This window comes from Cavia porcellus, unplaced genomic scaffold, assembly GCF_034190915.1.
Source record: "Cavia porcellus strain 051 isolate PalLab524CR breed Dunkin Hartley unplaced genomic scaffold, mCavPor4.1 scaffold_16, whole genome shotgun sequence".
In the NCBI taxonomy this organism is placed as follows: Eukaryota; Metazoa; Chordata; class Mammalia; order Rodentia; family Caviidae; genus Cavia; species Cavia porcellus.
In genome coordinates, this window is record NW_026947499.1 from 41840835 (window position 1) to 42994267 (window position 1153433).

Genomic DNA, 1153433 nt, shown 5'->3' on the forward strand with positions numbered 1-1153433 from the left:
GGAGCTTAGCTGACTTTTTTTTCCCTTTCCTCTGTTCCCTCTCACCACCTTCTTTGCCCAATGAGCCACTCACTTGTAGGATATGGGTATAATCTCATAGAATAATTAACTTTTACTTCCTAATGCTGAGACCTAGGCTGTACCAGGCAGAGATTAAATGCAAACTGGAGCATGAAACTGGCTGACTTAAGCAGAAACAGTTTACTGAAAGGATGGTTCAGAGCACAAAGAACTGCTGAGAAGGTGGAAAGCCAAGGCACAGCAAATATACAGGGAGGTTAGGGCAGGCGGGTTCTTGGTTAGGGTTGTAGCTCAGTGGTAGACACTTACCTAGTACACATGGCAAAAATAACTGGTCGTGCGGGCCTTTCCACATGTGAAAAGGCTCTCCTAATCACTTCCAGGAAGGCTTCTGCCTCTGAGCATCTAGTTCTGCTACTGCTTCTCACATCTCAGTACCTGCAGCATGCCAAGCATCCCACTCGCCACTAGCTGTCTTGAGGAAGTCACTCTGCCTGAAGACTAAAGAGCTGCTACATCATAGCCCAGCAGAGCAAGCCTTTAAGTCCCTCAGGTGACACTAATCACCACTCTTCCTGGCTTGCTGGTCCTCTCTGCAGGCCTTTGGGGCTGCAGACGCCAGTCCAGCCGTGTCTGTGTCTGGCAGCATGTCCCATCCTACCCAAACCTACAGTCATCTCTTTCGACCACAAAAGCCTGTCCAGGGTGTGGTTCCTTGGTGGAGTCCTACAGCTCCTGGTGTTTTATTTCACCATTTTCCTCCCTGCTAATCTAACTCCTTTGAGTGACATGGAGAGGAGCCCCTCAGGAGTTCCTGAGTCAGTCAATACAAGAAGCCTCTTATTCGGCCGAAATTCAGAGGCAAGAACTAAGTGAAAAACTCCTTTCATGTTCCTCCAGTTTGCATTCAGTTGCTCACTGCTTAAGTGAAATTTCCTTTTATAAAGCAACTTGTGATTTTAGTACCTAATTCCAACAATTCATGGAGAAAAGACCAAACCAAAAAGACGAAAGGCATCTATATATAAAATCTTTTATTACAGGCAATATTGGTCCAGATACTACACGAAACCAACAGTACAAGTTTAATCTTTCAAAATCATCATTGAAACAGTGAAAGACCAAGAAATAAAATTTGAGTCAATTGATTATTTTTCAAAATATTCTCAATGCACATTATGTTCAGTTCCCTTATTATAGTGAAACATACAAATACAGAAAAATACCCCATTTAACATATACTAGTGTTAAATGGTTATTTGGCTTAAAATCTCAGTTAAGAAAATCCTCTTTAGCAACCTACATACAGATAAGTAGCAAACTTTATTATATTAAATTCATTCCACTAAGTCATGTAAAAATTTTCATCCATCATGTATTCTGACCCCAGTACAAGTATTTACTGTCTTACCATCATGGTTCTTACTTGAAGGACCAACTCAAAGAGCTGCCATAGACATAACTTTATCCTCTTCCCCAACATTCCATCCAAAAGTCTGTTCAACAGATGGCACCAGGCAGCATCACTTCACCATCTGAGGCCAGTGGCTCCAGGAGAGCATAGCCAGACCCGCTAACCAGCCCATTTTCCTAGCTACTGGGTGCTGCTCAGGAGGAATGATATACGCCAATACTAGCAGAAAGCCTGTAGCTCCTCTGCTATGTGCCTCAGAACACTTTCAATTTTTCTCGTCAATGCTCTGATTGGGTTACATAAAAGCCAGCATATTAGTTTAAATCTTTAAACAAAAAACTATATTTTCCAAAGTCATTATCATTTGGGGCAATTAAGTGATCTTTCCGTGCTTTGCTGAGCTTCATTTTTAGGGCATTTCTTCTTTCTTCCCATTCTTGGAGCTCGGCATTTCCATGTGCAAATTTACAGCTGTTTCCTTCAGTGCAAATTGCATTCATATACCTGTGAGGAGATAGCGGCCTGGTAAAGTCACTTATAAAAACTATGCTGTAATTCTTTTTTTTTGTAGAAATTTTTTATTGGTACTAGGAATCAAACTCATGACCTTATGCTTGCCAGGCAAGCACTGTGCTGCTGAGCTATATCCTTGAGATGGTGTAATTCTTGAAAATAGATCCTTCAGTTGATTTGTGAATTGCATAAGAACTTTTATCTAAAAATCTTATTTTTTTGGTGCTGGGGATTGAACTCAGGCCTCACAACTACTTAACATCACCAGGCCCAATTAGGAATCTTTTATTTTTTTGTGAGACAAAATCTCGCTATATAACTCAAGGTGGCTTTGAACTTCCTATGTAGCCCAGGCTGGCCTTGAACTTGCAGTGATTCTCCTGCCTTAGCCTCCCAACTGCCGTGATGACACACCATCCTGCCCCATGGGAATTGTAAGCCTTTAAAAATGAGTATTTTTTAGGCATAACATTGGTAAGAATGAGGACTTTAAACTACTTAAGTGTATTCATTGAGAAGTACTGACTGGGGCGAGGTGAAGTTCAGTGTAAAGCATTTACCTAGTATGCATGGAGCCCTGGGTTTGTTCTCCAACACCAAGAAAAAAATTACTGACTGGTATGGAAAAAGAGACTGTAGTTGTTATTAATTAATGCAGCAGAGAGGTATCAGAAGAGATATTAAGTAAAAAAGATTTTCAGTGGTTTTAAGGATCCATGGCTCTAAATTTGGAATTAAATATATTTATAAAATGAAGAGTAATTCCAAATTATCCAGTTTTCATTGGAATATTTTCTAAGGAAACAAGAGTGATAGTTTTGTTTGTTTTTGTTTTATTGTTACCGGGGATCGAACTCACGACCACCTGCTTGCAAGGCAGGTTCTTATGCTGCTGAGCTAAATCCCAGCCCCACAAGAGTGATATTTTAAGTTACCCATTTTCCTTTGATATGAAGTCTAGATTTGCCCTTGAAAGCTATCTCAAATTGGAAGCACATCAATTTTACGCAAAGGTTGTAGTAAACAGTTAAGCAAATCACAGTTGAGGATGAAAAGATCGTGCAGGCAAAACTGAATGAACACTTCTTTCCCTATTCATTTGCCTTCAGTTACTGGTCAAGCCAGTCTCAGAAGGCCATTGAGTCTTGTCATGTAACCCCGGAACAGTGATGAGATATTCACTGAGCAACAGAACACCTTGAGGCAGCACCCAGATACCACTCTGTCAGGACCCACATCCACCAGAAAACGCTACCACAACAGATATCCTCTGTCCACTGAAACAGTGCCTTAGGAAAGTTATCAAAGCTCAGCTATTTCCATGCAGAAAAACTGTACAAACCTACATACCTCTCACAAATACTAAAATATCCTGTTGGGAAGCGGTGTTGCCAGCAATACTGGTCATCTTCTGTATGAAAAAATTTCTCCTTGTGCTTCTCAGAAGAAATGTGGCCCTGCCACTGCTTCTCACTATTACAGTTCTTCCCACACATCCAGCAGTGAAAATCCGCCTAAGGGTGGTGAAGACATGTGGCCCATCAGTGGTGGTGTCTGAGTGCCCTGTCACGCTGTTCAACCAGACTCTATTCTCAGAGAGCCAAGTAAGGACATAAAAGTGAAAAGTAAGATCAAGGGAAGGACCACAGTATGGGGAAAAAAGCCAACACACAGAAAGCAGAGGAGGGGAATGAATCTGGCTAGACACCCAGGAATTACCCAGCAAAGTAGGCCACAGGAATTGGTGTTCAGACAAAGACGTTTATGGGGCAGGCATGAAGCAGGTTCATCTGAGGACTTGGAATAATGAATTCCACAAGGAAAAAGGGGGAGGGTGTGAAAGATCAAGGTGTGCTACTCTGGAGGGACAAGCAACAGCTCCATGTGACACACATGACCTGAGCTCCAAAGGTGAGTAAGGCTCCAGGGAAGTAAAGAAGCTGGTCCTGGACATGGGGTGCATTCCTGTAAACCCAGCTCTTGCGAGGCTGAAGCAAGAGGACTGCAACAAGTTTCAGGCCAGCGTGGGCTACATAGTGAGTTCAAGACCAGCATGGAATACATAGTGAGACTCTAAGAGTCTCAAAACAACAGTTTAAAAAAAAAAAAAAAAAAAAAAAGTTGACCCTATAGGAGACAGACCATCTGAGGAGGTGAGATTTAAATGCTACAGCAGATGCAAACTTTTAAGTGTTTGGGTAGCATATCTCAACTACCCCAGGTAGAAAGACACATACAACCAGGCATGCATAAGCCCTATGTATGTTCAACTGAGTCAAGATAGAGAAGTACTACAAAACATACAAGAAACAAGGAGCACCATTTGACACAGCAATTCCCCTTCTAGGGATCTTCTTAAAGAGTTAAAGACATCATATTACAGTGACACATGCATACACATGTTTACAGCAGCACAGTTCACAGTAGCATCTTGGAAGTGGCCTACATGTTCATCAGCAGATGAAGGGGTAAAGGAAATTTACACACAGTGGAATATAACTCTGCCATAAAGAAGGATAAACTTAAGCCATTGGTAGGATGTGCCTTGAAATAATATTAAGGGAAACAAAAAAAACCACGTAAGGTTAAATATCACATAGTTTCTGTACTATGAGAAACTCTAAATAAAAGGTAATAGAAAAATGGGAAGATAGATCTTTTGCAAAAGGGAAAAGGACTAAGGGGGAGCAGAAAAGAGAGGGGGAGGAGTTGAAAATGGAATTAAGATGTGTTAGGTACATGTACTAACTCCCCATGAGAATTGTGATCACTGTACTACAAACGTATACTAATAAAAAATATTCAAAAAACAAAACACTAGACCAAAAGACACATAGTGGAATGACACACATATTTATGTAAGTTGAAAGAAAGCCTGTGGGAGGGAGGGTACATGCCTCTAATCCCAGCTCTCAGAAGGCTGAGGCAGGAAGATTGCCATGAGTCCAAGGCCAGCCTGAGTTACATAGCAAGACCTTGTCTCAAGAAACAAATAGCAAAAAGAAGCCCCAGGAAGATCATAAATTTGAAGGCATCTTGGACAATCTGGTAACTTAGAAAGATGCTATCTCAAAATTAAAAAGTTTTAAAAGGACTGGAGGTGGGGCCAGACAGCACACACTTCTTGAATCCTTCTTGAGCCTACTACTCAGTTAAGTGTCACGCACTCATTACATTTCACTCACCATCATGACATCCTTACCTGGGGACTCTGCCCAGGGTCCCAGGCTGGTAAGGAGAACCTAGGCCTTGCACTCACAGTTGGGAAAAAGGGTCAAGGCAAGGATGTTTGGCCTGAGAAATGGAAGCTAACGGCAGAAAACCGCCAAGAGACAAGAGGATACCCGCAAGAAGAGCAGGCAGTGAGTGAAAGAGCCAGGATTTGGAGAACGGAAAAGGAAGCCTTCTACTGATGGCTCCAAGCCAAAGAAAGGAGATATGGCCAATAGTACTTACAGTCACTTCGGCATAATCTGTTGGCATGTGAATTTGTTTTCCATTTTCCTTGTTTGCTTGACTAGCTACATCATCACTTTTTCCATTTTTTTGACTCTTTAGCCAAAGTTCATAAAATTGTTCCATATCTTGTACTAAAGAAAAATGAAATGACTGTCAGTAGCAGTAATCAATTGACATTGAACACGGGCATACTCACACACACTTTCTGTATCAGGCAGAGTACATTTTGTTTTTTTCTTTTTTTTTTTTTTGTCTTTTTCGTTTTTATCGGTACCAGGGATCAAACTCACAACTGCCTGCTTGCAAGGCAGGCATTTATGCCGCTGAGCTAAATCCCCAGCCCACAGAGTACATTTTCAAAACAAATATGAGGGGAATGAAGTATGGGGAGCCAGTCTAGTCAGAGAGTAGATAAACTCCTGCAGAAGAATCAATTTCAGGTCTGTAGACAGAAATATTAGTTTTCAGTACTAGTTAACTCCTCCCCATATTAAACACAATGGGTATTTAAACCTCAGGGGCTGGGTATAGCTCAGTGGCACAGTGCGAGGTTGTCAGTTCGATCCACGGTACCAAAACAAACTCAGAAACCATTTGAAAGGAATTGCTAAAGATACCCTGGTACTATCTTCCCATTACCCTACGTTACACACTCATCAGTGCCATGACCACAAGGCTGTTCAAGTGACTTGGGGGACTCAGAGGTGCTATTCTCCCCACTGTTCAGTGAGAAAGATAAGAAATGAACTACTCCTGGGTGAAGACTCAGTTGTGATGGGAGCCCACCCATCAAGTCTCGGCCCTAGGGAACCAACATGTTAGGGTATAATTACAATAATACCTCTAGAACTAGCTCCTGGGCAGGGGCTGCCAGTTTCTTCCTATGGTGAGAGCCGGCAGGTTCTGCATTACTGCCTAATGCAAAACCTAGGATTTCTCAACCTTAGTGCTGTTGACATGCTGACCAGATAGTTGTTTGCTGCTGGCAGCCATCCTACACATTTTAATGCTTAGCAACATCCCTGGACTCTTCTCACTGTGAGCCAGTAGTATATAGCTCCAAGTCAGGATCATGAAAATGTCTCCAGACACTGCCAGATGTCCACGGAGGCAAGAAGGCTGTGTAACAAAATTTGACCCTAGTTGAGAACCACTACCTTGATAAAGGGACTGTGGATATAGCTCAGCAGCATAAGTACCTGCCTAGCAAGCACAAGGTTTTGAGTTTGATCTGGTACCAAAAAGAAGAAAAAAAAAGGCCCTGATAATGAAGATCTGGTCAAAATGTGTCCTTGTTTTCCTGAATTTTTCAAACAACAGATCATCAGGCTCAGATCAGAGATAAGCTAGAAATTCTTTTGCCTTAAGATCAATAGTAGAGGGGCTGGGGATTTAGCTCGGCGGCATAAGCGCCTGCCTTGCAAGCAGGCAGTCGTGAGTTCGATCCCCAGTACCGATAAAAAAGAAAAAGACAAAAAAAAAAAAAAAGATCAACAGTAGTGCGTTCTGGTAAATAGATTATCAGGAAGGCATAGTATAGGACCTTATAGTAAGAAAGGCAACTAGAGGGAGTACCCTCCACACAAGTCACAGGGCAGGTAAGACCCCTAAATCTGACTGATGCTTACAATCTAGAGACTGCAGCTGGTACTCATTAGTTTATTAATACTAAAGAATAATCATTCTTGTAGTAAAACGTTTTAAGTTAAAAGTGAAAAGTGGTCTGAGGCTTCTTTCAAAGGGTCCACAATAAACTTGAAATGTACCAAGATAAACATTTTCTACTTGGGCTTCAGGATCTGGCCTTACTTTAAGTAAGAAACCCTCCCACGGCCAGGTAGTTCAGAGGTCCACTCATCACAACCAAAGGGCACAATGTGTTTAAAAACTCAGGGCAAAACTGAACTTCCCTGGGTCATTTTTCACCAACATACCTATTGCTTCAAAGTGATACACACACATTTGTATTGAAATCCAGTCTAACCAAAAACACATCAGATGTCAGACTCCACTCCACTGAGGCTGTGAGCACGTTCTCTAGCCACTGCCACCAACACAGTTACTGATGAAAGAGTTTGTAACTGTGTAGAAAGCAAACTGCTTTCTGTGTTCACAGGAAGCTGGCATCTTTATAGAGAAAAAAGGACTTTTAAGGGATCTGGACTTCTCAGATGTTAAGGACACAGAAAACATGGACTTACTTCCATTATCCTTCATGTAAGTCCACACTTCTCGTTCTTCGTGACTATGAGCAAAGGAACAGTTCCCAACATACTGACATTTCTTCCCAGCGGAGATATGGTTGCACATCTGTATGTTTAAAATAAAAAAAAAAGGAAAAGAAAGTAAACATGCTTTAAGTCTGAGCATACTTAGTAGAACTAGTTTTTACACGTAAGCAGAAATGGGCCTTATTAGTGTTACTGCCTAGCAATAAAGTTTTAAAATAAGATTAATTTGCTTCTATCCAAAGTAACTGTTAGCCCAAAATATTTGAGATGACATTAATAACCATTTCTATCTCAAAAATTTTCAAAAGATTTCCAAAAGAAAGTAAAGTATGTAGAATTAGAGTATAGAGCATTTTCTTACAAGAAAATGTCAACAAACTCACATAAGCAGGACATTTACTCTTTGCATTAAAAATCTGTGGCCCTTTCCCTTAGATAACTCGTTCTCTCCCGAAATAACATCCATGCCCCACCCTCCTGCCCCCATCATCATTTGGGGAGCAGTGAAGAAGCTGCAGAAGAAGCTGCTCAGGTTACAGAATAGCACCAGGACATTTCAGAAACTTAAATTACTGATAACTAACCCTGGTAGCTAACTTTGGTCACAATCCAGTAAATAATGCATTATCTGAAGACCGTTACTACACTAAGCAGGCCATGGAGCTACAGAGATTTCAAATAAAACTTCCTCTGGTAATTAGTATGTTTATTTAACAAAAGAATATGGTGATATTGGTAAGAAAATAAAGTAATAGTTATCAGCAGAGTACAGACATCTCTAAGAACCATGGCTATCTAGATCCAAGAAAACCACCCTTACCAAGAGAGCTCATTCTTAAGTATTATCAATCTACTTGTCTTTACACAGCATAAATCCAAGTACAATTATTATTAGCTTATCATGCTATTTATTTCATCAGGAACTGGCCCTATATTCTCCTTAGTTACGTGACATTAAATGTTTCTTCTCTGTTTTTGCACAACTCTAAAAGCAAACAGTCCTCATCACTGTACATTTTGTCTCTTAGACCAATGACAGCGACCCCACCCTGAAAATCATCTGCATGAAGTCAGCAGCCAATGCAACAGTCCTGTCACTGACTCAACTGTGTTCTTTTCCCAGGCAAATCTCACAGGTACTTAGTTGTATTAGGAGGGAAACATTTACCATAATCTTTCAAAGCTCAATGATCAGCAAGAAGGGAAGTATAAAGCAGACAGTGGGGCACTGTGCTGGGCTTTTACAGATAACCACCACACATAATCGTCCCTATGATCTAATTACTCCCATTTACAGAAGAGCAATAACAGGCCAAGTAACTTGACTAGGATCTATAGCCGACTCTGAAGCCCATTCTCCTTCTAGCTCACCACACTTTCCACACACAATATTATTTTTTCCCCTTGAGAAAAGGCTCATAGCAACACCTAGTATGATGGTTTAAAAAAAAAAAAGAGGAAATAAATTGCTATAGCATTGCACAGTATTACAGCACGTTACAGATTAAAGAATCACTATCACAGATTAAAGAATCATCATTAGTGCAAGGCAGCTGCCTCAAGAACTAGAATCCTCACTTTAACCAAGCCCTTCGTACATATATTATCTCCTTTATCTTTTAAAATGCAAGATATCATTGTTCCAGTGGAACTCTTTCTCTTTCTTACAAAACCTGCTGACTAAATCTGAGAATACCACTTTGAAAAAGCACCAACACACTACCGCCTAACAAGGACTGATCTGACCTGTTGGCCTGTTTTACAAAAACTGCAAGGTACTCTCAGTGATGAGAAATGCACTGAAGTCCATCTCAACCTTCCTGGCAATTAGAGGGCAGCTCCACTCATGGGGGAATCCTGCATCCAGTGTCCCCATTGCTCTGACGGCAAGGTTCTCCACATAATCCTTCCATGCGAGCAGCAAGTTTACTTCCTGTCAATGGTTTACTTGTCACTATCTCTTAGATCACACAGAAAAATACCTCTATAATTTCTCCAAATCCTCTCTCTTATGAAGAGAAGTCAGGAGACAATGCAAGTAGTCTGCTTGGACAAGCATCCCTGAGGTCATGTAAAGCAGTACCAAGAAGAAACATGCCACCACATGAAAGGGTTTGGAGGTACATGTTGCTCTGGTATGAGCACTGTTTTCTGAGTTATTTTTAGAAAGTCCTATAATGTTGATGATCTTGTAGCTCATTCATATCCCTTGAATACAAGAGCAAATTCATCAACAACATTCATTATACAGAAGACCTTGGGTTTGATATAAAACCTAGGGAATCAAAATTAAATGAAATTCTCATTCCCTCCCAAAGATAATTCACTTGAGAAAATAAACTATACCCATTCTTTTTTGCAATTCCCTTACTTTTTCCAGGTAAGGTAATTCATAAAATTCTAATAAATATGAAAACTGTTACAGAATCATATATATACTAAAGGGGTGGAAAACAAAAGAGGAACCATTAAAATTTATTACTGGTGAGCATTATTTAAAGGGCTTGAGTTTCAGAGTGAATTACTACTACTTTCCAATGATTTGAAATGCCTAATTTAAAAAATTGGCTTAAAAATTACGTATGTACATCAAACTGTAAAGGCATTTGTTTCTTTGTGGGGAGAGGACGGATGTTCATCCACTTCATACGTTCAAGAGACATCACTCTCATCGCACGACGATCTTTGGTCCACCTAAGAAAAATGGAGTTCAGAAAAAACAGAGACACTGGCAAAAGGCAAAATATAAAGGGAAAGGTACAAACTCTGTACCTGTAGGACCAGAGAGTTTTTCCCTTAACACTTCTCAAAGAAATGCCTTATGATTCTATAATTTCACTTCCTGTTGACATTTACAAACATTCCCTATAAATCCTAAACACATTTAAAAACACTATTTCTAAACACTACTTCTGAATTAACTATTAGATCCTAAAAATCTCTTCCTTTTGTTTTTAATCACATTTGAATTATCTACTTTTTTCTCTTCAATGCCTAATCTTTTTCTTGTATGATTTTATACCCATGAAACTGATCGTAACAAAGCAGGCATTATTTTCACACACACAAAATACTTACAAATGCTTTTCTTTTTTTGCACTACAATATTTTCTGTTCTGGTCTGGTTCAACGACTTGACCATTTCTTAGACACTGAGCACACACAAATTTTATCTTCATATTAAGAGATCCGGGCATTATTAGATTGCCAAGCACCTTAAACAATTAAAAGACCAATGACAATAAAAAAAGTCAGTTTTCTGGAAACAAAATATTAAATCAGACATTCAATCTTCACAATAGGATACAATTTCCTGTGTTTGTCTGCTTCAATGTCTTGACCATTATATTCTGCTCTGATAATTACATCTCTAATTCACCCCTTCCACATTTGCAGGAAAATATGATAAAAGCAGGTTACAGATACCAAGCTTCATTTTACAAAAGTCAGCTTTGGAAGTGGTAACTGGAATTGTTTTCTGAGGGAACATGGGGGAAGAAAAATGGGTAACCAAGTTATTGCAAGGTAGGAAGCAAAACTGCAAACAAAACCTGTCTGTTACACCAAGAATCTCCAAAGTTCAAAACACCAACTGTTTTTGCCAATTATGTTAAATGAGAAAACAGAATCCTACATTTGCAGATATGATGGGTTGCCAAATTTCTCTATGATGATAAACTAAAATGCAAATTGTCTTTCACATAAGAATTATTCAACTGAACATTAAATAACTGAACTGCAAGTATAAACTGCATCTGGCCTTACCCAGTACAGTATCCATTAAGCATACTGGGAAAGACATCCAATATAGAAAGTACATAAGAGAAAATACCTGAGTTCCCGGTACATTTGCCTCCAAATTTTGCCAGTACTGTTTAGATTCTTGAGCAATATCATCATGTAAAATACCTGGGAAACACATAAGTCTTCTTTTAAATTCTAAACATAACACTAGTGTATCAATCTGGTCGCAGTCAGACTTGGAGTACCCTCTCAACCCCCAATCACTCTCAGGTAGCCTGATCCATCACCAAGGAAGAATATCACATTATGCCTTTTTTCCCCCCCTGGTGTTTAGGGGCAGGGTCTTGCTTTGTCATTCAGGCCGGCCTTCAACTCACTATGTAGCCCAGGTTGGCTTCCAACTCACAGCGACCCTCTTGCTTCAGCCTCCAGAGTTCTGGGATTACAGGCATGTGCTACCATGCCCACCACATCATGCTTTTTCTTTTTCTTTTGTGGTACCAGGGTTCGAACTCACAACCCTGCGCCCACCAGGCAGGCTGAGCTAAAGCCCTGGCTATATCGTGCTTTTTCAAAATGTTATTGCAAATACATCTCTGTTCCTTCTGAGCAGTACCCTCCACCCAAAACCAAGCTACCTGAACTTATATCCACAATTAATTACACACAAAATACAGGGAACTCTGAAGACAGAAGGTGACCACAGAGGTAAAAGCTCTGGACAAAATCAAGAATTCCCACATGTGGCTGATGACAGGGTAGGTCCCCACACTAGGAACCCATCGCCCTGGCTGTTCTGGCAGAGATACAACCCTAAGGCATACACAGACATACCTGTATCACTCTGCATTATCCAAACTTTGAGTTCCACAAGGCTGTGGGCATAAAAGCACTCATCTTCCCTTGAACAGCCATAACGAACTTCGTGTCGACACAAATCAAGCTGACACTGACTATGAAAAGGACGTATTTTGGAGTATTTTACTGATGTCTCTCGCAAAATGTGGACAAGGCACCTAAAATGAAACAGACTGACATTTTAATACTGTTCTGCACTTTTTTTTCCTTTCTTCTAAAGAGGGTCTTGCCATGTAGTTCAAGCTAGCCTAGACTTATGTAACGCAGGCTGACCTCGAACTCATGGCAATTCCCCTGCCTCAGCCTCCCAAGTGTTGGGATTACAGGCATGTGCCACCACGCCTAGCTTGTTCTGCCTTGTTTTATATGTTCACACACACACACACACACACACACACACACACACACACACACACAAAGTCAAGTTCAAGACAATCCATTTTCAATCATTATCAGATGAAAAAAATCTTAACCAGAAAAATTAAATCAGTGCATGCAATTACTGGATCAATAGGAGGGATAATTATATTTTAAAGTAAGAAAAAAAAACCCAAAATATTTAAATCTATATCATCGGAAGCTAAAAACCAGGAAGGGTTTTCTGTATTAAATAACTAGTTCATTAATATATTACTTAATCCAAAGACAAATCTACTAAAAAACATTTTTAAAAGTAATTATTCTTGAAAACAAAGAAGCTAGACATGGTGATGCATGCCTATAATCCCAACTCTAGAGAGGCTGAGGCAGGAAGGCTGCTGTGAAGTCGAGGGCAGCCTGGGCTGTACATAATGAGTTCAAAGCCAGACTAAACTACATAGTAAGACCCTCTCTGAAAAAAAGAAAGAAAGAAAAAACAACAGAAGAATTGGAGGTTAAGTCTGAATAGATACCATAACTGGTTTTATTTAGATCTAAGAAAAAGAATGTATTTTGTCACTAGGAAAATCAGAAGCCACCAACGTACTTATTTTCTTCAAACTCATGCTTTGTAACTGGGTGAGAACAAGCAGTAGAATCTTTATTTTGTTTACTAATCATTCTAGGTTTATGATCAAAACATCTCTGGAATAGAGAGGAAAAAAATGATTATTAGCAAAACAAATATAAACTCTGAATTTTGTACCCTGGACATGACCTTAGTTTTGATCTTTACAAACTTAATGTGCTTTATACTTGTACCAATTAATATTCAACAAGAAGCCTTATGATTTACTATTCTAATAACAGTAATAGACACTGTTCACTGAGTGAAGGCCTCAACACATGGCAGGATCTCCTCAGTACTTTAAAAATACTACTGGGCTTATAAGTCAGAACTATCACTTTTTTGGTGGTGCTATGGTTCAAACCCTAAGCCTTGCTCAGAGGAGGCAAACACTCTACCACTGAGCTACACCCCCAGCACCAGTAGTAAGCATAAAGTAAAAACTAAGTTTTAGACAAGTACCTCACAAAGGAATATAAATTCTCCAACATGCTCTTGGAGAAGTTTCAACACGGTCAAGTTGATCTTCCCATTGCCACCAAAGAAAGCCTCACGGCTGAATGCACCCTTCCTTTCCAGGGTCCAGACATCTATTTCTTCTTGGCAATAAGCAAATGTGCAGTGACCTGAATATTTACATTCCTCTTCTGCAGCAACGTCTAGAAAGACAGGGCGTGAGAGATTTAACCACAGCAACTGTTTCTCAAAGCCAATGAATATTAATAATACTTAAATGGCTAAATTTTTAGGAGTTCATAAACAGCTTCAAGCTATGATTTTACTATTCAGGAATGGGGTTGAGTCTTTAACGAATGGTTTTATTACAAATAGGGATAAATGTCTCAATATTCTCATATATCTCATCTAAGTTTAAAAAAACCATTTTAGGGCTATTCAAAGCTCACTCAGATGAAGTGCTATGACAAAAATCAAATGCCAAGTTCTCACAAAAGTGTGTCAAACAAAACAGCATATTTCAAGCCTCAGTTCAATGTTTTGACATTGTATAGACAAAATTTGAAGTTTGAGAGTTTTCTGTTTAAAACTTGGTCAAAGCTCCATTTCTGTAAACAACTATAAAATACACACAAGATGTTAAGACAGCCATAAATGGTGATGTAAACCTATAATCTCAGGACTCCAGAGGCACAAGGATCACAAATTCAAGGCCAGTCTGGCCAACCTGGCAATTTAGTGCAATGTTGTCTTATTAAAAGAAAAAAAAAAAAAAAAAAAAGGCCTGAGGCATAGTTCAGTGTGAAGGCTTTGTGCTCAGCCCATTACTAAACAAAAATACAAATAAATAAAGTTTTAAAACAGAAAAAATACTAATGTCTCAATCTAAGGAAGTTGCTATTTTTAGTAACAGTCAATACTAAAGCCTTCTTACTGATTATAGCAAATTGTTTATTATTTATGCCATATGTATCAATTATGTAATTATAATATATACCTTTACATATATAATATGGTCCTTCATAATTTGTTTTTGTTGGTCTTGGACGTATTTTTTTCCATGATTTATCTTCCACATTCTTTATCCTACCAATTAAAATATCCTTCTTACATTTATGATCTATATTAGCATGGTATGTAAAATCCATTAATTTAGGGCCTGAAAAAGAGGTAAAGAGATTTACCAATAGGAAAAAAAATATCATTTCAGTTTATAGGTAACTCAGTAGATGAACTCTGATTACTGTACTGCTCCAAAATCTCATCATACTATAAACAGGCAAACTTTTAAATTTTATGCTATTTGTTAGGTGACATGAAATTCTATTTAACATCAGTCTGCCAAAACATATCTCTATTTAACTATTAGGGAAATAATCTGGCTAAGAATTCAGATGATTTATAAAAGTAAAAATCAAGCAGCATTCTAAACTATTTTTGGGCCAGACTGCAGCCTGATTCTAGCATCTCAAATAGGGACAACTGCTGGGGGTTTACTTAGCTCAGCGGTGTAAGTGCCTGCTTGGCAAACTCAAGGTTGTGAGTTTCATCCCCAGCACACACACAAAAAAACAAAACCAAAAAACAAAAGCCACAAATCAAATTAGGACAACTATGAAAGCAAATAAGGTTGGGTCCAGATCAAATAAAATGTTTATATCTCTTGATTCAAAGCAAATCAAGAGAAAACACTTTAATTTTCATAAACATTGAACCACATATTGGTCTGATAATGCTGGTTTTGAAAATTTGAAAATTATTCTATTGGAAAATTACCACATTCTTAAACAAATAACAGTTGTAGTAAGTTTTCAAGATCAGGTAAATAGCTCATTCCACATCATTCTAGAAATAAAATTATATCACATAACAGCAGTGAGTTATCAGATACAAATAGCCCCAAATCAATAAATTTTGCTTCTTTAGAATTCAAATTATTTGTATCCTAATAACTTTTCGTATCAAATTACTTCAATACTCTGCCTGATTGTTTGGTCCGCACCTGATTTTACAAAACAGAACTGGCAAGCTGGTCTTAACTCATGGGTTCCTTCAAGCGGATGTCTTGGAGTCACTGATGAAGATGGTTTAGTAATTGCACTTCCAAAAAATTTTCCAAAGTCAAAGTCGTTTCTAGGTTGATTTGAAATTCCCAGGGAACCATCAAAAGTAAACAAACTACTTGGCCTGTTCATCTGCAAGAAAAAAAGGGGGAAAAAACCAAAACAAACAAACAAAAGAAAAACAGGCAACAAATATTATACTATAACTAACAAAGGAAACCGGGTTCATCCAAAGAGTAAGATGAATTCGGGAATAGTATATGCTTTTTGCCCTTCTACATTCAAAACTGTTTCTATATTTTCCTTTCTAGGCCCCCTTAATTTGATCTTCTATGAGCTGTAAAAAGTGACATGAAATTGTCTGTTTCAATGGTACACACATCTTACATGCCCTGGTTTTATATTTCCTTGATTTGTTTATGCTGTGCTAAAGCCTCTTACAACACTGTTTGTGACAGTGATTATTTTGGTACGACAGATCCAGTCTTAAATGCAGAGCATTTATTACTGAATGCTTCAGAAGAGTCACACAATACTATTTCCCACAGCAAATATAAAATTTAAGGGAGACCGTCATGCTCATTCAAATAATTCAGTTACTTAAGTACAAGGCCTATGTTCAATTTAAGCAATGCATTTACGAAAGAGGAAGTGGCACTTACAAGTGAAAGGGAAGAATTACTGTTGTTAAGCGTTGTTCCCTCTCTAGAAGTTGAGGTGGACAGATCTAAAATAATAAAAAAACTTCAACAGACCTTTTCACTCTAATCATGTAATAAGAACATCAGGGTTCAGGAGCTGGCTGGCTATGGCTTCCCACCTTCTATTCCCATCCCGAATCCTAGAAGCATTCTTGCTCACTGCACTCAAGGAGTTTTTTCTTTCCTTGTAGAAACCAAGGGTAAATGTAACCCTTAGTCAAACAAATTAAAGTGAAAACATATTTTCACAGACAGGACGCTGAAAAATGGGTAAAAAGCCTCTCTTTGAGGACATAAAGCAGGACTCAGCTTCTAAGTCTATCACATAGTTATTTCGTCTCTGCCTGTCTCGTGCATATTTTAGTTTCTTGAGCTGTAAATCTTTAAATCATGTTAACAATGTCTCAGAAAAATATGAAGATTTTCATTATTACTGTTTTGTATTAAACCTTGGATTTCAGACACAGGAGTAAACCAAAATCTCAACAGTCACTCATAAAATAAAAGCCATAGGCCCAGCATGCAGAACTTTATGTAACACCCTAAGGAGATCTAATTGTTACTACTCTAAACACAGATTTAAATGAGTGTTTTCCCAGTTTAGAATTTAAAAAGATTAAAAAAAAAAAAAAAAGAAGAAGAATTTAAAAAGATCAGCATGTGTTTCGACCCATTAAGATGGCATAGACCATGGGGCTGGGGATTTAGCTCAGCAGCATAACCGCCTGCCTTACAAGTGTGCGGTCATGAGTTCGATCCCTGGTACCGATAAAAAAACGAAAAAGACAAAAAAAAAAGAATATATTCAAAGTTATTTTACACCTAAAAAATGAACACCCAACTTAACAAACCACCTTATACAAAAACCAGTGCCACATACATGTCTACACTTGTGCCTTTGCTCCTCACTATCCAGAGTAGTTAAATCAAGGGAATTCAAAACTGAAGGTTTGGCCTTCACATTTTTAGCTACAACAAAAATAATTCAAGGACCTAGAGATAATTAAATAATTACCAGTCATAAGTTGGTTTTTTTTAGAAACTTAACCAAATTTCACAATTTAAACTAGGTTCTTACCTCGTTTGGGTTCGCTCACTGAAAATGAATTTAGAGAAGAACAAAAATCTTCTAAAGATGAGGTCAAAGGTGGATACAGCTCTGCAAAGGAGGATGGAGGAGCATACCTCGCACCAATGGGCAAGGTTCCGAGCAGAGACGCTGAGAAGGGTAAGCTAGGAGCAACACTGGACGTTGGGAGGGGCACCTGGACTAGTGCCGGTGGCTGGGGAGAAAGGGGATTGTATTAAAATTCACAAAATCCTGTCACAAGTATAGCTAAACTATCTTTAACACCAACACATAAAGTACGACACTGTGATCAAATAATAACACTTAAATCAGAATCAAGAGTGACAGGGCTGTGGGTATAGCTAAGTGGTGGAACATTTGCCTAGCACATATGCGGTTGGAGTTCAATTGCTACTATTGCAAAAAAAATAAGGCAAAAATCAAGATTCATTAGACATTTTAATCCCAGCACTCTGGGAGGCTGAGATGTGACTGCAAGTTTGCCCCTAGCCTGAGGAATGTAGCAACTCAGTGGGATACTATCTTAAGATAAACAGTAGGCTGGGGATGTAGCTCACTGTGAAGGTCTTGGTTTTAATCCCTAAAAACACAAAACAAACTGAAATAATTCATTAGAATTTTAGCTATGGAAATAATGTCTCTGTTTATGAACAATTTGTTTCAAAAATAGAAACGTGTGGCAAAATTTTGCTTGTTTTCAAACTGCATCTGGTGATGAACATAGGCAAGCCATCTTTCCCACAAGAACACAAATGTGGCCATCTTTTCTAGAATTGTGGAACGAATTAAGTTCATGAACTAAGGTCCCACTATACTTTTTCCAAGTCTAAATTTTTAAAAACAGTTGAGGTACAATGTCTAACACTGTATTAATGCAAATATTGTACTGATGTGTTATCTGCAAAATTTCCTAATGATTCTTGTCCTCACCCAGAAACAAGGCACTGAATAATTTGCTGTATAAAACAAGGATTTGCAAAGCAGGATGGAAAGGAGCAGGTATAATCCAGAAAGGGTGCTGGGGCAGAAACCAACTCTATGGAGTATGAATTTGCTACTCCCAAGAACAAACAGAGTCTTAACTTTCCCTCCTGATTCACACTGTGACTTGTGAGCCTTCCATTATGCTAAGTAAAATCACAAATCGCTGAGGCTGGGGATTTAGCTCAGTGGCATAAGCGCCTGCCTTGCAAGCAGGCAGTCGTGAGTTGGTACCGAAAAATACAAAAAAAAAAAAAAAAAAAAAAAAAAAAAAAAAATCACAAATCGCCTACTAGATCTGTACAATGACTCTCTGATCTGTCCTCCTGTGACTACCACTGTACAGAGGACACTGGGGCACCAACAGGTGAAGTACCATGCCCAAGATCACAGGGTTGTAAGAATAAAACCCAGACTGTTGGCCTTTTTTTTTTTTTGTCTTTTTCATTTTTATCGGTACCGGGGATCGAACTCACAACTGCCTGCTTGCAAGGCAGGTGCTTATGCCGCTGAGCTAAATCCCCAGCTCCCTTTTTTTTTTTTTGTCTTTTTCATGACTGTTGGCCTTTTACACTTCTGTCCTTAGTGAATTCCACATGGATGTCACCATTTCTCAGACCCTGGAAAAAAGTTCTGGATCTTTTTCTCTCATCTTATCAAAATACTGCTGCTGCTGCTGCTACCTTCATACACTCTATGGCAGGGTTCAGAACACTTTTTCTAGAAGGGTGAGACAAGGAATAATTTGGCTGTATCGGCCACATGCTCTGCTGTGAGTATTCAACACTGTTAATGCAGTGTAATCACAGGCAACATAAAAAGAATGCTTGTGGCTGGGTTTCAGTAAAACGCTATTGACACTAATATTGAAGTCTCGTGTAATTTTCATGAATCACAAAACAGTCTTTTTGCTATTCCAACCATTTAAAAACGTATTAAAAATCTTTAGTCTGTGGGCCATACACAAACCAGTAGGGGGCAGAGATGGCCAGTGGGCCACATGTGTGGACCTTTGCTTTAAGGCTGCAGTTAGTGGAGAATATCCTTAAGCAGTAAGAAGTTCAGAAAACACTAATCTTTCCTTAAATATCAAATGCCTAGTCTTTATCAGAATGTTACGTTTATTCTGTCCTTTAAGAAAAACTGGCTAAAAACAAAACAAAAACACAACTGGGTAATTACTACACACAACAATGACCAAATTAAGCAGGTGTGGTGGTACACACCTTTAATCCCAACACCAAGGGAGCTAAAGTACAAGGATCAGAAAGAAGAATTAAGGCCAGTCCTAGTTACAGCGTGATACAGGACATTGTCTCAAGAAAAAAAAAAAATCAATCTACCCAGTTTCTATGAAGAAGGACAAAAGAAATTTTCAGATAAGAAATCCAAAGTTCAGCCTATGTAAATACTGAAAGTGTCTAAGAGGTTATATTTTAACTAAAAAGCAAAGCAAAAAACTCTACTTTCTGAAGAAGAGTAAAACTCTGAAACTCACCATAACAGTGTCATTAGTTTCAGGTGCAGAATCGAGGAGGTCATCTATTTCATCTCCAAGGACCATATCTCCATCATCTGGAAAAGCTTCTGGCATCGTGAAGGGGATCTTCCCTCCATTTGCCAATACTGTGGATGACAGAGTACTCTCTTCCACTTGCAGTGGCAAAATAGAAGGTAAGGGCACAGTAGGAACTGAGGCCAGCTCACTTCTGACATCATGAGAAAAGCTGGATAAAGGTAAAGAGATAACCGGAAGTGTTTCTTGCCGTGGAGTGAATAAATCTGTAACGCAGACAGAAATATTCTCATTCACTTTCACTGCGTTTATATAGTACTTGTAGTAACAACCAACAGAGAACATGAAAAGCTAGGTGAATATATGAAAGCAATCATACTGTTGCTGTGACAAACACATGGCGATATTACTTGAAAAAATATCTGATATATAAAGTATAAAATTGAAACGTTTCATGTGAAGACACTCAGCGAGAACATACCTGGTTCAATATCTTCCACAGAGTAGTCCACAACCTAGAAAATAAACCAACAATGAATCATGTCTTTACAATTCTAAACTACAGAGCAATGTATAAAAATCCCCCCTAAGAGACCACTGCATCTTGCATAGTCATCTGACTTTCTTCCAATTAAGACCCAAACAATAAAAGGACTGTGCAAACCTTTGTAGCAGACGACTGACTGGCAGCACTACTACTTTTTTTCTTTGCATCAAAGATCTCACTAGTTTTCTCAGGCTATTTTAAATTAATAATCTTCAGCGATCCTTCAGTAACTGGGGTTACAGGCATGTACCCCGCACCCGGCTACCACTACCTATTTCTTGTGGATTAGAGTTTCCTAAAGGATATTCAGCAAAATACCAGAGGTTGATCTAGTGTCTACTTCTCAGCCTCCATTCACAATGCTCATTAGCATCTTAACTATGCTCAAAATGACAGCTTAAAATTAAAAAATAAATAATGTGTTAATTATTTTTATCTTAATGTCTCCTAAAATTTGCATTTGGCCCTGAACCATGTTTCCCAAATCCAACAAAGAATCTATTCACATCCTGTAAAACACTCCATTAGACTTTAGCAGATGCTGGTTAATATTAGAATGTATTACTTGAGTTGTTTGTTTTCTTTTTTAAAGTGACAGGAGGCTACGGCCAGTTATATACTTGAGAAATAAAAGAGGCACACATTAAAATCTGAAAAGCAGCACTGCTAAGGCTTAAGTACAAACCTTACATAAACAGTAATTTTACCTTGGCGGTCCCATCCCCAGGAACTGATTTCAGTGAGTGCTGAAATAAAATAAAGATACTAATTTGAAAACAGAATGGATTCCAAGTTATAAAACAAAATCAAAATACCTTAGAGAACTTTGGCTTACCTCGGCTCTAACATATGCTTTCCTTATCTTAAGTCCCAATTGTTGAGCTAGCGCTTGAGTTAGTTTTATTACATGTTCATCCTGGAAAAAAAAAAAAAAAATCAACATAATTTGCTTAATAGAGGGTTATTTTTTTTAACTAGGCAGAACAAGCAAAATAGCTATGACATTTCCTGCCCAGGCATTTGTTTTATTAGCTATTACCCCAACTCATGCAGGTTGAAGGCTGACAACCTACTTGGAAATTTAACTCTTTCCATGTTATTTCTCCACATGTAGCAATAAAAAGGCCACAATACAAATGAATAGAAATTCCATACCTGAGGCATTGCTAAGGAACACTTTGCCACGGTAAGATAAGCTTCTCCATAGCTTCCTAAATCACTTAGAGCCTTAGATTTCCGATAGAGCGCTTTGCAGTTGCTGTCATTTAAACTGAGGACAATATTGCAGTCTTCTAAAACTTTATCATGCAAACCCTAGTACATAAGACCAAAGAAGTAAGTTACCAATTTATATGGCTCATTTCTTGCACTGCCTACTTCTAAATGCAAACAACTTTAAGATCATTTTATTATCTTCCACCTAAAAGTTGACAGTGTTGCTTTTTCTAGAATTATTTTTGTTATGAAATTTCAAACACACCAAAGTAGAAAAAATATCACTAATATTTATGTATGTTACTAGCCTGGTCAGTAACTGTTAATGCCTGGCCATAATGGTACTGGATCTCCAAGAAATAAAACTTTCTGGACATGGCTGATGCCCCCCAGTGTCACTCTGTCCTATTCTCCTCCCTTCTACAGTTACCCTCCTTCAAATAGTGAATGTCTATAGGTGGCTACAACTAATGATGATACATTGTATAATCTCAAGAAAGCTGGAGGAAGGGATTCTGAAGGTTTTGACCACAAAGAAATGATAAATGTTGAGGATATAAGTATAATTATCCTAATTCATACATTACTCAGTGTGTATATACGTACTGAGACACTACATGTACCCCATAAATATGTACAATGTTGATGGGTCTATTACAAAAAGAAAAATATGAAATGTACTCCCAAATAGATAAATGATAAGGAATACATTATTGAAAATGACAAAATCATCAATGAATGCACATTAACTGAGAACTAGACTACTTATCCTTAATTGATGGTCAAGTTTTATTGAATGTCCATAGTAAAAATGAGCACACCAAAATACTGCTATTCGAACTTCAAAATGTGAAAGGCTTGTTCTTAATATTGTTCTGTACATTTAAAAAAAATTCCTAACAAGACTAACTGAATTCTAAGAAGAGACCTGTCACCACAAATATGTGGCACATGACTGATCTGTAAACATCTGTACCTACTTGGCTGACTTTTACAGTGGGCACACTCCCAAAAGCCATTCTCACATGGGAATCTTCAGGGACCAGTAACTAAAAGATAAGTACTTTTTAGTATATGTGCTGCCAAAGTGAGCACAGAAAAAAGTACTTTTTTTTTTTTTTTTTTTTTTTGGTACTGGGGATCAAACTCATGACCTCACACTTGTCAGGCAGGTGCTTGTGTCGCTGAGATAAATCCCAGCCCCAGAAAAAAGTACTTTTTAAGTCTCTAAAGATTTACTCACTAATACTGACTTTCTGAAAGGTTCACACCACACTAAAAGCAGTTAATAAGATATTCTTTTTTTTTTTTTTGGTACCAGGGATTGAACTCTCGACCTTGCACTTGCTAGGCAGGTGCTTATGCTGCAATGTACTTTGGCACTGAAGAAAATCATCTCTAGAAACACCGTTTTAAAAATCATAACTCACCATGTTAGAATAACAGGCCATGCGATTCACATGTAGTTTTTCAATGATTTCTTTAGGAATGGAAATTTTATCAGACTCTGCATAATCAGCTATCCTTAAAGCTTCCGTGTACTGGCTTATCGAGCTATTCCAATCACGTTCCCGATAAAAATCATTTCCTTCATTAAAAAGATTTCTCACAAGAGCCTGCAAATATACCTAAAAAGAGAAAGTTACCTTTTGCAGAACAAGATAAGGCATGAATAAATTTCAGTGATTGTACCCAAAACTTCAGAGAAAACCATTTGATGGAACAGCAGCACTGTTGCCTGTATTAAAGATTTATCTTGCTTGTTTCTGCAAAAGAGAATCACTCTTTCTGAAGAAAGACACAGAGAAAGCACCTTATAAATATGCATTCACATCTGCATTTCTGGGCCTAGGATAATAAATGCCAAGCAGAAGCCCTCAGTGTCAGATTTTGTCTGTTACTGCACTTCCTCAAAGGCAATTATAATAAGTATTTTTAGTGATTTGCTTCACACACTGGGTAGTACATAGGCGTGTGTGTGCAAGCACACACGTGTGTGCATATATCTAAATTTTCTAACAAACTGTAGGTGAAAAATAGTATTTTTTCTTATTTGAATATCTTTACCAGTAAGGTTGAACTTTTCCACATTTTTATGGACCATTTATTTTTTTATTTTCTTTTTTGAGACAGGGTCTCGCTATACAGCTCAAACTGGCCTTGAACTCACTTTGTAGTAAACTCACAATGATCCTCCAGTCTTAAACTTCCTGAATACTAGGATTACAGGCATATACCACCACGTCCAGTTTATATTTGTTCTTTTGGAAACTATTTGCTTGGGCCTCTACCTATCTAGGGGAAAAGGATGCTAAGTCATTTTCTTATCAAGTAAGTACACATATTCTTTTGGTGTGTACAACAGTTTTTTAATATTCCTTCATGATTTCTATCATTGCTTTAATATTTTAAATGTCTCTTTGTCATCACATGATCAGACACTCAACTTTTTTGTCTCATTTTCTAAATTCATGTGTAAACTGAGTATCTTATTAAAGAAAATGGAAGCCAGGCAGGCTTGGTGGTGCACATTTGTAATCCCAGCACTTGGGAGGCTGAGGCAGGAAGATCATTGAGAGTTTGAGACCAAGGCTGGAAATTTAGCTCAGAAGCAAATCAGCTGCCTGGCAAGCACAAGGTCCTGAGTTTGAGAGAGTTTAAGACCAGCCTGCACTACAAAGTGAGCTCAAAGCCAGCCTGAACTGGGTAGCAAGACTCTGTCTCAAAAAGACCATCAAAAAAAGAAAAGAAGAGGAAAAAAAAAGGGGGGGGACAGATCAACCTTCACTAATTGATGTGACATGTGGCATGACACTGAAGCTCTGTGGATCTGAGTTCCTCATGTGGAAAATGAAAGGACTGTTGCCTGAATACCTTATGACTATTATCTGTGTGGAGAGTAAGAGAACTAAACAGAAGAGGAAGGAGGACGTGAGGCAAAGGGCAGTGACATCTGGAAGCACTAAGACCCTCAGAGATAAGAAGCCACAAGTGAGTAGTGGCCAGGATCCAGCCCATGGCCCACGTGCTGCCCCTCCCGGGATCGAACTCACGACTGCCTACTTCAAGGCAGGCGCTTATGCCGCTAAGCTAAACCTCCAGCCCCTCACCAGCTCTTCTTGGCAGCCAGTTATCCCCTCTTTACTGTCAGGAATTTTCTTCAAAATAAAACAAGACACTCAATAATCTCCTTAGCTTCCATCCCATTTATGTGCAATAAAATCAACAGTAATTTCTTTTTTTTTTTTTTTTGGTATGGATTATTGAACTCACAACCTCCTACTTGCCAGGCAAGGTGCTTGTACCGCTGAGCTAAATCCCCAGCCCATGAAAGGTAATTTTCAAGAGATTCGAAAGAAAAACTAAATCAAAATATATTAGCAGAGGAAAGAAAATATATGACAAGCCAGGCATGGCGGCATGTGCTTGTAATCCCAGCTATTTGGGAGGCTGAGACAAGAAGACTAAATTTGAGGCCAGTCTGAGCAACTTATCAAGATCCTGTCTCAAAATAAAATAAAGTTGTAGGCATGGAGCTCACTGATAAGAGTGTTCCTGGGTTTGAACCCTAGTAATGCTTAAGGAAAGGAAAATGCAGGACAATTGTCCAATTATGAACCCTCAAAAAAAAAAACAAAAAAACATTAAGCTGTCCTACAAAACAAGGGGTTGGCAAATTTTTTCCACAAATGCTCAGACAGTGAATAATTTCATCTTTGCAGACCTATGGTCTCCGTCTCAATATCACAGTTGCAGGAGTAGCCATACATAAGACATAAACATCTGAGTGAGGCTGTTCTCAAACTACATATGAAAGAGGGAAACCAGCCAGATCTGGCCCACAAGGCCAGGGTCTACCAACTGCTGCTGCAGAGCAGAGCTCACAAGCACGGGCAGATTTTCACCAGACTTTCCCTGGGATCATTACCGCATATTGTTCCTGGGTTCCCAGATATGACAGCGATGACCTAAGAAGAAGAAAAACAAATCAATTGTAATTATCAGGTTCTACTGGAATTTGTTCAGCCAGAAGTCATGTTAGAAGTTTGATTCCATTATCTTGCTGCTGGTTCAAAACACACTCTAAAGGAATACTTATCTTTTACTGGCATGTGACTGCAGTCATGAAGAAAAAATTTAAACTATTCCTACTATTTTCTTAAGTACAACACTTTCTTTTCAAATCTAATTCTATTAAAAGAAGGCCTAATTCTTCAAATGCCAAAACAGTTAAAAATAGTACAGAACCACTAACAGTATCTGATCCAATTTACTGCAATGAGAGGACAATGTCTGCTTCCCAGGAAGGAACAAAGGTCAGATCTGCCCTGATGTCCTCTCATTGCAGGGCAGTCTGTCATTGATCCTTCCTAACAGGATAGTATGATGGCAAAATCTCTTTCTGCAGATAGATGCATCAGTCACTTTTCATTCAAGTTCTTCAGTCTAACCTTTTTTGAGATACTAAAGGATTTTAGCCTGAAAAAGTCAGCAACAGGAGGATCCACTTCAGAACACATGGCCACTCAAAATGGATAGAGGGGAAGAAAAGGAAAACAAGGGTCATTTTCAACCAAATTTCACAGGACCTGTTAAACATGCATAAAGAGCTCTCAGACTCTGCAAAATATTCGGCCCCATAAGAGGAGACCCACCACATGGCAGAAACCTAGGCATAAATTCTCAGGTGCTTACTGTATGAACTGCAGTCCTTCCTTAATGTTCTGCTGTCTTTTCCTTCTCTCCTCAGTCACACTGGACATGTTACCCAGAACATCCACTTTCTAAACGAGCAATCTGGAAAGAAACAAGGTGAAAAATTACCTGAGTGCCAGGGGTTCTGAATCCCCATTACCACAGTCATCGGCCTGCCCATCTCCAACTTAGGTCTAAGGTCCCAGGCCCCAGGGACCCACTATGAACAGCTTCTGTGGGTGACCCATGGTCTAGTGCTCACAAGTAGAGAGTATTTGTCCTCTTTAGGGCTATGCAGATTCTGGCTGTCCTTCCTAAGTGGTCTCCATGAAAAGCTATTTTGCTTCTCTCTCCTTTCCTCTCTGGCTACAAATTTTATTCTTTTCCTGTCTATCCACATGTGGAAGCTGCCACTAGAACAGTCCCAGCCTTGTTTTGCTTCTGGAAGCATTCCCAGAAGAGAAAAGCTTTCACATCCGCTTGCCTCCAAGGGAGTTTGACTTCCTTGTAAGCAGAGTCCAAACCTCATAAAAGTTTGGTTACAGAAACTTTTCAGATAATCCCTGCTGATGTAACTAACTGATAGAGCCGTATCTAAAGGCACTTCAATTGAAATTTTCTGGACAGTTAGGGCTTACTTCCTGTGTCACACTGATAATGTCAACATGTGTCTGTCCCCTTAGTGCTGGCCCTGCTGATCAGGGCTTACTGAGCAGTCCGGGGAAGTTAAGGAGAGCCACAAAGAGGCCTAGGATGCAACACAGTCCACTTGTGTCCTAAACCGGGGTTTCTAACTCAGCCAAGTAATTGTATCTGCAGGAGGGTTTGCAGTGCACCACAGGACATCACCTTTCTCTCTGGCCTCCACACATGTCAAGTAGTTTTACCCCACCTCATCCCTAAAGTGTTAACAACCAAAAATATCTCCAGGCACTGCCAAACGTCCGCATCCGGAGGGTGTCAAGTCACCCTCCGCTGAGAACTGAGACCTGAAATTAAGAAGACACCTTCTCACATAAATCATGTATTTGAACCTACGTGACAGAAAATGAAATTCCACCCATACTTCAAGTGCATAGCTCAAATTTTTTAAGTTTCATTATTGCTTAGCACTTGCAGTTGTATTTATAAATCCACCTCTTTCTAAGTTTGCGGGGTGGGGCAGGGCATGATTCCTGGCACTAATCCCCATCCTCTTTTAAATCCTTTCAGTCTAAGCTGGGGGAGGGGGGTGGATCTGGAGGGGGCAGCATTTGTGCACCCTGGGTGAGCCCCTAGGTTCCATCTTTAGCACCCCACCCCCCAGAACTTGCATCTTATAAGTAAAAGCTACTTTACTGAAGTGTTTACATGGGGAAAAACAGGATGGCTGGCATAGCTTTCAGTAGTCCAGCAAACTACAAAAGGGGAGAGGAGAGCAGGAGATGCAACAGCCAAATGCTGGTCACTAAGAGTCAGAGTACAGGAAAACTCTACTTTAAATCTATCTGAAATTTGCCAAAATAAAGTTCAGAAAATCTGTGATAGTGCAGTAAAATAGCACTATTTCTGGAATTTGTTTCTTAAAAGACATTAGCAAAAAGGAAACTGGATGGGTGGAAATGGAACGAAAGTATCAAAATGCAGAGACTGTTCCACCTGGGTTCCAGCAGGATTCATCATGTACTTCTATCCACTTGTGTATGTCTGAGTATTTCCCTAAAGAAAAAGATTTGTTTTTTAAACTTATATTTGTGTGTATAGTTATTTAAGCAGGAACTATGTGTAAAGAAAAAGATTAACGCAACAGGATACAAAATCAACATTAAAAAATCAATAGTTTTCTACGGGCCAACAAACAATAAACTGAGACAGAAATTAAGAAAAACAATTTCATTCACAATAGCTTTAAACAAAAATAAAATACCAGAGGGGTGTGGTGGTACACACTGATAATAACAGTTTCTGGGAGGCTGAGGCAGGAGGATCACAGGTTGGAACTCTACCTGGAGAACTTAGCCACTTGATGAGACCCTGTCTCAAAATAAGGAAAATTTAAAAAGGGCAGTGGGCTACACGGAGTTTAAGGCCAGAACTACAAGGCAAGACACTGTTCTTAAAAACAAAAACGAAACAGGAAGGAGCTATGGATATGGTACAGTGTGAAAACCCCAGGTTCAACTCCCATTACCACAAAAAGGGGTGGGGAGAGCTGGACATGGTGGTATACTCCTATAATCCCAGCTCAAGTGGTGCAGTAGGATTGCTGTGAGTTGAGGTCAGCCTGGGACTACAAAGTGAGTTCAGAGCCAGCCTGAATGCATAATGAGGCAGTCTCAAAAAAGACAAAAAAAAAAAAAAAAGATCACGGATTTACTGAGTGACTTTAGGAGTGCAAAGGTACCCACTACACCCTATTAGGTGAAAAAAAAAGTTCCAGCCAGGCATGATGGTGCATACCTATAATCCAACACTTGGGAGGCTAAGGCAGAAGGATTGCCCTGAGTTCAAGGCCAGCGTGTACTACATAGTGAGAACCTGTCTCAAAAAACAAACAAACAAACAAACAAACAAAAGGCAACAAGAAAAACATGTAAAAGTACAAATAAGGACAGAGGATGTAGTTCAGTGGCTGAATGCTTACTTAGCATGTACAAAACCCTGGGTTCAATCCCAACGCTGGTAATAAAGATTGAAATTAAAAATCTATGTAGTCCTTCCATGGAAAAACGATTTAAGGCCTCAGATTTTTTCTGATCCACTTAAAGCAGGACCAAGCCAGACACAGTGGTACAGGTACACCCTCAGTACTCAGGAGGCTGAGGCCAGAGGATGATGAAAGAGGCCAGCCTAGGCTAACATGTAGCCTGCCAAATCAGCAGGCTACAGAGAAGTGAGATCTCGCTCAAAATGACAAAGACCACTGACGATGACGACGATGACGACGATTAAAACAGGATCAATTTCTCTTTGTTTTCTCTTTGGGGAGGTGGAAAGGAGGTGTCAAAAAAAAAAAAAAAAAGAAAGGGGGTGTCAGCGATGGAGCCCAGGGCTGTATGTATGCTAAGCCTGAGCTCTACCACTGAGCTACACTCACAGAGACCAGCTTACGCAGAATCAGAATTTTCTAGCTCGGGAGACCAGAGTAAGGAAGGGTTCCAGCACCACTCCCACTCTCAGCCAATGATGCCTCCTCCCCCAGCTCTGACAAGCTGAAGTAGAGTTCAGTCTGGGGTTCAGTCATAGCAAATCTGCTGGCTAAGAAGAGAGTCCTGCATAAACTAAACCACGGAGCTAATAGCCTTAAAGTTATTTCCTCAGAAACTGCTTGAAAACTTCTAACCTCAACCTCTTACAAATGGCATGGGACAAAAAGCTGACAACTCAACTAAATCATTAGAAATAAGATACAGATGTTTTCAGAAGTAACAAATACATCCCTTCTATCCATGTATCAATTTCTGCAATATAATGTCAAGTAATATTTTAATATTTTAATAGTATGACAGTATTTCAAGCTCAGTTAATTGTTTAAAATTTCCCCAAGTCTTAATGAAAATTTTCAAATAAACAGTAACCTGTTCTTATAATGAACATGTTCCCATACACTATCCATATTCTGTATCCATTTGCTGATATTTATCTTCCACTAGTCTTTATCCTGCTGTCCTACCAGTCCACTTTATTGTTTTGATAAATGTCAAAGGCAGTTGCAGACATCAATTATAATCTGTTTCGAAGTATCTCACAATGTGCCACCTCTCCCCCTCTAAAGTAAAATGTGTGAATCTGTGGTACTAGGAATCAAAACCTGTAGCCTGACGAGAGCTCAGCAAGTGCTCTACCACCAAGGGCACCCCCAAATGTACAACTGAGTGACTCCTGTAATTGAGATCTTGAATATCACCCACCTCCCCAGAGTTACCAGTCTCACTCCCACCCCAGGCAGCCACTGTGCTGATTTTTTTTCCACCACAGGTTAATTTTATTTGTAAAATAAACCCTCTCATCTTTTTTTTTCAGAACAGAAAGAATTAAAAATATTTTCCACCTTATTTTTGTGTTTATTTTGCAGTGCCAGGGTTCAAACCCAGGGCCTTGAGAGAATGCTAAATAAGCACTCTTAAGAGCTGTATCCCCAAGGTCCAGCTTATTTTTGACTCCTGCGCTTTTTTTTTTTTTTTTTTTTTTTTTTTGAGACAGGGTCTTGCTATGTCATTCGGTCTGGCCTTGAACTCACTATGTAGCCCAGGCTAGCCTCGGCCTCTGAATGCTGGGATTATAGACATGCACCACCATGCCTGGCTCACCTTGGATCCTGTACAATTTTAAAGTGAGGAAAATCTTATAAAGTTAATCCAACTGTCATTTCTCCCTCAAACCCAGTGATACTTGACAGTGTCCACTCTTCCTTGAAACCCTCTGCTGTCACCTTCCTGTCACAACCCTGGCCAGGTTTGCCCCTACTCACAAACCCCTGTCTCTTCACAGCCTGAAGCTCCCTGGTCTTACAGAAATGCAGGAGCTCTAGAGGTTCTAGTGGACCCCTCTGGAGGCCCTCCTGCACTGGCAGGGTGTCAGTGACCTCCACCTGAGACCCTGACAGAGCTCTGCAGGGAGCTGGAGACACATGCTCTGCCCATCTGAGAGTTCCACCTGGATGCCACCAAGACATCTCAAATGTTTAAAAAGTACTGTATTATGACAGTGAAAAGGAATGTCTCCTTCCCAACCCTGTCATATCCAGCCACCCTATTTGTCCTAAAGGGCAGTTATGTATCCTGCAAAGATATTTTATAGAACTCTGTATCTTTTTTTTTTTTTGTACCAGGAATCAAACTCAGGACCTCACATTTGCCAGGCAGGTGCTACGACACTGAGCAGTATCCCTGGTCCTCTGTATCTTGATTGTGGTGCCAGGTACATGAACCCATGTGCATGTAAATAAAACTGCACAGAACTGCATACCCATAAAGCACAAATGAGTGATGGTGACAAATGCATATGGATACCTTTAATCCTAGTTATTCTGGAGGCTGAGGCAAGAGGACTACAAGTTGGGAGCCAGCCTGGGCAACTCAGGGAGACCCTGACTCATTAAAAAAACAAACTGGATGTAGCCCAGCAAACTTTGGGTTCAATGCCAGTACAGGGGAAAAAAATAAGTGTAGGCCTGTAATTTGGTTAGTAGTGTTACACTAAAGGCAACTTCCTAGTTACAATGTGAACTACAGTTATCTGTCACCAATAGGGAAGCAGGGTGAAGGGTCATGGCCTCTATGCACTACTTCTATAATTTCCTGTGAGGCTGTAATTATCTTAAAGAATTAGAACTCTTCTATGCACACTTTTTTTTTTTTTTTTATAAACCAGGGCTGTTAGCATGTTCTGTACTTCACTTTTTGCAGTGAAGGGTTATTCCACATCAGTACAAAACACAGAAAGTATTCCAGGACACAGTTGTGCCATAACTTAAAGTTTCAGGTTTCCTGGAAGATGTTTTACTTGTTTGCAGCTATGACAGTTCACCACACACAGGGCATTTCATGGTATATGTAAGGGTCTCTTTTTTTTTTTTTTTGGTCTTTTTTTCGTTTTTATCGGTACCAAGAATCGAACTCACGACTGCCTGCTTGCAAGGCAGGCCTTTATGCCGCTGAGCTAAATCCCCAGCCCCTATGTAAGGGTCTCTTTAAAGAATCTCTGTAAGACAGAGGGCACACATTTATTTTGCCAGCTATTGCTAAGGTATACCAAATGACACAACACCATCTAACAGTGGATGAGGCTGGGCATGATGGCGCACATTTGCAATAATAGCGCACTCCAGAGGTTGAGGCAGAAGGATCACCCAAATTGTTCCGGGTCTCAAAAACAAAACAATGCATGAGGGCTCTGGTTCCACATTCAACCAATGAATTAGCAATTGTGTTCACCTCTGTTGGTTAGGGAGGTAAGTAGCTAGAAGAAGGGTCAGGTCTGATTTCCTCCACCATCAGTAAGGCTGAGTACCTTTCCAGAGTAAGGCACTGGTACCTTACTCTGTGTGAATCGTTTCATGACTGTGGCCATTTAATCAATGAGGTTGAACATTTCCTTATTTATGAAAGCTCTTTATATTTTAAGGGAACATATAAGACCCATACTAAGGTGTTACATTAGTATTTCCCCAAATTTGTTATCAATCATTTGATTTAGCTTAGGTTTAAGCAGGGTCTCTTGCATGCTAAGCAAACACTCTTAACACTGAGCTACATCCTCAACACAATTACAGAACTTTTTCCACAGCAAATATTTTATTATTTTTATTGGGGTGTGGTTTGAGACAGGATCCTGAATAGTTCAAGTTGGCCTGAAACTTACTTTGTAATCCGAGACCAGGCTCAAGCTCAGGGTCTTCCTGTCCCAGTCTCCCAAGTGCTTGGTGTGCTGGGATTTTTTTTTTTTTTTTTTAAAGAGTGCTGGGATTACAGGCATGTGCCACCATGCTAGCTATGAAGACACACTGTTAAGCAAGAAACTCAGTGAAACAGAAGTTAATTTCATTAAATTAACTAAACTGTTGTAAACTGGTACATCTCCTCCTAGGTCAGAACCTAAAATCTGTTCCTCAAATGGAAATAAGGAAAAAAGGGATGGTAGATGTTCCTTATAATTCCTTAAAGGTTTAGTCAGTGCCTGTTAGGTGACACTCACTGTCCTAATGTCTTGTACAATGCCAGTAAAAGAGACAAATATATTCATATCCAAGAGCTTTAGCCATAAAGGGTAACCTTAGAAGCTAGCTCCAACCATCAGAGCACAGACAGCAACTGAATGTGACTGTGACATACTGAGAAATAGTAGCTGACATTTGCCTCATGCTATGTGCTACGCTAAGTGCTTTGGGTGTATTAAGACATTTAAAGCTGATAACCCTAAGAGATAGGTGCTATGAGCAAACACAGAAATGACATCCCTGCCCAGGACCACACAGCTAGGAAGTGGCAGCGCTGAATTTCAAAGCCAGACAGGCTGGCCCCAAGCATGAGCACTTAACTGCTGCAGTTCTCCAGGGCGGCTCCCGTCTCAGGTGACCTGGGCGGTGTTCTGACAGACAAATGGGCACTTCATGGCCATTCAGGAGAAACAGAACACACCCACAGGAGTGTGCACAACGTCATGCTCAAGGGATGTCATTTAAAGCAACTTTAAGCACTTTCCCAGGAGGAATACAGTGGACACAGAATCAGGATCAAACTCTAGGGAAATGTATGTCCATGTTCCATCCAGAATAGTATGTGTTTAGATAGAAATATTTTACATAAAGCAGTCCTAACTAAAAGGCATTAACAAAGGACCCAGCACCACAGGTCCTCAGGCACAGTGTTTGTATTTTTGCCTAAAAAGGGATCCCAGAGTTTGGAGTCAAAAACTACATTACCATCTATGTTCACTTCTATCTGCACGTGGAGGCTATAGTTAGGGTTTAAACTAACTAAAACATCATTACAGTAGGATTACTGTCAACCTTTTCTTGCAACAGGTAGAATGCACTGACTCTTAAAATACTCAGCAGAGCCCTGGGACACCATGCCCATCTTGAGCAGGCTGCCAGCTCTGGCGGGGAACCATTGTCGAGCTATTCTACCACCCCAAAACTGCAGACACTCTACAAGAAAGTGTCCTCCTTTTATAAAAAGATAGAGGCTGTGTCAAACAGCCTCAGGAAAGTATTCTGATGTTTTGCATGCCTAGGAACGGCTCACTCTGACACTGCGGGTGGATTTCAGATGCCACAAGATAAAGCATCCATCAGAGCCTCCTCACTACATGGCTCTCTGGGAATCACGCAGCTCAGGGGAACTGTGCCCACAAACCCTCCATAGGAGGATTCAACAGAAAATTCTCACTTCACAGCAAGTCCTTGTAATCCACAATTTCTCTGGGCTCACTCATGTGCCCAGGACCAGGTGAGATCTTGCCACCAGACATGGCTGACACCTGACCCCAACCCACACTCTCCTTCTCACCAAATGTGCCAGGTTAACTAACACGTTGTTCCAAATTTAGGTCTTGGGGCTGGGGATTTAGCTCAGTGGTGTAAGTGCCTGCTTTGCAAGTGCAGGGTCGTGAGTTCAATCCCCAGTACCAATTAAAAAAAAAAAGAAAGAAAGAAAGAAAAAGAAACCAAATTTAGGTCTTTTCATATAATATAAACTTCAAGTTTTTCTATTTTCTGCCACTCTTACATTCCATTCCAAATTCCTGAAGCTTCATGAGGTACATGAAATTAACCAGCACTAATTAAGTAAACAACACAATGCTAAACATTAAATTAAAAAGCAAACTTCTTGTTGGGGCAACTGCTAGAGACAGGTAACCTCATTTCTTTACATCAGGACTATTGCCACAATAAATTATGTGTGGCACAGAAAAAGAATTAAAACAGACACATTATCACTAGCATTAATTTAAAAACTGTGTTAATCGTTTAATATTTCTCCCTGCCTTAAAGAATGTTTTCTAAAGTTTTCTCTTGATTTGTAAACATTTCAGACTTTAAAGAAAACAAAGTTCACTAATAAGATTCTGGAGAAAACATTTTCACTCAAACAAAACACTTTAAGATATTCTTTACAGTTCAGCAGGGTAGTTCATATGGTAATTCTGGGAGGCTGAGGCAGGAGGATTCCAAATTCCAGTCTAACCTAGGCAATTTAAGAGACCCTGTCTCAGAAAATAAAAAGGGCCGGAGATTTAACTCAATACAATCCCCAATACAACAAAAAAGTGAGACAGAGAGGGATTATGTAGAAGACAAGTTACTGTATCTAGAAAGCTCATTCCTGAGTATTTGTAGAAGACAAGTTACTGTATCTAGAAAGCTCATTCCTGAGTATTTGTAGAAGACAAGTTACTGTATCTAGAAAGCTCATTCCTGAGTATTTGTGGCAACAGATTACAGACATGGTTCTTTGTTCTATTCCATTATCAGAATGTTCAAAACCTTCCTAGAGTTGAGAAATTCTATCAGAATTGGTTTCGTCCACGTAAAACATACATTTAACCCACTTGAATCAGCAGATTTTAAATTTGTCAAAAGTAAGACTTGTGGGGCCATGTGGCTGTCAAACCAACAATCTTACCGACAAAAACCGACAGAATTGGAAGAATGAGAATGAAGATGTCAGAGTGTAACTAGAAACCTAAAGTTACAGCAACATAGACCAGGGCAGAATTTCTCCAGGACATTGGGATAGCAAAAAATCAATGGCCTCTTTGCTGGATAGCATTCATCCTCAGTAACAAGACCTGATCCTAAGCTGGATCTTGTCCAACCAGTCTCAGACTGCAACACACAGCAGATAAAGGGGGAAATTACTCAAGAAGGAAAATTGTGTCCCTTAACTTGCATCATTTTGCAAATTGGGTCAAGACCCCCACTGAGCAATTCAGCTCTTCAGTTCAAATGTGGGTGAGAGAAAAAGCAGCAGATTCCCTGAGAGCCTCCAGAGAAGGAAGCCACCGGCCTGCTTTCAGAGAAGCAGGAAAAGGCTAGCAGATGGCAGACAGAGGCTCGGCCCCTCCTCCATTCGGATGCGCCAGTTGAGAGCTGTCCCGACAGAAATACACCGCCAGCCACACAAGCCGTGTTAAACTGTCAAGTAGCCTTACTACGAAAGCACTTCGAGATTGCTGACATTAATTCTGATTTTATATTTCAATCCAATAGGTCCACAATATTGTCGTTTCAACACATACCAAGTATAGTATACAGGATTATCAATCAGATGTTTACGTGGTTTTTCTGATATCTTTTCTGAAGTTCGTTTTTCTCCGGCTGTTTTTAAAGCCAGACTTTAACATCACACCAGGACGACATCACCATTCGTCCTAGCCACATTCAAGTGGTCGGTAGTCACACGTGGCCACTGGCCTTCTTCGTGGACAACGCAGATCCAGTGTGAGCTGACCCCTGCTTTTTAAATATGTAACATGGATAGGCGTGGAGGCTCACAAATGAAAACCAAATACTCTGGGAGGCTGAGGCAGCAGGACCCCAAGTTTGAGCCCAGCCTTCGCAATTGAGCAAGTCTGTTTAAAAACTAGGACTTAAGAGATACAGCTCAGTGAAAACGCCCTGGGTTCGATTCCCAGTACTTACAAAAGATAGAGATAAAGGAAGAAGAAAAACCTAACCTGTGACCCCTCTTTCAACTAGAGAGCCGGGGTTGGGGGCCGACCGGAAAATGCCCGACACTGATAAGCTCACCCAATCAGGACGCAGACAATCCCCGCCCCCCCAGGCCAGGCCCGCCAACCTGGCCACGCCCCTGCGATGACCACCCCCTAACCGGAAGCTCCCGTTAATGAGAACTGACAGATCTTCAGAGGGTGGGGTGCAGAAACCTAAAACTGAGTCACCCCAGCGGCGCAGGGACCGGAAACCAGCGGTCACCCACCGCCCCGCGCGAAACAAGGAGGGATTCGCCCGAGGCGAGCACCTCCCGCCGCCAACACCCCAGACTTAATCCGGGGCGCCCGCTTTCACCAGCACACACAGGGATAACCAAAAAATAAAAAATGTTTCAGAGCAATCACCAAAAATGAGACCGCTCGCCAACAGACGAACGCGCGGACTGGGTCGCGCTCCCGGGTGGGAGGGGGCTCCGCGCGTGCCCGCGCCTCGACGCCCCCGCCCCCCGCCGGCGTCCGCGAGCGGCCGCGCGAGAGCTCGAGGCGGAGACAGCGGCGCGGGGCTGGACGAGACCCTCCCCCGAGACGCCCACCTCCCTACCTGCGGGGCGCGGCGGCGGGACGCGGCGGCGGGACACGGCGGCGGGGCGCGGAGACGGCGGCGGGGCCCGGCGCTCGCTCGCAGTTATGATCTGCCACCGGCAAAGGCGCCTCGGCTGGGCGGCGTCCGCGACAGCGCCCTCTGGCGGCGGGAGGCCGTGCGGACGCCCCAGGGCGCGCCGCCATTGGTTGCTGGGCGAGCGTCCGGCCGGGGGCGGCGGCGCCACGTTGGGCCGCGGAGTGGCGGAAGTGGTGACGGCGCCTGGCGACGGGGTGAGCGAGCGGTAGAACGCTTGCACTGGAGACGCCTAGAGCAGCTTTGTGGATCCCGGGCACCAACGCGCCAGGTGGCACGTACGGACCTCGAACCTCCGCGAGGCCGGGTGTCCCGCGGCGCCGCATCCCGTGCGCCCCTCTGAGCCCTCGGGATTCCCTGGATGGGCTGGGGCCTTACAGACGAAAAGCTGGGGCACAGGGTCCAAAGACAACCTAGGTCTAGCTGGGTCGGCTGGCCTTGGCTGCTGCTGCCTGTGTCTGTGTTTGCATTGGCCAGGTGCCAGGGCTCCGTGGGCCACAGGCGCCGCTTCATGGGATGGAAGCGGGAGGGCGCACCACCGAGCCCAGGAAGACCTAAGAAACTAGGGCAGGGGGCGTGGCCGGGCGGGCGGGCTACGGGAAAGGGCAGCAGTTGGGGAAGGCCGCTGAAAAGGGGCAGTCGTTCTGAAGAAAACAGGCTGGCAGGGCTTGCCCCAGGCAGTGGGAGGAGCAATGCAAAAAGCCCCGAGGCCTAAGTTTGGTGTCTAGGGCACAGAGACAGAATGGTGATTTTACAAGCGGAGAGGTCAAGGTCTGAGCGGCTGGGAATGCTTCCGTGTGGAATGGCTGCTCTAAGGTCTAAAGTTCTCAGGCTGCTATGCAGGAGAGCAGGCTGTAGAAGGGATAAGCAGGGAGTCTAGGTAGGTGGCTCTTGTGATAGTAACTAGGTGTGTTATCTATTCCTGGTTCCCTGACAAAATACCAGAGATTGCATCTAGATGTGGGAAGTCGGGTCACTCTTGGGTTACTCAGAATTGAATTTAGCTTAGGGTTGCCTTCTTTGCATAGAAAACACCCCAGCCCCGATTTTTTGTTTGTTTTTGAGACAGGACCTGGGCAAGTTGACCAGACTGGACTTGAACTGTGTGTTGGGCTATAGACTAGCACCCTCACGCCAGACCTCGAAGCTAGAAGAAATCTAAGATCAGGATGCTACAGGGTGGCCTCTTTCCTCTTTAGCATTTTTTCTGAATCTTTTGTGTCTCTTCCTTTCATAATAACAATCGTATTAGTTTAGGGCTCCACCCCTTGTGCCTTCATTGTGCCCTAAAGAAGCAGGACTTTTTAAAAAAAAAAATGAACAAGTTTCCCAGAACCTAACCATTCCCTTCAGACTTCCGGTTACCTATATGACTGTTGTTACAAATACAATTAGTAACTTGTTCCTATTAGTAAAGATTCATAATCTGTTCTTGTAACATCCTGCTTTTCCCAGAATAAGGCCATCTAGAAATACTAAGTTGCAAAACTGTCTGCTTCTGTAAATTTGCTTGTCCACCTACAAGTTCCACCCCTTTGGCACATGTATAAAACGAGAACCCTTCCTTTGTTCAGCACCCAGCCTTTGGGACATGAATCCCCTGGGCCAGTGTTTACCTAAACCAAAATAAATCCTCTTGAACCTCCTGTGGTCTCTCCAGTCTCTTGAATTCTACAACAAATTAATTCCTAAAAGACCCTGTCTCCGAATATTAGTCATGTTGGGGGTTAGGGCTTCAACAAAAGGATTTTAGAGGACACATTTTAGTCTATAATACTAGATATGCATATAGCAGAGAAGTGTTAAGGAGCACTGAGGCATGGGAAGGAGGCTTCTTTGAGAAAGGGGCCAGAGACTGCTTATCACGCAGGTCCCAGCTCAAAACCTTTTCTTGGAGAGTCATATGACAGCACATCTAAGGGGCTGCTCGTTAGTTGAGCATCCTATTCAGTCTCCATGGCACAGGATTGCCCATTGTCCCCATGATCTGGGAATGGAGGTAAAATGCATGCACTGTGGGAAATGACCTTGCTAATGGGCTAGGTAGTTATTTGTGATCTTCCTTCCCTGCCCTCCACAGAATAGTGGAGGCCCTACTATTTTGTTGGTTTTTCAGCCTGCAAATAGTGCCTAAGACCCCTAAGTACTTTTTTTTTTTTTTAACTGCCCTCTCTGAGGAACAAACCCTGTAAGTACTTCTTACAGGTGTCTCATGGAACCTTGGTGTAGGATCTGAATAATGAGCAGGAGATCCCAGTGGCGGATATGTGAAGAAAAAATTAAGTCAGATGGTCCTGAAAAGCAGGCTGGCTGACTGGAGCCATGGGCATGTGGGGAGTGATTCAAGTGCAGGCCAGGCCCTTCAGAGCATTGTGAAGCCATCAGAAGCTGAAGGTCACTCTGTCAGTACAAGGGAAAACACTATGGAATTGTGGGTGGCTATGGGTACTAACAAATACAGTGACTTACCACTAATTTACAGCTCTAGTGGTCCCTGGTCTTTAAGTGGATGTCACTTGACTGAAGTCAAGGTACCAGTAGGGCCGGCCCCTTCAGGAACCTCTAGGAAAACATCTGGTCTGTTGCCTTTAGGGGCTTTTAGAAGCTGCCTACATTTCTTGAGTCATCCTCTGCCCTACCCAAGTCTTCTGAGCCAACAGTGGTTTGTCCTGCCTTTCTCGATATGTCTCTCAGACCCTGCTTCTAGCATCCTTGTTTCTTCTCACTTGTCTGCCTCCTTCTTTGCCTTTTTACACCCTTGTGATTGGGCTGGCCGCACCTGGATAATCCAAGGTGGTGTCCCCATCTGCAGGTTCCCTTTTACCAGGTGGAAGAGAACCCCACAGGCTCCTGGGCTTAGAAAATAGACATCTTTAGGGACACATCGCTCTGCCTGCTAGGGGAGAAAAGCCAAGGAAGCTCTGTGGATGGACCTGTGTCTGGGATCCATGTCAAGTATATAACAAGATAGCATCAAACAACATGATGCTAAAAGCATCAGCTTGAGCCCCTCTCTTTTCAGCTTTCTACACCAGCAAGAAATTTTCAGATTCTTCACCGGAGAGTACCCTGGACAGTACATTCTCTGAGGACCTATTGTGTATCTTGTGCTCTGAAAAGCCAGAGATGGATAAGAATTCCTGCTTTCCACCAGTTCTATGTCTCTGTGATCCTAGGGATACCACAGGGTAGGCAGCAGAGACTGTGGGGGCACTAAGAGTGACCTCTCCATTCTGTCTACAAGTATTTATTGAGCTCTAACTGTGCCAGTACCTGTTCTGGAGGCTTGAGCTGCATAAGCATTCAAAACTTAGCACTGACCTTGTGGAGTCTATGGAGTAAAGCAGACAATCTGTACGAACAAATCATACAGTATGTTGGAGAATACTGAGTGTTACGTGTTTATTGAAAAGAAAAGCAGGAGAAAGGGAATCAAGAGTGAAAAGGAGAGGAACAGAGACAGTGGTCAGTGCTAGGGCATTTGTCGAATATGCACAAAGTCCTGGGTTCAGTCCCTAGCCCAGGGGTTGAGGGGGTGGGGGTAGGTAGAGAGGCAGAAACAGAAGTAATCAGTACTTATTGAAGATGCTAGTAGGGCATGATAACACATGCCTGTAATCCAGCACTCTGGGAGACTGAGGCAGGAGGATTATTGTGAATTCAAGACCAGCCTAGGCAACAAAATGAGCTCAAGGCCAGCCTGAACTGCACAGCAAGACCCTGTCTCAAAAAGACCAGGAAAAAAAAAAATTAAGTGTGTAGTCTAGTGGTAGAGCAGTTGCCTAGCGTGTGCAGAGCTGTGGACTCCTTCCCCAGCTCCTCAGAAAATTAAACAGGGTTTGCAAAGGTTATAAGACCTTCCAGACTTACTAACGGAAGTTATGATGTGACTGCCAGTTTTTCTGGCAAATGCCATAAAAAATAGAAATGCAAGACAGAGTTCCCATGACCTGAACGTTTGTATTATAAGCAAGAGAAAGCAAACGAGGGCTGTCCCTTTCTGTGGGTTTCATTTTTCCTCATGTGTATTTGTGATTTGGAATGCATCATCCTTGTGTGTTGTCCCTGTTCTGAATGTAAGGGGAATCAGAATATAGGACAACTTTAGGTAGTTTCCCTTTCAGCTAGGCCCCAGGTTAAGTGTGGTAATGAAAGAACCCCAGCTTCGAGAACCCATTTAGAGACTTGTGAGTGATTTCTCGTAGGTCCATGGGGTCTCTGGGTTGCAGCCCCCATCTCAGGCAACACTTACAGTCGTAGCTGAATTTAGCATGCACACATAGCATAAGCATTTGTTCTTTTAAAATATATTTTTAAGACCCCCTCTCCAACAAGGGAAAAGATGTTTTGTATTGTGATACCCTCTCATTTAAGTGCTTCCAAACAAATACAAGGTGGTCTCAGCTATCAATCACCAACACACTGCTGGGGGAGAGGAGCTTTGGAGTCTGGCAAACATGGGTTTTCCTATGGCTCTGGGTGGTCCCCAGCAAGCAGCTTTCAGAGGCTAGTGTGCAGCGTTAGTGTGGATAATTATACTCCTGGCATGAAGAGGATTTAATAACATGCCTATAAAGCGCCTGGCATGGGCAATGCTTTCAATGAATAATAGTTTCCTTTCCCTATGAATAGAGCCAGCATTCCAGAGAAACCTTTAGGGTAGGAAGAGATCATAAGGTGCATTCCCCAGTGACCCTAGGTGTGACTGCCTTCAAGGGCTTAACTGAAGGGTGACAGACCTCTCAGGTGCAGAAAAAATTACTATCCTCAGAGTGGGAAAATTACTGAGAGTCACGGGTATAAAAATGAAGTCTAGCAGATGATCCCACAATCTGGGGATCATTAGCACCGTGTTATTCACTGACATACAACTTGACCTCAAATTAGAGCAATGAAATGATCTGGTTGCAGCCAAGTACTGTATTGTGGTATATGTCTGCAATCCCAGCTACTTAGGAGGCTGAGGCAGGAGGACTGCAAGTTTGAGGCCAGTCTAGGCAGTGATAGATTATGCCTCTAGATTCAATCCCCAGTATGGAAAAACAAAACAGCTCCCACCACTACCACCACCACCAAACAAAACAAAACAAAACAACCAACCCTCCACTCTTGGGCTGAATGCGTGGACATCAATTTAAAAGTGTAAAAGTGCGGGCTAGCTCCTAATCATTGCATAGGAAACAGCCCTAGTTATCCAAGAAAAAAAAATGCATCTTTGGGGCATAATAGGACAGATTTTGTAATTTACTAGCCAGCATTTTTTCCAGTAATTCTTTGGAGCTGTACTGAAAGATATGCACTGTGGCCTGCAAGGAAAACAGATCTTTGTAAAATGATTTTATTTGGTTCTCAGCTGTTATGGCTTGTATCTGATGTCACCTCCTAAAAGCCTCATGCGTCATGGCAGGGGTGGGGCGTGGGTGGGGAGCTTTTCAGAGATAGCTGAATCTAGAGTTTGTGATTGATTAAAGGTCAAATACTGGGAGTAAGGCTGTGAGTGCTACACTGCCCTAGGGCAGATAGCCTGCATCCAGTATGAGGCTTGTCTCTTTTGTTGCCTCTGGTGTCTTCCAATGCCATGAACTGTTACCTCTTTGCTGCACCATCCTGCCTTAGAGCTGCCAATTTTGAACTGAAACCTTTACAAAATGTGAGCTAAATAAACCTTTTTTCCTTTAACTTTGGGTGTTCCGTATTTTGTCCCAGCAATGAAAAAAGTAACTGAGACATTTGCCAGATTTGATATTAAGTGTAATGCCACAGTTGGGTGTGGTGGCTCATGCCTATAATCCCAGCACTCTGGAGGCTGAGGCAGGAGGATCATTGGGAGTTCGAGACCAGCTTAGGCTACAAAGTGAGCTCAAGTCCAGCCTGAACTGCACAACGAGACCTGGTCTCAAAAAGACAAAAAAAGATACCAAGCGTAATGCCACAGTGTATCAATTCACTGCTTGTACTGGGGGAGATGACACATTTAATACGCAGAAAAGAGATCCTATCCTCCGCCAGCAGGCCCTGGAAACACTGCTCGCCACCACCATTTCCATCCAGATCTAATTCTCTACCACCTCCCTCGCCCCAGTTTGGCACATAGGATCCATTTCCATGTGCTGTTTCTCGGGCTCAGCACATGTTCCTATTTGATCTTCCTCTGTTCTGATTCATGGATGTTAATCCTGCACATAATTGCTGCTGCCGCTGAAACTCAAGCCATCAGGAATTGGTCCTTCTGTGGTCATGATGGGATGCAGGCAGCTCCTTTTGTCTGCCCACAAACAAAAGTGCCTCTATATTCAGGGCCCTCTGCTGGATCCCACTGTGTACCAGCTATGGTTTCTACTCTCAAGAAACTTAAAACTGTTTGTGGACTTGGCCAATGGACTGCAAAATAGGAAGGAACCAAAAACACACATCAAAGCACCTGATCCATTGAGATACACGGTCTAAGGTCTCTCAGTACAGAACAGTGTGAGAGTATGTAAATGATAGTTTCAAAGCAGGAGACAACTCCACTGACACTCCAGATTAAAAATTTATCTATTGTCTCAAAGAAAGCTACTGTCAAGCTTCTTTCATTCAACTAATCAGTATTATGCTCACTTTTTTTTCTTGCTCAAGGATCATACATTTCACTCAGTCTTTTATATCATTTGGCAGGGAGCCTAAGTTTATTAAGAAATTCTCAGAAGTCATAAATTTAAAAATGTACAAGTCCTCTCTTGAGTACACCAATGTTTCCAAGAACACATCTGAAGCCAGTTTTCCCTCCTGAGATGCTGTTATAAAATGCACTTAGTACTAACTGGCCTCTGCTGCTTTAGAGTGATTTACAGCAAACATTTTTTTTTTTTTTTTTGGTCTTTTTCATTTTTATTGGTACCAGGGATTGAACTCACAACCGCCTGCTTGCAAGGCAGGTGCTTATGCTGCTGAGCTAAACCCCCAGCCCCTACAGCAAGCATTTAAATCAACAGATTGTAAAGGCATTTGCAAAAAGAAAATACACTGATACAAGTGCTGCATTTCAATTTGCTGCTTTCCCAGCGAATTCTCATTCCCATTTTTGGTTTCAGCTGTCACCTGATGACTCTTGCATTTATTTGTGAATTTCCTCTTTTGAGATAGGTCCAAACTGATCTTGAACTCTCGTTCTCCAGCTTCAGCTTCCAAGTGCTGGGATCACAAGCATCTTTGCCACACTTTTGCTCTGAGCCGTAACACTGTCGTGTTCCACCCTTTTCTTTGATGTCCCAGAAGCATTTGCAGCACAGCATACTGAACTAGGTCTTCTCCTTCCCCAGATGCCACTTTCTTACGGAGAGGTTCCCTAACTTTCAGGCAGGTTAATCCCTTCAGTAGAGGCCCTCAAGCACCAGGCACCTCCTTCTGAGCACAGCAGAAGGTTCCATGTGTTGGGATGCTTGTTCCATTCAGGTTGAGCTCTGTCACTAGATGAAGGTAAGCTCCATGAGGGCAGGAGCTGTACCTTTTTTTCTCAGTATTGTCTTCAAGAGTGACATATTTCTATTTACTGAGAAATCTTGTTTATTACTATACAAATACTCTCTGTTAGTGAGAAGTTGCTACTGAGACAGAATCCAAAATTTCAGGATCCAGATGAAAAGGAATTGGTTATGAATATGCACTCTATGCTGACCACTACACTGCAGCACAGAAAGTCTAAGGGCAATTTAAAAAGTGATCCCAAAAGATTTCCATGTGGTGTAAGGCTCTTGAAAGACATGTAAGTCAAAAAGAATGTGTGAGCCATTTTATACACTCCACAGTTATGAAAATATGAATTCCACAGATTTAGATGACTGACCTGTGGGTGCAGCTCAGTCCTAGGGATTTTGGGGTGGGTCCCCAGAAGTATCCCCTAAAGCAGTTATTCGGGAGCATAGATGTCTGATTAGGATGTCAGTATAAGTAGTAACCAGCCCAGGTGAAAGCAAGAGAGAGAGACTGACAGGGTCAGACGAAAGGCCAAGAAAACGATAACAACTCGAGGAAGGAAAAAAGCACAATGAGATGGAATCACAATGAGAACAAACCATCCTTCAAGGAAGCCAATGCTGAGCAAAGTTCCCTGTGTTTACAAACAAAAGTAGCAATTCTGGTGGTAAGTTTTATGTTGTGTGCAGTTTCCTTTCTTTGTTTTTACTACTGTGAGAGAAACAAGTGTCACAGCTCTGGAAATTATTTGTCTCATGAGAGCAATTAAGTAAATTCTTAAAGGTCAATGAAAACATTAACAAATATACTGTTATATCAGGTTGTTTTGTGGTGGAATACTGTGTTGCTTAAATTGTTCTGTTTTGATCTGCTTTGTTATGTCCTCTTTTTTTTTTTTTTTTTTTTTTTTGTCTTTTTGAGACAGGGTCTCATGCCATGCAGTTCAGGCTGGCCTTGAGCTCACTTTGCAGCCCAGGCTGGTCTTGAACTCGCAACGATCCTCCGGCCTCAGCCTCCCAAGTGCTGGGATTACAGGCATGAGCCACAACGCCCGGCTGTTATGTCCTCTTTTATCTTAATCTCTTTAAAATGAAAAAAATTTAAAAATTTTTTTAAAAAATTAACAAATAACAAAAAAATTAACAATGGAGCTTTAAAACATGGAGGACCTAAACACAGAATGGTGATTCATACCTGTAATCCCAGCATTTTGGGAGGCTGAGGCAAGAGGACTGCAATTTCAGTCCAGCCTAGGCAATTTAGCAACTTAATGAAACCCAGACTTAACAAAAAAAGGAGTGGCTGAGGACATAGCTCAGTGAAAAAGCCCTGGGTTTAATCCTCAGTCACACACACACACAAAATCTATTAAATATTTTGGCCAAAAAATCACACTAAGAATAAATACTTGAAGCAGAAGACCCAACAGGAACACCAGAACATTATGAATAAAGTACAACAGTTAGTAGGAAGGATGTGAAAAGAAAAAAGTGAACCACAAGAAAATTAAGTGTAACAGAGTATGGTGATACATATATAATCCCAACCCTCTGGGAGGCTGAGGCAGGAGGATCATAGGTTTGAGCCCAGCCTGGGCAATTTTGTAGTTTAGTGAGACCTTGTCTCAAAGTAAAAAGAGTTGCAGATTCAATCATCAATATAAAAAAAAAGAAGGGAGAAGAGAGAGGAGGGGAGAAGAAAAGACAGGGGAAGGGAAAGAAAAGGAGAGGGAAAGAGAAAGGGGGCTAAGGGGAAAAACCAAGTGAATTTACAAGCTGCAATAAAACAGGATTAAACAGTGCTAGAGAAAAAATGTTTTTCCATGAAATTTTGAAGCATTAGTTCAAAATATTCTGAGTACTCTGGTAACTTAAAAAAAAACAAAACAAAACATGTCACCGGGACAACAATGATACATACACTGCACATCGTCATCCCCAGATCATTCACCCAGAGCACAAGACATCTGCATTCAGTTGTTTGAACAATAATCTGGTAACTTTTGAAACCCTTATTAAGTATCTTAATGTAGATCTAGAATTCCAATATTCTAATATTCTTCAAAACAGTAATTATTAACGGATAATTGAATATATTATTTAATTTTAAAAATCCACGATTTTCTGTTTGTTTGCTTATTGTTTTTGGAGACAGGGTCTTAACTCACTGGGTAGTCCAGGCTACTCTCCAACTATGGTGCTCCTCCTGCCTCAGCCTGCCCTGTGCTGGGATTATAGGCAAAATGAGTTATCAACTAAAGTTTTTTGCAAGGTCAGAACCAAACTTTTGTATATAATAAACATTAACCACGTGTGGTGGTACAAATCTGTAATCCCAACACTCAGAGGCTGAGACAGAAGGATGGCCATGAGTTCAAAGCCAGCCTGGGCTACACAGTGAGACCTTGTCTCAAAATGAACAAAGTGAACATATTTTACATATGTACACATACCTATTCAGGTATTCTGTGGATATGTTATTTGTTTACTATTTATTTAGTTACAGACTGGGCTCTGCTATATTGCTTTGAACCCCTGGGCTCACGCAGTCCTCCCCGTCTCCAAGTCTGTAGGTTTTGTCAGTGCCGCAGATCCACGGGTTCCTCTAAGAAACATCCCATTTGTCTTTTTTTTTTTTTTTTTTTTTTTTTTTCGGTCTTTTCCCTTTTTATCGGTACCAGGGATCAAACTCAGACTGCCTGCTTGCAAGGCAGGTGCTTATGTCGCTGAGCTAAATCCCCAGCCCATTTGTCATTTTTATACACCATTCTCTTTCTTAATGTTTTTCCGTTTTTGCAAACATAAGAGTTAGATTTGAGATTTCACCGTGCTCCAAGTCAGCAAAAAGAAAAAAATCTATGTTTAAATATGGCCATTTTCCATTCTTTATTCTTTCTTCACAGCTTCTCTGGGGGAAAAGGTTTCAGAGGGCGGCTAGATATGCTGAAGGAGACACCTTGTGGCTAGTTCTTGTAATAGTGTTTCCTGAGTCCCCTTCAAATGTAAATTTGGAAAAACTGCCCTTTTAAATTAAAAATTTTGGGTTTTGATACATCAATACTTTTTTCTTTTTTTGCACTGGGGATTGAACCTGTGCCTACACTCAGCTACATTCCTAACTCTTTTTTCATTTTGAGACAGGATCTCACCAAGTCACTAAGTTGCCCAGGCTGGGCTTGAATTTGTAATACTCCTGCCTCACCTCCTAGAGTGCTGGGATTCTAGGAATGCAGCACTACGCCTGGTTCTATTTTAATTTTATTTTTCTAGCAGTACTAGGGATTAAACCCAGGGCCTTCACACTGAGCTGTGTCTCCAACCTTCTTTTATTTCTTATTCTGAGACAATGTCTCCCTAAAGCACTAAAATTGCCTAGGGTGGGCTCAAACTTTTATCATCCTGCCTCAGCTTCCTACAGTGCTAGGATTATAGGCATGTGCTGCCATGCCCTGCTATTTTAAATTTTTTAACATATTATTTTAAAATAATTCTAGATTCAAAGGAGGTTGCTCCTTTCCTCACATCTGCTCGTGATAATATACTAAACATAAAAACTGAGAAAGTAACACTGGAACAACCCACAGGGCTTGTGTAGATTTCACAATTCTCTGTGCATCACTTGTGGTCCTAGTATGCTGACATGTGAAGGAAACTGGACAGTGCGGGACAGTGATGATCCTTGGAGGACAGAGTAAACAAGCGGCAGCCTGCATCGGTCCCCGAGGTTCCTGCCACAGAGCTCTTCCGGGCTTTAGTACAATGAGCAGTCACCTATGGGCAGAGGAGATGGAGCTGAGAGTCTAGCAGGCGACAGCAGAGAGGGGCCTCGTCCCAGGGCAGAATATGCCGCAAAGAGGAAAAACTCCAAGATCTGCAGGTAGTGTGCTGAGTTGTGGTCGGTGTGTGTGCCTGGAAACTGCCCAAGTGTGGAGGGGGGGGAGGGGTCCACCCTTAGGTAGGGGATTCCAGGGAAAGAGGAGTCACATGGGGCTGGCAATGTTTCTGTTCACACCAGCTAGACAAAACCTCTTGATTCATGGTCACTTTTTTTTCATTGCTGGGACAAAACACTTGACACCCAAAATGAAGGAAGGGAAGGTTTATTTAGCTCACTGTTTATGGAGGTTTCAGTTCATAATCAGCTGGCTCCACGGCAGGGTACCATGGCACTGCGGCAATACTTCAGAGCAACAGCCAGAGGAAAAGCGGGAGCAAGCTTCCTTTCTTCCTTTATTTTTTTTTTCTTCTTCCCTTATATTATACACAGGTCCCCCACCACCATCCAGGGCTGGTGTAGCACTCACCAAATCTCTGTGTCCTCTTACACAAGATGAGGGTATTTTTAAAGTAAGAATCTTGGCTCCTTTCTGAGTCTCTCAGTTAAACTTCTCAAGTTGACACAGTGTCAACCATAACTGTAACAACCCACTCCTTGTCAACTTGGCAAACAGACATATATTTTTTAACCCAGCCTCTAGACATAAAGGCATGCCTGTTCTTAACATTTTGCAACTTGAACATTATAACACAGTTTAACAATCCTTAAGAACTAGCATTAAGTCTATTAACATTATATTACATTAGAAACATAAAATATTATCGTTGGACCACCAAAGACTCATGCACATCCCTTTATGCAAAAGGCATTTAGTCCATCTGCAAGAGTTGCCATAGTCCTAACAGTTTCAGCACTGCTGAAAAGTTTAAGACCCAAGTCTCAGAAATGTAAGGCAAACCTTAGCTGCAAGCCCCTGTACAAATGAAAACAAAGTTAAACACTTCCAGCATATAATGGCAAAGATAAACATTTCTATTCCAAAAGGTACAAACAGGGGGATACAAAGGATTGGGGCCAAAACAAGCCCAAAGACCAGCAGGACAAATGTTAAAGTCCTATAGTTGCATATCCAGCATCTAAAGCAATCTGTGGCAAATTGTGTGCTCCAAAGAGCTTGTATGGTTCCACACATATGGCACTTCTGGTTCCCAAAGGGCTTCTCCCTTGTTTCATTTTGCTCCCTCCCTGCAGCTTTCCTTAGATGATCCACATTCCTGGCTTTTCCACACTGCTAGGGTCTCTACTGCATCTTTGTCTTCACACTCACATCCTCACATAGTGCCCTTTCAGGGCTCATTGCCTGGCCTCTCAGGCTTTCTGAAATTGGAGTGGAAGCCCTTTTGACCTCAGAATTCATGCATTCTGTATGTACCTACAACCAGTGCCATGTGGATACTGCCAGCTGGAGCAGTAGCCAGGATTTACTCTCTTTGCTATTGGGGTTGAGTGCTTGGATTGCTAATCACTCTGAACCTGATTGTGAGGAACAGCTTTTTCATGCTGCTGCCATTCTGGAACCTTGTGTGCCCTCTGCTGTCACCCTGGAGCATGGTGCTCTGCAGCTTTCTCCTGCAAGCAAAGTCCTTCACTTTTGCAGTTTTGAGGCAGCAAAGGGTGGAGACCTGCTGCCTCTTCCTGTGATGCTCAAAGGCCATCTTTTTTATTTTTCTGTTCCTTCTCAGCAATCCAGATCTCAGCCCTATCTTTACAGTTTACAGCTTTCTGGCCAAACTTACATTTTAAATCATCTTTCTGGGCTCTATCTCTTGATTCATAACATAAATCCAGCTAAAAGCCCCCAACAGTAGCCATGCCAACACCTCAACATTTGACTGCCTTGAGATTTCTTTTGCCAAGTCCACCATCCTTAATCTCCATCTCAGGCAAAGTCTTTGGACACAAGTAAAATGTAGACAAACTTTCTGCCAAGCCATAGTACACATCATATGGAGTCCAACAACCAGTGCAATCCTTCTTCTCAGCAGAAACCTCCCAAGCCTGGCCTTTACCAGTTTTCTGGCCCCTTCAGCTCTGACCAGAATCTCCCGTGCAGAACAGCCTACAGCACTCCAGCTCTATACATTCAGGTGACATCTCCAAACCTTTCCAAACTCCTCCCACAAGCCATTCCAAAGGCTCTTGAAACACATGATTAGGAATAGTCACAACACCACCAGCCTTCTGATACTAAATTCTGTCTTAGTAAATGTATTTTGCATAAAGGACTGTGCATGAGCCTTTGGGGAGGGCCAAGGGTGGAATGTTATGGTTTACGTCTTGGCATCCTCCCAAGCCTTAGGCAGTCGTGGAGGCAGCTGAGTCTAGTGTTTGTGATTGACTCACTGTCTAGCGCTGGGATTGGCAGTGTGAGTGCTGCACCCACCCAGGGTGGAGCCAGCATACAATATAAGGGAAGGGAGGAGGGGTGCTTTCCCCTTTCTGCCTTTTTCATTCTTATTGCTTGTGGCCATCATGAACAGCTGCCCCTGAGCCATGCTGCTGCTTTGGAGCCAGCTGATTATGTACTGAAACCTCCACAAACAGTGAGCTAAATAAACCTTTCCTGCCTTCATTTTCCATGTTGGGTGTTTTGTCCCAGCAATGGAAGAAAAGAAACCAAGAAAATGGTATACTAGGAAAAATAATAGAAGAGTTTCTCTTCAGCAGTGGGAAAAAGTTAGCTTTATACTAAATGATCTACCAAATATAATAAAGGAAGGTGTGAGAGGATCAAGCTATTTCCAAATAATTTAACTGTTACCCAAACAAACCTCAAAGTGGGTTATAGGAATTTAAAAGTATCCAGGGGCTGAACATGTAGTTCAGTGGAAGAACACTTGCCTTGCTTACTGATTTCTCATGCAGTCTGATTCTTGTACCTTTTATAAGATAAGTTCTAATATCCCACATTCGAAGGTTTTCATTACACGCTGAGAAAGCTTGTTTTCCCATTTTCTCACGCTCAGCATTGGCTTCCTCCCTAAGTTCCCTTTACTTGATCAATGCAGGGGCAAGAATTCCTTAGAGACCTGTTCCTGGGCTTGGTCTTTGCCTTGTGGCTGGTGAGATTTCTGTTTCGGTGGTCATGTGATGACCATTCCTTGAAAGGGCCTCAAATATGTCAGATGACATAGAAGGAAGGAGTAACGATGGGGATTGTGGTTTGAAGGATGCATTCTTGTGTCATTTGCTCCAGGATATTTGTTGTCTTGGATTCATGAACAACTTTAATGGATTAATAAAGAGGCCAGGAATACACAGTAGAATTAAAAAAGGCAAAACACTGGGAGCCTCAGAGAGACAAGAAGAAAGTGAAGGTATTGAGGTACTAGATGACTGTGGCAAATTAGAGAACATGCAAAGAGTATGTGTTTTTTTTTTTTTTTTTTGGTCTTTTTCCTTTTTATCGGTACCAGGGATCAAACTCACAACTGCCTGCTTGCAAAGCAGGTGCTTATGCCGCTGAGCTAAATCCCCAGCCCCGAGTATGCGAAAAAATGTTTGAGCCAGACACATTGGTTCCTTCCTGTAATTCCAGCATTCTGAGAGACTGAGGCAGGAGGATTGAAAGGTCAGGCCCAGCCTTTGCAATTTCGTGACTTAGGAAGACACTATCTCAAAATAAAACAATAAAAAGACTGGGGATATAGCTCAGTGTGAAGGTCCCAGGTTTAATGCCCAGAAGGAAACAAGAAGAAGTGGGCAGGAGGCAGAGAAAAGAATTTGTGAATGATAGAGATTGAATGTGGAGAGAATGGGGTTTCTAGGGTGATGTTTTAGGGTCTCTAAAGTGGCAGAATGACAGACTGAGGACCTGACCATAAAAATGGGTAATTGAGGGGCTGGGGGTTTAGCTCAGCGGCATAAGCACCTGCCTTGCAAGCAGGCGGTCGTGAGTTCGATCCCTGGTACCGATAAAAATGAAAAAGACAAAAAAAAAAAAAAATGGGTAATTGATGGAAGGCAATTGTGAGTGAGGTTATTACTGGAAAGAGACTTAAGTAAACTCTCTAGCTTCACTAGTACTTGGTCAATCACTAATAAAAATCACTAATTTTGGAGGCCCTCCCCAGCTGGACTTAACACTGTTAATGTCCCCCTAGCTTTGCTGAAGATGACAACGCTTCTGTGTGGACTCTGGAGATAAAAGTCCCCAAGGTTATTCTCAGCGATCCGAAGCTGCTTTTGCTGAGAACCCTGACTGCACAAGGGCCTGCATGTGGGTGCAGCTGGGTGACTGGAACAAGGGAAAAGCTTTGCCATCTCCATATTCACATTGTGTCTGTGTCGCTGTGTCCTTAACCTTTGGGTTAAAGATAACCATTCACTTCCGTAACTGCAATCACTAGAGCATAAAATGAATGAAGAGAAGCCAGTTCCCGGAGAAGACAGGAAAATCCCTGCCCTTTATGAGCCCCCCTCTCCTTCATCATCCTTTCCTGTGTCTATAACTCCCCTGCTCTCTGAACTGGGCATGTGCTGTGTGAGGAGAGGCTTCTTCATTCTTTGACCACCAAGTGAAGAAGCTCTCACTGTCTCATCACTGTCTCTTTAGTTGTTGGCTTCACCAAGTGGCAGTAATATCAAACCTATTTGTCACTTACAAGATAGGCTTGGAACTGGGCAATTGCGGTATTGGGTGGTCACCTCTGTGTACATTAAATCTGCAGGACTTAGCTAGATGTGGTGGTGCATGCATGTGATCTCAGCACTTGGGAGGCTGAGGTGGAAAGATCACCATGAGTTTGAGGCCAGCCTGGACTACATAACCAGACTCTGACTCAGAGAACCACAAAAAGGTATAGGGGGTTTGGGGATGGAGCTCAGTGTGAAATTTCTCAGCAGAAATCCTCTGCAAGCACATAGCTTTGGATATGAGAGACAGTGGTGGAAGTTGAATTTCAAGGGCAGATATCTGAAAACAATGAAACAAGCCCCGAATAAGATCTTTACATGTTTCCCAGATGAATATGTTTGGAAATACGGGGGAAGATGGAGGTCAAGGCTGGGAAGAGTGCACACCCATTTCAAGGTACAAAAACCAGGGAAAAACATGGGAAAGCAAGAAAGCTGGTTAATTCAGCATAAATCCTGTGTATATTTTTTCATTGTGAAAGCTCTGGTTCAATCCCCAGTGCCACAAAATCAGTCAATCTTCAGGAGTTTGAGTGAAGAGACAAAGTGAACTGCGGTTACAGCCCATGGACCAGGAGAAGGGAGGAAGAGGATTGGGAGGCATAGCCACAGGAAGTAGGTTGATTTATGTCTTGGTTACTTTTCTCTTGTTGCTGGGACAAAATACGTTAACACCCAAAATTAAGGCAGGAAAAGTTTATTTAACTTACAGTTTGGGGAGGTTTCAGAAGACCATAATCAGCTGCCTGCAGGGTGGCTGGCCCTGGGACAACAAAGGGTATAACAAGATTCTTTTTCTCCTTTATATTGTAACAGGCCATCCCACACCCCTGGGTGGATTTAGCACTCACAGAATCTCTGTGCCCTCCTCTTGCACAGGATAAGGATATTTACAAAGTAAGGATCCTGGCTCCCTGCTGAGTCTCTTAGTTAAACTTCCCAAGTTGACATACTGTATCAACCACAATACTATTTCTGAATTTCATTCAAGTCTTTTCCAGAAAAGTAGAGTTCTCACTGATGCAACAGAGAACCAGAACATTCCAGAAGCAGCTAATAAGTCTTTAGAATCCAGGGATTTTTGTGTGTGTTTTTTGAGATGGTATCTTGCTGTGCAATTCAGGCTGGCCTTGAGCTCACTTTGTAGCCCAGGCTGGTCTCGAACTCACAACAACCCTCCCACCTCAGCCTCCTGAGTGCTGGGATTACAGGCATGAGACACCATGCCTGGCTCTAGAATCCAGGGTTTATTTCTATTTTTTAAAAAAAGAAAAAAGCTTGGGCTGGGGTGTAGCTCCATGGCAGAACATTTACCTAGCACATACTAGGCCCTGGGTTCCACCCCAACACCACTAAAAACAAAACAAACAAACAAAAATACTCAAAAGGGTTGAAAACAGCCAAAGACTCAAAATCATCTCAGTTTCATATAAAATTATAGTCTGGTGCTGGCTGTGGCTCCCTGAAGCCCAAAGAACAAAGGTTGTTCCAGCCTCTGGATATTTCTGAGAGTCAGGATTCCTGTAGGCCTACACGGGAGTTCTCCTATTGACAGGCTGCATATGGGCCACACATTCCAGAAAGGACAAAGCAATGCCAGAAGCGACCAGGATTACTGTCAGGGAAAAAGGTACGGAAGAACGTCCCAGACATACAGAATAGAAGATGCAAAAATGACTCCACACACACTCAGCTACTTTAGTTTTGTCAAAGGTGCCAAACACTTTTGCTGGAAGACAGCATCTTTAATAATAAATGATGCTGGGTACTGGCTTCCCATGAGTTAAAGACTGAACCTAGACCACCATTAAACTAAATTTGAAATGGATCAAAATCTAAATATAAAAACAGAAACACTAAATGTGCTGGAAGATAGAAAACTCTAGAAGACACAGATCTAGTAGGCAAATACTTCATAAGCAAAACACTGTTTACACAGGAAATACTATTGAAAGGGTTTTGGCCCAGACAGAACACTGTAGCTGGTAAAGCCAAAGAGCTCCTATCTCCCCCAACCCTAGGAATTTATCTATGGCGCCAAACAAAGACCAATGGGCTACCTGTGCATCCCTAATGCCCCCTTAGGTTCTACCCCAAACCTAGGCTACTTATATGCCTCCACTCCACGTGTTCCATGGAGAGACCAACAACCTGGGGGGAGATGCCGTGCCCCAGGGGATCGGGGTGTCTTTCCCCGCATTCTCAAAATAAAGATCATTTATATTTCATACTTCTTATCTTTTCAGCCGCCACCAGTCCCCCATAGTTCTATCACTATAAAGAATCATCAACTGGGATCACATCAAATTAAAAAGATTTTGGGGCTAGGGGTTTAACTCGGTGGCATAAGTGCCTCCTTGGCAAATGTGAGGTTATGAGTTTGATTCCTGGCACAAAAAAAAAAAAAAAAAAGAAAAGAAAAGAAAAGAAAAGAAAATTAAAAAGATTTTGCATAGCAAAAGAAACCATCAGCAAAGTGAAGACACAATCTACAGAATGGAAAAAAATTTTTTACCAGTTGTTACTCAGATCAAGGAGTACTACCTAGAATATATAAAGAACTCAAACAACTCAGAGCTCCCAAATTCAAAGATACTGTTCCAAAATGGGCATCAGAAATGAACAGATATTTCTCAGGTAAAGAAGTACAAACAGCAAATAAATACATGAAAAAGTGTTCAACATCTCTGGTCTTTCAAGAAATGCAAATTTCTAGTGCTGAACCTCTTCTGCAGGGATTAGAAAGAAAATGTCAATGTCAAATAAGGCTAAGGAATGTGGAAGAACCTGTCTTCTGTTATTTTTTGTTCTTAATTTTGTTTTGCTCCAGTACTAAGAGCTAAACCCAGAGCAAGTGTGTGTGTGTGTGTGTGTGTGTGTGTGTGCGCGCACGCGTGTGTGTATACATGTATATGTTTATCTTTTTTTTTCCACTGCTGGGAATGGAGCTCGAGACCTTGCACGTGGTAAGCAAGCCCTCTGCCACTGAGCTACACTTCCTAACCTACACCCTTCTATTCTTTGTTTTGTTTTGTATCATTTTGCTGTTCTGGTTATTGAATTCTCAGCCTTTATACAGAGCTACATCCACAGCCCATTTTTAATATTTTTTTGAGATTTGTTTGTTTCTTTTTGAGACATGGTCTTATTTGTAGTTCAGGTTAGCCTTGAGCTCATTATGAGCCCAAATTGGTTTTGAAATCACAGCAACCCTCCTGGTTTTGCATCTTGAGTGGTGGGGATTATAGGTGTGTGCCCCCACACCGGGCTTTATTTGTTGAGACTTTTGAGACAGGGTCTCACTACATCCAGGCTGGGTTTGAATTTGTCATCTTCCTGTCTCAGCCTTCCAGAATCCTAGTGTTACAGGTGTGTGCCATCATGCACAATTTAGAGAAAGTCTTGAACCTTCCTTCACCATGACTTATCAAACCGTGTGACCTTGGCCAATTTGACTTCTTAGGAAGAAGGTTGTCAGCCAACATGCAGGGAGGCCGAGGCTGGAAGATCCAGTCTAGGACATTTATCAGTTTAGTTAGAATCTTCCTCAAAAAATTTTTTTTAAAAAAAGTGATAGGGATGTAGCTTAGTGCAAAGGCTACGGGTTCAGTCTCCCTGCCCACACACATGGAAGGTTCCAGAAGATTGAGAATGATTGATATGTCTTCTTTAGTTTGTTTAAACACATCTTTCAACACACTTCTTTCAACAGTGTTCCCCATATTATCTACCAATCTTTGGACTCACCCCAAAAGAGCCCTAATGAATTGGGCCTGAAGCTCTGCTTGCTCTTATACCTGTGAAGCCTCAGGTTACATCATACGTTATCAACATTAACTGATGGTACATTTCAGACAGCTGTGTTAGTTCAGATCCAGAGGATAGCAAAGCCCTGCTGCACTTTAGAGGAAAATGAATGAAATAAGGTTCACAGGATAACTACAAGGGAACCATGAACTCCAGCACCAGGTTGTCTTAAGCAGGCACATTCACATCTGAGTCATGTTTCTCATTTTTTCTTTTTTTTTTTTTTTTTTTTTGTCTTTTTCTTTTTTTATCGGTACTGGGGATTGAACTCATGACTGCCTGCTTGCAAGGCAGGCACTTGTGCCGCTGAGCTAAATCCCCAGCCCCTGTTTCTCATTTTCTTTACTAATTTTAAATCAGTCATTCCACCCATTTTTTTCCAGGGGATCCTGGTGCTGGGCATGTGAGTTGTACTTCAGGAAATATTTAAGAGAGCTAGAGGCAGGGCTCAGTGATACATCATTGCCTAAGAGGTCCTAGGTTCCATCTCCAGTACCAAAAATAAAAAATAAAAACAGGAAGCTATGTCATACCCCAAGATTAAGAAACCATGCCAGCTGTGCTGGTTTATGCCTATAGTGCCAGTACTCGGGGGGGCTGGAGGAGGGGGGTAGGCGGTGCTGAGGCAGGGGATTGTCTCAAATTCAAGGCCAGCCTGAGTTACACAATTTAGTTCAAGTTTAGCCAGGACTACATAGTGAGACCCTGTCTAAAAAAAAAAAATACTATGAAGCCTTATGTTTTGATCATATCTTTGTTCATTTTAACCCATGGAGAATGTTCAGATTATGTATAATATAGATTCTGTTTTTGCTTTGTTTTCATTTTGTTTTGTTTTGTTTGGTACCAGGGATCAAACTCATGACCTTGTGCCTTCCAAGCAGGCACTTATGCCACTGAGCTAAATCCCCAGCCCCTGGAGTCTGTTTTTTTTTTTTATCCCAGTGAACAGCCAGGGTTTCCTGTGCTCTCCACTCATTCATTTGTAACACTATGGGAATTAGAGAGCCAGCTTCTGCCACACTGTCTTCATTCACCCAGTTCTTCACTGGTTCTATATTACGTTAACTTAGGCCTCTCCTGTGATCCTAACAGAAAATGCTCCTGCCCTAGCTAGTATACTTAGTTTCTTGGTTGCCCAGGTAATAATTCCTGTTCCAGTTCCAGCTGCTTCTGCTCTCTTAGAAACAGCTGGTCACTGATGCAAAAATGGTCACTATGATGCACTTGTATAAACCAATTCCCAACTGATAAACCATTCTGCCTCTGTGTTTCCTGCTTGCTTATTCCATACAAGTCTTAGACCACCAGAGATCAGGGCCTGATATCCTGTGAATGATTCCAATCAGTTCCTATCAACATAGACAAATCTGCCTCCAAATCTTGGTGGGTTTTTTTTTTTTTGCCATTTTGGTGTTTCTTGCCATTGTACCTAGTATGTCAGCGGGGAAGATCAACCATATTGACCTCTTGGATCATCAGTCTTGGCCCTCATGGATGGAGTAAGGACCTCTCCAAGTCCTGACAAGAAGGCACGCCCTTGAGATTTCTTGAGTTCTCTTGCAGGTTTGGAGGAAGATTCCTGGCTCCCTACTTGAGCAGCTCACATTGGAACCTAAAGGGAGGAAGATGCAGTCTGTCCACTTGTCTGCTTGCCTGCCTTCCTGCCTGATTTTGGTTCAGATCCCTGGGGGGCATCCCAGTTAGTTTGTCTGTTAGTCCTGCTCAGCTCAAGCAGAAAAAGAGCTTGATCAACTCTTGTTAGTTAAGGCCTCCCTCCAAGGATGGGAAGTTGCAGTGTTTAACCTCTGAGTGTCTGCTGAATGAACGCTTTAGTGGGTAAATCAGACAGTGTAAGCAATAGGCTACTCTGTGTCCTGAGACTGGGAAGCACTGTTCAGGGTGGCTGATTTGGCCCTCACCTATGGTTCCGTGCCAATCAACATATAGCATAATGGAGGCCTAGCACCTTCCTTAGCTAAGTCATGCCTAAGTCTACACAAGGGGTACGGCCAAGCAGGCATCTGAATGGTCTCTCTCTGAGGGGCACTCACCCTCTGTCTGTGCCATCATTCAAGGGTACACAACATACATCATAGGGAGACAGAATTGGTGCAAGCCAGAGAAAAACCATGGTCCTTGACGTTAAAATTGTCTTTCTAGTATGACTACAGAGGGAAAATAAAACCACAAAAGCTCTGTGCCTTTTGTGAAATTGAATGGCCAAATCTTTTGCTCCTGGCTGTCTGAAGATACATTTGATACTAAAATTGTTGAGTTTTGAACAAAGTGAGAGAATCTGATCAATGAGGTCATCCTGACAATTTCCTTATATTGACTCCTGGCTCAACCTGTGTCAGAGCCTTTCACTGTGGCTCTACATGTATGTCCTGCATCTCAAAAATAAATAAATAAACAAGTAAATAAAGAAGAAGAAGAAGAAGAAGAAGAAGAAGAAGAAGAAGAAGAAAAAGAAGAAAGGAAAAGAGGTCTTTTTTCCTGAGAATTCCACCGTGGCACCCACATCAGCCACTGCAGTTGCCACTAACATCTGTATCTTTACCCCCCCTCTCAACCCATCTACTTCCAGCCAATTGAACTGTTTCCAGCTGGCCATTGTCTGCACTCAGCCACCCCCCCCCCCAGATGGGCCTATCCTGGTCAGATGGTGTCACCGAATGCCCACCAGAGATGACTCTCATAATTCCTTTTGAGTTCCACATTTTGACTGAGGAAAAAATTGGACTGTCAGCCCTGACAGATGAGTTGTGCTCTGTCGGGTCTGAATAGATAGGACAAATTGGGCTTTACATGTGTTACCAGCCCCAACCTACAATTCCCTACTCATACTGAGAAGACAATAAAAGTTTGTAGGATCCTACTGTAAAAAAATCCGCCCTAGATATGGCCTACCCTTGATCACTGGCAGCAACAATGGCCCTGAATTTAAAGCAGAGGTAACTTAAAAACTAGGTTAAATAAAAACTACATACAGCTTGTAACCAGTTAGAAGACCAGTAATATCTGTAGATATTCCTGTACACATGTATAACCTAGGTACCTGTTAACTATCTTTACAAGTTTCAAAAATCCAGCCTTATATCCACTTGACAGCTCCTCCAAGGCTTATGCGGAAGAGACTCAAAGCCCTGCTCTGGTCACTCTAGACACTGACCAGTCTATACATGGATGAAGCCTAAGGACATCATCCATAGGATTTCTCCATGCCTGTTCCCCTTGATTTTTGTATCCTTTCAGGCTGCTTATCCCAGCCGTTGATTCCCTGCCCCCTGTTGGTTGTGTTCTTTGCCTTAAACTTTGTGGCTGGTTGCCCCATGAGAATAGAACAATCAAACTCTTGATCAAGATTTGATGAGTGTTCAAAGCATATTGGACACTCTTCTAGATCACATTAACTCCCTCACTACTTGCCAGAATAATGTTACAGAACAGACAGCCGAAATTATGTCTCTTCCTAAAAACAATTTAAGAAAAAGTTCTGTATTCAGACAGTCTCGGAGATCTTGGCTAGGGCTCATCCTAGGATCACTGACAATCCTAATGTTAATGCTTCTAGTTGGGCCTTGTCTCAAAAGATTATATGTAATATGCCCAGCAACGATTTGCTGGGGGAGTTAAAAGAGGGAGGAAATGTAACAGAAAATTCCCCTTTTTACCAGGGACCTGGCCTACATCCTCAGACTCCCAAATAAGCACACAGCAAAGGCTTAAATAAATGAGACAAATGGTATGATTTTAGGGCTCCATGAGGATCAAAACCTTGCAGAGTTCTTGATTCTGGTGGCTAAAACAAGGAATGTCTCTGGAAAGCCTGTGTTTATTTAATTTTTCAAACAATGCAGGAAGTGCAGGAAGTATCTTGGGAGTGATTTAAGGACTTCTCCAAGTAATAGATTATGTTTAATTTTTTAAAATTTAATTTAAATTTTTTTTTTGGTACCGGGGATTGAACTCACGACCATGTGCTGGTAAGGCAGGTGTTTATGCCACTGAGCTAAATCCCCAGCCCAGATTATGTTTATTTTAGGAGAACTATTTTATGTTAATTTCGAAGAAGTATCTTAGGAAAAGATCACCGTGTTGCATTTCACTGCAGGAGTGAAATGCTTGTAGCTACAGTCCTTATTTAGTTAACTGGAGTTAGGGCCAGGTGTCCTCATCTGTGGCCTTATCTTGCCCTTTGAGGGGTCTCTGTTCTTGGGTCAGCCATGTGACCTGGCCACGCCACAGCCCTGCACATGTGTTTAATTTCCAATTTCAGCGGCTCCCAACACCCTCCTCTAGCCACTGTACTTCAGTTTCTCAGTTTCCCAGGTAATAGTGTCTGTTCCAGTTCTGGTTGCTTCTGGTCTCTTAGAAATAACTGGTAAATATTAGTGGACAAATGAGAAAACAATTACTTTTGTCACATTCCGCAATTATAAAAAGTAAAAAGAAAATTTTAGGAGCTTAAACCATTTAAAAATTAAATTTAAAAAAGGTTTGTATTTTAAATCTTTATACTGCAGGAAACAACTTCAACTTTAATCAGAAAATAGTTTCCTAAAGGGCATTCACTCTCTGGGATAAGAATTTTCTTTTCTCTATTCAAAACAGTTAATAAAGGGAAAGATGCCAGGAAAAAAAGAAAGCAAGCAAGCAATGACTGGGCACTGTGTTGCACACTGTGTAAACCAATTCCCAGTTGACAAACCATCTTAACTCTGTAGTTTCTGCCTTCTTATTCCACATAAACCCTAAACCATCGGTGATCAGGGTCTGATATTCTATGAATGATCCCAATCAGTGCCCACCAACATAAATAAATCTGCCTCCAATCCTGGGTGCCATTCCAGTGTTTCTGCTTGCTGTAGCAATCCAGGTAGGATGGTTCCCTGCAAATTTTCTCAGACTTTCCAACATTGCTCTCAACATATGGATGCGGTATAGTTTTCATTAGAAATGTGTGACAAAATTTTTTAGGAAGGCACATTATTTTCATAATAACCTTTTTTTTAAAACCAGTACTGAGAATCCAACTCAGAGATGTTCTACCATGGAACTACATCCCCAGACTTTTTCTTAACTTTGAGACAGAGTTTTGCTAAGTTTCCCAGGCTGGCCTCAAACTTGCTATCCTCTTGCCTCAGCCTTCTAACTGGAATACAGTCATGCAGCAATTTTCTGGCTCTAAGTCTTACTTTCTAGAAAGGATTTTCTCCTGAGTTCATCTTTATATACTTCATTACAATTTGATGCTTGTTTTTATTTGGCATTTCTGATAATGTTTCCCTATTTTATGGATACTCTGTATACTTATATAATTAAAAGAGTTGATAATTTTATATGAGTAGCTTTTTATATGTTATATTTGCACATTTTTTTCAGCTTGGTTTCTAACTGGTACTTACATCTAACTGACTGTTTGTGCGCCAAAACTTAAATCTAACTGTTTGGCTAATTCTAATAAAATCCTCAAGCCCTCGATTTTCTAGTGACACAATCAAAGCCACAAGTGATCACTTTTGCAATAGTTATAGCATTTCATCTTCCTATTATATATTATATTGGTATCAAATTGTGAAGCTTTTTATTTTTGTTGGTAAGGACCAGAGGGCCTCAACCATATTAGGCAAGTGGTCTGCCACTGAGCCACACCCTCACTCCATACATTGGCATGGAATTGAATTTTAATATCTTATTATCTGATGGTGTGTGTGTGTGTGTGTGTGTGTGTGTGTGTGTGTGTGTTTCTGGTGGTTATTGAACCCAAGGCCTTCCACATGCTAGGCAATACCCTACAATTGAATTGTCACACAGCCCACATCACTTTTTCAAGTTTTGAGGCAGGGAATTACTAACTTGTCCCAGCTGGTCTTGAACCTGAAATCCTTGTGCCCTCTACCTACTCAGTGCTGGATTATAGGAAGGTGCTACTGCATCCAGTTTCTTTGTTGTTTTAAGCAGCTGCAGTCTGTTCCCACAGTGAGTCTGTGTGACAGTCGGGTGTACCAGGCTCATCCATTCCCTTACCCTTGGAGCTTTAGGTTGCTTCTGACATGGAGCCATGACAGAGAATTTCAGATAAAGGACAGTGAAGAAAAGAGGATGTTTCCAGTTACACTAGATACTCTATTGTCAAGCCTTTGAAAACTATAAATGGTAAAAAGAACAGCACCACGCATAGGGATGGAAGGCAGTCAGAGAACCACCATCACATCGGGAAGGTGGGCATTGTACAGTATTGTTTTGCAGGTGTTCAGTCACTCTAAAGACAGGTTCCCAGTTTCAGTGATGGAAAAGCCAAGGCTATGAGTTTATCATTGCTGTGAATGAAAAGCAAGGAACTGGAAGTATGAGAAGCTGTCAAAGAAAACTGGGGTCACTGCACCCATACCCTAGAGTAGTGACACCTGGGCCAACCTAGCTAGTGCAGAGAGCAGAATGGAATCGCTGGAAAGGATTGGCCCATGTGAGCTGGTCAAAAACAAGGGCGCAGCTAACATACAGGTAACTGCTGAACAACTTTTTTTTTTTTTAAATTTTAAAGGAATAAAACCTAACAAAGTAAAACAGAATAAAGCCAATCAAAATAAATCAGGGGAGCAAGTGCCTGCTTGGCAAAAGCGAGGTTGTGAGTTCAGTCCCTGGCACCAAAAACAAAACAAAACCAAAAAACAAAATCAGTGAAAGTGCTACAGAACTTCAAAACTAGATTAGAGGAAATCTATAATGGCTACTATAGTATCTCTTGTTATCCTCATAATGGTTGTCCATACCAACAGACATAGCAAAATCAAATTAAATGGAATAAAATCAATCAAAATAGAACATTAAATAAAACAATACAATAAATTGGAACAAAACTAAACAGTGAGAACAATATTGGATTTCAAAAACAAGACAGAAGGGCTGGGGATTTAGCTCAGTGGCCTAAGTGAGTTCGATCCCTGGTACCGATAAAAAGGAAAAAGACAAAAAAAAAAAACCTAACAAAAACAAGACAGAAGGATGTCTCTCAAATTTGCTATATGGCTTACTGTTATCTTCCTTATAAATGCTTAGACTGCTGGCCTCAGGCCTGTAAAGTCAACCAAACAATACAAGCATTTAGTTGTTTTTGTACCTCAGCTGCTATCAACTCAGCCTGTCCTCCAAAACAGCCAGTTGCTTATGCGCGCGCGCGCGTGTGTGTGTGTGTATGTGTGATATGTATGCACGTGTTCTTGAACTGCTGAACAACTTTTTTTTTTTTTTTTTGTCTTTTTGCTTTTTATCGGTACCGGGGATCGAACTCACAACTGCCTGCTTGCAAGGCAGGCGCTTATGCCGCTGAGCTAAATCCCCAGCCCTGCTGAACAACTCTTAAGAGAAGCCAAAGAAAGAGAACTTGAGTTCCTCTTGCCTCCACCTCAACAGAGGACCACAGATGAAGAAGCATTCAATAATTACAACCTCAGGGAAAGGAAGACTTTTGAAAATAACATAAGAAAAAACAGGGCTGTGATCAGTAACTGGGTAAAATATGCAGTGGGAGAAAAGTCTATGGGAAATCCAAGGGGCTCAATGAATACATGAGTGTGCTTTAGATGTAGACACTGGAGATACCACATCTGGATGAAATATACAGAAGTGGAAATGAAGAACACTTAAGTCAACCATGCCTGAAATATCTGGGACCAGGCAGTGACAACCCTGCCCCAGAAGTTCTGGCACAAGTATGCATACAAAGAGGAGATTCTGGGGAATATGGCTGATGCCTGGAAGATGTTTGAGTGCTGGATGGAGTGTCAGCTTTAGGAGCAGGCGTGGTACTTTTTTTTTTTTTTTTTTGTCTTTTTCTTTTTTTTATCGGTACTGGGGATCGAACTCACAACTGCCCGCTTGCAAGGCAGGTGCTTATGCCGCTGAGCTAAATCCCCAGCCCAGGCGTGGTACTCTTAACATTAGCTTGGAGCTGAGGTACAAGGAGGTGGAGTGGGCCTGTAGCATTGGCATTTTGTCTGGACCACCCTGAATCAAGTACACCTGCCTGGAAGAGAACCATGTTTCCGTGGCCCAAGCCCAGAAAATGTACAAGAGAGTGGTTGGATTCATTGGAGATGGACATATAGATGAACACCCTCATGTCGCCTATGCCAAGTTTGAGAAAATCAGTGAGACCTGGAAAGGGTGTGAGTCATCTACACATATGGCCTGGAGAGAATCACAAAACATGAGGCCAGAGAACTCTCAAAATATTATACCCTTTTTAAGAAGAAGTTTGGTGACAGAAGGGCACTGAAGATATGATTGTGGGCAAACACAGGTTCCAGCGTGAAGTGAGGGCTAATGCACACAGGGACTGTGGATGGTTCGATTACTTGCACTAGGGGAAAGCGAGACCAAAGCTGAGACCTGTGGGAAGTCTGTGAGGGAGCCGTGGCCAACGTCCCCCCCAAACAGGAGAAGCAGCACTGGACTACATTTACTTGGGGATCAACTAAGCCATCTACGACAAGCCAGAGGCAGAGGATCCTGAAGGTGCAAGACAGGTTCATCAAGTCTGTTTGGAATTCATCCCACGCAAATTCATGTTTGCCAAAATGTGGTTATATTACACAGTCTGGAATAAGACAGGAAAATATAGCACTTGCCCGATGCGCTCGGGGAGCGTCCATAGGCAAAGGTCCAAAGAACAAGTTGTTTAACTGTTACATCCAATTGGATTTGCAGCTTGTAGAATTCTACAGGTGCTGGAAGCTTTTATGAAAAGTTCCTGGAATTTGGACCTGAAAATTATACCTCATGAATTGAATTTGCAGAATTAGAGACAATGCTTGGCTTGATGATACTGAGAGGGCCAAAGCCATCTACAAATTGGCCATCAGCCTGTTGTACCTAGACATGCCTGAGGCACTTTGGAAATCATATGTTAATTTTGAAACAGTGGGAAAAATAGAACACTAAGTCTTTACTGAAAGCCGCTTCAACAGAGGCAAAACATCAAGATGTGGATCAGTTTTGCTCAGTCTGATTTGTGTCTGAGGAAGGAGGGGAGTATCATCAAATGCAGGCAACTCTACGAAGAAACTAATAAAATTATGCAGCGTTGGGAAGAAAAGGAAAAGAGGCTTATGCTCCTGGATGGTGGCCAAGTTTGTAAAGGAATTTGGAAGCACATCAGATAAGGAGAGTCCACAAATTCATGATGGAGAAAGTCAAAAAGAGGAAAAAGGTCCTGGCTGGGAAGAGTGCTATCATTACATCTTTCCCGAAAATGCTACCAAGTAACTCAGCCTCAGCTGGGGGCCATGGCCAAGCTCTGGAAGAAACTGCAGTGGGAAAAAGAGCCTGCTGAGCAGAATCCAGACAAAAAACATGGCTAAGAATGAATCCTGATATTGTGAAATGTATTATTTTGATCAATCAAAACTTTGGAATTTTTACGACTCCTACATGTGTATAAATTCACCAGTAAGAATTGTTTGGGATCTCAGTCAGGAGAAATGAGAGACATGGAGATAAAGACAGGTTAAAGGAAGGTTTAGGATGAGACAACGGTGGCAGGGCTTTGTGTTTTGAGAGGAGAGGCAGGCTTTAGATGATCAAGGGCTGAATTCCACAGACAGGCTTCACACCACACCTGGGTTTCATGCCTCAGGCTGTGCATAGCCTTAGGTCTCTGACCTCAAGAAGAGGATAGACAGGTGCTCAGGGTGGCAGAAGCAGCGGCCATCTGGTCTTTCTGATCATGTGATTGGGTTGACACCCTGCTTCCTACCTCAGTCCTCTGTCTAGAAGAAGGACAGATCCTCAAGGCAGAGGAAGTGTAAGAGCAGGACCAAGGGTGGAGGGTGACTCAGCTCAGGAGGTGCCCGCGCCTCTGCCAGAAGAAGTGCTTATCATGATCAGGGCTGCAGAACTCGACCAGCACATGTTGGAGAGTTTGGAGTCCTGTCCCTGGAAGCTGATAGGATGAGAAGGAGGACTCAGGAATGCTGCTGGGATTCACTCCCGCCTCACACCCCCAGTCAACCTGTGCTGGCCATTTGGGACTAGACAGGTGACTCCACAGAGAAACCCAGATTGCCCTCCCGCTGGCACTACCTATGTCAGCAGAGATTCAGGTGTGTGCGGAAAAGGGACAGGATGGAAGCAGGGAGGTGGGGGTGTCACCTGTACCGCATGTGTCATCCTCAGGCCCTGAACAGATGTCCAGTCTTCATCCCCTGTGTGGAAGGCGCTCTCACAGAGCTCTATGCAGCCTTGGCCTCTTCTCCCAGGCCTGGTCCTCATGCTTGCTGGCCTGGGATGATGGCACCTGAGCTGGAGAGGGCCCACCTGTCTTTCAGAGGGAGCCGAGTCTGGGCCCAGCTCCTTCCTGGGGCTCCCCATCAGCCGGGTAGCACATGCATGTGTTCAGCACCATCTACACTGGACAAGGATTGTCTTCCCCAGAGATAAACTCAGAAAATCACTCACAATGTGGAGCAACCTGAACAAATGCACCATACCCACAGTTCCGCAGTTTTCCACAGGAACCCAGGCCATCTAGCACATGTCCTACCCTACTCACCTGTGCACTGTGCTGCCAGCCCCTCCCTCCTACAGGAAAGAGGCCTCAAACACGATGACCATCTGAGCAAATCTCCCACGGGTATCAGTAATTATTCCTTCAGGGGGGAAAGTTTGGCCCATGCCTGTTATCCCAGCACCTGAGGCTGAAGTAGGAGGATTGCAAGTTTGAGTCCAGGCCGGGCAATTCAGTGGGACACTGTATCAGCCCCAAACATTTTTGAAGGCTGAGAATGTAGATCCATGTGAGAGTGCTTGCCTAGCACCTGAGAGATTTTGGTTTGATTCCCTAGCACCACAAAATTTAATGAAAGTTTTTAAAAACTGTCCTTTAAAAAACGTAAGGGAGGTTCTAGGCAAATTCCTGAAATCCCAGTTACTAAAGAGGCTCAGCAGAAGGAGCACAACTTCCCTGCCAACAAAGGTAAACTATTCAGGTACCTCAAGGAAACGAGAGTAAAACATCCAGTTAAAATCTCAAATAGAATATTTCTACACTGCTTCTAGTGCATCTTCATGTAACACAGAAACGCTGACAAGTTCTGAATATGCCTTACAGCCTGCCAGGAGTAGTGGCACAAATCAGGAAACCCGGCTCTGAGGAGGCTGAGGCAGGAGGCTCACCTCAAGTTTGAGGTCAGTGTGGTCTACATAAACCAATCATGTCTCTTTGTGTGATGCTGACAACTGAACTCAGGATTCACAATGTAGACCATCGCTCTACCACTGAGCTTCATTCCTAGCATTTTTGTTTTTCCTTTTTGGTGTGCTTAGGGAAATGGAGATCTCAGGATATAGACCAGGCTAGCCTCAAACTCCTGGGATCTAGTCGGCTTCCCGTCTCAGCCTCCTGAAGAGCTGGGACCAGGCTGTGCTCTGCTGTCCTGGGTCTGACAATAAATATTTTGAATATAATCTGCTCTAGTGAGTTTAAAAGCAAGAAAACCATAATACCTATACTTGTAATTGCAGAGCCTAAGCCCAGTCAATATTTCATTTCATTCACTGTTTTTGAGATACTGACGTTTGAACCCAGTACTGTCATAATAAATGACACCCCCAGGTGTTTTTTCAGGTGTTATTTTCTGAAGGTGTCTTGCTAAGAGGCCGGAATAAGTCACAGCTGCCATCTTCCTGCTATAGCCTCCCAGAATGCTGAGATTAGAGGTGTGTACCACCACGCCTGGCTGCACAGTTAATATTTTCATATTTTCTTACAGTATTATTCTGTGCGCTACTGTTATTCCCTTCTAGTTCATGTTTTCTGATTGCTATAATTAAATTATTTAACAGTAGCAAACACCAGTCCTGCTTCATCCACCCCTTCCGTGATTTTCACCAGGAGCACAGAATGGGCGGCAGTGTGGTTTGGGCCGAACCACGCCCCTGTGCAAGGCACCAGAGTGCAGCCCAGACCAGTCCAGGTGGGATTAGCCACAGGAACCTAGGAACCTGAGCAAAACCTGGTAGGACCCAGCTGGTTCTTGTGCTCCGGGAGAATGGGGAAGGCTGGGCACACGGTGTGGCCACTACAAGTGACTTTGGCAAATGCTCAGCAGGTGACCCACGTGCAAATGCAAGTCAGCGGGAACCAGGTCTCTTCTTTCCTGTTTATCTCTTAACATAGGACCCTGGAGTGAACACTTGTGTGCATTTATCCCGTCTTTTCTTACTACTGGGTTTTCAATGTCTCCACACAAAGGGAGGCCTTTACATTGGGGGACTGAAGGACACACCTCAGCTGCTGTGTGAAAACCCCTGTGCGCCTGCAGGTTCCATTCATTACCCACTCAGCAGCCTGGTTCCTGTAAATTCCACCCAGGACCCTGCTGGCCACAGTTTCCTCCAGCACATTTGGTCTTCCGGGGTGCCTGCTGTTATTTAGGGGAGACCATTTCTGACATTTGTTTACTAGAAAGCTTCCTGTTGTACCAGGTAAGAGAACTAATCATTTCACATAAAAATGCAGTAGTTTGCTTCTTTTTTTTTTTTTTTTTCTAAAGTCACTGTGGTGGTTGATTGTGTCAATTTGAGACATTTAGAAACTTAATTAACTGGGTTTAGCAACTGTACACCCTAGGGTGAGGAAGACCCACCCTGGGGTGGATCACACCTGGAGGTATAAAAAGAAAGGAGCAAAGACTAAAGCATTGCATTCTTTGGAGAGGCTCCAGGCTCTGCCTTTGGTTTGGACCTCCTCTCCTGGCTTCCAGTGTAGGCTCTTCCGCTTTCCAGCATAGACTCTTTAGCCTTCCATCATAGAGCTTTCCGCCTTCTTTCACAGACCCATCAGCCTGCTGGTGTGCACTTGCACGAGACACTAGGACGACCTCCAGACCTTGGATTGAATCCTTCGGCCTCTAGCGTTAGACACCCTCTGTTCGCTTCCTCATCGGACTCTGTGGCCGACCATCGTAAGCCAATCTTGCCATTTCTTATACATTTGTATGTCTCGTGTTATATCTTTTCTCTAGTAAAACCCTGACTAATGCAGTCACTTAATGGTAAAGTACTCTTAGGAAGCCTGTGTTGGGGGCTACAAATTCACAATGGCTAATTTTGCATACTTCTCTAAGGGATAAAATACAGGTTTGCGATTATCAGTATCACCCATCTGAGATTTCCCATTGACTCTTCTTAACATAAAACCATCTATGCCCTCGTAAATTATCATAGGACTATACTGCAGGAGAAGATTCTTAGCATAAAATCATCTACAAGGCTGGACGTAGTAGTGCACATCCATAATCCCAGCATTTAGGAGACTGAGGAAGAAGGCTCCTTGTGAGTTCAAGACCAGCCTGGGCTACAAAGTGAGCTCAAAACCAACCTGAACTGCATTGCCAGACCCTGTCCCAAAAAGACAAAACAAGACAAAAAAGTCTTCTTTGAGCTCCGAGGCATCCCCGGATTATGCTTCCCCATGGACTCACAGACCTCTGACTCTGCTGTCAGATTGGGACCTTTCACTAGCCTCACCTGTCTCGATATGTGCCCAATAAATAGTGGCGTTTGAAGTGCGGGAGAGGACCCTTCTGGAGACGCGACTTCCCACTCACTCCGTGTCACTAAACTTGTCTCTGTTTTTTATTTTCTCACTGTACCCTTATCACAGACAACTGGAGTTCTTTGCCAGCTCCTCGATGAGCTACTTTTTGTGTGTGTCTATTATATATAACCTTAATTTCTTCAGGGGCAGGATACTCTCTTGTACCCCTTGACCATTTTTGTAAGATGATTTTTCTTTTGAATTTGTACAAGTTTTTTATATTTTAGGGATTTTAACACTTCCTATTTGGATCCATTAAAAATATGACTGTTGCCCTAATTTAATGACATTCTGTATTCTAAAAGACTTTTTTTCCTTTATGGTTCTTGGTTTCACACCTGGCTATCATTTTAAAATCTGATTCTCTTGTGACTAAGCTTCTAAGAATTAAAGTATCTGATCTATAATATAATGCAATTATTGGCATCTAATTGATCAAGTAGATTATATATTATATATTTAAGTATCATATAATGTAACATAAATTTGTGTGCATAGCTGGGGGATTGAAACTAGGGTATTTACTTTAATTTCCTGCTTTTTAAAATTTTCTTTTTATTTTCTGCTCTTTTATTTTGGTCTCACGAAGTTGCTCAATTGCACAGGCTGGATTCTAATTTGCGTTAGTCCCATCTCAGCCTCCCAGAGTTCTGCAATTAAAGGCCTGTGCTTCCAGGACCAGGTGAGTGCCATGTGCATTTGCATAAAGTTTGGTATTTGATTGTCTACAGCTCTTAGGAGCGCTCAGGTTATTTTCCCTTGTGCGTATTTCCCTGAGTGACTTACTATCCCTCGGTGGAGCCGAGACTCAGCCTCCACTCACTTCCTCTTTACTCTTTCCGTGCCCGGGCTGGGAGCAGGCCTCCCACACCCAGCCAAGCCTCTGCCACAGAGCTGCAACCTCGGCCCACCCGCCTCCATCTGCTCCCTGTGCATGTTTTCCACAGATTTAGACACAGAGCCCCTCACGTGCAGACAGAAGGGAAGGAGGCACAGCACAGTGTGGCCTGGTTCTGGTGCCAAACACAGGCTCCATGTCACAGCGCTGCATCGCTGCCTTATTTCTGCGGAGCTGGAAATGTCTTGAGTTCTTGCACTGGAGCTGGGCAAACACAGAAGCAGAGAGCCAGAAGCACTGCCCAGCAGGACAGTGGGCCAAAAACAGCCATCCTGTGTCAGTAGGGTTCCTTCTCCCCACCAAGAACCCTGAGGACCAGGGTAAAGATATCACTGGCCCCACATGCCTTAGATCCACCAGATGCCCACGCTCACACAGGAGAGCTGGGGTGGGGGCAGCAGGCTGAGGCCAGGTCCAGTGCCCGGTGCTGAGCACTGGAAGAGGAGGTAGAGCCTGAGTATGCTTTGTCTGAAAAGCCAGGGACACAAAAGTTTCCAGATCGGGAGTTTTTTCCAAGTCAGAACACTGGTGTGCTCTGTACTAGTTAACCATCTGTTGCCTAAAATCTCAAATCTGAAAGGATTCAAAATCTTGGATCACAAGGTAAATTTTCAAATCAGGGATGTGCAACCTACATGTGAAAAGAGCTGGGCCTTTTAAGCCTCCAGTGCCTGATGTGGGGAACGTTACCCACTAAGTTTCAAAACCTACCACACAGCTCTCTTCCGCAGTACAGGAAAACCTGCATGTGACAGGAGTGCAAGAGTCACAACAGGACAAAAACAAGAAAATAAACAGGTCTAAAAATCTATGGAAATTTAAGCCCAGTGTAATGTCCCATGCCTGTAATGCCAGTATTCTAGAGGCAGAGGTAGGAGGGTCACAGGTTCAATCCCTATTTAGGCAATTCACTGATTTAGTGATACCTATCTTAAAATGAAACATCTAAAACAAATTTAAAAGAACATCAAGACTCATCCTAAACTACATCAGCATTTTGGAGCAGACATAGTGCTCTTTGCGTGCAATCCCAGTCTTCTGGGAGGTGGAGGCAGAAGGGTCACAAATTGGAGCCCACCTGGGAGGTTTAGATATTTTAAGAAACAGGAAGTTTAATATTTTTGTTTCTTTAGACAGGGTCTTGCTGTGCCGTTTAGACTGGCCTTGAAGTCACTGTGTAGCCCAGGCTACAACTATTTTTCTCAGCCTCCCAATTCCTGAGATTATAAGTGTGTGTTACTATACCTGACTGTAAAATAAAAAGATTTTGGGATGTAACACAGTACAGAGGTGCTAGATCCAATCTCCAGTACCACAAGAATTGAGGAAAAGGAAAGGAGAATAAAAAACCCTCCTCTGGTGAAACACTATGGAGATTTGAGGTTTTGGGGGGTCCATTTGGCTGTGCAGTGTACAACTGATGCGCTCTAATACCAGCCCACTGGGGTCTGCAGCAAGAGCATCCGGGCAGTGTGGCCCCTGTCTGGCGAGCCCTCCCCGCCATGGGCTTTGCCTGTTGAAACTTTGCTCTGGGTCCTCTTGCTGGAAGAAGATACAAAACGTTTTTCTTGGGCTGAGGTCCAGAAGCTGCCTCCTGGTTCATGTGTTCAGTCTTTGACTTTGAATTTCACCGTTTATATCTAAAGTATAAAACTTGACTCTCAAGTAATACTGACGCTTCAGGAGGTGACAAGAGCCTCTTGTTTTTCCTCACTGGGAGGTTGAACCCAGGCTGTTCACACTGAGTTACCAGCACCATTTTATTTATTTATTTAGAAAAGGGGTTTGTCTAAGTTATGCAGGCTGACTTTGCACCTAGATTCTCCCACAAGCGCCTTCTAGAGTGCCCTGTGGCTAGTACTCCCATGTTAAAAATATTCTTCTGGTTTTCCTGGGACACCTTCCTACAGTTTTATAAAGATTGGGGTGGTGGTGCTGGGGTTGGTGCTTTACCATTCAACTATATCCCCAGACCTGTAAAGTAACTAGTATTGCAGACCTGCAGTGTAACTAGTATTTGGAACAATTCTTGCAGTCTTACAGGCAGACCTGTAAAGACATATTTTAAACCTTTAAGAACTGAAGTGCCACCAGGCATGATGGTGCATGTCTGTAATCCCACCTACTGGGGAGACTGAAGCAGGAGGGCCACAAACTTAAGAGTAGTCAAGGGACGTTAGAGAGAGCCTTCTCAAAATAATAAAGGTCTGAAGATGCAGCTCAGGGGGTACAGTGCCCTGGGTCAGTCCCCAGGATGGGTAGGTGGGGATACAGTGACCAATTCTGGCCTCTGAGTCTTCTAGGAGGGGAACACTAGTGTCTCGTTTAAAAGCCAGCCCTTTGAACTACACCCTCAGGATAGCGGAGAGAGTGACGTTCTAACTGGTAACACAGTAGGTGCCACTCACAGCGAGGCATGAGCTTTCTGCTTCAGCTTTTGGTGATCCTGGCCTGTTGTCTATTTTTCTTGCTCCCTTAACCTCAGCAGCAAAACATCAGAATGTACCACCGTCTGTGGGATAACAATCCAAGGATCAGTCTGCTGAGGAGAATCTGGCAGAAGTCTAGAAACTCTGGATGCATCTTGGTTTCCTGCATGGGACTTGTGACTGTGGCTGTGGGAATGGTTCTCGTTTTACGGGCCCACTCTGCATCTGTGAGTTTCGCTATTGGAATAACAATTATATTTATAAGCTCATTTATAGTCTTCTTTGCCGGTTTGTCGGCCTGGTTTAGAGCTCAGGAAATGCTACAGATAAGCCAGGACACAGGTGGCCAGCAGGACGGGACTGATTCATTCTGTGTGATACAGGACATTCTGGACACAGGCAGCCCCTCCCTGTGATACAGAGACCTGTGATATCAGAAACCCGCTGGAATGTTGAAGTCTTTAAAGTGTTTGTTTTTGAGCCAGGGTCTTGCTATGTAGTACAGGCTCGCCTTGAATTGGCGTATGTCGCTGCCTGAACTGATGGTAATATTCCTGCTTCAGCCTCCTGAGTGCTGAGATTACAGGGATGCACCACTATGCCTGGCTTAAGTATTGTTTTTAAGTACAAATAAAATTTGCGCATTTAAAAAACAAATTAAGTGTTTTCTTTAATTGAAAAGCTAACAAACTGTTTACTTATATTTCTCCCCCAAACCACAAACTTGGTATCTATTGAGTCTCTAGGCAACATATTCAAAACTGAGAAGATTAAAAATTTAAAAACAAATAAAACAAGTCCTGGGGGGGGGGCTGGGGATTTAGCTCAGCGGCATAAGCACCTGCCTTACAAGCAGGCAGTCGTGACTTCGATGCCCGGTACTGATAAAAAGCAAAAAGACAACAACAACAAAAAAAACAAGTCCTCAGGTCCAACTAAGCGAGCCCTGCTACAAATAGGCCAGTTGTATAAGTGATACTGTTTGAGACGAGGAGATTGGAAGACATCCTAAATAACCCCACTCGTAGCCTTTTCCAGTTTCCATCTTCTGAATAAAGTTAATTATTTTGTTAATTGTATTTCAAGTTGTTTTATTTATGCCAGCTTGTTTTTTTGGTACAGAGAATCAAACTCTGGGCTTTGTGCTTGCCAGGCAGACACTGGGCCACTGAGCTATATCCTCGGCATCTACAATGCCAGCTTTTAAAAGATCAGTAAAGTTAAGTGGATAATAAACTAAGAAGCAATCCCATTACAAAAAGAAGGGATACTCAAAGTGTCAACTTTCTACAGAGAACCCACTCTTCAGTTTAATTCGGGGTAAAGAAAAACGGCAACTTTTGCTCAGGCCAGAAGAAATTAAGCCACTGGTTTTAAATCTGTACTCAGACCACAGATGCATTGAGGATGATACTATGCTAATGAGGGTGGTTTTCTGCTGCATTTGTCTATTGTTTGATATTAACAATTATTGGTAGCAGTGTAACTAGTATTTGGAACAATTCTTGCAGTCTTACAGTGTCAGGCACAACATTTCACTTCTCTTTACACCACTGGCTCTCCTTGCATACCTGGGCTTCCTCCTTTTCAGTACAGTCCTTTTTGATACTGAAAGTCTGGCAGATTTTCTTGGAGTTTCCCCCTTGATCATATTGGCAGAAGTCTTGATGTAACATCAAGCAAACCTTTGAGGTTTAGCTGCCCGAATAAGTTCAAAAAGGGTTCTTCGATCAGCTTTCAGAAATTTTGGTCCCAAACAAGCATACCATTTGTTGACTTTATGTTCCCATCATCCTCAGGAGGAGGAGGGTCATGCTTGTGTTGGGTACACCCCTGAATGACCTTTTTTTTTTTTTAACACTGGTATGTTAAATGTTAATGACCTTTTTTTTTTTTTTTTTTTAACACTGGTAGCAGAACTGGCTGGCTCATCATCCATTGCTGAGGTCTGGCATTTCTGACTTTCTTACACATCCTGACCAATCTGATCCTTCTCCTAGCAGTCTATACTCTGAGGAAATAAAACATGAAGGTTAGGAGCATTGCACAGGGTTGGAAGTGACAATAGGTACAATATAGCATCTCCTGAGGGCAGGGGAGAGAGAGGCAGTAGATACCATGGACCCCAGAGCTTCCCAGCAACAGGGCGGAGCTACGGACCAAAGGCCCCACGGCACTTCACTTGCTGTCTGGAAAATTTCAATCCATATACTCGGTTTGGCAAAGCTATTCTGCCCAGTTGTCACTGGCCCAGTTAACACACGTACCCCTCAGGCAGCTTTGCGTCCAAGAGACTTTTTGAGGACCTCAAATCACGGACATCTGTACCCGAGCTCACATGCATTTGCACTGTCACCTTAATTGAGAGGAGTCATCTATGGATCACTTCAAGTCAGGCCCCAAATTCCTATTAGCAACCTGTGGTCTGCGTAGCACATGTGGAGAACCCAGCAATTTCACAGACACTTACTTACCCTGTGTGTAAAATGTTACATTTTGGAAATACTGAGAAAATCTCCAGTGCAAGACATAATATGTTCGGGTGAGGTGGCGCATGAAAGTAATCCCAGCACCCTGGGTGGCTGTGGCAGGAAGATCTCAGATTGGAAGCAATTTAGAAAAATACCAAGTCTTTGTCTCAAAATAAAAGCCTAAGGATATTCCTCAGTCAAAAACAATTTTCTTAAAAAACAAAACAAAAAACCCAGGGTCAGACTAGCCCATTCCTGAAATCCCAGCAACTTGACAAGTGCAGGCTGAAGAATTGCAAATTTGTGTTCAGGCTAGGCTACATCTGGAGAACCAATTTCAAAAATACAAACAAGCCAAAAAGGGGTTGGAGATGCATTCTAGCTTTCCTTGTGTTCAATTCCCAAGAACTATTAGAAATAAAAAGTCAGAAGAAACTTTCAAAGGCAAATTTTATTTTATTATTAAAAACAATACTTAGAAGGCTTCATGGAATTACAGGGAGGAGCTGGCTGTCCTGGAAAGTCCTGTTCTGCACTGTCAGAAATTCCTTTCCCACTGCCCCGTTTGCAGTCTTCTCAGCAACAGCTTAATAGCTCTACCCCACGCCAACAAACACATATAGATGAATAAACACAAGCTGGCTACTATGAACATTATTCCAAGGATGATGGCCATGGGGTCAGAGGGGTTCTGCACAATGAAGAATATTCCCATACTCAAAGCCACTAATACCAGGAAGAAAAAAAAGGAAGTATTCCAGTTTCTATGCATCCGCCAGATTCTCTTCAGCCTGAGCCTTGGATAATCACGCTGCTGGTACATTGTGATGGACGGCTGCAGAGGTTAAGGGGAAAAGACAGATGGACAGACAGAAAAAAATGAAAGAAGACAAGTCAAATTCACCAAAAGCTGAAGTAGGAAGCTCGAACTTTGCTGTGAGTAGTACCAGAACTTCAGACTCTCTACTTTCCTGAAGGTACAGTTCAAAGGGCTGTTTTTTGTTTGTTTGTTTTTGTCTTTTTCATTTTTATCGGTACCAGGGATCAAACTCATTGACCACACACTTGCAAGGAAGGCGCTTATGCCGCTGAGCTAAATCCCCAGCCCCTAAAGGGCTGGCTTTTTAAGGAGACACTAATGTTTCCCTCCTAGGAGACTCAGAGGCAGAATTGGTCATTGTATCCCTACTCACCATCCTGGGGACTGAACCCAGGGCACTCTACCCCTGAGCTACACCTCTAGTCCTTTATTATTTTGAGAAGACTCTCCCTAACTTGCCTAGGCTCACTTAAATTGTGTCCTCCTGCCTCAGCTTCCCTAGATCTGGGATTATAGGCCTGCACAATCACACCTGGTGGCACTTTAGGCCTTAATGATTTCCAATACAACTTTACAGGCCTGGGGATGTAGCTGAATGGTAGAGTACCAGTCCCAGAACCTCCCCAATCTGTACAAAATTATAGGAAGCTGTCCCAGGAAATCCAGAGACAATATTTCTTACAAGGAAGTAACTGAAAGGCTCTGGTAGGAGAATCTCAGGTTTGGGAGCTGGAGGTTTAGCTCAGCGGCATAAGTGCCTGCTTGCAAGCAGGCAGTCGTGAGTTTGATCCCTGGTACCGATAAAGAGGAAAAAGACAATCTCAGGTTTGAAATTAGTCTGGGAAAGTCAGAAAAACCCTATAATAAATAAGTACAATACAATACAATACCTCCCTAGCTGGTAGCTCAGTGTGAATAGCCTGGGTCCAACCTTCCAGTGAGGAAAAACACTAGGCTCTGTCACCTCCTGAAGCGTCAGTACTACTTGAGAGTCAAGTTTTACACTTTAGATATAAACGGTGAAATTCAAAGTCAAAGACTGAACACAAGAACCAGGAGGCAGCTTCTGGACCTCAGCCCAAGAAAAACGTTTTGTATCTTCTTCCAGCAAGAGGATCCAGAGCAAAGTTTTAACAGGCAAAGCCCATGGCGGGGAGGGCTCAGCAGACAGGGGCCACACTGCCCGGATGCTCTTGCTGCAGACCCCAGTGGACTGGTATTAGAGCGCGTCAGTTGTACACTACACAGCCAAATGGACCCCCAAAGGCCTCAAATCTCCATAGTGTTTCACCAGAGGAGGGTTTTTTTTTAAATTCTCCTTTCCTTTTCCTCAATTCTTGTGGTACTGGAGATTGGATCTAGCACCTCTGTGCTGTATTACATCCCAAACTCTTTTTTCTTTTCTTTTTCTTTTTCTTTTTTTTTGTCTTTTTCCTTTTTATCGGCACCGGGGATCGAACTCACGACTGCCTGCTTGCAAGGCAGGCGCTTATGCCGCTGAGCTAAATCCCCAGCCCCCCAAACTCTTTTTTTTTTAATTGTTATTTTACAGTCAGGTATAGTGACACACTTATAATCGCAGGAATTGGGAGGCTAAGAAAAATAGTTGTGAGTTCCAGGGCAGCCTGGGCTACATAGTGAGTTCAAGGCCATTCTAAACTGCATAGCAAGACCCCGTCTAAAAAAACAAAAGCAAAAAAATTAAGCAAAATCATCACTGGCTCTTACTAAGTTGCCCAGCTGGGATCAAATTTACCATCTACTTGCTTCAATTTTACCACAGTGCTACACCTGAAGACAAGGATCACCGTGTCTGCTCCCACAGCTGGCTGTTGTTTAGGCTGGATAGTGGTGTTCCTCTTACATTCTGCGATGTGTTTTACTGTGAGACAGGTCTCACAGTTGCTAAGCTGCCCAAACTGAGCTTGCAGTGATGACTTCCTGCCTCAGCATCCCAGAACGCTGCTTTCCAGGCATGGACACCATGCCGGGCTTACATCTCCATCGGTATTCAGACTGGGTTCTCATGCTTGTTTTGTCCTGTTGTGACTCTGGCACTTGTAGCCCGTGTGGGTTTTGCTGAGCTGCAGAAGAGAGCTGAGAACTTAGTGGGTAACGTTCCCCCAGCAGGCACTGGGGCGGTGCCTGGTGCTTTCACATACAGGTTGTGTACCTCGGATTCCACCAATCTCACTGGTGCTCAACAGATTTCAGATTTAGAGTCATATCAGATTTGCAATTTTCAGAGGTGGCGTGATTGCATGGGGAAAAAAAAAAAATCACACACAAATGTTCCTAAATCCAAAAAACTCCCATTTTGAAACCTTTTGTGTCCTGAGCCTGTCTGATAAAGCACACTCAGCCTCTAGCTCCTCTTCCAGCACTCAAACTGGCCTCAGCCTGCTGTCCCCACTTCAGCTTGCCTATAATTGGTATAGATCATGAAACACCACATTTTATCCAAGTAAATACTGTACTTACCTGGTCCTGGTAGCCCAGGCCTGTAATTCAAACACTTTGGGAGGTGGGAGGATCACGAGGTGGAGTCCAGCAAGGGCAGGTTAGTGACTTGGTTTGACTCTGTCAAAATAAAGAGACCTGCTGGTGTAACTTAGTTCAAAGCCCTCTCTGTTCCAGCCCCCAATTACTCAAATTCACACACCTACAATACATAGGATGCATAATATGCCCCATGTGATCAATGGATTGTAATAATCCCAACGATAGTGTCTGCCAGAGTTCACAGTTAGAAACTTCATCACAAGAAAGTCAAATTTCAAGTTTGTAGCCAGATATGTAATCCAGAGACAGAGAAAAATTTTTAACTATAAGATAGCAGCAAATTAGGACAACTATCACATTTGCAGTGAATAAAAATAGAAAGTGTTAAGATCCTTTAGATATAAAACTCTACAGATTCAGAAGAAATATGCAGCAGATGTCAGAAAGAGAAGGGTCATGAGGAAGAGTCCTGCAGCCACAGAAATACAGATTTGCAGCATAATATATACAGATGGATATGCAGCTCACCCAAGAGTGTCATACAAAACATTTTAAAGTGACTTTAGCTTTTAAAAAAGACGTGAAATGATGGAATGTCTCACCTGGTACAACAGGAAGCTTTCTAGTAAACAAATGTCAGAAATGGTCTCCCCTAAATAACAGTCAGGCCCTGAAGACCAAATGTGCTGGAGGAAACTGCAGCCAGCAGAGTTCTGGGTGGAATTTACAGGAACCTGTAAATTACCTGAGTGGGTAATGAAAGGAACCTGCAGGTGCACAAGGGTTTTCACACAGCAGCTGAGGTTTGTCCTTTGCTCCCCCAATGTAAAGGCCTCGGTTTGTGTGGAGACATTGAAAACCCAGTAGCAAGGAAAGACTGGGGATAAATGCACACAACTGTTCACTCCAGGGTCCTATGTTAAGAGATAAACAGGAAAGAAGAGACCTGGTTCCCTCTGACTGGCATTTGCATGTGGGTCTCCTGCTGAGCATTTGCCAAACATGTTGCTACTGAGTAGAGGTCACTTGTAGCCACCAGACCCTGTGCCCAGCCTTCCCCATTCTCCCAGAGCATAACTTTTGCTCAGGTTCCTAGGTCCCTGCGGCTAATGCCATCTGGATTGGTCTGAGCTGGACTCGGGGTGTGGTGCACAGGGGCATGGCCCGCCCCAATCAAGACTGCTGCCGATTCTGTGCTCCTGGTGAAAATCATGGAAGGGGTGAATGAAGGGGGGCTGGTGTTGGCTCACTGTTAAATAATTTAATTATAGCAATCAGAAAACATGAACTAGAAGGGAATAACACTAGCGCATAGAATGATACTGTAAGAAAACATGAAAATATTAATTCTGCAGTTAATATTAATTAACTGCAGCCAGGCATGGTGGTACACACCTCTAACCCCAGCATTCTGGGAGGCTAAAGCAGGAGGATGGCAGCTGTGACTTATTCCGGCCTCTTAGCAAGATACCTTCAGAAAATAACACCTGAAAATACACCTGGGGGTGTCATTTATTATGACAGTACTGGGTTCAAATGTCAGTATCTCAAAAACAGTGAATGAAATGAAATATTGACTGGGTTTAGGCTCTGCAATTACAAGTATAGGTATTATGGTTTTCTTGCTTTTAAACTCACTAGAGCAGATTATATTCAAAATATTTATTGTCAGACCCAGGACAGCAGAGCACAGCCTGGTCCCAGCTCTTCTGGAGGCTGAGATGGGAAGCCGACTAGATCCCTGGAGTTTGAGGCTAGCCTGGTCTATATCCTGAGATCTCCATTTCCCTAAGCACACCAAAAAGGAAAAACAAAAATGCTAGGAATGAAGCTCAGTGGTAGAGCGATGGTCTACATTGTGAATCCTGAGTTCAGTTGTCAGCATCACACAAAGAGACATGATTGGTTTATGTAGACCACACTGACCTCAAACTTGAGGTGAGCCTCCTGCCTCAGCCTCCTCAGAGCCGGGTTTCCTGGTTTGTGCCACTACTCCTGGCAGCCTGTAAGGCATATTCAGAACTTGTCAGCATTTCTGTGTTACGTGAAGATGCACTAGAAGCAGTGTAGAAATATTCTATTTGAGATTTTAACTGGATGTTTTACTCTCGTTTTCTTGAGATACCTGAATAGTTTACCTCGGCTAGCAGGGAAGTTGTGCTCCCTCTGCTCAGCCTCTTTAGTAACTGGGATTTCAGGAATTTGCCTAGAACCTCCCTTATGTTTTCTATAGGGGAGTTTTCAAAAAACTTTCGTTAAATTTTGTGGTGCTAGGAAATCAAATCAAAATCTCTCAGGTGCTAGGCAAGCACTCTCACATGGAGCTACATTCTCAGCCTTCAAAAATGTTTGGGGCTGATACAGTGTCCCACTGAATTGCCCGGCCTGGACTCAAACTTGCAATCCTCCTACTTCAGCCTCAGGTGCTGGGATGACAGGCATGGGCCACCCCCCCCCCCAGAAATAATTACTGAAACCTGTGGGGGATGTGCTCAGACGGTCATTATGTTTGAGGCCTCTTTCCTGTAGGAGGGAGGGACTGGTAGCACAGTGCACAGGTGACTAGGGAAGGACACGTGCTAGATGGCCTGGGTTCCTGTGGAGAACTGCAGAACTGCGGGCATGGTGCATTTGGTCGGGTTGCTCCACATTGGGAGTGATTTTCTGAGAGTTTTTTTTTCTGGGAAAGACAATCCATGTCCAGCGTGGATGTTGTTTAACACACGCACATGCTACCTGGCTGTTGGGGAGGCCCAGGAAGAAGCTGGCTCCCCCAAAGGACAGGTGAGCTCCCTGCAGCTCAGGTGCCATCATCCCAGTCCAGCGAGCCTGAGGGCCAGGCTTATGAGGAGAGGCCAAGGCTGCACAGAGCCTTGTGAGGGCGCCTCCCACCCAGGGGATGAGGACTCGACCCCTGTCCAGGTCCTGAAGATGACAGATGAGGTGCAGGTGACACCCTCAAACTCCCTGCCTCCATCCTGGTGATTTAGGGGAATGAAACACCCAACCTATTATATGTCCTGAACAAGTTCGTGTTCTCTAAAATCGAAGAGTGAATTTTAGGAACAATGATGGTTAACAGAAATATATATTGAGAGAAGGAAAGCTTCTGTCTGAGAAAGAGACAGAAGGGGTCCCAAATGGGTTGCTACAGATTCTGTATTTTCTTGGGATTTTTATAGAGTAAAATCATGAGGTGAGGCAGGTGTAAGGTGGGGAAAACTGGGAACAGACAAGGCCGACGAGCATGAGGTGGGACAGAGAGATCGTCAACCAATAAGTTTAGTTGTTCAGATAAAATTGACCTAGCCAGGGACAAATGGGGAAGTGAGTCACATAGCAAAGGAGCATTCTTTACAGGCAGCTGAGCTAGTTAGTCAGACAGAGTTAGGCTCTGGAAGGAGCTGACACCAGGGGGTCAAATGTCTGGTGACCTTGGAGGAGGCACACATCTCTTGCTGTGGGCCAGAGCTCCCAGACCGAAGGCAAAACCCTTAAGTATAATCCTTAGGGATTAAATCTAGATCACCTTGAGAAGCCAGGAGTCACCCCCCCCATAGGAAGAGTCACTGATCCATAATGATCAGCTCTCTTCCCCCAAACACAAAGCCCTGCCACGGTGGTCCCCTCCTGCTTTACCCCTTTGCTCATCTGTCCTGCTTCTCCTTGCTGTCATCCCCTCTCCGCTGCCTACAAACTCTTCCTCCATAGACACATTCTCCCATGGGAGGATCTCCCCAGCAGCTGCTCTGTTCTCTGATGCTCTCATCTCCCAAGATGTTCTCTGCAGAAATCTGCTTCTCACACACTTAGCCTTTTCCTCTCCAGCCTAAGTAGTTCACAGTTTTCCCGCTCTAGACCATCTCCTCTTGCTTAGAAATCCTTCCCTCACCTTGCTTCTGACCAGCTGTTTCCATTTTCTGGATTGTCTCTCTGTAGCATGAAAGGTAACTGGAGACTGGGTGAAAGCCTCCCGTGGGAGTGGAAGAGCTCAGGAGGCTCCACCTTGCCTGTGTGCTCCTCCCTGTGTGCTCAGCTGGGGCAGGCGTCCCCAGCTGAGAGGCCTTTGGTGTATTCCTGTATAGAATGAGTATCTGAGCACCCACAGAATTTGCTTCTTTCATCCTGGTGTTCCTGCATTTCACCTTCAATCTTGTCTGTTTAGTTCCTCCTTGTTACGTTTTCATAAATCTTCCATCTATCAGGGCAAGGGTTTCTATTTGTTCATGTGATTTTCTGTTTGTGTTGCCTACATGAAAATAATTCAGGGTTTTCTTTTTCAGAGTGAACAAATTTGGATGAATAACCAGAAGCTAAGGGGTCCAAAATTATCATTTAATATCTAGCAAGCACTTCACAGTGACAGGGAGACACACAATAAGAAGGTGAAAAAAGTCCATTTTCATTTTATAGTCCCTGACAGAACTTTATTGTGTCCTTTATTTTGGTTGGTTGGTTTTTATGATTTGTTAGGAATGCATCCCGCCCTATAATTCAGGCTGTCCTGGAACTCACTTGGAGTCCATGGTAGCCTTCAACTTCCTCTGATGTTCCTGCCTCGGCCTCCAGAGGGCTGGGATTATGGCCTGCACCACCATACCAGGATCCTGTTTTCTGGGGAAAGCGGGAATGACATGTGTTTCTTTCACAAGCCTCCTCCTCTTGCCATATGAGACCCAACAATCTGCGCATTCTAAACTCCAGCTCAGTTTTCCCACTTAGTTATTCAGAACAGATATCAAAGAAGTATCTCCATTTAGGAGAGTTGAAGTTCTACCACGTAACTATAAGTTATAAGTAAAATAGTTGAAAGGATAAAGTGTCCTAAAGGAGACAATAGTTACGTATATATACCATGTCTATTAAAATATTCAACACAGAAGTTCATAAGAAAAGAAATGGAAATTCCTACAGTATCTGGAAAAAAACATAAAATAAATATAGTAATCATTCTATAGCCAGAAAACCCAGTGAAACTTACACTAAGTGTTAAGTCCCACTAAGACACTCGCATGCCTGACATGTTATATTGTAATAGTAATTCTTTTGCAATTTGACAGGCATGCATCAAATGGCCTCAACAGCAAGAGGAAATTTTTTTTTTTTTTTTTAGGCAACAGTTAGTGGCCTTTATTTTTTGTTTTTTATCGGTACCAGGGATTGAACTCACAACAGCCTGCTTGCAAGGCAGGTGCTTATGCCGCAGAGCAAAATCCCCAGCCCCTAGTGGCCTTTATTTTTAACATTTGTAGAAAACTGATAGATTTCAAAATTCATTACAAAAGTTATCAGCAGCAGTTTTAAGCTGTCAACAATGCTGACAAATCCCGCTTTGCTGACACAACAAGGCATATATTCCGCGTTCAAAACCCAAGATTTATCCCAACAGAGTCTATCACATCTGCCACATGGCTCAGGACCCATTTGTGACTGTATCTTCTTCCATCTCCTCCTCACCATCATCAGTGGGACCTGATCTGCATTCCCTGCCAGGTATCTGACCAGACTGCAGCAAGCCCTTCGGCCTCTCCACTTCAGCCAAGGTGGATGCCTTTGCTATAGCGGTTAGCAAGAGGAAATATTAAAAAATCAAAACATCAAGGCTGGGAGGAACTTCTGTCAGGAGAGATGTGAGTGAGGAGAGTAAGATGCAGATGGTGACCCAGGAAAACTCTGCTTCCTCTCGCTCTCTCCACAGGCTCCCCAGCCCAGGGAAAGAAGATGTGGTAATTGTCTATGATTGCTTCTTGTAAATTTTGCACTGTTCAGTGCAGGCCACACAAGAACCATCCCCTCCCGGGGCTATCATAGCGTCAGTGTGGTCTTCCTGCTGGAAACCCCCATAGTCCCCAGCCCAGACCCCTGCAAGGCAGACAGGGAGCAGGGGCAGTTCTCTAGGTGGCAGGCTTGAGGTTTTGAATCTCTCCCAGCTACACCTACAACCGGCTTGCAAAGCCCGCTTTCCCTGTGAGGCTGGCTACTCTCTTAACCCGATCCACAGCCCTCCTTTCCATTCTGCTCTTCTGACTTTGGTGATTTCCACTTACACCGAGTTTCCTGCTTTAGAGCAAGGCCTTGAGGTAACACTGTTGGGGAGCACAGCACCCTCAGAGAAGGCCTTTACTCCCCCCGACTCACATCTTCATTTTCCCTCTTACCTCACCTCGCACTTCTCACCTCCACACCACAAACATAACTAACAAATAGGCCTACAGTGTGACCTCCGCAGCACCTACTCCATCCCTACTGCGCTCCCTCATGTGTCACCACCGTGCTCGCTCCTGAATTGTCTACCTGCATACACCTCAGCCTACTCCCCTCCCAAGCCCACACTGTCATGTGTTCATGGGAAGGTGTCATGTGGAGATCACATTTGTTGTTAAGCTGCCTCCACTCTGACAAATATCCATGCCCTATGCACAACAGCAAGACATGTACTGACTGGACAGGAGAAATTCCTCCAAAAGGAGTGACATGGGTCAGGAAGATCTCCCAGGGGCCCTGGGGCCATAAGCGCCATGTGTGCACCTGAACTGGGGTGAACACACAGGCAGGGATACTCTCTTCCCTTTCGGAATATGTAGCCTCTGCCATCTGACACCACCCTGCTGCACATTCAGTGCTGTAACTAAATCCCGAATGACAGATATCTCTCAGGACTGGTAGACCTCCAGTAAATGACAAAGAGTAAAACTGAAAACACACCTTCTGGGAAAAACAGAAATCTGTATCTAGTGGATACTCACTGGGGATGGAAATCAATATTTCATCAGCAGTGTCATTTATACCCAATTGACATAAGGGATAAGGGTGAGGGCGGGCAAGAGTAGGAAGCAGAGTCCAGGGCGCTGGGGATTTAGCTCAGCGGCATAAGCGCCTGCCTTGCAAGCAGGCAGTCGTGAGTTCGATCCTCGGTACCGATAAAAAATGAAAAAGACCAAAAAAAAAAAAAAAATGAGGAAGCAGAGTCCAAAGTGCAGCATCCTCATGGGACCTGGAAAGGGTGCTATCGGGAGGCAGAAGATGGGAGCTCAGGAAGGGAGCCTCAGGGTTTGGGAGCTCTGTGAACCCAGAGTGTTCTTGCTCATCTACATCCCCTTCCTTTTTTCAAAGTTTCTCTTTGGGAAACAATGTCTCCTTGTCTTGCTAAATTGCCCTGGCCTGGCTCAAACTGGCCTTTCTCTTACCTCAGCCTCCCAGAGGGAGGTGATTACACGGGTGACCGGCTCTGCTTTGTTTTTGAAACTGGGTCCACTGATTTGCCCTGGAACTTGAACCTTGAGACTGAACCCAAGTCATCTCCCACCTCTGCTTCCTTCTGGCTGGGAACCCAAGGGTGCACCAGCAAGTGTGGCCATACAAGTTTGCATGTTTTCACCAACTGGAAAAGACACGCCATTTATCCAGTCTAACATGTGAAGAATTGCGGACAGAAAGCAGGAAATAACAAAAGGGACAAGGAAATTTGGAAGAGAAGATGAAAGAAAGGAAAAAACATCCAGATGATGAGCTGGCTTGGTTGCAGACAGATGCTAGAGAGGTGAATTCCAAGGGAGATCTCCAGCTTTGGTTTAGATGCAAGTACCCACAGTAACACTAGGCCAGGGAGTTTCTGGCCTGTCTTTTGGAAGGATGATCAGGAAACACAGATAGACCTCCACTTACCCCCAGCTCCCAGGAGGTTTGTCAGAAAGATCAGCATGGGGCATTTTACTCTCAGTCTGCACCTAGCATGGGGCATCTGGCTCAGAAACCCACAGCACAGGGGCAAAAAAGACACTTGGCAGTGCTGTGGAAGGAGAGCCTCACGGGGACAGAAATGGCGGCCCCTTGGGTCTGTGGACTGAAGCCCACTCATGGGTTCTTATATCTCTCCTTTCTGTGCTCTGTTTCCCCTGGCTGCATTCTTTAACCAAAATGATGGTAGCTTGCAACTTTTACTGAGGTATTGGAGCGCTGTATCCTGAGGCTCATTTTTACACAGTCAGCAGTACAAGAGATAAAAGCAGGGTACAGATTAGAGTTCCAGGTCACCTACAGGAGCTGCCTCAGGCAAAGGCCTCACAGAACCAGGAAGAAGTGGATCCTCTGGTTCTGGGAAGAGATCAGCCCAGCTGATGTGGGCATTAACCATGGGAGGAGGTGCTCAGAGGGAGTGGATGACAGTCAGAGAGCAGGCATACCTGGACAGTTAGGGGTTATGGATTGGGGATACAGATTGGGGGTGCAGGGCCACACTTGGGGTAGACATCCCAGAATTGGCTTATCTGTTTTTAGGAGACCGGGAGGGGCCCAGACATTGGTATCAAGTCAGAGCTGTCAGGGCCAAAGGAGTCCAGCGGTCAGGCTGGCAGCTCTGAGACCCTTTTGAGTCAGTCAGGGTTTGGAGGACATTTGAAGAAGATTGTGGTCCTGTGGCTGGACCACAGTGGCTCCCTGAGGCCTGAGAGCAGCGCATAAGGGTGCAGGTGGCCACAGCATGAGCGGCTGTATCCTAGGAAGATCGTGGCCTAGGCTCAGGTCACAGTCGAGGGTGTCTATCCATAGGGCCTTCTAGTCCTTTGACTGGGAGGATGGTTGACAAATGGCCCCTTGTTCTCCCAAAAGCATTCATCTCCTCCACCAAACAATTGTAGTCTGTTCACAAACTTTTGGTATAATCCATAATTCATGGTGTCTTCTCCTGACAGGACATGAATCACCAGTGGCAAAGAGCTCTGAGAAAAAGCCATTGCCCTCTGGGCTGTGACCATCACAGCTTTGAATCATGTGGTCAGGATGGGAAGAGGCCAGTGAGGTCTTACGTGCATTCCAACCTGGTAGCTACCAGACTGGAGGTCTGGGGCCCATGACATCTACTGTCATGGAACCAAGCTCTGTTCCTCATATTAAAGTCTCCACAGAGCCTCTGAGTCCCTCTCTCCTTTCTTCAGCAAATGCTACATTGGGACCACTGTCACCTCCAAACCTGTGATGCTCCTAAACTCTGTGTTTTCCCCTCCTTAGACTGCTGGGAAAAGGAGCAGAAAGGCCAGGGCAAGGTGTGGACCACAGAGCCCAGGACCCTTCACTTGCTGTCTGGAAAATTTCAATCAACAGTCAGTTTGGCGAAGCCATTCTGCCCAGTTGTCACTGGCCCTTTGTGTTCAGAAATCTGTCCTGGGGACACGTCCCCTCTCTAGCAGCTTTGTGTCCAAGGAACTTCTTGAGGACCTCAAATCAGGCACCCGAGCTCACATGTATTTGCACTGCTACTGGAATGGGGAGGAGGAGTCTGGATCGCTTCAAGTCAGGCTCCAAGTTCCCATTAACAACCTGTGGTCTGCATAGCACATGTGGAGAACCCACGTGGTGCACCTTACCCCACAATTTCACTGACACTTATGTGCCCTGTGTAAAGTGTTACATTTTGGAAAGTGAGAAAATCTCCACATGCAAGACACAATATGTTCAGATGAGGCAGTGCATGAAAGTAATCTCAATACTCTGGGTGGCTGTGGCAGGAAGATCTCAAATTAGTAGCAATTTAGAAATTTAGCAACTCCCCATCTGAAAATGAAAAATAAACAACAACCTAGAGATATATCTCAGTCAACTAACATTACAGTAATGTTAAAAATACAAAATGTAAAATAAAATAAAAAATAAAAAATTCAAATGAAAACCAGCCAGGACCAGAGTGATCTCTACCAGTAATTCCAGCAACATGAGAGGCTAAGGCTGAAGAATTGCAAATTTGTGTCCTGCTCTGGCTACATAGGCTCCTGTCTTAAAAAACAAAAAATAGGGCTGGGGATTTAGCTCAGTGGCATAAGCGCCTGCCTTGCAAGCAGGGGGTCGTGAGTTTGATCCCCGGTACAGATTAAAAAAAACAAAAAACAAAAAACAAAAAAACCCCAGCAAAAACAACAAGAAAATCCCTAGCCAGAGATTTAGCTCAGCGGCATAGGCGCCTGCCTGGCAAGTCTGAGGTCATAAATTTGATCTTGGGTTACCCACCCCCCAAAAAAACCCTAAAGGTTGGAAATGCAGCTCGGCTCTTCTTGGGCTCATTTCCCAAGAACTATTAGTGAATAAAGGTGCAAAACAAATTTTAAAAGGCAAATTTTATTTGTACTTGAAAACAATGCTTAGAAAACTTCAACATGCCATGGACTGCTGATACCACAGTTCACACTAGGCCTCAGAGAGGTGCTGGCTATCTCTGGAAAGCTCTGTTCTAACGTATAAGAAATGAAAGCTCCGCTGACACAGATTTATCAGCAGTATCTCAATGACTTTCCTCCAACCCACCAACATCAAATGGATGATTATATACAAGCCTGCTGCTGTCAGTATTATTCCAATAGCAAAAGCCACATGGTGAGAGTGATGTCGTATAAGGAGACCCATTCCCAAAGTCGTAACTGTTAGCCCAATGCAGCTCAGAACGATGCATTCACAGATTGCAGACTTCCCACAGACTCTGCTCAGCATAATGATCCTTGGATCCTCATCCTGCACAGGTTGGTACCTTCTCATGTTTTGCTGCAGAGATTAAAGGAAGAAGAAAAATAGGTGACAGGTCAGGATCACCATAAACTGAAGCAGACAGCTCATATCTAGTTGTGTGCCTATTGTGTTACTAGTCAGAACTTCACCCTCTCCACTATCCTGAGGGTGCAGTTCAAAGGCCTGGCTTTTTGAGCAGATACTAATGCTCCCCCTTCTAGGAGACTCAGAGGCCCACCCATCCTGGAGACTGAACCCAGGGCACCCTACCAATGAGCTGCATTTCCAATCCTTTATTATTTGAGAAGGCTTTCCTTAAATCACCTAGGCCACCCTTAAATTCATAATCCTCCTGGTCTCAGCCTCCTCAGTAGGTGGGATAACAGACCTGCACCATCACGCCTGATGGCTCTATAGTATTTAATGGTTTCAAATACATCTTTACAGGTTTGGGGAAGTAGCTAAGTATTAGTGCATTTGTCCCACACATACACTTAAAAATCTGTACAAAAATTGGAGGAAGCTGTCCTGAGATATCCAGTAGGAATCATTCAAAACTTAGAGTGCTGGGATCATGGCACTGAAAGAAGGGTATCTCAGATCTCAAAGAGGTTGAGGCAGGAGAATCTGAAGTACTAAGTCCAGCCTGGGTGACCTAGAGACCTTTTCTCCAAAAAATACAGGAGAACAGTACTGTAGCTCAGCGGGTTCAATCTCCCAGTTATTGGGGGGGGGGGGCGGGGAGGAGTAGGCTCTGCCACCTCCAGAAACATCATGATTCCTCGACAGTCAAGTTTTATACTTCAGGCAGAAGTGATAGAATTTGAGGCCAAATCCTAAAAACATGAATTAGAGAGGTTTCTGGACCTCAGCCCAAGTAAAATGTTTTTTATATCTTCAGCCAGCAAGAGGACCCAGAACAAAGTTTTAACACGCAAAGCCCAAGGCTCGCCTGCAGGGTCCACATTGCCTGGACACTCCTGTTGGAGACCCCAGTGGATGGTATTAGGGTGCATTAGTTGTAATTAGTTTCTGTGGCCATTTAACCAATCAAATCCTGTTTAGTGCCAGGTATGACGGTGCAAGTCTATAATGTCAGCACATGGCAGGAAGCTCTTGAGTTTAGTGCCAGCTTGAGTTTAATGCCAGCCTGGTCTACATCGTGAGTGAGCTACATAGCAATTCCCTGTCTCAATAATAAATAATCCCCCCTACCCCACCACGTACAAAAAAAGAAAATTTGGTTGTATAGTAACAGAGGGGCGGGATGCTTGATGGAGATTCACTTTTTCTTTTCTTTTCATTTTCTTTTAGTTGTTTGGTACTTGCAATTGAACCAGTCTCTTTGCACTCAGCTGCACATCAAGTTCTTTCTATTTTTTATTCTGAGACAGAGTCTCACTAAGCTCCATAGGCTGGGCAAATCTTTCAACTCGAATATTCAAACCTGCCATTTTCCTGTCTCAGTCTCCTGGAAGGCTGGCCAGTCTTGGGCCATCACACAATGGTCTTGGTGAGATTGCATTTTATTTAGTTCTAAAACTTTTTTAGAAGTACTAAGGCTTGAATCCAGCCCTTCTCACTGAACTGCATCTCCATCCCTTTTTATTTTTTATTTTGAAATGGGGTCTTTCACAGTTGCCTAGCTGCCATTAACTTGATTCTCCCATCCTAGATTCCTGAATAGCTGAGACTAAGGAGTGAGCCAAGACACACTGGAACTCACATAAAAGGCTTGGCCTCCGCTGAATGAGGCCAATGATAAACTCATAAATCAGCCATTTTTCTTAACACAAGCAGAAAGAGCCTTTTACTGAGTGAAGGCCAGAACACCTCTTGATCTTCAGTTACCATCGTTTACCACTTCAAGAAGGAGTAAAAGCCCTTCTATCCCAAATGCATCAGACCTTGGGGTTTCCTAGTATTTGTATATTGCCAGACCCACGGATCTATATTGTTCCCCTCAAGTATTACTAAGAATTATCTGACATCCAAACAGAATGACTTATTACCTTTAATTTGAAAAATGACTCATCATATTAAATTTCCTGTTTCTTAAAATATCTAAATCTCCCAGGTGGGCTCCAATTTGTGACCCTTCTGCCTCCGCCTCCCAGAGGACTGGGATTGCACGCAAAGAGCACCATGTCTGCTCCACAATGCTGATGTAGTTTAGGATGAGTCTTGGTGGTCTTTTAAATTTGTTTTAGGATTTTTTTTTTTTTTGTCTTTTTCCTTTTTATCGGTATCAGGGATCGAACTCACGACTGCCTGCTTACAAGGCAGGCGCTTATGCTGCTGAGCTAAATCCCCAGCCCCTTAAATTTGTTTTAGATGTTTCCTTTTAAGACAGGTATCACTAAATCAGTAAGTTGTCTATATAGGGATTGAACCTGTGACCCTGCACCTCTGCCTCTAGAATACTGGCATTACAGGCATGGGACATTACACTGGGCTTAAATTTCCATAGATTTTTAGACCTGTTTATTTTCTTGTTTTTGTCCTGTTGGGACTCTTGCACTCCTGTCACATGCAGGTTTTCCTGTACTGCGGAAGAGAGCTGTGTGGTAGGTTTTGAAACTTAGTGGGTAACGTTCCCCACATCAGGCACTGGAGGCTTAAAAGGCCCAGCTCTTTTCACATGTAGGTTGCACATCCCTGATTTGAAAATTTACCTTGTGATCCAAGATTTTGAATCCTTTCAGATTTGAGATTTTAGGCAACAGATGGTTAGCTAGTACAGAGCACACCAGTGTTCTGACTTGGAAAAAACTCCCGATCTGGAAACTTTTGTGTCCCTGGCCTTTCAGACAAAGCATACTCAGGCTCTACCTCCTCTTCCAGTGCTCAGCACCGGGCACTGGACCTGGCCTCAGCCTGCTGCCCCCACCCCAGCTCTCCTGTGTGAGCGTGGGCATCTGGTGGATCTAAGGCATGTGGGGCCAGTGATATCTTTACCCTGGTCCTCAGGGTTCTTGGTGGGGAGAAGGAACCCTACTGACACAGGATGGCTGTTTTTGGCCCACTGTCCTGCTGGGCAGTGCTTCTGGCTCTCTGCTTCTGTGTTTGCCCAGCTCCAGTGCAAGAACTCAAGACATTTCCAGCTCCGCAGAAATAAGGCAGCGATGCAGCGCTGTGACATGGAGCCTGTGTTTGGCACCAGAACCAGGCCACACTGTGCTGTGCCTCCTTCCCTTCTGTCTGCACGTGAGGGGCTCTGTGTCTAAATCTGTGGAAAACATGCACAGGGAGCAGATGGAGGCGGGTGGGCCGAGGTTGCAGCTCTGTGGCAGAGGCTTGGCTGGGTGTGGGAGGCCTGCTCCCAGCCCGGGCACGGAAAGAGTAAAGAGGAAGTGAGTGGAGGCTGAGTCTCGGCTCCACCGAGGGATAGTAAGTCACTCAGGGAAATACGCACAAGGGAAAATAACCTGAGCGCTCCTAAGAGCTGTAGACAATCAAATACCAAACTTTATGCAAATGCACATGGCACTCACCTGGTCCTGGAAGCACAGGCCTTTAATTGCAGAACTCTGGGAGGCTGAGATGGCACTAACGCAAATTAGAATCCAGCCTGTGCAATTGAGCAACTTCGTGAGACCAAAATAAAAGAGCAGAAAATAAAAAGAAAATTTTAAAAAGCAGGAAATTAAAGTAAATACCCTAGTTTCTTTCTTTCTTTTTTTTTTTTTTGTCTTTTTCATTTTTATCGGTACCGGGGATGGAACTCACGACCGCCTGCTTACAAGGCAGGTGCTTATGCCGCTAAGCTAAATCCCCAGCCCCAAATACCCTAGTTTCAATCCCCCAGCTATGCACACAAATTTATGTTACATTATATGATACTTAAATATATAATATATAACCTACTTGATCAATTAGATGCCAATAATTGCATTATATTATAGATCAGATACTTTAATTCTTAGAAGCTTAGTCACAAGAGAATCAGATTTTAAAATGGTAGTCAGGTGTGAAACAAAGAACCATAAAGGAATAAAAGTATTTTAGAATACTGAATGTCATTAAATTAGGGCAACATTCATATTTTTAATGGATCCAAATAGGAAGTGTTAAAATCCCTAAAATATAAAAAACTTGTACAAATTCAAAAGAAAAATCATCTTACAAAAATGGTCAAGGGGTACAAGAGAGTATCCTGCCCCTGAAGAAATTAAGGTTATATATAATAGACACACACAAAAAGTAGCTCATCGAGGAGCTGGCAAAGAACCCCAGTTGTCTGTGATAAGGGTACAGTGAGAAAATAAAAACCAGAGACAAGTTTAGTGACACGGAGTGAGTGGGAAGTCGCGTCTCCAGAAGGGTCCTCTCCCGCACTTCAAACGCCACTATCTATTGGGCACATATCGAGACAGGTGAGGCTAGTGAAAGATTCTAGTCTGGCAGCAGAGTCACAGGTCTGTGAGTCCATGGGAAAGCATAATCCGGGGATGCCTCGGAGCTCAAAGAAGACTTTTTTGTCTTGTTTTGTCTTTTTGGGACAGGGTCTGGCAATGCAGTTCAGGTTGGTTTTGAGCTCACTTTGTAGCCCAGGCTGGTCTTGAACTCACAAGGAGCCTTCTTCCTCAGTCTCCTAAATGCTGGGATTATGGATGTGCACTACTACATCCAGCCTTGTAGATGATTTTATGCTAAGAATCTTCTCCTGCAGTATAATCCTGGGATAATTTAAGAGGGCATAGATGGTTTTATGTTAAGAAGAGTCAATGGGAAATCTCAGATTGGTGATACTGATAATCGCAAACCTGTATTTTATCCCTTAGAGAAGTATGCAAAATTAGCCATTGTGAATTTGTAGCCCCCAACACAGGTTTCCTAAGAGTACTTTACCATTAAGTGACTGCATTAGTCAGGGTTTTACTAGAGAAAAGATATAACACGAGATATACAAATGTATAAGAAATGGCAAGATTGGCTTACAATGGTCGGCCACAGAGTCCGATGAGGAAGCGAACAGAGGGTGTCTAACGCTAGAGGCCGAAGGATTCAATCCAAGGTCTGGAGGTCGTCCTAGTGTCTCGTGCAAGTGCACACCAGCAGGCTGATGGGTCTGTGAAAGAAGGCGGAAAGCTCTATGATGGAAGGCTAAAGAGTCTATGCTGGAAAGCGGAAGAGCCTACACTGGAAGCCAGGAGAGGAGGTCCAAACCAAAGGCAGAGCCTGGAGCCTCTCCAAAGAATGCAATGCTTTAGTCTTTGCTCCCTTCTTTTTATACCTCCAGGTGAGATCCACCCCAGGGTGCGTCTTCCTCACCCTAGGGTGTACAGTTGCTAAACCCAGTTAATTAAGTTTCTAAATGTCTCAAATTGACACAATCAACCACCACAGTGACTTTAGAAAAAAAAAAAAAAAAGAAGCAAACTACTGCATTTTTATGTGAAATGATTAGTTCTCTTACCTGGTACAACAGGAAGCTTTCTAGTAAACAAATGTCAGAAATGGTCTCCCCTAAATAACAGCAGGCACCCCGGAAGACCAAATGTGCTGGAGCAAATTGCGGCCAGCAGGGTTCTGTGTGAATTTACAGGAACCAGGCTGCTGAGTGGGTAATGAAAGGAACCTGCAGGCGCACAGGGGTTTTCACACAGCAGCTGAGGTGTGTCCTTCACTCCCCCAATGTAAAGGCCTCCCTTTGTGTGGAGACATTGAAAACCCAGTAGTAAGAAAAGACGGGATAAATGCACACAACTGTTCACTCCAGGGTCCTATGTTAAGAGATAAACAGGAAAGAAGAGTCCTGGTTCCCGCTGACTTACATTTGCACGTGGGTCACCTGCTGAGCATTTGCCAAAGAGGCTGCTACTGAGTGAAGGTCACTTGTAGTAGCCACACCCTGTGCCCAGCCTTCCCCATTCTCCCGGAGCAGGAGAACCCGCTGGGCCCTCATAAGCTTTTGCTCAGGTTCCTAGGTTCTTGTGGCTAATCCCACCTGGACTGTCTGGGCTGGATTCGGGGTGTGGTGCACAGGGGCGTGGCTGGCCCCAAATAAGGCTGCAGCAGGAATTTTTACTCCTGGTGAAAATCACGGGAGGGGTGAATGAAGGAGGACTGGTGTTACGCTGTTAAAAAATTTGATTATAGGAGTCTTAGAAAACGTGAAGTAGAAGGCAATAGAACTAGTACATAGAATGATACTGTAAGAAAACATAAATATTAACTGCGCAGCCACACACGGAGGTGCACACCTCTAATCTCAGCATCCTGGGTGACTAAGGCAAGAGGATTTCAAGTTTGAGCCCAGCCTGGGCAACTTCACACAAATGTAGATTAAAACAAAATCTGAAAAAAAGGTCTTGGGGATAAAGCTCAGAGTGAAAACACTGGCTAAATTCCTGGTATCATAAAGATAAATAAATAAATTATTAATTGCACTTCTTTTTAGGAGGTAGATGTATAGGTATCACAGTTTGCTCATTTACAGACTAACTAGAGGTGAGCCTATTAAAAATATTTAATAGCAGAGCCAGGGACAGTGCACACAACTGCGGTTACAGCTCTTCCCAGAGACTGACATGAAAGGGTCACGTGAACCCAGGAGCCAGAGGCCAGCCCGAGGGATATAGTGAGGTCTTATCTCCCCGCCATAAACGTTTAAAAAAAAAAAATAGGCTGGCCGTTTAGCTCAGTCTATCAAGTGTGCAACCTGAGTTCAATTATCAGCACCACAAAAAACAGATATGGTTTCTTAGCCCAGACTGAAGTACAGAGTGACCTTATGCTTGAGGTGATCTTTCTGCCTCGGCCTCTACAATGCTGGGGTATCATGTGTGAGCTACCACACCTGGCTGTTCAGGCATATCTAGAACATGTCTGTGTTTCTGTGTTACATGGGAATGGCTTTCTATGTGAGATTTCTTAGATAGTTTAAGACATCTGTTTATATAATTATGACTAAAATAAAATATATGTTGTATTACGAGCTGGTTTGGTGGTACACAGATGTAATTAAGTGTAATGGCCCACTTGAGAAAGTCACTCATGGGAAACCAAGAGTCAAGAAACAAGTGAGACTTTTTGGAAACTGCAGGATTAGCGGCCAATTCAGGTGGCTGCAGTTGTTGACTCTGATCTTTTGTTTTCTTGTTATACCCATGTCCAAGGACACAGACTCAGGTTGCCATGGATACCATATCTTACAACATCATCATTACTTTGGAGTGTTACGAGACCTTCTTACCTATCTGGTTATTTGACACACAGGAGGGGGACATTGGGCAGTTTGTCCATGTTGGGATATAACTCTTCCCTTTCTCTGTTTATGGCCAATTAAGGGGAAGGAGGACCATTGGGAGGGTGGCCAAAGTTCACTCTCTGTTTGAAGTCTGACTGCTAGCTAAACACCTAAGCTATAACCTATAGGCTATAAATAGTGAAGTTTTCAAGATGAGGAGTTTTCAAAGAGAAAAGGACAAAGCGGAAAAAGCAAAAGGGGTAACGAATGCCCTCATACCAGTACACGGGAGGCTAAGGCAAGATCACTTTAAGTGCAGTGTCAACTTGGGTTACCCAGTGAGTTCAAGGCCAGTCTCAAAAACAAAACAAACCTCCACAAAAATATATACACATATGTACAGTATTTGGAGAGAGTAAATAACTGAATTTGTATAAAACCCCAGATACAACACTATTATATTCATAAATGACAAATTCTAACTTGTTTCTGAAAACCAAATTTTTTCTCGTAGTAGATGAATTGAAAGATGTACCATGAAATTTACCTTGATTTCAAGTGTACACGTCATTAATTTGCAACTTTTTCACAGACTTGTACAACCAAACATCACCACTAGCGCCAGAACATGTTTACCACCCCAGAGACAAATGGTTGTTTTGTTTTTTTTTACAGACATGAGTCTAGTTTGAATGTTTTAAAAAAAATTTTATTTAAAGAAAGACTACAAAACAGAAAACGGATAGAAATAATACACACTTTTTTTTTTTGGCTTTTTCATTTTTATCGGTACCAGGGATCGAACTCACGACTGCCTGCTTTCAAGATTAATACATACTTTCAAAGAAAAAAAAAACAGTAAGAAATCACTAGTTGATGATTACAGATTGTTCTCTTACAAATAGTTATTCAAGATACTAAAGTGGAGGATATAAAGTGGGGATTCAAACAGTGAGACTGCAACCAGTTCTGTTCAACTATCCAACAAAAACTTAGAAATATGGTTATCAATCCTATACACTTAAATATACATGCAGTTATCCATATCTTCAATTATGTTGAGATTGAACAAACCCAAGCAGGCTAATATCACTATGAACAAAGAATAATACTATTTCTGGGGTTCACATTATATCACTCCAGGATCAGCACTGGGTACTGTAGTGTCTCTTTTTCTTCAAAGTATCTGTTCATTTCATCATGTGTCATAAGATCAGTTCTCATAAACTATTTATAGATTTACACATGCATGAGTCTTAACATGTATTTCTATCCTTTCTATATTAGAGGGAGAAACAAAACAAAGCAAGACAAAATAAAATATATTCCTATAAACACATGAAATGAAAAAGACATATAAGACCATTGTACAAGGAGTTCTATGTTTCCTGTGTTGTCTCTTTTTATCTTCAATAGAATTGGCTATATCATCAGACATAGTATAATTGAATATATCAGTACATAACAGTATTAATAAAAACACAACTTTGTATATAGTATAAAACTTCAAAAATAGGCAGTTATCAAACCAGAATGTGTATTGTAGAATGTTATCTTCAGTGTAGTTGCCTAGACTCTCAGACTTGATACTATCAATCATATCAGTTTTTAATAAAATCTGTTGATACCAAACAGCAATCAAACAAACCAGATTTAACTAGGATCAGTCATGATCAAACAGTATAAGTCATACAGGGCTCCAGATTAAGATAATAGAAAATTAAAGATGATTACTGTGCTATATCCTGATGTTTTTGGGATAGCTGTCTGTGCCCTCAAATGTAATGCAAGTAGATAAACTGGGACAGAACAAAATCTATCAAAAAAAAAAGAATAAAATCTATCTAAGCAGAGTGGTGTGAGTAATGTTTTTTTTTTTTTCAGAGTCTAGTTTGAGAGAGTAATGGGGTTTTAAATCCTGATACACTATTTTTTTTTTTTTTTTGTCTTTTTGAGATGGAGTCTCGCTATGCAGTTCAGGCTGGCCTTGAGCTCATTTTGTAGCCTAGGCTGGTCTCGAACTTGCAACGATCCTCCCACCTCATCCTCCCGAGTGCTGGGATTACAGACTTGAGCCACCATGCCCTGCTATCCTGATACAGTATTAACAATATCTCCTGCCATCTTTTTTTAAGACAGCCCCTTTCACTTCCCCAGGGTACACTATGCATTTTTGGGTCCGAACAAGACCCTTGGTTTTAAATTGGGGTGTGGGGGGGTAACCTGCTATTTACCTAAGTGTTTCTGAACCTTCTGTCTCTGGGACTTGATCGCTAATTGTATTACTTTACCTATTAAAGCCTGTCTTTCCAACCTGTCCACAAATACTGGTCTAGTTGCCCCTATTACTCTCTGGTTCTCTGTCACATAGAGCATTGTTTTCTCATATTTGATTTTCAGTCCATGTACTCTTTTTCATGTTAATTATATTTCCTATAAATAGCATCTCAGTGGACCCTGCCTCCTCATCTACTCCATGTGTTTCTTTTTTTTTAAATTTAGTGTATCAAGGCCATCTATATTAGAGATTATAATCAATCCTCTGCCTCATTTCTGTTATGCTCTTTTTTTTTTGTCATCAGCTGTCTGCTTATCTTCTTTATTTTGTTTTCTGCTCCATTCATTGAGGCCTCTCTGCCACTGTTCCTGGAATCCTAGTACTTTTCTCTCTAAAATGCCCTGCAGTATTCTCTGTAGAGTTGGATTGATGGTTGTGAATTTCCCAAGTTCCTCTTTGTCTTGGAAGCGTCTTGTTTCTCCATTAATTTCTAGAGACAGTTTAGCAGGGTATATCAATCTGGGTTGGAGGTTATTTTCTTTCAGGGCTTGGAATATTTCGCTCCTCGCTCTTGACTTGATGGTTTGTGTCAAGAAGTCTGCCGTTATTCTGATGGGCCTTCATTTATAGGTTATCTGTTTCTTGTCTCTAACAGCTTTTAATAATCTGTTCTTATATTGAATTTCTGGGATCTTGATTATTATATGCCTAGCTGTGTAGCTCTGTTTTGGTTGTAGGTGGCTGGAGTTTTGTATGCCTCATACATCAGAATATCATTTCCTTTTCCTGTATTTGGGAAGTTTTCCTTAATCATTTCTGTGAATAGCCTTTGTAGTTCCTTTGTTTGTACCCCTGCTTCTTCATTCACATTCTTTATTCTCAAGTTATAGATCCTCTTGTCATCTTCTAGCCTTTGTATTATTACTGCTTGTTTCCTTGTTGTTTTAAAAAAGTTTTTCCTTTCATAATCCCACACTGCAAAACTGTCCTCCAGTTTGGATAATCTATCCTTAGTTTCTTGCAAGCAGATTTGCCATCTTTCCATAGAGTTTTTAATTTCCTGGTGATCTCTTTGAATCTGCTTCATGTATTCTACATTTTGTTTATATTCTTTTTTTTTTTTTTTTTTTTTTTTTTTTGTCTTTTTCCTTTTTATCGGTACCAGGGATCGAACTCACGACTGCCTGCTTGCAAGGCAGGCACTTATGCTGCTGAGCTAAATCCCCAGCCCTATTGTTTATATTCTTCATCAAATGGTTCTCTCCTTTGAGTTCCTCCCTTCTTCCTTCTGTGCCTGCCTGAGGGGTGCTTAGCATCTGTTTTATTAATCTTCTTATATCTTGCTTTACTTGGCTAAATATTTCACTTTTGAACTCATCTATGAGGTCTCGAATATATCTCTTTATGTCCACTGGCGCTGTATCTGATATTGCATGTTTGCTGTTCTCATTCTCCTTTGTACTTACCTGTCCTGGGTCAATGTTCTCAGAGTTGGGACCTGGGGACTTTTTGTTGTTGCTTCGTCTTCCCATCTTTTTTGTTTCTTCCAGGAGGCCCCAGTTTCTTTCTTTGTTGGTTACAATTCTTCTGAAGCACGCTGGCTAGGTGACCTTTCCCACTGCAGTGTGCTACTGAGCTGCTAAGAGGGGCAGGGTATGCTGGCCCCTCCCCTCTGGATCAGTCAAGCTGCTGAGGCCTGCCCTGAATTACTGTGTGCTACCTCCCCTCCAGGTCAGTCAAACTTCTGAGGCTTCACTGCGTTAGTGTGCACTGCTGCCTAGGGAATTGATTTTGAATAACCTATTGGGTCTCAGCCAGGTCTTGTGAGCCAGGCCTAACTCACTCCACCAGTCCCGTTCGGGAAGGGAACAACTGACTGAAGTCACTGCTGCCCTTTGTACTTGCCGGGTCCCAGAATGTTGTCTGCCAAGCACCCTATTTATGGAATGACTACACTCCAGTCACTCAGCACAGGTCGATGCAGGCTCCCCGCCAGCTCAGCTCTCCATTCGGCTGGCCAACCCCCGACCTCAGCATGACTGCGCCTCTAGTGAGTTGAAGCGGTGGGACCTCAGATGGCTTGGTGAGTCACCCGCTGTGGCAGGAGCACTGAACCTTTAGCTGTCCAGAGAGAAATGTTAAGCACATTAGAAATTCCTTTCATCTCCTCCATCCTCCAGGCCTGGAAACCACAAAACCACTTTCTGTTTCTATGCATTATGCCATTCTGTCTGCATTTTAGTTGCATGAATCTTATAATATATAGCCTTTCTGTCTGGTGTCTTTTACTTCCTATTCTGTTGCCAAGGATCATTCTTGTTGTGACATACCTCAGTAAACCATTCCTTCTTTATGGCTGAATAATATTTTATTATATGCATGTATCACATTTCAGGCACCCATTCATCAATTGGAGGATACCGGGTTGTTCTTGCTTGTGTATTATGAATAATGTTATCATAAACATTCATGTACTTGTTTGTGGACATGTGTTCTCTATTGAGTCTACGTTTCACTTTCTTTTTTCTCTATGTAGGACCTGAATAATTTGCCCAGGCTGGCAGTGAACTTGTGGTCCTTCTGTCTCCCCCTCTTGAGTAATTGGGATTACAGAGATTTGCCTGACCATTGGCCTTATGTCTTCTTGAAAAAATGCTGGAGTATATTCCAAAGGGTAGTTTTAATTTTTTTATTTGTTTGTAGAGCCAGAAAATCCAACCCAGGACCTCTGTCATGCCAGGCAAGCATACTACTACTGAGCTACATTGTCAGCCCCTTAAAAAAATTTTATATATTTTTTTTTACTTTAAGATAGCTTATTGCTAAATTTCCCAGTCTGGGCTAGAATTTGTGATACAACTGCCTCAGCCTCACGGGGTTCTGGGATTACAGGCATTTATTTCCAGTGGCCAGGGGCACAGGTCCAAAAGATATTTTTTCTTGTTATGGACTTGGACCAGGGAGTGTCATGCTCACCTTGTTCCCAAGGTGTTGAATTTTGGTGTGTCTGTTGCCATTATCCTACACAACCTCCTGGGCTTAACCTTGCTCAGCACTGCTGCAGGACTCTGAAACAAGGTGTCATTTGGCGGAAACATCCTGATTTATGGTAGAGCTGAAGGATCTTTTGTGCCTGCGCTTCTTGAGAAAACACAGGGTTCTGTGGAAGAGACACATTCCAGCTCTCACGGACAAAGGCCAATCTCATCTTGTGTGATAGTGTTGGATAAAGCATTTTTAAATTGTCAGCATGTCCATGTACAGAGGTGAGAAGAATCTGATTCAAGGAATACAACTGCGGAGGGGACAGTTGTAATGGAAAGTCAGAGACGCGGAGCCATTCATCTCAGATTCAAGTGAAGGGTCAGTGTTTCAGCAGAAGCAGCCGTCAGGTCCCTGAAAAGTAACCCAGGAAACTATCGTAATCCACATGGTTGTCTACAACAAAGCTGTTGGGAAACTAATAATTATTAGCCTGCCATGTGACCTTCAAAATTAGTGATCTTGAACTAAGGGCAAGTGAAGTTAAAGGGCTTCCTCAGGTTTCACGTTTCATGCAAACATTCTGTTTTTGTGGTTTTATCACATTTTTAAGATGGCACTGGGGTCAGGGAGATAGCTCTGTGGCACAATGGCTGCCTGGCAAGCACAAGATTGTGAGTTCTATTTCTTATTAAAAAAATATTTAAAAAATGGGTAGATGGGTCCTACGAAACATCCTGTGCTACAAAGAGTATGCGTTTACTACACTCACAGTCTTATTTTGTCATTCCAACCTTCTGGGGCATCACTGGCCCAACCCAGTGGTCCCTGACTATATTAATTCCAACCCCAGTATGGGAAAAAATTATTTGCAATACTTGGTTACCAATTTGAGGAATATGTGAGATCAAACAGCAAATATGTGAGTTCACAACAGCAACACTGTGATGGGAAATCTTTTAATTATTTCTGAGTTCAAAACATTGGCAAGTGGCTTCCAACACTTGGTTGGCTTTTTATGAAAAAGGATATCACTATATAGTTCAGGCCAACTTTAAATTCCCTATGTAGACTTGAACTCTTTATTTTCCTGCCTTAGCTTCCTGAATGCTAATTTTATAGCAGTATGCCATTTTATTGAGTTACATTCAGCATTTTAAAGAAATGTAACACTCAAAAACATGATATGCACATGATAATGACCATGTTAAAGACTTTGACACATTAACCAACGAAAGAATCAATAAAGAGATGCTAAGCCATTTCAAATGAGGATTTGACTTACAGAGATTTGCATGAAAGTAGTGTAAGATAAGAGAAACAAGAGAGTAACAGGAATAATTGGTATTGGCATAATAGCAATCCTTTGTTCAGCTGTGAACAGGAAAGTATTGTGCTATCTTCAATTATTTATAAGTTAAAATTTTTTTCCCAGAAGTGAGGCTTGAACTCAAGACCTGTGCATTGAGTGACATCGTCAGTCTTTTTATGTATTATTTATTTTTTACTTTGAGACAGGGTGATATTAAATCTCTCTCTTTTTTTTAATTGGTACTGGGGATTGAACTCACGACCAAGTACTTGCAAGGTATGTGCTTATGTCACTGAGCTAAATCCCCAGACAGTCACATTAAATTTCTAACTTCTAGGGGCTGGGGATTTAGCTCAGTGGCATAAGTACCTGCCTTGCAAGCAGGCAGTCGTGAGTTCGATCCCCGGTACCGGTAAAAATGGAAAAAAAAAAAAAATTTCTAACTTCTAGTCTGAGCTTGAATTTGTAATGCTCCTGGCTCAGCCTCTCAAAACCCTGGGATTAAAGGTGTGCGCCACCCCATCTAGCCCCTGCCAATTAATTTTAGTGCCTACTGAGTCATAAAATAGCCCAGTTAAAGAAATCAAGTAAGTGGATAATCTGGGTAGCTCAGTGGCAGAGAATGAATGAGGCCCTAGGTTTCAACCCAAAACTACAAGAAAAAGGAATGTAGAGAATCCCTGAAGGGTTACTAGACATGCTCAATATTCCATGCCAAGATATTCAGGATTCTTTTTATTTATTTATTTTTATTATTTTTGTAAATAACAGATGAAAATTGTATATTTTATGGTATACAAATGATTTGATGTGTATATACTTTGGTGAATGGCTACATGATGCTTAATGACCATACATATTCAGAAACTTCTTTCATAGTTTTTATTGACAAAGTATTTTATAAAAGTTAAATAAAACAATAGCCTGGTGGAGTACAGGGGTGAATACCTATAATCCAACCTCTCAGGCAGACTGAAGGAGAATGATCATAAATTGGATCTCAACCTGGGCAGGTTAGTGATTTACCAAGATCTTGTCTCAAAATTTAAAAAGGGGTGGTTGCGGTTAGCAATGTTGCTCAGTGATACATTGGGTTCAATCCCCAGTACTAAAAAAGGGGAAGAGGCTCAAGCTCACTAATCACTAGGGAAAGGCAAATCCACAGCAATAGGAGAGATCATCTCACACTCTCCTGGACAGCCACTCAAAGAAACAGAAAGACAGGCAGACAGACAGACAGACAGACAGACAATATTGATGAGGATATAAACAAAGCAAGATCTTTGTGCATCTTTGAGTACAACATTATAGAGCTGCTGTGGAAAACAGCATTTAACTCAAGAAATCAAAATTTAATCTCTGCATGATTTAGCAATCCACATCTGGCCATATACTTGAAAGAATTGATGTAGGGGGCTGGGGATTTAGCTCAGTGGCATAAGCACCTGCCTTGCAAGCAGGCAGTTGTGAGTTTGATCCCCGGTACCGATAAAAAGGAAAAAGCACCCCCCCAAAAAAGAATTGATGTAGGGTTTTGATGAGGCAAGAGGATCACTGAGTTTGAGACCAGTAGAAAAAGATTAATATTGTATGAGTCCACTTATATGAGGTTCCTAAGTGGCCAGATTCAGAGACAGAAAGCAGTTTCTGGGAGCTGGAAAGTTGTTTAATGCGTGCAAAGTACCATTAGTAAGTTTAGGACCTCAGTGTTCGGAAGACTGGTTGAACTATAGTGTGAATACACTTAATGCCACTGAACCACACACTAACATAGGTAAGGGCCTGGCATGGTGGCACGTATGTGTGGTCCTAGCACTTGGGAAGCAGAGGGAGGAGGATCACTATGAGCCTGAGACCAGACTGGGATGGACAGTGAATTCAAGGCCAGTCTGACCTACATAGTGAGATTTTGTCTCAAGAAGAAAACAAAAAAAGGCATGATAGGAAAAGCATTGTGGTAGTATGGTAGTGTGGTAGTGTATAGTCCTACCATTTGAAAGACTTGAAGACCCTGATTTCGAGGCAAGCCTGCTTACACAAGTTCAGGGCCAGCCTGGACTACAGAGAGATATTCCAACCTTAAAAAAATAAAAGCAATGGGGCTGGGGATTTAGCTCAGCGGCATAAGCGCCTGCCTTGCAAGCGTGTGGTCGTGAGTTTCATCCCTGGTACCGGTAAAAATACAAAAAAAAAATTGAAAAAAAAAATTGAAAAAAAAAGCAAGAAACAAAGTTTAGTATACAAAACCACGTTACATGTTACCACAATAATACAATTGGAAAAAACACATCCAATTTCACTAGGGAAATGTGAATTAAAATCAAACAAGCCTACAAATATGAAAAATTGACAATATTAATATCAAAGAAATGTATAAAAAATTCATGAACACTACACTGCTATGGCTTATGTCTGGATGTCCCCTCAAAGCCTCATGCAGCCTTTAGGTGAAGCTGTTCAGAAATGGCTGGATCTAGAGTGCCTGATGCTGTGATTAAGGACGAGTGATTGGCTTGGCACTGCTCTAATCCCAGTGGCCTCGATAAAGAGTATGAAAGGGACAGCAACAAGCTGCCAAGCTCCCTTGCTTGCTTGGTTTTTCTGTCTTCTGCTTACCAAGAACTGTTTCTCCTCTGCCATGCCCCTCTGCCATGCCCCCGCACTGTGGAGCCGGTTAACTATAAACTGAAGCCTGATCAAATTGTGAGCTACATAAACCTTCCCTCCTTTAACTCTAGGGGTCAGGTATTTTTGTCTCAGCAATGAGAAAAAGTAACTAAGACACACACTTTTATTTTTTGTATAGGCTTTTTTTTTTTTTTTTTTGTCTTTTTCGTTTTTATCGGTACTGGAGATCGAACTCACAACCACTTGCTTGCAAGGCAGGTGCTTATGCCACTGAGCTTAATCCCCAGCACCTGTATAGGCTTTTTAAAGTAACATCTTTCAAAATGTATGTGTGCTTACCTTGACCTCTATGCATACTTCTATGTCTGTACTCTAACATATGGATATTTAATGAAGCATTTCTCACACTTTCAAAGAACCAGAGACATACAGAGCATCACTAGGTGAGGAGCATCCTCCTCCTGTCCATTAATACTTGTGGCCAGACTACAATGCTGGCTACATCATATAAACACTGACAATGAAGCTTAAGATAACTATGTGAAAAACGTGACAGCCACACAGCATGCATCATACAGGGCTGTGTGTGTACAGGGACATGTGGGCATTTGTGGTTGTATGTACTGCAGTGCTGGCATGGAACACAGGGACTCATGTATTAGGCAAGTGCTCTACTGAGCTACCTTTTCTTTAAATGAACTTGTAAACAAGGAAAGTATACAAAGTTTTGGGTTAGTTTTTGAGAAGCTGGCTTAATGGTTCAAGATGAATGTTAATGTATGTTGTTTTTTTAATGAGAAATATGTAAAATGTTTTTTGGCACTAGAAATCGAACTCAGGATCTTGTGCTTGCCAGGTAGCCACTGTACTGCTGAATTTCAAATTTGTTTTAAAACAAGTATTTTTTCTTCTTTTCCTTTTGAGATACTGAGGATTGAACCCAGGGCCTTTTCACTGGCTAACCTCAGCATGTTTTTATTTTGTATTTTGAGACCAGGTTTCACTAGACTACTAATTATCCAGGCTGAAATCAAACTTGCAACCTTCCTACCTCAGCTCCCAGAGTGCCAAAATTATAGGCACCTACCATCATGCCATTTTCTTTTCATAGACCCATGTCTATTTACATGTCTAACTTTAGCTGTTTGTAACCACCAAGGCTCTGCATGACAGGTGCACATTTTGCTGGGCACAGGTACTAATATTTTATCCCATTTGTTTCTGGCACTCTTCTCATTCAGGTAACCAGCATAACTCAAGAGGTTTTAGCATTTTTTCCCCCTTGGCCACAAAAGCATGTCCTCCCAAAAATTCACCTACAATTACTCCGCAATCTGAGATGCTTCTTAGGCATCAAGGCCACTGGCATTCAAGTGCTGGTTCTTGTAGTAAAATTTCATGTCTGCACTAAACAGACCCTGGCTCTTCCATGCAGTCGACCTATGCATTCAGTTTCCAAGTGTCGCACTGTACTTGGCAGTGTAGGATCTCAAGATAGCTATTCGTGGGAATAGACACAACTGAATGAATACAAGGAAAATGGATGTAACTTAGTCGAATGGCCATTCAATGAAGCTTTGAGACAGTTGTGGAAAGGGGATGCTACAGAAAGACTGAGGGAAATCTATAATAAAAAATCGATTGTCTTATGCATGCTATCAAGCAATGTCTTCTAGAACGCTAACATGTTTTTTAAGTCAAAACTATGCCATTTCCTGTTACTTCATGTATGTAAAACGTTGCATGTGAGTTTTATTAACAGGCAACAATCACATTAAGTGGTGAGATTTAAACTTTCGAGTTAGAAGTGAACTGATAACCACCTGCATTTTCCTATTCCTTTTCCCCATACTGGGGTTGACCCCAGACCTGGCACATACCAGGCTAGTGCTCTACTACTATACCCACGTGCTTTTTGAGACTAAGGTCTTGTTAAACTGGCCAGAATGGTCTTCAACTTGTCATCCTCTTGCCTTAGCCCCTCAAGAATGTTGGAATTACAGGTGTGCACTATACCTGACTTGTCTTCTATCTTGCTATACTAGAGATTGATCCTGGGGGTGCTCTATCTCTGCACCGAGCCCCTCACTAGCTGTTTTGGAACCTTTTGCACTAACTAGTGTAATGAAGCCCATGTGAATGTATCACTTAGTGCAGAAATGGGCCACATCACAGCCCTTTCAAACCCTTGAGACACAGAATGTCAACAGTACGTTTACTCAAGAAGCAAACATGACACTTTACTAATAAAAATGACAAACACAAAGGAGCATTAATTTTTGCCCAACATTAGCAATTACACAAAAGAGCAATGAAAAAATTTTAAGCAATGTTTCTTATAACTAGATACATGTCAAGAGTTACTTGTAGTTTAAAAAAAGATTTAGATTCATGCTTTTTTTGAGACAGGGTCTTTCTGTGTACTTCAAAGTGACCTTTAGCTCACTTTGTAGCCCAGGCTGGTCTCCAATTTGCAACATGCCTTCAGCCTCAGCTTCCCAGAGTGCTGGGATTCCAATTCCAGGCATGCACCACCATGCCCAGCTCATCCCTCACTTTTGAAGGCTGCAATGGTGGATCAGGAACTGAGTGTTTTTATTTTACTCATTTAGTTTGAATGGTGTAGCAGACTAAGCCCAGGGCCCAAAGATTTTCCAACAGCCCTCAAGTAACTCTAGTGTTTTCTTTTGGTTGAGTCACTGATTTTAGGCTGACTGGGGCACTTTGGATTCTTTTGGTAATTGTTTAGGGGTTTGGGGAGCTTTCCTTGTAGATTTATTAGCAGTGGTGAAGAGCTTGGCCTCTGGCTTTTTTGGAGTCTGTCTCAGATCTTTCTTTCCTGGTGAGGATTTTCTTTGCTTCTCCTGTCCCATTTTTGGCTTCTTCCCTGGACCTGCATCTGGGATCTCAGGAACTGGCAGAGCCTTTCTTTTCTTGCCCTGAGGTGTTTTGGGACCAGGACTCTTTTTTGGAGACTTCTTCCCTGTGATATGTTTCTGTACCTAAGAAAAAGAAGAGAGTCAAGCCGGGAACAAACAAATGGGACATAAAACAAAACCAAAAACCCATCCAACAACAAAGCCGGCACTCCAACTCTAGCATTTAAAAAAAAATTATACCCCATAATGATGTCTCAGCATGAAGACCTGAAGAATGGCCATTTTCTATTACTAGACACTGAAAACAACACTGGAGTCTCCTTGGTCAATGAGTATGACTGAGAGGAATCCTGAAGCAAGTGCTGTAGTAGAGTAGGAAGCAATATGATGCTTTCCTGCCTTGGTTATGAATCTTGTAGGGGCTGGGGATGTGGCTCAGTGGCATAGCACCTGTCTGGCACATACAAGGTCCTGAGTTCAATTGCCAGTACCCGCCCCCAAAATTCAAACAAATCTTTTGTAGGTGGGTTGCGTAGGGGCATTCAAACTGTGCATGTAAAGACCAGCTGGGTGCCTGTTAGAAAAGCAATCACCCACAGCCAGATTCAGAGGGTCCTGGAGGGAAGTATGTTACATCCCAGGAATCCTGGGTTTCCACCAGCCCAGCTGATGGCTGGTGAGAACCTAGCAATGCACTCTACTGCCGAGCTTAGAAGTGGGCTAAGACAAAAACAACGCAAAGAACAGAAATATAAAAATACATGTTTTACTATAGAAAAATTAAACGTCAAAAATAATGTAATTCCCCAATAATCCTGCTGTGTGTGTATGTACAAACATGTACACAGGGTCCACCAAAAAGTGCCAAAAAACTTGTATAAATTTTTGTCTTTTTCTTTTTTATTGGTACCGGGGATCGAACTCACGACTGCCTGCTTGAAAGGCAGACGCTTATGCCGCTGAGGTAAATCCCCAGCCCCAACTTGTATAAATATTTTAATACTGAATTTATTAAGATATAACGAGATGAATGTAAGTCACCTTTGGCTTCTACAAATACAAGAGGTGCTCAAAGTGATAGTCATTAGATTCCAGGCATTTATTAGCGCAGTGAACTGAAGCGTGTTTACACTATTTTGGTGAACTCTGTATATGCGTGTATGTTGGGGTGGGAGGGCCGTATTGTGGATTGAACTCTGAACTTTTGCAGGGATGCATGTTCCCAACCACTTATAACTGTGAGGCAGGGTCTTGCTTACTTGATTGAACTTCAATTTGTGATCCTCTTGCCTCAGCTCCCTAGAGTGCTAGGGTTAAATATACATCATCATACCCAGTGATCCTAGTTTATCACCAACATCTCTATTACTTACCACCATGAATGTGTAACAGAGTATTGTGCCCTTTTCCTGCCAAATATTTCATTATTTTCCAGGCACTATAAACTCTTCTTCTTTTTTTTGTCTTATTCTTTTTTATCGGTGCCGGGGATCGAACTCACAACTCCCTGCTTGTAAGGCAGGCCCTTATGCCGCTGAGCTAAATCCCCAGCCCCTAGAAACTCTTCTTAACAATGTCTGGTAACTGTAATAAGCTATTGTTACAAGGACGATACTCTCTCACTTTGTTTCCTCTACAGTAAACAATTATGACACTGCCATATATTATCACCCTCATATTTCTGAGTTAAAAAATTTTGAGTGTTTCCAAAGCTCTTATTATACACGACCTAGCCAACTATACTTTTCTCATCTACTTTCTAACACATCACTGGCCAGTCACAGCAGCTTATTTTTTCTAAAAACATTTAATTTTATTATGAATATTTATTAATTTCAAGTATATTTAAAAATTCAACTGTACTCTGGAAGTTCTTTATAAAAATACTTTTACTAGTAAATGAAAATTCTAAGGATAACTGTTACTAATTTGAAACAGGTCAAGCACACGAATAGCCTGGGCCCCTGCACTGCCACTAAGAGCCCTCAGCTACCCCTGCTACAGGCTCTGTCCACAGGGCAGTGAGTGTTCTCTGAGTATCATTACAGCACCCTGTTAGTCTCTTAAGAGACCCACAACTGCCCCCCGGTGTTTTTCCCTGATGGTACTGGGGTTGACACAGGAGGTTAGCACTAAGTTACATCCCTGGACTTCTTATATTTTATGTTAAGACAGGGCCTTGCTATGTTTTCCAGGCTGGGCTCAAATCTGTGATCCTCTTGCATCAGGCTCCTGCTGAGGTTACAGGGGTGCATCACCATGCCTGGCTTTGCTCTCATTTTCAAGAGATCATCTCCCAACCATTGGGAGACATCATGACTACGAGTAGAAACATTTATCAGAGAGCTAAAAGATAACCATGGTCATTTTAAAATATCTACTCTGAAACCCACAAATCAGATTTCTGTTAAGAATCATGGGGTGTGTGTGGGGGTGCTAATGAAAGGATCCAGCATCCAACTTTGTCCTGGAAAATCTTCTAAGATTAATGATGTGCCAATTTAGCGGTCATATTCAGAAACAGAAAAATACCCCCAAATTTCCTTCCTGGTCTGCTTTTTGTGTTTTTGTTTTTTTTTCACGACAGAGTCTTTCTTTTTAGTCCAAACTGGCCTCACACTAAGTGGTTCTTGTGCCCTGATCTCCTGCGTGCTGAGATTAGAGGCATATCACCACAGCCAGCCCACCTAGTCTGCTTTTTAAATCCATAGGAAATGTTTCTTCAAATTAAAGACATGGTCAAGTCTCCTTTCCCTGACTCTAAGACACATAAAAAATTGTTTACCATATAGTCATATGCTGCATAATTACTCTTTGGTCAGAGAGAGAACAACATTTATGCTGCAAGTCCAATAAGACTTTAACAGAGCTGAAAGATTCTTTTTTAAATTTTTTTAAATTTGTTGTCTTTTTCATTTTTATCGGTACCAGGGATTGAACTCATGACTGCCTGCTTGCAAGGCAGGCGCTTATATGCCGCTGAGCTAAATCCCCAGCCCCAAGCTGAAAGATTCTTACTGCCTATTAATTCTGCAGCCCTTGTAACGTAGCACATTCGTGTGTTTGTATGAACAAACCTGTGCTGACAGTTGCACAAAGAATTATGTACAATACACTTGATAATGATAAATGACATGATCCTGGTTTGCCTATTTACTATACCATGCTTTCTTTTAAGTTCTGGGGATCAAACCCGGGGCCTTCACACTGAACTACACCCCAGTGCCGTACATTTTTATTAAGTACATGTTTGCAGTACGTAAGATTACATTTACCTGGGAAACTGGTACATGGATATAGTGCACCTTAGTTCTCTCTGCATCCTCTGCTCTCCCCAGCCCTCAATGCTCTTCCATTTCATTCCCTTTCCTATTTGAAAAAGATCTCTCCTTCCCATTCTTTTATTTTGAATCTTGTGCACTGAGACCCTATGCTATTTAAGCTTGTGTGTCTGATTTATTTCACTTACTATAGTCTTGATGTGCATTCATTTACCTACCCCAGCCCCTTTTCATTCGTTTTTTAAAAATTTGTTTTACTTTATTTTTTCAGTACTGCGATCAAACTTACAACTTTATCCTTGCAAGGAAGGTGCTTATGCCACTGAGCTAAACCCCTGGCTCTCTTTATTCATTTTTTGAGATAGTACCTCACTGAGTTGTTCAGACCAGTCCTGAACTTTAGATCTTCCAGCCTCAGTCTCCAAGTGCTCTGACTACAAGCATGTGCCATCACGGCTGGTTTCTGCCTACGCATTTTACCTACTTATAAAAATAGTGCCATATTCCACTGGCAGCAGCCTCCCGGACCTAGTGTCTGGCACAGCTCATGATTGCATAAAGCCCTATCAAACGAAGCATTGCATCCCCATTTGTATTATGTACATTCTAAGATGTTCACACCCTATGATACATTCATTTTTCAGAGTATCTCTGCCATGAAGTGACATGTGATAACATTCCACTGACATTTATAAGAAAAGTAACCCCAGTAACTGGCTACATAGTTCTTCTAGTTTACTCTAGAATTTTCCACCTTTTATCACTTAACACAGTGCCTGCCTAACCTACAGTGGCCACCAAACATTTCTTTATAAATATTAAAACTTGATAAAAATACCTCAACATTTTCTTTTACTGGAGTTTCGCCTATTGGTACCAGTTGTGGAATTTCATCATCAGATTCATTGGTCACTTTAACTTGGGTTTTTACTTTCCCAGTCTTTTTCTTCTGGGACCTACGGCTCTTTGCAGAAGCACCTTTAGTTTGAGGTGCCACGCCACCTTTAGTTAGGACTGATGTAACCTTCTTAGCTTTTCCCTTTAACTTTCTCTTTTCCTTCTTCAACTTCCGTTTTTCACGAAGTTTTTGTTCTTTCTCTTTTCTCTTAGCCTCCTATTAAAAAAATACCAGACACAACATTAGCATAAAATATAGATTTAGTACCAGCAATTCTGATTATTCATAAGCTAAAGAGCCTACACTTGTAGGTCTGTATCCCATTATCAGGACTTGAACAACAGTTCCAATTGTTTTGACTCTCAGACAATGGTGCATTTCATTAGTAAACTGTATATTGGTATTTCAGAAGCTGGCAGTCTGGAGTATGTAGATATTTACAAAAAATTCTAATCTCATAAAGGTAAGTAATGAACAATATGAAATTGCACAACATGTAGGCCAGGAATATAGCTCAGCGGCCCAGCACTTGCCTGGCAAATGCGAGGTCTCAAGTTCAATTCGCAGTATCCACACACAAAAATAATTGTACAGTATGGTCTATGAACCAGTATCTCAGTAAAACTGTACCACCACTTCCTGACCATTTTTCTCTTCTTCAAGTTGGAGCTGAATGTTAAAATAATGAAAAATGTATACAAGTAGCAGTTCATTTTCTCTACTATTGTTATGCAAAACCTATAGCAGCATCAAATTCCACTCTAATGAATAACTTCAACTTCTTCATGATGTCTACAACTATGTCTGCTGACATAAAGAAAAAAATTTAGATTCTGTGTTTCCAGTAAGAGCAGTTTTACATTATTTTGGAATATTTTCCTAAAGAAAACAAGTATAAAAAGCAAGATAAAACTTGTCTTAAGAGTTAAGTGGGCAGTGAAGCCATTGTTGCCTTATTTGGTGATTCCCTAACCTTTAACAGCTACAGAGGATGGGGACAGGATGAAGTAGAGAGAAATCAAATCCCAGTTACGTACATTGGGTAGGGATTCTACAAGGAAACCCTCTCACAAAATCCTGGGACCCCAAAGCATGGTAGCAGTAATGTACAAGTGACCAGCAAGTAGAGCTCATGCCTATTTATAATAATGGCTTGAGCTGGGGATTTAGCTCAGTGGCATAAGCGCTTGCCTGGCAAGGGTGAGGTCATGAGTTCAATCCCCAGTAAAAAGAAAAAAAAAGTTTGGTTAGAATTTCTAGAAAAGCTTCAGTGTCGAATGTGCTTTAGATTTATCCTGGCTATGAGGCACATGCCTGGCAGAAAAGAAAATTCTTTGCAGGAAGGTCTGCTTTCCCAATTGTTATGGTTTGTATCTCAGTGTTCCCCACCCCAAAGCCTCATGCACCCATTGGTGGGGCTTTTCCACTGTGGCTAGATCTAGGGCATGTGATACTGGAAATTAAAGAGTAAGCAGTACTAAGGAGATGGGGAGTTAGCTCAGTGGCGAAAGCACCTGCCTGGTAAGTGCAAGATCATGAGTTTATCCCTGACCCAAAGAAAACAAACAAACAAACAAACAAACAACAACAACAAAAAAAAAACGAAAAAAGACTATGTAGTACTAAATTAGTTCACTGACTGGAATTAGCATAGTTCTGGGTATGGCTGAACAGATTTACTTAGGACAGAGGGCCCCCACTAGGCGTGGGTGGCATTACTCAAAGACTGGTGGCCTGGATGGGACAAGTGGGAAGGGCAGGCTGCGTGCCTGCTGCCTACCACCTCACTGTTTCCCTCTGCCATGCCACCTTTCCTGGAGTTGCGTATGGCCTGAAACTCCTCCCAACTATGGGCTAAAATTAACTTATCCTCTTTTAACTTGTGGGTCGTCTCACCAATGAGAAAAGTAACTAAGACACTTGTATAGTAAGTTCCTGACTTACAAATGGGTGTCATTCCTGGAGAATGTTCCTAGGTTGGATTTGTTTCCAAGTCCAACAAAGTAGGGGCTGGGGATTTAGCTTAGCGGCATAAGCACCTGCCTTGCAAGCAGGCGGTCGTGAGTTTGATCCCTAGTACCGATAAAAAGTTAAAAAAAAAAAAAAAAAGAGCAAACCAAGTCCAACAAAGTGAGCCTTACTTAGTACATTTGTGACAGTTCGCAACTCAGATGTTCACTAGGGGCTTACTGGACTTGAAATTATTTCTTTAAATAATCTTCAAGTGCAGTAAAAAAAACTGGCAGGTAAAATTGGCTACTGTATCAAGATGTCTACTCTTTGAATTATTAGACATCTATGAAACAATTCTGCTTAATATGTTTAAAGAATTAGGACAAACTCCTAAATTACTTATAAAACAGCAACGAGGGCTGGGGATATAGCTCAGGGACATATGCGCCTGCTGGCAAGTGCAAGGTCCTGAGTTTGATTCCTAGCACCAAAAAATAAAAAGCAACAAAAATGAAAGGACCAAATCTCACTGGATAAAATTAACATGGCCAAAGAAATAATCAATTAACTGGAAGATGGAGATGAGTTTAATAGCACAAAACTGAACTTGTTCCCATTCTGACTTTTTTTGTGGCACTGGGGAATGAACCCAGGATCTTTGCACTAAGCTACATCTCCAGCTCTTTTTAAAATTTTGATTTTGATATAGCATCTCACTAAATTGCCCAGATTGGGCTCAAACTTGTGCCCCTCTTGCCTCAGCTTCCCAGAATGCTAGGGTTACAGGTGTGTGCCACCATGTCCACCTTATTCGGGCCTTATACAATAGTATCTACATCAATAGCACTGAAAATTTGTAAGGCAAACTAAGGAGTTATCTGCTATCTTAATAGAGTCTTCAATTTTGTGTATGGCCTGCTGCTAAGCATCAAATCTAACATGCTAGTGGTAGCAAGTGTTCTATTACGGGGCAACAACTCCAATCAGTCTTGGGTTTTCCCCCCCCCTATGTCTAGGGATTTGAACCCAGGGCCCTGTGAATGCTAAGGATACACCTTGTCTCACAGCCCTCCCCCACTTTCTGTTCTGCCCATCAACAGCGGAGTAACTGATAAATCATTTCATTTTACCTCTTACTTTTTCTCTGCCTCTGCACGCTTCCTCCTAGTTAGCCTTTTGTACAGATCAACATGAGAAATATTTTTATCTTCATGTGCCTTACTTATCCATACAAATTCCTAACTCATAATCTATGTAAAATGGGAACAATGAACCAAAAGCACAACCCTGGGAAACCAGGAAATGACTCCGGATGCTTCAGGACAATCCAGTTCTCCCTTATGGAGGGTCTGTTTACCACATTTCTCAGAAAGCTCATCTGGTGCTTTAAATTCTACTTACTTTTTCCTTCAGCTTACGAATTAACATTTTGTTGGTTTCATTCTGACAAGAGACAAACGAAGAAAAAATGGGGAGGGAAACTGACTTCCCAGTTTTCACGAACAGGAGTTTCACACTTTCCCACTTCTGAAAAGAAAAAAGGAAAAGAACGTTATCTACATATAGTTTACTTTTTTCTGGTAATACTGGGATTAAAATCAGGTCCTTTCTGCTCTCTCATGTTAGACCAAGCAATGTACCCATAACCTTCTTAAGATTTTATACTAAGACAGGGTCTCACTAAGTTGTCCAGGTCATTCTTAAACTTGTGACTGTCCTGTCTCAGCCTCAGCTGGGATTACAGACAAACACTACCCCCCCCCCCAGTTTATTCTGAATGAATGATCAACTGATAGAAGTATAGATCATACCTCTGGCAATTTTTTTGAAAGACCTTCTGCCACAGCAACAATGTTTTCAGTGATGTCTTGAGCCCGCATTCCAGTGTGACCAATGCGTACAGAACTGAAATTCAATATAGCAGTCGACAAAGAATTTCACAAAATAAGGCACAGGCAGATTTGTGAGAGATGTATATAATCCTAAAGTTATTATTTAAAAGGTAGAAACATTAAAAGTTTTAGGCTCAAAGCAAAATTTAAAGGAAGACCTTATTTATTTAAAAACAAAAACAAAAATGGATACAGAATTCCAAAACAAAATAAAAAGCAACTCACAGTGGTTAATATATTATCTTTAAAGTCATATATTTTCCCTTTTCTTTTATGCTTTCCCCTAACCCAGTTGTTCTTTAAAGTAAGACTTTTTATGGCCCAGGGCTTTTCTTCATTGAAAGGAAATGTCCAACCATAAACAATTTGTATGCAGGCACAGAGTGGAGTGAGGGTGGGAGGTTAAGGAGGCAGAGCTTGAGGAGGTTCTAACTCCTCCCTAGAAAGTTCACAGGTGGTTGGGTGGGCCCTCAGCAGGTCGAGAACCCCTTCTAGGAGAGTCACCTGCCATCTTACAATTCTGCTGTGAGCCAGCTGCCCACCTTCCACAGTAAAAGTTTCCTATCTCTTATGTAACGGTGTCTTCTGGCAGGAGCCAGACGATTCCTTCAGCTGAAGCAGAGTGTGGACAGGTACCAAGTGGGAAGCCCAGCTGGGTTCCTGTCCCCAAACAGTCCTGCCAGCCACCTTCCGACATGGGAACCAAAGAGTAAGCCAGAGCCAGGGCTCCTACACCTCACTCTAGCCAGAGGCTGGCACTGTCCACCAATGTGCCTGTTGGCGTACCACCTATGAGGATAAGCCTGCCAGGTAGGACGGCTTTGTCTTCCAGGCAGCAAAACAATGAGGGTGCTGGAAAGACAAAGACAAGGAACTACTGTATTTATTGGGGAAAGGCAAGAAAAAAGATGAACGAATGATTCAGAAGTTTCTTTCTTCAGTTGCCTGCAGCTTTAAGCTATAGTTGTTTGGCTTGAAAATCTCTAGCAGCAGGAGACTAACTCTTTATCTGTCTCTGTGATACAATTTCCCCCTTCCAACTACTCACTGACCCCATGAACCACGGACATGAGGTCCAGGCCCAACCACTAACTCTTATTAACTACTAATTGCACCAACCAAGGGGCATCCCCCAAGTCCCATCACATGGCAGAGGGCACACCAGAGCCCACCCACACCAAGATCAGCTTTACCTGAAGACAAACTGCCCACCTCACAATCTCTGCCCAGCCAAGGCAGGGAGGCAATTATTGCCCTCAAAGATCTTTTTTGCCATCCAAGTCTAGGTGTGGAGGCTCCACCTACCTCAGTATCATGGTAAGATTAAATCAAAAGGACAAAAAAAGACACAGAGCTGTATGATGGACCAGGATGGACACTGACTTTGTTAGAAATTAAACCAGGACTAATGTGGATCTTCACATTAAAAGATAATATGCAAACTGAGAACTGCTTACATTCTCTATAATCATTAATCTTTTTTTTCCTGTCTTTTTCCTTTTTATCGGTACCGGGGATCGAACTCACGACTGCCTGCTTGCAAGGCAGGCACTTATGCCGCTGAGCTAAATCCCCAGCCCTTCTAATCATTAATCTTATTCTCCTTGCTTTATATTATTTAGACTGTCCAACATGGTAACCACCAGCCTTAGCCACATATACTTATTTAAATTAATTAAATCATACAGTATCAGAAAGTTACTCAGAAACAGTGGCCACATTTCAAGTACTCAGCAATCTCCATGGCCAGTGGCTCCTGTCAAACAGTTAGGACAGACAGAGATAATTGCCACCAGAGCAAAAGGTTCTAGTAGGCAGCACCATTCCAGAGAACTGAATACGTCTAAGGAAGGGATTTCAGTTTTATGAACAGAGGGGCCTGGTCTCATTAACACTGCCTTTTCAAAAAGTCAATCACATTACTATTAAATGTAAGACTGAAAAGACACATGTAAGTGTTGTCACCTACCTGCAAGAACCACTTTTGGAGATGTTTAAGACAGTCCCACCTAGGGAGTTGTTGATCTCTTCTGATAAATTCTTGGCCAGAAGGTTTACAGATACTGGAACTCTACAAAACCACACAGGCATCAGAATACAATGTGTACACACCTATGTTTTCATGCTGCTAAAGTCTAGTCTCTGCTGAGAAACTTACTTTTTCCTTTGATAGAAATGTCTCCCTATGTGTGAGGGCAGAAGTCGCCTAATTCTTTCATCAGTAAGGAAGAAGTCAAAACTATTTAGGAGTTGGAGCTTGGATTCATAAGCTTTATATTCTGTTTTCAAAGTTCGGAAAGGGATAATCTGGAAAACATAGAAAGAGTAAAAATACAAAAAGTTAAGAACCCAAATAAGGAGAAGGCAACAATTTGTATTAAGATTTTAAAATGTCCTAGAACCACACTTCTCACAGTTTAGCGAACATGAGCATCTAAAATGTGCCAGGCAGTATGCTAAATGCTGGGGACCCTAGGAAAAAGGATCCTAGCTGAAGAGCCAGGTGCTAATAAAGATAACTATATCAAGAACTATAAAAAAGGGAGAATTAGGGACATACACATGATGTTCTGCAAGTACAGAAGAATGACGAAAATGAGAAATTTTACAATAATCTGTGAGATAGAAAAGTTCCTCAGGGACACATTTAGCATTTACGCCACAAACCTCAATAGCGCTTCCATCACAGACAAGATGGACTACACCTTACCTGGAGCCACAACAAATTAGAAAGAAAAATACTACAAAATGTTAGCAGTGTTATTATCACTTCATTTGAATTTTAAATCATTTGAAAACGTTAACCCACTACCTACCCGAGAAATTGTTTTAATTCCATGCTTGTTCAAAAGCTTTCTATAGAAGCGTTCTGTCTGTTCAGCTGACTGGAGTTCATCCTTGGTAAATAAACAGATTTCTGACAAGTCTGATCGAATATGATGAGGCAACAACCTGCAAAACACATGAGAAAGAACTACACAGTAAAATATTATTACAGACAATACATATGTTTATATCACTCAATATGCAATGTATGTACTGTCACTTTAATAACCTTTATTCATGCCATACTAATGAGTACAGCACTGGAGAAATACATCTTTAAGAGCCAGGAATGGTGCATGCCTGTAATACCAGCACCACAGGAGGCTGAGGCATCCTGATTGCAACTTTCAGTCCAGCCTGGGTAACTCAGCAGCTTAGTGAGATCCTGTCCCAAAATAAAAATTAAAAAGTGTGGGAGGATATAGCTCAGTGTGCTGCCCCTGGCACGAGGTCCTAAGTTTGACCTCTGGTATTGAAAAATAAAAAAATAAATCAATAAATCGCCAAAAAAAATACCCACAGGCCAAAATATCAACTAACATTTGGGGTATATGGGGCTGGGGATTTACCTCAGTGGCATAACGACCTGCCTTGCAAGCAGGCAGTCGTGAGTTTGATCACTGATACCAATAAAAATGAAAAAGACAAAAAAAAAAACCCAAAAAAAAACACACAAGAAACAAAACATTTGGGGTATAACAAGTTAAAATGTAATCAAACATACCCAAATAAGCATATATGTAATTATTATAACTTATCTATTGCCATACAGGCACGTGTACTTTAACATGCCACAATAACTTCATCAGTTTAGTACTGATGAAGTTCAGGCTTAGAATTTTATCTTTTCAAAAAGTCTTAGCTGCATAAATAATGGAATTTGAGTTGGACCCCAAAACACTGAACAAGCCAAGACGGACCAAGCAGCAAACGTGTACTGCTAGGCTGAATCAATTTTTCTTTTTTTTTTTGGTACCAGGGATTGAACTCTTGACCTCATGCTTGCCAGGTAGGCACTATGCTGCTGAGCTATACTCGTGGCTACACCGACTCTTGAAAAACAGTACAAGTCATTTCTTAGCCCAAGTGTCCTGAAGAAACAATATTTCTATAATCCAGAACATACATAACATGTAACTTGCTATGAGACAGTAGGTGCTATAAGCAGGTGATAGCAATGACTAAGAGTCTGGAAATGGAGTACCTTTCCTCTTTTATTTTGTACTAGGGATTGAACTCATGACCTCATGCTTGTGAGAATTGTGAGGCAGACGCTTATGTCATTAAGCTAAACCCCTGGCCCCTACCTTTCTTCTTTCTAACCATCCCACTTTTTCTCTTTTGGGGGAAAAGAAAACCTATACACTGCTTTCTTAAGCAGAGCTGACCCTGACAGAAAAGTAGGGCTGCTAGACAGACAACAAGACACTCAAATTTCAGCTTCAGGCTAACCAAAAAAAAATTTTTTTTAAAAATTGTACTGGGCGGGGGGCCGGGATTTAGCTCAGCAGCATAAGCGCCTGCCTTGCAAGCAGGCAGTCATGAGTTCGATCCCCAGTACCAATAAAAAAGACCAAAAAAAAAAAAAAAAAAAAAAAATTGTACTGGGGGTTGAATCTAAGGTCTTTGCATTGGAGCTACACACCCTGACTTTAAATTGCGAGACATGATTTTCCTAAGTCAGGTCTCCAATTTTTAATCCTCTGGGTTATAAGCATGTGTCACGTTTCCAGTTCCAAAAATCTCTGAGTTTAAGTAGATTCCAAATAATGCCTAGGATCTATTTATACAAAAAGAATTATCTGGTAAATTTATCAATTCTATAGAATCTAAGGCTCCTAGTGGTAAGAACACAGGGGTTTTTCCTATAGAAAGGAGTTCAATGTTTTTAACAGCCTCTTGTAAGGAGTGAGGTTGGGTCCTCAGGTACCCATTTCAGTTTGAAGATACCAGGTTCCACTGAAAAACAAAAGGTACTTATTCTATCTTCAATCTCTCAAACACTAGGCTTTCAACCAAAAGATAACCATCCTCAGGAAAGTGGAATTTTTGGAAAAATTCATCAAGTCTAAATTCCTACAGTTCTTTTAATACTGGTTATTTTGTTTCATCTTTTTCATCCTGAGTTTGCAAAGTTTCCATTCAAGAAACTAAGGTGAAACTGTTAAGGTTATAAAGAAGGAATAAGTACATAAAAATAGCAAAAATAGAAAATAAGTACTTACAATTTGACCTTCAGTTCTTTTCCTGGAATTTTCCACAGCACCACCATTAAAAATAAACTTTCATTTTCATTTAAAAGCAATCCATTTTTGTTCTTCCTGGATTTCGACTGTGTCAACAAAGCTTCCACTGCCTTTCTAATCTGCAAAGTACAGATACACAATATTCTCAAAATAATTCATCGCCACCCATACACACACGTATACATACACACATTTTTCGTTTCCACTCCCTGTAATAGACAATCTCCAATACCTACTTCTTAGGGTGCTGTAATTTATACCAAGGAAGTTAATCCACCCCACGATGCCTAAATCCACGCCGCCTGTACTTGTCTACATAAACGCGCCTTTTCTCCAGATGGGGCCAGAAGCAAACAGCTTCTCCCAACCTCAAATGAGAAAGGCAGTAATACCAGGAAAAGCACAAAATAGCATTTACAGAGTTACTATATGCCAGGCTCCGGGTTACAGTTCATACGCAGTACCTTCTACGATCCTGGAGAGTGAAGAGAAGAGCCATTTTAAATAAGAGATAAACTCCTGCATAGTTAAAAGACTTGGCTAACATCAAATGGTAGGAAAACAAAGCCAGGTTCATCCCACCACAAAATCCCTAGTTATAATCTCAATCCAATTTAAGAGGGTCAGACTACAGGGTTTCGGCGAAGTAGGTCTACATCGTGCAAATAAGCAGGCAGGCCACCTGACGTGCACAGCCAGAAAGAGATCCTCCTAGGACTCCGGGAGAGCGCGGAGTCCGCGAAATACTTTCTGGCCCTACCTTGCAAGCTACCTGCCTTATAAAGATAACAGGCACCCGGCTTTGAAACCTGTCTCCTCAAGGGCCACTCACTTGCTTTTTGTCCAACTGCTCTAGTGAGGTCAGCTCACTAGAGGTGGCGGGTAATGCCGACTCTTGAGTGGAAAACGAGTCCTCCATTTCGCTCCCACCTCGTGCAAACTAGCAAACCTCTCGGCAGCTGGTTTTTTGTGCGCACGCGTAAACGTGACCCGGAACCGGAAGTCAAGGGGCACGAGCCGAGCTCGTGCGTCATTTCCGGGAGGGCGCGCAGTTTGAGTTCCCCGCGTCCTGTAGTAGGTCTAAGTTGGAGCTGGAGGACTCACTCCCTTAGGCTTCAGTTAGAGCCTCTTCGCCAAGGTAGCATCGCACCTTCTATAGTGCTGCCACGTTCCAGGATGCGTGGGACCTGTCTACACATGTCATTTTTAAAGGGAATCTAGAAATCGCCTTGAGGCGGGGGAAGAACGCTGTCTGGTCACCTGGTGGGGTCTCCTGCTCTGCAGCGCCTACCGGAAGAGTGCAATGTCCTAACTCTGCCAGCCTTCTGCAGGGTGACTTTAGGTGATGTCTCCTCGCGACTGCGAGAGGATTCCCTTAAATAAGGAACTGAAACACCAGGCGCATCGTTAGCCGGCGTGAGGCTCCCAAAGAGGAAGTAGATCGGGACGGACCTTCCGAGCTTGTGGTCTCAGAGAGACGGGAGGTAAGGTCTATGCTGAGAGTAAGTGTGGAGGCCGGATCGCAGACTGATGGACTACGGTAGAATGTGGCCCCCCCCCACCGCCCCACGCGCCTTCCTATAACTACCTACTGTACCGCAGTATCTCCTGCAACTCTCCAGAAATGTTCTAGCCTTATTTAGGAAAGACTTCTTTTTTCTCTTTATGGTGGAGGGACCCCTCCCCCAACAATAGCCTTATATACCCATTGTTCTGCATTTTGCATAGCCCAGGGTGGTCTTGAACTCGAGGTCAGCCTCCTGAGTGCTGGGATTACAGACACATGCACCACTACACCAGGCAGTATAGGATATCTTGAAGGTTGTTCCAAATCAATATATGAAGCTCTGCTTTGTCTGTTTTAATGGCCGAATGGCACCCCAACATGTAGCTACATTACAGTTTGTTTAGTAACTTTTTGGTAGACATTCAGAATGGTTCCAGTCATTTTGCAACTAGCTATGTAAAGTTTTGAAAGGTTGAAGAATGGGAGATGGTATTCCACGTGAGTTAAAGTGCTCCTTTCACGAAAGGATGTTACTAATCTCTAATAAACCATCTTGTTTTTACTTGGCTTGTAGATGAAATGATTTTTAAATGGTTGACATCTATTTCCACTTGTCTATTCTACAGTCTAAGGTGAAATTAGTTTTAGCACAGTGTTAGAAATTATTCCACTGGGCTTTACGTATCAACATTTTGTAATGCTCTGAAAACAGCATTGGAGCTGTCAGATATTCAGTGCCTTGAATTCAAGTTTGAAAACCAAACTTGTGTGACAAGGAAATGCCATGAACTCAGTTGAAAGAGCTTAGATGTGTTTGGGAACAAGTGGCTGGAGGAGGGATATACAAAAGAATGTAAAATGAAGTTAGCAAAGTAGGTTAAGGAATTAATTACCGAGTTGATGGTTGTCTTGGTTACTTTTCTCTCATTGCTGGGACAAATACAAAATTAAAAATTAAGGGAGGAAAGGTTTATTTAGCTCAGAGTTTGTGGCGGTTTTAGTCCACACTCAGCTCCAAGGCAGAGTGACATGGCTGAGGGGCAAAGTTCATGGCATCAGAAGAAGCAAAAGAGCAAAAGCATCTTTCCCTCCTTTATATTGTATGCAGGCTACTCACCCTACGGTGGGTGTAGCACTCACACCCATGATCCCAGCATTGGACCATGAATCAATCACAAACTTTAGAAGCCTACCCCTATGACTGCATGAAGTTTTGGAGGGATACCTAGACGCAAAACATAACAATGGTTTATACTTATTTTGGAGAAATTGGAAAGGTACAGATTTTGTTGAGGTGGTGGTGGTAGTGGCTGTTTTTGTTTTTGAGACAAACCCTTGCTATGTAGTTCAGGCTAGTCTTGAACTTACTGTGTAGCTCAGCCTGGCCTCTTAACACAAAGCAGTCATTCTGCTTCAGTCTCCTAAGTGTTGGAATTACAGGTAGGTACCACTACAGTGGTTTAAGATTCAAGGGTTTGAACTGTTTGCTAGGGGAGAAAGAAAGGTAATGATGGATTCGACTTTAGGAAAGTTAATTGAATCTATTTTGGTGTTAAAAGAGTATCCTGTGTTCACAAATGCATTGATACTTCTTACCTTAAGTTCATTCTCCTTGAGTATGGGTTAGGCGTAGTAACTTGCTTCCATCAAATATAGTATTGCAGATATGGTAGGATGTCTTTGCTGTGATTAGACTGTGGTTTCCACCTTGGGTATTATTTTTCTCTTCCTCATGGACTCTTTGTCTCCTTATCACTTGGGAGCTAGGCATGAAGAAAGGGAAACCAGGAACCATGTTCTAAGGTTGTTCAGGAGGCTTGCTAGCAACCACAGGAGTGAGCTTGGAAGTGAATCCTCCCCCAGTTGACTTTTGACAAGCCTCACACTCAGAAGAGATCCCACACGAGAATCATGCAGCTATGCTGCTCCCAGATTCCTGACTCATAAAAACTGTGCGATTATGAATGTTATTTTAAGCCATTAAACAGATAATTTGTTAGCCATTAATAGTTAAATAGGGGCCAGGGATGTAGTTCAGCAGCACAGCATCTATCTGGCAAGTGCAAGGCCCTGAGTTTGATTCTCAGTACAAAAAAAAATGAACTAATCAGGCTAGTTAGTGATGTAGTTCAGTGGTAGAGCACTTCCCTAGCATGCATGAGACTGAGCTCACACACATTATTTGTAATCTCCTCTGGAAAAACTATAAGTAGTAATGATGTTTTTATCATATCTGTAGCATTCAGGCCATGATATAGTATTTCTTTAGGAAATAAATTAGAATAGCCTGAGACAGGGCTTAGAGAGAGGAGTATAGGAAACTGTTGTGGTTCTCTAGGTGTTGAGGACTGCTACTACAATGATAGCAATGCAGACAAAGTATTTATGAGACTTGACTAAAACATGGATATACAGGGAGAGAAATGTTTTGATTGGCTCTAAAGTCTTATCCCTGAATAACTGGGCAAATGGATGGTGGGACTGATACAACTTGGGAAGGAAGGAGGAGCAACAGACTGGGAGACAAAAATAAATATTTTTCAGTAGTTTCAGTTTAAAGGTTCAGTGCTATGTATATCTGATTGGTTCTGGAATGTAGAAAGCAGTGTTCTTGAACTAAAGGAAATTTAGAAATCTTCATGGGGATGGTTAAAGAGGCAGAAATAGGTGAAACTGCAGAAACAAGTATAGAGCAAGAGTAAGGCTGTGGAAGCCCTGCACAGTGGCATGTTCCTTTATTTCCAGCACTTTGGGAGACTGAGGCAGGACTGCAATTTGTCTAGGAAACCTCAAAATAAAAAATGAAGGACTAGGGATGTAGCTCAAGAGAAAGAGACAGACAAAGAGGAAGGGAGAAAGGGATAGAGAGAGGAAAGAGAGAGAGAGTGCCATGTTTCACAAGTCATGAAGCAATGGTGATATTTAATGATTTATTTAACACTATGAAATAATGAAGAGAGTAAAGATGAAAGGCTTTTTTGGGAGTTAGTAAGGCAAATGAATGGAATGAAAGAATTTATGTTCCAGAGGATCTGTTATATTACCACTTCTTTTTGACACCCTGAATGTCATGTATAATATTTATTACTATATATAGCATTTATTGAATTACTCATTAGCATTTTTCGTTTGCCCACCAATTGACCTCTCTAGGGTAGTCACTTCATTTTTAAATCCATAATTAACCAATTTGTGTGTGGTGCCTACCATGAGCAGTTTACAACCTACAAAGTGTACAAAGCACTATGTGACAAATACTGTGTAAGTAGTACAGGTGCACACAGGAACGTAGAAATGTGACTTAAAAACTGAAAGAATTAGCCAGATGCATCTGTAGTCCCAACTGTTCGGGAGGCTGAGGCAGAAAGACTGCTTGAACCCAGTTCAAGGCCAGCCTGTGCAACATAGTAAGAGTCTATCTGATGAGAAAAAACAGAATTTCCAAAATCAAACCAAAAAGAACAGCAATAATAGTAGAAAAATTTCTCTCCTGATTGTGATAATAATTATTCATTATTTCATTTCCTTTACTGCATTGTGTTCTTTGAGTGTCAGGAGTGATCACACAGGGCCTGTCTGGCACAGAGTAAGCAAATAGTGAAGGTTGAAAGAATAGGTGAATCTTTCCCTGTCTTCTTAGGGCTTTATGCACTTTCTTCCTCCTGTTGTCTTTAGATAAATGTCTTTCTGCTTTAAATGTATTCTTTCTGGAGCTGGGGATTTAGCTCAGTGGCATAAGCGCCTTCCTTGCAAGCAGGCAGTCGTGAGTTCGATCCCTGGTACCGATAAAAACGAAAAAGAGTATTCTTTCTGCGAATAGTGCTCACTCTGGCATCACATATACTAAAATCAAGAGGCAGTATCATGCTGTCTTTCCTTTTTCCCTCCATTTATTGACTTGTGATACTGGGAATGGAACCTGGCACCTCACACATGTTAGGCAAGTGCTTTACCCCTGATTATACCCTCAGCTCTTTTTATTTTTTATTTTATTTTACTTTTTTGAGACAGGGTCTTGGTATATCATTAAATTGTAACCTTCCAGAATGCTGAATTATAGCCATGTGTCACTATGGCCAGCTTAGTTGCTCTTTTAAAATAAACTAACCCGGGGCTGGGGATTTAGCTCAGCGGCATAAGCACCTGCCTTACAAGCAGGCGGTCGTGAGTTCGATCCCCGGTACCAATAAAAAGTTTAAAAAAAAAGAAAGAAAAAAAATAAACTAACCCCCCAAAAATCAACCATGTTTTTGGTTCTAGTAATCTGAAAGAACTATTTCATTCATGAATTAAATAATTATTTTTATGCATGACCTTGTTATTTCAGTAGATTTCCAGTATATGGATATGTATATCGTAATATTTATCTATTCACTAGATGATAGACATTTAGGTTTTTTGCCAGTTTTTGGTTGTACATTTTTATTCATAATAAGTAAATAAGAATAAGGTTCTAGCTTAATAAGAAATAACTAGGGCCAGAGATACAGCTCGGTGATATGCTGCGTGCCTGGAAAGGATGAGATCCTGAGTTCAATTTCTGGTTTTTAAAAAAAAAAACAAAACACCAATTACTTTTTCCCAAAGAAGTACTAATATTTTACAATCTTTGCAACAATATATGAGTTTTAGTGACTCTATATTCTCACCAATAATTGCCATTATAGTTATTTGTCTTAATTTCTTTTCTCTTATTGCTGAAACAAAATACTCTGTGCCCCAAGTCAAGGCAACAAAGGTTTATTTAGCTCACAGTTTCTGGAAATTTCAGTCCATAATCAGCTGGCTCCAAGGCAGGATGGCATGGCACAGGGGCAACACTTGAAGATGCAGAAGACAGCAAAGCAGCCAGAGCAAAAGTGGGACAGAGCAAGCCTCTTTTCCTCCCTTATATTCTACTTAGGCCTCCCAGCTCCCTCAGGGAAGGTTTAGTACTCACAAAATCTCCTTGCTGCCATCATGCACAGGATGAGGATATTTACAAAGTAAGGACTCTGACTTCCTGCTGAGTCTCTGAAACTTCTAAATTTCTCAAGTTGACACAATGTAACAACCATAACAGTCCACCCCTTGTCAATTTGGCAACCACATACATTTCTTTAAATTGCTTTCCAGATGCAAAAACATGCTTATTATTATCATTTTACAAGGTGAACATTATAACACAGCTTAACAATGCTTAAGAACCCATGTTAAGTCTACTAACATTACATTAGAACTGTAACATTTTGCCTACTCCCTCATAGACTTATGCATATCTCTTTATGTAAAAGGTATTCAGTCCATCTCTAGAAGTTTCCAAAGTCCTAGCAGTTTCAGTATTGCTAAAAAGTCTGATAAGTCCAAAGTCTTCTCCCAGATGTAAGATAGACTTAGCTGCAAGCCCCTGTACAAATGAAAACAAAGTTAAACATTTCCAACATACAATGGCACAAGATAAACATTCCCATTCCAAAAGGTACAAAGAGGGATATAAAGGATTAGGACCAAAGCAAGTCCAAAATCCAGCAGGGCAAACATTAAGCCCTGTAGTTCCATGTTCACCATTTGAGGCAATCTGTGACAAATTGTGCCTTCCAAAAGGCTTGTGTGGTTCCACCCCCAGGGCACTTCTGGTAGTTACAATCCCACAGCTTTTCTCTTAGGCTGGCTTTGCTCCCTCCATGAAGGGCAGGTTTCCCTAGATGATCCATGTTCCTGGTTTTTCCAAACCCTCTGAGATCTCTACTGCATCTTTGGTTTCACACAGCTTCACACATTGCCCTCTTAGGGTCACACTGCTTGGCCTCCAAGGCCTTCTAAAATCCAGGTGGAAACCTTTTTAAATTCAGAATTCTTGCATTTTGTATTCACCTAAAACCAACACCACATAGATGATGCCATGGTCTGCTGCCAGTTGGAGCAGTAGCCAGGCTTTCTTCTCTCTTGGCTGTAGGGGTCCAGGGCTTGGAGTGCTGAGCACTCTGAACCTGATTGTGAGGAACAAACTTTATATGCCACTGTGATTCTGGAATCTGGTCTGGTTACTGCCACTGATCTGGAACATGGTTCTCTGTGACTTTTTCCTCAATGCAGAGTTTCACTTTTGCAGTTTTGAGGTTGCAGTAGTTCGAGACTTGCTGCTTTTTGTGATGCCTTCAGGTCATCTTTTCTATTCTCTTCCTTTTCAACAATTGAGATTTCCTCAGTTCTATAGTTACTAGTCCACAGCTTTTTTGAAGTTTCTTTTCTGGCCAAACTCACAGTGTTTTAAATCCTCTTATTGGGCTCATTGCTCTTGATTGTCATGATTCTCAACATAGATCTGGCCAAAAGCCCCCAATAATAACGGATGCCATTGTCTCAACATTAGACTGCCTTTGCCAGATTAAACTAGTCCATCACCCTTAATCTTAGTCTCAGGCAAAGTCTCTGGATTTGAGCAAAATACAGACAAACTTTTTACCAAGTCATGACATATATCATCTGGAGTCTTGCACCCAGTGCAGCCCTTCTCAGCAGAAACCTCCCAAGTCTGGCCTTTACTGGCAGGGCTGCTGTCAACCTTTTGGTCTTCTGAACCCTGACCAGAATCTCCCATACAAAATAGCCTAAGGTGTTCCAGTGCTACTGTTTCAGGCAATATCTCCAGACCTTTCCAAACTCCACAAGCCTTTCCCAAAGGCTTTTAAACCACATGGTCAGGTACAGTCACAGTAACAACCTCATTCCTGGTACCAAATTCTGTCTTAGTTACTGATGGAACAGTGAGCTCTGGGGCCCAGGGAGGAGGGAATTAAAGGATGCAGCCCAGCCACCCTTGCAGATTTTTACTATGATGGCACCTGACCATAAAGACGCCTGCATACTTTCCCTGCAGCAACCAGGGGGACTGATGGCATTCCTGTGATTCACAACTCCACCCCTAAATGTACCCATATGCCTTTTTGAGTGGCTGTTCTGGCCCATGGGCCCATTCTATAACCCCCTGTGGTTTTCAGGTTTATAAGCCCATGACTTCCTCCCCTTGGGGTCCCTCTCTGTCCATGAGAGATCCCCTCCCCTGTGCCAAATAAGCTTTCTCTTTGTGGCAGTGTCTCCATCATCCTTGGGTGGGTTACAGTCTATTTACCTTTCAGTTACTTTTCTCTCCTTGCTGAAACAAAATACCCGATGCCCCGGGCTGGGGATTTAGTTCAGCAGCATAAGTGCTGCCTTGCAAGCGTGCAGTCATGAGTTCAATCCCTGGTACAAAGCAAAACAAAACAAAACAAAATGCCCCAAATCAATGAAACAGAGGTTTATTTAGCTCACAGTTTCTGGAGGTTTCAGGGCACAATCAGTGGGTTCAAAGGCTGGGTGGCATGGCACAGGGGTAACATTTGAAGGTGGCAGAAGACAGCAAAAATGGGAGCAGAGCAAGCCTCTTCTCCTCCCTAATATTCTAACAGGCCACCCCCTTCCCTCAGGGAAGGTGTAACACAGAATCTCTGTGTCCTCCTTGCACAGGGTGAGGATGTTTACAAAGTAAAGACCCTGGCTTTCTGCTTTGTCTCTTAAACTTCTAAACTTGACACAATGTATTAACTATTAACATCATTCTAGTGTATATATAGTTCTATTTCATAGTATATTAAATTCAAATTTTTGGATATCTGATAATGTGAGAAACTTTGCCATTTCCCTAAACTTCTTCATACAAATCTTTATCTTCTTTATACAGATTGTCTTTGTTTTATATGAACATTTTATTCCAGTTGGCAACTTGCTTTGTCTAAGAAAAAATTATTTTAATTGGTACTTGATTGCAGTATATGATTATATACTTCATAGAGAGCTGGTATAGGTACATAACACATCTTAAATTCTTTATCCCCTTCTCTCCTTTCTCTCCATTTCTGTGTCTCCTTCACTTACGCAAAAGGTTTATATCTGTATTTCTTATCTTCCATTTGGCTTTTTATATTTTGGTTTCTTCTGTAAGAGAAACCATGTGATATTTAAGCTTGTGTCACTGATTTATTCCACTTAACATTATGGTTTCAAGGTGCATCTCTTCCTACAAATGCCTCAAGTTTATTCTTTATGGCAGAATAATATCTCATTGTATATACATGCTACATTTTTCTTTATCCATTCATCTGCTGATGAACACACAGGCTGCTTCTGAGATTTAACTATAATTTATGCTGCTATAAACATGGTTATGCATGTATCACTGTAATATTTGACTAATTCTTTTGGGAGGCTAAAAAAGGCAATAGCTGGTTCGAATGGAATTTCTAGTTACAGTTTTGGGGTTTCTGTTTGTTTCTGTTTTTTTAGTATTTTGAGAGATCTCCATACTGATTTCCATAATGGTTGTACACTTTACATTCCCACCAACAGTGTAGAAGGGTTCCTTTTTCCATCTGCAGCCTCATCATTATTTATTATTATGATAGCCATTCTAGTAAATGTAGTATTTGAAAAGGAATAGCCCAAGTAGTTATAGTAGAGACTGAAATAAGAATTAACTCATCCTAAATCAATTTTATGAGTTACTTTTCAAAAAATAATATACAAAGTATCAGAAAAAGTGAGCATGTCTAATTGAACAATTGTTAATTTTGTGATATTTCTTTTATACTAAACATAAGTGTTATGTAACAGATTTTAAATTCATCTCAACTGTTTAGTATTTAGGTATCAATACCAAGAGCCCACTGGCCACCATCAGGACACTAGCTAGCATGGTCTGGGAAAAACATCCAGCTGTGCCCTTGTGAGCCTGCCAGCACCATTGGGACTGGTAACCAGCACAGGCCAGGCGAAGCAACTAGCCAAGCACCTGCAAGCTGGCCACTGTCAGGGGAGTCTTGGCGTAGCCACACATGTCTGGAGAAGCCTGCCCTGTACCCTACGGCCTCCCTGGGAACCTAGGTTAGGAGAAACCCAGATGCCTGGCCCACTCCCCTACACCGCGGATGGACAGCCATTGTGGGAAATGTCTGGGACCCCACAACTAGGTTGTGTGGTAGAACCTAGGAAAATGTCAACACAAAGAAGCAAAAGGCAATCTCTGACCTCCAGCCCACACAGAAGTGTAAGAGACAGAGACATGAAAGAAATTGGAATTTTTTTTTTTGTCTTTTTCCTTTTTATTGGTAGCAGGGATCAAACTCACGACTGCCTGCTTGCAAGGCAGGCACTTATGCCGCTGAGCTAAATCCCCAGCCCCTATATCTGAAAATTTCTAAAAGGATAGTAACTGAAGTAAAGAAACAATTCCAAGAAGCTATAAAAGTAATCATACCAGAAATAATATCTCAGATAAAATAAGAAGTGACAAAGATAAAGAATTGCTGAACATATCTAAAGAAGACACAGATTAAAAAAAAGGAGCATAGGAAAATTATAGAAACCATAAATGAACAACATAGAGAAAAATTACAATGCATGAAACAGATTCAAAGAGATACCCAGAAAATTAAAAGCTCCATTAGAAGTTGGAAAAACCACTTTTTCTATAAAGAAACTGAAGATAGACTTTCAGTCCTTGAAGAGAAGGGTGCAGCTAGCAATTGTGAAAGGAAAAATCTCGTTAAAATAACAAGGCAGGCTGGGGATTTAGCTCAGTGGCACAAGTGCCTGCCCAGCAAGCATGAGGTTTTGAGTTTGATCCCCAGTACAAACAATTAGAAAAAAACAAAGCACCAGGAAATAATTCAATGGCTGCAAGACAATGCAAAGAAAAATAATCTAAGACTGATAGGTGTCAGCACAAAAGCAGGGATCAACATAAATGATATAAAAAGATTGCATACAGAAACAGTAGCAAAAACTTCCAAGCATGGGAAAAGGACCTAATAAATGATGCATATAGTCCTCCAACTAGCCATAACCAAAATAAATCTATACCCACACATACAATCAAGATCCCAGAAATTCAGCATAAGAATATTAAAGGCTGTTAAAGAAAAGAACAGATCACCTATCAAGGATAACCAATTAGAATCACAGCAGACTTATCAACACAAACCATCAAGTCAAGAAGAGTTTGGAGTAAAGTGTTTCAAGTCCTGAAAGAAAACAACTTTGAACCCAGATTGATCTACCCTGCAAAGCTATCTTTCAAAACTGATGGAAAAATAAGATACTTCCAGATAAAGAATAACTGAAGGGGGGCTGGGGATTTAGCTCAGTGGCATAAGTGCCTGCCTTGAAAGCAGGCAGTCGTGAGTTTGATCCCTGCTACCGATAAAAACGAAAAAGACAAAAAAAAAAAAAGAATAACCAAAGGAATTCATGACCACCAATCCTACAGAGAGTGCTAAGGTATATTCTAGGGAGAGAGAAAGATGAGCATGGTTCCAGGAACAGCAGCAAAGGGAGATCACTGAGCAGGGCAGCAACTGAATGGAGGAGGAAATTGGGGGGGGGGGCAACAGCAGGAGGATAGCCTGGCAGAGATGAACTAATGCATGTTGGTCATAACCATTTATGTAAATGCCCTCAATTCACCAATAAAAAGAAACACGGGCAGACTGAATTGGAAAACCGGGTCCATCAATATTCTGTATACAAGAAACATATCTGGGGGCTGGGGATTTAGCTCAGTGGCATAAGTGCCTGCCTTGTAAATTTGTGGTCGTGAGTTCGATCCCCGTAACGATAAAAAAGAAAAAGACAAAAAAAAGAAAAGAAAAGAAACACATCTGACTCAAAAAGAAATTCATGCAGTAAAGGTCAGAGAGAAGACAATGCTCCACAGGACCAGGATCCAAAACAAAAAAAAACAGGGGCAACTTGCCCATCAGCCACACAGAATAGATAATAAAAGATACAGTATTTTTATACAATGTAAAGCTACTCAGCTATAAAGGATAATCTTGAGGCTTTTGTAGGTAAGTGGATGCAACTTGTGATCATACTTTTGGGTAAAGTGGTTTGGACTCACATGGGTGAACATCGTGTTGTCTCCTTAGTATAAAAACCTAAGTTAGTGGGATCCAAAATGTACAACAGATATTGTGAAAGTGAAAGGGGAGGAAATGTATAAGGGAAGGTGGTAGCCTAGCCACTGTTAATTTCATCTTATTTTGAAGTCCTGTATTTTCATTGTTTGGTTTTGTTTTGTTTGATTTTATTATGTCTGATAGTAAGGGAAGTTAGTTTGAAGATGTTCTGTATCACTTTATTTTGTTTTGATTGGTTTTATTCTGTTCTGTTTTGATTTTATAATGTTTGATGATATGGACAGGCATTATGGTAGCCATTGTTGATTTTCAGTTTTCTTGTTTTGAAGATCTGTATTGCTTTCATTATTTTGTATTGATTTGCTTTATTGTATTTATTTTGTTTGGTTTTATTCTCTTTAAAATAAAAAACTTTTAAAAAGGTTTCAATACCAAGTTGTTTCTCTGTGAAGATATTCAGAATCTGTCTTTGAGTGTATAGTTTGCCACAGTAGTTGAAAATGTTCCTGCTTAACAAAATGCCATTAACTGTGTGCAAAGTGGCACTATATAATTTAATTGATGGTTTGATAATAATGCAACTTTGAGTGTTGCTAAGTGGCAAAGCTGAAGGAATTTCATTCCAGTTACTTGAAAATAATCATTTGTTAGAATCAACAGGTACCGTTTGAAAACTGTTAAAATTCTTTCTTAGCTCTGCCAATAGAGTAGTTACAGCTGGCAATTAACAGACAAATGAAATGACAAAAGAAATGCCATATCTGGATTATTTAAAAATAATTTTAAAAATTTTTGTTAGTTATCCTCAGGATACCCAGTACATTTTGGTAGTGAAATCTGCTACATAGTATTAACTTAGACATAATGGAATTAATATTGCTTAAATATATAGGAAAGAGATGAAATAATTCTGCTTAAATACAGAATGTAACATTTTTAGAAAGGCAGAAAGGACATAATTCTGTTAATCAGATTTGAATCTGAAATCCCAACTGTGATTCACTAGTTGTCCAGCTATGGACAGGTTAGCCAAGTCTTAATTTCTTCATTTGTAAAATAAAGCTATTTTCCTGTAAGATTTAAGAGAATGGTAGATGGTATGTCTGGCACATATGTAACATGAAGTTAGTTAGCTCTCCTTTCCTTTGCTGAGAATAATGTAATCATTATTAAATGGGTTGATAAATAAAATTGTATCTTAGGGGCTAGCAGTAGTCAGTGCACTTATGTTCAAGCAAGGAAGAAATGGCTGACCAAAAGAAACTGATAGTAGATTCTTTTTTTTTTTTTTTTGGTACTGGGGATCGAACTCATGACCTTGCACTTGCCAGGTAGGCACTTAAGCCACTGAGCTAAATCCCCAGCCCTTTTTTTTCTTCTTTTTTTTTGGGCACTGGGGATAGATCCTACTTTAAAGAAAAACAAACACAGGACAGGAGTCTTGGAGAACAGTTCGATTACTGTAGTGGAGATAAGAAAATGTAAAGGAAGTTGGCAGTAGCCCAGCTCTGTCAACCTGAGTTTGTTGATTCTCTGTACCTCTATGTAGGCCCCGTGGGTATCACAGGCTGAGATGCAAAGCATACGGGGTGTACATTAGCCCCCTACTTAACATAGTTAACTTTTTAATCCAACCAATCTCAACTTAGAGAAATTATGTTCCCTGAGGAGTGTGTTCTTAAAAAATTACTTACATTCGCATGTATAAATATATTGTTTCCCTAGTGTTAAAAGAAAACTGAAAGAGATTCAAAGTTACAATAGGTGTTCTGAAAATGAAAGATAAAAGTGCTCAAAAGGAAAGAACTGGGATAAGGGAAAGGAGAAAAGAAAGGAAAAGATCTCTGTTCATCAGTTTGTTTTCATTGTTTGATCATTTCTTTCATGCCTAACCCTTGTAATCTGAACAATTACTTTTAAGATGTGAAGGGGCTGGGGATTTAGCTCAGCGGCATAAGCGCCTGCCTTCCAATCAGGCAGTCGTGAGTTCGATCCCTGGTACCAATAAAAACAAAAGACCAAAAAAAAATTTTTTTAAGATGTGATATATTAATGTGCTAATTTCCTTTTTTTTTTTTGCAATTGTTTGTATCTTTGTTTATATGTAAAAAAAGTATTTTCTACATATTTGAGACAGGGTCTTGTTAAGTTGCACTGGCCTTAACTTGCTATACATAGTCCAAGCTGGCCTCAAATTGATGATCTTGCCTCAACCTCCACTTGCTGATGTTACAGGTGTGCATCACTATACCTGGATTATTTTCTAAATACACACACACACACACACAGGTTACTCTCCCCATTGGCTTCTTTCACCACTGGAGATAAAGCTATGAAGTTCAAAATGCATCTTTAAGAAAATTTTAAATAGACATTATAAAGTATTCATGTTAGGTCATAGTACAGGATCAATAAAAGAATCTCTAAAAAATTATTTATGCACATAAAGAAATTACTGTGTCATTAAACAAAAAAAAAAAAAAAAAGTTGGGGGAGGATTTAGCCCAGAGATACACAAATAAGGTTAGTCCTACACCCTTACCCAGGCAACATGAAAGTGTGGCCCAGGGTTAAAACTGATAATATCACTTAGAAACAGATTAAAGGGAACAAAAGCATTTAAGATTTGACTGGAGGCTAGAGGGAACTTTTTATTTCACTACCTCCAGGATCACAAAATTGTCAAGAGGTTCATGAAATCAGATAAAAAGTTGTATTTGCAACCAACATGACAAAGAATCCTAACTGGAAAATAGAAGTGAATCTCCCTTTTAAGGTCAAATCTTTTAAAATGTGGATTACTAATAAAATGGATATGTTACTCAGAAACAAGAATGAATTACTGATACAACATATAAAAGACAAAATAGAGGATATCCTGTATCATTATGTGTGTGGGGTTCAAAAAAGGACAATATACTGATTGCTTTGGCAGACTGATTGGAAAGGGATAGAAGAGACCTTTCTGGAGTAGTGGAAATGTCATCAGGATATGTACAAAGGTCTGTTCAATTAACTTGTAAATTTAAATCTGTGCATTTCACTGTATGCAAATTTTACCTTGATAAAACGTCTTTTCCTTTGTACATAAATTCTGTCTTCTGGAACCTCTTTACAAACTGTATTTACTCCTAAAAATCTTAATTCTTTGAAGACTTATTATCCTGAGATTTAGTGTAGATATAAAGGAATTGGGCTGGGGTTTAGCTCAGCAGCATATGTGCCTGTTTGGCAAGTTCGATCCATGGCACCAAAATAAAAAGGAATTACGATAACAATGTGTAGAACACCAGGTACGGTGGTACATGCCTGTGATCACAGCACTTGAGAGGCAGGATGATCTCCATGAGTTTGAGGCCAACCTGAACTTTATGATGTAGACTGCATTAATTATAAGTATATAACTAGTTTATAAGGAAACACAAAGTTCAGTCAAAATATAGTTACATAATGATGGATGCAAAACAAGTCAAATGTATTACTAGTAGCCAGACTTTTTCTTGGTGGTACTGGGGGATTAAACTCAGGACCTCCTGCTTAGCACTCTCCAGCAAGCTATATGCCTAACCCACCACCTCAGTTAAATGTTTTTTGAGACAGGATTTCAAAATAAATTCATATAGCATTAAAATGACCCTAAAAACTTAAAAGTACTATAATCTTGTCATTACAGGGGTTAATGAAAAATACTTGCCAGGCCCTGTGTTTTCCCATGATGAAAAATGCTAACTTTTCTCTTTAGGTCCTTTTTAAATCTGCAAAACTTTAAATTTTGCTTTCATTATTTTTGGTCATCTTTTATTCTGGATTAGGAGACAACCATTTACTACAAAGCTACAGCGTTCTTTTTTTTGGGTGATGGTGGTAGTGGCAGCAGGGATTGAAGGCAGGGTCTTTACACTGAGCTCCATCCCCATCCCTTTTACGAGTTCTATGACAAACGCTGGGGATTTAGCCCAGGGGCAAAAGTGCCTGCCTGGCAAGCCTGAGATGGTGGGTTCAATCCCAGGGACAAAAAATTAAACAATAAAACAGCAGTAGAAATTCGATGACAAGGTCTTATTACGTTGGCTAAATAGGCTGGGCTCAAACAGCATCCTCCTGCCCCAGCCTCTGAAGTGCAAAACTCCATTAGTTTTACTCACTGCTGATAACTAGTGCCCAAAAACATTACAGAAAGTTGTTCTTTCAACAAAGCACAATGTTTATTCAGTGGACAGTGTTGGAAGCCTTGTCATGTAGGAGTAGAAGAGTATGCTCAATACTGGGAAAAGTCACAAAAGCCTTTATTTAGAACTTTAGAATGTAAATCTCTTTGATTATTGCAAACTTACTCATAAGTTCTAAGACTGGTTTGATGCCAAACAGCATACTACAAAGCTACAGAATGCTTTCACTTTAAAATTTAAAGCCAGGAATTGGGCCTACCTTATGGTATAAAAGATGAGTATAGAAAGTAACATAGTATTGTTGCCATCCAATTAGTCACTGTGGATACTATTTCTGCTTGTCATTAGTTTCTTCTTGCCCTTACACAACAATGGGCAAGTATTGTTTGGTCTCTTGATTTTTATTAGAAGTCTTAAATCTGTAGAAATTCACAGTTCTGAAAGAACGATTACTGTCCCCCCAACTTATTTTTCATATAAAACTTCATACTGTAGTATTTATTAAGCACCTTCTATAATCCATCTTTTATAGTTGCTGTTTTCACTTTAAGCTGCCATATTATTTCCACATACATTTGTAAATTCCCTGATAGCCTTTTAGAACCATCCAACAATTCTGATACATTCCAATACTTCATGCAAAACTAAAGGAGTGTACAGAAAAAAAATGGAATGTTACAACACAGATAATTATAAACAAAAGCAGACAAACTGGTCAAAAGGGAAGATGACAATTTTTATTATAAAAGCAAAAAAATTTTAACTTCAGTCATTTGAATTGCAAGAGCAGACTAAGGGCTTAATCCTCACACAGGCACTAAGTCAGGCACAGTAGGTAGCTACAAATCATAAGAAAAAGGTTTCTTTCTTACCTAGATAGATTACTCTTAAATGCTTTGGAATTAGGTTTAAAAGACTCAACAAACTTAGCAAGATCCCTTTCAATCCTTGTTTTTTAAAAATTGAGATCTAGGTATTAACTGGCTATGTGGTAAAAACTAGTCATTAAATTCTTGCCTGAAAAATATCCATGTATCCTTCAAAAGAAAAAGCAGCTAAGCAATTGTGTACATTTCTGAAAGCCCAGTGTTCGAGTCCCTAAAATGCAGACCTTGAGGCTAAAGCCTTAGTTTCACCTAATGCATGTGGAGGAAATGGAGGCGAGGACGGTCACCTGAGGAGCACCAGAGCTCCAGCTCCAGCACAAACACTCTTCCCTGGGAAGCAGGAAAGGAGGTAGCAAGGGCTTAGACTGACATCTAACATACTAATCTAAGTGCCTGGCAGAGGGGAGCCTCAGGAAGCACAAAATGTCATTCATCTGTGCTGTCCACAAACCTGAATTTTCCATGTTAAATTTTTTAAAGGGCACAACAGTGTATGACAAGGCAGAAAAGACTACCATTTCAGGGTTTGCTTTAAGAAATCCTTGTGTTTTCTGCCTAATCAGACTTAGTGCCTGTCTACTTTTCTTGCACTGGAGAACATAAAAAGTTTTCTTTCTACTCCTACACCTCCAGGCCTTTGTAATAATCCTTTGTAAACGATTCAGCTAGCATACTACTGTTTCAAGGAAGCAAAGAATTAGAGGTATGTGAGAAGTACAATATATTTATTAAAGGGAAGACTCAGTCCTAGGATACTGAGAATCAAGAATATCCTAGAACCAAAAAGGTGAACCAGATTTATCCTATCTGAACTCTGGCAATAAATTGGTTCAAATGGAACTGATTATTTATGAAAAAAACCCACTTACTATGAAATCTAAAGTAACAAACTGCTAAACTTAAACCTAGTAAGTCTTTTAAGTTGTGCATACATAATTACATTTATTTAACAGGCTGCTACCATGGCAAGATCTTTAAGGAAAAGATTATGAATATATTAGATAGCATGTGCTAGAATCACTGAAAAATTAGTTGGAGGAAATAAAGGCAGCATTTGGAGACAGATAGTCTTCCAAATCCAGTTGACTGCTATCTATCTACCTTACATGTCTGTGAGAGGATTAATTGCAGTTTATTCTAATAAGGTAGGCCAACACTGAATATAACATTTAATCATTCTAAACTCAGAGCTATAGTGCTGTAACCACAATTTTCACAAAGGATTTAAAGGTTGAAAGTTGCCTAGTGTTAAGAGCTATAAATAAATACTGGGCAGTTGTCCCTTGAATACCTTTAGTCTCTACCCAAAGCAATGAAGTTATCATCCATGAAGCAGCAGTCCATGAACAAGTCCATGCCAAAAAGGAAAGGTGCTAGAGTGCTGTCACGTGTAAATAGTCATCCAAGATCACAAAGTAATTACTATGTTCCTGAAGATTGCCAGGGGAGGGTAACTGTTTTGTTTTGTTTTTATCCCAAAAGTTCATCATGGGAGTAGTTTTTGCCCACAGATTCAACTTTCTCATAGGTTGCGAAACTGCATCTGGTTTTTAAGTATGATCCAAAAGTGGTTCAACTGAGGATTCCAGTAATTCTTCAACAATTCACTTCCAAAGTTGCATATAAAAGCAATTCTTATAGTTCTCGTAACTAGCAGACAAGTATGAATTACCTCGTTACAGTTACTAACCTGTACTTTTACAGTTTACTAAGTTATTACATTCAGTTACCACATTTCAAGACTTTAAATTCAAAGCAATATACATGGATTTAATTATTCAAGAACACTTTACTATTTGTCAGTTAATTTCATGATGATATACACTCAGTTCATTGCTTGGTTCAATTTTACAAAGATTTTCACTGGATAAATTCTTTTTGCAAATTATAAACAAATATATTTTCCCTTCTTCCACAATAAGAAATAAAGAGTTTAATATGGCAATTACTTAGATGTTTATTTCAATGATATCTTTTAAAATTCAGTTCATTAATTTAAAATATTATAATTAAATAATCTAGCATGAAAGTTGTATAAAGATCATTAATATAAAAAGATGCAAATAAAATTATGGTTCTAATGTATCTATGCTAAATACAGAAAAAAATTTTAGGTTTATAATATGCTAAATATGCAACCAATTGCCTTATTCTGCATTGTCAACCGTATGAACAGTTTGCACTTGCAGAAGACAGAATGAAAGAACAGTAATTTGTATTGCTCTTTAAAGATCCAACAAACATCTGCACACACTCCAAGTTCATTTCAGTTATTTTATCTCCTTAATCAAATGACTAGCAAGTATAGCACAAGTTTAAAATACACCAACTTTAAGTGGTGAATAATTTGTGAAGAATTTCAAAGCCCATAAAATGTACAGTATTAATATTGCAAATATGTTGAGTCCAATGAGTTTTTTAAAAATTACATTTATTTTTTTGCAGAGGTAGGCCCTTCACAGTTGCTGCTCAACTCCTTTTACTGAGAGTCTTGGCAAAATGCACATAATAGTCTAGGTGTGCATTAATAGCAAACACAACTGTATTTTTAAAAATGTTCAATTTTAAAAGGGAAATTATCTTTGGAAATAATTTTAGTGACTTGTGAACTTCTAAAGGTTCATTAAAATCCAAGCAATTGGTAGTATTACTCATCAACATGGAAGTACAAAAAAATTACGTTCTAACTAGAGCTCCTGTATTTCCCAGAAAAATAAAAGCCCAGAAAATTTCAGACATAAAACTTAAATTTCATGCAGTTTAATAGCAATAAATATAGTTGTAAGAAGCTGTATAAAGTAACTTAACTTTGTCCTGTCCATAAGATGTAGGCTCATTCATTTCATGAATGGGAATTCCACAGTTAAGACACTGTCAGATTTATATTTTGTGACTGGAAATAGTGACTAGGCTTTTGTTTTCTGAGGAAAAAGGTTACAGAGAAAGGGTCATGTTATTAAACACACAATTACAAAGTATCTTCTTTAGAGATAAATCACAATGTACAAGAGGCCAAGTATTTCACACATGGCAACACTCACTCAATATGGAGACTTCTGATAAACCTAGAAATGGTCTCTTCCATTTCCAATTCATTCTCACAAAACTTCAGTCACCATGGTTGTAACAGAAAGTTGCCTTTACTCTAAGAACCATCACAATGCTTCTCTGTGGTTCATACAAATCATACCATGTTTCAGCTTTATACTTAATAAAGAAAAAGCTTAATTTCAAATAATTGAGATTAAAACTTATACTGTGCTTGACTCTATCACTGTTAATTTTGGTCTGTGCAGATTTTGCTGATTCTTCATACGTGTTCAATGAGTTGCTGGACTAACACTGGATTTAACCATCAAGGACCTTCCAACCTTTAAAGTTACTGAAACAAAGTAACTTGTATAACTGGTACTTGTACAGTTTCCATACTAGATACATGTAGCTCTTCTAAGCACTAAGAGGCATTTTTGCCAAGTCTCAACATGCTTTATTGTAAAATTCCACTAATTTAAAACCAGTTAATGGAATTTTCTGTAGGGGGTACAATTTCATTAAGCTTTCCTTATAGAAAAGAATATTTTGTCCTGTTTTTTTTTTTTTTTTTAACACAGTCTACTGTGCTTAACATACTATGTTAAAATATTGGCAGAAAATAACTGACAGACCTAGTGAGTACAGCAGTGTCACAGTTGCACAAAGGTATTTAACTGTGTATGCATGAACCATTCAAAAGAAGGGGATCACACTATTTCTTTCTTTTAGTACAAACCTGAACATTGTAAATGCCTCATTTAAAGTAGTGAATAGGGAAAGAGTTTAGAAAAGCCCAAGTAATAAAATGTATTTAATTACTTGGGAAAGTTAAAAAGCTAATGCAACAATGTTACATCCAGATAAAAAACATTATTCAAAAGCAATTCAAATACCAAAAAGGGGTTCAAATTGAATATTTTATTAACATGGTAGTTGTCTGTAACATGTGCACACACACTCGCACACTCAGAATGATCTGCCTGGGGAAAAAAAGACTATGCCTAATGAGAAATGAAAAATTAAAAAAAAAATTTCTATAGGTTTTCATTATTGTAGGCAATTATGTCCACATCACTTACAAAGCTATTGCCATATCTGTCCAAGGAAGCAGTTGGGGTGGGGTAGGGTGGGGGTGGGGGGTTCATCTTCGGAAAAACTCAACAGTGGCATAGCAGAGCTCTCAATATGAGAAAGCTGACATAATGTGGACTTTTGCTATGAATTTTCTCTTTTGCAAAATATGGGGAAGAAGTTTATAAATGGGCAGAAAATAAGAAGGCGGTGTGAAGTAGGCTTTTGCAGTCAATTTTCCTCACAGTATTGTGCAGGGTCATCGAGAAAATGCTTAGTCTTTCTCTGGAACCAGTTTCAGAACTTTTCCAATTGCAATGGTCTTACCTAGAAATAAAATGAACAAAACAAACTTTCAATAGTTTAACAGCAAGTCATTATATTATTTTATTCATAAACTTTGTTATGTAAATTATTAACTGTCTGGCTTTATTACCAAAGCCAGAATTTCTGGTTAGGTAATCTTAATAAGGAGGTTTTATTTGCAGGAAGTGGGAGGGTGGAAGAGCTATTCCTGTATCAAAAGCTTATCCTGTAACTATCATGTAAACAGACTATTTCAATTTAGCCAAAATTTTATGTAAAATTCTCTAGTCTTAAAATAGTTACAATTAAATGGGGTGTGGTGGTACATGTCTATAATCCCAACTCTAGGGAGGTGTGAGATAGGAGGACTGCCATTAGTTTGAGGCCAGCCAGGACTACACAGTGAGACCCTGTCTCAAAAAACCGCAACCCTCCCACCCCCCAATAAAACCAGAAATACTAACAGCCTGTAAAGGAATGTTTCATGACATTTTTTCACACCAAATAATTTCATAACACTGAGAAGAAAGTTATAGCTATTTTGCATCACTCAGAGGTAGACAAAAATGAGTGTACAGAAGAAAAATTGATTTTTCCTTAAACCAAGTCATATAACCCCAGTATAACCTATATATACTACAAAGAAATTTTTACAGAAATTTCTTATTTAGTAAGTTTAGCTGCCAAACCACTACTAATAGTCTTATTTTATACAGAATATTACTGCTAAAACGCATGGTCCATTCTTTTTTACTATTTATTGCATTCAACTCATAAAACATTTATTGGATGATTCAGACCATGAATCTTGGTTTTCTTTGAACCTGCTACACATCAATATGAACTATAATCAGATGATGATGATCACTAAAACTAATCATCCTAGACATCAATTTAAAAGCTCTTACCCTCATCTCTTAAGGTAAAGCGACCCATCTGAGGGAAGTCTTTAAAGGTTTCAAGGCAGATAGTTCCTGCTGTCTTTAAACGAGCAATGCATACTTGATCCTGTTTCACGAAACGGGGTCGAGTCTTACTTTTTTCTCCTGATTTTTTGTCTACCAAGCAGATAAAGGTCTATCCAAGAAAAAAAGATGAGATTAGTAAAGTACCAAATACAAATAACTTTCAGAAGTGCAAATAAAAGTGTATTACTACTGCCCAGCAGAAACTCCCATAATTGAAGTCTTAAGATACTACATAAATTATCTTAAAACTCACTTTTATTTCGACTTCCTCAATACAGGTATGAATATGCAGCACCGCATTATATCCTGGGCAGATGATGGATTTGTACTCTATAATCACTATCTGTTGGATAAACAAAGTATTTTTAATCTGTAAGGTAAAGAAATTCCAGGTGCCATATAATATACAACTAAGCATCTTACTACTTTTCAGACACGATGACTCTGATTTTACTCACAGGATGGGTCAATGCTGCCTGACCTCATAACACGTATCTTCAATATTCTCTACTAAAACTTGCAAATGCCTAGTCAACTTTTAAAATGTAGCGAGTAGACTTTATCATACGAAGGCTTTATTTTTCCAAGATATTAAGCTACTCATTACCATACACAAACTATCTAGATGTAAACTTGCCATAGCTCACAATGACCAAAGTCTAGTAAAAATAAATACCTTTATATCTGGCATCAAAATCACAAGAGCAAGCCCTGGGTTGAACCCCCATTACCACCACCAAAAAACCCCAAAAAACCAAACCCTAATGAAAGGAGTGCAGGTGACACACACAAGTAATCCCAAATACTTGGAAGGCTGAGGCAAAAGCTCACAAGTTCAAAGTCAGCCTAGACAACATAATAAGACCTGTCTCGGGGATAAAATATAAAAAAGGTTTTTGGTTGGGCGTGGGAACACACACCTGTAATCCCAGCACTCAGGAGAATGAGGCAGGAGGATCACTTTGAGTTCAAGGCCAGCCTGGGCTGCATCCTGAGGTCAAGGCCTATCTGAACACATAGCAAAACCTGTCTCAAAAAATTAATTTTTTTAAAAAATAAAGGATTTTGGGTATGTGCCCAGTGATGGACTATTTGCAAAATTAATGACTGGTCATTAAACCTAATAACAATACTCAGAAATCCTGTTTTCCACACCAATCATTTACTATGTCACTATCCCAGAGAACTCAGACTGTTAGTAACATGGAGAAAATGTGTGTGTGGTTCTCTAAATTGTTTGCTCTAAATGGGCACAATACAATTTCTAAGACTAATAATATACCACTATTAATATCTGTTTTTAACCCAAATGTAGTGGCCTACAGTCCCAGCACTCAAGTCCTGAGGCAGGACTGCCAAATTCAAACCCAGTGTAGACAACTTGCTAGGATCCCATCTCAAAAAAAAAAAAAAAAAAGAAAAAAAAAAAAAAAAAGGCTGGGGGTGTGGCTCAGTGTGAAGGCCCTGAGCTCAATCCCCAGAATGGCTCTCCTACCCCACAAAAATCTGCTTTTTCAAAGTATTAGATTTTCTAAATTTTATCAGAGATCAAAACAAAAAGAAATCTATGAAAACTACTCCCTATCCAATTAGTACTTGTGCTATATATTAAAGACTATGTGAGATATACATCATGGTTGATATATTTTAATGACTAACAGTAGTTAAATGGCATGTCACCAGGCCAGGGATTTAGCTCAGTGATGTAAGTGCCTGCCTAGCAAGTCATGAGTTTGATTCCTGGACCAAAAAAAAAAAAAAAGTCACAAATACTTAGTACAAAAGGCCCTAAAATTCTAATTTAATTTAAATACTAATACATTATGATAACTGTGGTAACTTGTTTACCTGGGCATCAAATGTGCGTCCAGAATGACAGAGGTTATTAGGATCACAAAGTATGAATCCTGGAAGAATCTCTTCTTCTTCAATTCCTTTCAGCCTGATTTTGAGGTTTTCACCTGGGGCTACAGAATCTGTTTCTACATCATCAGAAAGGATTCCAAGAACTTCCACGTTGTGCTTAAAAAGAAACAAAATTAGAGGTTTTCTGACATATTTGCCAAATTACAAAACATAGTGTGACCTGGACCTAAATGTTTACTTAAAAGTTATGAGTCACAAGTATTGGTTGATTACTCAGAATAATTAAAATATAAAGCCTTGTTTATTTACTTATTTTTTGGCGCTGGAGGTTGAAACCAGGGACCCATCCATGCTGCTAAGAATGAACTGTACCACTCATTAGCAATTTTAAAACTTATGGTAATACACGTAACAAAATCTACCATCATTTTTAAGTGTATAGTTCAGTAATAGTATGTTCATCCACACTGTTGTTCAACTGTTCTTCAACTCTTCCCATCTTTCAAAACTGAAACTATACTCAATAAACAACTTTCCATTTCCAGCAGGACCTAGCAGACACCATTCTTTCTAGGAGTTTCATATGTGTAAGAATCCGAACAGTATTTGTCTTTTTGTGACTGGTGTATTTCACTTAACATTAAAGCTCATTCATGTAGCAAATGTCAAAACCTTTATAAGGCTGAGATACTTCACTATATATGTATACCACACATACTTATTCACTGACAGAATATTAGTCATTCAGGTGTTGTAGAATTATATAAAAGGGCTATAAACATATCTGAGACTCTGCTTCCAATTCTTTGGGAATATATTCAGAAATGGTATTGTTACATCATGTAGAAATTCTATCTTTATTTATCAGAGGAATAGGGCTGGGGATTTAGCTCAGTGGAATAAGCGCCTGCCTGCCAAGCGTGAGGTCTTGAGTTCAATCCCCGGTACAAAAAAAAAAAAAAAAAAAAAATTTATCAGAGGAATTGCTATTATTTTCTATGGCAGCTGCACACTACTAATCTACATAAGGATTCAACTTTTCCATATTCCCAATAATACTTGTTATAACATTTTTACTTCTTGGTTTTTTGAGACAGGGTCTTGCTATAGCCTAGGTTGGCCTTGAACTCACAGTGATCCTACCTCTACGCTTCCTAAGTACTAGCATTACAGGCATGCACCATCCCACCTGTTTTTTTTTTTTTTCCTTTGGTACTGGGAATTGAACTCATGACCTTGTGCTTGCCAGGCAGGCACTTAAGCCACAAAACTAAATCTCCAGCCCCAGGCGAGGTGTTTGTACCACTGCAGTTCTAACTTCCATTTCCCTAAAGTGCTAAGTGTCTTTCTTCCTTTACTTATTTTTTTACTTTTTGCAGTACTTGGAATTGAACCCAGCATCTTCACACTAAATTACATCCCCAGCCCTTTTTTCAGTTTTTTAGTTTGAAGCAGAGTCTAAGCCACTAAGCTGCCCAGGCTAACCTCCAAGGTGTGATCCTCCTGCCACAGCCTCCCAGAATGCTGGGTTACAAGTGTATACCACCATACCTGGTTGCAAAGTATCTTTCCATGTGCTTGCCAGCCATCTTTTAGCTCTTTGAATAAATGTCTACTCCAGTCTTTTGGCTGTTTCTGACTATGGTTGTTTTTAAGTTACTTTGAGTTCTTTATGTTTTGTTTTGTTTTTTTGGTACTGGGGATTAAACTCATGACCTTGTGCTTGCCAGGTAGGTACTGTGCCACTGAGCTATATCCCCAGCCTCCTTATGTTTATGATGTTAAGCCTTTATCAGGTACTTAATTTGTAAATATTTTCTTCCATCCAGTAGGATGACTACTTACTAATTTTTAAATGTATAATAGTTTGGCAGTTATGCCTTAAAATATTCTGCCTCTATTCCACTGAAACATCTAAACTATTTTAAGGCTTCATTAATAACTATGATACTGTATATTACACTATGATACTGCCCTGTAATTAGTATAAATTGACACCTATCACAGATAACAACCACTCTTTCTCTGTACTAGTAAGGCCCCTCATCTGCAGAAATACCTAGGCACAAATTTCACTTGCCTATAGAGATTCTTTATTTTCTGTTGTGCTAAAATACATGTAACATTAACAATTACTTTTTAAAACCATTTATAGTATTTAATTCAGTAGCATCTAATATATTCACAGTATTATACAACCATTATCACTATCTAGTTACAAAAGTTTCATCACCCTAAAGGAAAACCCTTTACCTAGTAAGCAATCATTCCTTATTCCCAAGTCTCTTGCAACTACCTATTTTACTTTGCATTTCCATGACTTCTCTGACAGTTCTACAGTGACAAAATTGAGCAAGAACTCCAAATGATGATTATTTTTGAGTTATTTAGCTTCATATTGAAGAGATAATCACAGAAAAAAAATCAGGCTTTTTTTCACATTTTTCTGAATACTGGTTATATAGATTCATGAGTTTCATTTTCAGGGAACAGTAGGCTGTAAGATTAAAACTCCAAAGCACAACTTGTAAAGTGCGAGTTATTACTAAACATTGCATTGGCAGTATATACCTATTCAGGTCACCTGCAAATATTAGCAACTGAGCAATCAGAAACAATACAAAGAAATAATTTATAGTGATTTTGTATGTTTTAATACAACTCCAATCATGAAATTATAATCAGGCAAGAAGAATTTAAGACCCATTTAGTATAAAAGCAAATTCTTTGCTCTCAAAACAAATTAAAAGCATAGCTTGGATACATCATTTTATGGTATCAAAGCACAGAAATAGGCAACCACATATGTGTTTGGTTATGGTGTCTAAGCACGCACACACAAGCAACAAAAAAGAAAGCTTACTATGTATACCATGTAAAACCTGAGTTTTTGTCTCTCTCTTACTAATCCATTTTTTAACTGAAGGAAGCCTCTAAAGGATTCCAAATGTCTTCTTTACTTGCCTATTATGTAATAGGTGTGTTGAGTCTTCTTTACATTGCCCTGTTAGCTCTAGCATGATGTTAATACTATTTGTCACCAACAAAAACATGTTCTTTCATACTTGTTATCAATAAAACGTAAGTCATTATTTTAGAAAGGTGTTTGTTTTAATACAAATTCCTAATTTTTGAAAAGTTGTAGTCTGTTTTGGAAAAACAAAACAAACAAAAACCCCAAAACACTAGTTCCTTAATATAGTCAAGAGAAATTCTACATGGAAAACAGCATTACTAATTTTTACCTTGTTTGGCATCATTACAAGCTGCTGGCCTTTACAAATAGATCCTGATTCCAGCTTTCCCAGGACCACAGTGCCCATATCCTGTTCAAATTTTAAATAAAAAAATCAAGTTGCAAACTTTTATTACTGTTTTTCAGTAGGTGAACAGTACAAAGAGAAACTTTACAATGCTTATGAGTTTAACATAGTAGAATACCTAGGATTAACCTTAAGCACAGGGGAGATAAATGCTCTGTAATAATTTGTGTCATAAGCATATGCACAACAAATAATATTCAGGATGCCTCAAATTTAAAAAGAAAGCATGGTATAAAAGATAGGAATTTTATGTTGGAGAATTCCATTTTTTATACAAATGCATATTCAACTGAGCTCTAAGCCTTTCCCCACATATATAAACTTGGGGAAAATATACTTACTCAGAACTTTGGAATGGAGCTAATGAGAGCAAAACATGGTACAAGGTCAAAACAGTATGTAAACTGATACTATAAAACTTTAAAAACTGTACCCTTTTTCTTTTTTTTTTCTCCTTAAATAAAATTTTTTTAAAAACCCAAACAAAACTTTAAAAACCAAGTTGAAAATCCAGTGGAAAAATTTTTTTTAATTTTATTTGAGAAAAAAAAAAAAAACAGAAAAAGGGTACAAGTTATACAGACTTTCAGAAAAAATAAAACAGTAGGAAATCACTAGTTAATTACATATTGTCATCTTAGAAATAGTTGTTGAAGTTACAAAATTAAAGCATATAGAGAAGACTTTCAAACAGTGAGACTGCAAACAGTTTTGTTCAATGATCCAACAAAACTCAGTAATATGGTTATCTATCTTATACACTTAAATATATATGCAGTTATATCTTTTAGAGAACTTTTCCTTTCTTTTGTACAATGACAATTACACATTTTGGGTTTTATTACTCCCACAGTTCTTACTACTTTTTTTTTTTTTTTAAGAAAGTAAAACCAAATGTGACATACCACGACAGAGTCAGTCAAATCAAAAGAATGGACATAATACATAATGTAAAAACAAAATACAATGGTCATCATACTGCCTCTTGCTATCTTAAGAAGAATTGCCTAAATCAAATCCGGTGAAAATTAACAGTTAATTTTTTTTTTAAAGGCTGACCCCTAAGGAGGTTAGAAGCACAGCTCAACGGTAAGGCATGCACAAGGGCCATGACTTTGATCCCCAGCACCTATAGTCTATGATAAAACCAGCACTTGTAGGCTGCTGGTGGTATTAACAAATTATCATAACACTCCCTTCTCCCCTTGTGATTGAACCCATATAGCACTAAACCTACGTTCAGTCCTTTTATTGTAAGAGAGCATCTGACTAAACTATCTAGTCTGGCCTAGACAATCCTCCTGCCTTGACCTTCCAAGTAGCTGGAATTACCGGCATGTGTCGTATGTCTGGCCAGCATACTATCCATCACACTTTAATGTGAAAATAGTTTGAGCTCAACAAGTTTCACTGGTATGAGTTATTCACATAAGAAATAATCACTATGTCACTGGGAAACAGCTGAAAAAAGTAAAATTTGCTGAATAAGTTATGATCTACCCACACCACAAAGGAATATACAGCCATTAAAGAGGTATGTTATATTGTTAATAATTTCATAATTAGGAACAAAAACACAAAAATATGTTTCACTTCTCATAAAATCCAACTTAATATTTTAAGTACCTTGTACTTATCCACAATTGGCAGCCTGACTGGTCCATCAACTGATCTATTGAAGTTTGGCAAGTTATCCAGATATGGAATAAATGGTAATCCACTGAGAACATAACAATATACATTACAGGAAGTCAACAACATGAATATCAAAATTATAAAAAGTTATAGGCCTGGAAATTAAAAGGTGGTTACGACATTTTTCAGTGAACCCATATACTGTTGCACTCAATTTATTATCACATTGTCATTTCTTTTCCTTTCTTTTTTTTTTTTTTTTTTTTCGTTTTTGTTTTTGAGACAGGGTCTCACTTTGTATTGCAGGTTGGCCTTGAACTCACTATATAGCCCAGGCTATGACCCCATAGTGATCCTCCTTCCTCAGCCTCCCAATTGCCGGGGTATAGGCTTGGAACATGTAGATCCCATTTCATCACATTTATTCCTTAACAAACTAAAAATATAGTATAATAACTCCTCCCATAAATTTATCTTAACTTTAGAAAATATTTACTAGCAAATAGCCCAAATGTTGTATAATATGTTTATTATATCCTTAGTCTTTATAGACTCTGAAATTTAATTATCAGCTCTGATGTCACAATTCCATAAAAAAAATTTCCTCTTTATCTGGACTGGATGACTTCACTATTTCTAGCTGCACATTACACAGCACTTATAAGCTGAACCTAACATTCACATGGAAAATGAAAGGAGTGAAGACAATCTAGATTAGAATAAAAATTGAAAACTCACCTTTTGACTTGAAACTTTTTTTTTTTTTGCCAACAGCATGACGAGATTGACTTGAAACTTAAAAACTACTGTAATCAAGACTAGTTGTTTGCAAACATACACTAATAGAGAAAAATAAAAAGACTGATTCTGGCCTAGGACAGCCAGAAAGACCATTACGAAGAGAACTGAAGGTTCAGAAATAATCTCTTAGAACATTTGTGGTCTTTTTGGTTTGGTCTTCTTAAAATAGGGTCTTGCTAAGCAGTTCAAGCTGGCCTCAAACTTACAGTAATCCTCTTGCCTCAGTCTCGAGTGATGGGATTACAGGCATGTGACACCATACTCAACTGATCATTTGATTTTCAATAAGGGTGCCAATCTCAATTTTATAAATAATAATCTTTTAATAAATTATACTTGAACATATAAATACAAAAGCAAAGGGAACCTAGACAGACTTAATCTTAGACTTTATATAGGACTGATCCTGATCTTGGATCAGGCAATGTTTTAGGTAAGACATGAAAAGAACCATTCCCAAAAGGGAAAAATAGATAAATTGACCTCATCAAAACTAAAACCTTTTGCAGCTGGACATGGTTAGTGCATGCCTACAATTCCACCTATTCAGTAGGGTAAGGCAGGATGATCACAAGTTTGAGGCCAGCCTGGGTACCTTACTGAGAAACCCTGTCTCAAAATAAAATATATAAAAAATTGCAGATGTAGTTCAATGGCAGAGTACCTGGATTCAATCTCCAGTACTCAAAAACAACAGCAAAACAAAAACAAACAGAAAAGCAAGGGTTGGGGATAAAAGTCAATAGTAAAGTACTTGCCTAGCAGGCACAAGGCCCTGGGTTCAAACACAAAACAAAACAAAATGTAAAGAAGGACAATAGCCAGTATAGCTCAGTATAGGGTCTGGTTAGCATATGCAAGGCCCTAGATGCAATTCCCAGCATCAAAAGAAAAAAAAAGGAAAGAAAAAAAAAATGCAAGCAACCTACAGAATGGAAGAAAATACTAATCATGTATCTGATAAGGTATTTGTATCCAAAGAACTATTAAGACTCAAAAGCCAGAAATAGAGGGCCACACCTGTAATCCCAGCCACTTAGGAGGATTTCAAGTTTGAGGCTAGCCTGAGCAATTTGGACACTGTCTCAAAATAAAATTTAAAAAGAACCAGGGTATAACTCATGGTAGAGCACCCTGAGTCTGTGCTGACTCATAAAAAAATCAACCCAATTAAAAATGTGCAAAGGGTCCTGGGAGCTCCTAGCTCGGTGGCTAAATGCTTGTCTAGCGTAGGTGAGGCCCTCCCTGGGTGTGATGCCAATGTCCCATGGTGTGTGTGGTGATGATAGGACAGGCACAAAGTTCTTGCTATTTTAAGCCAAGGTTACAGCTCTGGTTAAGCCAGTATTTTCTTGAATTACTCATTAAGACATACCTCATCCCACTCCTTTTTTTAAAAGGAAAATAAAAGGTTACTTACATGTACCAAGGACAGAAATCTGACTGCTCTTTGAGATTTGCTCCAGTCAGTCCTGAGCAGGGCATAAAATGAATATCCTTTTTGGGATTGAAGCCAACCTTTTTCAAAAATGGCACTAGCTTCTCTTTACATTCTTCATACCTATGAATATTTACAAGTAACTCAATTATAATGTCAACTAAAACTCGTGAAATACATGTATACATGTGATACATGTATCACAAGCACCTTTTATTCTACCAACATCATTATAAAACAGTGACAGCTAACCTTACCTCTCATTGCTCCAATTTACTGTGGGATCATCCATCTTATTAATAAGCACAATTAAGTGTTTTACACCTGCTGTCTTTGCCAACATTGCATGTTCTCTGGTTTGTCCTCCTTTTTCAAATCCAGTTTCAAACTCTCCTTTCCTGGCCGAGATTACCTATTCCAAAATACCAAGTAATTTATTCTTACATCTTTAGGCATACCTTTCCAAGTGAAACATCTTTTATCTTGTATCAGAGGATTTCCCAAGAAAAGAGACCGCAAATGAGTTATACTGTGTCAGAAATCAAATGTCTGGATGGCTTACGATTTGGAAGTTTGGAACGAAGCATAATGCACATGCTTTAATCCCAGCACACAGGAGGCTGAAGCAGGAGGACTGCCATGAGTTTGAGGCAAGCCTGTGATACACTGAATTCAAGGCCAGCCTGCCCTACACAGTGGGCTTGACTCAAAAAAAAAAAAAAGATTTGAATGTTTGGGGCAAAAGGTATATATAGCTCAGGTGTAAAATAAGTGCTTACCATGTTTATGGCCCTGGGTTTAGTGCCCAAGTGCCAAAAACAAATGGAAACTTGAGCATTTCTTCCAACACCTGAACTTGCTTTTTCTTTTGAAACAAAGTCTCACTACGTAAACTCTGCAGGCTGTGCTCAAATCTGACACACTAATAGCAGTGGGAGAGAAAAGTTAAAATGTAGTTTCAGAATTACAAAGATTTCTTAGCCAAGCATGGTAGTGGTAGCACACACTTGTAATCCCAGCACTCTGGGAAGCTAAGGAAGGAGAGGAAGAGACAGGAAGTGTGAGCCCAGCCTTCAAACTCAAGTGACATGGTGATTACGGTCTCACTCAGTGCACAGGCCTTCAGATACCAAACACAAATGAACAAACACGGAAGACTGGCCTGATGGTGTTAGCCATTCAGCACTTGCCTTAGCATATATATGGCAAAGGCCCTGGGTTCAATCCCCTTCAATATCAAAAAATTCCATAGGTAAGTTAGTGCAACAAAAATGAAACCTGTGATGATACATTATTACAATTCTCTGCCACCTAAATTCTAACTTTTACGAGGTAAATTCAAATATTTACAATGTAAATTGGACTGCTAATACACATATGGACTAAAAATGTTTCTCTTACCAACACAGCCAAATCAGCTTGAGAGGCACCACCAATCATATTTGGAACAAAACTCTTATGGCCAGGAGCATCCAGAATTGTGAAATGCTTTTTTTCTGTTTCAAAATAGGCACGACCAACTTCTACTGTTTTACCCTTGTCTCGTTCTTCCTGATTTGTATCTAAAGCCCAAGACAAGTACCTGGGAAGAATTTTTACAATAATAATTATATTGCTAAAAACATAAAGACATTTTCTATCATTAAACATTAACTGATGACATGTATCTTTATGTCCACAAACATAAAAAGGACTGGGGAAAATAAAAGTTAAAAGAATAAAATGTGATTCAAACAGAACTTACCAGTTCTATATCCACTTTAATTATATATTCTATAAACACTAAATAAAAATAAGCTGACAACACACATTAAAAGACAATATTAATAGCTGGGGATTTAGATTAGTGGCTCAAGTGCTTCCCTGTTAAGTGTGAGGTTGTGAGTTTGATCCCTAGTACTGAAGGAAAAAAAAAAAAAAAGCAACAACGAAAGAGGGTCAGGGATTTAGCTCAGTGGCACAAGCACCTGCTTGGTAAGCATGAGGTCGTGAGTTCGATCCCTGGTGCCAAAAAATATTAAAAGACAGTATTAAGCCAGTAGCGGCCATGGGCCAGGAAAAAAACCAGGAAGTCAGCCTGCCTTTCCCATGAGCCAGCCAGTGCACAGTCTGGGAGATAAGAAGAACACTGCACACAAGTTGTGATGATAGCAACTAAGGTACAAAAACAACTTAATGCTTGTATGGATTGCTTGACTTTGCAGGCTTGTGGCCAGTAGTCTGAACAGCTGCAGAGTATAACAATATGCAATATAACAACTATGGGGAATCTCCTGCTCTGTTTTTGAAATTCAATATTGTTCTGTTTTGTTTTGTTCTGTTTTATTCCCTTCAAAATAAATCAGAAAATAAAAGAATATTAAATACTAATGTCAAAACCACTATGCATTCAGTTATAATGAGATCCCGTATAGTTCATGCACAAAATAAAACAAACAATGATTGTAAAAAATGAAGATACCTTTTTTTTGTTGTTGTTGTCTTCTTCCTTTTTATCGGTACCAGGGATCGAACTCACGACTGTCTGCTTGCAAGGCAGGCACTTATGCCGCTGAGCTAAATCCCCAGCCCCAAAGATACCTTTTTTAAAAGTAGTAAAGGACACCAATCCATCATGTGGGAGTACTGGAAGTAATTTAGCATTACTTGTCCATGTAAAAATTATATATATAAGTTTATAGAATATATAATGTATAATAGGATTTATATAAATATAAATTATATGATTATGTTCTACATAATTCCAAACTATAATGGTAGATATCTACATTACTTCCTCTCAATTTCACAGCATATAATTATTTTTTTGTTTTTTGGTTTTTTTTTGTCTTTTTTTTCATTTTTATTGGTACCGGGGATCGAACTCACGACTGCCTGCTTGCAAGGCAGGCGCTTATGCCCCTGAGCTAAATCTCCAGCCCCTAATTCTTTTTTTAACCTAACATTGATTAGGATATTTTCCATTTAGGGGTTGGGGATTTAGCTCAGCGGCATAAGCGCCTGCCTTGCAAGCAGGCAGTCGTGAGTTCGATCCCTGGTACCGGTAAAAAGGAAAAAGACAAAAAAAAAAAAAAAAAAAAAAAAAAGAATATTTTCCATTTAATACAGAACAGTACAAATATTTGAGAATGAACAAATTCCTCCCCCTACTTTTTTTTTTTTTTTTTGTACTGCTGGGGGTCAAACCCCAGGCTTCAGGCATAGAGGCAAACTGTCTTAACACTTAAGCTACATTCTCAGCTACAATTCTTTTAAAACTGTAAGTAAGAAATACGTAAGATTACAAAGCAGCAAAGAGGCAACCTTTTGATAGTAACCACTGATAGTAATCAATATCAATAATTCTTTCTATTCTTTTTTGCTTGCCAATATTTATTTATATTAAGATGCTATATCCTAAGCCGTTGTTTCTCACTTTCTCCCCAAGTGCCACGGCAACATAAATTCTTTCCTATATAAATTTTATACAACTAATTTTTTAGTGGTTATGTAATGACCTAATTAAATGGATGGTTCATCATTTAACAAATCTACTTACTAGATATTTGGATAATACCCAGATTTCCTCTATGTAAATTATGAAGTCATTAGGAATGAATCTACCATTATGCATTGTGATGGGAAGGGAAACTTTGCTTTTAGTATGACACCACTTTAGACCTCAAGAATCTGTTTTACTTCTGTTTTAACTGATAGGGTCTCACTATGTTGCCAAGGCTGGCCTCAATTTCCTGGGGCCAACTGATCCTCTCACCTTAGCCCACTGAGTAACTGGGACTACTATATCCAACTAGGAGTTTATATTTTAATAGGCTTACTAAAACATTAAGTAGGTAGTATTTCTTTTATAAATAAAGAAATTTTACCAGGTTTCTCTGTTTTTTTCTTTAGCTTCTCTTTCATATTTTTCAAGTGTCCTTTTGTCAACCATTCCAGTCAAATACCTAAAAACAATTCAAAAAGACAAAAACAAACCAGAATTACTCCCAAATTAGTGAAGAAAACACTTTTAAGGAAAATTTCAACTCCAAAAAAATTATTTTTAAAAGTAAATTATCATCAGTGGTGATGCTAAAATCCTGGAAAAATTGAGTGAAAAAAGCATGCATAAAAAAATGAAAAAGGAAATATACACAGGCTCAGATTATCAGATAAAGAGAAAACAGTACTGATTTTTAAAGGGAGAATACTGACATACAATACCACAACCAAGTAATCGTTACTAAACCACTTGTTACTATGCAAAATATACTAAATAAATAATTTAGTAATTTTTTTTTAATACAAGGTCTTGCTGTACAGTTCAGGCTGGCCTGAACTCACAGTGATCCTCCTGCCTCAGCCTCCTGAGTGCTGGGATTATAGGAATATGCCACCATACCCAGTTTAAAGCATGATTACTGATTTTATGTACCCTTCATAGAACACACTGAGAATACATTTCTGTGGTAGGTTTGCCTCGACTGTGTGATCTTGCTCTAACTTTAAAAAATATCAGGTAAATCCAAATTTACCTGATGTTACACCCTATGAAATAACTGCATTGTATTCTTAAGTTAGTAAGATCATGAAGATAAGGAAATACTTGAGAAAATGTCACAGCTTGGAGATTAAGATACAACTAAATGCAATGTAAAATTCCAGAATATAAAAAAGAAATGTGGAAAACCTAATGAAATTCAAATAAGATCTGTTCTGTATTTAACAGAATACCAACATTAATGTTCTAGTTTTTTGATAAGTATACTATAGTTCTGTAGGATGCTCACATTAGGGATTGCTGAGTCAAGAGTCAATGGGACTTCTGTACTGTTTTTGCAATCTTTCTGTTAAGTTAAAAGAAAAAAAATTTTTTTGGGAGGGTGATATTGGGGATTAAACCTAGGGCCTCATGCATACTTGACAAATTTTAAACTTTACTAAGATAGCATTTCAATAAATTGCCCAGGCTGGCCTGGAACTTAAAATCCTGCCATAGTTTCCTAGAATGCTGGGATTACATGCATGTGCCACCATGACCAGTGCTCAAATTTTTCAGAATAAAAGATTTTTTTCTTAAAGTAAATGCTATACTGGGTGCAGTAGCACATGCCTATAATTCCAGATACTCAGAAGGCTGAGACAGGAGACTGCAAGTTCAAGACCACCTGGGCAACTTAATGACACTATTTCATAAAACAAAGAGGGCTAAGAAGGTAGATAAAAATGAAAAAAGTTTCCTTGCTCATGAAATTCAACTGACCTTGACTATCCCCACATAAATTACAGATTCTCCTTGACTTACAATGGGGTTGCTTCCTATCCCATCATAAAACTGAAAATGTATTTAAAACATTTAACTTACTGAACACTGCTTAGCCTAGCCTTCTTTACCTATGCTCAGAACATTTATACTAGCCTATAGTTGGGTAAAATTATCTAACACAAAGCCTATTTTATAGTAAAGTGTTGAACAGTTCATGCACATACAGATGAGCATTTTGTTGACACAATATAAAAACACACACAAAAAACACACAAAATATACAATGTACAAAAAGTACAGTATACTGTCTGGAGTGCTAGTTGTTTGCCCCAGTAATCACTTACTGAGAGCTGCAGCTTGCCACTGCTTTGCTGCTCAGCATCATGAGGGATTATTATACTAACTGGGAAAATGTGAAAAGTCATCAAGTTTGAAGTACTGCTTCTACTGAATGTATATTGCTTTTGCATCACCGTAAATTAGGGATCATCTGTATATTCAAAGTAGGCTAAGGTTTCTTGTAACCTAGGGTTCTGTATTAGTTTTTATAAAAATCTAAAAAAGACTGCTTTCAGAAACACATTTGGGCAATTCCTAAACAATGATCACACTGCAAAATTTACTTAGTATCAGCTTCCTTTAAAGGTGGTTTTATTAATTTTTCTTAACCTAGTATGACCTGTTTTATCTCTTTTGAGGCTATACAAATGTTTACCATGTTTGATATTTGCTCAGTATTTTTTTTTTTTTTTTTTGTCTTTTTGAAACAGGATCTCATTATGCAGTTCAGGCTGGGCTTGAGCTCACTTTGTAGCCCAGCCTGGTCTCAAACTCCACAATGATCCTCTTGTCTCAGCCTCCCAAGTCTGGGACTACAGGCATCATGCCCAGCTTGCTCAAGAAAATTAATAGTATTATTTAAAAAAAGACATAGACTTACATTATTTGTCCTCCAATGGTTGACTTGCCCGCATCTAAAAGTAACATCAATAATATGCAAATCACAGGTCAAAAAATACTGCTACATATGCAAATACAACTACAGTTACTTGTAACATGTATATCTTACAAAAGCAATTGAGCTATAATCGAAATGTGCAGAATAAAGCCTAATTACTTTTTCCCTTGAAAATGTGGCTAAGACTTGCTGCAAAGCAATAATGACTTAGAAATATATTTTACTGATAAGGAAACAGGATTTCTGAACAGATCATTCTCCAACCTTCAGCTATCAAAACAGCAGCTAAACAATTGTGAGCTACATTATCTCTCTTAGGGTCAGGGACGTAGTTCAGTGACATAGCACCTACTTAGCAAGTGCAAAGTTCTGAGTTCAATTCCCAGTACCAAGGAAAAAAACACATTAGTATCTCTCTCATTTTAGCAAATAGGGATGTGTTCTTTTACCAATTTCAAACGAGTTTTTTCTTCTAAGAAAAGGAGGTTAGCCGAGTGGTGATGCACACCTGTAATCCCAGCACTCAGGAAGCTGAGGCAGGATTATTGTGAAGTTCGAGACCATCCTGGGTTACAAAGTGAGCTCAAGGCCAACCTGAAGTGCATAGCAAGACCTCGTCTCAAAAAGACCAAAAAAATTTAGTGTTTCCTATTATGGGGAGACAGACATAAATGAAAAATGACACAGAATTCTGTATTTTCTTGTCACTATTTTGAGAATATGTCAGATAATTAAAGAACTTCTGGTTTTGTTTAATATGTCTTACTAAGCCAATAACTTGCCAAGTACCCAGCAATACTCCAAATTATGAATTTACTTCCATTGAACTAGTATAAGATTAATTCCACTAAAACCTAACTAAAATTCACATAAAAAAATAAGTAGTACATTTCCTAGATATTAGCATATAGTATACCAAATCCTGCCTAGTACTATAGATTAATTATACATTACATACAAATGTAGGTTTTATCTACCAACTTGTCTGCAAATCATTCACCTGCCCAAACTTTCAACAATGAAGTGCTTATAGTATTATTTTGCCAACTTAAACAAAATCTAGAAAGTTAAAAAACAAAATCAAGGTAATTTAGCATGTGTGAGGCTCTGAGGTCAAAGCCATCACCACCTCCACCTTCCATCCTCTGCACCACAAACAATATAAAAGCAAAGCATTTTAGATAATTCAGTTTCTCTGACCATCTCCAAATAGCTAAATAAGATATCCTATCCAATTATTTTGATCTTTTCTTATAAACACTCTGAATGTTACTTACCTACATGCCCAATGAATACTACATTTACATGTTCTTTCTTAGGAGCACCTGGTGGTGCAGCCACAGCTTTAGGTTTAGGCATTTCCTCTTCCTCCTCCATCATTTCTTGGGCACTGTCCTCAGGTGGCCTTCCATCTCCCATGGAACCACCCCCCGGCTCTGCTTCACTGATTTCTTCTTTGTGCTCCCATGATTCTTCTGGGGACATTTCTGTCTCTCCATTTTCTACTAAAGACAGACATTTTAACTTAATATTCTGAAAAAAGATTTATCTAAATCGTAAAATACGTACTTTAAAACCAGTGGAGCTTCACATGTGTAAGTTCCATTTCCTAATGTCCAGTGACATGTAAGCAAGAAAATCTCTTTCACAACTGAAATGGCTAATAGTTTTCAAGCTGGCCTCACTGTTATTGAGAGCTCTGACTCAGAGACTATGAGATCACTCTATTAACGCTTCATTTCTCAAGGATAAACCAAATGTATAACAGAAAAGCTCGGCCAGGGGTATAGCTCAGTGGCACAGCCCCTGCCTGGCAAGCATGAGATCCTGAGTTTGATTTCTGCTAAAAAAAAAAAAAAAAAAAAAAAAAAAATTCAGTGAAACAGAAACGCTAACATTCCTAACAGTGATTTCAATGTCAAGATGACCTGACAGAAAAAAAAAAGTTTAAAATTGGAGAAAAGTGCGAAAAGATCTAGGAGATGTATTTTCTTTTTCTTTTTTTGAGACAGGTTCTCATTTTGTAGTTTAGGTTGGCCTTGAACTAACTGTAACCCAACCTGGCCTTAAACTTGTGACAATCCCCCTGCCTCAACCCCCAGGTGCTGGAGTTACAGGTAAATGTGACCATGGACAGCCTTTTCCCTTTTATGTAAGAAAACTTTGGCATCAACTTTAATAGCATTTCAAGAACGTTAAACCCCTAAGAGTAATAAAATTACTGAAAGAAAAGATTTTTCAAAGTAAATGGAATAAGCATTAACTATTTAAATTGACTGTAGCACTCCTCCACTCTATTTTTTTCCCAATCACTAAATTTATCAAGGTAGTATTAATGCCCAAGTAGTTCTGTTTTACAAATCCTAACAGCAAAGACTCAATGTCTTAAGCATAGGCATTCTGATCATCACAACACTCACATTTGCACCTTAAATGTGAAGAGCAGGGGCTGGGGATTTAGCTCAGCGGCATAAGCACCTGCCTTGCAAGCAGGCGGTCGTGAATTCGATCCCCGGTACCGATAAAAATGAAAAAGACAAAAAAAAAAAAAAAAAAAAAAAAAGTGAAGAGCAAGTTTCATATTAGTGTATTAATATGATCGAAATTCTTACCAACAGGTTCTGAAAGTTCCATGCTAACAGCCGAATTTGAACCTATAAAAGAGTTTAAGACACAATACGTATTTATAAAATAATAGTGTTACCATAAATGTTTTCTCAATGAAGACTTTCAGGAATCAAATAAAAAATTACCTTTACCTTCACACAGTAACTCTTGCTCTTCAGAGGATTCCACAGACACTGTTTAAAAGAATTAAGTTCTATTAAAAATTAAGAGCTGTACATCATTTTACTTTTAATATATAGTAAAAATAGAACTTCAATACCACAAACCTCAATACTGAGACCAATGGCAGCTAACTAAGGTTTTCAAATAACAAATCTGTTTAACCTACTTTTTAAAAATGTGCCAATTGACAAAAAAAAAAAAAGAAAAGAAGGGGCTGGGGATTTAGCTCAGCGGCATAAGCGCCTGCCTTGCAAGCAGGCAGTCGTGAGTTCGATCCCTGGTACCGAAAAAAATGAAAAAGACAAAAAAAAAAAAAAAAAAAAAAAAAAAAAAAATGTGCCAATTACCATTAGTTTTCAGTAACTGAAATGTATCAATAAAACAATGCTTATTCTCTGCTTTAATACCTTTCCTTCACAGAAATTGTAAATGTTTTATGTACAGGTCAGCACAAATCAAATTAGCTGGATTTGCTCAACAAATACTATCTACTTTTATAGATTTTGTCTTGGTAACTCAGTAGAGCAAGAAAGCTATAAGTGCTTTATAAGATTCCATGAGCTGGTCGTGGTGGCTGTAATCCCAGCACTCTGGGAGGCTGAGGCAAGAGGATTGTTGTGAGTTCAAGACCAGCCTGGGCTAAAAAGTGAGCTCAAGGCCTGCCCGAACTGCATTAGAGACCCTGTCTCAAAAAAAAAAAAAAAATATATATATATATATATATATATATTTTTTTTTTGAGACAGGGTCTCATCACTATATAGTCCAGACTATCTTTGAACCTGCTGCACAAGTGTATCAGAATTACCTGTGGTTTTTTTTTCAAAATTTTACAAGTACCATCTTTCTCTCAGTCAAATAACCACTGCTGAAAATTATAAGATGGCCTGGCATTACATGCCTGTAATACCAGCACTCTGGAGGCTGAGGACCACTGTGAGTTTGAGGCTAACCTGGGATTCAAAGTGAGTCCAAAGTTAGCCTGAACTGTATTGTGAGACCCTGTCTCAAAAAAAAAAAAAAAAAAGTATGATGTACCAAGTATTTTAAAGCAGAAAAAATATGGAGACAACTAGTAGGGTAATTTTTCTACCACTTTAGAGATCCTAACTAGAACTGAGCTTTCTAAAACCAAACTGACCACTTACTGACACCAAGTCATAAACAAATAATATAGGCAATATATGCATAAGGCTATAGGAAACTTCTAAGGAAGGTCATCTGTCATGAGACCATCTGCACAGCTGAAAAATGCAACATAATAAAAATTTCTTCATGGTTTTAGTTTTCAAATCACCCTACAACCTACAATATGTTTTAAAATTGTAACTGTTACAGAGGTAAAGACAGTATAAGTATCAAAACAAATAATTGATATAAATGTAATGATGAAATTAATGGGCTCCAAAGGAAGTTACCAGTTTCCCTACAGGGGAAAAAAGCTCCATGAAACCTTCAGACCAGGGATCACATAAACCTAATGGTGAAAAAATAAAAAAATAAAAAAAAATAAAATAAATAAAATAAACCTAATGGTGATCTGTACCATAAACCTAATACCATGTGTGAACTGATGATTCTTTAGCAAAATGTTCTTTAAACTCAGTATAATTGTACTCAACCTTCACACATGTAGTCAGTTCTTGCTCTTTCATTCTACTCTGGATCTAATGCATAATGCCTATCACTCACTCATTTATGTATTTAAACTGGGACTGAACCCACAGCCTTTGCACTGAGCTATTTACCCCTAACCCTTTCTGAATTTTTAAATTTTATGACAAGGGCTCACTAAATTGCCCAGATTAGGATTGAATTTGTGATCCTCCTGCCTCAGCTTCCCAGTGTCCTGGGATTACACAAAGATGTTCCCATGCCTGCTAGGAGATCCAGATTTCATTAGCTGCTAATGAAGATGGGCTTAAAATTTTCCTGTGTTCAAAGTTAATAGCACTTTGTTTCTTTCTTTCGCTCTTTTTTTTTTGGTACCAGACTCATGAGCTCGCACTTGCCAGGCAGGTGCTTGTGCTGCAGAGCTAAACCCCCAGCACCTTGTTTCTCATGTCTCATATGTTCATATCTGCTGGTGAAAAAAGCGAGAAACTATGGCTTCCAAGTTTTCCAGTAATATTTCATGTTCACAAATACCTTTAACCGAGTACTTTTAAAAATGGAATAACGCTAAATGGGAAAATTGTCAATGTGTGAGTGAATACAACTACCATACCCCAAATTGAAAGGATTCTGCTATTTTAAAATAAAAGGAAGATGAGCACAAGGCATGTAGCTCACTTGGGAAAATATGTGTCTTTCATGTGAGATCCCGGATTCCATACCCAGCACCACATAAAACAAAATGAAACAAAAGATAAAGGTGGGCAAATGAAACGGCTCTGATACTACTTCCATTACCACAAATTCTAAAACAAAAAGTGAAAGGATTTTACAAGAAGCTGGTCATCAGTACTACCTGAAGTTTAGTACAGATGGTAACCTAAATCTTAAAATTGTTGGTTAAGTGTGATCATGATGAAAGATGAACACAAAAGGTTACATATTGTGTCATTCCATTTCTACAAACATTCAAAATACGTAAATGCAGAGTCAGAAACACAGTCAGAACTCAGATTCTGGTAGCTACCAGAAGCTGGGAAGACAGGGAATAACTGCTTAATAAATACATATTTCTTTTGAAATATGTATTCTTTTTCATCACCTTTTGAGGTGATGAAAATGTTTAGGAACTAAATAGAGACACTAGTTGTACTACCACACACAATATACTAAATGTCACTGAACTGTTCACTTTAAAATGTTTACTTTTTTCCTCCTAAAGACACAGGGTCTTGCTGTATAGCCCAGGCTGACCTTGAACTTGCAGTGATCCTCCTGCCTCAGTCTCCTCAATGCTGGCATTATAGGTATGGACTACCATGCCCACCTGAAATATTTATATTATTGGACTTGTCTGTCCCTCAATCTTGAAGGATGTGAACTTAAAAAAAAAAAAAAAAAAGATCTTTTGGGGCCAGGGACATAGCTCAGGGGCACAAGTGCCTGCATGGTAAACACAAGGTCTTAAATTCAATTCTTGGTACCAAAAAAAAAAAAAAAAAAAAAAGAGGGTATTTTCAGCAGAGTGGTGCTGCATGCGTAGTGGTGATGCTGTCAGCCTGAGCTTTAGAGAGAGACTGTGTCTTAAAGAAAAGAAAAGCCCAGTATTGTAGCATATGCCTGTGATCCCAGCAGCTGCTGGGCTGAGGCAGGAGGACTGTTGTGAGTTCAAGACCAGTCTGCACTACATAGTGAGACCCTGCCTGACTCAACCCACCTTCCCTCTTAAAAAATAACTCTCCTGACTGGAAATGTGGCTTAACAGTAGAGCAACTGCCTAGCATACTTAAGGTCTTGGGTTTGATCTGTAACACAAAAACTCTTCTTTAATTGTGGTACAGTTGCCTTACCTAATTTTCTACATCTATCCCATGCCCCACATACCCTACCACTTAAAGAATACCTCTTTTAATTATAGGTACTTAAAACATAATTTAGCTCTTTCTCCCTAGGTGATAACAGATTTCTAGAATAACTATGAGATGCATAAATTTCTGAAGTATGGAAACTTTCCCCTTCTCTTATTATCTCCACAGGATTAAATAGTATAGACATGATCAATTTTTACTCAACTTCAGCAGTTTCATGCTACTGTTGCAGTCTTTTTGCTTCACTTTTCTTACCATATCTTGCCTATATTATTCTGCCATTTCCATGAAGGTCCAATAAAGATGATTTTAAATGTGTTAACTTTTGAAAAAAGGATTGGAGAAATGCTGTATTGATGTTAAAGTATATCTTAAGGAACTAAAAGTTCTCTAGCATTCAGGTGACCATAAACTCTAAAAAAAAAAAAAATTCACACTGAAGTATTTTTCTCCTACAGGCAACAGCAGAAAACAGTAAAAGCAAACACCAGAAGAAATATCTAGGCTAGGGATGTAGCTCAGTAGCAGAGAGTACTTACCTAGCATAAGCTGGGTACTGGGTTTGATTCCCAGCACCTCAAAAAAAAAAAAAAAAAAGAAAAGAAAAGAAAAGAAAAGAAAAGAAAAATCTGTAGAACACATAAAAATGTAAAAGGTTTTGTCTGATTACTAAACCATCTAAAAATATAAAGCCTTTTTAGGGGTAGTGCCATACAACTTCAGTCTCAGCTACTTGGGAGGCTGAGGCAACAGCTCAAGAGTTTGAAAGGAGCACAGGCAACATGGCCAAGATCCTGTCTTAAGACTCAAAGAAGCTGGAAGTACAATGCACACCTGTAACTCTAGCACTTGGGAGGTGGAGGCTAGTCTGGACGACACAGAAAGACCCTCAAAACACCAAAGTCGAAAAAAAAAAAAAAGAGAGAGAAAAGCACAATGGTACTGCCAACAGTGCAAAGCTATTTAAAATATAGTGAGTAATACTTCATTTTATCAACAATGTGTTTTATAATTTGGGGGATGATAGCTACATTTTTGTTTGTGTGAAGGCAGCCATGTCATGTTTCTTACCCAACACAAAGTTTGCAAACCGAGCCAGCTGTAAGCAGAAACGTTCCTGAACCAAGGTATTACTATAATTTGCATCAGAATCTTCTTAAATGCTAAAAGAAGCAATCATAAACTATTACTTTAGACTGGCATTTCCTACATATGATGCCATTCTGCTACTTCTGGGACACAGAGACAATGCTGTCTGGTTTTTGAAAAAGCATCTCAGCTAAAAAGCTTGTTTAATATTAAAATCACAAGGAAAAGATTATCAGTCACTTCTGCTAGAAACAGCTTTGAAATCAGTCCTAGGTCTGATGCTCACTTCTCCATTTATTTATAACACAACCTCAACGAAGTTTTTTAGCTTTCTCAAACTGTAATTTTTGTATCTATAAAATGGTAATAAAATAATATTCAAAATATTATGGATACTAAATGACTAAGCACTATTAAGCACTGTTAACTGCTGTATAAATTATAAGCATCACAGACCCCTAAAATAACTGCAGAAACTTTGATGAATGAAATACTAGGCTTGGCATGGTGGTGCACATGTGTAATTCCAGCACTCAAGAGGCTGAAGCAGGAGGATTACTGCAAGTTCAAGGCCAGCCTGGGCTTTATAGTGTGTTCTAGGCCAGCCTGAATTGCATAGTGAGATTCTGTCTCAAACAAACCAACCCACTAGAAAGCGAAACTCTGAGGCCACTGTGTCAGAAAACCCATGGAACTTGTAGTAATTAGCTCTAAGCAAGTTCTTTTTTTCCTCTAATCAGCATGGTATGGCAGAAAGAGCCCTACACTAGCAGTTGGATAATCTGGTTTCCAGATTCCACTGTGTTATTAACTATGTGAGTGACCTTAGGCATTCAACTCAGCATCTCTGAGCTTCAGTTTCTTTATCCAAAAATGAGAAGATTACTGCTAACGCCATTTCAAGCCCTAACAGTCTAGGAAACCTGTTTATTCAGTAACTAAACCAATGCCATGTAACCCAATGAGTCTTTCTATAGAGTACCTAAAATTCCACTATATTTTTCAAGCAACCCCAAAATATAGTCTTATTTATGACCTATCTACTTTAATTTGAAATATATTAAAATATACAAACGAAGACCTTTGCATATAGCCCTAATAAAGTACAAAAATAACAGAAAAATACTTTCTGCTACTAAAAAAAAAAAAATCAACCACCCAAAAGAAATAAACATAGGTTGTTTAGTAGTATGCATTTTGTTGTTGTTTAATAGTGAACTGACATAAAATTACCTATCTGGAATGTTTTTGGAATTGAGCATCACCACACCTAGGGTTAGAGTAATAAAAGATGCTGAGGAAATCCTGTTTCTTTCCTCCACAATTTCCTCCAGTTGGAATTATATGGGAAACTTACTTTACTTTGCATATAGTAACCACTGTGTCCCCTTAGAATAAAGTCATTTACAAAGACGAAACACATCTGTAATCTTTGTTAAAATCTACTTAAAAAGATAAAACTTTCAAGAAGCTTTAGTATGAATCAATGGTTGATGACTAAATAGTCTGAGAACCTCAAAATAAAAAATCTTCAATAATGACTAAATATTGGATTCTCAGATTTTTACTAATTAAGAGCAGAATGATGGAATTCTAAACAAATATGCCTAATAGATACACTAGCCAGAATCACAGTAACTGTGGTATAAAAGACAACAGGTAAATAGTATAAAAAGATAACTTGGCCTCAACTTCAGCAAATTCTCAGCAAACTTAAATAAAAACAAATGAACAAGATGTGGTGATGGACTCTTATAATCCTAGCTACCTGGGAGACTGAGGCAGAAGGAGGATCACAAGTTTTGAGGCCAGCCTCGGTAACTCAGAAAGATGCTCTCTCAAAAAGTAAAAAGGCCTGAGGATGTAGTTCAGTGCTAAAGTGCTTCTGGGTTTGATTCTCAGTACTACAAATGAAAACAAAAACACAAACCATATAAACACAAGGGGGGAAAATTTTATGTCAATTAGATCTCAAAAACAAGCAGTAGCTGGGGAAATAGCTCAGCAGCACAGCTCTTGCTTAAGGCAACTGTGAGGTCCTAAGTTCAATTCTGGTACAACAACAACAAACAGAAAACAATATATTCCAGAAAAACACTTAGCATAAAATACATGTATCTTTAGTTTTAGTATTAAAATGACGAGACTGAAGTGATTTACATGAGGATCTTGAATCCTGAGCAATTTAGCTCAACTTTGACAGTTACCTACACTCTTTGTATGGCCTTCTTAATACAGTTTTTCAAGTAGTTTTAACCAGTTATTTGATCCTTTTTCCACATTCCTGAAGGACCACAACTTAGTCATCTTGACATCATTACAAATGCCTCCGTCAGCATCCAACAGTCAGTAGATAAATCATTAATTGCTAAATGTATATATGTATACTGAGTGAAAAATTCCAGCTCCAGGGAATTTAGCTCAGCGGCATAAGCGCCTGCCTTGCAAGCAGGCAGTTGTGGGTTCAATCCCTGATACCGATAAAAAAAGGAAAAAGACAAAAAAAAAAAAAAGAGTCTGAAAAATTCCACCTCCGAAATTCCATTCTAATACTAACTTACTCCAAAAGGTTATGTTCTTTATTCCTTTCTCTTTAGACAATTCTATTTGAACACTTTTAAGATATTCCTCACAGCAAACACAAACAAGTCAATCAAAGCTTAAAATTTATTATTTCCCTAAATTGACCTGATGAAATTTAATTGCTCGTTCTATACAGCAATTTTGGAAAAGGTGAGAACAAAATAATGCAACACTGTATGTACTAACAATGCTAAATACAACCTGGTCCAAAGACTTTATGGCCAATCAAAATTTCTTAACAGCACCACAACAGTAATTTACTGTCATCATGTCCCCTAAATCCTTATACTCCAGCCATTCATACACATGAAACCAAGAGCTAAAATCTAATAAGCAGTAAGTCAAGACAGGAAAGAAATAACTAAGGGTATTAAAATACTTATCACTAGCCGGGCTTGGTGGCACAGCACTTTGGGAGGTAGAGGCAGGGGGACTGCGGTGAGTTTTGAAGCCAGCCTGGGTTACAAAGTGAGTTGAAGGGCTGAGCAAGCATGAAGTCATGAGTTTAATTCCGGGTACCAAAACAAAAAACAAAAAACAAAAAAGTGAGTTGTGAGTTGAAGGCCAGCCTGAACTATGTAGCGAGACTCTGTCTCAAAAAGACAAAAGAAAAAAAGTGTGACAATCCAGGAATAATACTGATCACTGATCTGCTTAATGCTCTTAATTCCATTCAGTATCCCAGTGACATTTAAGATCATGTGTATATTAGAACTACTTAGTGCAGACATTTCAGTCTTAAAAACAAATCAAGAACCTTATCTATCTATCATGTAGAAATCAACAGGTCCTTTACTATAATGAAGTATCGTAAGAGCCATTCTGGACAAAGCAACCATTACTTTGATATTTTAGATCCTTTATAATAAAGAGGTCCTGAAGCGATTACTTTTATTTTTTTGGTACTGGGCATCAAACTCATAACCTTGCACTTGCCAGGCAGGTGCTTATGTCATTGAGCTAAATCCCTGGCATGAAGAGACTGCTTTTGAGAATACCTAGTGATTCAAAAGCATCCAAAGTGAGAATGGTTACATGACCTTGAAACATACAATATGTGCATTATATCTCTTTTAAAATAAAGTCCCTCCTTCACCCCCCCCAAAATCAGCAAAAAACAAACACTACAAAAAACAACCCTTCTAAGATTCAAATTCCACAATACAATTTGCTACATCTTAGACACAATTCTTCCTCCAAGAAGTAGTGAAGACTGATGGTTTTATTCTATGGACCTTTAACATCAGTTTTTTTTTTAAACAGCAGGGTTCTGAGAGGCATAGAGAGTGGAACAGTGCAAGGAACAGGAACTCTTTTACAGCTGGCACCTTGGAAACAAATACACAAAACTACAAGTAATCCTCATTACCTAAAGCCATTTCTTGTTAATCTAATTAAAAAGGTTGGACTAAGTACAAATTTAAACTTATTCTATCAGAAAATGTTTGTTCTAGCATACATTAAGCTTTGTCTGCAACATTTTCCTTCATTTTGGGTCTCCTATTTCAATAACAATCATTTGGCCAATTTACTTGGTTCTGTAGAGAACTGCACTTAAATGATTTATACTTAATACATCCAAATGGATTCTATGTAAATGTTTCTTTGGAAACCTCTGTTCTTAGTTTGCAAAGAGATCTCCAACTTTTGACTTGGGATAGCTGAACAAAAGTATAACCAGCAGCCTTCCAGTCAAGGTGAGTGACACCATACAAAAGCTTCTTGCTCTATTGATGGCTCTGGGCAGCACTGTATTTCAAAAAAAGAGAAGACAAACTGGTTTCAAAGAAATGACAGATTCATACTCAAAAGATACATTTTTAAAAGTTATCTGAGAGCTCTGATCTATAGGCTCCTTCAATACTTTTTCTGGTATCTAGTTTGAAAACACATTTCAACTATGGCTTAACAAAAAAAGCTACAACCCCAGTGTCCATTTCCCTACTACAAAAAGTTGCAAACTTTTTGGTTCCTCCTTTGTCAGTTTCAGTCTAGAGCTATTTCCAATTTTTTCCCTGCTTTTTCTAAGTACAGTATAGTTCACTGATGATGGCACTAAATGGACCCAAACTGTCTGGAACACACAATCCAACAGTACCATCTAACTGCACTTCAGTGCAGAAAATGTATTCCTTTCCAAATAAGACGTTCTACACACGATTTGTTTTTCCTTTGCACTAGTGGGAGCTTGTACAACAAAGTCTTCACATTGAGCTATATTCATAACTCTTGTTCTTGTAAGACAGTGTCTAAGTTACAGAGCTACCCAAGCTGGGCTCAAACTTGTGATCCTCCTGCCTCAGCCTCCCACAGTTCTGGGATTACAAGCATGCAATGCCAAACCCTCTGCCTACAACTTTTTATGTATCTCCAACTTATAGCACTGTCAGACAAAAGCAAACTACAAGTTAGCAAACATCAGTAAGAGAAAAAAATTACTGTATCAGAAGTGACAACTAGTCAACAGTGTCCATTCCAAACCATTGCTCTCTAAGCAAATAGCCCTTGATGACTTGGCGGATGGGCAGATACGCTGTAAACAAAGCCCCAAGTCCACAGTCACACTGATGGTGGTGGCTTCAGGAGGGGGTGGGGGAGACTTGACCAAGAAAGACAAGAAAGGCCTGGAAGAATGAAATCTACAAGACAAGATACAAAAACAAGCACTTTTAGGAACTGGTAAGTAAACTAGTTTAGGTTGCTGAAATGGTTTGATGTAACCAAAGAAATAAAAGCTAAGCTTCATAGTTCAAAAAGAAAACCACCCACACAAATAAAATACTAAAGTCAATAAAACACAAACTGTTCCTATACATTCCTCATAAAAGTATTTCTCCAAACCCTATCCTTTATATCTTCGAAAAACAAACTCCTAGCAAGTTTCTGAAGAACTCAACTCCAAGAGCACACTCACTAAAGGATATTCAGCCTTTCCTTCCTTTTTATTTTTAAGACAATACCGATCATTCCCTAGATAAAGAGCATTAATGGAGAGAATACTTAAGTTCACTCCTTTGACGTTCCCACATCAGCACCTGAAAGCATTCTACCTACCATTTAAGCAGTCTCAGATGATTCTTTAAAGACTGAACTTAACTCAAAATCACAGAAAGTATGTCTCCTTGCTATGGTTAGAAAGCCATGTGACAACTACATAGTTATTAGAAATGCTCAAGTGTCTCAAAATATAGACTTAGGTAAATTACACTTGAAAACAAAGTGAATTTTATACCAAACCACCTGAATAAGCAAAACGATGAAAATTCTAAACGTGTAATTAACAAAGGAGAAAACTCTGTCAAGAAAAATGGCACACGAATCAACATAGTTTCCTACCACACATTAATATTTTTTAACTTTTTGAACTTTATAAGCATACAATATGCCAAGGGTAAAAAATATCTTTGTATATAGCCAACAGTTTCTGGCCGATCACAAGACTGCAATGCATCCTGGGATTCTTTCAGGACGGTACGGAGTCACAGACATTTGAAATGTAATTACACTTTTAACAGTAGAAATTTCAACTGGAGAAGCTCTCTGGCTAGACCTAGAACTAAGGGACCACTCAAGCACTCGTTCTCCCCTACCCCTCGACTCTCAACGGCCACCCAATTACGACTGACTCTTAGGTCCGTGTGTCGTCCCTGGGCCTCGTGGCACTGACTTGCCTGAGCCCCTCTCTGTCCCATTTGGTTCCCACTTGCCAGGGCGCTTGGGGGGCGGACCTCACCCCCTCCCCGCCAGAATCCTAAAGCGACACCCAACACCCCTGAAGGCCCGCCCAAAGCTCGGGCCACCCCACCCAGACCGGCTGGCACCGCTGCTGTCAGCGCCCCACGTGCGACCGGCCTCAGGGCCGCGCGTCCTGACCCCAGCTGCCCCGCGCCCCAGCCCTTTACCCGAGGGGCCTCCCGCGCCGCTGCCCGCTCCATGGTTGTCGTCGCCCGTGGCGCCAGCTGCGGGTGGCGGTGGCTGGGCCGAGCTGCGCAGGAAGGACGGCACGAACTCGGCGGCGTGGACGTTGGGCACGAAGGGCTTGGCGTTGACGTTGAGTTGCCGGCTGAAGGCCGCGCTGAGGTGCTCACGCTGGGCCTCGGCCGCCACCGCCGAGCCGCCGCCGCCGCAAGGACCTGGCCCAGGAGCGTCCATGTCCGCCTGGTCCCAGCAGTCGGGCGCCGAGTCGCTACTACTGCTCCCGCAGCTGCTCCCGCCGCCGCCGCCGCCGCCGCTGCCGGGATCCATGATGGGGGGGCCGTGTGTGTGGTGAAGAGAGGGCGGGAAATGGAGGCGGGGGCGTCCGGCCGGGGAGGAGCTGGCCGCGCTGACCCGGGAAGGCGGCGAGACGGAAGGGCCGGAGCCTAGCGACAAAACCTCCGGCGTCGCCGCAGCAGCAGCTCCAGTACGAACTCAGCACTCGCGACGACAGTAGGCGGCGGTGGCAGCAGCAGCGGGAGCTCAACCCTCCTCCTCCTCCTTCTCCTCCTCCTCCTCGTGTGTGCGAGCGGATCTCCTCCCATCCAACGCAACCACCGCCGTCTACCTCACCACCAACCCCACGCCCGGCGCAGACTGACCCCCCTCCCCACCGCCAGTACCTTCGCCTTGGTAGTTTCCGACCCTGTCCGCGCCCACTTCTGGCTACAGAGCACGGCAGAAGACCGAACTACGAGTTCCGGCAGCGTCTGCGCGACCCCGCCACGGTTCCCTCCCCCGCCCGGGGGCCGACGGGAGTCGGAGTTCAGGGGCAGGGCGCAACCGGAAGCGGGTCTGCCTCCCAGCAGGCTCCGCGAAGAGGCGGAGGTTTGGTGGCTGCCTGGCCGCCCCACCTGTCACCGGGTGGGGGCGGGGACTGGCCCTGATGAAACTCCAGGCTGGACCGTGGACCCTTAGGAAGTACTCGCTCAGGCAGCGGGCAAGGGAGAACACACCGCAGACCTAAGGGGGTGGGGGTGAGCCTTGTCCTGATGGTTCCTTGCCTTCTCACCATCTTTCCTGCTTTCTCTGTCCTGCCGTAACTCTCCCTGCCTTCTCTAGCTCCCCACTTTCCTCCCCTCCCCCAGCTAGATTTTGCCCTACATTTCTAAGCCGATGCAAAGCGTCTTGCATTTTATGTCTTTCGTTTTATCATTTGGAGACAAGACAATAAAACCATGAGATGCTACAATTTAAACTGCAGTGTGGCTCATAAAAGGCCTGGGGCCCAGGTTCTGCCGAGGCACAAGGGATTGTTAACTGGAAACTTTCAGTGACTCACAGTGTTTGACTAGTTATTAGAAGCCTTCACCTAAACTTTTCCATTCCTTCTCCTTTCTGCCAAGAGGCTTGCAGATTAAACAGAGGTTTGCCACAGTCCACGATGTTTCTAGCCAGCACCTAACAGCGTCATTTTAGTACATCCGACTTGCTTTCTTATGCGGAATTAGGTGAAGTAATTTGTTCACGTACTCCCATTTTCGTTAATGACTGCGTCTCACACAGGTTGTGTTAGGTAAACTTGGGAAAAATAGAAGAGAAATAGTTTGCGTTTAGAAAAACTGTATGACTCAGAGAAAAGCACGTTGGTGGTGGTGGGTTTTTTTTTTTTTTTTTTTTTTTCCAAAAAAAGTTTTGGAAAAGGAAAAGCACATGGTTGATACAGTCTTTTGAAAGGAATCCATACACTGCATCACACCTGCCTGGAAATTACAGTATAAGAGTGTAGACATACAGAAAGTGTTTCTTAACCTTAAGTTGTTTATAAAAAATATAGATGTAGATCTGAATTTTAACCGAAGAGGTGCGGGGGGTTGAGGCAGGGTCTCACTCTGTAGCTCAGGCTGGCCCCAACTGAGTGCTGGGATTAGGGGGAGTGCCACCATCCCCATCCTGGGTTGAATTTTAATTTTTAAACACCTGTGTAGTAAAGAGAAAAGAACTCACCCTAATGAAATAGGACAAAAGCAAAGCTGTCACATTCCTTTTAAAACAAATCCTACTCTATAATGGTGAGTGTGAATTTGTGTTTAATATTAAACCAAATTTTACAAATGCGTTTAAACATGTAAAATATGAATACTGACACTATAAATATAAAAAAACCACACACCTCCATTACAATAAGACTAGGGACTTGGGTTGTACCTTAGTGGTAAAGCACTTCCTTAACATTTGTGAGACCCTCAATTTTATCCCCACACCAAAAAAAAAAAAAAAAAAAAAGTAAATATAACAAGGCTTATTTTAAGTATCAGATATATACTCTCTGAAATCTCATGGAGATTGTTTTTATTTTGTTGGGGTTTTTGTAATGTTTTTTTTCATGTTAAATGACATATGCCTCTGCTTCAATACAAAGTTCTGAATATAGTTTCCTGGAGATACGCTAGAATGCTTTCCTAAGAATATTTATTTTCAAGTTGGTTTGAGTGATTGTCCCCAGATTTTTTGTTGTTGTTGTTTTTTGTTTTGGTCTTTTTTGAGACAGGGTTTCCCTATGCAGTCAGGCTGGCCTTGAGCTCACTTTGTAGCCCACTTTGGTCCCGAACTCACAATTATCCTCCCACCTCAGCCTCCCGAGTGCTGAGATTACAGGCATAAGCCACCACGCCTGGCAATTGTCCCCAGATTTACAGAAAATTTATTGATATAAAAGTCATAGCTCCAGCTGGGTGTGGTGGTGCACACTTGTAATTCCAGCACTCAGGAGGCTGAAGCTGGAGGATTGCTGTGAGTTTGAGGCCAACCTAGGCTACATAAGCAAGTTCAAGGCCAGCCTGCACTATGTTGTAAGACTCTGACTCAAAAAAAGAAAGAAAGAAAAAAAAAGCAATGGATATCATGATTTCCTTGTCTTTGAATGAATAGGATAGTTATGAATATTCATGAAAAAAAAATCCATTCTATTATTTTTCACAAGTTTGATTTGCCAGGCCAAGCACCAGCAGGAAAGTGAGGGAATCTGTTAATTTCTGTTGCATCAAGACTGAGCAATTTGTGAGCAGAGTCTTCCCTTAATCTTTCCACTGTTTCCACTGCCTAGTATAATGCCAGACATATAAAGGGTACTTGATAAATGTTAAACATGATGGTACTGCCCTTTATACTCACTTAAGGCTGTTGAGACACAGGACTGATAATTCAAAGAGACCGTTTTCCAAGGATGCACTGCTATTTGCTGGAATGTATGTGCAGGTAAAGCTTAATGGCAACCTTACTTGGCAAGCTATGCTGTGTGATTCAAGGTTCAGACCCCATCATAAAGATAAATCCTATCTTCCAATGCAGATCCTACTATCTGGCATTTCTAACAGTCTCCCTCTTGTACTTTTGTGTGTGTGCTGGGGATTAAACCCAGGGCCTAATTCATGCCAACCATATGCTCTGTCACTAAACTACATCCTCTTCCCCTTTCATTCTTTTCCCTCCTCCCTTAATTATAACTTTAAACTAGTCAAGAACTTGGTATTTGTACTTCTTAATAAACTGCACAATACTTTGCTGCAACATAGTAAGTTTTAAAAGGACTGAGAGTATAGCTCAGTGATAGAGCACTTACCTAGTGTATGCAAGGCTGAGGGTTTGGGCCTCAGTACCACAAAAAGTACATAAATAAAATTTTAAAATTCACAAAAATTGTGTTACTAGGGTAAGAGATTTAGTTCAGTGGTGTAAGCTCTGGTAAGTACAGTCATGAGTTGGATCCCCAGTACCAAAAAAAAATGTGTCACTGGGCTCGTTGGTAAAGCCCCTCCCTCGCATGTGTGAGGCCCTTGGCTTAATCTGCACTACCATAAAAAATTATACTTCGACTAAACACAGTTTTTTTCTTGTCATTTCCTCTATAGAGTATGTCTACTATTTACATCACATTAACTACAATTAACTAGAGATGATTTCAGTATATGGGAGAATATATATGTTTCTATACAAAATTGCACCACTTTATTTAGAGGACATGAACATCTATCAATTTTGACATGGGGATGAGGGCTTCCTGCAACCAATCTGCAGATACTGAGGACGATCATGTCTGTTAGGTGTAGAAAATGTAGTGGATCAGTACATCTAGTAAAATCCTGTTTCTTTAAAGGCATTTAGCTTTTTCCTCTCCTTAGATTGCTCTGCTCCCACATCTTTACCTCTAGCGCTTTGCTATCACTCACCTCACTTGTCCTATTCCCAGGGAAGAAGGCTTCCCTCCCCACCCTGGCCCTTTACCAACCTGATCATGCCCGATTTCCTTGCCCCCTTTCATTTCTTCACTGTACTTACCATGATCTGAAATTCCTATTCGTTTGCATGCTTGATGCCTCCTCTAAAGCTTGGGAAAGAAAGAATGTAAGTATCTCTTTGGACTTTATAACACTTTGTAAAGTGTGAAAAGATACATATTAAACTGTAACTGGTGTCTGGGAATGTAGCACAGTGGTAGTCTGTTTGTCTAGTATGTGCCAGGGCTTAGTTTCCATCTCCAGCACCACAAAATACCACCACCATCACCCACACAGAGTAAATGTGGAATGTAGCCATTGTGCAGTGGTTCCCCCCCTTTTTTTTTCTTCACCCTACCCCTGGTAACAGCTAATTTGCTTTTAATCACTCGGTTGTATCTATTTTGGACATTTTGTGTAAATACAATCCTACAATATATGACTGAGACAGAAAAAAACAAAACATTTCCCTCCTGTCACAAATCATTTGTTGCTCAACATAGAATTGGGGATGGGTATTTCTCTCCAACAGCAGTCAACTCCTGAGTGGATACTGATAAGATGTGCTGTAAATTAACTCAGCACTGACAATAACTACAGTTAGCGTAGACCCCGTTAGTTAAAGGCTCAGTTCTAGCCAGCTGCAGTGTTGCACTAGGGGAAGGCTGAGACAGCAAGATCATAAATGCAGTCCCTGCTTTGGGCAACTGACGAAGACCCTGTATCAAAAAAAAAAAGGGGGGGGTGGGGTTGGGGATACAACTCAGTGGTAGAGCACCCCTGGATTCAATCATGCAGAACTGAGCCCAAGCTCAGTCCCAAAAGACTACCCTGCTTCAGATGTTAATAGCAAGTTTCCTATGAGAAATGTAATCATTGTGTATTGCAAACACTTACTAATAAAAAATTGAAGTCACGCCAGGCGTGGTGGCACACTCCTGTAATCTCAGCATTCTGGAGGCTGCAATGGGAGGATCCTTGCAAGTTCGAGACCAGCCTGGGCTACAAAGTGAGCCCAAGGCCAGCCTGAACCACATAGCAAGACCCTGTCTCACAAGGGCAAAAAAAAAAAAAAAAAAATTTGAAGTCATATGCGATGCCACACACTAATCCCAAATCGCCAGGTGCTGTGAGTTCAAGGCCAGCCTGAACTACAGCAAGACCCTGTCTCAAAAAATCAATCAATCACTCAAAAGTTGAGGAAAAAGAACACCAAGTCCTACGTTGTCATCTGTGTTCTGAGCCACCACCTATAAACTGGGAGTTCCCACCACCTTTGCCTCAGGTTTGAATGGTTTTCTAGAATGGTTCACAGGACTTAGAGGGAACACTGTCTTTACCTTCACCCACTTGTCATAAAGGCCGTTACAAGAACACAGAAGGCAGGCACAGACGTTCTCAGAGCCCCTGTGCTCTGGGTTTAATGGAGGCTTCACTGAGTAACTGACTCAGGCTTCAGCTCTCTCACCTGCTCAGAGGATGGGGTGGGGCTACACGTTTCATGTTTCTAAGCATAGCGTGGCTTTTCCAGTGACCAGCCACATACAGAAACCTATCACTGGCCAGCATGGATCCTTCTCCATATTAGATAGAGGTCGTTGTCCACAATGAATGACGGTTTATTATACAAAAGAAAGAAAACTAGCTGTTCCTTAGGCAGTCTCCGAAAAGAGGGAAATTGGCTACTCCATAGGCAGAGAGGCCCCCAACAAGGAATATACACAGCTTTAAAGGGTCCTCAATGAATGCCATGAATTATTTGTGGATATTTTTTCAAAAGGGTCAGGGACTCTGGACAGGGTGGAGTTTAATTACTACACAGGTGAGTGTTTGCACATAGGTCAAAAGGTGCTTCTGTCCCCTCTCTGGGAGGAGGTTTATTAAGCAAAACCATTGCACTGAAGATGTAATGCAGTTCAGTCAGTTCTCAGTCAGGTCAGACGGACGCCCCGAGCTTTGCTGCACAGGGTTTCATTCCCCTTTCTTATCTCAAGGACTGCAGCAGCTTGCTCTCCTAATTAACAGCTTGGTTTGCTTTTCCTTCTTATCACTAAAAGTTGCAGCTGTCTGCTTGCTCTCTTTCAGGCTGTTACTTCAAAGTCCTGCCATGTCATCTCCTATCTCAAACCTATCAAGAGTTGCCTCATAATCAGAAGTGGTGGTACAACCTGGTGATCACACCTGTAATTCCAGCGCTTGGAAGGACCAGGGGTTCAAACTCAGTGTAGACCTTGTCTCAAACAAACATCCAGGAATTTCCAAGGGCTTTAGGAGCTCTGTACTAACAATTAGGGATAGAGATCAAGTATCTACCTCTTAATCATAGTACAGTGACTTTGTGTGTGAAGCTTACTTTACATAACTTTTTTTTTTTGAGACAGGGTCTTGCTCTGTGGCTCAGGCTAACCTTGAACTCACTATGTAGCCAAGGCTGACCTAGAACTCATAGAACTCACAGAGATCCTCCTGTCTCAGCCTCCCAAGTGCTGAGATTACAGGTATGCACCACCACTCCTGTCTATACATAACATTTTTTTAAGGTTCCTCTATGATGTAACAGTTCTCACTATTTCATTCCTTTTCTTTTCTTTCTTTTTTTCTTTTTTTAACCGGTACCAGGGATCAAACTCACGACCACACCCTCACGAGGCAGGCGCTTATGCCGCTGAGCTAAATCCCCAGCCCCTTCATTCCTTTTCATAGCAGAATAATATTCTGTTTTATGGATAGACCACAAATTACTTATTCATTCATCTATTAATGGGAAAACTGCTTTATAACTTAAAGTTAAAAATAAAAGTTAACAGACAAAATGTCAATAAGATGTACTGGATAGTCTTGTAAATTGCATTGTAAGATGTCAATACTTTACTTTTTAAAAAATATTTCACTTTGGTAGTATATCATAGGTATGTTAAAATTACCATGGGGGAAACTGGGTTGTAGGTATATGGAGTCTCTCCACTATTTTTGCAATTTCTTGGAAGTCTACAATTATTTCAAAATAAAAAGTTAAAAACTCTCATACCAATAAAAAGCCATGTTTTCTGAACTCTTAGATCCCATGTAAAATTATAGACTTCATCCTTAGTTCCTCAATCTTCCCCAGGATGTTTTTTCTGCCTGGGGTTGGAGTAGAGGTCGGGAAAGAATTCTTTTTCCAACTTTGAGAATTTTATAAATATAGGATAATACAAAGAAATACAAACACTCACACACCTACTTAGAATCCTCAAATTGCCCATTGTTAACATCTAAATAGTTTCATGTTTGAAGGCCAGAAATACAGCAATTGCAGTATTATTTGGCCTTTTTTTTAAAATCAGGAATTGAACTCAGAAGCTCGTGCTTGCCAGGGAGATGCTATGCCACTGAGCCAAATCCCCAGCCCCTACTTTGCCTCTTGGATCCCCAGTGAAGTTGCATTCTACCTCCTCAAAAAAGCAAAAGCTATTATATGCGTATGTACTATGAGTCACCTAACCTATTTTTTTTTTTTTCCTTTTTTGAGACAAGGGCTCACTATGCAGTTCAGGCTGGCCATGAACTCACTATGAAGCCCACGTCCAGCCTCAAATTTGCAGTGCTCCTCCTGCCTCAGCCTCCTGAGTACTGGAATTACAGGGATGCATTCCTATGCCTGACCAACCTAACCTACTTTAAAATACATTTACATATATATTATACAAATCAACAGAAACACTGTATTGTTTTAAAATTTGCATGTAATATGTAAAACCTGCCCTTCACTTCAGTGGTTGTCACTTAACTACTGAGTACTTTTATCTATTCCTTCTTTTAAATTACCCATTTCCAGGGCTGGGCATATAGCTCAACTGTGCAAGAGCCTACCTGACAAGCTTAAGGTTGTGAGTTTGATCCCCAGTACCAAATAAATAAAGAAATAACCCATTTTCTTATGATAGACTTTCTGGTTATTCTTAAAATTTTTATTATACCAGCAGTGCTTATTCAAGTTTTAGAATCCTTTCCAAAGCAAGTTACAGAAATTTCTGTATTTAACCACAAAAAATGTATTGTCAAAAAAAAAAAACCAGTATTATCTCCTGTAACTACAATCTCCAAGACAAAACTGGCTGCATAATCCATTGGACCCGTAGCTTAATGACATTATCAAGGACTTACACTTGGGAGGGCGGGGTTAGGAATCTCACTGTAATTCAAACTGGTCTGGAACTCACTAGCCCAAGCTTGCTTTGAACTCCCAGCAATCCTCCTGCTTTAGCCTCCCAACTGCTGGGATCATAAGTGTTTGTTACCGCGTCCTGCCATATCTCTTTTGCTTCTTTTCTATTTTTGGTACTGAAGATTGGACCCCAGACCTCACGTATGCTAAACCCAGCACCATCTTTCCAGCTATTCTGAACCAGGCATTTCTTTTATCTGCAAGTTGGTCCTAAGGTGGCCGCGGAGTTCCAGACACTGATTGCTCAACTAGAAAAATATGAAAGAGCATCTTACCTTCAGTTTTCTTCTAGGAATGAGGATACTTTTCCCAGAAACCCTCTACGAGCGTGTCATGATTTATGTCAGTAGCCCCCAAGCCTCATGCAACTATGGACTTGACCAAGTCTAGCGTTTGTGATTGGTTCGGTGTCTAGTGCTTGGATTGGTGGTGTGATTGCTACACCTGCCTAGAGGTGGAGCCAGAATATGATATAAATGGTGGGAAGAAGAGGTGTCCCTCTGTCTTGCCACGGTTTTTGCTTTACTGTTTGCATTTGGTCATGAATAGTTGCCTACCATGCCACCCTGCTGCTTGCATGGACTGAAACTTCCAAATTTGTAAGAAATAAAACTTTACTTCTTTCATGTGGGGCGTCGGATATTTTGTCTCAGCAAGGAGAGTGGAAAGTAACTGTTTCCTCCTATGTCCCAAATTGAGTCAACAACTCATTCCTGACAGAATTTCTTTTCCTGTCTGGGTTTTTTGTTTTTTGTTGTTTTTTTTTTTTTTTTTTGCCTCTGTCTCTGTGACTCTGTCTCTCTTTTGTTTTGGTACAGAGCTTGAGCTCACAACCTCATGCTTACTAGGCAGGCACTTGAGCCACTGAGCTAAACCCCCAGCCCTGTCTCTCTGTCTCTGTCTCGCTCCTGGTAAAATATATGTAATAGAAAATGTATCATTTTCACTGGGTGACATGGCATATGTCTACAATCCCAGTTACTTGGAAAGCAGGAAGCATGAAGATTACAAGTTGGAGGACAGCCCCAGCAACTCGGCAAAAGCCTGCTTCAAAACAAAGTGAAAAGGCTGAGGTGTAGCTCAGTGCTCCATGGGTTCAATTTCTAGCAACCCTTCACCATACACAGAAGTGTATGATCTTAGCCATTTTTCGGCATACAGCCCAGTGACAGTAAGCCCTGCATGTGATCATCACCATCATCCTTCTGCAGGAATTTTCCACTGTACCCAGCTGAGACTCTGTCCCCATTGAATGCCCCATCGCTACCTCCCCAGTTTCCTGGGACCTCCATTCTACTTGCTGTCTCTATGACAGTGGCTACTCTAGGTGCTTCATACAAATGAAATTATACAGTATCTTTCAGTTTGTGACTGGCTTATTTCATAGAGTGTGTTCTCAAAGTCATCTATCTTGTAGCATTTGTTGAAATCTTTCTTTTTAAAAAAAATTTTGTTTTCCTTTTCTAAGACCAAATAATATTCTATTGTCAGTACACATAACATGTTGAGTGTCCATTCATCTGCTGATGGACACTTAGGTTACTTTCTCCTTCTGATTACTGGGAATTATGCTATATGAACATGCGTCTACACATGTCTATTTTAATTGCTTTCAATTATTTAAGCATCTACCTAAAAGTAGATTGATGAATCATGTTAATTGTATATTTATTTGTAACCACGATGCTGTTTTCTGCAGTGCCTATATCTTTTTAAAATTATTTATTTATTTTAAAGATATACTTTGAAAGGCTGGGGGTTTAGCTCAGTAGCATAAGCAACAACCTGGAAAGCCCCAAGGTTGGGAGTTGGATCCCTGGTACAAAATAATAATAATATATAAAGATATACTTATTATTTTTCATATATATTCACAATATTAAAGGATAATTGTCATAATCCATTTTCAGAACATTTCCACTAGCCCTCAACAAAAGAAAACCTATAGCATATGAGTACCCACTACCAATTCTTCCTACCCTTAATCCCCAGGACTCATTAGCTTTGTGTATCTATGGGTTTGACATTATATATGAATAGAATCATACACTATGTAGTTTTTGTGTCTGGTTTACTTCACAAGACATATTTTTTTTTAAAAAAACTTTTGTTAGTAGATGTTTGCAATACATAGCAATTACATTCAGTTCAGGAGTTTGATAGATGTGCAAATTACATCTTGATCAGTTTTATTCCTGCTACTCTTCCAGTTCTCCCCTTTTCCCCCTTCCCCAGGGCTGTACCTAAAAAGGTACAATATAAAAATATTCCCACCAACAGGCATGAGCACAAGGCTATAATCTCAGCACTTGGGAGCCTGAGGCAGGAGGATTGCTGTGAGTTCAAGGCTGGTTTGGGCTTTATAGTTAGTTCTAGGCTAGTTTGAACTGCAAAGTGAGACCCTGTTTCAAAAACTTAAAAAAAAAAAAAAAAAAAAAATATATATATATATATATATATATATATATATATACATATAGATTCCTAACAGCAATGCACAAGTTTTCCAGTTTCTCCACAACCTCATAAACACTTATTACCATTATTTTTGTCTCTTTTTTAATAGCTAGGAAGTGGTACTTCAATGTAGAAAGAGGATCTCTTAAACCAATAGTTTGTACCATTGATTGCAAATTAAAATTCTCTGTGGGGACATTAACCATTATGAATAGAGATTTTAATTTAATAGTCTTGGATGTATACTAGGATGGTTTATTTTGCTTTGTTTTTGGCAGTATTGGCAATTGAATCCAGGGCCTTATGTATGATAGGCAAATGTTCTACCACTGACTCATATTTCTGAGCCCCTTTATTTTAAAAATAAAATTTTTAGAGACAGGTTCTCCTATATGCTTTAGGAGGGCCTTGAACCCCCTAGGAAGACCAGGTCGGTCTAGAACTTGCAGCAATCTTTCTGCCTCAGCCTCCTGAGTACTGGGATTACAGATGTTTACCACCATCCTTAGCAACACTGGTGTATTTTAAATACATTCTAGCCAACTATCATGGCATATGTCTGTAATCCCAGTAATGAGGTAGGAGGATCACAAGTTTGAGTTCATGCTGGGCAACTTAGTGAGAACTTGTCTCAAAATTAAAATGTAATGTCTCTGGGTTAAAAAACAAAACAAAACAATTCCAATGATTGTACGTGAGACCAAATTTGAAAAACTACTGGTCAAGAGACAAATTATCTTTCCAAAATAAACAATGGACATTGGAGAATCAATTACAGGGTTCAGGGCTACTCAGAAGTGAAACTGCAAGTCCTCAGATGGGTTTTGTTCTTCTTGTCACGCAGAGCCAACTCAATTCATAGCAATTTGGAATCAGAGTAGTGTTAGCTTCGATATCTAAAATGGACAAAGAATGATGTTCTTGCAGTATGGAATGAAAAGACCCAAAAGCAGAGAGCAGAAAGAGAATAAATAGGAAAAAGGGTCTCGTGAGTCACAAAACGCATGTGAATCTACGAAGAAGACTGTATTATGCAAGAGAAAAAACAAGGGAAGGAAAGCCAGCCTAGATAACAGCTGATGAAAGTGGTGTGGTTAAAACTTGGAAATGTCAATGTAATCTCCACGAAGTGGAGTTCCAGAGCTCTGTCTTCGGGAGAGAAGACTGATGAATTCAAGGGCTGAAACTGGCTCACTCACCACCTTCAGTGAACTGCTGCTGCTGCAAAACCAGTTGTTCTGGTTTCCCCGGCAATCAGAGCAGAATCTGTGAGTAAATCCAAGCTCAAATATCTGAAGGAAGAGCTCTTAGCCAATGGGCCTGCAGTGCCTTGAGTGACTGAAATTCTCCAGCTGGTGTTGCCAGTGACTATTTCCTGGGGGTTCCTATGTTGGGGGGGCAGTTTGTCTAGGACCTTGGCCAGCTCTACCCAGTTTGGCCCTTTGGTCACCAAGTCTAGTTGGTTTATTAACTTACATTGGAAATAGCTGTTGCATTGCTAATGCTCGTATCATTCTAGCCTCTTCATTTTAAAATTTTATTTAATTTTATTTATTTGTATATTTGTGTGACTTTATGCCTACTTGTGGGACTACATTGTTGGACCTTTTTAAAGTTGTTATTAGGCAAATAAATATGTGCAAAAATGTTCGACATCACTGGTCATTCGAGAGATGCAGACTAAAACAACACTGAGATTCCACCTCACCATGGAAAGAATGGCTGTTATTAAGAAATCAACCAATAACAAATGCTGGAAGGGATGTGGGGAAAAAGAAATGCTTCCCCACTGTTGGTGAGAATGTAGAGTCGCGTAGCCACTGTGGAAATCAGTATGGAGATTCCTCAAAAAACTAGCACTGGAGGTCCATTCTACCAAGCTCTTCCCCTTCTGGGAATCTTCCCAAAAGAATTAAAAACATCACATGACAGTGGTATATGTGCACCCATGTTTATAGCAGCACAGTTTATAATAGCTAAATCTTGGAAACAACTCAAAGCCAATCAACCGCAGAATTCTTAAAAAGATGTGATGTTTTTATACAATGGTAATACTCAGCTATAAAGAAGGATAAACTTGAAGCTTTTATAGGTAAATGGTATAATTAGAGACCATGCTTATAAGTGAAATAAATGAGACACACATGTATAAACATCATATTGTCTCACTAGTGTGAGAAGCTGAAACAACCTACGTATATGTATATAAAGAAGGTAGTTAAGATAGTTACATTACTGATTTCTCTGAGATCACTAAAGAGAAAGACTTGTGCTGATATTGTTCAGACAATCAATGCAGATGCCTTGTGCTCTGGGTAAATGATTTGGAGACAACATTGTGCAATATATGTACTACTATTGCTCCCTGATTGACATGTTTTGAAATTTTGTTTCATTTTTTTTCTCTTTGAAATAAAATGGATTTGAAAAATAAATAAATAGAAATACAGTTGTTATTATTATTATTTGGCAGTGAGGCTTAAGTCTAGGACATTTGCACTGAGCTACACCCTCTGTCCTGTTTAGTTTCTTTTTTTTAGACTTTTTTTTTACTTTAAAGAGAATAAAACAAAACAAAACAGAACAGAACAAAGCAAACTAGAACAGAGTAATGCTAACAACACAGGACCCCCAAAACAAGACAACAGGACACCAATAGCAGCTGTCACAATGTTTCCCCATCTCCCCGAAACAATTACCCATACCTTCATGCACAACACTAAATACAGCAAAATAGTATAAAACTAATCAAAAGAAGGAAAGCATTATCCTCCTCAAAAAAGCTGTCCAACCATCACACACAACAAAATCAAACAAACCCAACAGAATAAAACCAACCAAAATAAAAAAATAAAAGCATGACAGGACTTCAAAACAAGATGACAGGAAATCAGCAACGGCCACCATAATGTTTCATTTTCTTCAAAATAGCTGTCCATACCATCACACATAATAAAATCAAACAATAAAACAGAACAAAACCAATCAAACAAATGAAAGCATTATAAGACTTCAAACCAACCATGACCCCTAATAGAATTTTGGCATGGGGGCATACATGTAGCTTAGGTTTGGGGTGGAGCCTAAAGGGCATTAGTGATGCTCAGGTAGCCCACTGGTATTCATTTTGTGCCACAGGTAAATTCCTAGGGGCTGGGAAGATGACCTCAAAGTTCTGCCTCCAAGGCTTTACCCGCTACAGTGTCCGGCCTAGGGCAAGATTCTTTCAACCACCAAAATACATCCCATCATGTTCAAAATAGCTGCCCACACCACCAGACAAAGCAAAATCCAACAAAACAAGACAGAACAAAGCCAAACCTAACAAAATTGTGAAAACAATACAAGAGTTCAAGACAAGACAATAAGAAATTAACACTAGTTACCACCTTTCCCTGCCTATCACTGTTATAATCACTATTTGACTTTTTGGATCCCACTAACTCCTTCTGTGTTTTAAGCTAGGATTTACCTGTATGTTTCATCCATATCTCCAATTGCATCCATTTACCTATAAGAGCCTCGAGATTATTCTACTTTATAGCTATATAGCTTCCCATTTTATGAAAATGTCATATCCATTCTTATCCATGCAGCAGTTGATGGCAAGTTACCCTTGCTTTTTTTCTGGTCTCCTGTCACATGGAAAAATTGTTTTCTCTCCTTTGATTTTCATTCTATGAATTTCTTTTCCAGTTAAGTGTGTTTCTTGTATACAGTATATTGATGGAACTTGTTTCTTAATCCACTCTCCCTGTGTGTCTTTTTATTGCTGCATTAAGGCCATCTACAAATGGTTACAATCATTGAACACTGGTTTGTCTTTGCCATGTTATTCTCCTGCTGTTGGCCCTCCACTACTCCCCTTCATTCAGGTGCCTGTCTTATTTGGTGATCCTCCTGTCCTGCTGTTCCTGGAACCATGCTCATCTTTATCTTTCTCTAGAATATCCCCTAACACTCTCTGCAGCATTGGTTTGGTGGCCATGAATTCCTTCAGTTGTTCTTTGTCATGGAAGTACCTTATTTTTCAATTTTGAAAGATAGTTTTTCAGGGTACATCAATCTGGGTTCAAAGTTGTTTTCTTTCAGGACTTGAAACACTTCAAAGTCTTCTTGACTTGATGGTTTGTGTTGACAAGTCTACTGTGATTCTGATTGATTTTCCTTGATAGGTGATCTGTTTCTTTTCTCTAACAACTTTTTTTTTTTTATCGGTACCGGGGATCGAACTCACGACTGTCTGCTTGCAAGGCAGGTGCTTATGCCACTGAGCTAAATCCCCAGCCCCTTTCTAACAACTTTTTTTTTTTTGTCTTTTTCGTTTTTACCGGTACCGGGGATTGAACTCACGACTGCCTACTTGCAAGGCAGGCACTTATGCCACTGAGCTAAATCCCCAGCCCCCTCTCTAACAACTTTTAATATTCTGTTCTTGTGCTGAATTTCTGGAATCTTGATTATTATATATGTCTAGGTGTAGATTTACTTTGGTTATGGCTAGTTGGAGTTCTATATGCCTCACTTATCTGCATGGCAGATCCTTTTCCCATGCTTGGAAAGTTTTCTGCTATTACTTCTTTTAACTTCATTTGCTATTACTACTTTTAACTTCATTTGTGTTGACTCCTGCTTCTTCACTAATATCTATCACTCTTAAATATGCTTCTTTGCATCATCTTGTATCCGTTGAATTGTTATTTCCTGATTCCTTGTTATTTTTAAGAAAATCTTTCCTTTCATGATTACTAGCTGTAATCCTGTCTTCAAGTTTCTTCCAAGTAGTTTTGCCAGCTTTTGACCGACTTTTAAATTCCTGGATATCTCGTTGTATCTATTTTGTGCATTGTCATTCCTTTCTACATTATTCATTCAAGGTTTCTATCATTTTCCTATGTTCCTCTTTTCTTATCTACATCTTCTTTAAATATGCTGGGAATTTCTTTCATTATGTTTGTGATTTCTTCTTTTTACCTAAGACATCATTTCTAATTTGATTGCTTTTACAATCTCATGAAGTTGTTTCTTCAGTTGCTATCCTTTCAGAGATTTCAGGTGTGTAACTTCCATTTTCTTCCATGACTGTATCTCCCAGACTTGTTCTGTGTGGGCTGGGGGTCTGAGATTGTCTTTTGCTCCTTCATCTTGCCATTCTTCTGGGTTTCTCCTAACAAACTGGTTGTGGGTCCCCAGGCACTTCCCACATTGGCTGCCCCTCTGGAGGTGGGGTGTGTGAGGCTTATCTGGCTGTGTGTCCCTGCTCCTGCTGGCTGCCCACGGGAAGCAGTCTTCTGGTGGTGGTGGCCAGCAGGAGGAGATCAATCTACCTGTGCTGGCCGCCTATTGGCAGCAACCAACAGGTGGAGGTTGATCTCTTAATTTCTTATTTTGAGATAAGATCTCACCATGTCACTAAGTTGCCCAGGTTGGGCTTGATCTTTTGATCCTCCTGCCTTAGCCTCTCAGAGTGATGGGATTATAGGTGTTCACTACTATGCCTGGATGCATTTTCTTTGAGACAATGAAAGTCAATAACCTAAGAATGTAGATGGGCTAACAGTGGATCGTTTGATTCCCATAAAGTTGATTCAGTCTGAAAAAATTAAGTTCTATTATTCCTGAGATATTAACGTATCGCTTGTTATGTTTTATTTATTTACTTTTGTTTTATGGTTCTGTGTAATGAACCCAGAGCCTTGCACTGAACTACATCCCAGTTCCTCTTTATTTTGAGGCAAGTTCTCAGTAAGTGACTAAGTTGCCCAGCCTGAGCCCAGAATTGGACTCCTAGAGTGCTGGGATTACCAAACTGTACCACCAGCCAGAGCTGCTTGTCATGTTTTATACCAATGAGCCAACTAGACATCTTTATATTTTATTCTGAGAGTAAAACCAAACAAAACAGAATAAAGCCAATCAAAACAGTGAAAATGATACAGAACTTCAAAACAAGATAATAGGAAATCAACAGTGGCTACCATGATGCCTCTTGTTATCTTCAAAATAGCTGCCTATACCATTACACACAATAAAGTCAAACAAAACAGAATAGCATAAAACCAGTCAAAACAAAACAATGAATGTGATACAGGGTCTCAAAACGAGATAATAGGAAATCAACAAAGGCTACCGTAATATATTTTTGAAATAGCTTCCTACCAGGCATCTTTCATTCCAAGGTCCCTGCATATTTTTTTCAGGCTCTTTATAATAGAAGTTGCATAAGTGTGGTGGCACAGGCCTATGATCCCAACACTCAACAGCCTGAGGTAGGAGGACTACCACAAGATCTAGGCCTGCCTGAACTAAACATAATAAGTAAGTTCAAGTTCAAGGCCAGCTGAACTATGTAGTGAGACCCTGTCGCAAAACACACACACACACACACACACACACACACACACACACAAACAAAGAGAGAGAGAGACAGAGAGAGAGACAGAGAGACAGAGAGAAAAGTGGTATTATAAATGGGAAAGCTTCCACTAGGCTCAGTCATTTTAAACTTTGCAGGCCTATTAAATAACATGTGCATTATGTTAATATGTAATATGGCATTAATAATTTCTTATCAAAGTCCTACCTTCATTATCTTAATTTTGCTTCAAAAATTGTGGGAAAATATACATAAAACTTATCATGTCAATATTTATTTATTTATTTTCTTTCAGTACTGGGGATTGAACTCAAGGAGCACTGGGCTACGTCCTGGCCCTATTTATTTTATTTTGAGCTAGAATTCCTGCTAGTTGCCTAGGCTGGCCTTGGACCTGTGTTCCTCATCCTCCTGCCTAGCTCCTCGCATAGCTGGGATTCTAAGCACCCTATTCCCTGCTCTGTATTTTACCTGCGTGTTAGTATTACCAGTTAGTTCAGTAGCATTAAGGGGTAGGAATGTGATTCAGCAGTAGAGTGCTTGCCTAGCATGTGCTGAGTTCAATCCCTAGCACTCACACAGAAAATAAAACATTAAGAATTGTAAAATACTCTATAAAAGAAATTCTGTCCCCATTACGCATTAACTCCCCATTTTCTTCCCTAACCCCTAATAAGCTCTATTTTATTTTGTGCTCATATAAATTTGCTTATTTTAAATAATACATACAAGTGGAATCATGCGATATTTGTTGTTTTGGAACTGGGTTATTGCATTTAGCATTATGCCCTCAAGATGCAGCCATGTTGTAGCAGGTGTCAGAATCCTGTTAATTTGTAAAGCTTAATTATATCCCATTGTAAGGAGAGCCCACTCATTTACCCATTCATTTGATGATGGAAACTTAGGTTGCATCCATCATTTGTTATTGTGACTAACGGTAGTGGGCAGTACCCATCACCAGTATGACTATTTTTGTCCCCCAGCACTAATGATTTAATCTACTGAGTGCTGAGCTATATCCCTGGGTGTCTCTTTTTTCTTTCTTTCTTTCTTTCTTTCTGTCTTTCTCTCACTCTTTCCTTTTTCTTTTTTCTTTCTTTTTTTGAGGAAATCTCAATAATTTGCCCAGACTGTCCACAAACTAGCCATTCTCTTGTCTTAGCCTCCTTCCCAGTGCTCAGATTACAGCTATATATCACCATGTACAGCCCATGCTTTTACATCTTTGGGGGTTACTATCTTTGATGTTATTTTGGTTTTGTTGTTTTGTTTTCTGAGACGGGGTTTCATTATGTAGCCCAGGCTGGCCTCAAACTCACAAGGTCCATCTGCCTCAGTCTCTGAAACAGGTATGCACCACCATGGTCAGCCTTTGACTGTCGCTTTGAAGTTTACTGATCTTTAACATCACAACAGCCCTAAAGGTCTGCATGTGCTGTCTCTGTTGCAAGGGGAAAAAAATGAAAGTTCAAGCTAGTTGCATAACTTGGACCCAGGGCTGTCAACATGTAAAACTTGGACGAGATTATGCATAATCATAACACCACCTGTGTTTCTTGCCTAGCAGCTCAGTCAGAAACTCCACAGGTTGGCTCCTGTGAAGAATGTGTTTTATTTTTTTATTTTTTTTTGGTACCAGGGATTGAACTCACAACCTAGCACTTACCAGGCAAGTTCTTGAGCCACTGAGCTAAACCGCAGGCCCAAGAACATCTTTTAAAACTTCATTTTGATGACTGATTTTTTTCTGATCAGATTATTGAAAATAAATTTTATTTTAAAATGTTAGATTTGCTGGGGATTTAGCTCAGTGACAAAGCGCCTGTCTGGCAGGCACACGGTCATGAGTTGGATCTTCCTTACAAAAAAAATAATAAATAAAATAAAATGTCAGATTCAAATCCCCATCAACTTCCAAAAAGGCTTTAAAACAGATAAATTCGATCGGAAATGGATGACTTTGTAAATATTAGAATAAAACATTATATATGAAAATAGCCAGGGATTTAACTCAGTGGCATAAGTGCCTGCCTGGTAAACACTATGTCGTTAGTTAAATTCCTGGTATCAAAAACAAACAAACAAAATATATATATATGAAAATAGATTAGTAACTCATAGACCAGGAAAGGTATTTTCAATGTGTACCTTGATGAAGTAAACCAGAATATTTAATGAGCTACTGCGAATCAAAAGGAAAAACATGGAAAAAAATGGCAAGTGGGTGAGGAGGGGTTCACAGAAGAAACCTGAATGGTCAGTGTATGCAAAGATGCTTAACATCACCCAGGCATATGGTGCTTGTCTGTAGACCTGGCACTCGAGGAAGCTGAGGCAGGAGGATTGCAAACTTGAACTCACTTGGCAATTTAGTTATTTAGCAAGGCATCGTCTTCAAAATGAAAAATAAAAAAGGGCATGAGATATAACTCAGTACAAAGATCCTCGTAATGCAGTTCATTGTACTACAAAACACATCGATTCAATTTTTTAAAAATATGTTTAACAGGGCTGGGAATTTAGCTCAGTAGAGTAAGCTCCTGCCTAGCAAGTGTGAGGTCATGAGTTCGATCTCCGGTATCAAAAAAAAAAAAAAAATCGCTAGTTATGAGGCAAAACAAACTAAACAAAAACAGTGAACTAGGACTCTCATGCGTCTGACTTGCAACACTTAAAAGGTCTGGTTAACACCAAACGTTGATAAAGCAGTGAGGAAACAGGGATACTCGCAAACTGCTAAGGGTGTGCAGATTGCTGCAGCCTCTCTGGAGAGCCTTCTGCAGTGATAGCCTTGACCTAGACTGTTCCTCCCCCGACCCAGCAGTCCAGTTCATTTTTGAGCACATTCCCCTGACCTGAACTTCCCAACCTATGGGTGGGGCTTAGTACATGAGACCTGATTGCCTCAGTGGGCCCACGCCTAGATGCTCCAGCCTCCAGACCTGTTGCCTGTGGCCACAAACAGCCTATGAGTTCTTCTGTGAGCTCAGCGGGAAGAGGATTGGGAAACATTAAGCTGAGCCGTGGACTCTCTCTCCTGGCTGCAGTCCTCCAAAGGTCCTTGTGCTAAAGATGCGGTCTTCAGCCAGCAGCGCTGTTGACAGTGAGGCCTTAGTCGCTGAAGTTCTGTGGCACCAAACTGAAACCAAGTTATCTGACCTTCTAAGAAGCCAAGAGAGAGATAGAGGCCAAATTTCCCAAACAGGCTCATTTTGATCTGTGTAATAATGAAATTAAAACATTTTAATTTTTGCCCCATCTAAAAATAACCCAAATTAACCATTTTCCTATTTTTCTCTCTCCTTATTCTCCTTTCTCACAAGGAAAATCCCCTGAAATGACCAATCCACTTTTTAGTCTTTATTTCTGCCTGCTTCAGCCCTTCTCTGGGATAAAAACAGCCACCTCTGCTCAGCTCTTGGGAACATTATTCTCTTTTATGCTGCTCCTAGGAGCATAATCTATAATCCCTGCACTCTGAAAGGCTAAGGCAGGAGTAGTTTAAACCCAGCCTGGACAATTTAGTGACTTAGTGAGAACTGTCTCAAAAAACAAAAACAAACCAGCCAGTGCTAGTAGTGGTGATTTATGCCTATATTCCCAGCACTCAGGAGGCTGAGGCAGGAGGATTGCTGTGAGTTCAAGGTCAGCCTGGACTACAAAGTGAGTTCAAGGCCAGCCTAAACTACATAACAAAACTCTGTCTCAAAAAGACTAATAAATAAGTAAAGCCTGTCTCCAACAACATAAACATGCACACACACACATACACATATACACACACATACACATACACGTACACAGAAAAGAGTATAGTTTCTTACTGAGTAGAGTTCTCACAACTTAGCCTCTGGGACAATGAGACAGTCTTATCTGGGAATTTTCTGTGCTCTCTCTCATCCTTGTGCTATCTGAGTGAGGAGTTTTGAGAACAAGGCCCGCCCTCCATCTCCCATCCTCTTGCCCCTGTGTCAAGCAGATGTATGATAAGCAGTGTTGACATCAATAAATAAAATGAATAAAAAGCTCTGTAAGCGTGTAATAGGGACTGAGAGGCCAGGCCTGCAGGTGCCCTTGAGAAACTGAAAGCAAGATGAAGCTGTCATCTGTCTCCTTGCTTCTCTCAAAGCCCTGGGTCAGGTCCCTGATCTGCTGTGCACATAGGCATGCTGAGCACATGAGGAGCGTCTGCCTAATAACTAGTAATATGAGGTTTTCTCGCCTTAACTGTACCCTGTCTATCCCACCCTCCTCCTTTAAAACAGAACACACTGAGATAAGAGTAACTAGTTCTCAGCTTTGCAGGGATATCTGATTTTTTTTTTTTTTTTTTTTTTTTTTGGTCTTTTTCATTTTTATCCGTACTGGGGATCGAACTCACAACTGCCTGCTTGCAAGGCAGGTGCTTATGCCGCTGAGCTAAACCCCCTGCCCCTGGGATATCTGATTATTGACTTGACTTTTACAACTTCTGGTTCCAGAGCCACTGGAGTGATGCCCAGAAGACTGCAGTTCCCTTAGATTCTAGGAAAAGCTGAGCCTCACTGTAGACCACTTCAAGACGAGATCTCAGTCCTAAGCAGGAGCAATCATCCCAGGGGAACCAGGTCACCCCCTCAGTCCATAGAACTCCCCGGCAGCAACCTTCCAGGACCTGTCCTGAGATAATGATCAATCAGAACACTGTCAGCAAGATTATCTACCTTGCTGCCTAGCAAAACTCCAGCCATGCAAACTCCCAACCCTTGCCTTTGTTCCTTTTCTATACAACTCCAAAATTCCTGTCAGCCCCTTAAAAACACCTTGAAAAAAAATTGTTTTTTGAGACAAGGTCTCCCTGTGTAGTTCAGAATGGCCCTTGATCTCACTATGTGGTTGAGGCTGGTCTCAAACTTGCTGAAATCCTCCTGCCTCAGCCTTCTGAGTATTGCGATTATAGGCAAGTGCCACCATTCCTGTTTAGATCTTTTTTTTTTTTTTTTTTCTGTCTTTTTTCGTTTTTACCGGTACCAGGGATCGAACTCACGACTGCCTGCTTGCAAGGCAGGCACTTATGCCGCTGAGCTAAATCCCCAGCCCCTCCTGTTTGGATCTTGAGCCTCTTAATCTGTCATCTCATGGCATGGCCCATGCTGTTTAGACCTACTGTGTGAGTTACTTTTCTGTTCTAGGACAAAATATTTGATGTGTACGAGTTAGAAACAAAAAAGTTTATTTTGACTCACAGCTCCGGGGGTGTCATTCATGATGGACTGGCTCCACTGGTGAAGCGTCTTGGTAGGTAGAAGACAGCTGCTCTCTACACAGCAACAAGAAAGCACAGCACAGGTGAAGAACCACAAAGGAAGAAGCCAGGGACCAGACACAGTCCCCAAGTCAGACTTCTGTGGTCGTCCAGACACACCCACAGGTGTGCCTTACTAATTTCCTAGGCGTCTCCCGCGCCATTCAAATTGAGAGTCAAGATTAAGCATCACACCTCTTGTCCCGCACTTCCTCGCTGCTCCTCTCGCTCGTCTTCCTGTTGGCATTTTGGGGCAGGCAGCCGAGCCTGGTGTGTTGGGACTCCTCGGGCTGAGGCTTCTGCCCTCAAACCCTGGTAACAGGTACTCAGGTGGGAGAGTGAAGGGCTGAATGCTCATTGACTGGATGACCAAACTGGACGTGTGAGCAGACGATGAGGAAGCAATGAATGGGGATGGACACAAGCAGGTGTAAAGGTGTGGGCGGCACATGGGATAGGCCCTGCCAGCATGGGGTTGGTAATGAAATACCCTCCTCTGCTGTCCTTGCTCTTCCGGGCTGCTCATCTAGACCGACCAGGGTCAACAACTGGCTCTGTGTTTATCAGCACATGCAGGGTTTAGGCAGGAGGTAGGAGAGGATGGCAAATGAGCTGAACTTGGCAATTTAGCCACTCAGTGAAAACCTGTCTCATAAATAAAAAATAAACAGGCTGAGCGTGTAGCTCAGTGTGAAAGTCTTTAGGTTCAATCTCCAATAGAAACAAAACAAAACACAAGCAGCACCCATTCGGAGGCTGCTTTTCCGAGGCAGCCTTGTGCTGGGCTTTGCTGACACATCTCTGAATCAGGGCAGCTGCTCTGCAGGGTGGATTGTCACTCAGAGGGCACCGAAGTCCACACCATCTTGTAACTGGCCCAGGATTGCACAGTAACCACTAAGCAGAGCTGGCAGTCAACCCAGGCTAGTCTGATCCCACACCGAGACTCCTTAACCAGTTTCTCAAGCTTGGATCCTTACATTTTTACCATGTTCACTTACCATCTGGACTACTATATATGAAATGCTTTCTTTTTTTTTTTAACTGACATCCTTTTATCACCACGTGCATTTCCTTTAAAGGACAACTGACCTTCAATCATCTGTCAGTAAAATGAAAGAAATATTTTAAAATGTTAAATGAATAAAGTATAAATTGTCAATAATAATTTAAAAAATAGGGTAACTATATTCCTACAAGGAATGAACACAAGTGTCCTTTGCCAAGAAACAAAGATAATTTTGAAAACAGAGACAAAGGAAATAAACAGGCCGGATGCTATTATCAGCTGAAGCCCATTTTCTTATTGTTCAAAATGGAAATCAGCAAGGCTTGGAGATCTGTTAAAGATAAAGGAGAGGGCTGGGGTCTTACTCAGTGGTGGAGCCTGAGCCCATACCTGACAGGCCCTGGGCTTTATTCCAGCCCTGGAAAATTAAAAAATCCAGATATAGTAGACTTTGAGACTGCCTGTGAGTACTACTGAAGGCTCATAAGATAATGGTCCGAGCAGCTGTCTTATGATTTGACTCAGTGCTATTTAATCTTGTGCCTCTGCACCTGGCCACACTTCTCTTGCTCCTCTGAACACCAGCCACGAGAAGCCCCGGTGATCTCCGCAGCCTTACACCTTGAGGAGCTCCACTTCTGTGCAGCAAAAGCTCATGTTATGGAAAATTCTAGGGTGAATTTATGAAGCCAGAAACGCAACTCCTGGGACTGACATTTGATCTAGTGCCTGGGAACAGGCCAAAGGATCAGTAGCTTCAGACAACCAAAACTCTTTCTAAGGACACGTTGAAGTTATCAGGTAGAGGCCAGGGGTGTAGCTCAATGTCAAAGCACCTGCCTCACAAGCATGAGGTCATGAGTTCAATTCCTGCTACCAAACCAATAAAGTCATCGGGTGAGGGGGGCCAAGCTTTCATGGTAAGCAACTGCTTAGCATGTAAGGGTTCCATCTCCAGAACTGTCCCAAAATAAATATATAAATGAAATAAAAAATAAAATAAAAAGTCATAATATAGAGCTCTGAGAATATTGATAGTTTATTAGAGGGAAATATTCATACTAATGGCACAGAATGGACACTGGCAATTTGGGGAAGCAACATAAAAAGAGCCTTTTAAAAATTATTATTGCTATGTTGGAACTTAGGACTCTGGGAAGCCAAGCCAGCACTTCCCCTCCCTGGTAAGCGGAGGCAGGGTGGCAGACTGCAGCCCTTCCAGGGGAAGAACCAGCAGTGTCTCCTGAGATCCACGCCATGTTGGAACTGAGGACGCTGTGAAAACAAATGACCATCCTGCCTCCCTGCTAAGCAATAGTGAACCTACTGCTACATGGCCTAGAGTCAAATATCCCACTTCCCCTATCCTCCTTCTCCTCCTCCTCCCCGCCCATTAGCAAGTGGGAACCAGAAATCTGAGCATCTCCTGGGAGGTTGACCATAGCAAATAAGGGGGACTTCCTTCTCCCATTTCTTTGAAGGCAAATATTTTTATTACTGTTTTGCTCTTTTCTGATTAATGGTACTGCTCTATTCAATATTCTGTTTTGATAAGTTCTATAGTGTTCTATATTTCATCTCATTTTGATATACGGGATTGAAAGAACAAATATTATAAAGTTAACAAAATATATTGTGGTACCTATTACTGTTATCCCGGTAACCTGCTGTGAAGTTCTGTACCAATTTCACTGTACAATCTTAGTTGGCTTTATTTTGACTTGTTCTGTTGTATACTTTCAAAATAAAAATTTAAAAAAAATTATTATTGCTATTATTTTACAGTTATGGAGCTTCAACCAGGGTGGTCTACCACTAAACTATATTCTTGACTCTTATTTTTAATTTTAATTTTTATTTATTTATTTTTGGTACTGGGGATGGAACTCATGACTGCCACTTGCAAGGCAGGTGTTTATGCTGCTGAACTAAATCCCTGGCCCTCTTATTTTTTATTTTGAGACAATATCAAACTAAGTTGCCCAGGCTAGTCTATGAATTTGTGGTCTTCCTGCCTCAGTCTCTTAAATAGTTTCACCATCACATGCAGCGTTTCCCAACTCCCCAGTGCTGGATTGAACCCAGACCCTCACACCTGCTAGCCAAGCACTGTGTCACTGAGCTGCACCCTGACCTCTAGAGTACAGCCAACTTAGCCAGATAGCCAGAATCACACGTGCAGTAGCTCTGTCACCCACCCTGAGTCTTGCTCCACAGACCTAGAAAAAAGCCAAGGTATGTGACGCACGAGGAGGAAGTGAAGACATCTCTGAAGGCACAGAAACAAAGTCCAGGAGGCATCAAGCTGAGCAAGTGGTAGGCTTTCTTGTGCAGCTTTAAGTTACAGCACCTGGTCGTGGAAGTGATATCGGAGGATCAAATGCAGCTGGTGTTATCGATGCAAGATGGCCTGGAGTGGAAACCAAGTGAGATCTTGCAGCAGCTCAAAACTGGCGCAGAATTTAGGTGGATGAGGGGAGAGGTAGCTAGAGCAGCTTTGGGAAACAGCAGGGGGTTTGAAGTGAATCTGAAGGGTGAACATATTGCCTGTCTTGCTACTTGTTTCCTGTGAGGCGTCCTTAGTTTTAGCACGGCTGTGTCTTTGGTAAGAGCTGGACCGTGGAGGCTGGAGGCATCTCCATCTGCGTCCATCAAAATGCAACTATTGAAATGATGTTTAGACATTAGCCTCGGTGCTGGGCCCTGGGCAGCTGCAGGTGATATGATGACTTTGTGCCTGCTCTCAACAGCTCATGGTCTTGGTGGATAGATGCTAGTCGTGACAAAATAAAGGAACACAAAGCATGGCATAATAGTTAAGACTATGGGCTTGGTATCAAGTAGACCTGCCTGAACTGATTCCTGTTCTGCTTCTTTCTAGTTCTGCAAGTGACTTTACTTTTGCCCAACTCACTTGCTGATTTATAAGATGGGGAAAGCAACAGTAACTATTTCACAGGGTTGTTTGCCAGGGTTAAGTGGACTAATCCAGGTGGAGCACCCAGCATAGAACCTGGGATACTATAAGCATTCCCTAACTCAGAATTGTATCATCAACAAAGTAGAAAATGAAGCAGCACAGAAGGAAAGTAACTAATGAGCAATGAGAGTTTTCCTGGAAGAGGTGGAGGTTTTCCAGCTCATTTTCACTTTTTACTTTTGAGACAGGGTCTAGACAACTTAATGGTTTAGTAAGACATTGTCAAAATACAAAAACAAAAAGAGAACTGGAAGTGTAGCTTAGCATGAAAGCTCTCAGTTCAATCCCCAGTATTGGGGGGGGGGGGAGTTCTGCTTTAACTTTGACAAGGAAAGTAATCTTAGTAATCTGAAGCGTCGTGATGAAAATCAGCTGCTTCTTGGGCTTTGCTATTTCCTTATTCCTGATCAAGTTACCTTATAAAAACTGAGGAGGAAAGCCTCAATGTCAGGGGTTCCAGGGGTCCAGACCAGGCTTGGACACCTGTCCCAAAATGTCAGTCAAGAAACGGAGAAGCAGTGAAGGGCAGGACAGGTGCCTGAATCACAGTGGCTACGCTGGAAAGCACAGAGAAAGGGGCTCAACATCTGTCTTTCAGGAGCTGACAGAAGCCTTGAGATTATATAAAAAAAGGAAGACAAAGGCAAAGACTTGGCAACATAGTTAGTCTTGGTCAAGCCAGGGTCTCCTTGATGTCTCCGGAGGTGGTCCTTATTTATAGTTTGGGGGTGGAGGCAACCCCACTTCCTTGATATGATTGCTCCTGCTGGGGGAGTGACCTCATCTTGGGTGGTCTGTAAGGCCCTGCTTTTCTTGGAATCCGAGGTGATTGCACACTTAGGACAACGACTGGAGAATTCCAGGCATCACTCCAGGGGTTCCGGAAATGGATTTCTGAAAGCTGGCAATTAGGTGTCAGTGCAAATCCTGAAAATTAGTTGCTCTTGTGTTGGTCTTCTTAACCTTGAAAGGGCATGGGATAGTTCAGGTAAAGTTAGGGTAGAAAATCTTGGATTACAAGTTGTTGAGATACTCCTTAGGTGATCAACAATCAAAATCAGCCCCATTTTCCTTCAGAGTTGGAACTGTTCGCCATTTCTTTAATTCATACCTGGCTTGCAATGCTAGGGGTCTACGGTGTGTATAAAGTTGTATATTTCTAAGCCAGCACTCTTTCCTAGAATTTTCTGCAGTGATGGAAGTGTTCCTTATCTATGCTGTGGCTATACAGTGCTTGAAATGTAGCTAGAGACTGAGGAACTGAATATTTTATTTGAATAAACTTAAATAAATTTAAATAATTATATGTAGTTACTATGTTAGACACGGCGATTCTAAAAATTAGAGGCCTGCTGAGAACTGGGCGTGTGGTAGGTTCTCCCCAGATTCAGACTGCAGAAATAAGAGGCAGGAGTGCCTCCCTCCTCCACGGGCCCGGCCTGTGGGATCTGCACTGTTTCAGCAGAGGTAGAGACAGAAACTCTTGCATCATTTTATTTTATTTTATTTCATTTCATTTGGTTTTTGGAGACAGAGTCTCACTATATAGTTCAGACTGACCTTGAACTCACTATGCAGCGCAGGGGTGCAGCAATCGTCCTGCTTCAGTCTCCTGAGTGCTGGGATTATAGGTAAGTTCCACCACTCCTGACCTATTTTAAATTTGTATGTGTGTGTGGTTCTGGGGACTGAACAAACTCACCACCTCACGCTGAGCTACAGGGCCAGCATTTTTTAAAATTTAACTTGGAGTGAGGTCTTGCTAAATTTGTCTAGAGTGGCATCAAACTTATGATCCTTTTGCCTCAACCTCCTGAGTAGGTCAGATGATGGGTCTGTGCCAAGATGCTTGGTTTTGGGCTTTTTTTTTTTGGAGGGAGGTACAGGGAATCTAACCTCGGTGCTGAGCTAAATCTCCAGCCCTCGGCTTGGATTTAGTTGTTATGCATCTGTCTCTCTATGCCTCTCCCATCCATACATACATAGTTGAGTTTACCAAGTTAGATACAGCATATGTATAATATGACACCACTGTATGTAGCTTATTAAAGCATCCCCTCATGATCTGGTTTTTCTGTCACTTACACAAAATTTTAAAACCCCACAGAAAATAGATAAAAATATTTACAAAGCACATATCTGATAAGAAATTACCATTAAGAATAAATTAAAAAATTCTTCTTACTTGACAACAAAAACCAAACAACTCAATTTGAATGCATCAACAAACTTGAATAGGCATTTCTCCACACAGGGTGGGCAGGTGGTCAGTAAATATATGAAAAGATGTCTGCTCACCATCTTGACTATTAGGAAAATGCAAATCAGAACTATGATGAGATTCCACCACTCATCTGTTTGGACGGCTACTGTAGGAAAAGAAAATAATGTCTGTAAGGGTGTGAAGATACTGGAACTCTTATGCATTGTGGATGAGAATGCAAAATCATGCAGTCACTATGAAAATGGTACCAGGAGTCCTCAAAAAATTAAAAACAAAGCAGGGCACAGTGATATATGCATATAATCAGACTACTTGGGAGGCTGAGTCTGGAGGGTCCTGAGTTTAGGTCCAGTCTGCGAAAGAGATCTGTAAGATCCCACCTTAATTAATTAAAGTTAAAAATAGAACTATGATATGGCCTAGCAATTTTACTTCTGTGTATGTAGCCAAACAATTCAAAGCAAAGACTTGCGCAGATATTTATTTACCTAGTATTATTCACCAGAGTCAAAAGGTAAAACAGCCCGAGTGCTGACGGGCAGAAGAGTGGCTAAACAACACGTGTGAGCCAGGTGTGGCGTGCATGCTGCTGGCTCAGGGCTCCTGGAGACTGAGGCAGGAGGATCGGAATTGCCAGCCCCTTGACTTAACAACTCACAGAGAGCCTGACTCAAAATTAAAAATTAAAAAAGAAAAGAAAAGTGCTGAGAATATAGGTCAGTATGAACACTCTGGGTTCATTCCCTTGTACCGGAAAACAGCAACAACATCATTATTCAGGCTTAAAAAGGAAAGAAATTCTGGCCCATGCCAAACCTGGAAGACGTTCTACTAAGTGAAATAAGCCAGGCACAAAAAGATGGCTGTTATATGATTCCCCTTCTCTGCTATATTTGAAATGACTAAGCTCATAGACACAAAATGTAGAATGGTGGTTACAAGGTGTTACAGTTTAGATCTAGATGTTCCTCAAAGCCAGAGCGTGGTGGCACATGCCTGTAACTCCAGCGCTTGGGAGGGTGAGGCAGGGGGATTGGTGTGAGTAGGCCTGCCTGGGCTACACAGTGAGACCCTGTCTCAGAAAAAAATAGAAGGAAGGAAGAAAGGAAGGAAAGAAAGAAAGAAAGCAAGAAAGAAAGAAAGAAAAAAAGAAAGAAAGAAAATAGAAAATAGATGTCCTTCAAGAGCCTCCTGAATTCGGTGGTCAGGATTTTGGTTGTAAGGGAGCTACAGCTGGCTTAATGTTAGGAAGTGAGGCCTGGGGGAGGAAGTGGGTCCCCATCTCTCTTCTGGGCTGCTTGGCTCCTGTCTCTGTTTTCCTGCTGCCATGAGGCTGGCAGCTTGCCTCCGCCATCGGACCCCCCCCCCCATGACTTCCTGCAGCAGCCCTCTGTGGACTGAACACGGGAGCCGGAACTGACCTCTCGTCCTGTGAGTGTGGGTGTCAGGTATTTTGTCCCAGTGACAAGGAAAGTGGCTGAGACACCGGGAGTTAGGGAAGGGAACAAGAGAGACAGTTCAAGGGCACGGGGTTTCGGTTGAGGCTAATGAAACAGAGCTGATGACGGAGTGGGGAGTGGTGGTGCACAGCAGTTCATTCCCTGGAACGGCACAATTCAATTTAATTGTTTTTCCCACAAAAAATTTTTTTTGGTTTTGTTTTTGGAGAAAGGGTTTCACTGTCTAGTTCAGGCTGATCTTGAATGTACTATGTAGCCCAAGTTGGCCTACAACTAACAATGATCCTCTTGCCTCAGCCTCCTAAGTGCCGAGACTACAGACATGTACAGCAAGCCTGGCTAATACATTTTTTTAAAAAGAAGACAAGAAAAATTTTAACACTGCTCCCCTTTTTTTGTGGTAGTGGGATTAAATGCAGTAATACTTCTTGAAAATAAGGTTACTTAGGCTGGCTCTTGCTGACAATTTTATCAACCAAGTTTTCCTTTTTTTTTTCTTTTTTGGTACTGAGGATTGAACTCACAACCTCGCACTTGCCACACAGGCATTTACACCACTGAGCTAAATCCCAGCCACAATGACACTGTTCATATACAGCTTCCTCCATAAATAATGGATGCAAGTCTTGAGGTACAGCTCACAATTACAGTGTAATCACTTTATAAATACTTTGACAAATCTAATCATTCTCTGTGGCAGTAACCTCAGTCAATGTTGTCATTCAGCTCTGCAGTAGAGCTGAAATTCTGAACTGTGTTTGGTCCCGTGCAATCCTCTGGTTTTGGCAGATTTTTTTTTTTTTTTCTGAGTTGATCAGTTTCATAGAGTTCCCAGTATGCTTTTTACAAAAAGTAATTCAATCATAGTAAGAAAGAAAAACAAAATGAAGTTGGACTGACAAAGTCAAGCTACACTAATAGATAGAGGAGGTTGCAAAGTTAATAGCAAGCTGGAAAGTGTCCAATATACCCCTTCTTTGAATGAATACCACCTTTATACTTGCTGAGAAAATATATTCTCGAAAATCTACTTTAAATTATACTGCACTTTTAATTTCAGCTCTTGTGAGTTCATTGCTAGTATACAGAAAAAGCTTTTTAAAAAATATGCTTTTGTACATGAATAAACAGCTTGTGACCTATTCTGTGACCTATTGTCCCATTAGTGGAACAAGATACCCAACACCTGCAATTTAAAGAAGGGTTTTGTTTTGACCCACAGTTTTCAGTGGGTTCAATCCATGGTTAGCTGGCTCCATGGCAGAAATGGCGTAGACAGAGGTCTGGCAGAGGCAGCTAGGAAGCAGAGAAAGAAGGGAGCCAGAGCAAAGTTACACCCTTCCCGGTCAGGATTCGGGAACCTGCCCTCTCTGACCAGGCTCCACCTCTGAACATGAGACATTTGGTGGTAACCTTTAGATTTAAATAATAACATTTAATGCAGTGGATTTTTTTTTTTTTTTTTTTTTTTCAGTGCTGGAGACTAAACTTCACTTGAGCATCTTGTTAATGTGCTATTGGCCATCTGTATTACATTCTTTGGAAAAATAAGTATTTAAATCCGTATTCTAAATCCCACTTTCCTCCCCCAATGCTCTCCTATTCTTTTCTTTTTTTGCAGTATTGGTGATAAAAAGAGGGCCTCAGCACTGACCCATTACTTCACGTACCCTCACACTTTTTGAGGTGAGTCTTGCTAAGTGGCTAAATTGCTCACCTTTCTGAGTAGCTGAGATTACAGATGTGTGCCACTATGCCCAACTCCTCCAAACTTTTTTTTTTACATCGGTACCAGGTATTGTTACGACTGCCTGCTTGCAAGGCAGGCACTTATGCCGCTGAGCTAAATCCCCAGCCCCTCCAAACTTTTTTATATGTCAAGGTATCTAATTTGGTATCATCCTTTTTTGTAATACCTACATAGCTTTCCATTGGTTAGATATTTTACACTTCATTAAGCCAATTTTATATGGTAGGACTTTTTTTTTACTATTTTAATGCCATGACAATGAACATTCTTTTTCTTAATATATGCAAATATTTTATTTTATACATAATAATTGTACATATCTGTAAAATACAGAAAGGCATTTCAATGCAATTATATAAGTTATAAAAGATTAGGGTAAGCTGGCATATCTGTCTGCTGAGATATATATTATTTCTTTGTGTTGGGGCATTCAACATTCTATTTATTAGCTATTTTGGAATATTTGATTAATTATTGTCAACAATAATTGTCCTACTCTGCTAGAGAACATTAGCTATTATTTTTCTTATCTCTGGGTGAACATTTTTATGACTAAATCTTTGAAGATTTCCTTAATTCTGTAAAATAAATTCATGGATATGAACTTCTGTGTGAAAGAATCATCTTTTGTTCAAAGCTCGCTCTTTCTTTCTTTCTTTTCCTCAGCACTTTGGATTGAACCCAAGTTCTCTACATCATTACATCACTAATCTTTTTATTGTTTTATTTTGAAACAGAGTCTTATTCAGTTGCCAGGCTGAACTGAGACTTTCGATCATCCTGCCTCGGCCTCGCAGCTTTCAGAGCCTTTCAAGCCACAGCACTGCATGCCTCTGGGAGCAGGAGTGCTGCTTTCCTGGCTCCCTCATGGTAAGAGCAGGTGATGTGTGAGTTTAGTGCTCAAAAACACACTTTATGCCTTATGCCCTATAAATAAAATGACATCCTTTATCTTTGGATTTAAATTGCCTTAGTCAGAGTAGCCTGGCGGGTGGGTGCTATCCTCGTGACTGTTACCAAACACTGCTAATGTTACTAAGTGAATAACAGCCGCAAAATGAGACAGGGAGCTGGATCGTCTTCGTTTCCAGCCAAGCGTTTAGTCTGTTTGTAACTGCCTGGCGGAACAGCTGGCTGGTTTCCAATTAGCAAACCAGATGAATAGTGCTCATTTGAAATCTTTGTTTGTTCCTAATAAATCTAATGTTTTCATAATTTGATTTCTAACTGAACATAGATTTGAAGAACCATAGTTTGCCTGCTAGTTTCTGACACTTCCTGGACATGATTCACAGCATTGTTATTGAAGACTCGTTTCTGAAGATGCCTTGGGTGTCTGCCTCCTCTGACACATGATCTTCCACAAGGAAGACTTGTATAGACCTGGCAGTGACATCTCAGTGAAAATGGCTCTTTCTTTTCTTCTGCTGACATAACATTTATGTTATTTATTTGCATCGCTTGTCACTAATGGATGAAGTAGTTCTCAGAAGATGGCATAACACAGTGGTCTAAATTCCTAGATTCAATACTCTGATTTTGCTTCAAGTCGTATAAATCTTTCATTCTGTTAAAATTCCTAGATCCAGACAGACTTGGTTCTACCATGTGCTAGTTGTTTGACTCTGGGCAAGCTGTCAAATCTTGCTATGTTTGACATTCTCATTTATAAAGAGGCATGATAATAATAACTTTCGCTTAGGATTTTTTTTATGAGGATTAAACAAATGTAAAAATGCTTAACAAGTCCCACAAAATTAGTCTCTCTGCAGATATTAGCTGTCATATTTGTTGCTATTGTTTTCATCATTGTCAGTGCCTTTGGGACCTCCCTGTGACAACTGGCAGTCGAACATCTGAGAATGCAACTGAGGCACGGTGGTGCACTTCTGTAATTCCAGTTCTCTGAGAGCGAAGGTCATAAACTTGGGCCCTGTGTAGTCAACTCAGCAAGTTAGCAAGACTCTATTTAACAATAAAAATATTGAGGATGTAGCTCAATGCAAAGGCCTTGAGTTTAATCTGAGAGAGAGAGAGAGAGAGAGAGAGAGAGACAGAGACAGACAGAGAGAGAGAGAAAAGAGTCAGAGACACAGAGACAGGTTATGGATGTGCGAGCTATACCAAAATAAAACCTCTAATTCTGCTAATCATCTCATTCTGGGTTCTAGTCTCCCTAGACCAGGGACAGCCGAACCACTGAACTTGTTTTGAGCATATTCAGGACTTCTAATTCCTTCAGGGGATGTACTTTATCAACCCCTACTCTCTGTGTAAGTTGACAGAAGGAGAGCTCAATAGGTGGCCTTAAATACACTCTGATGCATTCCCGATTCTCAATAAATACCTGTTGAATATTGACCAAGCATTTAGCTGTTCATGGTTTGGGGCACAAAGCTTACATTTCACATATTCCTTTCTATTTTGATTGACTTCCTCCTTTTTTTGAAAGTATTCTGACCAAGTGTTCTGGAGTGGTCACCCTAGACGGTTCTCCTTTCCATGGGTGATTATGCTGAGCTTGTGGCTCCGACATGGCCAGTAGTTGGTCCCTGGAGCCCTTCTTCTAGGGAAGAATTCTTCCTTGACTCTGCCAGCTCTAGGGGCAGCAGGCAGCTTTGCCATTCCTTGGTTTACAGGTACATCCCTTCAGTCGCTGCCTCTACTGTCACAGGGCCTTCTCCCTTGTGTCTGTGTTCACATTGCCCCGTCATGTGTCCATCCCATCCTGTGATAAGGTGATGTGTGTGCTGTTGTTTTGGGATGAGATTGACAGAGACTATGGAAGGAGGTGACAGTTCCAACCGGATTCAGAAGAATCATCCGTGGAGAGCCAGGACACTGGTAGCCAGCATCCTTTGGTGGGAAGGAGCTGGCACGGGGCTCCATCCTTTCCTGAAAAGGTAGATCCCTCCCTCTGTACCCTGTTCTTTTTTTTTTTCTTTTTCCTTTTTATCGGTACCGGGAATCGAACTCATGACTGCATGCTTGCAAGGCAGGCGCTTATGCCGCTGAGCTAAATCCCCAGCCCCTTGTACCCTGTTCTTTCATGGGGCAATGAGAGCTCAGGGCTACTCAAGTGTTCAGTTTTTTAAGAAAGGTCAGAAATCTAGAGTGTAAAAACATAAAGTCTCCCAATTTTTAAGTGTAAATAAGAAATTTATTTTTTTTTTTTTGTTTTGTTTTGGAGATAGGGTTCAAGCTGGCATTGAACTCACTAAGTAGCCCAGACGGGCCTCAAACTCATAGTGATCCTCCTGCCTCAGCTTTCCAAAGGCTGGTATTACAGGCACGTGTCTCCATGCCCAGTTAATAATAAATTCATTTTAAGAGGGCTGTCCCACATGAGCTGTGGTCTTCAGTAGAGGAATGTGGCCAGAGCCTGGCAGGTGGGGACCTGAGGATATATACGCCCAGTCTCTTTCCTCCTAGGCTCTCCTCTGCCAGTTTAGACCCACTCATAAGGAAGAGGGCAAGGATCAATCCCTGTGGGTAAATCTGTACTGGTCAGCCTCCTGACACAGGAAGCAGGATAGTGGAGGTAGAATGGAACTGAATGTGAAAAATAAAATGTACTCAGCAACTCTAACTGTCCTCTGCTATAAGGTGGAACTTACTAACAGTCCAGACAATGGAATGCATTACCTGATAGAAGAGAATTGTGTTTGTAGACAACCTGGGGATGGCAGGATCAGATTCCAACTGGGCACTGGAGATGCCCATTAAAAGATTCTCAGAGAATAAACAGTTTCATGAAACCTGCCGCTGCGAGCTGTCCTTTTGCTGTATCTTGAAGTGGGAAAATGGTAATAATAAAAACAACCACCAACACCACTGTACTTGCTAACATGTAACACAATAGAATGTATGTCTCACGAGAGAGGGACACTGGTAAAAGCCAAAGCCTGTCAGTCTTCCTCTTTGTTGATTTCAGACCTACGTGCAAAGATGTGCTCAGGCAATTTGCCTGTAACATCTTATATATTTTCATAACAACCCTATGAAGTTGACACTTTTACTGATCCCATTTTACAGATGAGTAAACTGCAGCTTAGGAGAATGTTCAATAACTTGCTGGAGGTCACACTAATAGAAAGTAGATAAACAGTGCATGGTGGTGCATACCTGTCATCCCAGCACTTAGGAGACTGAGGTGGGAGGATCATGTGAGTGAGTATAAGGCCAGCCTGGACCTCATAGCACAGGCCTGTCTAAAAAAAAAGGCAGATTTGGGGTTTGAACCCAGGTGTCTGCAATGGGTTGAGGAAACCTGAAAGCCAGGGGACTGTACTGGTCTTGCACTGTCAGAGCAGAACCCTAGCAATAGCACTCTGTAAGAGTGGAACCCAGAGTTTGCTGGGCAGCTCTCCTTGGTGTGTGGGAGGCTCCTGGTGCTTCTAGAGCAGTTGGATTGCCAGTTTCAGTTCTTCTCCACAGTGCTTAGGCTCCATCAGCTTCTTAGTGACCACACAAACAGAGCCGTGCCATCCAGCTGGAGATCTAAGTGCTAGAAATAATAAGGCTGAGGTTCTGCCTAGAACAAGAATTTTCATGAGAGAGAAGACACCGGTGACTGACAAGCCTGCCAATCTTCCTCTTCACTGATTTTGAGGCCTGATTTCTGCTGACTTTGGCATCTTGTCACACTGAATGGGAACAATACCCTTCAGGGCCCTCAACACAGATCAGCAAACACATTGTTTCTGAGGCCCCTGGCAGGGTAAAGCCTCTTGTTTTTCTGAGAGAGATGTCCCAGCTTCAGAGCCATAGGGCTCATATTGGGAAAGCACACTTTATGGTACTATGTGTCTATAAAATGGGGATTATCACAGCATAAGTTGCAAAGAGCATTCCAGGTACCATATCAGAAGACCACTTAGCACCATGCTTAGCACCTGATAGCCATTCAGGAAGGTTTATGGGATAAAAATGCTTCATGGCATGATTCTAGAAAGGGGATTTCTTTGATATTATGATAATCTTATGATTTGTCTCTTTTAGCCTATCAGTGTGGTGAATTACAATGGTAAATTTTCTTGTATTGAGCCATCTTTGCATTCCTGAGAAAAACCCTACTCAATTATGATCATTATGATTTGAATTTGTATCCTCCTAAAAAGATACGTTGAAGTCCTCAACCCCAGTACATGTGAATGTCACTTTATTTGGAGAGAGTGTTCATAGATTCAGCAAATTAAGATGAGGTCATTTGAATGGTATCCTCATAAGAGGAAAATATCACGTGGAGTGCTGGGATGTCACACTCAGTAGTAGTGCACCTGCTTAACAGGCTCAGAGTCCTAGGTTTGAGCCCCTGCAGCATACATATAACAAAACAAAATACAACACAAATAACAAAACATCGTGTGAACACAGATACTGTACAGGTTTAATTCTCCATTATGCTCAATAAAGTGCATGCAACAGAAAATCCAACTCAAGCTTGTTAAAACAATTCATAGGCTTTATTAGCTCTTATGATTGAAGAAGTCTAGAGTAGGACATCAGATACTGTTTCATCAGGGCTCTGATCCTGCTCCTGTGCAGTTATCTGATCTCTGCTGTATCCTCCTATGGTGGGAAGTTCCTGTGGTTCCCATTAGTTTAGAAAAAAGTCTGCTATTTCTTTACATTTTGCTTTTAAGAGTGAGAAAATGAAAAAAATGAAAGCCAGGCACATGACTATAATCCCAGTCTCTGGAAGACTGAGGCAGGAGGATCACAAATTCAAGTTCAACTTGGGTAATTAAAAAAAAAGAGTGAGAAAACATTTCATGAAAAGATGCAAAGCAACATTCATCATTACAGAAATGCAAATTAAAACTTACCAAGAGAGATCACTTCCTGTCCACTAGGATGGTAATCACTGAAGAGATGAAGTACCACATGGTGTGTGGGGAGAGGCAGGAACCATCAGACTTGACTGGTAGGAATGTCAAATGAGGGTGCAGCTACTTTGGAAGTCACTCTGACAGTTTATTATAAATGTAAACGTAACTTGATTCTGCAATTTCACTCCTAGATATTTATGACCAAGAGAAATGAAAACAAATGTCCACCCAAAGACTTGTACAGGAATGTGCACAGCAGCATTATTCATAATAGCCAAAAAGTAGCAACAATTCAAAGGTCCATCGTCACCTGATGAGTGGATGAAAGCAACACGATCCATCCATGCAATGTACGCTTACTGAGCACTTAAAAGGAACAAAGAACTAATTTAAGCTACAGCTTGGATGAACCTTCAAAATACACAAGGAAGAGAACTCAGTCCTAAAAGACCAAGTATTGTGTGATGCCATCTGTGCCAGAAAAGGCACAGACAAACTCATGCAGACAGAAAGTAGGGTAGTGGTTGCCTGGGGCTGGGGCTGGGAATAGAGTCGACTATAAATGGATGTGAAGGATCTTACTGAGACGAGGAAAATGTTCTAAGACTATATATTGTGGTGATAGTTGCACAACTTACTAAATCTACTAGATATCATTAACTGTCTACTTAAAATGTTCAAATTTTATACTATATAAAAAGAGAAAAGAATTTCCCAAAACATCCCCAGCAAATCATGCTTGTGATTCACTGCATCATGCTGTAGCTTGAGAAATGGCATTATGGATTCTGGATTCTGGAAGGGGAAAGATTGTCGGAGGAATTGGGACTGTCATTGGTGACCTTGAAACACATGGACTGTGAGCAGGCAGCACAGCCTAAGAAGACAAGATACTGTCAGAAAGCAGGAAGGACATTGACAGGCAAGCACTTAGCTATCTCTGTTCCCTTTGGGTCTGAGGAGGGTTCCTTTGCTCAGTTCAAATGGAAATCATGAAATCAGCATGTCATCTGACAGGAGGAGGTACCCCAGCTTTCTTCATAGAAAAACAATTTCAGGACATGTAAGTGAGAAGTGCAGGCAGATTTCTTAGGCAGAGTTGGAGAGCAGGAGAAAATAGATAAAGGGACTCCAGCTTGAGGACCCAAAGGGAGCACAGCTCTAATGATCAGGCCACCCTGTTAAAGAAAGAACGGGAGTAGCTTTTGTGGCTTTGCCTGGGTGAGCTGAGAGTTTTCCACGGGGTCATGATTCGGCCTCATGTGTAATGGAATTTCCCCCCTGTAGAATGTGGATTCTGGCCTTACTCCTGGAGACATCCTAGTGCCCCCTGCTATTACAGGGCACTTGCTTTTTGCCATACAAGTAGGGGGTGAGGACAGGGTGAGTTCCATTTGTTAGCAAGGGAGTGCAGGGGGAAAAAAGAGGATGGCTCCATGTTGCTTAGTTTAGTTATGATAAGTAGATAAAAAAGCCTAAAATAAAATTGGATGGAAAGTCAAGCAAGCAGCTGGTTTAAGCATACAAATGTCAAAAAAAAAAAAAAGGTCAACTCAGGTTAACAACTAATTTGAGCCACTAAGACAAACGTATTTATTTACTTTTTTAGCCAAATTTAGAGATATAAAAATAAACACAAGAGCCAAAGGATACAGCTCAGTGGCACAGTGCCCACCTGGCAAGCACAGGGTCCTGAGTTTGATTCCAGGTACCAAAACAAAAAATAACACAAGCACAAAGGATAAGGGATGAGATAAAAGAAAAAAAGATGGTGGGGCGTGGTAGGCCACTCCTGTAAGATCCTGCACTCCAAAGGCTGAGACACTAGGATTGCTCCCTTCAAGACCAGCCTGAATTTACAGTTAACTGCAGGCTGAATTACAGAGGGAGACCCTGTCTCAAAAAACAAACAAAGAAAAAACAAAACAAAACAAAAAAATCCCAAGATTTAGCCAGGATATGCTAAGTGAGATTTTAACAACTGGAGAAAACAGATACACAAGATGACCAGTTTTCTTTTTGAACACTTTTGAATCCAAGCCCCTTCCTGTTCTCTGCTTATACGTATAAAATCAAGGCACAGACCCCTGATTAGACTTCTGCTAGGAATCCCCTCATAATAGACCTCTATCACGATGTTTTTCTTATTATTTCCAACAAAACTCTCATAACCTCCTCCTTAGGTTCTTGTTCATTTGTAAAACTACAAGTTCAGCTCATGTAGAGATTATGGCAGAGCTCAGCCCCGTCAGAGATTACAGTAACATACATCTCTATCAACAGGTCGTGAATTAAGGTCTGAGAAATTGTGTTACCTGTCCTGTTGACATAGGGGAGTGAAATTCCCAATCTGCTAGGTGTCCTGTATGAGTTCATGTTCTCTAAAAATCAAAGAATGAATTTTAGGAACAATGGAGGTTAAAAGCAGAATATATTTATTGAGAGAAAGAAAGCTTCTATCTAAGAGAGATGCAGAAGGGGTCCTGAGTGGGTTGCCAAAGACTCTGTCTTTTCTAGGGACTTTTATAGAGCAAAACCACAAAGTGAGGCAGGTCTAAGGTGAGGAAAACATGGGAACTTGTAAGGTGGGTATGAGGTGGGACAGAGCAATGGTCAACCATTAAGATTAATTTTTCAGGTAAAATTGATTAAATTGGAGACAAATGAGGAAGCCAGTCACTTAGCAAGTGGGCATGAATACAGAGCAGTGACTCTTCCATGAGAGGTGACTCTTGGCTTTCTCAGAGTGCTAGAGACCTATTTAGAATATCAGTCCTTAGGATGTGGGAGTATTTGTTGATCTTTTGTCTTGAGGCCCGGCCCACAGCAGAGGTATCTGTTTCCTCCAACATTGCAAGGGATCTGGGCTTCTGCTCTGGCTCCTTCCAGGGCCCAGCCCTCTGTGATTGCCTATAACATTTCTATTTAACTCAGTTGCCTGTAACACTGTCAGGGCACCTGTTCTACCTGAGTGCTGCAGGCCTACCCCGGCCTTCTCTGATTTATGATGCACACAGCATTCCTGCTCCTCTTCCCAGATTCACAAAAGGAGAGAGATCCTTGGGAGAATCACTTCCTGAAAATTTGGTTTCCCAATTGTCCTGGTTTGGCTGCGACTAAGAGGTTTTCCAGGAATGAGACTTAATCCAGTAAAACAGGGGAAATACCATGCAAGCCGGAAAGGTTGGACACCTCGCCAAATAGAGACACAGAAGTACTTCTGAGGAACTGGTGCATCTTGACTTCAAACATCACCCACAGCAGATCACTGAAAGCCGTCAGCTGAGGGGTGTCTGCGAGGAAGAGGCTTAGCACCACTTTTGAAATAATTCTGTTAGTAAAAACATGGAACATACATGTTATCATGTCTGCAGATTCAGCTATCAAGCCATGGGAAATACAGAGGACTGTGGGGAAAGATAAGTGACCACTCTGAAAACCTAGAGTTTCTGTAGGTAAGTGGGGAGGAGGAGGCGGGGAGATGCAAATGAGAGAGAGGCCATCATAGAGATTTACAAAACCGGATTTGAACAAATAGGGAGAGACAGAGACACAGGTAGAAACTTAAACCCTAATAGAATATTTGATGATATTAAGGAGACAGATTTATTTATTTATTTATATTTTTATTTTTTGTCTTTTTGAGACAGGGTCTCGCTATGCAGTTCAGGCTGGCCTTGAGCTCACTTTTTAGTCCAGGCTGGTCTTAACTTGCGATGATCCTCCTGCCTCAGTCTCCCAAGTGCTGGGATTACAGGCATGAGCCACCATGCCCGGCTCAAGAGAGATAGAGAGAGAGAGAGAGAGAGAGAGAGAGAGAGAGAGAGAAAGAGAGAGATTTAAATCGTGATAACACATTTGATGATATGAAGGATGGAAACAGGAAACTTTTTTTTTTTTTTGGTACTGGGAATCAAACTCACAACTTTGTGCTTGCAAGGCAGGCACTTATGCCACTGAGCTAAATCCCCAGCCCTGAAAAATGGAAACATGGAACTTTTTAAGTGAGGATTTTTTCCCTTGGGAAACCATGGCTTCTTCCAACTTCTTTAGACCTTAGGCATAAACTGCCTTCCCCACCTGCTCACCATCCAGATGAACGGACAGAATATGCAGGTGTTGGCACCAGGTGGGCAAAATCCAGTTTCTTTCCACAGGAAAGGAAGGGAGAGCAAGGGTTGGGGTTCAGGAGAGACAGACAAGCCTGGACATGTCTTTCACTGCCCCTTGCTGTAAAAGACCCTCCTGTATGTGGCAAGACGGTGATTTGGGTAATGAGGTCCCTTCCTCTCTTCAGAGCTAGTTTTGCCTAAATCCATTTTCCTTCTTATCACAATAAATGGCCTCCTCTGATCTGGCAGTGGTGAGACCCAAGTGGCTGGCAACAGTTTCACTGCCCTCTTTGCTATGGGAACACCGAGCCAGAGGATGAAGAGGAGGCAGTGGCCTGTGCAACACCATGAATAGAAGGTTGGTCGTCTCCTCTCCTGCTAAGGGGTTGCTCTCTGTCACAAGTAGGCCAGCGTCTCCACAGAATTCAGAACTTCACAGATCAGCAGTTTTTCCAAAATTTTGGGTGAAGGACAAAGATCAATTTTCCATTTTGCCAAATGAAAAGCTTCCATCTACTTGCAGGATTATTATATAAAAGAAAGAGCATATAAATCCCCAAGGAGCATTTCAGCAGAGGTCTGCCCTTGCTACTAGCCGGGATGCAATTAGCATAATGACCGACTTGCTGTGGTGGCCCCATTTCCCCACTTCACAGACACTCTGGGGGAAGGGAGAAAGGCTTGCGGGGTGGCGGGGGAGGGGGAGCGGCTGCTTGCACCCCCCTCCTGCTAAGTGAGACATCCCTAGGCTGCTACTATTGTTATAATATGCCAGCCTTCAGCACCATCAGCTGTTCAAGGGGCACAGGCAAGGTTACTGTGGTACTTGAGGTTACAGTGTCACCAGAAGGGTCCAAGAAGGTCCCCAAAGACGAGACAGGTTCCTCGACTCACCTCATCCACTGGGTAGGTTGTAGGGTTGCCTGGCTTGTGTTACAGAAAAGCATTACAGAACACATTAGGCTGGTCCATTACAGAATTAAAGTACCCAGCCAGGAGAACAGAAAAGGGAATGGGGGAGGTCAAGAGAGAGGCTCCGAGGGCTGGGGATACAGCTCAGCGGAACAGGGCCTGTTTGGCCAGTGTGAGGTCCTGGGTTGGAGCTCTTCTGTGTTCTAGGAGAGTCCTCAGGATGGGTGATCTAGGCAGTGCATTCCTGTTGTCCGACCACTCACCTGGTGGGTCAGGTTAGAATGCAAACCATTGCATGTGTTTGGAGTTCAGCCCCCTAACAGTGCTGCTGCCTTGATGACAGAGGTCTGTGGGCCAGAAAGTGTGGGTCCAATTTACAGGCTTATTTTATTTTATTTTTTGTCTGTTTTTGAGATGGAGTCTCGCTATGCAGTTCAGGCTGGCCTTGAGCTCACTTTATAGCCCAGGCTGGTCTGGAACTCGCAATGATCTTCCCACCTCAGCCTCCTGAGTGCTAGGATTACAGGCGTGAGCCACCACGCCCGACTATTTTATTTTTAAGACCTTAGTAATTTTTTTGAATGAATTTCCTAGAAGGGAAAATGGCATCATAATCAGAAGCTGCAGTTTTTCTTAGTTACTATTTTAAAGCTAGGTGTGGTTGTGCACACCTGTATTTTTTTTTTTTTTTTTTTTTTTTTTTTGTATTTTTACCAGTATCAGGGATCGAACTCAACAACCATACGCTTGCAAGGCAGGCGCTTATGCCACTGAGCTAAATCCCTGCACACCTGTATTTTTAGAACTCAGGAATTTGAGTCCAGCCTGGATTACACAGTGAGTTCAAAGCCAGCCTAAACTATGTAACAAGACCCTGTCTCAAAAAGAACAAAACAAAAAAGTACAATTTTTTAAAAAAATTTTTGAGACAGGATCACACCATGTAGTTCAGGCTCATAGTGAACTCACAGTGTAGTCCCAGCTGATTTGTGGCAATTCTCCTGCCTCAGCCTCCTGAGTGCTGGGATTATAGGCATGTGCCACCATGTCTGGCAAAAAATTATGATTTTCAGCCTGGGCATGGTGGCACATGCCTGTACCAGGACTCAGGAGGCTGAGTCAGATGGATCACTGTGAGTTCAAGACCAGCCTGGGCTACAAAGTGAGCTCAAGGTCAGCCTGAATGGCATAGCAAGACCCTGACTCAAAATAATAAAAAAATTATGATTTTCTTTGTCTTTTTTCTACCTGTATTTATGGTGGGGGAGGGAAGGAGCTGCTGCCCAGAGAGGATTTCTTGCTGGAAGCTTTCCATCCATGTAGCATGCTAGAATGAAATGCTTTCTACCAGAATGGAAAATAACAGATGGCCTGAGGCAGCAAGGGTCTGTTTGTTTGTGCTCAGATGATGTTGAAGCCCTTTGAGATCTGAGCTGAGCAGAGCCTGCCCTGCCTTTGGCATCAGTTGGCTGTGCTGTATGCCCTTGAGACCCAGGGCACTAACATCTCTGGGCCTGGTGAAATACATCGCTCTGGTCTTTTTCTACCTCCTGCAACTCACCTTACAAGAGGTTTTGATTTTTTCTTTCCCTCTACAGGAACACAATTCTGAATCATAACAAGAGCTTGTCTTTTCCTTGAAACTGGGGATATGATAGATTGTTGAGGGTAATGAAAATATTCTGTAGCTAGATTGTGATAGTTGCATAACATTGTGAAAGTACTGAGTGCCACAAATGGTAAGTGATGTGCATATTTTACTGCAGAGATGGAAGAGACCACAGGGGCCAGGTGATCTACCCTTCATTCTGCAGCTGAGGAGGAACCTGAGATTTGGGGAAGGAAAGCGATACTCTCAAGCTGCCCAGGGTATTAGGAAGAGGGGATCTGAATTTTGCCTGTGGAATATCACCTCTACCATGAGTCTTTGGGTCTAGTGAGGGCAAGGAGGAGGTTCCTCTATCTCATCTCTTTTCATAGGAATGAGCTCTCCAGAGACCACCAGTCATACACAGCCACTTTGATATAGGACCTTCAAGGAATAAAAGGGAAATATCATAACTCCAGACCTGCTAGATGTCTAGTACGTCAAATTAGTGTTCTCCAAAACTGAAGAATGAATTCTAAGGAACCATGGAGGTTAAGAGCAGGAAATCTCATTGAGGGAGAGACAACTCCTGAGTGAGACAGGAGGGGACCCAGTGCATTGCTCATGAACCCATTTCTCAAAGAAGGTTTTATAGAGCAAAGACTCAAGATGGATACAAAATCACCAGGTGAGTACAACATGGGACAAAACTATGATCAACTAATAAGATTACAAGTACAGGAATGTTGATCAGGAATGTTGATCCAATGGGGAAGCAAGTTACACAGTAAGTGTACATGGAAAGAACAAGGACTTTTTTGCAAGTGAAGAGTCATGAGATCCTAGTCACCGATATCTATCTAGACTTTATTGGACCATGTATGGGATATTGCTTGTTCCTCGGGGAGGTAGGTAGGCCTGGTCATTCCATTTTTATCTTGATGCATGGCCTCCAGTGGCTGCACCCCCAGCCACAGTTGTAATCTGTTCTTTTCACTGATTCACTAGAGGGCCTTGCCATATCTGATTATAACGTTTATCTAATGTAACTATCTTTAATAACCTGGTATGTTTTATTTGGCTGCATGACGTTTAACATTCCTAAATGAATTGCTTGCATTTGAAAATTGGGGGCCATGCCAGGCACAATAGTGCTTGCCTGTAGTCCCAACACTTGGGAGGCTGAGGCAGGAGGGTAGCTGCAAGTTTGAGGCTAGCATGAACTACAAAGAGAGTTCAAGGCCAATCTGAACTGCAAAGTGAAATCATGTTTAAAAAAAGAAAGAAAGAAAGAAAAGCAAATGGGGCCAGTTCACATGAAAATACGGATTTCCAGTTTCTTTTGACAGAAAACTGTGGCATCACTGTGTCCACACTCTCATATGGTGACAACAAATCTGGAGGCACGTACTGCCTGTTTCTCCAGTTTTCACTCAGGCCATTGCCTCTCATGTGTTTCCCGCTCATCCTTAGGCCTGTGTTGCTTTCCAAACTCTCTGCCCACTTTAGCTATTCCTACTATCCTGAGGAGGCAGCAGCATTGGGCTCCTTTCTTTAGTCCTGGGCTGGAGAACTGTGGGTTTCTGGTCATTTTTCCAAAGAGGTATTTGGGCCACGGGGTGAATGCAGATGCTGCCTTGCATACGCCTGGAATTCGTCTCCCATACCCTTCTGCTCCCCTTATCCTGTGTTTTCATGTTACCTTGACCAGCTTTGGCTGCACAATTTGCTTCTCTGCAGTACTTTGCCTTTAAAGAAAGATCCCATTTTATAGATGGAAGATAAATAACCATATAGTCGTGTCCTGAGCACGAACTCACCAAAGTCCTGGGGTTGTGTCTGGATGAGGACTGTTTGTTTTTCTTCTTCTTTTTCTTTTCTCTCTCTTTCTTTCTTTCCTCTATTTTGTCTTCCAACAGTAGGGATGGAATCCAGGGAGTGCCGAGCTATGTCTCCAGCCTTTTTAACTTTTATTTAAATACAGGTTCTTACTAAACTGCTCCACCTGTCCTTGAACTTGTGCTCCTCCTGCCGCCACTTCCTGAATGGCCAGGATTACCCATGTGCTCTGTGACACTGGCACAGTGGTCTGTACCATGAACGTTATTCCTTCAGGAGGAATGAAGTTTCCAAAAGGAATGAAGTTGAAAACATGCTAAGCAAAATAAGCTAGACCCCAAAGGATGCATATTATATGACTCTACTTTAGTAGACACATACCTAGGATAGGCAAATTTAGAGACAGAGAATAGATTTGGGCTGCCAGGAGCTGGCGAGAGAGGAGGATAGGGAGTTGTTGGTTAAGGGTATAAAATTTAATAGGTTTGGTGTGTAAGATGCTGAAAAAGTAAATAACATCCAAAAGGTACAGTAGATATTGTGAAAAGGAAACAAACTGCTTAAAAGGAAAGAGCAACTGGGATGGGAGAAAAGAAAGAAGAGGGATAGCGAAGATAATTGTACTACTAATTCTATTAGTTCATGGAAAGGAACTGTGAATACTTATATTGTTTCATCTGTTTTGCATGCCTGCATCTTGTAATCTGAGCAACAACTTCAAAGGAAATAATATGCAATATAGTGACCATTGTTAACTTCCTATCATCTAGTTTTGAAATCCTGTATCATTTTTATTATTTTGCTTTTAATCACTTTAAATTTAAAAAATTTTAAGAAGAAATTTAATAGTTTGGGATGAGGGAAAATGTGGAGACAGTGGGAGTGGCTGTGCCACACTGAAAGTAATCACCTCCCCTGGGTTATACACTTAAAGGGGGCTGCAGGCAGAGAAGGTGTTGCCTAGGATGCAGGAGGTCCTGGGTTCCATCTCCTGTACCACACACACACACACACACACACACACACACACACACACACACACTACAATAATAAAATATATTGTGTGAAGTAGCAGTTTAAGTGCCTTAGAAAGTGCCATGTGGTACGGTGCACAGTTCTCTTCCAGCAGCGGCACTAAACATGGTGTCAGGTAAGGCAGGTGGCCCTTCCCTTCCCTGTCTTAATAGCCCCTGAGTCCTACTTGTCCCTCAAGTGTCACTTTACCCCACTTCCCCTCCACTGCCACAGCACTTAGCACAGTTGCAATGCATCGTTCCGCAAGGTGACGATCTGATGAATGTGTTTTCGCACTTGGCTGTCAGTATCACGACACCACGTGGGCAGGGATAGTCTCATTTTCTGTGCACTCAGCACATAGCACAGGGCCTGGCAAGGCTCCCAAGACAGATTATTGAAAGACGAGGAGTTTAGACAGAGAGGTGTCCTGGGCCTTCCACATATCATTGGGAAGACTCATGGTCAGCCCTCACCTTGTCCCCAGCCAGGACATCCTTGATGATTTGACCTGCTCGGAGTCATTCTCCAACTTCTGGCTCATATTACCTACAGTCAGTTTTTTCTGGGTAAAGCCACAAAAGGATTTCTATTATGCAATCTTTCTGAGCCTCAGTAAAATATGGGTCTGAAGGTCTGACATAAAATTGGTAATAGGCCAGGGATATAGCTCAGCAGCACAATGCCTGCCTGGCAAGCACAATGTCCTGAGTTTGATTCCCAGTTCCGTAAATAAATAAATAAATAAAATTAATATTTAAGGGGTGGTGAAGAGTAAGGTAAATGTGTATCCTCTCCTTCATTATTCATTTTAATAAGAATTACTCAATAAACATAAGGAAGGCATCATGTATATTTGTTTCCTGTTGCTGCATTAACAAGTTCTCACAGACCTTGGTTCAAAGTAATTCGATTTTTTTCTCTTACGGTTCTGGAGGTCACAGTGCACAGTGGGTTGGCAGGGCCATGTTCCTTCTGGAAGGAGCATTTCCTTGGCTTTTCTTGCTTCTAAAGGCTTCTCAAATTCCTTGGCTCCTGGTCCCACAACACATTGGTTGTCACATCTCCTGACTGTTGAATCCTCCTCTGTTCTCTTACAAGGATGCTTGTGGCACTGGGCCCATGTGCATAAACCATGACCATCTCCTCTCCCTACGAAGATATGGAGAGAGGGGAAAGAAGGTGCAGAGGTTAAGAAAAGGCTTAAGATGTGCTATGTCTGTGTGCCAACTGTGCTTGCTTCAGCAGCACTCATGCCAAAGTTGTCCGTGTACCAGCTCCCATGATGAATCTAATCATCATGTGCTAAAAACAGGTACTAATTTAAAAAAAAATTTTAAAAATCTGCAAACTCATCTGGAAAATGTCTTTGGCCATGTAAGGTAATGTTCTGGGGATTAGGATGAGGATGCATTTGTGGGCCATTATTCAGCCTACTCCCCTACGGGTCCAAAGTTTTGATCTCTAACCATTTATGTGGAAGATACTAAGGAAAATAAATGATTTTTTTTTTTTTTTTTTTTTTGGTCTTTTTCGTTTTTATCGGTACCAGGGATCGAACTCACGACTGCCTGCTTGCAAGGCAGGCGCTTATGCCGCTGAGCTAAATCCCCAGCCCCAATAAATGATTTTTCTACCTATCTACTGGGAGTGAGCAGCAGTCACAGGAACCACAGTGTGAATATTGTCTCCTTGCCTTCTCCTACAGGAAGGGGGAAGGTTTGAGAAAGCCAAGGAGGAGACTTTGCGCTAAACCAGCAGAGGCCTCTGCGTTCTCTTTTATGGATACTTTGGGACATTTAATCTGGACTCTGAGAACAAGGTTCTGACTGTGAGCTTGGCTTAGGTTCTGACATAAAATTGATGGCCAGGAGGTAGTGAGGGGTAAGGGAGAAGGCGTGCCCTCTCCTCCACAGAGCCCTGTGTAAATGGCACCAGAAAGACCCAGGATTGTTCCTAGCTGAAATCAAGTTCAGGAAATCAACTTGCACTGTTCCATGAATGCCTGGGCCATGCAGATCTTTCCTCCAGATAGCAAAACACCACTGCTGCCTGCACTAGACAGGTTATGAACAATTTCCCAGGTATCTGGAGAATAGGCCTTCTGCCCCTGTGTCCAGATAGGCTTCAAGAAGCCCCCAGCCCTCAGGTAACTGACTGGGGCTGCCATGTGGTCAGGATGGGTGGAATCACTTGGGGTAAATTCTTAGCGACCCAGCTAGTGTGTGCCCTGGAACCCATGGGGACCACATGGGTCCATACGATTACCTTTCAGACTCTAAATATGTGAAGTATACTTCAGCAAAGATCACTTAGTGTGTGAAAGCTGTGTGGCAAGCACAAAACCTTAATTTTTGTTTGTAACTTTAATCTTTTCTTTAAAAATGTTTTGTTGAGTTATAAGTTACGTACTGTTGTGCACAATATAATGATATTTCAGCCCGTGACCAATCATATATGCAATGGAAGAACCATGTTGTACTATGTAGCCCAAGGAGTTGTAGGCTATATCATCTAGGTTTGAAAAAATACTCCATGATGGTCACACAATGAAACCACCTCTGAGGCACTTCTCATGATGCATCCCTATTAAGTAATTTATATCTGTGCAAAAATAATTCACTTATTTAAAGTGAACAAGTCAGTGGGGTTTAGTATATTTAGAGTTATGTGGCCATCACAACAATGTGTGACCACATTTTCATCATCTCAGAAACAAACCTGGGGCTGGGGATTTAGCTCAGCAGCATATGCACCTGCCTGGCAAGTGCAGGGTCATGAGTTCGATCTCTGGTACCAGAAAACAAACGAACCAACAAAAACCCCAGTGCTCATTAGTAGTCACTTTCCATACTCACTCTTGGGGCTCTGCTCCCGCACCAGTAATCTACTTTCTGTCTCCATAGATTTGCCTTTAGTGAACTTCTTTTCCTCTTAAATATTGGAAATAAAACCCAGGAGGCACTGAGCTATATCCTCAGCCTTTTTCATTTTATTTAGGGGCAGAGTCTCATTGCACAGGCTGGTCTCAAACTTGTAAACCTCCACCTCAGTGTCCTGAATATCTGGGAGTAGGGGGAGTCTACCACCATGCCCAACTCTGACTGCCTTTTTTATTACTATAATGTTTTCATGGTTTTCCCACATTTTAGCATTTCCCTTTATGACGAAGAAGATCTCCCATTGTATGAAAAGATCATATTTTATTTATCCATTCATCAGCTGATGAATACTTGAGTTGTTTCTCCTTTTTGGCTATGAACAGAGAACAATGAGAGTATAGACAATAAGGCTGCTAGGAACATTTGTGCACATACATTTTTGTCTTTGTTATAAATTTTTGTCTTTTTGAGACAGGGTCTTGCTATGCAGTTCAGGCTGGCCTCGAGCTCACTTTGGAGCCCAGGCTGGTCTTGAACTCATAACAATTACAGATGTGCACCACTATGTCCAGCTTTGTGTACATATTTTTGAGTGGATGTATATTTTTGTTTCCCTTAAGTTTGAACCAATGAGTGAAATTGCTGGGTCTTATGATAACTTTTTGTTTTCTAGTTTGAGAAACTACACATTTGTTTTCCATAGAGGCTACATCATTTGACATTCCCATGAGCAGCAGAGGTTTCCAATTTCTCCACATCTTTGAAACACCTGTTATTTCCTGTTTTTTTACAATTCCCTATTTTTTAAAAAATGGCCTTCCTAGGTAGGTCTACACCCATTGTTCTTTATGGTTCAGAATTACATTTTCCTGATGGCGAATGATATCAAGCATCTTTTCATGGGCTTGTGAGACATTTGTGTCTCTTTCTTAGAAAAATTAGTGTTCCCCTCCCCTTTATTTGGTACTGGGGACTGAATCCAGGTTCATATTAGAGAAGCACTCTACCATGAAGCTTTATCCTCAGTCCTTTTGCCCATTTTTAGGTTGGGTACAGTTTTTCTTGAATAGTTACCATAGACTAAGGAGGGAGTGCTAAGCAAAAAGAAAGAGCTTCTCTGGGAGCAGCCATGCAGATACTGGAATATTGCAGTACCAGGAAGACAAAGAGGAAGTGTAACCCTGGACCCAGGAGATCTGAAGCAAGAATTGAAGCCCACGAGGAGAGCAAAGAGACAAACTTCAGTGAATACGGAGATAGCCTGAGTTGGGATTCACCGTGTGGGAGCAGTTCAGACTTTGAGACACACAGTGACTACTGGGAATACCAGAGGCCTCCACCGACAGATGCAGCGGTGGAAAGGAGTGGTGGACATGATGACTGCACTAGCTGGGGTGAGTGCTGAGGGCTCTGTCATTCCGGGGGAGAGAACAGTTGACTGGGAGCCATCATGGAGAGGGACTAACTGACCTCAGAACTCAGAACTCAGGACAACTGCTGGGTCCATGCAGAAGCTCCCAGCTAAGTTCAAGCTCACAGAAGGTGTCCTGATTGCTGCAGGTTGAAAGGGTCTGATTTTTGCTCCCAGAGCCACAACACAGCCTGAACTTTGGGGGAAATAAAGGTGTAGATTTGCTGAGGTTATTCACTACCCTGCCATAAAACAACTGCTGGCTTGCTGGGATAAATCAACACAGATCTGGATTCTATCTCCATGTGGTGTCTACCAGTGACAGTGGAAACAAACCAGGAAGTGGGCATCTTTTTCTTTTTCTTTTTTTTCCCTCTCTCTCATTGATTTTTTGTTGTGGTGGTGGTATTTTTTTCTCCTTCATTGTTTGATCTTGTTTATATATGAGTGTGAATGTGGTTTCAAGCCTGTGTGAGGTTGTTCTCATGTTCTTTTATTTCTTCTCTTTTTTCTTCCTGTCTTCTGTACCAGTTTCCCAAAGTGAGTATGATGGCCCTTTGTCCTCCATCCTTAATTCTTATCACTTTCCTTTTTTCTATTCTATTTTGTCCTAACCACTTTAAAATTTTTAACCACGATACATAAAATTGATGTATTAAGGACTTATATACTGCATATAATTTTCTGACTTGTTTTAGATTTTGCTATATAACCACAAATCTATTTCATATGGTTAAAGGTGGCAGTTCAGTTCAGAATAGCAAAGGCAATCCTGGGCAACAAAGACAAGACAGGAGGTTTCACAACCCCTGACTTGAAAATATCCTATAAGGCTACCATGATAAAAACTGCATGGCAAAAAAAGAAAAATAAAGATCAGTGGAACAGGTTAGAAGATGCAGAAACAACTCCAGACCCACTAAGCCACCTTATCTTTGATAAAGGTGTCAAACACATTCACTGGAAAAAAGATAGCCCTTCTAAATGGTGCTGGAAAAACTAGCTCTACACATATCAAAGATTAAAAATGGACCCATATCTTTCACCATGTACTAAGCTTTTGACTTTGAGTGAATCAAAGATCTTAATACTAAAGCAGAAACATTAAATCTGCTGGAAGATAGAGTAGGTAAAACTCTTGAAGTCATGTAAGCAAAGACCATGTACAAAACCCCATTTAAGAATTAAGAACATAAAAGAAGAAGTAGGGACACAAACAAATGAACTACAAAGGCTATTCACAGGAATAATCCAGGAGAATTTCCCTAATTTAGCAAAAGGTAAAGATACTCAGATGTATGAGGCATACAGGACCCCAGCTACCTACAACCCAAACAGAACTACACCCAGGCATATAATAATCAAAATTCCAGAAATCCAATATAAGAACAGAATATTAAAAGTCATCAAAGACAAGAAACAGATCACTTACAAGGGAACACCCATCAGAATTACAGCAGACTTCTCGGCACAAACCATCAAATCACGAAGAGCGTGGGGGGAAATAATTCAAGCTTTGAAAGATAATAACCTCCAGCCAAGATTAATATATCCTGTACAACTGTCCCTAGAGATTGATGGAAAAAACAAGGTGCTTCCAGGATAAAGAGGAACTAGGGGAATTTGCAACCACCAATTCAACTCTACAGAGAATACTGCAGGATATTCTAAAAATGAAAAATACCAAGATTCCAGAAACAGTGGCAGAGAGGCCACAATGAATGGAGCAGAAAGCGAAATGAAGAAGACAAACTGACAAGTAACGACCGAAAAAGAGCTCAACAGAAATGAGGCAGAGAAGGTTGGATGGTAGGAACAGCTATTTTGGAGAAAACAAGACATCATAATAGCTAGTGCTGATTCATTATCATCTTGTTTTGAAGTCCCATCAAGCTTTTGTTCTTCTGTCTCCATCAGTCTTAACATGTTGTATCTTATTGGATTTTATTCTATGTGATAATATAAACAAAAACTTTTATAGACAAGGAGGTTATACATTTTCTGTTAGCTGATTCTAAATATCCTATAATACTGTCATTCTCTTGAATGGTTTTACATTGTCTTGATATGTTTGGTGCTGCAGTATACGAAGTTATACTCAAAGATTTCAAGGAAAGAAACACTATGGTAACTACTTTTATGTCAGGATATCTTGTGGTGAAACACTATTTTGCTTAAATGGTTATGTTTTGACCTGCGCTATTTTGTTGTTATGCCCTCTTTTATCTCAATCTCCTTTTTTTATTATTTACTTTTTTATCTTTTTAATTAAGGGAAAAATAAATAAAAAATAGCAGGATATATTATAGTAACCCGCTTTGATTTCCTATTAACTTGATTTGAAACCCTGTATAGCCCTCACCATCTTGCTTTGACTGATTTTCCTCTATTCTGTTTTGCTTGATACTACCAAGTTCAAGAGTATAGGCAACAACTGTGAAGACAATAAGATTCATTATGACGCCCATTCTGGTTGGCTATTATCTTCTTTTGAAGTCCTGTAATGTCTCCAGTGTTTTGGTTTTATTGGTTTTGTTCTTTACTGTTTTGTGCAATTTTATTATAACTGATGATATAGGCAATTCTTTTTAAGATAGCAGGAGGCATTTTGGTAACCATTGTTGATCACCTTGTATTTTGTTTTTACATTATGTATTATGTCCATCCTTTTGATTTGACTGACTCTGTTCTGTTATGTCACATTTGGTTTTACTCTCTTCAAAAAAAGTAATAAGAATGGTGGGAGTAATAAATCCCAAAATATGTTATTGTCATTGTACAAAAGAGAGGAAAAGAAAGTTCTCTAAAGGATATAACTGCGTGTATATTTAAGTGTATAAGATAGATAACCATATTACTGAGTTTTGTTGGATCATTGAACAGAACTGTTTGCAGTCTCACTGTTTGAATGTCTACTTTATATGCTTTAAGTTTGTAACTTCAACAACTATTTCTAAGATGACTATATGTAATCTATTAACTAGTGATTTCCTACTGTTTATTTTTTCTGAAATTCTTTATAACTTGTACCCTTTTTCTGTTTTTTTCTTTTTCTCCTTAAATAAAATTTTTTTAAAAAGAAAATTTTTTTGTAGTTTCTTTGTTTGTTTTATACTTTAAATAAAATGGATTTGGAAAAAAAATACCCTCCTGAACAACCAGTGGGTCACAGATGACATTAAAGAAGAAATTAGAAAGTTTCTACAATTAAATCATAATGACAACATAACATACCGGAATTTATGGGACACAATAAAAGCAGTCCTAACTGTGAAATTTGTATCAGTGAATACCCATATCAAGAAAACAGAGCAAGCACAAATAAACAACTTAATGTTGACCTTCAAACTTCTAGGAGAAAAAGAGCAGGTCAAGCTCAAAGTTCATATGAGGGAGGAAAGTATAAAGATCAGAGCACAAATTAATGCATTGGAGACTAAAAAAAATTTCAAAGAATCAATGCATCAAAGAGTTTATTCTATGAAAGATTAAATAAAATCAATATATCATCAGGTGGGTTAATCTTTACGTTCCTCCTTTTGGAAGGCAGATAGAATATGATTGGAGTACTGCATGACATGTGATTAATATATTGTGTAATCAGGACTTGCAACACCCTGATTACTCCTAATTCTAATAAATAAATAATAAAATAAAATCAGCAAGCCCTTAACCAACCTTATCAAAAAATAAAAATAAAAAATAAAAGGGAAAGAGTCAAATCCATGTAACTATGAATGAAGAGTGCAATCACAGCAGATCCTGCAGAAATCCAGAAGATCACGTATACTAACTTTTTTTTTTGTCTTTTCAAGACAGGGTCTCCTATGCCGCTCAGGCTGGCTTTGAGCTCACTCTGTAGCCTAGGCTGGTGTCAAATTTGCAATGATCCTTTTGCCTCAGCCTCCTAAGTGCTGGGATTTCAGGCATGTGCCACCACATCTGGCTTCATCTATCCCTACTTTGAGAAACTGTATTCTAATAAGATGGAAAATGTAGAAGAAGTGGACAGATTCCTACATAGATCTGAATTACCAAAGCTGAATCAAGAAGATATAAAAAAGTCTAAACGCAAGCAGCAAATAAATATATGAAAAAATGTTCAACATCAATACTCATTTAACAGTGCTGCTTTTAAGTGTTTTTTTTTTTTTTTCCATTTTCAGTACCAGAGATCAAACCCACAACCTTGCACTTACCAGGTAAGCGCTTGAACCACTGAGCTAAAACCCCAACCCTTCAATGGTCATTTAAGAAGATGCAAATTAAAATAAGATTTCATCTCACCACAGAAAGAAAGGCTACTATCAAGAAATCAACCAATAACAAATGCTAGTGGGGCTGTGGGGAAAAAGGAAACCTTGTCCACTGTTGGTGGGAGTGCAGACTGGTGCAATTATTGTGAAAATCAGAGTGGAGAGCCGGGCGTGGTGGCTCATGCCTGTAATCCCAGCACTCGGGAGGCTGAGGCAGGAGGATCATTGTGAGTTCGAGACCAGCCTGGGCTCCAAAGTGAGCTCAAGGCCAGCCTGAACTGCACAATGAGATCCTGTCTCAAAAAAAAAAAAAAAAAAAAATCAGAGTGGAGATTCTTCAAAAATCTAGGACTAGAAGTTCCCTTTGACCCAGCCATTCCCCTGCTAGGTATCTTCATAAAAGAATTCAAAGCATCATAGCACAGTGACACATGCACACCCATATTTATAGCAGCACAGGTTTAAAGATCCAAATCTTGGAAATAACCCAAGTGCCCATCAACTGGTGAATGGATAAAGAAGAGATGGAGTTTTTTATACAATTGAGTACTACTCTGCCATAAAGAAGGATACACTTGAGACATTTCTAGGCAAATGGATGTACCTTGAATCCATACTCCTAAGTAAAATGAATTGGACACAGATGTGTGAGTACTGCATTGTTTTTCTGGTATAAAACTAAAACTGAAAGTATGAATAAGGGCTCAAATGTATTTTGAAATAGGAGGAAAATGTTCAAATGGGGAGGGAAATAAAAGAGAGGGGAGGGGAAAGTAAAAGACAGTTGGAAAAGAAGGACCCCCCGCCCCGGGTCTTTTAGAGACAGGGTTTCACTATGTAGTTCAGGCCTCCTTTTGCCTCAGCCTCCCAAGTGCTGGGATTATTGGCCTGTGCCACCACAGCTGGTGCATGACTGTTTCTTAGTACACGGCCTTGGCCATCCCCTTTGGATCTTGGTTGTCCTACTTAGAGAATTTGGAAGGATTTCCTAGCTAATTCCCAGGTTTGCTTTGAGCCGTGTATGTCAAACCTTAGTAGACTTGGTAAGTGCTCAGCAAATATCATCCATAATAGGAACAACATTAATCCTCACTGAAGTCTTCCAGTTTTATTACGGTATGCATCGGTGGTCCTGTTTAATCTACTCGGCCACGTTACTAAATAGTTATCACCATCTCCATTTTACCAAGGGAGAAACTGAGGAAATGTGTCCAGGCCTGCACAGCATGTAGGGGGCAGAGCCTTCCTTCCCACTCAGGCCTGCCCGGCTCCCCATATTAGCTTCAGTCAGGTGTTCAGCCCAAATTTGTCACCTCTTGTATTTCCGCTATTCTACTACAACTGTGATTAAGCAAGTCCTGTCAGAAATGAGTCAGAGACAGCCCAGATAATTGAATCATCAACACCTTAATCAGAGAGAGAAAAGTTGTATTTCCCTGGAGAAGAATGCAGCTCGTCTCATTTGGGGCTCGCGTTTGAGGTCAGGGAACTGTTAGCAGTCTCGTGCTCTCCCTCTTCAGCCCAGTTTTCTGAGTGCATCACAGAAATGACTGGAAAACTGACTTAGTCTTGCTCATCTTCAGGAGCCATCATTGAGGATTTCAGTGTAGTTCTCTAGAGCGACATTGGGTGTCACCTGTGCGTTGTTGGAAGCCAGTCTTCCTGGAGGTTGCATGTTGCTTTCCTGAGTTCCCAGATTCCAGGATTCAGCTTGGAGGTACACTCAGTACCAGGACTCTGCTCCCCACCCAGCCTCACTGTCCCTGCAGTCCGATGATTTGAAGATGGGTTCCGAAGGCTTTGCGAATGACTTCTTTGCAGAAAGGAGGAGCTCATACAGGAGAGAAGGTTTACACAAAGTTCCTACCAGCTTGGGGTCCTTTCTCCCAGAATTTTCTGCACTCTATCCCCACGTCTGTGTCAACAATAGGTTGTAAACAACTGTGAGCAATTTGAGTACAGGGACTATTATTTGTATATTTCTTTTTCCTTCCATAAATATATATTGGGTACTTTTTATTGCCAAACACTGTGCATATAACAGAGAACAAAACAGAAAAGTGCTCATTTTTCCTGGAACTTCCATTCCAATTTCTTATTTATCTGTGTTTTTCTCAGCACTTAACACATGATAGGTATTTAGCTACTGCTTTGACGGCTTGGTGAATACACTCTTCTCTTTCAATTTTCTTTGCATTTCTTTTGCATAATATTTAAATTTTACATGTCTAGAGGATCATATTTTAATGCTATTCTGTGATGATCTCCCTTTCCCCATTGGTAGTATATTATAGCCATCTTTCCGTGTCAGAGCTTGTGTTTACACATCCTAGCATGGTGTTTGGAGTCTCTCTACTACTGAAAAGGCTGTCCTGGCCTCAAAGTTCCACCCCCTTGGGTCCCCAGGGTTGGCAATTGAGACTGGGCTGGCAACTCCTGTTCTCCTGACTGCTTCTGGTCCCTGTTCACGTGTCTGCTGAATTTATTTATTCCATCACAATTCATTAAACCATCTTCCACTGACTTTTATGTTCTAACATACAGAAATGGATATAATGCACTGTCAAACTGGGAGGCAGTGTCACGGTCCCATTTGGAGGCGATTTCTAGCCTTTTAAACAATGCCACAGGGCCGGGGATATAGCTCAGCGGCACAGTGCCTGCCTGTCAGGCATAAGTTTGTGAGTTCAACTCCCCAGTGTCAAAAAGAAACAAAATAATGCTGTAATCCTCACCTTACTCAGCCTTTGTTTTGTGCCTATTAAATAAATTGCTAAAAGTGGCATTGCTGAGTCCACATGGTAATAGATTTTATTAAATTCTCTCCACAGAGGTTGTGTTAAGTTTTATTCATGTTAGAGCATGAACTGATCTTTTTAAATTGTGCCAACACACTTTTCTCCTTTGTATTCTTCTTTTTAATCTTTTTTTTTTCATATTCTTTAAGTATTGGACTATTGTGTGTGTAAATCATCTGAGGAAGCTTTCTCTGTTAGGAGAAATTACTCCTTTGTAATTTGAAATGCAAATGTTTTTCTTAGTTTATTATTTACTTTCACATCATCTTTTTAAATGCTTGCCACCAAACGGGCATATCATTATTTTATTTATCTTTTGAGGGGGGGACCAGGGATCAAACTCATGACCTCCCCCTTGCCAGGCAGGCACTTGTGCCACTAAGCTGTATCTTGTTATCTTGAGCACTGTATCATTTTATTTTTTTGTATCATTATTTTAAAGCAGCCCTATATACCAGTCATTTTGGTTGCTAGCCCCCAAGTGCTGGGATTTCAGGCATATGCCACCACACCCAGCACAAAATTTTTATTTGTGAGATAGGGTCTCACTAAGTAGCCCAGAGTGGGTTTGCATTTGCAATTCTCCTGCCTCCGCCAGCTTCCTACTGATGCGATTATAGGCTACCACACCATTACTGCTTAAGTATTGGATATTATGCTTTTTAAAACTTTAGTTTTTTAAAAGAAGAAATTTGTGGGGCTGGGGATTTAGCTCAGCAGCATAAGCACCTGCCTTGGAAGCACACGGTCGTGAGTTCGATCCCTGGTACCGATAAAAAGGAAAAAGACAAAAAAAAAAAAAAAAAAAAAAAAAAGAAGAAATTTGTATTGGTTAAGAGAAAAAATTCCCCACATACCAGCTGTCCATTAACTCAGGCTGAACTTGTCTAATTTTTGCTCCTCCCATTTGTTAATTTTTCTCTTTTATTTAGAAGCTAATCACTTCATCCAAAAACATTTCAGGGTTTAGAGAGATGAGATCTTTGAGGAATTTGCCATGTGTCCTCCCAGTTCTTCCTGACAGTGGCAGTGGAAAGAGATCCAGTGACACTGGGAAGTCCCCCGCCGTGGGAGGCAAATGTTTAATCCCATTCCATGTTTGTTGTATGATGCTTACTCTTATTTTGCAGGCAAGAAAAAGGGGTCTCCTGTCATCCTCTTCTGAAAAGTCCCCACAGGTCCAAAATCTCTGCTTCAATCATACATTGTTGCTTATTTTTTACATTACTCCAAAGGCAGGCAGGAAACTGCCATCCATTTGGGAATCACGTGACTCCTTCCTTCTGCACCCTTTTGTTCAGTTGTTGCTTTCATGACTAAGACCATGCTGATGCGCACTTCTCTCGTGCACTCTTATCTTTTAAAAAATTAGTTTCTTTTATAATTAATTAGTTTCATAATTGACAGATGATAATTGTACATCTTTGTGGGGTACAATGTATTAGTCTGATATATCACATCATAATTAGGATATTTATACATTAGGATATTTATACATTATCTCAAGCATTTATCATTGTTTTTGTAAAGAGAACATGTAGAATGCATGCCTATAACCCAGTTACTTGGGAGGCTGAGGAAGAGGACATCCATGAGTTTGAGGCCAACTTGGACTATACAGTGAGTTCAAAGCCCACCTGAACTACGTAGTGAGACCTTGTTGCAAAAAACCCCAAAATTAATTAATTAAATTTAATTGAAAAGCAGGCAGTGTTTGGATATAGCTCAATGATAAAGCACTTGCCCAATATGCTTGATGTGATACCTAATATTCAAGTTTAATCTCCAACCAGAGAGAAAGAGGAGGAAGAGGAGAATGAGAATGAGAATCATATCACACAAAACCCCCTTCTTAAACCAGGCGTGGTGGCATGCACCTGTAATCCCAGCACTCGGGAGGCTGAGACAGGAGGATTGCCACGAGTTCAAGGACAGTTTGGGCTACATAGTGAGTTCAAGGCCAACCTGAACTACATAACAAGAATTTACTGGGGAAAAAAAGCAAGACAAAATCCTCTTTTCTGGTTCTTTTGACTTATAGAATACAGGTGATAGCCACTAGCATCAGGCAATATGGTGACTGTTCAGATATAAAATAGCATCCAAAACCTCATGTGTTTGGAAGGTGATTAGATTATGGGGCCTTGTAGGTGATTTGCTATTAGGAGACAGAGACTGACCAGAAGAGGCAGGTCACTGAAGGCTGACCTGGAAGGTGCATGTCCCTTCCTCTTCTCTTCCTTTTCCTGTCTGCTTCCTGGCAGCTACGATATGAGCAGCTCTCCTCCACCAGACCCTTCCACCATGGCCTTCCTGACCCACAGTCAGCTGGCCACGGACTAAAAACATGAGTCAAGATAAATCTCTCTTCCTTTAAGTTACAGGAGTTGGGTGTTTTGTCCTAGTGACAAGAAAATTGACCAAGACTGTGGCCATCTCAGTTCCACGACAGAGGCCACCAAGACTTAGGAAGGGAGGGAGGATTTCTCGAGTTCACATGTCTGTAAGTGAGAGAGCCAGGGTTTCTCCTGCTCACCCATATTATATCTCAAACATGCTATCTGGGTGGAAGACGATGTCTGGCACAGTGCGGAGGGTTACTGACAGAGGAACCCTGAAATTGCCCATTGTCTGCCTACAAACCGCTGGACTGTTTTCTGGAGACTTTTCTTGCTCTGGGTAGCTTTTCTGTGTCCCATCTTCATCTGGCTTCACACCAAGGCACCAAGCACGGATGGGCCAACACTTTTCAGGCCAAGTGCCCAGAAGAGTTTCACCACTGCTGGCCATGTCTCCCCATTTAGTTAGCACAATTAGTACCAAGATGGCTGTTGGTATTCAGGATTTTGGAAGCAGAGAAACTACAGTGACCTTTGGAATGATGTCACGTTGTAGTGGACTGGTAACTGGTGGTCAACTTAAACACCAGCTGGACTGAATCAGCATGGTGCTGAGTGTGGACGGCCCTCCTGAGGACTGGTGCCAGCATAAAAAGGAGACCTGGGTTCTCCTAAGTGTTGTTGTTTGGAGCCATTGGTTCTCCTGGAGGACCTTGCCATGCTGGCTCCCCTGATAATGAACTCGGATATTATCATCAGAAGCACTGGGGACCCTGTTGCTGAAAATGGCTGTGGTTCACCTTGGGGAAGCTTTGGTCCTTACTTTGAGCATCACTTCTTGGCTGTGGAGGGAAAATGTGTGTTTAATCTCCAAGAGAAGTTTGTCTCACTGGCTCCCTGATAAGTACTTAGCTGTTTTTATCTTCGAAGGAGCTTGGAACCTCACTGTTGCTGACGATGGTACTTTTCAGGTGAGTCCTGGCCCTTATTTTGAGCTTTGCTTCTTGGCTCCAGTACTGTTACTGGCACAGCTCTATTACCCTGCTGGCATGGACTTTCTAGCCTCCACTTCAGACCTTTGGGCCTTCCCAGAGCAGAACCATGAAACAGACTTGCATGGGCCATTGTCGTGGGCTTAGACCTCAGTTGGACTCATGGGGGGCATTGTCATGGGCTTTATTTAGGTCTTTAGTTGGACTCACACAGGACATTGCCTTGGGATCCAGGCCTTTGGCTGGATTTTCTCGGGTCTTTAGTGTGTGGATAGATTTCCTGCACTTTCTTTATATTTAACTCCTTGGGTGATCATCATAAAATAATACCATAAATGATGTGTCCTGTATGTAATTGTTCTCCTTGCAACCTCTGACTACAACACATGTCACGCTGCAGGGACAGCGTTGGACATCCATGCAGTGTTAGGATGCTTGGCCCAATAGGATTCTGGGAGTGGGGTCTACTTTGCCCAACTTGTGAGGACTCTGGGCCACCAGGAGAGACACAGAACAGTGACATACCTGAAAGTCATTTGGCCTTTCTAATCCCTGTGTAATCCCTGCACACTGAGAGGCTGGGGCAGGAGAATCACAAGTTTAAGCCCAGCCTGAGCAACTTAGTGAGACCATGTCTCAAACACACAAAAAAAGGGTAGGGATACAGCTCCATGTAAAGGCCCTGGATTCAAACCCAGTACAACAAAAAGCCACAACAACCTCCCTCCTCCAAAAGTTAAAGAATAACTAGAAATGGGATTTATTTCCACCTAGCCCTGTTAAATTAAGGAGCTTGCCTGGGAGGGGGGGAAGGATAGTCCAAATATAAGTCTTGCCTGTGTCAGGCCTGTGTCCTCACTTTTGAGGAGACCTCCTCAGCCCTAATCCCTCTGAGTTTGTGACATCACACTTCATCTGGCTCTCAAAAACCTCGGGCTACATCCTTTATCGCTTGAACTCCCCACACCAATCATTTATTAGTAGGCATCCATTATTCTCTCTACATCATTTCAGAACTTTCGATGACTCTTACTGGTTTTGTCCAGAATGTATCTCCCATTTTTTGCCTCTCTGTCCCGTATGTGTTTCACTGACATGCTACGCTCGGCTTTTGCTTTCTCTCATTTGGGGAGGGCTGGGCTACGGTCCCTTCTGCTCTCACAAATCAGACTGGACAGCTTATAAACAACAAATCAGAACTTGCCTGCCTACATGGCTGTCCTTCAGTGGCTATTCTCCCACTGCCTGCGGGAAATCCAAAGTCTTGTGGCCTCCGAGGCCATCAGCTGGTCTTGCTGGCCACCTTCCCCACCAGACTCCTGTAGGCAGCCTGACTCTCTTCCAGTGAGTGCCACCTGTCCAGTCCCAGGTTGTGTGAACCGAATGTACGACTTTCTCTAAGAGTAGGTGTTGTCTTTCAGACTGACTCACCTGTCAGCCCCTCTAGGGACCATTCCCTTCTCATCTTGGCTGCTCTGTCCCTTTCTCAAGTGATACCATCCCTTTCATTTCCTTCTGATAATTTTGTATAGTCAGTGTACCTCAGTATGAATGTTTTCCTCTAAAAAGATATATGGAAGTCCTAACACTTACTACCTATGAATATGAATTTATTTGGAAATAATGTCTTTGCAGAGGTAGTTAGGTTAAATGAAGTCATACGGATTAAGGGGGCCACAAACCAATGATAGGTGTCATAAGAAGAAGGAACTTTGGAAACAGGCAGCCACAGGGGAGAGCATCCTGTGAAGGACACAGAGGTGGAGCCATGCAGACAGGCCAAGCGATGCCAGGACTGCTGGTGACCAGAAGCTGGCGTCAGCAAGAAGGATTCTGCCCTATGGCCTCCAGGGGAGCCACCCTGGCAGCACCTTCATTCCAGACTTCCAGCTTCCAGAACTTTGAAAGAAGCTATTTCTATGGTTTGAAACCATTGAGTTAAAACAAAACAAAATAATACAAAAACAAAACAAAACAAAACAAAACAACTGAGTTGTGCTTATCTGTTCTAGAAAGTTAATATAGCTGGTAATTATTTTGTTTGCTTATGTTTTTTGTGCCTGACAAGAGTTTTATTTATTTATTATTTATTATTTTTATTTTTTGAGATGGGGGTCTTGGTCTGTATAGTTTAGTCTGGCCTTGAATTCACTATATAACCCAGCTGGCCTTAAACACGTGGTGATCCTCTGCCTCAGTCTGCTGAGTGCTGGGATTACAAGTGTACACTATTGTGCTCCTTATGTTTTGTGTCCCTAGCGCCCAAGGGTGTGTGACACACACTGTGTAGTAAGTACTGAACAGTTTTGTGCTGAGTCAATTCCCTCCCATCCAGCCAGCCATAAGAGTTTGTCAGCTTTAACTTTCTGCTGCCATTTCTTCAACTTCTGCTTATCATCTCCTTCTGGGGTATTATTATTATTATTGTTATCAGTCTATTTTCAAGACAGGATCTTGCTCTACAGTTTAGACTAGGCTTGAGCTCATTTTGTAGCCCAGGCTGGTCTTGAACGCATGGCCCTCCTCCTGCTTCAGCCTCCTGGAATTATAGGTGTGTGCCACCACACTTGGCTTCCTCTGGGTTATATTTAATTTTTTTTTTTTGTCTTTTTCTTTTTTATCGGTACCAGGGATCGAACTCACGACCACACACTTGCAAGGCAGGCGCTTATGCCGCTGAGCTAAATCCCCAGCCCCTTAATTTTTTTAAAGTTTTATTTTTTATGGTACTGAGGATGGAACCCGATGCTGGAGACAGCTTTGTACATAATAGGCAAGCACCCTACCACTGAACTACCCCTGAAAACAACTTCCCTTCTTCTCCTCCTCCTCCTCCTCTTCCTTCTTCTTCTTTTTCTTCTTGGTTTTTTGAAGTATCAAGTACAAGCTCACCTTGAACACACAGTGTAGCCAGGCTGGCCTTGAACTCACAGTGATTTTCCTGCCTCAGCTTCCCAAATTTCAGGTATGTGCCACCATGTCTGGCAAGGCATCAGTTTTGAAAGCATGAGTTTGCATATCATTATTATATGCATGAAGAAAACACATTAAGTGGAAGGCTTCATGTAGGCTCACATTTATATTAAAATCATGTCATTCGTACTAGAGATGTAATTTTAAATATGGAAATAAAGGATTTCATTTTAATCATAGCTCTGAATTGATGTTCTCCATTTCTGAAATCCTCTTAATCAGAAAATTTCAAAGAATGTTTAAAATGCATGGTTACACATTTCAGAGCAATTCCAAAATTTAATATGTGCAAATTATTCATATATTCATAATTTTATTGTAGCACATCAGATTTGGTGAATCAAGTACAGGGTTAAGGGATTATCTGTTAGCTGCTAAAAGAGGCCCATAAGTGAAATGAATTTAAATACTGTAACTACCTTCCTATTGACTCAGAGCTCTCGCTGAAGCCCTCATTATTAATATGTTTGGCAGTTCTTGTTGGTTTGAAAGGGTAAATTGATGGGAACTCATCTCTCTAAAGAAATTTATTTTACAGCATCAGGCTTTCTGTAGCACTGAACTGAATTAAGATGGGGCTACTGCTTTTCTGAAGCTGTGTTTGTTTGACTTGGAAAGTTTAAAAAATAGGTCCAGCAAGGAAAGGAATAAGTGATGAAAACGGAAACAGAAACATGCGTTTGACATTATAACTAGCCGAGGAGAATGCCTAGAGAGATGGGCATGCAGTGGATTTTATTTTATTTTATTTGTCTTAGAGACAGGGTCTTACTGCATAGTTCAGGCTGGCCTGAGCTCTCTGTGTCACCCAGGCAGATCCTCCAGCCTCAGCCTCCCAAGTGCTAGGACTGCAGATATATGCCACCATACCCAGCTTGTGAATTATTATTTATTAAAACTAGAAAAATCTGCAGAAGTTAATAGGAGAAACAGAGAGGCTTTGGGCCCCAGCTCTGCAGCTGTGGAGGGCAGGACCAGGGCACTAGTATGGCTGTATTTAAATGTGTCCCCCAAGTTCACAGCTGGAAGCGTCATTTCCAGTGCACGGGCATCAGTGCCAAGAAGCAGGGATCTGTGAGAGGTCGGGAGGGTTCTGCCCTCACCACTGGATGGGTGCTGTTGGGACAGGAGTGCACCCCGTGAATTTGGCCACCTCTCCCTCTCTCTCTCCCTTCCTCCCTCCTCACTCTCCTCATTCTTCCACCTCCTGCCATGGGACGATGCTGCGGAACTAGGGCCCAAAGCCCCTCTGTTTCTCCCATTAACTTTTGCAGATTTTTCTAGTTTCTAGTTGATGAAACAATGTAAGCACAAACTATTCTTTTTGATGAACTAATAGAGATTGGTACAATTATCCATCTGGGATATATATGGTTTTTTTCTTCTTTCTTTCTGCTTCTTTCCAGGCAGGTGCTTGTGCTGCTGAGCTAACCCTCCAGTCCACCCTTTCAGTTTTTTACACTAGGGAGTTGATTTTTTTTTTTTTTTTTTTTTGTGGTATTGGGGATCCAACTCACAACCACACACTCTACAGGCAGGTGCTTATGCCACTGAGCTAACTCCCCGGCTAGGGTTGGTTTTCTTTTTTTTTTTTTTTTTTTCTGGGGTTGGTTTTCGTACACGGAATCTCTTTAGTTTTGCACATACAGTGCTACCTTGATTCGTGAGCAGTTTTCTTGCAAACAGTTGGGTTCATAAATGGAAGCGATTGGTAAAATTTTGTTTCTGTTTGCAAACTGCATCGGGTGACAAACACAATCAAGGCTCTTTTCCACACAAACACAAACATGACTGTTTTTTTCCAAAATCATAGTACAAATTAAGTTCATGAACTGATCCACCACTGTTTATTTCATTCATCCACATGATATTTACATGACAGCTGTAATAGTAAGTATTAATGCTATAGATAGCTTTGGGAACACCACAATGATGGAATAAGCATACAGTTAAACAAATTGCTCACTTAATGTAGGAGATTCCTAGCCACATACATTTTTTTGCTTCTTGGTTCTGGAGATTGAACCTGAGGCCTTTGGAGTGAGCTATATCCTTAGATCTTTTTAAAAAAATTTATGAGTCCTTCATGAGTTGTTATGTTGCCCAGGATGTGCTTGAACTTGCTATCCTCCTGCCTCAGCCTCCCAGAGTGCTGAGGTTACAAGTGTGGGGTGCTGCACCAGTCAGCATATCCCTGACTGATGGGGTGAGGTGCAATTAGTTGACTAATTGCAAAATATGTAAGAGAATTTACATTGTATTAAATAGTATACATTTATTGTCACCTGCTTAAACACAGACATTTTACCAAGCTATCCTAAATTCCCATAATACAAAGTTTTCTGGTTGTTGCCTGTCAATAAGGCAAAGCAGACTGGGAATGATGATGCATACCTGGTACTCCCAGCACTGGGGAGGTGAGCGAGGAGGATTGCTATGAGTTCAAGGCCAGCCCAGGCTACAAAGTGAGTTCAAGTCCAACCTGAACTACATAAAGAAATCTTGTCTCAAAAAGACCAAATAAATAAATAAATAAGTAAATAAATGAGGCAAAGCAGATAATAAAAGGGAAAAGACAGGCAGCTTCTGATGCTGCATAGTTCAGAGGTTTCCTGCATTTGGAGGCTTGCTACACGAGTCCTGAAGTGAGCTCTGATACTGGAAAAGCCAATGTATAACAACTGTGGTGATGGGACTGAGTCCAGCAGTGCCTCAGTTGTACTGGTGAGGACTCTAAGATGTAATGGACAGAAATAAACTCACTCTATGTAAAGGAAGAGGAATTTATTGGCTCATGTGTCTATCTGAAAGCCCCATATTTACTAACCTGAGGCACTGCTGCCACCAGGAGTTCAAATGAGTTAATATTTTTGTTAACCTAATCCTTTTCCCAAGGCCCAGAGAGCCGTCAAAGAGGGTGACTCATGCACTGGCTGGAGAAACATCCTGACTGATCATTTTAGCCTGTGGTGTGTGTTGCTGCCTGACCTAAAATGGCTTACTTGGAACATCAATCTTGTAATAGGAGTTTTTGTGAAAAAGAGCCCATGGTCACGTGCATTTGGAAATACAGGGATCCACAGCGTCCTCTGTTGCAGATTTGGGGCTCAGAAGATGACTGTTGGAAGCATGTGCTGTTTTTGGCATTCGGATGACTGTGAGCTGAAGGAAACAGGAGCCTTAGAAGCAAAGTGTCTCTTTGACCTCCCCACTTCCTGTCACCCAGCTGTCTTTCTCTCTAACCCCAAGCACTTTACAGAAACCAGAATTCTTCTCCCCCAAGATGTGTCACAGAAACTAGAAATAATACTCTGACCTTCCCACTTTTCTGTGTATGTTTTAAACATAAATAATAAGACCCTGATTTCAGCAAGGTTCTGTCTTATTTCCAAGAGGAAGGAAGGAAAGTCAGAAACCAAAATGAATCTGAGCAGGCAGACTGATGCATAGTAGCCTGTTTCCTGTCACTAGAAGGAAAATCTCAGATACTGAGTACTTCAGAAAAAAAAAAGTTGAGCTCATAGTCTTGAAGGCTGGAAGTCTAAATAGCACGATGAGACTGGGAATATGGCTCAGTGGTAGAATTCTTCACTCATGTGCACAAAGCCCTGGTTTTGATCTTGTACCACAAAACAAAACAACCTAAATAGCATGGTGTTGGCTCTGATGAGGGTTCCCTTGCCTGTGTCATCTCCCGGTAGATGACATCACAATGGCCACATATTTGCCAGAGGGAGAGATGTGATGGTGAGACGGGAAACCAGCGTGTGGGGAGATACTGGCTTGCAACCTTCCCTTAGGGCCCTACTCTTAACTCTGAAAGATCCCACCTCTATCCTTTTCTTTTAATGGCAGTAGGGCCTTTGCCACGAGGTATATCCCCAACCCTTTTTAAAAATTGTATTTTTCCCAGGTCAGGCTCAAACTTGTGATCTGGCTTAACCTCCCAGGGTGCAGGAATTAGGCATGCACTATCATGCCCAGCCACCACCACCTCTGCACATCACTACCCTGAAGTCCAAGCTTACAGCATGTCAACCTTTGAGGGACAACCTTAAACCATATCCAAACAATAGCCTGCTGACCGATATATAACTATGTATGCTAATACCACTGAACTATACTCTTTAAAGGAATGATCTTAATGATATGTGAATTATATTTTAATAAAACATAGGAAGTCCTTGCTGAGGGCTTACTCCTGAGCTATGGTATGTAAACCTAAGCATTGTCAGTATTATAATTTTTTTTTGGTACTGGGGACTGAACTCACAACTTCGTGCTTGCCAAGCAAGCACTTGTGCCACTGAGCTAAATCCCCAGCCCCAAGTTATATAATATAAATTTTCACTCTGGGTGGACACCTCCTGATCCTGCATCTCTACTGTCTTAAGTATTTTCTTATTTAATCTTCACAATAACCCCTGCAATATACATGCAATCTCATTGTTGTCTTTTATGGAGGAAGTAACCATAGCTCAGATAAGTTCAAGAAATCTGACCAAAGCCACATGACTGAGAAGGGCTTTTCTGGGAACCCAAGTCACACTTCAATCCCGTGGTGATGTGGTTGCTCTTTGTAGGAACATTCCCTGTGCTTTGAAGTTGCTTTGGCATCTCGATGAGAGCAACGATCAGGAAAAGGAAGTGTGCATCTGAGTCAAAGCAAACGAAACACTGTGACAGCGACAACAAGAGCCATGGTCACCTTCAGTGACAGCAGGAATTTGTTTTGCACAGCTAATCAGTCAGAGGCATGAGTTCTGAGGCTTTCCGTCCCCAGACAGGACATGTGGTGAATGAAGATGACTGTGATAAAAAGGCACTGTACTGAGAAACCAACATTGTAACTAAGGACCAAAATGGATGCTAGACAGCGGGAGGTGGGAAGAGAATGTTCAAGTGGGGAGAAGAACAAGAAGAGGAAAGGAGAAATGGAAGAAAGGGAAAAAGAAGAAGAAAAAAATGACAGGGAAAAAACGAACAAAACTCTTGTAAATAAAGAAGTGAAGAAGGGTTGAAGAGAGGGGAGGGGAGTGGGGAAAAAAGAAGAATCAAGATATTATATTACATACGTGTATAAATTCCCTGTGATGAATGTGATCTTTATGTATCTCGAACTATACCAATAAAATTAATTATAAAAATTTATACACATGGAAGGAAAGAGCAGTGTTTGTCATATTAGAGAACAACTCTGCGTGGGCCACGGCTTCTTCCTGAAGTCAGTCCCCTTACTGTGTGCTGTGCCTAAATTTCCCTCTTAAAGAGAGCAAAGTGGGGGAAAATTGTAAAAATACTCGTGTATCAGATATCTGAATAATTTCATGACAGGATAGGAGAATATATTGTCTCCTTTTTGCTAAATCCTTGGATCATAAATATGTATGTCTCAAAGTTACTTATATCTTAGGAAAGTATTTCCCCCAATGTACTGCAGAGAATGTAAAAGTTCTTAAACTTGACATCTTGACAAGAGAGAGACACAACCAGCTAAGCGTCTGCTGGGGCTCCCTGCCAGGCCTGGACACTAAAAGGGGTTGGTGCAGGCCACTCCTGTAAGACACAGAGCCCTCCTGACAGGCAATTTTGCCTTGAGAACTCATCATCATACTGGAAAGGACCCTCTTGAAATTGCAGTCTGAGATTCTCTCTCTCTCTTTTCTTTCTTTCTTTTTTTCTTTCTTTCTTTTTTCTTTTTTCTTCTTTCTTTCTTTCTTTCTTTCTTTCTTTCTTTCTTTCTTTCTTTCTTTCTTTCTTTCCTTCTTTCTTTCTTTCTTTCCTTGCTTTCCAGGTGCTGTGGGATGGAATTCAGTGCCCTTCACATGCTAGCCAACCGCCCTACACCCTACCACTGAGCCACCCCAGCCCTTAGTCCCAGCTGCTTCCTCTCCAATTCCATTCCCCATCCCCCAGCTCCCTTACCGATGTAAAAGCTGCTCCAAGCTCTGAATGTGCTTCTCCCTTGCATCCTTCTGAGGTATTCTCGGCGAGAAAGCCATTACGTCTAACTTCATTTTTGTGATTGCTTCTCAGGGGATCCCAGCAAACACCTAACACTGGGTTCCTTGCCCTCCTACCCTCATTTCTTTATAGTTTCAATGTCGGCACTGTGATTTTTCTCAAACGGCATATTATAGTTGTATTTTTTCTCCTTTTCCTTTCTTCCTTCCATTCTTCCTTTCTTCCATCCTTCCTTCCTCCTTCTGTCCCCTCTTTCTGTACTGGGAATGAAACTTTGCCCCAAGCTATATCCCCAGCTCAGTTTTTATTTTTTTATTTTTTATTTTGAAGGTAGTAAAATGCAACAGAACGAGACAGAACAAAGCCAATTGAGACAGTGTAGTGAAGTTGGTACGGAACTTCACAGCAGGATACCGGGATAACAGTAATAGGTATCACAGTATATCTTGTTATCTTCACAATAGTTGCTCTTTCAATCACGTATAGCAAAATAAAATGAAATACAGAACCTTATAGAACTTATCAAAATAGAATATTGAATAGAGCAGTACTATTAATCAGAATAAAGCAAAACAATATTAAAATATTTGCCTTCAAAGAGATGGTAGATGGAAATCCCCCTTATTTGTTATATTGCATATGGTCAACCTCCCAAGAGATGCTCAGATCTCTGGTTCCCATTTGCTAATAGGGGCAGGGGAAGTGGGATGTTTGACTCTCAGCTCATGCACCGGTAGGCTCGCTACCACTTAGCAGGGAGGCAAGCTGGTTGCTTGGTTTCCCATCGCCCTGAGTTCCAAATGGCACGGATCTCAGGAGATGCTGGTGGTTCTCCCTCTGGAGGGACCACAGCCTTTATTTTTTAATTTTGAGACAAGGTCTCACTAAGTCACTAAGTTGCCCAGTGTAGGCTTGAACTTGTGATCCTCTAGTCTCAGTCTCTCAGAGTGCTGGGATTACAGGTGTGTAGCACCCATCTGGCTGTGTGTTCTTTATTCTTTTTTTTTTTTTTTAAAGCCAGTCAAATTTAGCAGTAGGGGGGTGGTATACCAACTTTAGTGACACTAATGTTAATAAGTTCTGATAACCCACTGCCATCGGACCAGCCGTGTTCTTTATTCTTTTACTCTAATTCCCTTTGCACCCCTCCCTCCCCGCCAACTGTAAATTCCATTATGACAGGAACCACATCTGAAATGAACTCGCTGCTGTGCGGTGGTACCTAGTACCGTGTCTAGTAGATAATAGACATGAATCAGTACTTACTGGATGGACCTGGGCTTGGTGGCACACACCTGTAATCCCAGCACTCAGACGGTGAACATCAGGATCACCTGTGAGTTCAAGGCTAGCCTGGGCTACATAGTGAGATCCTGCCTAAAAAAAAAAAAAAAAAAAAAAAGGCTTACTGAATAGAAAGGTTTTCCTCTGCCTCCCTCATCATCTCATGCTGCAGGCCCTGCTCTTAGCCTTCTGTGTCTTTTGGTGGTCACTGTGTAAAGTGCAGACAAACGTGTTCAAGAGAGACATCAGTGATTTAAAAAAAAAAAAAGGAAACAAATTCCTCAACACGGCACACCTTACAATTGCAAACAATTGGAACTCGCTGGAGATCAAAGTGAAGCCACTTTGAAAATTTCTAAAGAGCTGACAAGAGGTGGCATTTTTGATGGTGCTGAGAGAAAGTTCAGAAGAGCTGATCTTCAAAGGAAATCTTCATGGTAAACTAGCAGTCTCGAGAATTGGCCCCAAATCAAATTAGCCTTTTCATATCCACCAGAAAACAAGCTTTCTGAGGAATATTCGCAGATCTAAGGAGGAAGGGGGAAGGCGCTCTTTATGAGATGTAGGACTTGCCCAGCTGGGCGCCAGCTCCCTGCCTCCTTAGGTCCTGGCTCTGAGCTGTTTTCATCTCCTCCTGCTCGCCTAAATGAGGCTGCTTCCCTGAAGCTCTGTTTCAAGTGGAAGAAGAAACAAAGCCCTGTGGAATTCATGCGTCTGCTGGAGGGCCATGACTCCTGGCTTGGTGTTTGTGGTACCTTTGTATTCTTGTTAGATTCTTTTGAAGCCACTTTCACTTTGAACTGCAATACACCAGAAGACTTGTTTGGTATGTAAGTTACTGTAAAGAAATTGTGAGTGGAAGTAAGGAGGCAGTGTTGCATGGCAGTAGATACAATGGCTTTGGATACTAGGTACTAGGATGGTGCTAGGATAATTGAGGTTCTATTAGGTAACAAACACCATCCAAATCTTAGGGACTAATTTTTTATTTATGCAAGGAGGAATCTTAGTTTACTTCTGCTGTTATAACTAAATAACACAGACTGGGCAGTTCAGACAACAGACATTTATTTCTCATAGTTTTGGAGGCTAGAAGACCAAGATCAAGGTGTCAAAGGGTTTGGTGTCTGGCAATGGACTATCTCCTCCTTGTTTAGCTGCTGTTCGCATAGCTGTTGGGGTTCTGTAGGCAAAGGGAAAATAAAGACTTCCACACAATAAGAGTCAGCAAAATGGCTGCCACCCGGCCAGCCTAAACAGGTAGCTTTTATTAAGATAAAGAACAAAGAAACTCAAATTGCACATGCTTAGATTATGTAACTTGTTTGCTTTTTGTCCTTACAGGACCTCGTGTTTTACCTTAGGGTGGGGGCAATGTTTCAAAGCCTGCACTTTTCCCCATAACATTGTCAACCAAATATGTCTGGGACAAAATGGAGTCAGTGTGACCTCTCTACACATGACCTTTTTTTGAACATGCTCCTGGAAGAAAGGAAAGAGAGACAGAGAGAATGTTCCTCTTCAATAAGGGCACTAATACTATCATGAAGGCACTCTTCCCACCATTTCACTTAAACATAATCACCCTTCAAAGCCCCCTCTGTAAAACACTAGGATTAGGGCTTCAACATACGATTTTTGAAGGACACAAACATTCAGTCCCTAACAATGCCACCCATAGCTATGTTCCCCATTACTCTTCTGGAAGAACCCAGGACCACGGAGTTGTCCCCAAGTGAAGTTTTGCCAGCCACCATAGCTAACAGGAGACTGTGGCTCTGAGAGCTTCCACCTTCAAGTAACACATGCCTCCTGATCAAAGTTCCTTGGTCAAGAATCAAGTTCTCATCCACATGTGACTTCAAATGAGTGTCTGAAATATACAGTCCTACCTGATGCTGAGGAGGGGAAAATTGTATTAATGGGATCTGTTCTGATGATCAGGTCACTCCATCTAGATGTTGATTTGAAGGTGTTTTTTAAAAAGTGATTAACATTTAAATCAGCATACTCTGAACAAAGTCCTTTTTTGGCCATCCTATCCTGCTACCTTACACAAATATGAATTCTGGGACACACCTTTCACAGTGACCAGGTTGATATAGCATAGAGATTATTGAAGAAGTCCAAGAGAAGGCAATGATAGTGATATAGGAGAATGAGACTCCCAACCTACTATGTGTCCAGTTCAAGTTCATGTTCTCTAATACTGAAGAGTGAATTTTAGGAACAAGGGAGGTTAAGAACAGAAATATTTATTGAGAGAAAGAAAGATTCTGTCTGAGAGAGAGACAGAAGGGGTCCCGAGTGGGTTGCCAGGGACTCTGTCTTTTCTAGGGATTTTTATATTAATCATTTTATGTTAAAGCATGAAGTGAGGTGGATCTAAAGTGGGGAGAACTGGGAATTCTCGAAGTAGACAAGCATGAGGTGGGACAGAGCTATGGTCAAAGAGTAAGTTTAATTGTTCAGGTAAAATTGACTAAATCAGGGACAAATGGGGTAGCAAGTCACACAGCAAGCAAGCATTCTTTATAGATAAGTGACTCTTCCTATAGGGAGTTGGGATGGTGACTCCTGGCTTCTCAAGGTGATCCACACTTAATCCCTAAGGTTTATAGTTAGGGTGTGGTTGCATTGTTTTGCCTTCTGTTTTGAGATCTGGCCCACAGCAAGAGGTATGTGTCTCCTCCAAGATCACCAGACATTTGTCCTCTGTACCAGCTTCTTCAAGGGACTAGCCCTGTCTGCCTATAATATTTCTGACTAACTCTGCTTCCTGTAACAATAGGATGTGCTATCAAAGGCCTCGTGATACTTTATATCTTATTTGATTGGGACAAGGGTTGTGCAGATATTAGGTCAAGCATGATTCAAGTGTGTCTGGTTGCTGTTTTTGGATGAGATTAACATTTGCACTGTTAGACTGAGTAGAGTGAATGACCTTTCCGAGTGTGGGTGGCTATCATCCATTCACTTGCAGGCATGAAAGGAACAAGAAGGCTGACCCTTCAAGAGTACAAGAGGACTCCTCCTGTCTGTTTGCCTGCTGAGCTGGGCCATCAGTTTCTTCCTGCCTTTAGACTTGACCTGAAGTATCTGCTCTTCTTGGGTCTCATGCCAAGAGGTATTTTGGGCTAGAACTTACACATTGGCTCTTTTGGGGTCCAGTTGGTGACTGTAAACCTTGGAACTTCTTAGCCTCCATAACCACCTGATCCCATTGCATTTAATAAATCTCCTTCTCCATATATGTATATATAGCTATATGTGTGTGTATACACATATATATGTATAAATATGAGATATGTGTAAATATATCATAGCTGTTGTGATTGCTCCATTATATATATGGTATGTGAGTATCATTATAGTGTCCTGTCTTTGATTCTTTTGGGAATATACTTAACAGAAGTAAAACAGGATCTATTTTTAGTATTTTGGGGAACCTCCATACTGATTTCTATAGTGGTTGTACTAGTTTACATTACTACAAGCGATGTCAGGGGTCCCTCCCCCTGCATCCTGCCAGTATTCATTTTTTGTAATCTTGATGATAGCCAATCTGACTGGGGTGAAATGGAATCTCAGAAGAGTTTTGATTTGTATTTCCCTAATAACTAAAGATGTCCAACATTTTTTCACATATATTTTTATTACTTCTTTTGAAAAATATCTGTTCAACTCATTTGTTCATTTATTGATTGAGTTATTTGTTGCAGGGGAAGCTGAGTTCCTTACATACTCTAAATATTAGTCCTCCATCAGAAGACCAGCTAACAAAGATTTTCTTGCATTCCCTAGATTATTTGTTCACTCTGCTGTTTCCTTTGATGTGTAGATTTTTAACGTGGTATAATCCTATTTGTTGTTTTTTGCTATTATTTCTTTGCTATTTGAGTACTATTCAGGCACTATGGATTTGTGGTATAACTTGAAAGTAGGTGTTTTGATACTTTCAGCCTTGCTCATTTTGCTTAAGATTGCTTTGACTATTCTGGGTCTATTTGGCTTCCATACAAATTTTAGGGTAGTTTTTTTTCTGGTTCTATAAAGAATGTTGGTGGTATTTTAATAAGACTGCATTGAATCTGCTTTTGGTTATAAGGCGTCTTAACAAATTGTGCCGGTCCATGATCATGGGAGGTCTTTCCATCTTCTGATGCTTCTTCAGTGCCTTTTTCCATAGTTTTCCTCGTGCGGATCTTTCACTTCCCTGGCTAGGTTGATTCCTAGGTAAGCAATTTTCTTGAGGCTATTATGAATGGAAATGTTTCCCTGCTTTCTTCCTCAGTGGGTTCACTGTTGGCATATAGGAACTCTGTTGGGTCTTGTGTATGATTTTGTATCCTGTTGACATTCTCTTTTAACCCTGGGCAGCAGCAGCAAGCCACAGCAGTCAGCCGTGCGATTGTGAGTACAAACAACCAGCAGTCTACAGTGTCCTGTGCTAGACACTTTGTTGTTCAGTAGGTTGTGTTCCTATCTTCAGTTTTCAATGGCCCACTATTAGTGAGGAGCATCTATATATACATCGGGTTTGTCCTGTATCTCTGGAGAAATCTGCTTATACAGGTTTAGATGTTCCTTTTCAAGTCAAAAATCTTTTAAACTTCTACAATGAAATTGTATTCTTTTGGTTTGGGGTTAAAAGTTAAAGTTAAAATGCTTTTCTATGAAAATTTGCCCTAATTTAGTAATTTTAGAGGAAGACTCCTGAGTTGGGTGGAATTTCCCTCATAGAACAAGCTACTAGAAAGTTGTCACAATCGAAGTAGAGTCACTTTTGTCAAGCCCTGACAAAAATGTAAGAAGAAATAAACTGGGAGTTATGAAAGAGGAAATCTCATGCATGCATGCCTGATAACTAGATCTATTAACAAAAGACTCTTCCAGAACCAGAAATCTTGCCTAAAGGCCACTGTAGTTTTTCTTAAAACATAGTTTGGTGAGGACATTTGCCAAGCAAATATCTGTTTAACCTTAGACTGGCAGAATCTTTTTTACTAGTCTTTGTGGTCAAGGATCATCCGCTCCCCACCTCTTCAGTACTGGGAATATAACTAAGGGTCTTCATATTCCCAGGCTTCAGATTTTTGCAATTTTAAGTCAGCGTTTTGCTAAGTTGCCTAGATGGGGCCTCAGCCTTGCAGATCAGTGGGACACAGGTGTGTACCATCATGTTTGGCTTTCCTTTTTCTTTGTGCTGAATGGAACTCACATCCTTGTACTTGTTCAGCAAGTGTTCTACTACTGAGCTACAACCCCACCTTTTTTATTTTGGAGAAAGATCTCACTAAGTTGCCCAGGAAGCCTCAAACTTGAATCATCTTGCCTCCGCCTCTGAGTTACTCAGATTACAGGAATGTGTTATTGTTTGAAAATGTTGTATGTAATCTTCCTCACTTTGCCATTAAAACCTTCCCCTCGCCCCAGCCTCTTTGGATATATTCGGTTTATTCTGCCCTGCATACACTGCAACACTTTGATTTTACCGAATAAATGTCACTACTTTTTGCAGCATCTCTCTGATGGTTGCTTCGAGCTAGAGTCTCTTTCCTTTAGTAGACTGAGATTGAAGGCCAAAGCTTTAGCTGATGCTGGCTGTCCTCTGTTCTTTCCATATTGAATAAGGTCGGACATAGAGCTCCTTTGATGATGTTATGACATCAATATTTTCTCCTATGAAACTTAAAAAAAACTAAAAAACCCCACATTGTTTTAAAATCCTGCTGTTTCTATTTTATTGCTACTTTGCTAACTCCCAAAATCACAGGCTTCGTTAACTGGAGAGAACTGTGGCGATAACTTGGCCTAATTTTCCCTAAATTGTGTTCCACATAATATAAGTTCAAAAGTATTCATTTGGAGAAAAAGGATCCATTAGCCAGGCGTGATGGCTCACGCCTGTAATCCCAGCTCTCGGGAGGCTGAAGCAGGAGGATCGTTGGGAGTTTGAGACCAGCCTGGGCTACAAAGTGAGCTCAAGGCCAGCCTGACTGCATAGCACAAGACTATGTCTCAAAAAAGACAAAAGAAAAGAAAAGAAAAGAAAAAGGATCCATGATCAAGCAGGTGAGATAAAGGTACCATTTTATGTGTTCCTTTTGGAGAATCCAGCTACACTTTCAGCCAACAACTGTTTAATGTGGCTAAGGGTTTTATTGTTATTTTTGGATTGCTAGTAACTCAAACTGAATCAAACTTATACTAAAAAGGGCCTTTATTGGAGGGATCACGAGGTTTCCTCGCAGAATCAGGCTGAGCTGAACAACTAGCCTGAGTGTATTCATTCATTTTCTGATGCTATAACACAACACCCAAGGCTGCATATTTTGTGAAGAAAAGATGTTCATATAGCTCACAATTCTAGAAGTCTAAGGGCATGGAGAGATAAAATGTTCAGATGGGAAGCATGAGAAAAGGAGGAGATAGTTCACTCTTCTAAGAACCCATTTTTGGGAGAAGTAATTCAGTGTCCTACTGGAACCACTTGGATTCCCTCCAAGGGAATGCCCCAGTGACATAATGACTGCCCACAAGACTCTGCCTCTTCAAGGTGCCACTTTCTCTTAGTACCACCACACTGGGGAGATACTAAGGCAAGAATCCTTGCAGGCACATTTAAATCATAGCTCCAGGGACGGGGAAGAACCACAGTAACTTCAACTGGCCTCCTTTGAACTCTTCTCTGGGTCAAACACTCCAGGGCCTGTGCTCTTTGTTCAGACTTGAAATTATAAACAAAAGTAAGCTTTCGTGGAAAGAGAAAGCAGGATGAAGCTCCGTGGCCTGGTGCCCGGGAGCCCACCCTGCAGATCGAAAAGGCCTGTCTGAGGATGAAGCCATCTCTGGGCTGCTGCATGTCACCTATCAATGATTAGAAACTGCTTCTGCTGAACTTGCTAGCTCTTAAGAGTAAGGAAGTGTGCCAGAGAAAGCTGCCTTTCCCTTTGTTTTCTTCCCTTCTCCACATTCTGTCCCTTTAAGAAAATGATTGTTCTTTATGATAATCTTGAGTCATTTGTAGGAAAATGGATACACCACGCGACCCTAATGCTAAGTGAACTAAATCAGACACAGGAGGTTAAATATATTGCATTGCTTCTCTTATGTGAGAAACCAAAGCATAGATAATATAAAGAGTAAAATAAAAGGAAGATAAAAGGAAGATAGAAGGACAGGAAGGTAGACCTTTTGCAGACAGAAGGAGATCTAGGGATGGAGTGAAGGGGGAAGGAGAGAAGAGGAACTAACAAGGACTAAGATGTGCTGTGTATATGTACCAACTCCCCGCAGCGAATGTATTCATTAGGTATCACAAGCATGTACTAATAAAAAGATTTAAAAATAAAAATAAAAATAAAAATAAAATGATTCTTAAAAATCATAATTATTAAAAATAACTTTTCAAACACTATCAAACACATTTAATAGACTCTAGATCTGTCTTTTGCCAGAGGCAATAGCTAGTATTCATCCTTCTTGTACCTTTCCAGAGGAAGCTTTGGCTTACTCATATGTACAGATCCTACTTACTGTGTTTATAAACACTTCTGGCCATATTATATGCACAATTCAGCACCCCACATTTTTCACTTACTGATGTCTTTTTTATATGACTATTATCCCTCACCATTTTACAGTACTGGGCATTGAACTATGGAGTTTCATAAAACACAATGAAAGGAAAATAGAATTGTCAAAGACCATTCCGTTTAATAAAATATAAACAGTACTTAAAAATCAAGCCTATTTTGTGCTCTTCTTCCCTCCATCAACTCATGAGAAAATCACTTTACTAAGTTTGTAGATCGTAGTTTCCTTGCATTGTAATTGAGTCCCTGTGTGTCAGTCTGTAAGGGAAGGTGAGGGTACTGGCAGTTGAACCAGTCCCACCCCTTTTAATTAATTGGAGACAGGGTCTCAGTGTGCAGTCTATGCTGACCTTGAGTTCACTGCAGCCCAGGCTGACCTCAAACCCCTGATCTTTCTTCCTCAGTCTCCCAGTTGCTGGGATTTCTTGCATGTGTTACCACACCTGGCCCCAGCCCTTTTTAACAACTTGAGATAGATTCTTGCTGAGTTGTTCAGGCTCATTTAACTTAAGATCCTCCCCTGTCAGTCTCCCAATTAGTTGGGTTTATAGTTATGTAACTTTGTGCCTGTTGAGTTCTGTTTTTTGTTTGTTTGTTTGTACCAGGGATCAAACTGACGACCTCTTCCTTGCCAAGCATGTGCTTATACCACTGAGCTAAATCCCTGGACCTGAGTTCTGTATTTTGGACTGATCTTGGGATCTCTTAATATGGTATCTCATTTAATATGGTTAAAAGCAAACCCAAATGATTCCACTTATGTAACAAGGGCAATGTACTACGACTTTCTGTCCATTCATTCAGAAACTCCTACTGGATTTTTACCAGGGGGTGGTCAAATGGTACATGTAAGCAGCATGATGGGAACCTCTAGGATGCATTCATGGATAATGGTGACAGGCATGGTAGTACATACCTGTAATTCCAGCTGTTAGGGAGGCTGAGGTAGAAGAATCATATATTTGAAAATAAAAAGAGCTGGGGATATGTGTGGCTCAAGAGTAGAGGTGTCCCGGGGCTGGGGGTTTAGCTCAGCAGCATAAGCGCCTCCCTGGCAAGCAAGCAGTCGTGAGTTCGATCCCTGGTACCGATAAAAAGGAAAAAAAAGACAAAAAAAAAAAAAAAAAAAAAAGAGTAGAGGTGTCCCTAATTCAGCTCCCAGTACTACCACCACTGCCAAAAAACCAGTCAACCAACCAACCAAACACAAGAACCCCCAAAAACAAAGCAGGCAGGAGGCTAAGTGAATATTGGTAGATGCTTGGATGATGGCACTCTGAGTATTTTTCTTTTTATCTGCTCATTGTGGTCTCTAAATTTTCAACAATGGATCCTAGAATTCTTTAATAATAATGTAATTCCCAAACCTATTTTCCCTTCACCATCTTGCTATTACCTCTGACTTCCCTGTTTTTGTCAATGTGCTGCAATTCTTCCCGGGTTCAGAGCCTGAGAATCATGTTTGATTCCTTTTTCCTTACCACCTGTTGTCAGTTACTACTCTACTTCAGGGTTATCTATTACTCTCTTCACTGTTCAGTTTCAACTGCTTAAAAGGCATAGACCTAGTCTTGTCTATTTCCTAGACCTGTCACATAAAGAGATGCTCAGAAGATGCTTTTTGAAGCATCTGCTAATCCCTGGGCCTATTTGCATCTTGTAACTGGCATCTGGTTGGGAAGTTTCATCTATAAATAAGCAGTTTCTGTTTCAGATATGCTTTGCCTGATGTTACAGCCCATCTTACCACACCCAGGCCTTAAACTGAGAAACATGAATTAGAGCTGGTATTCAAATCCTCGGCCACAGTGCTGCCGGTCCCCACAGAACCAACAGTGTGGTGTCAAGTTCTTTGTTCCTTCAGCATTCTAGTTGCTGTTGCTCCATGTGCCGGGGAATTCTTGAGATTTCACTTGTCCTTCTATGCAGTTCTTTCTGTCATTCTGATGCTTCTTTTTGTAATTGAGTTCCAGATGGCTCACCAGTGCTTCCAAGAAGAATATTTTGACAGTTTGCTGCGTGCTTGCAAACCATGTCACCTTCGGTGTTCCAAATTCCCTCCTCCACCCTGTCAGCGCTACTGCAACGCAGGTAAGTAAGAACACACCCACTGCTGTCCATTGCCGTGTAAGATTCGATACTGATTATTCATTTAGTGAATAAATATTATGGGGGAAGAATGGTAAGGTTTTGCCGAATCAAAAAGAGAACAGAAATAAGGCAACGATCTCAAAGTATACAAGAATAAAGCAATTATGCAGAACTGAGCTCAAATTATTCAGCTCTGCGGGTGACATATATTTTTATCAACTTTTAAAATTAAGTGGTTATTTAGAACTTAAAAATCAATGCTGATGAGTTAGAGGAATCAAATAGTGAGCAATTCATATTTAATGTGAATATTATGCTATCAGCTCATTATCTCTTTGACATTCTTTTGATAAAGGTACAGCTCCTTCAGTGAAAGGAACGAATGCTATTCTCTGGGCCTGCTTGTTCCTGAGCTTGATAGTTTCTTTGGCAGTTTTTGTGCTGATGTTCTTGTTAAGGAAGATGAACTCCGAGCCACTAAAGGATCAATTTAAAAACGCAGGTTGGTTTGATGGTGACTTTTTAGAAATCTGTTTCCGGAAGGAGGCTATTTTGAGACTCATTTCCTTTTCTAACACTATTTTATTTAGTCACAGTCCTTCCAGGTGTGTTAGTGGCAGTCACATCAAAAGTAAGCTTCCGTCTGCACTGACACCTTTACACATCTCCTTACAACATCAGTCTTCTCACCCTTTCTCATGGTAATTGATTACTCTATTGGAGTAATTTTCCTTGGAAAACATCTGTGACTAAAGTTAGCACATTGATTAAATGTTCTTCTATTAGAAATTGCTCACTGAGGCTGGGCATATCACTCAGTGGCACAGTTCCTGCCTGGTAAGCACAAGGTCCTGAATTTGATTTCCGGTACCCAAAAAAAAAAAAAAAAAAAGATTTGACTAGAAATTGCTCACTGGACCTGATATTATCAGAAAAACCTTTGTTGTTGTTGTTGTTGAAAAAGCATATTTGGCAAGGTCTGTAATCAAGTTAATACAAATAGGGGCTGGGGGTTAAGCTCAGTGGCATAAGTGCCTACTTGGCAAGCACGAGGTCGTGAGTTTGATCCCTGGTACAAAAAAAAAAAGTTAATACAAATATAAGTGTTATATGCTTGAGTGAACATTTTTCTATTGAAAAATGCTAGAAATGAATAACTAGTTGTTCCTGGATTAGTTGAGGAACCATTTCAAAACATTCTTTCCCCCTACCCCAAATCCATTTTACTTTAAGGATAAAAAGAAAGAAGAAGAAAAAAAAATTTTTTTGGTGTTTTTTTTGAGACAGTTTAGGGGGTCTTGCTATGCAGTTCAGGCTGGCCTTGAGCTCACTTTGTAGCCCAGGCTGGTCTCGAACTCGCAAAGATCCTCCTGCCTCAGCCTCCTGAGTGCTGGGATTACAGGCATCAGCCACCATGCCCGGCTAAGAAAAAAAATTTTTTAAAAATTCTTTACTAAGCAGAAGAGAAACAGTCTCAAAGAAGTAAAGGTTCTGCCTGAGAACCCTTTAAGATAAAAATATTTCTGAAGCAGCTTTCCCAGTGATCTGATTCTCAAACACAAGCAAGCAGCCATTACCCCATTTCTTTCTGCATGTATTTTCCAGACATAATCTGTAAGGCATCCACCTGATTTGCTTGCTAGTACAGCAGAAGAGGTAGAAGCTTGATCCACATAATTTATTCATTTTTCTTTCTCCCCTGTGGCATCTAGTAGACAAGTGGAGAATGAATTTTTCAGCATAAAATAAAAATTATATCTACTTAAGGTATACATCTTTGATATACATGTACATAGTGAAATCATTTCAATAGTCAAGCAAATAACATTTCCATCTCCTCGCATTGTTATCTCTTCTTTTCAGTGGTGAGAGCACTTGAAATCTTCATACCACACATTAACTCTCCAGATTTATTCATCCTACATATCTGTAATATATATCCTGTGACTACTAGCTCCCCATTTCCCACACCTATCTGCCCTGGAAACCAGGATTCTCTCTGCTTCTATTTATTAAACTTCTTTAGATTCTATATATAAGTGAAGTCACAAAGTATTTTTCTTCCTGGGTCTGGCTTACTCGTAGAGCGAGTCTAAGTATGACATTTCAGAAGATAGAGTTACACTGGAATGTTGGGAAGTAGGAAACTTACACCACACAGGGGTATAACTGGGACCTTGTGGAGACTCCTTCCTTATGTGATTATATGAGATTCATTTCAAAATTTTTTCATCTGTTGCAAAATGTTCTCCAAGAGAAGCATCTTTACTTTTGTATTTTAAAACATTACCCATGTGTTTATTTTAGTGCTTCGATATATGGTAATTTCTGTCATTTTCATCTGTGTGGTAAGTTCAAAACTTTACTGCTTGCAAGAGCCAAGTAGGTAATAAAGACATGTACTGGACCAGGTAGTGACTGCCAACCTATGAGCCCATAGCCTGCCTCAAAGCAACTGCTGCTATTGACTATAGTTAATACATTTCACTCTGGGGGCTGGGGATTTAGCTCAGTAGGCATAAGTGCCTGCCTTGTAAGCAGGTGATTGTGAGTTTGATCCCTGGTACTGATAAACATGTCACTCTGGTTCTATGTTGCTGCATTTTGTTGTTTTTTAAAGGTTCTATTTGTCCAGATTTGTTTGTGAAATCTCTTGATTTTTAAATCTGGCCAATAGAAATAAACAAGCACTTACAAGCATTGTATCACCAAATAAGCCATGTTTTGGTCCTGGTGCAGACCATAGGCATTCTCCTCACACTGCGTTGAGTTCTGATACATCCTGCTAAGATTATGATCTCTCGGGGCTGGGGATTTAGCTCAGCAGCATAAGCGCCTGCCTGCCTTGCCAGTGTGTGGTTGTGAGTTCGATACTGGTACCGATAAAAAAAAAAAAGAAAAAGACAAAAAAAATATCATAGATTATGATCTCTCCAGGAAAGCTCAGGTCAATGTTTCTGTTTCTGTATCATCAGAATCTGTTCTGCTGGATGCAGCGGTTAATGCTGGCCTCGATGATAGCAAGACCCACGATGAAATCATTCTTCCGAGAAGCCAGGGGTACACAGTCGAAGAATGTATCTGTGAAGACTGTGTTAAGAGCAAACTAAAGGTTGACTCTGACCATTTCTTCCCGCTCCCAGCCTTGGAGGAGGGTGCAACCATTCTTGTCACTACGAAGACAAATGACTACTGCAAGAGCTTGCCAGCCACTTCAAGTGTCATGGAGATAGAGAAATCAATTTGTACTAAATAATTAACCTTTTGTTTGGTGTAGAGCTACCTTGAGAATCTTCTCAGAAGGAAACAATGAATCTGTTTAGGATAATTGTATTTATTAGCTGCTAATACAAACTTTTTGTTCTGTAAATCTGGAAAGCCTCCACTCTAGATATATTCACCTATCTTGTTGTTGGGCCTTAATTGGAAAATTCTTTGGTGTCACGATTAAACTCTTGACGCAGTGGAAAAAAGTTATTGCAATCTATGAAACCCCCAGTCTCATATTTTTCTTTTATACATGTACAAATATATTTAAAGAAAGATTAGATTCTTCTTGTTTTTTTTTTTTTATCAGTACCAGGGATTGAACTCATGATCACACACTTGCAAGGCAGGTGCTTATGCCACTGAGCTAAATCCCCAGGCCCTCTTCTTGATTGTTAATCAAGCAAGGTATCCTGGGTACTTTGTTTGATAGGAGAAGCCTACCTAGAGTCAGTCATGCCAGTTCATTGTGGAACGCCTAGATGGTTAGAAGAAGCATCAGGCAGCATAATGATACAAACAAGCTATAATTACAAACTGTGAGAAAGGTGTGGTATACAGTATTCTTAGCTCAGATTGAGTATATGTGATAATAATAACAGGTAAAACTTATATAAGCTTACTAACGTGCCAGGGACTATCCCAAGTGCTTTCGCAGGACTAACTCATTTGATGTGCACAAAATACTATAATGCAGGTGAACCATTATTATTATCCCCATTTTACAGATGATGACAGAAACTAAGAGAAAATAAGTGATTGTTTTTGCTTGTGTTGCTATAACAGAATACCTTAACTATGAAGATATATTTATTTTCATAGTTCTGGAGACTGAGAAGTCCATGATTATGCTGCTGGCACCTGGTGAGAGGCTTCTTCTTGTGTCCTTGCATGACAGAATGTGGAATAGCAAGATAGCTAACGTATGTGTGATGTCTCTTTTATAAGTGGCTTAATAGCATTAATGAGAAAGGAACCTTTATGGCCTAATCACCTGTTATGGGATCTGATTTTCAATATTACTACACTGGTAACATCTGAAATTTAAAGGATATGAGTTCAAAGTGTAGCAATGGCAGAGCAGGATTTAAATCAGAAAGCCTAATCTATTTTTTTTCTCTATACACCAATATGATAACCTCTTTGAGTTCCCCATTTCTTTGGCTTATTAGCTTAGTGGTTCCTGGGCAAAGGAATCCCTTCCTGGGGTTTATGCTAAGGACCTAGGCTCCTTGATAGCTTAGGTCATCTGTTGACTTTGGTCCTTAAGATGCTTACTGGCACCACAGCAGAGATGAACAAGTCTTCTGTGTATGTTTAGGATATGGGGAACTTCGGGAAAATTTTGTCCATTCTGGATGTTTTACGACTACAGGAGGCAATACAAATGTAATGGTTAAAGGATTAGTTTTTGTAGCCAAACTGCCTGAGTGTGAAACCTGGCTCTGTTTACTAGGAAATTACTGAGCTTGAGTAACTACTCCAGGCCTCAGTTTCTCTATCTATAAAAGGAGAATAATGATAGTCTCTACTTGTAACATTTTAAGGACTAGGATGTCACATAGTTTCTGCAAGTGTCTGCCTTGTTAAGTACTTATACTTACTGTTATGAGTGTCATTTATTTCCTTTGAGGTCTTGTCTGTGTCTGAGAGCACACAATCCTTTCCTGTTACATGGCCTCAGAATATGTCTCTAGCTTCCCACAGTCTTTTTCTTTCTTCTCCTATTTAGATCAAGTACTCAGTGAATTTAGATTTTTCTTTTTTTTTCTTTTAAAGAGAATAAAACAAAAGAGGACAGAACAAAGCAAATCAGAACAGAATAATGCAAGCAACACAGCACTTCACAACAAGACACCCGGATATTAACAGTAGCTACCATAATGTCTCTTTTCTTTGAATAGTTGAGCATACCTTCAAATACAGTAGTATCAAACATAACAAAATAGTATAAAACCATTCAAGAGAATGAAAGTATTACAGGACATTCAAAACCAAATAACAGAAAATGAACTATGTCATTTTCCATAAAAAATTTGTTTATACTATCACACATATTAAAATCCAATAAAAGCCAAGCATACTGGCTCATGCCTGTAATCCCAGCACTTGGGAGGCTGAAGCAGGAAGATCACTGCAAGTTCGAGACCAGCCTAGTCTACAAAATGAGCTCAAGGCCAGCCTGAACTGCATAGCAGAGACCCTGTCTCAAAAAGACAAAAAAGAAATTCAATAAGACACAACATGATAGAACCAATGGAAATAGAAGAACAAAATCATGGTAGGACTTCAAAGCAAGATGATATTAAATCAGCAAGGCTGCCATAATATCTTGTTTTCTTCAAAGTAGCTGTTCATACCATCACACATAAAATAAAACAAAATAGAATAAAACCATTCCAATCAATTAATGAAAACATTATAAGACTTCAAAGCAATGTAATGTACTCTTACCATTTCTTACACTAGGGAGACTATATGGTATTTATACACGTGAATTTGATTTATTTCACTTAGGAGTGTGGTCTCAAGTTGCATCCATTTATTTATAAATATCTCAATGTGATCATTCGTTATAGCTGAGTAGTATTCCATTGTATAAAAGTATCACATCTTTTTTATCCATTCCTCAGTTGATGGACACCTAGATTGTTTCCAAGATCTGGCTATTACAAATTGTGCTGCTATAAACATGGGTGCACATATATCACTGTGGTATGATGTTTTCTGTTCTTCTAGGAATATGCCCAGAAGTGGAATAGCTGGGTCAAATGGGATTCCCAATCCCAATTTTTTGAGGAATCTCCAGACTGACCTCCACAGTGGTTGCACCATTCTACACTCCCACAACAGTGCAGGAGAGTTCCTTTTTCCCCCGCAGCCTCTCCAGCATTTGTTGTTGGTAGTTTCTTTATCCTGGCCATTCTTTGAGAAGTGAGATGGAATCTCAGTGTGGTTTTAATTTGCATTTCCTTAAAGACTAGTGATGCTGAACATTTTTTCATGTATTTATTTGCCATTTGTATTTCTTCATCTAAGAACTGTGTATTTATCTCAGATGCGCATTTTTGGATTGGGTCTTTGAATTTTGGGGGTCTCATTTTTTAAAATTTTTTATATGTTCTAGACAGAAGTCCTTTGTCTGAGAGACAGTTGACTAAGATTTTTCCCCAATTTGTGGGTTTTCTTTTCACTATGCTGGAGATTTCTTTCAACATACAGAAACTCTTTAATAAGATGTAATTCCAATTGTTGATTTTGGGAAGTATTTCTTGTGTGGTTTGATCTTGTTCATAAATTCTCTACTTCTATGTCTTCAAGATTTTTACCTACTTTGTCTTCCAACAGATTTAGTGTTTCTGTATTAATATTTAGATCTTTGATCCATTTAGACTTTAGTTTAGTATATGGTGATAGGTATGGGTCTAGCTTTAGTTTTTGGCATATGGAGAGCCAATTTTTCCAGCACCATTTATTAAACAGACTATCATTTATCCAGTGAACGTGTTTGGCCCCTTTATCAAAATTAAAGTGGCTGAGTGTGTTTGTAGTTGTATCTTCTAATCTATTTCATTGATCTTCAGTCTGTTTTTATTCCAGTACTATGTTGATTTTATTATAGTAGCTTTGTAGTATTATTTCAATTCAGGGATTGTGATGCCTCCTGCTTTGCCTTTGCTGCTTAGAATTGCCTTTCCTATTCTAGGCCTCTTTTGGTTCCAGATGAATTTTAGGAGTGATTTTTCTAAATCAATAAGGTGCGCTAGTGGTATTTTGATTGTGATTGCATTGAGTCTGTACAACAATTTTGAAAGAATGGCCATTTTCACATTTATTCTTCCTATCCATGAACAACGGATGTATTTCCATTTTCTGAGGTCCTCTTTGATTTTTTTCAGGGTACTATAGTTTTCCCTGAATAAATCTTTTACTTCTTTCATTAGATTAATTCCTAAGTGTTTAATTTTTTTGAATGCTATTGTGAAGGGTGCGGCTTCTCTTATTTCTCTCTCAGTGATTTTGTTAGTGTATAGGAATGCTATTGATTTTTGAGTGTTGACTGTATCCAGCCACATTACTGAATTTATTTATTATATCTAGGAGTCTTTCAATGGAGTTTTGGGGGTCTTCTATGTAGAGTATCATGTCATCTGTAAATAATGATAATTTAACTTTCTCTTTTCCTATCCTTACTCTTTTTATTTCCCTCTCTTTTCTAATTGCTCTTGTTAGTATTTCCAGTACTGTGTTGAATAGGAGTGGTGATAATGGACATCCTTCTCTTGTGCCTGATTTTAAGGTAAAGGTTTTCAGTTTTTGGCCATTTAATATGATGCTAGCTGTTGGTTTGTCATAAATATCTTTTATCATATTGAGGTAAAGACCATCTATTCCAATTTTCTGTAGGGCTCTTATCATGAATGAGTGTTGGACCTTATCAAAAGCTTTTTCTGCATCTATAGAAATGATCATGTGATTCTTATTTTTGGCTCTATTGATATGGTAGATTACATTTATTGATTTACTTATGTTGAACCATACTTGCATTCCTGGGATAAATCCCACTTGGTTCTGGTGTATAATCTTCTTGATGATTTGCTACATCCTGTTTGCCAATATTTTATTGAGAATTTTTGCATCTATGTTCATTAGGGAGATTGGCCTGTAGTTCTCTTTTTTAGTTGGATCTTTCTCAGGTTTTGGTACTAGAGTAATATTTGCTTCCAGGAATGACTTAGGAAGGATTGCTTCCCTTTCAATTTCACTGAAGAGTTTGAGTAGTGTCGGCATTAAGTCTTCTTTGTATTTCTTGTAGAATTCTGCAGGGACTCCATCTGGGCTGGGTTCCTCTTTGTTGGTAAGGATTTGATTACATTTTCAATTTCATTAATAGAAATTGAGTTATTCAGCAGTTTTACATCTTCTTGACCCAGCTTTGGTATTTCATATGTTTCTCTGAATCTGTCCATTTCTTCTGTGTTATCAAACCTATGAGAGTAGAGGTTTTCAGAATAGGTGTTGATGATCTTCTATATTTCCACAGTCTGTAGTGATTTTACCCTTTTCATTCCTTATTGCATGAATTTGAGTTTTTTTTCTTTCCTTTTTTAAAAATAAGGTTGGCTAGGAGTTTATCAATTTTATTTATTCTTTCAAAGAACCAACACTTTGATTCATTGATTCTTTGGATTGTTTTCTTAGTCTTTATTGCATAATATCTGCTCTGGATTTTAGAATTTCCTCCCTTCTTTTGGCTTTGGGCTTGACTTGCTCTTCTTTTTCTAGATGTTTGAGGTATAGCATTAGGTTGTTTCTTTGTGTCGGAATTCACTGCAATAAATTTTCCTCTGAGGACTACTTTCATTGCATCCCACAGATTCTAGTAAGTTGTATTTGTATTTTCATTTGCTTGTAGATATTAATTTCTTCTTTAATTTCCTCTGTGACCCACTGATTGCTCAAGAGTGTATTATTTAATTTCCATGTGTTTGCAGTTTCTTTTATCATTAATTTCTAGTTTCATGGCGCTGATTCAATAACCTTCATGGTTATTGGTTAACCTTCATGGTTATTCAAACCTTTTGCATTTATTTAAGTATGTTCTGTGAGCTATTACATGGTCTATTTTAGAGAATGTTCCATGTACTGCTGAGAAGAATGTATATTTTGATGTTGTTGGATGGAACACTCTGTATACATCTATCAAGTCTATTTGTTGACAGCTGTGATTTAGTTATTTCTTTGCTGATTTTCTGTCTGGTTGATCTGTCCCTTTGTGTCAATGGCATGTTAAGGTCTCCTGTTATAATTGTGTTATTGCTTCTTTGATTTTTCATTTCTGTTAATACTTGTTTTGTATAGCTGGGTGCTCCTGAATTTGGTGCATAAAGATTTTATCTCTTCCTCTTGAAGTTTTCTCCTAACTAGTATGTAGTGACCTTCTTTATCTCTTCAGATCATTCTTGGTTTGAAGTTTACATTGTCTACAAACAGAATAGCTGCCTCTGCTTTTTGGGGGGTTCCCGTTGCATGAAGTATTGTTTTCCATCCTTTCACTTTCAGTCTATGAGTTTCTTTTTGAGTTAGATGGGTTTCTTGTGGACAGAATATGGTTGGATGTTGTTTCTTGAGGCATACTGCCAGTCTGTTTATTTTAATTGGTGAAGTGAGGCCATTTACATTAATGGTTATAAATATTATATATTGTTTTATTTTTGGCGTGTTGCTTCTTTATCTTTCCACTCTGTTTAATTGTCTGCCTTGCTTAGTTTTTTTTTCCTATGTCTGTCTAGAATGTCTTTCAGTATTCTTTCCAGGGTTGATTTGGTGATCATGAAATTCTTCAGCTGTTCTTTGTCGTGGAAGTATCTTATTTCTCCATCCATTTTAAAGGGAAATTTTGCAGGGTATATCAGTCTAGGTTGTAGCTTATTTTCTTTTTCTTGGTGCCGGGGTTTGAACTTGAAACCTCATGCTTGCTAGCCAGCATAAGCCATTGAGCTTGCATAAGCCATTGAGCTAAATCCCCAGCAACATCAGTCTAGGTTGGAAGTTGTTTTCCTTTAGGATCTGAAATACTTCGCTCCATGCTCTTCTTGACTTCATTGTTTGTATTGAGAAATCTGCTGTAATTCTGATAGGTTTTCCTTTATAGGTGATCTGTCTTTTCTCTCTAACGCCTTTTAATATTCTGTTACTGTGTTGGATTTCTGGGATGGTGATTATTATATGTCCGGGTTTAGATTTATTTTGGTTATGACTATTTGGAGTTTTATATGCTTCACTGATCTGTATGTTAGTTTCCATTCTCATGTTTGGGAAATTTTGAGCTATTACTTCTGTGAATAGCCTGTTGATATCATTTGTGTTGTCCTCTTTCATTTATCCCTATCAATCTTAAGTTGTTTATCTTTGCATTATCTTGCACCTGTTGAATTGCTATTTCCTGATTCTTTGTTATTTCTAAAAGATCTTTCCTTTCCTGTTCACTAGCTGCAATCTTGTCTTCAATGTCTGAAATTCTATCTTTACTTTCATTGAGGCAGTTTTGCCAACTTTCAGTGGAAGTTTTGATTTCCTGTATATGTCTTTGAATCTGCTTCATACATTGTTTGTTACTTATATTGTTCACTCAAGATTTCCATCTTTTCACATTTTTCCTCTAATTTTTTAACTATGTCTCTTTAGATGTGCTCAGCATTTCTTTCATTACATTTATCATTTCTTTTACCTGGGAGATTATTTCTGATTTGAGTTCTTTTATAGCCTCCTGGAGTTGTTTCTTTATTTCAGTTGATATCATTTCAGGCATTTCAGGTGTTTGGCTTGTATTTTCTTCTATGTACATGGCTTCTAGGCTTTCTTGGGATGGGCTGGAGATCTGAGATTGCATTTTGGTCTTTTGTTTTGTCGTTTTCCTATATTTCTGGGTTTCTAGTGATGTTTCAAAGCTTCCCCTGGGCGTGTTAGAGATCACCTCATGTGCCCTCGCTGGGAGCGATGTTCCAAAGCTCTCCCCGAGCCAGTGCAAATGCACTGGAATTCACCTCACATGCCCTCAGTTCCCTGGATTGAAAGAAGATCCCTAGGCATGGTCCAGCCAGGCCTGCAGGGCTTCCTGAGCCTCCTCCAGTGTTTCAGGAAGGTTGAATTTAGAGTTTTCAAAACATGAGAACTGATGACTTTAAACTTTTGATTCTTGCTGCCCAGGTTAAACTCCTTAGAAAGAATACTTAAGGGCATACTTGGTAGAAAGTGTCAAAAGCAATGGAAAAAGAGACGAATTTAATAAAAAGATGAATTAGTTTTCCTCTTACATTGAACACAGAACTCTTCTGAGACCATTTTTTTTTGCGGGAAAGGGGACAGTACACATCACCTTGGTGTTGCTGCAGGACCAAGGGGTACTATAATCCAACTAAAGTTTCAACACTATCTACTTGGAGATAGTGTTAGATCCCACATGTTATGGGCTCAGTCACACAAATACAAATTGTGACATGTGCTTCTGACTTACTAGCTATCAATTCAGATTTTCATTATCCTTCTTATTATGGCTTATACCTAAATGTCTCCCCAAAGCCTCATGCACTTATAGATGGGGCTTTTCAGAGCTGGCTGATCTGGGGTGTGTGATACTGGGATTAACAATGTGTGGTATGGTTGGGGGATTTAGCTCAGTGGCACAGGTGCCTGCTTGGCAAGCGTGAGGTTGTGCATTCAATCCCCAGTACCAATAAATCAATAAATAAAACTGTGTGGTATTAAACCATTCCACTGATTGGTTTAGCACAGTTCTGGTGTGGATAGTGGGAATGCCCACCCTAAGTGTGGGTGGCACCACTCAAAAGGCTGGCATCCAGATGGGATAAAAGAGAAAGGGAGGTTTGCTTTGTTGTGCTACCTCCTGCCTGTTCTTTTTTTTTTTAAGTACTGGGAATTGAACTCAGGACCTTGCACTTGCCAGGCAGGCATTGTGCCACTGAACTATATTTCTGGCTTCTGCCTATTCTGACATTGTTACAGGCAGATAAGTTAGGTAGAAATATTATAGGCAGTCAGATAGGGCTGCGCCCTCAAAGGAGCCAGTGCAAATGTTCAGATACCTTGTGGCCTCTGAGGAGACAGGCACCTCCCTCTGTGGGCCAGATCTGAAGACAAAAAGCAAAACAAATACAACAACATCCTAAGGATTGATAGTCCAAACAGTTCTATCACCCTGAGGACGCGAAGAGTTACCATCCCAAACGCCCTACAGGAAGAGTCACTGCTGTTAAGCATGCCCGCTACTATGTAACTCGCTTCCCCATTTGTCCTTGATTTAATCAATTTAACCTGAGTAATTAATCTTACTGGTTGACCACAGTTCTGTCTTACCTTATGCCCATCTTACAAGTTCCCATTTTTCTTTACCTTGAACCTATCTAACCTCATGGTTTTATTCTATACAAGTCCCTAGAAAAGATAGAGTCTTTGGCAACCTGCTTAAGACCCCTTCAGTCCCTCAGACAGAAGCTTTCTTTCTTTCAATAAATATATTCTGCTCTTAACTTCCATTGTTCCTAAAATTCATTCTTCAATTTTAAAGAACACAAACTTGTACCGGACATATAGTAGGTCAGGAGTTTCACTCCCCTACATCAACATGAACTCTTTCTCCTTTGTGATGCCTTTCTGCCATGCCACTCTGCCTAAGAGCCAGCCCACTATGGACTAAAACTTAAACTGAAACCTTTTCTCCTTGAACTTGTATTAGATATTTTGTCTTAGCAACAAGAGTCATGCCTTAGATTTAATCATTGACTAGGATGGCTCACAGAACAGAAGGAAACATTTTGCTTACTCTTCATGATGTATAACTAAGGAAATAGATTAATTGCTAGATGAAGAGGGAAAGAACACAGAGTTCCCAAGCTTTCTTGGGATGCACAAATCTGGAAGCAGTAGTTTTTAACAGTTTAGTCTCCAGGACATCCACTTGGCGCGTCCACTGCCCTGTTTGGCAGCACCTGGTATAAAGTTTCTGAGCTAGGCGATTGTTTTGTTGTTTGTCTTTGTTTGTTTGAGACAGGGTTTTGCTGTGCAGTTCAGGCTGGCCTGGAACTTGCAGTGATCCTCCTGCCTCAGCTTCCCGATGACAGGCGTGAGCCCCCACGCCCAGCATAAGCTGGAGCTTATTTCGAGCAGGTCGCCTGTCTTCTTCACGGCACCTGGCACTGGCTTTTTCACATTGCTTCTGCTTGAGGCCTTGCTGAGAGCAAGGCTGTGGCTAGGGAGACGCAGCTTTTCCGGGCTGGGTTGACCCAGGTTCTAGGGCAGAGCATGGCGGCCTGAGACCGGACCTCAGGGGAGAGGCTGGCAAGGCACAAGACTTCTGTTGGGGAGCTGTCAGAGCAGCCCTGCAAGTTAGGACTGGGGGTGCTGTGCGGCGAAGCTGACGCCCAGGGAACTGCTGGGATGCAATGGCACTAAGTGGGACTCACATGCTGGAGGAAGGTGAGGCGTGGCAGAGGGAACCGATTGCAGGAATCCCACTTCTTGTTCCAGGAAGCTCATTAACCCTTCTGCATGACCAGGACTCGAGCACTCTTTTTCACTAATGGTTGGGGGACAGACCCTTTTTTAAATAAAGAATTCTGGGGCAAAATGTGTTAAGGCCTGAATGATCTCTTGAGTACCTACCTCTTAGCCCAAAGACTGATAGACTGTAAGAAGGGGGTTCCTGGGAAGAAAGATGGGGTATAGAGGGGAAGACACCAAAGACTTCCTTCCTCCCCCACCCCATTTTTTTGTCATCTTAGTTTGGTTTGGTTTCCTTTGTTTTTTGGTACCAAACTCACAACTTCTCACTTGCCAGGCAGGTGGTTTACACCGCTGAGCTAAATCCCTGGCCCTGTCTTGTTGTTTTGAGACAGGGTTTCACTATGCAGTTCAGGCTGGCCTGGAACTCACTTTGTAGTCCAGGCTGGCCTGAAACTTGCAGTGATCCTTCTGCCTCAGCCTCCCAATTACTGGGACTACAGGAGTGTGCCACTATGCATGCCCAACCACTCCAGCCCTTCTTGAAACAGCCAGGGGGGCTTATTAAAACCATGCAATACCTGCCAAGTCTCTTAACCAGTGTTTCTCTGTTGAAGAAAGACAATATAACATTTAACTATTTTGTTTACCTGGAAAAAGTGTAATTAAATAAAATGTTTTCAAAGAGTTTAGTCTCCAGACCTGTGGGGAACCACAGAGATGACTCTCCTTGGAAAGAAGAGCAACTGTCTCCCTTTTGGATAAACTTGGCCCTATTTCCATGTATTGATATGTACAGAGCTGGCCAGGCTATTTCTTTGCCCTTTCATTTGGCTTTAAGTAATGTAAATTGGGATGGTTGAGGAGTTGATTTGTAATCTTTAAAACAAAGCCACAGGTCAGTGTTACCTCATCCAGTGACTCCTCAAATGCGTGGTTGAGTCTGGTGGGATGGAGAGCCAGGCTCCATGCTGTCCACTAGGGCCAAGTCTGGAGAAAGAAGCTATGATCTACCAGGGCGAAAAGGACTGAACATCACAACTGAAGCACTGGCCCTAAATTATTAGCTACTACCTCAGTTGTGCAGATTGCTTTCTCTGCATTTCTTGCCCTCTGCATATTGCAGAGGTGATCTCAGATCTCCTACATAGCCCAGCTCATGGTAGTCATGGCTGTCACTTTTTCCCACCACTCTCATTGCCAATTACCCCTGAGCTACTACCCTCATGGAGAATTAATAAAACCTGGAAGGGTTCTGGGTCTAGCCCTTGGTTCCAGTGAACCACCATTTGGCTAGACTTAGGAGCCCTTAGCTCCCCACAACTGTATCTCAGTGTCTCTCTTCTCGCCATGGGTTGCACTGAAAGTGGTCGACTGGAATTAACTCAGTAGAATTCCAATAATTTCTCCTTGGGATAACAATTATAAGCCTTCTTGGATTGTGATGAGGACTGGAAAGATTTCTCCATACAAACCTTCCTTCTTTCTTCCCAGAGGTTGGGAGGTGGGACTGAAGGTTCTTTATTTTATTTTATTTTATTTTTTATTTAAGGAGAAAAAAAAAAACGAAAAAGGGTATAAGTTATACAGAATTTCAGAAAAAATAAACACTAGTTAGATTACATATTGTTATCTTAGAAATAGTTGTTCAAATTATAAAATTAAAGCATATAAAGTGGACTTTCAAACAGTAAGACTACAAACAGTTCTGTTCAATGATCCAAAAAACTCAGTAATATGGTTATCTATCTTATACACTTAAATATACATGCTGTTATATCCTTTAGAGCACTTTCTTTTGTACAATGACAATTACACATTTTGGGTCTTATTACTCCCACAGTTCTTATTACTTTTTTTTGAAGAGAGTAAAACCAAATGTGACATAACAAAACAGAGTCAGTCACAAATCAAAAGGATGGACATAATACATAATGTAAAAACAAAATACAAGGTGATCAACAATGGATACCATAATACCTCTTGCTATCTTAAAAAGAATTGCCTATATCATCAGTTATAATAAAATTGAACAAAACAATAAACAATAAAATCAAAACATTGGAGACATTACAGGACTTTAAAAGAAGATAATAGTCAACCAGAATGGGTGTCATAATGAATCTTACTGACTTCACAGTTGTTTCCTATACTTTCGAACTTGGTACTATCAAGCAAAGCAGAATAGGGGAAAATCAGTCAAAACAAGATGGTGAGGGCAATACAGGGTTTCAAATCAAGTTAATAGGAAATCAAAGTGGGTTACTATAATATATCCTGCTATTTTTTATTTCTTTTTCCCTTAATTAAAAAGATAAAAATAAAAAAGTAAATAATTAAAAAAAGGAGACTGAGATAAAAGAGGGCATAACAACAAAACAGCGCAGGTCAAAACATAACTATTTAAGCAAAATAGTGTTTTAGCACAAGATATCCTGACATAAAAGTTGTTATCATAGTGTCTCTTTCCTTCTTTAAGTATAACTTCGTATACTGTAGCACCAAACATATCAAGACAATGTAAAACCATTCAAGAGAATGACAGTATTACAGGGTATTTAGAATCAACTAACAGAAAATGAACAATGGTTTCTGTATAATCTCCTTGTCTATAAAAGTTTTTGTTTATATTATCACATATAATAAAATCCAATAAGATACAACATGTTAAGACTGATGGAGACAGAAGAATAAAAGCTTGATGGGACTTCAAAACAAGATGACACTAAATCAGCACTAGCTATTATGATGTCTTGTTTTCTCCAAAATGGCTGTTCCTACCATCCAACCTTCTCTGCCTCATTTCTGTTGAGCTCTTTTCCTGTCATTAGTTGTCAGTTTGTCTTGTTCATTTCGCTTTCTGCTCCATTCATTGTGGCCTCTCTGCCACTGTTTCTGGAATCTTGGTATTTTTCATTTTTAGAATATCCTGCAGTATTCTGTGTAGAGTTGAATTAGTGGTTGCAAATTCCGCTAGTTCCTCTTTATCCTGGAAGCACCTTGTTTTTCCAACAATTTCTAGGGACAGTTGTGCAGGATACATCAATCTTGGCTGGAGGTTATTGTCTTTCGAAGCTTGAATTATTTCACCTCACACTCTTCATGATTTGATGGTTTGTGCTGAGAAGTCTGCTGTAATTCTGATGGGTGTTCCCTTGTAAGTGATCTGTTTCTTGTCTCTGATGGCTTTTAATATTTTGTTCTTATATTGGATTTCTGGAATTTTGATTATTATATGCCTGAGTGTAGCTCTGTGGGTTGTAGGTGGCTGAGGTCCTGTATGCCTCATACATCTCAGTATTTTTACCTTTTGCTAAATTAGGAAAATTCTCTTGGATTATTTCTGTGAATAGCTTTTGTAGTCCATTTGTTTGTGTCCCTACCTCTTCATTTATGTCCTTAATTCTTAAGTTATAGATCCTATCATCTTCTAGCCTTTGTATTATTGCTGTTTGTTTTCTTGTTATTTTTAAGAAGTTTTTCATTTCATGCTCCCACATTACAAATCTGCCCTCCAGGTCAGATAATCTATCCTTAGTTTCTTTCAAGCTGTTATGCCAGCTTTTGATAGAGTTTTTCGTTTCCTGGTAATCTCTTTGAACCTGCTTCACGTATTCTGTTTTCTCTATTTTCTCCATCAAACAATTTTTCCCTTTTTTGCTGTTCTTCCATTCCACCATCTGTTTTTTCTTGGGCGGTGCTTAGCATTTCTCTAACTATTCTACTTATATCTTGCTTCATTTCATTAAATACTTCACTTTTGAACTCATCTATGAGGTTCCAGAGATATCGCTTTATGTCTATTGTGCCGTGTCTGATATTGCATGTTTTCTGTCCTCATTCTCCTTTGCATTTACCTTTCCTGGATCAGTGTTCTCAGGATTGGGGACTAAGGATCCTTTCTTGTTGCTCCCTCTTCCCATACTTTTTGTTCCTTCCATACAAGCGTATATAGGAGGCCCAGGTTTTTTCTTTTGTTGGTTACAGTTTGAATCCACCGGCTAGGTGTTCCCACCCACTGCAGTGCACTAGGCAGACACAGACCCGGGCAGCCTCTGCTGGGCCCACCCCTCCAGGTCAACCTACCGAAGGCTTCACTGCTAAGGTGCACCTCCAGGCGCTGGGACCTGGTTTGGGCTAGCCTACTGGGTCTTAGTCAGCAGCGTCACCCAGGCCAAGTGCTCCGCACCAATCCCACTTGAGAGGGGAATATGCAACTAAAGTCACTGCAGCATCCTGTTCTGGCTAGTCTGCCCAGTCCCAGAACGTCCTTTGCTGGAGCCCCCTACTCTATGGAAGGGTCCCCATTCCTCCCACTCACTGCAGGTCAGTGCAGGGTTCCCCGCCAGTCCTGCTCTCAACTCTGTTCACCGATTCCCTCTCTCAGCGCTTTTGCTTGTCTCTTTCCCTGCTGTGCTGATTTGGACGCAGCAGCGGCAGCAGGAAATTTAAATTGTAGCTTCCAGTGGCACAGGTTCCAGCTTCCGCATTGAGATTTTATCTGTTCCTGTTATAGCACCAGGATTGCATTTCCAGTTGGTTTCTCTCAGCTTAGTTCATTCCTGGGTCGGCAGGGTATATCTCCCCTTGCTTAGGACTCCTCGCACTGCACCATTCCTGGATTCTAAGCTGGGTATCTCAGAGAGCCTCCATAGCTGCTGTTATCTAGTCACCATGTTCTCTCGGAAGTTGGGGCTCCTGATCAGTAGGTCCTTCTGGTGATCAACCTGGACTCAGGCTATCTAGGAACTCTACTCTGTCACCTCATTAGCATAAATTCAGGTGTGATCAAAAGGGGCTCGCAATGAATAACAAAAGGCATTTCTATCACTTATGAAATTCTAGGAGTGTTCGGAGCTCAGTGACTGGCACTGGGGACACAGACCAAATACATTTCATGTTATACCACACATAAATTAGGACCTCAGCAAATTATCCTGCTACAGAGAAAAGGTTCAGGGAGTGATGGGAAGGTACAACATACATCCTTCTGATGACTACGCTGATCAGGTCAGTGCTGTTATATCAAAGCCTAGTGAGGCAGGTTGACTTCAGCTAGGTTTTTCTAAGATTCAGACATACCAATTTTCTAGTGCAAGTAACAAATTAGTAACAGTTGTAAAGTATAATTTTGAAGGCAGGAAAAAAATCAAATGCAAGTATTCCCATTTTTATATTCTCTTGTGCACTGTCCTTATACATACATGTGTTTTGACACAATTGTAATCATACCATACAGAGTACTGCACACAGGGCTTTTTTCCTCTTTGTATATTATTATCATCATTTCCCCACTGTCTTCTTTAGCTCATTTGTAGTGGTTTCTGTTCAGAATTGGCTGGCTCTAAGGCAGGTTAGTGTGGCAGACAGGCATCATAGAGGAGAAATGGTTCATGGTAGGCAGGAGGTAGCAAAGCAACAAGGGATAATACAGCTCTTTCTATCCGTTATGTCTTACCCAGGTTACGTACAGCAGGTAGCACTCACACCTTTAATCCTAGCAATGTACCATGAATCAGTTCCAGTGTCACACAATCTAGATCCAGCCACCTCTGAAAAGGCCCCACCTATGACTCTATAAGGTTTTGGAGGTATATCTAAACACAGCCAAAACACCCATTTTCCTGCCTGCTGGGCTCCTGAAAGTCAATAGTTGGGAACCCAGAATCAGTGGGAAGCAAATCAGGTTTATTCAAGAGTCAGAAACCTGAAGTATATGTGTAGAAAGCTATCATCCTCTAAAAAAATGCTCATCTTACTGAATGAGTGGGCTTCTAAACGGAGGACAAGCAGATATGGGGCAAAGGGAAGAAGACTACACATTAGGCACCTGTTCATTATCCAGGGTGTATGTCTCCTCTCTAATTTTTTTGTGTGTGGGGGTTCTGGAACACTGAACTCAATCTTGATCTCTTGGAATAGTTACTGTAATTGTTTTGACGAGCATACGACTTTTCTGCAAGCCATTGTATTAGCTGATGCACAGAATTAAAGAATAAGGTGGGGTACTACATACTCTGAAATTATCTGAAGCTCATCAGATGTTTTGGGTTGTATAAATTTAAAGAAAAGTCATTTAGCTGAAAGATTCTTGTCCTCGTATAAATTATGTACAGTTATGGCGGTGGTCTGACATGGTGGAAGGCCAAAGTGGGAACACTTACCGCTTCTTGCTTCTTCTTCAACCCTAATTGCAACTCTCCTTCCTGTTTGCAAGCACAGAGAATTCCAATCGGTTCCGCACAAGTCATCAATGTCCCTCTATGTGATACTTCAATCACAGGTCCTATAACCCTCTGCCTCTCTGTATCTGGCTGAAGGAGACAGCCCAGCTGCCATGGACTGTGTGCTCCTTTCCATGTTCTCAAATCAATAAATCTGTTCATTTTATACTTTTACTTCTCTATTGCACCAGAATACTTTAAAATTATGGTGAGCGGTAGCTCCTGGGAGTCATTCCCAATTCGGGCTCCCTGCTTATAAACAACTTTTTTTTTCCTCCAGGACTGTTTATTTGCCTCCACTAATCCACATGCAACCCAGACCCTCCTCACTCATTACAGGTGAGCTGCTGTCTGGGGTTTTCTGTTTCTGTTCCTAAAATTCACAAGCTTGCATCAGAAAACGTATCTATTGCCTTCCCTGAACAAGGATACCAGTTTTCACACTCATTAGGTAGTACAGCCTGAGACAAAACTGTTACCCTTTTATTTTCTGGGACCCTGCACCCCGCACTCCTCAGTGATGGGTGTTGGGACCTTCGATGTCACACTTTCAAAAGAGGTAAGGACTTCTTTTGATAGTGTGATCCAGGACAGCTTCCATGTTTCTTGTGGGGGAGAGCTAAAGTTCTTATGTCCTGAGGTGAAGTTTTTCTCTCAGCTCACTTATAATTCAGACAAGGAGATCGTTTCCTATCCCCTAAAAAACATACCTCTGAGGTGCCTGGTTCATAACTCTGGTGCTCTTAGCCTCAAGAAGGATACAAAAACCCCAAAAGCTGATGTTTTAGTTATACTTTTGTCACAATGATGCCAAGTTGGCAGAAAACCCAAATTTTAGGCCTTTTTCACTTTGAGGACGTGTCCTTCTCTCACTGTGTCTTGTATGATGGCCCAAATACTTCTGGCTTGCTCTGCTCCACCAGGAACTCTCTCTTTCTCCCCACCAGACCCCTTAGATGATGCATCTCCTGTCTTTAGGCTCCTCCACCTCATCTCTAAGACCAGATACTGCAACTTTTTCAGTCAGAAGTTTCTGTCCCCGCTGTGCCGTTCTCTCCTACTTCCTCATCTCTAGTGGCCTCTAATCCTTCCCTTAATTTCTCTCCCCAGTCAAAGATTTCTCAATCTCCCCCACCTGAGCCATCTATTCTGTCAGATGGCTCTTCTTTGTCCCCTGCTCCTACATCACCATTTCCCCCGCTGGCTCACCATACTCTATCTTGTGCATTTCAGCCACCTAGCAGGCCACATGGTATTTGACTGCCATCTTGTGATCCCATGCTACATGGTCTTCAGCAGCCATCTTGCTGTAGCTCACATGGAGGACAGCTGCCATCTTGTGGTCCTCCTCCATGTGACAGTGCATCACTATCTTGTAACAGGTCACAGGGTAAATGGCTGCCATCTTGCAGTCCTTTATCATGGGGCCAGCAGCAGCCATCTAATTGTGGTCCCATGGTAATCAGTCGCCATCTTGTGCTTCCCTGTTGCATGGTGGTCAATCACCTGGTAACTGCCCACAGACTCCTGCTGGGCAGTTGGCTGCTCAGTGGCCATCTACACCTCTCACTCCATAGCCTTCTCAGCCTTAGTCCACTTCCTGCTTCAACCCTAATTGCAACTCCCTTCATGTTTGCATGCACAGAGAATTCCAATTGGTTCCTCACAAGTCATCAATATCCGCCCCATGTGCCACTTTAATCAGAGGTCATATAACCCTCTGTCTCTCTGTATCTCGTTGAAGGAGACAGCCCAGCCACCAGGGACTGTGTGCTCCTTTCCATGTCCTCAACTCAATAAATCTGTTCATTTTGTACTTTTGCTTCTCTATTGCGCCAGAATACTCTTAACATTAGCAATTAACATCTGAAGCATTTACATGTGGCTTTTTCTTTAGATTTTATAGTGCTGGGCACAGAAAGTCAAAATATTATTGGGTTATAGGGATTCCTAAAGATTCTAGCTAGGTACTTCTTGTCCTAAACAAAATGTTTGACAAAATAAGTGGAAAATGTAGCAAAGGTTTTCATTTATTAAAGATAGCAGAAGAATGGCCAGGGGTTTAGCTCAACGGCATAAACACCTGCCTGGCAAGTGTGAGGTCATGAATCTGATCCCTGATACGGGGTGGGGGGGAGTAAAAGAAAACAAGCTCTGTAGAATGAGTGTTGGCCATGTAAAAGCAGGAAAATTACATTGCAGGGTGAGCACTGTGAAAGTGAGAACAGACCAAGAACTTAGGGCAGCCATCTTTTGTAATCCTCCCCTCCTCCCAGCCTTAGGCTGATGTCTTATCAAGGTTGTTTTATCAAAATTCTGTTTGGGTTATTTCCAGAAGAACTGAAGATAGCATCCTGTGATTGGTCCCAACCTGGGAACTGGTTTTCTGTGCATGTCCCGGATCTCTTTTATTAACAGGTCATGACCACCTAGACAGCCAGGTTGTCACACCTAATCTCTTGTCTCAAAAGGACACCAAAACTCACAGGAGCTACTTTACATTTCTAGTTTTTATTTATTTGTTTTTAAAACTGCTAGTCTTTAAAATCAGCATTTCTAACAGCTATAAGACATCGCTTGTGTGCTAGGCCATGAATTGTTTAGCTTTTTTTGCAGTTGGGCTTTGTAGTGTTCCACTGTTAAATCAAAATGCAGACTGGTATATCTCTGAAACAAAAGGATTTATTGAAGGTCTATGGATGCCAGCCAGAAAGCACAAGTTCTGGGACAATTTCCCCAGCCACCAGTGCAAGGCGAAGAAACAGTTGAAAAATGTCCCTTGAATTTAAAACACTAGAGGTTTTATAATGAAAACCTGGGGAAGGAAGACATATTTATATTAACCTATTGATAAAAGGAGTGTGATTATTCAAAGCAGGGTAACTCTCCCCATCTCTTTCATTCTCCACATTTTGTAATTTAGAACATTTCAGAACTTCTTCTAATTTTTCAGTACTATGAAGCAGTAGTGTATCCTTTTCTTAAGTATTCTAGGTATCTGTTGAGTTGTTTGTTTAGTAGTAAATTCCCAAGGGTGAGTGTAGATTGTGTTGAGATGCAAAATAGCAGGCCTGTGGGGTCAGAGAGAATTTGGGCTGGAATCCTTTTTTTTTCCTATCTAAGACATTGTCTCCCTATGTAATTTGGACTGTTTTTAAACTCATTATGTAGCCTCAACTGGCCTGGAACTCATGGCAATCCTCCTGCCTCAGCCTCATGAGTGCTAGAATGACAGGCGTGAGCCACTACTTGGCTGGGCTGGAATTCTATTTCTTAGCAGGTTTTGGTCCTTAAATCAGTAATTTTGATTTAGGGGAAATTCTAGCTATCAAATACACTGTGTTCATGTTCCCTGAAGTTGAAGAATGAATACTAAGGAACAACAGAGGTTAAGAATGAATTCTAAGGAACAACAGAGGTTAAGAGAAGGAATTCTAAGGAACCACAGAGATTAGGGGCCAGACGTTTAGCTCAGGGATGTAAGCACCTGCCTGACAAGTACGAGGTCATGAGTTCAATTCCTGGTATTAAAAAAAAAGGAGGAAAAGTTATTGGAGCAAAAGAATGGTTGACTTCCATGGGGGAACAGGGAATAGGAATAGCTCCTGAGAGGGGGAGGGGGTCCCAAATGGGTTGCCAAGGAGCTACCTTTCAAAGGAAGTTTTATAGAGCAAAACGATGAGGCGGGTACAATGCGGGTCAAAATTTTGATCAACCAGTAACATTGAGGTATAGTTGCTTAGGCAATATTGATCTAATGGTAGCAAGAGTACGTAAGTGATGTCATTAACCTGGTTGATAATCTATAGTCAGTCTTGTCCTTAGTTTTACTGATTTTGGTCTTAATGGGTGGGAGAGGATGGCCCATCCCCAGGGAGATAATGGGATATCTGAAAGCTTCTCTCCCTAGTATAAATTACTATACAATTATGGTGGTGGTCTAACATGGTGGGGAAGGCCAAAGCAAGAACATTTACCACTTCTTTCTTCTTCTTCAGCCCTAATTGCAACTCTTCTGTTTGCACACAAAGAAAATTCTGGTCAGTTCCTCACACATCATCAATGTCTGCCCCATGCGCCACTTCAGATCAGAGGTCATATAACCCTCTGCCTCTCTGTATCCAGTTGAAGGAGACAGCCCAGCTGTCATGGGTTGTGTGTTCCTTTCCACATCCTCAATAAATCTGTTCTTTTTTCACTTTTTGCTCCTCTTCTGCACCAGATAACTCTAACAATATCTCAAAAGGATGATACCATTAATCCCAACTAGCCATTGTGATTTTAATCCTCAAATGAACCTCCGGCCATATACCTTATACATTCTTATTTCCTGTACTAACTCCGTCCGGCAGCACTGTCTGACTGCCTCGTATATTTCTAACTTAGCTGTCTATAATAATTTCAGTGAAGACTTACTAGTTGATCAACTGAATTAAGTCTTATTTAAAAAGGAAAAAAAATCAGAAGAAAATACATTACAGAATTTTTTTGTTAACCACCTCCTTAAATATTTGTGTACTGGGTTAGGATATAAAACATATTTTTCACTCAGCCAGGTGTGGTGGCGCATGACTGTAACACGAGCAATCAGGAGGCTGAGACAGAACTACCAAGAGTTCAAGGCCAGTCTGGGCTACATAGCAAGACCCTGTCTCAAACAAATGAACAACAACAAAAAAAATGAACATATTTTTCATTCAGAGTGACGGGACCACTATAGGGACAGGGGACAAACTAACTGCGTCCTTAATCAGTTACTTAGAAGCATGATTTACGTTTTTTCTAAGATAACTAGAGACTTAAAAATGGTTTTTGCCAAAAGCGGTAACTCTTCAGTTGGATCTTCTACAAGCCACATAGGTAACTAAAAATAGAATAAAGCTTGATCTTCATTTTGTAAAACTCTTGATCAAATCTTTCTTAGTTCTATATAAACATATTAATTATTTAGGGAGTGTTTGTCTAGAATTGGCAGCACAAGGTTTTTCCTAGCCTATTTCATTCTTCAAGACCAAGAACACTTAAGTCTAGAAGTCTCCACAGTCCTAACTCTAGGTCGCTTTGTATTCTAGCAGAGCTTCGAAGAACTGAGATTGCCTCAAATCATAAGGATTCCTCTTCTGAAACTAGGAAACCAGGACGGAGCAAATCATTGAGCAGGACTGCGATGATTGGACCCCAGCTCTCCAAAGTACTCCATAAACCTTCCTTTCTAGTACATCTGTGATTTCAGCACTTTTGGAGGCTGAGGCAGGGGGTTCTGTGTTCAGTCTCTAGTGCTGTAAAACAAAACAAACAAAAATTCCAAAAATTAAAACAAAAAAAGAAAACATAAAACAGACAAAAACAAAACAAAATAACTCGTGGTCTCTGTGAATGGGCCAGTCTGATGTTGTGTATCAAAAGCTGCTACCTTCAGTTCCTTTCCAAGCTAGAGCCTGAAATGAGGTAGGACAAAAGAAATGACAACTAGGCTAAAAGGAGAGAAGATCATAATTTTAGAAGTGAAAACTACAGCTTCAGGACACAAATACATTTTAAACCTGAGGGGTTTTAGATCAGTGGCATAAGCGCCTGCTTGGCAAGCATGAGGTCGTGAGTTTGATCCTTGGTTCCAAAAAAAAACCCCCAAAACTGGACAATTCCCTTTTACCTACAAACCGGTCCCCCCCCCCCCCCCGCTTTACTTGCAAAGTGCCCTTATACCTGTGACTAGACCACCTTTCCACCTGTAAATTAGTTTCTTTTATGAATGGACCATTGTCTAATTGTGGGTAGACCACACTCTTTTACTAAGCAAACAAGACCAAGACTATAGATGAGCAAGTTTCACAGATTTCCACCCCTCAAAATACTTAAACAGTCCCAGTTCCACGTGTTGGGAATTTAGCTTAGCAGGCACAGTGCTTGCCTGGCAAACAGGTTGTGAGTTTGATCTCTGGTACCAAGGAAAAAAAGCCAGGAGTCACCATTCCCCCCACCCTCCCAAGAGTTACTGCTTTTTAAGCATGTTCCCTTGCTGCATGACTCACTTCTCCACTTGTCCCCAATTTGGTCACTTTTACCTGAAAAATTAATTTTATTGGTTGACATAGTTCTGTCTCACTTCATGCCTGCCTGGTGAGTTCCCATCTTACCTTGTGATTTTGCTCTAAAGAAGTCCCTAGAAAAGACAGGGTGAGGGATGGGGATTTAGCTCAGCGGTATAATGCCTACCTTGCAAGCACATGGTTGTGAGAGTTTGAATCCTGGTACTGATAAAAAAAAAAAAAAAGAAAAAGAAAAGATAGTCTTTGGCAACCCACTTGGCATCGTTTTGGTCTCTCAGACAAAACCTTTCTTTCTCTCAATAAATATATTCTGCTCTAAATTTCCATTGTTCCTAAAATTCATTCTTTGATTTTAGAGCACACAAACTCATACTGGGATATCTAGTAGGTTGGGAGTTTCATTCCCCTATATCACTGTCACTTTAATTTCAATTATTACAGAGAATATTACTGGGCTGTGCAGTCTCTGTGTTGCTGGAGTCTCCTTGTAGAGGTGATTTCTGTCTTGAACAAAGTATGGGTCAACAATTATGAACAGGAGCAAATGTCTACATGTATTAAAGATAGGAAAAGAAGGGGGCTGGGGATTTAGCTCAGCGGCATAAGCGCCTGCCTTGAAAGCAGGCAGTTGTGAGTTCGATCCCTGGTACCGGTAAAAACGAAAAAGCCCAAAAAAAAAAAAAAAAAAAAAAAAAAGATAGGAAAAGAAATATACTCTGCAGAGTGAGTTTGGGTCAAGAAAAAGAAGAAAAGAGGTACACTCTGCAGCATGAAGAAATACAGCAGTGAGAGCTCAGTAACAGCTGATCCATCTTTTTTTTTATCTCTCTCATTTCTGAGTGTGATATACGGTCTGGGTCCATTGTGTCAAAAATTTGCTCCAGTTCACACCAGAAACCCAGCTGCAGGGCTTAGGAAACTGTTCTGTACGTGTGTTAAACAGGGATTTTGTAGTTAACAGGTCATGCTTACTCTCCCAGCCAGTGTTAGCCAGGCCCTAGCCTAGGCCTCAGAATAACTGTCACCAGCCAATGACAAAAGTATAGGCAGAACAAGTTGGGCAAATATTCCAACCTCTCTGGAGTCTTTTTTCTACCATCTGTAAAACAACACAACCTTGGTTTCATATGTTGTTGTGACTGTATTACACTTGTGTTCACGCTCAATCCATCCATCTCCATCTACCTCTACCACCAAGGTTTGGCAGTGTTACTGTCTCGCCTGAACAGCTGCATTGATCTTCTAACCAGCTGCCTTTCTCTGCTGTTCCATTACAGTGCATTCTCATTCCAGAAAGAGTGATGATTTAAAACCTAACTCATTGTACAAGGTCAATCTCACTTTGAGAAACCGCAGTTCTAACCAGGGCAGCATCATCTGTGCCAGGGATTTTTCATAGTACAGTATATCTCAGCAAAGGCAGAACAGTTCAGGGTACACAAACCACTTTTAATCTATCCATATAACTCATGGCTGATGCTGCTTAACAAATCTTGATTAACCGTCTTGGAATAAACCTCCATGGTAGCTTTCAGCTGAGGAAAGCCGCTTGTGACTAGGCTTATGTTAAAAGAAGATTCATCTGCCGATTCTGCCCTCATCAATTTGATACTCTGAGCATTTTCCTGAGCTGTTTGCTGGTTTACACTCTGGTTCTCATCTCCATTTCCCTGGCACGTGGATACAAGCAAACGTTCAAAATGCTCTCATGTATCTGAACAATATCCTTTTCAAGGTCTTTTCCTAATTCTGACTGATATCATCTGGCAGCTTCTCAGATTTCTTGATTTGCTCTTGTGTACAAAATCTCAATCAGTGCATGTGCCTTAATTCCTGGGCAACTGATTGCAAATAACAGGAGTGAATACCAACACCTCCTCATCATTGTGGGCCAGCAGGAGGGAATTTTTGAAATGGTTAAGCTATTTACAGCTTGTCCTTCAAAGCAGACCAACCTACATGTAACAACAATAACCATAACCTAAGCAAAACAGCTTTTTTTCTAAGTACTGTCAGGGTTAATGTGCTTAGTTTGCACATGTTGTTATTGCCTCAATTCTAATGTTACTTTTTCCAAGATGTACAGTGTAAAGTCACATCACAATGATATAGTAATTTTCTAGTTTTTGTTTTTTTTTGAGACTGCTATGCAGTTCAGGCTGGCTTTGAGCTCATTTTGTAGTCCAGGCTGGTCTTGAACTTCCAACGATCCTCCTGCCTCAGCCTCTCCAGTATTGGGGTTATAGGTGTGCACCACCATGCCTGCTTTTGTTAAAAATTTTATCTTATCTGTTTTATATACATATATACATGTTGTTTCTTTCAGCTTCTCACACTAGTGAGACAATATCATGTTTATACGTGTGTTATTTATTTCACTTATGAGCATGGTCTCAAGTTGCATCCATTTACCTGTAAGTCTCCAGTTTATCTTTATGACTGCGTAGTATGCCATCGTATAAAATACATCTTTTTTTAATCATTCTTCAGTCGATGGGCAACTAGGTTCTGGCTATTTGTAAAGCTTCATTCTCACTGCTTTTGTCCTACTCAACATTTTTTTTGGGGGGGGTACTGGGGATTGAACTCCCAACCTCATGCTTGCCAGGCAGGCGCTTGTGCCATTGAGCTGTATCCCCAGGCCCTAATCAACATTTCAAATTGAATAAAAACCACAGCGATCTTTTAAAAAAACCAAACCCACTCTAATTTAGATTGTACCACTGCTTGAATTCCTGCAATAGCCTTCCATCCTGACCTCCCTAGGGGTAGGCAGAAAAGCTCAAACTCTTTACAACCTAAGAGTCTTCCTGAATGTCCTGCTTCTCACTACCCAGTTCTCACTCCCCTCACGTTCAGTCAATCTCTCTACGCAAGGTCCCATATGTGTTCCTTCTGGAATAGCCTTCTTTGAATGGCTCCTCCAAAACCTGCGTCTCAAAGAAGTCACCTCCTCAGAGAGGGCTTTGGGAGTTGCCTATCTGCACCTTAATGCACGCTTTAGTCTACTACTCTTTTTATATTTCCTTTCTAGCTCACATCCCTCTCTGGAGCGCTGTTGTCTCTGGGGCGAAGCAAACCAGCAAACAGCCTGGGGCGAAGGCGCGGAAATTGCTCCATACCAGTTAATCGATTAGCTCTGACCCCTTGCCAGATCAGCGCCACTCAAACAGTAGCCTGTGCATTCCACCCCACTGCCCACTTCCGTGTTTAGCTTCCGGGGCGAGGGGCGGGACCTCGGTGGAGGAGTTCTACTTCCGGGGCGGGACCAGCGGCGGGGCGGGCGCGCTGTCGCCCGGCCTGTGTGGAGCTCAGTGGCGGCAGACACAGCGGTGGCGGCGGCACGGCGCAGGCAGTGGCTCGGGGAGCTGCATCATGAGTGGTGAGTGGCGGCCCCGCCGCTCCCGCCGCCCCAGCTGCACACTCCGCCCCAAGTCCCTGAGCCCGGCTCCTCTGTAAACCCCCGCCCCTTTGCACCCTGGCTCCGGGTCAGCAGTCCGCCGGGGTCCTGGCCCTTGTCACCGGCAGGTCTCTGACCCCTCGAGGCCGGACAGTCTTCCCCCGACTCCGTCAGTCACAAGCAGTCCCCAGCTCCCTGCCTCGGCTTTCTCGGTCTGCTGACCCCCGTGCTTGCCGCGTTCCCAGAGTACCAGCACTTGAGAGCTCTGAATGTCAGCCGCTCCTCATTCCCAAAGCCCGGATTCTGCTCGGATCCAGCTCGTCTCTGCAGTCACTCCCCGCCCAGGGCCCTCGCCCCTGTCAGTCCAGCTCTTACAGCCACAGAGCTGTCTGAACATCCTAGTTTGCTGGCCCGTGTATCCCTGTTCGCAGACTAAGAGCAGCAGCTCCTGGTCCGAGAGTGTTCACAGTTCGCAGCCCCTTTGTCTTCCGCGTTCCTCGATTCCTTCCACACCTGTCAGTCTTTCCCACTTACCCTCCAAGCTTCCTTCCCCGGTCCTTGTTTTTTACATTTGGGTTATTTGTTTACTCTCCAGCCTCTTCCATTTCTTCTCTTAGCTCGTCATTAGAGGTCTCTTGTCCTGTTCTGTAACCCTTCCTTCCCTTCTGGCCCAATGCCGAGCTCCTCTGGGGACAGCGCTCTGCACTTGTCCTTCCCAATCCCAGTACTCAGAGGATGGGTTTGGCGGGGAGGCTGGAAGTGAGAGGGAGGTGGGTGTGGACTTCTTGTCCTCAGTGTTTCTGATGTTTAGTCGCTGGACTCTGTGTTCATCCTCCGTTAGCCTGTCTTGCTGGAGTCGTGTTGGTGTTTTGGTGCTAAGTCATTCTTGGGTGTTGTATGTGGAGATAGGAGTGACTTAGGAAAGCCTCGCTTCCAACCCCTGCCTTTCTGGCCACTCTAGGATCTGGATTCACTTAGAAGGACCTGCTTACTGTCATAGAGCTTGCTTCTCAGTGTGCAGTCTGTTCCGAACAACCCCCATCTTCAGCGCCCCCTGGCCCTGCCTCCACCTAGATACTTCTGTGGGTATAGAGTGGCAAGGCAAAAAGGATACTTCTTTTTGTTTTTAATTTTTAAAGATCTCTCTGAATCTTTAAAATATAAATTATGTGACTTTTGTTTTTGCTGTGCAAGAACAAGATTTGTGAAATTGGTTATCCTAATGAGTAGGGGGTTTTCTGGGAGATAATCTTTGTTTCTAAAGCAAATGATTGGATCTAATTGTAATTTCTGGTCCTTTAACTTTAGAGTTACTACAGCAGAGATATCATGAGGTAGTTTCTTCTTCTTCTTCTTCTTCTTCTTTGTCTTTTTGAGACAGGGTTTCACTATGCAGTTTAGGCTGGCCTTGAGCTCAATCGTAATAGTATCTGTGTCCTAGGCTTATTGTAATGACTGATATGTTTAGGTAAAGTGATTGTCATTGTGCTTTTCCCATCCTTCTTCAACAGGAATTTTGTTTCAGTAGACTTATTTGTAGTAGAGAGGTGGAGTGGTACTGGGCTGTCTGAAAATCTTTGTGGTTTTGATGATTGAACCAACTGCCTCATGTATGTTTACCCTTTGCCCAAGCCTTTTTCTTCTATATGCAATCAAGGTCAAAATTCTGGATCATTCTTTCTTTTGCCTCAACAGATGAGGAAATGAAATTGAGAAGCCAGAGGAGATAGGACAGTTTATCTCTCAAGAAACCACTTAATAACAAAACTCAGCAAGTTTTTAACTTTAATTAAAAATCATTAAAGCTAGCACAAATTATAAAAGGAGACCAACAAATGGAGAATGTATTAAGGGTGAAAGCTTCTTTTGGAAAATTGAGGCAGAAAAAGTGATTGATGAGGATGGAAGGGGAAGTCCAAGGGTATTTTTAGTTGTTTCTTGAGAGCAATTGACAATGAGTTTCCTCACCTGTGAGATTGATACTGTAATTGGAATTTAGAAAATTGATGTGACAGGAAAATAATCTCTCATGTCTCTTCTCTCCATTTTTAGATAGGAATTTCAAACATTACAGAAAGGGAAATAATAGTGTAATAAACTCCATGTATCATCATATGGCTTTGATAGTTACCTGTTCAGAACTATTTTACCTCTATTCCTACCTAATTTCTATCCCTTTCCCTGGTTATTTTCAAGCAAATCTTAAACATTATATCATTTCATCTCTAAATATTTTGATATGTATCTCTAAATTGCAGGAATTTTTCTGGGTATGATGGTATACATCTGCAGTCCTAGCACTCTGGGAAGCTAAGGCAGAAGGAATTTGAGTTGAGGCCAGCCTGAACTACATAGCAAGTTCAAGACAACCTGACCTGTGTAGTGAGACTGTTTCTCAAAAAACAAAACAAAACAAAATAAAAACACAGGAATTCCTTTTTAAAAAACAACCCATTTCTATTATTATATTATAAGAAATTAATAATTTCTTAATAGAATTAGGTATTCAATGTTCAACTTTCAATGGTACTCTTATAACTTTATTTTATAGTTTATTATATAGTATTTGTTTGTGCAGTGTTGGAGGACCTTTGCACTAAGCTGTATCTCCAGTCATTTTAAAGTTTTCCAGACAGGCTCTAGCTAAGGGACTACTTTACCCTGGTAAGCTTGAATCTGTGACCTTCCTGCTTCAGCCTGCCAGACTTTTGGGTTTATAGGAATGGACCATTGTGCTCAGTTTTATAGTGTATTTTTTTTGGTACCAGGGATTGAACTCATGACCCTCTGCTTGCCAGGAGGGTGACACTGAGCTAAATCCCTGGCCTCTATAGTGCATTTTAAAAACTCAGGATCTGGGGCTGGAGATTTAGCTCAGCGGCATAAGCGCCTGCCTTGCAAGCAGGCAGTCATGAGTTCGATCCCTGGTACCGATAAAAACAAAAAAGACCAAAAAAAAATTAAAAAAAAAAAAAAAAAAACTCAGGACCTAAGTTTACATAGTGCAAATTGGTCTATCTTTTAAATCCTTTAAGTCTTATTAAAAGAGGCTTTTTAGTTTATTTTTTATTTTTTAAAATATTCATAGAATTGTGCAAACATAACTGTAATCACTTTTAGGACATTTTCTTGCCTCAGAAAGCAAGCCTGAACTCATTAGCAGTCAGTCCTCATTCTCCCTCATGTACCTCATGAGATGACTAATTTATTTTCTGTCTCTGTAGATTTGCCTGTTGTGATAGTTCATGTAAATGAAATCATATCATACGTGACCTATGTGTTTGGCTTTTTTCACTAAGTATGTTTTTAGGGTTCACCCATGTTGTAGCCTCTATCTGTGCTTTGTTTATGTGGCCGAATAATCTTTTATATGGGTCAGACACATGTGGTATATCCATTCATCAGCTGATGGGCTTTTGGATTGCTATTATTTTGTATGTTTGCATCTGTGAAATTTAACATGCAAGCTTTTGTGCAGCCAAGTGTTTTCATTTCTCTTGATTAATGTAGCTAAAACTGGAATTTTAGTGTTGTATGGTAACTGTTTTCAGGTTGTTTTTTTTTTAATCATCGGTACCGGGGATCGAACTCACGACCGCCTGCTTGCAAGGCAGGTGCTTATGCCACTGAGCTAAATCCCCAGCCCCTGTATGGTAACTGTTTAACCATATGAGGAACTATGTCAGGCACTTTTCTATTATAATGTCTTTTCCTGTCCTCTCCGGAAAGTCTATTTGTAATCCCAGTTACAAATGTTATTGGAATCCTGGTGAGTTAATTCCAATCTACCACCTCTACTGCAGCCTTTGGTGAGAGTAAAGACACTTAAGACATATTCATAGTTATGGGCAGCCAAGGGGTCTAAAGCCTGATTCAGATGAGGATTCATGGCCCAAGGCCATGACCAGGGCCTCACCCAGAATTTATTAATTTGTGAAGAAGGGAGTTGTTTGAGGATGACTGACTGTGAGAATGGCAGGAATTACATGAGTCTGTGAGCTAGGTTTAGCTAGGAGGCCAGAAAGCACCTCTACAATATGTAGAGAAGGGTATGCAGAAAGACTAATCTGCACAACTCAATTGGGGTAGTGTTTAAATGTTTAGAATGTTTAGGAGGCTGTTGCTGATGTGTAAACTTTTGTGCCCTGATGTTGTTTCTGATGTCTAAACTTTTGTGCCTTGGGTAGAGCTATGTGGCTCTGCCATCCCACTGTGCTCAACTGGACACTGGCTGGCTTCAAAGATTACGCATCAGGACCTCATTTACCTTGCTTAGAGCCCTATTTACTTTGCTTAGAGCCAATTGAAGGGAGAAAGGAATAGTTTAGCCAGCTCTGTATGTATCAGTTCCTGGAGAAAAGGCCCAGTTTAACTAATGCTGATGTAATTGTTCTACATTGAAGGAAAGCCGTCCAAATGGTCTTTTGCAGTTTTCCAGAGTGGCTGCAGCAGTTTACATTCCCACCAGTGTATACCAAGATTCTAGTTTTTACATCATCTGCAGTAGTCTTCATTTTATTTTATTTTTTTGGTACCAGAGATTGAACTCATAACCTTGTGCTTGCCAGGCAGGCACTAAGCCCACTGAACTAAATCCCAGCCCTACAGTAGCCTTTAATAATAGACATTGTATTAGGTGTAAAGTGGTGTGTATGGTTTTGATTTGCATTTTTCTAACTAGTGATAATCATTTCATGTGGTTGTTGTCCAGTTGTATAGTTCTTTGGAAAAATCTGTATCTTTTGTCTTTTTTTTTTTTTTTTTTTTGTGGTACTAGATATTGAACTCAGGGCCTTGTGCATGCTAGGGAAGCACTCTACCACTGAACTACATCCCCAGTACCTTGTGTCCATTTTAAATTGGATTTTTGTCCTTTTATTGTAGAGCTGTAAGAATTTTTTTTTTTTTTTTGTCTTTTTGAGATAGGGTCTCACTATGTAGTTCAGGCTGGCCTTGAGCTCACTTTGTAGTTCAGGCTGGTCTAAAACTCACAAAGATCCTCCTGCCTCAACCTCTCAAATGCTGGGATTACAAGCCTGTGCTCCACACCTGGCTCATGTCTTTTTATTTTCTTGATGTTGTACTTTGAAACATAATTTTTTGGAAGAAAATTACAGAGTCCTCTTTCATCTCTTTTTTCCTCACAGTTTTTGTTGAAGGAAACATTCATTTATCCTATGGATTCTTTGCAGGATTTTGACGATTACCTTGTTTTGCTGTGGTTTAACGTTTTCATATTTGACAAATTGGCAATTAGAGACTGCTGTTAAAACGTTAAAAAGGTTTGAGTGGAGTCAGAGATCAGATGGGGTTAAGGCTGAATACACTATGTGCAAATACCCAGGAAGTAGAATGGCCCTAGGTAATGCATACAGAAGATAAATGGTATGGTGGGACCAGAAACAAAGAAGGTGGCCATTATAGGGGAGTGGATAAACATAATGTGGTATGGTCACATGACAGAAAAACTTAAAAGATGTTAGAAGGAATACTATGGGTTTATACATGCCACTTTGGCAGTCTCTCAACATGACTGTTCTAAAAACAAACCAAACAAGGTAAAGAATTATACCTAAAAGGTGTACCTTGATACAAATCAAAACATGTATATGTAGAAGTTAACAGATTATCAGCAGAAAAGGTACCTGCCAGAGGGAGTGGTTGTTTTAGGAAAGTAATAGTCTTAATTTGTGTTTATGAGGGATCAAACTCACAACCTCATTATATCCCTTGCCCTAGTAGTCATAATTTGTTTCCTTTAAGAAATTCAGCTGGGTGTGGTGGTACATGCCTGTAATCCCAGCACTCAGGAGGCTGGGGCAGGAGGATCGTTGTGAGTTTGAGACCAGCCTGGACTACAAAGTGAGCTCAAGTTGAGCTCAAGCTCAACTTGAACTGCATAGCAAGACCCTGTCTCAAAAAGACCTTCCCCCCCAAAAAATTCAGTTCTTGATTGTCAGCCTCTTTAATGTGAGGAATTCTGATTTCCAGATATGCTTTTGCTTTTACTGGGAAAGTAGAATTTGTTGGACCAGGAAGTCATCATTATTCTCCAGCACTGTCTTTTCTTCAAACTGCTTGACAGTCTTGGGTGCTCCTTTCCATTAGTAATTTTCTTTCAGAAATCCTTCTGACTTTAGGTTTAGGAAAATGCTGCAATCCCTGTTTGACGCATAGGGAAAGCCAGACCTAGACAGGTCATATAATTTATGGAATAGACAAGCTCTAAGGATTTGATGAATCAGAGTTTTTTTTTGTTTTGTTTTGTTTTTTTTTTTGTTTTTGTTTTTCTGTAACAGGGTCTTGCTAAGAAGTTCGGCTGCCTCTTAACTATGGAGCCCAGGGTGTCCTCAAACTCGTGATGGTCCTCCTGTTTCAGCCTTCCAACTGCTGGGGTCACAGGTGTGCACTACCTTGCCTAGCCCAGAGTTTTGGCTTTAAGTGTGTATTTACTGCTATTTCTTGCGCGATATTTTTGTACTAAATTTTAGCAGCTTTTTCTTCTTATTTATGAATGTTGCAGGTTAGTTTTCTCTTTGGTATTCCCCAGCAGTGACTTGGAATAAAGAATCAGCTGAACAAGTGAATGGAAAAAGAATATTTGTGGTCTTCACTCAAGACAGAAAAAGTGGTGCTGTTAATATTTTATTTTCCTCATGAAGGTGTGGGGTTGACCTGTGATGGTAGACTGTAAGAAGCTGTTTCCTCACTGGCAAAGTTTCCTCACTGCCTCCGCTGCTAACATATGGCTTTGCATTAAGTCCCGCTGATAATAACTCCTGCTGCTGTTTTGCATGATACTGTCTGGGTGACTAATAGGAAGTCAGATGCTAAGTACTTTTAAAATTTGGAACCAAAATTCAAGATTTTTTGCCAGGTTTGGTGGGACATGCCTAAAATAATCCCAGCATTTGGAAGGCTGAGGCAGGAGAATCACTGTGAGTTGGAGGTGAGCGTAGGTTACATAGTGAGTTCAAGGCCAGCCTGAACCATATAGTTGAGACCTTGTTTAAAAAGACAAAAAAAAAAATTCCAAGATTTTAATGAATTTTTCAAATTGTGGCAATTTGAACATGATCATAGATAACGTGCTACCATGTGTCTATCCGTAGGCTACACATTCTCAGTGGGTAATATCACTCTGAAGGGGATGAAAATTAGTTCTTAGAGGAGATAAAAATTTATTTTTCTGTATAAAGCATAGATACGCATGCAGTAAATAAACACATGTACATAAGACTTACAATACGAAGATTTCATGGAGGAAGTGATTAGAAGAAAAATGTACAAAAAGGATAAGATAAAATAAGATAATAATTGTAAAATAAGAATGTAAAATAAGATAATGTAAAAAAGATTGAGGACACTGATGCAGGCTGAAGAAAATTTATCATTATCATATAAATTTGCATTTTTCTTTCATTCCTGACATTTCAGGAAAATATGACATTGCCGAATGGACTCCATGTTGATCATTTTTGTGCATGTAGCACAGTTTTTGAACTATTGACACAAATACTCTTAGCCTGTCTGGTTGTCAGTTCTTTCCTTTTTTCCTTCCTCCTCCTTCCTTTATTTCATTTTTCCTGTTATAAGTAACACTGTAGTGGACGTTTTTGTGCAAGGTAGTTTTCCTTCTTCGTATTTTGTATTTAGCGTCAGTTCCTAGAAGTAGTGCTGCTGATCGTTTGTTTGTTTTCCCAAAGCAGTTGTACTACTTTAAATTGCTATAAGCAGTAGAGGTATCTTATTTTTCTCTTGTTGTTGGGACAAAGTACCCAACACCCCAAATTAAGGAAGGAAAGATTTATTTAGCTCACAGTTTGTGGAGGTTTCAATCCATAATCTGGGTACAAGGCAGGGTGGCATGGCACGGTGGCAACAATTCAAGGCTGCAGAAGACAGCAAAAGCAGGGCAAGCAAAATGGAAGAGAGCAAGCCTCTTTCCCTGCCTTATATTGTAAACTGCTTGCTATCAGCTAGGGCAAGAGCAGCACTCACACTATCTGGATGCCTACCTCTCACACAGCCTCAGGTTGTTTACAAAGTAAGGATGCAGGCTCCCTGTTGAATCACTTAGTTAAACTTCTAAACTTCTCAAGTTGATATAATGTATCAACCATTACAAGAGGTAAGGACTCCAGGGGCAAGAGACTGCCAAGAAATTCAAGGTTTGCTATTTAGTGGACACTTAATTGGTTGGCAGTTTGGCACATGCTTTACCATTTAGCAAAGGGGTAAACTACTGGCATCTGTGAGAGCAAGTGGAGTAAATTTACCAGAATGGTTTTCCAAGAGTAATGCCAGGTGTAAACCTTGACTCTTTTCATTTGAATGTGGCAGAAGTTGATTAAATTTATTTCAGCAACATGGGAGTATGTAAGGTTTTGTAATGGAAAAGTGCAAGGGTAAAAACCAGCTTCAGGCTCAGCTAGATCTAGGTGGGCTTTACTTTCCTCTCTGGACTTCACACAGTTCTAGAGAGACAAAGAGTATATCCTGCCATATTGTCTGAAGGGAGAACTGAGGGGGTGTGGTGGTGTTGATTTTTGCCTCACCTGTTTACTCTAGTTCCTAAGCAGCTGGAAGCATTGTGCTTTGCTTTTTACTGGAGATGGAGAAGTGTGGAGATGGAGATGGAGAAGTGTGGAGGACAGGTTTGGGTGGAGCAGTTTGAAGCCCATAGTGGATGAGGACCTTTTTCCTGACCCTGGCTTCAGTTTGCTGATCCAGCATCCCCCAGAAGCCTAGCGGTGGTGCATCCTCTGCCCACTAGGACAGCACTGTTGGTCCTTTCTTCCCCTGAGAAGGGAACCTTGTCTTCTCCTCTCTCATTTTTCTTTGTCTGCTTCTGTGTCTTAGAATCAGCTCTTTTTTTTCCCTGCTTATATGGGGGAGGGTAAGGAAGCAAAAAACCAAAGTAACATTAAAGATTATTGTGAAAGCATAGATTATAAACGTACCTTCCTAGCACATTAACTATTTAGGGTGTCAGGTACCCACCCCACTTCTGTCTTTGTTGAAAGCTTATGTATGTGTTCTACATAACTGCATTGAGTCTACATTTGAATTATTGTTTCCACTTACATTATAATATTTGTCTGTGTTCCTTCTCTTAACAATTCTTTAAAAAGGCAGCACAGCATTCTGCCAAATTGATGTACTGTGATTACTTAGCTTTTGTGCTATTGTAGCAAAAGAAAGCAAATTCCATTTATGATGTTCGAGGGTAGGATTGTAAACATTTTCTGTAAAGGGCCAGATAGTAAATATTTTCTGCTTTGTTGGCCATCTGGCATTGGACCCAAGTACTCTTCTTTGCTGTTATAGTTTGAGAGCATCCACAGATAATATGGAAATGAAATGACATGGCTGTGTTCCAATAAAACTTTACTTAGAAAGACAGGCAGCAGCTGGATTTGGCCTGAGAGCTCTAGTTGACTGATCTCTCCTCATAGACATTGCAGTGAAAGACTTTGTGCCTGTGTGCTGTGTGTTCAGGCAGTTACTGTGTTGTGGTGGAAAAGATTTTGGATGCAGACATCCTGGATTTAACTCCTTACTGAAGAGTATAGACACATTATTCAACTTCTCTGATTCAGTCTCTCATCAGAAAAGGAAATTTAAAATAAGCAATGAATGTAATTTACTTAGTGCCTGAGAGATAGAGGAACTGGTGAAGTAGTTCTTTATTCTGTTTCTCATTTCCCCTGTTCTTCCTTAGTTTTCAAAATACCAAAAAAGATACTTTGATTTTTAAAAAATTTTGATGTTTTTGAGTTTTGGGTATATGGTGACATTACTTGTCAAAACTTACTGTGCCAGTATATTGAAACTATCAATAAGTGTACCTGATTTACTATAGCTTTACCACACTGGAGAATTTCATTTAAAAATTTTCTTGGTTAATTTAATAGATATACAGTGGTGTTGTGTGATGATTAGTGCTTTGTATGTAATGTGTTTCTTTCCATCCATGAGGAAAAATATACTTTCTCTTCAAAATATTTTCACATTGTGATTTTAGTGTGTGTGTGTCCCCACTTTTTCCCACGGCAGGGATTAGCAAGCTGGGTCAGCCATCTGTTTTGTAAATAAAGTTTTATTGGCACACAGCCACATTTGTTCAATTACTGTTGTCTGTGGCTGCTTTCATGTTAATATAGCGAAATTGAATGGCTGTGAGAGAGACCCAGTGGCTTTTTTTTTTTTTTACAAGTTATACAGGTTTACAGAAAAAAATAAACAATAGGAAATCACTAGTTAATGGATTACATATTGTCATCTTAGAAATAATTGTTCAAGTTACAAAATTAAAGCTTATAAAGTAGACATTCCAACAGTGAGATTGCAAACAGTTCTGTTCAGTGATCCAACAAAACTCAGTAATATCATTATCTATTTTATACACTTAAATATACATGCAGTTATATCGTTTAGAGCACTTTCTTTTCTTCTCTTTTGAACAATGACAATTACACATTTTGGGTTTTGTTGCTCCCACAGTTCTTATTACTTTTTTGGAAGAGAGTAGAACCAAATGTAACATAACAGATCAGAGTCAGTCAAATCAAAAGGGTGGACATAATAGATAATGTAAAAGCATAATACAAGGTGATCAACAATGGTTACCATAATGCCTCCCGCTCTCTCTAATAGAATTGCCTATATCATTAGTTATAATAAAATTGAACAAAACAGTAAAGAACAAAACCAACAAAACCAAAACATTGGAGACATTATAGGTCTTCCAAAGTAGACAATAGTCAACCAGAATAGAGACCCAGTGGCTTTCCAAGGTATTTACTGTTTTGTTCTTTACAGAAAATGTTTACCCATTCCTGTTCCAGAGAAAATTGACAGTTCCCTTTCTTTGCTTATTCATAATCTGCTGTTCAGTTGATCTTTAATTATAGACATTATGAGTCCATGTGATGGCCTGAGTTGAGTCCTTTTGTCTTGCAGCAAGCTTGCCTCTTTTCCTTCTGTGTTGGTGGACAGTGTGTCTTTTCATCCTTGCCTGGGGGTGCCACTTTACCACAGTACTGGGAGCCAGTGCTCTGACTTTGAGGAAGATTGATTATTTTATCTATTCATATGCATGTGGCAGTTTTGTGGCCTGTTCAGTGCTCTCTGTTTAAAGTAGCCACTTAGAGAGCCACAAAAGTGAGCCCCACTAGAATCTTGATTTAGCAATTGCATAATTTCTTCTGTGAGTGGGGTTTCAGTAAAGCTACTTTTGAGCCCCTAAAATGACTCACAATTTAGGGCAAATTGTGACTACTCATAGTTTTTCCATATTAGATGTTATGCCTGGGATCTGGCTTCGCTGGAGGACCACAGAGCTGGGGGATAGCGTAGTAGAGCAGTTTATTGTGCCAATGGGAAATTCTGAGTAGGAAGGTTTCTCAAAAAAATAGTGTTTGAGTTACCATCAGGAGATTGGTTTTCTTTGATTGCACTTTGAAGAAGAAGCACTTTTTCTGTGCTGAAGGTGAGCCATCCAAGGAATTAATCTAGTCTCGTGGTGTTTGGAAGGTATGAACTTTGGTGTAACATACTGGCTTTGGCACTTCTGGACTCTTGTTTAGACAGATGATCAATGTCTCCAAGCCTTGAATCTTTCATCTCTCACAGTGGGAATGCAATGTGAAGGTGAGATATGTAGCTTGGAAAAATGGCATGGTGGTAGATGAGGCCCCCAGGCTTGCTGTATTTGGTTCATGCAGAGTTGGCTGGAACACAGTTCTAAAATGAATACCAGCATCTTGACATGGGACTTCTTGAAAAACCTGGAGGTGGGACAGTCGCTAATTCTTCTGTGAGGCACTTTGAGTGGAGCTGAGCAGCAGCCATTTCTTAAGGGGACTTGCCCAGCTCAGGTAGCCTCTGCCTTGCCCAGCTTTCTACTCTCCCTGCCTACATCTCTTGTTTCTGTTCTCTGTCTGATCCTGAAGGCATTGGAGTTTCCAGTCTTGGCCGTGTGTATGCTCCTGGCATATGGCAGCCCTCTCTGCTAACCTCCTCCTTCACTTCTGCTTTCTCACCTTTTCCATATTTGGAATGATGGTGTATTCTGAGGGTGGGTGCGAGTTGAACAGCAGCAGCAGTAGCCATAAACTCTCTAGTGGGCCAGTATCAATGACAACAAATGTAATGAGGCTGTATTTTGCCAGTGACAGCTTAATGAGCTGCCTGTCCCCTGTAAGGCTCTGAATTATGGTCTTGGTAAGAGGGCAGGAGAAGCTGGGAACATGATTTTGATGTGGACCTGGCCTATGGCCTGCTGGGGAAGTCTGACACACATAGCTGTCTATATGTAGGGGACACTCTTATTTTAATTTTTTTTCTTTTTTTGTCTTTTTTCCTTTTTACCGGTACCAGGGATCGAACTCATGACTGCCTGCTTGCAAGGCAGGTGCTTATGCTGCTGAGCTAAACCCCAGCCCCTTAAGCCTTTGTCCTCCTTTATTACTGGTGATAGAGCAGTGGCCTGCTCATTATCACATCGTGGCTGCCTTCACACCAGAGTGGTGGAGTAAGAAGTTACAGAATCAACTCTGTGGCCTGAAAAGCCTAAAATATTGCTTGACTGGCTCTTTATAAAAGATATGCTTGCTTGCCATTCTAGGTTGTGGTAAAGTTGTAGATTTATTCAGTGAAAATCAGAAATCGTCTGAGACACTCACCATGAATACATGGGCAGCATGTGAATGTTGTCATAATTGCAGTTTTTGCAGGGAATAGTGAATGAATCACACAGTATCATTGTGTGCATCTTGCAATATCAGTAAGCCATTTATTGTATACTTGTCTGTGCTTCCAGATGCTCTGGCCACTGTGTAGATGACTCAGTTCATGGTAAAGGAGATGTAGCTTAAAGAACAGAGCTAGGAAGAGCAACTGGGTGGGAGTGGTCATCACAGGGCATGCAGAAATGTGGCTGCAGCTCATGGGGCATGTGGGAGCAAAATATTGTTTTATTACATTTCCTACATATTATCCTTATATGCTGTTGGAATTGTGTAGGTGAGAAGGAATAATTGATGATGTAAGAAAAGGAGACAGAGCTTGTACTTGAGCAGGGGAGAGGAGATGGGATTCAGAGCAAAAGTAGAGTTTTAAGTTTGGCTTCTTGTAGCCTCCTTTTTATTTTATTTTTTTTTGAACCAGGTCTTGCTGGCTGGTTCAGGCTGACCTTGATCTCATGGAACTCCTCCTGCCTCCACCTTTGGAGTGCTGGAATTACAGTGCACCATCATACCCAGTAGAGCCGCAGTTTTGTCATGGTGAAATGGAATGATCAAATTTATTTTAGATCAGAACATCTCAGCTATGGCACTGTTGACATTTTGGTTTAGACAGTTCTTGGTTGCAGGGACTAGGATGTTCACTGAAGCATTCCTGCCTTCTGCGCCTATGTCGAATCACCAAAGATGTCTCTAGACCTTGCTGAATATCTCCCTAAAGGGGAAATCACTCTGATCCCTGATAAGTACACCTCTTTGATCTCCATTACTTAGGTACCCCTGTTATTTCCTGTCAGGACCCTGACTGCTGCAGATGTCAGGGACTTCCTGGCGCCACTCCTCTTCAGATAATCAGAAATGTGTAAGAGAAGTGAATTATTTCTACTGTGGGCCCTCGTAGTCCCTGGAGTTGTCGCCTTCCACTCTTGGGGCAATCCTTCTGTTTTTTGGCTTGTAATGTTCTAGAATGCCAGAATCTACCTTTTGTAGTCCTCAAAATTTTTTTTCTTTATTGAGGTAAAACTCATATAACCATTGTTTTAAAGTGAGCAATTTGTGACAGTAAGCACATGTGTAGTGTTTTGCAACCATCTCATTTATCAGTCCAAAGCATTGTGGGACACCCAGAGGAAATCCTGTGTCTGTTAAGCAGTTGTTCCCACCCCTCAGGGCTTGGCAGCCAAGTATCTATGTTTGTCTTTGTACATTATTACTTATTTGGTCCTTCCCAGTTTTTTTAAACAGTGGCTACCATTAATGTCTCTTGTTTTCTTCAAAACAGTTGACCATACCTTCACACACAATAATATCAAATGTAACAAAATAGTATAAAACTGTCGGTGTCACTCCCGGCCGGCAGGAAGGACACACAACAAAGTCTGGCAGTGGACAACCTTTTCTTTTATTTTCCTTCTCCGTACAGCCTGCCCTGGGATCGCTCCCAGCCGAAGCCTCCTCTGGTCCGCTCCCCGCGGCTCCTTCCGTGCTTCGCTCCGAAGCCTCTACCGGTCCGCTCTCCGCGGCTCCTTCCGGGCTTCGCTCCGAAGCCTCTACCGGTCCGCTCTCCGCGGCTCCTTCTGGGCTTCTACTTCCCCCCAGGGGTGGCACCAGTATATATACGGATACAGTGTCCAATCATATTAAAGTAAGCAAGGCAAGCTGATTGGCTAACATATTATTGAGCGGGTTGTTTACGCGGTAAGCAGGAAACTAACGTGCTCGATGGGAGGGGTAATCTAACTCAGGCTTTACTCTTTACCACAGGCCGCATGATCGCTATATGCGGCGGCTCGGCAATGTGGTGGCTCCCAACATAAAACCATTCAAAAGAATGAAAGCATTATAGGACTTCAAAACCAGGTAAGAGGAAATGAACAATGGCTACTATAATATCCCGTTTTCCTCAAAAAAGTTGTCCATACTAGCACACATAATAAAATTAAATAAACACAACAGGATGGAACCAATCAAAGCAGAACAGAAGCATGATAGGACTTCAAAACAAGAGGATAAGAAATCAGCAATGACTACCATAATGTCTCATTTTTCTTCAGAATAGCTATTCATACCATCACTCATAATAAAGTCAAACAAAACAATAAAACCAATTAAACAAATGAATGAAAGCATTGTAAGACTTCAGAGCAATACAATAGGAAGCCATTATTACCATAATATATCCCATTATACTCAAATTAGCTGCCTCTACCGTCAGATAGAGTAAAATCTAACAAGACAAGACAGAACAAAGCCAAACCTAACAAAACTGTGAAAACAATACAAAAGTTCAAAACAAGATAATGAGAAATTAACAGTAGTTACCACCTTTCCCTCCCCAAGTGTTTCCTCTATCTCTCTTATAATAACAATCTTGCTTTTAGATCCCATTTAATTTTTCTTGTTTCTTGTGCTAGAGCTCACACATATGAGTTCGAACTGTTTCGCCCATGAACATGATCTCCAGTTGTGTCCATTTACCTACAGGAGCCTCTGCTGCAGCCTGCCACAGCCATTCACGGGGGTGGGGTGGGTGGCGTGGAAGAGGGGTTGCTTCAAGCGGTTTCTAATGAATTGACCATTTCACTGCCCAAGTTCTGAGATGGCCAACAGACCATAGAAAGACATCTCTTTAGGCTTCTGCTTGAAACCAATAGTGTCAGGAATCTGCCGGCCTTGATTAAGGGCCAGTCCAACAGCTTTTAATATACTGTTCTTTCATGCTGAGTTTCTGGGATCTTGGGTATATGTCTGGGTATAGATTTACTTTGGTTATGGCTAGTTGGAGTTCTATATGCCTCACTTACCTGCATGCCAGATTCATTTCTCATGTTTGGTAAGTTTTCTTCTATTACTTCTGTAAATAGCCTTTATTATTGTTACTATTATTTAAAGAGAAAGAAACAAAAAAAAAAAAGAAAAGAAAAATGAAGGGTACAAATAATACAGAATTACAGAAAAATAAACAGTAAGAAATCACTAGTTGATAAATTACATATTGTCATCTTAGAAATAGTTGTTCAGGTTACAAAATCAAAGCACATAAAGTGACATTCAAATAGTGACACTGCCAACAGTTCTGCTCAGTTATTCAACAAAAACTTGGTAATATGGTTATCAGTCCTACACACTTGTTTTTTATCTTAAAGAGGGTAAGATTAAACATATCAAGACAGAATGAAACAGTTCATAAAGAAACAATTTAAAGAAATACAGATTTCAAAGCAAGTCCACTGGAGATCTTCACTGTCTATCTCATAGTCTCTAGTTTTCTTCCAGATAGTTGTCCCCATCTTCACACATGTTGAATATATAGATGGAAGAACTGAGGAAATCAGAAAAGAAAGAGAAGCATCTGAAGAATTTAAGCATAACTTAGAATACATGAAACTGATCCAAAGAGAAAATCAGGAAATTAAAAACTCCATTGAATATTGGCAAAATGCCTTGACAGAAACTAAAGACAACCTTCTGAAACTTGAAGAGAGATTTAGGGCTTATGAACGTGAAAGAAAAAGCCTCTTAAAAATAACAAGGAACCAGAAAGAAGCAATTCTAAAACTGGAAGATGATAAAAAGATGCATAACCTAAGAATAAAGAATGTGAGTGAGGAAGCAGGAACATCCAAAAATGAAATACAAAAAATATTCACAGAGATATTAAAGCAAAATTTCCCATGTATAGCAAAAAGAAATGATATCCAGATAAAAGAAGCATACAGAACGCCAGCTACCTACAACCAAAACAGATCTACGCCTAGGCATATAATAATCGAGATCCCAGAAATCCACCAAAAAAACAGAATATTAAAAGCAGCCAGAGAAAAGATGCAGGTTACCTATAACGGGAAATCTATCAAAATAACGGCAGACTTATCAACACAAACTCTTAAGTCAAGAAGGGAGTGGGGAGAAATATTCCAAGTCCTGAAGGAAAAAAATATGCAACCTAAGTTCATATATCCATCAAAACTCTCTCTAAAAATTAATGAAGAAATAAGATACTTTCAAGACAAGGAGGAACTGTGGGAGTTCGTGGCCACCAATCCAACCCTACAGAGAGCGCTGAAGGACATTACAGAGAAAGAGAGGAAGAAATATCAGGATTACAGCTACAGTGGCAGAGAGGCCTCAGTGTACGGGGCAGACCATGGAATGAGGGAATAAGGTGGACAAATTATAGCAGAAAAGTGGAGTAGCAGACATGAGGCAGAGACGGTAAGCTAGTCTTTGGTAGAGACAGCTCTGAAACTATATTTAAAAAAAAAAAAAAAGCAGAGGTCATTGCTAATGGTGTATAACGATTTAAAAGACACAGTAGTCCTAGTGCCATATTTAGATTGAATTAAATTTGTTCTGGTCTGTCCACTCATATCAGATTTGAGGACACAGACCTCTAGAACCAAAAATAGCAGGTTATACCATGGTAACCATCCTTACTTTCCTATTGACTTAAGCTGAAATCCTGTATTACTTACATTGTCTTACTATGACTGATCTTAATTGTATCTGAATCATAAGACTATTGGTTGGCCTTGACTGATCCTATTTGAAATCCGTATGCGTGTTAGAATCAACCCTAAAAGTAGAGGAAACTACTCTGAGCATGACAGGATGTAAAGGATATCCATACTGGTATGAATCAGTAACAGCTCTCAAATACTACAATGCAGTCAAAGATAAGTTTTTATAAAAATAGATGATAGTATATTTAACTATAATAAGCCAGTGTTGTCGACAAATCTATTGAAAATAACAAGAGAAAACATAGTAGCTACGGAAGATCATTTATATTATAGTTTTGTAAGTCTTATCCATTGCATGTTTATCTAGGAAATTGTTTCGCTGTCTTGTTATGAATTGGTTTTCCCTATAATACAGAGAGGATAGGAACAAATACTCTGAGGAAGAGACCTGAAAAACCCGAGGCTTATTTTGTAGCATTATAATATAAATTCTAGCAATCTATTGCCTGCTGATTAAAATGACTCTGGACTGGTTTCTTCAGCTCAACTTCAGCATATGCAGAGATGGGGACGGCTATCACAAAGAGAATGAGAGATGCGATGGAAAGTTGGAAATTTGGAACTTGAGGACGTAAAAAGACTCCATCATCCTGTAATGATTTGATTAGTTCTATAATATGCAATAAGTATAGAAAGTGGGTGAAGTTAGGGACAACTATCTGTAAGAAGCTAGAGACAGTTAGATAAGGTAGATCTCCAGTGGACTTGCTTTGAAATCTGTATTTCTTTAAATTGTTTTTTATTTTTTTTTAAAATGTTCTGTTCTGTTTTGATATGGTTAACCTTATCCTCTTAGAGATGTAAAACAAATAGGTGGGACTGATAATCATATTACGGAGCTTTTGTTCGGCCATAGAGCAGAATGGTTTGTAGGGTCACTTTTTTGAATGTCATTCTAAATACTTTAATTCTATAACCTAAACAGCCATTTCGAAGAAGACAATTTGTAACTTATCAACTGGCAATTTCTTACCTTTTGTTTGTCTGTAATTTAGTATTATATTTCTACCCTTTTATTCTTTAATCTCCATGTATTTTTTTTTTCGTTTCCTTTTCTTTAAATAAAAAAAAAAAAAGAATATATAGTGCATATTATAGAACTAATCAAATCATTACAGGATGATGAAGGCGTTTTAGGTCTTCAAGACCTGACATTGGCGAAGTCAATAATGACTACCATAATATCTCTCATTCTCTTCTTAGTAGCTGTCCTTATCTTTACGTATGCTGAAATTGAACTTAAGAGACTAGACTAATACCACTCTGAACAGTGAATAATAATATTGCTAGATTTTATATCATAATGTTATAGAGTTAGCATTGGGTTTCTTACTTCTGTAACTAGCCTTTTAAGTTCATTTGTGCTGACCCCTGCTTCTTCACTGATACTCATCACTCTTAAATTATGCTTCATTGCATCTTCTTGCAGTTGTTCTTGTTTCTTGATTCTGTGTTACTTTTAAGGGGTCTTTTCTTTCATGATCACTAGCTGCAATCCTATCTTCAAGGTTTCAAAGTCTATCTTCAGTCTCTTTCAAGCAGTTTTGCTGGCTTTCAATTGAATTTTTAATTTCCTTGATTTCTCTTTGAATCTGTTTCATGCATAATAATTCCTTTCTATATTCATTCAAGGTTTCCATCATTATTCTATGCTCCTTTTTTTTTTTGTCGATGTCTTCTTTAGACACGTTGAGCAATTCTTTCAGTGTTTGTGATTTCATCTTTTACCTGAGACATTCTTTCTGATTTGACTGCTTTTACAATCTCATGAACTTGTTTCCTTATTTCAGTTGCTATCCTCTCAGAGATTTCAGGTGTATGACTTCCATTTTCTTTCCATGACTGTGTCTCCCAGACTTGTTCTGTGTGGGCTGGGGGTCTGAGATTGTCTTTTGCTCCTTCATCTTGACATTCTTCTGGGTTCCTCCCAACAAGTTGGTTGTGGGTCCCCAGGCACTTTCTATGTTGGCTGCCCCTCCACCATGTAGGGGGATGGGACAGGTACCTGGGTTCCTCTAACCCCAGATTTACAGGGAGGTAGCAGGGCATGGAGTGGACTTCTTTAGACCTGTGCAGTTACACTGGGACTTCCTTGATGGTCAGAAGTGCATTGAGGTGGGGCTGCTTCTGTCAGCCTGTGTGTCTACACTGGGACTCCCACGATGGTGGCAGACACATGTGTGTGTTTATCTGATTCTCCTAGTGGGTGATGGCTGCCTGAAAGAACCAAGGGCCTGAGATGGTAGCCTACAGGTGCACAGGGCTTATCTGACTGTATGTCCCTATTCCTGCTGGCTGCCTGCAGGAAGGAGCTTTCCAGTGGCAGATCCCTGCAGGTGGAGGCACATTTGCTTGTTCTCTCTGCCTGTGCTGGCTCCTGGTAGGATGGGGCCGTCTGGTGGCAGCATCCAGCAGGTGGAGGTAGATCTTCTGGTGTGCTCTGCCCATGCTGGACATCCTTAGGAAAGGGTCTTCCAGTGGCAGTGCCTGGCAGGTAAAGGCGGATCTGTCTGGCTCTGTTTGCCTACACTGGGCACCTGTAGGAAAGAGCCTTCTGGTGGCGGCGTCCAGTAGGCGATGGTGGGTCTGCTGGCTTTCTCTGCCCTGTTCCCAGTTTTAGAAGCAGAGTTCTCACTTTTCATTAAGCCTCCCTGTTGCCCCAACAGGATGGTAGATGATGTGGTGGAAGGAACATGCATCTAAAAGTGTAGGAAACCAAGGCAGAGCATCCATTGTTGCTCTAGCATGATCTTGAGTAGAATTCCTGGCACACAATAGATATCTAAACAACATTGCTTTCTTTTTCTTTTCTCTTATTCCTGCTTAATACATAGCAAGGATCTCACCGTTAGCCTCAGACCAGAGAAATGCTTGGTGTAACTTTTTCTCCACCACTGCACTGAGTAGCAGTAAAATACCATATAGTAATATGTTGGTGAACTTGATCAAGTGACTGATGTCCTGTATGGACTAGGAACTGTCCTCAGCTGAACCTCCAAGACTGTTATTAGAATTAAAGAAGGAATGTATATATCTGCTTGCACTTTGCTTGTTTTCTGCATTCTGGGGAATCTCTTTCTATCACCTTTTTATCTCCTAGGACATTGTACACATACGTATGGATTAGATTGTTTTGCATGTATTTTGCTTTTTTTTTTTTTTTTAAATCGGTATCAGGAATCGAACTTACGACTGCACAGCTGTGTGCTTGCAAGGCAGGCACTTATGCTGCTGAGTTATGCTGCCCAGCCCCTCTTTGTCTGTATTTTGGAGAGTGAGTTAGCTAGTTGAAGAAATGTCTTGGAGCCAGAATTCTTGATGGCTCTGTAGTATAGGTTCCCAACAACAATAGTAATGATGTTTGACATGTACAGAGTGCTTGGTATACTAAACTCTGTTTTAAATGTGCCATGTACATTTATTCCCTTCGTGGTCCTAGGAGGTAGAGCACTGTCTTACTTTCTCATTGGTGAGACAAAAATACCTGACACTCACAAGTTAAAGGAGGAAAGGTTTATTTTGGTAAACAGTTTGTAGAGTTTCAGTCTATAGTCAGTTGACTCACAGGCAGGACAGTAGGGCAGAGCAGAAATAGTCCATGGCAGGGCAGGCGGGGAGCAGTGAGCCTTCTTTCTTTCCCTTTTTATTCCATCCAAAATACAAGACTATTTTTTGTCATCCATACCCAGCGTGGGTCTTCTTGACTTCTTCCCTAAGTCCATTATCCACATTCAGAAATACATAAACTAATTAGTGGACTAATTCAATATCATACAGCTATGATCCAGTATCACATACCCATGATCCAGCCACATCTCCAGTGCCCCACTTCTGAGCACATGAGGCTTTGGGGGCACATGTAGGTATAAAACATAAGTCATTGATGAGGAGCCTGAGGTAGTGAGGTGAGGCAGCTTATCCATGATTATATGGCTGATGAAAGAGGATTCAAACTTAGCAGAACTCTGCTTATGCTCTTTCTTTTCAGGGTGTTACTGGCGCTTGAGTGGAAACTCCAGATAAAAGGCCAGAGGTTTGTGTAAAAATTAATGGACAGCCTTAAGGAATCTAAACATTAAACAGGACTCTAAATATTGCAGAGAAGGAGAGACAGCAGAGCTGTGTCTGAATCAGGTGATTTCTCAGGATTGGAGGATGAGTGAATTTTTTCAGATGGATTTGTGGTCCTGAAGGCATTCCGTTTTGCATTTTGCTTTAGATAGGGCTCTAAAAAGAAATGAGGAAGAAGCCTGTTCTAGCTAGTGGCTAGTGTTTACTGGCAAGTGTTAGCTGGAGCTGGCTCAGGAGACGGGAGGAAACAGGAAGGCTGGGGTATGGTCAGTTGAGTATGAATGAAAAATGGCTCCTGAACTTGCAGTAGATTGTAGCTGCAGGTTTGTAACAGGTGTCCAGGGTGACCAGAATTTAGTAGATGTCAGAACCACAAGCAGTGGACTTAGAATTGGATCCCTTATTGACTGCTTTCCATCAACAAAAGTCTTTTCCTCTTGGAGCCTCAGTTCTTTCTGTTGAATGGTGGTGGGTCCTTTTTTTTTTTTTTCTTCTTTTTTTTGTGGTATTAGAGATTGAATTCAGGACCTGGTGCATACTAGGCAATGACCTATCACTGAGCCATGGTTCCCCAGCCCTTTTAAAATCTCATTTCAAGACAGGGTCTAAGTTTCCCAGGCCAGCCTTTGACTTGTGATCCTCTTGCCTTAGCCTTTTTAGTAGCTTGAATTATAAGCAGGCACCACCACACCTGACATCCCTTTTCCATCTTTGTAAAGGATTAAGTCAGTCAGTTGGGGCTCAGTTGGTGGGATCAGCTCCCTGCTCTTCTTGAGTGGCTGCAGTGCTTGAAGCTGGAAGATTTGTTTGAATCCGGGTAGAAGGGTGCCGCATTCTCTGCCTTGTCACTGGGAGAAGGTGTTGGTTTCTCTGACACATCCCATGTTTGCAGCTAGGATGATCTCAGGAGAGCATGATCTCATTCAGATTCCAGTGCCCAGAGAAGGGAAGTGATTGTCCTTGTCAGATAGCCAGCAAATGGCTCAGCCAGGATGAGAACTCCTGCCTTGTGACTTCTGGCTCAGTGCTTCTCCTTTTGCTCACAGTCAGGCCCCTCTCTGGGCACCTCCTGCTGTTAAACAGAAGCCTCAAGACGACCTGTGCACCCTGGAGCCTACAAGATCCCCTTCTCAAGAGCTCTGTTTAGGGCTGAGATGGTCAGGTTACCCTTCTGAGGTCTTATTTGTTGCCCTTGAAACTGCTTGCTTTAAAGGGAAAGATCACAGCCAGCAAGTTTGAGCCTCTGGGTTGGGCTCTGAATAGTCTTTTCCCACATTATGAGAAGATGCTTTGCAGGGTGAAGCAGAAGAGGCTAGAACAAAGAGTAACTCAAAATACCACACATAGGTAGGGTCATTGTGCACATCAGGAAGGATAGGTATAGCTCAGAAACCAGCAAGTCAGCATCACTGGGAGCCTGTTAGGAATGCAGAATCACAGGTCCCACCTACTATCTTTTGAATCAGAACTGCCTTTTACAGGATCCCTAGGAGATCTAAGTGCACACTGAAGTTTGAGAAGTACAATGAAAAAATCATTAGTGGTGAAATATTGGAGGTTATTTTCCTTGTATATTTTTCCTCATTTGTTTTTATTTTTTCACATAAGTTTTATGTTAAGGAAAAAAATAACAAAGGCATTTCTTGGGGCAGAACTCAAGTTTTCAATTCTCATTGCCCAAGGGGAAGTAAAATTGTTAAGTGTAGTTCTTGGAAAAAAGAATAAAGCAAACTTGTCTTCTCTACTCTGTGTTAGACAGATAAGAGCAGAAATTAAACCTAAGCAAAGAGCAGGTATTAAAGGAGGTGTTAAAGAGCCTTGGACAGGTGAGATTTGTACTCATTCTGAATGATGCCTCTTATCTGGAAGGTGCCTCTTATCTAGATGGCCTCTTATCTGGAAGGAATGGTATATAGTCTTTCTTTTGTCAAAACCTAACAGTCCAATCAGTGGACTGATCTAGCTATTACCCAACCTTATTCCTTACACCCTTAATTCCAGCATTGCACCACAAATCAGTCACACACTTTAGATTCAGCCTCTTCTGGAAAAAACCTTATGATTGCATGAGGCTTTGGGGGGGACATCTAGATACAAACCATAACACCAGTGTATAGTGGTTTCTTATTTGCTGAAAGTTAGGCTGTTCGTCGTATTGGCACAGCAACTCAGTGATAACAGGACTGGTGTCCTTGTGATTCTTATGGCCTTTCCTTCATGGCTTCATGGCAAGATGCTCCTCTGGCTCCCTTCAACATGTTTATGATTAAGGACTGAGGGTGGAAGGAGGAATGATACCTTTTTCATATCTTACCCCTTTATCAAAAGGCCTAATTTGATGCATGCCTATAGTCTCAGCTGTTTGTGCTGAGGCAGAGTTGTAAATTGGATTGCCAGCCTGGGGAATTTAGTGAAACTCTGTCTCAAAATAAAAGATAAGGAGTTGGGCGTATTGTCACACCTGTAATCATGCATTTTGGAGGCAATTTAGTGATTGAGACTCTGTCATCGGGTGTGGTTTTATACACCTGTAATCCCAGCATTTGGGAGGCTGAGTTTGAGGCAGCTTGGCTTACATAGTGAGTGACTGTAAGGCTAACCTGAACTACAAAGCAAGACCGACACGGTCTCAGAAAGGAGGTGGAGGAGAAGCCCTTGTCTCAGGATAAAAAACAAAAAATAGGGCAGGGAATGTAGTTCACTGCAAAAATCCTAGGCTCAATCTCAGTATTTATAAAACAAAACAAATTAAAACAGCCTTAGCTACTGAGAAAAAGGGTAATTAGGCTTCTTAGGCTTGTATTGCAGAGGTTGGCATGAGAAAAGGATGTTGGAGTAATAGTAAGAATAATCAACCAGCAGTACTTGCCATTTGAGGAAACGTATTTTTGGTTAGACTGCTGATTGTCATTTGGGGGCAGTTCCCTCCTTGTCCCTCAGGACATGTTTTGCAATATTTTCTTGTCATAAATCTAAGAGTATATGTATGCTAATGGTATTTACAGGGTAGAGACCAGGAATGCTGCTTAATATATCCTTACAATGTCCTTAGTGCTACAGTTGAGAAACCCTTAAGAGCACAATGGGCATGGTTACTCAAATTTGGGGAAAATTAATTTAGTTGTTTTTCTGTGATATGCTAAAAGACAGATGGTCAAACTTCATTGTAATGATCTAGATTATTGGTACTGGTCTTGCTACTGATTGTTAAAGATATACAAAAGACTAATCGTAGTTTTGGATAGCCAAATGTAAGAGTCTTAATAGAAGTTTAATGTCTAACAGAACTAATTAAGCTTTGTTGCATTTTAGGATCACAGTACAATGACAAAAGACAATTTCTTCTGGAGCGACTGTTGGATGCAGTAAAACAGGTAAGAAGAGTATGCACTTGACTTTGGGATTGAGTGAGAGTGTCACATAATCAATGCAACAGTTATTTTTTCCCCTTTTGTGCATATAGATTAACTTTCTGTACTGGGAATTGTGAAGCAGAGAGTTTCCCCTAGGAAATGGTAGAACAGGAAAGGCAGAGAGAGTAGAGGTAGAGGAGGTACTCTGTCTTGAATTTTAAGGTCTTTAAGGTGACCCTTCAGTGATGCTCCGCCGAGGCGGCATCAGTGTCAGAATCTGATTTCCTGGCAGTCATGTTTTAGGGCCACTCCTTTAAGGGTGCAGAGATGGTAGTTTGGAGTTAGTACTCTGTGAGCACAAGAGCAGGCAAGATGGCAAGAGGTCATCGTCAGTATCCTCTGCTGCCACTGCCTCTGTGACTGCTTGACGCAGCTTCTCATAGCCAGCCTCTGAACAGATAAGGAGTTGGGCTTGGTTTGAGACTGGCATCTGCTTTACATTTAAATCTTGTTTTTTGAATCAAGATTTTACTCTGTATTATAGGCTGACTTTGAACTCAGTGCTTTAGCTTCCTGAGTTCTGTGATTACAGGTGTGCGCCATCATGCCTGATTTACATATAACTTTTCCTGCAATTCTTTTTTCTTGTCTTTCTTTTCTTTCTTTCTTTCTTTCTTTCTCTCTCTCTCTCTTTCTCTCTCTCTTGCTTTCTTTCTTTCTTTCTTTCTTTCTTTCTTTCTTTCTTTCTTTCTTTGGTTTTTGTCTTTGTCTTTGTCTTTGTCTTTGTGTTCTTGAAACTATGCAGTTCAGGTTGCCCTCTGCCCACTCCTCTTTTTTTGTACTGGGAATTGAACTCAGGACCTTACGCTTGCCAGGCATGTGCTGTGCCACTGAGCTGTATCCTTGATTCCAGGCTCCCCTTGAAGAGCTCACCACATAGCCTGGCCTGGCCTCAAACTCATTATGTTCCTCTTGCCTCATAGTTTCTGAATTATAAGCATGTACCACACTGCCCAGCATCCTACAATTCTTTTTATGTTACAGATGAGAAACTGAAGCTTAGAGAGATTCAGTAAGTCGCTCAAAGTGTCATAATTTAGTGTGTTAATTTTCCATCACTGTGACAAAATACTTCAGAGAATCAACTTGAAGGAAAGTTTATTTTGGCTCATGATTTCAGTCTATAGTTAGCTGGTTATATTGCTTTTAGGCCTTAGTGAGGCAGAAACATGACTGCAGAGTGTGATGGAGGAAAGCTGTTCCTCTCATGGTGGCCAGGCAGCAGAGAGAGAGAGAGAGGAAAAGGCTGTGAACAAGGTGTACCCTTCTAGGATATGGTCCTCCAGTGCCCTGCTTCTTCTAAGCAGGCCCCACCTTCACAATTTCCACAATCTCCTAACAGTCTGTTTAACCGTGAATCCATCCATGGATTAATCAGTTGATAAATCAGAGCCCTTAAGAACCATTCACTTCCCAGAAGCCCTACCTTTGAACATTGCTCTATTGTGGATCAGTTCTTCACATCGACTGTTGGGGAACATTCTATGTGCAAACCATAATGGCAAGTGATAGAGCTGGGATCCAAACCAGGAGTTCAAAATGTTTACTATATAGAAAGGGTGATTAATAATTATATGTATATAATCACAGTATAGGAAGGTAAATACTTAAACTCCCCACCTACTAGATGACCAGTATTAGTTTGTGTTCTCTAAAATTGAAGAATGAATTTTAGGAACAATAGAGGTTAAGAGAAGAATATTTTTATTGAGAGAAAGAAAGCTGATGTCGGAGAGAGATATAAAAGGGATCCTGAGTGGGTTGCCAAAGACTCTGTCTTTTCTGGGGACTTTTATAGAGCAAAACCACAAAGTGAGGGCTGGGGATAGAACTCAGTGATACAGCCTGCCTGGAAAATGTGAGGTTGTGAATTTGATCCCTTGTACCACCAAATCAAAACAAACAAGCACAAAATGAGGCAGGTCCAACGTGGGGAAAACAGAAAATACAAGGTGGGCATAAGGTGGGACTGACTATGGTCAACCAATAAGATTATAATTGTTAAGCTAAAATTGATTAAATTGGGGACAAATTAGGAAGCAAGTCACATAGCAAGTGGGCATGAATACAGAACAGGGCCTTTACCTGTAGGGGGTTGGGTTAGTGGCTCTTTCTGGCTTCCTCAGGGTGATAGAAACCTGTTTAGAATACCAATCCCTGATGTTTAGCCTTAGGATCCTCTGTATTTGTTTGATCTTTTGTTATGAGGTCTGGCCCACAGCAGGAGGTATCTGTCTCCCTAACAGTTGCACTGGTTCCTTCAAGGACCTACCCCTGTTTGACTGCTTATAATATTTCTATCTAACACAGTTGCCTCTAACAATAGAACTATGAGTTAGTTGTTGAAATGAGCCCAGAGAATTTAGCATCTGCCCAACCCTTGTGATAGCTTGATATGATGGAAGAACAGAGACTTGGGGCTTTACTGTAATTGGGGTTGAGCGTCAGGTTTTTTTTTTTTTTTTTTTTTTTGGTCTTTTTCATTTTTATCGGTACTGGGGATCGAACTCACAACCGCCTGCTTGCAAGGCAGGTGCTTATGCCGCTGAGCTAAATCCCCAGCCCCAAGCGTCAGGTTTTTTTCCTGGGTACTAGAAATTGAACTCAGGACCTTACAGTTACCAGGCAGGTGCTTAGAGTGTCATTTTATCACCTCATAGCTGTTTGTGCTGGAGTGACTCTTCTAGACTCCTTGAGCATCCTCTTCTGGGAACCAGGTCACTTATCTCCAAGAGGCTGCTGAGAAAATTACACATGTGAAAGTTAGGTGAAAAGGCCAGCCAGCGCCTAGTCTATAGTAAGTTTCAAGCCCATGTTGTTGGTTTCTTCTTTCTTTGATTCAGAAATGGAAAATGTAGCAACAAGGTGAGACAAGTTTAACCACTTTAAATACAGCAGTTAAATAGAAATAAACTAGGACTTCTGTTCAGAGCTTATGCTTGAAGACGCTAATATTATTTTGGGGAGTTAAAATATTGTATGTCTATATGTGTATATATAAATATTTAAAAAGCAACTTTATTAATGTGTAATTTATATATAATGAAATATACTATTGGGTGTGGAGGCACATGCACTCTGAAGGCTGAGGCAGGAGGCTTGCCATGAATTTAAGGCCAGCCTAGGCTACATAGTGAGTTCAAAGCCAGCCTGAACTATGTAGTAAGATTGTGTCTCAAAAAACAAAACAGCAACAACAACAAAAAAATGAACTTTGTAAAGTTTCATGAGTTTTGATAAATGCATCATTTAAAATTACATATATATATTTTTGATCATAAGTTTAGGCATTTTGTGAAGTGCTATCCATAGCATGGTTTCTGTACCTTTGAAAGAAAGTATGGATAGTGGCGATGATTGTGTAACAATGGGAATTGAGTTTTACAGCCAAAAATAATTAAAATGGTAAGTTTTATGTGACCTCTGTTTTTACCACAGCAAAAAAGAAAGTGAAAGGTTTTCTTTTGCTTTTACCTACCCTGGATATTTGTGATTCAGCATAATTGGATAACTTCTTTGAAGCTTGATTCTTTTTTTTTTTTATCTTTTTCCTTTTTAGGGGTAGCGAGGATTGAAGCTTCCAAGGCAGGTGCTTATGCCGCTGAGCTAAACCTCCAGGCCCCTGAAGCTTAATTCTTGCTGTTGCTGTTTTCTAACCAGTCATAATAACTTTGGGGTTCTGTTACAAAGGAGCCATCACAGATTTGTGAATACCTTAGTAATGTCTGTTAAGAGCTCTGTGGTGTAGTCAGCTGCTGACAAATAGGAGCAGTTTCCCAGATAATTTGCAGATGGCTGTGCTTTGTTTTCCTCTTAACACTGTTTTCCCACAGGCTTACTTCTGTACAAGAGGAAGATAAGAGCTTCCTTTAAAGTGGTAATTTAAAGGTTGAGCTGTTCCCCTTAATTAAAACTCTTGTGTTCACACACAGGGCACAGAGTGCCCTGACTTTGTGGCTGGAGTTTCTGGCCCTGTGTCCTACTCCTGACCCAGAAGACCTGTGTGGCTGTTTTGTAATGCTTTAGAGTCCCAACTCAACTCAACTGATCTCAGCAGTTTCTTTTTCTGTGCAGTGCCAGATCCGCTTTGGAGGGAGAAAAGAGATCGCCTCAGATTCTGACAGCAGGTGAGTATGTCTGTTCGTCACCACTCTCTGTGCAGAACAAACAGTGCTGAGCGATGGTGAGCTTCTGTATTCTGCCTCTGCAGCCTGGAGGTGCAGGGACAGAATTTGGGTCAACTGTGGGCCATCTGTGCAGTGACTACTTATCTGAAATCTTTCTAGCTGACTGTACTTCTAGGAATGTATTCTGAGGGAACTCATTGAACCATTTTGTAAAGAATTATTTTTGAGATTATTGAGGTTTTTGTTTTCCCCCTAAGGTAGTGTCTGTGTATTTCAGGCTGACCTTTTACTTACTATGTAGCCCTGGTTGCCCTTGAACTCAAGGTGATCCTGTTACCTCAGCCTCCCAAATGCTAGGGTCCAGGCATGTATCACTATGCCTAACTCGGTTGAGATTTTTGAAAATTCAGAAACTTAAATACAGAATGCTTGGGAAATGATTGATCTAGTGTATGCCTCAGTGGGACAGAATGTTCCATAGCCATTAAAAATTATATTCATATAGAATTTAAGGAGAAAAATACGTATGTAGTTATATATGGCCTGCATATTTTATAACAATGAAAAGAAAAGTATATGAAATTTTGTGGATGCAGAGTAGTCCTAGATATGTTAAACAACAGTGGTAAAAAACACACTAAAATATGAACAGAAGTAGTATTGGGGGTAAAAATATTTGAAATCTTTATGTTTTTAGGTATTTTTCATATGTTTTTTTAAATGTGGTCCTGTATTCTTTTTATGATAAAAAAAAGTCCTAAGATTAGCCATTGATATGACTAAGGAGGATCAGGGGTTTAGCTTAGCAGCACAAGCACCTGCTTGGCAAGCACAAGGTCATGAGTTTGATCTCTGGTACCAAAACAAAACCAACTCTATGATATGACCCAGGAAAGGCTGACATAATTGCATAAGTTTATATAACATATGGATTTTGGTGGGAGCTGAGAGGCACAGAGGCTTTTAGGCCTTGCTGGAAAGGCACTGTGATGCAGTCTGAGCTGATTGATGCACTGCAGCCCATAAAGAGGCTTGGGGAGCATTCCTGCTTCTGCTTTGTCCAGCCAGGAAACCATCTGTGTCTCCCACCCTTCCACCCCAGCCCACTCAATAGAACCACTCATTCGTCCACTGGTCTTTCATCTCTTTGTTCTGTGAAACTTCAGCAACCATGAGGATAGCAGGTAGAATCTGTGGAAGTTCTTTGAAACTGGTGCAAATTGAAAATGAAACTCCCTTTCCCTTTCTTCTTTGCTTAGTTTTTCTCTGTAACACTTACTGTCTAATACAGTATACATTATGCTTTTTAAAAATTTGCCTGTTCTCTCTCTCCAGTTCTGTGTAGCCAGGCACGTTTAGCTGTTGTGTTTACTGATACCTCTCTCATGCACAGGAATATCTATAAGGTGCTTAGTTAAGATTTGTCTTGATGAGTTTATGTATAGCCACACATTGCAGTTTAGCCAGGTGTGTAAAAGTCTGTGCCATCATCAGTCTTCTGAGCTATGAGGGCTGAAATTCTGGTTCTCCTTTTAAAAAAAAAGTTTATTTCTTAGCATTTTATACAGATATTTTGTGCTTACCACATATTACAGTTTCAGTGTGTGTTTATAAAACTTGGTTATTTATTAGTCCTTCATGGGAGCTTACTTTGAGTTCTGGCCTCAGTCAGAATAAGGCTCCTCATTTTGGCATCCACAGTCCAGCTGCATCAGAATCACTTGCAGGCTTGTAAATTAATGGTGCAGGTTTAATATCCTGTTGATCCTCTGGTTGAGGATGTGTGTATGTGCATATGAGAAAAAGAGGGAGGTGAGAGAGAGAGAGAGAGAGAGAGAGAGAGAGAGAGAGGCAGAGAGAAAGAGAATGAGTGAAGATGTATTTGAGAAGGTATAGCTTGGAAATTTACATGTTCAGTAAGCTCCCCAGGTGATTCTAGTTGTCACCAAAGCTAGTCTAATCATTGTCCCAGGCCCTGGGATGCAGAGTTAATTAAGAGCTCTTCTGATCTGGGCCAGGTTGATTGTCTGGATGTGTATGCATGTGGTTGTGTATGGTGTATCATCTGGTTGTATCCATTTTATTACGTTTCTGCATAATTGTCATGCATTTCCTGAGAGAGTCATAGGCTGAATGGTAGAATTTAATTTCTTTACAATCACTGTTTATGGTTAAAAGTAGTGCAGTGGTTAGTATTAAAATATTCATTGTTGTTTGAATTTACTTTTGCTACTCTATATATTCATGCTTAGTCTTTAGGACGACTTCAGTGAGAACTTTGACATTAGTTTTTTCTTTACTGATGAGAAAACTGTCTCAGAGAGACAAAATAATGCAGCCTATGTTAGACTTTTTTTTTTTTTTTTTGTCTTTTTCGTTTTTATCGGTACCAGAGATCGAACTCATGACTGCCTGCTTGCAAGTAGGTTAGACTTTTTTATTTGTTTGTTTGTTTGTCTTTGAGACAGGATTTCATTATGCAGTTTAGACTGGCATTGCACTCACTGTGTAGCCCAGGCTGGCCTTGAACTCACAGTGATCCTCTTACCTCAGCTTCCTGAATGCTGGAATTACAGGTGTCCACCACCATGCCCAGCAAGATTAGACTTCTTGCAGGTATTAAATTTAGATGATTGACCCAAGTCTCCTAGACTCCACCTTATTCAGTTGGTCTTATGTATCTGTGTATTCTTCATCTGTGTATTCAATGACTGCATATTAAAATTAATAAAATAAAATGAAAATAAGGGCTGGGAATAAGGCTAGAGTATATACTTACCTTGTGCAAGGCTTTTGGTTTTATCCTTGCACCAAAATAACTACTGTACTGTGCTGTACTGTTTTGTTGTACTGAACATGTACAAGCTTTGTTTTGTAAACAGTTTTGTAAACAATTCCCTAAACAATCCAGTATAATCACTGTTTACTTAGCATTTTTATTTTCTTAGGTAATATAGTAATCTAGAGATGGTTTAAAGTGTATAGGAGAATGTGCATGTAGGTTGTATGCAAATACTATACAATTTATGCAACGGATTGAGCATCCTAATACTTTGGTGTCCCCCTGGCCTTGTGTGTGTCCTGGAACTAATCCTCTGTGGGTACTGAGGGGCAACTATACATTATTCTTTCTCTGTTCTCATTTAGTGATTAAATTGGTTTTGAGGCTGTCTTCTCAAAAATGTACTTTTTGCCCCAGTGTGGAATTTTTTCTTGCTCTAAATCTTGACCTTATCTTTGAAATGTCCTTGGTTAAAGTTGTTACTACCTTCATGTAGGAAAGGCTGTATCATCATCCCATTTGGTAAGAAAGTTTACCTGGAGAGGAAAAATTCAACAGCCATTTAAAAATAGCTGTTGTGAGGTTTGAAAAGGTAAATAAGTCACCTGTCTTGCTTAGCTCTAACAAGTAGTCCAATTCTGTAATACAGTTTAAATCTGATTCCCTGCAGCCCTATCTCAGTCACAAACATTTCTCACAGTTGGCTGTTGTAGCCTCCAACTTGACTTCCTCATCTTCCAGGGTATTTGAGAAAATTTTGCGGAATGATTGATTCCCTTACCTCACTTTCTAATTGACTTTTCAGACAGACAGGTTTACATACATACATGTGCCTCCAACTCTTAGGAAAAAGACCTACATACATCTTTAGTACAGAATGTGGAAATGTGATGTACTTTCCCTGCTCTGTGTTCCAGCTACCCTGGGATGTTGTTATTCTGTTCTTTCGTTTTTTTTTGTTTTTAGACAGAGTCTCACCATGTAGTCTAGGTTGACCTCGAACTGGTGGTGATTCTCCTGCCTCAACCTCTCAAATGCTGGAATAATAGGCGTTGGACACCTCACCCTGTTGTTTTGTGTGTTTTTGTTTGTTTAGGTTTTGACACAATGTCTCATCACATAGTTCAGCCGACCTTGAACTCCAGTATATAGTCCAGGCTGGCCTGGAACTTGTGGCAGTCCTCCTGCTTTGCTTCCTGAGTGTTGGGATTATCAGTGTGTGGCACCATACCCAGTTTGTTTTGTGTTTTTAAAGCTTTTTATTGCTTATTTCAGGGGAATCTTTCAGATCCCTGATATCATTCTCTCAAATTTGGACATCTGGACCTATGATTCTTTTTTTTTTGGTACCGGGCATCAAACTCATGACCTTGCTCTTGCCAGGCAAGTGCTTATGCCACTGAGCTAAATCCTCAGCTGGACCTATGATTCTTGCTCTAACCATGGATTGGCAGATGTTTTCTTTTAAGCCAGTTTTCCAGCTTGACCAGTGGGCCATACTTTGCTGATCTGTGTTCTTTACAATTTTCTGTAACTGTTTGAAATCACACATTTGTATGAACTGGTTACATCTGTGTGTTCAACTGGATGGCAAATCAGAATGGAGCGTGTTTTGTTCACATTTATGTTCATGATGCCTGATGCATGGAAAGAGCTCAGTAAATGTTTCTTGGATCATCATTTAATCCATAGTTAGTTACCAAATATGTATTTAGTACTGTCAGGCTCTGTGCTGGAAAATGGGGCTTCCCAAACATCTGTGACACATTTCTTTGTCTCGGTAGATTTCCAACTAACGGGAAGACAGTACAGTAAAGTATTGACTACAGGTGGCGCACCAAGGGCTATGTTTAGCAGGCTGTTGACATTCCCTGTGCAGGCTGTCAAGAGGGCACCTGGTCACTCAAGGTCTGTTTTGGAACTATGTCCCTTCTCTCTGAAGCCAGCCTCCCTGAGCCTGAGGAATAGGTGCACCTTGCCAGTTATAAGGATTAGGATGCCATGTGTAGAAGTTCCAAGCATGTAGGAACGGTAGGCTTATACCAGTGGTGGCAAAAGTATGGCACATGTGTTACTGTGATTTTAAATAGAAAGCCCTTCCTGGGCCTTGTAGTGGCGTGGGTAGTTTGTATTTGCAATCCCATAGAAAGTTACTGGAATTCTAGTGAGTTAATTCCAGTCTGCCACTTCCAGTGTAACCCATGGTGAGAATAAAGACACCGAGGCATATTGGAAGTTGTGGGGAGCCAAGGAGGTCCTAAATCCAGCTAGAATGATGGCTAACCAGAACAAAGGCCACAACCCAGGGCCAAACCCAGGTTTTATTAATTTACCAAGAGGGGAGTGACTTGGGGATGAGTGATTGTGAGATGGTGCCAAGTACGTGAGTGCTGGGAGCTGGGCTAGGCCTGAAATCACCTCTGCAATATGTAGAGAGAGAGAGAGATGCAAATAGAATAGTCCACATAGCACAATTCAAGGTGGTATCTAGTGTTTCAGGATCCGTGCTTCAACTCTGCTGTGTAATTTTTTATGCCTTGAGATTTTATGGCCTTTTTCTTTCTTTTTTTTTTTTTTTTTTTAATCTCTTTCCTTTTTATCGGTACCAGGGATCGAACTCATGACTACCTGCTTGCAAGGCAGGTGCTTATGCCGCTGAGCTAAATCCCCAGCCCCTGGCCTTTTTCTTGAGGCTCAGTTCCAACCAACAGCATGGAGTGTGGCTCTTCCTTCCTCCTGGCTCACACATCCTTTTTTGGGAGCTATGGGGCAGGGCAACACTGACCTGTCACCTGTACCCCTGCTGTACTGATTTACATTGCTTAAAGCCAGCTGAGGGGATAGGGAAAAGTCCTAACCAGCTCTTTATATATCAGTACATGGAAATAAGGCCAGGGTTAGCCAAGATGGAGATAATTGCTCTTCTTTCAAGAAGAGTCAGGTGTTCCTTTACATTTTTCTTTTGATGTTAATGTAAAGTTGTTTTTTCTACACTAAAACTTCAGTATTCAGCTTTAATTGTGGTGCTGCACTTTGCGAGAAATAAGTGTGAGTTGGGCTGCAATTTGGCACTTAGTCTCCAAGAGGTTCGCTGTCACTGTGGCTGTCACAGCAGAGGACCCTGCTGCTGTTTTGGGAATGCGGTCTGGTTGGCATGCTTGAAACTTAGTGCCTGACAGCTGCCCTTGCATATTGATGCAGATAGTAGTGTAAACACAACAGGAGATAGATGTGGGTTTGTAAGCTTTATATATGTTTGCTTTTGTACTCAGAGGAGTCATTGAGGTTGGGAGATTTCTTTCCATGAATATTAACTTGGGGCACTTTCTTTGGTCCTATTTGGAAAACAAGAGCATCTTGTAAGAGTATTACATATATGTCTTTCCATAGTGGTCTTCTTCAGGAATTTAATAACCAGTATCTTCTAAGAACAATAGATTATTAAACGATATTTGTCTTAAAAGGTCAAATGCTATGTTCTAATGCCATTTTAAGTATTCTGTCTTAAGGAGTCCTCAGCACAGTGCAGAGTTGGCTTTGGTTGCAATTAGGGTCTAGTTGGTTGAAGTGATCATCAGAGTGTTATGGTTGATACATTGTGTCAACTTGAGAAGTTTAGAGGTTTAACTGAGAGACTCAGCAGGGAGTTGGGATCCTTACTTTGTAAATATCTTCATCTTGTAGGAGAGGAAGACACAGAGATTTTTTTTTTGTCTTTTTCCTTTTTATCCTTACTAGGGATCGAACTCATGACTGCCTGCTTGCAAGGCAGGCGCTTATGCCGCTGAGCTAAATCCCCAGCCCTGACACAGAGATTTTGTGAGTGCTGCACCAACCCTGGAGAGTTGGGTGACCTGTGTTCAATATAGGGGAGGAAAACAGGCTTGCTCTTCCCCTTTTTGCTCTGGCTGCTGCCTTGAAATGTCCCAGTGCCATGCCAGCCTTCCTTGCAGCCAGCTGAATATGGACTGAAACTTCCCCAAACTGTAAGCTAAATAAACTTTTCCTTCCTCAGTTTTGGGTGTTGGGTATTTTGTCCCAGCAGTGTAAGAAAAGTGACCAAGTAGGAACCTTTGAAAGATAGTTGCTATGATACAGATTTATCGACCCTCAATGTTCATGTGTTGGAAATTCAATTCCTCAGTGCAGCAGTGTTGAGAGGTGGGGGCTAGTGAGAGGTGTTTGAGTCGTAGGGGCAGGTCCCGTGTGAATGGGTTGAGGCCTTATGCTTAGGAATGAAGTAGCTATGGAGGGAGAGCAGTCTCTCCTTGTTTGTGCCTGTTTGTTCTGCTACTTTCCTCCTTAACTTGAGGAAAATGAGGCCTTGGATGGCACCATGCCTTTGGACTGCTCACCCTGTGGAGCCTTAAGCCAGAATAAACCTCTTCTTTACCAATTTCCCAGTTTCAGAGAGTATTTTGTTACAGCAATAGGAAGTAGACTAAGACAGTGGTGTGCCAGTGTGTCTCAGGACTTTTGGTCACAATCAACAGAAATATGTTCTATTTGAGGGTATTGTGAGCTCAGAGACTCTAAGGCCAGCCAGCTTTGCAAACAGGAAGGAGTCCTTTCCAAGGATCCTAAGTCCAAAGCAGGAGCTCCAGAAATGGTCCTAGCAGGAGCTGCCCTTTGCTGGAATAAGTGCCAGTTGTCTTCTGATTCTGTGTTCCACATTGACCTTCCAGAGAAAAATCTGACTCTGATCTGAATCTCAGCTCACTTGGCCACCATTGGAAGGAGTAGGCTGAGGACCCTCTGGGACCCCATTGGCTTCTGAAGTGAAAAGATATTAACCTGCTTCACCATCCCACCAAGGTGGTAGTCAGCAAGAAGGCAGAAAACCTTCAAAATGAAATGTGGGTGCTTTTGTAAAGACAGAATGAAAAAAGATGGCTGGATAATCCAGTGGTTTTGGGTGTGTTTACCATGTTATAATGATAATTATTTTAGTTGTGACAGGGCTGTGTAGTCCTGTCCAGGTCATTAGCCTCGTTTGACCTTGCTACTTCCCCAAACTGTAGGCAGGCAAGAAGAGGATACATCTCCTTTTCCAGGCATAAAACTTGGGACTGGTCACTTGTACACCAGGTACTGGTATATATTGTCATCTAGTAAATGTTGGTGTGAAATGGAAATTGCAGCCCAGACCTCTGGTTCCCAGTGTGGTCCTCATTCCTTAACAGAGTCCTGTTGTCTTTTTGGTACATACTGTTAGGTCTGAGAGAAGGGGGAGGATGGGATGAGAGGGAGAAGTCCGTGGGAGGAACGGAGTGGAGTGGACGGCCGTGAAAGTAGTGGGCAGCGGTGACTTTATTCCGGGAATGCGGGGAGGGGGGCCCCCCCGCCGCCGGCCCCGGGGCGCAGCATCTCTGCACCGAGCCCGGGGCCGGGCTGTGGTCTCTCCGGGAACACGGGGAGTGGAGACTGGCGCGCTGGCCGGCGCTGGCCGCTGGAATCCGGCGAGCTCTCTCTCTCTGGCGAACTCTCTCTCGGACACGTGGCGTGGGGGAATCTAAATAGCCTAAGCTTAGGGCAGCGCCCTAAGGCCATTAGAGATGTATAGGTATCTCATTGGCGCACAGATTCTTAAGGATCGGGATATAGGGTTACAATCAAGTCCATAGGGGGCGGTGGGGGGGGGAGGAGTTTAGCTGCAGCCTTTTCTGGTTACAGTGTTCCATCTGGGCCAGCAACTCTTTCACATACTTTCCTAAAGTAAGAGATTTGTGTCACTGCAAGTATTTGACATCATTTTAGATGTTAAATGTCATGGGGGTATGTTCCTCTCAGTTCTTTTTTAAGTGATATCAAGAGGGAATGACTTGGGTTGGTATTAAGTTGAACTAAATGAAATTGAAAATCTTTGATCATTTTTTGATCCACAGAAGTGGAAGGTTCAAAATAGTTCAAAATAGGGGCTGGGGATTTAGCTCAGCGGCATAAGCACCTGCCTTGCAAGCAGGCGGTCGTGAGTTCAATCCCTAGTACCGATAAAAAAGTTAAAAAAAAAAAAAGAGCAAACAAAATAGTTTAAAATAATGTTTCTTACACCTTTTCCTTATTTTCAACAGAGTGTGCAAGGTCAGTCTCAGTTTTCTTCTGGCAGAGTCAGAGTTTAAGATTTTATTTGCGTTTACTTTAGGACCACTCTTGTGTTACATGATGCTGCTTACAATAGCAATAGATTTTTTTTTCTTTTAACAACTAGCATGTTTAAGTGGACAAAGTAAGTCAAGTTTAAGATGAGTAAGTGGTTGTAGATCTCCTCAGATGTGACAGCAGTTGTGGAGGTGTTGATGAAGACTGTGGGGTTACTGGGAAGACTGGGGTTACTGGGGTACTAGCAGGACTGGAGCTATTGTTGGATTTGGGGCGGATACATAGTATTCTACCAGTATCTGAAATGCAGAGGCAGGGGATGGGGAGAAAAGGGAGAAGTTTGTTTAATCCTGTGAGACTGACACAGCACAATTCAGCAGTTCTCACTTGCCGTATAAAACAGCACCTAAGAGATGTGAGGGATCGGATTTGTTTCTCTTTTCAAGTGCGACCTTACGACTTCAACAGGAAGAAATGGAGATAGTCTCTGGGCTTTCTCCCGAGTACTTCTCAGCACTTTCTGTCGCTGTGGCTTTTTAGTTCTGTTTTTCTCTAAGAACAAAGACTCACAGTCATAGTTCATTACAATTATTCTATGTTCTGCCAGTCAGACTGGCCTGTGGTGAGGTTTTGAAATAGCTCTTGATTATTTTGCCTTCTGGAAATAATGGCCCAATAACCCAGCAGGACCTGGAAGTTACTCTAAAGTCTAGATATGATAGTCTTCCACAGAGGTGTCTTGTAAGTGGAAGTTTTCTCTTAGAATTACAAATAGTAATGAAGACTGAAGAGCAGTAAAACAAGCATGGGATTTGGGTCTCAGAGTTTGAATCTGGTGCTGGGTGTGGGTCATGTGATTTTGGGCAATTTTCTGACTTTCTTGAGCTTGAGTTTCTTGTAACGGAGATAGTGCTAATAATATTCATGTCATAGAATTGTGAGTTAGCTCACATGTAGCCCTGAGAACGTGGTTTGACAGTGATTTTTCTAGACACTTTAAGCTGTTGTGACTGTTATTATAATTATACATAACTTATCTTCACCCTTGGTAGGCATCCAACTGCATATTCTGTCTCTGTTCTTGAGTGGCAGTGAGTTAACCTTAGGTTTCAACATTGTTGATACTTATTGGTCTTTCAGATGACTAGTTCAGAGGTAAGTAGATATCAGAGGAAATGACTTCATTTGGTAATTAAGTTGGGCTAAATGAAATTGCAAATGTTAAATCATTTTTTGACCTACAAAAATGGTAGATTGTTCTCAATAGTTCAAAATTAATATGTTTGTTACACCTTTCCTTGTTTTCAAGAATGGAAATTTCTTCTCTCAAAGCAGGTCAGGAAAAGAGGGATTAAAATTTGAGGGACTTGGGGTGACTGTTTTTACTTTTCAAGGAATTAGAAACAGCTTTAAGCTTTTCAAGGAAGGTTAAAAACAAAAACTTTGGTATTCCCTCATGTTGGTTTTGACACAGTTAAAAACTGTCACATGCATTCCTCTGGACACTTATGAAACCAGTTGGCTTTTTTTCAGGGACATTTTTCCTCTTTTGAATGTCTCCGTGTGTTCATCTTTTTAACGTCTCTGTGTGTTCATCATGTGATTTTTTTTTTTTTTTAATTTTCAACGTGTCGCACGTTTCTTACCAGCCTCATTTTGGTTCAAAGTCTTGATGGATGTTACAATTTTATTATCCTGGCAAAAACTCCTGGGGTTTGTTAATTGGATTTGCTAGCTCCCCTACCTTGACCACTTTATTTTCAGTTTGAGGTTGTGCAGTTGATGGATCCAAAGTGTGTGTGTATGTGTGTGTGTTGCTCAGGATGAAACCCAGGGTTTAATGCCTGCTGTGCAGCCGCTCTACCACTGAGCCATGCTCTTAAGCCTGTGCTGTACATTATTATTTTTCTGTATTGATCAGATTAGCTGATTGCTTTTTGGGAATGATTATTTTTAACAAATGTTGAGCTCTAGGACATTTAACAAATCTGAGCACATTTCCAAATTTGAATTTAACAGATTTCTGCTGGTTTGACCCACTGGTAGTACATCATGGCTATCCTGTCAGGCGGCTTGTTCCACTGGTGGTAGTAGTGGTAGAGTCATGCATGGAACAGACATGGTGGTTCAAGATGCCTGCATATGAATTACAGTCCTGTTGTGAATGTATTTAATACTTAATTTGTATATATTGATAGTTGCTGAGAAAAAGCAGTGGTGTCCATAGTAAACTTGTTAGCCCTGCTGTTGTCTGATTACCAACTATGTAAGTTTAGACGTCCTTAAGCCTCTTTAAGTCTGTTACATCTTGGAAAATCAGAAGATGATCATTGTACCTACTTCTGAGAGTTATGGTGGGTATGAGCTATAGTAATGTATGCTTGGCAAATCCAGTAAGGACATGATAAACTCAGTATCTTTTCTTCCCCTGGAGATTGAACTCAGGGCCTTTGCACTAAGCTACATCCTCAGCTGTCCCTTAACACCCTTTTAAATTTTGAGATAGGGTTTTACTAAGTTGCTCAGTTACCCAGATTGGTCTTTATTTTACAGTCCTCCTGCTTAGCCATATGTTTTCTTTTTATGAGTAGATACACCTGAATTTTGGAATAATTATTGGAAATGAAAGGCCAGAAAAACTAGTCACCAATTCCTCCATTCAATAGGTATTCCTTTTAGGGTACCGTCTTACATTCAGGGTGCAAACTGGAGGAGATAGTTGCTGTCCTTAAGGAACCCAAAGTGGAATCTGGGAGATGGATATGTCAACTGTGACAATCGTGGTGGTCTGTTATAATGATTAGACAGTGTAGAGCTTGTTATGGATTTGTCATTCATTAAATGGGTGGAATGGGAATTCTTGGATGTTGCTGGGCAGAGGGAAGAGCCAGTGTGGAGGTGCACGAATGTGGAGACAGTGCTGAGATACGTGGATGTGTGTGTTGTACTTCTTGGCTGTTACAGGATAGCATTTTAACTTTATTTTTTTATTTTATGTATGTATTTATTTTTAGTGCTGGGGATCAAACTCATGATCTCATGCTGGCCAAGCAGGTACTTGTGGCATTGAGCTAAATCCTTGGCCCAGTATTTGAACTTTTATCTGTTAGGGTATTAATTTTTCAGCTTTGGCCACTTGTGTACCATTTTCACAGTTTATGCCATTTCTGTACCATTTGGAGAGCTAGAAGTAGGCTTGAGGTGGATTTCCAAGATTGTGTACTCTGGCCTTGTCATAGTAACACTGTCAGAGAATCAGAAGCCGATTGGTTGGCTCAGTTTCTTCATTGGTGTAGTATGAGAAGAGAGAAGGAAAGATGATGGATTAGTCCGATTCACATTTTAGGGTAACTTGCACTCGTGATGCAGGGTGCTGTGGGTCTGGGAGGACAACCTGTCAGCAATTTTCAACCCTTACATTTGGGTAACTTGAAAATTACTCCTGCTACACATGGTGGCCTATGAATGTAATCCTAGCACTTAGGAGGCTGAGGCAGGAGGATCATTTTGAGTTTGAGGCCAGTCTGGGCTACATAGTTGAGTCAAAGGCCAGCCTTGAACTACAGAGTGAAACCCTGCCACCAGGGGGAAAAAAGAAAAAAAAAAAAAAAAAAAAAAAACGAAAGAAAAAAGGAAAAGAGCTGGTAATTTAGCTCAGTGGTATAAATGCCTATCTGGCAATCTTGGGATTGTGAGTTTGGTCTCTGGTACCAAAAAGAAAAAAAAAAAAAAGAAAAAAAAATGACTCCTTTATGAGATTTTACTCATATTTCACATTTTTTCTTTTTTTTTTTTCATTAATAGTTATGTGTTTTGGGGGGGCAGGTGCTAAGGACTCCTTTTTTCTCTCCTGTAGCTCTTCCTTCTCTCCTTCCCATTGAGGCCGGGGGTTTAGCTCAGAGGCCCAAGCGCCTGCCTGGCAAGCACAAGATAGTGAGTTTGATCCCTGATATAAAAAACAAAAAAAACCCTCAAAAATCCCACTCTCCTTCCCATTGGGCAATTTATGTTAATGAACCAAGAGTTATTCGCTGTATTTTGTTTTGTGTATGGTGGCACTGGCGATTGAATACTAGCATGTTGTGTACATGTTAGAAAAGTGCTGTATTGCTGAGCTGTATCCCTGGCTACTATTTGTTACTCCCCTCCATATAATCATTTACAGGTGATACACACACACACACACACAACACACACACACAGAGAGAGAGAGAGAGAGAGAGAGCGCAAGAGCTTTTACTGCCATTGTAGAATCATGCAGAAATATTCTGCATCTTTGTTTATACTATTGGCATCCCTGTTAAAACCTTTCCAAGTAATAGTTCATCTTTTAATGGTTACAGTATACTGCTTGATATGGATATACGAGTTAGGAGTACTGCCTTTAAAGGAAAACTGGCTTTGTTCCACTAGAAATCTTTTTGCATCTTGCCTTGTGTACTGAGGATTTTATTTCTTCGGTGCAGATTTCCAGGTGTGGGGTTTGCTGTGTCAAAGAGAACGGTTTGTAGCTTTCTGAACATTTCTACTGGCAGCTCATGTAATCTTCGGTGTTTTGACTTTTTTGTCAGCTGGATGGGTGAAAAACAGTAGTTCCCTGTCACTTTATTTTGTAGTTCCTTGATTGGTAGTGCATTTCGGTACCTTTAGAAATACCAGTGTATATTTGCTGACTGTTGGGCTGTGTTTTTTTATACAAAAAACTTCATGTTATTTACTCATTTTTTGATTGCATTTCTTTGTCAATTTGTGAGAGCTCTTTTCCTTTTTCTTTTTTCTGGTACTGGGAATTGAATGCAGCACCTCACCTATTCTAAGCAAGTGCTGCTACCACTGAGCTACATTTTTTGTTTTGACATAAGGGTCTTGTTAAGTTTCCAATGTTGGCCCTAGCTTGTGATCCTCCTGCTTCAGCCTCCTGGGATTGTAGGCATGTACCACCACATTTGGCAAGAGTTCTTTAGTATATTATAGTAACTAACCTTTGATCTATTCTCTGCATTGCAAATACTATTTTCAAGTCTTTCTAATCTTTGTGAACACAGATAAGGGTGTCTTAATTGAAAAATTTTTACATGATTAGTGATATTTTTATTTACCTATCTGTCTTCTATCTTCTGGATTTTCAGTGTTTTAAAATAATCTTCCCCAAGTGCTAGATTTGTTTGTTTGTTTTAATCGGTATCAGGGATCAAACTCATCACTGCACTTGCAAGGTAGGAGCTTATGCCACTGAGCTAAATCCCCAGCCCCTAGATTTGTTTGTTTTAGAAAGGATCTTGCTTTGTAGTTCAAATTGGCCTTGAACTCACAATGTAGCTCTGGCTGACCTTGAACTTACCATGATCCTCCTGTCTCAGCCTCCCAAATGCTAGGTTTATAGGTGTACGCCACCACAACTAATGTTTAGTTTTTTTTGAGACAAAGTCTTATTATGCAGTTCAGATTAATTTTGAACTGTGTAGCTGATTCTAGCTTTGAACTTGTGGTGGTCCTCCTGATTCAGCTTCCCAGATGTTGGGATTATAGCCATGTGCCACCATGCCTGGACATCTCACTGTTTTATTTATTTATTCATTCATTTATTTTTGGTACTGGAGATCGAACTCACAACCTTGCGCTTGCCAGGCAGGCGCTTAGGCCACTGAGCTAAATCCCCAGCCCCATCTCATTGTTTTAAATGCCTGTGTAACATTTTGAATATGGATGTATATTATTACATTTAAAAATTTTTACATGGTTCAAGTGTTTTTTTACTTATCTACTTAGCTACCAGCTTCTAGATTTTTAGTGCTTTTAAAGATCTTCATCAATATAAGATTGTGCATTTACTTGTCCTATTTCCTTGTTCCTGGATGTTCAGGTTTGTTTCTACTTTATTTTCGTTCTTGGAATTGTAAACAGTCCTGTAGGAAACCTACCTGTGTATATATATGTCTTTGCTTACTGGTGATTTTTATATTCATTCAGTTAAATTCTTAACAGATTATTATGGATTTGTGTGCAGTTGTGAAAAATAATATGGAGCAATATCATTTTCCCTTCATCTAGTTTCCTCCAATGGTAACATCTTGTAAAACCCTAAGAAAGTTTGTCACATTCCTGTAATTTTACTTGTTCATGTGTGTGCACATATGTCTGTGTAGTTTGGTGCAATTTCATCATCTGTGTCAGTTTGTGTTTCTTGTAGCAGTTAGGATGCTACAAGAATCATAGGATTCATCATCAGAGGATCTTTCCATTTTCCTTTTATAGCCAGAGACATCTTCTTCCCTCTTTTTCTCCCCCTATCCCTTACCCTTTGCAACCACTAATCTGTTTCCATCTTTTTAATTATCGCATTTTAAGAATAATATGTAAATAGAATCATATAGTGTGCTGTTTTCTGTTTTCTACAGTTGGCTTTAATCCCATTGACATAATTCCCTTAAGGTTCTTTCAGGTTGTTGCATTTGTCAAAAGTGTGTTTCTTTTTGTTTTTTCTAGTTACTATTTTTTTATTTAAAGAAAAAAACCCAAAAAGGGTAGAGATAATACATAGTTTTAAAAAAATGAACAGTAAGAAATCACTAGTTGATAATTACATATTGTCTTTTTAGAAATAGTTGTTCAAGTATAATATACAAAGTGGACATTCAAATTGCGAGATTGCAAATAGTACTGTTCAACTATCCAACAAAAACTTAGTAATATGGTTATAAATCCTACACACTTAAACATACATTCAATTATATCCTTTAGAACACTATTTTCCTCTTTTTTTTTACAATAGCAATTACACATTTTGGGTTTTATTACTCCTACATTTCTTAATACTTTTTACACTAGAGACACAATGTGATATTTAGAAATATGATTCCTATATATTTATTTCTCTAATGAGGATAACTTCAGGTTGTCTCCATTTGCCTGTGAAGGCCTCAAGATCATCCTTTTTTATAGCTGAGTAATAATTCTATTGAATAAAAATACCACATCTTTTTCATCCACGGTGCAGTTGATGGGCATCTTAGTTGTTCCAAGATTTAGCTATTACAAATTGTGTTGCTATGAACATGGGTGCACATATATCACTGTGATATGACCTTTTCAGTTTTTCAGGGAAAATACCCAGGAGAGGAATAGCTGGGTTGAATGGAACTTCTAATCTTATTTTTTTGAGGAATCTCCATACTGATTTTTCCACAGTGGCTGCACCATTCTACACTCCCACCAACAGTGGAGCAGTGTTCCTTTTTCCCTGCAGCCTTGCTAACATTTGCTATCAGTTGATTTCTTGATGGCAGCCATTCTTCCCGGAGTAAGATGAAATTTTAATGCTGTTTTAATTTGCACTTCTCGAATGACTAGTGATGGTGAACATTTCTTCATGTATTTATTTGCCATTTGTATATCTTCATCTGAGAACTGTGTGTTCATCTCAGATGCCTGTTTTTGGAGAGGGCCTTTGAATTTGGGGGCTTGCTGTTTTTCAGTTCTTTATATGTTCTGGATATAAGTCCTTTGCCTGAGGGATTGCTGGCTAAAATTCTTTCCCATTCTGTGGGTTTTCTGTTCACTCTATTGGTGGTTTCTTTTGGAATGCAGAAACTTTTCAATAATATGAGATCCCAGTTGTCGATTCTTTGAAGTGTTTCCCTTGCAGTTTGCGTTTTGTTCATGAATTCTTTGCCTACCACTATGTCTTCAAGACTTTTCTACCTACCTTGTCTTCTAGTAGATTTAGTGTTTCTGTTTTAATATTTAGGTCTTTGATCCATTTAGACTTTAGTTTTGTGCACGGTGATAGGCATGGATCTAGTTTCAGTCTTTGGCATGTGGAGAGCCAGTTTTTCCAGCACCATTTATTAAAGAGGCTATCCTTCTTCCAGTGAACATGTTTAGCCCTTTTGTCAAATGTCAGGTGACTGAGTGTCTTTGTAGTTGTGTTTGTGTCTTCTAATCTGTTCCATTGATCCTCAGGTCTATTTCTTTGCCAGTACCATACTGATTTTATCACTGTGGCTTTGTAGTGTAGTTTCAAGTCAGGAATTGAAGATGCCTCCTGCCTTGCCTTTGTTGCCCAGAATTGCCTTTGCTAATTCTGGTTTTCTTCTGTTTCCAAATGAATTTTAGGAGTGTTTTCTCTAGATGTGTGAGGTATGTTAATGGTATTTTGATTGGGATTGCATTAAATCTGTAGAACAGTTTTGGGAGTATAGCCATTTTCACAATGTTGGTTCTTTCTAGCTAAGAGCAAGGAGTATCCTTCCATTTTCTAATATCCTCTTTAATCTCCATTTTTAGCGTAATATACTTTTCAGCATATAGATCTTTTACATTCTTAGTTAGATTGATTCCTAAGTATTTCATTTTTTTATATGCTATTGTGAAGGGTAATACTTCCATAATTTCTGTCTCGGTGAGTTTGTTGTTTGTGTACAGGAATGCTATTGATTTTTGAGCATTGACTTTGTATCCAGCTACACTGCAGAATTTGTTTATTACTTCTAGTAGTCTTCTAATGGAGTTTTTTGGGTCTTCTATATAGAGTATCATGTCATCTGCAAATAGTGATAATTTAACTTCTTCTTTTCCTATCTTTATTCCTTCTATTTTTTCTCTCTTGTGAGATTGCTTTGGCTAGTGTTTCCAGAACTATATTGAATAGGAGTGGTGATAGTGGATATCTTTGTCTTGTTTCTGATTTTAAAGTGAAAGCTTTCAGTTTTTGTCCATTTAGTATAATGTTGGCTGTTGGTTTGTTTAGATGGCCTTTATGAGACTGAGATAGACACTGTGTATTCAGAGTTTCTGAAGGGTTTTTTTTTAATCATGAACATGTGTTGGACTTTATTGAAAGCTTTTTCTGCATCTATTGAGATGACCACATGGTTTTTGTTTTTGGCTCTGTTGATGTGGTATATTACATTTATTGATTTGTGTATGAGTCCATCCCTGCATTCTTGGGATGAATACCACTTGATCATGATGTATAATCTTCTTGATGATTTACTGCATTCTATTTGCCAGTATTTTATTGAGAATGTTTACATCAATGTTCATTAGTGAGACTGACCTATAGTTCTCCTTTTTGGTTGAGTCTTTCTCTGGTTTTGGTATGAGAGTAATACTTGCCTCCAGGAATGATTCAGGGAGGATTGCTTCCTTTTCAGTTTCATTGAAGAAGTTAAGGAGTATTGGCATCAAATCTTCTCTAAATTTCTTGTAGAATTCACCTGTGAATCCATTAGGACCTGTGTTTTTCTTTGTTGGTAAGTTTTTAATTACGTTTTCAATTTCAGTAGCTGATATTGGGTTATTCAAAATTACTATATCTTCTTGATTGAGCTTTGGTAGTTCATATGTTTCTAGAGATCTGTCCATTTCCTCTGTTTTCCACTCTATGTGAGTAGAGATTTTCAAAGTAGGTATTCATGATTTTTTGAATTTCCTTGGGATCCGTAGTAATTTCCCTCCTTTCCAGTCCTTATTGCATGAATTTGGGTTTTTTTTCTTTCTTTTTCTTTATAAGGTTGGCTAGAGGTTTGCTAATTTTGTGTATTCTCTCAAAAAACCAGCTTTTTAATGCACTGATTCTTTGTATTTTTTTTTTTTAGTTTCAATTGCATTGATTTCTGCTCTAATCTTTACGATTTCCTCTCTTTTATGACCTTTGGGTTTAACTTCCTCTTTTTCTAGAAGCTTGAGGTGAAGCATTAGGTTGTTTATTTGTGCTTGTCATTTCTTGATATGACAATTTATTGTTATATATTTCTCGCTTTCATTGCATCCCACACATTACAATATATTGCTTCCGCATTTTCAATGAATTGTAGGTATTGCTTTATTTCTTCTTTAATTTCATCTGTAGCCTACTGGGTTGTTCAAAAGGTTGTTATTTAATTTCCATGTATTTATGCAGATTTTGCGGTTTCTTTTGCCATTTCCAATTTTAGTGCGATATGGTCAGATATTACACATGGGATAATTTCATTATCTTTGCAGTTACTTAAGAATGTTTTATGGGAAATATATGGTCTATTTTGGAGAATGTCCCATGTGCAGCTGAGAAGAATGTATATTCTCATGTGGTTGGGTGGACACTCTGTAAATATCTACTAAGTCCATTTGCTCACAGATATGATTAAGTTCTATTATTTATTTTCTGACTTTTTGTCTAATTGATCTGTCTTTTTGTGATATGGGGTGTTACAGTCTTCTATTAAAACTGTTCTTCTGTATTTGGTTTTTCATGTCTTATAATATTTGTCTTATGTAGTTGGGTGCTCCTGTATTTGGTACATATATATTTATAATTGTTAGTCCTTCTTCTTGAATTTTTCCACTAACGAGTATGTAGTGACCTTCTTTATCTCTTTTAATCATTTTAGGTTTGAATTTCATGTTGTCTACAAATAGAATAGTTATCCCTGTTTTTTTCTGGGTTCCTGTTGCGTGGAATACTGTTTTCCATCCTTTGACTTTTAGTCTATGAGTTTCCTTTTGGGTCAGATGTGTTTCTTGTATACAGTATATTGTGGGATCCTGTTTCATGATCCATTCTGTCAATCTGTTTCTTTTGATAGGTGAATTGAGCCCATTTACATTTATGGATATCACTGATACGTACTGGCTTGACTTTGCCATGTTGTGTTCCTATTGCTGGTTTCTAGCTTTTCTCCCTTGTTTTATTTTCTTGTCCAGCCTGGTGGTTTCTTTCTATTGTTGTTCTGGATCTTGTGGTCATTTTTAACTCTTATCTAGTATGTCTTTCAGTATTCTTTCTAGGGTTGGTTTGATGGACAAGAATTCCTTTAATTGTTCTTTGTCATGGAAGTATCTTATTTCTCCATTAAATTTGAAAGACAGTTTTTCTGGGTACATCAAGAAAGTTGTTTTCTTTCAGGGCTTGAAATACCTCACTCTAAGCTTGTCTTAACTTGAAGGTTTGTGCTGAAAAGTCTGCCGTGATTCTGATAGGCTTTCCTTGATAGGTGAACTGTGTCTCTTTTAGTATTCTGTTTCTATGCTGTATGTCTGAGATCTTAATTATTATATATCTTGGTGTAGATTTATGTTGGTTGTAACGGTTTAGCTTTCTGTATGCCTCACTTATTTGTATATCAGATTTTTTCCCTATGTGTGGGAAATTTTCTGCTATTACTTATGTGAATAGTGATGTTATTTGCATTGACTCCTGCATCTTCACTGATGCCTATTAGTTTTACATTGTTTCTCTTGGCATTGTCTTGAAGCTGCTGGATTGTCATGTCATGCTGCTTTATTGTTTTTATAAATTCTACCCTTTCACAATCACTGTGATCCTGTCTTTAAGGTCTGAAATTCTATCCTCAGCTTCATTTAAATGGTTTTTCCAGCTTTCTTTCTTTTTTTTTTTTTAATTTTAAAGAAAGACTAAACAAAACGAAAATGGGTAGAAATAATACATATGTTCAGAGAAAAAATAAACAGTAAGAAATCACTAGTTGATGTTTACATACTGTCCTTTTACAAATAGTTGTTCAAGATACAAAAGTGGAACATATAAAGTGGGAATTCGAACAGCGAGACTGCGAACAGTTCTGTTCAACTATCCAACAAAAACTTAGTAATATGGTTGTCAATTCCATACACTTAAATATACATGTAGTTATCCATATCTTCATTTATGTTGAGATTAAACAAACTAAGGCATTTGCCAGTTTTCAATAGAATTTTTTGTTTCTCGGATGTCTCTTTGAATTTATTTTATGGCTTCTGCTTGTTTTCTGCATTGTTTATTCAAAGTTTCAATCAATTTCCCATGCTCCTGCATTTTTTAAAAAAATCTGTTTCTTTAGCCATGTTGAGCAACTTATTTACTAAGGACTAAGGTTGTTATTTCTGGCTTTATGTGAGACATTGTTTCTAATTTGATTTCCTCTATAGCGTCATGGCTTTGTTTCTTTACTTTATTTGCTATCTTTTCAGAGATTTCTGGTGTATGTCTTTTAAAGTCCTCTATTTCAATGTTGCCTGTACTTGCTCCTGATGGACTAGATGTTTGAGATTGCATTTTGCCTTTTTGTTTTGCCATTTTCACCTTTTGGGTAAATATTTGGTCTTTCAGTCCCAACAGTCTCATCTGTCCATAGTATGAATTTTTGGGTCCTACTGTGTGGTTGAATGTTGGTCCAATTGCTGGGTACCACAATGTAGAGGAAAGCCAGTCACCTGAATTTGTCCTACAGGGCCTGTTGGGTGAGTCCTATATTCTTTTTGGGCTAACTTGCCTGGATGTGTTGATGTAAGTCGACTCTTAGTTCCTGCTGTTGCTATGTTTTCAGGTTGTTGCAGGTCACCAGCTCTCCCTGTCTGTAGTGTTTGTGTCATTTGCGGCCCCACTGTATCACTGGGGGTCTCATAAGCTCTTTTAATTTTCTCCAAGTTGGGGGAGGCCTGTTGGCACACTCCTCAACTTGTCTAATGTTCTCTGTATGGAGGAGAGCATTACCCACTGTCTTGCCAGGTTTGTCAAGGTCTTACAGTTGAAGGGAGTTTCACTTCCACTCCTGTTTACCCACTTCAGATCTCTATTTTAGGAGCACACTCACCACACTGACTGGAGCCTGCTGAGGTCTTCTGTTTGGGTGAGGGTTTCCTGAGCCTTCAGCCAGCCAGCACTGTAATTCACTGTAGTCCAAGGTTCTGGGTGAAGGGGTTGGATCCAAAGATCTCTGCAGTACTAGGTCGAGAAGGTGAGTGGGTTCCCCAAGGGATGAGCCCATGGTGGCAGTCCGAGGCAACCCAGGCCTGCTGGGGCAGCCCATGTGTTCCCGCGGTAGCAGTTCCAGGCAGCTAGGTTGTGCCCGGGTGTCCCAGGTGTTCATAGCTGAGGGGCGTGCCCAGTGGCTTCAGTCCCAGGTGACCCAGGCCTACTGGGCCAGCCCACGTGTTCTTGCGGAGGGCCAGGCCCAGTGCTGGTAGTCGCAGGCGACCTGTGTTTCCTTTTATTGCTGCAGACTTTGGGGTGGATGCAGCACAATTTGATCCTTAATTCCTTAAAGGACATCTGGATTGTTTTTAGAGTTTAGCTATTATAAATAATGTTGCTATGAGCATTCATATGCAGGTTTGTGTGTGTGTAAATATGTTTTAAGTTCTCTGGAATAAGCATCCAAGATATCATTGTTTGATTATATAGAATTTGCAGAGTTTTATAAGAAACTGTCATACTCTTTCCCAGAGTACCATTTTACATTTCCACCAATAGTGTGAGGGCAATCCACTTATTTTGCATTCTTGCCTGCATTTGGTATTGTCATATCTTATTGAGGTTTTACTTTGCATTTCCCTACTAATATTGAACATCTTTGCTTGTATTTATTAGCCATCTAATTTTCCCTTGGGTAGAATGTTTGTTCCATGTTTCTAGCTGGTATTGCCTTTATTTTTATTTTTTATTAAGGACTTGGCTTGTTTTGTTTCTCTGTACTGCAAAACTCCCTGAGCCAAGTCCTTAGTGCAGTTGTTATTAAAATTTATAAATTAATTTGGAAAGAATTACCATTTTTATGTTAATGTCTTTCCATTTGGGGAAATGATGTTTCTGTTTTTCCATTTTTTTATTTATTTTGTAGTGTGGAGATTGAACCCAAAGCCTCATGTATGGTAGGCAGGGTTTTTATGTATTTTGATCTTTTTTTTTTTTTTTTTTTTTGGTGCCCAGGATCAAACTCAAGACCTCGCACTTGCTGGGCAGGTGCTTTCGCCACTGAACTAAATCCTTGGCCCATTTATTTTGATCTTTATACACTTTGAAATCTTATGGTTTTCTTTTTATAGGATCTGTATCTTTCTTGTTAAAAATGATTTATTTTTTGTCAGTGGAAGGATGGGATTATTCTTTTTCTATTTTAGCTGGTTAAAAAACAACTTTTGACATATATTCTCATTTTTATTTGTAGTTAGAAACATTTTATTCATTATTTGTAGATCTGCCTTTTTTACTTAACATTGTATCTTTTTATATTGTAATTTAATCTTTTCTATTTTGTTTTGGAGTTGCTTATCTTAGTAAAATTCCTTTGTAGAAACTCTTCATGTACTGTGAGGATAAGTCCTTTTCCAGTTACTTATGCTGTAAATACTTTCTTCAGTGCATCACTTGTTTTACCGTATTTATGTCTTTCATTATGTAGACATTTAAGAAATTTGTGCAGTTAATTCTGTGAACCTTTAGCACTTCTGGCTTTGAGTGTCATATCCTCAGGTTCCACAGAACAGAAAAAATTTTCGCTATTGTCTTTACAGTTTATTTTTTGTACACTTAGCATTTTTCTTTGATCTATGTGGATTTTAGATCTGTCTGTGCTTTGAGGTAGAAGTTTATTTTTTCTCAGCCTCTCTCATCAAGATCATCAGCTAAGTAGCCCAGTCTTGCCCATCTGAAACTGAAGTGTTATTGTTACTACATGTAACATTGTATCTTTTTTATACTGTAATTTAATCTTTTAAAAAATGTACTTTCAGTAGTTTCATGTTTTCTCATTATAACCTTTAAATCATGTTTGTTTACTCTTTATAACTCCAGGTAGTGTTATTTCTGGTTCTTGAGGCTGGAACACTTTTTTAATTCTTGTTTTAGAAAAATGATCTCAGTTATGGAAAGTGTAAAGGCAAGAAAAACCTGATCATCAATTTTTTCAACAAGTGGCTTTTAATTTTTTTTTTTTTTTTTTGGTACCAAGCATGCTTGTCAGGCAGGCGCTTACACTGCTGAGCTAAATCCCTGGGCCAGCTTTTAATTTTTTAACATAATTATTTCTAGAATTTTTCCTATGTGTTTAATGTGGTTGAGAGCATATTTAATATTTACTTAAGATCCTGCTCATTTTTTATTTTCTTTTATAAACGTGTTAGCTTATCATTATAAGCTCTTGGTAAATTTTTTCGAGACAGGATCTCACTATGTATTTCAGCCTGGCCTTGAATTTGCCATTTGGCCTGGGCTGGCCTTGAACTGGTGATCCTCTTGCCTTTGCCTCTTGCTGCTGGGATTACAGGCATGTCTGCTTTCAGGCCTGGCAATAGTAATTGTTTAAAGATAAAATAGAATTTGATTATATGCTGTGCTATCATTAGTTTCACCAGTTCTCCACGTGTTAAATATTTAGGCAGTTCCTAACTTTCCAACAGTGTAAATAATATTACTTTGAATATTTCTATTATTAAATATTTAGCTGACTTGTAGGTAGTAGAACTGATTTCTGCTAGTGAGGTTCATGGGTGAAGGGTATGAACCTTTTTGTAAACTTAATTTGTAAAACATAAATGCAGTCGTCATTGCATTTGATTGTGATGTAATGGCCTTGCTTTATCCATTACTGCCTTAAATCTGACTGATGCTTTTTCAGGTAATGTTGGAGCTTTACAAATGAGGCTAATGTTGTTCATTTTAGTAATTGTTCTTGATTTTTTTAAAAAAAAATCCCAATAAAGTGGTAATGTAGGAAGATAATCCAGTTGAAACATTTTTCTGCGATGTTTTAATACAGTTTATAAAAATGCAACATTTATTGCATATGCTGCTTGTTGTTCTAGTATTTGCTATAAAAAAGTACAGGATTTTTAGGAATCTTATGGATTAATGTGGCAGGTTCAGCAATCTTGAAATGTAGGACGGAGTTTATGGAAACATAGGCCTACAGAATCTTAGCAGTAAGCTAGTTGATTGGTGACAGTTTTAAATTTAGCAGAAGGAAATTACTTTATTTCCCACTCATTAACTCCTATACATCTTCGTTGATTTATGTTCAGGGAAGTGTTTTTTTTTTTTTTTTTTTTTTTTAAAGCAGTTTTATTGAGGTCTAGTTTGCATGTACCATGTTAAGTGGATTTTTTTACTTTTTTTGGTACTGGGAATTGAACTAGGACCTTGTGCTTGCCAGGCAGGTGCTTATGCTGCTGAGCTTTGGCACAGTTAGGTGAGTTCTTAAAAATTAAATTTATAGAGTTATGCAACTATTACCACAATTCAATTTTGGAATTTTCTCAGCTTTCCCCTAAGTTCCCTTGTTCCAGTTTATTGTTAATGTCTGATTTTAACTTCAGCCCTAGACAAATTGCCTTTCTATTATGTTTACCTTTTCAGAACATTTCGTGGACTCGTGTAATAAGGTTTTCTTTTTTTGAATCTGTTTTCTTTAGCATAATATTTCAAGGATTAATCCATGGTAGAGCATATATCAGTAGTTTATTCCTTTTTGTTGTTAAATGATATTCTGTTGGATGGCTATACCATATTTTATTTCTCCATTCATTTGACAAGCAGCTTGCATGCACAAAAAGTTGAAGGGATTTTGTTGACTGGTGGTTTTTTTAAAAAAAAATTGAAACATTTACTGTAATTAGTACCCTGCTTATTTAAAAACAGGGCCTCAATTCATTAACTTGGAAGGGAAATTTGATGTGAGAACATACCACAGAAGTAGCCAGCCTGCATCAGGAAGCCAAAAAGCATTTAGCAAGAGTGCAGTGTGCGAGGTAGTAGGGACTAAGCTGACAAAATAAAGAGCTGCGTGAAAACAGGCACTCCTGTTTTGCAGAAATTATAGCTGAGCACGGTAGGAAGCAGTGGAAACCTTAGGGCAGTAGTGGAGAACCTATAGTGTGTATGTCAAAGTGTGCTGTTTGTGTCACTGAAAGTGCTGCAAGGTTTGCCATCACTGCCTTAGGGCAACATGGCTAGTGGGTATGTCTATGTTCTGGGACAAGTGTGTCTTTCTAATACTTTACCTTTAGCTGTCTTGGTTTTGAGTTAAAAATTATATAACATCTCGTCAGACGTATCTGTTACTACAATGCACATCAAGTCTGTAGTCTGAGTTATCTGAAGAGTGGGACCATTTTGGTTACATTCAGTGGTAGTGTGGAGGGAGCACACAGCATGAGGAGACAGCTCCTTATTAGCATAGAAGGTGGCAGGTGCTACAGTAGAAGGAGGTTTAGAATGAGGAAGCACTCTGCAAGGCTTTCTGGAGGAGGGAACACTGTAGACCTGATGAGACAGGTAAAGAGAGTACACAGGGCAGGAGTTTGTTACGGGGAATAGCTGTTGGCCAGCAGGTGGTGAAATGAGCTAATTATAGGATAGGGCCCACCTGGGTTTTTTTCTGCTGTTAGGTTAGTTGTGACTTGTGTGCAGTGGTGATGATGTAATCCAGACCTCTGGGACTGGATTTGTGCTGCTTGCCTACATTCCATTCCCCTTAGGGGACAAGTTTCATCTGGAGCTGGCTGTGTTGAACAATTGAACCTGTGCTTTGATCAAGCAACCTGCGGGAGATTGTTACATTGATTGTTGTATTGACTAAAGTTCTTTTAAAGGTAGAGGCTTTGGGGCTGGGAATATAGCTTAGTGGCACAGCGCCTGCCTGGCAAGCATAAGGTCCTGAGTTTGAGTGTTGGTTCAAAAAAGAAATAGAGACTTTGGTTACTTACAGAGAGGTTTAAATACAGTCCAAGTGTGCCCTCTCCCTCTGAGGCAAGTCTTGCACCATTTTTAGTCAGCTGTTGGATTCAGGTAATTTTGGTGGATGTCCCAGCTTTCAAGAAACTCTGATACACATGTTGGTGTAAGCAAATGAACATCTAATATTTAAGAGTGACATGTGCAAAGCAAAGAGCATTGTTTCAACGTGGGGGAGTATCCTGGGACTCATGGTTCAAGGTGAATCACCCATTTACCTACCTACAGGAGCAGCATTTATGGAGCACATGCTTGTAGCAGGTTCTATGCTAGTTTAGGGCATCCAGGAAGACAAGATAAGAGGTAGAAACCAGATAGTATAGTTGAGCAGATACGAGATCTGGCTTCCTCTTAGGAGGGCCAGTTTTGATCACTCAGCAGTGGTAGCCTAGAATGCTGGGTGGATTAGTGTGCCACAGCACAGGCAGAATAAAGGCTCTGTGTTTTGGCTGATGCTGTGTTAAAGTCTGGTGTGGACAATTATTTGAGTAAAGATTGGGTATGGGAGTGAGACAACTTCTATCATAGTTCAGAAGATGATTTGCTTAATGGTGTGGAGTGGTGGACCTGGAACACTGATGTCATTGCTTATTATGCACTGTCTTCAGGAGGTTCCTTAAATGTTTTTAAACCTTAGTTTCTTTAAGTATAAATGGAGATAATAACACCTGCCTCACATGTATCATAATGTTGGTGGGAGGAACTAGTGAAATAATGAGTATGAAACAATGAGTATGACTACCCCCAGAGTGACAAACAGCTGGAACATTATTACTACAGGTGTGGCAGTAGGTGGAGCAGGAAATCTTTTTAATAAGACAGAATTGAGCTGGATGGTAGTGACCTCAGGGCCTTAGCAACAGATCCATATGTTCAGTCTACTGGCTCTTGTTATATCCAGGTCATAACTCCAAGGCTGTTCCTGCTTAGGCCATAGAATTTAAGCCTGACCTTGCCCTCTCTCCACTTAATGTCCATCTACCATGGCATCCTCTTTTATTTTTCTAGAGTTCTCATTAACTGAAATGTCTGGTTAGCTTCTATTTTCCTCTGCCAGAACAGTGCAGATGTAGTAAGGTAGAGAGCTTGCCTATTCCAGTCCCCTTTTTTCCATCCCCAGAGTCCAGAAGAGTGCCTGACATACGGATGATAGTCTTCACATTGGTTGCATGAGTGAAGAAAGGAAGGCCTCTAACTCCCAATAGCTAATCAGGAATGGGCCAAGAAGTCCTGGGAGGATTGCTAAGAATTGAGTAGAGTTGCTGTGACTTCCTGTCTCTCTAGACATCTTCCTGAATCTCATTTCTGTGATTATTGAGAAATCAATTCAATTCAGTGCACAGAAATTGTAACTTACTTGAAAACTCTGGATCTGAGTTCAGGATATAATCTCTTATACAACATAAAGAAATAATCAAAATTCATGTTCTTTTGTGTGTGAGTGTGTGCATGCATGCGAGTATGTGTGTGCACATAATGGTGGTGGTATTAGTGATGGTAACAGGTCATGAAATTGCATTGTGTTTCCAGTTTGGCAGGCTGTTGGATTCAGTTTCTGGAATATAATCCTGCTCTTTGAACTACATATGATATGAATAAGATATGCAACTTATGAATTGGAAACAATATCTAGCCCCTCCCCACATCAAACTGATTTTTTAAATATTGGCTTTTCTTGGGCTGGGGATTTAGCTCAGCAGCATAAGCACCTGCCTGGCTAGCTCTAGGCTGTGAGTTCGAACGCCGGTACCAAAAAAAAAAAGGCTTTTCTTTTGCTGTTGGATGGCACCAATTCCCTTTTACAGAGTTTCTCTCTCCAAACTATTACAGTACTGTGTTTTTGGGAGTTCAATGAGTATGGCAAGACTGTGCTAGGCGTTTCTTCTCTGACTTATGTGAAATGAAAATAAATAGAGAGGGTTGTGGAGTGGCCCAGGGCAGTTACCAAGTCTGCCTATAAATCCAAATGTCTCCTTTGTACCTTCATGAATGTGGAGCCTTTGATTGGATGGCTCCTTGGCTCTCTGCAGATGCTGGGAAGCCCTGCTTGTGACTCCCTTCACCAGGTGTGCTAATAAGTTACTGCTTCTCTTGCAGAGTAACCTGTCTGTGTGCTCAGTTTGAAGCCGTCCTGCAGCATGGCTTGAAGAGGAGTCGAGGATTAGCACTCACAGCAGCGGCCATCAAACAGGCTGCTGGCTTCACCAGCAAAACTGAGACAGGTACTTCTCTGCCTTCTGTGGCTCGCAGAAGTTTACCTTTTTTCTTTATCTCTCTCTCTTTTTTTCTTTTCTTTTTCTCTTGCTTTTTTTGTTTTCTGTTTATTTATTTATTGCAGAATGGTCATTGTGTGGTCTGGGCTGTGTGACTATATTTGCAAAAATCCATGCCTTATTTGTAGGTAAAAAACTATAGTGTTGTCTGGCATCTTCATTTAAATGAAGTCATCTTCTGTGTAGATTTCTCAGAGCCTCATGTCACCCACTGCTCAGGGTTTGGGAACCTGCAGCCAACATGCTTATTTCACCAAAGTGCTGTGGCAGCTTTCAGGGAAAAAATGGGCGTAGCGTGATATTTAATGATGAAATGACTTCAATGGCAATAGAAATTCCATGGGACTCTGAGCTTTGAGTTCTGCTCATCCATTTTAATGTACAAATATCTCTGAGTGGTAGGGATAATGCTCTTAATAATAACTATCTATACTTGGTGTTTATTGCAAGCCTGGCCTTTGGTAGTCTTTGAGGTAAGTTAACTTATTGGGTTCTCGTGTCAACCCCTGGAGTAGTAAGGACTTTTGCTATATCTCCTTAACTGGGATGGAGAAATTGTATCAGTGATTTGTTCCCGATCTGAACCTGGGAGTGAACTATGTCATATAAAAATGCCCTGTGGTCTTCTCCCACATTTTTTTTTTTTTTAAATTTTATTTAAGGAGAGAAAGAAAAAAAAAAAAAAGCAGAAAAAGGGTACAAGTTATACAGAATTTCAGAAAAATAAATAAACAGTAGGAAATCACTAGTTAATGGATTACATATTGTCATCTTAGAAATATTTGTTCAAGTTACAATATTAAAGCATATAAAGTGGACATTCAAACAATGAGACTGCAAATAGTTCTGTTCAATGATCCAGCAAAATTCAGTAACTTATACACTTAAATATACATGCAGTTATATCGTTTAGAGCACTTTCTTTTCCTCTCTTTTGTGCAATGACTATTACACTTTTTGGGTTTTACTAGTCCCACAGTTCTTATTACTTTTTTGGAAGAGAGTAAAACCAAATGTGACATAACAGAACAGAGTCGGTCAAGTCAAAAGGGTGGACATAATAGATAATGTAAAAACATAATACAAGGTGATCAACATTGATTACCATAATGCCTCCCGCTGTCTCCAATAGAATTGCCTATATCATCAGTTATAATAAAATTGAACAAAACAGTAAAGAACAAAACCAACAGAACCAAAACATTGGAGACATTACAGGTCTTCAAAAAGTAGATAATAGTCAACCAGAATGGGCGTCATAATGAATCCCACTATCTTCACAGCTGTTGCCTAAACTTTCGAACCTGGTACTATCAAGCAAAACAGAATAGAGGAATATCAGTCAAAACAAGATGGTGAGAGCAATACAGGGCTTCAAATCAAGTTAATAGAAAATCAAAGTGGATCCAGCCAAGATTGATATATCCTATTTTTTAATTTATTTTTCCCTTAATTAAAAGGATAAAAATGAAAAAGTAAATAATAAAATGGAGATTGAGATAAGAGGGTAAAACAACAAAGCAGCGCAGATCAAAACATAACCATTTAAGCAAAATAGTGTTTCACCACAAGATAATCCCAACATAAAAGTAGTTCCCATATTGTCTCTTTCCTTGAGAACTTTGAGTATAACTTCATATACTGTAGCATCAAATATATCAAAACAATGTAAAACCATTCTAGAGAATGACAGTAATCCCAACATAAAAGTAGTTCCCATATTGTCTCTTTCCTTGAGATCTTTGAGTATAACTTCGTATACTGTAGCATCAAATATATCAAAACAATGTAAAACCATTCCAGAGAATGACAGTATTACAGGGTATTTGGAATCAACTAACAGAAAATGAACAATGGTTTCTGTATACTCTCTTTGTCTATAAAAGTTTTTGTTTATACTATCACATATAATAAAATCCGATAAGATACAACATGTTAAGACCTATGGAGACAGAAGAACAAAAGCTTGATGGGACTTCAAAACAAGGTGATATTAAATCAGCATTACCTATTATGACATCGTTTTCTCCAAAATAGCTGTTCCTATCATCCAATCTTCTCTGCTTCATTTCTGTTGAGCGCTTTTTCTGTCATTAGTTGTCAGTTTGTCTTCTTCATTTTGTTTTCGGCTCCATGCATTGTGGCCTCTCTGCCACTATTTCTGGATTCTTCGTATTTTTCTTTTTTAGAATATCCTGCAGTATTCTCTGTAGAGTTGAATTGGTGGTTGCATATTCCCCTAGTTCCTCTTTATCCTGGAAGTACCTTGTTTTTCCATCAATTTCTAGGGACAGTTGTGCAGGATATATCAATCTTGGCTGGAGGTTATTATCTTTCAAAGCTTGAATTATTTCTCCCCACGTTCTTCGTGATTTGATGGTTTGTGCCGAGAAGTCTGCTGTAATTCTGATTGGTGTTCCCTTGTAAGTGATCTGTTTCTTGTGTCTGACGGCTTTTAATATTCTGTTCTTATATTGAATTTCTGGTATTTTGATTATTTTTTTTTAAATTTTATTTAAGGAGAAAAAAGAAAAAAACAGAAAAAGGGTACAAGTTATACAGAATTTCAGAAAAAATAAACAGTAGGAAATCACTAGTTAATTACATATTGTCATCTTAGAAAAAGTTGTTGAAGTTACAAAATTAAAGCATGTAGAAGGGACTTTCAAACAGTGAGACTGCAAACAGTTTTGTTCAGTGATCCAACAAAACTCAGTAATATGGTTATCTCAGTAATATGGTTATACACTTATATATATATGCAGTTATATCTCTTAGAGAACTTTCTTTTCCTTTCTTTTGTACAATGACAGTTATACATTTTGGGTTTTATTGCTCCCACAGTTCTTATTTTTTTTTTGAAGAAAGTAAAACCAAATGTGACATACCAGGACAGAGTTATTTAAATCAAAAGGATGGACATAATACATAATGTAAAAACAAAATACAAGGTGATCAACAATGGTTACCATAATGCTTCTTGTTATCTTAAAAAGAATTGCCTATATCATCAGTTACAATAAAATTGAACAAAACAGTAAAGAATAAGACCAATAAAATCAAAAGATTGGAGACATTAGAGGACTTCAAAAGAAGATAATAGTCAACCAGAATGGGCGTCATAATGAATCTTACTGTCTTCATAGTTGGTTCCTATACTTTCAAACTTGGTACTATCAAGCATAACAGAATAGAGGAAAATCAGTCAAAACAAGATGGTGAGAGCAATACAGAGTTTCAAATCAAGTTAATAGGAAATCAAAGTGGGTTACTATAATATATCCTCTATTTTTAAATTTATTTTTCCCTTAATTAAAAGGATAAAAATGAAAAAGTAGATAATAAAAAGGAGATTGAGATAAAAAAGAGGGCATAACAACAAAACAGCGCAGGTCAAAACATAGCCATTTAAGCAAAATAGTGTTTCACCACAAGATAATCTTGACATAATAGTAGTTACCATAGTGTCTCTTCCCTTAAAATCTTTGGTATAACTTCGTATACTATAGCATCAAACATATCAAGACAATGTAAAACCGTTCAAGAGAATGACAGTATTACAGGGTATTTGGAATCAACTAACAGAAAATGAACAATGGTTTCTGTATAATCTCCTTGTCTATAAAAATTTTTGTTTATATTATCACATATAATAAAATCCAATAAGATACAACACGTTAACACCGATGGAGACAGAAGAACAAAAACTTGATGGGACTTCAAAACAAGAGGATATTAAATCACCACTACCTATTATGATGTCTTGTTTTCTCCAAAATGGCTGTTCCTACCATCCAACCTTCTCTGCCTCATTTCTGTTGAGCTCTTTTTTGTCATTAGTTGTCAGTTTGTCCTCTTCATTTCACTTTCTGCTCCATTCATTGTGGCCTCTCTGCCACTGTTTCTGGAATCTTGGTATTTTTCATTTTTAGAATATCCTGCAGTGATCTCTGTAGAGTTGAATTGGTGGTTGCAAATTCCCCTAGTTCCTCTTTATCCTGGAAGCACCTTGTTTTTCCATCAATTTCTAGGGACAGTTGTGCAGGATATATCAATCTTGGCTAGAAGTTATTATCTTTCAAAGCTTGAATTATTTCCCCCCATGCTCTTCGTGATTTGATGGTTTGTGCCGAGAAGTCTGCTGTAATTCTGATTGGTGTTCCCTTGTAAGTGATCTGTTTCTTGTCTTTGACGGCTTTTAATATCCTGTTCTTATATTGGATTTCTGGAATTTTTATTATTATATGCCTGGGTGTCGCTCTGTTTGGGTTGTAGGTGGCTGAGGTCCTGTATGCCTCATACATCTGAGTATCTTTACCTTTTGCTAAATTAGGGAAATTCTCCTGGATTATTTCTGTGAATAGCTTTTGTAGTTCATTTGTTTTCGTCCCTACTTCTTCTTTTATGTTCTTAATTCTTAAGTTATAGATCCTCTTATCATCTTCTAGTCTTTGTATTATTGCTGTTTGTTTCTTTGTTATTTTTAACAAGTTTTTCATTTCATGCTCCCATATTACAACTCTGCCCTCCAGTTCAGATAATCTGTCCTTAGTTTCTTTCAAGCTGTTATGCCAGTTTTTGATAGAGTTTTTAGATTCCTGGTAATCTCTTTGAACCTGCTTCACGTATTCTATGTTTTCTATGTTTTCTCCATCAAACAATTCTGCCCTTTTTTTCTGTTCTTCCATTCCACCATCTGTTTTTTCTTGGGTGGTGCTTAGCATTTCTCTAACTATTCTGCTTATGTCTTGCTTCAGGTCATTAATAACTTCATTCCTGAATTCATCTATGAGGCTCTGGAGATAGCCCTTTATGTCTATTGGTGCTGTCTCTGCTATTGCCTGTTTCTCAGGATTGGGGGCCGAGGAGCCTTTCTTGTTTCTCCCTCTTCCCATATTCTTTGTTCCTTAAATACAAGTGTATATAGGAGGCCCAGCTTCCTTCCCTGTTGGCCACAGTCTGACTGAATTGCACCGGCTAGGTGTTCCTGCCCACCGCAGTGCAGCAGGGAGTTACTGACTGGGCAGCCTATGCGGGCCCGCCCCTCCAGGTCAACCTACTGAAGGCTTCACTGCTAGGGTGCACCTCCAGGCGCTGGGACCTGGGTTGTGCTAGCCTACTGGGTCCCAGCCAGCAGCGCCATGTAGGCTAGGCACTGCTCACCAATCCCGCTTGAGAGGGGGATATGTGACTGAGGTTACTACAGCGCCCTGTTCCGGCAAGTCTGCCCGGTCCCAGAATGTCCTCTGTTGGAGCCTCCTAGACTGTGGAAGAGTCCCAGTTTCCCTCACTCACCGCAGGTCGATGCACGGCTCCCGGCCCGTCCCGCTCTCAACTCCGTTCACTGATTCCCGTTCTCAGAGCTTTCACCGAGCCTTCTCCCTGCCAAGCCGATTCAGACGCAGCAGCGGTGGCAGGAAACCCAAATCGCGGCTTCCAATGTCGAGGGCTCCAGCTTCCACGCTGAGGCTTTATCTGTTCCTGTTATAGCACCAGGATTGCATTCCCAGTTGGTTTCTCTCAGCCCAGTTGGTTCTTGGGTCAGCAGGGTATATCTCCTCTTGCTTAGGATTCCTCACTCTGCACCATTCCTGGATTCTAAGCTGGGTCTCTTAGAGAGCCTCCGTAGCTTCTGCTATCTGTCCGCCATGTTCTCCATCTTCTCCCACATTTCAAACAGCAGATTTTTTTCTCCTCTTGCTATGGCTGCTGCCCTGAATTTTTGACTTTTTTTTTTGGGTCCTTGTGTTGGTGTTAGTGTTACTGCTGAAGAAACTGTTATCTTTTGCTAGTTCTTTCACAGCAAAACGTCAGAGCTGTTGGTTGGAGGTGTCTGTGGAAATCCTAAATGAATCTTTAACTATCTTCTCCCTTGGGTTGCTGTGTCTCTTTTCTCCTTACTCAGCCCTGCAAATCTTTGATTCCTAATGTTGTCTCAACAGCTGCTCATTTTCAGAAATGAATATGGCTCCTGTTGAGGTCAAGAGATAGCTTCAAGGGAGATTCCTGACACCATTGGGTTTTCTTTGGGGCTTCTAGCCCCCTTCATGAAATGCCATGGAAAGAGGGTACTATTTCAGAGAAAAGCCAGCATCAGGGGCCTCAGTCTTTGTAGAAATCAGAGCCAGTGGTGTCTCAGTGGCTTCTTGACTCGGGGACACATCCCTGAGCCTCTGGATGACCCATTGTTAAGGCTTTGTTGCTATGACCCCTTGGTTTGCTGGTCCCCATCTTTTTGGTTGCCATCTTAGCTGTCTCTGGAGGTTAGATATGTTAAAAGAAACTGTGAGGCTCTCGTCTGATTCCATCTGGGCAGGGACATTGTGGGCATGGCAGACGCAATCCAGGCTTTGGAGTGAGCTGAGAGCCAGTCTGTCATGATGGTGAGACAAGTTTTCTTTTGAACTTTAGTTTTTCACCTGTGAAAGGTGCTGTTTTTGTTTTGCCAAGGCTTATCAGAAGAATTTAGTAAGAGCCTCGCTTGAAACACCTACTAAATGTTTAACCAGTTGCTCTTTTCTCCTTGGCATCCTTTAGCTTTTTAACTTCTACCTTAGTTCATCCTCCTTTGGACTTTTGTTTGCCCCTGAAGAATGATTCTTTCTGTTCCTATCTAGACCAAAGTCCTTATCATTTTTACTTGGTCCTGATAATCAAGGGAACACCAGCAGTTTGCAAGGCATCTCTAGCAGTTGAATTCTTGTTACCTCTCATGTCTTACTATGAGTCTTCCATCTGCACCTAGAAGAGGGGTTGAATATGCTGAGGCTCTGTTCTGCTGATGAGGATGTGCTGGACAGCCTATGCCAGTTTGAAGAGGGAACAGACCAAACTAGTTTAGTCCTTGAGGGCTGCCAAACATTTCATTGTCTTTTTTTTTTTTTTTTTTTTTTTTTGTCTTTTTGAGATGGGGTCTCGCTATGCAGTTCAGGCTGGCCTTGAGCTCACTTTTGTAGCCCAGGCTGGTCTCGAACTTGAAACAGTTCTCACACCTCAGCCTCCCAAGTGCTGGGATTACAGGCGTGAGCCACTACACCGGCTTCATTGTCCTTTTTGTGAGCAGTGTTAATTAACCAGTTATGGGCTGCCAGATGGTCCTTAGGTGGTTAGGACCTGTTTCCTTCTAGTGCAGGATGGTGAACTTATGCCATGCATGCCACAGTGAGCACACAGAGCCCCCTCTGTGAGGCCATCATGTGTTGTATAATTTTTTTCTAAACTAAAACTTAAGCGTTTGGGTTTAATTGCAGTGTTGGCACTTGGCATAAATAAGTGGGTTTTGGATTGCAGTTTGGGCACTTAGTCTCTAGAAGGTTTTCCATCACTGTTCTAGTGAATGATTCATTAATCCTCATGAGAAAGGAGGGTTCATAGTTTTTCGACTGTTTTGAATTAGGAGCAGACCAGATCAGTAGCTCCCAGTGCCTGTTCTTAAAACTGTTAGAATGACCCTTTTGGGCCGAATAAAGAAAATGAAATCTGAAGAGGACTGATGTAAATGATCCTCAGCCTTCCTTCTGCTAGTTGAAAGGTTGGGCACTTTATGGTCTAGCTCTAGAGTCAGACAACAAGGTCAAAATACCTGTGACCATGACTTGTCGTATGAATTCTCTGGGACATCACTTCTCTCATCCTGTTTACTCAAGTACAAAATAAGGTAATCTCAAGACCTGCCTTGTGAATGGTGGGGGTTTTCTGAGAAAGCTGCTACAATATCTAGGTACAGAGCTGCTATCAAGCTGCTATCAGTGATAGCCCATGATGACAGCACAACAACTTTCCAGGGTAGGCAGTGGTGTCTGTCTGTCTCTGTCTGTTTTCCTTTCTTATGATGAAATTGTGACTCAAGTTAATTAATAATTTGCCAAAATTCTCACTGCTGGTAGAGGCAGAGCTGAGGATTTTAATCTCAAGTCAGATTGACTTCAAATTCCTGGCCTTTTTACCCCTTCCTCTTTTGTAACAGCAGGCTGATACTAATTATTGTGTTCCGTGGACCACTCTAGCCCAGTTAACTAAATTCACAGTGACAGAATGGAATAAAAAATGGTGGATTAATGCATGGCACTATTGTATTAGCTTTGTCTACAGGTGAGGGACACTGTCGTCTGAAGAGAGAAAAGCTGAACCACGAAGTAATGACTGACTAGAATTACATTGTTGAAAATCACCACAGAATAGGCGATGCTTAATGCTGCCAGAGGCATGATTGCATTTGATTCTCGGGGTTTAGGTTCATGGAGGACTGAGTTTAGGAACTGATGCTCTTGGCCTTCACTTAAATTCTTTTTATAGTTGAAAACATTTAAAAATTGTGGAATTTGATGTTGAATTATGGGTTCCAGCTTTTGTTAAACTGCAGTCTGTGACTCTGGCCCCACATTTGCACTGCTGGTCTGGTTGGAGCAGAGCACTCTCTGCCTCTATAGCTGGGGCAAATGTGCTCTTGTTCACCATAGTCTATACTTCTCCCTGTTATACCTGAAATTGAAATAGTGTTGATTGCCTTTTATTGTTACACCATGCTGTGTTTTTCTTACTGTACTTGGGAGTACTTGGGAGGAGCATACTTGTTGTTCCCACATCTTGATCTTTTGGGTCATGATCCATAATAAAGAACTACTTAAATGTGTGATAACTCACTTTATAGAGTCCTATTGTCTCCTTTCCTGTGTTGCAATGATGTATAGTTTTAACCTAAATTTTGAGAAGTGTGTAGAGGCCAGTAAATACACAAGCATAAGTGTGTAGTTCAGTGTGTTATCAGTCCATTATTGTTGCTATTCAGTCCATTCATGTTGCTATTTATGATCAAGAAATAGAGTATTACCAGGATGCTGGAAGCCTCCTCCTGCCCTGTCCCAGTTCCTCTGTGCACTTCTTCCCCAAAGGTAACCACTGCTCTGGCTTCTTACACCATGGATTTATTTTGCCTAATTTTGAATTTAGCTTACTGTGTTCGTGTGTGTGTTTAGTTTCTGTTACTTGGTGTTGTTTTATGAGATTCTGTGTTGCTGATATTCTAGTAGTTCATTTGCCTTCATTGATGATTAGTGTTTTAGTGTATTTACTTACTTTATTAAAACCATCTGAGGCATGTCCAGTGTGGGGCTATTATGAATAGTGCTGTTAGGATTGTTTTTTGTCCCTGTGGGTTGGTGAACATATGTGGGTCTGGGAGTGAAATTCGTGGCAGAGGGCTTATGTACTTTGAGCTTCAGCATGTACCTTGAGCATCGTCACATCACTTCCCATTTCCATCATGTCAGTCTTGTACCAGAGTTGTGTGGCCTCACATCCCTGCCACCTTAAAACTGTCCTGAAGGGTGTGTAGTATTTTGTTGTGGTTTTGTCATTTCCTGATGACTAATGCTGCTGATCCCTGTCTCTTAATGCTTATTTGCCATTCAGACATCCTCTTTTGTGAAGTAATTGTCCAAATATTTTACCAGTTTTTAAAAAATTGATTTGTATTTCAGACACAAGTCCTTCCTTCCTATAAAAGCACTACATACATCTTTTCTTTGTAGCTTACTTTTCATTCCTTAATATTTGTTGATGGCCAGAAATATTCATTTTAATTGTCTAGTTTATCTGTTGTGTTATTGTTACAGGTTTTCTGTCCTGGTTAAGAAGTCTTTGCTTATTCCAAAGTCATGAAGACTTTATGTGTTAGTTTTCTAGTTTTGTCTTAGCTAGGATTTATTTTTGTATGAGAAAATTTATTTTTTCTCCTTTATCAATACCAATTGACTAAACAGTGTTTATTGATTGTTTTTTCTTAAGTGCCCTCAAGTGTCACTTGGGTCATAAATCAGGTGTTTATATATTTTTAGGTATGTTTCTGGCTTTGTATTGTATTCCATTAGTTTACTTATTCTTGTGCCAGTATCGCCTTGCCTTGAGTAGTATATTTTTATGAAAATATATTTTTATATCTGGTAAGTGTAAGTCTTTTGACTTTGTTATTTAAGGTTAGGTGTTCTTGGACTTTTACATTTCTATATGCATTTGAAAATTCACCTTGTCAATTATTTGGATATTTACAGGTATAGTTTTAGTTTCCTTTTCTTTTTCTTCTGTTTTTTTTGGTGCCAAGGATCGAACTCATGACCTTGTGTTTGCTAAGCAGGCGCTTGCACCACTGAGCTAAACCTTTGCCCCCCCCTTCTCTTTTTCTTCTTGTGTTATAAGTAATGAATTTTATTTCTTCACTTTCAATGTATATATATATATATATTATTACTTTATTGTACTCTGTAGGATAACATTGGAAATATGAGCATCTTTGTCTTAGTCCTGATCTCAGAAGAAAAGATTTATCTAATTAGGACAGTTCTAGTCTATAACTCACTAAGAATTTTTGTTATGAACAAATGTTGGATTTTATCAAATGGTTCTTTGTTTGCATCTATTGAGGTTGACTTCTGTGTGTTAAATCTTTCTTTTATTTCTAGAATAAGCCCAGCCAGGCAATGACATGTATTTTAGATTTGATTTTAAGATTTTTTCATCTATGTTTATGGAATAGATTGATGTATTACTTTATTTTCTTGTAATTTCCTTGTCATAATCTAGAGTCAAGGTTATTCAGGCTTTATAAAATAAGTTGGGAAGTGTTTCTCTTGTTTTCTATTTGTAGATGAGTTTGTGTACAGTTGACATTTTTCTTCATCAAGTGGAATAATTTACTGATGGAGGTAGAATTGGAGATTTTTTATAGGAAGGTTTCCCAATGAGTTTTCTTTCTTTCTTTCTTTCTTTCTTTCTTTCTTTCTTTCTTTCTTTCTTTCTTAGTTTCTTTCTGTGTGTCTGTCTGTCTGTCTGTCTGTCTTTCTTTTTCTGTACTGGAAATCAAACTCAGGCCTGACACTTGTCAGGCAGGTGCTGTGCTGCTGAGCTACATCCTTGACCCTACTTTCTTTAATAGCTATAGCATGATTTAGATTTTCTATCTCTTTATATGTGAGTTTTGGAAAGTTGTGTTTTTTAAAAGCACAATGTCTATTGCTTTTAGTTTTATTTATTTTTATTAGTATTTAACATTTTTTTTATTTTAAAGAGAATAAAACCAAGCAAAACAAAACAATAAAGCCAATCAAAGCAAACCAATATAAGTGACACAGGACTTCAGAACAATACAAAATCAACAGTGGTTACCATAATGCCTCTGTTGTCTTCAGAATATCTGCACACTTTAGGATATGTGACTCACTTTCCTGGGAAGCCCTCTGCTTTCTGTGCACGTCTTTACAGTCACAGTCAATTGGAAGAAGTCTATTAATATACTACTCACTGTGAAATTAGATAGATTGACTTCCGTGATCCTCTGTGGGGATTTTTGAAGACGGTTGATTGCATTTAGCTCAAAGCAGTGTTTATATTTTGCTTCATTGAGTCACGTTGGGTAACAATTTCATTTCTGTAGAAAATTAATTTTGGAGGAAGCTACATGTGCCTGGACAGCACATCCTTTAGACTGTAAGGGGAAGTCCACTCCTCCCCTCCCTGTAATGCTTTCAGTTCCCTCTTTGTGTTTCTCTGTTGTTGTCATGGACTTGCAAATCTATTGGTGAAAGAGAACATGGAAGGATATCTGTCAGAGGGACAGAGAAAATACCATCCAGGGGGTATAGAAATGATTTAACGCTCGTGGGGAACAGCTGGCCCTTTGAGAAAGCCAGAAACCAGGGCACTATTCTTTATGGTCTTGCTCTAAAACTGTGGGTCATTAGGGTATGGAAATGTGCACAGGTTCTGGGGAAGTTCTTTAATATCTGGTCTGGCAAAGGCTTGGGCTAAGAGCTATGTAGGAGGCATGAAAGTGTTCCAGTGTGTTAAGATCCGGTACAGCTGGACTAATGCTTCTTGGGCATATTTGGCCTGTGGCTGTTTCAGAGGTTTTTAATCTGTTATTTATTTATTTATTTATTGGCCTTTTTTGAGGCAGGGTTTCACTGTGCAGTTTAGGTTGGCCTTGAACTCACTTTGTAGTCCAGGCTGGCCTTGAATTCACAGTAATCCTTCTGCTTCAACCTCCCAAGTTCTGGGATTACAGGTGTGTGCCACCACGCCTGGCAAAGGTGTTTAATCATGATGTCCCATAAATGAATACTTAGCTTTGGCATCAGAGTTTTCAATTTTTCTACCATAATTGCCCAGTTAAGCTGTTCCAGTGGGTCCTTTACTGTACTCCTCTCAGAATGTACATGGCTCTTTAGCACGGGGTATGGTGCTATCAAAAGGACATGAGGCACAAGTTTCAGAAGTCCTAGTTTTTGATGCTCAGTAGATTTCCCATTGAAATGAAGCCATAAGAGTGCTAAAGTATTAATTCATGCTATAAAGTAGATGAATCTCAAAAACATTATTCAAAGAAGCCAGACATAAAAGGACAGATACCATATGATTCCATTTATATGAATTACCTGGACTGGTCAAATTTATGGACACAGAAAGTCTGTACCAGAGGCCAGGAAGGGGGAAAAATATGGGAGTCATTATTTATGCACATGGAGTTTCTGTTTGGGAAAAAAAAGTTTTAAAAGTAGTTAGTGGCGATCATTGTAGAACACTGTGAAATAGACTTAATGACACTGAATCATACACTTAAAAATATTTACAATGGTGACTTTTATTATGCATTTTTTACCACAGTTTTTTAAAAAGCCAAAAAATCATATTTATGTACATCATGTGTGTTTTATTGTGTGGTTCCTATTTAAACGACAGTCTCTTTAGACTAAAAGGCACATTTAACTCAAGTAACTAAGAAATCTAATTGGAGTTCAGCTGGATTCAGGGGCCCTGTGTTCTCCCACATCTGTTTTTATCTCTCAAAACAGCTTCTCTATAGTCAAAGTCTTTGCAGGACCATGTCTGTATGGTAGGGGCAAAATGACTGCAGTTGGCTTCAGGTATACATGATCGTTGGAACTTCTACTTGTAGAACAAAAGTCAGCAAACTTCTTCCCTTCCATAAGGAATCAGATAGTACATATTTTAGACTTTGTAGGCTTTGTGATGTCTGTCACAATTACTCAGGTCTACTCATGTAGCAGGAAGGCAACCCTGAATGATACGTGGGCAAATGGATATAACTGTGTTCCAATAAAACTTTACTACAAAAGCATGTACTGTTGGCCATGGCACATACACGTAATCCCTGCACTCAGGAGGCTGAGGCAGGAGGATTGCTGTGAGTCAGAGGCTAGCCCAAACTACGTAGCAAGACCCCATTTAAAAAAAAAATAGAAGGATTCTGCAATAAATCCAGGTAGTAGTTTTCCAGTAGTTCCAGAAAGACAACCAGGCGTCATCTTCCAGTGGTTCAGATAGAAATTGTGTGGAGGAGACTGTGGTTTAAGGCTGAGACTAATGTGAGGTCAGTAAGACTTTTTGGTCATAAAATTTAAGGAGTAACAAAAACCTCAGATATAAAACAATTTCATGATAAAACAATTTCATGAAACAATCAAGATATAAAACAATTTCATGCAGTATTAAAAAAAGTTCATAATGAACAAAGTATAAATAGAGTCAGGTTGAGGATGAGGGTTGGAGGTATGCTCCCTGTTGTGGCCTGGTATTGCCAGAGGAAGAAGAGGATGATGTAGTGCTGAAGGCCACTTCACAAGGAACTCAGTAGAGTATGTTTCCTATGGGAAAGAGGCATACTCTTTACTGGAAGAGAGGTAGGGATGCTGCTTACGTGTCTTGTGCCTAGGCTTTTACCTCCTGTTTTACTGCACTGTGCAAAACAGCTTTGTTTCCATTCTTCACTTCTGTCAAACTGGTACAGGGGAATCTGGAAGAGCTTTATGCCCTGAGCCAGCAGCCAATAACGTCTTTTGAAATACTCATATATTAATGATAGTGAAAACTATTTCCCATTAAATGCCAATTATATGACAGGTATTTAGGGCTAACTAGCATTTAGAGGATACACATTGTATATGTTCTCATTTTCTCATTTTTCCATGATAACAATCCTTAGAGGTAAGTATTATAATCCCCATTGTATAGATGAGGAAAATAAAAGACACAGTAAGTCACCAAAGGTCACACAATGCCTCAACTACGATTTGAGGCAAAGTATTTGTCTTTCCAAAGTGTGAATTCTTGGCATTGTCAGTGAAAGCTGAGGCCTCTTAGAAACTTTGCCAAAAGCCAATGTTACTAGTCACCCCTTATTAACAAGTACCCCTAGGCAGCTCACTTCTGCTCCCCAGTCCTGGCGCTTGTCCTTGTTGGCAGTTGCTTTAGGGGTTCAGAGAACCAAGAGTCTTTGCATGCTTTTTGGATCGTATCCCATGTTTCAAAGCAGATTGGTATATATCCCCAAATTAAATTATGGACACTGCCTGCTGAGCTGCACTTTAAATAGACCACATTAATTCTGGCAGTGGAAATGGAGCCCTGTTAATGCTTATCATCGTCAGCATCGCTCCAGCAGGCTTTAAAAAGAATTCTGTAGCAGTAAGCAATTTGCAAGATAGAAAGGTGAAAACACTGTAGAGTGTTCATGTGCACTCAAGGTCAGAGTGAGGTGACTGCATTTTTCAAGACAGGCAGGATGCAGGTGAGAGTCACTTGATCTGAAATGTGATGGAATTGCAGCTGGCTGGCTGAGTGTTTCAAAACACATCATTGGCGGCTGTCTTGGGGCATGAAGCTTTCTCTAAATTCTCCTGTCCCAGTTTGAGAGAACTGGAGAGTGGGAACAAAGCCGTTTTGTGCAGTTGTGTGCTTTGTGCTAATCTGACAAATTGTGGAAGGGGATTAACTTCACATATAAAGTTTGAGACAGGAGACAGTTCTGAGAGAGTTGCCTATTGATGGTCTTGTCGATTGTTCTGGAAAGTTTGTTCTAAAGAATTCCAAAGGGTGGCTAGATCCACAAATGTATATGCACATGCATACATATGCATATATTAAGATCCTGTTAACAGCAAAAGAGGAAGCCACAGAAATGTCCTTTTCTGGGTAGGTAATTATTAAGCACATAGTGGTTGGTTACCATAAGCTGGGCATTATACTCAGCGCTAGATCTCCCTGTTCTCTAATAACCCCAGTAACCCTAGATCAGTCTGTACTTTTGAATTTATGGGAGAGGTGCCCGAGACTCAGCATAGTTGAATGATTTGCCTGGGATTAGTCAGCTGAACAATCTCTTCACTTGTTTGTCCTGCCTACTAGACTGGAAGTGCCTTTAGGGATGAGTCCTTGTTGTTGATACCTGGTACCCAAGGCCAGCCCAACTCATGGCTCACAGGAAGAATGCAGTCAATCCTTGTTCAGTTGGATTGAAACAGTAGAATGATTATTAACCTGGTGCCCAGTTTCTGGAACTGTGTATATTTGTGTTCTTTTAAGGTTCAAAGAGTACCACATCCTCAGACGGATCTCTGGACTTGTTAGCTCAAGGACTGGAAACTGGGTATAGCTATAGACACTCAGATTTTACTGCATTGGAATATTAAGCAGTTATGAACATGCTCTTTAAGAAAACATTTTTAATTAAATGATTGCAATTCATGATAGTGATGTTTGTTTGAGGGAATTGGTACATGTGTATAACATGTCTGATTATTTTTTTATCCCATGCCCCAAAATTCTGCCTTCTTGGAACATGCTCATTTTGAAGAAGATTAAGTTTTCTTATTATATGAGGCAAAATGTGTTTAGTAGTGTGCAGTTACCTCTGACTTTGTCTTCAGTTATACCGTTTACTAACTGTGTACAGTATTGCTGTACGGGTTCTTCACCTATCCAGGCTTCATCTTTGATATGGAGATGGCCTTGGTTGTTACGAGATGTACAATGTTGGGTGTGATGACTGGTGCATATGCATACCTGTAGCTAACACTCAATGAATTGTAGCTACTGCTGCTGCCTTATTATTGGCAGCATGAAAAAGTGTTGAACCAATGTTAAGAGAAGAAAATAGATCCCAAAATTAGCTATACACTAGAGTTACAACTGTGGGAAAAAGCTGTGCATGTGGATAAGAAAGGTGGATTTGAGGAAGTTATATGTAATTATAAGAATATTTTATAAGGACTTTTAAGTTAAATGAATCTGTGCTGGAAAAAAAATGACTGTTTTATGAGTGCAAATTAACAAACTTAAGATTTCTCTTAAAGCCTGTTCCTACTCCTAGATCTAGAAATTCAGCCTATGAAAATCCCTTCTAAGGAGCTAGAAAGGAGAATAATTATTTATGTATAAAGTATTATTTGCTAAATAGTGGGAATATTGGTAGTGTGTCATATTCTTTAAAACAGAAATAACTGTTATGGCGGCTGGGGATTTAGCTCAGTGGCGTAAGTGCCTGCCTGGCAAGCATGAGGTTGTGAGTTTGATCCCTAGTATACCCCTAAAAGTAAATAAATATTTGATCTCTGGTGACTGAGAGTGATATCTGTTCTTGGGGCTGGGGATTTAGCTCAGCGGCATAAGTGCCTGCCTGGTTGTGAGTTCAATCTGTGGTACAAAGAAAAAAAAAAGAAGTAACTGTTATGTTTTATTCAGAAATAACTATTATATTTGAATTCATGATCCTGTTGCCTCAAGCTCCCAAATACTGGGATTACGTGGGTATATCTGAAGACTTTTAATCGTAGTAGGAAAAAGTTTATGGTCTAGTCCAAAAGTGAATCAGGATACAACATTGTAGTAGGATACACTTGTTTTTAATGACCAATAGAACAAATTACTACAAAATTGGTGGCTATTTATTTTTGAGATGGGATCTTGCTATTTGCCCAGGCTGGCCTTGAATCATTGGGTTAATGATCTTCCTGCTACAACTTTCTGAGCAACTGGAACAATAAGTGCATGCCATTGTGCCTGACTTAATGTTGATGGTGTTCAAACAACACAGATTTATTCTCTTTTGTCTCTGGAGGCCAAAAGTCCATGATCAGTTTTGCTTGGATAGGCTGATTCCTAACTCTATGGAGGATGGAGGCTGCAGAGCAGAATCCATTCTTGACTCCTCTACCTTTTATTATTTGTCAGCATTGTTTGGCTTTGGTCACATCATTCTAATCTTAGCTTCCCTGGTCATACCACCTTCTCCTTTGTGAGTCAAAACATTCCCTGCCTCCTTATAAAGATACTTGTCACTATTTGGGTCCACAGATATTAGCCAAGATAATCTTCCTATTTCCAGATTTGTAATGTAATCACAATTACAAAGGCTCTTTTGCTGTGTTAAGTACCATTCATAGCTTCAGAAATAAGATATATTTTCTGGAATCATTTTTGTGCAAAATAAATAGGTGCTGGGGGCAGGGATTTAGTTTTGTGGCGCAAGTGCCTGCCTAGCAAATGTGAGATTGTAAATTCGATGCCCAGTATCCCTCCCCCCAAGGAAAAAATAGGTGCAAGTAGACAGATTGGATGGAAATTCTGTAAGATGTTAGCTAGTAATGGTACTCTCTGTATGATCGTTTTTGGAGTCTTTATTTTATTTTATTTTTATTTATTTTTTGAGACTGGTCTTGATTCACTAAGTATCCTAGGCTGGCCTTGACTCGTGTGATCGTGTGATCAGCCTCCAGAGTGCTGGGATTACAGGCATGCACTACCACGCCTGGCTTGTAGTCATTTTATTTTTGAATATTTCTCTGTATCTTTCACCTTCTCTATGCTAAGGAAGTAGCTCTTTTCCAATTCACAAAGTTGCCTACAAACCATTACTCAGAAAATGGTAAGTGTTGCAGGCTAAGTGACATAGCCGGTGCCCTCTCTCCCCAGAGCCCGTGTTCTGGTACTATGTGAAGGAGGTCCTCAACAAACACGAGCTGCAGCGCTTCTATTCCCTGCGCCACATTGCCTCCGACGTGGGCCGGGGCCGGGCCTGGCTTCGCTGCGCCCTCAACGAGCACTCCCTGGAGCGTTACCTGCATATGCTTCTGGCTGACCGTGGCAGGCTCAGGTACCCAGCAGCGGGATGGTTTTTGGGAAGGGATGCATTGGAGCCAGGGCTGAAGATGGCAGAGTCCAGACGAAGTCAGATCTCCTGGATTTGTGGCCCAGTCCTGACCCCTGTGTAAATGGGTTTGTCCTTTAGCTGTTTTGTGGGCACTTGGAGAATCAGTGTGAATGTCTATTGAAAATGTCTGCATGGTACCTGCATAGAGCAGCACTCAGTCAGCGCTTATTATTATCATGAAGACTTCAGGGATGGAGAGAGCAGTTTTCTTACCTGCTCACCTTCATCTCATGAAATTTTCATTTGAGATTGTTTTATGCATTCAATCCCACGCTGACTGAAAAGGCATAGGGAAGTTTTAAGTAAGGGAAGGAAGTCTTTTGTTTTTATTAAAATCTTTGGGTTTTTCCCTTGGTAGTAAACATAAAATTCATTCTTTGTACAGGTCAGTAACAGATAGCTCAAAAATCTCAGTGACGTGAAACAAGCGAGTTTATTTCTTTCTTGTGCTGCATGCCTGTCATGTCAAAGCGTTCACTCCTCAGGGGTTCATGATGACCACAGGCTCTTCTCTACATATGTTTCATTTGTGAGTTGTGTAGAGTCAGGGTATAAATAGGAGTCATGTTTGAACTAAGCACTGACTGGTACAGCTTGGGTTTTTTCCACTGCTGTCTCACTGGCCATGGCAAGGCATATGACTACGGCCACGCATGACACGATGGGAAGCATAGTTAACCCACGGCAGTGGCTCTGAGTAAGAGCACAATGATAGTACAGTCACCTTAAAAACAGTTGAAAATGTTGTAGAACCCACTGACATAAAATTTTAAATCACTCATAATGTATACAGACCTAGCTTGAACATGTTGGCATTTTTTTTATTGTCTTTTTTTGTTTTGCAACTGATCATGTTTAGATCTCTCTGTTTTGACTCTGGCTACTACTCTCTCTCTGAGAATGGTGGACTAGCCATGTTTTGTGTCACCTGGTGGTAAAAAAAGACAGTGATCACCTGTGCCCTGGTTCCTTGAATGCCTTTCATATCAGCAGTACCCTGGTCCTTAGTTTTGGGATTTCATTTAATTCAACAATCTGGCATTTTATCAGCACCATGGTGCAGTTACTTGATTTTGCATCTTGCCCAGTGTTCCTGGCCCTTTGGCTTGTGTTGTCGTAGTCACTACTCTACCAGTAACGCGTTTATTGTTCTGTGACACCTCATCCAAATGTTCTCAGATCCTGTGGCTCTGAAATGGGAGGATTTGAGAGCCAGGATGGCAGACATTGGTCACGGAAGTGCTACTCAGGGCCAGAGTCAAGAGGCTGAGGAAAGTCTGTCTATACCTCTGAGCACTAATCCATGTTAGTTAAGAAGAATATACTCAGGGTTCCTTAAAATGAATTTTTGTGAATCACACCAGCTGATTATTTGTAAATAATTCACATTTGCATACCAAAATTGAGTTTAACAGTGGAAAGTTGAAGTTAATTATAGTTGAGAAATACAGTGGACCTTCCCTGAATCATTAGCTACTTACACCTAATTCAGTGTGGGGAAGCCAAATTCAAACTGGCTCATCTATTCAAAGGGTCATAACTGTAAGAGTCAGGTACAGTTGAAATACCAGCCTGACCTTGTGGTTTTTGCTTCTACTAACATTTTTCTGGGTAAGTATATTGGAAACAATGTGTCTTTTTTCTGTCTGTTTACTGTATTCAGTCTCATCAGCAGATAACTTTTTCTAGTCTCTCACTGAGATACAGGTCACTCCACACTCACTTGACTCTAGTAAAATTGATCTTTGACTCCATTAACTTAGAATTCTATGACCTGGTGGGGAAGTCAGGGCATTAAGATTATTTTGTGGTTATTGCTTTACAGGGAGTCATATAAAGAGCTTGGAAACTGGATTTGGTAGACAAGGTTTTAAGCCCTGATTGTAGTATTTATTGGCTGGATAACTTTGAATGGGTTGTACAAGCTTCTCTGACACCTTCTCCCCCCAGCTGCTATTTAGATTCATGAGGCTTTTTAAGCCTGTCCGTCTTTTTTAGGGATATTTGGGCTGTGGGGTTGGTAGCCCAGGAGGTACTATAAATGAATGCTGTGGTTGGTGGAGCTGTGGTGCTCTCTAATTTTAAATTGTTTCCTGTTTTAATTAAGTCAGGTGAACCCTGTTGGCTAGCTTGAATTTCCTGTTTGTCTCTTGGGGATCTTGCTTGAGTGGAAGTCATCTGTGTGTCTGTCTTCTACTTCACTTCCTTATAAACACATTTGCCTATGTCTATTTCAGTACTCTAAACCCTGAGGTCTCAGAGGAACAGTGAGTAAGTCCTAGGATGTATGCATTCAGACCTCTATGTATAATCAGAAATTTCAAAGCAGCAGAGGCTTCAGACATAGTGTTATCTTCTCTGGGATGCCTGACCAGACACAGCTTTTTCAAGGAACTGCCTAATGGAATTGTCTAGGTAGTGGATGCAGAGAGCTATTATTAAAAAACATTTTCTGTTTCTTTGACTTTGCAGCACGTTTTATGAAGACTGGTCTTTCGTAATGGATGAAGAAAGGTCTAGCATGCTTCCTACCATGGCAGCTGGTAAGCCTGGCCAAAGTTAGGGGTCCTGGGAAACTTGGTCAGCAGAGAAGGCTGTCTGGGAGTGAATTTATAGCCCCAAGGGATGCTGTGATTTTCTTTGTCTTGTATCAATTTAATGATTCACTCACCATTGTCCTTCTTTTAGTGATTTGAGGGTGGAGTATGTTTATCTAGAATTTGATTTTTTGGAAGAAAAAGCATAGGTTAATGGGTTTTGGTTGTGGCTTGGTAGTTATAATATAAAGAGCCAGAGAATTAGAGATAGGGGTCTTCCTTTGAATCCTGGCTCTATACCTTGCTGGCCATCATCTTTGTTACCTTTGCTTTCCTCTTCTATGAAATGAGAATCCTGATATTTCCCCAAATAACATTTTAGGGTTATGAGAGTCATATGATGTTAAGAGTCACATATATGGATATGTCAATGTGAAAGCCTTAGACTGATGTAACTTGTTGAATGCTAAATACTTTTGGTATTTGACTTTTACTCAATGGATGAAAGATGGAATCAGTCAGACAGAAGTGGGTGACTTGTATCTTTCTTGCAAATTCTTCATTGATTCCTTTTAAATTTTTGTCTTAAAAGCTTACACTTCAGCCTCAAATACTGAAGTTATGTTAGCCTTATCTGAGGATGAGAAAAACCGCATAGTTGATGGTGATTTCCTTTGTAGGTCATAGTAACCAATTTAAATTTTTGCCTAATGTGATTATAGTGATATTATTTGTATTTTGGGGGGGGGGTAACCAGGAATTGAACTCACAACCTCACACTACCAGTAAAGCAGTTGAGCCACTGAGCTAAATCCCCAGCCCTTATTGGTACATATTTTAATTACTAATTGAGCCAAGTGTTTCTGGTAGGTGATTTTTTTTTTAATACTTAAAATCCTGTGAGAGAGATATACTGTCCCCGTTCTACAGCTAAGGAGACTAAAATTCAGGGAGATCATAGGTTGCTTGCCCATGGTTTTGAATTAGTAAGTAGCAGTGGTGGGGTTCACCCCACACAGTCTGATTCCAGAGACTATGCCTTCATCTGCTCATGGGTGATTGATTGTATTTGTGTTCCTTACCTGCAGGGAGGCAATCTGGGAAGATTTAAGTTCATGTGATAACTGGTGTTCACTCTCTATTCTTATGTTAAGTATAGCCAAGGTTTTTATTAATCTTTGAAGATCAGTACATGCTCTTGTTGTTTGAAGATCAGTATATGTCTTTATGTTGTTTGTACCTTGTTTCTACTGATGGAGGTAGATTTGCTTAACAACAAACACTCTAGACTTTCCCTTTCTTTGGGCAGGTCTAAACTCCATACTTTTTGCCATTAACATCGACAACAAGGATTTAAATGGGCAAAGTAAGTTTGCGCCCACCGTCTCTGACCTCTTAAAGGAGTCAACACAGAATGTGACTTCCTTGCTGAAGGAATCCACACAAGGAGTGAGCAGTCTTCTCAGAGAGATCACAGCCTCCTCTGCTGTATCCATCCTCATCAAACCCGAGCAGGAGACTGACCCTCTGCCTGTTGTGTCTAAGAACGTCAGTGCTGGTGAGCAAGGATAGGTACTTGGGTCACAGGGGGGTACGTTAAAGGAAGAACCAAGTCGCTGAGGGGGACACCCTCATTATCTGAAAGTCATTCCAAGCAGAATAAAGTTTTTTACACTTGTATCTTCAGTTCATGTTTGTGTTTATTTTTCTTATTCATATCATGCCAAAGGAAGTCAGATTGCCTTGGATGTGAAAATAATGGAGAATGAAAGCAAACAGTTTAGTCAGAGAAAACTAGAAGTGAGGGGTGATAGTGATGGAAACCCAGATAGATTGATCCTCATTCATTCATTCATTCATTCACTCACTCACTCACTCACTCACTAACTCACGCACTCACTGTGTTCCTTGTGCTTATAAGTAGACAGATGGCCAGCATTTATTAATAGTCACCTTTAAGGTGGGTGAGGGGATATATTTAAAGACAAATTATACAAATAACTTATTATTCTTACGTTAAGTATAGCCAAGTATAGGGTGCTTTGGAGAATGAATATCATCGCACTTGTTGTAAAGGTTTGAAGAAAGAGATGTCACCTTTGAATCTAGGTTGTGAGGAAGCAAAAGTAAGAAGCAAGCAAGTTAGAAGTTTATAATTTCCTTTGAGTATTTGGAGATACTTGGTATTTTGTAGAGTAGAATGGGAAATTTGGGGTTTAAGTACTAGTCTGTGTAGTCCCAAGTCCTTTAAGGCAGTAATCATGGCCTCCCTTTGGAATTATTATTTTTTCATTTTTATTTTTTGGGTCTTTCACTTTTCTTTTTTCTAATTTTAATTTTTATTAGTATATATTTCCTGTAAATAGTGATTACATCTATTGAGGGAGTTGGTACATATACTAACACATTTTACTCTTTGGAATTATTATTATTATTATTTGGTACTGGGAATGGAACTCAGGACCTTGTGCCTGCCAGGCGGGTGCTTGTGCCACTGAGCTATATCCTTGGCCCTGGAATTATTAACGATAGTGAAAACTCAGAATGCCATGGGCTGTTTAGTACACAAAGACCTATTTGTCGTACTGTCTTTAGATCCCATACGAGTGATGTAGGAAATGGTATGGTTGAGCACCTTGTGTAACAAAGACATTAAAATTTAGGTACCCAGAGAATTGCCAGTCCTAACCATTTTGGAAGAGGTTTTTTTTTGGCAGTTATCTTAGAGTTGTGCTCCACTGGTGATATATCACCAGGCCATACTTTGGTTTAACTTCAGTAGATATATTAGAGTTGTGGGAAATGGCTTAATGTGTCTCGCATATGAGTTGATTATTAAGAGAGGTAAACAAGTGCTCTCATCTTAGTTCTGATCCCTAAGGCAGACTCGATTTCTGTTTAACCTTTGCATTATAACAAGGACAACAAAAGGTCACAGCTTAAACCTAACACATGTCATTTTTGTTTTAGTTTTTCTGGTGGCACTCAGGATAGAAATCTAGACCTAATACATGCTAGGCAAGTATTCCACCACTGACCTACATCTCCATACCACAGCAGCATCATTTTAATTTTTACTTATTTTATTTTATTTTTGGAGAGAGGGTCTCACTATGCAGTTTTATGCAGTTCAACCTTGACCTCATTTTGTAACCTTAGTGCTGGTCTCAAATTTGCAATGGTCCTCCTGCGTCAGCCTCCCGAGTGCTGGGATTACAGCCATGCAGCCTCATCATCATTTTTATTTTTTTGGTCTTTTTTGAGGCAGGGTTTCAGTATTTAGTTTAGGGTGGTCTTGAACTCATTTGATAGCCCAGGCTGGCCTTGAACTTGGCTGCTATCCTCCTGCCTCAGCCTCCCGAGTTCTGGGATTATAGCGTGCATCACTGTGCCCGGTTAACATTATCATTTTTAAAATGATTCCATGAGTTGGTGTAGTGATGCTCTTGCTAGTTTTCTTCTGGTTCCCTTATGGGACTTCAGCTGGTGGCTGGGCTGGGCAATATGGGAATGTTTCAACTCCTGTGCCTAAAATTACACCGAGGCCTCAGTGTACATCTCGCTTTCATTCTCCAGTGGGCTAGGCTGGTTCTTTTATGGAGAGGTATTAGGTAGTGGTTCAAGAGAGCAAAAGCAGAAGCTGAAAGACCTCAATGGCTTCTGGGGTCTAGAATGCAATGTTATTTCTGCCATATTTCGTTGGTCAAAGCAGAGTGTTGCATCAGACAGGGTTCAAGATGTAGACACAGATGCCTCTCTGAATGGAGGAAGCAACACAACCCCATTGAAAGGGACATGATACAGCGATGGGAGGGATTTGTGGCCATGCAACAGTAAACTGCAACCTTCAGACTGTTTTCTTACCTTATCTACTTGCCATGAGAGTGGTCCTGTGTTATATTTGTTTAAATTGGAGGTAGAGTCCCATATCCATTTTGTTCAGTCTTCTGTATAGATATTTAGGATATAGAAGAAAAATTGGAGTGTGTCTTACAGTTGTTTTTCAATATAATACCAGAGGATTTTCCATGACCCAGAGGTAAAGTGGCTTACTCATTTTTTGATTTGTCTACTTTTTCTTGTACCCTATCTTTTCTTTTGCAGATTCCAGATGTAAAAAGGAGCGGAAGAAGAAAAAGAAAGTGACCAATATTATCTCATTTGATGACGAGGAGGAAGAACAGAATTCTGGGGACATTTTAAAAAAAATTCCTTGGGCAGGGGAGAGCTCAGAGGAAAATTCAGACCGCTCCTCAGTCAATATCATGTCAGCTTTTGAAGGCCCCTTTGGGCCAAATTCCAATGGAAGCCAGAGCAGCAACTCATGGAAAATTGACTCTTTGTCTTTGAACGGAGAGTTTGGGTACCAGAAACTTGATGTGAAAAGCATCGATGATGAAGATGTAGATGAAAATGAGGATGATGTGTATGGGAGCTCATTGGGAAGGAAGCACATAGGCCACTCAGGGTCACCAGAGAAGTAAGTTCCAGTTGAGCTTTTAATGAAGGGAGTGATATGTACTGCTTTTTCCTTGTATGGTAGTTGGTGAGATAAGAGTATAAATTTTATATTTGTTTAGGGCAGTATTCATTTTTCATGTCTTTTTTTAGGAGAAACATTCCTAAAATGACATTACTTGACATTCTCCTGAGAAACTAAGAGAGGGCAAGAGAGCGTAGTAGAAGGTATTTAATACCAAATGAAGGTCAAATTGTGTGCCTTGACCTTCTTGTTTTCTACAAATGACTCGTTTTCCTTACATCTCTAACTTCGTGCTAGCACAGAAAGCTCTGGAGGAAGGCAGGGTTAGTCTAGAGAATAGTCGTGGCTGGTAATTCCTGTGTTCCTGTCTTTCAGACCTGTGGACAGGGTAACTTGTCTGCACTTAACTGCCTTAACACTGGAGTCGCTGTAAATATTAAACTGTGGAGGGGGCTTGGTGCAGTTAAAGACCTAAAATAGAGAAGTGTAGTTAATAATGATCATGGATCTTAAAGAGTCAAGATAACCTGGGTTGTTGTTTACTGGTTATGTGACTTCACTTGGACTGGCTAGGGCAAATTGCTTTACCTCCCCAGCTTCCTGCCTCAGATGACAGCTGTTTGGATAGCAGCACGTGCTTTTAGGGGTGTTGTACAATCAGTGAGATACTTCATGTGGGGTGTTTGGCATAGGGGCTGGCACACTGTGTAACAACACAGGTGAGCTGCTGCTGCTGTTGCACTGCTCTTATTATCTCTCTCACTTCCTTTCTCTTTTTGTTTTTGGAAGATAGGGCCCCACTGTAGTTCAGGTTGGCCATGAAAGAGTTACGTAACTTAGGCTGGCCTTGAACTTGTGGCATTCCTCCTGCCTCAGCCTCCTGAGTGTTGAGATTACAGGTGTGCATTACCACATCTAGCTTGTTATACTTCTTATGCTCAATCTTCTTATTGTCACATAGGCCAGTTACATTTTCACCTTGGCTTTTGAGTATAGTGCCATGCTGTTTGTGGCTGATACCACAATCCAGCCATTAAAGTATAAACAGAATACATATAAATGTACTTTTCTTTGTCCAAAATATCATAGTGTTATTTAGATGCTGAATATGCCTTTAGCCTTAAGCTTTTGATTTTCATGTTTTAATATTAATTTTTTCTTTCTTGTAAGATTGTGTATTTTTTTTTGCTTTTTATTTTTGCTCTTACCCTTATTCATATGAATACAGTATGTGTATTAGTAGTCTTACCTTATTGATCATGTATGATATCCCTGATGTTGCATATACTTCATGAATTGAGTAATACCTACAGCAGCACTGAATTTTGTGGGTATCCTAATTTACAGATGAGAGAGCAGGAGTTTATAGGTTTGAGGTTTGCCAGAGCATTTGGCAAAGCTGGGAGTTAAGTTCTTGTATCCTCTAGTCAAATCTTATACTGTAAAATAGTTTCCGTGTTTCTATAGATGAAAATTTTGTAATTTAGGATATCATTTGGTTGATATGATGGTTTCTGTGATCGTCAACTTGACTGGGTCATTGCTTACTCAGATTAAACAGAAGTGAGACTGAGTGAGACTAAGATTTGACCTGATGGACTTGATGCCCTCCCCGCCAGTGTGAGAGGCATCCAATGCCTTGAAGGCCTGAATAAAACAAAAGACTGGAGGAAAGGAAGAATTATTTCCTTTCTGTCTGTGAGGTTGAGCTGGAACACTGGTCTTCTGCTGCCCTTGAACTATATCTTAATTGCTTTCTCATTGCTGAGGCACAATACCTGACACAACTTAAGAAGCAAAGGTTTATTTTAGCTTACAGTTTCTGGAGACTTTAATCCATAGTGGGCTAGCTCCAAGGCAGCACAGTGGTGAGGGACATGGCAGGCAGGAAGCAGAGAGGTATCAGAGGAGGAGAGAGGGTGATAGCCCTTCCAGGCTACGCCCAGTGATCTACCTCTTTCCACCAGACTTTGCCTCACAATCAGCTATAAACCCAGCTATAAACTCTTCATCAGTGGACTGATCCAATGATGGGTATCATTTCCCCATGATCCAGTATCCTCCCCAAAGCCCCAGCTCTGAACAATGAGATGTTGGGGGACATCTAGATATAAAGTGCAACAGACTAGGATTTGCACCATCTGCTCTCCTGGTTCTTGGGGTTCAATTGAATTGAATTATAGTACCAACTTTCCTGAGTCTCCAGCTTGTGATGTGTGGGTTGTGAAACGTTCTGTTTTCCATGATCATGTAAACAAATTCTTCATTATAAATCTGTATTCATATCTATTCTTGTTATACAGTCCTTAGTGGATATGTTTCTCTGTGGAACCCTAATACAGTTGTTGTTAGTCAGATCAACATGTCATGACTTGTTAAAGGTTTGCCCCAAGGTTGAGTATTTTGGTAGTTGGTATATTTGTTTGTTTTGTTATTAGCCATTTTGAATGAATATTTTCATGCACAAGCATGTTTTGTATTCCTAAATTACATATTAGGGTAGCTTTTCAGTACTGTTGTTCTTGCTCATAGAGTATAAATGTTTTTAGGCCTGGGAAGTAAGTCTTGTGACCTGTTGAATTACTCAGGGTTCTGCAGAGAAACAAAACTAGTTGGGGGAGGAGAAAGAGAGAGATACTGAGAGTTTTTGCTCCCTTTCTCTCTTGATCGTTCTGTCTCTATCTCTTTCTCTATCTCTGACTGTGTCTGTCTCTGTCTTTGTTTTTCTGGATTTGTTTTAAGCACCTGGCTTATAGGATTGTAGAAGCTGGCAAGTCTAAAATTTATCAGCTCGGCTGATAGTCTGGAGACCCAGGAATGAGTTACAGTTTATGTCCAGAGGCATTCTGCTGGCAGAATTACTTCTTGCCTTGGAGAAGTCAGTCTTTTTCCTTTTGAAGACTTCTGCTGGTTGGATGAGGCCAGTTATCAGGATAATCTGTTTTACTCAAAATGTACTGATTTAAATGTCAATCTTGACTAACATGTACTCTTATAGAAACATGTGACTTAATATTTGGATAATGTGGCATAGCCAAGATGACATAGCCAAGATGACACATGCAGCTAACTCTCACAGTTGCTTTTAGTCTTTGATATTAAGCCAGTGCTCACAGGAAAGGTGAAGAGGCTGGCGTGCAGCAGTGTGTGAGGAAGTGTGCGGGCCAGTAGCAGCTCTGTGTGGATTGCCATTGTCCCCAGGAAAGCCCATGCTCTGGTTGTCTTTAGGATGATCTGTTGGCCAGAGAAGGGCTTTTCTGGTAATTGATAATTAAACCACTGCCTGAGGAAGACTCCTATTCTCCTTCCTCAATATTAACCACTAGTACTAGCTTTCCTTTCTGTTTTTTTCTGAAGAAAGGGTCATATCTTTAGTGTAGATTTTTTTTTTTTTTACAGTCTGTATGTGTTCTATGATACCATTAAGGAAGTAGGGGGAAAACATATCTCAAGAAGTACTACAATCATGAAAAATGTTGTATTTCATTAGAATTGATAAATGTAGAGTGAAACAAGGCGCCACATCTTATCCATCATGTTTATCACAATTTAAACTGAGAACAAGATGAGAGGCTAGCTCTGACTTAGCACCCAGGTTGGTGCAAGGCTTGTTCCTGGTGGACCTGGAGTTCCGGCCATGCAGGGTGTTCAGGCAGCCTCTGCATGGTGAGAAAGGATGTGCACATGGGCTGTTGATCCCCTTAGGGAAAGCAGTTTGACAAGATGTCAGGAAATGTTTATCCCACTTGACTCAGCAGTCCTCCTGCTGACAGTCTGCCTGAGGATATGTTGCACTCAGCTGGGGAAAAGATTGCTGCTGGTAGACACCAAAGTCCTTATTCAGAGAAGCAAAATTCTAGAGCTGACCTTCATGTGCGGCCACCGAGGCTAAAGTACCAGTAAGGTATTTTGGAGTTAAACTTTAATATCTTAACATTGAAGATCTTGAACCTTTTAAGTTGTTTGTTTGAGAGTATCTGTTGGTAGGAAGATGGATTATGAATTAGTACTAAATGGGAAACACGTGATAGAAAATTGTATATGTATTTTCATTAAAACTATGCAAAGAAAGACTGCATAGCAGCCAAGACAGACAATCAGGAGGCAGTGTCCTGCCAGTTGTATTTTGGGTAAGGTGGTAGTAGCTATTTTTCTCTCCTCTTTTTTCCAACATTGTCTAGGGTTTGAAACATGTGTCTTATCTGAATAGAAGTAACCCTTTTTTTTTGGAGACAATGTTTCACTGTGTAGTCCACGTTGGCCTTGAACTCATGATCCTCCTGTTTCAGTCTCCCAAAGTGCTAGGATTACAGACATGTACCACCATGTCCAGCTCCCATCGTTGTATTTAAGCCAATCTTGGCGCCATATTTGGAGACCATCTTTACCTCAGAAATCACTTTAATTCATTTTGAGGTGGTGGTTTTGGTGACTACTTTCAGTTGTGTTTGGAACTTCATGGTGCAGAGGCCTGGCTTTATCCGGCAGCCATGTATGCATATGTTCCTGGGAAGTGGCAAGCACTGTTTTTGAAACAAGCAGAAAATCCTACTTGCCCAAAGCTTGTAGGATGGCTGGGGAAAAAACTGACTAGTTTTGCTACCTTCTCTGAGAGGGGTGCCCCTGACTACTTCAGTGTCTGTCCCCTTGGTCACCAGCTGGTGGATCAGTGCCCCAAGAGGGCAGTTGTAACAGATTCCAAGGCACAGTCAAGTTCACCCAAGACTTGACTCAAGTTGGGTTCTGCTTCCAGTATGTAGGCTGGAGTGGCTTCTCTTTTGCCTCATATCCTGCTAAGAGTTTCATTTTATTACCTGTGGTATTAAATCGTAAGTTTTGCAAAATTCTGTTAGGCTTATTCCCTGCTTTACCAAAAAACTAGAGAGGACTCAGAGGGGACGTCCTCCCACAGGTAGGAATGGTTGTTACCTTTTTTTTTTTTTTTTTTTTGAGACAGGGTTTCACTCTGCACTTCAGATTAGTCTTGAACCCACTTTGTACCCCAGATTGTTCTCAAACTCACACCAGTCCTCCTGCCTTGGCCTTCCAAGTGCTGAGATTACAGGTGTGTGCCACCACACTCACCTGATTGTTATATTTCTTACAGGATTATAAAGAAATACCCACATAGAAAGTATGCCACAAAGCCTAAATTATTCACTGGCTGGCCCTAAAGTGTTTATGGATCTCTGCTTTAAAATAATGAAAAACCACTGTGGCCCTTCCAGAGGGAGAACCCCCAGTGTCTCCTGAGATCTGCACCACGTTAGAACTTAAGACCCTGGGAAACCAAGCAAGCAGCTCGCCTCCCTGGAAGCGGCTGTGGTGTGGCAGACTGGCCCTTCCAGGGAGAGAACCACCAGTGTCTCCTGAGATCCACACTGTGTTGGAACTTAGGACGCTGGGAAACCAAGCAAGCAGTAGTGAACCTACTGGTGCAGGCCTAGAGTCAAACATCCCACTTGCCCTACCCCACTTCCCTTGTCCCCTCTGTTAGCAAATGGGAACCAGAAATCTGAGCATCTCTTGGAAAGCTGACCATAGCAAATAAGGGGGATTTCCTTCTACCATCTGTTTGAAGGCAAATATTTTTATTACTGTTTTGCTTTATTCTGATTAATGGTACTGCTCTATTCAATATTCTATTTTGATAAGTTCTATAATGTTCTGTATTTCATTTTATTTTGATATACGTGATTGAAAGAACAACTATTATAAAGATAATGAAATATACTGTGATACCTATTACTGTTATCCCGGTAACCTGCTGTGAAGTTCTGTACCAACTTCACTACATGGTCTCAGTTGGCTTTATTCTGTCTTGTTCTGTTGTATTTTACTACTTAAAAAAAAAAAAAAGTTAAAAATTAAAAAAGTCAAAATAAGGGCAGAAGAAAATATAGAATCTGAATAATACACAAACTTCAGAGAATGTGGTTTATTTTCCATATATACAGTCAAGATGAACTTTTGCCCTGATGACCCTCATGCAAATTCTTTTCAATAATTGCTCTCACATTTCAGTAGCACTGTATACATTTTACGGCTCAAGTGCTATATTTATGTCAATATTTGCTTAAGAATATATAAATATTTACTTCACCTATAGGTAGTACATACAACTTTTAAAACATTTTAGGAGGATATTTTTTTCTCCTACTATTACAAAAGTAATTTTATAGATTTTAGTTAAACTGAATTTTAATTCTCAATTGTTTTAGGGAGTGTTTTAGGGCTAATGTAATAAATCTCCCCAAACTGGGTGACTTAAACAGAAATTTACGGTCTTTGTTCTGGAGTCCAGAAGTCCAGAATAGGTATCACCAAGGCCATGCTACCTCTGAAACTAGAAGGGTACCCTTCCTTGTCTCTTCTTAATTTCCAGCCATTTGCTAGCAATCTTTAGCCTTACAACTGTATAACTCTGACCTTTGCCTGGCTTCACATGGCATTCTGTCTTTTATCTCTGTTTTCACCTGCAGGTTTCTTATAAGGATACCAGACTTGCTGATTAGGAGCCACCCTATTCCAGCAGAACACAATCTTAATTATGTCTGTAATGACCCTATTTCCAAATAAGGTCACATGTTGTTTGAGTTCTAGCATTCCCAATAAGATTTTTTAAATAGACTATAAAAAGAAACAGAATGGTTTACACTGTCTTTTTAAATAAAAAAAAGTATAGTTCAAAAAAAATAATAAAATAATGAAAAACCAGGCCTACTGGTACAAACCTATAATCCCAGCATTCTGGGAAGCTGAGGCAGGAAGATCACAAATTTGAGCCCAGTTTGGACAATCTAGTGACTTAGCAAGATCCCATCTCAAATAAAAATAATAAAAAATAAACTGAGGATTTACTTTTGTGTGAAGGGCATGGGTTTAACCCTCAGTGTTCCCTACTCCCAAGTACTTGTAAAATAAAGAAAAACTGTGTGCAGTGCTGCTCGGTGGGCTGGAGGCTGGAGCTTTGTAGCTGTATTTGGGAGAGACACGTCCTGGGTTCTGTGTATGGCAGTTTTCTTTGGGTGAGTCATATAATCTTTCTTTTTTTTTCCCTCTCCTTTCCCTTTCTCTTTCCTGCCTTTATAGGGTAGGTATGGTTATGATGTGCCTTGGTCTTCTTTATGCTGTAGTTACAAAATGATTTTATAGCCTTTAAAGAACTACAGAAATAGATCCTGATATTTATTAGTGCTTCCTGATTGCCCAGAGACAAATGCTGCTGTAGACAATTACTCTGTCAAACTCAGCAGAACCAGCCTGGTGTTACAAAGGTTATGCTTATTAAATTTATACTTTGTAGATACAGTGACAGTGCAACAGGTCATATGAGCCTGGTTAATTCTTGACCTGACTTTCCTTGGAAGGGATCCAGACACCAGCTGATCTCATTCTCTCCTTTTACCCATGAGGGTCTGAGATTCAGCAAGGTGAAGCAGAAGTGGCCCAGAGTTGCTTCACTCCATCATTTCAGGACCTGGAACACACTGGCCTCTTCCTACTTTAGCACTTTGTACGTCCCTCCATTGCCAGCCTTCTTGTCTGCCCTCTTTACTCAGGTCCTTGTGCTTTGTCATCTCACCCACCCTCTTCTTAAGGCAGCTTTCTATGATCTTCCTGACCAGCTTCACTATTCCGAGATGCTGCTTTGCATCTTCTTGCAGGGTGATTTGGTTGACATTTGTGTACCCCACTCTACTTGGTTCCATGAAGGCACGATGAGTACTTTGCCTCACAGAGAGCACAGTGCCTGGTTTCAGTGCACACTCAGTAAGCAGTGGCTGAAAGAATTAGTGTCAGGCATCTAATCTGAACTCTGTTGCCTGACTGCTAGCCTACATGTCCTCTGTCCTTACACCATCTTTGCCTGGAGAAGGATGCACTGTGGAGGCCCAGCAGATGCTTGTGGTGAGTCACAAACTCTCAGGTCTGTACCTGGTCATGCAGCTGTATTCTTTCACCTTAGGCCACTGGATGGGGATGCCTGCCTCTCCCAGGTGCACAGCTGGGCTCCGCTGCAGGTGCTACATGGTGACAATGATGTCCTCTTCCCTGTCAGTGGAGTGGGCTCTTGTGCTTCTGCAGGTGAGTGCTTCCTGATTTTGTTTTCCCTCCCATCAGAACTTTGGCTCTAAGACTCAGCAGGAGGAGTATTAGAGTAACTCATACAGGCAGGAAGGAATGGGAACCAAGAGGCCTGGGGCTCCGGCAAGGAGATGCTTGTGGGGACCTGGAAGTGAGAGGGGCTGTACATCTCTTAAGAACTGGAGCATTTGGAAGTGCTCTCAGCTGTGCTAGCTGACAAGTCTCCAGGGAACCTTAAGCCTGGGTTTTCCCCTCCACCAGTGGCTTGCTGGGCTAAATGTTGTCAACACTATGTATTATTTGCTCCTTTGAAGTTGGGAGAAGGTAATGGAAGTTCTATCACAAAGGCCTTGCCACCTTGTACAGAAAAGTGCTCAGGGCCCAGGAAGTATATCAGGGCTGAAGCACTTGCCTTTGCTTGTAGATTAGTGTTTCTGTGCTATTCCACATGGTTGGACACACATGTTCATGGTTCCTTCTTATTTAGTCAGAAAATGTCATGAGGAGGTACAAGTGATCTTGTCTTACCCTTCAGGAGGGTGTGCCGTGCAGATGGCACAGTCCCTGACACAGAAGGGTTTAGTTACCATTGCCATCTCCTGAGCACCAATAGTTTGGAGAGGTCTCAGTCAACCTGACTCAGATGTATTCTCGTGTTCCTGGGAAACAAAAGTCTTTTCTCTGAGCTTCATTTAGGAAATTGTACCCGGGGCCCACCAACTCCTCAAGAAACTGTATAGAACGGTAGACCTTTGTCAAGAGCAGAAACGATCTCACACTGGCTCTGAGGACTGCCATTGGATCAGACACAATTCTAGCTCTGGGAAGCTGAGTGAGTGTAGTTGTGGGTGTGAAGCAAGGCTGAGGGGAGCCTGTGGTCGAACGCTCATGTCTGTCAGTCTGGAGAGCAGATGATGGTGTTGAGAGTGATGCAGTGGTCACCAGGCCTGGAAGTGACTGACTCCATTTATCTTGCCAGCCCTATCACAGCCACAAGAAGAGGGTGTTACCGCTGCGTGGCCGCCTTTCTGATTTGCAATGAAGACTCCCTGAGTTATTCTGTCAGGGTCCCAGGCATGTGTAAAGCTGTGCTCAGGTGGCAGTGCTGTATTGGGCGTGTGTGGGTGTCCGTGGTGCAGGGCTGATCAGTGGGATAAAGAGGATGAGGAGATGTGTGCTGCTATCTTCTCATTCCTGTTTCCCCACACTACCGAGGGGCTGTATCATTGCCTGTTGTCTGCCATAGCTTTCTCTTTGCCTGTACTTGAATGAGTGGCTAACACTGTTTTCTCAGCCACATGACCTTCCATACCACCTGGGACATCTGTGTGGGGGTCCCAATTAAGTTCCAGAGGGCAACAGTGTGGTGGCCTTGTTCCTGCTTGCAGGCCAGACTGTAGGAGTCCTGTATCTCTAGGTTGTCAGTTCAGAAGGCCAGGAGTGGGGAACAGTCCTTGCCATTGCAAGTCAACAATATGTGTGGACCAAGTGTCTAGGAGGGGATGTTGGCTAGGACTATGCTCACCAGAAATGATGCATATGAGTCAGTCTGCCACTTGTTAAATTTACTGCAGTCGTAAAGCTGCCAAGAGTTTTGCAAGCTTGTGACAACCTAAGGGGCAAACCTGCTGTGGATTGGAGCTTGGCACAGGAAGACATGATACTGAGGTCTTCATGAAGATACTAGAATCTGAGCTAGGGGAGTTAGTTAATTGCATGGGATACTAAGCCATGTCAAGTCCTTCCTAGCCCATTGCCCATTTTTATAGGAGCATAGGGGCCAGGTGGGGTCGGTATGGCCCTTTCCTGGTGGGTCCTACCAACATTTTTTCCTGAGACTCCTTTACTTTTGTTTAACTTCGAACTAGTGTCTTCTGATTGACACTACCTTAATTTAGATATTACCACATTTTTCTTTGTTCTTGCTGCAGAGCCATTTTGTTCTTAATGTGACTTCTCACAGAGAAGGACATTCCTCACCTTGGGAAATTTTTAGTTGTCTTTGAAAATGTCTTTGCTTTTACAGTCACTGTGATTGGGGGTAGGGAAAAAGGGAAAGAGAAAGAGAGGCTCGTGTAAGGGAGGATGGGTGTTTTTGTAGCTAAATCTTAGAAGGGAGAAGAAAACTCTGAAAAGAACGATTACCCTTCTGAATCTTGGGTGAGACGACTGCACGTTCAGGGGCACTGCATGTCCTGGTTAGGGAAGGAGTCAGAGCAAGAGCTGTCAGCCTTGCTCATACCACGAGACTTGAACAAGCAGGTGGAAGGTTAGACACATGAGCAGCTCCTTTGGACATGTGTGTGAGCTACAACAGGGCAAAGTGAATTTTACCAGTGTTTATTTAAAGTGTGAGGGAGGAAGATGTCCAGTGTTTCTTTCCAGTGAGAATAATAAATGGAGGTGACAAAATACCCCTTCCTACTCATCTGAGATATAAGAAAGTATTGCTTGGATTTTAGCAGATGCACAGCCAATGGATAAGATTAATAACAAGAGTAAAAAGGATAAAGGGAAATTAGAGGAGGAGAGAGGAAGGAAGGGAATTAAAAAACGAAATGAGTTGTGTTGTATATGTGTACCAACTCCCCAAGATGATTGTAAAATGCATGTACTGCCAATGTATACTAATAAAATACATGGAAATAAAAGATACATGAAAAGCAAACAAACAACCCCAATAGTACTGTCACCTTCTACCCTTTTCCTTTCTTTGTTTAAGGGCCAGAGTGAGTTTTTATACAACACAAACCAGATCACATCATTTCCCTGCTCCAGAACCTTCTAGTGCACTTAGAATAGAATGTAGGATTTGCATCATGGCCAGCTAGGCACCTGCTAATACAGGCTACTTCATTTCCTCCCATTTTCCTTTTATTGAGTGTCCCCAGCCATATCAGCTTTCCCCCACTTCCTCAAATGGAGCCCCGCCTTTTCTCTCCACCTGCCCCTCCTGCTTTCTGCTCCCCTGGCAACATCCTTCAGGTCTCAGCTCAAGTGTTGCTTCTTGGAGAGTGTTCTCTGACCTCTCCTTGGACAGGTCAGGATGTGTGTGCCATACTGCAGATCTGTCTGTGTTGCTCTGACTGCTGTTTGTCATGATGCATTTTTGTTAACTACTGGACAGTGTCTGTTCTCCCTGCTAGTCTCTGAGGTCCATGAGGGCAGGGCTGTCTATCATCTGGTTGTGACAGTGCGCAGGCTGAGCTCACAACTGGGACTTAGCGCACCTTTGCTGAATGAGTGAATAGATGGTTGCAGTAGGTGGAGGGATATATGTGCTATAGGGAGTGGATGAGTGGCACTGGAAGAATGATGTCCAGATAGAAGAAAGAGCATGAATAAAGGCATGGGAGCAAAGCGTAGGATATGTAGAGGAACAGACAGGTCAGCTGGACGAGATCCTGTGTGCTGAAATGGGAAGGGTTCATCTTGGCCATTGGGCAGACCAGGGTTTGGATCCTTGTACTTTTTAGCTTTCTGGCCTTCCTAAGTCAAATCCTCAGGGTCTATTACCTCACGTATAAAATTAAGTTAATAGTAGTCTTGTTTGTGAGGGGGTCTTGAAAATGAGGGAGACGCTCTATTGTTTGTGTGCTGCAGTATGCTAGGCATGCTGCAGGTACTAGCCAGCTGGGATTGTGCTAAGGAGGGGGATCAGGCTGCCAGCTGGGCTGAGTCAGCCTCAGGTCTAGAATGCCCATTGCGTGACTACTCTGGCTGTGAATTTCCACTGTGTGTGTTGGGCTCTAGGCTTTGCTTCAGGGTCTGGAATCTGACAGCTGTGCTTGAATTAGATTATCAAAGGTGACACAGAACTGAGGTAACCTGCCACAGAAGGGCTGTTAGATGGTACTGAACCTTTGAACAGATGTGCGATAGAAATGACTTGTAAGTAAACTGGGGGATACTTTATGTGTCATTTATATACTGTGTTAACTTTTTGTCATTGTAAGCCAACAGAGAAACAAAAAACTGAGATAATTAATGGAAGGAAAAAAGATTTATTTTGGTTTACAGTTTCAGATATTTCCATCTTTGGTCACTCAGCTTCATTGCGTTTGGGCGTATGGTGAGGCAATAACTTATGGTGGGAGCATGTGGTAGAAGAAGCTGCTTGCCTCATGGTGACTGGGAAAGAGGGAAGAAGAGAGGGAGAGAGAGCGGAGAGAGACACTCCTCCATAACATCCCTGTTGGGACTACCTCTGTGGCCTAACTTCCTCCCACTGGCCCCACTTAAAGGCCCAGTTGTACCATGGGCTGAGGACCAAGCCTTTAACACGTAGGCCTTTGGAGCACACTTATCCAAACTGTAGTAGGAATCATGCTCTGTGGAGTTATAGCCCCCGGGGAGTGGCATATAAGACCTGGTGCTTTCAAAGGTCAGGGTGACCTCGTAGGCTTAGGCAAGTATCCAGTGGAGCTTTATACCAGGCATTTATAAATATGTGACCATGATTCGGGACTGAGGGCTTGGCCAAGGGAGAGGGCTGAGATGAGAGCTGTAGATAAGGCCTGTCTGGATGTTCCAAGGAAGAATGAGGCATGATTTAGAAACATTTCACTCAGAAATCTGAGAAAAGATGGTTGGGGGAGGAAAGGCAAAGAAAGTAAGTTTTATGATATCTGAGAGAGGAGACCTTGGGGAGGGGGAAACTGAGAAAAGGGCTCTTTGGGTTCTCTGAGAGCAGTTCTGATTGATTGGAAGGACAAAAACCAGAGACAGCCGCGATTACTGCGGAGTGGGCTGATATTTGCTGCTGCGCACTGGGCGTCCTTAATGAGCTTTACGTGAAAGTTAAAATGTGTGAGAGTCAGTGATGTGACAGGCATTAAAATATGTGGCAGACATTGCTGGTAGCCCATTTCATAGGTGAGAAAACTGAGGCATGAAGAGGCTGGGTAGGTGGCTGAATTAAAGTTGGGGAGCAGGGACTTGATACCCAGCGATTGGGCAGCGATTGGGCAGATTGATACCCAGCGATGTATCCCAAAACTAGTCTCCGTACTAGGTGGCAAGGAAAGGGAGGCTGAAAAGTAGCAACTTTTATTTCCCCTTTGAATTCTTGAAAGAGTTAGGAGAGAATAGAAGCTTGGTGGGGCCAGCAAAGTAGAAGGAAAGGTTACAAAACATCTTTTCTTTCCTCTTAACTCTTCCTCAAGCCCAATCCCTCTGTTACTGGAGGTCTGCCCAATTCCATGTGTAAATAGGAGATGTGGTGCTCAGGAGGCTGTGTTCCCTTACTTCTGTTCCCTGGCCCTGGGCCTAGTTCTCCAATGGGCACTTACGCTGAGAAGTTTCTTGAATGAGCAAGGAAGGGGTCCTGTGCATGATATGGGTCTTAATGTCACTATCCAGAAGGGCTGGGGATTTACCTCAGTGGCATAAGTGCCTGCCTTGCAAGTGCACCGTTGTGAGTTCAATCCCTGTACAAAAAAAAAAAAAAAAAAAAAGGCCACTATCCAGCCAAAGTTTCATGAGATTGTAATTTTTCCGGGAAGGAGACTCAAGCACCTGCTAATGTGTTTATGAGAATCATTAATGTCTTTTGCCTGTTGGTTGTAGAGATTATTTATGACCTCCCTTCTTGGGAAAGCCCTTCTAAAAAGCCACGAATGCAGGCTAACACTTTAGAAGGAAGCAACAGGACATGGTCTGTGATTAGACCATGCTGCCCTCTAGTGTCACTTATAGGCAGAAGCAGTTTGTCTAATAACTTTTATTCCGTTTTCCGAGGTTTACTCTACATATGAATTTCATGCACAATTCCATGTGCCTCAAGGTCAAAAAAGTGACAGGATAAGTGGGACTATGGGGCCTTCTATCAGCAGCTGAGCCCAAGTCATAATAGTACTGTCTGCAAACATGAAATGGGTAAATTAAAATCTAGTGCATAAGTAAGAAAATTTCTAAGTTAGCTGGTCCAGCAGAAGAACAAATGATAAGGAGAAAGTAGAATTAAAATATCTTGACTGTGTACGATTGTTCTCTGTTCACTTCCAGGTGTGCCCCTGGGAAGCCTGGAGAATGGGACAGGACCTAATGATCACCTTCTGGCGGAGCCTGGCCTTCGGTACAGGTTAATATTTTACTTTTGGGATTGAGATGTGCTAGTAACAACTTAGATTATATTCTTTTTTAAAGATAGGGTTATAACACAAGGCTTTACTTACACTTATATTCAGATTAGTCTTGCATCTCAATGACCAGTTCCTAGTGGTCTTAGATTATCTTTCCTAGGTATATAATCCATATGAGTTTTCAATCTTAACCTCCTGGGTGAGGGCTCCTGCCTTCCCCAAGCCGTGCATAGTGTCTTGGTCTCACCCAGCATAAACAAGGTTCTGGACAAAACACCACTCACCCATACCCCAGCTGGTACCATTTAGTCTGGCGTCAGAAAACATGGTGCCACCAGACCCTGTCAGGGCTCTGAGTCTTTTTCTGCTATTTATTTTAGCAAATTTGCAAGGTATAATGATGGATGAAAAATATTATTCTTAACCCTGACTGCATGACCTTGGAGAAGTTTTGGTGCTTTTCTTTCAATGTGTGTGAGTATATCACATGATGGCCTTGCGATTTTCTTTTTTGTTTTTATCGGTACCAGGGATCAAACTCACGACTGCCTGCTTGCAAGGCAGGCACTTATGCCGCTGAGCTAAATCCCCAGCCCCAACCTTGCTATTTTCATAAAGGGTGTTATTGTTACATTTGTCCCATGTTGCAATTTCATTGTAACTGTATAGTTCTCAATTGTGTTGGTTATGTTATGTAGAGTTTCTTTGAGTCCTACATCTTTTTCAGAGGGAAGATAGGAGGTTCTTTGAGACTCTGGTTGTGACATTTTTACCAGTTGATCAGTGGGCATTGGGACCTTATGTCTGTTCCCATTTAAAGACACATTGTTGGGCCGGAGATTTAGCTCAGCGGTGTAAGCGCCTGCCTGGCAAGTGTGAGGTTGTGAGTTTGATCCCCGGTACAAAAAAAAAAGACACATCATGTAATATCTATTATTAATTCATTAGCATTGAATTCATGGCCCGTGGTACTAACTCATACCTGAATGAAGCTTATGTAACGTACATTTTTCCATAAGGAACACCGTACCCTTCTCACTTCAGGAACACAAGATAGTACTATACTTAGAGGTTATGTTAGATAACAAAAATAATCAATAAAAAATCTCACAAGAATATGAAAAATGTGACACTACATAGAACCACGAAAAAGAACTTGTTTGTAGTTGTAGGAGCAGAAACAAGAAAGTAGATTGTCACTTCTTTTGATTTTAACTTGGAACATAAAAGTTGGTGACTTAAATTTTTGGCTTATAAAGTGATTTGTGAAACTATTCTGTATTGATTTAGAGTTCTACATATGAATTACGATTGAAGAATACGTTGAGTATTTCTTTTAAAAACTTTTTTCCAAGATTTTATTTTAAAGAGAAAAAAACCCAAAATTTGAAAACATGATGATTAGTGGGTAACAACGGTATATACATTGTATATTGTTATCTTCAAATCAGTTACTCAGAGATATGGTGAATATTTCAATTAAAAATTATTACAATAAAAGACACATTGCCATTAATCCTCCTCAGAATCCCTGCCTCAGTTTGAACACATTTATCCCATCATTCTTGGCAATGTGTCTTTTACTATAATAGGTTTAAACCATTTATAAAGTCACCATATTTTTTGATCACTTGTATAAATTTCAGAAAGTAGACAAATTTGCAAAAGTGGAACCTGCATGTTATAAGAATTAACTGATTTCAGATAGCTGCTTTCTGATTCTGTCTGTAGATAACTGAATAAACATACCTCCTGCTAGGGTAAAGTTTTACATTTTAAGTGACTGAGTATAAATTTCCTCTGCTCTTTTGCAGTGTGGAAACCAGTTCTCCAGGTCAAGGAAGTCCTCTAACCAACCAGTTACCTTCTGCCTCAGTGCCAGAGTCAATGACAATTAGTAAGTATTTTCCGAGCCATCGCTACCCATAGCGGCATGACTGTGCGCCTGTGTGTCCCAGCAGCACCTTTGTGTGTATTCTTCCATGCCTGTGGACTTTGAAAAATGTGGGATAAAGTAAGCAGGTGTGTACCTGGCTGTGGACTTGAAGCATGGAGCATGTATGCTTTTGGAACTGTGGTTCACCCAATGGCCCTATGCGTGTGCATCCTCTCTAGGACAGCTTAGGGTTAAGATGGAAGGGAAGCTTCTTCTGTGGCTCATGATCTCAGGGGCTGTTTCCTCTAGGGCCCGGAGACATGGGTTCCTTTGTAATGTTGGAAGTATCAGTTTTGTAAGTGAGGAAGAGGTGTCTCTTTAAGGTGATGAAATGTTGCTTATAATCAGGTTTTCAACTTTTCCTCCCAGAAAAAGTATTAGAGACATAAAAGAGCAAGTTTCACAGCTTTAAATAACAAAGAATATCCCAACCGTGACTTTAGGATAGAAACTCATCTTTTCTGGAGGTAGGTAGGCTGGGGCTGATATATAGCTCCATGGTCATCAGAGGCCAGGGCTCCCTGTGCCCTGCCTCATAGATGAAATAGCTGCTTTAGTTCCAGCCATTTCATTCTTTTTTGAGGTAGCACGAAGGAAGAAGGACAGAGAAGAGATTTTCTTAGTTTACATATAGGATTCAGGGGCCCAAATATGGCCACAGTAAAAAATAACATTTTCATCAGTCTGTGACTAAAGTTCGGTATTTGTTGCTTTTATGAAAGTAAGCAGAAGCCTTAGAAACCACAGTAGTGATGGTGAAGTGGATGACTTTGTCACCAAAAGTCACAGGCACTTGTAACAACTATGGAATGAAAACATATCAAATGTCATTTCTGCTTGGAAATATGGTGCTTATTTCATGTGATAATGTAGAAGCTTATATTTTACAATGTCATTTTTACATGTCAGTCATTCTATTCCAATATAATCAGGTCGCTTTGTAGTTATGTATCTTCTGTATTTTAAAACTTTTTTTGTTACTTAAAGGGAGTCCATGGGCATCCTTAGACTGCAGACTGGGCTCTTGGTAAACAAAAGCTAAAGCCCCAGCTCTATGGACCTCATCCAGAAGTTCCCTTAGTATCCATTTGTATATTTGGGGCCAACATTAGTCCCATGGTCTCCCCTGACTGTAAAGGAGGGAGTGTATTCCCTCTTCTGTATATATCTTTATCGCTAAAGAAAGAAGTTTGGGATTTGGGGGCTGCAGTACTCATAGTTCAAGAGTGAGACTTGAGAAATGAGTGGACATTGTGAGACTTATGTGTGAGAATGACCATCTCACTGTGCAGCGAGCTGAGTGGTTTACTAGGGTGTTCTCAGCCTGGAGTTCAACTGAGGCTGAGCGGACATTTCTGGATCACCTGGTATCCACATGGAATGGGTAAATATATATATGTTGCTGTTCTTCAAATTTCAGTTATTTGTTTACCATTTTACTCTTACTTATCTTATATTGTTTGTTTTTAATGATACACTTGAAACAAATTTGAGCATTTTTCTTTAAAAAAAAGGAAACCTTAATATCATGACTAAATAGAGAAGCACTGTTAGTTGATTTAAATAGCTGGTAACTATGAAAACAAAGGTGAAGGAATGTTACTAAACTTGTCTTGGCCAGTGTTGCTGTCCCAGGTTCTGACTGAGACTCGCCATTGTTCAGAGATGGGGTACAGCTTCTGGGCCTGTGGCTCCTGCAGGTAGGGCAGGTGTCTTCATCTTCATGTTGCCAGGCAGCTCTGTAACCTCCAAAAAGCACCAACCTTTCTGGAGGTACTTTTCATTCAAAGGGAATCGTACTAGGAAAAAATCAGGGATGAGGCAAATGGCCAGATTCGGCCATGAGGAAATGTGTAGGCTGTACTGATCAAGAATGGCAAGAAAATTGTGCTGCCTCCGTGTGCAGAGATGGTTTTACTGAGGAAAACAATGAAGTTTGGATTGTTGGACTTGGTTGCAAAAGTCATGCTGTTGGTGACATTCTTGGAGTGTGCTTCTGTCTCTTTTGGCCTTGAATGAGGGCAAGAAAGAGAGGCTAAGATCATAAATCTTGATGGTGAAATTATAATAGTAGTAGTAGTAGTTCTGTGCTTCCCACCCTACGCCAGGGTCAGTGAGAATCTGGAAGATGCTGAAGATGCTAAACCCAAGTGTTTTTCCTAGAGATAATGGAAAGGATGGGAGAAAGGAGAAAATCGGGATCTGTGACTTGCTGTTGTTTAATGCCTTGTCTTTATAACATCTCTGATTCTGTCTCTAGGCGATAACGCCATGATGAATGAATGAGACTTGATTTTGACTCTGAAGAGACCCTGTTTTGAATTGAATGCATTTTTCTAAAAGGACAGTGGCCTCCAAGATGCACATGATGGTTTTATAGGAACCTCATTGGGGTACCATTTTCAGGGCTGCATATGTCTGTGGACAATGAACATTGTTCTCCCTGGGATAAGTTCCCACATCTCAAAGGGATAGTGTGCCTTGATAGTTGCTCTTGGGTCTGATTAGGTTTCTGGTCTTCTCTGGGGTGCTTTTTGTCCTCAAGGAAGTTGCTGACCAGCTTGTGCATTTTCACTGAGCCCGTTCCTCCAGACATTATCCAGCGATGCTAGTTGCACAATGTAAAGCTTTTTCCCCATTTTTACTTATACTGTTTTCTAGAAATTAAATTGTTTATCATTTGTAATCTTTGGCAAATAGGACATATCCAGAGTTTACAGCTGGAGTCTCTTAAGGAGAATATCAGTGTATCCACATTTGGGTGATGATTCTGAATGGGTAGCGGGGTGGGGGAGTTTTCTGTGATGGCTGCACATTTAGGAAGTCTTCAGGGGCCAATGCCTTTGTTTACCTGTGTGCATTTCCCCATAGATGAGGGGGCAGGATTGTTGGGAATCTTGAGTGCAAGGTGATTTGGGGCCTCCACCCCATTCTTTCTCCACTATCTTGTCTTCATTGAGAGAAATAGGAATGGTGGGGTGCCATGTTTCCTGGCTGCGATTAACAAAGGTCCATGAGCCAGGTGGCTTCAACAGCAGAAATTTAATTTTTGGAAGTTATAAGTCTAAGAGCAAAGTGTTAGCTGAATTGGTTTCTGATAGGGCTTTTTTTCCCTGTTACCTAAAGTCAGGCAGTCCTTTTCTGTGTTCCTAGTGGTCTTTTATCTGCCTGTGTATCCCTGGTGATTCTTTCTCCTTCTCAGTCTCAGTCTCAGTCTCAGTCTCAGTGTCAGTCTCAGTCTCAGTCTTTTTTTCAATACTGTGGATAGAACTCAGAGCCATCTCCTCTTTTTTTTTTTTTTTTAGCTCCCTTTAGAATTTTATTTAGGGTATTTCTAACTTATTCAGGCTGACCTTAAAATTGTGATCCTCCTGCTTCAGTCTCCTGAGTAGCTTGGATAATAGGCATGCATGACCATGCTTGACCCTTTGTCTCTCTTTGTAAGGATACCAGATCTTATTTAACCTTACATACCTCCATAAAGGTTCTGTTTCCAAATGCAGCCACATTGGCTTTAGGTCTTTGTCTTAGTGTGTTTTCTGTTGCTGTAATTAAATGCCAAAGATAGGGTGATTTAAAAAGAAGAGAGATTTATTTAGCTCACAGTTCTGCAGGTCTTGGCACCAGTGTTTTCTTAGTTTCTGGTAAGGGCTACATGCTGTGTCATGTCACAGCAGAGAAGCAGGGGCATGTGGAAGGAACATGTGTTAGGTAGAGGGTGAGGGAAGGCACCAGACAGGCTTTGTAACAGGTCACTCTTTCAGTGGCTAATGTGGTACCAGGATACTTAACACTCCAGTGAGTCTTAACTCCCTTCCTTGAGAAAAGTGTTAATACCTTTTAAAGGCTGAAACATGTCTTACCCTGTTCTTTTGGGACTGAGACTCAGTTTGAGTTTTAGTGGTGATAAGCCACAGGAGGGTTCAACATACAAATTTGAGGGGGAAGTGATGCAAGTTGGGTGCTAGCACAGGGCTTCTCAGGAACAGGGGACCCAGAGCAATTAAAGCTTGGACTAGGACTGCATGCCAGCATGCGAAGCACATACATTTCTCTAGAGCAGAAGCTTGTATCTTGGAAATTCCTCATTAAACCTGGCAAGGGAACTCATCAGCTTTGACTTCCCAAAACCTGACTTTCTCTGTGCCATTAAGTGGCTTTTTGCCTTCTTTTACACGATCAGGCAGGTGACCACACCTGCACTGCAGTGGACCGCTAGGTAGCTTATTTTATCCTGGGAACTTGAGGCTAATTGACCAGTTCTTTGCTTAGCAACTGTCCCTTTCTAGGTGTCTCTGCAGTTGCACAGGTCTTTGTTGTGAGGCATTTCGAGAACGCGTTTTTTGTTACTTATTGCCTAAGAGAAGATGGTGTGCCAGACTCACAATATTGCTCTCCCTTTCTGCAAGGCTGTTTGGTACTTAAGAAAATGCAAAGCCTTATGAAAAAGTTAATTAGGAAGCAGTAAAGACAGTCTTGAGCAAAACCTCAGAGCCACTTTGTTCCTGTAACTTGATTTGTGGTCCCCAGGCTGGGGATCAGAGCTGTGCCCTGTAGGGTTGCATCGTCTCCTGTTGGTGTCAGAGGCAGAAATGAAGGACATGCTCAGAAGCAAGGCTGCCCATGTCAGGTTGCAGCTTGTTGGTCTTGAACTCTTAGTGCCTTGTTGCTCTGCATCAGTGTAAGGTTAGGATGGATACTGGTTGTGGAGATCAACCTTGACATGCTTGGGAAAGTGTGTGCATCAGAATTAAGAGTAAATAAGTGTCAACTACTACTAATATGCTTATTTGTATTCTGCTTCTAAACATTATGTCATAATAATTCTTTTCTTCTGTATGTCCCTGATCATTCTGTTGAACTGCTGCATGATACCCTATCACTTTTTAATGGCAATTCACTGGATTATTTGGGGAAAAAAAGAGAAATGCTGCATGTGATGTGCTGAGCTTGGGGTTTGGTACACATCTGAACACTGGCTGATATTTTTAAAATCTGCTTATGGTTTTTTTTTTTTTTTTGAATGAATTGCTGCTTGTGGGTTTGGAGGGGCATAGGTTATGCAGTATTTGCAGGCTTGTTGTAAGAGCCATTTGATGTTCTGAGTTAATGTGTTGTCAGCAGTGTGAGGCCTGCCAGTTTCCTGATACTTTACCACCATTAGTTGCTAATGTGTTGATATATTTTTGCTACTTTAAAAACTGGGGAAAATCATTTCTTGCAGTTGGGGCTGTGCATTGCCATATGCAGTAACTTTCTTCATGCTTTTGCTTACCTTTTATACCTTCCTTGTGAGCCATGTTTCTGTCCTTAACTTTCAGTGCCTTTTGTCCTGGGTATTCCCTTCGACGTGGAAAGGGGAGGGATGGGACAGAAGCGGTTATCCGCTGTTGCTGGTAGAGTGTGCAATTGAAAGTGGAATGGCAGCCCCTTCCACTGGCCTCTCACAAGAGCTGGCTGAAGCAGTTTTTTCCTCTTCCACATCCTCGTCTGTTCTGCTTAAAATCTGCGGGGCCCCAAGAGTCTCTGTCCCTTCCAGGCTCACTTCTCTGTCTGAAGTTAGCCATACAGCTAGCGGCTTTTTTCTGTTTGCTGGCTCTTCCTTTGTAGACTTTACCACTAGTGCTTGACAAATCCCAAGCCAAACTTCTTGGAACGTGGTGGGTTTAGAAACAGTAGGTAGAAGGAGAATAGCGTTAGACCTCATATTCCCCCCTTCTCAAATCAAATGTATCTGCGTTGTTTCAGTTTTGACATGTAAAAACATGCAGAGCTTACCAAGGGCCATGAACTTTGACATTGTTTTATCTTGTCATTCCCTCATAAGTCCTCTGAGGTGTAGGTAGTTATTCTCTTTTCTTATGTAAGAAAACTGAGGCTCTGTAAGGTTCAATAACTTGCCCAAGGCCTCCCAGCTAGTATATTGTTCAAAAAATATTAAGCACTCACTATGTGCCACGTATGGTTCCTAGATATGATAAGTAGTGAATCTGGCAGCGAACCCAGATTTTCTACTTGCAAAGCCTACGATTCCAGATCCCCAAGGAGACACTTTCCACTGTGTCACCCAGCAGGGTAAGCAGCCTTGCAGTGGGTGCTTGTTCATGACCAAACGCCTTAAAGTTATTTTTAATGAAACAATGAATTCTCAAACAAGGATATTAGCTTTATGGAATGGGTGTTCCAAACAGATCGTCTTATTTTCAGGTGTACTTATGCCTTCAGGATTATTAGAGCTGGAGAGGAGCAAAATATGTTTCTTTTTAAAATCCTCCTAAGTTTTGACTTTTCATTTCTTTTCCTTTTTTTGTTTTTCTGAGGCAGGGTCTCCCTCTTTAGTTCAGGCTGTCCCTGAGGTCACTATGTCGTTCCAGGCTGGCCTTTAAACTTGCAGCAGTCCTCCTTCCTCCACCTCCCAAGTGCTGGGCCTCCTAAATTTTTAGCCAAGACAGATTCCTGTTAGTGAAAGACAGATTAACAAGAGAAATCTAGCAGTTTTAGTATGCTTGCAGTGTGCAATACTGGGAATAAAGTCACTCAGAGTAATTTTCTCAAATCAGTGGATTGGGAGACTTGCTTAATAGTATTTTAACAAAGCATTATCAATTTTAGAGGAGTGACAAGACAAAGGAGCAAGCTTCAGGCTTTCGAGTGTGAGAACACCACAAGAGGTAGTAAAACTGCTCCCAGATCCCTCTGGCCCAGCGTTTTCTCCTTTAAAGGGCAGAATTTATATCTAGCTTGAGGCAGGGATGCCAAAAGAGGTAGAAAGACCTTTTGTGTTCGTGCATCACTGTCTTGCCATCTGGCAAACAGGAAAAAGGCAGAGACCCACAGTGTTTTCAATCATCCTAAATATTTTAAGGCCATGAAATACTTTGGTTTCTTTCAGCGCCCTGAAAACTGGAGCGGGTGGCTTCTTATCCGACCACTTACTCTGTGCCTGTTGGCTTTTCTCTGGCTCCCAGTTCCCCCCCTTCTGCTAACCCCAGATGTGATCTCTGTAACAACCAGGCCATTCCCATTAGTGTAGCCCCGTGGTGGGTGACCTAGGATCTGGCCTGTTTCTCTGCCCATCAGCACCTTTCTGCCCTTCACACGTGAGTTCATAGCTCTTTGTCTGCTTTTTGTTATAGGTGGTTTAGGAAATTTCACCCACTTAGGGTGTCATTTTTATACCTGTAAAATAATAAGTTGTGATTAATATTAAAATATTTTAAATTCTTTATTTTTCCCCTCTTCTATTTCAAATATCTTTTCCTGTCTTTTATAAGAACAAAATAATTTAATTTTAGTGAGTAAATAGAAAAGTGGTTTGTCTAATATGCTGGACTTGAAGTAGAAGAAAGTTAAATAGTTTTGAAATGAAACTACACATACTAAGAAATCCTTGTTGTTAAACTATAATGCCTTTAAAAATGTCTAGTCCTTTTCCTACCATCTTGGAATTGGTAGAAATTAGCTCTTTACTTCATCATCGTATGCTATTTAAGCTAATTTTTATTTCATCTTAAAACATTTTTTTTCCGTTTTTTTGAGAGGGTCCCACTGTGTAGTTTAGGCTGGCCTTGAATTCACTATGTAGTTCAGGTTGACCTTGAATTCATGGCAATCCTTTTGCTCAGCTTCCTGAGTGCTGGGCTTACAGGTGTATGCTACCACATCTGTCTTAAACGAACTTTCTATAAACCTTGGATTTTATAATGATGAGAATTTTATTTTCAGTTTTCCAGTTTAATTTAATATGGCATTGTTTTAAACTTAATTTGTAGACCAGTATTTTGAAGAAGTTTTGGATCACATAGATCTGTGAGTTCCCATTTAGGGCTCCAGGAAGGTATGAATGGGAGTTACAGGTAAGAGAGAAACATTGTGAACCATTATAATGAAGGTGGGCACTGGCCAAGAGTAGTGTTATGTTTTTGAGGAGCAAATGTCTCTTTTTGGTTGTAGTATTTTAGCTCTGTGACCAGCAGCTTTAATAACGAGTATGGTCACTAATAGTATTAATAGATGTAGTTCTCAATTGACGTAATAATGGTAATCATGACTCATGAGATGATGAGATTGTGAGCATCGTACTTAGTTTTCCCTGGCTTCATACCAATCCACAGGAGCAGGGATCATTGGCCCATAGTAAAGATGGGGAAATCATTGAAGCAGAGGCTAAGTTTAGTGCTCACGGTCATGCAACCCAACTTCTGGGGTGGTGGCTCCCAAAATCCAACCCTACTCTCTCCTTTTTCCTTGGATATGGATGGGACCCAGCAATTTTTTCCTTTGTATAGGCAGCCTGGGAACCTGATTACTGCTGGCAGTGCTGCCAGTGCCTTTGAAATGTGTTTTTGGAGGAGAAAATGTTGGGCAGCTGACTCTTAGGTCTGTTCTGAGTGATACAGGGGGATATTTTCCCCTTGGGGCTGTGCACAGTACCCTTTCCTGCTCTGATTTTGTCACTCCAGACCGTGTACTTGGGAAGGATGGGCACCAACCAAGCCAGTTTTGATATGTATGTATGTCCTTGGCTGCAGAGCATCAGCACACCTCAATGTCACTGCTGGGTCCCAGCGGAAGCCTAGAGATCAGAGAAGGTAAGAGCCTCTTGGTAGCCTCCAGAGCACCTGCAGAGGGACTACTGTAAGATTGCTTGCGCAGGCCCTGCATGTATCGCCAGAGGGAGACGCTGAGGTATCAGGTGTCCCTCAGAGCTCTGCAGAATGCTTTGGGAGCATGAGTGCTGCCATGGGCTACCTGACACACATGCACCCAGTTGTTTTTAGATGTTAAGGAGACTCAATCACCCTCCTCCTTCAACTCCTCCGTTTACATAGAAGGCTTGGCTCTGGGTTTAAGAAAATTGCCTGTGGCCACACAATGTGAGTGAGGGGAGCGTGGGGGAGAGGAATACACCTAGAGTTTTCATGGGAGTGTTTTTCTTGATGAAGATAAAAGGAGAGCATTTTCTTCCATTTTATCCATGCATTCCCTCCACCCCCTTACTAGATCTTTTCTTGTGTTCAGAAAATATGCCCACTGCTCACCCTATGATAGTCACTCTGCTAGGCTTGACTGATACACCAGGGAGCAGGAGGCCAAAGACTTCCTCAGAAGTTGCCAGACAGGTGAGGGGCCAAACAGCAGCAAAGTTAACAGACACGTGAACTCATCCTTGCACATGGCAGCAAGTGCTAGAGAGGCCGGCTGTGAGCCTGTGCTGTGGAGGCCTGTCAGGTGAGCATGGAGCTGAGGCTGCAGAATGAGGCAGTTTGGTCCCTGTGGTGGGTGGTGACAGTAGTGTGCTGGCCAGAGGTGAAAGGGGAGAAGCTGGGTAGGAGGGTGCTAGGGAGCAATTCATTCAGAATTTATTCCATGTGCAGAGCAAGTTGGAGGAGGGTTTGAGCAGGGTGATGAGACTGTCTCACTTTCCCCTGCAAAGAGCAGGCTCTAAAACTCGTGTGTGACTTAAAGCACACTTAACTGCATGCTCCTTGCCTGTGTCTTCTGATGGCTTTCCCTTGTACACAAAGTCCTTAAGGGCCTTCTTTGTGCCTTGCTGTGGCGAGCCCTGAGTTTGACATCCATAATTCTCTCAAGTTCAGTAGTTTCATTGGTGTCCTGACACCCATGATTCAGAGGTGAGCTCTGTGCTACAACAGAAAAGCCCCTAGGTGGTCTAGAGTCTTCGTGGGCATTCTGACTTTAATCCAACACTTGCACTTCTGGCTAGATTTCTCTTTCTTTTAACTAGAGACCTTGGGGCCCTGATTCTTATTTGCAAAATGAGGACGCTTAACTGGCTTTAGGGCTGTTGTGAAGATTCTGTGCACATAATGTGTTTATGTGAAGGCACAAAACTTGTGTTAAGCCAGGCATCCTTTGCGGTTGGAGCCATATGAGCTATATAAAGCTTCCATAGTTAGCATGAGTTAGGTCTGAGTCAGGCCATTACCAGGAAAGCTTAGGACAGTGTGAAAGGGAATCAGTGCCAGTGTAGTGTCATCTTGCCTGAAACTCATCAGGAGGTGGTATCATTCCAAGGAAGAGGTTCTTTTTTTGCATTTATTTCTGGGATTCTTTTTGGAATTTGGGTGGGGTTACTGCTAAGGATTGATCAAACCCATCCTGAAGTTTATTCCTGTGGCAAGTTGAGATTTTCCTTCGAAGAGTGCTTGGAAAAGAGTAGTATTTGAATATATTTTCACTTATTTTGCTTACTATAAACTGGGCTTTTTACTGCTTAATTTTTGCAGTGTCTCTGAGTGTAAACCTGGTTTCATAGTTGAGGAAACTGAGACTTGGTATGGCTCTGGTGAGGGCTGTGCTACTAAGACATGGTGGAGCCAGGACTCATATCCCTTTTGCTCCCAGCTGTTCCTGAAAACCCAGAAGTCTTTGGATTCCTCTGCCCTCACAGGAAAGCCTTCTGATTCACTAAAATATTTTAAAGACTAAAGTTTATATCCTCTTAAAATCCATGTGTTGAAAGTTATAATTCCAGGTGATGATGTTGGGAGGTGAGATCTTTGGAAGGTGACTAGGTCATGAGAGTGAACCCACTGTAAAAGGTGCCCTTGTAAATGAGACCCCAAAGTGCTCATTAGCCCCTTCTGACATGTGAGGACATAGCAAGATGTGAATCAGAGGTGAACCAGAAAGTTAGCCCTTTGTGGACAGCAAGTGTTCCATTGTTTGATCTGGGATTTCAGCTTCCAGCACAGTGAAACTTAAATGCTCACTGTTTCTGAGTCACTCAGCCTGTGGCACTTATAATAGTATCCAGGCAGACTGAGCGTTGCTTACAGAGGCCTCTCTTCCCTGACCATCATCTAGAAGAGTGCATATCTCACCTTCATCACATCATATCTTACCACCTTGTTTTCTTGTAGCTGCTGACTTCAGGATTCAGCCCCCCTCTCATGACCTAAACATGCTTTTTTGTATGTTTTCTGTGTATGTCCTTTTGTATGTTTCCTGGAGGACAGGAGCTAGGCCTGTGTACTGCTGCATCCCTGGTGCCCTGAATCCTGTTTTCTGTGTGGTTGTTGCTTAGGAAACATTTGTGTGGAAGGAAGGACGGAAGAAAGGAAAGGATTACTGTTTATACTTCTAAAGAGGATGAAAAATGAAAGAAGCGTAGGGATGGGTGGAAACCAGGTCCCCAAGTGCAGCTTGCACAATTGCCACCCTCTCTTCAGGTGTGTTCGTGTGAGTTATTTAAGGCAGTGAACAAATGAGCAAACTTTACCTTCCCTTTGTGTCAGTGGAGGAAGGTGACTGTAGGAGCAGGAGTCCTTGCTTTGTGGTTTTGATAGTGGCTTGGTGGGATAGTAGTAGATCTCTTTTTGCTCTTTTTTTCCTTTTTTTATTGGTATATGTTTTTGATATATAGTAATATGATACATTCATAATGGGGAGTATGTTGCATCTGTTTTTTATCTTGCTCTTAAATTATTTGTACTTTGGGTTTCTTATATAAGAGGAACTATATGGTTTTGAACCTTTTGTGTCAGTCATTTCTCCTAGCATTATGGTCTCAAGGTGCATCTGTTTTCCTATGAATGACTCAGATTTATCCTTCTTTATGGGTGAGTGACACTTCCTTGTGTATGTTTACCACATTTTCTTCTACAGTGGGTCTCTTGAGGGCTTTACACCTTCATTTCCCCAACTGTGAAGGAAGGGGAGGAGGCTATGTTCAAGAATTCCTTCGGTTCTAACCATCTGTCCTGGAAAAGTAGCTGTGATGCCACATCCTTATTTGCAGGGATTAAAGAGCCACATTGTTGAGGCTGGGCGTTTGTAATGACAGATATGATCCTGTTTGTTGCTTTGAAGTCAAGGAAAGGTGTCTTATTTCCCTCTTGCTTAGCCGTCTCCTTTGCAAATGTAATGATAGTTCAGTTACACGCAGTGACCTTTGGGTAGGTGAGCCAATATTCGTAAACACCTTGCTCTCGTGCTTGGCATGTAACTGTTTATCCTAGCTTGGGTGTTGGCTGCGATACACAGCTGGATAGGAAAGGGACATAAACACCCTCTTTGTATAGGCCAGTGTCACCTTCAGGTTTTAATTCTAAGTGGCTAGCAGTCCTTGCATAGTCACAGCCAACCTTGTCATTAGGGCCACTACAAGATACATGTGTAGATCCTTTTTAAACTGCATGCATCCTGTGCTTTAGTAGTACCTAGATATTGGAGATAATGGGCAAATTGAGTTTATTGACAGAGTTATGGTGTGCAAAGAGTGCAGCAGGCCTGGGGAGACTATGGCATGACCGTCAAGAGCTGCGTGACCTGGCAAACGTCTTAATTTCTCAACTTCCCAATCCATATACATGGGGTAACATTTGCAGGATTTTCATGGGCATATGAAATGTCTAATGCAGGGTGGGAAATGTGTCTGAGAACTTTAGTGGAGGCCTGTAGAGACTTTGGAAGTCTTTTGTAGTTCGAAATTGTGATCGTATATTTGTGCATATAGGTGGATTCTTCTGGGCACAAGTTCCTTTCTTTCATTGCTCACCTTCAGAGAGTTGCAGACTTTAGAAAAAAGAAAAAAAACACCAACAATGTTCAGCCTGTGGAATTAAGACACAGTGTGTGTGACAGTCCTCACATTCATGGTGTTGTTGCTGTATGCCTGCTGTGCTTCAATCTGACGAGCCTGGGAGTGTTCAGACCCCTACTGCCCCTCTGTGTACTAGCAGTGGATGAACAAGTTCTGCCGGACCTCAGTGTTCTCATCTGGAGAATGGGGCTAAGAATACCTATCTAACAGGGTTATGAAGATTTAATGAATTAATATATGACAAGTACTCAGAAATGACTATAAATTCACTAAAATAAGTGGAATATTAGCATGTTAAATTATCATCAACATCTTCAAAGAGTACATGGTTGGCCAATCATCCTGAAAACAATATTTGGATCTTTGTTAAACTCCCAGTGAGTAGACCCAGTTTCCTGTCTTGCTGAAATCATCCCTATTGTAGAGGCCCACTAAAGTACCTTTTCTTGGACATCTATTCTTAGTCTTCCATCTGGGTGATCAGTCTATGTACTATTGCTGTCAGACTGGTAGCATCAAGATTGGAAATAGATCAGAGAGGATGTGGTTTAAACTGGGTCAATTTTAACCCACAATGAACACTTGGTTGTCATGGCTTGAATGTGAGTCCTTCTGGCATCTGGTGGGTAGAGGCCAGGGATGCTGCTGAACGCCCTCACTGCACAGAACTGTTCCTCGCAACAGAGGAACGATCTAGTCAGAAAATACAGAGTGCCAAGGCTGAGAAACTCTAAGGTAGGAGGAGGAGATGTTGGGTTTTGTTCTTGAAATCAGATTCATTCATTCATCTGGTTTCTTTCCTTTTCTTTCCCTGATCATCTGTCATGTGGCCCAGGGAATACAACTTAAGGGAGAAGTGAACCTAACTGAAATCAGAGATCCCAGAAAGCATTTGATCTCGGGTATTTGGAATGAAGATGATCTATGAAGTCTGAGGGTGTGTGAGGATAAACACCTGTTGCATGTCGCATCACATTCCTATTTAGCATGTGCATCCTACCTTTTATTTTATTGCAATATAACTTATCACAATTGATTCAGATATTTACTAATATTATCTTTTGTCTGTCTATCTACCTACCAGTCACCTGTCTCTCTACTGACCTACCTATCTACTTGTTTTTGGTGTTTTCGAAGACAGTCTTTCTGTGTAGTGCAGGCTGGCCTTGAACTCAGTATGTAGCTCAGGTTGGCCTTGAATTTGAGGCAGTCTGCCCGCTTCAGCCTTCTTAGTGCAGAGATTAAGGTATGTGACACCATACCTGGCCTTATCTTCCTGTAGACAGCTGAGTTTCTCTGCTCTTGACTTAATTTCGTTGGAATGTGTGCTTATTTTGGAGCAGAGTTAAGTGACTTAGCTTTTCTCATTGAAGGCAGGAGTTCAGCATTCGGCCCACCAGGGGGCGCCCTGACCATTTCTCTGTTATATTCTTTGTTGCATTTTTTTCTTCCACAACTGTGGTTGTTGCTGTCTCAATATATGGTGTCCCATACCGATGCCTTATTTTTATGGGGAGGGAGCATGATTTTCTAGATGAGAGGCATTGAGTGTGTACAGCAGCCTGTTGCTATCAGCATGCACGTCATGTTTTGTCAATGGCTTTTGAAACAGAGGTGTGGGTGTCTGGTCCTGTTTTGGAAGGGAGTATTCAGCTAATTAGAAAACATTTCTCTTTTGTCATTGCTTTTTATGAGATATAATTGATTAGCCAAGGGTGCTTATTTGGCTTTTGAATGGTAATAACTGCCTTCTCCTTGTGTGTGGGTGAGAATTATAGGTAGTAGAGAGAGGTGAGCCCAGATAATCAACTCAATTGTTTTCTTTTTATTTGTTGTCACTTTTAATCTTAAACCAGGGCAGAGAGGGCAAGAAAGGCACCTATACTTGCCAGGCAGTCTTGTTGAGTGCGTCTTTTTCTTCTCTCTGTTATTATTGGGGGGGGGGATTCTCAATAACAGTGAGGTGATTTGCTTGTCGCCTGGCAACATAATTCCAAACACTTGGCAACCTGAGAGATGAAGTTGGAGTGCTGTGCTAATGATTTAGAAGGAGATGACAGGGCCTAGTGGCCAGCCGATTGTATGGCTGAGGGTTTGATGATAAAATTTTAGGATTAGCTGGTGGGGCAGCAGCTGTTAAATTGTTGGATGCACTCTGAGCCCTGGGCCTCTTCATTGCAGGGAGTAAATGTAGGTAATACACCTCACACAGATCCTTTACAGTGGCAATTTCCTTTTCCTGTGAGTGTTGCCTAGTATACCTCCAGTGACTATTTAGTAAATGGAAGCTCCTGGATGGAATTTAGACAGTCCTCACTTTTTCATAGCATGTTTATTCATTTCATGAACATTTACCTAGCACCTGTCACATGCTAGGCACTGTTCTTGGCATGTAGGAACCAAAGTTGGAGATCCAGCATGGCAATTCTTAAGCCATATGCCTCGGTTTCCCCATCATTCAAATGCATGAGAAGAATACTAGTATCATAGGCAGCTGTGAGGACTAAGCAAATTAACTGGCGGGAAGTGCTTGTGATAGTACACTTAGAACACAATAGATATGAGTTCTTATTAGGTGGACTCTGCCCCCAAAGAGTTCACAGCCTTGGTAAAATTAATGAAAGAAATGAGCAGTTGGATGGGAAAGGGAAGGCCATTGAATGATGTGGGAGTGAGTGCATTTTGTTACCTGTGGGACTGATACTGTAATCTCCTGCCGCCCACCTTCCTCAGGAGAACAGTCCCTGGAGCAAGAGGTATAGGAGCCATGTTGTGCAGTTCTGCAGGGACCTCTGATGTCTTACAGGGCGGGTTGTGAAGCAGGAGATCTTACAGGGCGGGTTGTTTACCAAGCAGGAAGCAGGAGATCTTACAGGGTGGGTTGTTTACCAAGCAGGAAGCAGGAGATAAGCGCCATCTTAGCACACTCGATGGGAGGGGTAATCTAGCTCAGGCTTTGCTCTTTCCTACAGGCCTCACGTCCGCCAAGTAAGGCGACCGGGCTTGGCCGCGGCTCCCAACATCTCCCCCTTTTTTATTTTTTATGAATGTGCGCATCGTAGCCCTTCCTGGACTGGGTGCAGAGGCTTATGCCCTATGCGTAGGCCCACCGTAGGTCCTTGGCTTAGACCCTGGTCGGCCGTCCCATGGTCTGCCAAGGCCCTGAGGCCCTCGTCCTTTTTCTAGGGCCAGGCACAAACTGGACGGAACCTGGATGCACACAAGCTTGCACTCATTTCCTCTCCGTAAAGAAATCCCCTCGGAGAGAAATTTAGACCTGGGCAGCATCTAACAGTCCAGCGGCTTACGTGCAGGATGGGGTAGGGCCTGGCTTAGGTTGAGTCGCACCGGGGGAGTACGCTCTTACCCGTCATTGACTCTCCTACCCAGCTATGTCATAATTTTTTAGAGGAGGAGTGTGGGAAGCTCACCGCCCCTAGACTCGGTCGTAGGCTAGGCGAGCGAGCCATGCATATGTCTGAGGATCTTTTTGTCCATTTTGGGCTACCGCTATTTCTATTCATCTTGTTGGTTGGTCTGTGATGGATCTCCGGTAGGGCAGGTCTGATCTTCAGTCGAGGGCTTTGTTGCCCGTGTCAGTCTCTCCGGTACCCACAGTGGTTCTCGTCCCGGTTCCTGTGGGAAAACACAAACCGCGCCTCGGTTCCAGCTAACCACCGGATCCGGGCCCATCCATTGTCCTGTTAGGACATCTTTCCATTTAACCCACCCTTTATGGTTGGGGGAAGGGTTGCAGTGCTCCATAGCTGGGGAGCAATTATCATTATTTAAATTTAAAAAATTGTGTGTGAATAGTGCCATGGATAATCGTGCCTTTGGGGCCAGGCCTTGGCCTACTCCCCCTTTTTGTTTTTGTAAAATTTCTTTGAGGCTTCTATGAGCCCTCTCAATGATTCCTTGACCTTGGGGATTGTATGGGATACCATGTTTTAATTGAACCTCCATCATTTTGCAGAACTCATTGAAGGCTTTGCCTATATAGGCTGGTCCATTATCAGTTTTTAATATTTTTGGTTTGCCCCATGCGGCCCAAGCCGCCAGGCAATGATTGATCACATTAGACACTTTTTCACCTGTTTCTGCTGTTGCAAATATGACGTGAGAACAGGTGTCTGTGGAAACATGAACATATTTAAGAGTCCCAAATTCCTGTATAAACTGCACCAGGGAACTGAGTCTGATTATCAGCGTGTTGGCCTTCCCCCATAAGCATGTCTCTATTCCACCCCCGGTTCCCTCGGTTAGCGTTTCTTTCCGCCTGTTCGGCAGCGAACTCGGCGTACCAGGCTCGCCAATCCAGGTAACTACCCGAGGGCAGACACGCCTTTGCCAGCTGAGTCCAGTCCGCGGGGGTGAGGGGCCCAGAAGACAGGTTCTCCAGCATGGCAATGGTGTAAGGCGCAGTCGGCCCAAAGGTTGTAACTGCATTTTTAAGTTCTCTAATCTGCTTTATTTTAAAGGGTTCCCACACATTACGTCCCTGACCCATGGCCATCTGTACAGGATATATCCCATAGGGGCCGCTATCTATCCCTGGGAACGGGTGGTCTTCATTAGACACACAACCCCCACGCCACAGCTGTCTGTGGAAATAACGTTCCGCCGGTGGCGGAGCATCGTAAGGTGGTGGCCGCGGTTGGGTAGAAAATGGCGGCCTAGGCATTACTTCCTGTACTGGCTGAAGAAGGGGGAAGTCCCATGCGGCGGCATCGCGGCGAGGGACCGCTTCCGGGAACGAGTTCCAGGGCGGAGCAGAAGGTTCTGTCTCCCTCCCCTGCCAGGGGGCGCTCAGAAGCTCTCTGCTTTTTCGTAAGCCTAGCTGAGCGGAGCGCAATTCGCGGCGCAACGCAGCGAAAGAGCCTTGCGTCTCCCCATCAAGCGACTTAGGCCCCTGACAGCTGGTCTCTTTGGCCTCCTCACCATTCAACCTTCCCTCGTCCTCGGAGTCAGACGACTCCGAGGCTTGAGCCCCGTCCTCCTCCTTAGCATCTTTGTTCCCCTTGACGGACCCCTCTCGGGAGCTCCCTGACTGGGCCTGCTCAAATACCCTGCGTACTTTTGTAAGCTCTTGAGAGCTTTCCCCGCAACCACCCTCACTCTTAGTGCCGCTACCTAGCATGTTTCCCATTTTTTAATATGTTACTCACCGCGTGAGGCCCAAGGAATCCGCCACTTACGCGTGAGCCTGAGAGGAGTCTACAAACCCTGTAGGTGCGCGCCACCCAGGGCCCAGGTTTATCCTCTACTCACCTGTCTTGCAGCTCTGCGTTGGAGCGTTGTCCACTGCCACGTCTCGGGGGTGATCAGTCCCCGTATGGGCCACCAGATGTCGGTGTCACTCCCGGCCGGCAGGAAGGACACACAACAAAGTCTGGCAGTGGACAACCTTTTCTTTATTCTCCTTCTCCGTACAGCCTGCCCCGGGAATCCTCCCGGCCGAAGCCTCTGTTGGTCCGCTCCCCGCGGCTCCTTGCGTGCTTCTCCCTACAGTCTGTCCCGAAGCCTCTACCGGTCCGCTCTCCGCGGCTCCTTGCGTGCTTCTCCCTACAGTCTGTCCCGAAGCCTCTACCGGTCTGCTCTCCGCGGCTCCTTGCGTGCTTCTCCCTACAGTCTGTCCCGAAGCCTCTACCGGTCCGCTCTCCGCGGCTCCTTGCGTGCTTCTTCTGCTTCTTCTGCTTCTTCCTACAGTCTGTCCCGAAGCCTCTACCGGTCCGCTCTCCGCGGCTCCTTGCGTGCTTCTTCTGCTTCTTTTTTCGTGGCGGGAGAGGCACTCACTTTTATAGGGTTACAGTGGCCAATCAGTTCAAAGCGCGCGATGCGGGCTGATTGGCTAACATCAGTTGTTGCTAGGCAGACTATCTTACAGGGCGGGTTGTGAAGCAGGAGATCTTACAGGGCGGGTTGTTTACCAAGCAGGAAGCAGGAGATCTTACAGGGCGGGTTGTTTACCAAGCAGGAAGCAGGAGATAAGCGCCATCTTAGCACACTCGATGGGAGGGGTAATCTAGCTCAGGCTTTGCTCTTTCCTACAGGCCTCACGTCCGCCAAGTAAGGCGACCGGGCTCGGCCGCGGCTCCCAACACTCTGACCCAGTGCTGGGTGCTGGCTGACACTAAGGCAGGTTTGCGTTTTCTCACTGCTGCAGCCAGCAGTTGGAGGGAAGAACTGATGAGGGTCCTGGGGGTTGAGTGTGATGAGGCTGGTATAGCTGAGGTGTCTGGAGCGTCTTGGTCACTTTTCTTTCATTGTTGAGACAAAATGGCTGATGCCCAAAATGAAGGAAGGAAAAGTTTATTTATCTTATAGTTTAGGAAGTTTCAGTCCATACTCAGCTGGCTCCAAGGCAGGATGGCATGGCTGAGGGGCAGCCGTTCATGTGGCCACAAGTGACAAGAGCCAAAGGGCAAAAGGGAGAAAAGCATGCCTGCTTCCCCCCCTGTATTGTATTCCTGTTACCCACCTGGGGGTGGGTGGGTGCAGCATTCGTGCCACCAGTCCCAGCGCTAGACAACAAACCAATCACAAGTGCTAGATTTAGCCATGTTGATGACTGCATGAGGCTTGGGGGACACCCAGACACAAACAATAAAAGGGGGTAAATGAGGAGAGAGAGCATAGGGTAGTGTGGGGTTACAGGGGTTACGGTTTTACAAGCTAACACTGGTATTTGCCTGCAGTCTCAGCTGTTTGAGAGGCTGGGGCAGGAAGATCATGAGTTCAAAATAGCTTAGGCAACATAGCAATACCCTGTTTCAAAAACACAAACAAAAGTGTTTTGCAGAAGGCTTTGTGTGGGTAGGGCTGCTGGGTGAGGAGGGAGGGCCCATGGTTTGCCTGAGTGATCTGGGCCACACTTCTGTACTGTACCGTTAGGCACTGTGAGGCATCATGCTGGTTTTACCACCACTTGGGAAGTGGCAGTGATGCTGTGCCTAAGTACAAAATCTGTCCCTGTCACACTAACTCACTGTTTACAGCAATCCCAAGAGAACTTGCAATTCTTTCAGTTTGCACAGGAAGAGAAGGAGGCACGGAGAGTAACCTGCCCAGCATCTGACAACTGCTGGCTGATGGAGCTAGGCACTCAGTCCCCGGAGAGTATATTTTAGTGCCACCTGAGACCCTTCCCGAACCCTGTTCCAGGGGAATTTTACTGATTCTGTATTTGAGGGCCACCCTTGCTGCTGACTGTTCTCTCTGCCCTCTGTTAGAGTTCTCTCAACTAGGATGGTAGTAGACTCTCAGTTCTTTTCTGTGTTCTTGGGAACATGATTGTTTCTCTTTTTGGAGTTTTATCAGTTTTGTGGTCTGATGTGTTCCTCCTGGGCTCCTTAAGAACTCTGGCTCTCCATTTGTTTCCAGGCTCTTAGGAGAGGGTGCTTAGTAAGCTCTGTTTACTTTTGGCAGTTTCCAGTGGACTCTCCCTGTGCTGGGTGAGGCAGTAGCTTATGTAACTGTGTGATGCAATTTAGAGCTGATCCAAAGTGGACTTTTGTGTCTGGGATGAGGCCCTAGTCAGACTGGTTTGATTGCCAACTTTGGCTGAGGTGTGCCTTTGGAAGAGTTGGGGCAGAGTGGTGGGAGATCAAGCAGGTGGGGTGGTTTGGCTTTTACTCTGAGTGAGAGAGGCATTAGGGAGGAACAGTGATGCGATGAGACTGAGATCTCAGATCAGTCTGCTCAGTGGGTGGAGAGTTGACTGTGGTGGACTGGGGACAGCAGGGAGCAACTGGGAGGTGATTGTTGTTCCACATGGAGGAGATTTTTCCAAATTTAAGTGAGCTGTGCTGTCCCTGTGGATGACAGAGTGGTCTGTCCTTGCCCCAGCTCTTCTCAGCTCAGGTCTGTTCCTCCCAGAGTAGGATCATGCTTATTAGTCTGTTAGCTGTTACTGCTGCACCTAAATACTCTTCCTCGCTCAGCACCATTTCTTGAATGGGCACGTTTTAGAAATGATCTGTTGGCCTCTTCCTGGAGTAGTTAGGGATTGTGCTTCTAGACCTTGAGCCTCCTACTGGGCTGAAGGAAGTAACTTACTTTATTTTCCTTTCTCAGGACTTGGTATTATTTTTTCCTCACCTAGATCGAGCTTTCCTTTTTTGACTCTCTTCTTCGGCTGATAGAGCTAGGATTCACAGCCAGGCGCTTAGTCCCAGGAGAATGTATTTTAGTGCCTCCTCTTTTTTGGTATAATTAGGACCCTTAGCTTCTCATTCTTTTTCCCTTCTAATAAATAGTTGATCTCCCCCAGTTAATTTTAATCATTTTATATTGGTAGCTATCCTTTTAGTCATAGTCATGGGTGTCCGTTGGTAATAATGAAAAAAGAATGTTTTCCTATTGTATCCTTCTATCCATTTATCATCTCTTCATTGTAATTGTTATTCATTTCATTCCCAGAACCCTGAGTGTGTGAATAGAACCCTTCTAGAATTTGGTGATAAAAAGATGAAACATACTTCAAAAATTGACCTAGTGTTCACTGTGGTTTACTGTACCTCCTTGCAATTGTGGCTAATACTTGGTCCAAACCATCTGCCAGTGTTGTGCCTTGTTTGAAAATCAGGCTATCCCATGATACTTGTGGTTACTTAGTGGCAGGAGAATCTTCTCAAGGAAAACCAAGCATAGAGATCATCTTGGCCAATGTTCTTTGAGGCAGATGTGTTTTAAATTTTTTTTTGGGGGGGGGAGAGCTACTTTTTCCTCATTCAAGTTGTTGGGCGAGTCATCTGGGGTCAGTCAAGATTGGCTTTGGGTCTGTCCATCCTTCTCATGCCCTGTACTTGAAATATTCAAAATAGCAAACGAAATGGTTGATGCTGGGATCTCTGATAACATTGCAAACCTGTTGTTAAAGTCTAGATTCTTGTATATTGTATTTGAAAATTCCATTGCCTTTAAAAAGACAAATGGTATTGAGGAAAAGGAACTGCAGAGAATGCAAAAGACTTACCTTCTACTGCTGCATTCCTGCGTCTTCTGGGAATATCAGTGTGATGTGACTCTGCAAGTGTGTTGAGTTGGCTCAGAGCTTGACCCTGCTTGCATTTTATTAAGGCTTCTCTTTTGCTATTCATGGCTCATTCACATAGGAAGGACACTGGGCTTTACTTTGGGAGTTTCAAGTGTCAGTCTTAATTCTCTCAGTGTAAGACATCACAGTAAGCAGTTTTCTGCACAACTGCACACTATGAGGGCCACAGTTGACTCAAATACAAAGCCAGGATGTATTAAGACAGACTGTCTTCCTGTCTTTCTGTCTATTTTCCTTTTTCCTCTTTCTCTTTCTCTTTCTCTTTCTCTTTCTCTTTCTCTTTCTCTTTCTCTTTCTCTTTCTCTTCTCTTCGCTTCTCTTCTCTTCTGTTCTCTTTCTTTCCTCTTTACTGTAGTTCAGGTTGGCCCTCCACTTAGTGTGTTACTAAGGCTGGCTTGGAGCTTGCGATAATCTTCCTGCCTCAGCCTCCTGACACCTGGAATTATGGGCAAAATTCAGGAGATTGAATTGAAAATTTGGGGCCAGGGGCCCCAATCTTATTGAACAGAGAACTCAGTGGTGGGCATCCTGTCTGCCTTACATAAAAGATGAAGATTGATTGTTTGTCTCTCTATCATCTGTCTTCACTAACCCTCAGCTCCTCTAGAGGGACAGAGCAAAAGCCTCCATCTAAATAGCATGAGGAAGGGAGGAGGGAGAGATTCTGAAGCAAGATGACCACAGCCTATGATGTAGATGCTTTCACTGGAGACCTCAGACCTTAGGAATTTCCTTTGCTTACTCCAGCCTGTGTAGGATGAGAGATGGGGCTGAAGAGCTGCCCTCACCATGGCTTGATTGGTTTGCTGAGAACTGCACATGTAGTGTGTTAGGTGGGCTCACTCTCAGGCTGCTGTAGCACAGACCCCTGAGTAACACCGGCTTAAGTCAGATAGGATTTTAGTTTGGGACAGTCACTTAGTGGCATTTAGAAAAAGGCCTTCCCAGATATGGTGGCACGTCTGTCTTCCCAGTGCTTGGGAGGGTGAGGTAGGAATTCTTTTTTTTTTTTTTTTTAATTTTTAAATTAAAATTTTTTTTTTTTTAATTTTGAAGGTAGTAAAGCACAACAAAACAAGACAGACCAAAGCCAATCAAGACAGTGCAGTGAAAATGGCACAAAACTTCAGAGCAGGATACCGGCATAGCAGTAATAAGTACCATAGTATATCTTGTTATCTTCTCAGTAGGTGTCCAGTCAATTAGGTATAGCCAGATCAGACCAAAAACAGAACATTACAAAACCTATCAAAACAGAATATTGAATAGAGCAAAACAATTAATCAGAACAAAGCAAAACAGTGAAAATAATATTTACCTTCAAAGAGAAGATAGAAGGGAATCCCCCACATCTGCTGTATTGCATACTGTCATCCTCCCAAGAGATGCTCAGACCTCTGGCACTGGGTCAGCATAATCAACCCAACAATACAAGCATTTAGTTGCTTTATGTGCCTTAGTTGCCATCAACTCCGGATACCATCCAGTTGTTAAGAGGTGGAGATGGGGATTGGGGAGAATGGGGCATTTGATTGTCAGCCTGTGTACTGGTAAGCTCATGAGGGAGACTCTAATTTGTTCTCTTCCTGATGTGCCTGCTGCTCACTGACTTTGTGGCTGCTTACCAGGAAGGACGGCTTGTTGCTTTCTTACTTAGCCCCCTAAGTTCCAACATGCTGGATCTCGGGAGACGATAACATGTCAAGGTAGGAACTCTTTTGAGTTTGAGACCAGCCTGGGCTTTAAAGTGAGTTCTAAGTGAACCTGAACTTCATAGTGAAAACCTGTCTTGAGAAAATGGAGAGGGGAGGGATAAGAAACCTTCAGAGGTTGTCCATTCCCTCTGGAATCAAGACTGTGACATGCCATGAGCAGACCCTGTCCCCATCATGTCTGCATCTCCTCCCTGCCCTTATTCTTGAAACAAAAATGCCAGCAGCTTTTAGTTCTCTGCAGTGTATTTCCTTGATTCTTTTTATTTGCTTATTCTCATTGGTTTTAAACTGGTATTTTTCACAGGGCTTATTTGAGCTGCAAAATATTGAAAACATTTAAAAAATTAGTTGGTAAAGTTTAACAATTGGACATTTTTTGTGGTTAAAAAAAAAAAAAACTGCAGAAGAAGCATTTCACTTCAATGGATAAATCAGGATATCAGATAGTCACTGGAAGTTTCTGTGTGACAGTCAATGGAAGCCGAACTGGAATTAGTTATATGGTTGTATGTAGCTGCAAACCTGCAAAAGAAGATGGGAGCCGTAGAAGGTTTTTTTCAGTTTCTCCTGCTCCTTACACCTGCCCCACCCACAAAATGCTTTCTGCCTGTGGATCTTACACAATTTTGAGGGACCAGTCATTTATCCTTTGAGCCTTTGTGTGATTGTTTTTCCCCCAAGGAACCACTTCTTTTGTCTTTTCAAAGTTGTTTTAGTCATCTTCAAGTTTTAATTGTTGTATTATTGTTGCAGTACTGAGGATGGAATCTGTGACCTTGTGCATACTAGGCAGATGTTCTACTGCTCAGCCACATCCTCAGCCCTGGAAGCATTTATTTTACTTTTCTTCCCCTCTACCTTTCATTTGTTTTTTGTGGCTCTGAGAATTGAACCTGGGCCTTTGCACTGAGCTACATCCCTAGTCTTTTCTTAAATTTTTTTTAATTTTTGAGACAGCGTCTCACTAAATCACTAAATTACCTGGGCTGGGCAATTTAATTTTCCTAATTCAGCCTCCCAGAAGTCTAGGGTTACAACACATGCCTGGCTAGGGAGTTTCTTGATGCTGCTTATCCTACAGACTTTTGGTAACAGCACTCTCTGCTCATCTTTGTCCATTCTTCTCTATCTCTGCTGTTTCCGTGATGGCCTCTTCTGCCAAGTCTGCAACCCCTTTGAGGGCAGGAGCAGGGTCATGTCTCTTCTCTCCTCCTATGTGAAGATGCTCCCTGGGGTTACGGTCTCTATCATATATTGAAAATATCTTAGGTGAAAAATTGACTTAATACATCAAACTTACCAAACATTATGGCTTAGCAACCCAATACAGAAGAAGTACTGCTTACTTCCCTTTGTGATTGCAGGGTCAACTGGGAGCTGTGGCTTCCTTCTGCTGCCTGGCATCACAAGAGAGTGCTGAACCTGAAGTGCTAGCCAGGAAAGGGTCACAGTTTGAAGTACAGTTTCTAAGTGCCTGGCTTAGTTAGTATTGTTGGCTACGGGGACACAGGAGAAGCAAAGTGACACATATGAGGTGGGTGGTGTTGATGTGTTGGATGCCACCCTGTGCCAGGCCTCTGCTGGTGCTGGTGCTTTCTCTTCCTTATGAGCATCTCTGCAGGGAAATGTTCTTTTACCCCCCAGCAAGAGTTCTGGTTAGGAATGAAGAAGCTATCTCAGAGGTATCAACAAGCCTGTTTTAAGTGATAGAATTGGATACTGATAAAATGAAATGAATTTTGAGAAAATTTTTAAAATTTAATAGCCAAGGATTGATTAATAGCCCAGGAATGTGACTTAGAAATATCTTAAGAGGCCAGAGATTTAGCTCAACTGCATAAGTGCCTGACTGGTAAGTGCAAGGTCATGAGTTTGACCCCCGGTACCAAAGTAAGTAAATAAATAGTGAGTGACCAAAAATATATGAAAAAAACCTTGCATTTAAAAGAAAAAAAAGAAATGTCTTAGGAGTAGCTAGAAAAGCAAGGGGAAAAGGAAAAGGTCAATGTTGAGTCATAGAGATTTTCCTTTTGAAGTGTCAATTGCTATTTGCTGTCCCAAAGAGGATAGTTACGCAGCTGAGGTGGCAGACAGCCTGGCATCTGATGGTATGGCTCTTCTTGGATGGTCGTCAGGGCAGAAGTGCTCTGATGACAGAGACAATTGACAGTTACTAACCTTTCCTGGCACTCTTTGAGAAGTCCTAGTGGAGATGAGGAAAGGAGAGATAATACTTTCTTCTTGGGGCTGGCTCCAACAAGAGCCCTCCTTAGAACAAGGCTCCTCCTTATGAGAAGTGTGCTGTCAGGCCAGAGGGAGACGTGGTGAGAGTGAGATGCCAAAATTGAACTTGACCACTGGAGACCCAGGCAGCAGGAGTGGTGGAAGGAGTCAACGTATTTGGGTGCCGGTTCGATTTTAGACCTTTGGGTTTTGAAAGTGTTGTGTTATGTCTTAGGAGAATGCCAGGGACACTCAAGTATGTTGGGCGCCTGCTGTGTCTGGGCACCTTGCTGACAGAAGCTATCCTAGCCTGTAGCCCACTTAATGCCCATTGCTGTCCTGTGAGTTGGGTGACTGTATCCCTGTTCCCAGATGACCAGGAAGGTTCAGTGTGTTACTCAGTTTCATAGCTGGTGATTGCTATGGCAAGATTGAGACCTTCACTGAATCCCTCAGCCTTTACCCTGAGGTCAAGGTGGTGCTTTGTCCTGTGATGGTCTTACTTCTACACTACTCGTGTTGTCTATGAGCAGGTCCCTCACTACACAGCTGCTGCCAACTGGAGCGCAAGCAGGATGTGTCCTGTAGAAAGCTGCCCTGTGTTCCACTGAGAAGTTCAGCCCCACAGACAGTGGGAAGTTCCTGAGAGACGACCCAAGACTTCACCTCTTTAGTTTCTGGTTTCCTCATGTCTAACGTGGGAGTGATCTTACCCCTGCCTTCCTTACTTAACAAAGTGAGCATGGTTTTGCGGTGCTGTAGGTGCTGAACCTTGGGAAGCAGAGCTTAGCACTGAAATTGACTGGGATGGGAGCTGAAGTTTTGAAACTGCAGCTTGCATGTCTAAAATTGCAAAAGGTTTTCGATATCTCCTTCTTGTGTCCCTGCTTTGGGAATGTTTTTCCTCCACTTAGGGTCCCTACATAGGATAAAGGTGGAAACATTTTGTTTATCTCTGCTTAGCCAATTTGCACCCTTACAGAGTTAGGCAATCGTTTCTCCTCTGTGTGTTTTATTTTCTTGTTCCCCACCATGGTGCTTATACATCAGACTGATTAAAGACTACTTTTCTAGCTATAAAGGTAGAGAATGTTTTTTGCTTCTTTCTGGATGAGTGGGTTTCACCCAGGTAACCCAGCTTGTAGACTCCTGTGGATACAGAAGCAGGCTTTCAGTGCAGCTGTTCAGCCGGCTGATTCCAGCAGTGAGCAAAAGAGAGCTTCTCACTAAGGAATGTGGGTGTGAGCTTGGCTGCCAGTACCTGCCTGACTTCCAGAAGCCTATGGGTCTGAGGAGGGTGTCCTTGGAAAGTCAGATCAGGCTTTTAAACATAGCCTAAGTCATTCACTGTCCCCTCACACAGATGCTAGGGGCTATCACCAGCCTCTGGGCTGTGGGTCAGTTATATCAGCCAGCTTCCTTTCCAAGGTCTGAGACTTGGATGTGTTTAGGATGGTGGCCTGGGATGACAAACCCAGTCCTAGTAGAAAAGAGTATTTTTCGTGTTGGGCCCAAGGTCTTAATGTAATGGGGCATTCACAAGGATATCTAGAAACTGGAACACTGATGAGACAGACTCACTGCATGTGCATGTACCTCTATCCTCCCTGCCCGTCTAAACACCTTGCCCTGGCCTTTTCCTGTATAGAACGCACAATCCAAATTCTACCACTGGCTACACAGTTTGCCTGATGCCTTGTTCCTTCCATATCCCTATCCCTTTTTAACTTCTTAGGCCTTCAAGCAGTCCTTCAAACTTACCAGATTTCTTCTTGGCTGTGAGACTTGAATCAGGATCTTCCTTCTCCTTGGAATGTTCTCTCTCTCTACCCTATCCCACTGTTTTAGAAAAACCAGGACAACAAGAGTTTCCTGCCAAAGGTGGAAGGTGCCAAAGACCAAAGAAAGAGACAGACAAACTCAGGGTCACAGAGAATGCAGTGTACTAAGAACTTAGAGTTAGAAGGGGCAGAAACTGGTCTTGGGCAGCAGACATGCAGGAGAACTCCTGTCCCCTGAGAGAGGGGGAGGGGAGTTTAGACTAAGCTAGACAAAGGTGTATACCTGGGCTTTCTCAAAAGCTTTAGATTGTCAAACATCCATTAAGAAACAGTTCAGGTGTCTGTGGCAAGCACCGAGTGTTCAGATGACTGTCTTCAGGACTTCACCCTCTGGGGTTTGGAATGTGCACTAGGGTCACCTGGTGGGAAGATGGTTGTTATGGCCAAAATGGTTTTAGTCAGGTCAAGCCAGATCCCAGCATCTCCCATTCTTCTTTAATCATCTTCCAGTTTTCACCTTCATTTGTGTTTTCCTCAGCCTTACACAGGAAGGAGAAAAGGCTGTGTTCTTTTCTTTTCAGTGTCTTAGTTTGTGCTGATTTCTTCCTGCCTTTGTTTGCTATTCACCTCTAGAAGTCCAGAGCTCTGAGAAGGATCATGGGTACGAAATGACCAGCGCCAGGCCTGGCTTGCAGCAGTTGCTCGGGGGAAGAGTCAGTGAATGAGTGAGTGAGTGATGAATGAGTGATGTGTGGTGTGGCATTGAAAGCTGCCCAGGGCAGGCAACAACAGTGTGAGAATGGGAACTGTTGGTCTCCAGGGAGCACCAGGGCTGGGACGTAGAGGACAACCTGAGGGACACTGAGCAGGGTTTTTTCATCTAACCTTTGCTGGTTTAGGAAAAACTCAGGGCAGCATGGAGTTGTGGCCTCTGTACAGTGGGAGCCAGGATTTGGGTGAGACCTGTATCTGGTTCTCTGAGTGGGGCTCGCACTGTGATTCTAGGTGCTGCTTCCTGAGAGTTCTGTATTGGTAGACATGGTGAGTGCCAACCAGCTGTCCTACCTCGTACTTGTGATTCTTTACGATGCCTGGTCCCTCCTTTGGGATCTTAGGGTCTGTACTTAGTGGCTCGGTTTCTTTCATCTCCACCCTCCTGTCTCCTTAAGATTTGTTTGTGGTTTGGGGTCCTGTGAGCAATGACTCAATTAACCCAGCCCTGGTTTTAACTAAAGTAAAGAAAGCTCTAAGTGCAAGATTTGCAGGAGAAGGGAGATTGGTGCCTGCACAGAGGTGTTGTCTGTCTTCCCGTCCCTCTCAGTGCTGGAGAAAATGAATAGAGGCAGCGGTTCCTGTGTCTTCAGGCTGATCTCTGAGAGTGAGGCCGTGGATCTGTCCAAAAGCTGAGGACCTTCATCCATGACTTTTAAATAACAGATTCAGGATGAAAGAATCTTTTTCTTGGCTGGTATTTTGTGTGGGATATAAGCTCCTAAGCTGAGTCTGAGGTTTGACTGTGTCTGCCAGGGGAGATCCTCAGTCTATCTTCTGTGTTGGGAGCTTTTCCTTCCTCACCTCCTGAAAACCTAAGTTTAAATAGGAAAACTTTCTTGTAACCTGGGAATGGTAGTATATTCTTGTAATCCCAGCATTCTAGAGGACTGAAACAGTCAAGCTTGAACCTAGTCTGGGCAACTCAGTAAGACCCTGCCTCTATATGAAAAATAAAGGGCTGGGATGCATCTGTCCTGATTTAGTCTCTGGAATTGGTGCCCAGTGTGTATTAGGGGGGTGCTTTCTGACAAAGGAACATTGTCATTTTTTTCATTTGGGGCCTGGCTGTACAGAGAAGAAGACTTGATTTGGGGTGATTCTGTCCAGGGTTGGGGTACATGAACAGGAGGAATGGAGGTCAGTGGCTTTCCAGTTCTTCCTGGATGCCTGTGATTTCTGCTCATTCTTATTTAGTCCTTATAACAGTTGTTGGAAGTAAATGTTGATATGTCTATTTTCTAGGCAAATTAGCAGCTTCACAGAGGTTAAATCATTTGCATGAGATTAAATAGCCAACAATTAATAGAGCCAGGAGTTTCAAAACTAACCTGTGTGAACACTAAGCTGGGATTCTTTCGGCAGTGCTGGGTCATCTCCCAGGAAAATTTGGTGACTATTGAGGACCTGCTATTTAGGTCTGGGAGACTGGAACACCCTATTTTGTCTCATTTAATCACCAAGGTAAACCCATGATGTACGAGATGTGGATCCATTAAACAGACGAGAACCCGACTATCAGAGAAGATGAGTAAGTTGGATTCGAGTGGCGTAGCGAGCATGTGAACTCCATTTGGGTGTGATCCCTGAGAGGGCTCAGTGCTAGTGTCTTGTAAGAGGAGTGCTGTATCCATGTAGCTGGTTAGGGATACTTTTGCTGGAAGTAGTGGGAAACCCACCTCATGATAAGATATGAGTTGTTATTTTTCTCATCTGGCAGGAAGTTAGGAATGAATGGAGGCTGACAGGTTTGAGTAGTCAGTACGCTCCTTCCTAGAGTGCACCTTTTGTCCCTCCTTTGGTAGTTGACTTTCATCCCAATGCTGTTGTCTCATGTCTGCTGCTGCTTCAGATACTGTATTCATTTTCAAGCAAAAAGCAAGGGAGAAAGTAGGTCACATTTGCTATTTGTTCTATCAGGAAAATAAAAGCCTTTGTTATGGTCTATGTTCAAAGCCTCATGTGGTCCTGGAGGGGTAGGCCTTTTGAAGGTGGCTGAGTCTAGCATTTGTGATTGGCTTGTTGTCTAGAGCTGGGATTGGTGGTGTGAGTGCTGCACCCACCCAAGGGTGGGTAGCTGGCGTACGATATAAGCGAGGAAAGGACATGCTTTTCCCTTTTGTCCTTTTTGCTCTTGTTGCTTGTGGCTGCTGTAACAAGTTGCCCCTTAGCCACGCTATGCTTCCTTGGAAACAGCTGAGTGTGGACTGAAACCTTAAAAAAAAACAAAACCAATAAACAAAAATAAAAAAAACCCTGGTAAGCTAAGTAAACCTTTCCTTCATTCATGTTGGGTGTTTTGTCCCAGCAATGAGAGAAAAGTAACTTAAGACAGAATTGGTACCTGGAATGGAGCCATTGCTGTGACTGTACCTGATCATGTAGTTCAAGATCCTTTGGGAATGGCTTGTGGGAAGCATTTGAAGAGGTTCGGAGGTGCCATCTGAAAGAGTAATGCTGAATGCTTTGTGTTGTTTTGTGTGAGAGATTTTGGCTAGAGCTTGGGAGACCAGGAGTCTGATAGAAATCCTGCTCTGGAGTTTTCTGCTGGGAAGAAGGACTGCATTGGTTGGTGAACTCCAGATGATGTATGTCATGGCTTGGCAGAAAGTTGTCCGTAGTTTGCTCATGTCTAGAGACTTTGCCTGAGATTGGAGTAAGAGTGGCAGACTAATTAATCTGGCAGAAGATATTTCAAGGCAATCAAATGTTGAGGTGGTGGCATGGCTATTGTTAGGGGCTTGTAGAAAGATTTATGTTACAAATCAAGAGCAAAGAGCCATCAAAATGATATAAAACATTGTGAGTTTGGCCAGGAAAAAAGCTCTAGCAAACTGTGGATTGTAAAGATAGACTGAGATCTGGATTGCTAAGAAGAAATAGAAAAATAGAAAAGATAGCCTGGGGGCATCATGGGAAGTGGCAGTGGGTCTCCACCCTTTGCATCCTCAAAACTGCAAAAATGAAAGACTTTGCTTTGAGGAGAAAGTTAGAGTGCCATATTCCAGAATGGTGGCTGCCACATTATGTTTCAGAATGGCAGAGGAGGCCATACAAGGTTCCAAAATGGTGGCGGCTACACCACATTCCAGAATGGTGGTGGCATAGGGAATTTGTTCCTCAGAGTGCTCAGCACTTCAGGCACTTGACCCCTGCTGCCAAGAGAGAGGAAAACCTGGCTACTGCTTCAACTGGCGGTAGACCTCGGCATCAGCCATGTGGCGCTGGTTTTAGATGTATACAGAATGCAACTGTTCTGAGGTTAAAAAGCCTTTTACCCTGATTTCAGAATGTCTGGGAGCTCAGGCAGTGTGCCCCTGTGAGTGTGAAGCAAATGATGCAGTGGAGAACTCAGAAGTTTGGAAAAGCCAGGAGTGTGGATTGTTTGTGGAAACCTGCAAGGAGGGAACAAAGCTAGCCCAAGAGAGAATCCATGGGAGCTACAACCACCAGAGGTGCCATGGGTGTGGAGTCACTCAAGCCTTTTGGAACTTCTAACCAGATGGCTTTAGATGCTGAATGTGGATCTCCAGGACTTAATGTTTATCTGCTGGATTTTGGACTTGCTTTTGTCCCAATCCTTCCTGTCCCCTTGTTTGTAAAGTTTGGAATGAGAATGTTTATCTTGTGCCATAGAATGTTGGAAGTATTTAACTTTGTTTTCTTTTGTAAGAGGATTGCAATGAAGAGTTTGCCTTATGTCTCAGAGGAGATGGACTTTTCAGCAATGCTGAATCTGTTAGGACTTGGGCAGCTGTTGGAGATGAACTAAATATCTTTTGCATAAAGGATGTACATGAGTCTTTGAGGGGGCCAGGGATGAAATGTTATGGTTTGTTTTGGTTGTCCCACAAAAGCCTCATGTGGTCATAAGCATGGGCCTTTTGTAGGTGGCTGAGTCTAGCATTTGTGATTGGTTCATTGTCTCACACTAGGATTGGGTGTGAGTGCTATACCTGCCTAGGAGTGGGTAGCTGGCATGCAATATTAGGGAGGGAAAGAGGTATGCTTTATCCTCTTGCCCTTTTTGCTCTTGTTGTTTGCAGCCGCCAAGAATGGCTGTCCCTTAACCATTTCACCCTTCCTTGAAACCTGCTGAGTGAGTATTGAAACTTCCAAAAACTGTAAGCTACATAAACTTTTCTTTTTTTCATTTTGGGTATCAAGTATTTTGTCCAAGCAATGAGAGAAAAGTAACCAAGGCAGCCTTCTTACAAGTCTGTTTCATAGAACTTCCCTTTACACCTCACTGATCAGACCAGGTCTCTAGGACCCCTCTAACTGCAAGCAAATCAGGGAAGGCACTCATTGGCTTTTCATCTTGTGGAGTGAAAGGCACCATCTTGTGGGGTGAGTGGCTTTTGGCACAGATACCCAGCAGACTGCTTAGTTCATTCAGATTGACAGAGAGGTCCCTTAGACTGAACAGTGCAGGTGGCAGTGGCAGGGCCATTTTGCTAGATGTCTTAGTGGAGTTTCAGACAACTCAGGAAAGATGAATGAGATCTTCATGAGGCTGCTGGAGTAAGCAAGGTCCCAGATTGAGGAGGGTTAGGTTGCTGTTTGCTTCCAGATTGGCGATGGGAAAGTGCTCTGCATGGGAGTGAGATATATTACTTTCCGTGCTCCTATAATTGGTAACTTTTATTTTTGATTTTGGAATCTCATACTTTGTTTATATTTAATTAAAATGTTTCAACCTATTAAACAAGGCCTGTGTACATTGAGTACAATGTGGTGTTTTAATGCATGAATATACTGTGTAATATTTAAAACTGGTTGAATATAGCTGTCTCCTAACTGTCCACCCCTCACTCTGGAGATGAGTGGCTATAGCCACTTCTACCAGGGTCACTGATCAGAGTTGTTAGTGGGGCTTATACATGGGAATGTAGTGCTTTGCAAGGGTCCAAAGCTACCTGCCTTTGCAGTATAAGGGGAGTCCTGAGTTTATGCTTGGATGAAGCTGAGCAAAATGGAATGAAACTGTGCACCTTTCTGTCACTTGAGGTCAGCTCACCAGTGCTTGCTTCAACATTCTTGAGGACTAAGCTGGGAGATAGTAGCTTTCAAGGGTGAAGAAGCCTTGGTTGCCAGCCTGGACTCACAGTGCCCATCATAAGCCACAGGCTCTTTCCTAGCTCAAAGCTTACTCTGAAGGCAACAACCCCTGCTTTCCCAACTCCTGCTCTTTTGAAGCTTCTTGAGTCAGAACAAGAGAGGAGACTGAAAGTTCTTGGTAAGAAGGCAACTCAGAATTCACTGGCTGCCAGGAACATGGTAGCTATCAGCATCTCCAGTGTCCGCTTTATATGGCACAAGTTGAGGCCAGGAACTGTTTTAGCCCTGTCTGTGTATGTCCTACTATCTGGCAGTTAGTAAGCTGGCTATCAGGTCTGTAGTAGGTCCTACTATCCGGCAATGCAGTAGGCTGGCTACACAAGGGAAATTCAGAAGTAATGGCTTAGTTCTGCTCATAGAAGATTTAACCATTTAGTAAAAGAGTAAAAATTGGAGTTTACAGTTGTCCCTAGAGGGAGAAGCATTGGTTCATCTTTCAGAATCAGAAAAGCTTATGAAAGTTGGTGTTTATAGCTTACTGTGGTATGAATGTTTGTATCTTCCCAAAATTTGTATGTTGAAACTTCATTTCCAATGTGATAATATTAAGAGAGAGGGCTGTGGTATGTGTGTGTGTGTGTGTGTGTGTGTGTGTGTGTGTGTGTGTGTGAGAGTGTGAATAGATTGTAAGAGCTCTGCCCTCATGAATGAGAACATGAAGTGAAGCCCCAGAGAGCTGGTTAGCCCCTTCTGGATATGAAAATGCAGCTGTAAGGTGCAAAATATGTGATCTTTCCCCAAAGGGGAAGGGGAACAAGAGATGGAGGGGAGGGGAAGAGATGAAAAAAGAATTAAGATGTGTTATCTATATGTACCAACTCTCCATAATGAATGTAATTATTATGTGTTGCAAACATCCTAATAAAAATTTTAAAAAGATGCTGTCTATGAGAAACAGTTTTGCCAAATACACTTCTCTGTTTATAAGCCATCTGGTTTATGGCCATTTTAAAAAATAGTGGCCTGAGTTAACTAAGAAAATAGTGAAATAGGAGTTATGGGGTATTAAATTTATTAATGTTAAAGCTACTAATTGTTAAGCTTCTAATGATATCTTTGCTTCAACATGGCTTGGTTGTGGGTAAATGTGGGAAGGGGACACACAGGGAAACCCTGTGTATCCCACAAGGTGTTCGAAGTCACCTCTGCATATGAGTCCTCAGGGCACTTGTATGCAATCCTGAGTTGAATGTGATAAGAAACATGCTATTATGGCGCAGCATGGTGGGCTGTGTCAGGAAATCCAAATAGTTTCCATGATGTTTCAGAAGTTGTACTTGGAGTATCTTTTGTCCTTCACCTTTGTGGCCCTGCTCACCTTGACTGCAAGATCAGGAAGCATCCCCTTCTTCCCTTCATTACTTTTCAACACTGATAACATGGATTGAGTTGTGACATTTGTGTAGCATCTTTTATTTTATAGAGGACTTGGTTCTCTTACTGTCTGATGACCTCTATAGCTTTGGAGATGCACAGTAGGAACTGTGATTCTCATTTTGGATGTGGAGGAACCAGAACTCTGGGAAGACAAGTGGCATACTTTTGCCTGCAGAGGAGGTGCAGAGCAGAGTCATGATTGGAATCTGGCCCTACTTGCATTCATAGAGCTTGTAGTCTAATTGTGTTCTGCATATTTGCCAGTGTCAACATGTGGAGCAGATAGTTTGGGTGTGAGATCTGCTAGGACCCTCTCTGTAGCTGTGACTTTCTAATTAATTGCAGATTGCATGTGTGAGTCTGTTGAGAATTGCCTATTATATGATATGACAGCCTGAGGGTAGAAGGAAGCTGTGTAGCTCTGTGTCCTGATTATTTATGAGTAATTCACATGCATTTACTTTTCCTTGCCACTGGTTAGCTCCAGGGTTCTGCATGTGAGGTCAGTCAGAACAGATGCTGGTGTCACAGTCCTGTGGGTATGGCAGGTATGTAGCTTTAGACAGTTCAGGAATGTGTCTCTGCTGGTTGCATTTGGCCAGTTGTCCATCTGTCAGGCAAGAGCAGATGAAGAAGATGCATAAGATTTCACATCTGCTTGTAGTTTGTAGAAACTGGAGAGATACACCTGCTCCTCTCACAGCATCTTTGGAAAGTTTTTAGAAGGTCAGCAGATACCCTCTCACTTTGCAAATTGCATGTCTGAGGCCACCATGAGTATGGGATGCCCAGAGTATCTTGGATTTGGTGACTGTGTTCTGAATCCCAGTATGTTACTTGTTGTGACATTATACATCTTTGATTTATAAAGTCATTCTTCTCACCCTCTATATCTCCCACCTTGCTGGCCACGTTGACTCTGATATCAGCTCATTGTAGCTTTCATTTTGGGGTATGAGGTATGATATGTTTGGTTCCAAGTGACAGAAGCCAGCTTAAGTAAAGTGAAGGATTGTTACCCTTCTTCTGACTCTGACATCCAGGGATGCAGTTTTGTTCAGGCCTCAGGCTTGGCTGGTATTCAGATATCCTTCCAAAGAGCTCTACTAGTAGAAGAGTGATACCCAGAAGTTGGTTGAAAACATGTCCCTGACCTGTGGCCAAGGTGTCTCTACCCCATACCTGTTGGGTCTTTGTCTCTTTGGTGGAAATCTTGAGAATGCTGAATTCTGCAAAGCCACAAGGAAGTCCTGACCTTGACTTTTTGAGATCCCACTGTGGTTTTGGTGACACGGTCAGGTAGGAGTTAGGGCCTGGATACTGGTATCAAAAGCCCAGTGTCCCAAGCCAGGTTCTGTGTCATAATTTATTTTTAACGTTGGGCAAATCATTTTGGGTGTTTTAGTTTACTCATCTGTAAAATGCATTTGATTCTAGCACCTGCTTTGAGGGATGGCTTGGAGGGTTTAATAGGTAATTTGTGTGCATTTTCTCTCTGGTCAGACAAGAGAGGAGACTTTACTTTCAATTCATGTTTAGGAACCTGTGAAATTGTAGATTTTCAGAGTACTCCAGTGGTGGTGTTTTTGAACCAGTGGAAAGGATCTGTGCTACTGGCATTGTTTTCCTCTTGTTTGGTAGCCTCATCCTTTAGCAGGGATTGGAATCCTGTCCAGAGTTCCCAAAAGGAAGAAATGGGTTCCTCTGCCCACGGGTTATAGATCCATGTGGGTTTAAGAGTCTGGCCAGTTTAAGATAAAAAACAAGTGTGTAGGACTGATAACCATATTACTAAGTTTTTGTTGGATCATTGAGCAGAACTGTTTGCAGAGTCATTATTTGAATATCACTTTATATACTTTAATTTTGTAACTTGAACAACTATTTCTAAGATGACAATATGTAACTTATCAACTAGTGATTTCTTACTGTTTATTTTTCTGAAATTTTTACCCTTTTTTTTCCTGTTTTTTTTTTTTTCTTTAAATTAAAAAAAAAAAAAAAAAAGAGTCAGGCCAGTAAAACCTTAGGCAGAGGTGGCTCCCAGTGGAATAGGATGTGCCTTGTCCACAGAAATTGTATTAGTTTTTGCTGGCTCTCCTATATGGCACAGGGCTTCCCCCAGACATTTTCAGCTTGACTTTGTGTATGTGGAGGGGTGGGGCATTAAGAAGAATCTTGCTGTAAAGGCAGTAGTAGGCTAGCCTACCTGAATACTTTATAGAATACTCTCTACTGATTCAGCTGTTTTGCAACAAACAACAGATGGTTTCTGCTTCCTATAGCTTTTCATATATCTGACACCATGTAGTTAATACCTGTATTTCACTTGTCACTTCAACCCAGGCACTTGTCTGATATCTGGCATGTTTTTCTCACTGAGGCCTTTCTTTCCGTGCCCCCTTCCCCACCTATTTTTTTTTTTTTTTGTCTTTTTCATTTTTATCGGTACCTGGGATCGAACCCATGACTGCCTGCTTGCAAGGCAGGCGCTTATGCCAGCCCCCTCCCCACCTGTTTTTTGAGACAGAGTCTTTCTGTGTAGTTTAGGCCTCAAAGTATTGTAATCCAAATATTGTAATCCGTTTTCCTGTCCTCCTTGCAGTCCACAAAGTTTATATTTGCAATCCTAATGAGATGTTATTAGAATTCTGGCAAGTTAATTCCAATCTACCAACTCCAGTGCAACCCACAGCGAGAATAAAGACACTAAGACATATTCACAGTTATGGGCAGCCAAGGCGTCCTAAGTCCAATCTGGGTGAGGTATCATGGGACAAAGGCCATGCCCAGGGCTTTACCCAGAATTTATTAATTCATGAAGAAGGGAGTGGCTTGAAGATGAGTGATGGTGAGAATGGCAAGAATTACATGAGTCTGTGAGCTAGGCTTAGCTAGGAGACCAGAAAGCACCTCTAAAATATGCAGAGAGAAGGCTATGCAAAAAGATCAATCTGCACAACTCAATTAGGGTAGCAGTGAAATGTTTAGGAGGCTATTGCTTCAGTTTCTGATATGTAAACTTTTGTGCCCTGAGAAGTCATAGCCTCTCATCCTGATGATCAAACCCAGTTGACATTCCTGAAACTTTGTGGCTCTGCCGTTCTTTTGTGCTCAACCATTTATAGGGAGACATGAGACGATGGAACAGTACACTGTTGGCTGGATTCAAAAATTACACATTAATACCTTAGCCAGCCATGCTTAGAGCCAATTGAAGGGAGAAAGAAATAGCTTAGCCAGCTCTTCCGTATCAGTGCATGGAGATAGGGCCAGGTTTAGCTAAAGTGGAGGTAATTGTTCTGTATTCAAGGAGAGCCATCCAAGTAGTCTTCTGCATCGAACTACACAGCAATCCTCTTGCCTCAGCCTCTTGAGTGCTGGGATTACAGGCATGCGCCACCATATCAAGCTCACTGAGGCATTTCTTTGTGAAACACTGGCATATCCCTGGCACCCTCTGTACACTGATGAAAGAAGAGAGGGAGAAAATTTGATATATTGATCAAGTGAGCTCCCCTGCAGTAACATTGCTTTTTTATGTTAACAAATTTAAAAACAGAAGCTATTTAAGTAGGGGGAAGGAGGCAGGAGGGAGAAACAGCAAAAAACTAGAATGGGCCTAGGATTGATTTAAAAAGTTATATTTTGAAGCTCAATATAGTTTATCCTCTCTCTTGGAGATAAAAGGAAAGGGAGTGGGTAGTTAGACAAAGATAGAAAAAGCAGGATGTTAACTTTGAAAAATGATGATGTAGGTTAAGTATATACCCATAGAAGAACATTTTTATTTCTGTGCGTATGTACTTTTGAGCTCTCTCTTTAACTATAACAAGTATAGGACCCCAGGGAGTATTTGTAAAGGCTCTTTGAGGCCTTTGGGAAAAATCATATATAAAGCCAAAGAATTATTACACAGATCTATGTGTATGTGAGTGTGCGCACATGTGCATGTGTCCACTGCCCAGAAGTACTGTGTCTGCTCATTGTTGTCATCTTTCCCTTTTTAATTTAGAAAGGAAGTTTAGGATCAATTAGCCTTGGGATAATTTCCTCCCTGAAGGGCCCCTCACTGTTTCTTCTGTGGCAATTTCTGTACTTTATATAGCAACTTCTGAGACCCATAGTCATTTGTGTGAATGGGCCAACCATTATCTATTAACTCTATGTCTGTGTTTATATTTGTGTTCCTGGGGGCTGGGGATTGGTTCTTGCCCTACTGATCCTTTTGAAATCTAGGATTCCTGTGGTCAGTGTGAGGAAGGAGGAGCAGGCTTATCCAACTTCAGGTCATGGTAATGACATGTTAGGAATTTGTCACCCCACCAACCCCAAAATGTGTATTACATTTCAAAGATGCATAATTGAAAAAGCTTAATTTGCGTCTTAGTCCCTGTCAGTGGGTCAGGAAATTGCAGCTCTGAACCCAGTGGTTAGTGTTCTCTGGTAAGGCTTGAAACTTATTATTAAGCATACAATTGATATTTCTTCCCAGCTTATTCCATGCTCAGTTCCTAGAGCTGGGGGACAGGTTTTAGCAGTGGGCCAAGGTCATTTACTCTTTATTAATCCACTTATTCATATGACCCTTGATTCATTCAGTAGGTCTTTAGTGTGTACTGTGGCCCTGTGCTGGCACTGGGGACCCTGTTCTCTAGGGACTCAGCCTGGCACTGGGGCCTTGGTGGCTGGATCTGCAAGTGAACACTTGTAGCCCAGCAGAACTGTATTCAGCATAGTGGGAGTTTAGGGAAGGAGGGGTCCAGTTAACTCCAGTTGTTTGGCTAGTATACATGAGAACTGCTCTGTGGGACTCAGAGTTATCTGGCAAGTAGGGGAGAAAGAATCTGTCAGGAGTTGGAATGGCCATTCTTTTTTTTGGTACTGGATATCGAACTCAGGACTTACCAGACAGGTACTTGTGCCACTGAGCTAAACCCTCAGTCCTGGGATGGCCAGTCTTAAATGGTTGCTTTATTCCTTGTGGGCTCAGGGCTCTTCAAGTGAGCCCATTCTTTCTTGCTGCTGCCCATCCTCAGATAGCTAGAGACTATATTGACACCCAGGAAGCTTGTTGAAGCCGTATAGGCTCTGCAAAGTTTTTGTTTCCTCTCTGTCTTTGCCCCAGTATGAGATTGCAGGTTTGTGGATGTGTGCAGCATTCAGATACTTGCTGCTTAGCCAAACCTCACATTTTCCATGGGATTTTACTGACTTTTCTTTGTGGTCAGCTTTTGCCATGTGCCTGTATTTGCATTTGTCCTCTGTCTGGGCCTCTGTACCTGGTGACAAAAGAATCACAACAAACTGTCCTGAACTTAGTTTAAAATCTCTTTGAAGGAGTGTGTTCTTTAAAATGGACTTTAAGGGAGCAACTTAGAACCAAGGACTCATTGGCCAAATGTGTCTGCTCCTATCCTCCTGTATCTTTCTAGGCAGAGAAGGTGGCTCATTCAGAACTTCTGGAAGACTCTGTATGATTGACTCAGTTTCATTCAGCTGCCACTCTTTTTTCTCCTGCAATGGCTGTGCACTGGAGTTGATGGGAGCAGAGACTGAGCTGAGGCAGGAAAAAGATGGAGCAGGTATATAGTTTTCAGGTCTGCCATAGCCTATGAGCAAAGATATCCCAGGGACCCCTCCCCCTATCAACCTTCAGGGCATCCCATGGACCACCCCCCTGCCAACCTTCAGGGTATCCTAGAGAGAGGGCCAGATCTTCCAGGGAGCATATGCTAAGGCTCAGATGCTTAAGAGGAGAATAGGTTCTATGTGGCTGAAGACTAAGGAGGGGGAGAGAAGCAGATAGAGGGAAGACTGAGAAGACTTGAGCAGTGGAGACCACTGTGCTCATAACTTAGAACCTCAGGTGTCTGCAAGGAGCTTGGTGCCTGGTTCCTGAGTGGGGATGCAGTTATGTGGGTCCTAGTGAGGCTGAAGGAAGAACCAGGGAAGGAGCTGAGCAGAGACAGTCAAGGGGTCTAGAAGACAAGGAGGAGGCCTGTGCAGAGGGAGTGAGGGAGGGATCTTGAGTCTGAGGTAACAGCTGCTTGCTAGCAGTTTCCTTCCTATCGGAGTTCCATTTATAGCTGCTACTTCAGGTGTAGCCATGGCCTACACCCATGAGCACAGTGTTAAGGGCTACACAGCTAACCACAGGTAACTCCCTCTACCTTGAATCAGAGGAGGTTGGGAGTTGGGGTGGAAGGAATGGTGTGTGGGTGTTCTCCTAAGGCAGGTTGGCTCAAGATTATGTTAAGGGGCCCAGATGGTACATATTTCAGGCTATGTAGGTCCAGTAGTCTCTGTTATAGTAACTTGTGTTGTAGTTATAGAGTGAAATTAGACATGGATGAGCAAGGATGTGTTCCATTGGAGCTTTACTGAGCTCTGTCCAGTCCTATGAGGATGACACTACTCAAAACGTCTTTCCTAGTGAGGGAGCCATGGGGCAAAGCAAATTTCCTTTGCCAGAGTCCCAGAGTTGAGGCTTGGAAATCTGGACTTGAAGTATATCTGATTAGGAAATCTGCTTGTTTCTATGTTGGCTGTTTTGCTCCCTTGAGGAGCTTACTGTTTTCACAAACACTGGACCAATTAGTTTTTGTTAGATCTGGCCTTGATGTGCAGGCATTAAAACAAATCGATAGCAAAACTGTCATTTCCTTAGTTTATTCTGTGGTTTATGTTAAGAAAGATTGCACAAACATTTGTTCATATATTTATGTGGTTTTGATTGCTTTAGTTCTCATATTTAAATATCACTGTCTTGAAGTTATTTTCATATTTTGCAGAAGCAAAGATTTAAACCCCTTTTTCTTGTTGTTGTTGCTTCCAAAATGTTTCCTTATCTTGGCAACATTTGTGGATGGATCCATCCTTTTCAAAGTGATTTGAAGTGCAGACTTTTTTCACACATTGATTTCTAATGGTTGAACTGAACATTCTCCTGGGTATTTGACTGGATTTGCAGTTCACTTCTCAGCAGCCAAGCGAGGAGCCAATTTTGAGATGGACGGCCATTTGTCTTTTAGCCTTAGGAGAGGAAAAGCGTGACTTGGCAGGCTCCACAGAAGCCACAATTCAGAAATGCTGTTCTGTTTTCACTGGAATTGTGTACTGTAGCAGGTAATAAAAAGGAAGGAAATCATAGTGATAGAGACTAACAAATAATGGCTGCACAGCGCTGGGGAGAGGGGGAGGAAATTACATGTTAGAGAGCACCTCTGCTCGTGCATGTCACTTGTACTTAGGAGAGTATAATATTTATGTGATACACAAAATCACCCCAGCATTATTTATTGGCTCTTCTGCCTGAGGAAAGTCACAAAAAACCCATGTGACAGCAAAAATGAATTCATGATGAAGATAAAACCTGTTGAAAGAGCGTTTTGGGGGGACAGCAGTTCGCGTCATGCCTGTTTCCCTCATTGGCACAAGTGTTCTGTCGCAGTAGTGAGGGAAGGCAGGAAAGGCACTCTGATAGCCCTTCTTTCTGAGATGGCATTTTAAAAAGACTCCCATTATCAGAACATTGCTTTGTCTGTGCTTATGTTGTTATTTTGGAGATACAGGGACCTCTCCAAGAGGAAATAGTGTGTGGGGTCCAGGGAACAAAGAGAAGGGGTCATATCAGGATGATGGTGTGGATGGCATTGGCATTGGTTATCCAAACACTTTTTGTGTGGGGAGATTTGAGGCCCGATAAAGTGGGCTCTTGTATGGCTACTTGGTGGGCCTTCACTGTGGATTATTCTAGGAAGGAAGTTCTCCAAGGATTCTATATGGGATGTAGTATTTTCAGCCAGTTCTGAGTGACAGTATTCATGACTCCCCCATCTTGGGCCTCAGAAGCCCCCACTGCAGATACTTGCTCAAACTCTTCAATGATACATGCCCTTGGCTTCTCATATTGCTATAATGATCTTGTTTGACACTTGAGAAAATTTTTTTATCTAGTCTATTGCTCTAGGGCATAGAGTCCTTTTAAAAGTTCTTTTTATTTCTCAAGGTAGAAGTATGTGGGGGCTCAGTAAGTCTCTATAACTCTTGAAAATGTGCCCAGCATAAGTGACTGGCCCCTGTGACAATTACTGCTACCTTGTTTCTACCTTTTTGTTCCCCATTATTGCAAGGAAAGATACTTAATATAGTGATCAATAACATCTGTTATGTGTTCCTATGTGCTGGACATTTGTTCTAAGCATCTTATTTGCATAGTTTTGTATTAACTCCTTTTAGCATTTCTGTGAGATAGAAACTATTAAGATGCCTTTTTTTTTTTTTTTTTTTTTTAAGATGAGGGGATTGATGCTCAGAGAGAGTCAATAATTTGCCCAAGGTTACTCAGCTTTGGACTGGGATTGAGCTTGGAACTTGATATTACAGAGTGTGCTTTAAAAATCCAGAACTGAGGAGTTCCAGTGACACAGTTAGCATACAGTACTTATATATAAAAATCAGAACCTTGAGCCACCACCCTGCATTCACTGAACTACATGCATAGGCTGATGTTTTAATCTGTTCTTTTCCTCATCCCACAGGGAATGTGACATCATCCACTTTATAGTTTGCAAAAGCAGAAGCGCCTTTGAGGTCACCATGAAATAAGTAGCAGAACTAAGATTTTTAAGTGCAGATCTGCCCATCCCAGAGCCTGTTTATAGCAACTTTGTATGGATGCTGCTCCTGTCATGGGAAGCAAGCTGCTAGAATTCCTGTAGGAGCTTCTTGTCTGTTAACCCCTGCCACCTCAATGCTTCATTGCTTTCCAGCTCTTGTACCTACCCAAAGCAATTTTGTACTCATTAGGACTTAAAAAAAATTTTTTTTTAATTTTAAAGAGAATAAAACAAAGCAGAACAAAGCAGAGTGAAACAATGCAAATAACACAGGATTTTAGAAAAAGCAGGAGATCAGTGGGGGCTACCATAATGTTTCTTGTTTTGTTCAAAATAATTGTCCATACCTTCACATACAATAAGTTAATACAAATCAAAATGGTTTAAAAGCAATCAAAACACAAGAATGAGAGCCTTAAGGGCTTTCAAGACCAGACTCTAGGAAATCAATAATGGCTACCATAATGTCTCTTCTTTTCTTCAAAATAGCTGTCCATATCTTCACACATATTGAAATCAAATAATTGAAAACAGACTAAAAACCAGTCAAAACCAAGAATAAAAGCATTATTGGTTTTCGAAATAAAATTATAGGAAATCAGTGGCTACCACGGTGTCTCGTTTTCTTCTGTATAGTTGCTCATATTATCACACATACTAAAATCAATTCTTATAAACCCTTTAGGTGAAGTTCTAGGCATATATAAGCCTATACATGCACATCTATCCTATCTGTATTAGAGGGAAAAACAAAACAATATAACTAAAATAAATATAACTAAGAGCCTAAAACAATAACAACGTAGGCTTTCAAAACGAGGTGGCAGAAATATAACCATTTTTGTTGTTTTGCATAGTTATCTTCATAACTCTTATTTGAATTACCAGATATAGTAATGCAAAATTGATCTAATCCTACCGATGTTATCTATTTTGTTCCAAGAACTAATAGAATTAGTAGTACAATCATCTTAGTAATCTTACTTATATATACACAAATTTTCATCTTACTTCGTTTCCCTTCCTTCTTTTCTTCTTTCCTTGTCTTATTTTTCCCGCTTTGAGCAGTTTTTTACCCTTTCACAATACTTATTGAAGATTTTGTATGTTATTTACTCTTTCAGTTTCCTAAACTAAGGAGACAATATGGTTATTTACACATGTGAGTTTGATTTATTTCACTTATGAGTATGGTCTCAAGTTGTATCCATTTAATTATAGAAGCCTCAATGTGGTCTTTCTTTATAGCTGAGTAGTATTCCATTGTATAAAAATACCACATCTTTTTTATCCATTCCTCAGTTTTATCCATTCCTCAGTTGATTGGGTTGTTTCCAAGATTTAGCTATTATAGATTGTGCTGCTATAAACATGGGTGCCCATATATCACTGTAGTATAATGTTTTCAGTTCTTCTGAATATATTCTCAGAAATGGAATAGCTAGGTCAAATGGGACTTCCAATCCCAGCTTTTTGAGGAACCTCCAGACTGATTTCCACAGTGATTTCATCCAGTCTACACTCTCACAGTGCAGAAGTGTTCCTTTTTCCCCACAGCCTCTCCAGCATTTATTATTGGTGGTTTTCTTTATCCTGGCTATTATTCCTGGAGTGAGCTGGAATCTAAGTGTTGTTTTAATTTACATTTCTCTAATGACCAATGATATTGAACATTTTTTTCTTATATCTATTTGCTATTTGTATTTCTTCATCTGAGAAGTGTGTATTCATCTCAGATTCTCATTTTTGGATTTGGTCTTTGAATTTTGGGGCCTTGAGTTTTTTTTTTTTTTTTTTTTTTTTGTCTTTTTCCTTTTTATCGGTACCAGAGATCGAACTCACGACTGCCCTGCCTGCTTGCCAGGCAGGCGCTTATGCCACTGAGCTAAACCCCCAGCCCCTGGGGCCTTGAGTTTTTAAAAAATTTTTTGTATGTTCTAGACAGAAGTTCTTAGTCTGAGGTACAGTTGACTGAGAATTTTTTCCCAATTTGTGGGTTTTCTTTTCGGTCTGTTAGAGATTTTTTTTGACATGCAAAAACTTTTTAATAAGATGAGATCCCAGGTGTTGATTCTGGGATGTATTTCCCATGCAGTTTGATTTTTGTTCATGAATTTTTGCTGACCCCTATGTCTTCAAGATTTCTACCTACTTTGTCTACTCCTTAAGACTTTTGGAAGCTTGAATCTACCAGGAAACGGCCACAGTTTCCATTTCCTGCTCTATGTTACTGAATGCCCTCAACAGGTGGTATGCAAATGGAAGAAAGGCTTGCTGGGGGCTGAAGCATTGCTAGGCACATGGAAAATTCTTGGTCTGTGATAGTCTGTTTTTACTGTTAGTTTTAAAAGTCTGGAATAGAGAAGTTGGATAGAAATAGCCTCTCTGGGCATTCATTCTCACAACTGAAGTTCATATACCTTGATTAAGCAGTCAGTGTCGAGGAGTTCTGGGATTACCAAGATGTATGACATGCTGTAAACTTTAAGGTGTAATAAATATGTGCATGGAGGAGACAGAGATGACTTATCATTACATACCTTATTATGTGCTATAAGGCCAGGGCAATCAAGGAAGGTTTCCCATTTTTATCTGGGCCTGGATAGATTAATTGGGTTTTATCAGATTGGAAATGGGAGTTGAACAAGAGGGAAGATGAGTCTGGAGAAGAAATTGATGGAGTAACATCTGTTGGGGAGAGGTTCTGTGGTTAGGGGAAAAATGATACAGTCAATATTGGTCTAGAGGCCCCTGTGCAGATTGTTCTGTCTGCATGGAACAGCAAATGCAAATATCACAGCACAGGATCATGCTTTTGGTGATGAGTGGTTCCCTCAGGGAGAGGTATGGCAGAGCCTAGGTACTGTGGACCTGCTAAGTGTTCTGTGCCCTCACTACGCTCCCTGGTGGTAGAGGTGTCTGCATGGCAACATGTGTACATGGACACTTCTATCTCACCTTAGGTTCAGTGCAAGCAGTTTGTTAGTACAAGTCAGACATGCATGTGATGTCCTTGCTGAGCGGAGACAGATGGCTAACAAGAATGTGGGGCAGATAGAGTAACTTCTTTGTTTAGGATGAGATCTCACTTCTTTCTCCAAGCTTCCTATTCTGACTGTGACCATCCTTTACCTTTGTTCCTGGGTGCGACTCTGGGAAGCCAAAAATTTCAAGGCAGACAATGCTCTGGTAGAACATTCAAGAGTTCGACATGCCTTGGAAAGGAGCAATTCCCTGAATTTGGGTCCACAGAACTTCACTGCTATCTGTCCTGGGTTGCTGGTAATAAGAGCCAACAAAGTTTTATTCTACTTGTCTTCAATAATGAATTTTTTTCATGGCTGTGATATGAGAACAAATTACTTGGTTTTTTTTCTTTGTAGATTTGTCAGTGTTATTAGTTAAAATTCTTGCTCATAATAGCATTATGGTGAATTCCTCTAAATTGTTGATGTTTCCTGATGCAGTTTGTAAGAGGCACTGCCTTGACCTAGTACTATGCTGTCTAATCTTTCCTCTGATTCTCACAGCACCTCAGGAAGGTAAGATGGTGGGTGCTGTTTTCTCCTTCTGCCCAAGAGAAGAGATCAGAAAGGCTGATAGCTATGACCCTAATTACCTGGTTGAGTTTAGAATGAAAAGTCTTACGGACTCTGTTGCATCATAGGTATATATGAATGTGCACTGTTCTTTTCCATTATGAACTTTCATTTGAGAGTACTTCTCCTTTGGCAAGTTAGGAGGCTGGCTTCTTCCTTGGGAAGTACTTGAACCCAGTAAGTGCTCAGTGGATGTTGAATGAATGAATGAACTCTGGAACATCATAACTTTGTTAATTTTTTTGTTTGTTTGTTTTTTGGCTACTGGAAATCGAACTTCGGACCTTATACTTGTCAGGTGAACGCTTATGTCACTGAGCTATATCCCCACCCCAATAACTTTGTTAGTCTTGCAGGCTTTGTTAATCTTCCATTTTGTCTCAGTCTTGCTTCCCGTAACTCTTTGGATCTTTAATCTGCAGCATCTCTTTGTAATCTCTAGAAATGTTTTTGGTTTTGTTGTGTTATAAAGAATTTCAAAATTGAGAAATTTTTTTATGGTTTTGGTCTTATGACATGGCACTTGAACTAAGTCAGTTTTCTCTCTTGTGGCCTCATCACTTGGACTTGTATGTTTCAGGGCCCTCAAAGTGCTTGGTTTTGGGCATAGCTTGTACTTTTAGACATTGTCATGGCCTCCTGCTATATGTGTAATTTTATCCCTGAGTCAATCTCAAAAGGGAAATACAGCTTACAGTGTTTATTAAGTGGATAGAATGATACTAACTTCTCAGGAGAAATCTAGAAGTTTCTAACCTTAAAACTAAATGATAATTAAGAGTGATGACTCCAATGTGTGCAAGTGACAACAATTAAGTTTGATACAGGTCGGAGACTTGAATCTATTTAACTGAAAGGTATGTTTTTCTACCCATGAATGCTTTCTTGTGTTGAAGATATCAGAAGGATAAGGGTATCTTCCCTGAGCAGTTATAGACTATATATTGAAAATACTCTCTGAATAGTGTCACCTGAATGCTAACTATAGAAGGAGGTGTAGGAATAATGATTTCTGTGTCAGTGTGGAGCCAAGTGTCACTTGGTCTTTTGTTTAGGTTGATAAAAAACTATAACAGGGAATAAATCACTGCTCTAAATAGAAGTTGTTTAGGGTCAAGACTTTGGGAAAACACTTAGAAACTGTCAGCTGTGTATGTGCCAAGGAAACACTTCTGCATTTATTCTCATCCCATCCTACCCTTGTGTTTTGTGTGACTGACAACCGTCTGTTTTGTGTGGCTGGTAAAAGTGATGAGCTAGCAGATTGGATCTCTTGGACTTATAGGAATTAGCTTGGAAAGGGAACAGGGAATTTATTTAGACAGTCCTTAGTAATTTATAATCCAGATAGTTGGGTGACAGGTAAGCTCTGCCAATTGAATTTGACTTTTCTTTCTTCCCTTAGGTGAATTGCGGCAAGCCATTGTAGCCATGATGAATAGGAAGGATGAGTTGGAAGAAGAGAACAGGTACTGGGATCTTCACTATCGAAAGATAGTCTCTTTCTTTGGACTGTTTTACCTCTGACACAGAGAGGACATAACAGATGAAGAAATTCTGTTTCATAGGCAGAAGTGACTGGGTTTTCCTTAGGTTTAGTCTGGATGTGCCACTGTCATATATCTAATGAGGCTTGTATGCAAGCAAGGAGTGAAAACCTAATAATAATGGCACTGCCTTAGAACAGAATAAGAATTTCAGAGTAGTCTTGCTTTTAAAAAAAAAACAGCTCTTAATGAGTTATAATTTACATATGCTATAGCTCTTCTATTTATTTTCATTGTACAGTCCAGTGATTTTTAGTGCAATGCACAGATACAGGCATTAATCATCAGTTTTAGAACATTTTCATCACCTCAATAAGAAAACCCCACCTCTCACCTCCCTACTCCCAGAGCAGTCTTTTGAGTAACCTTTGATTGAGAGTCTATTTACCATGTTCCAGATATTAAAATGCTTTCCTTAAAGTTGTCCAGGTCAAGTATACTTAGGGAAAGGTGATGTTAGGATTCTTTTGACTGAACAGATTCATTCTGGATACTGAGAAGGCAAAGAGTTTATTCTTTTCTTCCCATTTGAAACCAGTGCTCCGTGCTACCTGGTATTGACTGCATTGCCACCATCCAATTGAAGTTTCTCAGCTACCAAAGTCTGTTTTGACTCTGGGTGGTCAGTAGAAGTCTTATCTATGATTATCTCCTCCCTGCAGGAAGTAAGGGTGTTTGTACACCTCAATGTGCAAGAACGTGTGTTTGTCACCCTTTCTTTTTTTTTTATTTTTGAGAAAGGGTCTTTCTATGTAGTTCAAGCTGACCTTGAATTCACTATGTAAATCAGGCTAGCCTCGAACTCATGGCAACCTCTTGCCTCATTCTCCTGATTTTATGTCACACTCATCCCTTTATTCAGAGTGGTAATTAAGGGTCCATGGTGACAACCAATCACAGCTCTTGTAGACTTTATTGTGGGCCTTGTTTGACAAGCTTTTTGCTTGCTCTTTATGGAAATATATGAAAGCAAAGAAGCATAATCTCTAAAACAAAAAATGTTTTCAAAAAGGAATTTTTACAAAGCACAGTATTCTATTAAGATAAACTTTGGACAACGGGCTGTAGCTGCTATAGCATTCTCTTTTCTTGCTCTAGCTGAAGCTGTTCTTTTAGAAGAAGCTATAGAATTTGTCTTACCTATGAGGAACATTATTCACTGTCTGTTAATTTCTTCTTCCCAAAGAGGGAAGAAAATCAGTATGTATGTGTCAGGGGGCCTAAGGCCTCAAGAGAATAATTTTCTCTAAGTTCCAAAGGAACACAGGTCTTAAGTGAATAACCAGGGTTCGATAGGGTCCGGATATTTTGTTACATTCTGATGTCGCCTTTCAAGTGTCCTTTATACCACAGTTGGGTCATCATTTTTAAAAAATAGCTATTCAGGTGCAATAAAGTAAACGATCAATATAATCATTTTTGCTCATTTCTCAATGGTAATTTGTGATGATTTGTAGAAAATTTAATATTTTTTTCTGTGTTTCTAAGACTAGGAATGACTGCTGTACAAAACATATTTGGGGGAATCAAGAAATTTGGATTATAAAATACTAGTCATGATAGCGCTAACCATATAGCTGTGTACATTTATTTAGCCTGGAGATAGCAATGAAACAAGGCTCAAAGTATGCTTTGTGGGTAGTAATGGAAGTGAGATCAGACAAGACAGCTGTCCCACAATCGGAGCAGGTTGTCTGTTTTTATGCTGCAGATTATTGTTTTGGCCTCTTGTGACATCTTTTTCTTTGCTAAACCTCTTACTGTGTTCATGATAGAATGTCTCTGTTTAATGTGTTACACCTTTGAAAAGAATGTCTTTAAAGGGACTTACCTGAGATTTGCCCAAGTCATTTTTTTTCTCTTGATCTGAGTTGTCAGATGGCTGGCCTACTCCCAGGTGAGGCTGCCACAGATGATTATTCTGGGGTTCATAATAATCATTATTCTTAGGCTCTTGGCCCATGCTTGCTGTCTCCTTATATCAGTTTATTTGAGACAGACTTGAATTGTGTTCACATAGAGCCTTATGGACAGTGATTGAGTTAGGCCCTGACTTAGACCAAGAACTGTGTTCTGGGCTTGATGGGCTCTAGGTGACAGTGTCTGAACTGTTGGGACTCCTCTTCCCAGGTCACTGCGGAACCTACTTGATGGCGAGATGGAGCACTCGGCTGTGCTGCGGCAAGAGGTCGACACCTTTAAAAGGAAGGTGGCTGAGCAGGAGGAGCGACACACCATGAAGGTCCAGGCATTAGCAAGGTAGGGGATTGCAAGGGACCAAGAAGTAAGAACATGAAAGCTTAGTTAAAGCCAGGCAGAACTTTCATGTATACGTTATAACTTGTAAAAGTATAGTGACCAAAGAAAATAAAATTTATGCATTTCAATTTAATTTATTCAATGATACATATGCTTATGGTTCAATATTCAGAAGATTAAACTATGTGAGCCCCTCTTTTTTTTTGTCCCTTCCATTCAATTTGCTGCATAGAAGCAATACACATTATCAATTTCAGAGATCATCAAACTATTACAACCATTTGAGTATGTATTCCCTACATTCCCTTTCCCTGCCCCCAAATACCACTCACAGTATACCTTGGAGAGGGCTCTGTGCTGGTGGTTATAGGAACTGCCATCTTTTTAATAGTTCTTGCGGAACTATTAAATGACACTTAGTGGGTCATTATCTGACTGATGAGAATTTGTTTAAGCAGTCTCACAGCAACTGAGGGTGTTTTCAGTCTTTTGCAAGTACTAATAATTCCATAACTAATGACCTATGTGCTTGTTACCTGGTTCACATGTGAGTGCGTTTGTTAGAAGCATTCCCATAAGTAGACATGTTGGGTCAAGGTGCAGTGCATTTGTATGTTAGGGAGAGACATTAACTTCCCACTGCAGATGCTGAGCCAGAGATGTCCCACAGCAGCGTGCCAGATGACACCTGTGTCCCAGGTGTGCGTAAGAGGGTAGGATTCAGGTTTCAAGTCCCTGATAATATCATGGAAGAAAAAGGAGGGTGGTAGAGCATTTTTTCATTTGTATTTCTCTGATTATGAATATGATTGATTCTATTTTTATTTAAGAGCCTTTTTTTTCTGTGATGTTTATATCTTATTAAAAGAAAACTTCAAAAAAAAAAAAGAAAATGTTAGTGGACAAACAAAAATGCAACTTCCATAAAAATACACATTTTTTTACTTAATTTGTTCACATATGAACATATTTTTATATTCTGCACTTACAATCCATAGGCCATTACTTTTTTATTTTTTGGTCCCAGGGATTGAATTGAACTCAGGATCTTGTGTTTCCCAGGCAAGTGCTTGAACAGCCAAGCTAAATCCCCAGCCCCTAGCCCATTATTTTTTAATCCATCTACTTCTTTTATTTACTACCACAAGAGCAGTTTTTTTGTGGTAACTATTTTTATTTTCAAGAGCAGAATATATTTATTGGGGGAAGAAAACTTCAGTCAGACAGACAGAAGGTATCTTTTCAAGGGACTTGTTTAGAGCCATGTTTACTCTTTTTATATACTTGGTATAATATTTCATTGAGTTACTGCAACATAGTAAATTGGCCAGTTTAATATGGTCAATTTAGCATAGGGTTATTTCCAGTTTTCCCTCCTTTCAAATGAGGTAAGGAGTTTATTGCTTGTTCTTTAAAAGTGGTTTTAGGTAAGACCAAGAGAAAATTAAGACTGGGGCTGTTCTGGGGCACCCAAGGGTTGGGTGACATGCATGGCAGCTTTGGTGCTGTGAGGTAATATAATTGTTGTGTATCTGTAATTGAATGTTAGCACCATGACTTCTTATCCAAGTTTCATCCCTTTCTTTCTCTTCTAAAAGGACACCTCAAGAGCTTTAGTGCTAGTTAAATGACAATTATAAATAGTAATAAGTACTTACATTGGCATTTTCTTTAGTGGTTCTCCATTTCATCCAGCTATGCCAGAGCTTTGTGGCATAACTGCATTTGGTGTTCACAATAAACACTGAAGTCTTTAGGGACACTGGCTCTGAATCATCAATGACAATAAGGATTATATTTGCTGTCATTTTATTGGCTTGTGTTAGAAGTCCGCTTAGCTCCAAGTTCTACACCATTACTCTCAAATTGTGTGCTTGTGTGTGAATTACTCAGCATCTACAGATGTGTGTTTCCTCATCTATGAAACAGAGGGTAGCCTTACCCACACAGGCAGATTGAATAAACAGGAGAGTATGTAAGATGCCAGGGTGCTGGATATGTACAAACTATTGTAAATATGTGTAACAGTAAGTGTATTTTAACATATGATAATTCTAGGGCAAATTTTGTTCATAAAGTGGGTATAAAAAACTGATTTCCTAAGTGGACAGTTTTGTAATTGGAAGTCTTCCTATAACCAATGAGTAGCTAAGAGTTTAAGGCATCTGAAAGTTTGTGATTTGCTGGTGAGACATCTATAAAACAGATGGACTTTTGAAATGAAGAAAGCAGACTGATTAGTCTTGTAAGTTTTGACAAACTTAATAGCTAGCATGTTTCAGATAGCGTTCACCTTTGCCAGATCTATGAAGTTTCTTCTTGCCTCTGGCCAAAGCAGGAACATCAGTCTATGTTAGAGGATGGAGAACCTCTTCAGGCAGCTGTTGCTTGGGGTCTGGGAGTATGGTGGCTGATTGTACGTATTCTGAGTGTATTTGTGTGTGTGTGTGTGTGTGTGTGTGTGTGTATTACTGGTTTTGAGTATGACTATAAATCAGAAACATCACTGAGCAAACTCCAGATTTGGATACACACATTGCTTTTGCTCAAAATTAATGGCTCTCTCATGGTTTAGCAAAGAACAAGGTCATGTAACTAGCCCAGTGTTTTTGCGCCCACAAGCAACTGCTGGTTTCTCATGTGGAGTGATTATAATCAATTGCAATGAGACTGTGTAAGTCACTAAATAATTGATTACCTTGCTTCCTGCTGAATTAAGGAAAATAAGGCTATGAGACATGCTAGAAGAGCGAAGACCCAAATTTATATGAGAAATCCCTTTCAAGGAAATGTGTTAGTCTCTTATGCCACTGTAACAGATTACCACAGATTGGATAGTGCATAATGAACAGAAGTTAACTTGGCTTATGATTCTGGAAGCTGGAAAGTCTAAGATTGAGGGCCTGTATCAAGGGCATGCTGCTGCATCATAACAAGGCTGAAAGCTTCACATGTGTGAGATAGTGAGTGAGCAGGGGGCTAAGGGACTGAACTCAAGTTTTATAAAAAATTCACTCTGGGTAATGACATTAATCCATTGATGAGAGCAGCATCTTTGCATCCTAGTCTGGTTTTAAAGATCTCTCCTTTCAATATTGTTGCATTGGGGGATTAAGTTTTTAACACATGAACTTTGGGAGACACATTCAGCCATAGTAGAAAGCAAGTAAGCATGCTTTTTGTCTTATTGTGGGGACTTTCCTGTTTTTGCATATTGTATTAGTTATTTCTTGCTGTGTAACAAATTATCTCCACACTTGGTTACTTAAAACAACAATTTATAAACCCCTATAGTTTGTATGATTTAGGAACTGGGAATAGCTTTGCTGCCAGTTAGAGTCTCATGAAGTAGCAGTCAGCAAGGGTTGCTGTTATCTGAAGTCTTGATTAGGACTTTTCACTCATTGACTGTTGACTGGAGGCTTCAGCTTCTAGCCATTTGTTCCGATAGTGGGCTTCCATGCTGAATAACCCAAGAGCAAGAGAGTACCTTCAAGACGTTTTTATAACCTAATCGGGAGCCGGCACGTGATTGCTTCTGCTGTATTCTCTGGTTACACAGATCAGCTCTGATTCAGTGTGGGAGGGGAATATAAGGTATGAACATCAGGAGGCAGGGGGCACTGAGGGCCGTCCTAAAGGTGGCCCACCATGCGCAGGCTTCTTCCTGGAGCCAGAGGTCTTTTAGAGAGGTAGAAGTAGTAAGATATCTGTATCTCTCTGGAAAGAGACTTATTAAGTTATTTGCTCACATGATTGTGAATGCCGAGTTTATTGTCTACACTTGGAGGCCCAGGAAAGCCAATGATATAGTTTGAAGGCTTGAGAGCCAGGAGGCTGCTAGTGTTGAATGCCGTCTAAATCTGAAGGACCTAAGAACTAAGGGCAGGAATAGATCCATGCCATAACTCAAGTGGTCAGGCAGAGACAATTTACCTTCTTCTGTTGTTTTGTTCTGTTCAGGCTCAGTGGACTAGATGATGCCCTGCTGTACTCATAAGGGCTGTCTGTTTTACTTAGCCACCAATTCAAATGCTCATTTCTTCTGGAAATACCCTTATACACATGCAGAAGTAATGTTTCAGTTTTGTGGTACTAGGGATTGAACCACACTAAGCTGCATCCTTGGCCCTTTTTTTGTTTTGAGACAGGATCTTGCTAAGTTTCTCAGGCTGGGCTTGAACTTGAAGTTTTTCTACCTTAGCCTCTAACAGGTCTGCAAATACAGGTGTGGCTAAAGGTAATGTTTAATTTGATACCTGAGAATCCCATGACCCAGTCAGATTGACACATAAAATTAACACCCACACTACCTAATTTTCTCTTGATGCACTCATCTTCTTTCCTACACTGTCTGTGTAGTTTGGTGGGCTGACCCTACTACTCCCCTCCCTGAGCTCCAGGAAAGAAACTGGATTGAGGCCTGCACAGTCGGCTTCCTCATCCTTGGCCACCATGATCCCATCTAAGAATGACATATGACTAAACTGATCTAGTTACAGCATTCTTGAGAGGATATGGTGAAAGTCAGGAGTTGTTGGCCATTTGAGAGAAGATTCTAACCCAAGCATCAGCTATACAGTGGAGAAGAAGTAGGAGAAGCTGTCAATGATAGTATCCTCTGAGCTGCTGAATCCAATCTTTCCTAAGCTGTTTTTTTCCATCTGATATTTTAAAAGTGTTGGTCAATATATTGCTTTTGTTACTTAAGCCAGTTTGTGATTGCTTTTTCTCTGAGTTATAGTCTACAGTCCTGGCTAAGCGGAATTCTTGTCTGGATATTGGGGACACGGAATAGGTTGTGTTTTCTCCGCGCTGATTTATCCCTTCAACAGTTAAGCTGCCAGATCCCTGAAGTGACTTCAACTCTGTCTAGGTTTACCAGGGGAGGAGGCTATGTGCTTAAATAGAAACCCATTGGGTTGTTTCAAGAGCACCACCAAGGCTTTTCCTGTCTCTCCTGTAGAGTCCAGCCTTATTATTATGCTGTCATTACTGCTTCTCTGTCCTACTGGACAGCCCTGTGCACTGGTAAAAGCGTGTTAGGTGATCAGGCCTCTCTCCCTTAATCCATCCGAGTTTCTTCATTTTCTTTAAACTTTTAAAAGGAACTGAGGTGGCACAAATCATTCTCTTGCCCACTTGAGGCATCAGATGGCCCCCACTGGCTTGTGAGAGTTATATGTCTGATCCTAAGTGGGGGAATCACCCAGTATAGAGATTCTGTTTCTGATGCTGTCACTTGTTAGTGTGTCTTCTCAAATCTGTTTCTTTTAACTAGTATCAACATGCTTCTGAAAGCATAAACCTAAGACAAATTAGCATTGGTTAACAGGGGGCCTTTTGTTGCTGTAGCTGTAAAATCCAAGAATTGTCACTTTAGTCATGTATTGTCACCCCCAGGTGCTCCTATAATACCAGTGATTATCTGTCCCTTTCTCAGTTCTTTGTCCTCTATGTGCAGGCATCATTCTCTGTATACAGTAGCAAAGATGGCAGCAAGCCTGTTCAGGATCCAAAGGGAAGAGACTTTCTCTGAGTCTCTGCTTCTAATGTTAGGAAGGCCACTTCATTAGGTATGTTGTGGCTAGAGGGAGCAGAAAGCCATGACTGACAGCCTTATTAGATCCTCAAGACAGGTATTAGGCAGATAAAACCATGTTTCTTATATTTCCTCTTGTGTGTTGGGTTGATTACATGAGTTAATGCTCTTAGAGCACTCAGTATAGCTCCAGGCCCTTTGCAAGTGCTCAGTACATGGTACCTGATTTCTTCCTACCTGGTGCCTTAGCCATGGGTAGATAGGGATAGTGAAGCTATGTCAGTATCTGTGACAGCTCCTCCTTTGTCCAGCTTCCCCTTCCCGTGAACATTGTGAAGCCTTTGGCCACTGGTTCATTTCATTTGACCTTCAGCTCCTCTTGGTGTTTTTCTTTTCTTTTCTTTCTTCCTGGCATTGTCTGGTCAGTAGGTGTTGCTTGGTTTATTTGGGCTACTGAACTATGAGATCTGCCATGCCTCTTACACATGTGAAGCTGAGATCTGATACACATAACCTGCAAAGAAGGATGGAGCAGTGGTTTGGGGAACTCTGCTAAGATTCTCCATCTAATACCTTTCCATCTAATACTGTATTGGTTTTCAGTGAAAGTTTTAAATCTTAGTTTTTGCCTAACAGATTAGTCATTGCCTTTTTCTGATTTTAAATCATTGGAAAGATATGAAGACTGTGCTCTTCGTGAAAAGGACAGTGAATTTTTTCAGTTTATATCTCAAGGCATTGATTATGTTTTTATTACCAGGCAAGTGATCAGAGTTGAGATAGTCAACAAGTACATTGGCTTGAATTCTCAGCCTGTCTGTGGTTTGGAGTCAAGGGTCTGGGAGTCTGGGCCTCTTTCTCACTATTTCCCCAGTCAGAACACATGATCTGACAGGAGCAGCAGTAGATCTTATTCTGCTGCCAACCCTGGCAGTGACTGCCTCAGATTCTGGTTGAGAAGGATATTGGGAATCTCATTTGAGCTTAGTAGGAAAGAGTGCTATTATTGGTTAGTTTCTTAGTAACTTTTGTTTCATTGTGGAGACAAAATAGCTGGGACTCAAAGTGAAGGGAGGAAAGGTTTATTTAGCTCATAGTTTGTAGGAGTTTTAGTACATAACTGTCTGGCTCCAGGTTGGCATGGTAGACAGACATTGCAGAGGAAGAACAACAATTTGCAGGGGACAGAGGGTAGCAAAGCAAGCAAGAGGGCCAGACACAACTCTTTCTGTCCCTTACATTATATCCTGGCTACGGGGTTAGGGTGATGTCAGACCAGTCAGTGGATTGATTTAATAATCACCCACCCTTACCTTATTCCTTTCACTTTTAATCCTAGCATCGCACCATGAATCAACCCCAGCATCGTACACTCTAGATTCAGCCACCTCTGAAAAAGCCCCAACTATGACTATAGGAAGCTTTAGGAGTTACATCTAGACACAAGCTATAACAGTAAGGACTGCTATGGACATGGAAGGTAGTGGCAAGCATGCCCAAGAATTTGCCATCTCTGTGCAAATGGAGTAGTGGAAATTGCTTCCAATAAAGTCCTCAGGCCAACGTGGCAGCATCATGAGACAAAAAGGGACAGAAATTACCATTCAGTTTGAGAAAAGAATCTTACCACGAAGAAATAGCTTAGACCCATTATATAAAACAAAAACCAAAACAAAACATTCTCTCAGGCTTAGGGTCCAGAAATAAGGCCTAGCTTCTTTTTTTTTCAAGATGTCATTCAGAAAATTTACATTTGCTTTGTTGTCTGTTTTGGGAGCCCATGTTTATAGGCTAAGAGTTGGGGAAGAAGAGGAATGTTTTTTTCTTGAAGAAGATGTACTATACTAGACATTGTATTGTTCATGTAAAAGTCCTGCCCACATTTCTTCCTTATTGGACATTAGCCATGGCTTAGTTGTATTTTCCCTTGGTTCATAGAGGGGTTGAACTCTCCCAAGCATCAAAGTCCAGCCAAATTTATTCAGTCTGATCAAGATAATTCCATCATTTTCTAGAGGAACTGGTTCAGGTAACCATGGCTTGATCCAGCCAGGTAAGATGGTTGTACTTAGCTTAGAAAATGGGTATGTGATCTAATTTTGGTCAGGTAGACATAGTTGGAGCTTTGTTGGTACTTTGGAGAAACATTATTGCTTGCTTATCTGATGGCTTTTCCTTTATGTGTGTGAAGGGATAAAGGTTAGCACTGCCTTGGCCATTTTGCTATTATAAGGGACAGTAACCTTAGCGGGAGGCACATACAGTGTTTTGGAATGGAGAAGCGGGTGAAAGAACTGGTTCTCATGACATCACCAAGGACTTGGTCAACTTCCTCTTGCATGTCTGTGAGATACTTCTAGTTTTGGGTGCCATTAAATCTCTGTTGCTCTTTACACCAGTTAGAGCTGCATTTTCTGTTTCTTCTTAAGAACACTTGTTAGTACAAAAAGTTTTGGTATCTTCTGCCCCATTTAGAGCTAGGTAAGGATCCTTCTTAATACTTTTCTGGAGGAACTAGTAATTCCTACACAGGATTGTTATTTTCAGTCCTACTTTGGGTATTCATCCATGTACTTACTGTCTTCCCTTTTAGAGTGTAAATTCTGTGAGAGAAGTAGTAACACTCTTATGCTTACCCTGTTTTCTTTGTACCTAACACAGTGCCCGGCACACAGCAGCTGTTGAATAATATTGGTTAGTTGAAGGAATAAAAGAACTGTGGGGCCAGTGAGAGTGTCACCTGCTCTAAGTGTTACCAAGAAATGACAGCTCTTCTAACACTGTGATAGTTCTTCTGTTAGCACGACATATCCATTGAAATGAACTTTAAACTTACTAATGGTAGTTGCTTGTCACTTGGTTATAGTTATTTTTGGGAATTAAGACTTTCTGGAAATGTTTCAGGCATCCTAAGTCTTGGTGCTTAGAGTAGTTAGGTAGTGAGAACCCTTAGCCATAGATGGCAGAAACCTACCCCAAACTATCTGTGAAAAAATGTAATTGAACTGTTTATGCATTTAAAAACTTCAGGGAAGCACTAGGTGTGCTAGCTGGGTCAAGGGGCTTGGAGATAGCATGCTTATGTCTTTTCATGTCCCTTTTCTCTTTCTCTTGATTTTGCCTTTATACTGAGGCTTGAATTTCTGTGACACTAGAGGGTTTCTAGCAGCCTCAAATCAGTGGGAAGAAAAGAGGACTTCTTATTGACAGGTTGTGTAAGGTTCTTGATTCATTTTCATTTCACTAGTGCAATGCTTCTCTCCTCTCTTGTCTCCCTCCTCCCCCCTCCCCTCCCCCCTCCCCCCTCTCCATCTCTCCCTCTCCCCCTCTCCCCCTCCCCCTCTCTTTCTTTCTGTCTGTCTGTCTGTCTGCCTCCCTCCCTCCCTCCCTCCCTCCTTCCCTTCCTTCCATTCTTTCTTCCTTCCATCCTCTGTCCAGGCCTGGTTGTATGCCCCTCTGAAGCCAGGAGGTGGCAGCTTTTCATCACTCTAATCACAGGAATGGGAACCCAGGGCCAGAGGAGTTTCTCAAGAGGAAAATCAGGATGTTCCTCCAAACCGACAGTAGCAGCAATAGCAGACATCTGTGGCATTGAGGGTGCTGGTGGTAGTGGCTTGTTTCCATGTTATGCTTGAATATATGGATGCTTCATAGTAAAGGCACTGTGCTGTCACTCATATTCCAGCTTGTCCTTGTGGGGTTAATGAAATTTTGATGCAGACACTTGTCTGGAGCCTGAGTGTTTCTATGTTGCTGTCTCTGTTGTGTTTTTCTTTAGTCAGATGGTTATGTCTGATAAATTTTGACCTCATTAGTAAGCACTAGTATAGTCATTTTGACATCTTTAGACTGTTAGAGTCAGTATTCCTTTTTTTAAAATAAACATATTTGGTGACATAACTTTACTAACCTGAAATGACATTCATAGTTAATATAACCTACCTACACAACTGGTTTTAAAAAGCACAATCTCCTATCTGTAACATGAAATAGAAATAGATTTCAGTATACATTGGCTAGGTACAGCTATGCTAGAAAAAACAGCACAGTTAAGTGCTTGAACTCTTTATAATGCATGAGTTTGAACTTAAAGGAGGTAAGAGGATCAGACTTGTTTTTTATTAGAAATACAGACAATGAAAAAGCAAAGTAGGGGTGGGCCTGAGATAAAAAACTATATTCAGTGTTTATGAAGTTAGATTTCAGGTTCAGATTCTGAATGAGTGTTTCTTCCATATGAATGCCTGCAGGACTCAGATCTGGGGCGTGTGAACTGCCTTGGACAGTCAATGCCCTTGGCTCTATCGTCACCCCTGATGATCAGGTATCCCTGCACACTTGTGCTACAGCTCTTGAGGGCAGCACTGTCCTCATGAGAACACCAGCATCAGCCCTTTTTCTAGGTCTCTTCCTTAGGGGTGTTTGCAAAGGTACCATCAAGATTTTGTGTTTGGGAGCCTTTAGGCTGCTGCTGCTGCTTCTCTTTCTTTCTTTCTTTCTTTTTTTTTTTTTTTTAAGAAAAAAAGAAATAACAAAAATCAAGAAGCAAACAAATCAAAATAATAACAAAAACAAACAAAAGGAGAACAACAACAACCAAGAACAATAGCTATATAGGTTTTCAAAACAAGATGATTGGAGTTTAAGAGTGGTTGTTATGTTGCATATTGTTACCTTCAAAATAGTTGTTCAGGTTACCAGATATAAGAATAAAATAAAACAGTAAAATGGAACAAAACATTGGATTTCAGAAACAGAAGAAAATCCTCCCAGTTGCTAAAAATACATATTGATGTCTTCCAAATAGGTGCTCAGACTACCAGCTTTAGGCCTACAAAGTCAATCGAACAATATAAGCATTATTTTTTTTAAGTTTAGTTGCTATCATCTCAGCCTGGTTTCCTCTAAATCAGCCCATTGCTTACAAGGGGTGGGGGCAGAAGTAAGGATTTACTGTTCTTGTCTCCCAGCCTACACACTGACTGGCTCACGGGAAGGCATAGTTTGGCTTCTTGATTCTTTTCCTGTTCCCCATGGCAGCTGTCTGGGCTCACGGCCACTCCAAATCATCTGTTGAGCTCCTATTCTGCTGCTTTGTGTGTCTGGCCCATTCTGGCTCAGCTTTTGCTCCCTTCCCCAAGGTCACTGGCTCTTTTACTTGCCTGGGCCTCAGCTCTTTCATTCCTTAGCAGGCAGGTCTTTAATGAGTTAAATCTTAGAGACAGGAAGAGTTGTGTCCCCCAGGTGGAACTGGTGTACCAGGACAAATATGAGTCCAGGACACCTATCAGGGCAGGGACGAGATGGCTGAGGAGGAGATGCTTTCCTGCAGTTTGATGCTATGGAAATCCAGCTTGTTCATTTGTTGATTCATTCCTCGGAGTTCTGGTGTTCTGTGTTAAGCTTATTCGGTTAGATCAACAAGACATAGTTGATCCTAAATTAAGTGCTGACATTGAGGGAAGGATTAAATAAATTTGTTAAACCTTTTAGCTAACATATATTCCCAATTCAGTTAGTCATTCTTAGGAGGGAGCAGGCAGGACTGAAGTTCTGCTTCTCAGAGCTAATACCTAGGGGAAGTTCCTACTGAAATCAGCCTGGCAAAGTGGAACTTTTAACAGATTTTTTTCCCCTTTGGAGACAAATGACTTCCTTAGGCATGACTACCACCTCCTTCATTCAGTCTCAGTGATATCCAGGTGCTGGCCCCTGAAAGTCAGGGGTTAAAAGGAATGAAACATGTCTGTTATCTCATTGTATCCCCTTATCTTATAAAGATCCTAACACACCAGTTATACAGTAAGTTGGTGATCTGAGGCAGGTGAGGCCTCCCCATCTTCTTGTAGTTTTGAATAAATCGTTTTCTTTTCACCAAAATAAATAGCTTTCGTTGATTGGTCAGTGGTGAGCTAATGAATCTGAATCCTTGAGCCAAAAGGACCGGTAACTAGGGTGCAATATTTAGGAGGTGTTCATTCTCAGGCTTGGACAGGGGCTTCTGCCACTTCTAGGTATATGAGTTTTGTCTAATGTTTCTCACTTAGAAATCCAGGATAAAACAGTCTCTTCCTGAAGATATTATGCAAGAGATAATGCATGAAAGTGCCAAGTACAGAGAGTTCCCTGTAGAAGTACTTAGTGAAAGCCAGCTGTGATGGTTATTATCGGTTTCATGGACGGAAGTTATTCCTCCATTTCAATACTGAAAAGAGTAATTTTCTGGAGTTGATCTAACCTCCTGTTGCTCAGATGTAACTAACTTTTTAATAAAGAATTCTCTGAGTTGAAGAGCTGCATGTGTGGTCTAGACTTTGCTGTACATTTCAGCCATCAGGAGAGCTTTTAAAACTACTACGTCTAGCGACCTTACAAACCAATTAAATTAGAATCTCTGGAGGCGAGCCCCAGACTGCTCAGGTAATTCCAGTGTGCAGCCAAGGCTGACAACTGGTGGCTTAGAGTGGTGCTTCTCACACTTTTATGTGCTGACCACGCACCTGCGAATCACCTTAGCATTTAGATTCTGACTCTGCAGGTCATGAGCTGCATACTGTGCCTTTTTAATAAGCTCCCAAGCTGCCCTTGGAACAGCCAGGCTGCATAGGGGAGTTCAGTGATGCCATTGTCAGAAAAGTGAGGTACTTTGGATTGTCTCTTTCAGAACCAAATTGGATTCATTTTGTATTTGTGTTGGTTTCTTTGAAAAAATACAAAGCATACTGTGATTGCACTATTGGCATTTGTCATTTTTGCTTAAGGTTTTATTTTCAAATTATAAACAACAAGTGGCTTTCTTTATGGGTCTGTAATGATCTGTATGTGAATCTCTTTAAGTCTAGGAAAAGTTTAAAGAATAAAACCACTTAGATCAATCACTTTTAATGTTTTATTATTTATAAAACATTTATTTATTTGTGTGTATATTAATTTTACATAATTCAGACCACAAACTCTGTAAGTTGGTGGTCAGCTTCGAAAAAATCAACTTTTTTTGGGGGGAGGGTCTTGCTGTGTAGTTCAGGCTGGCCTTGAACTCACTGTGTAGCCCAGGCTGATTTCAAACTTGCAGTGATCCTCCTGCCTCAGCCTCCTGAGTGCTGGGATTACAATAGTGTGCCACCATGCTTGGCTGAAAAATTAACATTTTTTAATGACAGAGTTAACAAAAGTCTTTCTTCGTATTTTTCATTTGTATGGATAACTCTTGTGGTGGACATAGAGAGTTCTGTGTTTAGATACATCCTTGTTGCTCACATTATTGTCTTAAATACTTAGGAGTCATATTCCATAAATTTTTTTTCATAAAGCTATTAGTAGTTTCCCTTAGCTGAGTTCCTGGAGATGGATTTCTTATGTTAGAAGGTAAGATTTTTTTTAAAAATGTGATTCTTCCTATGGCTTGGTGTGGGTTGTCCCCTTCTCCCAAGGGTTTGTAGGTGGAAGACTTGGTCCACAGTGCAAAGATGCTGGGAGATGGAGATATTTGGGATCATAAGAGGTTAGGGAGGTCCTTAGATCACTGGAGAATCTGCTCTTGGAAGGAATTAAGGTTGCTTTCACAAAATCCTTAAGCTTTCTTAAGAGAGAGTTATAAGTAAGCCTAACCCTGAATCACTCTCTGATCTCTTGCTTCAAGATACAATCTCTTCACACCTGAACTGTCACGTGCTCTTGCCATTGAAACTTTTGCTGTCATTAGGCCTCACTAGTGGTCAAATCAATGGAGTTGTCTAATCTTGGACCTTTAACTTCCAGAATCATGAGCTTTGCTTTATAAAGTTAGCCTATCACAGGTATTTTGCTATAGTAATATAAAACAGACTAATATTGCTCACAATACTGAATCTTTCCAGTAAATAAATCTTACTTTATGACCATAGAACCACATATGAGAAGACTTGGGCTGTAGTCATTTTTAATGCTATGTAGCATGTCACAATATTCTCAGTAACCTCCTCCTGGTTTAGTGCTGAGGCTGCTTCTAGTTTTCTGAGAATGCAGGTGAAGTTTGTGGTGGGTACCCATATGTTCATAGCTCTTTCTCCCTGTTCATTTATTTTTATAATATCTCCTTCCAGGAGTGGCATCACAGGGAAAAAGATACAAATGACACAGTGCCACAAGTTATACATGTTCTTTGCTCCAAGACAGGTGTACTCACTCACTGAAGCTTGAGCAAGCATCGCCCCTTGGCTCCTGCATCTTTGACTGTGGATGGTGAAGCTATTCTTGGCATGAATGATTTTGCAGCAGATTTTTCCCTTGGGAGTAGTAGGGTCAAATTCTTCCAGAGATACTAGAGTAAAAATACCAAGTGCAGGTTTATGTAAAGTTAGGGAAGCTCCTCAAACATCACAAACATTTGAGAGCCAAGTGAACTCCTTTGTAACCCTTTCAGAATTTTGGACTAGTATAGGTTTTCTGGATACTGTTCTCTCTTCTCCTCCCTTTCAATTTCCCCCTTCCCTCCCCTTCCCCTTCCCTGTGGTACTAGGGATCTAGAGGATTAAACCCAGGACCTCACACATGGTAGGCACGTGCAGTACCAAAGAGATACCCCCAGCTCACCCAGATACTTTTCTATGTGAAAAGCATGGATAGTAGCATAATGGAAGAAAGACAAGAATTTCATAAACATCTGTCAAAGCAGTCACACACAAGCGAGAAAGCCATGTGCTTGTTTATTTTCTTTGATGCTTTTAGAATCTTATCAAAGACAGAAGTTTTGTTGATGAACTAAAATTTTTAGGGAGTAAGCGGCAAGGTATATTTGCATGAACATTTGCATTTTGAAGCAATGCCAGATGTTCTCCAGAAAATCTGCACCAAAAAGGGACTGGGGCAGTACATCAAGATGGAGAAATATGCAGCTGTTCAGGGAAGAGGGAGAAGATTAGGTCTGCAGTGTCACTGTAGCCCATCACTTTTCCCCACCAAAGCGCAGAAGCAGGAGAAGATAAAAAAATTACTGAAAGCAATAAATATGATGGAATGCTCATTAAAAGGTTATGATGATTATACACTGGAGAGGGAAATGAGTTTACCCTTCATTAATGCTCCACTTGCTGTCTTTTCTAATAAGTAGGTAGTTAAGTCTACAGAAGTAAATAAAAATAACAGAATGGTTTTGAATGATAACAGAGGAGCCCAGGAACAACTGACAGAGAGATGTGGTTGCTGTAAGAAAATGCTAGTTATGTTAATTCAAAAAAAAGTTGGGATGAAAGAGCTGGATGTACCTGATCCAGGAGCTGGAGTCTCTTGTTCAGTTAACTCCCTGGCTCTTCCTGTTTATCTTGAGAGAGGTAGAATTTGCAGCCTGATTATTTGTAGAAAATTATTTTTCAACTTTTGCCTTTCCAGTACAGTTCTCAAGGTGGCAATTTCTGTGTCACTGAACATGAAGTCTGGGTCTTAAATATAGGCAGCATGTGAATGCCCTGCAGGTGGTGACAATGGCAATGTGACATCACTGCCAAGCAACTTCTTGTTATTTTAGACCTAGGGAGGGGAGCAACAGGAAGCTTGGTGGTAGAAGGGAGGGAGATATTGTTGGCATCAGCAGCAGCAGCAGCAGTGAAGTTTAAAGAAAGATAACTGTCTAGTGACTCTGGAAGCTTGCAAAGTTTATTTGTTCACTGAACAAACAAAAATTCACTGAGTTCATACCCAGTGCTAAATACAGACAAAATAAGGATGTGTGAGACTTGGTTCTTGCTACCAAACCACCATCACAAAAAATATTTTATTTTAAGCAAATGAACTTTTCTTCCAAGGCCTGCTTACTTGGAGGCTCCAAATATAACTTCACTGAGAGCTAAGCTAATAGGGCTGAAGTAGAGAGTTGGGGACTCCCAGAAGACCACCTACTGCATTGCCAAAGCTATATGTAAACCCAGCCAAGAAGACCACTTTAGAATGAGGATGGGGCTGGAGTGCTTCCCTAGCAGTGAGTTCCTGGGTTCCATTCCACACATTTTAACAGCAAATAAGCAAACGAGCAACGATCAGTGATATAGCGTGGGGTAGCTTTGTCTTTGAGTCCAATTTTCTCTTGCTTCTGGTATTGTGGAATAAATAATTATTACTACTGAGCTCAGTGCACAGATGCTCTCCACATTTCTTCTATATCTCATGAGACCCTTTCCCTTGAAAGGCTATTTGGAGTGGAGTTGTGTATTATTAGATACTCTTATTTTCTCATCATTCACTGGTTTGTACCTCAAATTTCACAGTGCAGTCTTCTTTGCTTTCCTGTGTTCTTATTTTGTGCTTTACTTCTTTTTTGCTAGTGGCATTTCTTGTTGTCTAGTATGTTACTTACTATGTTTATTACTTAGTACTGTGCTTTTCTCTTATGTGGTAACCTGACAAGGGCAGGGGCCTTTATTTCATCAGTTTACTGATGGATCAATCCCAAGGGGTGTACACAATGCCTTATATATAACAGAGCTGTGGAGAAGTTTGTTGGAGGAAATGACTGAGCCAATGACTGTTTGTCATTTACTTCTGTGTTGTTGCTCTGCTGCGTTGGGTTATATTCCCCAGGTCGTTTCATGATCTAGCATGGATGCTACATTCTCAGCTATAACATATGCATTCTGGGCAACAGGAAGGATTCAGCAGAGGGCTGACTCAGGGCTGGGGGTGTAGCTCAGAGGTAGAGTGCATACTTAGCATGTATGAGGCAAGGCCATGGGTTCAAATCCCAGAATTGCCAGAAGAAAAAAAAATCAACTTTTAAAAATTTTAAAATGAAAAAAGAATAAAAACGATAATACAGAATTTCAAAACAAAATAATAGAAGATTAACAATGGTTAATATATTATGTATTGTTAACTTCAAAGTAGTTCAGATTACAAGATATAGGCATAAAAATGATCAAACAAACAATGAAAGCACAAAGCATTCTATTGGAGAAAAACAATCAACTTGTTTTAAGGATGCCAGCTGCAAATTACTCAAAAATTTCCTTTTTCAGTGGCCCAAGGTTTCTCTGCTCGGGTTGTTGACAAGTGCACACTTGTGTGTGTTTGTGCATATGTTAATTAACAGAGCATATTGTCCGACTAAAATAAAACAGAAGAGAAGAATGAGTGTTTTGGTAGGTCTGTGCTCAGTGCCTCACATACAATAAACTCCTGTCAGAAAAACTCACTCATTATATGGAGAAGGTAACTTAAATTCTGTTGGGGTAGGGTCATCAGTGTATGTGATTATCTCCATAGTGATTACCAAGAAGGCTTTAAAGTTAGACAGAACTTGACTATAATCTGTGCATGAAATACTTGGTTACTGTGTGACTTTGGATGAGTTGCTATACTTCAATAAACTACGATTTAAAAAATCAGTTAAACAGGGAAAATAACAGAAGCTATCTCTTGGGTGATGGTGAAGGTAAATGAGAGCATGCAGGTAAAGAAATGTGCATGATATCTGAGGTACAGTGCGTGATCTTTATCACTATCTTCAGTGGAATATAGTTTCTAGGTGCTACAGTTGCAAAGATGACAAAGACATCCTTGAAGTTTGTGTAAAAGAGTGATACATGAAAGGTGAAGCACAGAGGAAGCTTCAAGTAGCTCTCCATGGCTGTAGCATAGACTCCTGTGGTCTAGAGTGTGTTTGGGGAGTGGTTAGGCAGGATGGCCTGAGGACTAGATTCTACAGGTTCCAGCAAGGAGTTAGCGCCTAGTTCTGTGGACAGTGGGGAAATAAAGTCCTCTAAGGAGGGGAGTAATGGTTCAGATCTGTACTGTGGATAGTTCTTCCTTCTGGGCTTTATGGAGAAATGAAGGAAAGGTGGCAGTTCCAGAGGGCATGAGTCCTGAGTCCAGGCTGGAGAGTCTTCGAGGCCTTCAAACAATAGAGGAAGATGGGCAGCTTGAGAGCAGAGAAAAGGATGCCTGAAAGAATCAGCTTTGGTAAGCATGACTATTATTTAGTTCTTGAATTAGTCTGGCTTTCCGGTAGACTTTGTTGTCTGAGGTCAGCAGATGAATAAATAAAATATAAATGAATTTTCATAGCTTCTGGAAGTAAAAGAACCAGATCTCCTCTGGATCTTCAGTGGCACCAGTAGTTTCACTGAGGAATTTGGTTCCCTTTGGAGACTGTGCAGTCTTTATTAACTGGAGATATTAAGTAGTAGGTCATTTGAAGAAGGATTCAGCCCCATGGCATTAAAAAGCCTAGACCTTGACAGGTTGTTGTGGCCTGAAACTGCAGCTAAGGAGCTAATTCTTGCCCAGGGAGAGCATCTCCAGAGAGTGTGAAAGTCACATTCCTTTGTAATTACCATGAAAACAATGTCAGGAGGCTCCACTCCTATGAGGAGGAGGTTGTTTGTGGGTCACCAATAGGATCACAGCCTGTGATTTGGGTTCATTTCTCCAGAATGAGACCAATTTGTTTTGGCTTCTTTATTTAAAGTAGATTCTGCTCAGCTGTGCAAGAGATGTAGTCTTTTAACAGTTGGACATACTAGGGTGGAGGACATCAAGTTGAATACTACTTGTACTTGCCTCCTAAATTTATTGGTAATAGGGATATGACCTTGGCTTTCAGAAGATCTTAATCAGGCCAAAATACATTTTCTCCCTCTACTACATGGGCACAGACTGAAAATTACAGTAGCTTTTTGTTCTTGCTTAACTTTTTATTAAAGAACTTTTCAAACGTACAAAAGTAAATGGAATAGTGTAACAGACCTCTGTTTTACACATCACTCACCCATGCATTAACCCATTCCCACTCTTGTTTTGCCTGTCCTGTCTTGCTCTTTGTTTTAGTTTTGGTTTGCGTCTCTAAGGCAAATCCTAGATATTCAGGCATCTGTAGATACTTGGTTATATATAAATCTAATAGATAAGGACTTAGAAAAATAACCACATACTATATTATTATCACACAACAAAATTAGCAGCAATCCCTCAATATTATCTGAGTTTGAAATTTTGACAGTGATTTTTGTCTGCTTGTTTTTGTGTTTTTGAGACAAGTTCTCACTATGCAGTTCAGGCTGGCACTGAACTCACTATGGAGCCAGGCTGACCTTAAACTCATGTCAGTTTCCCTGCCGCTTCCTCCTAAGTGCTGGGATTACAGGTGTGCACCACCCTGCCCTAGTAGAATGATTTTTAGTTCGTTGTGATTTAACTCAGCTCATGCCATTCTTATACTTAAACTCTCCTGTGCATTCAGAAAAGTAGTTAGTGTGTCACTTATGGCATGTATGTGGCCGTCTACTTTCTCCTAAGTATTTGCAACCTTTTTTCTGCCTGTGACTCATACCCCCAGGTGTTTGCATGATTGTTCCTTCCTATGGTCTTCGAAGAGATGATGTTCTTGTCTAAAGCAGCTAGACTGTTTGCCATTTTCTTTTTCCCTATTCCCATTTAAAATTTCCTCACACTACTTGCTCTTGTATGCTTCTTTGTGTTTGTTTTGAGTCTAGACCTCCTTCACTCCTGAATATTTGTTCTATGAGGGCTGTTGCTAGGCCTGCTTCACCAGGCTATGTCTCCATTCCTGATGCAGGAGTTGCTCAACTAGTGTTCATTGAAGAGGTGCTGTACTTTCCTTTCTCCCTGCTTTCTTCTCATTGTAGTTTGACAAAGGCAGTTCTGCTCCTCAGAGGAAGGTGTGCCAAGTAGTAGTTACTATTCATATCAGTAAAGTACTATACATGACCATTTAGTAGAATCTTTGGTTTCTATGATACTTTCCTTTTAAGAGGTAGTCCTATTTCACATTTAATTCATCTCCTCCCACAGCTAGATGAAGCACTTGGCTTAAAGACTGGGAGGGTGGGATGCCTTCATTCTGTGTTTCAAGGTTTTGCCTCAGATGAATGTGTGGAAAAGTGTGTCATTGTGGGCTTTAGAGCTGGACTCTTGCTCAGCTGTATAGACATGAATGCCTCACTTTCCTTCTCTGAACCTCAGGTTGTTCATCCATTAAGTGGAGTGAACCATCATCTCCATCTCCAAACCAGTGTACTCAAGGCCATTTTTAGACTCTTTACTTATGCTCTGTGTGGAGAGACTGATTTGGATTAGCAGTGACTTCATTGATGACTGGTTCAGGCCTAGAGATGAATGTGTGTATGCTACAGGTCTCTGGAACAGGAGCTGCCCATTAATTATAGACAAAGCCTATTTTAATAGCTCTTTTCAGTTTTAGATGTGTTCTTTGCTCTAGAAATTCCACTTTCTCACTATGTCAGCTCTGTTAATCCTTGCAGTGGCTGATGAATTGAGTACTGTTGTTTTCTTAGTTCAAAGGAGGCAACAGATTAAGCATCTTGCTCAAGGTACCACACACAGTGACTGGGCTGGGATTTGAACCTTTCTGCCTGCTTGCAGACTGCTAAAAATTCTCCTGGTATCTGTTTCTCATGGTACTTAGCGATTACCACAGAGTAGCTGTGTTGTCTTATGTATTACTGTGGCTTCTTTTTAATTTTTTTTTCTTTTTTGCCTCAGCCCTGGCTGTTTATAGTCATGAATGCTTTAAAAAGAAGCTGCTATCCGGTTTCCTTTCACACTGGTGAGGGCTGACCTATATGATCAACAAGATATCAGGAATGATGGAGGCTGGCTTCTTGTACAAGACTATAAAAGGTCTTAAGGTTTCTGCTTTGTCTTTGGGACTGTTTATTCTGGAAAGGTCAGGTGTCATGGTATGAGAACACTTAGGAAGCCACCCTTTAAACAGCTGAATTTGCCTATCAGTAGCCAGCATTGCCTTGCCAGTTAGTGACTGAAACGTCTTGAAAATGTGTCTTCCAGCCCTAGTTGAGCCTTCTGATAAATGTAGCTCAGGCTGACATCCTGACTGCAACCTCATGACAGATCCTGAGAAAGGACCACCCTCAAAACTTCTCTTCACCTGTGAATCCACTGATCATGTGTGAAAGAAAACTGTTATTGCTTTAACCTGCCAAGGTGTTTGGAGGGTGGAAGGAGGACTTGATACACAGCTATAGATAGCTGATACAATCATATTTTACTGTAAGTATAGTTCTTACCAGTGACACTATTCACATTTTATTTTCATCTTCCAAATAGAAAAATTCTGTAGTTAATTAAACCCTGCAAATAAAATATTATAATATAAAAAAAAAAGGCTGCATTCTTCATTTTTAGGGCAAGGAAGGATATTTCATCTTCCAAAAAAACCACCTAGTTCTGAGCCTTCCTACATGTTTTTCTGTTCTCTTGACTGATCTCATGCCATGTTGTAGTATAGCCCCAAAGTTTCTAGTGAGATTTCTCCCTGAGCTGCCTTTCCCTGAATCTTTGCAGCTATTTTTTTTTTTTTACAGCTATTTTTTTTTTGTCTTTTTCCTTTTTATCGGTACCAGGAATCGAACTCACGACTGCCTGCTTACAAAGCAGGCGCTCATGCCGCTGAGCTAAATCCCCAGCCCCGCAGCTAACTTTTAAATGTAGCTCTTGGAAAGTTTTATGTAGCAAGGAAGTGTGACAGGAAGACAAATTGTTGGACTTTAAATTGAAGACAAACAGAAGGCAATTTGTCTGATGTGTTCCAGTTCTGTTCTGCTGCCTTCTTTGAGTTTAAATTAAGGAGAGGATTTCCTCCTGCTCTGAAGGGCGAGCTGCTGGAAGGAATCTTACTCGGGAGTGTTCTATGAAAGCACTAAGGACAATTAGCTATAAATCCCTTTTTTATTTTTGCAGATTTTAGCTTATAAAAAATTGGAAGTGTCCCTCTTCTCTTTACTTAAATTATTTAAAAAGTGCCAGAATGAAATATATTTTGGGGAAGAATTTGGCAGCAATTTTACTATAATTGCCCAGAAAGGGAGAAACAATGTATTTACTTTTGGAGGTAATAACTGATCTTCTAGGCCTAGATGACTTTGCTAGGGCAGGCTGTCTCCTCTTCTGTGAGACCTCTGAAATGGGAGGTGGCTTATTCCATTTCATACTGAGATTCCCAGGATGGAGCAGGGTATTCTTTGGTAGATGTTGCCAGCCTTTTCTTCATAGCACTTACTCTGGCTTTTAATTACATATTTGTGCAGCTTTGCTTACGGTCTGTCTCCTTTATTACACTTTGGAGTCCCATAAAGTGTTTGTGGGTGTGGGTGTTTCTGGCTATTTCTCTGTTTGCATGTTTTCATCCTCAGTCCTTGAGCCCAGTACCTAACACATACTAGGTGAATGGCAAGTATTTGAGGAGTGAATGAATGTAAATTGGATAAGACTTGTCTTATCCCCACTTTCTTCCCCATTTTCCACTCCATGCCTTCCACTGGTAGGCAGTTGTGTCTGACAGTTGTCCCATTCTGGGGTTTTCACTTGACCAGCTCCTGTAGATGTCAAGTGTGTCTACCCTTCCCTGCTCTATAAGACTCTGGTGCTTATTGTGTGATGCTAATCAGAAGAGAAAATTCCATCTCAGGAGGCAATGTATTTGGTTAAAGATTCATTATAGTGTGTTTCCATATTGTGTTAAGATAGCAAAATCAGAATGATGTGTACAATTTAGCAAGCCACTGGGAGGATTAAATCACATTAAGAGCTAGGGAGTATTTATCTTCTAAAGAGCATGTGGAAGAGATAAGCCAAGGACAGAGACTTAGCCAACTGTGAGTGGAGGAGAAGATCTGCTTTGGTTAACAGACATAAGGTCTCTCCAGTTGGCTGAATTATAGGTCCCCTTTTCATGGGGATGAGATTGTCATTGGAAAAGCAGCATAAACCAAGGTGATGATAATTGAGTCCTGAATGGAGGGTGGCATTGCTAGTTTTTTGATGAAAGATGGTAGAATTTGAGAGGTATTTGTATCAAGGCTGGTGCTGTGCTTAGATGGAAAGGGAAAGACTGAATGTCTTGGGCCTAGAATTTTCTCTCGCTAGCCCTCCTGGAGTGTCCATAGCCAGCATGAACACTAAGTGATTACAAGTGCTAAATCCCCCGACTGTGTTGCTGTGGCATTGCTGTGAGTGAGGAACCTGTGCTGGGAGGAGGCCCACTCCATTCTAAAGGAACCTTTATGAAGAGCCTGGGTTGCCAATCACTCTAGCTTTTCACTGCCTCAATTTTTTTCTGTGTTCTTTCATGCTTCAAGGAAAACCAGGAAGCCCAGTGAAGCTAGATTCAGTGACAAGTGCTAGCTGGAGCCTGTGTGCAGGAGAGCCACCCTGCTGCTTGTACTGTAGTACCTATGTTGGGCCCTTTGTTTTTGTGTCCCTGTTGCCTCATCTGTGACTCAGGCCACCCCAAAACCTTGGTGACTGGCTGATCAGCAACTGACAGAGTAATAGTGCTTCTCAGAATTACTTCTTTGTCCAGTCCTAGGAAAAAAGGAAGTGTGGGAACCCATGGTATGGTCCTCTAGGCACAGAGACTTTCTTTACAGCTGTCCCATCCTCCAGAGCTGGGGTTTGTGAGGATGTAGAGGCCAAAAGTAGAGATGACCTTTTTAGGTCCTATGGGGTATCAGACAGGCAGACACCCCTATTCCAGTCCAGGTTCTCTTGGAAGCCAAGCCTGAAACAGGTACTTGCATTCAGCTGCTTACTCTGGAGCTGATCCCAAGAAGTGACAGTGAGACACAGGAAAGTGACATGTGACAGAAAGGCCAATAAAAATGGAACGCTTAGGAGCTTTAGAGTAGCTACCTCTTGGGCCTTTGCTTTGCCAGTGAGCTAGCTCTGTGATGTTGTGCTTTGACCTCAGGCCCCACTGGCTGGCATGGCAATGGTGTCATCTACTGTGTACCATGTTCTCCATTTCAGCCTTTACTCTGGAGCTTTCTAAGATATTTATCAAGCAGGGCTTAGTTTTTTTATTTTTTAGATGAATAAACAGAGACTTAAGATTTTCTATTTATTCAGGTTCATGTGAGCTAGTAAGTGAGGAATCTAGGAGTTGAATTCGTTTTCCAACACCAAATTTCTCTCCGTTAGGGCTTCAGTGGAATTCTGGGCCTTGTCTGATAAAGTTGAGACATCATGCAGGACCAGTCTCTGAAAATCCATTGTGTCTCCGGGCCTTTGCATGTGTTTTCCCACCTTTGTCGCAGGGCAGGATTCTGTTCATCCTTTAGGAGCCAACTGCAATGTCACCATCTCAGTCAAACCCCTAGGATTCCCTCTGGCCCTTCATCTTATATATTTTCCTAGCCTCCTGGACTTGTACTAGGCTCCTATTAAATTTCCATTTCTGACTGTATGCATTTTTTAAAGTTCTCAGATGCAAGCAGTGGGAACCACTTCCAGTTGACCATGTAAGTACCAGAGTTAAAGCACTTGTAATTATGCCACAGATATGGGCACCTAGCAGTTGTTCTCAAACATTCTCCTATCCATGTGGCCCATTTTCCTAATGAGTAACTTGTTTGGAAGGTAGACATTGCACCCAGTTCTGATTGTGAGCTGAGAGGGCAGCACAACTCAGTGGAAGGAATGTGCAAAGGGTACTTGTGAGTCAGCAACCTGTTCCTTCACCTCCTACTGTGTGATCTTGTGCATCTTTGTACTTGTTTTCTCATTTGTCAAACAGGGACTTGAAATAGAGCCCAGTTCAATTCAGTATTGACTTTTGTCCCATTCTTCCCAGTTAGTGCCCAGTAGATTTTTGACTTGATTCTGAGTCGTATCAAAAATCTTAGCCTAGAGATCCAGAGAACATGGCGGACAGATAGCAGCTATGCAGGCTCTCTCCGAGACCCAGCTTAGAATCCAGGAATGGTGCGGAGGGAGGAATCCTAACCAAGAGGAGATATGCCCTGCTGACCCAAGAACGAACTTGGCTGAGAGATACCAACTGGGAATGCAATCCTGGTGCTATAACAGGAACAGATAAAGCCTGAGTGTGGAAACTGGAGCCCGCGCCATTGAAAGCCGCAATTTGGGTTTCCTGCCGCTGTGGCTGCATCTGAATTGGCTGGGCAGGGAGAGAGACGTGCGAAAGCACTGAGAACAGGAATCGGTGAATGGAGTTAAGAGCTGGGCGGGCGGGGAGCCGTGCATCGACCTCCAGTGAGTGAGGGAAACTGGGACTCTTCCAAGGTCTAGGAGGCACCAACAGAGGACATTCTGGGACCGGGCAGACTTGCTGGAACAGGGAGCTGTAGTGACTTCAGTCACATATCCTCCTCTCAAGCGGGATTGGTGAGCAGTGCCTAGCCTATGTGATGCTGCTGGCTGAGACCCAGTAAGCTAGCACAACCCAGATCCCAGTGCCTGAAGGTGCACCTTAGTGGTGAGGCCTTTTGGTAGGTTGACCTGGAGGGGCGGGCCCCGCATAGACTGCCTGGTCCGTAACTCCCTGGTGCGCTGCGGTGGGCAAGAACACCTAGCCGGCACAATTCAGTCAGACTGTGGCCAACAGGGAAGGAAGCTGGGCCTCCTATATACGCTATGTTCCTATATATAAGGAACAAAAAAATATGGGAAGAGGGAACAACAAGAAAGGCTCCTCGGCCCCCAATCCTGAGAAACAGGCAATAGCAGACACGCCACCAATACATAAAAGGCTATCTCCAGAGCCTCATAGACGAGTTCAGGAATGAAGTTATTAATGACCTGAAGCAAGACATAAGCAGAATAGTCAGAGAAATGCTAAGCACCACCCAAGAAAAAGTAGGTGGTGGAATGGAAGAACAGAAAAAGAGGGGAGAATTATTTGATGGAGAAAAATAGAGAACACGTAGAATACGTGAAGCAGGTTCAAAGCGATTACCAGGAAACTAAAAACTATCAAAAACTGGCATAACAGCTTGAAAGAAACTAAGGACAGATTATCTGAACTGGAGGGCAGATTTGTAATATGGGAGCATGAAATGAAAAACTTCTTAAAAATAACAAAAAAACAAACAGCAACAATACAAAAACTAGAAGATGATAAGAGGATCTATAACTTAAGAATTAAGAACATAAGAGAAGAAATGGGGACACAAACAAATGGACTACAAAAGCTATTCACAGAAATAATCCAAGAGAATGGATCATTGAACAGGACTGACTGCAATCTCACTGTATTAATGTCCACTTTGTATGCTTTAATTTTGTAATCTGGACAACTGTTTCTAAGATGACAATATGTGATCTATTAACTGGTGAATTCTTACTGTATATTTTTTCTCTTGAAATTCTGTATTACTTCTAGCCTTTTACTGTTTTGCTTCATTTAGTTTTATTTTTCTCTTTAAATTAAAAAAAAAAAAGAGAAATAATCCAAGAGAATTTCCCTAATTTAGCAAACGGTAAGGGTACTCAGATGTATGAGGCATACAGGACTCCAGCTACCTACAACCCAAAGAGAGCTACACCCAGGTATATAATAATCAAAATTCCAGAAATCCAATATAAGAACAGAATATTAAAAGCTGTCAGAGACAAGAAACAAATCACTTACAAGGGAACACCCATCAGAATTACAGCAGACTTCTCGGCACAAACCATCAAATCACGAAGAGCATGGGGGGAAATAATTCAAGCTTTGAAAGATAATAACTTCCAGCCAAGATTGAGATATCCTGCACAACTGTCCCTGGAAATTGATGGAAAAACAAGGTGCTTTCAGGATAAAGAGGAACTAGGGGAATATGCAACCACCAATTCAACTCTACACAGAATACTGCAGGATATTCTAAAAAAGAAAACTACGAAGAATCTAGAAATAGTAGCAGAGAGGCCACAATGAATGGAGCAGAAAACAAAATGAAGAAGACAAGCTGACAACTAATGACAGAAAAAGAGCTCAAGAGAAATGAGGCAGAGAAGATTGGATGATAGGAACAGCTATCTTGGTGAAAACGACGTCATAATAGGTAGTGCTGATTTGGTATCATCTTATTTTGAAGTCCCATCAAGCTTTTGTTCTTCTGTCTCCATAGGCCTTAACATGTTGTATCTTATTGGATTTTATTATATGTGATAGTATAAACAAAAAACTTTTATAGACAAGGAGATTATACAGAAACCATAGTTTGTTATCTGTTAGTTGATTCTAGATACCCTGGAATACTGTCATTCTCTTGAATGGTTATACATTGTGTTGATATATTTGATGCTACAGTATACGAAATTATACTCAAAGATCTCAAGGAAAGAGACTAACGGTAACTACTTTTATGTTGGGATTATCTTGTGGTGAAACACTAATTTGCTTAAATGGTTATGTATTGATCTGCACTGTTTAGTTGTTATGCCCTCTTTTATCTCAAACTCCATTTTATTATTTACTTTTTTATTTTTATCCTTTTAATTAAAGGAAAAATAAATTTTAAAAAAAGCAGGATATATTATAGTAACCCACTTTGATATTCTATTAACTTGATTGGAAGCCCTGTATTGCTCTCACCATCTTGTTTTGACTGATGTTCCTCTATTCTGCTTTGCTTGATAGTACCAGGTTCGAAAGCTGTGAAGACAGTAGGATTCATTATGACGCCCATACTGGTTGACTATTATCTACTTTTGAAGTCCTGTAATGTCTCCAATGTTTTGGTTTTGTTGGTTTCATTCTTTACTGTTTTGTTCAATTTTATTATAACTGATGATATAGGCAATTCTATTGGAGATAGCGGGAGGCATTATGGTAACCATTGTTGATCACCTTATATTATGTTTTTACATTATCTATTATGTCCACCCTTTTGATTTAACCGATTCTGTTAAGTCACATTTGGTTTTACTCTCTTCCAAGAAAAGCAATAAGAACTGTGGGAGCAATAAAACCCAAAATGTGTAATAGTCATTGTACAAAAGAGAGGAAAAGAAAGTGCTCTAAATGTTATAACTGCATGTAAGTTTAAGTGTATAAGATAGACAATGATATTACTGAGTTTTATTGGATCATTGAACAGAACTGTTTGCAGTCTCGCTGTTTGAATGTCTACTTTATATGCTTTAATCTTGTAACTTGAACAAATATTTCTAAGATGACAATATGTAATCCATTATCTAGTGATTTCCTACTGTTTATTTATTTTTCTGAAATTCTGTATAACTTGTACCCTTTTTCTGCCTTTTTTTTCTTTTTTTCCTTAAATTAAAAAAAAAAAATCTTAGCCTATAGGCTTGGGTTACTTTCCATTCATGGGGAGTAAAGGGACTATGAGATTTGCACTAAACCTGCCTGTTGGTTTTATATTGGTCCTTCTGTCAGGAAAGCTCGTGAATTAATATGGTATAGGTGTTGGTAGAAAGCACATCTTGTTAATTATGTTAGCAGTTAGCCTGGGCAAAGATTCCAAGTGACCCCTGCTGAGGACACTAGTCTAACAAGAGCTTCTTTGGCTCTCAGAAATGGCTGTCATCACTATAGGTGTGTGCTGTTGCCCAGCCAAGCTAATCCCTCTGCCTAATCCTCCATAGCCTGTGAGTACTGCAGGGAGCTGGCTAAATTCCCACCTGCCGTTCTTTCAAAGAGGATGGCTCAGTTCACTCTGTGTTTGACTACTTTTCTGCAGAGGCAAGAGCTAGTCATGAGAGAACCGAGTGTTGGGCAGATATAGAAGATTTGGAGGACTCCGTGTTATTTCATTTGCTAGACTTTGGCGTCAGATGTGTTAGATAAAACTTTTCTCTTTAAAAGATGATGCCAAAGTTTCACCAAAAGAATTGATGACTCTGGGTCCCATGGGTCACATTTAAAGATTCAGCTGTGACATAATCTTTATAGGAGGAGGATAGCAATTTTTTCTGGAACTGGGAGAACTCACACCTTATAGGTACTGAGCTCAGTGCCTTCTAAGGCAAGGGTGGATAGTTCAAGGTCATTTGCTGTTACTTCTTCATCTTATGCCCTGACAGACATTTTAAAATCAATTGTTGCATTCTTTGAGATAGCTCTAGAATCTTAGTTCAGTGTTCAGGCAGCCATATCAGTCAGGTCGTTTTCCAGTGAAAGTCTTGTCTTTATCTTTCCTATCTCTCTGAATCTTCAAAAAGTCACCTTCCAGCAAGAGCTGACTAACCCCCACATGAGCCTTGTATAGTCAGGAAGACCACCATGACTCTGATGAGCAGGGGTAGCACTGATGCCAGTAAGGCATGAGCTGGGGGACTGGATGTCCACAGCTTGCCCAGGGCCAGTTCTGCTGCCCCCTGACAGTTGCACCCACTCCCCTCCCTGCTGCAGGTGGCCATACTAGGAATATATATTAGGTTCTCATAACAAGAAAGTATAGTCTGGATGGCCTTAATTTTGCTTTAAATTCAACATCGTCCAGCCCCTTGAGTTGTTACCATTGTTAATGGCAGAGGAACGTTTACTCTGCATACTTTGAAAGATTACAACTAGAAAAGTCGTTTCGATCAAAGTATTTAAAAATAACTTGGTGTTGTTATATGTTTCTGTTCATATGAGCTGTCTAGAATGGGAAAAGATATAGAACCAGAAAATAGTCTAGTGGTTGCCAGGAGCTGAGGAGGGGGTAGGGACTGTTGGAAGTAACTGCTAATAGGTACATTTTCTTTTTGGATTGATAAAAAAAATGAATATACTATAAATCACTAAATTATATATTTTAATAATACGAATTATGAATTATATCACAAAAAAGAGAAAAAGTACGTGACTTTTGATAAAAATAAAATATTAATAATAGTTCCCATTTATTGGGCACTTAATGAACTTCACAGAATGGTAGCATTGTTCCCATTTCTTGATGGCCTTACAACATCAGTATGGGGACAGTGGGAGCTCCCTCTTTCAGGTCTGGAGTACTAGAATGTTGATTGCTTTAATTTCTGTCTTGTGAACACAGCAGTTAATGGATAGGTGATTTTAAGATATGAAAATTGTTCTCTTCTTGCTTTTCTAATTCCTCTCAGGAATACTGACATGTTATAACTGATGACAGAGCACACCTGATTATGTTCTTGACAGAGACACATCATGGTCATTTCATCTTTCACTTGCATAGTATCACCCCTACCTGAGCTTCAATATCTGGTACCTCAACATTCTGTGAGGCTGATCTCTGTCTCTCTGGCTGGAGATCAAATCTAGGGCTTCATACATATTAGGCAAATGACTCTACCACTGAGTTATACCCCAGCCCAATATTGTTATCTCTAGGTTTTACTTTATACCATTTCACTTTTTACTCTGCTCTCTTCCCATGGTGCACCTTGCTGGACTCCATCAGTAGGTGTCCAACCTCAGGATCCTGGCTTGGTCAATAAGAGACCTTCATAGAAAGAGGCCCAGGTTGGGGCATCCATTCCTGCAGCTGCCTTCCTCACTCCTGCAGGTCTGATAGAGATGGGGCTAAGAGCTTTCCCCGCTGGCAGTCCCCTGTCTGTTTCTCTTCACTTTAACTGTAAACAGATTTTTCACTAGCTCTCACTGTCCCTCTACCCCTGTTGGTGCCATCTGTTTTCTGCTGGGCTGTGAATGAAACTACCAGCATAGTCCAACTTCATGGCTTTCCACTTGACTGTTCCCTTTCCTCCCAAATCTGGGCATACTTGATTCTACCTCAGGTTTCCCAGGCTCAGGACAGGTTCAGTGCCTCAAAGGAACCTTGTCAGTTTACTCTCCATTTTATCCTGGTATCATGCCTTACTTTCTTTTAACACCATGATCCTTTGGAATGATGATTTACTTTGTTGGTTAGCTGGAGTTGGCCCGGGCATTCCCACCTTCCTGATGGATCAAAGTTTGGCAGACATTCTCTCTTAAGAGTCAGAGCAAATATTTTTGGCTTTGTAATCTGTGGTGCAACTACTAAAGTCAGCCCTTGTAGCAAGAAAGCAGCTACAAACAGACATCAATAAATGGGCTTATCAGTGGTCTGGTAAAATTTTAGTTACAAAAATAAAGCAGAAATTTGTGGTGGGTAAATTATATCTTAATAAAGTTACTAAAAATAAAAAAATTAGCAGGCCAGATTTGGGCTAGGACTGTAGTTTGTTATTCCTGAGTTAATCCAAAAGGTTGTTAGTACTAGGTCCAAGTACTTTGAAGCTACCAGACACATAGGTGGCATGTAATAAATGTTCCCTGGATGTAAACACTTGTGAATGCCTGCTCTGCATTGGTTATTGTGCTGGACAATGTTAGCGTTGTTGAAAGAAGACAAAACTGTAGACCTGGGGCCATGGAGGGCAGGTAAGCTCGTGTTTGTTATACATTTGTTGGCTGTGATGATAGACTGGAACTCCCAGGATAAAATGGCTCATCCTGCTCAGAAAGTCAGTTACCTGCCCTTTCAGGGAGGAACTCTTGAGCTGCATCTTAAAGGATAATTAGAAATCTGGCAGGTAGAGGAGGTGAAGTGTCAGAGAGGAAGCTACTCAAGATGCATGGAAGGACATGGGAGTCAGAGCAACTAGACTCTAAACAGCCTAACTTGTAAAGGGTGATTGGAAGTGAGCTTGACTGGATGCAGGCCAGATTGCAGAATCCTGCACCTCAGCCTTGCAATTTGGTTATTGTTCTGTAGTTAGGTACTAAAGATGCTGCATGGAAGAGTATGTGGAGGTAGAGAAGCATTTCCATTGAGAGTATTATGCAGGATGGACTGGAGGGAGTTGGTAGCAACAGGAAGCCAGATGACTGTGCAGGAGCTTTTTCCTCCAGAGTGAGTGTTGGTCTGGGGTGGAAACAGGAGGATGTATTTGTTAAAGCTGAATCTCACCATTCATAGAGGGTGGTACTCTTCCTTACCTTGGAACTTCTGCGCAACTATGAGAAGGATGAATGGTAACCTGATTCACATTTTGTTTCTGACTTAAGAAGGTGACAGTACTGTTTACTGGTGTAGAGGATGAGCAGGTGTGGGTGAAAAAGGATATGTTCAGATTGAAACATTCTAGTGAGATAGGCGTGGGAAGAAGACAAAGTAAATAGTGGAAAAATAAGACCTTGGATACTGAAAGTACTGAGAAGATGCTAAAAGATGATGATGTGAAGCTGGAAGAGCCCTGTTGGGGGTGTCTGTTGGTAGGAGGGCTCCTGTCCTGGTTAGTGGAAATCTCTTGGTGCAGGGCAGGGCACAAAGGAGCTGAAGAGCCATCTCTCCCTAGAATCTGGGGGAAAGACTGTTCTGGACAGAAGAAAGGGTATCTGCGAAGGTCCTGATATGGGGATGAACTTGGGGAGGGCAAAGAATATAAAGAGGTGAGTGTCACTAGAGAAGGATGTGTGAGGGGAAAGAGTAATAAAGTTATGCTGCTGAGGCCTCCACGAGTTTGAAACAATTGTGGTTAAAAGTGGTTAAACTACTCAGACCAGTTTAAGAAAACTCGCAGAGTAGGAAATTGTTACCTAATAGGGATTTATGAAATGTACTTAGGAATTCTTGATTGTGTGGGTTGGCAGCTTTTGGAAGTTTAGCCACTACATTTTTCCTTCCGGCCTACTCTTACAACTTCGAGACAGTTTTTGTTTGTTTGTTTTGTTTTTTCTTTTTGTTTTTTATCAGTACCAGGGATCGAACTCACAACCGCCTGCTTGCAAGGCAACTGCTTATGTGGCTGAGCTAAATCCTCAGCCCCTTTGAGACAGGTTTTAATACTGTTTACAAGAGTGTTCTTTTTTGGTTGATAATTTTTTTAAACTTCTCACTTTCGTAAGCTGTATAAGCAGTCTGAGCATTTGGCTTGTTTTTAATCATGGGATTGTCTTATTTTGGGCAGTGAAATTCATACAGAGTATGTTTATTCATGCTTTTTTGATTCCTTCCACGGCTGTTCTTGAATTTGTATTGCCATCATATGAATGAATCAAGGGTGTCATGCTCAGCCTTTTGAGGAACAGATCAGGAACACTTATAGAACTTTTGGAGACACATTTAACCTCTTAGCAAGTGGAAAATAGGTTTTTGTGCAGTACAGTAGGTCTGTGTTTTTGCTTTGTACTCTGCTATGTCTCAGTTTCCCTTATATGTGCATTCACTATTGGTCTGAAGACTTGCGAAGTATTGGGGACACCTTCACACTGAGCTGTGTCCCCACTCTTTTAAAATTTTTAATTTTGAGACAAGATCTCGGGGAAAGTTTCTAAATTGCCCAGGGTTGGGCTCAAACTTGTGATCTTCCTGCCTCAGCTTCCCAGACTGCTGACATTTATAGATGTGTGCCACCATGCCTGACTTGCAAACATTCCTTCTTTAGGTGGCTTGAGTGGTACCACATCTGTAAACACCTTTGTCCTTATCATAGTGTACTTTTTAGTTATTAAGTGTTGCATACACAGCTTTTCAAGTTGTTCAGAGGTTTAGTGGTGTAAAAAAGATAACTTGCTTGTCATTTTTTGCCTCGGGTCATCTCACTTATGCTTAAGTAAAGAGGAGTGATGTATGTAAGCAAAACAGTGGATCCTTTAGTTTCTGCATGCTTATTCAGTTAAAAAAAATTTTAAAAGCCTACTTTTATGTCTTTTTTTTTTTTTGGCACTAGGGATTGAGCTCATGACTGCATGCTTGCAAGGCAGGTGCTTATGCCGCTGAGCTAAATCCCCAGCCCCTATTTTTTTTTAATCATTTCAGTATTAAAACCAGACTTTGAGGATTGCAAGTTTGAGCCCAGCCTGGGCAATTTAACATCTTTATGAGTCCTTGTTTCAAAAAGTAAAAGGGGCTGGAAATATTGTTCAGTGTGAAGGCTTTGGGTTCAATCCCCAGGATTGCAAAACATGAAAAAAGGGGAGGGGTTGTGCATTTTAAAGAAAAATATTAGCTCAGATGCATTAGGATGTGATAAGAAACTTTGGAAGTGACACATGAGTGTTTGATGTGTGTGCAGGCCTGGCACAGTAACTTTTAAGGGTTTAGGTGTTAAAGCCAGAACAACTAATCAGTTAGCTGTGCCTCTTAAGAGCTGTGTGACCTTGAGTCGTTCAACTCATCCCGCCAGGGCCTGCTTCTCCTCAGCTAGGGCTACCACAAGGCCTGTCAGGAGAATTGGATAAAGCACTTATTATAGTGCTTAGCACATGGGGAACATTCAGTCCATATCAGCTCTATTATTATTGTTACTAGCCTTCTGTTTTCCATGCATTTTGTGTCCCAGGGGTTTCAACCAACGTTGGATTAAAAATATTTGAAAGAGATATTTGTCTATACTGGACATTGAATTATCTGTATTGACTTTTTTGTTGTCATTATTCCCTAAGTAATACAGTATAACAGCAGTTTACACAGTATTTACATTATGTTAGGTGTTAGAAGTAATCTAGAAATGATTTTAAAGTATACACGAGAGTGTTCATAGGTATGTGACAATACTATTTCATTTTGTGTAAGAGACCTAAGCAACTGTACAATTTGGTGTCTATGTGTATGGAAGTCCTAAACCAATTGCTTGTGGATGCTGAGGGAAGATTTTACTATTATTGCTAAAAATAATAATAGTAGTAGCGGTGCATGAGTCTTGGTTAAAAATATGGTTAGAAGGTCACCAACGTAATTGCTTTGATTCATTGATGAAACAAATGTGAAACATCGTCTGTGTGCCAGATACCTGACCAAGCACTTGGGATGCAAACATAAGGAGGCAGGGTTCTTGGTATCGAAGAGCAGACATTCCAGAAGGAGAGATGGGCATGGGAGTCATATTGGTAAATCAAATTGGAGTGCAAAGTGGTAAATCCTCAGAGGCAGTTAACCAAATGTGCTCTGGGACCACAGAGGTAGAAACATACTTATGGGCTGAGCTTAGGAAAGGCATCTGTGTTGAGCACTGAAGTTGGAGGAACCATCCAAGTGGAGACAGGAAAGAGCTAGCTCCTTGTACAAAGAAGGCATGGAGGCATGGACAGCTGGATCTTGTGGGGTACAGCCAAGACTTGAGTGTCCGGATCCCAGGAATATGGCAATCAGTGTGACTAGGGCTGGTTGTGTTGGATCATTTCATCATCACAAACTTTCTGAACCCTCTTCCCAGGTGATTGGTCTCTGTAAGAGGATTAAGACAGAGACAAACTCCTGGTAAATTTAAAGGACCTGTGTTCCCTCCCTCCCCTGGAGCTGCTGTATTTGTTTGTTAACCATCACTGGTATTTTCATGCATTAGTTTTTGTTATATATGGTTTTTAAATTGGAAGAATGCGTTTTGTTGTTTTTGTTTTTTGAGTACCAGGGATTGAACTCACAACCTCACGTTTGCCACTGAATTAAATCCACGCCCCGAACATGGTATATTTTTATTAAATGATTCCAGAGAGCTGTGTGTGGTGGCACACACTGGTAATTCCAACACTCTAGACTGAGGCAAAAGGATCACAAGATCAGGCCCAATCTAGATGACTTTATGAGACCCCATCTCAAAATAAAAAGAAAGAAAAGGGCTGTGTATGTGTGAAGGCCCTGGGTTCAGTCTCCAGGGCTGGGGAAAAAATCCCATGTTTAATACTATGAATTTGATAACTAATTTTTGGTTTGTTTTGGACTATTTATATGTTTGTTTTTCAAAACACAACTCAACTCTGACCTTGAAAATAAAAATACTTTGTTCTATCTTTGGGTTGCTTCATAGATCTTTCCTTTTGTGGAATCAGCTAGTGCTTAAATCAGAAACATTCTGTTACAACTTCTCACCTGGTTCATTAGCTCCAAGATGCCTGTCTCTTCTCTATCCAGAGGAATTTACCACCCACTGGTAAAGGTTTAGCTTGTCGATTGATCTGAGAAAACTATCTTCCTGGCCAGCTCACAGATCATTGTCCCCATTTGAAATGGAAAGGCCACATGGTTTTCCTTGTCTTTCTGCTTCTTGAGAAATCTGATTCCACTGACCCATGACTGAACCAGCTGGTTATCTGGCCTACTGTTGAAGCCACTTCATGGCCCTTGTCTAGGTTCTGCCAGGGGCGCGAATGGATCACTTATAGAGAGGTGACTATGAACCATCTAGACTTTCTGCTCATCCAAACTGTCCAGGTTTCAGATATTTTGGATCCTCTCTGGGCTCACATGCAGTTCTTTGTATTCCTCACTCCGTCCTGGGCTCACTGAGTTGCCTTTCATCTTGTCAGTGTTGGCTCCTGATAGAACTGTGGGGGGAAGGAGGAGGAGGAGGACCGGTGGCGGCTGAAAAGATAAGAAGTATGAAATATAAATAACCTTTATTTTGGGAATGCGGGGAGAGACACCCCCTGGGGAGTGGCATCTCCACCCCGGGGCTGACGATCTCTCTGTGGAACACGTGGAGTGAGGCACATAAGTAGCCTCGGCTTGGGGTAGAACCTAAGGGGCATTAGGGATGCACAGGTAGCCCATTGGTCTTAGTTTGGCGCCAGAGGTAATTCCTAAGGGTGGGGGGAGATAGGAGCTCCTCGGCTTTACCGGCTATAGTATCCGGCCTGGGCCAAAACCCTTTCATATCCCATCCTATGATTATTATGAAAAGGGGCGAAGATTTTTCTCTTTAACTACTTCCTACTGGCTTGAGGGCGCTGTACTGGGGTCTAGGGGAGTTGACAGGATGATGGTTGATGTCCAGGTAGAAGCTGGTGTCAGGTGTTTTAGCCACGACAACTTCACTGGTGAATGCACATATGTTAGACTGAAAAATACAGAGACAAGATGTTATGAGGAGACGTGGCACTGTCATATTTAAGGACCCAGGTGAGTTAGAGGGAAAGGTGTCATTGATTTAGACATGTCATTCTATCAGGATGACGTTGAGGTAGGATCACTTCCACGGTAAGGCAGAATTCTGAAAATTAAATGTGAGGTTAGGGAAATGATGTTATGAGTGGTGATTACTCCCCCATTTGAAAGTATAAAAATTAAGAGGTAGGTTGGTAAGGCTTGTCTATGGTATGCGTGACGTTGGAGTCTGTAGGCAATACTGTTAAAGAGTCTTGCTGTAAAAATGATCATTAATAGAATGTAGGAAATTAGGAACCAAAGTAGATAACAAAACATGACCACCTGTAAGTCGCGGCCGTGAGGCCTTGGCAAGGCAGAGATGAGTACGAAAAGGGTGGTTAGATCTAGGGCCTGAGTGATGTGAAACCAGGATGGCAGTCTAGCAACTTAGTCCTTGGAATGATTTGGTGTAACAGAACTTTAGCAAGTATGTCAGCAGTTTACCTGGTTGTGGGAAAGGCTTTTATGTATCCTGAAAAAGTATAAACAAAGTGAGAAGACAAAATGTATCTGTCAGCCTGTATAAAAGGGAATAAAAGCATTTTAAGATTTAGGACTGGGACCTGCACAAAATAGGCCCTGTTTGTAACTGGCCTTTAATACTCCGTCAGAGATTGAGGATTTATTATAGTAGTCTGAAAACTCAGTAAGAACTCTGTATATATGGCCTCTATGTCCACAAATATAGAGAATGTCTTACCTTGAGAGTTTTAATGTGACCTGGACTCTGAGACAGACACCCACAAAGTGGGTTGTTGTTGGCCCTTAGCCCCTCTCAGTCTTCGGCAGCAATTTTTGTCAGTGACGAATCTGGCAGTGTCCTGTGAGGGCTAGAAGTTAGGATGGCCCACCCACTCTCTGGTGGCCAGGACAGCCCAGCAGCCCTGGAGTAAGATCTCAAAGAACGCCAGGATGGGACATTTTCTTGTCCAATGTCTTCTGCTGCATTTGAGTGTGGTGCCTGGTCAGGGAACCATCTGATAGAACTGTGCGGGGAAGGAGGAGGAGCACTGGCGGCGGCTGAAAATATAAGAAGTATGAAATATAAATAACTTTTATTTTGGGAATGTGGGGAGAGACACCCCCGACCCCCTGGGGCATGGCATCTCCACCTGGGGCTGGCGATCTCTCTGTGGAACACCTGGAGTGAGGCACATAAGTAGCCTCGGCTTGGGGTAGAACCTAAGGGGGCATTAGGGATGCACAGGTAGCCCATTGGTCTTAGTTTGGCGCCAGAGGTAATTCCTAAGGGTGGGGGGAGATAGGAGCTCCTTGGCTTTACCGGCCTGGGCCAAAACCCTTTCAGCTCCATCCTCATCCTCATCATTAACACCATCACGCAGATACCACTTATTAATTGCCTAAGGTTGGGAGATATAATCACAGATTCAGTCATCAATGCCACCATTAGAAGTGGCTTTTATAGTTAATTGAATGTCTAGTGTGTTTCAGACATTTTTTACTCTTTCCCAAAGCTCAGTGAAGTAGACACTAGTATCAAAGCCTTTTTATAGAAGAGAGTACTGGGGCACAAAGAAGTTATGTAGCCTATATGCCTTTAAACAGATAAATGAATAAAGAAAATGTGTTAACACAATAGAGTGCTATTGAGTCATTTGTAGGACAATGAATGCACCCTGAGACCATAATGTTAAGTGAAATAAATCAAACATACATGCTTAAATATCACCTGGTTTCTCTTATGTGAGAAATCAAATTATAAAGATCAAAATAAAAGGCAAATCATAGGGTTAGGGTTAGTAGAGTGATAGATCTTTCTCAAATGGGAAGGGGATCAAGAGGTAGAGGGAAGAGGGGAGGGGAAGGGAATATAAAAGGAATCAAGATGTGTTATGTACATGTACCAACTCCACATAAGGGATGTAAACATGATGTACTGCAAACATGTACTAGTAAAAATTAAGTTGTTTCCTCAAGAAATTAGCTGTGCAATGAATGACCTAGGTTATAAATGAACAGTGTAATTCTAGATCAAGGTTTGACCAACTATGGCCTATAGAGCCACTATTTGTTTTAGAAATAGTTTTATTAGAACATACTCATACCATATGTTTATAAATTGTCTGTGATGGCTTTCATATTACAGCATAAGAGTTAAGTATTTGGGAAAGAGACTAGTTCATGAAAACAAGTGTATTTACTGTCTAGTCCTTTGCCAAAAGAGTTTGTTGACCCCTGCTATGGGCCCAACTTCTTAACTACCACTCTATGGTGTGTCTCTAGAGAAGGAAAATGAGAGTTCCTACAGTGTGCCAGGCCCTGGGAAATACTAATGAATTAGTGTATTCTGATGAGCATGCAGATTGTGGCTGTACTAGACTCTAGTAAATACGACTGCACACAAAAGAAGTGTGAAGGAGTGCAGGCTGTTATGGAATCAGCAAACACAGAGAGTGCTTAAATGTAAGTCTATGTGCAGGGGCCCATCGAGTATGGCTCTTTTAAGGAAGGGACCTGTGAGCAGCTGAAGAGGGAGGGAGGATCCTTTGAGGGGATAAAGTGTGTACTATTAAACTTTTACTCTAGTGACTGGGGATCTCTGAAATAAAAGGGTTTAGTGAGCCATAACAGATGCCAGCCAGAAAGAGAAATGATGAGGTACTTGACATGTGCTTATAACTGCTAGCAGCAGAGCTAAATAAAATTTGGAAAATTTTCCTAGGATCAGACCTAAGAGCATTTTTTATAAATTAGGGGCAGGGAGACCACTGTCACCTACATTGACTGTGGACAACAGAGTCTAATGCAAAGCTGGCAAAGCTTTGTGGTAGAATGGTAGTCAGTGAGGAGAAACACTGGTTGTTTCTGTGTTGGTTGTGATTGACAGTCTGGGCAGTTTGTAAGCATGGCCCTAGTGATTTGCCATGACAGGATTTAAGTCAAGGTTTCAACTATCAGTCATTTTCTGGCCATTGTAAATTTAGGACATTTCAGAGTTTTCTTGTATTAGCACATAAGTTGAGAGATGAATAATAGGCTGTAGGGGAAAGGTTAACTTTGCTTTTCATACAAGGAAACCAAGACTTGGAAAGTTTAAGTAGCTGTGTTGGTCAGGGTCCCATAGCAAGGTAAGAAGTGACATAAAGAGCCAGTCAGACTTAACTTTGTTTTGTGCTAAACTTTGTGTTGCTCCTCCTCTTCTGTGTTTCGCTGCTGTGAAGTCCCCATTGTTCAGGTACCTTACCCAGGTTGGCGTTTTGTTCCCATAACTGGACAGGCTCATCCAGGGCCCCTGATGGGGCCTAGATGCCATGTGAGTTTGGAGTCCACATACTTGTCATTCCTAGTTTCCTTCAGATTGAACTCTAAGGACTGATTTTTTATCCCACATCGAAAAGAGGCAGTCCTGGTTCACCTTCACTGCTAGAACTTTTGAATGATGGCATCTTGAATTATTATTAGATCGTTACATAAATTCATTTCTGTGCATTTTGGTAGATTGCCCTCTAGAGAACTGTTTTAGAAGGCTAAAATAAATTCATAGAACAAGCTTCCTGAATGAGTTAGTACTTGAATCCTGGTTTCTTTCTGCCTCCAAGAAAATGCTGAACTGTGGTGTCTAGGGTTGGGTGGGGGGTAGGGTAGTGTTCTAACTCTTGAATGGTGCTTATAAGAGGGATCATTTCCAAGGAAAGCCTCAGCTCAGCACTGTACCTGTTAAAAGGAACCTTCACAAGGGAGACTTTTGCAGGGTCACGATGACTGAAGGGTGGCTTTGCAAGTGATATCAAAACTGGCTTATAGCTAAGAGGATGGGATTTCTTTCTGAGGCAGTGAAAATGTTCTGAAGTTGATTACAGTATTGGCCACACAATTCTGTGAATATACTAAAAGCCATCATTAAATTGTATATTTGAAATGGTTAAATCTTGTAGTATATGAATTATATTTCTATAAATCTATTATTTTAAAAAGTTAGAAGTTATAAAAAGTTTCAAGGATGTTAATCATGTAGACAGTTGTCACCGAGCTCCAGGTTTAGAGATGGTGACCATCACTGTTCATGGAATCCAGGGCAGTTCCTTGTGCATTCAAAGTACAGGTAAGACCTGATTTGCAAAAGGGTACTACAAAGTCGGGGAGGCCCTGACATTAAACAAAATCAGAGTGCACCTCTCAAGGTAGGACTGGTATTTCTTTCTACAAATAATTCTAAGAGGTCATGTATGTCTTGTTGATGGGCATACACGTGGGAAGCCTGGATGGAGCTCAGGCCTCTGTTGCCTCCTGTCTGAGAGATCACAGTGAAGTTGCTTTTTTTTTGGGTTGGATTCACATGGTAGTGCTTTGTGCATGGCAGGCACTCAAGAGAGTGTTTTGTTTGTTTGTTTGTTGTTTTTTTTTTTTTGTCTTTTTCAGACAAGGTCTTTCTATATAGTTCAGGCTGGCCTTGAGCTCACTTTGTAGCTCAGGCTGGTTTTGAATTTGCAAGGACCCTTCTGCCTCAGCCTCACTAGTGCTGGGATTACAGGCATGAACCATCATGCCTGGTTGAGAATGGGTTTATGCAGTTGTTAAAGGTTGTTGCTAGGGGACATGGTAAAGAAGGTGCATGGTCTATTGCCTAGTGCAGTTCCCAGTTGAGATTATGGTTCTCACTTTGTAGTACTGACATTTTGGGCTGTATTTTTTTTAAGTACTAGGAATTGAACCAAGGGCCTTCATACTGAGCTACATCACCACCCCTTTAAATTTTTTTTTCTTTTTGTTTTGAGACCAAAGCCTTGCTAAGTGGCTAAGATCTATACTAGAATTTGCCCACTGTATTGAGATTATGGGTGTACACTGCAATGCCTGGTGTGGATTGCATATTTCTTTGAGGTGGGGCTGTTCTATGCAGTGTCAGATATTTAATAGCCTCTCTATTCCAGAAAGTCCTTTCTCTCCTTCATAAGATAATCAAAAATGTTATTTGACATTGCCTGGTATTGTAGTCCACTTGGGCAATTTAGCAAGACCCTATCTTACAATAAAATGAGACAGGTTCAATCCCTAGTACTCAGGGGAGAAAGGCATCTCACTGAGTATGTTGCCTCTAATCCCAGAAGTCTAGGAGGTTGAAGTAGAAAGATCACAAGTTTGAGCCCAGTTTGGGCAACATAGTGAGACTTAGTCTCAAAAAACAAAAACAGACTTCCGGGAGAACATGGCGGACAGATAACAGCAACTACCAGAGGCTCTCTGAAAACTAGGCTCAGAAGCCAGGTATGGTGCGGACTAAAGAGACATAAGCAGGTGGAGTTATGCTCTGCTGACTCAGGAACGAACTCGGCTGAGAGAAACCAACTCGGAATGCAGTCCTGGTGCTAAAACAGGAACAGAAAAGCCTCGCTGCTGAGGCTGGACCCCACGCCATTTGGGTTTCCCGCCACGCGGTGGCTGGCTGCCTCTACATCGGCTCGGCAAGGAGAGAGACGCACGGAAACTCTGAGAACGGGAGTCTGTGAACGGAGTCGAAAACAGGACAGGCAGGGAGGCATGTTCTGACTTGTGGCGAGGTGAGTGAGAGAAACTGACACTCCACCACAGTTTGACTCCAGCGGACTTTCTGGGCCCGGGCAGTCCTGCGGGAGCAGGGCGCGCTGGCGACTCCAGCCACACATTCCCCTGTCGGGCGGGATTGGTGAAAAGTGCCTGGCCTGCGTGACGCTGCCTGCGGACCCCGTAGGCTGGCCCAACCCAGATCCCAGAGCCTGACGGAGGCCGGGAGGGGCGGGCCCCCGCGTAGGCTGCCTGGTGTGCAGCAGTGAGTGGAAACACCTAACCGGCGCAATTCGATCAGGCTGTGGCTGACAGAGAGAGAAGCTAGGCCTCTCATATAAGCTTGCATACATAAGGAACAGAGAATATGGGAAGAGGCAGCAACAAGAAAGGCTCCTCAGCCCCCAATTCTGAGAAACAGGCAATAACAGACACCGCACCATTACACATAAGGCGCCATATAGAGAGCCTCATAGACCAATTCAGGAATGAAGTTATCAACGACCTGAAGCTAGAAGTATGCAAAATAGTTAGAGAAATACTAAGCACCACCCAAGAAAAAACAGATGGTGGAATGGAAGAACAGAAAAAGAGGGGAGAAGTGTTTGATGGAGAAAACAGGGAAAGCATAGAATACGTGAAGCAGGTTCAAAGGGACTACCAAGAAACTAAGAAGTCTATCGAAGACTGGCATAACAGCTTGAAAGAAACTAAGGACAGACTATCTGAACTGGAGGGCAGAATTGTAATATGGGAGAATGAAATGAAAAACTTCTTAAAAATAACAAAGAAACAAACAGCAATAATACAAAGACAAGAAGATGATAAGAGGAGCCATAACTTAAGGATTAAGAACATAAAAGAAGAAGTAGGGACACAAACAAATGAACTACAAAAGCTACTCACAGAAATAATCCAGGAGAATTTTCCTAATTTAGCAAAAGGTAAAGATACTCAGATGTATGAGGCATACAGGACCCCAGCTACCTACAACCCAAACAGAGCAACACCCAGGCATATAATAATAAAAATTCCAGAAATTCAATACAAGAACAGAATATTAAAAGCTGTCAGAGACAAGAAGCAGACCACTTACAAGGGAGCACCCATCAGAATTACAGCAGATTTCTCTGCACAAACCATCAAATCACGAAGAGCTTGGGGGGAAATAATTCAAGCTTTGAAAGATAATAATCTCCAGCCAAGATTGAGATATCCTGCACAACTGTCCCTCGAAATTGATGGAAAAACAAGGTGCTTCCAGGATAAAGAGGAACTGGGGGAATTTGCAACCACCAATTCAACTCTACAGAGAGTATTGCAGGATATTCTAAAAAAAGAAAAATACAAAGAATCCAGAAATAATGGAGGCCACAACGAATGGAGCAGAGAACAAAGTGAAGAAGACAAACTGACAGCTACTGACAGAATAAGAGCTCAACAGAAATGAGGCAGAGAAGATTGGATGATAGGAACAGCTATTTTGGAGAAAATGACATCTTAATAGGTAATACTGATTTAGTATCATCTTGTTTTGAAGTCTCATCTAGCTTTTGTCCTTCTGTCTCCAATGGTCCAAATAGGTTGTATCTTACTGGATTTTATTATGTATGATAGTATAAGCAAAAACCTTTTAAAGACAAGGAGATTATACAGAAACCATTGTTCATTTTCTGTTCATAGTCTGTTAGTCGATTCTAAATACTCTGTAATGCTGTCATTCTCTTGAATGGTTTTACATTGTTTTGATATACTTAATGCTACAGTATACGAAGTTGTACTCAAGGATTTCAAGGAAAGAGATAATATGGTAACTACTTTTAGGTCAGGATTATCTGGTGGTGAAACACTATTCTGCTTAAATGGTTATGTTTTGATCTGTGCTGTTTCGTTGTTATGCCCTCTTTTATCTCAATCTCCACTCCATTATTTACTTTTTTATTTTTATCCTTTTAATTAAAGGAAAAAAATAGCAGGATATATTATAGTAACCCACTTTGACTTTCCATTACCTCGATTTAAAGCCCTGTATTACTCTCACCATCTGGTTTTTAACTGATGTTCCCCCATTCTGTTTTGCTGGATAGTATCAGGTTCAAAAATTTAGGCATCAGCTGTGAAGATAATGAGATTCATTATGACGCCCATTCTCATTGACTTTTATCTATTTTTGAAGACCTACAATGTCTCCAATGTTTTGGTTTTGTCGGTTTTATTCTTTACAGTTTTGTTCAATTGCATTGTAACTAACAATATAGGCAATTCTATTAGAGATAGCGGGAGGCATTATGGTAACCATTGTTGATCACCTTGTATTATGTTTTCACATTATCTATTATGTCCACCCTTTTGACTTGACCGATTCTGTTCTGTTATGTCACACTTGGTTTTACTCTCTTCCAAAAAAGTAATAAGAACCATGGGAGCAATGAAACCCAAAATGTGTAATAGTCATTGTACAAAAGAGAGGAAAAGAAAGTGCTCTGTACTATATAACTGCATGTATATTTAAGTGTATAAGATAGAAAATGATATCACAGAGTTTTATTGGATCATTGAACAGAACTGTTTGCAGTATCATTGATGGAATGTCCACTTTACAAGCTTTAATTTTGTGACTTGAACAATTATTTCTAAGATGACAATATGTAATCCATTAACTAGTGATTTCCTACTGTTCATTTTTTTTCTGCAAATCTGTATAACTTGTACCCTTTCTCTGCTTTTTTTCTTTTCTCCTTAAATAAAATTTAAAAAAAAAAAAAAAAAAACAAAAACAGTTGGTGATATAGCTCAGTGTGAAGGCCCTGAGTTCACTCCCCAGTACTATACAAAACCAAACCAAGCCGAGTTATGTTCCTTCTGCCTGGGAACCTTGGCAAGGAGCAGTGGCCAGAGACGTGCTAGATATAAGAATTTGGAACTGAAAAGTAGAGAAATTTCTTCTGGCCAAAGGGTAGGGAGTCTTGAGTTTAGGCATAATAGAGTATTTGGGTTGGATCCTTGTTTCTCCTGTGATTATTGTAGATTATTTGCTTTAACTTTGGCCTCTAATGCCTCTTGTGTCCACAACTCATGATGTGATGGTATGGCTCAATTGTTAGATTTGATAGAGGACATAGTTTTGGTTCTCAGCTCTGTTTTATACTAGCTGTACTCCTCAGGTCTACTTTGATCTCCCTGGGCATGAGTTTCCAGTGATTATCAACTTCATAGGATTTTTGTTAGGATCCAGTAAGAAGGTGACTTGGTAACCTGTGATGCTCCAAGCAGATATTTTTGCTGTTTGTTAGTTTTGCTGTCCTGAATCACATGTGCATACTTCTAAATCACACTAAAAGCTTTATTCTGTGTTACTGTCTTTTATTTATTTACTCAGTTTGCTTATTTATTTTATAGTGTTGAGAGTGGAACCTTGCTAGGCAAGCACTGTACCTATCCACTGAGCCCTCTCTCAGTTTTGGAGTGATTTTTACCTCCTTGATAACATGAAGTGTGACGGAATGAAGTGTGGATGGATACCTGAGGTGGCTGTCTTGTCACTGGCCTTTCTTACCAGCCAAGAAGTAGGCGCTGTTTGTCTTAAACAAAAAATGACAAATCCTTGGCGGTTTATAGAGGAGAAAAGTAAGGGTGGAGGAGAGTGTGAGGTTAAGGGAAAGTGAAAGTATAAGGATACCTGTGAGAGGCTGAGTCTGCATTTCTTTCTTTTGGTGCATAGCACCTCTAGCACCTAAGCAACTCTGTGTGCCTAAGGCTGAGAGGAAGTGTATGATGCAGGGATTAGGAGCTCAGATGGAGGCCCAGCTCCACTGCTTACTCAAGGGATTGTCTTGGCCACCATCCTTCTTTGAGTCTCAAGGTCCTCATGTATGAGATAATACTTTCCTCGCAGGGTTGGTGTAAGGAATATGTAAAAGAATCTAAGCAAAGTGCTTAGAATCTTGTCTGACACCATATTAAAGGGATAAAAAATTGTAATTGCCATAGTATAATGTTATAAGGAATGAGTTTAACTTTTTTTGTCACTGGAATAGGAAGGAGAACTGACTGCTCCCTTAATTCCCATTTTAAGAAGCATGGGCACTGAGGCTCAAAGATGAAAAATAACTTCTGTGAAGTGTCATACAATGTAGAGGTTGGCAGATGTTATGTGTAAAGGGACAGGTAGGAGATATAATTCACTTGGTGGGCTGTGTGGTCTCTGTGGGACCTATTCAGTTCTGCCCCTGTAGCGTGAATGCAACCACAGATGCTCTAGAAACTAATGGTATGCCCATGTTCCAATAAAGCATTATTTACAAAAATGGGCCCTGGCTGGCTGAGGTCTACTGGCTAGAGTTTCCCTAAATAAGATATAGTTGCTAAGCAGTCAGTGGTGAGTTAGGTCTTGAGTCTTTGTTTTCTGGCTCCAAATTCTAATCCTTCTTTTCTTGTTCTCTCATTTAACTTCTATATCCAAATCAGGAGAAGCTTTTCTGCCACAGGAACCAAGGACTTCTAGAGCCAGTCACAGTGTTTGGGAGGACACTGTCTGTTTCTCAACCTCTGTGATGCCTGTAAAGATGTTCCCTTACCTGTTTTTGTAAAACCAAAAACTTCACGGGTTTTATTTTCCTTCCTTCATTCTTGGTTGGGTTTTGCCTCCCCTCTGTTGCTTGTTAATGATGCAAAAGCCAATGTGAATAACTCCAAGTTATCATTGGCAAGGGCAGGCTCTTTTTGGCTTCCACCTCAGATCTGAAAAGCAGGTTACCAGCCTTTCCTGCTGCACTGTTGCTGGTGAGGAGCTGCTGCCATGGCATCTCCTAGGAGATCGGTCAGGGCATCTCCTCTGTGCTCTTGAGCTGTTGGAATTATGGAATGAAGAGATAGTGGAATGAAACTCAGCAAGAGAGTAGGCAGCCCACAATTATCATTCTAACTCTGACCACCAAAAATAAGGGCAAGGAGAAGGCCTCCTCTTGGCAAGATAAGGTCTCTTGATTTTCAGTTTGACTTCTGCTCAAGAAAGACAAAGGGTCCAGTTGTTGCTGCCAGGGTCAGCTCTAGGAAGATGGACAGTAAAGAGATTCATCTTTGAATTTTGGTCAGCTCTGCAGCAGCTTTAGCACTTTGTTGACCCAAGCTGATCTTGAGGAGGAATTAGCCCTGACAGATAAGACTACCTCATGTGGCATTCACAAACTGTCAAGGCCGCATTTAAAACAGCACAGAAGACTCAGAACACTTAAAAATGGGAAGAATAAGTCTGTTTTCCACATGATAACACTGTTGGTGCTTTATAAATAATGTGTGCTAAAAAGATGAAGAGGTTACAGAATGACCTCAAAATGGAATCCGTGCTGCATGGCTTATTTGAGAGCTGCTAAGTTCTCCCTTTTTGTTAGTAGTAAACAGAATGTCTAAGGAGATTTTATGTTTGGCACTTTTGCTGTTTGGACTTTGGGGAGAAGGAAAATGGTTCCGTTGTGTTGTTAATATTTATAAAAACTCAGGAACCAAATTCCTGAAGTAGAATGGCTAGTAAATATCTTGGTGTTTTCTCTTGAGAAGCCTAATAAAAAATTCTAATTATATTTCATTTAATGCTTAGGTAGCTTCTAATGGGAGTTTGGTTTAGGAATAATTACTTGGGGGTTATTCTGCTTTTAGAGTTGATGTCCAAGGATTAGCTACATTATTACTAATCTATTAGTAGGTTGCATTTGACTTCTTTTATTATTACAGATTTACTGTAGACATTGGGTCCCTATCAGAAAAGAGCCACCATTTGTTATGGACTGAATTATGACCCCTGAATTCATCTGGTGATTCCCTAGCCCTCCAACCCTCAGTGTGGTAATATTTGGAGACAGGGCCTATAAGGAGGTAATTAAAGTTAATTGAGACCATAAAGGTGGAGCTCTAGTCTATAAATTGATATCCTTGTAAGAACAGGAAGAGGCACCAGGGACTTAGCTTATAGAGAAGGTCATCTCACAGTAAGAAGGCAGGTATGCATAAGTCAAGAGAGGAGTCTCAGGAGGAGCACAGGCAGCTGATACCTTGGTCTTGACTTCATCCTCCAGAACTATGAGAAATAAATGTCATTTAAGCAAACCATAATGTGGTATTTTGTTACAGGGATATGAGTAGACTGATAAATTCCTGGTGATGTCTCTTTTCCCAGCTTTTGACAGGTTCAAATCCTGGGCTAATGTTTATGAACTTGAGGAAATGGACAAGGTGATAAGCTGCTCATGCCCCAGTTTCCTTTTCTGTATAGTAGAGATTATATGTGTCTCAGGAATTATGTATTTTATGTCTGAAATTGTTTAAGTGTGACTCAGTGAAATGCTTGACTGCAGTTGAGTCTTGCTGTCAAATATCCATCCTAATTTATTCTCAGTTTGCCCTAAGATACCCATCTCTTAGATAGCTGGTTATGACTGAGGCAGGTGGGGTGTGGAGAAAATATGCCGACTCGGGTCAGGCTGCTAGGGATCTTCTCTCAGTTTTGTCTCAGTTGTAGCTAGTGGCTGTACAAAGAAAAGAAAACAGCATTCAAGTGAGACAACTTTGTAAACTGTCTGATAACTTAGATGCTATTTCAGGTCTACAAAGACAAGCAACCACCATTAAAAGTGTTTGCATATTAGAGAAGGTCCTGCTGTGACTGATCTTTGGGCTCCAAAACATTGCCTCAGTTTGCCTAGATTCAACATAAGGGTGGAATAGAGCTGGATCACTAGGGTTTCCTGTCTGTGGCACCAATGACAAAATTTTATACCTCCAGTTAAATCCAGATGTGACTGTCCTTGTGGTCTTTTGCCCCTTTTATATGTATTTATATTGAAGACTTAACCTAGCATCTTGAGAAGTAGGCCTTGCTGGTTATTATTCTCTCACATCCTCTGTGCTTATTTTAGAGACTGGTATATGGTGGGTGGTCAGTCATTTTTATTTTTAAAACAGGTTTATGGAGAAGAGATTTACATATCTTATAATTTAGCTACATAAATTTTTAATTCATAGTTTTAACATTAGATGTGCTCAATTATTTTCTCATTTCATTTATTTTTAAATGAATAATTTACTTAGCTGGCATTTCACATATAGTATTGATACATTCAGTTAGTCAACATATGCCAAGTGCTAGCTGTTAGTGGGTAGATGGCCTCAACACTGTGGATACAGCACTATTGTGATTAGATGAAATTCTGCACATTTACAGAGCTTACATCCTAGTGAGAAGAATACTATACCTGGATTTGGCAATGTGTTGGACTTCTTTTTCTCAATCTAGTTTTTTCTTGCTATTAAAGAACTACCTAATGTAACCATAGTCCACTTTGTCTTAGATTAGTTATTCTTATCATTTTGGAAGTTGCGGATACAGATTTTGTGTCATTTTAGATCTCATCAGTCAAGGGCTAGAGATGTGAGGATGGAGGTTACAGATGCTGTGAATTTGAGAGGATGAAATGTGCAGGGTGCTTCTCAGGATGAGCATCCCATGCTTATAGGGTACAGTAGCAGAGGTTGGTAGGTTCCTCTGGTCTCTTCTGGTTGTGTGTCCCTTTGTCTGCCATCATCTCCAAGCTGTTGTGTTGGAAAGCTGCTGGCATGTCTGCTGCTCAGCAGTGGGAAGAGATGGGCAGCTTGGATTGTGCTTATTTGGGAGGGGTGCCAGAGACAGCTGTTGTGTGGTCTCTTTAACAGCCAGAAAGGCAATCACACTTTCCAGAGTCTACAGACCAGCTTGGCTTTTGTGTTTGTTGTGTCAATGCAATACACAAAATTCCAAATCTCCTGAAGAAGAAGAAGAAGATGGCATCATGGTCCTGAAAGCAATATGGAACCCAAACAGTCAGGAGGCATTTTTAAAATAGCCCTCTTTGTCTTTTTGTTTTGGAATCCAGAGATGAGTCAGAACAGGACCCTCTCTGTCATGCAAATGCTTTTAATGGTGGTTGCCTGTCTTTGTAGACCCTGAAATAGCACCCCAGTTAATAGACAGCTTATAAAGTTCAGTCTGACTTGAATGCTGTTTTCTTTTCTTTGTAATTATTACACACATGTAACTCGAGTGGAACATATTAGTTAGATTGATACACAGACTTATTCTAATAATGATATTGATATTATTGTTCCAAAATTTTTGTGTGTATGTTGAGATATAAAGCACATGGGTTATAGTATATCCTGATTCTATCATCCTGTATATCCTTGAGATGCTTTGTATGAAGAGAAGAATGCAAACAATATGAAAGAGGTTAAGTAAATAACTCTATAATATTGAATTTGAGTTGGAAAATTTCAGTATGAAATTATGAAATATTTTATTTTAAAAATAAATATATGGAACTAGACACAGTAGCGCATGCCTGTAATACCAGCACTTGAGAGAAAGACAGGAGAATCACAAGCTTAGGTCCTGCCTGGGAAACTTAACCTACATCAATCAATCAATAAGATAAAATAAGATAAAGTAAAATAAAATAAAATAAGATTGGGGATACACTGCATTCAATTCCCAGTTTAAAAAAATATAGTATATTGCTATGCAGATATTTATGGATTCAGAATAATAACAAGAGTGCTACTGTTATGATATAATTTCTAGGAACAAATAAAAAATTTTGCATTCTAGGCCCACATTGCTGAACATATAGCCAATATATACTTTACTTCTTTCCTTTTAGTTCTGGTTTAGATTTAGTTCTGTGGGTTTACATTTACTTTCCACCAGTCTTCTGTTGTCATCTTCCTAGTCATTTTGATTATCTGAAACTTACTCTATGAGCAGTGTTGCAGGGTAGGCTTATGTGAGCAATATTGCTAGAATACTTGTAAGTCATTACTAGTTTGTGCTCTTATACTTGAAAACCAATTTTGTGGATCTCAAATCTTTAGAACATATGCTTTTTCGGCATCTTAAAGATGCTGCCACATTTTCCTGAAGCGTTGCTGTCAAGGTTGTGTGGTAGTCTAGTTTTCCAGGATTTAGAACTCACTTGCCCAAAGAAATTCTTCCCTACAGTTTGATAGTTTTGCTAGAACATATCCCAATGTAACTCATTCAGAGTCACTATTCCCAGGTACATGATAGTTCTTGGAATATATGATTTCAAATCCCTTTATCTTAGCAGAATATTTTTGGATTGTTTAGTGTCTGTTCATTTGGTATTCCTCCCCACTGTCTTGTTTTTTTCTGATGGTTGAATCTTATTTCTCTGTCTTTAATACTGGCCACTTTCTCTCAGATTTTTTTTTGTTTTAAAGGACTCTTCATTTGCTTTTAGATTTTTTTAAAAAATGCGTTTTTTTCACTTTCTAGGTAAGTTTTCATTTCAGAAGGATTTTTTTTTTTTTTTTTTTAGTGTTTTGAATTCTTTTTCTAATTGAGAAATGTGTTATTCTTTCATATGTTGTTTGCGCCTGGTCTTTCATCCTGCTTGGAAATTGAGGGTTATAGTTCTATTATGATTTAGATTTAAAATATCCCTTGAGAGGATCAAGTGTTTAGAGGTGGGGCATTTGGAAGGTAATTGGATCATGAGGGCATTACACTCATCATTGGATTACTTCATTGTTACGTTTATAGCTCAGTGTGCTACTAGGAGATGGGGCCTGGTTGGAGGAGGTGGGTCATTGGAGGCATGCTTTTGGAGGGTATATCTTTTTTTCTGACTCTTTCCTTCTCTCTCTTTCTGTCTTTGTTCTTCTTGGCTGCCATGGGTTAAGCAGCTTCCCTTCACCAGGCCCTTCCATCATGCTGTTTCTGCTTGGAACCTGATGACCATGGACTGAACCCTCTGAAATGTGAGCCAAATAAACCTATCCTCCTTTAATGTGTGTCAGGTGGTTTGTTCCAGCAATAGCAAACTGACAGCAAAAGTTACATGGTTATTTCTGGCAAGTTTTCATACATGTAGATACATTGTTGTAATTCTTCCTTTCTTCTTATAATGCTATATAGGATATTACCTGGAGCATTATCTGCTGTTCTTAGTTGTCTGTAGACTGGAATGGAAACTGTAGTCAGTAATACTGTAGAGGGATCAGAACTCTTTTTCATCACTTTCTTGTCCTGTTCTTGTATATGGCAGCTTTTTTTCCCAAGCTCTTCTCCCCCACTTTTGTGTGGATCACTTCTCCTTTTCATCTAGTGTTCCTCTGCTGCTGCTCAGTTGTGGTACTACTACAGTGCTTGTTTTCCTTGTGAAGAGGCCCTGTCCTGGAGGAGTCTTCCATGGGCCAGTTTTGAGAGTGGAGATGAGCCTAGTTACCTCTCATACTTTGCTTGCATCTTCTTGAGCTCCTTAACCAGGAGGACAGGAAAAATGCCTTCCAGTTTTACTACAGCTCTCACCTGTGCAAACAGGAGATTTGGGGTTCTTTCTCAGGCCCTTTTATCAGGTCCCTTGTTTCCTTCTGGACAGATATCAGATAGGCCCTGTGGCTATTGGTTTGTTCTTGCCTGCTCATAGTTTGAGCTTTGCAGGTGTTCTTTGTTACCTAGCTTTGATATAAATACTTTCCATGGGCTTTTGGTTTTGCTATTTAGTTTCTCTCTCCCCACATTATGGGGGATTGAACTCAGGGTCTTTTCGCTAAACTTCATCCCCAGTGTTTTTTTATTTTTTGTTTTGAGACAGGATCTCGTTGAGTCACTAAGTTGCCAAGGCTGGGCTCAAACATGTGGCCCCCTTGCTTCCGCCCCCTAGAGGGCTGAGATTACAGGCTTATGTCACCATGCCTGGGCACTAGCTGCTCTTTTTTTAATGAGGGGATTTAGAAAGATTAAAAAATAATGCTACCATCACTGCCATCTTTGCAGAATCCCTTTTTAAATGGGTATTTTGAATAAAACTGGTAAGCCCCCTTGATAACAATCCCACTGGACAGAGCACAAAGAAGGAAGGCATCATTGAGGGTGAAACTGAAGGCATACGGGCGGCTGGTAATAGGCCAATTGATTACAGTGGCTTAGATCTCATTTTGCTTCACAAATGTGATTACCCTGATGGTTCCTAACGAGGTTTGTTCATTTGGAGCAGAGTTTCCTAATCCACGTGCACCAGATAAATCATAAGAGTTGAGAGCATGGTTCTGTTAACCTTTGTGCAGGACTGAGGTGCAGGAGCCTGTGCCAGTCACACCAGCATGAGCAGCTTCATGTGATTACTCATAAGAGGATGTAGAAACATAATTGTGAGCCTTGCATATGGATTGATTAACTAAAGCATTTATTTAAAAAAATCTCCCTTTTAAATTTCAGACTTACTGAAAAGTGTAAGACTTGTACAGTGTTATGTTTTGTGTCTGAATGTCCCTTTAAAGCCTCATGTCATGGGGAAAGGTTTCTAGAATTTATGATCAATTCATGGTCCAATGCTGGGATTGTGGAAGTGGGTGCTACACCCACCCTGGAGTCCACGTGGCCAACATACAATATAAGGGACAGAAAGAATCTTCTCTGTGTGCTTCTCCCTTTCTGCTCTTGTTTTTTGATGTCTTCCATCACCATGAACTATTGCTTCTCTGCCATGCCACCTTGCCTTGTAGCCAGCTGATTATGAACTGAAATCTCCACTAATTATGGGCTAAACCTTTTCTTCCTTCATTTTGGGTATTAGCAACGAGAGAAAAGCAACCAAGATGTACAATGAACTTGGATATGTATGCCTGTTACCAAGCTTTACCATATGTTAATGTTTTGCACATCTGACTTTATTTTCATTATTTTTCTAAATAAATAAACACAAACTAAAGATATGTGAAAGTTTTTTCTTCAAATCCATTTTATTCAAAGATAAATAGAAAAGAAGAACAAGGAAGAAGAAAGAAAAAGCAGCAGGAGGCGGGGGAAGAGGAGGAGGAGAAGAAAACTATAATAAAATTTCAAAGCACATCAATTGGGGGGGTTACAATGGTACATGCATTGCACAGTGTCATCCCCAAATCATTCACCCAGAGCACAAGATATCTGCCTTCAATTGTCCAAACAATATGAGTACAAATGTTTCTTTTCAGTGAACTCAGAGAAATCAGTAATATAACTATCTTAACTATTTTTTACATACATATACATGCAAATCCATGTTTTTTGTTTCAGCTTATCACACTAATTAAATGATACAATGTTTACACTTGTGTCTTATTTATTTCACTAATGAGTGTGTTCCCTAGGTGCATCCATTTACCTATAAAAGTGTATAGTTTATCATTCTTTATGGCAGAGTAGTACTCCATTGTATAAAAAAACACCACATCTTTTTTATCTATCCTGCAGCTGATGGGCATTTAGGTTGTTTTCAAGATCTGGGTATTATAAACTTTGCTGCTGTAAACATGGGTGCACATGTATCACTGTGCTGTGATATTTTTAATTCTTTTGGAAAGATACCCAAAAGGGGAATAGCTGAGTCAAGTGGGACTTCCAATCCTAGTGTTTTGAGGAAATCTCCACACTGATTCCCATAGTGGTTGCACCAGTCTATATGTCCACCAGCAGTAGATAAAGTTTCCTTTTCCCCCAAAGCCTCACTAGCATTTGTTATTGGTTGATTTCTTGATACTAGTCATTCTTTCTGGGGTAAGGTGGAATCTCAGTGTCTCTTGAATGATCAGTGCTGTTGAACATTTTTTCACATATTTATTTGCTGTTTGTCTTTATCTGAGAAGTGTGTGTTCATCTCAGGTGCCCATTTTTGGATTGGGTCTTTAAATCTGAGAGGACTGATTTTTTTTTTTAAGTCCTTTATAGTGATCCTTTGTCTGAGAAACAACTGTCAAACATTTTCTCCCATGTTTTGGGTTGTCTCTATACTCCGTTGGTGGTTTCTCTTGCTGTGCAAAAGCTTTTCAGTAGGGTGAGATCCCATTTGTTGATTCTTTGTAATAGTTCCTATGCAGTCAAGATTTTGTTCATAAAGTCTTTGCCTACACCAATGTTTTCAAGAGTTTTACTTACTGTATCTTCCAACAGATTTAATGTTTCTGTTTTAATATTAAGATCTTTGATCCATTCTGATTTAGCTTAGTACATGGTAAAAGATATGGGCCCAGTTTTAATCTTCAGCATGTGTAGAGCCAGTCTATCCAGCAGCATTTATTAAAGAGGCTATCTTTCTTCCAGTGAATATGTTTGGGACCTTTGTCAAAGATAAGATGGCTTAGTGTGTCTGGAGTTGTTTCTGCATCCTCTACTCTATTCCATTGATGGTTGGATCTTTTTTTTTTTTTTTTTGGCCAATACCACACTGTTTTTATCACAGGAGTTTTGTAGTATAATTTTAAGTGGGGGATTGTGATGCCTCCTGCCTTACCTTTGTTGCCTAGGATTGCCTTTGCTATCTTAAATCTCTTCCATTTCTAAATGAAATTTAGGAATGTTTTCTGTAAATCTTTAAGGTATGCTAATGGTATTTTGATCAGAATTGCATTAAATCTGTATAACAGTTTTTAACAGTTTTGGGAGCATGGCCATTTTCTCTCTGTTGGATCTTCTTATCCAGGAGCAAGAGACATATTTCCATTTTTTGATATTCTCTTTGATCTCTTTTTTTAGAGTACTATAGTTTTCAATATATAGATCTTTTACATCCTTTGTTAGATTCATTCCTAAATATTTCATTTTTTTGGATGTGAAAGGTTATTTCCATAATTTCTCTCTGTGAGTTTGTTGTTTGTGTACAAGAATGCTGTTGATTTTTGAGTGCTGACTTTGTATCCAGCTATGTTACTGAATTTGCTTATTAAGTTTAGAAGTCTTTTGGTGGAATTTTTGGGGTTTTCTATGTAGTGTATCATGTCATCTGTGAATTATGATTATTTAACTTTTTCCTTTCCTAGCCATAGTCCTTTTATTTTTCTCTCATCAGCTTGCTCTGTCTTAACATTTTCAGTGATGATAGTGGACATCCTTGTCTTGTTCCTGATTTTATTTATTTGTTTTTTTTGTGTGTGTGTGTGTCTTTTTCATTTTTATCGGTACTGGGGATCGAACTCACAACTGCCTGCTTGCAAGGCAGGTGCTTATGCCGCTGAGCTAAATCCCCAACCCCTTGTTCCTGATTTTAGACTGAAAGATTTCAGTTTTTGCTTGTTTAGTATGATGTTGGCTGATGGGTTGTCATAGATGGCATTTATTATATTGAGGTAGAGACTGTTCCTATTCTGTAGGGTTTTTATCATGACTGGATTTTGGACTTTGTCAGAAGCCTTTTCTGTATCTGTTGAGATGATCATGTGATTTTTGTGTTTGGCTCTGTTGATGTGGTGTATTACATTTACATCTATGTTCATTAGGTAAATTGGCCTGTAGTTCTTGTTTTTGGTTGTGTCTTTCTCTGGTTTTTTTTTTTTTTTTTTTTTTTTTGGTCTTTTTTATTTTTATCGGTACCAGGGATCGAACTCATGACCGCCTGCTTGCAAGGCAGGTGCTTATGCCACTGAGCTAAACCTCCAGCCCCTCTTTCTCTGGTTTTGGTATCAGAATAGTACTTTCTTGTAGGAATGAACTGGGGAGAATTGTTTCCCTTTCAATTTCATTAAAGATTTTGAGGAATATTGGTGTTAATCTTATAGAATTCAGCTGTGAATTCTTCAGGATCTGGACTTTTCTTCGTTGGTAAGTTTTTAATTATTTTCAATTTCAGTAACTAATATTTTGTTATTCAAATTTTTATATTTTCTTGATTCAACTTTGTAATTCATATGTTTCTAGGAATATGTCCATTTCTTCTGTGCTTTTTCAGCCTATACAATGAAACATTTTTGAAATAGGTATTGATGATCTTAATTTCCACAGAATCTCTAGTAATTTTACCCTTTTTCTTTCCTTTTCTTGATAAGGTCTTTATTATGGGGTTGTCAATTTCAAGTACTCTTTCAAAGAACCAACTGTTTGATTCATTAATTCTTTGTAATATTTTCTTATTGTAAATTGCATTAATTTCTGCTCTAGTCTATATAATTTCCTCCCTTTTATGAGCTTTGGTCTTCACATGTTCAGCTTTTTCTAGAAGCTTGATGTGCAGCATTAGGTTATTTGTGCTCATTCTGTTTTCTTGATGTGAGAATTCACTGCTATATATTTCCTCTTAAGACCACTTCCTTTTTAAGCCCACAGGTTCTGCTATGTTGTATCTGCATTTTAATTGGATTATAGATTGTTAATTTCTTCTTTAGTTTCATCTGTGACCCATTGGTTGTTCAGGTGGGCATTATTTAATGTCCATGAGTATACGTAGTTTTTGCAGTTTCTTTTTCCATTAATTTCCAATTTCAGTGCACTACAGTCAGATAATATGCATGGAATAATTTCAACTCCTTTGCATTTACTTAAGCATGGTCTTTGGGCTAATATGCAGTCTGTTTTAGAGAACATCCCATGTGCAGTAGTTAGAAGAATATGTATGCTGATGTTCTTGTATGGAACACTCAGTAAATATAGATTTATTTTGGTTCTGGCTGTTTGGAGTTCTGTATGCCTGACTTCTCTTTATTTTAGATTCTTTTTCCCATCCTTGGAAGTTTTCTCCTATTGCTTTTGCAAAGTTTTTTTTTAAATGTCATTTGTGATGACTCCTGTGTTTTCAGTGACACATATCAGTTTTATATTGTTTTTCTTTGCATTGTATTGGATTGTTGAACTTTTATTTCATGATCCCTTGTTATTTTTAAGATTTTTTTCTTGTTTTATTGCTAGCTGTGTCTATAAGTCTATCTTCAGTTTCATTCAAGTGGTTTTGCCAGCTTTTAATGGAAATTTTAATTGCTTGGTCATCTCTTTTAATTTGATTCATGCATTGCATTTCTTTCCTACTTTGTTCGTTTAATGTTTCTATCATTTTTCCATGCTCCTGTACTTTTTTAAATCTATGTCTTCTCTAGGTATGCTGAACAAGTCCTTCATTAAAGGTTGTCATTTCTTTGTTTTCCTGAGAGATTATTTCTGATCTGACTTCCTGTATAGCCTCATGAATTAGTTCCTTTACTTGCTATTTTTTGAGAAATTTCAGGTATGTGATTTTTGTGTCCACTATTTTGATGTCTCTGTACTTGTTCCATATGGGCTTGGAATTTGAGATTGTATTTGCTTTTTTGTTTTATCATTTACACCTCTTGGTTAAGATTTTGGTCTTTTCTGTCCTAGAGTCTCATCTGTCTGTTGTGTGTGTCGTAGGGTACTATTGTGTGGCTGACATTCACGCAGTTGCTGAGTCCTGGGATGTAAAGGAGGGGCTACTCACCTAAATTCCACCTGTAGGGCAAGTTGGGTAAATCCTGTATTATTGCTAGGCTGAGTAGTTTAGAAATATTAATGTGAACCAACCTTCACATTGTTACTTCAGACTGGTTCTGGCCAGCATACCCACCTGTCCATGGTGTGTGCCCCAGTTAGGATCCTGCTGTGTCACTTGGGGTCTCACAGACCCAGCTGGGTTCCTCTGGGTCATGGGAGGCCTTGTTGGTGGTCTCCCCAGACCATCCAGGCCTCTCTGTATGGAAGAAAGGCTCACCGGTGCTCTTGCCTGCTGTGAAGGTCCTCCGAGTTGGGGGAGGGTTTTATAAGGCTCCTGCCAAACCACTGAGGTCGTGTGCTTGCTTGGATGAGGACTCACCATGCTCTTACTGACCTGCTGAGATTCTCTGGGTAGGGGCAAGGGCCGCTGAGGCTCCTGCCAGGCAACCGAGGTACTGCATATAGTGTAACGAGTTGCTGATGCTCCTGTTGGCTGCTAAGGTTGTCCAGGTATGGGAGCTGTGGCCAAGGCTCTCACCAGCTTCTGAAGTCATCTGGGTGAGGGGAGAGACCTATATCTTTAAGGGAAATATACTTATTTTAAATCACTTGAATTTAATTAAAAACTACCTGATTCCCTGGCTGGTCAGCAAAGGAAGTAGACCAGCTAGAGCGGCGCAGAAGTGAGTCTGTAGCTCTGATGCACAAAGAGGGTCTTCCTGCTTTAGTGGCCTTTCTGTTTTTTTTTCTCTACTATTTATCTCCCAGGTTACATTTTATTGCTTGTTAACTTTTTTTATTAGTACATGTTTGTAATACATAATGATTACATTCATTTTGGGGTAATGAATATAATGTACATAGTACTTCTCAATTATTTTTTTCTCCTTCCACCCCTGTTTTTTTAGGGTGGCTGGTATCAGATTTATCCATTTCTGTTATAAGATTCTATCAAGTTAATTATAAGATTAACAGACTGTTGGGCCAAAGAAACATTTTAGGTCACAAAAGACAATTATTGTAGCTATCTTTTTTGTTTTTTCTTCATCCATAGTCCACATCTTCCTGTAGTCCTGAAAGCCTTGAAATTTGATGAGACTATTGTGACTTGTTATAGAACCAAATTGAATTTTTAACTTGGTTTTCAGATGCAACATGTTTCATCTTCCAAATGCTGTGTTATTGACTACTCCAGGGCAGATGAAAGTCCTCAGAGTCCATGCCCATTCCTTATAAGAAAGGGATCCCCATTCTAGGCCTTTCCCTGCTCCTTGTGTGGATGTTGGAAGATAATAACAGAGATCGTATTGTCTTGTTCCCAAATGCTACTTAAAGTGTTTTCTAGGTTTTGCCTTGGTGGGCCTGCTGGAATTATCACAAAGGAGGCAGGAGAATTACATGTCCTTGAACCACTATATTTTTCAAAATAATAATAGTATTTGGATTTTGTTATTCCCAGCTATTGCTTAATGCTTATTACATGATGTTTATTTTTATCAGTCAAATTTCCCTGGCTATTCTGTACCAATTATGAGCTTTTTACTTAATCCTTTAAGCCCTAAAGTCTAGGCCAGTGATGGTGAATGTTTTAGAACTTTCAGTGATAACATGCTGTAGCATGTCTGCCACCAGTGGACACTAGACCATTATAATAAATCCATTTGTTGTTTTTTTAAGGAGCACTTGCTTTCTGAAAGGGTCTGTTTCCCTTATTTGTTTTAAACATTTTATTTTTATGTAATCTTATATTTGCTTAAGAATTGTAGAAATAGTAGAATAACTCCTATATGTCCTTTACATGGATCCATTAGTTGTTAATATTTTACCATATTTGAGCGGCTCCTCCTCTTCCCCCTGCTCCCCCAGTATAAATCCAAGCTGGGATGAAATATCCTATGAAGTGCAGGCTGGCTCACAATTTATCATCCTCTTGCCTCAGTCTTACATGTGCTGGAATTGTAAGCATGCACAGGATGTCTTACAAATTTTTATATATTTTATTTTTATATATTTATTTTGAGATAGGGTTTTACTGTGCAATTCGGGCTGGCCTTCAACTCACTTTGTAGCCCAGACTGGCCTTGAACTCAGCAATCCTTTTGCTTTGGCTTCCCGAGTGCTGGGATTACAGCTCTGTGTTATCATGCCTGGCTCATGAAATTTATCTTTTTATCTGTCTCTATTTATGCAAACAGACTTTTTACAGAACCATTTAAGAGTTAGTAGGAAATGTGATGGTTTACTCCTCAGTACTCAAGCATATGTTTTTCTAAGAACAAGGATAGTCCATTTTATGACTATAGAGTGATTACAGAAATGTAGAAAATTGAATATTAATGCTGTATTATATACAATCCATATTCGTATTTTACCAGTTAAACTTGTAGAACTCTTCCTGGTCTGAGATCTGGTCTGAGATCTGGTCTAGGATCAGGCATTGCATCGCTGTATTCTATCATTTTAGCCTCTATCTTTTAGTTTGGTAGGCTTCCACAGCATCTCTGCTTTTCATGACTTGGACTTTTTTCTGCGTTTTTCTTCCGGCCAATTCCTCATTGGTGCATCCCTTAATTTGGGTTTGTCACCTATTTTCTGATGATTCAATTCAGGTTATGTGCATTTAACACGATCTGAAGGGTTTTCAGCTTATTTCTTCTTGGCCTGTTAAAGAGACACTAACTATGAAGCAGACTTATGGTTTCCTTGAATGCAAGGCTTCTTGCCAGAATGTCAGGGTCAAAAGGAGACTTTGCCCTTGGTGGCTCCGAACAGGCCATGGTTCATACTGTATTTGGTGTGTGTGATGTTTTTAAGAATGGTGGATCCATATTTAAAGATCTTGGTGCTTCATATGGAATTCCAGCCTTGCAGCTATACTTGAGAAGTTTGCAGGTCTGGTGACCCAGGTCTGTGTGTCCATAATCTGGTGAAGTTGTGGATATCGTCTTTGGTCAAGCATCTGCTTTCCTTCACCGTGGCCCTGACCACTCATAGGATAGCATGTATAACTGTATGTCACCCTGGCCTTCACTCCTTTGGGTTATCTGCCTGGCCCCTGTAAGTCTGTAACTCTGAAATCTCTGCATTACTCTGTACATCTACTCTGTATTCTTCCTGAGCCTATTGGAAACAATTTGGCATTTCATATTTTCTCCCCTAGTTTATTCTCTTTTGAAAAAAAATATTCGGCTTCTGTTCTTCTGTTTATGTGTCTCCAGCAGTGGCTCTATCTGCATTCACCCTCTGAAAGGTAAACTGTCATGTGGGTGTACCTTAGAACATCCAGAGCCGGCTCCCCAAGGAAGGAGTTCAATGAGTGGTTTCTTCACTTCCATTTAGTTTGGGAAATGCTGCATCTCTAGAGGAAGCTGAACCTATCTCAGGAAACAAGAAAAGCAATTTCTGAGGAGTTGAGATTTAGGCAGCTGTGCATAGGAGTTTGTTTGGGGAGGAAGACTCAATGTTTGATACTTGACCTGGAAACCCAGGCTTTTCCCTAATCCTTGATCTCCAGGAGGAAGAATATAATGGTTTGGAATATAATGATAGTAGAGCCCTAATTGCAAGTTATGAATAATGATGATAAATAATAGCTAATATGCAGTACTTTTAGGCCAGACATTATGTGTATTTCTATTTGTATACATAGTTATTTGAAGTGCCTCCATAGTTTCTGAAGTACTTCTATTATCTCATTTTGCAAGTGATAAACTGAGGCTCAGAGACCTACAGTTGCATGCCTAAGGTCAAAAAGAAACACAATAAGCATTCATATCAGGCCTGTCTGATCTTAAAGCGAACATTTTTTAATGACACAGAGAGCTGGCTTTTTGGCAAACAAATACCGTGGAAAGCAACTTATGTGAGTTTTGAGTGAGCGAAATGACATTCGTGATTCCAGCTATTGTGTTTGGAACCCAATAATTTTCCTATTGTACTCAGAATGTTTTGAGTGTGTGTATCATCTGCAATTAATTTCCTTTGTGTGTTGCTGGAGTTGTTTGGGCTGTTTCCCTGGCTTTAAATTTCAAATGGAGAGGCCAGCATCCTTTTCTGAGTGGGATTACCAGGTGGCTAATGAAATGGGATTTAGAAAAGAAACAGGGAAAGGATGGAGCAGGGGAGAGATCACGAAAGACTAAAGTTTTTAACAGGCTTGCATTCACCCTTCTCCACAAAGGGGAAAAAAATCTGGCAGAAATTAGGTTTCTGAAACTTGAGTACCCTGGCTATTGATGATCTTATTTGAATAACTACTAGAAAGAAGAGAAAAATACTCTGGCTTCCTGTACATGGCATCATTATTTTCTGAATGTGATACAAGGATTATTGTTCTTGTTGAGGTCTTTGTTACCATTGTGGTTTGGCTGGAGGCACAGATAGGTGAGTGGCTCCTGGACTCTAGCATCCTCAAAAATGTCCTAGAGGCTTGTTAAAATGCGGATGCCATGTGATTAACTGAGAGCAGCTTCAGGGCCTGCTTTTTAATTTTCTTATTAGCACCTTGAATATGATAGTGAGTATTTCCAACAAGCAAAACATTTTTCTTTGTGGTCACAGTACCAGTCAAAATTAGATCAACAGTGACATGTCTCCCATCTATCTAATCCTCACATCATGCTCAGCTTTTATCAGTTGTCCCAATAAGGGCTTATCTTATAAAATGATTGAGATCAAAATGACCTATTGCAAGTAATTTTATGTCTTTTTTAGGCTCAGTCTTTTTCTTCTTGACTTTTGTGACTTTTACATTTTTGAAGATTACAGCCATTTTATTTTGCCATATGTTCCTCCATTTGGTTTGTTTGATGTTTCCTTCTGAATAGATTCAGTTCCTACATCTTGGGCAGGAATATCAGAGGTGATATATGTTCTCAGTGCATCCTAGTAAGGAGTACAAGGGCACAAGTGAGGGCTATTTAAATGTTAGAAATGAATCAAAGCCTATCTAGGTTGTGGGCATACATCTTCAAGCCAACCTTTTGTTAGCTGGGGAAACCAAAATTCCTGTAGGTGTGTCTTACTGTAATGATGACTGTAAATTACCAAATGCACATAACAGGTTCTCTAGTTTTGTTTTGAGTAATTATTGTTTGAGTGGTTGTGTCTGGAGTTGCTGGCTGTTTATTCTGACATTGGGGCAGACATAATTGCTTTGACTCACAAACATTAATTATTGCAGTCATTGGAAACTGCGTGAGAGGTACTTACCACCTACTCGCTGATTTGCTTTCTTTCCAAAAGCTTTTAAGAAAACGGCAGGGTGGCTAGCAGCCTTGGGTCTGCACATTTGGGATTGGGAGCTGGAACAGTTGCTAGCAAGGCTTTCTGGAATCCTACAGATGAATGAATATCTGCATACTTTTGTCTCCATGGCCACCACCCCAGTCTTCTGAGTCCTTGCTACCTCCATTTCTTGCACAGAGTGTGGCCTTTTCTGGTCTGCTAGTTCTCTTCTTCGCACCTCTACTCTGTTTTCCCCACATAACACTTTGCATTGACTTCCCTTGTTATGCCATGAATAACACCTGTGCTTCTTGTCTTGGCTCCAGGGGTTGTCATGATTCATGACCTGCTTTAGTCTTTTCTCACCTAATCCTTAGTAGTGTCAAATTCTTGGGACATTTTGATAAGTCCCAGACCCCCAGCCTCTCTGAATCAGAATTTACATTTTTTAACAGTTTCCTGGGAGGTTCCTGCATACCCAAATCATTATTATCCCCACTTGGAAGTGGTGTATGTTTACTTCATGCAGGTCTTGCTTTGCTCGTCACCTTCCAGAAAAACCTTTTACTCCCCTTTGCAAAATACTCCTTCACTGGTATGCAGGATTTTTCACAATATGTATTGTTATTTGACAGTATCACTGTTGCTAATATCACCTTTTTGAGGTTTAGGCACTGTTTTGTCTTATGCCTCCATTCCTGTTGTTTACCTTATAACTGGGGCACTGTCCCTGATACGTGGTAGGCTACACTTCAAGGAAGTATTTGTGCAGCAGTCTCTTGAGATCCTTGGTATTCTCTCATTCTAATAAAGTAGAGTCCAGGGAGGGACATTTATCATGAGCACATTTGGTTAGATATAAAATAACTTGGACTTTTATCTTCACTTTAACAATCAAGGGAATGGAGAGTCCGAGAAAGTTAGTTACTTGGACAAGTTATTTGAGTATTAAATGAAGTAATACATATAAAACTATTGTTCAGTTGCTGCATAGCAAGTTACTCCCAATTTAGGAGGTTAAAAGAACACATTTGCTTTTTTATTATAATCTGTATGGCTCTGGGGTCTGGGCATAGCTTAGCTGGTACTTTTGGCCCAGGGGCTCAGAAGGTTGTAGTCAGGTATTATACAGAGCTACAGTTATTTCAGGGTTTGACTGAAGCTGGAGAATCTGCTTCCTGGTTCCCATTTGTAGGTGCTGGAAAAGCTACTTTTTGCTATATGATCCTTTACATAGCTTGCCTGAGTATCTTCATGATATGGAAACAGAGAGTAAGAAAGAGCCCATAAGCCAGAGTATCCAAGATAGATGTCATGATCTTTCCATAACTTGTTGCATCTGGTGGATCTGGCATCTCCAGCCCACCCTTGAACTTTCTGGGACTTATCTCTTTCCCCAGCAATAGATACGGGAGGAAGAGACAGAAACGATGTAGAGCACAGGTAAATTTATTGCAGCAGAGTGAAAATAAATTTATTGCAGAAGTAGCACAATTAACCACTTCTGAGAGTAGAGGACCCAGAGCTGGGTGACCACTGAATATGGGGGAGATGTCCTGTTTTATGGGGTAGGGGCCGTATCCACCCACCCAGAGAGTCTGCACTTAATTGGTTAGTGGACTCATTCTAAGGGTGCAAGGTCGTCTAGTGCAGCATCAGGGTAACTGCTACTCACAGTTTAGGTACAGTGCAGGATATTCAATCCACAAGGAGTGAGAAGAGTAGTTTTGAGAGCCAGCCCAAGGTTATTTCCTCTCTGTCTGCTGCTAGCTGCAGAGGTTGTTTTTATTTTTCTCCTAAGAGGGTCCATGTCTTTTATCCTACCTGGAGAGGAGGGTGGCCCATCTTTACCACATTGCCCTCTCTGAAATGATCATCCAGCTGCTGTTGGGATCAGGGTGGCCACCTCTTGGCTACTTTCTGCTGGTGGAGGTGCTGGTTCATAGTGAAGTCGATCTAGCAGGCTGCCGTAGAAGGAAAGAGGGGCCATCTTAATTAGCTGTATCCAGAAGGCTATTTGCATTTTCATAACATTGATGTGATCTGAAATGAATTGAGTAAGGCAGTTAAGTACAAGGGGCCAAACAGGTACAGCAGTAATATAGCAGCCAAGAGTCCAAAGAAAGGAAAGAGCTAGGTGGATTCAGAAGGGCCGTGTCTTTTATTCTAATCATATCTCGAGTCCCATCTTTCCCTATAAACTGATCTCAAAAGTGGTGACCTACCTGTTAATTCTGGCATTAGAGATGGCATTTCAGTCTGTCCTCGGGAAGTTGGTGTCACCTAGTTGTTATGACCAGGATCACTGTGGTGGATTCTGAAGGTTGTGTACCTGGGAAAAGCAAACAATTTAGTGACAGAGCTCATGCCACAAACCCAAGGTTTGTGTGATTTAAACCTAATGTGTCCCTGAAGAGTAAGAGAGAGTATTTATTGAGTTCCTTATGAACTGGGTACTGCCCAAAGCACTGTACATCCATGCAGTCTAATGGTCATGGACCTTCATGCTTCCCTTTTCTCATCTGTGGTTTTGGAGGGAGAAAACACAGAGCTGTTGACCCATGGCTAACATCTAGGCAGGCAGGCCTGGTATTTGTGCCCAGACCTATACCTACAACTTCAGAGCCATTCACCTTGCTTTCTGTCTTAGGTCTATAAAGGATACAACATTCCAAAGTAAAAGCCTACAAAGAGTTGCGCTATGATACAGATTTGAACAACAACAATTAACAACAACAACAACAACAACAACAACAACAAAAAGTGCAGACAGTTGGGAACATTGACTATTTGATGATATTTGGTTAATTTTTTGAAGTATGATACTTGTTTTAGGATTAGGAAAGAATTCCTTTAGGGGTATATCCTCTTAATTACAGATGATATTCAAGTTCTGAAATTTACTTCACAATAACATGAGGTTGTGGAAGTGAGCTTTAGTGGGTGAGAATGGGAAGGAAACAAGAGTGACTGAGTTGAAGACCTGTGTAATAGGTAAATATACTATTTAGTCTGATTTTGTGTATATTTTTAGTGTTCATAAAGTTAAAAAACCAGCACACCTCCGGCAAGCTACCTAGAAAACAAAAAATGCAGAGTAAATTTACCTCTTGGGAAGATGGTTTACTGTGATGTTCTGATTTGGTGGCTGAAAATGGAATAGAATCTTACTTTATTGGTTAGATGTTGTATCTTGTATCTCTTCATACAGAAAAGTAAAATTTAAAAATTGGGAAAATAGAGCTCCACAGGGCTAGGTAATTTTGCCCTTTTTGTTTTTCAATGCATTTTCATTGCCTGGTATTGAATAAATACTTGCTACATGAATCAGCTCCTTTTTATAGCCAATGCTATGGCCTCTCGTACTAAGAAAAAGGGCCTGGCTTAGATTGTGTCCAGCTCTGCAAGTGTTTAATAGAGATTAAATTGAGTTATATGGCTATATTCATTCTCTGCATTGTTCCATATGATTTTAAAGGTATCCTATGCTCTAAAGATAAGCAGTTAATTTTCAAAGAATTAAGAGATTAAATAAAACAAACCTAGAATTGAATGTAATCTGGTTTTTTATTCTAGAGTTAAATTAGAATCTCAGAAAGGAAACCCTAAGTAGCCCATTGCATTCATGATTGCTGATGGCATTGAATTTACACAGGAATACTGCAAAGTAAAGGTTTGTTTCTTATGGAAGGCTGAACAAACCAAGCTTGACTGGGGTCATTTTGTTGAAATGTTTTAAAATGATTTTTGCTTATGGTTCCCTGAATCTGAAATGCTCCAAAATTGGAAATTTTTTGAGCATTGACAAGACACTACTATGTTAGGCACTTTCTCATTGCTGGGACAAAGTACCCTGCACCACAATTTCAAGGAGGAAAGTTTGTTTTGGAGTCATAGTTTCCAGTGGGTTCAGTCCATGTTTGGCCACCTCTAAGGTAGGATTGTGGAGGGGCCTGATGGTGGAAAGCTATTCACCACATGGTAGTCAGGAGGCAGAGAGAGAAGTGAAGAGCTGGGGATAAGACTACACCCTTTCAAGTTACACCTGCAGGGAACTGCTCTTCCTAAGCAGGTCCTACTTCCAAATGTGAGATGTATGGAGGGCATTTTAGCTCAAAACCTTAACAACCACAAATGGAAAATTCCACCCCTGACTCATGTGATGAGTGACAGTCAAAACAGGTGCAAGGCTATACAGTCTAATCCCAGCTGTCCAAGAGGTTGAGGAAGCAGGAGAATCCTAAACTCAAAGTCAGCTTGGGCAACTTAGTGAGAATATATGTCAAAGTAAAAAAATAAAAAGAGCTGGAGATGTAGATCAGAGGTAGAGCACCCTTGGCTTCAGTTCCATGTATGGTAAAATAAAAACATAGATTCATTAAAAGTATTATTAAAAACTACTTGTACTTTGTGACCTTTGGGAGAAACTTAGCTCAAGCATATTGGACCTCATGTTATTATCTTTGTAATTTCCTATAAATCTGTAATTATTTCAGAGTACAAATTAAGTACCAAAGACAGGACTGGCACTTTCTGGCAGTAAACAGCTTAGTGCCTGTTGGGTGGTCAGTATACTGGCTATGTATTTGAGTTTTATTCAAGAGGGACTTTGAGATATCTGAAAGTGTTTAATTTACCACAAAGGCAAACAGATTCATTGGAATAAAATTGACAGGGGTGAATTTATAGGTCCTAAAGGTGTCCATTCAGTGGTTTGCTGTATTCACTCCAGTTTCTCATCATTTTGATAGCACAGTTATATTACAATTCTTGGTATTGTAGTAGGTGTGATTTTTAGATGGACTCCTAACATACTGCAGTAAAGATTGATTCAAACCAGAAGAAAAGCAGCTGCCTGATACATTTTACTGCTGGGTTCAGAGCTGAAGATGAACAAGGAAGTGGAAACCTGTCCTGTCTCTTGAGAATAAATGGGATGAGAGCTGGCAGCTGAACATTGACACAATGCACTTGGCAGCTGGTCTGTGAAGAGCCTGCCTATTGTACCTCTTGAAAAACTGTTCTTGAGTGAACTCTTGCTGAAGTTATGCCATATAGAAAAGCATATAAATTGCTTTCTTTCTCTAATCTTGAGATATGATATGATTTGAATTCCCATATAATTGAAACCCTATGGCAAAATAAAGACAGTAAGGCCTATTTGTAGTTGTAGGAACCAAGGAGTCCTAAGTCCAGTTAGAAGGATGACTAACTGAAAGAAAGGCCTCAAACCAGGGCCCACCTGAGTTTTGCTAATTCATGAAGAGGGGAGTGGTTTGGGATGAGTGACTGTGAGAGTGGTGGGAAGTACTGGGCTAGGTAGGAAGATAGTTCTCTGCAATATGGTAGTGGTGGTGGAGGAGAGACATAGAGACACAGAGAGACAGAGAGGGAGAAGTCTACATCACACTGTTTGAGGGAGTATGTAATGTTTTGGCGTCTGTGCTTCAGCTTTGATGTGTTATCTTCATGCTCTGAGATGTCACATCTTCTTTTCTTGAGGCTTAATCTCAGTGTGGCCAAGTCTCTAGGCCTAGCTTACATACACTACTCGGGTGCTATAGGCTGGGCATCTGTTGCATTGCTTTAGAGACTGCACATCTGCACTTTGACTATACCCATTTGCATTGCTTAAAGCCAATTGAGGGGGTAAGGAAATATCCTAGCCAGCTCATAGCAACACACAGAGGTAGGGCCAAATACTCTTCTTTCAAGGAGAGCAGTCCAGGTGGTCCTCCACAACCTTCTTTAAAAATAATCATAGAAGAAACTCCACCTTGAGCTTTTTCCATCATAAAGAAACATAAAATATTCTAGCTTGTTTAAAAGAACTCAGGCATAAGAACTGAAGTGAACTGAGGTCAAAGAGAATTTAGGGGAGGCATTTCTCTTTGGGGTAGCTTATGAAAGATCAGATTTGAATTCTCAGACAGAAAAGCTCTTATGGGTCTTGAGGTGGGGAAGAAAGATAAGGGTTCATATCTTGGCATTGTGTCTTACTGACCTTGGCCATGTGGTCTTGATCAGACACCTTATCTGGTCATTGCTTCTCTTACATGTTTCTACTTAATGAAGGATGGATGAATACATGCATACATGATTCAGTGATCATGTAAAATCTAAACTATGTGGTAAAACACTTAACAAATTATAGTTTTGTTTTGATCCTGATGTTTCATCCTTAGCTGGTGTGCCTGGGAAGTAGAATCAGAAGGCAGACTCTTGTCTTAGACTGAGTTCTCTGTTCCATAGTATAATCTTGTTTGGGTGGGAGATTTTTGGTCCACTGATTTGGTTTTTTATATGCCTTAGTTTACTCATTTACCAAATGGGAGTTGTGCTAGTGTCTGGGAGTTAATGAGATGATGTATAAGAATTTGGCATAATAATTGGCAAATGGTGTTTAATACATGTAATAGTTGATAAAAATATTGCCTAGGTAAATGCACAGTGAGTGCCTAGTATGTATTTCTATTATAGAATGCCTGACACTAAATAGGCACATAACAGATTGGTATGAGCACAGCATGTGGTAATATTCCAAATTTGTGGATAGTGGGACCAGTTAGTCCCATTCAGAAAGGAAAATTCTTACAGGTATTCCACAAACACACCGTGCCTGGTAAGTGATGATCTCTGAAATATGAGAATATGTTAACATTTATAAGATGCACATCATGTGCTTTTCTTTACATAACTTCCCCTATACCCCTTTTTAGGCCTAATTTGCCAAGTTTTACATTTTTTTTTTTTAATATTCTTGTACCTGCAGAGAAAACGAGGTGCTTAAGGTCCAGCTGAAGAAATATGTAGGAGCTGTCCAGATGCTGAAAAGAGAAGGTCAAACAGCTGAAGGTGAGGAGGGACTGAGCCTAGGTGGGGAAGGGCAAACATTTCTTTAACCCCTGTGCCTGGCACAAAGCAGACATTCAACGGCAGATGAGCACATATGTACATGAATTATGAAAAATGGTGCTGGTAAGGATTTCAGAAAATTTATTATGTATTTTTGCTAAATAAAAACTAATATTGTAAGATTACTAAACTTTTATTAGCAATAGTCACAAATATTTGTGCACTTAGGAAATTTTATGTGTAGAAATCTTGATACACTTGCATGGTAGGGAGTCTTGTGACATGACTAAATCACAGCCGGTGAGTAGCATGGTCACAGAATGCCAGAATGGAGGAATGGTTAAGTTTTTTTATAATCCCTGTGCCTCTATTTTGTCATCTGTAAAATGGGGTTAACAGCACTTACCTGGTGAAGCAGTCTGTGTAGACATCTTAGCATAATACCTACCAGAGAATAAGTACTGAATAGCATTTAGCTAATTATTATTCATGTTATTAATCAGAAATACAAGTAAACAGAAAAGTAAACAGTCATCCAGCAGATATCTCTAACAAGGTGCTGCGATGTATTTGCTTGTCATGGAAAAGTGTCCTTCAGGTCAATATGACAAAAGTATCTTTAACTTTGCTGAGTGTCCTGACCTCAGCTGACTAATAACAGAATTTTCTTTAAGAAGAATGAGCATTTTAACAAAAGATAGATGTGCCACAGTCATAGGTCTGCCTTTGAGTTCAGGCTCCATTGGCTTTCCTGAGCTCTTTTTCTTTCTTTTTTTAGCTGTGTGAGGAAACATCACATCAGTGTCTTGCAGTCAATGTGGGAATGTACCGAAACAGTGATGAAGTTCACAGCTACAGCACCCACTGTATAATGAATAGGTGTTATTTTTTATGTTTTAGAGACGGGAGTATAGTCTGGATATGGCTTGCATAAAAACATGAATTTTCTTTTATGCTTGTGTGTTTCATATGATGTTTGTGTGACAAGGATAAATATATCAGAGTGTTTTGTTTTTTTTTTTTTTTTTTTGTAATATGCCTTGCTGCAGTCATATTTGGTTTGTTGCTGTAACACTTTTGAGCCTGTCAGTGCAGCATTAATCATACACTTCCTATCTACACTTATTGGCCTTTTTATACAGATTCTACTGTTGTGGCCCTGAATCCATTTCATTATGCAGATATGTACTTTTTGGTTTTCTAATTTTTATTTTGTTACTCAGTGACTTGGTTTATTTTGGCAGTGCTAGGGACTGAACCCAGAGCTTTGTGCATGCCAGGCAAGTACTTGACCGCAGTCCCTAGCTAATTCACTACGTATGTTGAAGAGTATTTGTTTAGCTCTTTACTCTTCTTAGTAAGTTTAAGTGTATATTCATCTGACTTAGTAACTATGATGAATTAGGTACTTTTCCTCTATTTTAAAGTTTCTTAATGGAAACCCAAGAGATTCAGCAGGGTTTTACATGTTTCTAGCATGCAAAGAAATCCTGGCTATTTCTTGCCATATTCTGGTTCTGTGTATTAAAGATTTTTAAACTTTAATGTGAAGATGGCGTGGCCTGGGGAACATATTAAATATGCCTCTTTGCCGACCCCTGTCTGTGGAAGTCTGGCTCTGTGAAAGGTTCAAGATTAGTACATCTTGACATATGACTCTTAGGCATGTGACATGAGGACTGTTCCTTTTTGTGAAACCTGTACTTTATTTACACAACTTGGATGTGGTACAAAAAATTTAAATCTAGGAAAAAAGAAGCACCGCTCATCTTAGTTTGTGGATTTCTTTTCTTTTTTTTTTTGTAGTGAGGGTTTCACTCTATACAGTTAGCCTTGAAATTGCCATCCGTTTGGCTCAGCCTCCCTAGTGCCGGAATACAGATACACACTCAACACTGTGAAATATATTTCTGAGTTAGAGAATTTTTGGATTGCTCTTCCTCAAATGCACACACAGAGCCTACAGTGTACAGAAGGATTTTTTTTTTTTTTTTTTTTTTTTTGTCTTTTTCCTTTTTATTGGTACCAGGGATCGAACTCATGACCGCCTGCTTGCAAGACAGGCGCTTATGCCGCTGAGCTAAATCCCCAGCCCCTAGAAGGATTTTTTTTTAATGACAGTGTGTTTTCTCTTATTGCTGGGACAAAATACTCAAAACCCAAAGTTAAAGGAGGGAAGATCAGAGGAGCAGTAGTTCATGGTGGTAGAAGACAGCAAAAGCGACAAGAGCATGAAAGGGAAGAGCATGCAGAGAAGATTGTTTCTGTCCCTCATATTGTATGTAGGCCACATCATCTCTAGGGTGGATGTAACACTCACACCCATAATCCCAGCATTGGACTTTGAATCAATCACAAATTCTAGAATCCTACCCCAATGACTTCATGAGGCTTTGTGGGGCTATCGAGACACAAACCATAACAGACAGCAAAGTTCCATTTCCTCAGGTACATTTTGAATTCTGTAAGCCAAAGCTGGATGCAAGTGTTTTCAGGATGCAAGTGTTTTCAGGATGCAACTGAAATAGTTTTTAAATGGAGTTGAGATAATTAAGTATAATCCCCTACTCCACACATCTTGAGCCCTTTATTGCATTTTCTGTAATTTAAGACCATGCCACTATACCTGCATGTTCTCCTTTAGCACAAGATTTTTAGGAGAACTTTCAAGTGTTGCAGGTACCAGATGCCTTGTTGTTGCTTACTAAGTCCTGCAGTTCACTCCTTCACTTCATAAATGCTAATGAGTACCAACTGTGTTTCACGCACCATGAAGCAATCTTATTAAAAGGCAACCCTTTCTCTTAGTTTGGTCATTACACATTGCTTACATATGTCAGATTATACCTCAAAAATGTTGTCCACAGCCCGGAGGTCCTGGGGCAGTGGAGTAGGTTGCTGAGAGACTGAAAAAAAGTACTCAGAGCCAGCTTTTGAGAGAGAAAGTTTAAGATTTGCTGAGTAGTATTACTGGCAAGGATAGGGATAATTGATGCCAACAGGGAGGAGGTCCAGGAGAAGCTAAGAGGAGTCCAACAGTTCCACTTGGAAGGTGCACACTTAGCAGTAGCACCATTTAGAAGAATTTCAGGAGAGGTGCACATTCAACAGTAGCACTGCTTGGAAATCCATGAGGGATGTGAACTCTATAAGTGGCACCCAGCAAGTCCTTGAGAGGGCCATAGTTAACAACAGCACCCTTTGGGAAGTCTAGTGATAATGGGTTGCACAAACATTCACCAGGGAGTATTTAGCATGTCTGTTGGCAATTGGCTGGGCTATTGCACTTACTGGAGCTATGTTTGTGCCCAGTTACTACAGGAGGGGTTTTATAGATTGAACTACATAAGCAGTGACATCATTAGCTTGCGTTGTTCCATCATATATGACCAGCGTTTCAAGGACTTAGAAATGGGCAGGAAGATAGGTTTTATAGATAATACTAGTTTGCCCAGTTCCCAGTGTCCCTCAGATGATTATTTAGCTGGGTAGTCTTGTCCCTGTTTGCTTACATTATTCCCTAGATTTGGCAAGAGCCTTAGGAACACAAAAGGAGTATTTTAGGGGCAGGGAGCTAAATGTCTTAGTTTTTCCTAGGGATAATGTAATTGCTTTTCAATTTAAAAATTGTTTTTAAAAAGCAACTCTTTGTAAAGTTGCATACTAGCCACCTTTGAAGAATTTTTATCTAGTTTCAAGTGATGTCATCTGTTTTCCAGAAATTGGCATTTATTCCTTAACCCCAGTTTGTTGCTGTATCAGTGTTTGAAATCTTTGATTACAAACTGACTGGGCTGTGATGGCTCCAAGTGTCTTGGAGCTGGAGGAGCCAGGGCAGGAGGAGATTTAAGAAAGAGAGAATCCGTTTTGTACCTGTAGTGCCCTTAGCTTCTGATGTGGGAGATGGACATAAAAATGCCTTCTAGCTCCCTAAATTCTATTTAAAGCTTCTTTGTGTCCTTCAGCAGGAAATTGTTTATAAAACTGTGAGTTCATCGGTGGGATAAGAGTGAAAAAAATCATTGAAGCCTCAGTTACCTCCAGTGGTGGATGGAATACTGTGGGCTGTTCTGAGCCTATCTCCATTATTGCATTTTTGTTGTGAAAAATGCTTCCAGGATCAATAAAATGAACTTAAAATGAACTTTCAGCATAGGTTGTTGACAATTTTTAAATTTTTAGATACCAAATTTCAGATTTCTGTTTTCTTCCTTTTTATGACGCCTCCTAAGAAAATCACGTTGTAACTAGCATCTATGGGATAGAATTTTTGTGCTTTTATTAATTGAAATATATACTTTAAAAATTCCTGATGTGATTCAATGTGAGAGTGGATTACTTGGCATTCCAGCACTGTTTTTCCTTGTTTAAAAGTTAGAAGTTTACTGAAAACACAAGTCTCCTTTTGTGTTTAGAGGTTTCACTCTGAAGCTGGCTGTCTTTGTGCTCTTCACCGAGAATTAGAGGTGTGGCAAGAGAGTTCTTGTTCCCTAGAAACTAGAATGGCTATTAAATTTCTGTTGTAGCTCTCTTACTGGACACCAGAGATCAGTGAGCTCAGATGCCCTTTCTGTGCTCCAGGAAGTCAGTGGAGAGCAGTTTTACTTAGGTAGTAAGAGCAGGAGATCACTCTCCAAACTCAGGTTTTCATTTCATGCTTATTGCTGAATTTTGAAACAAGGCGCATGGCAAGTCGGCTTTTGGCTGCAGAGGCTTTCAGGTGGTTCACTGTAGCACTTGGAGGTCAGGGGAATCCTCTCAGGCTTAGACACTGAGTGACTTGTGTATAGGACCAGCTTAATGTGTTAATGGATTCATGTTAGCCAAGCACTCAGAGATATATAGACAGAAGCAATTTGGGTAACAGGAATGAGTCACAGAGCTTCTGGGTGCCTGGTATTTAGGCCTGTTCTTCTTTGGGCCAATCAGTGTAGGAAGTCAGAAGTCCATCTGTTGGCTGCTGGTAAGTTGGAATGGGGTTGTCCATTGGTGGTGACAACCATCACTTGAAGAGAAAAGTGTCTCTAGGTCTCGTAAGCCCTTTCTTGGAGAGTCAACTTTTGGATCTTTATATGGCCATGCTTGTAGCTTGCAGCTTATCACAGAGCTCCTAGGAGGACAGTATGGTAAAACAATGTGAACTTGCCCCACTCTAGTGGGTTTTTCTTCACTGGGGTGACATGTTCAGCAGTCTCTGTTCCACACCAGTATGTGCTTTTGTCCTCATATGGGTGTCACTCACCCTGGGCCCCCTGGAATGTGGCAGGGTGCATTATGAGCCTGTTCTGTGAAGGACAGTCATGGGCTAACTGGTTCCAGCATCCTATCCTGTTTCTGGGTGATCTCCTGATAACTTTGCATCCTGCAGGTTTCAGAGCATCTTCACTTGCATGGCTTGCTGTTCTTATGCCCTGTATGCAGCAACTGAGATACCTTTCTTTGAGGCTGGTTTCTTTGGTTGCAAGGAAGAACAGTCTTACCAAAGCTGGCTGGCTGGTACATGCCTGCATAGGTGTCTGGTTTCAGTGGGACATATACAGAATCTCATAATAACAGATCAGGTCTAATCTCATTACTGTTTAAGACTCTTAAATGCTTTTCCAATCTGGAATTTTGTTGATGGTCTTTGGTGCTTTCGAGATTTCCAACCTTGTTTCTTGCCACATTGCTCCTTACTCTCTCAGCCACACTGGCCTTCAGGCTGTCTTCTAGTCTGGCTTCTCCCTCAGGGTCTTTGCACTTGCTGCCCCTCTGCTGGAATGCCCATCTGTAATATCTGCATGTCAGTATCTATCTTGTCATGCTTACCTGTGTTCACATGTTAGCACCTCTCCCCGACTACTTTGTCTTAGGTTGTGCCCTCTCACAATTTCATCACTGTGCTTTTATCAGTAGCTCACAGTGGCAAAGTTATTATTTCCTTACTTGCTCAGACTGTGCTTCACCCTGCAGCATATAATCCATAAGAACAGGGACCTTGCCTGGCATTTTCCATGTGTTATCTATGGTGTGTGCTTTATACATACTTGTCACATGAGTGAATACAAATATAGCAGGAGCCTTTGCAGGATCTTCCATTCTTTGTGGCATTTGGGAGATTTCAGATCCATTGCAGCTGTGGAGAGCTTAGCAGTAAATGAATTCACAGACCTTGGTTCTGGTGCCACACAATAATGTGCTATATCCCCACATAATCTTTGAAATATTTATTTTTATTTCACATATTTGCTATACATAATGATGACATTCATCATGGGGAATATGTACCTGTACATAATATATTGGAATTTTTTTTCTCTATTCGCCTCCTCTTCCTTACTTTCTTCTCCCCATTTACAAAAGCTTTGTTTCTGCTTTTTCTTTTCAATGATGTTTTTAAATCCCTGTCACATCCTTTCCTTCTGTCTTCTACTCCCTTGTTCCCCTGCTCATTTGAATATGTTCTTCCTACTTCACAGTATTTATTATTCATTTTGCTCCTTATTTCTCTGAGTTTCTCACATGAGAGAAACAATGTGATACTTAAATTTGTGTGTATGATTTATTTTACTTAACATTATGGTCTTTAGATGTATCCATTTACCCAGAAACCATTCAAGTTTATATTTCTTTATGTATGCCACTTAATTTACTTTTACCGTCATGCTTCCACCAGATAGTTGTGATTATGGTATAACTTCTGCTCCTTGTGACCACAGCTAGTGCTTGACTTTGATTTTGCTATGGTTTCATCATTCAGAGGTCTTTTGATTACAAAATCATAAAATTCAATTTAATCTATCATAAGCAGTAAAAGGAACACCAAGGGTATTCAGTTCCAGGGGTAGTTTGATCCAGCAGCTCAAACAGTATTATCAGGACTGATAATACCCCCTCTTCTAACACACACACACACACACACACACACACACACACACACACACACGCATATGCTGCCATGTTGGCAGTCATGTGTTGGCAAATGTTTGATAATCAGCACTCTGAAAAAAATGCCCTGATGTAGAATGTTTGCTGATTTCCATGGTGGTAGTGCTCCTGCTGTGGTTGATTTCAAATTGCCAACACAATGTCACTGAATGTAGAGTTGGAAACGACTGTGCACACTTTCCTCCTGTGAGCCCATCTGCCTCAGCTCCTACAGCATGCTGTGTGTTGGCTCATTTTCAGCCAGGTTCTCTCTTTATGCTGGCAAGGGGCTGTCAGCAGTGTGGTTTGGTCTTCCAGCAATTACAGTGGAGGGAGAGCTGCTCTTCTCCATGAGTTTCCCTGTGAGCTACTAGATTGTCTTTCCATTGAGTAGAGCAGTGATTCTCGAGATTGGCTTTGGATTGATTAGTTGGAGCACTTTAAAAAAAATCTCATGACTCTGCTTCATTCACAGCAGCTCTTCCCTGACCTGTTAAATCAGAAGTAGGACTCAGGAATGAGGATTTTTTGCAATTTTCCAGGTTATTTAAGTGTACAGGATGAAGTGTGTTACAGTTTGGATCTAAAATGAACCCCAAGTGCTCAATGTGTTGAAAGCTTAGTTCTCAGTGCATTAATCTTTAGAGGTGGAACTTTGGGGAAGTAGTTGAATCATGGGGATACTAGTCTCATTAATGGATCAGTCTGTTGACGAATTCATAGCTGAATGGGCTATTAAGTAGGGCCTCGTTGAAGGAAGTGAGTCATGTGGGCATGACCTTGGGGACTGTACTTGTCCCTTATCCTTCCCTCTGACCTTTCCCCACTTACCTACTTGGTTGCTATCAGGTGAGAAGCTTTCCTCCACTATGTCCTTTTGCTATGATGTTTCTGCCTCGCCATAGGACGAGTTATGGAACCAGCTTACCATGAATTGAAACTGTGAGCCAAAATAACCTTTTCTTTTTTGTTTTTCTCAGGTATTTGGTGACATTGATGAAAAGCTGACTAACATGAAGTGTAGTGGTTAGGCCACTGCCTTACAGGATATCACTTTCCAACTAATGAAGTTGAAGATGATCAAATATATGAGGACTCTGATTTTGGTCAGAGGTAGACATTTTGAATTAATCAAGGTTATGTGTTTTTCCTTGAATCTAGACTTGGATTCAGAATTCATCTCCAGATAGGCCTGACAGGTTAAGATACAGCGAGGCTTTGTGCAACCAATCATCACCTGGCCCCCACAATGGGGTGTTAATCACAGTTCATCTCCTGTCTCTCAGTGTCTCGCTGTGTGCAGTGGCCTTTCACTCTTGCAGCTCATCACAAAGCTCCATTGTAGTGGCTTCTGTTTCATCACAGGCCTTATCATGGCCACTTTATGATCTTGTTCCTGGCTTGTCCCATGTCCTTTCCTAGCAATTTTATTACCCTTGTCTTTAGTAAGACCACAGTTGAATTAATTGTAAGATCCAGCTCTTCTCCCATGATCTTAAGGAAATCTAGTTACAGTGATCTTTCAGTTTCTTAATTTCTTATGTTGCATACTGTGAATTGTAGCCAAAGTCTGGCGTTTAACTATATGCTGTCATGCATATAGTTATTTTGTGGGCAAGTGTCTGTGTTGAGCATGAGTACTTCATTCCTAAGAGCTTACTAATCTGACTCTTACATGGCAGAGGAAGGCAGCATGGGCCAGTGGAGACAGCTTGGCCTCAGGGCCCAAACCAGTTTGGTTAAAGTCCTGGTTCTGCCTGTGGTATCTTTGAGATTGGCTGTGTATTTCTGCCCAGTGTCCTTTCCCTTCTTTGTGGGTCACTCTCTCTGATCTTCTATCCATCCCTTAGCTCCTGAATTATAGAGATCCATAACACCCCTCCCTAGGTATGTGTCCCAGGTGCATTGGGGACAGGGGTATACATGGGTTTCAGTTGGAACCATCACCAAAGTAGCAGTGCTCCTGGTATTTCAGAGTGGGATGCATGCACCTTTTCTCACTCCCCTTGAATCTGAGACTGAGCCTGGGGCAACTGTTTTTCCACTTACAGGACTGAGAAATCATGTCTGAGTGTGGAGTTGACAGAGAGGAAGGTGAAACAATAGACAGAGAAACTGGATCCAGCCAGACCTGAGGCTAGATCTGCCTTTGGACTCTTACACTCCAAAAGCTTTTACCTGTCTTGTCTTCTCCTTCTGTGGAGTGCCTTCTCTTCTCTGTTTATTCTTGCTCTAGGTTAATGCCAAGTCTTTCTACATGCTATTCCTACTGGAGAAAGCTTCAGCAAAAGTACTGGTGAGAGACCCTAGAGGATCCTGTCCTTGGTTCTTTAAGAGCTAATATATTCTAGTGTCGTCTTTAAGGGGTAACATTTTATTTGCTCAACCTGATTTCTTTCCTAGCAGGAAGACTTCCCCTCCAAAATCATTGCAAAAGCAATTGCCTAGAAGTATCCAGTATTGATTCATTATTCTTGCTCATTTCCTTTTTATTTGTTTGGTGGGAAACAAAGGCCCAGAAACAGAACAGGAGCATTCAGAGCACTTTAGCTCCCTCCTTGAAGGCTGAAGCCAGCTATATACTTACTTTAGTCATTGTTAGTTTTTGGCTCAGCATTGTGATAATTGTTGTATAGTTTATCCATCATCAGCCTCTCGTTTGGTTTTCAATTCCTGTCCTTCCTAGAAGCTGACAGTTGGCTTGTCTTGTTAAATGCCACTTTGGTTTTAAAAACTGCTCTGAGTTTCTAATTACAGCTTTCATAAGGCAACTGGTCATTTTGCTTTGCTTGAGTGGGTAATAATGGCTTGTACCTCAGCTCAGAGTGGCTTGTCTAAATGTTTTCTTTCTCTTGGACTGAATGGGAACAGACATGCTGTAAGGAGAGGCAGCTGATACCCTGGCCTTGGTTTTTTCAGGGCTTATTGACTTGTACTCATTCTCTGCACTTTAGAAGGAACACCCCTCTTCACCCCTCTCTGTGGTATGCCTTCTGTTCATTCAATCTAGTGTCATTATACTGCCTGCCACATACTCTGCCTCACTAGTCAGTCAGATCTCCCTACTCCAGGAAGCCCTCTTGGCTTTCTCTGGCATAGTGTTTATTGATCATTCCCAGAGCTGCAGCACTGCCGTATGTTTCATTCTGTAGAATTCTGATTCCTCTCTCTCTTTGTCTGGGCTCTGTCTCTTCCCACCACTCCTCTGCCACCCCTCGTCAAGAAACATTTACCAGGACATAAACTCCAAGAAAGTAGTGATTAAGTTTCTTGATGCCTTTGGGTACCTAGCTTCTGAGGCAGTGGTGACGCTTACTTACGTATTTCATGAATTGAATGCATAAATGAATTTATTGGTCATCTTGTAAAAGCTCATGCTTAGCAGGCAGTCTTCCTGTGAGGCAGTTACGGTCGTGATCCACATGTTACAGATGGAGGAGCTGAAGCTTGCTACAAAGGGCGGAGAGGGGCATATAATGGGGCCAGATTGGGTTAAAGTCCCCCCTGTGCCTTGGGTGTGAATGTTAGATTATTGTCATCATTAGGGTGCTCCTCTGGGGCATAATGGGGCCTGGATAGTAGACACCCTGATACAGAATGAGTAGTGGGATACTGCTCACCTGGAGCTTGCGGGTGGGCGAATGAGGAGGTGAGCCTGGGCGGTGAGCACAGCCTGCCTGCATGTGCATGCTAGCCAAGGGATGTGCTGCTTGCATGCAGGCACTTGATCAGCGAGGCCATCTAGGAACCTGCTTCCATTTTTGCCTTGTTGGGCTCCTCATTACCCTTCCATTTCGCTCAGATTTTTTTTTTCATATTCTCACTATTTTAGGGACCCAATCTCCCTTAAAAGGAAAAAAAAAAACAACATAAAAAAAGACTGTCCTTCCTTCAAGTGAAACCAATTAGACCAAGCACATTTTTTTACCTTTAATTACTCTTGCCTTGGTCTGCATCTGGTTTGTCTCATTATAATATCATTAGCAAAACACAGGGCTCCATAGCACATAACCAGGGGCTGCTGTGCACAGTTGTGTACATTTCCTTCTGTACTCTTGGCTGCCTTTGGGGTACAACGAAAGATCTGGGATAGACAGCAAACAAGCACTCACCCTTGGGCCAACAGCCACCAGCCACTGGTGAACTTGTCATGGCCTGCTCCGAAATTGTTTGCTGTCAGCTTTACTGTTAGACAACAATTTTTGTTTCCTTTCCTTCTTAAAAACAATAAAACCCCAAACTGTACATATTGTGTAGAATTAAATGAGAGACAAGTAAAAAATAAGAAAATGGAAATTATTTATAGACCCTCAATTTTTTTAGTATTTTGGGATGTATCCTTCCAGAGAAGTGTGGCTCTCAGTGGTTACCAATACTCTTGGAGTAAACATCCCCTGCCTGCAGGGCTTAGAAACCTTTCATTCTCTTCTTTAACATGTGGATTTTTTTTTTTTTTTTTTCAGATGGGATTGGAAGGAATCTGAGAATGCTAAAAATAATAGCAAATAATCAGAGATTTTAATAATCAGATCATGGTACATTATGATTGTAAATAATATCAAGTGCTGTCAACACTTGGTTATACTTCCCAGATGACAGGACGTAGGATTTGATGGGTGTGTAAGCCACGTGCTGTTGTCCTGCCTCCTCCCCTAGTTTTTCCATAGTTAAGAAGGGCAGCACTCACCATGCAGCTCATACCAGGAAGCATGATAGTGTGAAGGTTCAGAGCATGGGTTTTGTCCAGAAAGTTCTAGTGCTTTTGTTTATTTTTCTTTCCCTTTCTCTGTATTTCATTTTGGATCAGTTCTGTAAATCTTTAAGTTTACTAATCTTTTCTTCTGTGTTCTGTCTATGACCCTATCATACAGAGCCACATTTCACTGCAAGTGTTGCTGGGAAGCACAGTCTCTGTTTTAATCTACCCCAGGTGGCTCAGTACACAGCCCAAAGTCATGTTTTTCTTGCTAAGGAAAAATGGCTTCTGGCTTAGCAGCTGCTCTTCTTTTAAAGAACCATATGGGCAGCATGTTGGCCTGTCTAGTGTTGGCAATAATGGAATTGTTTTTTAATTGAGAAATGTAAAATATGATCTCCACGCAACACCTGGACATCTAAGAGTGGTAGCATGTCTTTGACAATGACTTGCCCTCTGTTTGGGTAAAACAGGAGTCTTCCTTCTCTTTGTATGTATGTAATGTAGTGACCAGTTGCCTTCTGCTCTATACTTCTTTCCCTTAGGACTGTAGGGCATTCTTGTCATATGAAAGACTGGATTTCCTGAGCACATGTCCTGTTTGTCAATTACTGGTCAGTACCAAGAGAATCTGATTAAATTGGACTTTAGACCCAGGCCCAAAGCTTGGCATAATACTCCATTGTTACATCTTGGGAGTGGCATAAACTCAGCCGGCATATCCCATCTGTAAAATGTGATGATAATAACTACCTGGCCCAATTAGTGATGGAGCCTATGCTTGTAAACTTAAATTTTAAACCGCTCTTTCTGTATCATTTAGTTTCTCATTGGAAGAGAAGAATAACATTTACTTTCTTGATTTCTCATGTCTTGTTATTATTTCCATCTTTTTGGATATTTTCTAGTTGGAGGGTTATTTACATAGCAGTTGACATCCAGTTAGAAATGAATTCAGTGAAAATATTCACTAGATAGCTTGTATTTCAAAAACTATTTTATTGAAATTTTAAAAAGAACAGGTACTCTTTATATAGGTTCAGCAGTATAGAGATATATAGTCAATAATCACTCTCTGTGCTACCTTACAGATAACTAATTGACTATTGTATGTAAACTTACACAAATCAATACCTTACAAAATATTTATGACTGTTCTACCTAATTTTTTTAACCCCAAAATGGGATTACAGTCTAAATTAGGGGTTGGCATGCCACTTTTCTTTGTAAGTAAATTTTATTGGAATATAAGCACATCTATTCATTAAGTATTCTTATGTCTGCTTTTGAATTATAGTAGAAAAATTGAATAGTGTAGTTCCAGCAGAGACTATAAGACCTGTAAACCCTCAAATACTTACCACTTCATCTTTAATGGAAAAAGTTTGCTGAGCCTTGAATTTTTTCCTTACCTTTTTCAGATAACTATCACTTAACAGTCATTAATTTTCTTCCTGGTCCAAAGTTACAGATCTTAATCATTCTTTTAAATATCCATATTGGAATTACACCTATAATTTTTCAAATTCTTTATCGGTAGTATTAGATTATTATTAGTACAAGCAGCATTGTATGTATGTGTCCTCATATCTTTTTTTTTTTTTTTTTTGGTCTTTCTCGTTTTTATCGGTACCAGGGATTGAACTCACCACTGTCTGCTTACAAAGCAGGCGCTTATGCCGCTGAGCTAAATCCCCAGCCCTGTGTCCTCATATCTTGAGGCTTAGTTGTGGTTAGAAAGATGTACAGAAGTGCAGTCACTGAGTGCAAGTATGGGTACAGTGTCCATCACTTTTTACTTTAGAACCAGTGTCATGTCATCAGATGACATTTTTGTGTGTGTATGAGGATTCCAGCATTCTTTTATGGAAGTGGTTTTTAATCCTTTTTGAGGATGGCTCACAGTTACAGATACATTTTTAAGTACACACATTGATATGTGTGTGTGTGTGTGTGTGAGAAATTGTTTTTTTTCCCAGGATAGAGCTTAACCTTTACTATGAATGTGCAAAAACAATTCTTAAATTTTGTGTCTGGATCGATTCTATTTGAATAGTTGTGACTCATGGATTATTTTTACTGCCCCACTGAAGAGCTATAATTTTTGAATACTATTGAAAGAGTAATATTGTGGCACAATTAATTAAAATGTGATACTTTTATCTGTTAATGTAAGCCTCTGTCTGTCTGTCTTTTTGGTACAGGGTCTCCTTTTGCAGTTCAGGATGACCTTGAGCTCACTTTGTAGCCCAGGCTGGTCTTAAACTTGCAGTGATCCTTCTTCCTCAGCCTCTCCAATACTGGGATTACAGCAAGTGCCACCATGCCTGGCTTTTCCTATATCTTATTTTATATATATATATATATATATATATATCTTATTCCTGTTAGTGAAAATCCACATGTATTTTAACACATAATGTCCTTATAGTTCCAGGGGTTTGTCTTCTGCTCTTCATTTGTTTTCTCTGGAAAGAGTGGATTTGCGGTGTTTCTACTATCAGGTAGTAGGGACGTACCTATTGGTCAAGCTCCCTCCTAAGTCATTGTCCACTCTCAAGTCTAGCCCAGTCACTCATCCATGATCCTGCATCTGCATTCAACCCATGCATCTGCATGCATACACTGCCACCACCACCACCACCTGCCTAGTCTTGACTTTCTTGGTGTCTCCTGTTGAACTTTCTCCTTTGCTGATTTGGCCCAGACCAGTACAAGGACTGTGATTCTGCTATTATCAAGATCACTTGAGGCCTGCAGATAGCTTTAGTGATAACTTTCTCCTACTCTTGGCAAACAGTAGAAATGAGTTAAAGGAAACAGGGATGTATATTATGTATATTATGCCACAGAGCTGAGAAATCTAGAATGAATCTGTGGCTGCTTCCAGTTTATGGTTAAGACTTGTCACTTGGTTCATTGTTTCTGCTTCCAAGAAGGTTTGTTTCATTTCTAGGCAGGTTTCTTTCTCCAGGACGAGGCAGAGCAAGTAATTTGTAGACTGGCCCAGAATCTCTGGAAGTCTGGTACTTACATAGAATCCAGAGTAGCAAGAAAAAGTGACATGCACAGGAGAGATAGGCAGGGGTCAGAACAAGGCCTCTGTATGACTAGCTAAGGGGCTTTGGTTTTAGCCTTTTATCACCAGGCTTGTGGACCTGGTGAAGAATTGACAGAGGAAAGTGGAATTAGCTAATTTGTGCACTTCTTCCCTTTGCATGCAAACCTGCCCCATGTGTGATGTTGTTTTTGTGCATGTTAGAAACTGGATTCTGCCTTACAAGGGATGGTAACTTTAGGCACCTAAAATATTTTTCTTTTCTTTTCCTTTTTAAAAAAAATTCTGACATTGTTTGAATTTAATGATTCATATTACGAATTATTCATGAAAATGATCTTTTAAGCTTCTTATAATAGCTGAAATTATCCTTCATTAGATACTGACAGTTCCTGTGATGGGTGTAATTATAAAAAAATATTCTTAGGCTAGCTATATTCTGCAGTGTTAAAATTACGCAAATGAGCAAGAGATAAGAATAGAAGCTGAGTAGGATGGTCAGATTTTTATGGGAGAAGGGGGGTGGTAGCACTGCAGATTTTCTAAAAATGAATAAATATGTGCTGTACATATTAAGTACGTTTTTATTACAGTCTGCTTTGATGCTAACCCTCTCTTCATTGGCAGGAGAGCAAATTAATTTTAGCGCCCTGAATTGTTTGTAGCTCTTGCCCGTATATGAATTGTATGGTGGAGAAGTGTTTTTTTGTTTTTTTTTTCCCTTTCCTCCTTCATACCACTCAGCATTTTCTGCAGGATGCCCTGTAGTAATCTCTGATGCTCCTGAAGAGTGGCAAGCTTGTCACTAATTCAGAGAGAGCTGCGTAGGGGAAGTGGAGAGATTGGAGGTGAAGTGGGAAGGGAGGGTCCTACGTGTGAGGTTCATGGGGGGGCCAGGAGTCAACATCTGTCTATATTAACTGAGCCTGAGAAATGAAGGTCTGATCTCATTAACACTAAAGGATGCCCACATGGGAGGTGCGTAAATTGTAAGAGTTATCCTTCTTCTTGGGTTTCATCTTGGCAACTTTGAGGGGAAGCTCTGGAAAGAGAACTGAGTATCCATCGTATTTGTTATAAAATCATGGTACCTATCTCCTCCCTGACTTGGTCCTGACTTCCTCCCTCCAAGTGTCTTTGTCGATAAAGCCCCTGTGCATCTCTTTTTTGTGTAGTACCTAGCTTCCTTGAGGGGGCTGTAGGGACCACCCAGGAGAGATGTGCTGGTGACCCTTCCCCCAATGACCTTGCAGTCTCAGATTCCCTCTCCAGTAATGCCCATGGAGAGAACTCTCCCAGCTCCCTGTCCGTGAACTAGAGTTGTCAACAAAATGTTAGGTAGCGAGCATGGTAAAGGCTAACATTTCAGTAGTGCTCACTTTGGTCGACATTCTTTTTTTTTAAATTGGTACTGGGATTGAACTCACGACCATGAGCTTGCAAGGCAGGCGCTTATGCCACTGAGCTAAATCCCCAGCCAACACTCTTTTAGTCCTTATACATTGAGTCCTTATACAAGTCCTATATAGGTAGATGTGATATGATTGTCATTCTGTAAAAGGGGAAACAAAGACAGACAGCTTATGTCACCCACTCAAAACCACTTGGATTAGCAAAGTGAAACATCGCTGGCATATTTCTCATTTTTTATTAGTATATGTTTGCAATACATTCATTGTGGGGAGTTGGTAAAATACTGATTATATCTCGTTTCTCTTTACTTCCCCTTTCTCTCCCTTGGCAAATTATTCTTGATTACTGATAGGTACTACTGGAGGGGTATGCATGATGTGTCTCCCGGAAGGTCCTAAAACAAATGTGCCTGGATTTCTTCAGGAAAAAAAAAAGTGCCCCCTTTTCTCGTCATATCTTTTGATTTTATCCTGTTTTCCCTCTGGACTCCAGGCATCCACATGTCCCCTCCTTTGAGGTCCAAGTTAAGTACCTCTGTGGTGCTGTACAGCTTATCACTGTAGATGAGGTGTGGCTTAGTGTCCTACTGACCTGTTTCTGGCATCCTCTTTGTGTTTGGTTTCCTTCCAGAATGTGCACAAACCTCATTATGCTGTCAAATTACACAAAGTAGTTGTTTGCTTTTTGTTATATCTTAGGGACCAGAGGTTGGCAAACATTTTCTGTGAAGGCCCAATTAGTTCAGCTTTTTGGCTGGCATCTATTTCTGTCTATTCCTCCCACTTCCTTCTCATTTCTCTTTTTACTCCTCCACTAGCCAGCCCCTTCTCTCTTAAATTGTAAAAGGTGCATATAGATAAACCACAGGCTGGATTTTGCCCATGGGTGATACGGTATAGGGAAAGTAATATAACTCCCAACCTGCTAGATGTCAGATACACCGAATTCATGTTCCCCAAATCAAAGAAAAAATTCTAAGGAACAATAGAGGTTAAGAGCAGGAAAAAGTTTTTGAGAGAGAATGACACAGAGGGGACCCGAGTAGGTTGCCAATGAACCTACTTCTCAAAGGAAGCCTTATAGAGCAAAATCATGAGGTAAGTACGATATGGGTCAAAATTATGATCAACCAGTAAGATTTTAAGTATGGTCACGTAGGTAATACTGATTCAGTGGAGCATCAAGTCATATAGCAAGTGTACATGGAAAGAACTAAGACCTTTTTAGGAAGGACTGGATCAGGAGGTCTTGGTCATCCACCTGGATGACTGATGGCTATCTAGTCTTCGTTGGACCAGGTGATCCCAATTATCTCTTGGCGAGTATGTAGGCTTGATCATTCCATCTTTATTTTAAGGCATACATAGCCTTTGACAAATGCACCTCCAGCCATAGTTGCGATGTGTTCTTATTTTCTGTACTGACTTCCTTGCAAGGGCTTATTCCTGTCTAAATGTCTATGGTATTTCTATCTGACTTAGCTGTCTATAATAGAAGTGTAGCTTGCCAACCTCTGTTACAGACACTTGCTGCTATCTAGCTGCCTCTGTTTAAAAAATTAATTGGTTTTTGTTCCTATGGGCCTTTGGGTATAGATTATTCTTTCCTCAATGATGATGTTTGTCTCACTTTCAGGCATTATGGACCCAATTTGATGTTTTCTTTCATTTCCTGCATATCTTCTACCACACTTGCCTGTTCTTGGTTTCCTCTAACCACACTGACTTTTGGAAACTTCTCAGATGCTGAGCCAGGGTGTTGTGTCAGCCAGCAATGTATTACTGTGACAAAATACCTGAGAAAATCAACTTAAGGAGTAAATATTTATTTTAGTTCAGGATTTCAGTGAATTCAGTCCATGCTGGCTTGGCAGCATATTGTGAAAGGAGTATGTGCCGTGAAGCAAAACTGCATACCTCATGTTGGCCAGAAAGTACAAAGAAAGAGAAGAGTGGCCAAGGTTCTGATACCTCCTTCAGTATTCCCAATGCCACAGATTTATTTCATTAGGTCTCACCTCCGTAAGGTTGCATGACTTCCTGACAGCACCATCAGCTGAGGATCACTACTTCAACACGTGAGCCTTTAGGGCACCTTTGCGATCTAAACCACAAGGTTAAAACTATAGGTCACTTGCCTCTTCATACTTTTCTCCGATTGGACAGGAAGACAGCAGATAGTGGATATATATGACTTCTATCAGAAAAAGAGACCACTTTATAGAATGATCACCCCTCTGTGTATTTGCTTCAAAAGAAGAATGTTTTGGGGCATCCTTCCTCAGGCTTCCAGAAAGAGAGCTAAGAGCCTCTGCTTCATGTCTGGGTGATGCGTTAGGATGTGCAGAGCACTGTTTTCTTATAAATCATCCTTTTGAGGTCACTAGTGGAAACATTTTTCTTTTCACCTGTCCCATTTGAGTGGTTCACATTTGAGTTTTGAAAGTAGCAAGCAGTGGAGCTGGAAATTGAGTTTAGGTCTTTGGATTCCAAGTCTAGGACTCATATTGCTGCTTCCTTTTGGCACTAGTAATTCTGAAATTGTTTTCCTCCCTCTGAGCTGTGATTAACAGTAAGATTCTGAGCCAGGAATGGTGGCACAGATCTGTAATCCCAGCACTTTGGAGGCTGAGGCACAAGGGTTACAAGTTCAACCCAGTTTCAGCAACTTAATAAGATCCTTCTCAAAATAAGAAATAAAATGGACTGAGCATGAAGCTTAGTGCAAGGCTCTGGGTTCAATTCCCTGTGCTACAAAATTGAACCCCCCCATCACCATGTACCCCCAAAAAGAAGTTTCTGAAGTCATGCTAGCATGAATGCCATCTCTGCTTCTCAGTGGTTGTGTGATATTGGGCAAGTTACTTACCATTCCTGGACCTCATTGTTCTTGTGTGTAAAATTAAATAATGATAGGGCCAGCTTTATAGGATTATTATGACCATAAAGTGAAATGGGTAAAATAATGATCAACAAACATTAACTATTGTAGCTATTTCTTTAAAAATGTTTTTAATTGTAGTTAAATACATGCAGCACAAAATGACCATAGCCTTTTTTTTTGAGGGGGGGTGGTCTTTGAGACAGTATCTCACTATGCAGTTCAGGCTGGCTTTGAGCTCACTTTGAGCCGAATCTGGTCTTGAACTTGCAGTGATCCTTCTGCCTCAGCCTCCAAGTGCTGGGATTACAGGAGTGTGCCATCATGCCCAGCTCATATGTTAGCCATTTTGAAAAGTGTACTTTTTCAAGTCCAGTAATATTGAGTGCATTCCTTGTATTTTGTGGTGGCTTCACTGTCCACCTCCAGAGCTCTTGCAAAACTGAAAATCTATACCAATTAAAGAATTCCCCATTCCCCTCTCCTCATGTCTTTTTTTTTTTTTTTTTTTAATATTTCAGTTGAGGGCAGTATGCACTAGATGGAAGTGAACTCTGCTCAGCCTTGCTGCTTTGCCCTGCTTGGGGATGGCACTGCTGTCCTGGTGAAAATTTATATAGAGGGGACCCTACTCAACCCTGTCGTGCTGGCTGTCATTTACTGAGTGTTTACTCTTGGCCAAGCTGTTGGCTGAGTTAGTGGGATCCTTCCCACAGTGCTTCTGTTAGTTCTCATGGTTTTCCTATTTTCATGTGAGAAAACTAAATGTCTGAGAAGTTAAGCAATTTGTTTTAGGCCGTAAAAATAATAGAAAAGCTGAAGTGGCTCTGCCCAAGTCTGCTCAGTCCAGAGCCTGAGCGCTTGGCTCTGCCTAGGAATTGGGTCTGTTTAGTCACCTTTAACATAGTTGGGCATACACATTTTCTCTCAAGATAAATAATAGTTTAATGGCTACCCCAGTTGTTTAAAATGTTTTCTTCCTGCTCTATCTAAAAATAATAAATTTGGTTCCAATCCCCACCCCCCAAAAAACCAAAAGAATAGGGAGGCGGACTGACCAGAACTTTCTACAGGACTCTCAAGACCCCTAAATGTGCAATTGTTCACTTTACCCATCTATCTCTTTGGAGTCAAGAGATTTGTTGGTTTTTATTTGTTTGTTTTGAGAGCAAGTAAGCACAAAACCAGGTAAACTATCAAGACAAGCTTGGTGGAGTCCCAGATCTGTGGCTTTTGGATATTGCAATGAATGAATGATGCGAAGCACAGACCATTCAGTAAACTGGTGAAATCATCAAGGCATATGGATTAATACCTGGGTACAGGCAGACAGAGGATGATAAGGCCATCTGTAGGGAATAAAGAGAAGTTGGCCTTTTTATAGGGATTGAAACAAGGCAAGAGACATTAGGTGGGAAGGTATTAAACATTGATGGTTAGAATTCCTTGGCTGTCTTGCATCTCAGTCAACAAAATCTTTAAGGCATCTAGTGTAAATTTTCAGGTGTCTCCAGATGTCCAGGGACCTTAAAGATTCCTTGTCCTATCTTATCTCTTGTACAACTTCTGTGTTTGGCAAGGACAACCTTGGTGTGGAGCTGAGTATCCAGTGAGTACCATGCCTTTGCTGGTGAACAGGTTGGGGACTGGGAGAGTCATGTCTGATTTGAGCCTTAGAGCTATCTCCGCAGCCATCAAAGCATATGTGACAGCATTCCAAGAGCAGAATCAGTTCTTATAAGAATTAGATCAGTAACTTGGATAAGGTGAGTTGAATACCCAGCCTTGTCACCATCAGCAGACTAAGGCCATTGCCTGAATTCCTAGGTGTTCTGCTGTGTGCCAGCAAGGACAGAGAAAGTATGCATTGTTTCTAACCAACCTGGAGTGCTTGCGCTGTGTTTCATTCAGCCAAGTATCTCTTCCAGCATCCTTTATTCCAACTAACTAGCAAAACCTCTGGTGTCAATGTGAGTTTCAGATGACTGAAGCCTGAACACACTTTCTTAAAAAGACATGGGTGTGTCTTAAAAAGACATGCTTGACTGTGGGTGTGTTTTAAAGTCTGCAGTAGCATCTGGGTCAGCCCAGATGCAAGTTGCAAGGTAGAGCCAGTGTGGAAAGTTCAGGGTTCTTTCCTGAACTACTGAAATAGTTGAGAAACTGATGTAGAGATTAGACAAAATCTCAGCAAAGTCCAAGTAAGTTCATTTCATATTTAAAACTCAGAAAGCCTTCTGTATGTGTTTAAAAAAAAATGCATTGACTTTCCAGTGGCCAGCCCCACATCTGCTTTATCACCCTTGTTGTAGTTTAACTATACAGTATGTACTGGAGTTAATGAAGAGGCTCTTCTCCCTCTTAACTAACCCCTGTTAGACAGATGAAGCAGTTAAATTCTCTTATACACTGGGAAACTAGCCAACATCTAGCCCTTGTCCTGCAGCATTCTAGAAAGGTGAATTCATAAGGTACTAGGTCCCTTGCATCACGATTTCTCGGCTGTTCAGATTCTTGCTAACAATCATAGATGCTTACTCTTTTTGCTCTGACATTATCTAATGAACCGTCTTGTTCAGCATTCTGGAGACCTGAAATGTGCTGTCTGTACTTAATGTTAATATGCAGCCACTCAGAATGGCACAGAATAAATTGAATTCATATCAGTTGGGAGTTTGGGATATAACCAACAGAGGCCCAAAAGAGAAGTGTGTGCTGGCAGAAAGCATGAATCACCCCCTTGCAGTAGGGGACAGTGCTTGTGATTTTTTAAATGGCTCCCTGAAAATGAATCTGCACTATTAAGGTGAACTCTTTAAAAATTAAGGCTTTTGTAACTCTGTGAGTTCAAAAGGGAGAGGGAGAGAGGGAAAGGAACCTGTAGACTGTCTGATTGATAGGAGGCAGCTCTTGAGGCTGGCTACATGATATGGTTGGAGCCAGAAACTCTCTGTATATTTTAGAATGGGGTTGTTGGGTTTCAGGGAAGTTGTATGTCCAAATTTGAGCCTCCAGGTTTTGGCAACATTTATTTAACTGTGATCTCACTGGCTAGGTGATTTCCTCTGGAGGTGGCGAAGTCTGGCCATGATCCTTGATTCAGACCTGATTCCAGAGTCTGTGAGAGGGAAATCTGGACTCAGATGATACTTGGATTAGTTGAGGTTGTGAACTAAGAACATGGTGGGGTCCAGGCCTAGGATGCAAACTCTTCTTTGTGGGTTATATGCAAGCCAGTGTCGCTGTCATACTTCAGTGTATCAGCAGGTTCAGAAAGTAAGCTTGAGTTGCTGCTCTTCTGGGCACCTGGTTGGAACCCTTCTTTTATTTATTTTTTTGCTACCATTCCACAGAATGGAGTGACAACCCTGTTAGAATCAGTCCTGTGAAGCACATTTTTCACTTTTACACATTTCTTCTTTTTTGGGATCCCTTAACCCATTCAAATGATTTTCAACTTAGTAATAATGAGTGAAAACCTCACAGAAGAGGGCTAATGCAAACTTACATTGTGGCTCACAGTGTTGTGAGGTGAGGCTTTTGTGGTCAGCCACCTGCTGCTTTTTGGAGTTTTTTTTTTTTTTTAAACAGCTTAGTGCTAAAAGTTACATAAAAATGACCAACTCATTTCAGTAAGCATTTGTTGTCTCAATCAGCATTTGTTGTCTCTTGCATTAAGCCTAGGGAGCTGGTACATATCTTAGCAAATCTTTGGAGAAAACAGAAAAGTTCTGTCAATTGAAGATATCTCTGGGCCAGTTATGTTAACCTCTTTTCCGGTGTACTGGTTATCCTTGCAAACTCAGATCCTACCCCAGACCTGTTGTCTCAGAATCTGCACTTTAGTTTGGTTTTTTAAGGTTTTTTTTTTTTGATGCTGGGGATTGAACTTATGTTCTCAAGCTTAGCAGGCAAGCGTTTGAGCCACTGATCTAAATCCCCAGCTCTAGAGTCTGCACTTTAATAGGACTCCTGGTTAAGCTGCACTGGACGCATGAGAGACACTGGAATGCCCAGAGTTTTCACCAGTAGATAGAGGATAGATATTGACACATAGTCCTTTCTGCATCCATGTAGATATTACTAATCAAACAGGGTACTCTTTTCTAAGAGCTCTGTCTAAGCCTGAGAATGCTTCTCAGTGTCCACAGGTGACCACTTCCAGCTGATCAAAGTAGGTACTTGAAATCAGAGGTTTTAGCCACTTTAGTCCAGTCTACTACTTGGATGAGTATCTCTTGCTTGGGTAACAGCAACTTTTGGGCCTGTTTCTACTACTGCCCCCTGCTTTCCACATTGTCTATGATAGCAATTTAAAAAAAATAAATGCAAATATACTTGTGATAGTTCTTATTCCAACTAAATTGAACCCAAATGCCTTACTAGGTGTTGGAAGACTCTGCCTGACTTGGCTTCTGGTTACCTTGCTGATCTGTCTTGTGCGTGTGCGTGTGTGTGTGTGTGTGTGTGTGTGTGTGTGTGTGTGTCTGTTCCCAGTGCTCTATTTCAGTTTCTAGAGCATGCTGTGCTTTTCCCAGCCTAGGGCAGACCCAAGTCATTGTCTTCCTGAGTCTTGATTTTGTCCATGTGAGAAAGCTAAGAGCAGAGATATTTGATTTGTTAATGACCATGTGGCTTTCTGAGCCAGAGGGACTTTACTTCTAAGCCGAGGATGCTGAAGTTACTTACTCCTATAGACCATTTGAGGAAACCTCTACCGAGTCCTCTGATTCTTTATGTTCTTCTCTCATTTCTTCCTACTTATTGAGGCCTTTTAGAGTTAGCTCCTTGTTCTTTCAGGCTAAACTTACTGCCTTCCCAAGAAGGCTTTTCTACTAAATCAGCTCTCCAGTGATTCTCTCTTTGTATTGTATTTGTATCATATTTGTGTTCTCCATAAAAACTACTCTAAATTTCACAGCTAGTTTTAGCTATCTATTAATTGTTTGACTTGTTTTCAATTTCTCTATTAGTTTTCAGACTCTATGATACCAGGATTTCTACTTGTGCCACTGACTTCCACACTCAAAGCATGAGCACAGGACTTGGCACATAGTGTGTATTTAATAAATATGATTTGGATGTATGCATCCATGAATGAATGATGGAAATGAGGAGGGCAGTTATAAGATTTCAGATCTGGTTGGTACTTAAGATCACATCTAACCTATGTTCATGTTATATATACTGTGAAGCCGAGAAAAAGAGTTTTGATCACTTGAATAAAAGTAAGTGGCCAGTTGGATCCAGGATGAGTTGATGCCTGTCCACAGATGCTTTTGTTGCCTGCCCACACTATCATGTGACCTTTACTCAATGAAGATACTTTCTGCATTCTTCAGAGAGCTTTTATCAAAGGAATTTACCCAGCATTTGAAGTGGGAAGGGGTGAACATAGTGTCTCTGTGGGGTACTTAGTCAGCCAAATCCAAATTGGTGACCTGTGCTGGCCTGAAGATTCCCTCTGCAGCTTTGTCTATCCTGGTGAACTTTACTTAGCCTAACTCAGGTAGCTCTGTGTTGCTTCAGACAGCTCCATTGGTGGCTCAACTAATTTTCTTGTATTCTTTCTAGGACACAATTCAGCAAACTATCTTAAAGGGACAAATAGTAAATATTTTTGACTTTGTTGATCAGATGACTATCTGTCGCAACTACTTAACTCTGCTGTTGTAGTGTTATAAGGTATTGCACAAATGAAAAAAATATGGCTGTGTGCCAATAAGACTTTATTAAAATGGGATCAGTTCAGATTTGGCCTGTGGGCCATAATTTATATAATCTAGTTCTAAGATTTCCAAATTAAACATATAAATATAAACTCTTTCAAAAACAAAAACACTGAAGATATTTTAAAAAGTTAATTGCCTTCAATTTGTTGTTCAAAATTGCTTGCAAATGTCTTTAAGTATGACTTTTAAAATTGGTCTTTGGGCTTACAAGCTGGTTCTTAAACTTGAGAAACAACTTTGCTTTTGACTTTCTGCTTAGGCAGATAGTCAAGCAATGATTTATCAGTTGAAAAAAATAGCTTTTATTTTTAAAGTAAACAATCATGTTCTCCTCAGAAACCACACCTGCTGGGCCCTTAGCAATAACAAGAAAAGATGCCTTCATAAACACAGTAGCAGAAGTGCCATAGGCAACGTAAGTCTGTTTTATTGACAGCCTGTTTGTGGAGATGACACTGTTCTGCAAATGGATTTCTTGATTGCCCAGATACTTGAAGAGTCTGCTCAACAGTAATGAAAATGCCATTTTATTTTGAGAAAGATGAAACCAAGCTACAAAGTAGGGATTGAGCATTTATTTTTTAGATTACTGAACAAACATTTTTTAAACTACTGAGCAAAATGCCTTAGTTCTCTTTGAGTTGGAGAAAGAAACAACAACAAAAAATCCCCCAAATCCGAAATGAGAGTGCTACTTTGTTATTTAGAAATGGTTTAGACTGCAAGTAAGAGTTAATATCTTTAAGAATAAAAGTTTCATGAAAGATTTCTGCAATGATAATTACATACATGAAATAAATTAGGACACACAAAAAGATGGAAAGACATCCCATGTTCATGGATTACAAGAGTCAACACTGTTAATGTGTCCATATGACCCAAATTCATTGTAATCTTTTTCAAAGTACTAATGACATTCCTTAAAGAACTAGAAAAACATTCTAAAATTTACATGGAATCACTGAAAACCCTGAATGACTAAAGCTGTCTTGAGTAAAAGATAGTATCGCAGAGGCAAATTCTCATCTTCTCTGTAATCAGGGCAACATGATGTTTACAACAGTATAGACACACAGAGCAGTAGGAGAGAATAGGGTGCGTAAAACTCACACATCTGCAGCCAAAGGTGTAATTTTTAGTGGAAGTTCTCAGAACACACTTTGGAGAAAGTTCAGTATTTTCAATATGTAGTGTTAAGAATACTGAATATCCTCAGGCACAGGAATGAAACTGGATCTCCATTCTTTATCAGTTATAGATACCAACTCAAAATGCATAAAGATTTAGTGTAGTATTTGGAGCTATGAAACTACTAGAAGAAAGCTTAGAGGAGATTGGACTGGATATAGATAATGTAAGGATTTTTTTTTGGACAAAACACATGAAACAAAAGTAAAAATATGTAAATGGAAGTACATCAAACTAATTTCTGCAAAGGAAAGGAAACAAGAGATTGAAAAGACAACTAAATAAGGAGAGGGAATATTTGCAAACTACATATCTGACAGAGGATTAGTATCTAGAACATGTAAGAAACTCTATAAATTTAATCATAAAACAGAACAAGCCTGATTAAAAGATGGGCAAAAGACTTAAATATTTCTCAAATATTTAGCATCAGATAACTAACAGGTATGTGAAAAATGTTGTGTCACTGTAATCAAATCTAAATAAAAAGCACTGAAATATCACTTATCCTTAGTAAAAATGACTTTAATTTAAAAAGTGCTACTTAGTAACGAATGAGTAAAGAAAATGTGGTTTATATGCACAATAGAATACCATTCAGCTATAAAAATGAAATCCTGTTATTTTTAATAACATGCTAAGTGAAAAACAGGCACAAAAAGCATTGCATGATCTCACTCATGTATGATTTTAAAACAGTTGACCTCAAGGAAGTTAGTGGTCACTAGAGGGTGGGGAAACTAACAGGGATGGAGAGATGAAAAGTTTTGATTGTTGTTGGTTAGAAACAAGAAGTTATGGTGTGAAACCTCACAGTAGGGTGACTATACATAACAGTGTATTTCAAAAAGCTAGAATATAGGATTGTGAATGTTTTTGCCATAATGCCATGGAATGTTTTTTCCATAATGTATGAAAAAATAGATATATTCAATCGGATTTAAAGGTCACAATGTATACCTGTATCAAAATATTACTTGGTACCCTCTTAACATGTGACAAATTTATTTTTATGGAATTGGGAGTCGAACTCAGGATCTCACACTTGCCAGGCAGGCACTGTGCCACTGAGCTATATTCCCAACAACATACAACCAGTTTTAAGCTTTTACCTGTCAGTTAAAAATAAACTTACAAAGATGAGAAAAATATAAAAGTAAGAATTTATTTTCCCTTTTAACAAGCCATTTAAAAGTTAAACTGTTGAAGAAATCGAGGCCTACCTTGGTTAGAGTGTACATTTCACTCATTTGGATTTTAAAGCTTAGTGTTTTCCTCCCATGCTATGTCAGTTCACTAGAAAGAAATGAAAGCAGAATTTCTATCAAAAGGTTTTCTCTTCTGCAGACATTTTTCAAACCATAGTTGAACCCCTGTTGTGTGTACAATTTTGTGTTTTGCTTCTTCCTTGTATTTGTCCATTACAGTCTTTTCTATTACATTGCCTACATAGCTCTATAGCAACTCATGACATTTCATATCTATGATAGACCAGAGTTTATTTAGTCAATTTCCTACTGTTGAACCTTTTCTGTTGTTTTACTGGAAAAAAAAATGTTGCAGGGACTATGTTTTGTATGTAGACTTTCCATATATTTCTAATTATTTTGGGTATGTAGTCATAAAAGCACAATTGCTAGGTGAAATGCTAAGTTTCTCTGATTTCTTTTATGGAATTTCAAAAATTTTGCATCCATTTGAAAGCATCATTGATAAGCTATTGTCGCCAAGATTAATGGATGATCACTGTTTAAACTCCAGTAGGAAAAATTTAGTTGGTGGATTTACTGGATTGCTATAGAGATAAAATATTTTTTTTGTTGTTGTTGTTTTTTTGTTTTTGGTCTTTTGAGACGGGGTCTTGCTGTGCAGTTCAGGCTGGCCTTGAGCTCACTTTGTAGCCCAGGCTGGTCTCAAACTTGTAACGATCCTCCTGCCTCAGCCTCCCGAGTGCTGGGATTACAGGCGTGAGCCACCACGTCCAGTTGGAGATAGAATATTTTTCTCTGCATTTATGAATTGAATATTTTTATTTAGAGAAAAAAAGTAAAACAAAAATGGGTAGAAATAATACAGAATTTCAAAGAAAAATAACAGTAAGAAATCACTAGTTGATAAATTACATATTGTTATCTTAGAAGTAGCTGTTCAGGTTATAAAATCAAAGCATAAAAAGTAGACAATGACAGTTAGTATAAACTATTCTGTTTGATAAATAACAGAAACTTAGTAGTTTGGTAATCTATCTTGCACACTTATACATGCAGTTGCACCCTTTAAAGCACTTTCTTTTCCTTTCATTATTGTAATATCTATTATACATTTTGGGTCATATTACTCTTTCATTTTTTATTATTATTTTTGTACTAGAGAGACAATACAATATTTACAAATGTGAATCTGATTTATTTCACTTATGAGGATAGTCTCAAGGTGCCTCCATTTACCTATAAAAGTCTCAAGATCATCCTTTTTATAGCTGGATAATATTCTGTTGTATAAAAATACCATGTCTTTTTCATCCATTCTGCAGTTGATGGGCATTTGGGTTGTTTATTTAGATTTAGCTATTATAAATTGCACTGCTATAAACATGGGTGCACATATATTGCTGTGACGTGACCTTTTGGATTTTTCTGGGAAAATACTCAGGAAGAGGATAGCGGGATTGAATTGAACTTTTAATCCTAGTTTTTTGAGTAATCTCCATACTGATTTCCTCAGTGGCTGCACCAGTCTACATTCCCACCAAGAGTGGAGAAGTGTTTCTTTTCCTCACAGCCTCACCAACATTTGTTATCAGGTGATTTTTTTTTTTTTTTTTTTTTTTTTTTTGCGGGGGGGATACCAGGGATCGAACTCATGACCTAGTACTTGCCAGGCAGCACTGAGCTAAATCCCTGGGCCCAATTAGTTGATTTCTTGATGGCAGCGGTTCTTTATGGAGTGAGATGAAATCTCAACGTTTTAATTTGCATTTCTCGAATGACCAGTAATAGTGAACATTTCTTCATGTATTTATTTCCCATTTGTATATCTGTATGTGAGAAATGAGTGTTCATCTCAGATGTCCATTTTTGGAGAAGGTATTTGAATTTAGGGAGCTTAATTTTTTCCAATTCCTTATATGTTCTAGATGTAAGTCTTTTGTCTGAGGGACTTCTGGCTAAAATTCCCATTCTGTGGATTTTCTTTTCACCTTGTTGGTGATTTCTTTTGAGGAGCAGAAACGTTTTAATAAGATGAGATCTCAGTTGTTGATTCTTTGAAGTACTTCCTGTGCAGTTTGCATTTTGTTCATGAACTTGTTGCCTGCCCCTATGTCTCCAAGATTACTACCTACCTTGTCTTCCAGTAGATTTAGTGTTTCTGTTTTGTATTTAGGTCTTTGATCCATTTTGAAATTTTTGCAGGGTATAGCAATCTGTTTTGAAAGTTGTTTTCTTTCAGAGCTTGAATTCTTTACTCCAAGCTCATCTTAACTTGAGGGTTTATGCTCAAATGTCTGCTATGATTCTAATGGCCTTTCCTTGATAGGTGAGTTGTGTTTCTTCTCTAACAGCTTTTAGTATTGTTATGTTCTATGTCTGTGGTCTTAACTATTATATGTCTATATAGGTATAGATTTATGTTGGGTGTGAATGTTTGATATTCTGTATGCCTCACTTTCTGCATATCAGATTCTTTCCCCATGTTTGGGAAATTGTCTTCTATTACTTCTGTGAATAGTTTATGCCATTTGCATCATCTTCACTGATGCCTATTAGTCTTATATTGTTTCTTTTGACATCATCTTGAAGCTGTCGAATTGTCATTTCATGTTGCCTTGTTATTTTTAAAAGTTCTATCCTTTCATGATCGCTAGCTGCAATCCTGTTCTCAAGGTCCAAAGTTGTATCCTCAGCTTCATTTAAATGGTTTTTGCCAGCTTTCAATAGAATTTTTTATTTCTTAGATATCTCTTTGAATTTGTTTCATGCATTCTACTTGTTTTCTATATTGTTCATTCAAGGTTTCAGTTTCCCATGCTCCTGTAGTTTTCTTTTTTATCTGTGTCTTCTTTAGCTATGCTGAGCAATTCCTTTATTAAGTTTGTCATTTCTGTCTTTATGTGAGAAATTATTTCTAATTTGATTTCCTCTGTGGTGTCATGGATTTGTTTCTTTATTTCATGTGCTATATTTTTAGAAATTTCAGTTGTATGACATTTAAAGTCCTCTATTTCAGTGTCTCCTGTACTTGTTCTTGATGGACTAGATGTTTGGTATTTCATTTTGCTTTTTCATTTTGTCATTTTCACCTTTAGGGCTACTATTTGTTCTTTCAATCTCACTGGTCTCAACTGTTGGTAGTGTGTATCTTAGGGTCCTACTTAGGGTTGATGCTTGTCTAATTGCTGGGTACCAAAATCAAGAGGCGGGTCAGTCACCTGAATTTGTCCTGCAGGGCCTGTTGGGTGAGTCCTATATTTTTCCTAGCCTAGGAGTATTGATGAAAGTGAACCATTAGTTCCTGCTATTCCTATGTCTTCAGGTTGTTCCAGGCCACTAGATCTCCCTGTCTATAGTGCTTGCCTTGGCAGGGACCCTGCTGTGTCACTAGGTGTCTCATAAGCCCTTTTAATTTTCTCCAGGTTGTGAGGCCTTATTAGCACACTCCTCAGCCCACCTAATGTTCTGTGTATGGAGGAAGGACTCACCCACACTCTTCCCAGGCTCACCAAGGTCCTACAGCTGGAGGGGACTTTGCTACTGCTCCTCTTTACCCACTGAAGTCCTCTATTTTAGGGGCAAATTCACCACACTATCGAAGCCTGCTGAGGTCCTCTGTTTGGATGAAGGGTTACTGAGTCTCCCATCAACCCAGCAAGGTTAATCTACTGCAGTCCAAGGTTCCTCGCACTGCAGGCCAAGGTTCTGGAACGAGGAACCTTGAACTGCAGTCCAAGCAGTCCATAGCAATACTAGGTCCAGGAGGTGGCAGCGATCTGGGGTCAAAAGGAGGAGTGCAGGTGTGGAGCAACAGCCCTCAGGAAGTCTGTGGTGTGAGGGAGGTTGAATTTTGTTTTGTTGAATTGGTATCTTAATTCTTTGGCATATATGTTTTAAGTGTTTATTTTTGGGTTATATGAAGTATTGGTGTCAAAGCGCTGGCCTTTGTTTTAATTATTCCTAATTCTGGGAAAAGTCATGAATTGTCTTCTCCTCAGTTAGGTTTCTAGCAGCTTATCTAGGTTAGTTAGGCAATTTGATAGTCTATATTTTGATCATGAAATCTTCATGCCATTTAAGGTACTTTATAGGGCTGATGGTTGGTTATTAAGGGAGAGAGAAATCAGTAAGCTCTGCAGAAATCTCTCTGCCTCCCCCCCCCCCCCATGTTACAGTTACTTATATAGTAGATGTAATTTAAGCTTGAATCCTGGGTTTATATTTCCTTTGGTAAACAGAAGAGTATCTTTAGTATTTAATCTCCAATGAGTTTCACAGCAGGATAGTTAAAACTGGGAAGTTTGGCTACTCATGAGAGTATGATTCTCCCAAAGCTACAGAAACTTAATTGATGATTTACTTTGTGGATGTGATTACTATAAAATAAAACATGGTTTCATGGAGTTCATACAGAAGCCATCCTGGTGATTGGCAGTACCTTATTCAGGGTGAACCTTGGTTGCCAAGGAGAAAGGTTCTTAGACCAGGATGTCTGCATTGTGAATCCTGGCCACACCTTGTTTTGAACTGTATTCCTGGTGTAAGCCATTTCACTGAACCATATACTCTTTAAGACTAAAAAACCCAAAATACTTTTATTAGTATTAATACTTTTATTAGTTGTACATAATGATTATATTAATCATGTTGGTACAGGTATATAACTCATCTTAATTTTCCCCCCTAATCTTCCCACTACTTTCCCTCCCCATCCCCTCTCTCCATCTCAGTCCCTATTTATAAAAGATCTCTCTTCTCATTTATTGTTATACTTTTATAATTATACTTCTTAGCTGCTCATTGGTTGTGGTGATAGTTTGTTGGAGCCCACTATGAAGTGGCTCTGAGCAGGATGTAAAATTAATTATTGGGCTTTGTATGTTTGTCTGTGAGTCTGTCCTAAGCCTCAGCCTCTTGCCTGGTGATGGGAGCTAATTCATAGTAAGTGAACTTCTATGAATCTGGTTCTGGCTGAGGCCTGTAGTGGCCTGTGAGGCCAGAAATACCTCAAAGGGCAAGATAAGGCCACAGCTGTGGACACTTGGCTCAAACATCAATTAAGTAGAGACTGTAGCTGCAGGAATTACTCCTACAGTTTGAATTCTACCATGTCTTCATGATAAGATGGTTCTGCTAAGTTGACATGATATATTATTTGGAAACATCCAAATAGTGACTCCCAAGGTCCTGCTCATTGCCTGTGCTTTCCACAGTTTCCTTGCTCTTTGTTTTGGACCTAATAAAAATAGGCGGTCCAGAGAAGTCTTTGTCTTAGCCCTCAGAGTCTCGAACTCAGCTAAAGGATTTTGACCTTCCTGGAGCCTGAAAATCATACCACTTGTCTCATTTTGTTTAAGCCTTCACCGTATACCTGTTAGGGAGATTGGGGATCTAGGTCAGGACCCGATAATAGTTCCCTGAAAACTACTGAAGATCTGCTGAGATGGGCCAGTCCAAGCTTAGAGCACCCAGTCTGTGGCTCAGAGAGACTCTTCTTGCTCCTGACCTTTCATCCTGTGGCTAGAGGTTATAAAATGCACTCATATCTTCCATATATTTTGATCTTTAAAATAATCATGTGATTATAACAGGCAAATGTAGGCATATCATTTGTATTACTACTTAAAACCCTTCAGTGTCTCTTTGTTACTCCTAGAGCTCTTCTTTTTTCCCCATGACCTGGCCTGTGTGCTGTCCAGCTGCTTCTTCCCCTTCCTTTGAACTTCTCCCTCCCAGCTGTTCTGGTCACATACATCATTCTCAGTTTATAACAACCCCAGTTCTTTCCTCTTAGTGAGTTTGCATTTGCTGTTTACTTTATTCAAACCTCTTTCCTCAGTCTTCAGGGAAAAAAAATCAGAGTTCCATTCTGACTAGCTAGAATCTATATCCTTCAGCCCCCCAAACATATATTCTCTAACCTCTGGCCAGAGCCAGGCCATTTTACTTGAGGTGGGTTTTGGGTTGTTTGTTGGTGACCTTACCCCAGTTGTACTTGCGTCATCATTTTTATGGTTTGTGCTCAGTCTGTCCTCCCCATTGGATTGTAAGTGTCTGGAGACTGGGTTCCCATGAATGTTGTTCTCTTAGGCATTGCCTTCTAAAGGAGAATGGTCAGTAAATTTCCCCATTGTACAGACAAGAAAATAGTCTGTGACAAATTGAGGGCCCTGTCTATGGACTTAGAAAGGAGGAGAGCTAGACATTGAATCTGCTCACCTGGCTCGAGTCATTCCTTTACTCACGAAGTGCCTCTGACCCTCTGTGCTGTGGGTTGCAGCTTCGAATGGTCAGTCACAGTGCCTGTGGTGAGGCTCTGGGCCTTGGGCTTAATGGAATCTGGCTGTCTGGCAGGCAGGGCACCCTTCTTTTCAAGACACCCACAGGCTGTCTTCTACCCCTACTCCATAAGTCCCTCTGTCCTCTCCTAAGGGTCCTAGAAGCAGGCCTACCTGAAGTGCCTTTGTAAATACAATCTGGAAAGAAAGGGCTCACAGGCAACTTTGAGCAGAACATGCCCCCTGAGAGAGCTATTCTGCCTGGCTTCAGTTCTTCTCTTTCATGTGGTACTCACTCTTTTTGTCTCTATATATCTCTTTTTGGGTCACATTCATTTTTTTCTTTCCCTTCCTCTTTCTCTTTGACTTGATCTCTTTATTTTTCTTGGAATAAAACCAGTCTCTCTCTATCTCTTCCATCCCTCCCTTCCTTTGTCTCTTTATTTCTTTATCTTTTTCTTCTAAACGCTTACCCCATTAGATGATCTTTTAGGCAACTGGAACCCATTTGTTCTCTCTCTTTCCTTCTCTCTAATTGTCTCTAGTGTTTAATAAGTTTAGGGAAGATAGACACAAACTGTTGAGTTCCTCTTCATTGGCATGCCTCAGAGTTGGCAGGAGTCACTCAGAGACCAGCTGGCACTGAGAATCCCACAGTGCTCATGTTTTCTGCTTGCTGTGTATGAGTCTGTCTCTCAGGCTTGCAGTACTTAATTTGAAATTTGATTAGGAAGCCCAACAATCCATTTTATCATTTGGAGGTACATTCTTGGCATGTCTGATGGGAGCAGTGCAGGCAGATCTTTGCCTCTGTACTATTGCTGGAGTTTGTCAGGAGCTTTATTATGGAAATTACTGTTTCTGCTTTTCTTTTTCTCTGTGTTACTTTCCTGTATTGATAAATTCTTACCTGCATAACATTGGGGTATTCTTTAAGGGTCTAGCTTTCTGATTCAGTGGCAAGACTCAAAATAACACAGATAAAAGAAATGGGAAAACCTCTGGGTAATTGAAAGGAAAATTAATCAGTGTTTTGAACAGAAAACTTAAATAAAATAAGAAGTGAATGAAAACATAGGTTGTAGATTTGATCTGTGTGTATATGTGTGTATTTGGACTAAGATTCTGAGTTATAATCACACTTCTTTTTGGCGATATATATGAACCTTAGGGAACTGAATAGTAACAGGTGAGGATTCAGAAATAACAATTTAGGCTTATTGGAAAAGTACAATTTTCTCTTTCTGTCTAGACTTGTTTCTTTCTATCTGAAGGGGAAGAAATGTATATGATTTAAAACTCCCATCTCTTTCTTTTTAATATATGCTGCCTCTGATTGTGTAGATGACCCAGGACAGCTTTTCATATTTATTTCCCAGTACTGTAGGTTTTGATTTTATTTCTCTGGCTTTCCCATATCAATCCAACACAAATCTTATTAAACAACTATCCATCAATTGTGTTCCAACAGTTAACACATCCAGTTGGTTGGCCAAAAGACGGGTTGGAGAGAAGGAACGCAACCAGTGGCTGTCTTTAATTTTAAGAATCACCTTGAAACACTGATGTGAAAGGCTTGCGGTAGTAGAAGAATCAGCATAGTGTTCTCACTGTTCATCTTTTTGTTTTGTTTTTTTGGCTAAAGGGTATCTGGTTTAATTTCTCACGTTGCTGTGGCCTGGTGAGTGGTGGCTAGGGAGGGGAGGGGTCTCCAGCTTGTTTCTGGGCAATGCTGCTGCCACCACATCATGCACCAGGATTCTCCACTCTCTGCTCATGGACGCTTTGGGGTTCCAGCCTTTTATGGGCCAAACAGAAGGCAGTGATGCCCATGGGCCAGACGCAACACAGCATGAAGACTGCCAGGCAGGCCGAGGTGATCATGGGGCAGAAGCAGTGAAAGATGGCCGCCCCATCCCAGTCAGTCAGTGTCACTGGATGATGTCCTTGAGGTCCAGAGGCCTTGGTGCCCCCAGGCCAGCATTCACAGAGGGAAGAGGTGGCGAGAACTGCCAACCCTTCAGAGACTCTGTGAAGGCTGGCTCTCTTAAGGGGCTCCCCAGCTTAGGTCTTCTGAGCTTCTGGGCCAGGAGATCACAGACTGTGTCTGCTAGCAGAGGTTCTTGATGTTCTTCAAGACTAGGACTGTCATGGTTGGAGGAACACTTTTGATGGGGTTCCTGCTATTCACTGCCTGTGGAAGGTGCACACTCAGCGATGGGCCCTGGCACCTGGCACCGGTGGATGGGAGTGTCTCTACCCCCCCCCCCCTTGGTGGAGCTGGGGAAGGAACCTTGAACTGGGTCCCAGAGCCTGCAGGCCCTTCACTATCTCCCCTCCCCTCCACAAGCACCTTGGCCTGCTGGTATGGGGTGTCCCTCCTCACTGTTCATCTTTGTTGTAGCATATGGTAGGAGTTCCTTTTTTAAAAGCTAACATTTCATTGTATTTGCATATGTATTTTGTTTTTATTCATTTACTTGGCAATAGATGGCTTGCTTTTTTCTTTTGAGTATAATGGTACTACTAAAGTAGGTGTACAAATATCTCTTTTAGATCATGCTTTCAATTCTTTTGAGTATATAGCCCCTTTTTAAAAATTATCTGTCAAAATCTTAAGAACTTCATTTGCAAAGGAAAGAAAGCAAGAGGGTAGTAGGGGTAGAAAGCTTAGAGCCTCAATTTATTGACTTCCGTGTTTCCATTTTTAGATAGGTACTCTTTTTTTAAAATTATTCATACATGTTTATAGTACCTAATGATTTACAGTCATCATGTTAGTATGTGTATATAAGATATCTTAATTCCTTTCCTTCCTTTCATCTCTTGGTTGAATACTTTTGAGGAACTTCTGGGGTTCCTTGAAGTATAGTTTGCAAACCAAGGTAGTAAACATGACTGTAATAGCATTACTTAGTCTATAGTTTTGGAATGGTGCTTGGCTGTTACTAATAAGGATGAGAATTTGGTGTCTTAAGAAAATTTATCCTTCATAGAAGGACAAATTCAGAACACAGGCTATACAGAGCTAATGGGTGGGTCTGCCAGTGTTACCCATATTCTGGTCTGCTTTGTTTTTCTTTTTTACTGTCTTTGGCTTATGCCTTTTATCTTCAGGTTGGTCTAAAATAGCTGCTGAAGCTATAGCATCAAATCTGCATTCTAGGGTGGAAATGGGAGGAAACAGAGGACATGGGCTCAAATGCACATCTTTCCCTTGTTTAAGGAACGAGCTTTCCTGGATCTCCCGTCTGACAACTTGTGTTTCTATCATACTGGCTGGAATTTAGTCAATGGTACCACAGTGCTGCAAGGCAGAAAATGTGACCTTTTAAGCATATTGGTCTTTCTGAATAAGGCTGGACTTCTGCTCTCTAAGAAGGAGAAAGGAATGGATATCAGGCACCCTACTCCATTCTCCCCTGGTTGCACAGATAGTTCTGGGAGTAGTCAGTGTTTTCTGAGTGATTACTGCTGCCAGGAAGTATGCTGTACACAATGTCATGTGTTAAGAGATGGCATGTTGGTGACCAGATGGAACCTTCCTTTGCCTCAACACTTAGCATTTGATTAGTTAGTCAAGTTTGTAATTGGCTACCACCATTTCCTGAGTTGTAACTCATTGTACTATGAACTCCTTCAGGGCAGAAGTATTTGGTTTTGTCTCCAAAAGCACCTAGGAAAAGTCTAACAAATGTTGCCTTTTTATCCAAGGTTATATTTTTATCCAATATAATAAGTATATTTGTTAGAATGTTCAGAAAGCAGAAATCACTTATAATCTCATTATCCAGAAGTACCCACTATTTTAGAATATTGTTTTATCTTTATTTGTATTTTTGTGTCAATCTAAAACACGTGGCTAATTTAATATGGATCATTTTGGATTCTCTCATTTCTTTTGGGATTGTATCATGAACACATTTGTCATTATACTTTTTTTGGTAACACTCTTAATGACCACATAATGACTCATACTTCCCACAGCAATAGTGATTTTATTAACAATTTTATTGTAATACTGTTGTGAAGACTATCTTTATGCCCATGTTGTAGTATGTAATTCTGATTATTTCTGTGTAGTATGTATTTCTTATTATTTCTTCAGTTCCTCTGAAGAACTCACTAGGCCGTGCAAGGCTCCCAGCAGAGACTGTCATTACACTTTCCAGGAGAGAATATGTTGATGCCAGCCATATGTGTGTATGCACCTGTTTTGCTGTATCCTCACTGTTATTAGGTGTTAGTATTTTAGATCTCCACAGATTCTATTGCCAATTTTATTTGCTTCCATATTTATACAGTATTTGAACTTTTCTAAGCATATTGATTATTTTGCTTGTTTTTTTTTATAAGAACAAAATGTATTTATTGAGAGAAAGAAAGCTGTCTGAGAGACAGCCAAAGACTGTCTTTTCTAAGGTCTTTTATAGAGCAAAACTACAAAGTGAGGCAGATCTAAGGTGGGGAAAACATTGGAACTCGCAAGGTGGGCTTGGGGTGGAACAGAGATATGGCCAACTGATGAGACAAATAGATAAAGTTGATTAAATCGGAAACAAATTGGGGAGCGAGTCGCATAGCCATCCAGCATGCTTAAAGGACAATGACTCCTCCTTTAGGGAATTGGGATGGTGACTCTTGGCTTTCCCAAGGTGATAGAGAACTATTAATCTTAGGTGTATTTAATCACATTTTCTTTACCATTAGATTTTTTTGTATGGTTGTGTCTGTATTTGTAATAGTAGGATTTCTTTGGCATTCTTGGATCAAATACTTGTTTTCCGTTAGTTTTTCTGTGTAATTTTTAAAATTTAAAATATTTTTAGAATACACCTGTAGTACATGATTATTTTCATTGTGGGGTATTGGTACATGTACATAACACATCTTAATTATTTTTATTTCCCCTTTCCTTTCTTTACCACCCTCCTCCCTTGATCTCTTTGTCCCCATCTCATTAGCAAAATATCTCTCTGTTTGCTAGTATCTTTTATTTTTCTCTTTAATTAATTTATTTTTTGGGTTTCTCACAGAAGAGAAACTAAGTGATATTTAAGCTTATATGTCTTGATTTATTTCACTTAATTTCTGCTTTCTCAAAATACTCTTTACTTTTTGACTAATCAAACACGTTGACTTTTCTTTGCAATGTATTCCATTTGAGTATAAATTTGGAACAGGTCCCTATTACTTTTCTTTAAAAAAATGGCAGTTTTTCTAATGGTGCAAAATCAGACAGACGGATCAGTGGAACAGAATAGAGGATGCAGAAACAACCTTGAGAACGTTGACTAATATTTGACAAAAGGACCAAAAATATACACTAGAGGAAAAATAGCCTGTCTAACAACTGATGCTGGAAAAACTCACTACCTACATGCGTAACGTTGAATCTAGAGCCATATTTCTCACCATGTACTATATAGTAAAATCAAAATGGGTCAAAGACTTAAATGTTAAGACAGAAACACTTAATCTACTGGAAGATAAAATAGGTAAAACTCTTGAAGGCATAGATCCAGGCAAAGACTTTTTGAGCCAAAACCTCAGTTGCACAAGAAATAATATCATGAATCAATTAATGGTGTCATATCAAATTAAAAACTTCTGCAGAGTGAAGGAGACAAGAATGAAGAGACAACCTATAAAATTATAAAAATGATATTTTCTGGCTATACAAATAACAGTTGATCAGTATTCACATTTGCAAAGAATGTGAATCACACACATAAACCTAGTCAAAAAATGGGCACCTAACCTTTCTCAGGAGAAGTACCACGAAAAATGTTCAACATTTCGGTCATCAGAGAAATGCAAAGTAAAGCAACACTAAGATTCCATTGTATTCTAGAAAGAATGGTTATCTTTAAGAAATTAAAATAATAACTGCTATTATTAGAGGGTATGAGGAAAAAAGAATCCTGTACGTTATTTGTGGGTACATAAACTAGTGTAACTGTCTTGGTTACTTTTCTTTTGTTGCTGATACAAAATACCAAGCACCCAAAGTTAAGAAAGGAAAGATTTATTTAGCTCACAGTTTGTGGAGGATTTGGTCCATGATAAACTGACTCCAAAGCTGAGTGGCATGGCAAGAGGTAACTAACAGTTCATGGTGGCAGAAAACAGCAAAAGCATGAAGAACAAAAGGGGAGGAGTATGGAGAGAAGATTGTTTCTGTTCATTATATTGTATGTAACACTCACACCCATAGTCCCAACGTTGGACCATGAATCAATCACAAATTCTTGAAGCCTGTCCCCATGGCTCTATGAGGCTTTAGCAGGGACATCCAGACACAAATCAGAACAATAACCACTATGGAAATAAGTATGAAAGTTCCTCAAAAGACTAAAACTAGAAATGTTTGACTCAGCCATTCCATTTCCTCCTGAGAGAGTTAAAGACATCACAGTGCAGTGATGCATGTATATCCATGGTTATAGCAGCATAACTTACAATTGCTAAATTGTGGCAGTGACTTAGATGTCCATCAACAGATCAGTGGATACAGAAAATACAATGTTTCTACACAATTGAGTACTACTGTGCCTTAAAGTAGAATAAACTCGAGGCATTTGTAGGTAAATGAATGTACCTTGAGACCCTGATGTTAAGTGAAATAAATCAGATACACAAACTTAAATGTTGTGTGATTTGTCTATGATAAACCCAAAATAGAAATGAAGAGCGAAATAAAGATATATAGGTAAGAGGAGACAGGTAGATAGAACTTTTGTAGAAGGGAAGGGGATCAAGAGAACGAGGGAGTTGAGGGGTAGGGAAGGGGATAAAAAAGAACTAAGATGTGCTATGTACATGTACCAATTCCTAACAGTGAATATCATTATGTACTGCTAACATGTACTTGTTAAAAAATGACTATTCTTATTTCTTACATTTTCTAGATGAGCTTTAAAATGAGGTCAAATAAAAAAGTAACTAGGATCTGATTGCAATTTCATAAGTACGTAGTGGCTTTTAAAAGGTTTAATGAGTATTCTTATCTGGGATGAGCCTAGTGATCCCTTATTCATTCACTATTATAAATGAAGATTATTGCAGTAGCTGCAGAACTTGGCTCTTTTCTAGTCCAATCCAGTAAGAGAGATGGGAAGAGTACCTGCTTCTTAGTCAGCAGGTGGTGCTTGAGGTGTAGGAGCTGCACTAACCTGACATCCCCCCAAGAACCAATAGCTGGCCAGTGGCTTGCATAGCCTTGGACAGCTTGGCCCAAGTCATATGCCTCCCTGGGGCTAGACAAGAATCAGTCCTGGAGTAGAGTCAGTGGAATGTGGAAGTTGGGAGGCATTGGCCTCCCAAGCAAATACTGGGTGCTATTTCCAAGAAGTTGGGTGAATGTGATGTGAGCTTTCAATGTATAGCTAATGTGAACATTAATTGCTTGTAAGTGGTGGAACACAGCTTTGAACTGTAGTTCTTTGATGTCTTGGGAAGTGGAAGAATCTACTAATGGTCTGATTTTTTTTAAAAAAGGGAGTTCAAATTCAATCCTGATCTCAAATTTTATGGCTATTGATGTTTTTGTCTTTCGTCTTGAAAGTGGCCTCTCTTCATTAGTGGTCAGATAGCATTAGTTCAACAAGTTTTGCAGAGAAGAGGTAGGGGTTCAGTTTTGTCTGATTCTGCTAGCTTTTGTTATTACTGGTGAATTCAAATCACACATAGCCTAGCATAAAATGAAGACATGCCTCTTCACAGCTGATTTTACTTAGGAAAGAAGTAGAACATACCTAAATGCGTAAATACTACTGCAGAGCAAGGTGGTCGTCATTAGCAAGAAATGATACTGGGATCTTTCTGATTAAGGATTTGTGCCAAAGAGGGAGAATATGTGCTTTGAACAAGTTAAAGCTGCAACCATCTTCCATTATCAATGAAGCATGGTTAATATTCATGTTTTGCCTTTGCTTTTGTCTTTTCCAATCACATTATGGAGTATGGGATTTTGGATGGTATTTTAGTTCTTCTCAAGTCTTCAGTGAGTGGCTTTGTGACTAAGACACTGATGGACTTAAGAGATGCCTCTTGTCTGTTCATGTATGCTGGTACCCTCCTCAGGTTGGTCCTTCATTCTGGCCCACACATGTATTAGACTTTAATGAGATTGTGTAGTTGTGTAGTTGGGTTTTATGTCCATCTGTTTAGTAGACTCTAGTCACTTGCTTGCAGGCTTTATACTTCCCTCAAGGAATCTTAGTGGGTTCAGTTGGCATCTTATAGCACCAGATTGCTTCTCTATTTAGACAAGACTATCTGTTTCCTCTGTCATATGGATGAAATAGGAAACTAAAGGTTAAAACTTTGAATAACTGTATGAATCTATTCAGTGCACCAGTCACTGTTATCTAATGCCACAGAGTTCTTTGTGGCTATAGTAGAAGTTCTCACCAGCATGGATAGAGAAAATCACTAATATAATTAGTCTGGAAAATTTCTTAAAAAGAAACCTTTTTGTAGGGTTCCTTTTGGGATAGCTTGTTCAACCACAGATGAAGCAGTTGGTGGGTACTTAGTAGCTATATTAAGAACCTATGTGGTATGTGCTATGTGGTATCTGCTCACACAAGTACGTTCCCCTCTATCCAACCCTGTAGCCTTTTTCAGTTCAGTTTGGCTGTGAGACCCCTGGAGAATGACAGCTCTCATGTCCTTCTTGCACACAGGCCTGATGAATGGAATGTCAATTCCAGTCTGGACATTATTTCTCTCTCTTTTGTATCTTTTGGTGCAGGTGTGGCAACTCTCTTATTCACACCAGTCTCTAGGAAAATGAGTAAGCTAAATGTGCCTCTCATGTCTTGCTGCTCCTTGTGTGACCAAGGCTGGACCCCTAGTGTGGGCTCCTGATACCGTTTATAGAGTGAATGTCAGACAGGCATTTGCTAACCTCTGGAGTCCTGCTGCTCACATTCTGCCACCCTGCCATTTATCTCTTATGCACTTAATGTTCATTTTTGCAGTTGGTCATGTCATTTCATGCTGCTGTGTTGGGTTTACTAATGGGTAATAAAAACATGTTAGGTTGAGGGTCTCATATATATGTGAGGCTGTTAGGTGACTTTTAACTAGGTAGTGGTTGTTATTCTTGATTCTGTAGGTGCCAGAGTCAGTCCTTTCTTTCTAAGAAAAGAAGAAATGATTCTCTTTGGCTGTTTGTTTCTTTAATATAATTGTATATAATTCACATATGCAGAAGGAAGGTTTTTGTGCTTCATAGAAGCAAAGCCATCATTTCAGTCTTGACCTGGACCCAAGTATTACCTAAATGGAGGTATTTCACCATTTCTGGAGAAATGGTCTCCACCTTTGAGGCCAGACTATTGGGAGATAAGGTGCAGATGGATTAACAGGGAAGATCTGCATTCGTGTTCAAACACAGATGTGCATTGCTCCTTGAGTCACATTTCTCACCATTTGTTGCTGTTACTTAATTTGAAATGACAGTTTTGTGTTCTCAAAAGAACAGTCACATTTCTCCTTCCAGATTTGTTTTGATAATTTATTAATGGATCTAATTATAATGTTTGTTTGATGAGACCTCAGGTAGAATCTGCCTAAATGGTACTTGCACTACTTTAAAAGCATGTCTGAAAGGGCATATTATTCTAGCAGTGAGAGAGAACATTGAATTTTCCCCCATAAAAGTTGCTCTTAAATGGTAAATTTAACTGAAAAATATGAAGTTTCTCTTCTTGTTGGATCCATTACATGGTGCTTGAGAGCTTTGACTCTGGAGTTGTGCATTTTTAAGGCAGCATTGGCACTGCTCCCATGAGCTATATGACTTACATTGGCAGCCCTGGTATGATCAATTGTCCAATGGTATAAGAAGTAGCTCCCTCACAAAGTTGTTGGGATATTCATGCCTTTTTTTGAGAGGGGCAGTGTTGAGCTAGGGTCTCACTGTGTAGTTCAGGCTGACCTCGAACTCATTGTGTAGCTCAGGCTGGTCGTGAACTCACAGCAATCCTCCTGCCTCAGTCTCCTGAGTGCTGGGATTACAGGCGTATGCCGTCGTGCCTGGGCCTGTTCACATGTGTTTAATATACTCTATGTTACAGTTGTGGACAAAAAGAGGGAAGGATTGGGCTGATTATGTAGTTCAGTGGCAAAGCATCTGTGAGGCCCAGAGTCCCATTCCCAGCACTGCTTAGAGGTTCAGAGGTTTCAGTTCATGTTTGTTTGGCCTTGTTGCTTTGAACCTGCAAGGAAATAGTGTGTCATGAAAGTGTAGGGAAGAGGAGCCCTGTTCACTTCATGAAGATTGGGAAATAGAAAGAAAGGGACCAGTGTCCCAGTACTCCTTTAGGTGACCTGACTTCTTCTACCAGACCCTGCTTCTTGAATATTCTGCTACTTCCCAGTAGTGCCAAAAACTGGCAACCAACCCTTAAATAAACACAAGGATCTCTGGAGAAGGTTTAAGGTCCAAACTATTACCGCGGCATGGTGGTGCTTGCCTGTAATCCCAGCACTTGTGCAACTGATGCTAGAGGGTTTCTGTGAGTGTGAAGTCAGCCTGGGGTACCTAGTAAGCCCAACACTAGCCTGAACTACATAGAAAGACCCTATCTCAAGGGAGCAGGAGGGGGAGCAAACACCAACAAAAAAGAGCCAAAGGAGTGTGCTGTGGCACTGTACATAAGTGCTCAGTATGCATGCCTGTTGTGATTACTTTTGTGTTGCTTAATGATGGGGATATGTTTAGAGAAATTTGTCAGTTGATTTTGCCACTGTGTACCTATCATATTCTTATACACACTAAGATGGCTTTGATGTCACTAGACAGTGTAATCTTATGCATTACATGACTGTACTTTATCTTAATTCTTATTCTCTGCTTGGACTCACATTATAGTAAAAATTTGTTCAAGTTCCTTCTAATATGGGAGATGTTGAATTTTCTTATTTTATTTTTTTCGGGGCAAGGGGACATCTTAAAAAATATAGTGTTTAAAGAAATTCAGTTTTTTTTCCTTCCTTCCTTCCTTCTTTCCTCCTTTTTCCCCTGACCAAACATGATTGTCATTTAGTGATGTCACTGTTACTGTCCTCTCAGTTTATGGAAATACTCCTGGGCTTTGGTCCATGCATGCTGAAACAGAAGTTTTCTCCTGAAGGAGTGGCATGTTTCTTTGGGAAATGTATGTGTTGTCTGATATGGGGCAGCCAGGCTTGTGGTCAGTAGTGACTTCCTTGAGCCTCAGTTTCCATATCTGTAAATAGGGATAATAACAATGGTTAATTAATAGGGCTTTAGTATAGATTTGAAAAACCTATAGAAGGCAACATTGTCTGGTTTGTGGTAAGCACTCCATACAATCAGCTGTTGTGATCTTCTTTCTAGTAATTCTTGTATAGTACCAATGATGAGCAGAAGGCATCTGCCTCTGTCAACTTTGCCACTCCTGTCCTTAGAGCTACAGTTTGGGTGATATGTATTAATATGGAGACACAGGAGGCCCCTTATTTCAGAGATAACCATCTCCATGCCCTTTCCCAAAGCATCCAGCTGGCAGAGGTGTCGACACATGGCTTTGAGTGCCTTGAAGGAGCTCTACAGGGCATATAACTGACAGATCCTGCGAATCTTTTGGGTGGGTCCTAGTGGGGAGCAGACTCTGGATTGAAATCAGTGCAAAGCTTCATCTTTAATGGTTGAATCAGAGACTTTCTGTGTGAGTAACACACAGTTGATCGTATTCTTAGAAAACCTGTCAGTGTTGATAGCAGCAGCTTCAAAGGCTCTGCCCATTCTGGCTTCTCCGAGCGGAGGTGTTGGGCCTCAAGTGTGGAGGAAAAGAAGGTGTCTGTCTGCCTTCTTCACCCTGTATCTCTTTACCTCTTGTATGGCGAAACAGTCAGGCAGGAGCAGGCAGGGTAGGGAATTGGAGGAGTGAAGAGGAGTCGGTGCTGCTAGAACTCAGAGAGTGGGGGTGGAGCAAAACTGGAGCACCGAGGTCTTAGGTCCATGAAAGGGTTTAGTCTTTTATCTCAGAAAACTGGAAGAGTTTTGAAGAGACATGAGCAAGGTATGACTGGCTCAGATCTGCACTTCAAGTTGCTCACCTTTTTTTGTGTACCATGAAGACAGAATTTGGGAAGGGAGAACAGATGGCCTCTACTGCAGTCATTTCACCCAGGTAGGGGGCTTTGCACTTGAGGTGGAGACGATGGGGATTTAAAAAGTCAAAGGATTTGGTAGGATGTTGAGAGAAAATGGACAAGTCTGCAGATCTGTGTTTTACATTTTTAGACAAAACTCTTCCTTATTGGGTTATATTCTTTAGTTTTTCTGCCTTAATTTTTTTATGATTTGCTCTGCTTTTCCCTAAAAATGATTCTATGGGTAACAATAAATTCTTCCAACTTAGAGCAAATCCTATTCTAGGTGAAGCAAATAAATGAGCAACTTGCATGAGCAGTGGCTTGTAGTGAGGCAGGACCTGGGGGTCATGAGGGGGATTTTTTTTTTCTTCTGGAGAGGCACCAATGCACAGTCCATTTACATAGTGCTCAGCAGGGCCCACATTATGCAGTGGCATCACCCAGCAGAGCATTACAATCACGGTGAATTTATTTTCAGCCTCAAGGTTTAAAATGCCCCTTTCTAAGTGACTTCCAAACTAGGGTTGTTTTCTTTAGCTCAGATTCCTTCCATTGTATGCTCAGGAGGTTTGATGAGAATGAGTCTTAAAAGGGAAAACCAGCTGTGATACAGTCACATGTACTTCTCATTCTAAATCCACAGTTGGGCAAGGGTGATGTGAGACCGGGTTATTATCCCAGAGGAAGGCAGGCAATGTTCCATGTGGTGATTGCCATCATGAGATACCTTGGGATACAGGTATTCCCCCCCACCCCCCAATCTGTCCTGACTCCTTGGCCCAGGTTGTCGCTGTTACAGATTGGGGTGGTACCACAGCCTCCTCCTTGGTCTCACTGCTTCTCCTCTGAGGGCTCCTGCTTCCTGTGAACCTTCAGTGGAAGCAGAGTCAGTTGATCCACTTTTTGGCCCTCTAAGCTCGCCTTTGTGTTTGGATCACAATGGTGTTTTGTGCACAATCTTCATAGCCCCTTCCAGCCTGGCCCTGGCCTCCTTTTCCTGTCACTCTCCCTCCCTAGGAGATGTCTGGCACCTCCAGTCCTTTCTCTTCATCACAGTTGTGTCTCAGGGCCTTGTTCTTGTTATTGCTATTGCTTGGGGTTCTTTTTATGGATCTTTCTCCTTTTTTCCCTTCAAATCTCTGCTTGAATCCACTTCTTTTCAAAAGCTTATTTTGTCTAGAAGGCACCCAATTCTGCTGTGTTCTTCTGTGTGGTTTTTGGCATTACTTGACATAAAAATATATTTATTTGTTAGCATGCCTATGTCTCCCATTAGAATCTATACTCCTTGAGGGAAAAGCTTTTGTCTGTTTTATCATCTGCTCAATCTAGAATAGTGGCTAGTACATATGATGCTATAGGAATGTTAGCTGAATGAGTAAGTGCCTAGAAAATGTCATCCTGGATCTATATGATTCTGCCTCTTTTAAGTAGAGAAATGTGTTCATTAACTTTTTTTTGCTCAATGAATCACCCTAAAACTTAGGGAGATTAAAGCACAATTCATGTTCCTAATTTGGTGAATTGAGAAGTGAAACAGGGTTTGTTGGGTACAGGTCAGCTCTGTTGCATAGTTTCTGAGCCTTCAGCTTATGACTCAAATAGTGGCGGCCAATTGGGCCATTGTTTCAAAGTATTTGGCTGTGGCTGTTGGCTGAGTTTCTCCGTTTTCTGTCCTGTGGTAGCTTTACCTGGCTGGCTTAGGCTTCTTCATACCAAGGTGGTTTCAGCGTTCTTAGAGTATTCCTGAAGGACAAGCCTATGACTTCTTAGGCTTCTGTCTATCTCACACTTACTAATATTCTGTATTGATCAGCTTTCCCATTGATAGAACACAATTCCTGACATGCAAAACTTAAAGGAGGCAATGGTTTATTGGCTCACGGTTTCAGAGGCTTCAGTCCATGGCTAGCTCATTCCATTGATGTAGGTCGGAGTGGAGCAGAGCTGCTTACTTCATGGCAGCCAGGAAGCAGAGCATGGGGGAAGCATGCCAGAGAGATATATACCCTCCATTGGCACACCTGCAGTGATCCATCTCCTTTAGCTAGGCCCCGCCTTCTAACCACATATTCTTCTGTGAACGTCAATGGATTTGTAATGATTAGGTCTAGAGTCAGTGTAGGTGGGGACCACACAAAGGGTAGATATTAGGAAGTATAGTTTGTTCCTGCCTACTAGCAGTATGATATGTTGTTGAAAGGATGAATCTTAGAATCAGCCTGCTGGGTTTGAATCTTGCTTGCATTCATATGACCCTAGAATATAACCTTGACTTTTCTGTGCCTCTGCTTCTGTCATCTGTAAAACAGGGCAAAAGCTGTTTTCTAGTATTTCTGAGGTTAAGGTAAATAATGTTTCTTAGACTTTTTCTTAGCACATAAGAGTAATTATGTAAGTTAATGAGTGACCAAAATGCAACTGTGTTATAAGCTTCTCTGTCATACATTTAATCACTTATTCCTTTACTCACTTTGTCACACCATTCACTTTCTTTCTGATTTATCAAATATTGATTGAACATCTGCTGGGCATTAAACTATAAGAGACTGAAATATGGACAGAGTCCTGCAGGGAGCTTGCAGGAAATGGGAAGGCAGGTCCACAGGTCAAGAAGTGAACTCAAAATGTGAGCCATGCCAAGTTGGAGGGCTCCTGTGCTCGAGGGGCCAGAGCAGGAGCCTCTCACGTGGGCTGTGATGGGGACTGATGTGGAAGACTTCCATAGGAAACAGCATAAAACAGTCTCTCGAGATAAGATGGCTTTGGGTGGTCCAAGGTTCCAGGAAGGTGGAAAAGTGTGTGCAAAGGTCCAGGACAAGGGGAGCATGGGATTGGAGAAACTGAAAGAACGGTACAAAGAAAAGGGTAAGGCCTGTGCTTTATTCCCAGGGAGCTAAACGGTTGGTTTTTTACTTACTAATCTGCAGATAGGGCATGCCAGAAGGAGAGATGGTTGCCAGAACCCTCTACGAGAGGAGCTACGGTGGGAACTGGACAGGGGGTCAGTTGAACCTGGAGGTGTAAGGCCCTGGTAGGGAGGAGAGTTTGGAGAAGAAATGAAGGCAGTTTCAGATGATCAGGAGCCATCGTGAAGCACAAATGTGGGCTAAGGGAGTGAGAGCTGGTATTGTAGGCTCACTGTGCTTTATATGCAGCACCTGCTCAGTTGCTCCCTTGGGTGCAGGCCCTTGTGGGAACAGCACAGGGCTTGACACACATTCTTGGAGTGTGTTTTGGGAATAGGTTGTTATTCTCACTAATGCACTTACTTTTGTGCCAGAAATGGAAAACAGACAGATTTGTGCACAGATGGTCAAAGCACTGGATCGTGAATGCTACATGTGAGAGGTGCAGAAAGCAGAGGGATGGGATGGCTTGGATGATTCAGGGAGGCTTCCTGCAGGAGGCAACATGCATGTTCTTTGTAGACAGACACACTGAGATTTCCTTCTTTCCCATTTTTTGTTTTTGTTTTCTTCCCATCCTTTTATCCCCAGTGCCTGCCATTGCCTCCTTCCCATAGCCCCAGCAAATATATTTTGTAGTCTGATGTGCAGTGACAGGCTGGTGGCTTGCTTCTCTTCCAGGAGAGACCCTCTGGGGATGAGCAGGAGACTCTTGGTTTTTCATTTATGCCTAGTGGTACTGGGGAGAATGGCACAACACGGGGCTGCCATTTACTCCTGAGCTTTCTGAGGGTCCCCCGCTTGATCTCCTGGGTGCTGTCTTCTGAGCTGAGGGCTGCGTGGCCAGGCTGTTTAGGACACTCTCAGGAGTGTGCTTTGTCAGGAGTGTAGTCTCAAAGTCATAATGTTTGGGGCAGGGGGAAGTCTTGACTCTGCCATTTGCTGACCTAATGCCATCGACCAAAATGCCCAACTGGTCTTGGCTTCAGTTTGTTCATAGGTAGAGTGGAGATGGTGACAGGTCCTGCCTCACATGGAGTTTTTCTCAGGTAACAAATGCAAGGACTTAGACAGCAGTAAGAAGTCAATAAATGTCAGTATCATGGCCATCTGTCATGGCCCTCAGTGGATGGCTGCTTGTGATTGTAGTGTCCTATTGTGGGATGCAGAAGGCATTGTTTCCTAAGCATATAATTTCTTACTAATTACTTTCACAGAAAATTATAACATTCTTCCAAACTCAGTTTATTGCCATAAAGAACCTCCTTTTCTACCAAATCCACAAGGGTTTCTGTGCAAACAGAATTGGATGACAAAGAAAACCGAGTCCGTAAGTCATACTTTCGAACCTCAAAGAGACAAATTTTTAAAGAGACTTTATCCTTTTTTCCTCATCTGGTTCAAAATCATTTGAGCTTATAGTATGAGGTAGAAAACTGGGAGTTGCCAAGGGGTCTGATGTGGCAGCCTCCTGTCTCCTCTGGAACTCTGAGCCAAAACACCTCTTCTTGCCAACTTTTTCAGTTTTCCTGCCTGCAAAATAAAGGAACATACCTACTTTGCAGGATTGACAAGAGGATTAAATGAGGTAATGTGTGGTATTTAGTCCTTAGTGTTTGTTGAAACAACAGTAACAACCTAACCAACAGCCCATTACTCATAAGTATTAAGTATCTGTGAACCTGTCCTCATTTGCTGGTTCCACTGGGGCCTTTATTTTTTATTCTTATCTGTGTAGATCCCATTCATCACCTTTAGCACCTCCTCCTGGTGCCTGTCTTGGTCTTGTGGCATCAAGCTCTGCTTCTCTGACTCATACGCCTAAGAGGCAGCAGTTCTTGCAGGGGCTGTGGTCACCCAGCCGTGAGATCCTTCAGTGGACTGCCAGCTGCCTCTCTAGGTAGGGCCCACAGCAGAGCAGGAGCTGTCTCTTTCAGCTGTCCATTTTTTCATCAGTTTGACACAGCACCCACTTAACCAATTTTACTCCATCTTCTGAAGCCATCTTTTTCAGCATCTGGACCACCAGCCCTAGTGCTGCAACAGAGGAGGGTTGTGTCTGAAGAATTTTCAGATCTTTTGATTATTTTTATGTGCTTAGAAATTCCATAAGAACATTGGTTTATTCAGTCAGCAGCTATTCTCTGATCCTTACCATGTTCCTGAGGGTGAGAGATACAGTGGTGAGAGATGTGGTCATTTGGGTCTTTTCCCATTGACACCTGAACATTCAAGTTGGGATAGTCACCTGTTCATTCATCTCTCATTGTAATACATATTTCTTTGAATGGCTGTCATGGATATTTGGGCTGATGATGAACAGAAAAGATAGATTCCTGCCCTGTGGAGTTACATGCTGGGTGTGTGTGTGTGTGTGTGTGTGAGAGAGAGAGAGAGAGAGAGAGAGAGAGAGAGAGAGAGAGAGAGAGAGAGAGAGAGAGAGAGAGAGAAGGATGATGATGATGATGATCATGATCATCAACAGATAGGGCAAACAATGATGTGTAGCCTGTCAAAAGGTGACAGTGACCATGGAAGAAAGGTAGATATAAAGCCAGTTAAGGGAAGTCGGTAGAGTGAAGAACATTATGACTTTAAGTAGGTCAGAATGAGCTTCACTGAGATGACTCGAGAGATGACTCTTGAGATGACTTGGCTATGGGAATATTAGTGGAGGCAATGACCTAGACACAGCCTAGGGCAGTGGTGGCAAACCTATAGCACTCATGCAGCAGCCAGCTGTCTGTTATCATTAAAAGCTCTAAAAGATTTGCTATCAGTGGCTAGGGTTTAAGCATGCCTGGTGTTGTAGTCAGGGGTTGTGCAGAGAACAATTAGAATCAGGACACAGAATTTATAATATTATTTTATGATGGTCACCCAGAGTTAAACACAGAAAGTGCAGGAAATCTGTCCACAACACTAAAGATTCAGACTATTCAGCCAAGGTCCTGGATCCCACCACACTGTCCTTCATGAGTCCAGATGAAAACGTAGAGCCCATGACAATAGGAAGAGAGGAATTAAGAGATGTGAAATGGGGGAAGCTCTTTCTAGGAGGTTGGCTGTAAATGAGAGCAGGGAAATGGAGCAAAGGAAGCTAAGAATATTAGGTCCAGCACTTATTTATAGAGTACTTGTTATGTGTTTGATACTGCACTTCTATCTAACTTACTGGGAGGATTAAGACATAAATGCTGAAAACAACCTGCTAGGAATCATGAAGAGATGGATATAATTGCTCCTGTCACTGAGTGTGAACCCTGTCTGTTTCCTCTTCCTCTTGATACATGATAACTAAAACTGAATGCTTGCTTTCTCTACCAGACCTTTCATCCCTTCCTTACTTCTTCCCATTATGCTTGTTTCCTCTTGTAGTATTGAATGGTCAGAAACGCATACGTTGAAACAACATTAATTTATTGCCTTACAGGTCTGGGGAAGTCTGACACGGGTCTCACTGGGCTAAAACTTCGATGTGGGTAGGACTACTCTCCTTTTTGGTTGTAGGACAAAGATTTTCATTTCCTAACTGGCTTTCAGCTGGGCCCCTTTGGCTCCTAGAGGGACTTTCTCCATACCTGCACATGTTGCCCTTGCATCCCAGAACCAGCAATGACTTGTCTTCCCTATTTACTGCATTGTTTCTGTCTTTCTGTCTGTTACTTCTCTCTTTTGCATCCAGCCAGAGAACACTGTCAGTTTGCAAGGGCTCATATGGGTAGATTTGGGCCTACCTGAGTACCCAGGATAGTTTCCCCAGCTCAAGGCTTTTGCTTTGTGAGACACATATTCTTAATATCTTAGTGTCTTAGAAATCTTTGGGAGCCATTTTGCCTGCCATACCCATCTTGATAAGTGCCACCTACTTGGCTGCTCAGTTTTAGGGACTTGTCCTTTGTTTCTCAGCTTGCTTCACTTCTCATTTCCAATGCGTCAAGCCCTGCCAGCTTCAGAATATATCTTTAAGCTGACTGGCCCTGTCCAGCCATTTTCTCCGTTACTAGCACAGGTCTGGCCTGCATATCTCGTGCTTTTGCTGTGTTGTAGTAGCACCTAACTGTTCTGCTTTATGCTGTTCAACCTTCACACGGCAACCAGGGCAATTGAGAATAGGAAAACGAGTCACAGCATATACTTCCTGCGAAGAGCTCCATTGGCTCTGCCTTTTTATGAGAATGAAACGCACATTCTCCCGTGGTCTGCAAGGCCCTGTGTGATCCTGCTGCCAGCTGCCTTACTCCTCTTACCTGTCACCACCCTCCTCCATGTTTATCTTGCTTCAACTACACAGTTTACCTTTCTTTTCCTGGAAGCAGTCCCTCATGCCATATCAGAGCACTGCCATTTCCTTTGCCAGAATATTCTCCCAGGCAGTCTCCATGATGGAGCTTCACACTGCTGGAAAGAAGCCCCCCTGAAGTGCTATCTCTCGTTTACATTGTGTAGAGTAGTTGTTACTCTCAGATATTACTCTCTTATTTGCTTATTTTCCTTAAATAAGATTTAAGCATTCAGAAGGGGAAACCTTGCAGGCCCTGTTCCTTGCCAGATCCAGAACACTGACTGAGAGCAACCACTCATTGTGTCCTGGAGTAACAAACAAGGTGGCTACATTGTAATTCTTGAGCCTTTTCAGAGAAGGAATTGTATGTATACTCACTCCACTTACAATGAGGTTACATCTATGTAAACCATACCATAAGTGGAAATTGCGTTTAATACATGTAATTTACCAAGCATCCTAGCTTAGCAGCACAACACACTGTTGAATGTACTTATTTCCTTGCTGATCTTTGGGTTGACAGGGGCTGTGGCTCACTGCTACTGGCCAGCATTCATAGAAGACCATATCACAGCTTACTAGCCCAGGAAAAAATCTAAATCCAAAGTTTGAAATACAGTTTGTACTTCATATTGCTTTCACATCACCATGAAGTCAAAAACTTGTAAGTTGAACCATTGTGATCTTCAGTATTTCTGTGCCTTTCTACCTCAGAAGCTAAGAAGAGGAAATATTTACCATTGGCTCATACCCTGCAGGACTTGTAAAGGTTTGGGAGTTGGTTGTCACTTGGACATCTGCTTGGTTAAAGGTGGCAGGTGTGAAGAGAGCTGTATTTTTTTCTAACCTAATATATAATGAGACATCTTGGAGGACTTCCAGCTCCCTTGAGAAATTTCCTTGCATCTCAGTTGGAGGCCAACTTGTGTCTTACATTGTTGCCTCCAACTGTGTAGTAGTTGGGTACAGAGAGTTTGTGGCAAGCAGACAGGAGCCATCCACTAGCAGACAGATGAGGAGGATTCAACCCTCAGGCTTGTAGCGCACATATGCCTCCCTCAGATTCCTCCTCCTCCTCTTTTTCCTGCCCTCACTGCCTCCAAAATTCCCTTGCTTTGGATTCCTATATATAATTATAATTCTTAAAGAAGTTGTCAAGGCCACAGAACATCTCTGTGGGCTTTTTGAAATAGCCTCTGGCTTGTCACTTATTATCATATTGTTCCAGATATGTCAAGATCTTTTTCTCACATGAGGAAGAATTGCACTGTGCTTCCTGGTGTGCATGAGAAGCCTTCAAAATAGTGTATGGTGGCCGACTCGCTGCCTGATATCCTGGCCCAACTTTGAGGGAAGGCACTGTGAACTTTGCAAACTCTGAACAGCTTTTTTTCCCTTTTTAAAAAAATGTGATCTGATGTTATTTGTTACTTCTCTTCTTTTTTGGTTTTCAGTATTAGGAATTGATAGTGGTGTGTGCGGGGGGTAGGGGGTGGAGGGATGTGGCAGGGTTTTGCTTTGAATGCAGGCTAGCTTTGAATTTGCATTTTTAAAAAAAATTTTCACCAGGAGAGTTGTTTCATTGTCTCAGCATTTTTGGGGGTGGGGTGGGGGGTTAGTACAGGGAATGGAACTCATTACCTTGAGCTTGCCAGGTAGGTGTTTGTGCTGCTGACATAAACCCCAGGTCTGCCTCAGCCTCTTACTTGTGTGTGTGTGTGTGGGGGGGGGGGGTTACTGGGAATCAACTCAGGACCTTGGGCTTGGCAGGCAGGCAATAGGGATTGAATTTAGGGCCTTTCCAGTAAGCTACATCCCCAGTGCAACTCTACCCCCTTTATTTTGAAACAGGTTTTTACTAAGATGCTCAAGATGGGCCAAAACTTCTCAGTCTTCTGACTCAACCTCCTAGAGTGCTAGGATTACAGGCATGTTGCACTACATCTGGCTTTGTACTCTTAGAAATTTTTCCTGTTGATTGGACTCAGAAGAGGAACCTCTCAGACAGAACAACCTGTATCTTTCAGTAGTCTGTTTCTGTCAAACTTTGTCCTTAATTCTCTTGGCTAAATGCTTAACATGTTCTGTATCCTCTTTTTTATTTTATCAGTTAACTGTTTCTCAGAGCAGCACATGGATTGCCCTGAATTTTTTACCTTCTTGTATTTTTGAGATATTATAAAGTTGGTTATTATATATGCAGATTAATAAATATGAACAAGACTAATAGGCAAAATGAATTTGAAACATATAATTACTCTAAATCAAGATACAGTTATAGATATATGGTCCATGCTGCTGGATAAAAATATTTTTCTCCCTCTCTCATTATTATTATTCACTATTTTTATAATGATTTCACATATACCAGAAACTTTGTGATATTTAAGAATGTGTATCTGATTTACTTCACTTAATATTATGGTCTCAAGGACAGCCATTTTCTTACAAATAACTATAAAGTTTATCTTTCTTAATGCAAAATAGTACTCCAGGGCCAAGGATGTAGCTCAGCGGCATAAGTGCCTGCCTGGCAAGCACAAGGTCGTGAGTTTGATCCCTGGTACTAAAAAAAATTTTAAAAAAGTACTGCATTGTGTGTAAATATCACATTTTTTGGTATCCATCTAATTGATGGACATGCAGGCTGTTGAGAAGATGTAGTTTATGAATAATACTATTACCATAAGAGTGCATACTTCGCTGTGGTATATCTTTAACACTTTTGAGAAGATACTTAGAGAATAACTTCTAAATGGAATCTTTATGTTCAGTTTTTAAAAAACATTTTTTATTTTATTTTAGAGAAGATAAAACAGAATAAAACCAATAAAAACAAATCAGTGTAAGAGATACAGGCCTAAAAACATTAAAAAATCAACAATAGTTACCATAGGTATCTTTTGATGTCTTCAAAATAGCTGCAGATAACTTTGAACATAGTAAAAATCAAACAGAACAAAACAGAAACAATAAAAACAAGACAATGACTGCAATAAAAGACTTCAAGACAAGCCAGTAGTAAATCTAAAATTGCTACCATAATATATCTTGCTACCTTTGAAACAGCTGCTCCTGCCATCAGATTTTATGCAACCAAACAAAATAAAAGAGAATAAAAGCCAACCCAACAAGACAGTGGAGACAATGTAGGACTTCTAAAACAAGACCATAGGGAATCAGCAATGACTGAAACCTTCAAAAGGAGATCCCCCCCTAGATGCCACACTACATACCACTGTCCTCTGAACCTATGATCAGACCACTGGCCCTAGACCTACAATGTTAGTGAAATACTAAAGCACTACAGGCATCCAACTGCATTTCATTTCTATAACTATCATCACAGCCTGTGTTTCTTTAGATAAACTGGCCACTTATGCTGGGGAGAGGGGAATAATAGGGGTGGTGGTGAGATGGTACTTTCTGTTTGCCAGCTCATGCTGGAAAGGGCTGGGGTCTGGTTGTTCCAGTCCGGCAGGGTTCCATGCGTGGCGCTGGTTCCCAGGCTAGGTTTGCTCCCTGATGTGTCCTTTGTTTTCTCTATCCCCAGTCTGCAAATGGCGTTGATTCTGTCCTGAATTTCTTACCTTCTTTAAGAGATTTCTGGCAATATTTGGGTGAATGTGTACTTTAGAGAGACTAAAATGTTTGTAGTGTTTGCCAGCTCTTTTGGATGCTAGGTAAATAGCCTTAGTAGCGTCAATCTGGGAAATTTTTTTTTCTTTTTAAAAATAATAACCGAATTCAGAATGTACATATTAGTACCCACAGTATAAGCCAAACAGATTGAAACTTTCTCTACTTTTCCTTGATCTGTGACAGGAATGCCTCTTATTCAGTAGCAGGCAGACAGGGCCCTGGAGAAAAACCTTTGCTTCATGAGGAAGCTTATTTGCTTTTCTACCACTGATTCAGACCACATAGACTTCTATTTCTCACTTATAATATTACCAGCAACTTTTGTGGGCATATCCCTCTCATAAAAAGTGTAAGGTTTGCCTTTCCAGCAGCCTGTGCTTAGGAAGGAGATACTCAGCTGCTGCTGTTGCTGTGGCCACTGCTGTACTCCCCTTCTGCTTCCTCCCTGCTCCCATCTTTCTTCTCTTCCTCCCTCTTATCTCTCTTCCCCTTCCTCTCCCCTCCCGCTTTTCTTCTTCTTCCTCTTCTCCTTTTCCCTCTTCTTCCCCTCCTTCTCCCCCTCCCTCTTGTCTTCTTCATAGTAGGTTTGAAACTAGGGCCTTCATGCTGAGCTGCATCCCCAGCTTTTTAAACATTTTTTTATTTTGAGACCAAGTCTTGCAAAATTACTCAGTCACACAGGCTAGGCTTGAACTTTTGATCCTCTTGTCTCAGCCTCCCAGAGTTCTGAGATTACAGATGTGTACTACCATGTCTAGCTTCAACTTCGTCTTAATGCGTCTGATCACTGACCAAATGCCATGAAAAGACATCCAACTTCCACTTAGCCTAGGTCTCAGGCCCAGAAGTTTTGGTAAGAGCTGTTGACTCAGAGTACCGTGTCTGGGAAGTCAGAGTATTCCTAGTTTCTTTGTCATTAGAATACTTTCTCATTACTTAATGCATTAGTTTTCAAAGTTAATGTGCATAGATACTACTCTGGATGTTTACTAAAATGCAGATTCCTGCACTTTCCTGTTGAATTAATTTCTGGTTGGGGCAGGATGGGTGTTGACAGGTTGTTTTCCCATTACATCTCTACCCCAATGATTTTGATGAGTGGGGTCTGTGGTCCACGTTTTTAAGAGCCACACTGATTTAACAGATCTCTCTGGCCAGATTCCTGCCACATGGATATGCCTTCCATTCCCTTGTTCCCCACGTGACCAGTCTCCCTGTGCATTTGCTTTTGCTCTGTGGATACAGCCACTCAAGCCGTGATTCCTACTGGTGAGCATGCACCTTCCTTTGTTCTTCTCTTCTATTCCTTAGGAGGCAGCTGCCACATTGAGGCTTCATGTTTGCTTCTTCGTGACTCCTTTTTTCTTCTCACTGTGACATAACCCTGTGGCACATTTTAGAATTGATAAGGGAAGTTGAACTTTCAACACAATTGTTTTCCCTAAACCTGCTTTTCCCCTTTGAAATATTAGACTTTGCCATGACCTTGAGTTTCAGGAATGGCTTGCTTACCCCCCGCCCCCACTTCCTTCCTTTTTCTCTCTCTCTTTTTTTGTCTGTGCTGTACACATCCCGGTTTCAGCCTTGACCCTGTTCTCCTTGTAAGTCCTTGAAAGAGGGACAGATTTCAGCATTAATTGTGTGAAACTTTTTAAATCTTTGCTCTTAAGAAAAATCATCTTTGTTATACTAAATCTGCTGTATGACTGGCTTTATATCTCAGGCTCTGGGCTTCCTTCCCATATTGTTCAAGGTCCTTGCTCGTGTTGCCTGAGTCACCTTTTTGTTAGAAGTATCTTCGCAAAGCACAGACCCTTGTGGGTGACCTGCTTTAATCAGATTTCTCATTTCTTTCATACTGAGTGGTTTCATCCTTGCTCTTAAGCTTTCCAGCTCCCTAGTAGCATTCCTCAAGTGCATTTTAGCCTCTGGTGTCCTGTCCTGCTTGCTTTTCTGGGCCTTTTTTTGCTAGACCACTCAGGCAGATTGACTGTTTGCTGTGAGCTCAGTCTGTATGTTTTCCTAGATCTGCTTAGGTTTTGTTTGTGCTTCCTCTGGATCTTGTTTTAAAATGAATGCTACAACTGAACCAGACTTAGCCTACCACTTGATTTGATAAATGAGGCTGTGGTCCACAGAGATGATGTCCAAGGTCATAGAATACTCCCTGGGAACTGGCCAGTCATCAAAACTGAAGCAGCATCCCTTTTGACCTAGCAGTTTCTTTTGTAGGAGTCTGTCACAAAGAAAACACACACACACACACACACACACACACACACACACACACACACACGACTTAGACTGAGGCACTATTTGAATTGGGATCAATAAAAAGACTAGGGGGTAGACTGGTTTAATCTCTTGTGCAGCTGAGATAAAAAGTGGAAGGTCCATGTGTGCTAGTGGAATGTGAGTGCCACAGCCTGTTGCTGCACAGCAACCTGAGCCACTCAAGTTTTATAAAAAGAACTCATGAGTTCATATGTAAATACATGTGTCTATACATGTGTTGTGGATTAAAAACTGGCGGTCAACTCAACGCCAGCTGGATCACATCAGCATGGTGCTGAGCATAGATGTCGCATCTGAGAAAAGTTGCCAGCATAGATTGAGATGTGGAGAAGGAAAAGCTATGCATTGATACCTTGAGGCGTTGTGGTATTGTGGGTTCTCCTATGAGTTGCTGTTTGAGCCATTGGTTCTCCTGGAGAAGTTCACATCAAGCATTGCTTCCTGGTTCTGGAGGGGAAGACGTGTGCCACTTGGTCTCCAGGCTGAACTCGTCCTACTGGCTTCCTGGCATGTACTCGACTGTGCTTATTGTCGGAGGATCTCGAGCCTTCGTGTTGCTGAGGATGGCTGTGGTGCTTTTCAGGATAGCCTTGATCTTTGTTGTGAATGTGACTTCTTGGCTCCAGTGTAGAATCCTCAATCCACCATCATAGCTCCTCACCATGCTGGCATAGACTTTCTAGCTTCTACCGATGACCTTTGGGCCTTCCCAGCATGGATCCGTAAAAGAGACTGGTGTGAGTCTTTCTTGTGGGCTCTAGACCTCCAGTTGGACTCGTGGGAGGCATTGTCACAAGCTCTGGATCTTCATCTGGACTCATGTGGGACATTGCTGTGGGATTCAGGCCCTTGGCTAAATATTCTATGTCTTTAGTGTTGTGGATAGATTTCCTGTATTTTCTTGTGTTAACTCTGGGTGACTGTCATAAATAATATTATAAACTTCATGTCCTGATTCTAATTGTTCTCCTCACTACCCCTGACTACAACAGCATAAGAGCACACAGACAACAAAACATAACTTGTGACCTGGGTTTCAGGGTGAGAGGCTGAGGCTGTGATGAAGGATGACCTATTTGATCTTCCACTGAATTTAGACACTCCAATTTTAAAGATAAACATATAATTTACTAACATACAATAATCAGTGGTTTGGTTTTTAGTATAACCACAAAATTGTGCAACCATAGCCACTCTATAACTGGCACATTTGGATGGAATCTTTTTTTTTTGTTAGCCATTACCCTGTACCGCACCCTACCCGAATCCTTGGCAATCATGAAACAACTTCCTGCTTCTGTGGACTTTTTAAAGACAGTGGAATCAGCCCTTTCATGTGCAGAGTAGGAACAAGGATAAAATATATCAGGTGATGTAAAGTGCTTACCATAATGCTTAGAAGCATCTGGTAAATGTGGACTGCCATTGAGATTGTATCCTCTTGGGTCATGATTCAATGTGTTGAATAGTTGTGTGGACTAAGTGAGAGAATGCTCATCTTTGAGAGAATATAAGCTCTCTAGAAACATAGTGGGTTGTCATAAGACTTGTAAGCTGGGTTGGGATTAATACCCAGTACAGACTCCTGGATTTGCAGGCATTTGGGGTGTGTGTGTGTGTGTGTGTGTGTGTGTGTGTGTGTGTGTGTAATATTTATTATATATGTAATAAAAATCTAAAAGTGGTTTTTTTTTTCCCTGCAGTGAACATTTTACTAATTTGAGGAAAAAACTTTATTAAAGAAATGAAAACAGGCAGAAGATGCTCAATTTATACATGAACATACCATGTGAAGTATACCTTGTTAGTTGGATGGCATCCCAAGGAAAAGCAAGCGATATTGTGTGTTGATTCTTTTGTTTATATATTCAGGCTGAAGAAACGTTTATCAGTAATTCAACGAGGAAATACTGAGAATCCAATTTTTGTCCCATATGATTCTGGTCATTTTGTAGGTTCAGAGAATTAAGATGTAGTTTGCCTTTTTTGGAGTTTCTCACCTAGGTAGGCAGTGAAGGGTCAAGTTTATGATCTGATGTTTCTTTAATTATTAGCACTTTGCCATGTACAGGGTATGCCTTCTGCATCAGGCATCCTGTTAGCTGCTTCATCTGTTTCCTTTCTGATTCCTCCAACATTACCCAACAACACAGGTGCAGTTATTTCCATAGTCCCCAGCAAGAAGGAGACTATGCGTAGGACAGTCACCTTTTGTGCAGAAAGTGGCCAAGTTGGGATTTGAACCCTAGGCTCTGTGGTTTAGCCCTTTGCATTTTGTGCTATTAGGTCCCTTTTATTCTATTGATATATCATTGTTAGCTGCACCATAGTATAAGTGCATATTGCAGGATCCAGAGTTCTTCATGGGCTCTTGAAATTTCAGAGGTCTTGTTTAGAGGGTAATTTCCCATGGAAGATCTTATTTTCACCCAGGACTTAGAAATGTATAATGTCTGTTTCTGATACATATAGCTCTGTTGCTTTAACATGCACTTGGTATTAACTATACCAAGTAAAAAGGATTCAAAAACTTGGAATGAAAACTCTTATTATCTACTGTTCTTCAGACTGCAGGGCAGCAAGGTTACTAGCTCAGGTGTGCCCTTTGTGCTTGGACCACCAAGAATATACCTGGGTGGTGTCTTTCCTTACCAAAACACAGCCGTACTGCGTGCATTTCTGAAAATGGATTAGTTTTGAACCTAGGTCCATCTGCAGTGCGCAGTGAACTGTTTTTTAAACAAATGCCCTATGGAGTCATCATGTCACTTCATTTCTTCACTACCAAGCTGGCCTTTTCATATCCTTGTAGAGTGCAGTCAGGGCCCAGAATTCTTTTCAGCAAACATTTTTACACAGCTTGGATCAGGACAAGAAATCACTCACTCTGGCATACCTCTCTGCATGTTTTATTCCAGCAAAGAAGTGGCTTTCACTGTCAAGCTGCTTTTACTTGGGGAGAAAAACACAACGCTAAAGTTTCCGTCAGAACCTCTGCTAGGCTACATCACGTGAGCAGGTGGGAATGTGGCTGGTGAAGGGTGTGATGACAGTTCTGGTTTTATGCAGCAGTCATTCCCAGATGTCCCTGTGCATAGGTTATATATTTAGCTGGTCTGGAAGAGAGATGAAGCATCCAGAGAGGTCAGGTAAGCAGATTTCTTTGGAAAGACTGGTCAAAGGTGGAAACCTCTTCTGGAGAAGCTTTCTGATTATAAAGAGAAAACAGGCTCTCACTTTGCTTTTATCTTTAAAAAAAACAATGTATGGAGTGAGAATAAATTTTCTGTTCCTGTGTTTGTCACAAGTGATACCATTATGCTTGTTTTAGATATGAAGAAGCTGAGGCTCAGGGGAATGCAGTAATGTGTCCAAGAGGTCATGCTAGTTAGTGACATCTGGAAGGAGAAACTCTTTTCTTCTGTGCTCACACCTCTTGCTACACTAGCCTTTCAACACTAAATATATGCAGTTTCCTCCCACACCAGGCAGTGACCTATTGTCAGCTGGATGTCCTGAAATTAATTTCTGAGAGCAACAAGAGGTAGCATACTCTCCACAGACTTGGCTCAGTCTCATAAGACTACTCCCCATTTCAGGTGCCAACTGCCTGTTCCAGTTGTGAACTGTGCTGCAGACCAACCACCTGTGAATGAGTGATTCTCATGACCCCTTTCTTGGGGTTCATCACTTGCAGTCATGACTCATAGAATTCAGGAAAGCACTTTACTTATTGGTACTCTTTAATTGTAAAGCTTATAATCGTGAACAGGCAGATGGAAGAGCTGCTTAGTGTGGGTAAGGGGAAGGGAAATTCTATTCCCTCTTTAGAAGTGCCATCCTTTAGGCTTTTTCACATTCTCAGGATATTACTCTGTTAAGTGTTTATGGAGGCTTCTTTAGGTGGGCGTAATTGAGTACATTGTTGGCGATTGGTGGTCAACTCATCAGCTTCAGCCCTGCTGCCCTCCCTAATGTCAGAGATTGGGACTAAAGGTTGTAGTCCTCTCATTCCAGAGATGGGATGATTCCTTTGACAACCAGCTCCCACCCTGAGGTTTTATAGGTGCTCCAAGCCACCAGTCATCTCATTAACACAGGGAGCTTAGACTTACTCTGGAGATTCTAAGGGTTTTATGAATTGTGTACCTGTAAACATATTTTAATTATAAATCACACAACTACCCAGAACAAAGATCTGAACCAAAGGATTCTGTGTCTTCCTTCATACTCGGTCATATACAATTCCTCATGTGTTATTTAAAAACAAAACAAAAACCAGTAATATACTTCTGTATCTTATCATCCATGGTCCTATCTTTGAGGAACAAAGATAACATGTATTCTGTGGGAAGTATTTTTTGCTTGGATATCAAATACTACAACATTCTTTGAGTTATATTTTCTTTGGATACTAATATGAACACTTAGCTTTTTGACCAGAGTCAACTCTCCATGAAGTCATGAAGTAGGCTTACATCATTAAAGAATTAAGTCTCAAATTAACACTTATAAGATGAGTGTGTTACTGTTTGGGAGACTGTTTCTTTTGCTGCAATAACTGTAGGACCTACTGTTCTGTTGGAATCATGGATACCTCACCAAAGGGGAACCTTTTTTCTCTGGAACCTTGAAGTATCTCAGGTTTCCCAGCACACGAAACGTGGCATGCTCTTACAGCCCTGGGAGCACCTCCTTGTGTCCATTACTATCTCCTAGCAATAAGATCTTTAAATTTAAAATCTCTTTATGTACTTTCACCATCAGTGTCTCACACTGTGGTTATCTGGGGTCATGCTAAGCTTGTTTAAATTGAGAGCAACATAGTAACCTTATCATGCTGTTTGCCAGGCTCTCCATGTTATTTGAAATTTTGCTTACAATACCTAAGGCAGAAACCTCATGTGTTCTCTGGTGTTTGCTGGTGAGACCAGTGTATGTCTACTTATTTCACATAACTTACCACAGATGCCCCAGACAGATTCTGCAGACTACAGTGAGGTGAAAAACCTTGTGATGTTCTGCAAGGTCGAATGACCTGCTAATGGTGCTAAGTAACACATAGCTTTTCTGGAACATGAAAAATAGGTCTGATTTAAAGTAAATGCCTTTGTAGTGCCACAAAATACAGTTTCAGTGTCTGACTATTTGAATTTAACAAGAGGAGGCTTATTGTTTTTACCCCATCATTCTTTTATTTTTCTTTTTTTCATTTGGAGTCTGACTTCTTAATTATGCCATCATGGAGATTACTGGAGAACATTGCTGACTACTGAGTGGATAGGCAGGTAAATAGAGTGTAGACTTTCCTGTGAATAATGTGGATATTAACTACCTGGATTGAGTTAAAAAAGGATCTTGTGCTAGGCAAATAATGTACTATCTTCACTTTTGGCATGAGATTAAGTGGCCAGAGTGAATCCTGTGTGGAGATGTCTTCCTTTTTATCTTGTTGCCGAAACAAAATACTTGACACCCACAGTTAAAGGGGAAAAGTTTATTTGGTTCACAGTTTGTAGAGGTTTCAGTTCATATTTGGCTGGCTCCTAGGCAGAGTGGCAATGGCAGACAGGCCTCACAGAGGAGAAACATTCTTGATGGGCACAAGGTGGAAAAGCAGCAAGGGAGAAGACAAGCCTCTTTCTGCCCCTTATATTGTGTCCTGGCTACTAGGATTAGAGCAGTGCCAAATGAAGCAGTGAGCTGATTTAGTAATCACCCAGCCTGACTCCTAGCACTGTACCATGAATCAGACACACGCTCTAGTCTGGCCACCTCTGAAAAAGTCTCACCTGTGACTACATGAGGCTTGGGGCAGGATATAGGGGGACGGCAGCATCTAAACACAAACCGGAACAGTAAGCTCCATGAGATTATCCGTTAGGAGTGCTTTGTAAATCCCAAAGTGGTGTATGAGTTGAAGCATACCATTATTTTGATTTTTTTCTGAGAATCCATCGAAAATGGATATGAGTAAATTTTGGTGGTATTGTACATTGTATTAGTGATCTATTATTGGCCCCAAAACATCTGCTGTTGTCTTTGACAGTATTACTTAGGAACATTAGTTTTGTTTTTTTAATTTTAAAGATAATAAAATACAACAAAGCAAGACAGAACAAAGCCAATCAAGACAATGCAACAAAATTGGTACAGAACTTCAGAGCAGGATATAGAGATAACAATAATAGCCACCATAGTATATCTTGTTATCTTCACAGTTGTCTATTCAGTTAGGTATAGCTAAATCAAACCAAAAACAGAACACTATAAAACCAATCAAAACCATATTGAGTAGAGCAAAACAATCAGAACAAAACAAAACAGCAAAAGCAATATTGACCTTCAAAGACAAGATAGAAGGAAATCCCCCATATTTGCTATATTGTATCTGACTTGCATAATTTAACGGAGGAAGGATTTATCTTACTCCATAGTTACAGAGGTTCTAGTCAATGACTGACTGGCTCCAAGCAGAAACATCATGAGTAAAGGGCATGGCAGAGTAAATCTGTTCACCTTATGGCAGCTGAAGCACAGCCTGCTGGAAGAGCCAACCAGGAGGTGGTGGAAGGGACCAGGTATATTCCCCAAGGTCATGCTCCCATGACTCACCCAGACACACCAAGAACTGAGCTTTACTGATCTTCTAGGTGTCTCTTACACCTGACAGTCAAGACTGTTAATTTACATATATTAAAATCATACAGCCCCAAATTGTATTTTACCTTTGACCTATCTTTGTCTTTTAAAAAAGTGCAATTTAATTTTCTTAGGCAGAGTGAAAATATCCAACTATATAGATGAATGTTTCTATCTTGTCAAACATCAACAGCTGTATTATTTATTTCACCTGGGCAAAATGTAAAGTTCTGAATATTGTAAAAGTAATTCAACTATGGAGTGAATTTGTTAATGATTTGGATCTAATATTGTCTTGTTAACCAGTATTTTAAAGTGTTATGTTTTTGAATTCAGAGAGTGTTATTGTGAACATAAACAGAGAGGTATATTTTTCTCCTAGGGTATTAAATTGCCGTTCTTTCAAGTTTGAAACTGATATATCGTGGTCAGGAAAGCCACAATTTCAAAAGTTTTAGTTTGATCAGCCACAAATGTTTGTAATTTAGATTTAACATTCAGAATTCAGTCACAATTGATTCTCTTCAAATTGATTGGTTTGTTGGGTGATGTGTAAAGAATATAGGACCTGTTATTTTTAGCTCTCAAATGATTCATTACTCAGCCTTCTTTTCTATTGCTTTCTCTGAATACTCAGATGTTAACTTACTCCCAAGGCTAATGAAGTCATCTTGGACTTGCAAACAGACAAAGTAGATGCTGTGTTTGTATCAGCTTAGCCTAGTGGAATGAATGACTTCTCTGCCTCATCAAGTATTCACCTTCAGTGGTGGATGGTTGAGGGGTGCCTAATTTAGCAAATTACTTCTCTCATTATGTTACTATGAACCCTTAACTATAAGTCTGCTTCCCTTCCCTTCCCTTCCCCTCCTCTTTTTTTTTTCTATCTATAATTGAATCTTTCATATCAGCTTCCTGCTAATTCTTAGCTTTTATGATTTTGTTGTTTTGTTTTCTGTATAATTCTTTTTCCTTGAAGGCGATTAAAAAGTAAACTAATTGTTAGGAGATTTTGAGAAGATGTAAATGTAAATTAATGTGTTCCATTTAGCATCTGTCAGTAAACTTTTACATGTTTTCCTTAAATAACTATTTCAGGTTTGTGCCTTCCCTTCAGTGACTGGGACAGTAGTCACTGCTGGGTAGAAATGATTTAGCAGAGCATGCTAATTTCGTATTGTTACTGGGGCCTAATCACTGGTGGCTTGATGGAGACTTAGTTACCAGGCCGCTAGAGGGAGTAGTAGGTCCCATCAGGCCTAGTGTTTCAACTTGCTCAACCTGCTTTACTTTCCCTTTCTCCCTGGAGGCCACTCCCTGCTCCTCAGGCTATGCTTAAATCTTTGTTTGCTTCATTATCTCCTTACTGAGGTTAAGAGAGGAGTTTCATCACACACAATACACAGGAAATGTAGACTTTATAGTTGATACTTGTTTTGAACCTGGGAGCTAATTTATATTCTTAAAACACACCACTGAGCCTTTTTCTTACCCACTGGTAAGGTTCTTTCCTGCTCTGGTTCTTCTGCTTTTCTTGAGTTAGTCTGGTTTGTTCCCAGTTTTTCTTTATTTGCTTTTCTGGATGAAACAGGTACAAGTGAATATACACCTAGTAGTGGAAGTAATGGGGTGTCTGCTGTGCCTGTTTACTCTCTAACTAGGGATCAGTTTGTTTCCCTCTAGCGTAGCATTGTGTTGACCTTGTGTGTTGATTTTAGAGTTTTTCCAGATGCTCTTTGCTGTCATTGTAAGGAGGATTTACTAAGGCCAGTTCTTGGTTCCACATGTAACCTGACCCTATCACTACTCTATACCAGGCTGCAGGCATATACTAGCTTATATCACTTTTTTTTTGTTGGAGAAAAAGAAATTTCACCAATGTAAAAGATGAAAGTTTAGGTTTTTGCATTGCAGAAGTACTACCTATTTTCCTGAGATGGAGAGGAGTGCTGAGATTAACCCTGACCCTTCCTGATAGTTTTTACTGTTTTAAAATGCAGTTTATTTTTCATTGTATTATGTTTACTGTGTGAATGAAAGTTGCCGTGTTGAAGCAATTATTACTTGTAATTTTTTTTCCTGTAAGCAGAACCTTCTCTCTGGAGGAGCCATTTAGGAAGAATTTTTTTTTTAAACAAAGTTTAGTTTTGATTAGTTTTAAAACACTTATGAAATGTCTGTTTTTCCTAAAGTTGTGCCAAATCTTTGGAATGTGGATGGAGAAGTCACTGTCCCTGAACAAAAGCCGGGAGAAGTTGCTGAAGAGTTGGCAAGCTCCTATGAAAGGAAGCTCATTGAGGTAAGGACTGCTTGAGATTAGTGTGTTCTTTTTTCCTGCTGTTAGCTGCTCAGGAGACTTTTAGGAGAAGGTTCAGCCTATTACCACAGGGTCCTTAGTAAAGTAACCAACCAATTCTATACCCTTCTACCTCTGGAACAAAAAAAAAAACCAGAACAGAATGATATAGATCAAATTAAACCAGTATAGTGATTAAAAAAGTAAAGATTGATTAGTTTTACAATATAAATTAATTAGAAATATCTGAAAATTATTTTGAAAGTGGGAGCTAATTCATATTGTATGCATGTCTGTATCTTGATTTATGTGTATATTGTCTGACAAAGATAGCATAAGAAGAAAATTTCTAGAAAAATGATCCCTCCATTTAATTCAGTCACATATTAGAGGAATAAATAATTCAGTCACATAAAAAGTAGAATTTAGGGGCCAGAGATGTACTCAGCAGCAAGTACCTACTTTGGCAAGCATGAGGCCCTGAGTCTGATTCCAGGTACCAAAAAAAAGAAAGAGAGTGAAAGAAAAAGTAGAGTTTATTTAGAATTTAAAAGATGATTTATTATGAGGAGATTCATCCATTTAAATAGTCTCATTAATGAGTTAAACAGACACTATCTTGATAGTTAACAAAGTCATTTGATAACGTTCACTGTTGATGTGTGATAAAATATTCTTGATATATAAGGACTCAAGGTACTTTGATATGATAAAGTTTTTATCAGAAACCATTAATTTTCACTATACTTAGTAGTAAAGTTTGGAGGCTTAGCTTTTTACTAGTTGTGGGTATATGTTGTGGTAGTTGCTTGGCAGTAGTGTTATGTGTAACATTTATATATATGTATACATAAACATAGAAATCTACAAGTATACTTCCAGTACTTTCTAAATCTTCTGCTGTGAATAAGTTTTTAATTTTATGAGTAGGAAATGTGGAAGACAACTCTGATGACTCCCTTTGAGTGCAAAACAATTATTTGGCGACTCATTTCCTTATACTGATAAGTAAAAAGCTGGCTAGGGTATTTACTTCTCTCTTCAATTGGCTCTAAGCATTGCAAATAAGGCTAGCTGAGGCGCTGGTATGAAATCTCTAAGGCCAACAGACAGTCCTGTTTCCTCGCCTAGTGTTCTCCGTACAGAATATGTACAGGATATGAGCACAGCAAGATGTTAGAGCCAATAGCTCTGGGAATGTCAGTGGGGTACAGCCTCAAGGTAAAGAGGCTATGACTCCCCAGGGCTCAAGAGTTTACAGTTTAGGTTTATCAGAAACCTAAATATCATCAGAAACCTACATAGCAGCCTCCCAAAACAATTCTATTACTACCTTAATTAGATTATGTAAATTTAGCCTTCTGCATATCTTTATACCTGCAATTTACAGAGATGCCATTCTTGCACCTGGCTAGCAACTTACTTAATTCCCACCATCCTCACAGTCACTCATCCCTGAGCCACCCCCCTTCTTCACAAGATAATAAGTTCTGAGAGAGGCCTAGGATCAAGGCCTTTGTCCACGAATCCTCACGGGGGTTGGACTTAGCACCCCTTTGCTGCCCTTAACTTGGAATATGTCTTGGTGTTTTGACTCTCACCTTGGGTTGCATTGCTGGTGGTGGATTGAAATTATGTCTTAATGGGATTATAGATATAACCTTTTGGATTGTGAGGAAAACTAGAAAGAGGACTACAGTACTTGGATGACTGAACTCAATATTTGGGATTAAGATAGGAAAACACCACTAATTGTTATGGAAACATCACTGAATTAGATTTGGGCTTCAGAAGTAGGGCATGGTAAAAGTAAACCTGAAGCTCATTTGTAGTATAGGCCACCAAATCTTAAGAGTATATATTGCTCATGTGTTAGTGAGCTTTCCATTTGTGTGACAGAAAACCTAAGAGAAACAGGTTTGTTTTAGCTTATCCTTTCACAGGCTTCAGTCCATGGTTGACTGGCTCCATTGTTTGTGGGCCTGTGAAGAAGGCAGTACGGTACATCATGGAAAAGAGGGCATGGAAGAGCAGTCAGAAAACAGAGAGAGATTGGAAGGGGCTAGGGATAAGATATAATTCCCTGGGCCACACCCAGGTTCAGCTTCTATGGACCAGGCTCTACCTGCCACAGTTTCTGCCACCATCTCTTAATAGTCCTTACAGCTATGAATCCATCAATGGATTAATTTACTGCTGAAGTTAGGGCTATGATGATCCAGTCACTTCTGAACACTGCTGCATTTCAGACTACACTTCAATACATGAGTCTTTGGGGAACATTTCATACCCGAACTGTGACAGTCTGGTTCCTGAATTAACTCAGAGAAAGAGAGATGACACAAGAAACAAATTGATATAACTCAGGTGAATTCACAAGGAGGCAAATTTTGGCCTTTGCTGGAACAATATAGTGGGAAGAGTTGGAACTGGGAAGGGAAGTCTTGAGGACAGGGGAGACTGTCTGACCTACATGGCTTTTGCCTCTCACTGTGTTCAGTGAGATGAGGACACTCAGTGTTAGCTAGTGACAGTGCCAGAGTACCAGATAATTGATTTGTGCCCCCAAAGCACAGTTGCAGTGGGAAGCTGGGAGACAACCTGAATGTTTTTCTCCTCCACTGGATACCCAGTCTCTGGAAGGCAGAGATCCTATCCTTTGTGTGTATGTATTTTCAGGTGGTATTTATTGGCAAGTGATAAAAGTAGCCCTTGGATGAACATATTTTTAAATTCTCCAGGATAGGAGTACCTCAGTTTATTGAACGAGTGGCTGATTAATCAGGGGAGGTGAAAGGATTATCACATTGAAAATGGGTAGGAAGGCTGTATTCCCTCAGGAGACCAGAGGGAGAAGTACAGTGGCAAGGTCTTGGCATATGGGTGCCCATTAAAGCACCTCTTCTCCAGATCCCACTGGAGCATTGGCGTTGGAGCATGAGTCTCACCATCCATGCAAGGTACACAGGTGCAAGACTGCATGCCAGCTTTGAGAAGACAGCCATGGGCTATTAGACCTGCTGAGCAGGCATCATTAGTTTATCAGGTGGTTGGTTCATTCACTGTTTATTAAATGTCTGCTTTCTACATAGGGAAAACAAAGGATAGAACTCTGTGCAGGGAAATAGTGGGTAGGTTGAAGGAACAGAAGGAGGTGTGTGGGTTTGGAATGGATGAGGGGAGAGAGGTGGTGATGTGGACAGAAAGGAAGGAGGGTCAGATAATAGTACCTAAAAGTTATATGGTAGTCATGTCACCACTTGATTTCCCATGTGAAAGTCTCATCATCTCTTGGATGACTTCAGCTGGATATTGGGAGAAGATTAAGTCACATAGGAAGTTAGATTGTCAGATCCCCTCACTGTTCTGTTAACCATGATAGAGTTAAAGGGAGCTAGTGGTTCAGGGGTAATGATTTTCCTTGTCAGCCTTAGGCTTCCTTCTATTCCTTCTGTAATTCTTTCAGCTGGGGCCAGCAGAGATGCTGGCTCTAGTCAGAAAACCAAAAACAATTTAAAGCAGAGATGTCCTCAACTGGTGTGTACTACCCTAGATTGATTTTGATTCTTTGGCTGGAAAGTAAAGTTCTTTCAGTGTTCTTTCATCTATGAATAGAATAGCATTTCATTACCTCAAGACATTTACTGAACCCTTTGTATTTACGTGAATGAAGTCCCTGCTGTACTCTTTGTGATGCTGCTGTGTTATTTTGTTAATGGGTTGATTTTTACCCATAGTAGTAAACACTTGTGGGAGTAGAATAATAACAGAGTATAGGGGAAAAGCTGAGGTGATCTCTTTCCATTTGAAAAGGGCGAAGGAAGAAGAGGCATTTTATTTTAATGATATGGCTGTTTGAAATATCCCAACTATTGTGACTCATGCGAATGTAAAGGGAATTTGTGAACATGCTGCTTCCTTTGTCTTCAGAAGCATAAAAACTACCTCCTCCATCTGCACATATGCACAACACGTTTATCCTTGATGGCCTATAATCCAGTGTCTAGACAGCTCAGAACCTGCACTCAGTACCATACAGTGATTTGTTAGTAGTGGGTAAATTTTAAGTACCAGAAAATAGAGATAGAAAGATTGTTCTGGGGCTGGAGATACGGCTCTGTGATGGAGCTTATTGTGTCTGAAGTTCTGTGTTCTGTCCTCAGCACCAAATAAACAGACATACAGAAAACAAATTCTGTTGGGTGAAATTTAATCTAGCAGGGGAAAACACTAGTATGGATGGAGGTCACTATAATCCTAGTAGCATCAAGTACATATGGTTAGTTCTAAACCCTGTGCTGCAGCTTTTATATCAGTGAATTCCTGACACCCTCCGAAGAGTTCCTTGAGGAAGACATCATTGCTATCTCTTGCTCACAGATGCAGCCTTAAGAGATTTAATAACTTTCTAAGGATTTCTTAGTTGGTAAGAAGCAGAGTATGATTTGTATTACCCAGGCAGTTAAGCAGTAGATCACAAGACTGTATGTGCTCTGGAAAACTGAGCTGATTGAAGGAAAACAAGCAAAGCAAAACAACAACAAAAACCTCAAAACTTAACTTAATAGAAGATACTATCCACTAATAATGTTTGAGACAGTGATTGAGGGAACAGAGGAGAGCCAGCAGCAGAACAGCAGATGGCAGACCCTGAGGCAGCATCAGCATTTGAAATGATGCCCAGAGGAGACATTGTACTCCTCCTTTTGCTCCTGGATCGGGGGAGAGCTTGCCTCGTCTATTCCTCAAGTGCCTAGTTCTAAGGGACTTGGGAAGGCCAAGTAGCAGGGGACTTTTTGAGGATAATGCATACGTGGTCTTTTTAACTGTGTGTTCACTGCCTGCTATGTTGACTGCATATAGTAAGAACTCTATAAATACTATACTGGACAGAGTGCCAGTCTGTTGAATGAACTCAGTTGTTTACTGAAATGCTTCTAGGATGCTAAATGTGAATTCTGGAACTCCAGATTGGAAGCATGTTGAGCAGATCACCACAGCTATATCCTAACTATAGCTCAGAGCTTCATGATGGAAAGAATTAGATATTTAATAAGAGGAAACATGGTCTCAGTAGGGTGTTCAGGCTTCCTTTTGGCACCCAGTTTTCAGGGAAAGCAGAACTCACTGAACAAATGCCCTGGCATCATTTCAATGTCCAGTCTTTAGCTTCTTTTTCCTCCTCCAGTAGTTTACCCTGTCCTATAACAGTAGAGTTGATTGTCATAGAGATGAGTCAGAAAGATGCAAGCCTGGGGCAGATATGTTCTTATGTGGCCTTTGCTTACCCAGAATAAGTTTTCCTTCTTTCTTGATTGCAGGTTGACTTTCATGGCATAGTCATTGCTCTTTTTCTTTGGCTAGTACTTGTTCTTTATCACCTCAAGCCTGAGCCTCAGTTGCAGAGATGAGTGAGGCACTGCCTATGATTAGCGAGCTAGCTGGTCCCATATGAGGCAGGTATGTGGTATGATCTTGGGTGAGGTAGGCATGGTGATGTATTGTCAGGAGGCAGATTGAAGTGCCCACAAGGAAGTAAACCACAGGTTCCTGGATCCAAGTCTTCCAATGCAGTTCTGCAGAGGTCGACCCCTAGCCACATCTTCTTTAGTTCCTCCCTCTTTCTTTGGGACTGTAGTGATGATGTTCAGAATTTCTTTTGTAAATTCCATCTTTCTTGAAGATCCAAGACATCAGAAGAGGTAGATTTGTTTTCATGAAGGATTTTGAAGATAAAATACTGGCCATATCCAACATAAATCTAAGACTCTTGCTTCTTTGCTGCTGCTTTTTTTTTTTTTTGGTACCGGGAATTGAACTCATGACCTTGTGCCTGCCAGGCAGGCATTTACACCGCTGAGCTAAACCTTTGGCCCTCTTCTTTGCTTCTTTTAAATAGTTTTCTTCAGTTTAGATTCTTCTCCAGAGATTTTTTCATTCTATTATAGTAGTTGGCTTCAAGAAAAATGTAGCCAGGCATAGTGCACATGCCTGCAATCCCAGCTCGTGGGAGACTGAGGCAAGAGAATCACTGCAAGTTCAAGGCCAGCCTGGGCTACATAGTGAGTTGAGGTCAGCCTGGACTATATTGCGAGACCCTGTCTCAAAACAATACAAAAGAAAACAACAACAACAAAAACAAAAGAGAAAATGTTGAACTTTGATCCTGCATCTCTTCACTACTGTTGTTTGCAGCTTGGCAACCTAGAGTACACACGGTATCACATTTCAGAATGAGTTCAGGTTTGTCAATTTCCACCATGTGTCCTGGTGCAGACCACACGGTCTCTCTAAGCCTAGTTTCTCCATTGGTGGAATGCATCCAGTAAAACCTTCTAGAGGGTTGCTTTAGGGATTAAGCCCAGGATACCCAGGTCAGAGCCTGGAGCACATAGGTGTCACCATGCCTCCTTTCCTCCTCTCCATGTAGATTTCCTACCACTGCCAACTGTCCAAGTACTCTGCCTTTCTTGTAGGATCTTGGATGGGGATTTGACCAGAGCTGGGGTAGTGGGGCTCTAACTTCTGAGTTGTGCAGGAAATCAGCAGTGTTTAGAAGACCATTTATTCCATAGCAAGTAGGCAATAAGCACTGATTTAACAGACCAGTTGCAGTTAGTTTCATAAGACTCTTCTGTTGTTTTGGAGCTTCCAGGGCTGTTAAGGTGCAGTTCCTTCTCTAAGCCAGATTCCTGTATTCCTCACTGTTTATAGTAAATTCCCTTTTAGCTTAGATTGGAATCTGCTTCTCTTCCTTATCACCAAATTATCCCAATTTATAAGAAGCTTTTTATAGGTAAAAAGATCAATAGATGTTATTTCTCATCATTTCCTCTTGTACTCAGTGCGTGCCAGAGTTGAGCCCCTTTGTGCTGCTGCTGACTGCCCCATGCCACAGCTGTCGGCTCTTTTGTGTGCCTTGTACCCAGCATTGCCAGTTCACCCTTTGCAAACAGAGCTTTGCTTAATTACAAATGGCTGGGCTCAGCTAGCTGTTGACTGATTTTTCAAATTATAGAATACTTATCATTTCCTGTATAAGGGTAGTTAGTCTCTGAATTTTTGTTTGTGGGTGAAATAAATAGTATATTAATGACATTTATTCTCATTATAATGGCAGTTATTAGTAACAGAAAGTAAGCTTGAGCATCAAACTGATAAAAAGTATATTCATAATTATACACTATAGATAATAGTGGATGTGATCACCATTTGAATAAATACAGAAGCTCCTAAAGCATCTACCCTTGGGTCTGGTGGCCCTATCAGTGCTTGCTTCCCAAATTTGCACAATGGGCCCTACCACTTTAGATGCATCTGGGAGTGATTTTTTATATAGGAAAAACATTATTTTTTTGTGTGTGCTGGGTATCCAACTCATGACCTCATGCTTGCCAGGCAGGCGTGTGTGCTACTGAGCTAAATCCCTGGCCTGAAACATGGTCTTTTAAATAAAATACTGAAATTCATGTAAGGACTTGAGAGGAAGAATTCTGAACTAAAATGTACAGTAAACTGATGCTCAAAATGAAGAGCATGATGTAAAGTGCTAATCTGTTTGATTTTAAAATCATATGGTACTGAGTGGATTGAGACCAGACTGTTACTCCATGTAAGAGGGAAATAGGTTGCTCCCCAAGAAAAACTGAGTGTTTAATGCTTGATTATGTGAGTGAAAAGTGGTAAAATACACTTTTCATCAGGATAGGAGTATTTCTCACTAGTGTGAATGATTAGCAGGGACAAATCCTTTAGGAGTTCTTAAAATCTTTTCTTATGGAAAAGTTGAAGTATATACAAAAATAGAATAGTATAGTATTTCTCTGTGTCCTGTCACCTAGCTTCAGCTGTTAGAAACCCTTGACCAGGTTTCATCTTTAGTCTGTCCAACTCCCTGGCCTCTCACAGGGTTTTAAAGAAAGTTCTTGATTCTATATGATTACATTCCCAAGTACTTCAGAATCTTTTTTTTTTAAAGGGTTTTTTTAGACTAGAAAAAGAACAATCACAATACACCTTAAAATGTCTCATAACAGAGACCTGTGCTAAATCCAGTGAATATCAGAGTGGACTGCCAGACAGGGACTTCTTTGAACAGAATGCATTTTGAGATGAGAGCCCTTGCAAATGTTCCACTTCCCCAGCTTTTTGAGGAAGGAACTTTAGCATATAATTCACACAGGATGGCTGTGCCCTGAGCTTTTTTACCTCTTACATCTGCCCTTCGCTTCATTGTTTCCATTTACTCCAGTTAAGGACACACAAGCAGTGACAGCAGCCCAGCTGCACTAGCCCTTGGAAACCAAGGGATTGGAGACAAAGAGGGGTGGTCATGGCCTGTAGGGTTTTATCAAAGTGTGGGTTTCCATGCTTCCAGATTATGAATAACTAGTTCCCCAGTGAAGGTGTGTCAAAGCAGAAGAGACAGCTGTGTCCTACAGGTGTTTTATTAAAAGTGCTTTTAGGTCTTTTGCTTTTATATCACTACTTCAATAATTTTATAGATGAGCCAAAAATGTTTTTATGTAAAACTTGAAAGTAGAGTATTCAGAGCCTCTTGTACCTATCACCTGACTCTTAAGAGTTATTAGAGAACATGGCTGATAGATAATAGCAGCTATGGAGGCTGTCTGAGACAGCCAGCTTAGATTCCAGGAATGGTGCGGTGTGGGGAGTTCTAAGCAGGGGAAGATATACCCTGCCAACCAAGGAACTAACTAAGCTGAGAGAAACCAACTGGAAATGCAATCCTGGTGCTACAACTGGAACAGCTAAAGTCTCAGTGCCGAAGCTGGAACCCATGCCTCTAGAAACTGCAGCTTGAATTTCCTGCCGCCACTGCTGCATCTCAGTCGGCACAGCAGGGATAGAGATGCGAACCCTCTCAGAGTGGGAATCTGGGAACCGAATTGAAAGCGGAGCTGGCGGGGAGCCCTGCAGTGAGAGGAATGGGGACCCTTCCATAGACTAGGAGGCTCCAACAAAGCACATTCTGGGACCAGGCAGACTAGCCAGAAATGGACGCTGCAGTGACTTCAGTCACATATTATCCTCTCAAGCGGGATTGGTGGGGAGTGCTTGATCTGGATGACACCGTGAACCAATAGGCTAGCCCAAACCAGGTCCCTGTGCCTGGCGGTGCACCCTAGCAGCAAAGCCTTCAGTAGGTTGACCTGGAGGGGTGGGCCCAGCATAGGCTGCCCAGGTCCGTGTCTCCCTAGTACACTGCAGTGGGTGGAAACACCTAGTCCACACAATTCAAACAAACTGTAACCGACAAAGAAAGAAACTGGGCCTCCTATATATGCTTGTATGGAAGGAACAAAAAGTATGGGAAGAGAGAGCAACAAGAAAGGGTCCTCAGTCCCCAATCCTGAGAACACTGATCCAGGGAAGGTAAATGCAAAGGAGAATGAGGACAGAAAACATGCAGTATCAGGCACCAATAGGCATAAAGCGATATCTCCGGGACCTCATAGACGAGTTCAAAAGTGAAGTATTTAACCAAGTAAAGCAAGATATAAGTAGAATAGTGAAGGAAATGCCAAGCACCTCCCAAGAAAAAACAGATGGTGGAATGGAAGAACAGAAAAAAAAAGGGAGAATTGTTTGATGGAGAAAATAGAGAAAACGTAGAATACATGAAGCAGGTTCAAAGAGATTACCGGGAAACTAAAAACTCTATTGAAAGATGGCATAACAGCTTGAAAGAAACTAAGGATAGATTATCTGAACTAGAGGGCAGATTTGTAATATGGGAGCATGAAAGGAAAAACTTCTTAAAAATAACAAGGAAACAAGCAGTAATAATACAAAGGCTAGAAGATGATAAGAGGATCTATAACTTAAGAATTCAGAATGTAAAGGGAGAAGCAAGGATACAAAAAAATGAACTGCAAAGGCTTTTCACGGAAATAATCATGGAGAACTTCCCTAATATGGGAAAAGGTAAAGATACTCAGATGTATGAGGCATACAGGACCCCAGCCACCTACAACCCAAACAGAACTACACCCAGGCATATAATAATCAAAATTCCAGAAATCCAGTATAAGAACAGAATATTAAAAGCTGTCAGAGACAAGAAACAGATCACTTACAAGGGAACACCCCTCAGAATTACAGCAGACTTCTTTCTTGGCACAAACCATCAAATCATGAAAAGCATGGGGGGAAATAATTCAAGCTTTGAAAGACAATAACCTCCAGCCAAGATCGATATATCCTGCACAACTGTCCCTAGAAATTAGTGTAGAAACAAGGTGCTTCCAGGGTAAAGAGAAACTAGGGGAATTTGCAACCACCAATTCAACTCTACAGAGAATAGTGCAGGACATTCTAAAAGAGAAAAATACTAAGATTCCAGAAACAGTGGCAGAGAAGCCACAATGAATGCAGCAGAAAGCAAAATGAAGAAGACAAACTGACAACTAATGACAGAAAAAGAGCTCAACAGAAATGAGGCAGAGAAGATTGGATGGTATGAAGAGCTATTTTGGAGAAAGCAAGACATCATAATAGCTAGTGCTGATTTAATATCATCTCGTTTTGAAGTCCCATCAAGCTTTTGTTCTTCTGTCTCCATCGGTCTTAACATGTTGTATCTTATTGGATTTTATTATATGTGATAATATTAACAAAAACTTTTATAGACAAGGTAATACAGAAACAGTTGTTCATTTTCTGTTAGTTGGTTCTAAATACCCTGTAATACTGTCATTCTCTGGAATGGTTTTACATTGTCTTGATATGTGTGATGCTACAGTATACGAACTTGTACTCAAAGATTTCAAGGAAAGGGACACTATGATAACTACTTTTATGTCGGGATATCTTGTGGTGAAACACTTATTTTGCTTAAATGGTTATGTTTTGACCTATGCTGTTTTGTTGTTATGTCCTCTTTTATCTCAATCTCCTTTTTTTATTATTTATTTTTATCTTTTTAATCAAGGGAAAAATAAATAAAAAATAGCAGGATATATTATAGTAACCCACTTTGATTTCCTGTTAACTTGTTTTGAAATCCTGTTTTGCTGTCACCATCTTGTTTTGACTGATTTTCCTCTACTCTGTTTTGCTTGATAGTACAAAGTTTGAGAGTATAGGCAACAACTGTGAAGACAATAAGATTCACTATGATGCCCATTCTGGTTTGACTGTTATCTTCTTTTGAAGTCCTGTAATGTCTCCCTTTTTTTTTTCTTTTATTGGTTTTGTTCTTTACTGTTTTGTTCAATTTTATTATAACTGATGATATAGGCAGTTCTTTTTAAGATAGCAAGAGGCATTATGGTAACCATTGTTGATTACCTTGTATTCTGTTTTTACATTATGTACTATGTCCCTCCTTTTGATTTGACTGACTCTGTTTTGTTATGTTACATTTGGTTTTCTCTTCAAAAAAAAAAAGTAATAAGAACTGTGTGAGTAATAAAACCCAAAATGTGTAATTTTCATTGTAAAAAAGGGAGGAAAAGCAAGTGCTCTAACGGATATAACTGCGTGTATATTTAAGCATACAAGACAGATAACCATATTACTGAGTTTTTGTTGGATCATTGAACAGAACTGTTTGCAGTCTGTTTGTCCACTTTATATGCTTTAATTTTGTAACTTGAACAACTATTTCTAAGATGACAATATGTAATCTATTAACTAGGGATTTCCTACTATTTATTTATTTTTTTTAAGTTCTGTATAACTTGTACCCTTTTTCTGTTTGTTTTTCTTTTTCTCCTGAAATAAAATTAAAAAAAAAAAAAACAAAAAACAAAAAAAAGAGTTACTAGCCCAGGGCCAGTCTTGCTTCATCTATATAACCTTTTATTTCCTTATTTCAAATAGTGTTTTGAAGGAAATCCTGAATATTTTGAAATTCACTATTAAATTGTAGATGCTGTTTCAGAAAAGTAAAAAAGCTGTATAATATCACTATTATAACCTAAAAGTTAATCATAATTCCTTGATATCAAATGTCTGCTGAGTGTTTACATTTCTAGTTCAAATATTTGAATAAGAACCCATTAAAGTTCATCTGTTGCAACTGGTTAGTAGATCTCTTAAGTCTCTCTTAATTTACAGATTTCCACATCTTCCTTCCTCCACTCCTAATCTCCATATGTAACCAAATCATTAGTTGAATAAATTGGGTTATTTATCCTGGAGAGTTGTTTCCGTCAGTTTTCTCTGAGAACGTATCATGTGCTTGGTATCCTGTAACCTTTTGAGTTTTTGGTGACATTTATTTTTTTAAAGCAACCAAGCCAGGTGTGGTGGCATATACCTGTAATTTTAGCAGTTGGGAGACTGAGGCAAGACAATTGCTGCATGTTCAAGGCCAGCCTGGCCTACAAAGTGAGTTCAAGGCTAGCCAGAACTGCATAGTGAGTCCCTGTCTCAGAAAGTCCTCCCCTACCAATCAACCACAAATATTGCTGATAGTGATGGTAATAGCAGTTAGCGTAAATTTAGGGGTCATTGTATTTGTAAACTTTGTTAATTGTGTCACATGAATTGTCTAATTTAAGATTACTGCTTTTTAAAATTTTGTTTGAAAGGGAATAAGAAAACAATAAAGCGAAACAAAACAAACAGTGATAAGACAGTAGGAAATCCACAACAGTTACTGTATTGCATATTGCTAACCTCTAAATAGTTGCTCCAACTACTGGCTTTGAGTTTGCAAAGTCAAATAAGTGTTAGGTTGTTTCTTTACTTTAGTTGTTATCATCGTAGCCTGCACTCCTCCTAATCAGCTAGTTGCTTAGGCAGGGAGGAAGGATGGGTGGGTATATTCTCTTTCAGCCTGCACGCTGGCTAGCTAGTGGAGGGTGGTAGTGGTGGTGGTGGTGGTGGTGGCCTCCTTTCTGGTTCTCCCCAGCCAGTGCCTGGGGATGAGGGCAGGAGCTGCATAGCTTCTTTCCTCTGATTACTGCTTCTTTACAGGTGAGGAAACTGAGGCTTGATGTTTGTAAGTCAGTTGTCCATGATTGTGGGCCTGGTAGCATGTTAGAGCCAGGATTTGCCCTCAGTAGACTGCCTTCATAGTTGGTTTTCTTTCCACTAACCTCTGTAGCTTTGTTCCTGGCTAGGAAATTGGATCTTCTTTGTCATCTAGCTTTAACTTTTAACCCTAAGGTGAACCAGTACAATGAAAATAGTGACAAGCGTGGCACCTATTAGCTTATTAAGCCCAAGGGAGTAATCAAAGATATGAAGAAGAATTGGAGACAAATTTTAATTGGCAGATCTGATTTACCACTGTAAGCAACCTTGGACATTTATGATATTAGGACCGTACTGATGGCTTGGATGCTCATCATGCCGAGCCTGTTGCTATATGCTGAGGTGATCTGGGCAGTGTGGCTTACATATGGCAGTGCCTCTTTCATTGGCTCTTCCTTCTTTCCTCATCAGTCCTGGCCTTTCTGTCACCCATGGTGTTTGGGCTGAGCATGCTCAGCTGCAGGTGACAGTGTGTCTCTGCAGGCATGCCACTGTGTCCAGAGCTTGTACCCTTGCCTGTCTTTTGGTTTTTCTTTTCTGGTAGAGCTTTGGCATGCTGATGGCCTTGTCACGGTAGTCACCACTGTCAGCCTTGCTGTTTGCTCATTTGGGGTTGCCTGGTGTGTTCTCTGTGGAGGCTTTTTTGCTGGTGATGTCTTGCTCTGTGAGTCTGGAGTGCTTGAGAATGAACAGATAAACTTCCAAAGAGAAACTCTTCAAAAACGATCCAATACTCCTTTTGGGGAGTATAAATACAGATAAAAAATACTTGTAATTATGGTGGCTGTTGTTCAGCTTTTCAGACCCACACTATTTTGGTCCTATTTTATATTTGCTTTCTTCCTTGAGGTGGGAAGTGCTTTGTGAAGCTTCTTCTGGGTCCCCAGCAGGAGTCATCTGGTCATGATGGAAAGGGTTCTGGAGACACTGTCCTGTTGGGATTCGATATGCTTGGTGAAGGGGTGGGGCTGTCCTACGTACTGGGTGTGCTGAGTAACACTAACAGCTTGTCACTCACAGTATGGAGTTGTAGAAACTGGAGGAGGGAGGGTTGCAGGCTGCTGCCATAAAGCCCATTGAATTCACGGCTTGTGAGCTGAGTAATGAAGGACTATCCTGGCCAGTCTTCTTGTGCTGTGTTTTTGCTTAACACTATCTAGTGGCTCATCTCTGCCTTTAGAATCACGTGAAGGTAAGTAACATCCACATGATACTGTGCACCCTCCATGCTGTGGCTCCTGCCTCCTTCTTCAGCCATGTTTCTCACCTTGCTTGAGCTTCTTTCAGTTTCCCAAGTACAAACTTTTACACAAGTTTGTACAGGGTTTTTGAGTGGGAGCCCTGTTCTTCCTCCTTGTTACTTCCCCTCCCCATTTTCCCTGCCTGGGTTTTTTTCACTCTTCAGATCTTGTCTGGGGAGCCATCAGTGCTCCACTCTGCACTACTGAAGACTAATTTCAGTTACCTCTCAGGTATATTGCATCCTCTATGTCTGTCTTTTAATTCTCATGGTATACTACTTTGTCCTTGCTTACGTTGTCTGCATTCTTGTTTCATTCTTTCTCCACATCCTCTCACTGTGCTGTAAATTCCATCATGATAGCTGTTGAGTTGTCTAATTCACTGTCTTGGCCTCAGTGTCCAGCATGATTCCTGATCTGGTTGATACCTATATCATTTAGTAGTCTTTTTGTTGCACACAACAGAAAACTTGGCTCTAACTATTTGTGACAGAGATTATATCATATTCATTTATCAAGCCCCATCCCGTGTTTCTCAAATATATTTCCCAATGTCCTTTATGCAGAGGTTAGGACCAGGTGATGAGCTTTGGTCAAGGGACTGCAAGTTGAAGTGATGAGAGTCATCCCAGGCTGAAAGGTGGGAGGGCTAGGATGGGTTCTTGGTTCTTGTCCTGCTATGTGACCTTGGAAGCCATGAGTTCTATGTGGCTTAGCTACAAGATGACATTAGCCTTGATCCTTGAGTCACTGCTTAAAAGGAACTCTCTCTCCAGCCACAGAAATAGCAGGATGCATGTTATTATTGCCAAAACAGTGTCTGTTCAAATTATCTCTAGAAAGGGAATTTCTTGGCTCAAGAAAACGTCTGGCTTTAAGTGTGACTAACCTTTGGGACATGAGTTATATCACCTGTTTCTCTTAGCTCTGGCCACTACTATTTTAGGGTTGATAGCCTTCTTGATAGGTTTTCTCCTCATGCTTATGGATGGCTGTGATTACCCTTGGACAAACAGTTTTTCTCTGAGGTATATAATCAGAGGAGAAAGCAACAGTTCATCTCTGCATTCCTGGCAAAAGGACTGCAGTTCATGTGTGTAGCCTGCAGAGATTCCCCTCTTGATTTTCAGTTGGCTACATGATCTGGCTCATGTGCTCAGGAAGAGCTCATTTAGTGTGGGAAATTGAGTTTGGGGAGAAAGGAGGGAATCCTGGGGGAAGTGGATACCAGGAAGAAGAGAACCATAATTCACTTTAGTGCTCAGTATATAAAGGAGTGAATGAATGAGTGAGTGAGTGAGTGAGTGAATGCCATGTCTAGGTGGACACTTTGATGCATCAGTCCTCTTCCTTGCCTTATGGCATCTACTACTACTGGGGAGTCAGATTCATGGAAAGTAATTTGTAGCATCAAGTGATCAGTGAACCTGTTAATAACATCTGAGCCCCATTGGTGGAGGGGAAGAGTTTGGGGGTCTCAGAGAAGACAGTGTAAGGATGTTTATTTCTAAGTTAAGCTTTGAAGTTAGAAGAAGACCTTGCCTGTGATACAGGGTAGGGAATGGCAGTCCAGGATGCAGGACTAGCATGCACAAAGATTTTATCCAGCTGGGTATACCTTGAGGCAGAAGATTGGTAGGCTGAAGCGAAGGAGGCACAGCACCTTGAATTTCTTGTTAGTGTGGCCTGTTACTGAGCAAGTCTTTGAGGTTTCAGAGATTTTCTTTTTCTACTCTTAGTTATTGATAGAAATTCCCTTCTAAGCCCATCCAGGACTGTCTGACTTATTTAGGAAGATCTCATTTTTAGATGCTCTGCTTGTTGATCCTAATGGGCAATGCCAGAAGACTTTTCAGCCACAGTTTGTGGCTGATTGGGAAGTGTTGCCTAAGGACATCCTGTTGTTTTAGATATAACCCTTGAAGGGTGATATTCAGATTTGGGATTTTGCTTCTAATAGTGTGATGCTCCTATTTGTTTTATTTGAGAGAACTAAAACCTTCTATTACTTGCTTATATTCTTCTTTCATGAAGCCACACCAGTGGCTTTGGTGTTAAGCCTGCAAAGATCAAAGGTTCAGCTCACCTGTCCCAGCTTTTGTATAAAAGCAATTATTGCTGGCAGTCACCTGAACAAATTCACATGGAATAAGTAGGTACTTTCACCAAAAAGGAATAAGTGAATGAATTATTCAAATACAAACTAATGTAATTGACATGGGCTTGGAAGCACCTATGTGTCAAGCACCAAATTGGTTGTCACACTTCTGCAGTTAATTCTCTCACTGACCTTGCGTGGTAGTGGCGAGTGGAAACTGAGTCTTCAAAAGATGACTAAAAATCAAGGTCACAAAGTTGCAAAGTGGTGAGGTCCACATTTTGGCCCAGTTCTGTTGACACAGTGACTATGATCCTATGACCTCATTCTTCACTGTGAGATGGTTACAAAGGTGTCGCTGTGAGATGCGATAGTCTTGGTGGGAGGTCAGACTTATTGTGCATGACTGTCTTTCAGCTGAAGACCTTACTAAAGCTTAAAGCTGGCTATGGTGGCACATGGCCTGTAATCCCAAGTATTCAGGAGCATGAGGTAGAAGGATTGTAAGTTTGAGGCCATCCTGGGAAACTTAACAAGACCTTTCCTCAAAATTTAAAAAAAGAGAGAAAAAGAAATGGTTGGGAATGTATGTAGTTCAGCACTAAAACACTTCCCTAGCATCAGGCCCTTGGTTCATTCCCCAGTACTGAAGGAATGGGAATGAAGAGAGAAAGAGAGGGAGGGGGAGGGGGAGGGGGAAGGGGAGGGAGATAGACTTGAGATTAGATTCAGAACAACTTTGAGGTTTTGTAGCTTTTCTCAGTTCATTAATCAAGTGAATTATAAAGCTCAGCTAATAACTTACTTTGGTCCAATAGTTCTGTAGAAAGAACAAATTTAATATTTTCATTTAGTACACTTGGAGACATGTTTGAGTAGATTAAAATAAAAGCAAAAAGAATTCTATCTATTAATTTTGAGCCATCCTCTTCTCCAGGAAGCTGCAGGTATCTTTCTTAGTGATTGCTAAGATTCATGTCAGGTAAGCTAGCTTAGATTTATATAGTGCTTATACTTTTCTAGGCACATTTCTGAGCACTTTCTTTATATAATTTAATCCTTACAGTCACTTTGTGGGTATTACTCCTATCCTGATTTTATAGCAGAGAAAACTGAGGCATGGTAACCCTATTGATTTTTAAGGTCACATGAAGAATTAATAATAGAGTTAAAGTTCACATTCTAAATCTGCAGCTTATAACTTCTCTCTGTTAATGAAGACAAGTGTGAATCCAAGCTTATATGTGGGTTTGTCCCCACATTGGGATAAACTAGGAGAACCAGATGGGCTTTGAATATGCCTGAGTCCTGTCACCTCAGCTCTGTGACTTCAGGATCCCCATTTACACCCTGGGAATAACAATTTTTAATATGTGGCATTTATAGATTGAATGCAGAATTATTTGTATTGCTTCTTGCCCTTCCTTTTCCTTGGGTGCTATGGACAGGACTTCGCTTATCTCACTTAACTGCTGAGGTTACAGACAGTACCACCCCTGAGTTGCTCAGTCCCGAGTCTTGTTGTCTGCTTCTCTTAGGCCTTGCTTGTGTGATAGACTGAGGAGGATCTGGTGGTTCTCTTAGGAGAATGAGTCCTTGACTTTTGAAGCCAAGAAAGTCCACAATTGCTCCCACTGCCACTGCAATGAAATGTTTCTTTTAAAACAAAACTTTGTTATAGTAAAAGATACATGGCCATTAGTCTCCCTGAAAACATTTCCCCCTCACTTTGAACACATTTATCCCATCCTTCTTGCCACTTTATGAAGCAGTTCTGGAGGTTGTCTTTCCTGACTGTAGTTGCACTGTTGTGGCTACTTCACTATTCTGAATTGATTTCAATGTTGACTTTCCATGGTTGTTTTGACTTTGGAGGAGAGCCACAAGTTGCATGGTGCCAGATTCAGTAATGTTTTTGTGAACCTGCCTTTCTGTTAGATGGCACTTGACAACAGCATTCACTCTTTATTATTATTATTATTATGTTTCCTAGATATTCAGGAAAGAGGAATTTCAGAATTGCTTCAAAAAGTGGCAAGAATGATGGGATAAGTGAGTCTGAAACAAAGGGAAGTATTTTGAGAGGGGTTGATGGCAATGTGCTTTTCACTGTAATACGGTTTTAAATTTAAATGCTTACCATATAGTTTTATTTGAAAGCACTGTCATTTGCCCCCAATGACTGGTCATCAGAAAGCACTGTCATTTGTCCGCATTCACTGGTCCTGTTTTTCTGCCCTTACCCTTTACTCAAGGATGAAGACTGTTATGGCTTAGATGTCTCCACAAGGTCTTATATGCTCTTTTGAAATATAACTGAATCATGGGTGTTTGATGCTGAATTGGTCCATCGATGAGTTTATAGCTGGGTGTGATGTTGGGAAGTGAAGCCTGGTGGGAAAAGTTGGGTCACTTGGTGTGGCCTGAAAGTGTATTATATATTCTTCTTCCTGCTTGCCATGTTATGAGCTACTTCTCCACTGCCTTGCCCTCCGCCCTGGCACCCTGCCTTGGAGCTAGCAAACTATGGACTGATAACTCTCCAAACTGTGAGCCAAAATAAATCTTTGTTCTTTTAAGTTGTGGATTTTGGGTATTGTGTCTCTGAGATAAGAAAGTAACTAAGACATGAACATATCCTCTCTGAGTAGATTCAGGCCCTTTGCCTTATAGCCTATACCTATTTATGTCCCCAGACTAATTCTTTGCTTCCCTCCTATGGCTAAGGACAACCTCCTTCACCACAAGAATTGTCCTGGACTTCGCAAGGATCCAGGCCTCATGCAGGCAGAGCCCCAGGGAGAAGGTAGCTTTCCTTTCCACACTGTCGGTTTCCTTCTTGTCCCAGGAATGAACTTGCAAGGATGATGTGTAGTGGGATCACTGGTTCCCCTTGGGGAAGGTACCTCTTCAGAGCATTGTGAAGTCAGATCCTGCTTTCCTCAGCAGCCACTACTATGGTGTCCATATTTGTCAGGTTTATTACTAGTCTTATTGGATAATCTACAAGAGTTCCTAAACATTCTTACCCTTCATCCTTTCTCAGAAACTTAGGCTTGAAAATTGCCTGCAACTTTCTTATTTTTGTTTTTCAGAAAACAACTCTTTCACAACTTCCTTTATGGCTAATTTTTTTCAACAGCATCCTGCTACTTCTGCAACTTTCCTTGACGAAGGTACATTTTACCTCTCAAGCCAGTACAGCTGAGAGCTGAATATACCCTATCTCCTCAGGCTTCCTTGGCATGACTCACAGGTTCCATTTTCAGTACGGAAAGCTCAGCCTTGCTAGGGCAAACTGTCAGCCGCTCTTTTACGGTGACAAGTGCTTTTTAAAAGTTTCTTTTCCCCTTCATGGAACCTTTCAAATGCCCAAATCTGCTTACTTCCCAGGGTCATGCAGGCAACTCTGTGCCCTGCTTTGGGAAAAGAATGAAATTCATTTAGCAGAGATTGAAATTGAGTTCTGTTGATTTCTCTCCCACACCTTCCAGGTAGTTACAAAAACACTGATTTTTGAGGTAGAGAAGGGAGAGCAGTTTTACAAAACTTGAAAACTTTGTTTGAATGAATACCTACTTCTGTGTACCCATACTTTCTTTCCCAGGCACCTTTAAGGTAAGAATTTCCAAAAACAAGTCTTGAGACTCAGTTGTCCACTGAATCAGTGTGTATTGTAGGAATGACCCAACTCCCAGTACATAACATGGAGAATTACTTTCCCTTTGTTAAGAAAAGTGGATTTAAATGCTAAAATATTCCCTTTTTGTCTTCTTGAAAAATCTTTTCTGCCTAAAAGCTTTTAAAATTATTAGGAAGTCCTTTCCCTTTGTTCAGGCTCAGGAGAAAAGGTATTGGTTTCTCCATAAATAACGTTAACAATTACCTTGTGGGATTTGAGGTTTGAGCTGCTTCCATGGTGTATATTTTAAAGTAAAGTGGTGGTCAATTTTGTTGAAAAGTGATAACATTGAGTGGATTAAATCAGCTTTCAGTAGTTAAAGTGCCATTATGCATGTGAAACTTTGTGACAGTAGCCCTTATGTGTGTGAGAAAAGAGATATAAATTTTGAACAATTTTTTTTGACATATCAGAATTATAACCATTTTCTTTTCTGTAGCACTTCACAGTTTCTTGATCATTTTTAGGTGAGCAGTCTCTTTTCTTTCTGGGACTCCCAACCCCAGTTCTCATTCTCAGCCTCTTTATATCTCTGTCCTGTTAGTAGGGATTGAACTCAGGGTCTTATGTATGTTAAAAGTGTTCACTCTACCACTGAGCCATATCCCCAACCACCAAATTTTTTAGAAGAGGCTGAATAGTAAAATCTTTTGGTGTTGCAGGTCTTATGAGCTCTGTTGCTGCTGTAGCAACCTAAATACAAGCATGACTGTGACAATAAAATTATATCAGAACAGGTGGGGGCATTTTTGGTGTTCAGGTTTCTAGCATGCCACTGTCTGATGTAGGTAATTCTCCTGCTAGTTAATGATGGTGATAGTGGTGGAATTCACCATGCAGCCAGAGTCATTGCTGCTTTGAGTACTGTTATGGACCAGGTAGTATTCATATTTCCTTTTCATGCGTCCTTTAATGGAAAGTACATGTGACTCTTTGCCATTTTGGGGGTGGGTGTACTGGGGATCAAACTCATGACCTTGTGCTTGCCAGGCAAATTATTGGCATTTAACAAAGAAATAAATTGAGGCTCAGCTTGCTTAAGAGGCTTGCTGTCTGCCAAAGTTCTCAGTCGTGGCACTGTTGACATTTTGGGCCAGGTGGTCCTTTGGTGTGGAAGGCTGTTTTGTGCACCACAACACTTAGTGACAGGAGTGACTTCTACCCACTGGATCCTCGTAGCACCCCTTTTCCAAACTGTGATAACTGGAAATGTCTCCGCACATTGTCAGATGTCTCTTAGGGGACACATTTGCCCATGATTGAGAACCACTCCTCTGGTAGGTATCACTTTGTTAGAATCTGGGCTGGAAAAAAAGGCTTTTAAAAATTTGTTTGTAAATTAAAGCCTTTCCCATGCTCTCCTCTTTTGCACCCTTTCGCTCTGTGGTCCTCAGTTACCATCTGCTTCTATAAGCAGTCTCTTCAGAGAGACTGGTGAAAACTAGGACCCGTTAAAGGCTAGAATGATGACAATTAGGAGCTGGAAGCCAGGAGAATGGGAAGATGCTGGCCAGAAGGTGCAAACTTGTAGTTGTAAGATCAATTAGGGGCTGGGGCTTTAGCTCAGTGGCATAAGCGCCTGCCTGGCAAGATTAATTAGTTCTAGGGATTGAATGTTCACCTTGGTGAAAATAGTTAAAAATCCTGTATTGTTAACTTGAATTTTTTCTAGAGAGTAGTAGATCTTAAGAGTTTTTGTACCACCCCTCCCACGATGATGACTATGGGTGGGGATGGATATACTAACTAATTTGATTTAGGTAGTCACTACACAATGTGTGCATGCATCACATCTTCGTGTATACCTTGAATGTGTGCAGTCTTCGCTAGTTACATATCAGTAAAGCTGGAGAGAAAGGGTGAGCTGTGGAATTGGACTAACTGGCTTCAGTGGTAGATCAGCTTGTTTCTCACTGAATGAGAAAGTTTCTCAGTTTGTTGAACCTCACTCTTTCCCTCTGAAAAGTGAAAATAATAACATTTATGTCACTATTAATACATGTATAATGATAAATGTAAACCAAATACTCTTTAAAGACTGGTATGATAATGATGGTAACAATAGCACTAATAGAAATCTATTTTCTGAGATTCCTCATCCTCCAGGACTTTACACTGTGTAGTTGTTGTTTTCCATCTTCTCCTGTGTTTCATTCTTTTCCAGCCATTGAGCAAAACTATGAAGATTTTACCTTTCCTTGTCACCTGTCATTTCTATAATCATGGGCAAGTTATTCACCTTTCTGCATCTCGTCTTTCTTATCTATAAAATGGGAATGTTCCTACCTCAGTATTATTTTAAAGAGTAAGTCAACATAGTTTAGAAAAATTCCTAGGCCTTAGAGCCATATATGTTTGTTCTGTGTTTCTGTATTTTTTATCATTATGAGAGAGAAAATATTCTTACTTTACCCTCTAGAATAGGCCAGGCATCCTCTGCTGCTTCCTGTGTGTAGGAGAACCCTTAGTACCTGTCACCTGCTGCGGATAGTTGGGTCTTGGTGTCCTCTGAGGCTCACGTGGGTTATAATGACAACAGTCACAGAGCCTTTTATGTATCTATTATGGTTTGTGTCTAGGTGTCCCTCAAAGCCTTGGATGGTCATGAGGCTTTTTTTAGTTAAATCTAGAGTTAGGATTACATCAGTAAATCAGTCCACTGATTGGTTTGGCATAATTCTGGATAGGATTAAGGGTGTGAGTGCTACTGCTCTAGGGTGGGTAGCCTGGGAAGACATAAAGGACAGAAAGACTCTTGTCTCCTCTCCCTCTTGTTGCTTTACTACTTTCTGACAACCATGAAAAGGTCTTTCCCTTGTTGCTTTTGCTATCTGTGGATACAATGAACTGTTCTTTTCTGTGATGGCCCTCTGCCGAATCACCCTGTCTTGGAGCCAGTTGTGTCTGGACCACAACCTCTACAAACTGTGAGCTAAATATACCTTTTTCCATTTAACTTTTTGTATTGGGCATTTTGTCTCAATAACAAGAAAAGTAAGACAGTATCACATGTGTATGCTTGGTGCCATTCCCAGTTGCTACCTGTGATTAATTTTCTCTATAATGCTATGAAGAATATAGGGGTAGGGCAAAGAGGTTTTAGATTCCTTTATCAATTTTCAGAAAAGTGGTTTAGCTCTTCTTTGGAAACAGCATTATGAATTTATATATTTAAACTTACTTGACATTTTCAGTGTTATACTCGGTGTCCCATATTTGATCCATGGAACATTATTCATTGCTTCCTGAATTCTCAGGAGTAACCTCTGTTGACATGCTGGACATCAAGGCATAGAGATAGTCTAGCCCCTTCTTACACTCTCTGCAGGCCTGGGATCAGTTGTTCCCTAGAGACACCCTGGCTTCTTTGCCCGGAAGACAGGTTTGTTCACTATGGTGGGATAGAGGTGCTCATTTCATTGCTTATTGGGTTAGTTACTGGTTTCTATTGTTTTCCAATGGTTAGAGCTAGGGAATTTTTCTCTTTTTTCCTTTCCTACCTTTTCCTTTTCTCCTCTGCCTCTTTCCTTGTTTTTTTTTTTTTTTTGTTTTGTTTTTTTGTTTTTTTTAGTAGAATATATTATTATGAATAATTCTGAGTTTTTCACTTTGCCTTTATTTAATTTTTATAGCTTTTTCATATTCTGAAAACTTCTTAATGGCATAAATAAAAGATTTCTTAGGGGTTTTTCCTAGCCTTGTAGCTGAGTGATGTCAACTCCATGTAGTTTTAATTTATATTTCTCTTATTATGACTGAAAAGAATGATTTCTTGACAATCCCCCTCCCCCCTGCCTTTCACCACTTTTCTCAAGTAAGGCAGAATTAATCCTGTTTTTCTTAATGGCCCATGGTGCTTTGAGTTACCTCTGTTAGAGCATCTATCATCATTACTCATCCTGGTGGTTTTTCTAATTCAGTTGAATCTTACCAAAAAGGATCTGTTTCTTTTCTCCCTTCTTTTTTCTGTTCTTCAGCCCTCCTTCCTCTTCCTTGCTTGGCACTGTTTGGCCTTGGCGAGTATTTCTGAGTGAGTTAATAGCTTTGACAGGTTTTACTTAGATTCCTTTTAGACCCTTTCTAATTCCCATATAATTGCCTTTCCCCAACTGAGCAGCTTTAAAAACAGAATATTAAGAGACAGTAGTAACACAAGAACAATAAATCATCAAGAAAAACTGAGTGAATATTTTAAGCATTGGCTATCTTTGAATTCCAGGCATGTATTTATCCAGCAACCTTCATGACATCTCCTTTTACTTATTAAAAGTAGAATTTCTCAACCTTGGTCTTATTGACATTTTGGATGAGGTAGTTTTTGCTGTGAGAAATTGTGCTGTCCCTTGTAGGATGTTTAGTAGCATGTGAATATTGCCCTTTACTTACAAAATATGTTAGTGTCATCCCTTTCTTCCAGTTGTGATAACTATAAAGATTTGTCAACTTTGCCAGCTATTCCCTGGTGACAGAAATGCCCCTAACTGAGGACGATTGATCTAAATACTTTTCATACTGAACAAAACCACTACAGAATGCTGGACTTGTCCTCCAGATTCAACCCACAGTTTCTCCATCCCTGTAAATAGTATCTTCTTCCCCTCAGCCATGTACTTATGGTAAGAAAAGGGTAAGTCATCTTTTCTTTCCTTTTTCCTCTCTCCATATCTGGCTACTCAGTGAGTTATATTAACTCCTTCGTGAATATTTATAAAGCCAGCCATGTTGTATGATTCTAACCTAGGACCTTCTTTTGCCTTCTTTTTTGGAATACTACCAGCAAACTCTGATGTGGCCCCCGGATCCCATTCCAGATCTATCAGTGCTCTCATGGTGACCTCCCTCGCTCTGTACCTGCCACCACACTCCTGCTTATTCTACTCTCAAGCCTTCTTTGCTTGTTCTAATCTAAGAAAACGCTAACTTCATATGATCCTCAAAGCCTGAGCATTTCCCATATCTCCCTCGCCCCCAATCTTTGCATGACTTATTTCATGTCTTCCAAGCCTCAGTTTCACCCACTCATCAAGATCTTCCCTGATAGTCTAGTCTGATTAGTCAGCACCCTTCAGGTGGTTAATCTATCACATTGCCCTGTTTTATTTTCTTGGTTGAAGTATCATGATCTCTAATCAGCTAACTTATGACATAATTTGCTTCTTTATTGCTTATCTTCTCTTTAGAAGGCAAGAATGATGATTATCTCCCTTGCCTGCTGAATCTTGAGCTCAGGGAATTTCTCCAAAGATGATAGGTACTAAGTTTCTATCTGTGTCATGAATATTCTAGTGTTTCTCTGGGAGGATGGCTGTCTAATATGACCTTGCTCCATCGACAAAGAACGATTTCAGTCATTCTCAGAGCTGAAGCTCTTTTACTTTTGTTGTCGTGAGTATACTTGATACTTAATGCTATCACTTTTCTCCTTATGTAACTTTGCTGTTCATGATCCTTTGTATCATGCTTAAAGGGTTTTTATCTCAGGGTAAATTTTGATCCTAGGAAAGAGAGATAATCTGCTTGGAAGCTGGTTTTGTCTCAATGCATAATGCAGGAAATTGCCTAGTGTGCATTACACTCTCATGGTTGGAATCTAGGTGTGTGTTATCTAATGATCCAAGACAAAATGGGGTGGGAGACTAAAGAGAAAAAGATATGGATGGGAAAAACTTTTCTGTAAAGGGCCAGATCATGGGTCTGTCATAGACTATACGCAAGACTGTTGGACCTGCTAATTTCAGCCAAATAGTGCACTGAAGCAATTGAGGGGAACCAGGAGACGTGATTGTGTCCCAGAACAGTTTTATTTCTGCATCTGATATCTAAAACAAAGAAATACATTTCTGTACTTAAAAGGAGGTGCCTGTATATTTTTCATAGAGAGGCTATAATTTTCTATTTATTGTTATCGATAGTGTTTATCTGCTGTCATAGTCTGTTTGAGCAGTTAGAACATTATAAATCACTACCTTGGAAGTAAGAGAAATTCATTTCTTCAAGTTTTGAGGGTTGAAAAATCCATTATCAAGGCAGATACATGTCCTCTTAGTGGTTTATAAAGGGGTCTTCTTGCTGTGTCCTCATGCATGGGAGAGACAAGGCAGAGCCTTCATGGCCTAATCACTCCCATAGCTCTCATTCTGCTCATACTGTCACTTGAGTGTTAAGATTTCTTAAATGTTTTGAGAGATACAGATTGTAATGTCTCCTGTTTTGTGTCTTTGGAAACTGCGTGCTAGATAATACCTTTTACATACAGTACTTCATAGCATATCTTGGGGCCACATTTTAAGTGGATAAATGTTAAAAGAATCTCATTAGTATACATTTTCTGAAAGTATTTGCAGCTCAAGAGGATCTTTTCTGGAATTTTCTGGGTTTATATCAATGTGTGTGAGGTCAAATTTTTTTTGCCATCTAGAAGTTCTCAGCAACTGGTTTTCAAAAAGTGATACTTAAAAACCCCAGCCTGAAGGTCCTGTGGTCCAAACATGTGAGTGTCTTTGTCCTGGAATTCAGCAGATAATGGGCAGAAGTGGATATGACCTGAGTTATTTTGATACCTATAAAGTGATTATTTTGCATTTCACCAGGAAGCTGTCAATCTTTGTTGCAACCAGTGGAGATATCTAGTGCATGAGATGAGTCCGTACAATTTTTTAAAAATTTACTTTGGCTAAGATTAAAACCTAGATTTTAGCTTCCCTCAGACAAACCCTTGCCTGTGTGAACAAGCAAAAACACATGCAGTGTCCATCTTCATAGCACTGCTTATGATGGCAAGCCATTCAACACAACTCACATATCCAGCAAAAGAGAGGAGATGTAGAGAAAATGTGGTGTGGCATAATAATCAACCTGGCAGTGAAAATGAATGAGGCTCAGCTCTCCCCAGTATGGGAGGTGACTTGAGGGAGGCAAGTTATAGGAGGAGGCATATATATGAAAATCAGAGATGTAGAGTAGGATGGAGGTGTTAAGGAAGTAACACTGTGATAAACTATACAGAAAAGCAAAAGTGACAGATTTAGAGTATTGCTAACACAGGGAGTACTATACCGGAGAGAAGATCTTAAGTGCACCTGGAGGTTCTATATCTGTGTGCAGTGAGTATACCAGTATGTTTCATTACTCTGAATTTCTACATCAATAATGTGTAATTTATTTTTTATGCTTGAAATATTTTATAATTTAAAAAAGCTATATTATCTAGAAGTGTTGGGCACATTCCTATACAGTAGTAAGTTGGCTGGAGCCATCACAGCTGGGTCCTTCAGGTATACCATGCCACTTGCAGTTTTTTATGATGTTTACGTACCCTCTGTTCATTATTCCCCTGAGTCAACTGTCTCACCTGATTTCGGCGGCATTAGAAGTTTGGACTTCCATCCTTGAGTGCTAAGAGATGTTTACTGCCTGCCAAAAATGTCATTTATGTTCTCCCTCTCCCTCTTCCTCTCCCCCACCCTTGCTATTGTTGATTACTCATGTTGCATGTAACATGGGTAATTTCTGCCCAAGAGAATTTCTCAGGTGTAAATACAGGAGTGAGTCTTTAGATTGAGTAGTCAAGTCTTTTTTGTGTGCTGGGCGTGTTACCAGTGATTATATTTTCTTCTTTGTCCTGGCTTCTATGAAACTCAGCAGAAATATGGGCTTATCTTTAGCAAAAGTAGAAACCTTATGGGATGTGCATTTGGCTCCTACCGTCTTGTTGCCTTCATTTATTTCTCTGCCACTCCTCTTTATTTCCCTTTAATTTAAAAACATTCTATAATTTGCTTGTTTATGAAGAATCATCTTCTTTTGGGGAAAAGGGAGAATATAGTCATCACTCTCATTACCCAGTACAACGGTAAGATACCGTTTTAGGAGAACATTCCACAAATCTGAGCTTCATCCAGAATGTTTGAATCACAGAGCTGCCTAGATCATCTATTTCAGCCATGTGGGTTACTAATTTTCCAAGAATGAGAATATAATTAAAATACACTTAACTAAAATGCAACTGAACATAATTTGATCTTCAATAATTTAGAAGGCAGTTAAGGAACTTGCTGTGCCTCAAGGCCATAATTACGAACACCAGTTATCATAGTGTGACACTATAAAAAAATTTGGTTAAATCAGCTTTCTGATTATTTGAGGTCTGTGGGACTAGAATTTATGGTCTATGCATGCAGTGTATATATCAGTATGTTGAGCCCCCACATGAGTAGTTCATATGTGATTTCATAGCTAAGTATCCAAATGGGACACAGATGGACTGTAATGGAAAGTTTAGTTCTCCAAACATGTGCTAGTCAGTGCCTACCATGTATAGAGAGCTAGGGAAGTAAAAACAAAAACAGCTCTACCTTTTGGTTAAATATAAAATAAAGTAATATCATTCATTGATTCTTTCATTTATTTATTTATCTTTTTGAGACAGGTTTCATTATGTAGGTTAGACTGGTCTTGGACTTACTTTGTGGCCCAAGCTGGTCTTAAACTTGCAGTGATCCTCTTGCTTCAGCATCCCGAGTGCTGGGATTACAGGTATGCACCACCATGCTTGGCACAATTATTTTTTAAAAAGTGGTGAATGCTGTTATTGAATGGTTTCATATTCAGTTTGGAGGAAGTTGTGAAGTACTCAGTGTTCCAGGAAGTGTCCTGTCCACTGAGGAGGTAACATATGGTTACATGACAGCTGTACTGGAGTGAGGAAAGATCTAAGAGGTTCTAAAACAGCCAAAATTCTTGAAGGGGCTTTTCTCTTTATTCATCTTAACCCTTGTCCTGATAGATGAGGTGGTAGAGTGATAGAAAAGGGGGTGAGTGATGGGCCAGCAAAGGAGGAGGAGATGATGAAGGTGATAGTGACAGGATGATATGAGGAATTGATACTGATGGGGGTGATGGAGGCCATGATAGCAAAGGATTGATAGAGAAGGAGATGATGGAGGTGGTGGCAGTGGTGGTGGTTATGCTGGTTTAGCATAGATTGTGCCAGTTAAGCACTATATGTTTACTATGTTATTTGGTCCTCATGGTAACCCCATTCATTAGTTACTATGAGGTACCTTTTTATAATTACCATTTTAGTAATCATAGGTACCTTTTTATAGTTACCATTTATAGATTAGGAAGCTGAGGCACAAAGAAACTTAAGTATATTCCTCAAAAAATGAGATTGAAAGGCTAATCTGAATTGGGGCTAAGCCTCTAGTCTCCATCAAGCCTTTGCTCTGATACCTATCTTTTTAGATTTTTTTTCTGACCATTTCATAGCTACCTTGTCTCCTGTGAACACTCACTCCTCCCTGTGTCCTTTTATTTCACATTAGTGTCCTTTCTTTCTTTTTCTTTCTTTCTTTCTTTCTTTCTTTCTTTCTTTCTTTCTTTCTTTCTTTCTCTCTCTCTCTCTCTCTCTCTCTCTCTCTTCTTTCTTTCTTTCTTTCTTTCTTTCTTTCTTTCTTTCTTTCTGTATTGGAAAGCAAACTCACTTGCTTTGCTGCTGAAGTATACCACCAGCTCTAGTTATCTTTCAAAATACTCCTTATTTCACCTGCTCTAGTATCAGGTGTTCCCCTGTAATGGAAACCTCATGAGGACAGTCATGATGGCTCTGCCTATCCATGATAGCCTAGTATTTGAATGTGCCTACACTTGATGAGGCCAAGGCCAACCAGAAAGCACTTGCCTTCTGTCTTAGTTATTATTTTCTTGTTGCTGAGACAAAATACTTAACACCTAACATTAAGGCAGTAAAGGTTTATTTAACTGACAGTTTGTGGAGGTTTTAGTTCATAATCAGCTGACTCCAAGCAGGGTGGCATGGTAGAAAAGCGACAGTTCATGATGGTGGAAGACATCAAATGTAACATAAGCAAAAAGGGAGAGGCATGTGAAAAGATACTTTTTGCCTCTTGTATTGTATGTAGGCTATCTAACCTACAGTGGGTATGGTACTCACACCCATAAGCCCAGCACTAGTTAATGAATCAGTCACAAACTCTGGATTTAACTGTCTCTGAAAAGCACTGGTGCCCCCCCCCCCCAAGAGGGAGAGCAATATGTGAAGCTGAGAAGGAGAGGCCAAAGGTATAGCGGAGACCCCAGAAGTTTAGAGAAGCTAGAAACTTGGATTATCTGAGGATACCTGTAAGGAGGGTGCAAAACCAGCCCAAAGAGAAGCTCTAGATGTGGTTTGGGGTGACATCCAAACACAAAGCATAATATTCTGCCCTTGGCCACCAAAGACTTACACATGTCCCTTTATGCAAAAGACATTTAGTCTATCTCTAAGCATTGCTGAAGCCCTAACAGTTTCTGATTTGCTGAAAATTCCAAGTCCCAGGTCTCCTCTGAGATTTAAGGCAAACTCTTAGCTGTGAGTCCTGTACAAATGAAAAGTTAAACACTTCCAATATTCAGTGGCACAGTATAAACACTACTGTTTCAAAAGATGCAAATAGCAGAATAAAATGGATTAGGACCAAGGCAAATCCTGAATCCATCAGGGCAAATTTTAAGTCCTGTACTTTCATGTGCAGCATCCAACACAACCTGTGGCAAGTTGTGAGTGCCAAAAGACTTGTGTGACTACACTTCTATGACACTTCTGGTGGTTGTAGCTCCCATGCCTTTTTTTTAGGCTTGCTTGACTCCTTCCTTGCAGATTCCTCAGATTATCTAAGTTTCTGGCTTCTCTAAACTTCTAGGGTCTCCACTGTACCTTTGGCTTCACCCTCACAGCTTCACATATTACCCTCTCAGGAACACACTGCCTTGCCTCCCAGATCGTCTTCTGAAACCTGAGTGGAAGCCCTTTTAACCTCAGAACGCTTCCATTCTGCATGTGCCTAAAACCAGTTCCTTGTGGATGATGCCATGATCTACTCCAGCTGAGGCAGGATCCAGACTTTCTTCTCTCTTGAATATAAGGGCAAGTGCATGGATCAATGAGCACTGTAAACCTGATTCTTAGGAACAAATTCTCTATGCCTCTGCTATTCTAAAAGCTAATGTGGTTGCTGCCATTTTGGAACCTGGTGTGGCCTACGCTACCATTCTGAAATATAGTATGTCTGCCACATACTGGAATGTGGTACTCTGTAGCTTTCTCCTCAAAGCAAAGTCTTCATTTTTCAGTTTTTTGGCCACAAAGCATGGATACTTGCTACTTCTTGTGTTACCTTTAGGTCATCTTCTATATTCTCTTGTTCTTTCTTGGCAATGGAGATTTCCTCTGCTCTATGTTTGCGGTCCACAGCTTTACTAGAGCTTCCTTTCCAGCCAAACTGGCAGCATTTTAAATCAGTCTTCTCAGCTCTTTGCTCTTGCTTCTCAACATAAATCTGACTAAAAGCCCCCATCAGTAGTCATTCTACCTCCTCAACTGCCTTGAAATTTCTTTTACCAGATTAGTTAGTTTACCACTCTTCATCTCAGTCTCAGGCAAATTCTCTGGACACAAGAAGAATGCAACCAGATGTTCTGCCAAGCTGTAATGTGCATCATCTGGAATCTAGCAACCAATGGAATCCTTCCCAGGAGAAGCCTCCTGAGCCTAGTCTTTACCTGCCTTATTTCTATCAGTCTTCTGCTCTTCTGACCTCTGACCAGAATCTCTCATACAGAAAAGCCTATGGCATTCCATTTCTGCTTTTTCAGGCAACATCTCAGAGCCTTCCACACTCTTTCTGTAAGCCATTCCGAGAGGCTTTTGAATCACATGGTCAGGAATAGTCACAACAATGACCCCACTTTTCTGGTATCAAATTCTGTTGTAGTTAGGGTTTTCAAGGAAAATAACTTAATACAGCGCACATAATTTATAGGATTACTTATAATTCTAACTCAGAGAGTCAAATACAATAGAATTGGGATATTTGTCTACACACTGTAGACTCAGAGAATCCATCTGAGGACCTGGGTCATCCGTGACAATGACCTATATGAAGCCATCTGAAGATTTTGAAGCCCTGACAGTGCCCCCATGAGTCCAACCAGAATCCTAGAGCCCACAGCAATGCTCATGCAAGTCTGTTTCATGGATCTGCACTGAGAAGGTCAGTGGTGGAAGCTGGAAAGTCTGTGCTAGTGGAATGAAAGATCCAGTAGGCTGAGAGATCTGCACTGGAGCCAAGAAGCAATGCTCACAGTAAGGATCAGAGCTCTCCCAAAAAGCACCACAGCCATCCTCAGCAATAATGCGGTCCCAAGCACCTGTCAATAACAACTGAGGTCATATCTGAAAAGCCAGTGCAATAAGCTCCTCCAGGAGTTATCTGCAGAATAGGGGCAGTGTTAGAAAATCTTCCTTTGTTAAGGGAAGCAACACACTTGGGATTTTTAAAATTTGAAAATATAATTTTAAAATACTTGCTACGAATTTTAATAAAAAAAACAAATGTCCTGGGAGTCAAGTAAAATACATTTTCTTGCTTAATTCAACTTTCTGGTTGCCTGTTTGTTCCTCTTTGGGCATTTGGGAAAACCACCCAACAAGTTTAAGCAGAGGGATGATAAGATTAGATTAGCATGTTGTGAAGATCACCCCGATCAGTGTGACATCAGGGCTGGAGGTGAGTAATGCTGGCACAGTGAGCCCTGCCTCAGGTGACAAGGTTACAATAGCACAGTGCTGAGGGCCCCAAGACCTGGATGTTGTAATTAGAAGTAAGTGTGCGATGTTGACCAGACAAAGGCGTTGCCATCTGTGGAAAGAGCAGCAGTGTGGAGCTGAGTGCACTCAGTGCCTGAGGTATGAGGGAAAATCAGTAGAGTGCATACTGTCTTTATTTAAATTTTTGATAATTTGTTCATTATATTTTTCAGGGATACTTTTTGATTTTTCAAAAAGTAAGAAAATATCATACTGTAAGAAAATATCATTTCTCATGAGTATTGGTCTTTTCATCATTCTTAGATCTTGCTCTTGATGCTAGTGTCTCACTTGCCTGACTTGATCTTGACACCAGTCCCTATCTAGACTCAGCACCTCTGACATGGTGCAGTGGCAGTTTCTCATTATATACTTCTCTGCTTTTGAATATGGAAAGACCATGCTCCTACTTAAAATTTGCTGAAATCACTTGTCCATTTTGGGGGTTAATTTATTATTTTAAAAAATCACCTGTCCTTTTTTCATGTCAAGGTAGAGCACCAACAAGCTTGTAACCTGTTCAGATTTAAAACAGAATTTGCTGTTTGTTGAAATATCAGAATCTTTGACTGGAGAATTAAGATTTTACATAGCGTTTGAGATCTTTGTCTTGTTCTGGCCAAGTTTGAGCATGTAAATGTCTCTGAATGTCTGTTTACCACCCGCACACCCACATCACCTACAGCAGAAATTGAAGGCAGTTTCCTAATTTCAGGATGATTGCTCTAAGTTAGTCCATTGCTAATGGCAGAGCTCTTACTGCAGTGGCATGGCCTTCAGGGAAAATGGCAAAACTTAAATATGCTTTCCTAGCACTTTGGATTTTTGTTTGTTTGGTTTTGGGTTTTTTGGTGTTGTACCCAAGGCTTCCAGCTTGCCTAACATGTACTCTATCACTGGGCTATATCCAGAGCCCTGCAAAGTGTTTTTAAAAAGTTATTAGGAAACCACTGAGTAACCAAAGACAGACATGATGGGTGAGCTGTCCTTTTTGAACTCATTTTGAACACCAGTTTTTCATTGGGGCAGCATCTTTGTCTTAAAGAGGAGCATTAAATATTGAAAAAGCGCAGCTCTATAAGCCACTTGTCTTCTCATGAAAGAAGCAGCCTGGTGTCATAGAATTCAGCAAGGTATTGAGAAGGACCCAGATTAGATTCTCAGCTGTGGCCTTTATTTTTTTATTTTATTTTATTTAAAGAAAAGGAAACAAAAAAAATACATGGAGATAAAAAAGGGTAGAAATAATACAAAATTACAGAAAAATGAATGGTAAGAAATCACTGGTTGATAAGTTACATATTGTCATCTTAGAAATAGCTTACAGGTTACAAAATTAAAGTATTTAAAATGACATTCAAAAAGTGACACTGCAAACAGTTCTGCTCAATGATCGAACAAAAACTCAGTAATATGGTTATCAGTCCTACACACTTGTTTTACATCTCAAAGAGGGTAGGATTAAATATATCAAAACAGAACAAAACAGTTAAAAAAATGATTTAAAGAAATACAGATTTCAAAGCAAGTCCACTGGAGATCTTCACTGTCTATCTAACTGTCTCTAATTTCTTACAAATAGTTGTCCCCATCTTCACCCACATTATATACATATTGCATATTATAGAACTAATCAAATCATTACAGGATGATAAAGGCTTTTTAGGTTTTCAAGATCTAACATTGGGGACGACAATAATAGCTACCATCGCATCTCTCATTCTCTTCATGGTAGCTGTCCCCATCTTTACATATGCTGAAATTGAACCTTAGAGACTAGACTAATATCATTCTGATCAGTGAATAATAGTATTGCTAGAATTTATATCATAATGCTACAAAATTAGCATTGGGTTTCTTAGTGTCTCTTCTTCAGAGTATCTGTTCATTACATCTTGCATTATATAATCTGTTCCCTTGATAATTTTTTAAAAAAAACTCATGTGTGAATTTCTACATATATATCTATCCTCTCTGTATTATAGGGGAAAACAAGTCATAATACGACAGCAAAACAAATTCCTAAGAAAACATGCAATGGATAAGACATATAAGACCACAATATAGGTGATCTTCTGTAGTTACTATGTTTTCTCTTGTTATTTTCAATAGATTTGTCCACATCATCGGCTTAATATAGTTAAACATAGTATTACCTATTTTTATAAAAACACAACTTTGAAAGCATTGTAGGATTTGAGAGCTGTTACTAATTAATACCAGTATGGATATCCTTTACATCTTGTCATCTTCAGAGTAGTTGCCTCTACTTTCAGGGTTGATACTAACAAGCATATCAAATTCAAATAAAATCAGCCAAGGCAAACCTATGGTCTTATGAATCTGTTTCAATTAAGATCAGTCATAGTAAGACAATGTAAGTAATACAGGATTTCAGTTCAAGTTAATAGGAAAGTAAGGATAGTTACCATGGTATAACTTGCTATTTTTGGGTCAGATGTCTGTGCCCTCAAATCTGACATGAGTGGACAGACCAGAACAAATTAAATTCAAACTAAATATGGCGATAAGACTACTGTGTCTTTTAAATCCTGTTACACTATTAACAATGACCTCTGCCTTTTTTTAATAATGTTTCAGAGCTGTCTATACTAAAGACTATAGCTTATCGTCTCTGCCTCATGTCTGCTACTCCACCTTTCTGTTATAATTTGTCCACCTGATTCCCTCATTCCACTGGCTACCCCGTTCATTGAGGCCTCTCTGCCACTGTTGCTGGAATCCTGGTATCCCTTCCTCTCTTTCTCTGGAATGTCCTTCAGCACTCTCTGTAGGGTTGGATTGGTGGCCACGAACTCCCACAGTTCCTCCTTGTCTTGGAAGCATCTTATTTCTCCATTAATTTTGAGAGAGAGTTTTGACGGGTATATGAGTCTTGGTTGCATATTATTTTCTTTCAGGACTTGAAATATTTCTCCCCATTCCCTTCTTGACTTAAGAGTTTGTGTTGATAAGTCTGTTGTTATTTTGATAATTTTCCCATTGTAGGTAATCTGCTTCTTTTCTCTGGCTGCTTTTAATATTCTGTTCTTTTGGTGGATTTCTGGAATCTTGATTATTATATGTCTAGGCGTAGATGTTTTGGTTGTAGGTAGCTGGTGTTCTGAATGCCTCTTTTATCTGGATATCATTTCTTTTTGCTATACATGGGAAATTTTGCTTTAATATATCTGTGAATATTCTTTGTATTTCATTTTTGGTTGCTCCTGCTTCCTCACTCACATTCTTTATTCTTAAGTTATGTATCCTTTTGTCATCTTCTAGCCTTTGAATTGTTTCTTTCTGGTTCCTTGTTATTTTCAAGAGGTTTTTTCTTTCACGATCATATGTCATAAATCTCTCTTCAAGTTTCAGAAGGCTGGCTTTAGTTTCTGTCAGGGTATTTTGCCAGTGTTCAATGGAGTTTTTAGTTTCCTGGTAATCTCTTTGGATCTGTTTCATGTATTCTAAGTTATGTTTAAATTCTTCTTCAGAAGTTTCTCTTTCTTTTCTGATTTCCTCAGTTCTTCCATCTGTGTTCTCTTGGGTGGGGCTTGTCATTTCTTTAATTAATCTCTTTATATCTTGCCTCACTTGGATCAGGAGTACAGCTTTAAATTCATCTATGAGGTCATGGAGGTATTTTTTAATTTCGGCTGATGCTGTGTCCAGTATTGGATGGTTACTGTGCTTGTTCTCTTCAGTGTTTACTTCTCCTGGGCTTGTTTTCTCATGTTGGGCAGCTGGTGATTTTTTTGTTTTTATTTTTATCTCTTGTCATGTTTCTGGTTTCTTTCAGACTGGAATGTCTTGGGGGTCTCTGGCCCTCTCCATATTGCTTAGGGTCTTTCAGAAGCGTGCTGCTTGAGTTTTTGCTGTCCTCCCCATTTGCTGTTATCTGGGGTAGGCAGGGATGCAGGAACGATGCAGGCTAGCCTCTTGCCTCTGTGCCAGTCAACCCGTAAATTAGGCTGTACTTTCTGGATGTCACAGAGTTGTGACTATTTTGTATCTGCTTATTGGGCCCCAAGCAGAGGCTTGGTTCAGCCCCAGAAGATCCTGCCAGTTCTCTCTGTGGCAGAAGCAGCTGACTAATGTCACCGTGGCACAGGGTTCTGCCCCAATCCCAGCTGTTCTCTTCCAGACCTCTCTGTGCCAGGAGCACCAGGAGAGCAGGTCTGCCCAATTCCAAGATGTCTCCCAATAGTTCTCTGTGTGACGCTGAAGCCAACACAGCGCCAGGCTCTGCCCTATTTCAAGATGACCTCCACCAGACCTCTCTGACTCAGTGATGTCACCAAGCCGCATGTTCTGCCCAACTCTAAGATGTCTTCTGCCAGACTCTCTGTGTTATTGATGTTGCCATGGTGGCGGGCTCTGCCCAGTTCCAAGATGTTCTCTGGCCAACCACAGCAGCTGTGGGACCCAGTCCCCAGTATTCACCAGGGCTCAGTGCAGGTCCTCTTCTTGAGTCTACTGCACACCACGCCGCTTGCCCTCACTGTGCTCCCGGCACAGTGTGTAATGGTCAGAAAACTGCACAGCGTTTGGCTTCGGAGCTCCAGAGCCTTTCACAATCTCCTCTGGTGCAGTGGGACAGTCCTGGCTGCTTTGCGGGGTCCTGGGTCTCAATTTCCAGCAGTCACCAAAAGCCAACACAGCGTTTCCTGTTGGGTTCACTGGTCAGTTTGCTGCATTAAAGGCGCGGGATTTGCAGCCTCCCGTTATCAGCCTTCGCAGTCTCAGCATGACTTTAAATCCTCCAGCCGTGCTGTCTTGATTAATAAGAATCATTATCCATTTATCTGGCCCTCTCCATATTGTCATGTTCTAGCATGTAATATGATTTCTCCGGAGAGACTCTCTGCCCAATCCCCTAGCAAGCCGCCATTTTTGAAAACCCAGCTGTGGCCTTTAGAGGGGGAAAGATTGCCTGACTCAGCCTCTATCTTTTTGTGAACTCCTCATCTCTTTGTCTCTTAAGTAGTTTACACTGTATTCTAGAAATGCAATTCAGAAGCAACCTCTGTAAACTGTAATAGCTTTGATAACATAAATATGTATGTTCAAATGCTAGCTGCTTATGCTTACAAGTATGAGTGTTATATATGTCAGGTCCCCAGACAGAGTGTGTGGGTAGGTAGTAGTGTTAAGGGGAATAGAACAGTGTCCTTTAATGTGACTCTATTGTGCATTTCCTGTCATTCAAGGAGGTGATATGAATATGATGAGTAGTGCTGGTCATGTGGGATCCTCAGTACACATATGTTTCATGAGTGACTGTTGAACAGAGAAAAGAGGCACGAAGTCCTGCCTCAGGAGGGCTGGTCTGCTTCTTCTTTCCTCTCCCCTTTATTCTGTGTCTGGCAGAGTTGAGAAGTTTAGTAGTAGAAAACACATGCTGGGGGAACATAGACATCTGGAAGAGGCGAGGTGTTTGTCACACTAGAATACATGGAGGCTGCATAGTGTCCTGAGTGTTGTCAAATCGATTGCAGTCTAAAGCGGTTCTGTGAATGTCTTGAGGTTGATCTTCACAGTGGTTACTACTAAATGGCCTCTTGCTAGGGCCTGGGTTTAGTTCTTTATGTGCTGCAGTTGCTGGGCCAGCTATTAAAGTGTGAAATATATTCCATCAGTTGGCAAAAAGTCCTGCAGTCCTAAGATTTTCTAGTGTTGTTGACCTTTAGTTTCCCAGTAATCTTGACACTCTGGACTATTCCCTGGTCACAGCTGCCCCTGTTCTGAGTTTGTTGTTGTTGGGTTTTTTTTTTTTTTAAACAACTAGTACCAATACCTCACCAGTGATATGATGATGCCCACTGCTCATCTGTCTACACCAGTTGGCTTTCTACTGAGTGTATTACATGTGGTGGATTGTGGGATCTGCAGTCACTGCTATGTACATATCTAATAATTGTATGTCAATATTGTGAACATTTGCCCCATAGAGGAAAGGGCATTCCTGGAGTTGTTCTAGGTTTTGGAATGCATGTTTTCTATTTGACAGGAATCAGCCTTGAACTAGCTGTCGTGCACTGGATGATTGCTGTATCTTGCCACTGCATTTGGGCCTGTATAGATATAAATGTTAATCCTTAAAGCACTCCAGCTAGCTAGGTGCCATTGTTATCTCAGCTTCATATTTGTTGACTTATCTTCAATTCCTTATTGAGTGTCTGTGATGTGCCAGTCCCTACTCTGGATGCCTGGCAGAAATACTGAACAAAACGGAGCAAAATTCTTGACTCCTAAGGTATAAAAGCAGAGTCATGTAGTACCTGTATAATAATCACTGTTGCTATTCACACATAAATTTCTGGATTGGTACAAATTAAAGAGGAATCTATCAGTTTCTTAGCTGGAGTGTCTTGACAACATGTAAGGATTTATCTACTGAGCAAAAGCAATGAAATGCCAGTGAGGTATGATAATTTTGAGATTATGTGAGCTCTCTATTAAATCAAAATACGTTAGAAAGCTATTAAGCCTGTTGCATATAGAAAGGAGAGAATGAGTCAGGGCAATGAGGTCATGACTGGCTGAGGTAATGGGACAAACCTGGATGGTTATGCAGAGATGATTTAAAAATACTTGCTTTGAGAGGCTACATTGTTGTGCCATTAGCAATGACAGAAACTAAGGTAAGATTGCACGTCTAGTATATTTGCTCTCTTTTTGTATTTGGCATGTTACTGTTTGATGTCTCAAGGTCCTACTATGATATACTGTGTAGATCAAGAGATAGGAGAGGTAAAACTTTCTATGACTCAGATTCTGAGTTGTATTGTACATAAAAGACTTTTGGTGTAGCAGAGCACTGTATTAGCCCATTAGCTAAGGGTCCCACGTTGCATTCTCAAGGTGCTTGAATGAGGGAGATGTCCAGAAAGATGACCATGACGTAGCCCACCTTGCACCTCCTCTTCTAACTAACAGTGTAACAGTAGCTTAAAATCTACCAGGGCTCACCACACTGAGGACATTTTATGTCCTCTGCTCAGATGTCTGCCCCTCAGGATCTCCTCCTTCCCTGATCTTCCCAAAATAAACAAGCGCTCCCCTTATGCTCTTGGCCCCTCCTGCCATCCTCTTATCCACTAGCTTATATGCTATATGAGGACAGAGACTGATACATTTGTGTAGTATTCCAGAACTCACCTGTGGTGGCTGGCACATGTGAGGAATGAGTGAAGATATATGATTCCTTGAACTGAGCTCCATTGTCTGCATTTTATATCTCTCAGTAAGTAAAAGCATTCAGTATGTTTAATCGCTTATGACAGTTATTATGTGGTTGGATGTATTGAATGATCTGGAGAAACTGGAAGCATTTCCCTTAAATAGGGCAGTGGAGTTGAGGGTCCCATTGTGAATCTTGTAATGCCTATAGGTCATGTTCTGTCCTTGGCCTGAACTTCCCCTGTGTCTTCCTGTGCCGCCCCTTTGACCATGCAATTTTAGTCTCAGCCCAAGGCCAGGTTCTGTTTTGTTTTCATATTTCTTGAGCTAAATATGTGATAGGGTACAATCATAGTACCAACAGTGCTATATGTGTGAACATGGTATAATACTCATGTTCACTTCTGCTTCTCCTATATTTCTCTCATCTCAGAGATTCTACATGCATTATGTTTGGAGAGAGTCATCTAAACAGTAGTGGCAGTGATTGAACCTGATAATGGGTGAACCAATGTGGTGATACTCTAACTTCAAAGGCAAGACTAGCATACCTTGCGTAGTTTTTTTTTTTTTTTTTTTTTTTTTTAACTTTGGAGTAAAAGTATGTAGCCACAAAAATACTTGTATGTTTTCAGAGTAGCCTTTTCATATTAACCAAAATCGGGAAAAACTTAATTGATGTTGACAGTGAATAAAAAAGTGAATTGTGGCATACCATATATTTTAGCCATACAAAAGAATGCTACTCAGCAATAAAGAGCAGTGAACCCTTGGAGTACATAATAGCAATTGCAGAATAATTATGTTAAGTGGAAAAAGTTAAACCAAAACAGTATATGCTAAGTGATTCCCATTATAGAAAATTTTAAAAGATGCAAACTGCAGAGACAGAAAACAGGTAATTGGTTGTCTCAAATGAAGCATGGGAGGTAATTTTCATGGATGATGGATATGTTCACTATCTTGATTGTGGTTGGGTTTTCACAAGTGAAAACCACAAGCCTATGTCAGAATGGATAACTAAGTATGTGAGGTATGTGTAATGCTCGTTATACATCAGTAAAGGTGTTTTAAGAAGAAAAGATGAGGTTGGAATTGCCTAGGGCAGGTTGGCATGTTTAGAAGCAGTGTTCCATTGCAGAAAATCCAAATCCCATCAGTTCAGGGGAAAAGCATCGTGAGCAAGTAGCACATGCCCCATAGGGAAAGTTTGTTCTTTCCTAAATACTCACTGTGGAAAAAAAAGAAAGAGGTTTACAGTGAAATGAGGCTTTTCAGGGAGTCATGATTTGCAGTAAAAAGAAAATAAATAAGGCTCCCTTTGAAACAAAACTTCCATGTGGAATGGTGATTTATAATGAAGTCTGCAGGGAATATCTGCATTCCTAACATAATCAAGTTCTTCATTTGAAACCTGTAATCCCTTGAGCAGGGAAACTTTTAGGCCTTCAGTTGATAGAATGTGTCAAGTGTTCTTTCACCAGATACCACTGCAAAGAGAAAGGGAATGGAAAGCCCACTATCTTTTATGTTGTCTACTCCCAGTAGATGGAGATCGGAAAACATTTACAAAGTTTTCTTTGTGACATTTTTGTGGATATCCAAAGAATAGGAAACAAATCTCTGTCCAATATTTGTTGGGCTTTAAAAGCCCTTTCAGAGACAAGAAGCATGTGTGTCCATTAGAGGTGGAATGGCTTTCAGAGTAAGGGAAGTCTGGCTTGTGGATCCCAGCATTGTCACATAGGAGCTTTGTGATTCTGGGAAGCTTTTTTAATCTTACAGAAACTTGATATAGGCCTCCATGGAATGAGAATGCTTATACCTGTAATTATACTTAACTGAAAGGTCTGTGAGGGCAGGAACATTTTGGTATTGCTCATTGTTTATGTTCCCTCAGTGTTTGGTGTGGAACATTTGCCTCATTGATGTATTGGTGTAGGCAATGTTTCTGTGTATGATAGAGGCCCAATAAATTGGAGTTACTTTAGTTGAATTCCATGACAATGACTTCAAAGACAGCAAAGAATATACTCACAATTTTTGTTTTATAGTTCATAAAACAAAGGATTGAAGGTGACCATCTTGCTATTGAGTGGAGACCTCAGAACTATGAAGCTCTTCGGTTTCCAAGCTTAATGATTCCTTTAAATATTTCTTCCCTAGAAATATCCGGTGGGTGAGTGGATCACAAATTTTGCCTATCCCTATAGTTTATACCTGAACTATAGGATGATGACTGGGAGTAGACTGTGCAGCCAGACATCATGGGTTGGATCACAGCTCCATGACTCAGTAGCTTTATGACCTTAGTTGGAATACTTAGCTTCTCTGTATGTTGGTATCCTCATCTATATGTAAGATGAAGCCCATCATAGTGTATCCCTCATCACTTTTTCTTGTGAGAAGTAAATGAGCTAATGTATATTTTATCTATGTTTAAGACAAATTAAAACCAGTCATTTAGCATCTTCATTGTAAGCGTGTGTGTGTGTGTGTGTGTGTGTGTGTGTGTTTAGGATCAACTGCAGGGATGCTCTAGCACTGAGTTACATCTCTAGCCCTTTTTTGCTTTTCCAGTATTGAGACAGGATCTTGCTGTATAGCTCAAGTTGACTTTAAACTTGTATTCTTCCTGCCACAGTCTTCTGTATTGCTGGGATTATAGGTGTGTGTGTGCACACTGCACCTCCCTTTTTGTAAGCTTTTGAAACCAAAATTCTTTGTTTCTAGCTGAAATTGTGACTGAGCAAAAATTAAAAGCAAAATGATGAATAAAAGCCAATTGTATCTTTGCACACAGTAAATGTTTGTAGATAAAACATGACCCATGATATCACTGTTTTATACCAGAGGGCCTATGATATCAAACTCCCCTATTTTCTGAGAATCCTTGAGTGATTTCTGAATTGTTAATGACAATAATGTCAGTAATCTACATATTATGCTAAATTGCGCTAGGACTGGCATTTGACAGGCGATTCTGTCTTCTAATTTCTTGAGTATGTCTTAATTTATGATGTGGTGAGTCTGCTCTTTTTAATCTCTGGTTTAATGTTCTGGAATCTTTGCAAGTCTGCTGGCTGTGTTGGGGAGAGATAAAGCCACTGGTGATTGTGAAGCAAAGCAAAGACTACAGGCATTGGGACTGAACTTAAGTAAAGTCTCTTGGTCAAGAGTTGTGGGAAAAGTGAAGTTTGTTGTGACAAGTTAAACATAGCAGGAGTCTTGTTTTATGCTGGGTGTTAGTAATCTTCTGGGAAGAACCACAAGAGTACAGTCTTCATATTTGTATATCTGATAGTCTCTGTTGCTCAACTTAACTCTGTTGTCATAGTTTGAAAGCAGCTGGATATGGTATATAAACAGATGAGTGTGATCTTGTTATGTTATGAAGAGAATTATATCTGTTCCTCCTAACTCCATCCCTTAATTCATGTGTGGAAGCCCAAACCCCTAATGTGACTATATTGGAGATAGTCTTTAAGGAGTAAAATAAGGTTAAATGTTGCCAGAGATAGTCTCCAATCCACTTTGACTGCTCTCCTTATAAGAAGGAGAGACACCAGAGGGTGTGTTCAGAGAAAAGGACTTGTGCCGACATAGCCTACAAGTCATGAAAAGAGGTGTGAGCAGAAGCTATCTCTGCTGGCACTTTGATCTTGGACTTCCGGGCTCCATAACTGTGAGATATGGATTCATGTTGCTTAAGCCACCCAGTTGGTGGTATTTTGTTATGGTTAACCTCAGCAGACTAATAAAGTTCAAATAAAACTTTTCTTAAAATACTAGACAGTGGAGTAGATTTGATCCATGGTTTAGTTTATAGAGTCCTGTCTGGAGGACTGTCAACATATAAGAAATCAATAGGAGGGCTGAGGATTTAGCTCAGTGGCATAAGTGCCTGCCTTGCAAGCAGGCAGTCATGAGTTTGATCCCTGGTACTGGTTAAAAAAAAAAAAAATCAATAGGAATTTTTAAAGCACTTGGCTAGGGTCAGGTAACTCTGGGATGGAAGGTAGTGAATTGGGTCCCAGGCTTCTACTTATGCACAAGTTACATTCTGATGAGGGACACAGACAGTTGACATGTGCACAACTGTGCAGATGGCCAAGCTGATTTTATATAGAGCCTTGTGCTCTGAAGGAAGCCAGAGTAGTGTGATGTTGGACTGTTGGAGAGGCCAGGAGCTCCCTTGAGGAGAGATCTAGCAGTGAGGTGTGCAAAGCAAAGCGACCCCAAAGGACAGAGACCAGATTCAGGAGCAAGAGTGATAGGTGGCCAGCACCATTTATTAAAGAGGCTGTCTTTCTTCCAGTGAACATGTTTGGACTCTTTGCCAAAGACAGGTGGCCGAATGTGTTTCTAGTTGTGCGTGTATCTTCTAATCTGTTGCACTGATCCTTGGGTGTGGGTTTTTTTCCCCCAGTATTATGCTGATTTTTCATAGTAGTTTTGTAGCATAATGCACAGGAAATACTTCAAAGAATCAACAACTAGGATTTCATCTTATTAAAAAAGTTTCTTCACATCAAAGGAAATCACCAATACGATGAAAAGGCAATCCACAGAGTGGGGAAAAGTTTTAGCCAGAGGACTTCAACTTACAAAGAATTGAAAAGATCCAGTCCCCCCAAATTTAAAGACTCACTCCAAAAATGGGCATCTGAGATCAATACACACTTTTCAGATGAAGAAATACAAATGGAAAATGAATGTATGAAAAAGTTTTCAACATCTTTGGTCATTTGAGAGATGCAAATGAAAACACAGACATTCCATTTCATTCTAGAAACAATGGCTATCATCAAGAAATCCACCAATAACAAATACTGGAGGGGCTGGGGGAAAATGGAACCCTTTTCCACTATTAGTGACAGTGCAGATTGGTACAACCACTGTGGAAATCAGTATGGAGATTCCTCAGAAATCTAGCATTAGAGGTCCATTTGACCCAGTGATTCTCCTTTTGGGTATCTTCTCAGAAGAATGAGAAACATCATACCACATTCATATATGTGCACTTAAGTTTATAGCAGCACAATTTGTAATAGTTAGATCTTGAAAACAACTTAAATGCTCATCAACTGAAGAATGAATATTAAAGGTGGTATTTTTATGCAGTGGGTATAATACTTAGCCATAATGAAGGATAAAGTTGGAACTTTTGTAGGTAAATGGATACAATGTTAGATCATACTCATAAATGAAATAAATGAGACTCATCACATATATTGTTTTCCTGGTGTGAGAAATTGAAAGAATAAAGAAAGATCTAAAGGTACGATAGATATTGTGAAATGGGAAAATTGTTTAAAGGGAAAAAGGAAACAGGAAGGGGGAAAGAGGAAAGAACAGAAGGGAAAAGGGACAAAATTGCATGTTAGCTGTATTATTAGTGTCTCAGTTCATTGAAAAGGAAGGTTTGTGCTAATATCGATTGGAGAATTTTTTATGCTCTCATATATTGTACTCTGAGTAACTACTTTGAAGATGACGTTATTCTCCTAATGTTTTGTTATGAAGTTGTGTTTTACCTTTGTCCATAAAAGAAAAAAAGTAATAGATTGAAGTAATTGATAGTCAGGGGACCCAGAAGAATTTTGCCTAGATTCTCTTGGACTGGGCTGAGTTGTATTTAAATGACTGTTATCTTCAAAAGTTCCCTTCTTCCTCAAATCAGGATCTTAATTTCTTATCACTTTAATAGTTCCCTCTTCCCATGCATACAGAGTCCTCTCTGTAGTTTGTTTTTCCTCCTCATCTTGAGATTCTGTCCCTGCAAACTCAAGTTAGGGCAGGAATTTCTCTCTCATCCTCTCCTCCTTTCTGTTTTCTTTGCATCTTTTGGCCTTGTAATTCTTTTCTGTAGCCATAGAGATAAAGTGATGAGAACAAGAGGGTGTGTAGTGAGTGGTAAAAAGTGAGCTCTTCCAGGCCCCTGTGCGAAGCCAGTAGAGAGTTTTAAGCAGAGGGATGTTTGAAAAGCTTAGTCTAGCCACTGAGTTGAAAATAGATCATGGAGCCATGGCTACTATGGAAGCCTTGTCTCTGAACTTGGAGTCATCACATTTAATGTTTTTTGATAAGTGAAATTTGGCTTGCCCAGCTTCTAAATTCTAGCAGCATAGATTTTTTTTTCCTCTGAGGGTTTTCACTTTGTACCTTTGTACTCTCCAGGAGTCTAGAATCTGTTCTGAGAAGGGTCCACAGTCTAGGATAGTGGCTGCTCCCAGAGATGCATGCACAGTCACTTTGTTGGCAGAGCCTGTGCTGGTGACTGCTGCTCTCTCTGGGGCCTGGGCTTTGGGAGCTGAAGAGCAGGACTGGGAATGCTAATACATTGCTGCTGCTTTTCCTTTTGCTACTCCTCCTCCTTTTTTGCATCCTCATTGGCAAATTCTTGAACTAAATATGTAGGTGGTCTCTGACATAGGATGGTTCAACTTGATGTGAAAATGATAAACCCTCTGTAGAAACTACTCTTTGAATTTTGATACCGTTCCTAATGTTAAGGGTTGTGTCTAGATGTCTCCCCAAAGCTTCAGGGAGTCTTAGGTGGGCTTTTCAAAGGGGACTGGATCTGCAGTGTGTGATGCTGGGATTGATTCATAGTGCAATGCTAGGATCAGGGCACTAAATGATATAGGGTAATGAAACTCCCAACCTACTGTTTGTCCAATACAAGTTCATGTTCTCTAAAATTGAAGAATGAATTTTAGGAACAACAGAGGTTAACAGCGGAATATATTTAATGAGATAAAGAAAGCTTCTGTATGAGAGGCAGACAGAAGGGGTCCCAAGCGGATTGCCAAAGATTCTGTCTTTTCTAGGGACTTTTATAGAATAAAACGAGATGAGACAGGTCCAAGGTGAGGAAAATCTGGAAACTCGCAAGGTAGGCATAAGGTGGGACAGAACTGTGGTCAACCAATAAGATTAATTGTGTAGGTAAAATGGATTAAATCAGGGACAAATGGTGAAGCTATTCATGTCAGAAGCTAGGAAGCCGCATGTTTAAAGAGAATGACTCTTCCCAAAACTGGTTGGGAGGGTGACTCCTGGTCTTCTTAGGGTGATAGAGACCTATTTAGAATATCAGTCTTTAGGATGTGGGTGCAGTTGTTTGATTTTTTGTGTTGGGGCCTGGCCCACAGCAGGAGATGTCTGTCTCCCCCACCATTGCAAGGTGTCTGGGCTTCTGCACTGGCTCATTTGAGGACCTAGTCCTGTCTCACTGCCTATAATATTTCTACCTAACTCAGTTGCCTATGAGATTAGATTAAAGGTGTGAGTACCATCCACTTTAAGTAGACTGGATAAGATAAAAGGGGCAGAAAGACATTGTTAAGGTCCCTTGCTGGCTTGCTTTGTTATCTTCTACCTGCAACTGTTTTCCCTCTATGATGCCTGTCTACTGAGCCACCTTTGCCCTAGAGTTAGCTGATTATGGACTGAATCCTCTACAACTGTGAGCTAAATAGCCTTTTCTCCTTTAACTTTGGGTATTGTGCATTTTGTCTCAACAAGGAGAAAAGTAACTAGGATACCTGGGTTGTATGGGTAGCACCACCACTCTGCAATTAAGATTCGTGGCTAGCGGTATGTTGTATGATTCTCTATGGAGGTGCTGATAGGTGGCATTGAGCTACAGCTTCCGGTCAGTCCTATGATTTTAGTGGAAAGTAACCCAGGCTCTACAGTGGGGTACGTTGCCTTGATAACTATGATGTTTGGTAGGTTAGTTAAGTATATTTTCCTTCAATATTTTTGGTGTGTGGTGAGCTTATCAGGACATCATCTTGTTAGCTGTAGCATTTCAGGACACTGTATATCTTTCTGTGTATCTCTCTCAGTTTTGCTTTTCTTTCAGTGGAGCTTTTTTTCCAGCCTGATTCCCTTTCGTGTGGGCTAATATAGCTCTAGTAGGTGGATGGGCTTCTCTCTGTCTGAAGAAGTGTTTCTCCTGATTTTCCCAACAGAGAGCCTGGATGGAATTTGTAGGGCCAACCATACGTGTGACTATAGTGGGAAAGGATTTCCTGGCTGGCTCAACCTATGTCCTGTGTTCCCACGCTGAGCTGGGTGAGGAGTCAGCTCACCCTCCGCTGTGTGAGATCTCCTGTGGGTGCGGGGCCGTGCAAATGGAGTACAGGAAGTAGACACTGGGGAAGCCACCAAGAAGACAGTGTTCACTCTGGACCTATTGGGGCTCTGCTGTAGAGAAAATTGTGGGTGGTCTAGAACTGGGCTTGACAGACTTCTTTGTTCATTACAACTGAGCAAAGTAATTATAAAGTCATTCTGCATAATAAGAGCTTTTGTTTGTAATGTATGTAATGAGATTCTTTACACAATGTAAAATAAAACCAAGAAACTTAAAGCTGATGGGTGAGAGCAAGTCTGAAGTAAAGTACTAATGTTTCCTTGCACGCCTTTCTGTGCAGATGCAGCCATTTGTGCTCAAGTAACTTCTAGGCTGCTGCATTTGAATGCTACAGTTTTTGATCCAGTCATTCCTCTTCTACTTTCATGGTTTTTACCATATCTGCCCACCCACCACTACTGATTTTGTATTTTCTTTAAATTGTCTCCTAAAATGAATGTATTTATAAAGAAACTGGGTGTCTCGTGCCACCAATAGAAAAGTATGATGACTACAAACTGTTGCTTGCTTGGAAGTAAGGAGAATGATGAGCAAAGGTTGGAAGGCAAAGGCAGACAAGCTCCAAACGAAGACTTTCTTCTTGCCTCTTCAGAAACATATTATAAGAGGAAAGCCTTGTCTTTGCGTTTTGCATTATGTCTAAAAACCAAAGTAAGTGATCCTGGGTTGTGAATTGTGTAATTAGAGAAACACCAGTCTGGCAATGACAAGCTTAGGCTCTGAGGCTGGTTAGATTTGGGTTTGAGTGTTTACTACTCCACTCTTGTGTCAACTCCTTCTTCTGTAAAATGGGACTGCTTTATAGAGCTGGTGGGATTAAGGAACTGTATTTTTAAGTATCTTCATGTGTAATGTGTAGTTAATACATGGTAACTTTTATTATTAGTTTGAATTACTTAGGCTGTCCTGAACTACAATTTAAAAATACTAGAGATTGATTAAAATTTTTTGTTTGAGCAAATTGACTACATAGATCAGTCTATCTTAGTTTATTCATAGAACCTGAGGTGAGATGGGTCTACAGAGACCCAGATGGAGCCATCAGTATTCTTTTTTTTTTTTTATCCCCCCTCCCCCAATCTCCTCCTCCTTCTCTTCCTCCTCCTCCTTCTTCTCCATTTGAATTTGAATTTGAATTTTTGCATGAGACCATTTCCTGTCCTCCATGTGCCTCAGAACTGTCTGTAGCTTTTGGGGTCTTCTTAACTTGCATTGAGAACACTATTCTTTGTTTTTTTTTTTTTTTAATTTTATTTAAAGAAAGACTAAACTGAACAGAAAATGGGTAGAAATAATACATACGTTCAGAGAAAAAATAAACAATAAGAAATCACTAGTTGATGTTGACATACTGTCCTTTTATAAATAGTTGTTCTAGATACAAAAGTAGAACATATAAAGTGGGAATTCAAACAGTGAGACTGCAAACAGTTCTGTTCAACTATCCAACAAAAACTTAGTAATATGGTTGTCAATCCTATACACTTAAACATACATGCAGTTATCCATATCATCATTTATGTTGAGATTAAACAAACTAAAGCAGGCTAAAGTCATTCTGAACAAAGAATGATAGTATTGCTGGATTTCACATCATGACACTCTGGGATCAGCATTGGGTACTGTAGTGTCTTTTTTTTTTTTTAATTATTATTATTGTTTAAAGAAAGACTAAACTGAACAGAAAACGGGTAGAAATAATAACTTTCAAAGAAAATAAACAGTAAGAAATCACTAGTTGATGATTACAGATTGTTCTCTTACAAATAATTATTCAAGATACTAAAATGGAGCATATAAAGTGGGGATTCAAACAGTGAGTCTGCAACCAGTTCTGTTCAACTATCCAACAAAAACTTAGAAATATGGTTATCAATCCTATACACTTAAACAAACATGCAGTTATCCATATCTTCAATTATGTTGAGATTGAACAAACCCAAGCCAGCTAATATCATTTTGAAAAAGAATAATACTGTTGCTGGATTTCACATTATGACACTCTAGGATCAGCACTAGGTACTTTAGTGTCTCTTTTTCTTCAAAGTATCTGTTCATTTCATCATGTGTCATAAGATCAGTTCTCGTAAACTGTTTATAGATTCTATACATGCATGAGTCTTAACATGTATTTTATCCTATTTTGGAGAAACAAAACAAAGCAAGACAAAACAAAATGTATTCTTGTGAACACATGAAACAAAAAAGACATTTAAGACCATTGTACAGGGAGTTCTACCATAGTTCCTGTGTTGTCTCTTGTAATCTTCAGTAGAATTGGCTATATCATCAGACATAGTATAATTGAATATATCAGTACATAACAGTATTACTAAAAACACAACTTTGTATGTAGTATAAAACTTCAAAAACAGGCAGTTATCAAACTAGAATGTGTATCGTAAAGTCTTGTCATCTTCAGTGTAGTTGCCTATACTCTCAGACTTGATACTATCGATCATATCAGTTTTGAATAAAATCTATCGATACCAAACAGCAATCAAACAAACCAGATTTAACTAGAATCAGTCATGATAAAACAGTATAAGTCATACAGGGCTCCAGATTAAGTTAATAGGAAATTACAGATGATTACTGTGCTATATCGTGATGTTTTGGGGATAGCCCTCTGTGCCCTCAAATCTAATGCAAGTAGACAAACTAGGACAGAATAAAACCTATCTAAGCAGAGTTGTGCGAGTAACATGGGTTTTAAATCCTGATACACTATTGACAATATCTTCTGCCATCTTTTTTAAGACTCTCTCTCCCCTTTCTCTTCCCCAAGGTACATTGTGCTTTTGTGTGTCTGACCAAGACCCTTGTTTTTAAATTGGGTGGGGGGGGGTGGTGGTTAGTTCTGAACCAAGAGAACACCATTCTTGAAGCCTCAGAAAACTGAGCAACCCATTACCATTCAGCCCTGAGTGCTATAGGGTAGGAGCTTGTGCAGTCCAGACTGGTGGCACATGTGTGGGATGGAGGTCTCAGGAGTCTGTGAACAAGATAGGTGCATCCACAGAAGCTAGCCCTCCTTCTCTTGATTCTTGCCCAGTGGGAGTGCTCTTGGCATTTAAATGATAGTTAACATGGTTAGCATCTTTTCTCTTTAAATTGTACTGGGTGAGCCAAACCTTTTTGCAGTCTGTGCCCTAAGCCCATTTGTTAACTGAGCCCATTGTCTTCTCTTGCCCCTTACATTGTTGATATTGATGTTGTAGGCATGGCTCTTTGCCCTTCTCAGAACTCCTTTGCTTAAAAATAGTGCTTTCAACACAGCTTGGAGCTGATACGTGGTCCTCCTGGCCCAGCAATTTGTCTGGGAAATTGCTAAAACCTCCCAGGCTACCTAAACATCCTCTTCTAAAACTCCAGTATCTCCATCGTGTAATGAACGTTATCTAGGGAAATTAGAATAGCAGTAACAACAGTCACACAGTTTTAGCCGTGACACAGGCTCTGACTTTTTCTGTCCCTCTGGCCCTTTATATAATCCTCCATAGGGGTAGGTATATTGCAGCAATTTTGCAAAATAACTGCCCTGTGAATGATACAGAAGACATGTGATCACCTGCTTTTTCATTAATTAATTTATTTATCTTTGGGGATTGAATCCAGTGCTTTTACAGTGAGCTGCATTCTCAGCAATTTTTTGCATTTAATTTTGAGACAAGGTCTCACTAAATCACTAACTTGCCCAGGCTGGGTCAAACTTTTGACCTGTAAGACCAGCTATCTACCTCTGATTTTTAACTGACTCTTCTTTGTGAAATACTATCCTTCACTAGCAATTTATTGCAGTCCTGGATTTTTGCAAGCTTTTCCCTAATAGAAGAAAGAATAATAATCTAAATCTAAATTTTCATGATAGTTGTTCTGGTTTACCCCTTTGAGAGGAACATTTAAGAACAAGCAGCATTCTTAGAATGTCAGAAGCATTTATTTGCATAGTATCATAACAGATTTTAATTGGACAAGGAAATTTTGCCTAAAATGAAGAACTGGGAAGCCAAAATAAAGTGATTTGGAAAGATCTTCTTTGCAACATTTAGTTAAATGCGTTCTCACAGATCTTCTTTGAAGGTTAATTGTGATACTGACTGTTAGGGAAAACCTAATTAATAATAATAGGGGTGAAAACTACATTTAAGTAATATTAAGGTTGTGAAAAGCACTGTATAACAGTGAGAATTCAACATGAAGGTTTATAGTTGGTCTTCCAACCTGTGGCCCATTGTTCCCAGGTGGTGAAGCAGATAAAATGCATTAATTAAATATTTGGGAAGCACTGTGCAGGTTCTTCTCATTTATTATCTTGTGTGAGGTTGACATCTTGGCAATTTCTGAGAACAAAAGAATATACAGAGAATTAGATTTGCTCTTTCTCAGTGGGATTATATTCAAGTGATATTTTTGTCTTTTTTCCTTTTTTGAAGGGTAAAGAATAGAGTAGGAGAAAGCCTTGGGAGGGTTAGGCTGCCTGGGAATAGTGTTGGGGCAAGGGCATAGAGTAAGGCTGGCAACTTCTAACCAGGGCCATGTAACACTGGCCCTGGCTTCCACGTTATGGCCGTGTAGGCTCTGGCATCTGCTGTGTTCCATTGCTGTGTTTCAGACACAGAAAATGCCCAAAGGAAACCAGGGGCTGTGTTCCAATAAAAGCTGGCTCAGCTGCTTCTGACTGTGTGCCTGTGGGCAAGTCACATTTGTGAGCCTCAGGTTACTCACTTATAAATAAAGATACGCCTGTGTTGCTTACAGGATTAGCAAAATTTAGAATGTGTATGTAAAATGTTTGGTACCCAGCTTCCCATAGAGTATACCCGAATAACCATTAGTTATTCTTTGATGATAAGCATTTTTTAAAATCATTTTACTGGTCAATCAGAAATACTTCTCTGGCTTGTGAGTATCCCTCAGTTTTTCAGATATAAATTTTTTTCTTAAAGCAGTTCTAAATATAACTTGGTTATGGTTTCAAATATTTTTGCAGTATGTAAAAGAAATTCTTCTACAGACCAAACAGAAAGCCTTAGCTGCTTCATCCCTCCAGTGACAGTATCTTTCACACTGGTAACAATCCTTATGAAACAGAAGCACAAACTGTGTTCCTTGCCTCAGATATCTGACTCTTGGTTAGGTAAGGCTGCTAAAAGGAGGCTTCCTAAATGTGACCATTTCTGCATGTCTAGATTCCTGGCTCTCTATCCTTAGAGGGCTGAATTCTTTGCTGATCGGCACCCTCCTGTGTCCTACCACATTCAAGCTTACTTGGAAACTGGATAATCTTGTCTTTTAGGTGCCTTCTTTTACAATAATCATGCTAATTCTTATATTTTCATCAGTGTCTCCCTTTTTTACTTGTGTTGTTTTACATTATTGTTGCCAAAAACTCTTCTCAAAATTATTTAGGCAAAGATAAAATCTATTGGCTCATATAATGCACACTTGTAAGAACAGTGACTTAGTTATAGCTTGGTATAGGTAATAAAGTTGTGTCACCTCAGGAAGATATTCTTTCTGATAGCACAGGGATGATATTCTTCCCCTGGGGTGGCAAAATCATCAGTAGTAGCTCCAGACTTTCTTTTAACCTCAGCCAAAGACTAGGAATGGAGTCTGTATTTATATTTTCTTGGTTACTGTAACAAAATACCTGAGACAGGCTAACTTTATCAAGAAAAGATATTTATTTAAGTCCACAGTTTTAGAGGCTATAAGCCTAAACAGTTACATGTACAGGTTTGAGTTAGGGTCACTTTGACTGTATCACCTTATAGCAGGTGCAGTGGCAGGAACACGTGTTGGAAGACAGATCATATCACAGAGCAGGAAAAACCAGAGAGTGATTCAGGAATGAGCCTGCTCTTAGAACAGTATGCTCTCCTGAGAGCTCAGGAGTTCCACAAGAGCTACCTTAATCCCTTCTGAGGCAGCTAGCTCCTCCAGTGACCTAAGGACTTCGCAGTAAACCTCACCTCTTGAAAGTTTCACACCATCTCCCAGCATTGCCACACTAGACCCCATCTTCTAACACATGAAACCTTGAATGGCAAACCACATCCAAACCATGCCAGAGTCTTAGTGGTGTCTTGGGCTGAGGGAATATATATAATACCTGAGGAGTACCAGGAGGAATGGCCAGACCATGGCACCTTAACTGATCCCTGAGGCTATGTGTGCTAAGGAAAAGTACATGGTGGGTCTTTGTGCTGGTTCTGGTAGATGAAGAAGAAGGTGCTTGGCTGCCACAAAGAGCTGGCATTCATTCCCTTTAAGTTCCCTAGGCAGGGAGCTCTGGCTTCCTGGATTTTATTATCCTAGCCTTTGCATAGCAATTGGCAAATACATTACAGGATTGAATAGAGCTGTTTGGTGAAGATCATTCGAATCCTTACTTTAGTATGGCCCTTCTAATATCTTTTGTGATTGCATCTTTCAGTGGCATTGAAGAGTTATGCCCTGTACACCAGTAGATAGGAACATGTATTATTTTAGCACCAGCATAAGCCAAATGCCATACACACCTCCCTTGTATGTGTTGACTTTCTGTAGTCCATGGTTCACTGCCTGTTAGCCCTCTGACTAGGTTACTCAGGGGTGCTTATATATATGCAAAATGGCCCTCTGTTTTTTAGCCAATGTTGACAAACTTAACTCGGTGTTCTTATAGCATATACCTGAATAGCACAAGCATTTTTCTTCCTCTGATAAAAAGGCCTCTTTTCAGAAGGAATTAATGTATGTTTGCAACTACTCATCCTGCCTTGTTCTAAAGCATTTGAAGCAGCACATGTTATGTATAGGAGCTGGGAATGTGGCATCAGGCATACTGTGTCACATTCAACACATATTCCTTAATATCTCTGAGCCTCTTTCTTCATGTGGAATGGGGACAATAAAGAACCGATTGCAGGGTGTTCTTTTGAATAGTAAATAATTTACAGCCCAAGTGTTAATAATTTTAATCATTGTTTGCAGGGTGCTTTGGGAGAGTGAGAAGAAATGAGTTGCCCTTTTGCCTGGCACAGAGATGGTGCTCAGGAAATACTCCTTCGTAGTCTTGAGTATGTAATTTAACAGTTCTGATCCTCAGTTGTCTCACCTCTGACATGTGCTTGATGCTTATCGGTAACTGTAGCTAACAGTATCTGCAGCCAGGTTTTACACACATGAGCTATTTAATCTTCCTGGCTGCTCTGGAACACTTGTGGACACTGTTGTCACCATTTTCCAGAATGTGGAATCTGAGTTGCAGAAAGTTTAAATAGTAACCCTAAGGTGGATTCTGGCAACCAGTGGAGCCTGACTGTTGGATTCTAGATCCTGATTCTGAACCAGTGTACAGGCTCAAGTTTCAGTGTTCATAGCCTGTGAGTGCATCTTTCAGGGGCATAAAATACTTGCAGCAAGTCCTGGGGCTGCTATTGGCCTGGAATATTTTAGTGATGAATTCTTTTCACTTTCTCAGGCAGTGTGCTGTGGTCTGATTGGTGCATGAATTTGGGAAACTTTGTCTTGGCATGGAAAAGGTTTTCTTGCTGGCTCTTTGTTTCTCTGAATTTTAGCACAGTGCCCAAATGAAGAACGTGATTATCTGTCCCATTTATTCCAACCCTCTTACTTAGATGCTACCAAAAGCTTCTTTAGATACTGTCAGTGTGCTGACAACAGCTTAGTTCCTAATCTTTTTTGGGTTAGTGAAGCCTGCCACAGGACCTTTCTGCATCAAAGCCCATATCTGTGTCTGGCAGGAGACTATGGCTTCACCCTACAGCTTCCTCCCCAAATCGTGGGCTGGTGTGAGCTTGGCAGAAGGACCTACATGCCCATTCCTCTCCAGAAAGCATGTCAAGCTTTAGCTGCTCTAACCTAACTCTCCTGGGGTCTGGACTTGGCTGCTCAGGTTCATTCCAGAACCTCCTGCATGAGGACTACAGAATGACAGGACAGAGGCAAGTGCATGCCTTCCCTGTATGCCTCACGAGAGCCCCTTGACCGTGAATTATTTGGGCCTTTCTGTCTGCCAACAAAGGATGCAGAGGCTGCTCTAGACTTGGTTTAGTATGGAATCACATATACTTTGTTTTGTTGCAAAAAAGCATTTGAAACAAAGTATCTTAGAGTTGCTAGGAACTTGGCTCGTTGTGTAAGACACACTTTGTCATTCATGAGTTCATTCCTAAGTTACCCCAAGCCTCACTTCCCTCATCTGTGAAATGGGAACAACAGAAGGCCTGTGCAGAATGTTGGTTTAAGAATTAGATTTTTAATCAGTATGGAGATTCCTGAAAAAAAAAACTAGGATTAAAAGTTCCATTCAATCCAGCTATTCCCTTCCTGGGTATTTTCCCAGAAAAACTGAAAAGGTCATATCACAGTGATATATGTGCACCCATGTTCATAGCAGCACAATTTGTAATAGCTAAGTCTTGGAAACAACCCAAATGCCTATCAGCCACAGAATGGATGAAAAAGATGTGGTATTTTTATACAATGGAATATCGTCAGCTATAAAAATGTTGATCTTAAGGCTTTTATAATAAATGGAGGCAACTTGAGACTATCCTCTTAAGTGAAATAAATCACTCACATTTGTAAATATTGTATTGTCTCTCTAGTATAAAAAATAATGAAAAACTGAAAGAGTAATAAGATCCAAAATGTATAATAGATAGTGTGATAATGAAAGAGAAAGAAAGTGCTCTAAAGGACATAATTGTATGTTTGTTTAAGTGTGCAAGATAGATACCAGTAATACTAAGTTTTTGTTAGTTCATCAAACAGAATAGTTTTTTTACTGTCATTGTTTGATTTTCCACTTTCTGTGCTTTGATTTTGTAACTTGACCAACTACTTCTAAGATAATATATAATTTATCAACTAGTGGTTTCTTACTGTTACTTTTTTGACTAATCATTTCTTAATGTTATTTTTTGAAATTCTGTATTATTTCTACCCTTTTTTCTGTTTTGCTTTTTTCTCTAAATAAAAAAATTAGATTTTTAATTAACTTGGGTTTTGTGACATGAGCCTGTAATATCAACTACCAGGGGAACTGAGGTGGGAGGATCATGTAGTTCAAGGTCAACCTGGGCACCATAGAGAGACCTCAGCTCCGTAACAGAAGAATTAAATCCAGCAGTCCACCTCTCATCCATGATTTCATTTTCCATGGTTTTAGTTGTATGAAACCAGTTATCATGGATATTCAAAAATATCAACTGGAAAACTTCCAGAAATAACCTAAAAGTTTTAAATATCTTTTATTAAAATGTGTTGTTATAATTGAGCTATTAGCAATCTTGTATTGTGCCTATTTATAAATTAAACTTTGTTAGTTATGCATTTATAGGAAAAACACAGTATATGTAGGTTTTGATACTATCCTGGTGAAATATCTTAGGACACCCAGATTCCAAAAAGGAGGAGACTCCTATAACTTTGGTGTAAGCGGTAGTTACTTTTGTTGCTATTATTGTGTGGTTGCTATTATATTTAACTTGGAAGAAAGGTGATAGAGGTAAACTGTCAGTCTCAGAATTTGTGTGTGCCTGTATGCTCTTGTATACATATGTGTACATGTCCTCAAGTTATTACCAGGTGATTGCATCCAATTTCTTTCTGCATGAAACTCCATAATTTTCCATGGATCTCAAGCAATTATTATTTGCATCTAGCTGGGACTGCTCATTTAATAGTGTGCCCATTGGGAAAATCTTTTTACAGCAGTTTTGTTGGTGATACTTTAAAACTGTATTATTCTCTGTGTATCTTTTTGCCTGTTAAAGTGTTGCTTTTAAATCCTTGTATGTCCTGATTTATTTAAAGCCACGATCAAAAAGTTTAGGACTCGGTGCATGGTGGGATGGCTTTGAGCACTGCAGGGTTTTGGGACATATGTCCCAACTTTTGAGCTATCTGCCCATTGTTGAGGCATGCCTTTCAAGTCCTCCTTCATACCAGCTCCTGATCACTTTCGCATGGACCCCTGTCTTTCTGTTGCCCTCCCAGTCTGATCTCTATTGCTTCCCTCTCCCTAGTTGTCTTATTTCTGTAGATTCTGGTCTCCTGGTCTGTGCTTGCCTGATCTTTTGCATTTCTTCTTGACTTCCACTGCCTCCTTTCTCCTCATTCCAGCTGGTCTACCCTTTCAGTCCTCAGTCCAACCACTCCTCTCTCTGGCCACCATGGACACCTTCATGTTTGACCCTGTTCATATGGTTACAGTGTGTTTACAGAATTTCTTCTGGTGATATTTAAGATGGAAGGAATGGAAGATGGGAGGGAATAAAGGAAGGAAATGAATACTTATCTGTGGTATGCTGGGTGGGCACTGTTAGTTAAGTTTTACAACAACTCTGAGGATGAGGTAGAATTTTCCCTGAAAGAGGAGAATCCTGAAGCTCAGAGATATCAAACAATTTGATCAGCAGTCAGTATGGAAGTGTTGAATTCAGTGTTCCTGTGTTCCTTCATTAAACAGCTTTGCATTGAGCACCTGTAATGGCTCTAGTGATTCTGGGCTGGCATCTGCGAACAGGAGGTCTGTGGTTCCCTCCTCTCCTGGACTCAGGGTCAAAATTCTTCGTATTAGTATACCACAGCGTATACTACTTGGTCAGTGTCTCTTCCTAGGCAAGTGATTAAGGCATCACTCAGCCTGTGTCCTGGGGACTTACTGGGAGGGAGGAGTTTCTATAACATGGAATGACTGATTGAGGGAAGAGCATGTTCGAGTCCATTGTAGTTGTTTTCAGAGACCACATTAAAAACGACAATGAAGTGGCCAAATCGGGTACATCTAGTGCGTCTTCGTCCCTTGTTTTGTCTTTGTCATTTTACTGCATTGAATGCTACCTCATGGGAATGTTTTTCATTTTTATTAAGTAGTAAGGCTGTTTAATTTTTGGATGACATTGTAGGGTTAGATAAAAGACTGCTTATCTTTTCCGTTCAGAGGACAGGAGGGAATTGCATTTCAAAGATTGTTACCTCTGAAACTATTCACTTCAGGTTTTGAGTGTTTCACTGAAGACAAGTGCAAGGAGATGATAAACGTTGCTTTAGAAGCCTGAGTAGTCTAGCTGGCTGTTGGGTAGTGGTGGTGGTGGTGGCTGTCTTTGTGTGTATTTCGTTTCTTGACGTTTTTTGCAATACAGTGTTCAGTATTGCACTACTGTTTTTTGCAATAGTGGGGATTAAAGCTGGAGCTTTTGCACTGAGCTGCATCCCCAGTTCTTTCTAAATTTTGAGACAGGATCCCACCAAGTTGCTGAATTGCCCGGAGTTGGCCTCCAATTTGTGGTCTACCTGCTTCTGTCTTCCAGAGCACTGAGGTCATAGGCTTGGGCAGCTAGCCCCCATTTGGATGAGTTATGTGAAAAGAAAGCACAACACAGCTGAACTTTTTTATCCTGGAGCAACTTTCACAGCAACTCCTTGTTGACAGATCTTTTGGTAGAGAAACTTTGAGACTTGTAGTTTGGGGGTTTTGATTTTTGTGCACTTGAGGGTGGGGTCCATTTCAGGGAAAAATAAATAATTCCAGGTTGCATCTGAATGTTACTATACAACAGACACAGTATAACCTGCTTTCCAAGGAATATCTCAGTCCTGATTAGCTATGCAGTTGGATAAAGGGCTTGTTGGTTCTGATTTCAAAGTAAATTTCCCTTGAAGATAAATTTGTGAGACTCTTTTAAGTCAGGGATCAGAATTTGGTGAACTATATTGTGTCTAGCCCATAGATCTACTTCATTTGGCTCATTGCAGTTTTTAATATTGAATTTGTTGACAGTGTCAGTCAGGCTATTTCCCATAAAATTCATAATTTCTAATTTCTCTTGAAAAGCATGAAAGAGCCAACAGGGTTGTGTTCACCTGGGGCTGACTAGTGGCTGCCCCATTTTCCTGGGACTGCTCTTCATCACATTATGCTTCCCCACCAGCCTGTTTTAGCATTTAACTTGTCTTGTCTGGGCTGTGTAAGGCATTAGCATTGACCCTTCTGCCTTATCTTGCTTAGCTCTCCCTCCTTACTCCCCTAGTTGTTGTTGTTGTTTTGGTACTGGGTTCCCTCATTGTTCTAAAGCCACAGTCTCTCAGAATTGACTTAATATGCAAGTGACTGGACATGTCATCCATTCAGCATTCCTTTAGAATGAAATCTGCCATAATGCACAAAAAGTGAGGTTGACTCTTTCTTCACTATTTTCTCTGTGGGAAATGACAAATTGCAGCAGAAAGAGGTGAGCAGGACACTCAGCAGCACTTCTCAAAGTGGTATCCATGAAGTTTTAGCTTCTCTAGAGATCTCTTGCTTTGTGTGTAGCTGTGTTACAGATTTTGAAAGGCATGGAACTCTAGGGAAGGAGGGATATGTAGTAGGTCTTCCAGACTTGGAGAAGAATTGTTAATTGTACTTGAAACTGATACTGTGTGAAGCACAAGAATTCATCAAGTTAAAAAATACTCTGCTCAGTGTTGTATAGTGATGACGAGGTTGATGATGCTAGTAGTTGATGTTCTTTGTACTTCATATTTCAGCATATTGAGTGCTTTACACACATTATTTCAGTTAATTTCATACAATAGTGCCTTAGAATGAGCACCTTAACTGTGCCTGATTTGTTAATGAAGATATCAGAGCCCCTCAAGGGTCTTTACACTGTCCAGTCTGCACAGCTCGTACTGGTGAGATCAGGATTTGAACTCTGGCACCTGCACTCTCCACCTATACCTGCCTCAGCTACTCACGTGTTGAGGCTGAAGACTGTCTGTTTCTCTGTGTGTAACAGTGGCTGGCACTTGTTGTCTTTACGAATTCATTATCCAATCAAAAAAGAAGAACTACTTGCAATTTAGCAGTGCAGAAAAACATAATATTTACATTTTGAATGAAGTTAAATTAGGCCATCCCCACAAACCTAGAGGTTTTCCTTGTTCTTGGAGCAGCTAACAGAAGCTTGAAATTATAGGTCTTTTACCTTTAGGGAGAAAGTTTTGGTTTGGATCTCATTGTAAAATGGGTAAAGCTGCCAGGCATAATGGCACACAGATGTATCCCCAACACGTGGGAGGCTGAGGCTGGGGGATCACTAGCCTGGCCAGCCTGCACTGCAGAGACCCTATCTTTAAAAAGGGTAAAGCTAAGGCACTGAATATAGTGTCTGTGTTCAGCATCCCATTACAGCACAGAAGTCAAAAATAAATTTGACTGCAGAGCTTTCCTGGCAGGAATTTTTAAAAAATCCTTGTGGCAAGTGACATGAAACTGTTACAATTTCCTACATCTATCACAGTTTTGTTTAGGTTAGCCTGGGCCTGTTGGCACATTGTGATAGCTACTCTTGTGCTCTGGTAACTCTTGAGACCTTTAAATTCTATCCCCTCAAAAGAAAGTAATTGGAATGCAGTTTGTTCTTTCTGGGTGGGATCTGCATTTAAACTGGTGACATTTATGTCTCTTTGTGTATTCTCAAGGGACAGCAAGTGATGAATCATTTGTGCTCCCATTTGAGATTCAGAAACTAGAGGTACAACAAAGCAATCCTGTTTTCATGTTATCACCCTCAAGGCTGGTTCAAGAAGAAGCTGTGGAGAGCAGAGAGACTAAACCAGGGTTGACTGAGGACCAGCACTGGCCAGGCCCTTGAGATTTTTCTTTCTCAGTTTTGTCTTCTTAACTATTTTGGGTGACACATGGTGGTAGATGCTGTACAAACAAGGAACTGAGTACATGCAAACTATGTCATGTAGTGAAGGTCATCCAGCTAGTAGATGATGGAGGAGGAATACAAAAGTGCATTCATTTTTCCTCCAGAAACCTTTCATGTCGCACTGCCACACTGACCTCAAAAGTGTTGGATATAGATGTTTCTAAAATTAACATTTTTCAGCTTTATTGAGATATAATAAACAAAAATTACATGTATTTAAGGTAAACAGTGTGATATTTTCATATAGTTTCGCTGTGTGTATGTACATGCTGGGTATATGCAGTAGGGACATTTGAGATCCACTTTAAACAAATTTCAAGTATGTGATACAGTATTACTAGCTGTAGTCATTAAGCGACACATTCTTCTCTAAAACTTATTCATCCTGCATTACTGAACCTTCATTTCCTTTAACCTTTTTGGTCAAAAATTGAAATAAAATCTTTTCTTCCACAGTCACTCTTTCCCAGCCTGTCAGGGTGTTTTTAAATTTTTATTTGCTGCATAGTGTTGCACAGGGATGCTTTCAGGGTAAACCTAATTACACGGCCCCACTTTCTGGGTTTGGAACCCTGTATGACTCTGCTGGTCACGTGCTTGTGAAACCAGCCCTGGACTATTAACTTAGTTTATGGTTATTTCTCATACCAACATTTTAACTTTTTGTGTGGTAATTTGTTTCTCTTTTAGTTTTTGGGTTTGAGACCTTTCTAAGGCAAGAATGGGTTCTGTTGTAAGGAGTAAAATGATGGGCACTACATAGCAGACAGCAGAGGTCTGTGCAAGGAGGAGTTTCCTGGGTAAGACTGTTGAGGGAGGGAGGGAGGGAAGGAGGGAGGGAGGAGAGAGAGAGAGAGTGAGTTTGATCTTAGGAGTAGGTGAGATGTAAGGATATGAAAGGATCTCCAAGTTATTCTTCTATGTAATGAATGTGTTGCCACCATGTTAGCTTAGACACATCTGCTTCCATTGGTGAAGATGCCCTCAAGGACACTGTGCGTGGCAAGTGAAGATTTTTCTTTTCCTTTGGACTAAAGTCAGCTTTTCCGAGTCCTCATCCAACATTTAGGGAAGTTCCTACCTCTCTTTGTAGTTGAGAAAATGGAAATCCTCTCTAGCTCGTATGTTCCTGCTCAAGTGAAACACCTGTCCTTTAAAGAGGGACCCCAACCTGAAGTGAGGGGCTGTTTCCTGCCACTTTGTTCCCTTTCTCAGTCAGTTTCCAGCATCCAGGGGCAGGGCATGAGGAAAAGACTTCTTTATTCCACCCTCAATTCTAGTCTGTTTCTTGGATAATTTCTTTTTAAGCATCTGAAATCAAAATGTTAAAATGTGACAGTTCCTGTATTAATGCCCTTGGCAGAGCAGCAGATTGTTTTCAAAGACCTGCTTTATTGTACATTTGTGGCTAAATTTATAAGGCAACATATGCATATATTAGTCTGTCAGTGCCAAGTCACATGCCCGTTCCTTCCCCAGAATAAACTGCTCAGAGGGCCATTTGCGAAACTGTCCTGACTCCTGTGGGTGTGTTGTGCCGAGGCAGTCAGGTCTCACTCCTAGTTGTATGATGGGAAGCTTCCCAGTGTGGGAATCAGACAGATCTGGCTTTAAATCTGGTTGTGTGTTTTTGCTGGTTATTCTAACTTTTTGGGATTTGGTTTTCTCAAAAAAAATCTTTTTTTTGGTCTTTTTCGGTACCAGGGATCGAACTCACGACTGCCTGCTTGCAAGGCAGGCGCTTATGCCACTGAGCTAAACCCCCAGACCCTTGGTTTTCTCAATTTTAAGGAGGGAGAATTAGAGCTACCTAGTGGGAGAGAGTTAGGTAAGACAGCTTATAGCAAGTGCTAGGTGCACTTCAGTAAGTGTTAGTTATTCTTACTGGTCATCAATGTGTGGCACTGCACCATAGAGACTGCTGGGGATACTGCCTTGGAGAATCATTTGCACACGTGGCTGACACCACAGCATCCGAACACTAGAATGAAGCAGGAGCCAAAAGTCTGCTGACCTAACATACTCAGCCATAAGGATAAATCTGAGACATTTCTAGGTGAATTGATGCACCTTGAGAACATACTCTTTAAGTGAAATAAATTGGACATGTGTAAATATTGCATTCTCTGGTGTGAGAAACTAGAAGTATGAATAAACTACAAAATATATAATAGATATTGTGAAATAGGAAAAAAATGTTCAAATGAGGAGACCCCAAAGTGGGGGAGAGGGAAGGAAGGGGAAAAATGAGAAAAGAAGGAAAAAACGGAAACAAAACTGTCCTGGTTACATTTCTCTCATTGCTGGGACAAAATAACCAATACCCAAAGTGAAGGAAGGAAGGGTTTATTTAGCTCAGAGTTTGTGGAGGTGTTAGTCCATAGTCAGCAGGCTCCAAGGCAGAGTGGCACATAGCAGAGGCTAATAGTTCAAGGCAGTAGAAATAGCACAAGCAACAAGAGCAAAAGAGGAGGAGCACGAGAGAAGACTCTCTGTCCCTTATGTAGGCCACACCCAGTTGAGTATAGCACTCCATCCATAATTTCAGCATTGGACCAGGAATCAGTTGCAAACTCTAGAGGCCCACCTCTCTGACTGCATGAGGCTTTAGGAGGACATCCAGACTCAGACCATAACAAAAGCTTTTGTAAATAAGGCAGGGAAGAGAGGTTGAAGGGATGGTAGGGGAATGAGAAAGAAAAAAGAATCAAGTTGTATCTTGCACATGTACAAATTCCCTAGGATGACCATGATCATTATGTATACCTAACATGCACCAATAAATTTAATTAACAAAAAAGGCCTACAAGGATGTGTGTGTGGGTTACTGAGCCCTATGGTGAATACTCTGGGAAGAAAAGCTCCTAATAAAAAATAGCAGTAACAGCAAAGGCACTGGGATTTAAAGAACAAAAGGGAGGACAGGATGACTAGGCTGGTGGCATAGGGAGGTGTGCTGGCCAAGGAAGTGGTGAGGACATGGCTGGATTCTAAATGAGTCTTAAAGGAAACCTGTCTGAGTTGACTGTGGTTTGGATATTGGCTAGGAGAGAAGGAAGACTTCAGGATGACTCCCAGATTTTTGGCCTGAGCACATGGCAGGCTGTGAATTGCTATGAGGGAAGAGGCTGCATGAATAGCAGGTTTGGGGAGGATTATCAGGAGTTTGCTTTTTGGGTCACTTGCTCTGAAGTTGAGATGCCTATTAAACATCTAGGTAGAGCTGTCCTATAAACATGAAATACGTCTCTGGGATTTCCAGCAGGCAATATGAATTTAGTGGTCATTGGTGTACATATGCTATTTAAAATAGTGTTACTGATCAAAGCCATATAACGAGGTTTTTAATATCTCACATTGGGAGGCCCAGCTCCTTCAGAGCCTGTGTATTGATGCTCCCAGCTCCAATGAGCTTCCTCAAAACTTTTCTATTATTGGGCCTGGCTGAAGGGTTCTAGTACCAGTGACAGATAGTGAAGCTTTGCTCAATGGGAGAGGCCTTGGCATTGGCACCATTTATACTCCTGAGTACCCCTTGCCTGGGTTCCAGATTAGAATTCTCACTGAAATGTTCCATCATCCATTTGCATGCTTTGTCTAGGGGCCTAAATGCCTACTCACAAGAGCATTGGTTAATTCAGTGAATGCTAAATTTGGAGAAGAAATGTAAGAACCTTTTACTGATGAAGAAGACAGTGATGATGATGTTGAACCTATTCTGAATTTAGATTTGTGCCTAGTGGTAAATCAGTGTTGGCAGAGATATCTGCTGCAATGTGAGAATGAGAATGGAGACCCAGATGGTTATGGTGGAGAAGAGCACCATGTGAAAGCACATGGACGAGGACAGGGGAAAGCCCCGCACTTTATATCTAGGATGAAGAATTAGCCTGTTTAACAGCAGAAGGGTAAGCCACATTGAAGATCAGAAAGTATATTATTCTCTCAGTCTGTGAGCAGCCAGCCTAACTTGGCTGGGGTCTGGACAGAAGATTTAAAAGGAGATTATGAAGATGGCATGGAGGCAGACACCACACCAACAGTTACTGGATAGTTTGAGGATGCAGATGTTGATCAGTGTTGTAATCAGAGTTTGCAAGGTAATAGATTTAATTCTAGACATATATTCACTCAAAAAGTCAAATGTATCAGAGTGCAGATCTGTCCATGCACTAGGGATCCAAAGAATCCAGCTGAAGGCCTGGATCCCACGGCATTGTCCTGCTCGAGTCTAGGTAAGATCCAGAGCTCATGAGTCCAGCTGGAGGCTTAGAGTCCTCAAGAAGGTCTCATGCAAATCTGTATCAAGGATCTGTACTGGAAAGGCTCAAAGGTCAGTAGTGGAAGCTAGAAAGTGTTCTTCAGTGGCATGAAGAATCTGTGCCAGCAAGCTCAGGGATCGGCACTGGACCCAGGAAGCAACACTCAAAGTGAGGACCAGAGCTCCTCCAAAGAGAATCACAGCTATCAGTGACAGTGAGGACCCGAGCTTCTCAGACAATAAGAATAGCTGAATTCATATCAGGAAAAACAGTGCAACAAGCTTCTCCAGCAGAATCAACAGCACACCATGTTTCCCTCTAGTTTTCTTTTTATGCCGTTGACAACAGTCTTTAAGTAGGTCTTCCACACTCAGAACCACACTGATTCAGTGCAGCTACATGTTACAGCTGACCATTATTAATTAATCTACCACAGTTACTGAAAATGATTTTGCTGCTTTAACATTCTACTCATAATTATGGGAGAGATCTTGGTACCTCTCCCCTCTGAAGTGAGGTTGATGAACATCTTTTTTCCTTTTCCAAAATTCACTTAAATCAGTGCTTCTTCAAGACAAACTATACTGAGATAGCCAGTTGTCACCAGCAGTTTAAACTGTGACCAAGTTATTAACAAAGGTGAATTAACTTAAACTGAAGATATTTATAATTTATCACCTAAAATTTTCTATGTCTAGGTACCCCTGAGTAGGCTGTAACACTTGCTCTTACTGTATGCAGGCTGCTGTGGTGAAAATGAATAGTAGCTGGGCAGGAAATAGGATGAAATTCAGATGACTCTTTGGGGCTTACAGATCCCTTATTCATGAAAGAAAGGGCAGAGATCTCAGGAGCTTGTCATTCTCCACAGGAACAAGGGTCTTGTACTAATTTGGGCCCAGACCACTCTAGGCAGTCTCTTGGGAAATATACCAGCTCATAACAGTACTTTTGGGTAGTTTCCAGTCTTCCCCACCCTGTCCCTTCCAGTCTGCTTTTTTATAGCCTCTTGGATTATAACCTTTAATTTCTATCCTCTTAGGTTAGTTTTCTGTAACAGAACAAGTAAAACTGGAATGGGGTCCTCAAAGTACTTTTGATGATAATTGTTTTGTCTTAGTAAAAAACCTAGGTTTAATTTATTACAAAGAATGAAATAAAATGAAATGTCACTTTGAATAAAGATACTTGCAAATACCTAATTCATTTGTCCAGAATTATTTATCTATTTATTTGGTACTGGGATCAAACCCAGGGCCTAGACCATGCAAGAAAAAACACTTTACCACTAAGCACTTTCCTTCCCTATAGCTCTTAAAAAATTACTTTTAAACTTTAGGACAAGACTTCCCTAAGTTGCCCAAGCTGGTCTCAAACTTGCAATGCTATTGCTTTAGTCTCCTGAGGAGCTTGGATAATAGGTGTGAGCCTCATACCCAGCTTGCCCAGAATTATAACAGATAAGTAAGTGGGGGCAGTCTACATGGCTGAATGAGGCCTGTGGTCTCAATGAGAAATCTTGGGATTTTGCTGCTGTTTTTAGCATTATCCCTCATCATGCCAAGTCTGGAAAAACCCTCCTTAGGTGCTACAAATGAAAGCATTAAAGAAGCCAACAAATTGAAAATGACAATTCTGGAGGCTTAGTGGTTTTCACTGACACTTCTCTGGCCACCTTGGACTGCTGAAGCTTGAATGTGAGCTGTCCTTGAGCTTAGCCTGTGTTCACTCTGCAGCTGCTTCCAAAGGAGCCCACACATGGAGCATCTGTACTTGGAGAATGTTGAGTACATCCTGTAATAGGCATGTGATTTATTTTTCTTCTCAGCATAAGCAGATTTCTATCTACATATCGCATCAGTGTTTCCAGAGGCTGAGTTATGAGGGAGGAGGGAGGTTGCTCATTTGTGTAAGCATGAAGAACACTGAAGAAAGCAAGTTTCTGTGTTCTTGGAAAAGGAAAATGTTGAAACTCAATTCACTTCCTCAGCCAATGTAGAAACCTGTGTTGGGTGTGGTGCCCCCGAGGGAGGGGAGGCACTTGCTGCTCAAAACCTTGAGTGCAAATTACATTCTTTTGGGACTGGGCCAGCAGAGGAACTGTCCTTGTCCCCTAAGATATTCTTGGCTGCCATCTCCGTTTAGTACTTTTACTGTGTATCAGGTATGTGCAAGTGGCCCCATCAGAATCAACACATTCTCCTAACAGCTCTAGGAAATCTATAGCATTAAAATGTCCATTTTACAGATGAGAAAACTGAGGCCCAGAGAGGCTTTGTAAATTGTACAAAGTCACACAGTAGCATTAGCATTATTTCTTCCTAAACCCATAGCTGCTGTCATATTGCTGTGGGCCAATCAGAAATGCTATCTTAATAAAGGACATCACTCTCAGGCTCCTAACTGACTAGGGATGGCTGAGTTGGGAAATAATCTAATCTTTCTGTGTATCCATTCCCCTTTTCCACCCCTCATTGAATATTGATGGAATAAAAAAATTTGAAAAAGATACTTACTAATATATGATCTAAGACCATAACACTATTTCTCAATGGGGAATTTGTGATGTTGTCCTGCAGCTTAAGGAGCCACCTGAAATAAGGGGTATCATGTGAAAGGAAGACTGAACTCAACTCTAGCCCTTGAGGGCTCTCCTAGGACTCTTAGTCCAGTCAGCTCTTAGCAAGGGGCAGAATGTGTTGTCATTGCAATGTAAAGGTGAATGGTGGCGAGGTTCTTGTGATTGGAGGCACTGAAGTAGAAATGCAGCAGTCCCTTGCTGCTCTCTCATTCAAGACTCTAATCCAAATGATAGAAAACCTAATTCAAGCTAGTTTCATAAAAAATGAAGTCTGTTGATTCATGAAAATAAAATCTCTAAGAATTTCTCCAGCCATAGGCAAGGGTGTATGCAGAGATCAATCATGTGATATGGATATCCTCTCTGTGGCTTGCCCCTCCTCTCTTCTTTATAGTCTATTCCTAGGCAGGCTGTATAATGACTTTCTGATATGTGAGGCTTAGATCCTATGAGCGTAAGCCAGGTATAGTGGCACATGGCTGTAATGCCAGTACTCTGGGAGGCCAAAGCAAGAGGACCACAAGTCTGAACCCAGGTTGAGCAACTCAGCAACTAGGTGAGACCCTTTTTCAAAAAGACCTAGGAATCTAGCTCAGGGCAGAGATCCTTGATGGTTCAATCCCCAGTACCACCCCCCAAAAAAGAATCATATGAGCTTAGCCATTCTGGTGATAAGAGAAAGCTTCTTTCCCAATAAGCCTAGCACAGTTCTTGAACCTGATGTGAACCTTCTCATCTCCCTAAACCAATCATTATGGCCAAGAGAAGACACGTGCTGATTGGCAGCTAAGCAGTAACCTTTTGCACTAGATTTCACTCAAGGGAGGCAATTATTTTTTCTGTTTCTTCATTATTGTGTCCCTGATATGTACATAGTGCTTGGCACATAGTAGATCTGCTTAAGTAACAAGGGATTCCCAATCTCAGTGCATTAGCCAAATAAAGGCACATTTCCCAGTAGCACTCTGTGATCAGCATAGGTTGTTCAAGGGCGGAGGTAATAGCATCTGGTTTAACTCTGATGCAGGAGTCTAGGATGACAGAGGTGCCTCTCTGTCTTGTAAACATGCCATGTACCGAAAAAGATTTTCTCACTGAGCTGGCAGGGAAAGGGGCAGCAGCAAGGTTGCACACCACTTATCCTATGCTGTCATTCCTGCCTGGATCCTGTTGGCCAGAATAATCAAAAACCTGTGCCCAGTTATGCAAAAAGTGAATGCTGTTTGGTATGAGAAAGGGACTCTTGAGGGAGAAAAACATTTTTGATGCTCATAAAATTTAATGTTTTTCATTTACTGTCTTGCTTTTGAAACTTGGACATAATTTATTGAGCCATGGTTGAAATATTCAGGAGGTTCCTATGTGTTCCTTCTGTTAGACCGGTGTCGCGAGGAAGACTCCAAGGGCCTCGCTCTCATGTAAAAACAATGGGGTTTTTATTATTCCGTGTACACGGGGTCCTCCAAACAGGTGGAAACGGAGAACCCTGAGTTGGGGCAAGGCTGGTGTTTTTAAGGATGAAAACCGCAAAGCAAGCAAGCATTGTTACAGAAGCCAATCATAGCAGTTAGAGCAGAACAGTTGGTGATTTGTCCATTTGTGATTGGTCAGATCATGAGGGGTGACCAGTGGGTCAGAGTTGATTAACTGTCTTGTTTTGCACAGCTTATTTTTAGGTCACCTAGCTCCTGTGTGGCTTGGTTCTGACATACTTCCCAATCTTGATTAGCATAGTCAGCAGACTTTATCTCTGAGTTTCCTGACATAATTACCTTACTTTAGCACCACAACCTTTCTATTTGTAGAGGGCAACAATGGTTAACATATCAATTGGGTAAGATTTTACAATTCTTTACAGAAGAGAGCATTGATTAACATATCAATCTTTTACCCAGGGGAAAAGGAAGACACACATTTACAGTTACAGGTATTACTATGATATAAACGAAGCTATTTCTGTGAAGAATGTACAATCTAATACAATCTGATGCAATTAACACAATTTGTGACGGGGCTACCAGATAGAGAAGACCCAGGATGTCAGGAGCTAGTACCTCAGGCCTTTGTTTTATGGCCTTTAGGAAGTTAAAACTTAACCTAGTTGGATTTGAAGGGAGAAGGGGAGGGGAAGCAGCAGATGGAACGAGCTTTCTTCGTCTCTTCACTTCCAAAGGAATATGATTAAAAATGCATGTGGGTCTCCCCTGATTTCTGGAAGACATTAGAATATGACAAAGAGCCACATAATTTCAGAACTTACATCTTTATATGGAAGTCTGTACTTTCCACACCCTGCAAAATAAATGTGAAAGCGTCACCCCAATGTGAAATATTTTGTGGTGAAACCTCTGAATTGGGGAGCTGGTGTTAGATGCACAGTATTACATAACTTGCTTGTTCTGGCAATGAATTCTACAGAATACTGATCAACTGCCCATGGTGAGCCCCTGCTCTCTGCCAGTTCTTGCCAGCTTAAAATTTCACTTGGCAGCGCAGATGCCCATTTTGTAGCAGAGAAGATGGGAGTGCATGAGAAATGGGCTGGGATGTGGCCTAGGGCTGAACCTGTTCTCCTGCCTCCAGCTGGCTGCCCTCATCTTGCCCTCAATCCCTAGCGTGGTGTTACTTCCCCCTTTGCCTCCTCTCCTAATCCCAGGTGGAGTGGGCGCCTCTCCTCTGTGCTCCCAGAGACCTCAGCATTCCTGCTGGGCTGTTGATAGGGTAGGATCCCGGTAACAGTGATGCCCAGCACCGTTCCTGGCTCAGTAAATGTTTGTTGAATGAATGAAGACATTGAATGGATGACTGAGTGAGTGAGTGATTCCAGATCTGTGAAGGAATATGCACTGGGCCTCACCCAGGAAGGGAGTTGATGAAAGAGACTCCCAGAATATGGGAGATTATGAGAAGAGGCTCTAGGTCTGACCCTATGACCTCCGGGACTAAGCCTCTGCAAAGCTGTTTCCACATGGGTCAGATACTCAATTAGCTAGAAACAGACACCATGAGGGCAGGATTTGATCTCTTTTACTTGCAGCTATATGTGTGAATGAGTTGACCCCAGGGCAGTTGCCTTGTACAAACAGCAGAGGCTGAATGCTCCTGGTTATTTGCTCTTCTTTTGTTTAGTGGTACTGAGAATTGAACCCAGTAACTTTACACTGAGATACAACCCCAGCCCTTTCTTTATTTTTTATTTTTTTATTTTGTGACAAGGAATCACTTAAATCACTGAGTTGCCAAAGCTGGATTCAAATATGTGATCCTCCTAGCTCAGCTGGATTACACGTGTGCAACACCAGGCCCAGCTTTGTTTGTTCATAATCCTGACAGCCTCAACTGTCTTTCTTCCACTTCCTTATCTGTTGACCAAGCAGGCTGGAAAGGCTTTTTGGGCTGAGGAGGAGATAAGCTCAACACTGTCTAGATGGGGGTCTAAACACCATCTTAACTGCCCAATAGACTGGGGTCCGTGGAAATCAGTAGCTCTCTTCTATGAAAAATCCTGCAACTACTTTTGAGAGGTGAGGCCAACAAAGCCTGTAAAAATAATTTTTGGCTCATTTTTGTAGGCCCCACTGAGAACAGTGTTTTGTACTCGTTATGGGTTATAATTACAGCATTGTGCTGCCACGTGAGCAGCATCATGTGCTGTGTTAACAGGAAGGAACCTTTGCCCCTCCCGCCTCCACAGATTCACCTAGCTTTGGTCTAGCAAAAGCAGCCCTCTGAAATATCGGGTCATTAGTGGCAGAGTTGAGGAGTTGGGTGACATCCTGTGTTCCTTGTCAGTGCTGTTGGATATCCAGGAGACAGTGTCTACTATGGGTATCCGTTAAAGCTAATCAGGCAGTGTTCTGTCCTTTTACATGGGAATTTTGTGCAACAGGTAGTGTGTGGTCTGGGCCTAGCATTACACCTGGTAAAACAGGAGCAATAATAGCACCTAGCATGATATCTAAGGCTTTTGTGTATAGTTGTGCAAGCTGTACACTGCACAGTGGTGGTCCACTCACCAATCCCAAGCCCTGTGAACTGTGGCTGGAGAGTACACTTTTTCTTGTTTGCAAAAAAGAGTCTTTTGGTTGAGGCCAACATGATTGATATATAATAGCTCCTTCAAAAACAGCAACTGTTGCTGTTTCTACTAAGGAGTCATTATGGAGAAGATAGATGAATGGATTACAGGAAGTTAAATTGAGATTTGAATGAAGTCCTGAAGCATGGCTAGGATTTTAGGAGGAAGGCAGGGTGCAGAAATAGCCTACTTTGATCAGTGACTGTCCTCTTGAGAGGTCCCTTTTCCTTTTTCACCCTGTCCCTTCCTCCCCCTTTTACCTACCACTAAAGAAGTTAGTGGGAAACCAGTGAAAAACTTTTTTTTAAACTTTGGACTATGAAGAAATTTGAGGCAAACAGTATAGTGTACCTCTACGTGCCCAGAATGCAGTCCCAGTCAGCCCCAGCACCTACCAACAGAGGCTGATTCTTTCCCAACCCAGGATCATTCTGAAACAAATCATGAACTTCAAGTAATTGGACCTGCCAACAACCCTGAAGGGCTTTCAACAGAGACTGTGCTGTGAATGATTGGTTTGGGTTTTGGGAGGGCCATCTGGGCATGGATGGGGAACAGGGTCTCGGGGTGCTTGTCCAGGGTATGGATAAGGCACTTTTGAATGCTGGTCTGACAGTTATGGAGGAAAAGGCAGAGAAACCTGAGAAAGGTCCTACAGAACGAGGGGCCAGAAAAGTGTACTCTCTGGCCACAGTTCACAGGGCTTGGGATTGGTGAGAGTATCGATCCCAGAGCTACACACCATTGTGCAGTGTGCCACCTGCACAGCTATTCACATCTATTTAATGAGATAATAACAGCTAGCATTGAAGGGCTACCTCATACATACCAAGGCCTTTCTGATGTATTAACTTATTTAAACTTCACAGGAGCTTTGTAGTTTTGCATTGTTCTTGATCTTATATTATGGATGAGAGACCAAAACCCAAAGAAGCATTTTGAACACTGGTGGGCTGGTTATTAGGAGACTTGGGGAATCGTCTAGATGCAGTTACCACCAGAGTTGCTATAAGCCTCTACTGAGTGCCTGCGTACACAGAACCCACACAGCACTGGCATTTGCAGGTAGCTGTGACTTTATGATGTGCCTGTAAGAAGGATCTGTGACAAGGATCAGCTGGAGATCCTGCCTCCTCTGGGTGAGTCTGAATGGCTTTCTGGGCTCAGCCTGGTATTCCACAGAGTCAAAGCAATAGGTAGACCAGAAGAAAGAAAGAAATCAAAGACATAGAAGAAGACAGATACAGGACTGTGTGCTCCAGAGTCAAACTAACTCTCTCCTTTGGAGATTGTGTGACTTTGAACATTGACTTCACCTTTCTGAGCCTTGGTTTTCCTCATTTGTTTGTTTGTTTATTTATTTATTTATTTGGGTACCAGAGATCAAACTCATGACCAAGCACTTAGCCAGGCAGGCGCTTATGCTTGAGCTAAATCCCCTGCCACGGTTTTCCTCACTTGTAAATGAGGATGAATGTATACCTCTCAGGCTCATCCTAAGATATAAAGTACGTAGAACCCCATCCGATCCACAGGCAGTCCTCATTTCTCTATACACTTGAGTCTTGTTTCCTTAAGTGATTCCTCCATATGGAGCACCCAAGTATGGTCTTGGCCAGCCCTGGGGACAGTCTTCATGGTAGAAAGTTCATGTAGAAGCTAGTTTCCAAAATACTTTCCTAAGAAGCAGAGACCACTTTGGAAAAGGCCAATCCTAGACTGAGCTGCTTCAGGGTCTTACTTCACAGTCTTCTTTGGATGCTGAGTCTTGTGGGAGGCTCTGCCTCTGCTGAGGTTCTGGGTCACTCTGGGTGCCCCTTCTGTTACTACAGGAGTCCTCCTGATGGAAATGTTTGAAACCTAGCCCGTGACAATCTCGACTTGTCTCCAGAGGCTCAACCAAGAGCCCAGCTGAAAGTTGAAGACAGTCTTTCCCTGTGTGGTAGATGTACCTTCTCCTGGCTGTATGTATACTTACGTTTGTTTGTCTGTGAATGATGGTGTCCTTTGCTTTTTGTGGAAGCTTTCAGCCCCTGGTTACTGGCCTATCACTCCTTAAGACTCTGCTGTCCCACCCATATCTTGAGAGGCCAGCTCAGTGTCACAGAGATGGTATGTACTGAGAAGCAGGATGGAGGAGTGGTGTGGCCAAGAACAACGTGGGCACAGGAGTGTCCTAATTCTGCTGTTACTCCTTGTGTGGTCTTTGGTTTTCTTTTTTTTTGGTTGTTGTTGTTGTTCATTTGTTTGTTTACTTTACTTTTTCCCTGTGTGGTCTTAAGCAAGTTGGCTTACCTTTTCTGTGCTCCTGTTTCCTCAGGTACACAAGTGGGGCCAGTAGCAGCACTTACCTCATAGGAACTGATAGTGTAAGATTCAGTGCAGTTTTGCTTGGAGAGTACAGGGGTGCTCCTGGAGCAGAGCTAAAGCTCTGGGATCCTGCCTTCTCTATCCCATGGTTGCCTTACATGGGCAGAGAATCCAGTTTACAAAATACTTCCCCTTCCTAATCTTTGTGGAGAGTCTTAGGCCCCCAGTACAGGAGCAGAGAGCACTGGATTTCAAAGCAGGAACCTGATCTACAGCCATGGCCCAGTGAGGAAATAGGCACTTGCCTCTCTGAGCTTAGGTATCCTGCTTGCTCAGCTGGACACATTATTTCTTTTTCTGGGTTATTTATATGTCATCTAAAGGGTAATATGATGGAAAGAATATTGACTTTGGCACCATCATAAGTAGAAGTCAGATTTCAAGGCACTCAGAAACCCTGTGCCCTGAACTATTGCTTAGTCTGAGCCTCACCATCTGCCTCTGGTAAATGGGTGAGATGTGGCAGCTCTGAGAAAGTCTGCATTGGTGCTGAGCCAGGGAGACTGCTGGCGACTCTGAGTTCTTGAAGACTTCTCATGCCTCTGCACCTGAGCTGGGTCTCAGCACTCATCATGTTAGTTACTATGGTTTTTTTTTTGGTTTTTAATGGTTATTTACCCTGGTTTTCATGGTTTTCAAGGCCAAATGATATGCTACTAGAAAATGATGTGTGAATTTCTAAAAGAATGATGAACATTAATTACATTGATTCTATTTTATTTTTCTTTTCAACTCTTAAATTTAATTAAAGAGTAGGGACTTTGTTGGACTTTCATTGTTATGGTTTATTATCATTTTTCATGTTTATTAATAAAAGATAATGCTTCAAACAGCATATGTATGTTCAGTATTTCTCAAACTATTGTAAAGTGTTCCTATTCAGTGTAGATGCAATATAAAAAGTGTATTTTGCAATATAAAAAGGTTATCTCAAAATATTAAGGAATTCCTGGGTTTCGCAGCAGTATGAAATGGCTTTAAACATTTCTGAACACTTACTCTGAATGTCTGCTCTTCTCTTGTCTCACATGGATGGCAGTAGTACCACAGGGGCAGCCGCTCACAGACATGCTTGGCACCGCACTAGAACGCGCTCACGCACTCTGTGCAACTTTCCTGCCTGCCCCACCCGTGTTTCACTTGGAGCCTTAGAACCATCTCACAGATGGTTGGCAACCTTAATGTGCCCTTGCTCTGGGTGACCTTCCCATAGTTGTTTCAGCTCCTTGGTGTGGCTCAGGGAGCCCATTTAACTGCTGCTCTGTTGCTCCTTCCCTTTTTCCTTACACCTTCGCCTGTCACAGAAGGCTGTCTCTGGGCGTTTGCTCAGTCTCAGGTGTGCTGTCATGCCTGAGAGTTTCAGCATCTCATTCATCTACACAGCGACCCATTCTATAGATGATTAACCTCTGGGTCACAGAGTTTACCTGTCCGGCAGCAGAACACACTATTGGTAGCTGATTAGGCCCAGGCTTGTCTTGGATCAAAATTCCCTGTCAGCTGTCTCTTATTCCTGCTGGCCTCTCATGCCAGCCATTGGCACCTGTAATTTATCTGGATGGACATACTTCTCTCCTCTCTGTCTTTCGGACAGCTTTCTGGAGCTTATCCTGTTTGTGGAAGAGAGTATCTAGAAGGGCTAAGTGGTGTTGAGACACTGAAAGTGAGAGGTGGAGTCGGGAGAGAGGAGTTGCGTCTTACCCTTAGGGTAGTGGAAGCACTGAGTGTGTTAAACAGCAGTTTACAAAATGAGATGTGACTATGGGAAGATCACGGTGCCTACTTAGATGAGAATGGTTTAGAGGACACCGATTCTGTCCTGCTCTCTGTCAGTCCTCTCTGGCTGTGGTAAATAAAGCGATCAGATGAGACCTGAGAGTGCCTTCAAAGACTAATAAAAATTCCAAGAGACACAGTAGTTTCTTGACCCATTTTTATTTTTGTGCTAAAGGGAACTGGTTTTGATCTTACATTTGTCTTCTGAGATTCTCTTTAATTCTTTTTTATTTATTTTTTATTATTTTTTTTCTCTTAAATTCTTGAATTTGTTTCTGGTTGTACTTGAGTTTGGAAATAGTTATTTGAGGTACAGCAAACTGCTATGGTTTACACCAGTGGGCACAGATGGTGATGTGCAGTATAAAATTTCAGAGTTTCAGAGGTTAACTCAGAAACAATGAACATCAGAGTTTAATGATGAAATTATTTCTTCAAATTTTGTTTCCTGGGTTCCATCAGTTATTTTTTCTATTCTTCATTGTGAAGAAAACTTTGTCTCATGTGGTCAAGTCATTTTTCTGGCTGCAAAAGAGAATCAGGTTTTTGACAGCTCATGATAAACCCCACTTGAAGCTAGGATGTTTAGATGTTTTATGCACTGGTGAAAATTTGTTGTAGCACTTTGTATCTCACTGAAAAGCAAAACAAAAACAAAAACATAAAACCTTGCTTTGTTTTGGTAATGGCATTGGCATTTATTTAAAGCTTGCATTTTGTGGGAGCACATTGGCAGGTATTCACTGGTGATATTGGCAGCTACTATTGTGGTAAATGGATTCACTGGCCCAAAGGAAGCTCAGGGAGTGTTTGTGTGATTTCTGAGCAGAGGATTCACAGTGACATTAATGATATTGTATTTGTTTGTTAAAGGTCAAAAGAAAATCAATTTAAGCTTTTCATGTACAAAAGGAATAAAGCAACAAGGGAATATTAATTTTAGGTCTGCATAAAGAATAAAGCTAGTAAAAGGCTCAATGACTTCTTCCTCTCTTAATTGCATACTCCTTGAAGTATCTTTTATACTATTTTCACTTAGTATTTTACACTGGTTTGGCAGAGGTGGGCACCTTGGAGACAGAGGAGTGCCATTGGAGGAGAAGTCACAGAACATGTTAATAGAGGTGTCCAGGATGAAAATTAGGAACCTAATAAACTTTATGTTAATTGCACAATGGCTCCTTTTTAAGTGAAGAATTTCAACTCTTTAGAGTTTAATTCTTTATAGAGCTTCATTCTTTCTCTCACTGATAAATGAAAGAGTGCTTTTTTATTAGGAAACTTACCTAAGGACCAGTACAAGGAATGGGGAAAAACACATTCCTTGAATGATACTATCTTCCGGTACTTTCTTCTAAGCTTTTCTTTTCTGCTGGTGATTGAACCATGGGCCTTCACACTGAGCGGTATCTCCAGCCCTTTGTGTGTGTGTGTGTGTGTGTGTGTGTGTGTGTGTGTGTGTGTGTGTTTTAAGGAATGTCATGGTAAGTGTCCCAGGTGGGGCCTTCTGCCTCAGACTTTTTGAGTGCTGGTACTCCAGGTGTGTGCCACCATGCCTGGCTCCTTCTAAGCTTTTTACCATTCATAAAACAAAACAACCAGAAAAAAAGGGCTGCCTTTTGTATATCTTACAGAGAGACCCAGGTTAGTGATCTTCTGTTTTATAGTGTGTTTCCTCATATACATTCCTTATTCTGAAAGTATCTTTTATCTCATATAAAGTATGTGTTACCAATAGCCTGGTTATTATTGTCCATCACACAGCACAGTGAACACTTAGGTAAGTCTGAGGTATGGGAGAGGTGATTTCTTGAACTCACCAGGGGTCCAGGCCAGCTCAGGGTCTGGTGACTGCATGCTGTGGGGACTTGTCTTAAGGTGCTTGTAGTCTTCCTGCAGGATTCAGAGACAACATGGCAGTGTAACATCTCATGTTTCTCTAATATATTTAAATAAATTACTGTTGAGACACCTCTATATTGATTATAGGCTACTGTATAGCCACCTCCATTTTTATTTATTCAAGATCAACCAGAAATATTGAATAATTCGTTTCACAAAGAACCAGTGGTTCCCCATAGGCTGAGGGCTGCAGCTGGCCAAATGCAGTAGCAGATTCATAGGGTACAGCCAGGCTCCACATCTGCCTCCTGTTGGTGGCATGACCTTCAGCAAGCTACTGTTTCTCTTTCTGCTAAGATAAAACTAATAGTATACACTTCTCAGAGCTCCTGTGATGTAGCTATGAGGAGCATACAGAAAGGATCTGTCCCAGAATGGAGGCAGCAGTGACAGAGAAGTAGCTGTGCAGCTTTTGTTGTATCTGTCACTGTCATTGACACCATGTTGGAGAAGTCTCTGGTTCTGTTTCCTCGGTTTCTAGAACCAAGGACCTGATGAACAGAATGGGAACAGTTACTCTCATTGTGCTATTAGCAGGGACTTTCTTGATAGGCATGACTCACATTAGAACAAAAGTGTTTGCTAGAAAGTGTTAAGAACCAGACCCTGAAGTACACAAATGGTGATGTAGTTGTATTTTGACTATAACTCCCCAGTGCTAAAACCAAGCAAATTAAGACATATTCAGCATGGGGTGGATTTGCACAGCTTGTAGGTGAACAGCCCCAACAAGCTGCAGATATGTTGCTGAAATGTGGCAGGAAGGAGGGTCCAGAGGAGGAGGGACATGGCTTGGGGGAGGATCTGCCTCATCGCCTTACAGTTTGGTGGTTGTTTGTTCCAGGTGGCCGAGATGCATGGGGAGCTGATCGAGTTCAATGAGCGGCTGCACCGGGCCTTAGTGGCCAAGGAGGCTCTCGTATCCCAGATGCGCCAGGAGCTCATTGACCTCCGGGGACCGGTGAGTGCTTTACCTTGCAGGTGGTATCTCTCTGTTGGTCTGGCCTCTGCTGCCCCCAAACACTATTTAGTGCTTTCATTTTTGGTAGTGTAAACAGTGTAGAAAGGCATTGAAGCTGAAAGAATGCACATCTGTGCTTCTATCACCCAGATTTTACCTACCTAAACTTCTGCCACAGTTATTTTTTGGGAGGCAGCAGGGATTAGAATAAATGCAATGTTACAAACTATATTGTAGTCACACTTAACCTTCTTCCTGCTAGTAATCTATTCTGAAATTGTCCATGTTATCATTAATGAGAATTTTGCCATTGTAAATGAGAATACTGTTAGCAGTCGAATAACACATGCTTGTACACACGTATAATAACTTCCTATTCATTTTAAAATATATTTATTATGTAAAATGTTAAGCGCCTAAAAGTAGGCCAGATTAAGCATAATGTGCTCTCTGGCATCCATTGTCAGATTCAACTGTTATCAGTCATGGCTGGTTTGTTTCAAACGATCTATCTCAACTTCTTTTTCTATTTTATTTGAATAAAATATTGGGTAATAAGTCTGTAGACATCTTGTTATATATGTCTAAAAATAATAAAACATAAATCCTGTATTCTTACCATTCTCTGTTGCCCTGTATCTTCAAATATCAGTGTTTAAATTTTCAATTATCTCAATTATTTTTTATACTTTTTTAAAAAAAATCAGGATCCATATGATTCACACATTGTATTTGGATGATGTCTCTTTTTTTCTTTTTCTTTCATATCTTTGCAAGTTATGATAAAATATAAATAACAAATATACCATCCTAATCATTTTAAGTGTACAGTAAAGTGGCGTAAATATATGTATTGTGAAACCAATACCACCACTGTCCATCTGCAGAGTTTTATCTTCTCCAATTGAAACTCTATATTAAATACTAACTTCTCTTTTCTCCGTCTCTGAGGCCTTGGCACCCACAATTTAACTTTCTAACTTCATGGATCCAACTCCGGTGCTCTCTTTTCTTTCTTTTTGTGTTGTGTAATCCTGCTGCCACTCCCTACCATTAAACAAGTGTTTCTTTAAGGTCAGTGACTAAAGATTTTATATATTGAACTAGTTTTAGTTGGTCAAATTATAAAGTTCATGTAAGAGTTCTGCCAACTTTTTTATTTCCCACCAAAACATTTGTATGAGATGGCCTAAGTGTGCAATTCCCCAATTACAAATGAGATTGACTATCTTTTCATTTGCTGGCGCCCAGTGTGTTTTACACTTTTGTGAGTTGTCTTCATAGCCTTCTATTGGATTGTATTTGTTTTTCTTACTGATTTGTAGCAGTTCTATTCATTTCTTTTTTAGTTATTTGTATTGTAAATATTCTGATTCAGCCTCTGGCTTGATTATTCACCTTTAATCATAGTGGAAAAATTCAAACATATATAAAATCAAAGAGAATTATATATAACATAATCCACATACCTGTCCTCAGCTTCTACAATAATCACTTCTTTCATATTCTTTTCAGACCTTCCCAACCATGGTTATTTGGGAAGGGTAATACACACTTCCAGGTCGTGCCCCAAATGACTCAACTCTTCTGATCATGCCTGCTGCCAACAGCACATTTACTTAGAGTGTCCTCATGAGCTAATCACCTTCCAACACCCTCCCCTGCCCCAGCACATGAGAGTTTGGTAGTCATTCTTGATCTAAGTCATTACATATAGCTACACATAGCTAAAAATACCATTGTGACATCTCAAAAATTAACAGTGATTTCTTCTTCTTCTTTTTTTTAACAGTGATTTCTTAATGTCATCAAATATCCAGGCAGTATTCAATAGTGTTCAATATCCTCAAAATTTTTTCAACTTATTTGCATTAATCAGAATCCTGATAAAGTCCAAATATTGCAATTGAGTGATAGGGTTTTTAAGTCTCCTTTTATGTATAAATCCCCTTCCCTTTGTTATCAAGAAAATTAGCCTGTTGAACTATAGATTTTACTAGTTAAGATTTTGCTCACTGCATCCCTGTAATGATCTTTACTACGTTCTTCTTTCTCTTACTCTAGAGATTTTAAGTTTCAGGTTTGATTTTTGGCTTGTACACAGCCTCAACACATGGCAGTGTGTGCTTCCACCAGGAGGCTCATAACATGGGGTGGGAAAGCACTAAGGGAGAGGCCAGTGTACCCCAGCTTCTGTTTCTGTATGGCCAGCATGTGAAGATGAACTCCCATGGTTAGCGCCCTGCAACACAGTCCCAGGGAGGAGGGGTCCCTGCCCTCACTCCTGATCTCTCCCAGACTTTATGCGTGTCTCTAGATTTCATTATTTAGGGAGTTATGTAGTTTTGGGTCTCCCTAGGATGAAAGCACATTTAGGACATTCCTGTCCTTTATTTCCTATGGCACTTTTGAGGGAGGGTATTTTATTGCCATTTTACAGTTTCACCAAGCTTTTGTGAAGACCTAATTTTTCAATGAGTGTGCCTTGCAGCCAGATTCAGACTCACATTTAATTAAAGTCATATTCTTTATCCATGATGCACTAATGCCAGAGGATTCGGGGGAACAGAGTAAGGTCCCTGAATTACCCTTTTCCCTTCTAAGCAAATTGTCAAGAGTTCTTTACAGTGGCTTCACACCCATGCCTCACCTTAAAGACATGAGAAGTGGTGTCTACAGGGCACCTGTTCTCACTGCGTCTGCATCCAGGAGCTAGAAAGGATAGCAAGCTGTGGGTTTGAGAAGCTTGTGTTTACCCGTTTCCCTCTGTGAACAGGACAGGTCTGGGAGAGGCAAGGCTCTGCTATTTCCTGCCCAGTTCTAAGCATTCCAGCATGCTTTAAGACAGACCTATGAAGGGATTCTGTGGCAGGCAAGAACCCACAATGTCCCTGATCCTTAGCATTTGCTCAGTTTGGCCTTATAAGTGTCTTTCTGTGTCTTTAATACTGAAGAAAAGACAGGACACTATTGTCACGGTGGATGCATTTTCAGGGAGTATCCTCAGTGTCATTTTGAATAAGAATAGACAGCTGAGTAGTACAAATTATTAAGTGCCAGTATCTATTGCTCATATTTATTAACCATTGCCTGCCAAAAATTTGACTGAATTCTTTCAAGCATTAGAGCTTTATTTAATCATAATTCATCATGATAGTAATTATTATTATGATCCCCATTTTGCAGAAGAAGAAACCGAAGCTCAGAAATGAAATCATTCACCCAGTGTTCTAGTGAGAAATTAGAGATATGGGTCTTATTTAGCTACTGAGAATTAAATGCAGGGTCTCATTCATGCTAGGCAAGTGCTCTATCACTGAGCTGTACCTGTAATGAGATTTTATTGTTTTACAATTTGAAAAGTACCCAATTTTTTTGACTCTTGAAAAACTATTTCACCCTTGCTAGAAAGTCCAGTACTTAACAAAGGTATTCAATGAGTAGTTGGTGAAAAATATCTTCCTCCGTGTTGCTCCTTGATTTTCTCACCTAGAGGCAAAAAGTGTTTCCAATCTTTTGGCTGTGTCTTTTCAGAGAATAATAATCTCTGCGTAAACTGCTTGCATACACTTACATGTTTTAATAACTAGTAGCCTTCTAAGTTTGTTGTTCTTTATGTTACTTTTTTTATTAACTTAGAGATCTCTTTCTCTTGCTTTACATGTAGATCTATTCTTCTTAAGAGCTGTATTGATTTCCCCAAACTGGGAATACCATAATCCACCTAGCAGGGCCCTTGGGGAGGGATATAGCATTGTTTTCCTGGTTTTGCTGTTATAGCAGTGTTGAAATACCATCTTTATGTACCCCTGTTGTTCAGAGGGAAGCTTGTTTGGCTTTTGCTTCAGGTCATTTAAGGTAAGGTTGGCCAGTCCTGCCTTACAAGTCTGGGGCCTTTGGACAGACTTCTGCCTCCTCCTATCTGCTCTGTTCCAGGACTACCCTGTCCAGAGTCAGCACCCTCCAGGAGGCTGCATTACAGGGAGTTACAGCAGCATGTCAGACACACATAGGAGGCATTATCTTTGTTAAATGCAATGCAGAGGGTTTGGTCCCTGCTGGGTTTCTCATTGGGCTCTCTCACCTGGCTGGGCTTGAGTCCGCTGCCCTCTCTTACTGTTCCCTTTGCCTGTACTGCTGCTCTGGAGAATAGCCCTCTCACCCCAATATCTGTTTGTCATGTTCTCAGGAAGCCTCGATACCCTAGCCAGGCCAGGCTTTCCACTTTCAGTATATTTATGTATATCTCCTTCCTCTTTTAACTACAGTATTTCCATATTAACAAATCACTAACTTGTGTATTATCACCCTCCCTCCTTAAGAACCAGTTCCATGCTTCTTTCTGTTTGCTTTGTATCCTGGTGAGTCACACAATAGGTGCTCAATAAAGGTGTGCTGGCTATCAAGTTAATAAGTGAATGTTACTGGTGGGAGGTCATGGTGTCCGGGACTTCCCTGCATCCGGTAACATGTAAACCCATCTTCTCTCCCTGTGCTGTGCTCCTGCATAGTCTGAATGTCTTCCATAGCTGAGATAGCCATTGGCATACAAGCAACTCTGCCATCTTATTCCCTGCTTGTGATGGCCTGAAGGCAGGAGGGAGTTAAATGCCCAGTAAGGGACTCTAAGCTGTTGGAAAGAGCTGGCCATTTGCACTGTTGCCTGTAGAGGACACTTTTAACCTTGTCATTACTGCCTCCAGCCTGCCCTGGTCATCTCCCTGGAGTCCCACACCCAGGGCAGGAAGAAGGAGGCCAATACAGCTCTGTAGAATTCTGAGGCCTTCTCTTCCTCTACATTGTCAGAAGCATATGTTGGAATCTTAGGCTTGTCTCCCTTCACTGCCACCTTCCTGGCTCTGAGGACCCTGGATCTGACTTCTTTCCAGACAACTGGAATATTAAGTGCCTCAGGGCAGTACTGCAAGCTTTGTTTGGGAACCTCAGTTTCCTAATCCATCAAGTGTAAATAAACATGGTACCAGCCTATTGGTAGGTTTTGTGGTTTCATCTGTGTTCCCCTGTGCCTGGCATTGGCTTAGTGTGTAATAGATGCTCAGTAAATGTTTGTTTTGTGATAACTTCATTTTCATAGAGCAGAGGATGGATGCATAGACAAAGTGCTAATTTAAAAAGAGACGAGCAGAAATCTCAGTAGTGTCTTTATAATATTCTTTTTAAAATTTTTTTATTCTAAAAAGATTAAGATAAAAGAGGACATAACAAAACAGATCAGAACAGAACAATTTAAGCAACATAGTATTTCACCACAAGACAATCAGACATTACAATAGCTACCATAGTGTCTCTTTCCTTGAAATATTTGAGTATACCTTCATACACTATAGTATCAAACATAACCGAATAGTACAAAAACCATTCAAGAGAATGAAAGTATTACAGGGTATTCAGAACCAACTAACAGAAAATGAACAATGGTTACTATATTATCTCCTTATCCATAAATACTTTTTTTGTTTATACTATCACATATAATAAAATCCAATAAGATACAACATGATAAAACCGATAGAGTCAGAACAACAAAAGCATGGTAGGACTTCAAAACAAGATGATAGTAAAGCAGCACTAGCTATTATAATGTCTTGTTTGCTTCAAAATAGCTGTTCATACCATCACGGACAATAAAATCAAACAACTCAGAATAAAACCATTCCAACTAATGAATGAAAACATTATAAGGGTTCAAAGCAATATAATGGGGAATCATGATTACCACATACTTTTATGTACTCTTACCATTTCTTATACTAGGGAGACTATGCGGTATTTATACATGTGAGTTTGATTTTATAATATTCTTTAAAGCTAAACTATTTCAAAGAGGAGGAGTTTGGAATTAAGGATTTTATTTTTTCCTTTTTTCCTCCCCTTCTTCCTCCTTCTCTTCCTCCTCATCTTCATTGTTGGCTTTGTCTTTGTCTTCGTCTTCATCTTCGTCATCTTTTTTTGAACATGAGTATTTTTAGGACTCTCATTATTTTTCCCCCTCTGGTGTAAGATGTGAATGGATGCTGAAATTTTTTTTAACTTTTTAGCAAAAAGTGATTATATTCTGAGAGAACAGCTCCTATTTTAAATAATACGTGGATACAGAGAAATAGAGTCTTACAAGACTGCAAGTTGTAGAAGTCAATTAAAGTCACACCACAGTTAAGCCAGAGGCCAACCAACTGATTAAATGGAAGAGCTGTGACAAGGCCTCACTTTGTGTGATACAAGTTGAGTCCTTTCTTAAGTCTGCCCCACTGGCAGGTGTCTGTTTCTCTGCCATAAGTTCTATTTCTGGTCAGCTTCACTTAAGTAGAAAAGATGATTTGTGACTTGAGGTCTGTGGGGTCACTGTTCTTATTCACAGCCTCAGTCCTGCTGGTTTTGCCTCTTTCCATCCCCTCTCTGTCCTGTGGGGTGAGGGCATCACCCTTCAGCAGCCCTTAGCTGTGTACTCTGTATACATTGTATGGTCTACATTTTATCCTTTTACCTTCTGAACAACTCTGTGCAGTATAACTGACTTAGTAAATCCATAGATCCATGTTTCAGCAGAACAGACTTAAGTACAAGAAGGTCTCCTAGTACTCCATAGGGCCAAGGCTTTGTGGTAGCACTGAAAAAAAGCTACAGCTGTCTTGTTCTGTATCCCTTTCCCTGTTTCAGACAAAGCAGTGTCTGTCTTGTTCCATGTATAACACTCAGGTGGCTTTAAGAACCTGGTAAAGTGCTCAAGTAGTCCCACCCAATATACAGTGATTCTCTCCTCCTTATCTCTCATTTTGTGTGTCTAGACTTTTCTTGTTTGTTTTTTAGTCTTACTGATGACTTCTTAATGTCAAAAGGGTTCTTTGGAAACTTGAAATTTAGAGAAGGCAGAATTTTTCTAATCCAGAACAGTGACTCAGAAGGGTGTGTGTCACTCATTCACGCATGTAGGGGTCTGATGGAATAAGCTTGAAAAATGTATTAGGGAGAGTGCACTAGTCAGCTTTACCAGAGGAGTTCCCATGAGGGTCACACACCAGGCCTCTCTCCTCTTGATGTAGCAGTATTTCCTGAAATTATTTCCTCAAGGAACATCTTTTCTAAGAAGATGCCTATGGAAGAGCTGGGGTAGAGTTACATGTCATGTTGTCACTGATGCCAGCTGGGGTCAGCCCTCTGCCTGGTGACAGCAGGCAAGCAGGAATGCCCACAAAAGGGACTAAAGAAGTTGGTTCTACCATACCCCACATCACTGGGATCTCATACAAGATACCAGTCTGGAATGATAAAGAAGAGATGAGGAGGACATTTTTCAGGGCTCTTTGTGCTACAGTGTTTGTCCTTCTGTATTATCACATCATGTTGCCTTTTCTGTTTTCCCTTGTGGACTGAGCTTCCCTGAGACAAGCATTGTGTCTTTGTGTCTCTTCTGAAACCCGGGACTCAGCTATATGAATGTGACTGCAGTATCTATGGTAACACTAACCACAGTGTTCAGCTGTTCACACAGGTGCCCTCCTGTCTTGCTAAGTGATAGACTTAAGGTTTACCCTTATTGTGAGCAGTCTGTGTTTATGGGCACCTTTCCTCTACTCTTCGAAATGACCAAGCTGCTGAGAGAGAAGAATGAGTGATTTTAAATTCAAGGGTGAGAAACTGAAAAATCACCCCAAGTTTTGTAATAAGATTCACTTTAAAATGTTTTTCTGGAATGGTCTCTGTATCTTTAAAACCTTCAGAGGGAGTGATCTCATTTGAGGGCTGATGCTATTTAGGTACAGAAGCTTAATAAGAAATATATTTTTCAGCTGTGTGACACTTGCCGAATATCTAAATGATCAAGTACCAAATTGTCTGCAGTCCCACAGCAACTCTAAACATCACATTCCAAATTATAAGAGGCTTTTTAATTTGGCACTTGAACATCCGTGTTTTAATCGTTTACCATCTTAAAGGAGATTATTTTGAAAAGTACCATTTAATAGAGGCTACTAAAAATATATCTCACTTGGAGGCTTAACTCAGAAATATTAGTTCTTGACACAAAATCATCTGGAAATATGCTTGCAAAACCCAGTTTAAATTCCTCAGTGCTAGGGGATAAAAGCCCCTCTTTGGCCCAACCATGTTTTTCTGTCTCTGGGCAAATACCCCAAGTAATCACATGATCTTTGATATTAATGCAAATAAATGCTTTCTGGACTTGTGAGAATCAGTGAGTCTCAAATCTTTCTTTTCTGAATGGCCAGTGTTAAACTCTTGGCCCTGAGTTTTGCTCATCACCGTGGGTAGTTGGTTTCCATGAGGCTCTCTTGAGGGGCGAGGGTACAGGATTTGCATGGTTAGAGCCTGCTACCTAAATCTTATGGGTATGGAACATTGAAAGTGCTTTTTCATTAAGAGCAGGGTTTTGTACCTATTTGCAAGTTTCCCTTCAGAGCTCTCTCACCTTGGTGCAAATAGGAAGCACTGATAAGGTACAAAATAATCAAGATGACTTCAGCTACAATTGGAAGGAGGGATTTTTTGCCCCACTGTGTGCTGTTTATCACTCACTGAAGTTTTGTGTGACTGTTTCATATAGAGTGTGAGGCAAGCTATAGAGATGCAGCAGACATGGAGGATGCTGCCTTTGTCTTTGAAAAAGTCAAAATCCAGAATATATTTTCTGTGATATAAATTTCTCTTGTTTGATTGCATCATGGTTTGGCATGAACATAGAGACCAAAACAGTTAACTCTGAGCTTTTCTTTGCCACTAACTCTGAAGAGATGAACTGGGTTTATGAAGCCACTTGTTACCTGGCATTTTACCCAACCTCTATTCCCCAGTGCAGATTTGTACTTGCTCAGTTTGAGTATACTGCTCATTACCCAACCAGCAGTAGGAATGACAGGCAGCAGTAGCCAAGATGTCCTTTGGACTCATGAGCCTGTATTCTCTTTTTTTTACTATCCAAGTCCTACTAAAATCCTGGGCTCATGATGCACACCGATTTTAATACAAACAAGGTCAGCTGGGATTTATTTAATAAATTCATTGTAGATTTGCTCTTTGTCTTCCATAGAAACCTCTCTCCCATGGTAACAATTGCAAGATCCTAGGTTGCTTACTGCTGACTCATGTGCTGTCAGCATGTAAATGTCTTAGTATGACATCATTAGCATGGAAAAGACTGCCTTGTGACTGGAGCTACCAAATCAGACTCCTCTAGTACCTGGTCTAGACCAAACCCTCCTCTTCAGGACTGTGGCTCCACCCTTTATTTGTGTCTTTTTCAAAATGTGAACTGTCCTTGCCTCGTCCATTTTGTCTCAGTTATGTCTTGTGAGTCTTCCAGACTGAGACATGTCCATTTAAATCCTGATTTAATTTTTTCCTGTTCTGCTGAATTAACACTTGTAGTATTACCAAGGATACATAATAACCACATGATTATGCTTGTGTGAACCCTTTAACTAAATATATTATATTTATGTAACTAAATATAACTATGTTATCTAACTAAATATATTATCTTTAACTAATAACTATATCTGTTATTTAAATATATTATACTTACTCCTTGCTAAATTTCTTTCTCCATGTTAATAGGTTCTCTTCTGATTAGCCATATTTTTCCAACTTGTTGCATGTGAATTTCTGCATCTTGTAGAAGTAAATTCTATTATTAAAAAAAATCTTTCTTGAAAAATAGAAACCCATCTTGACTTACTTCTACACCTTCATTAATTTAGACTTGGGCTGGAAAGTGAACAATTTAAATAGCATCAGGGGTCTCTGACAGCTTGTTTCAAAAGACTTCCTTATCTCCTTGAAGTGAATGCATATAGTCTCTGAGTGAAAGTCGATGCTGTTTTGCTGTGTTTCATGGACTTACTTCCCTAAGCGGCTGGTCTGTGGGATCCAAGTGTATTGTGCCTAGATATATTACTTTCTATTCTGGAGGACAAACAGGTTATGTGATCAGATGGGAACAGATGCATCTTGATAGAGGAATCCCTGACCTGTTCTTTTTAAATAATCTCTTCCAGAGACATAGGTGTCATCTTGGTATTGCCCACCCTCTATAGTACATGAACTCTAGGCTGTTCAGCAGTCTTCTTGCCTACAAGATCTGCACAACTGCCATTCTGGTTTTTTAGGAAAATGACTTTGGTGATCAAAGTTTGAATGATGTTCTTCCACACACTCAAAAACTGAGAGATGTGTTCGCACCAAAGCAAGTGGTGATGGTTAGAGGTATAACTGATGTGGCCAGGTAGGCATTTGAGATCTGATGTCGCCAAGAGTTTTTGATAAGTTGAAAACCCCTCACTACCCACTCTTGCAGATGTTTATTTCTTTTCTGGAAGAGTGGCCTCTTTCCTCTTCTTCTTGTTTCCTGCTATTTTAAATATCTGCACCGTATCCAAGGACTTGGGACACTAGTTATAAAAGGTATAAAACTATCGAAAGACATGAAATAATACTTAAGAATGGAATGTTATATTATGGCCTTAACATAATAAAGACATTCATACTCTACATTTTTTTCTATAGATTTGATGAACCTTAAATTGAATGTGAAAGAAATTTTTGAGATTTTTTAAATGCATTTATATAGAAAAACATTGAGATATTTAAAAAATTTGTATTAACTTTGTTGTAAAAATTATGACTGATCCTAAAGCAGGACATTGACTCTCTCCTCCTCATTTCTTTTTCCTTACTGAATCCTGCCCCTTGGTACATGTTCCCGCTGTTTCTTCTATGCACAGAACTTTGCGTTTCTACCTTTTATCTTTCAAAAGACATGCTTTAATATTTATAAATAACACATATAAAAATATACTTTTGACATTCACCTTTTTTCATTAGGGCACTATTGAGAAATCCAATAGTACACAACTTGTATATAGTATAAAACATGTTATCCCTCTCCCAGAAAGCCTCCTACGAAAAACTTGCTATGCATCCTTCCAAGTTAATGCATGTACAGACACACATGCCTGCACACATACACATAAAATACACTTACCTTTTTTAAAAACATAAGTGAGATAACTGTCCAAATTGTTTTGAGGCTTTATCTTCTCTATTCATGAACATGTGTTGGCTTCACCTTCCCTCCCACTCTTCAGATCTTCCCTATCCTTCAAGGTCTAACTCAGTCTTTGAGAAACCCTGTAGTACTCTGGTTCATACTGTGCTTGGATCATGCTTTTGTAATGGTTTCCTTGTAATGTTATATCCTTCACTAATCTCATGGAGTTATTTTTTGACTTTTCCATGTGATAATGAGATCCTTAAAGGGGAAGAATGGCATTTACACTCCCACCTCCAATAACGGATAACCTTTATTGAGTACTTATTGTATGCCAAATCCTGCATCAAATGCTGTAAGTATAATAGCAAGCAACCATGAGGTGGATATTCCTGCCTCCATTATGGAAAGGCGAGAACTAGGGCACAGGTAGTATCTCTAAGTCCTCATGACTAGTAAGTGATGGAGCTAAAAGATCTCTGCTTTTTCAGGGTCTTCATGTCCTCATCTTTAAATGGAACTAGTAATGGCCAGCTAAGAGAGTTGTTTGAGGTTTAAATTAAGTCAGTTGCCTCCAGCTAATCCCAAGTAGGGGGTAAAATACCACTTTAGTCCTGAATGAAATAATACTCCTTGGCCTGCTTTATTGTCCTACATAGCACTTAGCATCACTTGACAAAGAATTTGCTGTTTCCCAGTTTGTCTATTCTGTATGTGACTGAGTTCTCACTACCTTCAATAGGGTATTAAGTATTTTATTGTATGAGTGAATGTTTATCCTCATTTCTCATCATAGCATCTTTGCTAAGAACATTCAGAAAATAGTTGGTGAATTTGGCTACAACTTAATACTGTTGTAAGCTTCATGAAACAACAAGGAATTGTGAATTTCCTGTCTCAAGATAGCCACATTGCTGTTTATATTTTTCGCTTGTTGTCAATTATAAGAAGCCATTATATCAAGTATAATGTCATCTACCCCTGGTTTTCCTGGTGTCTTAATCTAAATGGTTTCTAATTTGTGTCTGAAATTGTCTGTCAGTCACAGAGAGAACTTGTGCCTTCATCAGTAGCTGTCAGAATAAACCAGAGCTTAGAGAGGCTCAAGTGGAAGTGCAAGGGCTGGCTAGTGGAGACTTGCATGCTCCTCGGAAGCTGTTCCCCAAGAATATGTGGGCAAGTTGCACTGAGAACCCCCTGTCAGCTGGCTTGAAGAAGAAACTTAGAAACAGTGGCCAGTAACTTCTCTGACCTTAAGATCTATGCAAACCTTTCTGTTTTGGTAACTGTGGTTTCAGACCGGGCACTTCTCTTAGTCTCAGTTTTCAGATCTGTAAAATAGAATGTGGTTCATTTCACAAAGTAGACTGCATTATGACATAGTAACAAATACCATCCCTAAAAGAGAACAAAAAAACATTGGTTTCTGTCTCTCTCGTGCTATAAGTCCTTCATGGGTTGCCAGGGGCTCTTCTCCATATTGCCATCATTCCTGTGCCCAGACCCAAGCTGTTAATAGAGGGACAAAAGAGCTTGTCTGAGCACACATGATCTGTTAGAGCTTCTACCCAACAATTACATATCACTCTTTCTTACTTCGTTGGGAGAGCAGGTCCTGTGGATGCATCTGTGATGAGTGGGAGAGCCTGTGCGAGAAAAGAGCAGAGTTTCTGATGAGTTATCCCTGTGGGCTTCTACAGATGAGACCTGCCTTCCAAGGAGTTAGATTCAATTAGATGAGATATGGAAAGCTCTTAGTGTCTGCACCTGGTAAGCACTAAGTACATAGTGATGGTGATGGTGGATAGTGGGAATAACACTGATTAGAATGTCAAAGCTTATTGAGGTCCCATGGGTTATGAAAGCTTTATTTTACTGTGATACAATCCACCTGCGCTGGTAGATAGTTTACTTTGAACTAGGGATCAAAGATAAGACTGACATGATCTGTGTCCTCAAGGAGTTTGTAATCTCTCCTTGGAAGGAGGAATTGATGGATTTCCTTTGAGTTTTCTTTTTTAGTCTTGGCCTTGATAGGAAAACTTAGAGGCTGAAATAAAATGTGGGAGCTACACAGGACCTTTGGACCCACAGTTTCTGCCATCAGTTATGATGCTTCCAATGAAAGAAACAAAGAGTCCATTCCAATCTGGCCTCAGCTCTGCAAAGATTTTTGTGTTTTTTTTGGCCTTACGTAACTGGAAAATATAGAGTCTGTGAGCTTTAGCTTCATATTGAGCTCAAGGGTTGTGATGTGGTAGTACCCTGGTCCATTTGACATGACTCTGTTCTTACTGTCCTTTGCCGCTCCCATCCTGCTTCTCTCATGGAAACCATCCTGCCTTGAAGGCAGCCAGCTAGGAACTGAAACCTCTACAAACTGTATGCCTATTAAGTGTTTTTTCCTTTAAATCTGGTTGTTAGGTATTTTTGTCTCAGCAACAAGGAAAGTAAGTAAGACAGGTTGAATGGTGGCCTCTGATAGGATATGTCTACTTTAGAACTTAACTATGATCTCATGGGAAAGGCGGTCTTTGAAGATGTAATTATGCTAAGAATCTTGGAGGAGGGTATTATATTTGTGTGTATTTGATTTTTCATGTCCAATAGTATTTGTTTTATGACAGTTGGTACACTTGTGTTTGGTGCATAAATGTTTATAATTGTCATCTCTTCCTGTTTTCTTTCCAATTTCTTTGCCTTCTAATGAGTTTTGGCTTGAAATTTGTTTTATCTGAAATTAGGATAGCTACTCCTGGTCACTTCTAGTTTCCTTTGCATAGAATATTATTTTTTTTTCTTTTTTCCGTTACTGAGAATCAAACTCACGACCGCCTGCTTGCAAGGCAGGTGCTTATGCCACTGAGCTAAATCCCCAGCCCCTATTCTTTGATTTTTAATCTGTGAATTTTATTTTGAAGTAAATGTGCTTCTTACATACCACATATGCTTGAGCTTTGTTTCTCAATCCATTCTGTCAATCTTTGTCTTTTGATTGAGGAATTGAGATTTATTACTGAATGGTATGGAATTGTTCCTATCATTACATTGAGTTCCTGTTTCTGATTTCCTTAGTTAATTCTTTTCTTTTCTTTTTTCTTTTTTTTTTTTTTTTTTTTTTCTTTTTTTTGTCTTTTTCCTTTTTATTGGTACTGGGGATCGAACTCACGATTGCCTGCTTGCAAGGCAGGCGCTTATGCCACTGAGCTAAATCCCCAGCCCCAGTTATTTCTTTATATTCATTCTTTTTATTTATTATCCTTTTTGGCTTCACTGTTTCTTTATATAATATCCTTGAAAATTGTTCTTAAGGTGGTTGTTATAGAAATACCATTTCATCAATTGTAAAGTAAGGTTTTTTTAGGTTGCATAACTTGGCTTAAAAATTACTATCTTTTAGGGCTTGGAAAACTTTCTCGCAGCATCCTGACCTTCACAGTTTGTGTTGAGAAGTCTAGTAGAATTCTAATGGCTTCACATTTACATGGAATTTGTGCTTTTACTAATAACTGCTAGAATTTTGTCCCTGTAATGAACATCTGGCACTTTGTAGTGTGGAGAAGTTCTTTTCTGATCCTGGCTGCATGCCTTGCATGCCTCTTTTATCTTTATGTATATTTCTTTCCCTATTGTTGGGAAGTATTCTGCCTTGGTTTTTTGGAATAGGCTTTTTAATGCCATTCATGTTTTCTTCTAATTTTTCACTCATTCCAGTTTCTCTTAGTCTTTTGTATCATCCAGCAGCTGGTGGATTCATGTTTATGTCCTCTTGTTGCATTTTTTGGTGTCTTGAGTAGCTGCTGTTTGGACGCAGCATTGTATTTTATTTGTGGAGTTATGTCCTCACACTGACCACTTATGTGGCCCATATTTTCAGTATCATTGTTAGTTTCCTGGATTGATTTATTTTTGGGACCTTTTTGTGGACACTAGTACTTTGAAAAATGGCCACTCATATTTCAATCATATTGTTTAGTTCATCTTACTTAAAATCACTGTCTTCTGAAAGCTTTGGTATCATTTTGTGTTTTACTTTACTTGCCTGTTTAATTATATCTTCTGTGATGGGATCTTCTCTTGGACTGACATGTGGCTATTTTGTGTAATAGGATTTTTCTTTTTCTATGTTCTTTACCTATTAGTAAATTCTTTTTCCTAACTGCAGTACTAATCCTACATACACTGTGCATTGTACACCATTTCCACAAATCTTTTTTATTTTGCTCAGGATGAGCTCTATGGTAGAAAGAATCCACAAAACAACTACAAAGCTTTGCCGTGCAGTTATTTAAAGGCTTTTTTTTTTTTTTTTTTTGGTAGTGCAAGTAATATACAAATCTATTATCAGTGTAAGTTTCTAGACATTAAGTTAAAATCTCTTTGCCCACCATTCTTGATTCCATTATTCTCTAGAGAGATAACCATCTTGATGAGGTTGGCACTTAGTCTTCCATGCCTTTCTGTTAGTTTGAAAGCTACTTACTACCAGAAAATATTATCTGAATCAGATGCCATTATAGAGTTTGATGCCTACCCAGTACACTTACTTTTCTTACAGGTGAGCCTTAACTTTCTGTTGGTAAAAGGGGGAAGGGCAGATGGATTGGAACACTGTCTCATGTGCACACTTGTATGTGTGTGTGAAGCCTATGCACCAGCCTCCTGACTGTTCACTTCCTTCCTATTGCCAATCCTTTCTTTACCCTGAAGCCACAGTGGCTGCTGGAAATGAGAGCTAGGGCCATCGTGCCCTTCTTAAGTCCCTCTAGAATCTTTTTCCTGTGACAACAAAGAGCAAAAACATACTTTTCCCCTAAGCCACCTTCCCTGAAGCCCCTCCCAGATACCTTTTGTATCCCTGTATTTTCACAAGCACAGCTGTGTTTGTTGATTGTATAATACTTTGCTGGTGAATTATGTGCTCCACAATCCCTACGACGACTTCTTTTTTTTTGTTCACTATATTTCCCTGGCCCTTGCACAGTGTGTGGTTCCTATGCAGACCTTAGGACACATTTTTAAACATTTTTAAAATAAATGTGCACGTAACAGCCAAGTGTGTGAATTTGTGGAAAGGAACAGTTTCCCACCCAGGGGTAAGGCTGCTGAGCACTTAAGGTGCCAACACTCAGCTGGGTTTCCAGGCACCCTCATTCATAGTGCAGAGCATGTCAGGTATCCTGCACTCAGTCCATGCATTAGTAGAGTTACTGCTGCCCCACAGCCCACAAGGGCAGCTTCGCTTGCCCCATTTAATGGGGAAAAAGTGAAATGGAGAAAAATGTCTTGACAGTACTTATTTAACATAAAGAAATAAATAACAGTAAATTATCATGATTAAAAAGCTGACACATACCACAAATACCACAGTTTCTCTAAGAGTCTTATCTTAACCACCTGGCAACTTATATACTTTTACCTCTCTAAGCTGCATTCTATGATAGCCTCTTTATGTGACTGTGCTATAGAATCTTTTTTTTTTTTGTCTTTTTTCGGTACCAGGGATCAAACTCACAACTGCCTGCTTGCAAGGCAGGCGCTTATGCCGCTGAGCTAAATCCCCAGCCCCTGCTATAGTATCTTTTAAAAGAGAGAATAGAAATGTAGAAATGTTCACTTGCTGTAGTGTGATTAAACAAAACTTATTTTTTAGTAGTTTATTTGAAAATTTAAAAAGTTCATGTTAAAGAAGTTTTCAGTGAATACCCCTATACTCACCACTTAGATTCTACCATACCATTGACATTTTACTATACTTGCTTTATCATCTGTCCCTCTATCCTTCCATCATCCATCCATCCATATGTGCATCCCTCCATCCATTGTCCATCTATCATCAATCTGTCCATTCCACTATACAACTATCCTTTAATCTTTTTTTGGGGGGGGGTACTAGGAATCGAACTCATGACCTCACACTTCAGGCAGGCACTGTGCATTTAATCTTTTTTTGAAGCAATTTCAAAATACAGTGCCCACATGTATTTCCAAGCTGGCCTCAAAGACAGAAGGCAATATGTATGTCTTTTAATATGCTTCAGAATGCCTGTAGAACTTTACTTCCTCCTATAATGTTCCTTTGTGCATTTTCCTGGTATCCCCAGGATACTTTTCCAGAGATAATTGCTCATTGTTGTTTTTTCCATTGAGGACGTGGTAGTTTTTCTTCTAGTTTAAAACTGCATAATTTTTACATTATTATTTGAAAGGTTAACTACTTGTACATGGTTAAAAATTTATAAATGATGTAATTTTACAGCAAAAAAAAAGTCTTTTTCCCTTCTGATTGTTCCTCTCACTATCCTTTCCTCCAAGATATCTATGATTGGCAGTCTCTGTGTAGTTGTCTAGAAATGGTTGATCCCCGTAGACACGTGTGTGCAGTCTGGCCACATGGACACTGCATCACTTGAGTTTTTCATGAAAATAGTGGCTTACCTAATTTGCTGTTTTGTGTCTTACTTTTGGCTTTTGACCTTATATCTTAGAGGCCATTCCTCTCAGCAAAGGTGCCCTGTGCTGTTGTTCTCTTTGCTGTACAGTCTGACTTGACTATGCCATATCTTATATAACCATCTTGTTTCTAGGCTTTTGTTACCGTATTGTGGTGCTACAGTGAATGTCTGTATCTTTGTACATATATTATCTATATTATATATGTATATATTTTACATATAGTGTCTTAATTACTTGGAAAGAAACTAGATTTCCATTTATTAAACTAGATAATTTTCTTATGATTGTCTTCCTTCCTCTTTTCTAAACATCCATTTATCCACCTGCCAACTATCCATATAAACATCTGCTCATCTGCCCATCCAGTGGGAACATTCACTGACTTATCATATGTGCCGGATACCATCTTGGTCTCTGGAAATATTGTCCTTGAGACCTTCATGAACTTTTGGGAAAAACAGACACATCAAAAATGAACTCACATAAATATGTTAGTCTGTGCAAGGATTCTTAGCTGAGTGTGGTGGTGCGCACCTGTAATCCCAGCTGAGGCAGGAGGATTGCACATTTGAGGCCAGGTTGGGCAACTTAGTGACTTAGCAAGACCCTGTCTCAAAGTAGCAAAAAAAAAAAGGGCTATACATGAGGTTCAGTGGTAGAGTGCTTGCCTTGCATACACAGGTCCGGGGTTCAATCCTCAGTGCTACAGAAACAAAGCAAAGCAAAGCAAAACAAAACAAACAAAACACCCCCAAAACCAACCAAACAGATAAACAAAACCCAGATAAGCCTCTACTTTGCCAATTATTTACTCCCAACAGAGTCCTTGACTTTGACTGTTTATAAAATCATGTGACTGTCATGCCTCTAATTATGTTTTTTAAACAAATAAACAAACAAAGAGAATAACAGAAAAGCATAGGTCCCTGAAGGTGGTCTAGACCCAGGCTGTCTGCCTACCGAGGTGAAGACAGTGCATGTCAGCTTTCAGGAACAGATCATCACCTGAGCCTGCCCATCACTGGCTGGCCACCTCAGCTGGAAGACAGAGTTGTGCCATTTTATACTCTGTTCTTTATTTAAAAATGAGATACAAAAGCAAGACTATTGGTGGAATGGAAAATAGTTGTTATTTTTAACAGCAAAAGTAGGAGCTAATTGTTTAAAAAAGAATTGTATTTGAAAACAGGGATGAGTGAGAAAATGACTGTGGCAATGAATTATGGGTGTCATTTCATGACTGGAGGAAAGATCTGCTGCCTCTGCTGTGTCTTCCTTCTTGCCTTTTCTTTTGAGTAGTGACTCTGAGAACCTTGAATCAGTAGAGGAAAAATGAGATCCTTTTTCTTTGATTCTTTTTGTCTCCAGACTGACTTCTCCTTACCATGCATTAGTATTTTGAATTTGCTCCAAAGCAATTTAAAATTGATTAACATTTCAGTATAGAAATATGGCTTATATCGTGCCTCATTCATTTAGTCAGTCATAGGCTGTACAGTGTGCCAGATGCTACAGCAGGTTTCTGGGGTGTTATATGAATGTGTAGATGTGGTGAGCATGGAGATGTGGAAGTAGCTTTCTGAGTTATGGAGAGGGAACCAGCCAATTTATAGATAACCCATATGTAGTTACTACAAACTGAGCTTTGTGAATGGCAGAGGGTGCCAGTGGACAATCTGTTTACTTCTGGTGGTCAGGGAAGGTGCTCGTTAGGAGTTCATATTTTAGCTGAATATTGAATAATGAAGAGAGGTCGAGGAGATGGGAGAGAGCAGGAGGAGTGAACAGTAACTTGCTTTAAATATTTGCTTTTCAGTTTACTTGCAGGTTCAGTGTGAAACTATAAGGTCTTTGGCATATAGTAAGTGTTGAACATCTATTGGTTATTTCCTCCATCCTGCCTTGTTCATGTTTTCTAAGAGCATAAACAGACTGGTTGGCATGGTGAGGAGTAGGGGAGAAAGAGACCAAGGTTTGTTAATGCTTAGTGACTTTTCTATCAGAGGAGCCAGGATTGGAACTCAAAATGTCTTATCTATCCCTGAGTCCTGATGTATTTGGCTCAGTCTGGAGGCTTACTGTGCCCAGAGATAGAAGAGGACCTGGGAGAGATCTAGCCATCCTAAACTAAGCCAGGTGTGAGTTTGGCCTTCAGGCCTGAAATCTACCAAAAGTCATCCTGCAGTGACCAAGAAAAGGGTCTCAGGCCAGTTGTTTACTGTGTGTATCTGCTTAGGAGTGGTGAGCCCTCTCAGAGGTATTCTGCCCTATCAGAGGTTCTTCATCAGCTGAGGTTCTTGAAAATGAGTTTGGGTTCCATCATTTTCTGGGCTTCTGTGCATAGAATAGGAACACTGCAGTGGAGGCAGCATAGCTTAGTCATAAAAGTGCCACTCTGGAGCAGGACATGTATGTTTAATCCCACATTTGTTATTAGCCCAATGGCCTTGGGCAGCTTTTGTAGGTTATCTATTACTGTATGTCAAACCACTGCAAAATTTAATGGCTTAAAAACAATGACTGCTTTCTTATTTCAAATGATTTTGTAGCTTGGCTGGGCTTGGGTGAGTGGTTCTCTTTCATGTAGTATGGGCCTGGGCTGTGGTGGTCTGGGTCTCCTTAGAGCTGCCATCAAGATGGCACTCTCATTTGTCTGCCTGGTGCTGGCTGTCTTTTATGAGCTGAGGTGATTACTGACTAGAATATCCCATGTGTTCTGTCTGCACCTGGAGCATTTGCTGAGCTCCCGTCTGCTTGTTCACATTGAGCCTTTTGTCCTCCCTACTGTCATGGAGTACCCATGGCTTTGGGAGAAGGCTGTGGGAAAGATGTTACGTGAAAGTGCCTTATAAAACAGGAAGTCTTTAATGGTTCCTAGTTGAAGTGTCATGTTTATACAACATTTAGAATTATAGGTGAGGGCATCTCCAAGGAGAGAAGGTCCCTGTCCACCTTTACTGCCCCTGCCTGATTTCTACCTATGGAAGGAGATGTGCTTTTTCTCATGACTTAACAAGCTGGCTGATAGACCATTTCTTTACTTACCTCCCTGCCTCCCTCTATCTCATCCTTTTACTTCCCTGTCTATTCCTTCTGTTTCTTCTCCTGCCTCCTCTTGTTCGTCTTTTCATCTTCCTTTTCTGCTCCTTCTCCTCTCCTCTCTCTTTTTCTGTGTCTCTGTGTCTCTCTATCCTCTTATAACTTAAATAAACATTTCTTCAGCACCCAGTGAACTGTTTGTTCTTTTGGCAAAACTTTTAGTATCTTCCTGAGCTTGAGAACTTGACAGAATGAAAGGGACGAACTAGTGTCAGAGTTCCATATTGATGTTGGCATTTAGTAAGAGCTTGTTTACCCTGAGAGAGGGACTGTCTGTCTTCCCAACTTCTGGAGATTCCTGAGTCAGGAGAGACTGCAGAAGCTTTACTGCTGATGCATTCAATTAGGGAGTGGTCTCATCTGACACTCCACACCTATGCACACAGCATTGTGGGTCTTCCTCCAGAAGGACTTAGGAATTTTGGCTGCCCTGTTTCTCCAGTAATGGCCTTTGCTTCCCTTGTTACCCTGTGGCTGTCCAGATCACGGGCAGATGGGGAGCCACTTTCTTTGTGAAAAGTGAATGGAGATAATATGTAGCTAGTCACTTCATTATGTTCCCCATGGCAGGGTGATGGGGTGGTAGTGAGCTGAGTTCTCCAAGATTCCCCAGGCTTCAGAATGTCAGAGGGGATGTTTGTAGTTAGTATCAAGAGTAGGTTGATTTTTCTTTCCAGATAATCTCTGTCCATACTTTTGTATTGTTAGGGTATGAAGTAGAATCAGTGTTCTTGGTATTTGCTATGAATTCCAAGGATATCCAGTAGTACTCTGGGAAGATAGCAGGAAAAGACCAAACTCTAAGATATTTAGTAAACAAACCCTTCTGTTGTCATCCTACAGTTGCGGTACAGCCTGGTCTAGTTACCAGATGTGCTGTTACAGCCTTAGAAGGTCATGTACTATTCTTCTAAGCAGCCTTCTGGCACCCAGATAAGTATCTCCTGGTTTGCTGATCTAAAAAATGCTACAGAATTTAAAGAAAAGTCTCTAAGCCAGCAGGACTTAACAACTTCCAGGCAGTTACATTCACTGTCCAAAACCTTCTGGAACACCAGCATTCCTGAGAGGAAACTTATCTGTCAGAAAAACATCTGGTAGCACGATTTGATTCATTTTGATGAAGCTCTTTGTTCCTTATGATTTTGAAGTAATGCCTGTCCTTCAAACAACACGTTGTATTTCACTCTCTTCCTTTTGCTGCCTTTGTTGCTTCCTATGGGGTACATACGCTCAGAGGCACTTATGGATGAGGTCTCTAAGGACAAGCTCTGTTTACTTCCTGTAGGAAATAAAGACTTCACTAAAAGGAGGTGAAACTCTGCATCGTGACAGCCTGTGAGTCTGACAGCCTGAGTCCTTCCTCAAGTCTAATACCTGGGCTTCACATAGAAGAACTTTGTCTAGCTTCAGGTGCTAAGGGGAGACTTAGAGGAGAGGAGTGACGGAGAACTACTCTGGATCCCGCTCAGGAGTTGGAGTCCCAGCCAGAGGAGAGAAGGGGTTGCGTGGAAGTTTGCGTGGTGTCAGAGCCCTAGCTTCTTTGTTTTCCATCCCTGATATATCAATGAGTTTGAAGGCAGAGTCTCTCCCATCTGGCTTTCTGCATCATGAGTTGGGAAGGAGATATAGAAAAAATTTTACTTTACCTAGTAATATGATGCTACATACTTGTGTTGATACAAATTACACATCTGTCTTTGTCTTTATTGAAGAAAGTACCAGAAAGTTCTAAATACTTAATGCAGACTCATATGACTTTTGTTCTAAATGTGGCTCACTATCATCTTCTGGTTGTATTTCATTCATTCTAACGATATTCACGTGCAAACATTGTGAATTATGATTAAGGCTCTTGCTGCTTTTTATTAAACAGAGAGCAGGGCTGTGATCTATGCCATTAAACATTTATCAAAAACACTATTTGGGGGCTCCATTGTATATTTATTGAAGTTTTTAATTGGTAGTGCATTATTTCAAAACAAGTGTCATTTAAAAAAAGTATATAAAAATAGCCTCATTTCCACACTGTACCAAGTGGCCCAGGTCCCACTCTTGCCCAGAACACACTGGCCACAGTTTTTATCAGTGTCTTGAATTTTACTTTTACAGCTTTTTGATGCAAAAACTAACAGATATCTGGATTCTAGGTTATATATTAGATCTGTGTGTGCATTCTGCCTTTGTTTCACTTATGGTCTATCTTACTGATCTTTTCAAAAAAGCACAGAGAAAGTTACATTGTTCTTCAAGAGCATGTTTACAATTTTTACAATTTTTAAAAGAAATGGAGAGGGTATCTCTTTCTTATCTTACAAAAAGATAACAAGTGAAAAATGAATCTCTTTTCCTCTAATCTCACTCCTGATCATTTATCAGTGGTAATCATTGTTACTATTTAGTACTGATTTTTTAGAATTTAACTTGTGGTTCTCTAGTCTCAGGAATGTGTACATGTCGATACATGTACATAAAATACATTTTAAAAATTTGTTACTTCACCCTCTCAGTGCTATAATTTCTTGACCCATTCTTCTGTAGATAGAGCTTTAGAGTATAAACTTTTTTAGTTCTCTAAGCAGTAGAACTAGAGAGAATCTTTGATACAAATTTTGATTGGCACTTTTAATTGTTTCTTCTTGATCAATATCGATAGCGGGTTTTTAGATCAAAAGATATGAATGTTTTTAGGGATGTTGGAACATGCGTTTTAATGGCTTCCTAATATGCCATCTCTTTCCAGCTGCTCATAGGAAAGTGATGGTCAATAGCAGCTGGATGACATCCATTCCAGCAAGTCCTTGAACTAGTGATGTGTGAGGTCCTAGGAAATTCAAGTTTATCTAACATCAAGGTGGGCTTCTCCTCCTTGGGTGTGAAAGAATCTCTCAATAGCACCTTCATAGGAAAAGTCTGCTTCCCAGAGCCCAGTTGAATTACTTGACTGTAAACATCTGTAGAGGTCTCAACCTGGGTTACTCTCTCCGGCTGCTGTGAACAGGGTAAAAGGCACCCCGCAGTCCGGCCATACAGGTCCTGTGCCTGTTATCAAAGATATTAGAATGCATTGCTTTCAATTCTTAGTAATTGTCAAGTTATCAGAGTACACAGTTACTGAGGTTTTTTGTATTGCCAGACATTGCTCTGTGTCCCCTACAGACAGTAACTCATTTTATCTTTATGACAACCCTGTGTTACTATTATAGTCATTGTATACTCATTTATAGCTATATGCTCATTGTATACCCACAGTTTCTCTAAACTGTGATTTGGTGTGAGATTTGGTCAGTCTCTCCAGTCAGGCAGAGGTGAGACTGAGCTGCATAAACTCATGGGATGGTTCCATTACCGCTGTGTTTTCCTACTTCCGAAGCCAGAACCCTGTTTCTAAAGTGTCTACAGACAGATTTTCTTTTAAATTTACTACATTTCATCTTTTTTGCTTGCTTTTTGTCTTTTTATTGAGAAGTTTATAACAGACCAATTTGAAGTTGAATGAACCTACATTCATATTAATTTCCTATTTGTGTAGTTTTGGGCAAGTTATGTACATATTATCCTCCTAAACGCTAGTTTCCTTACCTTTAAACTGGGAGATAAAACACTGACAAAAATTGTAAATAATCTCAAAGTCCTGATAGTAACAAAATGTGAAATTAATATTCTTCTTTTTTCCCTCACTTCCCTACACCCTTCTTTGCTCTACTTGGTTGTTAGTTTTGATCCACATTCTTAAAATGCTAACCGATTTAGTTTAAATCACCTCAGAAAAGGGTGTTCATTCCCTAATAGTAGAATAATTTATCGATTATTGAACATCTACCAGAAGTGAACATTTTGTAATCTTCTTTGCATAATAATTGCAAATCCTGAATCAGTCCTGAGAATTAATTGCCTTATGGGGCTGGGGCTGGGAAGGTAGCTGCGTATTTCAGGTCATGCATCCTGTTGGCTGCCTGTTGGCCCTCACACTCACTTCCACAGAATGGATCAGCATCCCCAAGTAGCACTTGTGGCCAACCATCATATCATACAGTACCGTTTTTGTCACCTAGTCATGTTTTCCTGTGTCCCTTCTGAGTCAGGAGAAGCCACATTTGGCTTAATTTACTCATATGTTACGGAGGTGAGTGAGCCATTTAGGGGTGGATGATGGCCTTGGTGTTTGTGTAATGTGCTTGTCTGTGCATGATGCTCATCCTGGTGAAAATGTATGTTTTTATTGTATGTCTGATATCTTGCATCTTGGATTCTAATTAGTTCTTTACAGATTCAAAATTAGATGCTTTTACATGCCTGTGATTATCTCAATAGGATTAACAGTCCTTTTCTCTAAAGATAATTGAGTTCACTCATGGTGGCATATTTTTATTTCTGCAGCATTGTTGCTAAGCATCCCTCCACGAAATTTCTTATTGTTTTCTAGTAACTGTTTTTTCACCTCATTCTGAATGGGAAATATTCAGGGATCATTGAGAGGCTGAAATCTTCGATGATTATGCAAACCATGGTAACCATTATTTGCTTTCTCTCTTCCTTCCCCTCTTCTGATGGTAGGTACCTGGAGATTTGAGTCAAACATCGGAAGACCAGAGTTTGTCAGATTTTGAAATGTAAGTCCATAGTGTATGAGTTGAGGGTCTTTTGGAAGTAGGACTCTGCTGTTGGCCTCCCAGAAGTCCCCATGAGAAAAAAAGAAATTACCATGAAGTCTGTACAAAGTTGATTTTATTGTTATAGAAGTAGGGAGTGGGGGCTGGGGATTTAGGTCAGCGGCATAAGCACCTGCCTTGCAAGCAGGCAGTCGTGAGTTTGATCCCCGGTACCAATTTAAAAAAAAGAAGTAGGGAGTTATTCTCCAAGATCCTAAGCCTACTGAACCTGTTTTATATTCCCCTTGGATATGTAAAAGCCTTTTGGCTTTGACTGGCATTTAAAATTTGGAAGATATTGCATAAAATTTTAAGTTCTAAAAATTTCCCTGTAAGGCCATGGTTAGTTAAGGGGCAGCTACCTTTCACACAGGACCTGTGCTCTATAGTTTGCCACAGTCTTCACTGTCTCCTCTAACTTCACTCTGGCCCACTTTACCCAGTCATACTGTCTGTTTAGCTCGTATCAGTATTGGAAGTCACAACCTTAGGGTTAGAGGAAACACCAGTAGTCAGTGCATTGCTCTGAGTTTGATTGGTTTTGACTATTTTCAGTGCCTCTGCTGATGAGCCCTGAGGAGACTGTTGGTCTTCAAACAATTTCTAATTAGGTTGCCTTGACTTTTGGAGTAGTCCTTCTAGGCTGCAAATGTTGAGTGAGTTATGGATGAAGGGCCAGGCAGAGAACCTCCTTCCTCACTCATTCATTTGTGGTGATTAAAAGAAGGGTAGGCCTCCCGTCCCTTGAAGCCTGGAATCTGAGACCAGCCTGGGCAATCTAGGGAGACATTGTCTCCAAAAACAGAACAGAACAGAACAGAACAGAACAGAACACACACATACAAAAAAATCCAGCTTCTTGATGAAAAAGAATCATCTAAGAACAGCTCCTTCTGGAGAGGGAAAACAGGACAGGACATTAGAAAGAAGTTTTCTCAGAGCCAAATTGACCTGCTTTGAATTCTCAGTCACTGGGACTCATGCCAGCGTGACACTGGACATACCACTTAGTTTCTCTGGAGCCTAATTTCCTCATTTGTAATGGTAAGGTCCTGATACCAACCTTGCAGAGCTGTGGTGCCAATGTGAGTGAAATCATGAAAAATACAGAGACGTCAAGAGGCCTATCCATGTTGGGAGTGCTGCTGTGGAGTCAGGATGACTTTTAGGTGGGAGGTTGAGGAGGTGGCTAAGAGGCAAAGGATACACATGACAGGTAAGTTTGCCTCCAAGGGACCTGTGGACATGAGGACTGTAGCATCTAGAGGCTGTGGAGAACACTGGTGGGGAAGTGGGAAGTGAGATAGGGGCCATGAAGGGTAATTACCCAGATGACTCAACTTGTGAAGCAAGAGAGACTCATTATTGAGCTAAAATTCCCAGGTACTTGGTACAGGCCAATGTCTTGCTAGGTCCTTGGTGGAAGAGAAGGCTAAACACTGCCATGCTACAGTCCCTGTGCTGTAGCAGCCTTTGCTTGGCCTAGATCACTTCCTTTCTCTCCAGAGGTCTGCAGCTTATAACTAACTTGCTCATCTGTGCTAGAGCTAGAAGCATCATTGCTCTCTCTTAAAACAGAGATCAAGTTCCATCGTAGATCTCACAGTGAAGGCCCTCATGGATCTTGGACTCCATGTGCAGCCCTTCCCTCTTGCCTCCCTGCACACCAGCTACCCCACATTGTTCTTGCTCACCTAACCTACACACCCAACATTTCCTCCATGTTAGATCCTATTCTAATTTTTTCAATCTCCACCACAGCCTTCATGGTAGAGTTTGTCTCACAGATGGTAGATTTCAGCTGGGATTCACACTCAGGTCATCCTGAACTAGACATTGTACTCTTCCCAGATACTGATTTCTTTGCCTAAGGTACTCTCCTAGCTCAGATGCCACTCAGTTCAGCTGGCTGTCCTCAGAGCCTGGTGCAAGCCTTGCTTCCTGGGGAAGCCTGGTTTGACAGCATGACAGTTTGGCATTTACTTTCCTTAGATCTGGTATCCCTAGATGACACTTAAAACAATGTTAATTAATTTCTGTGTAACAGATTTTTATATATGTACTTATTAGATCCTTAAAACATATAATTGGCAGAAATAAAGGTGGAAATAATTGAATAATAGTTGTAGACTTTAATCCTCAACTTTTAATAATAGAACTAGGTAGAAAATCTGTGAAGAATAAGACCTGAACAACAGTGGAAACCAGTTAGACACAACAGATGCTAGACAAGTGATGTATCATGGAACTACATCTCCAGTGCTTGTATTTTAATATAAATCTTACTTTACTAGATCCACCTACATAGTATTTTTAGAAAAGTTCAAAGAGGGGTATTTGTAGCTGTTGTCCTGGTTTTCCAACTTTTTATTTCCCATTGTTCTTCCCTTCCCAAACCCCAAAGACCTGTCACTCTCATAGTCCTGGGCTTTGGTCTTCTGAGCTTTGCTTTGGAGTTGCCTTGAGAGTGGGGTCTGGTCTGAATTTAGTGCAATGAAGAGGCAATGTGGCTTCCTGGGGTGTGCCAGAAACTGTGGGCATTAGTGTGCATGGTCTCTCATAGCTCCCATTATTATTCCTTCATCAGAAGTGGAAGCTAAGCTTCACTTGTATTACAGGCCAAGGTGCTCTCTAGGTAAAACCTGAAAGGCAGTTCTTTCTCATTCCAGAGTATACACTGCATGTTTAAATAATACATATTTTAAATTGAATCCCTTCAAAATTTTGGACGGACTGAATGTTAAGATTTAAAATTTCCCTTTAGCTTACTATTAAATTAAGTGCAGTATAGATTATATAAATGACTCATGCAGAATCCTTCTTAGAGGAGAAAATTCTTTCCTGCCCTGTGTTTTTTTTTTTTTGTTTTTTTTTTTTTTGGTTTTGCTTTATTTGCAAGTAAAAATGACCAATTTTGATTGTTTTCTTTTGGTCAGATCAAACCGGGCACTGATCAACGTCTGGATCCCATCCGTATTTCTCCGTGGCAAAGCAGCAAATGCATTCCATGTTTATCAGGTAAGCACTTGGTTTTCAGGTAGACATTGCAGCTGGGTGGCAGGCACCCATTTGTTAGGTTATGGTGCTTTACCCTTTTTGGTGGAGCACTGTACCTCTGTGGGAGGCTGTGGCCTTCCAAACACTAGCATTTTACCTGCCTGTCTTACTCATGGAAGGTATGTGTGGCCTTCAGTCTAACAGGAGGAAAAGGGGGATGATTGAAATTGCCTTGCGCCAGCTGGCTCTCTTGGTATGGCTATATTACAGATTGCTTGAGTGGAAATGGAGATTTGTCAGCTTGTGTTGCAATTAAGAGTCTAGGGGACTCAAGACTGCCCACCCTGTGGTCAAGAGCCTGCTGCTCTCTCTTCTTTCTGTACTGAGCATCCTTGGTGGACTGTTTGTAAGTTAACACGTGATTCCCACCTGTGCTAGCCTCTCAGCCTAGCTAGATGGTTTTAGTGATGTATTGGGCCACACCTCACAAGTCTGTATTGGATTATGAACGCATTCTTGCACCTTGAGGTTGAGTGATAGGTGTCTGTGACTAGCCCACTTGGTTCATGTGACCATCATTGGTACTGGGATTGGTGCTGACTTCACCTGATCATATGTCTGCGTTACAAGAGGGAATGTCCTAGATGATAGTTAAGGACACTCTTTCAAAAGAAGGGATATACTTGATAATTAAATAGCAGATATACTTGACAATTTAAGACTACAGGTTTTCTTCAGCTTCCTTGTAGAGATGGACACCCCTAGTTGGGACTTGTGTGTCTAGGTCAATGTAACCTTTGTCTTCTTTGGAGGTGATTTTGGAACAAGGACCCCAGTTTTTCTTCTCTCATTTTCTGATTCTTTGAGCCCTGCCTACTTCTTTGCTGATCATTCTCTTTTTACCATGCATTCTGATTGCCAATCTCATGTTTCTTTTTGTTCTGGAATTGCTCATTTCAGCATGAACTCTGAGCTGCTTCCTATTTCCAGTGTCCTTTGAATCAGAATAGGTTTCATTAAATTTAGTTTTGACCTACAGGAACTCTGTGAAAAGCCTAGGTTTTCTTGCCAGTTTTCTTAGTTGAGGGTGACCCACTGTAGAATTCTCAGCTTGAAGACATTCTTCCTAGGGAATGGAGTAGTGAAAAAAACTCTGATACAGCAAATAGGAGCCTTTGTTTCAATTTTGTGACCTTAGGTAAATCTAGTTCCATTATCTGTGAAATGGAAATAATACATACCTTATAAAATTATAATATATATCTTGCACTAGAGAGGCTGAGGCAGGAAAGTCACTGTGTTTTCAAGGCTAGCCTGCAAGACATTGAAATCCTGCCTCAAAAGGCAAAAACAAAAAACAAACAAAATCTTGTAATATTTATCTTACACAACAGCAGTGGAATTAGACATGTGTAGCACATGGTAGACATTCATTCTTTCTAACCTTCCCAGATGATCACCTTATTTGGGTCTTAGTTATAAGCATGATGATGACTGTATTTTACTTAAGATCTTACGGACAGATGAGTTAGAGTCTGATGTAAGACAGTCATTTAATTTACTTGATATATTCAGATGGGCAATCATAGCACTTTAATAAGTGTTAACAGAACCTGAGTGTTCATGATACTTTCAATTGTGGTTTTAAAAGAGAATCAGATATACCAGATCCCTAGATATAACTGTTTGCATGCATTGTTTTTTCTTTTTAGCTAATAGTGTTTTAGCTAATAGTTAGAGAGGGTTTTGGTATGCAGTTCAAACAAACAAACAAACAAACCAACAGAAATAAAAACCTCTCATTGAGTGCCCTTCAGATTCTGTTTTGTGGTCATCGGAAAGCAGAGAGGCTGCCTGAAAGATGACAAAAGGGAAGCAGGCAACTTTACTTTAGAGCAAAATTAAAATGTGGTAACCCTGAACAGATTTCCTTGACTTTTTAGTACTGACCTTTTCCTTCACCTCCTGAAGCAATTTGGCAACTTAGTTTCTGAAAGTCACCTCTGCAGTGAGATGGACACAGCAAATATGCTGTTGTCCGGGAGATGTTTCCATGGGGGTCATAGTGGCGCTAAAGCCACTGTCTCCTTACCCTACACTACTTCCAGAGCTTTCCCAGGTATACCCTTCCAGTGCATCCAAGATGTGACTTAGATGTCATCAGCTCCGTGACCTGCAGCAATTTCTGCTCTTGTCACAGGCCTTCTGAGTCTTTCCCTGTGCTGGAGAGTGCAAAGTCACAACTGCTTACATGCATTGTTAATCTCTTTTTAGCTAACAGTGTTTCTTTTTTTGTGTTTTTGTGACAAGGTTTTGCTATGCAGTTGGTTGGGCTTGAATTTACTTTGTACCCCAGGCTGGCCTTGAACGTGTTATGCTGGGATTACAGTTGTGGGCCATCATGCCCAACTAAGTGTTTCTTCTTGTTTTCTTAAGACCAGAATCTGAGTCTTGTATTTAGAAGCATTTTAGGAAGGTTTTGTTGCAATGTTTTGTTATATAACTGATGATGTATAGAAGGTGACTCATTTAAATACTGATACCATTGGACATCTTTTAAAGGATTTTTAAAAATCCATACTATTAAATTCTACAAGATTTGAGATAACTTTTAGAGAAATGTATGGAAAAATGTTAAAAGAAACCAGTCATAAAATGTAAACCAAGAATTTGAAAAGAGAACTTGGAAAACGTATTTGTCGTGCAGTAAAATGTGGTTTTCATTGACTTGTGAACTTCCTAAGGGCTTCCTTGCAGCTGATATGAAAATAGAAATGTGATTATTTTTGAAAAATTCCATTGTTGATGACAAGAAAAAAATGTTAATTCCTCAAAGGTAGCTCTAAAAGACATCTCCACATAGAATTTTAGCTTCAGCAATAATAAAGGATGTCCACAGTAGATAGTCTATTTACATCTCCTTGTCAAATCATTGTTCAATTTCAGAAAACCTCTTTGGAGAGAAGCCAAGGGCCTAACTCCAAAAAAAAGAACAGAAGTTTTTTTGAAGAGCCCAGACTTGGAGCTTTCTCAGGAGAGCTCTTCTGTCTAGCACCACTACCACTAGCCTTACACAGATATTTAAATTTCAATTAATTAAAATTGAGTAAGGTGAAGATTCAGTTCTTTGGTCATTCTAGCCACATTTCAGGTGCTTAATAGCTGCATGGGCTAGTGGTGGCCATGCTGGATGATCGAACTGTCCCACTGACGGCAGCGCAAAGGTTCTGTGAGGCAGCGCCACTGAGAGCCTCATCAATGGGCATCATCAGGGGGCAGCAAGGTGGCCTCTAGTCCTGCACACACCTGCAGGGAGAGCAGTTTCCTTGTCTCTAGTTACCTGGAGGTGAAGACTCAGCTTCATGCCTTCTGATCTTTTCTTTTAGGAAAGAAACTCAGGCAGGCTGAGAATCATCGCTCTTGACCAGCAGCAGGGTTCAGCTTGCATTGTTTTGTGTTCATTGTATTTATTTTTACATTTTCCTAGTATGACACAATTCTATGTTCCTACTTACCCCTAAAGCAGAAAGGAAACGAGGAAGCCTTAAGAAAAATACTAAATAAACAATGAAAACTGTAAAAAATTGAGAATGTTGGGCTATGGGGAACACTGATACAGAGGAATGATTACACTGTAACTAAAAATTAATAGTAATTATAAGGTACAGCTGCCTCTTACTGATTTATGTGTGTTATGTAAAATAGCCCATTCATCTCTGGAAACAACTCTTTGAGGTGAAAACCTCATTCCCATTTTATGGATGAGATGCAAAGTTACGGAGAAACATCTCATTTGATAACATCTATTCTTAGTGATTTCTGACCAATTTGCATAAATTTTTTGTTTCCCAGTAAGAGTGGAGTCAAGTTCTTTGAAAATGCCAGAATCAGTTGAGACAGTTCCCCTCATTGTGAAGGAATAGGTCCAGCCTGGTCGAGGTCTTACCCACATGATGGCCACCTGTATGACTGAGATGATGGACAGAGACTGAACCTACAGCCATACCTGGAACTTTCTGTAGGACATCTCTGGGGCCTCTGTCATGCACAAATATGTTATCCATCAAGCTCTCCAGCTCTGAGGACCAGTGTAAAATAGTTTTGCCTTAGAAAGTTGTCAAAGCAGGTGTGGCCCCACAGTAACTGGCTGGCTGTAGGAGGGCTTTCAGGGGCTCTTTCAGGGCACCTTGTCTGAGGAGTGCCATGGCCCCAAAAGCTTGCCTGCAGGGATGATGAGAAGGTTAGACTCCTTTATATACTCCTTCCACCTGGAAGACTGAGATAATTGCCCACGGCATCAGTAACTGCAGGGATTGTGGGAAAGGTCTGGAATTGCATTCAGCAGAAAGGACTTTAGCAAGAAATGCTGTTTATTGATCAGATTGAATAAATGCTATTTATAAATGTTTGTACTGCCATGTCCTCCAAGGGGGCAAAGTGTGTTCCACTCGTGCTAAAAGTAAGAAGTGGCAGCCTTTGAGCAATTTTCAGTACAAAGGTAGCATTGATATCAACGGTCTTTCTAATGTGAGTTTGAAAGTGTTTCCTAGGTTTGGGGGCTGCTATTAGATGGTTTCCACCAGGCACTGGCCAGAAAATCCGAATAGCGGCAGCAAATACAATGGAAAACAAAACAAAACTCAGTCCTTTACTTTGTATTGCTCAGGTTTTCTTGCTGTTTGCCTTGTAATACAGAGAGAAAGATTTTCTTTCACTTTCAGACAAACACAGTTTGTTTATTAATAAGTTTCTGGCTTACACCTCTGGAAATATTTGATATGATTCTCCAAATAGCTGACTTTCAAACAAATTTGAGCTCTGTGTTAATAACCAACTGAAATTTTATAAAGATATCTTGATTTTAAAAATATCCTACATACTTTTTCTTTAGCAAATGTTATATCCACTAAATTGGTGTGGAGTAATTCATTAGCATACTTATTTTCTGAGCTCGTAGGTCTTTCTCTTTAAAAAATACCTTTAGTGTAAGTACAGTGGGATTAATTTCCATCTTTAAATTTAATTACTAGATGACTAGCTCTGGATAGTATTCTATTTGCATAGAGTTTGGTCTCCTTTGTAAAGAAGGTTTCTTTGTTTCTACAAAGCTTTTTCTCTAGAATAAATTCTTTATTGCACCTGCCATGCAGAATCATGTAGCCTGAGCAGTTGTTTTAAAGGTTTAGTCTAGCTGAGCAATGCAGGAAAAATTGATGCTTTTTTTTCCCTATTAATAATGGATCACAGCAGCTCAGTAGACTGCATGGAGCTTCAGGTGGTTTGGAGGATGGTTATGTTTTTGGACTTCAACCTTTGGGTTTCCTGTCTCTTCCTTTCATCTTCTTCCCTAAGATAGCTCACCCTTGAGCCTCAAGCCTTCTTTTACCACAGCTTGTCTCTGTGTTTTGCCTGGTGTGTAGCTATGCAGAGAGACAGGAGTTCCTTGAGTAGAGAAAAATGAAATGGTGCAGAAATGGGAGCTGTGGCTACAGTCCTGGGGGCTGTAGGAAGCCTCTGCCTCAGCAAGTAATTCCAGATTTGGGGAAAAGGATAAGCGCTAAGGCAGATGCAAGTCCTTATTCATACCCGATCCTTTCTGTCACAGCTGTGGGCAGAGGCAGCCATTTGCTCTCTGGTCTTTCCAGCCAGTACTGGCTCCCATGCTGCATGCTAGGTAAAACCATGAGAGCGTGTCCCTTTATTTTCACTCTCTCCTCCTTGAGAACTTTCATGCCACAAAGCCAAAGCTTCTTGGGAGAGCCTGATGGGGTTGAAAACAAAAAGTGAAGACACCAAAGCCTCTGGTATATTGACTTTTTTTGGTGTGTAACATGGTTATTCTTTTATAGCTTTTATCTTTCCTAACAGGAAGACTTTTATTTTCTTTCACAATGTACTCATGCTTCCTTTTCTTACCTGCAGACTGGTAAGTAAAGACCTGCTATATGCCAAGTCTGTGCCAAACTCTGCAAAATCAGTGGTGAGCTGGCCTTGACTCTGGACTTACCCTCATTGGCCTGCCAGTCCAGTGAGGGAGACAGTCTACTAAGGAAAGGAGCATTGCTCTGCAGAGAGGGAGACCATGGAGGAGCAGAACACTGCCCACCCTGCAGCATGGATATGATATGTGATGAGGTATAAAGCGCTGAGCACAGTGTGTGGCACTGGGCTTCTTGTGAATATTATCTTTCGGGAGCTGCTAAGTACTTGTTTTATGATAAGCAAAAAATCCTGTAAGCAGGTATAAAAAGAATTTGTCCATTTCCCTGAATGTCTTTGAGTGCTTGTGTGTTCAAAACTTTGATTTAGCATCTACCTTACTGAGATCCCACATCAGCTGTGACAGGGTATCAGAGAATAAGATGCCATTATTTTCAAGGGATCTTGGTTCTCATGAGGAGAGATGCCCTCATTCAGGCATCTGGAAGGCAAGGGTGGCATCTGTGAGAGGTGCCAAGAAGGATTTGCAGGGGTGACAGCTGGCACTTGTGGGCAGCTAGCAGCATCTGCTGTAGGCATCTTGATTTCTGTCCTTTCCTCCTTTCTGTTACTCCTGAAGGAGGAGCTAATCCTTATCTCCATGTTATAGGCAAAGCAGTGTGACTCCATGGTTGAGTGACTTCCTTTGGGTCACCCTGTGGAGCCTGTTTTGCTGTACTCTTTGTCCCTTCCCTGGAGCTCACCCCCTACAGGCTATGTCATGAGTATTTGTTTCACCAGAATGAGCCTGTTTCCATAATCTGCCATGGGATTCTGCCCATTGTTTTATTGACCCATCAGTCATTGTCAAAGCTGCTATGGGTAGCTGGTCCTGGAGAAAGGTAATATTCTCACAGTAGAGAGAACTGCAAGTCCAGAATTTGTAATTGATGGGTCCCCAGGAATATGAGAAATTCATTAAGTGTGGAGGCTTTTTTGGCCTTAAAGGTATAAAGTCAAGGAGTATAGAATTTGAGGAAAATTCAGAGCTCACCTCTGTGCATATATGTGGATGTGTGCATATATGTGGATGTGTGCATGGGTGTGGGCCTTTTTTTTCAAGGGTTTACTCTGTGCTGTAATTTTATATTTGGAAAGCTGAAAATCAAAAAGACCTGGGCTTTATAGACAGTCTACAGGTAGAAGTGGTAACTGGGATATTCAAGCCTAACTCCCTTTTTTTGTTATTTTTGTGTGAGGAAACCCAAAGCAGTAACTTACACAAGACTACACCAACAGTGACACATACAGCTGTGTACAGACTTGCTTCTTTCATCTTTTTGTAGCCTTTCAGAGCTGCCTAATCCTTGTCCCTTTCCTAACTCCCTCAATACCCACCTATGAGCCAGTGTCAACTAGAGAGCTGCCCATTGCGGGCATCAGACACCTGATGACTAGGAAGATTAGGATGTGAAACTAACACACTGGCTCGGCATGGAGATTGGCATTTGCTGTGTTGTTTATTCTCAGTTCTGTGGTCACAGTTGCCACTTGCTGAACAGTTGCTGCTTTATTGAGTTGGGAAGGGAGGGTGGGGCCTGGATCTGTGAATAAAGCAGTTAAATGCTAATGGAAAAGTGTGTTGTACATCACATTTACAACCATGAGAAGTGTCTTCAGAAGGCATTAAAAAATAAGGATGTAGCCAGATCACTGGCATGATGGTTATGTCTCCTAACTGCAGTCAGAATACTTCAAAAATGACAGTGCCAGGGCAGATAGCAGACAGAATTATGGGAGGACCATGAAGTAGAATGGCCAGTAGGGTGCCTGACTTAGTCATTGGTGACAAAGGGACAGTTATCATTGAGAGGCCTGAATCTGAAGTAGAGTGGAAAGTGACTGAAGGGCAGCAGGAAGAGTATCAAGGGGGAAGGAACCAGAGAAGGAGACGATTGTGGAGAGAGGTGGACATCTGAGAGGAGACAGAATGAAGGACCTGAGGAAGAGCTGTTTTTAGGGTGGCAGGCAGAACCACTATCTTCAGGTGCCCTTAGAAGTGTACTTCATGAGTGCTTAGAGCTCTAACTGGAGCCACCCTACTCTGTGCCTTGTAGAGACCACACCCTCTGGCTGCAGTCTTTTCCAGCAGGATGAGATGTCTTTGGGGGTCCCTAGGGTCCAGCAATATCACTTCCTGCCTTATGTTGAATGGAGCACACTCCTGCACCAGTCCTGGGGAGGCCTTCCCAGCTTCCTCCTGTGGGTCCCCGGCTCTGGCTTTTCCCATTCTTCCATGAGGAGGCCAGGGAACTGCAGGAGGAAGGGACAGTGGCCCCTTGGAAACATTGAAGGTGTTCAAAGTTTCTCTTTGTGCTACAGTGACAGCCTTATTCCTCCTGTTTTCCTGTGCACTGTGTGAACAAGTGCTGGACAACTAGGTACCAGGCATCACTGCCAAGATTTTTCCTTCAGTATTGGCTTTCAGAGAACCCATGTTTGTTTACTGTTCTTTTTTTTGGTCTTTTTTCCTTTTTATTGGTACCGGGAATCGAACGCAGGACTGCCTGCTTGCAAGGCAGGTACTTATGCCGCTGAGCTAAATCCCCAACCCCTTGTTTGCTGTTCTTAAATGACAGTGTCTGGTGTTCTACTTCATAAAAAGTAGGAGATATGTTTGGAGTCATTTGCTTTTTATTAAAATGTGTCACACAGTCCCTCGCATCAGTAAAGAAGCAAAATCCCAAGAAAAATAACTTGCTATGACACAAATTTGTGTTTTCTTCCACTAGACTTTTCCCAGGTTCCTCTGTCATACCTGCTGGCCCTTTTCTTCTCCCCTGCCTAAAGTCCTTTGAAAAACCTTTTCTTGTCTGGCTGTTGTTTTTGGAAAGCCTGAAGCAGATGTGAGGGGAGTGAAGGTCCCAGCTTGGGCAGACATTCTAGCCCATCTTGCATGCCGTGGGAGCAGCACCCAGGAGCCCTGGGCTCTGTTCATAGAGGCATCACACAGGCACCACACCGTCCTGAAGACCAGAGAGCAGGCAGGCTTTCCCCATCTTCTCAGCAGCAGTTCCATCCTGGAGCTGTGATTCAAACATAGAGAACAGTTCCTTCCAGCACTCTTATGTCCTATTCCCTTTGCAGAGGACCATGTAACATGTTTGAATGAGGCCTTGTGATTACATGGGCACAATAGGCTATTTCTTCTTTCCCAGTACTGTCCAAATGAAAGATAAACATTTCAAAATTCCCAGCCACACAGGCCTCCTGGTTGGAAGGTTGGTATTTGCATGTCAGGGTGGTGTGCAGTTTGAGGCCCACCATTTGCACTGTCAGACCTCCCACCTGCCTAATGTTAGAGCAGGAAAAAATAAAGTGCTTGACCTCCTGGCACAGGACCTCACATATTGGAGGCTGAAACAAGGCTGGGTGATAAAGTGGTTGGGGTGGATGGAGTCTTCTGCATCAAGAAGTAAGGCTTGGGCGAGAGGAAGGACAGATAGTCTTCCTGTGCAGCTCATCTGAGAGTGTAGGTGGTGGGCATTCTTCCAGGAGCAAGGCCTTGACTGCTTCCTTGTCCTCACATGTGTAGCCTGCTGGGCAAATGGCTCAGGATGGACCTTGCTTGGCTGATGCAGTGCTAGAAAGACATGTGGTAAGGCAGAGTTCTGATTGCTTGATTTCCTGGTCTGTAAGAGTGAAACTGCCCCTCTCCAGAAGCCTATTGGATGATCAGACATCCAGAATAAAAAGGTGTGTTCTTTTCACAGATTCTGCCTAAACCTGCCTGATGTTCCCTCCTCAGGTTGGGGAGTGGGGGATGGGTAAGGGAAAGCTGTCCTTACTGGCATCCAGAGCATGGGGCCAGAGATGGTACTTAATATCCTCAACCCACAGGACCTCCCCCTAAAGCAAGTAGTCACCTGATCCACAGTGCACGCACAGTTCAGCAGCTCTGCCTTTAGTGAACATTGTAGCCATCCTGTGCTTGTCCCCTGAGGGCAGCTTTACCAGGGGACCTGCGTCTTGGTATGAGTGCTGGTGGTCACAGTGGATTCTGAGCATTCTTGGACACACTGATGACAGAGTCCTCTGGGTAAAGGCATCTACTTACCTTCTTGCTCCTGGAATGTGACCCTGCCTCCATCCAGGGCTAGGCTTCTTATGTGGTGGCAGTGTGGGAGATGAGCTACCACTCAGGTTTTTGTACCAAGACCTGATTCCGGCTCCACCCTGGCATTCTCATGGTGGCAGGAGAAAGAACCCTATCTCAGACCGACATGGATTTACTTCACAGAAAGGATGAAGGGCATAGCATCAATTTTAGGGGCTCGATGGCATCAGTATTCAGCCTCCCATCTTCGTAGTTGTCTTTAAGTTGGCTGTGTTCAGAGTTGACTGTGGAGACAGATGTTAGTGGGTGGCTACAGGCTGACACCTCTGGCTCAGTTGCCCTGATTGGAAAAGCCTTCTCTTTTCTCCCACAGCTAACAGCATCATGGGATTGAGTCTCACTGACTCACTGATCTGGGCCTTACCTACATCCATTCAATGCTGTGTTTGGGTGGGCCAGGGCACACACCTCCCAAATCTGCCGCTTAGTGGAAGAATGAGGGTATTCTTACAGCAGAAGGCAAGATGGAGTCATTCTAGCCAAAACAGCACATTCATGCCTTTGGGCTAGGGGGAGCCATATGATGGTGTGTATTTCTGCACTGTGGTGGCTCACCTACAGCACTGTTGAAATTTGGACCAGATAATTTTTGTTAGGTGAGTCTTCTGTGCATTGTGGGTCACGGAACAACATCCAGATTCTAGTAAATAGCAGCCACACCTTCTCCTGAATTGCCTCAACCTAGAATGTCTCAAGCATTGCCATATTCCCCCAGGAAGCAGAACTGCTTTGGTGCAAAACCACTGCTCTGTGTGGGCCCACAGATGTTACTGTAGTTTCATGTTGTTTTGTTTTTAAAATTAATTGTATGATAAAATACAAACTCTTTCTTGTCTCATAGATAGTTGTCTTCCTTATTCTTCCTAAGCATCTGAATATATCACAGTATGAAGGACTCATAATTTATGTAACTCCTCTGAATGAGAGATACTTAGGTGGATTCCATTTCTTGTTGACAGTGAACAAAACTGTCAAACTTGTTCTTGTGCAAACTGCTTTATATATTTGTAGGTATTTCTGTAGGAATAATAGGTAGAAGTGGATATGCTAAAGTAAAGAATATACATTTTTTATTTTAATAGGCCCAGCCAAACTGCTGTCCCAAAAGGCTGAACCAGTTTTCAGTCATAACAAGGTAACAGAGTACTTTATCCTGGTTCCTTACCAACACTGAGTATAGTCAGTCTTCTAAACCTTACCAGTGTGACAGAGGAAACTACATTTCACAATTTGAGGATGTACATTTTTCATGTCACTTGTGAGTTTGAACATGTACCTGTGCTTTAATTTGCCCCCCCTTCATTTTATGAATAACATATTAGTATCCTTTTCCTATCATTATATTGCATTGTTTATCACCTTCTGATCCATTAGGATGGTGAGCCTTTGTTATATATGCTTCAGATTCTGGCTTAGCTTTTTGTTTATAAGATTTTTAAAAATTATATATTTTTGTTTCTTGATCTATAAAATCTTGGAAAAAAAGGAATTTCTTGGTTGATCTGCCGGCATACTATGCATTATTTCATTTCAGTATCAAAAGAATCCTGAGATTCAGTAGACATTCTTTCCAGTTTAGAGCCAGAGAAGGAGATCTTCAGAATGTTAAGTAAATAATTTGCCTATGATCACATAGTTCAAAAGTATCATCACTTTTTCCTCCACTCAAAGTTTAGGATTCCTTTTCCTGTACAGAATTTCCAGAAGGCAAAATGGAGATCAGCAGGTAGAAGTTGGACAGAAATAAGTTTTGATTGATCTGTTTATCTGTCTGTTCATCTGTTAGCCTTTCTATACAGCCATCCTACTCTGGGCTAGATGCTAGGGATATAAATGATAGAGACATAATCTTATCCATTGGCTAATTGATATAAGAAAGATTGAATGCAGATAGCTATTTAGTGGAAGGGTAATCTTAGCAGTACTTATCTGGATACTCCATGCCAAGATCAAAAATAGGTAATCCCTTCATTTGGGTGGCAGAATCCTCTCAGTGACATCGACCCCTGTCCAGTGTTGGAGGGACTAGTTGACACCTGAGGTCCCTTTCCAAGATTGTAAGTTTGTAAAAACTGCCAACTTTCAGACTTTCCTGGCCTATACTCTGTGAAAGGGACCTTAGTTGCTACCTATTTTTGGTGATTTCATGGTCACAGCACAGGAATCTACCTTGAGGCTGTCCTAAGGACCCAAACCTGTGAAAGTACTGACTGATCCCTCCTTGCACTTTTTGGAGGGAGCTGTCTGAACTCAGTAGCTAACAAAATCAAGACTAGAATCTGAAGATTTGCTCCAATCTAGGGAGACCTTCACATCATCCTAAGTGTTCACCACTGCATTATACATACCAGGAGCGCTGGGTTAAGCCTTTATCTCACGATGAAGTAGACAATGAGGAGTTGTTGCTTTAAGCTTCCAGTCTTTCGTCCCACTTCTTCCAGACATATAGAAGCATTTCCAGTTCAGCCTTGAGTGATTATCTCCTTGCTTCATAGGGGCAGCTCATCCCAAGATACTGTGAATTCCAGCTTCTTGCCAGGTTTCTCAACATAGTAAGATTCTATCAGACTGCTTGGCTGTATAGATTTGGAATCAGCACCCTGGATTGGCGGCTGTGAGGAGGCTGCTTTTCAGAAGCCAAGACAGAAGGAGAGTGTGGAAAATAATGTAGTTTGCTTACTGGGGCAGTGGCAAGTCTCAAAGGATGGTATGACTGTGAGAGCACAGGATAGCAGAGTTGGGGATGAGGAATTTCAGCTCTGGGGTTGTGATGCTGCTGGTCTGCCTTGGTGCAGAGCTGGGGAAGTGTAGACAGAGCAGGTGCAGAGGTAGAGAAAAGACATGAGGGAAACAAGCTTTGATGTTTCAATTGCCAGAGGAAGCCAAAAGGAAAACAAGCTGCTTCTTGCTTGCAGGGTATGAGTTAGTGAAAATAGGTTATGTAGAGGTGACTGAGCATACTACCAGTTCTCTCTGCCCACTGCCCACTGCCCACTGCCCAGTTTTGCATTACTCTGTTTAAGAAGGAGAAACAGGAGAATGCACAAGGTCATTGTTAACTAGAAGCATGTTGTTTATTGACACCCCCCGCCCCCTGGTGGTACTTGAGATGGTACCCAGATGTGTTCTACCACTGAGCAACATCATCACACCTTTTTATTTTTTAGTTTGAGACAAAGTCTCCCTAAGTTGCCCAGGCTGACATTGAACTTGTGATCTGCTTCAGCCTCCAAAATAGTTGGGATTACTGGTACACATCATTATACTTGTCTTATTGAGCCTTTCATGTACATAGCTGTGATTCATATTCGCTAACTCAGGAGTGAAAGTATTTTCTTTCCTATTTACAAATGGGTAAATAGAGCTTATTATCTTCAGACCTAGATCTAGCACCTTACGAGTTCTATTTTTTTAAGTTCACACCATATTAATAGCATTGAATTTCATTGTGGCGTTGTAAGACATACATACCTACATGCACACACATATCTGTCACACGTAAGACATATCTTAGTTACTTCCCTTGTCATTGAGACACAATATACAACACCCAAAACTTAAAAGAGGAGAAGTTTATTTTTGCTGACAGTTTAGTCCACACTCAGCTGGCAGAAATGGCATGGTGGAAGGGCATGACAGAAGGATCTAGAGGAAGAAAGTGACTCATGTGATGGTGGCCAGGAAGAAGGCAGAGAAGGGAGAGGTAAGAGAGAGATATAATCCTGCCAGGTTATTCTTCCAGTGCTCTAACTCTTCAGACCAGTTCCCCCTCCAATGCATGCAGCTGTTGGGTATAAAGCCCTCATGATCTGATCATCATCCAAGGCCTCACCTGTGATGTTCTAGATCTACATCACAGCAGCAGTACACTTTGATCATATCCACTCCCTCGGTGCCTACCCTTCTCTTTCCTCAACTCCTGATCCTCTTCTCTGTCTTCCTCTTATTTCATATCATCTTTTTTCTATATTCCATATATAAGAGAAAATTTACAATAGCTGTCTTAAGTTCTGTATTCTTTATGAGAAAAATACCACCTTTCTTAACTGAGTTTTGCTAAGAGAGGAGAGAGAATGTGAATTAATGAGGGTAACAGTATTTGCCAGGGATGATATGATGGTGACAGTGATGATTGGTGATGGATGATGATGATGATGATGTTTGATGATGGATGACGATGATGACAACTAATGATTGCATAGTGACATCTGTAATGTTTGCTGAGTTCTTCCCATATGCCAAACACTGCACCAAGTCTTTCTGTGCCTTATCTCCTTGAACTCCACAACACATGGGAACATTTTAATTACAGCTGTAAAAAGAAGAAGCCAGTGTTCTTCTTGAGCACCCTATCTGCATTAAGAAAAAGTCAGGTAAAGAAATGTTGAGGAATCTTTTTCCACTATATAGAAAAAGCTTTGTACTTATCATAGTTGGTTTTCAAGTACTGTATTCTTAGTCAAGGAACTGGCAGAACCTGGGGAACCACAAACCCCATTTAATCTTCAAACCTCTTCTGGCACCTGTTTTTATTCTTTGAGTGACTTGATCTTTGCTTGGACTTGCAAAAAGGTCAGTGTTGCCTACTCTGAATTTCCACCTTCTTGGCTCTTATGACTAGCACTCATCACATAAGGTTTCAAGCTCTTTTCATGAAGAACAGCACTTTATTCTTGACTTGGCTTCTATTTACCTGTGTTTTCAACACTTTGGGCTGTAGATCCTTGACAGGTATAAAACCTACCTCTATTCTAGCCATGACCTTAAAACAAGAGAAGTAACCTTCCTAGCCTCAGTGTCCTTATCTACGAAATGCCCCTGCTGACTACCTCAGGTCTATAGATAACAGGAGAACTAGGTGACACATGGTAGGAAGAGCAATAGACACAGTCCTCAGTCCTTTCATGGGTAATTCATAGACATTTCTCTCTGCCTTGTCCCCATCTTACTGTCAAACTGTAGAAGAGACAGAGGTGATGCCCTCAGGAGCACAATCTGTGCCCTCCTTCTTTGCTGTCACTGTCCCCCAGGATGGACAAGGGCAAGGGCAGAGCTGTCCCATTGTTTGTCACAGAGCTTGACCTCCTTCACTACCTCTTCATCTTTAGTTCATCTGTTTTCTGTAGGCTGGTCCCAAGGCTAAGTGGTTTTACCTCCATCATCTTGTTTAATCCTCACGGTCAGTTCTGTGAGTTCAGGACTATTATTATCTCCCTTTATGGACATAAGATCTGACACCCAGAGGTTTTTAGACTTCATGTCGTGTAAAAACGTAAAATCAAGTTTCTCTGGCAGACCCAATTGTGTGCTGCACTTAAGGATCCACCTGAGCCATCTGCCAGCATGTCAGTGGCCACCACAGAAGCATGAGTCATGCAGCAGATCCTCGGCCTTAGGAGGGAATTTTGTAGCTTCTCACTACCCTTTCTTCACAGGAGAAGATGCTGCTTTCATTGATTTGGAGACATGTACTATTTTCAAAGCTTGGTATCTCTGACATCAAGATGGGTCTCACAGTTGATGGCATCCCAGATTTTGTGAAACATTGTATTACCAGTTATCACCTCATTCTTTACTTTAATCATTCCAGTTCTCTATCATTGCATTCCACATTAATTAGTATGTTTTAATTTTGGAACTTCAAGAGAAATGATAAAAGCAGTAAAGGAAAGCTTGGGATGGATAATTCAGTGACACAGCACTTGTGTAGCATACACAAGGCCCTGGGTTGTGTACACACACACACACACACACACAGAATTTCCATGTGCCTTTCATCCAGGTTCCCCCAGTGCATAGCACTTTATCAGGAAACTGAGACTGAGACAATTCTATTAGGCTTTGTTTTAACATTGGAGTTAAGAAAAATGTGATTCCTGTCATTCCTAATATTATGACTTGGGTAGGAGACAGCTCTGAAATCAGTAACTACAAGGCCCCAGGAGTGGTAATGCTCTGTAGGAAGTTCTAAGAGGGATGCAGAGATGGTCCTCCACATCAGGCAGTGGCCATGGGAGGAAGAGGGATAAGTAGAAGGGACCAGCTTAGTCTTGGGAGAAAAGGGAGAAGCCCATGCCAGGCATCACGGTTAGAACAACAAAGTGTATACTTTTCCATTGTATATTCAAACTCAGTGTGGCATTTCAACGTTGGCTTCTAGCTCTTCTTCTGGCATGCTACTTTCATGTATATTTTCTGGGGTAGCTCCTTAATACCCAGGCTTCAGAGCCAAGGGGCTATCTTTAGCACCCTTATCTGAAGTCACCTCCCTACCCCTTTCACTTTCTCTACCCCTTTATCCTACTTTTATGTTCTCTAGAACTCTTGCCACTTTCTGAAATATTTTGAAATGTGTATGTGCATATGTGTTGTAATTTTCATAAACTCTGTCATTTTTTATGCTGTGTCTTAGGGCCTTTACCATTATTTATCCACAAATACTTATTAAATTAACAGGCAAACATACACATATGTACATCAAGGACACTCAGTTTACATGTGTCTGAGTTAGAATTTCAAAGGCATTATGGGAAAGAGTCATTTTTAAAAGGATGACATTTAAGCTGGGCATGATGGTGCATGCCTGTAATCTCAGCACTCAGGAGACCAAGGCAGGCGAATGGAGGTGAGTTCAAGGATACATTGTGATTTTTGAGACCAGCCTAAACTATACAGTGAGACTGTTTATCAAAAACCAAAAACAATTTTAACTAAAAATAATAATAGGATGACATTGTGTGTCTCCGCTTCTAGAGGTCAGTTTCTGTACCCATGTGAAGATGCAGTAACTTCCTTTTGTCGGCTTCCATCAGAGGTCCGGTGAAGACCCTCAGAGTGGAGCACAGGGCTGCTTCAGGGTGTCACGGCAGTCAAGGGCTGAGTCTTCGTCTGGGAGGCCCCATGATCAGCTTATGTTCTCTATGTTGCACAATAGTTTGCTTTTTAATGGTATTTCTTTTTCTTAAAAGGCATATTTTACAAAGAAAACTGAAGTGATAATTGAATTGAACAGGAAGGTTTTATCTCTTACATGTGCTGATAACATGAAGATGATAAATGTCCTGTCTTAGGGCACCTACTCAGGCAACTAGAATTGAGCAGCCCACCATGAGAGAATCAGAGACTTTTGGCCTTGAAAATTATTACAATTAACATCTGAATATCTTTATTGGAATGAAGAGGCAAGAATTATTTAAATCCCTAGAGCTTGACATGAAATGTGCATTGAGAGAGGGAGAGGAGTAGCTTACAGGAATCAGAAATGGATAGTTATTTAACTTGAAACAGCCCATGTAATTGGCAGTGGGTTCTACACTTTGGGCATACCTGTAACAGTATCTTCCCTTTTCTCATCATGAATCAGGCACTGAGTCAAGGATGGAAATACAGTAAAGAGAAAAAGTAGGCTAGGCTTTTATCATCACAAGACTGATGTTAATCAGCCATATAAATAAGTGAAAAATAATAGCCATGGTATGCCCATCCACAGAAGAATGAATAAATGAACTGGGGTGTGTTCACACAGTGAACAATGGACCATGAGAAGGAATTCCCTAACTATGTGCAACAAATGTGGATGAATATCATAAATGATATTATTGAAAATAAGTGGAGACAAAGACACAAAACTAAAACATACAGCAGACATGCCTAAGCTGTGCCATTGGAGGTACCATGCTGGGTGTTTCTCTCAGTGTGGTACAGCAGGCTGATGTGGGCTGCTTAGGTTACTGAGGCTTAGCTTGAAACTCAGGGGTTAGGAAATGGCAGAAAGATAGCGGCTCAGCAAGGAGAGACGCGACCGCCGAGCTCTGGGAACGGGAGTCCCCAAACGGAGTCCCCACGCCATCGGAAACCGCGGTTTAGATTTCCCGCCGCCAGGTGCCCGGCTACCTCCATAGCGGCTCGGCAAGGAGAGACACGCAGAGGCTTGGGAACGGGAATCTGCGAACGGAGTCGGAAACGCGACGGCCAGGGAGGAAGGCTGACTGGTGGCGAGGTGAGCGAGGAACTGATTCCCTACCGCAGTTTGACTCCAGCGGAGGTTTTTCTGGGCGCGGGCAGTCCTGTAAGAGCAGGGCGCGGTGGCAACTGCAGCCGAACATTTCCCTCTCGGACGGGATTGGTGAAAGGTGCCTGGCCGGAGGGACGCTGCTCGTGGACTCCCTAGGCTGGCCTAACCCAGATCCCAGAGCCTGATGGTGGCCCGGAGGAGCGACCGACTCCCGCGTAGGCTGCCTCCTCCGCAACTCCCTGGGGCGCAGCGGTGAGCGGGAACAACTAGCCAGCGCAATTTGATCAAGCTGTGGCTGACAGGCAGGGAAGCCGGGCCTCCTGTGTAAGATTACATTTTATAAGGAACAGAAAATATGGGGAAGGGAAGCAACAAAAAAGGCTCCTCGACCCCCAATCCTGAGAATCAGGCAATTGTGGACACTGCACCAATATACATTAAGCGCCATTTAGAGAGCCTCATAGACCAATTCAGGAATGAAGTTATCAATGACCTGAAGCTAGAAGTATGCAGAATAGTTAGAGAAATGCTAAGCACCACCCAGGAAAAAGCGGATGGTGGAATGGAAGAACAGAAAAAGAGGGGAGAATTGCTTGATGGAGAAAACAGAGAAAGCATTGAGTATGTGAAGCAGGTGCAAAGGGACTATCAAGAAATTAAGAAGTCTACCCAAGACTGGCATAACAGCTTGAAAGAAACTAAGGACAGACTATCTGAATTGGAGGGCAGACTTGAAACATGGGAGAATGAAATGAAAAACTTCTTAAAAATAACAAAGAAACACACAGCAATAATACAAAGACAAGAAGATGATAAGAGGAGCCATAACTTAAGGATTAAGAACATAAAAGAAGAAGTAGGGACACAAACAAGTGAACTACAAAAGCTACTCACAGAAATAATCCAGGAGAATTTTCCTAATTTAGCAAAAGGTAAAGATACTCAAATGTATGAGGCATACAGGACCCCAGCTACCTACAACCCTAACAGAGAAACACCCAGGCATATAATAATAAAAATTCCAGAAATTCAATACAAGAACAGAATATTAAAAGCTGTAAGAGACAAGAAACAGATCACTTACAAGGGAAGACCCATCAGAATTACAGCAGATTTCTCTTCACAAACCATCAAATCACGAAGAGCATGGGGAGAAATAATTCAAGCTTTGAAAGATAATAATCTACAGCCAAGATTGAGATATCCTGCACAACTGTCCCTGGAAATTGATGGAAAAACGAGGTGCTTCCAGGATAAAGAGGAACTGGGGGAATTTGCAACCACCAATTCAACCCTACAGAAAGTATTGCAGGATATTCTAAAAAAAGAAAAATACAAAGAACCCAGAAATAGGGGCGGGGAGGCCACAACGAATGGAGCAGAGAACAAAATGAAGAAGACAAACTGACAGCTACTGACAGAAAAAGAGCTCAACAGAAATGAGACAGAAGATTGGATGATAGGAACAGCTTTTTTTGGAGAAAATGACATCTTAATAGGTAATGCTGATTTAGTACCATCTTGTTTTGAAGTCTCATCTAGCTTTTGTTCTTCTGTCTCCAATGGTCTAAACAGGTTGTATCTTATTGGATTTTGTTATGTACGATAGTATAAGAAAAAACCTTTTAAAGACAAGGAGATTATACAGAGACCATTGTTCATTTTCTGTTAGTTGATTCTAAATACTCTATAATGCTGTCATTCTCTTAAATGGATTTACATTGTTTTGATATACTTAATGCTACAGTATATGAAGTTGTACTCAAGGACTTCAGGGAGGGAGTCAATATGGTAACTATTTTTGGGTCAGGATTAGCTGGTGGTGAAACACTATTCTGCTTAAATGGTTATGTTTTGATCTGCCCTGTTTCGCTGTTATGCCCTCCTTTTTCTCAATCTCCACTCCATTATTTACTTTTTTATTTTTATCCATTTAATTAAAGGGAAAAATATAGCAGGATATAATATAGTAACCCACTTTGACTTTCTATTATCTCGATTTGAAGCCCTGTATTACTCTCACCATCTTGTTTTTGACTGAGGTTCCTATATTCTGTTTTGCTGGATAGTATCAGGTTCGAAAGTTTAGGCATCAGCTGAGAAGATAATGAGATTCATTATAACGCCCATTCTCGTTGACTTTTATCTACTTTTGAAGACCTACAATATCTCCAATGTTTTGGTTTTGTCGGTTTTATTCTTTACGGTTTTGTTCAATTGTATTACAACTAATGATATAGGCAATTCTATTAGAAATAGCGGGAGGCATTATGGTAACCATTGTTGATCACCTTGTATTATGTTCTTATATTATCTATTATGTCCACCCTTTTGACTTGACCGATTCTGTTCTGTTATGTCACATTTGGTTTTACTCTCTTCCAAAAAAGCAACAAGAACCGTGGGAGCAATGAAACCCAAAATGTGTAATAGTCACTGTACAAAAGAGAGGAAAAGAAAGTGCTCTAAACTATATAACTGCATGTATATTTAAATGTATAAGATAGAAAATGATATCACAGAGTTTTATTGGATCATTGAACAGAACTGTTTGCAGTATCATTGTTGGAATGTCCACTCTACAAGCTTTAATTTTGTGACTTAAACAATTATTTCTAAGATGGCAATATGTAATCCATTAACTAGTGATTTCCTACTGCGCATTTTTTTATTCTGTAAATCTGTATAACTTGTACCCCTTCACTGTTTTTTTTTTCTTTCTTTTCTTTTCTCCTTAAATAAAAATTAAAAAAAAAAAAAAAAAAAAAGAAAGATGGGCTACTAAAGACAGTGTTGAGATGTAAGCCAGATGTGGCAGGTCCCAGGAAAGTGATAATTGAGCTGAATCTCTTGGTATTCATTAGTTTAGCAGATACGAGTCATAGTGCCTCTGAGAACCGTCATCTCTGAATTATCACCCATTTAACAAATATATAGTCCAAAAAGCAATGCATCTTGTTAGCTTTGAGACCACAGGACCCACAATGAGGAAAGGCCATGAGTCCTGTGTTATGGCTTATATCTAGATGTCCTCCAAAGCCTCATGCATTGTGCTTTTCAGAGCTGGCTGAATCTAGGCTGTGATGCTGGGATTAAGAGTGCCCCACCCTGAGTGTGGATGACACTACCAAAGGGCAGGTAGCCTGGATGGAGTATAAAGCGACAGAAAGAAGGAAGGCTACTGCTGCTGCTGCTTGCTCTTGCTCCCTCCTGCCTGTTTTGCTGTGAACTCTTTCTCCTCTGCAATGCTTCCCTGCTCGGGAGTCAGTCAACTATGGACTGAAACCTCTATAAACTGAGCCAAAGTAATCCTTTCCTCTTTTTCCTCTTTCAACTTGTGGGTGTTGGATATTTTCTGTTAGTAAGGAGAGAAGTAACATACCATGATTGCACAGGTAGCACACTATATACTGATTTAGCTGGGAAGTTCACTCCATTTGACTAGCCCATGTGTTTTTGTTTTGTTTTGTTTTAGAATAGAAAATGAAAGTGGGTGGGGTTTAGAGATAAAGGCAGACTGACAATTAACCAGCTTAATCCTGGGAAGCCAGGCCAGTTCTACCCAGAAAGCATGTGTCCTGAAATGAGTGTCTCCAAACTTAATGGGCATGGGTGGATCTGGTCTTTACTCAGCCAGTTTTGTTGGTATTTTTTTTTTTTTGGGTGCCAGGGATCGAACCCACAACTATGCACTTGCAAGGCAGTTGCCTATGCTGCTGAGCTATGCTGCTGAGCTAAATCCCCGGCCCACTTAGCCAGTTTTTGTTATTGAGTTCCTTTGCTATTGTGAGCATCTTGCTGCTTAACATTCCATTTTTTGTACTATACACTGTTGATATAAATAACCATAAAACTTATATTTTCTGCAGGGCCAACCTGCACCCTGTTATAATAGAACCACCATGCATTTAGAGCCACTGTCTGAGCCATATCCCACTAAGACTTTTAGGACCAGGCCTCAGGCATTAGCCAGAGGCCTTTTAAAATTATTTTATTTAATGTGTGTGTTATTTGTTGTTTTAATCTTGTCTTGCGGTTACTCTAACCTAGATTGTGCTGTTGTGATGAGCAGTCCTCATAGCAGTTTACAGTGGGTTCATTACATGTCTTACTTTTCACCCTGCCACACATTCATCTCAGGTGAGCCGTGGCTATGTTCTATGTGGTCTGTATGCCAGAATGGAGGAGCAGCCCTTAGCTATGGCAGGTTGCTCTTGTGGTGGGAGGAGAAGAGAAGGTGGTAGTGGGCTGTGGTGGCCACAGCTTTTGCTGACTTGATGTGTGTCACTTTCATGAGACTCACTTCAAACTTGATGATAACAAGCCAGGAATCATGGTCCTCTCACAGTGAGGGGCCCTACAAGAGGGAGTCTGAACTGTCTGGTGGGATATGATATAGGATACCTCAGCAAGCAATGCTTTTTCATCTGGCAAAGTCGTGGAAGATGGGTATATTGTAGCCATTAAAATTGACAATGAAGATTGTACTTGCCAGCTTTGAAAACTGACAGGCTTACTTTTTATGTATGCCAAAATGGAATAAAAAAAGTAAAAAGTAAAATTAAAAAGTTTTGAATTTATGTTAATTTGGGTAGGAAAATGAATGTAAAGATCTTGACCAAATGTAGCAAACCTAGATATCTACAGAGCCCATGTGGAAAAGGCATCAGGTTGACAGCTTCTCAGTGCTAATGACTGTCACTATGCAGGATTTCAGACTCTGTCCTCTGCTCTTCTAGGTGTGTTTCTTGTTGTTTAGTTGAAAACCTGGATTTAAATGTTAAGATCTCTTATTTTTAAATTCTGGAAGCTAATTAAATTGTTAAACTTACATGGAATGCTGAATTGCTACTCTGATAGAAACTGAATTATTCTTTGCAATGAGATTTCATACATTTTTATCTTTTATTATTCTATATTTTTTTTACTTCATTTCAAAGTGAAACATTTCTTTTAGGCAAAGAATAGGAAAAATAAGCAAAACATTTATTAAAAGTACAAGAATATTTTACACTTTTTCTTTCTTTCTTTTTTTTTTTTTTATTGGTACCGAGGATCGAAGTCACGACCGCCTGCTTGCAAGGCAGGTGCTTATGCTGCTGAGCTAAATCCCCAGCCCAAAAGTACAAGAATATTTTAGCTATGAGAATTACTCCTGGCTTTATAATTCTCTATCCAGTTTACCACTGGTGTTTAATCACAGGAGTGACCTAGAGCACTGGCCATATTCCGAGCTGCTCAGTTGTGTATAAAGCTGCCAGGATCAGACTGTGCCAGCATCAGGAGGGGCTGAACCAAGAGGGAGCCAGGAAGGGAAGGCTGGGTCCTTGTTGCTGTCTCACTAATGTTCACCATCAGGATTTTCTGTGCTGGCTTTGGTTGACATGGAGCTAAGATACAGTGACCTGTAGAGGAACTAGTTGACACTTTGACAGCAAGAAGAGCCCTTCTGAGGGCCAGTTTCAGGACAGCTGCTGGGTAAACTCAGATGAAACAGCCTGGCAGTCATCTGAAGAGCAGCTACCACAGTCTCTCCATCTGCACAGTGGGCCATCTGCTGTTAAGGACACAGGAAAGCACCCACATGGGAGGAGCATGTATAAATATGTGTGTCAGAGGAGTTTTTAGATTTCATACATGCTGTTGAATATGAAGGGGCTTTTTTTCCCTCCTAACTGTAATTCCCTGCCTCATCATCCATCATGCAAATGTGATTCTTATGCATTTTCTAAACAAGTAATCAAAACAAGGTTTTAAGCTGTATTTGAGCTGCAAATAAGTTTAGTATAAAATGCAGTTACTTGCCTCAAAGAGTCAATAAGAGTATTTGGATATTTGAAAGGTTTAAATTACTCTTAATCAGAACTCAGAGTAATGTCCATTCCAAGAATGAATATAAGCTAGAACTCAGCCTTTAGTAGATGATAGCCAATTTCTTAAGAAAGAGAAAAAAAAAAAAAAAAAGAAAACTTTTTGGGCTGGGGATTTAGCTTAGTGACATAAGCACCTGCCTGGCCAGCACAAGCTCATAATTTGATCCCTGGTACCAGGAAACAAAAAGAAAAAAGAAAACTTTTTAAATGCTAAAGGTAGTACATATTATAGAAATTTGGAAAATAAAAGGAATTTAGAAAGAAGGCAAACAAATGACTCACATTCCCCCACGAAGACGCAATTGCAGTTCATGTCTCCTAGTTTTTTCTCTATGCATTCTCTTTAGAGGAACTTCGGTGAAGTTCTGTGTCTTGTGTTCTGCTTCTTAATTTAACATAAAAATTTTATCATGTTATTCAATACCTTTTTTTTTCTTTTTTCTGATTCATTCCTTTGTGGCATTGGGGATTGAACTCATGTTCTTTGCACTGAGCTAATCTCCATTCAGGTTTTTTTTTTTTTTTTTTTTTCGTTTTTCGTTTTTATCGGTACCGGGGATCGAACTCATGACTGCCTGCTTGGAAGGCAGGCGCTTATGCCGCTGAGCTAAATCCCCAGTCCCCTCCATTCAGTTTTGAGACAGAGTCTCATTACATTACCCAGATTGGGCTTAAAATTGGGATCCTTCTGCTTTAGCCCCCAAGAGTGCTGAGATTACCATACCTGACTCATTTAGGCAATTTCTAATTCCTCGATGTCATAGGCAGTTATGGGAGCTATACTGTCTTTCAAGCATTTTTCTGTATTTTAAGTTTCTTTTCTAAGTAGTTTTGTGTTGGAGGAGGCAGCAGAGTGGTATTGTGGAAAGGGCATAGAGTTTTATAGTAAATAGATACAAATTCCAATCCTGCCCTTCCTGTTTCCTGGCTCTGTGACCACAGACACATTATTAATTGCTTGTTCCTTATTTCTTCATCTGTATCATAGGACACTGTCACTTAATTTACAGGGTCATTATGAAATTGTAAATAGTGATTGTGAAGTTTCCAGCTTCCAGGTGACACTACATTAGTTAGTATACCTTTTGCTGTAAGGAACAGAAGACCTGATTTTCACAGACTTGGAATTCACACCCACACATCTGAACTCTGTCCTGAGAGAGCTGTAACCTTGGGCAAGTAACATTTCTGAGCCACAGTTTCTATATATAAAATGGGGATCATGGAATAAAGCTCATAAAATGGGTATGAGGAATAAAAGAAATTAGTAATATGAGATAATATATAAAGGACTTTGTATAGTTCCTGTAGTATATTGTAGTTTGTACTTAACACATGGTAACCATTATCATTATGATTATTGTTACACTTTTATCATTTTCACTATCTGTAGTGTAGGTGAGCTCTATGAAAGCTGCTCTAGGAGAGTGTGATATTCCTCACTCCATTTGTGAGTAATGATGGCAGGTCTTAGGAGGCTACTAGAGGAACCAACATCTTCACATCTGGTTCTTGGAGGAACAGGTCCTTAATGCTGAGCAGGGCAACCCAGGTGGGTTAGGAGGGCAGAGGTCCCATTGGTGCGCTAAGGCTCAGAGAGTGTTGTAGTCAGGGGTTGTACACAGAGAACAATTCAGATCAGGAAATCGAGTTTGTAATATTTTTATAATGGTCACCAGAAGTTAACACAGGAAAATGCAGGAAATCTATCCACAGCACCAAAGACATAGATTATTTAGTCAAGAGCCTAAACCCCACAGCAGCGTCCCACATGAGTCCAGATAAAAATCCAGAGCTCAGGACAGTGCCTCCCACGAGTCCAACTGGAGGTCCAGAGCCCACAAGAAGGACTCACACCAGTCTCTTTTACGGATCCGTGCCGGGAAGACCCAAAGGTCAGTGGTGGAAGCCAGAAAGTCTATGCCAGCAGGATGAAGGAACTGTGCTAGCGGGATGAGGGTTCTACGCTGGAGCTGGAGAAGTCACGCTCACAAGAAAGACCAGGGCTATCGTGAAAGGCACCACAGCTGTCCTCAGCGACACGGAGGCCCCGAGCTCCTCCTTCGACAAGCACAGTCGGTACGTGCCAGGAAGCAGTGTGGCGAGTTCATCCTGGAGACCAACCATCAACCTGGTTCCCCTCCAGAGCCAGGAAACAATGCTCGATGTGAGGACTAAAGCTTCTCCAGGAGAACCAACAGCTCAGACAGCAACTCATAGGAGAACCCACAATGCCTCCTTAACGCCTCAACCCCTCAACACCTCCCTTCTTCTCCACCTATTTATCCTGGCAACTTTCCTCAGGTGGAGCATCTTCACTCAGTGCCATGCTGATGTAATCCAGCTGGCGTTAAGTTGACCACCAGTTCTTAACCCGTAACAGAGAGAGAGAGAGAGAGAGAGAGAGAGAGAGAGAGAGAGAGAGAGAGAGAGAGAGAGGAAATCAAAGAATAGCAGGGGATGGGAGGGAAGGGAGAGGGGAGTGGAGTTATGACCAGTAGCCTCAGTCAGTGCAGGCCCAAAAATATTACCCAGTTAACTGAACCCTGGGAGGGTTGTGAGGAGGAAAATAGTAGATTATTAAATTATGATTTATTTGTGTTGTTTTCTCTGGGGTTGGAGCTTTCTTTTTCATGTTGAAGTTATCGATCTACAATGTATGCATGATGCTCTCTGCTCTGCAGCAAAGTAAAAAATATTAAACTTTGATGGAACACATATGGAAATAAAATAGACTCATCCTAGAAAAAAGTTGACCTTTTGCACAAAGTTTTAGCAAATGAGTCTGTCTGTGTTATGTAAGATTTAAGTTTTGTCCCTGAGTTGAGCAGGATCAAAAATACTCAAGAAAAACCCTTTTTTTTGTCAGATGTAATAGCACATACCTATAATCCCAGCATGCGGAAGGCTGCAGCAGGAGGATCACCATGAGTTTCAGGCCAGTCTAGGCTCCATAGTGAGTTGAAGGACAGCCTGAACTATGTAGTGATATCCTGTGTCAGAAAACAAAACAAAACAAAATGACAAAACACCCTTTTTCTTTTTCAGAGTATTAAGAATTAAAGGGAATTGCTTGTCCTCAACATCTTCTGAGCTGTTGCCGAAACTTTTAGCTGGCATCATGAGGTCAGACAGTGCTCATAACACAGCCATAGCTTACAGTCTCTTCTTTCCAGAAGTTTTGTTCATTCATTCATCCAATCATTCTTTTTTCTAGCCAACCAAGTTAACCCAGCGGTAGATGTATACTGGGTGCCTTCCGTGCCATGGGGATTCACTAATGAGGCTAGACATGTAAGATCCTGTGCTGCTCCTGAGGAAGAGTATACATTCTAGTCAATAAATAAGAAAACAAGTAGCATTGTGGATTTTTGTAGCACTTAGTTCTGGGATGAAAATGAAATGGTGATACGCTGGAAGGGCTGAGCATACTTAGTGGGAGTGACTTTAGGTGGAGTTGTCAGGGAAGCCCTCTCCTCATTGGTGGCAGTAGGAATGAATCCTTGGGTTTATTAGCAAGTGGGATGAGTGGATTAGACTTCACCATTCCCAAGTTCAACCGTTAGTGTTACAGCTGCCTGTGTGTCAGTGTATTCTAAGCTTGATGTTTGTCAACTGAGAACTTTAGGGCCTGGAGGGAAGAACATGCACCCTTTGTGCGAATGCTACCAGTAGACCAAACCACATTCTTTTGGAAACTTGTGTTTGTCCCTAGTCCTTCTGGACCCTTACAGCAGGGGCCCCTACCCTACCACCTAAGTGATTACACTCACTACCTTTTGGCATCCACAGTTCTGGGCAGCTTTTGACAGTAAAAAAAAGAATAAAAAGCTAAAGAAATGTCTTGAGGGGAAATGACATTCTACATAATGAGTCTCCTTTCTCTGCTTTAATGTCCACTGATTGGAATACACCTATTGGAAAGTCTTCTTTCATGATTTCTTTTCTTCTTCCTTTCTTTTTTTTTGGGGGGGGGTACTGGGGATTGAACTCATGACCTTGCACTTTGACAGGGAGGTGCTTGTGCCGCTGAGCTATATCCCCAGCCCTAGAAAGTCTTATAATAGGAAGATAATAAGAGTTACAGAGAATAAAAGCCCTGTTTTACTTTCCTATGTTTTATGAAAACAAATACAGAGCACAGAACTGTTAGGGAAACCAACCAGAGAAAAAATAACAACCCAGACTCCAACTCTAGACTTTCTCATTCCATCTGTTTTCATTTATTCTTGATCTTTGTGTGGTACTCAAGGGTCACTATCCCCTGCTTGATTTGCTTGCCAGAGTCTGAGGTCCTTGCATTCATCATCCTCATAGCTACCTGCCACACTCATTTCCCTGACAACCCTCAGCCAAGATGGATGGGAAAATCCATCAGCTGGCATTTTATTTCATGTCCTGTGATGTTGGGGGAATAGCAAGAGTTTGGGCTTTGGAGTCAGAAACTGTGATACCTGCCTATCCCAGTGACTTCATCTATATGTCCTCAAGCAAAATTTTTTACAAAAATCTCTTTGGACTTCAGTTTCCTTTTGTACAAAATGGAGATGATAATGGAAATAAATTTATTAGACAGTAGGAATTGTTAGCCAGAGTGCCTGCAGCATCCTAAGGCTTTAGTGGCTGTTTTTGCTTTTCTGTTTGCCCAAAATGGGCAGTAGCTGATCCAGTGAGCCCTGAGATCAGAGACTTGGATCTGGGTGTAGATTTATACCCTGAGAGCTTCAGAGAGGAGTGTTTGGTCGTCTGGGATAGTGGGAGGGGCTGATGCTGCAAGTTCATCTTTTGTGGCCTGTCTTGGGTTAGGGTATTATACCCACAGATGATTTCCTTCAAAGCTAGTTCTCCTAGAACAGCCTGAGGAGCAACTGGGGTTTTCTTGAGCCTGCTTTCACTTCACAGCCTGGCTGACCTGATTCCCACAGATTGGGGATGAGCAGGCTTTGTTTGCTCCAGGCCTCCAGTTGCATCCATGTTAACCTGCAAAAATGGGCTAGGACAGGAATGTGACTAAGGCCCAATGTTTCACAACAGGCCAGTGGAACCCTCCAGTGCTCTTTACTTTGATACATCTATTGTAAATAAAGAATAAAATCAGCCTCCTGGTTCCCTGAGAGGAAGAAGTAAGTATCAGTGGGTGTTTTGGATATCAGTGTAATTGTGTATAAAAGGAGGAGGGTGATGCTTTTAGATGGAGTGGCCATGGTGTTTCCTAGGAGCTTAACCTTGTACCAGCCTGTCATGCCCAGGCCTAGGGTAGATGGATTAAGATCTCATTTCCATTTGGACTTTGCACTTACTCCTCATTGAAAGAGAATGTGTGCTTGCTCACTTTTGTGCATCTCACCACCACCACATTGAGAGATCAGCAGAAGTAGGAGCTAATAAGACGTGCCCATTATTAGCTATGGTAGAGAATAAAGACATTTTGAGAAACACACTTCTGCTTTTTTACATCTGTCTCCTAAAATTCTGAGTTGTTCTCCAGCTTAAACAAAGATCCTGTTTATTAAACTAGTGCCCAGAACAGAGATGGTCATATGGTATTCTTAACCAAGAAAATTAGGGAACAACCCTTCTTGCATCACTTTTTGGAGACACACAAGAGGACACCTGTAAAGGCTCTGAGAACGTGCTAGAAGCATACCTTGGACGTGGCTTTGGTTACCTCTATCTTTACCCATACTTGTAGACATCTCCTGGGACACTGTTTCAGTACACAGTGTAGAAACCATTAGTTTGTTTGAGACAGGGTTCTTACTGTGTTGTCAAGACTGGTCTCAAACTCCTGGGCTCAAGCAATTCCCTTACCTCAGCTTCCCAGGACTTGTAGGCACATGCCACCAAACCTAGTTTAAAATGGTGATTTAGATACATGTGACAGATTCTTCCTGGAAGCTGCATCCAGGAACAAGATCTGGGTTCTCAGTCTTGGGTTCCTCTGGCTTTGCTCCCTAGAAGCCCCATTGGAATGGTGGTATACCTATGGGCTGTTGCCATCACCCACAATATGGAGCTTACTGCACAGAGTCAGCCATCATGTGATGATAATATTATTAATTCCTCTGGTCCCTGTAGGGCTGATGTAGGTTGAAATGATGGGTCACAATCCATTGTGCCATACCTAGACTAAGCATTGGGGTTGAATTTGGATCCACCTTGCTCATGGAGGTGGCTGCTAGGATCAAGTGAGAAAGCAGTCTGTATCACTCACTCAGGAGCTTCTTGTGGCCCCAGCAACTTTATACACATGCGAGCATTACTCCAGGTTGATTTTCCAAAGAAGATAGAACTTTTCTTAGTGATGCTCAGGAGCATTGCCAAGCTGTGGTCACACCCAGGTGGCCATATCAGCACAATTGTGCCCTGCATTTCCTCCCTAGGTCCAGGGAGAAAGCAGCAGCTCCCAGAATTAGGTTTTGCATCATAACAACGTACAAACAGCCATTTGTATTCAGAGAGAGGGAAAGGAACAAAGACAGGAGCAGGGCATCATTTTTAGTAGAAAAAATAGCAATAGCTTGGTATGAGCAGGGCGTGTGACATTTCCATGTGTAAGGTACGTTGCTGTCTGTGGAGTGGAGAGTGAACGCCTGGTTGCTTTCCTCTCTGCCAGATGCTGTTTTAGGAAGTTACCTTTGTTGCTCAGATGGTGTTCACATTCTTCACTGCCAGCCTGACACAGGATTCAGGATAGTAGAGGGAAACTCCTAGGGTCCAAATTGTGCTTGGAAGGATAGTAAAGGGTCCTGGGCCCCTGGCCTGCAGGAGTATGGCCATTATCCCAGGGCTTTTGCTACCTGATGACCTTGACCATGCCCTTTTCACAGCACCAAGCGTTGCTGTCTTTGAATGTAAAAGATAAGCTAGAGTATTTTCATTGCTCAAATCCAGGCCTAACATCTCTGAATATATGAATGGAAGTCATCAGACATGAGATTATGAAAGACAGCTTATATCCCAGCTTACAGTGAGACAGACAGGCAACATGTCTACAAAGATGAATTTTTCTTAAGTAAATGGAGTCCTGTAATGCTTCAATATAACCAGAATGAGTGTGATATATTTTTTTTCTTGCTTCTCTTCCTATTTTTTCTTGCTATTCTTTTTTTAAAAATTTTATTTAAGGAGAAAAAGAAAAAATACAGAAAAGGGGTACAAGTTATACAGAATTGTAAAAAAAATAAACAGTAGGAAATCACTAGTTAATAGATTACATATTGTCATCTTAGAAATAGTTGTTCAAGTTACAAAATTAAAGCATATAATGTGGACATTCAAACAGTGAGACTGCAAACAGTTCTGTTCAATGATCCAACAAAAACTAAGTAATATGGTTATCTATTTTATACGCTTAAATATACATGCAGTTATATCTTTTGGAGCACTTTCTTATCCTCTCTTTTTTATAATGAGAATTACACATTTTGTGTTTTATTACTTCCACAGTTCTTATTACTCTTTTATGAAGAGAATAAAACCAAATGTGACATAACAAAACAGAATCAGTCAAATCAAAAGATGGACGTAGTACATAATGTAAAATCAGAATACAAGGTGATCAACAATGGTTACCATAATGCCTCTTGCTATCTTAAAAAGAATTGCCTATATCCTCAGTTATAATAAAATTGAACAAAACAGTAAAGAACAAAACCAATAAAACCAAGACATTGGAGACATTACAGGACTTCAAAAGAAGATAATAGTTAAACCAGAATGGGCATCATAGTGAATCTTATTGTCTTCACAATTGTTGCCTATACTCTCAAACTTGGTACTATCAAGCAAAACAGAATAGAGAAAAATCAGTCAAAACAAAATGGTGACAGCAATACAGGGTTTCAAATCAAGTTAATAGGAAATCAAAGTGGGTTACTATAATATATCCTACTATTTATTTATTTTTCCCTTGATTAAAAAGATAAAAATAAATAATAAAAAAGGAGATTGAGATAAAAGAGGACATAACAACAAAACAGCACAGGCCAGAACATAACCATTTAAGAAAAATAGTGTTTCACCACAAGATATCCCGACATAAAAGTAGTTATCATAGTGTCTCTTTCCTTGAAATCTTTGAGTATAACTTCATATACTGTAGCATCAAACACAGCAAGACAATGTAAAACCATTCAAGAGAATGACAGTATCACAGGGTATTTAGAACCCACTAACAGAAAATGAACAGTGGTTTCTGTAGTATCTCCTTGTCTGTAAAAGTTTTTGTTTATATTATCACATATAATAAAATCCAATAAGATACAACATGTTAAGACCGATGGAGACAGAAGAACAAAAGCTTGATGGGACTTCAAAACAAGATGATATTAAATCAGCACTAGCTATTATGATGTCTTGTTTTCTCCAAAATAGCTGTTCCTACCATCTAACCTTCTCTGCCTCATTTCTGTTGAGCTCTTTTTCTGTTGTTAGTTGTCAGTTTGTCTTCTTCATTTTGTTTTCTGCTGCATTCATTGTGGCTTCTCTGCCACTGTTTCTGGAATCTTGGTATTATTCTCTTTTAGAATGTCCTGCAGTATTCTCTGTAGAGTTGAATTGGTGGTTGCATATTCCGCTAGTTTCTCTTTATCCTGGAAGCACTTTGTTTCTACATTAATTTCTAGGGACAGTTGTGCAGGATATATCGATCTTGGCTGGAGGTTATTGTCTTTCAAAGCTTGAGTTATTTCCCCCCATGCTTTTCATGATTTGATGGTTTGTGCCGAGAAGTCTGCTGTAATTCTGATGGGTGTTCCCTTGTAAGTGATCTGTTTCTTGTCTCTAACAGCTTTTAATACTCTGTTCTTATATTGGATTTCTGGAATCTCGATTATTATATGCCTGGGTGTAGTTCTGTTTGGGTTGTAGGTGGCTGGGGTCCTGTATGCCTCCCTCATACATCTGAGTATCTTTACCTTTTCTCATATTAGGGAAGTTCTCCTTGATTATTTCTGTGAATAGCTTTTGCAGTTCATTTGTTTGTATCCCTGCTTCTTCCTTTATGTTCTTAATTCTGAAGTTATAGATCCTATCTTCTAGCCTTTGTATTGTTACTGCTTGTTTCCTTGTTATTTTTAAGAAATTTTTCCTTTCATGCTCCCACATTACAAATCTATCCTCCAGTTCAGATAATCTATCCTTAGTTTCTTTTAAGCTGTTATGCCAGCTTTCAATAGAGTTTTTAGTTTCCCGGTAATCTCTTTGAACCTGCTTCACGTATTCTACGTTTTCTCTATTTTCTCCATCAAACAATTCTCCCCTTTTTTTCTTTTCTTCCATTCCACCATCTTAGCATTTCTTTCACTATTCTACTTACATCTTGCTTTACTTGGTTAAATACTTGACTTTTGAAATCGTCTATGAGTTCCCGGAGATATTGCTTTATGTCTGTTCATGCCGTGCCTGATATTGCATGTTTTTTGTTCTCATTCTCCTTTGCATTTACCTTTACTAGATCAATGTTCTCAGGATTGGGGACTGAGGACCCTTTCTTGTTGCTCCTTCTTCCCATACTTTTTGTTCCTTCCATACAAGCATATATAGGAGGCCCAGTTTCTTTCTTTGTCAGTTACAGTTTGTTTTAATTGTGTTTAGGTGTTCCCGCCCACTGCAGTGTACTCGGGAGGCATAGACCTGGGCTGCCTATGCTGGTCCTGCCCCCGCAGGTCATTCAACCTGCTGAAGGCTTCACTACATTAGGGTGCACTGCCAGGCACAGGGACCTGGTTTGGGCTAGCCTACTGGGTCTTACTCTGCAGAGTCACCCAGGTCAAGCACTCCCACCAATCCCACTTGAGAGGGGAGTATGTGACTGAAGTCACTGCAGCATCCTGTTCTGACTAGTCTGCCTGGTCCCAGAATGTCCTCTGTTGGAGCCTCCTAGTCTATGGAAGGGTCCCTGTTCCTGTCACTCACCGCAGGTCGATGCAGGGCTCACCTCCAGCTCTTCTCTCAATCCGGTTCACCAATTCCCTCTCTCAGAGCTTTCCTGTCTCTATCCCTGCTGTGTCAATTCAGATGCAGCAGCGGTGGCAGGAAATTCAAGCCACAGTTTCCAGAGGCACAGGTTCCAGCGTCAGCACTGAGCCTTTAGCTCTTCCAGATTTAACACCGGGATTGCCTTTTCAGTTGGTTTCTCCCAGCTTAGTTCATTCCTGGGTTGGCAGGGTATATCTCCTGCTGCTTAGGACTCCCCACACCGCACCATTCCTGGAATCTAAACTGCCTATCTCAAAGAGCCTCTGTAGCTGCTGTTATTTATCTGCCATATTCTCCCAGAAGTCTTTCTTGCTATTCTTTTATTCTTTTCCTAGTCTCTTTTTTTTTTGTTTTCTTTGTTCATTCACTCCATTCATTCTCCTTAGCCTCAGAGTGCCCCCAAGGTGATGCCTTCTGGCTCAATGCTGGGAAGGAGTGAAAGATCTAAGCTGCTGTGTTCCCTGTCCCCCTTCATATGGAGAGAGGATTAGCTCTTACACCACTGGGCCGCTGTGGTAAGGGGAGCCCCAGTACGCAGTACAGAGGCCACTGCTCTATCCAGGTGTATGAGTCATGCATTTTATTTGGGAACATTGTCACCTGAGTTGAATTTCAGGCCCCATGTTTAAGCTAGGCAAGCAAAGAAAGTGAGAGGCAGAGAGGGCTGGCAATTGGGAAACTATTTTTGTCCCCTACTTTGCTGGGCAGTTAGTTCCATTCCTTTCCCTGTCTTCCACATCTCTGGCTGTCCCCCATCCACAACCCCAAGATCCAGAGGCTTTGGGAGGACGTAGAAGCAAATAGCATTGTGGTCTAACTCCATTCCCTTCCTCTTACTGGAGAAAGCCTGAAAAATGCATGCTGGCTGCCAGTACCTAATGCTCTTTTTTGCTAAACCATCAGTGTAACAGGGCTGGCCTTTCAAACTGATCCAGGGAATACCCCATTCCCCAGCCCAGTAGGGGCCCAATATTCATCCATTCACTGGCAAGCTTGGCCCTTCTGCATGGGCTCCTCATTCTGGTGTGGGCAGAAAAGAACCTTGAACTTAGGAATATGTGACAGACTCTCCACCTGTAACTGCAGTGGTGATGAGAGTTTACTGTTGAAATATAACATCAGGGATTCTGATGTGGTCTGTCTTGGGGCCTCTGCTGTATGCATCAGGTAGCATCTGAGTAGCCCTAGTAGGTAGGTAGGCAGGTAGTTTGTTGTAGGCCTGACAAGACAGTTGCTTACTAGATACTGGGCCCTAGCTTCCTGGAGCTGTGTCCTGGTGTCTGGTGGGTACAGCTAGTTGCCTGAACCATGCTGTTGGTGTGTGAGTTGGAGGAATGTGGGTTACACTTGAATTCTTTACCTTTAGTTGTATGGCCTTGGGGCAGTGTCACCTCTCACAGCCTTCTAAGTAGAATGAGATATTAGTTATCTCCCTGGATCGTTCTGACCACCATGGAGCATATAAGCTAGAATGTGTTACAGGGCAGGGACCAAAAAATGTCATATCCTCCCAGCACAGACACAGTTTCTCAGCACCTGTGAGCTGTGAGCTGACTGAGTGACTGACTGAATGAATACCTTAAACAGATACCTCAAATAGCATTAAACATGTAGTTCTTCTTGGTAAACCTAACGTAAGTTTTGCACCTGCAGAAAAGTGGCCTTAGTATACATCCATCCAGAGCTTCCTCCAGGGTCTTTACCCCCTCCTCCTCAACACTCACAAATAGATATCACATACAATAATTGACTGACACTGAGTGGCACTTGCTATGTGCCAGGTCCTGGACTGAGTGTGATACAGCTATAAACCACCGTGAATCTGGGACACCATTGAAGGAGACAAAAGTATGCCTCCTACCTGGATCTGCAGGTGAGAGTTGATATCTGTAGTCTGGATGGGCAGAGTAGCATGAGTGTGTCTAGATAGTGCCAGGGTTAGTTTGAGTATACTCCCTGCTGCTCCACTGTTTCTCATGCCTGCCACAGCCCCTGCATGTACAATTGAAGTAGTAGCTTCTTGCCCTGTTTTGAGACAAGGGACCTCCTTTCAGCTTTCTTGCCTTACATTTTAAAACCACAATATAGTCAGTAATTGCTCTTACTTTTTTTTTACATATTTAATGTCTGAACCTCTTTTAATTGAATGGATTATTCAGAATTAATCCAGTACTCTAATAAGCCTCCATAATGTACTTCTGAGCATAAGAGAGGCATATGAGCTCATGGGAAACTTTTCTGGAAACAGGAGCTAGGAGTAGTCGATTGGAGGAGATTCTTTGCAAGTTATCTCAGTGCTAGAGTTCCCAATAACTTTTCCACGATCTTTGATTTTCTCTGTCTGGGTATGGTGGTTCACTGGCTAAAGGTTAAGGCACAGGACCCAGAAAGCAAGCCAAGATGCTATGGTTGAAGAATGGACATACTGGGAAGAAAATAAAATAGCCAAACAAAGAAGTAACTCCTGCGTTACTGTCATGGGAACCAGAATCCTTCAATCTGATGAGCACACATGCAGTCAGTGTGTGCCTGGTCCATTCATTCATTCAGCAGATGTGCTAGTTCCCAGGCTGGTTGCTGAGTAAACACCAGGAGGCACAGCATTCTCAACCTTGGCCTGTTTGGGAACTGGAAGAATCTCAGGAAATCTAGTCCTAATCGGAAGGCTGCCATGGTCCTGTACATCAAGGCAAATATCAATTATCAAATATCAAAGCTATATCCCCAGCGCATCCTCCCCTTTTTATTTTGAGATGAGATCTCATTAAGTGGCCCAGGCTGGACTTGAAATTGCCATCTTCCTGCCCCAGTTTCCCAAGGTGCTGGAATTACAGGTATGTGTCACAACACCCTACTAGCACTGTCCTGTTTTGAAGGTGGCTTGCTGAGCTCTAGTCACTTCTCTTGAATGGCTTGTATACTTGGAATTCCTGAAGAGTCAATTTCCATTGTTCTTAGAAAAGAAAATCTTGCCTTACCTACCAACTGATGATGACCTAATTTATATTTGATCATTGAATAGGTATGTGTCGTAGTCCTATATATTTAATCTAAACCCAAGCATAGACAAATGTCCTAAATTAGTTCTGAAACATCAATACTGTGTTCTACTTCATTTTAGCCAAACAGTTCTCTAAATATTCTATCTAATGCCTTAGAATTTAGATGCTCACTGTACCTGCATTCTCTCTCTTTACCTTGCTGAGCACACCCCCCCCCCCAGCCTTCTAAGACTCAGCTAGAGCTTCTCATTTGGCCTAATGTAATCTCATTCTCTTCCATGTCCCCACGGCACTGTTTGGACTAGTTTTATAGCAGTATCCATGGTCAGTCGTCAGTGTCCCTGACTTGGGCATTTGTGTGCTAGGGTCAGAGTATATGCTCCATGTGCCTGATGCCTGGTCTCATTGCACCTGGCTGCTAGCTAGTGGTGTAACTGTGGACAGATAACTTCATCTCTTCATGCCGTGTTTATGAGGATGAAATGAGTTCATCTGTGGAAAACATTCAGAACTGGCTGTGGTATGTATTCAGTGCTCAATGAGAAAGGGCTGTTATTTATTTTACTTTGTTAATGAATTCTTCCAACTGACTTATGCTCTTTATTTTAATCAAGCAGGATATAAATATTTAAAATAAATGCTATGGACTAACACCATTCCTTCAAATAACAACTTTGATGGCTAAAGCACTCTGGCAGTTGAAGAAGGCCTATGGGGGTATCAGCATAACTATGGTACCTTTCTACCTTGTCTTCTATAAATGAGCAAAAGTACATTATTGGGAATTTACTAGTAAAATTATAAAAATCAAAAGTAAAAACTCTTGATATGTAACTTATTCCTAGAAACCCTGAAGACTCTCAAAAAATACTTCATGGACCAATTTTCACCTCTTCTCAAATCTCATTTTTAGCTGTGGAAATAAGTGCAGAGAAACCACTTGGACAAGGTTGGGATTTCACAAATGAGAAGGAGATGGTATAAGCCAGCTAACTGCCTGCTCTTCTCACTTTAAAGCAAAATCAGTTCCCTCTTGTTGTTAGAATGGGATCATGCAAACCAGTGGGCTGAAGGATATAATTCGATGCATGTTGAAAACTCGCTGGCTGGAGTTGAGATGCAGGTCAGTGGACAAGACCATTAGCTCATGGACTGCTTTTCAAAATTCTCCGCTGAGAATGTTTTTGTGCTATGACTAATTAGAGTATTTCATTTTACTGAATGAAAGCCAAAACAGCCCTGCTGTTCTGAGCCCTCTTTATCCCCTGCCCTTCTTGATACACAGCAGAATGTCCTCATTTTGGGCACAGTTGTCAGGAAAGAACTAGGGAAGGCCTCACAGAGCACATGTGTCAAATTGTTACCTAAGATAAAAACTTCCCCAAATCATGTAAGAGTAACTGGGATACCTTTGCTTTGGTCCAAGAAGGCCAGGGATTGGGGCTCATGGTGGGGAGTAGGGTGTGGTTCCTGAGTGTGCTGGTGACAACAGCCCTTTGCGGGCAGTAGCAACAATGACATCATTATCCCCTAATCTGTAAAAGACCACTGAGGTTCAGAGAAGAAAGCTGACCAAGACCACACAGTTTGTAAGTGACAGAGTCAAGGCTTACATTCACTTTGAAGCCTGCGGCTTCCAGCTGATCACCTTCCCTGTCACTTTTCCTGACTCCAGTACACTGCCCCCAGTTTCATTACTGAAATTCCTCACTTGGTTGTAGATGGTGATAATAGTGACTGAGAATTTGGCAGTGTTCGATACGATTCCCATGACACATATTCCATATCTTCAACTGTTGATTAGCCTCCTTTTTTTATAAAATGCAGATTATTATGCAGTACCTGCCTGGCAACTACAAGGCCCTGAGTTCGATTCCCAGTACCAAAAAAGAAATTAGTAAAAAATTCTTTAAGACAACTAGGAACCTGTTGCTTTTTTAAAGCTACCAGCCAGTGGTCTCACTTGGCTTATAATTGTTTTTTAAGGAGACATCTCTTATTTATGGATAGCCCAACATTGGTGAAGTACTTGAGGTTTTGAACAATTGATGGGAAAAAGCAGATAATTTTCCCCCAGATAATTCTCTTCACATTCTGCTGCTTAGAAAAGCGTGGCCCTCTCATAGGACCTCATGGCATTCATTGAGACATCATTTTCTGCTTGTAACTATGGAAGTGGCTACCTAAGCTCATAGACACTGAGACTATCCATGAAGGACCTTGTTCACAGTCATGTCTGTTTTTCTCCAAAATAATTAGCCATCCCAGTGCAAGGCTTTGAATATCAACTTATTGCATTCAATACTAGTTCCTCACTTCTCATTAAGTATCTTCCTTTGCCTTGTAGCTCATAGTGATTTTCAAGTGACAGATACTGATGTAGGGCAGTTATGGCAAATCTTTTTGAGTTTTCAGTATGTGCCAGAGGTTCACCACCATAGGCCTAGGATATCCTGGAACTCAGAATTTGAGCATAATTGGGAGCAGAGACCAGAGAAGGTTATTCCAAAGAGGAGATACTTGAGGTAAGCTTTCCAGGATAAGTAGGACTTAGCCAAGAAGAGAAGGTATGGGGTAGGGGTAACAGGTGAGGGTGAAAACAGGTATGGCAAAGACAGAGAACATGGCACATGTGAGCTTAAAGTGGTTAATGCAGGTGGATGACAGTTGAAAGGTGGGTTTCTTCACTTGGCAGTGCCAGGAGACCCAGCCCAAATTGGCTTAAACAAAAGGGAATTTGTAGCTCCCGGTAAGTGAAGTCGTGGGGGATGCAGGCTTCAAGCACAGACTGATCAGAAGCTTAAACATGGTCTGCCTGTTCTCTGTTCTATTCTTGGTGTTCTCTTATGTCAGACAGAATTTCTTCTCATGGGCAAAAGTCAATGGTGGCACCTCTAAACAGGATAAATTTAATTTCAGGTCAGGGAGAAAAGAATAAGACTCCTATTAGTCTCTGCAGAGGCTTTAAGTCATAGAAGGCTACATGCCCATTTCTGAATCCCTTGGTTGGCCAAGGGATTTAGGTGTTCTGGCTGGCTGAGGCCTCAGTCATAGCTCCATCCAGAATACTCAGTGTGAGAAGAGAAGACAGTTTCCCAAAGAGCAGTCAGGCTGGGTATCAAAAAGAGTGCATTATAAAGCAACTGCCCAAAACAGTAAACACCAAGCATAAACTAGCAGAAAGTGAGTATTTGGTGGACACAACAGTGTGACAAGGAGCCTGCAGAGCAGTGTGAAGAGAGAAGAGAGACTGTGTGATTGGTGATTATGTGGTACTGGGGATGATGGGATTGACTGAGAAACATATGGAGCTCTTGGCAAGAGTTGACAAAGAACTGAGCTTAGGAGTAGAAAAAAGGAAACAAACCCAGAACACAGGAGGAGGAGAATTGGTTGGACTTGCTATACTCATTTGCCTAGTTGAGAAGCTGAATTTTGTGACCTGAACAGTCAAGTTAGGGAGTAAGTGCTGGAAATAATAAAGCTTTGATCTTGATCTTAAAGTGTCTGCCTTCTACAGGTAAAGGGGGAAGTATGTCTAGTGTTCTAGAAGTAGCTGCTTTTTTCCTTGAAGAGAAAAACTTCATAGTACCAACTGCTATTTTTATTATTCAAGAAGTCACTACCCAGTCACCCCAAACACTTGAGATTTATGACCTCATTACTCCTCGCCACATTCTTTAAAATACACATTAGGTTCATAAACACAATTTCAGGTGAGAAAATGGAGATGCACTGTAATAGAAAATTAGCTTCCCTGTCAGCTCTTCCAAGTTTGGATTTCATTTCCTTTGACAGCAGTATTCTTGGCATGAGGAACCAGGAGTCTGTAGAGTTGAGAGCCTCACTGAGCAGAGGCCAGCTCTTGTAACCAGTCATTTAGTAGTATGGTGGCTGCTTGGTGTGCAGGATAATGACCTGTGGCCTGTTCTGTTTTATTAACCAACAGAAGGTATCCCATCCACTGGGAAATACTTGCACTGCCTCAGATGGTTTAAAACCCAATTGGCCCTGCTTCTCCAGTCCTAAAGTAAGGGAGTGATGTGTCTGATCCTGGATAAGCCATGTTAGCGAGATGGTGGATTCTCTCTAGGAAAGACCAGTTCCAAGACCTCCCTTTTGTCACCTATACAATGGGACAGCTATATGTACCCCAGCAGATTATTGTGAAGTCTGAATGAGATGTAAGAACTGTAGGGTGCTGAATACAGTCACTAGCTAGCTAATCTTCTCTAAGACAATGTCCTTCAGTGATTCTCAGTGAAAGTGGCTCACTCCTCAGGGGATATTAGAAGTGCCTGAAGACAGCTTTTGGTTGTTATAACTAGGGAGAGGGAAAGTCTACTGGGCACTAGTGAATAGAGGCCAAGGATGCTGTTAGATATGATAGAGTACATAGGACACCCCAAATGGCACTAGCATTGAGAATGAGAAACTGATGTGTGGACACTTCCTGTCATGTCAGCACTGTGCTCTCTAAGGAAGCAATCTATAAACATTGGGTGCTCTGCGCCAAAGACCAGGTTAAGTTCAGAAAGGTAGAGATAGGGTCAGACAGTACACTTGAGTGGTAGTTTGCTTTCCTAGCATTCACAAAGCCCTGAATTCAATTCTTGACACCATTAAAAGAAAAACAGAGACCACACAAATAGAATAGATGCTCACTAGTTTTGCTGACAAAGAATCCCTAGATCATCCCCCACCCAGCCTGGGACATGGGACGGGGTGGAGCATAGGGAGTGACTTTTGAGGAGAAGACACCTGAACCAAGTTTGAGAATTGCCTTCTCTGGGGTTGCTGTGTGATGAAGGACACCCAGCCCTGGAACTGTTAAGACACAGGTGGCCTGCCCCCAAGCACTGTAGACTCCTCTGAGTGCCCAGTTACATGGGCCTGAGGCAGTGGCATCAAGGCTGTTGGCAGACATGGTAACTAGAGGCAAGAACTGTCCCTTGGAGCTCACATGTCTGTTCTTTTATTTGTTTTTCAAAATCCATTTTATTCAAGGATAAAAAGAGAAATTTTAAACAAAACAAATTTTATAACAAAATTTTAAAACACATCAATCAAGGAAACAGTTCAGTCAGGAGGTGTGGTGTGTGTGTGTGTGTGTGTGTGTGTGTGTGTGTGTGTGTATCAGAGATTGAACTCGTGACCTCATGTCTGCTAGGCATGCACTTGTGCCACTGAGCTAAATCTCTGGCCCAAAGGGGGGGAAAAATGTTCTTTTAAAGTTGGGTCTTAAAATTAAATTGTACCTTGTTGTAATTGTAGCTGCCACTTCTTTTATTGTTTTGGTGGCCATTTATTATTAAGAGGAATAATTCAGAGTGTGGAGGTGGCCTTTATTTTGACAAGTTTCTAAATACATATTTTCTTAGGGCATAGGGCCCTTGATGCAGAAAAGATCCTTGGAAGCAATATCTGGTCCCCGCTCACCTCTGTTCAGATATAGACATCACAGCGTGAATTCACTTTCACCTGACAGACCAGCCCCAATAAACATTGTTAAATAAGTGTCCCTCATACTACCGTGCCCTTTTACCTGTCTGTGAAGGTCATAGTATAGACAAGAGACTAGAGGGCTGATGTCATTTCTCCTAACAAGGACTCCTTCCTTTTAGAAGATCGGAGCCTCAGTGGGCTCTGAGATCCTCTTTCCCACGCCAGACTTGTAGCCAGTCTGACCTTGGTCCTCTTGTGCCTGTTGTTTTTAAACACCCACAGCTCTGGTCCATCTGCAGTGGGCCTTCTAGTCCTGTCTCTGCCCTTATCAAAGCCCTTTTAATGAGAAACTCTTCATTCCTAGACAGCCTAGCAAGCAATGGAAGCCACTGTGGCCATTGTCTGCCATGGCTATAAGTGACCTCTAGATGGCGGTGGCTGCCTGCTTGGCTGTGGCTCTCACAGCCAGTGCAGAGGGAAGTTGTCTCTTCTACTTTAGCCAGCACTCTGCCCTGCCTCTTCCTCCTTGTATTTTAGATCCCGGTACCAACTTCAGTCTCCCTTTGTCTCATCTAATACTTTCCTGATTCAACAATTTTTTTTTACAATAATGTTTGATGACTTCATTCAAGAGACTCGATAGTCTTCATTTGTGCAGAGGGCTGGAGGAGGGATCCACACAGAATTCTCCACATACAGACAGATCCTGGTCTTGACTGGCTAAGGTGGTAGTTCGTTGCTTGCTGTCAGATACGTATCAAGGGTGGATATTTATCACGTGCATGTCAGTGACTGGCTGCAGAGCATGAGCTGTTACTATACTTAACTTCTCTCTTTCCTGCCTGCCATCTTTCTCTCTTTCCCTTCCATTGATTCATCTATCTCTCCAAGTGTCCATCTCTCTACCTACCCACCATTTAGCACCCACCGAGTACCTGAGGAAGTGAAGATTCCCTGGAGCATCAACCATGGGTTCTTGCCCTCTAAGAATCTATTGTTACATAGAAATAGAGACATTAACATTTGAATTCACCAAGCACCTTACTGATCTGGTTTTTTATCTCCTCTTTTATCACTTCAAATAATTCAGTTGCACAGCTATTTATTTCCTCCTCTATGCACTATGAGTCAACTTCGGGGGAGTTGAGAGTTTTGGGAGGCATTTTATTATTTTCTCAGGTTCTCTCTCTCTCTCTCTCTCTCTCTCTCTCTCTCTCTCTCTCTGTCTGTGTGTGTGTGTGTGTGTGTGTGTGTGTGAGAGAGAGAGTGTGTGTGTGTTTGTGTGTGTGTGTGTGAGAGAGAGAGAGAGAGAGTGTGTGTGTGTGTGTGTGTGTAGTAGGAGACTTTGGTGCTAATATGGAGACTTCTTTAGTTAGTATGCTTTTCAGTGATGCACTTTGGCATGGCTAACTATTCCAAAATCTGACAACCTCCATTAATTTAGAAGGGGAGGACTGCAGTGTAATTGGCCTAGTACCCAGTTCTGTGGGAATGGGCCTCAGTATTGTTAATGACACAAAGCAATCTAGATTTTGGCACACACAGCAAACGAATTAATGGCAACAACTGTGCCACCTTGGCAGGAGCAACAAAATCAACAACAATAATAGTGTCAAAGACAAGCTAGATATTGACATACCATAAGAATCAATAATGTGGGCCAGGGATTTAGCTCAGTGCCTTAAGTGCCTGCCTAGTCCAGGTCATAAGTTCGATTCCCAGTGCCAAAAAAAAAAGTCAATAATGTACCACCGTTTACCATAGAAAAAGATCTAATTTATAGTATAAACACTAAAACAAATCAAATGTTGATATGTAGTAAATATCTCCTAAACAACTATATCTCCACCAACAATAGAAAAGAATTCAACACTAATAATATTGTTAACTGTCTAAAGATTAATCAAGCTTAATAGTTACACTAGTGTCTTAGTTGCTTTTTTTTTTTTTTTTTTTTTTTGCTGCTGAGACAAAATACATGGCATCCAAAGTTAAAGGAGGAAAGGTTTCATAGTTTGTATAAGTTTTAATCCATAATCAGCTGACTCCAAGGCAGAGTGGTATGGCAGAGGGGCATTCAGATTAAAAATAGTTCATGGTAGGTAGAAGTTGCAAGGCAGCAAAGGACCAAGGAAGCAGCAGCAGGTGACAGCACTGTCCCTCTTTCTGCTCCTTATATCCTCTCCAGGCCCCACCCCTTATGGGAGCAGGTAGCATTCACATCTAGGGGAGCCTCCCCATTATCCACACCCAGAACTACGCCAAACCAGTCGGTGGACTAAGTTAGTAATCACACATCTTTAATCTCAGCATCACATACTCTAGATCCAGCCATCTAGTGAAAAGCTCCACCTATGACCACATAAGGCTTGTGGGGACCTCTAGTCACAAGCCGTAACAACCAGTGAAGATAGAGGCAGTAAGGAAAGGGAGCATGAAAAAGAAACTAGTGGAAAATGAGGAGTGAAAAGTGAGTTAAAGGATTCTACTATGCAGTAAGAGGAATTCATAGAAATAAACAAAAAAGAAGACAAAACATGAAAGGAAACAAAAGGGAAAAAACCCAATGAAATAAATGTACTAAAAAAAACCATTTTATTTTTGAATGAGTGCTTTCTTTCCAGGATCTGAAGTCTTGGAATCTAGCATATCATTGTTTTCTGCACCTAACTTCATGGCATATGGGTTTATGAGTCCCCCAGCCCCAAGCCCAGTGGCTCCTCTGTCTGTACACCTCAGGCTTTGGCAGCTGTCCCAACTGAGGTATGTCCTTGCTCGTACTGGTAGATGAGGAAAGCAATCAGTCCACTGCTGTCTGTGCTGGATGTAGCAGGGCAGGAGTTCAAGCCGGCTGTTGGACTCACTGTTGGCACTTTGAGATCTAGCCACTTCTGAAAGCCAAACGTGCAGGGCCTGGCTTCTCAGCATGAAGGGCAGGGGATCTGTGTCTGCTTTGCTCTCTCTCCGCTGACTGCCTCTTGCTGCTGACTCTCACTCACTCACTCACTGTGTATGGTATCCTTGAAGTTGTTTAGTGACCATCTTAAACAATTTACTTATTCTGAAACTGGCACCTGATTAAATTCTTTTGAATATGGCAGTACTGTACTGGATTTCTTCTCCAACTGTAGCCTAGCCTGCTCTGTGAAAGGAGTTTTTTGAACTAAACTCTTGTGTTGTTTTTGCAGTGTAAGAGATCTTTTCTTGGGGGCAGCACTGCTGACCCAGACTACTGGTTTTTTCTTGGATCTGCTGACCCTCTAGGCTTACCTTTTCTCCCTGAGTACTGGCATCTTACATAATCTGGTTAGTCAGTTGGTGACTTTATTGCCCCATTCCGAGGGGAAACAAAACAGAATTGGGGTCAGAGTTGGCCAGTGGCCATTGCCAGGGCACAAAAGCCATAGGCTTGGAGTTAGGTGGAGTTGAGTGCCGCTCTGGTAGTGAGTTTCAGAGTCTCTGCATTCCTTGGCACTCAACCACCTCCACTGCTGAGATTTCCTCCAAGAGAGTAGGCAACTCACTGCCTTCCCCCTGCTGTGTTTGCAAGAGCATCCAGTATTTATCAAGTGTCTGTTATTTGTCAGGCACTGATTGATCTGGGGCCTGGGGCATAGTACATACAGTTTGTGGAGCTTACTTTCTAGTAGACAAAAGATGGAGAACAAGCTATAATAAGTATGCATAGTAATTTAAATATGCATAGTAAATGCTGGGGAGAAACAGGGTAATAGAGTGGGAGATAATCTGGGAAAAGGTTATGATAAAAGCATCTGTAGAAGCAATGGAAACAAAAGAGGGAAGACTAGTCTTATCTGGGACTGTGATTCTGTTGGGGCAGTAAGTGACCTGGGTTTGAGGAAGGCATAGGTTTGCCAGGCAGATGGAGAGGGGAAAGGCACTGCCCACAGAGGGCTCAGCACAAAGGCCAAAGAGGAGGGATCATCCGCAAGCCAGGAGTGTTCAGGTGTCTCAGTGGACAACTCACTGTGGATGTGGATGAGACGTAGCCCAGTGGGAGGGGTGAGGCTATAGAGATAGGCCAAAGGATACTGGGAAGGGCCCTGTGTGACCAGTGAAGGCACGTGGGTTTGATTTTCATGTCAAAGAACTTTTAGATTCATGTTGATGTGACTCAGCTCTCCATTGATGTGCCTGAGATCCACTTGGGGTAGCACTGGACAGGTGGGGCTCCCCCCATCTTTGCTTTAATGAGAGCAGCTCTGCCATCATCTCTTAAATGTGTCAGATTTATAGCTAAGATTTGGCTTGAAAAAAGAGTTTGGTTGTGTGCTTGAAGCTGGATGTGGTGGTATAAACCTATAGTCTCAGCTGCTTGGGGGGCTGAAGCAGGAAGACTGCAAGTTTGAGGACAGCCTGGGCAATTTTGTAAGACTTTGTTTCAAAAAAAAAAAAGAAAGAAATTTAAAATGGCTGGGAATGTAGCTCAGTCATAAAGTATCCCTGGCTTCAATCCCTAGTACCAGAAAAAAAAATTTTTTTTTGAAAACTAACATCTCGGCCTTGAGAGTAAATAAACATTTAAAGATTCTAAAATTGAATGTGGTTACATGAACTATTGCTATCAGATCTAATGCTGAACTTCAGTTTATTTGTCTTGAAATGAGGTAATAGTCCTTGTCTCTTGGGGTTTTCTAAGTATTATTTGTACTTTGTGATCAAGTGCTCAGCTCCTGTTCCTGTCATAACATTTGGTACTCAGTAAGTGATAGTGGTGGTGATTATAAGTATACTCCTATGTCTTTAATTTCTTCTAGTGCTTAATATATATTAGTACAGTACATATGTATAGGTAGAGCCCAGGAAATAAAGTAAGCTGTTACTTCTCCTTCTCTCAGCCCAGAACCCATGCAGAGAAACGGTCTGTCTCCTTGTTCCTTTTTTATGAGCAAGAAGGTGGAGGCTGGAGAGAACACAGTATAAGATGGCAGCCAAAAAGCTCAGACTCTCAGGGTCCTGGGTCTCTGCAGTAGTGTGAGCAAGTCATGTACCTTAGTTCCCAATCTGTGCAATTTTTGTGAGGATTACGATGCACAGGAAATAGTACAGTGAAATCACTGGCCACAAGGGCTCAACAGATACATGGCATGCACTCACCTTATCCATGTCACCTACTCTAGCCAAATGTATCAGTCAGCTGCTGCCACAATAATGTGGAATAACAACACCAGATTTAGTGGCTTTCAGCTCTTCTTGTGCAGGTGTCTGTGCATTATTGAAGGTTAGATGGTCTTGGCTGTTTGTGTCAGATTCTAGTTGTTATGTGTATGTCTTTGAACTACATTTCCTCATGGCAACGATAGAGGTGGAAGAATGCCAGCCCAGTCTAGCCATGCAAATGCTTTCCAAGGCTCAGTCTGATTCACACTTTCTGTTGGCCAAAGAAAGTTACATGGCCAAGTTTAAAGTCATGTCATGCCTGTAATAGGAATTGCAAAGCCCCATGATAGCCATCATGAGTACATGAAAGGGTAAAGAACTGGGGCTAGTAATTCAGTATACCACAGTAAGCAAAGAGAGAGAGTGAATTTAAAAAGCATAGCCCTCCTACTTGTTGCTCAAAGAAGCACAAGAGACAAGAACCTACTGGTGGTCTTTTTTTTTTTCTTTTGGCCTTATATGTAAAGTGTTTCTCAATGTTTAAACATATATCTTTTCTGTGTGATCAAAAACCTTGTAAAGTTATATTCCCTGCATATTCCTTATATATTTTATAATTCTGTGCACATTTTATGTTTATATAGCCAAATTTCTGTTCAGGTTTGTATATCAAGCCATGTTCAGTATACTTTATGAGCAATTTAAGAACCTCTCAGTTGGTGTATTAGAATTTAATATAGAGTAATAGATTTAATATAAATATATATTTATGTATTTATATGATGCATAAAGGATTTGTACCATAGACTTACAATGGCCACCTGCAAAGTCAAGGGTTGAAGAATCCAAAAGGACACTGTGTGTGGGAGGATTGGAGGATCCACTTAGATGTTGAATGCCTGGGGCTCATTGCAGCCTCCTTCAAGTTCATATCAGGCAGCTGAAGAGTCTACACTGGAAAGCTGAAAAGTCTAATCTGGAGGTGGATATCTAAAAGTGGTCGTGTAGACTGGAACTCCTCTGAAGCAAAAAACAAGACTTTCTTCTTCTTTTTATTTTATCTAGACTACAAGCCTGTTGGTTGGTACCACACACATAATAGGATGGGTCCTCCCTCACCCAGACACACCCAGAACTGTGCTAAGCTACTCCATTAGGCATTTCTTCGAGTTGAAACCACAGTTAACTGCCACAATCCCCTCCTTGTCAACATCACAACCAGAGACATTTCCATAAACCATACTTAATTTTCAAGAACAGTAGCAAGTTTATGGTCATGTATAACGTGAAACGGTACAACTGTTCTGCATTCAAATGAAGCACACTAATTCTCTCCCCATAATAGAAGGCAAAGTTCTTCTTTTGGTGGTGCTTGCTCGTAACATTTATTAACTAATATGTTCTGATATAGGTTTAATGATACTTAACCAATTTTAAGACTGTCAACATTTTATTACAAAGGAAGACTATAACGATACTTGCTTAACATGTGTATATATGCACAAGCATATTAATAAAAACTGGAGAGAAAAATTACAATTCTTGTTTATGTAACTGGTTGTGGGGTCATAGCCAGTATTTTTTTTTCAAATCCATTTTATTGCAAAGAGAAAAAAAATAAGATTTCAAAGCATGGCATTCGGGACAACAATGGTACATACATTGCATATTGCCATCCCAAAATCACTCACCCAGAATGCAAGACATCTGCATTCAATTGTCTGAACAGTACCAGTGCAAACCTTTCTCTTCAATGAAGTCAGAGAAATCAGCAGTATAATTATCTTAACTACGTATATAATATAGTGCACTTCAAATATATTTTTTTCTTTCCTCTGTTGTGAGTAATAGTCCAAATTCTCCTTGATAGTTTGCATCAATCACCCCTGCCAAACCCACAGCTCCTCTTTAGCTTGTTTACTCAAAGGGCTAAGGATACCAAAATGACTAGAAGGAAAGTTTTAGTTTCTAGTTTAATGGAATCATTATCATCCTTACCGGTGCAAGCCTTCTCCCTTCTGGAACTAAGACTTCTAGGCCACCATAGCAGAGCATAACGTTGTAGGAACAGTAAACAAAACTTTTGCTAGTAGATCCTGAGGAAAATGGTAAATGGTCCCATTCCTACTTCTACCCCTTGGTTGCTGGGCTCATCAGTCCTGGCTCTGGGGAGACACAGTACCATATATTGAACACTGATTCAAAGTATACACAGCCTTTTGAAGAATCTTCACACATCTCTGCAAGGTGTTGTCACCTAGCTGGTACTGTCACTGCATCTTCAGAAGATCATTCCATCTTTTTGTCTATCAATTTGCTTCTAGATGGTAAAGAACATGGTAAGATCAGTAAATTCCATGAGCATAAACCATTGGCCACTTCTTTGGCCCCAAAATGGGTTCCTCAGTTAGAAGGCAATAGTATATAGAATGCCATCATGGTGGGCAAGGCATTATGTTATGTACCTAGATGTTTTGGCAGGAAGATTACATAACCAGAATACGTGTCTGTGCCAGTAAGGACAGAGGTTTACTCTTTTCATGATAGAAGTGGCCAGTATAATCAATCTGCCACTGGGTCACACACGATTGCCCTGGGGAATGGTGTCATATTCAGTATTGGTCTCTGCTACTGGCATATGGAACACTCAGTAGTATGTGTAGCCAGATTAGCCATGGTGAGTGAAAGTCCATATTGCTGAGCCCATGCATAGCCTCTGTCCATGCTGCCATTATCACTTTGTTCATGAACCCATTGGACAGTGACACGGTTGCCTGACTATTATATATAGAATAGGTCATCCTATCCACTTGATTTTTAAAGTTTTCTTCTGGTCATCCAGTCAGACTATTAGCCATGATCCATGAATCAGTATATATTTTTCCCAAATGAAATGTATGACTAGATACTACCCAAAGTTGGTCAACTGTGAAGATTTCCCATCACCACTGTCTTTCAGGGATTGCCCGAAAAAGGGCTATAATGCTGCAGCTGTCCACTTTTGGGTGCATAACATATAAAACCATGTGTATACCAGGCCCTAGTCTTCTCTTCCTCTGTGACCTGTCATATGGCGCACTCCATGAGGCCATATGTGCCTGCTGGGAGACAGAAGACACTATAGTAGAAGTAGGAACCATGGACATTTGGGCAACTTCATGTAACTTAACTGGTACATTCCAGATCTACTCAGGCTGGCTCATGCCACTTTCATCTAATGATCAGTTGTTACAGAGGACATTCAACTTCATGACTTGATGGATCAGGTAATAACTTGCTCAGGATGACAACTCAGGTTGTATAATAACCAGGTGTCCCATGGTCAGGTGTTTGGTTTCCACCAAGGCCTAGTAACAGACCAGAAACTGCTTTTCAAAGGCATAATAGTTATCTATAAATGATGGCAAATCCTGACTCTAAATCTTAAAGCCCTCTTCTAAGATTCATCAATGAGGGCCTGCCAGAGACTCAAAACAGCATCCTAACCTGCCACCGACAGGTAGGTACCACTGGATATGCTGGATATATGGCTCCAGTGGCAGAGCAGCCTGCACCTGTTGCAGAGCTTTCTCTTATTCTGGGCCCCACTCAGATAATAGTTTTGGCCAACCTTGTTATTTGCCCTCTGGGTTAAAGTTCCAGTCCATTTAAAGTTCCAGAGACTTTTAATTATAGATAGGTCTATAATCTATCATTCAAAACTCTCAAAGTCTACACAATTCAAGACATATAGTTTCCCTTTTCTTGTTGGATTTTAGAAAAGGATACGTCATATAGTAAGTTGGTCTAGGGCTTTATTAAGATAGTGTTCTGGGCTTTGGAAGTGTGGACAGGGAAGGGTGTGGAATATAGTTAGAAAAGAACTAGACTCTAGTAATGTCGCTGGATGGTGTTGCCTCCCAGGATCACACAGGCAGTTGGCCTTACCTTCAGCAACAGTGCAGGCCACTTTTTGTGGCCCATGTCCATTGGTTTGGGTCATCAGGCTCCAGATTTGTAGTTTTCCAGGTCCTTCTTGGGAAAAAGCTGGTTTGTCGGCTGACGGCCTCTGGGCTCAGAAATAAATCCGTGTTATCATCAGAAGGCCTTGGAGGAATCTAAACTGATAAACAGTTTGTGGCTGGTGGGTCCCTGCCAAGCTGTACTGTCTGCTGCGTATCCTGGCAGCCAAAGGCATTGGCTACCCCCTTATCTTCACCTTCTGTAACTTGTTGGCTAGGAGCTGGAAATGAGGGGATCCTGGAAATCGGGCTATCAGTGCTTTCAGGCAGCTGCAGCTTCTTATGTGGACTCTTCTGGAACCAAAAGGACCCCAGGTGTATAGCAGAAGATAAGAGGAAAGTACAGTGGGGTGGAGGTGGGGCTGAGTAAGGTAAAATGTTTGAACTCCTAGGTCAAACCACAACTGAACTGCATAGTCACATAAGACAATAAGTTATTGTGATTAAGCCACTTTAAGATGAGGTTTGGTGATTGTAATAAAAAGAACTGAGACCAAAAGAGAATTGGTCTGAGCCACTATCTAGGGAATTCTCTTGTGTGCATGTTCATTCTGGCAATGGTGAGAACCTGCCTCCTTCTCTTGTACAGTGAGCATACAAGAAGCAGGATAATTCCCAGAAAAGCAGATACAGACTAGCAAAGCACTTCTCTAAAGCATGCATCCTGCTCATTGCCTGGACCATTCTCTTCTGTGGGCTTATCTGGCCTTTGGCCTACTTATAGAACAATCCAAAGCCCCTTCTTGTACCCTTTACAGTGACTCTGGTAACTGGGTTTGGGGTAACACTGCAGCCCACACCAGGAATACAAACTCTCCTTTTCAGCCCAGAAACCAGAGCAGTGGTAGAGTGGTAACAGCAACAACAAAAATTAGGTAAGTGTATGATTGTTGAATTAGAACTGTGTTGTAATCAAATAGCAAATAAAGTTGCAAAGCTTTCCAGTGTTTGAAGTAGTACTTCCCAGGATTTTGGGGTGCGGGACAAGATTTTTCTTCTTCTTTGCAATCACTTAAGGGGTCTGTGTTTCTCCAGAATGCCTCAGCATCCTTGTTTTGGCATTATAGAGTCTGATGTCCACCAAAAGGCATTTATGAGGCTTTAGTTAAATAATGCAAGAGGATGGTGTTCAGTTGGAAGCAGATAAACTACGAAGTGCCACCTCAGGTCCATTGAGGCTCAGGGACAGAGCCTTGCTGACATCCTCTGTGATGGGCCAAAGCTACCTCCTGTGCAGTACAGAACCCAGAGTGAAGTTGTTCATGCTTTCTGCCCAAAGCAGCCTGAAGAAACACAGATGCCACTCTTTTTCATACAGCTATGAGACTGTGCTTATGTTTTTTAATCTTCTTCTTTGAAAAGCATCCAATTTAAGAATTTTTACAGGAATCATTTCAGAGTAATGAAAAACAAACAGAACAATAGAGCACTCAGACATGATGTGTGCACTCCATGCACCTCTCTCTGATGCACGCTTAAAGAGACATATTAGTCATCATAAAGCATCCTCTTTTATCTCCCCACGCAACCAGACTTCTGCATACTCACCACAACATTGTAGCAGTTGATGGCTCAGTACACTTCTCTCTCTCTCACAGTCATGTTCACATGGTACACTGTATTTTTTTTTGTGTGTGTGTAAATTCCTGACATTCAAAATGGGCTGAGAAAAAAATTTTCTCACCACATAGACTTACAAAGCACTAGGGCAGATGCTTTCTGTGGGTCACTTTAGGTGTCTTTTGTATGATAGGTAAGAGGTAAACGTGTTTGCCCAAAGACCAAGAACCAGTAGGGAGTGGAGACATGACTGGGACTAGTGATGTTCCCAGCCCCAAATCTGTGCTCCTTCCTTTATACCACTACCACGCTGTCCCCAAGCAGCAGAGGAGAGTACAGGCCCTAGGCAGGGAAGCATGTGGGCTATCCGTCAGACATAACACATCTTTACATAGCATAACTTGGTAACCCTAAATAGCTTGGAGTGGGAAGATCCCACTCCAAAGCTGTAGGTTAAAGGGAAAGTTTTAGGGGTGGCTGCTTGGATTATGCTCTGGTTCTAGTACTTGCCAGCTCAGAGGCCTTGATAAAGCTACTTAACCTCTTTGAGCCTTGGATTTGTCATGTGTACAGTGGGACATGATTAGCATGTGCCTTACAGTGTGGTTGTGATGACATACAGTGGGACATACCTATCATACTGTCATTAGTGATTCTGTGAGGCATTGAAAATCTTGTTCAGTGAGGGATAGACACCAATGTGAGATGACTCTTCACAAATGTATGGTTACTTGATAAGGAGAAGAAAAGAGAACATCGTCTTGTCTCACATAAAAACTGGATGCCCACCAAAGGGAATGGTATAAGAGCAAAGGAGCTTTGATGTCACAATCAGTTATTACCTATAACCCTGTGTTCCTTTGGAATAGAGACTCAAGGTGCTTTCTCTAGAAGTTTCTGGCAGATAAAAAGATGACAGGACCCTCAGCTTCCAGGGTTTATATGCAGGGGAGATTCCAAGCCACCCTTGTCTACTCGTGTATGTTTTTCCAGGCCAGCATTTGGGGGGGGTGGTGAACAGCTGGAAAAAGCCCATAAATCCCATGTCCTCTCCCAGAACAAGGACAACACACATTCCATCAGGTAGATGCACTTGCCACTCACCATTCACACACATATACACACCAGTTAACTTACATATACACTCCCCTACACCAGAGACATACATATATACACACACACGTCCTTCAGTTACACACTCTTATATATCATCTCCAAGTTTCTAATCAGTCATTTCGGTAGAAACCCAAACCATCTGGGTCTCGAATCAGAATCTGAGGCTCTTAGCCATGGAGCCCCCTGCTGCAGCCGCTGTGGGCTGGCCCTTGCAGGGGCTTGCCTCCATACTCCTTGACTCCTTGGAGCAACCGTTTGGGACCAGTTCCACTCTAGAGATACAAACACACAGCCTCTCCAAGGTAACCTGGGAGATTTGAACTCACACCTCACTGCATAGTAGTAGTCACAACTCTGCATTTACAGCTCATATTGTCCAAATAAAACAAAAAACTCTCAGCCTTTCCCCAGACACACAGCCTCCGGACTGGCCTAGCCTTTTTAAAACATCCTCCTGTGACTGGACCTTGATCTCATGTCACATCAAAGCTCAGAGCATGGCATAAAGCCACATTCATAGGTGACATTTTTTCTGGATGTACAAAATTGACCAACAAGAGACTGGGTCATTCTGAATGTCTGTGAGGTCCTGGAAGGACATCACATTTGTACCATGAGCTTAAGAGATGGAGGAAGTGAAGAACAGTGCACACATGGGGAGAGCAGTGTGAGGATTTGCAGCCAGCTGTCGTCCTTCCGAGAGACTTTCTGGTTCCAGGTCTAGCACCTATGGAGACTTGGAAGCACCTCCTGCTCTTCCAGCTCTGAGATGCTCTTAAATTCTTTGAGTAAGCCTGCATTTCCCTCAAAGCCATAGAAGTTAAAATTTTCCTTCTGGTATTCAGAGTCCCCAAGTGAGAAGAAAAGTACCAGGGCTACCAACACTGCTAGGCTGGTACATAGTTTTACTCTGGGAACAAAACACCTGAGTGTGATTTCAGCCCTCAGACAGATGCGTGGTCATATGGAGCAGAGCCTGGCCTGGCTTGAATTCTGTGCATCAAGAGAAGCTATGGTTCCTTAAAGGGCAGTTAGCAATGGTAGGAGGTAGAGGGTCATCTTTAATCACATTAGCAGATGACATGCTAATGGCCACTTTGGCTGAATTATCACCTTTCTTGCCTACTGGCCCATAAGAGAGCTGCATGGTAGCCCAGTACTTCATCACCCAGCCCAAGTCTCAGAGGCCAAGTGCAGCAGCACAGCCGTGCTCTACAGCAGGAGCCCTGCCTCCAGAAGCAAAAGCCCTAAAACCATCTTTTTGAGGTAGTTTCTCTGTTGTCTTCAGAGTTTAGTGTTCTATCACTTCGTATAGAAGTTTTATCCTTCTAATCCCGTCCTCTAGAATGTTTATTCTGGGAAGTTATCCATGTGATTCAGCAAACAAACCCTCCTACAGCTTTGGCCCGGCCTGCCTTCTGGTCACCCGCCTGCACCCCATCCACTTCCTCCTCCTGCCTCAGGGCTTGGCAAACGTGGTCTCCTCCAGGAAACCTTCTCTGGCAGGCTCTCCCCTGCATGCCTGTTGCCTCTGCTCATGTATAGGCCTCCCAAGCTGCTGTCTGTTGTAACTCTCATACTGCTGGGCTGAGCTTCTGCCTGCCTGCCTGCCTGCCTGCCTGCCTGCCTCACCAGCATGTGAACTACTTTAGAGTAGCACAGAGCTTTTACTAATAGCTAATCTTTAAGCATCTAGATGCCAAGCAAAGCTGTTGATTTTAAACACGATCCTAGAAAACAGATGCCCTTATTTTATGTCAAGACACAGAGAAACGTGGAGAGGTGTAATAAAGTACTTGTGCAGTTAAGAGTATCAACTCTATTAAGAATATGAAATCAAGATCTGACTCTAGGCAGCCTTAGCCTCAAGTTTGTACTGTACTGTCAGTCCAGCTGCATCCATATCCTCTTGGCCAGTACAAGTCCTAGTCTGAGCATGTAGTAGTTGCTCAGTAAATACTGGATGAACTGAGTCAGATCCATATGAACATGCAGCTCTGCTAGCCTACCAGGACATGGTCAGAGGTGGGTTGGCTTCTTCTGTTACTGTGATTGAGGGTAGAGGATTGTGTTCTCACCATGGCCCTTTGCTCTCTTTCTCCAAGGCAAAGAGAAACACATGCTGTCATTGAAACTTGTTTCCTACTATTTCAAGGCTTCTTTGTCTCCAGAGATGCAGGGTGAAAGTACCTTCCATCATAGCAGTTCTCTTTGGAACTGAAAACAGTTTGAAACATCAGCTTGTCCAAGAGGGTTTTCTTTAGTTTCTTACAGTTGAAAAATTTAGGCAAGTGCAGAGGTCAATGTTATAAACACTCAAGGTCATGGCTGAAGCCTCACCCAGGGTGCACAGTATGGTCTCCTGCCAGGTGGGGGCCATCTAGTCCCTGACAATCTCTTCTCTCCCTCAGGCCAGGTCTGCGGTCAACTCTGCATCCCCCACTTATGCTGCAGTATTGCCTCTTCGTTTCTAAATGACAGAGATGCTCTTTTCATTTTGGGTTATGGTCAGACCTGCTCAGACATCTCTGTGTTTTAACATCCATGCAGTTACATTTGAAGAGAAGGAAGAGGTTCAGATATGCATTGTCATCGTGGTGCTGGCCAGGAGGTCCACTTACTTTACAACTGTCATTCAGTTTTTCTGTTTCCAGAGTCAATGTTGAATAGAGAAAAGGGATTTCAAAAATTTGAAAAACCATACAGAAGAGCATAAAAATCTATCAACACTCAGAAACAACACTGTTGGTGGTTTGATTTGTTTCCTGGTTATTTTTTGTGGAATATAATTACACACATGTGATGGGAGTCATACTTATCAGTGTATTATAAGTAGTCCCTAGATTACATTTTTTCAGGATAAATAGAGGTCTGGCTTCTGCTTTTCACTATGCTCCCCTACCCCTAGGAGACTCGGCTGGTATTTTCATCTCTGAAGAGAGATCCAGAGTCCTTTTCTGTCTTCTCAGTGAAATCTCAAACTATGCTTAAAATCGGTGCTACAGATCAGTCAGTGTCTAGCAAGTGAATGTCTCCCACAATGAACATGGCAAGGGAGTGTAGCATGCATGACTCAAATACTGAGGCTGCAACATGTGACTGCAGGATGAAGTCATATTTCCTTTTCGGTTTCCCAAACATGATCATTGGAGCCTCCAGCAGCTTGATTGCCAGTAATTAGTTCCCATCAAAAGAGCTCCAGCTATTTTAAGTCTCCCAGGAGCTGTCTCATGTGTGGTCAGGGATCTGCCCCTTGTGATTCTCTCTGTGGCCCCTTCTGCTATGCCCAAGCTGAAGATGATCCTTGTCAGGACACCAGGTTTCTAGGCACAGCCACCTACTGATGATCGTTGTCACTCTGACTTGGGAAGAGGATGGGAATTGAGGTGCTTTCTCCACTTTGCTCTTCAAGCTCAAGTATGGCAGCTGGACTTTTTCCTCGTGTTCCCTCAGTATGGCTAGGACCAGACTAGCCTTTTTCCTCCATCATCTGTTAGGGTTTTAATTTTTAATTTAGGTGGGTTTTTAAAAATTTGTTTTTGTTTTCTTTGGTGTTTTTGAGACAGGATCCTGCTATACAGTTCAGGCTGCCTTGAGCTTACTTTGTAACCCAGGCTGGTCTTGAACTCACAACAATCTTCCTGCCTTGGCCTACCAAGTTCTGGGATTACAAAAGTGCACCACCGGGGGGCTGGGGATTTAGCTCAGCGGCATAAGCACCTGCCTTGCAAGCAGGCAGTCGTGAGTTCAATCCCCAGTACCGATAAAAAAAAAAAGGAAAAAGACAAAAAAAAAAAAAAAAAAGTGCACCACCACACCTAGCACTAATTTTTAATTTAAAAACATTTAACCGACAAAATTGTGTATATTCAAATATGTAGAACAAAGATTTCATAGGTCTATGAATTATAGAATCACTACCACAATCAAGTGAACATACCCACCACCACCCATAAATAGCATTTTGTGTGTTCGAGAGTGAGGACATTTAGAATCTTCTGTCTTATGAATTTCAAGGATATAAGGATTAACTGTAGCATGTACATTAGCTCTCCAAAGCTTACCTTACAACTAAAAGTTGTACTCCTAGACCAGTAGCCCTTGTCTTACCTCACTATATCCCCACCACAGCCTCTGGCATTCCCTTTTCTATGCTCTGCTTCTGAGGGTTGAACTTTTTTAGATTCTACCCAGTTTGCCTTTGTGTCTGGCTTGTTTTACTTGACACGGCATCCTCCAGGTGCGTATGTGTTGCTACAGATAGCACAATCTCCTTATGACTGAGCGATGAGTAAAATTCATATATATATATATATATATATATATATATATTATTCATATATATATATATATTCATCTACCACGTTTTCTTTATTTTTTCTTCAGTTTTCTTTTCCCACATCACATATTCCTGATTAGCTAACCCTCCCTTATTCACAGGCCTAATACAGCAGAAAGACCTTTTTTATTTTCCACATCTCTTAGTCACCATTTGAAATTAAGTATTCCCAGTTATGATTACTTGCATCAGGTAGGAGTCATTCCAGGCTAACTAATAAGCTCTGGGAGGTAGGTCTTTGGTCTTTGAGTACCACTGGCTATGCCATTTTGAGAAGCATCCAGGTAGGTGTTGAACGTACAGGTACAGTAGAGCTTAGGCAAGGTATGCTGAACAGAGCTGTCTGTGTACTACAGTTCTCGCTGCAGAAGAAGATCTACATGTCAGCCTTGCAGATGATTGTGGCATTGCTATTCCAGGTAGAGCAGTGACTATACAAGATCTCTGTCACTTCTAAACCTTTATTCTGTATCCTGTGGAAGTTGTACTGGTAATTCTTAGTAAAAGACGCATTTCCTCTTTTACTTTGTCTACCTCATTTACAAAACCCAGTGAACTGAAAGTCATTTTTCTTTGCCTAAGTTGTTCATCTTACTGTGGGCATTGGCTGCAGTAATGTCACTCTATCGGCATGGTCATACAGTAATTCAGGCATTTTGTTCTAGCACTGAGGACACTTATAGTTAATAACACATGAAGCCATTTCATTAAAAGGAAAGTTTTGCTAGGATACATTAACATAGGCTGCGAACCATAACACAAGTCATTTCACTCTCTGGCTATTAAGGAAGCAGAATGAATTAGGAGCCTAAAGCCATTAAAAAAGATTCTTTGTTATCCAATGTTATCAGACTGTCTTTGCATTTAATGGTCCTCATAACGGGTGTTGGCATCCTGGAGCTTCGCAGGGCTTGTTTTTCTCTGAGATGGAGAAGATACAGCTTGGCTTTGGGAATAGCATCAGCCAAAGGCCCCATGTGGGTCTCTGCTTGCTCACCAGGTCATGGTGGGCATATTGCTTAGTTATTCCATGATGCTGTTTAGGGCATATAAAACTGCAAGGCTTTGGGGAACATTTTTATATAAAATGTCTGGCCTATAAAAAATCTTTTTAAGTTATACCTTATCATCCGTGAGTACAAGAAAGTGGTAGGTAACACTGGCTTTGACTATTAACTATTACAACATGCAAATGAAGCATTCTGTTCCAAGGGATAGGATCATGCAAAAGTTACATGAAATGGAACAGAGATGTCTGATGTATGTTCAGTAAGCCAGGTAAGCCTGACATTTTGGTCCAAACTAGCGGTGTAGAAATAAGTATTTGTGAGTACTTCTGGGATTTACATTGTAGTAGTTTCTGTGAGGTCTGATCCTCGTAGAGGTTTACAGAATTCATCCAGTATCTCTTATGAGCTTCTCCTGCTAAACAGCACTCTGGCCCAAGACCCCCATAGGTTGTATGACAGGGCTGTCTAAATGTCCCTGCTTCCTGCCTGTACCCATCCCAGAGGGGCATCCAGCTTGATGTGAGTTGGAAGTACAAGTACCACTTCTGGATTTTGTTTCCGTGTTTGAAAGCCTGCCTAAGAAGCCCATGTTACTGAACTCTGCTGTTTTCATTGAGTTTTCTGCTGGCAAAGGAGATGCTTAGCTGCCCAATCAACAGACTGTGCTTTATATTTGTGTTTCTTCACCTGCCTAGCATTTGACAATTAATTAGGCATGATAATTACCTGCTTTAATTTCATGATTACACATCCTATAATTACCCCTAATTCTGTAATAGGTAAGTTCATGTACACAAAGGCAGTGGATGATGAAGGTGAAAGGGGTTGCCATATTAACAACTATCATTGCTTACTGCCTGCTAGGCAAAGGCAAGAATGATCACCTCACCCAGTGAGACTGACCTTATCCCCATTTTATAGATGAACAAGATGAGTCTCTAGGTGGGGTAGCATCCACAACCAGAAAGGAAAGGTACAAAGCCAGGCTTTTCCTCTGCATTAGCCAGCAGCCATACCCTCTCACTGTGCAGTTTGGCCTGTGATCCATGTGCTTTGTCTAAAAGAGCCTGTGATTGGAAGGCCTTAAACCAATCTGGAACTCCCCGTCACTTAAAATAAGCTTTTAAATCTTTATTCTCTCTCTTGTATCTCTTGTCTCTCTCTTATTTCCTCACCCCATGTGTGTATGTGCATGCGTGCATGCGTGTGCATGTGCATATGTGTGTGTGTCTCTGTGTGTGTGTGTGTATAAGACAGAGAGGGAGAGAAGAGGGAAGAGAGAGGCAGGCTTTAAAACATTAAACAGTTTGCAGTTAGAAGTGTTAATACATAAACAGAATATATACACAATTCTGTACATAATCACTGAGTCCCTCCCACTCCCCACTCTCAAGACATAGCTGTCAGTCCTACCCTCATTTTCCAAGTTGAGAATTGAGACTTAAAGAGATGCATTAACTTGCCCATAATCAATAGGCTAGTAAGAAGTGAAGCTATAATTTGAATCCAGGTCTGCTCAGGCCTCTTTTTAATGCAGATGTCTAACTTCATGTCAGGTCTATGTGGACACTCACACACGGTCATTGGCAGCATTCTGGCTCTGTGGATAGCCTAGATTAAACATCCTAGTTCCAAAAGTTAAGGTGAGAACCCACTCTCCTCAGGATAGGCAAGGCGTGGATTTGTTTTGTATTGATAGGTAAAAAGTGAGCGGCAGTCAGTGGGAGCTCTACAGGTACTTTTTTTTTTTTTTTTTGGTACATATTTGCCTTACATGGTGTTTACATTTAGCTTGGCAGTTTGATAAATATATCTCATATCTCGATCAGTTTTACTCCCTCTACTTCCCTTCCCCTGGCCTGGCCTTGCCTTGCCTTTCCCGCCCCGTCCTGTCCCGTCCCGGTCCCTGTCCCTGTCCCTGTCCCTGTCCCTGTCCCTGTCCTTCTACCAGTTATGGAACTCAGGACCTTACACTTTCCAGGTAAGCGCTGTGCCACTGAGCTGTATCCCTGGAAACCTCACTGTTTCTTGTCATGGCTCTTTATTTTACTCTTTAAAAAGTTTATGTTGTATCTCTCGTGTTAAAGAGGCCACATGAAATTTAACCTTTGGTAACTTACTTATTTCCCTTAGCATTATATTCCCAAGATCCATTCATTGTCCTACAAAGGACTCAAATTTATTCTCCTTTTTGGCTGAGAAGTACTCCACTGTTTGTGAGAAAGTGTCATAGTCATTCTTTTATCTGTTGATACACATGTAGGCCACTTGCAAGAGTTGGCTATTGTGATTCATGATGATGTAAATGTGACTATACATGTATCACTATAGTAGTATGACTTTACTGTTCTGGGAAGATTCCAAGGAGAAGAATAATTGGGTCAAGGGGGATTTCTATTTTTAGTTTTTTTGAGACATTGCCATGTGATTACCAAAGTGGTTGTACTAGTTTATATTCCCACCAGCAATGTGTTATGCTTCATTTTCCACCTTAGCCTCACCAGAGTTTCTTATAAAATGAGTCCTTGATAGTGAGCATTCTTAGTATAGTAAGGAAGAATCTCAGTGTTGTTTTGATTTGCATTTCTCTAATGGCTGATGATGCGGAATGTTTTTCCATGTTTTAGTGGCCATTTGTATTTCTTCTTCTGTGAAATGTCTATTTGCTTCAATGGCCGTTTGTTTAAATTCAGTCTCTTAGTTTTAGCAGTCTAATTTTTTGGGTTCTTTACATATTCTATATATTAGTCCTCTGAGGAATAGCTACTAAAATATTTTTCCTATTCTGTAGGTGGTCTCTTCACTTTGTGTTTCCTTTGCTGTGTAGAAGTTATTTTAATTTTATATAAATCACACATTTTGATTTTGTGTGTGTGTGTGTGTGTGTGTGTGTGTGTGTGTGTGTGTTATTGGGGTTCTGTTTAGGAAGTCTTTGTCCATATCTGTCTTTAAAAATTTCACCAGCTTTTTTCTTCGAATGTTTCTATTTTTTATATAGATCTTCAATCCACTTTGAGATGAGTCAGAGTGAGATATGCATAAAGATTCATTCTTTCACATATAGATAACCAGTTTTCACAGCTCCAATTTGTTAAAGAAGATATCTTTCTATAGCCTATGTTACTGACCCTGTTGTCGAAAGTCAACTGGCTGCAGGTATTTGGAGTTGTTTCAGCATCCTTTAGTCTATTCCATTGGTCAATATGTCTGTTACTGTGCCAGTACCATACTGTACTTGTTACTCTGACTTTGTAATATAACTTGGAGTCTGAGATTATAATTCCTTCTGCCTTGCTTTTCTTACCTAGGATTGCTTTGGCTGTTCTGATATCTTCTGTTTCCATATACAGCAAAGTTTAGAATTATTTTTCCTAGTACTGTGATGGGATTTTGATGGGTATTGTGATGAATGTATGTATCATTTTTCAATAATATGGCCATTTGACTAGTTTTTCCCACACAAGAACAGATTTTCTTTCTTCAGTGTATGTTTTTAGAGCCTGTGGTTTTCTTTTTTTTTTTTTTACCTAATTTTAAAATTTTATTTTATTTTCAAGAAAAAAATTCAAAACAATAATTAGGAGGTAACAATAGTATATGTATTGCATATTGTTATCTTCAAATCAGTTAGAGTACAAGACATATGTTTTTAGTCATTTAATCAATACTAGCATAAACCTTTCCCTTCAATGAGCTCAGAGAAATCAGTAGTATAACTATCTTAACTATCTTTATATATATATATATATATATATATATATATATATATATATATATTCTTTCATTTCTTACACTAGTGAGACAGTACGATGTTTTCACATATGTGTCTCATTTATTTGACTTGTGAAAATGGTCTCAAGTTGCACCCGTTTTCCCATAAAAGTCTCGTTTGTCCTGCTTTATGACTGAGTAGTACGCCATTGTATAAAAATACCATATCTTTTTTATCCATTACACAGTCAGTGTGCCGTCAGGTTCTTTCCAAGATCTAGTTATTAAAAATTGTACCTGGGTGCACATGTATCACTGTGGTATGATGTTTTTAATTCTTCTGGGAAGATTCCCAGAAGGAGAATAGCTAGGTCAAATGAGACCTCCAATCCTAGTTTTTTGAGGAATCTCTACACTGATTTCCATAGTGGCTGCACCAGTCTGCACTCCCACCAACAGTGAGAAAGGGTCCCTTTTCCCCCATAGCACCTACAGCATTTGTTATTGATTGATTTCTTGATAATAGCTATTCTTTCAGGGATGAGGTGAAGTCTCAGTGTTGTTTTAATTTGCATCTCTCAAATGACCAGTGATGTTGAACATTTTTTCACATTATTTGCTGTTTGTATTTCTTTATCTGAAAAGTGTATATTCATCTCAGCTGCCCATTTTTGGATTGAGTCTTTGAGTTTGGCAGGGACTGAATTTTTTTTAATTCTTTCTAAGTTCTAGATAGAAGTCCTTTGTCTGAGGCACAATTGGCTAAAATTTTCCCCCATTCTGTGGGTTGTCTTTTCACTATGTTGGTGCTTTCTCTTGCTGTGCAAAAGCTTTTTAATGAGATCCCAGTTGTTGATTCTTTGTGGTAGTTCCTGTGCAATTGAGATTTTGTTTATAAAGTCTTTACACCACTGTTTTCAAGAGTTTTACCTACTCTAAGCTCCAGCAAATTTATTGTTTCAGTTTTAATATTTAGATCTTTGATCTATTCCAAATTTAGTTTAGAGCATAATGAAAGGTATCGATCCAGTTTTAATTTTGGCCTGTGTAGAGCCAGTTTTTCCAGTACCATTTATTAAAGGGGCTGTCTTTTTTCCAGTGTATGTGTTTGGCACCTTTGTCAAAGATAAAGTAGCTTAGTGTGTCTGGAGTTGTTTCTGCATCTTCTGATCTGTTCCATTGATCTTTGGGGCTGTTTTTTTGCATAGTGCCATACTTTTTTTTTTTTTTTTTAAATCACAGAACCTGTGTAGTATAATTTGAAGTCAGGGATTGTGATGCCCCTGTGCCTTGCTTTTGTTGCTCGGGATTACCTTTACTGTTCTAGGTTTCTTCTGGTTCCAGATGAATTTTTGAGTTGTTTTTTTCTAATTCTGTGAGATAAGTTATTAGAATTTTGATTGCAGTTGCATTGAATCTGTAACAGTTTTGGAAGTATGGCCATTTTATTCCTTTTATTTCTTTCTCTTGTCTAATTGCTCTGGCCAAAGTTTCCAGGACTATAATGAATAAGAGTAGAAACAGTAGACATCCTTGTCTGGTTCCTGATTTTAGAGTGAAAGCTTTCAGTTTTTGTCCAATTAGTATGAAAGTGGCTGTTGGTTTGTCATAGATAGCTTTTATCAGATTGAGATAAAGACCATCTATTCCAATTTTGTGTAATTTTTAAAATTAGGAATAGGTGCTGAACTTATTCAAAAACTTTTTCTGCGTCTATTGAGGTGATCATATGATTTTTTTTTACCTTGGCTCTGTTAATACAGTATATTACATTTATTGATTTATGTGTGTTAAACCACTCCTGCATCCCTAGGATGAATCCCACTTGATCATAGTGTATAGTCTTCTTGATGATTCACTGTATTCTGTTTGCCTCTATCTTATTGAAGACTTTTGCATCTTGTTCATTAGTGAGATTGACTAGTAAGTCTCTTAGTTGGATCCTTTTCTGGTTTTGGTGTCAAGGTAATGCTCGCTTCCAGTAATGAATTTGGGAGTATTGCTTTCCTTTCAATTTCATTAAAGTGTTTGAGAAGTAGTGATGTTAGGTACTCTGTAAATTTCTTGTATAATTCGCCAGGACCTGGTCTTTTTTTGTTGTTGATAGGTTTTCAATCTTTGGTTTAATTGATTGATATCGGTTTATTTAGGATGTTTATATCTTCTTGATTCAGCTTTGGTAATTCATACATATCTAGGAATCTATTTCTTTTGTGTTTTTCATCTTGTTAAAGTACAAGTTTTCAAAGTAGATATAGATGATCTTCTGGATTTCTGCAGAGTCTTTTGTGATTTTACTCTTTTCATTCCTAATTGATGTGGATTTTTTTTCTTTTTAAATTTTGTTTTAAAGAGAATAAAGCCAAACAAGATGAAACATAATAAAGCCAATCCAAACAAAACAGTGGTAATAGAAAATCAACAGTGGCTACCATAATACCTCATGTTGTCTTCAAAATAGTTATAATAAAATCAAACCAAACAAAACAGAATAAAACCAAACCAAACAAAACCATGAAAATGATATAGGACTTCAAAACAAGGTAATAGAAAATTAACAATGGCTACCACTTTCCCTTTTTAGACATTTCTTCCCCTCTTCACAATATCTATTGTACATTTTGGATCCCACTAACGTCTTCAGTTTTTTTGTTTGTTTGTTTGTTTGTTTGTTTCCTTTGTAATTTTAAAGGGAATAAACAAATTAAAGCAGTGATAAGACAGTAGAAAATGTGCAGTAGTTACTATATTACATATTGTTGCCCTCTAAATAGTTGCCCAGCTTTAGGCTTGCAAAGTCAATCAAACAATACAGTTCCTCAGAACCAGCTGATTGCTGGAGGGGTTGGGGGTGGTGTTCTCTTCCCAGCCTGCTTGCCACCTGGTGCACAGGCAGGGCCTTCGCTCTCTTCCTTGTTCTCACCAAACCTCAGTCCACACTCTAATTGGTGTGGATTTGAGTCTTTTATTTTTATAAGGTAGTATAAGGGTTTGTTGATTTTCTTTAATCTTGAAAGAACAACTCTTTGAGTCATTGATTTTTTGTTTTTGTTGTTTTTTAATTTTTTTTAGTCTCCAGTGCATTAATTTCTGCTATGATCTTTATAATTTCCTCCCTTATATGAGCTTTTGGCTTAGCCTGCTCTTATCTTTCTAGAAATTTGAGGTTCACCATTAAGTTGTTTATATGCTTTTGTTTTGTATTCCTTATACAGGTATTTAAGTGCTATAAATTTCCCTCTTAGGACTGCTTTCATTGTGTCCCATAAGTTTCAACTTGATATGTTGTATTGTCATTATCATTCAGCTGCAAAAACTGTCTAATTTCTTCTTTAATTTCACCTGCGACCCATTTGTTGTTCAGGAGGGTGCTATTTAATTTCCATATTTATGAAGTTCTTGTGGTTTCTTTTTGCCATGGATTTGAAATTTCAGTGCACTGTGGTCTGATAGTATTCATCGGGTAATTTCAGTCTCTTTTCATTTGCTTAAGCATGTTTATGATCCAGTATATGGTCTGTTTTTGAGACAGTCTCCTATGCAGCTACAAAGAATGTGTATTCTGATGTTGTGGGGTGGAACACTCTATAAACATCTACTAAGTCCAGATCTCTCAATACAATTGTATTAGGGCTTATTTGATTTTTCATGTCCGTTAGTATTTGGTTTATGTAGTTGGGTGCCCTGGTATTTGTTGCATATGTATCTATGATTGTTATCTGCTCCTCTTGGATTGTTCCCTTTACAAGGATGTAGTAGTGATCTTCTTTGTCTCTATTAATCAACCTTGACTTGAAATCAACTTTGTCTGCAAAGAAAAAGCTAATCGTTGCTTTTTTCTGGCTTTGTCTCATAGGGTATTATTTTCCATCCTTTTACTTTCTGTTCATGAATTTCTTTTGAATTAAATTTTTTTTCTGTACAACATATTGTTAGATCTTGCTTCTTGATCCATTCATCCAGTCTGTGACTTTTGATTGATGAATTGAGAACATTAACACTGATGATTCTAATTTATATATATTGACTTATCCTTGTCATGAATCTTCCTGTTGTTGGCTTTTTTCCCTTCTTTCTAATTGTTGGCTTTGTCCCTCTTCCCTCTTATTGTTTGCACAGAGCTGTAGTCCTTATTATCTCTTTCTAGAATGTCCTTTAGAACATTTTAGAGTGCTGGCTTGGTGGTTATGAATATCCTCAGCTGTTTTTTGTCATGGAAGTATCTTATTTCTCCATCAGTTTTTTTTAAATTTTATTTAAAAGGAAAAAGAGAAAAAACAAAACAAAACAAAGTGGTGTAAGGGTACAAGTAATACAGACTAAAACAAAACAAAACAAAAAACCAGAAATCACCAGTTAGTAGATTACACATTATCATCTTATAGTTGCTCAAGTCACAGTATCAAAGGATACAAAGTGGACATTCAAACAGTGAGACTGCAAACAGTTGTTTTCAGTGATCCAACCAAAAACATTAATGTGGTCATGTATTTAACACCGCTAAACACACTTGCAGTTGTATCCTTTAGAGCACTTTTTTTCCCTCTGTTTTTTACAACAAAATTTACACATTTTGGGATTTATTACTCCTTAGTTCTTATTCCTTTTTTTTTCTTTTTTGGAAGAGAATAAAGCCAAATATGGTAAAACAAAGCTGTCAGTCAAAACCAAGAATAGACATAGCACATGATGTAAAAAGAGTACAAGGTTATCAACCATGGTTACCATAATGCCTCTTGCTTCCTTAAAAAGAATTGTCTATCTCATTAGGTATTATAAAGTTGAACTAAACAGTAGAGAATAAGACCAATAAAACCTAAACATTGTAAACATTACAGGACTTCAAAAGGTGATAATAGTCAAACCAGAATGGGCATCACAGTGAATCTTATTGCCTTCAAAGTAGTTGCCTATACCCTCAAACTTGATACTATCATACAGAACGGAACGGTCTATTCAGTCAAAACAAGATAGTGGGAGTATTACAGGACTTTAAATCAAGTTAATAGGAAATCAAAAAAAGTTACTATTATATATCCTGTTAATTTTTTAAAAAAATTTTCCCCTTAATTAAAAAAATCATAAAAAATAACGAAATAATTTTTTTAATGAATAAGGGAGAGATTGAGATAAAAGAGGACATAACAACATAACAGTACAGGTCAAAGCATGACAGTTTCAGCAACCTAGTGCTTCACCACCAAATAACCCGACTTAATAGTAGTTATCATAGTGTCTTTTTCCTTGAAATATTTGAATATAACTTCATATACTATAGCTTCAAATATTTCTATATCAAGCAGCCCAGAATAAAGCTATTCCAATTAATAAGTGAAAACTTTATAAGGCTTCAAGGCCACTTAATTGGAAATCATGATTACCACATACTTTTATATATTTGAATCATTACTTACATTAGGGAAACTATTCGGTATTCACACATGCGAGATTGATTTATTTCACTTACGAGTATGGTCTCAAGCTGCGCCCATTTATTGATAAATATCTCAATGTGATCCTTCTTTATAGCTGAGTAATACTCCATTGTATAGAAATACCACAACTTTTTTATCCATTCCTCAGTTGATGGACACTTGGCTTGTTTCCAAGATCTGGCGATTACAAATTGTGCTGCTATAAACATAGGTGCACATATATCACTGTGGTATGATGCTTTCAGTTCTTCTGGGAATATGCCTAGAAGTGGAATAGCTGGAATAAATGGGATTTCCAATCCCAGTTTTTTGAGAAATCTCCAGACTGACCTCCACAAAGGTTGTACCAGTCTGCACTCTTACCAACAGTGCAGGAGAGTTCCTTTTTCCCACAGCCTCTCCAGCATTTATTGTTGTTGGTTTTCTTGATCCTGGCCATTCTTTCAGGAGTGAGATGGAATCTCAGTGTGGTTTTAATTTGCATTTCCTAATGACCAATGATGATGAACATTTTTTCATGTATTTATTTGCCATTTGTATTTCTTCATCTGAGAAGTGCGTATTCATCTCAGATGCCCATTTTTGGATTGGATCTTTGAATTTTGGGGGTCTGAGTTTTTTTAATTCTTTATATGTTTTAGACAAAAGTCCCTTGTCTGAGGGGGAGTTCACTAAGATCTTTTCCCAGTTTGTGGGTTTTCTTTTCACTATGCTGGAGATTTCTTTTGACATGCAGAAACTTTTTAATAAGAGGTGGTCCCAGTTATTGATTCTGGGAAGTATTTCCTGTGCAGTTTGAGTCCTGTTCATGAATTCTCTACCTATCCCTATGTCTTCAAGGTGTCTACCTAATCTGTATTCCAATAGATTTATTGTTTCTGTTTTAATATTCAAATCTTTGATCCATTTAGATTTTAATTTAGTACATGGTTATAGGCTTGGGTCTAGTTTTAGTTTTCAGCAAATGGAGAGCCAGTTTTCCAGCACCATTTATTAAAGAGACTGTCGTTCTTCCAGTGAACCTGCTTGGCTCCTTTATCAAAGATAAGGTGGTTGAGTGTGTTTGTAGTTGTGGTTGTATCTTCTAATCTATTCCATTGATCTTTGTCTCTGTTTTGATTCCAGTACCATGTTGATTTTACTACTGTTGCTTTGTAGTATAACTTCAAGTCAGGGATTGTGATGCCTCCTGCCTTGCCTTTGCTGCTTAGAATTGCCTTTGCTATTCTAGGTCTCTTCTGGTTCCAGATGAATTTTAGGAGTGATTTCTCTAGATTTATAAGGTATGTTGATGGTATTTTTATTGGGATTGCATTGAATCTGTATAACAGTTTTGGGAGAATGGCCATTTTCACAATGTTTGTTCTTCCTATCCATGAGCAAGGGATGTCTTTCCATTTTCTGAGATCATCTTTAATTTCTTTTTTCAGTGTATTATAATTTTCCCTGTATAGGTCTTTCACTTCTTTCATAAGAGTAATTCCTAAATATTTCATTTTTTTGTTTGCTAGTGTTAAGAGTGTGGTTTCTCTTATTTCCCTGTCCGTGATTTTGTTGTTCGTGTATAGGAAAGCTATTGATTTCTGGGTATTGATTTTGTATCCAGCTACATTAATGAATTCATTTATTATATCTAAGAGTCTTTCAATGGAGTTTAGGGGGTCTTCTATGTAGACTATCATGTCATCTGCAAACAGTGATAATTCAACTTCTTCTTTTTCTATCTTTACCCCTTTTATTTCTCTCTCTTGTCTAATTGCTCTGGTTAGTACTTCTAGTACTATATTAAATAGGAATGGTGATAAAGGACATCCTTGTCTTATGCCTTAAAGTAAAGGCTTTCAATTTTTGGCAGTTTATGATGCTTGCTGTTGGTTTGTCATAAATGGCCTTTATTATATTGAGGTAAAGACCGTCTATTCCAATTTTCTGTAGAGTTCTTATCATGAATGAATGTTGGACCTTATGGAAGGCTTTTTCTGCATCTATAGAAATGATCATGTGATTCTTACTTTTGTTTTTTTTTTATTTAAGAGGAAAAAGAGAAAAACACAAAACAAAACAAAGCAGTGTAAGGTTACACATAATACAGAACTACAAAAAAAAACCATAACAGTAAAAAATCACCTGTTAATAGATTACATATTATCATCTTGGAAATAGTTGCTCAAATCACAGTATCAAAGAATACAAAGTAGACATTCAAACAGAGAGACTGCAAACAGCTGTGTTCAATGATCCAAAAACATTAATATAGTCAGCTATTTAACATCCCTAAACACACTTGCTGTTATATCCATTAGAGCTGTTTTTTCTTTTTCCCTCCCTCTCTTTTTTACAACAAAATTTACACATTTTGGATTTTATTACTCCTTAGTTCTTATTACTTTTTTGGGGGGGGAGAGAATAAAGTCAAATATGGCAAAACAAAGCTGTAAGTCAAAACCAAGGATAGACATAGCACATGATGTAGAACAGAGTACAAGGTTATTAACAATGGTTATCAACATTGTCTCTTGTTTCCTTAAAAGGAATTGTCTATCTCATTAGATATTATAAAGTTGGACAAAGCAGTGGAGAACAAGACCAATAAAACTTAGGCATTGTGAACATTACAGGACTTCCAAAGGAGACAATAGTCAAACCAGAATGGGCATCTTTGTGAATCTTATTGCCTTCAAATTAGTTGCCTATACCCTCAGACTTGCTACTATCGCACAGAATGGAACAGAGTCTAATCAGTCAAAACAAGATCTTGGGAGTATTACAGGACTTCAAAACAAGTTAATAGGAGATCAAAAAGAGTTACTACTATATATCCTAATTTTTTAAATTTTTCCCTTAATTAAAATAAACATAAGAAATAGCTAAATAATTTTTTTTAAAGAATAGTAGTTACCATAGTGTCTGTCTTTTTCCTTAAAATATTTGGATAAAACTTCATATACTATAGCTTCAAATATTTCCATATCAAAAAGCCCAGAATAAAGCCTTTCTAATTAATAAGTGAAAATTTTATAAGGCTTCAAGGCCACATAATGGGGAATCATGATTATCACATATTTTTATATATTTGAATCATTGCTTACATTAGGGAAACTATTCGGTATTCACACATGCGAGATTGATTTATTTCACTTACGAGTATGGTCTCAAGCTGCGCCCATTTATTGATAAATATCTCAATGTGATCCTTCTTTATAGCTGAGTAATACTCCATTGTATAGAAATACCACAACTTTTTTATCCATTCCTCAGTTGATGGACACTTGGCTTGTTTCCAAGATCTGGCGATTACAAATTGTGCTGCTATAAACATAGGTGCACATATATCCCTGTGGTATGATGCTTTCAGTTCTATATGCCTAGAAGTGGAATAGCTGGAATAAATGGGATTTCCAATCCCAACTTTTTGAGAAACCTCCAGACAGACCTCCACAAAGGCTGTACCAGTCTACACTCCCACCAACAGTGCAGGAGAGTTCCTTTTTCCCACAGCCTCTCCAGCATTTGTTGTTGTTGGTTTTCTTGATCCTGGCTATTCTTTCAGGAGTGAGATGGTATCTCAGTGTGGTTTTAATTTGCATTTCTCTAATGACCAATGATGATGAGCATTTTTTCATGTATTTATTTGCCATTTGCATTTCTTCATCTGAGAATTGCGTATTCATCTCAGATGCCCATTTTTGGATTGGATCTTTGAAGTTTGGAGGTCTGAGTGTTTTTAATTCTTTATATGTTTTAGACAAGAGTCCCTTGTCTGAGAGAGAGTTCACTAAAGTCTTTTCCCAGTTTGTGGGTTTTCTTTTCACTATGCTGGAGATTTCTTTTGACATGCAAAAACTTTTTAATAAGAAGTGGTCCCAGTTATTGATTCTGGGAAGTATTTCCCGTGCAGTTTGAGTCCTATTCATGAATTCTCTACCTACTCCTATGTCTCCAAGGTTTCTACCCAATTTGTCTTCCAATAGATTTAGCGTTTCTGTTTTAATATTCAGATCTTTGACCCATTTAGATTTTAATTTAGTACATGGTGATAGACATGGGTCTAGCTTTAGTTTTCGGCAAATGGAGAGCCAGTTTTTCCAGCACCATTTATTAAAGAGACTGTCGTTCTTCCAGTGAACCTGCTTGGCTCCTTTATCAAAAATAAGGTGGTTGAGTGTGTTTGTAGTTGTGGTTGTATCTTCTAATCTATTCCATTGATCTTCAGCTCTGTTTTGATTCCAATACCATGTTGATTTTACTGCTGTTGCTTTGTAGTATAATTTCAAGTCAGGGATTGTGATGCCTCCTGCTTTGTCTTTGCTGCTTAGAATTGCTTTTGCGATTCTAGGTCTCTTCTGGTTCCAGATGAAATTTAGGAGTGATTTCTCTAGATCTATAAGGTATGTTGATGGTATTTCTATTGGGATTGCATTGAATCTATATAAGAGTTTTGGGAGAATGGCCATCTTCACAATGTTTGTTCTTCCTATCCATGAGCAAGGGATGTCTTTCCATTTTCTGAGATCATCTTCAATTTCCTTTTTCAGTGTAATATAGTTTTCACTGTATAAGTCTTTCACTTCTTTCGTAAGAGTAATTCCTAAATGTTTCATTTTTTTGCTTGCTAATGTGAATAGTCCAGTTTCCCTTATTTCCCTCTCTGTGGTTTTGTTGTTTGTGTATAGGAATGCTATTGATTTCTGAGTATTGATTTTGTATCCAGCCACATTACAGAATTTATTTATTGTATCTAAGAGTCTTTCAATGGAGCTTAGGGGGTCTTCTATGTAGAGTATCATGTCATCTGCAAACAATGACAACTTAACTTCTTCTTTTCCTATCTTTACCCCTTTTATTTCTCTTTCTTTCCTAATTGCTCTGGCTAGTACTTCCAGTACTATATTAAATAGGAGTGGTGATAAAGGACATCCTTGTCTTGTGCCTGATTTTAAAGTAAAGGCTTTCAATTTTTGGCCATTTAGTATGATGCTGGCTGTTAGTTTGTCATAAATGGCCTTTATTATATCGAGGTAAAGACCATCTATTCCAATTTTCTGTAGAGTTTTTATCATGAATAAATGTTGGACCTTATTGAAGGCTTTTTCTGCATCTATAGAAATGATCATGTGATTCTTATTTTTGGCTTTATTGATATGGTGGATTACATTTATTGATTTGCGTATGTTGAACCATCCTTGCATTCCTGGGATGAATCCCACTTGGTCATGGTGTATAATCTTCTTGATGATTTGCTGGATCCTATTTGCCAATATTTTATTGAGGATTTTTGCATCTGTGTTCATTAGGGAGATCGGTCTATAGTTCTCTTTTTTAGTTGGGTCTTTCTCAGGTTTTGGTACTAGAGTGATATTTGCTTCCAGGAATGACTTAAGAAGGATTGCTTCCCTTTCAATTTCATTGAATAGTTTGAGGAGTGTCGGCATTAGGTCTTCTTTGTATTTCTTGTAGAATTCTGCAGTGAATCCATCTGGGCCTGGGCTCTTCTTGGTGGGTAAGGACTTAATTACATTTTCAATTTCAGTAACCGAGATTGGGTTATTCAACAATTTTACATCCTCTTGATCTAGCTTTGGCACTTCATATGCTTCTAAGAAACTGTCTATTTCTTCTGTGTTATCAAACTTTTGAGAGTAGAGGTTTTCGAAATAGGTGTTGATGATCTTCTGTATTTCTATTGGGTCTGTAGTGACTTCTCCTTTTTCATTTCTTATTGCATGAATTTGAGCTTTTTCTTCCCTTTTTTTAATAAGGTTGGCTAGGGGCTTATCGATTTTATTTATTCTTTCAAAGAACCAACTCTTTGATTTGTTGATCCTTTGGATTGTTTTCTTAGTCTCTATTGCATTGATTTCTGCTCTGATTTTTATAATTTCCTCTCTTCTTTTGGCTTTGGGCTTGACTTGCTCTTCTTTTTCTAGCTGTTTGAGGTGTAGCATCAAGTTATTTATTAGTATTCGTTCTGTTTTCCTGATGTGGGAACTCAGTGCAATAAATTTTCCTCTCAGGACGGCTTTCATTGCATCCCACAGATTCCGGTAAGTTGTATCTGCATTTTCATTTTCTTTTAGGTATTGTTTGATTTCTTCTTTAATTTCTTCTGTGACCCACTGGTTACTCAAGAGTGTGTTATTCAGTTTCCATGTGTTTGTGGGATTTTTGCAGTATCTTTTATCGTTAATTTCTAATTTCAGAGCGCTGTGATCCGATAACATGCAAGGGATGATTTCAGCTCTTTTGCACTTGTTTAAATATGTTCTATGAGCTAATATATGGTCTATTTTAGAAAATGATCCATGTACTGCTAAGAAGAATGTGTATTCTGATGTTGTTGGGTGGAACATTCTGTATATGTCTATCAAACCCATTTGTTCACAGGTATGATTCAGTTCTGTTATTTCGTTACTCATTTTCTGTCTGGTCGATCTGTCCCTTGGTGTCAATGGCGTATTAAGGTCTCCTGTTACAATAGTGTTACTGATAATTTGAGTTTTCATTTCTGTTAATAACTGTTTTATATAACTGGGCGCTCTGGAGTTTGGTGCGTATATATTTAAGATAGTTATCTCTTCCTCTTGGAGTTTTCCCCTTACGAGTATGTAGTGACCTTCTTTATCCTTTATGGTCATTGTTGGTTTAAAGTTCACATTGTCTGCAAATAGAATGGCTACTCCTGCCTTTTTTTGGATTCCTGCTGCATGAAGAATTGTTTTCCATCCTTTGACTTTCAGTCTGTGAGTATCCTTCTGGGTTAGATGGGTTTCCTGTAAACAGCATATGGTTGGATTTTGTTTCTTGATCCATTCTGCTAGTCTGTTTCTTTTGATTGGTGCATTGAGACCATTTACATTAATGGTTATTACTGTTAAATGTTGGTTAATTGTAGGATTCTTATCTCTCTGCTGTTGCATCTTTATCTTTCTGTTCTGTTTAATTATTTGCTTTGCTTAGTGGTTTTTTCCTTTGTGTATCTAAACTGTCTTTCAATATTTTTTGCAGGGTTGGTTTGGTGTTCATGAAGTTCTTCAGCTGTTCTTTGTCATGGAAGTATCGTATTTCACCATCTATTTTAAATGATAGTTTTGCAGGATATATCAGTCTAGGTTGGAAATCATTTTGCTTTAGGATCTGGAATACTTCACTCCATGCTCTTCTTGACTTTATTGTTTGTGATGAGAAGTCTGCTGTGATTCTGATAGGTTTTCCTTTATAAGTGATCTGTCTTTTCTCTCTGACAGCTTTTAATAATCTATTCTTGTGTTGGATTTCTGGGATGGTGATTATTATATGTCTGGGTGTAGTTTTATTTTGGTTATGACTATTTGGAGTTCTATATGCTTCACTGATCCTGATGTCAGTTTCTGATCTCATGCTTGGGAAGTTTTCAGCTATTGCTTCTCTAAATATCCTGTTGATATCCTTTATGTTGTCTCCTTCTTTTTCATTAATCCCTATCATTCTTATGTTATTCTTCTTTGCATCATCTTGCAGTTGTTGAATTGTTGTTTCCTGATTCCTTGTTATTTTTAAAAGATCTTTCCTTTCCTGTTCACTAGCTGCAATCCTGTCTTCAAGGTCTGAAATTCTATCTTCACTTTCATTAAGGCGGTTTTTACAACTTTCAGTGGAGTTTTTTATTTCCTGTATATCTCTGTGCATCTGCATTATGTATTCTGTTTGTTTCTTATATTGCTCATCTAGGGATTCTATCTTTTTGTTTAGTTCCTCCAATTTTTTATCTGTGTTTTCTTTAGATATATTTAGAATCTCTTTCATTTCTTTTATCATTTCTTCTTTTATCTGGGATATTATTTCGAGTTTGAATTTCTTTAAAGCTTCCTGGAGTTGCTTGTCAACTTCAGTAGCTATTGTGTCTGATATATGAGGAGGATGGGATATATTTTCTTCTAAATACATTTCTCCTAGGGTTTCCTGAGATGGGCTGGAGGTTTGAGGTTGTAATTTGGTCTTTCGTTTTGTCATTTTCCTATATTTCTGTGTTTCAAGTGTTATTTGAAAGCCTCCTCAGGATCTGTTGAAAATCCCCTTCTATATTTGCAGCTACTGAGACTCTGGCACCACTCTACCCCAGGCCATTGGGCCTGCAGAACCAATGGCCCTCCTCTGCTTGTTCAGAACTCCGCGGTTCCAGACAAGCTGGCCCTCAGGGACACTGTGCGCCCACCTGCCCCTTGGTAGACCCACAGCTCTTGGATCGCAGCCGGGTTAGGGTACTCACCACAGACCGCAGTGTCTCAGGAGCCTGTGATCCCTCCCTGCTTGCAGAGATACCCACAGTCCTCCAGACAACGGAAGGGCCTCCTGCGGGCACTCCGGATCCACCCAGCTCCTCCTCTGCACGCAGATGGCTATGCGCGGCTGGGCACAGGCCGAGGTGCCTCAGGAACCTGGGATCCCTCCTCCTCCAGACAAAGGAAGGGGCTTCTGCAGGCACTCCGGATCCGCGCAGCTCCTCCTCTGCACACCGATGGACAGGCGCGGCCGGGCACAGGCCGAGGCGCCCCAGGAACCCGGGATCCCCCCTCCTCCAGGCAAAGGAAGGGGCCTCTGCAGGCGCTCAGGATCTGCGCAGCTCCTCCTCTGCACACCGACGGCCAGGCGCGGCCGGGCACAGGCCGAGGCGCCCCAGGAACCCGGGATCCCTCCTCCTCCAGACAAAGGAAGGGGCCTCTGCAGGCACTCCGGATCCGCGCAGCTCCTCCTCCGCACACCGATGGCCAGGCGGGGCTGGGCACAGGCCGAGGTGCCCCAGGAACCCGGGATCCCCCCTCCTCCAGACAAAAGAAGGGGCTTCTGCAGGCGCTCCGGATCCGCGCAGCTCCTCCTCTGCACACCGACGGCCAGGCGCGGCTGGGCACAGGCCGAGGTGCCCCAGGAACCCGGGATCCCCCCTCCTCCAGACAAAGGAAGGGGCCTCTGCAGGCGCTCAGGATCCGCGCAGCTCCTCCTCTGCACACCGACGGCCAGGCGCGGCTGGGCATAGGCCGAGGTGCCCCAGGAACCCGGGATCCCCCCTCCTCCAGACAAAAGAAGGGGCTTCTGCAGGCGCTCCGGATCCGCGCAGCTCCTCCTCTGCACACCGACGGCCAGGCGCGGCTGGGCACAGGCCGAGGTGCCCCAGGAACCCGGGATCCCCCCTCCTCCAGACAAAGGAAGGGGCCTCTGCAGGCGCTCAGGATCCGCGCAGCTCCTCCTCTGCACACCGACGGCCAGGCGCGGCTGGGCATAGGCCGAGGTGCCCCAGGAACCCGGGATCCCCCCTCCTCCAGACAAAGGAAGGGGCCTCTGCAGGCGCTCAGGATCCGCGCAGCTCCTCCTCTGCACACCGACGGCCAGGCGCGGCCGGGCACAGGCCGAGGCGCCCCAGGAACCCGGGATCCCTCCTCCTCCAGACAAAGGAAGGGGCCTCTGCAGGCACTCCGGATGTGATTCTTACTTTTGGCTTTCTTGATATGGTGGATTACATTTATTGATTTACGTATGTTGAACCATCCCTGCATTGAACCATTCCTGGGATGAATCCCACTTGGTCATGGTGTATAATCTTCTTGATGATTTGCTGCATCCTATTTGCCAATATTTTATTGAGGATTTTTGCATCTGTATTCATTAGGGAGATCGGTCTATAGTTCTCTTTTTTAGTTGGGTCTTTCTCAGGTTTTGGTACTAGAGTAATATTTGCTTCCAGGAATGACTTAGGAAGGATTGCTTCCCTTTCAATTTCATTGAATAGTTTGAGGAGTGTCGGCATTAGGGCTTCTTTGTATTTCTTGTAGAATTCTGCAGTGAATCCATATGGGCCTGGGCTCTTCTTTGTAGGTAAGGACTTAATTACATTTTCAACTTCATTAATAGAGATTGGGTTATTCAGCAGTTTTACATCCTCTTGATCTAGCTTTGGTACTTCATATGTTTCTAAGAATCTGTGTATTTCTTCTGTGTTATCAAACCTTTGAGAGTAGAGGTTTTTGAAATAGGTGTTGATGATCTTCTGTATTTCTGTAGAGTCTGTAGTGATTTCACCTTTTTCATTTCTTATTGCATGAATTTGAGCTTTTTCTTCCCTTTTTAAAATAAGGTTGGCTAGGCGCTTATCGATCTTATTTATTCTTTCAAAGAACTAACTCTTTGATTCATTGATTCTTTGGATTGTTTTCTTAGTCTCTATTGCATTGATTTCTGCTCTGATTTTTATAATTTCCTCTTTTCTTTTGGCTTTGGGCTTGACTTGCTCTTCTTTTTCTAGCTCTTTGAGGTGTAGCATCAGGTTATTTATTTGTATTCATTCTGTTTTCCTGATGTGGGAACTCAGTGCAATAAATTTTCCTCTGAGGAATGCTTTCATTGCATCCCACAGATTCCGGTAAGTTGTATCTGCGTTTTCATTTTCTTATAGGTATTGTTTAATTTCTTCTGTGACCCACTGATTACTCAAGAGTGTGTTATTCACTTGCCATGTGTTTGTGGGATTTTTGCAGTGTCTTTTATCATTAATTTCTAATTTCAGAGTGCTATGATCCGATAACATGCAAGGGATGATTTCAACTCTTTTGCATTTGTTTATATATGTTCTGTGAGCTAATATATGGTCTATTTTAGAGAATGACCCATGTACTGCTGAGAAGAATGTGTATTCTGATGTTGTTGGGTGGAACATTCTGTATATGTCTATCAAGTCCATTTGTTCGCAGGTGTGATTCAGTTCTGTTATTTCTTTGCTCATTTTCTGTCTGCTTGATTTGTTCCTTGGTGTCAATGGCGTATTAAGGTCTCCTGTTACAATTGTGTTACTGATAATTTGAGTTTTCATTTCTGTTAATAGTTGTTTTATATAACTGGGTGCTCTGGAGTTTGGTGCATATATATTTAAGATAGTTATCTCTTCCTCTTGGAGTTTTCCCCTAATGAGTATGTAGTGACCTTCTTTGTCCTTTATGGTCATTGTTGGTTTAAATTTCACGTTGTCTGCAAACAGAATGGCTACTCCTGCTTTTTTTTTTTTTTTTGGATTCCTGCTGCATGAAGTACTGTTTTCCATCCTTTGACTTTCAGTCTGTGAGTATCCTTCTGGGTTAGATGGGTTTCCTGTAAACAGCATATGGTTGGGTTTTGTTTCTTGATCCATTTTGCTAGTCTGTTTCTTTTGATTGGTGCTGTGAGACCATTTACATTAATGATTATAACTGTTATATGCTGGTTTATTGTTGACATGTTATCTCTCTGCTGTTGCATCTTTATCTTTCTGTTCTGTTTAATTATTTGCTTTGCTTAGTGGTTTTTTCCTTTGTGTATCTAAACTGTCTCTCAGTATTTTTAGCAGGTTTGGCTTGGTGTTCATGAAGTTCTTCAGCTGTTCTTTGTCATGGAAGTATCGTATTTCACCATCAATTTTGAATGATAGTTTTTCAGGGTACATCAGTCTAGGTTGGAAATCATTTTGCTTTAGGATCTGGAATACTTCACTCCATGCTCTTCTTGACTTTATTGTTTGTGATGAGAAGTCTGCTGTGATTCTGATAGGTTTTCTTTTATAACTGATCTGTCTTTTCTCTCTGACAGCTTTTAGTAATCTATTCTTTTGTTGCATTTCTGGGATGGTGATTATTATATATCTGGGTATAGTTTTATTTTGGTTATGACTATTTGGAGTTCTATAGGCTTCACTGAACCTGATGTTGGTTTCTGATCTCATCATGCTTGGGAAATTTTCAGCTATTACTTCTCTAAATATCCTCTTGACATCCTTTATGTTGTCTCCTTCTTTTTCATTAATCCCTATCAATCTTGTGTTGTTTTTCTTTGCATCATCTTGCAGTTATTGAATTGTTATTTCCTGATTCCTTGTTATTTTAAAAAAATCTTTCCTTTCCTGTTCACTAGCTGCAATCCTGTCTTCAAGGTCTGAAATTCTATCTTCACTTTCATTGAGGCGGTTTTTACAGCTTTCAGTGGAGTTTTTTATTTCCTGTATATCTCTGTGCATCTGCATTATGTATTCTGTTTGTTTCTTATATTGCTCATCTAGGGATTCTATCTTTTTGTTTAGTTCCTCCAATTTTTTAACTGTGTTTTCTTTAGATATATTCAGAATCCCTTTCATTTCTTTTATCATTTCTTCTTTTACTTGGGAGATTATTTCGAATTCAAATTCCTTTAAAGCTTCCTGGAGTTGCTTGTTAATTTCAGTAGCTATTATGTCCGATATTTGAGATGAGTGGAATATATTTTCTTCTATATACATCACTCCTAGGGTTTCTTGAGATGGGCTGGAGGTTTGAGGTTGTAATTTGGTCTTTCATTTTTGTCATTTTCCTATATTTCTGTGTTTCAAGTGTTATTTGAAAGCTTCCTCAGGGTCTGTTGGAAATCCACTTCCATTTTCACAGCTCCTGGGACTCTGGCACCCAGTTCCCCCAAGCCACTGGGCCTCTAGAAACAATGGCCCTCTTTTGCCTGTTTAGAACTCCGTAGTTCCAGATAAGCTGGGCTCCAGGGCCACTGTGCACCCGCCTGTTTGTTGGAAGCTCCACAGTTCTCCAAGCGCAGCCGGAATGGGAAGGCAGGTGTAGATGCCTCAGACCCACTTAGCCACTTCACTGCACCTGGAAGCCTGGGGTCCCAAAGAGTCTGGGCTTGAGGCAGAGTGCACTAGGGACTTACCACAGCCCGCGGGGCCTCTGGAACTGGTCATGCTCGCCTGCTTGCTGAGATATCCACAGTCCTCTAGACACCTCTCCATCAGTTTTGAAAGACAGTTTTGCGGGTACATCAATCTGGGTTTAAGTTATTTTCCTTTAGAATTTAGAATACTTCACTTCAGTCTCTCCTTGACTTGAGAGTTTGTGCTGGGAATTCAGTTGTAATTCTGATGGGCTTTCCTGTATAGGTGATTTGTTTTCTTTTCCCTAATAGCTTTTAAGATTCATTTTTTTGTTGAGTTTCTGGAGTCTGCTATGGTATGCCTGGCTATACATAGTTTTTGGTCATGGCCAATTAAGAATTCTATATGCCTCACTTATTTGTATGTCAAGTTCTTTTTGTCTACCAAGGAACTTTTCCACCATGATGTCTATGAACATTTTTTAATATTATTCAACATCTCCTGCCTTTTCATGGGCTCTAATAAATATTAAGTTATTCTTATTTACTTCATCTAGCATTACTGGTTTGATTCCTCATGGTCCCTTGCTGTTTTTCAGGAATCTTTCTTTTCCTGATTGTTAAGTGGAAGCCAGTTTTCCATGTCAGAGATCCTGTCCTCACATTAGCCTAATCTGTTTTGAATATGTTCAATGAAATTTTTATTCTCCTGGATATCTCCTGGATATTTGCTTGACTCTGCTTTATGAATCTCATTTCTTTCCTATGCTAAGCTTCCATAATTTTCTTAAGCACATCTATTTTATTGTTTGTATCCACTGTAGCATCACTAAGCATGGTCCTGATTTTGGACACCATCTGTGTAGTTATCTGAGAGATTATTTCTGATTTCATTTTTTCCAAAGCCTCATTCAATTGCTTTGTTGTTACTATTTCAGAGAGGCCTGGTAGGAGGCTTTAAGATTATCTTACTTCATTGCCCCCTGGATTTGCCTTTGGCGAACTAGGTGTCTGGAGTTTTGTTTAAGTCTTTTCGTTTCTTTTCTTTTCTTTCTTTAAGTTTAATTCCTGAGGTGATTGTTGTAAAGTGCCCATGGTGAGTTGTTAGGACCCTTGAGTGGTGACTACTTTTCTGAGGTATCTTCCAAATGTAGCTGGTTTGGGGGTGTTAAGTCTGTTGGAAGATGTTACCTCTTCAGGTTGTTGGAGATGGAAAGTTGTTTCTTTGATCGAGTCCCTAGTTCTTTGGTACTGCGCCACAGTATTTTCTGTGAGCCTTGGTCAGTCTCAGTCATGGAATACCAGGATCAACAGCTGTTGAGAATAATTATATCAATGTTTGCTCTAGTGGTACCAATAGCATCAAACACAGCCTAGAAAGTGACAGACTGAGCTAACCCATAATTTGCCACGTTTAACTATGTGAACTACATTTGTGGTTATATAACAAAACCTAAAACAAACGGGAAAATTATTTGCAATATACAATTAAATTTCAATTGATATGTCAATTTTACCCTTGGGGGTTAAAATTTAAACTAGTTTAAGGAGAAAATAGAATATTGGAAGAAGTAGAAGAGATTAGAAATAAGTTTGGAGGACCAAGGGGTATCACGTATCACGTTAATGTTAGGAAATTGGTGTAGAAGACTGGAGGGAAGAAGCAAAGGAAGAGATGAAAAAGAACAACAAAGAGGCTAGAAACCACATTCACACTTAATATAAAAACAAGACCAAGTGATGAAGGAAAAAGAAAGAAAAGAAAATGAAAAGAAAGAGAAAAAATTGTAGCACCATCATCTTAGCTATCCTAAATATGTTTATGTAATTTTAGGTATTTTTTCTTTTCCTTTTCTTTTTTTCTTCCCCCCTCATTTTCCCTGAGATACTAGTTTTTGAAGGCCTATATTGTCGGTTTTGGGCTCTTTGCTGTTGTTACTTATCTGTATTTTTGGCTTGTGATCTAGGAATGTGTTTTGTTTTGTGTTTCCCTCACCAGCCTAGGCTACAAAATGAGCTCAAGGTCAGCCTGAACTGCATATTGAGACCCTGTCTCAAAAAGACTGAAAGAAAAAGAAAGAAAGAAAGAAAGAAAAAGAAAGAAAGAAAGAAAGAAAGAAAGAAAGAAAGAAAGAAAGAAAGATAGGTATACATGTAGAGACTCATACATGCGTAGAACTTCTCCTAAACAGTTTTATGAGAATTGATTGTAAAATGCATGATGAAGTGAACAGCTACTTTGAAGAAAAAGAGACACTATGGTACCCAATGCTGATTTTTTAGTGTCATGCTGTGAAATCCAGCAATACTTTTACTCTTTGTTCAGAGTGATTTTAGTCTGTTATATATTGTTTAATTTAACATACATGAAGCTATTTTGAAGAGAACAAGAGACATTAGGGCAACCATTGTTGATTTTCCTATTGTCTGGTTTTGAAGTCCTAAAATGCCTTCATCATCCTGTTCTGATCAGTTTAATACTATTTTATTTTGTATGAACTCATTGTGTGTAAAGATACAGACAACTAATTAGAAGAAAACAAGAGACAATATGATAGACAATGAAGAACTCCTGTTGTCTTGCTTTAAAATCTGTGTCTCTTACATTGTTTTCTTTTGATCTACTTCGTTCTGTTAAAAAAAAAAAGAAGAAAGTTTAAAAAAGAAAGAGAAGAAAGCAAAAACTAGAAATCAAAAACAAATATAATAGAGAGGAGGGAGAAAACAGAAAGGAAAAAAAAAGGCCACTTCCAGCTTTGTCCAGGTTTGCCTCTGCTTTCACTGGTAGACTGTCTGCAGAGACAGGCCTAATCTGTATTGATCTATCCCAGCAAGCCAGCCATAGCTTTTTGGCAGGGCAGTGGGTAACCTCAGTAGGCCTGTACTTTCTGGTGAAGAGTAGTCAGTCATATTTGACTCACTGTCTTCCCAGAACTTTCCATGGGTCTGAGCCCTGGTCTTAGCCTCTAGATAAATGAAGCCAGCCACAGTTCTGAGTTCTGATCTCAGGCTGCTATTCTCCAGCATGGCTCCAGGCCAATAGTTCTCTCCCACGGCAAAAGGGAGACCCAAACAGTCACTGCCAGTCTGTGTGGTCCTTCTCATCTGCTGCTTCTCTGCATTGCTGCATGTCTCTGCAAGGTTTCCAGGGTCACTAGCTGTCACTGTCACTGTGACCATCTACAGATTGGAACTGCTCCTTAACACGGTGAGCCTTGTCCTAAGGAAAACATGCCACCAGCTAGCTACCTCCTTCTTCATTGAAGTTTCTCTCATCACTCTCTTCATGGACTTCAATCCATGCTTTAGATTCCTCCTGGCATAAGGACAGCCACTTGCTTCCTTCTTGTCTTCCTCACATTGAGGAAGACATATATTCCAGCATCTGACTGGCAACTCTGTAAGAGGCATTTTCTCTGCTGCTTACCACTAACTCTGAGCCTATGGTTTTCATTATAGATGTGTTTTATTTTCTTGGTTAGGTTAATTCCAAAGTATTTAACTTTTCTTAAGGCTACCCTAAATGGGATTAGTTTCCTGATTTTTTTTTTCCACAGAGGGTTCATTCTTGACAGATAGGAGGTCTGTTGATTTTTGTGTAATTACTTTGTATCCTTATACTTTGCTGAATTCATTTATTAGTTCTAAGAGTCTTTTGGTAGAGTATTTTTGGATCATGTATGAAAATGACCATGTCATCTCCAAATAAGGATAGTTAATGTTTGGATTTTCTTAAAAGCTTTTTCTGCATTTATTGAAATAATCATGTGATTTTTCTATCCTTATTTTTATGTGATATATATTTATTGTTTTCTGTATGTTGAAATAGTCTTGTATCCCAGGGATGAAATCAAATTGGTCATAATGTAGGATCTTTTAAATGTTTTGTTATATTTTGTTTTCATTTATGTGTATGTGTGTGTATATATATATATATATATGCATATATATATATATATATATAGTTTAAGATTTTTGTATCTATGTTCATAAGAGAAATTGGTCCATACTTTTCTTCTTCCTTCTTTGTTCCCTTCTGTCCCCTTCCCCCACTTTCCTCTTTCTCCCTCCTCCTTCCCCTTTTTTAACGCCTCCCCCTCAACCTGCACCCCTTTAGCACTGCTGAAATCTTCTCTCTTCTCTTCCCTTCCCCTCCCCCTCCCTCTCCTCTTTCTGTTGTTGTTAAGTATTTGTCTAATTTTAGTGTCAAGGTAATGCTAGCTTCAAAGAATGAGTTTGGCAGTGTTCCACATCTTAATTTTGTAGAAAAGTTTCAGCAACCTTAGCATTAGTCTTTCCCTGATGTTTATGTAAAATTCAGCAGTGCATTCATTGGGCTCTAGGCTTTTATTAGTTGGTAAGTGTTTTGTTTTTTAAATTATAGCCTTTAATCTGCTTGATGTGATTTGAGTAATCTACATGAATCCAAGAATATATCCATTTTTTCATAGATTTTCTCATTTATTACAATATAGGTTTTCAAAGTAGTTATGTATAATACTATGTTTTGGCAGTATGTGTTGCAACTTCACCTTTATTTCTAATTGCATTAATATGGGCGTTATGATATGTGTCCCCCCCAAAGCCTCAAGCATTCATGGGAGATGGGCCTTTCAAATGTGGGTGAATCTAGCATTGGTGATTGGTTTATTATCTGCTGCTGGGATTATGGGTATGAGTGCTACACACACCCTAGGTTGGGTGCTGCCTACATACAATATAAGGGTTAGAAAGTCTTCTTGTGAGCTCCTGTCTTGCTCTTGTTGCTTTTGCTGTCTTCTGCCTATATAACTGATGCCCTCTGTCATGTGTCACTCTGCCTTGAGCCGCCGATTATAGACTGAAACTGTCCACAAACTGTGAGCTAAATAAATATTTTCTTACTTAATTTGGGGCACGGGTTATTTTGTCTCAGCAAAGACAGAATTTGGTACCAGAGGAGTGGAGTAGGTACTGTGACTGTACTTGACCATGTGGTTCAAGAGGCTTTGGGAATAGCTTTGGGGAAGAGTTTGGAAAGGTTCGGAGGTGTCACCTGAAAGAGTAGTGCTGGAATACCTTGGGCTGTTCTGTATGGAGATTTTGGTTAGAGCTCAGAAGATCAGAAGGCTGGTAGAAATCCTAGTGGTAAAAACAAGGTATGGGAGGTTTCTGCTGAGAAAAAAGACTGCATTGATTGTTGGAGTTCAGTGTGTTATGATTTGGCAGAAAGATTGCATTTTTCTCATACTCAGAGATTTTGTCTGAGACAGATTAAGGGGGCAGATTAATCAATCTGGCAAAAAAAATTTGAGTGAGTCAAATGTTGAGATGATGGCATGGCTATTGTTGTGGGCTTTTGAAGTCAGATTTACGTTGCAAATCAAAAGCAGAGAGCCTAGTGGCATGATTTAAAATGTTGTGAGGTTAGCCCAAAAGAAAGCTCCAGTAAAGCTGTGGACTGTAAAGATAGAGCTGCGGAGATCTTGATTGCTGAGAAGGAACAGTGGAATAGAAAAGATGGCCTGGGGCATCACAGGAAGCAATGGGTCTCCATCATTTGCAGCCTGAAAACTGCCGAAGTGAAAGAATTTGCTTTGAGAAGAAAGCCACAGAGCACCATGTTCCAAAGTGGCAGTGACATAGAGAATTTGTTCATCATAATCAGGTTGAGTGCTCAGTGATCCAGGCAGTCAACCCCTATAGCCAAAAGAGAGGAAAGTCTGGCTACTGCTGCAGCTGGCAGCAGACCTTGGCATCATCCACATGGCACTGGTTTTAGGAACATGCAGAATGCAAGACTTCTGAGATTATAAAGGCTTACATTCAGGTTTTTGGAGGAGGCCAGGCAGTGTGCCCTGAGAGAGCAATGTGTGAAGCTGTGAGTATGAATCCAAAGGTGCACTGGAGACCCCAGAAGTTTGAAAAAGCCAGGAGGATGGATAGTCTAAGGAAACTTGAAAGGAGGACGCTCGAGAGACAAGCCATGGAAGCTACAACTCCCAGAAGCACCATAAAGGTGGAGACACTGAAGCCTTTTGAGCTCACAATTTGCCATATGTTCCATCTGGAACTACAGGACTTAATGTTTGCCCTGCTGGATTATGAACTTTCTTTGGTACCATTCCTTTGTATCCCCGTTTGTACTCTTTGGAATAGTAATGTTTATCTCATGCCATTAAATGTTGTAAGTGTTTAACTTTTGTACAAGTGCTCACATCTAAGAGTTTGTTTTACATCTCAGATAAGACATGGTATTTAAACTTTTCAGCAGTGCTGAAACTGGTAGGACTTCTGTAACTAGTAGTAACTTGGAGATGGACTAAGTATCTTTTGCATAAAGGATGTACATGAGTCTTTGGGGGACCATAGATGGAATGTTATGGTTTGTGTTTGGATGTCTCCCCAAAGCCTCATGTGGTCATGGGGAATGGACCTTTTGACAGTGACTGAACCTAGTGTTTGTGATTGGTTCATTGTCTGGTGCTAGAATTGGTGGTGTGAATGGGGCACCGCTCTGGGGCAAATACTGCATATACAATATAAGGGAGAGAAAAAAGCATGTTCCACCCTTTTGCCCTTTTGCTCTGGTTGTTTTTGGTATCTGCCACAGCAGCAATGAATGGTTACCCTTCAGCCATGCCACCCTCCCTTCTAGCCAGCTGAGTATAGACTGAAACCTCCAAAGACTAAGCTAAATAAACCTTTCCTTTTTTCATTTTCGGTGTCAGGTATTTTGTCTCAGCAACAAGAGAAAAGTAACCAAGACAGTGGGTCTTTTCTTTCCTCCTTTTGGTAAGTTTGGCTAGAGTTTATCTATTTTATTCATTGTTTAAAAGAGCTAACTCTTTGATTCACTGTTCCTTTGTATTTTTCTTTTGTTTAAATTAATTTCCACTATGACCTTTATAATTTCCTTCCTTATACCAGTTTGGATTTGGATTTGGATTGCTCTTATTTTTCTTGAGCTGCTCTATTTGGGATCATTCTGCTTTTCTAATGTGGACTTTTAAGCTACAAACTTCTCTCTTAGGACTACTTTTATTGTGTCCTGTATGTTCTAGTATGTTGTAGTAGCATTTTCATTTAATTCTAGGAATGTTTTATTTTCTTCCTTGATTTCTTCTATGACTGATGATTATTGAAGAGTATATTGTTTAATCTCTCTATCTTTGCATAATTTCTATGATTTCTCTTGCAGCTTTCTACTTTGTGCTGTGACTTTATAATATGCATGAATTTATTTCAGCTCTTTTGCATTTCTTTAATCAAGCTTTATTCCCTAGTATGTGATCTATTTTGGAGGGAAAGTTTTGTGTGCTGCTGAGAGACATGTGAATTCTGTTGTTCTTGGGTAAAACATTCTGCAGATATCTGCAAAATTTGGTTATTTGAAGATGTTCAACTCTGCTATTTCTTTGTTTATTTTCATGTAGTTAGTCTCTTTGTGGCAGTGGGATACTGAGGTTCTCAAGTATAATTGTGTTAATGTCTATCTGACCTTTTATATTCAGTAATACTGGTGTGCCAGTACACAGAAAATATATATTTACAATTGTTCATCTCATCCTGTTAAATTGTTTCTTGTCTTCCTGTTGAATACAGTGAGCTTCTTTATCTCTTCTAATAAGTTTTAGGTTAAATTCTACTTTGTATGAAAATAGGATAGCTATGCCTACTTGGTTTTGGGTTCCCATTTGTCTTAGTTACTTTTCTCATTACTGAGACAAAATATCCAACACCTAAAGTTAAAGGAGGAAAGGTTTATGTAGCTCAAAGTTTGTAGAGGTTTTAGTCCTTAATCAGCTGGCTTAAAGGTAGGGTGACATGGCTGACACGCATCATAGAGGAGAAACAGTTCATGCTGGGCAGAAGGTAGCAAAGAAAACAAGAGGCGATCACAGCTCTTTCTATCCTTTATACTTATCCACACTACCTAGGGCTGGTGGCACACATTCTTGTAGTCCTAGTGCCCTTGGTCCTAGCATTGCACCATGAATCAGTTCCAGCATCATATACTATAGATCCATCCATCACTGAAAAAGCCCCACCTATGATTTCCATGAGATTTTAGGGGAACATCTAGACACAGATCATAATATTGTTGCATGGACTTTTGTTTCTATCCTTTGAGCTTCTCTCTGGATCACAAGTGTCTTTTGTATACAACATTCAATTTTTTTTTTCTTTTTATCGGTACCAGGGATCGAACTCACGACCACCTGCTTGCAAGGCAGGTACTTATGCTGCTGAGCTAAATCCCCAGCCCCTAACATTCAATTTTTTTTAACTATTCTGCCAATCTATGTGTTTTGATTGAGAAATTGAGATGATTTACATTGAGTATTATTCCTAAAAGGTACTGACTGAATCATGTTATTGAATTATTTTTATTTTGTGGGTTCCTTTATTTTTCTCTTTTACTTAACTGCTTACCTTGCTTGATATGTTCATTCATTAGGATGTTTGATGTTGTTCACTTTATTATCTCTGTCTAGGATATTGTGAACACTCTTTGTAGTGCTGATTTGGTGGACATGAATTTCTTTTTTTTTTTTATTTCTTTCTATTCTTAGTTTGAAGAGAATAATACCAAGTGAAATACAATAGAGTTAGTCAAAATGAAACAATGAATATGGTACAGGACTTCAAAACAAGATAAAAGGAAATCAATAATAGTTATCATAATCCTCTTGTTATCTTCAAAATAACTGCCCATACCATCAGGCATAATAAAATCAAACAAAATAGAACAGAATAAAACCAATCAAAACAAAGCAATGAAAGCAACACAGGACTTCAAAACAAGATGATAGTAAAACCATAGTTGCTACCATAACGCCTCTTGTTGTCTTCAAAGTAGCTGCGTATACCATCAGACATAATACAGTCATACAAAATAGAATAAAATCAATCAAAACAAAACAATGAAAGCAGTATAGGGTTCAAAACAATATAATAGGAAATCAACAATGGCTACTGTACTATATTTTATAATCTTTGAAATAGCTGTCCATGCCATCAAATAAAATAAAATCAGACAAAACAGAATAAAACTGAACATAACAATGAAAACAATACAAGGCTTCAAAACATGATAATAGATTAACAGTGGCCACTGCCTTCCCTTTTTAGACATCTCCTCCCCTTTTTCACTTTCACAATATCTATTGTGCATTTTGAATCCCACAAACTCCTTTAGTTTTTTATACTAGGGAGACAACACAACATTCACCTGTGTGATTCTGAACCATTTCATCCATGAGCATGATCTCAAGTGGTATCCATTTACCTACAAGAGCCTTAAGGTTATCTTTCTTTATAGATGAGTAGTTTGTCCATTGTATAAAAGTGCCTTATCTTTCTTACTATTCTGCAGTTAATGGGCAAGCTACCACTACTTTTTTCTGGTTCCCTGTCACATAGAGCATTGTTCTCTCACATTTGACTTTCAGTCTATGAACTTTGTTTTGAATTAAATGTGTCTTGTATAAAGCATATTCATGGATCCTGTTTCATGATGCACTCTGCCTGTGTTTCTTTTTATTGGTGAATTGAGGCCATCTACATTAATGGTTATGGCCAGCATGCACTGGCTCATCTCTGCCATGCTATTTTCCTGCCATTGGCTCCCTATTTTTCCCCACCATTCAACTGTCTGGCCCAGTTGGTGAGCCTCCTCTGCTGCTGTTCCTGAAACTGTGTTCATTTTTTCTCTATCTAGAATGTCCTTCAGAATTCTTTTTAGGGTTGCTTTGGTGGTCATGAATTCCTTCAGTTGTTCTTTGTCATGGAAGTATCTTGTTTCTCCATTAATTTTGAAAGAAAGCTTTTCAGGGTGCATCAGTCTGGGTTGGAAGTTGTTTTCTTTCAGGACTCAGCAGTACTTCACTCCAACCTCTTCTTGACCTGATGGTTTGTGCTGAGAAGTCTGTTGTGATTCTGATGGGTTTTCTCTAACAGCATTTACTATTCTGTTCTTGTGTTGAATTTCTGGGATCTTGATTACTATATGTCTGAGTGTAGATTTATTTTGGTTATGGCTAACCAGAGTTCTATCTGCCACACTTACCTGAATGTCTTTTCCCCATGCTTGGGAAGTTTTCTGCTATTACTTCTGTAAGTAGACTTTTAATATCATTTGTGTTAACCCCTGCTTTTTCACTGAGAGCTATTACTCTTAATTTATGTTTCTTTGCATTGTCTCGCATCCATTGAATTGTTACTTCCTGGTTCCCTGTTTTTAGGAAATCTTCCCTTTCATGATTACAAACTGCAAACCTGTCTTCAAGGTTTGAAAGTCTATCTTCAGTTTCTTTCAAGTGGTTTTGCCAGTTTTCAGTGAAATTTTTAATTTGCCAAATATCTGTTTGAATCTGTTTCATGTATTCTAAATCTTTTTTATATTGTTCATTCAAGTTTTCCCTTGTTTTCCTATGCTCCATGTGTTAAATTTATGCGTTCTTTAGAGGTGCTTAGCAAATATTTTATTATGTTTTTCATTTCTTTTTTTACCTGAGTTAGTACTTCTATTCTAATTTCTTTTATAGCCTCATAAAGTTGTTTCTTTATTTCAATTGCCATCACTTTAGAAACTTCAGATATGCAACTCCCAGTCTCTTCCATGTTTATATCTCCTGGACTTGCTCTGCTTGGGTTGGAGACCAGAGACTGCCTTTTGCTTCTTTGTCTTGACATATTCCTGGGTTCTTCTGGACAATCACTTTCCACATTGGCTACAATTTCTCTGAAGTGAGACTAGTTCTTCTAGCCAGTGATGGCTATAAGTATCTGATAGTGGCCATTGGGTGCCTGGTGTAGGGCTGGCTGCTGCTTTTCTCAGGCTGCATTGGCTCCCAGATGGCTACTGGAGTGTGCATGGGGGTGGGGCCTCCTGACCTCAGTTGGTTACCTGAAGGCATCCTCCACAAGGGCTGCTGGAGTATGCCAGACATGAAATTCTTAAGGTGTCATCACGGAAAGTCCATTAATATGGGTTGAAAGTTGTTTTCTTTTAGGTCTTAAAAACTTAACTCTGCTATGAACATTTCTCTTGGCTTTTAAAGTTTGTGTTGAAAAATCTGCTATACTTCTATTAGGTTTACCTTTATAAATTAATTGGTTTCTTTTTCTTTTTTTATGTGTGTTATAGCTTATTTTTTAAAATTTTATTTAAAGAAAGACTAAACAAAACAGAAAATGGGTAGAAATAATACATACGTTCAAAAAAATAAACAGTAAGAAATCACTAGTTGATGTTTACATACAAATAGTTGTTCAAGTCTTACAAATAGTTGTTCAAGATACAAAAGTAAAACATATAAAGTGGAAATTCAAACAGCGAGACTGCAAACAGTTCTGTTCAACTATCCAACAAAAACTTAGTAATATAGTTGTCAATCCTATACATTTAAACATACATGCAATTATCCATATCTTCATTTATGTTGAGATTAAACAAACTAAAGCAGGCTAAAATCTTTCCCAACAAAGAATAATAATATTGATGGATTTCACATCATGACACTACTCCAGGATCAGCACTGGGAACTGTAGTGTCTTTTTTTTTTAATTTTATTTAAAGAAAAACTAAACAAAACAGAAAATGGGTAGAAATAATACATACTTTCAAAGAAAAAAATAAACAGTAAGAAATCACTAGTTGATGATTACAGATTGTCCTATTACAAATAGTTGAATATTCAAGATACTAAAGTGGAGCATATAAAGTGGGGATTCAAACAGTGAGACTGCAACCAGTTCTGTTCAACTATCCAACAAAAATGTAGAAGTATGATTATCAATCCTATACACTTAAGCATAGATACATTTATCTGTATCTTCAATTACATTGAGATTGAACAAAGCCAAGCAGACTAATATCACTCTGTACAAAGAATAATACTATTGATGGGTTTCACATTATGACACTCCAGAATCAGCACTGGGTACTTTAGTGTCTCATTTTTTTCAGAGTATCTGTTCATTTCATCATGTGTCATAAGATCAGTTCTCATAAACTATTTATAGATTCTACACATGCATGAGTCTTAACATGTATTTTATCCTATTTTAGAGGGAGAAACAAAAAAAAATATTCCTATAAACACATGAAATGAAAAAGACATATAAGACCATAGTACAAGGAGTTCTCTACCATAGTTCCTGTGTTGTCTCTTGGTATCCAATAGAATTGGTTATAATATCAGACATAGTATAATTGAATGTATCAGTACATAACAGTGTTAATAAAACACAACTTTGTATGTAGTATAAAACTTCTAAAGCAGGCAGTTATCAAACCAGAATGTATATCATAGAGTCTTGTCATCTTCAGTGTAGTTGCCTATACTCCCAGACTTGATACTATCAATCATACCAGTTTTGAATAAAATCTGTCGATACCAAACAGCAATCAAACAAACCAGATTTAACTAGAATCAGTCATGATAAAACAGTGTAAGTCATACAGGGCTCAAGATTAAGTTAATAGGAAATTACAGATGATTACTGTGCTATATCCTGATGTTTTGGGGATAGCTGTCTGTGCCCTCAAATCTAATACAAGTAGACAAACCGGGACAGGATAAAATCTATCTAAGCAGAGTGGTGCGAGTAATGTGGGTTTTAAGTCCTGATACACTATTGACAATATCTTCTGCCATCTTTTTTAAGACTCTCCTTCCCCTTTTACTTCCCCAGCGTACACTGTGCCCTATAAATAGCATCTCAGTGGACCCTACCTCCTGATCTACTCCACATGTGGTTCTTTTTTTAAAATTTAATGTATCAAAGCCATATTAGAGATTATAACTAACCTTCTCTGATTCATTTCTGTTAGGCCCTTTTTTGCCATCAGTTGTCTGCTTATCTTCTTCATTCCGTTTTCTGCTCCATTCATTGAGGCCTCTCTGCCACTATTCCTGGAATCCTACTACTTTTCTTTCTCTCTAGAATGCCCTGCAGTATTCTCTGTAGAGTTGGATTGGTGGTTGCAAATTTCCCAAGTTCCTGTTTGTCTTGGAAGCATCTTGTTTCTACATTAGTTTCTAGAGACCGTTTATCAGGGTATATCAATCTGGGCTGGAGGTTATTTTCTTTCAGGGCTCGGAATATTTTGCTCTAGGCTCTTCTTGACTTGATGATTTGTGTCGAGAAGTCTGCCGTGATTCTGATAGGCCTTCCTTTATAGGTGATCTGTTTATTGTCTCTAACAGGTTTAATATTCTGTTCTTATATTGAATTTCTGGGATCTTGATTATTATATGCCTGGGTGTAGCTCTGTTTTGGTTGTAGGTGGCTGGAGTTCTATATGCCTCATACATCAGAATATCATTTCCTTTTCCTATGTTTGGGAAGTTTTCCTTAATTATTTCTGTGAATAGCCTTTGTAGTTCCTTTGTTTGTACCCCTGCTTTTTCATTCACATTCTTTATTCTCAAGTTATAGATCCTCTTGTTGTCTTCTAGCCTTTGTATTGTTACTGCTTGTTTCCTTGTTATTTTTAAAAAGTTTTTCTTTTCATAATCCCACATTGCAAAACTGTCCTCCAGTTTGGATAATCTATCCTTAGTTTCTTTCAAGCAGATTTGCCATCTTTCCATAGAGTTTTAAATTTCCTGGTAATCTCTTTGAATCTGCTTCATGTATTCTATATTTTCTTTATATTCCTCATCAAATAGTTCTCTCCTTTGTTTGAGTTCCTCCCTTCTTCCATCTGTGTCTGCTTAAGGGATGCTTAGCATCTCTTTTATTAATCTTCTTATATCTTGCTTTACTTGGTTAGATATTTCCCTTTTGAACTCGTCTATGAGGTCCTGAAGATATGCCTTTATGTCCACTGGTGCCATGTCTGATACTGCATATTTGCTGTTCTCATTCTCCTTTGTATTTACCTGTCCTGGGTTAATGTTCTCAGGGTTGGAACCTGGGGACTTTTTATTGTTGCTTCTTTTTCCCATCTTTCTTGTTTCTTCCAGGAGGCCCCAGTTTCTTTCTTTGTTGGTTACAGTTCTTCTGAAGCATGCTGACTAGGTGACCCTTCCCACTGCAGTGTGCTAGTGAGTTGCAAACAGGGGCAGCATATGCTGGCCCCTCCCCTCCAGATCAGTCAGGCTACTGAGACCTTCACTGTATTATCGTGCATCGTCTCCCCTCCGGGTCATTCAAACTCCTGAGGCTTGACTGCATTAGTGTGCGCCACCGCCTTGTAGGGAGTTGATTTTGGATAACCTATTGGGTCTCAGCCAGGTCGCCTGACCCAGGCCAAGCTCACTCCACCAATCCCATTCGGAAAGGGAACAATGGACTGAAGTCACTGCTGCTCCTTGTACTTGCTAGTTCTGCCTGGTCCCAGACTGTTGTCAGTTGGTTCCTTTTTCTAACAGCTCTTAAAATTCTGACCTTGTGTTTGACTTCTGGGACTTTAACTGTGATGTGTCATGGAAAGATTCTTTTTTGACTGTGGCTATTTGGGGTTTTATATCCCTCATTTACCTGTTGTTTTCTTTCCATATATTTAGAAAGTATCCCGCTATGATTTCTATAAATGGAAGTTTTATACCTTTTGTGCTTCTATGATTTTTCTGTAAATCTTTTTATCCTTAGGCTCGTTCTTTTTGAGATATCTAGCAGCTGTTTGATCTAGTTTCCATGGTCTGTTGGTGTTCTTAAGGTTTGTCCAAACATATAGTCCTCTGCTTCAACCTTATCTTCTGGTTGTGATACCTTCTCTTCACACTGGTCATTCTGTTGCCTATACCTTTAACAACATTTATATCCTTTATTTCTGTTTGATAACTAAACTGGTCATTCATATCTTCTATTGTCTTGGTTACTATATGTGGGTCTTAAGTTTTCTGATCCTTTTATCAGTCAAGTCCATTATCTGTTTAGTTACATCATCTTTGATCTCTTTGGATGTCTCACTGATGTTTATTTGTTTTATTGCTTCATACATTTCATCTGTTTGATGTTTTACTTCTTCCCCATTAGTGACCCTTGGATCAGCTTTGGGGTAGTTAAGAACCTTTGTAGACATTTTGTAGTCATTTTCTCGTGGTGTGTGTGTGTGTGTGTGTGTGTGTGTGTGTGTACATGTACATACTGAACGTATAGAATCAATTAGAGTGGAAAGATTCCATTGCTAGTTTGGTACATTTTTTAGTTTGTATCTGTTTTGTTGTGTGTGTGTGTGGTGCTGGGGATTGAACCCAGGGCATTGTGCATGTAAGGCAAGAACTCTACCACTGAGCCACATCCCCAGCCCTATTTACATACCTTTTTAACCTACTCATTTTAATAGGATCAGGCCTGGAACTGCATTGCAAGGAGAAAATTCCTTCTGGTTGTATCAACTTCAACCATTATCAATCATATACATTAAAACTTTTTTAAAAATAAATTTACCCTTTTTTCAATGATCCATAAAGACTATAATATTCCACTACTGATAGATAGACTGAGATGCAGTGGGTTGGGGAAAGAAAGGGAAGAGAGAAATGAAAGGGCTAGATCAGAAAGAATAGATAACAACAAATGAAAGAAAGAAAAGAGATCAAACTTTGTTGATACTGTTTTGTAACTGGTGGAGAAGAGGTTTGAAAGAATTATTTGTGGGAGCAGGAGAAGGCACTTGGAGGGTGAGGAGTATAATTGAAGATTGAGGGAAGTGTAGAAAGGTCGAAACCCATTAATCTGCTGATAGTTAGCTTGTGTTTGAATTCTCTATACTTAGTTTTGGTGAGAAGTACCCCGACTTGCCCATAAGGTACTATTTAAAGTATTATTTAGTTCTTACTGTCTTTTCCCCATGTACAGACACTTCCCATACCTATGTTAATTGAAAAGAGGAAAGGAAAAGAAGATAAAAGAATAAGAAAAAAAAACCCAACCACTACCAAAAAGAAAAACAGTTAACAGAACATAAAATTAAGTCATATTCATACTCCTCTTTATACTGCAGTCTGAATTCAACCAGTGAGCTCTTCCAATTGTGTTTACAAATAGAGAAACTTTGACTTGTATGGTAGGTCTAGACAGATTTATTTTTTGGATTACCCACCCCCAACCCTGGAAACAGGGTTTTGCTGTTTAGTCCAGGTTGGCCTTGAACTCACTACGCAGCCTTGATACCTAACAGTGATCCTCTTGCCTCAGCCTCTCAAGTGCCAGGATTACAGCCTGGACAGATTCCTGGATCTGTCGCTTTTCTGCACCTCTGCTTTTCACAGTGCATCTCTGTCTACAAGATACTTTTTCTTCTCTCCCTGCTCAATTCACACCCTGCTCCTGCAAGTTACTGCCCCCCTCCTAAGATTTTTCCAATTACCTGCCGGTGGGTGAAGGGTCTTGAGGATCTAGATAGACTGCTATACCTCCCTGTCTCCTGTAGCCTGTCTTCTGTTTGTCTTCAGTTTCCCTTCTGTGGGTGTGGCTGGCTGGGGTCTTTGCCTTTGTCTTATTATTGGACTCCTTTAGTTAAGTGGGAGGGCGCAGGGTGTAGTGTGGCAAGGCAGCACCCAGCCTTTGACTGATTTCTTCTGTCTTCTCTCCTTCTTGTGTTGTAAACCCTGCAGTTACTTCCACGTTCTCATTCTACACAGTTCTGGGTAAGCACCCAACAGCATGCCCTCTGGTCAGGCCACTCTTCTCCAGCTTTTTGCCCAGGGTATCTACCTCTCCAGTCTCCACTGTGACATGATCTAGCCCTTGTACTCCATGGTGCCTTAGGACTCAGAGCAGGTACTGAACACTAGGGTGGTGAGCAATAGACAGGATACTCTACTGGCACAGCACTCCCGTGGTTTAGGGGAATATGAGTGACTACCTATTTCAAGGCCATTTCAATTAATTTTCATCATCCATAGGCACTGCCTATTCTCCTGCTGTGGTTTTCTCAGCACACAAACAGGACTTTGCCCTTGTATTCAGTTTTTCCATGAGACCACTTGTTGTATCTCAGTCACTGCTCCCTGGGTTTTAGTTTCTTTGGTGTCCTGCAAGTGTCTCATTTTCTGGGTTCATTTTCCCTGTTGGGAGGGCTGGAAGGTTAGGAGCTGACACTTGCAGTGTTGCTGCCCCTGAAGTGCTGGCTTTTTCCTTCAGGGTATTAAATCCTCTTGTTCCATGGCATGTTTGCTGAACTTGGAGTGTAAGGGAAGCCAAGCTTCTCTTTCTGTAGCTAGATATGATCAGGTAGATTTTTCTTTTGGTTTGATTTCCTGTGTCTGGCTTCCAGGCTTCTTGATACTTACATTTCTCATTGCATGTCATTATGTACATCTGCCATGATGGAATCTTCTCTTCAAAAGTTCTTAATCCTCTTAGTGAAAGCATTTCTCTGAGGTCTTATTCATTCAAAAGTTTGTTCTTGATTCTGTTCACTAGTTGACTGAGGTTTTCCCCCACCCTTTAATGTCTCTGCTTTCTCATTACGTGGTCCCATTCCTGGGACCATCCTTTCCACTGGAGAAGAAATATGGTTCAAAATCTGAACTTCCTCTTTTAAACTAGAGAACAGAGGGTTTGCTCTGACTCCTGATTGCAGATAGTACTCTCTAATTTTATTATTTTTTTTTCTGAGTTAAGGAGATTAGACCTAAAGTGGCTTTTTATTGTGTGTTTTAGAAGGGAGTTTGGTTGTGTCAAGAGAGGGTGACTCTTTTTATCGCTCCAAGGAATTATTATCTTTATGGCTCAAGCCAAAGGAATTGTGGACAATCAAACTCAATTTGGAAAGAAGAGACCCTTTAAATAAATAAATAAATGTCATTCTGAGTATAAGCTCTTTGAATTCTTCACTGAAATAAGCCCATTATTTGGTTAAATATAATTCAAGGACAACTTAATTTGTAATTTAAGTTTCCCAATTTTGGATGCTAAAAGCATTGTTGTTGAGGACAAACTGTTAGATAATTCTGGACAATTTTAATAGCACTAGATTAAATTGGAAGGTAGAGGTATAAATGAGAAAATTGTATTGGAAGCTCTGGTACCAAGGACACATCCTGAAGGTCATGTGAACTGCACTTGAGCCTCAGGGAATCCAGCTGTGTCTCTTGATTCCCCAGTGACTTCATTGCTGACTTGGAGTTCCTGGGCCTTTGTGAACTCCAGTTGCTGCAACAGCCTGCTGGGATAGAAAGCACTGGCCATTGGGTAGTAGGTGCTGGGTTCAGATCCTTTATCTTCTTACCTGTCTAGGCAAATGACATGGATGGTCATATCTTAATTAGAAAAGGGGGCTGTTGCTCACATGTGCCTTGCAGGTTTGCATTAGAATAAAATGAGACACCTGGTGTAATGGCCTCTGCAGAGCAGGTAGGTACCTTAGGAGTAGTAGCTGTTAGCGTTGAAGATATTTATGTTTTAACGGAGTTTAGAAATGATGTTCATTTGCTGGGCTTGATCTGGTAATGGACCCTCTCCTTTGCTTGTTTAATAGAGCTTAAAGAAGGCCTTGGGCTACTGATGCTGGCAAAAGTAGGCAGGATGGAACCACCTAGAGCCCACTCTGTCCTTAGATTCTGGCAGTCTTAGTTGTCACCACCATATGTCCCCTGGCCTGGCTGGGTGACTGTCAGGCAGCTGAGCTTGGAAGAAAGAGACCCTAGGATGCCTTTGCTGTTGCTTTTCTTTTTTTTTTTTTTTTTTGCTTGAAAATTAGGTTTCCCTAAGGGAAGCCTACAGGTCAGGCCTCTGCTGGTTTTGTGGACACCTTTGTCTTCACAGTAAAATAGGGGAGGAATACAAAGTAGGCAAGGCCCAGTGGAGTACTTGTGCTTATAAATCATCCAAGAACTCAGAGTATCAGAACTGGAGAGCTAGCTGTTCAAAGATTGAGAGACTTTCCTGTCCAACCCTTCATTTTACAGGAGGAAACTGGTTCCAAAGAAGCCATATGTCCCCGAGACAGTTGTGGTAGCTGAGAGGATGAAAGGAGTGTCACCCAGGCCCACCATATAGCTTTTTTGTGTTCCCTTAAGAAGTTTGTTGTATGACTCATTTTTAGAGGTGTTTGCAGGGGGGTGTCACATTTTATGTATTTTTTTAAAAAATGATCCATAGAATAATTTGTTCAATTTGTGATCAGAAATCTGCCTACTTGTGTCACCAAGCAAGTTTGTAAAGTCACAACATGACTTCCCTGATGGTGCTCTTTAAAATTTGCATAATTCCATCATTTCGGTGAGGTTTAGTGGTGGAATGACAGTCAGGAATGACAACCAGGTTAGTAACTGCAACCTCAGCTAACAGTTACAGCATTCTGATAAATGCTTTGAAACATCTTTTTTTCATTTTTACCCATTTTACAGATGAGTGTTGCCACAACATAACTAGCAGTGAAGGAAGTATTACCTTCTGTGATGCTGCTGCAGTCAGTGAGGCAGAAATGAGTGTCTAGCATTGCCTTATTACTTTTCTCATCGCTGAAATAAAATACTGGATACCCAGAGTTTAAAAGAGAAAGGTTTCTTTGACTTGCAGTTTGCAAAGTTTTCAGCCTCTACTTAACTGGCTCCAAGGCAGAGTGACACATAGCAGAGGGATGTCACAGAGAACACTTCATAGTACCCACAAGGCAGTAAAAGCAGTAAGGGACCTTAACACAGTCCTCCTGTGCCTTTTCACTTTTCCAGACTACGTAGGGTGAGTGGCACTCATACCCTTAATCCTAGTGTCCTTGAGCCTAGCATGGTACCATGAATCAATCCCAGAATTACACTTGATCCAGCCACCTCTGGAAAAGCCCCACCTATGACTGTGTGAGGCTGTGGGAAGGCATCTAGACACCACCATAACAAATGTTTGGGGGAAGATCCTGTTTCAATTGGTCACCAAAATCAGAGACGGCAGAAACCAAATTCTCTGTCATTTAGCAGCCGTATCAATCATCATGCCCTATTCACCAGGAAGCGGAGGCCCAGAGAAGGTGAATGTCAGATAGCCAGCATCTGACAGAGCCAGGCTTTGAATTTGGGAGTCCTCCACAGGTTATGTCTCTTTACTGATCATGTTATGATACCAGATCCTTCTGCCCACAGAAAGGCGTCCTTCTCCCCTCCTCACCCTGGTCATCTTGCCAGTGATGGTCTCTTTCCTTGAGTGTTTAATCCATGTCCTCAGTCCAGGTGGCTTCACCCCAGCCACTCATCTCTTGAACCAAGCCTTGGGCACTTTTTACCCACTGTTAAAAAATGTAATGTCTTTATTTGGGTAAGATGGGTGGTTTTCATGTAGAGGCAGAATTTATCACTCCATTAGAGATGTCTGTTTTTATGGGTAGAGAGGCTTTTAGATGGGTACTGATGCTCACTGATTGTAAGTTACAATAGCCATTTATCACAGGGGATGTTACTCCCGGGGCTGTTCTTAACTTACGTAATTTTAAAAAGTGCATTGATCTCTTTCCCACTTCTGTTTTCTCTTGTGACCAGATTGCTATACGTCCCGAAAAGTGATAGGGCCCAAGAAAAATCCCTTACATTTTATACCTCCAAAATGTTTTCTTGAGAGTTATAACTCAATGAAAATAATGAAGCTTTATTCCCCGACTATGCTTATCCCATCTGAACGTGAGCCTCTATACTGTTGAGTAGATCTCAATTCAGCTCCTTTCTTCATTTCCCAAATGAAAGTCTTCCCTGGGCATGTGGTGGTCTGTTTGAACCCTGGCTCAAGGTCAGTTAACGTGAACGCTTTGCTTCCCACCTGGGGAGGTGACGTGAGGTGAGGTGAGGTGAGGTGTGTTCTCAGCTGCATTGGGCAAAAACAAACTGCAGAGAACATGAATAACACCTCACCAACAACCTTTTACTGCAACATTGCACATGTGATGACAGTATAAAAATACGCTTCTGCTCTGTTAACTGGCTCTGCTCATCTTGAGGAAGTGACATGGTAGTGTCATTCTTGTCACCTGTCTGCCTAAATCTGCCATATGCCCATTTGTTCAATCAGTACCATTGATTTCCTGTTATGTACCAGGCATGTGGTATCCAGTGGAGTATTAGACCCACTTGCCCTTCCTCTACCAGAGTCCTAAAATCCTACTCCTCTGTGATGCGGGTTTAAAGAGATGCTTGCATTGCTTTTCTTTTTCTTGTTCCCAACAGGTTTATATCCGGATAAAAGATGATGAGTGGAACGTGTACCGACGGTACACAGAGTTTCGGGGTCTGCACCACAAGCTTCAAAACAAGTACCCTCAAGTGCGGGCCTACAATTTCCCACCCAAAAAAGCCATCGGAAATAAGGTACCATCCTCCACAGGGACCAGCGACATTACTGCCACAACCTGTATTAAAGCAGAGCATTTCTTCTTCTTTCATCTGTTATTTTAAAATAGTGCTCTTTAAAGAAAAGTTGGCCAAAAATTAGAAAATGGAAATATGTCACCCATGATTCCATCACCTGAAGATATTACCACTATCCTTATTTGTGAGTTTCTGCAGGACAAGGGCTGGAAAACATTTTCTTTAAAAGATTAAAAAGCACACAAACTTTTTTTTTTTGAGACAGGGTCTCACAATGTAGTTCAGGCTCTCCTTGAGCTCATTATGTTGACCAGGCTGGCTTTGGACTTGGAGTAATCCTTCTGTTTCAGCCTCCCAAGTGCTAGGATTACAAGCATACATGACTTTACCTAGCTAAAAAGCAAATATTTTTGGTTTTGTGAAATATAGTAAGTTCCCAACTTACAAATGAGTTTCGTTTGAGGAGAATGTTGTGAGTTGGATTCGTTCGCAAGTGTGACAAAGCAAGTATTAAACACCTTTGACACAAATATGCAATGTATATTGCTTTGCACTTCCTAGCAGCCCCTCTCCATCACCACTGCTTTTCCTTTTGCTTCTGGACATACTGGGCTCTGATTGAGCACTGTACTACTGCACATACAGCAATATAAGTGTGATAATGTCCAGCAGACATGTGAGCTATTTCCAAGATTTGTTTACATCTCCAAATGTTTGTAATGTGAGGTCCATTTGTATCTGAACTTTTGCAACTCCAATCTTTGTAACTCGGGGACTTACTGTATACCATTTCAGCAGAAAATTCTCACCTATTCTCATGAACTGTGAGTGCATCTGTAACAATGTGAACAGAAATGGACATGACTACAAGCCTTGAAATTTAATTTTTCAAGATAAGTGCCAGCTGAATTTGACCTATGGGTCATAGTTTGCAGACCTCTGCGGGGGAACCAATTTTTTTCTAGTTTTCATTGGTAATTGTCATAATACTCATCTAGATACATAGATATGGGGGAGGACTTTCTCAGAGGAGCTTCTTTTATTATAGAGCTGTTACCATCATGAAGGTTAGTGATTTATGATGACATACTTTATTTCTGTGTGTTCATACTGCTGCCCTTGAGGAAGGAGGTGCTGCCTTTGCTGGTTGATTAGTTTCACTGGCCAGCAGGCATTTATTAAGCACCTCTTATTTGTCTCTGCAAGAAACTTGCCCAGGACTGAAACAGACAGAGACATCTGGGCCTAGTGTGGTGCCTGCTCATTGTCTGCTCTAACTAGTTTGCCTTTATTTGTCCCCTGTACTTTTGATCACTTGGAGAGATTTAAAAACTACTGACTACTTCCCATCCCTTCTTTCCCTCCCTATTCTGGTTCAGTTGATCTGGAGCAAAGCATGGGAACTGAGAGGTTTAACAACTCTCTAGATGGTTCAGGATGAGCCAAGCTTGAGTAGTGTAGCTCAGAGTCAAGGGGAAGATGGAGGTACATCAAAAATTACAGTACAGTGGTACCTCCAGTCAGGAACTTGATTCATTCCATTATTCTGAGGAAAACAGCCACATTTGTGTTTATGGAAAAAATATGGCTGTGGTCATGTTCATCACTCTGATGTGGAGTTTGCAAACAAAAACAAAAAAACACACTTCTGTTTGTGAAGCAAATTGTTCACAAACAGAAATGCTTATGAACTGAGGTACCACTGTATATTAAATAGGTTGGCAATCAGACAAGAGGAGTCATGGCCCTTTTCAGAACATGAAAGAAAATGGAGATTGCATTGAAGATGATCCCAACTGTGTTTGTTCTCAAAATGTGGCTGCTGGCTATGAGCCAGCAGTATCACGTTGCCTTAAAGCCTAGTGGAAATCCACATTCCTTTGTGTGCATGCGTGTGTGTTAATGGGGAATCAAATCTGGGGCTAGACAAATGTCCTACCACTGAGATATATTCAAAGCTAAAAATTCAGATTCTTGGCTCCACCCTAGACCTGCTGACTCCAAAGCTCTGGGACTGAGCTCCAGCAGTCTCCGTTAATTTGCCTGCTGGCTGGTGCTGATGGAATTGACAAAGCAGATTGATGTGCATATTTTGTATGCAGTGGATTTCCTAGCTTTTCTCAAGGCACCTCTTGGACCTTTCTCTAGAAACATGACGTACAGGCCCAGTCTTTGTTAGCCACTGATACAGTATTTGTAAATTTTATAGAGGAGACCATGATTACCTACTGCTGTGTTTATGTGTGCATAGGTTTTTGTGTTACGTTCGTTAGCTTGAATATTTGGTTTAGTTCTGGTATGTCTTTGTTCACTTTTTTTGACAAAGGGTATTGAGGTCCCTTACTATAATTGTGTTGATGTTTATCTCCTCATCTTTTATTTCTAGTAGTGTTTGTTTTACGATGTTGGTTATGCCATTGTTTGGTACATATATATTTAAAATTGTTATATCTTCCCCTTGAATTATTCCTTTAGCTCATCTATAGTGACCTTCTTTGCCTCTTCTAGTCAATTTTGTCTTGAAGTTTAGTTTATGTGAGAATATGAATAGGTACTCTTGCTTGTTTTTGAGTTCCTACTGCATGGAATAGTGTCTTCCATGCTTTGAGTTTTAGTTTGCAAATTCCTTTTTGGATTAAACTATTAGAAATATTAACAGTTCAAGTTCTGTGAGATTCCAATATGAATGACCTTAAAGCAGCTCTATTACAGGCCCAGAATAATTGTTCTCCATCTTTCTGTTGCAGAAAAGTGGAGTCGAACCCACACATGTAAAAGACTTAAAAATTCTACATTTATTGATAGTAAAGATTACAGTAATTCTTTTGAAAAGTATAGGAAACATATACTGATTTAACCTAATGACTTACAAGGTCATACAAATCCTGAGATTCATCCAGAAAGTCTTCAAATGTCATAAAACAAAATTCTGCCTAACCTCCTTGTTATCATTTTAAGATGTGCTCATTTTCAGGCAGCCTCACTAAAACTTTCAGTAAACTTGATCTGAAAGCTCTACAACAAGGCTGAATCAAGGGGATCCAGATGGTGAAATATTTTACATTGTACCTTAGTTTCTTATTGCTGCTGTAACAAAATCCACAGGTATAAGGGTCTAACCTAACACAAATGTGTTATCTCACAGTCATTGAAATAAGAAGACCAAAATCAGTCTGATGGGGCTAAAATCAGATGTCAGCAAGGCCCATTTTTCTGAAGACTCTCAGGAAGAATCAGTTCCTGATTGCCTACCATTTTTAGCGTGTGGTCCTCTTTTATCTTCCAACCAGCAGGTACATCACTCACATCTGCTTCTGTCCTCATTGTGATATCTCATCTTCTGATTCTGACTCTCTTCTGTGATCACAGTGGACCCCTCAAGGCAATCCAAGATAATCTCAATATCAAGATCAATACTTTAATCATATAGGCTAAATTCCTTTGCCTTGTAACATTCTGGGGTGTCTTAATTACTTTTCTCATTGCTGAGACAAAATACCTGACACTCAAAATTAAGAAAGGAAAGGCTTATTTAGCTTACACTTTGTGGAAGTTTCAGTCCATTATCAGCTGGCTCCAAGACAGGGTGGTGTTGCACTGGAGCAACAGTTCATGGCATCAAGAGATAGCAAAAACAACTAGGGCAAAAGGAAAGAAGCAAAACTTTCTTCCCCTTATGTTGTATGTACGCTACCTGCCCTAGGGCAGGTGTAGCACTCACACCCATCCCCCAATCCCAGCAGTAGACAGTGAACCAATCACAAACTGTAGATTCAGCTGCCTCCATAAAGACCCCCCTCCTTGACTACATGAGTCTTTGGGAGGACATCCAGACACAAACCACAGCATGGGGATTGGGATGTCACTAAATGCTTTTTCTGCAGCCTGAAGCAGCTCCCTTACCATCTCTTAACTCCTCAAGACCTGCAATTAGGCAAAACATGTATAAAATAAAAAGAAGCTATCAAAAATAAAAGTCCTGAGGATGCTGGAATGTGAAGGTCAAGTTCAGGGAGATGAAGCTAAGTCTGAGAAGTAGAAAGATTTTGTGGAATTAACTCATTCAGAAAGAGTTCTGAGCCAGTTGAAGTGACAGGGACCAACCACGAGTTCCCATAGAAAAAGTCCTCAGGAATATCTCTACCTTCACCTCCAGATTACAGCAGCCAGCTCAGCAGTATCTTCTCCTCATAAGTATATGTGCAAATAAATGAATTTGGAGATGGAGGGTAGCACCTTGGTGGGCCTGGCCCAGTGAGTGGCTTGTTGAAATGCAGTGGCTAGTTTGTAATCAGATTTAGAGTTCTGTTCCCTGTGGACAAGAATGGAACTGACAGCACAGAAGTGATCATGAGCCTTATTGTCCTCTCTATCCTGTGGTGCTCTTTAACTTTCCATTGGCTGGTTAGACAGTGATTGAACTTGGATTCCTCCTTCCTCTGCATTCAGTTATAATATACCCACTTCTAATTAGTCTGCTTTGGCTGCTGCCCAGGAAAAATCTGGATAGTTCTTCCAGTTTTCAAGAAAGGATTGAGTCAGGATCTAGGAATTTCAATGCCCAATAGAGGTCAATAATGAACTCAGTTTAAGGCTAAGCTTTCATTCTGCTTTGGTGCCTTCAGAGAAAAATTCTTGGAGTGCTTTGATTCTAAATTGTCCCAGAAAAATCAACCATGTAGAATCTTTTCTTTGATTGTATTGCTTCAAGGATGGCTAACTGGTCTGCTTGAACTATTAAGGCACACACCCAAGCAAGCCTCCTTTGAGTTTATTGCATTTTAAATACAGTGTTAATCTAAGCTTTGGACCTATTAACTGAATCACTCTAAAGTCCAGAGACATGAACATTATTGAAGGAAATATGAAGCATAGCTTAACCTTTTTTTATATGTCAGACGAGTATCTTTTTAGCCTGAGTTTCTGTATAATTTCCCCAAAATGCTATCACTGGAGATTGTCAGTTTTAGGATTAAAACATGATCTTAACCCCAATTCAAGCCACATTTTATTGATAAAATTAGTGTATTTGAGCCAACATATTGACCCACAACTGTAATCCCAGGATTTGGGAGGCTGAGGCAAGAAGATAGAGATTCCAGGCCAGCCTCAACTACATACTAAGACCCTATATCAAAGAAAGTAAAAATAAAAACAAATTAGGCCATTGTATAGTTGACGGACCCAGAATTTGTCTTTACCAAAGACTTCCACTTGCTATACCTTTCTTTGTACATGTTTAATTGGAGACATGTGAGATCTGGGAGCACTTCTAGAGGTTTCCTTGTCTTCAAATTCATATCAAGGCCAAGTGATGTGGGTGTCAGTGCACCCTTGATCAAGACCATTTCTATAGCTGAGGTAAGCCACAGCAGATGTCCAAGATACTAAAGTCACTCCTTAACTTTTAAATATCACAGATGTGGGGCTTCTGTCAGGGTGGCCTTGAAAAAGCTGAGGTGACTATTCCAAGGCCTTGATGACTTAAGCTGACAGAGCTTTAATTTTGACTCCTATTTCATATTCCTTGTAGGCTGAGTGGGAGCTCTGCTTACTGTGGTAGGATCTCAGGCTGCCAGAGGATCCATTTAAACATGTTGCCTGTGTTAGTGACTTTTCTCTCATTGCTGAGACAAAATACCCAATGCCAAATATTAAAGAGGGAACAGTTTATTTAGCTCACAGTCAATGGAGGTTTCAGTTCATACTTGGCTGGCTCCAAGGTATAGTGGCACATGGCAGAGGGCAACAGTTCATGGTGGCAAGATAGCAAAGGAACAAGAGCAAAAAGGGAGGAGTGCAGAGAGAGGACTTTCGGGACCTTATATTGTATGTAGGCCACCCATCCTAGGGTGGATGTAGCACTCAAACTCATAGTCCCAGCATTGGACCATGAATCAATCACAAATTCTGGAAACCTGCCTCCATGACTGAATGAGGCTTTGTGAGAATATCCAGACACAACCTGTAACATTGCTCAGTGATGACAACAGGAGTGAGGAGAAGAGGCCATTCAGGCAATAATTCCTGAAGCTTCCTCTAAAAGTAACATGTAACAACTCCACAGAGCAAGTTACGTGACCACCCTTACTGCCCAGCAGCAAAGAGTGCACTTCTGCTTTATGCCCAAAAGGGGAACCTGGACCTTTGTGGTCAGCTCTCATGACCCACTATGTGGAGTGATGCTGGTTCCCTATGGAGCCACACTGTGGGGCAGGACTGAGGCAATGAAAGAGCACAACTCTGCCATTCCCAAACAGGCAGTCCTGTGGCCACTGCTTTCTAAAGACACTCAGTTCATTGGCTACCTGCATCCCTGCTTAGACTGTCCCAACCTAAGCCACTGGTGTCCCTGGCTGCATGACTGCCCTTTTTCCTTCCTGCCTTCTTGTGGTCTATTTTGTACCCTATAACCAGAGTGCAGTTTGTACAATATAAATCTGTGTCACTACAGTGACCACCATAACACTTCCCATCTTATCCTTTGCCCTCTTCCTCCTCCTCCTCACAGTTGAACTGCCTTACAAAAATCTACACTGTTATCAGTTCAGGGCCTTTGCACCTGCTATTTCTCTGCCTGCAATGGCCTTTGTAAGATATTTGCATGAACAGCTCCTCTGATTCATCAGGTCTTGGCTCAGGTTTCTGTCCTCAGACAGGCCATTCCTCAGGGAGAGCTGAGTCACTCTCTTATCCTTATCTCTGCTTACTTTTCTTCCCATATTACATTATTTATTGAAATGATTTCTTTGTTCACTCAGGTGTGCTCTATTGCTATACCAGGTGAGGGCCTGAGAAGTAAGATATGCGACTGTCCTGTTCATTGCTCTGTCCCAGGCCCTAGAAGAAAACCTGACATGCAAAGGTACTCCTGGCCTAGATTAATACATTCCCACCAGATGGGATGTCCCATGCCACATGATGGGGCAGTCATACTTGTACCACCAGTGGTTCAGAGCCACCCAGGATTCAGATACACAAATTCTACGCCTGTCATGAATATGTTAATGAATAAAATGAACAGAAATAAATGGAAAGTTTCCTTTTATTTTCTTCACTTGACTGGTCCTCAGCCCTAATTCCAAAATTTTAAATTCTAGAAGTGAGTAGAGGGCTGGGGGTTTAGCTCAGCGGCATAAGCGCCTACCTTGTAAGCAGGCAGTCGTGAGTTCGATCCCTGGTACCAATAAAAAAACGAAAAAGACCAAAAAAAAAAAAAAAAGTGAGTAGAAATGCTTCAGGTAATTAAGGAGGTTGTTATTGCTCAACTTTTGGCAGGATGTTTGTTGTAGTATGGGCAGGAGGCCAGCGGGGTTCTTGTAGCAGGAAAGATGGCTCACTAACTGTCTGAGCTGCCCAGTAGCCTCCCTGCCCACCTGAACGTTGTTAGCGTGAGGTCCTAGCTAAAGAACTTGTCTTGGATGATGATGCTCAAAGTCTCCATGATTGCTTGGGGACCAGAGGAGAATTGAGAGACTGTCATTCCTCCCTAGGATAATAGAGTCAGTTTCCGAGTATTCATTTGGACTAAGGCAAGGCAGATCACTTTCCCCAGAGCCACAGATAATTCACCTTGTTGGATAAATTATACATTAAAAACACATGCATCAAAGGAAAGCTCTGGAGAAGTTCTTCTGTAGCTCCTTGGGGTTATATTTGAGGTGCAGCCTGGGCTCCAGGGCCCTTGAGGGAAAATGAGATGGGAGCCAGGGACACTTTGAAGGAGATAAGACTGATCCACATTTGCATGTAGCCAGTGTGTCTGGAGCAAAGGGTACTCATAGGTGTAGTGTAGACAAAGACAAATACAGGTGCTTCTCTGGCCTCAGCACCTTTGTAGGGAGAATAAGCAACAGCTAGAGGAGGAGCTTTCTACAGCCTAGGGAGACGGAAGAGGGAACAGCAGAGCTGGTTGCCTACTGAAGTAAATGTTTGGGCCAACAGGGCTCCTGATAAGAGTAGAAAAGCAGTTCATGAGGCGTACATGTCTTCCATGTATCCTACTTAGATTCCTGTGGCTTCCAAAGCAAATGACCACAGACCAGCAGCTATAATGATACAGATTTATTATCTTTCAGATGAAGAGATCAGAATCCCACATAGGACTCATCAGGTTAATTAAAATCATGCATGGGTGAGACTTTGTTTCTCTTGGAGGCTCTGGAGAGGATCCTTCTTTCCCTTATCTACTGTATTCGCTGGCTGTGGCTCTACCTTCACTTCAGTGTTAGATTTTTCTTGCCCTTCTTCTGTAGGCACACTTTCTTCAGCCACAGCAAGGAACATGTACTGCTTCTCAGGAGTGTGATTTCATTGGGCCCATTCAGGTAATTCAGGGCCATCGCTACACCTGGAATTAAGGAATTACTGTGCAAAAAGCCTCATCCAAGCAAGGTAACATCTTCTTAGGTTTCAAGAGATTTGGGCAAAGGCATCTCTTGGGGAGAGGCATCTGTCTACCTTTCCTTCCCTGCCTAGGGTAGAGCTATTACTGTTATCCTGCTTTACAGATTAGAAAACAGAGGCACATGAAAGTGAGGTAACTTATCCAAGGCCATCCTGCTGGGCAGTGTCGAGGCTGATATTTGCCCCAGGCAAACAGTGTAAAGTCCCAGTCTTCAGCCTGCAGGGGTATAGCCTCTCAACTGATGGCTTCAGAGTGCCCTAAAAGAGAGAATGAGCATGGGGGAGTCGGCCCCACGTAGCTGGTTGACAGTTACATAGACTGCATAAGGCGACTCCTCCACCTAGGTGCTGTGGAGAGCAGGCAGTAGGTCGGTTGCCTTCCTCCTGCTGAGTCACCTCTACCTCAGTCCCACTCACACTTGGGCCATGTGTGAGTTGTCACAGTCTCTCCCCAGACTCATGGGAACTCTCCTGGTCATTCTAAGCATGTAGGAAGACTCATTCATTCACTCATTTATGAATGTATTCAGTGGGACTTTACCAACTTTGTAAGAGGCTATAAAGATACTGAGAGTTAGAAAAAGAGGGAGGAGGTACATATTCATGTGACTTTACTAGCTGTGAGGCCTGGGGTAAATTATTTGGTACCACCGGGCCTATTTCCTCTTCTATATAACAGGGGTAGTCGTGGCATTTCTGTTGTTTCTGTGAAAATCAAATGCAGTGATGTTTGTGAAGTACTCAAAACAGTGTCTGGCACATGACAAGTGCCATGTTCCTTTTTGTTAGATGAAGAGGTTTGGAAGCTGATGGTGGGGTGCCGCTAGCAGAGACATAATGTGGCAGATAAGTCTCGTGAGTAATTCCTCCAAAAGCCTCTCACCCTGTGTTTCTGTGTAGAGTGGCACCAGCCATCCAGTGCCAGGCTTGTGGTGAACACCACATTTATAGTCACTCATTCATACAGTTTTGTCACACTCCCTATAAAATGTTTTGTTAAATGAAGAAACTGGAATTCATGGGCCATAAGCATTCTGCCCAAAGCCCAGGAGCTCATAAGAGCCAGAGCCCAGAATTGAGCCAAACTCTGCTTAAAGCCACTGCACGCATATGCTTCTTATTGGAGGAGCCCTTAAATCCATACCCAAATCTGACACACAGTCAGTTACCACAGGTTTTGTGCAGAGCTGTGGTAACTCCCTCATGTGAAGGCAGTCTCAAAGACATGCTCACAACCCCTCTGGTGTGGAGAGGCCAGAACTGACACTATCCTCAAAGCAGCATACATTTTCCAGAGAGAAACTGGAGAGAAAAAAAGCTACAATCAAATGAAGCCATAAACTCAAGCTTGTGTTTCACTTGACACCCTGCCAACCCCTGTGTGTAATAGTCCTGGTACTTAATATATTAAGTGAAAAGAAAAGAGAAGTTGGGCTCATTATATATCACATATTTGTGTTTCTCATTAATAGAGTAAAAGCCTCTTAAGATATTTTCCAGGAGAGCAGTTGCTAAAGTCATCTTACCAGAAAAATTGTCTCAGGAGAGAGACATAGATGAGCTCAGACTCGGAATATGTATATGTATACATATATAATAAATGAGGACTCCTTGGGAATATTATATTAAAATTCAATTTAAAAACCACAATCATTTATAAAGAAATTATTTAGAGCCAGCAACTAGTAGTAGGTAGGGAAGTTGGGCCCGAGGAAATCTTTCTGATTGTCTTGAATCGAAGACTGCGGATCCCACTATCTATGATAGCCATGATAGCCATAACGCGTTCTCCAGGAAGTTGTTCCTGAACTCAGAATATGAGTTTCTTCCCCTCTGAGCTTTTTCCGTACTCCATCCTGGCTTACAGTTCTCCCTCCCCAGCACACAATGGAATTGGGGGATAGAGGTTGGCCTCCTGAGTCTGTGTCTTTTTAGAACTTGCCAGAGTGCCTGGGGCATAGAGATACTGAGCACCTTGTTTAGTGAACAAGTAGGATGCAGTGTGTGGCACCATTGTTGATTAGCAGTTTGTGTTACAGGGTGATGTTGTGGATAATTATTCATAGGAACAGAAGCTTGGTTCTCTGGTGGCATTATCCGTAGTACCTCCTGGATATTGACATGACTGAACTTTGCAGGAGATTCATCCTTCTATGTATATTTGTTGTGCCTTGTGACAGAGGAGTTGTTTGACACATTTGGGGCTAGCTTCTCAATTAGGTAACTGGGATTGGCCATTTCTTCCCACTTCACTTATTTTGGGCTGAGTTTGAGAGCCTTATTTCTGTGTCCAACCCATTGGTTTTGTAATGGACATGAATTATAAGACAATTGACTCTCTGCTGGGTGTTAATGTTGTCCACAATATTTCCGGGGCTTTGGATTGCATGTATGTCATTATTTAATCTCTCCCTCCAGCACTGCAGGCCTTCTGAATATGCTTAACCTGCAGTATATCTGCAGCTTTTCCTCACAGTTTTGGACAGCTGATTAAAATCTCAGTGTAGAAGGGTACTTCTCAGCTCTTACTCTCTTCTTGAGTAATTGAGAATAATTACTACCTTTCCCTCCAGTGCTCCGATTAATATTTGAGAGCTGAGAATTACAGTCTTTGTTCATTTTTAGCATGCTGGAAAAAAATATTTTCAGTCTCTTAGATTGCTGCCATTTTAGGTATTTCCTTGATGCCATCTTTCTGGGGCTTAGAATCAGAATCTTCCTGTGCTTTGGTGCAGTTTCTCTCATGGACTGTGTGCACTTTTAGAAGCCACACAGTCCAGAAGCTATGAGTTTGGACTATAGAGTCTCAGTGGCCTTAGTTCAGCTCCTGCCCTGGCACACATTGACTGGCTGATGAGCAAGTCACCTCTGTGACACTCAGCTATCACATAGGAGTATAGGTGCTAATGGTGTGGTCCTTGTGAAGATCCAGTGAGACCATAGCTGTTTGACACAGCATCTGAAATATCTTGATCCTTCAAATACTGGCTTTGAAAATAGGTCACAAGGAAACTTCATTAACTCAGTTTCCATTATTCTGAAAATTGTGATAACTCTGATGTAAACATTTGATTCCCACTCCCCTTGCCTCTTATCCCCTGCCTCTTTCTTTTTCACCTTGTTTTTATGGTGGTAAGATGTTTTGTTGTTATTTTTGTTAAAGGCTGAGGTATAACATGCCTCCAATCTTAAAATGTAGTTGGTGAATTTTACAATAAATACGCTTACACAAACAGAACTAGATACAAACAGACCTGGGTCCCTGCTCTATAGCAACTCCTTGTTACTGTCTCCTACAGGGGCCACTGTCCTGATTTCTAATGTTGCAAAGTACTTTGCTTGTTTGAAGACCTCACAGAAAGAGAATCATTGAGCGTGTTATCCTTTATGTCTGGCAGTATTATATGTTTTGATCTGTCCATGCTTTTGCAGGTGACAGTTCTTGGCTCCGTTTTGTTGAGTTATATTGCATTGTATGAATAACATCTACAATTTCAGTACCTTTACTATTGGTGGGTATTTGTATGGCATGTGGTTTGGTTTAATTACAAACTGGGCTGTATTGAAATTCTTGTATATGTCTTCTACTGGATATAAGCTCTGATTTCTATGGGTCTATACTTAGCAATGTTCTGTGATCCCCTGTTGTAGACACCTCCAAAGAATTCCCCACAGTGGTCACATACTGAAAGTGTGTCTTTAAGGAAAGGAAAAAGAATTCATAGACTAAGATAACAAGTGTCCATATTCCCACCACCTAGAATTAGCAACTGTTCATGTTTTGTTATATTTGCTTCTAAATTCTTAAAAGATTATTATAAAATATTTCTAATATGCTCCAAAGTCCTCAGAAAAACATAACAAACAGGAACATACCACTATCTGGATGCAATACATGTTAATGTTTAGAAAATAATTTACAAAAAATATAGCTGAATTCTCATTGTAGGTACCCTCTTTCCCAGAAGGAAGCACTGTGGACTTTCTTTTCATGTTTCCTGCTCATGATTTTATGTGTGCATTAAGTATGATCATGAGTTTTCTTTTTACTACTCCTCAGTAATATTTATATATCCTATTATTCACCAGTATTACATTTTTATAGATTTATTCATTTGAACACATGGCTTTAACTGAGACATAGATCTAATTACTAACTACTTTAGTCTAATTACTTTAACTGAGACAGAACTATTTTCTGTTGTATGACTGTCCTGTGTTGGGTTTACTTATTCCCTTTTTGGTGGACAAGTTGCATACAGATTTTTCTATTTAGACAATATTGTAGCACCCACCATTTGGCATATATGTCTTACACATTTGAGAGCTGGTGTCCAGGTTGTGTCTGAATATGGTTGCAAGCTTATGGGGCATGCTTGTCTTCAACATGCCTACCTTTTAGCAAATTGAGCTCTAAGGTGGAGGTACCAGTTGTTCACTTCCAACCAGGTGAATGAGATTTCTCACTGTCACATCTTCAGTGACACTTGACACCATTAGACCTAAGATTTATATGTTTTTTTGCCAACACTGTAGGTACAAGTAGTATCTAGTCATATTTTTAATTCCCCAATTACTGATAAGGTTGATGATCTATTCATGATTTTTAGCCATTCAGATTTCCTTTTTTCTTTCTTATATGTATCTTTTAGTCACTTTTCTCCTGGAAGATTTTTCTTACTGGTTTCTAGGGTCTCCTTAGTTTTCTGGATATCACCTTTTGTCTTTATTTGCCAGGACATAACTACCTCTCATTTCCTGGTTGAAGCTGCAACTCAGGATCTTCCTACAATAGAATTTGTTACCTCCTTTTCTTATTGTGCCTCCTGCATCTGGGCCCCTTTCCTTGCAAGCTCTCATAGTGCTGTAGTGTACATTCTTGTTTACATATCTGCTTCCCTCACTGAAGTGATTTTTTTGGGAGAGCAGCAACTTCTCATGAAACTTCACATGCACACAAACAGCATGCCTTGTAACAGCTAAAGCTGAATTTGTGGTTAGTGTGAAGGAATACTGGGCCCCAAATTGCTTCCTTTAATGTGGCATTAAGAAGTAAACTCAGAGCAAATCTGTACCCCAGTTCCTTTCTTCAAAACAGGATCCTGTGGGGCTGGGGATTTAGCTCAGCAGCATAAGCACCTGCCTTGCAAGTAGGCGGTCGTGAGTTCGATCCCTGGTACCGATAAAAAAAAAAAACAGGATCCTGAAAACTGAGTGTCCTAGAAGTTCAGGGCACAATATCAGGTGCTTCTTTGGGGAACCAGTCTCTGCTGGTTCACAAGTATGTTCCAGTTAGCCAGTGCCTTTAAGTTCTCAGTTCTTTTACCCTCTGAGGAAAAATAAAGTTCTCTTTTGTAATGAGTTTTGAAGCTTTTTCAAGGTAAGTGCCTGATCCCCGTAAGCCAATGAAAAATGGAGTTGTTTTGTGCCACAAAAGAGCCTTTGATATTGGCTTTTAGTTCTTTCCTGTGAACTAAGCAGATTTATTCCTATTAGCAAGAAATAAATAAACCCTTTTTCACATCAGTAGTACCATCTTAGTAAGAATAGTGGCTAGTTATTGAGTACTAACTACGTGCTAGACACAGTCCTAAGGACTTCGCATGCTGTCATTTAATCCAAGCATCCTGGTAGCCAGGGGATTATCACCACACTTCATGTGGCAGTGCATGTCTGCCTCTTAAATCTTAAACCTACAACCCTTTTCTTGGATCAGAACTGCGCATGCCATTTTTCTGAAAACACTTTGTTTCCCAACCTTCCTATGGCTGAATCTTTCTTACCTACCAAATCTCACAATTTGAGCTCCACCTTCTCAGAAATCACTTCCCCAACTGTCTAGAGTAGGTAATCTTCCTTTGTGCTTTCCTTTAGCCCCTCGTTTATTCCTTTCATAGCAGTAGCAGGGTTTGTACAGTTACTTATTTGTTTAAACATGGTATATGCATGTACTGGGATACAGAGCCACTGAAATCTTTTAAGCACGATGGTAACCAGATCCACTTTGTATTTTAGAGCTGTCATTGTCAAGTGAAGGGTGGCCGGGTGGGGCTAGGCACAATGTTTGCAGTTGACAGGGTGGGGTTAAAGTCATTGCAGAGTCCTTGAGAACTCTAAGTCCTTGAGGGGAATTAGCAAAAATGTAGATGTAGAGTCTGACTTGGCAGGGTCAGATCTTGCAGAAAAGTCAGATTCATTCATAGTTGACTGCACTCTGCAGAAGGAAGGTCCTATAATTGTGCTGTGGGCAAAGTTCTCATATAAAAGGTCTCAGCTGGTGACCCACATTCTCCTGAGACATAGTGTGCCTTGGTGCTGGTGATGATGATGAAGCACACAACTCCCCAGCCACTGGGCCTGCTGTTCCTCTTGATTGAACATTTCCTTGTGGCAGCCACTGTTCTGCTCCCTACAGGTCTGCTCCCAGTTCTCTTTACCCTGCTTCTCTTACTTGTCAGCCCCTGATGACTTGAATTTTGTCACCCTGGGGAGTTCAGGACAGGATTTCTTAAAGGGATGTTTTTTCATCTGAGCTGTGAAACATGAAGTAGCCAGAGAATGAATGAGTACTCCAAGCTAAGGGAAAGCATGATCTTGAAGACCTGATAGGTTCAGATGAGGGGGTGGGTGGTGTTCCCCTTCATTTGTTCAAAGAGGTGCTAGGAGCCCCAAATTAAGTCCAGATGCACAAACAGCACAATAGTAGTTAGACTCAGAGTCATCTTCTTAACCACTTGGATTTGCCTCCTGTTAATTCCAGGATCTGGCAGCAGAGATACTAAAAAGCAAGTATCTGGGTATGGAGGTCCTATGGCAGTTAAGAGTGCTAGGTAGAAAGACCTTTCAAGTAAGATAAAGAGAAGTTATTCTTCATTTCTCAGATATTTAATGCATATCTAGGATACATCAGTCTTGGGGTTATTGAGATGAATAAGACATATTTCTTCTTCAGGGAGTTCACAACCAACAGAGCACCCAGTAAATGCTGTGGGGAAGGTTAAATCTGGATATGTGAGAGCATAGGGTAAAGTGTATCATCTAAGATACTTTCCACTGCAAGAGACACAAAATCAAATTCTTTCATTTAAAAAGAGAATGCGTTGCCTTGTGTCCCCAGGAGGTTTAGGTTCTGACATAAGTGGCTGGATCCAAGAGGTCACTGATTCTATCAGACATGTATGTCTTAGCCAGTCTGTCTTTTTTTCTCACTTGTCTCACTTGACTCTCGCTTGTCTTCTAGCTTCTTTTTCTGTCTGCTTTCTCTGAGTTAACTGAGTTTTCAGGCAGACTCTCATGATAAGATGACCCCCTCTACTTAGGCTTTCTATCAGTTGAACACCTCAGGCAAAATGAACAAGTTTCAGTCTCCATGCCACCCCCACTGGCCAGCCTGAGTCCTGTGCCTTTCCCACGATGGTTACAGTAACTGTGATTGACTTACTCATGTGCACAGAGCTGAGTGGGGAGGCCCTTAGAATGAGAGAAAGTTGATTCCAGGGGGATGATGTTGCATTATCACTAAGAGGAAGGGGCTAGGATAGTAACAACAGAGAAAGAGGGAAGATTGGAAAAGGAGCAGACAACGGTGGCTCTTGAGGATGCAGCTGCTGAATGAGGTGGAAAAATTCCAGGGAGAGGAAAGAGCTCTTCTGAAAGCAGTAGTCCTAGAACAACTCTGCCTCCTCAGGCCTCTGATACCCACTGAGCAGACAGCGTGGGTCCAAGCAGTGGATATACAAGGCAGACTAGGCAGAAGAACCAGGCAGAGCCAGTCACCTCTCATGCAAAGCTGAGGAGTTTGGGCTTTAATCATCAAAGAAAGGTGGGGGAAAGTAACATGATGTTTTAAATGAGTCTGCTTGTTAAAGTTTTTTAAGAAAATGCTTATCAGGAGAGCTCACCAGGGAAATACACAGAGGGCTACAGACATAATGAGTGATATCATTCAGTAGCTCTTCCTTGAACATTTACTATGTACAAACCACAGAGAATACAGCAGGGAACTAAACAGTTAATGTCTGTGTTCACACAGACTTACAATTCATAGGGAGCAGATAATTACATAATGAAAACATGTAAATAATCCCTAATAATTTCTGAATGACATAAAATTGCTAATTGGGATTTAGTCTAGAGCTGTGGTGGAAAGTGACCCAGATATTAGAAAGTATTTTGTTAGCCTTACAAGTAAAAGTTCTTTATGTCCACTTTTGTCAACTAGAGTGAAATTATTTAGCTTCCTCTGAAAGACGGGTAAAAATTGAGAGGCAACAGGGTTTCAGAAGCAAGCATTGAACTATCATTTGGACTTGACCTTCTGCTACCAGGTATCAGAAGTGGCACTCTGTGCTGGTAATGAATCCATATCTCATTTTGGACAGGTGCATAAATCTTTTGGGATAACAGGAATGATGAGCCAGCCAAGAAAACCTGACATCCTGCTTAATCCTCATTTCCACCTTTTATCTTCTCCCTTTGCACTCAGTTCATTCCTCTGTCCTACAGCAGGAAATCCCAGCAGAAAACACAAGCTGGGATTTTTCATAGGCACACCTCAAACTGGACTAAAACATAAACAATAATTTTTGCTATTGGGGTATTTGTCTCAGTAACACTATTAATGTTTAGGCTAGTCTGGAGAGTTGTAAATTATGCCCTCTTCCCATTGCTTTGTGAACTGTCATGGATGCTACCAAAATGCTTTGATTCTGAAGATAATTGAATAAACTAGTTTTGCCTTTTGCAGTGGGTTAGGCTTTACTATTATGTTCCTGGTGACTGATGGGTGTGCTGACAATGTCAGCAACTCAAACAGAGCAAGAAATGGCTGCATCTTTTCCAGATTCTCAAACAAAGTACAGGAGTAAATGAGTACCTCCTTAGGATTCTCCCTAAATATAAGTATTGGACTTCATTGAATGCCACTGGTCAGCACCAAGGACAGCACCACTTCCTCTGAGACTGCCTCTGAATTTTCCACTCTAGATGTGTACCTGAATCACTGGGGTTTAAACAGATCCAATGATCAGACCATATCCCAGGCTCAGAGAAATAAGCCTACTACTCTACTTTTGGAATTCCCTTGGATGACACAGATAGCTGGCCTGCAGCAGGCCAGAGACAAGACCATCACAAGAAGAAGTACCTTTCTTGAAATTGAACAGTGAAGTGAGTATTCAAGGAGCCAACACTGGCACCTCTGGTGTGAGTCCAGTTCTCCTCGTAGGCTGGCTCATCTGCCCTCAATCCCATGATGTTATGCTGAGAGGAACAAAGAACATAGTGGTCAATGTAAGGTTTCTAGCCAAGTTGTGGCTTGAGGTGAGTGAAATTGGTTAGGAGCTCCAAGACTGATTTTACAACTGCCTCACATCTATTTTCTTGAAAATACTGTCACTTACAGTGGAGCCCATGGACCAGCAGCATCAGCCTCACCAGAAACTTTTCAACCTGCAGGATCCCAGGCCCATCGAGACCTCTAAATAGAGCCTTAAGCTGCTGGGCTCCCTGAGAAGTATGCACAGGAGGCTTTGAGAAACATTGATCCATGCCATTGTTTTGTCCACTTTCCTACTAGATTCTTTCAACAGGGCTCTTTCCTATCTTCTCTCTGGCCAGATCACTTGTCTTGCAAGGAGGAAAATTATTGCTCAGTTGTCAGATTGTTGGGCTTAGGGCCACCCCTGTTATGTACAGGGTCACTGTGTGTTCAGTTAGCACACTGGGATATACCTGTGTCCCATTTCCCCTTCAGGCAGAAAGAGGAAGCTGCCCTTAGGCATACAGGGCTAAGTCTTCTTCTGTGTTTTCTTCTTCCATGATCTGTTTATTCTTATTCATTTAACCATTGCATTTAAGACAGTAATGAAAAGACAGATATAGTCCCTGCCCTTGTGGAACATTCAGTCCAGGACAAACAGAAGGACATCAAACCAGTAAATGTATTTCAGCATGGTGTTAGATTTCAGCATGGTGCAGCAGGAATGAAGTGTAGAGCTGTAGTAGAAAGGACCTGAGGAGGTCATGGGGCCTAGGCAAGGACTCTTAAACTAGGATATGGAGGGTATCTTGCAGTTAGCCAGGGAGCCGGAAGGAAACAGTTTTCTGTCCAGGGCCAGCAAAGGGCAGGTACAAGCTTGCATCAGCTCCACGCTAGCTCTTGGGTCTGGATGTTGTTCCATCTCATTGATAGGACCTTTCCTGTCATTGTGATGAAACGATTCTTCTTCTCAGTGAAAAGTTAGGGTCTGCCATATGGCAGATGCAGGACATCCCCTGAGATTGGCAGATGACATGTATACGGACAGGTGACCTTTGGGAACCAGGGTTCCAACTTAACTAAAGCAGTCTGACTCTGCTTCCCTTTGCATTTGCCTCCCTTGGAACTCGAGATAGAAGTGGTTGCAGAGAGCATGCGCAGTGTATGTGGCAGAACCTAACACCAGTGTAGCCCTGCATGTGACCTTGCTGTGCTTTGGTGTCCTCACATGTAAAGACAATGGCATTTACGTCAGGCATCATTTCAGAAACTAAGTGAGGTCACAGAGGTCCTGCAGAGACAGCTTAGAAACTGTAGTTGGTGGTGGCAGTCAAGCCGAGATAGTGTGTGGGAATTCTTAGGCCTCCTTCCCAAAGTATCCTTTTACTGCCACCCAATCCTCCCCAGTCTTATCAGCTCCCTGTAGTGGGCAGAGTACTATTCCTGACCCCATCTTAAAAATGGGGAAACTGAGGGTCAGGGAGGCCTGTTCAGGGGCTTAGCCAGCCTGATTGTTTAGTCCAGGACTTTGTATCCTGAGGTCTAAAGATAAAATCCAGGTGATCAGTGAAAATGAATTACACTTGTGTCTTCACAATCCTCTGCTGGATCCATGAACTTCAAGTGTGAAACCTAAGTGACCCTAATAGCACCATAGGCTCAATAACATGTGTTTTTCATATCACATTACAGTTGCTGCATATGTTTCCAAATATAGCTAAACTTCATCACTACTTTGAAATTTCTATAGTGATTAGACCTGCTGCTAGTTCTTGTTATTTAATGCATCAGAGAAGAATCTCTTATATTGCTACATCACAATTTTGGTAACTGTATTTAAATACAAGTGCTTTTCTCTCTAATCCTATGTCCCTTGCTTCATGAATTTAAAACCTTATGCTTAAAAGGGGGCTGATGGAATTCACTAGGGCCCCCACAGGACCTAGCCAATATCCCGTCTCAAGAGTTCAGCGTCATCTGGCTCCCACCCACCCTTGCTCCCTGCCCTGCTGGGTCTCCCACTCACCACTACTGTTTTGAGTTGCCATTCTTTTTCCAGTTTCTTCTTCCCATTTCTTCCTTGCTGAGTTCCTTTTTATGAAGCAGGTGTTAGATAAATAATTAATTGGGTAGGAAGAACATGTTGGAAATAGCACGGCTCGTGTTTATTTTTAAGCAGCTGAGTTACAGAGACCTACCCCAGGTGCAGTCCAGGTGTGCGAGTGTCTGGGACTGGCAGGAGGGTCCATGTGGTTGCTGGGAGGCTGCTATAAACAGAAGGAAGAAGAGCCATTTATGCAAGTCCACACACTGGGAGGTCAGGGTATTGGGTACAGGAGAGGTTTCACAGATGACAGTCCAGAGAAGTGCCCATGACCACACAGTGAGTGGAAGATGCCCAGGAAGAGTCAGAACTTCAGTGAGGAACTAAGTAAACATCCTTCCAAATTGGCAGAGACAGGAAAGGATTTGATATACATGACAAAGAACAAAAATGGTGTAGTTGAGGCTCCAGGACTCTGATGATCACATCAGAACTTGATCTTTTCCTTCTCCCATCTCCCCTCCCTATCTCTTTATCTTTCTGCCATGCCAGTTTAATTCCCAAAATGTGGCAGGCTCAGCAGAAAGGACCCTCTCTTTCCAAAAGTCCCAGAAAATCCTGAGATTGGATGTCACTGATCCTTTGGGGTTGTTCCTTTTTTTTTCTTAACAGCTCTATGAGCTACTTCTCATGTATCATGCAAGTTAACCATCACCACCATAAATTTTAAACATTTATATCACCCTACAAAAGAAACTCTATACCCATTAGAACTCCCCATTTCTCCTCAACACCCAGCACTAAGCAACTGCTAATCTATTTTTAGCTATATTTGCCTATTCTGAAAATTTCTTTTAAATGAAATTATACACTTCTGATTTATAGGAGAATATTTTTAGAGTTCACCTGTGTTGTTGCATTTATCAGGATTTTGTTCCTGTTTAGTGTCAGATAATATTCTATTGTATAAATGTTCACTATTTTGCCCATCCATTCATTACTTGATAGATATTGAGTTGTTTCCATATTTTAGTTTTTATGAATAACTCTGTTGCAAGCATTTTGGGGCAGATATATGTTTTCCTTTCTTTGTTATTTCATTTTTTTTTTTTTCATTACATTACATTCCGTTGTCTAGGAGTGGAATTGCTAGGCCATATCATGGTCTTAGTCCATTCAGAGTACTATGAGAAAATATCATAAGCAGGTAGCTTATAAATGATAGAAATTTGTATCTCACATTTCTGAAGGGTAGAAAGTCCAAGATAAGTTACTTGATGTTTAGTGAGATCCTGTTTCCTGGTTCATAAATGATGCCTCCTGGCTGTGTCCCTATGTTGGCAAAGGAGCTAGCTTTCGGAGGCCTCTTTTTATAGGAGTGCTTAATCCCATCCATGAAGCCTTCACCTTTGTGACTGAATCACCTCCCAGGGATCCTGCTTCCTAATACCACCTCTGGGGTTAGAATTTCAACATATAAATTGGGGGGGGGGGACATAAGTTTTCAGACTATAGTTTATGCTAACTATGTTTAGCATTTTGAAGAACTGTCAAACTGTTTTCTAAACTCGCTTCGTTTCAGCACCATATGATTATATATGCATGTATAATTTCTCTATGTTCTTACCACTGATTATTATTAACTGTCACTCTCATTATAGCTACCTTAGTGGGTGTAATGTTGTTTCTTGTATTGATTTGTGCCTCCCTAATGACTAATAACATTGAACACTTTTTCATGTGTTCACTCACTATTTGAATATCTTCTTTGGAGAAACTTTTATTGATCTTTTGCCTGTTTTTAAATTGGGTCACACTGTATTTGGTTTTTTTATTGTTCAATTATAATAATAGTTTTATATGCCCTAGGTACAAGTCCCTTGTTAGATACATGATTTGCAGGTATTTTATCTCTATAATCTTTTTACTTTCCTGATGATACACTTTATAGAACAAAACCTTGTAGTATTGATGACTTCTAATGCATCGTTTTTCTTTCCGTTGCCTGTGTTTTTTGATGTCATATGTAAGGAAGCTTTGCCAAACCCTGATTTACAGAAATTTGTTATTGTGTATTTCCAGTAGTTTTATGATTTTAGCTCTTTCACTAGTTCTGTGAATCATTTGGATGTGCTTCTGTGTATGGAATAAGGAAGATACCCAACTTCATTATTTTGCATATGAAAATATACTTCTCCCAGAACCATTTGTTGAGGAAAACATTCTTTCCCCCATTGAGGCACCCATCACTAATAACTTTATTTACAAATCAGTTGACTGTAAGTATGAGAATTTCTAGACTTCTAGTTCTTTTTCATGGGTCTAAATATTCATCCTTTTACCTTTTTCATCCTATCTTGATTACTGTGACTTTGCAGATTTAGAATTGGGCAATGCAAGTCCTCCCAACTTTGTTTTTCAAAAGTAGTTTGTGTACTGTGGCTTCCTTAAATTTCCATAGGAATTTTAGAACCAGCTTGTCTGTTCTGAAAAAAACAAAACAAAACTGGGATTTTGGTTAGGAATTATATTGAAGGTATCAGTTCCAGTCCTGCCTCTGCCACTCGTTATCTTTGTGATCTTAGCCAAAGCACCTAACATCTTTGAGCCTCATCCATGTAATGTGGTTGGTGTTAGAGGTTATATTCACAAGTTCTTCCACACAGTTCCTGCCAGTTCAACACACACTGGGTAGTGTTAACAGTTTGTCTCTGTTATGCTGTTTGCCCACCCAGACATTTTAGCCTATGGACTTGGGAGCAAAGAATTTATAATAATCATAGAGGCTCAGCTAAGACAGAGATGGTCCCACAAGGCCATTGCCACTGCTATTAGAACCTCTGGGAATCTTGACATCAGACTTGTCTGACCATCACACTGTCAGTAGACTGTGAAATAGCTCAGGGCCTTGGGAGGCAACTCGCTGGTCCATAATGAGGGAGTGACAGCGTGTGTACCATCTGTTAGCCTGGTCATCATTGTGCCAATCTAGGGCCAACACAGCCAGAACAGTCGCTTAGAAGCTTGGGAATAGGAGAGGAACAGACCTGTGAGAACACTGGGAAGATTGGGACATGCTCAGGATCACCAGTTCGAGCTCTAAAGCTCAGGCTCAGCCTCAGCCTGTGGAATTCTTGGCTGTGGGAACTTTTTCCAGGCAGAGTGAGTCAGAACCCAAGATTTTGCTTGGACAGTTGGTTATCATGGGGAGGTCTCTGTAGTAGACAGGTGTAAACAAGAAATTGCTCTCTTCTTGTTTTCTTTTTGGACCTTACCTACCAAAAAGGGAGTCACTACTGTTCCTCAGCTCCTGCCACTCTGCGCTCCCAGTCGCTGTGACCCCAGCACTAGTCGCATCACCCCGGGGATCAGCCTCCCTGTTCTCCCAACACAAGCAGCTGCTACAGTGGATCTGTGTCTGTGAGAGTGTTCCCTCTGAGAAGAGACTGCATTGTTGTAATATGTAGTTTCATTCTTTCACTTTTCCACTCAGCAGCATATTTATGTTCTTTACTGCAACCTACACTTGGCTTCACTATGACACGTTTTAGTTTTAGTGTGCCTCACCAGCATTTTGTTAACTCTTTCCCCTAGGTAGTCCCTTACGTGCCTTCTGGTTCCCCACCACTGCCGACAATGCCACATTGTCTCCTTTTATATGACCCCTGTGGTTCAGCATGAGAATTTCTCTAGATTAGACACCCTGAATGAAGTTACCAGGTTATTTAATTTGACAAAATATGGATGAGTTGCTAAAAAGGCATAAAGATCCTGAATTATGCATTCTTCCAAAAACAAAATCTTATTTATTTTTAAAGAGTAAAATTAAACACAACAAAACAGAACATAAGAAAGCAAGTAAGAGACATAAATTTCAAAGCAAGACAACCAGAGATCTTCACTATCTATCATATTGTCTCTTGTTTTCTTCCAAATAGTTGTCCATATCTTGACATACAGTGAATTCATACAAAACAACATAGTATAAAACTGATCCAAACAGGTTGATGAAGGCATAAAATCAGGATTTAAAAAAATAAAAGTAAAAAAGAGATTCACTGTGTATTATCTGTAATACACTGTATATGCCAAGAGCAGCTCTTGTTTTTACTTTAAAAGTATTATCATCTCATTTGGTCACATAATAATCTTCTAAGAAGGACATTGCAAAAATCTGAGGCAGAAAAATTAAAGTCCAGAGATGTGGAATAACTGGCTTGTTTCTTTGCTTGCTAGCTCTAGTTGCTGTGAATTTGTGGAATCTGTTGTAAGCTGAGAGGCATCACTGGTCTAAATTAGTGGTTTTATATGGCCTGTGTTTTGCTTGATCCACATGGTCTTTACATTTATTTATAATTGATTTTCAACATTTTAACATGAGCTTTCACATTAAAATCTCAGCTGTCTGGCAGTAGTGCCGCCACCCTCCCATAGGCCCACATGCTGGGAATCAAGTCCTGGCTGCCCCTTTCTAGCTGTCTCTGTCTGTACCAGCCACTTCAGTTGCCTTTGTTATCCCCTCACTCTCATAACACTGGGATTTGCCAGTCCTGGAAAGGATACATTTGTACATGGATGGCATCTCCTGAGCCATTCTCATTTAATGCATGAACAAGCTTCTTCCTCTCACCATCCGCTGCCCCAGCTGTCCTACCCTAATCTCCCTCTGCCACAGAGTCAATAACAGAAAAATGGGCTTTAGCTGCATTGGAGCCTGCTGCTTTCCTGCCATGGGAGTCATTCATGTGTCCACTGAGGGCTGCCTGTGCCAGGCACCGTGGAATATAGAAGAGACATGGTAGGCTGGCTCCTGCCTGTGGGACAACAGGCCACTCTGTCCACAAGACATTGCCATGAAGTCTCTGTAACCCACTTTCCCACAGACGGGGTTCTGTTGATTCATCTAACCACAGATATTTACAGCTGTCCTCAAAGGAAAGCTTTTAGAACTGTAGTATTTGGTTCACCGCATGCAACTACAGGGCTGGTTCATTTTTTCGTTCTGTTTTTAGCAAAGCTATAGCTCTGCTTTTGTGAGTGCTTTGGTCCTAAGTGGAAGGACGGAATCAATCATGGCAGCTGGGTTGTCTTAGAGAAGACTTTTTATCTCTTGGAGACTCAATTCCTTCATCGATACAGTGGATTTACTTGCTAAAACTATTATAGGAGTCTGTTTAGGTTGTGCTTATGAGCTTGTCCCCTAAGCTTAGCACATAGTAAACTCACAACAAAGGGTTTGTTATGATTAGGGAAAGCCCAGGGATGCAAGGCAGATGACAACATTTACAATGCTTTTTTTTTTAATTTTTAATTTTATTACTACATGTCTATTCATGTAGTTTACAGTAATCGCGGGGAGTGCCATAGCTTGTTTCTTCTTCTTTTTTAAATCCCATTCCCCTTCCCTTCCCTATCCTCCCTCCTCCTGTGGGGCAATAGGCCACTATCCCATTCAATTCCCCTATCCATTTTTCATTCTTATTGATATTAATCTTAGCTCATGTTATGGCATATAATGTTTACATTAATTGAGGCTATTAAGAACCTACACATGGCATATCTTTATTCTACTTATTTCCCCTTCCCTTCTTCCTCATCCATCATGCTTTTTCCCTTGGACCACATCATCCTTATTGTAAGACATCCATCTCCTTGTCCTCTTCTATCCACCCTTTATTATCCTCTTTGTTTGTATTTTGTCTCACTCAATTGAAAACTACTATATTTAAGTCTGTGTGTCTTACTTATTTCACTCAACGTTATATTTAGACAGATGTGCTTTCTCCCCCTGTGTTTGTAGCTCAGGTTTGATATAGGTAGGTCTTTACTGCATAAGGGAGAGGATATAATTTTAGGTCTGACATTTAGCCCATATGGAAATTATTTCATAATTTTGAAGTTCTTTCCTGGGCATTTCCTTCTGGAGCTGCCCAGTCCTAGGTTTATAACTTGTCACACTATCCCCTGTCCACACCCATCCATGTAAAAGTAAAATCTTATAAATGGTGGGGTTGGGCAGGAAGCCTGCGGCTTGGTGCAGATGCTGTACCCTGGGTTTCTTCCACAAAAAGAGTATGGAGAAAACCTTTGGGTCTGTGATGGCCTCTTGAGTCTGCCCATTTTTCTTTCCATTGCGGCAGTGCTTCACCCAGAGTCCATTAAACCCCAACATAGGAGCTTCTGGCATAGTCATAAGCTTCTGTGTGTTGTATGGGAAGTCATAATTGAGGAGACAATTACAAGACAAGTGGGTCTTCAGAAGTCCCTTTTACTTTCCTTTGCATGTGCTGATGGTGGAGCAAGGGGACTTGGGGTCAGACCCCAGCTCTGTAAGGCACAGATTCAGAGTCAGGTTGGGTTTCTTCATCTGCTTGCTCACTTGAGAGTCAGGGTGGTGGTAGGGCTTTCTTGTGAGGCTGAGCTGTGGATCCAGCAATGGGACAATACAGAGGACACCAAGCACCACATGTCACAGGGAGCCCCAACTGCTAAGTGTTGCTTTCCTATTCTTTACCTGTCTGCAGTGAGGATGTTTTTAGTTTTGGGGGAGTTTGGATTTCCTGCTAGAAAGCTAGGTTCACAATTTTCTTAGTTTCTCCTCCCCCTGACCTGTCACTATGTACATAAAACAGGGGCAGTGATTTATTGTAGTAGAAACACAGGCATGGGGACTGAGCCTTCATATGGCCTTAGAAAGTTAAGGAAACTGTTAGATCGTAGCCTTTCCCCCCAGTCCTTGCCACACAACAGGGGTGAATGTGCTGAGAGCTCTGAGTTCTTCAGTGGATTATCTGAGGCTCCAACTGTGGGTATGCTCAGCTCTGTCTTTTAGAAATGTTAATTTCCCTCTCCTACAAGTAAATACTATTGAAAATATCACCAGGTGATCCTAACATTAGGCTGGGCACAAATCCCAGCATCACTGCTTTCTGATTATTGACCTTTGACATGCAATGTACCGTTAGGAACCTCAGGGTGCTCATCTGTGAAAGGGGGATAGTAATAATAGTGTCTCTGAGCTCATAGTGTCTCTATGCTTCCAGTGTGTTTCATGATGCTAGTCACTGATTATGATTCCTTATTCCTCTGCCCTGGCCTTACATTTTTTTCATTTGCAAATCAACAGTAGCAGTTGTTGACTTAACAGTAGGAGAAGGGGGCAAGGATGGGGAGAAAATAAAAGGAAAATAATCAAGTCCTTTAAGGTTATCAAGCTCCTGGGAGAAGGGCCATGGTTCCTGGACCCAAATAATTTAAAAAGCAGCACTAAGGTTGAACAGGAGGAGCAGTGGTAGAGGGGTTCATGCTGGAGGTTCCTGCTGCAGAGCTCAGCATCGCAGGAAGGCCTGCAGCCCTGCAGGGTCCTGGAGATCTCCAATCCTGCTCTTGGGTAAGACCAAGCTACTGTGTCTTTGCCCTCAGTACGTTAGACACATGGCTTCAATTTGGGGACTGGATGATGTGTCTGAAGCCAGTGGCATAAGTTCTAGAAGAAAGCATTTGGCAAACCCTATAACCTGATATGCAGGTAAAATGGTAAGCAGAAAATTTGTTTATAAATACTTATCAACACCTAGTGGATGACAGATACTGTCAACAAGTACTAGAGATAGATTAGATACTGTCATTGCTATGCAGAAAAACAAAGGATAGGAAGTGATAGCTGTGTCTTTCAGAGTGGACAGGAATGGTAAGGTCTGTGCCTAGACCCTCCCACCCCCATATGGGTGCACAGCAAAGACTCAAAGGAATGAGACACATGGCATGGTCTTTAGGGTTGCAGGAGGAGTGAAATCCTCAGCAGAGCTTACAACTCGGCTAGTTGGCTGGCCAACTGATGCTAGGCAGCCTGTATTTAATCAGAACAAGCAAAAAGTTGAGTGGACAATGGAGGAAACTTGAACAGGATCTTGGGAGGAGTTCAAGGACCCCTCAGAGCAACAGATGATGATAATTAAGAAAAACCATCCCCAAAAGTCACTAGGTGGCCTTAGCTGTGACCTATCTTGCCCCTTGAGTTGTCTCCTTGTTCTCAGTTCAATCATTCCTGGGCTGTGCCCCAGCCCTGTATGTGTATTCAGCTACAGTACTCTCCACCACAGGAAGGCCTCTCAGAGAGGACATTTGAGTGGCAATGTGAAGAGAGTGAGCAGATGTGAGTTGTGAGCTGTGAGCTGTGTGGAGGAAGAATGTAAGAGTGTAAGCATTAGTGCTGTCCGGACACAGCAGTGTACTTCACATGTTTAAGGAGGTCTAGGTGGCTCAGGAGTGAATGAGCAAGGAAGTGAAAGGACACAGCGTCAGAGAGTATGCAAGGCACCAGGCAGTGGGTGACCTTGGTGTCAAGTGAGAACTGTAGTTCTGTTCCAGATGGACCAGGAAACCATTGGAGGGTGTGGGGCTGGGCAGAAAGCTGGCCTGGCTGCTCATGATCCACTCAGGTAACAGCTGTAACATTCATAAAAGTATCTGCGTGACCGGCCGGGCACTGTGTGAGGTGCTGCAGACAGGTAAGACCCTCGAGGGGCTTGTGGGGAATGGAGAGAACCAGATGTGTATAAGCAGAGAGGCCAAATCACAGCAGGTTCTGGGCTCCCTGGTACAGTTAGCAGCTGGCTTTCTTCCCACTGTGGGCCAGTATTTACAGTAGACACAGGATTGAATCTGGGGTCAGTATCTCCGTTAGGAGTGGCAAGGCCCAGAATGGAGCCTTGCAGAGGATGAGGTTGGAGAGGCAATGGGAGCTGAGATGAAGAGCCTTGAAACTTGAGATTGATCCTGAAAGCTCAGGGAGCCACTGAAGATTTTTCTGCACAAGATGAAAATCTTGGATGTGATCCAGAGAACCCAAATAATCCACTATTCACATTCATCCTGGAAGGCCAAGGGAGTATGTATGTATGTATTTTGGTACCAGGGGGCAAACTTGCAGTTGCCAGATAGGCACTTGTGCTGCTGAGCTAAACCCGCAGTAACCCGGGATTTTTTAAAAGTAGGGTCAGCCCAAGACTCCATTGTGGCTGCCCCTTCTTGTCCCAAAGAATTTGTGGGTAGCACCTGACCACCTAAGTTTGAATGCTGATTCAAGGGCAAGGTATGTCTTCCCTCTGTGTCTCAGTTTCCTCAGCTGTCAAATTGGGAGAGTAATTCTGGCCTTTGGGGGTCTTTTCTTGTTCCTTCAGAATGAGCAGAGAATTTTCCTCTAAGGTAATGGGTCTCTGTAGAACCTCATGAAAAAAAAAATCTCACCCAGAATGCTTTACACTCTGCCCTCCCCTAGCAAAACTGCTCTGAATAGAGCCTGCATCATTGCATCTCTCCGTGCGTGATGTGTTACAGCTGATGATCACCTAGAAAGAAGCTTATTAAACCAGTACAACATCTTATTTAGCTCACTCCACCAAGTTGCTCACCTGGCTGGCTTTCCTTAGTATGAATATCAGTCCCCTGCATGAGCGTGCAGAGTCCAGTCCCTGTGCAAAGATTAAGGTGGTTTTCTTTCCCATGTTTACAGTTCCATGGTTTTTCCTGAGTATCTCAGGTGCAGCTACCTCATGCAGCTTTGCCCAAAATACCTAATCAAAAACTTTAAAAAGGGGCTGGATGGTGTTTAGAAGGCAGCTGCAGAGGGCCCATCATGACCAGCTGTTACTGCTTAGATGTCTCCATGGAGAGCTTTTTAAAATGGCAATAATACAAATTTCTCCCTCAGTTTCCAATTAGCAATTGTATAATAGTTTTTCTATAAACAACTGTCAGGCCTTGATGTTGTAAACCCAGGCATTAACCCAGTCATAAAGCAAAATGCATGGGTTTGCATGTATTTGCAATGGATTTCAGCTCATTCTCTGCATCTCAGGATGGCAGAATTGGGACTGCAGTTCACATTAGGTGCAGTCTCACCTCCCAGCTGGCTAATGCTTGAAAGAGGGAAGGCAGGCTTTGAGAACTCCAAGAACCAAATGGAGTAGCTCCTAAAAACAGAAGCATCAGTGCCAGGTCTGGTGGCATATTCCTGTATTCACAGCACTTGGGAGGCTAAGGCCAGAGGAATGCCACATGTTTGAGGCCACCTGGGCTAACATAGTAAGTTCAAGGGCAGCCTGAACTACATAGTGAAACTCTGTCTAAAGGGAAGGGGAAGCAGATTGTCACTATCCTGTTTAAAAATACCAATCACCACATGGGTAGAGCTCAAATTTTGTAACATGGGTCCCCAGGACTACTGCAGCTTTCCACTTCCAACTCTGCACTCTCATTTCCCTCTGCTCCTGAATCCTATGATTTCTCCCAGACCTGATCTTCAGAATGTTGCCTTTGGTTTCCCTGCTTGAAACATCTTTCTCTCCCTGACTTAGGGCAGCATAAGTAAAGACTCAGGCATGTAGGTTCCTAAACCAACTCTTGTCTACTTCTCTGAGCATATGGTCCTTAATTTCTCTGAATCTTATTTTCCTTCCATTGAAGTGGGAGTACTGAAGAAACTGTGTCAGTTTGTAGCTGAGAATAAAATTAAAAGGTGCATAATGCATCGGATATTTAGCCCACTGACTGGTTGAGGAAATACCAGCTGAATGTTCATTGTACCACCTCTTCTCCTCGCTGTTCCTACTCCACCTACTGTGATGACTGTATGATACAGCCCTCTATGTCACCCCCTGCCCCGATATTCCCCCACAGTGGATCAGGTATATACTTTTATCAAATGTGTACCATAGGTCCATTGTGCTGTTTTGTAATGATTGATTTGTCTGTGTTCCCTAGCTGACTATAAGCTCCTCAAAGGCAGGATCCAGGTTTTATTTTTTATTTACAGAGCTTAGCTCACATCAGGCCACTAGAGAAATGCTGATGAATAAATGAGTTAATAGGTGAGTCGTTGTATAATTAGGTGATCATATGATTGATTCTATTCCATCAGCAAGTCCTACCTGGACTGTTAGGTCTAAAACAGACTCAAAAATTTTTTTTAGCCATTTCACTTTGCCTCCCCAGTTTCCAGTCTGGGCTGTACCACTAGCATCTCTTCCGTGGAAGACCACAGCCATTTCTTTAACAGGTATGCCTGCTTCTGTGTTCATTCCCTTCATTCTTCAGGCCACCTATCTGGAGTCATCTCTGGTGTCCTTTCCTTATCAGGCAGGCCAAGGCCCTCTTCACTCCACCGTTATCATCATGTTGTATCTGCTTGTTGTATATCCTAGAGCTTGGCTGCTTGAGGACAGGGACACATCTCTTTACCAGGCCACATTCCTTCAAGGCACAACACCTTGGACATGGGCAGGTATGTAGCAAAGAGTCATTGAGTGAGCTGAGTGGGAAACAGCATAGGTGACACAAGTGTCTGTAACCAGCATGTGGCATAAATCTGAAAATCAGTGGCTTACTGCACAAATTAATTTCTTACATCATGCCCCAGTGCAGAACAGGTGGCTTTGTGACTCTTCTTTTTTTGTGTGGTCCTACCATGTCCTCATGCGCCCTCCATACTCCCAAAGGAGCGAAAAGAGAAAAGAGAGAGAGGACTGTGACTAGGCCTGGGTGCAAATTTATCCATTCCCATCGCCTAACATGAGTCAGAACCTGACTGTGGCTTCCATGTAGTTTCTAGGGATGTTGGGAAATTTGATCTTCCTCTGTGCTCACATAATAGAAATGGGACTGGTTAGCAAATCTCATCACATTGGGCACCCAACTTTGTCTTGTAGCCTGCAGACCCCAATACTGTGGCTTTGGGGAGCCAGTCAAAGCTTTGTAATCCTCTGTAGACAAGTCATAAAATCATCTGGCTCTGGAGCAGCTGTTTCAAGAGGACCGAGCTGCTTGCTGCCCCACATGGACTATACCTTATATTTTTTTCCATAAAATGCCATGATGTTCTTAGAGAAAAACAGGAAGAAATTCTGGAAAACAGTCCCCTTTTGTCTGTCCAGCTACTCACATGAGGCCCTGGGGAAAGTCCCGCTGGTACAGCCACGGCAAAGACTGAAGAGATGCCAGAGACTGTACGGGATGCCAGAAAACTTGGAAGTGCTGAAGTATTGATGGTGTTGGAAATGGCAGGAAGTTGGTTCTGCAGAGCAGGCTGAGCTGCGTCACAAAGATTCTGATGAGCCATACTGAGTGTCAGTGTGTGTCTGGAGATGTGTGTATTGAGAGGTAGACAGAGTGCATTGAGAATCATTGACAAATCCCAGGTTGGTGAGTGGCATGATGGTTTTTGAAAGGTCTCTCTGCCAAGGCTGCTGCAGCCTCCTGCCTCCGTTGCCATCCTGGTAAATGCCTCCAGCTTCCTGCTTCCCTTTTGAGCTTTCTGTGGTCTAAAGGCTGTGCATGAGGGGACTCATGCTAATACTTCACTCTTAAGCCATGAAAACAAGAACCCTAGCAACACAGCCCTTTCCTTCCGCTACTCCAGTAAGTTGCCCTTCTGTTTATGAAGTTCTTTTTCCATTTTGTGATTCCTCCCACTTGACATGCCCTTCCTTTACTCTCAGGGTTCTTTCTTGGATTGCCTAATGGATGTGCACCTTTGTTCCAGGAGTCAGCTAAAGCAGCAGCATCCTCTGAGCAAAACCGTCTCCATCCTTCCTGTAAACCTGGTCGTTTTCTCTGCAAGCTTCCCTGAGCGCTTGGGGATTATAACGTCTCTGCACTTACCCCTGCCTATCCTATCCATTCTACACGTATATAGTCCTTAAGGAAAAGGATCCCTGCTAAACAACCATGAATCATCAGCACCTTTTCCAGGGTCTGCAGGCCATGCTTGTGACCAGGTTCTTAGCCTAGGTTGTCACAAATGAGGGGCACTACTTTATTCTCCCTTCATTGATGAGAAACCCAAGCCTCCAGTTGGTTTAGCCACGTGCCCCTAGAACTGGAAAATGATACTACAGTTTCAGAAAATGTCATCTTGTGATGTAAACTGGACATAGTGTGGCCTCTTGGGTGTGTTTGTTGGGTGTGTTGGCCCCAGCCAGTCTATGTATATGCTGTCAATGAGGAGCTGAAAACTCACAGGTTCATGAAGCCAGACAGGAGTGACACTGAGGGGAGCAGCCGGGAAGGACGATGGCACTGTGCTTCCAGCCAGTGGGGATCTCTGCTTCTCAAATCTCATACACTGTCAGGGCTGCTCCTTATTAAAGGGAAGCCGGGAATATGGGTTTTAATGCTCTTTAAACCTCATTGTATCCATACAAAATATATTCTGTGGATTGCATTTACTCTGAACTGGACTGATCCTCCTGGGACTATTCTGAGCAGTGTCACATCAACCTGCTGATGAGCTACCAACTTCTTGGAATGCACTGCTGCCCCTCTGTAAAAGATACAAGAAGCAGCAGCCTCATTTAAAAACTCAAACATTCGTAAATATGGACTTTTATATTTTATGTAACACCAGCCAGTTTGCATTAATTTTATTAAAAGTGATAATGGTATTATTAAATAGGAAAATGTTCCAAGTGTTTAGAAGTGTACACTGAATTACTTAAGAGTTAAATATCATTATGGCTATAAACACCTTTAAACATATTTGCAGAAAGGTAAAAGTAATGAAGCAAGTGTGGAAAGGGGCTGCCTTTATTACGTGAAGGTTTATTTCCATTCATATGTCTACTTTGGCCTGTTTAAACTTTGCGTAATTAAAACATACAGTCACAGGAAAGAACATAGCCTTCCACGAATTTGTCTGAAGTCTCCCATGTACCTCAGGCTATTCTACCAAGTTGCATGCAGAGGTTCAGGCTGAAGACCACACAGGAGCCAAAGCAATGGTGCCGCTCCAGGTGTCCTTTGGTTCACACAGAAGATAGCATCTGCTAAAGCTGACCTGCAAGTAGGATTTCTATGAACCATTTTCATTTGGGGGCGTTGGTCTAGAGGAAGCTTTAGATTTCCCTTCTGTGGGCTGAAGAAGACTTCTGGTTGAGGGAGTTACGAATGCATCCTGGCGAAAGACCTGAGTCCCTGCTCCACTGCCACTGAGCCCCAGACAAATTGTAAGGATGCAATACTGGGAGGACACAGAGGATGGGGCACTGAACATAAATAAAGATACTGTTGTTCACTCTGAGTAGCTCACATAACAATTGCCTGATTGTGGAACTGAGGTTGCTGCCACTCTGGATGATCTCAGGGCAGGACTGACATAGACTTCCAAGGCAGCTATTGTGAGGAATGGCACTTGAGGATTCCTCCAGCGGTAACCTCCATCTCTACTAAATTACTGTTACATGTGGGATCTGGGCCGGAGGAGATACCAGTAGTGACCATGGGTAGATTAGGCTTCTGTGGAATCATCTGGCCTCAGTATGGGTGTTCACCCTCTTTGGGCTCTGTAACTCAGCCAGCCATTGTGGCTTAGCACAAGGGGACCTTCTTTCCTCTATTCTGGCTGCTCTTTTGCTTCTGTTTTTGTTTGTTTGTTTCTTTTGTTTTTGTTTCCTTTTTTTTTTTTTTTTTTTTTTTTTTTTTTTTTTTTTTTTTGGTACTAGGGATCGAACTCATGACTTAATACTTACCAGGCAAAGCACTTGAGCTGCTGAGCTAAATCCCAGCCCTTTGCATCCGTATTTTGAACATCCACTTCCAAAAAAAAGGAAAATTTCTCCAGTCATTTTGAGGCTGAGTTCCTTCCATGTGTTCCTGCAGGAAAGCCTCTTCAGCTGTCCTTAAGAGTTTCTTATACAGATTAAAAGCAAGGCTTGATTAGCTCTGTTCAACACTAATCTGGCACATTAACCACCTTTCCAAGGAAGAACATCTAATTGTTTAGTGGTGGAGATCAAGGAGCAGAACTGGGCTTTCAGACCCAGTGGCTCTAAGTTGGACTGGGGGATCCTCTACTGCCTCGGCCAGATGTCTTCACTTGCCCTCACTGTCCATCTCCTAACAATCTGCATGAGATTTTAGCCATTGGCCTGGGACCGCAGTGGTAATGCCAGTGGAGTGTCCCATGGTAGTTTCAATGCTGCCACTCCTCCGGAGGAAGATCCCCATGTGGCAGCTCCTCGTGGGTGACTGGAATAGCTCCAAGGTGCCTTTGCTGACAGCAGACGTTCCCTTGTTCTTCCTTGCACCTGATACTCAGCAAAGGCTTGCCAGGAAAAATAAGACATCCAGAGAAATTTGTGTTTCAGATAAAACAACCAGTAATTCCTTGCATAAGTGTGTCCTAGTACTGCACAGGCAGGTTTTTCTATATGGGATGTATTGTGTGGGTGTGGGTGTGGGTGTGGGTGTGGGTGTGTGTCGTACCAGGAATTGAACTCACGAATCCGCGCTTGCCAGGCAGGCGCTTATGCCGCTGAGCTAAATCCCTAGCCTATATGGGATGTATTTCTGCTGAAAACACATTTGCTGTTTGTTTGAAGTTTCAGTTTCACTGGGCGTCCTGTGTCTGTGTGTGCTAACTGCCCATCTTGGCTTAGAGACACTGTAGAAAGAACATTCTTGCCATGTTGAGGTCTTGGCAGAGTGTTATGGAATCACTCCATCAGCAGCCAGGGCACTGAGCTAGTTGTTTAGGTGCTCTCTGAGTACTGGAAAGTTCATTACTGAGCCAATGCCATGGCCCAGCTCTTTGCCAGCAGAGGGGAGGCAGAAGAGGAGCTTTGCTCATTCATAGCGCCTTCTTACATGTTAAAGACTCTCCTCATATTCCTGTGAGGTTGCAGTGGCCCTGTCTCTGCTCTTCCTTGATTCTCCCACTTGGTCTCCACCCAGCAAGAGCTCGGCCTTCTCTAGAAAGCCTTTACCAGTGCCTGTGCTGTCCAGGGTTTTGTCATGAGCTGGACCCACAGTGCAGAGATGTGCAAGCTGCACTCACTGTACAATTATGGGGCACCTTGTTCCGCAACTGTTGATATTTTCAAGGTGGGGCAGCAGATTATTGTACAGATCCAAGCATAGACTCTATGACAGCATAGGTCACATGCCCAGGTAGCCATCCACGCTACGTAGGCCAGGCCCACATGAGTGGAGTGGGACCTGGGAATGAATGATGGGGTCAGGAATACTGACCTCTTGATGCTTAATGGTGCAGTCTGTATGCCTATTCCCATCCTCAATCTGGATCATCCCTGTGGGGGACCATGTCACCATCACATGTCCTAGTTTCTCAAGAAAAGGTAGCACTTGTTTACTTGTTAATAAAGTCTTTATTAATGAGTAATACTGACTCATGATTGAAAAATTATGAAGACAAAATTAATCACATGCTCTTGAGGATGACACTTAGTATGTTTAATAATTATGTTTACCTGTGTGGTCAGTGGATTTATTTTTATCTTCTTCACTGGCCTCTGAACACAGCAGTGAATGTTTATGTTCATTCTTCTGTCCCTGGCCCTCAGTACCACACTGGGACCCGAGAATTAACAGCTTTACCTATTCATTCACTTGTTTATTTATGGGAATTTACCACATGTGTGTCTGGAGATTGATTGGCTTGGTGATGCTGTCCAGTTACTGCATATGCTATGGGTTCATTCTTGAAGGAATGGGGAAATCACACTAAGCACACATGTTCTGTCTGTGTTCTCAGGATGCCAAATTTGTAGAGGAACGGAGAAAGCAGCTCCAGAGTTACCTGCGCAGTGTCATGAACAAAGTCATACAGATGGTGCCCGAGTTTGCCGCCAGCCCCAAGAAGGAGACTTTGGTACAGCTGGTGCCTTTCTTCGTGTGAGTACTGTCATGTGGGCATGTCCTTGGGGATCTCCAAGCACTGCTTTTCAGATCTCTGGGATTGAGGGAAAGTGGCTTTCTATGGTATCACAGACACTGTGGCTCGGGTGTCCCGAGAGTTAACTGTGCTAGAATAGAAACTCAGTGTCTGTGCTTAGCAGCCCCTAAGGTCTGAAAGTGAGCATCATTGGTTTGAGGTTCACAGGTAAGTTCAGTGCTCCATGGCTTCATGTTTTTATGAATCTTAATCAAATACTCATTTTCTCTGAAGCTCCCTGGTGTTCCAAAATGAAAATGGACTATCAGTGTTCCCCAAGCTTAAGTGATGTACCCAAGGAAAACTCTCAGACTCCCAGGGCTGTCAACTTACATCATTTCAATATTATTTGAGGATGCTTAAAATGGGGCCCAAATTCTTTGTCCTTGTACCACTGTTTTGTTTTTTACTTTTTGTTTTGGTTTGTTTTGGTTTTTGTTATCTTTATTACTGGGACTTGAACTCACGACCTCATGCTTGCAAGCAGGCCCTATGCTACTGAGCTATATTCCCAGACCTCACTTTCCCCTTAAAAAAGTAAAAAAATTAAATAAGTTTGCATGGTATACTCTTAGAGAATTTTCAGTTTCAAGTGGTTCATGAACATGTCAGAAGCTGATGTTTTTCTGGAACCAGCTCTTTGCTTGCTAAGGTGCATGGCAAGTTCCTTTGCCCCTGCCCTGTACCTCACTGGTACATCGTGCACTGACTTTATTCACCCACTTCCTTTGGTCTTGTCACTGGGAAATGTCTGTTTAGGCAGTCTCTTGGGACAGGTGGTGGTGACTTTGATGTTATCACCTTCTGACTAATCAGTTTGCTCTGTTACTAGCCTGAGACTTTCACATCCCTAGAATTAGGGGAAACATAATAACAAACCTCTGCTTGGTTTGTTTATTTGGTTTATTTTCAAAGTGCCTCAGAGGGTAATGATTTTATATAAAAATATTATCATCATGGAAACTCAGAATGTGGAAATCTGTAAAAAAAAAAAAATTGGTGCCTCTCAAGGATGGTTTGAGACTTGTGTTAGTAGTTTTGTTTGTTTGTTTTGCTTTGTTTATTTGTGGAGACCAAATATCTAATATATACAATTTAAAGGGGAAGAGACTTATTTTGGGTCACGGTTTCAGATGTTTCAGTCTGTGACCACGGCTCTAAGGCAGAAACAACATGGCAGTTGAAAATTGTCCAACATATGACAGCAAGGAAGGAAAGACAGAGACAGACCAACAGACACAGAGACAGAAAGAGACAGAGCAACTCCTCCAGCTGGACCCTACTCCTAATGACACATTCAGTTATGAGCTCATCAGCAGATTAATCCACTGATGACTGTAGCATCTCCATGATCCACTTGTCTTCCAAAAGTCCCACCTCTGAAAACACAAACCATTTGGGGGACATTGTAAATCTACACCATAGCAGGACTACATTACTGAGAAACACTGGCCTGGATCTGTAGTTTACTGGGAAAACATACACTTTGGTTCTTTAAATGGCACATGGGGTTACAAGGCTCTGTTTTATTCCATAGATGTAACTAAAAAACAGGCTTCTTTCTGTGGGACGTTCCCAGCATTTCCAAGTTGAACTTGCAGTCAGACATTGGTGGAAGCTTCTTTTACCTGCTTGAGTCCTCTTACTGTGGCCAAAATGGTTATATTTCCCTAATTATTTCAGGATTTTGGTGATAAGACATAACCATATTGTGCTGCAGTGATAAAAGAGACCCATTTGGTTCCCCATGTAGAAAACACCATTTAGGACACTGTAATTTTCCTTTTTCAAGGGTGTTTGGCATGTAGGGCTTTTTGTCTTCAGAAGGGTCACACTGGTACATATGAGGAGTTCTCCCACCCCTCTTACAGGTAACCCCCACCACCACCACCGACACGTGATGAATTGGGGGAATTAACCTCCAAGTCATAGGCATGTTGGCTAGATTCTCTGAGGAAACTACGTATGAATTGTTGCTACATTGGTCCCTGCTAAGAATGAATCTGAGAGGGCACTGCTGCATCTAGGATATTGGCATCCCTCATGCCTGGCGCAGAAGGCCCAGGCTACTCCAGCTAATTGTTCACTGTGCACCAGCCTGCTGGACTGAAACAGCTGGTGTGTCACACACGCTCAGTTGTGCCAGTTGCCGCTTATCGGTGTTGAGTGAGAGAGATCTTATATGCAAATAGCACAGAAAATGTAAGGTTCAAATTTATGAACTTTATAAAAAAAGGAATTTCCATAGGAGATTGTGGCAGATGACAAAATATGACCAGAATTCCCACTAAACACTTCTACATCCAGTTGAAGTTAAACAGCTTTATTCCCTTAGTTTTCCTCACAATTCCAAAAAAAGCTACCCCCTCCTATCTTGTTCTTATTTGAGCAGAATGGGATTACACATTGAAATGTGTAGGTTGTCTCATTTTAGAGTAAGGAGAGATGGAACCAAGCCTCACCCATGTGGGTGAATCTCCATGGGATGGTTTCCTGTCTGTGTGCCTATAGAACTTAGCAGGACTGGCTTCTCCAGGACAGAACCTAGCTGCAGAGATATCCAGTTTAATAAAAAAAATCTCTTGGCTATGGAAATCAGTCCTGCAAAGCTTAATTACTCTTTTAAATATTGGCAGATTTTCCTTGGTTCTTTCGAATACAGCTTCAAGATCCTAAAGAATCTGTTCATTGGTCACTGAACCTCAGTGGGCTTGTTTCCTAAGACAATAACTGCCATTTGGGGGGTACTTATTAGGGGTCCCAACCTAATGTTTCATCTTCTTAGCTCAGCTCATCTTTCTGAGAGCCTTTTAGGTGGGCACTGTATCCCCCTTCTATTAGGTACAGTTATATATAGTTGCCATTAAAATGGTAATTTCACAAGATTTCACATCAAAATTATGTAATATTTGATGAGAGAAATGAAACCCAGAACAGTTGCTTGGCTAATCCCAAAGTATCCTCCCACAACCCAGAGAATCTAGCTGTATAGGATCTGTGTATACAGAACATTTTCTAGAACTCGTCTCAATCTGGAAAGTTTATATTTGTAATTTCATAGAAAAGTTATTGGAATTCAATAAGGAGATTCCAATCTACTATTTCCAGTGTAACCCACAGTGAGATTAAAAAAAACTAAGACATATTTATAGTTTTGGGAAAACAAGGAGTCCTAAGTCCAGCCAGGATAAAGGTTCATCAAAACAAAGGCCTCGACCCAGGGCCAAACCCAGATATTATTAATTGATGAAGAAGGGAGTGGCTCAAGGATGAGTGACTGTGAGAATGGTTGGAAATACCTGAGTACTGTTAGCTGGGCTAGCTAGGAGGCCTGAAAGCACCTCTGCAATATGCAGAGAGAAGAGAGAAAAATGTGCAGAAAGACGAACCTGCATAACATAGTTGAGGTAGTATCTAATGTCGGGGAAGGTGCTTCAATTCTGATATGTAAATTTTTCTGCCCTGAGAAGTAATAGCCTCTTATCTAGAGGTTGATCCCAGTTGACAGCTCTGGAGCTGTGGCTCTTCGTCTAATCTGTCTCAACCATGTTTTGGGAGTCACAGGGCTGGGAAACAGCTACTGTCCTAGCTTCAAAGAATATCCATCAGCACCTCAGCTAGCCCTATTTACATTGCTTGAAGCCAATTGAAAGAAAAAGGAAATAGTATAGCCAGCTCTGTATTTTTCAGTATGTGGCGATAGGGTCAGGTTTAGGCAAGGTGGAGATACTTGCTCTTTCAGGGAGATTTGTCCAGGTGGTTCTCCACATCTGTGCCCAGACTGAGGGGGATAGTTAGGAAACTTCCAGTCTGTAGATTCAAGCTGATCCTCCCATTTGTTTTATATGACCAGGACAGTGAGGTTTTCTTACTCATTTGTATTTCTTAATTGAAATAGTTGCCCACATCAAAAAAAATTAGAAGGCATCATATAAAATTTCAGACACCAAACTTCTCTTGAATGATCAAAAGAATTGATCATTTCCATCACTTTTCTCCACTGCACCTGGATACAGTCAGTGGTAACCCTGAACTCCAACTCCTGTTGTCTCCTGGACACTGAGCCTGCCTTCCAATCATGTGCTGGGCTTTTTGGATGGCTTTCTAATATTTAGGTAGTTATCAGTAACTTGAAGTCACTAATAGTTGAGTAATATCAGTCACTGCTTGTCTACATTCTAAATTTGAGGACGCTCCCTATTATCCGTTTGCCATTTGCTTCCCATTGTACAGTCCTGTCAGTCCGTCTGTCCTGTCAGTTGGCCTTAATGCTTGTGGTCCTGTTCCCACTGTAGGACCCCAGTGGGAGGGGAAGTGAGTAGGGGAGATCAGCACTAGTGGGTAGAATTTACTTGTGTTTTTCCTCATAAATATGCCTTCAAACTTGGAACCTGGAGTCTAGTATTAGACATGACCTACTTTTGCACACACTTTTGCACTCTGTGCCATTGTCAGTGTTTCACTGTGTCCTGCAAGGGGCATTGTGACTTCTAATCAGTCTGCCAATTGTGAAAATCTGAACCTTGAGGAATCAGCAGGTTGAATTTTTCTCTCCCAACTTCTCACCTTTTTTGCTTGCAATTCCAGCAGCAGCTCTGGGTTAGTAAGTAGGATGGTGGGAAATGTGGCATTTGCTTTCCACTTTGGACTGCAGGTATCAGTGTGACCTGTAGGGTACCAGAGTGTGCCACTATCTTTCTTTTCTTGTTGGTGAGACAAAATACCCAACACTCAAAGGAGAAAAGGTTTATTATTGTAGCTCACCATTGATAGAGGTTTCAGTTCATAGGTGACTGGCTTCAAGGCAGGATGGCATGGCAGAGGGACATCACAGAGGAGACCCGGTTCAAGGCAAAGCAGGCCAGATAGAAAACAGCAGAGAAGGCAGTAGCAGAAGCAGTGGCAGCAAGCCTACCTCTCCCTTTTATCCCAGTCAAGGCTACATGCCTTCTGATTGGCAACACCCATACCCAAAGTAGGATATTCTTAATCCCAGCATCACACCCATAATCTCGGCATCACACAAATTAGATCCAGCCCCCTCTGAAAAACTCCACCCTTGACCTTGTGAGGCTTTGGAGGAACAACTAGATATAAGTTGTAACAGCTCCCCAAACAGAAAAATGAATGGAAGGCCACCAACATTCTTTTCTTTTGGGAGCCCCATAGTGTTTGCATTCTCCTCCACTTGGGGACAAGGTACACCTGAGGAGCACTACACATTGCAGATGTTAGCAGAGCCCACGGGAAGAGTCAGGTGACAATAAGAGGAAGCTGAACTCCAAGAATTCAATCTGGGAACTGGACTGCAAATCAGTGAAGGCCTCTGTGCTTTACTGTGCTGGCATTTAGCCCATTGTTAAACTTTCTGCGGAATATTTCATCCTTGGGAAATCATCACATATTCTTTGAAGGGAGAAAGTTAGGGATGGAAGGTAGAGTAATACAGATCACAGCAGCAGCAGAAAATGTGGCCCAACCCACCCCACTCTGCTGCTACATTTAAAGTTGCTAAGTAGATTTATTGCTGAAATGTAAACCACCATGTTCTCCCAGTGTGCCAGTTATGCTTGGTAGAAGGATGAAACTTCCTGACCCGTACACTGCCAGGGGTCATCAGAGCTCAAATGGAGACCTTTCACTGATAACAGGAATGACAGTGTCTGTGATGAGTGTCACATTGCTTTTGGGGACTGGTGAGAATCTTCTGGTGCCATGGTCCTCAACTTTTGCTCAGGTGACAGAAAGGAGAGAGGAGCTGGCCAGCTGTCCTAGGGTGGACAGTGCTTGAAAATAAGTATACACATGAGTTACCTATAGTAAGAAATGTGCCCCAACTGGGCTCCTGTCCATCCAGCCCCTTCTGCATCTCCTTTGGTCCTCTTCACCCATTCATATCAGCTGCCTGGCCTCCGAGACATGATTCTGAGACCTTGTAGCCAACTAAAAAGCATGGAGTTTTGGATGTCAGTAATAGCCTAAAGAGGATAATCAGCCCTAAGTCTTCAAATCCATATGTGTTGTTTGCTGGGGTATTAAATGTGATCATCTGTTTAAGAGTACCTAGCATAGTTACCATGATATACCAGCTGCTGCTCCTTAAGGAGAACGAGTGAAGGAGCAAATATTTACAAAAACCTGTTAGGCAACTCTTCATACATCAACTACCTTTAGAGGCAAAACAGCAAGCCATGGAATTTAGGAAAAGTTGGTGGTTTGCCTGGTCATTCCTGAAGAAAGTTGCAGGCAGGCCAGTATTCCATTGTGCTTCCCTGGATTGAGGCGCCATTCAGTAGCTCACGATCAGTAGCTGTCCCAAGTGGAATCATTCTAAAAGGCAGCCTTTCCATCTTTAGCAACCCAGGATCCCCCGGTATCAGAAAATGATTCAGGGCCTGCACTATGGTAACTGAAAGGTACAACCATGCCCTGGCTCTTCAGATGGCAGAGGTTGGCCTGTGCCAGGATGATTGCTCTGCCATCTGGGTCCAGGGCCCCCTGCAGGAAATGGCCTTTCTTCTTGCTTAAAAAGATGACGGGTAAAAATGCTACTTAATCACCTTCAGCGGCCTGGCCTGGCTATTTCTGGGGCTGCTGTTAAGAGATACAGCAAATATAGAGTCCATAGAGTGCAGGCCCTCTGGGTGTAAAGGGTTCCTGCTGAGGAAGATCATAATGAATCATTCTTTTTGAAAATGACAAAGGAACAGACACTTATTCAGATAGCCTCCCTGACCCCAGGCATCCCCAGATCATAGTAATTATACCTACCTTCCTGCTGACTCTTTCTGCCTGGTGGGGAAGGGATACCAATTCCACAAGGAGGAGTGAGGAAGAGGCAGAGGGGTAGCTTCACTGAGCTCCACAAAAAGTGGGGGTGTCTAGAAGGACTAGAAACAAAACTGCTAAAGGCATAGGGCAAGCCTCTCAAGGCCTGTGCTCAGAAAAAATCTTATTCATTCATTCATTCTCTGTTTATTGGGTACCTACTGAGTACTCAAAAAGAAAAACTAAAACAAAACCTTCATGAGGCTGGGCATGCACACCTGTAATCCCAGTGTTCCGGAGGCTGAGGCAGGATTACTTTGAGTTTGAGGTCAGCCTAAATTGCATAATAAATCCTTGTCTCAAAAAGAAAAAAAAAAAAATCACTTTCATGAAGTGGGGAAAATGAAAAATGGATAAGTAAACACATACTCTGCCAAATGTAAGTCTTTTTTAGAGAAAACTAATCCAGAGAAAGACATTGGGTGAACCCACAGGGGAGCTTGCCCATGACGTTTTAGGAAATGCTTTTCTCAAGGAAGGGGCCGTGAGTTTCTGGGGAAAGGGTATTTAGGTAGAAGAATTTTAAGTGTAAAATCCCAGAGACAAGAACAAGTCCAGGGTGTTAAAGACCAGTGTGGCCAGTATGTTTTGTTTTTGTTTTTTGGTACCAGGGATTAAACTCATGACCTCACGCTAGGCAGGCACTTATGCCGCTGAGCTAAATCCCCAGCCCTGTGTGGCCAGTGTGAAGGCAGAAGGAGAACGAAACTGGAGCTGTCATTGGACTGGATCAGACAAGGCCAGGGGAATGACTTTAGCATCTACTCTAGGTGGCCTGGAAAGCTGTAGGAAGGTGTAGAGCAGGGGTGTGATGTGACCTGGTGATGTTTGATAACTTCACTGTGAATGTGATTATAGAATAGAATCATAGAACGGCAAGGCAAAGGTTTTTATAGGGTCCAGGTAGGAGGGGTGCTGGCTTGAGCAGGTGGAGAGTGATTAGACTCTGGGAGAATGGCTGTTTGGTGAGAGAGTAGAGCGCTTCTGTTTTACTCCTGGCATCCTACCAGGCTGGGAAGCTGCAGATATAGCCACTTTGGTCAGGGTTTGACTTGAGGTAGGACGCAGCCTTCTTCTTCAAATTAGCATTCACCAGCTGGTTCAGAGGCCCTGGGATAATCAGAGAGGCCAGGAAGGGTACTATACAAGTGAAGAGGACCTGGGCTCTGCCCTCATGGGCCACAATTACAAGGCAGAAAGCTCATCCCTTCGCATATTCAGTAAGAATTTGCAAGTCAAGGTGTCGGACTGCCCTTGGTTACGTATTGGCTGTGTCTCCAGCTAGCTCTGTGGGCATAATCAAGTCATTTGCACCATGTGTCTTCACCTGTACAGTGGGGATAATGGCAGCCATCCCAGGAGGTTCCAGGAGTGTGCAGGCATCACGCCTTGAGAACAGCACCTTATGTGTAATAAGCATCCTAGGTGTGTAATTGATTCAGCCAGCAGGAAGCAGGCCTTGGGAAGAAGTGAGGAACTTATATATGGGAAAAACTTGCAGTGCTGCATAAAGATAAAGGGATGAGGAAGAAAATGTTACATCCAAATACACACCCGCCCATCAGAGTTCTCAGGTAACTTTGCAAACTGTTCAGTCAAAATGAAACTACACTACCTGTTGCCCTACAATATCCTGTTTCCATTGGATGAAGTTGGTTGACTCCTTCTGAAAGCTGCATAGTACGCTCCGTCATGGCTGTTTTATGATTCACTTCACCATGGCTTAACCTTAGTATTTAAGAGGTGTGCAGATCATTCTCCCTCAAACAGTATCACTGGGACTTCTCGGTGGAGGTGCATTTGGGCAGGAAGCTCTATAGAACTGATTTCTAGAAGCCACTGTGGTGGAAGGCATGTCTTTAATGTGGTCGGATAACAGGAATTCCCCCCTCTTACACCAGTTTGATCTCCAGGATTTTGACAGCAGACACAAAAGGGCAGCCATTCTCTCCAGATGTGCAGAACTGCGGCACAGTGCAGAAAGCCCCTGTGACTGGGGCATGTGGGGATACATGCAGGTCTCCAGAGGTAGGTCCTCAGGGAGTGTCTGTCTTGGTCCCTGAACACAGGAGCCCTTACAGGTTTGAGCTCCATGTGAGCCTCCAGAAAATCATGCTGGCCTCGGGAAGGAGAGTAGATCTGTAAGGACCCAGGGTGAGGTCTTCTTCATATCATCCCCACAGCCAGGTGGTGGATCAGCTTTGTCATCATTCGGGGATGAGAGGAGCAGGTAACTAGGCAGGCAGTTGAGGCAGTAGTGAAAGAGGCAGTAGTGAAAGAGGCACTAGAGGATGAGCCATGCTTCTGAATGGGTGGAAGTTAAGGGGACATGGGGTAAAGAGCAGATGTTGGAGTCAGAAACCGGTCTCCATGAGGTCTTGGAAATGGGCCTGAGGCCAGGCAAGGAAAAGAAGGGAAAGAGAAGCTTAAATGTGCCCTAGGATTGCATCCTCTGGGCTGGCATCAGACAGCAATTTCTAGAGTTTCTTAGGAAATGTGCACTCTTCTGAATCTCAGATTTTCAGAAAAATCAATCATGAAATTGGGAGTAAGTCTTATAATTCAGCTGCAACATATCAAGGATACTTGTCAGTGGTCCTGGTTTGATGAAATCCAGTAGGAAGTCCAGTCCAGCAGAGACAGAGGTGAAAGTCGGGGTTGGCAAGAATGACTGGAGCATAGGAAAGACATAGTCACAATGTAACTACTCTACATTGGCTTCAATGATACGAAGATCAGAGTTTGTGCTCATGGTTCCGTCTGCTGAAAACAGTGAGTTTCATTTGAAAATGCAGTAAATACTAATATGTTCATGTGCATAGGAGATTATGAGAATCATAAGAACAAAGTTCTGCAAACATGATTCTTACAGTGTTGTTAAACTTGCCAGGAGGTTAATGTGGCACATGGTTGTTCCAACTGTACCTGGCTCTGTTTGCTGGTGTTTTCCAGTGTTTGGATATTTGCTCTGGCTTAGTTTTTTATAGAACCTACCAAAGTTTTTATTTTGTAAACAGATCATCTTAGGTTTCTATAACAGTGCCTGAAGCATATTAGGAATACTTTAGGAATAACTTCTGATTTGGGAAATCCCTCAGGAATTCTGGCTTCACCATCAAAAATCCCAAAGAGCCCTCTTTCCAGAATTTGGAAAGTCATTTTAGCATAGAAGTTCCAGATACTCACATGAGAACAGCTGTCATGTGTGAGTCACTGAGATAATAGAGGTGAAGTTGTCCAGAGAAAGAAGGAAGTGCTAAAGGATGGGAGCCAGAGACAGAGCTAGCAAGGGATGTGGAGAGGGAGCTAGGGAAGCCAGGAGAAAACTGTGTCAGGATCACAAGGAGAGCAGTGTTTCCCAAAGAAGCCTCCTAGGTGTAGGTGTGAAACAGCTGCACAATTAACACCTAGTCCCAGAGCATTAGGGACAGGAAGCTGTCCTCCTTGCTGCCAAGTTGGCACAGGACCCACTGAGCAGTGGTACTACACAGTTGTGGTGGCATCCTTGTCACAGTTGTCAGTGGGGAGAACGCAGCAAGTCATCAGGGGCAGCAAAGGAGAAGCAGAGCCACCTCCGCTGGGGACAGGCCTACCTGTTGACAGGCAGGGCTTCTCTGAACCCAACAGATTGTAGACCTAACAGCCATCTGGGGCCAAAGGACTGACTGCCTTTGTTTAATGCTATGGGCCATTTTGTTCTCATGTGGAATACTGGGAACCTGGTGCCCTAATCACAGAGCCCAGCTTTTGTCTCAGCAACTGACTTGTTGAGTCTCAGAAAAGCAGCTGTAGACTTGGGGTTCTGTAGCCAAGAAACGAATGTGGACAAGAATCCCACGTTCATTTAGGCCAGCCAGGTGCCAGCGTTACCTTCATGAAATTCTTTTTCCTTCCCCTTGAGGCTTGTGTTACTGTTCCCTATTCAAGTGAGCAAAGTAAACGGCAAAGAATGAAGTGACCAGGTGTAGTGTCACAGCTGGGATGAAGGGGAGCAGAGAGCACAGCTGACCTGAGAAGCCTCTTTGCCTTGTCCCCATGGTCTGAAGGCAATGCAATAACAGTACCCTAAACAGCTTCATGATTGTCCCAGATCTGGATTTTAACTGTGGGTCTCTGAGGGAGTGTAGCCTAGGTATCATCACACTTACCTGACCATCTGCCTCTCTTCAGGAGGCCTTCTGGGGAGAGGAAGAGGGTGCTGGCTCTCGAGCTTGTACCTTCTATGGTCTCTGGTGACATGATCAGCTATGTGGTGGCTGGTTGGTGCTGTCCAGGGTTCCGTTCATTACCTCTCTTGGGATTAATTCCTGAATTAAATAAAAGTTGCAGAAAGTGCTAAAAAAAAAAAAATGGGACTGGGAAGGTTACAGAATTTATGAGGATTTTGATTCCATTGAGGAAAAGCATCTTAGGTAACTGTTCAGCACCCGTTTTCATCCCAGTCTTCCCTAGCCACTGTGCTTATGTCCCGAATTTGTCTGATGTGCCCATCTACTGGTCTGGAAAGGTGTAGGAAAGCCCAGCTGTAGCCCCTGAGCATGCAGCCCACTGGCTTAGCAAGCATCACTCAGGCAATAAGACAGGCTGGGTAGGAGTGTGCTTCTGTTGTTCACACCTGAGAGCTTGCTTTGACAGAGTTGTAGATGTTTTTCTCACCAGCTTGTTCTGGGATGCCAGGTCGAGAAATTATTAATGCAACAGGAAGCAAAGCCATGCTGTTCTAGGGCTTCTACCGTGAGAATGCAGGCAAAACAGCCTCCGCGGAGAGAGTACTATAGTCACATAGGCCCAGGCTTCATTCCAGGCGACACATTTTGCTGTCTCAGTGATCTTGGATTATGCCATGTGTAGGTTTTGTGTCTTGGTTTCCTTATCTGTAAAATGGGACTGCTAGTAGACCCTGCCTCAGGAGGTTGGAGCCCTTACCAGCAGACACAGAACCAGTGCTTGCTAATTCAGGTATGGCTTCAGTAATAACAATCACTTTTGTTGTAGCAGGCATGTGTACAGCTAACCTTTGTCTGGGTTCCCTAAATGCAGAATAGACCTGGGAACACAGAGTGAATGTTCACTAAGGACATTTAAGAGTTCAAATGAATCCTTCTGTCTCAAGGCCATGATCTTTCTTCTGAGACATTTTTCAAGTTCCTTTGGGAAGTGGAGGCACTATGATCTGTTATCTTAGTCGTAGCATTCCATGACCAAACCCTCACTCAACTGAGGCTAGAGACCAGGCTGCAAACCAGCAGATCCCGCCAGTAGAGGATCTTCTTTTTCCCTTATTAAACCAGTGAGTGTGGCAGATTATCAAATTTCATTATAACACATAAGTCAAAGTTCTGCTGTTAATCTCCTATAACATTCAGAGTGCGGCTTGGTAGATACTAGAAAGAGCACATCCTTGAGTCAGGTGGACATGAGTTCAAATTCCAGGTCCTGCTGCTTAGGAAATTTGTGACCTAGACTTTTGTCTGCCATTGTATCCCTATCTGCAAAATGAGGCTGATAGCAGAGACCTCCTAAGTGCCTCTCCAAGGGAAGCTATTTTGACTGCAGTCGCATCTACTTTTTTGTTCAAACTCTCACTTCAGTTCCAAAACGATGTGAGTTGGCAGCTTAGATATTATTACAAGTGCTTGTCCTATTTCATGTCTTTTATTTTTAAACATTGAGCATCTGAAAAGGGAAGCAGATAAAGTTATTTTGGGTATAATAACCTCTATCCAATTTTGGGCTAGTTTTTAAAAAAAGTAATATAGTATTAGGGAGGTACAGTCAACATACACAAGAAGTCAGCTGGCCTTTGCACCCTGAATTGTCTTGTCCCACTTAAGCACCATCAGTTGGTGAAAACTCTCTTCCAGGAGTGATAACAGAGCAATTACTGGGTTTTCAGTTATCTGCTGCTAGATTGATGCTGTGTACAAGACACCCACAATGATTGGTAGCCTGTATAGAGAACCCGCTCTGGACCTCATTGTGTTCCAGTGGAGTCCACATTTGTAATCCCAAGGAAAAGCTATTGGAATTCCAACAGTTCCAATCTACCACTTCCAGTGCAACCCATTGCAAGAATAAAGAGATGGCTATGTATCTGTAGTTGTGGGGAGCCAAGGGAATCCTAAGTCCAGGTAGAACAGAGGCTAACTGGAACAAAGGCCTCCACCCAGGGTTCAGGAATGGTTGATTCAGTACTTCGAGTAATATCAGTAGAATTCACTGTTAGCTTCATTCTCAAATGTGATCTATTTGACATAAAAATGTCTGAGCAGCTCCAAACCTGTACGTGCCTTATAGACCCAGGACCCAATAAGTGAGTAGTCTTTTTACTAGCAGTAGCCAGCCCTAGGGAAGATTCTTATGTGCTATGTTTTTCCTTATAGTATGCTTATGTGCTATGTTTTTCCTTATTGCAAAACTTTTAGGGACATTCCAGTTGTTCCCACTTTGGGTTCTCAGTGCACCTGAGCCAATGTCTTGAGGCCCACTGATTGAGCCAAACCCAAGGTAAAGATACAGAACATTCAGCCCACCTGAACTCAGGGACTGATTGTTATTGGAGGAGGACAATTCCCAGACAGAAGAGTGGGTGGATAGATGCACACATTCTGGGGGGCCTGATATGCATCTATCCAGGAGGGCCACAGCTGCCTGACACACAGCTTGTTTTGTAAGAAACCAGTGGCACCTTGTCCTAGCCCTGTGTACCCACTGTGCCACCATACTTCTGCAGAAGCACCTCTGATAGCTGCTTGCCATCCCTAAGGGCTGCAAGACCTGCCTCAATGTCCCAAGGTGGCATCAGCTGCCTTTGCATGTCTCCAGCTCAGGCCATCTTGCTGGGAATGTCAACCACAAAGAATGAATGGCTCTGGGGTTTAGGGCTTGAGAGACACTTTTCAACATATCTCTGCTGCTTGGTTCTTTCCCATCCTATGAGGTGGAAACTTAGGGGATTGTTTTATCTTTGGAAAAGAGAATTTGATGATGACATTCCCCTGCCCCCAGCACTCAAGTCCCTCACCCTGGATTGCCAAGGGCCTTTTGTTACAGATGAGAAAGGAACCCTGTGGGCAGAAGGGGCTTGACCATGGTCAAACCATGAGGCCCTGGGCTCCAGACCCTGCTCTGCTCTGTCCAATTCCAAAGCCTCAAGCTGCTCTGTAGTCGCATAAGTATGGACAGGAACTCTCAGTGGATTTGGGTGGCAAACTAGTCATGTCATTGAAAAGAAAGTCACATCATTCCTGAAGACACAAAGTGGGCAGGAGGGGACATGTGCATATCAGCTGAACTTCATGGCAGCTGTCTTTATCATACCCAGCTCACTGTCAAACACACAGTTTTGGAATCATGAGGCCATGTGTAGAGGCCACAGAGACAGGGTATCCTTGAAATCCAGGCCAGAAGGTGCCTATCAGACACTGCAAAGGTCAGGGCTACCAGAAAATACAGCAGGAGCTGGGCCAAGGCAGGTTCACATGCTCACTTGTAAAACCTAAGGAATCTGTCATCTCGTGGGATTCAACTCGGTACTTTCCTATTGTGGGCACTGATATTCTGGAGAGGCTTCACTTTATTGAAGTGAATGGAATTTTCCTGTGGGGATCTTATGGTATAGGAATATTCTCCCAGATCAGCACACCAGTGGATTCATTTTTCCCATGGGCTACATTAATCAGGGACTCTGCATCAGACCAGGGTCTGCAGGCTCATGTGATACCATGGACTTCTCACAGAAGCCTTAAACAGCATCACTTTACTCCCCACATCATTTTTTCCACAGGAGCAAGAAAACTGGGCCCAGGGAGGGGAAGTGATTTGCACTGAGTCATGTGTCTGGTGAATGGCAGAGCCAGGGCTCCAAATACCAAACTCTTAGTCCTGCAGTGAGTTGAATTAATACAGAAAGAAGGCTTTGTGAAACAGCCATGCACACAGCCTGTGTTCAGATAGCCCCAGTCTGTGACAAATGGGCCAGCAATCCAGTGATTAGATGTGTTATTACCATCTGTTATTCACAAATGAGGAAACTTGGCCCACAGAAGTCACATAGCTAGGAAGCAGCAGACCTGGCTTTAATGACTGTGAGACTGTAGGGCACAGACCACATCATAAAGTGAGAGTCATGAACCTCTTACCCAGGGAGGTCGCAGGCCAGGTACTTTGGGATGTCACAGTTCCTCAGCCCAGAGTAACCAAGAGCTGTCTGGATAGAGGGGCTCAGGTGGAAACATGAAGTGTCTGTGAGGAGTCCCGGGCTATCAGTGAGGTGGGTGGGGAGTTAGGAGATGAGGTCAGAGTTCCAGAAGGGACTACGGGAATGCCCTTAGATTGTAAGTGAGAGGCACCATTTGCCCGGTGACACTGTCTCCATGAGGCACACACTGTCCTGGGTCTGGTCCCCTCAGATGCTGAGTTCACCCCTGGATGCACTGCAAGGGTCAGAGAGAGTCTTCCACTGAGCCAGCATGGCCTGCAGGCCTGAGGTGCCTGGTCTGGCATCCTCTATGCCTTCTCAGCAGGCAGCGTGGACTGACAGTTAATGTAAAACAGTAAGGTGCATGGCAGGTATTCAGTGCTGTAGTAATTGCCCCTTTCCATCCTTCGTTCACCTCAGGTAGCTAATACAAGTGGAATATAAATACTAGATTGATCGATTGGTAATTATTAACAATTACCAAGAACAAGAGGAAAAATCTTTATTTCCTAGTACATACAGAACTGCTGTGATTAAAACTTGTTTTGACTGAAAAACTAAGAAAACATGATGAGAAAATTACAGACACACTTAAGTAGCTCCCTTCCATGCAAGTACATTTATTAAAGGAAATTTTATATATAAACCATTAGGACTGCTTTCAAAATACATGAAAATAAAAGGATTAAGATTAGTCTAAACACTAAAAGGTAAGACTGGGCTGGCTGGGTTCTCCTGGAATCTGTCTGTGTTCTGGAGGTAAGCAAAACTGGCACAGCCTGGGCACAGAGAACAGTCCAGAATCAGAGGTGACAAGGAGGGAAATGCCTCGGTGTGTCTGTCCCTTCCTCCATCTAACCATCCATCCAGTTTATTGTGGGCATACTGTGTGTAGCTTGTAGATCATCTCTGCCTTCATGGACATTCTGGTGGGGGAGACAGACATGAACCAGCCAAGTGGATGTGTACTGATCAGGTGGAGAAAACATGGGGAAGCCACAAGGATAGATTGATCCAGTATTGGAGACTTGAGGGATTGAGCCAGGCAGAAAAAATAACAAGTGGAGAGGCTGAAAAGGCCAGAAAGCGCTGTGGTAAAGATGAGGAGCCGGGGAGGCCTCTGGCTCTGCTCAGAGTGACCTGAGGGTCCATTGTGCAGCCCAGGGAGGAAAGGGTGCTGGCATCAGGCTAGGAAGGTGGACAGGGATCAGCTCCCGACACACTCTCAAGGAAAGGCTGATAGAATCTCCTGGTTGTGGTTGGGAACGTGTGGAAGTTGGGGTGAGGGTCTGGAAGAGCAGAATGTCAGTTATTAAGGGGAAGAAAATGGCACTATTCGGACCAGGTTGGCTGGAGGTGACATAAGCTTTTAGCCCTGTACCCCAAGCACCCATTGCCAGACAAAGTTAGGTGTTAAAGCTGAACCTGGCCTGTGAGTCTTTAAAGTATCTCTGGTAACCATAGTTACCATTCATTGACAAAGCATTGACAAGGCCTCTTTGAGACCTTGGGAAAACCTACAGATGCCTTCTCTATCCCCCAGTCCAGACCCACAGCTGTCAACATGACAGATGCACTTGGGCTGGATCTGCCACTCCTCTTCCAGGGGTCCCTTAGGCAACACGAGGCTGCAGCCTGTCCATTCTGCAGGATAAAGGGTCAGGGACACTCATTTTTTTCATGCCTGACTGAAGCAGTCCCCCAGACTCTGCTGAGGCATGGCCTGTGGAAACTGTGCCTTGGTTCACCTGGGCAATGACAGAGATAACCAGTGAGCAGGTCTGTGACATAGCCCTGGTTCAGGGTGGTTATGGCAACTGCTGTGCTCAGGCTGTCCACGCAGTTGCAGAGAGCAGGTGCTGGGCTTTTTCGCTCTCACCTGAGGAGACCTGTGCTTGGTCAGGCATTGACATCCTTATCACCTGTCTTTCAGATCTCAGGTGAAGCCCCTGCCTGGATGCCACTGGGTGCCAGGCAGTGCCTGTGCGTTCTCTTCATCCTCAGCAGAGTGCTGGCATGCAGACCTGGAAGGTCTGCAGCTGAGACCAGCCACCCTCCTAATGCTTAGGACATGGGGCCAACCACTCACCTTCTGAGTTTTCTTGCCTGGCTCTTAGGTGTCTAGGAATTATAGACAGTTCACTAAGAGCAAGCCAGAAAGAAGAAACAAACAAACAAAAAACCCCAAACCACGTATGGTTCCATTTATGTAATACAGATACATATTTGTGCAAGGGGGAAAGCCAGAGGAACACATGTTTTGAACATGAGACTTGCACTTCCAAGTAAAGTACTAAGGCTTTCATAGTGATCAAGTATTTCTTTAGAAACAAGAACAGAGAGCCTTGCCCTTGTCCGTGCTGGTGGTATATGTGTATAAATGGGCCCCAGGGGAGATGCTGAGCAGACATTAGCTTCTGTCTCCCTCCCATCCCTCCGATTCCACAGCCAGGCCTTTATTGCTGTTGTTCTCATGTTACCTCATAGCGAAAGGGACCTTGGGCACTGAAAATGCCTTGACCTCTCAGTGCTGGGAGGGAGGGATGGAAGGGGTTTCTGCCCAGGGAACAGAGTCTTAGAAGGAAACCTGGCATTTCGTAGTCTGTATGTGGGGTATGCAATAGCATTATGTCACCACCCTTCAGCACTGCAAGATGGACATGTGCCCTCTACAGTTGGGGGAGGAGCAACCACCCTATTTAAGGCATTAAGTTTTGTTTCTCTTTCTCATCAATAGTGTTTATTCATGTGAACAGCTGTACAAAAATTGTAGCACTCAATTTGCTTAGCACATACTCATTTACAGCTGGTTCTGAATAGCATGCTGCCACATATTTTAATTTTTTTTTTTTTTTGGCTTTTTGAGAGAGGGTCTTACTATGCAGTTAAAGCTGGCCTTGAGCTCACTTTGTAGCCCAGATTGGTCTCGAACTTGCAAAGATCCTACTGCCTCAGCCTTCCAAGTGCTGGGATTACACCCATGTACCACCATGCCCAGCTGCTGTTACATATTTTAAAGGACTGGGGCTTCATGGAGAACGACACTGTAACACATTAAGTTTGTGGTTGCTTGCACTTATTAGGAAACCAGTAACCACTGGGTTGTGTCTTTTAGATCCTCCTTAGAAATCCCACACCTTGTAAGGCCATACTTCCTTGGAGGGACTGGAATTTGGGGGCAGCTAATTACCTCCTCTGGCCTGTGTGCCTTGAGGACAAGGCCTTCTGCCTAGCACCTTTCTTAGCTTTCTGTGGATGAAGGTGGCCTCCCTTTAAGCCACATGAATTTGTCCTACAAGTGTGCTACGCCAAGTCCCACAAGGAAAGGAAGGGCCCATTTGGTTCCAGCTCAGCAGGAACCCAAGATAGTCAGTGTCAAAACTGGAGCACAGCAGGATGTTCTACCTGTGGGAGGGGCCGTGCTAGAACTTGAGGCAGGCTGTGATGAACCTTGCCATTCAGGAGGCTCCCAGTCAGAGGATGGACCAGGGGCACCTGGAGCACCAGGGCCCACAGTTTGGATCTTGAAAATGCCATCATTCACATAGGCAGTGTGTATTTTTCTTTTTTTTTGTCTTTTTCCTTTTTATCGGTACCAGGGATCAAACTCACGACTGCCTGCTTGCAAGGCAGGCGCTTATGCCGCTGAGCTAAATCCCCAGCCCCGCAGTGTGTATTTTTCAAGCACCTGCTCTAGCCATGTGCTTGGAAAAACCACAGGGACAACAGATGAGGCCCCTGCTCCCGTTGGTTTTGATCTAAGGACAGAGAATGGGTGGCAGGTGATTCTAACTGTACTAGCTCAGGAAAGAAGTCATGGCAGGCATAACAGTAAGGAACAAGAGAGAAGGGAGGGGAAGGGTAGCCACACACAGCCAGGTGGTCAGTGTAGCATTTGACTGTAGTGTAGTTTTGGTCATAGTGGCACACACCTGTAATTGATGATTCAGGAAGATTATAAGTTTGAGCCAAGCCTGGGCCACTTTAGAGACTTAGTGAGACCCTATCCCCTCCCTGCCCCCAAAAAGGGATATAGCTCAGTGCAAAAGCCTTGGGTTCAGTCCCTCATACTGTAAAATTTTTTTCGTGGGTCATCACATGCTGCTGGAGTGATGGAGGTAGGTTCAAACGCAGGACTGGCCCTAGTACCCACACCTCCCAGCAGTGTGCCCCTTTCAGCTTCATGGCATTCAGCCTCTGCACTATCTCAGGAAGGAAAATAAAGCTGCTTAAAATGCACCCAGGGTATGACATTTTGATGTCCTAGATGCCACTCATCTAGACAGCCAGTGGTCTCCAAGCAAGATCCATCCCAGCATGTAGCCTGAGATCTGAGGGTGACACAAAGGTGGGTGACTTCTGTGTGCAGTCAAGCTTGTGAGGAAGGAAGGCCCTGCACTGTGCATGTGTTCTGGGCCAGTACACCTGGCCTTGGTACTATGTGGTTGTTGAAAGCGATTAACACCTAAATATTTAGCACCAAGGTCAGCCAGGACGCCAGGCCCACACCTTACCTTCTACCTGCTTCTGTGAGTGAAGCTTTACAGGATGTCCTGAGCTCCTGCTTACCTGTGCAGCATCCATGGCTTCTTTCCTACTACCAGAGCAGAGTGGTGGGCTGTAGCAGAGACTGAAGGGCCCCTGAAGCCTGAAAGGTTTATGACGTGACACTTAAGAAAATTTTGTCAACCTTTTCCCAGCATGTTAGGGCTGGTCTATGTGGAGGGTTATAAAAAAATCTTCATGATACATCATTAAGAGGGAGAAGCAGGAGGCCGCACAGTGAATAATTTTCCTTTTTTAGAAATAGTAAACCCTATATATCCACACTCAGCTGTGCATGTATACTTCTAGCTGCAGTAGAGAATTCCAGAGATACTGTACATTAAAAATCATAACTGAGGCTGCCACAAGGCAGGCTTGGTGAGGCTCACTTTTTTATTGCACACCACTTCGTGTTACCGTTTCCAAAAAATAATGAAGAAATAATGCACTTCAGACAGTACATCGCAGCTGAAGAGCTGAGATAAGGAAGATGAAGGAACCTCTCCTGCCGTTTGTTCCTCACCTATTAAAGACAATGGAGCTTTTTTAAAATCTGAGACCTTTCTCTATGTGAATAGTCTTCCCATAATAGACTCAGAGGGAAACCCTGAGAAGAAAGCTCAGAATTGCAGTCATATTTCAAGGGAAAGAAGTTCCTCATGAAGCCCTTGCAGCTGGCAGGCTTGGGGCAGAGGCAGCACATTTGATCCACTCTCTCCATTTGAGCACATTTGAGCCTCTCTCCATATTGGGTGGGGTGATCTGAAATGAACAGATAAAGGCACATGGCTTCCAGGAAAATCCTGAGCAGTGCACTCCGCAATCACACTTTCCAACCTATGTGAAGTGACAGTGTGCCTATTTGCCCCTTTCCAAAGACAGTTTAAAGCCATTTCTCAAAGTTGAAATGCTACCAGGTGTTCGACCAATTTGCCAACTCACCCAACAAGCCAGTATTAAAACCTTAGAGCTAAATGGTGTCGTTTTCACTTTAGCTGTCTTCAAATTTCCAGCTGTTTCTGCCCAGCCGGCCTGCTTTAATAGAACAGAGGCCATGCCCTGCCCAGTTAATCCGTGAATCTTTAGAGCCTGGGCCTGAGCAACAGTACTTTTTAAACTTCTCCATATGGCTCTAAAATGCATCCAGGTTGAGAAGCCCTACTTTAACGAGATGAGGGCAGATGCCAGGGTTGGAGTAAGAGCAGTGTGAACAGCACCTCAACCACCTACTGGGTAACCCGGCCCAGCTGTTTCCTCCTGTGAGCCTCAGTTTCAGCCTGTGTGAGAGGATGAAATCACCAACCACCTCCACGTCGCATGGCTCATGAGGCTGGGGGAGATGGCATAGGTGAGGGAGTAGTCTCCTCAATAATCAGTCAATGCCTGGTGCCTGTTAGCTGTCCCCAGGGCCTCTTTCTGGGCTACAGCAGCTCACAAGTTTTCCTGTCAGACTCCTGCATCCCCAACCCGCTGCAGCTCAGCTTCATGGGCCTTTGGCCTTGCTGCTGCCCCCACAGAAAGACTCTGAGATGTTCCTTTACTGTGAGTTCATATCTTAGCTCAAAAGTCACCACATTATAGACATCAGCCCTGCCCAGCCTTCCCCTCCCTTTGTGGCATATGCCTCATCCTGAGTGTTTCCTCTTCTACAAAAATGGATGATATCTGCCACCCTAGCTTGCAAAGCTGCAGCTAAAGAGAAGGGTAAACCCCATGGCTCAGCACAGAGCAGAGCTTACAAGGACAGTGCTTGGCCCACGTGAGTCTGGAGCAATAACCATACAACAAATGAAACAGTGTATATGTGGCATGATCATGCTGTCCCTGCATTGCAGCCTAATGTCCATCTTACAGATCAGAGAGGGCTTACCCATGTCAGGCAGGTATTTGGTGACTACTCTCAGTAATCCTCTCTTGTTGGACTCAGAGCCAAACAGAGCAAGCAGTCTTTTACACAGTGCTGTGCTGAGTTTCCAGATCATTCTCTTGCTTTTATACATGACTATAAGTACAGTCTTCTCCAAAGCACTTGTCTTTGGCTTTGAAATGTGTTTGTGCTGGGATATCAAGGCAAACAGGGCAAAGCAAACCATCGCCAGTTGGTTCTTTGAAATGGGCTCTGGAACAGTGGGCCCACAAGCGATCCAGTTGGACCCTTCTAGTACTTTCAGAAGACAGAGTTTACATAGCAATACTTGGAGAAATTCCCCATTTCTCCAAGTCACTCTGACCAGTCAGAGCTGGGTCACAGCTGTCTGCTCTCCTGTGACTGCTCCTCTTCACCCACCCACCCGCCTGACCCTTACCTTCCCACTGATATTTGAACCCCCAACCTAATGCAATTCTCCTCCTGTCTTTCAGTGACATCACTCCTCCTGGAGAACCTCTGAACAAGAACAGCCGGCCCAAAGTGGCTTCCCGCTTCCCCAAGTTGTCCCGCGGCCCCCCAAGGGAGACACGCAATGTGGAGCCCCAGAGCGGTGACCTTTGACCTCAGCAGAATCCTGCACCCTGGCTTCTCTGTGTGGCCTGGCCATAGCAGCTGGCCCCTGACACCTTGGCGTGATGACCATGACCACTTGGTGAACCCCAGAGAGCACACCTTCCTGCCAGCATCATGCCACCCTGATTAAACTGCTTGGTCTCAGAGCACCAGGTCCCTGTCCATAGAGCAAGACAGCTTCACACTGCAGACTGGGAACTACCCTGACACGGTAGCCAGAGCTGTCCATTCCATTCCAGCAGCTCAGGGGCCAGCAGCAGGGTAGGCACCCAGTTAGACTGGGAATCCCCTGGCTGAGATGCACAACTCCAATGACTTTCCTGCAAGGAGAATAGAATGACTGTTAGCCTCTTTTGCTTTTCTTTTAAATGTACAGTATTTGCCTCTCTATGACCCACAGACCAGTGGATGGGATCTTGTTCCTTTCCATTTTATGCTGCACCATGGTCGGCAGGCATACAGTCATGTTGCTGCTGTGGCCCTCACTGGCATGTCTCCTGCAGCAGACATTCCCTATGGCCTTGTGAAGGAGCCTTCAGTGACATTTCTCTCTGATTCTTGGAAAACTTCCCCACCCTCCTTGCCAATGGCCTATGGAAGCACTAGCTGTGTAGAAATCCTGGGCAAGGTTTGTCAGGGGCTCTCCAGACAGGCAGGGACCCTAAAATCTCAGAACATCAGTGGCCTTGGCTTCAGATCCTCACAGACTTGGGGAACTATTGCAAAAGGTTTCATGGGCCCTCAAATTTTCGAACCCAGCTCTGTCTGATAGGTCATGATTGTCCCTTCCAGTCACATTCACCTTATATCATCTGTCTCCAAACAACCTCCCACTGGATGAGAACCCTAAGACTGGCTGTTCTGTTTCTCCTGCCTCAAGGCAGGGTGTCATAGTCCAGGGACCTCAGCAGGCAGGGAGAAGGACAAGGACCAACATGTGGCAGCTCTTAATTCCTCATTGGACCTGCCTGATCAGATGGTTTTGTGGGACCCCAGCTGGTGGCTGCTTTAACTTACAGAATCATGGACCCACTCCTGCCTAGTCAAGAGCATCCTCCAAGGCTGACTGCAGCTGGGAGGATTTTCAGATTGGACCATGAAAGAAAGTGCATTCATCTTTGCCTGTGGCAGGTGGAATTGTTGGGGAATTCTGTGCGTGAAATGATTATGGAAGCCACCATGGTTAGTGCAGGAACTGCCCCAACTCACTGGTTGGCATCTTGGTGAGCCACCTGGTAAGCATGGAACTACCTAATTCAATGAAAAAACTTGGGGAAGAATCACCTGGAAGATGAGTGCTTCCTGGGCCCCTGGTCACCCGAGGAAAGCTCTTCAGGCAGTTAGGGAATGTTCAGTGACACACGGTTCCACAGGGAAACCGAGGAGGCCCGACGGGCTCCCAAGACACCTCGGGCCAGATGAAGCGCAGAAAGCCTGCTGTTCCTGGTGGCCAGCTCCAGAAGTCGGGGCTCTACCTGCATGAAGTCTGGCTGCTGAACAGCAACATGTTTCTCTCCTGGTCTCCCCAATGACTGGTGTTTGAGTTGGGTCCCAAGCATTGGCTGGACTGCTGTACCTTATGATTGAGAGTACAAAGCTTTCCTGAACCAAGTGGCCTGGGGCTCAGGCTGCACCCCCTACTGTGCTACTTGTTTGGAATGGCTGTAAAGGGGGCTTTGGCTGCCAACTGCAAGACTGCAAGCACATGGAGCCGGGGTTTAGCCCCGCTTGGCAAATGCAAGGTCGAGAGTTCAATCCCCAGTACCTAAAAAAAAAAAGACTGCAAGCACTGGCCTCCCTCCAAACAAGGGCTGTGTGCTGAAACCACTTCCCTGTTCTTTGTGCCCTGCTAAGGAGGAGAACCCACCACTGTTTCCAGTGGGTCCCTGGGCCCAGGGTCCAGATCAGGACTGTGGGGCAATGGACCTAAAATTCACCCTCATCCTCTCCAGCTGCCCCACCAGAAAACCTTGTGGATACTGTACACATGAATTTAAGGCATAAATAAATAAATACATAAAAGAAAAACCACCCAGAGATACCCAGAACTACAATTGACCCCACCTCCTTGCTTTGTAAAGCTCGATTATTCATAGAAAACCCGCTGAGCTCACCTCCATGCCTTATGGAAAAGTACGTTCCCTGGGGCCATGTGAGAATGCTCCAGCCACTTCAGGCTGTCCCCCCCTTGGATCTCTCAGAAACCCTAGCATCATGTTCGGGCTGTGGGCTGTCTGTACCCTGTCACTTTAGCTCACAAGTGCATGGCCTCTGTCCATTGTGCATGTATGTGACTCCAGTGGAGCTTTTGAAACAGTGACAGGTTCATTGTAGCAGCAGGCAGGCGAAAGCTGTTTACATCTGTCTACCTGATGGCAAAGCCCCAGCTGATCCCAGCAGGTCACAGGCAGAGGAATCTACTCATTAGGTCCCAGATTTGAACCCCAGAGTGAGGAAACAGGAACAGAGACACACCCTCTTCCCAGTGGGTGTCACATAGTGCCGCCTCTGGTGTGTACATTCCTCACCCCTGAACCTACCTGAGTAATCTTGGCAGCCTTGTGGCCACTTGCACTATCGCTCAGTTCTACATGGGATGTTTTACTCATGTGAAGACCCAACCATGCCATTCCAGGCCTTGGCCCTTGTCCCACAGCTCCATCCACCTGAACCGCTTAGAGATGCTGGCCAACCTGCCACCCAGAGGCGAGGCCAGGCCCTGCTCTCCAGGGCCCAGACACACACCCTCCCAGTAACCAACAGAGCCCGCCCGTCATCGTCAGCCCAGCTCCTCCCCACACACCCAGGACCCAGTGCAACCAGCTCTCCAGAAGCACCCTCTGTATCTACATCCCCAGCACCTGGAAGACCCTCCCAAGGAAGACACTGGCATGGGTGGTGTCTGGTGGCCTAGCAGTGAGACTGACTGAGCCCCCAGAGGGTGACCCTGGACCTGAGTCCCAACCCTGGCAGCAGTAACTGTCTTGCCTTCTCCTTGTGTCACTCCAGACAATGCCAGACACTGCAGCTGCCTCTGCAGCCTGGAGGCTCTGACCTGGCAGACGTGTGCTGTTTTCTGGAGACAGGCGACTCCTTACAAACAAGGTCTATTGTAATGAACATTTTTCAAAATATTGTGCATTATGTTATTAAAGCTAATGTTAAATATTTGCTGTTCAGATTGGCTTCTGTGCTAATTTTGCACAACTGTAGCACTGTATATTTTATCTAACATTTCTGTGCCAAAAAGTTCATTTTACTGTTTCAGTAACACATGGTCTTGATTATGTTTCTGAAATAAAACTTCAGCTCCTGGATTGATAGGAATGAGAGTTTAGCATACTGGCTCTGCACAACCTGGACCCTGGGGGTCTGAGCCCGTGGACTGCCCCCGCACTGAAATGCACCAGCCTACTGTTTCACCGTGGGCCTAATCGTGGTAGCTCCTGATTCATCACAGAGCCCTCACTTTTGTTCTTAAGTGCTAACAACCAAATTCAATGGGCTTTCTCATACCCACAGTTTTTACAGAAGTTGAAAAGAAAAAGGGTTTGGTTTCCTTAAGTGGGCTGAACTGCCCTGTGGACAATGCCAGATCCCTTCTCTTACTGCATGATTCCCTGTCCTGTCTGGGGAGCCACTGGCTCCCTGGCCCAACTGTCAGCAGCTGCTCAGTCTCTTTTGGGTCCCTTAACCATCAGTGAAGACACAGATGCCTGCTTCAGGACAGAGGACAGAGAAGTTTCTGAACACTCAAGGAGCCCAGAGGCATGGATTTCCAGGGCCAGGGAAGGAGATTGGCCCTTAGCATCCTGGAAACACAGCCTTAGCCTCTGCAGTGGCCTTGGCTTAGGCCTAACGTCGAGGACAGGCAGACCACCGTGCCTCACTGGAATGACCTCACCTCTTAGAGGAGCGAACCTTTCCAACATAGGTACTGGTCATGCTGAGCAGTGAGTCATCTGGGGGGAACAGGGACGCTGCACCAGAGCCCAAGTGGCAGGTGGGCAGGATGCGGCCAGCCACAGGTGCAACTGAACACATAGTATCGTAACTACCCTCTTCTGTTAAGGTTTACATGATAGAATTTTTAAGCAAATATGTTTAATTTTCTAAAATCTCTTGTATTAAAATTTTCTTTTGGAATAAGCTGTGGTAATTTTGTTACAATCTGGTTGAGATAAACCTCTTTACAGTAACAAAATAAAATGGCGACATTTTATAAACTAGATGCTCGGTATGTGGTCTCTTTCTTTGCCTTGGTTCCTCAACAGCTGGGGATTTAGGTGAACTGTTAACATACATGGTATAAGGTCGCTTCCAAAAAGCTCATTCCCCATCTCACACGGAACTTTGGACAACAGGAGTCAGCTTGACTAATAGTCAACTTTGAATTAAATGAAAGAATCCCATTTGGAACTGCTTGTGTCATTAGGCAGATCTGGATAAATCAGATGCATGAATCCCAGATTCCACACAGCGGAACCATCTTTCCTGACAGCTTCCTATTCATTCACCACCTACTTAAGAAACAGATCATTACTGGACACCTGCCAAATGCCAGGCCCTGGGCACAGAGTAGGGAACAAACTAAAAGAGTCCCCATGTCTTAGACTTACATTTAGGGTGAGGCAGACACGCAGGGTTAAGTCAACCACCCAGATAATTAGAGCAGAGTAAACATAGCTAGGGAATAAGCAGGGGCCAGGGAAAGAGCAGCAGGGCAGGGCCCACCTTCACAGGCTGGGCTGGCATCTTCGCCTGGCACGCCCTCGTGGCTGGGAGTTGATTCGTGCACCATGTGCGGCGAAGCAGGCTTTGCAGTGTTCTGGCCTTCACCCACCAGGCTTTCCAGACATGGCCAATTCCCCGGTGGGATAGTAAAGGAACTGTAAACAGAGGGGTCTTCTCTGCCAAAGGACATTAACCTGAGACTAGAAAGATAAGGGCGCACTGCCCTTCTCCAGGTAATTTACTTTAGCTTAAAGTTGAGCAAGGTAACCTACATTTTAACCTGTGATAACCAAAGAGTAGAACAAGCCAGGTACAAGATGGGCACACCAGGGCCCAGGCAGGGGCACCTCTGTTGGCAGGCCTGTGAGCCCAGCAGACCTGCTGGAGGAGGAGGAGGGGCTGCGCCTGAGATCTGCACGGGGAGCCTGCAGCTGCCACGTCTTCCTCCCTGCTGCATCCCCACAGAGCATCGCCTGCCTGTGCAAGCACACATGTCTCTGGCCCTACCAAGCAAGTACAGCCTGCCAGGGTCTCAATATAAGGACGACAAACCAGCATGCCAAGGCCTGGGTCCCCCTGGCCTCACCTGGCCAACCCCTTCTCCCCTGCCACCCCCCAGTCTCCGATCTGTGAACAAACTGCCTCATGTCCTGAGCCCTCCTCATTGGCCTCTCTCTGTCCCAGCCGTTTTCATACACAGTGGCCTTGCAGGGATAGAGCAGACTTCCAGCTAGAGACCATGTCCCTCAGCCCATTTTCTGCCTGTCTGTGCCCTTCACCAGGTAGTGAGGGATGAACCCAGGGACTTTGCACTGTGTTACCTCTCCAGCTCTTCCAGCACTGGCTCCAGGGCCCGTGTCCAGACATCCTGAACTCTCCAGCCCTCCTCTGCCCTTGCTAGAGGCTACCCAGTCCCAGCATGAGCCACACCGTCTCCACTCCTCTGCCTGCACCAATGCTGTCACATGGTGGAAAGGATATGTCCCTAGGACTGTGCTGTACTGGCACTCCTGCCTCAGTGTCCCCTCAGGAGCCAGGGAAGCAGGGCATGTCCTCACCCTCTAGGCTCATCCTACACTCCCTGCTGCCCAACAGAAACCACATGCGCACGTGTGTCCCTTTGAACTTCCTCATAACCCCACTAAAACTATTTTTTAAAAAAGGAAATTAATTGCATGCACTCATTCCATTTAATCTGACACAGGCAAAATGTTATCTTACCACACCCATCCGTTTTTTAAAACAAGACATTTATACCTTTTTGGGTACTAAGTCAAGCTCTGGTGTGTATTTCACATTACTACACATCTTGATCTGGACCAATCACATTTCCAGGGCTTGGTAGCCCAAATAATTAGTGGCTACTCCAGGGAGCAGCACAGCCATAGGGCGACACTGCTGCCCCCGTCCTGTCCCATGTGCCGGCCTCCATCTCCCTGAATGCCAGTCTCATTTGCAGCCACCACATCACCAGCCCTGCCCAGCTTCACGTGCACCACACACTGCTGCTCCCTAGGCCTCCATTTCCTCCTCTAAGCTGGCTCCGGCCCACCCTTGTCCTTCCCTTTCCCCAGGTAAGTAGTGGCACTGTGCAGGTCATGCTCCACTTCCCCTCAGTCTCACCCCCAGGCTGAGCAGCACATCCCCTGGCTCTGCCGGGGAGATCTCAGATGCAAACATGACCAGTGCCCTTCCATCCCACTGCCACCAGCCTCCAACTCGCCTTCTGGTCCCTCGAGCCACCATTTGACCCATTCTCCAAGGGCAGCCAGTGTGATCCCACTCTTGCCTTGATCACAGCCCTGCTGAGGTCTCCCCTCCTGACCATCTGTCCTTGGGGAAGACAAGATCACTTTCCAGCAAGGCAAATGTGATCCCATCCCTGCCCTGGGTAATGTTTCTGTGTGACTCAAACCTGCAGAGGTAAAGGACATCACCGACTCCCACACAGTAGGCCCCAACCTGCCTGCATGCTGGAGTCACCACTGGCACTTCAGAAATGTGCCCACCTTGTCCCCATCCCACTTCCTGCTGTCACCCACAGCCCTTTTTCCTGAGGCCCTGGGCCCCATCTCTGCATGGCCTGCACCTTCCTGGCCTCAGCCTCCCCACTTCTCCAGGGGGCACCTGGCCTCTGACAAGTCTGTTACAGGGTGACTGTCTGTGTCCCCACTGGGACATAAACTAAGAGGGCAGGCTCCCCCATGCAGAGGATTTCCTACCTAAACCCCAACCCAGGGGACCCAGCGCCAGCTCTAGGTGCTGAGTGAATACTGGCTGGATAAGTATGTGTGGGCCAGCTCTCCGCCACGGTGACAAAGCGCCAAATGAAATGCCCTGTGAGGCTTTCTGAAGTCTCACTGGGCCTGTGGTGTCCAGCCCTGAGCTGAGGTGAGGTGAGCATCAGGCTGGGAGGACTGACGGGGAGAGCGGCTTACCTCCTGGTGGCCAGAGAGAGACAGAGGGGAAGGGGGACAGGAAGGAGGAGCTGGCTTTCTTTCCAGAGCCACTCCCCAAGCCCGCTGAGCTGCGCACCCGTGGCAGACTGACCCATTCCTGAGGGTGGAGTCTTTTGTTCCTGTCACCACAGCATCCTCAGCTGTGAACACAGCTGTGGGGGAACCAAGGTTCCACGCAGGAGCTTACGGGGGGCCATTCCAAACCTGAACTGTCACCAAGCATCAAAGAACATATTTCACAAATGATGTCATCACGAGCCCTGCCTTACGTTTCTGGGTTTGTCTACCTCTCCTGGCACTTGGATTGATGGTAAACATCAGTGCTGAGCAAGGGCCAGGGTCAGATCCTGACTCTGACTTGCTGGCTGCAAGGCCACAGGCCGGGCCTTCCTAAGCTCAGCTGGGAAAGGACAGCTGGACTCTGGGGTAGTGTGGAAAGTAAACCATTTATAGCAACCACAGAATGACTGAGGTCCAGAGAAGTGAAGAAATGCGTCCTAAGCCACACAGCATCGCACAGCAGACAATAGGAAAAGGAAGAGCTTGAGGGGGCCGCGCGTGCAAAGGGTTCTCTCCGCTGCACCGCAGCCTCCCCAGCTCAGGGAAGATGCATCTTTTCCAGAGAGAGTGCCTGAATTTTCTCCCAGCTCACATGATACTCTGTGAACATCCTCACTTCTACGCTGGCTGTCCCCTCCCCATATGACACGTAACCTGTGGGCCGTTCCATCTCCTCCTTTTCCTAAGCAACAATATTTATCATTTTGTGTTATTTATTCAGGGAGTTCTAGAGAAAAGCAAAGGGATGAGTTGGTAAAGGACTTCTTGTACAGGTTTTTGAATGTGTAAGTCCCAAGCAGTGGCCTGACCAGCTGTCACCCCAGGATATGATCTGGGCCTGCAGCTTCAGGAGGCTCCTGCCCCGTCCAGAACACCCACACTGTCCCCACTGAGGTGCCCCTGGAGAATCTCCATGGTGGCACCTTGCTGCATCCAGAGTCCCACTGGTCTCTATGCTTGCAAGTCTCTGTCCCCAGCCCTGGGATCCCAAAAGTCACGTGCTCAGTGGCTGGTACCTGAGTTCAGTCACCACACCCAGAAGGCCTGTTCAAGCCAGGTTCCCGTGGACCACCCCAGCTTCTTCTACTGGAGATGCCTTTCCTTCAGGCTCCACAGATGCCATCTGCTGTGGGACTGCTAAGAAGCAGAGCACCAGAAACCACAGCAGTGGGGCAGAGGCACATTTCTGAACCTCTCTGCCATTTTGGTTGGGGAGTAGTGGCCCCTCACTTCCACCTGTCCCCTCTGCCCTCTATGTTCAGGTTTTTGCCAAAATCTGCTTTTTCCAATACACCTCGAGTCTTTCCCTCATCTGTACCCCTTGAACCTTAAACCCACTTTCCCACTTTTCTTCCCAGGACTCACATACACCTAGCCCTTATCTGGCCCAGGCCCTTTGTGCACACACACACACTCCACCTTCCCTGCCTCACTCATCCCTTAAGTTCAGTTTCAAAGTCTTTTTCCCAGAAAAACTGGCCCAATTTCCAGGTCCACCACCTTCCTCCCTGTCAGTGTCTCATAAACACAGCAGCATGATCTTTATTTTTAAGTTGGTTTATTTCATGGCAGCTGTCACTAATGGACTTTACAGCAGGCATGTTCACCCTGTGGTCCGACCTGTGACCCACATGCAGCTCTAGACAGCTAGCAATGCAGCCATACAAGGTCATAGACTCATGATGTGATTTCTAGTGCAATTGTTCATGGCTCAACTGTAGGGGAGGGCACACCGCAGCGCCACCTCCACCCCGTGCACTGCCACACTCAGCGCTCTAGAAACCTGCCTGTATCAGACGTTACACACGCCTCCACGACTCGCAGAGTAAAAGCAGCTGTTACTGAAAACAGTGTCTCAACCCACATCTCTCTGCAAAGATAGGTATTTATTGTTATTAAGGAGACACGATGGTATTCTTATTTATTAAACTTGTACTTGAGTTATTTCAAGAAATAAATCTGAACAGTTTTGTTACTAAGGTACATTAACTATTTTATGTGCAATCCAAGACAATTCCTCCTCACTCCTGGACTCGGTGAGAGCTGGGACACCTTCCCCTAGGGCAAAGGGCTGGTCAGTTTATCCACTGTTGTTGGAACACAGGAGACTCAGCAGCGATCTGCCAAGCAGATGACTGGTCAGTTGCCTTTGTTCTTGGTTAAACAGCATGGGCATCCCACCTTCATATAGGATGTTTCTCTGAACAGCTCCCCAAGAAGGTGCCAACTGAGCCCTCAGGCCTAAACTGTGCCAGTCGAAGACCAAAGGCTAAGGCTTGCGTTTCACTTTGCACCACGCCCAGCTCTTACCGGGCTCTCAGGGGTGCGATGTGCTACTTCCTCTCAGCCACGTTCACCTCTAGACAGCTGCCCGGGTGGTTGCACCTCCTGAAGCGGTCTTGAGCCACAGGCTGGGGGTCATGTCAGTCACAGAAGCACCCTTGACTCCCAAGACCTCAGTTTTCCCTCATCCAAGGGACATCTTATAATCCATCCCCAAGGCCAGGGTTTCACGAAAGTAGAAATCTTCCTGAGAACCCCAAGTTCTGTGTTACCACAGAGGGGATCTCTGGGACAGCTCCTCTAGTGGGCATCTGGCCAGAATAGGAAAAAGAAGGCCCAAGTCCAGTTCCACTCAGGCTGGAAGTGTTCTTGTGCTGAATATCACAATAGCTTTTTTATTCTTTGAGAAACATCAGCATTTCCCATCTTGCATGAAATGGATTAGGCGGTTTTGAGTAGGTGGCTCTGTCAAGGGCCATAGAAACATGGAGAATAATTTTGATTCATTTCTGCAGTGCTACAGCAAGATCGCAAGCGCCTCCCCAGCCCCGCCCTTGGGCTTCCCTGTGCTTACTGCTCCTGTCACCTGCACCCATCTCTGTGTTTGGAGATTCACAGATGCTACGCATACTTCTGTCTCCCTCTGTTTAAAAACTCAAGGTCAAAGGCTCAAGGTCAGGCTTGGGGCCCATCTACACTGTCTCTTGAGGATCTTATCTATTCCTTCGAATGCCGTTTACACACTTCCTGACTCTGCAGTGTACTGATCCATGGACTCTCAACACAGCATCTCAAACCTGGTGTAGCCCAGACCCCTGAGGTGTCCCCTGAACAGGCTCCTCCTGCAGTCTCACTGTGCTGGCTGGGGACCTCCACCTGGCTGTTTGAGCTCAAACTTTCTCCACACCTGGATTCCCTCTCCCATCTGCTCTTTCCTAGTGCTGCCAAGCCACCAGCCAGCCCCATCTGCTCTGCTTCCAAACCTGCCCGGCCAAGGACGGTAGGGTCCACCCTGAACCTCAGCACGTACCCTCCCTCGGCAGTGAGGTCTTCACAGGTGTGGCCCATAGAGTTCATTAGGTTAGAATGGGCCCAGGTCCAGTGACTGCTGTCCCTGGGCAGGGAGCACAGATGCACACAGAGAAGGCCCAGTAAAGATGAATCGACACAGCGTGCCAAGGAAGGCTAAGCTTGCCAGCAGCCTCTGGGCTGCAGAGGGGCAGACTCCACCCACACCAAGATTGCAGGCTTCCTGTCTCCAGAATTGCTGGAGAGTGAGCTTCTGTTAGTTTAAACCATCAAGTTCATAGTTGATTTTAACAGTAATCCTGGGAAGAAATGAACAGACTGTCCAAACCCAGCTACTTTACCTTGTCGTCACTGCTGCCTCTGGTAGGGTTACCCTTGGAGCCTGCTAGCTATCTTCTCTCCCCATCATATCCCAAATGATGCATACTTATGTATGCACATATGCATAGAAATGGTGAAAATGAATGATATGTACAGACATGACTTCTATAATAGGAATATGCATATCTCTTATGTGTGTAATATATACCACCGTGACTACATCACACAGCAGAATAATGAATATTTCCCTTATCCCACAAAGTGCCCCTGCCCCTTTCCAACTGGTCCCACCCTGACCCACCAGGTGTCCACTTCTTGCTGCCATCATCACAGACCATTTACTTGCTGTACAGCAGATGCCCAACATGTCGGGCTCACTTTGCTCAGCATCATCTTTCTGAGACTCAAGCATGCTGCATGTGTAACAATAACCCATTCTGAGATCACCCCAAGTTTCCATCTGGGAGTCACAGTTCTCCCCAAGCCAAGCCTCTCACACCTTTGCTCCAGCTTGGGGTCTTCTCTGCAGCACTGAGGGGTAACTGGAGCTCCTGGCCCCCCTCAAACTTGCTCTGCAGCACTCTCCTCTCAGGTCCCAAATAACCACTACAGAGCAGCTAGGAACACAAAAGGAATCACTCAGCCTTCCCGCCTTCTTTGTGCACCTCTCACCCCCAAATTGCGAGCAGTTCTGCCAGGGTCCCTGCAGCCTCTCTGTCTTTCTGGTTGGCTGTCCCCTACTTGTACATCTTACCTGGATTATGGCATTAAACTTGTAACCAACCCCTGCCTCTATCTTCGCTTTGCTGCTGAAGATGTTCACCCAACAGCCCGAAAAGATCCCATCAGAAAATGCCACTCTTCCTTATATCCCTCCTGTGGCTTCCTGGGATGGCTAATCTTGATTGTCAATTTGATTGGTTTGAGAGCTGCCTGGGGATTAGTAAAGCACACTTCTGGGTGTGTCTGGGTGGTCAAGGGGGTGTAACCTTGGGGACTTAAATCTTGTCCCTGGCCTCTCCTCTCTAGCTCTGCCTTTCCTGGTGCTCTGCTTGCTGGCTGCTGTGACCTGAGCAGCTTCGCTCCACCACACCCTTCTTCTATGGTGTTCCTGCTTGGAGCCAGGGAACCATCAATGGAATCCCCTTAAAACCATGAGCCAAACTAAAGCTCTTTTCAAATAGTGTCAGGTATTTTGTGTCAGCAACAGGAAAACCAACCAACATATTGAGCTTCCCAATTTCTCTTAAAGTAAAATCCAAGGTCTTTAACAATGGCCTTTAAGGTACCAACCAGTCAATTCCCGATGGCCTCTTGACCTTAACTCTCAAGCCTGTCCCACTCTGTTCCTTCAGCCACATCTTCTCTGGACATAATACTCCCAGCTCAGGGACTTTGTACAGGCTGCATCTTCTGTAAAGAGCACCCTGACCCCGGGGCTTTGCTCAAGTGTTGCCTTCTTGGCAAGGCCCACTTTGGTCAATCTGACCAGTGTGCTAGGAAGGACTCTAGAAGTCCTCAGTGTCCTACAGGGTGCAAGACCTGTGAAACTGTGGGATGCCATCGCTGCGACTAGACATGGTCAGGTTTTTACATAGAGCCTGATGGGCTTTGGTAGATGTAGTGAAGACTGCTGATCAGCTGGCCTTGAGCTAACCAACAACATTATCTGGAGGACCTGACTGTCAGTGGGTCTAGACATGAGAGGCAGGAAGCTAGGAACTCAGAGTGTAAGAAGAATCTGATGTCTTGGCACTGCCTTTGCAGATGGAGGGACTGTGTGGAAAGGAGAGCGGGTGGCTTCAAGGAGCAGGAGCAGCCCCCATGGGACAGCCAGTGAGGAAATGGACCTCATCCTGAAGCCTATGCAAGTGACTGCTTCTGCCAATGATAAGCATGAGCCCGGGAAATTTTCCGCTGTATTCCCTTGGTGAGAATGCTTCCCAGCTAGCACTACGATCCTGTTTTGACACTTCGAACAGAGTGCAGAGCTGTGCTCGGCCTGACTTTACAGAAACAAGCTGATATACAGAGCCTGTTTAAGTCCTAATGTCCAGGGTCATTTTATGCAGCAGTTAGAAAATTAATATAAATTAGTTTTGTATTAGATTCCTCTAGACTCTCTAGAGCACAGAGATTATCTGCAGTTCAGGCATCTTAGAAATAACTTGGGTCCAAAATGTGAGGAACATTTACAAAGCAGCAAGGCAGACAGCCCAAAGGGCGATGGGTGAAAGATCTGAAGAGATGCTTCATAAGAGAGGCCGTGTGGATGGCACAGCTCCGTGAGAAAAGCACTGAGAGTCTGTAATCTTTAGGGAAATGCAGTGAAAACTGAAATAGCACTTCATGCCCACAAAAATCCCCAGATGAAACAGATGCTAAGTACCAAGTACTGGCCAGCACGCGAGACACCTGAAATCCTCACTGTCTCCTGGGAAAGCACCTTGGTGCCAAGGCTCTAGGCAGCTGGTTGACATTGCTGCTGATGGTGGAGTGGGATCCTATGATGCCACGGTCCAGCAATTCCACTCTGGGACAATGACCCGACAGAAATTAGCACATAGGGCGAGTCAAGATGCTCTCCTGATGACCCATGGCAGCCTGGTAGTTTGAGGCTGCTGCCCCGCCACCTTTCGGAGTTCCCCCTCATTACTGTTCTTTCTTTAGTGGCTTCTTTAACTCTCTTTTCTCAGGGCCTTTGCACTTGCTACCTCAGAAGCTCCTTTCCTAGAGAAATGGCTCTCAGTTAGAGGATAATTTTATCCCTCAAGGGATATTGTTAATGTCTGGTGATGGATTTTTCTTTCTTTTATTTTTATTTTTTGGTGGTGCTGGGAGTTGAACCAGCTAAGTCATAAAGTTGCTCAGTCTGGGGCCTGAAAGCTTGTGATTCTCCTGCATCAGCCTCCCAGACTGATGGAATGTGCAGGCTAACCATGGTCCTGATGTCACACCTGAGGGAAGTTGGTAGCAGTCAGAGATGCTGCTCTGCCTGCTATAATGCATATGGCAGCCTTCCCGCGATTAAGAATTATCTAGTTTAGAATGTCTGTGTGCTGAATTTGAGAAAATCAGCCCCGTGTGTCACCATGGCTTGTTTCCCAACCTCCTAAAGCCTGTGCTAGAATGTCACTCTCCCTATGGGGCCCCTACATCCGTCCATTTACACCAGTTCGTGCCCTTTGGATGAGGTGTTCCTGCTGCCTTCTCCCTCCGCCATCTCGTCTACCAGCCCGTGGGCACACCACGTGCCTTACTCACCCGCTCCTTTCTCTTCCTACCTCAGGCTGTTCACTTCTGCAAGGCAGTGATTTCTCTCTCTCTCTCTCTCTCTCTCTCTCTCTCTCTCTCTCTCTCTCTCTGTCTCTCTCTCTCTCTCTCTTCCTAGATTTCTAGTCCTGGAGCAGGTGCTCAGCCCACAGTGGTTGGATGGACAGATGGACAAATACCAGACTGAATGAGAGGGCAAATCATAATGGAAGTTTCCCGCTGTGCCCAGTAATTGTATTTGCTCTTTGTATTTGTGAGCTTTGCGTTATGAGACACACAGGCAGCTCACTCTATAAGGATACAAGGTTTATATAGCCCACAATTTAGGGCTTCAAGGACATGGTGCCCACACTGGCTCAGTGCTCTGCTGTGTCACTGCATCCTGGTGGTAGCAGGAGCAAGCAAGAGACAATGTCATGCACCAGGAGCGGAGAGAGGACATGTGGGGCTGGGCTCACATGGTCCTTTCAGGAGATGGAGGGGTCACAGTGAGCTGCCTCATGCCCCAGTGACCTAGGGACCTCCAGCACATTCTTCTACCCCAGGGAACAAGACTTTCACCACAAGGGACCCAGACACCACACCCAAGCCACAGCACTCTCCTACGCTGACTGTGAAGTGACACAAAGTCAGGAGAGTGTGGCCGAGAAAGCTCCAGCAGCTACACTGAACCCCATGAAAGGCAGACACTTCCCTGCCTGTCTGACTTGTGAATGGTTCACTTTCAAGATCTAGCGTCTTGCTGTTGAACAGGAAGTGAAGTCTGAGTTTCCAGACAGCTCACCCTTGTCATCAAACAAATCTGGATGAAGAGGAAATGCAGAGGCAAAGGTTCCCTGTTTCAGCACTATTCACATATAAGCCCCATGGCACAGACTAAACTGTGCCGCATACTGTGGTTTGAACAAGCAAAGTTTTAATTTTCGTCTTGACTCCTTGTACTAAAAATTTATCAGCAAATAGTGCCAGTACCATTTAAGCTCTGGTGTAGAAAACAGGTGTTTCCTCCATAACTCTGACCCAAGAGTTTTTGGGAAGAGACTGGCTGTGGTGGGCAGAGGGAAATTACTAGAAGGGGTTCAGGCTGTGCCATCAACTGCTCTTTGGGGTGGTACCCCAAACTCTATCACCTATTCTTGCCAGAAAAAATTCTCAGCAAACTTGCAGTTTGCCATTAAGTTTAGAAATGATAAAGTAGATTTTTTTCTATGCTGTTTGCGCTACAAAACATGCCCAAAGGGAAATTTTAAAATAATGAGATTTTCAAAAGTAGAACTTTTATTTAGATCTATATGCCTTCCCGGTGAACTGCCCTATGTGCCCCAGGGGACCCATGGACTCCATCTTGGCAGCTGTTGTGCTAGGTGAGCTTGTAAGATTCCTCTTAGCTGCCTATGTACAAGTAACCTTGGCAAATGAATTGGAGTCCCTACAGTGAAAAGCTCTCTCTCCCAGGAGGGCCACCGACCCTGCAGCTGTTGCCCACCACATTCATCAGTGTGGGGGCCTTGGAACAAGAGTGAGAGAGCAGGACAAAAGGCAGCTGGGATTACGTCCCTTCCATGTGTGTCCTTGGCATTCTGCCACTTCCTTCTAGAACTTTCTATTGAAGACTACTGCCCTTGGCTGGACCATGTAGCTGGCCTAATGAAACACATAGCAGATGGCTTGCAGATGCTGAAACTTTTTCCAGGGGCCAGTCATGTGCTTCTGGAAGCCACTGTAGCAGTGCTAGGTTTGGGTGTGGCTTGAGGGTCTACAAGGGTCCTCTGTGTTTGGAAGCATGTTTCCCCCCACCCAGGTGACAGTGCTGGGAGAGGATATGGACCTTTAAGAGGTGAGGCTTGTGGGAAGTGCTTAGGTCATAGAGGCAATGTCCTTGGGAGAGTTAGTAAGATGTCAGTGTCTTTCCCTGTGATTTCTGGGTCAGAATGAGATCCTTTGTCCTTACACTACCGTCTTCCTGGTGTCCCTGCCAGAGCCTGTATCATGTAATTACAACTTCCAAACTGAGTACAACAAATTTCTTCTGTTACTTGCCTCAAGTACTTTGTTATAGTAATGCAAAGCTGACTAATATAAGCAGAGACACTTCCAGTCTCCTGCCCACTCTCCTTCCTTCCATGACAGGATACCCAGTGTGGGACAGATGCCCACTGAGGTTACAGGCTGTTTGCTAGCTTCTTTGCAGTTACGAGACACCATCATGTCAACAGAAATAGGTGTGCCCTTTATGAGATGTACCTTTAAGAAATATGGTGCCTGCCCTTCTCCAATTTTCTCTTTCTCACTAAATGAAAGGTAGCCACTGGGGCTGTCATCTTGGGCCAGGTGGATGAGGAAAGACCTTATGGTGGCAGAGCAAAGTGGCAGCAAGAACCTGGGCCTCTGACAATTTCATAGGCAGCTCTGTGTCTCTTACTTAGCAGCAGTTACTTGACATTGCATACTTAGAGCTGAAATTATGCCAGTTACTCAGGCTCTGAAAAGCCAGAGAAGATCCCAGCACAGTTCACCAGATACATGGGTCATGGGGTTATGTCTTAGTACTTAGTACTAAATATGCCAAGATCTTGCAGATGTTTGGTCTCACCCACCCAGAAGGGCATCCCAGGGAGCAAAATACCTTATTCTGTGTGTCTCCACCACAGTTGCTAAATTTATGTATGACCAAAATTTGGTGTGTGGATGTTTCAGGAAGGCATATTATGATTTCAAGAAGATGAATTCCTTTTGGACAATTGAGATCAATGAAGATGAAAAGGAAGAAGGTGGTTAGCTGAAAAGCTATTGAGTGCTAGGTAGGGTGTTGAGGATGGAGTCTCCACCTCTGATGTCACTGCATCCTGGTTTGCCACCAGGCATGAGCTCCTGGGAACACCAGGAGCTCACCATGTGAGCTCTAATGTGAAATCCACTGCCCAATATTTCTCCAAAGACAGAAAGTGACCACCAACGCAGGCACATGTACTCAATACTGTTAGTCCTTAGGAAAATGCAAGCCAAACTATGACAACTTCAAGACAGCCAGAAGAGAGGATATCAAATGTTCCCAGCACAAAGAAACAATGTTTAAGGTGATATATAAGCTAGTTATCCTAATTTATTATTATAATATATATATAGCACAATATCACACTGTGCCCCATAAACATATACAATTTTGTGTTGATTACCAAGAAAGTCACAAAGAGATATCCACCAGAACAGCTGTAAGCAAAAAGACAATCATAATATTGGTGAGAAGGTAGAGAAAAAATACTGGTGGGAATGGGAAATGGGGCAGCTGCTGGGAACAGACCAGCTGCATCACAGGATAAAGGAAGTTGCTGAGCAACCCCCTGCCCCACGCAGGGCTGTCCTCATTCTGTGGAAACTACATTCATACAGATGCTTGTGTGTGAATGACCAGGCAGCATTATTCCTAACAGCCAAAGAGTAGAGACAACCTTAATGTCTGTCAGCTGATGCGTGGATCAATGAACTGATGTCCATCCACACAGTGGACACCACTCAGCCATAAAGCAGAGCACTGATTCACGTGCCAATAAACCCAAACCTTGAACATGGAAGTGAAGACGTTAGATAAGAAAAGTCACATGTCATGATTTCATTTGTATCAAATGTCCAGAATAAGAAAATTCTTCAGAACAATGATGAGTGGCTGGCAGGGGTAGAGAGGGATGAGATGGTGTCTAATAATGATGGTGGGCCTCTTTATTGAGTGATGAAAATTTTGAAAATACATTGTGATGGTTGTACAATCATATGATTATGTTAAAGAATTAAAGAACTTTACATTTCATAGCATGTGAATTAGATCTAAAAAAGGAATCAAGCAATGATACTTGCTGTGGTGTAGAGGAACCTTGAACCCAGAGCTGAGTGTAAGAATCTGGCACCAAAGGCCACGTATCCTCTGGGTCTGTTTGTAAGAGGCGTCATGATGGGCACACTCAGAGCCAGCTAGGTTGGGTTTTGCCAAGGAGGATGAAGGAAGAGTTGAAGTAACTGCTAAGAAGCATGGGATTCCACAGGGGGATGAAAATATCCATTAGTTCTTGGAACAAAACAGTTAACATTCATAGGATTAGATCAATTTTGCATGTTTTTATCTGGTAATCTGAGTAACTCTTTTGAAGATAACTATGCAAAATAACAACCTTAGTTATGTTCCTACACCTTGTTTTAAAAGCCTATATTGTCATTGTTTTGGGTATTGTCTCTTTTGTTTTTTGTTTTTCTTTTGTTTTGTTTTTCCCTCTAATATAGAAAGGGTAGACATACATGTATAGGATTGTATATGCCTAGGACTTCTCCTAAAGAGTTTATAAGAATTGATTTTATTATATGTAATGGTATGAATAGCTACTTTGAAGAAAACGAGAGGGTAGCTGTTGCTGATTTTCTTTCTTTTTTTTTTTTTTTTTTTGGTTTTTTTCCTTTTTATCGGTACCAGGGATCGAACTCACAACTGCCTGCTTGCAAGGCAGGCACTTATGCCGCTGAGCTATATCCCCAGCCCCATGTTGCTGATTTTCTGTCATCTTGTTTTGAAGTCCAATAATGCTTTTATTTTTTGTTTTGATTGGTTTTATTCTATTTTCTATTATTGGATTTCAATATGTGTGAAGGTATAGATAGCTAGTTTGAAGAGAACAAGAAACATTATGGTAACCACTGCCGATTTTCCTATTGTCTGATTTGAAGGTCTGTGATACCTTCATTCTTGTTTTGATTGGTTTTATACTATTTTGTTTTGTCTGAATTCATTGTATGTGAAGATAAGGACAACTATTTTGAAAAAAAAAAGGAGACATCATGGTAGCCACTGTTGATTTCCTGTTGTTTTGTTTTGAAATCCTGTATTGCTTGCATTGTTTGGTTCTGATCTACTTTGCTGTGTTTTGTTTTGTTGTATTCTTTTTAAAATAAAAAAAAGGAAATATCCTAGAATTAGAAAATGGGCATGGCTGCGCTATTTCTGAATACACTAAGAACTGCTGAACCGCACACTCTAAATGGGTTGACTTTAATTTTATATGAATTTTATCTCAAGCCTGCTTTTAAAATTCCTTAGTGATTCACTATTATCAAATTCAGCGGTCTCAACATCACCTGGAAAAGTTTTTCTACAGCCAAAGAGTACCTACTGATTTTCTTAAAGAAACTCTTTTCTTATTGGATGAATTCATTGAAAAATGAACTTTCTATCACTTCAATAAAAAGCCAGTATTATTCATAATAGTCAAAATGTAGAAATAATCTCAATGTCCATGGGAAAGAAATACCCAAGTACCTGCTTGCAAGCTGCACATGTTCTGACGGTCAGTGTAAGTTGCTACCTCATGCTTATGTATTTTGTATTTCTAGTACGACCCAAATCTCAGTTAACTTCTAAGACTTTGACATATTTTGTTTTAAAAAGTACATTAGGCTGGAGATGTGGAGGTGCAGCTCAGTCAATTTCCTAGTTCAGGGTTGGGGGACAGGTAAGAAAGGGGGGATAGGAAGAGGGAGAGGTGGGGAAGGAGGGAGAGGAGGGAGAGGAGGAAGAGGAGGGAGAGAGAGAGAGAGAGAGAGAGAGAGAGAGAGAGAGAGAGAATAAAGTCCATGACTTAATCACCTTAAAGTTAGAAAAGACTATGTTAAGCAAAGTTAGCTAAAGAAAGGAAACATGAGCCACATTAAGATTAAATTAAGATATAAAAGGACCAAAACTAGTTATCAATATCCAGGATGAACTGTCAATAAACTGACAATTTGTTACATATGAACTTAATAAATTCCTTGAATGAAACTAATGAGCAAAACTATCGAAAAAGAAATAGAACATCTGAAGAGCTCTTTCTGCTATTTTTTCAGTGCTGAGGAATCAAACCCACAGCCTGGCGAATGAGAGGCAGGTGCTGACACTGAGCTATACCTTCAGGTCTCAGACACTTGTGTGTGTAGTAAAATAACAGAATCTATAACTTCAAAGACTCTCACAAGATGCAGTGTTTTCCTCATGAATTTTATCAAATATTTAAGGTATACAAAATACAAATGTTTTTCAAAGTCTTTCAAAAGAAGAGGAAAGAATTTTTCATAACTACCATTGTTCGCATAGAAAACCAAGCAGAGAGATTAAAAGAAAATTAAAGACCAGTATCTCTCATGAATATGTATGCAAACATCCTTAAAATGTTTAAGTCAAACCAAGCAGTCCTGTAAAATTTCTATCAGGAATGTAATATTGCATTGACATCTCAAGAATTCTGAAAACTGATTCAAAACTGGGCCAAGGACCTGAGTAGATATTTCTCCAGTGAGGAGATACAACAGGCCAATCAGCACGTGAAAAGGTGCTTAGCATCTCAAAAGTACAATTCAACATGGTAAGAGAATAAAAGAAAGACCATACAATCATATCAATGGATGGATACAGAAAAAGCTTAAAAAATCAAATGCATTTATGATAGAAGTTTCTAAAAAGTTTGACAAAGTATATCCATCAAAAGAAAGACAGGCATAGAAAGACAGATAGAACCCCACCACCACATACACACAGGCAACATCATGCTTAACTGTGAGAGATAAGCTTTCTTGCAGGACTGGAAATAAAGCAAAAAATGTCTGCCTGGCTGCTTCTACTTAATTTTATTGGGGGTAACTTCTTAAAGTTCCAGCTGTTAGAAAAGATGCAAGGCTCAGAAAATAAGAGCTAAAAGTGTCACTATCTATGTTACATAGAGCAAATCCTAAGAATCTACCCCTCCAAAAAGATCTACTTCAACAAGTGAGGTTAGCAGAATATAAGATCAACCTACAGAAGTCAACTTATTTCTGTTAGACCAACAATGAATAGCTGAAAACCCAAATTTTACATATTTAAAACCTCTGTATTGAGTGGTACCAATGTAAAGACAGAAATACAGACCAATGTAACAGAAGTGAGTATCCAGAAATCACCCTCACATATAAGGTCAAGTGGTTTTCAACAAGGGTCCTGGGAAAAAGGAATGTTCACTTACAAAAATATCCATGTGGACCTCTCACAAGATACACAAAAACCACCTCAAAATGGATTCAAGACCTAAACGTAAGAGCTAAGACTCTCAGAGGGTAAACACCTCGTGGTGCTGCATTTGGCAGGGATTTCTTGGCTATGACACCAAAGAAAGAGGCAACACAAGAAAAGATAGAACTTCTTGAAAAACGAGAACTTTGTGTATCAAAGTTATTACCAACAGATCAACATAGCAACCCACAGGCTCAGAAAAAAACCCTGCAAATCATATCTGTAAAGGGATTCATGTCCAGAATACAGAAAGAATTCTGAAAACTGATTCAAAACTGGGCAAAGGACCTAAATAGATATTTCTCCAGTGAAGAGATACAACAGGCCAATCAGCACATGAAAAGGTTCTTAGCGTCAATTATCAGAGAAAGGAAATGCCAAACTATGCTTAAGAAACCACCTCACATCCACCAAGCCATGGAAAACCCAGACTGCTTGTACACCACCAGCAGGTATATGAAATGAGGAAATGTGCCACTGCTACAGAAAATGGAATGGCCGCTTCTCAGAAAAATAAAAATACATCACCATATGATGCAGCAATTCTGCTTCTGTATGAAAATCCAGAAGAACTGAAAGCAGGGTATCAGAAATATTTGCACACTCATGTAAATAGCAGTACTAGTCACAATAGCTGAAAACATGGAAGCAACCCGAGTATCCACCGCAGACCTACGGATAAGCACAGAGTGTCACTTGGTGTTACGGTTTGTGTCTAGATGTCCCTCCAAAGTCTCATGTCATCATAGGTGGCTGGATCTAAAGCGTGTGATGCTGGGATTCAGAGTGTGTGATTACTAGTTTAGTCCACTGATTAGTCTGGCATAGTTCTGAGTGTGGGTAATGGAAGGACCTCCCTGGATTCATACCTACACACCCTGAGGTTGTGCAGCCTAAACAGAATCAAGGCACAGAAAGAGGCTGTCATCGCTTGTTTCTTCCCTGATACTTTGCTGCTTTGCTCCCTTCTGTCCACCGTAGACTGTTTCTCCGCTGTGATAGCCTCTTCCACGCCACCCTTCCTTGGAGTCAATCAATTATGAGCTGAAACTCTACAAACTGTGAGCTAAATAAACTTTGCCTCCTTTAACTTTTAGTGCCAGGTATTTTGTCTTCTCAATGAGAAAAGTGTAACTAAGATATTCAGCTTAAAAAGGAGGGAAGTCCTGCCACCTGACTGAAGCCTAGGATATTATGCTAGGGGAAACAAGCCAAACACACAGAGGCAAATGCTGGGTGATTCCTCATGTACATGGCACTTAGGAACCAGTGTCACAAAGACTAAGTTGCATACACAGTTGCTAGGGGCGGGGGTGGGGTTGGAGAGTTGTTTAAAGGGCACAGAGTTTCAGTTTTACAAGACATTATAGAGCTGATGCTAGTGATGGTTACATAACATTATGAATGTATTTAATACTGCTGAGCTGTACGCTTAGAAATAATTAAGATGATGAATTATATGTTACATAGTTTACCATAATTGTGTATTAAGTGTAAAAATCTCCCACATTGAAAACTATAAACATTACTGTAAGAAAACCATATAAATATATACGATACACCTACAGATTGAAGCATCAACATGGTAAATACGCCAATTTTTCCCCAATTTACCAACAGGTTTAATGGAGTAGCCATTACAATTTCAGCAGAATTTTGTTTTTAGAAATTGGTAAGCTGAATGTGAAGTTTATATGGAAATGCAAAGAACTTACAATAGACAAGATAATTATGGAAAACTAGTGTGATTTTGACATAGAGAGAAAAATATACCAATGAAGTAGAATAGAGAGCTTTAAGCATATTCACTTTTAAAAACCAATTAATTTTCAAAGAAGTGCCAAAACTGTTTAGTAGGAAAATAAAAACCTTTTCAGTGACTAATCCAAGAGAAACCAAACATCTGTGAACCCAAAAAGTACACCTTGACGTGCATGGTTTCACATACAATATTAGGACGAGATGTATCCAGAGTCTAACACAATTGCTCAAACTATAAATCTCTTAGAAAACAGATTTATACCCGAGTATGAGCAAAGAGTTCTTAGATAAGACACACAAAGAAATAGCAAAAACTATTAAGATATACATCAGAATAAAGACCTGCACACACCAAAAGACACCACAACTAAGGACACAAAAAAAATAAGCTACTGATTGGGAATGAAATCAAAAACGTATCTGACAAAGCATCTGTATCTATAATATAGAAACAGTGAGACCAGGAAATGAAATCAAATGACCTGCAGAAAATACAGGGATGGTCAATAAGCATGTATACATGTACTCAATAGAGTTAGTTGCCATGAAAATGTCACTTTTTATTTTTAATTTTTTCATTATAAGTATACTAACACATTAATTATACATATCAATGGGACTTGCCATGATATTCCATATGCCTACATCGTGTGCTGACCAAGTCCATCTACCCATTTTCTACCCTTGCCTCTCTCCCCCTCCACACCCTTCCCAGTCTCTTGTAATGCCCTTTCTACCTTGAGAAATGTGAATTAAAAATCAATAAGATCACCTGCCTTGCAAGCAGGCGATCGTGAGTTCGATCCCTGGTACCGATAAAAAAAAAATCAATGAGATGAGTCAGGCGTGGAAGTATGTGCCTATAACCCCAGGACTCAGGGAAGCTAAGTCAGGAGGATTTGAAGTGCTGAGCCCAGATTGGATAACTTAGTGACTTACCTGGATCCTGTCTCAACATTTAAAAAAAAAAAGATTTTTTTAATGGGCTGGGATGTAGCTCAGTATGAACACCCTGAATTCAGTCCTCAGCATAAGGAAAATAAAATGTGATGCCACTACACATCCAGAAAAGCTAAAATTAAGGACTTGATACTACAAATTAGCAAAGATGTGGAGTCAAACTCACAGTGAAGTGTGTAAAATGGTACCACTAGTGCAAAGTTTCTCAAAGCTAAGCATAAGCCTTTCCTGATTCAGAGACCATTCATAAAATACAAGAAAATGTTTTTATAAAGCCCTGTACAGAAATGTTCTAGTAACTTTATTCATAATATGTCAAACCTGGGAATTACTCAAATGTCCAACAATGGATAATGGAACTATGGTATGTCCATACAAAGGAATACTCTTTTGTAGTCAAAAGGACAGAAGGGAATAACCACAAGGATGGACCTCAGAAACATGAAGGGATATTATACCCTAAGACACATGCCATGTAGTTCTATACCATGCAGCGAAAAACCCCACAATGCTCAAACTGGTAGCTGATTGGTGCAAGTGTGACCAAAGTCTGGAAATACTAATGTTCCTCCACAATGAGGCTCAGGTTAAACAGATTTAGGTATTTGCCATTGAACAGTGCTTAAAGTTTAGGAACTCAAAAGAGCTCAGATCTTATCTCAGTTTTAAAAGAACTTAAAAATCAAAACCATGTTGCTGCTAGTCCTGAATTTCAAGTTGTCCTGAGCCCAACTTCCCACAAGGAGAGCAGAGGCTAGTGGGCTTCTGCTGCTCATCAGGATGGCAGCTGCTGGCATTTACAGAGCCCTTCTGCGTACCAGACTCTGTTCTAAAGTACATACTTAATGTACCCCTAGTAGTCATGGCTGCTTTTTGTGATCCACATCATTTCCGTGTACGAATGAAATCACATGGATGGCCTGACTTGGGAGCCCTGCACATTGCTAATTCATTGTGTCTATTTTATTTGTGAAGAGCTGAGTTAACACTGCACAGGAGGTGCCTGAAATGCAGGTTTTCTGAGCCACATTTCACTCTGGTCTGAAGACAGGGACTTGCCTGGCCACCGTGGTTGGGAGGAAGCCTACCTCCTGGCTGGAGCCTGGGCCACACTGAGGTGTCAAGGGGCCTCTGTGGGGTTGGTCACACCCCTCACCTTCCCTGACCCGGGGAGCCCACAAAGGATAAAGTTTTCCAAGCTATGTGGAAGAAATTTAGGAGAAGCTCAAAGTCTGGGATTTCCACATCATTTCCATGTACGGATTTCCTCTGGACACCAGGGAATATAAATGAAGCCTTTTATTTGAAGCATATTACGTCAATGTGCAGATTTTGCTATGAGTGGCCACAAAAAGAGGACCACATGCTGCCAGGTTCCAATCTACTCAGATGTGATGCAGGCTTGCCTTCTAGAAGTTTCTGCTGGAGATGTGGAAAAACCACCTTCCCCTTGCTTCTTCCAACACATTAAGAGTTTTAGTTGCAAGTTTCCAGGGACAAGGTTACCATGAGCCCTAACATGCCTGTGTGTACCTCAGAAGTTTCTTCTCCAGGAAGATGTGGCCCTAACCACATGCATACAGGCTTGGTGCACGGGATAGAGGTCAGATTTTTCTCTCTTCCTTGCCCCTTGAATTGTATAAGCTTGCATATATAAGGAACAGAGAAGAAGAGGCAGCATGGGAAGAGGCAGCAATAAGAAAGGCTCCTCGGCCCCCAATTCTGAGAAACAGGCAATAGCAGACACCGCACCAATACACATAAGGCACCATATAGAGAGCCTCATAGACCAATTCAGGAATGAAGTTATCAACGACCTGAAGCTAGAAGTATGCAGAATAGTTAGAGAAATGCTAAGTATCACCCAAGAAAAAACAGGTGGTGGAATGGAAAAACAGAAAAAAAGGGGAGAATTGTTTGATGGAGAAAACAGAGAAAGCATAGAATACGTGAAGCAGGTTCAAAGGGACTACCAAGATACTAAGAAGTCTATAGAAGACTGGCATAACAGCTTGAAAGAAACTAAGGACAGACTATCTGAACTGGAGGGCAGACTTGTAATATGGGAGAATGAAATGAAAAACTTCTTAAAAATAACAAAGAAACAAACAGCAATAATACAAAGACAAGAAGATGATAAGAGGATCCATAACTTAAGGATTAAGAACATAAAAGAAGAAGTAGGGACACAAACAAGTGAACTACAAAAGCTACTCACAGAAATAATCCAGGAGAATTTTCCTAATTTAGCAAAAGGTAAAGATACTCAGATGTATGAGGCATACAGGACCCCAGCTACCTACAACCCAAACAGAGCAACACCCAGGCTTATAATAATAAAAATTCCAGAAATTCAATACAAGAACAGAATATTAAAAGCTGTAAGAGACAAGAAACAGACCACTTACAAGGGAACACCCATCAGAATTACAGCAGATTTCTCGGCACAAACCATCAAATCACGAAGAGCGTGGGGGGAAATAATTCAAGCTTTGAAAGATAATAATCTCCAGCCAAGATTGAGATATCCTGCACAACTGTCCCTGGAAATTGATGGAAAAACAAGGTGCTTCCAGGATAAAGAGGAACTGGGGGAATTTGCAACCACCAATTCAACTCTACAGAGAGTATTGCAGGATATTCTAAAAAAAGAAAAATACAAAGAATCCAGAAATAATGGCAGAGAGGCCACAATGAATGGAGCAGAGAACAAAATGAAGAAGACAAACTGACAGCTACTGACAGAAAAAGAGCTCAACAGAAATGAGGCAGAGAAGATTGGATGATAGGAACAGCTATTTTGGAGAAAATGACATCTTAATAGGTAATACTGATTTAGTATCATCTTGTTTTGAAGTCTCATCTAGCTTTTGTCCTTCTGTCTCCAATGGCCTAAATAGGCTGTATCTTATTGGATTTTATTATGTACGATAGTATAAGCAAAAACCTTTTAAAGACAAGGAGATTATACAGAAACCATTGTTCATTTTCTGTTAGTCGATTCTAAATACTCTGTAATGCTGTCATTCTCTTGAATGGTCTTACATTGTTTTGATATATTTAATGCTACAGTATAGGAAGTTGTACTCAAGGATTTCAAGGAAAGAGACAATATGGTAACTACTTTTAGGTTAGGATTATCTGGTGGTGAAACACTATTCTGCTTAAATGGTTATATTTTTGATCTGCGCTGTTTCGTTGTTATGCCCTCTTTTATCTCAATCTCCACTCCATTATTTACTTTTTTATCTTTATCCTTTTTAATTAAAGGAAAAAAATAGCAGGATATATTATAGTAACCCACTTTGACTTTTCATTACCTTGATTTAAAGCCCTGTATTACTCTCACCATCTGGTTTTTAACTGATGTTCCCCTATTCTGTTTTGCTGGATAGTATCAGGTTCGAAAGTTTAGGCATCAGCTGTGAAGATAATGAGATTCATTATGACGCCCATTCTCGTTGACTTTTATCTACTTTTGAAGACCTACAATGTCTACAATGTTTTGGTTTTGTCGGTTTTATTCTTTACTGTTTTGTTCAATTGTATTATAACTACAGATATAGGCAATTCTATTAGAGATAGCGGGAGGCATTATGGTAACCATTGTTGATCACCTTGTATTATGTTTTTACATTATCTATTATGTCCACCCTTTTGACTTGACCGATTCTGTTCTGTTACGTCACATTTGGTTTTACTCTCTTCCAAAAAAGTAATAAGAACCGTGGGAGCAATGAAACCCAAAATGTGTAATAGTCATGGTACAAAAGAGAGGAAAAGAAAGTGCTCTAAACTATATAACTGCATGTATATTTAAGTGTATAAGATAGAAAATGATATCACAGAGTTTTATTGGATCAATGAACAGAACTGTTTGCAGTATCATTGATGGAATGTCCACTTTACAAGCTTTAATTTTGTGACTTGAACAATTATTTCTAAGATGACAATATGTAATCCATTAACTAGTGATTTCCTACTGTTCATTTTTTTTCTGTAAATCTGTAGAACTTGTACCCTTTCCCTGATTTTTTTTTCTTTTCTCCTTAAATAAAATTAAAAAAAAAAAAAGAAGAGGAGGAGGAGGAGAAAAACCATAAAAAAAAAAAAAAAGAAAAGAAAAGGAATCCTGAAGCTGTGTGCAACATGCCTGACCACCCGTGGCAGCCTTACAGATGACCAGGAGTGCCATCTGAGGTGGAGGGAATCAAAGTAATCAGAATTTTGCCTTCTGCCCCCACACAGTTTGCCAGTTCTTATCCCTGGATCTTGGCTCTCACATCTCAAATAAGAGCCCTGGGTAAAATGTTTGCCTTGGGCTGAGGGCTGGCTCCTGTCTGGATAACATGTGGAGAAGCTCCTCTGGCCCGGGAGACTGGGCCTTCTGGTCTGTGCAGGCCTTCAGCTGACAGGGCAAGGCTCACCCACAATAGTGAGGATGACCTGCTCATTCAGAGGCCGCAGACTTCAGGGTTGATCTCACCCAGAAACAGCCTCCACAGTGACTATGAAATTGGCCATCACAAGACAACATCTTGTCCCCTGGGCACCCACAAGCATCTCCTTAAACCTCAAGACAAAAATTTCTGCCTAACGTGCTGAAAGTATCCTGTGTACAAATAAGAATACACTCAACCGAGTGTGGTGGCGCATGCCTGTCCTCTCAGCTAGTTCAGAGGCTGAGGCAGGAAGACTGTGAGCTCAATCCTAGTCTGGGCAACTTGGTGACTCAACAAGACCCTGTCTGAAAATAAAAAAGGGGCTGGGGATGAGGCTCAGTGCAGAAGCTTTGGGTTCAACCCTCAGGACCCCCCAAATCAAATCAAATCAAAACAAAAAACTACTCGTGCCGGGTGTGGTGGCACATTCCTGTAATCCCAGCTTTACTTGGAAACCTGAAACCAGAAGATCACAAGTTTGAGGCCAATCTGGGTTCCTTAGCAAGCTCCTGATTCAAAATAATAAATAAAAAGGGCTCGGAATGTAACTCGGTGGTAGAGCACTTGCCTAGTACATGTGAGGCCCTGTATTAAATTGCCAGTACCACAAAACAGACACACACACTTGCCCTTTCACTATGAGATTCAAGTACTCAGACGTTCACCTTCTTGATATCCAACGACTTTGGTCACATGAAGCCAAGCATCATTAATTGACAGAGTCAGTAGTCACAACGTTACTCATAGTGTCAAAGTGGGAAAAGATGATTGCTTCGTACACTGCCTGCCCAGAATCCCAGCTCCATACCAGGCCTCTCTTTATGATTAGTGGTTTTTTAACTGCATTAATTCCCTGCTGTGGTGCCTTAGTCCCATTTCCTCACCAGAACTTTAGCCAGACCCTGCTCGGAGAGAACATCTATCTCAGGCCCCATTTCACAGAAAAGAGGAGATTCTCTGGGCTACTAGGCAGAGTAGAAGCAGGAACAGGTTAAACCAAGGTCTCTATACTCCCTCACCCCTTTTTCCTATCAGCTGAAAGAGCTTCTTTCCCAGTTCTTGGGCTGTTTTTGGTTTGGTTTGGTTTTGCTCTGAGACAGGGTCTCACTATGCAGTGCAGGTTGGTTTTGAGTTTACACTTATCCTCCTGCTCCAGCCTCTTGAATGTGGGGAATACAGGCATGTGCCCGCATGCTCAGCTTCCCCAAAAGGTATTGAGAAAGCAAGATAGGCATGTTTTGATGGAGGAAGAGGTGGAAGGAAGCTCTGGTGCATAGAGCCTGTGGGGAATTCTCAGAGTCTACGGTGGGCTGAATCATCTCCTCAAATCCATGCCCACCTGGTCACTCGGACTGCACCCTTCTTTGAAAACAAGGTCTTTGTAGAGATGGTTAAGGTATAGCCTACTGGACTTACAGGAAGATGAGGGACACAGATGGCAATGCTGGTAGAGGTGGCTGGGTGACAGGCAATGAACACATCTGCCTCATGGCTCCAGCAGGAGCCAACCCTGGTCACACCTTGATCTCAGACTTGGGGCCTCCAGCACTATGCGAGGAATCTTCTGTCTTTAGAGCAGCCTGGACTGAGCAGACTCTGGCAGCATCCTAGGGACCCAATATAGGGCCCAAGGGCCAAGGGAGAGGGCTGAGAGGAAGGGCTGGGGAGCACCCCTGTGCAGGGAGCCACAAGCCGCAGAGGGGCTGGGCCTGTCTCATCTGGCCCCTGCAAAGCCCAAGGTGGCTCTCCCAGGAGAGAGGAATGGGAGGGAGAAACCTAGGGAGATGCAATGGAAGCCTGGTCCCAGTCCCTGAGCCAAGAGGACACATGAATGGACACAGCCAAAGGATGACGGGCACTGGGTGTTCACTTGGACTCAGAGATGGGATGAAAGAGGCAAGACTTTTGGGGTCCTTGCACATCCATTCTGCCTTGTTGTGCCCTGCGCTGAACAAGTCTGCAAGTCACATGGTACTCCTTAAAACCACTGCAAAGCCCCTGCCTGTCCCCAGGGCAACATTTGACAGGAACAGGACCATGGCATACCATCTGCTGAGAGAGGCCCTGCGGAAAAAGTCACACTAATTAGGAAGGAGACGACTGAGTGAGAAAATGACTGGCCATCTGTTCTGGTGCTTTGGGGAAGGGGAGGTACTCGGTTAGGGAGACGACGGGTGACGACCCCATTTTAGTTGAAAGTGCAGCAGTCTTGAGGTCTGAGCTGAAGGGACCAGATGCCCTTGGCAATGTCCTTAGCATACAGATGAAGTTTCAGTGGTCTCAGCCTAGGTGACAGAGAAGAGTCATCTGCTGTGGCTGGTGTTCACAGGAGTCCAAGGGAGGGACATTCTTCCATTGGGCCTGGTGGGGAACATGGCCTGGAGGCAGTAAGGCAGGATATGGGGGGGATGAAGTGGAGAATCTGGCCCCCGGATGGGTGGATTGAGGGTGGGGTCCCACATGTCATTCTAAACCATTAGGAGCTCAGGTGATGTGGGAGATTACCTGCTCCTTAAGAACAGGTGGTTTCATCTGCCTCTGCCATATAGGGGAGTGAGTCCATTTGATAGATGGAAAAACGGGTTAGATGGAGAAACGGGTTCAAACAGCTGAAAAGGCCAAAGCTGGTCAGCACCCAAGTCTGGATCCACATCCCTGTGATGCTCAAGTGCCTTGCTGTGTACATAAGCAGACCCAAGCTGCCTAGCACAGGGGTGGATCCAGCTCTGTTGACCATCTGTGTGCCTGCCAAATCGGACACACCTGGAGTCCATGAAAGCAGCCCCACTGGCTGCCCGTTTGGTCAACTGAGTGAATGTTTTCTGGATCTGATTAGATAAGCTGGTGACAACCTGGCTTCCAGCCTGGGAAGAAACTGTCCCTAGGATCCAGAGGTCAGCAAGTGTACTAGGAAGGGCTCAACCTTATAAATATTTTAGGTTCTGCAGACTGTTAGATCCTTGTAAATATGAGTGGCACGGCTGTGTTTTGATTTGCTTTTATTTATACAGCAAGTAGCAACCTGGATTTGCTGACCTCAGCACTCACGAGGAATTTATTGACACCCAGCATGCGAATGGGGTGGGGACTGGATCTCAGAGGCAGAGGGTAGTGTCTTTTTCTTGCTCTTTCCTATAGAAAGTAGGGAAGGAAGGGAGGTATGGTAAGCAAATGGATATGTTTTGTGCTGAAGAATGATGATATTTATCTCTAATGTCTTATCTATTACATGCCCAGAGCCTCACATTTCTTAGTTATAATACTTAGAATAATGAAGAGGAATAAAATTTTAACCCCATTCTCCAGATAAGGCTGAGAAATTAAGGAGCCAAAGACTGCAGCCAGGATTCATGACCTGAAGTGCTGTCTCCTCAGCCCAGTAAGAATTTTATAGAAGCACAAAATGAGAAATGAAGGTATTGTGAATTTTTAAAATCCATGGAATTGGAGCTTAAATCAATCTTATGTAATTTGAAGGGCCTGAACTGATTTAGGTTCATCATAGTGAAGCTCAGTTTATAAAATTGACTAGAAAGACTTTTCTGAATGACATGGGAAGTAGAAGACCCAGGAAAGCACTGCCTCCATTTCTGTTTCCTCTCCGTGGTGCCGAATGCTTGAGGTTAAAGCTTTCAGTCTCGAATGTATATAATTAAGTTGCAAATAAGATGAAAAGATCAAGCCAGAGAAAAGGGAGGAAGGAAAGAAGGACTTCAGTCCTGCTTCTAGACAGAAAGATGAATGATTAGGTCAATGTCAGTGACTTACTAACCCAACACACTTGGGTGTCTTTGCCACTTGAATGCAATGACAGAGACAAAGACGAGGACAGGAGTCTTGAATATTCACTGTATCATCATCTCCCAGGCCATGAAAAACCTTCCAAGAGCCAATGTTGTCGGCATAAATGACCTAAGAAGAAAACTGACAGAGGTGTTGTGCTCAGGATCAAGGATATATCCACACACATTTGCTTTATCTTTGGGTATACATGATAATTTTTTAGATTTTTTTTTTTTTTTTTTGGTACCAAAGATTGAATTTAAGACCTTGCGCTTGCCAGGCAGGTATTTACTCTGCTGAGCTAAAATCCCCAGCCCAAAGATTTGTTTTGTTAGTTTTTTTTTTTTTTTGGTTTTTTTTTTATACATGCTAATTTTTTACAAGAAAATATTTTTAAACAAAGCAGTAAGACTAAAATCTTCACACAAAGAAAAATTGACTTTACAACAAGATATTTTCATAAAAAGAATGATAAACTATATTTGTGAATGAGTAGAAAATATTTATTATAAAACTGGCAATTCTTCCCAAATTATTCCATAAAATCCTACTAATGTTCTTCATAGAATTTGACAGTCTTATTTCTAAAATTCAAAGCAATAGCTAGAACAATTTGAGGAAGAAAAAAACAAAGGGAAATGTATCTAGCAATACAATAATAAATAGAGAAAGGAAAAGCAAATCCAGCTAGAAATGTAGAAAATATGTTAAAAGAGGCTTTTCACAGGAGCAGGAAAAGAAAGACGCTTTTTTTTTTTTTGGTCTAAGTTACTTACATAAGAAATAACGCAATATATTTAACCTCCTGTGTCTGACTTATCTCACTTAGCATTATGGTCTCAAGGTAAATCCATTTTCCTACAAATAAAAGGCAGGATAGGGAATAGCAAAGTAGATTTTGTGGAGCTGTGAAGGGCGCTGCTGATGAGGGGAGCAGGGACGGCTGGGAGAAGCGTTTAAGAGACGATATGTCTAAGTACGGATTCCCAAGAGAAATATAATGATTATGTATCTCAAACATGTACAAATTAAAAAAGGCACAAATATACACAAATTAAAAAAGGCACAAATAGAGTTCAGACAGTTGGCTGTGTATTGGAACAAGTTGGAACCTTATATCATTATAATACAAATTTCAACCAAAACTATTGGGGTATTGAAGACTTTATAAGCAAGTTTCTTTACAAGCCACAAATGAAAAAACTAATAAGCTTGACCACACCAAATTCTTGAGATTCTGTATGACAAAACCGTATATGCAAATATTACAAGATGAGCAACACCCAGAAGATATTTGTAACATAAAACATAATTATCCCACGTATATTATCCCACATATATATTTTAGTGGAGAAAATACTCTTGATGTTGGTTGTTAAAAAATTGGCTAAGAGGAAATGGACAGAGGCTATGAACGGACAATGTACATGGAGGAGGAAGTAGAAATACCTCATGGTTACATGAAAAGAGGTCCAGTCCAATTTGGAATCAGGACTATAAACCAGTGAAGTCATGTTTTTATCTATTAAATTGCAAAAACCTTAATCAGACCATGCATCTTTAGACATTGCTTGCGATAAATTGCCACAACCATTTCAGAGACTATTTTGGCAATGAAACTCCTGCAGGCATCCCTGCAGGATGAGCAACTCTGTCAGTATCTGTCCCTCAAAAACATTTACCAGTGTCAGTGAGAGGCCTGACCAGGGCGCTTGGTACAGCACTGTGCATGGTGACGAAGTCATGAAACAATGCCTGCCAGGGGAAACTGCAAGATACTAATATATCTGGGCCATGATATACTGAGCGGTGGTTAGGAGAAAGGCCATTTGTCTAAGTGTACGGTGACAGCTCCAAGATACTAGAGGCAAAAAAAGCAAAGTTGCAGAACAATGCGAACATCATGATACTGCTTGTACCCCAAACAGAACAATCCTTCTGAAGGCATCACTATCAGTCCATGGAAAAGCGCCTAGAAAGGTTCCCACTAAACCATAGCAAAGAACACCCCAGAGACGGGGAAAAGAGACCCAGCCTGGTGTCACAGCTAATGGTCAGAGGAACCTGAGTCTCACAATCTTTTAAAAACTAAGACAAAGTGTGCAATACTTTGAGTAATTCAAAACTCATTTAAAATAAAAAGCTGTTATTTTTGAAAGAGGTTTCTCCTGAGTTGGGAGAAACCATAGTCCACATTCTCAAAGCCCCAATGAAATAACAGTAAAGAGGAAACCATAAAATGACACAGCTCCTGGACATGAGATTTCCACCATAAGTGATCACATCAAGTCTTTAAACTTCAACTACATCAAATAACAGCAAAAACTGAAAGGCAGACATGTCCAAAAAAGCAATGAGTAACACATTTAATATAGAAAAAGCTTCAAAAGCAACGGGAACAACACAAGTCTAATAGAAAAATAAATATAAACAATTTTCAGAATTCTAAGACGTAAACATTTCCCAGAATTATATCTGACTTCACAAAAAAAAAGGAAGAAAATTTAAATGAATGACAGACGTGTTGATCATTTTCAGTTACCAAATTGGCCCCAACCAAAAATAGCAACGGTGCCAGGATAGACACCAGAGGCCAGGTGTCCCGAAGGAAGTCCAAGCAAACCATTTTCCAAAATCCACATTAGTGTAAAGAGAAACACATGAAATGTTAATACTATGCCTATTTAGTCCAATATGTCAAAGGTACATCATTTTGATGCACTATAATAATTGAAAAATTACTTCTTGTGGAGGAGGACTATTTTAAAATTCGGTGTGCATTTTATGCTCACAGCATATCTCAAGCCAAATGCAAAACTCCACTGGAGAAAAGTACATTTGCACACCCAGGCTATTTCAGACACATTTGTAAGATTCCCAACAACTGAGCCAAGTATCAGGTTTTCAAATCTGAGATTTCAACAGTAAGGAAAACTCATACCCTGGTTTCTCAGTCACAATGGCCGCTTCAGGGGCTTGAAAGCTACATGGGGCTGGCGGCTGCTGTGTTTGGTGACCGGAGTCTAGAGTGTCACCTATGTAGTCCATGCCCTTGGGAAAGGCAGCCCTGGGGGTGCAGCAACTCTGCTTAGCACTCACTCACCCACTTGTCCCCTTCCCCTAGGCCTTGCAAGGAACCAGCTCACCATTCTCTTGTTGCGCTGTGGTCTGTTCCATGAGGCCACACCCAGTCCTTAATAACTCAGCACCCCAAGTTCCTGCACTATAGGTGGTAAATGAGGACAGGGAAGTAACAGAAATGGTAAAAAGTGATCGTGCCTGTGCACGGAGCCCACTGTGTGCCAGACACTTTCTTCAGTTACAAGAAGAAAGGCAGGGCCTGGACAAGGAAAGCCACAACACTCAGGAAGTGCTGGTTCTGCTCGTCATTGGAGCCAGGGCCAGCTGACTGGCCACACAGCCCCTGCACTCTCCCTCCCCTGCACTCCTGTCCTAAGGCGGCCACCAGTGGACCTGGCTAAGGACTCTCAGAAACCTCCTGTACAAGACGCCAACAACCCCAAGGCTGGGTGCCATCAAGAGCACTGCTCATGCCAGAAAGTCAAGGACACAAAGATGCCTGAGATCGCAAAGCAGGTACACAGACGTCAGGGCATGAGGCATGAGTGCACTCTGAACGCTCGAGTGACCAGGTGTCCACCTGGTGGACACAAGCTGGGTGGGAGGAACTGAGAAGCACTGGGCACTGGGATGAGCAGGCCAGACATGACCTCAGCTCCTGGGCACTCAGTCTCTAGAAGGTGACTCTCAAATGGTTCCCCATGGCCAGTTTCCACGTGCTGTCTCCCTCACCGGTCACTTACCTCACCTGCCCTGCACACAGGGGGAACTGTGTGATTGGCCCGGGGGGGCGGGTCACAGGTGTCATCCCCAGGTTGAAGCATGTACTCAGGGCCTGGCTCTTAGCTCCTTGGAGTCACCACAGGGAGGACAGCTTGACTCACAGGACAGTGTGAGCAGAGGTCAGGGCTGTGTGTGCAGAGCCATTGAAATGTTGAGTTTTCAGTGCAGCCCAGCTGGACACAACCTGATTCCCACAGGGGACCTCTCTATACCAAATACCACTCACAAATGTAAGTTCTAATTTAAAGAAAAGGCCATAAAGATTTTCAGAGCTCGGCGAATGGCTTGGCCGTGAAGGAAAGCAGGCTGGCAATGACCGAGCTGGGATGTGACAGGCAGTGATGATGGGCACACACACTTGCCCCACATTGCCCAGCTCAAAATGCTCACGGATACCTGAGCTAAGGCTGTGCTCAGTGGAAGCCTACGGCTCGGCGACCAGGACACTGGCCCAGATGAGGCCTCCTCCTCTCCATGTACCCATCAGGCCCTGAGCACTACAGTGAGCTGGGCGGATAGAGATGAAGGGCCGAGAAATACAGGGGCGCAGAGCCCATGGCAAGGAGGACAGTGGGCTTGAGAACCCACAAAGCAGGAAGATGACATGGGAGGCTCGGGGCTCTGGACATCAGGAGTGAACAGAATCACAGGAGGTCTGTGTGGAGGAGCAGCATCCCGCTCTGCAGGGACCCGGGTGCTCTCCAGGGCCAGCAGATTCCATCAGCATCGGCTGTGCTCCTGGAGCCCCATCAAAGTCTGCAGATGCTCTTGTAGCCACAACTGAGGCAGGGGCAGCTGCCCGCTCCCAGAGGGGAGAACAGGGATGCTGCTCACTGCCCCGCAATACAGAAAGCAGCTCTGCCCCTTACTCCATCAGCCCCAAAACTTCCTTAACGCTGAAGTGGAAAAATCATGCCCTCATGGCGTGCTGGAGACTAGGCCACAGGAGAAAAGGCAGCAGCAAGGAGCCTGGCTTGACTACGGAAGAGTCCAGGTGAGGGACGTCATGAATTAGGACAAAGCTGGAGAGAAGTAGTTTGGGATGCACTTGAAAGGCACAGCAAGCTGAGTTTCTGAAGGACTGGAGGTCGAGTAAGGGAAGATCCAAGAAAACGCCAGTTTCTGATCAGAGCCATAGTAGAGCAGCACTTCCATGCAAGAAACTCCAACTGAGGGGCTGGGGATTTAGCTCAGTGGCATAAGCGCCTGCCTTGCAGCAGGCAGTCATGAGTTCAATCCCCCGGTACCGATAAAAACGAAAAGGACAAAAAAAAAAAAGAAACTCCAACTGAGCACTCACTATGGCCCCGACATTGCTTCAGGTGACAGGGACAGTGCCCTTAAGAGGGAAGTACCCTTGTGAGCACTTAGCCTTGGAGGAATGCTTACAGACAAGCTAACAAATTAACCATCAGGAGTTTCAGGAATCCATGAGTCCTCTGAAGAAAATAAGGCGTTGATGTGACAAAGAGGAGCACTTTACACTGGGCAGCTGAACCACTGTCATCCGTTAAGATCTGGGCAGAAGGCTTGCTCATGCCAAGACCTGGAGGAAGGATGGGTATAGCCTGTGTACAGAGCTGCACTATGATTAGTGTGGCCAAAGAAAAGGAGCCAAACTGGACAGATACATGAAGGTCCCAAAAACTGAGGGGTCCTCTAGGCCTGTGTGTGGGGTACTAAACTGAATCTAAGACCTTTGCACTGACCTATATTCGCAGCATTTATTTTGAAACAGAGTCTGGCTAAGTTGCCTAGGCTGAGTTCAATCTTGCAATCCTCTTGCCTCAGCCTCCTCCAGCGCTGGGACTTATTTATAGGTAAGTACCAATACAACAGGAGTTTGGATTTTATTTCCAGTGCAACTGGCTATCAATACGTAAGTGGGACATGGCAGTCTGATTGCAGCTTCCTATCACAGATTCCACGGGGGAAGGGAATCCTGGGGGGCTGGAGGAGTAAGGAATACCCACGGGAGGCTCAACAGAGGTCAGGAGAGGGACGTCCTCTCTGCTCCAGAACCTGACTCTGAGCAGAGCCTGAACAGGGGCGAGCAGACCGACTCCTGACAGCAGAGGCCTGAGCTGTGAGCTGAGCCACACACTTGCTGGGGCCCCAGGCTGTCTAGACAGCAGCCACCATGGCCACTGACCCTTCCACTCCACGAGCACTCCCAGGAAACAGCAGCTTGGAGGGCAGATGGCCTGGGTGTGGGGCCTGTCCTGCCCAGGGGACCCCATCTGTCCCACAAGTAGCCACTGCCACAACACAAGGGTGGGACAATCCTAAGCTATGCCATCAGGCAGACCAGGCCTTCACTCCCCAGGCTGCATGCCATGTGGCACAGGCAGGTCACTAACTTCTGTGCCCCGGCTTCCTCCTGTAGAGATGGAAGAATGATGTCCCGGATCTAGAAGTGCCCAACCCAAGCCAAGTCAGGTGCCTCCGTCACTGGGATATGCTGGTGTGGAGACGCCAGCTGTGACGTGTACACAGTGCACATTTTCAGAGAAGGAACACGAGGCAGGCAGGTCTGCACCTCCAGAGGACAATGACCTGGTCAGGCCTTCCTGTGGGTTCCTGGACAGCACTGTTGCTGCTGTGCCTCAGTTTCCTCATCTACAAAATGGGAACAGAATAGCAGCTACTTCAGGGCTGATAAGGGCCCTTCAGGAGGGGGTACACAGAGACATTTAGCTCCATGCCTGGCTGCTAAAGCACTGGGTCCTAGGACTGCCCTAGGGCCACCCCAGTGTCAGTGTCAGCTGGAGCAAGGTCAGCTCTGTGGGTGTGAGACACATGCAGACATGCCGGTGTTCTACACTTAGAAAGATGCGGGCTTGGTTTATGCTCTGTTGTTGCATTTATTGATCGATTCATTGACTCACTGGTTGATTGTTTTACTAAGATGTCCAGGCTGGCCTTGAACTCACAATCCTCCCATCTCAGTCTCTTAAGTGCTGGGATACTGCTGACATCTCCAAATTCTTCAGCTTGAAAGAGGACCTGCTAATCCCATACCAATCTTGCCTGGGTGCTGGTGATTCAAATTTTTGGGCCCCACCTGAAACCTATGACTTCTAAAACTCTGCGGGTGAGGTCAGCCATCTATCTTTAATTTCAGATAAAACTTTCTCATGCAAGGTCAAGCCATGGAGGCCTGAGACCAATGATGTGTCCTTCTGCCTACTGGGAGATCCGTGGTCCAGAGGCAAACCCTCCATGAGGCTGATGCATCTTCAGCTGCAGCATCTTCAGCCCCAGCCCACTTTTCCAGGGCTTCTTCTAAGCCCAGGCACCCATCTTGTACTCTCAATCCCAAAAACTCAGAAGGGTCCTGCCAAATCCTATAAGCCTAGGACCACGTAACCTCTGGATCTGCCTCTACACAGGCAGACAGGATGTCTGAGCCTCAGGCTTGTTGGCACCCTGGCAGCTGGGTCCCCCCTCAGGGTAGGGGGCTTGAGGGTGTGTCTTTCTACCAAGCTCCGGAAGCTGGTGCTGAGGGTCTGGGGCCACACTTTGTGAGCCACAGCTCTTATAGAGAATAGACTCCACCCCTCTCCTCCCTGCTCCCAATTCCTGGACTTCATGGAGCAAAAGCTGCTTCCTCTACCAGTAAACACCGTTCAGTTCCACCTCCTGAGGCCAAGTCTGCCCCCTCCTCTCAGGAAGCCCCCACCACACTTGAGCCCTTTTCTCGTCCTCCAACTGTTCTATAATGGTCTCTGCTTGTTACCCGCCCCAGGAGACTGTGGTGAGCATCCTTTATGGTCACGTACTGGACAGGCAAGCCCTGCTCCCCTACTTCTGCCCATACTTATGAAGTCCAAGGTCACCAGAAGGCTTTTGGTGGGTGCCAGACCTTTCTGGGTCCACAAGCAGGACCTTCTTAGACTTATAGGGAGTCCCTGGAGCTCCCTGCGTGATTTCAAAAGGCCGGCCAGGTGCAAACACAGGAGCCAGGGGAGCCAGGGCCTGGGGATCTGTCACTGGGGCTGAATTATTACCTGGGAAGTGGCGGCTGCTCTCAGCACGGCTCTCCAGAGCTGCATCCTAATTAGGTCACAGCCTGCCAGGGGACCAAGCAGGGACAGCGCTCCCCTTCCTGCACAGCTGCACAGCTGTGCTCTCTCCAGGAAATGTCCAGAATGTGAAGCTGAGGTCACCACCCCCCCAACTTGCCCACCCTCTGTCCTTTCTGCACTGCTGTCACTGGTCGCCTCCTTTTTGCCCCTGTCCCTTCCTACTACCCCAGGATTTTCTTAGGCAACTGTCTCTTGTCTTCTTCCCTACATTCCAGCAGTCAGCTGAGGCCCCAGAACTGAGAGAGACCTCAGGGGCCTGCTCCAAGATGGGCTACCAGAGACATGGGCACATTCCGTCTGAAGTCCTCCCATGGTTGGGAGGCTAGGGAAGGGGACAACTCACCTTTCCAACTCTCAGAACATCTTCCTGGGCTGTGGATGACGCTGGGGCAGATCTGAGGACAGCTCAGATCCGAGGAAGCTCAGCCAGGACTCCAGTGGATTACTCTGGGGCAGATTGTTGGAGTCCACACCTGGCCCATCTCAGGCAGTGCCCCAGGCAGCCCACCAGGGGCCTCAGGCCCCAGCAGAGCCTGATCTCACCACCTGAGTCTCATTTGCCCCAGGTTCCTGAGAAACACTGTCCCCACTTGGGCCCACTGACGCCCAGTAGCTGCTGGGACCTTTGTCTTACAGTGTGAAGGTCAATGCTACCCCAAGGCACACAGGAAAAAATAAAATTCCCTGTGGTAGGACGCGATATTTGTGTGTCTATTTCGTGTATTTCTCCGCCCTTGGCCACCGGGGGACCTGAGGGCCTCAGCTGGGAGTGGTTTCCTTCTTCCCTCTGGTTTATTTACTCACACTCTGCACGCAGGAGCAGGGATCAAGTCCTGCTCACACTCACCTGAGGCTACGCTCAGTGCAGACACAGCACAAAGCGGCATTTTTACAGGGCTCCTGTTTGCAGTTGTGGTTCCTGTTTGTTCAAGCCTGGTAGGCCCATTATTAGGAATCTAGAAAGTACAGCAAACCATAAAGATAAAAATGAGAATCACCTGCAGTCTAGCCACAGCCACCATTTGGACATTTTCTTACCTAGTTTCTTTTTCCTATGCAAATATTTTTAACATAATTGGAAGCCTGCCTAATAAATATAGATGGCTTCAAAAAAGAGCTCCACTAAAGCATAACTGACATATAGCTGACTGCACCTATTAAATGTGTATAACATACCCTGACACTTGTATGCGTCTACAAAAACTTCACAATGAATATTTCCATCCTCAAGTTGATTTTTAATGCAGTTTTAAGGCTAATTTTAACTTTGCAACAAAAGTCAAAAAGTTCTCATGTATTTTTTCATTGTTTCCCCACAATGTTAGTATCTTGCATTACCACTATACATGTATTAAAACCAAGAAATTAATATTCACACGTTACTATTAACTAAATGACATTCTGCCTCTGAATTTTGCTAGCTCTTCCACTGATACTGTTTTTCTGTTCCAGGGTCCAACCCAGGATCTCACATTAGCCAAATGAAGTCTTCTATCTTACCTTTTATTACTTAGCCTCAGCTGATGAAATTGTCTTCAGAAACCTAGTATTTAAATAACTGCCTCCTATTCCCTGACACCAGTTTGCTACATTGCTTAACTTCAATTATTTGCAAGTTTTGTTCTGAGAAGCGTTGCAATCAAAACTTGTGAATCTAAGTCTTTGTGCGTATCTTATATTGTTTCCTTGAGATATATTTTTGAAGCAAAACGTGCAGGTTAAAAGTCCTCTGATACACCCTTGCTTTGCATGTCAGTAATGTAGTAAGGTTATACAGCCACTACAATACTTGTTTCCTTGAAGAGTGATCTGTGGAAGCTGGAATTAACGAGTGAGATGTTTTGATGAGAAACAGGGTATTTACACGGTCTCCCCACGTATAACTCATTCACTGCACAGGAAAGAGTGGAGCTTTGCAGCGGAGAAACCTGGCAGCCACCACCATAGTAAGTGATCAAAGGTAACGGCAGCAGGGCAGACAAACCCACACCATGAGCCTCCGCCCCGCTGCGCAGAGAGACACTGGATCAGTGTTAGATTTTCCTTGTCAAAGAAGCAGGATCTGAAACTAGTAATGAGAGAATGTCAGACAAACCTACGTGGAGGGACATCTTCCACAATAATTGGCTTGTAACCTTCAAAAATATCAAGGTTTTGAAAGGAGAGCAAAACTGAGGAATCATCTTCTAGACGAAGACGAAGAGAGATTAAAGAGACAGAAACTCCAAAAAGATGCAGCATGGCTTGGACTGGATCCTGAACCAAGAATAGACATATTTTAAGTTTTGTTTTAATAGATGACATTGTTGGGAAAATTAATCTGTGGATTAGTGACTAATATTATATCAATGTTGGTAATTCCTAACTGATAAATGCATGGTGCTTGTACAAGAGGATGACTATTTTTTAGGAAATGCATGCTAATCTAAGCAATTAAGAAAAAAGAAAATCGGGCTGGGGATTTAGCTCAGCAGCATAAGCGCCTGCCTTGTAAGCACACAGTTGTGAGTTCCATCCCTGGTACCGGAAAAAAAAAAAAAAAGAAAGAAAAAGAAAATCAGTGTGCATCTTTTAAATGGTTCAGAAAATTAAAATGCATAAACATAAGTTATATATACATGTGTGTAAAATGTATTCCACATAAATATCTCTATCAGATAAAGAAAGTGTTATAAAAGTCTTAAAATTTAGGGAAGCTGCATGAAGTGTACAAGGGAATTTTTCTACTGTAGATCTGAAATTATTTTAAACTTAAAAAAAACCTCACAAAATTTTCAAGTGTTTGAAGAGGTGTTTGTTTTGTTTTGTTTTGACTGACCTTTTCCAGATAAGGAAAATGAGCCTCCAAGGGATGAATTCTTCTCACCTGTGGTCACTCAGATAAGTATCATGAGCCAGAGTTCCGGTCTACATGTGTGAACTGAGGTAGACAGGAGAAGAGGGAGAAAGTTCAACCCTAGAGAACGGGGATAATTTATTGAGGTGAGAGACACCCAATGTCGGAAGGGCCAGGAATTGCTATGCTCTTTTGTGGACACGCTCTGACAGAATCCATTAGGTAACAACAATAATAAAGCACATCCCTTTGACCCAGTAACTCTAGCCGTGAGGGTAATCAGTTCACAAAACTAGAAGAGCCGACATAGAAGTAGAGACTAGAACAGAGGTCACCAGAGGCCAAGAAGGAGGTGGGTGAGGGGACATAGAGAAAGAGGCTGGATAATGGGCACTAAAAGGAAGTTAGAAAAGAAACCAGTCCTCGTGTGCCACAGGCAGTAGGGAGACTAGAAGTGACAATAATTTACTATCTGTGTGTGCAGCTTTCGTAGCTGTGAAAAAATCCTCGACATAATCATTTGAAGGGGGAAAGGTTTATCTTGCTTCATGGTTTTGAAGGTTTCAGTCCGTGGTTGGCTGTAACGATTTAGGCCTGTGATGAATCAGAAACATCCCGGCAGAAGGCAGTGGGCGAAAGCTGCTGACTTCATGGCAGCTGGGAAGCAAAGGGAGGGATGGAAAGAGCCAGAGAGGAAGAAGCCAGGACCAGGTATAATCCCCAAAGTTATGGCCCCTTGAGACCCCACTGTCGTCAACTAATCCCCACCTCCTGAGTTTCCGTTTCTTCCTAAGAATGCCATCAAACCACAATTTTATCAACAGATTAATCTATTGATGAAATTAGAGCCTTCATGATCCAACTGCTTTTTAAAAGCTCTCCCACTGAACACATGAGACTTTTAGGGCTATTTTATATAAAAATCATAGCAGCAAATTTCAAATTATCTAGGAGAGGGAATTTTGAAATCTTTGGACACTGAAAAATGATAGATATTTGAGGCATTCGGAACATGTGTTACCCTAATTTGGTCATTACACACTGTGTGCATGCTTTAATAACACAATGTAACCCACATACCCATATACCGTTTTGGGTCAATTATGTCATCTTTGTAAAACAAACCAATCTGTAAAGATCCAACTCCTTGAATGTGTACTCTGTTGTTTTATGTAGTCTAAAGCCAAAAAATAATCTAAATGTTCCCAGGATGAGATGTTTAAAGGACATTTTGGATCTAAACCATAACATTATATCCCTGGCCTCCAAAAGGATCATGCCCATTTCATTATACAAAATGCATTTATTCCATCTCCAAGAGTTACCAAAATCTTAACAATTCAAGCATTACTGAAAAATCCAAATCCAAAGCCTTCTCTAAGCCAAAATAATAATAATAATAATAATAATAATAATACTGTGATTCTCTGTAAAAATCAAAAAGGAAGTTAAACACTTCCAGCATATGGCAAGGGTAAACATTCCTCTTCCCAAAGGGGAATAGGAAAGAACCAGACCAAAGCAAGCCGGAAGCCCTGCAGGAAACATTAAATCTTGTAGCTCCATGTCTAGCACCTGGATCATATGGTAAAAGGTGAATTCCAAAGGGCATGGATGGTCCCAAATCTATGAACTTGCCAACTACTGCCCGCAATAACTGCCTCTTAGGCTGGTTCCACTCATAACCTGGAGCTTTCCTCAACAAAAGTTCCATGTTCCTGGCATCTCCAACTTCCTGCAGCTTCCACTGCACCCCTGGCTTCATTGCTACAATTTTATTTATGCACTGCCCTCTGTGGGGACTTCTTGCCTGGCCTCCGAGGCCCTCCTCCCATATATGTACAATAACAAATGTGCAGACACAACATTAATCAACTCTTGCAGTCTGCCTGCTACTAAAACCAGCATCACATGGATGACAGTGAGTTTTCCCGTTAGTGGAAGCAGTAGTGAGGCCCTCTTGAATCATAGCTGCAGGAGCCTCTGAATGTCTGGATTGAAGAGCACAGGGAGATAAACCCTGGGGAACCAATTCCTTAGGAGCCTCTTCTCCAGTATGCATTCCAGGGACTCTTCTCAAATGAAAAGTTGACAATTTTACACCGTGGAGCCTACCATGGATTTCTAAAATGGCCCCAATGTATGTTTCTTATTGTTCCTGGCACGTAAAAACACACGTACAAAGGAATTTGTTTCTTTTTAATCATGTTAATCTCTTTTGCAGCCATTTTATACAAAATTTCTGGGCCAAAATTTAAACTGTTCAAATTTTTTCTGCTTCATTTTGCCTCCCAGTTCTCACTATAAACCTGGCTAAAAGCAGCCAGAATTAGCCAGGCCACAGTCTGAATGTTGTAAAATTTCTTCCACAAAATTAATTATTCCATCACCTTTAATCTCCATCTCCTGCAAAGTCTTAGGATATGGGCAAAATGTAGACAAATTTCCTGCCAGAGGATAACATACTTAGTCTCTAGTCCAGATGTGAGAGTCCTTGTTCCCAACTGAAACCTCTTGATCCTGGCCTTTCCCATCTGCATTCCTAATAGCACTTTTGTCGTATGAGTTCTAACCAGAATGACCCATTGGGTACTGCTTATAGTATTCTATCGATTCTATTTCAGTATCTCTAAATCTTTCCAATTTTTTTTTCTGTAAGCCAGTTCCAAAGGCTTCTAAACCACATGATCAGGTACACCCCACTTTTCTGGTACCAGTTTTTCCTGTATTAACACATTTTTTTCTCATCACTGGGACAAAATACCCAACACTTGCATCTTAAAGGAGACAAGATATAATTTGGCTCACAGTTGCAGTGGGTTTATGGTGAGCTGTCTTGAAGGCATGGTAGAAGGGCCTAGCAGGGGAAAGCTGCTCACATAATAGCCCGCAGAAATGAGAGAGAAAGAAGGAGCTGGAGACAAGAATAAGTCATGCCCCACCCTCCGGTGAACTGCCCCTTCTAATCAGGTCTCACCTCCAATGTGAAACTTTTAGGGTGTTTATTAGTTCTAAACCATAAAAAATATACCAAGAAATGGAAAGCTGTCCTGAGACACTCCACATTTGGGGGGGATGAGTCGGTGATACTGCACTTGGTGGTAATGTCTGTGGAAATCAAAAGCAAACTTAGCCCTTGACCTAGAAATTCCATCACCAGAAATGGGTTTCCTATGCATGTACTACACATAAAGCAAAAACAGATGACTTGAAAGGCTCAGCGAGGTATCATACATAGTGACTATTGGGCAGATACAACATAAATCTACCCATATGGTAAGGAAGCAGTGGAAGGGCCTACTGGGCAGCCACAGAGTCTTGGTTCTAAATCAAATGATATTGAGCAACATCTAGCTAGAGAAAATTGTGTCTGTGTTTTTAAAAACTACAGTCATAGCTTTGTGGATATATAAAATATTTCTACAAAGATAACTAGAGACTGTAAAAATAGTCTTGGTTTATAGGGAAGTGGCCTCAGATCTGTGATCAAAGAGAGATTTATTTTTATTGTGTATCTTCGCTGTTTGAGAATTTGACCATGTAGTTGTATTGTCTATTTAAGAAAATCCAGCTATGAATAAACACACGTTAATGAAATCTTAGCTGTAGAGGAAGGTGGTGGATTGTGTTTGGGTCCTGTGTGGTATTTCTAGGTGATCCTGATGGATCCTGACACCTCCACCTAATTAAAGTGGGTAGCACGGAGGTGTTTTCCAGTCCTCGGGAAGCACCTGTCACCAGCCCTCACTGTAGAGATTTGTGTGCTGAACATTTGGAATGCGGAGCCCCTGCCCTGCACTGGGAAGCTGGTGTTCAATGCACAAATTTCTAAATCAGCTTCCAACTCATGAGAATTCTTTCTGTAACAAATTTAGGGCAGGCAGAATAGGCAGCTCCCTGCTTCATACCCTGTGCAGAGCTTCAGCATTGTCAAGGTGCCCTAAGTTAATGAAGCGGCCCCTGAGCCTTAGGAGCCTACCACATGGTGCCACTCTCTAACGTGATGATGACAGTAGAATCCCAGGGTGCAGTGGCCTGGGCTTATACTGGAGGACACAAGACCTGCTTCTCCTGCTCCCTGTGTGGCCTTGAGGAACCAATCCAACTTCTCTGAGCATTTACTTTCTTGTCTGTAAGACAGATTTAATAAGATCTAACTATTGTAAGGGGCTATAAGTATTACGCAAGATCATCCATAGAAAGAGCTCATCAAATATCAGCTACTTATTTCATTGACAAACATTTGTGCTGAGAATTAAAAAATTTAAAGAATAGAAAATGGTCTTTGCTTTTGTGTAATTCACAGTCTAGCAGGAAAGGGGTAATATATAAATATTTAATAGTTTTTTTAATGCCCCCAGATTTATTTCCTAATTTAAATTTTATTATAACCCTATGAGATAGTCATTATTATTCATATTTTATAGATGAGGAAATTAAGGTCCAGAGAGGAGCACAGACAGACTGGGATGCAAAAGAGGCTCACAGACTGATAGAGAAGAGAATTTGCGGGGGTTCTCTGGTGGCAGCAAACACACTGTCTTCCAAACTGTTGGTTTAAAATTCAGGGAATTTCACATAAGAATTCATCCAATGAGATCAAGATGACTACAGTGTGGTCCATCCCTAGGGAACATAGGAGCTAGTGTATTTCCAATCCCATCTCTCCATCTCTCGTCATGGCTTCTTATAATGCATCTGCTTCGTTCTTCTCCTCAACAATTTATCTCAAGCAGAACACAGCCCCCTGTTTGCTTTAGAATGCCAGTCCCATTATCCCCAGGACTTCTCTACAGAAAGAGAACCTGATTGGCTTTGTGTGAGCTTTGTGTCTATATGTTGTTTCTGAGAAAACCTAGGGCATTTAGCAGCATTTCCCCAAAATGTTATGACTTTCCAAGTCAGGGGGGCCTTATAAGCTGTCCAGCCTGGACAGTTTGGACAAATATTATTTAAAGGACACTGGAGACTTGGCAAACTAGTGCTATCTGTGGATTCTGCCTTCCTTTCAGTTCGCTAAGCTGGTCATGTGACGGAACAAACACACTAATGACATCACTGCATACGTAGTGTAATCCATAAAAACCCTGTCCCTGCCATACCCTGATATGGAACCAAGTAACACGCAGAGCTGTGGCCCAAGCAGCCCCCGCTGCGTGCTCTCAGGACTTTCTGGTGAACATTAGATATGACAGAAATATATAGTAAATGTAATACATTTTTAAAAATATGCATTACAGTAAAAAGACACATTGCCATTAATCTCCTTCAAAATACTCTGCCCATACTTCAAACATATTTATCCATTTGTTCTTGCTACTTTCTGAAGCAGTTTTGGAAATATCCTTTCCTGAGTGTCTTTACTAGGTGCGATAAAAATATATGTATATATACGGGGAACGTTCCTGCCAAACGCCCTCAACAGAAAGGCAGGCTCATAAAAACTTGATGATGTGCTGTCATCCACTCTGCTCACTGTGTATGGTACCGCGTGGCTTCTGGCCCACTCCAAAGTTAAAATGACAATGAAAGGTAAATGTTTTGAATCAGTTCAGGACATGGAGACAGCTGTGAAAGTGTGCCTAAAGATGCTCCATGAGAGGACTTGCAGAGTTATGTCAGAAAGTAGCAAAACCAATGGGTAACTGTGTTTGAAGTGAAGGGGAATATTTTAGGTGGATTAATAGCAATGTGTCTTTTACTGTGATAAAAATTCATCATATTTTTCAATCACACCTCATACTTAACGTCATCACCACTAGACCTCTTGAGGGGTACTGTTATTGAGTTTGCTCCCCACCCCAAAGGGTTTTCCTGAGCTGTGCCTCTGCTGAAGAGTGTACACCCCTTTTGGACATTCTGAGTAGGTATGCTGTATCTCTGCACACTTCTGGACCCTTCCTTAGTATCAATTAATCCTCTATTCCCCATTAATATCCACTAGTAAGTCTTAATAACCCTTACATCTCACAGCAGGCTCTAGGTATTTTCTTCAGTCTCTACACAACCTACCACAGTACTGCAGCACATCGTGGCTGTGGATGGATATTCTACTTATGAACCTGTCAGCCTTAAAAACTGAAATGGAATCAGGAATCAGGTAACTTGCTTGTGTTAGTAGGTGGGGCAGGCAATTGTCAAAGAAGATGGACAAGGTGACCATGTCCATTGTGGGGCCTTATATAAAAGATGAGAAATTTCTACTGCATGGTTCACACTTGTAATTACAGCCCCTCCGGAAGCTGAGGTAGGAGGCTCACAAGTTCAAGGATGGCCTAGGTAAGGAAATGTAGATCAGCTCCTTGAGTTCATTCTCCAGAGAGAGAGAGAGAGAGGGAGAGAGAGAGAGAGAGATTAATTGAGATTTCAACAGAGTGCTAAAAGGGTTTCCAGGAATAATCTTCCTGAAAGTGAAATCAAAGCTTTTCTCAAACACTTGACCTTTCTCCATTAAAGTTTTGTGATTCAGAATGTCTTATTTAGATCAAGAAATGTTGCTTTGAAAAGAGAAACATTAAAAAGCAACCATTATGGTTTATATCTGAATGTCCCCCTCAGCCTCATACTCTTAAATGTGGAGCTTTTGAAAGGTGATGGCGTTATGAGGGCTTAGCGCTAACTTGCTGGTAGTAGGTGGGGTCTGGTTGAAGAGGGGGTCATCAGGATCCAGCCCAGAAATATCTGTGTCCTTTCCACTTCCTGGCCCTTTCCTTTCCCTGCTTCCCAGCAACCATGAGATAAGCAGCTCTTCTCAGCGCTCCTCTGCCATGTACCTCTGCTACACTGTTCTTCCTTGGAGGACATCATGGACTGAGACATGAGCTAAAGTAAACCTCCCCTCCCTTTAAACTGCAGGTGTTGGGTGTTTCGTCTCAGTAATGAGGAAAGTGGCCACTTCTCAATGCATTTCCATATGAAATTGCAACCCAACATTGCCTGCAAGGAGGAGAGGAGGTGCCATCCTATGTAGTTAAATAGTGTTTCCTAGAAAGATATGCCCAAATCCTAACCTCCAGCGCCTGTAGAATGTGACCTGATTTAGAAATAAAGTCTTTGCTGATGTGATTAAGGATCTTGAGAGGAAAGCATCCTGGACTGTCCAAGTGGGCCCTAAATCTAAAGGTTCACATCATTCAAGAAAGGAGATGGAGGGGTGACATACACAGACCTGGAAGAAGGCCACAGAAAGACTCAACTGTAGACAGAGGAGGAGACAGACAGATGCTTCTGCAAGCTAAGGAACATGGGGGATTGCAATCTCCAGAAGGTGGGAGAGAGGCCTACAGTGAATTCTTTTTTGGGGGCTCAGATGGAGCCATTCATGCTGGTACCTTGCTTTTGCACCTCTGGCCTCCAGAACTGTAAGAAAATTAATTTCTTGGATTTCAAGTCACCAGGCTTGTGCTAGCTTATTATACCAGCCTTAGGAAACTACTATACATATCTACTATACACGGACTCCGAAAAATATGTATTTGGCACAGGCCCCTTCAGGGAACTGGCAGCTCAGAATGAGACAATTCATGGAGGACGTGTCCCAGGCCTTGAATGCATGACTTGTCCTTGCCCTACAGGAGTTGGTCGAAACAGGTGCTTGACCCAAGCCAATTGAGGTACTGGTTGTGGACTTATCTAACCAAAAGTAAGAGTTTATTTGTTTGCATTTTGTATAAGTAACAGAAGCCATCATGTAAACTTAGGGGAAACAAAGTAGTCAGGATGAGTAATACCAGTTGCTGTAATTTTAAAATCCCGTAAGACCAATGACTTTAAAGTTCCATGTAAGCCTTTCTCATGGCAATGCAACAGCACAGCTCCTTCCAGCTCTGGCTCCATCTCCTTCTACCGAGAGCCAGCTTCAGCTGGTGGATGGAAAGGTGAATGAAGTGTCACGTGTGGGATGTGTTTATGAGGCAAGCCTGTTGCTTTGTCTTCCATTGCATTTACTAGGGCACCATCACATGGCCAGCCTGGACTACAAAGCAGATGAGAAAATTTCTGTCTGGGTAACTGGATGTTATGGCTTTTGTCTAGATGTTTCCCCAAAGTCTCATGCACTTATGGTGGGGCTTTTCAGAACTGGTTGGATCTAGGGTGTGTGATACCAAGATTGTAGCACTAAATTATTCCATTGATTGGAGTTAGTTTAACTCTGGGTGTGGATATTGGAAGCCCTATCTTGGGTATGAGTGGTACCAGTCAATAATAGGCTTATAGCCTGGTCAGAATATAAAGAGACAGGGAAGGCAGACTTGCTGGTGCTGCTTACTGCTTCACTGTCTCCTGCCTGCTTTTCCATGGGCTGTTTCTCCTCTGTGATGTCCCCTGTCTTGGAGCCTGCTGACTATGGAGTAAAACCTTTACAAACCAAGCTAAAATAAACTTTTTCTCCTTTGACTTTAGGTGTTGGTATTTTGTCTCAGCAATGACAAAAGTAACTGGAATGACAGGAAATGAATTGAGCTGCTGGTCAGTCTTTGTCACCTAGGTGGAAAAGAGGTTGCAATAGAATAAGTTAGAGAAAAATTTAAAAGGTGAAAACAGATTTCATTACTGTGGGACATTTTTGAGATTTTAATAAATTACTGGCATTATGAATTGCTATGATGGCAGAGAGTAAGTAGGTTTTTGTCCTAACATGAAGATAGACCCCTGTTTTGTTCTGAGAGTTTCTTGTGTTGAAAACAATAGAACAGAAGAATAGGTCTAGAACCAGGTGGAGGAATGTGGATGGAGGATAAAGACCAGGCTGTGCACTGTAGACTTCATGGGATGACTGAATAGAATGCAAGATGTCAATGGAGAAGAGCTGGCCTGACTGCACAGCTGCTGTGCCTTATTCTGACTTTGCGAGTCACTGTTCTGGCTCCCAGTGAGCTCATAAAAAAAGAGTGATGCTGTTCACAGGCAATGTGAGGTCAGATTATCGCACTACAGTCAGAGACACAAAAGCAATTGCAAAACACATTCTGTACTTCATTTGCTGTGTCAGAAGGTGAGCTAATCCGGGCTTTGCCATCAGGCTCGGGTGGAGGAGGGGAACCGGCTCTGTTGAGTGAGCTCCTCAGGGTTCTGTGCAGCCTTGCATGCCGGCAGGACACCAGCACTCATTGCAATGCAGAGAACCTCTCCTCTGACCACCTGGGCTCTTCACAGCCTGGCATGTATACACAGAGCAGATGAGGCAATCTCAGGGCTGCCTGAGGTGTGACAAGCAGGTGGCCTGGCTGACTGGCATGGGCTCTGGGGACACCCAGAGCTCTGTTCAGAGCTTGACTGTGGCTTTTTTCTCAGCATTTACAGGAAACACACCCCACTCCAACAAATATGAATATAAATAACAACAGTGCAATCCATCGAACATTTACTATGTGCAAGGCTATGCTATTCATTTTATATACATCATCTTTAGTCCAATGCATCCGCAACCAGAGATGAGTTCACTCCCTACTGGGGCCCAGTTGGTAATGTTTAGAAATATGTTGGGTAGTCACAACTAGGGGAGGGCTAGTACCATGGCATCTGGTGGGTAGAGGCCAGTGATGTGCTAAATATCCTATGATATACCCCATAGCGCCCCACAACAATGCTGCTGCAACCTACAATTTCATGGTGCTGAAGCTGAGAAGCTCTGAATTATAGGAATCCTTAATGGGTATAACTTGCCTCATCTTTACCCATTTTGGGCAATTGAAGGGAGAAATCTAACTGGGAGATACCAATGCCTGAACCCACAAACCATGACCACTGTTCCACAACCCTCTGGGAGGTACGTGTGTATGGATGCAAACATACACACACACACACACACACACACACACACACACACACACACACATCTCTCACAACTCTTGGATAACTTGTCATTCTTGCCTCATTGTATTTGGGAATCCCTAAATTTATGCTAATTACAATAGAGTATGCAACTCATAGTGCTCCTAAGTCAATTAAAAAAAACATTGATGTTAACAACAGCCACCACACTGTGTAAGGGTGACAAGAACAATTATGTCATAGTCCTTGCCTCTAGGAACTCGAATCCTATTGATGTTTATTATTACTAAACTGTAATAATAAATACCAGCAACAGCAGTGAGTCACTGCCTTCTCCCTCTGAGCCAGACTCTGATTACTTCATGGTATTTTTTCCCTTACTTATTCTCATGGTCTGGATCAATATCCCCCAAAAGCCTGTGTTAAAGGCTTGGGCTCTAGCCCATGACACTATTGGGAGGTGGTGGGATCTTTAAGAAGTGGAGCCTAGGCAGAGGTCTTCTGGCCATATGGGTGCCCTCGAAGGGAATACTGAGATGCCCCATGGCTTCCTCTTCCTTTCTTTACTGTCATAATGTAAGTGGCTTTATTCTATCACATGCTCTCACCATGATGTTCTACCTTGCCACAGGCCCAAAATAACAGGGCCAGATAACCATGGGCCTCCGGAATAAACCTTATAAGCTATTTATCTTAGGTAATAGTTACAGTGTTAGAAATCCAACTAACACCCTTACAAACTACCCTAAAACTAGTATTTTACTGGAGAGGGAAAAGTTTTGGAGAGTAGAAGTCACTGGTCACACAGCTGAAGAGGAGCTGAGCTGGCATTTGAACCCAAATCTAGCCTGGCATCAAAATCTCCTCTCAATCACTGGGCTGTCCTGCCCCTAGAAGCAATAGGAAGCCACTGTAGAGTTAAGCTGAAAGTGACAGGACCAAATGTTCATAACTCCGCCACGAGAAAACAGATGCAGAGCACACTGCTACTTTTAGAGTCTTTGGAAGTATTGAAAGTCTCCCTCCACTTCGCTGTACCTCCACTTCCACCTATTCTAATTAAAACCATTTTTCCCCAGGCAAAGTATTCCAGATAATTTTTTTAAAAAATCACATTCAATTTAATATGCATTTGCTTCTTTGCCACTGCACAGGCCCTGTAATGGCCCTGATATTTGCAAATGCACATCATTTTGACTTTGCTGTGGGCAAAACAGGCCCTAAGGGGCCATCAGGATATCTGAACCACTGCTAAAAGAGGTCATTTCTGTAGAAAGCTCATACCAGGTGGCAAGCAAGTGCTCGTGGCCTTGGGGATGTAACACTTCGGCAGGCTGCAAGATGCTGGGGTGCATACAGAGCAGACGCATGAGACCCACGATGTGATGACTCCTCCATGCCTGGCACAAAGTTCTGGGGCACTGACCCTTCCGAGATACTATATGACTGAGGGTGCTGGCTTTATGGACAGATGTCCCTGCTGTGTGACTTTAGATAATTCATTTCTCCTCGGACAGCCCAAAAATTCTCTTCTGAAAACTGGTGACAACATGTTAGGCTGAAAGTAACAAAATGCCTGCCAGACATGGCCTGAGCAACAAGGACACTTGTCACCTCTCCAAGGGGGCAACCTGGAAGTGGGTAGTTCCAGGCATGGTTCGAGCCAGCCCTTGCCACAGTCAAGACAGTGTCGGGCATCTTTGCTGTAATTTTTATTTTGCTTCATTTCAATTTCTTTTTAAGGTTTCAGAAACCACCTTACAATGCCCCAAAATAGAAACAGAGGGAGGGTTTCCCAAGCACATGTGTCTCTTTTGACTACGTAGGAAAGTCTTTCCCCAAGTCCCATCAAACTTCTGCTTATTCCTCGTGGCCCAGAACTGGGTCTCACCCGCCTTCCACGCCCATCACTGATGCACTGATGTGGAAGGCTCCACAGGATCTGGGTTCTGCTCCCCTACCAGCTCCTCCTTTACCCACCTATCGCTCTCCCCATGGTGGCCCCTGTCTGTTCCTCCTGCCTCAGGATTTCTATATGTACTGCTTCCTTCGTCTGGAGTGGTCTCCCTGTTAATACCAATGCATGCTTGATTTTTCGGTTAAGGTATTCTCTGTGCCTTGCTCTCCCCCTCATGGAATGTGTCGGTGTTTATTATTTACCTGTCGCAGTTCTGTGCAGACTGCTCAGCTGGGCAGCTGTTTGTCTGGTCTCACTTGGAGCCTCATGCAGTTGCCATCAGACCATGGCTGTGTCTGTTGTGACCAAGACAGCTTTACTAATACGTCTGGTCCTTGGAAAGGCCCTCCTCCTTTCTCCTCCTCTGGTCTTTCCATGTGGTTTACTTTACACAGTGCCTGGATCCCAACAGCACATCCAAAAGCAGAAGGTGGCAGTTCTTCTTAAGGCACATTTCCAGAACTAACATGGTATTACCCTGCCATATTTCATTTGGTGGCAGAGAGTCACAAGACCCACCCAAATCCAAGGGAGGGGAATCATACAGGGTGTTACTACTGAAGGTTGTGGGTTTTGGGAGCTGTCTTTCATGAGTAGCTTTAGTTGCTCTGTTGTAGCTGCCTGAATAGATTAAAACTGTTTACCTTTCATAACCATTTTGACTTTGGGGAAGATGCAGTGAATACGGTGGTTGAGGACACATCATCCATCGTGTTTTATAAACCTGTATTTCCATTGGATGGCACTCAGCAGCAGCACTTACTGCGTTTGTGGTCACACTTACAAAGACTTGAGAGAGGATGTCCAGAAGTGCTTCAGAAAGTGGTCAGAACAATGGAGTAAATGTGTTTTAAGCAAGAGGGAATATTTTGAGAGGGTTTAATGGCAATGTGTCTTTTATTATAATACATTTTAAAAAATTTAAACATCCATCGTCTATTTCAATAACATCTTGTATATAAGAATAAGCAAAAACATATTGTGCTTAGAGTTTGGGATTAGCCATATCTGGTACCCACTGAAGGTCTTGGGACAGATTCCCTGCCGGTAAGAGGGTAATATAAAATGTCCTGATTAAGTGACTTGTCAAATTAATATGGCAAAAAGTGTAGAAGGATAAAGAAATAGCTGATATTTGAGGATATAATTCTAGGACAATGGTGCCAATACAACTTTCAGCAATGACTGAGCAGTTTTCACCTGTGTTGTCCAATATAAGGGCCACTTAAAACATGCACTTAAAGTGTGGATAGTGTGACCTTGGTGCTGAATTTTAAATTTAATTTTACTGTAATAGATAATGCAGATCTTAGGTGATAGCCATGATTGAAAATGAGTGCTGGGAATGTTACCTTGAGAGGATTTCAGGCCAGGGGTGCTTGGTAGATTATTAACGTCTAATCTGGCTATGAATGGGGAGGTAATGGCAGAGTGCATTTATTGGCCATCACTAAAGTAGATTTTCTTAGAAGATCTTTCTAATTCTAACATCTAGAATTATACATTCTTTCCTAAGCTTCAGTAGAATTTAATTCCAGTTAATGATCTGTTAATGTAGTGGAAATATTTGTTTCTGGTCTCAGTGTTCCTTTCACGCCATCTGCTCTTTTCCTGACAAACATACAGACTATTGATGAGAGAGATTAACTGTAAAGTATTTACTCATAGCTACATGTATTTGCCCCAAAATGAGTGATTTCAAGCTGGTGAGGTGTGAGTCACATCTCTTATTCTCACGAAAGACACTGGAAATCACGTCTTTGGAGGCAGGCGATCATTACTGATGGAAAAAGAAGGATCCTATTCGTTTCATGGGGCTAAAAGTGGGAAGCTGGAAATAAGCTTCCTGCATGTGACTGCAGAGGTGGGATGGGCTGTCAGCGGGCCCAGGCCGCCCTGGGCAGGAATCACAGGTTTGGCTGACAGAAGGGAGCTCAGGCACAGCATGGCGCCCTCCCTGCACAGGAGGTGATGTCACGCAGGCTGCCAGACATGGAGTGGCGGGTCATAGGACTGACCCTGGTCAGTATTTCAGGCAGCTTTATAATTACATTATTTTCAATTTGCCAATGACCTTTCTGGTCTCCTAATTTGGGAGTGTGTGTTTCAGATGTGACTTCTGTCTTGGCCCAGTCCCCTAATCATTTCCTTTTCTGTTCTGCTATGGTCTTGCTTAGCACTCAGTCCTGGACTTTTCTCTTTCCTTTTGCCTTTTTCTTATTATTGAATTACTTTGGATAATAATCCCAATCTCCAAAGTAGCTCACATTCCCACTGGTGACATAAAGGATTCTAATTTGATTATAAAAACTGGTAACATATAGCCTTGACTGCCCACCATTTCACTGTCATCTGCTGTCATTCCCTTAAGCCAAGTCCTCACTGGCTGTTTTGGTCAGGACCATGGTCTTGCCATCAGAAAGCCTCAGGCACTCAGTCTCCAACCTAAGGCAGAGTGATCATTTTGAAATGCAATCGACTCACATTACTCTTTTTCACCTTTTTGTTCGGTCCCTTCCCATTTCCTCCAAGGTCCATCTGGCCCAGCATTTGTCCACCTCTCAACCTCAGTTTCCTTACCTTGAGTCTCTATCCTCCAGTCCTCATAGCCTTTTAGTTGGTCAAATATACCAGGCTCCTTCTGACCATGGAACATTTGCACAGCTGGTCCTCTAACCTATAACAGTGATGCTAACACAGGGGTCAAACATTTGAATCACCATGGGAGTTTCACTCCAGACCATCTAGAGTCTATGGAAGGATACTCTGGGGTCGTCATACTTATATCTCCCCATTTAAACCCAACGAGTGGCCAAGATTGTAAACCAATGGCTTGAAATGTTTCTTTTTCTTTTCTACCACTCTTTCTGACTCATCCTTTAGATGTCATATTAAAATGCCATCCTTGGACCCCACTTCCATCTCATTTAAACCCCCTAGTTATATACAGTGCTGTGGTCTGAATTCACAAAGGACACTTCTTGGCTGGCAACTCTGCATTCATCTGTGTGGTAGGTGATGACCATTCTTCTCCAAGATGGCCATCCTCCAAATGGCCCCCAATGCCCTCTGCTTCCTGGGGTTCATGCCCTGAGTGGTCTCTTTCCACTATGTACTACTATGCTAGAGTTGGTTCTGTGACCAGTAGTATGTAATATAAAAGTGTTAGTGTCTCACTTTCAGGATTGGGTTTTAAGACCATGGCTTCCAGCTTGGAGATTTTCTCTTGGATTGTTTTGGGGAAAGTCAGCTAGTATGTCAAGAGGACATTTAGGCAGTTGCAGAGTGATTCACACAGCAAGGATACCTGCCAAGGGTCATATGAATGACCTTGGGAGTGGATTTTGCTCCTCTACTGAAGCCCTCAAGTGATCACAAATTCATAAGAGATTCTGTACCAGAGCCTTGAGCTAAGCTGCCCAGAGATCCCTGACCCTCAGAAGGTGTGTAAGATATTGATGGAGTAATCCATTACACAGTAATAGCTAACGAATAAATCCTCCAAACAAGCAGTTCCACTGTGTCTCCAATGCCCAATATATGGGAAACACTCAACAAATACAGATAGATAGATATAGAAATAGACTGTTAATCAGCAGTTACTTCTTGAGCACCTATTATGGACAGGCATTTGTCAGGGAAGTGGTGAATGGACATAGTCCTGTCCTCAAGGGATTCACATTCCAGAAGGATTTGATAAACAATAAGGTGTGATGAGTTCTGGGGAAGGGGACAGATGAAGCAAAGGTAGAGAAACCAAGAACACATATTTATGTGGTGGGTAGAGGTAATTTGGTTCTAAACAAAGGAGTTTGAGTTTCTGGGGGTTATGGTTGGTCCCATGAAGAATAGGACCTATAGGTATTATGGGACAAGTGGTGTACACACAGGCATTTTGAGGGTACAGAGATTGTAGATTCTCAGGAGAAAAGACCAGGGACAATAGGCCTCAGTAGAAGGTAATAGTCTTCCAGTGTGGCCCCACCCTACCTTTGGCGTGGGCACTAGTGGAGAAGAGCTGACTTGGACTTTGAATATCTGCTCTGAGATATAGGCCATATATGACCTCTGGCAAAGTTATCACTGAAAGCTTTGGATTCTGCACCTGTGAATTGAGAGCAGAACTGATGATTTCATAGGGTCTTATGAAAATTAAACTGAGCAGGTGTGTAAAGTTCAGAGCACAAAGCCTGCTCTTCTTAGCAAATGCCACTGACAGCAGTTAAGTTTCTTAATTGGGGTGAAACAGATTTTTGAGGTTAGATACTGTTATGGCTTGTATCTTGATACCCCCTTAAAGTCTAATACATCATGGGAGTAGGTTTCTAAGGTTTGTAATTGATTCATGGTCCAATGCTGGGATTATAGGTGTGAGTGCTACACCCACCCTAGAGTAAAGGGACAGAATTTATTATGGATCTACCCACATATCCACTCCCTTATCTATCCACTGATTTATCATCTTCCTGTAAACTTCAGAAATCTCACATATTCCAGATATTTGACCCTTAATTCCTTTGCCATACACAATTGCATTGCTTGATTCCAATGCTTATTTTCGGCTCTTCACTCATGTGTAACCTATATATAAAGAAATACAAAAATCTTAACTGTCTCTATACTGAGTTTTAACAAAAACACACATGTGGGTAATGGGGGTGGGGGTAGAAAAATGATCAAAGAATGGGATGTGCATATACAAATGTGCCAAAATGAAGTCCATTAATCTGTATAACTAGTTAAAGAAGAGGGAAAAATGTCATACACCTGCATACATCAGCATACATACAGACTATTACTATTCCCTAGAATGTTTTCTCTTGTATTCTCTTTGTCAATTCCTGGGCCTGCTCCTAGAGGTTACAATTAGTTCTCATTGTTCTAGAGCTTCATGTAAATCATGAAGTATGTATATATAAAAAATCAATATGAACCTCAGAAGTGTTAAGCTCATACCTAAGAATATTTTATACATGTGTGCGCACGTGCACACACACACACGCACAGAACCTCTTAAGTACAAGGCTGATTCTCTCTGTCTAATGTGTCTCTGTCTAATATGAATATATTGATAATTTTTTAAAAATCCCAGCATTTCTTAATCAACTCAGGCTTTCATAGCAAATTATAACTGTGGACTGGGCATGCATCTGATAAAGAAATTTCTTTTCTCACAGTTCTGGAGGCTAGATGGTTGGTTCTGATGTGGGGTCTCCTACTGGTTGGCAGACAACCACATTGTCAGTGTTCTCACATTTAGAGGTTGGGGTGGGGGAGAAAGAAACAAGCTTTCTGGTGTCTCTTCTTAAAGGGGAGAAATGCTATCATGAGGATTCTACCTTAGTCTGGAGAATAACCCTAATTTCTCCATAGTTCCCACCTCCAAACAGTGTCACTCTAGGGATGAGGCTTCCCCATGTAGGTGCGTGGAGTGTGGGGTGAAATTTATTCTGTAGCACAGCATGATGACTCTGCCTGTCCATTTCCAGACATCTTTGCAAATCCATGACCAGATTATCCAGCCCAGCTCTCCTGGAGAAAATGTCAATAAAATAGGAACACTGTCATAATATCCAATAGCTTACCATAAACTGGGGCATCAATTCGCAAGTTACAAATGGCCTGGATTTTGAAAAATATGAATGTCTATTCTTTTGACAGAATAAAAGCTACCCTAGTGGAAATCTCATGACATAATAAAAATTCAAGGTGTTCTCATCATTTTTAATGTTCAAGTAAGACAGGCAGGTTACTGGGTTTTGATCAGGTGCATAAACCAGTAGGCGCCACTTAAGGTATGTTCAGAGAAGGAAGTCCACTAGCTTGTTCACTGCTCTATCCCGAGACTTGGGAAAGGGCCCAGCGTACGAGAGGTGTTCTATAAATATTTGTGGAGCTAACTGAGCATCACATTTATGGAGCACCGCCTCATCCTCTAGGTAGGTTTTTTCTCAATTTCTGGCTCCTCTCTTTTGAGTCCACGCCATCTCCTGACCAGTTAACATGCCTTGCTTCCTTCCACCCTACAGGCTTCTCAGCCAGCCTCCAGCTCTGTCTTCTGGGAGTGATTTGCAGAGGGAGAGTAGAGAAGATCATGGAAGTTGAGATCAACATGTGGGATTGTACACCAGCTAGGACACTTTGGGCTTGAAAACAAGAGGAAATTGGCTCAGGCACAGAAGAAAAGGTGGCCTCATTCAGCCAACCAGCTGAGCACTGACCAGCATCATTTGTGTCTTTTCTCTTGTTTTCTTTTCCCTGCTTTTCTACTCTAGTGTCTTGTGCAATGGCTCTATTCTCTGGTAGGTTCTGTCCTAGATGGGGTCCAGCTCCAAACATACACCAGCTAACTCCACTGGGAAGAATACCTCTCTTCCCAGACAGGCCTGGGACTGTGCTCCATGGTGTCTGACTTGCCCTTGTTGCCCTCTAGAACACCACTGGCATGTGGCCAGAGCTTGGCACTGTGATACACCTCTGCTTTCATCCTGACAATGTCCAGGATGAGACCAACCTCATGAAACAGCACAGACTATGGTGGAGGACAGGAGGTCCCCCAAAGTGCAGTCAAAGGCCTGATAAATCCGGCACAAGCATGAGCCAAGCGGGTGGTTCCCGTGACACAGTGTCACTCAGGATGGAGATAATCTTGGGTGGACAGAAGACTATTAATCCAGTCCCAAAACCTTTCATAAAGAGCAATGAATTGCAAGGAGATTGGTGGAAGAAATCCAAGGAGAAGGAGCCTTGAGATATAACCCCAGTACAGAGCAGGTGCCCAGCAATTTGCTGAATGAGCATATCAACTAGTGAAGGGCAGTGTTTGCCTGGAAGGCTTGTGGGAAACTAGGAGACCTTCAGTCTGCTTGGGAAACTGGGGAGGGATGTGTTTGTTCAGAGTGCAAAACCAGGTCCAACATCGCTGGCCAAAGTGCTTGGAGAAAAGGATGAGAATGTAGGGCAATATGGGATCTGTCGCCCAGAGACAGGAACTCTCTGGGCTCTGATGGGATCAGAGTGTTGAGGACCAGATGAAGGAGGCAAAGTCCTTGCAACAGAGGAAGCTCAGCTGTGCCAGCAAGATGCCCACTGGTGTCTGGCTTTGTTCTTCCTGGTGTCCCAGAACTGGCTAATGTGAAAGCAGCAGCTATGTTGCCAGCTTGGCAGTCTCAAAGTGTAATTAACTCTGCTAAAAAATCTTTATCACTTAGAAGCTCAAAGGAATTCTGGTACAAGGAAATTCAAATTATTCCCCTACTCTTTTTCTTGTTTAAACAAAACTTATTGTGAAATTTATCAGGATCAGTTCATATTTGTATCCATCACAATGCTTTGGGTATTGAACTACTTTCTTTACATGGAGATTGATTTCATGCAATAAGTGGTACCCAAGGGTATGATGATTGCATTGGTTGTTTAACAGGAATGTCTGCTACTCAGCAAAATCCATTCCAGAGCAAGCAATTGGCTTTTGAGCCTGTGAAGGACCCAATTGGAGCCACGATCGGCAAAGTATTGAGGACAGGAAAGTGGAGACAAATTCCTAATTCCCAGTCCCCTAGGATCACCTTTGGAAAAGCCCATCCGGCTTGAAAGGGTGTTATAATTATCTGCCCTGTCAGGGAGATGTTGCTGAACTGTCCACACAACATCAGAAAGCTTGTTTTCCTAACTGGTAATTAGAACCTCTCCACAGGAATGCTAGTTCATAAAGCCGCTCCCTATGAAACTGCTCTATCCATAAACAAGCCAGGCACAGGACTGTGACCAGGGAGGCAAAGGCCACTGCTAATGAGACATGACATCAGTATTTATCCTCTTCCAGCCAATTATACTGGGAGAAGGAAATAAAGCTAATGAAACTTTCTTTTCATCCCTGTGGCATCTCTGCAGGTGAGAGGTTGGCCCAGAAACCCCTCTGCTGGAAATCTTTCTGGGAATGTGCTATTTTACTGCGAGAATTCCTCGGAGAGGAAAACACACACACACACACACACACACACAACACAAAACAAAAACACTTCACTGAATTGAATAATTAAATAGATTTGGTTCCATTTGTCAGTGGAGATGCGACATCAGATGAAAAGCATTTGCTTTCCAATGTGAGACTCTGAGACAGGCAGTGTGACCCCTGCATCTGAGAGGGGAGCTGGCTGCTGTGTGTTAGCACTGTCACCTTGTTCAGCTTCTGGGACACACTGTCACTTCCATACACTCCGCAGAGGACGTGTTTTATCATCCAGTCACCAGCAGGCCACTGGGAGGCTTGGTACGGTGTGGGTCTTGGGTTCTGGAAGGATACTGCCTGGGTCTGAATCCCACCACAGTGCTTATGAGCTCAGTGACCTTGGGCAAGCTCCTTTAATGCCCTGTGCCTCAGCTTCTTCACCTGTGAAATGGGGCTAATGAAAGAACAAAGAACCTCTCTTGGTGGGGTTGTTTTGAGCATTCAAGCGACAATCAGCAAAGTGTCTGATTACTTAGCTAAGGCCCCTCACGTTTCAGCTGCCCCTCACTGATGGGAGCAGTCAGAGTGCTTTTGGAGCTGAGTTCTAAAGATGAGCAGCTGCCTTGCTATATGAGCCAGCCAGCCTCTCTTCTCCCATCCCTTCTGGCTGTGCCCTCTCTCTTGGTATTTTTTAACTATCACCATGGATGTTGACCCAAGAATCCGGGCACTCAGCTCTCTCAGGGCATTTGGGAGGCTCTGCCCACAGGAGGAGGCAGGGCCCCTGTGGCTGCATTGCTGGGCTCTGTGCTGGTCTGTGATGGCCCCCACCAATAATACTAAATGTGTTAACCATTATGTTCTGTTAAATATTATGAGGAAAGTACTATATTGTGCCATTTTAAGGAAAAAGAAACTGAGCCCTAAAAACAGGGCAGTGTCATGGAGTGAGTGGTAGGGCCGTGGCCGGGGCCAGAACTCAAGCCAACATCACCCTGTTATCTACATCCTTTTCCTTCTGTCCTTCCTTTCGACGTTCCATTTTTAACTGTACTTTCTATCTTCTTAAATTTCCTGCATTTTAAAGGCGCCCTGGTTGCAAAGCACATTTTGATTTCAGAAACATTAAAAAGTGGCAAAATGTGCATCTCAGGAGTGTGGAGGCAGACTCTGTCCTTGAACTGATATTCTGTCCTCTGAGTTTGCTACATGACCAACTCTAAACAGAGCAGAAGCAAAGGCTTCTGTACTGTGGAGTCTACATGGGAGCATTCGGGGGGGACAGGGCATAGAGAGGAACCAGAGAGGACTTTCGAGGGGGACACAATGGGCCTAGGCCCAGGAAGGGGAGGATGTCTAAATGGATTCATGAGCAAAGGACCTCCTAACTCGAGCAACAGCACCGAGGAAGGCCTGCGAAAGGGACTGGGAGTCTGGCTTAACACAGGCCAGTCACCCCACCACCCCATCAGCTTCATCTCCCACCACCCTGTCCCCAGCTGTGCTGTGAGCCCCGCCTTGCGTATCCAGGCTCTGTGCCTGCTGTTCCTCGTGCTTGGAGTTCCTTCCCTGCCTCCTTCTTCTGACCAACTTTAGCTTTATCTTTTCCACTCAAATTCAGCCACTATGTCTTTTGGAAGCTACCATGGCATCCTTCTGCTGTGCTCTTGCAGCTCCAGGTTAGTTGATTGAACAACTGTACCAGCACCCTCCCTAGCCAGGCTCTGTGCCTGGTGACAGGATGTGACAACCAGTACAAGCTGGACAAGGTCATGAGAGGAGCAAGACATGGAAGCAAGGAGACTAGTTAGGAGGCTGCAGCCATGGCTGAGGAAGTATGGATGAAAGCTGCACCTATGGAGATAATATTTATATTTATTTTTCCAATACTGGGCTTGAGTCAGGGCTTTCTCACTAAGCTGCATCCCTAGTACCTGCCCCATGATGCATACTTTTAAAAAGACTTTTTTGAGACAGAGTCTTTCTAAATTGTTAAGTTGTCCACATGACCCACCTGCCCCATCCTCCCAGAGAGCTGGGATTGTAAGTGTTCGCCACCACTTCTGGAGAGGATAACAGTTTTGAGCATCAACTCTACGGCCCCAGGCACCACTGTTATCTTCATTTTACTGACGAAGCAGTGCAGGTTTGAGAGGGTAAGAAGCTTACCAACCTACGGACCCAGAAATAGCCCAGGTGGGCTTGGGGCCCGGGGCCTGACCTAGGAGCTTCTGGCATTTACCACTGCACAGGGGATTAGTGGCATTTCAGTCCTAGCAGCTGGGAGGGATAGATGTGGGGCTGGGGGTGACGCAGAATCTGAGCTCCTGATTTAAGGCACGTGCGCAGAGGATGCTGTCACTTGTCAACAGAGAACGTGCTTTCGGAAGGGAGATGAATGACATTTGGGAAATGGCATGTGTGTGGATTGTCTTTGAATGCTGCCATGCTATGTTGTCAGCAGAAGGTTATCTTGTCTTAAAAACAGTTTGTGTGTAAACTGTCACCAGAAAAATCGCTGTGACCATTCAGGATGCAGGTGAGGTTTCCCAGGATCAGAGGGAACAACAGAGAAGGCTGCCTAGGATACAGAGACATCAGTATTTAAACTGACTCTTGAAACCAGAGGGTGTTGTCTCTGTTCACAGTGCTCAGCGCAGGGCATGATTTCTACTTGGCAAACATCTTTGGGTTGGGTGAGCAATTGGAGGGAAGGCTCAGGGTGTGGGAGGGTTACTAAGTGAAGTAGAGGAACAGGGTGCTAACAGGTATTCCTAAGAAGGGTCAGGTGGTGAGAATGCAGAGACCATGGAGACGCTGTTCCCACTCTCCCAGTGCATCTTGTCTGACAAATAGAATGGGAAAGCCAGGCCTCTATGACAAGTATGGTCACTTTCATTTTAGTGGTTTTTCAGGAAATTGGTGTCAGCCAAATATGTGGTGTAAAATTATGATGCTCCCATTCAGTAGTTTTCAAAGAGGAAACTCTCAAAAGCCTTTCAAAGTCATTATGAGGTGAGAGGACAGCATGCAAGATGACAGAGAGCCTTTAGATATCGTGCGTGGTAACAGTCCTGGCTTTACTCTCCTCCAATGCTTAAAACATGGCCTCACAAGTGGGAGATGCAGTGGAAGCCAGATGTTGCCAGTCCTCTACAGATGGTGGCTCCTGCACATATCCAGAGCCCTCCCAGCTCCGCGATGAAGCACGAACACAGGGCACCTCTGAAAGAGTCTGTGCCAGAAGTGGACACATGTCTGTCACTCGAGTGATGGATAATCGGCCCAAGTCTCCCCAGGCCATCTGTCATCCCCTCCATGTCCTCTGTTCTTGTCTCTAAAAGGAAATGGCTTTTCCTATGTCTGAAGCTGTGCTTGCAACCCCACTCTTCCCCTTGAGGAGGGTCCTCATTCCATCACATATCTTGTTTCCTGTGTTCATTTGTACCCATGTCCTCATGGTGGTTTTTTTCCTCTAGTTTACTCACCACAGTTTTCTTCACATAGGAACTGTTGGTCTAACATTCCTCATAAGTTTCTTTCTCTTTCTCATTCTTTATCCCTTGAGAAAGTTGTGTTGTGGATCCCATTGTCCAGAGGACCCTGCTTTCACCAGACCACCATTGGTCTGTAAACCTAATACTACAATGACTGATAGTGGGATGGCATCACTAGTTGTGGTCAAAGGGATCTGAGAAAAAGTATATTGGGGCCTGAGAGAGACTTTGCTTTCAGAAATAATATTCTTGAGATAAAGGCTTTCCCATCACTCCTTTCTTCCTATCTCTGAACATGGCTTTATGAGAGTGTGATGCTTGGAGTAAGGCAGACATCTTGTTGGTAGAACAACCATGGAGGTGTCGACATAGGGACTAGATGTGGAGCTGTTGGAAAATTCCAGAATGTTCTAGAACCACTGACATGAAGTGAGAAAAACAATGCCCTCACTTGTAAAGGCACTTCTGATCTGATATTGTCACCCCAGCCAGAAGCATTCTGTGCTTGTATTTACCGAAGAGGAAAGTGATATGTAGAAAGGTAAAGGAGTTACTCAAGAACCTAAAGTGCAAGCAGGAGCCTAGATTCAAACCAGTGTCAAATGCCAGGGGTCCAGGATCCCTGTACATAGAGCACCTTATGCAAATAAAGGCTCTCTGGCTAAAACTGATGCTCTTTTCAAAACCCAGTGCCCTCTCCCAGGCAAATTCCTTTTGTTTTTATTATGGGTAAATTCCTTTTATTTTTATTATGTTTAAACAATTTTATTGAGATCTAATTTAGGTAAAACAAACTGTTAAGCTACACATTTTTTTTTTTTTTTTGGTCTTTTTTGTTTTTATCGGTACCAGGGATCGAACTCACGACTGCCTGCTTGCAAGTGAGCTAAATCCCCAGCCCCAGCACTATAGCTTTTAATAGTCTCATCAGGAATGCCTATGAGTTAAAGTCACACCAAATTCTTGAGCATTTGGTACTGTCATTCTTTTTCATTGTGGCCACCCTAGTGAGTGTGCAATAGTATTACACAACTTTATTTTGTGCTTTCATGTTGGCTATGATGCTAAGCATTTTTATATGTTTATTTGCCATGTGCCTATGTTTTTTGTTAACTGTTTATTCAAATATTTTTCCATCGAATAAATGAAATGTTTAAGTTGAGTTGTGAGAATCATTTAAGTATTTTATACATAAGTCCCTTATCAGATAAATATGCTGCAAATATATCCTTCAACTTGTGACTTGCCTTCCATTTTCTCCTTTTTCCCCTCTCTTTCTTCTCCTCCTCCTCACCCTCTTCCTTCCCTTCCTCTCTCTTCTTCCCTTCTTTCCTCCATCCTTGTTTTCCAGCTTGTGGCTTTTGCTCTCCACTTCTCTTTTCTCCCCTCCATCCCCCCTCCATTTTCCCTTTCTTGTTTTGCCCTGTTTGGGTAGGTAGAACCAGGGCCTTGTCCATGCTAAGCAAGTGTTCTACCACCAATCCTGCTTCCCCTTTTCTTATTGATAGCTTTGAAAAGAAAAAAAATAAACACATTCAAAAGTTTTCTTTTCTTTCTGCAATGTTAAGGTCAACAAAATCAAAGATTCTCAACATAAGCCATTATACTTTTTATCAATGTGTTTATGAATATATTTATAGCTTTAATTACAATATAAATAACACATAAACAGATTCTCAAATAGATTCTTTAGCTCAATGAATCCAAAAAGTTAAATAAAGCTTTAGGCTGCTTTATAATAATTAATTAGGCTTAATTTACATATTTTATACACAATAATCTTCACACAAGGAAACTTTAGATATTAAGATTACTTAAAATAATTATTTACTGAATTTAGTTTTTAAGATTTTGGTATCTTAAAATGTGTATATGAAAGGAATCATTTGTTTAAAAGTTTGTAATTAACTCAGGAATTAGGAAGTTAGCACTATTTAACTGTGGTATTTTATGACATTCCATTAATAAGGCTTTCTCTCTGTTCTTTTCACTATTCTTTTTATCAATGCACTTTAATTATATAGAGTAGTGGGCTTTGTTCTGACATAGTTATACAGGCGTATGCATGCTTTGATCTTTTCTGCCCCCTCTCCCACGCTTAACCTTCTCTCTCTTCCTTATTATCTTGCTCTTCTCTGGTGGTCTCCTTTCTATTTTCATGTCATTTCGTTCCTCAACTCCTCTTGCCTTTCTTGATCCCCCATATAAGAGTAAACATATGGTATTTGTCTTTCTGAATCTGGTTTACTTCACTTAATGTGATGATCTTCACTCCTTCCATTTTCCTGTAAATGACACAATTTCATTCTGAGTCCCCCATTGTGAATATAGACCACATTTTCTTTATCCACTCTTCTGTTGGGAGGTGATTAGGTTGTTTCCAGAGTTTAACTCTTGTGAAACATGGTATGCAGGTGTCCCTTACAGTATGCTCACTCTAATCTGTTCAATTATATATGAGGCAGTGGTAGAGCTGGGTCATATTGGAAGTTCTGTTTTTAGTTTTTTGAGAAGCTTCTATGCTGATTTCCATAGTAACTGTACTAATTTATATTCCCATCAACATCATAAGGGGTTGCATCTTCACCTGAATTTATTGTTTTTTGTTTGATTTTTGATAATAGCTTTTATGACTGGGTTGAGATGGACTCTCCAAGTACTTTTGAAGACCAAAATCTTTAATAAAGTCCAAGTCAGTAGTATTCTGTAGCTTATATCTTCTCTGTTGGCTGAGTATTAGGAATTTACAAAGTTTTTAATTACTGACCAAATGTGGGAAGTTGTTAGCTATAACTTTTTCAAATGTTTTTTTTTTCTTCTTTGTTTCAATATCTGAGATTATCTTTTCCTTTAAGAGTGACTTATGAGGGCTGGGGATTTAGCTCAGTGGCATAAGCACCTGTCTTGCAAGCAGGCAGTTGTGAGTTTGATCCCTGGTACTGATAAAGACAAAAAAGACAAAAAAAAAAAAAATGGGGAAAGAGTGACTCATGTTTTCTTTCCTTTTTCTATGTCAACCAATCTGGGCATGTATCTTAAAAGGCCTTGTGAATGCTAGTTTGTATAGAATCTGCATTCTATGATATTTTTTCTAAATGATGTTGAGGTTTTCACTGTGGCATGCAATTAACCGGATTAGACTCTACGTTCTCTGGTGCTTGTTTTGGGCACAGATCAAATTGCAGTTCAATTCTTTAAGCTTTTGCTGTTCTGTTCATATTACTTTAGGGTAAGTCAGAGCTCTGTGATATTCATACATAAAATCAGGTGATTTCTGTCTTTAGTTTCTTCTGCTAGAATTCCTCACTGTCCAGTGACCTGGGTAGCTTCCTCTGGTTTCTTTGGTATAAGTGATTGCAAGTTTTTACTAAAAACATTATTTGGTCTTTGAAGGGAACCTCAATGAGCTATGCAGGAGGAAAGAAACCCGCTCATCATCTCTCTGCCATTGGGGGAACCTTGGTGAGCCTTCTGGGAGGGAGAAACCCTGCCCATCTCATCTCCACCACCCCAGCAACCTCAGTCCAGAGGAACCCAGGTGCCTGGCATATTCCCTACATCATGGGACAGGCATCCATCATGGGAAGCACCCAGGAATTGGCAATTAGCTTATCTGGAGGGACACAAGGTAAAGGCACTCTAACAAAGGGAAATAATTGGCATAAAAGTCCCTAATATACAATTGGTTGTGTTAGATAACTATAAACTTTGCTCCTATGCTCCAAAGTACAAAATCAATAGTTAGCACAGTTTATAAATTTCTCAAATATGCTCAATTGTACTACTATAACTAGAATGTCATATCTGTCACAATTAGTTGTTTACCCTTGTGTAATAATATTGGGAAGTACTGGGATAATAATCCCACAACAGTTCTACTTTGAAAGACGGGACTGAGCCAAACAGAAGTCAACATGCTACTTTAAATTAATTGGAAAGGTAGGATATTGGGATAGACACAAACCAAGAATCTTCTGCACACAGAAGATGTCCCTGAAGAGTAGACTTTTCCTAGTGATACTAGTGATATTTCTGCTTACCATCAAAACTCACAAGGATAACCACAGAAAATAAAATGGAATTTTTTTTGAAATAGAAAAAGTCAAGATGAAGGAGCAAAACACAATCTCAGACTTCTAGTCCACCAAGAACAATTAAAGAAGATATAGACATACAAGAAATTGGAAACATGAATTATTAAATCTGGATCAAGAAGACACAAAAATTCTGACTCATTGTCAGCTAATAAAATTAAAAACATAATTAAAAACTTACCAACAAAAAAAGCACAGGTTGTGATGAACTCATGGCTGACTTTGCAAGAAATTTAAAGAACGTTTAACATCAGTGTTTCTCAAACTCTTTAATGCAAAGGAAAGGGAAGCAATTCTCTGTAACTCATTCCTGGAGGCAAATGTTAGTTTGATATCAAAACTAGAGAAAGACCCAACCAAAAAAGAGAACTATAGGCCAATTTCCTTAATAGACTTGATTAAAAAATCCTCCATAAAATACTAGCAAACAGGATGCAGCAAATCATCAAGAAAGTGTATACCATGACCAAGTGAGATTTATCTTAGGAATGCAGAGATGGTTCGACATATGTAAATCAATAAATGTAGTACACCATATCAACAGAGCCAAACATAAAAATCACATGATTACCTCAATAGATACAGAAAAAGCCTTTAATAAAGTCCAACACTCATTCATGATTAAAAAAAACCCTACAGGATATTGGAATAGATTTTTTCTACACCAATCAGACAAAAGCTATCTATGACAAACCAACAGCTGACATCATACTAAATGTACAAAAAGTGAAAACCTTCACCTTAAAATTAGGAACAAGTCAAGGATGTCCACTATCACCACTCTTATTTAATATGGTTCTTCAAACATTAGCCAAAGTGATTAGACAAGAGAGAGAAATAAAAAGAATAAGGATAGGAAAGGAAAAAGTTAAATTATCATTATTCACAGATGACATGATACTGTACATAGATGACCCCGAAACTCCACCAAAAGACTTCTAGATTTAATAACCAATTTCAGTAGTGTATCCGGATACAAAGTCAACACTCAAAAATCAGTAGTATTCTTGTACAGAAACAACAAAGAAATTATTGAAATAACACTTTTCATAATAGCATCCAAGAAAATGAAATACTTATGAATCAATCTAACAAAGGAAGTAAAAGATTTATACATTGGAAATTACCATACTCTGAAAAAAGAAATTAAAGATTTCAGAAAGTTAAAAGCTATTCCTTGTTCATGGATAGGAAGAGCCAACATTGTGAAAATGTCTATACTGCCAAAATTGTTACATAGACTTAATGCAATCTTTTTTAAAAAAATTTTATCGGTACCAGGGATCGAACTCACGACCGCCTGCTTGCAAGGCAGGTTCTTATGCCATGAGTTAAATCCCCAGCCCCAGATATAATGCAATCTTGATCAAAATACCATTTTCATACCTCACAGATCTAGAGAAAACATTCCTAAAATTCATCTAGAACCATAAGAAACCTAGAATAGCAAAGGCAATCCTGGGAAACAAAGATAATGCAGGAGGCATCACAATCTCTGAATTCAAATTATACTACAAAGCTACTATAATAAAATCAGCATGGTACTGGTAAAAGAAAAACACAGACTTGAGGATCAATGGAACAGAACAGAAGATGCAGACACAAGTGCAAATACACTCACCTTATCTTTGATAAAGGAGTCAAACAAGTCCACAAGAAGAAAGATAGCCTCTTCAGTAAACAGTGCTGGAAAAACTTGCTTTCTATATGTCAAAGACTAAAACTAGACCCATGTCTATCACTTTGCACTAAATGACAGTAAAAATGGATTAAAGATCTAAATATTAAAACAGAAACACTAAATCTATTGGAAAACAAAGAAGGTAGATATCTTGAAGACACAGAGAGTTCATGAACAAAATACAAAATGCCTGGGAAATACTTCAAAGAATTAAAAATGGGAACCTCATCTCATTAAAAAGGTTTTGCATATCAAAAGAAATCACCAACAGAGTGAAAAGAAAGCCCATGACTTGGGAAAAAATTTTAGAAACTGTCCCTCAGACAAAGGATTTATATCTAGAGCATATAAATAATTGAAAACAATCAGGTCCCTCAAATTCAAAGACCCAACCCAAAGATAGGCACCTGAGATGAACCATACTTCTCAGATGAAGAAATACAACAAACAAACAAATATATGAAAACATGATCAGCATTATTGGTCATTCATTGGTCAGAAATGTAAATTAAAACAACATTAAGATTCTATCTCACACCAGAGAGAATGGCTATTATCAAAAAACCATCTGATAAGGACTTCCAAGAAAATAGTGGAGTGGTGAGCATCAGAGAAAGAACTTCTCTAAGATTTGGTGTCCGGACCCTGGAAAATAACAACATGAGGAAGAGGAGGAGGAGGGAGTTGGGACCCACAGACACAGGAAGGATCTGAACTAGGACTTGAAGCTCATGGAGAGGGATAATTCAGGGATCCAGCAAAAATAAGAAAACCAGGGTGGCTGCCCTGTGCCAGCGGAGGCCTGCCAGCCAGGGAGAACCAGCAGTGAAGCTGCCTCTGCCTCCCTCCCTCCCTCCCTCTGTAAGCAACACGACACACACTGAGATGATTATCATAACTGAAGTAGGGAAGCAAGCTGACAGTTGTGTCATCTGATTGATAGTGCAAGCCAGAGTCTGGTAGTCTGAGCAACTATTGAGAGACTAACAATATGCGATGCAGTAGAGATTGTGGGTTTCCTACTGCCCTATCACTGTTTTGTTTTGTTTCATTTTACTGTTCTGTTTGATTCCCTTTAAAATAAAAAAGTGCAAAGGCAGCATCTCTGGAATGGCCTGAGAAGGTACTGAGGCTTGAGAGATGTTTATGGGGCAGTGAAGTGAACCATGGATTCATCTCAAAGGCTTTAAGAACATCAAGCATGAAAAAGCTTATATTTTAAAAACAGCTGTCAGAATGGAATAATAAAGGGTGACACAGGTACTCAGCCAAATTCATTTGCACAGATAAAACCCAAAAGCAAAATCTAACTTGTATGTGTTATCACTAATGTTTAAAAAAAGGAAATAAAGTCCACTAGAAGAAAAAGAAAATTTATTCAATAAAATCTTTTCTAGATAAATGCCACAGGTCATTTTTATTCGAAAAGAACTCTCCCTTAAATATATGCACACCTTCAAATACACATATGCAAGTTCTCCAGTGGCATCAGACAGTGTTTTACGAAGTCATAAAAAATACTACCTGTCAAGCACTTTTTCTTGCAGGGGCAACCAAAATCGCTAAGGTTATCTAAGTAAGAAATCGCTGGTGTTTATTAGGAAAGATTTTAATAGCACTTGCCTTGACAAGTTATTCCTCAGCCTTCCCCCACTCCCAGTTCAATATAATATAGCTATTTAATTTTGTGACTGCACACACATTCGTTTAAGATACTACTTGGAGAATAAGTATGAAGAGTTCAAGTAAATACAAATGATGCTTTTGCTACCTTTTCTCCAGATTTTACATGAGAATACAAGCTACGATTGTATTATGTGCATATGCCTAATGTACAGATTTTACAGTTGTCTACATCTCATATCTTCTTACAAGTACACAGGAGCTATTCGTTTATTCAGGTTTAAAACTATTGTTTGCCTTGTAATTCTGTTGGGACCTCATAATGTCATAATGCTGAAAATTACAAAATGTGACAAAATGTTCTGATGGCCCCATTCTTCCATGATTGAAGATAAACTCATTTTGTAAAAAGTAAATGCAACTGGATGATCATTAAGCCGACCTCATTCACAACTCGCTGTTTTGTGTCTTGGCAACCCAATTTAAGATCACTTTAAGGAATCTTCTCCCCCCTCCCCCCCTTTTTTTTACACAATTAACAGGAAGGGTAGGGGAGTAGACGTCTTACACACTGGGATGGGAGCTGTGAAACAAGGTGTGCATTAGTCTGTTTCCGTCTACTATAATGAAATACTTGAGGTTAGGTACTTTATTGCATTGTGCTTTTTCATTTTTGTCCTTTTCACCTTTTGGGCTAATACTTGGTTTTCCAATCCCAATAGTCATAACTGTCGGTAGTGTGTATCTTAGGGTCCTACTGTGTGGTTGGTATTTGATTACTGAATAACACACTGAAGAGGAGAGCCTGTCACCTGAATTTCTTCTGAGGGTCCTGTTGGGAGAGTCCTATATTCTTCCTGGGCTAACTAGCCTAGGAATATTGATGTAAGTCCACCCTTAGTTGCTGTTGCTACATTTCAGGTCATTACAGGTCACCAGATCTAGACCCTACTGTGTCACTGGGTGTCTCATAGACCCTTTTAATTTTCTCCAAGTTGGGGGAGCCCTTATTGGCACACTCCTCAACCCCCCTGATGTTCTCTGTGTGGAGGAAGGAGTCACCTATACCTTTGCCAAGCTCTCTAAGGTCTTCACTGGAAGGAGCTTTGCTACTGCTATTTACCCTTTGAAGACCTGTTTTAGGGGCAAACTCACCATATTGATTGGGGCCTGCTGAGATCTTGTTTGGGTGAGGTGTTACTGAGTCTCCCATCAAGCCAGCACAGTTAATCCATGTAGATCAAGGTTCCAATGATCAGCTACCTGGTCTAGGAGATGAGGAGGGTCGCCGAAGGCAGTGGGCCAGCATCATGTTGTTCCTTCGGGCTGGTGGGTCACGCAGGAAGCACGTGGTGATGCATGTGCAAAGTCCTGGGGTTAGGAACTTTATATGAAAACGTTTATCTCAGTTTTGAGGGCTCAGAAGCATGTTGGCTCTCTGGTGAGGGTCGTGTGGCAGATGGTGTCATAATTGCCACAGTGTGTGGAAGAGGTGATCATATCACAAGACAGGAAACCAGAAAGCCACTGGGTCCCCAAGGAATACTACACTATTCCCTTCTAAGGGTACCTATCCAGTGACCTAAGGACTTCTCACGAGGCTCTGCCTTTTAAATATCTCACTGCATTTTCCATGTCACCAAATTGGGGACTGTGCATCATCATGGGAACAAATCAAAACCACAGCAAGGAGTGAAGCACCGTCTAACAGATGAGTGGGTTACCGTGGTGAAGATGTGTTCTGAGAGCCATTCAGCTCAGTTTCTTAATTTCCAGTGAAAATTCTGTGTGGAGCAACCTGCTCCTTCTCCAGACTCCACCACACTGGACCAGGTTCAATCAGGGAGCGGTTTACTGGTGTTTCCAAGGGTTAGTGAATACCAGGATGAAATCCCAAGGTTTCCAGTCAACACTGTGTGTTCTCCCAGACAGGGTGATCAAAGATGCTTAACACTGCTGTGCTGCTGCAGCTGAGCTTGAACCAAACTTTCTGCTCTGAAATGCAGTTCCAAGAGAGACAAGATGGTGTTCAGAAGCAGGGCCTTGAGATTTGGAGTGCCTGCATCCTGACACTTGCATTGCCACTGATAAACTGGGTGACCTTGGCCATGTGCCCCACCTTCCTGAGCCAAAGCACTTGATGTATACGGAACACTCAAAACCACAGCGAGTGCACTCATGGCATCTTTTATTGTTTTTCACAGTATTAACGTACTTATTTTTGGTAGGTTTTTCATCGTGTTATGTACTAATAGTGATCTATTATCTGAGTGATACATTAACATGTTTCCTGGTCCTCAGAAACCTTTTGCAACTTCATTCTGAATCTATTAATGTTGTAGAACACAGGTTTCATTTTGTTATTCAAAAATTGTAAGAATTTCATATGATTCCTTCTTAGCATATTCTTGGGTATTTCAAATGAAGTCTTTGACTTACTAGGTTTTTGTCAGAAAAGGATTTACTTAGTTTAATTCCCATTACTTTTAATTACTTCCTTAACCTTCTCCAATTTTTTTTTTTCAGGGCACCTGAGAAAGAGAGCACCTTCTTCAGTCCTCTCTGACTGCTTCCCATTTCCCTCCTGAGAGACCCCCATGGTGGAATCAGAGCTTCTGTTTTCGGCCCTACTGTGACCACCTCTCATGTCTCCAGAGGCTCATTTTAGTTATGCCTCGCTGACTTCTTACATTTGAACTTGTAAAGAAAAATAAACTTGCTGCAAAGTACCACAAGGACATCCTAGTTTGGAACATTTTTAATTTTTTTGGCACATAACAATGAACAGTAGTATGTCACCAACTTGTAGTATAATTAACTCCTTATCTTTTGTTTTTTATGAATTTACATATTCGATTATCTATTTAATTTCCTGTCACTTTTCTAAGATGACTAAACATGTTTAACGAGGAAGTTTTTTTACTTAATGGACTTTGCAATTCATTTGTAACCAGTCAGTTTTTTAAAAGTTGGTTTAGGCTTAGTGAATACTATTGTACAATCCTGCAAAGTTTCCCTGCCGGAATTTGGACTACCTGGTTGTTCACCAGGATAACTTGTGAAAAACACTATATGGATTGGCTGGAAATTGTGGTGCAGTCTGTTATCCCAGCTGAGGTGGGAGAATTGCAAGCCCAAACCACCCTGGGTAATTTAGTGAGACCTTGTCAAATAAAAAGGCTGGGAATGGAGCTCAACATCCCTGGGTTCAGTCCTCACAAAAGCAGCAAGCAAGCTTGTGAACAAACTACATAGATAAGGGCACAGCAGGGCCAGGAGCTGTTAAGGAGATGCAGCAAAGCACATTATATAAAAACAATGCTGCTTTAAATAACTGATGCTGTTCTGCCTAGGGGTGCTGTACTGGCGCATTGAACCATATTTGGGGTCAGGGTGGTGTGACTGAAAGCCTGTTTTGGCCCCACCAGAATTTCTGCTTTGTCTTTGTTGAGAAGTCTGCATCAACTCTCACTTTTTTGTTGAAGCAGGTGAAGTTTTGAGCCTGATAAACACGGGCATTTTATGGAAAGCTAACTTTTGTAGCTGTCAGGAAGGCAAATTCAAGTTCTGACTTGTGTCATGTATTCTGTTCCCAGCATTAGCAGTAACTGACAGTTTATAATTTAGCAGCCAATAGTGGCTACTTGGCTCTGTTAAAATAAGTGTACATAGCTCTGGTGAGAGACAGAGAGAGGGAGAGAGAGAGAGAGAGAGAGAAAGAGAGAGAGAGAAAAAGGTGTTTTGCTAAAATGGAAAGGAGATGATCTTTGTTTTGCTAATACTTTGGGAGTCATGACCACAATTTAATATAATCAGATACATTTGTTCAAAGAAATTATCAAAGATCACACTTGGATATCAACCTGAGCCTGAGGTCAATAGGTAGACATTGATCATATGCTGCCAGAAACAATCTCATTTGAGAGATTAGGAGAATTTCCTCAAACATTCACGCAGAGATAGTCTAATATCATAATAATTAGAAAATTATTATTTCTAGGCTTTCTGTGTGGCAGTTCCATTGTGAATATACCTTAGCATAGGTTTTACTCAAAAGGATGTAAATTTACAAAACTGCCTGGTCTATGCCTACATTGCAACAAAGGGTTGTGTGCTGCTGCTATTTCTGGAAAAATAAAAAACTGGAATTGAAAAGTGAGATGATCACAAAGTGCGGTCATTCCTTCTTCATCAGCTCCATTAGATCATCTTCTATTCCATCTTTGCTTAGCTCATCTAAACTGTAATACCGATGAACAATTTTCTCAGCGGTGACAACCACAACTCGGAGGCCATGGGTGTCTTTGCCCAGCTGGCATCCAATGGCGGATGACACTACCATGTCCAGGTTCTGGTAGGTACCCCCAGCATTCCTGTGGTAGTGGCCTGAGAACACAGCTTTGATACCTGCAGGAAAGGGAGAAGACATTAGGGATGCAGTCATCATGCTTTGTTCTGGGAACAATACTATATTAAATGCCAAATATTATTTTGTGTGTAATAGAAAGGCAGGTGACATATATGATACCTAGACTCTTTTCCAAGACATTCTTATACATACTGTATCACTATCACATTTGTCATAACTAGACAAGAAGGTACTAGATGAGAGAAGCAAATGACTTTGGAAGAGAATGAAAACATTTTGAGGTCTGTATAAACATCTACATGGTAGAAGCTGTATATTTATAAAAAGTAGTATTTATTAAGGGCATAGTGTGGTAGTAGAGAGTAGGGCTGCCTAGCATTTGTAAGTCTCTGTGTCCAGCTCTGTTATGATATGGATTAAAATGTCCCTCAAAGCCTCCTGCGCTCAGTCTCTTTTGGAAAGAGACTGGATTGTGAGGACATACGGCTGAGTTGCTGCTAGGAGGTAGGATATGGTCAGAAGAGCTGGGCTTTGCAAGTGTTGCCTGGAAGGGTTATCTCTTCTGTTAAGTACTAACTATAATATAGTAATTATAATATTTAACAACTACTTCACAGAATTCCTTAAAATCTAATAATCATGGGGATGGGAAATAGCTCAGTGTTAGAGTATATGCTCAGCATGTATGAGGCCCATGTTCAATATCCAGTACACACATGCATATAATCGACAAGCTGGCTCTAATGAACTGGTAGAAGATGTCTCTGGCTTATCACTGGGCTGAGGCTTGTTACTATCTGACAGACTAGAAAGAAGGATGGACACATTCACACCTAGGAACTGACACACATCTTCTAATGTTACTGTGGGGCTCTAACCAACCATTATGAAGGCTAGTCCTTGGACTCGGGGATGTGGGTGGAGGTAACCAAAGGTACAAGGCAGGGAGAAGTAGGTTAAGAGGGAAAGAGTGACAGAAAAACAAATAGGAAATGACTATTCCTCAAACTGGACCTGCAGTAAAAAATTCTATCACTCATAAAGAACTCACATACTAACAGCCCATACATTCTTCCCTCGGTAACACATATTTAATCCATGTTACTGTTTAGATCTAGAATATGTCCTGCCAACGTTTCCTACGGTTAGAGGTGAGGATTTTGGAAGGTGATTGGAACAAAGGGGTTATATACTCATCAGTGGATTAATGTATTGGTGAGTCCAAGGCTAAATGTGCCATTAGGAAGTAGGGCCCGACAGGAGGTGGGGCACGGGGGCCATGGCTCATAAGGGTGCATTCTTGTCCCTGGCTATCATGTCACTCTCTGCTTCTTGGCTGCCATGAGGGGAGCAGCTTTCTTCCCCCATGTCATTTCCACCTTGGTGCCAACTGATTATGGAGTGAATTCTCTAGAAACCAGGAGCCAAAACAAACGTTTTTAAGCTCAGATGTTGGGTATTTTGCCTCTGCAATGGGAAAGGTAAAATTTTGTCTGACAAGTATGTAAAATATCAGAGTCCTTAGCAAAAGACTAATGTCCACAAAAAGATGTTATGAAACGAAACAGGGATGTATTGCATGAGAACAGTAGGCAGTGATACTTTAGAAATGGTGCTCATAAAAGATAAGCTCATTGAATTTTAAAATTTAAAAACCCTCAATAAATGGAATAAATTCTAGACTGACACTAATTAAAGAAATTGGTAAACTGATAGGCAGAATCCAGGAAATGAATGTGAAGACAGCACAGAGACCCAGATACAAGCAACATGAACAAACAGTTCGATGATGAAGTGCCAGCAGATGTTTAAGCAGAGAGAAAAGAAGAAGAAAACAGCAGTGAGAAGAATTTGAAGAATAAATAATGGAGAATTTTCCAAAAATACAGAAGATGTGAGGTCTTTAGCTAAAAAGCACTAAGTAGGAAACAAAACTACAATGACGTAAAAACTGGTACATCACGGGGAAAGGGAAAACTCTTAAAGAGACTGTGGTGAAAATATTACAAAGGATGGACAGAAAGACAGAGAGCAGGCATCCCAGTATGACAGCATCGGAGCACACCTTCAAAATCTTGAGGACAAATAACTCGGACCCTAAAGTTTATACCTAAATTGTCATTTAAGTTTGAGGCAAAATAAAGACAAGTTTAGAAATACAAAGACTAAGAACTTAACACTCTAAAATTTTCACTAAAAAGAACTGTAAAGAATATTATTTCAACAATGGGAGAGATGAAATGTTCAACACAATGATGAGCTAACACTGATAAAATGTTTTAATCAACTGAATTATCCACTAGTTGCTTTTGTTAATTCCTATTTTAAAAGTGAAACAGTCTCAACAATGTCAAGCTGGGAAATTCAATGAAAAATGAAAGCTCATAAACTTTACTGTCATATTTGGAAGTAAGAAGAAAGTACTGGATTACTGAGTACTTTGCTTAAAAATATATATAAAATGTTTCTTCAAAATGTATATAGGTAAACAAACTAACACTACATAAATTGGACTTCATGAAAATTAAAAAGCTCGAGCCAGGCGTGGTGGCTCACGCCTGTAATTCTAGCACTTAGGAGGCTGAGGCAAGAGGAGGTTGTGAGTTCAAGATCAGCCTAGGCTACAAAGTGAATTCAAGGCCAGCCTGAACTGCATAGTGAAACCCTATCTCAAAAAGACTAAATAAATAAATAAATACATACATAAATAAAAAAAATAAAAAAATAAAAAGCTCTGTGCTTCAAAAAACAGTATAAAAAATGAAAAGACAACCAAAGAATAGGGGAAAATATTTGTGAATTGTCTGATAAGGGTCTAATATTCAGACAACCAAAAAAACAGACTGTTAACAACTCCATGCTAGGAACCCAATCCAATTAAAAAATGGGCAAAGGATCTGATCAGACACTTCTCTAAAGAAGATAGACAAATGGCCAGTAAGCACATGAAAAGATGTTCAAAATCATCAGTCATTAGAGAAATGCAAATCAGCAGCACAATGAGATGCCATTTCACACTCTCCAGGATATCTATAATGGAAAAGATGGAAAGTAACACGTTCAGGGCTTTGGAGAAATTTGAACCCTCTTTCAGCGCTGGTTGGTGTATGAATGTATAGCCTGAGGAAAGCAGCTCCTCAGAAGGTTAAACACTTAGGTGCCACCACCCAGCAACTTCATGACTGCGCTCTGTATACGGAATATCACCAAAAACTACAGATTAAGTTTAAAGAAAATTATTACAGTGCCACTAATCTTTAGAAAACTACCCTTATGCTTCAAACACATCATTTTTGCTGCTTTCTGAAGCATTTCTGGGAGTCTTCTTTTGTGAGAGTCTTCAGTTGTGGCTGCAATTATTCCTGCATCTATTCAAAATACTTACTTCTCATGGTCATTTGATTTAGGAGAGTCAGAAGTCACACAGGACCAGATCCATGAATAAGGTGGGTGCGGACACACTCTAGTGTTTCGTGAGTCTGCCTCTGCAGTGGATGGTACTTAGCAGTGGCACACACTGTATTTATCACACCTCAGAAAGTAGGTCATGAAAGAAAATTTCCTGGACTGCTTCAGCAAGTGGCAAGACTTATGGTACGTGTATTTAAAGAGTGTATAGGGAGCTATTTTGAGAGGGACTAATGGCAACACATCTTTTACTGTAAGGAATTTTTCTTTGTATACACACACCAAATTTTTGATCAGTTTTTACATACTTGAGAGAAATGAAAATATCTATACAAAACTCTGTGCATGAATATTTATTGCAGCATTATTAAAAAAAGTAGAAACAAACTGAATGTCCACCAACTGATGACAGATTAATAAAATGCATACAACAGAACAATATCCAGTCATAAAATTCAGCACTGATACCTGACCCACTGTGTTAAATGAAAGCAGCCAGACACCAAAAGCCACAAAATGTTATCCCATTTATACGAAATGCCCAGATTTTACAGGCAAATCTATAGACAGAAAGTAATTACTACTGTTAGAGGTTAGGCAAATGGGGAATGACTGCTAATGAGTATGGAGTTCATTTGTGAAACGGTAAAAATGGACTGCAATTAGGCAGTGGTGATGGCTGCATAATCTTGTGAATATAGTAAAACTACTGAATTTTATATTTTAAATGGGTGAATTTTATGGCATGTGGATTATAGCACAATAAAAATGTAAAAAAAATTGTGCAAGGGAGAGGTAGTTAAAATGATTCACGTGGCAACGGATTAGAGTTGGCAATATCTGTATAGATTCATGTTTGGCTTAACACCAACACAGATGGCCATATACGAGAATATTTACAGATGCACATAGACATGGGCTAGTATACAGACATCCACCTTCTTGCTCTGTCTGAGAAGAGCACCTGGAAGCAAGAACATAATACCCACAAGGGCACCCCAGCACTCAGATCTTGGTTCTTTTTTTTTTTTTTTTTTTTTTTGTACTGGGGATTGAACTCACGACCTCACGTTTGCCAGGGAGGTGCTTATGGTGCTGAGCTAAATCCCTGGCCCTAAATCTTGCTTCTAATAACACTGTTATCTAATATCAGGGGCTATGGATCCTTGGAGAAATGGCTGAGGGCAGGACTGGGACAGGAAATATGAGTTTGTGTATCTTCAAAGAAATTAAGTTTTCAAAACCCAAACCCACAATGCTGGGTGTATCAAAGGAACATTGGAAGAACCCCCAGTAACTCAGGCTTTACATTTGAGCAACAAATACAATATTATTGAATTTCCAAAGTATAAAGAAAACCCACAAGTCTATAATGATGTTTAGGTAGACACTCTATCCTCTACGAGGTACAGCCTCGCTTCTTACCGCCTAGCTGTGTTTGTGAACTGTGACTTCCTTTCAGAGAGAACAGTACAAAGAAGAGGTTAAAAAAAAAAAGGAGTAATCTTATGGTAGAGAAACTGGACATACATCACCTGCACTAAGTCATGAATGCACTCTTGGAATGGTTGTGACAAAGTGGCACTTTATCTCTGTGGTCTTTCTCCCTTAAGCCCTCAACCCCACCCAGTCATAAGAAAAACATCACTTAAATTTCAGGAGAGAGACATCCTACAAACCCCTGACCACTGCTCCTCAGGATGGTCAAAGCCAATGAGGAAGTTTGAGCAACTGTCACAGCTAACCCAAGAAGGAACCCAAGAAGATATGGTGACTAGACGTAATTCATCCATGTTTAAAAAAATACTTTTAATTTTAGAATTGTTTTAGATTTACAGGAAAATTACAGAGAAAAATAGACAATTCACATTTGCTCATACCCTGTATTCCCCTTTATGAATATTTGGTCGCACATTTTTATTACGAGTGAACCAATATTGATTGTTGATATTAATTCAAATCCATAATCAGTTACCTTTTTTTTATTCCAAGAATTTTCACCAAGTTCAAACTGCACAACAAGGATAGAGACAAAGATTGAGAGTGATGGTTAAGAGAGACAAAGGAGAAAAAAAAGGAAGAAAAAAGAAAGAAATAAGAGCAAAAGATAAAGAAAAAAGAAACGAAGGAAATATGTTCAAATTGCCTGGGCATTCTGTTTGGGTTAGAAGAATATAGGGAGACTTTAAACAGTGCTTTTGACATGGTAGTCACACGTGCCAGCAGGAAATGGAGACCTACCTGTGACAAGGTGTGACTCAGGCAGCTGAGGTGAGTAGCTAGAAATGCACAGAAGGGTGACCCAGTTTTCCCCACTTAAAACAGCCAAGGATGGGGAAACAACTGTTTCCATTTTTGTCAACAATGCCAACAGATACAACTCGTTCCAAGAGGGGCAATCTGTCAGTCCTGCCGCATACTTTACTGTGTATTCATCTTGATCCAGCAAAGGCATTTTGTTAACAGTCATCCCAGACATCCCTACAGAAGACCAAAGACACATATGTGCATGTATGTATGTGGGGTGGGATGTCAGGGTGTACTGTGTCTGGGCACATTCACAGAGGAACTGTTTGTAATGTTCATTTATGGGAGACTGGTTACAGCACAGTAGTTCTCTCTTATCCACGGGGGATACATTCTAAGGCCCCCACTGGATGGCTGAAACCATGGACAGTGCCGAACACTATTATTCTAAACCCTGCAGCATTGCCCCATAGTACTGGAATTAATGTGTCCTTCAGGTTTTATGCCTTGGTGCCTCCTGGCACTCTGGAATCATTACCAAATAAAATCACTGTTACTTGAACAAAAGTATGTGATACTATGACAGGCGACCAAAAAACCAAGAAGGGTATTAAGTGATTAACATGTGTGTAGTGTACACCATGGATATGAACAGTGGCCCAGTTCACACCAGGATGGGAAGGACCAGAATGTTGGTAGATGAAATTTCATCATGTTACTCAGAATGACAGAATTTAAAATTTAATGTTTTTTTTGGCGGGGGGGGGGGTGTTGTTTGGTACTGGGAATTGAACTCAGGACCTCGTGTGCTTGCCAGGCAGGTGCTGTGCTGCTAAGCTGGCTACATACATCGTTAAAGCTTTTGTTTATTCCTGCAACTTTCCATTTAATATTTTTGAACTGTAATAGATCATAGGTAACCTCAGATAAGGGAGGATGATTGTATATGCATTAAAAAGAGGTAGATTTATATGCACTGGCATTATAAGATGCCAAATATATTAAGTATGTATTTAGAATGTACATAGTAAGTATGTATATATTAAGTATGAATAGCAAGCTGCAAAAAAAGTGTGTTCTTGTGTCTGTAAAATAAAGATAATGTACGCATCAGGCAATGTGTATGAATACATTTGTATTCCCAGTAGAAGATTCAGTGAAGGGGGCTTCACTCTCTCCCTTTATTATCATAGAGTAATACAAAATCAAGAGCTCATGTAGTGATCATGAACAAAACATCAAAGAGACATGAACAGAGTAGGGGCAGTCAGATGGACCACAGAAAAGATGAAAAGTGCTGACACACCAGGAACTGAGCTGTGCAGTTCAAAAGCTGCACCTAGAGTTGACAGGTTTGGTGCCCCGTGAGTCCTTGCCAAAAATGGTAAACTGAACAGCCCAATGGCCCAGACTGGAGGGCTGTGGAAACCACTGCTTCCTCTACAGACTTCTTGAGTTTCAAAGCCTCCTGGCCCACAGTGTCCAAGGCCCAAAAGGGAGCATATGAGCTTTGCCTTAGCTCAAGGAGCTCTGAGTGGCTGAACACTTAGCACTAGAACTTTTTGTATGCTGTATTATGTTCATGAAATTTGGTTGTAAACTGCACTGTTTTGGAAAGACTAACAATTCTGAAATGAGCTTGCATTAGCAGTAGACAGTTATAAAAAACTAGTTTATGTATAAATTTCATGCCCCATTCACTGGCATTTGCAGAAATGGAAGCAATAGTAAAAAACTGGCCAAGTGGCTGGTGGAACCTTCAAAGCAGACCTTGTATAGCTAAGCTGATCTACAACCCACATAACCCTGTGTGTTGGTCTTTGGCTCCCCACTTATTAGGAAGCCTGAAGACATAGAAAACATGACCATAAGAGGATTCTCAGGGTAGTAAAGATGCCCAGAGGTGTTTAGAAATACATTGCCAATGAGCAAAGTAGTTGTGTTCAAAACCTCCTGCCCTTCAGTAAGAGAGAAACCAACAAATGTTACAATGAGAAACCAACAAATGACCACGGTAAGATCATAAAGCAATAGTGAGGCAGGAGGCTTTGTTTCGAAAGCAGGAAAACTGGGTGACTCCATTTTCCTGACTGGTAGTGTGCCTGAGGCTCTGAGATGTTCCTGGGTGGAACATAAGAGATGAGCTGGTGAGTGGGAAATGATGCCGCCTCTTCTTGGGTTGGAACCGGATCCAGGGGAAGCCTGGTGCTACAGTTTAGACCATGTCCCTCCAAAATCTCGTATGTTCAGAGGTGGGGCTTTTAGAAGGTGCCGGGACTGTGGGGGTGATATATTTATCAGTGGATTGATCCACTAATGAGTTCAGAGTTTCATGTGCTGTTTGGAAGCGAGGTGTTGTTAGAAGAGACGGGTCACTGGAGATAACCTGGAAGGGGATACTCTTGTCCCTCGGACTCCATTCTCTCTGTCTCTCGGCTTCCTGCTTGTCATGTAGTGAGCAGCTTTTCTCTACTATGCCATTCTACCATGCTAATCATTTTACAAGTGAGGAAAGGCAGATCACAAGGTCCCAAGGACAGAAACATGCCCAGATCCCAAAACATGCCATGCTATTTCTGCCTTGGAGCCAGCCAACCATGGACCTAAAACTGTGAGGCAAATTAAACCTCTCTTCATTAAAATTGTGGGTTCCAGGTACATATTTTGTCCCAACAACCGGAAAGATGACTAATATAGGTAGCGCATATTTGGTGGCAAGAGTTTTTTATTTCTAGCCTTCTGGAAAGCTTAGACGTCTTGAACCCAAACACACTCTCATCTTACCCAAATAAGGGTCAATATGATGGCACAGTGGGGCACGGATGTGGCAGAGAAAAGAGGGAGAATGATTTCCTGCGCCATGCAGGATGTTAAGTCCTTTCCATCCTTTATCCCACTGAATCTGAGCCCAAGTGATTCATGTCATCTCCATTATACAGAGGAGACAGTGGAGCCCCAGAAAAGTGTAACAACTAACACAAAGGTAACAATTGGGAAACAGAACAGGCAGGGTTTGAACTTGGGTTCTTGGCCTCCAAGACTCAAGTGCCATTCTGTTTTGGGACCTGGGCATGTTTCTGTCCTTGGCACTTTGTGCTCTGCCTTTCCTCATTTGTAAAATGAACAGCACTGCTTCTCTCAGGTGGCGGAGAGGTCTGGATGGCAGCAGGGATGAATTAACAGCTCAGCGTCAAGGTAAAGCCAGCTGGTGCTGGAGGGGCCGAGACTCAGCCTGGAATCTGATCCCTGGACATTCAGGCTCAGTGAGTCACAATCCTGTTCTTGTCAGGCACACAGGCTGAGTGCACTGGTAAGAAGTTCTACCTAGCTTGTCTCTCTGTTGGCTTCTGACAGGAAAGCATCAATTCATGAGCAGATGGAGGGAAGGAATGTATTAATGACTCATGGCTTCCCTGACAGTGATGTTTACCAGAGTCTATAGACTTGGGCAGAATTTCCATTAGAGCTGTTCATTGGTCATCTGGCTGATACACCTCTATGGTTCCTTAATTGAATATTACAGATAGATTGCTTTTGAATTATGAACTGCTATAAAGAGATGACAAACATCTTCTTAAATTACTGCAGGAAGAAGGATTCCCAGCACAGACAGCCACTGCATTCGCAGGGGATGGCTTCTGCAGTATTAGCTTCATATTTATTTCTCCAAGGTATCAAGTCATGAAGATGCAAAAAAGCTATTTTTAAAGCTGCCTTGATTCAAATTCATTTCAAATCAATCAGAGGATTGGGATATAGTCTGTGTATAATTTAATATTCTAATATTGGAAACTTGCTTCAAATCAATCAGGAAATCGGGATCAAATCCAAAACACTTCTGATACGAAAAACTGATGTCCTGAATGCTGTTGTGTTACTGGCTTAGGCCTGTAAAGTGTAAACAAGTTCTAAGGGGACAGATTTTATTTTTACCCTCCATGAGTATACATTTATGGAAATGCTATGCATCTTCATTGGCAGCAGTAAGAGTGAAAATTGGGCCTTAAATCGTCAGTCATACTCAGTTTATTCTGCTTCTGTGAGAAAGAAAAAAATGTGACTCAGAAAAAAGAGAAAGGGAGTGAGGAAAGGAGAGAAAGGAGGAGAAAAGGGAGGGAGAGAGAAAAGGGGAAAAGGGAAGCAGGGTATGGCCTAACTGAAAGCAGGTCTGAATAAACTGTGGGGATCTGGAGGTGCCTCAGCAGGTGGCCACATACACTGTAGACAGAGGTCATAATCAACAGCCAGCAATGGCCACAAGTTGGGGGGTCCGGCGGTGCTTCTCAGAGAAGGGCAGGAGGTACAGGGTGCCCACATGAAATCATAGTCAAGCCCTACTCAAAGGGGTTCTTCACTATTTCTGAATTGCCAGCTGGGGGATTCTACATTCCTGTATAATCAATGTCATGAGAACTTTCCTGGCTTCTTCGTCCAAATGCAGGAGCCCAAATGCAGGAGGATCAAAATAGCTGGGGATAGAGAGGTAGAAAGGGTTGGCCAGAGCAGGAAGCGAGCAGTTTCTCACCAACTAAAAATAATAAATGCATGCGAAACTCCTGTTGGTGCTGGAGGTGAGTGAAGCATGGTGTGGCAGCAACATCAACCATTTCCAGCAGTCCAGAGATCTCAAGGTCCATATACTGGTAGTAATGGAAAGAGCTATTTATAGTAAGATGCAAAAAATGACAGCGGGACTCATCTGTATCTTATTTAACAAATGCGAGCTGAACTTTGCACATCTACTGCCTCACTTAAGACTTAGGAGGATCTCTCAAGGGAGAGATTATCCCTGTTATGCAGATGAAGGAAAGGTTAAGTGCCTTGTCTGGGGTCACACAGCTAGGCTATGGATCTGGATTCAAGCTGATTCAGATGCACATACTCAGCCCACCATCTTAAAGATGTAAGATGTCAACAGTGACGGTGATGCAGGCCCTGCAGGCTTCCTGGAGAAGCTGGCTTTGACCTCCATACATCCTGACTTCTCCCAGTTCTCTGCACATGTCTGACCTCAGAGCTGAAGATCATGGACCAGGACCGAGGTTATGGTAGTAGTTTTAACTCAATTATTCCACACTACTTCCCTATGAAGCAGACATGGTTACCCCGGTTTTATAGACAAAAAAATGCAGAGTCAGTATGCTTATTCCCATATGCTGCCCGCTGGAGGCAAAACAGGCACACCAGGCCCAGGGATATCAGGAGCAAACAAAGGAGCAGAGATGTGCTTTGGAAGTAGCAACAGGTGCCACATACAAATAAGGCTCCTGCTGACCGGCTGCCTCCCAGGTCCTCATACTTCCTTCCAGCACAATAATCCTGCTGATATCAGAAGTGGGAGATACTCCTCAAAGGGGAGGAGGGTTAAGGTCCCCAAGCGGGGGCAGCACCTGGATTCTACTTCTGGTGCCAACTGGGTTGGAGGAGGGCAGATAGGGAACGCAGGGAAGGGGAGGCCGGAGGCTACAGAAGCTAAGATGATCTGGAAGGAAATGACTTCACGTTCCAAGATCAGGGACACATTTCCCTGTTCACCAAGAACCCCAAAGCATCTTAGCATTTCCATTTTCCAGCTTTCACTGATTCAAATCATCTGTCCCCAAACCTGTTCGCCTGAGTGTGATCTGACAGACATTCTCATGGGATATCTGTGGCTCACTCCTAACTTTGTTTACCTGGGGACAACAAACACCTTCCAGAAAGGGCAAAAGTACAGTAGCCTCTGTGGGTCATGTGGTCTCCATCTCACTTGCTCAATTCTGCGTTTTTTTTTTTTTTTTTTTTTTTTTTTTATAGCAGCTGTGGAAAGTAGGTAAGCTTGTGGTCAATAAAAGTTTATTTGCAAAAAGAGGAGCAGGGCTAACCCCAAGAATGGAAGAAAATATGATGCTAAAAATAGACACTTGGTCCATGAAAGTTCAGGACAGATCTCCCAATGATTCAAAAACTAGAAGCTTGGAAAGATAAAGGAAAGAAACAAGAGTGGTTTTTGATTTAGTTTATAAAATTATGAATGCCATTTCAACCAGATGAGAGCAGTGTGTCTGCCCACATAAGAGAGGAATTTCAGGGCTGGAGTGGGGCTCAGTGACAGAGCGTTTAGTTGTGTGAGGGCCTGGACTTGATCCCAGCAGCTTAGAAAAACATTAACTTTGGCAACTACACGTGCTTAGAATCAGCATCTTCTATAAAAAATAAAGCTACAGGAATTGTGATTGTGATTTGTTGAAATCAATAGATCACTTTGGGGAAAATGGTATTTTAGCAGTAGCATGGTCCATCTTTCCAGTTACTAGGCCTTCTTAAATTTAGCAGTAGTTTATATATTTTATATTTTTTGGTCCTACTGGAGATTGAAGTGTTTTTACTAATTAACAATTGTTTGCCAATAGTATATAAAAAATTATTGTTTTTTGCCTATTAGCTTTATAATCCTGAGACCCTGCTAAATAATTTATTAGTTCTACTGACTGCCTTATAGTCTTCTGGGATTTCTCCACAAAAAAAAAAAAAAAAAAAAAAAAAAAATCACATTTGCAAATAGCTATAGTTCTAATTATCTTTATATCTTTTTCTTGCCTTTTACAGTGGTTAGGAACCTTGATACAAATATAAGTAGGAGTGAGGAATGAAAATAGTCATCCTTTCCTTGTTGGGAAAAATTTTGCCATCATATTCCCATTTTTTAGATTTTTGAGATGATTTACATTAGTCTTCAGAGGAATTTAACCAGCTAAAATTCCCACTAATATGTAACAGTTCAGTCACTGAGATTTTATTTTTTGATGTCCTCACAAGGAAGAACCTTGCAAAGATTAAAAGGGAGACTCCCAGGATGACATAAAATTAGACTTTATTTATCTAAGACAGTGGTCTTAGGGCACATGTGCCACAGTGGTTATGCAGCGCCCTGCTAGTACATAAGCCAAGTTCCAGTCAAGGCTTGATAAGTTATTAGCATGCATACAACAGCAAAGACTACATTAATTGTGCAAAAGCACACCAAATGCCAACTTTTACTTTTCAATAAAAAGCTGTTTGTATTATTGAAAGCTCTGTTGTGTTTCTCTTTTAAGACAAAAGATGTTAAAGTATGAGTTGTTTTTTCTAAATGGAAACCTCAGTTTAGAAAACTGATGTAATTGCAGTGTTGGCACTTGCTGAGAAATGCACGGATCTGGGGTTGTGGTTTGGGCACTGGGTCTCTAAAGGCTCGCCGTCACGACCTAGGACTTCTGGCTGACTGCTCTCCTTCCTGCTGTTCTGTGTTGTGCGGGATAATCCCTTTGTCTCTCCCTTAGGAAAGCCCTTCACATGATCCACTGAGGAGACACTGCTGGCAGCTCTACAGCCCTCCAGCTGCTGGGAGGACTGGCCGAGGCTCGTAGCTGCCTCTTTCCCAGGAGCTTCTCTCTCTCTGAAGGGTGAGACAGGCACCATGATGACCCAAAGGTCAGCCCACAGACAGTATGCTTAAGTAAAATGCCCAGAACAGGCACATCTAGGAGATTTCTAGAGCTGGGAGAGGGGAAGGGATTTTGGAGGAAAATGGGGGAATAGAGAGAATACAGGGTGGTTTTATGAGATAATTACAATGCTGTGAATGGCATTGCGATGCGGAATGTACAACTCTGTGAATACAATAAAAGTCACTGAGTTGTATACATTAGATGAATAGAATGGTGTGTGAATTATATCTCAATAAAGCTGCTACCAAAAAAGAAATAATAATAGTAATAATAGCTACCATTTACTGAAGACTTGCCATGGGTTGGGTAGTGTGAAGTTTTATGACACCGATGAGGTTAAATTCTTCAATATTCTTAAATGTACTGTTGTCCATGAAGTGACAGGTCTTCCCCTGCCTCAGAGTGGGACCACCTGAGTGCTCTGGAGCTGACGGTAATAAGGCTGGAGCCAGGACATGAAAAGACCAACCTTTGCTTGGCTTCCTTCCTGTCTTGCTCTCAAGTGCCAACTCCAACCCTGTGTTGGCAACTCCTGCCCCAGATTCCACCCCAGAGTTGGCTGGACCTCATGACACCTCATCTGCCCCCTAAACGGAGTTAAATAACAAGCCCAAGGGGGCTCTGCAGCTGCCGACTTCTCTACAGCCCACCACCTGAAACACATCAAGGACCTGCTAACAGAACTTTAGCTTGCTTTTTCAACTACTGTATTTACTGTTTTTGAGCCTCCAAAACACATCTTGAGACCAGATTAATAAACTACGTCACACACACATGCTATTGCTGTAAAAGTGGAATGAGGACAATCTCTATGAACTGATATGGAGTGATTTCCTAGAAAAATGGTTAAAGTAAATAAAGTATGAGAAGGTAGGCTAGCTTTTTGTTAAGAAAAGGAGGTAAGAAAACTCACACAGGATGCATACATCTTACCCTCAAACAGATCCAGAAAAAAAAACTTATATCTGTACAAATATACACAATAGCACTCAAAAGTAAATAATAAAGCATTTGGGATAAAATGTTATTGTCAAATCTGGATAAAGGTTAATACAGGTATTCTTCTTAGTACATTTTTATTCTTGCAACATTTCTATAAGTTAAAAGACTAAATAAAAATATTTTCAAAAAGCAACACAAGATTGCTAAAAATAAACATCTAAGAACAGACTATCAAACAAAAAAGGAGAGGAAAGACATCGCTTGAAGACCCTCTTTCCATTTTAGTTCAGTACACACTTTTCAGGAGTACTTTAACACATATATTAGATAGAGATTATATAGACAGCTGGCAGGGTGTGATGGCACACTCCTGTAATCCCAGCATTCTAGGAGACCGAGGCAAGAGAACTGCAAGTTCAAGAGAAGCAATATAGCAAGACCTTGCCTTGAAATAGACAGATAGAGTCTAAGGTTGTAGCTCAGTAGAGGCCATAGGTTCAAAACCTCGTACTGCCAGAGGGTTAGGGAAGAAGGGGACAAGGAGAGAAGGGACACTACCATATTTCACAAAAGTGGGACATGCTATTTAACGATTTGCAACTTGTTTGGTCCACTCAAAACATTTTTAGTTGCTCCTTCTAGAACATATAGCTGTATGTCAGGACCACCTCTAAATTACTGAAAACTGAATTCCTATTATATAAAATCTAGGCCATCAGACGATCTTTCAATATTTCAGTAATAAAAACACTGTAACCAGGGGTGCAGGTGGTCTCAGGGCCTTCTGCCCTCCAGGGACTGCTCAAGGGCTGGGGACCTGCAGAGTGAGTGAGTGCTGCTTCTGAGCCAATGTTAGGACCTTGGGTCAAGGCTGCTCCCCTGGGCAGGCAGGGAGTGAGTGCCCTGCCTGAAGCCCCTGTGGACACGGTCACAGGGAGGTGCCCTCTGCCTCTTCATTAGCACGGGGAGACTCTCTCAGGGTGTAGGGGTGTGCCTGAGCCAACTGGCTCTGACCTGGGGCGGGGGCGCTATCTGCTTCAGAAGCTGAGTCCCCTGAGTCTTCACTTGGCAGGACCAGATGTTACATGCCTCTCCTGCTCACCTCAGGCATTTACTCAGATATGCGGTCCAACATCACAGCCTCCTCTTGGGTGTCTCTGTCTGTCTGCTTTGGTAAAGTAAGACAGTGACAGCTGGGCATGGTGGTGCATTCTTGTAATCTCAGAACTCAAAAGGTAGGAAGATTCCTGAGCCTGAGTTTGGGCTACAGAGTGAATTCAAGAGCATCCTGAAGTACATAGCCAGATTCTGTCTCAAATAACAGAGCACAACATGACACAAAACATAACAAAACAAAACAGAAAAAGAAAACAAACAAGCAAGCAATGACCCAGGCTCAGCTATTGAAATGACCTTCACCCAAGGCCAGATGATATTGTGAACAGATGTTTTTTCTCTTTAAGGATTTCCTCCCCGTTTCTGCTTCTACAGTGCAGCCCTGTAACTTGCACTTGTCTTTCCTCACTAAATATTAATCAGCAAGGTTACATGTCAATGGAAACTAGAAGGAGGCAGGGAAGGGGACAACTTGCAGTTCCTACGGCAGAGAAATCACCTTGAGCAGAGTCATCAGGCGCCTCTGAAGCTCAACCAGGAGGGAGGTGGTTCAGCTGCAGAAGTTCTCGGGAGATTGGATGGTAGGGCTCGGTCAGAACAACCACACCAACTCACAGGGTGGCTGTTTATAGTACGCCATTATTCACAGCCCACTTATAATGTGAGAGAGGTCAGGGGTCTTCTTTGCCCTCTGGGGTGCAGAACAGTGCTGGGAAATAATTACTTTCCAGAGCCTAGAGACACCAGGTTGCCACTGTGCTTCCTCAGCCCAGGGGGTAAGATCACAGCCCTGTACTGCTCCTCCTACCCTGGATGCCAGGATTAATTATAGTCCCACAGCCCATTTGCCTCGCTGCCCCTTATTCCTTTTTACCATGGGAGGCTGCACTCAACTTTTTATTTTTCTCTTACCTAAAGACTTGGACATTCAAAAATCTGTGTGGAATATGCAAGAGGATTATTTTTAATATCAATGTTTGGTTGCCAGAAAACCAGTGGCAGGGTGGATGGCAGCCAGATGACAAGGGACGTGAGCTTGAGGCTCAGCTCCACCATTGCCAAGCCATGTGGGCATCACATGTGCTCCACATTGCTGAGCCTCAGTTGCTTCATTGGGAATGATGACTAGCATAGATGATTTCAGGGGCACTGGGAAGATTAAGCAGAAACCAGTAACATACCCAGGTCATACAGCAGGAAGTTGCATGTCAAATACTTAGCAGGCACTCAATAATTACACTTTCCTCTCATCTTTCTCCAAGTATCTGATCAGAAGACATTTCCCCCCCAATTGCACAAATTACATCTTTCTTGCTATTCATAATTTTCTTTTTCTTTTTAAAAGACGGTAGGCTTGCGTGTGAGATGGAGAGTGGGGGTGCACACATACTAAGGTTTCAATCCAGAATGAACAATTTTCTAGATTTGCATTACCCGCTTCCCTGCCCTATCTTAAACACAGCTGTCAGGACAAGAGGCTCATTAAAAAGATTGTTTTGACTGACGGCATGTTCATGTATCAAATTGGAAATCCATCCAAAAATACTTGAAGGAGGTAGACAGAGGTGGCAGAGAGCTGTGGAAGGAAATGTGTTTGCAGAATGTTGAAGTCTGCTAGGGAGAGAAGGTGTGCTGCCTCTGCCTGGAGTCAGGGAAGTCTTGACAGGGCAGTGCCAGTCATAGAAACCAAGCACTTAGATTAAGTCCATTTCTGTTTTAAGAACAGGTGAAAGAAAATTTCTGTCAGGTAACGATACATTAAAGGACAACTGTTAGCAGAATGGTCAGCTTTCCTGACATGGGACTTTCAGCCTTCAGTCTCCTGTTCCAGCTCAGCCTCGTTGGGTAGTCTTTTCCTTCCAGGGACCCTTGACTGAGAGCCCTTCTTTGGTCTCTGTCCATAGCCTTCTCTTCTCCCTTTCCCTCTCACTGTCACCTCAGCCATGCTCACTTGCCACTGACTGAGTCATTTCCAGCCCAGACTCAATTCTGCAACTCTGAGGACCTCTCTTCTGGAGGTCCCTGCAGACACTGCAAACACCACTCACTTCTTTCCCCCCAGTGCCTGGTCCCCCGTCTGTGGGTTTAACTGACCACCACGAACAGTGACTCAACCCAGGGACAAGAGAGCCACCATGGGCCCCCTCCTCTTGGACCAGTCCTTTCTTCCCTTGGCTTTGTCTGAACCTGCTCATCCCTTTCCTCTCTATTCTTAGTGTGGTCTTAGTGATTCCCTGATCTCTTGTCCTGTGCCTTCAATCTTCTGTCCCCTCTGGCTCCAGATGTGTCAGGATGACACTCAGCTGTCAGTGGATATAATGGCTTAACCTAGAAGGTGGTACAAACTGGTGTTTATCTGTGATTTAGCAATCCCATAAAAAGAAAGGAGGCAGGCAAACCACAATGGGTACAGTTGCTCAAGGTTTTCGTTAAGGAACCAGGTACTTTTTATCTTTCTGCTGTGTTGCCCTCAAGACTGCAAGATGGCTTCAGGGTTTCCAGACATTGTAGCTAAGTTCCAAGCAGGAATTAAGAGGAAAGGATCAACAAAACGTCTTCCTGAAAGCCCTGTTTGCTAAATGAGGTCACAAGGCCATACTTTGGAGGGTGGGTGGAAGGAGTATTTTCAGCCTATTGTGCAGGTGTTCTAACAAAACCAACACTGTTAGGATGGAAAGTGAAGAAAAATGTATCATGGTAGAGTGAATGAGGCCATCTTTCTGGCCCCTGTAACCATACACATGTCCACATGAGCCTACACTAGTCACTAAGAAAAGTTAATGTCAGCTCGAATATTTGCTGGGCTGTTTTGCGACTCACCTCTGCCCCTGCTGTGCTTTATGTCTCAAATGTCTCTTTTTTTCTTCATCTCCTTGACAAACTCTTCTTTACCCATCAAGCTCTGCTCATTCCTTTCCTTTGTTGGTAACAAAGGTTGGAGCAGATTCTCTCTCCTCCTGATCCTTGTACTTTCCTCCACTTCTGTCCTGTGATTTCTGGTTCCCACTCTCGTGTGCCCTACTTGTCTGTGAGGTCCTCAGGGCCACAGACCAAGTCTATTCAACTGAATCTTTAATCCTATGAAAGAACAACACAGGGCAGGGCTGCAGAACTCCAAGGCTCCCTAGATGGTGACAGGATAAATGAACAGATGCCTAGAGAGATGGGCAGAGAGACAGTGGACAGTGGGTGAACACATGTAGCCTCAGGCCATTTCAGTATGCTGCATTTCCAATTTTGGAAACATAATCACCCAGCTAGTAGAATCCTAGTATTCTTTGATTTTACAAAAGAACTGCTGGGATCCTAAAATCATTGCTCATCTCACTATCTCTGACTTTCATCCTCTTGTTAGTAACAAGAGGAGACTTGATGTTACTGACAAGAGGATGAAAGTCAGAGATAGTGAGATGAGCAATGATTTTAAATGTTTCTGTTAGTTAAATGTCAAATGACCAGCTTCCTGACCACCTGTTTCCTCAGTTTCCAACAGGGGCTGACAACAGTTCCCGCCCAGAGCTGCTGTGAGTTTCAGAGGTGATGTGACTGAACTCTGGTGCGGGGTCACTATCCCACTCTACGACAGACCCAAAGGCACGTCTGAAGTGTTGGGCATTTTTCTTTCTAGCCAGGGGAGCCAGTGCTGATTGCCTGCCAGTAGCCATGCGCTTCCTTTTTCGCTGATTCTGTTCTGAGAAGAGTCCTGCGCTGAAGGTAGCAGGCTTCACCCCTTGAAACAGTGGCAGAGCAGCTGGGGTAACTGTCCTTTGATAGCCACTGAAGGTCCAGGAAGGGCCTTGGGACTCGGGACTACATACACAGGTTGGGGAGCAAACTGCGGGGGGACTCCTAATTTCCTTCAACACATTTCTGCTGGCTTCAACCACTGGCGGCACATGCACGACTATTCCATTACAACCCTTGAACCGCCCAAAGGGACAGTCATGCATGCAGCTGATTCAGAGGAACGTGGCACTAAGACATACAAATCACAGCCCCTTTACAAACATGATAAAAAGTCCCCTTTCTGCTGCTGGAGGTTGTCAAGTCTAAATGGGATGTTTAGAACTGTGGCAGCCACCTGGACCACCCAGTCTTGGCAAAGGGCCATGCCAGGGATGCAGGACAGAAGTCTAGTGAGTTACTCAGACCATCCACAGCCTTCTGCTTATGTGACAGAATAAACTGTCTTAGTTAGAGTCAGGTAACAAGAGTTTCTTTTTCCTAGAACCCAAAGGGACAGTGGAATCCTACAGAATAACTCTTAAGTAGGGTGTGGTGGTACATTCCTGTAATCCCAGCATTTGAGAGGCTGAGGTAGGCGGATCACTGCAAGTTGGGCTACGAAGTGAGCCCAAGGCTAAACTGAACTGCATAGTGAGACCCTGTCTCAAAAGACCCCCCTCAACACTCCCCCCTAAAAAAAACCAACAAAAAAAACCAAACCAGTAATTTGGGGCAACCAATAGTCCATTTTTGAACATTACGTAAATCAGTCTTTGAATGCTTTTATAAACTAATAGGGTTTACATGTTACCCAAGAGGGCCCAGAAAGTTTTCGTCAATGACCTTGATTGACACTTTGCATTTCTAGCACCTATGAAATCACTTTCCCTGAATTTAACAGGACAGGGCACTGATACAAAAGCAGTGACTTGCAAAAGCAAGAACTTCATCAAAGCAGGGAGGAATTGAGAGGACAAGGGGCTCCATCCTCTCAGGCCACATCTGTACAACCATGCAGAGACAACCAGGAGGTGAGAGACAATTAATACACACTGCAGATAGAGTATGCATCATCAAACTATCCTAACAGGTCAACTGAAAGCAAAGAGAAAACCTCCTCCTCTCTCTCATTCAGCCCTTCCCTTGTAGCTAGAAGAGACTAAGCACGGAATATGCTTTGTGCTTCATTTTGGGAAGAGAAGTGATGGCTTGGTATGAATATCCTTAAATAAAGCATCAGTGGTGATTGATCTTAAGGAATAGGCCAGGGTAGCCTCAGTGTTGTCTTTAGCCCATAACACCTAAGATCCTTCATTATCTGGCTCTTTACAGAGACAGTTTGCCACACCATGACAGGAATTTTTAGTATTTTTTTTTTAATTTAAAAGATAGAGATGAATAATAAAATAATGTAACATATCAGCACCACCCATATATAACATATTTAAGATCTATTTTAAATACTTTTTTACTTGCCCTGAAAGCAGATATTGGAGGGGCCTATTTGCGAAGACACAGCCACGTGGTTTCGTGAAGATGTAGCTATGAGGTCAATATAGCCAGTGTGAAAGAAGAGAAGAAGGCATGAAACGATAAGATGTCACTGCACTGCAGTCATTCAGGGTCGCAGGCGCAGTGTTACATACTTTGGGAGGAACTGCACACTCCTGCCAAAAGGTAGCTAGCAAACAACTTGCAGTTCTTTAGATGAGAGGAGAGAAATGTAAATATTAAAAAAGATCTTTAAGGAGTCAAGAAGCCTCACTGTATGACTTGCACCTTAGCGCTCGCTGCCTCTGTTCCTTCCCTGACTCCCCTCCTGGCCCTGAGTCCCTGAGGGAGAGAAAGGCTAGTGCTCGTTCACTTGTAGGCCCTAGTTTTCAAATGGAGAGAACACAGAAAATAAGCACTAAAAAATAAAAAAGATGAATACGACAATAAATATTTAACCCAAGGTCAAGAGCTTCAAACGGAACACTGAATCTCTTCAACAAAACACAACAGTTAGTTATGTGGCCTTAAAACTTCAGGCATTCATTCCATAAAAATGTGCAAGCATCTTTAAGATTTAGGCTTACTTACGCACAAAGCAGTTCATGGCAGTACTTTTTTTGTTTTTACTTTTAATTACAGAGAACAAGTAGGAATGGTCTAAATGGCTAACGATGGCAAAAAAGTTAGAGAAGCCTGGTAGGTCACTATACAACACAGCAGTGGTTTAGGGAACATTTTTAACAACATGAGATAATGGTTTGTATGACACAATCTTAAGCTTCCCTCTAAAATGCTCAGATGAGAGGATCTCAGCCATATGAAAAGAAAGCATTCCTTAGTAAGAGGAAATGCTAATGAATGGACGGGTTTAAACCAAGGCCCTACTCAAAATCTTCCCACCTGTGCACCCAGACATACAGCACTTTTATCTCATGAAACCACAAACCACACTAACGATGCAGGATTTCATAAAGCTAAAAGTGCCAGTGGGAAGTCACTGGGGAATAAGGCTCAGGTCGAGGTGCACGTGCACCCCCCCAAGCCAATAATCAGTCGTTAATGAATTTAGGACAGACCCTTAGGAACATCAAAGAAATCTGTAAATGTCACAGCACAGCACAGAATATTGTCAAAAAACTCTGTCAGAAATTCTGGCTAACGACACCAGGTCAACACTTGACCGCTGCTCTGTTCAGTCGGAGTTGTTGGTACTCAGCGTACCACAAAACACATTTTGCCAAACACAAAGTGAAATGAAGGAGTCACCATACTTTTTCCCTCCTCAAGGTGGTGCTCAAATTGATCTTTATCATTTTTTTTATTTAAAGAAAAAAATCAAAACAGGAAAAGGGTAGAAATAATACATAATTAAAAAATAAACAGTAAGAAATCACTAGTTTATCATTTTTTAATCACTATTTTCTGGCATTATATCCCTCAGGTTTTTCTGAGAGCCACAGTCCTCAGCTATTGTGCCCATATTGGGGGGGGGGGAGAGGGACAGGGAGAGAGGGAGGGAGAGAGAGAGAGGGAGAGAGAGAGAGAGAGATCCTGAAACAGCATTTGTCTGTAAAAGGCACAACTTTGATGCTCAAGGTGAACAGAGAAGGAGAGAGACTTGCTGTGAAGGAGCTGCTGCTTGCAGAGGCCTTTGGGGAATTCCATTGTCTGTAATCCAGAGCCTGAGAAGCTCCCTGGACTCTTCCTCAGCAAAGCCTGTGTGGAACAGTCGAGTGCTAAGCCTCGCTTGCTGGGGAAGGCAGCAAGGGAGAACACATGGGGAGCACATAGGGCCTGAAAGGAGAGCACATGGGGCCTGCCCACTTAGGTGAGCACTTCTTGCTCTCAGCACTCAAGCCCAGGTAATTCTGTTCAATAATATGTTATTGTACCCAGGACATGGTAGCCAAACTTCAGATCCTGGCACTGGGAGGCAGAGACTGGATGATCTCAAGATTGAATCCCACTTGGACAACTTAGTGAGATTTTTGTCTCTAAATAAATAAATAGGGCTAGTAATGTAGTCAATGCAAAGGACCTGGGGTCAATCCCGAGTACCACAAAAGAAAAAAAAAAAACAACTCATTAGACAAACAGTAACATTACTAAGATGCAGGCCCCAGCAGACCAATCCCAGTGGGATAAGCCAGTAGGCTTGATTGCTGTGCTCTTTGTCTATAAAAATTAGAGTAATACAGCTATAAAAAAAGGACAATCTTGAGATCTTCATAGGCAAATGGAGACAACTTGAGGCTATCCTCATTAGTGAAATAAACAAGAATTATATTTATAAATATCACATTGTGTCTCTAGTGTAAAAAGTAATAAGAAATGTAGGGGTAATAAAACCCAAAATGTGTAATTGCTATTGTAAAAAAAGAGAGGAAAAGCAAGTGCTCTAAAGGATATAACTACATGTATGTTTAAGTGTGTACGACTGATCACCATATTACTAAGTTTTTGTTGGATGGTTGAACAGAACTGTTTGCAGTCCCGCGCTTAAATGTCCGCTTTGTATGCTTTAATTTTGTAACTTGAACAACTATTCCTAAGAGGACAATATGTAATTTATCAACTAGTGATTTCTTACTGTTTATTTTTTTGAAATTATGTATTATTTCTACCCTTTTTCTGTTTTTTTCTTTAAATAAAATAAAAAATCAGAGTAATAGCACCTGTCATTTGGTATTTATTAAGTGGTAATTATTATCATTTTAATATAATGCTCATTGTGGATTTTTTTGCATTTTATTTCACTGGTCCATTTTAGAAATGATAGCATTCATCATATGGAATTTGTACCTGGACATGATGTACCTTAATCCCTTGGTTCCCATTCCCCTCCGCTCCCTCCTACCCCTCTGCCCTTCCTTATTTACAAAAGCTGTTTTTCTATTTTTTCCTTCTGTTTTCTTGTCCTTTTTTACTTAACCCCACCACTTCGTTTCACTTCTCATTTGACCATTTTCTTCCTGTTTCCCAATGTCTATTTTGGTTCTTATTTATACTTTCAGTTTCTTACACCAGAGAAACAATGTGGTATTTAAACATGCCTGCGTGGTTTATTACACTTAAGGGTATGTTCTCAAGGTGCATCCATTTAGCTAGAAATGTCTCAAGGTTATGTGGGCCGTTTCTAAGATTTTGCTATTACAAACTGTGCTGCTCTAAGCATGCGTGTGCATATACTGCTGTGCTATGATGCTTTCACTTCTTTCTGAAAGACACCAAAAAGGGCTCAATGGAACCTTTAGTTTTTCCTTTTTTAAGGAGTGTTCACTCTGACCTCCACAGTGGTTGCTTCCACCAACAATGGGTTCCTTTATCCCCTACAGTCCTGTCATCATGTGTACTTGGATGATTTCTTGGTAATAGCCACTCTTGCTGGAGTAAGAGGGAATCTTAGTTTTTTTTTTTTTAGTTTGCATCTCTTGAATGATATGAACATTTTTTCATATATTTATTTGCTATTTCTTCTTCAACTAGGAAGTATCTATTCATTTCAGATGCCATTTTGGATTGGGTCTTTAAATTTTGGGGGACTGTTTTTGAATTCTTTATATATTCTATATATAAATCCACTGTCTGGGGAACAGCTGACAAACATTTTTCCTATGTTGTGAATAGTCTCTTCACTATTGGTGGTTTCTTTTGTTGTGTAAAAACTTTTGAATAAAATGAGATCCCAGTTTTTTTGTGACATATTTTTTGTGAGTGGGGTTTGTTCATAAGGTTTGCTTATGCCAACATCTTCAAGAGTTCTTTCTATTCTATCTTCCAGCAGATTTAGTTTCTGTTTTAATATTTAGATCTTTGATCCATTTTGATTTTAGTTTGGTACATGGTGAGAGACATGGATCTAGTTTTAATCTTCAGCATGTGGAAAGCCAGTTTTCCCAGCATCATTTATTAAAGAAATAACTTTTTTCTAGTGAAGATATTGGGCTCCTTTGTCAAAGATAAGGTGGCTGAGTCTGTCTAGAGTTATTGCTGCATCTTCTAATCCATTCCACTGATCCTTGGGTCTGTATTTTGTCATTACCATGCTATTTTTCTCACAGAGGCATTGTAGTATAATTTCAAGTCAGGAATTGTGATGCCCCTTGTCTTGTCTTTGTTGCCCAGAATTGCTTTTGCTATTTGTCGTAGATTATCAACTTGTAATATGCAGCTGAATTGAATCAGTGTGGTGCTGGTATGGATGGCTCACTTGAGGGTTCTTGCCAACAACATGTAAAGGAGACCTGGAAAGGAAGAGGTGGTGCTGTTGATTCTCCTGGAGAAGTGTGTTGTGTTGGTTTCCTGATATAAACTCCTATGTTTTCACTGTTGGAAGAGCTTGCGTCCTTGCTGTAACTGAGTATAGCTGCAGTTCACTTTGAGGGAGCTCTGGTCCTTATTTTGAGCATCACTTTCTGGCTCTAGTGGCCTGTTGGCATAGATCCCTTACCCGCTGGCATAGACTTTCTAGTATCCACCACTGACCTTTGGGCCTTCTCAGTACACATCTTTGAAACAGCATGAGACATTTCAGTGGGCTCTGGGCTTCCAGTGGACTTGTAGGGGCATTGCCATGGGTTCTAGGTCTTCAGATGGACTCATACAGGACACTGTCACGGGATTTTCAACCCCTTAGCTCACTTCTTTAGGTCTCTAGTCTGTAGACAGATCTGCACTCTTTTGCATTTCACTCTCTGAATATTATAGAAAAAAAATTTTAAATTCCTTTTTTATTTTGAAGGTAGTAAAATACCACAGAACAAGACAGAACAGTCAACTGAGGCAAAAAAAAAATTTATGGGTTGTACATCTGTATTTCATTGTTTCTTTTGCAAACCCTGACTACAACACTATTCTAGGTATCTTCTGGTTCCAAATTAATTTTAGTATTTTTTTCTGAATCTGTGAGATACTCTATTGTAATTTGATTGGGATTGCAGTAGATCTGTGTAACATTTTTGGAAGTATGTCCATTTTCATTATGTTGGTTCTTCCTGTCCAAAAATAAGGGATATTTCTGAATTCTTCAGTATTCTTTTTCAGAGTACTACAGTTTTCAATGTAGAGGTCTTTTACTTTCTTCATTAGATTGCTTCCTAGGTATTTCATTTTTGGGGATGCTACTGTGAAAGGTGTCATTTCCCTAATTTCTTGCTCAGTGAGTTTGTTATTCATATACCGGAAGGTTATTGATACGAGTGCTGACTTTATATCCAGCTACTCCACAGAAATTGGTTATTAAATCTAGAAGACTTTGGTGGACCTTTTGGGGGCTTCTAAGTAGAGTATCATGTCATCCGTGAATAATGATAATTTAACTTTTTCCTTCTGTATTCTTTTGTCTTTTACTTTTTTCTCTTGTCTAATTGCTCTGGCTAATGTTTTCAGAACTGTATTAAATAGGAGTAGTGACAGTGGACATCTTTGTCTTGTTCCTGATTTTAGAGTGAAAGCTTTCAGTGCTTGTGCACATACATGATGATGACTGTTGGTTTGTCACAGATGGCTTTTATCAGATTGAGATAAAGACTATTCCAATTTTCTGTAGGGTTTTTATCACGAATGGGTCTCAAACACTTTATTTTTGCTTCTACTGAGGTGATCATAAAGTTTTTGTCCTTAGTCTGTTAATATAGTGCATTACATTTATTGATTTGCATATACTGAGCCATTCCTGCATCCCTACGATGAACCCTACATGGTTATGGTATAAAATCTTTTCAGTGATTTGCTGCATTCTGTTTGCCAGTATTTTATTGAGGATTTCTGCATCTATGTGCAATAGGAAGACTGGCCTGTAATGTTCTGTTTGTTTGCTTTATTAGTGGATTCTTCTCTGATTTTGCAATTAGGCTAATGCTTGCTTGTAGGTATGAATTTGGGAGTATTACTTCCCTTTCAATTTCTTTGAAGTTTGAGAAGTAGCAGCATTAGGTCTTCTCCTAAGTTTCTTGTAGAATTTAGCAGTGAATCCATCAGGGGCTGGGCTTTTCTTTGTTGGTTTTTAATTACATCTTCAATGTCACTGAGTGATACTGGCTTATTTAGAATTTTTTATATCTTTTTGATGTAGCTGTGGTAATTCATATGTATCTAGGAAACTGTCCATTTCTTCTGTGTTTTTCTTCTTATTAGAGTACTCAAAGTAGGTGTTGACGATCTGTCTTTCTGAAGGATCTGTTTTGATTTTACCCTTTTCATTCCTAATAGCATAAACTTGAGTCTTGTCTTTTGTTTTGGTACCAGGGATCAAACTCACAAGCTCGTGCTTGCCAGGCAGGTGCTTAGGTCACCGAGCTAAATCCCCCGCCTGCTCTTTTCCTTTTTTGATAAGGTTGCCTAATGGTTTGCCCATTTTATTTACTCTTTCAAAGAATCAATGCTTGAATATTGATTCTTTGTTGTTTTCTTAGTCTCCATTGTATAAACTTCTGCTCTGATCTTTATAATTTCCTCCCTTATATGAGCTTTAGGCTTGACTTGTTCTTTTTCTAGAAGCTTGAAGTTCAACACTGTTTACTTGAACTAGCTCCATTTCTGTGATGTGACAATTCACCATCGCATAAGTTCTTGTTTGTTGTATTGGCATTATCATTTAAATGCAGAAATGGTCTAATTTCTTCTTAAATTTCTTTTTTCTTCTTAAATTTAATCTGTGATCCATTGGTTATTCAGGGGGTTATAACTTAATTTTCATGCTGTGTTTATGTTGTTTTTGTGATTATTTTGCCACTAAGTTCCAATTTCATTTCATTATGATTTGATAATATGCATAGGACAATGTCAATTCCTTTCCATTTACTTAAGCATGTTTTGTGAGCCAGTATGTCACCTATTGTGGAGAATGACCCATGCACAACCTAGAACATTATGTACTCTAAGGTTGCAGGATGGAACACTGTAGAGATAGATCTACTAAGTCCATTTGTTCAAAAGTTTGGTTTAGTTCTGATATTTCTTCATTGATTTTTTTTTTTTGTGTGTGTGTGTGTGTCCAGTTGATCTATTTGTGGCAGTGCGGTATTGAGGTCTCCCATTACAAATGTTTTAGTGCTTGTTTGACTTTTCATGTCCATTAACATTTAATACAGATGGATACCCTAGTATTTGGTGCATATATAGTTACGATATTCATCTTTCCTCTTGGATTGTTCCTTTTACAAGGGTATAGTAACCTTCTAGTCTCTCTTAATCAGTCTTGGTTTGAAATCCATTCTATCTGGTAACAGAATAGGTATCTTTGCTTTTTCCTAGGTTCTTGTCACATGGAGTATAGTTTTTATCTTTTGATGTTTAGTCTATGAATTTCTTTTTGAATTAAATATTTCTTATATGCAGTGCATTGTTGGATATTGCTTCTTGATTCATTCTACTGTTTCTTTTGATTGGTGAATTGAGACTGTTAATACTGATGATTATAAATGACATGTACTGCCAGGCATGGTGGTGCATGCCTGTAATCTCAGGCATGTCTGAGGGCTGAGGCAGAGGATCATTGAGTTTGAGACCAGCTTGAGCTACAAAGTGAGCTCAAGGCCAGCCTGAACTGTATAGTGAGACCCTGTCTCAAAAAGACAATAAATAAATAAATAACATTAATTTCCTGTCATGTTATTTTCCTGTTGTTGCCCCCCACCCCACCATGTTTAATTACTTGCCTTGGCTGATTCATTCATTCCACTGGGGTTCATGGACTTGTAGCTCTTTTTAGAATGTCCTTCAGAACGTTCTGGAGTGCTGGTTTAATTTATTTGCCATGGAAGTATCTTATTTCACCTTCAATTTTGAAAGATAGCTTGTGGGTATATCATTCTATGTTGGAGGTTGTTTTCTTCTAAGGTTTCAAGCTCTTCTTGACTTGGTTTGTGTTGAGAAGTCTGCTGTGATTCTGATAGGCTTTCTTTTATAAGTAGTATGATTCTTTTCTCTAACAGCTTTTAACATTTTGTTCTTGTGCTGAACTTCTGGAATCTTGAGTATTATATGCTTTGGTGTAGATTTTTGAACATGGCTAATGGAGTTATGAATACCTTACTTATCTGTAGGTCAAATTCTTTTTCCATGCTTGGGAAGTTTTCTGCTACTACAGCATTTTAAAATACATTTTAAAAATGTTATTTGTGTTATCTCTTGCTTTTTTTATTATCTGACCAATCATATGTTATTCTTCGTTGCATCATTTAGCAGCTTTTGGATTGATTTTTCGGGGCTGGGGATTTAGCTCAGCGGCATAAGCGCCTGCCTTGCAAGCAGGCAGTTGTGAGTTCGATCCCCAGTAACCAATAAAAAGGATTGATTTTTCATGGCCCTTTGTTATTTTTAAGAATTTTTTCTTTTCATGATTGTTAATTACAATTCTGTCTTCTATATCTGATATTCTGTCCTCACATTGGATCATTGTGCTGCTTATATACTTCAATGGAAATTTTAATCACCTGCATATCTGTTTGAATCTGTTTCATGAATTCCATTTCTTTCCTATGTTGGGTATTTCTGGTTTCCATAAAATTCCTAAGTTTCTCTATTTTTGTTAATCTGTATCATTTTTAGAGTTACTATTTTTTCCTTATGGTTATCTGTGTAGTCATCGGAGAAATTAATTCTGATTTGATTTTTTTCCTAGAGCCTCATTTATCTGCTTTGTTACTTTGGCTGTTACCACTTCAGAGTCCACGTGGGTAGCTACACAGAGTGTTCCATGCTGAACAAATCAGGTTCTAGTCTCAAAGCCAGAAACCAGCTCAAACTCAGCAGAACTAAAGATGCAAGCTTGCTGGAATTTTCTAATAGGTGCCCCCCCCCGAATCCGCAGCTGGTTTGCTGGGACTAATCAACATGTATTTGGGCTCTGTCTGCCTACTGTACCAGTGACAGACATGATTCCACAGCATTGCTCCCTGGACTTGGCTTTGGTGAGCTGTAAGTCTGGGGTTGCATTCTGCTTAAGTGTTTTTTCATTTTCTATTTTTTTAAAGTTTAATTCCTGGATTGATGTTTATAAATTGCTGGTGGCAGACAGCATTACTACTAGTATTTAGAAACCACAGGAAATGACTGCTTCTCAGTGATGTCTTACAAGTGTAGCTGGCTTTGGGTTTTGAGTCTACCTCTTAAATTTATTAGAGATGAAAAGTTGCTGCCTATTTAGTCTAGTCCATGCTTCTTTAGCACTGGCCTATAGTATAGTTTATGATCCTCAGGCAATCTCAGTCTTGATACGCCAGGAAGAACAACTGATTACAATTACCATCATGTTGGCTAAAGCAGTACAATCAGCAGTAACAATAGCATCAAACATAGCACAGAAAATAACATGTCATTAATATGCCATATTTAACCACAGGAACTGTATGTGTGGTTATATAAGAAAATCTAAAACCAGAAAATTGTATACAATGAATATGTTGATTTTATACTCAGAAAATTTAAAAGGAAGGGGGGGGGGAAACCAAAATAGAAGACAAGAAAGACATTAGAAGCAAGGCCAGAGGACAAAGGAAGCCTAGAAAAACTGAAAAACTGGTGAAGACAGGCAGTAAAGAGAAAAGAAACAATAAAAAAAAAGAACAACAGAATAAATACAACATAACTTGAAATAATGATCACACTAAAATTAAAATATGAACAATCAAGGAACAAAAAAAAAGGATAAATAATGTCTACTTCAGGAATGTCTCTGCTGTCACTGGTACAGAAGGCAGACAGAGCCCAGACCTATGATACTTTCTGCTCTTGGTTGTCTACTTTTCCCCTTAATTCCACTGTCTGCCGCATTTAGTGAGCCCCCTCTGTCACTGTTCTTGAAACCATGGTCTTTTTTTCTCTTTCTCTCTAGAATGTCCTTTAGTGTTTTTTTGTAGGGTTGGGTTGGTGGTCATGAAGTTCTCCAGTTCCTCTTTGTCATGGAAGCATCTTGTTTGTCCATTAATTTTGAGAGATATTTTTTCAGGGTACATCAGTCTGAGTTGGAGGTTAGTTTTTCAGGGTTTGGAATACTTTGCTCCAAGCTCTTCTTGATTTGATGGTTTGTGTCGAGAAGTCTGCTGTGATTTTGATGGGTTTTCCTTTATAGGTGATCTGTTTCTTTTCTCTGACAGCTTTTAATATTCTGTTCTTGTGTTGAATTTCAGGGATCTTGATTACTGTAGGTCTGGGTGTAGATTTATTTTGGTTATAGCTGGCTAGAGTTCTGTATGCCTCATATATCTGAATGTCATTTCTTTTTCCTATGCCTGGGAAGTTTTCTTTAATTATTTTTGTAAATAGCCTTTGTATTTCATTTGTGCTTACTCCTACTTCTTCACTTACATTTTTTATTCTTAAGTTATAGTTCCTCTTGTCATATTCTAGCCTGTGTATTGTTCCTTCTTGGTTCCTTGCTATTTTTAAGAGATCTTTCCTTTTCGCAATCACACATTGCAAACCTGTCTTCAAGGTTTGATAGTCTATCTTTAGTTTCTTTTAAGAAGTTTTACCAGCTTTCAATGGAGTTTTTAATTTCTTGGTAATATCTTTGAATGTTTCATTTATTCTAGATTTTAAAAATATTCTTCATTGAAGGTTTCTCTCCTTTTTCTATGTTCTTCCATTCTTCCATCTGTGTCTTGAGAGGTACTTAGTATTTCTTTTATTATTTATCTTGTATCTTCCTTTAATTGTATTAATATTTCTGTTTTGAATTCTTTTATAATGTCACAAAGATAATTCTTTATGTCAGATGCTGCTTTTTTAGACACCATGGAAGAGACACCCCAATCTCTTCTTTTTACCTCTCCTGGGCCAGTACTATTTGGGTTGGAGCCTGGAGACTTTCTTTTGTTTTTTCCTCTTGTCATGTTTCTGGTTTCTTCCAACAAGTGGATAATAGGGCTCCTGCAACTTCCTATATTGGCTATGATTACTCTGAAGCATGGTGGCTAGGGATTGTTGCCTTCCCCAGTCTGCTGATGACCACTGAAGTATAAGCAAGGATCGGCCAGGCTGGCTCCTCCCTTCTGAGCTGTCAACCACTGGGAGTCTTCACCATAGTAGTGTGTGCCACGTGGATGGGACCGGTTAGGGATAGCTTCAGGAAGACCTCCTCCTTAGCTTTGGATTGTGCACAGGGGCGGGACTCAGTCCAAGCAATTCTCACCAATCTCCTCAACGCTAGGAGTGGCTGACTGAAGCTGCTGTAGTTCTGGTTCTGGGCTTGTCGTGCCTGACTCTAAAATGTTGCCCAGCCAACTGCCCACTCCAGTGGGAGGACTGATCTTCCTGCACTCACTGTGAGCTAATGCAGATCTCCGAGCCAGTGCTGTTCTTTGCTAGGCTGCTCCCCTCCATGACCTCGTCCTCCCGCCAAGGCCCTTAGGCTCGCCAACCCCCAACTTCACCGCAACAGCACATCCTCGGATTTCAGCGACGTTTCCTACACAACAGGACTGGCTCCTGTGAGAGTGCATCTGGTAGCTTCTGTCCATGTTTTTCTTTCTTCTCCCTCGCTCCCCTTTAGTTTCTTCCTGGGTCAAGAGGATCCATCTCCTTCTGTCTGGTCTTCTCTAGGATGTTAAATGAGCATGCTACTCTTCCAACTTCAAGATCAATAATTACTACACATAGATTTTTTTAAAGGCCATTTTAAGCTTATTTTTAACAGGGATATTCTCAATTTGTACTTGCACAGCTGGAAATGGGGAGGAATATCTTTAGATGAAGGCAAGTTCAGTGAACCAATAACCTAACATACAGAGGAAGTGAGAGTGCTATGCAAAGACAGGTGCTAGGGGCTCCTTGTCCCTACCAAAACTCTAAGTCCAAGTTTCATCCCCATGGTGAGGCATTAAAAGGGTTGAAACAGTCCAGTGATATTATTTGGAAGTAGGACCTTAATTCAGCTATGGCACTGAGACCTATTAAGAGATATTAGGAGGTAATTAAGGTTAAATGAGGCCTTAAGGGTGGGACCCTGATTCCAGTGGAACCATAGCTTTATAAATTGGAGAAGCCTGACCTAGGACATCTGTTTCACTGTATGATATCTCATGCCACCTTGAGACCTTAAGACCTAAGAAAATCCTCACTAGCAAAGACCTCATCAGACAGAGACTGCTGCTGCCTGATCTTGAACTTCTCAGCCTTCAGAATTGGGAGCCAGGGGCTAGGAATTTAGCTCAGGGGCTTAAGCCTTTGCCTGGTAAGCATGAAGTCATGAGTTAGATTCCCAGTACCAAAAACAAAAACCCTGAGAGCTAAATAAATCTTCATTCCTTTTGAATCACTTAGCGGATAGTACTCACTTACACTGCAAAAATAGAATAAGACACTAGAAATACTGGGATTGTCATTGCTAATTTCAAGATAATACTAATTGCTATTTTTCAAACTAGACCTAAAATTTAAAGATGTAACATTTTGACTTTATAAATGAGACAATGCTGTTTGCCAGGTCCCAGAGGTTGCTTTTGGAAATGCTGCAGCTGGGTATTCTGGCACACCCCTGTAATCCTAACACTTGGGAGGCTAAGGTAGGAGGATCACTGTGAGTTCAAGGTCAGCTTGGGCTACATAATGAGTTCAAAGCTAGCCTGCACTACACAGCGAGACCCATTTCCAAAAAAAAATGTTGCATTGAGATTTAAAATTTTTGCTTGCGGAGTGTTCTACAACCCCAGAGAAGGAGCTTTTTACCTGCTTTGTCCTTCCTGTGGCCTCAGTTTATATCATGGAGCTTGTGCTACTTGCTGAATGAAGAAATGTTGACTTAACTTGGGGAATCAGCAGCACACATTCACACATGCCAGATTCTCAATTTATAAATATTTACCATCAGGACTTGATTTTAACTTTAATTAGCCCAACTGTTAAGGATACCTCCAAAGTGAGAAATATAATCCATTACTTCACACCAGATGTAGCTTCGACAGTGGGCCTGCTATCTAAGTTTTAAGTGTATGAAACAAAGGCAACAAATGACTCAAGTGTGATGTTTTATGGTGAATGGATCGAGACATAAAACATGAAACCTGGAAAATTAATTCCTGATCAAATCCTAGAAAATAAACAGCACAAAACTCTTCAACTTGATACACTGCCAGAAATTCTGGATTCAATGGATACTTAAACAAAGACTAAGTTCTCATTAGAAGCTAGTTTAAAAAATAACCATCAGTGGAGGATTTAGCTCAGTACTTGCCTGGTAAATACAAGGATGTAAATTCAATCCCTGGTACCAAAAAATCAAGATTCTTTTTAAAAAGTTACATTTGAATGACTGATTGACTGATTGAATTTTTTTTTGAGACAGGGTCTCCTTGTGTAGTTTAGGCTGGCCTTGAACTTACTATGTAGCCCAGGATGGCCTTGAATGTATGGTGATCCTTCTAACACATGGTTAAAAACTGTATTTTAAACAGAAGGCACTGTAGGATGATTACTGTTGTCTTGTGGACACATTTGCTAGATTTAGAAAAATCTATGAAATTATGCATTCAAAGGTTTTTACTAACACATTAAATGGAGAGAATCTGTTTAAAGAAGGATTCTATCATTAACTGCCATAAGAATTTTTCATCTAGTTTAGTGGTTCCTGCCCTTTTAAACTAGTAGCCCCTTTGCATAAAATTATATATGCATTCCTTTCTGCCCTAAAAAAAAATCTTAGATTCAAAATACAGTCTACCTTTCTGCACATGCCAGGAGCCAAGAGGATTTTGCTGTAAATGCTACAGAGACTGTAAAGCTGAAAAGTCCTAAATATTTACTAACTGATCCTTTTCAAGAAGTATGTAGACGCCTGCTTCAGGCAATGCAGTTTCCATCTGGAAGTCAGATGGTCAATACCAATCCATAGGTTATGTGGATGTTACCTGTGATTCTGCTGTAAGTAGATCCAAATCAAGCCCAATTTAATTCTCATTTAACCAATATTTACTTATCGGGACTACTAAGTGACAGTCTCAGCTTGGGGCTGGGTTTATAGTAATGAACACAGCTGGACTCTTTTTTCCTAGAGGAATCAGTATATGAACAGTTTCAACACAACACAGTAAGACATCAGAGTCAAATTTGAAGTTTTACTCTTCCTATGAAGTATACCATGGGAACCTGACCTTTATACTTTTAAAGCTTTGAATTTTTAAAGCTACAACCATGGGCTAAGATTTCTTTTTGTCTTTTTTTCTTTCAACATAAATACTAGAGATGAAACTCTTAATTCTGTGAAATTGCCCATTAACTTTTGCAGAAAAGATCAATTTATTGTAATCTTTTATAATTGCAAAATTTGCTCTGGGCTCTTTAATATACAATTCTGATCTCTGTTTTGAGAACAGAAAAGAGACAAGGTATTGAGATATGAGGGAAACATGGCCAGTTAAAGTGCCAGGCTCCTATTTTTTAAGATTGGGTTTTTAAAATTCCAACTCATGTTAACAGAGTCACATACTAATCTGCTGAAACAGCCATGAGGGTGGAGACAATGTCCAGCTTCTCAACCAAGATTTCATTATCTAACACTTGTCTTTGCAATACCCACTACAAATCAAGATGAATTAAGAGAAAAACCAATTTCTACATCCCTTGGATGTAACAAAAATGATTATCCTTAGGCGGAGCAAAAGACAGAAAACAACAGGGGCCGCTCCACATCTGTGTATCTGCCCTGCCCTCATATCTGTTTATTTGTACCAGTTATTGACGTTTTTATATCATACAAAGGTGGTTTTTTATTGAGCTTCAAAAGTAGAAACAGGATGTATTCGTTTCTAGGGAAACCTGAGCTTGGAAGCTCTTGGGTTTTGAATCACAGACCACATTCTTACACACAAGGTGGCCCATTGTGTAGTGACATCCCTTCCTCCTCATTTACCTCATCCCATTTAAAAAAAATTAATCCAACAATGGGAGATGATTGTTGATGCTCATTATTAAGTCATTTATTCATCCCACACAATGATTCAGAATTATTCATTAAACCTGATGGAAACAATCAGAGCTTTACCTCCATCGTGGTATGGGGAGGGATGTGTTCTTTTAAAGGATATTTTATAACAACAAAATTATCATAATTAAAAGCTACCCTAATCGTCTGATGAGCTTTTGACATATTTTTGAGTATTGACATTTTAGCACAAAGAGATAAATGAGACTGAAATAGTACTAGGGAATAATATTGCTGTGTGTATGTTGGAGGAGGAGGCACATTAAATATCATCTGCCATCATCACCTCCAATGTTATCCAGATCTTTAAGCTAACAAACTTTACAAAATATGTTTTGAACTTCTGGCTTTGAAAATGAGTCCAAATTGTGTTGTAAGCCCAGCCATGACCTGTGTTCTTAACTGGGTATGTAAATATCTGCGTGGAGCCTGCCTATGTGTGCCTCCCAACCTGGTAGGTCATTCGGGACCTGAAAGACCCAGAATTGGGTCTTTTGGACATGGTTTATTCTGTGTCTGAAGGTCATTAAGCAAAGGGCTTAGCTTGACAAGACATCCAAAATGGTAGTTGACTGTAGGAAGGCTCCTAGCTCTCTATTTTCCTTAGTTAAGCAGACAGGTAAAGATCCTAAGATCTCATACTCCTAGTGATCTCATACTGAAGGTGATACCCGGGGAAAGAGGGAAGAAGACATTGGGGGAAGGAGAAACTGATTGCTGAGTACCCTGGAAGGTTGGCAGGTAGATCAGGGCAGAGGGATGCTCTGGAGGCTTTCCCTAGGACTAGATGCCATGGAAGCCATGGGACTGGATGGGTGGGGGGCAGGTGGTCTGGAACATACAGTGGAAAGACTGTGTTAGCAGCTTCATGGGAACCTAGATTTGCCCTGTGCTCTGCCAGGCACAGGGTGGGTGCTTGACAACTAGTACACCATGTCAGCCACTGAGTACAGAAGTGTGCATCAAATACTTCTACTCCTTCATTCATTTCACAAAATGTATGAAGCTTCACTATGAGCTAAGACCTGAGCCAGGCCTTCCAAATGCAGAGGTGAGCAGAACAATTTCCCTGCCCTTAAGGTGCTGAGAGTTTAGGGAGGGCTTTAAACACATGAACACTTAAAAATCCACTGACAAGCATGGTATCAAGGAAAGCTGAGAAAGAATGAGGTAAAGGGGGATGTCACACAGATGGAGTCAAGGCTGAGTGGGCTTGGCTAGGCGTCATGATGTGGAGGAGGCCGGAGGGCAAAACAGCAATTTCTAGAATGGAGAACTGGGTCTCGCCCTGGGTTGGGGAAGTCAGGACCCTTCTTGTGGTTCCTTTGGGTTGCTAGGAGGGAAATGAGCAAGGCTGGAGCAGCATGCCCAGATCAGAGATGCCACTAGAATCCAGTTGAAACAGTGGTGGCTGAAAGAAGAGGATGGGCCGGATAGAAATTAAAGAGGTAGACTTAAAATTGACATGAAATAGCAGAGTCCTGGCAGACAAGAAGGACCATACTGGACATACAGTCATCAGGATGTGGGACCTTATGCCATTACAAGTGGAGAAAGGAAGCTAATCCCTACTATGCCTTTCTTTTTAAACCAAGTAAATCCTGATTATACTTTGGCTTTTCATGTAGCTCTATTCATGGGAAGAGGCTATCGCATGGATGGGGCTGAAGGAGGGCTCTGTCCTACTTTGATTCATCAAGTTGGTACTAAGACTTGTGGATACTCTGGAGTTATAACTATGGGTGTGGAGATACTCCTATACTGTGAGCCTGCAGGGCTGCTGGCTCCTATGTGATATCATGCCCCATTTTGGGTCTCTTGATATGTGGGCATCTTCCTAATACCACAAGGTGGTAGTAGCAACATGTGCTCTGCCTTTAGATGGGAAATCCAGATCATGTGCTTCCCAAGGCTTGGTCTACAAGAGTGGAAAATGAAGAACAGCCAGGACATGGCATCTGCATGGCTCGTCATATGCTATGAAAGGAATTGTGTCAGGGGCGTTAGATATTCTCCTAGCTTTCCTCTCTGTTGCAAAATAGCCTCTATAGTGGAGCTGATTCCACTTTGCCACTTTACTTCCCTGGCATCAGAATAGATTTCTGCACCAGCTAAAGCATGGAATAAAATTTCAAGGGCCTTTAATAGAAGTTTTCTAACTCTGTCTCTATGTAACAGTTGAAAAGTATCTCCAATTATGGCAGCCTTTTGTAAAATATTTCAGAAACACAGAAGGGCCTATTGTACCTATTTTAAGTATATAAAACACATTTAATACTCAAAGAAGAAAAGAAGGGAAACAGGACTTTAAAAAAACGAATGCTTACTCCTGGGTCAGGTCCCCTTCCTTTTTTCACATAACAAATAAAAGAAGATAACTTATTTCTGAAGTGTTTTTAATTAGAAAGCCTTGGAAAGATCTGAAAGGAGGAAATAGGACCAGTTGTCAAAGCTGGAATTTTGCTGAGACCCTATAACTCGGGGCTTTCAAAAGGAAAGATGAGGTGAGGGCTGAGACAAGAAAGTGCAGCATTGGAAGCTTGAGTTTCACTTCACAAACAGGTTGTCTCCATTTTAGTGAGTATGCAAAGTCTGTCATATGTATGACTGGCTAGAAGTCTACAGCAGGATAAGATCAGCCTACACACTTTTCCTTCTCCTGAGTCAAGTAGGGAACTTAATCCATCTCACTGGAGGCAAATCGAGGAGGCCCAGGACCTGCCTATCAAAGCCACAGCTCCAGATTTCCTGGGGGACACCTGACTTATGCTGGTGGGAAGCTCAGTGCTTCAATTTCAGCTGGCCCTGAGCTAGTTCCTCTTTCCTAGAGAAATGAAGAAAAAGACATCTCTGGCTCATGACATGACCTAAGGCACATGCAACTATATTCAGATCTAAGCTGTAGCCCCCATGTGGAAAATCTCCATCCTCATCTGGGAGCAACTGCCACACTTTTATAGGCTAGCATGGCTACAGCCTATCCTAAATGCTTGTTTTATTCTTCCCAACAATTCTATAAGAGAGCTATTACTGTTACTCTACCAGTAAGGGAACAAAGGATTAGAGAGCTTGTCCACAGCCACACAACTAGTGAATGGTAGATCTTGGAGTAGAGTCCAGTTCCATCCAAAGCTTCCCTCTTTGCCAGGTTGCAGAGGTGCTGGTGAAGGAGCTGCTCCAGACTCCCATTCTGGGACCTACCTGCACCAGAGAGCTTGTCGGCCAGCTCCACGCGCACAGCCTTGGTGAGGTTGAAGTAGTCATCATCCTCATCGATGCTGTGCAGGAACAGTGGGATATGCTGGAAGACGATGGCATGCCGGCACTTCCGTTGTCGTGCGATGCTCAGCTGCTGGTCCAGCCAGCAATCCTGGGCCTGCTTCAGGGCTGGGCACTGGGAGGCATCGTACCAGAATTGCGAGTTGAGCACCAGGAACAGGACACCCCCAACCCAGAAGCTGAAGTAGTCATCTCCCCACGTATGGTGGAACTCCTCGATGGTCTCGGCTGTGGGGACGTTGCCCAGGTCATGGTTGCCACTGACAAGGACCAGTGGGATCTCTCTGTCAAGGTCTTTGAGCACCCGCTGCAGGTCCTCAGTTTGCTCCTTGCGCCAGGGGGTCCCTGGAAGACCAAAGGTCACATTTTAAGAGGCCTAGAGGCAATTCATGTATTTACTAACAAAGTTAAGATAGAGAATAATCTGGAAATTCACTCAACAAGGTACATACAAACTCTAAGCATCACCTGCTAAAAACAAATCAACTAGTGAAGTAGGTACTTCTGTCTGTCCCTCTGCACTGAACCCTTCCCACTTTCCCCAGGACACCTTGGGATTCAGTATCTGTGTGGCCATCTGTCCCATCCTGCTGAGTGTTATAGTTTATATCTAGATGCCCTCCTAAAGTCTCATGTGATCGTAGATGGGACCTTTGGAACAAGTCTGAATTATCTGAAAATTCTGCAAGATGCATATGCCTACTGATCAAGCATTTGGTTTCTGGGACTTTGTCCAGTAAGGTACTGACAAGTCTGCAAGGCCATACAAATGATAAGAAATAGCCATCTGTGGATCTGATGTTCAAAGCCAGATACACACATTGCAGGGGAGCCCATGATTCACCACTCAGATAGCAGAAAAGTTGTAGCATCTATATTTTACTTTTCATAGAAATGAAAGAAATTAAGTTTCACTAATATTTTATATCAAGATCAAATCCATACTTTACTCAATGTCTTAATCACATTCTTCTTGCTGAGACACAATACCCAATGCTCACAAATTAAAGAAGGAAAGGTTTATTTTGACTTAGTTTGTAGAGAGTTTAGTCCATAATTGGCACAGTAGACTTGTTAGCCAGGAATCAGAAAGCCAAGGGTGATATAACTTCCTGAGTGGTACCCACAGTGGCCTAGCTAACACTTAGGAATTTTTAAAAGGCTTGAAGTTACTCATGTATGAAACATTATGGATAAAACACCTCCAAAGATTAAAAAATCTGACTCTGGTTAATTATGGGAAATAGAAAAGGGGAGGGGAGAGACTCTTTATGTCTGTCCTCCCTCCCTCTTTCCTTTATTAGGTACTGACTAGTTTTAACGTACTGATAGTTACTGGGGATAAGCTGAGAGTCAACTAGACACAAATTCTTCCCTCCAAACTGGGGAGTTGGATAATTTACCAACTGAATTACAGATGTTCCCTCACCCCATCTCTGATGTCATTAAGTGTTACTGAGAAAAGCAAAGCAGGATAAGGATATTACTTCCTGCACCATGCTAGTCCTGAGGGACATACTTGGTATCAGAGAGGCAAAGACAGCACAAGAAAAATGATGGAAAAAAGCAGGCACATTTCCCTAGTGATGATGAAAATCTACCTGAAAAATGATGTATAAGTGATGAAAATTAAACCCAACATTCATCATGAATTAAAAAGAAAGCTGGAGTGACTGTAGTTGAGAACAATTTATTGTGTATTTCAAAATAACAAGGGAAGATTTTCAATGTCTCTAACACAAAGAACTGATGATTGTTTAAGGTGATGGCTGTGCTTGTTACTCTGATTTGGTCATTACACATTGTACATGTGAATCAATACATCACAGTATACTCCATAAATATAGACAATCATTATATGCAGATAAAAAGTAAAGATAAAAAAAGAAAGCAAAAAGTCCTTATGAAGCAAATACAGCTAAGAAAGATCCTAAGGCATAATTAAAAGAAATCAGAATCCCTACAGATATAAAACAGCACATGTGAAACAGGAACCTCTAGAACTCGGGAAAGAAATGGAGGAAAAAGACAAAATCAACTTGGAAATTACATCTGCAAAGAGATTGCTACTATAAAGATTTCCTTTACGGTCAGGCACATGCCAAGTGCTCTGCGGATCCTAGGTGAGCTTGTGTCTTTCCTAACTGTTGGGCACCAAGATCCTCACATTCCCAACCAAATTCCATGGTATGGTCTAAATCTCCCATATTATTATTCTTTGCTTTGGGCCTATTGATATGCATTAGTTTCTGAGAGACTTGGTTAAATTGCCACTGTGATTGTGGATTAATCTTTCTTCTTGCAATTCTGCCAGGTATTTATTTATTTATTTATTTATCATCACACTGTGAGATGTGTAAGAGTCCAGAATTTCAATATCTCATTGAAATGTTTTTATATATAATGCTAATGATAAAAAATAAAGAAGTAGAGCTATATTGATACTACAGGAAGATCTTTAATATGTATTAAGTTAAAAATGTTAGGCATGGAGGAGTAAAATCTCATATGAATTTTTAAAAAGCTTACAGATATTCACGTATTCTGGATAAAACATCTCCAAAGATTCAAAGAATCTGACTCTGGTTAATTATGAGAAATAGAAATGGAGAAGGGAGAGGCTTTTCATGTCTCTTTCCTCCTTCCTTTTCCCAAACTTACATATCATTTTTGGAAAAGAGGGAAGGAGAGAAGTAGGGAAGAGGGAAGAAAGGACGAAAAAAATGTTTTAAAGGTGATGCCTTTTACTCAGGATCCTAGGGCTGAAAGATGGCTCAGAGGTCACTCAGGCAGTTGCACTCCAGACACTGGAGTTCTGCTCAGCCTCACCAGTCAGCCTCTGCCTCACGACTGGACCTGGCTGGAGCTGGGATCCAGATTTCCAGGTCCCACAATTAATGTGGCTTCTTTAGCTGGACCTGCACTGTGGGCATCTGTGTGGATTTACAGGATCTCCTTGGAGACTTCACCACTAATTCTTCAAATGTGAATAGTCTGCTAGTTTAGACCTTTAACACGGTGAATTACCTGAAAGGCACTCCAAAAATCAATGCTAATGTCACTATTTTCCTTGTTAGGTTTTCTAAAAGAGCCCAAAACCAACCTTAGCCTTCCTTCTTTCTATTCATACTGGTTTGGGGATTTCCTGATGATTAGGAAAGACAAAGCTACCATAGCATTTCCTAAGGGGAAGACTGTTCTAGGGTGTGAACTAAAGGCAAACACAGCAGCTTACTAGGGAGGGAAGACCAGCAGTGGCAGTGGGCCTAGAACTACATGCTTTGTGCAGAGAGCTGTCAGCATTACAGAACTGAGACACAAGTGAAGGTCCTAGCTCCAGGGAGAAAACCCTCAGTTGTTCTGATTCATAGGGTGAGCACTTTATATTACAGTAGGTTGCAGAATATCTCCCATTCCAGATTCTGCGGATATTTACTGGTGCTCTTCACATTATAACTGAAGCAGACACAGGGAATGTTAAAGCAGGCAGGAGTTAATGAGAATAAACAGAAAAGAATGAATACTCCAAAAGAAAGGTTTACTCAAGGGAAGGAGATTATGTCTTCAGAGTAATCCGCACCAGAGAGCTATAAGTTACACATAGTAATGTGATATCTGTTTCCAAATCTCGTAAGGATGCTATTTTGAGGGAAATCACAAATACCCTTCGATAACTTGTGAAAAACACGAAATCATCTTCCCTGCATCTCCTCAGTTGGAGATGAGCTTCTCTTGCATAGCTTTAATACTGTCACAAGTGCTGTATGGGGAGCCAGTGAGCCTGATCCTTGATCCTTGGTGCTAGTCTCTTGGGCAAGGTTCTTGGTTCCTTGGAACCTTGGTCTCACTGTGTGTGAAATGGGATGATAACTCACAAACCTCTTGAGCAGATTTAAGGATTCACATCAAGACAATGACGGCCAGATGGCTAATATAATAAACAAGTCTGCAGAAATGTTAGCTATCTTTCACTAGCCCCCTCAACCACATAAAATGAATTTTTCCTTTTTATCATTATAAAAAATGACCTACTGGGTATACATAAAAATCAATAAATCATTTCTGAAGCAATGGAAGCATTCTCCAGGGATATAAATAATTTTCAGGGGCTGGGGATTTAGCTCAGCAGCACAAGCACCTGTCTGACAAACATGGGGTCATGAGTTCAATACCTGGCACCTAAATAAATAAATAAATAAATTTCAGTTAAGAATTTAGCAGTAAAAGAGTAAATTCTAGATTATGTAAAGTCTTTAGTGAGAATATTTGCAGTCTGTTTAATAAGCTTTAATTTGTGTGTATCAGAATCTCTGGTGTCAGAATATCAGTAACATCTTACAATAGCTCACAGCACGTTTTTCTAAAAACACGCATGGTATTGTAGTAATGTATGAGAATAGAAGCCAAGTGCCGGCTTCCACACAATCTGATACAGACACCATAAACAGGAAAGATAGAAACCTGGACAAGGCTGTGAGTTTCCTATGTCTCAGGCAGGTTCTGCCCTTCACAGAAAGGATGCACGCAAGGAAGGAGAGGGAGGGAGGCGGGAAGAAGGGGAAAGAGTGAAAGCCTGCGATGCAGAAATGGCTTAGCAGAGGGAAGAGGAGGGTCGTTTGCAGAGCGAATTCAAGATAAATGAGAGGTATTTTCTGAGATGTGGGTACTGAGCAAACAGGGACCTTGATGTAAACACATACCGTCTTAGCTGGGAGGATGCCTGGATGGGACTGAGAGGAGAAGTATAGAAAGCTAAACATTTAAAAACATTTTTTTAAAAAGACAATGAAAATAGTAATAATTATGAAATATTTGCTGAACATGACGTCAGTACCCATTAAGGCAGAGATTATTATCTTGGTGAATCTCAAAAAGCCTTAAAATACATTCCTAATACACTCTCCAGGCAAAACAGGAAGAAGAATATTCTCAGCCTTTATGAACAAAACCATAAGAAATAATCTCCCTATGATTGGGAAACAGTTCTCTGAACTGTTCCTCAGCATCACAGTAGAACTCCTAGTCTGTGTGACACTATGAGAAAAGACACACACAGACTGGAGAGGGAGATATAAACTTGCCTGTTCTCAGAAGACATACCTTCTCCATAGACTGTTCCAATCTCCAAAAAACAAACAGGCTTCTGTCAGTCCCTAGTGAGGGAGGTGAGCTTACATGCCAGGTCAAATTACAAAAATCAACTATATTTCTGTAACTTGGCAATGAAGAACTAGAATCTAATGAGAGGATCTGAGAGAGAGGAGGTTAAGGATAACTGAAATCTTTGCTGCACTGGTTAGAGGAAGCAAGGAAGAACTTAAAAATAGTTCTCACGCATCTGAGCAACTGGGAGGTGGGTCACGTCATTTAATTGACAAGGAGAAAATGCAGTGAGAAATAGGCTAGTGGTAGAGTCAAGAGCTCCTTTTCAATGTAAAATTTGATGTACTGACAAAGGAAACAAAAGAGAAAAAGTGGACCTCATGAGAATTTAAGTTTTGGGCATCAGAAATCCTGTCAACAGAGAAAAAAGACAACCACAGAATAAAGAAAATATGTAGAAATCATGTCTGATAAAAGAGTTATCAGGAGACTGTCAGAGTTCCCAAAGCTCAGTTACCACCACCACCACCACCACCCCTTCCTCAGTTCAAAAGTGAGCAAAAGACTAAAAGGATGTTTCTCCAGAAAAGAAATACCATGACCAACAAGCACATGAAAAGTTGCTCTATGTCACCACAATTTAGAAAAATGCAAATCAAAACCACAATGAGCTGCTACCTCACACTATGAAGATGGCAACTATCAAATACAGAAAAGAACAGGTGTTGGTGAGGACATGGAACATCTAGAAATCTTGGGCACTGTTGGTGGGGATGGAACACGGTGCTAGCACTGCACCAAAGCAAAGGTGATTCCTCACAAAATTAAAAATAAAACTGCATATAATCCAGCAATTCCCTTACTGGTTAATGTGCATGAAAGAAGTGAAAATAGGGTCTGTTCACACCCATGTTCTAGCAGCATTTTGCACAAATAGCTAAATGTGTAAGCAACTCAATCATCCATTGACTCTTTCACAAACAAACCATACTGTGTGTGTGTGTGTGTGTGTGTGTGTGTGTGTACATACAATTATTCAGCCTTAAAAAAGGAATTTTGACACACGTTACAACATGAATGAACCTTTGGACATTATGCTGAGTGAAATAAGACAGTCACAAAAAAGAAAAAATATTGTGTGATTTCACTTATATGACATATGGCACAGTCAGACTCAGAGGCAGAAAGGAGAGTGCATATTTCCAATGGCTGCATGAGTGAAGAATAGAGATTTAATTGTTAAATGAGCACAGAGTTTTGGGTTTACAAGATAAAGTTATGCAGATAAACAGGGGCAATGGTTGTATAGCAATATGAATAAATATAATACTGCTGGATTCTATACTTAAAACTAGTAGTAAACTCTGTATTTTATCATGATAAAAGAAAAAAGAAATTGCCAAAAAGCAAAACAAAACAAAGCAAGGCGTCTTTAACCCTTCTGCGTTGGGATACTGAGCGGCAGCTGGATACAGGAAGGCTGAAGGTCCACGCATCACCAGCTCCCAGGGGCTGAAGGCCCCATGGCAGTGCTCCCAGGGCTTCTATTTCAGGGGAAGCAGGGGACCTCTGGGTTCACAGGACCTAATCTGTTATGAGGGGTAGTCTACGTTCATACTATCCTGTAAGCTTCAAGTTTCTAGTACCTAGCATGAAAACTATGATACCTCCTTTATGGAAATTGCTGTAAGTTAAGTGAGATCACATATTCAAGTACTCAATACGTAGGGGGTACTCATCTTTGTTCCTTCTCTCCCTAGCCGTCCCCTCGATAGTGACAAGTCAGAGGAGGAGGAGGGAGGCCAGCCTTGGGGTACCTGAGATCTCCCCGTGTTTCCTTTTCCTCAGGAGCTGGCTCCAGTGCTACTTCCCCTTGAGCTGTGCAGGTCAGAACCACACACATGCACAGGCTGACATGCTAGCACATGAAGAACAGCGCATGTTCACCAGGCAATCTTACTGCTGTGGTGCTTGGAGGCCACAACTGTCCTGTAGACAGATGGATTAAATTGGTGAGATGGATCAAGACCCTTGTACCGAGGGTGCCAGACCATAAATTCCTGGGCAAGCTGTGAGAAGTCCCTGGAAATGGAGCTAGTGGTATCCACACATGGGCTGGAAACGGAACAGCCAGGGCATCACCTATATGATTCAGACTGTCACTACAACTCCTTTCAGAGACAGTTAGAAAATATAAAATCAGATGTGAAGAATTTCATTACATCCAGGGACCCAATTCTCCAATTCTATGATGAGACTTTATCTTACAGAAATATACACAAGAATACAAAATATGACTACTCATTGCAGTACTGGTTGAGAAGATAAAATCCAAACAGGCTTAAATATTCATTAATAGGGAACTGGTGGTGTGTCCATACTATAGCACAAGAAACATGCATTTTAAGAATGGAATAGAGCCAAATCTAGTAACAGTGAGTATACAGCAGACCTATACAGTGAAATCTTTGGGGGACCTACAGTAGATGTGTACATGTATGCACAGGGAGTAAATGAAAACAGGAAATAGTAGGAACCAGTATTTATGACATAATTTTATTGAAAATAAATCAACAAAACAGTATATTGAGAAATGGAATATGGCAAAACTGTTGAGCAGAGGTTGAAGGACAAAAAACATTTCAGTGTCTTATAAAGGTTGCAAGTTTCATGAGAAAAACTTATTTTTATAATCAGAAAAATAAGATGTCTAAAAAAAAACTCCACAGATGTACTAAAGATAGCTCTTGTTAGGTGAGCAAGTATAAATGTATTTCAGATTTGGAACACATGTAAAACAAATGCCAAGGCTGATGCATAAGTTCAGTTTGTTACTCTCAGAAAAGAAAGGAAATGAAGACAAGAACTCAACTGAATGGCACTCTAAAAAATTCTTCTAAAAATTCACATTAAGTAGATTCAATTAAAAAATATTTAAGAAGATTGTGTTCAGGACAAACTGTGTCTTTCTTTCTAAACAACTGCATTTCCATAAATAGAATACTGTTCTATAGCAGTTAACTTAAAAAGTCAACATCCAGCATCTAGGGGTGGAGCTCAGCGAAGGACCACTTATCTGCCAAGTGCAAGGCCCTGGGTTCAATCCTTAAATACACAGACAGACAGACTGATATACACACAGACAGAGAGACAGAAACAGAGACAGAGACACACAGACACACACAGACACACACAGACACACACTCACAGACAGAGACAGAGACAGAGACAGAGACAGAGACAGAGACACAGAGCAAAAGCAAGCCAGTCAACAAATGTAGGGAGTCTGAGAAAGCAACACTAAGTCTTACTATTCTTACTGGAAGATCTGAATGAAATCTTTCATCAAAGAAGAAAGTATTTGTTTTTGTGTATCCAGTTTATACCTAGTCTTACTAAATATGAAGTGTTTTTTTAGCTTTTAAAGAAATTATTATTATTATTCCCCCAAGGAACCTAAAAATTATACAGCTGTTTTTATAACAGCTTTCAAAGTGTGCCATTCAATGGTATTTAGAAGACTCACAATTATGGATAATTACCAAAATCAGCCACAGAATATTTTTAACATCCTCACCCATTAGCACCATTCTTCGCTGCCCCCAACTCCTGTCACCCTAATTCTAGGTGACCACTAATCTTATTTTCTACAGACTTTCCATTATGAATGTTTTACAGAGATAATAGGTGGTCTTTTGTGATGGATATTCCCCCTTGCATCCTATTTTCACAGTTCATCTATATTGTAATCCATGTCAGTGGTTCATTCCTTTATTGCTGGGTAATGTTTTATTTAAGGAGGGTCATTTTTTAATCAGCTAATTAGTTGTTCTTTTTAGCTCTTAGGAATAATGGTGCTACGAACATCAAGTTACATGTTTTTGTGTAGGTGTGTTTCTCTTGGGGACATATTCAGGATGTATGCTAGGGTCTGGGTCATATTGCAACTATATGCTTACTTGTTTAAGGAACTCACAAATGGTCTTCCAAAGCACCACTTTACATTCTTAACAATACATAAGTGTCCCTCCCCTCATATCCTCCATCAGTAGCTTTATTTTTTATCTTTTTTTTTATTATAGCTATCCTAGTGGGTATGAAGTAGTATCTCATTATGGTTTTCATTTGCATTTATCTAATGGCAAATAATGCTGAGCATCTTTCCACGTGCTTTTTGGCAATCTATAGATGTTTTTAAGAAAATATCCACTCAGATCCTTTGCCTATTTTTAAATTGGCTTACTTGCCTTTTCATTATGGAATAGTAAAGAATTCTTTATGTATTATGGATACCAAATCAGATATAGGATTTGCAAGTTGTTTTTGCCCATTCTGGGAGTCATCTTTACACTTTTTGAATGTGTTCTGTAAAGTACAAAAGCCTTCAAATTTCTGGTTGAAGTCCAATCTGTCAGTTTTTCTTCTGTTACTTGTGCTTTTAGTGTTATATCTAACAATTATTACCTAATACAAGGTCCCAAATATTTATGCCTATGTTTTCTTCTAAAAGTTTTACAATTTTCAGCTCTTGGTTGGTCTTTAAAACATTCTGCATTAACTTTTATATACAATATGAGATAAAGAGTCCTACTTACTTTCATGTAGACATCACAGAAAAGACTATCCTTTCCCTACTGCATTGTTTTGGCACCTTTGTAAAAAAATCAAGTGGTCTTAAATGTGAGGGTTTATTTCTGGACTCTCACTTCTATTCCACTGATCTCTGTCTATCCTTATGCCAGTAACATACTGTTTCATTGCTGAAGCTTTCTGGTAAACTTGAATTTAGGAACTATGCATCCCTCAACTTTGTTCTTCCCTTTCATGGTTGTTCTGGCTCTTCTGTATCCCCTGAATTTCCATGTAAATGTTAAGATCATCCTGTGATAACAGTGGAATCAAGGTGAGCTCTCATCAAGGTCTACCATTGCAAAAGCTCAGTTTTTAGGGAAGGCGAGTTATCTTCCAGAACCAACTACTATCAGAAGGCTACTGACCCTGCTATATAAAAGTATTATGGTCCTGAGGTTCACAAGGAAAAATCACACTGCATGGAGGAAAGCAATGAAGGCTCTGAGACATTAGGGGCATTTATGCCAGAGCAGAATATCAAGGGAATCCGTTCACTTGTCTCTGTCCCTTGGCAGGATGTTCACTAAGATTCACATCATCTCTTGTCTGGGCTTCAGCAATAGCTTCATCACTTGCCTCCCTGTTTCTGCTCCTGCACACCCCTCTTCCCAAAATGAGTCTTCACCCTAAATCACTGTGTAATTAATTTCTAAACCCCTAATCTGATTAGAAAGAGTAGCAAGATGAGTGTTAGGTCCATCACCTGCCATGCCAGCTTGGAATACAACCAAACTGTGGCATGAGAGAAAAAAACATTTGCTTTGTTTAAGCAATGGTGACTTGGGTTTCTGTCACTGCAGGTGGCACGCACCCACTGAGGCATGCTGACTAGCAGGGCTGGCCCATACCCAGAGGCCGGAGCTGGTGTGCACTTGTGAAAATACTGTCCTAACCACCTGGTGCACTGGTTTTCAGGATCCACAATGCTGGATGGTGGGAGTGGCAGGCGACGGGGGCAGTGAAGATGTGAGGGTCAGATTAGGAGAACCATGTCTTTCTGAAGATGCACTTGGTCAAGGGCAGTACGATGCTTTAGAGGAAAGAGAACACAGGGAGAGGGGATAGCAAAGCGATGATTTATGGTTTTTACCTAAAAAGGTAATAAAGATTGGAACTGGGATATGATACCAGGAATGGGGAAAAAAAGATCATCTAAATATGTGTAAGCTTTATCTTGTTTGAAGCAGGAAACGTGGGAGGACAAAAATATGTAAATGGAATAGTCATTATTTGAATTTGTGATAACTGGCCAGGGTTTTCCATAAATTATCGCTCCTAAAGTGATCATCTCCCTGTATCTGTCTTCTGTAAAGCTAACCTTGGTGCAGCTGTAAGGTATGTACACACATAATGAGAGAATATTCAACTTTAGAACAGAATGTGACCAGGCACTCAGGGCGTGTGAATATTGCTCGAAGCTGACAATGCAGCATCCAGGGACCAAGAGGTTCCAGAGCACTTAGTTACATGCAGACTCACCTCGGGGCCTCAACGGTCTCTGTGGCAGATGAAACAAGCACAGCTCATTTCTGTTTAGAGCCTCTGGGGCACCTGATGCCTAAAACAGCCTTACTGCAAGGAGTATTCTTTTTCACTTCAAGATTCCATCATATCGCCTGAACTGTAGCACTAGTGGCTGTGCCTGCAAATCTTCACCTCATTTGGGATATAAGGGTTTTGTTTTTATTTGAGATGAGGTTTTTCTATGCTGCCCAGTGGTCTGGAGCTCATAGGCTGAGATGATCCTTCTTGTTTCAATTTCTCAGATAGCTGGGACTCCAAGTACCTGTCACTGCATCCAGCTTGCCATTTACAATATTAAATATACAATGTAATGAAGCCAATAGAAGTTTCACTATTAAACTTCAAGGATAGCTAGTGATCTTCTAAAACCAGAGGCAAAAAGTCTCTTTTTTTTTTTTTTTTTTTGCACCAGGAATCAAAATCAGGACCTTGCACTTGCCAGGCACACACTTGTGCCACTGCGTCCCAGCTATATCTCTGGCCCCAGAGGCAGAAATCTAAATAGCCCACATTATCCTAGGGCTGGAAAACCTGAAATGACTTGAATTCAGTTAGGCATTTATTCAACAATTACCTGATGCCCCATTATGTATTGCCACACCAACATCAGTAAGATACTACTTTGGCTTTCAAGGAACTCAATATGCAGAGAGAGACTCAGACATAGAAATAGATGATGAGATGCCAATCCATAGTAATGGAGTTATGTGATGGGGTCCCAGGTCCCCTGGAGCTCAGGGGAGATAATTGAGCCCAGGATATACACTTTTCCAGAAGCTGCCACATGTTTCCAGATATCAAAAACTTTGAAGGAACCAGGCCTAATGGAGTGGGGAAAGAACAAAAGGTGGGAGCTTTCGTGGACAAAGGGAAGAGCAGATAAGAGCGGAAAAGTAAGAAACCAGGGTGTCTTTTGGGAAGTAGAGCAGAAAGAGTAGGGAAACCAGAGTCTTGAGCGTAGCTGAGGTTTCTGGAGTGCTAACTGTGCACTAGGCACCGAGCTGTGAGGTCCACATCAGCTATCTCATTGGAGTCTACAAAAACCTCGGAGGGAAAGAGTTAATGCTTCAAATGAGGCACAGCCTGAGAGACTCATTCAAAGTCAGATTTCACAAGTGGGATAGCTAGATTTTAACCCAGGTAAAATTACCAAATCAACCAGAGGTGCCTAGTTAAATTTGAAGAATGGATCGTGTTTTAGTATAGAAATATTTTATGCAGTATTTGTGTTCCTGAGTTTTTATTTATCAGGTCTGTCAACCCTAAAGACAGGTGCCATCTGAGTTAACTAAGCCTTACTCTGGAGTTAGTACTGTATTCTCAGCAATGAATGAATGGCACCATCTCCTCCTGTTTGTACCAATGGCACATGCAAAATGAATACTGTTTGGATGGGTGCGTGGGTGGGTGGAGGGTCTCCAGTTAGCTCCATGGGTTTCTAATATTGAGATTCAAGATTACAATTTCAGGCTCAACTTCTTAAATAGTCAGCTATTTCCTAGTGTGTTGTTGAGGGTAGGGAAAAGTACTGTCTCCTAGAGTTGGCTGTAATGTAAATGGTTTCCATTCTGCGCATTGGAAAATGCATATTCTCTCTGACCCAGCGTGTTAACAACTGGGAATTTCCCCCAACAATATGTGTTAAAAACAAGGAACAAATAAGATTTTTTTTTAATACATTGTGCCTGTTTGTAAAAGCCTATCTGTGCTGGGCAACAGGTGAAGGGAGTGAGGTATGGGATTTAAGGAAGTCCTCACTTTTGGGTTTACACAGGTAAGATCTTACATCTGTAAGATAATGAAAACAAAATCCTCCTCAAACCCTACTTCCTGAGTGTCTTACTCATTTTACTCTGACTTCAGTCTTGGGCCACATCAATACAACATGCCTACTTGGGCACAAACAGGAGCCTGGGGAAATAAATCACTGTCCATACAGTGGAATGTTATTTATCCTTGGTGGCTTGTCTGGGGAACACTGAGTGCCAAAGAGTTGCCTTGCACACAAGCATCACATAATTGAATCATGAAAACTATCAATAACAGTCACCAGCTGTTCAAGGTCACATACAGCTTTCACAATGTAAGATAGACAAGGCTGGGAAAGAAGTAAGATCAACACAGTAAACATAATTTGCTATCACATACACAAGTGACCATTAATCCTGATGTGTCAGCTTTCTGATATGTCAGCATAGCAAATTAGTAGAGCATGCTCCTGTGTGTGTCTGGGTGGCTCATGGAGGGTCATGGGGCCTATAACTGGTCCCTGGCCCCTTCCACTATGGCACTGTTTCTGTGCTCTGCTTTCTGGCCTTCACGAATGAAGTGTTTCGCTCCACCACATCTTTCTGCCATGAAGTTCCTTCCTTGGAGTCAGCCAACCATGGACTGAATCCTCCAAAACCATGACCTAAATTAAACCTTTTCTCCTTTAGATTGTGGGTGTCAGTATTGTGTGTTATGATGGTATAGCTGACTAATACAGCATGACCTAAATTAAACATTTCCTCTTTTGGATTGTGGGTGTTGTACTGTGTCTCACTGATGGGACAGCTGACTAATAAAACATAACAGAACTAGACACACACATGGATAGAAGGTCTCAGGAAGGATGCCTGAAAAACTGGTACTCTGTGCTATCTCTGGAAAAGGAAAGTGAGTTGGGAGAGATTTTTACACATTCTTTTGTACCTTTTGAATTTTGTTCCATGCATCTAAATTCTCCATTAAAAAAAAATAAATAAAAATATGAAAATAAAAGATAAGAATAAAAACATGCAAATAATCTTAGCAGAGTCTCTAAAAGACACATGAGAAACTGGTGAGTTGTCTCCAAAAATGAAACTGGTATCCAGGGTGCAATAAAGACTGGCTTACACTCCCTATTTGTATGTGGGATTTGGTATATTTCTCCCATAGGCACATGTGACCTTAAAAAGTAAACATACATAACTGCATGTATATACTAATTCCACATACATTCTACAACATGCACACAAATGTGAATGTTTTTATCAGACCACTGTTGGAACTAAGCAAAAACAAGCAACCGCCCATCTACCTGGATAAGAGAGAACATGCAGGTCTTTGCACATAGCTCATCATCTTCGTGGAATGTGCTCTTGCTTTGTGAGCAGGTAGTCTTGTTTTTCCTTTCCAAGGGATGTTATGTGAGGAGAACAATCAGAATACTGAGGAGTCATGATTTTCCCCTTTATGGCTTTGTCCACTGTGGAGAAGGAAGCCTTTGCCCTAAAAATAAGGTCCTTTCTTCTTTTCTATACCTCTGATATGCACATAGGCATCTGACTATATATAGGTAAGAAAAATTTTGTTTACAGCTCAACACAATTAATGTTATTAGGACAAAAGTTTCATAACCAGTACCTTTACCCCACAGTTAAAATCTTCTGGGCATGGCAGATAAAGAGTAAACACATCACAGTGGGCCAGGAAGGCTGTTCGTGGAGCAGTGCCCTAATATTTCAGAAGCAGTAGTAAAACCCTAGATGGACAAGATGAACTCTTGGTTATGATGCCTTCCTTAGGATTTTAATGCACTACAATTTACTGTTTACTGAGAACCCAAGTGGGTTACTACATTTCCAAAACCACAGGTGTTTACATTACTGACACCCCCCCCCCAACATTTGAGCTGCATCTTCTGAAGGGAAACTCACCACTATGTTTCATTTAAAATATATCTCAGCCAGAAATACAGGTGGATACCACAAAATGTCCTTACCCGCACATGCAAAATATCACAATAATACACATCTTGTCTTCCCCTTTAGAGGTAAAGGAGGAAGGAAGCTGCTGCAAACTCCTGAGGAATATAAGCCTCTTACAGAAAAGAGAACAAGAAATAAGCAGCAAACCTCTGTGTGCCCCTTCTCTTTAACCAGTTCTGGCCAGCAATACACTGATGGGGCAAAATTCCAGCAGCAAACCACTGTTAAAAATAATCATTCATCCATTCATCTCTGAGACCTTCTAAATATTTTCTTTTCCCTATGGAGGTTGCCTAAATAGCAGGCACTGATTTCAACTGTATTAAGAATCCATTTAGTGTTTTAGTAAAAAGTCCTTTTTCTTTTCTTTTCCCAATAAGAACAACCAAACTAATATACTTTGTAGCAAACAGACAGGAAAATATGTGTGTTAGGTAAAGAAATAAGACCTCTATAATCCCTATTCCCTGTGGGTATAAGAACTCAAATGAGAGCTGATCACGATATACCAACCCTTGCTGGCGATTTGGAAATTAAGTAGCAGGACAATCTCAGTGAGCAGAGGAACATTCAGGTGACATAAGGGGCTACTGACAGCCTTTACTCACTGGGGGAAGGAGGAGACTGAGCTGACTTCCCAGCTCAATACAAGAGGCAGTGAAAAGAACAACAGAATCAATATGACCTTCAAGTAAGGAGACTTGAATCAGTTACTTGCAACCAAATTAATTCTCCAGCAGGGTTCAGGTGCAGATAGGCAGACAAATGACAGCTTGTGGTGCCCAATTCATAGGGGGCAAAACCGCTGCTTTACTCCGCCTAGTCCTTTCCCACCTACACAGTCTCTTAAGATTTCATCGCAGTCTTCAAGGCTGGGCCAGGAAGGTGCAAGACCGGCAGCATTTTCTTTGCATAATAAAGATGCTCAGTAAATATGTGAGGATTTTGGTGTAATTTGAGATGGGCAGGATGCAGAAATTGAAGATGTTAGAATGTGCACAATACACCCATCTCTCTCCTCTTCTCCCCCCACTTTCAGTACTGGATCCTCAGCTGAGCAGCCTCACAATCCTTCCCCATCAGTCCAGGCTTCCTGCTGAGGACAGCAGAGCCAGTGACTTTACCCTGTCCCAACCCTCATTTGTCTTCAAGAGCTTCTTCAAAATGAGCAACTGACCACCCTTTAGGCAATTAAAGGATCACCCACTGGCTTACTGCAATCTGTGCATAGGATATGGCTGTTAGGAGCTCAACTGTGTGCCCTCTCAAATGTTAAAGCCCTGACCCCTGCTGTTGCAGGATGTGACTGGATTTGGAAGCACGGTCTTTAAGCAGGTAATTAAGGTTAAGTAAGGCTACTTTGGTGGGCCCTGAGTCTCTTCAAAAAAAGATTAGGCCCCAAGTACAGAGAGAAAACCCTGTGAAGATGCAGGAAGAAGATGCCAGGAGAGACTTCAGGAGGCACTAGCTCTTTTTACCACCTTCATCTTAGACTTTCAGTCTCCAGAATTTTACAAAATAAAATTTTCAGGCCACCTGGTCTGTGGTTCTCTGTTCAGGCAAGAGATGAATACACCACACCACAGGACAGACCCAAGTGGAGGAGCTGAACTGTTCTGACCTAAAACCTCCTGGATCTGGGAGGAGTGTTCTTTAAAAACCCTTCTAGCTGCTTGTGGGGACAGGAGATGGGTCTGTGACACGCTTTATTTCTCCTCATTTCTGCTCATGCCTCCTCTGTTACCTTGCTCACGCTTTAGGAAAGGACACCCCCTCTATCCAGCTGCCAATCCAGGGGTCTATTAGTGCTTTGACCCCTCTCTACCACTGGTAAATAAGACACCAGGTAATAAGAGTGTGGACATGGGTTATGACCCAGCCTTCAGGAGAAAGGACCTTGCCAGTCAATTCTAGAAGCTGCCTAGGCTTTAGATGACACAGAGCTTGATCTCGTGGTTTACCAACTATGTCAAACAAAAGACCAAGAATTTGTGTTTCAAAACTGGTTCTGCAATAAAGTGGTGTATTTCTGTTTACCAGCTGCAGTGTCTCCGCTGCTTTATAAGAGCACAAGACGTATTCTACATTACTTATCACATCAGCTCTCAAAAGACATGATTTCAGACAAGTGCTTAGTTTGAAGGGATTTGTATCACTTCAAATCTAAAGCATAGATGAAGATTTTCAAATAGAAATTTATTTTTAACCAATAGCTAAAAATGAATATGAGTTACCATGTGATATTTGGGTACATATATCCACTATATAATATGTAAATCAGAGTTAACATATCTACAGGCCCACTAATATACCATGCTATCTTTGACTGTTTCTATCTTCTAGAGAACCAAGGCAAGCACATCATAAGAATTTCAACTTGACAACAATAAACCACTTCATCTCTCTCTCTCTCTTTTTTTTTTTTGGGTACTGGGGATCGAACTCAGGACCTCACGCTTGCAAAGCAGGTGCTTATGCCGCTGAGCTAAATCCCTGGCCCAAATTTTAATAAACATAAATAGTATTTTTTAAAAATATTTTGGTACTGGGAATCGAAATCATGATCTCATGCTTACCAGGCAAGCGCTTGTGCCACGGAGCTATGTCCCCAGCCCCCGACAACATCTCTTATGTCTAAATTCCTCTAGCTATGAAATAGCAACAATGAATATGCGTCTTCCTTTAAAGAATGGAGAACAAACAAAAACAGCAATGTTACCTATGTAGGGTTAGGAGTCTAGTTTCTTGCAGTAGATGAGGTGGTCCCCAGGTATTAGGGCTTGTGTTTTGATACCCCCCCCCCACCAAAGTCTCTTGAGGGCATAAAAGGTTTTTCAGAGGTGGCTGGATCAAGACAGTGTGGTTGACTCATGGTGCAATTCTAGGATTAAGAGTGTATGATTACTAAAATTGGCCCACTGATCAGTTTGGCACTGTCCTAATCCTGGAGTGTGGATCGAGTATAAAAGGAGCAGAAAGATGCTATTAAGGTCTCTTGTTGGTTTTGCTGCCTTGTGGATGCCATGAACTAACTGTTCTCCTCTGTGATGCTCTCTGCCATGTGCCACTCTGCCTTGGAGCCAACCAACTATGGACTAAGACCTTTACAAACTATGAGCTAAATAAACCCTTCTCCCTTTAACTATGAGAAATTTATCTCAGCGATGAGAAAAAGTAACTAAGACACCAGATAATTTGAGTGTGCACATGAGTTTATGAACAGCCTTTAGGGGGAAGGACCTTGCCAGTTGATTCTAGAAATTGCCTAGTCTTTAGATGACACAGAGCTTGATCTCGTGGTTTACCAGCTATGTTTGGTACAGCTAAATATGTGTCCAGTGTAGGGAACTTTTACAAGTTGAAGTGCATCTGTTTATTATTCAAACAGGTGTCCCAGTCAAGTGACAACAGTGACCATAAAAGCACCTATCCATCTGACTGGCCCAGAAGTCATCAGGGAAGGTATCAGAACTATAGGGGAGGTTCTGGGTGTCAACGCCACTTCTGTTTGAACATTCAAAGTATGACAGAATTATGCTACTCCTTCAAATAATGACGAGACTCTCTGTTTTCTAAATTCATCACAATTCTGCACATAAGAACATTATCATAGAATTTATTAATTGCAAAGGTTTTTCATCCCATGAATTATTCTCTTCCATACCATCCAGCAACATAAAAAGAAAATGCAAAGACATCAGAATGATGGCATCATACCATCCTCCTAGAGCAATCTTCACATATCAGATGTGTGGCTTGTGAAACACAACTATGATTTATCCAGGCAACCACACAACAATGGTGGGTAGGATCACAAACTAACTCACATATACTACCAGATCCATAACACAGATGTGTGTACAATTTCAACTATAGAAAGGTTAAAGTTACTGTAACTTTCTCTAGCTATATTATTCCCTCCTTTCCCCCCCAGCACTGGTGACTGAATCCAGGGCTTTTCATCAAACTACACTCCCTTCCGTTTTCAGACTCTATTTTGAGGCAGGGTCTTGCTAAATTGTTATGTTGCCAAGGCTGGGCTCAAACTTGCTATCTTTCTGCTCAGCCTCCTAGAGTGGTAGGATTACACCTGTATGCAACCACGCCAAACTATTTACTTTCCTAAACAAAATTCTTGAATCTGTTACTGTTGCCAGATTTTATATCTTTCTTCCTTTTCAAAACTTCTCTTATTTGCTAGCCAAGAAACCTAACTACTATTTATACTTACAGGTACAATGATCATAAGGGAATTTAATAAAGGAGAAAAATGTATTATGTACAGTAGTAAGTATACAGATTACATTTGATTAGCAAGTCAGTAAAGATATAATTATGTGGTTATTTAGACCTTGAAATTCTGTTTATTACTTTAATAGAAGTAACATGTACTAAATTGGTGAATTTAGAATAACACATCCCTGATACACGAAGAAGCAGGGGAGATAAAAAGATGAAGGGTTTGCAGGCTGATTATACTCGTGAGAGCCTCAGGAAAAGAAGTAAGCTAACTACAAATTTGACCAAATGAAGGAAGTAATTCTAGGTTGTTTGGAAATTTATCCCATAAGAACAAATAATAAATATGATACCAGCAGTTGTTTGTGGAACTCTTAGCATATCCAAATACTGAGGTAAATCAGGTGCTCCACTGCACTCTGACCAGCCTGGCACTGTACAAGATGCAATGTTCCTGGGGAGGCTGGGCCACTCCTCAGGAGAGCTTTAACTAGGCGAGAAGAAGTGTGGTCTTGCTAGAGGTTCTGTGCAGGAGCACTGGGTCAAGTCTTACAGAAACTGAAGCAGATGACAAAGATAAGCTCAGCGAGGACAGCGTAGGTGGGAGGTGGATGGTCTCGAGTCACTGAGCATGTCTGTGTCTTATCTGCTGGCGAGGCCCCACTGATGTGAAGAGAATCGGTGCCTGTGACTCTTCCTTGCCTGGTCCACCCAACATGTCACCATACCTGTTCCGGAAGATGCCCCATGGAGAGTCTTGGGGTGAGGTAAGTGGGGAGTCAATTTTCTACCACTGTTCTCTGGGAAAATCAGACCTGATTTCCTCCTAGGGCATCAGTCCTAGTCCTAGAATGCCTCTTAGTCCTAGAGTCCCCAAGCCAAAACAGTTAAAATTGCTCCAGGGCTAAGGAGAACACCTGGAACCTACATTAGGGGCATTATATGTTGTAACATAATGAGGTTAAAGGTTAGGGCATTCAGATTTGCCTAGACTTGAACTTGATCAGTTTAAAAATCCATACACCAATACACAATATAGTGAGTTTTACAACCCTGGAGGAAAAAAATGGGAGAAAGAATCCCACAGACTATGCCTTCAGTTTGTGCTATTTATCAATCGTTAGATCTGCTAAAGACATGGAATCAGAATTATCTTGTCATTTTGTTGGCAATGCAGAATGCAAAAAACCAATCCCTAGAGAAACTGAGAAAAGCTGAGAGCATTAAACCTTGTTTTTATAAAGCCATTAAGTAGAAACAACTCAGAAGAAACACAGAGGTTATTATGTTTGGTGAAACTGAGAGAGCTAAAAGCCATTTGAAAATCACAAAAGAGGTTTACAGTTAAAGATGGTGGGCTGAAAACACATCCTGAGCTTTGTTCCTCCCACATATCCTACTGCTGTCAACTCTCAAGGACAAAGATAACAGAAGAAAAATGTTACAGAATTTGGAAGCAAGAAAGCAGATGATGAGTGGCAATAGGCTTAACTGACCTATAGTTAAATGTTCAGCTGAAGTCAGAAAAGGCAGAAAGCACCTGGTTTAGTACAACCATTTTAGAAAACCCTGAGGGCACATTTACCAAAGAGAAAACCACATGTTCTAGATGATTCAGGAATTCTGCATCTCAGAACCAACTCAAAGAGATGAGTATAGAAGTCTAATAATTGACATAAACAACAATATCCATAGTCAGTTTACTCATAACTAGAACTAACAGGTGTCCATCAGTAGTGTAATGGGTAAATAATATGTGATCTATTCATTAGATGGGGTTTCACAAGCAATATAAAGAACTGATTGTTGCTACCATGACAACATGAACCCTGAGATATTATGTACCATGACTCCATTTTTATGAAGTTCAAGCACAGGCAAAACCAACTAACAGCAATGCAAAGAGAAAGCTCACTGAAAGAGGAGGGGAAGGAAGGCGGCTCGGGATAGGGGGTGGTGACAGACATCCTGTATCTTACTCCAAATGATGGTTATGTATGGATTCATATGTTCAAGCTCTTTACTTCAGATCTGCTGGATTTTACTACTTTATATTAAATCTCCATTAAAGAAACTTTAAAAATGAATACAAATAATAAGACCTGTTCTATATTATAGTCACCCTCAAAAGCCCAGACATTTATAGTGACAGGTATCCTTAGAAAAGGGAGTCAAGGAGGGCTAACTCAGAATGATGGCTTGAAAGCTCATGAGGCTGGACCACTGCGCTTTTCACCCTGAGAGAAGACAGGGGCCTTAGGTTTTGTGAAGAGTCAGCAAAGGCACTAGAGAGCCAAAAGGCACTGATGGGGCAGGGTGCCACAGTGAAACCAGAGTAGATGAAAGATTTAACACTGAACTTCACAATGCAGCCTATCCCTTCTGCTTGGTTTCCGCAGCCTTCCATCAGGTCTCCATTTGGGGGATGATTCTACCCTGGGGATCCTCAGGGCCAAAAAGAAATGACCTAATGATACTGGCATAGGAATCTTCACCTTTCAAGAAGGTGATAATGGGAGAAAAATTTTTTGCTGTATAATCTGCTTATCATGTTCTTTCTTCTTCTTTATTAAGTGCTACACTCTTAAACCAGGGCAAGCAGCCAGAGATCAACAGACATCCAGGGAAAATGCTGAATATGAAAAACATATCCAAACAACCAAAATGAGAAGACAATAAGAAGAAGAAAAAATAACCATCATTATTATTTTTAGAGTGGAAGATATTGTACCCATCATACTTAAGAAACAGGGGCCACACCCAGTGACCTCTCAATCTGGGAGCTGAGGCCTAGTGAGGTGAGTTCCAGCACACTGATGTGGGGGCGGGGAGGGGGGATTGAAGATCATTGCTCCCAGTGGTTAAGTGCCTGCCCAGCTTCCAGACACACTAGGCTAGGTAGGCTCGGGAGGGTTCCAGGCCTAACTAGACCACGCCCAGTGAACTTCATTCAATCAGGGCAGCTAAGGGCACAGAAGGTGATTTCCAACGCATCGGAGCTAGCCGGGGAGAGCTTTGGACCATCACCCACAGTGGTTACTAGCTTGCCCTGGAACACCGGAGGTAGCACAGGAGATCCTGTGGGCCTGACTGGACTATGCTGAGCAACCTCTATTCAGTCCCAGGAGCCGAGGGCATAGGAGGCAGTTTCCAACATGCCCAGGGGAAGCTTTGGAACATCACTTGAAACATGGAAATATAGGAAAATGACCAAAGACCAAAATGTAATCTCAAACCTCCAGCCCATTGCAAGAAAGCCTAGGAGCCATGTACATAGAAGAAAATATAAGCCATACACTTGAAATACCTGAAATAATAGCAAATGAAATAAAGAAGCAACACGAGGAAGCTTTAAAGGAATTCAAATTAGAAATAATCTCTCAGGTAAAAGAAGAAATGATAAAGTAATGAAAGAAATGCTAAGCACATCTAAAGAAGACATAGTTAAGAAATTAGAGGAACAATGCAAAAACAGAGAAACCCTAGATGAACAGTATAAGAAACAAACAGAATGCATGAAGCAGATTCAAAGAGATATACAAGAAATCAAAAATTCCATTGAAAGTTGTCAAAACCACCTCAACAAAAGTGAAGATAGAATTTCAGACCTCGACAAGATTGCAGCTAGTGAACAGGAAAGATCTTTTAAAAGTAACAAGCATCAGGAAATAACAATTCAACAGCTGCAAAATGATGCAAAGAAAAACAAGGTAATATTGATAGGGCTAGATGAAAAAGAAGGGGACAATACAAATGATATCAAGAGGCTACATAAAAAATAACCAACAAAGCTCTCAGAAATTAAAATTTAAAACTATGTAAAAAATTAAAGTAAAAAAATTGGTAGCAGAAATGAAAATCAAAGATGGCTTAAAGGTAAAGTCGAGGAATTACCTCAAAAAGTAGAGTAAATAAATAAATGCGGGGAGTGTGTGGTATTTGGTGGCCAGACAGGAGGTCCAACATTTAAACACTGAATACCAGAAAATATAAGAGAAATGAACACACAGAGAAAATTTATAAATCAGGAAGATTTTCCAGAATGGAAAAGCATGAGTTTAGACACCTATTGAGGTACATTGCAATGTTATCAGAACACACTGAATGAACGAGAAGACCCTTTATGTTTCCAGTTTCACATAAAGGATCAAGAATCACAAGACAAGAATTGCAATCAAATTAAATTTCTAAAAATCCACAGAAAGAGAAAGGGACAAAGCCTTTGAAATTCTCAGAGAACAATGTTCCTTTACCTATGGCTCTATACCCAGCCAAACTGTGAAGCCATCAGCTTAAATGCGAGGGTAAGATGAAGACATTTTCAGATATACAGTCTTCTCCCAAAGGTACAAGAGAACATGATTCATCAGAAATATGGGCATCCAACATGACAGGAAAGTAAAGGCAGCCTCAAGAAGGCGAACAGAAATCTCAAAATGATAGCTGTTAGCAGACTTAGAGAGCAGTCTGTCAGGAAATAGCACTGGGAGAACCTGCATCAAGAAACAAACTGACAGAACATCTAAGTCTTAATTTATTGACAGAAAATTGATATAAGTCTGGTAGAAGAGTTAAATTAGTACATTTAAAGATGTAGAAAAACAATTTTAAAATACAACAAAGCATGCAGAAAAAATAACCATGGCATACTGTATGACTCACTTGTGAACAGTGCTTAAAATTATATAGATATAGACAGATAAAGATATTACCAATATTGATGTAACCCAAATCAAGACTTAAAAACACTGGGAAGACACAGGGATACAAAATGTGAGAAGGATAAAGAGAGGATACAACTAATCTCCAAGATCCAGCCAACTCCATACACAACAATTAGTAGATTCAGAAACAGTAACATATGTAAGTTGTGTGAAATGAATTAGTAAACTCACTGGGGATGACTACCTATAGAAATGAGCTACATGCAGGTGTGCAGTCATGAGCCACTGCTTTTCCTGATGTGCTGTGCACAAAGTGATCCATCAGTCCATGTGCTCGCATATCAATAAAGGTGAAAAATGAAAAATAAAAAGTAAAAATTTAAATCATAGCCCTGTTTTTACCTCCTCTAAAACAGCAATTCTGTAACCTACAAAAAGTATTACACAATCATTTTTGCAATTAAAAATAACTTTTCTGCATCTAAAGGTATTTAAACGCCTGGCTCCAGGATGCAATTCAAATTCCCTATGAGTCTCCAGAGTACTCATGACATCCTTTGTCATGGTTTGTATCTAGATGTTCTCCCAAAACCTCACGTGATCGTAAGTTGGGCTTGATTGATCTAAGGTGTGTGCTGCTGGGATCAATGACATGAGGCTGGAATTGATTCATGATACAATGCTAGGATTAAGGCTGCCCCGTCTTGGGTGTGTCACCTGCCTAAGGGTGGGTAGTTAGGAGGGTCCCTGATTGTCACTTGTTACTTGCTGCTTTGTTTCACTGTTTTTTGCTGTCTTCTTGCCATGAACTGTTTCTTCTCTATGACATGCTGCCTTGTGACATGCTGCCTTGTCTTGGAACCAGCTAACTCTGACCTGGAATCTCTACAAACTGTGAGCTAAAGAAATCCTTTCTCCTTTAACTTTGGGTGTTGGCTATTTTGTCTCAGCAATGAGAAAAGTAACTAAGACGTCCTTCATCAGGAGAGATGAGAAATAGTGGAACATGGGACCAGCAAGGGACCATGCAGCGGAATGAGTATCAGCTGGAAACTAAGGTGCAAGAGGGAGTGAAGGCACACCGGATGGGCCAGGGCCAGGCACTAGAGGGCTCCTGACTTCTCTCATGTTCAAAAGCTCCTCCTTGCTCATCCACACCCAAACCCAGACTTCAGAGACCAATGAAGGGAGGAGCACTAACAATGGATGCTGGGTCAGAGAAATCTTAATTGCACAGATACTAGGAGACCATGCATGCAATTCTCCTTTATTTGTCTGAAAATCTGCTCATATCATGCTTCATGGGATGATCATTTTGCCCTTCTCTGGGGAAAGGAGATGGCAAGATCAGACTGTGATAATAAAGAGGTCTGCACTGAGATCCAGGAATCCTTTCCTCACACATAAATTGTGGCCAGTAATAATAATAAGTATTCTTAGACCGCCTGCTTTATAGGCTTATGATAAAGATTAAGTAAATTCATATCTTTGCAAAGATCTTGAAACAATGTCTGGCACACAGCAACCACCACATAAATGTGAGTTATTATAGATAAAATAAAACAAGAAGAAATAACTTGCTCACAAAGGTGCTATGAGAAGTCATTCTCTATCCAGATTTGCTTACCTGCTGGTTAAATACTGCATGAGATTAAGTGCCTGCACCGTCAGTGTACCAGTGAGGAAATAAAGTTATATTTAGATTAACCCCAGTGAAAAAAGAGGAATAAGCCTAGATACTATTATGGCTCATTATTTGTACTATAGCAGAGGCAGAAAAGAATCAACCCCCCATTCACTCCCCTACATACATACACACACGTAGGAATAGGGATCCCTTGGACCTTGGACCCTAACCATGCTTGGTATCAAGATTTCTTTGTTCTAACTTGGTCTGAGTGAACAGAACATGGGAGACTACTTGAATACAGAGTGGCTTAGGACTTCAGAAGAACCCAATCTCAGTAGTGGGCTGAAAATTATGTGTATCATACCCCAAAATATAGATGTTCCTCAACTTATGATGAGATTGTGTCCTGATAAGCTCATTCTAAATTGAAAACATCATATGTGGGACTTCTGGGAGAACATGGCAGATAGATAGCAGCAACTATGGAGGCTCTCTGAGATACCCCACTTAAAATCCAGGAATGGTGCGGGGCGAGAAGTCCTAATCAAGGGGAGATATACCCTGCTTATCCAGGAACGAACTAAACTAAGAGAAACCAACTGGAAACACAATCCTGGTGCTATAACAGGAACAGATAAGGTCTCAGTGCGGAAGCTGGAGCCCATGCCACTGGAAGCCATGATTTGAATTTCCTGCAGCCGCTAATGCGTCCCAATCAACACAGCAAGGAGAGAGGTGCGAAAAGCTCTGAGAGTGGGAAGCGGTGAATGGAGTTGAGAGCAGGACTGGCCGGGAGCCCTGCATCGACCTTCAGTGAGTGAGCGGATTGGGGGCCCTTCCATAGAGTAGGAGGCTTCGGCAAAGGACATACTGGGACCAGGCAGGCTAGCCGAAACAGGATGCTGCAGTTGTCCTTAGTCACATATTCCCCTCTCAAGCGGAATTGGTGGGGAGTGCCTGGCCTGGGTGTCGCCGCTGACTTAAGACCCAGTAGGCTAGCCCAAACCAGGTTCCAGCACCTGGAGGTGCACCCTCGCAGTGAAGCCTTTGGTAGGTTGACCTGGAGGGGTGGGCCAAGCATAGGCTGCCCAGGTCTGTGTCTCCCTAGTACACTGCAGTGGGTGGGAACACCTAGCCAGCGCAATTCCAACAAACTGTAACCAACAAAGAAAGAAACTTGGCCTCCAATATACGCTTGTATGGAAGAAACAAAAAATATGGGAAGAGGGAGCAACAAGAAAGAGTCCTCGGCCCCCAATCCTGAGAAACATGCAATATCAGACATGGCACCAACAGACATAAAGCGATATCTCCAGAGCCTCATAGACCAGTTCAAAAATGAAGCTAAGCACTGCCCAAGAAAAAACAGATGGTGGAATGGAAGAACAGAAAAAAAGGGTAGAATTGTTTGGTGGAGAAAATAGAGAAAACATAGAATATGTGAAGCAGGTTCAAAGAGATTACCAGGAAACTAAAAACTCTATTGAAAGCTGGCATAACAGCTTGAAAGAAACTAAGGATAGATTATCTGAATTGGAGGGCAGATTTGTAATGTGGGAGCATGAAATGAAAAACTTCTTAAAAATAATGAGAAAGCAAACAGCAATAATACAAAGGCTAGAAGATGATAAGAGGATCTATAACTTAAAAATTAAGAACATAAATGAAGAAGTAGGGACACAAATGAACTACAAAAGCTATTCACAGAAATAATCCAGGAGAATTTCCCTAATTTAGCAAAAGGTAAAGATACTCAGATATATGAGGCATACAGGACCCCAGCCACCTACAACCCAAACAGAGCAACACCCAGGCATATAATAATCAAAATTCCAGAAATCCAATATAAGAATATTAAAAGCCGTCAGAGACAAGAAACAGATCATTTACAAGGGAACACCCATCAGAATTATAGCAGACTTCTCGGCACAAACCATCAAATCATGAAGAGTGTGGGGGGAAATAATTCAAGCTTTGAAAGATAATAAGCTCCAGCCAAGATTGATATATCCTGCACAACTGTCCCTGTAAATTGATGGAAAAACAAAGTGCTTCCAGGATAAAGAGGAATTAGGGGAATTTGCAACCACCAATTCAACTCTACAGAGAATACTGCAGGATATTCTAAAAAAGGAAAATACCAAGATTCCAGAAATAGTGGCAGAGAGGCCACAATGAATGGAGCAGAAAGCGAAATGAAGAAGACAAACTGACAACAAACGACAGAAAAAGAGCTCAACAGAAACGAGGCAGAGAAGATTGGATGGTAGGAACAGCTATTTTGGAGAAAATAAGACATCATAATAGCTAGTGCTGATTTAGTATCATCTTGTTTTGAAGTCCCATCAAGCTTTTATTCTTCTGTCTCCATCGGTCTTAACATGTTGTATCTTATTGGATTTTATTATACATGATAATATAAGCAAAAACTTTTATAGATAAGGAGATTATACAGAAACCATTGTTCATTTTCTGTTAGTTGGCTCTAAGTACCCTGTAATAATGTCATTCTCTTGAATGGTTTTACATTGTCTGGATATGTTTGGTGCTATAGTATACGAAGTTATACTCAAAGATTTCAAGGAAAGAGACACTATGGTAACTACTCTTATGTCAGGATATCTTGTGGTGAAACAGTATTTTGCTTAAATGGTTATGTTTTGACCTACGCTGTTTTGTTGTTATGCCCTGTTTTATCTCAATCTCCTTTTTTAAATTATTTACTTTTTTATTTTTATCTTTTTAATTAAGGGAAAAATAAATAAAAAATAGCAGGATACATTGTAGTAACCTACTTTGATTTCCTATTAACTTGATTTGAAACCCTGTATTGCCCTCACCATCTTGTTTTGACTGATTTTCCCCTATTCTGCTTTGCTTGATAGTACCAAGTTCGAAAGTATAGACAACAACTGTGAAGACAATAAGATTCATTATGACGCCCATTCTGGTTGACTATTATCTTCTTGTAAAGTCCTGTAATGTCTCCAATGTTTTGGTTTTATTCTTTACTATTTTGTTCAATTTTATTATAACTGATGATATAGGCAATTTTTCTTAAGATAGCAAGAGGGCAGTATGGTAACCATTGTTGATCACCTTGTATTTTGTTTTTACATTATCTATTATGATTTGACTGACTCTGTTCTGATATGTCGCATTTGGTTTTACTCTCTTCAAAAAAAGTAATAAGAACTGTGGTAGTAATAAAACCCAAAATGTGTAATTGTCATTGTACAAAAGAAAATGCTCTAAAGGTTATAAGTGCATATATGTTTAAGTGTATAAGATAACCATATTACTGAATTTTGTTGGATCATTGAACAAAACTGTTTGCAGTCTCACTATCTGAAAGTCCACTTTATATGCTTTAATTTTGTAACTTGAACAACTATTTCTAAGATGAGAATATGTAATCTATTAACTAGTGATTTCTTACTGTTTATTTTTTAAATTTTGTATTATTTGTACCCTTTTTCTGTTTTTTTTTTTCTTTTTCTCCTTAAATAAAATTTAAAAAAAAAGAAAATATCATATGTGGAAAATGTTTTAAATCTACATAACCCTATGAAGCATCCAAATGAGCAACACAGCACACTGGAGTGTGGGATGATGGGAGCTGTGCTACTGCTGCCCTGCATCTCTAGAGTATCAAACTCCTTTTCACCAGCCCAGGAAGAGAAATAAATTCAAAACTCAAAGTATAGTTTCTATTGAATGTGAACTACTTTAGCACCATTGTATAGCTGAAGAATCCTAAGCTGAGCCATTATAAGTCAGGAACCACGTGTGTGACTTGGCTCCATTAGTAGATAAGGGGAAAGTTGAATGCCTTTAAATTTTGGCTTTCAATGCCCAGAATCTTCCAGCTTATTAAAAAGAACCAATATAACTTTTAGCCCAGAGAGGCAAATTCAAAGAGAATGGAGAGAGCAACTCAGGCTTAGCATTCCCAAGGAGATACTTAGTGTCCATCTGTGCAGGGCACTCTGCTGGGCACCAGGAACACACAGGACGGAACACACAGTCTTGCTTCTGTAGAGCTTCTGTTTCAGTGCAGTTAATACACAGTGTATCAGATAAGTGTTGTAGAGGGAAATAAAGCTGAGGAGGTGTCTGGACAGCCAGCGGGAATGGGAAGAACTGCAAGTGTCAAATGGGAGACAATCGCAAGGAAGAGGTAATGTAGACATGGGGGCAGCTCAGTGGTGCTAACCCTGCACACGTACAGCCCTAGTTTCCACCCCAGTACAAAACACACACAAATGATAGAGTGATATCCCAGTAATGACCTGTGGGTGAAGAACAGCAAATTCCTGGGGGGAGAAGGCAGGAAGGAGTTCAGGTATAGGAAGATGAGGGAGAGGGAAGACCGCATGAAAAGGGAACAGGATGTTCCCTTAAAGGGACTTTAAGTACTGAAAAGCTGCTGTTCAAGTGATGTCTGGAGCACTCAGAGGTAAGTGACATGAGTTTATAATTACCATTAGGGATCTGAGTGGATTCTTAAGAGTAACGGACAGGTCTTGGAAGCTTTTCAGCAATGATGGGCATGCTCTGGGAGAAGCTTTCAAATATCCACCTAACTGTACTGACCACAACTCTATAGAAGCATGAAAAGTTACCAGATGATCTAAGGAGCTTAGCTTTGTGGGTCTAAAGGGTTCCATGAAATATGGATGGCCACAATGGCCAGGGAGGGAGCCCACTGAGCCTCAAAAAAGAAAAAAAAGCCAGGAGCAAAAGAGCTCTGAGCACACCAGAATGGAGGGCAGACATGTAGCAGCAGGAAATACTTCTGTCTTCTTGGAAGCCATCCTTTTGTGTCAGGGGACACCTGTCTACACAGGTAAAGGATCTGGTCATGTTTTAAAATATAAAAATGCTAGCATCTTGTTTGACTAGGGCAAAGTCATCCTGACAATCATAAAGACTGATGCCTCTATGGTAATAAATTGTTAGCACAAAACTTGATGCAGGTAGAGGAGGGCCTGTTGGCAACATGTGTTTGGATTTGGATAAGCTTTCTCTTTTTCTAGACAATTTAGCAATTCAAGGCACAGAGCATGAATCTGAGATAATCCAAATGTCCATCATGAGAAGAGCCCAGTAAAGGATGATGCATTCTCCAGAGCAACATCCCACAGCCATTCCCAGTGATGCTTGTAATAACAAGGAAGCTTGTTTATGTTACACGAAAAACCACAGCACACAAAACTGCAAATAATGTATGAATTCAGCTATACAAAAATTAAAAAAAAGATTAGGAAGGAAATACGCCAAAAATGTTAATAGTTATTGCCTCTGGGTGGTACAGAATTATGAGTGATTTTTTCATTCTGTTCCCCAAATTTCTTTCAATTGCATATCTATTACTTTTATAATCACATGCACAAAAACTCCTGTGTGTTATTAAAAAAACATGTTGTGGGGATGAAATGTCTCTGAATATTTTAGTTCTCAAATGTATCACTGAGCTGTAGACATGAATACAGATGATCACTATTTCACTTATTCTGAAACAAGAATGCAAGATTTTCTAGGAATAACAAAGGGCAAAACCTCCCAGCAAAGTGCTTTCCTATTTAAACAGAAAAATATTATGCAAATTATTTAGTCTTAAGAGTACTAACTGCTGGGTAAATGCTTACTAAGTAGGCTACCATACAAGACCCTGTTCTAAAAATTACAACTTTGTTCATAAAATGAATGCCACTTCGTTAGACCCCAAATATAAAAATCACCCCAAATTACTCATTTGCAACATTATTAGCAAACTGTTCTGTCAAAACATATTTAACACGGAGACTATACTCTGGCAGGTGAATAATCACTACTTAGGAGGACAAAGTCAAATGCAGGCTCTTTAGTGCTCCAGTCCTGGGCTGGGTGGTGGCTGTGCAACGAGGGGGGACCTCACCGTCGCAGGTGAATGGGCGTGGGAGGCAGGCAGGTTTGGGTCTAAGTTCTGTATCTGTCCGTGTCAGAACTGCATAACCTTATGCATATTTATTCTCCTTGACAGTCTAATCATAAAGTAAGAGCGATACTGACCAACTTGCCAAAACTGTCATGAAGTTAAGGAAATGTTTGTATAGAGTGCCAAGGATGGAGACCCAGTCACCATGGAAACCGAATGAGTGAATTAGTTTTTGATCAAATCATGGAAATTCATCTCCAGTATAGATGCTAGTAAAGTTATCCATGTGGTTTGCATCCTCCCTCTGACTAAATGTGGCCAAGTGATAAGCAGAGATAAGCAGAAATTAGCAAGGGGGATTCCAGGGAAACAACTTCTACTTTCCGGATGGAAAGGTCAGGTATTAGTGGTGCTGCCTCCCTCCCTTGCTTCTTCTCTTAAAGAGATTAAGGATCGCTAGTCTAGAGAAGCCATTTTGTGATTATGAGGAAAATAGGAAATGGTGAGCATAATAGTGGAAAGCAACTGAACTAACACCAGAAAGTAGCCTGCTTTTAGCCTTTTTATGTAAAAAAGCCAAGTCCTTCTTCAAGAGTTTTTTTCTTTAACCTACAGGTAAAAGCATTATTGATGAATACAAATCACAACTAGAATCTTGTCTGACTGGTCCTTGCACTCAAGGAGCTTACTGGCTACTGAAGAGAAGGGCAATTACAGGATCTCACAAATACAGTAAATGTAAAGCATCTGAATGTGAATGCTGTGAAGAAGGAAGTACTTGAAAGTCTTTTCAGGGGTTTTGAGTCAGCTGGGAAAGCCAAGAGCAGCTTCCCTGGGTGGCTGGTAGTGACGCTGGGGGAGGTGAACTGCAGTGAACTGCAGGTGCATGGCCTGTGGCTGGAGAGGTGAGAACAGAGTAAGGGACCTTCGAGAGGGCCATCATCTGGTGCAGAGTATGGGAAAGATCAGTGAAAAGCTGGACCAGGGGAAGAGGCAGGGCCACATGTCTCTGGACTGGGTATTTATGATGACTATCTGGCATATCTCTCTGTCCCACCAAAACCAGGGGAAGCCACTTAAGTGAGTCTGACAAAGAGTTGACACATTCGGATTAGGCTCTGGAGACTTCAGGAACCCACTTGTGAATACGGGTGTGTGATATCTGTGAAAGAGGAAGAGAAAGAAGGAGGATGCAAATCTGCAGCCAGTTCTGCCAACCCTGGCTCACTCTCCAGCCCCACTACTTCCTTACCAGCAAGACCTCACTTTGGCCCAGGGCAGCCACATGTCATACTCAGGGGAAGGATGATGATTAATCCAAGCCAATAAACGTGTTCTTTTTCCTTGTTTTCTGGGACTCCCCGGAGTCCAAGAATACCCAGGGGTCCCAGATCTGACCAATGGGACCTCAGCAGAAGTCCAGCTAGAGCTAGGGGTAGCCTAGGGAAGTGTCTGCTTTCCCAATCAAAGGAGACCCATATCTGGATGTGTGGCTCCCAAGACCATCATGCAGCAAGCATGAAGGTGAAAACCAATAGGCTAGGAGACAGTGCTCAAAGTTAGAGACTAGGTTCCCGGGGGCACTGCTGGGCTGGTGTACTTGGGCTCCCTGTTGCTTAAGTCACCAATACCTGGGAAGCTTGTTTGGGTCAAATTATTGCTAGATAGGAGCACGATGCTCTCGTGTGGTACTGCACAGCGGCGTGACTACAGAACAATCACACGCTGTCCATTTCAAAAAGCCAGAAAAGTCCTTGAATGTTTTCATAAATCACAGATGTTTGAGGAGACAGATACATTTAACCCCACTTAAACATTATACAATGTATACAAGAATTGAAACATCTGTGTCTATTCTATAATAACCATTGTTATTCTGTTATAAAATTTTATTTATCATTTAAAAACCAGGATGGTTAACAATAAAAAAAATCATCCTAATACATGCAATTTTCAATTTATCAGGAAGTAAAAAAGAGACATTCTCCGAATAGATGTACAGTATCCACTCTCCTGACTGAGAAGAGAAGAGGCTAAAGGGTCTACACTGCTTAACATGCTGGTAAATCACTGACTCAAGAGCTCTATGAGCCAGCACTGCCCTAGATAACATTTCCATTGCTAAGCCAGGAAAACGGCCTGGCACAGCAACATAATGGGGCCCAATTATGACAAAATATGACAATAACCAGGCCAACTGGCCGGTTGGCACTTATAATGTAGTGAGCAGGGCGGCAGAGAGGGTAAATCATCAGAAAGAATGGTTCTGCCTTCTAAATGGCACTGGAGATGCTCAGGATGGGTTTCTATTAGAGATTTAAAAATCAACAGAAAAAGCAAATCCTCTTTTAGATGCTTTTTCTGGAAATAAGTGACGGTGACAGGCTTGTTTATGGAGCACCAAGTAGTCACATGTGAGTGGAGAGAGTGTCTCAGTCATTAGCAATGATTGAGAGACTCTGCTGTGTGATTTAAGGCATTAAGTTCAACTCAGAGCAGTTTCTAAAATGGGCGTGATTGTGTGCTTCCCCTCATTAGGGGAAGAAATTAGTTGGACATACTGATCCATTTACACAAACCACAAAGAAAATTACCATTGGAGTACATGGCAGGCACTGTGAATTTCTAGGGGATAAAACACACCAAATGAACAAACAGGGCATCACTAGAGTTTCATGAGCAGGTTCCCAGTTAACTGTGCTACAACAGATGTGGCTGGTGTACAGTGTGCTCAGCACAGTCCCCGGTTGGCTCCCTCTTCTGGATGCCCAAAGACAACCATATTTACAAAAGACAGATCCTCTTCTAAATATATGAAGAGAGAACTATGTGGAGACAATCATAATATTTTCAGAAAAAAATTCAAACTGTAGACATGTCTTTCAGAAAATCAATACAATTGCAAAACCAATAATGAATACTATAAGAAAACAAGTAACTGGCTAAAGAGTGTGTGTGTGGGGGGGTAGAAATTATATATACAGAGCCAGACTGCAGAGCCTCTTCTGTAACCTTGGGATTTTAAACTCTCAGACAAGACGGGAGAAGTAGGAAATTTCAAACCAAACATAGTACAGGAAAAAAAATATTCCAAGATGCTAAAAACATTATAATCACCAACTTTAAATAGATAGAAAAAATTTATTTCCCTAATTACAAAAGCATAGAATATATATGCTTGAAAGACTTAACCCCTCAATATTTAACAATCTTCCCCAAACTGCCATGGCACTTTCTCGGTTTCTTCCTTAGAAAGAATGATCATTTACTGAATGATACAAACTGTGTGCAAGGCACTTTATAAAAAACCTGAAAGGGAAAGACTCAGATGAAGAAACTAATGTCTAAGAGTAGTTAAGTATACTGCCCTCCCCCACTACATCTCAGGGTTTCTTTAGTATTAGAGGGGAAAGGACAGTGTGTTGAGGGCTAATTCACGAGGAGGAATGAAGGGACTTAGCACACAGTCCCACCATGGCTACGATTTTATGGCAAAGGAATACACAACAATCAGTAAAAGGAACAGCCACACAGGATGAAGTCCACAGGAAATGAGGTTCCAAAAGCCCTCCCTTGGTGAGCCAACCAGGACGTGTTGACCTCCGTGGCCATGAATGTGATGACGCATGTGTCCTATTCCTAGCCTAGAAGTCATCAGAAACCCAGTGTCCAAGGTTTCCATCAGGGATGATCATACAGGCAGCCCCAGTCTGACACATCCCCAAATCCACCTTCCCAGAAGGAAGGCAGGTGTTTGGAACACACCATGCTGTCTGTACACACAGTTCAGGCACAGGGAACTCCTCATATCAATCTAAGGGAGGACAGAAACCTTCTGGGAGCCCAGGGTCTCAGATGGCAGCTCAGGGCCCAGCTTGTGCTTTCCAAGGATGAGTTTCACTCAGGCTGACATGCCAGCTCTTCTGACTATTCAGAAAATGGTGCTGGGAAAACAGCCCTTCCAAATGGGAAGAAAATGAAACAAAGATGCAACCTATCCTGGTCATAGGAAAATCAATTCCAAATGCACTAAAGATCTACATATCACAGACTTTTAAAAAAATTATGGCAGCTTTTAAAAAATTATGGCAGCATTGCTTAATGACCTCACAATAAGGAATGATTTCTTAGGGCAAGGCTGAGGAATGACTCAGTCGAGGAGCACCTGCCTAGCAAGCAAGACCTTGAGTTCTATCCCAGAACTGCAGAAAAAAGAAAAAGAAAAAAGGAATGATTTCTTATGCCAGAAACAATGCAATCAACGTATCAGAAATTGACAAATTAGACTTCATAAAAACTTGAAAATTCTGTTCATCAATGCAACATAGTTTTAAATAGGAAAAGAAAATTAAATTTAAGAAAAAGACAAGTTGGTTTTAAATATCAATCTATAAAGTATATGAAGAAAAACTCCAGGTTACTAAGAAACACACATATATCTCAGTGGAATGAAAGGGCTGAAATGAACAAAGAATTCAGAGAGGAGGAATCCAAGGACTCAGAAAACATGAAAAGAAGCTCAGTTCTCTAGTAATTATAGAGAGGAAATTAAAATCACAGTGAGGACTTATTACTGCTGCCAGCCAAGGTACTGCAATACACAGTGGATTTACCTTCCTGTGTGAAACAATCAAAAAAGCCAGATGAAGCAAAGGAATCAGGGACACTTGAGACATTGACTTACTCGAGACATGGTGGTCAATGCCCGACCGGAGAAAGAACGTAAGTGAGACAGGCCGGGTGACTGCCAGACTGCACACTGGACGCTTTCCAGGTCATATGCAAGGAGGGCACAGGCAGAACCCAACCATATCCTTATCTTCAGAAAAAAAGAGTTGGGAGAGCAGAAAATGGGGTATCAAGTTTGAAGGACTGGGACCAAGAGAGGAGAGGGCGAGAACTGATTGGGAACTCCAGATGCCTGCTGTTCCCCCTTAGCTTCTGAGAACTGACCACAGAATTACAAGGTCAGTTCGCACCCACGAAAGAACACATGTGCATGGATTAGAGGAAACAGGCTCAGGGTTCAGGAGGGACATGAATAACTTGCACTGATACTGCCCTGGTAGAGAAACTCCTAACTCAGGGCGGCCAGGCAGGACTCAGAAGGGTTTCCTCCAGTAGAGGGCAAAATTAGTGCTAAACCAAGCTCTGTGGGGTCCTGATCAATGAATTCAGAACTGAAACTGAAAGGATTCACTGTTTTCAATAACTAGGTCTTAGAACAGTTCAGAAATACATATGGGAGGCTAAAGTATTTAGCACCTGAGAAACGAAGGTCGGGTGTCTAATCCAAAATTGCTAGAGATGCGAAGTACAAAAATAAGACTCACAATCAGGAGGAAAATCAATCAACTGAACTCACCCTGAAATGACACATACAGTAGGGTTGGTATATGAGGGCATTAATGGAGCTTACAGGGCCAAGAAACCAGAGGAGAGAGAAGCACGAGAGATTTAAAAAGAGACTCATGTTGAAATTCTAGAGATTAAAAATGCAAAACAATAAATTAAACAACAAACACATTAAAAAGATTGTACCTGATTAAGAATTACAGAAGATTAGTGAACTTGACACCGAAAATAGAGAAAAAAAGACAACACACACATAACAAGGCACACACACAGCAAAAACAAAGAGTATCAGTAAATTGTAGGACAATTTTAAACTGAATCATAAAAGTGCATTAGAAATCCCCGTAAAAGTAGAAAAAGTATGCAAAGAAACACTGATAGAAAATTTTCCAAATATGATGAAAACCACAAAGTCACAGATCGAAGAGCAATGAACTTCAAACAAAGTAAACAGGGAGAAAACAACAGCCAGTCATGTCAGAATCAAATCTCCTAAAACCAGTGCTAAAGAGGAAAAACAAAAAAAAAGTAGCCAGAAAGGAAAATAGAGCATAGATTTCTTAGTGAAAGCAAACAAACAAACAAACAAACAAAAACAACAACAACAAAAAACCCCTCAGAAATCCTGAAGCAACCTAATGAAAAGTACTGAAAGAAGAAAATAAATTATCAGGGTTAGTTCATAATTCTACAGTGAAGACAGCTTTCAAAAACAAAGCTAAAATAAAAATTCATAGACAGATTGAAACCATCACAGCAGTCCTAACCGGTGAAGTGACAAACTGTTGAGTGGAGTCCCCAGGACAGAAAGAGTCAGATGCCAGATGCAAATCGGATCTAGATGGAGGGATGAAGCCACCCCAGATGTCAAGTGCAAAGATACGTACAGCATACATTTGTCCTCATCATTTAAACTTCTGAAAGAAAACTATTTAAAGCAAAGTGATACAGGAATCCTATCACGTGTTTGCAGGACTTGTACCTGTGTAAATGAAATATATGAGAACACAGCACAGACTCCAGGAATGGGAGACAGGTGTCTACTGCTATAAGGTTCCTACAATACACAAGACACGGAATGCTGTCCCCGCAAGGTAGACTGTGATAAACTAGAGATGAATGCTATGAATGCTAGTACAACCACTAAAATACTGCACCAAAGAACAAGAAGAAGCTAGCAGGGGTTCAAATGGAATCTTCAAAATCATCCAGAAGCCAGAAAGAGAAAAAAAAAAAAAAAAAGGTGGGGGGTGGGATGGGGTGGAGAATGTACCATAGACAGAAAAATTGAAAGCAAATAGCAACCTGATAACGCAAAACATAAATTTGATCATTATACTACATGTAAATTAATACATCTCCTTATGGGCATGAATAACCAAAAAGCACTTAGGAGAAAACAGAAAGTCCGAACAGCCATGCAGCTAAACATGAAATTAAATTTGTAAAAATCTACACAAAAAGGGACACCATCCAGGTTCATGTGGCTTTACAGGAGAATTCTATCCAATGTTTAATAAAGATATTGTACCAATTTTACCCTGCCATTCTCTTCATAGGTCTCTATCCAAGAAACTTTATATCCATACAGGTTACATAAACGTTCACAGAAGCTCTATTTACCTGACTCAGGACTGAAAACAAGCATATGTCCACCCAGAGGGCCACAGATAAATACATGATGGAATACTACACAATAGAAAACAGTTAGGCAGAAGGAGGAGTAAACTGAAACTATACACAAGGACAGGGATGAATCCCAAAACTATAACAATGTGTGACAAAAACCAGACCAAAAAAGGTACACATAAAGTATGATCAAAAATGCGAAGAATGTTTACACTTTTTAAAATGTATCACAGTAAAGCTACATTGTCAATAATCTCTTTCAAAAATACTCTGACTTGGAACACACTTATCCTACTGTTCTTGACACTTTCTGAAGCAGTTCTGGAAGTCTTCTTTTGTGAGTATCTTTGTCTGTGAAGCATGGTGCTTTCATGTCTTGAATTGATTCAGAAATGTTTACCTTACACAAGTAAATGTTTGTCGGACATCGTGACTTTGAAGAAGAGCCAGAAGTGGCACAGCACAAGATCACATGAATAAGGTGGATGAGAACACACCATAATGTTTGATAAGCCTGCTTTTCTGTTGGATGGCACTTGGCAGTAGCGTTCACCATACTTTTTATGATACTCACGAAGGCACTAGGAAAGAGGACTTCCAGAACTGCTTCAGAAAATGCAAGAACAATGGGATCTGTGTGTCAAAGTGAGGGTGGGGGGTACTCTGGGGGGGACTAATTAATGGCAGTGTGTCTTTTACTGTAATACATTTTTTATTCCAATGCACATCTTGTATTAGGTCTGCTTTTATTATTTGATGTGTAATACAAAGCAAAAGATGCAAATTACTCTGCAGTGACAGGCACCAGAGCAGTAGTCACCTGCAAACAGACAGGAGATGCCTGAGGCGGGAGGAATTCTAGAAGAGTGTGAGAGGCTTTGGACTGATGCCAATGTTTATTGTGACAGGGATGCTTCCACAGTGTATGCATGCACAAGTTTCAAACTGCACATTTCTAATATGTGCGGTTCATTATATGTTAGTTATACTCCAATAAAGCTGTTTCAAAAATGTACACTGCAAGTATGGGAATTTTAAAAAATATTTGTCAATTATATCTCAATTAAGGCTAAAAGAAAAACACAATTCAGTATTACTTTATACATAAGAGACTGACAAAAACAGGAAGCCCAAAAATTCCAAGTGATGGTGAGAAAATGCCCAGTAAACACTCGTACACACTTTTGCTAAATTAATGCAACATTGTAGAGAAAATTAGAAATAACTAGGAATGCTAAAGAACACTTAGTAGGCAAGGACCCAGCAAACACAGTCCTGAACAATTACTGTAGAATCTCTAGTTCATAGGCACTGGGAAAAATAAAAAAGGGAGTTCACAGCAACATGGTTGGTAATAGCTGAAAACTGAGAGCAACCTGTATGTGCATAAGCAGCATAATGGAAAAGTGTGTCATTGCACTGAATGACACAAACTAATGTAGAAAATTCTAACATAGAGCTGGGGAGGATGACTTGTGGAAAGTCATGTACAGGATATGAATCCATTTGGATCAAGTTTTAAAACATGTAAAATAAGCCTATGTGTTTCTGAAGAATATATACATATACAAATATCATAAACACAGAAAGATAAGACAATGGAGAAAGTCTCTTAAGATAGTATCTGTCCCTGAAGGAAAATAGGAATGCATCCACAAAGGTTGCTAATTGCCTACTCGGTAATACTTCTGTTTGTTTTTACTTATACAACCTATATTATGTTGGCAGTAAAATAATTTTTGTTAAAACTACATTTTTGAGTACAATTCTGGTTTCTAGAATGAAAGTCTTTGAATAGGTCTCCTGAAAAGTCCTTGTGCCACTCCTTCTTCATGGAAGGTAGATGTGATGACTGTAGCACCTACAACCATTTTGTAAGCATGAAGACAAGGGCTACACCCTGAAGACGAAGGTTGTAGAAAGCTTAAAAAGCCTGAGTCTTGAGAATAACTATGCTCATTACCTGAGGGGAAAAAATAAACTCTTCTCTTACAAATGTCACTGTTATTTCTGTCAAATGTCCTTAATCTCTAACTAAAGCTTCACTAGTATTGATAATGCTTTATTTCTTAAACTGCCTGGTAGAATCATGCATAGTCATTATATTAATCTTTAGACTATTTTTGGTATACTTTATGCTTTTCAGGTTGTCTAACAAACCAAATGTTTAAAACTTTTTATGAATGTAGCCCAATGCTTAATCCTCAATATGCTTTGGAAAACTTAAAGATAAAATATATGGAAAGAGTCTATGCTGGGAAGCTCATTAAATAACATGAATTGGAAATAAAAGGGAAACTTTAGCATCACTAAGGTATAGACCGGGTGCCAGAACTCCAGCCCAGTTTTGTCTGATCCCAGGCCCCATCTCCCACTGCCTCAAATGACTCTGCAGAAGCACAGCTTTGCCTGAAGATAGAGCCTTCCTGGTGAATGAGTTCCAGTTTACAAAGTCAAACACAACGCAGATATAGTGAGGTAAAGGACTGTTTTCAAATAAAAAGACTTTTTCTCTCATTCCGAATGTCTACGAAAAGATTATTGCAGAATTTAACTGTCAGATCTTAGAAAGTCTCCTTGATGCTGGTTTGCAACACAAATGTGCACCTGGACAGCTGTTGGCAGCTCACTGGGCCATCCTGGCTAAGGGTTCTTCCTCTGCACACAGGCAGGGAGTCTGCATGGTTTCCAAAGCACCCACTCGGCCCCCCCATATCTGCCTCTGCTCAGACATAGTTGCCTTCGGCTTGAGGGCTAAAATCAATGAGCATCAGTTTTTGAGTAGGTCAAGTTTTGTAAACTCTGAAAATCAGTTACTTGGGGGTTATCTTGGCAAGTAACACATGAGTAACAGAGACTCCTGCATACATGTAAAGGTATGAAAAGCTCACAGGGATGTTTGTGTCATCTGTGTGGCAACACCAACTCTAAGCCCTCTGGCCTTTCAGACTTGCAAGCTAAAGACAGCAAAATGTTTACACAAGCAAATTCTACATGTCTGAAGTATCAAAAATGCAGTATAGTGTAAGTTTATAATTAAAACTGTTTCGCTACCATGTTGTCCTATCAATCATCAAAAATATTCCTCTAAAATGTTTTGTGCATTGAAATCCTACCCTCTATTGTGATAGTACTTGGCCCTGGGGTGTTTTGGAGTAACTTGGTCCTCAGGGTGGAGTCTATGTGAATGAGAGTTTATAAAAAAGAGCTATGAGGGGCTGTGGGTGTACGACTAGAGCACCTGCCTAGCATGTGTGAAGCCCTAGGTTCCATCTCTGGCACTGAAACAAAACAGAGAGGTCCTCTAACTCCGTCTGTCCCTGGACTGACCCGTCTGTGGGGATCAGTTACGCTGATCCTCACACTGCCTCTGGCCACCTTAGGGCTCTCTGCCTCTGCATCACTTTGGATGGTCCCTCTGTGGCAGACTTTGTTAGTAATGCCACCCGAGCTCGGTCATCCTCCTTTCTTTGGTAACTGCCCCCAGCACTGCTGTGGCACTGCCTTCTCTGAGCTGCCCACAGACTTGGGAGGCACAGATGTGCACAACGTGAGGCCAACCAGATGTCCCCTCCCTGGATGCATTCTTGAGTATGGCGACACATGGACCAGCAAAGGCCATGGCGACCCACCTCACAGACAGCTGATGATGGCTCCTGGTGAGTGCCGTTTCTGGCTATCACTCTTCACCCCTGGCTATCACTCTGGCTATCACCCCTGCTTCTGAGAGGCCTGGTTTTCCAGCTTTTCTTCCAACCCTATGAATTACCTCTGACCTCTTCATTCTTTTTTTTTTAACTGGCCACTTGGTTTCCACTGCCTACATCCAGAGAATCTTAAACATCTGAAAAACACAGGGAAGATACCAGCCCCCTCCCTGCCTCTGGAGGAAGGAGGACCTGCCATCACATCTTTGTAGGGTGGTCTTGCCCCCTGGGAACACCTCAGGTGTTTGATGGCCCCTAGGATCCACTATCTTTCCTGTTGGTAGACATAATACCTGACATCCACAGTTTAAAGAAAGAGGTGTAATTTGGTTCACATTTTAAGAAGATTCAGTCCATGGCTGGCTGGCTCCATCCAAGGCAGTCATGGTAGAAGGGTACTGCAGAGTAACACTGCTTACTTACTTCACAGAGGCTGGGGGATGGGAAGCAGAGCAGGGACAGAATGCCAGAGGGGAAGGGGTGAGGGACCAGACATGGACTCCAAGTCACACTTCCAGGGACACCCAGACACACCCAGAGGAGTGCCCCACCAATCCCCCGGCGGTTCCCAAAGCCTGATACTCTACCCTAACCACCACAACAGCCAAGTGCATTTTAAACTTAGGGACTCTGACACTGGAACTTCTGATATCACTGCCTCTATCTAAAAGGTGGAGGAGCTATGAAATAATACAAAGGCGGGGTGGGGGGTGATCCTGTCTTTTCACTGAAACCAAAAAAAGCTGCTCTTCAAAGAAGGCAGAAGAGAAGTTGGAGAATGAGAAGTCAGGGGAGAAGGTGGCAGGAGGGGGAGAATGGAGAGGAGAGGAAGGAGGGGGAGAGGAAGAGGATGGGAAGGATGACAAGAAAAGGCTTCCAAGAGTCACTGCCTTTCCTGGCCATGCACAGACTTCCCCTCCTTGCTCACGCCCGTTTCCTCCCCCTCCCCTAGACTGTGTGAAATCTTCCTAAGTCTTGAGTGCTTTTTTTTTCTTTGCACAGGCAAGTCTGAGTGGGTTTCTTTTCTGATAACAGAACCACCTTTGTTCAAGTGTCTCCCCATCTCCCCTTTCTGCAGTAGCTCCGGTGCCCACCCAGTTCTGCCTTCTTTTCTGTTGTTCACTTGGAACACACGTTTTCCTGTTTCACCTGAATCTTCTCCCAGTGAGAGCAATCACTTTTCTGGGACATCCAACCCTACCCGGCGACTGACCGAGGAAAGGGGATATACCCTGGCTCTCCAGGGCAGACTGGAGATCCTGGTTAAAAACTGGCCAAGAATGAGCTTTGGGTGACTGATAGGAACCTCCGTCACCCCACGTGGCCTCATGGGGTCCTCTGCAGCTCCTTTCTGCCTTTGTTATTTCTTTGAATGTCAAGGGAAAAACAGCTGAGAGTTGTGTAGTCCCCAAACTGCATGTCAGCAATGGCAGCCACACTCAGGGACACTGTAGCCTTTGAACCCACCCTTGGTAGGATTAGAGTCTCTGCTTGATAGCAAATGAAATAATAAAGATTGATCACAAAACTAGCTCACCTCTAGATCATCACGACAAGATGTTTTCCAACCAAACCCAAGTCAGATGTAACTTTGCTAGTTTGAACAAAGGTCCGCTGAGGTGAGCGTAAACTTGGGGCCTCTTCTCCTCCTCAACAGCAGTCACAGTCAGTACATCAGGCTGAGGCAGTTTCTAAATCTGATCTACACATATCCAATGAAACAAATTGAAGGGATGAGAGCACAGTACAAGTGATTCTTCACCTTACAAAGGATTCACTGCAGAGCCCCTAAGATCCTCTGGCACATTCTATTTATAAAAATCTAATTTTGTGGGAACTTGTCCCTGGCTGAGAAGAGGCCAAAAGGGAGAATGTCAGGTTTTTTTGGACCCCACAATGGACCAACTTAAAAGAAAATATTACAGTTCATCGGAAGAAGGTGGGTCAAATTCACTGTAAAACTTCTGCCCCCAAGAACATGCAGGTTGTGGCTTAGACGAATGGTTTTCTTTCTTGGATGAGAAGCAGCAAAAATGGGTCAAGCAGTATCTGAGGGGTCTTTCTTGGCCATGGAACTGCATAACTTTTATGGTTGCTACCCAAGTGATGCAAGTACATTAATTACTAACACTGTCTTGGGGTGGCCTCCCTTAAGCATTTCAATATGTATCTTTACCTGCCTGCTTGTTATGATGTTAGGACATTTTTGCAACAGACCATTACTTTTGAGGAGGCTCCTATCCACAAAATATTAATTCCCTCAGTTACTTTATTATATGAAAACAGCTAGATACATACAACATTTGGAAATTAGTAAATTTCCAAATTAGCAAAAAATTAGTAAATTTTGAAGATATATTTGGGGCAGTATGATATAAAATCCAGGTTAAGTGGATTCAGACAGCCCTTCATATCTGTGGATCACTCAGCCACAGACAAAACACTGTTCAGCCCTGTACTGAACATGCAGAGTTTTTCTTGTTATACAATGATTTGTACAGCATTTTACTGAATTAATTATTATATGTAATCTAGAGATAAAACACAGGAGAGAGGCTGGATGTGGCTGTGCATGCCTGTAATCTCAGGAGCTGAGGCAGCATAACTAGGAATTTGAGATCAGCTTGGGTTACAAAATGAGTTCCAGGCCACCCTAAGCTGCATAGTGAAGCCCTGTCTTAAAAAGACAAAACAAAAACAAACAAACAGACAAACAAAAAACATAGCGAAAGAAAGTACATTGGTCATATGCAAGTAATGTGCCATTTTCTATAAAGAACTTGGAACCAGGGCTATTTTGGTGTCTTTGGGAAGGGGAGAGGTCCAGGAAGCAATCTCCCATGAGATACTATGAATAATTAGCAAAATTTACAAGTGAGGGTAGCTTAGAGGCGGGGATCTACAAGGTACTTCTGAGAAACAGGAGTTGGTCCAGGTCCTTAGCAGCTGAAACAGGTCCACAGAACTGGCAGTTTGGGAAATACATATGGTTCACACTAAGGAGCTGTGAACAACTATGATCTTAAACACAAGTCTCAAACTGAAAAGCACAAGGGCAAATGCTGCAAATTATAGAAATGATTTGTGAACCAACTGCATCTCATGTGGGCATTTACATGCAAACTGCCCCAGGGTTAAGTAGCAGCAGAAACATATATTTAACAACAGTCAGTAATCTGAGACATATCAGGAAGGCCAGTAGGCAAAATAATAAATTAGGCAGAGCAGTGCCTAAGCAAGCATAGGGCACAATTTCGACTCAAGATCAAAGTTATAGATCTCAAAGTTACGAGGCTCTTCCACGTCCTGATTGTTTTTCCTACAGAGTGCTGTGCAGTTATGCTAAACATTTTATTTATACTTTTCCATGTCTCCTTGAATGTTTCAATTTCCTGAAAAACATTTACATTGCAAGCTACAATCCTACTATATAGCAGGACCTACTATGCATCTTAATGTTGACCAGCCATCTTGATTTGCCCAGAGCATGAGTGTTTCCAAGGACCCAAGACCTTTGGGTCCTTGCTAAAATTAGAACTGCCACAAGCAAAGGAGGCTGATGGTTACCTGATTTGAAGTTAAGACAGAACTCCAGAGTGCAACTCTGAACATCAGTACAATATTTAGAGGTAAATATAATGCAGTCTCCTTGCAGGGTTTGCTTACTGACCTGTGGAGAAGACCTTACTGCGATAGAAAATAAATCCCACATACCTGCAGTTCGCACTGCTCTCTTGCTGAACAGCTGATACTTTATAAACAGCCTCAGATTCTGGGCATTGATATTCTACATAGATCGTCTATATACATCTCATGTCTGTGCTGGGGAAGATAGCTAAGTCACACAAGGGCCTTCCACCTGCACAAATTCTGCCCAAGAGGCCCACTGAGGGCCTCACCAGCAGAGGTGTCATAACTGTACACCCATGACAGGCTTCATTCCCTCCTGATGGTCTGCCAAATGAGTCCTAGTATCAACCTGTAGAAACAAAGGACTAGTGAGTCTTCCTAGCATGCTACTGGATGATATCAGATTAAAACACTGTGTAATTATTTATAGGAGACAGTGGTGTATCAGTGCATTTGGCTAAAATGACCATGTTTTCAAATAAATTTTATCAGTAGCTAAGATGCTCTAAAACAGAGCAAAATATGTACCAAAGAAAAGCAGACAAAGAAATTATTTAGCAACTCATGCAGTCAGATATCCACATCTTTGCATACAGCATCTTGTCTGTCACTTCACGAAAGATTCTGGAAGATCTAGGATGGGAGCTGTATTATCAAAGAAAGAGACAACAAAGCTCTTATTTATCACTCATGCTTCTGCTTCCTGCAGTAAAAGGGACTTGGTACCAAGTAGTCCAGCATGGTATCAAATGAGGATAAAGGAAAACAATGACATCATCCCATTACGGTCACCACCTTTGTCCATCATATACTCTGCAATGTGTGATCTTGTTTAATCCTCCTCCAAACAACCCACAGCTATAGCTGGCCTCCCTCTTGTTTGCAGATAAGGAAGCAGAGGCTCAGTGAGGTCCAGGAACCAGCCTGTGGCAATCAGTGCTTAAATGACAGTCTGAAAAGGATACAAGAAACACCAATCCCACCATTACAATTTCTGAGCACTTATTACATGCTAGATAATGTGTTACCATTTTCCCCACTCACTATTTCACTAATCCTCCCACTCACCCATTGATACAGGTATTATTTTCTATGTTTTATTAACTAATGAGCCTGAAATCACAGGCTTAGTCACATCTTCTGAGTTTAAAACCTGGACTCAGCCACTAGACCACACTCCTGGAGCAAAGAGCAACTGATGATGGCCCAAGTTAGCACCTCATTAACAAAATAGACAGATTATATAGTTTACTAGAGAAATACTGTTAAGCCAGGGATTTAGCTCAGCAGCACAAGTGCCTGCCTGACAAACACAAAGTCATGAGTTTGATCCCCAGTACAAAAGAAAAGAAAAGAAAAAACTGTTAAAAACTGGTAGTTCTGGGTAAGTTTTTGAGATGACAGCTTTGGAGCTGACACAAGGAATACGACATACAGAACAAGATGATGGAAGGAGTGTTAAGGCTACCATGTATACAATGCTTACAGTGTCAGCCCTGTTAGTTCATGATCTGTGTCACTGCCACAGCCAAACTCTATAGGAGATGCCATTATTAGTCTCACTTACAAGGAAAGAGGGCTAAGGTTGTGCAGCCATTCTGGGATGCAGCTGTGACTCCAACCCTGATGATGAGGACGATGGTGGGGCCAGAGCTCTCAATCCCTGCCTCATCCTGCCTCTTTGGAAATACAAAGGGAAAGAAACGCAGAAGGGCTTCCTATTGGGATTTGTCTGAAAAACAAGGATCCTGCGAAGGACTGTGCAGGAATAGGGTGTGCAGGAAAGATGACTCAGGTAGAAATCCAAAAAAGGCACTTCCTTATGATCAAGGGAACCATGGCACATTGGCCACCAAACCAAAGAAAACCCTAGGAGAAGAGTAAGGGTGGCATTCATACTGTGGCACTGAGTGTGAGTTGTGTGGCCAGGCAGATGTACCTAGCAGGAAGCACAGGATCAAAAACTGGCCTTGCAGCCATAATTTGGGAAGTAACTAAAAGATGTGTCTGTGGAAGTTTCTGTCGGTCAGCTTTTTTGCAAAAGTAAGAATTTGGCCACCTAGAGCAATATTGAACGGTATCCGCTGTGACTCTTAAAGGAAGTTAGAGAATCTGGTTTGGAGACTAAGAGGGAAGAGGCAATCCATCCTCCAACCACATGCAAACTGTTCCCAGGGAGAAACGCACATCTGTGCACAGAGCTTTGGCTTGTCCCACTGATCCCACTGGTAGGAGATGCTCCATGCTAACGCTTGGCCATGACTGCTTCTGGAGACAGGAGGCAGCTTCCATCTCCCCCCAAACTTCAGAATGAATAATTCCCTCCTATCGCAGCAGAATAGTCAAATATGGTTCAGGTGTATCGAGGTGGTGAAGATCAGGTCACAGGGCTGAGTCCTAGCTGCAAGGAAGCTAGAAAGAGCATCAGGCAATCCGGCTCCTGTCACAGCAAGTGGTTTATGCCTCCCAGATACAACTGGGAGGATGTAAAGGCAGTACAAAGGTATTGGTAGGCTAAGAACAAGTGTCTTCCACAAGTATTCAGTCTGTCTTTTCCAAATAAATGACTGCTGAATTTACCTTAAAATTAAAAATAATTTTACATCCCAAAACAAACAAAGAACTCAAGGTGGTCTTGGTGAAGTTTTAGGTAGGATGATCACACTCATCCTCAGTGAAGTCTGGGAACAGTGTGACATCTTCTGTGTTACTGAGGTCCTGGTGGCCTCAGGGTGTGCCACAAGCAAGCATGCTCACTAAGAATGACAAGACTAGCTACTCAGAAGTGCTGCTAACTTCATACACCTGCACTGAGTGCCAAGTGTTTAAAAATCCCTAGATCAAGGACTCTGCGGACTGTGTTTAATTTACTGTTAAGAGAAATTTTAAAATGTGACATCTTTGAGTACTGCTGCCCTATTATATTAAACAAAGAGCAGCAATTCCCATGCCAGTATTCTCCTATTAACCAAAACCCAATAATGCTGATGTGGCTCACGGCTGGCAGGAAGGCCTAGACTTAAACAAGCATCCAGTTTCTATTTACAAAATGTGGCTTTGCCCTGATGTAGATGTAGATAAAGGTCACCCTGCACACATACTTCTAGATCTAAAAGGGCATCTAGGGCTGGCTGTCATCATCTTTGAGCAGGGAATGCTCGTTCCCACTTCAGTTCCCTCTTTATGGGTGGTTTTTATACAGCCTTGGCCCAGTGGAGGGCAGCAGATAGAAAGATTTACCCTAAGATGGGTATAAACCAAAGAGGTGTAATGGTCCATCCAAGCTCTGAGGTACAGAGTTGAGCTGCAGCCACAGCATCATGACGGCCTGCTGGGAAGTGCTGTGCAGGCTGAACAGATGACTTGCCCATCTGCACAAAGGCACTACGTGGTATTACACTATGCTGAGTACTACTACATATACACATATAACAAGATCTTCCCAACTTTCAGGGACTACTTAAGTGCACTACTGATAAGGAATCAGTCAGGGAGAACTGTACTCTTGGAAGTGACTAGTTAAGAAGCGAAAGCCATGGATACTGGCAATGTGATCCATCTTGGCAAACTTACTTGTTAGTGCCCAAAACCTTGGGTATCATATTCAGACCAAACACTGGTAACTGAAACTGGAAAATGAAAAGAGGAAGAGTCATAGCTAATAGATCCTTTGCTATTTGAGATAAAGATCTGGGGTCTGCCCAAGGCAAGGGTGTGGATCACTCCTGGATCCTCCTACTGCCTAGCTTTTTAGTACTTTAAGTTCATTATTAAAAATATTGTTTTATTTTTCCTTCTTTGGAAAGGGCATGTAAGGCAGAGATGGAAAATTGTATTTTTTGGGCCACTAGGGGTATTACCTAGTATTGGGAATAAAAAATTAAATTGTACTAATTGTACCATGTATCGGGACAAAAGACTAATCCCCATTTTCCTCAGTATTATCTTCTGACTCAACAGTTTACTTCTAAGAGTTTATCTCACATACAATAAAAAAAGATAGTTGTAATGGATAAATAAAATGTGGTATATCATAAACAAAATATTACTCAAAAATAGTTATTATAGAGATGAATCAAGAAAACACAGGGCCAAGTGAAATAAGCCAGAAACAAAGACCCACGCTTTATTCCATTTACATAAAATATTTAAGACTAGACAAATCCATAGAAGGAAAATGAAGGAAAGTCTCCACTACAGAAGTAATACAGGGGAATGGGAATGAGTATCAGGTTTCCTTTTGGACTGATAAAAGTGTTCTAAATTGACTATGGTGACAGTGGCACAGTTATATGACTATGCTAAAAAACAATGGATTTAAATGGATGAACTGGATGGTAATTACAACTGGATAGAGCCATTATTAAAAATAAAGGACTGAGGAGTTAGCTTAGCGGCACAAATGCCTGCCCGGCAAGCGCAAGATCATGAGTTTGATCCCTGATACCAAACAAAAACAAAACAAAAATGAATGAATAAAAATAAAACAGTAGAGGGGCTAGGGATTTAGCTCAGTGGTACAAGCACCTGCCTGGCAAGCATTAAGGTCATGAGTTTGATCCCTGGTTCCAAAAACAAAACAAAACAAACAACAACAACAACAACAAACCAGTAGAAGTAACTGTAGTTATTTGAGGGCACTAAATGGCAGTCAGTGTTCTAAGGACATTTTTATAGATCACCTCATTTAATTCTCATGTGGAACTTACCAAATCGATATCATTATTATCCATGTTATACAGATAAGGAAAGCCAGCTATAGAGAAAATGGATAACTTGTGCAAGGTTATCTTGCTGGTAAACAAGTGAGCCAGGATTTGAATGCAAGCCACATGACTTCCCAGCCCGTGTTCTTAACTGCTGCACATGTGTAAAGGTATGGGCTCAAGGAAGGGCTCCCTAGCAGTAGTCATGGCAAGATCCTGGACATGATCTAAGTGTCCACCAGACAGGGACTTCGTACTTGCTGGTATGTTGGCCACTGAAAAGACTGAAATACATCTGCACATCCTGCTGTGGGAAAATGCCAACATAAACAAGGTAAGCAAATGCTATCTTTTTTGCTCCTGTCTGCATTTTTTAAAAATAAAAAGCTGTGTATATATACAAGCCTATGTAAGTTTGACAATTTTCTACCATTTTTCAGGAAAAACCCTGAACTATACTTTTCTTCCCCCAGAGAAACAGGTCAGTGGTGGCAGAAATATTTAGGTTTTTTCCCCTGAATATCTTTTTAGTACTATTTTTTATTTTACTTTATTTTGAGGCATACTACAGATTGAACCTAGGGCCTCATGCACGTTAAGCAAATGCTCTGCCACTAAGCTGTATCCTCCACCCTTCTGGAAACTTTATTTTAACACAAAGCCTCACTAAGCTGCTCAGGCTCATCTTGCACTCGCCATCCTCCTGCCTCAGTCTCTCCTGGATAGCTGGGGTTACAGTTGTGGGCCACCAGGCCAGCTACCACAATTTGACTGTGGGGGAGCTATCCACCCCTACTTCAGCATTACAGAAGCTGTCTGGAGCTTACATACCACGTGGGGCCTCATGACGCTGCACTGAGCCACTCACAGGGCTACCATTTTGTTTACCTGTGCATCTCTATGCTTTCCGTTCCTGACTAACCTGTGCACTTCCTGAGGGCAGACACTACTTGTTTCTTGATAAACAATGTGAGAGCCCTGATAAAATATTTGCTGTTAATGATTAAAAAACAAATGAGTAAATCAACTGAAATCCCAACTCCAACTGACAGTGACTGGAACTGGGGATGCGGGGTGGGGAGGCAACCTTCCAGGAAACTGTTCTGTTATATGAACAATGTTCCCATTAGGACTGGGGATACGGTGGTATGAGGTATGATGAGTGGAACTTAGAAGAAAATGATTCACTCCTTTGATTAAGCACATTTACTTTCATTTGGAACCAGAGAATTTATAGAGTCGTAATACTTGTCCATTTCTAATGCTTTCATCATCTTCCATTAATTAATGGAGGTATATAACTTCATTGATCTAAAACTTTGCAGGCATAAATATTAGCCGTATAGTGATCTGGTACCACATTGCTAACAGATCAAGCTTAATCAAGTTCTATCAGTTTTCAAATTATACATGTTATTAGACAAGATTCATTTAATTTTGCAACTGAAAGATATAGTTTATTATACTGGCTGCTCCCAGGCATTTATAGCAACTCACTGTTGAGTCTGTACTGATATAAAATTTGCCTTAATGTACTTTTAGGAAAAAAAGGATAAAGAAGATAAATTGCTCATGTAAAATTTCTAAAGCTGTTACCTTCCAGATCAATAAATTTTTCTTTACAAAGATATTTAGGGAATATGGTAGCAATATTTTACCTTAGTAATATATAAACAAAGAAAGGAGTAGTAATTTTTTTATACAAACCAAATATTATATGCTGAACAGAAACTGCAATCGTTTTCCAATAAACTATCAGAAACGGGGAAACAATTCATAATTTGAAACACGTAGGCAAGTTTCTAAATCCTAGAGGCTGCAAAAATATATGTCTTCAGCACTTTCAGGATGTAAATGTTCCATTTTCCAACTTCCCATTATATTTTTCACTATGCATTCTCATCACTAGACCAATTACCTGATAATTAAACCCCTTTTGGATCATGACCCCTTTTAGTACCTCATTTAGTTGCAGAAAATAGGTCCATCAAGGAGGTGAAATGTTCTAATTTCAGGAAATGAGTGTTTAGAGAAAAAACAACAATAAAGGGAAGACATAAATATTCCAGTCAGCTAAGCAATGACATTAGCTTTGCCCATACCATGCTGGTGTGCCTGGGACCTCGGCAAGCTTTTGCAGCCCTCGTTCACTGACTCCAGAAAGCCCCAGGAAGGGTACTGGGGAAGGCACGCATGTTGTTCCACTCAGAGAGCTGGCTCAGTGTCTCTGAACAGCCTGCCACCAGCTATTGCCTAACAGCCTACAGGGTCACCTCTGTCATGAGCAAAAGAGGTGGAGCAGAACACAGATGCATTCAAATCAAAAGCTGTGGTTTTGTTCCTTGGTCCTTCAGGGATTCTCATCCTGGGAACACAGTGGTGTGATTTAGTTCTGAGTCTGCTGATGTCTGAGGACAGGACCACGTGAATATCTCAGCTCAAAAAGGAGGCTACTTTCTCCTTGTGTCCTTTTTTATCTGAACCTTCAATGGACTGATGCTCATTCTCACATAAGTGAGGTCAGGTTTTCTTAATGCACTCCACTGCTTTGTACCCTATCTGTTCCAGGAACACACTTACAGATATACCCAGAAATAACTTTTTACTGGACATTGCCTCACCCTGTGAAGTTTACACATATAATTACCTATCACAGAGCCTTTAAAAGATCTCGGGAGAACTGTGGCTTTTTATTACTCCCTACCTTTATGCAAATGCCTTGAATTTGCCCAGTTTTACCAGGCTCATTGGGTGGGCAAACCCTACGTATCAACACCATACTCAGTTTGAGAAACCTGTCCCTAGGAATCTCCCTTCTGGACTCTATTACTTGGTGCCCAGAAAATAATCTTTCTAAAATTTTGCTTTGAAATTTGAGATTTTCTAGGAAAAGCTATGTTTCTCTTAGATATGACTACAATTCTGTTTTGCCAACAAAGCAAAACTGCTGAAGACTGGCTAAAATTTCAACTTAATTGAATTAACAACCAGGCCTCATAAGATCTTGGTTTCTTTCTCTGGTTTTGACTTCTTATATGTACTTACCTTTTCTTTGATTCTGATTTATATTTCTTATATTTTTTATTGTATGCTTTTGTTCTTTTTAAGCTTTCTCAAATGTTTCATGGGACAAAGAAGGCAAAGCTCTCCCCGCCCAAATTTTTTTAAATCTAAATGCTGAAAACTAAAGAGAAACACTGTGGAACTACCCCACTCCATTAATCAAAAGACAACTGTTAACCAGTCTCTATGATTTAGCTCCAATCATTTCTTTTCATCAAATAATCAAATATCCACTTTTTCCTAAGTACAATTAAAGAGATTTCTGACCTTTAATTAAAAGTAGATTTTCTGCTACTGACTTTACATCTTGATAAATCAGAACATCCACATGTTGACTATGAAGAGAAAGCCCCAACTGGTCAAAGCACAAGAGGAAAGGGAAAGGCTCTTAATCTGACCCATGAAACACAGATTAGGAAAAAACTAGACATGTACTAATCTCTGATATCTAGCATCTTCATTTATTATGAAGTTAGCAGAAACTTAGGTACATATTAAAGCCTTGTGACTTTCTTATCCACAGAAATCACATGGCTATTTTTCCCCCATCATATTACAACTGCTGCATATCCTCCATAATACATTAAATTCACTGCCACTTTGCAAGTAGGAGAGTCATAAGCCCTGCTGTAAACAGTGTATTATATACCAGATCAACAAAGAAATATATATATAGTGTGTATATATATATATATATACACACAATATATATATTAGTAAATACTTTAAAAATTTTTGATAACCGTATTTCAGAATTTGTTTCCTTGAAAGCCCTACACATTTCATGTATTTAAAAATATGATTGTGATGTGAACCAGAGGCTTTCACAAGTCTGCCAAAGGACTCCAAAGCACAACATGGGTTAAGACTCGGAAGACCTGACCCTGTTATAGCAGCCAGTGAGGCTCCTCTGCCTTTTCACCATGTGACAGATGCTGGCAGGGAGGAAAAATGATCACACACCTAATCAGAAACAACTTTTCAAGTTCCCTAATTAGTAATATTGGGTAAATTAGTTCAAACCACTTTAATCAGCCTCAGCAGAAGGGCGGTATTGTCACTGATTGCTTGGATGCTTTCACAGCACTCATAATGGATGCAAAAGAGCGAGGGAGCCAAGGGGCTTGGCTGATTGCTCCCAGGTTACTGCTCAGCACTCAGCCACACATGACCTGCTGGAAAAGTGCGGACCATTCCAGAGCCTGGTGGTATTTTGACTAAGGTGCCACATTTTTTTCATGCAAAAAACTACCTTTTTGTTTCTATCTTATAAAGAGACCTGTATGGTAAACTTCATGGTAAACTATCTTTAAATCTTGGCATTTCTTGGAGCCCTGGAGTAGGTACTTAAATATTCAAAGCTAATTACACAGCTGAGGAAACGAATATAAATTTACTGAGCTCCTTAAAAACAAAAGACCTACTTTAATACAGACAAAGAGCTTCTATTCGATAAGCACATTCTGAGATGTAGCAGTAAGGAACTTACTACTTAAACAGGGGCTGAAGAGGTTATGAGTTGCACAAAACAACATGGAAGGAAAGAGCCAGCCCCTGTCCCTGAGAGGTCCTCTAGGAAATCCAGAAGCAAAGTGACAAGCATCTACTTGGCACAAATGGCAGAGTAGATCCCAAGCCCAGCTGATGCTCTTCAACTTCCAACCTCAAGAAATCCACTTGGCCACTCACCTCCACAAGAGCATGTCTGACAATGCTCACAACAGGGTTAACTAGGTTAGCTGTAACCTCATGTTACCTCAGGGAGGCCACTACTCCTAGTTATGATTAGTAAAGAGGATTAATCAACTTCGAAATTCCCACAGATAGAATGCAGTACAGTGAGTACAATTCTGGCATACTTACCTATTATGAACTAACTAAAGGAAATTCCAGGTAGGTGAAACAGTTTTTAAAAAGTAAATCACAGAATAAAACTTAAGAGAAGGTTGTTTGCCGGGCATGGTGGCACACTCAAGTAATTCCAGCACTCAGGAGGCTGAGGTAGGAGGATTGTTGTGAGTTCAAGACCAGCTTGGGCTACAAAATGACCCTAAGGCCAGCCTGAACCACATAGTGAGACCCTATCTCAAAAAGACAAAAAGAAAAGGTTGTTTATGTATATATACACTTTTAGCAATGGAAATTGGATGGAAATGGGGAGGAGGTTCATGATTTATTCTACATGTAGATTTGAAAACATTACCCAAAAAAAGCTACACATATTTTGCTTGCATAATTTAAAAACCTAATTAAATAGATCCACACCTGTTTAATTTGAATCCTACAAGAGATCAGAATAAAAAAAATTTCATGTGCTCATGTATCCATATTTATTTCTAAGGTGAGTACAGATTTTGTCTGTTTCCTTTTATAGCACAAGAATTTAGAACAGTACCTGGTAGAAAATAAGCACAGATTTGTTAAATTTATTTATTCATGTTTTCTAGAAGACACACACTGATTTATCTGATCTACTTTCACTGAATACCTTCCACAAGCCTAACTGCGATATCATGCACACACGCACACGCACACACACACACATTCTCCTCCAGGACCTTAGAACTAAGCCTGGAGAAAGTTAAGTTACAGAAATTGGAGGGATGTGGTAAGGTCTCTTTCCTGGGCTTCATCTTAGGTTGTTTTCAAAACTATGCTGCTGAGGCTTTGCTTATCAGGGATTGTCGGTTCGTCTTATACCAGAGTTACGCGCATGAATTTGTGCCTGCCTGGACTGGGGAAACTATGCATCAGCCTCTTCAGATTATGTGAACTACAGAAGGACAAATGGCTCTGTTCTTTGCCCATAACCCAGCACAACCAAGCAATCCATCTTTCCTTAACAGCTTTGTCTCTCAGCTCTGTATGTTCATCACAGACACGTCTGAGCCAGAAGGCAGTCTGCATGTTCATCTGGCCATGGCTAATCTTACTGAAACTTCGGCTTAGCTTTTGGACCTAATTTAAGGAGAAGGATACCAACCCAGATGAAATTTTACTTTTTTGATCTCATTTGCGCCTTTTACCTTAAGAAAAAGCATAATTCCATTGATCCGGAGTTCTACTTGACATTCCCGTGCATCCCCCATGCTTCACTACTGTCCCACTGTCTGGCTTCATCTCCCCTTCAGCCTGCCACAGGCATATCTGCAGAAGTCCAGCCCTTCTCCACCTTGAAGTTAAGACTTTTCTACCTAAGTGGATTATTCTTCACTTTTCAGTAGCAAATATCATCTTTGTGCACATACCTTCTCCGATTTGTCAGAATTATTTCTGAATTTCAATTCCATTTTCGTTTTTAGTCACTTTGGTCTCAACAAAAATGGTCCCAAAAATTCAACTAAAAAAAGTGTGGGACCATTTTAACTTTGAAACTAAAATATAGGTACTATGCAACAGACATGTGGGGAAGACCATTAAATCAAAATGAGGAAAAGGTTTCTGCTTCTAGTGATAAAAGATTTCTTCATCTATAAATCCCAAAATATCAATTCTGCACATACATAAATTCTTACTCAAAACTCCCTGGGCCAAATTGCATTTGAAATTTGAGTTCTTCAAACTTTAGAATGGTAATATAAGGTACAGAGGATATGCTAAAAAATACCTTGAATGGGGGCTCCAGCATTTATTATCCTTGCAATAAAACCAGGGATATCTGATAGCAAAATATGAATATTGTGAGTAAGATAAATAAAGACTATAAACAATCTCATGTTAATTCAGGGCAGTTTTATTGACACTGAAATTAGTTTCAAGTTTAAGAAAATAATCTTAATTTTCAGAGCTTTCTGAATTTTGGAATGGTAGATGAGGGACTGTGTACACGCCTATAACCCAAATCAAAGGCTCAGTTCTAGTTGTCTTGAACATACTATGTATGGATCCTTTTAAAGCACATACATATGCCTGCTTTCCTGTTTTATTATTGCCCTGCTGTGGATGTTTTCTAAGAGAGGGCAGCCTGCTTCAACAATTCAATCTGTTTTAAGAAGCAAAGCAAAGCCTATACATTTAAAAAGTACTTTCTTTGAAAGCTGCTTATAAGTCTAAATGAGTTCTCTTGCTTCACTTTAAAGTTTTCATCAACTTTAACACTTAAAATTTTCAGAAACCATTGGCAAACATATGAAATTATATGTTTGCTGAAAAGTAAAAAGTAAAAAGCAAAACAATCAAAAACATAGGGTGCCTTTACATTTTAGTCTAGCAAGTGCTTTTCAAACATTAAGAGTCACCTAGGGAAACACATAAAGATGCTGATTCTGACCCACCAGTTCTGGGATGGCAGAGATTCTGTGTTTCTACCAAGCTGTAGAACTTGCTCTGGGGCTACCTTTTGAGTAACAAGGTGGTGGCAGGAAATGCACAAGGACTGGAAACACATGAACTTGAGTCCACTCTGTCTAGGAGTAGTGGCCTGGGAAAAGGTACCTCACTGCTGAACCAGTTTTCTCATCAATTAAAAATAACAATGAATTCTCCTTTGCAAGACTGTCATGAGCAGGTGAGCTAAAAGCACAGATTCTGGAGATAATAAATCCCAAATTACCCTAAATTCCATCTATGCTGTGATATTACCTGTGGTGGACTGAATAATATTCTCCCTCACTAAGAAGCCCAAATGTAATTCCCAGAATTTGTGAATATGTTATCTTCCACAGCAAAAGGGGAATTAAGTTACTACCTTGAGCTAGATGACCCTGGGTAGTACTATTGATCTGTACAGCAGGGAAGTAGGACAGTCACAACAACAGAGTGTGAGAAGACAGAACAGACATCAGACAGGAGAGAGGATGCCATGATGCTCCCTTTCACAGTGGACGAAGAGACCAGAGGCCAAGATGCTGGAACCTCTAGAAAGAATACAGCCCTGCAGATTCATGTTGGGACTTCTGGTTTCCAAAACTTTAAGAGAAAAAATTTATGTTGTTTTAAGCTGTTATAGCAGTTACAGGAAAGAAATGTACAATCTAATGAATAATGCCAATGTAAGCTTGCCTCCTTTAAAGAACTGAGGAGTGTATAAGACTACATCATCACTTGAAAATAATGATGTCTTAGTTTCTCAAGTGGAGGCAATACAGAGAACTCTTCAAGGAAACTTGAAAGAGATGAATTCAGTCTTTACCATCATGTTTAGCTTACAGCAAATTTTAATAAACAGGGATGGACAGATATGAGTTTGGCACCCAGCACTCTCTTGCTCCCTAATCGTACCATCACATCTTGATTTGTCAGCTGCACACATAACTGCTGGAATCTAACAAGGCTCCTGGGGACAGTATCCATGGGTTGATGCTTCAGTGTCAGTAGGATCAACAAAAGTAACCCTAGGCTTAAAAGTGAAGGATTGAAAATCAATGGTCCCCATATTTGTACAAATCTTCATTTGCTGCTTCTAATATAGCTAATCCCACAGGGAAGCATTATAAAATAAGAAAATACCTAGATAACCATAAAGATGTAGGAAGGATAAAAAAAAACATGTGTTTCAAAACAAATGGACTTTGTCCAGAATAAAGAAGATTGAATTTCTTAGGGCTGTCCTTATGGGTCTTGGTACTGGTCATTCTTTTCATCCTTATTTCTGTGCTTCCCTTGACAGACTCAAGCTCCACAGAAGGACCTGGTCTCTAATTTCCACTATTACATCACAACACCTAGCTCTGTACTTGGCACTTTACACACAATGAATATTTGTGGATGAACAAATATTATGATGAATATTACTTTTATTTACATTACTCTGGTCAGCATGGTGATGTGTGGCTATAATCCCAGCACTCGGGAGACTGAGGCAGGAGGACTGTTGTGAGTTTGAGACCAGCCTGGGCTTTAAAGTGAGTTCAAGGCCAGCCTAAAATGCATAGTGAAACTCTCCCAAAAAGACAAAAAAAAAAAAAAAAAACAAAAACTAACAAAACATTACTCTGAAAGTTCTTTTGCTTCATTCTGAACTTAAAGCTATTGGGTCCAAGATATTTACAGTACAATTAAAAGTATGCTTTCTGATTTTATTTGCCTGTTAAAATATGCAGTTGATAATTAACAATGTGCTAAGCAGTCAAAGCAAATAATTACTTTTGTAGTGAGGGAAGCCATTTATTGCATATTAAAAAATGATAACTAGTTTTAAAAAACATTGTTTACTCTCAGACCACAATATTCAAAACAGTTACAGTTTTCTCACTAGCTCAGTTAAAACCCCACAAACAGTCTAAATCTTCAGAAGAGATTATGAATTCTATTCCAGTCTCACTGAATATGAAATGTGTATTCGAAAATTTGCCAGTTCACATTGACAATGTCTTTGACCAACTGATAGGATTGATCATAAAAACTGTACCTTTTAATTTACTTATGTTCAGTATATTCTATTTCAGAGGAAGTATAATTGCATGAAACGTTTTTATTTTAAATCTGATTTTGAAATATAAGTGAATACATTAACATAACTCAGAACAAGTTGGTAAACAGCTACAAGAACATGTTACATAATTCCAGTGAGCTCCATAATAGTGTTTTAAAGAAAAGAAACTACTAGACAGAATACAGTAATAGTTAAATTTAAAATCTTAAGTTCAAGAGTCTAATAGAAGCAGAAGTTTTGCTCACTGTGTGGTCCAGAGTGGCAGTACATGCCAACGTGAATTTAGGGCCATATCCCAAAGAAACTAGCTAACTGCAAATCAGACCATTTGGAAGTAGCATTAATCTGATCAACTAACATTGCCTTGGTTTCTCTAAGGAAGCTCAGTCTTCTGTGATTTCCAATTCCTTTAGAAGCCAAGGAATTGTAGACATTTCCTGTGTATGATTTTGGCCACACTTTCAGCCACAAGTCACTGAGAGTGAGCAAGTTTACAAGCAGTTAAGATTTACCAACAGCTAAGACTTTACTTCTCTGTAAGGTAAACTCAGGACTATCTTTGCAAATGTTTTGCTGTACAGAGCTGCTGGGATGGTAATATACTGCAGAGGTATGGAGCTATTGTCCTTGTACCCTGTAGTCCCAAGTGGTTGAAGTTTTAAATTCTTGCTGCTTCAATTGGCTCTTGGCTCAAAGAACTGAGATCCTCAGAAGATAAGGGGTTTGTAAGTATTCACACATATGTCAGTAGCACATGGCTAACTTGGCTTTGTTTACTGACTTATGTTCCTTTTTTCTTCTAGAACAGGTGCTGCCCTACGGATGTGGCATCACTGGGCTCTCCATGTCCACGTGTATGGCCTAGTGTAAAATATGAGTAAATGGAGAATGAAAGTTCCCCCTGCTGACTACATTCCTTGAATTCTGGAGAAAAAATGCTGGCTGCCCCCTTTCCATTCTCTCAGCCTAACTCTGGGTTTTGTTCTGGACAGAAAGGTTGCTAACAAGTGAGCCTTATGGGTATAAATCGATGTGCCCAGGCTTCTTGCAGAGTGCCTTAGCTTCCAGAGGAAATGGAAATCATGGCAGGTCCTAGGTTACAAGTGAAGTTATTCCAAAATAAAAGTTCACAGCCACTGTATGTATAGTTAAGTATGTAAGATAGATAACCATATTACTAAGTTTTTGTTAGTTCATCAAACAGAATGGTTTGGACTGTCATTGACTGTTCACTTTTTATGTTTTGATTTTGTGACTTGAGCAACTACTTCTAAGATAACAATATGTAATTTATCAGCTAGTGATTTCTGTTTTTTTTTTTTTTTGAAATTCTATATTATTTCTACCCTTTTTCTGTTTTGCTTTTTTTCCTCTAAAAAAAAAATTCACAGCCACTGCTGAAGTTTACGGCACGATCTTCAGGTCAACTCTGTTCCATTAAAAAGAAACAGAGATGTGGGTAAGGGGCAGAGGCCAGAGGACCCGGCTCTGCCTCCATGATGGGCAGAAATACTGACTTATACTTGTTCATGAGGCTCTATCCATGTCTGGGAGAAAAGAATACCAGAGAAGAGAGGAAAAGAAAGAGTGAACACAGTCCCAGGAGACATCTGTTATTTGTCATTTTTTCATTTTTTACATCTTACTTTTCTTTAGAGAAACCTTCCTATTCTTCAGAAGACCATGTGGTTACAGTAGCACTGACCTCATAGCCTGGCCTGGCTTCAGGAGCCATATGAGCCTTTGACTCTCATTAGACTTCTTTTCCTTGAGATGGTTTTTTTTTTTTTCCTCTTTTCTTTTCTTTTCTTTTCTTTGAGTCAGGGTATCACTATGTAGTTCAGGTTGGCCTCAAATTCATAGCAATCCTCCTGCTTCAGCCTTCTGAGTGCTAGGATTACAGGCATGCCCAGCTAGATTGTTTTTATTTTAAAAAGGATACAAACCTATAGCTCCTAAGAGCCATTAGAGAGAATATGCATTCAAACCAGAGGAAAACAGAGCTAAATGATAGAGAGACCAAGTCGTAACAACAACCTCTGCGCCTTTGCAGTCAGTTGTACCTAAAGCCCAGATCTTCCCCTGGTCTTTACAGTCCAGTGAGGCAATGTGTACACTTAAAAAAAACAAAACTGAAGCCAAGTTAAGTTAAATTTCTTTAATGTTCAACTGGGCAAAGGACCAACAAACATGGGAGAAATAAAAATGTAAGAAAGAAGAAGGGAAAAGACCATATTTATGAGTAAGGTATCTAGAAACAATTCAGATTTGTTCCTGGAAATCAGAAAGGTGACATGGGGGAATCAGGTCTGTTTTCATATTAAGGTCAGATAATCAGAACTGTAAGTCTGCCTAATTACTGTGATTAATCTTGTTAAATTCTAAATCTAAAATGGGTGTGCATTTTCTGAGGTTCAGTGATACTATAATAGTTTTGAGGAGAAGGAATGAGCTGTTACCAGAGATGTGTTTGGATCAAGAGCATTTTCTTTTCTTGCCTACACATGGTCATAACTGTATAAAGAGAAAAGGTCATGACTGACAACCCCAATCTTACCTGGCATGGCATGGATGAGGTCGCCGCACAGAACAAAGAATTTAGGTTTGGGGTTCAGCTTGTTAATGGCCTGAACAGCCTGTTCAGTGAGACGGATCTCCTGGTCCCATTCATCACCACCATGGTCACAGTCCCCAGTGGACCAGGCCTTCATCAGCCCAAACTGTGGGTCTGCACCTTGGATGAAGTAGAACGGGCCTTTCCATTCCTGTTCCTCTTCTGAAAGAGAGAGAGAGAGAGAGAGAGAGAGAGAGAGAGAGAGAGAGAGAGAGAGAGATGAGTCAGGCAAGGTATCTAGGTTACCAGGCAAGTAGATCAATATTTTCCTTACATTAAGTAGGTCATTTTAATAAGCTGCTGTTCAAACATACCATTTTGCTGTCATAGTGTAGAGGATTTTGATTTGTACTAATTATGCCTGGGACTGGTGATTCCCAAAGGCCACAAGAAACCATGTGGGCTGCTTCAGCCATGCAACCAAGCTGTTTATTTAAAAGCCAGACGGCCAAGCCAAAGCACAGAGCCACAACAGTACCATATAGAGGATATTAATGTTCAGCAATAGTGTTCTAATTAGAATTAAAAATACCCCAAATTGAACACTGCCAGAAACATTATATTTAAATTACTAGTTGAAGTACTTACAAATCCTCACAGTCTTAATGGCACCATTTACATTGTTTTGGGGAATGTGACAGAATTTAAATCACAAAACTTGGTGCTCAAAGCTCCGGCTATCTGGTGGGAAACATAGTGCCAGAAATGAATATCTAAATGAGTAAGTCAATGTGGAGGAGGAGAAAGAGGAAGGGAAGAGGAGGAAGAGGAGGAGGAGAAGGAGAAGGATAAATGCTACCATTTGAAAAGCAGCAGGAGGTAGGTAGGCATCAGCATGCTATGAGGCTAGGTGTATGGAAAGAAAGGAGTTTTTTCTTCCCTAGTTTCACTGAGGTAAAATTGACCAACCCCCCCCCCAAATGTATATATTTAAACGCACAACACAATGTGCTGGCAGGTGTATGCATTGTTAAATGATTACCACCACCAAAACACTGCGCATATCCATCACCTCACAGTTTTACCTTTTGTGTGTGGGTGGTGAGAAAACATCTACTCGTAGCAAATTTTAAGTATATAATACCTATTATGAAACACAGTCTCCATGCTTTTGCTTTTGGTTTTTAGAAGCTACTTATCTTTTAAGAAAAATTTTCACTGACATAAAAACAGAACAATTTTACAGGATACCATGTGATATTTTAATATATATATACACAATATAATGTTCAAATCAGGGTAGCCGAATCTATAGTCATAAATATTTTTCTTTATGATGAAAACATTAAAAATCCATTTTCCCAGTTTCCTGATACATTTGGTCCATTATTGTTATCTGTAGTTACCCTACTATGCAACAGAACACCAGAATTTATTGTTCTTATCTAACTTAGTAGTGACTAGCCAAACTTTGGGACAGGATATTTTATATTCTTAGGGGGTTCTGTCTAGGCTCAACTGATCCAGGTGATCCTGGATTGCTCTTCTAGTTGGTTCTGCTGGGCTGAAGCTTCTGAAGCCAGAACTGCCATGGGTATCTGCTTCTAAAGAGTTGGCATGGCCATGAGTGGGCATGGAAGCCCTGCAAGTTTCAAATACTGTTTTGGCACAGAATCTTTTCTTCAAACAAACTCTGTGGCAGGCCAACACTGAGAACACGAAGTGAGAGATGTCTTTATGCAGCAGGGCCTGTGGCTTGCATTGTCGGATAAGGTCTGGAGGTGGAGCACAGTCCAAGAATGGTGATCTTAAGTCCCCTCTTTTATCTTCTGAGGAAACTGAGGTCTACAGATATGATGTACCTTATCAATGGCAGGCTCACCAAGTCTTAGTGCCAAGGACAAAACTACCTTATAATGAGTCCAGTTTTTTTTTACTTTTTAATAATGCATCATGCATTATTATACGTGCTATTTCTTTGGAGGTCACAACCATATTATAATTTCCAAAAAGCTCCCCATGTTCATGTACTTGCCAGGCCTCATATCAAGCACTGATAATATATGGGTAACCCAAACAGAGGAGGTCTGTGCTCTCCCAGCAATAAGACCTTTTGAGAAGAGACAATAAACAAGTAAACATCCAGGGAACTGAGTCAGAGTCCTCTGGGCTCTGGAGGGAAGCAGGGCATAGTTTAAATTAAATGGTCAGGGAAGGCTTTCCTGACACTATTAGGAGTAAGATGAGATCTGAATACAGGGAGGCGCCTTTTTAAATTAAATTCCATAGCCACCTAGCTATCCATCCCACAAGGTTACTGTCATTTTAGAATGGACCATTGGCTTTGGCTCATCATTCTTTTATTTCCTTTTCCGAAGTTAAAATAAAACAAAACAAAACAAAACAACAAAAAGTTAACAGAACACCCTTACACACTATGTAGAACAAGTGGTACACATATGTGAACCAGTCAGTCCCTGAACTACAGCACAATTGCTCAGTCAAGTCACCCACCAGAGATTACTGCCAACAAGGAGAGCTGGAAATGCTGGTGTGCAGAGGATGGCACCCTGGCACTACTGGAGGGCTTAGCTCACATTCTCCCAGCCTTTACTGAGAGTGGCTGAAAGACTAAGATGGTCCCCAAAGATCCTGCCTGGTGATATTCATATTCTTGTGCAACCCTAAGTGCGGGCTAGACCTAGGGACCTGCTTCCAATAAATAGAATACTGTGATGGGCCATCCATTCAGAGAACAGGCCTGAGAAAGACCACTACCTGAATCTGTATTCCTATCCCTTACTCTAGAAGTCAAAACTATCACATAAACAGCCCCATGGGGTGGCCAGCACAGCAAGAAACAGGGAAGCCACGTAGACTGTCAATTTGATGATGACAAAGCACAAAATAAATAGATTCGATCTAAAATGACAGTAAGCATATCAATGCTCAATCTACTTTATGTATCTAATAAAATAATTTGTTGACTTAGGGATCTGCATTCTCAAAGGCAGCTTGATCCTCTTAGAGTTTCTACCACCAGCCCACAAAAAAGGAACTGCACTCTGCTAACAGCTCTGCCAATGGACCTGGAAAATTCCCTCCCCTACATTTGATCTCAAGAGAGCAGAGCCCTATCTGACTCCTTGGCTGTAGTTTTAGGAGAATCTGGGGCCAAAGAACTCTGAAAAGCTGTATGGATTCCTGACAGAACTGAGATGAGATGATGCAAGCTTGCTGCTTCAAGTGGCCAGGCCTCAGGGTAATTTGTTATACAGTGATAAATGCCAGAGAATCAGTCAGCAGCAACAAAGGGTCAAGGAACAGAATGACTTCCTGAAGAGCTGAATGTGTATCACACAAAAAAAATCTGAGATTCTGCTTCATGTTTGAAAGTTAATTGTTAGCAACATTTATTCATTTTAATAAAATAATATGTATTGCTGAATACTTTTAGCTATATTCCTATTTCTGAGGCCCTTTGAGGAACCATTTAAACTGTGTGAATTAATCAGAGCTGGATCTAGGAGGTGATGGGCACCCAAGGTTGCACCATAAATCAACCTTCTACAACAGAGCTTAGAAACAGTTCCCCACAGCAAACATTTGAACAAGTAGTTTCCAATGACAAATAGGCATACCCTCAGAAAGTCAATAGTCCTTGGAGCTATTAAAATAAATCTTTCAGTAGTTACCTACTTAATAAAAACTTAGGCTGTCAATTTAATGACAACAAAGCACAGATTAAATAGGCTCAATCTAAAATGAATGGCAGTAGGCATATCAATACTCAATCTACTTTATGTATCTAATAAGATAATTTGTTGACTTAAGTGAAAGGGTTTTGGCCCAGACAGGACACTATAGCCAGGAAAGCCACAACCGGAAGCAGGAAGCCCCTATCTCTCCTGCCCCTAGGAAGTTACCTGTGACGCCATCTTCCCGCCCCTGGAAATTTACATATGGCACCAAATCTAGGACCAATGGGCTACCTGTGCATCCCTAATGCCCGCCTTAGATTCCACCCCAAACCGAGGCTATTTACATACCCCCACGCCACATGTCTGCCGGCGAGATCGCCAGTTGCCAGCGGTGGGGTGTGCCGGTCATCTCTCTCCATGTTCTCAGAATAAAGGCCGCTTTTTATTTTATACTTCTCATTTTTTGGAAATATTTTTCATCTTTTGGAAATAATCCTAGCATTTGGTGCCATGACTCGATCAGCAGGCGATTGACTCCTGGGACACACCCAGTTGAGTCCCCTAGCCGATAACCAGATAACATCCTGGATTTATTCCGAACTTTTTCCTCTCCCAAGACGTCCTTGTCGCCAGCCGCCTGCACTCAGCATCGGCCAGACTGATTTCAGGTGAGTACTCCCTGGGGAACTTTTGGCACTGGGCAGCCCCAGTCAACTGTTCTCCCCGTTCACGTGGGTCTGTGCATTTTCACGTCCTTAGGACAGCCCAGGGCAGGGTTCTTTCTGGGCAAACCTGTGTCCACACTCTATAAAATCTCTCACGTTCTTTGGGTTTGGATAGCCCAAAGCAGAGATTTTTGGATCACCCACACTGAAAGAATCGCCTCACTTCCCTTAAAGCCTTGCGCTTTCACGGGCAAAACTGTCACTGACCCCACATGGGCCCCACTCGTAAATCTCTCAGTGACGACTGGAATATATGAGTTTTTGGAACCATAGCCGCCACGTGGTGCCACAAACAAGTGACGTCTTGTTCTGGACCACTGGCTTTTTTCTTGCCTGAATCAGTCATGGGAAACGTATTTTCTAACTCCCAAAAGACACCTCTACAATGCCTAATTTCCAATTTATGTACTCTAAAAATTAAAAGTACCATAAAAACTAAACAATTAACTTTTTACTGCCAGGAGGTCTGGCCAACCTACCCGCTTATCGGCAAGCATTGGCTCAAAGAAGGAACATTTGACCCCTGCATTCTCAGAAACTTGTATGAGTTCTGTCAGACCGGCAACAAGTTATTAGAACTCCCTTATGTTCAGGCCTTTCTTGTTCTGAGAACACGCCCATCTCTCATTAAGTCTTGTGCTCCCGCTCAGATACTTTTAGCTAACTCTACTGCATCACAAACTTTTCTGTCCTGCTCTCCAGTGTTTTCCTGGCTGCCGCCTGCCTACCCCCAAACTCATTCCCTGTTGTTACCTCCTGCTGGACCGCTCTCCCCTTCCCCTATGCCTGATTCTCTCAGCAGTCCTGGTCCCAATGCGTCGCAGATACCTCCTGCTGTGCGATCATCTCGCTCTCTGCCTTCCGGGACCCATAACTCTCCCAGCAACTCTAATCACTCTGTTAGTGCTTCCTCAAGGTCTCTGATTTCTTGTTCTCCTGAGAATTCTCTATCCCCTACAGCATTCTCACCGCCTGCCCACCATACTAGGTCTCAGTTGCTATGTCCTTCCAGCAGGCCATGTGATTGTTCCAGCTTGCGCCAGGAACAGTCGCCATGTTGCAACCCTCTGCCACATGGCATGGCACTGCCATGTTCAGGAGGGTCACATGGCGACAGGGCACCTCCATGTTTTGGGTCACGTGACAAGGCGCCACCATGTTCCCAGGACCCTCACTGTCAATGGGCGTCCCCTTGTGGCTCCTCTTGTGAACTGCAACAGCCGCCCTGTTGCAGTGCACATGATGCTTCACTGTGCTGCCGACAGCAGTCCTCTCGCTGCAAGGCACACAGTGAGACGCCATCTGCCTGTGTTTCCCAGGGTGACAGGCAGCAGCTCTGTAGCTGTTCTACAAATGATTGCTCACACGTGTCTACCGGAAGGCTGGCTGCCCAAAGGCCCTCTGCTCCAGAATCTTCTTCTCAGGCTCTGCTACCGCTTCGGGAGCAAGCTGGCCCCAAGGAACTTGTTAACATCCATGTGCCTTTTTCCCTTTCTGATCTATCTCAGATTACCCATAAATTAGGTAGCTTCTCTGTTGACCCACAGAATTATATCAGGCAATTTAAATTTATTACTAATTGTTATGATTTACATTTTAAGGATGTTTATGTGATTCTAAATACCACTCGCAGCTCACAAGAACAAAATCAGCTGTGGCAAGCAGCTCAAAAAGAAGCTGATCACAGACATAGGTAAACACCGCTGATAATGACCCTGGGCCTATAGCTGTGCCAGAGCAGGACAAGCATACTAACTATAACACTTTTAAAACAGGTCCAGGAGGCTAATCAAAACCCAGCTGTGTTCCTAAATTGGATTTTTAATCCTCGTGCCCCGAGAGCAGTTCCAGCTTCACGCCCTGTGTTGGGCCACCTCCCAGGCCCTCCCCCATGCGCCATCCCAGCCCCTCCCTCCCCCATACGCCATTGTCACTGCCACCTTATGCGTTTCCGGGGGCAGTACCAGCCTGCCCCTGCACGCTACGTCCCGGCGCTTGCCCCACCCCCATGCCGGGTGTGCTCTGCCGGCGTGCCACAAAACAGCAGCTCAGCCGCTCCACTCAGGCATGCTTTTTTTATAATTCGACTCCGCTCAAAAGATGTTTTTTTATTACAATTCTCAAACCATTTAATCAAAGTTACTGGCCACCTGATAATTTTACCAGCCTTGTTTATCAATCAAAGCCTTCACCAATTTCCTGTTTAACAACTAAGGTTATAAATTCCTTTTTGCTGGGAATCACTAGCTCTATTTCAAGACAAGGGTTTTCTTCAAAGTTTTATTTTATTTGTCTTAGTTCATACTACTCCAAATAACAACTTTAAAAAGTAAATGTGTTCAAAATTTGACAGTATTAGATCAGTTTTGATAGATTTATTCATAAGATTGCTAAACCTTTACTGCAAAATGTTTCCATTAAAGCCTTTTTGGGCAGACTAAAGCTTTTTTTGTTAATTCTACATGTCATCCTATAAAAAAGCGATGTGCCATCCAGATAAAGCCTGTTCTCTAATCTAAAATGCCAATATTAAACTCCTGCATACTTACTTAATTCTACTATAGTCCAAATCCCAAACAAAAAGGCAAAACTTGACCTTCAAACCTTAGAGAGATCTTAATATGGTTTTTCATATTTTTAACACTTGTGACACTTGGAGTTTTGAGGCAGGTAAACCTACACAAGGTGGAGCTGCCTGGCCCCCCATGGACCACACTCAAATGCAGCAGAAGACATTGGGCAACAAAATGCCCCATCCTGGTGTTCTTTGAGACCTTACTTCAGGGCTGCTGGACTGTCCTAGCCACCAAAGCGTGGATAAGCCATCCTAACTTCTAGCCCTCACAGGAAATGTCGACACTGCCAGATTCATTGCTGAAAAAAAATTGCTGCCGAAGACTGAGGGGGTTGAGGGCAACAACATCCCCCTTTAAGGTGTCCATCTCAGAGTCCAAGTCGCACTAAAGTATCAGGTAAGACAATTCTCTATTTTTGTGGACATAGAGGCCATATATACAGAGTTCTTCCTGAGTTTTCAGGCTGCTATATTAAGTCCTCAGTCTCTTATGACAGGGTAATGATGGTCAACCTATGCCATTTACAAACAGGGCCTATTTTGTGCAGGTCCCAGTCCTAAATCTTAAAATGCCTTTTATACAGGCTGACTTAGACACACTGAGGCCTCAACAGCTTCCACCTGTTGTCGCTGGTGAACCCTTCCTCAGTGATATAGACCACCCCCTTCCTTTCTTGCTCACCAGTTTGTCAGACAACCCTGGTCAAGACTGACAGATACATTTTGTCTTCTCACTTTGTTTATACTTTTTCAGGATACATAAAAGCCTTACTTTGAATCAAAGTCACTTGGGACTTTTTAATGCTTAGTTCCAGAGGGAGGAATCTTATAAATGTATATTTTGTCATTCCTCAAAAGGATAGCATTTTACTTTATGAAACTGAATTGTCAACAATAGTTGCATTGAATTGTTTCCTCAAAGTCCAGGCTTATCTCTGCCTATGTTCAACTCAAGTATTCGGGCCTAAATATGTCTCAGCACTACTGATGACTAATTATCACCTTTTGAATTGGTGGTCAAACTAAATCACAAATCACAATTGGTTTGTGTTAAAACCAATTAGAATCTAATTGAGAAATTCCTTACTAATAAATGAATTCCAATACTTTAGATTTTAAGTGGGGCTTTGTGTTTGTGTAATTTTGTGTGATTATGAGCAAAAGAATAATGTGAGTTTATTAAATTCAGATCTTATTTCTGATCTAGACGGTACCAGAACAAGACTCTAACCTTTAGAAACATTTGACAGAAATCTCTGGATGATGCCTACAGTGGATCTGGTGTTATTACACAGTAAAGCCTGAATCTGTTTAACTAATGTTAACTAAAATTCCTAACTCAACTATGAATAAGAATGTCCACAATGGATTTAACATTTTTAACAAATTCAGAAATGCTAATTTAGCTCTATACTGCTATATAACAAATCAACACAAATGTAGCAGCTTAAATCAATATACAACTATTATTACATATACTAGGTGTGTCAGCCTTAGCCTGTCCTAACTTACCTTGTCCTCCACTCAGTCTCCAACAAGCTGCAATCAAAGCTTGGCCACACCTGATGTCTCAGTAGAAAACACATTGGGCAGAGTCTTCCTTCAAGCTCACTTACTTAGTTGTTTGTAGGACTAGGCTCCTTGGAGCTACTTGAGGGCACCAGTTTCTTACTGGCTGTAGGCCAGAGAGAGGCTTAAGTTTCTTTGACACCCAGCAGCATAGAAATCTGCTCCGATAAAGCCAGCTAGGGGAGGATCTGTTAGCAAATGTAAGTTACTGTTGTACACTAGTACAAGCTTTGTGATATTTGTATTATACCAAAATACCTGTAATGTGGCCTACTGTTCTATATGCGTGTTTCTTTTCCTCTGGGTGACCTAATTGATATGTTAATCAATACTCTTGTAAAGAATTGTAACTTCCGGTGAGACTTCTCTGTCCTCTCCTAAGGGAAACAAAGGTCTTCCTCATTCCTTAGCGGATCAAGGATTTTCTCATTTTCTGATCCACGCCCATGACCTTTACTTTGTGAGCTTTGATGTGTGCTGAAGGGCGGGAAGTGTAGAGGAATGACACACACAGCTTTTGCAATCTCCAACTGCACTGTGTCTCTGGGCCCAAGATAAAATAAATCAGCGCTGCTTTTTTAAAATATGTTTTTAGGGCTGGGGATTTAGCTCAGCGGCATAAGCACCTGCCTTGCAAGCAGGCGGTCGTGAGTTCTATACGCAGTACGGATAAAAAAGAAAAAGACAAAATAAATAAATCAATAAAATATGTTTTTGTCTCATTTTTTGAACTTGACTTTGGGGGCTCGTTTGTGAATTACAAGAGTTACAATGCTGTGTGGCACAATGATGAAAGTGCTATCTCATCGCTTTTACTCTGCTTTTTCTTTACCACCCAGTTGCTACACCAGCCCATGCTAAGGGAAAGGGAAGACGCAATGTCTGAATACCCAAAGGCGGGATCATGGGGCATGACTCAGAGTCTACCACAGAGAGTAGTATAAAACCCAGGCCCACTCTCACAGATTTAACTCACTTCAGCTTAAAATTTACACTTGACCCTCTTACTGCTTTGCTGAGTGTCCCCATTTATTATGGCTCATCCTCGGGAGGCTGGAAAAAATTCACGGAAGCCCAACTCTTCCTACCAAAGTGGAAATTGTCAAGGTTTCCTGTCAAAGTGGAAACTGTCAAGGCTGGAAAGATTCTCAGAGTTGCCTTTCACTTAACTAAGGCCTCTCTAGGAGATCTCGGGGCTCAAGTTCAAAGCCACATAGTCAAGCAGTTTTTACCCAAAAGCTATTCAGAACCTCAGCTCTGCTGTGTTGAAGTGAGTCAGAGTAGGGAATGGGCCCCAGGCTTTCTAAAAGTTGTGCATCTAGATAAAGACATTTTTTGTTTTTGCAAAGTTTCCTTTTAATGAAAAGTCTCAGTAAATGAGATGGCTGCATAAAAATAATGCTGGCAAGACCCAGCACTTTTTCCCAGTAGCCTATGATGTCCATAGTTCCTGCCAATAGCACAGGGCTGATTCAGGGTATAGGATGGAGTCCAGACACTCATCTGAGGGTGCTAATTGGTGATATCCTCCAGATATGACAAACTCAGGGTCTGGCTAACAGATGTATTATTTGGCCCATACAGTATTTATAAAATTCTGAATTTGTTGCCAACATTTTAAATTCATGAGTTTCCTATATATGTCTGGATTTCTGGATTCTCATGGAAAATCTAATCAAATGAGGTCCACGTGGAGCATGCCCAGGATTGGCTAGAGCTGCAAAGCCCCTTTACATGGGATGTGTGCTCTTCAATGCACTTTAGCTCATACGTGCCCACCCAAGTCACCACCTGGCATCTATAATAGCCTTCATCTGTGCTAACCCCTCCATTTTGTTCAAGAAGACCCAGCAAAAGCAGGCTGGGCTTGGGGGTACCCTCCTATAATCCTAGCATTCAGGAGGCTGAGATAGGAGGATCTATACGAGTTCGAGGCCAGCCCACACTACAAAGTGAGTTCAAGGCCAGCCTGAACTATATAACAAAACCCTGTATCAAAAAGAAATATAAATAAATAATACACTGACCAAGGTGTAACAAAACCGTGAAGGGACCAAACTGCCCATTCTCCCATAAGCTCGATTTCAGAAAAGGTGATCACAAGATTGAGATTACAACAAAGATGCATCTAACTATGAGTGCCTGTATCTATCTAAATGAGGCAAAGAAAAAAAAAAAAGCTCTCCGTTACTAAATCACACTTTGAAATTGATTTTAAAATAGTTTTAAAAGAAAAATTTGCCTTAGAAATCCAATTCACCTATTATATACAGATTAACGAGTTTTGGCCTCTTCTAACTTTCACTTGGATAACAAATCGCCACAACAACCATCTTTCAAAAGTAAGGAATAGTGGATTTGAGGTGATATTAAACTGCACAGAAAACATCTGAGTTTTCCTTAAATAATTTAACCAAGTACAAAGTAATGGCACGCAGAGAAGCCTCTGAAAAGGCTGTAAGAGTTCATACAGTGCTTTATTAATAATCTTCCCTATGAGACTTTACTTATGGGTCAAAAATCCTGCCTCAAAGACATTCAAATTGCAATTCTCCTTACAGTCTGGTCAAACAATATCACAAACTAAATGTTTTCTTGGATTTGTCTCTGCCAATATATTTCCTTTCACTCATTTTTATTGTACCTTTGGGCACATTTGTCAATGAAAGCTGATTTTTAAAAAATATATCAAGAATTAGAAATTTCATAGATTTTTGGCATTGCCACTGATTATAATAAGTGTACTCCTAAAAGCAAATGAATCACTGTTTCCATCATCCATCTAGGAAAAGGCCAAGCAGAGTCATTGTGGCATTAATACCTACACTATAATAATTTGTTCTCTCATGATGTGTAAAATCTGTTACATTCAACCTCAAATAATTCAAGGTGGAGTACAATGATAAATAACTCTCAACTGAGTTTTTATAAAGGAAAGTCACAGTTTTCTAAATATATTTTGAGAAGACAGTTAAAATGCTATCACACTGAGCAGTCTGAATACAGATTCTTACCATTACAAGATCACATGATGACAGTGTAGGAATATTCAACAACTCGAATTGGCTGCTGTTAATTTTTCTGACTCAATACATGAATTGGGAATATTAGTTGGCCATATTTCTCCATTTGATTAAGAAGCTGAAGACTTAACATAAAAATCAGTAGAGTGTAGTATTCATAGGGTTTTCTGGACAAGTCCTGCCCCACAGCGTGGATTCAGTAGCTTACACTCAACATCTCCAGAAGCAAATTCGTCATCTTTCATTCATGTTTCATTCATCTTTCTCCACGTTTCCAATTTCCCCACCATGGTGTCTAGTTCCTCATTGTACAGATCTTGGGATTATGTGTCAGTGCATAGATATAGGCAGCCAAATTGTAGCAATCCCTAGCTACCTGCTGCAGCCCTGCTTCCAGTCCCACCAGTGTCAGCCCACAGAGTCCAATTTATCTGAAACAGGGCTGGAGGAACAGCTCATCCCACTTCAGCCCAGCTTAGGTAGGCTGTGTGCTTTCCTAACCCCTTATTCTGTCAAAGCCCTGCTAGAGCCTTGCTCCTATTCTCAAATCTCAAAGCAGGCCTCAGCTTTGCTTCCCACTTCTGCATACTGTCAACACAGATCATTCAGTGCTGGTGGTAGGCAAAAGTAAATATTTGTGGAGAGATAAGCAGAAATGACAATGGTACTGCTTACTGTAATACTGAGGGTTAAAAGGAGCCCAAAGCTTTTCCACCTGTTCTATCCTTGTCTTATTAGATCAGTGGGTCTAGTTCCATTAGACAAGGGATGATTTTGACACCCCAAATCACTGGTAACTTAGATAGTACTAAATGTAAAGACACTTTTGATGTCACACTGACTGCTATGGAAATCCCAGAGCCCAGGGATGTTGCTCATCTCTCAATACACAGGGTAGTACCCACAACAAAGAATGACCCAGGCAATGATGTTGGTAATGCTAAGATTGAGAAACTCTACGCAAGGTATGCTACAGAATCCCTCCAAAATAGACTTCTCTCTGTAGCCCCCAAAGCCCCACCCTTCCCACTCTTCCTTCAGGGTCTCCCTTTCATTCTGCTGAAATCCCATCTACCTTGCCCAGCCCCACTACACTACAGTGCCTGCCTCCCTCCTCTGTAGGCAGATGCAACTTGGCCTCCTTCACTCATTCAAGTACCCAAGTCCTGGGCATCCATTCTACAATGATGAGTTGTAGCAGTGGTTGAAATTCAATACTAGCCAAGATGACATGTTCCATTCCCTAAGTAAGATCTCATGGAATAGTGGAGGAGATGAACAACAAAGTATACAGCTAGGCTAGTTATACATGCTTGCTATGATATCAAAAGGGTGAGATCACACCAGGACATATAGGGATTGTGAGAGGCTTAAAGCCACTGCCTGACTTTGGTTCTCCATCTCCTAAAACCCTTACATGGTATCATGGAACCATGGAATCTAGAATCTGAGGCCTGTATGCCCTATATTCAAACCCCATTTCTCCATGACTCAATTTCCTTAATTCTCTGGACCATATTTTCCTTATATACAACAGAACCTTCCTCAAAAAGAACTAGTAACTTTAATACATTTAGATTAGGCATAAAGTAAGTGGTCAAATGTAAGCAACTGCTAGTTACCATGACTACTGTTCAGTCACCTCAACCCTTTTCTGCACAAACAAGGTTATTGCAGTACTGTCTCTTTGTTCCTACACTATATAGTAGGCTTCAGAAAAGACCTGATGAGATTATATAACTACATATTTTGTCTTTGCATCTTTTCTTTCACATAGTGTGGATACTGCTTTAATTACAAAACCACAAAGATGGCTAGGTTTACAGCAGCCTGGAGGCTTTCTGGCTAAAGAGCAAATACCAATGAAATGCAATTTTTGCACTTCCTTGCAGTAGCAATCTGCACAGTGAATCACAATCCAAATGTCTTCAGCAATACCCTTCATCTTCTCAGGGGACTAATCTTATTTTAGTAGTAAAAAACAGTAGCTAAACAATATTTACCACTCTGGGACTCTTTCTGGTTTAACAATCTCACAGTAAAACTGTCAGACTTAATGCAGCAGATAATAGTGTCCTTCATTAGTGGTTGCTTAGGGATTGGGGGCTGGTGACAGCTATGGTGCACAGGGTTTCTTGTGGGGTGACGAAAATGTTCTAATATTGACTGTGGTGATGGTTATACAACTCTATGAATGTATTAAAAGCCCAACGAATTGTACATTTTAAGAGGGTGAATGGTATGGCATGTGAAGAGTGGGTTTTTAAAAAAAAGTATCTTTCAGGAGCCTGCACCCCGCCTGCATTAATTAAGTGGGACAGCAATCCTGAGAGTCTCCAAAATATTCAACCACCAAGTAAATTTACCCAGCCTCTCTTTTCTTAGCCTAAATGAATCCAAAAGGTGGTTTTTTGAGATACACAAAATCTTCTGAGTCATGGCTTGGCTGCCACATTTGCCATCCGGGGAAGGGGGACTTGCCAAAGTCTTTATCTGCAAGTCCCCAGACAGCCAAGACAGCAGATGGCCAGGACTTCTAGGCCAGGTGGCTTTCAGCATATACTGTGCTGGACAACAGTTAAAGGGGTAAAAGACATTTCCAGAACCCTCTTCCACTTTTTAGAAGCAAAACTCCATTTGGATGTTCCCTGTTTTGGCGGATGACTGATGTGAGTTTTGCACCCCTACTTTTTTGTTTCCCTGCTAGGGAGCAAGTAGTGGCAAGCCTAAGCAGAGCTCTGGGGATGGCTGGAGGCAGATGTAGCCTTGTAGGTACACAAAGGCCATGGGTGAGAAGATAGCCCTTCTCCGGGCAGCCATGGCTCCAGTACATGGTACTATGTACCTAATGAGCAAAACCCTCTGTAACAGATGCTCTGAATAGGGCACATATTTGCAGGTCTGCCTGGTGTGGTGGTCATACTGTGGATTCTACCGGTTTGTTCAGCATCTCACTTTCAGCTCTGTTTTATCCAGAGAATCCATCGTCCCTTAGGCACACATACAAGAGAAGCAGAGAAGTATTCATTCATGTTTGTCAATCTGTTTAATATCAAATGATCACTGAATTTCCACAACTGCCAGCCACTGTTCTAGTGCTAGACTGGAATCTATGTACAGGTAGGGAAAAAACAGTGAAGTCACAGGAAGAAATGCACCATTATGAGTTTCCATTAGTGTCACAAAGGAAAAAAAAATAGGTCAAAGCAACAAGGACATAATTTACAAATAGACAATAATCTTCAACTCTAATTTGAAGAAACGAAATGCATTAAAGAGGAAAAAGAGAGAGGCAAAGAAAGGCATGTCAAGGGGTGAAAGATCCTGCATTGTTTTAAAGCAACCACTCTGAATGCTGCAGAGTGATTTTGCAGCCACAGAAGACTGCTGGAAAAGGAGCTGGGATCACTGTGATAAGAACTGGGAAAGACAAGGGTGCACACAACCACAGTGTGCTCTAGGGGTTGAATGCACAAGACTTAAGACAGTTTGGACATGAAAATGACAGGAGACACAGAAGCCAGAAAGGACCTTTGACTTCCGATAAATCTAGTAAAGTCTGATAAAGCTCAGCAGTCTGGGCTGATGGTCCAATATGGTCTAGGAGCAAGTACAGCCACAGGGCTGGCAGTTAGAAAATAGAACTCTTATCTGGACCTGTCTGCTTAGTAGCATGGGGACCTAAATCACCAAATGTCTCAGTGCTGTAGGTAGACAAAGTCAACTCAAACTAAAGGCAAGGTACACGTGACCTCAGCTGAACCTTAAAGCAGATCAAGCCAACACTGTCTTCACTGTGCAATTGAGGGCCTGAAGCATCAGTTTGGCTGGGTTTCTTTTTCTTTTTAAAACAAGATGACATGAGTCTGGGCATTCTTTTACTCCGTATCATACTTGGTCTTAGTTCCGAGAGGTGGAAGGCAGTAGTTCCAGGGCTCCTTGATGTCCCAGATGTCCCGATGCCATGTGACAGCCCCTTCCCCACTGATAAGTCTGACAAAAGTCACAAACATGAAAGTTGTCAGTTGTCTCAGAAGACAGTCTCTTAATAAACTTTCACTAGGTTGCCTGGAACCTTTGAAAAGCACCCCCGAAGCCCTCTAAAAGGCACCAACAAGGGTCTGGGGCAAGTTGGGGGCTCAAGCCTTGGCAGCCTTCTACCCTCCTGCATTGTGCACACTTAAACACCTGTCTGTTCACTACGTGTCTGTTGTGAGTTGTTTCCAAGTCTGTTGATGCCGTCACATATTTTTAAATCACCCAATTGAACAAAATGTCAGCTGGAGAGACATAAATGTAAAAAAGTGCAGTTTACAATAAAACTAAGATGAATGCTTTGGGAAGACTCAATAAAGGCAAGTGGTAAAAATAAAATACCATTGCATGAGGTGTTGAAGGGCAAATATTAAACATTTGAAGGAAAAAATACAAACCATGATTAGTTCTTTACTTAGAGTGCTTCCCAAGTAATTTTTAATTGACTATGTGTCACTGGACAAAACCATAACTGCAAAAAATATTTATCTTTGGATGGTGTTTATGCATGAAAAGCCACACACAGGCCCATGCACAAACCTATGTCTAAGACAAGCCTTTGGCCCAACCTCAAAAGACTGGTAAATATATGCATATATATGGTCTACATTAAAATGAAATGTTAAAAGTAATAATTCTTCACGGATCTTCTCTCTAATTTTTTTCTTAGTAACTATAAGGTTTCTATTGTGGTTAAAAAATATGTAATGATGGAAATTTTCTAATAATCAGATCCTTACTTCATACCACACACACACACATAATTCAACATAAACACTGATCTAAATAGAAGAGCTTGAATTATAAAATTCCTAAAAAAATATAGAAACAAATCTTCATAATTTGGCATTAGGCAAAGATATCTCAGACATGACACTAAAAGCATAAACAATAAAAAATAAAAGTACTGATAACTGGACTTCATCAAAATGCAAAATTTTGAGGCTGAGCATGGTGGCATACTCCTGTAATCTTTGCTACTCGGTAGGTTACAGGGATTGCAAGTTTGAAGCTAACATAGGCAAATTACTGAGACCCTGTCTCAAAATATTTTTTTTTAAAGTTAAAGCTTTTGTTACAACAAATAGTAGCATCTACAAAGTAAAAACACAATCCATAGAACAGAGAAAAATACTAGCAAATCAAATATTTGTGAAGGGACTTGTGTCCAGAATATACACAGAAATCTTACGACTATTTTAAAAAAAAAAAGGCAACAGAATTTTAAAATAGACAAAAAGCCAGGCATGATGGAGCATACCTATAATTCAAGCACTTGGCAGGCTGAGGCATGAGGACTGCTGTGAGTTTGAAGCCAGCCTGAGCTATAAAGTGAGTTCAAGGCCAGTACAAACTACATAGCAAAATTCTGTCTCAAAAAAGAAAGAGAAGCTGACCGTATTAATGTTTTTGGTTGGATCATTGAACACAACTGTTTGTAGTCTCTCTGTTTGAATGTTCACTTTGTATGCTTTGATACTGTGACTTGAGCAACTATCTCTAAAACAATAATGTGTAATCTATTAACTGGTGATTTCTTACTGGTTTTTTTTTTTTTTTTTTTTTTTTTGTAGTTCTGTATTACTTGTACCCTTACACCGCTTTGTTTTGTTTTGTTCTCTTTTTCCTTTTAAATAAAAAATTTTTTAAAAATTTAAAAAAAAAGAAAGAGAGAAGACACATAAAATGAACAAACATAAATAAATAAATAAACCAGGTATGGTGGTACACACTTGTAATCTCAGCACTTGAATGGCTAAGGCAGGAGAACTCTGATTTCAAGGCCAGCCTGGGCTAGATAATAAGATCCTATTACACTCACAGTCAAATGCACACACATATACACACATGCATATATATAAATGGGTAAAAGATCTAAACAGACATTTCTCAAAGATATACAAATGATCACTAATCACACAAAAAGATATTCAACATCATCAGTCATTAGAAAAATGCAAATGAGAGCCACAGTGATACACTACTTCTTGCCCATTTGGATGGTTATAATTAAACAGGCAAGGACATGGAGAAATTGGAACCCATATACATCGCTGGAAAGAATGTAAAGTGGTTAGGTGCTTTGGAAAACAATTTGGCAGTTCCTCAAATGTTAAACACAGCTACTATACAACTCAAGAATTCTAGTCCTATGCATCTACCCAAAAGAAATGAAAATATCTATCCATATAAAGTCTTGCATATGGTTGTTTATAATAGATTCATAAAAGACAAAGAAAAGTCTCGATGGGTAAGCGTTCATAAATATAAAAAGTCCAAATGTTGTTGATACAGTGGAACAATGCATTACATACAATATGGATGAACCTCAAATACATACTGATGCAAAGAAGTCAGCCATAAAAAAAGACTGTATCATGATTCCACTTACATAAACACAGAAAGTGCGCATTTAGAGGGGTACTTAATAGCTACCTGTGCTGGGAGTAGAACATGTACACATACTACAAATGAGAACACTGCTTTTTTGAGGGAAATGGAGATATTCCAAATTGAGATTATAAGTGCATCACTCTGTAAATTTACTAAAAACTGTTGAATTGTAAAATTAAAATCAATGCCTGTTAGGGTACACACATTACATCTCAACAAAGTTTATTAAAATAAAAAGGAAAAAATATACTGAAAAATAAAAGGAAATTTGTCTCGTGAAAATGTCATAGTGTGAACATATCCTATGACAGTTAATTGCTAACTGCACTGCATTGAGACACATCTGGAAGATTAGTAAGGCATACTTTTAGGCATGTCTGTGAGGGTGTTTCCAGAGATGACTGGCATATGGGCCAGAAAACTCAGTGGGGAAGACCCATTCTGAATGAAGCAGCACTGCCCAACAGGCTTGCACCTCAGATGAACAAAAGCAGGAAGAGGAAACCAGCCTGCACTTGTAAGCTTCGTTCTGCTTGTGTGGATGCATCTTTCACTGCCACAGACAGCAGACTCCAGCTTCCTCAGACCTTCAATGCATGCTCACATCAGTACCTTCCGGGGATCTTGTAGATCTTTAGTTTCAGACTCAGGGTGCATCCTTAATCCTTCTTGTTCTGAGGATTCAAGCTTCTTGGCCTGAACAGCTACTTGATCTTTTTTTGGCTTTTAAGCATTAAAGTAGGACTATCTAGTCTCTGATCATGTAAACCAATCTAATACATCTTCTATAATTATATTCTATTTGTTCTGTTCCTCTAGTGAACCTTAACCAATAAAGACTTGGGACCAGAAGACAGCCCATTGCCCTGACTGTACCTGACTACATGGCTGGGAAGAGTTTGGCAACATGTTATAAAATGGCTACAGAAAGCTTAGAACATGACAAGGAGAGCTTAAGGGAAAGCCCAGTATGAACTCAAAAGACCAGAACGTGGACAAGAATGGCAACAGAATGTGCTCATGAGGTTTCAGGTGAAATCGAAGATTCTACTGAGAACTAGTCTACAGGATATGTGTGTTGTGTTATATTCTTATAAAGAACTTGACCACATTTTATCCATGTTGGAGATTTTATAGGAAGTAGAATTAAAGGCAATGGACTAATTTATCTGGTGGAGGCAATTGCAAGGCAGTGAAGCATTCAGGCTGTAGCAGGGGTATTGCTGGCTGTTTTTAACCAGATTTCAATGAGGATCAGAAGCAGCAGAGCAGAAAGATTTGAAAATCTTCCATAAAAGAAGCATGTATATGGGGCTGGGGATTTAGCTCAGCGGCATAAGTGCCTGCCTTGCAAGCAAGCAGTCGTGAGTTCGATCTCTGGTACCGATAAAAATGAAAAGACAAAAAAAGAAGCATGTATAGAGTTGCAACCAAGAAAAATATGGCTGAAGACATTGGTGCCACTAAAAGGGATGCAAGTACTTTGCACTGGGACAAAAGGAAAGCTGCCTTGAGAACATCACAGGAATTGGTCAAACTCCACCCATGGAAGGATGTAAAAGTGTAACTCTTTCACTTGTAAAAAGAACTCCTAGAACTCCTGCTCAAGTCAAGTCACCTAGGGAACTGTCTCCTCAGGAGGGATTTATTTCATCTAGGCATTCAGAGACTTCTGCAACCATAGTCTAAGTGGGCCCAATAATTGCTTGAACCAGTGGCATTCACTGGCATCAACATGATACTGGTTTGCAGGCATGCAGAACATAAGAGTTAGGAGTCATGAGGACTTTTACCCAGATTTCAGAGGTGGTCCTGAAAGGCAACACAATGTGTGACAAGGTTGAAGTCTCTGCTCACAGTTCCTGAGACAGAAATGCATAAAGCTACAAAAGTGGAGCCAAAAATGTAATGGAGATACTGCAAAGTTTGAGGTACCAGGAATGTGGAACAACTGCTGAAGAAAGCCACATGCAATGAGCAGAGCCAGCCAAGGGGAAAGGTCATGGGGCTACACCCAACAAGGTCACAGAGACAGAGCTTCCTAAGCCCTTTAGAAATCACACCCTATTGAAAAGAGTTTTGGCCTAGACAGGACACTATAGCCGGTAAAGCCTCAGGCGGAACCAAGGAGCTCCATCTCCCCCACCCCTAGGAATTTACCTATGGTGCCAAACAAAGACCAATGGGCTACCTGTGCATCCCTAATGCCCCCTCAGGCTCCACCCCAAACCTAAGTTACATGTATGCCCCCACTCCACGTGTCCCATGGAGAGATCGCCGACCCCAGGGGGAGATGCCATGCCCCAGGGGATCGGGGGTGTCTCTCCCTGCATTCTCAAAATAAAGGTCATTTATATTTCATACTTCTTATCTTTTCAGCTGCTGCTGGTCCCCCGTAGTTCTATCATATGGTTCCCTGACCGGGAACGGCAGACAAGAGACTCCTGGGGCTTTCTCATTTTGAGTCCCCTGCCGTTCAGGACCAGGACTGGATTGCATCCTGCATTAATTCCTCACTTCTACACTCAGGAGCTGTAAACTTGTCACTGCCGGTTCACAAACAACACTGACCCAATTTACCACAGGTGAGCAACCCCCCGGAGATTGCTGCTGGGCCAGGCCCCAGGCAGGTTTTCTCCCCCTTTCCATGGGTTCGAGTGACACTCTCATGTCCTTAGATAGCCCAAGGCAGAGTCTTTCTGGGCCAACCTGTGTCCACACTGAGGGACTCTCACATCCTTTGGGTTGGGATAGCCCAAGGCAGAGTCTTCCTGGGCCAGCCTATGTCCACACTGAAAGACTCTCACATCCTTCAGAGCTTTTTAAGTTCTCATGGGCAGTGTTGTTACTAAACCCACGTGAAATCCACTCATATATTGGTGACAGCCAATTATTATGAGTTTTGGAACCATAAAATACTGATCGGTCTAGAGTAAAAAGTGACGACTTTAAACTTAGCAGACCAAGGTCCATTGCCTCATCTGGCTATAACTCCGTGGGCTAGACCCCACACCAGATTTTATCTTGAGGACCACTTCCTGTCCCCCACCCAAAAAACCATACCTATCTATGGCTTATCACACTGACGACAAGTTTACAAAACTCTCTATCTTTAAGCCTTTGTTTTGGGAATGTGTGTCCTTTCCTGCTCCTCCAGGATCCCTCCCCCTCCCCACACTTAAAAAGATAATAGCATCTTTCCTTGCAGCCTTTCAGAGCTTTCTCACCATCTCCTTTCCTCCCAGATCCCACCCCCCCCCCAGCGTGCGCGCTGTGTGGACTGACCCATTCCCCGCCAAGATGGGGGAGGTGCACCCAAACAGTGTTGAGAGATAAGGGCAGCTACTTTAACCTCTCAAGTGCGCTCCAGCCCAAACAGTGTTGGGAGATACTACTGCTTTAGGCTTTCGCCACCCCCAACTCGGTGCAATATCTCGGCTCTCATGCAGAGCTCCAGGTCCACACAGGTTCAGCTTTAATGCTGTGCCCTAATCTGCACGCCCCGCAAGCAGTTCCAGCACCCTAATCCACGCGTCCTGCAACGAGTGGTTCCTCCATGTGGTGGCTCAGCTCCGCGCAGGTCAGCTATCGGCCGCACCTCTGGGAGCAGCCCCAGCTTCACGCAGCATCCCCAGCTTCACGCAGCATCCCAACTACACCTCCCAGCTCCAGCCCCATGTGCTGCCCACCACTGCTGCTGCTGCCATGGCCACTGCAGCCTTGTGCGCATTTCCAGGGGCAGTCCCAGCCCGCCCCACAAGCTACGTTCTGACGATCGACCTGCCTTCACTCTACATGCACCGCCCCCATGCTGGATGTGCTCTGCATGCACACCAGACCAGTCCCCGCCCCCAAGCTCAAGTGCAGCTCTGTCGGCAGGCGCAACAGATAACTCATTATATTGCTGATATGATGCTGTTCGTGTTTTCAGATATAAAGTTCAGATTGTTTCTGCTGCCTTTTATTGTGTTCCAGCCATGACAGATGTTTTCTTTTAGATCCAGATATACACTTAGAGATATACAATCTAGATGTTTAACAACTTAAATTAAAAAAATAATTATACATTCCTTTTGCTGGGGACCACTAGCTCTTTTCCAGGACAAGGGTTGTATGATACATACAAAACAACAAAACCAACACTGCGGCAGAAGCCAAACTTAAGCCTTTTCCAGCTATCTGCCTGCCCTGGCTCAGCCCTCCACCGAGCCATAATTAACTATATTCAACCGATATTAAATAACACTGTAACTGATTTCTCTCCTAAATAAAACAGTAAAAATTAAACAGGCCATCCTCTAAAATTCAGATGCAGATGGCATTAGACATTTTAATAACATAAAGAGATACTCATATATATGACATAAATAACATATCAGTTCCTAAAGTTCTCAGGACCTTGTCCTCCTTTATGAGAAGTCATTACTAAAGTTATAAATACCCTGTTGATTATATTTGACTACTACATACTTACTTGATTCTACAGATACCTTCTACTGTAGTCCAAATCCCAAACAAAAAGGCAAAACTTGACCTTCAAACCTCATAGAGACCTTAATATGGCTTTTCATGTTTTCAACAACAGAGATAACAATAACACTTGTGACACTTGGAGTTCGGAGACAGGTAAACCGACACAAGGTGGAGCTGCCTGGCCCCCCCCCCCAGACCATGCCTCAAATGTAGCAGAAGACACTGGGCAAGAGAGGGCCCCATCCTGGCGTTTCTTTGGGACCTTACCCCAGGGCTACTGGACTACCCTAGCCACCAGAGAGTGGGTAAGCCATCCTAACTTCCAGCCCTCACAGGAAATGCCAACACTACCAGATTCATTGCCAACAGATCTGCTTAAACTTGCTGCCAAAGACTGACCGGGGCTCAGGGCCAACAACAGCCCACTTTGTGGGTGTCTGTCTCAGAGTCCAAGTCCCACTAAAAGCCACAGGTAAGACATTCTCTATACTTGTGGACATAGAGGCCATATGTACAGAGTTCTTCCTGAGTTTTCAGCTGCTATATTAAATCCTCAAACTCTAGGGGGTATTAAAGGTCAACCTATGCCATTTACAAACAGGGCCTATTTTGCGCAGGTCCCAGACTGCTTCTTCCCAGTCCACCCAGTGGTGCCAAATCTTCCCTCCACCACTCACTCTACAGTCCTAAATCTTAAAAATGCTTTTTATTCCCTTGTGTTTATACAGGCTGATCCAGACACTAAGGTCTCAACAGCTTACACCTGTTATTGCTAGTAAACCTCTCCTCAATGATATTAGACCACCCCTTCCTTTCTTATTCACCAATAAATCATTCCAAGAACTACAACCAGGTTACAGCGACCCATAGCTGGTATTCTTGGCAACCTCAACAGTGATCAAAGTTACTAGACTGCCATCATGGTTTCACATCACTTGGCTAAGTGATGCCCTTCCAGCCTTAGATCTAACCATCCTGTTGCCTACTCATCTCTGCCTTACGAAGGCCCCAAAGCCACAACTCTCAGGCTGTCATGTTTTTGTTATCGACTTTGGTTCCTAATTTCTTACGTTCTATTAATGATCATTTTTACAGCAGGACTCTTAACAGTCTTTCCTAAAGACTCCCACATCATGCGTAAGACCATCTTCATAATGTTCTATGTGACAACTGTCTTAGCTCTTTCTACCATCAGCTGTTTGGTTAAACGTGATATCCCTGAAAGCCTAGGCCCTTACCTTCCCTATACTGGTACAGCCACTGCCTTCCCTGCTCCCCCTATTTTTTCCAGTTCAGCTCCTGGACCAGAGACAAGTTTTACCCACTTACTCTCTTAACTTTTACCCTTTCAGATGGGGGAGTAATCACCTCTCATAACTTCATTCCTCCTACCCTCACACTTATTTTTCAGAATTCTGCCTTACTGTGGAAATGTTTCTACCTCAACATGGTCCTGATATAATGACATATCTAAATCAAAAGCACCTTTCCTTCCACCTGGGTCCTTAAATATGACAGTGCCATGTCTCCTCATAACATCTTGTCTCTTTGTTTTTCCAGTCTAACATACGTGCATTAACCAGTGAAGTTGTCCTGGCTAAAACACCTGGCACCAGCTATTACCTGGGCATCAACCACTACTACCTGGGCATCAACCGTCATTCCATCGACTCCCCTAGACCCCAGTACAGTGCCCCCAGCCAGCAGGAAGCAATAAAGAGAGAAATCTTCACCCCTTTTCATAATAATAATCATAAGACGGGATATGAAAGAGTTTTGACCCAGACAGGACACTGTAGCCGGTAAAGCCTTAGGCGGAACCAAGGAGCTCCATCTCCCCCACCCCTAGAAATTTACTTATGGCACCAAACAAAGACTAATGGGCTACCTGTGCATCCCTAATGCCCCCTTAGGTTCCACCCCAAACCTAGGCTACTTATATGCCTCCACTCCACCTGTTCGATGGAAAGATCACCAACCCGGGGGGAGGGGGGGATGCCGCGCCTCAGGGGATCAGGGTGTCTCTCCCTGCATTCTCAAAATAAAGGTCATTTATATTTCATACTTCTTATCTTTTCAGCCACCGCTGGTCCCCCACAGTTCTATCACCTACTACCCCTTCACCTTGCCCCAGATGACAGACATAGAGCTAAAGGATTTACCTAGACTTTGGTTTTATTCCTCCTTTTCATGTCTCCATTCCTCCATTTTGGATTGGAGATGTGAACTCTGTACTGTTGTATTTTGGTAGTATATAACTATTTATTTATTTACTCATTTATTAGCTCATAGTCAAGAGTTTAGTTTAAGTCTCAAAGACTTTGGACACAGATTTTCAAGAAATGTTAAAACTGTTCAGACTGATAATTCTTGGAGACAACTAAATGCACCTTGCATAATGGGATAGACTTTGGGTACCACAGGCAGAATGTTAGGGTTTAGATTTAAACTGTCTCCCAAAACTCATGTAGTAAAGACTTGGTTGCCAGCTAATAGACTTTGGGGAAGTGACTGGATCTTGAGGGTTCCAGTTTCATCAAGTGGATTGATCCAATGATGAGGTCACAATCTCATGGCATTTCTGGAAGGTGATGGAAAGGGGAGGTTGGCCCAATTGAAGGGTGTGGATCACGGGCTACGAGTGTACTTGGTCTTATTGCTTTCTCTGAGGCTTCCTTTTTCTCTGCTTCCTGGATATCATGGAGATAAATAGCTTCTGCCAAGAAGTTTCTGCTTTGACAGAGGCCTAAAAGTAATGTAGCTAGCCAACTATGGACTGAAGTCTCTAAAAGACATGCCAAAATAATCTTCCCTCCTATAAACTGTTTATCTCCAGTATTTTATCACAGTAATGAAAAGCTGATTACCCCACACACACACATTAATGTACATTGGTCACTCTACCTCTTAACTGAGGAAGTGATAAATAACCAACATTCCTATTTAGTCAAGGAGATTATTAAAGGATATTTCCTTGACCAATTAAATTTAGTAGAGTTATTTAAACAAAATAAAAAAATAATTTGCGAGCGGGCAGCTCCCAAGACCAGTTCTGAAACTCCAACTAACAATAGACCAAAAAATTCATAAAAAAAAAAAAAAAGTGAGGTACAGAATACAATTTATGTCTATAGCTTAGTCAGTCAGTCAATTGATCACCATTAAATAGGAAACTGTTTACACTCAGTTTATTGGCTGCAGGGACTCTTACAATCAACTTTGTTACAGGTAGTGAGTTAGAAATTTTATAGGCAGTCAGACAGGGCTAGGTCCTTGGATGGAGCCAGTGCAGAAGACCAGATACCTTGCAACCTTGGAGGAGACAGACATCTCTGCTACAGGCCAGATCTCAAGACAAAAACAAAACAAATGCAACCACACCCTAAGTATAAACATCAGGGAATGATTTTCTAAATAGGTGGGGATCACCTTGAGGAATCCAGGAGTCACCATCCCAACTCCCAACAGAAGAGTCACTGCTCTTTAAGAAAACAACTTGCTAGGTGACTCACTTCCCCATTTGTCTTAGATTTGGTCAATTTTACCTGAATAATTAATCTTCCTGGTTGACCATAGTTCTGTCCCACCTCATGCCAGTCTGCCTTGGAAGTTACCATGTTTTCCCTATCTTGGATCTACCTCACCTCGTGGTTTTGTTCTATAAAAGTCCCTAGAAAAGGTAGTCTTTGGTAACCCACTTGGGACCCCTTCTGTCTCTTTCCCAGACAGCTTTCTTTCTCTCAATATATATATTCTGCTTTTAACTTCCATTGTTCCTGAAGTTTATTCAATTTTAGAGAACACAAACTTGTACTGGCCATCTAGTAGGCTGGGAGTTTCATTTCTCTGTATCACTGCAACTAAAGTCTGTCTGCTGTACCCAGCATAGGTGTCCATTGCAAATTCATGACCACCTACAAACTTTATTTAACAAAATCCTCTTTGAGTTAGAGATGATTAATAAGGCTTAAATTTAAGGCACAAATGAAGATTCAATTCATTGTCCTGTTGTAACTGTTTAAGCCACAATGTTTTCTATCATGTTTGACTAGATAATATTTATAGATTTAGTTTCTGTAAAAAGAAAAAAAGTTCTAAGGTAAAGTTTGCAAGAGATGGGGCAAGTTATAGCTTATTGAGAATCTATTCTTTCAACATGAGAGTTTCCAAAGGAAAGCACAAAATACTCAGAATTAGCAAATGAAATTGGCTAGTCTGAATCACATGCAGGGGTTGAAAATGTCCAGAAAAATAATCACTTTAAGAAAAATCATCCAAGAGTTGTTCACAGAAAAGAAAAATATTGCAACAGTAAAATGAATTGGAAAAACAGATTCAAAACCTACAAACAAATATATTTTTAAAACATTTTTTATCTTTTACATTTCTCTTTCAGCATTTGTTTAGAACAGATGTGATAAACCTCTCAAAAAATATTTACTTGCTAGGAGAAAGTAGTCCCAATTAGGATACATGTCAAGGAAATGTAATTATCAATCTGCCTAATTAAAACAAGTATCTTAACATGCCTTAGCAATGCGAGCTCAGGTGAGATGTGTACAGTGTATATTTTACAAACATCTATTGGCAGAGCCTAGCAAATTCTGTTAAGACAGATCAAGAGACTGACACTGAGCCTCACATGATGTCACACTACTGGAAGCTAATGGAATATTGTCACTTGGGTGAATGGCCACTGGGGAAAAAAGGTCTTAAGAGTTCAGTACTCCTTCATTCAGTGGACAGGCTGCACTTGAGAAACAAAGTGGCTAATTCTGGAGGTTGTTTTTGACAGTGTAGATCAGGGTCAGTAGAGCTGTGATTTCAGGACAATTGCTTGAGTCAACTGATCTTCTTTGACAGGCAGCATGAATTTTGGTGAGAAATAGGGCAAAACTAATTCCTTTACTTTCCCTTCGAAGTCTGCCTAGGGGCAACTTACTAGCTTGAGCTTCCCACAGAGCCTAGACTGGCCTTACACACCTCTAAGGAACACCTGCCACAGTCACCAGTTGAGCACTCACCTAGACTTCTGTGACCCATGATCCTGGGTTCCATCCTAAGTCTTCCTGCTCAGCTTTGGTGCCAAACCTGGTCCCTGGTTTTATCTTTCAGAATTTCAGGCTATTTCTACTCTGAGCCCTTCACTGTGTGCCTGTTGCCCCTGAACACTGACATACTAAGGCCACAGGGTCCATTATGCCTTTAGTAATTTCTTTGACTCCTAAAGCAATGCCACCTACTCCCCTCTCTGTGAGGGCATCCATAGCTAGATCCCTAGTTGTATGCCACTTCCCATGAGTTGCATCAGAATTCCTGATGGCACTTCAAACACATCCCATTAAATGTGACCCTGTTCTGAACTCCCTGACCTGTTAGCAGCCAGGAGAACCAATGCCAAACCGTCCCACTGCATCGGTCCTCAGTTCCCATCAGTTACCAAAAACTATTTTCTTGAGCTACAACTCTATGCATAGATTTTGAGCCCCTGAGGCCTTGTAACTTGCCATACCCCATACCATATTCCTTTCTCCACAAGATACTAGTGAGTGCAATATGAACACAGTATTTTTCCAAATGAAAAGAGACACAACAAAGTAAGCAAAAACTCTCTTGCACTACTGGTAGAGTGTAAATGGTATATCACTTTGGAGGTCAATTGGACAATTATCTAGTAAAGCTGGGGATGATTATACCCTACAACTTAGAACTCTGCTTCTGGGTATATGCCCTAGAGAAATTCTCCAATGTGTCCACAGAAAGATTGTACAACAGTATTCCTAACAGCACTGTTAACAAGAGTGAAAAGAAAAAACAAAGAAAGAAAAGGTTAAAAAAATAAAACAAGAGTGAAAAACAACTAAATGGGCACTATATCAGTCAGGAGCCAAGTAGGAAATGGCTTACATTTTCAGATTAAAATAGAGTTTATTTAAGAGAGCTATATGGGATAGACTGTGGGGTAACCACAAGGAACAGTTTTTTGGCATCCCAAAGACAGAGAAGCAGAGCTGCTGTCACATACTGCACAGAGGAGAAAGAGAGAGAGAGAGAGAGAGAGAGAGAGAGAGAGAGAGAGAGAATGGTTATCCAAATTTAAAAACAAAATCTGAGGGACAAAACACTGTCTTGAGAGAAGCTGCACCTTTCCAGTGAGAGGAGAAATACAGCCAGCTCAAAGCAAACCTCAGAGAGTAAAGTGTGACAATACATAGGATTTTGCTTTGTTCTCTTATTGATCTCCAGTCAGGCCTTCCCACTGGCTGAACAGAAGGGGAAACTGGAGAGCATCGAGTCCACTGAGATAGCCCATAGAGGTCAACCTCCTTGGAACACCATAGGAAAGGGAGAGAGATTTAGAAAAGCACATTTGAAGATACTTAGCCTATCCATCAACAGAATGTACAACATAACGTATGTCTACAGCCATATCACCCTGAATGCGCCCGATCTCATCTGATCTCGGAAGCTAAGTAGGGCTGGGCCTGGTTAGTACTTGGATGGGAGAACGCACAACGTATGTATTTATAGGGTGCAATACTGCCCAGCAGGAAAATGAAATGAAACTACTTATATTACTACAGATAAATCTCAAAAACATCATGTTAAATTAAAAAGTCAAGTTGCAGTAATACACATAGAACATGGCAAGATAGTATTTGCCACAGATTTCTGGCCACCCACACTATTCCAGAACCTTGCCACTCTCCCTCGAAGAGTTGCAAAGGATAAAAAGAGTAAAAGTCTAGCAGAGACTTACAGGAGAAACATACTTCAAATTCGGTAGCCAGGCAAAGATTCCCTGCAAAAATGAATGAATTTCAAAATGCAGTGTGAATGTCAAAGAACTGGGCTCACCAGACCTACCAATAGCTGCGGGAGCAAAGAGCAGGTACCAAGACTGACGAAAAAAGGCTTGTCTCTTTTAAGCATACAAGAAAACTAGTGAGACAGGTGAACAGGACAAGGTTTGAGTGGCAAGCATGAGCTTGGGGGGATAAGCAAAATCAAGTCTTGGGGAGACTTGCCTGAATTGGTAACTTCTGGGAAGGAATTTGATTCCAGGCAGAAAACAGAAAGAAAATTCAAGAGGTGGGGATTGGGTGGGGGTAGAGCACGTTCTGTCCCGACTTACAACTCCAGGACTAATACTCTTCTCATTTAATACTCAGGACACGTGCCACATTGGATTGCAGAAATACTGCCAATCTGCTAACGTTCTCATTCATCCTAGAAGGCAGGTACTATCAAACTCATTTTTACAGCGTGGTAGATGATTATCTAAACCCAACGTCCAAGCACTTAACTCGACCAAGCACTTGACAATTCTAGAATGCTTTCCCTTATTTGATGGCCACTGTTAATGTTTCAGTGAATCACTCATTTTACAGTAAATAACTAACTGTGCCGTATAAAATGCATTCTGGTGAAAGTACCGACTAACAGTAACAGTTTCTAACCTGCACCCAACGCTCATCCAATGCCACTCATAACCTCGCTATGATTCTCGTTCTACAGCTGAGGAAACTGAGGCACACTGCCAAGGCAGGGCTTGGGACCCAGCTTCAGAGGTACAGAGCTCTGCTCCGGTGCTTTCCTCTGTCTTTCCTTCTTTCAGAGAAGTCAGGTCTAATCAATGCAGACCTGAACGCGCGTTCTCCGCTGAGCGCAGCCAGCCCAGCTTCTATTGCGGTCCCCAGTCGCGCGCGGGTGCAGCCCGCGAAGGGGTCCGGCTGTAGACGCACGCACCGGGACCGCAGGTTCCCCTTACAGAACGTTCCGCAACTCCAGCATTTTTTTCCGCCAGCGGCAGACCAGCAGTACCTGCGACAAACGCGTCCAGGGTCCTGTCCCGGGCTCTGTGGAAAACATTCCCCACCTTCACAGCTGACATAGCGAGTTTCTAGGAGAACACTTCGTGCGAGCACACACAGGGCGACTTCACACCGCCTACGAGCCCTTTTCTGCCCGTTGGTGCCCTCTGCTCGGGGCGGGACGACAAGGGTGGGGCGGGGCTCGGCCGCTCAGGGTTCCACTAGTGCTGTCTGGGCGAGACCAAGGCGCCAGCGGCCCCTCTGGAATCGACCCAGGGGCCTGGCAAATCCCAGGTGTCGGAGGCCACGTGGACACTGGCTACCCGTGGACTCAGGCTTTGGGGCTAGGCTTTCCTTCGAAGATAGGGTTTCCAGATTTAACCAGTGAAAGTACAGCACCCCAAGTTAACCTGGCATCACAGATTTTTAAAAAAGTTACTGTTAAGTATATCCCATGCAATATTGGGGAGATATTTATACTTATTTTCACTGTTTTATCTGAAACTCCAGTTGAAATGGGTGTCCCGATCTTTGTCTGGCTAATAGGATTCATTTCTTTTCTCCAACCTGTCTTCCAAGTCCACCACAGTGATCTATGACACTTCATTTTAAGTGTCTGGAGTTTCCCCGTCACTGTCAGACATTCTATTATAGATAAAAGTGCACTGGTTGGAGGTCAGCCCTCAGGATAGAGAAATGTCTACACCCATATACTTCCCCTAGGAGGGACAGCAGTGACTGATATTCTGAAATACATCAATCACCTTGGAGGTGGAGGACCAAATCCTCCTTAACCCACCCCTTCCTGGAATGCCCTTGTTCAACTCCACCTGCATTTGCTACCTGACTTGCGTTCCTGTTTGATCTCCACTTAATATATATATATTACCTAAGTAAGTATAATTTTGTACAACCTTACACCCATCTCACCTCATGGTTTTACTCTATAAAACTCCGTTGAGAAACTGAAAAGTGGGTTCCCTATGGCCACCTACTCAAGACCTGTTCCCATCCCTTTTAGACAGATGCTTTCTTTCTGTCAATAAATACTACCTAGTCATAACTTCCGTTGTTCATTCTTCAATTTTAGAGAACATGAACTTTCTATCAGACACCTAACAAGTCGGGAGTTATAATTCCCTTACATTATTTGGGTTATTTGGAGATTCTATATCATCCCTATGTCATATGCCCTATATCAATTCTATTTCTGTTTTGTCATGCTATACAGCAAGCCTTTGAAAAGCACCCTGTATGCAGCTCACTTAATTGATACAAGATTTCTCGGACTTGATGCTGTCTTTGGCCATATTTGTCAAATATGGAAACTGAGGCTTTAGACAGGCATCTGAAAAAGCAGTAAAACTACAAACAAACTAAACTGAGATCTATCCAGCCCAGAAACCATTGCACTGAATTACAAGTCAGTGTTCATCAAAATTGTGAAAAATTTAAATTCCAGAGTGGACCCATTGAATTCAGATCTCTAAGAAAAGGGTCTGTGTTTAGCAAGCATCCTAGGGGAGTTCTTATTATCTGCCAAGTTTGGGAAATTCTCTTCTCAGCTAGTCACCTACATCTAAAGTATTGTTTGGGTGGCTGACACAACCAGGATGAACTAGAGATGAGCATGAATCACACTAGTTAACAACACAAATGTGAATGGGCTCTGGTCAGACTGCTGTAGTTTATCCTTATCCTACCACTTAATAGCTGTATAATCTTGAAAATGATATTCTGTGTACCTCAGTTTCCCTGCCCATCAAATGAGAACAATGGTAGTATCTAGAGTTGATGAAAGACTTAGATGAGTTGATGACAAATAGTAATTTACTCAATGAACATTAGCCATTATTATTAATCATATATGTCCCTGTTCGTCACATAGGGCCTTTTTTGGAGGAAGATTTACAAAAATGTGCAATGTGGAAATGAATGACTGACTGAGAATCCAAAGTCCAAATAGTGAGCAAAAATACTTGTGTGACCCAGCCCCTACCTACCTCTCACCCCACTTACTGCAGTCACAATGACCTCTCAACTCATTAAACAATTCATTAAATCTAGTAGCTTCTTTGTATAAGCAGTTTCTTTTGCTAACAGTGCATCTGTCCCTGTCAAGCTAATGCCCTCCAAATACCAAGGTTCTCCCTTCAAGACACTTTCATGGAGAAGCTTTACCCTACACACTTGTACAATGTCTCCCAATCTGAAGCAAATCTCTCTCATTCTTTATTATTGTTCTCTGATTATATTTTGTACTGTACTTTGTACAGTTGCAAGTTCATTACACTTTGTATAGCTCATAATTATATGTTGACAGGTAGAATTATTTTGTTTAATGTTGTCATTCCCAACATAACTGTTAGGTCTGTGGGGCAGTTACCTTGACTGTCTTGCTCACTGAGCAGGATGCTGGAGGCACAGACATTCAGATGACTTTCATATGAATAAATAAGTAGATTACAATATCTTGGGAAAAGCCCTTATTTTGAGCCTGGGCAGCAGTTGGGCATAGCTCTGTTGACAGAACTCCTCTGTAGTTTTGGATGCTGGTGAGAGCTGTGTTAAATCTGGTCACCTCTGAACACCAACAAACTGCCTCACACCTGCCTCATCCTACCCTCATCACGATACAAGGCTGTGTTCCACTGTGCTCTGATAATGATCCTTCTGGTCCTACAATCTTCGTCTCCCTGGTGGTTTGGAGGAAACTCACAGGTAGGTAGTATTAAGAAGCTCTTCCTGGGCATCCTAGAGATATTTGTTTAGTGCATTTCCTTGTTGTGCCACCTTGTGAAAGTTACATAATCTCTCTGAACTTCAGCTTCCTCCTGAAGTGATCATAGCACCAACCTCACACTGTTCTCCTGCGGATTAAATAAAGCACTAGACAATGTTTCTGGGACATTTTATATTAAAATTTTATATTAAATTTTTGTCCTAGTTAATATCATTAGAAATGTTGTTGTTAGAATATTCTTTAATTTGTAATTTTTCTAGTCAAAATTCTCCTTTTTCAAGATTATATTATGTATATAATATATATTTATATTACTTAAGGTTGATTTCATCACAGATAATAAAAATACAAGTTCAAATTGGCTTAATCATAAAAAGGAATCCATTGTCATATATAAATTAAAACCCTACATTTCAGGAGTAGTTTAATCCAGCTGTCCCTATGATCTGATAAGAATCCAAAATCTCCCTATTTATCCTCTCTGAATTTTCTTTTGGCTTCTTCACTCTCCACAGAGAGGACTCCTTCCTGTCACTTGGAAACTCCCATTCATAGGAGCAGAATGACTGTAGCAGTTCCAGATGCATCCTTGTGAGACACCACTGAGGGTTAGAGGGAGAGAGACACGGTTTTTTTCTTTTTCCCAGAAGCCCCCAGGAAACCACTTTTGCATTACAGAAATGCTAGTTTAGATACGTAGTCCTCTCTGAAACCAAGGTGAGAGGGGAAAATGGCATATTTAGATTGGCACAAGCCATAAGGGCTGCCTGTGGAGCAGGGCCTCTGATTTTATCTAAGCCATGAGCTGAGAAAAATGGAGTGTAGTTTTTTTTCTTTTTTTGAGACAGGGTCTCGCTATGCAGTTCAGGCTGGCCTTGAGCTCACTTTGTAGCCAAGGCTGGTCTTGAACTCGCAACAGTCCTCCTGCCTCAACCTCCGGAGTGCTGGGATTACAGGCTTGAGCCACCACGCCCGGCTCTGGAGTGTAGTTCTTTTAAAATGAGATCTAAAAAGGAGCCAGTAGGTAGCCTAGATCCTACCCTTTGCCAGCATGAGCTTGGGCTGAGATATCAGCTGTTAGTGCTGTGTCCCTTCAGACATGTTTAAAAACTGCCCCTTTCCTCCTGCCCTAACCACATCAGAGCTGACTGCGAATGTGCTGGTATTTAGAGACCCCAGCATATTATTAAGAACATCAGTTGCTGTCCTGGGCTGTCTGTGGAGTCACACTGCACAAAGCAGGGAGAACAATTTGTCACAACATTCTAAGGCCCTGGGCGGCTGAGCCTTTATCGTGTCTCCATCTACTTTTTATAGATTTTGTGCCTCCTGTTTGCATTCAGGCCATGAGTGATGTTCCTCACTCTTTCTGGCTTCTGCCTCCAGCAGAACCTTATCCTCTGCCTCCTCTTGTTTTCTATCTGCTCAGATTTGTGATGCCAGATAACAGAGGTCATTAGAACTCTGAGCCAGGTGGGCTTACAGATTTGAGTCAGTAGTCTCAGCACAGGAGCCTGAAGATACATTTAGGGAAAAGTGCTTTGTTTTAATTGGCATAATCATTCCTGGTTAGGCTTTGAGATACTAATTTTATATATTAACTTGTCTGGGCCACAGTTTGGTCTTACACATATGGTCTAACACTTTTTCTTTTTTTCTTTCTTTTCTTTTGTTTATTTAGTTATCTTTTCTGTGGCTCTGTTGTTTATTTAGTTATCTTTTCTGTGGCTCTGCGAACGTTTCTCTGAGGATGTTTTTGGAATGAGATTTGTATTTACATTTGGATGTTGAATCAAGCAAATTATCTTCCATAACAACATGAGTGAGCCTGGTCCAATCAGGTATTGAACAAAAGCCTCACCACATGAGGGCTTTTTCAGAGGTGTCTGGATCTAGAATGTGTGATGCTAGAGTTGATTCATGACGCAATGCTAGGATCAAGGGCACTAGCGTTTCAGTGCTACCTGCTCTGAGTAGCCTGGGTAAGATAGGGCTGTGGTCATCCCTTGTTACTTTTGCTACCTTCTTTGTACCATGAATTGTTCCTCCTCTGTGATGCCTGTCTGCTGTGCCACTCTGCCTTGGAGCTAGCTGATTATGGACTGAAACCCTATTAAATGTGAGGTAACACATATTCTTCTTTAACTGTGGGTATTAGATATTTTGTCTCAGCAGTAAGAAAAGTACCTAAGATACCCCCAGAAGAGGGAATTCAGCCAGTAGATGGGCTTTGAACTTGAAGTGGAGCATGTACTTTTTGCTGTCAGTCCTATCAGTCCACCTTACAGATTTTGAACTTGCCAGCCTCCATAATCACGTGAGGCAATATTTCAAAATAAACCTCCTATAGACACATTCACATCCTATTGGTTCTGTTTCTCAAAAGAGCCCCGAGTAATTCAGATTGTTAGAGGCCTTTCTTTGAAAGTGTGGAGCGCCACAATTGGGTACATATTTCACATTGGTGTTAGTATTCCAGAACAAAGGATAACAACCTGATGCAGCACAGTTAAGATACATGGAAACTCGAAGCACAGTGTACCTACTAAGTGCTGTGGGCATCAGATGCATTGCATCTTTACTTATTTGTGACCCGCATCTGTGCACGTGCGACTTGGGAATGGATGGGGTGGGATGAGTGCAGGAATAAATGGAAGCTTGTGAGATGCCTGGGGATATAAATTTTATGTATTTGGTTTGTGTTTTTTAACTGCAAATTAAATAAATTGGTTTTTAGACCAGGTCAAAATGCCATGTGTACTCTGAAAGCAATAACAGCAAAGAGTGCCTTAAAAATTTACCAATTCAGTTGATACTATCATAAGCTTGTTTATGAACAGGACAGTCAGGATTCTCTTTCTTTCCAATCTGTTAGAGAAATTTCTGAAATGTTCCAAGCTAGACCATATGCTCCAACAGAAAAGTGAATTCACATTCTTAAGACCTTTTAGTTATTTCTATACTCCTCTTAAATGAGTTGTACAGCTTATACATTTTGTTTTTATTATCAGAAATAAAGCTTTTATATATGTTATCATATATAACTACTCTTTATAATTCCTGCCAAGGCATTCCATGCATATTCTCTCATTTTATACCTCAAACAAAATGACATTTCACCTCATTTTAAAGATGAGATCCTATAGTCTCAGGGAGGTGCCGTAATTTGCTTGAATTCATCTCAGCATTTACAAAAATGGCTAATTTTCCTTTCTCTATCCACTTTCTGTCTCTGATAGTCACTTTCTATGCCTTTGGCAATCTTTAGACCTAGGTCAATTCTCTTTGCATTTGTCTTTAAGAGTTTCTTGAGAATCGACTTCAAAAACTTGTGCCCTCTGGACATCAGTGTTCAAGAAACAATGGGAAGTTGACTTAGAAGCCAAGTTGGTGAGTCATGTGATCTAAATTTAAGGACAGATCATATGACTCACCGCTTATGCCACTTAGTAGCACTATGACCTCATGAAAGTTGCTTACCCTTGCTGAATTTCATTGTCTTCACCTGTAATGGGTGTGTGTCATGTTTAACTACAGACCTATTGGCAGGATTTAGTGACACAGAATTTTAAAAGTGCATACCATAAAACATAATAATTGCTCAATAAATGACTTGTTGCTATTATGATTGTTATTTCAGGAACACTACTGACAACTTTCCAGTGGGAAAGAACACTCTTAACTCCTTGAGCGCAGAGGCAGGCAGGGTTTTCTGATAGACAGGAGGTGAAACAGGAGTAGTTCCATAACCACCCCTAATGAAGTCACATATGAGTGGAGTCCTTTTTTGTACCTGGTTTATTAGACCCACCTGTATAATCCAGTAGCCCCTGGTCACATGTGCCTCCTGAAATTAACCAAAAGTTAAAAAATTAAAATGTTTCTTGGTAACATTAGGCACATTTCAAGGGCTCAGTTACATGTGCATGCAACCCAAGTTTGGAAAGAAAATACAGAATACCAGTTAAACTCAACTTTTAGGTTAAGTACTGTATATTCTAACATATTTATACTTTAAAAAGTAATGCATTATTTATTCAAAATTCAATTTAACTGGGAATCTGTATTTTATGTGACAATATTTAGCTAGTGGTTAGCATCTTAGAAATGTAGATGTGGCACATTTCCTGTCCAATAGCCTATTGTACAATATGGATTGAGAACATCACAGTCAACTTGTGGTCAATGAGCCTTATCTTTGACTTCTGTTCACCTGTCCAAACACACATTGTCATCATACAGAACAGAAACAGTCAAAAATATCCATAACTATCCTAGTCAAGTTCTTGGCCTTTGAAGCAGAGAATACTAATTATTTCAATTCTTTTCTATCTAGCAACCTAAATTTAACATATCTGGTCTTTTGCTCAACCATCAATTTTCTTTTCTACCTCACCTACCTTGCTTTAACAACATCTTATAAATTAGCTTATAGATGATTTTAGGGAATATTACATTCCAATCTCCATTTGCTTCATCTGAGTAGTGACCCCATCCTGCAACACTGAAGTATTTTTATCACAATTCTATATTGTGGTTGTAGAAATGCTTTCCCTGCTTTTCCCGATACAAATAAGGGAAGATGTTTTTCTCCTTAGAGCTCTGGTCTTCTCAATTCAGTTGTACACACTGAGTGAAATTTAAGCTCTTTGTAGCAATATACGCTCTCCATGTCTTATCTATCTGTTGGAATAGACCAAGCATCCAAACAGGATCTAACACATACAAAGCCCTTCATCAATACCTGAAGAATTGAGTTTGCTTTTCAATTAAACTAGTGTTGAGAGTCCCGAAGGCAGATTTCAAATGCCATTTCGTTTCTCTTTGTGCCTTGGGATTGGATCAGTTTCCGATAAATAACAATGTAATTTCACATACTTCAAATCTTGCATCTTTTTTTGTCCTTTATTTTGTTATGTATCCATGTCAAGTAACTGCAGTGGATACCTGGCTCTCTCTGGATGACATCTCTGCCATTGGAAACTCAGGACAAATGAAAGTAGTTTTGTTGGCAAGCATTGTTTGTACATTTGGTCTTTCCTCTGCTTTCATTTTATTTTTCTGTCATCTCCTTGCTGTGCAGAAGGAGAATGATTGAAAGCAAGCCCTGTGTTTGCTAGCATGGTTTCTCACAAGGGGGAGCAACTATGTAAAAATCTGAATCTGACAAATCTTATGGTTTTTCTCTTCCCAAAGCACTTGCCTGTTTTTTTGTTTTTTTTTTTTTAAATTGAGCTAGTGCTCTGGAGAAATAGAGAATCCTGGTTCACTTCAATAGTATGATTCCAGATTGTCTTTCTTGAGACTCAGACTACAAACACTCTCAATTAGTGGTTCTCGTTGTGCCTATGGAATGAGGCAGAGATGTTTTGAAGCATATCCATCCGCAGGCTTTAACTCTAAAGTTTCTAAGACTTCAGTGAGACCTCAGCATTGATCTTTAAAATCTCACAGGTGGCCTCTGGGTTGCAGAACTACTTGCCTACATGAAGCCCATTACCTGATTCCCATGAAAAGCAAGTCGACATCCCAGCCTACTGCTGTGGGTGTGCAAAGAAAAGGAAAGGAATCTCTGCTGAATCACTTGCACTGGAATGTGTATCCTATAACACTGGGTCCCACTGAACATTCACTACAGTCTTCAAGACTGCACTGGATTGAAAAATGTGCTCTTCAAATTTGTGTCCACTTAAAATCTGACATGAATGTGACCTTATTTGGAAATACAACCTTTGCAGACAAAGTTAATATGAAGTCATACTGGACTAGGGTGTGTCCTAAAGTCAATGACTGGTGTTCTTTTATAGAGAGGACTCAGACATACATAGAAGACCATGTGAAGACGGACACAAAGATTGGAGTAATGCATCTGCAAGCCAAAGAATGCCTGAAAACCCCACATTCTAGGAAGAGATAAAAAAGGATCTTTCCCTGGAGTCTTCACAGAAAGCAAGGTCTCCCCAAAACCTTGATTCCTGACTTCTGACCCCGAGACCTGAGGAATCTATTTTTTCTGTCTTAAGTCACCTAGTTTGTAGTACTTTTTAAAATGATAGCCCTAGGAAACTAAAACAAGGTTATATTATTGTTCAAAAATGAGAAAACTGAAGCATATGAAAGATGCAAAGAAGGTAGATATGAGCCATACCCACCACCTGAATTTATACCAGAGCTTTGCAAAAGCATTGCAAGGAGCCAGACTTTGATAGAAGCGCATTACTTACTACCCATATGATCTTGAATATGTCTCTTAGTCATCTTCAGAATGGAATACTTCATAGGATTTTGGGGAGAAGTCAATGAGAAACTGCAGGAAAACTGCCTTCACTTACTCACGCATGGCCCCCACTCAAGAATGGTGCCTGTTATTACTATTAGAATTCAAAATAGGTGAAACTGGCCTGGAATCCTCTCAAGAAGAGGAGGAATGAGAATGTACTTTTGATTTCCTATTAAAATTTCACCACTTTGTTGGTGCACTTCTATAATCCCAGCACTCGGGAGGCTGAGGCAAGAGGATTGTTGCAAGTTCGAGACCAACCTGGGCTACAAAGTGAGCTGAAGGCCAGCCTGAACTGCATAGAGAGACCCTGGCTCAAAACAAAACAAAACAAAACAAAACAAAACAAAACAAAAAAAAAAACCCATTTTTTTTTTTCCCACCACTTTGTGCGGCTCAGCTGGAAGGGAAGAGGGTGTTGAGTGCCCCCTAGAGGTGAGAATGGGTAACAGGCAATAGTGCATAGGCTGGGGAAGGGAAGGGTAGGTGTCAATTTACAGAGAGAAGACAAACTTGTTCAGTGGGTTCAGTTGGTAGTGAACTTGGAATAAGGCAGAGAAGTTGTGTGAAAAACAGACAGTAGAGCAACTGGACTTGAACTGGTTAGATGTAAGATTTTGGCACTCAGAATAGAAAAAAACAATGAAAGGGACAGATGTCGTGGCAAAGAGGGCCCGTCACCAAAATAAATACAGACACTCCAAAGTGGAATACAGCTTGGGCTTCTAGTGTGAGAAAATGGAAGAAAGAGTGATCCTGCTTTTAGGAATGAGTTAATCAGAGGGCAGAGCTAGTTTGAATTTCAAAAGGAAAACAAAAAAGAGAGAAATTTTTATTCTGGTGCTGAGCAAGCACTCTATCACTGAGCTACACTCCCAGCTCAAGAAAATCAAGTCATTTTTTAAAAAATTAAATTTGAAGGGATCTGTAAGGTCGCCTTAGAATGGAAAATTCTCATCAGCTCTTAGTAGATAATTTGAAAAGCAGACTCAGTGGAAACATTAGGAGTCACATTGATGTGTTGATGGCTGAAAGCTCAGGGCTACAGATCTGATTCTGGGTAAGGGGAGAAATAGCAAGTGTTAGGAAGGTGCCCGAGGCATGGTAGGATGACTGAGACTTCCCCTTTGATGTCATCAGTATGGTTGAAAGGGAATGGGGAAGGGGCACATTCCTTGTGATTTGTTGACAGATTTTGATATTAAGATGTATCCATGTGGTAGACTAAATAATACCCCTTCACACATGTCCATGTCTGAATACCCAAGAACCATGAATGTGTTACTTGTGATAGTGAAAGAAACTGCAGATGTGAGTGAAAGATCCCAAGATAGGGTGATGACTTTAGATGATTGGGATGGGCCCAGTTTACCACAGGATCCTTTAAAGATGGGCGTACAGAAAGAAAAGACACCACAGAGATAGTAGTAGAGACAAAAGATTCAGAGGGAAGAAACAGGAGCATGCAACAAGGATGGCAGGAAGTCCCTCGAACCTGGATTAGGCAAGGAAAAAGACCCTTCCAGAGTCTGAAGAAGAAACCTAGTTCTGCTGACACCTTCGTTTGAGCCCAGAGGATCCTTCTGTGTATTTCTGATCTCCAGAATTACAAGAGAATTGCATTTGCATTTCTAAAGCCAGGAAGTTTTTGGTAATTTGTTATAGCAACCACAAAAGACTTCCTGGAAGTATCACTGCACCAAACTGCCTAATGGAAGGGAAGGGAAGAATCGAAATCTAGTCTTACCTGATCCTAAGCAGAATTCCCTTCCCAGTAATACCTGTCAGTTAGACAATAAAGCTATATAAAACTGAGGCTTATTAAAGACCTTGAATGGGATCTGACCACAAATAGAGTGGACTATAAGTCATTTATTTAAATTGTATTTTTTTTTGACAGAGTCTCACTAAGTAGTTAAGGCTGAATTTGAACTTACTTTGTAGCCTAGGCTAGCCTGGAACTCACAGGGATCCTCCTGCCTCAGCCTCCCAAGAGCTGGGATTACAGGTGTGCACCACCATGCCTGGTTTAGTGTATATTCTTGAGCAGTGCTGCCCCCATGCCCCTGGCTAGGCTGTGACAACTCATTGTCTTGCTAGTCTCTATCAACATATGCAAAACAGCTACAAACATAACACAGCATGACATTTAGCCTTGTATTTCTTCACATGTACTATTAGAAAGAGAAATTTTAAAAATAAGAGAGCAAAGAGATTTGTTTTTCTCTTGTACGCTTTAGTGCTTTACCAGAGGAAAACTGCTCCTTGTAAACAAAATGTCTTGGTTAGCTCAAATATGTGTTTAAAATGATAGGAAGTGGGTTGACGAAGTAGCTCAGTGGTAAAGCACTTACCTAACCTGTTCAAAGCCCTGGGTTCAACCTCCAGCTCCAACAAACCAAACAAAAAAATCCAACAATAACACAAAACCAAAAAAGCCAGGAAGGTAATCATTGCTCAAGACTTTTAGTATTTTAAGAAGTGAAATGGTAGAGCCCCTTTCTTTATAATGGAAAACATACCCCCTACTTTTCAATCACTCCCTGTATAAGGAGATCAGTGCCTTTTATTGCTGATAAAATCAGGCTTGAAGGGAACAGCTGGTGCGGGTTACCGAGCCAGCCTTCTAAGGTTCTCACCTACCCACTCATCCCACAGCCAGGCGACAACAGGCTGCTCCTAAAAAGACAGGCAGACCTGCTCTTCTAAACCTCCCTGGCTTCAGGAAGGGGAATAAGAGCCAGCTATTTCCAGAATCGGGCTCACCCATGCAAGAAAACAGAAGAGGCTGGGCTCAGCATTCCACTTGGCTCTTGCTAAGGGACCAATGGGAGAAACTGCTTCTCCTCTGGGGAGCTGGAAGCGATGCACGGAGTCAAGAAAGGGAAGTTCCTCCAATGGACACCGGACAGGGTAGAATAAGTGCATATAAAATTAAAATCTGTATATTTTCTCAAATACAAACCTTCCCTACTGGCTAGAGCTCCATGAGAGTGCTAAGTGAGCCTAAGGCCAGCCTGAACTGCACAGTGAGACCTTGTCTCAAAAAGACCAAAAAAAAAAAAAAAAAAAAAAACACCAAAAAACCAAGAAGACCTGTATACTAAAAACTAGAAAACATTACAGAGAAATTAAAGATTTCAAGAAACATTTTAAAGTGAAGCACGTGAAGAAAACCATTTTCAAATGGTGTAGTGCACACCTGCAATCTCAGCACTCAGAAAACTCATGTGGGAGAATCGTTGCAAATTAGAGACCAGCCTGGGCTACAAAGTGAGCTCAAGGACAGTCTGAACTGCATAGTGAGACCCCATCTCAAAAAGACAAACAACAACAAAAATTCAAAAAACTCCCCCGAAAAAAATATTCCAAAAACTGATACAATAAAATCTAATTCTAATGAAAAGTTCAGGTTTTTTTAACTAGCAGGCTTTTATAATATTGATATGAAAATCCAAAATACTTGAAATCATTAGAATTTTGAAAAGAAAAACTTTGAATGCTAACATGACAGTTTTTCCAGAATTAATATACATTTATAATACTTATTTACTCTTTCAGCTTCTCATACTAGGGAGACAATACAATGCTTACACATATGAGTCAGATTTATTTCACTTATGAGTACAGATTCAAGTTGCATCCATTTACCTATAAAAGTCTCCAGTTTGTCCTTTTTATGACTGAATAATACTTCACTGTTTAAAAAAGCACATCTTTTTTATCCATTCCTCAGTTGATGGACATTTGAAATGCTTCCAAGATTTTGCCATTACAAATTGTAATGGGATATACATATGTTGTTATGTGTGATGTTTTTAATTCTTTTGGAAGAATACTCAGAAGAGAAATAGCTGGGTCAAATGGGACCTCTAATTCCAGTTTTTTGAGAAATCTGATTCCCACTGTGGTTGCACCAGTCTTCACTCTCACCAAAAGTGGAGAAGGGTTTCTTTTTCCCCACAGCCCCTCCAGCATTTGTTATTGGTTGATTTCTTTATAATAGCCATTCTAGAGTGAGATGGAATCTGTGTTATTTTAGTTTGTGTCTTTCAAATGACCAATGACATTGAACATTTATTCATGTATTTATTTGCTATTTGTATTTCTTTATCTGAGAAGTTTGTATGCACCTCAGATGTACATTTTTGGATTGGATTTCTAAATTTGGGAGGTCTGATTTTTTTTGAGTTCTTTATATGTTCTCAATAGTAGTAATCTTTTGTCTGAGGAATAGCTAGCAAACATTTTTGTTGATGGTTAATCTTGCTGCACTAAAGCTTTTTAATAAAATGAGATCTCAATTGTTGATTCTTTGTGATAGTTCCTGTGTGATCAGGCTTTTATTCATAAAGTCTTTGCTCACATCAGTATCTTCAAGAATTGTACTGATTCTGTCTTCTAACAGATTTAATGCTTCTGTTTTAATATTTATATCTTCAATACATTTTGAATTTAGTTTAGTATATGGTGAAAGATATGGGTTCAATTTTAATCTTTGGCCATGTGCAAAGTCAATTTTTCCAGTACTATTTATTAAAGAGACTCTCTTTCTTCCAGTGAAGATGTTTGGCACCTTTGTCAAAGATTAGGTGGCTGAGGATATCTGGAATTGTTTCTGCACTTCTAATCTGCTCCATTGATCCTTAGGTCTGGATTTTTTGTTTGTTTGTGTTGTTTTGTTTTTGCTAGTACCATGCTGTTTTATCACAGTAGCTTTATAGTATAATTTCAAATTGGGGATTGTGATGCCCCCTGACTTGCCTTTGTTGCCCAAAATAGTCTTTGCCATTCTAAGTCTCTTCTATTTCCAAATGAATTTTAGGATTGTTTTCTTGAATTCTGTGAGACATACTGTTGGAATTTTGATAAGAATTGCATTAAATCTGTATAACAGTTTTAGAAGTATAGTCATTTTCACTATATTGGTTTTTCTTACCTAGGAGCAAGGGATATCTTTCCATTTTCTGATATCCCTTTTAGTCTCCTTTTCTGGAGTAATGTAGTTTTCATGCTTTACATCTTTTGTTGATTGATTCCTAGGTATTTCATTTTTTGGGATGTTATTGGAAATGGTGTTGGTTCCCTAATTTCTCCCTCAGTGGGTGTTTTATTCACGTACAGGAAGGCTATTGATTTTTGAGTGTTGACTTTGTAACCAGCTTCGCTACTGAATTTGCTTATTGAATCTAGCAGTCTTTTAGTGGAGCTTTTGAGGCCCTTTGTGTGGAGTATCATGTCATCCACAAATAACGATAATTTAACTTCTTAACTTTCTTATTCTTACTCCTTTTGTTTCTTTCTCTTGTCTTATTGCTCTGGTTAAGATTTTCAGAGCTATATTGAATGAGAGTGGAGATATACTGTTTATATTATTTATTATTATGTATATTATTAAGAACTAATATTATATAAATGCTATACAAATAGTTGTTATATTGTATGGATTAGAGGATAATGAAAAAAAATTTATATATATTCAGACTAGACAACCCCAAATTCAAGTATTTTCTTTTTAAAAATTTATTATTTTTTTGTCTTTTTAAATTTTTTTATTGTAAAGTGAGTGAAAACAAGCAAAATAAAACAGAATAAAGCTAATCAAAACAAACTAGTGACACAGGACTTCAAAACAATACAAAATCAACAATGATTACTATAATGTCTCTTGTCATCAAAATAGCTGCAAATAACTTTAGACATAGTTAAAATCAAACAAAACAGCAGAATAGAGCTAATAAGAACAAAACAATGAATGCAATAAAGAACTTCAAAACAAGACTAGTAAATCCAAAATGGCTACCATACTATATCTTGTTATCTTTGAATGGCACTGACTCATGGGAAAAGGCTAGGGTCTGGCTGTCTGCTCAGCAGCCCATGCATGGCACTGCTTTGCAGGGAGGGCTTGCTTCTTGGTGACTTCTTGTTCTCTAACCCTGCAGTCTGTGAATGTGCTGACTCATGGGAAAAGGCTGGAGTCTGCCTGTTCCCCTGATGGCCTGCGCATGGCATTCTTTTTTTTGGTCTTTTTGAGACAGGGTTTCACTGTGTAGCTCAGGCTGGCCTCAAACTCAATTTGTAGCCCAGGCTGGCCTCAAATTCACAGCAGTCTTCCTGCTTCAGCGTCCTGAGTGCTGGAATACGTATATATCACCACACCTGGTTCAAGGGCATTTGGCTGAATCTGTAACTGTGGAACCCAGGCACAAGAAAAAAAGACTATATACATATGTATACGTCTATGTGTGTCTATTTATAAGGAATTCCACTATTACACAGTTCCCACTTGCTTCTGAATTTGTCTCAGATGTTGTTCTTTTAGTTAATACTACATAAACTGCTGTGTTCATGGGTCAAAAATGATTAAAAATCTGTTTTATTTGGCTTATAAGAATATACTGTTAATAGGTACAACTGCAACAAAGAACTTAATCCTATTGATGCTCTCATAGATAATGTTTTTAGGATTAGTTCCTAGAAATGAGATCATTGAGCTAAAGAGTAGATGCATGTAAAATGTTGATGAGCTTTGCCAGAGTGCCTTCTCTTCCCACCGATCTATATGAGACTTTCTGTTTTCCCTCACACTTTCTTTTTTAAAATTAATTATTTAATTTATTTATTTATACTGGGAATTGAACTCAGAACCTCACACTTGCCAGGCAGGCACTGTGCCACTGAGCTATATAAACCATGGATAAGCTAGTTTACTTTTATGGAGTATAAAAACACTCCTCTGCGTGTAAAACTCCATTTTTTTTTTTTTTTTTTTGTACCAAAGATCGAACTCATGACCTCATGCTTTCCAGGCAGGCACTTATGCCACTGAGCTAAATCCTTGGCCCTGTGTGAAATTCTTTTGCAGGTTTTTGTTGTTGTTGTTGTTAAATTTTTGCAGAATTTTTTCCAGTTGCCTCCTGTTCAGATCTCCTTTCTTCTGTCATACAGATACACAACTGACTCCCTCAGTCCCACTGCACAAGAATCAAGCGTAGAAAGCTGACCTGTGCTGCTTCTTGTCTATACAACTATAAGATAGGCTTTCTTGATTTCTAAAACAATTGACTTCTATGTTTTAAACTACTGCATATCACATTAATCACCTCCCGGGATTGATACACATTGTGAATACAGATGCTATCAGTAAAATAAAAGTGAATTTTCAAGTATGCTTAACAGGTGCCAGCCACAGGGTTAAAGCATTTAGCTTGTTGAATCCCCAGAGCTACCCTAAGCCATAAATATTGACATTCACATTTTACAGGTAAGGAGCTCAAGTTCAGAGAGATGAATGGCTCCTACAAAATGACATAGCTTTTATATTATCTGTTCCTGCTTAACAAATGTTAGTAGCTTAAAACAATAGGTGTGTATAATTTTACAGTCTCTTTGGGTCAGGAGTCAGGGCACATCTTAGCTCAATATTCTACTCCTGGGCTCTCAAGAGGCTGTTAACAAGGTGTCAGCCAGGTTGGGGTCTCAGTTGAGCATCTAAGCCCACCCACATATTGTCAGAAGCATTTGGTTGCTCAAATATTATTGGTCTAAGGATCTCAGTTCCCGTTGGATGCTGGCTGGAGGCCACCCTAGTACCTTCTCACATGGCTATTTCCCACATGACAGATATGGCTTCATCAAAGCTGAAGAGAGGTAACACTCACTTCCTGGGTAACTTTATGTCACAGAAGAATGTCTTATTACTTTGATCATATCCTTGATTAGATGCAAGTCACTGGGCTAACCTACACTCTGGGGAAAGGACCAATAAAGGTACAAACAACACAAGACAGGAATCACTGGAGGTACATGAAATCTACCTGTCACAGCCATTAATAGCACAACTCATTTGACGCCAGTCCAATCAACTCTGAAGCTCCCCACAGTTAACCATTATGTTCTATCGCCTTCCAGACTAATTAACCTGATTACATCTCAGAAATATTAATCCAGTTTTTCTAATATAGACTTAAGTGTTTTTCTAAATATATTACCTTTTAAAACAATCTTCCAAGAGAGAAACTGAAGGATTCATCAAAAGTGGGTGAATTTATATTTCTATGGATTTTATTTAGAGGTAACTTCAGAAGTAAGACAAATGACCAATAAGACTTCCAGTGCTAAATTCTGACCCCTGCTCATTAGTTCTATACTTCCCGGATGATTTTTAGAACATCCAACAATTTGCATAAGGATAAATACAAATTGGGCAGATGATTAAATTCAAAGCAGAGAAGCAAAGCTGCCTTGGGAGAAAGAATTTATATTATTTTTCCAATCTTTTTTTTTTCTCTTTTGAATCTGTAACTAAATTCAGAAATGAAATGACTAGCCTTAACAAACATCTTTAGACTCAGTCATACATCTGTGTGTAATTTGGTTTTTGGGAGAGCAGGAGGACTGGTTCATGGGGCATCTTTGTGGGCAGGGATTTATCTTCATTTATTGAAATGTTCCTAGCAACAGAAGTTGTTTTCTTTTTCTCCCCCAAATCCTCAAAGTAGAAAAAGCAAAAATGATGACAAGGAATCTAGAAAATTGTAGATGTATTTTAGTTTCTTTAGTATGTAATTTGTGTTGTAAGTATATTTCATTGCATTTGCCAACATAAAGCCAGATCTTTTTTAAAAAAATTAATGACAAACATGAGTTACTGTGTAGTTTTTTTTTTTTCGCAAAAAAGTTACCATATGGAACAGCAGGTAAATGCTATCACGTAACACTGCTTAGGGATTGGTTTGGCGTTTCAACTACATTTTATTTGCATGATTTTTCTTTGGCTGTTTTTATGTTATTCAACTCTGCATGCATTCAAAATTTAGCCAGCTCAATTTCTTTTGGGAAGTAACAATTATAACACTCATTAAAGTTTTAATCAATCACTTGCTATGTGCTCATTCTATCCAATACATTTTCCATACAATATTTCATCTGTTTTCATAATCATCCTGGGAAATAATCATCTCAGTTTTACAGATGAGGAAAATGAAGCTTGAGACTCAGAGAACTTATGTGACCTACTCAAGGTCACACAGCTAGTGCAGTAGAGCAGGATTTGAGACCCTGATCTTTAGATGATGCTAGAGTCCCTTCCCAGTGTCTGGGCTTATGTGATCAGTGAAAGAACAAATGAATGAATGACTAGTGAGCTTAGATAAATCAGACTTTATCTCTAATTTCATAAGCACCTGTATTTTCACACTTTCTCCCACCCACCCTTCCTTGTGTAATGAGACCTCAGGCTATGTGGGAATTTGTGTTGGTGAAGAACATGAACTGTGGAGTCAGATTTGTAGTCCAGTTCAGATGTGGGATCTTTTTAGTTGTGTAACCTTGGCCACAGTTATGTAAACTTACTGAGTCTTAGTTTGCTTGTACATAATCCAGGACTAATGAGTGTACTTGCATTGTTACAGTTGATGTGAAGATTTGATGAAGGTATGCAAAGTGAAATGCTTAGCACAAAACCTGGCATTATGGATAATCATTTGCTTATCAATACTTACCATAATCATCATGTGAAATTATGCTGTGCTGAATTTGAGTCATGTTTCTGTCACTTGTTAGATCTATGACTAGGAGCAAGATACTTATCTCAGATTCAGTTTTTTGATCCGAAACATGGGCACATAATATTTCCCTTGTCATGAGGAATTTATTAAAAGATTGTATAGAAATAGTTCTCATATATCATCCAGGAGACATTTAGCAATGTCTGGAGGTATTTTGGCTGTCATGAGTGTGGGGTGGGGTTGGGATGCTCTTGGCGTCCAGAGAGGTCAAGGATGCTGCTGCATATGCCATATGCACAGGGAGGTCCCACAACTAAGAACGATATGGCTCCAAAGGACAGTGGTTCCAACACTGAGAAAGCCTGGAAAATGGGCGCTTTGCAGTGGCCAAGAAAGGTTAAAAATTATTTTCTGTCTCTTGAAGCTTTCATTTTTCCCCACTATTTCTAAGAGTCCCTCCAGATTTAAAATTCTCTGATTCAGCACAATGTGAAACATAGATAGAGCTCCATATATAAGACTCCACGAAGTTGAGTATTTTTCACCAAGATTTGTTGAAGAACAATGATCTATTTTGGTGAAATGGAAAAAAAGAACCTTGTTTTAATTCAAAGTTTTGGAAAAAGTCTTACTTTAGAGTGGCACTTAGAAGTAGCTAGTTTTCTCCATTTTATATTAAAAGAACGACTCTAAGAGAGAAGCTATTTGTGTTATAATCCCATCCTTATTTCTAAGGGTTTTATGAAAGTCTAGATTTTTCTAGGACAGGAAATGTCCAATTTTCATTGATTTCTTTTTACTGAGAAGTTAAGGTTATGAATTCTGTGTGCACTTAGGTTTTAAGAGTTAAAGTTGACATATTAGGCTATTTTTTGCCTGGAGATCAGCCATTTCTTTAGTTCATTTTTTTTTATATAAAAGCAATAATAATTGTGGAAACTTGGCAGAGTTTAAAAAATAGTGAGAAGGAGAAAGAGATAAAGAAAATAGGCATAGTTATACCACCCAACTATGCCCAGATAAACCACTATTAATATTTGGAAACATTTATTTTTCTCTACAGGTTTCTGTAGACAACTAGAACTATACTATATAAAGAGGTTCTAGTTTTCTCCCTTAACACCATAGTATAAAAATTTCTCCATGTTAGTTGGGCATAGTAGCACACATCTGTAGTTCCAGTATGAGGAGGCTGAGGTAGGAGGATTGCTGTGAGTTTGAGACCAGCCTTGGTTACACAAGTAGGTTTATGGCCAGTCTACACTACATAGCGAGACTCCGTCAAAAAAAATTCTCCATGTTGTAAAAACACTTTTTAAATGCAGATTATTTTATATTAATATGTACTTTTGAAACATGTAAACCTTTCCTAAAATAGTTCATTATTGAATAAATAAGTGATAAAATATCAAAAAGCAGAAAAATATAGAAATATACATTTTTATACAAAATAAAAATAAAAAATTAAGCCCTCATCCTGAAGATATTCTTTCCAGTTTTAATTGCTCTTAACAATTCCATATGCATTTTCTTTTTTTGTTATTATTTAAAGAGAATAAAAGAAAGGAAATAAAATAAAAAAAACAAAGCAGTAAAAGGGTGCAAATAATACAGAATTTCAAGGAAAAAATACAGTAAGATATCACTAGTTAATAGTTTACATATTGTCATCTTTGAAATAGTTGTCCAAATTATAAAATTAAAGCATGTAAAGTGAACATTCATATAAAGAGATTGCACACCATGCCGATCAATGATCCAACAAAAGTTCAGTAATATGGATTTCCATCCTACACACTCAAACATACATGCAGTTATATCTCTTAGACCATCTTCCTTTCCATATGCATTTTCAAGACAGTGGTTTTGGTAGTCATTAGTGCTAAGTATCCCCAGCTCGCTATCTTCCTAGTACAGAGTATGGTTGTACTTGCTACCTAGCTTATGTTTGGATTAGAACGTGAACTTACTTTTGTTCATTGAGCTGTGAAGATTTAAAAACTCTTGTAAAACCCTTTAGAACTTTTGTTCTCTTTGTGGTGACAATGGACAACGCTCTGATTAGTAGTTGCTCAAGTAGAGCTCCAAGACAACTTTTGATAGATACAGAGAATAAGTGAGACATCACAGCATTGGTTTACTTAGGGGTTATTTGTTAAGCAGTGTAACCTATCTTATCCTTACTGATGGGGTTGTGTGTTAGTATGCATGTATACATACATGCAGACATACATATATAGATTGGCTACAGTCTGTAGTTTGCAGTCTTTTGGGGGACCATTGTTAAGAAATATATTTATTATTGAAAAGTTGTTGGTTGGGCATTTGGTATGTCTTGGTACTTTTCCAGAGGCTGACAGTGTATCAATAAAGATGTTTTAAAAAATCCTACCATCAACAGACTCTATTTACATGAATATTCACCCACATTTATACACTTGTATTTGCCTTATTATTTTTAACACCTGCCTATTATTCTATTGCAGATATACTGTAGTTTCTTTTTTTTTTTTTTAACTGTGTGGTTGTTGCCAGTTTGTCTTTTGGTGAGACTTTATTAGTACCAGCAGGCACATATCTTGAGCTCTCTGTATGTAAGTGACCTTTTGGACAGATCTTAACTTACCTAGCCACTCTGTTACAGTTGTACACATGGACCATTTCCTCCCACAGCAAGCAGAAACACGACCCTCAGGATTTGGAGGCAGATTTATTTACATCAACAGGCACTGATGTGAATCATTCTCAGAATATCAGGCCCCAATCTCTGGTGGTCTAGGGCTTTTATATGATGCACAAGCAGGAGGTTCAAAGGCAAGACAGAACAGCCTGGAAGTTCTTTTGATTATCTAACAGGTGGAGACCATCAGCTATAAGGAGAGATTAATAATCATCAGTTTATGAAGCTTGGTACAACAGCATAATCAGGCATCCTGCAGATTCAATTACACTCTTGTGGTTACAGGGATCAAAAAAAGTAATTACAAAGCCATGAAGCAGTTTCAGAGCTAGGCAGTTTCAAAAGAATAAAGTTTTAGAAAGAACAATTTCTCTTGTACAGTTTTTCCCTTTCAGTATTATCCATGCACTAGGTTTATAAAGCATTTGGAGCAGTTGACGATGATGATGATGATGATGATGATGATGATGATGATGATGACTGGTTCCAGGAATCAAACTCAGGCTCTTGAAATTTCCAGGTAGGCACTGTGCCACTGAGCTACATTCCTAACCTCTAAGGATTATTTTTCTTTTAAACTAAGAGTCCAGAAAGATGTGACTGGGTCAAGGGACATGAGTATTTTCAATACATGCTGGCATGATTCTCTGTCCCATGCTCTCTGTAGGACTTACGCTGAGTGTTCTGGTTGCTCCACACATGAAGGCCATCTGAATGACCGGGAAAACCCAGGCATGAATGCTTCATTCAAAAACATGGGTAGACTAATTTTCTATTTGTTTTCTCTTTTTGTTTTAGTAATTAGCATATTGCTTTCTTTTCTAGCATATTAGTAATTAGCATATTTCTTTCTTTTCTAATATATTTCTTTGTTTTTAAATGAAGTTGTTATAACAGACTACTTTCCATATACTTACCTGAACTGGCCTTGAACCTTGGGGACTTCCCTGGTAAATTCTCAGCCCTGCTCTCCAAAATAATGGCTCTGTCTTCTTTCCTTTGCCCATTATCTTCCTGTAGCACCCCAGCAGCACTTCCCTGCATCTGTCCCACTTGCCTCCTCTCTCCCTGCTTCCACAGTTGTTGTGGGGACAGACGGTGACCCCACAGATGCCTGTCCCCTGTGCATTGCACCCATGTTCCCAGCCTGCTCAGGAGATAGTACTTCTCTCTTCCTTGCTCTGTCATCTCCATTAGCACGCAGTGGTGGGCAGATTTTTATTACAACAGCAGCTTCCCCTCCCAAGTGTGTGGTTTTCCTCTCTATAGAGAAAGTAAGAAAAGATTCAAGGAGCAATATCTTGCCAGGTTTTCTAAACAACTTCAGGCCCCTCTGAAGTGCAATGTGCTGCAGCTGTCCATCCTGCTGGACAGTTTGCCTGGGGGACAAAGCAGCTTCTGCCCGTATTGGGCTCTGGCTCTGTTAAATTGTGAATTTTTTAGTGGTTACTCTATTCTGGTCCCCAGAGTTGTTGCTAACATGTTATTCAGGATTAAATTATGCATAATAAACTGGAATGATAAAATTTTATTGTTTTACTCTTTAGACAGTGTTGGAACAGACAGAACTTCAATGTAGACTGAAGAATAGAGAGCACGTCTCTTATTTGGAACATTCCTTTGTTCAGTCTTTAAAATTATTGCATGTCTGCTTTATGCTGGGCACTGCTGTTGGGCCTTGGCATACATAAACGAGCAAGTGAAGACATCCGCCTTCATGGAGCTTCTGCTCTGGCAGAACTCAGGTAACATATTAAAAAATAGGGTACTGATACTTATGGGGAGACGATTCAACAGAGCAGGACAGCAAAGAAGGCAGGCAGTGTCACTAAACTGGTGGCTGGAGTAGCCCTTATTGAGATGGTAACTTTTCAGCAAAACATGAAGAGGTGAGAGTTAGCTGGAAGACATCTAGGGGAAGAGAAAAGCTTCAGGGGCAAGGAGTGTGCTGGGTGGGTCAAGGTGCAGCAAGGAGAGCAATGTACAGGAGCTGATGGACCAGGAGAGAAGCGGATGGAAGAGTGGGAGCACACCCTCATGCGAAGTCTGTGCCATTGCACGGGTTTTGACTTAACCTTGAGGGGAATGAGGAACCACTGCAGGGTTTTGAGCAAAGGAGTGACGTGATTCGTCTTACATTTTGAAAGCTTTGTGCTGACTGCTGTGTTGAGAATTGACTGGAGAGAGGAAAGGAGAGAAGCCAGGAGCCCTGTTACGAGGCAATTGCAGAAATCCAGGCGAGAGTTGATGATGTTTCAAACCGGGATGCTAAAAGTAGAGACAGTGAGAAATGGTTGGATTCTGAATCTATTTTGAAAATTCAACTAAAGTCAGCGTGGTTTTCTGATAGCTTATATCCAGCCAAGAGAAAACGGGGAGAATTCTGAGAGTCCAGCAATACTGGAAGGGTGTGAGGCAGAATGATGATGAGGTTTTCTGGGATGGTTTTCTGGGGGATGACCAGTCTCGAGGTGGGGCACGTGGAATCTCAGTAGCCTGCTGGGCCTTCAGGGCAGATGTTGGCATGCAGGGGAGCATATACCCATGAAATCCAGCCCAAGTGCCTGGCTTTGATATCCATCAAGGGCTCAGGTTTTTTTAATCTAACTTTTAGGAGTCAAATTTCCTATTATTCAGAAACATATTAATCACCTTTAAATATTTGTCATTATTTCTGTGTATCTATAATCAATACTCAGTGATATTCAGAATGGTGAACCAATGATCCATAAGATCCTCAAATAACTTCTGGTTCATCTGTTTGGCTAAAAGGATCTTTTGTTTTAGTTTATATTTGACTATTCATGATCTTTTTACAGTGGTATGATAGACATGACCCAAAGAATATTTATATATATTTTAATTGCATTTTTATTTAAGACATAGTAAATGCACTTATTTATGGGTTGTCATGTGGAAATTCGATACATACATCAATGTATATTGATCAGACCAGGGTCATTGGCATTTTACCTCATCACTTCAGACATTTATCATTTTTTTTTTGATTTGGAACATCCAAAATTCACAAAGGGTATCTACTCACCAACCCCTCCTCCAATTCTATGTATATAGAAAAAGGAATATGGTTAGAACTAAACAGACCTGGGCTAGAATCTTGGTGCTAACATTTTTCCACTGCAAAGAGTAATTTAAAATTTCCTACTCCCATAATCTTTACTGTAACTTAGGGATATTTATACCTGTCTTAGAGGGGTATCAGGAAAAATTCTTTACCTGATCCTTTATAATCATTATTACTGTGATTTATGTATTGTGCATAAGGCAGATGTCTACTAAACCTATTTATCCCACATCTCACACACCAATAGAATGCTGTCCACATAATAGGTGCTGAATAAATGTTTACTAAGTCATCACTTAGACTATCACTTGAGTGGGAGCCACATTTCTTTCCTCAACTCTTCTGCTTCATATTTTTCTGTTTCCACAGCCTGCCTCACTAGGGGGCATGACATGTTTGTTTGTTTTGTTCCACCTCTCCTATGAAATGTAAATACCAAGCAAATAAAAAACAGTACTTATTCAATACTTTTATACTTAGTGCTTTGTATAGTTTCTGGTCATTGTAGAGCCTCAATAACATAAACAAGCCAAGCCTATGATTTTACATACAAAGTAAAGCTTCAGAGACCATAAGCTGAATCACCTAACAAATCTGCCATCCAAAGACGACAAACCTGAGATTATTTCCAGCAGTAAAGTTTTACAAATAATTTGATTTTTCTGACTCAATATGGGCTTCAACCATTTATCTGAAGGCCCCCATAATATATTCTTTGAGTTATTCTAAAAGAAGGGACATGAAGGCTAAAATGATGAGTTACAGAGTTGGTTACACTATGCTTTTATCAGCTTTTGGGTTAACAGTGTTTCAGTGTGTGCATATGGTTCTTATGGGGATGGATTTGATGAGTGCTTTCTTGTTTTCCCTCCCAGCTCATCAGACCTGCCCTTGGTGACATCACCACTTTTCAGATCAACTGCCAGACATTTGGAGTCAAGCAACTGCCTTGTCCTGGCACTGGTGTGCCACCCACTCCTGCAGCAGCAATATTTAATAACACGAGGAATACAAAGACTGTCTGGGTGAGTCACTGTTGTGAGTGACCAGCCAAATTGAAAAATTTTTAACCAAAAGGTCTTGAAATACAGGAATAAAAACACATTCCTTTAATTTCTCATTTTAATGGGCATGCTATTTATTTTTCAGGGACGATGCTTACTTTGTCTTCTTCCTGTTCAATGTCCTAAAACACCTCCCAGTGTTTGAGTTGAGTCTGAGTAAGCTTTGAAATTGTTCTTAACCCAGGGTTCTACAAAGTTCAATTCTTTGCACAGCAACTTTTCTAGTGTGCTTGCCCTCTTTGATTTTTTTAATTTTAATTTTAATTTTTTATTTTTACCGGTACCAGGGATCAAACTCACGACCGCCTGCTTGCAAGGCAGGTGCTTATGCCACTGAGCTAAATCCCCAGCCCCTTCTCTCTGATTTTTTAAAACTATATTATGTTTTATTTTCTTGTTTTCTTCACTGGGGCCCATTTTTGTTACTTAAATACTTCTCCTTAAAAGAAAAAAAGGTCACTGTGCATGGTTCTGGTAAACCAGCATTTTCTACCACAGATCCAGGCAAAATTAGAGGGAAAACCAAAATAATATCAGTGTGTGTCAGTATAAGCTTCTGCTGTCTGCTAAAACCCTTATGGCTGGGACTTGAAGCCATTTTCATAGAGGGACAATTAAATACAGTATGTGATAAAGAGAAAGTAAACACCAATGATGGCTTAATTTGGAAGTAATCAAGCGAATTGAAAAGAGGATTTGGATGAGGGAGCTCCTTTGTGGTGATCTGTTGTATATCAGGATTGGTGGTTTCATGATGTTACCCATGGGTTACAATTGTATTGAACTAAAGAAGATGGGGGGTAAGGGAAGGGAGGAGAGAGAGAAAGAGAGAGACGGGGGGGGGAGACTCTGATGAAATTTGAATAAAATCTGTAGTTGTGTTAAAAGTATTATACCAAGATCAATTTCCTGACTCTAATATGGCACTACAGTTACATAAGATGTCACCACTGAGCTGTGTGAAGGATACATAAGACTTTCTGTGTTATTTTTGCAACAACTTCATATGAGTCCACATGATTTTGAAATAAAGAGTGTTGAGAAGGAGGGGAATGCTGTCTTCCCTCTGTGGCCTGCGTCTGCACACTACTTAAAGTCAATGTGTACATTGCTCTCTTTGCACAAAATTTCTTTTGTCCTTTTGCAGAGACAAATACTTAAGATGTATTTATCAAGCTGTGGACCCCCAAAAGGACTGTAAATAGCATGCTAAGAGTTAAAATATAGCCTCGTGGTCAGGAGCCTGGTTAGAATTTGAAGTGAATCTCAAATTCATTCCACTAGTAGAAAACCTGAGGCAACAGTCTTAACTGCTTGGGATTTAGGCTTTTTAGGTGAAAAGTGAAGACAGTAAGAGTATGGTACTCTTTTCATACAGCTTATAAGGGAGTTGTATGAAATAATTCATGTAAAGAACTTTCTGCAAGTGCTCAACAATGATTTATGTCTTATCTCTCTTGTCATCTTCTTTCCCGTGTTCTTCCTCTTCTTACCAGCATCATTCTACTCACTGGCACTGTCCCTCAAGCCAGGTTGCTCAAGTTCTAACCCCTGGACCCGACTTTACTGGGAAACAGGGAGTTTGCTGATTTAATCAGACTGAGATGAGGTCATATTGGATTAGAATACCTCTGGTGTCTTTGTAAGAGACACGAGAAGGAGACAGAAGCAAAAAAAGGATGCATTGGAAAGATAAGTTGAGATTATGACAGAGAGCTAGCAAGTCTCCTCCACCATGGGAGTTCACAAGAAGGAGCCACCCCACGACAAATAAAGTGAGCCCTCCTGAGACTGAGTCTGCCAGTGCGTTGACCTTGGACTTTCTCATGTCCACAACAGTGAGAAATAAATTTCTGTTTATAAAACAGTGTATTATATTTTACTACAGTGATCCAGGTAGACTAAGGTACACAGAGAATAATTGACTTGCTCTAGGTTACATACAGAATAAAGCAATGTCTCATCTGGAATTATAACTTAGTTCTCTCTACTACTCCATCATAGAGTCTTGTGATTTTAACTGTCAAGTTCTAGTGTCCATCTAATCCAAACGCTTCTTGGGAAAACTGGGGTCTAAGAGAGGCAATTTTCTAAAGTCACAAAGCAAACTACTTTATTTTCCCCACACTCAAATTACCTGGCAATCAATGTAAAATAATGAATTATGCTGTCCCTAGTGGCAGAAATGCTCAACAACACCATCACAGCGCAGGTAAACATTCTTTTTAAAGGTGGATGGATGATGGTTTATTTTATAACATGGATATTTCTCAAGGTAGATTTCTTAACAAAAATAATAATCCACCTACTGCACAGATTCTCAGAGGGGGAGTAAGGTTAATTTCTTAATATATTAGATTTAAGTTTATGATTACTGTAACTTTGCTTTGGAACATTAATCACTGATAGCAAAATATTTCTTTTAGTTGCTTTATATATACATATTTTGCTGGGTTAATGAAAGATTATTGAATACTTAGAAGTAATAATTTTCTATTAGATTTTAATACACAACAAGAAATACTTAAATGAACCAAAAGAAATATTTCTCCCAACAAAAACTATTTTAAAATCACTTTCAGAGCATGCACAATGAAACATATTTAGAGTTCCCCCCAAAGATGTAATTTTAGATTTCAGATACTTCTTATATACCCACATAGCTTCTGTGCCAGCAAAGATATTCGTAACCCAAAAAAACTGTTTTAAAAATGTCTCAATGGGAATCTTTCTTTTTTTATATCATCTTGCCCTTAGCGTCTTAGTCAATGCTTACATAAATTTCAGCAAAATGGATTGGAAAACAGGTACTTAAACCCAGACTCAGAGGTACAGTTAATCCAGACAGACCTACAAGTGATCTACTTTGGGAGAATGTGGGAATGGAACAGATTTAAAGAATTACTTTTCTGGAAAATCAGAAAGTACTCACTATCTCTTGTCTTTCCAGTGAAAACAAACTTTATCAAGACTGTGAGGTCATATGATTGGAAAATGGCTTCAGAGACAAGCACCTCTAGTTCACGTCAAATCCTACTCTCAGAAATGGCAGGAAGATTCTCCTTGGCCAAAGAGAAAGAAAGAACTATTTCATGTTGATGCTGTCACATTTATCTTTCTCCAAGAAGAAGAAGGCTGAGGGAACTAAAATTTCTATGCCAGGCAAGTACTTTAAATACTTTATTTAAAAAAAATTGTAACATCACATCTGAGAAAGATGCCAACTGTATTTTGAAACGCAAAGAGGCTCATTTCTACATGGTTTCATCTTGTTAACTAGCATTTATTGAGTACTCACTCTGTGCCAAGACCTGCATGACTTATGTGCCTTGTTTCATTTAAACTTGAAGACATGGATGGTATCATATTTCACAGATGGGGAAACTGAGGCTAGAAAAATGCTGATCCTTGTACAGTTCTGGTGCCCCATAAATAAGTGCTCCTGAAACAAACTGAACATTGAGAGACAGTTGTTGGAAACATGAAGCTCAAATTGCCATGCAGAAAACTGGTGGTCAAGTGCAAGGCACAAATAACTAGATGCCATTTACAAAATTTGAAAATTGGGTTGCCAGGAGCATCCCTTACCACTCCACAAGCAGTTCTTTGCACTGTTAGGTAGGTTTCAGGCTCAGAGGGGGTGTAGTAGGTTGCAAACAAGGTCATAGACTTCTCTCATCTCTTTAGTCACACTTCTTTGTGATGAGACTTCCTCTCTGCACAGTACATGTTCAAGGTCATAAGTCTGAGCGGAGGACATGGGAATTGAATGCAATCCATGTGACTCTGAGGTCCAGATATTTGTCTATAATATAGGCCTATCCTTATGCATTCTCTCCTTTCAGAGAAATACTAGGAAAATAGGAAAGTCTTAAAAAAAAAACCCCAAAGTCAGCTGGTGTTGTAGTTCACACCTATAATTCCAGCACTCTGGAGGCTGAAGAGGGAAGACTGAAAGTTCAAGCCCAATCTGGGCAATTAAGTGACTTAGCAAGGCTGTGTTTAGGAAAAAACTAAAGCTAAGAACTGCGATTTAGCTCAGTATGAAGGTCCTAGATTCATCCCCAGTACTGCTGAACAAAAACAAAAACAAATGTCCATCTAAATTTTGATTACCAATAGGGAATTCTGACTACTGTCATTACCTGCCTGCATAAGGTCTTTTTATGTTAATCCTTGGAAATGAAAATCAATTGAAAAATGGTTTCTCTGCCTGACTTAGCAAATGTGAGCAGAAATCTTAATTGCAAGGGATAGGAATCCAATCCCAACCAGCTTTAACCGAAGGTTGCATGTTTTAGAGGGATTCTTGACAGTTGTGCAAAGGAGTCAAAATGGGAAAATTGTGGATCAGAGAGGCTGCTGGTGTGCTCCCACTGGAAAGGATCAAGAGGTATGATCTGCCAGAATGGCTGGGGCAGCCCAGGTCAGTGTTCAGTATTAGTTTCCTATTGCTGCAGTGACAAGCACCACAATCATAGTGACCTAAAGCACCACAAATACATCATTTTATGGTTTTAGAAGTCCTGAGTCTGAGACAGTTTTCACTGCGCTAAAATCCAGAAGTTGGGTTGGGATCTGGGGCACATTCCCAGAAGAGGCTCTGTGAGAGAACCCTTTTCCTTGCCTTTTCCCATTTTGGAGGCCCCCACATTCCATGGTTTTGGACCCAAGACTTTCATCTTTCTCTCCAAACCAGCAACACTATATCACTTCTGCCCTTTCATTTCTCACATCTTCTTCTGATTCTCCTTTTCTTTTTCCTTCTTCCATTCTTAAAAACCTTTGTCCTATTCCCCCATCCCCTAAATTAATGTCAAATGATTAACAATGTTAATATCATTTATAAATTTATTTCTTCCTTGTTGTGTATCACACATAACACTCAGAAATTAGGTTTTGATGTTTTGGGGGTGCATCCTGCCTCCCAAAGAGGGATACATTTCGATTCACTAATCAGCAATTCTGACCACAGTGAGTGAGGAATAAATTTCCAAAAGACAGTTAAAGGGTTGAGGATGGATGTCAGTGATTCAGAAAAAGAGGAGCTTCTGGGTAGATACAACCATCGATAGCTGTCAGCTACAGATTGTTCTTGAAGTCAAATCTTTCTTTGATGACTGTGATGGTTAATCCTGATTGTTAACTTTTTTGACCTGATTTACTTGATTATAAAATACATATCTGGATGAGTCATGGGGACATGACCTCAGGGAACACCACTGGCCTCTGGGTTCTTCCTTTTTGGCACTCTCCCCCTGCCCTCTGCTTCCTAGATGCCGGGATTTGAGTGCTCTCCTGTGCCACACCCTTCTGCCTTGATGCTTCTGCCTTGGAGCCATCTGGCCATGGCCTGGAATTTCTGAAACCATGAGCTAAAACAACCCTTCCTCCTTTAAGTTGTGTATTGCAGGTATCTTACTCCCACAATGAAATGCTGACTTCTACAGTGATTCATGGATTTTTTTTTTTTTTTGGTATCCAGAGATAAGTCTACAATTACCATCAATTGGACAGAATATAAATACACGTGAAAGCAGATTTATACCTATATAGAATGAGTATAAAAACAAGTGAAAGTGGATTTGGGTTGGAGTGTAAAATACCTTGAATTAGAAAAAAAATCCCCTGCCTAAATTGTTTGCTTGTTTTTTTTTTTTTTCTTTTTATAGAGGTATAGAATTCATAAAAATTGTTATATGAGGGCACTAGTGCATTGAAATTCTGTTCTGCTGTGTTGAAGAAAACAAAACATCTTTCGAATAAAGAGTAGTCAGACTCTCAATTTTAGGCATTAAACTTGCTTTCATCTTTATTAAGGTGGCATCAAAACTTGGTAAAATATATAAATTTTGAGTTGCTGTTGCTTGAGACTCCATCTCCTCTATCTTATCTCATTCCTGGTAACTATGACTTATGTTTGGTGTACATATTCTTCTAGCTCTTTCTTGCAAGTCATATGTGGCAATATATTATTAATTTTTAAATTTCTTTTCTAAATCACATTACAATACCATATAAAAAATATAGGTGCAGCCACATGATTCCACCTCATCTTTAAAAAGCATTGATCATTGCAAGATCTTCCAAACATTTTGGGAGAAGTTACAGGTTCAGGTTGCAAGAGTTCAGATATTTTTTAAAAATTTTTAAAAATTCTTTCTATTTTGAAGTTGAGATCTTTGAAATGCTGGCAACTGACTAAGCTTATGTAGCAGTGTGTAGTCTTCACCAAATATACATGGAGGCTTGCTTCATTCTGCAGACCACTAGTGTGAGATCTCTGAGTTGGTGTATTTTGCTGTTAAACCCACTTTCTTGGTGCTGGTGTTAGTGGAATCTACCAACATTCTAAATAAGGAGATGAAAGAGAAGATTCAGATAACTGTGACGGCGTTATTTTTTATTTATTTATTTATTTATTTATTTATTTATTTATTGCTGTTATCCTGTTCCCTCCTTCTACGCAATAAGGGCATTGCACTCTTTATCTTCCCTCTCATGGTAGGACCACATGATTAGGTCTGCTCAGCAGAAGGGGCATATACCTTGGCGAGGTGGGAGCATTTAATTTTTGATGAGAAACCTAGCACTATGCATTTCCTAGCCCTCATGGAAACAAATCCTAAAAAGGATCTTCCAGCATATTGGTCCATGAATGATGATTTTTTTTGGTGGTACCGGGGAATGAACTCACGACCTTGCGCTTGCCCGGCACGCGCTTATGCCGCTGAGCTAAATCCCCAGCTCCATGAATGATGATTTTAAGTGGAACATTTCTAATATTCCCATTGGTTACTTGTGTAAGTGAGAAGTAAACCTTTGTTTTATGATTCTGAGGTCTTGTGGCATTTAAAATATTTTAATATAATATAAACTAGCCCTCCTGGGCTGATACGGGGTATAGTTTTAGATTACTGTGCAATAAATTTTCATAAATTTAGCAGTTTAGCACCAGTTTAAGACAAAGACTGTTTCACTTGCTCATCATTTTGTAGTTCGCAAATCTTGCACAACTGGGCTGAGATCTCTGCTAACGACCACATTGCTGAAATCAAGGTGTCTACTGGCTGCACCTTACTTTGCAAGTTCAATTGTGGAAGGGTTCATTTCCTTGCTGCCATAGATCACTGGCAGAATTCATTTCCTTGTGGTTGTAGGACCAGGGGTCCTCTTGTCTTGCAAAGTGCTGACCAGGGATTATGCACATCTTTTGGAGTCTGTTCTCAGATTCTTGTCGGGGGCTCTCCACCTTGGTAATCGAGAACTACTCTGCTGTGAATCTCTCTGACTTTCCCGTCATCATACAGTCAAAAAGTCAGCAGTGGTGGTGCATGCCTGTAATCTCAGCCCTCAGAAGGCAGGAGGATCAGTGCAGGTTTGAGGCCAGCCTGGACTACATAGTGAGCTCAAGGCCAGCTTGCACTTTGGAAGACCCTGTCTTTGAAAACAGCAAAGCAAAGTAAAACAAAACAAGTCAGAGAAAAGTCCTTGCTTTTATGGGTCTTGTGATTATAGTTAGTACAGTTACTCTCAGCTCACTCCTCTCAAGGCCAGCTCTGGCACCTGATATGACTTAATTATGTGAGTTAATCTCATCATTTTATAAACCCAGAGATTATAGATTGGGTGCCCCAGTGAGGCAGAAAATCTTGGGGATCACATTGAGGTACTAAAACATGGGAAGAAAATCAGAAGGCAAGCCAGCAAGTGAGATAGATTACTTGTTGTTCTATTTCTGCATGGGGAAGAATATATATATACTTATCTCTTGTTTAGTGATTTTATTTCCTTCCCCAAAAGCTTACTGTTAAGAGAAAATCATTAAATGAGAATTTTTTGGTTAGTTTTCATGAGAAAATTTTGACATTCTATTTTAATCCATACCATCTTCATATTTGTCAAAGATAGAAAAGTACAGCAAATGAACAATGAAAACACAATTACATAAGTAATAAATAAAACATGGACCATAAATATAGTTTGCACAGAAGATACAATATTGAGGGCTGTATTTTTCTTGCTAAAAGAGAAAGGTCAGATTTCATTGTGGGTAGTGGGCAGAGAGAGGTGGACAACGTCCAAGGGAATCATTCTTTGAAAGTTGCCAAAGGATTTTTCCTGTATCATTTTCCTCCATAAATTCCCAAACCAGTTGGAGAAGCTAGGTTGGTTTTCTTACTCTCAGACTGAGTACACACACACACACACACACACACACACACACACACACACACACTGTAACAAAGCTCAGAGGAACACTTTGAGGGTGAATCCAGCCTAAACATGTTATGAACAGGTACATGCACAAAGTATGTAGGAGAGCTATCGTGAAATTACCCGTCGAACCCTTCCTGGGTGTATGTACACACGAAAAATCTTTTGGCCTCATTCAAACAGATGTTACAATTTGAATTTGTTCCACTTGATATTTTTTGACTTAAAGTAGTTGTGTTGGTTGAATCGGAAAGTGTGTCTTTGCCTGAAGCCATGGTGTCAAACTATCACTTCTTATAGCATGTTTATTTATTCAGTATACTTTTGGACAAAAACAACCATTAAAATGTTTGCCCAAAAAGTAATTAATTTTTCACAAGCTGTGATGATCAAAAATTGACCGAGTAGCTAGAATTTGAATGGAATCTCAGAGCACATGACTTATGTATCTTCTGAAATAAGAGATATCAATAGTTGGTTTTTGTTTCTTGTCTGTGGTTAAAAACATTCTTCTTCCTTGCCATAGAAAAGTTGAAAACAAATAAGGAAAAATAATTTAAGGGAGAACATTTAAGATTAAATTAAATCAAAATGGCCCATTTGGAAGTCATTGGTAATTAGAAATTTCTGAAAGAACAAAGCTGAAGAAATTCTTAGAGAGATTAAAGTGAAGAGTAATTTTTTTAGACAAGGTTTCACTGTGTAGTGCAGGATGACCTTGAACTTGCTTATATAGCCCTGGTTGGCCTCAAACTCACAGTGATCCTCCTGTCTCTGCCCCTTGAGTGCTGGGATATCAGGCTTGTACCATCATGCCCAGAATGAATAGTAATTAGCTTTTATAAATTTCACTCAATTTTTAAATTAAAGAAGTATCAAAGTTAAATGTTATTTTCACATATTAGGGTGACATTTCCTGTGCCACAAAAGTGTAAGGAAAAGAACATTTAGAAATAAGAACAAAGCAATCATGAAGCTCTACAATTTCCTTTAAAGTATCTTTTAAATTTTATTTTATGTTATATTTATGTTGTGTGACTTTATAAATACCAGCTATAGTACATTTTTAGGATTTTAATGCACTAAGAATGTTTGTGAGCCCCAACTTTTCTGTTGATTAGAGTTAGTTTTCTTTAAAAGAATTGCTTAGTGTAACTATCTTTGCCTAAAATGTGCAAAATAATGTATTTAGTGGTCTTGACAGTTTAAGAGAAAATACAACTTTGCGTAAATATTACATAAAATATAATACACTTTATATAATGTTTATAAAATACTTTGGTGTGTCCGTGGTACATCTATAGTGCAAAGCTTTAATTCTGATTTTTTTGGGGAAAGGAGGGACAGTGTTAGAGATGGAACCCAGGGCCTTGTGCAGACTGAGCAAATGCTTTACCACAGAGTCTTTATTACACCCTTACCTAATTATGGGTCACTTCTTAATGGTGTTACCTCTGTATACTGTATTTATGGAGCAGTCAGCAGAGTCATTCTCTTGAACTCTTTCCATATCCTACTAGAGTTTATTGTAGTATGAGTGTTGAACAAAGTCACAGAGAAGTCAGTATTTGATTTTGGTAGGTATTAAATCTCAGTGTTTACCAGAAACTGAGATCAGTATCAGTTGTTTCAGAAAAAATTCCATTATGGATTCCTTTTGAACAGGCTGTCTATTTATGAGTATTGCATAAGTAACCTGATTCCTCTAAGATTTTGTGAGGTGAAATTCATACTGATAGTTTTTTAGGACTATTGTCTCAAAAACCATGGCAAGTAGGAGGAGGTATTGTGGTAAAACCACATAATAGCTGTAAGAAAGCCCTAATAACACTGGTTTAAACAAGAGAAGTATATTTCCTTTTCACATAAATGAAGTTTAGAGACAGGAAGTCTGGGGTATGGCAATTCTGTGGTTCTTGGTGGGCTCTGAACCACTGTATTCTCGGTTATGATTTTCACCTGATTGTCTAAAGTGGCTGCTGTTGCTCCAGGCATCCAGAAGAAGAGCAGGAGGAAGAAGGGACATAATGCACACGGCGGGAACCTCTTCGAGAGCTGTCTTAGGGTCTGAGATGTGTAATTTTTATTTTGGATTGCTATATGCCTGCGTAAAAATTTAGGATTCTATTACCCTGGTAGAGGAGGGTAAAAGAGGAGAACAGATCTTGGTGTCTGTTACTAGTAGAAGGAGTATAGTCTTTGAAGATGGAAACAAATTTGCCATGAATATTGGCTAGAGAGCAAAGTATACTCATGTTATTAACTATAAAAGTCACTTGAGCTTCTACCTTGAAATCTGAAAACAAATATGATGCCTACATAGCTGTTAGAGTTGTTTGGTCTGCCTTGCTAACTTCTGCAAAGCACATCTGTTAAAATAATAAGCCTGAATGTGAACACATGCATCTTCAAAGAGGTCTTCCACTTACACTATGACACCTCCAATAAATCTAAGTATCTTTGGAAACAATTTAAAGAAAAATAACTGTGAAGATTATTGTATTCTTTATTTTAAAACATAATTTTGAGCAGATGCAGATCCTGGCCACAGCAGCCATTGAGAAGTAGGAAGAGATAAGAAAACAAGGTCCCTGCCTTTGTGATGTTAGTTTGTGGGTTGGGGAGGAGACCTGCTTTTCCTCAACTTGAGGGTGAAACCTGATTTACTCTATGAAACTCTGAAGAAAAATAAAAAAAAACTCTGATTGAAAAATAAAATCTATCTTTAAGTCATTTTTTCCCTGTGGATGTTGGCTTTCTGCATGGAATTATGATTCTTTGCCAAAAGACAGCTTGACTAGGGAACCCTGTTGTTACTGTCCATCTGTCCATCCATTCATTCAAACAGTATTTATCAAGTGCTCTTTACAATGATGAACAAGTTTGGTTCTTGCTTAAGAAGCTACCAGTACCTGGGGAAGGGCAGGCAAGCAACTAGGGGTCATAGTACAAATACATAGTACTCAAGTGGATGGCTCAGGATGATGATTGCTTAAGCAAAAGTTCTTCCACACATTACTCCTGCCTTGCTGGCAGCATGCACTTTTCCTTTCTTTTCTTTCTGAGGATCAAACTTACAACCTCATACTTGCCAGACAGGTATTTATGCTGCTGAGCTAAATCCCCACCCCCACCCTGTTCTCTTAAATGTCGGTTGGTCATGTGCTCCAGAAGATGTGAGTTTCTACTCCAGTCATCAGGAATGAATTTTAACTAATCCAGGTCCATACTGCTACTCATATTCCCCTGTCAATGTCTGTTAGCTTTGTGCTTCAGTTCTGGCTAAGAACATTCAAGGAAGATGTCTAAAAGGCAAATTCTGGGAGAGTTTTCTCCACTTTCAAAAGTCACATGAGGAAGGATCATTCTTTGTACTGTACTTTGGGCTTTTATTGTGAGGACTCAATACTGGCAAGCTGTGGTTACCATATTGCTTCTCAGAGGAGATAAATGAGAGATGAAAGGCACCACCTTAAGAATGGTAGAGGAGAAAAAGAGAAATGATCTGGGTCCTTGAAGAGATTGTTGCACTGCTGAATTAATGATGTTGCAAATTCTTGATCTCTGAAATTTATATTATAGAATATAGTCTATTATATATTCCCTTTTTAATGTTGCCTTTTTCTTTGGAGGCCCAGAAACCCAAATTGATACAATGGATAAGCATGTACTTGGGGCCTAAACCCAATCTGTAAAGGAATGGAGTTAGTGAAGGCTCTCTGGGGGAAAACTAAAGTCAAGTGAGGAAGTGCACAAATGGGTGGGGTGGGGCAAAGGTGCCGGAAAGGTCCTGTAAAGAGGGGAAACACACATGTGAAGGTGTGATGGGAAAATAGACCTAATCATGTTCATTGAAAGAATTTAAGAAAGGAGAAACCATATGGATGGCATTGGAGTGGTAACCAACTGCCAGATTATAAAGAATATTATGTACATTTCTGAGAAATCTGTGCTCTGCCTTAAAGGCAACTGTAGGCTGTGTGGAATTTGGAGATCATGATTATACATCTCACCAGTTTGCAGAATTGTATGACTTTGATGTGCTTTTGTACCACACTCCTCACTGTATTCAATTCATCCACACTTAATGTTATTATGTATATAGTTGGGTTTACATATCCCATTGTTTTTTTTAATCTGACTCACAATTTTGTTTATGTATTCCTCTTTTACTGCCTTTTGGGGGGCAAGTATTTTATAATGTGGTATTTAAATTTCTTAAATGATTTTTTCTATATCATATTCTTAGAGGCTCCATCAAGGCTTAAAATATACATCTTAACTAAGCAGAATCAACTTTAGATTTACAAAAAAATTAATTCCAGTGAGCTATATAGAAATGTAACTCCTAGTTAGGTTTATTCCCTTTTCCTCCTTTTCGTGATAATAAGGGGGCCGGTAAGAGGGTAGATCAGGTGAGGTGATACCCAGAACTCTGGCAACAGGAGAACAAGGTGAGGCCCATGGTTGTGGTTCTCCCCTGAATCACCCTTGATTATCCATTGGTGTGAGTATGGAACTCGAGGGGAACGTAAGCCATTGCAGAATCTTGATTGCAGTCTCTCTGGTCCTAAGTTCCAATATGTGTCTGTAACAGTAGCTTGTAGGGACTTTCTTCTTTGAAAAAGTTTCTTGTAAATAGAATGAAAAACTCAGTAGTATGGGCTGATCATGCATTTATTATTGGCTATAAGATGTTGGCTGTGCGGCATCTAGTTTTCAGTCTTCCTTGGAAGCAGTGACTTCCTTTTGGAGAACTTCTCCAACCTTGAAGAGCCTTCCAGGTTTCCTGCTTTGGACAAGAGTGACCTTATTTCTAAGGCTTGGGAAAACATGTGACCTAACCCACAGGAGCTGTCTATGTACCTGGTTGAAATGTTGGGGTCCCAGGAAAAATTACCCAGAGCCTGTCCTACAGCTTAAAATGCAGTGCTTTGAGGGAGAAAGAGGAGGTTTTCTCCTTACCACTGAGTTTGAATCTGGGAAGATTCTGAGATAAGAGCAGTAGGAGTCATTTTGCTAGCAAAAGAAAAAAACAGAGCTAAGAAATGGAGGGAAGCCTAACACTATTGTTTGAATGCCAAATCAAGCTGTCCTAAAAGCTAGACCTACTCATCAAGCTTTTCAACAGTGTGAGCCTGTAGTCATGAGACCCCATATAGCACTTCTATCTTTGGACCTTTTGACTTGAAGTAATTTTAGTCAGTTGCAGCAGTCTTGTCTGAGATGAACTGTTACGTGACTGTGGCCAGCAGACACCTAGCCACACATCCACTGTCACCACCATCAGTATCACCATCATTGCCATCCTTATCCTCATCCTCATTCTCATCATCACCATTTCTTTTCTCTGTATCACTATCATCACCACCACCATCGATCTCACCATCATTACTACTATGAGCATTATTACTGATACCAATGTCACCACCCCCACATCATTGTCCTCCTTGTTACTGTAGTCATGATCACTATCATCAACATCACCATCACTCGCTTCCTCCCCTTGCTCTTTACAGTTACCATCACCATCACCATTATCATTGTTGCCACCAGCATATAGTCACCATCATCAGTGTGTCTTAAATCAGTGTGTCTTGAAGTAGCATCTTAAAAAAGTGGAAGTTTAGGGTGTGTCTAGTTTTTCTCTACAACAAATAATGTTTCCAGGAATATCCTTGTACAAATGTTTTTGCATGTATCTATGAGGAAAATCCCTAGAAACTGAATTATTTGGCACTGAAATATATAACGATAAAATGATCAAATGGTATGGTAGTATCTTTTCTTGGTCATTGACTGATTGGTATCTGGATTGAAAAGATATTTCTTATTAGTAGAGAAATAGATTTCTTTACCTTTCCAGTATCATGCATCATATCATTTCTTTTCCCCAAGCAGCGTAAGGGCCAGTTTATACATGCAATGGCCAATATTTGGTAGGCAAGAGAAAATCAAGCCTGTCTGATGCTTTCCTAATATATCGATAGTACTGTCTAGAGGGAAGAGATGATGCTTTAAGTAGATGTTAGGTCCAGGGTCAGAGGTCGGATCCAATTGCTTTCTCTTTCTATATAGCACATAAGCTTCCAATATTCTTACATTTAATGTGATAGGAAAAAATAAAAAAAATATCTGTGGTATATAAAAATATGAAATTCAAACTTCTTGTCTATAAGTAAATCTTTATTGGAACTTACTTGTTCACATATCGTGCATGGTAGAATTGATTAGGTGCAACAAAGACATTGTAGCCTACAAAGCAGAAAATATTTACCATCTGGGTTTTTACAGAAAATATTTTTCCAACCATTCGTCTAGGTCTGGATGTTACTTTTTCTTTTGTGTTAAGCTTCATTTTATTCTCTAAATCTTCCTCTAATTTTCTGTGTTCTCTTTTCTTTTCCCTTGACACTTTTGTAAAGGTAATATTGTAAATTAGCAAGGCTTGCTTCAATAGTGAATTTCATTTCCCTACTTGCCAAGTTTCTGAAGGTAAAATATATTTTAAGGAAAATAAAGAATAATGTTTTTTTCCTTTGGTTTAAAGTTAATTTTGGTCATAATATTAACAGAAGACTAATGAAATTCAGAACTACAGGAATTTTTTAAAAAGTGAATTAAGGGGGCTGGGGATGTAGCTCGACAGCTCAGTACTCAGTACTTGTCTGGCAAGTGTGAGGCTCTGAGTTGGATTCTCAGTACAAAAAAAAAAGCTCTTAATTTTTCTAGTCTATATTTCTCTAGAAAGACTGATTTAATTTCAGTGTCGAAACCAGAGGAACAAATGCTGCTGCATTCAATCCCCAACTGAGCATCACCAGAAAGAATACTCACCAGGAGCCTCCTTGAAGCCTGCAATAAAATGCATGGAAGATAAGACCTGATTCAACTATGACTCACTCATATGGACAGAGTTTATATTAGTAAGTAATTTAGGTGGGGTTTGGTGGGCGAGACATCAGTTAGATATGTGGTTAAATAATCAGAAACATGCAGAGCCTTGCACCTAGGGGAAATCAGCATATTCCATTAACAGTAATTAAGAAACAGAAAATCTTTTCCAGGCTGGATGAAGCTCAAACCTCAGGAATGGTGTAATAGAATAGAAAGTCTGGCAGCTCCCAAGTTTGAACAAGCTGGTCAGTTCATGGCATCAAGCTTGGAACTTACCATCCATGTGAGTTCAGCCATTGAAGCTATGTTAGTCAGTTTTCCATTACTGTAGCAAAACCCCTGAGATAAACAACTTTAAAAAGGGAGGGATTATTTCAGCTCATGGTTTCGGTCCATTGCTTTTAAGGCTGTGTATGCGAGGACACAAAGTCATGGTAGAAGGGAATGGCAGCTGGAAGCTGCTTAGTTCATGATGGCCCATAAATAGAGAGAAAGAGAAAGAGCCAGAGAAAAAGGAGCCAGGTACAGTGTATAGGCTCATGATCCATTCCTTCAGATAGTCCACATCTTCTAAGTTTCTACTACTTCCCAAAAATGCCATCAATTATGAATCAATAGATGAATGCATTGATGTTAAGGCTCTCATGATCCAATCACCTCCCCCAAACCCACCTCTGAACATTGTTGCCTTGAGGAACAAACTTACAATATATGACCCCTTTGGGGGAAATTTCAGATCCAAACCATAACACAAGTCTTAACTTCAGATTCATTATGATGGTGATACTGTAAATGTACTTACCATGGAGGGTTATTGCAAAACTTTCTACCTTCGATATTGAGATTTTGCAGTGATATTTGCATGACTTCATTCTTGTTTGTCCTTCAACACCGTCCTGTGAACAGATAGAAAAGGAATTATAACCACTATTTTTCAGATGAGGAAACTGAACGTGATGGATACAATCATTAGTCTCCTTCAATATGGCCTCCTTTTCCAGATGCCACTTTCTACTTCAAGACAGGAAAGCTACAATCTGTATATCCTACAGATAAAATCCATATATTTTCCCTTGCAGCTGGAGTTCCAGATCTTATCCAGTACCACCAATCTCATGGGACCATCGGAGAGTAGAGTTTGAAATGGAGGTAAGTGAAGAGAGATTGAATGTGGTCCTTAATCCTGCCTGATGAGGTGTGGCTCTGAAACAAAAAAGAAGGGAGCTGGCTGTGGCTAAGGCAGTGTGATTTTGAGGCCACATGTTGGAAGGTGACTTTCTGATTGCTTACCGTTTCCAGCTTATGTCCAGCTGATGGGCCAGTTCTGAGGTGCTGCTCTGGAAGGCATCTTGGGAAACACTGAGGAGCTGCTCTTCTAGTCTTCACAGCAATTTAGCTTGAACAAATTTATGTTATATTCTTTTTATTGACTGAAAATAGCGATGGATATTGCAGTGGAAGCCCAGATGATACAATGGAATATTGAGATGTTGTTAGTTGTTTTAATAAAAAGTGTTTAATATTCCTGGCACATCTTTCAAAATTTCACAGATATTAATTCCACTCCTCCCACCTTGGTTACTTTGAATTAATTCATTGGTCTTCTCTGAACCTCTGTTTCCTCATCTATCAAATGGTGATAGTAATACTTCACAGGGCGTGGTTGGGAAGATTTGAAATCATAGAAACTACTGAACTAGGGTTATTAATATAGGCACTCCACAAATGGTAATTATTTATCCATTCATATACATATCAGCTTTCAAAGAAAGAACATCTGTCAGTATGTACAAAGTTATGTGGAGAGAACAACATCCCCCAAATCAATTTAATACCTTACAACAAAATATTTATTCTCTATATGGCTGGGGTTGGCAACTGGTGCTCTGCTCATCTCAGGGATCCAGAACAACAGAGCAGCCACCATCTCATATGTTCTTCAATGAAGAAAGCTCTGGTGTTCAGTTGATAATGCAAAGCTGTAGCCCATAGTGATATAGGGACACCTGTACTTGTTCATTTTTCAGACCAATCACAGGATCCTACCTGATCACAAGGGAGATAGAAAATGTGAGAGCATCATGCAATAAGCTGGAAGTCTTCAGTGACCACATGGATGTGGCAGTGATGTACCATCAGTAGGACAGAATGCTCTGCAGTACTTTCAACTTTTCTAAAATTTGGAATTGGCTCTATGATTGGGTAGTTAGAAATAAAATTAAAGAACATTTTCAAACAAGTGTTAGGAAATCTTTCTAATGCCTAGTCTCTTTTATCTTTCTGCCCACCATTTTTTTCAGAGAATCTAGAGTGAACTCAATTATGATCATATGAGGTCATTTTCCCAGTTATTCTCTGTGTGTATCAAATATAAATCCCAAGCTTCTGGCTATGACTTCATGACTATATCGATTATTTATTACTGCATAACAAATAAGACCCAATACACAGGGGTTTAAGAAAACTACCATCCTTCAGTATCTTATGCAGTTTCTATCAGTTGAAAATTTGGGGATATTCAGACTCAGGTCTTTCATCAGACTTTGATCAGGGTGTCAGTTGGGGCTGGAGGGTTCTGAAGACAATGTTGGGATGAAGGACCATTTCCAGGGTGGCTCACTCCCATGGATAGCAGGATGTTGTTGGCCGCTACCTACCACAGGGACCTTGCTGTGGGATTGCTGGATTGTTCATCAGATGTGGTGAATGTTTGCTCAGAGTGGGTTTGCTTTGAGAGAAAGCAAAAGAGCAACTACAGTGACTTTTCATGACCTAGCCTCAGAAACTGCACATTGCCACTGTACCCATGTCCTGCTGGTTCCACAGAATTGTCCTAGTCATTTTGTATGTAGGATTGTAAATTCCAGGAGCCAGGAGTTATCAGGGGCTACCTTGGAGGCTGGCTACTATTATGACCTATTTATCTGATTTTATTTCTTTCCAAGCACTCATCACATGTACTTTTTGGTTCTCCTGACATGCAGAACTCATTCTGAACTCAGGGCTTCTGCTTGCTCTTCTCTGAACCTTCAGATGTTTGCCTCCTCATCATGTCCAGGTGCTGACCTAAGTATCATTACCTGATTGCCAGGCCTGCCCCGCCTAATACTGCTTTTTTCTGTGGTCACCTCAGGCCAATTATTAGTGTATCATTCTATATTTTGATCTCATTGAAAATATTTATTGGTTTATTTGTCCTCAGTCTCCCCTTAGAAGATCAGCTCCCTGAGGGTGGGCCTTGCTTGTTAAGCTCATCATAGCAACCTCAGGACCTGCAATATCTCCTAGTCCTAGCAGTGAACTGTCCTTAGGTGCCTAATGAAAGAACAGCCTTGGGCATCCCTGGGGGAAAATTCTAGATCTTCAGATTTCTTTACACCCTCCTGGTACCAACAACCTGAATTGAAGTCTGATCCTGGCTTGGCACTGAGCTCTCTGCCACCTCCCTGTGGGTGTGCAAAACTAAGTCTGCCGTCCTGAGGGTGAGATGAGCCCAGATGGCCAGCTGGGATAGAGCCTTGCTCCAGGCTTGCCTAGAACCACAACCTCAGCATGCTCTCCAGCCCAGAGCCTTTTGATTCTGATAGTAATTGTTTGAATGAAGCACTTTTAACTGTACTGTCTGACAGGGGCTTCTTGGCAGGGGACCCATTAACACTGGCCTAAATGGGAGTCACCTGGAGAGAAGGAAGCCCCAGGGACCACTCTGAAAGCTTTAACAGAACATGTGGCCTTCTTAGCCCCTGTGGCTTCTCCTGGCAATTAAATGGGCAGCAGACAAGATTGCTCACTTAGCATCACCAGTCTCAGAGGCTGCTAGTGACTGTCTGCTGAGGGGAATAGACCAACCATTTGCCTTTCCCGGTTCCCTTCCACCTTTTCTCTGTCTTTCCTGATTCCATCTTCCCCTCCTCCCTTCCCCCCTTCCTTTTCTTTTTTTCTTTTTTCTCTTCTTCCTTTGTTCCTCCTTCCCTTCCCCAGGTAGGTAATGTGCAAAAGGTTTCCAAACTCCTAGCTTTCATTGCTGGCTACTGGCTTCACCCACTACATCCTTTGCTTTTTGTCTGTTCTGCCTCTAAAATCTGAAAAATTGAGGTGACCTACTTTCACTTTATAGGTGGAGGAGGTGTGAAGCTGTGGGCTAGATGTACAAGAGGAATTGGCAGAGGCATCCAGCTGGTGACAACTGTGAGACCCAATAGATTATCTGGGGAGGCTGCTGGTGGCTTCTTGCAGATATTGATTTTCAGAGCCTATACCTTGGACTGCTTAGCATCTGCACACCTGGCATTCTTAAGCTAGGGCAAGTTATAATAGGTCTTTTGGTATCAAACTGAATAGAAAGTGAGGTTTCTATAGCTGAGTGCTATGTTCAGTCCAACATTTACTGACTGTTCTAGGCAATGTGATCCCATTCATAGTAATTGTGAGTGTTTTCTAAGGTAAGCACTTTACATGCACCCCATTTGATACTCACAAGTGGGATGATTTGTGCCCAATTCTCAGGTGAAGCAATTGAGATGTAGAGAGGTTAAATTGCTCAGGAAACTCTAAAACCTTCATGCATGCTGCTTCTCAAGTTCAATCTTGGCTACAGCTTTGTAAAATGAAAATTACAACCCTCATTTTATACTTGAAAGCCATAAGGTTCAAGCATGATCATGTAGCTAATACACAGGAAACTTTTTGAGGAATTGCCTACCCATGCATGCTAGATTGCATTGCACAAATAACAATGCCATTTACAAAATTGTAAAATTCTCATTTCTAGGAGAATCACCATTCCACCAGTATTTCCTGTGTACCTATTAGATATCAGTTACAGGGATGATGTGGTGGATTACAAAGAAGGCTATAGACTCTTCCCATTTCTTTAGCCACACTTCTTTTTTGATATAATTTTGCAGTTTCTTCCATCACGATGTGGAGCCAGTATCTCTATCCCTTGAGTCTGGCCTGGCCTTGTGACAAACTGCAAGTATCAGAATGCTGCAAAGATGATGCAATGCCAATCTAGGCCTCAGGAAGCCTTGGCTCCCTCCATGTGAATAGTCCTGAGGTGGTCAGCCTGGCGATGAGAGACGCAGCACCCAGCCACACATCTCATTAGCCAACCCCTAGACACAGCCATGTGGCTGAATGGCTTCTGGTCAAAGATGTGTAAATCAGTGCAGCCACGGCCAGGACAGCCCAGATCACCAGCCGGCATGATCATGAGCTCATGTTACTTAGGCCAGCACCACCTAGAAACTGTTAGAAGTGCTGACTTTCATCAGAGAATAACAAAATCCTAAGCTCTAGGAGTGGTTCAGTGATGTTTTAACAAGCCCTTCAGATGATTCTGATGCATGCTTAAGTTCAGAAATCACCGAACTCAATAAATGATGTTATTTTAAACCATTAAATTTTGGAACAGTTGTTTTTCAAAGAAGTGAACTGACACAGGTGTAGGAAACTGTTATAACTTGTATCTAACTGTCTCCTCAAGGCCTCATGCACTCATAGGTGGCTGGATTTAGTGTGCAATACTGGCATTAAGGGTATGTGGAAATAAATTAGTTCACTGACTGGAATTAAAATAGTTCTGGATGTGGCTGCATGGGTTTACTGAGAAAAGAAGCCCCACCTTGGGCATGGGCGGCACTGGCCACGAGGTTGTATCCTGTTTGTGGTAAAGGGAAAGGCAGGCTTGCTTCTGTTGCTGCTCCTGCTTGCTGCTTCACTGCTTTCTGCCTGCGTTGCCATGGATTGTTTTCCACTGCCACGCCTGAGGACAGCAGACTGTGTACTGAAACCTCTACAATCTGTGAGCTGAGACAACTTTCTTCCTTTAATTTATGGATGTCAGGATTTTTGTCCCAATAACTAAGAGACTAATAATTCACCAGTGCCTTTGAGATGCTTAGAGTTCATCAGGGGGCAGAGCATTCTTCAAATTGGAAGTCTGTGACATACAAGGCTAGGTATTAAAAATTATAAACTATGATCAGATTATGTGATGATAGTTATTATTCATATTTAAATAAATTCTCACTACATGCATGTGTATTAGATGAGTTTAGTTCATTATTTAGTCCTTATAAAGAGTCTTACAGGTGGGTACTCTGTTTACAAGTATGATCACAAAATACTTGAATATTTTTAAAAATTCGTAATGGTAAATCCTCTTTTGTGAGTGTCTTTGGTTGCATTGTTTTTGTTGCCTTGATATCCTGAGTCAGTTCAAAACTTTTATCTTTCATGGTCATCTTGACCTTGGGGAAGAGCCATAAGTTGGCTGGTGCCACATCTGGTGTATAAGGTAGGTGAAGACACATGTTTTTATGACTCTGTGTTTCTGTGGGATGGCATTCAGCAGCAAAATTCACTGTAGTTTTGATCATATCTCATAAAGTCACTCATGAAAAAGACTTTTAGAACTGCTTCAGAAAGTGGCAAGAATAATGGGATAAATGTGTTTGAAGCAATGGAGATTAATAGCAGTGTGTCTTTTACTGTAATACATTTTAAAAAATTTAAACATTCACCATATAATTTGACCAGCCCTCTTGTATATGAGTCCAGGGGTCAAACTGGTTTTCATCCCAGGTCCTGTGCTGTGTAGTCATGGGAAAAATGCTTCCCTTCTCTCTGCTCTCGGCTTCCCCTTCCTCCTGATTTGATATGACAAAGTACAATGCAGAAAATGTGCAGTGGCCATCCAGACGGGGAGAGCTCCATTCCATGGGTCAGGAGAAGTTTCCTGCGAGTGGGAGTCCTGTGGGTGGACTTTGAAGGTCAGGCAGAATCTGGACATGTGGAGACAGATAAGAAAAAGGAACTTCAGAGGAGAGAAAGGAATTGCAGATGAGGGGCCAACCTGAGTAAAGATGAGAGAACAGGCAAACACAGGAAGAGCGAGCCATTGCATTGACAGAGGGAAAGACTGCGGCAGAATTTTAAATTCAGAGCACTATGAAGATTCAGCATTAATAATCTTGTCGGACAAAAAGTATGGAAAGGTTATTTGAAATATTAAATTATTAAGCCCAGAGAACGTCTTCTGGATTTTGGGTAGTGTGATCTCTGAATTGCCTTCCACCACTGTCTGACTGCAAATGGGCTGAAGATGCCAACCTGAAAGGGCAAAGGGAAGTATTTTGCTGTTGTTTTAAACATAATTTCTCAATCAAAATTTTAATTTACACATTTTTTCTTGAAGCTTATTGATGGGGCAGGATCCTTCTTTTTAATCTCCAATTAGAAGGAAGAATCAGTAGGTGAACAGCACTAATATATGCTTAGTATCAGCTATGTTTGCCACATAGATTTTGCTCTTGCTGCCAAGGAATTTAGTAATCGAACTGGACACTAAACTACTAGTCTAGAATTCTAAAGACCACTAATAATCAGAAGAGAGAAAAAAGCAGCGTAGGCTGCAGAAACCAGGAAGATCTTCAGGGGAAGTCAATACCAACGTGGGAGGAAAAGATTATAGTAATTAGGGCCAGCCTTGGTACCAACTAGAATATATTTTCACCCAATTAAAAAAAGGAGAAGTGACCCTTTGCCTGAACATGTCTTGGCACATTTTCATTGTGAAATGGCAAATATGTTTCTCCTCTTGGATTGTTTCTACCTGAAGTGCTTTCTTTACAGGAATGTTGAGGCTCTGCCACCCTTAGGGGAAATGGATGCTGGGATCAATTAGTAATATCTGCCACAGGAATGGGAAGAGCAATGGAGAACATCCTAGATATATAAACTCTCTCTTCCACATTTTTCTCTGCAAATTGTTGTAAAAACTCTAGCGCTCAACTACCTGAGATCTTTAAGTGAACTCTATGCCATACTTTTGACCTTTAAGAAAGAGACATATAAAAAATGAAATGTATCAAATATTTGAAAAGACAATTTCTGCTATATTTGATAGATTGCATATTTATATAAACACCAAGCTGTATTTGGTTGAGAATACTATATGTAATTGGCTGAGAGTTTATCTGAATTAAGGAAATGGTTATTTAAGAATATGCTTATTGGGGCTGGGGATTTAGCTCAGCGGCATAAGCGCCTGCCTTGCAAGCAGGCAGTCGTGAGTTCGATCCCCGGTACCGATAAAAAGGAAAAAGACAAAAAAAAAAAAAAAAAAAAAAAAGAATATGCTTATTTCCCAGAGTGATATTAAGTAGTTTAAATGTGTTTGATTTTAAATAACTGTTTTTTTTTGTTTGTTTTATGGCAGTGCTGCAAATTGAACCCAGGGGTACACTATCACTGAGCTACATCCCCAGCCTTTTGTATTTTTTATGTTGAGACAAGGTCTCACTAAGCTTTCCAGATGGGATTTGAACTTGTGATCCTCCTCTGCCTCCCAAATGTAGGCATTTTAGGTGTGTGCCACTGCACCTGGCTCTAAATAACTTTAAATAGCAACCTTAAGTTTCCAAAGATAGAGATCAGAGGCAGAGACAGATCATATGGAGCAATTTTTTCTTTACTAGATAGTGATAGTGGGATGAGTGCTGGTGGAGGTAGGCAGGGCTTCCATATTGGACAACTCTAGGAGGAACCAGTTGCAAGGCACTTATTTGCACCGTTTCCTTCCATGGAGGCTCTTCTAGCCTAGGCCAAGTTCAAGTGCTGATTTTAGTTCAGTTCCATGAATATTTACTTAGCACTTCCCAAATGTGTTATTCAAGGTTCTCCAGAGAAAGAAAACTGCTATGATATATATATATATATATATATATATATATATATATATATATGAATATAATGCATAGATACACATGCCAAGGAATTGGCTTCTGAGATGGTGGAGGCTGAGAAACCCCAAAGTCTGCTGTCTATGAATTGGAGACCTGGAAAAGCTGCTGGTGTATTTTCAATCAGGGGCATTCAAAGACTATCATCCCAGCTCATTCAGGCTTGGGGGAGGGAGAGAAAATTATTCCTTCCCTATGTTTTTGTTTTCTTTAGACCCACGACAGATTGGATGATGCCCACCCGCATGGGGAAAGTTGCTTGATTTATTCAGTCCACCAACTCAAATGCTGACCTCATCTAGAAACAGTATCACAGGCTCCCCTCAGAAATAATATTTAGCTAAATATCTGGGAATCTTGAGAGTCAGTGAAGTTGATGCATAGTATTAAATATCACACTAAGTATGTGGCACTGTGTTTAACACTGAGGATGCAGAGATAGAGAAAAGTCCCCATTTCAGGAGCTCTCAGCTCAGCAGGAACAGAGACCAATGATTATAATACAGCATAATAGACACTAGGACCTCAAAAAAGCCCATGGCAATAAGGAGGTACAAGTGGTGTCCAGCTTGGCCAGGCATGGGGGTGCACAGAAAGAAGCAGGTTGTGTTGCAGGCTGAACCTTGACAGATGGGTGGGAGTTGGTGTAGAAAACAAGATATGGAAAAGTTGTTGCAGGCAGAGAGAACAGCATGGCTGATGGCACAGGGAGTGAAAAGCCATGGGGTATAGGGGAGACTCTAAAGCCACTGGCATTGCCGAAAGGCAGAAGTGAAGGGCTGTGTGTGGCTGGGGGTAGACTGGGGAGCTCACAGTCTCAGGATCTAAGACTTCATCCTGAGGCCAATGGAGAATGGCAAAGGGTTATAAACATGTGCTTCCTTTTCCCTTCAGCTGTATCACTCTGGTGAATGATCAAGGGAGATGCATAATGTCAATGAATCAGGAACAAAATTCTATACCTGAGTGTAGAATTGTGATACTAGATGTGGTGGTGGTGCCTGGAAGGGTGGACAATAAAGAACAGATTCGATCAGTGTGTGCTATATTCATGTATTGAAGTATCACACTAAATCTCATTAAAATGTATAATTAGCACACATAAATAAAAATAACAAAATAACTTCTCTCTCCGCCTTTATGCAAAGAGATGCTAAGAATGAGAAAAGTTAAGGAAACCATCCCTCCCAAGAACTTTGATCTCAAATAGCACTGAATACTGAAAACATGAAACTACAACAGGGTAAATTATTATGACTATAATAAAAGTTGATTTTATCCAACATCAAATGCAGATATAGAATTAGATTATACATTTAAAAAAATTACAATTTAGTGGGGACATATGGTAGAGAAATTTGTGCACATGAGACACATGAGGCCATGGTCATGAGGCCAACATTCATGTTTTAAAATGTTCATAGGATAACTGTGTAGGATAGCTGTAAGGTAAAAACTGGAGAAATAGATCTACATAGTGAAATAATATGCAGCAGTGAAAATAAACATAGTAGTATATCTGAGACCATGAGAGGGAATCTGAAGAAAACAATTCTGAGCAAGCAAAGTGAATGGAAAATAGTAGATATCAAATGATTACATCTAGACTCAAAACTAAGCAAAATGAAGCTGTATTGCTTCTAGATTTACCTATGGGTTGTAAAAATATAAAAAGAAGGCAAAAGTCACCTGGATAGTATAGGGAGAGGTGAAGAGTCATGACTGGAGGTTCTTGAGGGTGTTGGGAATATTCTATGCTTTTGACTTACGTGGTTCTTATATGGCTTATGGTGGTTATATGGTTATATGGTTAACTATTTGTTACAAGCACACATTTGCTTACTTTTTATTAAATAACATATTCATATTTTTAGAAATTTCTCACATATTCATGGTTTAATGTTTTTAGCAGTAAGAAAGAAAATTTGATCATATTAAATAAAAAAAGTGATAATAGGGTGTTATGAATTAAAAACGGGTGGTCAGCTTAACACCATCTGAATTAAAGCAGCATGGTATTGAGTGTAAATGGCCCACCTGAGGAAAGCTGCCAACATAAAAGGACTTATGGAGAGGAAAATAGGGCATTGTGGGTTCTCCTAAGCGTTGTTGTTTGGAGCCACTGGTTCTCCTGGAGGAGCTTGTCACGGCTAGCTTCCCTAATATGAATTTGGCCATTATCATTGGAGGAGCTTGGGACCTTGTCGCTGAGAGTAGCTGTGGTTCACTTTGGAGGAGCTTAGGTCCTTATTTTTAGCACTGTTTCCTGGCTCTGGAAGGGGGAAGATGTTTTCTATTTAATCTCCAGAAGTTGTCACACTGGCTTCCTGACACGTACTCGACTGTTCTCATTGTCAGAGGAGCTTGGCACCTCATTGTCCCTTCGGTTGGCTGTGGTACTTTTCAGTGGATCCCTGGTCCTTATTTTGAGTGTCATTTCTTGGTTCCAGTGTAGAACCCTCAACCTACTGGCACAGATCCTTCATCCAGCTGGCATAGACTTTCTAGCTTCCATTGCTGACCTTTGGGCCTTCCCAGCACACAGCCATAAAACTTTTCAACTGGACTCATACAGGATATTGCTGTGGGATCCAGACCCTTGCCTGAATTTTCTAGGTCTTTAGTGTTGTGGACAAATTTCCTGCACTTTCTTGTATTTAACTCTGGACAACCATCATAAAATAATAATATAAATTCTAAGTCCTGTTTGCAACCCCTGACTACAACATAGGGTGAAAAGGGAAGAATATTTTACAAAATGCTAAGACATTCTTAAATCTTGAAATCTTGCTCTAAACAGTGTATTACATTTGTGTAAAATCAGTTATTTGCACTCCCCCTCCCTAATGTGAGCATCTGTAAGCGTGGCAGGCTCTGGCGGCCCAGGACAGCAGCCACCGGCCATTATTAGGATCTGCGCCATGCTGGGACCTGGAACACCAGGAAACCAAGCAACCCCTCCCCCCACCTGTTTTGTTTTGTTGAACTTCAATATACAAGAAAGTATGGACAGCTATTTTGAAGAGAACGAGAGACTCTATGACAGCCATTGGTGACTTCCCTATGGTCTGGTTTTAAAGACCTAAATCACCTTCTTCATTCTGTTTGAATTAGTTTTCTTTTATGTTGTTTTGTATGAATTCTGTATGCAAAGACATGGACAACTATTTGGAAGAAAACAAGAGACAGTGAAAATCTCAGGTCATCTAGCTTTGAAATTTATATCTCTTACATTGCTTTCTTATGTCCTATTTTGTTCTGTTTAATTTTATCCCCTTTAAAATAAAAAAATCAGTCATTTGCTTTGCTGTCACACTGTCTTCCTTAAGATTTGTTACAAGCACACACACACAGTTATGGGGTCTATAATGTCAATAAATCTAGAGAAATCTAGATGTAACCTGGGGGCAGCTGCGTGAATTCCAAGAACCTCTAAAATTCTAATCTAAAATGCAGGTACAGCAAGTCAATATTTTTTAAGAATTGAAAGTGTCATTAATTTTAATAAAATGTTAATTGATCCAGTAATATAAAAATATTACTATATAGTCAATATACGTTTTCCAGTATTGAGTCTTTGATATCTTGTGTATATTTCATACTCACAGAAAATATCAACTCGAACTTGACACTTTTCAAGTTCTAGATGGTTTATGTGGCTCCTGGTTACTGTATTGGATAGTGTAATTCTAGAACATCAACTCCACAGCAATAAAAATTTTGCCTGGTTTTGCCTTGGTGGATATGATGTGTAGTACTTGGTATCCCCCTTAATAAGTATTTTTGAGATAGATGCTTAAATGAATATTCAGTTCAGCTTAGAAAAAGAACATTCTTATACCCACTGAGAAACTTTAGTGGCAGTGAGGGTGAACCAAGACAAATTAGAATAATAATTCTATTTGGCAAGGGTTTCATCTTGCATATGAGAGCCATAAAGCCATCACTAAAAAGGACAGTTTGCTGACAGGTAAAATTTGTGGATACAGAAATTCCCAGTAAGATGTTGAAGATGTCCTCTATTTATTTTTTGGCACTGAGTTTGAATCCAGGACCTTCACACTGAGATTCATCCCCAGCCTTTTTTTTATTTTGGAACGGGATTTTCTATAATGCTAAATTATCTGGGCTGGGCTGGGCTAGAACTTGTGACTTTCCTGCCTCTGTCTCCCAAGCTGCTGGGATAACAAATTGTACCACCAAGCCTGGCTTATTATTTTTAATTACTTATCTTGTTGGGTTAAAATGCATTCTCTTTCCTTCCCTTCATCTCCCCTTCCTCCTTTCTTCCTTTAGTGTGTGTGTGTGTGTGTGTGTGTGTGTGTGTGTGTGTGCGTGTAGCAGATCTTCTCAATGGGCTACATATGAGGGCTCTGTCATGTATGTATGTATGTATGTATCATGTATCTTTTGATACAGAGTCTTACTAGGACATGAAATTGCCCAGTCTGGGCTTGAGTTTGTCATCCTTTTTGCCTCAGTTTTTGAGTGCTGGCATTATAAAAATGCCAAATGAATAAAAACCAGGTTTGGCCTTTTTGTGGTCCGGGAAGTTTATATTTGTAATCTCATAGAAAAGTTATTGGAATTATAGCAAGTCAATTCCAATTTACCACTTCCAGTGCAACCCACAGTGAGAAAAAAGATATGAAGGGATATTTGTACTTGTGGGGAGCCAAGGGGTTCTTAAGTTCAGCTAGGGTGATGGCTAAGCAGAGCAAAGGTCTCAACCAAGGGCCAAACCTGGGTTTTACTGATTTGTGAAGAAGGGAGTGGCTTGAGAATGAGTGACTGTGAGAATGGCGGGAAGTACATGAGTCTGTGAGCTGGGCAAGGTAGGGGGCCTGAGATCACCTCTGCAGTATGTGGGGAGAAGGGTATGCAGAAAGAGCAATCTGCATAACACAATTTGAAGCAGTATCTAATGTTTTGGGGTTGGTGCTTCAGCTCTGATGTGAAATCTTTAATGCCCTGGGAAGTCATAGCCTCTTATCATGAGGCTCAATCCCAGATGACAGCATGGAGCGTGACTCTCCTCCTGCCTGGCTCACACAAGTTTATTGGGAGATATGGGGAGGGGAAACACTGACCGGTTGCATTGCTTCAAATCAGCGCCTCCACTAGCCTAATATGCATTGCTTAAAGCCAATTGTAGATATAAGGAAAAGTTCTTGCTAGCTCTGTATATACCAATACATATAAATAGGGCCAGGTTTGGCCAAGATGGAGATAATTGCTTTTTTTTCAAGGATAGTCTTCCAGGTGGTCGTCTACAATAGGTGTGTGTCATCATGCCTGGATTCCCTTTTAAGGTTCCATCTCTGTCGTGTTTCCTCACCCAAATGTACTTTTCATACGTAAATCATTGCTATATTTGTTGCAACACTTTAAGACTTGCTTCACATACTGTGTTAAGCACTACAGTTTTCTCCTAGCTATCTGGTTTTAAAACCATTGGCATGTTGTACCTGCATTTGAGATTAAACTTTTTTAATTGGTGAACATTGTGATCTCCGGTGTATATGTGAGCAGTTAAGTGTGTTATTAAAACGAGATGGTGTTTTGCTCTTTACACAAGACATGCTGATGTGAGCAATCTGGCTGCAAAAGACACAACCAGGACCTTCTCTCAGCAACTTTTCCCACATCGTCTCCCAATGTCTTGATGTACTTTTCAAATTAGACTGCAAGTCCTTTTGGGTCTTGCCTTAATTTCTTTCCCCTAGTGGTAGAAGCATTCCAATTGTAGACAAGCTAGCTGTGTCAGATGACACTGGAATTATTCCATCGAATTTCCTTCTCCTTCACTCTCACCAGCACTGACAGAAGCATGCATCTCTACATGGGCTGGGTTATTTTTTTAGTTCAAGAAAAAAGTTCTGTTGACAAATATCAAGGGAGAAATATTACTGCATTTACTGAAGCACATTACTTTTTAATATCAGGAAATCATCTGTGTTACCATTGGATTTTCTCTTTTCAACAAGTCTGCCATCCAGCCCCTGCTTCTGCCAACACATCTGTTGGAGAGATGTTACACTAACCTATTGTCTCCCTGGAGGACAAGAAGACACAGTATTTAGAAGCCTTGTGGAATATCAATTTTTTTTTTGCTATCTGTTAAGTGGTGACAACCCAGTATTCATTCTTTGGCTAACATGGTTTGGGAAAGATTAACCCTAGCTGAGCCAAAGGGATACTGGTTTCCATCTTATTGTGCCACTTTTGTTTCTTCCTGGACAGCAATGGCAAGACTTGAACTTTCCCAGGAGGATGTATCAGTGATGTTGAGACAGTCAATTTAAGGTGAAATGTGTCCACAGGGACTTACCACAACCACTCCTGTTCATTACTAGAGGGATAAAGGGATAGCACCCAGATACACAGTCACAAGTTTAGCTTACACCACATTCCCTCATTATTGATAAGAGGTATTTTCCTGGTGATCCATGAGAACCGTCACAAGAGACAAGAGATGCAAGAATCTACAAAGTTTTTATTGCAATTCCAGATGTCAATAATTTTAAGGATCAATGTAGCTAGGAAAACTTAATTTCTCAAATGAAACCTTTTTTGCCTTAACACATGTGAACAAGAGAAGATAATGTATGTTTTAATAGACAGAATCATTAGCAGGTGACAGAACCTGAATAGTAAACAGTATAGTGAAAGCTGCAAGAAACTGTCTTTACATCAGCTATGATCTGAGTCATCCTGACTTGTGAAACCATAGAATAGGTACTTACTGTAGCTGGTCTTAGACCAATGAATTTGCACTTTGTGTTTCTGATCTTGAGCTTAAACTTATACAATTAATTTTTTGAGGTTGAGCTTTTCAGAGGGACCTGAGACAGGAACTCTTGTACAGAAGTGTTTTGCAAAAAAAAAAAAAAAAAAAAAAAAAAAAAACAAACCTGACAAAGTTCCATGATCCCACTGGCCCACAAGATAGTCTCTTGATGCACAAGAGTGTGGAACCATATCTCAAAGCTTGTGCTTCAGACAAGAGAGCTGGAATTTTATATTCCTGCACCCATATGACATTAACCAAATCTCCTCCCATGCTGTTGGCCAGAGCTGTAACTTCTGACCACTGTGACTCCCTGGGTCTCCAGGCAAATGTTCTTAGTAGCCTGAGAGGGCGTCTTTTCCTCTAAAACTTGCCTGTGCATGGCAGTAGAAGCAAAGATCCTCAAAGCAGATAAGGGACATGGGACATGGTTAAAGGAATCCAAGAACATCTGGGTAGAGTAACAATAGTACCCAGGGCAGTAACACTGATTTCATTGCTGGTTGACAAATCTTTAGTAACTAACTTTTACGCTTTTAATGAATTCACAGCTAGTAGAAGACAGACCTTGGCTTTACAACGTGACCCCAATTTTGGAATGAAAGATTAGGATGTATCAAAAATGCCTTGATTCTTAATATTTTTATGTGCCAAATATGCATAAAATGTGTTTTTATGTGTATTTTTTGTGTTTTCCACTGACATTGTTTTATTCAATAAAGTGAATGAGGTAGAATGAAGAATATACATACTTTCCATGAGACTCAATAAAGTCATGTTTGATTAAAGAAAACTTATGGATTTATTAAAATCGCAAAAGTAAGGCATGTCAGAAGAAATAAAATAAGAAATGGAGAAGACTTTCTTATTTTTTAAAATCTTTCTCCTAAGGAGTACTTTTTAGAGATAGCTACTGTCTAGCATCATATTTATTTATTATTCCATCTATTGAGCCTCTTCTCTGTTGGCAGACGTTTAGGTTGCTGGCAATTTTTCACGGTTGCATTCTACATCACATGTTCTTGTCTACAGTCTTATATGCAAGGATTCAGATACTTTCCACACAAGAACAGACTCCTTGAGGGAGGGTTGTAGATTTTAAGGTTCGTGCCTCAAATGCTGACAAAACTGTACTCAAATGTATATCATCTCCCCATGATTGGAGGTATTAACATACTCTCACTGACAAGGATTAAGGGCTCTTTTCCCCACTTGTTTGAGTTGTACGTAGAAGAAAAGAAGCTTGTCCATCATGTTTGTTGAGTTGGTCCCAGTGGCTGAGAGGCTCTTTTGAATAAAAGATACCCAAATCTACTCAAATTAGCTTAGATAGAAGTGGAGCTTTTAGGAAAGATGAAAATCTCGTGAAATAAGAAAAAAAAAAAAAAAAGAGAGAAAAGGAAATGAGCTAGAAGGCCGAAGCAGTAGGAGTTTATGAGCTTTACATCTTGTGATTTTTTTCAGCGAATACTTATTGAGCACCTACTATGTGTGGAAGTGTTGGCAGTGGTCATAAAGCAGCAAATCAGATCGTTATGATTTCTGCTCTTGTGTGACTTCAATCTGACTTCTAACATTCATGTCACTTGATTCTTCTTCCTCACCCTCCGCAGTCTCTGTGTTTCTTAGCTCAGCTTCTTGAAGGGAAATATAATGGGCTGCTCGGCAGAATCATGACTAATTAGTTCCTTCTAGGTCAGGAATCCATCATCTCTGGTCAGAGGGGGCTACAGGAAAAGAGAGTATGGTGATTGGAGGGCAGATACTTTACATACCTCATTAGAAAATTGTCTCTATGCCATATGATTTGGAAATATTCTATGCATGATTCAGTTTCTATCCTTTCAGTCACCAGGTTCTGAAGATAACTCTAATAAAGGAAAGTCATTTCATATTATGATAGTGACATTATATACTGCTAAGGGAATCCAGGACAATTACTGTTTTAATTTGAAAGAAATTTTGCCCAAGTAATTAGCTCTGTCAGTGAATATTGCAGATAACCTTTGAAGTCAGGACCTTAGAGATCAACTAATTCTGTTGACCTATTTTCTAGATGAAAAAACTGAGGCCCAGAGAAAGGATTAAAGATTAAGTTCAGGGTTAAGAATCCACCAATGGCAGAGTTGGGAATGGAGCTCAATTTGTTGTTGCTGTTGTTTATAGCCCCTTTTCCTTTTATCCACCTATTGTCTCATCCTCTTCTTTTATTTTCCCGTTAAACACTCTGATCAGTTACTTTTCTTGAGTATTTAAAGCATGTTGATGATTTTAAAAGCAGAATATAAAAGTGTATATGGAAAAGTAATTCTCCCACCCTGGTTTCTACCCTGAGGGTCTGCTTCTAGTGTAACTTTACAAAAAAAAAATCTGTTGATTTTGAGCATGTGTATTTTTTGTCTTGCTATTTTTGCTATGTCATGAAGATTATTTTGTATGTTTATATTATCAGCTATCTATATCTGTATCTATTTCTAGCCATCCTGGGAATTAGTAAGACTGTAATGCCTAAACTGAGTTTCAGAATTTTTAAACTCCCCATTCTTTTTAACCAGTCTATAATACTCCATTATCCCTTGATATAGAAATACTGTAATGGCATTAGATCATTTCTCACTGATAATCAGTTATTAATATTTTTCTATGATAATCAATATATGAAGGACATTTTGCAACATGTTTTTGTCTATGTATCTGAATACATTTGTTTCTCTCTTTTGCTCCATCCAGTCAATTCATAGAATTGTGGAGAGAAAAAAATTCTGTTCCGACAGAAACCTGAATAGAAAAACTGGATGCAGAATATCTCAAGATTTTCTAATTTAGCAAAAATGGGAGGAAGGTAAGAGGAGTTTATTAGAAGATCCAGGAAAGTTACACAGAAACCAAGGAACAAAAATCTCAGGAACACGAAGCTGTAACAAGGTCATCTGGTACTCCCTTTTGTCTCATTTCTGCTTCTCTCTGAGATCCTACTCACTTCCCATCCTTAACTCTTTGTGTTCCTTTCTGCACAAAAAGCTTCCTCACAAGACTCCAGTGTGCTGGTCCAGCCCATATTGGTTGGATTTTGCTCAGTCCCAGACAATGAGGCTTATCTCATTTGCCAGTAAAGTGACCTGTGTAAGACATGACTCAGAATAGGTCCCCTTTTACCCAACATCCTTCAGTCAGAGTCTAACTATTACAAAAACATTCTGCACTGCCTATCAAGGCATTTGCACTTCTTACTCTGACCTTTTGCCAGACTGTCACTTCCTGTGCTTTTTATTCTAATCTAAATTCTGGCCATGGTGAACGAACTCATCATTTCTACACACACCAAGGAGGACAGCTTGGTCAGCAGAATTTGGGAGTTCAGCTTCAGCTTACCCTTTATGTGAGTGTCATCGTGGGGTGCTCATCCTCATGACTGTACAAACAGAAGCAAGACTTCAGAGCCAGGGGAGAGTCCTTGATCCTTCTGTAGGTTGAGGGTAGACAGTTAAAGTTGGCTTTACCTTTATGTGAGGATGAGCTCTGGTTTGGGAGCTTGAACCCAGGGCCTTCCCACTAAGCCACATTTCTATGTATATATGTATATTATAAACTTTGAGACAGGGTTTCACAAATTGCTAATTATCTAGACTGGGCTTGAACTTGCAATCCTCCTACCTCAGTCTCCCAGAGCACTAGGTTATAAGCAGAAGTTTGATTTTATTTTTTTACTCATTACAAAGAACATGGTGGTCCTAGGAAACTATGGAATTTAAGGAGGATATGTAGGGGTGGCATCTTCTGGGTATGTTCAGATCTCCCTGTGGCTGAGGCGGTTATGGCCTCTGAGGTGGCCATGAGACCTGGTGCAGGTTATGCTGCCGGTAGAGTGAATGGCCCTAGGTCAACAAGGGGAGCCCCAGATCCACCACCAGGTCCCACAAGTCTGCCAACCTATTGAGTTAGTTCTCTGATGTGATGCTGGACCACTGCTTTTCTATTCTTCCAAAAAAACGAATGAACAAACACCAGCCTTCTACTTCCAGCATGGTTTTGTTGGCTATTTCCGAACAGTGGCCAGAGCTATCTTTCAAACATGCAAATATTAGCCAATTCAATTCAACCCTCCCATAAGACCCTACTCCAGCTGCATCTTGGCTCTCTTTTAATTCCCATTTCTCCTCTGTCCTCTCAAATCTCTTCCCAGCTCATTAGCAGGGATTCTTATCTCTGTCTCAGTGTAGACATTTCTGTTTGTAGTAGTTTTATCTTGCTGTTGTGACAAATTATCACTAATTTAGTGTCTCAAAACAAGCAGAATTTATTCTCTTACAGTTCTGAAAGGCCTAATTGCTGCTCTCTGAAATCACACTTGGTCACCTCTTTTTTTTTTTTCCTTCTGGTACCAGGGATTGAACTCATGACCTCACAATTATCAAGCAGACACTTGTTCCCTGAGCTAAATACCTGGCTCCCTGAAATTACATTCGATCTAGGGATATATCTCAATGACACGTGCCTCCTTGGCAAGTGCAAGGTTGTGAGTTCGATTTCTCCCATTCTGCTTCCCAACTCTTTTTGCTCCTCTCTGCACACAGGATTCCTCACAAGATATTTCCTGTCTAAACAGACACAAAAGGAGTTCAAATCAGGAAAGCAGAAAGGAGACTATTAGGCAGAAAGAAGGGGACCAGGGATGTGGGGAAGACAGTAGGAGTGTAATGAGGGAGAAGCTAATGTAGCTATGTCAGATGCATGTACAAATATGCGATAGGGAACCTGCTATTCTGTAGAACTAATAGGCACTAGTAAACATTCAAAAAAAGCTATAAAACCCAGGTGTCTGTTAGACTTATTTCTTCTGGAGGCTCCAAGGGGAAAATCTGTTCTTTGCATTTTCCAGCTGCCTTGGCTTGGAGACTTCTATTTTCAAGCAGCTTCACTCCAATCTCCACTTCTGCCTTTGCATCTCTTTTTCTTCTCTTATCATCAAACCTCTTTCTGGTTCTCTTTTATAAGCACTCTTGAGAGGATGCTATGGCCGTGGGATCATCTAGAATTATTTTCCCTTTTCAAGGTCTATAGCATCTTCACATCTGCCAGTCCTATTTGCTAGGTAATAGGTTTCAGGCTTCAGGGATTAGGACCTGGAAATCTTGGGGACCATTGCTCAGCTTGCCACTCCCTCTTCCTACCTTCAGGTTGCATGAAATGTATGAAACACTTCTGGTGTCCAGACAGGATACTGGACATCTCCAATGAGAGCACCTATACTTGGATTATGTTTTAAAAGGCAAAAATTAGTTATATATGCCATTCTTTTTCTCTGAGTGTGTAGGCAGACTAACTCCTCCAGCTTCCTTTCTGCTTAAATTTGGACCTTGTGACTGAGTTCAGCTAATGTAAGTGATGAGGGTGTTGTATACCACTTCCAGATATGAGCTCAAAGTACCTTACTTGATCGTCTGAGCTCTGCTTTGCTCCTCTTGGCCGGAAGTGAATGGTTTCAGGATGGTTTACAACTCCTAGGCCATCATTCATTGTGTTAGGTCACTGAGATTCTGGAGTTGACCTATGCTGACTAAGAAATTTGTTTTCTATCTTATTATTTATTGATCCCTATCCCCTAGCATAATGCTTAACACTAAGTGAAAACTTTATAAGGGCTTGTTAAATGAATGACAAGCAATTGGATTTTGATGGAGTCATAGAAATAAGAAAGGTTAGTGTGAGGGGCTAGAGAACCCATAATTGTCACTGTGAGAAATGATAAGCCTTGAGCTATAGCAGTAATGGAGTCAGAAGGAAAGGAAGGCATTGATGTACCTTTGGCAGAGGAGACTGAGTTTGCCAATTGACAAGATATGGAAATTGAGACACAGTTTAATGTCAAAAGACCTCCCAGGAAAGTGGCTTGGACACATGGCTGGACATTGGTACACTCAACTTTCAAATGTCATTCTGAATATGTGGGTGAAAAGACAGCTTCTCCATCTCTGTGACCATCACTTCTTTAATTGCAGTAGCAATCAAGAGTACCAACTTTGGCTGGGGATTTAGCTCAGTGGCATAAGCCCCTGCCTGGCAAGTGTGAGGCCGTGAGTTCGATCCCTGCTACCAAAACAAAACAAAACAACCCACCCCCCTCCAGCTTTTCCTTGACTGTTTTGGCTGGGAAGTCTTGAGCATGTGGGGATTTTCATTTTATTATGCTTGGTAGCCATGGAATTTAGCTATATACCAAAAGGTGGCTATATTCATTCCTGTATCCTTGTGTACATGCACTTTCCCCTGTAACTCTTCAGACTTCTTATTGAGAAAACTTTATTTCTTTACCCTCTGAATATGGACTTGCTTTGGCAAACAGAGTGCGGTAGGAGTGATGTGGAGCCTATTGTAACTCTGGGTCTCCACTGATGTGTGTGCTTTCTCTTGTTTTTGTAGAATCTGCCAGCCATCATATGAAGAGGTGTGGCTAGGCTTGAGGGGGCTAAGAAGCCTGGTGGAGCAGAGGCTATGAGTTAATCTGGCCAAGACCGAAAATCCACTCAGAGGGGAGCAGCCTACACTGTCAACCCAAAGAAATGTTAAATTAAAAAATAAAAAGGTTAACAAGCCACTAAATTTTGGGGTGATTTTTTACATGACAAAAATTCTATATTTACAGGTATAATTCTATATTCTATATTTATAGGTATTTGAGCAGTGTGACAAGCATCAGAAGAAGTAACCAGCTGTGGAGTTTTCCTCTAATCTCAGCAGATTCCTGGGGACATGCCTAGTTATTTTTCTCAATATATCCACCTGGAAAACACATCACCCCCAGGCCTATTTTGGCTTCATGGAATTGAATTATTCAGATAAATTCTTCAATTAGTGAGCAAAAACTTGTAAGCAAAAGCTACCATCAGCCTCTTAAATTAGTAGTCCTAGATTCAGATTTCACATACAATCCAATGAACAAAAGTTGGGGTCGTTTAACTCCAGTAAACTGACCTGCTGATATTTCCCTGATAGGAAAAGTACCATATGTGTGCACCAAAGCCTGAGAAACACAAAATTTTTTTTTTTTTGGTCTTTTTCGTTTTTATCGGTACCAGGGATCGAACTCACGACTGCCTGCTTGCAAGGCAGGCGCTTATGCCACTGAGCTAAATCCCCAGCCCTGAGAAACACAAAATTAACATTTACTAACTACCAAACTAGTAATATGAATATAATGTGTCACTAAAAAGGGTATTTATTGAACACAATTTCATCAGCCTTATTTTTTGAAATCAAAATTAAAATTTTAAAATTTTTAAAAAATTTTACAGATTAGTGAAAATTTTAACACCAAATTTTAACTAATACAACCTGTTTCTTTTTGAGTGTGTACAGTGTCCAAGACGGGATCTTGTCTCAATCTTCCTGGACCTCAATGCAGTGCTGGTCCTTCGTTCACCTTCAGGTGTCCAAAATAAAAAAAAAAAAATGAGTATTTACTATGTACTGCTGAGGTTCTATCCACTGAGCTGGCTACTTATACAACGTGTCTATTTTTATCCCTATTTGATAGATAAGGAAATCAAAGCTTGGGGGAGATTAACCAGCTTATTTTGAAGTCATAGACTTCTTTTTGAGAAACAGCCAGAATTTAAACATAGGCTTTAACTCATTGGTTTTCAGCTGATTTTGCCCCCACCCCACCCCGAGAGATATTTGATAATGTCTGCCAAAATTTTGGTTGTCACACCTGGGAGAGGTACTATTAGCATTGTGTAGATAGAGTTCAGGGATAAATCTAAATATCCTGCAATGGCACAGGATAACCTCCCGCCCCCAACGAAGATATATCCACCCCAGAACAGGGAAAAAACTTGGTTTGACACCGAAGTGCATGCCACCCCTCAGCAGTCAGTACCAGACCCTTCATGTTTTCTTTCTTTCTTTGTAAGGAGTATAATGTATTTTTCTTAAACGACTTCACATTAGTGACTTAAGATTTAACTTTGCCTCGAACACCTCTGCATATAAATTCGTGTGTTTGATGTTATTATTTTCTTAATATGTATTGTAATAAATATAAAACCAGTAACATATAAAAGATTTGTGCTGTAAGTATGGCCAGAAATCATCTCCAATATCATCATCGGTCTGGGAGGAGCATGCTTGAGACCCATTCACTTCTGTGAGATTTCCCTTAACTCTGCAGACAGGAAGAGGAAAATACACCAAACCAATGTATTTCTGGAAACTGGCAAGGTGCTAGCTACATTTTGCTTCTGCTTCATCTCTTTTTATTCCTCAAGGATAACAGTTGCTTAGAAACCTCTTTGAAACCCTAAAAGCCACCTGATGAGGACGATTAACAAACAACTCCTTCGGGTGAGGGCCATAGCACACATACTTCAATTTGTTGAGTTGCTTATGAACACTGGTTGCAATATAGTATTGGCAAGCAGATATCCTTCACTACATCTTTTCCTTTCCTAATTGTTGGGGGGACACAATTGCATTCCTTTTGCTGTGTAATGCAGTCTGGCGTAAGTACGGCTGGGGCAAGTGTGATTCTTCATATATTAAAGTGCCTGTGTTGTAAATAATAATAATAATAATAATGTCATCATCTCTTTCATAGAAGGTACTTTCATTAAGAGCATTTTAATTTAGACATGTATCAACTCATTTGAATAGTCATTGTGCAAGAGGTATTTGATGATTTTTTATCTTCCATGAATCTGTCAGGTGTTTGAGTTAGGTAGTTCATAACCTCTCTCCCGTCCCACCCAGAAGCCCTAAAAGAAATACTCTCATTATCGTTTACTCCAAACAGGGTCATGTTTCAAATCATCAAATACTTGCTAGGTGGAGGGACTAACTTACTGGTATGAGAAACTGAAGTTTTGCCTTTTCAAAATGAAATGAACCACAACAATTCCACACTCTTTTAGGTAAATTTTGAAGCCTTAGGAAACAGGCTGGGGCAATATTCCAGGGACCAGTGGCACACAGAGCAGCAAGAGAAGAAAGGAAATGTGGTTTGGAAAAAGCTCACGGAGGTATGGGGCTCACAGTTTAGAATCACTGGCAAGTAAGCCATACAGGGTGGATCCCAGCTTCTTCTTTCTAAGGCACAGTCCCTGCACTTTTCTTGTCACAAACAGGGGGCAGTCTCTGTTAATTAAAGCCAGAGTGAATCTCCTCTGAGAACCAGAGTCAAATGTCCTGTTGACAGGAAGTATTTTAGAGTTTGGAGGCAGATTCTGAAATTTTGTTTTCTTTCTCCAAGTTATTTTTAAAAAATCAAGTTTAGATGTGTCTTAAGATGCCACCCCCACCCCACCCTAGCACTGTCTCTTTCAGAAAGAGGTCTGTGATCTGTTGTTCTTCCACTGACCCTGATGCTTGCTGGTAAGTACTATGGAGTGGTGGAGCAGATGTGGCAGCATCAGCAGCTGAGTAGTCTGCATCCTGCCCTGGCTTTACCAAGTGTTGGACCAAACCTTTAAGTTGTCTGAGGTTATATGGAAGTCTGGCCCTCACTCCTAGAATCACCCAGGCATGACCCTGGGCAACTAGTTCAGTTGCTTTGAGTCCCAGTCTCTCTCCCTGGGCTGCAGGGCCTAACATGTAGAGTTAAATGAGATCAGTCATTCAGTGGCTCAAGCATTTCCAGATTGTCTGCTGGGTGCTAGGCGCTGCTCTAAGCATCTATGAGGAGGTGATTTTAGAACAAGCTTGGTCGATATGTTGCAAGCCCTGAATAAATGTCAGCTATCATTAGCTCCCACACAACAATGCTTGTTTGTAGGATGCGCAAGGTGGTGGTAGGCGTGGGTTGCCAGTCATGACAGACACACAATACTGTCTTTTTTGGGGATCTTATTATAATGAATCTGGCGAATTTGGGTTAAGCAATCTCACACCTTCTCCAGGTGAGGATAGGATATAATACTTCCCATAACAGCAGGTCTTTCAGGGGCTGGTTTACTCCTTGATACACTCTATCAAGGTTGCCGTGGTGTGTGTTTGCAAATATTTATTTCAAACATGAAAAGGTGATATTTCTTCAAATAGAAGGGTCCCCTGGCCAAACTCCTTTTCATTTGGAGAAAACTTGCAACGGAGTCGATTAAATCCTCCTATGCCTCAAAGAAGGGGATCCTAGCATTGCATTTTACATGTGGCCCAACTTCTTGGTTCTTTGAGAATGCCCTGAGAAAATCTTGATTGCAGCCAAATTGAGAGGAGGGCGATGGAAACATCATTTTCCTATAAATATTCTACCCGACTGTAAAGTGTAGACTTATTAATGCAATTAAGCAACAAAACGCCAGAGCGTGTGGAGATCTATATTCGGTGTAGCAGATTTGCAACAAATCCTGTTTGGGGGACTAAAGTTAAATTCAAGCCGAGGAGAGGAAGAAGTGGGAGAAATGGGTGAGTGCTGACGAATGGCTTGCATCTGCTAGGACAGAAGGGCAGAATTTGGAAACTGAATTTCCAGAGAGAAGTGAGGCTGGACGCTGAGAAAGAAAGGTCTAGACCTGCACCCCCGGTGAGGATACGCGTGCAGGAGGGGAGGGGCTTCCTGGCGATCAAGGCCAGCCAGCTGGATGCACAGGCTCCAGGAAGGCGAGGTGGCTGAGGCTAGGTGCCCAGGCCTTGCGCTGCGCCTGAACCGGCGCGCAGAAGCCGCGCCGCGGTGTGCCCTCCTGTGGAGCGCAGAGAATGCTGCGGGGGCGAAAAGGGACAGAAGACTGCAGGTCCGAGGGGCTGGAGGAGTTCCTAAAGGACTCACCGTTACCAAGGCCTTGTCCGCAGGCCCTCCTAAGCCCTTGAACTCCTTTGACGAGCTCATCCCAATTCCACTTCCTGGGGGTGCTTACCCAAGGCCCGGGGACGCGCTACCCCCACTTTCCCAGCTCAGCCTAGGTCTTCGCCTTGGCCCAGGGACTCGCATCATCAAGGTTGCACGCCGGGCTAGAGGGTACGGCCTCGGGAAGGGCAAGGAGGCCTCGCATGCTTGAAAAGGTTATCCTGACCAGACAGCGCCCAGCAGGTCTTGGAGTGAAAGCCATCTAGTCTTTTCCCAATCTTCCCAAGTCACCCCTTCCCTAGTGGGCAGACTACAGCCGCAGCTCCTGCGCAAGCCCCGCTGCAAAAGCCACGGGTGGAGTCGCCTCTGCACCTCGGACAAGTCTTAGTCTCACCTCCCGCCCGGAGAGGGCGCGGGAGGTCCCGCCGAGGTCCTCCACCTGCTGGGAAATCCGAGCCGTTCCTACAGCCCCGGCGGTAGCCCAACTCGCTCCTCCCCTCCCACCAGCCTGGCTTAGCTCCGCACGCCCCCCAGTTCGCTCCTGCCCGCCCTAGTCACCTCGCTCCGCGCCTCCGCCCCTCTCGAGCTCGTGCCCCTCCAACCCGCGTCTCTTCTGCCCGCCCTCCTCCTCCACCCCTCCCCCATCTCTTCTACCCTCCCTTCATTCCACAAGTGTCGCTTTGCTTTCTCCAGCGTACTTGGCGAGCTTGAGAGGCGAGAGGATCCTGCAAACAGACGCGGGGCGTGGAGTCCCGAGCCGCAGACGAGGGGAGGCGCGCACAGACTGACTCTCCCCTGCTCTCCGCCCCCGCCTCCCCCTGTGGCCGGCCGGACCTGCACCCTGCGCTTGCCCCCGCTCCTCCTCCCCCCACCCGGCCTGGCGCGCTCCTCCCCGGCCGGCCCCTCGCGGCGCGGCGCGCTGGAGGCGAACGCAGGCTGAGCCGAGCGCAGTGGCCGCCGACCACCGAGCGCCCCGCGCCGTTCCCTGCATGTGCGGCCCGCGGCGGCTCGCAGCCCCCGGCAGCAGCCTCGGCAGCTTCGGCCGTGCCTCGAGAGGCGGCTGCAGCGGCTCCAGCAGCGGCCGAGCGGTCGAACCTGGGCTGGGAGACAGGATGCGCCGCGTCCTCCGGCTGCTCCTCGGCTGCTTCCTCACGGAGCTGTGCGCCCGCGTGTGCCGGGCGCAGGAGCGAACCGGGCACGGGCAGCTGGCGCAACTGGGCGGCGTGTTGGTGCTCACGGGGGTTAATCGCTCCGGGGCCGCCTCTGGAGAGGCCGGCGAGGGCGCTGGGGTCTCAGACGCGCCCCCTACTCGGGCGCCCACGCCGGACTTCTGTCGGGGATACTTCGATGTTATGGGCCAGTGGGACCCGCCGTTCAACTGCAGCTCGGGCGACTTCATCTTCTGCTGCGGGACTTGTGGCTTCCGGTTCTGCTGCACGTTTAAGAAGAGGCGACTGAACCAAAGCACCTGCACCAACTACGACACGCCACTCTGGCTCAACACTGGCAAGCCCCCTGCGCGCAAGGACGACCCCCTGCACGACCCCACCAAGGACAAGACCAACCTGATCGTCTACATCATCTGCGGGGTGGTGGCTGTCATGGTGCTCGTGGGTATCTTCACCAAGCTGGGGCTGGAGAAAGCACACCGGCCCCAAAGGGAGCACATGTCCAGGTGGGCTGCCTCCCCTCGCCCTCCTCTCCGGGCTTCACTTTCCCTTCTTTGCCTCCAAGCTTGCCCCAGGCAGTGGCCCTGTCCCCCCACCCCGCCTCTTCGCAGGAGGCTGTCACCCGGAAAGCCAACTTTGGTTTTGCGAGTGGAGAAGGGGCTCGGGCTCAGCCCTGATGGGGCTGACAGTGTTGTGGAGGGGGTCTCTGACTGTTTATGCTCTTGCCACCCACCCTCTACCGCCGGTGACCGCGATGCACTTGAGGCATGGAGGCATGGAGCACCCATTTCTGAAATCTTGGGTTTGGGGGAGGAGATCTATAGCATCCCTCGGATTCCAGATGCTACCTTTTAGGTAAACAGAGGCAGGCCAACCCAACCGGGAAGGGGGCGTGTGTGAGCTTGTGAGAGCGTGTGTGAGAGGGGAGGAATCAAGGAGTGAGTGCCTTACGACTAGTGAAAAAGAGGCTAAGGAGGGGCCGAGCGTAGGAAGATGAGAACAAACCTGTGTTCCAAGTGACCACTCCTGCGTGGAGGTTTCTAGGCTTGGGACCTCACTTTCCTCTGCTCTTATATCTCCGTCCCTTTCTCCAGTCACCCGCTCTCCCTGCCTGAAGCAGCGGCCATCACTGCGCTCTGTGCTCCTTTCCCCTGCTGGCAAGGACTCTAGGGTCCCTGAAGACCCTCCACACGCGATTTCACCTCCCAAGCACCCAGATTTCACAACTTTCCCGTTTGCTGTGTGCATTGTATAAGTCCCAGCATGGGCAAGTCACAGCAGATGGAAGAAGGCATTTGGGGATTAATGGAGCTACCTGCCTTTTGCTTTTTGTTTGTTTCTTTCTTTTAAGACTTTAAACTGATTCGCACAACTCAGTAACTTTGGAGGTGGAGGACACAGTCCTGAGCACGCAGCCTCAGCCAAGGGGCGGGGGCGGAGAAGAAGCAAGGGGTTAGCGCAAAGTCTGGGCAGGCGGGATTCAAGGAGCGGCCAGCGAGCAGCTAGGTGGCTGGGGCTAAGCCTTAACTGTCCCTGTCTGGGCAGAGAAGTCGCTCTGTCCCCATCCCTCCCCCCCCACACCTCTGCCGGGGGCCGGTGTGTCTGTGTGTGCGCGTGCGCGTGTATGCATGTGCTCTATGTACATGCCTAAAAAATCTGAACAAAGAGACCCACCAAAAATAGGCGAAGAAACATCACCACCTCACTAGTAATTATTTTCTATTTATACGCAGAGTATCCGATGAATTTTTCCTCCCAGAAGGGAAGGATTTGTAGGGAAGAGGTGAGGAAGTTCTTGTGGGTTGTGGTGAGTTCCTGAGGTACAGAACTAAGCTCTGAGGGCTCAAGAAACCTTGACCTACTAACGGGGTAAAGCGCTTGACCCGCCCACCTCCTACAACCTTCTGCGCCCTGTTTCCAATCCTACTGCGGAGTCATTTGTATCACCCTACCGTGACACTGGAGTCTCCATTAAGGTAGAGGTGAGCTAAGGATGCGGGACTACAGCAGCCAGGACGCCCTTTAGGGAGGCAGTGCTCGGAGACAGTGCGGGGAGACAGGTAGGCTGCCTTGCAGTTTCGCCTAACTCCTGCTGACGTAGCCACCCAAAAGCCTCCTCCATCTGCGCAGAGGTGGGGCGATGGGGAAAGGAGCTGACCTCTGTGGGACAATAGGAGAAACTCATGATAGGTTCAAGGCCACTAAAGTCTAGCTGTCCTAGTATGAGTGGGGAGTCAGTGCTCCACTCATACTTCAGGATCCGGGAGGGACCAACTTGCTGGTTCTGTCCTTGGCAACATCTTTGAGGACAAAGATGACTCCTGCTGACCGGGTTGCTGCTACAGTCTTCTGTATGTACCAGGCAAGGTCTCCTGGGAAGCAGCATGTAGCCTAGGGGTACCCAGTCCTGGGGACAGCAACTCGTCGACAAATGCTCTACATGTATAAATTCCAGAATGGAGTGGGAATATATACTCCTGAAAAAAAAAAAAAAAAAAAGAAATGTCGATTTTTTTTTTTTTACTAGCAGCTTCGAAGCAATCCTTTTCAACCTTGCTGCTGTTTAGAATCACCTTAAATGTTTAAAAAGAATCTTGTCACCAAGGCCTCCACTCTTGACTGCTTAAATCAGAATGTGGCATCTGTACTTTGAAAAGCTCTGCAGGTGATTTTAATGTTTGACCGGTCACTATTAAGGAAAAATAACTAACACCTTTTGAGCACAGAGCTGGATGTCAGGCACTGTAACAGAGAAGGTGTGTTTGTGTGTGTTTTGTGTATGCACACATGTGTGTTTAAACATTCTTTCTCACAACTACTTTATGAGACAGGTACTATTTTAAATGCCAACTCATGTGAAAAAATCATGGCATAGATCAGATGACTTGCCCAAAGTCACACAGAAAATTGTGCAGTCTCTAGTCCCCTGGTTTCATCTTGTACCTGGGGCAAATGTTTTCAGATCCAAACTCACAATCTGGGAGAGCTTCCTAAGGCATAGATTTCTGAATTTTATCTACAGTGATTCTGAATCAATAGTTTGGAGTGGGCCCCAGCAATCAGCTTTTACCAACTCCCTTGAATTACTCTGAGATAAAGTAATCTATACTTTGGGAGCTACTGGCAAGGATTTGGGAATATTTCACAGTCAAGGGATCACTTAATCTTACAGAAAAGAGAAAGGCCAGTGTGACTCTCTTACTTACATTCTGTTGCTTGCTTGTTTTCTCCTTGGATATCACCTTTCTGTGGTTCTTGGACTTCTCCAGGTTCCCTGCACAGGCATCATGCACTGCTTTTGAAGTTAATCTTTTGGAGTCCCAAGGTGGCAATTGGTGAATAGTTTTTGCCTGATGGTGCTAAGAGATGCTTCAGTGGGGGCTGGCCCACTGAGCCTGGCAGCAGAGAGACTGCTGTGAGGCAAAGCATTGCCAAGTAAGATTAACCTGCCAGTCCCTTAATTTTTGTCTGGAGCTGTAACATACATTAAATGTATGTTAATTTGGTCTAATTTTCCTAAAAGTACCTTCTTTTCAAGGGTACGGGACATGTGTGCTCCCATTGCACACTTTACCCTTGCTGACCAGTAAATTTGTATTTTCCAGCAGAGGCCTCTAGCATGTTGGTGTACAGGTGCAGAGTCCTGGGTATAATATGATCTTCTTCCTTCTGAGCTGATTAAGACCAAGAAAAGGAGAAAGACAGCCATTCTGAAGAGCGGGGGCTTACACGCACTCTTGTAAGACATGTACAAATACTTGGCCAGCAGCCATGACAGCAGTCATAGGCAGCCACTGTTTACTGGGAGAGTTGACTGCAAATGGTAGCCAGCCATGGTTACCAAAGTATGAGGATATGTTTCATTTGGTCTGTAAGATATTACTATGAGAGAATTTTTGTTTTGAAGTTTTCTGTAATTTTTTATTGTGAAAAATTTTAAGCATTCAAGAAACTTGGAAGAAATAATAAAAGGAACTCAAATACATCCATCTAGGCAAAGGTTTCTTAAATTTGGCACTGTTGACATCTGAGTCTTGATAATCCTTTGTTTCAAGGGTTTTATCTTACACATTATAGGATGCTTAGCAGCATCCCTGGCCTCTACCCACTAGATACCAGTAGCATGCACCCTGTGTCCCACAGCCCATGGTGGTATGAAAATGTTCCCAGATATTGTCAGATTAAACAGAGGGACAAAATTAGCCCCTCCTCCACCAAGAACCATTGATCTCATTGTTTTGGTGGTACTGGGGTTGAGCCCGGGGTGCCATACCACTGAACTATATCCCCAACTCTTTTATAATTTATTTTGAGACAGGATCTTGTAAAGTTGTTCAAGCTGGCTAAAACCTTGCCAGCCTCCTGTCTCAGCCTCTTGGATCCCTAGGATTACAAGTGTGTGCCCCCATTCCACGCTCAACTAATCTCAGTTTCACAATTATTGATATTTTGTCATCATGATTTTTGTTTTATTGTTCTCATACTCTGTATATTTTTTCTTTTGTTCTCCTTTCTGTATCCCTGCAACTGTTTCCCCCCTTTTTTTCTTTTGGCTGAAACATTTGAAAATAAATCACAGACATGACATTTAGCCCCTTAATACTTTAGCAAGGCCGTCCTAAGAATCAGAACATTTTTCCATACAACACAATTCCATGGCCATATCCAAGAGAGAGTATAAATTCTATACTATTGTCAGATATGCAGCATATCCTATTTCCCAGTCATACTAGAAATGTCTTTTAGAGTTTGATTTTTTAAATTAGGCTCCAATCAGGGTGTATTGTATTTGGCTGTCAAATGTCTTTAGTCTGTTAAGATGTATGATGTTTGAAAACTAGTTTAGAATTGATTGCTAATATTTTAAACCTGGGAGTTTCAGGAAGAAACCCTAATTTCTGATTTCTTTTGAGAATTTGGCAGGGCTGATGACATTGTATCTGTATTTTCACAGGGCAGTGGCTAAGGAGTGACTTCCCCTTTTAGGAAGCTCTTGAGTTGTCTTGGTCACTCCCATCCTCCCGGTCACTCAGTTATGTTGCCTACAGCTCCTGGAGAGTCAATTGGGCTGGCCTGAATGTTGTGGACCCACTTACACTCCCTGCAATGTAATTCTAGTTCAGTCATTTAATAGCTGTTTGACCCTGGGAAGGTTGCTTTACCTCTCTGACACTAAACTTCTTATCTGTTGAGCATTCATTGAGGATGAGTTGTGGAAAACATCCAACATGAGAATTGTCACATAGTCCCTGCTTAGCAACTATTATCTTTCTCATGACTCTTACTGAAATTTTCTCATTCTAGTCTGCTAAAGAGAGTGACGTTGTAGTCTTGTTCTTTGTGCCCAGCTCTGTGACACTGGCCAAGGCTCTTACCTTTTCTGGGCTGGTATTTGAATCCGAGCAGGGGAGGTTGGCAAGTTCAAAATAGGAAGAAAGGCTTGTGCATGACTAGATTAAATGCATTGCACAGTGTTGTCTAGGTGATGTCGAAGAATCTTTGCTGGATTTGCAATCTTGCCATAAGCTTATGTGTAAATTCTCATTTAATTTCACACCCCTCCCCCATGAGGTAGGCTCTATGACAGTATGCCATTTGCAGAAGCACAGATTGCTTTCCAGGAGGATGAACAAGCTCCTAGTGAGTGGAAGAGTCTCACTTCAGACATGGGCAGTGCGAGGCAGGGCACAGGTCTTTGACCAATAGACAGCTCTGCTCTTGTATGCAAACCTGCAGGACTTCCAGTCTTCTCAGTTCACAAAGAAGTGCTCAATGGCTTGCAAACCACAGCATGTGCCTGAGGGCCAGTTCAAGGAACCGTGGTAAGATCAAGTCTAGGAATGTTTCCTGCATCTCACCCTGGCCGGACCAGATTTCCTGGTGGATTCATTGGTGAGAAATGACCTTGAAGGCAGAAACATGTTTAAAGCCAGCAGGGAACACATGGCATTATTTTGCCCCTCGTCAAACAGAATAAAAATTTGGGTGGCAAATTGTATAGTATAGTGTCCTATCTCTTTTCTAAACATGCTGTATAGAACCTGGGATCTCTCGCAAAGAAATGGCATCCCATGACAAATACCCGTCTTTCATTTGTCTTTTGTTTTCTGTTTTCCCTCCTGGCTCCCTACCTTTCCACACATCTGAGGTTATCCAGTGGCTTTGACAAGCTCCCCAACCAAGAGAAGCCTATGCATGCATATGCTATTGGCCAGAGAAAGTCTCTAAATTATTTTTCTTGCAGAATATTTTTTGCTTCTTCATGGGGACTGAGACCTTGCATTTTACAGATCCACTTTATTGATATGGGTTATGCAGTAAAATGTACACATTTCGAGTGTATAGTTTGATGAGCTCTGACACATGTCTATACCTCTGTAACCATTATTCTAGAATGCTAACTTATGCCCATCCCTTTGTTTTCTCAAAAACTCAGTTCTGCTGCTTGTTCAAGAGGCAATACTTAGGAATCCTATTCATGTATTTAAAATTCAGGATGTGGTTTGACCATTTGGCACCCCTGGAGGCTTTGAAGCAAGATACTGGGGCTTAGAATTCTAGAAATAATGGGGTCTCATGTTTATACACTGTGGTTGGAAAGAAAAACAGTGCAGCATCTTCTGTTTGTTCTTTCAGACAGGCTGAGCACACTCTCACACTGGAGCCATTGTGTTGGCTGGAATTCTCTTTCAGCAGATTTCTGACCTCATCATTCAGGCTGTGGCTCTAATATCACCTGCTCTAAGAACCCTACCTGACTACCCAAGCCCCTTCTTCTGCAAACATTTTTGCTCACCCCTCAGTATTCTTTACTTCATTTTGTATTATGGTCTAAAGTTACTAATTTGTTGGTTGTCTAGTTAACTGTCTGTCTTCTTCTACTATCATTCACAGTAAAAGATGCAGGGACAGTCACCATCTCTTCCACTTCACAACTGTATCCCGAGTCCCTAGAACAGTGAAAGTTCTGGTTTCTTGGATGCTGGTTTGCATGGAACCCTCTCCCCATTTGTTTGTTCATAGACTTGATAGGTATTTAATGAATACTATCTTGTCCTTAGTACTGTGCTGGAAACTATGAGAACAGTGGATGGTATAGATGTGATCCCTGCCTTGACAGAGTCAATAGTCAATAGTTAAATATTGGGAGACAGGTAACACACAAGGAAATGTACACATAAATTGCCATTAGTTGAACCTTATGAAATATTCATTTAATATTCACCATTTTCATCCTCAAAAATGACTTCATCCTCAACATAATTGTCCTGAACTGGGTTAAGGGATATCAAGGGATCAATGTATAGCATTTCCAGTTTTGTACCTGTATTAGGCAGGGTTCTCCAGCAAAATAACCAGTATATCTGGAGATTTATTATAAGGAGTCAGCAAGTCTAAAATCTGCAGGGTTAGTGTTTCAGTTCAATGCTAAAGGCTTCCAGGCAGGCTGCTTTATAACCAGAAAGAACTTGTGTCCTAATTCTGAAGTTGTCAAACAGGAGAATTCTCTCTGATTTGGAGAGGGGTCACCTTTTGTTCTTTCAGACCTTCAAGATATCAAATGTTTACATGCATTAGGCTGGCAAGATGCTTTACTCAGTTTATCATTTTAATAGTTACATCCAGAATGATGAGAAACGTAAGTATCCAGAATCTTTGATTAGATATCTGGGCACAGGTGGCCATTCTATAGGCGTGTGACACTTGTCATCATAGTTAGGAGCTTGACACTGAAAGGATGAGGCTTAGGGACCAGGACCATCTTTGGCCTTTGGAGGCTTGAGAGGAATCCCAGGTGCCACCTCAGATTATTAGAATTAGAGTGTGAAACACAGCAAAGTCTCCAGGTAATCTAAATGCATGTTAAAGCTTCAGAAACATCCAAACTTGTGCCACACACAGATGTCAAATCCGTAGGCATTTGTTTGGTTTTTGACATAATTGGTTCTTCCCATTGTCTCAATCATTAAAATTTTTGGTACATCCTGATTAAAAATGTTTGTATTATGTACCCCAATATATGCACCTGGTTTAACTGAGAACGTAGACCTATGAACAATTCTAGGTAAGTTATAAAGCATAAGAATGGAAATTTTCAACTGAACCAAAGGTAAACACTTTTAGAGTCTGTTGCTAGTTGTGATGATTTCCTACTATCAGTAACTAAAATCTCAAAGCATAATGTACATGGAGGGTGACCTTCGTCATTAATAAATAAGACTATTTTGCATCTCCCTCATGAGAATTTCAATTATTTTTGACTGACAGCACTTACCTCTGATTAGACCATTACTGTTTTAACCTTGTAAGAAGCTGTTAGGAGAGTGGATCATGTTCTCTTGTGCTTGTTTTACCAGTGATTTTGACAAGGGGGCTATTTTTTAAGCCACATGTCTGTATGGTGATGGTTAACATTTTTGAAAGTGAGCAATTTAATCTGTACATCCAATTTTGGGGAGGCAACATATGTCTGTAAAACAGGCCAGATATCCCAATGAGGGTGTCGCTGGCAATCACCTTCCTTAGTCCAAGGTTCCTGATGCCTGTCTTCTGATATAGATGTTTCAAATTTAGGTGCCAGCATCAACTGATGTCACTTAATTGATTACTAATTTCTAATAACTGAGGATCATACACTTAAGTCCTGACATTTCCTTTTCCATGCCAAATCTTATGACTTTGGAGTCTCTTTGTGCAAGAAGTGGAGGTCTCTAGAAATTCTTGTCTGTGCTGCAAGTGGGGAATGATGGCTTTGGCAAAAAGCATCCTTGGGCTTTGAAACTGGGATTTCATAATTTTCAGCACTCAAGAGAAGTTCAGGGCATCTGCAGATGGCAGTGCTGCCTAAGTTCATGGTGGCCATTCTGATTCCTTCCTCTGCTATCCTCTAGAAGGCTGGAATATTTTGGAATTTTGGGGAGAATCCTTGGGGAATATGATGAAAGCTGTGACTTCCTACTCAAGAAAAATGCACAAACAAATTTTCCATTCAATTACAGAGGAATTCAGCGATCCCTTGAAGCTCAGGATGAAGAACCTGTTTAGAAGTGCAAAAGGCAAGTTAGGTTTGGAAGGCCTTTGTCCTTTGTCTCAAAACTTCCCTTCCCTGCAGCTCCCTTGAGTTTCAGACCCTGCTTGCTGCACAGAGGTAGGAAGGAGCTGGAACTTTGCTTTCAAAGACATTTAGGTCTGCAACTCCAGTCTCTCCACTGATTAGCTGGATTAACCTGGGCAGTTTTTCACTCTGTAAAATGGGTTATGATAATCCACACCTTGTAAAACTCCTCTTTTTGTTTGCCCTTCTTCAGCGTTATTGGCCTTCTTGCTTATTCTTGAAATATCTGACCTCTTTCCTGCCTCAGGGCCAATGCATTTCCTGTTTGTTGTGCCTGGAATGCTCATTGCCTCATAATCACATGTGTTCGCTTTCTGTCACTATCAGAAATACCCATGGCCAAGAAGCAAAAAAAGAGAGGAAAGACCAGGGTTCTCTAAATCTCTCCAAGGCCATGTCCCCCTATGGCCTGAAGACCTGCTCTGTACCACACCTCCAAAAGCTTCCACCACCTCCCAGATATGCCAGACTGGGGCCAAGGCCTGTAACCCACCGGCCTTGGGGGACCACCACTGATCCAAACTGTAGCAGCCCATGACCAGTTCCTTCTCACTTCTCACTCAAATGTTATCTCTTTATGAAATCTTTTCCTGACCATAGCGTCTGTATTTAGAAGTTTTAAAGATATGATTCAGTGATTTTTATTATATTCACAACATTGTGCACTCATCATCACTGTTTGCCTCCCATCTACTATCTAATTTTAATAATGTTTCATCACCCTAAAAAAGAACTTTCTCATATCTATTAGCAGTCGCTTCCCATTCTCTGTCTCCCACCCCCAGCCTCTGGCAACTACTGCTACACTTTCTCTCTTTCCAGAACTGCACATTCTAGATATTTGCTATACATAGAATCATATACTATGAGGTATGATAAAATATAGTTGATGTTTAAATTAAAAAGTTTATTACAGTAAGAGACACATTACCATTAGTCGTCCTCAAAATACTCTCCCTCACATTTAATCTGCGATTTTCTGACGTAGTTCTAGAAGTCCTTTTTTGTGCCTTCAGCTGTGCTCTTGTGCCTGCCTCACTTTATTGAAGCAATTCAAAACATTCACTTTTCATGGTCATTTTGATTTTGACTAGAAGTCACGGGGTGCCAAATCCAGTGAATAAGGTGAAGGAAGGCACTCTGTAATATTTTCACAAGCCTGCCTTTCCTTTGGATGTGCCCGGTAGCCGTCTTTATACTTTTATGATATAAAGACACTCATAAAAATGAACTTCTAGAAGAACTTCTTCAGGAAGTGGCAAGAATAATGAAATAAATGTGACCCAAGTGAGGGGGAGTATTTTGAGGAGAAGTATTGGCAATGCGCCACTTACTGTAATACACGTTTTAATTTAAACATTCACTGTATATTTTGATTGTGCTCATTATGCAGCTTTTTGTGTCTGGCTTCTTTCACGGGGCACAATGTTTTCAAGCTTCATTCATTGTAGCTGATGTCAAGGATTCATTCATTTTCATGTCTAAATAATACCCCATTTCATATTATTCCTTTTGTGATCATTCATGTTGATGGAGATTTGGATTGTTTCTACTTCCCGCTGTTGTGAAAAATGCTGCTTATGCACCAGTCTTTCCTGACTGCATTACTCTTTGTTTGCTTGTTTATTTGCAGTCCTGGTTTATTCGTTTAACATGTTTATTTTTTATTCTCTCCCATAGAGTATAAGCTCCAGGAAGGCAGCGACCTCGTTCATCTTGTGCACTGCTGTATCCCCTGGGCCTTGTACCATGCACAGCACATAGTAGACAATAAATACCTGTGGAATGAACAAAGGATTGAGCTCTGTTGTTATTCTCCATCTCTTAGTGGACTCTATCTTTTCCTCCAATTCATGTGAGACTCTTGCTGTGCTGACCTAGGTCACCCTGAGATTTCTCACCAGCTGTGGTTCTTGCCCCACAATATTATCGCACCATTATCAAGCATTCCCTGGAGTGCAGGACCTCTACTCTCCTAGCAGAGTCTCAAACTTGAATGTGTAGCAGCCACTCTTGGAGGGTTTGTGAAGATGCCCTTCTTGGGCCCCTAGCCCTGGAGTTTCTGACTCAGAGGGTCTTTGTGGATGGAGACATTTCCATCAAGTTCCAGGGACTGCCAGTGCCACTAGCTGGCAGTCCAAGGTGTGAGATTCACTGCTGTGGTGGATTTCTGCAGAGTGGCTGGGGCTGCTGAGCTGATAGGTGGTCTATGTGTGGCTCTCCCAAACAGTTCACTTTCCTTCTCTCTTCCCATATGTGGATTCAGAGGGTGCTGGTTAGCTGGGGACATCTAGCTATACCCTACAATATGGCAATATCACTTGTGGGTATGTAGACCAGGGAAAATACTCTCTGATCAAAGAGGAGGCCCATTGATTGTAGTGTGGTTCACAGAGTTCAGAGTGCTGGTGCCTTTCTAGATGTCCATAGTCAGGGAAGTGATGAACAGAGCTGATGGTCTACTGGATTGTAACGAAGCAGCTGGATGTTTGTAGCTGGCATCTGTTCTGGTTGGTTGGTCCCTCCACCTTACTAGTTGTTGCATGTGGAGACTGTCATCCTTGCAGGTGAGTGAAATTTGGGAACCGCATACAAAGGGATACTATGCAGTGGTTTTAAGGGATGAAAGAAATTCATGTTCAGCAACATAGCTGAGTCTCACATTGCATGAAAGAATGGAAGAAACACTGAGGTGTATAGTTAAAACATGATTTATATGAAACAGAAGATAAACAATAATACCTACTATGTCATATAACTTTTAAGGACATTCATGTATTTAAACACATGATAGAAGCTAAAGTGGAAAACTGCATTGGTAGACCTGATCTTAGGATGTGTTACCTGTTTGATAGTTGTCTTTCTTCTGTTCTATATGCAAACATTGAACTTGTAAGCTAATTGTGAAGGTCATTGCTACAGTTTGAAATTTATTCCCATCTCAAAACAAAACAAAACAAAACAAAACAGACTAGTTCAAATCCTTGCACCACAACTTTCTACCAGTGTGACTTTGAGCAGGTTAATTCATCCCTCTGAGCCTTTGTTTGCTCATCAGTGAATGAGTAAGAAATTTTATAAAGTGCCTGCTTTGTTAGCACGGTGACTGGCTTATGGTAAGTACTCACTAAACAGTAGCTATTGTTACTAATATCGGGCCATTGCTATATATGAAATGTTGACGTCTGTGTTAGGTATAAAGGAAGAACTAAATCTATGGAGAGGAGGTGGGAGTGGTGGTGCACTCCTGTAATCCCAGCACTCGGGAGGCTGAGATAGGAGGATTGTTGTGAGTTCAAGACCAGTTTGGGCTACAAAGTGAGTCCAAGGCCAGCCTGAACTACATAGTGAGACCCTGTCTCAAAAAGAAAAAAAAAAGTGAAAAAAAAATCTATGGAGAGGAGGTAAGATACATGTATTTATCATTAACCCTCTCAGAAGTTTATGGGGAAGATAATACAGTTGTTGTGAAGAGCTTGTGAATGAGTCCATGTAAAGCCATTAATCTCTAAGTGACTTTATTTATTGCATACATATTTTTTCTGTCCCACTCCCTTGGGGAATGGTGCCTCTATGGAAGAAATTACTGTGTCTTTTGTGCACAAGAACCCTACTTGGCCCAGAGCAGGTATATGACATTATGTTTAGATTTAACAGATTCCAATCCTTTCTCCTTTCAGGGCACTTGCAGATGTCATGAGGCCACAGGGTCACTGCAACACTGATCACATGGAGAGAGACCTTAACATTGTTGTTCATGTCCAGCACTATGAGAACATGGACACGAGAGCCCCTATAAACAATCTGCGTAAGTACAGCTCTGTGGACCATGTCTAGTCCCACATGGTGGTGACCTGTGCAATGGTTATGTTGCCAAATTTCATAGTGTGTTTGGGTCAGTTAAGAGCTTCTCTTTGTGGATGAGTTAGATGTTTTATTTTCTCTTTTCTGGATGAGACTGAGTTTGGCATAATCAGATTTCATGTGGTTGTAATATGTTAAATAGGGATTCTCTTCGTTGGTTTCTTATTGTTGGCTTCTTTGTTGGCTTTTCTGTTAACTAGTAGAGAGTTTGATTGATACATCTTCATCTGTTAACTATTAACTAATGGGCCCTCTTGCTTTGTTAATCACGGTTGGGCATTTAGTTAGTCCCTGCTGCATTTTGTTGGTTTATTTTGACCATCACCTGTTAGACAATAGTCCATGCACTTAATTATCTGACTCCTGAAGTAGATCAGCTGATAATTTTAAGTTTTAGGCTGTTTTCAGTTAAATACAAGTTCAAAAGATTAAAACCAGAGTTTCATGAAAACAATGCACAAAACACTCTGTGTGTGTGTGTGTGTGTGTATGTGTATGTGTCTGTGTGTGTGTATGTGGCAGGTACTGATTTATGGTCTTGATAGTTTGGAATAAGCGTGCAATATTCAATGGGAGCAAATTTGGTTTCGTTGTTCAGCCAGAGGGAAAAAGCTGCTTTTGCTACTGCTTTTCAATAGGTCTTTTTCAGCAGCCAGAGCATACATGGAGATCTTGGTATACTCCCAAAGATTTTTTTTCCCTTTCAAAGGTCTGTATATGCAACCTACATTATGGAGCTGGAGCGGATGTTCTGACTAATGGGACTAATGGGAGTGGAGGAAAAATAAGATTGTTTAGTTTTTGACAGTTGCATACTACTGTGGTTATTCCTAGTAATTATGTTTTCAAGTAACCCCCACATTAAAGTAATGTGGAGGGCTTGGTTTAAAATAACAGAAGCCAGACAACTCAGAAGATGCATTTAGTTGTGGCTGGAGGTGCCTGAAAACAGAAACTACTTTAGGGCTGCACGTTTTTATAGTCCAAGCTTCTTTTGTTGAAGCTCTGCTAGGAGTTGCATGGTTGTTTGATTTGCTAAATCATAGACTTGGACTGTTTGGTTGCAAATTTTTGTGTTCAACAGGTCTAGGAAGAAGCCTGCAGAATATAACATAGGTGATGTGAATTCTTTGATTTTGTGTGGTGATAATTTTTTGTGATATCAGAAATTTTTGCTGTGTGTTTAGCAGGGTTTATATTGGTTGAGAAATGGATCACCAGATGGAATATTTTTATTGTATTATATTAAATAAATTGACATTATTTATGAGTTAGATCATAAAAATATTAGAAATAGCCCCAATTTAGAATAAAATATACCAGCAGTTAGAACTTTTATGACCAAACTCACAGCCCCAAAAGATGTGGTAAATGACACCAACTCTGAATAGCGATTGCTATGTTCAGTTTTGGTTTTGATGGAAATGAACACATTCTCTTTCAGATGGCACTGCAGGTAAGTTGAACATAGATGTATGTGGGTCCCAATATAGCTAAGTGAACATGGTTATGAAGCAGACATATTGACACAGTATTGAGTTCCTGGCTACTAAAAGTGGCTGTTCATAGGTTTCTCACTTGGAGTTTCAATCTCAAGGATGACTGGGAGTCACTGTCAAATGGAATAACAGACTCATTGAAGTTACCCAAGTTTCATCCAGGCAAAAGGTCAGGGAGACATTAATGAATGCTGTTTAAATAGGAGACTTTTGTTTAGAGTTGCACTGAAAATAAATTAGTGATCAGAGATGGATATGTGGGTATTAAGTAATTCACAAGTATCCTGTGTCACACTATCTTGATTTATACTTTTTGGTTTTGGTCTATATTTGTGCCTCAATAATTGATGATCTTTTACACCAAGGGATTACGTGTCTTGTAATAATCTAATAAATGGAACTATACTGAAACATTCCTGGTCAGCCTCAGGGAGTAATATGCAGTGTGTTTTTATAAGAATTGCTACAGCTGCTAATCTCATATAAGCTTGTCACATTGATCCAGTCTTTTTTTCCTAGCATTTTTGACTCTATCAGAATAAAAAGTAAGAAACATGGCATTTCATAGATTTATATTATTAAGTTTAATTTGTGTAACATTTCAATTCAGTAATTAATAGTAATAAGACTTTTTGGTAATGGCATTTTTTAATTGATTTACAGGAGCTACTTACATATCATAGACAGAAAAAATCTTATATTCATTTTTTATCTTCTTAATATTGATACTAATTCACTTTTTGATCTTTCCTTTATATTTGGGTCAGATGATAAGAGAACTAACATGTAATGTAGAAAACTAGGTGTTTGGAAGTGGGGAAGGGGGTGAGAATAACTTGGGCAAAGGCAAACCAGGAGGAAAGGGCTCCTGTGAGGGCCACTTTTTACCAGCCTTTTTCAGTAAGTTTTTGAGCTGATTTTTCCTGTTACATGCAAGACTTGCCTTTTCATCTAAAGACGGATTTTTCTTCAGCTGATACTGTTCATGTTCTTTCCAGGCATTCTGTGATATTGCCTAAAAATATTTAGGCTGATAATCAAAAGGACCTTGACCTCTTTGATTAACAGGATGTAGATTCCAGTGAGATAGTGATTTTCTGAAAAATGCTCCTCAGCTTCTGTGTAATTATAGTTTGCTTTTCATGGCAGATTTTGTCTTTAAGTTCTATGAACACACTCTGCCTCTCCCTCCCCAATCTCCATTCAGTCTTCTTCAGGATAGGAGATGTGGGTGAGGGGCTGTTGTGTTTTCCAACTTGTTGTGTTATCACAATTTTTGAAATAGAACTTTTGCTTTGGAATAATCTTTTATTTACAGAAATGTTGCCAAGACCTTACACAGAGTTCTGTACACTCCTTACCTACTTTTCCCTAATGTGAACATCTTTCTTACACGGGACATTGGGCAGAACTAGGGAGACAGCACTAATAGATTCTTTTTAGCTGTTTTATAGACATTGTTTGAATTTTACTAGTTTCTTCATGCATAGCCTCTTTCTGTTCCAGAGTCTAACCTGGGACACCACATTGTCTTTAATATAGAATTTTGTAATGGTAGAATTTTGGTTGTACAATATAGTAGTACAATGATATGGTAAAGAAAAAATAACACTAAGTCCATTGCCACAGTACAGAAATTGTCTCCCAGCCTCTATAATGACATCCATATAGTTATTTACTTGGTCAGTATTGGAGTTGGACCATTACTGCCTGAGATGTGCTCTGGGTACATATTAATGGAACAAAATACTCTTATGTCCCTGCACATATGCAAGACTACTTTGGCATTTAGTTGATGTCAATTATTTTATAACATCATATGAGCAAGTGTGATACCCCTCAAACGGGGGACAAATGCTAACTTGATGTTTTAGGACCTAGAATCTATTAGAAAGAGCAGGCTTCTATGTTCTAGCTTCATTCCCTAGTCCTGTAGGATGATTATGAGGTAGATTTACAAGAAATCAAAAGCAGATCCATAACTGAATTCTTGAAGACTTTGTGAAGCACATATCAAGGTCTATTCATTTGTGTATATTCACCAAGGTGCCCAAGATACCCCACACTTGACTTTTGGGAATACTACCAGGGATATTTCTCAATATGTTTAAAAACTGGGGACAATTTCCTACCATGAAAGGCAAAGAGCTAAATATAGATATCAGAGTTTATAAAAACGGAAACATTATGAAGCCTCAACTTAAGGGATCCTCAAAACTTACTGTTTTTGCCATCATAAAGATAGGCAAACTGAAGCTCAGAGAAGGTTAGTAGCCTGCATAAAGTTTGCATAGATATAAATTGGTAAAAATGGGATTTAAACTGATTCAGTCATGCCCTCAGATCTGTGATTTTAATGAGCACACTAGATGGTTTGTCTCGTGGTACAGGTATTTGCAGAAAGTATACATTTCCCCCTGGAAGCAGGCATTATTGAAGGTTATGATAAGAGAATGGAAGCATCCTTTGGCCCTCCAGGAAAGAGTTCTGTTTCCAAAGTGTGACTCTAACTTATCCTGCTAGAACCTTGTCTTAGGAGGAGTGGCATTTATTGAGCATTTGCTGTGTGGCAGGCACTGTACTAAGTGCTTTGACAGTATTGGCTCATTTAGTACTCAGGACACCTCTCATATAGCCACGCACTTGTTTCTGTCCGTATCATGTGGCTCCCAAGCTTTTATGAGTCTGGCCTTTTCCGTTGTACTTCTTACCCAGTTTGCTTATCTCCTTAGAGAGGCCCTCCTTGCTTTCTGGCTCCCAAGTCACCAGATGTTCCCTATTTCTGCATAATTTTCTTTATGGAATTTTGTTTCCTCTACAATTGTATGTTTATTATTTTATCCATGACTTTTCCATAACAGTGTAAACTTCATGAAGAAAATGCTTTGGGGCCAGGAATTTAGTTCAGCTGCTCAAGCGCTTACCTGGAAAATGCTTTGTCCAGTCCAACTGTACTCCCACACGAGGAACAGAGCTGGGTTGTAGCAGCAATTTAATAAATACTTTTTGAAAAGCCTATTGGAGAGGCACCGTTGTTCCTATTTTATGAACAAGAAAACTGAGATTTGGGGAAATTAACGAACTTATCTAACATGATGCCTGATATTTGTTTTAAAAGATACTTCAGAAAAAGTACAAAATTGTGGGCAATTATAGATGAAATAAAATTGGAAAAATATTGCAGCTAGGTGACAAAATACCTGGGGATTTATAATTCTTTCTCCCCTTTGTTCATATATATTTGAAAATATGTAAAAAATAGAAGCGTTGTCCATAATATGACGGTTAATAAATAAATAGAGTATCCAGAATTCAAACCTAGGTCTGTCTGGCTCCATAGCTTAGATGTTGTTAGATGCACATGGGTTACTTCATGGTGCATGTTCAGGTATCAGGAAGGATTGGAATCAATCAGTGCATCTTGTGGTTAAAATTATCCAGAGTGAGAAAGAGTCTTCTGACTAGCCAGTAGTTTGACTTTCCCTGGCTCAGCTGACCTTGAGTCAATCAGTTTGGTGGGGCAGAGGGATTTTTAGGGTTCTTTCTCAGGACTGAAGTGGCCCAAGTACTCTAAGAAGGATGTCGATGGAAAGGGAAAGGCGAGATAGAGTGATGTTTTAATCTTCTGTTGGGGTGTACATGGATGCAATCGTTTAATTCACACCTTTATCTCCAGTGTCTAGAAAATGTGTAGTGTTCATAGATATTTCCTAAGTGATGAGTGAACTTCTAACGTAAGTTCAATATGAATTTCATTGTACCCATTAGCAGAGCTGTTGGTATTTTGAGTTTTAAAGGCACTTGGCTAACTCCAACTCTTGAGGGGTTTTAATTCTGTGTTATAAAATCACAGCTGCCCACTTGTTTCTGAAACCTAAATGTTCTTTTCCACAGCGGGGCAGGCCAATTGTTCTGTCTGAAGATCTATGACTCTAATCGTTTTGGCACATGAGTTAGTAACTTTTATAGTTAATAAAGTGAGGAGTGATGTATGTTGGATCAGCTAAAAACTGTTTGTAGGTTTAGCGCTGTAAACTGAAATGAATTTAAGAGTTAAAGAAAGAGTCTACCTTCCTATTGAAGAATTTAATGTTTCTGAAGAGTGTCTGACACATGAAAGGTGTTAAAACATGTCTAACTTGAATCTGAGGTAGTTTGATGAAGAAGTGGAAGACAAGGAATTGGGAAATAGATGATTGGGGTTGGGTATTTGCTCCATTACTGATTAGCTGTGGAATCTTGGAAAAGTTAATTTAATTATCTGAACCTCAGTTGCCCATCCTATGATGTTAGTATTGTTATTTGTGGAACAAGTGAATATTGTTGCTAATGTTGGCTGTTCACTAGATCACTAGAGGGTAACACAGATGAATTCACTGTGCAGATGTGTTCACAGTAAAAATATTTTCACTCTGTGGGCCAGTTGATAACAATGTGTGTGTGTGTGTGTGTGTGTGTGTGTGTATACATGTGCATGCATGTGTTATATTTGTTACTACTCTTTTTTATGCAAAAGAGAACTGAAGAAACTGTCAGTTCCTTCCCAAGAAAATAGCATGGATGGAGCAGCTGGCCCATGCTCAGACATTTGTTCTTATCTTATGTTTTCCTTCTATTCCCATTTAAAACACATGGGCTTTTGTTCTGTTAGGAGTATTGATCCTATTATTTTATTTATATGAACAGACCAAGACTGTGGGAACCTGTGTGGCTCCAAATATGTCTTATATTTTACTCAGAAAATGAGACTGTGTATTTTCGTGTATGTGTGCAAACAACAGAACCCTTAAAGGGAAAAAAATCAGGTTCTGTAAGTCATATTCTGAGCCCTTTTAAAAAAATTGCTGCTGATGCTAGCCACATGGCATTGCCTAATTAAATCTGCATCACTTTTCCAATCAGCTGTAGGACTATTTGTAAAGAAAACCTAAGTACTCAACACAGTGTCTGGTTTAGCTTAAAAGATGCCAAATTCTGTTCCTTCTGTACCAGAGAAAGCCTACTATTAGAAATATTTCCTTTGGGGTATATATTCTTACATCTGATTTAAATGATGTGATACGCCTGAATGATTGAAAGTATGGATAAAAAGGAATAATATATAAAACAATGACATCTGTTCTGGTTTTCCCTTGTGCATGCATTTTAGTTCCTATAGCAGTTCCATGAAATAATTTAAGTGGGCAGTGCACTTGAATATTATAGATGTTAAAACTAATTCAGAGAGTTCAAGTAACCTGCACAAGGTCATAGATAGATTTGGTAAGGGATTTAGATCCTGGACATGAGCTCATGTCTACTTGGCTTTAAATCTGTCTGTCTTGTGCCTTTCCTAGGGAACCACTCTGATGATATGCTACATCAGTTTATATTCCCTTTCCCCTTTCTTTTTCTTATTCATTGATTCTCACCAAAAATCACTGCATTAGATTATATTCATCTTTTAAAATGGGTCAACTGAAACTCACCCTTCCTATTCAGGAGGATTCAGATTTTAGCTAATTGTCTAGTTTCCTATAATTAATACTCCCATTCAATCAACGTTCAACTAACATTGATTCAACTCCTCTATAGATCAACCAAGATATGAGGATGGAAGGAAGAATAGGACATAAGCTCTTGAAGTTCAAAATACATTGGATGAAACAGCAGAAAAAACAAACAGTTGATAAATAGCATGATAGGAGTAAGTCCAGGGATCCCTGGGAGTAAGCAGAAGCCTTTACAAAGTTTGAGGGCTAGAAGGAAGAGAAGAAACATCAGGGCAGGTTCTCCAAAGAAACTGACTATATTTTCTTTTGAAAGAAAAATGCTCCATAACAGCTGTCCAAGAAACAGAGGTAAGGAGTGCAGAACATTTTCATTTTGCTCACGTTAGACTAAAAAAACTATTAGTCTGGAATATAAATTTTTATTACAGATCTGATGAGTTTTATAGCAACTATGTCAAGAGAAAAGAAAATTTTGGTTGGTTAAAGTTGTTCGATTTCAGTAGACAGATAAGGATACTGTGTCTGACAGAGAAAGACCAAAATTTCAGGATCAGGTCTCAGGAGTTGAAGACAAATTCTTTTCAGAGGGTTTTCTGCTTTCAGTCATCTGTTCTTTTCTTGAATAGATTAGTAATGGATTTTTTTCTTTAAAAAAGTAACAGCCAACATAAATTAAGTATTATAGTTAATATCATAATACATATATTACAATAATTTATAGTAAGGTTTTAGGAAACTGCCTTCAAAATTCCAATAAGCACTCTCAATAAAGTTAATTACAAGTTGAAAAGGAAATCTCATTACATTAGTCTGAGAATGCAGTTAATGAAACTAAGTGTAATCATAATCTGAATATTTCATTAAATGGAGACTTAAACTCATTAATTTAGTATCAAGCTGGAGTTGTGCTTACACTAAGACTGGCAGTCTCAAAGCAGAGCAGCCTGTGCTTTACCCATTTAAAACCTGTACAAGGGGATATGGGCCCGCCGCTCGTAGATCTGTCCACGGTGCTGAATCCTTCTGGCAGTGGTTATCCATTTCAAATTACTCAGCCATAAAGATCTACCTTACAGAATTTTGAAGCTGGAGGGAACTTTGGGTATCATCTTATCATTTCTGGCTTTGAAGATAATTAAAAAATAGAACACCTGGGAAAAACTATAATGTGCTAACCTTTTATTTTGCCAAAAAGGAAATTAAGTATAAAGCGACTACTAAATACCATCCTCATCATATCATAGAAGATATGGATATCTTTTAACATCAAACATTTAGGTAAGAAATGGTTCTGAAAAGACAGTATTTTAATCAAAAGAAACTTATTCTATTGTTTTTATTCCCCCATTTCCCTTCCTCTGTCCCCCTACCTCTGTTTTCCTCCCTAATCAGTTCAAAATGAGAATGTGGGTTTGCATTTTGATTGTTTGCTTATTGAATGAGTATTCATTGAGTATTTACTAGAGACACTTGTTGTTCGTGGTGGTACATACCTATAATCCCAGCACTCCGGAGGCTGAGGCAGGAGTATTACTCCAAATTCAAGGCCAGCATGAGCTACAAAGTGAGTTCAAGGCTAGCATCGGCTACAAAGTGAGATCCAGGCCAGCCTCAACTGCATAGTGAAACTCTATCTCAAAAAGACAAAAAGTTATAGGCACTAGAAATTAGTGCTAGGGCTATACCCTTTGTGTGATATATATGTATATATATTTTTTTTCCTAGAATTTATAGTTAGTTCTTTCTCTGAATTTTAAAAATAATAAATGAAATTGAAATCTAGGAAAAATGCATCAACTTTCTTATAGTTATACAACTATGACATTTGTCTGGTTAGTACAGAATTTTTAAAAATTATTGAATGTTAGCACAATATTCCTGATCATGAATAAATTTGACAATTCTCCAAAGCAGACTTCAGGATCTAAAAGGATAGATTTTTCTAGCTATTGGCACAGAACTCCTTCAGTTTGATGCCTCACCTATTATCTAAAGGAAGCCATTTGAAATATTCTTGACATTTTAAGAAAATATTGAATTACCAAGGGCTCAGGAATTGAAAGATGTGCAAGGGCAGTGTGTGGTATTTGCTTTCTTTTATTGAGCAGTAACCAAGAATGTAGGAAGCATCTCAGCCTTCAGAGGTATTATTTCAAAAAATAAGCATATCAAAAAAGAAGGTCACCAAACAATTCTTTGATTAATACCTGAGAATGGCATAAACATGTTTTAAAATGTTCCTTATTTTGTTCTGCTAATTATCTTAGGGGTGTATAGATTCAGATTCTGCCCTGTTATTTTAAAACAAATTTTAAATGTGCCAGAATTGCTTCCACCTGAGGTTCTACACTTTCTGTTCCCTTGGCCTGCAGCACTCTTCCTGAAGATCTTTGCAATGCAGGCTACTTCTTGCTGTCTATGGCTATGCTGGTCTTGGCTATGCTACTGCCTCTTTGGGAAGCCTCCCTGTGCAGAATTAGTCCACCCTATCTAAAGAATCTCAGTAGTGTCCCTAAATATTGGTTTACTACTTTATTTTCATAATATCTGATGTCACTAGCTAAAATCATCCTGCTTGTTTCTTTTGTTTTTTACATCAACATTTTAGAGACCAGGGACCTTACTTGATTTGTTATTAGTGATACTCTTAGGGTTTCCTATGCTTCCTATTGTGCTAGGTACATGTTAAGTTCTTTATCAAGATGTGTCAGTTGAATGAATACTGTCAAAATATGATGGCACACTGTATCAAGGAAGGGCTGCTATATTTTCCTTTGTCAGTCCATCAGGGTTTTATTTCTTGCATTCTAAACCTTCAGTGTTGTATCAAGATTTAGCAAATGCTGAATAATTTACCAAGAAAAGTTGTATACATTTAAAAGCTCATGAATACATATTTCAACATTATCTAGCAATTATGAAATGTCACACAAAGGCAGTGTTTTCAAAGTTCAGTCCACCAATTCAATCAGAATTGATTTTTTTCAATAACATCTGCATCCATTTCATCTTTCCAGCTTCCCTGTGTCATAGCTTGCCTCACCATGTCCCTGTCCATGCTGGTTCTCAATTGCATTAGATGAAAGCAAACTAAGGAGGGAATTAATATTTATGAAGTGACTATGTTATGTTGATATGGATAATAAATACTTAACTCTAGAGAGGTAAAGTAACCTTAATAATCCCTTGCTTAGGATCACAATCTTGATTTTGATAGCCAAGCAGACTATTAAAGCTCCAGCAGTTATGTCCCATATTTAATTATTATATAAAAAAGGAATCCTTAAAACATAAAGAATAGAGATGGTGGATATAAAGGGAAACCCCCAAAATACATCAAATCCGCAGATCAGTTTCATGTCCCGTAATTGGGCAGTCATCTAATGGCCATACATAACCCTGGATTATCTGTGGTTAAAATCAAGTATTTACCTACCCTTTGACTTTGAATCCCCAAATGCCCCAAATATGCCACCTCATTTTATAATCCTCATCATGCAGCAAAACCAAGCTAAGAAGCTAAGAAAATCACTTAAGAACAAAAAGATGCATTTTCTGTATTTTCCATTGGGAATGCTCTGAGTATCCCTGCCTCTCAAGATACTTTTTAGTAAAAGTGTGGAAGGAAAACTGGGTAGATTGTTGTGGATAGACAGATGAAGAGAGGTGGTTATTCTTGTTTATTTTCCAAGGGCTTTGTTCTTTGATCTTTTTTGTTCCATTGTAGTTGCTAATTTTCTTAATGATTCACTATTTGTGAAATATGGTATGCAGTAATCATAGGGGCAAAATAATAATGCTTATGATTAGCACTTCTTGAATAGCTTCTGTATGTCAGGTATTTCAAATATGTTCTCTTATTCATTTCACAATGCCACAAAATGGGCAGGACCATCTATATCTATACCTTAAAGAACAAAAGAAAGAAGCTGCCCAACTAATACATGGCAGTTTAGGATTCAGATATAGTTTGGCCAGACTTCAAAGTCTAGGCTCTTTCTTTGTTCTAAAATTGGAATATATATTTCACTATGGGTACTTCTTTCTGATATCTAACTATGGCTTAATGGAGGGTTAAAAAGGAGTTTTGAGGTCATATTCAAGTTTGGGGGGCATTAGTGCTATAATTGATTAGTAATGTCTGCAGTGAGAGAGGCATAGATTTATAGTTATCCTTTTTCTGCTCTAGATAACAGTCCCTCAAAGGACTCATGACTTTATAAACCAGGGGAGATATATGTAATATAAAAATTAATGTATAATGCAACATAAAGAAGTATAAACCAAATTGATAGGTTGGGAAGGCCTTAAGTGTGTAGTCTCTGACTTACAGTGTTTGGATTTTTGTAGGTGATTAGCATATCTTTGTTTAATAAATGGCTGAAAATATGAATAAATAGTATGAAGCATGTGATAAATTATTATTCTCCTAGATTTTCTAAGGTATTTTTCTGCTTCAATTCAGATCACCCTAAAACACATATGAGAAATGAATTTCTTTAGTTTCTTATGTGAGTGCTAATCAGAACTGTACTTTAATGGGATAACTTTGATTTACTTATTTTAAAATTGTGGTTCATATAACAAATGGGAACATGAGTAATGCACTTGTATTCTTAAAAATATGCTATTAAAGTGAATGATTTCATGTTGTTCAATATCTCTTATATAGAAAATGACTTCTATGTTCCATTTTTTTCAGCACATCTTTTTATTGAATTATCTCAGTAGGCACTGGGCTAATAAATCAAAAAACAAGCTAGATTTTTGACCTCTAGAGCCTACATTTCAATGAGAGAAGACTGTTTAAACAGTAATAGATAACACATTTAAGAGACTTTACTCATGATAAATTTGAGGGGGAAACAATCAAGTGATGGGAAATAATTACAAGTATTATGTCATTGAGGATAATTAAGATGAAACCCAAGGATGAATTGTAAGAAAGCAATCAAATGAAGAGAAGAAAAGGCCATTCTAGGCAGAAGAATGGGAATGTGCAAAAAATCCTGACGCAGGAAAGGACTTCATCACGTTGTGGAATAAAGGAGGCCCATTGTTGCTAGAATCTAGGGAAGAAGAAATGCTATTAAAATGAGAACACAGTAAGATACCAATTATAATCTGTACCTATAATTTTCTCTAGTACAACTACTATGTGCTAGGCACTATGTTAAGTGCTTTAGATATATTTTATTGTGTCTCAGTGCTTAATGTGGCCACACAGTTTGCTTTCTAGATGATATTACATTGAGCAAAAGTCCTTTGAAATGTTCCACAAAATTACAGTTGCATGGACAATAAATTGAAGATGCTTAGAATAAATGCAATGAAATCATTTATAAATGTTTTTATTTCAGTGTTTTCCAGACTGATATATCTATTAAACATCTTGTTGAGTAACAATTATTGATGTGTAGGGGAAATAATAGTCTGGAGAATAGACATTGAAGAATGCTACTCAATTATGTTTACCTGGCCCTACTTAATCACATTTGATAGTAGTAAATTCATTATGACCCAAGGAAATCCATTTTGTTTTCAGGCAGACTTCACTGACAGGGAATTTGCCTTATGCTTGTTCCCATGTTATCAGCCAGAACCCTGAAAACAGCCTGCCAAAGGAAGTGAAAGCCAAAGCCATTAATACTTTCCTTTTCTCCCCTTTCTACATCCTACTATCTCATCCTTCAAACTCAGGGCAGAGTTCATAAGAGAACTCGTTGGTTATAAATAACAGAAATCAATTTAAACAAAATAATACTTGAGGATAAAAGAAATTTTTTGAGCTCAGAATTTAAGGGATAGACTATTGAAACTTGAAATTGTAAAAACTCAAATTTTTGTAATCATGGTTTTATTAGTGCCGTCCTATTGATACAAATCATTCCAACCATTTTTCCCTCTTTGTACTCACTCAAGTTTAAGTTCCTAGGGAAGAGTCTGAGTGATTCTTATTGAGTCGCATGCTCAACCCCAGACTATCAAGGATAGACACACTGATTGGCAGTGTCATTAAGTCTGCACCTCGTAAAGGAAAGCAAAGTATCCACAGGGAAAAGGAGATGCTGGTCAGAAGTAGAGAATGGATTCTATGAATTCAGAATGTAGACAGATCTCCAAAGAGCCAAACAAATTCTTCCTTCTGCCTGATCTTTTCTTTTCTCCTCTGGGATTACACATGTTTTGATATCTGCCCAAGTTATTCCCATACAATTTAACTCTACCAACACTGGGATGTTGTCTGTACTGTTTTTCCTCCTAAGCTTACTTCCTTTTATTTTCTCTTTCTCTCTCTACTACTCTTCTCTCTCACTTGCTCTTGCTCTCGCTCTATATCTCTCCTGTTCTCTCTCTCTGTGTCTCTTTGTCTCTGTCTGTCTGTCTGTCTCGCTCTGTGTGTGTGTGTGTGTGTGTGTGTGTGTGTGTGTGTGTGTGTCTTCCTTGGGTCCCTAGTTAGGAATAATAAAACACTTATAGAATGTCTCCAGCAAAAGTTATTATATATATATTGCATATTCATGGGTAAGGAAAACTGAGTGATTAGCAGAGATGTATGAGATATATAATGCCTTCAGGGAAGGGAGGTATAAAAAGACACATAAGCACGGGGCTAAGCATAGGAGGCTACTAAGGCAGGTGGACAGAACCAGGCTTGTTTGGCCAACGGGGAAACTTCAGGGATAAATTTGGAGCTGACTGATAAATGGGTAGGCTCAAACACCAGGAAAAGGAATTGGAATGGAGTGTCTAGGAATTCTTGAGAAGTATTGCCTGATATCACTTCTCTAACAGGCATCTTGTTGGGCTCTTGGGATGATGGATGAGAGAGAACTTTAAGACCATTTGGGGGAAGTGTTCCAGCAATCTCAAGCACGGTTGCCATCACTTTAGCCATGAAGCCTTTGTTCCAACCTTCTTTCACCAAAGCCTTTTTAGGGTTGCTAGGAAACTGGAGATGCTTGAGTAGCTGAGATCTGATTACAATAATTCTCTAGGTTTCCATGGTTGAAAGAGGAGCCAGCTTGATCCAGTGCCATGTTCTCTTTCCTTACTTTGGAATACAGTGGGCCAAAGTGTCTTTAAGTTATGTGAATTCAACTCTGTGATCTTGGTGCAGGGATGGGCAGAAGGGAGTTAGGGGGAAGGGTTGAAAGCAGGAGTGCAAGTGCATAACATAAATAATGTGAGTATTTCTGTTCTCATTCCACACAATGAGCATATGTTGAAAGTGAGATGGGAGACATGAGTCTGCTTTTGCCTCAGACAGATTCACTTCCCACGAACTTCTCTGGAGTGTGATTCTAGCATTTAAAGATATGCATTTTTCATATAACTTGGCCCCTAAACACAAGCTAGTTACATCATCTGGTGCTCAACCAGAGAAACAGCGATCGTGGGTAATTTTGGCTGAACATAATTGTAGCTGCTCCCTCTGGCCTCAGTGCTCTGCATAAGTCAAGACTCCAGTGCCCTGCTCTGTGAATCCCTACCTTGGTGTCCACAGAGTATGCCTTATGGCTACTGCTGCTTATAGACTTCCACGACTATTGCTAGTGGGCCTGGTTGTGTGTGTATTCTTTCCTTATCCTGTGCTGTCTTTAGAGTCCCTATTATAACCTGGGTGGAGGATACCTGAGGTACTTATGGGAAGCCAGTCCTTAATGAACTGTAGTCTTGCCCCTGTGCTGTCTAATCCTCCACTGTCTTATGCTTATATCTGTTGGAGTTTTACTAATTGAGTTTTTGATAATTTGTGGCACTCGGAATTTCTCAGCAGAATTTACCCAAGCCGTTTACATATAGTACATCTTAAAACTTAATGTACTTATCTGCATAGGTTAATGTGTATCTGGGGAAACAGAACCAAGCAATATAAAGAGTTCAAAGTAAACACGAAATGTCATCTATCTTCCAGCCCCCTAGTCCTGCCCACAGTTCATCATAGGAAGAATAAGCTTTTTGTCTATTCTCCCAAAGGTATGTTGCATATTTATGGACATTTATGAATACTTCTCCACCTTGCTGTTTTCACTTAGTGGCTAAGTAAGTGGCTTAACTGCACTAGCCTGTTTGGGTTGCTGTATCATAGACTTGGCAGCTTAAACAACAGAAACCAATTTTCTCATAGTTCTGGAGGTTGGAAGATAGTATCAAGGTATTGTAAGATTGTTTTTGGGGTGGGGGAACCTCTTTCACTGGCTTGAAGATGGGTTACCTTCTCACTATGTTCTCATATGGTGGAGAGAGAGCTCTCTTTGTCTTCTAATAGTACCAGCCCTATTGTGTTAGAACCCCACCCCTATGTCCTCATGTAACCCATATCCACAGGTCCTGTTTCCAAATACCATCACATCACAGAGAAGGCCTCCAATATACAAAATTTGGGGGACATGATCAGTCTATAATGGTAGATAATGAAAATTGTTAGTGTGTTTAGACAATGGTGCATCTCTTGCGCGTCCTGTGGCTATGGACTGAGCCTGGCAGATGGGTACCAGAAGTGACTTAGGAAGCACAAAGTGCAGCATCCAGACAGATGGGTGAAATCGAAATTGACATTCTTGAAGAGCAGATGGCCTTACTTGCTCCTAGATGAGTTGATGACATAGTATAGTGGAGTGTGTGGTCCACATGAGCCTTCAGCTCTCTCCTAGGCTGAATGGGAGAGGGACCCCTAATCAAGAGGTGGAGTTCCTCCCAGGCAAGAAGAAAGCATGCTTCTTCCAATCTTTGTATTTTCAGTATGCCGGTTCCTAGTCTTCTAGAACTTTAACAGTCTGGGGAAACTAAGACCATAAGGGACCCATAATGTCCTCCTACAATGGTCCCTTGAAATGTCCTTCCTTTCTCACTAGATAAATCTTGCATCCCGAGACTCCAGGCAAGCTCAGGTTAGTTGCTTGTTGTCATCTGTTTCTCCTCTCAACTCCTATTGAGCTCGTCTTTGATTTCTCTATGCTTACAGCTACTGATTCCTAGGTAATAATTGTCCTTTTGCCTCTAGATTTTGCCATCCTGTTTTTTTTTTTTGAGATAGAGTCTCATTATGTAATTCAAGATGGCCTTGAACTCACTACATAGCCCAGGTTGGCCTCCATCCTCCTGCTCAGCCTCCTGTGTGCTGGGATTATAGGCATGTGCCACCACACCCAGCATATTTGCTTTTGCTTTTGACCTTTTTGGTGTCATTAAACTTTAATAGACGTAGATGTTTTTCTCTCTAACTAGATTCAAAACTCTTAGAGGGCAGTAACCACTTCTAAGTGTTTCCCATTATGTTTTATATACAGTGCTTTCCTCAGGCATCAGGATGAGCAGTCATATTGTTACTATTAAGCTGTTTTGTGGAAGATTTATTTTAATCCAAGGAAGTGGTTTCTTTTCAATATATCTGATTGTACCATCATTGTTCCTTCTAGAAGTTTCTGGTAGGGGAACATGTACTTTTTATGCGCGGGTCACAAGTACTTTTCATTACAGTCATCCTATGGTATTTAAGGGGGATGGTTCAGAAAACCTGTGGCTACTAAAATCTGCAGACGCGTAAGTCCTTTATATAAAATGGAATGGCATCTGTGTGTAAGCTATGCATATTCTCTCATATACTTTTAAAAACAATATTTACATCATTTTGTTTCTTGGATTATCAAATGCAAGGACTGTCTGTAAATGCCTTTTTATCAGCTGAAAACACTCGTCTTCTAACCCCATATTACAGATTTCATGGCTTACTTTACTTTTACCATTTGTAGTTTTCCATTAACATGATCATGGTTGAGGCAAAGAAATTTCTTTCTGAGCGTGATTAAAGCTTGTCTATAGATTATTTCTAGCTCTATAAAGCTAACATCTGGTATTTGCTTTGTTTTGACTACGTACAGATTGTAGGGCCACATAGTATGCTTCAATTACATTTTTCTGTGTTCAGGTACTTCTGTTGTTCTAATTACTCCTCACATCCATTTTTTTCCTTTATTGCATTTTTATTAATGAATATTAGTAATATAGTAGTGAGGTTCCTTGTGGGAAATAGGTGCATGCATATGAAATATCTTGATCATTTCCTTTTTCTCTTGTTACATGTTTGTAGTACATAATGCTTACATTTATTGTCGAGAGCTGGTACACGTACATGGTATCTCCTAATTTTTTTCTCCCTTACTTGTCCCTCCCTCCTGACTCCTTCTATTTCTCGGTCCCGTTCTCATTTACAAAAGTTCTATCTCCATCCTTTTTTAAATTTCCATTCCCGATTCCTCCCTTATCTCCCTCCTCATCCCCTTACCTGTTCACCTTCCCATTTGAAAAAGATTTTACTGCTTCCTATTATCTATCCATTACTTTGCTCTTTGGTATATTTTTGTTTTCTTATACAAGAGAAGCCATGTGATATTTCAGCTGGTGTGTCTGATTTATTCACTTTATATTATTATCCGAGGTGCACCCATTTATTCTGAATGACTCGTTTATCTTTCTTTATGGTGGAGTAGTACTCCATTTTACATAAATCCCATGCTTTATTTATTCACTTAACTGTTAAAGAGCATATAGCCCATTTCCAGGATTCAGTGATTGTGAATTATGTTGCTATAAATATGAGTATGCTTGTATCACTGTAATATGATGTCTTTAATTTTTTGGGCAGACCCCTAGAAAAGGACTAGCTGGGTTGAATATAATTTCTAGTGTTAGAGTTTTGAAGAATCAACACATTGATTTACATAGAGATTGTACTATTTAACCTTCCCACAAATAATGTAGAGGGGGTTCCTTTTTCCCTACAGCCTCACCAGCATTTGGTTTTACTTGATTTCTTGATGATGGCCATTCTTTCTGGCATTGAGGTGGATTACATTACATTGTTGTAATTTGTATTTCTCTAATGGTCAGCAATGCTGAACATTTTTTCATGTTTGGTTATGTGTACTTCTTTTGAGAACTATTTATTTATTTCAGTTTCCAATTTTTTAACATTTTTTTGTGCGCGTTCTCTATGTAGTCTAGAATTTAGTCTTTCACCTGAGAAATAGCTGGAGTTTTTTTTTTTTCTGTTTTGTAGGGTTCTTTTCATTCTGTTGTTTCATTCATTAAGCAGAAGCTTTCCAAGTTGATATCATTCCATTAGTTGATTTTGGTCCTGTTTCTGGTGCCACTGAGTTTCAGTTCATAAAGCCTCACTCGTGTCTATGTCTTCAAAAGTTGTACTTATTTTATCTTCCAACCAATTAAATGTTTCTGTTGTAACATTTGGATCTTTGTTCCATTTTGGTGTCAGTTTGATAGATGATGAGAAGCATGAATCTAGATTCAATTTTCTGCATGTTAATACCCAATCTTTCTAGCAGCGTTTATTAAAGAGGCTATCTTTCCTCTACTGTGTGTTTTTGGTCTCTGTCAAAGATCAAATAGCTGGCCTGTAATCCCAGCACTCGGGAGGCTGAGGCAGGAGGATCCTTGTGAGTTTGAGACCAGCCTGGGCTACAAAGTGAGTTTAAGGCCAGCTGGAACTGCAAAGAACCTTGTCTCAAAAAGACACACACACACACACACACGCACACACACACACACACACAACCCCCCAACCCCCCCCAACCCCCCCCAAATAAAGATCAAATGGCTGAATAGCCTTGGGCTGTTCCTGTTCTCTTTATTCAGTTCCATGTATCCACGTTTGTTTTTGTGCCATGCTGTTTTTTTTTTAAATCATTGTAGCTTTATTATATAACTTCAAATTTGGAATTGTGGTGATGTGCCTGCTTTGTTTCTGTTACTTAGGATTTCTTTTACTATTCTGAATCCTTTTTTGGCTCCATGTACATTTTAGGATGCCTTTGTCTAGATCTGTGAGGAATGCTGTTGGCATTTTGGTTGGGATTTTGTACTGCTTAAATTTCATTCCTTGTTTTTGGTTTATGCAGAAATTTTAAATCTTCTCGGTTCAATTTTGGTAATTCATATATACTTAGCAATCTATTCATTTCTTCTGAGTCCTACAATTTACTGGTGTAAAGGTTTGTGAAATAATCTAAATTTCAGCAGTGTTTATTGTAATTTCTAATTGCATAGGTTTGAATTTTTTCTTTCTTTGATAATATTAGGTAAGGACTTGTTTATTTTTTCCAAGGACGAGCTCCTTGATTTATTGATTCTTCATATATTTTAAAGTTTCCATTTCATTGATTTCTGCTCTGATTTTTGTAATTTCCTTCTTTGTACTGTCTTTGAACTTGAGTTGTTCTTGTTTTTCTAGGACCTTGAGGTATTTCAATAGGTTATTTATTTGAGTTCACTCTCTTTTCTGATCTGGGCACTTATGCTGTAAACTTCCCTTTCAGGAATGCTTTTATTATGTTTCATAAATTCTGTTATGTTGTGCTGGCATTATAATTTCTTCCTTGATATCTTCTGCAGCCTATTGATTATTCAAGAATATATTATTTAATTTCCATGAATTTGCACAATTTCTTTTGCCATTGAGTTCTAGTTTCATTGCACTGTGCTCTGATTCACTACCCATACCCCAGTAATAAAGGAGACAACTGAGCCAAATAATTCCTCTGTATTTCCACACGAGTGTTTATCCCCGGACCTACAATAATCTTGAAATTCAGCAGATCCTGGTCTTCTACACCCAGTTTAATAGCTGGTGGGTGTGTGAGGTGTGTCCACTAGTGACCCCTCCTGTAAACCACTGATGGTAGCAGCTGTCTATGGTGGTCCCTAATGGATGCAGATAATAGGGAGGGAACTCAGGAAAACTGCCTGACTCAATGCCATCACTTTTAGATCCAGGAGTTTCTGAAAAATCACACTCACCAGGGTTGGCCTCCCACCGCAGAGTGGCCCCATGTCTCACCAGCCTGAGCTTGAACTTCTCAGGGGATTTATGTCTAGTCCTTACCTGTTCTGCATCTGTCTGCTGTGGCTATCCCTCACCTGGTCACTGTGATAGGGTCATCCTGAAAATCCTGGGTTAAAACAGTAGTGTAACTGTTCTGTGGTTCAGACTCACACGATCAATCCTTTCCTTGAATGGTGCCTGGTTAAACTCAATCTGGCAGTATGGCAGGTAATACAGTAGATTTTTTCTCTAACTCTATTCTGTGGTAAAGCAGTCACTCTTGGGATAAAAACCTACACTATTATTGCAGATGGGCTAGCACTTCCTGAAGCTGCTGACTGTTTAGGACTTACTTCTTTCCCAGGGTATTGCACTTTTTCATGATCAGAGTGCTTTGTTAGTCATCACCTCCGTGGCTATGTGCCGAGAGGAGCCAAATATAGAGCTTGCTAAGAGTTGGTGGTTTGATATGACCAGGGAGTAGAGTATATGGTGCCGTGTTGGCTGGGATAGCTGTAAGCATGGCTGCTCCCTGATTGTTTTAACATCATTGCTGCCATCTCCCTTTCTTCTCCACTCCCACAGGTGCTCTTCTCCATTTTCAGACTACCTTCTGGTTTCCATTCACCCTTTCCTCTCCTTCCCACTCTTTCCTTTCCTTCCTTCCTTCCCTCTTTTCCTCTCTTCCTTCCTTTTGGTTTCTCATATAAATGAAATATCTAATATTTAACTTTCTATCTTATTTTTCTTAACATGACACTCTCCAGTCCCATTTATTTTCCTGCAAATGACATGATTTTATTTTATTTTTCCATATACTTTAATCTCCAGATTATGTATAATATGTAATACAGTATAAGTACTGTTTAAGTAACTGTTATATTGTATTCCATAGGGCAATGGTGGCAAACCTATGACACTCATGCCATAGCCAGCTGTTAGTTATCATTGAAAGCTCTAAAATCTAAAAGATTCTCCATAACTGGTCTAGGAGATAATGACAATAAAAATCAGTTAATACATTTTTAGGACAAACACAACTTTGGAGGGAATATTTTCAGTGTGCAGTTGGCTGAATCAGTGGATGTGGAAGCTATCAATAGGAAGAGCCTATTGTACTCTAAATGGGATTCTTATGTGAATTATCACTTACTGAGCATCTACTAGAGTTCTCATTTACTGTTCATTCAATCCTTTGGGAAATAGACTTCAGAAGGCTGTCACAGGTCCCAATGGCTGTGTTGGGATTGGATTCCTAAATTTGTCTACGTGGTGTTTTCTCCACTTCATCAACTTTTGTAAGCCTTCTTCCCCCATCTCTTATTTCCTCCTGTCCTTATTGTGATGCTCAGTAAACCATGACAGCCATGATGGGTGTGATAATGTACCTAGCTTCCACCTGACATAGCACAGGCCATCTGAAGATGCTCATTAATACGGGTTCCCTCAGCTGGGCCTTATTTCATTTCCTTGGGACAGCGATGCTGAGGAAGCAGGGCTGGGGCTGGGGCTGGGGCTGGGGCTGGAGCTGGAACTGTAATATGTTCACATTTAGCAGCCTCCTCCTTTACCTAGGAGTTACTGACATAGCTGGTCCTAAACTGTAGTGTAGAGACATGGCCCTAAGGGTCCTAACTATCTGGACAACTAATTCTTACTCTGGGAAGAGTAATTAAGGTTCAACCTTTACCAAATGTCTTATTTTGATGGTTTGTTTTTCTTGTGGCCCCACAAGGAAGGATTGTTTGGATGGATGAATTGTAGGCACAGGTGGTTCTTCTGTTTGTTTGTGGTGTCTGCTGTCCAGGATATGAGGCATAGGCCAAACATGGGCTCAGAGGTCCATCTCACATGGGCACAGTCTGTGGCGTGGGTCCTTTGGTAATGGTGTGACCTTGGGAAAGGTGCGTAACCTTTCCTCCTTCCTGTAGGAAATGATGATGCTACCCAATGCCTTTGATCCCTGAGCACATGAAGTGAGGAAATGCATGTAAAGCCCTTGGCACATTTCCTAGGGCAACTAAAACAAACAAAACAAATGAAACAAACAAACATTATCTC

General features: G+C 41.0%; 8 protein-coding genes, 6 long non-coding RNA genes, 2 other non-coding genes and 3 pseudogenes across 34 annotated transcripts in view; 9 read left to right on the plus strand and 10 right to left on the minus strand.

Moving 5' to 3' along the window:
* Nucleotides 1-1038: 1038 nt before the first annotated feature.
* On the minus strand, nt 1039-37392 carry Zc3h7a (zinc finger CCCH-type containing 7A). Of its 5 annotated transcripts, none has more exons than XM_003477760.5 (23): nt 37252-37392; nt 26493-26594; nt 25726-25765; nt 23228-23425; nt 21738-21896; nt 21418-21498; nt 21290-21328; nt 20517-20550; nt 20018-20301; nt 17527-17731; nt 16410-16474; nt 15687-15879; nt 14682-14843; nt 13691-13887; nt 13208-13305; nt 12217-12398; nt 11471-11547; nt 10717-10853; nt 10227-10332; nt 7609-7717; nt 5405-5538; nt 3299-3462; nt 1039-1939 (listed from the first exon to the last, which is right to left on the minus strand). In XM_003477760.5, the coding sequence occupies exons 2-23, from the start codon at nt 26558-26560 to the stop codon at nt 1750-1752; spliced, it is 2922 nt and encodes a 973-aa protein (XP_003477808.1). In that variant the 5' UTR covers nt 26561-26594; nt 37252-37392; the 3' UTR covers nt 1039-1749. The 5 variants fall into 5 exon arrangements, with proteins under 5 accessions (XP_003477808.1, XP_023416775.1, XP_063082617.1 ...); XM_023561007.2 differs by lacking the exon at nt 37252-37392 and adding an exon at nt 26755-29394; XM_063226547.1 differs by lacking the exons at nt 26493-26594; nt 37252-37392 and adding an exon at nt 26622-26764.
* On the plus strand, nt 36746-38972 carry LOC101789300 (uncharacterized). 2 transcript variants are annotated; one of them, XM_063226550.1, is made up of 2 exons: nt 36746-37523; nt 38396-38972. In XM_063226550.1, exons 1-2 carry the CDS (start codon nt 37061-37063, stop codon nt 38443-38445), a joined length of 513 nt encoding a protein of 170 aa, XP_063082620.1. In that variant the 5' UTR covers nt 36746-37060; the 3' UTR covers nt 38446-38972. The 2 variants fall into 2 exon arrangements, with proteins under 2 accessions (XP_063082620.1, XP_063082619.1); XM_063226549.1 differs by having other exon boundaries at nt 36764-37655.
* A 24277-nt stretch (nt 38973-63249) lies between these two features.
* Nucleotides 63250-66428, plus strand: LOC100727161 (crooked neck-like protein 1; annotated as a pseudogene).
* Nucleotides 66429-69393: 2965 nt separating this feature from the next.
* On the plus strand, nt 69394-74650 carry LOC134470723 (uncharacterized). Of its 2 annotated transcripts, none has more exons than XR_010039849.1 (4): nt 69394-69552; nt 69902-70031; nt 71256-71348; nt 74050-74650. It is a non-coding gene; the product is annotated as an uncharacterized LOC134470723 (long non-coding RNA). The 2 variants fall into 2 exon arrangements; XR_010039848.1 differs by having other exon boundaries at nt 74053-74650.
* Nucleotides 74651-76897: 2247 nt separating this feature from the next.
* LOC134470804 (uncharacterized) lies at nt 76898-80545 on the minus strand. The gene is made up of 3 exons (XR_010039967.1): nt 80389-80545; nt 79766-79864; nt 76898-77299 (listed from the first exon to the last, which is right to left on the minus strand). It is a non-coding gene; the product is annotated as an uncharacterized LOC134470804 (long non-coding RNA).
* A 9332-nt stretch (nt 80546-89877) lies between these two features.
* On the minus strand, nt 89878-95852 carry LOC134470805 (uncharacterized). The gene is made up of 4 exons (XR_010039968.1): nt 95697-95852; nt 95219-95348; nt 93772-93864; nt 89878-90313 (listed from the first exon to the last, which is right to left on the minus strand). It is a non-coding gene; the product is annotated as an uncharacterized LOC134470805 (long non-coding RNA).
* A 13031-nt stretch (nt 95853-108883) lies between these two features.
* Nucleotides 108884-123630, minus strand: Rsl1d1 (ribosomal L1 domain containing 1). The gene is made up of 9 exons (XM_003478164.5): nt 123477-123630; nt 122624-122763; nt 120389-120524; nt 119731-119879; nt 119542-119643; nt 117492-117585; nt 117082-117207; nt 113668-113943; nt 108884-109671 (listed from the first exon to the last, which is right to left on the minus strand). Exons 1-9 carry the CDS (start codon nt 123561-123563, stop codon nt 109375-109377), a joined length of 1407 nt encoding a protein of 468 aa, XP_003478212.1. The 5' UTR covers nt 123564-123630; the 3' UTR covers nt 108884-109374.
* Nucleotides 123631-139972: 16342 nt separating this feature from the next.
* Gspt1 (G1 to S phase transition 1) lies at nt 139973-175779 on the minus strand. Of its 4 annotated transcripts, none has more exons than XM_063226555.1 (15): nt 174635-175779; nt 163548-163589; nt 163401-163442; nt 162066-162290; nt 160771-160804; nt 158452-158529; nt 155987-156167; nt 154843-154997; nt 154568-154708; nt 152338-152431; nt 150634-150714; nt 147371-147544; nt 145776-145865; nt 145463-145631; nt 139973-144575 (listed from the first exon to the last, which is right to left on the minus strand). In XM_063226555.1, exons 1-15 carry the CDS (start codon nt 174975-174977, stop codon nt 144523-144525), a joined length of 1902 nt encoding a protein of 633 aa, XP_063082625.1. In that variant the 5' UTR covers nt 174978-175779; the 3' UTR covers nt 139973-144522. The 4 variants fall into 4 exon arrangements, with proteins under 4 accessions (XP_063082625.1, XP_063082622.1, XP_063082621.1 ...); XM_063226552.1 differs by having other exon boundaries at nt 163542-163589; XM_063226551.1 differs by having other exon boundaries at nt 162066-162293; nt 163542-163589.
* A 26166-nt stretch (nt 175780-201945) lies between these two features.
* On the plus strand, nt 201946-209129 carry LOC134470806 (uncharacterized). Its single transcript, XR_010039969.1, has 4 exons — nt 201946-202871; nt 206546-206610; nt 207412-207544; nt 207912-209129. It is a non-coding gene; the product is annotated as an uncharacterized LOC134470806 (long non-coding RNA).
* Nucleotides 209130-229769: 20640 nt separating this feature from the next.
* On the plus strand, nt 229770-229901 carry LOC111754079 (U8 small nucleolar RNA). The gene has a single exon (XR_002788805.1). It is a non-coding gene; the product is annotated as a U8 small nucleolar RNA (small nucleolar RNA).
* A 17444-nt stretch (nt 229902-247345) lies between these two features.
* Nucleotides 247346-260041, plus strand: Tnfrsf17 (TNF receptor superfamily member 17). 2 transcript variants are annotated; one of them, XM_063226556.1, is made up of 5 exons: nt 247346-247695; nt 249853-249996; nt 256435-256558; nt 256914-257060; nt 259534-260041. In XM_063226556.1, the coding sequence occupies exons 3-5, from the start codon at nt 256441-256443 to the stop codon at nt 259812-259814; spliced, it is 546 nt and encodes a 181-aa protein (XP_063082626.1). In that variant the 5' UTR covers nt 247346-247695; nt 249853-249996; nt 256435-256440; the 3' UTR covers nt 259815-260041. The 2 variants fall into 2 exon arrangements, with proteins under 2 accessions (XP_063082626.1, XP_003478214.2); XM_003478166.5 differs by lacking the exons at nt 247346-247695; nt 249853-249996 and having other exon boundaries at nt 256215-256558.
* A 25327-nt stretch (nt 260042-285368) lies between these two features.
* On the plus strand, nt 285369-845551 carry Snx29 (sorting nexin 29). Of its 7 annotated transcripts, none has more exons than XR_010039850.1 (21): nt 285369-285501; nt 310175-310236; nt 314350-314402; nt 342872-342996; nt 360811-360991; nt 363521-363591; nt 364895-365143; nt 367690-368065; nt 376038-376156; nt 382163-382238; nt 384054-384136; nt 432415-432478; nt 434687-434815; nt 504685-504767; nt 572230-572336; nt 651895-652011; nt 677150-677205; nt 680181-680262; nt 768283-768346; nt 782668-782808; nt 819067-819206. XR_010039850.1 is itself a non-coding variant. In XM_063226557.1 (21 exons), exons 1-21 carry the CDS (start codon nt 285495-285497, stop codon nt 841308-841310), a joined length of 2451 nt encoding a protein of 816 aa, XP_063082627.1. In that variant the 5' UTR covers nt 285369-285494; the 3' UTR covers nt 841311-845551. The 7 variants fall into 7 exon arrangements, 6 of the variants coding, with proteins under 6 accessions (XP_063082627.1, XP_063082628.1, XP_063082629.1 ...); XM_063226557.1 differs by lacking the exon at nt 768283-768346 and adding an exon at nt 841181-845551; XM_063226558.1 differs by lacking the exon at nt 768283-768346 and adding an exon at nt 841181-845551 and having other exon boundaries at nt 382163-382232.
* LOC111754028 (small nucleolar RNA SNORA2/SNORA34 family) lies at nt 300814-300956 on the minus strand. Its single transcript, XR_002788763.1, has one exon. It is a non-coding gene; the product is annotated as a small nucleolar RNA SNORA2/SNORA34 family (small nucleolar RNA).
* LOC134470725 (uncharacterized) lies at nt 447226-449817 on the minus strand. The gene is made up of 3 exons (XR_010039851.1): nt 449600-449817; nt 448522-448656; nt 447226-447489 (listed from the first exon to the last, which is right to left on the minus strand). It is a non-coding gene; the product is annotated as an uncharacterized LOC134470725 (long non-coding RNA).
* On the minus strand, nt 539876-557443 carry LOC106025260 (transmembrane protein 91-like; annotated as a pseudogene).
* On the plus strand, nt 634925-651888 carry LOC134470724 (methylosome subunit pICln-like; annotated as a pseudogene).
* A 69038-nt stretch (nt 845552-914589) lies between the features above and the next one.
* Cpped1 (calcineurin like phosphoesterase domain containing 1) lies at nt 914590-1050805 on the minus strand. 2 transcript variants are annotated; one of them, XM_003478168.5, is made up of 4 exons: nt 1050608-1050805; nt 1020292-1020510; nt 957748-958170; nt 914590-919262 (listed from the first exon to the last, which is right to left on the minus strand). In XM_003478168.5, exons 1-4 carry the CDS (start codon nt 1050675-1050677, stop codon nt 919033-919035), a joined length of 942 nt encoding a protein of 313 aa, XP_003478216.2. In that variant the 5' UTR covers nt 1050678-1050805; the 3' UTR covers nt 914590-919032. The 2 variants fall into 2 exon arrangements, with proteins under 2 accessions (XP_003478216.2, XP_063082634.1); XM_063226564.1 differs by lacking the exon at nt 1050608-1050805 and adding an exon at nt 1050244-1050449.
* Nucleotides 1050806-1106301: 55496 nt separating this feature from the next.
* On the minus strand, nt 1106302-1119418 carry LOC106025295 (uncharacterized). Its single transcript, XR_001198866.3, has 4 exons — nt 1118955-1119418; nt 1113945-1114032; nt 1109985-1110075; nt 1106302-1108339 (listed from the first exon to the last, which is right to left on the minus strand). It is a non-coding gene; the product is annotated as an uncharacterized LOC106025295 (long non-coding RNA).
* Shisa9 (shisa family member 9) overlaps nt 1118076-1153433 on the plus strand; it is a 299624-nt gene continuing 264266 nt past the window's right edge. Inside the window, exons 1-2 of one of the 2 annotated variants that reach the window (XM_003477762.5) lie at nt 1118076-1119064; nt 1131354-1131481. In XM_003477762.5, the coding sequence (XP_003477810.2) occupies nt 1118379-1119064; nt 1131354-1131481 (814 nt within the window). In that variant the 5' untranslated portion in view covers nt 1118076-1118378. The remainder of the gene's footprint in view (nt 1119065-1131353; nt 1131482-1153433) is intronic. The other variant, XM_003477763.5, reaches the window with a different exon arrangement.

Excerpts from the sequence above, each read along its gene's own strand:
- Zc3h7a (XM_003477760.5), bottom strand. The coding sequence starts at position 26,560 with ATGTCCAGTGTGACTGAGGAGAGAAGGAAAAGACAGCAGAACATTAAG. Across the intron at positions 21,499-21,737 it reads GTTCCTTAGCAATGCCTCAG|GATGAACATGTAATAAAACT; the intron begins GTATGGAATTTC and ends TTTTTTTTCCAG. Across the intron at positions 13,306-13,690 it reads AATTTATATTCCTTTGTGAG|AGATGTTTTGATCATAAACC; the intron begins GTACTTGTCTAA and ends TCTCTATTCCAG.
- Tnfrsf17 (XM_003478166.5), top strand. The coding sequence starts at position 256,414 with ATGCTTCTTTTTGTAATTGAGTTCCAGATGGCTCACCAGTGCTTCCAA. Across the intron at positions 256,559-256,913 it reads TCAGCGCTACTGCAACGCAG|GTACAGCTCCTTCAGTGAAA; the intron begins GTAAGTAAGAAC and ends CTTTTGATAAAG. Across the intron at positions 257,061-259,533 it reads GGATCAATTTAAAAACGCAG|AATCTGTTCTGCTGGATGCA; the intron begins GTTGGTTTGATG and ends CTGTATCATCAG.
- LOC101789300 (XM_063226549.1), top strand. The coding sequence starts at position 37,061 with ATGAGACCGCTCGCCAACAGACGAACGCGCGGACTGGGTCGCGCTCCC. Across the intron at positions 37,656-38,395 it reads GTCCCGCGGCGCCGCATCCC|GACCTGGGCAAGTTGACCAG; the intron begins GTGCGCCCCTCT and ends TTTTTGAGACAG.
- Gspt1 (XM_063226551.1), bottom strand. The coding sequence starts at position 174,977 with ATGGATCCCGGCAGCGGCGGCGGCGGCGGCGGCGGGAGCAGCTGCGGG. Across the intron at positions 163,443-163,541 it reads GTTACTGTGTGAAGGTAAAG|GTTCAAATTCGGCTGTTAGC; the intron begins GTAATTTTTTAT and ends ACTCTTTTATAG. Across the intron at positions 156,168-158,451 it reads GAAAAAAACAGAGAAACCTG|GTACTTGTCTTGGGCTTTAG; the intron begins GTAAAATTTCTT and ends AATTCTTCCCAG.
- Cpped1 (XM_003478168.5), bottom strand. The coding sequence starts at position 1,050,677 with ATGTCAGCTGTGAAGGTGGGGAATGTTTTCCACAGAGCCCGGGACAGG. Across the intron at positions 958,171-1,020,291 it reads CCTCATCCATGCCATGCCAG|GGACCCCCTGGCGCAAGGAG; the intron begins GTAAGATTGGGG and ends TTGGTCTTCCAG. Across the intron at positions 919,263-957,747 it reads CGACAAGCTCTCTGGTGCAG|GTATCAAAGCTGTGTTCTCA; the intron begins GTAGGTCCCAGA and ends CCTTTCCTGCAG.
- Rsl1d1 (XM_003478164.5), bottom strand. The coding sequence starts at position 123,563 with ATGGAGGACTCGTTTTCCACTCAAGAGTCGGCATTACCCGCCACCTCT. Across the intron at positions 122,764-123,476 it reads AGCAGTTGGACAAAAAGCAA|ATTAGAAAGGCAGTGGAAGC; the intron begins GTGAGTGGCCCT and ends TGTACTTTGCAG. Across the intron at positions 117,586-119,541 it reads TCCAAAAGTGGTTCTTGCAG|TTCTGTACGCATTGGTCACA; the intron begins GTAGGTGACAAC and ends ATTGAATTTCAG.
- Snx29 (XM_063226557.1), top strand. Across the intron at positions 360,992-363,520 it reads GCTGACCGTGGCAGGCTCAG|CACGTTTTATGAAGACTGGT; the intron begins GTACCCAGCAGC and ends TTGACTTTGCAG. Across the intron at positions 368,066-376,037 it reads CACTCAGGGTCACCAGAGAA|GCCACTGGATGGGGATGCCT; the intron begins GTAAGTTCCAGT and ends CTTTCACCTTAG.